Source organism: Natator depressus, chromosome 1, assembly GCF_965152275.1.
Source record: "Natator depressus isolate rNatDep1 chromosome 1, rNatDep2.hap1, whole genome shotgun sequence".
Classification (NCBI taxonomy): Eukaryota; Metazoa; Chordata; order Testudines; family Cheloniidae; genus Natator; species Natator depressus.
In genome coordinates, this window is record NC_134234.1 from 72,172,149 (window position 1) to 73,325,581 (window position 1,153,433).

General features: G+C 40.9%; 1 protein-coding gene and 2 long non-coding RNA genes across 7 annotated transcripts; 2 read left to right on the forward strand and 1 right to left on the reverse strand.

The window, feature by feature from the left end:
• Nucleotides 1-3,288: 3,288 nt before the first annotated feature.
• Nucleotides 3,289-873,575, reverse strand: PCDH9 (protocadherin 9). Of its 5 annotated transcripts, none has more exons than XM_074961751.1 (5): nt 872,776-873,572; nt 868,427-871,597; nt 518,088-518,153; nt 341,962-342,163; nt 3,289-9,522 (listed from the first exon to the last, which is right to left on the reverse strand). In XM_074961751.1, exons 2-5 carry the CDS (start codon nt 871,460-871,462, stop codon nt 9,149-9,151), a joined length of 3,678 nt encoding a protein of 1,225 aa, XP_074817852.1. In that variant the 5' UTR covers nt 871,463-871,597; nt 872,776-873,572; the 3' UTR covers nt 3,289-9,148. The 5 variants fall into 5 exon arrangements, with proteins under 5 accessions (XP_074817852.1, XP_074817869.1, XP_074817860.1 ...); XM_074961768.1 differs by having other exon boundaries at nt 341,962-342,037; nt 872,776-873,571; XM_074961786.1 differs by lacking the exon at nt 518,088-518,153 and adding an exon at nt 341,122-341,178 and having other exon boundaries at nt 9,459-9,522; nt 341,962-342,037; nt 872,776-873,575.
• Nucleotides 737,442-746,879, forward strand: LOC141982218 (uncharacterized). The gene is made up of 3 exons (XR_012637987.1): nt 737,442-737,528; nt 738,912-738,958; nt 746,863-746,879. It is a non-coding gene; the product is annotated as an uncharacterized LOC141982218 (long non-coding RNA).
• On the forward strand, nt 873,520-926,559 carry LOC141992557 (uncharacterized). Its single transcript, XR_012640611.1, has 4 exons — nt 873,520-873,541; nt 882,149-882,262; nt 916,781-916,880; nt 926,449-926,559. It is a non-coding gene; the product is annotated as an uncharacterized LOC141992557 (long non-coding RNA).
• The last annotated feature ends 226,874 nt before the right edge of the window (nt 926,560-1,153,433 follow it).

A 1,153,433-nucleotide genomic window follows, 5' to 3' on the forward strand; every position in this document is an offset into this window, starting at 1 on the left:
AAAAATAAGTTTCTTCTTTGGTGATTTTATATATATATCAGACTTCCTGATTTCATTTAATGTGGTCTGTGAAGCAGGGAAGAAACAATGTGTCACTGAACTGCAGTCAGCAACAGTATGTAGTTTTGGCTGATTGAATAGACAGTTGTACCTTTTGCTTTCAGACCAAAGTACAGGTTTCTTGTGTAGAGAAAACAATTGTCTTTATGTGGCTGCCTCCTGTTCTTTTTCATTTTGCTCTTGGGGGTTTAACACCACATGGTTGTCAGCAATTATGCATGATCTTTATCAATAATGTAGATGCAACTTCACAAAGAAGATATAGTTTAAGTGTCCTAGGAACACAAGATCATGCATTAAAAACACAGGCCTTGCACATTCACTGCAGAAAACAATACACATGGAATACTTTAAAAAAATCAAAAGCACATAAGCCAGATATCACACTCAAACCCAAAAGAAGGTAAATTACTGGAAAAACAGACTGGAAAACATGTAATTATGCCCTGGAAAGCATAAAAACTAAGACCCACAGTGTAGGGGGGAAATCCACTCTTCTTTTAAGAAGAAAATAAAAGATTATCCAGAAATAATTTTAAGTATCAATAAAGATAATGGAGTGCTAGCCACATATTAGTTAATTGGAAAATGACTTGCAATAGGAAAATAAACAGTATATAGTGATTATATTATAGAACATCATTATATTGTAGAATATCATCATCGTACATTTTAGAATATCAGATTAAAGGAACATCTTCACCACTCATAGCTTCTTTAACTTGCATAACATGAAAGTATATCCACTATCAGGGCATTCAAAACCTTATTCTCATCAACTATATCTTGGTTGTGGCTACAGCTGATCGAACTATAAGTTATGGGCAATTTGTTTTTTTGTAGATGGTCCTTTGTTTTAATCTCATTGCAAATTGGACACAGATCACAATTATAATTTCTTATTCATTATGGCCAATGGGTTGTTCACAAACAGTTTGTAGAAAGTGATTCTTTTCCTATTTGCATAGATGTTACCAATATCTCCTGAGTCTGGCATGTACAGTCTAGCTCACTAAAGAGTGGCCTCTGAAGTAATTTATAAATGCTTATGTCATATTTGATCCTCAATCACTGTTTTATGTATATACAGCTGATATTTAAGAAGTTGTTTATATATACTGAAAATAAGCTTTAAAGTCTGTCAACAACCACAGAGGGAAAACAGGTTTTCATCCAGACAGGCGATAAGATGTATATCTCTCTATCAAAATGTAAATGTAACATTATAAGCAGACTAGGGTGACCAGATAGAAAGTGTAAAAAATCAGGACAGGGATGAGAAGTAAAAGGTGCCTATATAAGAAAAAGCCCTGAATATTGGGACTGTCCCTATAAAATCAGGACATCTGGTCACTCTAAAGCCAATGCAATGGAAGACCCATTTTTAAAGTCAACAGGAAAGGAACACATAGGGGAAAAAAAGCCATAGGGTTTAGCCTGGCTATGTGCAAAGGCAATGAACTTTGGTGAGGCGAGGGTATATGTAGGAGGCAAGGAAGACACCTCTTTATCCTGAACGTAGGAAGCAATAGGGCAGTGTGATTACATGCTTGAAAACAGGATCTCAGCCAGACTTTGTTGAAATGCTGCAAAGAACATTTTGGGTGAGTTCAACTTCTTTAGACAGAAGGTTAGCCTGTTAAGTCTAGTCTCTCGGAATTGTGTTGTGATTTTGTTTTATATGCAACCCTTCCATTATCTTGATCTTTGAGAAAAAAACTGATGATTGTTTTCACAATGTATCTATCTCAGTGCTGTGGTATTATGCAAGGAGCTGATCCTGAGTTGAATCAAAGAAGCTAGCATATACACTGACCCCTTAGATACAGTAGACTTGGTATTACTGTGAACGTACAGTGGATAAGGGGCTGGACATTACTGGAGAGTACTTTGAAGGGGCTCAGGGACTGGGGTACATATACTGTTAACTTGCAAGGCAAAGTAACAGCTGGCATAGCTTAGAAGAGGTTGTTTAGATGGCTAACAGACTGAAGGTGTCAGGGAGATGATACCCAGTTAAGTACAAGCAAGTCTCCCTCTCACTGAAGACAGGGAGGTAACAAGGTGACATGCAGTCTCGGGTCTCCCCAGAACCATTACAACTGCTCGTTGCTGGTCCTCCTATTTTTTCCTGATAACAGCCATGAGAGTTAGTAGCCCTCTTTCATATCAGCACTCATTTGATACCATGTCCCCAAGCTCCTGGTTGGTTGCAGGACCACATGGGTGCCCACCTTGGCGGAGACTGGTACTGAGAAATGTGTCTGTCAGTGCCAGGAAAGAGGTGTTGTTGATAGATCCAGCCATGCAAGAGCTTTACCTGACTCTGAGTATACAAAGAGTGCAGGTGGCCTTCCAGGGATGGAGGAGGGGAGAACAAATACTCGGGAGTTCTGAAGATGGCTGATAGGGAGAGGAGCCATCTGGGATTCCTGAAGAGGAATTACGAAGGAAAGGAAAACCATCCAGCACAGAAAGGAGCTCAGAGGTCTCAAGAAACTAACTGCCTCCAGCCACCATTCTAGCATCTTCTTCCCTATATTTCCTGCATATCCAGAAAACGCCAAAGGCAAGGAAAGTCAGGAAGGGGGTCCCCTCAAGTCCAGTGGAAGGGAGAAGGGATAGGAAGGAAGAAGAGAAATGTCCTGGAAGGAAATGAACATCCCAAATAGTTAGGGCTCAAATGGTGACATCCTGGCCCCATCAGAGACAAGGGCAAAACTACCACTGACTTCAACAGAGTCAAGATTCAACCAAAATATTTCTGGCTTACCAGTGAGAAAAACCTGAGTCCCTCAAAAAGGTCACCATTCAGGTTAATAGTCAGGCTGAACATCCCTAAAAAATTTCCTGGTAGATGAAATACACAAAGCTGCCTCTGCAAGTAAGGCACCAGATTCCCTGACTTAGCTACTATTAAGTCAGCCATTCACAATATTATCTTTTGGGTACTGCAGGCTCACAAAGAGGGAAAATTGGTAAACAATGACCATGCAGCACTGGCGTTTCACGGTACTTTGGATGAGAACTAAAAAAAATGCACCGGTTTGTGACATCTGCAGTGAGTGAGCCATAAGCATTGTATTGCGTGTTTGTTTTATGGCTAGGTCAAGTGTGTGGGTCACATCGAACAAGGGCAGCTTAGACATTTTTAAGCAATTGGGGCATTCAGAGTTACACAAGGAATTAACTTGGCTCAGCTTTCCTTTGAATTTGGGCTTATATACTAGATAACAATGAACACACATTCTTAAAACTCGGATAACTACTTAAAATTGTCATAGGCATATATTTAGACAATAAAAGAAACAGTTACAATGCCTGCACAGTACTTAGCCATTTCACTTTATCGCATGTTTGTACAAACAGGGATATTAAACACACAAAAGAAAGAACTTTATTTCATGAATAAAGGTGAGGTTAGTCTTCAGAATATGCTTTTTCATACAATTTAAAGTACATTAAACAACAAGATTCATAGATTCAAAAAATTCCATTAAATTATATTGAGCAATTATGTGCTTGATAATATTTAAATATATATCATTACAAATAAATAAGGTATCTATTCACATGCCATGCATTCCTAGAATGTGTTTCAATACCTGGGCATGACAGATTGATTTCAAAGTGGCTGTGATCCATGGAGCATGATGTTTGGATTGAGGGACATTACCTTCTTTTGAATTCTTTCCAGTCCTAATAGGCAAACAGAACTTGAGATCCTGTCTGGTAGCTAAAGAGCTACTTTTACACTCCATCAATCAGGCAGCAGTACAAATATTACAGCTGCAAATAGACTGTTACATTAAGTGATACAGTCAGTGAGAACATTAATTCTTCAAAACCTAATGTACAACATGCTACCACATGGACCCAGTCCTAGCAGATGCTGAGCTTCTCCTACAAGGTGGTGATGACTGTTCTCAGCTTCCATTGTCTGCAAGGTCAGGAGAAGGTGCTCAGCTCCTTGAAGGAGCAGCTCAGCATTTGGCAGAATTAGGCCACATGTCAGCACATAAGTTCCAGGGAATCTATGTGTGTAGATCAAAAAGAGAATGAGCTGCTAGATATGTACTTGTTAAAGTTAATTATAAAGCCAATAGTTTAAGAATAAACTACAATTTATTTAATAAATCTGGTCGCTATTGTCTTCATTTTTTCAAAGAGTTGCCAATGCAAGGGGCATTGAAGCACTTGCAGTTTATCATTTTTACTAATTATGGACCACTGAAGGGCTTCCATTGAAGCCAGTGGACTCAGAATCTGGCCCTCTGCTGTGTTGTCACTGTCCTCAGTGCAGTACAAAACAAAGAATGGTCCCTGCCCCAAGGAACTTAAGAGAGCATAGTAAACAGCTATACTAGGGGATTACATTTCCACAAAGCCAGTTTTGCAGAATTAGGAAATGCAGTCAGTAAATTGGGGGAAAGTGAAGCTGAAGGTTTTGGCAGCGGGATATAAACCACTTAGGGCTTGCGGGACAAGTCAAGAAGTCAGAAGCACTATCGGATTGTGGGATAAACACATTATCTGCTAAAATGATCAGCAGCGGAATATGAATAATGCTAACAATTAAATTGTTGTCTTGAGCTTTCAGAGAAAAAAAATCCTAAATTCGTTCATCTCTCTGAGAGCTATTGTCTCAGGCAGTGTGTAGATTACAAAAGACAGTGCATTGGTTTATGCTTGGTTCACATTTTCAAGGTTTTCTTCACAACAGAAAGGGCTAGAAATTTTTCATTAATGAAAGCTGAGGTTTTGGAGCTCAAAAATCATTCTTTAGAAAGTGCCGCGTGCCACAGCAAATTATTTAGCTATGGAACCACAGATTACTGATGATAGTCTTCAAATGTGTTGCGGGCTGTTGAGGAGAAGACTGTGGTCAATTGTTCTCCATGTCCATTGAAGGTAGGACAAGAAGTAATCAGCTTAATCTGCAGCAAGGGAGATTTAGGTTAGATATTGGAAAAACTTTCTAACTATAAGGGTAGTTAAACTCTGGTCCAGGCTTCCAATGGAGATTGTACAATCTCTCTCACTGGAGGTTTTTAAGAACAGTTTGGACAGACAGCTGACAGGGATGGTCTAGATTGACTTGGGCTTGCCTCAGCACAGTGGGCTGGACTTGCCATTTCTAAGATTCTGTGAAGCCCTGTGCTGGGTAAGGCAAGTAGTCTCACACCTTAGCAATAACTAAAGGTAACAGAGTGTGGTAAGGCGGAAGGTATGAATGCTCTTTTGTTTTGGCTGTGTGTGTTGCACAGCACTGATAGTATTGATTTGGCAACATCACAAACACAGGCACACAAGGAAGACAGCCATATTTTATAATTAATTGCCTGAATTGTAACTATGTGGTCATAGAGAATCTGTCCTACCAAAGATCAGTCCTTCCTATGACCATGCTGTATATCATGAGAGTGTTCTCATGGCAATGGGAGCATTGTTTGTTATCTTCTTATGTGGCATGCATCACTCTAGTACTTTCCCCCTCCATACTGTCATCCTAAGAGTTATGCTTGGCCATGTCACCCCCTTCTTTAAATCCCTCCAGGGCCACGACCCCTCAAATGGCTTCAGAATTAAACTTTCAATCACTGCCTTTAAAGTCCTGTATGATTCTGCCCCTCCCTACTTATCTGATCTTAAAAATAAATGAATATCAAAGCAGCCTGTGGTTTATCTTTCCACACATTCCTTTAAATGTGTATATCTGGGGGAGGGAAAATCCACCCACCTTGCCCAACTGAGGGAAGCAGTCTGGAACTGACACAAGCAAGGCATCCACATACAGCCCAGCTTGCTCACCAATAATTGTCCGTAATGCTTGGTGCCAAGCCATGAGAGCTGAAGGAACATGTGAATAATCCTGGACATCTATCAACATTTTCAGCCTCTGCAAGGGGGGAGGGGGAAGAACTCCTTGTCTGGCACATCAGTGAATTCCTCAGCATTTCAAGTGTGTGGGTTTTTGGTTTTTTTTTAATATATGGGATTTACACAACAGTGCTAGTACCAGGCACTGAGCCAACTAATTAGAGGTAAATAAATGAGTACTCACTGACTAAATATTTAGGGCCAAATCCAGAGCCTATTGAAGCGAGTGGCAAAACTCCCATTTGTTTTACTGGGACTAAGACATAGTGTATTACCATATTAATGGTGAACTGATTTTTTTTTAAATTTCAAAGCTGGTGAATATATTAAAGACTTACAATTACAAATGAGTAACTAATTTAGAGTGAAATAAAAAAAAAATATTTCACCTACCAGGATCCTAGCTTGTATTTCTGTGTTTTTCCTGCAAGAGTTGATGACAACACAAACTATGGAAGGTGATTAAGGAATATGGCTCCTATCTGGCTGTGGAAATGTCATACTCAATTCTTACTGGCCAGAGAGGGAACTCTGTTCCTGACGGGTAAGCAAATAGGAACTAGTTTTCAAATAGTCTTCTTAAAAAAGGCCCTTATTTTTAATTTTGAGGCATTTTGAGAGATGTTTAGGATCTCAAACAGTTTTTTTATTTTTAATTTGCAATTCATTTCATCTCTAGGTTTTGAAACTCAGCACAATCAAAAAATAGGTTACATTTCTCATTACCCCTTTATTTCAGTGTGTTTCTTTTTCTATAAAGCATCAAAAAACTATTACGTGACCACAGTGACTGATCTTTAAAAATATCGCCATTTACTACATCACAGTATTTTGACATTACTGTGGTACCTTCTATTCTTAAAATTGAAAATACCACAGAATACTCTGAGATTAGATTAACAAACTGCAAAGAGGTAAATGCAGTATTTTTTTAGGGGCCACTAAGGTTACTAAGCATGATGGGGAGATGTTTCTTTACTTCCATTTGCCAATAGCTCCTGGTTACTCTGTGTGCATAGGTTTGCCTAACAAAGTTGGACAGATGCTGACACCCTTAATTCCTGGTAAGTGGTCCCTTGCTCCTGAAGTTCTACAGGACTCATTTTCAGTGAGGTCTGACTCACCAGAAAAGTCGCTGAATAAGGCCCTAAATGATTGCCATTTTCTCTCTGTACCTTCCTCATCCAGGACTAGGTGAACCAAATGGATATGTTTAGAAGAATAACTTATATATTCATAATGAGCCACCAACAACAATAAAGGAAATGAATGGGAATAAAGTCCCTTAGGCATTTGCCCAAGAACTAACACAAGACAATCAGGAATTCAGAACATTTATTGCAAGAGCTGAATAACTGTAAATAACGTTGAACTGGCAAAGCAGTAACAAGGATAACTGTTTAGATATTTATTCTGTCAAAGTCATCAAACACCCCTCACAAACTGACATAAGTACTGCAATAAGCAATGCACCCCTAACCCATTTTATGTCTTTATACTGTGGTGGAAAAAAACTGTGAACTGCTATATACAAAAAAAAACTTTTCTTTTTTTTTGGTAAGAACAAATTAACCTTCAGATTACCTAACTTTGTTATTTTAAGACTGATCAACTGTGGCATAAGATAATTTTCCCTTTTTTTTTTCCTGTAAGGACTTTTTTTTTCTTTTCTTTTTTTCTTTTTTTTTTTCTTATTTTTTTTCTGCATGCTATTTATTTGTTTAAATCATCTGTCATGCCTTAACAAAAACCGCCTAAGAATGTCCAGATTTGGATTTGTTTTACGTGCAACTTAGATCTTATTAATAGTAGGAGTCACTCTGCTGGTTTGACTGAAGTGACATGACGCCGGTACCTGCCAGGCATTGACCAACTATGATAACAAACAGTTAAACAGCAATAATTAGAGTTTTAACCCTTAGTTTCCCCAACTAGCCTACCAGGAGAATGCTCTGTTACATCATGAAGGCACAACACATTAAATATTCTGTGGCTATGGTCTAAAAACACTTGTGTTACTACAACATTAACGCAGATGAGGATCAACACAAACGCCGCTTTTTCAGCAATACAAACTGTCTTAGGTATAGACACACACTTGCCCAATTGGAAAGAAAATGATCCTTGTATTTTGTTTCTTCAAATTTTCCTCCTTCTACTCCAAAATAGCACTCTGTTACTTTTCATTAATTGAGAGACTACAATTAACTGATCAGGGTTCCTATACAAATGCCCTCTGACACTCCTTTGCCACCACCCACGTAGCTAACTTCTTTTGAATTTTTTTTAAATTCCCCTGCTTTGCAAAACAGAATGGAAGTGAAATTAAAGTTTTTAAAGTTTAAAGCCCTTGCGTAAGTCCTTTTGTTTCTTAATATTTGCAAACAGTTTTGCTTACTAGAATGCCAGCATCATCTGCTGTTAAACACAAGCAAGAGGTTTTTTGTTTGGTTTATTTTTTAAACACAAGTGTTTTGAGTTTCTTGGAACTTTGTGTGTCAGACAGACTACTAACACAGAAACACCATCACTGAAATTAAAAACCAAACAAAACAACAGGAAGCAAATGAAAGAAAGTAAAAAGCAACTGTGAAACAAAGAATTATGCTACAGTATCCTTTTTAGGTGAACGTTATAAGTACACAAATTTTGTTAGTAATAATTGTTCCTATTTACAAGTATTTGAACACTGATTGACTTACAAGTGTCCACTAATGTCGTTAATAGCACAATAGGTTTAATATTTATAGTTTTAGTTGTTTTGTTTGCAGTATGATAGCAAGTATAGCAGTCCCAGCACAGATCAATGACAGCAAGAGCACAGTTTTCTAACTGGATATGCTTTTCAATCATCAGAAACCACTGAACTCTCTCTCTTGCTCTATCACTCTCCAAATGCATCTTCTGTTGTTTGTAGCAGCAGTCCAGGGTCAAAAACCAACCAAACAAAAAAGGATATTTGCAAACTGGAGAGATCTCGGCAGAGTTTAATCATGTCTATTTAACAAAACCACACAACTAGTAGAAAGACTCTTTTGTGTTGCAGAACATGATACTTTCCATTGGGCTAACACAAAGATATGCATCTCTCTGCTATGTGAAGCATAGTTCTAGAGGTCTACCCAGTACATAAAGCTCTGACACACACACACACACAGTATTAGCAAGTCTAAGTAGACTAAAGTCATTGATCCAAAGTAGCCATTTCTTATAGCTGGTGCTCCTTTGGACTCTCAGCAGGTCCTGAAGCCTGTTTATAAGACTTCAAGTTAGCCAAAGGAATGTCAGTCATGTGATTGCCAGTGTTGAAATGGGCCTCACCAGAGCCATACTGCTTTCGGTCACTGAACTGGTTTCTGTTGCTATCTTCTTTCCAGGTTCTTGTCAACGTGTGTCCATTCACTAGTTTGTCCTTCTTAACCCATTCTTTCTGAGGTGCAAAGGTGGAGAGAGGCGACTTTGGCTGCTGGTATGGACCTAGGCTGGGAGGCATCCAACAGTTATCTGAGTGACCCAAAACCAGGCATTCTTGAGTACACATCTCTGTAGCTTCAGCTAATCCTCGTGGACCAAGAGGCCCATCTGCGGAAGACAACAAAGGAGACCAGAAAAAACAGAGAAAGAAATAGTGTTAGACTTTCACTTTGGAAACATTGCTATCAAAGCTGCATGTACTCCTGACATTTGCTAGAATGGGAAAAGTAATTGCAATGTTCTTAACCCTACAACCACTGACTTAAAAAAGTGACATTATGTCAATGTCACAGTGTCAAAATACACTTGCATGCTAACAGAGAGTGGTTATCTGTTATTAAGGTCATTGGTGAACTGTGACTTTTGTGATCAAAACATTTTGACTAGATCTTCTGTGTCATTGCCCGTATACTTCCCTGTTCCTCAAAAAGGGATAAATTAGTCATTAGCCAACAGACTCAGGCACTGGATATGAATCAGTTCCAATCCCGTTTTTAAGGATTCCTTACTAAGGAAGTAAACACTTGAGCAGAGGAAAAACAGTGTTGAGCAAACACATTGACCAAGATTCTCTATGAGACCTTATGCCGGGGTGAATTGGCATAGCCCAGGTATGCTCTCATCTCACCTCCCATTTCCAGGTATGTGGGGCCCTGGATGTAGGAGCAGGAATGATAGGGAATTCTCAGCTGGCTAGTTAGGTCTAGATCAGAGGTGGGCAAACTATGGCCCGCGGTCCACATCCAGCTCGCGGGACCCTCCTGCCCAGCCCCTAAGCTCCTGGCCCAGAAGGCTAGCCCCCGGCCCCTACCCTGCTGTTCCCCCTTCCCTGCAGCCTCAGCTCACTGCACCGCTGACGCAATGCTCTGGGCAGCGGCATTGCAAGCTCCTGGGACAGCGCAGCTGCAGAGGCCAGCCTGACCCGGTGCTCTGAGCTGCCTGGTGGCATGGCTGGCTCCAGCCAGGCAGCTTGGCTGTAGCACCGCCAGCCACTGGTGCTCCAGGCAGTGCAGGAAGGGGGCAGGGAGGGATTGGATAGAGGGCAGGGGAGTTCAGGGAATGGTCAGGGGTGGGGGAGTGGATAGTGGGCAGGGCAGTCAGAGGATGGGGAACAGGGGCATTGCATAGGGGCAGGAGTCCCCAGGGGGCAGTCAGGAATGAGAGGAGGGGTTGGATGGGGCAGCAGGGGACAGGGAGTGGTGGATGGGGCAGGAGTCCCAGGGGGGGCATCAGGGAACAGGGAGAGTTGTATAGGGGTCGGGGGCCAGGCCACACCTAACTGTTTGTGGAGGCACAGCCTCTCCTAACTGGCCCTCCATACAATTTTGGAAACCCTATGTGGCAATCAGGCCAAAAAGTTTGCCCGCCCCTGGTCTAGCTCCTACAACTCTGCAGCACCTGAGTGGAACAAAGTAAACAGAATGAAAGGATGAGAGAATCCGTACCATTGTCAAATTGTCTTTCCACATACAGATCCCCGTTTGGTACAGTAAATAGATGAAATACATGTATTTCATCTATTTACTGTACCAAATGAAATGAAATACATTAGTCCCACTGGACATTAATATGCATCTCAAAGATTTGCTATAAAACTACATAAATCAAAGGGTACACACAATGTGAACCTTCCGTAACTCACTTGTGTTCTCATGGTTTTCTTATGTTCATGAATATGAGACCACAGGAGATGGACCATGCAGTCTGTAATATGCTATGCATATTAAAGACCCACGTCATCTTTCACCCACTATGGAGAGCACAGCTGGCCTGCTTCAGAGGCCTGACTATCAGCTCAGTGGACAAGTCACCTATATCTCCAGAAAGTGCTGACCTTCTCCCCCATCTTAGCCTATTTCTAAGTGAGTGAACTTGCAGCTGAGACACTGATCTGATCAGACTGGATTTACACATAAGGTAAGATGTTCCAAAAGACTGATAAACTGCCACATGTGTCTTTATTATCTGTTTCTCAACATCTGAGAAAATATACACCCAATGACCAATGATTGGTCATGATCCCTTGCTAGATGTATGATGATTTTGATGAAGACCTTCAATAGGGAATCCTTTTCTTGACTTCAGGGCAAATCAATGGCCTAGACCTCCAGGCAGTCAAAGAGTTAAGAAGCATTTTTTTTCTTGATTAAACAGTGAAGTAACAGGAAGGAAATTATGGATTGATTTTGAGAATGAGGTTAGCCAGATAGGCATGAATGCTGAAGTCATGCAGGTTAGCATTAATCAGAAGAAAAATACGGACCACAGAAAGACCAGTCTGTGAGGGCTGTGCCAGCACAAAGATGCCTTTATAATTGTGAATTTGGGCCAGTAATTATCACTGAAGATATTTACATGAAGATGTTTGTGCTGCAGCGACAATGGAGATTTCAGTCTCTTCAACTGCAGCAAATGCAGCATAGCAGGTTTATTTTCAAATCCCCAGATCATCCTAATTAGTCTAATTGTAGCTGCTATTCTTTTTACTTGCTTAATGTTTTTTTAATCTTCCTAGGCTAATTGCCTCATGAGATCCTGTGGCAGTGAGTTCCACATGTTAATCATCTGTTGCATTTAGACTCCATTTTAGCAAATCTAATTTAGATGCATTTTCTTAAAAAACACATCAACTATTGTTTCCTTCATCCTTATCTCTGAACATCTTTTCTTAGATTGTGAGGTCACTTGGGCAGGAACAACCCTTTTTGAATATCAGTCTCTAACAGTAGATTCTGGGTACTATGGCCAACAAAAGTAATAATGTCTTTTTAACTAGCTGAGCTATGACTGGAAACTCCTGCAACCCTTGTACAAGCAAATTTCCCATTGCAATCAATTGGAATAATTTAAGAAATATAAAGACCCAGTGACATTGGGGCAATTCAAGATGAAATAATCAGTTCTGCAATAATTTAGGGTAAAAAAGTGACTGCAAAGCAGAAGTTTAGCACACATTTCAAGGAGAGCCAATAATCTTGGTTTTAAAATAAGAGCTGTGATAATTCATGGGAAGAGAGAGATTCTTGTTCTATAAAAGCCCCTCTTTGAAATCGCCACTATACAGCAATAATCAAATTGAGGCAAGTACTTAGTACAAAAAAGCTATAGTAAGTAAAGGAAGTAATCCCAGTATGTTGTTAACATTTCCAAAGGTTATCTATAGGGTAAAAGCTGATTTTTTTCTGCTGAGAACAGAAATTTAATTTTAATTAGGTTTTTCCCATTTTCACAGGAAGAAAGTGAGAAGTGGCAAAACTCTTTCCAACTGGCCTGATCACACAGTAAAATGCTATCTTGCTGACCCAAGGAGGAAAGGTTTGGCAGGGATTAAAACTTTCAATACACAAAGAAAAGCCTTCACCACAGAGTGACACAGTTCAAGAAATACAGTTCATGCACCCTGGGCTTCCAATTTGCAATGTAATAGCAGGTTAACAAGAGAACTCTCAGCTTCACACTCCTGAAGTGGATCTGTTATGTCGCCCTGTTTAGCTAAATAAAATAAAATAAAGTTCAAAGAGCTATGGCAATCACTTGAGTTTAGAATTTAAATGGGTAATAAGCTGTTTTTACTTAGAACAAAATATGCATGTGGACCTATAAGCCATGTCAAATTAATCTTGGAGAGATTTACTTCATGTGTTTAGCTTTCCTTAGTAAGAGTCCTAGAGTGATAATACAGTTAATCTCGGAATGGATTTCCTTTTAAGTTGGTGAAGTTTGTGGAGAGTTTTGAAATATTTGGATGAAAGGTACTATTTAAATATCTATTCCTAAGAATAAGGGGCTGTCTACAGAGGTGAAAGTAAGCCGGTACGCCCCGCTATGGCGTACCGGCAAGAGCTGGTGCGCTGTACCAGGGTGGATCAGCTTCCCCAGGCTCAAATTAAAGGGCCTGCAGCTCCCAGCAGCGTCTGGAGCCCACGGCCCTTTAAATTGCTGCCAGAGCCCCATTGCTGGAGCCCTGGGGTAGCGGCGGCAGAGCTGGGGTGGCGATTTAAAGGGCCCGGGGCGGTAGCAGCGGCCGAGCCCTGGACCCTTTAAATCGTCCCCGGAGCCCCACCACCACTTCCCCAGGGCAGGCTCCGGGGATGATTTAAAGGGCCCGGGGCGGTAGTGGTGGCCAGAGCCCCATCCCCGGAGCCCTGAGCCAGAGCCCTGGGGAAGCGGCGACGGAGTTCTGGGGACAATTTAAAGGGCCTAGGGCTCCAGCCGCCGCTACTGCCCAGGGCCCTTTAAACCGCAGCCAGAGCCCCCGGCTGCCGCTGTTACCCCGGGGAGGGGGAAGGAGGCACTTGCCGGTACACGGTGGGTAGGGGCTGGCTCTGACCTCCCCTAGCCCAGCCCCATACCGGTAAGTCCCTAGACTTACTTTCACCCCGGCTGTCTAATAAACAGAGACAGGATGGTGCTGTGGAGATAATCACCTATTTTGGAGGAACACGTTGGGTGAGGTAATATCTTTTAGTGGACCAACATCTGTTGGTGAGAGAGACAAGGTTTTGAGCTACACAGAGCTCTTCTTCAGGTCACTTTGAAAGGGGCATTTCCCATATTTCTGGTTAGCCAAATGTCACTTTCTCACTTTGACTCTCCAGAAGACTTTCTCAATCCAGTTCATTTCAAAGAGGGATGTGTTTTTGTTCTCACCTGTCCGTATCTATAGATTTTAAATGCAGACAAGCCTGAGAGGGGTGTAGTACTCTCTGTAGAGGGTAAATCTTGCTCTTTGTGGGGTTTCACCTGCAAATATATGAGTAGTGTTTTGGCTCTAGCACTCACAGTACAGGCCTGGGAGTCAGGAACACTCCTGTAATACTCATTCCCACTGTAGACTTGGAACAAGTCACTGACGCTCTCTGACTCAGTTTCCCTAGTCTGTAAAATGCAGAGAGTGTTTACCAGTCTCACTAGAAAATTGTGAGGTTTAACTATGGAATAATTGGACAAAATGCCTTGAATGACTATATATAATTGTTAATCAGCAAATAACATTTTGATACTTTGCCTTTAAAGCATCACAACATAAAAACAGCCTCTTACTTTTTGTTTGAAGTGATGCTTCATTATGTGTACACCCAGGGGTACATTTCAGGTTATAGACAATACCTTTAATGGAATAACAGTACATTCCAATCTGGGACAAGGACAGTCTCATTTATAATATGTACATATGGTGACTATCATCATAGGCACCATGATCTCTGATTAGGGCATTTAGATGCAACCACAATACATTTAATACATCTTACTAATAATCATTATGATGCTTTGGGGGCTTTGCAAATCCCCTGATGCAAGATGTATGTGATTTAGAAGAAAAAATAATTAGTTTTGGAGAAAATATGAGCTCAGCACAATAAAAATAAAACACAGTAGCATGGTTTTCTTCTGCTCCTGTCTTGTGTAATTATGTTCTCTGTGAAGACAGTTCATTCCTTCTTAAGAGTCTTCTTAGTATTCAATGGCACAAGTGAAATAATCATGAACAGTATGATGGGGGAAAGAATCTTTTGGGATACGCAGGATGGTAGCATTAGCTATTTGTATTGAGAAAGCACAATGTTGACTTACTGGTAATTATCTTTCCCCTCCACCACTACCAAACAATAGCTTTCACCCAATTTTCTAAACTTGTTTCATTACTGCAAACAATGACACCACTTAAAAACCTATTCCTGATGCTTTAATTTCATAATTGCATTAATTTGTTTCCTTTCTCTCCAAAAAATGTCACTGTATCAAGTTTTTCCACACTGAAGTACTTTATTGATATGTTTTTTCAAAGTATTTGTTCTCCAAACAATCTGTAATGCATGAGCCTGGTTATCAGTCTTGGCTGCTTGAATACATAATGACACAACTGCTGATAAAACTGTACAAGCCATCTGTCTCTGGATTTAAATGTTTTGAAAGCAAACACAAAAGTACATAACAAACACTCCCTTAAATTGTCTTGGTTACTATTAATAAAAGATCTTATGCCTCAAAAAGGCCTTTTTTTATTATTTTATTCTGTTAATAGCTGTCAGGCAACTGCATGGCTTGCTGCCTCAAAAGGAGACAGGTGCAAGCAGTTAAATGCCAGTCAAATGTTGGCCATACCCTAATTGCGGAAATTCGGAGTGGTCTTTTATCTCATTTTATTATACCCAGGAGCTGAACTGTTATTTCATTGATTAACTAACTGCTGCAATTAGCAACTAGCTTCTGGCATGTTGACCAGCTGCTTTTCAACTGGCTCCTTCAACACCCTCTTGCTCAAAGCTGGAGGCTCATTCTTTAAATGTGAAAGAGTCAAGGCCACAAGTTAAGCTATACTCAGAGATGCTTTTCAGCCTCCTCTGTGAATTAGGATCCATTAGCCAGGATGCATTGCTGTTAGGTATGGTGGCGAACATGGTGTTGACCCTTCACCGCGGCCTGATTTTAGGGAAAGTTATTATGCAAGATTAAACTATATATCATGTATTAAAACACATTAAAATGTTTTAAGATCATAAAATGGAAGCCATTAGAGTTGTAATGCAAGAAGGGAAAACAGATGTAAAAGGTGTTTGTTGTAGGTGTTTCCAAAGTATGAAGCCTAGATAAAGTACTTGACCTAGGGTTATAAGATTTAGCAATATGTATATTGTGATAAGCAAGTAAAAGGAAAAAGAGCAGTTTAAGCTTGAAATACCAGATTTCTTGGGGATTTCGGCATACAGGTAACCATGGAATAACCACATTTACGTATCAAAACTTCTGGGAAATGTATGATGCTAATAGCCTATGGTAGCAATTGGAACCTTAATTATGGTTCCCTCAGAATGACAAATATGGGCAGGGTGCTTAAGCCTAAATCGTACATGGTCCTGGTTGTGTGGGGGATGCAAGGGTTAGGTATAAAAAGATGGTCATACCAACCCTAGCTGGGACATTGGGATGACAGGAAGGTGGTAACTAGCTCATCACTGCCCACTTACGGTGCTCTCCACTTACGATTGTCTTCATCTTAATTTCTAATGGTCACTGTAGGATTGCAAGTATGCCAGCCTTGGAGGTGTTTTGTAATATGTGTCTGTTTTTGTACAGTTATGCTTATGCTTGGTTTTATTTTGATTTTAAGGTAAGTCTTCTGTTTCACCGATCTCACTCAATAATAATATTATGTAGCCACTGCGTACAAAACCTGTTATTAATGACTTGCGCAATTTTGCATTCCAATTAATGAGAGGCTGCAATGGCCACAGCTGCATTTAAAATTTGATACAATCATATTTATTCAACTTTTCACACCAGACCTTTAACAAAATTCAGCTCTATTTAACCTTGGATATAGAAAGCCTTTTGTTGAGCGTGCAACACATTCATACGCTGCATTGTTAAATGACCTTTCCTGAAGAGATCACATATTACAAGTTTTATAAAACCTTCCGCCCCCTCCACTTATAATTACAGAACTGATTTTCCTGCATTCCTGAAGGTTTTGCACCCATTGTATATGATTAAAAGAGGAAAATGGTTTATAACACAAAGATGGTTCTGACATATTTTTTCTCTTCAATTAATTAAAGAATTAATGTAAAAGTGCTTTCTTGAATCCTAGGTTATGTTCCAGAAAACAAAACAAAAACTTTCACGCACATGCTGTACAATTTACTTTTTCTGATTAGTAATTAAGGGCTAGCTTCTGTCACCCTTACATTGAAAGACACCGTACTCCACAGCTCGTCCCATTTGGCATTACTGAACACAAATAACGGTGGCAACAGACTCTGGTCTTTAATTGGGCTAGACTGAGGGACACATGCTGCCACCCTTACACATACAGAGTAGTCCCTTTGAAAGGAATCTGACTATTCACAGAGTAAAATACTAATCAAGAGGAGTAAGTGTGGCACAATATGACCATGTATATGACGACCGTAGCAGGCCACTCCAAAAGCATCACTTCCACTCTGCAGAAGTAATTGTCACATTTCCCAGGTTCCCCCACCTTATTCTAAGAGAAAGTAATTCTTTACCAGATGTAGATTACTTTCTCCCCCATGCTGCCTCAGTTGCACTGGTAAGTGTGCAGGTTACATGCTACCTGCCTTTCTCTGCCCACTCCCAGTCCACCTGCGTGCAGGGAGGCAGATGGAGAGAAGATGGGTGGCCTCCATCTTCTGCTCCTTTACTCCTCTGCATGGCAGCAAAAGGGCCAGATATAATTTAACCCATAAAGAGGTAGTTTTCACTGTGCACGTTATTCCAGACTAGAAGTGTAACGTACCCTATACCCTACCACATATAGGTTTCCTTCAAGGAATCTTAGAGTACCATGGAGGTGTTTAACAACATTGCCATCTTGTTTCCAGTTCTTTTACAACTGATATTGCTAACAGAGTTCATTGGGCACTGGTTTTGGCTATTAGATAAAATCAGATTAAGGGGTGCTTCGTAAACTTCAGTCCCTTTGGGGCAAGATCTTTTGTTCCCTGCATGGCTACATAGTTTGAACCAAAATATAGCCCCATGGTATTTATCACAGGTGTGTAGCTAACCTGCTTTCAGTTCTTTACTACCCACTTGTTACAGAGGTACCTGGGTGAAATTCCATGGTCCACGTTATAGAGGAGCTCAGCACAGGGGCTTGTCTACATGGGGACACTCAGCAAAATTAATTGGAAGTAACTAAATGTGTGAATTTAAATTGGCTTAGTTAAACCACATTAAAGCCTGTGTGGACACACTCATTCAGAATTAATGTGTCCTTAATTAGGTTTAGCTTAATTAACATCCAAGTCCCCCTGTAGAAAAGCCCCAGATGATCAAATGGTCCATTTTGACCTTAAAATCTATGGATCAGCAAATATTAGCAGAAAGTGCTTGAACTTTCATAAACTTTCATTGATAAACTTAGACAAATGGGTGTGTGGGAGGGGAACTGCTTTAGAAATGTGGAGGGTGTTTGACACAAGTCCAAATTTGGGAGTGTGATTCTGGTTTCTGATTAAAAGTAAAAACTCATTCTGTGATTTAAAAAAAAAAAAAAGTACTGTAACCTGGATTTGTGTGTCACATTGTGGCTTCAGAGAGAGAGTCACCTTGGGGCAGCAGGGAGGGGGAGCAAATAAGATTTGGCAAACTGTTTTGTTAACAAATAAATAAGGATTACACTTTTTATGTGTCTCTCATACTGATTTGATATTTTGGTGAAAAGTCAACATTTGTAAATGGAGACAGTCCAAATACAATAACACATGGGCAGCCAAAGCAGCAAATTCTCTCCCTGGGAGGATAATGTTATTTAGACAGATTGTATAGTACACAAATAACAGATAGCATATCTTTATAAATCAGCACCCTTCCTCAGCATGATATGGACCTTATCCATCTTCTTCTCTTCTGCTTAAGCTATGGCTCAGGAGGGCATTATCTCAACTAATTCTATCTTCTCAAAATTAGCATTTTTTTCTGCAATCCATTCAATTTCTGGGGGACAATCTAACAAATGAGATCTCCATAAAGGATACAAATAAACCTTCTAAATTTGACTTGATCGCCCATTGAGAACACAGACCCTTACCGTTAAAGTATTTGGACTAGAACTTGTTTTTTAGGATGAATCTTTTTCCTTATTTAGCTAAGATCCTGCTACCTACAAAACAAAACAAAAACAAAATGAAATAAAAAAACCTCGTTCCCTAAAGATGGTGATAGATGATAACAATAACATATTTATAAAACATCCTGTGGCCACAGTCATTTACAAGCTTTTCCCCCCATACCTAATATTTATGGTACTTGATCAAAATACTTTGTTGAACAGATTTACAGGCAACGTGCTGAAACAGCACCAGTTTTGACACGGTTACATTTTCTTCTCTCTTAATTTACCCCAAATTTACATTACTTCTCTATTAATTTACCCCAACCTGCTGCCAGTTGAAATAGCTCACCTGAAGTCTCATTTCCAAAGTTTCTATCAGTTATTTCTTGATTATATATACATTCTTAAATATTTCTATAATGTTTATTTAGCTAGAGGATTTTTATCAGGAACACAAATCCATTTGGTGTTTAATTGAGATTGAACATGTAGATATATTGGTTTAATTGTACTAGATTGTGACATACTTACACTGAACAGTACCTTACTCTATGAGCAGTGCCCTGGCGTTCAAGAGGACTGCTTGTGGAGAAAGGTACTACTCAGTGTGAGCAATCTTGGCCGAATGCTGACAACTACAGCAACTGAGATATGTTAGCAACACTTATAACGTTACAGTGGACCATTGTAACATTTGTATTTTTTTCATTTTATTTTATTTACAGCTACTGTATGTTTGGCCTCACAACCATGTCGGTTAACATAAATGTGAGTTTGAGCCTCAGTCTGGTTAAGGTTTTTTAAAAAAGAAGTCTGGATCAAAGACTTATTTTCCCTGAGTGTCTCTCTATATTAGGGCCAGATACTGACCCTCCATCTCATATTAAATACACATTACTCCATGAGGACAGGATTGGTACCCTGTGATCTTCCCTAACTAAGGGGCAGTGTGTAACTGCACTACCCCTGGGACAGCCAGGAGCCAAAACGTGACTGAGACTCACAATTCAGCCTCTGTGTTGGCCCTTTTTTCAGAAGAATCTTCTTCCCTCTCTGTTAGATATTGGGAGGAGAAGGAGTTGAGTAACCTTGATCGATTGGCCCATAAGCCCTCACAGAGAGAGTGGTGATCACAACACCATGTTTATATTGTTCTAACCATTCCTTCAGCCACCTACTGGCCAGGCTGTCAGGGGCACCACATACCCGATTGGCATAACGCACCAGAGCCCAGAACCCCTGAGCTCAAGCAATTTGCCATCTTTAGCCTTCCAAATAGCCAGCATTACAGGTATGTGCCACCATGCCCAGTGAGAGCTGAGTAATCCTGTTAAAATCAATGAGTCCACTCATGGAGTAATTTTCTACTTTAACACAAATACGGGCATCAGAATCTGGCCCCTAATCTCCCTAACCCAAATATGTTCTCTCTGCATAACTTCCAAAAAGGGAGAAGGAGCCAGAGACTCCATGAAGTCCGCTAGACTTTGTCATTACCAATTTAATTAACATGGAAGGTGCTCAGCGACTACTGTGATGGGTGGCAATGCAAAACCCTAAAATATATCCATAATTCCAACAGGTTCCTTTGCCTATAAAAATTATGAAGTTTAATTCTAGTACTTACTTGAATACAGCAGAAATCTGGAGGCTTACCAGACATACTGCCTGAGCTATACAGATTCATAGGTTTTTAAGGCTAAAAGGTGACACTTTGATCATCTAATCTAACCTCATGCGTAACACAAGCCTCAACATTTCACCCAGTGAATCCTGAATCAAACCTATACTGTGACTAAGCTAGAGCATATATTTTAGAAAGTCATCCAATCTTCATTTAAGAACCACAAGTGACGGATAATACATCACCTCTCCAGGTAAATTTTTCCAATGGTTAATTACCTTAATTGATAAAAATTATGAACCTTAAATCTAGCCTGAATTTCCGTAGCTTCAGCTCCCATGCATTGGATTTCAGTATGTCTTTATTTACTCAGAGCCCACTAGCATCAGAAACCTCTCCATGTACAGTCTTATAGACTGTAATCAACTCACCTCTAAATCTTCTTTTTGATAAATATAAACAGATTGAGCTTCCAAAATCTCGCACTGTAAGGCAAATTTTTCAGAGCTCAAATAATTTCTGTAAGGCTTTTCTGAAACCTTTCTGGATTTTCAACATTCTTTTTGAGTTGCAGACAGCAGTAGTGGACACTGGATTCCAGTTATGGTCTCACCGATGCCACCTTCCTATTTCTGTTCAACATTCCCATACTTATATATCCAGGAATCACATTAACTCTCTTAGCCTCAATATTGCACTGGGAGTTTACATAAACCCTGATATTTAAGTCCCTTTCAGAGTCACTGCTTCCCAGGATATAGTCCCCCAAATTTAAGGCTGCATTATTTGTTCCCAGATGCACGTATTAAAAGATATGTTGCTGAAATGAGACAAGATTTACCAAGCAATCCAGATCTCTCTGTATGACTGACCTATCCTTATAAATATTGACCAGTCTCTTATCTACCAATCTTTGTGTCATTTGCAAATTTTACCAAGAATGGTTTCATATTTCCTTCAGATCAATGCTAAAGTTATCGAATAGCATTAGGCCAAGAAGAGATCCCTGTGGGACTCCATTAGAAACACCCCTATTGAATGATGATTCTCCAAGCCTTTTAACAGGTAGAGAAGTCTGAGATGGTTGTATTCATGAGAGGGAAGGCTGTGTATTTGTAAGTAATCTAGGCGAGACTACTGGTGGCCTGGAGAATGGAGAGGTGATAGGAGTAGAGGCCTGGACAAGAACTGGTGACAAAAAGGAGCAGTGATTAAACTCTAAGGACCAGATGCTATGATTCTTACTCTTATTGAATATATCTTTCTCCATAAGGTACAACATCACATGCATAAAGATGGCAGAATCAGCCCCTAAATGACATACAATTTTAGACTGACAGAGATTGACCTGTCTATATTGCACCTATCACCAGGATATTCTGTGCACTAACATAATTAAATACACAACAGAAGATCAGAAGACTTACAGTTTCTATCCCACTCTTTAGGTAAAATGTTTGACTGTACATTGAAAAGATCATTAAGTATGTTGGTTGACACATAGAACCACTGAAATCTGGGCTCAGCCATCACACAATAATTATTAGTTTATATTCACCATCCTTGAAGATTTAATCCATATTCCAATATTATCTGTAGTCTGGGCGTACATGATGACTAAAAGCCACCTCCCTCCCACTCCCATTTTCCTGCTGCCCTAATATAGAATTGATAACTTAAGTCCAAAGGCTTGTATCTTCCATCAGAGTGTGTTTTCTGATGGAAATATTTTACTGCTGTTCTTTACAGATACAATGTAATTCTCTTATTAAGGATAACAAAGCCCTGCAAATGCCCACAAAAAACGTATTGTTTCTAACAGCGTCAAGAGTTGGAGCTGGCTGAGTTCCCATCAGAACATGTCAGAATAAAAGATCAGAGAGCACAGGAGTGTATGAAGGGGAAAGCTCCTGCTGTCCTCATTCACCAAAGATAAAGGGAACATCCAAGAAACGTAGCAAGATGTAACCTAGTGTTTTAGTTCAAGCAGTGAAATCTGTGACCAGAGCAAATGCTTCTGAAACAGATTCTTTCACCCCATTCCTACAACTTGCTTCACTAACCTACAACTATTAAACCTCCGTGGACTCCAGCTTCCTGCGGTCTGCTCCCAGCTGGATGACTCAAATTTCAGTCCTTTGCCATATTCCTTCTGTCTGTCTCTTTCTTTGAATTAACCAAATCCACAAGCCAGCTCTCTCATTTAATTCTTATTGATATTGGTTGGGGTGTCAGGTTGTTTCTCTCTAATAGCAGTGGCCTGTGATGTGAACTTTTTCTTTTTAATTTAGATAGCAGTCCAAAGTTCCTAGCTCTGAAACCTTTGGCAAGATTTATAATGTTAAGCTGTCATCTAGAACAATCAGTATGGCTTCAGTTCAAAATCTATCACTTAAGTATACTTCTAATCATGTTGAAATATACCCCAAATACTATCGCTATTGCAGTATATTAGCCAATGTAAACATCTTCCCATGACTCCTGAAAGAAATGGGAAAATCTACAGCTCACTTAAAGGAATAAATGCGGAACTGGAAAAGCAGACACTACCCAAAAATCATGGATTTTCTGTTCCAGTCAGCAATGATTTTAACAGCAGCCAATGTCAGTTATCATATGACATAAAAGTCTATTATGAAACCAATTAATTTATTAACAATCCTGCCTTATTTTCGGGTTCGTTTTCTCTTTACCTATACCAAATGACTTTCATATTCGCTCTTTAGTTTACTCATTCTACCTGCAACCTTCCCATTATGTTTCTCCTGCAAAATAATTTGGTTTGATTATCCTTCCCAACCTCCTTCTCTTTCTTCCTTCCTTCCTTCCTTCCTTTCTTCCTTCCATCCTTCCTTCCTTCCTTTCTCAGTGGAGGCCTTTCTCTGTGTGTGTTCACTTTCTATTTACTCTCAGATCTCATTCCTTGCATTATTCCCCAGCGGACATGCAGTTTCATATGACTTTATCGTTATGTCACAATTCTTCACTTGTTTATGCATGAGTGACTTTATACATATGAGTAGTTCAACTAAGTTGAATGAAATTAATGAAATATGCAAGTGTTTGCAGAATTGGAGCCTTGGGGCTGGATACACAAAAGGAGTTAGGCCCCTAAGTCCCTGTTTAGGCTCCAGTGTGTTGCATAAAATTCCCTCCAAACCCTCTAGGTGCCTAAACTCGCTCTGTGTCAAAGTTTCTACAGTAAAAGTTCCCTCAGTGTCTATGTTCCTGCCTCTGAGCCACACACTGCTGCCTCCATCCAGGTATCCAGACACCTATCTCCTGCATCCAGAGCAATCCACAAACCAGAGGATGATCCAGTCTGAAACAGGAGACATTCGAAATCTGAAACATTTTCTCAGAAATGGGAAAACTATTTTCAACCCAACTCTACTTCAGACTGTCAGACTAAAGAAAGGCAACAGGAAGCTAAAAATCAATACTAGAACTGATACAAATGGAGATCAGAATCAAATGTAAGCATAAGGGGCTCCATTAAATACTGTCCATGCTTCTTTGCATCCAGATTCCCAAGTTATCCATAATATCATTCTCAACAAATCACACCTAGCCATTGGAAGCTTACCAGGGAAAGCAAAAACAAAACACTACTTCATATCTGAAACAAAATCTCAGCTCAGATTAGGGTAGTAGTATATCAAGACAAAAACAGGTATTTTGTAGTTTTTGAAAGCATTATTATAGTTTAATGCTGAAGTCAAAAAGAGAGATGTAGGTTTGGGGCACTGCTTATTTGTACAGAGAGATCCTGATGGTCTCCTGGTTAGTATTATTTAATAATATAATGTATTGCCTGGGAAATCTTATTCCTTGCCTCAGCCCATAGAAGATTTTAAAGTTTATTCTAAGATGTAGTTTCTAATGTATTTACCTATAGCTTCAGTGTGGTTTTTTTCTTTTCTTTTCTTTTTGTCCCCATGAGATTGATACATTAATAAGTGGTAAGCAGTGCTTTGATATTTATGATTATATTGTTTTCATTTGTCATATAATAACAATTCAATTAAATAAAAATATTTAAAAACAATTAGCACATTCAAAGCCTCTGAAAACCAATATAACATGAAATTAATTTTTTTTCAGAAGAGATCTATTTAGCTGATTTATTGAAATATGAAAATGAAATGAAGAATTCCAGTTGTCAAGTTTTATTAGGATTCACTTATTCAGTGTTTCACTTCCCTGACAGGAATAGCAGCATAGATGTTACTCGTCATTTATAAAATGCCTTGTCAAAACACCTAAAAATCCTTGACCTGCTTATGCTCTGTCCCAGGTTTGGGTTAGACAGCTACCATGAACTAAAGAATGATGAAAATGATCACTGGTAGTTTAAAACTTTCAGCGTCACCCCCTCCAAATCCTTTCCCGTAATACTTGGCTTTGTGCCAACAATTTAGCTTTAGAAGAGGAACTATTATAAAATTATAGTCATGATCATTTAAACAGATTATTACCCTTGCACTGAGTGAATTAATTTATTAAGTAGCAATTTCAGAGTCAGTGAGACATTTAGAAACAATGGCAGAAAGACATTCTGATGAATGCAATGACATTATCTGAGATGTCAAAATACTTTATTGTTAGAAAAAAATCTGCTCTCTCATTCCATGGAACAAGAGACAGACCACAGCTTCTCCATGCCTTTGTTGGGCCCAACCTTCTTTCCTTTGAAATCAATGGGAGTTTTCCTACTGACTTCAGTGGGAGCAGGATTGGGCCCTTTATCTGTATGTAATACTTAATGAGTACCAATGAGGTCACTTGAACTGTAGGTGAGGTAACTTGAACTGCGCTAGGGATACAGGCAGCAGAGGAGAAGATGTCTTCTCTAACCAACCACAGGTGGTTCCTTTAGCATAGCTCCTCTCCACTTACTGTGCTCAAACTCAAGATCCACTTCTTTTCCAGGTTCCACATTCCTGCTATTCCCTGCTCTGATGCATTCCCCACTCACCTTCCCAGACCTCCCCAACACTCCTACTCATTTCCCAGTAGTCCCATTTCCCTCCCTCCCAGATGCCCTCAGCTGCCCAGACTAGCTTTGACTTTCAATGAGACTTAGGCTCCTAAGTCACTTCAGGTGCTTTTGAAAATTTTACCCATAATTCTCTCTCTTTTTAATTTTAAGAGTTATAAAATGGCCTATGCCTGAGACATCAGCATACTCTTGCTGTTGTGTAACAAATTATTCCTCGTTATGCAGTTGTTGCCTAAATTCTCATATATTTTTCCCTTTAACATTTGCTCCATTATTTATTATGGGCTACATTACATTTACATAATGGCAATTAATAGGGCTAGTCTTAAAAAAACACTACAGATCATGATTACATCAGCAGTTTTGTAATGCCCTGTGTTGTGTATTTCATAGATTCCATATTATCAGAAATGACTCATATACAGTCATTCCTTAACTGAATTAGTCAAGTAATATACAGCAGTGTCTCTCAACCTTTCCAGACTACTGTACCCCTTTTAAGAGTCTTGTGTATTTGTGTCTGGGGATTTGTCTTGTGTATCCCCAAGTTTCACATCACTTAAAACTTACAAATTCAGACATAAAAATACAAAAGTGTCACAGTACACTATTACTGAACATTTACTTACTTTCTCATTTTTACCATATAATTATAAAATAAATCACTTGGAATATAAATATTGTACTTGCATTTCAGTGTATAGTATATAGAGCAGTAACAACAAATCATTGTCTATGAAATTTTAGTTTGTACTGACTTCGCTATTGCTTTTTATGTACCCTGTCATAAAACTAGGTGAAGATCTAGATGAGTTGATGTACCCTCTGGAAGACCTTTGAGTACCCCTGGTTGAAAACCACTGATGCACAGTATTGAGTTAGTCAAGGCCCTGAAACCTATGATAGTGTCACAGACCACACTCTTAATGTTGCTATCACCCACATCACTATTGATACTTAACAAATATACAGTAACAACAATGTATTCATGTACAATGTACAAGGAACCAAATGAGGATATTCTATGCCCCACTTACAAGTTAAGTGAAGAGAATAGGACAGACTGAAAGGGCTCAGAAGAAGTATTAGTTTTACAGTGCTTTTATTGTTTGTGTGTGTTCACTTCCCATGGACATCACAGAAGCAGTGAGTCTGGAAAGTGGAAAGGGTGGTGGCTGGTTGAACCAGCATTGGGGGCATTCCCCACACAGTAGGCTGTGTGAAAAAAGGCAAGGAGAAAGGAAGAAGAGAAGTATGAAGAGTGGCAATGGATATATTTGGTGCAGAAAGCATTATGAGAACAGTAGCTCAGAGACGTAGGCCAAAGTGGAGTTAAGAAGGTCCACTGAACGCAAGAATAAGCATTTAAACTTAATATGGTGGACAAAGGGGATCCCACAGAAATTCAAGTAGTAAATGGGGGTGGTGACATAGTTTGAATAACTCAGGAGAAAATAATGTTAGTAGCTGCATTTGGAAATTGCAACAGGTTGTGATATGTGTGTCCTTATGTTCAAGAGGCTTGGAGATCGCTGACATGGATATAACTTAAGCTGTAAATTTTCAAAACTGTGCATGGGGATTTAGTTACATATCCATTGGGCTGTCACATGGTGAACACTCTAAGTGCCAGAGTTTACTCCTGTAGCACTTGAGGCTACTGAAGTAGTTTATATTTCTTCCAATTGATCACTAACTGGAAATAGCGTTCTGTCTGGATGGAATACAGCCATCCAATGTGCAAGGCCCGCAGACATCCTCCCCACAAGTTAGTGTATCAGTGTGCCTTTTATCCACCCTGAGACAGGGAGACTTTCACACAAATATCAAAAACTCACAATCTGACCCTCCAAGCAAATATCTGGGGCCTGATTTACTACCACAGCACTCCATTTCTATCTCAGTGTTACATCCTTGATTTCAATAGAATGATGGTGCCAGAAGAGTAGTATTGCAGCAGTGGATCAGACCCGTGGTTTTAAAACAGAAAATCCCAGTAATAAGAATGGCAGGATTGTGGCCCATCCTAAGAGCCCATGCAAGGGAATAAAGTTATCCATTCTGAGCGTAGCTCCAAGGCAGAAAGATTAGCCTCCACAGAACACCCAAAAAGAATCTGGTGGAGCTGCTTGAAAAAATATAGAAATTATTTGCAAAAATTGTCTTTAAAATCTGCAAAAAAAAAAAAAAGAAAAAAAAGGAAAAAAGGAATTCTCAACAGTTTCAGTCTGTGGACATTGCAAAGGCAGTTGAGTCCCACATTATTTTTGAGCCCATGCAGCATGTAAGGAGTGCAGGCATGGTGCAAAGGGGATATGTAGGTGCATGTGGTGGGCAAAGGGCAGATGTGTGGAGAAGTGTAAAACGTCAAGGTGACAGTTGAGTTTTTCTGGAAAAAAAATCCCGCTTCGAAGGGGTGAAAGGAAATTTGCTGCTGCTTTTGGACCCCTGCTCAAAACACACTTACATATAAGCATACTAAAAAGAAAACAACCCCAACCTTCAAGTGCTGATAACAGAAAACATCTGGTGCTTGCCTCGTTTTATTTTTATTAAATGTGTTTTTTTTACTGTGCTAATTAACCGATTTCCACACAACTGTAGGTATAAACACTTAGTAAGCACTCAGGAGCCTGAGTGGCAAAGAAGCATTGCACTTTGTCAGTTCATATATTGCATCCACTCACAGAGAACGGGCATGACATATGAACAGCTTGGAAAACAATTCAGGGCTGACTCCTGCTTCCCCTCCACAATGTTCCTTTTCAGAAAAGAAATAACAGTAAAAACATTCTCTACTCCAGTGGTTATGCATCCACTAGGTATTCTCTGCTTGTCAGCTAATTTACAGTGTAATTGCTTCTGGGGTCCCATTTTTGCAACTAAAAAATGGAGGTAGTGAGATCTCACTGTTTCATGCTGATCAAGTGACATAATTGTTTAAGTAAGCTGGGAAGCACCGATCTACACAAGTGCCTGCCTCAGCATGTCCTGCAGCAAATCACAGCACCCACCATAAACGCTTGCATATACTGCATATTTACCACATTACAAGCCTGAGAATCACCTTATCCTCCCTGTCAATACTGGACGTACTTTGCTTTATTATATGTATTTCCTGTTGGATAGGCATTTATTGGTGCTGTACTAGGTCCATTATTGCTTTTTTTATATTCATGGTATGGGATACTGAGAGCAAAATTAAAAACAAACAAACCCTACCCTACCCTACTCTACCCCCAAAACCCCTAAAAACCACTCAAAATACAACCCAGACACAAAAAGATTGCCATTAAACCAACCCAATAAAAAAACAAAAAATGTCACAGAAAAATCCCACCCTGATTTTTCCCATTCATTATAGTAGAAGTGTAGCCTCCCTATAGATTTGTATTATTTTCGCTGGCTAAGGACCATCTACAATTCATGTTCAGTATACGATATATCTGCAGTATGTTAAGGAATCATGCCCTAATAGATTTTAGTTATCACCTACAATTCTTAATATAAAGCAGTTAATCAAATGCACACTATGATAATCTGCACTATTAGATATGCTGGGCTGTTTTGTTCAGGCTGCATATAGCTCCACAGGAGCCTTGGATATGGAATCTAGGAAAATCTCTCATGACACTTTCAGTTTTGAAAGAAATTGAGAGCTAGTACAATTTGGAGTGGGCAAAGTAAGAAGTGGCCAAACCTCCACCTTTCCCCAAGTAAACTTTGATTTTTTTTTTCAGATTTGTATAAATTTAGGTAAGTCATCTAGAAAAATTAGGCACTGGGCTCCTACAACTATATCTGATGTGCCAATTGATGCATATCTGAGAATATCGGGTGTGTGTATTCCTATTTCCAATCTTAGAGGAAGATGGCATAGTGGCTAGGGCATTAGCTAGAGACCAGGATTCAGTTCCCTGCTGTGCCACAGACTTCCTGTATGACTATGGGCCAAAGACTCAGGTTTTCCCTACACATGAAAGTTAACCTGGAATAAGGTAGAATGTGAATTTAAAGGAAATTAACTATTCCTGATTAACTCCAGCGGTGGACATTCTTATTCCAGAACTAGAGTGTCTGCACATGGAGTTAAACAGGAACGTACAATCAGGAATAGAAATTCTGGAATAACTCCCCATGTAAATGAGCCCTTAGTCTCACTGTGTCTCAAGTCTCCTCCTGTAAAATGGGGATAACAGTACTTCACTGCCTCATAAGGGTGCTGTGAGAGTGTTCACATTGTAGGACTCAAAGATACACGGTAATGGCGGCCATTTAAGTGATTTGGGATATGTCCGCAGTAATGCAGCTGTGCCGCTGTAAGATCTCTCTTGTAGCCACCCTATGCTGATGGGAGAGAGCTCTCTGGTCAACCTAATCCACTCCTAATGAGTGGCGGTAGCTATGGTGATGGGAGAAGCCGACATATCGCTGTGCACACTAGTGCTTATGCCAGCGTCACTCACGGGGGGCGGAATATTAACTCACTGAGTGACATTTGTTTTTCCAACAGAAGTGGTAATGTTAGACACAGCCTTAAGATTATGACATTTAAAGAGAGTAGCACTAATGAAGCCTGGAAGAGAAGATACACCACACAACTAGAGCTGGGTGGCATTTTTTTGACAAATAATATATTAACCAAAAATGTACTTTTGGTCAACCCAAACTGTTCATGAACTTCACACACATTCATAGAATAGCTTTGGCCAGGAAAAAATAAAAGCAAAAATGCAAAAATTTGGGCTAGAGTCACAAAACAGTCAGAGAAGAAGGTGGTAACCTCCCCCCTAACCATTTTTAGCCATTGGTCCAGTGGTTAGGACACTCTGAAAGAAGGGGGCTCCTGCAGGAGAAAAGGCTACTAAACACTCCATGAAAAGCCATTGTTGCCACAGTGATCCTCAAAAAAAAAAAAAAATCGTAACCTTGCTCTTACTTAAAACAATTTGTGCATAATATGATTTTCTATTTTCACAAAAGGTGCTCCATTTGTCTCATAATTCAAGTGAACAATCACCGCAACAACAAAAGCTTCCTCTGTATAATCTGCCTACTGATACATGATATATCCATTTTAATTATCTTTGCCCTCTTTCAAGACAGCTACCAGGAAAATGTTTGCCAGTGTTCAAATCTCAGATGAAAATCTCATTTCAATGTGCTTCAAGTTTTACACTCTGAGTCTTTTGACAAGCTATGTGCTTGTTTCATGTCTGCAAAGACTGAGAGCTGCATTCTGATCTTACTTACACCAGACTCCATCAAACTGAGTCAAGTTACTCCCAATATCCAGCAGTGTGACTGATACCAGAATCAGCCACATACTCTTAGTTCATATTTCAACCGGAGGCTGCGTTTCTCCATCACTACACTGCCTTTTTATTCCAAGGCTAGATTGGTGTACATTCAGAATTTCCCAGGAGTAAAGATTTTTAACCGCATTGATTCAGAGAAACACAGAGGGTTTATTTATTTTAACTCAAGGATATTACTATTACAGTAACAGCAACAGAAGAGAAGGCTAGTATTCAAAGCCGTTACAAATACTGAAATTTGCCTTTTAAAACAAATGGCTGATGCTGGAATTTGGAGAGTGCAGAGAAATAGGCACAAGGAAAGTTGTTTGAAACAACAAGAAAAACACAGCACTGTGTTTGCAATTCACGATTTAAAGCCAAATTAGATATTTTTCCCCCTGGTATTTAAGAAGAGTTATCTGCATCTCACAGGCCTAAATCTGAGTCATTCTATGCCACTCAAAACAAGTACTGAGATATCTGTGCTAGAGATGATGGGCTAGTAACCCCCAGGCATACCAGCCCTGTGGGCTGCCTTGTTTTCTATGTTCCTGCCAAAAGTAACTGCTTGGGAGACGCTCTTTTGTTTTTTTGTTTTTCCCTGTCTTATTGCCTGAAGTAGACTCCCCATTGATACAATCAGCTATTTTTAAGTAATGGAAAAATATAGAGGGACTTTTGATCGAATTGGAAATGAATTTCCATAGGAACAAAGAACCCAGAAATATAGGTAGTTTTAAATCTTAGTTTTCCTTCCAAAAAGTTGCAAGTCAAAAAGCTTCGGCAATGCCAAACATTCACAGGGGTACTGACAAGTCAATGTAGCTAACTATATGGGGCATATCCTCAGCTAGTGTGAGTTGTTATAGCCCCATGAAGCCAGTAAGGATCTGTCTGAATTGTGTATAATGTGTGGTCCAAAATAACCCAGTATAAATTATTGTCAAAGGATGTAAACAGAAATTTTCAATTTGAACATTTGGTTCTACATCTGGGAACACAGATGTTTAGATCAGAAGGCCGGACAATTGTGATCATTTAGTCTGATCTTCTATACAGCACAGGCCATAGAACCTCCCTGAATTACTTCCTGTTTGAATTAGAGCATCTTTTAAAAAAAAACCTCATACAATCTTGATTTTAAAATTGCCAATGATGGAGAATACACTACAACACTTAGGAAGTCGTTCCAATGGTTAATTACCCTCACTGTTAAATTTTGGACCTTATTTTTAATAGATTGAAGAACCCTCTATTATCAGACATTTTTCCCTACATAGGTACTAATGGACTGTGATCAAGTCACCCCTTAACCTTCTCTTCCTGAATATCATATACGGCACGTTCTTTAATCCTTTAATTATTCTCATAGCTCTTCTCTGAATCCTCTCCAATTTATCAAGATCCTTCTTGAATTGTGGACACCAGAACTGGAAAAGTATTTCAGTAGCAGCCACATCAGTGCCAAAACTAGAGGTAACCTGACTTTGCTGCTACTTCTTCATATTCCCCTGTTTATACATCCAAGAATTTCATTTGCCTTTTTGGCCACAGCATCACACTGGGAGCTCAGATTCAGATGAGTATCTACATCGAGTCTTTTCAGAGTCACTGCTTCCCAGAATAGAGTCCCCCATCCTGTAAGTATGGCCTACATTCTATTGTATTTGGCCCTATTAAAACTCTTATTGGTTGCTTATGCCCAGCTTACCAGGAGATCCAGATCACTCTGTGGCAATGACCTGTCCTTTCCAGCATTTACCACTTCCTGAATCTTTGCATCATCTGCAAATGTTATGTTTTTTTTTCCAGATCACTGATAAAAATGATAAATAGTATAGGGCCAAAAACTGATCCATGCAAGACCCTACTAAAAATGCACCTGCTCGATGATGATTTACCATTTACAGTTACATTTTGGAGACCTATCAGTTAGCCAGTTTTTAATCATTTTATTGTGTGCCATGTTGAATTTGTATTGTTTCCATTTTGCAATCGAAATGTTATCTGGTACCAAGCTATTTCAAGTGAAAGGTGAATATGTGTCATGGTGAAACTCCACAAAGCTCTCTTTGTATATTTGCATCTGGATGTCTGTCATCAATCTTAAGTATTTTTAAGGTGCCTGTCACCTTGGTATTGAAGCACTAATAAGAATACACTGAAGTTCTATAGTGCCTTCCAGCCAGTGATCTTAACATTCAAATATTAGCTTAGTTTCACACCTTGAAACAGGCAAGAAATATTGTCCTCGGCGTTACTGATAAAGGACACAGAGGCAACAAAAAGGTTGAGTGACTTGCACAGGGGAAGTCTTTGCCTGTAACCACAAGGTCATCTTTTCTCCAACACACATATGCATTGTTATCTGTGTGTTTCATAAGAATACTGTCATAAAAGAAAACACTGCATCTAGAGAAAATTTAACTGATTAAATACTTGAATATATATGAAAAGTTAAACAAGAATTACACTCAGATTAGAACACTTGTCATAAATATAAAGGGAAGGGTAAACCCCTTTGAAATCCCTCCTGGCCAGGGGAAAGCTCCTCTCACCTGTAAACGGTTAAGAAGCTAAAGGTAACCTCGCTGGCACCTGACCAAAATGACCAATGAGGAGACAAGATACTTTCAAAAGCTGGGAGGAGGGAGAGAAACAAAGGGTCTGTGTGTCTGTCTATATTCTGTCTTTGCCGGGGATAGACCAGGAATGGAGTCTTAGAACTTTTAGTAAGTAATCTAGCTAGGTACGTGTTAGATTATGATTTCTTTAAATGGCTGAGAAAAGAACTGTGCTGAATAGAATAACTATTTCTGTCTGTGTATCTTTTTTGTAACTTAAGGTTTTGCCTAGAGGGGTTCTCTATGTTTTGAATCTAATTACCCTGTAAGGTATCTACCATCCTGATTTTACAGGGGGGATTTCTTTATTTCTATTTACTTCTATTTTTATTAAAAGTCTTCTTGTAAGAAAACTGAATGCTTTTTCATTGTTCTCAGATCCAAGGGTTTGGGTCTGTGGTCACCTATGCAAATTGGTGAGGCTTTTTATCCAACATTTCCCAGCAAAGGGGGGTGCAAGTGTTGGGAGGATTGTTCATTGTTCTTAAGATCCAAGGGTCTGGGTCTGTAGTCACCTAGGCAAATTGGTGAGGCTTTTTACCAAACCTTGTCCAGAAAGTGGGGTGCAAGGTTTTGGGAAGTATTTTGGGGGGAAAGACGTGTCCAAACAGCTCTTCCCCAGTAACCAGTATTAGTTTGGTGATGGTAGCGGCCAATCCAAGGACAAAGGGTGGAATATTTTGTACCTTGGGGAAGTTTTGACCTAAGCTGGTAAAGATAAGCTTAGGGGGTTTTTCATGCAGGTCCCCACATCTGTACCCTAGAGTTCAGAGTGGGGGAGGAACCTTGACAACACTGAATCAAACCTTGTCAAACTTCACTATTCAAACCTCTCTCTTTAAGGAGCCCAAACAAAACTGACTCCAAACACCACAAAACTATAAAGGAATTTTGGGTACAGATCTGTTTATACATGCCAACATGGCAATTCTAAAACCTGGACTTTATTCTAAATATTGTAATTTTCATTACGCCTAACAAAATATCTAGAGATAAAATGCTTGACTTGTGAAAATGTGTTTTAAATCAATGAACAAATGATTATATATATATATATATAAAACACATTCTTTAAAATTGTTGATTCAATAGCAAGTGAATTCTTCACATTTCAAGTTTAATTTGCAGGGAGAATTGGTATAGCTATGCTGGCAAAACTCTCCTGGTATAGACACAGCTTCTATAGGGAACAAAAATGGCTTGTGCTGGTAAACATATTGGTTTGATTACCAAAATAATCTATAGTGTCAAAAGCACTAATTCTGTCTAAGGTTCTTGCTGGCATAACTATGTTGTTTAAAAAAAAAATCACACCCATAACTGGCACAGCTACGATACCAAAACTTTTAAGTGTAGTCCTGGCCTTATAAATTGTGTCTGCCCTCTAACTACATTGGTTTTTGTAGAAATGAGATCCTGAACTTGCTGATGGGTGCACACATACAGTAACTGACTTGTTCAATTCAAAGGTAATTATGGAAATCCATCCTCTCTCAAGAATTACACTTTTGAGATGCAAAAATATTTTGTCTTTAGGCCTCCGCTGCTATTGTATACAAAGCAGCAGGTTGACTTTTCTTCTGGAGGAGGAAGCAACTGTGAAAACCCGCAAATAACTAATTGCAACCTGGAAAAAAAAATAGCATGCAAGAGAGACAAACATGATCATGACTTCAAACACTTACAGATCTTTTGCGGTTATGTTATAGGATATATGCTGTAGGATATATCACTATTTTGAAGCACTCTGAAATATAGATTTACTTGTTCCTAATTCTATATTTCCCCAGTTCTCAGACCAAACCCTCCCATTGGAGTTATGCTGATTTAAGCAGACCAGACAATGGGTTTTACTAAAGAAATAATGAGCTAAAATCATATAGATTCTAGACATATAATATAGAGAATGGTGGGTGTTAGTGGACAAATAGGTGTTTTCCATCTCTATCTTTTAGAATTCTATGATAAGAATTTAGAAAAAAATGTTGTATTATGCCAATACAAGCACATGCTTGCCTTCCTCTAGCCTCCCTGATGGTAAACTATCTCACACATCATGCTCAATCTGTTCAGCCTCATCTTTCAGGCACTTCAAGATTCTGCCCTTTCCTACTTCTGTGCTCCATCCCCTCTGATTCACCCTCACACACCTCATGATCTGCAAAATCCACTTGCCTTCATGCTTTCTTTGGGCTTGATTTTCAGACCACAGCTTCCTCCTGGGCCCATGCAATATTGTTTGTGTGCAAACATTCTCCAGGCATTAATTCTTGTATGAGCTTGTGGATTTAAACACCTATGCACATAGGTATGCCAGTGGTGTAAATTATGGCTGCCTTTGTGCAGTCATAATTTGTGTCAGGGCTGAGTGGCCCTGCATCCAGAAGCTGCAACTGGTTCCCTTTGTGGCTCTTCTGTCAAAGAACAGCGCAGAAAGAGTGGAGAATCATGCAACTGTCTTTGGTGGCTGATTCTTATCCTGTTTTGCTTACCGAGGGTTGGGCCTCGCTTAGGAAGTGGAAACAAATCACTTGTGAGAAGGACCCACATCTTTAATGTTAAGGCCAGAGAAGAGACTGCTGAGCTATTATTGCCATAGACTGTTAACACTTGTCTTGGAGAATGCCAACTACACTTAAACAGGCAGTGGCTATGTCCTTGCTCAATAGCCACCTTCAGGCATTAGTGACCTTGCTACATCCTTTCCCTTCTCAAATCTCCTATCATTTGGTCATTGAGAAAGTAGCAATGCGACAAGTGGTTTCAGCCCAATCTGTGCAACAGAGATTTTATTGATATTTCTACTCATATAGGCTTTTAATGTTGATTAGGTTACAACAGGGAGAAAGACATGGAATATAAAAGACAGTAGACATTAAGACTATCACTCACAATTCATTAGAAGTTCTTGTAAAGCTATTCCATAAACACAGTTACACAGGACTGAAGATAAAAGTAATAACACTGCCTTACTGCTCCCATAATGGGAAGGCTGTTCCTTTAGGCATAGCTGTTTTCTTAGCCTGCCAGAGCTACCTCTAAATTGACATATCTTTCCCTAGTTCCAGATGTCACCCTGTTAGCCCAATCCCCTAAAACAAACACATCCCCTTTTGATCTTTAGCTGTTACAATCAAAAGGTATAATTTTCTTTCTCTTAATTCACAGCACATTTATACACTGCAGAGATTGTTCATAGAACATGCATCTTCCTTGAGAATTCCTTCCTTAATCATATAGGAGGTGATCCTGATTTACAAAGGAAGTGTTTGACTCATGTCTATTTCAAACAAACTCTTTGAACTAGGTTTGTAGGAACTGAACTATCATGTGAGATGTATTTCCTTTTTCCTTAAACACTTTTTGGCTCCTCAAAGCTGAATCAACTCTTTGAACTCTGCACACTCAAACAAAATAAAACTTATCGGACAATATTCTCTTTCTCTTCCCAGCCTATAGGACAAGAAGGAACCTGTGTATATTTTAAAATTACCTCTTTCTGGTCTGATCTGTGCTAGGGAATTTTAAGAAATAATATTGTGCTAGCACTCAGTGATACTGAGTAATAGGATGTTAAACATGACAGAAGCCTCCGAACCCTTTTCTACATTGGGGGCCTATGGCCCTAGGTACCCCTGTATTTACACCCTACACACTACTTCCATAATATTTGTACAAAATATGCCTTCTGAGGTATCACTGGAAAACTAATAACTCACTGATCATTAATATACTTGTGTGATGTATCTATGGGGTGTGTACAAAGAGCTATGGATATATGCTGGGATTATGTTCTTTAAAAGTGTTTGGCTAACAATCATAGAATATCAGGGTTGGAAGGGACCTCAGGAGATCATCTAGTCCAACCCCTGCTCAAACCAGGACCAATCCCCAATTTTTGCCCCAGATCCCTAAATGGCCCCCTCAAGGATTGAACTCAAAATCCTGGGTTTAAGCAAGCCAATGCTCCAACAACTGAGCTATCCCTCCCACCCAAATGCATAAGCCCAGTCTGCTCTAGACAAAGGAATGTGTATTTGTTTGTCTGAGCAGCCTGGCTGTCAGGCAAAGATAATGAAAGTATATTCACATAAAAGGTAAACAAAGACATCAGAAGAGCAAGTGGAGAAAAAGTGATCATGGAGGCATGGAGACTGTACCTCAGGAAGCCTTGCTGCCTCTTGAAGCAGGATCAATTAAGTTTGAGAGATATATTTTTGAGAGATCTACTGGATTATAAAGAGAGGGGCAGAAAACCCCTGAGTTATCCTTCACCCGAGGAGACAAGGAAAACCAGCACGTTGAACTCTGTGGGGATCCTAGCTGAGCCCTGGTCTACACTAGGGCTTTAGGTCAAATTTAGCAGCGTTAAATCGATGTAAACCTGCACCCGTCCACACGATGAAGCCCTTTATTTTGACTTAAAGGGCTCTTAAAATCGATTTCCGTACTCCACCCCTGACAAGTGGATTAGCACTTAAATCGGCCTTGCCGGGTCGAATTTGGGGTACTGTGGACACAATTCGACGGTATTGGCCTCCGGGAGCTATCCCAGAGTGCTCCATTGTGACTGCTCTGGACAGCACTCTCAACTCAGATGCACTGGCTAGGTAGACAGGAAAAGAACTGCGAACTTTTGAATCTCATTTCCTGTTTGGCCAGCGTGGCAAGCTGCAGGTGACCATGCAGAGCTCATCAGCAGAGGTGACCGCGATGGAGTCCCAGAATCGCAAAAGAGCTCCAGCATGGACTGAACGGGAGGTACGGGATCTGATCGCTGTATGGGGAGAGGAATCCGTGCTATCAGAACTCCGTTCCAGTTTTCAAAATGCCAAAACCTTTGTCAAAATCTCCCAGGGCATGAGGACAGAGGCCATAACAGGGATCCAAAGCAGTGCCGCGTGAAACTTAAGGAGCTGAGGCAAGCCTACCAGAAAACCAGAGGGGCGGAAGGCCGCTCCGGGTCAGAGCCCCAAACATGCCGCTTCAATGATGAGCTGCATGCCATTTTAGGGGGTTCAGCCACCACTACCCCAGCCGTGTTGTTTGACTCCTTCAATGGAGATGGAGGCAACACGGAAGCAGGTTTTGGGGATGAAGAAGAAGATGATGATGATGATGCGGTTGTAGATAGCTCACAGCAAGCAAGCGGAGAAACCGGTTTTCCCGACAGCCAGGAACTGTTTCTCACCCTGGACCTGGAGCCAGTACCCCCCGAACCCACCCAAGGCTGCCTCCTGGACCCGTCAGGCAGAGAAGGGACCTCCGGTGAGTGTACCTTTTAAAATACTATACATGGTTTAAAAGCAAGAATGTGAAAGGATTAATTTGCCCTGGCATTCGCGGCTCTCCTGGATGTACTCCCAAAGCCTTTGCAAAAGGTTTCTGGGGAGGGCAGCCTTATTGAGTCCTTCATGATAGGACACTTTACCACTCCAGACCAGTAACACGTACTCGGGAATCATTGTACGACAAAGCATATCAGTGTATGTTTGCTGGCGTTCAAACAACATCCGTTCTTTATCTCTCTGTGTTATCCTCAGGAGAGTGAGATATCATTCATGGTCTCCTGGTTGAAATAGGGTGCTTTTCTTCAGGGGACATTCAGAGGAGCCCGTTCCTGCTGAGCTCTTTGCCTGCGGCTGAACAGAAATCTTCCCCACTGTTAGCCATGGGGAGGGGGGAGGGTTGAGGGGGTAGCCACGCGGTGGAGGGAGGCAAAATGCGACCTTGTAATGAAAGCATATGTGCTATGTATGTAATGTTAACAGCAAGGTTTACCCTGAAAGAGTGTAGCCACTGTTTTATAAAATGTGTCTTTTTAAATACCGCTGTCCCTTTTTTTTTCTCCACCAGCTGCATGTGTTTCAATGATCACAGGATCTTCTCCTTCCCAGAGGCTAGTGAAGATTAGAAAGAAAAAAAAATGCACTCGTGATGAAATGTTCTCTGAGCTCATGCTGTCCTCCCACACTGACAGAGCACAGACGAATGCGTGGAGGCAAATAATGTCAGAGTGCAGGAAAGCACAACATGACCAGGAGGAGAGGTGGCGGGCTGAAGAGAGTAAGTGGCGGGCTGAAGAGAGTAAGTGGCGGGCTGAAGAGAGGGCTGAAGCTCAAATGTGGCGGCAGCGTGATGAGAGGAGGCAGGATTCAATGCTGAGGCTGCTGGAGGACCAAACCAGTATGCTCCAGTGTATGGTTGAGCTGCAGCAAAGGCAGCCTGAGCACAGACTGCCACTACAGCCCCTGTGTAACCAACCACCCTCCTCCCCAAGTTCCATAGCCTCCACACCCAGACGCCCAAGAACGTGGTGGGGGGGCCACCGGCCAACCAGCCACTCCGCCACAGAGGATTGCCCCAAAAAAAGAAGGCTGGCATTCAATAAATTTTAAAGTTGTAAACTTTTAAAGTGCTGTGTGGCATTTTCCTTCCCTCCTCCACCACCCCTCCTGGGCTACCTTGGTAGTCGTCCCCCTATTTGTGTGATGAATGAATAAAGAATGCATGAATGTGAAGCAACAATGACTTTATTGCCTCTGCAAGCAATGATTAAAGGGAAGAGGGGAGGGTGGTTAGCTTACAGGGAAGTAGAGTGAACCAAGGGGCGGGGGGTTTCATCAAGGAGAAACAAAGAGAACTTTCACACCGTAGCCTGGCCAGTCATGAAACTGGTTTTCAAAGCTTCTCTGATGCGTACCGCGCCGTCCTGTGCTCTTCTAACCGCCCTGGTGTCTGGCTGCGCGTAACCAGCAGCCAGGTGATTTGCCTCAACCTCCCACCCCACCATAAACGTCTCCCCCTTACTCTCACAGATATTGTGGAGCACACAGCAAGCAGTAATAACAGTGGGAATATTGGTTTCGCTGAGGTCTAAGCGAGTCAGTAAACTGCGCCAGCGCGCCTTTAAACGTCCAAATGCACATTCTACCACCATTCTGCACTTGCTCAGCCTGTAGCTGAACAGCTCCTGACTACTGTCCAGGCTGCCTGTGTACGGCTTCATGAGCCATGGCATTAAGGGGTAGGCTGGGTCCCCAAGGATACATATAGGCATTTCAATGTCCCCAACAGTTTTTTTCTGGTCTGGGAATAAAGTCCCTTCCTGCAGCTTTTGACACAGACTAGAGTTCCTGAAGATGCGAGCGTCATGTACCTTTCCCGGCCATCCCACGTTGATGTTGGTGAAACATCCCTTGTGATCCACCAGAGCTTGCAGCACTATTGAAAAGTACCCCTTGCGGTTTATGTACTCGCCGGCTTGGTGCTCCGGTGCCAAGATAGGGATATGGGTTCCGTCTATGGCCCCACCACAGTTAGGGAATCCCATTGCAGCAAAGCCATCCACTATGACCTGCACATTTCCCAGGGTCACTACCCTTGATATCAGCAGATCTTTGATTGCGTGGGCTACTTGCATCACAGCAGCCCCAACAGTAGATTTGCCCACTCCAAATTGATTCCCAACTGACCGGTAGCTGTCTGGCGTTGCAAGCTTCCACAGGGCTATCGCCACTCGCTTCTCAACTGTGAGGGCTGCTCTCATCTTGGTATTCATGCGCTTCAGGGCAGGGGAAAGCAAGTCACAAAGTTCCATGAAAGTGCCCTTATGCATGCGAAAGTTTCGCAGCCCCTGGGAATCGTCCCAGACCTTCAACACTATGCGGTCCCACCAGTCTGTGCTTGTTTCCCGAGCCCAGAATCAGCGTTCCACAGCATGAACCTGCCCCATTAGCACCATGATGCATGCATTGGCAGGGCCCATGCTTTCAGAGAAATCTGTATCCATGTCCTGATCACTCATGTGACCGCGCTGACGTCGCCTCCTCGCCCAGTATCGCTCTGCCAGGTTCCGGTGCTGCATATACTGCTGGATAATGCATGTGGTGTTTAATGTGCTCCTAATTGCCAAAGTGAGCTGAGCGGCCTCCATGCTTGCCTTGGTATGGCGTCCGCACAGAAAAAAGGCTGGCAGCAGACGGTGCAGAAGGACTGCATGCCATCCACATCTCATGGCTGCCCGGCAAAAGATGATGCAATAGGACTGCTAGCAATCCGTATCGCCTGCCTGCTCACCATAAGACGGTTCAATAGGACTGACTGCAGGACTAAAGAGAATGACCTGGTCAAGTCACTCCAAATTTAGTCCCTGCGCCCATGTGTGCCCAGGCGCTCCTGGCCGACGTGGCCAGGAGCACCTCGGACATGACGATGACAGCTACCAGTTATATTGCACCATCTGCCGCCAGAAGGCAATGGGTTGCTGCTACTGTGTAGCAATGCAGTACCGCGTCTGCCAGCACCCAGGAGACATACGGTGATGGTTACCTGAGCGGGCTCCATCCTTGCCGTGGTATGGCGTCTGCACAGGTAACTCAGGAAAAAAGGCGCAAAGCGATTGTCTGCCCTTGCTTTCACGGAGGGAGGGAGGGAACGGGGGCCTGACAATATGTACCCAGAACCACCCGCGACAATGTTTTAGCCCCATCAGGCATTGGGATCTCAACCCAGAATTCCAGTGGGCAGCGGAGACTGCGGTAACTGTGGGATAGCTACCCACAGTGCAACACTCCAGAAGTCGATGCTTGCCTCGGTACTGTGGAAGCACTCTGCCGAGTTAATGCACTTAATGCACTTAGAGCATTTTCTGTGGGGACACACACACTCGAATATATAAAACCGATTTTTAAAAAATCGACTTCTATAAATTCGACCTAATTTCGTAGTGTAGACATACCCTGAGAGGTAACCAGCTATTGCTGGGAAAGGGAAGATTAGTAAGGAAACTGCCTTGAACAAAACTGTGGCTTGTTAAATTTGGTCTTAGCCATTAGAAAGCATATTTTTATTTTTGTTTGCTTGTAACTCTTTCTACCTTTATTCCTTCTACTTGGTATCACGTAAAATTATGACATTTGTTTATTAAACTTGTTTTACTTTTACTGTAAGCCATTTCAGTGCTATGTTTGAAGGGAAGGGTGTTTTTAGCCCCCAGTTAAATGAATATGCTGTAATGTACTGACTCTTTAACAGAGCAGCAACCTTAATATCTTCTGTGAATGTACAGCGAGATGTGCCAGGCACTGCAGAGAAACATCTCTGAGGAGCTTGGAGGCTGGAGTTCACTGATTGTTACCTGCTAGGCAAGGTTGGGGCTGGGGGAGCCTTGAGAAGTTTGCTGGTGAAAATGATAGACCAATGTGACAAGGAGCTGACACATAGTCTAATCTCCAACAAAGCTCACTCTTCCTAAGGTAACATGGTGACTCATAGACCTGGGTATCCCCAGCAGAGAGTTACAGACTCCCACCAGTGCTAAGACCAGATAAACCACTGTTAATACTCATCAGAATTTTTTCCAAGAATTCCCTACTGTGGACATGGTTTTTGTATGGCTGACGAGTGCCATTAGCAACTCTACATCAACCAGTTTTCACTCTGGTTAAGTAATATTTTAATTGGAAATGGTATTTGTCTCTTGTAACATCAATACTGCAATGAACATGTTTATTCTCAGTACAGTCCAAAGGAAACATAAATAATATCAAAATTAATACAGAGTATTAGTAAAAGTAGGAAGGCTTTTCTGGAATTTGGCAATAATTCATTTAATAGATTTATAGATGCTAAGGCCAGAAGGGAACATTGTAATAATCTAGTCTGATCTCCTATGCAACACAGGCCATAGAATTTTCCTAAAATAACACCTGTATGAATTAGAGCATACCTTTTAGAGGAAAAATCCAGGCCTGATTTAAAAATTGTCAGTCATAGAAAATCCCCAAATCCCTGGTAAATTATTCCAGTGGTTAAAAACCTCCGCTTTCACTTTATTTCCAGTGTGAACTTGTCTAGCTTCAACTTCCAGTCACTGGATCTTGTTACACCTTTGTCTGCCAGACTGAACAGCCCATTATCAAATATCATTCAGTATGTAGGTACTTACAGACTATGATCAAATCATCCTTGGCCTTTGTTAAGATAAATAGATTGAGTTTCTTAACTCTATCACCATAAGGCAAGTTTTCCAATCCTGAAATCATTCTCGTTACTTTTCTCTGAACCCTCTGAAATCTATCAACAGCCTTCTTGAATTGTGGACACCAATGCCAAATACAGAGGCTATATAAACTTCCTATCCCTACTCCAGATTGCCCTGTTTATATATCCAGTGATCACATTAGGTCTTCTTGCCACATTGGTCGCTCATTTTCAGATGATTATCCAGCATGACCCTAAAGTCTTTTCAGAGTCACTGCTTCCCAGGATAAAATCCCCATCCTGTAAGTACAGCCTACATTCTTTGTTACTAGATGTATAACTAGGGTTGCCAAATTTCTACTCACACAAAACCGAACACCCTTGCCCTACCCGACCCTGCCCTCCTCAGAGGCCCCACTCCTACCCCACCCCTTCTCCAAGTCCCCACCCCTTCTCACTCCATCCCCCCTTCCCTCTGTTGCTCGCTCTCCCCAACCTCACTCGCTCACTCATTTTCAGCAGGCTGGGGCAAGGGGGTGGGGTGTGGGGCTGGTGAGGGTGAGGGCTGCAGTTGGGGGTGTGGGCTCTGGTGTGGGGCCAGGGATGAGGGATTTGGGGTGAAGTAGGGGGATCTGGGCTGGGGCTGAGAGGTTCAGAGTGTGGGAGGGGGCTCTGGACTGGGGGAGGAGGTTAGGGTGCGGGGGGGGGGGTGAGGGATCTGGCTGGGGATGCATACTCTGGGGTAGAACTGGGGATGAGGGGTTTGGTGTGTAGGAGGGTGCTCCAGGCTGGGACCAAGGGGTTTGGAGGGCGGGAGGAAGATCAGGGTTGGGGCAGGGGGTTTGGAGGGTGGGAGGGTGTGTGTCAGGGGTGCAGGCTCCAGCTGGGGATGAGGGGTTTGGGGTGCAGGAGGGTGCTCCAGGCTGAGACCGAGGGATTTGGAGGGTGGGAGGGGGATTAGGGCTGGGGCAGGGGGTTGGGGTATGGGAGGGGTTCAGGGATGCAGGCTCCGGGCAGCATTTACCTCAGGCAGCTCCTGGAAGCAGCGGCATATCTGCCCTCTGGCTCCTATACGGAGGCGTGGCCAGGCAGCTGTGTGTGCTGCCCTGTCCACAGGCACCGACTCCCCAGCTGCAGAGCTGGCATTTGGGGCGAGGGCAGTGTGCCCCTATGTGTAAGAGCCGGAGAGCGGACATGCTGCTGCTTCTGGGAGCCACATGGAGCCATGGCAGGTAGGGAGCCTGCCTTAGCCCTACTTTGCCGCCAAACGGACTATTAAAGTCCTGGTGAGCAGTGCTGACTGGAGCCACTAGGCACCTTTTGAACCGGGTGTTCCTATGTATAACTTTACATTTGATCATATTAAAATGCATATCGTTTGCTTGCAATCCAGATCCTTATGTATGAGTGACTTGTCCTCTTCATTATTTATCACTCCACCAATCTTTGTGTCATCTGCAAACTTTATGAGTGATGATTTTATGCATTGTTCCAGGTCATAGAATCATAGAATATCAGGGTTGGAAGGGACCCCAGAAGGTCATCTAGTCCAACCCCCTGCTCGAAGCAGGACCAATTCCCAGTTAAATCATCCCAGCCAGGGCTTTGTCAAGCCTGACCTTAAAAACCTCTAAGGAAGGAGATTCTACCACCTCCCTAGGTAACGCATTCCAGTGTTTCACCACCCTCTTAGTGAAAAAGTTTTTCCTAATATCCAATCTAAACCTCCCCCACTGCAACTTGAGACCATTACTCCTCGTTCTGTCATCTGCTACCATTGAGAACAGTCTAGAGCCATCCTCTTTGGAACCCCCTTTCAGGTAGTTGAAAGCAGCTATCAAATCCCCCCTCATTCTTCTCTTCTGCAGACTAAACAATCCCAGCTCCCTCAGCCTCTCTTCATAAGTCATGTGCTCTAGACCCCTAATCATTTTTGTTGCCCTTCGCTGGACTCTCTCCAATTTATCCACATCCTTCTTGTAGTGTGGGGCCCAAAACTGGACACACCAGATGAGGCCTCACCAGTGTCGAATAGAGGGGAACGATCACGTCCCTCGATCTGCTCGCTATGCCCCTACTTATACATCCCAAAATGCCATTGGCCTTCTTGGCAACAAGGGCACACTGTTGACTCATATCCAGCTTCTCGTCCACTGTCACCCCTAGGTCCTTTTCCGCAGAACTGCTGCCTAGCCATTCGGTCCCTAGTCTGTAGCGGTGCATTGGATTCTTCCATCCTAAGTGCAGGACCCTGCACTTATCCTTATTGAACCTCATCAGATTTCTTTTGGCCCAATCCTCCAATTTGTCTAGGTCCTTCTGTATCCTATCCCTCCCCTCCAGCGTATCTACCACTCCTCCCAGTTTAGTATCATCTGCAAATTTGCTGAGAGTGCAATCCACACCATCCTCCAGATCATTTATGAAGATATTGAACAAAACCGGCCCCAGGACCGACCCCTGGGGCACTCCACTTGACACCGGCTGCCAACTAGACATGGAGCCATTGATCACTACCCGTTGAGCCCGACAATCTAGCCAGCTTTCTACCCACCTTATAGTGCATTCATCCAGCCCATACTTCCTTAACTTGCTGACAAGAATACTGTGGGAGACCGTCATTGATAAAACATTTTAAATACTGTAGGCCTGAGAACTGATCCATGCAGGACCAAACTAGAAACACACCCACTTGAAGATGATTTCCCATTTACAATTTCGTTTTGAGAGCTGTCATTTAGCCATTATTTCAGGTGCACCATGTTAACTTTGTATCATTTATTTTGTACTGTTTGTCAGAGTATAGTATTGGACAAACTCTCAGAAGCCATAAAAGCAGGTAATTATCAATTGAATGAACATAAAAATTTCAAGTTTCTCAAGCACACATGTTCAAAGTATCTGTTTTATGCTGCAGTGCCATTTTTCTTAATCAGATCATAACTAAATGTTTAAAAAATGTGACAAACATGTCACTCAGATCATTTATTAACAGTAAACTGATTAGCATAACATAGTTTATTTCAGTCTGAAATGCAAAGCCTGTTATGGATAAATAATCTGGGTTTACAGGATTTCATCGAACACTGCTATGCTTGACCATGCTAATATAGCCTTTGTATTTCAGAAGCACAAAGGCAGGAAGCATAAAATCATTAATAATTATATAAATATTAACACCATGCAACTGGCTGTATTAATGTTTTCAAATGGTAGCGTCTGCAAATTCAGCTTGTTATAAACACCCATGCATCAAGGGAGAGAAGAGTGTTGACACATGAATGGGATGCTTTGTCAGACTGGCAATAAAATGTAGATGAATTGCAGAGAAAGAAAACCAAAGAATTCAAAGGGTTTCTTGATTGCCTTCTTTAAAATGCCAAGAACTTAAGCTGGCCTTTCTTATCTTCCTGTACATGCATGTGACACTGTGACACTTTAGGAGGTCTTTCTTACTGTACTATAATTCAGTGATTGTTCCAGCTCTGTGCACCACACCTTTCTTCCAAAGGGCATCATGAGATATATAATTCTGGTAATGAACAGCTGCATAATTTAAGGGTCGAGCTAGGAGGGCACTATTCCTTATTTGTATTTCCTTAGCAGTTGCCAACCCTATTTAGGAACACAATCTTTTGATTGCACTATTTCTCACAGATGATATATGTTGGGACTTGGTCACGTTCCAGAAAGCAATTTTTATCAGCAGAAGTACCAGAGCAAGCTTCTCTCTCATTTTACTCCAAAGGGCAAAAGCGCTGTAACTTTTTCCCAGCCATGCATGTTCTCTGTTCTATCATGCAGAGTTGTTTAATCCTGTTACTGTCCCTTTCTCAATCACAGAGCTATCAAAGGCATTTCCACACGACATCTCTCTCACACAAGGCCAATCTTCCAAACATTAAAAAGGTCCAGGCAGTGAGGCCCTTCAAGATGAAAGCTGCATGCTGATTAATCAGCTGCTTTTTTATTCTGTCTTGGCAACTGTTCTCTGTTTGTAAATAAATGGTTTACCCTGAATTTCCTGTAAATTAAGAAGCATAAGGCTGCTTTGGACCACATTCACAAAGCAACAAAGCCTTCTCCTGTTGCATCCACAGGGATACGTTGTGTATTCTGTCATTAATACACTTTCAGGTGTCCTGAAGAGAATGAGCTTGTCTAAAACAAACCTCATTCCAACATGAGAAAATGATAAGGCGGCCTGAAAGTTTGTCTGCTTATTAACTGTGTTCTAAGGCTTCCAGCAGCACTTTCATTGTTGCTTATTTGGAGGGACCTGTCTGAAATCTATGCTATTACAGAGGCTCAGGTTGGTTTATGATGTGTGACACAATATAACACAAGCCCCTCACCGAAACTGTCATATTAGAAGATGAATACGTTTATTTACGGCTCAGGGTACTTTCTCCCTATTCAGATGGTAAATAGCTAGCGTGAAAGAAATGTGACAGAACCAAGAAAACTAGAAAATCGTCTGCAAACTGGCAGCCACTGTGGTTCAATGATGGCCAGAATTACTTTCAGTTAGTTTGGCATGTCTCCATTTGTCACATTTAAAAGCTTAGCCAAATATATACAATTAATACAGAATACAATATTTCTCCTTTTTTTAGCAGGGACAAATATATACATACAGTATTTAAAACTCACCACATGCATCATACTGCATACATGCCACAAAGGGATGTAAAATAATTATATGTAAAGGGTAAATAATTTAACTCACATCACACGCTTCTGGTCATCATTCACCTTGGATTATCTTCAATGCAGTGCAGACAGCCACTGTAATATTTATTCCAATGATTTCTCATGCAGACTGAATCTCCCCTGCTGTAAATCATGCAAACTGCCAGTGTACATATTTTGTGGGTATGGAAAGTATCAGCAAATGTGCTTTTAGAAATATCCATCCAATCCCGAAAAGTGAAACTATTTTTTACCAATTTTGAAGGCAAGTTGAAGGTTGTTTATTTTGAAAGTAGCAAAACCTTCACGAATCAATATCAGTTTTTGACATTACTATAAAAATCCATCCATCACAGCATAACAATAACCGTTATAACTTTTGCTAAGACCCAATGTTAGTTTACGCTATCTGAATTATTGATAGCATAGTTATGAGGGTCAGATTTATAGAGCTCCGATATTGACACAATTTTTGTGGACTTACAGAAGTTCTCTGAAGCGTTTCCTCTGTCACTGAACATGCTCATAGGAGTCCTGTTGTAGCGAAATAAAGTACTTGGTTTTTGAGGATGCGGTGAAGGAAAAAAATAGCATAGTCATATGTTATAAAGATAAACACTTTGCTAAACCAGAGAATCATGGCTGTGGCTCGAAGTTCATTCTTATAGTTTTTTGATGATAAATATGGTATGTAAGATCAAAATACAGAGGGCAAGACCCCTGCAATATCTAATCACAAAGGTGTGACGTATTCTGCCATTTACAAGATATCTGATGCTTATGAAGATAAATATCTTCAGTATACTAAACATCCATTAGGTGCCCACTGCACTTTTGGGAGCTAGCTAAATACATAATATTGAAAATTAATCTCAAATAATACTATATATAAAGAACAATTATCCTCAGCCCCCTCAATTTTTTACTTCCCAGCCCCTACTCATCCCCCCTTTCCTTTGTGGTTTGAACTAAAAGTAGATCCATCATCTTCCAGATAGAAAGGTTAGCACGGTGCTTATGACCTAGCCTAGGACTCAGGATTAACTCCTTGCTCCATGACAGATTTCCATTGTGACACCGGGCAAGTCACTTAGTCACTCTATGCCTCAGGTCCCATGACTCCCACGTTGGGTGCTCACAGAGTAGTATCATGGCCCCTTGCTAGTGCTAATTAGCCAGCGGACTTTAATAATAATAATAATGATAATATTTACCTCATATAGGAGGTTTTTCATCAATAGATCTCAAAGTGCTTTACAAAGGAGGACAGCATCATTCACCCCATTTTACAGGCAGGGGAAGTGAGGTATGAAAAGGGGAAGTGACTTGCCCAAGTTCACCTTTAATGGCTGACCCCAGTCCTCAGATTCCTTCTCTCTCCTTTTAGTCATTCTGGTGGCACAAAGCTTCCCTAAACCTGGTCTGGCTGTCCACTTCAGGTTTCCCCATGTGTGAAAGGATCCTTTGGTGATGTATTGCCACTTTAGTAGCTCTTACAATGTCTCCTCCACCTACTAGCAGAGGGACATATCGGGGGAAGAAGGCACACGGCCATGTTGCCCTGCAACCTGGTAATTCCGAGCTGCTGGAACATTGCTAAACACTAGGATACAAAATGATAGGTTTCAGAGTAACAGCCGTGTTAGTCTGTATTTGCAAGAAGAAAAGGAGTACTTGTGGCACCTTAGAGACTAACCAAAGCTGTAGCTCACGAAAGCTTATGCTCAAATAAATTGGTTAGTCTCTAGGATACAAAAGGATAAAGTTCATGAATGTATAGTTGAGCTACTGGCTACTCATTCACAGGGCTTAGTTTCGAACTCACACTGGTCAAACTCCAGTAATGTCAATGGAGTTACTTCCAATTTCCACTGATGTGAATTTGATCAGAACCACAAACTTACTTGAACTGCTTTAAATACACAATAAGTGTGATACCTTATATTGCTATCTCTCCTATATAGTACCTTGTTATATTTGAATTTAAGGGCCAACAATCAATAAGCCAAACAAATAATTTATTAATAAAATATCTGAGAATGAGTTTTAAAGTTGGAGTTTTGGGTGGATTGAGGGTATTGAAAATCATACCGCTTTAATTATTCATGTTGAAATGCTGAGTCAGTTTTCACTCTTTTACTTCTCTTCCCTCCAAAAAATAAAATCAGGAAAGAATTAGAATTTAGAGGGAGGAAAAAACTCAATTTCCTTAAAATAGACCTGCTGAGGGTTATTTATTCTTGCATACAATAGGCAATAGTTTCATGTATTTCTGAAGCTTCACATCCTTCTCACTTTGCATTGTTATTATTTTCATACATTTACTGGATTAGGTAATAAAATACTATAGGCTAGATTGTGATGTAGAAAACACTAAGGGCTAGATTGGGACATGTAGCCATCTCCCTTAATTAGGTGCAGTACCACACCATCAGAAGAGCAACTCCTCATCTTGAAAGGCAAGAGGGCTTTGTGTATACAGGTGGAGAAAAAAGGGCCGTGACTCCCTTAAGGGTCCTCTCACCCTGAGGCTTTGGAAGGCGGTGGCTGGGAGAGAGAGAGATAGGTATCACCTGAGCTGGTGGGCCTTAGGTAAGCCAGTGGCCTCTGCACACCTGAGGGAGGGTATATAAACCCTGTCCCTCCCTCGCCTGAGCCCCCTGGATTAGATGTTCCCACCCTCCAACTCCTGGCATTAGTGGAGGGCCAGGTTTTTGTGGGCTTGTGCTTGTCATTCTTTTGGAACTGGGAAGGATGTCCCCCACCCCCTGACAGATTGGCCAGGATGTGGTGCGTTTTCACACCTTCCCCAGAGCAGCTCAGAGACCTTATGAGTAGATCAGGAGATATGGTTCAAGGTGCCACAACTCAGCAAAAGTACCAGAGCAAGCTTTTCTCTCACTTTATCCCAAAGGGAAAAAGCGCTGTAACTTTTTCCCAGCCATGCATGTTCTCTGTTCTATCATGCAGAGTTGTTTAATCCTGTTACTGTCCCTTTCCTAATTACAGAGCTATCACAGGCATTTCCACATGACATCTCTCTCACACAAGGCCAATCTTCCAAACATTAAAAAGGTCCAGGCAGCGAGGCCCTTTAAGATGAAAGCTGCATGCTGATTAATCAGCTGCTTTTTTATTCTGTCTTGGCAACTGTTCTCTGTTTCTAAATAAATGGACATGTGTCCACTGCAGGCATTCATTTTATAGGGGTCCAGTTCCTTGATCAACCAGAATTGGAAGTGGTCTTAGGAGACGGCATTTCCTAAAAAAGCAGGAGAATGGGGCTGGGGCTCCAAATGTCTGGTAGAGAGAGAAGAAAACCCCTTTCCTTTGCCTCTTCACCCTCATATAAGGGGAGGTTGGTGAGGTCCCAGCAATGGGCTGTGGACCAGCTGTGGTGAGCTGACAGCAGCCTTCACCCGAAGAAAATGATAAAGGAAGGAATCATGACCTGTACTGCACAAGCCATTGTCAGATAGATCCCAGATGAGTTAAGTTAATAAAGTTGCAGCCTAATTAAACCACATCCCTTGTACCTTGCCTTTCATCCGGTGTGTCTGGGAAAATATGCCTCAGCAGGCAGTTTCCTCAGCGCCGGTCACAGCATAAGTACGTGTGCATGTTCCACTAACTATTACACTGGCACAGAACGTTCCTCCCAGAGTGTGCCAAGAGTATTCAGCCAATGCAGAGAGGGAGAGGTGCCAGCTTTCTCCCCAGAAGGTGGCAGGAGGAAGTAGTCATTTGTGTACCTCATAGCATAGGAAAGCCAGGGACTGCTTTTGTGTGGACTGTCTTTGAGTAGCTGAGCAGGGCGGAGGGAAACTTCCTGCCTGCTCCTCCATACTTCAGCAATGAGAGCACATTATCTGGACCTAAGATTCCGATCTTGGTCTCCCTGAACTCAATATATATATATTTTTTCCACTGGCTTGATTGGGAGCAGGAAAAGTCCTCAACAAAACTGTTGCATTTAGAAGTAAATCTGAGGGATATTTATTGTATTATAAAGAAAAATATTGATGTATTCTTTCTACACATGCTTTTAAAATATATTTTAAGCACAAAAAAGAGTCCTATACAAACATTAAAACTACTCTGTCACTTCAAAAAAAATCACAGATCATCACCACAAAATCATAGCCACTTGCTTAAAGATAGGTTTCAGAGTAGCAGCCGTGTTAGTCTGTATCCGCAAAAAGAACAGGAGTACTTGTGGCACCTTAGAGACTAACAAATTTATTAGAGCATAAGCTTTCGTTAGCTACAGCTCACTTCATCGGATGCATTTTCTTTCACATTAGACTCTATAATTGTGAATTTAGAAATCAAACGGACATAGCTCTCTGTCTTTAATGAACACACCATGGAGAGGAATGGAATTGAAGTCTGTCACGGTTCCTCCCCCACTCTGAACTCTAGGGTACAGATGTGGGGACCTGCATGAAAAACCTCCTAAGCTTATCTTTACCAGCTTAGGTCAAAACTTCCCCAAGGTACAAAATATTCCACCCTTTTGTCCTTGGATTGGCCGCTACCACCACCAAACAAATACTGGTTACCAGGGAAGAGCTGTTTGGACACGTCTTTCCCGCCCAAATACTTCCCAAAAACCTTGCACCCTACTTCCTGGACAAGGTTTGGTAAAAAGCCTCACCAATTTGCCTAGGTGACTACAGACCCAGGCCCTTGGATCTTAAGAACAATGAACAATCCTCCCAACACTTGCACCCTCCCTTTCCTGGGAAATGTTGGATAAAAAGCCTCACCAATTTGCATAGGTGACCACAGACCCAAACCCCTGGATCTGAGAACAATGAAAAAGCATTCAGTTTTCTTACAAGAAGACTTTTAATAAAAATAGAAGTAATTAGAAATAAGAAATCCCCCCTGTAAAATCAGGATGGTAAATACCTTACAGGGTAATTAGATTCAAAACATAGAGAACCCCTCTAGGCAAAAACCTTAAGTTACAAAAAAGATACACAGACAGAAATAGTTATTCTATTCAGCACAATTCTTTTCTCAGCCATTTAAAGAAATCATAATCTAACACATACCTAGCTAGATTACTTACTAAAAGTTCTAAGGCTTCATTCCCGGTCTATCTCCGGCAAAGACAAAATGTAGACAGACACACAAACCCTTTGTTTCTCTCCCTCCTACCAGCTTTTGAAAGTATCTTGTCTCCTCATTGGTCATTTTGGTCAGGTGCCAGCGAGGTTACCTTTAGCTTCTTAACCCTTTACAGGTGAGAGGAGATTTCGTCTGGCCAGGAGGGATTTTAAAGGGGTTTACCCTTCCCTTTCTATTTATGACAAAGTCAAACAGCAAATACAAGTATTATAAAGCAGTGACTATTAAACAGAATGCATTGTAAATAAAGTATACTGTGCAGAGAACACAAAATTCTAATATTACATCTGGAGAGAAAGTTTATTGCGGTGTTTTATGATGAGACCCTGCAGTAATGTAAGGTGAAGGCTATGTGATTTTGGCTGGATGCAAATTATTCCTTTCTGATAGTGTGATTTTACTTGATTTGTATCATAAGTGTTATATGCTAGGTGTAAGCAGGGTCTGAATGAATGCTTCCCTGACAGCTAGCTAGGAGCAGGGAAGAGACCCTAGGTGTGTTTATGAAAATACTTTGCTCCTGCTTTGCTGAGATTTGCTAGCTATTCAGCTGATGGAGCAGTGTTTTGCTCATTGTAATCAACTTGGCTGGTGTTGGGTCACAAATTATGTTAGTACTGAATGCAGGGGTAGTGAAATATGGTTACCAATGTTTGTAATTATTGTGAGAATACAGAAAAGGAGGACTGTGCTTAACCTGTCCCAAAGGAGAGAGTCATTTTCAATTTAAAGAACCTTGGTAAAACAAGTAAAAGTAAGTATGAAAGTAAGAGGGGTGGGGGCAGGAATACCAGCCAGGAGGCTGCACACTCTCAAGGGTCCTCCTTAGGCTGGTTTAACCTGTTACCCCGCCCACTATTCAAAGAATAGAGCTAAATAGGCTTCATTAGGAGCCTCTTTTGTTATTTTAATTGCTCAATCAGAGCTAAAACCAGTTGTGATAAGACTGTGTTTCTGCCCTGCCTGCCCAGAGCTGGAAATCACTAAGAGCTGAAATCACTTGCGGCAGGACTCTGTTTCCTGCACAGAGCTAAAATCACTAAGAGACTGGCCGACACGGGCGGCCAGCGGGAACAAGTGGCTGACAGGGGTGGCTGGTGGGCCAGCAAGGCGGCGGCAGAGAGGCGTGATGAGTGAGTAAGTTGCCTCTTACTCCCCACTTTACCCTCCACCCAGGGTGGGAGGTGAACTCTGCAGATGCACCTCTGAACTCTGGGTGGAAACTGACCAAGGGCAGCAACTGTAAGTGAGGTGCAGAGAAGGATCGGGCATGTGAAGGGGACTTTCGGGTTGCTGGACTTAAGAACCTGAGGGAAATAGGACACTGCCTAACCTACTTAGGCTGGGTCTTTTACTCATAGTTTATGCTTATGAGCCCTGTTTGTGGTGTTTTTCCAAATTAATGCCAAGTTACTTCCCTCCTTTTATTAAAAAAATATTTTCTACACTCAGACTCTGTGCTTGCAAGTGGGGAAGTATTGCCTCTCAGAGGCACCCAGGGGTGATGTGTAAATTTCCCAGGTTACTGGGTGGGGGCTTGAGCTGGTTCTGTGTTGGATTGATGGAAAGGAACCCTTAGATATTGAACCCAGTCCTGGCTGCTGCTGGCTCCACCTGGCAGAAGGGTTACATAGGTTTGAATAACCAGAAATAAAAAGGAAATCCTACTGTATTGTTCCTTTGCATTCAACATTTAAGCTGCTGTGGGATACAATTTAGCTTTATCTGCATTCATTCAATATATATTTTAAAATAAATCTGCTAAAACTTTGTCACTTCAGACTTTAAACCAGTATCAAGTAATAGCTGAGCACTAAGATGGCCATCTATGATACATACGATATGAAAGGAATAGTGGAGTCTTGAAAACAGCAGTAATTTCACTTCGATATTTTTTTTAAAAAATGACCAGTTTATCTTTGATTTTATGATAACTCAGAATCCTTGTTCTAACAAATCAATCTTTATTTTTAACCCCTAAATGACGGGCCTGATCCTGAATCCACTGAAGCCTTTTGCAAATCCCCACTGACTTTGATGGCACAGGATCAGGCACTATGTGACAACATGTAGTACACATACCAAATATTTATTACTGCTTGTCATGGAAAACTTAATGTTAATGTTAATGATGGATGGATGGCAATGGAGATGAATAGGCCACAAAAAGTGAACAACTAATGAAAATAGTCTTTACTGGATTTTAATTTCATTCCTCCAACTGTGTGTCCTACCTTAAATATTACTGATGCAAAAGTATCCTGGTTTATGAGACATTCCATCCAGTTCCTGGAATTACTGGCTAACCTTCACTGTTCTGCCAAGAAGTGTTTTCTGAAATATATTTATTCAATTATTTTTAAAGGAGGGGGGAAATTGTTTTACTCGGAAAAGTTTGAGATAACTTCCAAAAGAAAACAATGTAATGAAATACCTTGTCATGAATACCAGCTAGGAAGTGAAGGGTGAAAACAATTCATAACACTTATCGGCTTCAGGATGATAGTTTAAAAGGTGACCTGGGAAAAATGTCCCCAGAACCTAAAGGTATGATCAACAAAGAAAAAGGCATTTGTGCGACAAAAAATGGCTATGCCCACTACTTGTATTAAGAGGAAGTTTTTCACTGCCAGAATTCTACCACTTAGTCTTTCCAGTGAAAAAAAATGAGTATAAAACATTCAGTGACTTCATTCTTATGCACACAAACATAGTGATACGGTCTCTTTGAGAAGATTATTCTTGATATAAATATACTGAACTCTAGCAGCCAACTGTACTGAACCCCAATATGAACATACAATTCAATATGAATGTATTGGCCCCCAAATGCAGCCTGTTGAAACTGTATTATGTCTAGAAATTTGCCTTCTGCTACTTGTCTTGTACACCTTTGTGGTATATTCTCCAGTCTAGTCGTTCTGTACTTCCCTCAGCATACCATCATTTTTTCCACAAACCATAATCCACTAAAGAGAATTTAATTAAAAGATACACCATGACATAGGAGCTCAAAAGTCTGAGTATAAACCCAGTATTGCCACACTGGCTGAGAAATAGTAATGTGAATTGAATTTATACAGAGGATTTGGCTCAGGGGTTTGCTCCTCTATCTTAGAGAAAATAGTTTTGAACTAAGAAGAATTTTAAGCTAATGTGAACTCCATAAATAATATAAGGAATTTGCACAATTACTTTCTCTTTCATCTGAAACGGCTAAAGGGGATGCACTGGATTTTGAAGTAAAAAAAAAAATATTTCAGTGGGGAATTTATATGAACGAACAGTGGACAGTGTCTTATTAAAAAGATATTCAGCATATTATTTTCCTTTTGGATATTACTGAATACCTTTTTACTGTATTATTGATAAGCCTGGGTAAACTAATTGTGTACTGAATGTATACACTGCAAACCACATTTCTCCCTCAATTGAAGTGGACTCTTGTTAGGGTTCAGTATTGCCAGAAGGATCATCCAAGTTATCTGGACTTCATGCTGCTGGATTCCTCACTAAGGCCTCAATCAGCAGAGGAACCCCCATTAATGTCAATGAGAAGTATGATTGAAGTCTAGGGAAGTATATGACCCTCAAAGCCAAGGTCCAAACAATATGTAATGTATATCATCAAATTACTTCCTATCCACAGGCTGCAACGATAGCTTTAAACTTGATACAATGAAATAAATGAGCAAATGAACAAGTGACAGGTGTCTCAGGGCCTTTTGGAGAAAGTGCCCTTGTCAAAAATGTTACTATTTTGTTTAATATCAGCTGTCAGCAGAAGGCAATTAAGAACTAGTGCCTTTATTGTAAACTAGATACTTGGTAAGAATAAGTTTAGGAAAATGGATGGAAAATGGATGCCATCTACACAAAAGTTTGTATAAATATACAGATGCACACTTGTGCACAACCCCACACCCATGAGTGTCCATGGAAATACATACTCACATGGGCGTGCAAACACATCTGTGTAGATAAACACACAATTAAATACGTACGTATACACGGGTACACATGTATCATGTTCATGAAACTGAGGAAGATGAGCTAAGCAAAAGTATTGCGACTTCTTTTTGGACAATTTCCTGGTGCAAGTGCTGGAGGAACCAACTAGGGGCAGAGCTCTTCTTGACCTGCTGCTCACAAACCAGGAAGAATTAGTAGGGGAAGCAAAAGTGGATGGGAACCTGGGAGGCAGTGACCATGAGATGGTCAAGTTCAGGATCCTGACACAGGGAAGAAAGGAGAGCAGCAGAATGCGGACCCTGGACTTCAGAAAAGCAGACTGACTCCCTCAGGGAACTGATAGGCAGGATCCCCTGGAAGAATAACATGAGGGGGAAAGGAGTCCAGGAGAGTTGGCTGTATTTTAAAGAATCCTTATTGAGGTTACAGGGACAAACCATCCCGATGTGTAGAAAGAATAGTAAATATGGCAGGCGACCAGCTTGGCTTCACAGTGAAAACCTTGCTGATCTTAAACACAAAAAAGACACTTACAAGAAGTGGAAGATTGGACAAATGACCAGGGAAGAGTATAAAAATATTGCTCGAGCATACAAGAGTGAAATCAGGAAGGCCAAATCACCCCTGGAGTTGCAGCTAGCAAGAGATGTTAAGAGTAACAAGAAGGGTTTCTTCAGGTATGTTAGCAACAAGAAGAAAGTCAAGGAAAGTGTGGGCCCCTTACTGAATGAGGGAGGGAACCTAGTGACAGAGGATGTGGAAAAAGCTAATGTACTCAATGCTTTTTTTGCCTCTGTCTTCACGAACAAGGTCAGCTCCCAGACTACTGCACTGGGCAGCCCAGCATGGGGAGGAGGCGACCAGCCCTCTGTGGAGAAAGAAGTGGTTCGGGACTATTTAGAAAAGCTGGATGTGCACAAGTCCATGGGGCCGGATGTGTTGCATCCGAGAGTGCTAAAGGAGTTGGCCGATGTGATTGCAGAGCCATTGGCCATTATCTCTGAAAACTCATGGCAATCGGGGGAAGTCCCGGACGACTGGAAAAAGGCTAATGTAGTGTCCATCTTTAAAAAAGGGAAGAAGGAGGATCCTGGGAACTACAGGCCAGTCAGCCTCACCTCAGTCCCTGGAAAAATCATGGAGCAGGTCCTCAAGAAATCAATTCGGAACCACTTAGAGCAGAGGAAAGTGATCAGGAACAGTCAGCATGGATTCACCAAGGGGAAGTCATGCCTGACTAATCTAATTGCCTTCTATGACGAGATAACTGGCTCTGTGGATGAGGGGAAAGCAGTGGACGTGTTGTTCCTTGACTTTAGCAAAGCTTTTGACACGGTCTCCCACAGTATTCTTGCTAGCAAGTTAAAGAAGTATGGGCTGGATAAATGGACTATAAGGTGGATAGAAAGTTGGCTAGATTGTCGGGCTCAACGGGTAGTGATCAATGGCTCCATGTCTAGTTGGAGTACTGTGTCCAGTTTTGGGCCCCACACTACAAGAAGGATGTGGAAAAATTGGAAAACGTCCAGCGGAGGGCAACAAAAATGATTAGGGGACTGGAACACATGACTTATGGGGAGAGGCTGAGGGAACTGGGACTGTTTAGTCTGTGGAAGAGAAGAATGAGGGGGGATTTGATAGCTGCTTTCAACTACCTGAAAGGGGGTTCCAAAGAGGATGGATCTAGACTGTTCTCAGTGGTAGCAGATGACAGAACAAGGAGTAATGGTCTCAAGTTGCAGTGGGGGAGGTTGAGGTCGGATATTAGGAAAAACTTTTTCACTAGGAGGGTGGTGAAACACTGGAATGTGTTACCTAGGGAGGTGGTGGAATCTCCTTCCTTAGAAGTTTTTAAGGTCACGCTTGACAAAGCCCTGGCTGGGATGATTTAGTTGGGGATTGGTCCTGCTTTGAGCAGGGGGTTGGACTAGATGACCTCCTGAGGTCCCTTCCAACTCTGATATTCTATGATTCTATGATTCTGTGGTTCACTCAGCAGAACCTTGCCATCTGTGAATGCTTGCTACTTTTTTCAGATCATCTTTTATATCACCAATTTGGAAACACCATTTTATAAATTGCTATTGTGGCTCCAGCAGGCTGCAGTTTCAGAATAAAACTCTTATTTTTGCGCCAATTCCATTTGGCAATTTATTACAGGGTCACAGTGCTCTGAAACACTTAAATTAATTCTTCTAACTGAACTATCCATTAAATGGTAATCATGACCTGGTGCATGGCCCTGATCAATACAAATGCACATAGTTGCTGTAAAACAGCTTCTCTAACCAGGGAGGGTAATCCACCATTTTACAGATTTGAAGAACCAACCAATTAAACAACTGGTTAAGGTCAAATATTATTGATTGTAGAGTCAATGAAATCCCTTCTTCTGCCTCTCCCTCTTTTCATTTGCTTGTAATTCAAGTATGATTTCCTTAAAATATTTTTTTTCCAGAGGCTGCACTTACATAGCAACAGAAAACAAGTGGTCTTGGAGCAACCTAGTGATTCTTTGACATGAAGATCAATATTGCTACAAAACTTTGGAGCCAAAACCTAAAGAGAATATATATATATATAATATATATATATAATATTTTAAAAAAATTAATGGCTAAATTTCTATAACATTTTAAAAAGCAGGATTTGAAAATCTAGAGAACTTTGCTAAGCATCTAGTATCCACATATTGGGCAATGGCTGGATATGTTGAGGGGGAGGGCTTAATTAATTCTATTTTGTTATTTTCAGATTCTTCATAAGAATCCTCTCCAGGTATCAAAAAAAATGTTAAGACCAATTAAAGGTAACAGTATTCTAAAGGTTCAGTACTTAAATTTATAGGTGAAACTAGTTCTACTGGTACTAGTTCTTTTACAGTTTGTCTGAAACAAAATAGAAATATTAAGCAGAACATCAAAATTACATATTTTCCAAATATTTGTAAAATTGCTTTCTAGATGTCAAAAAGTGTTTGTGGTAAAGGCAGCATTTGCTGCTCTTGGTTTTTCTGATTCTCTCTTGTTTTTGCCACGTTTAGGTCAATAAAAGGCCATTTTTTATTAAATTGTTTTTCTTGTTATATGTTTCTTGCTACTCAAACTGTAGGAGATTACTATTTTTATTTTATTAGTTTTATTTATTTTTGCAGCTATTTCTTTTAGTCTAGATTAATTTCTCATTTTAGTTTTTGCATTTACCATTCTCTTTAATCTTTCTTAAACCTTGTCTTCCAAAGTTAGCTTTTCTCTGGGTTCCTAATACTAAACAATTTTTTTTCCTCTACCTTTCACCTTACCACTAATAAATTGTTGCTGTCCATTACATTTTTGGTCTGTAATTGAATTAGTCTGAGTCTCATAGACATGCTCCTCTATCTGCAAGTACAGTGACTTCCTGCTATATTTTTATCTATCCGTCTCCAGAAAGTAGTAAACAGAAAACTGGAAATATCATACTCTTGGAGAAATGCCACTTGGCACAAATTAGTCACTGGGTGGCTAAATATTGTGAACAGAAACAACTGGCAAAATAGAAAATCCACTTATTAGCATCTAGCAGTACAACTGACTTTCACGTTTAAGAGTGAAGCAAAATATTTGTCTTAGTTAATAGATTTGATGGTGTTTAATGTTTGCAATTTCCTTCCTTGTTTTTATTCTCTCACTAATGCAATATGTTGGAACTTGTCATATGGTGGGGGGAGGGGTTATTGATGCTATTTTTGATACCTTAGTTTTCATTTTTTCTAACTCTGTAGCAAAACAAGAATTGGAGAAAGGTATGTGGGATGCCTGTGGTTTTCGTGGGGAACATAAATACCTTTTCTAATGGTCCTTTCATAGTTCTATCTTTTTATCAGATTTTATTTTTTACATGAAAGGAGGCATAGTATAAAATAGAAGGTTTCATAACTTTTGTAATGCTGTAGAATCTTCTAATGTCAACTGTTGCAATGGTATATACACCCACTTCCTCAAAATATGGGTCCGACACTATTATAGGCTGGACAAGAACAGAAGTGAGATACAATTGTCTGAATGAGTATCAGCCATGGATAAAATGTATAATATACATGTTAGGGCTGGTTGAAATTTTCCCATAAAACTATTTTTGAGCAGAAAATTAAATTTTCAACAAAAGGAATTTTTTTGCAAAACCCTTTTTTTTCCTGTGGAAATTTTCATTTTTCATTGAAAAAACAAATGCTCAAACCCCCAAAATATTTCAGTTGAAAACTAAATATTTTGATTTTGATATGCTGCCACAGTTTCTGTGGGACCACCTTGGCTGGACTACATTTCCCATGCTGGACCATGGGTAGAGAATCCCACGATGCAACTGCCTTCCCTCTTTTAATTAAAACTACTGTAACACTGAGGCTATCTGATGGAATGAGTTGAGACCACATTATCTAAAAATCCTACACATTTTTAATATGACCATAAGTGCTAGCCCTAACACAGCAGCAACTGGCTTATAGACAACAGGTTGAATCTCCCATCAAAACCACTTTGCTTCAGTGCTATACCTCCAGCTTTTCTCTCAAACCATGCCTACCTGCAACACAGCTAATGGTGGAAGGATAGCCCATTACTATCCATAAAAGACCATCTCATGAAAATATCTAACCATAAAAGACCACCTCATGAAAATATGTTATGGAAGAGATAGCACAGACACAAATATGTGGTGACCATATCAATGCAGTAAACTTCACAGCTGTGTGACAGATTGTGTTTACTGAGTACCTTTTTGTTCTCTGCCCCACTAATTCTTTTCTGCTGGGACTAAACATTCCAAAACCTTGAGCTGTCAATCTGCCACTTAAAAAAAAAAAAAAACCTCCACAAAAATGTGTTCTCTTTCCTCCCACAATTCCCTGCTTCAGTGTGTAGAAGACAAAGATTGCACTGTAGTAACTGCAGCAGGAAGCTACACACTGTAATACAGATTCCAAATTTCAGTTATAATCTGAGTAAAATGTTTACAGAAACAATGTATTTGACAATTTTACCCTTTTTTCTCTTTGTGAATTTTCTACAGATTTTTTTGTAGGTCCTGAGCCTAGAATGACTCATGGACATTCTTAATTTGTGGTTCTGTGAGTTCCATGGGACTCCTCCACTCAGTGCATATAAAGATGAGCTCGTGTAATTCTTGGCAGGATTGTTTATAATGTAAATGTATAGTGCAAGTGGACACATTTCAGTTCATGGACTACTTTCATTAGGGTCCATGGGATTAGGTCTCTTATGTCATATTATACTTTTTCTGGCTCCTGATTGTCTGCCAGACCCACGAAGAGATTTCAATATGACCATGCAAATTCTTCCACTGTAAATACACATTTGCCATGAGTATTTGTAACACTCTTCTTCCATAAACATTTTAGCAAACAAAACCCAATCATATAATCTTCTAATTTCACTTTCTGCCTTGGACTCACATACACAGGTATATAAAGACACCATCATAGACTGGAATGAATTTGATGGTGTGAAAGATATAATAGATACAAGAAAGGCAAAGGCATGACACTGACAGTTATCAGTGGGAAGGACTGAGGAAATGTTAGAGCTTTTTTTAATTAAAAAAATATTATTTGTTATGAGGATTCAATATAATTATATGTATGTTAAGAAAAAAAGATATACACAGTTCTATAATCACAAATTTGATTACAATTTTTGCACCATCATAATCATTATTATCATTAGAACACCTGCTGTGATGTGTTATTGTTGAAGGGGATTTACAAAGAACATCATTCACAATACATAATTATGGCTGTTTTAGACATTGTTTAATAGCAATTCGTTCTTAAAAAAGACTGCCCATTTTCTTATCCCAATGTCAACCACACAGCAGTACAATCAGATAATTGTAATCTGTCCGAGGCATCTCTAAGAGACACAATTTCTGCTTTACATTGCTTAATTATTTTATGTTGGAGACTATATGGAAAAAAAACCACATTCTTTCCCTCTGTTATTTTGTAGGGCTCGATTCTGCACTCATTAATGACCACGAATTCCTTTGGCATCCATGAAAAAAGAAATGCAAGATCAATATAAAAATTGGCTAGATTCACAGGATATACCTTGAAAATAGGTGGAGCGTTAGGTGTATGTGCATGTGTGGGCGCGCATGTGAGTGTGTGCATAAGTCCCAGTAATGGTGGAACAGCAATCATTATTCAGGCCAATTAGCTATGCTGATTTATACCAGCTGAGGATCTGGTTCATTAACTCCACCCAGGATGAAAATAAACAAATATTTTTTTCTTGGCTTACATGACTGTGGCAGATTTGGCTCAGAAGGGGGACTTTTTTGTGAACTTGATCCTGCAATTGCTACACATACAGTGGTGAATGGAAGTGTGAGTGTACAGGGACTGTAGAAGCATAGATAGCAGGTAGTCATCATATTCTCTACCCCTATATACAAGAAAGGAAGAACAGAGTTTCAGATATATGATGGGTGAAATCCTAACCCCAGTGAAGTAAATTAAAAGACTCCAACTGTCTTCAATGGGGCCAGAACTCCGCCCTTTATGTCCACGTACACCACACAGAGGAAAAGTTTTCCAAAGAAGCCCGCACATATGCAGTATTGCTTCCTCCAAATGTTCAAAAATCATGAGACTATCTCCCCACTCCAAAATGAATTTTTCTAAAACAATAAATGTTGGGTTCTTTTTCATTGCCTTTTGGGTTTTTTCCCCCAGCCTTTAGGGTGCATTTACAGTACTTCATGTTTTCAACATTTTCTTTGCCACCATGAGATAGAAATTTACTTTTTCTAAATAAAATGAAAGCTGAAATTGTCATGCAATAGCATGAATTCAGCAGATGGAGCTTTGAACAAAACACTAACAATTGTAAGAACTGGCAACACTGCATATTGGACCATGTTGTCCTTCGGCACAAAGTGCCCAGAAATTGCATATTTACAAGAAAAATTCCAGTGGACCAGAAATGAACAAAACTGCACAGCAGTATATTACTGATTCACACATCAAGCCCAGTAAGCATGCTCCAATGGTCAGAAAATGACACAAAGAGGAGATGCAAGAGAAAAAGGCATATATATATATATATATATATATATATATATATATATATATATATATATATATGCTTGATGTGTGAATCAGTAATATACTGCTGTGCAGTTTTGTTCATTTCTGGTCCACTGGAATTTATATATATATATATATATATATATATATATATATATATATTCTTCAATAAAACACTTAAATTGGAAAGCTCAAGAGGCTTTAGTATATTGTCATAATTGAAGGGGGGAGGACATCTATTGGTTTCATACCTATTACAAAAATATTAATCAGCAGTACACTCAGTGTAATACATAATAAAGTGTCATTCTAATTAACATTAAATCTAATATACACAATGTATTTAAATTGCTTAAAATAAATATTTAATTTTAACATTGAGGATTGACAACACAGCATCTCAATTTTAGGTACTTTAGTATTCAATGTAGAGGGAAATATTTAAGAACTTTCATTTCAGTGAAACTGCTGATTAAAGAAAAAACTGCTATTTCAATTCACTGAAAACTTTAAAATGGTTACTTTTTTTTAAATTCAAAATATCCAGCATATAATATTTAAAATGTTATTGACTTATTTTGCACTTAATATAATTTGCACTATAATGGTACACACATTACATTAAAATATAGACCCCTATGACACCAGAAAACATGAGTCTATTTCTAAGGAAATATTTAGGGCCAAATTCTGCTCTCATTTACACCAAGGCAAATCCACAGTAAAAGCCTTGAGTTCAGTAGAATTATTCCATACTTCCCTGGTGCAAATTACGCCAAAATTCTGTCCAGTATGTCTATGGCTGCATGGATACACTCAAACACAGAAATATATTCTATGCTTTGTTAGATATCATTGGAGCCTGTATTTTTCAGTACGAAGATATGACTGAAGAAGTTCACAACAGGGCCTGACCTTGCTCTTTTTAAAAGCAATAGAAACAAGACCAAGCCAAAAAGTTGACTTTAGAATTCAGAGAATACTTTTAAATAAACTGAATTAGTTTAGGAAGGCTAAGAAAACATTAAGGGTAATTACATCATGTACTCTAGTATGTGTGTGTATTGTAGTAACACATTATTAGTGTTAAGTGCATTAGGCACCATCCTTGCAAATCCCACAAAAAGGATACCAAACTACTGTACATGGCTCAACGGCTTGTTCCATTATGGAGAACAAGAAGAACATCCATTTTTACAAACTCTCATATTCATTACCTTTTTGTATTTGCAAGGATCTATTTGGACACTATGACTTTCATAGGGATGAGGTCAACAAATTGCATTTTGTAGTTGCTTGCTGACTGTCTGCAATCTAAGGCCCAATGCTCCTAAAATACCTCCAACGATGTTATTGTATGGTAAATGATGTGAATGACTTGTTGCTAGATTCACAATACAGATGGTCTCAAAATCTATATCTATGAGTCTACATTATGTGACCTAGTTCTGAAATGTGCTACTCAGCTATTTTATTAAACATACCATGTCGAATACTTGAGTATTGCAATTCAGTAGATGGAGATCTTTAATTCATGTCATGAATAAGAACGCTCATGTGTTATGTCACAAAATATCTATTCATTCCATGCTCTGTTATGTTGCTAGTCATTATTTAATTGGAAAGGCTTTTAAAAACAATTAAGATATTGATATAATGAGCCAACTTCATCCCTGTGTAATCGCATCATCTTCCATGTGATTTAAATCAGGGATGATTTTGGGTCAGTATCTTCAACGATATATGCATCTAACTGAAGATGTTTATTCCTATGACACTAGCACACAGACCCAAAAGCGTCTCCTCTGAAAATACTGTGAACACCTCACAAGATACACTGAATGTGCAGCATAGGGATCACCCTTATTCTTTTTGAAGGATGATCGGGGCATGGTTTGGACTGATACTGTTGTAATAAATCAAAGTATTAGGGCAATCCATAAAAATATATGCCAGTTAAACTTTTCCCCTCGTATAGTTGGGTCATCATTCATAATAGTGAAAACATGCTGAATGTCTCTACAAAAATAAAATAGAATGCCTCTTAGGAGTCTTTCCTGAGCAACAATAAAAATATTGCAAGCTATAAAATTTGTAAGCAGGTTGTATCCTGTCCGCACAGAAGTAATGAAGATGAATTGTGTACAAGAGGAAACATCCAGAAGACCCATAGTAGTGGCACACTGGTGGGCCTTCAAGCAGTAATGGTGGTGCAGAACGGTTCTCTTACCCACTGAACTGATAAACTCTGAATATGAACTCAAAACCAAAACAAAAAACATACTACAATGAAAATTAGCAGCAGTATATACCTCCTGTTGGCCTTATGATGCAATATAGAAACTGTGAGGATTTGTCTTTTTCACCTCAGATCAGGGTTACTAAACCCTAGGGATCAAACCAAAAGTCAATGGGAGTTTTTCCACTGACTTCAATGGGTGCTGAATTCAGTCCTTAAAAAAAAAAAAAGGACAGTGAGAGAATCCCTGTGAGCCCTCACATAACCAACCTAGTGCACACAGCAGCAGTAGCAGCATTAAGGGTGCTGTTTTGTATATGCTCGTCTGATGTCCTGAAAGATGAAATCTACAAAAAAGAAACGAAAAAAATAGGAAAGAGCTGGGTGTGTTATTTCATTGAAACCGGTGCTAATGGCAAGTTATAAAGTGAATAACATTCTTTTTCTTTCCTCAACCAAGGTCATCTTCTGGAAAACAGAACTCTCACTCCAGATGCAGGAACCAGGAGAGTGTTTATTAATCCAGAAATGTGGAGCATAGGGGGTTATCAACTTCATGCCAGCTGCCATACAATAGATCTCTTTAACATTCCATTTAACTTTGCATTTCAGTTTTCTCTTTCTTTATTAATAATAAAAGGTCCTGGTTGAGTACTTTTGATCACGCAACTGATTGATTCTGGCTGTATTTGATAGAGCATGTATTTGATGATATATTTGAAACTTGTAGCATCAGCCAAAAAACCCCCCAAAAAACCCCTCACAAATATGTACCATCGAAGAATGAGTGCATTTCAAGTTCTTTGTACACTTACATAAGATCGTTTGAAAATACATTGAAAATCACCCTAATCCACAAACTGAGTTCCAATGATTGACTGTCATAAAGGAAGGCAGAATTCAAGGTGAAGCAGAATGAATGTTAATTGGAAAATCTGTTAACCATTTGGCTCTTTAGTTACTGTCATATAAACACATTTATATTTATATATACTACAGAATTCTACTATAGATACTAACAGAATTCCAATTATCCAACTCTTTCAGTCATTTGCTCTTATTCTTTGCAATCTGGAAAATCCTTCCCTCCCCCAACTAAAATAATTCTATGATATATTTCCATTGATAAGAGCAGATCACTGAAAGCAAGCTGGAAGACAATTCCTTCACATGGGGCTTCCACTTTGTTTCCTCAAATACTCCTGCTAAGATCTCATAGAGTCTAGCACTGGCTGGCTGATGAGATAATCTTCATAATAACATGGCCCCACTGTGTGTTTCTGCTGAATCAATGGAGCATTGAATCTGTACAAAAGCACGACTGGAATGTATTAAGGGGACAGAAACTGCAGCCCCACAATGGCTTTCTCAGCTGACGTGAAGAGTCGTACACTAATCTCATAATTATACTCCTAGCCTCCTCCATTCATTCCAAATTTTGCTTGTTAGGAGTAAAATGTGTGTAATTCTAAGGATTCTTCCTTTGTATAAAATAAAATGCATTGCATTGCATTGTGATGTAATTACTTGCATTAAATAGGTGGACAAGAATTGTATAAATGATTCCTCAGTAACAAGAACAAGTGATGTTTCTTTCTGTTATTAAAAATGGTATACACACAGTACCTGTTCTGAAGAGATTTTCATTTAGAACCTGAAAATCCTACCCATATATACTTCAAAGGTTATTGTATTAGATGTGCCTCGATGCTCAGACATGATCTCAAAACAGCAGAACTGTTAACAATGATTCTGCAGAAACAGCAAACGTATGCTTCATGACAAGGCTAGTTCTGTTTTGTATTTTCAATTTTCACAATAAAATAATCACAAGCAAAAGCTTAGATTAGTCTCAATTCTGCAAGGACTCTGTATAGGGAAATTCCACTGAAGTCAACTGGAAAAGGGAGAAGTTCCAATGAAATCAAGACCTGCAGGGTCAGGCTCATTGTGTCATAAGAAATGAGGTATTTCCATTTCAATTTCTAGGGTCCAGTCAGATATCATTGAAGAGTGGCTGCTATATTTTTCCATCAGTGGAGTAACATTAGAGATGACTTTGGTAGAAAAATATCAATATATATATATCACACTTTACATGTTCAAGGAACTGTACAGATACATTAACTAACTAGTTGTCTCAAAACCATCATGAGGCTCCATTTGGTTTATCAAAGTCACCTTCTCAGAAAAAAAATAATTGTAAATTATATTATTAGCAATTTTGAGTACTTCACTGGAAGGACACTGCCAATATAACATTTCCTGAAAATACACCTCTGATAGGGTTGCCAACTTTCTAATTGCTGAAAACTGGACACTCCTGACCCACCTCTTCCCACCGAGGCCATGCCCCCTGCCCTGGCACTTCCCACTGAGGCCCTGCAGCTCTTCCCCCCCGAGGCCGCACCCTCCCTGCTTGCTTCCCCCTCCCAGGAAGCTGCTGTGATTGAGCAAGATGGTGCTGATTCATGAGACTTAGGACTTGTCTACATTACCCGCAAGATTGACGGGCAGCAATCGATCCAGCGAGGGTCCATTTATCGCGTCTAGTCTAGGTGCGATAAATCGAACGCTGAGTGCACTCCCATCGACTCCAGTACTCCACCGGAGCAAGAGGCACAGGCAGAGTCAATGGGGGAGCATCAGCTGTTGACTCACCGCACTGAAGACACTGCGGTAAGTAGATCTAAATATGTCAACTTCAGCTACGTGAATAATGTAGCTGAAGTTGCATAACTTAGATTGATCCTCCCCCAACCCCCCAGTGTAGACCATGCCTTAGAACAGCATGAGATGTTTAAAAGAACTGTTTGTTCTTTGCCTTTTGGAAAACTTTTTTCTAATACTTTGATTCTTTTTTATACCAAAATTCTCGTCAAAAAAATCATGTCGAAAAAAACCTCTAGCCTTACAAGCGTCCATTAAATGGTCTTACCTGTTCTGTAGGTAGGTTTTACTCACATACCTTCTCAGGGACTTTTTTATTTTTAAAAGAGAAAACTAAATGCACACTCAAATGAAGCAAACCTAATTAGCAGATTCAGTGTTGCATTATACAAATACATACTGACATATACCCAAAGTGCAACTATTTGCAATTGTGTCCTAATACTTAGGGCTTGTCTATATTAGAAAAGTTGTACAGACTTAACTAAATTAATTTGAAGTCTGTGTAGTTAAATAGGTGATACTCCTTAATGTAGATACACTTCCACCCATTTAGTCCTCGTTTAGCACGTACTAGTAAATTACTAAATTAAACCAAAGAGATTTAAGTGAGGGTTAAACAGGTTTAAGTGTATCTACATTAAGGGAGAAGTATCACCACCACTAACATCCAAAAGCAAAGTTTAAAAATCTTCTTATAACTTGATTACAAACCCGTCCCACCTCTTTTCTATGTGTTATTAGATACCAAACAGTACAGAGATGTGAGTTTTTTCTTGGGGTGAGGGTGAATGAGAAGTTCCACAAACACAGAATGTTTCTGCTACACAAACAGCTGTAGCTCACGAAAGCTTACGCTCAAATAAATTTGTTAGTCTCTAAGGTGCCACAAGTACTCCTTTCCTTTTTAAGAATGCCTTGCTAAAACATAATATCCCAAGATCATGCTAAATAAACCTGGCAGCATTTGTAATTCTGCTATAAAAAGCAATAACCCATTTGCCAGGCTGCAGCTATCTACCCATCCCATTTTCCACAGTCCTAATCATCTTGTTTCTGTTTTAGAAATCTCTAATTTTGGTACAAATTTTCTGGCTTCTGGCATATTATGCACAGATTTGTTTTTCAGAAATTAAGTCTTTTTTGATGTCTAAATATTCCTTTGAAAAGCTGGCAAGTGATTTTTTGGCTGTTTAAGAAAGTATTGTATTTAAACCAAACTTATTTTAAAAATTGTCACTAGAATAAGCATCTCAGAACATTGTTTGAATAGAAATGTATTAATGCACACTCTTGATAACACAAAAAAGTAGCCTTGCTCTACTTCCCAAAGATGGATGTGGGGGGTGGGGAGGGGTAGCCAGTAACTGGCATTGAGGGTAGCTGGGATTGTAGGGGCACTAACTGGCATTGAGGGGAAATGCTGTAGGGGGGGCACTAAGATTTTGGGAGGAGCAGTAAATGCCATTGAGTGGATGTTGGGGGTGTGGAGGGAGCAGTAACTGCCATTGATTGGGTGTGAGGAGAGGACTAACAGGAATTGATGGGGCATACTATAGGTGGGGTGACTATCTGGCAGAGACGGGGTGCTGGAGTTGCGGGACCACTAACTAGCACCGATGGGGGCACAGTGTATTGGGAGGAGGCAGAAGGGGCAGTGAGGGGGGGCGTGCTATGTGTGTGGGGGAAAGGCAGTAACAGGCAGCAGGGGGGCATGCACTGTGTGCAGTGCGGAGACGGGTGTGGGGAAATCTGGAGTGGGGAAATCTGGGCACAGCAGGGTTGGGAGGGCAGACAGGATCAATTTCCCCCCGTCCTTCCCCCCAGCAGCAGTGACACTGATATCTACCTCTCCACCACAGATGCTGGAGCTGGGTCTGGGAACCAGCCAATTCTCTCCATCAGCAGCAGCAGCTCAGAAGCTGATGCTCTTCCTGCCCTCTCAGCAGGGAGGCTGATCACAGTTACTCTGGTAACCAGAATTTTAGTAACTGGAACTGCTGACCAGACTCTGCCAGGTCCCCTTTCTGAGTGGACTTTCCGGTCAAAAACTGGACACCTGGCAACGCTAGCCTCTGACCTGTCCTGGTCTCTCTGCATGCACCCTCACTAGTTCATGGGCTATTACTTCTCTCTTGGGGTGGAATCACTTTATTCTCCCATTTCCAGACTGGATGCCTGGTGGCAGTCCCTTGTGTATCAACTGTGACCACCTTAGGATGTCTGGCTTATGCTCAGACCCTGCAGTTTTGTTACTTCTCAGGTAATGACTGTGGTAACCAGTGGCCAAACAGACTTCTTTGAGTAAAGCATTGTTAATTTAGAACAAAAAGCACAGCAGAGAAAATATACCTTAAAAAGAATAAACCAGCCTAAATGCAGAGCTTGCTTTCCCCTAATGCTTACCTACATCAGGGAAGGACCAATTTCTTTAGACTGCTTCACAGAGCCAGTTTCTCTCTGTGTCAGCCTGTCTCCCATAGACAACTTCTGACAAGTGCCCTCCACCTTCACAGGGATCAAAACCACTTTTAAATTGTTTGTAGCCCTTTGATCAGGCATTGCAAAACAAGGTTTACAATGCATTGGAACTTAGATGCAGGCTCTCTCATGCTAATAGTTAGGCACTATTGTCTTTCAAGTGTGTACCTAGCTATTCATACCCAGAAAAACATTATGTTGCTTCCCGGTTTGTTCTTCCCACAGTCCTTACTGACTTCAAGCATTATGGTGTACACTAAATATTTTCCTGCCCCTAAATCAATTATACTGACTCTCTCAAATACAGGTTACTATCAATGTTGTTGCATTCTTACATAGCTGCTCCTATTGTATTTATAACATTTTTGTGCATTCATTTCTGTCACAGACCCACCTCACGATGTTCAGAAATATCATTTTAGAAAAGGACACAAAGATTGAAGTGCTAATATCCAAAGCTCAGTATGGATAAGCAAACCTTGACATACCTGAAGCTGCAGGTGACATACCCCCTCTCTCTTCCGATTAAGGATAGGCTGAAATACTGGTAAAATTTTTACTGCTTTGGGGCTGTCCATAAATTATATAACACATTTTTAGTGATTTTAAAGACCCCTCCACCCCCTGCAACATTGAACCAAACATACAACATTAAGGCCCCACCAATCCCCTAATGTGTTACATCATTTATTGACAGCCCCTTGTGCTTCAGCACTACATGGATATTGTCAGAGCTACTTCATGCAGGAGAAGAACACTGTAGCAAAAATCACCTGAGCACCATTATAAATCAGAATATATTTCCATTTAACATACCTCTGGCCAGGGCAAGCTACTTTTTATGGGTGTATGGGCATCCTTGCCTAGGGGTTAGTGTTGGGCACAGGCCAAGGGGCCAGGAGCCAGTTACCAAGAATCAGGCCAGGCAGGAACACAAGAAGATCCAAAATTGACAAACTGGAGGGCAGGAATCAAGAGTCAGTTACCAAGAGTCAGGGCAGGTCAGGATACCAGGATTACAGGATCAGGTGATGGAACCAAAGGGCAGGAACCAGTACCAAGAGTTAGGCTGAGTCAGGAAACTGAAAACTCAGGATCAGAAGGCAGGAACAGGTGACCACGAGACCAGCTGTATGGACAAATTCCTGTTTCCTCCTTTGGCTTGAGTAGTGACTGTGGCCCAATTAGGAGCCTTGGATCTCTCCCAATCAGCGCACAGGGGCAGGGATTGTGCCCCAGTTGGGCTTCATGGACCCTGGTCTAAGCTATTGTCTGTGAGCTGCCAGGTGGAGGATTGGAGTGTGATGACTCCCAGGACTCCCACAGACCCAGATTCAAGACCTGTGGGGCCTGACACACTTCCTCTTTAACATGATTTGTGAATCTACTGTTCCCTTAACTCCTATCCCAAACACACACAAAAGTCCTGGATGCATTATTTTACCTAACCCAGTGCCAGAGCCCACTAACCCCTACAACTAGTGTGAAATGGGAGTCTGTACTTGATGAAGGCGAAGAAAGCTAAACAATGGATCTTGGGCATTGAAGACAAAAGGGACAGGGGAAGGAGATTGAAAAGCTTGCCCCAGATTGACTTGAAGCTTATCTGAATCTCCGAAGTGTTGTTTCCTTGCTTTTTTGCTTCACATCCACACTTATAAAACAATATCATTGTTTTCCCCAGTACTGGATCAAAATGCAGAAACACTCTGCTAACACTATGGCTCATAAACTAGAACGTTCTGGCCCATTAATGTAGAATAATGCAGTATTATTCTAGAGCCAGAGATCCTTTCCTCTTCTCATCATAAACTTCACTATGCCACCACATACTATGAAAAGTCTTTCTCCTTCTTCACAACCTCACTAAATCAGTAGTCTTCCTCCTCCCCCGACACCCAACACTTTCTGCAACACTGTCACAATTTCACGGGCAACTGTATTCTCCCTCTGTGGTCTCTTGAGGGCATCTGCTTAAGATTTCAGGCTCTTTTGGGTGGAGACCTTCAGCTCTCTTTCTCCCGACCCAGGGGTTTAGGCTTGCAGTCCATCTGCCCCTTACTGTGATTCCCCCAGGAGGTTTGACCTGGGTTCAGCACCTATGGTTAACCTTTCTCCAGGGGCTACAACAGTGTATATCAGTTATCAACCAGCCTTCACAAAGCAAAATATATTTCATACTTAAGGAAAAGCATTACAGGGAAACCATACAAAATTCTTAACATTCCTACACAAATGCTAAAGTTTACCAGATGTCACCCATCAGCCTTATGGGGCCCTAGTAGTAAGGCAAAATCTTTCTACGCCTTCTGCAAGGTTTGCCCACCCTCTCTTGGACAAACTGTCCTGTCTGTTTGCTGAAACAAAAGAAGGCCTATGTGTTAATTTAAACCCCTTTTTTTGTCCGTTGTTCTCTGAAAAACCCAGTCTGAACCCATATAAACAAGCCATTCCAGAGGGTGGTACCTCTTTGGAGGTGTTTATAGTTACAGGGAGTAACCTTAATTATCCTCCACTGTTTTTAGTTCCCAGAGGAGCTATGATAAACATCCCCCTGCCAGAATTGCACACAAACCCTGGCTCACAATGATACAAAACCATTAATAAACTTAGTACAATATATTCCCCAAAAATACTTCATAACATTGCAACTTCTGTCACACTTACCACTTATCACAAATTCCTTAAGGTCCAAGTTGCCATTTCCTCCAACACGTTTTTTTATCCCGTTTTGGGCCCAGTAGATGTCCAGTACCTCTGCTGGGAGAAGACTGTTTTTTTCTTTTCAAAGTTTGTGTGCTCCCTTGCCAGATATGCCCTACGATGCACTGTATATCACTGGCAGGAAACCTCCAAAACGCACCAGATTAAAAAACGGGAAACCAGCCTCAGGTCCAGTACAGAATGGAAGAAAAACTCAAAAATTCTTCATAGTTTAGTTAGCTATTTTAGAACTGTATGGAAGAAGATATGGCCAATTAGCTCTCTCCTATCCCTTTCTGAGGCTCACTCAGACAAGTCCTTGGCTCTCTTTAGTGTTCTCACTTGCCTTTACATTCTTATGCAGCCATACGAGGACATGATATTCGTAAGGGATAGCCAAAACGAGTGAGTGAATACTGATTTCACATGGTAGAATAAACAACTAAGAAGCACATCCTGTTCTGCAGAATTTTGAACTAACTTCATCCAAAGAATCTAAAACATTTAAAAGGAAAAGCAAATAATACAACAATGCTGGCACAACTTGTATATCTAATACTTTCAATATCACTTCCTCAGTGACCACAGCAGTTAAGAGAAACATAAAACTGAGGTGTGAGCAACAAACACAGTAGCTAAACTGTGTCCCTTTAGATAGATCCTCTACTGTGTGTAAACAGAATGAATTTGACAAATTGGTTTCTTAATACCAGTGCAAATAGTTAACATTGCATTTTTTTTCAGTTTATCACTTTAACTTATAGTATTTATTTGATTAAAACATGCGTGCATGCTACAAGACTGTAGAGCTGCTATCATAATCCTGGACTGATGAATGAGTTTTGATATGATTACCTCCAGCTAACCAGATACTGCAAAATTGCAATCTTAGTTCATTCTATCATCACCCTGGTTTAATGCAGATGGGAAATGGGAAATGTTTAAGACCTTTACTGCAGAGAAAATGATTTTGTTCAAACAACTGACTGAAGTAGAGACATACCCACTAGCAGGTTTTTATTATTATTATTATTATTCTCTCTTTTAACCTTCCTAGTAGAAGTAATATATTTAGGATATATGGAGAAATAATTAGAAATAGCTTTTTTCTGCCCAGTGTATTAAATTGCTTAATTTTCTGAGAGACAGAAATGCATTCCCTGTGTCCATTGAGAAATGAGCAATATGGGGAGTAAAGATCTACTGAAGAGTAAAGGATTCAAAAAGAAAGAAAGAAGAAATAAAAAGGAAAAAAAAAGCTGTGTGAAGAAAGACCAAATGGCAAGATGCTGTTATAGACTTCAAATGTGTGGTTTGCAGATTGATTTCCCTACTTCCTTTGCATAGTAGATGCAAAGATTATGCTGAAAACTGGGAGAACATAATTGTACATGTGCCACAGTGAATTGAGGACTTGAGTCAAATGTCTGCCCCTTTTCTAACAAATTTAAAAGAAGGAAATAGCTCTGCAAACCATTTCTAGTAAACACCATCCAACTAATTTTGCAGCAATACATTTTAAAAGAATGCAGGCACAAAGGACGAGTCTCCCTGACTAATTCAGTTTGTTCTTTTAACTTGCCTGAATTTGTGCAGCTACCGCCTTGCTCTGTAATAAGAGAGATGTCACACATTACCTTAATTATCTCTCTATTTCTTTGCCGAACATCAGTGCATAACCTTTCCCTTTTTTACACTCACACACTCTACACAATTCATCAGTGTCAGCATTGGTGGCAGATCCTACAGCAGAAGGTGGAATTGCTGCAGGTTCCACTCCCCCCAGCAAAATTTCTCTTGCCATTCACATTCAGATTCATTGATATACTACTGCTGGAGCAAAACTCTCCACTGTTATTCCTCAGTCATCTTCATTTATATGAAATAGTTGGCTCTCTCCCTTCAGATACTTGTCAACATTTCCGGAAGATGTTTTAACTGGCACCCTGTCATCTGACATATCTAGAGTAAGAAGGCTGACTAGCTGTGAAAGATCTGACTCCCAACCACAACAGGACTCAAAGCACTGAATATTGAAACAACCCCCTTTAGAGCATATGTTACCCTACTTGTCATGAAGTTTTTCTGACATCTTTTTAATTGCAGCCATATGAGACTTACTTGTAAGCCAGAGGCACTGAGTGTGAGTGAAAAGTCTCATGTGAAGCACTATGCATCCTGTTTTCAGAGATACTTTCTACATAGACGTGTTTTTTGCAAAAACAGAACGTTTTTTTTTTTCCACGTCCAGTGCTACAGAGAGTGGCCGTATGACCACATAATTCCTAAATGTAAATAAACTTTAACATATATTGCCAAGCCAGCATGTTAGGCCAAGAGGAACCATTCGTAGAATGCTGAGTTGAAGAATGGTGTGGGTTGGTGGGAACACAAAGATGGAGTGTTGCATGCAGGTTTTTAGACAAGGACTGTGGAATGTACCTATCTCTGATGTGTAGGAGCTGGCTGTAGTGGGAGTGAAACTGTTCCCCCACCTCTCGCTGTCCTGTGAGGGTCCTGACTACATCTAAGCTCCCCGAGGACTTCGATGTGGAGGCCTCATAGTGCCTCCTCCGTAAAACCTGCTAGAGTCAACTGCCCACGATCCCTTGAAAACCCTCAAAGAGCTGGCAAGGGACCAACTGAAGATATATAATATAATGGTAAAAGGAGGAGAGTGGTTGCATGGAAAGGGATATACAGCACACTCTGGAAAATGCAGCGTAGGAAAGAGATTTAGTGCTGCGTGAGCAGCTTTCACTAATCCTGCCAAACATTTGAGCAAATAGTTACAAGTTATAAATGGGCCTAAACCCACGCTGACTGTCTGACTACAGTACTCATATGGCGCTCCATTACTGACTCCTCACAGTTGTTCATGTATTTACCCTCACAACACTCCAGTGAGGTAGGGTAGTACAATTAACCTTATTTTGCAGATGAGGAATTAAGGCACAAAAGACAGAATCCACAAAGGGACTTAAGCATTGCAATACTGAGCTTCACAGCACCTAACTTTTAAGTGCCTAGAAAATCACAGGAACAACACTGTGATCCACAAAGCTGAATTAAGCTTCCTGTACAATAACTGGGGAAAGAGAGGTGCCTTAGTCCACAAAAACCAGCACTCTAGGCACAGAGCTACCTAAGCTGGGCAATAGGGGGCTCCGATGTGCTGAACCCCACCCCTTTCTCCGAGTTAGGCTGGAGAGACAGAGAGAGAGAGAGAAAGAGAGTCAAGTCCCCCTGGTCCAATCATTCTTCATTTATCTATCCACAGTGGAAGAGCTTCAAAGGGAGAGACTGAGGGAGTCCTACATCAGCCTACCCACAGGAGACCCTGTGCAAATCCTTTCTGCCAGGGAGGGGGGAATTTTATAAGATGGATTGTGGCAACACCACCACCAATAGCTGGCTTTTGAATAGGCACAAATCTGGTAAGTATACTCAGAGAGCACCTACCAGACTGGGCCCTTTGGACAAGTTAGGCAGCTAAACGTCTATTTTCCTCTCATTTGTGAATTGCTCTGGGGCTTAGGTGATAGGTAGGCATCCAGATGCCTAGAGCAAGGCAGCAGTGCACATGGCCAGAGTTAGGAACATACGCTCCTAGGGAATTTTTACTTTGAATAATGCAGGCATTGAGTGAGTTTAAGAACCTTCAGGGTTTGGCAGGAGTTTTGTGGATCACACAGGGGAACTTTGGTTCCTATGCAGCTCTGTGGATTCCACCCAAATAAACTAATTGACTTGTCTAAGGCACATAGGACATCTGTATGGGAGCATAGCACTGAACCTAATTCTCCAGAGTCCCAGGCTAGTGCCCTAAACACTGGACTGTCCTTTCTCCTGTCCTCTGCAGACTTAAACATTCCATAGAACTTTCACAGTCCTCATTGAATCTGTATTTTAAGGACTTCTTGAAAAAGCAAGACAGACATGAAGGTGGAATTATATACCTACACCTAGGTACCTAAAGTACAGGACACAGAATTGGGGGAAGGGAGGAATGGAACCTAGAAAACCAAATAAAGAAAGCTTAGGTGTTTGTTTGTTCAAGTGAATTGAACAATCAGCTGGTAAAATGTATGCACATTTTCTGAAGTCACTTTTAGAATGTCAAAAAGATGATCATATTGAAAATCTACAAATATTATAGGGGACACCTCATCAAAAAATAAAAGATAAAAATAAATAAAGGCTGATTGGAAACCAATATTTACATGGCATAAATTTGCTATATATGATCATAATAATCATGATCTGTTGTATGTGAAAGTAATGTTGGAGTTCTCTCTAGCAGGAGAAAAGCAAGGAAATTCAGAGTTAGACATTCCATTCCTAGTAATCTTGAGCTCACTAACATTGCTGCAGATTCGTGCTGGGAGGTTGCAGAATCTTCTTATTTTCTGACAGTGCTCTGCACTATTCAATCACTTGACTATTCTGCCCCAGATCACAGCTCAGCCAGATCCAGGGCTCAACCTAAGACTTGGGACAAAGGAAGAGAATGGTGCTTCTAAGACATCCTTGCACTCCACAAATCCTGGGCCTGACTGGAAGGGTCATTTCATCCCCAGAATAACTTAGAGCAGTGGTCTAAGGGACGTACTGGCCAAGGGATGTACTAGCCACCACTTCCAGCAGCTCCCATTGGCCTGGAGCAGCGAACCGCAGCCACTGGGAGCCGTGATCAGCTGAACCTGCGGACGCGACAGGTAAACAAACCGGCCTAGCCTGCCAGGGGCTTTCCCTGCACGAGCGGTGGAACAAGTTTGGGAACCACTGACTTAGAGCATAATTATACTTGCAGCAGTTGTCTCCTTGGCACTGGCCAGGTTGTAACAGGACATATAGTCACCTAATAGTACAGAATCTCTCCTTCTCCACCCACATTCACTTTACCATTACCATAAAAACATCATAGACCTGAAACAAAACTCTTCTCTTGTAGAGATGTTAGCTGTATAGCACCACCTTTCCTGTATTAATACTTTCTAGCAAGAATACTAAACCTTGCTGTGAAATTTGCTTTCTAGAAACAATTGTGTCAATCAACTAGGTTACTGAAATGTCACATAAAATGAACAAAAAAGGTGCATGATCAGGGCAGAAGTGAATTAGTTAAAACATCTCATTTTTTTAACATTATATACCCAGCTCTTTCCTTTTTGTTCCAAATCGGCCTTCACATTCATTTGTGTAACTCACCCCAAAGTCTCTGGGTGGTGTATGTGAATATCCAAAGGCAGACTTGAGGCATTTCCTGTTTAAAAACTGTCTTACAGAAAGATGCTTTAGCCCTAGTGAATTAGTGTAAGTTGTTGTCAGTACTAACAAATTGTGTCTATTGTATTTAACTTCTGTGCATTGCATCCCTTCCGCATTCTGAAAAGAACATCTATACCTATTTATTTTCTTTCACAGAATCCAAAATTTTCAGATTGGGAAACAATGGAGTTTCACAAGGTTTCTTTATCCTTTTTGTACATAATGGAGATGTGGCCTAAAGGATCAAACAGATTAAAGTACTGTTAATTTAGTTTTGAATTGAATTGTTAGCTTTCAGGCTAATAAGCTGTTTAAATAACAGGCTCTTAGGTATCAAATGAGCTCAACACCACTCTTTAACATACTATTGGCAAAATTCTGGTAGGGGTGCACAGATGCTGACAGAAAATCACTGCTCAAGCAACTAGTAATAGCATGAAAGGTGGCCATGCCTATTCTGCCTCTACCAGCTCCCACAACCAAATTGAATCATATTAATAAACACATGCAGAAGCTTTTCCACAGCCCCACTCAGACAGGAGCTGGAAAGTGAACCCATAATAACATTTTTTCAAATGGATTATGAGATTTGCAGAGAGAGGGTGTAAATTTGTTCCCCATCACCAATCATTTTCAGTCCCTGAACTCTGCCCCATGGGTACCAAGCTACCACCAGCTATTCTTACTTTGGTCCTGCTGCTGCAGATATCTGCATCTCAGATCACATTCCTGGTCCTCTTCTCAGCAATGCTTCTACTAATCTTATCCATCTAGAGTTTTCCAATTCTCTCCTCATCCATAGTACATCCCCACCCCTGGCACTTCCTAGTCTCTCCCCCATAACAACTTTTACCACCTTCCTCCTTTCCTCCTCTTCTCTTGCAAACACTCCTTATCTCAAATTCTCCTCTCTTTTTTAATTCATCTTGCTGAATAGCATGGTTACTGTGATGCTGGCAGACCAGGTGCCAGCTCAAGCCAAGGTCCCCATGTCTTAACTTAACACTGACAAATACATAGCTGAAACCAGTCTGGATCACCTGTATGTTAGTATTGTTAAAATAGGCATTAGGATTATAAGAATGTGTTTAGATTTTATTGAATGCTTTTGAGTTGCTGCATGCATTAATCTCACTCATATCATTTGTATCACATATTGTAAGGTAATACTTAAGCATTCGTACTGTAAGCCTCTGTAACTGTGTACATCACCAGACAGGAGAGAGACATTCACAAATGTAAAGTGCTGGTCTCCAACAAAAGGCGTTACATCCTACCCAACAGGGATGGAACATCACACCAGACGGACTAGTGTGGAACATGAAAAAGGAAAAAAAGACTTTTTTGTTCAGCTATTCTCCCACCACGAAGATGCGTCATGCAAGTGAATTACTCCCTGATTTTGCATCTCTGAGCACATGGCATGAGGGAAATAAAAAACCCTAGCAAGAAGGAACTGTATCTCCACTCTGCATGGCCTTTGGGGGGCAAGATTTTCTAGGCATAAGCAAGAAAAGCTCAGTGCTTAGACTAGGTTAGCCCTAAAGAACATATAGAGCTTGCTTATTATAGAAGCTTCTCTTACCTTTTGAAACTTAAGATTGTAACTCATTTTGTGTATCTATGTTTACCTGCTTTAAACTTGTAAATAACTCTCTTGTTTCCTTTTGTTATTTAATAAATGCTTAGATATTTTATTATAGAATTGGCTACAAGGTTTGACTTTGGTATGAGATCTAAGGTACAATTGACCTGAGGTAAGTGACTGGTCCCTTGGGACTGGGAGTAACCTGAATATCGCTGTGATTTTTGGTGTAAGGGAGCATCTGTCACAAAGGTAGGCTCCCCTGAGTGGCAAGACATATTGGAAAACCCAGGGGGACTGTTTGAGAGTTCATGTTTAGACTGTAGAGTGCCTGAGGAGTTTACATTTGATAATTGGTTGCTGAAATCTAGGTATAGAACTCACAACCAATTTGGGGTTTGTGTCCTGGTTCCTAACAATCTGCCCTAAGTTTGGAACTCATGCTCTTGAGCCACACAAACAATGTTGGAACTTAATGTGAGCAGCTGTCCATCAGTTTCCACTCCGCTTTAACACTGGAATTTCACTTAAACATTAGAGTTCTTATTCATGCTTGCTAAACCACAGTTAAAGGAGGATGGAAACTGGCTTATAGTTTGGGGGTTCTGCAGTTGTGAAAAATCTATATAACAAATCATTGCCCAGATGAAACTCATCTCTTTAGCTATCACAGCACTTCCCAATACAGAACACATCCACACAATTACTTTTTGCATTATTATTCTCCTAAACAGGGACTTTCAAACTGGGTGAAACTCTGAAGTATATCAGACAAATATAAATCCAGATAGCAGCACCATTCATTAGATTTTCATAACTGTCTTAAACTCCCAACACTGTGTGTGTTTGAACATGATTTTGTTCCAGCCCTGCCCAGCTTCACTTATTTGATTTTACAAAAAAATCAATTGTTATTGCTTGTGTGACAGCTATGATAATTTCCTGCAATAGTCTTGAAAAAAACCTTATTCTATTAAATACAAAGTTTCTGTCTTATTGTGGGCCACGATTGTATGTAACCTCTCTAGGGGGAAGATGTGATGTGAGACCTGGAAGTTCAAAGGTCTATATTAAAATTGTGCTAGACAAGAATGGACATTTGGAACAATACATGTGAAGTAGATTTTCTGCTGAATTCCCTAGGGATTAATTAATTGAATTAATGTGAATTCCCAAATTCTGGTTATGCAAAAACCTAGCCTTTTGAAGCTATGCCCCAAGAAGAGGGTCTTTGTCTTCCCCTTAACTGTTACTGAAAGCCAAGATCAAAGGCCTAAACTGTATAAATAAATGGCAGCTCTGCCCACCCTGGGTTCTGGTTATGAATCTGAGACAGTTATGAACTTGCAAACACAGGGAAAAAACAGTAGTTTTGAAGGAAAAACACCTACCAAAGCCCGAGGCTGGAGTTGGGGTGACCTCTGATAAGCTTTATAGCATGCATGTTGGTTGTTTTATTGTTTTTAAAGTTTTTTCCTGTAATGCTTTCACCTTACAAATAAATGTGCTTGCTTATAAAGAGCTGTGTGGTAATGAATAATTGCAGGCAATACACTGGTCATAGCCTCTGGAGAGAAAGCAAAGAACACATGCCTTTTAGGCAGTTTGACTTGCTGGGAATATGACAGCATATACAGGGAACTGTGCAGCCTGGAAAACCTCGATCAGGAGGGAGAGAAATGTGGGTCTTGGCCCAAGAGACGTGATGGCTGGGAGCTGGAAACCTTTAAGTGGTGCTCCTTGGTGGACCATGAGGGGGGAATACAGGTGCAATTGCCCTGAACTCTGACAGCTTGTATTCTAGTAGCGTCCAAAATGTGTTAGCTGCTGTAAAAACATATAAGAAGTCACAAGAGGAAAAAATCATGCTGCTATATTTGTATCATCATAGACAGACAGACAGACTGCCTTTCCCAGACGTGAAAATCTGTGTAAGCTTGAAAGCTTGTCTCTTTCACCAACAGAAGTTGGTCCAGTAAAAGATATTACCTCACCCCTCTTGTCTCTCCATTATCAAAGTCATATCCATGGCTGCAAACTGATGACAAAATCTCAGGGTTACAAAAGTTGTGAAAAATAAGGTATTTATTAAAACACAAATATTGTTCAACTAGAACATCTGCCATGACATCTATTGGAAAGGGCTAACTGGTGATGGCTAGTTTAGAGGAATACGTGGGTTTGTTAACAGATATTATGAATGTTTCCCAACCATCAAGTTGGGCTCATAACTCCCCTATGAACCAGGTGGTCTTATTATCTGTATCCTGATCCTCTCTCCACCATGCCCTCATCTTGTTTGTCACACTCAATCAAGTTGTTGCATCTTGGCTTAGATCAGATGGCAAGCACTTCTGGGCAGAGACCATGTCTCTCTGCGTGCTTGTAGAGTATTTAGAACAATGGGGCCTCTGGGAAGGTTTTATACCGGTGGTTCCCAAACTTGTTCCGCCGCTTGTGTAGGGAAAGCCCCTGGCGGGCTGGGCCAGTTTGTTTACCTGCCGCATCCACAGGTTCGCTGCTCCAGGCCAATGGGAGCTGCTGGAAGTGGCGTAGGCTGAAGGACTTACTGGTCGCTGCTTCCAGGAGCTCCCACTGGCCTGGACCAGCGAACCGCAGCTGCTGGGAGCCGCGATCGGCTGAACCTGTGGACACAGCAGGTAAACAAACCAGCCCAGCCCGCCAGGGGCTTTCCCTGCACAAGCAGCAGAACAAGTTTGGGAACCACCGTTTTATACTAAATGGTGTCTTTTACCAGGTTGCTCCACTGTGCAAATCCTCCTTAAAAACTTTGTGCTCACTATACTTAACTGTATGTGTTTTCAAGGTCTTTTATGGATTCTCTAGTTCACCGAGTACACCGAGAGTATATCAAAGGAACGTAAAACCACAGTTATAGATATAATAATCCACTGGGGGAAAAGACCATTGGCCACTCAAACTATGGCTAGCACTGGGGCTGAGGAGATAAAATAGTAACTCTGTAATTCAGAGTTTGGGCGTCTTTAGGTTAAATGTGGAAATTACATAAAGGAGGATGCTTTTTACATCAGTCTGTTATACATACAGGTCACAGTGCAATCAATATGCAAGGGGTGATGAATAACCTTCAGTATACACTATTTAAAAAGCAGGTAAGACAAACAGAACACTTAGTAGACAATTGGAAGTCCTGTCAGCAGCCTGAGGGGCACTGATTATTTTGGGATGAGATGCAATACAATGTCAGAGAGAACCTCCAAAAAAACACAACTCAAAGCAGGAATTAGAATTCAAAGCATGCTAAATATAACCAATGTAGTCCAAAGTGTTTAGGCATTTATTAATAATTTGCTGTAACAGATTTTACATCACTACCTAATTCCCAAACCTATAAAAACATGGGCCTGATTCACACTCTGTTCCTTCAGATGCTAATTCTCAGACCATGGTGTTTCAATGGCAAAAATGGAGTAATGTAGCATCAAACTGGGCCTTGTAGGTTTTCACTGTAAGTCATACAAGAGTCTCTCTTTCTCTAGATGTCAGTATTTCTGGAAGTTATTTTGAAACAATATTAATAGTCCTAAGACTGGTTGCTGCTAGAGGAAAAGTGAAAGTGGCCTTTCCTATGAATGACATTGTAGGATGATGTTACGCTGTTCCATTGTATATAAGTAAAAATGATTAGATATTAAAAATGTATTTCCTAAGAAAGCTAAATTACACAGAAATAGAAATATTCATGCAAAGTGTATTTCTGGGCTACATTTTAAACTCCTCTTTATAGAACTGATTATGGAAATAACTTTGCTGAAAAGCTTCAAGGAAGAAGCAGAGTGCAAAACTGTGTATTTAAATGAAAATAGATTTAAACACATGAAATACTGGAATTGCTATCATTCAGCATTTTGGAGGTGTAATCATATTTTATAAAGGCTTCGCAGCACAGAGCCTCTTGTAAAGGAATAATCCATCTCTGGTTCATTGGTGTTCTTAGCTCTTAGACTGCAAATGTACAAGTACAGTATTTTCCCTTTGTCTCGTTACCATTTCAGGCACAAAGAAACAACACAAGTAACTCCAGCTTCAAGATCTGATCAATATGAAACCTTTGTTTGTTTCTTCTTTTCTTAACATCTTCACAATAGTTCAGCAAGACATGTGGTTCAGCAGTGATAGTAAACACATGCAAATAAATCAGAAGTCTGAACAGGCTAGACCCTGCACAAAGGGATGGACAATGCTTTCTAGATGTGCTGTACTAAGTATGGATCTGATTGTGAAAACAATGCATTAGCTTCACCTGCTATAAAGTGCAGAAAACTGCCTCTTCCATGGTTTAGGCCACCATGAACACATCAGGTTCCAATCCCCAGCTTCATTAAAAGACCAGTATTTGACTAAGGGACTGCCAAGACTGCTGCACTCCTCTGGGGTGATGCAGGTGACAAAGCCCAGGGTGAAGTGTGTCAGAGGTGGGAACAAAGCATTCTTGGCTGCAGAGGTCTACCTTGGAGCAGATTCCAAAGGAGATCAGACAAAGCTAGATTCAAATATTGAAAAATCAAACCCCAAAATATTGAAAAACAAATAAAACCCTCCAAAACTGGTGAGTAAATCAACAAAACAAAACCAAACCAAACAACTCTACCCCAAAGAGTTTTTAATACCCAAAAAAGGAGAAGAGACAAAGACATCCCTTGGCCCCTCACTGCTTCCCGCAGCCCCCATTGGCCTGGAACGGCGAACCGTGGCCAATGGGAGCTGCAATCGGCCAAATCTGCAGACGCCGCAGGTAAACAAACCGCCCCAGCCTCCCAGCAGATTTCCGTGATGGGCCGCATGCCAAAGGTTGCCAATCCCTGCTTTATGATGTCCATGAGGGACTTTGCTATTTGAAATTCATTTTACAGGGAAAGTGCTCAGATATTGTGGTTAGGAGGGCGGTATAAAACCCTTAAACAGAAGATAGATAGAAATATTGATGGGATTGTACTTCTTATACAGCAGTTGCTTTTCATAGAACATTAACATTAAAGGATATTTGAAAACTATAACATATATAAAAATCAAACTCAAAATAAGCTACTTTGTGCTATGACAGTGAATGCAGGTGTTATTTTCTAAAAATCTGACAGATGAACTTAGCTTAATTTAACTTAAAAAATACAATATTTGACAGCAGTGTTACCAGATCTATATAGACACAAACATGTCCAACAAGTTGGGTATGTTATTAACTGGAAGTTTTAGCCAATTATTGAACAACAGTAATAAACTTTTATTTATATGACATTCCAGGCAGCAAACAAAAATATAACTAAGATATTCTTTTTAAAAACTAGACATCATCTTCTGATAAACAAACACTCAAAACAGTATAGAGCCAAAAAACAACAGAAATACTCAACAAAAAAACCAAAGTATAGCTAAAAGGGAAACCCTTTTACCTTAATTACTAATGCCAAATTGGTCAAACTTGGGAATTACCTTGACATCCTACTTCAGAAGGAATCTGTTACTTGCCGTGACAATACCTGATGCTACAAAGAATCATAAAATCCACTAAGCATCCTTTATCAACCCCAAACCAATGGTGCATAAGAAATCTCAGAGTAAATCTGCTTCCTTATAGCTTAATTCCTTACTTTAAAATGATAAAAATAAAAGTAGATAAACGTGCCTTTCTTTTTACACAGGACAATGTGAAAGTGTACTCTAGTGTGTGTTAAGGGAGAAGGGATTCCGTAATCATTTGTGCTTGACAAAGTTGGCCATAAATCCTATCCTCTTGAGATTCTCCCATGAGATATTGCACCAATTGTAACAGCCATTAAACGACATAGGACAGCAGCTTGTCCCTCAGATACATTGGTTCTCTATTAACTGGGGCTTTCTTCATTAAAGCACAATTGAAATGCACTTGCTAGATACCAGACAACCAAAATGGTTTGGAAAGAATAAGCACAATGAATGTCAGATAAACTAAGAGACCCAGGAAAGCATAAATGCTAGGCACCACTACTCAGGGATATCTCCTGCACTTCAGCATGTCCCAACACCAGGAAATGATTGTGACACTTCCTCAAGCCACCCAAACCTGTGGATCACAATGTTTCCCCTTGCTTCAGAGAGAGAGATTTGGGTGACAGCTGTGATGATTTAATCTGATCTCCTGCATAACACAGGTCATAGAACTTCCCCAAAATAATTCTAGAGCATAAAACTTGTCAGTGATGGAAAATCTTGTACAACCCTTGCAATGGCTAATTACTCTCACAGTTAAAAATGTATACCTTGTTTCCAGTCTGAATTTGTCTAGCTTCAGCTTTCAGCCATTGGATCATATTATACCTTTCTCTGCTCCCTGTCACTTTCACATTGTTTCACACTCCTCTGTTAGCTAACCAAGACAAAATTATCAGGATTCTGCCAGCCTTTACTCTGCTTTGCTGGCAACACTTGTTGCACCCCAGTTCCTGAGCCTCCACGGAAGAGTGTTCCCCTGGAGTACCTGGTTGCTATCAATGGCTACTCACAGAAATTATCATGTTTGCTATCTCCAAAGAGACAATGTAAACACCAGCTTGTTTAATTCAACTAAAAAGTCACAGATTGCTTGATATTACATCAATGAGCTCCACTTATGATAAACAAGGATAAGTTTATTAACAAAGACAGAGGTTCAACTGATACTCAGTAAGGGTGGTGGAAAAAGATATGGTTACAATTAAAACAAAACTATAACACACTTATACGAGACTAACCATCATTTTAACAGGGTAAAATCCTTGTCTAAATTAAGTTTCGCACCTAAAACAACATCTCTGTGTCACCAGCCCCTGGGCCAGGATTCAACTTTCGTGGATACAAAAAGCACTGTCCCATTTTCTTCCTCAGTGATGGACAATAAAAATGTATTTGCATCCTTTTTATAATCTAGTGAATCTTTAGCATGTATTCTTTTGAAGTGTACCCCCAGATGAGAGTTTTCCCTGTTGGTTCCACATCTCCCCTCCAAACTATTTTTTTTCTGTTGACTTAATGATGATATGAGGGCTTCCTTTGTGCCTGACTTATCTGCTTCATTTTCATCAGAGACTTAGGAAGACAGGTAAATCAACATTCCCTTGTCTGGGAAAAGCTTATTTTTCAACTCTTCCTGGTTACTTAGTCTAACAATATTTTTCATACATACAAACAACTTCTTACAGCCCCCCAGCCTGAAGCAAATACTTACTAGCAACCACACACCACACAACAAAAACACTAACCCAGGAACCTATCCTTGCAACAAAGCCGGTTGCCAACTCTGTCCACATATGTATTCAAGGGACACCATCATAGGACCTAATCACATCAGCCACACCATCAGAGGCTCGTTCACCTGCACATCTACCAATGTGATATATGCCATCATGTGCCAGCAATGCCCCTCTGTCATATACATTGGCCAAACTTGACAGTCTCTATGCAAAAGAATAAATGGACATAAATCAGACGTCAAGAATTATAACATTCAAAAACCAGTCGGAGAACACTTCAGCCTCCCTGGTCACTCAATTAAAGACCTAAAAGTCGCAATTCTTCAACAAAAAAACTTCAAAAACAGACTCCAATGAGAAACTGGAGAACTGGAATTAATTTGCAAACTGGACACCATTAAATTAGGCTTGAATAAAGACTGGGAGTGGATGGGTCATTACAGAAAGTAAAAACTATTTCCCCATGCTAATTTTTCCCCCGACTATTACTCACACCTTCTTGTCAACTGTTTGAAATGGGCCATCCTGATTATCACTACAAAAGTTTTTTTTTCTCCTGCTGATAATAGCCCACCTTAATTGATTAGTCTAATTAGAGCTGGTATGGCAATGCAACACCCATTTTTTCATGTTCTCTGTGTGTATATATCTTCCTACTGTATTTTCCACTGCATGCATCCGATGAAGTGGGGTTTAGCTCACGAAAGCTTATGCCCAAATAAATTTGTTAGTCTCTAAGGTGCCACAAGTACTCCTCATTCATTGTGCAGACACAGACTAACACGGCTACCACTCTGAAACCTGTTACATGACAGTGACTTTTTTGTCAGATGGCAGTGAGGGTCCCTTAGGATCACAATAATACATTGCCCCGGATATGGGATACCTGACCCACTCCAGGGAATCAGTCCTGCCATGGAAGCAGCCATGGGTAGCAACCTGGAGGTGAAAATGAACCATTTCTTGAAGATGATGCAGTTGTCCCTGGAAAGTATCACTGTATTGTGTTTGTCATTACAAATTTTGTCCAACTGTCTGTAGATTTCTCTATTGGTTTAACTGAGAAGTATGCATTAATGGATACTATTTTTCACCCAGAGAAGCAGATTTTAAGATCTGAAAACATACAGATTTCAACTTCAAGAATTAAAAGAAGTCTTGTAATGAAACTCAATTGCCACCTTAACTATAGAGAGACTAATTATTTCTTAATAAGAGGCACTTCCAACTGTATAAAATTTGTAGAAAATGGAGCCAAGATCTATTAATAGCATACATTTCTGAAAAAGGGGAAAAGATGTATTCTAATGAAACATGTGTTATGAATATAAGACAATTTTTAACTCTTGATATTTACCATTTGGAAGTAATAAGCACTGCCTCTGCATTACAGGCATTCACTGTAACATCATGGTAATGGTTATAACTGTAAAATAGTAACTGCTAATATTTAAATGGCAACCACTACAGGATTATTAAAAAAAAATGTCAGGGCTGCTCTGAGCATCATTACCACCTGTGAACCCAATACAGTCCTTGCTAAATTTCATAAGTCACTAAAAACTTTGAAATAAAAGTGAAATAATTTTCTCTTGCTGAAGATCTCAATTTTCAACAAGTGTTTCTATGGACATTATAACTTTCTAACTGGAACAGCAGACAGCAATGTCTTATTCTGAGGTCACCCTAACAGTAATGGAGTGCCTCATTAAAAACAAACATTGTTTTTGTGGTCTGCAAGATACAGTCATATCTGTTTTCCACTCTAACTTCCTCACCCAGAAACATTCAGCCCTGAATGAGGTTGGAAGTGTCATATCCATGTCAGCCTTCTGCTAAGAGAAATAGGAAAGAAGCTATATATCAAAATTGTCATCTAAAGCCATCTACTTAAAAAAAGAACAGTTGTGTGAACCACCTTCCAATGTAGAAATAGATAAATAAATAAGAGCATGAAGAATCAAGCATGGTTATCACAGGACCGCAGCTGATGTAAGTCACTGAAATCAATGGTGCTGCACTGATTTACACCAGCTGAGAATCTGGCCCTCTACGTCCAGATAATGGGGACTTTATTCAATATTATGTGTTACAGCTGGAAATCACTCTAATCATGAAAATGCTGCTAAAGCAGATAGGAACGAGAATAGCCATTAAGGTCAAATTAATCCACATGCACTCACTCAAGTGCAGAATTTGGTCTTGGAAAATTTAGGTAAAAGGAAAGTATTTTGGGTTATGGCTATATTCTTTCCTATGTACCTAAAGAGAAGTGAAGAACTATATCTTATACAAGTTGCTGAACCTTCAAATTACTGGAAAACCCCTGGGCACATCAGACTGCTCCGCAGGGCCTTACAACAGTGGAAAACAAATAAATACTTTAAAAATAAATACTCTGAAATAACTCACTACAGTAAACTGTAGACAGCTTGATCACTGGCATAGACTGACAAGACTTACAATAGTAGGACATCTACTGGATATTCTCAAATGCGCATATGTAGAGAGATCAGAAAAGAAAGACCAAAATTAAGGAGATTAAAAAAATAAGATTTAGTTAGAGATATAGTATACGATTTTAAAATAAAATCTTCCATGAAAATCTGTCAGACACATATTTCAAGTTGGAACAAATGCCACAACATGTTATAATACAATAATTGATCTGATGAATAGAAAGCCAATTGATCAATCATAACAATCCTAAGAGCCTGAAATGATGAAGGCAGAGATTGTAAGGTGGTTCTATTCATGTGATTTTAATTATGCTAAGGGCTTATATTCCTTTCACTTCTCCTTGAAAATGAATTCACACTACACACACCTTTCAGTAAGTGGCTTATCCATCAGTATTTTAAAACTTTAGGACTCTTATCCAGATTCCACTTTAAAACTGCAGTAAATTAGACAAGAGTTCTTAAGTTGTCTCTAAATGGCTATAATTAAATCTTCACTTATAGCGATGCCATCCATACCAAGGACAAATTCACCATGACAAGAGGTGTACAGGAGGAGAATTATAACAAAGTCCTGTGACTTGGCATAGATCCACGTGTAAAGGGCATACATTAGCACTTCACTCCTTTTCACCCCCAAACCTAGTGTTGATCTTATAACTATCACTTAGAAATCCATTCATTGTTCAGTTCTGTGAAATTAAATATGACATTTTCAAACTGCTTTATAACCAAGTTTTAGGCACATTGGTGACTCTAATATATCTAGTTAGTAAGGGGATACAAGACGGATAAATGAGTAGGAAAAATATGTGAACCAGATCATCCCTTGTGAAGAACAGGTGAAGACATGGATTGCAGAAAGTATAAAAAAGTGAGATAGAGGAAAGGAATCTTAGCAGATGGTTCAAATGTCTGCCAAGTTTCTGAGAGAGCTCTGACTGGAAAACCTTACTGAAAAAGAGTACCGTATATACTCGATCATAAGCCGGTTTGTTTATAAGCTGACACCCCCAAGATGGATAAGTAAAAATGAAATTTTTTTATGACCCATTCATAAGCCGACCCTATAATTCAGGAGTCGGCAAACTTTGGCTCCTGGGCCATCAGGATAAGCCACTGGCGGGCAGAGATGGTTTGTTTACCTCGAGCGTCTGCAGGCACGGCGGTAAACATAAGTAAACAAACTGTCCCGGCTCGTTAGCTGCTTACCCTGACGGGCCAGAACAGCAATTGTTGGGGAAATTTTTTTTGGGGGGGGAGAAGCTGGGGATCAGGGGAGTAACCCCTGTGACCAGCACCACATGACCCTACCCCTAGCCTGGGACCCCCATCCTTTCCCACCTTAGCTGGGATGGGCCGGGGAGGATGTCTCTGGCTTGGCCGGAGCTGCTCCGGCAGGCTGGGTGGCTTGGCCGCAGCCTGCTCCAGCAAGCCAGACCGAGCGGTGCGGCCACAGCATGTTCCGGCAGGCTGGGGCGGGTGGTGCAGCCGCAGCCTGCCAGCCCCGGAGCTGCAGCTGCTTTGGAGGCTGGGGAGAGAGCAGCATGGCCAGAAGCGGAGAGACTCTGGCCCTGCCTCTTCCCTTCTGGCTCTGCTACCTCTCCTTGCCCCCTCTGTTGCGGGAGAGGCTGTGTCCCACCTCTCCCTCTCTCTACCCGTTCATAAGCCGACCCCCCTTCTCTGATGCTTCCCTTTTTTGCTAAAAAAAAATTGGCTTATGAACAAGTATATACAGTATATAGTACTCAGATCCAGTTTTCACAAAAATACTATGTCAAAATGGCTTTTGTTTATACCCATCATTAAATCCACACTTTTAGATCTATCACATTATTTATATTTAAGTGAATTTTAGTTCTCCTTCCCAGTCTGACAATACTGGAAACTAAAACCACAAAACAGCATGGAAAAGGTAGCTGCGGTGTGGACTTTTCCACACTCTCCCAGCACTGCTCCTCAACACTGTTCTGAATTGACCGACTCCATGGGTGTTGGGGGCATGCAATCTTCATTCTTGTTTTCTGCCAGGACCTTGAGCTGAGAATAATGTGTGAGGTAACACTTAGTTGCAATTTTGGTGCTACTTTCAGTGATGGTGATATCTTCCCTCTTAACACATTTCACAAAGACCATCAAAAGCCATCAGATGATAATGACTTTAAGGGCATGGCTACACTTGCAAATGTAGAGCGCTTTGAGTTAAACCAGCCTTCATAGAGCGCAGTAGGAAAAGCGCTGCTGTCTGTCCACACTGACAGCTGCAAGCGCACTGGCATGTCTCCATTTGCGGCACTTGCAGTGGCATTGGGAGCAGTGCATTGTGGGCAGCTATCCCACAGAGCACCTCTTCCTATTCTGGCTCTGTGGCTTGTGGGAAGGGTACGGGGCATTCTGGGTCCTGTCCCAACACCCTGTGATGCATCGGTTTGCATCCCAGCAATCCCTCTGCTTCCGTCCACAATTGGTGCCATCCTTCAACGTTTTTTGTAGTGGGTGCTCTGTCCTCCCTTTCGGTCTGCGGGAATGGAGTCCAAACTGCTGAGGAATATGCTGACAAGTCTCGCCAGCACATCACATTTGGCACTCGAGTTACTCCTTAAGATCCAAAGTGACAGTGAGGCGGCCAGTGGTGATATCAACGCAAGTAACACATACAACACGAGATTGCTTGTGGCATTCACACGCTCACCGCCATGGAATGGCGCTTTTGGGCTCAGGAAACAAGCACTGAGTGGTGGGATCACATCGTCATGCAAGTCTGGGATGATGAGCAGTGGCTGCAGAACTTTCAGATGAGAAAAGCCACTTTCATGGGACTGTGTGAGGAGCTCGCCCCCAACCTGAGGTGCAAGGACATGAGATTGAGAGCTGCCCTGATGGTGGAGAAATGGGTGGCTATTGGAATCTGGAGGCTGGCAACTCCAGACAGCTATCAATCGGTCGCAAACCAGTTTGGAGTGGGGAAGTTGACTGTTGGAATCGTGTTGATGCAAGTTTGCAGGGCCATTAATCGCATCCTGCTCAGAAGAACCATGACTCCAGGTAACATGCATGACATTGTGGTTGGCTTTGCACAAATGGGTTTCCCAAACTGCGGAGGGGCGATAGATGGAACGCATATTCCAATTCTGGCACCAGCCCACCTAGCCTCCGAGTACATTAATCAGAAGGGCTATTTCTCTAGCGTTCTCCAGGTGCTTGTGGATCACCGTGGGCGTTTCATTGACATTAATGCAGGCTGGCCCGGAAAGGTGCATGACACACATATCTTTCGGAACACTGGCCTGTTCAGGAAGCTGCAAGCTGGGACTTTTTTCCCAGACCAGAAGATCACCCTAGGGGAAGTTGAAATGCCCATTGTGATCCTTGGAGATCCTGCTTACCCTTTAATGCCGTGGCTCATGAAACCGTACACAAGGAGCCTTGACAGCAGCAAGGAGCGGTACAACAACAGGCTAAGCCAGTGCAGAATGACTATGGAGTGTGCTTTTGGCCGTTTAAAGGGCCGCTGGCGCTCTCTATAAGGGAAGCTGGACCTGGCTGATAACAGCATCCCCCCGGTTATATCTGCATGCTCCATAACATTTGTGAAGGGAATGGTGAAAGATTCACTCAGGCATGGAACTCAGAGGTTCAACACCTGGAAGCTGAATTTGAACAGCCAGAGAGCAGGGCTATTAGAGGGGCCCAGCGCGGGTCTGCAAGGATTACGGATGCCTTAAGGGAGCAATTTGAGTCTGAAAGCCACCAGTAATGTCTGGTGCCCTGCACGGGAGTGAAGCGTAGTGGGTTGAATGTTAGTAGGAATCTGTGTTTGCTACGTATGATACACTGACTTGCAGTGCTGTTGCTTTCCTGGGCTAAGGTATCTGCTATGCAACAATAAAGAATGTTTTAAAAGCAAAAAAAATCCATGTAATGAAAAGAAAATGCATTTATTGAAAAGAAACACAACTGCTTGGGAAACACAAAGGGCAAGGGGGTTGGGTGGGGAATGGTACAATCACAGATTTGCGTATGTCCTGTTATCATACTCAGCCTTCCTGTTTGGAGTGCTGTGCAATGAGTGCTGCACTTCAGGATGGGTATACTGCATGGTGATGGGGGTTGGGTGCAGTGGGTAAGGGTCGTAGTTTTCAGGGCTGAGTGGTGAAGCTGCAGGTGTTGGAGGCAGCTGGTGGTGATAAGAACCTGGATGTTGGGGAAAGTGGGTTGGAGGTGACATGGGGGCACAAGGGAAAGAGTTTTGGGACAAGGGCTGCGGGGGGCGGGGGGTGGGCGCGGTAGTGCTCTGCCTGCATGGCTACGAGCACCTGGATTGAGTCCACTTGGCGTTCCAAGATGCTTATCAGCTGTTCTGTGCTTTGGTGCCGGTGATCCACATTCTGCTGGCGGACCCTCCTTTCACTCTCCCGCAATTCCTGCACTTTTTGATTTTCATTAAGGGAGTGCTGCATGACTTTAAGCAGCATGTCCTCTTTGCTTCTACATGGCCTCTTCCTGATTCTTTGCAGCCTCTCAGCCGGTGATAACACGGACAGCTGAGATCATATCATAGAATCACAGAATATCAGGGTTGGAAGGGACCTCAGGAGGTCATCTAGTCCAACCCCCTGCTCAAAGCAGGACCAATCCCCAATCAAATCATCCCAGCCAAGGCTTTGTCAAGCCTGACCTTAAAAACTTCCAAGGAAGGAGATTCTACCACCTCCCTAGGTAACGCATTCCAGTGTTTCACCACCCTCCTAGTGAAAAAGTTTTTCCTAATATCCAACCTAAACCTCCCCCACTGCAACTTGAGACCATTACTCCTTGTCCTGTCCTCTTCTACCACTGAGAATAGCCTAGAACCATCCTCTCTGGAACCACCTCTCAGGTAGTTGAAAGCAGCTATCAAATCCCCCCTCATTCTCCTCTTCTGCAGACTAAACAATCCCAGTTCCCTCAGCCTCTCCTCATAAGTCATGTGTTCCAGACCCCTAATAATTTTTGTTGCCTTTCGCTGGACTCTCTCCAATTTATCCACATCCTTCTTGTAGTGTGGGGCCCAAAACTGGACACAGTACTCCAGATGAGGCCTCACCAATGTCGAATAGAGGGGAACGATCACGTCCCTCGATCTGCTCGCTATGCCCCTACTTATACATCCCAAAATGCCATTGGCCTTCTTGGCAACAAGGGCACACTGCTGACTCATATCCAGCTTCTCGTCCACTGTAACCCCTAGGTCCTTTTCCGCAGAACTGCTGCCTAGCCATTCGGTCCCTAGTCTGTAGCTGTGCATTGGGTTCTTCCGTCCTAAGTGCAGGACCCTGCACTTATCCTTATTGAACCTCATCAGGTTTCTTTTGGCCCAATCCTCCAATTTGTCTAGGTCCCTCTGTATCCTATCTCTGCCCTCCAGCGTATCTACCACTCCTCCCAGTTTAGTATCATCCGCAAATTTGCTGAGAGTGGAATCCACACCATCCTCCAGATCATTTATGAAGATATTGAACAAAACCGGCCCCAGGACCGACCCCTGGGGCACTCCACTTGACACCGGCTGCCAACTAGACATGGAGCCATTGATCACTACCCGTTGAGCCCGACAATCTAGCCAACTTTCTACCCACCTTATAGTCCATTCATCCAGCCCATACTTCTTTAACTTGCTGACAAGAATACTGTGGGAGACCGTGTCAAAAGCTTTGCTAAAGTCAAGAAACAATACATCCACTGCTTTCCCTTCATCCACAGAATCAGTAATCTCATCATAGAAGGCGATTAGATTAGTCAGGCATGACCTTCCCTTGGTGAATCCATGCTGACTGTTCCTGATCACTTTCCTCTCGTGTAAGTGCTTCACGATTGATTCCTTGAGGACCTGCTCCATGATTTTTCCGGGGACTGAGGTGAGGCTGACTGGCCTGTAGTTCCCAGGATCCTCCTTCTTCCCTTTTCTAAATATTGGCACTACATTAGCCTTTTTCCAGTCATCTGGGACTTCCCCCGTTCGCCACGAGTTTTCAAAGATAATGGCCAATGGCTCTGCAATCACATCCGCCAATTCCTTTAGCACTCTCGGATGCAACTCGTCCGGCCCCATGGACTTGTGCACGTCCAGCTTTTCTAAATAGTCCCTAACCACCTCTTTCTCCACAGAGGGCTGGCCATCTACTCCCCATGTTGCGATGCCCAGCGCAGCAGTCTGGGAGCTGTCCTTGTTAGTGAAGACAGAGGCAAAAAAAGCATTGAGCACATTAGCTTTTTCCACATCCTCTGTCACTAGGTTGCCTCCCTCATTCAGTAAGGGGCCCACACTTTCCTTGGCTTTCTTCTTGTTGCCAACATACCTGAAGAAACCCTTCTTGTTACTCTTGACATCTCTTGCTAGCTGCAGCTCCAGGTGCGATTTGGCCCTCCTGATTTCATTCCTACATGCCCGAGCAATATTTTTATACTCTTCCCTGGTCATATGTCCAACCTTCCACTTCTTGTAAGCTTCTTTTTTATGTTTAAGATCCGCTAGGATTTCACCATTAAGCCAAGCTGGTCGCCTGCCATATTTACTATTCTTTCGACTCATCGGGATGGTTTGTCCCTGTAACCTCAACAGGGATTCCTTGAAATACAGCCAGCTCTCCTGGACTCCTTTCCCCTTCATGTTAGTCCCCCATGGGATCCTACCCATCCGCTCCATGAGGGAGTCGAAGTCTGCTTTCCTGAAGTCCAGGGTCCGTATCCTGCTGCTTACCTTTCTTCCCTGTGTCAGGATCCTAAACTCGACCATCTCATGGTCACTGCCTCCCAGGTTCCCATCCACTTTTGCTTCCCCCACTAATTCTCCCTGTTTGTGAGCAGCAGGTCAAGAAAAGCTCCCCCCCTAGTTGGCTCCTCTAGCACTTGCACCAGGAAATTGTCCCCTACGCTTTCCAAAAACTTCCTGGATTGTCTATGCACTGCTGTATTGCTCTCCCAGCAAATATCAGGAAAATTAAAGTCACCCATGAGAACCAAGGTTGCATCTGTAAAGGCAAAATGCAACACCTAACAGAGGCAGCATTGTTCATACCAGACAGAGCAATGATTCCCCCATACTTAAGGAGGGCAAGCACAGTCTACACAATCGCATAATTTGCCTGTCCCGAAATGAGCGCACATAACCCCCCAAAGCCCCCAAATGGTGAGTAAGCACAGGGTCAAGGAGGACTCATTCTTTCATGGCTGTACTGTCCTCTGGGTTTCTGTGCCTTGGGGAAAGCCAGCAGCCAGGGCCCCTATACTGAACACTGACCCCACATTTTCCACAGGTGTTTGTCCTGGGAGATATCTCGCTGCTGAGGGTGACCTGGGAAGCAAGGGAGGGCCTTTTACTGCAATGCGGCTTCCGCCCTGGCCCATATGCAGCTTGCCTGTGTGCAGCAATGGTCCCCCCGCCTGTCACGGCACAGTGGCACGGACATGTTAGCCTGACTGGGACAAGGACCACAGTGGCTGTCCCAAGAAACCTGCGCAAGCACATTGCCCAGGTTCTGGATGAGACCTTTGAAGAGATCACTGAGGCCAATTACAATGATGTTAGAGAGCACATCAATGCCCTATTCCGCATCTAGGCATGTATGCAGCCCTAACCCTCCTTGCCCCAAGAGCCCGCACCGAATAACTTACTTCCCAAAATAAAAGCCACTTACCAGGAACCTCCTTTGGTGTTTGTCCTTCCCCAAGCACCGGCCGCCGCGACTGGCTACCTTCCTTCTGGTTTGAGAACAGCTCCTGGCTGCATGCATTTAGGGATGCTGGGGTGTCTTCCTCCTCCTCAGCACCCTTGCTCCCACTTTGCTCCTCCTTCTCCTCCTCCTCTGCCTTGTTGGACTGTGCTCTGAAGTGTCCGTGGTACTCAGAATGGAGGTGGAGTCGCCCCCAAGTATCACGTCCAGGCCTTTGTAAAAACGGCAGGTCGCGGGGGCAGCACCGGAGTGGCTGTTTGCCTTGTGGGCTTTGCGGTAGGCATTCCACAGCTCCTTTACTTTAATCCTGCACTGCAGAGTGTCCCAGTCATGGCTCCTTTCCATCATGTCCCTTGACATCTGCCCAAAGGTATCATAATTCCTACAGCTGGAGTGCAGCTGGGACTGGACAGCTTCCTCCCCCAAAACACTGATGAGGTCCAGCACCTCGCCATTGCTCCATACTGGGGATCGCCTGGTGCATGGAGGCATGGTCACCTGGAAAGATTCGCTGAGAGCACTCCACGCCTGCCTGAGCAAACAGGAAGGGGATTTTCAAAATTCCCAGAGAATTTAAAGGGCGGGTCTGACAGCTGGGCACCGGAGAGCAGGGCAGTAGAGTTCAAAGTGATGACCAGAGTGGCTAGAACAGGCATTGTGGGAAACTTCTGGAGGCCAATCAGAGCACATTAACAGACCAAGGCATCCACATTGGTGCTGCAGCGCTCCAGCAGGGGTGCATCACACATTAGTGCACTTACTGAGGTGGAGTATCAGGAGCGCTCTAGCCGTGGAGTCAGAGAGCTCTATGTGCCTTGCCAGTGTGGCCGTGTCATGAGTTAGAGTGCATTGGGCTGCTTTAATGTGCTCTAACTCGCAAGTGTAGCCAAGCCCTAAGTTACTACTGACCAAAATTTCTGGTTTTTTTAATTTAAGAGGCTATGTATCCTACTACTAATGTTAATTATTATGTACTATTTGTATTACAGTAGCACCTCTTGGCCCCAACCAAGACTGCAGCTCTACTATTCTATATACTGTATATAGATACTATCCCTATCTCAAAGAACTTGCAGTCCAAATGGAGCCGACAGACAAAGAGTATGAGAGAGAAAGTATTATTATAGAGACCTCTGTATTGTTACAGAGAGATTAAGCGCTTCACCAAGAGTCACACAGTAAGTCTGGGGCAGAGCTGGGAATTGAACGTAGGTCTCCTTCCTTTCAATTCAGCTAGGTAGAAAGAAAGTTTTGTTGTTCTCTAATAATGGCTGTATCAATGTTTCCCCCCATCAACGCAGGGCTGAATTTACCCCTGCTGCAATTCCATTGATGGAATATACAGGAGTTTAATTTGGCCCAGTAATGAGAAAAGAAGAGGCAGGGAAATATTCTACATACAATTAATATTTTTTTTCTCTCTAAACAAAATAGAACCTTTATTATCCAACAAGACCAATTCAGGCATTTGTCAGTGTTTAGGTGCATGTTGCAAAACCATGGGAATTATGGCAGTGTAAATTTGCACCCTCCTCTTACAAAACACTCTCGACCCTCTGACGCTCAGACCAGAGAGTGTGATCTGAATATAGATCTGTGTCTCCTGATTGGGCCACCTCATGTAGATTAACCATGAAAGGGACGATTCATCTGCACAGGGCAGAGTATCAAGCAGCTGTTGATCTTAGTATTGACTCATATTACCAATGTTTTGTAGGTTTAATATGCACATTTCCACTGCAGACGGGTGTAATATTATATATGAGAACTAATGTCTATCTTGTGACTGCAAATTATTCTTGTGCATATACAAACTGGGTAATTTGATACATATTGTAGATTTCATGTGCCAGTTTGCAGGTGCAACTGAGGCATCTGTTTCTTTTAGATGGTCATAAACGTATATAAATACATTAATACACACTTTCTAAATATAGGTTTTGAACATTTAATAAACTAAGCAGGTGGATGTGGTAGACGAGGCTTTTGGGGAGGGAGAGCAGGAAGCTGAATCACTGAAATGTAATCAGAAAAGGGGCTAAGCACTGCAAAGCTGGTGTGTTTTTCCAGTCTCTTCCTTTCTTCACCACCACTTTTCAAATCCAGTGTTTGACTTTCTAGTACTAATCTGACTATTGACTGGCCAGATAAATGCTTGCCCTCATTGTTCTACTCTAGCAAATTAACTAGTGAGTGCCTCCGGTTATCTAAATAAGGTGTTGATTGATCTTGTGGAAATAATTAATCAAGCTGAAGCTGATATGATCTCCAGCCACATCAGAACTTTCTTTTCTCATTATGCTTACCTAGGATAGAATTTAAATTTACAGCCTGTGGCAAAAGGTAATGGTTTTTGAGCGGTTTCTACAAGTCAAATTACAAGGAAGAAGTCAGATTTCATTGTAATAAGACTTTAAATGAGTCCAATTACATTTTAGTTCAAGCAGCTTGTTTCAAATATTGTTCTGCCTGTCTAGCAGGATTTAATAGAAACTAACATCAGGCTTGGAACACTGGGGAATAATATGTCAACCTTCTTGTGAGGAATCATGGGAAGCAAGAGTCTTTAGTGGACAGGCACTTAAAAGTGTGTAATGAAGAAATTGGAATGCTGTTACAACTGTATTTCTTCTTAGGGAAAAAATTCTGATAGCTAGACAAGGTAGTTAATGCAAAACCTTTTTCTGGACCAACCACTTCATTTTCCAAGTGTAGGGGAAGGCATGTAAGCTTCTGTATAATAATCTATTTAGCCTGAAAGATTAGATAGCACAAGTTATTACTTGGGCCAATTAAAAATATTGTATTCTCAATAGTGCCTTTTCTTGTGAACCAAGATAGTTATTAGTTACCAGTATTTTCCACAATATCTTACATGAGACACTGCCTCTCTTCTTATGCTATATTGCCACAGTTCTGATCAGCAGAGTGGCTCAAACTGGAGTTCTTCCTATCTATAAGAGAGAGCTCTAGTGGAAGAGCACTCTCTGTGAAAGGCCCTCTTGTATTTCAAACCTACTTACTACAGCTGGTTGGGAATTTTTTGATTCAACTTTTTTCATTGGCAAATGCCAATTCACCAAAACTGATTTTTTTTTTCAGGAATGGGTTGGTTTTGATAAATTTCTTGGCCCACATTCTTTTGGAAAAAGAAGTTTAGAAATGTTTCATTTTCACTTTTTGTTTAAAATTTATGCAAATTTTAGTACAATAAGAGAGAAAAAAGATAAAATCTTCCTGATTTGGGAAAGGTTTTTTTTCCCAAAATCTTAAAAAATTTTGCTGGAAAGGAAAACCACTTCCAGCTTTACTGCTCATTTTCCTGGTTCAAAATAATTCAGGTCTGATGACCTTCAGAATACACCATAAAGCTTCTATATTTAACTAAACTTCTGTAGAAAGAAGGGCCTTATGAGGGCTCAGTTTGCATGGGAGTGAGGAGTTTTGATGACAGTACACAGCTCCTCATGGCTGCTAATCTCTGCCATGTGTGTCCAAGAGCTGCCAGATCGTGTTTAGTGGTCAAGGTGGTACAGGCTATTTGATAATGGAGCTGGAAGAGACTGCTCGATTCTAGTAGTGGTGCAGGGAAGTTAGGCCCTACTGATGTTTCTTTTAAGTAGCATGGAATCTTCAAGATGGCCAAGCCTCAGGAGACTGTTAAGCTCCACTAGAGATTGCCTAGAGATCAATAAACTAAAAAATTTGCTAGTTTTCTTTACCCCTCTGTAATGGGTTATATAGAATATAGCAGAAAGGAGGAGACCCTTCCCAGTTTACAAGCAACCAGGCTGACTATATCCAAGCACAGATGCCAAAACTGCCAGCCATGGATCCATGTACCCACATCTTGGACCAATAAGGAGGACAAACCCAGAAGGAAGACTTTAAAACCTGGAGCTTAAGGGCTAATTGATTTGTTTTTATTAAGTAGATGGACTGGGCTCATTTGAGTTAACTAGAGGAGACCCAGTTTGAGCCACCAAACAAGGGACTACACATAGTATAGCTGACACCCCCCAAGCCCTCTTCTCCCCCCCAAAAAAAAAGCCCCAACAAAATGCTAGCAGTAGGTGCAGGGTGGAAGATTACTTTGGATATAAGCAGAAAGGCAATCTTATTTCTATTGCTTGGCCTGACCCCAGTTAAACAGGCTGTTGGTACATCCTCTCAAAGCAGGAAGAGAAAGGATTTGCCACATCAGTCCTCCCCATCACAGCCTTGTCTCAGAAGAAGAGGGAGCCTCTCAGAAGAAGAGGGAGCCTCTCAGGGTTAATCTAGCTCCTACTGAAGTCAATGGCAGAATTCTCATTGGCTTCATCAGTACCTCAACCATGTCCTCAAGGCACAAACTTACATTTGCCACTTTAAGAAAAATATGGACAGAAAATGAGTCTCCTTTTAGCTGCATTTAAATCCAGAGGAATATTTTTAAGTCTTCTCACCTTTAAGATGATTTTGGGGATGATTGAAGAGAAGTAAACAGAGGATCTCCTCTACCAACAGCACCCAAGAACAGAAAGGACACTAGGAGCTATGACAACCCTTAGCAGGGTGAGCATACACACCAGCAGCCTCAGGGAGCAGGCTCTCCTACTGATCATGTGCGGGGAACATGGACCAAGGAGTTGAGCTCTTCTACAACCGGAGTCTTTACAGAAACTTTCATGCAGGTGGTTGTCATTGAAATGTAGTATTCTCATGCCATGTGCTTAGTTTGGAATGATACCCTTGAATAGCCTTTTAAGCTCTCCAGTGAAAGGAGTAAAATACAAATCTACAGCATTACCCAAGCGGGAAAACAGTTGGTCATCTTGTTACACTTATAACGGAACACCACTGGTAGTGAACTGTGGTGGGGAACTTCACAGAAATATATTACCTCATTTCCAGGATTGACCATTATCAAATGCTAGCACATATTCATCTCAATCACTAGTGTCATGAATGAAAACTATAATGACATTAACTAGTTTTCTAGATGGACAAAACATGGGCCTCTTCACCCCAAAGTTATTAGTCATGGGTAATGAGTATTAGAGGCCAGGGAGGTTAAGCCTCCCCAAACAATTCCGGCCATGCAGGAGGGAAATGCTGTGGATGTAGCGTAAAAGTGGGGGCCACTCCCCACCCTTGCTCTGCCTCTTCCTGCCCCACTACACCTCCTTCCCGGGGGCCTACCAGCCACTGCTCACTCCTCTCCATCCACTCCCCCCCGTCGCTTGCCTAAGCCAGGAAAAAGTGATGGGACAATGGCAGATGGGGGTGGAGAAAAGTGAGCGGTAGATTGGCGGGGCCTCATGGGAGAAGGTGGAGAGAAATGAGAAGAGGGTGGGAGGGCCTTGGGAAGGGGCGGGAAGAGGCGGAGCAGGGCCTCAGGGGTAGAATCATGGTCCGGACACCGATGGCCTCTCCGACTTCCAGGTTGTTTCTGGCGCTCGCATGCGAGCCTCCCTGAATGGAGGACTGTGACGAAGTGGGACTGTTCTTAATGGTTCCTCCGAATATTGTGGGGGTGCCTCAATTTCCCTTATGCAGTTCTTAAGTATCTAGGTGGTGGGGTAAGGGTGTATGATCACTGCAGAGCCCTAGAGGGCAGGTGTGTGCAGGGGTCTGGACACAGAGAATGGCCGACACCCTGTTTCCTGGCAACTGATGGCCTGGACCCTTCCCCCCTGCAAGGTGAGAGCTAAAGGGTTGGAGAACAAAGGAATCAGGTGACCTCCTGGCCTGGGAAAGGAACAAAGCCCAGAGGAGGGGGGGCTGGAGGGAGTTTCAGTTTGGGGCTGGCTAGGACATGGAGTGAAGTGCAGACGTGGTTGTCTGGCTCACTGCCCTCCAAAATGGACCCAGCTGAGGGGTCCTGTTCTCTGCACCTGCAAGCTCTGTTTTAGACCATGTTCCTGTCGTCTAATAAACCTCTGTTTTACTGGCTGGCTGAGAGTCCCGTCTGACTGCGAAGTTGGGGTGCAGGACCCTCTGGCTTCCCCAGGAGCCCCGCCTGAGCGGTCTCGCTGTGGGAAGCACACGGAGGGGCAGAGGATGCTGAATGCTCCGAGGTCAGACCCAGGAAGGTGGAAGCCGTGTGAGCTGTTTGCCCTGCGGACAGGCTGCTCACCGGAAGGCGACTGCCCCAGAGTCCTGACTGGCTTCATGGGGAGCAGTTCCAGAGCATCGCCCGGGCACTCCGTGACAAGGACTCACATACCACCTATGTTGATAGTCCCAAGTAAGCTTTGATTTTAAATGTGATTCTATGTTCATTCTGGAATGCACAGTTTGTACAGGCAACAGCATATGTGAACATTTTACTAGATGGTTTCTGAGGTACTGCAGAAGGCTGGGTAGGTGGCTCATTGGAGTCTAATTTCCAAGGGTAATGTAAATATCTGGAGAGCAACCTCACTCTTAATGTTATCAGCAGTGAGTACATCATCAATAGATTTAATTCTTTCATATTTGATTCTGCTCCACATCTATAACCATTCAGAATAAAGATGAATTTCTCTAAAATAATTATGCTTGCCAGCTGAAAGGAAGTTTTCCATTCTAATGGCACTGAATATATGTAATTTATGTTTATGGAAGTGAGAGAATGCATGACTTATATATGCTCATAAAAATTCCATTCTTTACTCACTGGGAGAAGAATTAGTCTATATACAATAATGATTTTACCTTCACTGAATTGAATTTGGATTGCATGGCTACTGGACTAATGTAGATTTTGCACTGACAATGCTCTGTGATGCAGATATCTAAAAGCATATTTAAAATAGTTTCAACATTTTTCCTTGAACAAAAGAGGCACTGGTGATATACCCACAAAACAGTTCTGAATATAATTTACAAAACATCTTTATATTTGACATGTCACATATCCCCAGGTTTAGAAATGACCAGATTTGATTGTTTTCTAAAAAGAGAAGTTGAAGTTTTCAGATTGTATGGGCCACATCCTCAGCTGGTTTCAATCAGTGTAGTTCCATTAAAAAGTCACTGGAGCTTTGCCGATTTACAGCAGCTGAGGATCAGAGCTTTTTTTACGTTTTCTACTTTTCAACCCTAAGGCCCTGTTCCAGCATTGCTAATTCTGACTTTTTTCCTTGTGATTCATGGGATTTCAGCCAAGGCTGAAGCCTGTCTTGCAATCACACCAGAACTTCAGCACAAATGTCAGCCTGGCCTGGGGAAAATCACCCCTTTTGTTGACTGCCTTTTCCCTTACCAACCCCCTGGGTAAGAGCAACCAATCAGCTGCTGCAGAGGCAGGCAAAGCTCTCTCCCTCACCTTCCCTCAGGAACTCACACTGTTACCACAGAAGGGAAGTAGGCAGCAGAAATAACCCAGCAACTTAGGGTGGCTCCACTCCCTCCCATCCTATGAGCAATGGGACTGCTCCTCAGCTCCTTCCCCCTCCACAACATCTAGCCTAGAAATAGGCAGAGGAGGGTGAAGAACCTCGGGAACTGCCCACCCCAGCCTGGAAGTGAGAGAAAGGGACCTCACTGCAGCTCCCAGCCCCACAGGCCTTGGAGAGGGGACGAAGAACCCCAGGAACTACAGGAGGAGCACAGGTGAGGCTGGAGGAAGGACTGAGGCATAACTGATTTGGTCCCTGGGGGGCACAGGATTTATTTCAGGTTTAGGGGGTGAATAGATGTGGTAGAAAAAGCTCTTGGAGAAAGGGCCAAAATCACCATACCCAATATATTTGGTGGGTGCGAGTGACAGTACTAGTCACATACTCACACTGGCGGAAGGGGCAATGGGAGTCCAAAAATTAAAAGACAGATTAAAAAAAACACAATATAATATTTTTTGTTTTAAATCTCATGATTTTTTGTGTCACTCTCATGAAGTTTGTACATCTGGAATTTGCAATAGGATGTTACTACATTCCAAGCTATTCTGTGCTTCAAAAGGTGTTGAGGACCCTGAACTCTCAGTGAAATCAGTGGCAAGTCAGGGTGCTCAGTACCTGGCATGAATGGCTAACTAAAAGGTTTCTTATGAAACTACATATGTCTTGTGAAATCAATTTTTTCCTCCCCCCAAGAGATAGAGAAATCTTATGATGTCTATTAGAGCATTTCCACTCAAACACATATACAAACAGGAAACCTACAGGAAACCTACAGGAAGCTCTGAGTCATTTTCATTTACCTTCTTTCTCTTAATATGGAATCTTGCTCTCTTAAAGAAATCTGTTTAAGTAGCATGGGCCTCATATAGGCCTATATTTACTGAAAATTTTCTATTATATTCCAGTATTAGTTTTGACTACAGTAGTCACTGAATCATACATATTCTGGAGAAGACAGACATATCCTTCTGGTACATCTCTCCACCGCAAACTCCACCAAAATAGTTTTCTTGGTTCATGATTGCACACCTTCCCCAGGTCCACAAAGCCCAAAACTTGTTGCCATGTCTTTTCTCTGAACTTCTCCATGAGGATTCATATCAGAAATATAGCATCAATTGTGCTCCTTCCCAGCATGAATCCATACTGACCTTCAAAATTAACTTACACGCTTTTTAGTAATCTTCTCCCATACTTTCATAGCATGCGATGTCAGCATAATTGGGTGACAGCACACAGTGTAATATCTCCTTTATATTTTAAAATAAGCATCATAAAGCTTTTACGCCAATCATCTAGCATTTTCCCTTTACGACTATTATTGAACAAACTTGTAAGAAATTTGATGCCTTCCCTTCCCACTGACTTCACTGGTACTTCATCTGGCCCAGGTGCTTTCACCTTTTTCATTTTCCAAAGTGCCTCTGCATCTTTTTCCTCCTATATTCACTCTATCAAACCTCTGTTCAGGTTGTTCTTAATTCCGCCCTTGGGTTCTCCTTATTCATCATTCTTTCAGAATGACAGGTTTCAGAGTAGCAGCCGTGTTAGTCTAGTCTCTAAGGTGCCACAAGTACTCCTGTTCTTTCAGAATAATCACTCTAAACTTTGTTGACGCACCATTTGTTTGTAATATACCATATTCATTTCTAATGTAAGTAAACTCATTCCTATCCCTCCTCATTTTCATTCTTCCCTTGGCAAGTCTATAGATGGTTTTCTCCAGCACCCAGCAGTACAAATGCTTCTGAGATCACCATATTCTGAAGTATATAAGCAGAGACCTATGCTGTTTCAAAAGGCACTCACCAGCTACTACCTTACAAATCACTATTCATGGGAAGAAAGAGAACCTGGGGAACTACAGACTGGTCAGTATCACTTCAGTCCCCAGCAAAATCATGGAGCAGGTCCTCAAGGAATCCATTTTGAAGCACTTGGAGGAGAGGAAGGTGATCAGGAATAGTCAACATGGATTGACCAAGGAGAAGTCATGACTCACCAATCTGATTACCTTCTATGATGAGATAACTGGCTCTGTGGATATGGGGAAAGAGGTGGATGTGATATATCTTGACTTTAGCAAAGCTTTTGCTACGGGCTCTGACAGTATTCTTGCCAGCAAGTTAAAGAAGTATGGATTGGATGAATGGACTTTAAGGTGGATAGAAAGCTGGCTAGATTGTCAGGCTCAATGGGTAGTGATCAATGGCTCGATGTCTAGCTTGCAGCCAGTATCAGGCGGAGTGCCCCAAGGGTCGGTCCTGGGGCCGGTTTTGTTCAACATTTTCATTAATGATCTGGATGATGAGATGGATTGCACCCTCAGCAAGTTTGTGGATGACACTGGGGCGGGGGGGGGGAGAGGTAGATATGCTGGAGGGTAGGGGTAAGGTCCAGATGGACCTAGACAAATTGGAGGGCCAACTGGATTGGGCCAAAAGAAATCTGATGAGGTTCAACAAGGACAAGTGCAGAGTTCTGCACTTAGGAAGGAAGAATCCCATGCACCACTACAGGCTGGGGACTGACTGGCTAAGCAGCACTTCTGCAGAAAAGGACCTGGGGATTACAGTGGTTGAGAAGCTGGATATGGAACGGCAGTGTGCCCTTGTTGCCAAGAAGGCCAACGTCCTATTGGGCTGTAGAAGTAGGAGCATTGCCAACAGATCAAGGGAAGTGATTATTCCCCTTTATTTGGCACTAGTGAGGCCACACATGGAGTACTGTATCCAGTTTTGGTTCCCCCCCACTACAGAAGGGATGTGGACAAATTGGAGAGAGTCCAGGGGAGGGCAACAAAAATGATTAGGGGCTGGGGCACATGACTTATGAGGACAGGCTGAGGGAACTGAGGTTATTTTGTCTGCAGAAGAGAAGAGTGAGGGGGGATTTGATAGCAGCCTTCAACTACCTGAAGGGGGTTCCAAGTGTTTGTCTAACACTTGGATGGAGCTAGGCTTTTCTCAGTGGTGGCAGATGACAGAACAAGAAGCAATGGCCTCAAGTTGCAGTGGGGGAGGTCTAGGTTCAATATGAGGAAGCACTATTTCATCGGAGGGTGGTGAAGCACTGGAATGGGTTACCTAGGGAGGTGGTGGAATTTCCATCCTTAGAGGTTTTTAAGGCCCAAATTGACAAAGCCCTGGCTGGGATGATTTAGTTGGTGTTGGTCCTGCTTTGAGCAGGAGATTGGACTAGATGACCTCCTGAGGTCTCTTCCAACCCTAATATTCTATGATTCTCTCCCTCATGTCATCCTAGTTGGTTATATAGACCTCCTTTTTTGCCACCAGTTACATCATCTGATCATCATTCAAGTAACTGGCCTGTCATTTTTTGAAAGTCTGTGCATTACTCCTTGTTTGAAAGTTTTTTCATTCCCATCTTAAAGTGCCTCCACTTAGGCCTCTCCAGTGCCCAGCAGTTCAGAAGCTTCTCAGGTCACCATATTCTGAAGTATATAAGCAGAGATCTGTGCTGTTTCAAAAGGCACTTACCTTACAAATCATTATTCATGATCTCTCTCTCTCTTATTAATTATTAATTATTATTATTATTATTATCATTATTAAAAAGGCATTAATTGGGGGTTGTGCCCCCCATGGGCATACATTATTAAATGGCTTTCCCTCTTCTGAAAATGTATATTTGCAATCGCCAAATCCAGTTTCCAACAAGTCTGTAGGACTGATTGCTGCTCAGAGTTTTTGGTTCCAATGCCATCCATTGTTTCATATCCAGCCTTCATTGCTCCAAAGTATGCATTTAGATCTGCCCTGATAATTATCTTCTTGCTGGACAGTATGTTTCCAATAAGGCACAACAATTCGTAAAAATCCTCTCTTTTCTCTTGATTCTCTCCTTACCTGTGTTGCACCCCCACTCGCTATAAGGATAGTTAACTCTTCTCAACACAGTTCAATGCTCAGCAGTTGGTCCAAACTTCTAGTAACCTCCATCACATCCCTCTGCATGGTTTCATCCAGAATAACTGTAACACCATTTGGGGAGGTTGAATTCTGAGTAATAGATTTTGTAACTCTCCACCAGCATCCTTTCCATTTTCAACCTTTCCATTTAGTCTCTTGTACACATGCCACATTTACTCTTCTTCTCTTTAAGACCTCAGATAGCTCCAAACTTCTTCCAGTCAGTGTCCCTACATTCCAATTTGCACATCTCAGCTTACTCACTTAGTTCCTTAAGGTCAGTAGCCCTTGCCCAGTTACAACAGTAAGGCAAGGCTATTGTACATCACTTGCAGGGAACGCCCTAGCTCTCTGGGGTACATTTGACATGAACATTATCAATCTAGTTAAAAACAAATCATCCTTCGCACAATATTACTGATTAAAATCAATACTAAAATATAGCTGTCTTAAGCTATGGTTTAGATTTTCAAAACCACTTAGAAATTTTAGTCTGTGCCTTTAATTTGTATGGTGTTTTAAACCTGGTTTGGGTAAAATCAAAATGCTTAGCAGTTCTTGAAGTCGATGCAGGGCATTGCATTGCTTATCTAAGTAAATCAAGCCATGAGTCAAAAAGTTGAATGACCATTTGGGACTATAAATAATTAAAGAACCAACTTGAAATAATTTATTACAAATAGATTTTATAAAGGGAGTAACTAAGTGCACATGAGTTTCATGCTAGCAGTTCTCACTGCTGCAAGCACTGAATTTGCACATAATCATTGAGATCCTGCTGGGAGAGCAGCACAGGGGCTGCTAGCATGGGCCCCTTGCTTGCTTCTGGCTCCTCCCTTAATGTGCATGTGCAAGGATTCCTTGTCTCTCTATATAATATGTGGAGGGGTGGGCTGCTCTCTAAGATGGAAGGTGTTTGCAGCGAGAGCTGCAGGTTTGGATTATGTTAGAGGCAAATTACAAAAGTACAATTGCACTCAACAGGAGAAGGAGGAGGTATCAGTGGTAGCACTCATTTTGGGTGGGAATCTCACTTCCCATGTGTCATTACTGAGTTTATACACAAAACAATGTGTTCGGTTTGTTTGCTATACAATACGGTCCAAAGGGCCACTCACAATTAATTTACAATCCAAGCCCAAGCTATTAACAGCTACTCACTCCCATTTATGATGGTTTGTCATATATATTGCCAACAGAATGTTGACTGTGCTTTCCCAAGATAAAGCCTGTGCTTTTTAAAATTCATTAATTCCCTTCTCCCTTGTGTACAAGACACCCCAGTCTCTCACCAACCTAACAGAAGTGGAGTCAGATAGAAAGGGATTCCTAGTTTAACCAGAGAAAATTCATGTATTACAACCATGCTGTATACAGCACTTTAGTTAAGGGGCTGTCTACATTTCTGCTCTTTTCAGGGGTTTATTATCCATAAAAATTCACTCTGGGCTAAACATGGCATTCAGCATCTAAGCACTGAAGCAAATATATTAACAACATTTGAAAAAAGAAACTGTTGCACTTTTTAAAAAGATATAAGTGCACCAAAATAAAAAGACTCCATGCACTTGCACAGAGAGCCTGGAGGCTCCAGTCTTAAACACATACAATTTATTTCAACTCCTTATGTGGTATATGTGATATAGAATACTTAAGGAACTGGCTGAAGAGATCACTGAGCCATTCACGATTGTCTTTGAGACCTCATGGGTGATCGGAGATATCCGAGAGCACTGGAAAGGGGCAAATATAGTTCCTATCTATTTTTTAAAAAAAGGGGAATAAGGATCACGAGGGAATTACAGACCAGTCAGCTTAACTTTGGTACCCAGAAAGATAATAGAGGAAATAATCAAAAATTAAGTTGTAAGTACATAGAAGATAATAAGGTAAGTAACAGTCAGCATGGATTTGTCAAGAACAAATCATATCATACCAACCTAATATCCTTTTTTTGACAGGGTAACAAACTTTGTGGGTAAGCGGTAAGCAGTAGAAGTGATATATCTCCACATTAGTAAGGCTTCTGATACTGTCTTACATGACCATCTCATAAGAAAACTAGGGAAATATAGCCTACATGAACCTGCTATAAGGTGGGTGCACAACTGGTTGGAAAATCATTGCTAGAGAGTAGTTATCAGTGGTTCACAGTTAAGCTGAAAGAGCATATCGAGTGGGGTCTCACAGGGATCCATCTTTGGCCTGGTTCTATTTAATATCTTCAAAAATGTTTTGGATAATGGCAAAGAGAGACACTTATACAGATTATGGATGATACCAAGCTGGGAGAGGCTGGAGGACAGGATTAGAATTCAAAATGTTCTTGACAAACTGGAGAAATTGTCTAAAGTAAACAGGATGAAATTAAATAAGGACAAATGCAAAGTAATATACTTAGGAAGGAATAATCAATTGTACAAATACAAAATGGGAAATGACTGCCCAGGAAGGACTATTGCAGAAAATAATCTGGGAGTTATAGTGGATCAAAAACTAAATATGAGTCAACAATGTAATGCAGACATCCTTATCCGGTGCGTTAAAGAGGGAAGGATGTAAGCAAGGCACAAGAAGTACATATTCCACTCTACTCAGCACTAATAAGGCCTCACCTGGGGTACTGTGTCCAATTCTGGGCACCACGCTTCAGGACAGATGTATACAAATTGGAAAAAGTTCAGAGGAGTGTAAAAGAAATGATCAGAGGTCTAGAAAACATGACCTATGAAAAAAGAAAAAAAATGGGCTTGTTTAGTGTAGAGAATAGAAGACTCTGGGGGACATGATAACAGTCTTCAAGTATGTAAAAGTCTTCAAGTATGTTTATAAAGAAGAGAGTGATAAATTGTTTCCTTAAGCACTGAGGACAGGACAAGAAGTAATGGGCTTAAATTGCAGTGAGGGAGATTTAGGTTAGGTATTAGAAAAAACTTCCAATGGTATGGGTAGATAAGCACTGGAACAAATTACTTAAAGAAGTTATGGAATCTCCATCATTGGAGATTTTTAAGAACCAGTTAGACAAACACTTGTCAGGGATGGTCTAGATTATGCTTAGTCCTACTTCAAAGCACGGGACTGGACTAGATGACTTATTGAGGTCCCTTCCAATCCTATATTTTTATTATTCTACGAGTAGTTAAGTTTCCCTGGCTCTGGCTCTAAAGAAGCTACAAATGTCAGTCAACGGCACATCTTTTTTATCAAGTGAGCAGGTAAATTTTTCTAGTACATAAGTGTCAACAAGGGTTATCAAGTAGAGTTATGTGTTTCATTGCTTTTATAAAAGAGAAACTTCTTGCAGAACACCTGGCTTTTGCATTAATATTCAGGCTGGACAGCTAAAGGCAGTGTTGCATGGCAAGGTTTCTATGCTTATTTTTTGGTGCTATGATTTAGAGATATTTGAAATGTGAATGATCATACTCTCAGCTTCATAAGTGTTCTACAGCAACCTCTAACTAATAGCATTCTCTAGTGCAGTGGTTCCCAAACTTGTTCCGCCGCTTGTGCAGGGAAAGCCTGGTGGGCCAGGCCGGTTTGTTTACCTGCCGCGTCCGCAGGTTCAGCCAATCGCAGCTCTCAGTGGCCTCAGTTCGCTGCTCCAGGTCAATGGGAGCTGCTGGAAGTGGCACGGGCTGAGGGATATACTGGCTGCCACTTCCAGCAGCTCCCGTTGGCCTGGAGCAGCGAACCGCGGCCACTGGGAGCCACGATTGGCCGAACCTGCAGATGTGGCAGGTAAACAAACTGGCCCGGCCCACCAGGGGCTTTCCCTGTACAAGCGGCGGAAGAAGTTTGGGAACCACTTCTCTAGTAGAATACTTCATCATGTACTAGTGTGAAACTCAGTTTAGGGGCCCAGTTCTGCAAACTGTTACCTGCATGCACATAGCTATTCTGCCTTGGAGTCCCACTATATATGCATGATTAACCATTTGCAAGATCAGGCTCGTAACCTGGATATTTCAGAAAGCATGTTTTAAGTAGTGATGGGTAAATCTACAGAGTTTCCTTGACTCAGTTCAGGTATACATCGAACAGATCCTCTCTTCTCATCACGCACATATTCCTCCCTCCCACAACATGCCCTGTTTCCTTCTCCCTGCTATGTTCTCTTTTGCACTGTAGTATTACAAAATCATAGAGCAATTAAGAGATCAGTGGTTGTGCAAGTATAAGATCCCCCCCCCCACCCCATCCTTGTCCCAGTAAGACCAAATCGGAGGAAGAAGGCTAATCAGCTCTCCCACCCTTTTTGGAGCTACTCTCCTCTGCCTGTCTCTCACGAGAGGAAGGGGGGAATCAACCCACCCCATTTTCACTGCCCTGCATCTAAGTGGAGCCATGCTGAAACATGCTGACATCCTCTGTTCCTTGCTGCTGCCTCAGCCTGCTCCATGTGTAACCCTTCTGCCCGTCAGAGTTGGCAGCAACAAGGGCCGGGTTCAATATCTAGGGGATCCATTCCAATAACACAATGCAAACCGGCTCGAGCCCCCACCCAGTGACCTGGGACAAATATATACCACCCCCGCTGGGCGCCTCCAAGAGGCAATACTTCCCCTCTCGCAAGCACATAGTCTGAGTGTAGCAAAAAGCCTTTTAATAACAGAGAGAAACAATGTGGCATTATGTTGGGGAAACACCACCAACAGGATTCATAACACAACCCATGAGCAAAAACCCACCCCAAGCAAATTGGGGCATGCCCCTTTCCCTTTGGTTCTTGAGTCCAGCAACCCCAAATCACCCAAAGTCCCAAAAGTCCAATGACCCAAAAGTCTCTGTCCCTGGTCAGGGCAGCCCCAGAGTTCGAAAGTTTATCTGCGGAGCTTTACCTCCCAACCTGGGTGGAGATGGGACGGGAGTAAGAGGCACCTTACATGATCTGAAGCTGACCGCCCCACAGCTCCATAGGTCTTCGCTCCGCTCTGCTCTGCCAACCGCCCCACGAACTCCTTCGCTCAGCTCAGCTCAGCTCCGCGGCCCACAAGCAGCTCCCGCCATCCCACGAACTGCTCCACCAGCCGGTCCACAAGGCACTCCAGCCGTCCCGCAAACTGCTCCACAATATATGTTCAGGCTCCCCCACTACTTAACACAATGCTCAGTGATTTCAGCTCTTAGTCAGTTCAGCTCTTTGATGAATTCAGCTTGTAGTAGGGGAGCCTCAGTGCTGGTGCACGGTTAGCCCAAAGTGAGCTCAGCAGCCTGTAACTAGACTTCTAATGAAATCAAAATTAGCTCTGATATTCCACAGTGGAGAGAGGAGGAAGTGCAATTAGCATGTAAGGCCCTCACCAAGGGGCCCATGCCACCAAGTATTAATACTTGTCTCCAGCCTCTCTCAATTCACACAGTTTTGGAACCCATGACCCTTGCCTAGCGAGTGCCACTTAGTTGATGGTGAGTCCCTCCATCATAACAAAAGGCCAAGTACAGTTCCAAGCACAGTTCCCATAATCAGGGTAATAACAATTTATTCTTCCTGCCCCAATAACAGAGACACTGGGGATCCCACAGCAGCCAAAGTGACCATTTGGGCAGCTATGGCCTCATTCTAGGCGGGGTGGGTGTGCCTATGCAAATGAGATCGGCCCCTGAAGTTCTTTTCCACAACTTGCCACACCTCACCACCAGATGTCAGGGTGGAGCTCATCCTGACACTGCTTACACATGTAAAAGGGGAGCTTCACGCACAGGGCTGCCCATTTTAAACCCTTCCGCCCATCCAGTTCCCAGGGGATGATTCAGCGTCACCATGCTGGCCCCTTGTCCCCTTTTCCGGCAGTTTTCCTCTTCCTCTACCCCAACCATAAAGCACTGTTCCCTTCCTTTGGCCAGCCAGACTAATGCCTCCCTGCTTAAAGGTGCGGTGAATCTGGCTAGAAAAATATTTCATGGTGTCTGCATTTCTGTGTACTTGGGGGATTTCCAGTTCATACCAATAATGCACTGAGTTTGAGTCCATATGAATGAAAAAACGAAGTATAGCCTTTGGGAAAGTTTCTATTAAAAAAATATTGATCCACAAAGGGAGCTTATATAAAATAGTCTCTTAAAAATGCCTTGCGCCAGTGTCAGTGTGCTATATGGACACTGAGGAACTGGAGTGTAGGCAAGCACTTACTGTTGGATGATAATTATCAGTAGCCAAAAACATTACCTAGCAACTCTTTTTTAATAAGAAGAAAGATTATGGAATCTGAGAACTAAATATACAATTTTACTGGTTTGACCAGAAACATTTCAACATTCCAAGTTTTGAAAAAACAATAATTCAGCCATATAAAGATGTGCTATCTATGGATACAGCCATACTAGAATCGGATTAACAGTGGAAATGACTAAATTAACTCAAACAAGATTGTTTTGCCTTTTGCTACTGAACCTATACATGGGAACGAAATTAGCACTAAATTAGGTGAATAGATACTCTGGTGATGAGGACTATATAAGTACCTACACAGACAGACAAACAGATAGATGGACAATAGTACCTTATTTAATTTGAATGGCTAAATCTTTCCTGATGTGACTGTTCAGATATTTCACATCTGCATATACCAGAACTGTCCTTTTTCTCACTTGCCTCTTCTTTTTAATATGTGAACTGTTTGAGCTATTATACTTAATTTTATTTTTTATTTCATTCTAAAGGAAGTAGTAATTCATAATTATACTGATGAAAAAAAGGTAACTGAAATTTTAAATAAACAACCACCAACAAAAATGATGAGGCATGGCAGCATTAAAATCAAATGTAAAAGCACAATAAACATTTATTACAGCGGTAAGTGTATCTATACCTATATCTCTATATCTATTAATGCATTGTATGAGTGGTGTGGAATCAAAGAACTATTAGTAAATAAACTTCAAATTACCCTTCTGCAATATACCATGAAACCCATAACATATTGTGCTAGCACATTTGTATTATATGCCAGCAAAGAGAGTTCTATAGTATTTTGTTAGACAATTTTTATGCTAGATATGCATGGGCCACCCCAATTCTGGCATTTAATAACTTCTGAAGGATTCATTTTGCAGACTTAACATTATTTTAATGTAGTTCTTGGCTATGTAATAGGCTATGGATGGTTATAAGCACATCAATAGGTGTTACAGCTGGCCAGAAGTTACCTATGGACCTAACGAACTCTACAACAACTGACTATGCATTTATCTAAATACCTATTAATCATTCATTATCTCTTTATAAACTGTGTTTAAATGTATATTTAATATAAGGTGTGCCAAATAGCATTTGAATGGTTAGTTTCCACAAAATACCCCAGATTCCTTATCAAGTTTTCATGTAGAGAGAAATGGTGTGGCTTGTTTTCTAACTTGGTTTTTAGTCATTTGGCTTTTCAATTAGAGGGTGTCTATATTAAGATTTTTTTGCAAACAAATACACAAAAATCCCACTGCCTTCCATAGAAGGTCTCTACAACATGGTGCTTGAAAGAATGATGGCCACAAGTCTACATTTGTTCTTCTACCATTGCTACTACCAGTGGAGCTGAAATTGTTGATAACATTTTGCTAATAGGTATAGTGTACATCAGGCTTTACCTGGGTAAAGGAATTGCCTCTTTTATACTATACTAGTGACTTACCTTCCACTCCACACTAGAAATAGTTAAATGTGATTTTTTAAAAAAGAAACACCATTTATGGCCCTGTACAACAGAACAATGTGGTCCCATCAAGTATTCAGAGTCATAAAGTACTGTACATTCTATATGGAATATCGTCAATGGTAATTCAATGGTTAAGAGCCCACACACTTACAAAAAAACCAAACAAATTCATATTAGAACATGGAAATGTAATTTAATCCCCTATGTAATTTAATCCATTTGATATGCAAATTCAAACTATTATTACAGGGAAGGTGGCATAAAATGGAAGATCATTTCAAGACCCTTCTCTGTTTCAGCCCAGCAGTTTTTTGTCCTTTAACTGTTCAAGTGGTTCCACAGTCCTGTGTGACCTGAAGTAAAACTGCAGGACAATCCAGCCTATTCATCGCACTGCAGCAGGTGCCCGCTGTCACAGGCTGTCTAAACAAAGGCCTGATTTAGACAAATGATCACTCTTCTCTTGCCTGTATAGTCATTGTCTTAGAATCTGCATCTCTGCTTAAAAGCAAAGCATCTCCCTAACTCACTATGATCTCAGTGGGAAGCCTGTGCTACTGATCAGTCCCAAGATATGCATTACTGATTTACATACATTTTTTATTTCAGGACAAGAGATACGCTTCTCCAAGGTTTTAAAATATACTTTTTTCTGAGTGATCAGAGGTGATTCTATTGAAGGGCAAAAGAGTAAATTTCTGAAAAAAGAATCAAACCTTATGATCTGATGATTTAATTAAAAACCCACAAATAATTTCCCATTTACAACAGATTGGGCCTAATTCATCTGTGATGTAACTCTATTAACATAGAGAGGAAGTGGACATAGGAATTGTGTCGTTAAAGCACTTAACTGGATCTCAGAAGATCTGGGTTCAGTTCGCTGCTCTGCTAATAATTTCCTGTGTGACCTTTGAGATGTTAGTTAATCTCTCAATGTCTCAGTTCTGTCGTCTGCTTTTTCCCCATGCTTTGTATGCTTTCTCTAGTACCACTAGAAGTGTTCCAGAATGAAGATCTCTATTATTTTTGGGCCATTCCTTGGACTTTATCTATATGAATTTGGCAATAAAGGATAAAGATTTTTTTTTAAATATCTACATGTATGGTAAAATAGATTGACTAGCATTAACAGGACACAAATATACCTGTAGTTGTTTCTTGCATCTATTGGCAATTAATCTGTATATGAACTCTTCGGGAAGGTATAAGTGGATGCACTGTCTACAAGCAATCAGTAATATAAAAAGGTGATTTATTTTCTGCCACTAAGAAATATAATTATTAACCAATTAATGTTGTACAGATATATGTGGGGAAATTTATTGATTTAAAAATTGCTTTTTAGAAAATGTGCATATACTTGAAGTGAGTCATTTGAGCTATGGTTGTACTGGTATAAATTTAATAAGCAGCATTTCTGTCACTTTATGACAAGTATTTCTTCAGACAGGCACATCTTTTTTATGTAAAAGTTATTTATGAGTATATTCATGTCCATAATATCCTATTATATGAGTAAGCTAGATCCAAAACAGGTTAGGTTCCAAACTAAGATTTTGCTGAGTCAGGAATAAAAAGCACTACATAAACCAGACATTTTATCTAAATAGGAACACATAGATGGATAGATGAAAATAAGCAAGGGTCATTAATATACAGCAAAATGCTAATATACAGCATAAAAGGAACAAAACATCACATGTTTCTCATGATAGCACATTTCTGCATGCTTGGAGATCACAGTTAGAAAACAGGTAAGCAAAGAGTCATATGAAATTAGATTTTTATTTTATTATTGCCAAATCTAAATGGTGAAATCCAACAATCTACTGAACATATCTGATCTGAGAGATGACAAATGTCAGCAAATAATTCAATACAAATAATAGTCAGAACAGTTATTCAACAGCTTGGCTAGTTTATACAGCACGTTTCAAGAAACTTGCTTTTAAAAATTTGCACTGGCTTTGAGCCTTTAAATGAATGTTGACTTTATTATCATGGCTTATGCTGATGTACATGCCAAGGTAATTTAAGATAACCATTAATATTCATCCTCCCAGTTTAGGTATTTGAAAGTCATAATTATTTGCAATATTGTTGTTGATTGACCTGGATTTTTGATTTATTAAATCTTGTTAATGGATGCAGCAAAGATTTAGCTATTAATTTTGTTATAAATTAAAGTTCTTATTAATAGTGACATGCTGTGTGATGTGTAATATGTTAAATTCACCTATACTGAAATGTTTTGCTCCCCAATAGTTTAAAGCAAAATCGTGCTGACTCTGAACTTAATCACGGAAAATGCACTTAATGTAATAGAAAACCAAAACTTAATGTAACAGAGAGCCTGTGAAACTAAACATTGTCAACATTAATATTCTACTAATAACAAAATTAATAATAAAAACAAAGTTCAGACAGGCCCTGCAATGTACATTATTTTTATTAACTTTCAAAACCTCAGGGATTTTGTTTCATCAAGGATAATGCTGTATCATTGTAGCCATAATATAGTGATTGATCATTTAGTGGAAGACCAGTTAGAACAGTGCTTCTCAAGCTATCTGATGTGGAGGACCCACAATTTTTTCCCCCAATGTGCGCGCAGACCAGCAGCCGATGGCTCGCGGACCGGCACCAGTCCGCGGACCACCACTTTGAGTAGCACTGATTTAGCGGGAATCTTTTAAACTGCAACATGTGGATTTTGACTTAAAACTCTACATCTGATTCTGAAATGTATCAAAATATTTTTATTTCTTTCCTAACAGTAATACCCAAGAATATCTTTGGTCCATCGTATTTTCCCTTTTCCTAAACACAGTTTCAAAAAGTGCAGTGACTGAAGGCACACAGGATTTCTTGCAAACAAATCTTCTCTACGAAGAAAGTATTTTCAATGATTGTGACTATCCATCAACCATAATTGTTGCTCCCATTTCCACCCATAGAAGTTATACATACCATATATACACGTATTTTCTTAAAGGTTATTTCACAGATTTTAAGGCCAGAAAGGACCTTTATGATCATCTAATCTAACTTCGTGTATAATACAGACCATAGAACTTTCCTGAATTAATTCCTAATTCAAGTCCAATAGCTGTGATTGGACTAGGATATATCTTTTAGAAAAACTTCTAACCTTAATTTACAAATTTTCACTGATGAAGAGGCCACCACAACACTTGATAAACTATTCCAATGGTTAATTAACCTTACAGTTAAAAATGTGTGCTTTATTTCTAGTCCTGAAATTGTCTAGCTTCAACTGCCAGTCCTTGGATCTTGTCTGCTGATAGATTAAAGAATCCTCTACTATCAGATTTCTTATGAATTGTCAGGTTTCAGAGTAGCAACCATGTTAGTCTGTATCCACAAAAAGAAAAGGAGTACTTGTGGCACCTTAGAGACTAACAAATTTATTTGAGCATAAGCTTTCGTGAGCTACAGCTCACTTCATCGGATTCATCTGGTGTAGCTGTACTCCTTTTCTTCTTATGAATTGTGATTCAGTCATTCCTTATTTACTTAGAAAAGTTCAGTCAATGTTTTTAGATAATTCCTGTTAACACATGGCGGGGGCGGGGATGGACTGAGGTAACCAGGACTCAACTGTTTAAGACTGTATATATTAAAACTATCTTAAATTGTACCAGGAAATTAATCAGAAGCCAACGTGGATCACGTAGCTCAGGTATAACATGGTCCCTGTAAAAGAGACCCTTTAAAGACAGGTAGTTGCATTTTGAAGCAGTTGAAGTTCCTTAATGATTTTCAGGTGTAGCCCTAACTAGACACTGCAGTAATCCAATGTGAAGGTGAGAAATGTAAAGGTAACTGTTGCAATGTTGGCATCTCCAAGAAAACTTAACAACCTTTTGGATAAGTATAGACAAAAAAGAAACAGTTGTTATCAGAAATTTCAGGATAGAGCTGGGCAAAAAAATTTCCAGGACAAAGTAAATTGGTCAAAAAATAATTTTTTCAGGGCACAGAAATTTTAGCAAATAATACAAAGAGTTTTGTCCCAAAAAATATGAATTGTTTTCCTTTCAAAATGTTTCATTTCAAAATAAACCATTTTGACATTATGTTCTGAAACAACATTTTAGAAACAAAATGTTGATTCGAACAAAGAAAATGTCCTTTTTAATCAACATTCAAAAATTTTGTTCCATGTGAATGAATTTTTATTTTATTTATGCATTGGGTTTTCATTTTGCTGAGAAAATATTTTTAAAAATTCAGCTTCAGGTAGAAAATAACTGATTTATTTTTCTAGATTTTCAGTTCAGCCACCGAAACGAAAAACAACAATCACTTGCTCAGCAATGATTCAGGAGCAGTTGACAATCAAACAAGATACCCAAACTGGGAACCCAAGTAACAAAAAGTGAATTTACTCTTATAGATAAGCAATCACCCAACACCACCTTTCAGGTCATCTGAAAGAGAAAATAATACAGCCACAGAAAGGAGCAACTTTGCCTATTTCTGTTAAGGACAACAGGATTAATTATGGCTGACAGATCTAAAACAGTCAGTGTGAGTACTTGATATTCATCAATATTATAAAATGATCAGTTTTTATGTGTAGGGCATGAACTAGAACACTTTCACAAGGCGCTAGGAGAAACACTGCCTTTAAGAGAGCAGAACAGACAAGTGACTAAGGTAAATCTGGATTTTATTACTCATTATTAGATCTGTTTCCCATGTGTAATCAGAGTCATATCAGCTTATTTTAGTGACAAAGTAAGTTTACTAGTCTTTTACTCCTGAACGTATAAAAGAGTACGCTGGATTCTTTTCAGATTCATATATCAGCAACAAAACTTTTTATTAGGTGACAAATGAAGGCTCTTTATTACAGTGGCGTGCCATGACATTTTTAGTCAGGCATGCAATTGTACACTTGAATTCAAAATGGCATCCTCTATGCGGCTTGACCTTGCTTGTACAGTTTGTTCTACAAAACGACATTCTTCATGTGTGTTTGGGGGCTTCACAGAACTGCCCCACAAGCACAGACAGTCCTGGGGCACACAATGCATGCCTGGCATACACAGATGGCACACCACTGCTTTGCTATCAGCAATGTATGTAGTGCAGTCGTAGATGTGTCAGTTCTAGGGCATTAGAGAAAAAAGGTGGGTGAAGTAATATATTTTATTGGACCAGCTTTTAAAGAAGAAATGTTCGTGACTCGAAAGCTTGTCTCTCTCACTAACAGAAGCTGGTCCAATAAAAGATATTACCTCATCCACCTTGTGTCTCTAATATCAGCCATGTGTCAGCCAAGAAGCCAGCCTGACTGTCAGAGACTAGGCTGACTTTGCAGAGCTGATAGTTAGAAAATCATCATTTTGATTGTAGACTGAGCACATCTGATACAGAGATTCACACGGACTTTTTCAGTCAATGTTCAGCTCAGAAACTCACTTTAATGTATTCTTCTGTTCCAGCATCACAATAATAGGCCCTTCTAAAGTGGTCTTAGAGAAGATTGTATGGATACATCATACAAATAACTTCAGGCAAAAGATCCCAAGGAAATCTTTTGGCCATGATTCATATGACCTACATATACCAGTTAGAAAAAAGGCATCCAAGTGAAAGAAATAAAAGAAATAATGTTCCTCAGAAACAGACCTTCCATTCAACTCAGAAATGAGACACACATTTAACTTACAACAGAAAAGACCCTGCTTAAAGAATGCTAGAGGATAAAACCTTTCCAGTGAATCAGTGTCATATAACCAGATGACCTTCACCCTTTCACCTCTGATGTAAGGCATTACTGTACTGTAGTTTGAAGTGTTTGCAGAACTAACAAGGCAGGAGAAAAGAAGCAATTAGTATGCTCAGGCACAGCACAGGAAGATTAAAACAAACACACACACACATCTAGGAAGATGTATAAAAGCACTACATCACAAGTCTTCCTCTCCACTCAGCCCCCTCCCTATCCAAAACTGCCAGCACCCAGCCCCATCCTCCATACTCTCCCTGGCAGATTATACACTGGGTTCAAAATGGGACACAGTATTTGGCTTCACTAATGGAGAATCATCCTTTTTTTTTCCATTCCAAATACATTATATAACTTTGTAAGAGGTGGAAGCCAATTCTACTGCCATGCCCTTGAGCAGCATTCATCTAATGCAAACAGCCATGGAGAAATCTGCTGCTGCTTCACATGTGATCCCAATCTAGGGAAAATATAATTCAAGGCTTCGCCACACATCACAGCCTTAACCATTTCGTTATGACACTTACAGATTTCATAGAAAAATGTTTATTTTCATTGTGCCTGGTTCCAAAGTAATAAAGTAAACTCCCTACAGTCATAGCAGATCTCCAGCCTAAAAGGTTTAGCTTGAATCACTGCAAGCAATCAGCTTTGCTTGAAACTCTAATCAAATTCACACTGATATTTAAAATAAAACCAGAAGTTTAAAGCACTGGCATTTATCAGCCATCAAGATTTAATTTACTTATCTGACTCTGCTGACCACCTACTATAGTTTATATGTTTAAGTTTCTCCCAGTTAATTTTTGGTCTAGCACTGCAGGCAATGTCTCTATGCCCTGAAAAACACATGAGATGATGAAACTTTCTTATCCTTTCAAGCATAGTGTCAGATAACAAGTTACAGATACAGAGTTAAGGACAAATAAAGTTGTGTAATAGAGGAGTGGAATCTTAAGCAGCAATTTTTCCTAACATGAGGGGGTGGTCACCGAGGCAGCTCTGGGGACCTACTAATCCTGTGACCTGGGGAGGCCTCTGATTTCTAGGGGACAAACGTAAACAGTCCCCTAACTGTTCCAGGTGCTATTTGAACAAACTAACTTGCCATCTGCAGAGTTTGAAAGGAAAGAGAGACAGTAATTAGAGGAAAGGGCTTGGATGAAAAAAAGGAATAAAACCTGAGGGAATAGTGAAAGGAAAGCAGTGATTAAAAATAGGGAGAGTCCCCATAAAGTTAAAGCTAGCTCAGATTATTTATGTATAGAAAAGACATGTGTAAGTTGATCATCTGTATTGAAATAAATACTGAATAGTTTACAGCAAGCTTTCCTGGCTCCAATTATACACTATAATGGGTTTTAAAAACTCTTTGACCTTTCTTAATATGAGGTGATAATTAATTCTAGATTTCTGCAATAATAGAATGGTCTCTCTTAGGTTGCTGTAATAGTTGGCAATAACACATTAGTCACACATTGGTTGATATCTAATAAGGAAAGCCACATGCAAGAATCTTTAAAATAGGGCTAAACCTAGAGACTGTTGTTTAGCACTAAACCTTCAGTTGCTCACCACAGGTTCTTAATGCTATACTAATTGTGAATGCAATCCAATATATTCAATGGACTATACATAATTTTCATTGATAAATCAGTGGCATAGGACACCGATCAAACAATAAGTAGCAACAAAGAGCTACTGCAACATAGCCAACCTTGAACAATGAAAGCTGCTTCACATTTGCCTGTTGTTAAAAGAGTCCCTTTGAGATTCCTCTTGAGCAGTGGAAGCTACAGATCCGGGTGGTGTTCAGCTTCAAAAGCCAGGAGACATCTATATCTTATTAAAATTTGTGTCTGATATCAACAGCTTTTAGGAATCTATGTGTGATGCTACTACTCAAATTCAACTGGAGATGTTCAGTAATGAAGCAGTGTAAAGTGGACACAGTAAGGAATAGGCTTTGTGACCACATCTCCTTCCCTCCACACATGGTTGGCTAAACTCAGTACACCCAGAAAATAAGTTTTAGATTTCCAATCAGACCTCTGATAATAAAGTGTAACGGTGAAGAAAGCCTGTACCAAAAAAAACCCACCACTCCCTTTATCCCCCTGCAAATCCCCAAACAATAGCCCTTTCCCTTCCTTATTTTTTCCTTTTGATAAGTATTTAAGCTATCACATGAAAATCAAATTTTCCTTCACAGCTTCATTTTATAACTACATAAACCTTTAAGAATGTCATCTTGTTAAAATGTTTAATCACATCTGCTGGTTTCCAAAAGCAGCCTGTGCATTATAAGTTGCTTTCGTGTCATGCCACAGCTGTTGCATATACAATGTTTTGGAAGCAACCTAAAGATAGCAAAGTGAAAATATCACACTAATTAATAATTAAATACAGTCCCACAAGTGTTGGTGAACAGACCTCAGTGGTCATTGTTAACTTAGGCTTGTGCCAAATTGACTTTGTTTAGCTTAGTTATTATTGCAGTTGGCAGGGCCAGAAGCTGCCATTCAGAATGGATGAGTTCTGATGTATCAGAATAATGGAGGTCCAGAGACACTTGGAAACCAGCCAGGTGCCACAATTTTACCTAAACTGCTTACTGAGCAGGTCAGCTCCTTGAGGACTGTGATATTGCTGAGCATGAAGCTAGAAACTGGTTACTGAAAAGCTAAGAATCATAACTAGGATTTGGAACTACTACAGATATTAAGAGAAAGATGCATGTGATGCATTTGGCACCCAATGTGCAATGAAGACATCAAGAAAAAATGCTAGAATACTGTTTTCCCCCTCAAGATAAACCCCAGGGTTTATAATAATTAAAATATTTTCTTTATTGTTTACAAAATTTTGGGAATGAACCACAAGAAATAGAGCACTTACCCCATCAAACAATAACCAAGCAGCTCATTAATCCAACAGTTATAATGGCAGACATACCAAATGCTACTGGGGAAAAGACTGTTTTTTGATTTATGGAAGCTCCCGTAACAATAAAATGCTGACATAGTTCTCCAGGCCAAGTGTGAGGTTGGTTCCTGTCAACCCACAAAGTCAAGGAAAGCAGTAGAAAATACAGATACATATGTGGATTTTAGAGCATTTAGAAGAACTGGCTGTTAAACAGTGAGCTCTTGTCAACCTTAACTACATTGCTGCCACTGCCCAACTATAATGTAGATATGCATAGATAGGTAGAAATTAACACCATCACTAATAACTAAATGCACCACATGGAGTGTTTTCTTGTGATAGCATTCCTTTTCTTTATAAGCAGCTTTCTGCCTCATATAGCTCAGTTTAATAAGCAATGGTCAGCTGAAACCTTGTAAGACATAGAATGTTGAGAATATGAGAGAATTTATGTATGAAGTGGCACCAGCTGAAATGAGATGGGGTCTGGACTGGCATAGAAAATCCCGAAGAAAGAAAATTATCTAGTAGGAAAAACATCATATTCTATTTTTCAGTTCAGTCAAAATGATTGGGGATCTCTCAAAGAACACAAATAAGGATGAACTCTCAACTAGTCTGCAAGTTGCATCTACTGAATGCATCAAGAAAAGGAGTACTTGTGGCACCTTAGAGACTAACCAATTTATTTGAGCATAAGCTTTCATGAGCTACAGCTCACTTCATCGGATGCATCGGATGCTGTAGCTCACGAAAGCTTATGCTCAAATAAATTGGTTAGTCTCTAAGGTGCCACAAGTACTCCTTTTCTTTTTGCGAATACAGACTAACACGGCTGTTACTCTGAAACCTGTGAATGCATCAGTTCATATCTGGGCATTGTATGGCATACAGAATCCAATTATTTGAAAAGCTTAGGACACGTGGCATTCTTTCCAGTTCCAGTCTTTTCCTCTTTATTAAACTAATAATATAGAGATGGAAAGGGAAAGGAAATATGGGAATGAGGTGAAATATTTGGGTGACTGCAGAGGGAGACAGAGATGAACAGCAAGTGTGAGGAGGAATGTGAGGAAAGGTGTGGTAGGAGAGGATGGGAAACTAGGAAGATAAACTGGATGTGTATAATGCTGTGCAATATGGTGAGGTACTGCAAGTCTTACAGGGATAAAGAAGTTTTAGCACCCACTGCAAAGTAGAAAGAGTGGGAGGCTGTGATCTTATGTATCACTAGATCAGGCATTGGCAAACTTCGGCACTCAGCCCATCAGGATAATTCATTGGCGGGCCACGAGAGATTTTGTTCATGTTGATGGTCCACAGACACAGCCCCACACAGCTCCCAGTGGCCGCAATTCACCATTCCCGGCCAATGGGAGCTGTGGGAACTGGCAGGCTGCAGGGACGTGCTGGCCGCCACTTCCCATAGCCCCCATTGGCTGGGAATGGTGAACCGCGACCACTTGGAGCTGCAGGGGGCCATGCCTGTGGACGATCAATGTAAACAAAATGTCTTGCGGCCCACCAGCGGATACCCTGATGGGCCGGCCATGTGCCGAAGGTTGCCAACCCCTGCACTAGATGGTACCTGCCAAACAACAGATCCTATAGGGAAACCACTAAAAACATCACTGTTTTCTGTGTTCCATTCAGAGCATGCAGCATTGAGGAGACTGTAACAATGTTTCTGTCATACATAATGTTTCTAATGAATCCACTTACAGCAATTTTCCTGGAGATCTGTGAGACCCAGCACATTCCTCAAATCCAGCAGTCGTACAGAATCCTGGGCATTGACACATGTCATTTTTTTCTCCTCAGGCTATCTCTAACACACTAAATAAGTAAACAAAGATACCCACCCCCCTCCAGAAATATCAATATGAACTCTTGCATTTCTTTTCAGATAACATGTATGATATAAGCCTTTGCACTTCTGACCAATTTCACGTGTTTTTTTATTTCATATTGATCTAGATATGTTCTCCTGGCTACTACTAAGGACAGTGAAATCCTCAAATTTATCACTCTGCGCAACAATTTGGCTTGCTTCCACAGAAACAGAGATAACATTATTATTATTTTAACATTAAAATGCAGAGCATTTTGAAAGGATTACTTTTCCACTTCTTAAAAAAAAATGAAGTACATGGAGAGCCTAAGGAAATACATAAAACAACACTTCAGTGTTCACCTTCACCTCACTGTGCAAGGAGGATCAAACCATACTTTGGAAAAGAACAGAAGGAAGAACAAATGACTCCTACAATATTGATAAATTAAATTTTATGGCCCAGAACCTATGTTAAATGAATGATAAAACACTAAAGAATTAGAAAATGTGAAGTGATAAATGAGCGTGGAGCAAGTGTTTGTGGAGAGGAAGAGGAAGAAATGCAGATTTCACCCCCCCCCCCAACCTCTGGGTTTTATTTTCATTTTTCAAATGTTATCAAATTAAGCGAAATAAAAAGGCAGATAATTCTAAATAAAGTAAAAAGGCAGAGTGTGTTTCCCCTCACCTATAACTTGTAAGTGGGGCCATTTAAACAATTCCCCCACATTCTTATCTGACTTGCATGTGAATAGGGCTGGAATGAAGAACAAACACTGGAAGTGGATATTGTTGTGCTGCCTTTAGTCAGCTCTAGGGGAGATGAGCACTTGTGTAGGTAGGTTGATGCATTAAAGATTGATTATAGAAATGTGGTCTTAACTCATTTATTTGTGACTAAAGGACCAACATGGATATCTATGGTGCAGTAATTAGGGTTTACCTTTGTTTTTTAAATCCTGAGGTGTCAGGTGTAGCTTAACTGACTTCAGGACATTGAAGTTGCTTACACCAGAGCTAAATTTTACCTTCCCATATCACCTTGTTTACCTTATACTGGTATCTGATCTAACAATATCTGAGGTGTAGACTCTCTGTAAAGCACATATAAAAGCCTGCTTCTACAAGTGAATAGTAAAACTTCAATATAAATAAGAGAGACCCCTTTGCTTTATACTTCAGATTCTTTTTTTTAAATGTTTTTGATGAAAAATTATGTCTAGTTAAGAGGCTTTGAGTTCACTCAAATTTTACTTCAGTCTAAGACATAAAGAGATAGAGATTCCAAGTTGGTGATGGAGATATACTCAGAAAATACTGCTGAGCAACTGTCTCCAGGTTTAAGCACTACTGTCTCAGTATGCCTTGGAAACTTAGCCTGTACATGCTATAATTGGACACAGTAATTCAAAGGTGTCAAACACACAACCAATGGACCTGGCTTGCATCACGTTTTTATGGTTCGCATGACATGTTCAAATTTGGCAGACTTGAAACCTTCATAAAAAGTGGGGGAGAGGCAAAATCCTGGCCCCACTGACATCAAAGGGAGTTTTATCATGGACTTCAACGGGGCTAGAGTTTCATCGTAAATTTCTAGTCCTCATGGCTGTGAGGAAAGCCTTCCAAATAGGAATCAATCCTATGATGTGATGCCATTCTGTGTCTAAAGACAGCCTGAAACAATGACTCAGAGGTATGAACTCCCTGCTGCTAATTAACTGAATGGGAAGTTGACTCCGCAGCCAATTGATGACTCTTTAGTGTAATGTAAGCATTAACTATTGAACCGCCATCACTTTAGTGTAGAAGAATGGGAGAGTGGGAGCGTGGCCTACAGGAGGTGGGAACAAGGAGTTTCTGTAAGGAAAGGAATGTAAAGGGAAGAGTAGAGGAGAAATAAAGAAAAGGGAGAGAAAGAAAACATAGGATGCGGAAAGAAGAGAAACAAAGAGAAGAAATAGTGATAATTATAAAGGAGAGCATATATTTCCCACTGATTGATGCTGAATGTAACAATGAATAGTGAAGATAAAGTGGATGCTTTTTATACATAAAGGCCATAGTACATGCTTGATCACTATGCAAATCTTCCATCAACATCACTGGGAGCTCCTCTTTGGATTCAGGGTTCTATCAAGACCCTACACAGATTGTGATTAAAAATGGAAATTGGCCCTCTCTATAGAGTGAGTATCTGCCTTTTTCTGTGCAATGATGTAATAATAAATCAATCTGGCTAGATTAATAGATTTTAAGGGCAGACCAATTTTTCAACATCCTTTCTAAAATGTGGTACCAGAACTGGACAAAGTAGTCTAGTGTCAATCTCACCAGTGCTGTATGCAGAGGTAAAATCTCATCTCCTTATTCCTACTCACTACTCTTCAATTTATACACCCAAGGATAGTATTGCCCTTCATGCCACAGCATTACACCAATCAGACGTATATTCAAATGTCCAATGCCTCCACCTGCAACATCTGTAACTTCTGTACTACACTTACTCTTGAAAACAGGCCTTACACTTTCCCCAGCTAGATTAGTACAGCAGGAGAAATAAAAATGGGCTTTAGGTTTTATTAGCATCATGGGCAGGGGAGAGCAGCAAGGAGGGTACAGTGTTGGAAAACTGGCAGCCAACACTGACACTATCCTGTTCTTTATAAAGTTTTCTTCTGATAGACGGTACCCTACTGACACTGGACCGAGCAGAGGCAGCAGCTGAAGTGGTAGCCTGCCCCTTTACCTCAGGGACAGATGATAAACCAGTAGAACCTGCACAGCCTGTGCGATTGCTTCTGTAGGAGTGGCTGTGGTCATCTTTTGCTCTTGTTATTTTCCCTTTTCCATCATGTATGACTTTTTTTAGGATAAGTTCTGAAACAAACTTGCTTTGCTTAGTCGGCTGGGGAAATGAGTATTTACTGAGATATAAAATAAACACAGAGAGAAAAACGTCAAGGATATAAGATTCACTTTGCTGTTGGACCAGCTTTTGTTTTACAGTAAAGATGAAAAATACATATTTAGTATATCTTCACACTACAGATGCTTTACCAGACAAGTACCATAGATAAGCCAAAAACCTCAACAGGTGTGCCTTTTGGCAGACATTGAAGTAGTAGGTGCTCTTTCCCTCTAAAATACAAAAATATAATTACACAGAGGAAATCTGGTGACAGCATGAAACATGGTAAATTATAGTATATTTATTATTTCAGAAATACATGCCATACTTTGAAAGAACTCATTTAAAATGCTTTCTTTTGTACTCCATGCTCCAAAGTGTTCACATTAATATGAACAATACATCGATATTAATATGACTGCAAGACATCTCAAGACATGCCTTGAGTGCAGGGGACTGACTAGATGACCTCTCGAGGTCCCTTCCAGTTCTACGATTCTTCAGTAGCATGATGGCTATTTATGCTGTTCTGTCTGAATTTTCAGGAACAATATACATTTTATTTTTACAAAGTATGGAAGTGTATTTAGCCTAATGTTTTTCTTATTTGTATTTATTTTAAAGAGCAATGAACTATATTAAAACTATGTAAATTTATTGCACAACACAGTATATACAATAGATAGAACTAATTTACTTAAATACAAGTGTATATATATTGCACTGTGACATCATCCCAGATGTATGATTTCTGCCATACAGTAGGTCATCATACGTAATAAATCAGAAGCATCTATTTGCCTTTAACCTTTTTGCAAAGGCTCTTCAACCTTGTAAGTCTGGTTACTTTACAGTTAAATATCCAGCACTTCACCTTGTGTTTGCTTCATTCTACCAAGAAGTGACAGCAACTACAGTTATATATTTTTATAATGGTGGAAGATGAGAGTTACCGTTAAACTCTCAGCATAACAGACAGCCTCACATAGGGTTTGAGATAAAATCCATTTAGTCAATGGGTGTATTTTGATTGACATCAACAGGATTTTTATCAAGATTACACAATTTCTGGACAAGGAAAATTAAAACAAGCTAACATTTTAGAAACCCAAAGAAATTTAAACAGGATTTAACATATAGAACATGGAGACTGTATTTTCAGAAATAACAGTGAAGCTGTCCCGATTAGTTAATCTGTCCTCACAGTTAATGTTCTATACCTAGACTAATTGCTGTAACTTAACATGTCTTGAGAGAAAATAATACACATAACTGGGCTGCAGCCTCAGGGGTCACATCTTTTACAGCTCACACCCATACTATCTCCAAGCCTCAGGTGGATGAAGCTTGCTCAACACAAGCGGTCAACTGAGTCTTTGCTGAGGGGCACCATAATGCCATTCTGCTCCAACTGCACTTAAATTGTGTGACAGATTTAAAGCTGTTCTGTAATAATTTATGAACACTGCATGTTGACCTCGTTATAGGAATGTGTACAGTATGAGTATTGGTTTAGTTCAATATGGGGCTGTCTAGAAAAGCAAGCAGGAAGGGAAATAATGACTCAAGATAAGCCACCCCTTGGTAAAGACTTAAAGATTGTTTAGAGACAATGCCTGACATATTAGCTTTGAATATTCTACTTCCTCTTCAGCCATCCTATGAAACTGATTTGAACCAGGACAGGTAAAAGCCTACAAGCACAGAAGAACAGAACACCCACTGGGGAAGTCTGAAGAAGTTAAGGATTCCTAGGCTAATATCTAGGAATGGCAAACATTTAGGTAAGATAGACATGTATGGAGGCTGTTTTTAAACCCCCTTTTCTCCAAGAGCTTTGCTCCTACAGCTAAAATAAACAATACTTATATTTTCAAAGGGCTGTCTGATCACTGTTACATGAGGAGAGGGCAGCTATGTATCCCTCCTTCTGGATCCATAAAAGTGGAGGTTGCAGCAGGAATGCAATGAATATGGCCTTCTAACTAACACCATTCAATTTTAGGGCAGCACAGAGCCCTTGCAAGTCCCATCACTGAAGGAAGATTGCTGGATCAGCAATCCTGAAACTTATGCCTTCCCTTTTTCTTTTCCTAGGATTATAGTAACATAGGTAGAAAAAAAATCTGACATAGAGATAACTATACTAGAAGTTAGAAGAGTTAATTCCAGTGTTGTTATATGAATTTGGTAAGATGAAAAGAGAAGAAAAAGAAGAGGGAGGTGTGGAGAAAATAAGTATTTGACACCACTCTGAGTCTGGATCTGAAGAGCTAATTAATATCATGGAATGTGAGGACTCTGAGGAGTCAGAGAACAAGGCAAGGGAAAAATATTTCCCTTCCTGTCCTTCAAGTACTCTGTGCACTTTGTGGTCTGTACATAATGGGTCTTTCCACACACTGGGCAAAATTCATCCCTGTGAGGTGGGCCATCACAAAGCATATGCAAAGTGGAACTTACGTGGTGCATGGCTTTGTGCATGCTCTCTGCATAGAGATGAATTTCATGCATTATGCAGGGATGTCACACACATGAATCAGCTCTGGTGCTAGCTTCCCAGGCATTATGGGCCAGATTCAGCTCTTGTATAAATTTGTGAAACTGCACTGTAGCTAATAGAGCTGCACTTGCTTACACCAAAGCTCAGTTTTGACCACTATGTGCAATGCTCTTACACAATGAATCATACTGAACACGTTGAGAAAATACAGTGAATGGCAACAAAAATGAAATACAAGGATTGGAAAGTAAATCATATGAAGATAGGCTGAATGATCTAATAATGTCTAGAAAACTGAAGACTCACAGGACATGATCAGTGTCTATAAATACCTTTGAAGTAAAACTATAAATGAAGGAAAGGATTCATTCAGTATTGGAAGATGGTAGGACAAGGAACAGTGGCTTGAAGCAAAAAAAGGAAAAATGTGGGGCAGTTAATAAGAAAAAGGTCTTAACATTAAGATCAACTGGTTGGTGGAATAGACACCTTATGGGAAGGTGGTCCAGGTACCATCATTGCAGATAGTGAAGAAAAGAGGAGATATCATCAGTGGGGAATGACGTAGCAAAGATCCCTGAAAAAAAGGCGAGAGATCTGACTAGATACCAGTGTGATGTGTTTTAGTCTTACCATTGGTCTATGAAGACTATAGTATCATACATGCTGTTCAGTTGTCCTTAGGTGTCACAGTCTGTACATGCCTAAGAAGAGTAAAGCCAGAAGAGAGTCCTAAATTTCTAAAAAACGTTATGAATATCAACATCGAGGTGCTTACATTTTGACTAGTTCATCTGCCGATAGTCTCAAACTTGAACCTTTAAATGTTTTAGCAGCTGATTGGATTGCTGCCTAGGCTTTAATTTTACAGAAAGTTATTTTAACTTTCTTGCATAAATATATCTGTAAACACCAGCTAGACTCAGATTAACCAGAAATATAATTTTGAGAGGAACTTTTCTGAGCCTTGGTTTTTTACATTTGTAATGTCAAATGTAGCAATGGAAGGATGTACAAAAATAATACTTTTAAAGAATCACCATTAATTTTATTTTAATTTGAGTCCTAAGAATAATTCTTTTATCTGTCTTTATTCTAGCTATCATATTTCAAGTAGGAGATTGAAACAAAGGGGAAGGAAACATGACTTCATTGAAACAATTAATATCTTGGATAAATTCTTGATTCCATTTAAGTTAATGGCCTAAATACTTAGAGATCAGCTCCCTATAAATACATACATTTGGAAGAAATAGTATTAAATCAATTGACAAAATTAGATAGACACAAGACAGTGAGAGTGGAATCCTGTGATTTTCTGCCTTTCCACAGTAACAATTAAAATCAATTCATTCCTGAATACTTGTAGTAAAGTTGATTTAAAAACAACCCCACAAAACAAAACAACCTTTGAATGTTGTTTCCTTTTAAGAGGCAAGGAAGCTTTATTTCTCCCTAAAAAATGTACATGGTTGATTACAGGACAGGGGCATGATATGATAATCAGATGTATTGAAACCGTATACTAAGGCCTTTATCATGCAGTGATGAAGTAACATCTGATAATACAAACACTTGCTTTGTAATTGTGTTGTGTTAGTCTGAAAGGAAAGCTTACTTACAGGCTCCAGAGAGACAGAGTCTGACACTAGCAGATAATAACGAACAGTACAATATTGCAATATAACAGGCCTAGTTAGGGTGATATGAGAAGAGAAAGCTTCTGGGACTTTCTGCAAACGTGATAGATGAGCTTTGGTGCTTTCCTCTAAGGTGCTTTCCTCTAAGGTGCTTTCCTCTAAGCATGTGCTGCCACACTGCCTTCAAAGCAATATTTTGTTTAATACTGCTTTCACTATAAAATGTCCAAAAGGTAGCAAGAGCTACTTTGTCCTCTTCAAAAATATTACATTATATTCATATTTCAACCAGGAGATCCTCTTGCAAGACTTGGGGAACAGTAGACACCAAAACCTGTACTTTACTAGGTATTAAATCAAATAATGCTTATTATAGGAACTATAATATTTTTCCTCACCCAATACACCGTGGAATCATCTATATCTTTCTCATATCCCCCAACAAACACTTTTGTTTCTGAGGCTCTTGTTGTAGTGATCCCTACCAGATCTCCCAAAACCAAGGAAGTACCTAAAGATTAGCCAGTTTCCTAAACGGTTAAAATTCACCTCCATTTAGAGACTCCTTTAAGGACGAAGTGCATGTGGATTCCTTAAATCTCACTTATGCCCCCAAAATCAGGCATATTACATACAGTCCAGGTACTTAGTTAAAGCCGTATGGTTATTGCTCAGTATATCAGATGAGATATTCATTATGATCTATCATTGTTAAACACATTTTAGAAATGCAATAAAGTGTAGGTGGATATAAATACATCATAACTGGATGTCACTGTACGTTGGATGTATATAAAAAGCATGTCTTCTAATAAGATATTAGTGATTTATTGTTAGCCACATCTTTGCTTTTTTTAAAAAAAGCAAAGACCAACATTTTAGCAAAAAACACTATTTAAAAACATTTTTGCATCCAACTCACAGAACTAATGTATTCCAATTTTTATAAATACAAATTAGTGTTTTAGGTTGACATCTTAATTCTCAATGGGAGGTCATGGAAAACATTTAAAAGTGGAGTATATGCCCTGAAGTTGAGATATAAAATGGGACTGTTGACATTTCACTATAAAGGAGCAGCACACAATCCATCTACTTTAATGCAAAACAGAAACTAAGCTGTATAATTATGCCTCAAAAAATATCAACAGAATGTTAGGATTGCATGTTGAACACTCAGAAATGAGGAAATGACAAATTTAAGGTTGCACTCACAGTCTTAACTCCACCTGTTTGTGCATATTCTGTAATAGTCTTTAATTACATGATCAAATACTTTGATCTGAATAATACAATACAATATAAAATTTTTCTAAAGCTTTGGCATCAGAGTGTAGCATATTGTAATATTTGTTTTCTATTCCTTTCTACTTATACTAATTTTATTTTCATAGGGGTCCTAAACACCTTGATTTCTTAGGTCTAGATTTACAAGGGGGACTTAGGTGGTGCAATGCAGAGCTCAGTGGTTAGGGTACTCACCTCAGCAGTGGGAGACCTGGGTTTAAGTCTCTGCTCAAAATCAGGCAGAGTGGGGATTTGAAGAAGTAGGGTGTCCACCCATGCATCTCCAAATACCAGACATTCTAATACATCTAGGAAGGTGGGGGGCCAGCCTCGCTGGCATGATCTCACATACAATGTTCATGTGAGGTCATGCTGCATAGGGATGCCATTTTGAAGAGTACATCACCCTTCCCCCAGTGAAGGTGGGGCAGTGCGCTCTTCACAAATCCATATCTCTTTGGATAGGGTACAAAACTTAGAAAAGCAGGACTGTCCATTTTAAAATGAGACAAATGGTCTGCCTCTGAAGAGGGGACTGGTCCAACTACTGAGCTTGTCTAAGAAGGGGCAGAGGCATGTAGGCAAGATAGGCAAGGGAATGCCTAGTTTCTGAATCCAGACAAGGTTTAGGCATGAGTTGTGCAGCATCAGGGCTTAGACAGCATTGCATATGTCCATTGGCAGAAATGTAGGTGTCCCTTGTTCCATTCACTGCACACAGTACAAAATGCACAATGAATAAAGAAAGAGTTTCTTCAGAGACTGCCCTCATTCTCTGCATGTTTACTTCATTTTTAACTATGGAGATAAGTTTGCCATGCTTGCATGTGCACCACAGCCTGGTTTTTCTGTGATTAAAAAACCCACATATACCAATTCTAACAAACATGTGAAGCATAGTTTTAAATGCTCGTTATTCAATTAAATCAAAAGCAATTTAAACCACAACATGCAAAGGCATTTCTCTCTTTCCCTGCTAAAATTAAAATGTCTAGCCCCATCATCAGTGCTGTTTCAGTTTTAATTTAAAAAAACAGGCTCACAGATCTTATTTTATAGTGGGGAAAGTATACTTTTTCAAATCTCCTTATATTCGAAAACAGCTGAGCTCAAATTCTGCAGAGATTAACAAAACAAAACAAAAATACCTTCAGACACAGATCAAATGTAGAACTTTTCTGGCCCAAAAGTGACAGTTTCAGAGATTAATAAATGATAGAAATCAGGGGATTAGAATGGAAATGCTTATATAATCTTAATTCTAGTATTTACTAGCCCTCGTTTTATAACAATTTTAGACTAAATAAGCAACAGTGTATTGATTATTTACACTCAATATACACTGAAAGGTATTCTTTGGAAGATAACTGTCATACAAAAATAAAAATAAACCACCATATATTTTCATTAGTACGTTTATTAAATAAAAATTTGCAACTTTATCAACTAAATTAACACAGATTAACCTGAAATTGCAAAAGTTTTAAATGCCAATTTAAATATAAGGATAACTACAAGTTTAATTTATTAATATATGGGCAATTTTATGGTTTTTTATATTTGTAATTTAATTATACAGCAATAGGTGAATTTATCTTGTCTTTCGTAAGTTTTCATAGCAATTACATGTAATTAAGAAAGAATAAAATTGACACTCAGCTTTACAAAGTAGCTGTGTGGTTCCCAAGTGATAAACTAGTGGAGTAAAACCAAGTGTTTTATTTCAGTATGGAAATCTGGTTGGAGCTGAGGAGAAGAGGGTATCACTGCTATTACAACTATTGAGCAATGGATGAACTAATAGCATGTGATTATGCGCTCACACTGATGTAAATCAGGAATAATTCTGTTGAAATCAGTGTAAAACCAGTGCACGCAAAAGTAGAAGGATAGTCTAGTTGTTAGGGAAATAGCCTAGGATTTTCATGGCCTGGACTCAATAACTTGCTGTACTAGAGACATCCTGTGTGACCTTCCTTTTGGACAAGTCACTTAGTACATCTGTGCCTCAGTTTCCTTTCTGTAAAGGGGGATAATAGCAACTGGCTACCTTAGATGGCTGTTGTGAAGATAAATACATTTTAAAAAAATGTGATGTACTCAGATATGAGGGTGATAAGGGGCATATAAATACCTAAGATAGAGAACAAGATGATTTGTTTAATAATTAGTTAGAATATAGACTTTCTATTTGTTAATGTATACATTACACACACTCACACACACACACACACACACACACACACACACACACACACACACTATTTTATATGTATACACACACATGTAAAAATAAGCCTGGGGTTAGGAAGAAATTTCTCTTGTGGGCGGGTCACTACATAATTGTTCACTATGTTTTTATATTCTTATAAAGTTTAAGGTATTCTGCCTCTGATAGTGCTTGATAGTGAACTAGATGGATCACTGGTCTTATGTGTAATGGCAGTTCCTACCTATCCCCATTGATATTGTCATGAGTTTGTAAAGATACTAAATACAATCAGTCAATGATACTCAACATGAGCTTTTTTTCCCCTAGCGATCTGGATGATGAGTTCAGCTGGCAGCTGTCACACTGATTGGCTTAGGTCAGACACATGTCATTAAGACTGCTACTGAGCTCAGGGCTTCAGTTAATTGCTACACTCTTGTTAGAGGGAGTCTGGGCACAATGGATGAGAGATGCATAAAATTCATTGTTTTCCCTCAGAAGAAGGGAACCCAACTCCACCACACACAGTCCTGAATCCCCTAGTCACAACCACCACCTTTCAGGCCAAAACCAATTTGACTGGTCAGCAGTGATTTTTTAAATCAGCCAGAGGTTCTACTGAAAAAACAGGATGCCTGCTCAACATTTAGGGGTTTATCCAAAGCCTGCTGAAGTTGATGAAAAGAATCCCATTCTTCCATCAGATTAGTCCTTTAGACCATGTGCATTTCCCCCACAGCACTTTCTGCCCCAGTTACTCCATGAGCAACAGGCAGGGAATGTGAATCAAAAGCTAGGTTTATTACATGAAAATTTAATTGTTTTAAACCTTATATTAATTGACCATGAAAACAGAAATCAGGGTACTGAAGGACTGGAAGGAAACTATTCCTGTGAAGTAAAAGGGGTAACTGGGGATTTAAATAGAGATTGTGGTAGTGAGCTGGGAGAAGGGAGAGAGGAAAATTTATTATGAAAGAATGCAACATTTTAGTATAGGGGGAAAGAAACAGGAAAACTTTTTTTAAAATCAGTTTCAATAGCTATGTAGAAGTTAAGATGATGATGTGACATTGACCCAGGAAGGGGAAAAGGTAAACACTTTGGTAGTATTCTGTGAAAATACCAGCTTCTTTATTCAGAGGTAACAGCCATTTTGTGGAATAATAATAGTAGTTATTAAGCACTGTCTGCCAGGTGCTGTACAAGACAGATACCATGAGAGTCTCTGTCCAGGAAAGCATATAATGTAGAAGACATGCATGGAGAGACAAGATGGGATGGAAGACACAGAGGAAGGAGTCAATTTAGATTAGTTTCACCCCTTACTCATATTCAGTATGAAAGGAGCCATGCATTCTGATTATCCAAGAGCCTCCACCTGCAGTACACTATCTATCAGAATTTTAAAAAGTAATAAATAGTTTTACTGAATGCCTTTGTCATGGATAGACAGAGCAGCTCATTCTTGCCGTATCCTGTATCCCACAGTTTTTGTCAACAAGATTAAAAAGACACTAGTAACTTCAGATGAGCTTTCATAACCCTGGAGGAATAAACAGGAAAGCAAAGTGCTACATTCATAACCTTTACATCCCTGAATTTACGCATCAGTGAAATGTTCTTTGCCAGAGAAGGAATTAGAACTAGAAACAGCCTTTTTGAAATGGGTATAGAAATCCATTAAGCCTCTACTGGATTCCTTGGTGTTTCAGGGAGCCTCAACAACTTTACTTTTTTCATTTCCGCCCCAGACAATTACAAGCTCAATAAATAAATCTGTTAATCTTTAAGGTGCCACCGGCCTCTTGTTGTTTTTACAAGCTCAATGATGTTTCGGAAAAAAACCTAGTGAACTGAATATGCGGATCACAAAAGAACAATTCAAAGAAAATATTTAAGGTAATGTAATTAAAAATAGAATTAATATATGCAAAACAATGCCTTTATCTTAAGGTTCATCAAGTTTAGAATCTACTGCCAAAAGGGAAGCTTCATCTCACTCGGTGGGTTGGTTGAGGTTTTAATTCCATGCTTCAAGAAAGCAAATGAGTATTTAACAATTTGATTTTGGCAACCAGTTTCAAAAAGTGGTAATTAAAAACACATGATAGCTATTTTCCTCCTGTCATTCCTGTATGAGAAGGGAGCTCTGATGTTCCCAGTTTACCTTCTGTATTCTATTAATTTTACAGACTTTTATCAGATCCCCTTTTAGTCATCTCCTTTCTAAGGAAAACAATCTTTTCAAACTCTCTTCAAATGAGAGTTTACCCATGTTTTCTAACCATTCTTGTTGCTCTGAACTTTAAACAAATAAAAAAAAAATGAAAATGTTTTTGCCACAGAATAAAAACATGCTTTTCTTTGAAAATAGTTAAAATAAAATGAGTCAAATTCATCTCTGGAGCTAAACTGGGGATGGACTTGGCCAGTGTTCTACCTCACCTGGCTCTGCCTCCTTCCTAGTGTCATTCAGGTAAATGTTTCAAGTAAATGAGTGGTAGGACATTGCTATATGTCATTGCATTAACAGACTTCAATCTCAAGGGCTATCAATACAGCAACTTAAATAAGCACCTAATTCAGTTAAAACTGTTTTTGCTTTAATTTTTTCTGTGAATTCCTAAAATAGTCAGTGATTGATAAATACTACAGCACAAAGAAATATAAATACTAGCTAGTGATACAATAATCTGTAATGGTGGGAAGCTAGGTTCAATTAAGCATTCAGGTTCATCTGCTTATTCAAACCATATCCATATCCATCAATACTTACGGTGGATGTGGCCAATTCCCAACAGTTGACAAGAAGGGGTGAATATCAACAGAGGGAAAATTACTTTTTATAGTGAGTGCTAAGGAGGCCAATTCAATCATGGTGGATGTGGCCCATCCACCCTAATAGAATTGGCCTCGTTAGCACTGATCCCCCCCCCACACTTGGTAAGGCAACTCCCATCTTTTCATGTGCTGTATATTTATACCTGCTTACTGTATTTTTCACTCCATGCATCTGATGAAGTGGGTTATAACCCTCGAAAACTTATGCCCAAATAAATGTGTTAGTCTCTAAGGTGCCACAAGGACTCCTCATTGTTTTTGTCAGGGAGGGTTTCTTAGGTCCTTGATGTAAGGTCTTGTCAAAACAAGAGAGACAGCAAGCAGATGCATGTCAACAACCCCAGATTAGCCAACAGCCAGGTGCTTTGGAAATTCAAGGGGGATGAGGGAGGTCCAAGTTCAACTACCTGCTTTGCTTAACTTGGGCTATTGGCTATTCTAGAGTGTGTTTATCTTTTTTTTCCAAGAGAAAATTTAAAAGGTCTCAGGTTGGCCTCAATGAGAGCAGAAAAAATTTCTAAAGTCACAAAAATTTTCACGAGAGGGAAAAAAGCGTTTCCCACCCATTTCTATTCATAATAATTGTAAGGGACTGAGACATTTGGATTAGGAAGAGCAGAAGTGATGTACGTCTAATTGCTTCCATGGTGAACGTCAGTGAGCTATCATAGATACATAGAACAAGCTACTGAATGAGACTGCTAGTGGTTTTATCAAAGCTAGTAATTCAGTACAAAGGACGTATCATATTACTTGCTTTTGTATTACATTAATTGCTTTCTTATCATATTAGCCAACTCCCCTTTCCTTACTACCATAGGAGTCAATAATATGCTAAAAGTTGATAATACTTTAAGACTTATTAGCAACTTTCATGAGATTAGCTTATTTCATTTTCACTAACATGATAAAGCTCTCAGATCATATATAGCTAAGTACCTTTCATATCATATTAGTCAAAATGAAATTCATTAAGACAAAAGGGAGGCCGAAGATATGACACCAAAGTATCACTGTTTAAGCAACTCTTTAGATATACATGCTTATGTTTTGCCTACACCAAAGTGTTTTCCATTGGTAATACTTCCCTCATGTCATTCATGGAACAGATAGATGAACACGTTATATTTAACAGTACGGTCATGCCCACTCCAATTATCCTCTCTCCACAGTACAGCTACTGCATTAACTCAATATTCTAGGATACAATGACTGAAGTACAGCTACAGACGTAACCAAGGATCCTCATCTTTTTTTCCTGTCCCTTCCAGAAGGTTATTCCCCAGGCTCACATAGCACCCAGCATTACACTATCCACTTAGTCCCTTTGGCACAGCGGCATGCTGAAGCTGGGATAGGGCCTGTCCCCAGGAATTTGGAACAAAAGTGGCTTTAGAGAGGAATCATTCATACAGATATAAAGAATATCCAGAATTATAGTAGTAAATATTAAAAATATTTTTGAAAGAATGTAAATCCTCATAATTCAAGGCATAAAGTAACCTCTAACTATTGGGAAGTTAGGAGGAAATTGCCATGGGGACAGATTATCCCATAACTGCCTACACTGCAGTGTTTCTTACATTAATCCCTGAAGCAGCCAGTAGTGGCCAGAGTAAGTGAAAGGCTATTAGACTGAATGGGCCCAGCTCTGATGTAGCATGTCAATTCCTATTTTCCTAAACCACTTTCACCATCCTCCTCCCTCTGCAAAGTCCTGCACCAGATGAAGCTTGGCCAGACCTGAAGACCTATACCGCCAAAAATAAAGATATGGTGGGAAATTTTTAAATAAGTGATGGAGTGGTAAATATTTGAGTATCACCTGCTGTCCATAGCTACTTACAGCAATAAACCGAGTAAAATGCACCCTTAGGCCCCCTCATGGACTATCCCTCATGGATACCTCCCTCATGGACTATCCCTCATGCTACCTCCCGCTTCCAGACAGGTAGTGGATGAGCGCATGGATGACAAGAGCTTTTACTCCAACCATCCTTTGTGGTGGCTAGCACAGCTCTGGTAGCACACAAGGAGAAGTAATCTGCAGCAAGTTTAGGATGAACAAGGGGAAGAACCAAGGACAAGACTGTAATTTTCCATGTCACAGCCTGGTCTCTGGTCTGCTCCTGAACAGCACACTATGCACTGCCCCACTTAGCTCTGGTGTCAATGCACCACTTTAGCCCTAACAAGTTTTTCTGATGAGTTTTAAATAAATGTGGAGGTACAGCATAGTAGGTCAAACTACAGGCTTGGATATTTGGATAGTGTCCCATTATTAAAGGTTATGTGTTCTAAATTAGTATCATTTCTTTTTTCTAGTCTTTGTATAACAGAACTTCCCTAATACAATTTTCCTCTCAACGTTATTTAGCATAGGACCAATAAATCTTTATAGTTGAGAAACCATCTATGAGTCTCTCTCAGTAAAACTAATATTTGTGTACTGAATAAAACAGAAGTTTGCAGAAATACACAACACTCATGTGACTTGCACTACAAGCAGTCCTCAGCATCTGCAACATAAGTAAGTTTATAACGTCTGTGCTTCCTCAAATTAGACTGGCTCTGTTAATATTGACTTTAAATGTCTTCTTGTGTTTTTCTAACAAACAATAGGCCTTAAATGGGAAATGCACCTGGAAATGGGTTTCCTACTCAATTATATTGCTTCCTGATTGCCCGTCTGCTGTTGCATCCTATAAATACAACATCTGCAGACTTTAAAAAAAACTCTGTCTGTGTCATTTTAATTCCTCCATACTCTAACATTAAAATTTCACCAATTTTGTCAGCTACAGAAAGTAGACCAGGTGCACGCAGGTGCGTGCGCGCGCGCACACACACACACACACAAATGGTAGAGAAGAACGTTTAATCCTTCTGATATAAACATTATTTTATGGAAAATAAGTAAGGAAAACTGGGGAAGTATAAAATATTCCCTATACTCTTGGTTTGGAACAGTCATCTTGAATAATAGTATAAGCTCTATTTCTAAGAATACATACCTATCTACATACATACACACACATTATATTAACCTTGATGGTTTATTCTGGCACTGCAGAAGAGAGTCTAAATCCACTGTGGTTCAAGCAGTATCTTTATCATATGGTCACCGTTAACACTGAAACCAAAGTCCAGCATTCACTGCCAGTTCTGAAGTTTAAATGAATAGAAGGCTAAATCCTTCCCTCCTTACCCACACAGGCCCTGATTCAAGAAACCATCTCTATTCAAGAAACCATCTCTAAAGTTAAAAGAAAGGGAGTACTTGTGGCACCTTAGAGACTAACCAATTTATTTGAGCATAAGCTTTCGTGAGCTACAGCTCATGAAGTTTCAGAGTAACGGCTGTTACTCTGAAACTTAAAGTTAAGCATATATTAAATTCCTTTCCAGAATCAGGACCACAAGTAGTTCTACTGACTTTAGTTTTGGGAGAAGAATAGTTAATTCCTTTAAACTGTAAATCAGTGGAGTTATTTGATTCATATAAAGACAGCATGAGTGAAATCAGAATCAGGTCAAATGGAGCTACTCATGTGAGCCAAGTGAGTAGGATTTGGTCCTAACGGGGTTTCATCTTATGAGTATTTATAATAATGTCTGGGTAATGCTTAGGAAAAATAACTAAACTATACATTTTCATGTTTTGTAGTTTTGTAAATTTGTTTTCCTAACGAGAGAAATAAAGATTCTTTGCCATGCTAATTACGAAGATTAAATCCTAACATCCTTTTCTCAGTAAAAATACCCCCACCATAAAGGACTCTCAAAGATGCTATAGATTTTCAGACTAAAACCTGATTAATAGTGGGACACGTCAATGTAAGGTATCTTACTATCCACAATAACAAATTCTTTTTTCCCCTCTTTTCCATGTAGAACTATATTTAAATACATTTTAATCCTTATGGAAAAATAGCAGTAAAATAATATGCCCATGCAAATTCTTAACAGCCAGTACTTTGTTTTATCTCAGTAGAGTATTCCATACATAGAAAACCACATGTTCAGAAGCAGCAAAACTGAGTTTCTAGTGTAGGGGGGCTAATTTGTGTTTGCATCTAGTAATGCCTGTGGTAGACAGAAGGAATGGCATAGCTAAGCATCTAAGGGAAACCCCAATTTAAATATTTCGAAGCCGATAGTAAGAACACTGATTATCTGCACCAAAAGGAACAGAAACAAATATTTAAATATTTACTTCATTTATTTAATTACTTTGACAACAGTATATCTAGGTGAGTGGCTGTATGTTTGCAAAGAATGGTGAATCTATGCATATATGTATGTATGGTTGTGAGGACAATACAAAAGGCCGGGATCAAAATTCTGACCACACTGAAGTTAATGGCAAAGCTTCCAGTGTTTCACCACAGAACTTTTGGATTCTTATTTAGTTGTCTGCTCATACTTTCAAATCCCCATATCTACTAAATACAACAGAATCTCCTAATATTTTGAAAGATACCATCTATGAATTAAAAGCACAAAAACTGTAAAACTTTTTTTTTTACTGCTGTAGATTCCCATAATAAAGTCTGTTGTTGGCTTGCCATTGCCATTTAATAAAGAGAATTTCTCTCTCTTCAGTTAGTACAGCTACCTGAGCCAAAAAATATGGGAGTGGAGACATGCCAAGGTCCGAGCTTGTCCCTCTGAGTAAGTCAGATGCCAAGCCATTGATGCTGACTATACATATATGAAAAGATAAATGCATTTACTGACATTTGAGGTCATTGTGACTGCCAAGAAACAATATTAAAAGATTTTCACTAGCTTGACTTTTCCTTGCCTTATCCTCATACATGGACACCGTGCCAAACCAGTCACAGATGCTGAACTCTAGCCTAAATCAAACTTTCACTATGTTCTTCACCCTCTCTCTCTTCATTGGGCCCAAAGCAATAAAACATCCAATTCCTCAACTGGCACCAATGATGTTTCTTAATTGGCCACCCAGGGTATGAACTACCAACAAAGAAGAACTTTTTCTCCCAACGTGGGGACAGTGAGTGTGATCTCATAAAATTCTACAATGAGTTTCAGAGTTTCCCCATGCCTTGAGCTTCTAACTTATTAGTGCTTATTGATACCATGCAAATAATTAAACTAGAACAAGAGGTTTTTGTCTTCATTTTTGTATTTATATCAAATCTAGCAGCATAGCTTTTTTCACGTAGTCAAAAGTAAGCCAAACAAAAATAATCTTAGAAGGTATAATAACCCTCCATGAGACCAATCCTCAACCATTTTCACCTGTTCCAAAAGGCTTTGCACCAAGTCCTGAAGATCAACAGATTCAGAACCAATAATGGGATGAGTTCCAAATCAAAGGTCTATGACACAGAATGTCCCACCAGCACCCTCCTGTTAAAACCAATGAGGCTCCATGTCCATTGTACTTCTCACTATTCCCCTCCCCTTCTCATTAGATCTCTCCCCCAGTGTTTCCTTTTCCACACCTTCAAGCTTATCCAACAATCTTTTTTCTCCTCCCTTTTATCGTGGGTGCCACCTCCACCTGCACACACAAAATTAAAAAAAAACACCTAAAACTAATTTTCTGTTATACATAAATACATAAATAAAATAAAGGGAAACAAAACAGGACATGTACCAATTCTCTTCCTGATCACTTGGCATGTACATTCTTTTCCTTCCACCTTCTGTATGTTTTTATCATTTTTAGATTATAAACTCTTTGGGGGCAGGGATTATGCCTTTCTGTGTGTTTATAGTAGGACCCTGATCCAGACTGGGGCTTTTGACAGCTACTACAATATGAATAAAACAACAACAAATATAAGCATCTAATTTAGCAAGGCCAAACAGCAAAAATTAAGATGTTTGTACACCAAGGCATCTAATTTAGATTATGGAGCACACAAATTGGTGAGAAACTAGGAAGTCTCGGAAACTCTAAACATTATTGTCAGCTTGTTTTGATGGTAATAAAGAAAAGCAGGATTCCTGGAAAACTTTGGCCTGTTCTACAGAGCTCAGATCTCTTTAATAAGTAGAATAAGTTTCTGTGTGTTTGTGTTCTGTAGGATCAGCATGCTTCAGGTTTCTGCAACCTTCTTTAAGTCAAATTTCTGCAAACTGTTTATACTTCAAATTTCATTATTGACTATTGTCCCTATATATCAACAGAGCAAAAGGGTCCCACTAAGTAAATTTCTTAGACACTTGAACACAAAGTAACCACATTGTGATGTCATCATTTGTCTCCTTGAAAACAAGTCCGTTTATTACATTTTTACCCCCCTGTTCTCCTTGCAGCATTAAAGTTTCAACTGAAGTTTGACTGTCCTTGAAATAGACAGATAATTTTGTTATGTCACCTTTTCTTGTTGCATTTTTCCATGAACCAAACCACCTCTGTTTATCTCCAATCCCTGGGTAGTGCAAGCCTGATCCTGTAATCTGCTAATATCTGATTCTGTGAAAACCAGTTGTATCCCATTGAGAATAAGCCATTCTTGCTCTCCAGCACATTAAAAATTAATATTTGCCCTTCCTGCCCCTTTCAGCCTCTTCCAGAAACTTTAACAAAAGCTGGGCAAATCCCCATCCACTATAGACAGGGAAGATTAATAATAATTCCTTTTGATCTGAATTACTCTGTTGACCAGCAATGGTTTCCATGGTAATCAGGTGGTAGACAGAGTTGAAGCAGATTTCATCCGTTGTAAGACATCATTAGAATTATCCTACACTTATAATTATAACTTAGTGGGACTGACTTTTATATGTTGTAGCTCAGAGGCACACAAAAAAAGACAGCTTTAACTGTTGAAAATCTTCCTCTAGGAAAGAAATGAGAGTGCCTTCCCCTAATAAAGCTGTTTTTTTAAGCCAAAAGTATTGTCAATTAGATAGAGGATTTTTATAAAAAGGACTGAATATGAACCCGAGCTAGGCTAATGGCAGTCTTATAACAATGAGGTTTTTAGTGAGTATTTAGTGTGCTAATGGTGGCAACTTTTAACTTGCTCTAGATCTTTAGTAACTTTATGCCAAAATAACCTACAGTCCAGCAGTTTCGGCGCGGGCGGGGGGCGGGGGTGGGTGGGTAGGAGACAAGTGATTCCAGCAGCAGGGACAATCAGTTTTTCAAAATTGTGCTGTAAACAGCTGTACTAGATTTTTTTAAAGAAAGTCCTAGGGAACAGCCATTAAGAGAGTTTCATTCCAGTGCCCAGCTGGTTCCCCTAGCATAACGCTAGCCAACATATGATAAGCATGCCAAATCAGCACTTAATCCTTATTTTAATGGCAAATTCAGGAGTTGGTTGGTGCCTCTTCAGAATACAAATGAAATCTGCAAAGAAGGGAGCTGAAAAGGATGATATAATAGGCATTTACTAAGACATGGTTTAATTCAAAGGGCGGTGATGAATTTTTAATAAAGATTCCAAGAGGATCCAGGCAGACCTAGGGGAAGAGAGAAGGTGGGGGATGGAAGGGGGAAATCAAGAATTTGGAATGTGGAGTTTATTATGCATGTGAGAAGACTTGGGGTAGGGGTAAAGGGAGAGAATCAATGTGTATTTTGATAGAGAGTACAGGAATAAGTAGTTAGCCAGTCTCAATCCAGCAACTTTTGTGTATGCATCTTTCTGCAAGTCCTTTTATCACAGGTAGAGTTGTGCATGGGGAAACAGGGCTGGCCTTACCATGGGACAAACTGAGGTGGCTGCCTCAGGTGCCAGACTGAGGGGGGGGGCACTCAGACTCAGTGTAGAAAATTGTGTCTGCTGCTGGTGCATATGTATTCTCTCTGCCCTAGATGCACAGAGGTGGTGGAGTGTTGTGCTGGAGAAAGGAGGGCACAAGAGACATAACAGGCAGGCAGGAGAAAAGGTGAGAGGGAATAACATAAAGCAGCAGGAGCTGCAGGCAGAGAGAGGAGGAGGAGCCTCTGATGTACCTCTCTAGCACCCCTAGGAGCCTGGACTGATTAACACCAGCTTCTCAGGGAGCTTCCTGTTTCCTGCTGCTTCCCTGAACCCACTTGAGGAGAACAGGCAGTCAATTGAAGTAGTAGGAGCCAGTTAGGCCCTTAAGACGCTGATATCTTCCCTCACTCAGACCCTGCTACCAGCCTGCTTATTTTTCCCCTTCAACTGAGTGTTGAGAGCCACTATAGCTGTCACAGAACAGCAGTATTGAGTGAAAGAAGAAAACGCCCCTCTCGGGCAGCATTCAGAAAAAGAAAGAAAGCAAAGGAAGCTTTTTTATCTAAGCAGGAAGGAGCTCTCCTGAGATACATAGACACAAATTTCAGAGTAACAGCCGTGTTAGTCTGTATTCGTAAAAAGAAAAAAGAAAAGGAGTACTTGTGGCACCTTAGAGACTAACCAGTTTATTTGAGCATGAGCTTTCGTGAGCTACAGCTCACTTCATCGGATGCATAGCATATCGTGGAAACTGCAGAAGACATTATATACACACAGAGACCATGAAACAAAACTTCCTCCCACCCCACTCTCCTGCTGGTAACAGCTTATCTAAAGTGATCATCAAGTAGGGCCATTTCCAGCACAAATCCAGGTTTTCTCACCCTTCCCCCCCCCCCCCCACACATACAAACTCACTCTCCTGCTGGTAATAGCCCATCCCTCTTTGAAACCTCTCTTTATAATGTGCATGATAATCAAGGTGGGTCATTTCCAGCACTAATCCAGGTTTTCTCACCCCCCCCTCCCCCACACACCCCCCTCCAAAAACCACACACACAAACTCACTCTCCTGCTGGCAATAGCTCATCTTACAATGTGCACAGCAATAATCCAAGTTTAACCAGAACGTCTTGGGGGAGGGGGGTTGTAGGAAAAAAACAAGGGGAGATAGGCTACCTTGCATAATGACTTAGCCACTCCCAGTCTCTATTCAAGCCCAAATTAATAGTATCCAATTTGCAAATGAATTCCAATTCAGCAGTTTCTCGCTGGAGTCTGGATTTGAAGTTTAAGATAGCGACATGAGGGTCGCTATCTTAAAGCAAAAAAACTTCAAATCCAGACTCCAGCGAGAAACTGCTGAATTGGAATTCATTTGCAAATTGGATACTATTAATTTGGGCTTGAATAGAGACTGGGAGTGGCTAAGTCATTATGCAAGGTAGCCTATCTCCCCTTGTTTTTTTCCTACAAACCCCCCCCCCCAAGACGTTCTGGTTAAACTTGGATTATTGCTGTGCACATTGTAAGATGAGCTATTGCCAGCAGGAGAGTGAGTTTGTGTGCGTGGTTTTTGGAGGGGTGTGGGGGGGGGGTGAGAAAACCTGGATTAGTGCTGGAAATGACCCACCTTGATTATCATGCGCATTATAAAGAGAGGTTTCAAAGAGGGATGGGCTATTACCAGCAGGAGAGTGAGTTTGTATGTGTGCGTGTGTGGGGGGGGAAGGGTGAGAAAACCTGGATTTGTGCTGGAAATGGCCCTACTTGATGATCACTTTAGATAAGCTGTTACCAGCAGGAGAGTGGGGTGGGAGAAAGTTTTGTTTCATGGTCTCTGTGTGTCTATAATGTCTTCTGCAGTTTCCACGATATGCTATGCATCCGATGAAGTGAGCTGTAGCTCACGAAAGCTCATGCTCAAATAAACTGGTTAGTCTCTAAGGTGCCACAAGTACTCCTTTTCTTTTTTCTTTATAGACACAAATGTTCACGGTGATCCTTCCAGCCCCAGTGAGGATGTGAGTGGTGAGGAGATGCCTGATCTTCCAGTTAGTCAGAGTGCAGGTGACCTGGCAGCTACTGCAGCATCCGTATCTCCATCTCATATGGATGAAACCATGCACATTCCTGAAGAAAAGTGTAGATCAGAGAAGAGTGTGATGGAGGTGCAAGACTCAGCTACTGCTGAGTTTAGTTCCTTAAGTCTAGATGATCCAGGACTGTGGACCCACTTGAGCAGTAGCCTGAGGGACTTCCTTGTACTGCATGGGCCACAGCAAGTGAAAAATGTCATGTTCCCCAAAGACAATGAAAATAAAAGTTTCCATCCAACACATTACCGACATGAAATCCCCAATGGTGACAAAGTGGAGAGGCCATGGCTTATATACTCAAAAACCCAGAATGCTGCACACTGTTTTTGTTGCAAACTCTTCCAGTCTAATGTTCCAGCCACATTGGGTTCTACAGGAACAAAGGACTGGAAGAATCTGGCTAGAAATCTGGCATGCCATAAGAAGGCAGCAAATCACCAGAGAGCATTCCATAGGTGGAAAGAGCTTGAGATGAGACTAAGGTTAAAGGCCACCATAGATGATCAGCATCAAGAGAAGATTGCATCAGAGTCTCTTTACTGGCAAAATGTTCTGAAAAGGCTCATTGCCATTGTGAGAATGCTTGCTACCCAAAACCTAGCACTGCGTGGAACTTCAGTTCAGCTGTATGTGCCAGACAATGAAAACTTCCTTAAAATTGTGGAGCTGATGGCTGAGTTTGATGCTGTACTCCAGGAGCATCTAAGAAGAGTCACCACCCAAGAAATGTACACACACACCACTACCTTGGAAAAACAATTCAAAATGAGATCATACAGTTACTGGCAACAAAAGTCAAACAGAAGATCTGAAGTAAGCAATAACTCTGTTATTCTGGACTGCACACCTGACATCAGCCATATGGAACAAATGACGTTAATGGTGCATTTTGTAACAACAGAATCTAGTGAAAATGTCCCTGCAATGGTGACTGTCAAAGAGCATTTTCTAGAATTATTGAGATTGATGATACTACAGGAGCTGGTATGACAAATGTGCTTCTCAAAAAGCTGGAAGATATGGGAATTGCGATAGCTGACATGAGATGTCAGGGCTATGATAATGGTGCCAACATGAGAGGAAAGAACGGAGGAGTGCAGACACAGATACAAGAGTTAAACCCTCAAGCTTTTTTTGTCCCATGCAGTTTTCATACATTGAACTTGGTGGTCAGTGATGCAGTATCAGCTTCTAGTGAGGCTGCTGAATTTTTTAATGTAATTCAAAGCATCTATGTATTTTTCTCTGCATCAGCTCATTGATGGCAAATTTTGAAGCAACATCTGGGAACATCCTCTCTGACACTGAAACCACTGAGTGCCACATGATGAGAAAGTCAATTGGAGGTGATAAAGCCTATCAAACACCAAATTGGGAAGATAGATGATGCCATAGTTTCATGGTCTGTGTGTATAAAAACATCTTCTGTATTTTCCACAGTATGCATCCGATGAAGTGAGCTGTAGCTCACGAAAACTTATGCTCAAATAAATTGGTTAGTCTCTAAGGTGCCACAGGTACTCCTTTTATAGTTGCCATTATGGAGGATAATGCTATGACAGAAAATGTTCGTGGGAGAACAGTGGCAGAGGGAAATGGAATCACCAGAAACATACATAAATTCAAATTTCAATGTGGCTTAGTGTTGTGGCATGACATACTGTTTGAAATAAATGTTATAAGCAAGAGACTCCAAGGTGTTGATCTTGATATATCTGGAGCAATGGAACAACTGGACAAAGCAAAGTCATACCTACAGTTAGATGAAGGATTTCAAAACATTCTGAACAGTGAACAGAAGTTGGCAGAGGAACTTCACACTGAAGTTATTTTCCCACCCATTCAAGAAGACAAGAGTCACCGAAGAAGAAGACATTTTGATTATAAGGCATGGGATAATCCCATCAGTGATCCCAAACAACAATTCAAAGTTGAATTCTTTAACCAGGTGCTAGATTGTGCAATACAGTCAATTGAAGAATATTTCGTGCAGCTCAAGGAACACAGCAGTATATTTGGGATGTTGTACGATATTCCAAAACTCCTCACTATACCTGAAGAAGACCTACACCAGCAATGCAGGGCACTACAGACAGTGTTGACACATGATGACATATGCAGTATTGATGCGAGTGATTTAGGTGATGAACTGAAAGCCCTTTCAAGATACATTTCAGCAGAATCAACTCCAAAGGCTATTCTGGAATATATGTGCACAAAAAAGATGACCACTGTTAGGATATAGATATTCAGGCCTGTCTGTAAAGGCCTATATTCTAAGAATTTAGGTGTATTCTTATCACTTAGCTAGTTATAGAGGTATTAAAGAAAGAATCAAAATCACTGTCTGCTGGTGTAAGGTCCTTCTATTACTGTGACAGTCTGAGGCCCTGTTCTTAGGCTAAGGCCTTTGGCTAAGCAGCAGAGGCAGCCATAAGCTGGGAAACGACCGGTCACATCCTCACATTCCAAATTAGTCACATTGAAAGAAGGTGGTATTGGGCTGTTAGGAATACAGTCCTGTCCTGATAGTGCCTATCACCTCCAGAGAAAGGGAAGTGCCTAGAAAATGTAAAAGGAAACTTAGTTTGATAGCATCCTGTCTGGCAAGAACTCACTTAACAATAGCTGGGATGTGAAATCCTCACTTCTGTATTGTTTTGTCATTATAGTTCCCACTTTGCTATTGTTTGTCTGTATAATCTTTGTCTGGTTCTGTGATTGTTCCTGTCTGCTGTATAATTAATTTTGCTGGGTGTAAACTAATTAAGGTGGTGGGATATAATAGGTTACATAATCATGTTACAATATTGTAGAATTGGTTAGTTAAATTTCAGGAAAATGATTGGTTAAGGTATAGCTAAGCAGAACTCAAGTTTTACTATATAGTCTGCAGTCAATCAGGAGGTGGGTGGGTTTGGGGGGGGAAATGGAAACAGGGAATGGGGATGGGGAAATTGGAATCATGTTTTGCTAAGGGGGGGGAAATGGGAACAAGGACACAGGTAAGACTCTGTGGTGTCTGAGCTGGGAAGGGGGACACTAAGGAAGGAAACTGGAATCATGCTTGCTGGAAATTCACCCCAATAAACATTGAATTGTTTGCACCTTTGGACTTTGGGTATTGTTGCTCTCTGTTCATGTGAGAAGGACCAGGGAAGTAAGCGGGTGAAGGAATAAGCCCCCTAACAACCACTCTCTTTCCAAATGCTTTTGTTGCTCTGCGCGTACTTCTAACACTTCCTGTAACAGTTGCCAGTGGAGAACGCAGCTTCTCCAAGCTGAAGGGTTAATAAAAACACATCTACACTCCACAATGACACAGGAGAGGCTGGTCGGCCTTGCAACCATCTCAATAGAGCATGACCTTCAGGAAGCAGTTCAAATCTTTGCAACCAAGAAGACACGGAAAGCACCACTTTGATTATTCAAATAGATAAAAATGCCAGTGTTTACTATGCAGACAAGAAAAGTTACATTTGCTGTTCAGGAGTTTGAAAGTGAAGTGTTACTTAAAATTTTTGAACAAGGTATTTTAAGTTGTTAGTTCTTCTTTATTGGGGTAGGTAACAGAGCAGTACCATGAGAGAAGTAGAACAGGAAGAAGGCAGATTTGAGACCTTTCAAAGTTTTGGCCCAAGTGAGGGGACATGGGGGCATCATTTGAGCTCCCCGCCTCAGGTGCCAAAATGTTGTGGGCCGGCCCTTTATGGAAATTTGATAATTTTTCAGACTGTGACGCTCTCAGTTAGCCTTTTAGCGAGTTAGTGAATATTAGTAATTTGCAGGCAGGAATGATAATACAACTGTCTCTCCTAGTGGTAATTAAAGGAAGCCATCGTTAAAGACTGAAGGTGCACAGTGTGTTGCAACACTGTAGTTATTTAAACTTAAAATTTCATAATGTAGAATTTAAGATTATTAAGATTTGCAGGGATCTGAATGAAGGGATGATGCACTAAAGAATCACATCCTGAGCCATTATATTATTATACTGGTTTAGTGGATTGGGGGAAGCAGTAGACATGACATATCTTGATTTTACTAAGGCTTATGACACAGTTCCACATAAGCAAACTAGGTAAAGGCAGTCTAGATTAAATCACTGTAAAGTGGGTGCACAACTGATTGAAAGACCATACTCAGAGTATTGATCAATGCTTTGCTGTCAAACTGGGAGAGTGAATTGAGTGGAGGCCTTGAGGGGTCAATCCAGTACTATCCAATATTTTCATTAATTACTAGGATAATGGAGTGGAGAGTTGCTTATAAAATTTGCAGATGACACCAAATTGGGAAGTGTTTCATGCATTTTGAAAGACAGGACTAGAATTCAAAAACAATCATGACAAATTAGAGAATTGGTCTGAATTCAACAAGATGAGATTCAACAGAGATAAGTGCAAAGTACTTCACCTAGGAAGGACAAATCAAATGCACCTCTCCAAAATGGGGAGTAAATGGCTTAGTGGTAGTATTGCTGTAAAGGATTTGTAGCTTATAGTGGATCACAAATAGGGTGACCAGATAGCAAGTGTGAAAAATCAGGATGGTGGTGGGGGGTGGGCGGTAGGTATTAGTTGCCTATATAAGACAAAGCCCCTAATATCAGGACAGTCCCGATAACATTGGGGCATCTGATAATGCTAATCACAAAATAAATATGAGCCAATAATGTGATGCAGCTGCAAAATAGGCTAATATCATTCTCAGGTGTATTAACAGGAGTGTTGTATGCAAGACAAGGGAAATAATTGTCCGACTGTAGTCAGCATAGTGAGGCCTCAGCTGCAGTACTGTGTCCAATTTTGGCTGCCATGTTTAAGGAAAGATGTGGACAAATTGGAGAGAGTCCAGAGGAGACCCACAAAAATAAAATTAAAAAAAGGTTTAGAAAACCTGACTGATGAGGTTAAAAACACAGGGCATGTTTAGTTTTGAGAAAAGACTTTTAACAGTATTCAAATATGTTAAGGGCTGTTATAAAGAGGATGGTGATCGACTGTTCTCCATGTCCACTGAAGTTAGGACAACGTGTCATGGGAGTAAGCTACAGCAAGGGAGATTTAGGTTAGATATTGGGAAAAAACTTTCTCAGAGTATTTAAGCTCTGGAATAGGCTTCCAAGGGAGGCTGTAGAATCCCCATCACTGAAGGTTTTTAAAAACAGGTTGGAAAACGCCAGTCAGGGCTGGTCTAGGTTTACTTGGTCCTTCCTCAGCCTACGGAGCTGGACTTGATGACCTCTCCAGATCCCTTCCAGCCCCACATATTCATGATTCTATGACTAGGACCACTAGGAACTCGGGTAAAAGTTTCATAAGAGCTTAAGTAACTTAGGAGACTGCATACCATTTTCTAAAGTGACTTAGGTACTTAGCAGTAGAACCTGGCAACATTTTTCGTGCATATAGATTTTTCACTGAAATATACAGATTTGGGTCAACGAAAACTATTTGTGAATTCCGATTGACTTCAGAAAATTGTTTCAATAGGATGGGAAAAATCAGAAAAGTCAAAGCAGCATTTCCAAAATGAAACATTTTGACTTCCAGTTTTGGGAAGATATTTGATTTGGAGTTTTGCTATGTTTTATTTAAAAAATGAAAACTGCTTAATAAACCAATGACAAAAAAAATGTTTGATTTAGAATGGAATATTTAATTCAGCCCAAAACAATTCCTTTTTTTTTACTTTTTCATATCTTGAAAAAAATTAAATTCAATTTGTTCAGGATTATTTTTTTGTTTTCAGTTTTGCAATTTGGCCACCAAGCTGCCCAGCTTTACTGAGATGCTTATTTCTCTTTGAAAGTCATTTTTAAAAATGGGACTTAGGTGCTTTTGAAAATTTTATCCTTAGCCTCAAACTTTTCAATCTTAATTTTGCCTAGGGGTGATGTGATGTTTGCTAAAGGTCCCTTACTGAAATGGATGATTGAGAATTTTTTTCAGAAATGCACTAAAATCTCTGATAGTTTACTACAGATTTACCACAACTGATATAATCTGTACACAAATTATAAGTGTAATGTCATTTGAAAACTGAAGCTCTACAAGATGAGTTATAATATGGTTCGGCAAGGAGTCAATTAAAACAAAACTGCAGAGAAAACAAGAACAACAAAAGTGAAATAAAACGACTGGGAGAACTATAAAGGTCTGGTAAAGGGATATGGTGCCTGTTCACCTATAATAGGCTATTCATTTGTCTCGTACGTTAGTATGTCCAGGTCAAACGTCATTATCATCTGATGACTGCCATCATATGGTGATGATACCATTTGATAGCTATCTGTACCACAATCTACATTCTTGTTGGCAGTATCAGCAAAGAGGCTAGGAATGTGAACAACCCAAGGAGGGATTCAAAACATGTCATCTTTCGTAAAGACTTTTTTTTTAAGTGTAGAATTTTGGATAATTTTTCTAATCATATTCTCCGTACAAACAATCATGGGACTGACACTGTCAGCAACTTTAGTGCAAGATAAATGCAGCCAGGAGATGCTCAGTACCTTGTAGGACTGGTTCCTATATTTGATGATCATCTTCAATACATTGTATAGACTTTTAAAAACTTGCCCATTTTATATTAGATAAATGGATATTCCCCAATATTTGCAGTATTTCATAAATTTCCATAGGCTTCTAATAAGGTATACTGAAAATAGTCTTCCCCCGCCCCCATTTAGCAAGGTAATTAAACACATGCCAAACTTTCAGCTTGAGTATTATCACTGACTTCAATGGCTACTACTGACATATCTGAAGTTAGGTGCATGCTTAAATACCTTGCTGAATGAGGACACTACTAAGGTAAACAATTTAATTGTCTAAGGCAAACCGACAGGATTTTAAGGGTGACCGCTGTACACAAGACTGAAGAGTGCATAAAGTTTACTAAATCTTATAAAAAACTAGTCAGATGCTTATCACCGCATCTGTTTAACAGAGAGGACACAAAGCAATAAGCAAAAGAAAGAAAATGAGTTCCAGATTTGCCTTGTAATTTGCAAATGTTGGGTAATTAACAAATTAAGTTTAATGTTGCAAGGGAAAGCAGAAAAGAAGGACAAAAGTGCAACACAATTAGAATCACATTAGAGCAGGAAGCCTAAAGACCTGATTCTGTGCCCGCTGAAGTCAATGGCAAAACTCCCATTACCCTAAATTTATGCAGGATTGGACCTTTTAAAAGAAACATTGACGAATTTCCAAAATACCAAAACACTGAGGAAAAACAGCTTAAAAAGAAAACAGATGGTTTAGACACTGTTTAGAAAACAGAAAATAGAACTAAAAGGATGTCCAAACATACATGCAGTGCAAGACCCACTGCAGCTAATATTCTTTTGTGCTTCCAAGCCATACAAGAATTTAGGCCAAATAAAAATGTATTCTCACACAAAGCTTACCTTCCCTGTAAGTAAATGAAAATTATTTCGTAGGAACAAGTTGAAAAGCCATCAAGGCAGAAACTGGGATGAGATCTTCAGTACTTTATTACTTTACTAGTAGCTGAAAGCCCATGCTATCACACAGGTGTAATTCAGAAAGTCATGTATGTAAAAAAGTTAGAATTGGCTGAGAACTTAAAAATTGGATGGTAACAGACTGTGAATCCCAGTTATGATTGAACCTGGTGATATTCTGAACAAAGAGAGCTCTCAAACTTGTAGCTTTCCATCACTTCATGCGGATGTAGACATTCTAGGCTTCAGAGTGATGATTGGAATTATTGTGTGTGCTGGGATTATTTTGTTGTTCTGTGGGTGGTTGTGTTGATTTGTGTGTGGGTTGTGTTTTGCTGGGAGATTTGTATTGATTTGTGAGGGTGCTGAATGAGAGGTGTGTGCTGCAGTGAAAGGGTATATGTGTTTGTTATTACTATGTATGCTGGTTGTATTGTATGAGTTATGTTAATTTGTGTTGGGGGGGTTATGCTGGGAGATTTGTGTTGATTTGTGCAGGTGGTTAATGGCAGAAGTGTGATGCCAAGAGGGGCTATGTGTGTTTGAGGTTATGCTGTGTGCTGGTTGTGTGGGTGGTTTTGAAGAACTCTGGCAGTTGGGCCAAGTAATCAACCATCAGAGCAGTTTCCAATGAACCTGTTGCATGCAAATTAGCTGTAGAGTAAGGGTAGTGATTGAGTTGCTTCTGATACCAAAATCATCTAGGACTCTTGGCATGGCATGAATAAATATCTTTCTGTAGCTTGGCACTGCACAGATGTAATTTATAATATCTAAATGGCTGAGAATTTAAAAACTGGACAGTAACAGACTGTGAAACGCAGTGATGGTTCAACCTTGTGAGAACATAAGAATGGCAATGCTGGGTCAGATCAATTGTCCACTTAGCCCAATATCTTATCTTCCGACAGTGGACAGTGCCAGGTGCTTCAGAAGGAATGAACAGAACAGGGCAATTTTGAGCAATTCATCCCCGGTCATCCAGTCCCAGCTTCTGGAAGTTGGAGGTTTAGAGACACCGAGAGAGCATGGGGTTGCATACCTGACCCTCTTGGCTAATAGCTATTGATGGACCTATCCTCAATGAATTTATCTAATTCTTTTTTGAACCCAGTTATATTTTTGGACTTCACAACATCCCCTGGCGACGAGTTCTACAGGTTGACTGTGCATTGTGGGAAGAAGTACTTCCTTTTGTTTGTTTTAAACCTTCCACCTATGATTTTCATTGGGTCACCCCTAGTTCTTTTGTTACATGATGGGGTAAATAACACTTCCCTGCTCACTTTCTCCACACCAGTCATGACTTTATAGACCTCTATCCTATCCCCCTTTAGTTGTCTCTTTTCAAGCTGAACAGTCCGAGTCTTTTTCATTTCTCATTTCATGAAAGCTGTACAATACCCCTAATCATTTTTGTTGCCTTTCTCTGACCCTTTTCCAATTTAATATACCTTTTTTTGAGAGGGGGGCAAAGAGAACTGCATACATTATTCAATGTGTGAGTGGACCATGGACTTACATAGTGGCATTATATTTTCTGTTTTATTATCTCTCCCTTTTCTAATGCTAATTCTGTTAGCATTTTTGACTGCACCAGAACACTGAGCACATGTTTTCAGAGAACAAGTTCCACAATGAGTTCAAGATCTTTTGCTTGAGCAGTAACAGCTAATTTAGACCCCATCATTTTGTATGCGTAATTGTTATTTTAATACATTATATTTCATTTCATCTGCCATTTTGTCACCCAGTCACCCAATTCAGTGAGCTCCCTTTGTAACACTTTGCAGTCAGCTTTTTGCTTAACTATCTTGAGTAATTCTGTATCATATGTATACTTTACCATCTCACTGTTCACCCCATTTTCCAGGTCATTTATGAATGCTTTGAGCAACACTTGTCCCAGTACAGATCCCTGGAGGACCCCCCACTTACCTCTCTCCACTGTGAAAACTGACCATTTATTCCTACCCTTTGTTTCTTTTAACCAGTTACTAGGTTTCCAGACGTTGCCTCTTATCTCTTGACAGCCTACTTTCCTTGAGAGTCTTTGGTGAGAAACCATGCCGAAAGCTTTCTGAAAGTCCAAGTACATTATATCAACTGGATCACATTGTCCACATACTTGCTGATACTCTCAAAGAATTCTAATAGATTGGCGAGTCATGATTTCCCTTGCAGAAGCCATGTTGACTCTTCCCAAACAGATCATGTTTATCAGTGTCTGATAATTCTGTACTTTACTGTAGTTTCAAACAATTTGACAGATACTGAAGTTGGATTTTCAGGCCTGTGATTGACAGGTGTCTGGAATCTTTTTTAAAACATTGGTGTTAAATTAGCTACCAACTAGTCATCTGGTACAGAGGCTGATACATTCCACAGTTAGTAGTTCTGCAGTGTTCTATTTGAATTCTTTCAGAACTTTTATGTGAATATGATCTGGTCCTGGTGACTTATTACTGACTAATTTACCAATTAAATATATTCTCACCATGTTTACAGCTTTTTCCATCACTTCACACTGATTCAACAGACATTTTAGGCTTCGGAATGAAACACAAGAGTGACAATCCTGGAATCTTTTTATATAGATAATTCTGTCCACCTATACTGGGCTTCATAACCAAGAAAATTGCTACTATTCAAAAGTATGTTCTGGGGTGATAAAATGTAAGTAGTTCCCGATCAGCCTTTGGGCCAGATTTAAAAAACTAGCTCTGAGTGAGCATACATGCTTGCTTACCTTTCCCATCTCAATAAAGAGGGAGACTGACACTGTTAATCAGATCTTCCAAAAAGTTCATCTCCCTCAGCCAAGGTCAGCCATGATTCCAGTTAAACACCAAAATCAGCATCAAGATTTTTCAAAAGAGCTCAGAATATTTGGGGCTGAGCTCTTTTAAAACTGTAGCCACACATGTCAATGGGAATTACTACAAGCTGACCTCTTTTGAAAATATGTCTCCGTGTGTGGGTGGAAGCGGTAGGAAACAGATTGCGGGGAGGACCTCTCTCCATTTTCCAAGACCCCTTGTGCATATTTTTTCTGTTCATTACTCTTCCTATTTGTGTTCACGCTCCCTGATTTCAGGAGCTGGAGAGGGGAAAGCTTTTGGCTAGCTTGTTAAAGGTATTTAGCTGCCTAACCTGGCCCTTTGATCTGAGGTGTGTTGTCCCTCCATCTCCCTAACTGACATTTGGGAAGGGCTTGATTAATTCAAGATGAGTCCTCACAAATGCTTCTCCTGGCAGGGCAGAAGCAAAGGATCCACTCCTGAGGCTTAGGATAGGAGTAACTAGAGAATGCCTCTTTTTACATTACATAGGAAGTATTGCAAACTCCAAGCATTCAAAAATCGTAAGTCAAGCCGCCCCAAATCATTAGACTGGCTTAAAACTCATGCATTTTTAAAAAAATAAATGTGGCTTTTTTTCCCTTTGCATTCGAGAATCCCTAGGGATTTCACGTTTTCATGTTTCTCTCTAAAACCATGAGGACTAGAAACATCCTTGAAGAGAAGATAAGACAAGACAAGAGAAGACTGAGATTCCCATGTAATCTTTTGATTCCAGCAGCTGGGGCTCTAAGAAATAATGCTAAATATCACAAGAGTTGGCAATACTGCAAAAAGGGATCAAGAGTAGGCTGAGGGAACCAGAGCCCCCACAGAATTTTCATTGGTCAGCTGCTGTGGCGGTTCATTCCAGCTAGATTAGACCCACTTTTCTCTGTTCACTTTCTTAATAACACGATTATACAGTATGTGCGGCAAATGTGTGTACCCGCTGCCTGCAAGTATAGCATATTACAAAGAGAACATATGCTTTCTTGTGCATTATCGGATGGGCAAACCCTAGTTTAAGTCCTGTGCTTTTTTCACCACCTAGCAAAAAAGATATTGCAGTAGTGAGCAGCAAGCAGGTTAATCCCTAGATTAAGGAGAATGAGTTATGAGGACACATTAAAAACCTTAATGTAAAAAACGTCCAAAACCTATGTACAGCCAGCTCTCAGTGATGCGGACAAATTCATATTTAGTACAGATAAGGCCACTTCAAAGAAATTGGCTCAGGAGACATAAATGGGTCTGAAGAAAAATAAACTTGATCGAGACTTAAAGCTGCAATATGGTATTTTGGACAAAAGGAAATAAATATTTGGAAATTGGACTGTATGAGGCAGATACAGAGTTATTTAAGGAAGTAGTAGATACACAGCAGGATCTGTTTTTGGAGGCAGCAAAGGATGAGTTTCAATGTGATTTTGTTTTAAGGTAGTCATCCATTGTAAATATTGCACAAGCCAAGCTGAACAGGTTAACATATTTCATCTTGAAGTATAGCAAGGTAACACTGCCCGTTACCCTTAGCAAGACTATAGAAAGCATCTTATCTTTCAGACTCCCACAGAAGGCCACACATATTTTTTGTTTCAGTCTATCATCCTGGCCCAATTCTTTTTAGTTTCTATTTTTTTTTTCTTTTCAACCCCATGGCAGAGGCGAAAAGCCTGATACAAAGAAATGAAACAGTGCAGACAACCTGCTTAATGCAGTTCAGCAGGACATATCGGGGGTAGGGTGAAGGAAGCATCTGTTCTTCTTAATGATGCCTCCTAAAAATTTATCTTAGGCATAAAGGGGGACAGTAGCTATTTGTGTAGGGCTATTATCAGATGTTTTAATGTCACTGAACATGTAGACAATGATAATTGCTTTATGATGCTTCTGAATAGATAAAGGAAACTGAAAATTGTGAGGTGCTTGTAACAGCAGTTTCATTATTCTACTATTTACACAATGAAACAATGACCGCTTCCAAGTGAATTTCATTTTTATAGCACAGGACAGAATCAAAGGCTTTCCTATGTCAAGAACGTGGACTTTTTTCCTTCTTGAAGTTGTGATGTGGGGAATAACTACTAATGGTAGGGTTTAATTCTTTGGAATGTTTTAAATCCCCCAAAAATGTATACATCACAATTAATCATTAGCAACTTTTGGCACAATCAACACCAGAATTTTTTTTTCTAGAAAATTCCAGTAAATAAAGAATGACTAGATTTTGTATCCTTTTGGTCTTATGCATACAGTGGAACCATTACAATTCACATTTGCCTGATAATAATGAATGGAATTATTTTTCTTTGCAGTTTTCACAAAACTATGTCCCTTCTTATCATAGAATCATAGAATATCAGGGTTGGAAGGGACCTCAGGAGGTCATCTAGTCCAACCCCCTGCTCAAAGCAGGATCAATCTCCAACTAAATCATCCCAGCCAAGGCTTTGTCAAGCGTGACCTTAAAAACGGCAAAAGCAGGAGATTCCACCACCTCCCTAGGTAACGCATTCCAGTGCTTCACAACCCTCCTAGTGAAAAAGTTTTTCCTAATATCAAACCTAAATCTCCCCCACTGCAACTTGAGATCATTACTCCTTGTTCTGTCATCTGCTACCACTGAGAACAGTCTAGATCCATCCTCTTTGGAACCCCCTTTCAGGTAGTTGAAAGCAGTTATCAAATGCCCCCTCATTCTTCTCTTCTCTTATTATGAACATATATTAACATCTATTCTTAAGCCAAAGCATATAAACTCAGTGCACAAATACTTTGTGCTACTTTATCATTCTATCCTTTCCTAAACAACTGATCTACAACTAGAACATTGCTTTTTGCCAAATAAGAGCATAAATTACAAAGTAGCTCATGAAGAAGCAGCCTTCAGTCCTTCCAGTAATTCAATAAACATTTTTATTATTTGAAGGGTACTGAATCAATAAAAATGTAGCCTGAACAATCACTTTTAGAAAAAAAATCAGAATCATTCAGCTATATTACTCAGAAAAGCTACCCCTTTTGTGAGTCAGCCCATTGAGTTTTCTACAGCTTTCCTTCAGCTGAGTAGACAGATATGTCTCAACAAAACACAGGTCCTTTTCTGTAACCAGACATTCTAGATATGCAAGCTAACAAACACCTGTCCCCTCTCTTAAAGACAACCCCAATACTGCAGTATCTGAGCATCTCACAATCTTTAATGTGTTTATCCTCACAACATCCCTGTGAAGTATGGAAGTTCTACTTTCACTACTTTATAGATGGGGAAGATAAGCCATAGAGGAGATAAGTGACTTGCCTAAAGTCACCCCAGAAGCCTGTGAAAAAGTAGAGAACTGAACCTGGATTTCCCAAGTCCAAGACTAACCACTGGTCCGTGCTCCTTTCTAGCCTATCAGAGACATTTTCTTTTACTGAACTAGTTAATCAATTTTAGAAACTGCTAATTTCAATTATTTACAAGCTGCACGCCTATTTCAGGCGTGGCCTACACAGAAACATTCACCAAAATCACTATGTTGGTTTTTAGTTACACCTTCTGTCACCTCTGTGCAAGCTTTTATGTAGACATTGTTACTGTATTTTGGAATAAAAGTCTTCTATTTCAATATTGCAAAATAACAAAAAATATGCATTGCATTAATTTAGCTATTGCAGTATAGACCAGTCCTTAGATAGCCATTACTAGAAGCAACATTTCACTCTTCCTTACATAGAAAGTAAGGGGGCTTGATTCAACACTACTTAGCAACTATTGCAGTTATATACACCTGTGCAAATTCAGGAAAAGAGAAAGCATGTTGTGTCATACTTAGGGTGCCCTTCAGGAGCATCACTGATGAGATTTGGAAGAGAGTTCCTATATCGAGTGATTATTTTGTCATGCAAGGTTCTGTGGAACCACAAGCAGGCAGAATGAACCAGGATGGCAGAAATGGGGAGAGGATACTTTAAAACTAAAGAAATAATTAGAGGATGCTCCCTCTTATTAAAAACAACAAACACGGAAAAAGAGAGAGAGAGAGAGGACGCAAGCACAAGAAAATCATGGTTTTATATTTTAGGTAGGGCTATAAATACAGGTTGAAATCAGCAAGTTATGTTGAGTTCTTTAATAAGATACACTTAATAGTCTATCAGATTTAAGTGTGGATTCCCTACTAGATGATACACAAAAATAAGTTCAGCTTACGTTAACTTGTGTTAAAGGCATGCATCAAAAAAAGAGACTAGATAGAGCCTGGTTTCTTGAAAAGAAAAAAAAAACCTATTTTTGTTCTTTTGTTTGTTTATTTGTTTGTTTGTCAGTAGTCGTGAAGGAATGAGTCCCATTTCCATGTTCTCAGCATGAGAGCCTAATGCAATGGACAAAAACTCAGGGAAAAATGAGGATTCATCCTCAGTTCCATTGTAGCTTTGTCAACTCTGATAAGCAGATGGATTTGTTTTAGCAGCAGCTCCAGCTCCCTGGGGTCTGAGCTCATTGACAGAGAACAGATAAGTCTGAATTCTAAAACACAAGTGATACAAATAAATAAATAAACAAACAAACAAATAAAATACGCTATGACAGTATCTCAGTGATGAGCCTGCCCAGCGTGCTCTGACTCCATTTGTGGCAGAACACAGTGTAGATGTTTTAGACTGGTAACAGAGACATATACCGTATAATAACTGTATATGTATCTCTGGCTGGTGCACTGACATTCAGAAGATAACAGGTGGAATTTGCATTCTATTACACACATAACAGTGTAAAATGTAGCCAGCTGAATTCATTCCTGAAAAGTATGAAATATCCTTTGTGCTATACCTGAATGACTCAAATTGCAACATGCACATATTCACTGCAACATTTTATCTATGGATAACTCTTAAGAATTCCAGAATGTAGTGTATTTTCGATGAACGGCCATTCATTTGGCCCACACTGTACAGTATGTAATGCCATTACTTCAATTATAATAGGTTTGCCTCTTGTGCAACCTGGTCCCCTGAGGCTCAGCAGTCACAAGAGGTTAATCTAGTTTTCTGATTTTTGATTTAGTCAAAGTTCTACTATCTCCACTTGCCCGCAACTTTCCCAGGGGCTGTGCAGTGGAGTGGACACATGCACAACCTCTCATCTTTCTGAGCTCAGGCATAAATTCAGAACAAAAGGAGAAGCTCAGTTGCTGTACTGAATGGTAAGATCACAAAGACACCAAAATTAAATTGAATTTGTGCAAAAGATGCGTAGTTGGAAAGGATATGGAACATGACTAATGCATTCCTCCATAATGCTTAGATCTAGGCCATTTTCAGAATATTTGTTACATGAAAGAACCAAATTCATAAAACAAACTTTTTCATCTTCCCCCAACACGAGCATAATTGTCACTTCAGCTGAAGCAACTCCAATACCCTGGGAAAAGGCCTCCAGATATAAAGCACATATATAATGCCAATATTACCAACATCTCTCCTATAACAAATGTGCAATACTCTTTTTTTCAAAGAAAAAGGAAGGAATACAAGATACTACTAACAACCTGATATTAAACTCAGAAAACACATTATGTGTACACACACCCACGCAGACTTGGAGGTATAGTATCTGAAGTGATTAGCCATCAAGAATGTATTTCAAACCACAATAAGGCCATTTTAGGGTGACCAGACAGCAAGTGTGAAAAATCAGGACAGGGGATGGGTGGTAATAGGAGCCTATAAAAGACAAAGACCCCAAAATTGGGACTGTCCCTATAAAATCGGGACATCTGGTCACCCTTGGCCATTTAAATAATCATATGGGTATCACCAGCTAGAGACATGGTTTACTTTGTACAAACAACCTATGATCCAGATGGATTAGCTGCAGGCATGATTTAGCTGATGGTAAAATCAGTAGCAAAATAAAAGGGCCTAACTAATATCTGATTAGGTTATCCCCTTGGATCAGTAGTTAAGGAAGATTATTTTATTCCTGTCTAGCATAAGTGGAAAAGACAAATTTAAATATAACTAGCAAATCTTCCATACAGTGGCAAGCATTTTTAAGATAGCAGCTGCAATAAGGGAAGTTGCTTTTAAATGACTGTCACTTTTAGATGACATTTGTCAATTTTTTCTCTCTCTGTTGTAGTGATCATCCTCTCATCTCCCCATACCTCTATTTTTAATCTTGTTTTGTTACTCTTTCAGCTGTTCTTTTTCTATTTCTCTTCATGTTTATAGTAAATGCAATTTTATGCATCATTACTTGGATTTTTTAATAAGGTTCTGCAAACCCAAGTACATTTTTAGTAGTGTTGACAAACACACTTACACACCCTTTGTTGCATTTGTTTCTTCTGCAACTCCTCTGTTTTTTTTTAAATCCCTGGGTTTTTTTCAATAAAAGTAAAGTAAGCTAATTCAGCTAGTGTCACTACTGGGGATCACTGGAATATAAATTTTCATTTCCCTTTCTTGATGATATGGTGATGATCCAAAATAGTACAACAACAAAACTTGCAGTCTATCTGAAAGCCCTGTCAAATGTGATAGCATTGTCGATAACAAAAGGTTTAAAGAATAATACTATGGCACTTGTTTGGATCGAGGGCAAGATAATTACTATTTGAAAAACATGGTAATAAATTTATTTTCTATCTCCAATGTCCCCCACATACACTAAGTATGGTAGCTCAGTCATAGGATTCTCTTGAAAAGAACTGTACATCTATTTCAAATTAAACTCAATAATATCAGAGATGTTCAGAGAAAATTAATTCTAATACCTGTGAAAATGTAAGTTATTCTATAGCTGTCCTCAGAAAGAGTATGCTTTTCTTCCCCTAAACAGTGTTTGGCCACAGAATAGTTACAAAAGCATCTTTATCCTTGAGTGAACATTACAATTCTCTTTTTAAAAAAAGTTTTCAAAAATTAAAGTAAAACTGTTTTTGAGTGTACCTGATTTTTTTTCACAAGTCCTGTGCTAATAATTATGCAACTTACAGGTGACAAATGGCAAGAAAAAATGGTTTAGAATAAGTATGATGCATCAATGCAGAATTTTGCAAAAGCAGCAGCCATGAAAAACATCTCAATTTAAACCACAAATAACCCATGAAGCAACATTTCCCCCATTCACAGATTTCCAACTGGTCCTGCTGCAGCTGAATTTAGGCTGAAGCATTTCTACTAATAGCCTATGGATTTATGCACTTGGGGGTTAGTTGCCATTGACTGTGAAAATCATCTTCTCCCCCTAAATTAACCAAAGCCCATGTCAGTTGTCATGTAGGGCATCATGTAAATCCATCCCAGCAGAACATGGTGATTATCTTTAAAGTTCCATTGACCCCAGATTCTCTAGATAGGAATGCTTCAGGCATACAGGTAAGTTGTGTGGTGTCCCACATACTTGATCTGTTAGGCAGCAATGAGGTATATAATGATAAAGTACAAATGCTGCCTTCATATTACTTCTTTTTCCTCCCTTTACACATTTTTTAAAGACAATAATTCACCACTTAAATCCTTTTAATAAGTGGGGCCAAATTACAGAAGCCAGGTATTCATTTCCCTCAGGATATACTCTGCTGTTGTACTAGATCAAAAGACTCTCAGATTGAACCTTCATACCACTACATTACTGTTGAAGTTATTGCTTTATTCTTTTAAAACACTTGGAGATTGAAAGAATGACTACTGCACGGGTTGCTGGCATTTTCATCCCATGCCTCTGTATTTCACTATCATAAATTGATGTGACAAAATGTTTTTTTTTTCCTGTTCAGCACTCACTGGAAGATATGCCTCTACCCAACATATATGCAGATTAATACTAGATCTTTATATGGAAACCATTTTGCCACCATTGTTCAGTAATGGAAAGTAATTGCAATGTGCAGGCTTCCAGTAAAAGACAGGGACATACTTGGGGAGAGTAAATAGATTATTTCTATACTTTTTTTTAAACAAAAAACAAACCAGAAAAATTCTTTTCCATTGGAGGACTGACTCCCAACTCTGCTCTAATTTTCTGGAAGTGTCCTTGGAAGAACATGTAGGAGGATTACTTTTGTTTAATTTCACTACTTAACCTTCACAACGTTTGCTTGTGTCCTTGTCAGCAAATACAAGTCATAAAGAACATACTCTGTTGGACAGACAGTTTAGTGTGATGTTAACTAACTTCTCATCATCATTTAATCTTTGTGCAGATCAGGGAGGAAAAAGAACCATGCATAAAAGCATCTGAAATGAACAAGAACTGATATGTGTAGTTAGCCAGCAGTGAAAATGTCCTATTGATGCAAGTATCCACGAACTGATGCAAGCCTGATTTTATATGATACCATCAACCATGTAGTGATGCTCGGCTATTCATCATTTAACGGTCCTGATCTATATTTAATTATAGTATTTGTTTGTTTTATAGATTCTCTAAGAGATGGAGAACAATGACATTTTTATTTCTTTACTTATGAAAAATTGTTCAATTTTATATTTCATTGGGTAACATTATAAACACTGTTGTAGTAATTGTAGAGTTACAAGGAGCATAAGGATATTTTATAGCAATTAGCTGACCTTGATAAAATTGAATATGATGCTCGGAGTCTTCTGTGGGTTAAAGCAAAATAATAATGTGTGTTAATCTACCAGGGATCCAGGAAGCTCGTAACATACCTATCTGGGTTTTACCTGTTTTAAAATATGCATTTTAAATTATGCATATATTCAGCGGAGGGAAGGTTATTTGCACAAGTTTCTTTTAAATTTATTATTTTCTGTGTATTTAGTCTCAATACATTTCCTGGGGTGAAAAATTTCTATTAATTTATGACATTTGGCTTCCAGGGGTGTCAAACCATGTCCCTTCATACAACACAGAAGGAAGCAGAGCTGCCAAAATTCCCACTACATTCAATCACAGCATTAATTGAGAAAAGTCTAAGTAAAAACTGTGCCTTCCAGTTTTTACTGAGTAAAGACTTTCCCTTCCAGTATGATTGGTAGAGGGAAATGAAATCCAGTAGCTCTCTCCTGGGCCAGAAGAGTGGGAGCTTCAGCTCTATGGCCCTCTTCTTTTTTCCCCTCCCCCCTCCCATGGTGCCTTGTGAAAGCCTTTCTGCTGAGGATCTAAGGGGAATTGGAACCATAGTATTTTGGGAGTGTAGCCAGGGACCAGCCAGTTTCTGCAACACCATCCACTGCTCTTTCTATAGCAGGCTGGCGTTAATGCTGAGTTACTGAGAGTCACCTCCATGGCTGCTACTGGATTGCTACAAAGGAACTAAAAAAAAGCTACTCTGCTAATACAGTATCAAGGTTTGGTAACCCTATTAGTGCAAATAACTTCTTTTCACTTCATGGTGCATAGGAGCAGGAACATGACACTGTATGGACAGCCTAGCTTTTTTAAGTTTCCTTGTGGCAACCCAGTAAGCCCTTCAGAGAACTCCCAGCTGGAGGGAATCATTGCTTGAGAACTCTGTGAGTTGAACTAGGTTATTGTTTAATCCTCAAATCAAATTCCTTGTTTGTCTTCCTCAAACCCTTTGCAAAGATTCTGGTTTCTCCATTTATTCTTGACAATCTGCTGATTTCAATTGCTTAGCCTCCATTTCCCTTTCTTTCTTTCATTTTTCCCTTAAGAGGAGGCAAGGGACGATGAATAAGTGCTCTACACTTATCTTAATTTAATTGAAAATTCAGCAGAACACAAGAAAGCTACATCAGCAGAAGAATAGGACAAAGCTTTGATCTTATCTGGGAAGTAATCAAAGACAGTTTGCACTGCTATATCAAAGATGACCTGTGACATTCAAAAAGTATGATACTATCTTGTAGTGTAGGTGATCACAACACACATGACCTTCTCTAAGATGCTACACACCTTGCATATACTAGAACAACTGTACTTGTTAGATCATCATAATGAAAAGGAACTGATCAATTAAGAAATCTCTCATTTAAATTGTGCTATGGACAGTGTAGCTACATAAAAACAAAAATCCCACCAGCCACTCAATGTATTAATGCTCTGCTGATACTATGCAGTGCTTACTGTCCATAAAAATATAACTTAAGTTCTATTTAGACTAGAGTAACAACCTAGTATGAAACTAAAGCGATGCTCTCTAATTGACTGTTATGGCTAAAAATAATTAAGGACTACTAGTGAAGCCTCCTGTTCTTGAAATCATCAGTGTGCTCCCCATTTATGTAAGCAAAGTTTGAATGAACTCTCCCCTGACCATCAGTTCGGGAGGGAGAAAGACTTCAGGAGCAAGCTGTATTTACATGAACATATGTACTATGTGTAGGTATATAGCAGACAGGAGCTGTGTAGCTCCAAGTGATCGGCGGCTGGCAGGATCGGCCAGTAGAGAGGAACCAGGGGTGGCGGGGCGGCCAGGAGGTGAGGAACAGTGGCTGGCGAGTTGGCCACTGGAGAGGAACCGTGGCTGGCAGGGTGGCCAGACAGAACAAGTGGTCAGATGGTGCAGCTATCCAGGTGCCTTTTTCCATGGGTGGGAGGTGAACTCTCACAGATGCACCTCTGAACCATAGGTCTTCACTGACCAAGAGCAACCACTGTGAGTGGGGTATGGTGAGGGAGCAGAGAGGGGCACAGAAAAGGAACTGTTGGTTGTAGAACTCAAGAACATGAGGCAGAAGCTTCTGCCCCATGTACTCTGGGGTTGATGTCCTGTTCACAGTTTCATGATTATAAACCCTGCTTTTGACATTTTCCCCAATTAATGTCAGGTGACTTCCCTCCTTTAAAAGTTAACAGTTCTTTTTTACACTCAGACTCTATGCTTGTGAGTGGGGAAGTTTTGCCTCTCAGAGGCGTCCAGGGGTGGTGTGTAATTTTCCCAGGTTACTGTGTGGGGTCTCGAGCTAGTTTTGTGTTCTGTGTTGAAAAGAAACCCCTTGACATTGAACCTGGCCCTGGTAGCTGCCAGCTCCACCTGGCAGAAGGATTACATTTAGAATTGACAATGGTGGCAGTAGTATACCATGTAGAAGTGAATCATTCTCCTCTAAATGGCTGCCTGTGTGCAGCAGTTGACATGGAGCTATATTTTCCATCCAGCTGAGTACAACAAAAATGCACATGCTCAAAGGACTCTGCTCTAGGGAAGGCTGCGTGACATGCCACTAACTACAGCTTTCAGAAAACACACAAGTACAAGGAGGAACAAACAAGTGAGTGACTAAAAGTATTGATGACAATCTGTAGACTTGGAGACAAAATACCTGGATTTTCACTGTCTCCACAGATAACATATTTTAAAGCCTTTGCAGTGACAGAAGGCTCTAATTTAAACAAAATAATAATAATCTGGTGTGTCTTGATTCAAGTTTTCCCCAGATCATCACTGAGTTTTGACAGCTACTATACTTTATGAGAGAGACAAGCTAGGTGAGTCATAACTTTTATTGGACCAACTTCTGAAGAAGACAAGCTCTGTGTAGATTGTAAGAATGTCTCTTCCACCAACAGAAGTTGATCCAATAAAATATATTACCCCGCCTACTTTGTCTCTCTCATCTCTTGGGACCAACATGGCAACTACACCACTGCAAACAACTATATTCTATATGCAAGACTGGAATTAGTTTAATTAAAATGATAAAGCAGATTAAAGTTTACAGAAATATAGTTAGCATGTGGTGTTCTGTATTTTATTACTGCTTTTAAAAACAGTTTACTGAGTCATTATCCAGTCATTATCCATCACTAGTTACTTTGCCTTTTTTCACCTGCATAATATACAGTATTATCAAGCATAAAGCTTCTTGGGTAATATTTAATATTGTAGCATTTAGTAAATATGTGCATGTCATATATGACAGCAAATTCAGTATAACATACTTTGTGCGATATCACAATACCTACAGCTTTTATGCAATCGGCATGACACAGAGATGATGCAAGACCAGAAGGAAAGAAGGTGCATATCACATGACCTAACTACATTTGTTCATCTAAACGCAGGCTACTATCTGTACTAGACCTTAAACTGACCTTAAAGTTTGCTGGCTCCAATGGTATTTATGATACAGCTTTGAGAGAAGCTACTGAGTCCAAAAGAGAACTGTACTAATACATTACATATTTTAGCACTCTTAAATCTAACTCACTTCATTTTTTATATCTCTTCACTATCATTTTTATATTTTCAGACATTTAGTGAAATATGCACTGCAGACAGTGATCTAAAACTATAAACATTGCATTTTTTTAAAGTATCTTTTAGGGAGATCTACATATATTATAGAATCAATATTAGACTCTAAAAAAAACTGAATTAAACTATGAAACTAAATAAGGGAGCTAGGGGTAAGATTAAGAAAGAGAGGCAGAGAGAAGTGAACTGTCCCATAACTTATAAAAATTAATGGCAGGAGCCAATTGCAGAGGTGCAGCATTTTCTAATTTCTGGGAATAGCTGAAAGGTTTTATCAGCCTGCAGCAATTCTAGCAGAAACAAGTCACAGAAGACTAATATATAGTTTTCCAATAAAGACCGAATGGCAATGGCACCTTTTAAAACACTGACACAGTGATGGCAATAGTGATGGGGAACAGTGGTAGCAAAACAAGTTCAGTTCGGAAAGGTAATTATAATGGCCAAAGGTCAGACAAAGCTCAGAATGAGGAATTAACTTTTAAACTCCCAAACAAATAGATCAATTTTCATCAATCTGGTCTTTTAAAAATGCAAGAATCACCCAGGTTAACAGCTGTTTCTTAAACCCCTTTTGTCTCCCTAAACTACTATAATTCTCAACCCCTTCCACTACTCTCAACCTTGGCATATTCTTCAGACTGAAAATATTTTATTATAACTGTTCTTAGCCCTAACTGTCTGTCTAGGAGGTACCTCAGGGAAGGGGTGCAACAGGTAAACGCAGTGTTCTCAGGTGTTTAGGACCGGCTCTGCTGATCATGTCAAACTAGTATAGCAATAGAAGCTGGAGAGGTCCTGCCATCTTTCATTTGATTACACTTGCCATTAGATGGCAATTATTATTACATGTGTTTAATAATAAGCAATTAGTGCACTGCACATTATTTTTGGTCATTGTGAGCTACATACATACTAGAGTTGGGTGACTATTTCAAGTAGAAACATGCACTGGCCCAAAGTAGGTGCATCTATGGGTTATATCCTCAATGGGACTATAGCAGTTAATACCAGCTGAGGATATAATACTGTACCCTTTTGGAATGTATATGTAACTTTGATTACTTGTAACAATGATTACTTGTAACACCCTACTTCACATAACAAATGGGTATAAACCAGTGGTGGTCGCGGGCCACATGCGACCCATCAGGGTAATCTGATTGAGGGCCGCAAGTCATTTTGCTGACATTGACCGTCTGCAGGCATGGTCCCCTGGAACTCCCAGTGGCCGCAGTTCGCTGTTTCACTTGTTGTCAAAAGCGGGTCATGGCGCAATGAAGTTTGAGAATCCCTGGTCTAGATAATACTTAGTCCTGCCATGAGTGCAGGGGACTGGACTAGATGCCCTTTCAAGGTTCCTTCAGTTCTATAATTCTATGATTTTACACCTCAAAAGAATGGCTCAGGTGTGGGTACCTCCCTCACATCCTCTGCAGTGAAGACCAAGGCAAAGAAATCATGTACCTTCTCCACAATGGCCCTATCTTTCTTGAGTGCTTCTTTAGCACCTCAATCATCCAGTGGCACCACTGATTGTTTGGCAGGCTTCCTGCTTCCGATGTACTTGAAAAAAAAATGCTGGTACAGTTTGAGTCTTTGGGCAGTTGCTCTTCAGATTCTTTTTTGGCCTACCTAATTATACTTTTATATTTGACTTGAGAGAGTCTATGCTCCTTTCTATTTTCCTCAGTAATAATGTTGTTTTCAGTGGGACTATTTACCAAGTGAGTTATTACTCAATGTTTCTTCCTACTTTATGTGCTCTTAGGAAAAAAAGAAAAAGATGAAGAAGTAGGTGAATTTTGCTCTGCTCTCTAAATTAGCTACTGCAAAATAACCTTAAGGGGGAAAAACGGTAGACAAACAAGCTCAACATGGCAAATGTTAAAGAAAAACATCCTTGTGCTCAATTATATTGCACAAAAAAAGTTCAAAAATCATTTGTTTCTGTGATGAAAGGACACTTGCAGTATTTTCAAATGTTAGTGAGATCCGGAGCAATTTGCTGAGTAAGCTGCAGCCACACAAGTTAAGACTAAATACCTTGCCTGGGTAACTTAACACATGGTAAAATCCAGTGTGAACAAGGTGGTGTGTAGTTTTCATATGAGTAAGCTTATCACATTAAACCCTCATGTAAACCCAAATTCTAACATCTTGAGCAGTCCTGGAGGGGCTTCTTGTGGAGTAAGGTACTACTCAACGTGAGTAATGGTTGCAGAATGTGGGAGCATAAAAAAGCTTTCAGGCAATTTTTTAAACGCTTATGCAATTTTGAAATAAAATCTAAATATACATGGATACGGCCCAGGGAACATGAAAACTGTTCAGGTTGAGCCAATAACGCCCCAAAACCTCTGCTATTAATTATTGACCTATGTGAATCCTATGGGTTCAAATGCCCCAGCTGTACACCACTTGTGAGAGTTAAACCAACACCTCAATACCACTTTTTCATCAGTTAAAAAGAAAAAATTATACCCTAATATATTGATATCCCACCCTATCGTAGTTGCGGTCTGAGCTCTCTTCCTTGTACTTCAATCCAAGACTGAGGGCCTATTTTTACAAGCTTTTTATCATCATCCTGTGTCACTAGTTATTTGCCCTTAGGCAACAGTACTCCGTAATCTCAGAATTGACATTTTAGACAAATTCAGTCTAGAAATAGGATACAATTTTGTAACAGTGAGGATAATTAGACGTTGGAACAATTTACCAATTGATTGGGGTGAATTCTCTATCACTGGAAATTTTAAAATCAAGATTGGATGTTTTTCTAAAAGATATGCTGAGTCAAACTATAGCTATTGGACCTAAAGCAGGAATTAATTCAGGGAAATCCTCTGCAATGTGTTACGCTGGAAGTCAGACAAGATGATCATAATGGTCCCTTCTGGCCTTGACATCTATGTGCTACATCTCAACCCACAATTCTGGTCAACAGTTTCCATACTCCCCATCCCACTTTTATAGAATTCTGGAATATTCCTGAGCTCAAACAGTATTTGAAGTCAGATGAATTATTGTCAGATGAATGAATGTGCCTACTTCCTGGTTGGTAGGTCTCCGAATCACAAAAAGCACCAGCAACAACTAAAATACTTTTTGTCAGTCTGGGCAGAAATGTCAAGTTTTGAATGAGCACAGAGAATGAATTATTCTCTCACCCATAGCAGTAGCCCTTACATATCAGAGTTGTTGCACATTGGCTGAGCATTGGTAGAGAAGTTTACATATACTGTCTTTGCAGTAAATAGATGACTAGCATCCATAGGCTATCCATCCATGGTCACTTTGTATAAGCAATACATTCACATAAAAATAAATAAACAGGGAAGATAGATAAAGAACTTGACCAGTATTCTTTAAAACAAAATTTTAAATAAACAAATGCATTTTTAACTGAAATTGCTTTGTTTGAAAGTTCCCACTGATGCCTCTGTAAGCCAACAATGTGGGATTGTTTGGAAATTCCATTTGTATAAAACCCCAGAGACATTTCTCATTCCCTAGTCAAGGTGGCAGTGAGTCCAATAGGAGCCAGAACTCTTCGAAAAGCACTGCTGACTAGAGGTTCCTCAGCCCAGTTAAGATTTTCATGTTAGGCTGTAGTAAATCTAATGTCATCTCCTTAACTCAGATAATTAATACAGAACTCCTTTAAAAAATAAGTATCTGAAAGTATAAGAAGTATCTGAAAAATGCAACTCAGAAAGTTCCCAAAAGATTTTGTCCCACCTTCCATTTAAAAAACCCATCAATTGTAATATGAGGAGTAAGGCAGTGAATGTGTTACTCTCTGCTCTCAGGTGTTTATTCACACTCTTTGTTAACAGTCAATTCTCGGCCCTTAGATGCTCATCTCAGGGCAGATTTGGGGTCCAGAGACTTGCTAGATCATAGTCTTTGGCACATTAATTTTCTTTTAACACTGAATTTCAAATGGAATTTCAGCCCTCCCACCTATTTCCTGAGACACGGTTCTGATTTTAGATCACACAAGATTGTGTATCATATGCTATTAAGCCAAAGCCTGTGGCATTCCCACAGCCAAAGATTACCTGTTCATTCCTAACCATTATGCTGCCTTTCCCTAGGCATCACAGCACAGTATGGGAAAGGTCATGTTCCCCAGTTACATTCTGCCCATCAAACAAATTCAGAACCAAAGAAGTCAAGAAGGGCACGGTGAAGGATAACTAGACTCCATTCCCCCAAAGGAGGATACTTTTGTTGTTAATACGTGAAGGTAGGATTCAGGAGATCTGGGGTCAATTCCTTGCTTTGCCACAGACTTCCTATGTAAAGACTTCAATGGCTCTAAGCTAATTTACACAAGCTGAGGATCTGGACCTTAATCTCTCTTCCTCCTCTATGAAAGTGTAGATAATAATACTTCTCTATCTCTCAAGAGTATTATGAGCATACATTCATTAGGCACAATAGTGATGGAAGCCATATAAGTAGACATTTCAGTGAGAAAAACTCCAAATTCAGGCTCTCACTATTTTCCCAGGGGGAAAAGAAAGTGATCCCCTACTAAACTGCACAACCTCTCACCACTGCACAAAAGTTTGGTATTTGACAAATCTTTCATACGTTGAAATTATAAGATATATAAATAGATTTCCTGAATTCCTCCCAGACGTACTGAATTTCAAGTATATTTCTGATAAACAGGCTGTTAAAATATTCTGCAGAGCTTCCTCTATTTGATTCTTAGAATGCACTTATTTTTCAAGAGTTGTGCAGCTACAAGCTGAAGGGACAGGGCTCTCCATCCCTTAATTTTCTATTTTATTGCATTTTTTATTAAGATACATCATTAAGGGATGTTATAAAGAGGACAGTGATCAATTATTCTCCACATCCACTGAAGGAAGGACAAGAAGTAATCAGCTTAATCTGCAGCAAGGGAGATTTAGGTTAGATATTAGGAAAAGTTTCCTAACTATAAGTACAGTTAAGTACCGGAAAAGGTTATCAAGGATGGTTGCAGAATCCCCATCAGTGGAGATTTTTAAGAATAGGTTAGACAAACACCTGTCAGGGATCATTTAGGTCAGGGGTTTCCAAATTTGGTTTGCAGCTTTTTCAGTGTAAGCCCCTGGCGGGCAGCGAGATGCTTTGATTACTTGAGTGTCCACGGGTACGGCCGCTCGCAGCTCCCAGAGGCCGCGGTTGGCCGTTCCCAGCCAATGGGAGTGGTGGGAAGTGGTGGCCCAGCCCGCGCTGCTTCCCGCAGCTCCCATTGGCTGGGAACAGCGAACCGTGGCCACTGGGAGCTGTGAGCGGCCATACCTGCGGTCGCTCAGGTAAACAAAGCATCTCGCGGCCCGCCAGGGCTTACCCTGAACAAGCCGCGAGCCAAGTTTGGGAACCCCTGATCTAGGTATATTTGGTCCTGCCTCAGCATAAGGGGATGCCCTAGATGACCTCTGGAGGTCTTTTCCAATCCTACATTTCCATTATTCTAAGGTTGTTTGCATCATTGCAATTATGTTTGCTTTGATCTTGATGCAAGAGCTAGAATTATTTGTGATAAGCAAAAAAGACCATCTTACTTAGTGTATGTCAATGAATAATTCACCATGAAGCCACTCATGGCTTATTTATCAGCATGTATCACCATTATTGGGGTTGAGGTTAACATTAAAAACCATCAAGCAATAACTTGATTGAAAGCAACAGACAAAAATAAACATGCAGAAAATAAGTACAATCTGAAGGGTAATGGGTTCCCCTCCTCCCTAAACCATGTATAGAAAAGGAAGATTTACCCAAATTCTTCAAAACAAAATGAAGGCTGATTAGCACCAATGTATCCTCTCAGGGGCTAGGGAAAGTAAGCAATGAAGATAGGGAGCATGGCTCCAAAATGAAGTCTGGAGAGCTGCAGATATTCAGAGGCCCCTAAACCCCATAGATCATAAGGCAGAAACACCGAAGAACTCTCTCTCTCCTTTATCATTATTTATTGATTTATATTACTGTAGTACCTAGAGGCCCTAGTCATAGACCACCTTTTCTCCCTATTACTGACTGGACAACTTGGCTTGGTTGCTATGCCAGCTGGGCTGCAGCGGAACACTGACTCCTCAGAAGGGTGTCGCAGAAAGCAGAGGTGCAGTTAATCGTGCAAGCAGCATTAACCAATCTTTTTTAAATTCACTACTTATGCCATGGTGGTGGATGAAAATTCACTGTGGACTTTCCCTGATTTCTGACCTGATGGCTGGCTTCCTCTGAGCCCCTTTCTGCATAGAGTTGGTGCAGAAGGTCTGACAATGACTAGAGCAGGGGTTGGCAACCTTCGGCACGCGGCCCATCAGGGTAATCTGCTGGCGGACTGCGAGACATTTTGTTTACATTGACTGTCCGCAGGCACGGCTCCCTGCAGCTCCCAGTGGCTGCAGTTCGCTGTTCCTGGCCAATGGGAACTGCGGGAAGTGGCGGCCAACATGTCCCACAGCTCCATTGGTGCCCACTGGGAGCTGTGGGGGGGGCTGTGCCTGCGGACGGTCAACGTAAACAAAACGTCTCATGGCCACCAGCGGATTACCCTGATGGGCTATGTGCTAAGGGTTGCCAACCCCTGGACTAGGGAGAGGAGGGATACATTTAATTTAGCTGCCTTGGCCTTTTCCATATCTCTTTATAAGGTTCCCATTTGATCACTGTGGTTTTGTTCCCCGCCATCCAACCCAGCAAAGGGGAGCATATCAATACATGTACTATCCCTGCTGATCCATGAGCCCCCCTGATTATGTTATAAAAACCTACCACCACAGATTTCAGCTGGAGGCACTTGGACTTATTCTTTACTGAATGGGCTTGGAAATGCAGTTGTCTCAGAAGCTGGCTGGGCAGAAAGCACTTTTTCCCTTTGTTGTACATTCCACCTCTGTAATGTTAGATTTAATCCTCAGATTATTTGAGCAGCCTCGAGTGAGAAAGCAACGTCTTTACCTCTCCATTACTCTTGGCTCTCAAATTGTTGAGCTGGAGTTAAGCTATTGTAACAGCTTTTTCAATCTTTTCAAACGTGCACTTGAATTAAAAAGTGCAGTCAAGTTGGTAAATTTAAATTGCCTTGACTCTGAAAATGTCAGTTCAAGCTGAAACAAAATTGTTTTGAAAACTAGTAATTTAATACAAATTGAGTACTGTATAAAGTAAGCATATATTTGAGTATGCAAGCCCCATCTAATGCTATTCATTATACTCCTTGAGAACCTGTGAAATGAATTAATATTCCACACAAAACTCTTCCCTAAGAAACAATATCATAACTCCAAAGGAGAGGGAAAGTGCATTTTGCAAGCCCATAAATTCTTAGAGCCAAAATGTCCCTGATGTGGATTATTCCTTGGCACTTCAACGTTTATGATTGGTAGCTTGATTGGTGTAGAATGGAGTGTCTCCATCCCTCCTCCCGCTTCCCCCTTCTCCCCCGTTCTCTTCCCCTCAAAGAACTCAGAGGGGACTGGCCCAGAAACCTTCCTCAAATTTTGCTGGAGGCCCAGACCATGCACACAAAGACCTTGCAAATTGAAATATGGATTGTGGTGATAGGACAGGGACTTTTTTATATCATTCTGGAGAAACTAGGATAAATTAATGTTGAGAAGATGAAGCTGTAAACCCTGTGGGTCAAAGGGAACATGCCGTAGGCACAGATGGGCCTACCTATGGTGCTACCCCACCCAAGTCCAGGGAGTCCAACACTCATAGAGCACCTACAGAGGCACTCCTGAGTGGCAAGGAGGAAGAGAAAGAGCATAAAGCAGAACTGACTCTCCTCTCACCATCATTGGCCTGGATTCACAATTTTTTCTCTCCTTTGCTCTTCCAAGAGGAGTGCAACATTTGGTCTTACAAAAAATTGCAGTAGAGATTCATTCCTTACAATCCTGCAGTCTCTCCCATTTTAAATGACTCAAGCAATGGGGTTTCCATCACCTACCTTGCAAGACTATTACCATTAGGCATTCTACTTTGCATCACTTGTTTCAATATTTCATTCTGTTCATTAATATTATGCATTGCTGTAATAATATTTATTTAGTACTCTTTTCCTTCAAGCCTTGACTTCGCCTGTTTGGAGCTGTTTGGTTACTAATTCTCTCATATGCATGGTATTCAAAGTAGTTATTTCTTCACTACTGTACTACCTGTAGTTTCCTCATTTTTTATCTCTTTCTATATTCTTCCTTGAAATAATTATGGCTTTGTTTAGCTGGATTACCATTCTTAGTATCATTGTAATTGCTAATATATGCAGTAATTGTTTACCAGTAAACATGTAGATGAACGGATGAAAATAAGACATAAAAATAATGTAATGAGGAGCAATTTGCATGTAATGGAAGGTACAATGCAACCGCATGAGAGAATGAGAGAGATTTTTAATCTTATACCCAACACCAGAAAGTTCCTCGTGACAATGAGGTCAAGCCTGCTCTCAAACAGAGGCATACAACTCCCACTGAGGTGAAGGAGAATTGACCATATATCTGGGAGCAGAGTATAGGGCTTGATGCTGAAAGGTTTTTAGCACTCTGGCCTTGATTCAACAAAACATTTACAAATGTGCTTAAAGATAAGCAGATACTCAAGCTCAGTACCTTGCAGGATCCGGCCAACTGCTCTTTGACCTCAGTTCCTTTCTTCTAACAAAGCAAAATTTAAAATCTGCCCAGGGGAACTACAGAAGGACTCAAAAAATATTTGCTTCATTAACAGAGAGAACAATGCCTCTGGATCTGGACAAAGAGAGTTCAAATCAGGATCCAAAATGTGCCAGATTTTCCTGATTTGATCTATAAGTGAGAGAGTCTTGAGGTGAAAAGCCTGATCCTAACTCAGATCTATAGACTGGATGCGGAACTTTGGTCTAGGCCCATTTCTAATGCAAACCAGTAATTGGTTATACTTATTATAGCAAACTATATTTGTTTTGATTGTTAAACCAAAATCAAAAGAGTTAAAGGACAAGATTATCAGATGATTTAAACTATTATAGCTTCACTAAAATCAGTGCAGCGCACTGATTTACACGATAAAAGGATCTTGCCCCATCTGTGCTTACTGTAGCAAACACATGGAATTTTCTTAATTGTGTTTACTGCAAGAATTGATCGGAATTTTTGTTCAAAACTTTTTATGGAAAAATGGTCTTTTAAAATTTAATTTCCTGAGAATATTTTCATTTCCCCTCCCCCAAAATTTTGCAGGTTTTGGTGAAAAACAAAGTCCAAAAATTGTTGTTGCTTAGTTTTCAAAATCACATTTAATTATGTTTTTTCTTTGCTTGCTCCCCACCCTTCTCTCCCTTCATTACTTTTTTGCCCATTTTTCAGGCACAAAAGGGAAAAAACTAATTCAAAATATTTTGTAAAACATACTTATCATTTTTTAAAAAACTGTTGTATTTTCATAAGGACTCCTCAAGCCAGAGCCTTAACTTGAAGCTAACTGAGCTCTGTCATTTTATCTGAGTAAAGGATCTGGCCCCAAGCATCTTTATTTTAGAAAAAAGATGTAAGGTGTAGAAAATACCAACAACACGCACACATATCCATACATACCTGGCACAGTGCGCTAAGAAAGCAGTATTTCAGTCAGACTCGCAAATAATTTCCATTCACCACATCTCTTTAGAAAATTCTGACAAATTAAATAATTAGATATACACTTGTGGTTGACAGTTTAATTTTGTTTTAATGAGGACAGTAATACACCTGTTTTCAGCACAAAGAAACATTGTGCTTTGATAAAACCACATTATGTTGTCTCACAAAGAAAGCAAAGCAGAGACAAGCATTGAGACTGTAACAATAGAAAGTGAAAACATGACAAAGATCTTTTCCCAGTCTCGTTTTATTTATGTATATTACACATAGGAGGTTGCTGGGGCATTGTACTCTTTTTCTTACTGGATCACAAGAGAGGGGAAGGATCATAACTTAAAAGAGACATAGCTTCAAATATGTTCTGCACTTCCTCCCATTCATGCGTGAATGAGTAAGTACTAATCCGCTTCTAGCTATTATTTCAATTGCTTAAATGGCAGTATTTTTTATTCATATTTTGTCACAATTATAATAGTGGCAAATAGCTAAAGAATAGAATTTGCTGGTTGCTATTTCTTTCTACTAGAGACTGCTATGGTTACCAAGGCAACAAACACAAGGCCAACTTCTGCACAGACTGATGACTGACAACTTGTGTAGTTCCATTAAAGTCAACAGGATTGTACAGCAATGCAAGAGTCAGAGCATTTGGCCCAGAGATATTGACTGGCTATAGATACAAGGTGTCCAAAAAGCCATCTTCAACTGAGATTTCTATTAGCTGAGCCAAAGAGAGGGTCCATTTTGGCTCTCTGGGAAGGACACTACTTGGGCATGTTCCTGAAAGCTGCTGACTATGGGGTTCACCAAAGTCATATAAAAGCAAGTCCAGCCACACGAATGGAGGATACCATTAACTGGCCAAATAAAACATTCTGGCTGGCACCATCTTGGCAAACACTGAAGTAGGTTAACTGTTGTAAGCAGTGTTACCCCCCGCTTTGAGTTTGCCAGCTCCTGGAGTGCCAGACTGAGTCTCTAATGGTACATCTACACTGCAGTTCAAAACCTGCAGCTGGCCTATGCCTACTCACTCAGGCTCGCGGGACGTGGGCTAAGGGCTGTCTAATTGCAGTGTAAATGTTTGGGCTGGACTCCGCCCTCGTGGGCTCCAGCCCAAACCCAAACAAATACATCGCAATTAAACAGCCCCCTAGCCCAGGCCCCATGAGTCTGATACCACAAGCATGTGCCAGCTGCAGGTTTCCAATTGCAGTATAAACATATCCTGCAGGGCCCTACCAAAAGAACTACAACGAGAGTGGTTGTCAGAGTTCTCTGCGAGCTTAAAGTAGAAGCAGACAGGGCAGCTCTCATGGGCACATAAAAATGACAATTTCAGAGGATTATTTAAAAAAACCCACAATTTTAGAGGAGAGAAATGATTATTTATTATATGTATTACCGTACCACCTAGAAGCCCTAGTCACCAGGTCTCCATTGTGATAGGCACTGTAAAAACACAGAAATAAGATGGTCCCTGGCCCAAAGAGCTCACAGTATATGAAAAGAGACAACAGCTGGACACGGACAGATGGGGCAGTACAAGAAAACAATGAGACAATATTGGTCAGCATGACAGGCTGACCTCAACACAACAGTAGCCTAACCATTGTCAGGTTTTCTGTAAGCATCAGAGCAAAGGAGAGTTAGGAGGTGGGTTTTGAAGGTGGATAACAAAGTACCTTTGCACCTGCTCCCAAGCATAAGGGGTATGAGGAGAGGAAGCACAAAGGATGCTTGTTAAAAGTTTAAACATGTGAATTACAAAAGACGGATCAGAGACAAAAGTCGACATCTCAGTAACAAATGAGAGATATTCGGTAAAGTGGGGACAGACTGTGCCGGGCTTGGAAAGTGAAGACAAGCACCTTATGTTTGGTGTAACACAGAATGGGGAACAAGTGGAGGGATGCAAAGAGAGGGGTCACATGGTCTAAGTGATGAGCTAGGGAAATGATTTTTGCAGCAGCATTTTGAAGGGATATCAGTAGGAAAAGATTGCATTTGTCAAGGCCAAGGGAGAAGGATTTTGCAGTAATCAAGCTGTGAGCTGATGAGAGCCAGGACCAGAATTTTAGCTGTATAAGAGAGGGTGTACCTTACAGATGATATACAAAAAGAATTGGCAAAATTAGACATAGCCTGGATATGAGTACCTAAAGAGAAGTCCAAGTCAGCGATGATACTCACATTATAGGCCTGAGTGACAGGCAGGATGGTGATATTGTCCACAGTGATTGAAAAAGAAGTCAGCGGGAAAGGTTTGAAAGGCAGAGGAATTCCAGGACTGTCAGTGATAAAGTATGAAAAAAACATTCTATGAGATGCAAGGAGGAATTGTTATCTAGCAGTGTGGTCCAAGCTGTGTCTATGCATAGAGACAGTCACAAACAACAAGATCAGATACGGAGTGGTAAGACTGAAAGTGTGTTTTAGTGGAATCCACCTAACATCCCAAAACAATATTATATTTCTTTATTGAAATTCCACTAATATAAAAATAGCAAAACAAAAACAAAAGTATGTGGGAAAGAAGAGTTCAGGGATCAAGCCAGTTCCCCATTGCCCTATAGTCTGCCATCATTCACTGTCAGCCTATTTGACTTATTTGTATTCTTCCCACACATTCTCTGAGCCCCCTCTTTATGTCCCTTCAACTTCTCAAGCTCCCCTCCATCCCTTTTCCATGCCCTGCCATATCCTGTCTCCACTCTATATAGCCCTCCTATTCTTGCCTCCCACAGAGCACTCATTCCAATCCTGGGTAGCCCAATTTTGAGCCACCCAGTCCCCTATCTCAGTCTAAATCCCTCCTAGTACAGTACCCTCCTCTCTATGTCCCACATTCTTGATCCCCTAGGCTCCTTCCAAAGGAATAATTCCAAATTACATCACACATTGACATCAACTTTATGAAAATACTTTTTAATTGAAAAATAATACATTTTTAATTACTGTGGTATTTTACTGCATATCAGATGTGTTTCTGTTCGTCTCATCTCTTAAGGAGCATATGCTACCTTATAATGAACATTCCTAACAGATGCATATTGAAGTTTAACTCATGTTACTTTATTAGAATTCTACCAATAACTCCTAAATAATGCATTTATTAGACTTCATACTACAATGTAGCCTGCAATTTACTGTATAAGAGATGATAAATGACAAAAGATGAGCCCTTCAGAATCTTTCTGAGTGTCATTAGGAATTCACTCACGTGTCCCACAAAACATCTTACAACACTTAACATCCTTGTAAAAGAAGTCCTAGCTCCAGTTATTGGCATCTTTATTTAAATGCAGATCTTTAGATTCCCTAGAGATTGGTAAAATTCCTTGTTTTTCTCCTGGCAGCTCTATGCACACTTTTCTCATTATCCACAAAGAAAGAACTTTTTTAGTTTCTGTTTCTTTTGTAGACAAGATCTACATTTTTTTTGTACAAGTCTGCCTTTAATACTGTAACTATACCTGCAATGATGGGTCACATAAAACAGAAAACGTTTATACTACAAGTGAATAGGCAGATTATATACTACAATCATGTTACATACAGAACAATTAATCGCAACATGTCCTAGTTCTTATATAGTGCTTTTCATCAGTAGATCTCAAAGTGCTTTACAAGGAGGTAAGTATCATTATCCCCATTTTACTAATGGGGAAACTGAGGCACAGAGCGGTCAAGTGATAGAAGGAATATGAATTCAGCCCACACAAAATTTAGGGATTTTCTTCCTTAACCCATGTGGTTGGGCCTAGATATTTAAGGAGATTGAGATAAATTTATAACATTTTGCACCACAGCTACAATGCAGCTAATTGAGAGTTAAGATGCAGTAGTAATCTTGGAGCCAGGACTCCTGAGTTCTTTTCTTCACACTGTCACAAGCATACAACATAATTTTTTTTAAATCACAACATCCCTAATTTTAGTTTATGCATTTTTAAAAACTAGTATAAATCACCAGATATCGGGACAAATTCTGCATTCAGTGACACAGCTGTAAAAGCCAGTATAACTCTGGTCTGGAATAATTTAGTGGAGTTAACACAGGTGTTACCTAGCACTGAATTTGTCCCAGTGATATCAGTTGCAATGAGCATCAAGACTTATTGACCTGAGAGGTAAAAATAATTACCTAAACAAAGCTACAATCAATGTAAAGGAGGAAGTGCAGTCTAGAGAAATGAGCACTGGACTGCAAGATATAACACCTAAATTCTAATCTCTGCTGGACCATTAACTTATTCTGTGGCCTCAGGCTATTTAGTTAACCTCTCTATTTCATTTTCCCAATCTATTAAATGGAATACGAATATTTACCACACAGGGTTGTTCTGAGAATATTTAATATTCGTTATGAACTTCAAAAGGTGTTACAGCAAAGTATTATTATTATTATTATCATCATCACCCACTGCCTGTGCAAATGAATAAATAATAATGTGTTTATGCCTTAAGACCTCTGAACCCTAGTTATAGATAACAGCAAAAGGCCACGAACTTCAAAAACACATCATAGAAATATGAACAATGAGTCAAAATTAATCCCTGGTATAATATTCTTGAAGCCAGTGAAATTACACCATGGTCAGAATTTGCACCATATCCTTAGGTATCCATAATACACAGATTATTAAATGTTGACATATAGTTAGGCACATAAAAGTAATAAAGTCAGTGAGAATACATGGAACTGTCAAGGAAAGACAACCCTCTTCAAAAACAGCATTATTATTATTACTTCTTATTCACAATGCAGTAGACTCAAAGATCCCAATCAGCATTGAGGCCCTAGTGTGCTAAATACAAACTTCTAGAAATACATGATACCCGGGCCAATGAGGTTACAGTTCAAAATAAAAATGAAAGATAACTAGGGCTATGTTTTAGTCATGGATATTTTTAGTAAAATCATGGACATGTCACAGGCAGTAAACAAAAATTCATGGTGTTGGTCTCAACTGAAGAGAAGAAAAGATGAAATTAAAGTGTGATTTTTTAGCAGACTGACATACTGCTAAAATTAACCTTCAAAAAAATCCCCTCTTTTGAACAGGAAGCAACACAGGAAAAGTCCTTTAAACTGAACTGACAGACCACATGAAGCAGATTCAATATAAGGAATTTGAAACATCCAGAAGAAAGCCAGGTTTATTCAACATAACCTGCCCCCCCCAACCAAAAACAACAACCTAACTGGGCTATCTTGAACCTTTACTTATGTATCAATCACAGGGATAACTTGATTTTGTACCCTTTAAGTAAAGAATTCAGGATAGCATCCCTTTACTTTGAAGTGAAAGCCTCATAATATAGCAATGTTTAATTAGTCCTTTTTAATCAGGTGCCCAATCCAAATGACTTTTTCCCCAAGGGAGTAAGGAACTGTATACACAGCATGAAGAGCTTTCCAGTACTGAGATGCTGTGCAAAAAGTGCAGAGAAAATGGGTGAACTTTGAGGAATAAGAACTATTAAGTGGCAAAAGGCAAAGGGGGAAGGAATAATTCATAAAAGTTGAAAACTATCCATAGAAAATTTTTTCTACATATCTTAAATAACACAGATGATATTGATAACCAATTTGGCTTTGTAAGTGGATGAAAAACAGGAAAAATCTTCTTGAAAGTTGACAATTTTTTTAATCAGTTCTTGAAATTTGGTTGTAAAGAGAGAGGCATTTTTTTCCACAAAAATAAGTCATGAAATATTCATATAACTTTTTATCATAAAGTTAAAATTCAGAACATTTTGACTGGATTTTTTGGATTGACTGTCCATGTGGTTTAAGTGAGTTCCACTGTATACATTAATTGAGTTTTTAAAAAATCTTACTCTACAATTCTTGGTTGCTTAAAATTTATAAAAAAGAAGTGTCAACAGCTCTGGTGAGTCATTTTTGTATAGTACTACAAGAAAGGGAGAATACCCTCTTAAACTAGCTGAAAGCCTGAGAGTATTCTTAGAACACCTAAGCACAGCTCCTGTGTTCTTCCAAAAGAGCAAAGTACTGACAAAGGCTAAAAGTAATTGTCAGCGGACCTTCTGTTTGGACCTAGTTCCATTAAATGTTACCATCGTAATCAGTTGGTAGCAAACCTATAAGCAAAACAATATTAATTTCATTAAATGACAGTTTTGAACTGTTTGAGCCCAAAATCAGACTATAATTTTGTAAAAGCAAGCTGTGACAGAAAAGTAAAGCAAAATTTACAGTTACTGTCACCAATGATGGATTAAGGTAGAATCAGAATGATCATCTGATTTTGGCCATGCTCTTAGAAAGGGCCCATATTTTCACAAGGGCCTCACAGATTTGTAACTCTAAGCAAGATCCATCTTAAAAAATCTCCAAGCGCAACGTAAGCCACGTTCACACTTCACCTTGCTTTAAATGGTGACATCTGTAGCCCAGTGGGCCAGCTTACCTGTATTATATTCATTGCTTTGTTATCCTGCTTTATTATATTTAGTAGTAATGCAAGGAACCTACAGGCTTTTATCCTGTAAAATTTGGCTTTAGTAGATAGTGTGAGGCTTGAGGCCTATAACCTTTGGTATAGATAAACTCAAGTAACTCATAAGTTATAGGGAACTGAAAGTGGCATGCCAGAGGGGGAATTTTGTCCAGAATACTGACAGAACCAGAATACCCACAGAACATAGCTGACTCCAGCATAGAACATAGCTGACACAAACATCCAGAAAGTTCCGGATAGGACCTCCAACTGCAAAGCTGCTATGACAGCAAATTGACATGTAAGCTAATAGGGTAACATCATACATATACTAACCTATAGAAAACGGACACCTTAAGGGGAGGAAATACAAATAAGGACCTCTATTTCATATGCATTGGTCATGGCAGCGTCAGCGTAACCTACTATAAAAGTAACATCCCAGGGGAAGCAGGGAGGTTGGAGAAATGTAGACCTTGGGAGGGGCCAGAATGATGGCCACCAGGGAAGATGAGGACAATGATGGTGATGAGAAAGATAATGGTTAAGTATGAAAGATAAGGGTGTAAGTATGGATGTCCAAATGTACTTTCTGTATTATCTCTGTCTGCTTTGTTAAGTTTAAGTGTGTGTATCATCTTTGCTAAATTATTAATAAATCATATATTTATATATAGAGAGAGTTCCTATAGTGTGAGTGTTGTACCTGTGCACATCGGGGTTCCCAAATTATATGATAATTTTACCATAATCTTACTGGGCCTGATCTTGGGACAAGAACCTGTTAATCCTCAAGTTACAATTATATTTACCCAACTTTGGGTCAGGCTACACATTTGTCAGGTATTAAATTCCTCATTACAAGGAAACTCCCTACCTACACTCTGTGATTCATGATATTAACTACAAGTTTGGTCTGGAAAAGTTCACACTGAATCATGTTAATTTTGTTGCTAAAAACTGACATTAAACTTACTGCAATAAAGCTGCTCTGTATCATGTAGGATTAATCATGTTCATTAGACACAGTATCACATTGCCTCAAGGAAAACTCTGAGAGGCATTGTGCCTTAAGGTGATGCGGCATGCACTCTGCGGGCCTGGCCAGCAAAACTGGTTAGTGTGGATGGAGGGCAGCTCTAGGGCATGATTTTTCCACTGCTTTTGATGATGGAGCTAAGAAGGAGCAGGCCTTCTTCTTATGTGAGTGCAAATGTTCTGTCCCCTGAGGGATGTGGGACAAAAACAGGAGAAACTCCCTATACCCCACCCACCCTTCAGCAACCTCACAGAGGCCAACATCAATATGGCTCCAAAGTCTGCAGTACGGAATCAATCAACCAATAACTCTGAATCAAGCAATTTTGGATCATTGCTCAGGGTTTTTCCTGTTGAATTTTTACTTATTTATTGCTATTTTTAACTTATGCCTTTGACTGGAGGGATCCTAAAGAACGTAAAAATTAGGGCTGTCAAGCGATTAAAAAAATTAATCGTGATTAATCGTGCTGTTAAACAATAATAGAATACCATTTATTGAAATAGTTTTGGATTTCTACATTTGAAATATATTGGTTTCAATTACAACACAGAATACAAAGTGTACACTGTTCACTTTATATTTATTTTTGATTACAAATATTTGCACTGTACAAAAACAAAAGAAATAGTATTTTTTTCAATTAACCTAATACAAGTACTGTAGCGCAGTCTCTTTATTGTGAAAGTTGAACTTACACATGTAGAATTATGTCCAAAAAAATAACTGCATTCAAAAACAAAACAATGTAAAACTTTAGAGCCTACAAGTCTACTTAGTCCTACTTCAGTGGATTGCTCAGACAAACAAATTTGGTTACAATTTTGCAGGAGATAATGCTGCCTGCTTCTTGTTTACAATGTCACCTGAAAGTGAGAACAGGCATTCGCATGGCACTGCTGTAGCCAGCATTGCAAGAATCTTACGTGCCAGATGCACTAAAGATTCATATGTCCCTTGATGCTTCAACCACCATTCCAGAGGACATGCATCCATGCTGATGATGGGTTATGCTCAATAACGATCCAAAGCAGAGCAGACCAATGCATGTTCATTTTCATCATCTGTCAGATGCCACCAAGAGAAGGTTGATTTTTTGGTGGTTCGGGTTCTGTAGTTTCTGCATCTGAGTGTTGCTCTTTTAAGACGTCTGAAAGCATGCTCCACACCACATACCTCTCAGATTTCAGATGGCACTTCAGATTCTTTAACCTTGGGTCGAGTGCTGTAACTACTTTTAGAAATCTCACATTGGTACCTTCTTTGCATTTTGTTAAATCGGCTGAGAAAGTGTTCTTAAAACAAACATGTGTTGGGACATCAACCAAGACTGCTATAACACAAAGTATATGGCAGAATGCAAGTAAAACAGAGCAGGAGACATACAATTCTCCCCCAATGAGTTCAGTCACAAATTTAATTTACACAGTATTTTTTTAACGAGCATCATCAGGATGGAAGCATAGAGGCATGTCCTCTGGAATGGTGGCCGAAGCATGAAGGGGCATACGGATGTTTAGCATGTCTGGCAGGCAAATACCTTTCAACGCCGGCTACAAAAGTGCCATGTGAACGCCTGTTCTCACTTTCAGGTGACATTGTAAATAAGAAGCAGGCAACGGTATCTCCCATAAAAGTAAACAAACGTGTTTGTCTTAGCGACTGGTTGAACAAGAAATAGGACTGAGTGGACCTGTAGGTTCTAAAGTTTTACACTGTTTTGTTTTTGCGTGAAGTTATGTAACAAAAAAAAAATCTACATTTATAAGTTACGCTTTCACAATAAAGAGATTGCACTACAGTACTTATATGAGGTGAATTAAAAATACTGTTTCTTTTATCATTTTTACAGTGCAAATATTTGTAATGAAAGTAATATAAAGTGAACACGGTATACTTTTTATTCTATGTTTTAAATAGACATCAATATATTTGAAAATGTAGAAAAACATCCAAAATATTTAACACATTTCAGTTGGTATTCTATTGTTTAAAAGTGCGATTAATCGTGATTAATTTTTTGAGTTAATCACATGTGTTAACTGCGATTATTCAACAGCCCTAGTAAAAATGAATTAATTTAGCAGGAGGGCTTGCTGAGCCAACAGATGACTGGACATGCTTAGTGCATAGTTTTGCACAAAAAAGGTGCCCCACTTGGTGGAATCATCTGCTCTATGGGACATAAATAGTTATGATGTCAATGAAATATCCTTTAGCAGACTGAGGATAGTATAAGGACTTCCAACTGATTATTTTTAATTCTTCTCTATGCTTAAACTAAGAAGAAGAAAACTTTCTGAACTTTAAATTCATGTATTTTACTGACATGAAAATACACTTCATTTTGTTATTTCATTAGTTATTTTTGTTATGGCATTATCTACAGCTTTGGTATTGCATTTTTGCTGACCAGAGGTAAGCTATTTTTATTACAGGGTGTTCCATTTACAATTCATCTAGAGAAAACCATTCAGTTTTGCTTCACAATCCCATAACTTGGAATCAGAACTGATCATCTTTTAAAACAACAGGAGTTTCCCTCAGGGTACAATAATATATAAATTGATAGAACAGTATATACAAACTAATTTCAGCGTTGGGAGACTTGCTTTCTATGTTTCACACATAGAGACACATACAAACATGGGTAATTCACTCTGATTTTATGAATGTGTCACCTGATACTGTGATTGGTGGGTGACGCCAGGCAGTGCTAAGTGAAAGCATCTAACGCAGGTCGGGAATGACTGCAGCATGTCTCTAAAGATAGATGAGTTGGCAGGTAACGTTATAAATTACCATCAGGTGCCAGTCACAGAGGGTAGGAGTCTCATCCTGCATGACAGTCATCGATCCGATGCAGAACGAAGATGCAACCTTTGATGACATTCCTTGAGGATAAAAGGTTATGATTCACATTTAGTTATGAATAATAAGGTCATGTTTGAATTAAAGTAGCATCTCCATGGAATATTAGGGCAGGGAAAATGTACAAATTAGCATGACTGTTACAACAGTTGTTGCTGGGATAAGAGCCTAGTGCTGAGTATGATAATGCAGTGCAGCAGTCCAATTATATTAATGAGACAAATATCCCACCTCATTAAAATGATCAGAACAATTCACACACACAACTAAAATTGAAAAAAAAAAGTTAAGGTTGTGATCCAAACTAGTAAAGCAAGGAAATTCATTGCTATGTGCGAAATATATTATGCATCATGCATCCTCCAATACCTCTGGACATTAATTTCAGAATATTTGATTTGAGAACCAGTTCTCAAAAATATTAAGGACTCAAACCAAAATTAACCTTGAGCCTGAAAAGCCATGACCGTTTTGTGGGTCTTCTGTGTTCAGCAGTTGAAGAGGCTTTTTTCCTAAGAAAAAAAAATACATGCTTTTTCAGTGCCCACAGAATGCTTGACTGAGTATCCTGAAAAGGGATACTTTTGATCAAATAATGAATACATGTATTTTCAAATAGTTAGTTAATGAAAATTAATCAAAACTTTGTAACAAATATTTCTCACAAACACTTATGGCCTCCATCCAGCAAAGCATAAGCATGTGCGTAACTTCACGCACATGAGCAGTCTCATTCATTTCAGCGGGACTGTATGTGCTCAAAGTTAAACACATGAATAAGGGCTTTGCTAAATCAGGGCCTTCATTACCAGCTCTTTTCAAGAGAACGTGATGTGGGGCATCATTCAGAGTATGATTAGGAAACACCAAAGCACAGTGCAAGGTAGTGTTCTTCCTTCAAGAACCAGGCATCAGCCAGGCAGTGGAGAATTCTGCTGGCTAACATGTTTTCTTCTGAGTAAGCTGATTTTCTGTGGTACTCAGGGGAAAGCAACTGAGGCTACTTTTTGATATTTACCTCCCCTCGCACTGCTAAATTAGAGACCAACACCGGAATTAACCTGTCAGTCAACAACGAACATTAAAGGACCCAAGAATGGCTAAAAGATTTAATAGCAAATGACAGGAAAATACCATTGGCAAGATGCGCAGGCTGTCAGCATGGCAAACTTATATATTTATATTTCTTCAAACAGCAACAGACAGGACACCAAGCCTGTCATTCTCCTCACCCACAGCCACTCCAGTCTATAGTGGCTTCAATCCAAGCTAAATGTTCATGTTGCAATTACTCGGCTGTCAGATGTTAAGTGAAATATAGAATACATAGTAGGTACAATAAGTACTTAATAGCTTTAAAAACAATTTCCATCATAATGTCACCAGTTGCTTGTCAGAATTAAAACAAAATTAAAATGTTTAGCACTCAATCTAGCAGAAAACATCCACACTGGAAAGTTGTGGATTCTGACTTCACAGGAGGCCACCCATAGAAACTCATTTAAAAAAAAAAAATCAAAACCGAAACAGCTCTCAGGTTGAAAATTGTAGAGCCGATTGGGAGGTGGAGAGATTATGCAAATGAGATGTCCACCTCCCAGGGTGTACAACACCAAATACTCATTTTCTTTACACTTCCCATCACCTACAGCCTTGAAGCAAAGAAGAGCTACTACAGACATATTAACACTTCCAGCATGGCTGTAGGGCTGTCTGGGCAACTAAATATAAGCAGGGTCTGCATGAGTTTTCCCTTGACATCTGGTGACAAACTGGGGGAACAGACGTCAGGAGCAGACCATATTTGCATAGACACACCTACTCTGCCTTGGTGTTCAGGAGACAGGGCTGCTTTGCCAAAGTGATCCATTTTGGGTCATTTGGGGTTGCAATTCACTTTAACACTGAATGCAGGGATAATGAAATATTGTTTTTCTTATTGTATGAGCAGCAGAACTGTACTTGGTTTGCCCTGACTGATGGGGTCACCCTAAACTGAACCTCTCTTGCTAAACACAGAATAGGGATGCCAAATCCTAGTGAAAGTTAGATGGGGTGGGGAAAGATGTTCCTATCTGGTGGTGTGGATTTTGCTTAAAGAGTGCTAGAGACATCATTTGACCATCCTCTCTCCAGTGCTGCTGATAAGAATCCAGTATGAGCCCTTCTTTCTGTTCCGTGATTGCTAGAGCTGAAATCTGTGATTGGTGAGGTTTAGGGGCTAAACCTTATATCTCATGTGGGGACAGTGTGCAGTGAAAGACAATGCAGAGACTGCACTAGCCATGAGGTTCCCCACTACCCAGTGAAATCACTAAGAGCTGGGCTAAGTGGTAGAACCTCAGAACATGGCATTGCAGGATCGGCAGCGACAGCAAACAGTAGCAGAGAGAGCAGCAGAGGTAGCAGTGAGCAACAAGCGGGGGCAGAGGTAGTGGCAGCAGGAGAAGCAGTGCTCACCGCCACACCCCTTTTCACGGGTTGCAGGTGAACCCACCTGAATGCATCTCTGAACTCTGGGTCTTTGCTGATCAAGGGCAATCTCCTGTGAGTGGAGTGCAGCAAAAGGAAAGGGGAGTGGTGTGTTACAGGAACATTCATTATTCAGACTTCCAAAGCACAAGGTGGGAAACTGAGGCACAGAACACTGCCCAACATCCTGTGGGCTGGGCATTTGCTTATGGTTACATGCTTTTAAATTGTAATTGTGGTGTTTTCCCAAATTAATGCTGGGTTCCTGTTCATAGAATCATAGAATACCAGAGTTGGAAGGGACCTCAGGAGGTCATCTAGTCCAACCCCCTGCTCAAAGCAGGGCCAATCCCCAATTTTTGCCCCAGATCCCAAATGGCCCCCTCAAGGATTGAACTCACAACCCTAGGTTTAGCAGGCCAATGCTCAAACCACTGAGCTATCCCTCCCCGCCAAAACTTTTGTCTTCTATGTTCCCTTTTAATAAAAGTTCTCTTGTTATACTCAGTGCTTGTGAATGGTGAAGTATTACCTCTTAGAGGCACCTAGGGGAGGTGTTTAGTTTTACCAGATTACTGGGTGGGGACTCAAGCTAGTTCTATTTTGTAGTGTTAAGACTAACCCCTAGATATTGAACCTGGCCCTTGTTGCTGCCAACACCACCTGGCAGATGGGTTCCATACATAAATGAGAATGTGGCCTTGTGAATTGCAAAAGGCAGGCAGCAACTTTGTATGAGGGTTCTACTTCTGAACTGGATCCAGAACATCCAGCTTTAAAGCTGGGATGGAGATGCTATCAACTTATATGTATGGCCTCCTCTGTAGCCACAATCCACATCTTCCCAAAGCAGATATTTTCTGCTGAACAGAGTCTTATCATTTTACAGCTTGCTCATTATGACAAGCAACCAGTGACATTCCAATAGAAAAATAAAAATCTTTTAAGTACTTACTTCATATATTGTGTATATTGCAGCTAACAGGAGACAGCAGCTGTGATTGAAAAATTAACACACAGTCTGGACTGAGGCCACTTGAGAAGGCTATGTGACATGTTCAAAAGTGTACGCTATGAGCTAATCTTTGAGGTCACTATTTGCTTCCTATAATTTTGCACAACCCAATTTCATGACATCAGATGCATGTGCAAGTAAAAACACATTTAGCAAAATGCATTATTGATCTTTTTTCCTTCCAGATTTAGTGTGTGTGTATGGCAGGGGCGGGGAGGAATAGATCTCTTATTTAAAATAAAAATATTTCTGGTAGGCATTAAGACATATCATGGGTATAGACAAGCATATGCCATGACGTAGATTTTTGTATTTCCTGGGGGAAACGTTGTTTTCATCAAGGCTTTTTATTAACATGCTGCTTGATAGCTGTATCTATGTACACCTGCTGGGTTAAGTGATCATATTCTATGTAATGGCATGTCTACCTTGGGGAATTTGGGGACTGCAGATGGGAATACAAAACATCAACCAGTATGTACACATTGCTAGCTATGGCCCCAAGGCATATACTGACAAAAGAATGGAAATACAATTTTAAAAATATGAGACTCAGTTTGTTTGTGCATTATTTTTGAGAGTTTCATTCTGGCTTCACTATGGAATAAATATATTTCACAAACAGCTCAGCTGAGTTCAATTTTCAAGGAACGTGTGTCCTTATCCTACTCTGCATGTATTTCTTTTCATGTACCTTCTTCCAAGGTACTTTGATTCCTCAATAACACTATGTTCCCAAGTAATTTTCTTGAACTTCAGAGTAATAATGACCTACTTACCCTGTAATTGGACACTCTCCCAGTAGGTGCTGGGAGGGCATCCAAGTTCAACAGAGGGAAGAGAACAATGAAAATGTAGAGGATACAGGATGATCCTCATTGTCTGGCATAAAGACTGCAGTTCTACATAGTGCCAAGTGTGAAGTCCATCTTTTTTCCTCTCTTATAATAAGGCATTGTTGCTGTCTCTCATTGTGCTTGTGTGCCCACGTGCACTCTCCCTCTCTTTGTTTCTATTTGGCAAAACAATAAAAATCCAACTATTCCACTAAAAATACTCTAAATGTGAGAAGAATTCCATATTTCCAACTTACCAAAGCCTGAACAGATATTACTAGTTTTACAGAAGCTCTTCTGGTTTATTTTTATGCCAGTTCAGATTGATCATTTCAGCACAGAACCATCTCTACTTGTGAGAGAAAATGGATCACTAAAAAGTATCAGGGCCCAACTGCACTTGCATTGAAGTCAATGGGAATTGTGGTACTGATTCCCATGTGACTGAGAGGAATGACAGTCAGGTTCAATGTGTGGATGATTTTTCCAAGTAGGCAATTTTTAGTAACATTAGTCGCTTTATTATTAATAATTATAGCCATTAATTTCTTGGCCTAAAATGAGTGTTCTATATTTAGAAGGATATGCCAGCATTTCATGAGTGAAGGCTTGCAAACTGAGTATGTTATTATGCGTGAATATCATAAACACCAAGCTAAATCTATCATATACATTAGTTTACCTTTCATCAATAAAATGAAAGCTTCTGAAACAGTGTATATTTATCTGAAAGACACGTAACTAGGATTTGATTCTCAAATGCCATATGGCTAGGGTTGCCAGATGTCTGGTTTTCGACTGGAAAGTTCGATTGAAAAGGACACCGGACACCAAAAGTCTGGTTGCCACCTGCAGGAGCAGGGGCGATGCGGGGAGCGGGGGGAGACATGCGGGGGTAAGCACCCCCTGAGGTAGGCCCACGGGGAGAGAGGGGCTCTGTCCTTTTCCACTGCCACCTCCCACAGCCAGACTCTCTCTCTCTCGCAGGCGGCCACCACGCTGGCTGGGTGGCTGGAGGGATCTCATGCCGACCCAGACTGGAGCGGCTGGTGTGAGAAGTGGGTGGTCCCACCCCTTCCTCTCCCCACCTGGGCCTGGATGGCAGGGTCAGAGGCTGAGTGAGCCGGAAATGTGCCGGGCAGCGGAAGAGGTGGCGCCACCCACTTCTCCTGCTGGCTGCTCTGCTCTGGGTCGGCATGAGAGCCTAGCTGCCCAGCATGGTGGCTGGGCTGCCTGAGAGAGACACTTGCTGTGGGAGGCAGTGGCAGCAGGCTGCCCTGTGCCCGGGCCCGGCTGCCAGGGACAGGGGCTGAATGTGCTGGGGGCAAGTGCAGCGGGAGGAGAGAGTCTTCCCTCCCTCCCCCTGCAGGTAACTGATGGGGTGGGGAGAGTGCAGCAGTCCCCGGTCTGGGCACAGGGGCGGGAGGGGAAGGAGTGAGCAGAGGTCAGGGTCTTGGGGGAGGGGGGATAGCAAGGGGCGGGCCTCAAGGGAAAGGGGTTGGAGCAGGAGTGTCCAGGTTCCATAAACTGGAAAGTTGGAAATCCTACATGTGGCAGAAACTCAAGGAGTGACTTGCAGGGAATTCAGAAAGACAAATGATCAGGAGACGGAATGACATCAGATTTAAATGTTCTTTCCCCATACTCTAGCCAAATCACAAGAACTCACAGCTAAAATTGAAAGAGGAAAGGTAGAAAAAGGGTTAAAACAGAAGAAAAACAGCTGAATAGCAAATACTTTGCAATTTGAACTCAAAGGAAGTTTGAAAGCCATATTTCTGGAGCGCAGAGATAGCACTTGAAATATGTTTGTTGTAGACACCGATAATACTACTGGTTTAGTACTTAATCTGGCTAAAATAATAATATTGAGAATATTGGAAAATTGCAATGGCAGTAGCATAGCCCCAGTAAATGCTAACATTAATGACCACTTCCTGATGGCAAAAAAATGGTTAAAGTTACAGGATTTGGTACTCCTAGTTATCACCGATCCTTATCACCTGAGAAAATGTAAAAATATAATACAGATCAAAAGCCTACTATATAAAAGTATACTAATTGATTCCAAAATTATATTCCTTACCAGCGCTCTCACTGCAGCTTATCCCTGCAGTCCATATTTCAAGGATACATTACTAATATTTTAATATCTTCACTTCAATGCTAATAAGATGCACTCTTCAGCTGAGTCTATAATTACCATGCTGTGGGGTCCCTCCTCTCTCCTACCCCATAGACATAGATGATAATCTACTTTGTTTTCCTCACTGAGACACTCACCCTTCATAGAACACAATCTCAATACATTTATTAGCATGAAACTTGATTTTTAAAAAGTATAAAATTGACCAATGGGATTCAGTGAGAAATATCAAAAGGCATTATAGATAGTATTCATCATCATGTTTAAAGGCCCATCTAGATATAATATATTCAGCTTTATGCTATAGTTAAAACAAACTATACTGAATCCTTTTTTAAAATAAAAACTGTTATATGCTGAAGATTATCTAGTCCCAGGGTTATTAAGGGATATTAAAATTAATATATGCATTATTCACCAGCTCTGTTCTCTATTTTCCTTTTGGATTACATTTCCCCCCTAATTATGAAACACTCCAGAGAGGGTGGGCTGGCACTGTCGTATGCATACAGGATATTAATCAGGGATACACCTGATTTAGGTTCAGAGATCTCTTATCCCTGTGTGATCCATTAAACAGTGACTTTGTTATTACTAATTCCAAATCTCCTGTTCTCTAACTGACAATTTCACAGATCTTGACTTAAAACGCTGACACAAATCCTGCATTCTTTACTCAAGCCAAGCTTCCCATTGACTTCAGTTAGAGGTTTGCTTTTGTAGAGAACAAACCCCATATGTTCCCTTCCTAAGCAAATTAGGTCCTGATAAAGCAAAATATTTAAACCTGTGCATAGCTTTAAGTGTTCAGGTACCCCCACTAACATCAGGAAGTCTTCTTGTGTGCTTAAAGTTATGCATGTGCTTCAGAGCTTTGCTGAGTTTTGAAAGCAAAATCCAAGTATTTTCCACTCCCATACCTGGTTGAACAGAGAGAAATGCCTTTTCCCATATATATTGGTCTAGTTAGCCTTTCCCATATATTTTGCTCCCTTTCACCCCATGCAGTAGCCAGGCATAAGACCATGAGAAAGGAATTTAGCATTTGGTCTACTCGTTTGTTTTTTTTTAAAAGTACTTATCTTTCCTTTTTAGATGCTGTTCCTGGTTCTTACTATTCCATGTCTCCATTTCCTCTCCGAGCTAAATTCAGAAAGCCAATTTGTTTCATTTATTCGTAATCTTAAAGAAGAAACTGTGAATCTCTCTGCTTGGAAAATGTTATAGACACATGTAGATTACACACTCATACATATAGACAAGTACACTGTCTATCAAATAAAGTTAAGCTAAGCAGGGAATGAGTGGGATTCTGCATCTTATGAGATTCACAAAAAGAAAAGGAGGACTTGTGGCATCTTAGAGACTAACTAACAAATTTATTTGAGCATAAGCTTTCGTGAGCTACAGCTGTAGCTCACGAAAGCTTATGCTCAAATAAATTTGTTAGTCTCTAAGGTGCCACAAGTCCTCCTTTTCTTTTTGCAGATACAGACTAACACGGCTGCTACTCTGAAACCTGTCATTATGAGATTCAGGCAGAGACGAATTTCTAAACCTACGTAACTTACAATTGATTAAGTCTACTCACAAAGTGAATTATCTTTTCACACTTTCCGATAAAATTGCTCATTTTGAAAAACTGACAATTTATTACTATAATTTTATTAAACACTAATTTAATTTAGGTAAATAGACATTCTCTCTTTGTTAGGGCATGCTAGATCATTGGTATTTCCAGAGAGACACAACATTATTGTGACAATGTTCTGACACTGCAGTATCGATGTTGTGACACTGCTTTGTTAGGTCTCAATATCATCTTTTGGGAAGGCTACATCATAAGGAAAACATTGCAAAGCCTTGCCAGGGCAAAACATTGCAATCTCTGGTGCAACTCTACTTGAATTGCCTCATCTGCCTTCAGGGAAAGATGATGGCAGAGAGGGTTTATCTCCTTGCCATCCCACCATTTTCAGGATCCTGGGAGAGATGAGTAAGGGACCCTGGAGACCCACAGCATGTTCTTTTGACTGGCACTCTGCTCATTCTGTGTGACAGTAGGGAGAATGAGAAGCTCTGACCTGGGGACTCCGTGAGAATGGAAAATAGCATCTTCAAGATACATGGATGACTCTAGGATTATAGGTTGGATATCACTAGTCTTAATCGTTAAAAGAAGGGAGTCATATACTGAGATTTTTGGAAAACATGAGCAATGCATTCACCCGAATTATTAGGCAGTGCCTCTAGCTAAGATTTTACATATGCTCCTTGTTATGATTATATTGATTATTAAGTCAACAGAAAGCTATCACAAGGGACTGCAGATCTCTGTACCACTGTTCTGTAATATTAAAATGTCATTACTGAATCACCAACTTTTTGCCCTGCTGCAATATTATTCTCTGTTGATTGCCTGCCTGAGTTGAAATTTGAAACTGTCACCCACAGACTAGCAAAAGTGATTCAGCTTCACTTATAAGGGAAGTGAAATTAAATATTCATTCAAAGGCTGCATTTCAAGTTCAAACTGACTGAAGCTCCTTAAGGCAAAATGTATTTAAATTGCAGCAGATTTTTTTCATTTTTAAAAATTCAGGATGTCTATTTATCGGGGCTGGACAAACAGTCAAATAACCATTTATTCTGAACTTTAGCAGAATAAATGATTTCCCCCCTATTTTCCAAGTAGCTCATTATTGGCTCAGCCAACTTAACTACTGTTTCCAGACTGACCAAATTTTTACTGATGGGCACTGCAGTACTGCACCCAACAACTGCTAGGTGCTGTGATGCTGTGGCAAGGAATATGATACAAGAATTTAGAGCTAGACTGCAACCCTTAATCATGTAGTAGTTCCCATTTAACTTAACGGGACTACTTACATGAGTAACTGCTTACAGCTGTGAGTCAGAGGTTCACAATCTGGCCCTTAGGAGCAGCAGTTTCTGATACAGCAAAAATATCAATTTGCAGACTCTCTTACTTCAAGGAAAACCAGTCAGATGCCCATAAAAAAGAGTCCTAAAGTGGAGATCTAAGGCTAAATTTTCTTCTGTACCAGCCTCTGCTTGGCATGGGAGGGAGCTGGAGGCCTTTGTGTCAGGAAGCTGACACTGTTTAATATACCTAGTGGACTGCTGTAACTTGCACCATTAATACAGAAAGCTTAACCAGCACCACCCTACAATGCCCCTAACACATCCATACTGCGAGGAGTAGGGGGTGCAGGGCCCAGGCAGCTTATTATTTTCCACCAATGCAGAAATTCTTTGCTGGGTATTTGCAGCCAGTTTATAGCCGTAACCATGTAGAGAATCCAGGCCCGTAGTCTTGAGTGTGGCTTCATTTACAGTGTGCTCAAAGAGAGAGGCACACGAGCTTTGTTGAGCATTGGTTAGCATTCTTCTTAAACTATCCCCTTCTATTACCACCATTGTTGCTCCTTCAGTGGGAGCGCTAGTATAGATAGAGCTCAGTCATTTTAGGCACCATATCACTTAATCCTACCCAGAGCAGGTCATAAGAACGTGAGTGCCAGCACCTTATCTACATTACTCTTCTCATTGCTACCACTTGTGAACCCGGTGGTAGTGAAACAGTGAGAGATTTTTATAACATTGCTAGTGTAGACAAGGCCAGAGAAAACAACAATGGAAATGCAGATGATGGGAAATAACAAAACCCAGCCTCCTGTTAACAGAACGATAAAGGGAAAATATACATTTCTTCAGAGGCTGCTCAAGACAATCTGCCATCTTACACAAAACTTTACTGTGCTGCCTCACTCCTCATAGGCCTAAGGCAGCAGATTGGGCTGAGACAGAGGGGCAGCCAAAAAATCTGACCCACGCCCAGGCAGTTGCCTAGTTTGCCAATAGTTAAAGCAGCCCCTGCATTTCCTGATGATCCCATTAAATTCAATGGGAAACAAGGGGCTCTGCTCCTATATGAACTAAATAATATCCACTGGCTACAGGGATGGCTGTGGTGAATAGCTGCTACCATTACTGAGAATTGGTCCTGTTACCACTAAGTAAATCCTAGGTCTCAGTTTAAAAAAAAAAAAAATCAGCCTACAGCTGAGTGGACTCTCAGATGAGGATTCTGGCTCACAGGTCAGGGATTTCCAGGAATGAGAGGTTTATCGTATCAGGCACTTTCATTCTGTGTTGCTCAGCTAAGCAGATCTGACTAAGCACAAAGATTTGGTGTGAAAATCTTGACATTTAACCTGTCTTGCAGAAAGGGGAGTGCCCGTTTTTTATTGTAGGACGTCAGTATAATTCAAAGGACCTCTCTTTTGCAAGACATCCTGGGCTACATGGGTGAGATTTCAAGACACCAGGACTACAGAGTCAATTCCTAAAACACAAAACATCACAGTTCAGGCTTCCTCTCTGTTTAGGGAAGTTCCAACTCCCTTGAAATTCAAGATCTGATTTGTCTTCATTCCACGTTCTCTATTCAAGCTTCATTTTTCTTGGATATTAAAATGCTAGAGAGCCCTCAATGTAAAGTTAGGACATTCATGCTTATCTTCCTTTTTGTAACAATATTCCTCTCCCTACGCTTCCCTTCTACATGAAAGCATAGGTCTTGACCTAATACTTTTCTTCTGAATGTATAGAACTGTGTAGTATAGTTACGTATATATTAAATTTGGCTTGTGCCTAAGCAAATGTCATATCCTAATTACGAAAGAAAGAACTCAGGGTATTAACTGCAGAACACACATATTTTTTCTCTGTTTCTTTTTGATGAACAGCACAGCAAGATGCATTTAATTATTGTTTAATCATGTTTACCAAAAGTACAGACAAAAACTATCATCTGCCAAGAATACATCCTGGGAAAGATGTATTAATCCATGCAGTAAACATGGAGAATGTAATTGTAAAACTTGTCAATCTTTACAGAGCCCCTTTATTCATTAATTCCTCTTAATGACAAGAACAAGGCAATTGCTGTTGGTTTCTCATGGATCAAAATGCCTGTTTCAAAAACTGAAAATAAGCTCAAGAGGATAAAAGTTATGAACAATGTGATCTAATTCTTTTATTTCTTGGGGATAATTGTGGAATATGGATGGAAAGAAAAGAAAGATGGAAGAAAGCTAGTGTGGCACTCAGTGCTATATGTTCACTGATAAATGGGATAACACAAAACTCAGTTCTTCATATGAAATCTACCACTTATGACTCATTTTCATTGTGAAACACATTTTTATTATTTGTTATAATAAAAGAGACACAAATCCTACAATCCTGAAGCCTCATATCTTCTGTCTGCATAACGGCTAAACACTGCATATAGGCCCTCAAGTCATAACTTCCCTTCAGTTGCAAGTGTTTCTTTAACTCATTGGTGAAATCCTAGCAGACCATCTACCTTCAAGGCAGGTTTGCATCAGGGATAAAATTAATTCTCTCATTGTGGGTTTCAACCCAAAGTGTCAAAGTGATAGGAACTCTGCAGCTGAATTATCCATTTAGTATGCTGCCATTACAATTCTGCCCAGTTACCTTGAAAAGTTTCAGCACATGATCAAAACCTTTCCATGGCAAGAGGAAAAACCCAAGAATTACGACAGAAGGATACAATTTCCATCCCACCATCAACCTCAGCCTGGACCAGTCCACACAAGAGATCCACTTCCTGGACGCTACAGTGCTAATAAGCGATGGTCACATAAACACCACCCTATACCAGAAACCTACTGACTGCTATAGTTACCATGACAGGGTCGGGCCAGATGGCTATAGGAGAGTAATAGAAGGTAGATATATTAGCCCCAGGCTAAGTAGGTCCCTTTTCCCTGGGTAAGGTAACAGAGAAGGTTCCAGAACAATCAGGAACCTTCTGGAGACAATTAAGACAGGCTGATTAGAACATCTGCAGCCAATCAAGAAGCTGCTGTAATCAATTAAAGAAGGCTAATCAGGGCACCTGGGTTTTAGAAAGGAGCTCACTTCAGTTTGTGGTGTGTGTGTGAGGAGCTGGGAGCAAGAGGTACTAGGAGCTGAGAGTGAGAACGCGGACTGTTGGAGGACTGAGGTGTACAAGCATTATCAGACACCAGGAGGAAGGTCCTATAGTGAGGATAAAGAAGGTGTTGGGAGGAGGCCATGGGGAAGTAGCCCAGGGAGTTGTAGCTGTCGCACAGCTGTTCCAGGAGGCACTCTAGACAGCTGCATTCCACAGGGCCCTGGGCTGGAACCCGAAGTAGAGGGCAGGCCCGGGTTCCCCCCAAATCCTCCCAACTCCTGGTCAGACACAGGAGGAGTTGACCTGGACTGTGGGTTCAGAAAAACGGCCAAGCTGAGGGCTGCTGTGAAGCTCCAAGGCGAGCAAATCCACCAATAAGTGCAAGACCCACCAAGGTAGAGCAGGAACTTTGTCACATTACCTACATGCCTCCAGCTTTCATACAGACCACACCACACAATCCATTGTCTACAGCCAAGCTCTATGATACAACCGCATTTGCTCCAACCCCTCAGACAGAGACAAACACCTACAAGATCTCTATCAAGCATTCTTACAAATACAATACCCACCTGTTGAAGTGAAGAAACAGATTGACAGAGCCAGAAGAGCACCCAGAAGTCACCTACTACAGGACAGGCCCAACATAGAAAATAACAGAACGCCACTAGCCTTCACCTTCAGCCCCCAACTCCCCCCAAACTCTCCAACACATCATCAAGTATCTACAACCTATCCTGAAGGACGACCCATCACTCTCATAGATCTTGGGAGACAGGCCAGTCCTTGCTTACAGACAGCCCCCCAACCTGAAGCAAATACTCACCAGCAACCACACACCACATAACAAAAACACTAACCCAGGAACCTAGCCTTGCAACAGAGCCCGTTGCCAACTGTGCCCACATATCTATTCAAGGGACACCATCAGAGGGCCTAATCACATCAGCACACTATCAGAGGCTCGTTCACCTGCACATCTACCAATGTGATATATGCCATCATGTGCCACCAATGCCCCTCTGTCATGTACATTGGCCAAACTGGATACTCTCTATGTAAAAGAATAAATGGACACAAATCAGACGTCAAGAATTATAACATCAAAAACCAGTCGGAGAACACTTCAGTCTCTCTGGTCACTTGATTACAGACCTAAAAGTTGCAGTTCTTCAACAAAAAAACCCCTTCAAAAACAGACTCCAATGAGAGACTGCTGAATTGGAATTAATTTGCAAACTGGATACAATTAACTTAGGCTTGAATAAAGACTGGGAGTGGTTGTGTCATTACACAAAGTAAAACTATTTCCCCATGTTTATTTTCCCCACCCTATTGTTCCTCAGACATTCTTGTCAACTGCTGAAAATGGCCCACCTTGATTATCACTACAAAAGGTTTTTTTTTTCTTTCCTGCTGGTAATAGCTCCCCTTACCTGATCACTCTTGTTACAGTGTGTATGGTAACACCCATTGTTTCATGTTCTCATAGAATCACAGAATCATAGCATATCAGGGTTGGAAGGGACTTCAGGAGGTCATCTAGTCCAACCCCCTGCTCAAAGCAGGACCAATCCTCAACTAAATCATCCCAGCCAGGGCTTTGTCAAGCCTGACCTTAAAAACTTCTAAGGAAGGAGATTCCACCACCTCCCTAGGTAACGCATTCCAGTGTTTCACCACCCCCCGAGTGAAAAAGTTTTTCCTAATATCCAACCTAAACCTCCCCCACTGCAACTTGAGACCATTACTCCTTGTTCTGTCATCTGCTACCACTGAGAACAGTCTAGAGCCATCCTCTTTGGAACCTCCTTTCAAGTAGTGGAAAGCCGCTATCAAATCCCCCCTCATTCTTCTCTTCCGCAGACTAAACAATCGCAGTATCCTCAGTCGCTCCTCATAAGTCATGTGTTCCAGTCCCCTAATCATTTTTGTTGCCCTCTGCTGGACTTTTCCAATTTTTCCACATCCTTCTTGTAGTGTGGGGCCCAAAACTGGACACAGTACTCCGGATGAGGCCTCACCAATGTCGAATAGAGGGGAACAATCATGTCCCTCGATCTGCTGGCAAGCGTACATAAAATCTCCCCACTGTATTTTCCACTGCATGCATCCAATGAAGTGAGCTGTAGCTCATGAAAGCTTATGCTCAAATAAATTTGTTAGTCTCTGGGGTGCCACATGTACTCCTTTTCTTTTAACAGAAGGATAAGAATTTAATAAAACATAAGATGGCTTAGGGTTTTTGAATACAGCATTCTATTATGTTGTAAATGGTATTTCATAATTATCTCATCATCTTGGATCTACTGAATCACTTTCTATTTGAAAACTTTTACAAGCTACAGAAATGACACTTTATCCAATCCTGCTGGTGAAAAAGAAGACACCCAACTGATCAACTTTTTACCAAAATTAACCCTTTTTTCTTCCATCTGTAACAATGCTAAAATAAAATTGGCAGGTATCAGTAAGCTCCTTTACTGGGAGGAACAAGAAAAGGTAGGGATGATTTCTCTCTGACTTATATCTGGAAGTTTACATGCTCTGTTTGTACCCTTGTAAACGCAAGCAATTAAAATTATTAATATAACTTCAAGTTATTGCATTTCTGTTTGCCCAAAGCATATAAGTCAACCCCTTACAGTTCTTGGTATATTAAAAATTATATCCTCCTCTCATCTAGTCTCAATGCATAGGCAATGTTATTTGAACCACCCTATTCTACTGGTGCATTTCAGTCTCAAAGTGAGATGGCTATAGGAGATAAATGTATTCTTTTTTGAGGGACTATTAATACTGAACTATGCTACAACAATTGATAGTGAATCCAAAATGAAATTACAACTATTTAAAATCAGACAAAGAATGTATGGATTCCTGCATATTTGTTCAAATATCATAAACTAACACTATAAGGATCAAGATAGTCATTTAAGACATACTATATCAGTCACATATTGTCCTAATAGAATCTTTTTGGTCAAATAATATGAATATTATAGAAAATGGTATAGAATCAGATACTGGCTACATATTTGCTACATGAATTTTTATTAATATATTGAACCAAAAAAGTCATTTAAAATGGATTCCAAGTTCCTTTGGTTGTGCAAAAGCTCTGTCATCTCACTTTTTCAGTGAAATTGGCTGAATTAGCTCAAATTAACATCATGTTTATAAAATTAATGGCAAAGATTAAATATTTTTGTGTGAAATTAGGTCAATTTAACTTTTCTAACTGGAAACAGAGGAGAGGTACATGAAATTGATATGGAGTTCATATAGTGATTTAACAGTTCAGGATTTTGCTGTTTGTCCTCATCTCCATTATTCTTATGTGTTTTTATCTATATAAACATTTTATATATTAAAAGCTACTTGAATAAAGATGGAAGTAACAGATAGGAACTCAGCATATACATAAAATCACATTTTCACCCAGGCCTTAAGAAATATTTGCTAACAGCAAGAAGCCAGAGAAAGCAAATTCTTAATGTATGGACTCTTTCTTTTTTAAAGATAGTTTTCCTCTGAACATATTTCAAGGAAAGTGGTGGAAAGGATATTTAAAACCCCCAAACTTCACAAGTAACCAATCCATGAAAATAGATTCTTCCATTTCATTTTATCATTTTTATCAGATATCAATAATTTAAAACTAGAATCTGGCAGGCTATAATCAATAATATAGCCATTTGTTCAAGTAGCAGGGTGTTTATGATGGTACTTAAGCCATCTGTAAGTTATTGAAAGTTGAAAATTATATTGATAGTAAATGGTTTAAAATTGATTCCTGCCATCTTCCTTTAGTGTGGTGATGAAATAGTCTTCAAAAGGCCAAAAAATCTGTGATCAGACAGATAAAAAATGTGAACTTTTCTGTAAGGAAATGTTACAGCTCATCCAATGTTAGTTCTTGATCAATGAACACTACTTTCGTTTTAAATATACAGATTGGCTGCTTTCTCACATACTAATTGAACAGTACCCACTAACAAAAGAAATATAAAGCTTAAAAACAATAAATGTAACCAAAATGAAAAATGTGAAATGATGTATATAATTTACTGCATGGAAAACCTATGCCCTCCTAAATACATTATTTTCCTCTTGGTGTTTTCTGTTCCTTACCTCCTGCACCTCTCTACCTCCTTCCAGAGTCATTCACCATTTTATTGTGTTCTTGAAGCAAATTGAGCCTTGATCCTCCTAATGCACCCGCATGGGCAGACCCTTACTTACAGTGTGGAGTCCCATTGAAATCAATGGGGCTCACCATGGGCGACAGTGGTGAGATCAGATCACATGATTGCAGGCCTGGGACGTTAGCTTGTGAACTCCGATAGACAAAGGACTTTGTCTTTTTCTTCATGTGTAAAACATCACACATCCCTGTAGTGCTAAGTGCATATAAACAACATTGTTATTTATATAATTTCTCTACAGGATGGTTAAAAAAAACAAACAGAAAGGAGATAATTTCCCATTGAATTGGGAGTTATTTCTATAGAACATTATTATTTTTTATAGACCCATATGGCTTTCATCCCTATTATATTCTATAGAGGTTTGTGAGGGATGGTTATAGCAGGGTAAATCAGAGAAACTCCAAAGGCTAATGGAATCAATTTCAGATTTAGACTCTGATTCAGGAAAGAACTTCTATTCAGGACAGCTCCTAACATGTACTTAAATCCCATTGAAGTCGTGCTTAAAATTAGGCAAATGCTTAAGTGCTGATCTGAACAAGGATGGACTTAAGTCCATACTTAGGTGTTTTCCTGGATCAGGGCCTTATCGAGATGTAACAGAGACAAGAATTTGGCCTCCAGTAGTAAGATCATATCAAATATACCAATATAACCAGTTTTGCTCCAGATGTATATATGAGTATATATGTATATAGACCTTTACCAGACATGAAGTTGGCCATGTTTACAAGAACTCACTGCTGACTGTATCTTTCATTTGTGTCATACCCTATGTCAACTCTCATCATGCACCATTTCCTGAACAACATTTGCAATATTCCTCACTCTCCAGATATGCTGTGAAAAATCTGTGAGACTGGTTGTTTTTGTTTTGTTTTGTTGATTACTATAGCAGCCTTTGAATAAATACTTGTGTTATTATACTGTCACATTAAACATCTTACTGCTAGCTTTGGAGGAGCTCTTTTTTGCTACTGTTATCCCCGCTGGTATGCAACATCACAATTTGTTTTGGGTCACAAGTGAGACACAAGTGAGTATAATAACACTTTTTTTTAAAGATGTCCATTGAGATCTCTCATAGAATTAATGTCCAGAAAGGGCTAGGCACAACACTTGTAGATACTGAAAAAGATGTTCTGGATGCTGTTCTTTGGTTGGTCAAAGATAAAAGACAATGTCATATGCAAAGCTTTTATAAATGGTGGAAAATTAGTGAATCAATAAAAGACAAAAAGCAGACAGGCTTTAAAACATTGGTGATCTAATGATCTAAAAGGCTCCTGGTATTTAATCAGTGCGTAGAGAATATGTAAGTGGCAACAGCGCCTTAAAGGTCCACCAATCCCTTCCCCCCAAATATTTCCATTCTTATATAAAGACCATGGTCAGCAAGGTTCAGCATTACAATTCTCGACCACATTTAGATGCTATGGTAAAAAAGGGGTCATTGCCCAGGGATGTGTTTTCAGTAGTCCATTATTTTCAATATCATGTCAATGTATCAATTTCTCTATAACAAACACACATGCTCTGCACACATAAGTTCACATTATACCTTCAACAACTGAACGCAAGTGCAGGAAGAGAATCCTTTTACCAACAGAATCTCTTTTCCATTCTTTATCCTTCCACAACCCCTTTTTCCTTTTATTTGTAATACCTAATGTACTCCTTAACTTCCACAGATTGGTGCATTTGAAGATTACTCAGTCTTTCCTATAAATTAAATAGGGAAGCAGATTGTCTTACTATAGCACTTGGCAGAGTTCTAAAAATCCAAAGGTCTTTGTGCATCAGCTGCTGGGGTGGTTTGAAAAGTGTGCCTCATATCAGGGCAATGAAAAACCCCAGGATGTTCTTAACCAGATCACAAGGTCAGAAAGTACACCATATTGTTGGGACTTTGATATGACATAGGATCTTCTTCATTGGCCACTGAAGCCTCTTCTTTAAGGTTCTACATCACTCCATAGATCCAACTGCTAACCTATCAAAAGTTTTTGTGGACAAAACCTATTCTCCGATTAAGAGGACAAGAATGCTAATCTACATCAGACATATGTTGTTGTCTTGGCCAGACTGTTCTATATAATTATGTTTTCCCCTAACTTAATCATTTTTTTTCTCTTAGCTTTTAAAACAAATAAAAAACATTGTGTTTAGAGGAATAATAGATAAGTTGTCCCCCCATTGGAGGTCTTCTACAGGTATTGCCGAATACTACTGGAAATTTTTGAAATGAAATATTACTCTAACAATTTATACTTTTGAGAGAGAGAGAGAGAGAGAGAGAGATTACACTGTCATTTATCTGGACACTGATAATGGGATGGGTGAACTGCCTATGAAATTTAAACTACACTCTTATTGCAAGACATATTCTGCTGTCAACTCAGCTCAGACATCTTCAATATCTTATAGTGCAAAGATGTCTTTTTGTGAGCCTGATAAAAAGATATGTACAACATTGTCAATTAAATCAATACACATATGCCAAAGTGAGTAAACATGTTCATTATCCTACTTTTCATTATTATTTCCCCCCCGTAATGAAAGATATACAGATGGAGCCAAATTTTCTGGAATATCTTATGTTCATTTATTCTGTGGAAATAAGTAAATATTGTTCTTCTTTGTTTCTAACATGTTAGTCATAATGCTTTGTTTAAAGTTTCCACTTAAAACAAATTGAATACATTACCTAGTAATTAAAAAAAACAAAACATTTTACTATATTGCAGTTCTGCCTTCCATACTACCTGTTCCTAAATCTTGCCGTATTTTACATAAATTTGTTCTCCAGTAAGAATTTCAATGCCCTTGCTCTGAGGTTTTAAACAAAAGATGAAGCCTATAAACACCAGGCATATCAATCAGAAACATCACAGTCAGCACTAAGTCTAATAATGAAAACCATGATTTCATAAATCATCTTCCACAGGTTGGGGTCATCTTTTAAAAAATTCTTATCAGGTACAGCTTGAAGATTTCTCAGTCTCTCATTCGTCTTTTTTAATGAAAACAATAGAATAGATGTCAGCATACAAATGATGTGACACTTTTTTTGCTTTAAAATATGCTGGAAAGGAGACATTATACTTTGCTTTGACCTTGAAGTCAGGTGAAGTCAGGATTTTTTCCCTCAAAGTCCAAGAATAACTTCCTTTCACAGCTTAATAATGAAATACATTTTTCTAATCAGATATGGTTTTAATTTAATCAGATGCAGATTTAATTTAAAGGACTTGGTGCTCTATGAGGCTTTACCCCTTGGAGTCACTGCCCACCAATCAAATACTAGTAATTGCCAAAACGTCCCTCATTACTTCAGTTCCTTAAATGAGCCAGGAGCCCTCCACTTATAAAATCAGACACTTAAATTTCAATAGATAAGTCATTGGCACTCTAAAAACAAAATCCTTTTTTCCTCATTCTGCTCTAATACATGAAATGAAGACTAATGTCATATGTTTCTCAATTACTGATCTCAAAGGCAGCTGGTTCTGCTTGAAAAATACAGGTCCTGATTCACCATTGTTACTCCAGTTTTACCTTGTCTGGATGACTTACGTAGTGACTTTCAAAAGTCAGTTTTGTAGTTTTTTTTTAATAATTCAGTCCTCAGCACCCTTTTGATACAAAGAAAATCTTGTTTAAAAGAAGTCAAATTGTTTCACAAAATAAATTATGTGAATATAATGTAGTATAAATGATAAAATGGATAATCATGATCCTGACTGGAAATGATGAGTGGTTACCAGTGAAAAGCTAACATTTTTCAGTATGTTTAACATTGTAGTATCTGCATTTACTAATGAGAGCATCAACAATGTTTGCGAAGGTCTGCTGAAAGTTTGGTCACAAGTAAACGAGGAACCAAAAAGCATAAAGTAATCGTGTGTGTGTGTGTGTCAATTTCAGAGCTCAACTGCAAGCAAATTCAATTTATTCAGATACTGGGGCAAATCATTTGATTTCCAGAGAGCTTCTGTGATTTATTTAGTAAGCAATAAGCACCTGAGGGGGAAAAAAAATCTTTTGGAAAGAGAGAGTACTATTTATAGACACTGATATCTTTTCTACTAACTTTGCTAAATTTCAATTGTAAATCTGCTTCCTAACATAATTGCGCTGAACTCATGTAATGTGTCACCTGCGTTTCTCCACTAGTTAAGGGCCTGCGACCCACTGACATGCTGCAGTATATTTCTATAATAAATCTTGAGCTGCCAAAATCAATATTAAACACACATTAAAAGTCTACCATTGAACATACCAGTTTGAAACTGATGTAGAAAAACACTACCACAATAAAAAGTAAACCCTCCTACTCAACTGTATGTGCATCAGTGTCAGGAATTATAAACAAGATAATCTGTGTTGTTAAATTCTTTGTATGTACTCTGTATGGGGATGAACTTTATATTTCCATTTTTCTGGATGAATAATCCATTGTGCAGATCAACTACTACAAAAAACTTGATGAAATACATAGAAACAAAATCTGTCAAAGCAACAGCCAGTGACCAAAGCAAGCCCACGAAGACTGTGGAAGCCCCTTTATAGGTGTTGTTAGGATATAGATATTCAGGCCTGTCTGTAAAGGTCTGTACTTTAAGAATTTAGGGGTATTCTTATCACTTCGCTAGTTCTAGAAGTATAAAAGAAAGAATCAAAATCACTGTCTGCTGGTGTAAGGGCCTTCTCTTACTGTGACAGTCTGAGGCCCTGTTCTTAGGCTAAAGCCTTTGGCTAAGCAGCAGAGGCAGCCATAAGCTAGGAAGCGACCGGTCACATCCTCACATTCCAAACTAGTCACATTGAAAGAAGGTGCTATTGGGCTGTTAGGAATACAATCCTGTCCTGATAATGCCTATCACCTCCAGAGAAAGGGAAGTGCCTAGAAAATGTAAAGGAAACAGCATCCTGTCTGGCAAGAACTCACTTATCAATACTGGGATGTGAAATCCTCACTTCTGTATTGTTTTGTCATTATAGTTCCCACTTTGCTATTGTTTGTCTGTATAATCTCTGTCTGGTTCTGTGATTGTTCCTGTCTGCTGTATAATTAATTTTGCTGGGTGTAAACTAATTAAGGTGGTGGGATATAATTGGTTACATAATCATGTTACAATATGTTAGGATTGGTTAGTTAAATTTCAGGAAAATGATTGGTTAAGGTATAGCTAAGCAGAACTGAAGTTTTACTATATAATCTGTAGTCAATGAGGAAGTGAGGGGGCCTTGGTGGGAGGGGGTGGGTGGGTGTTTGTGGGGGAGATGGGAACAGGGAATGGGGGTAAGGAAATTGGAACCATGTTTTGCTAAAGGGGAAAATGGGAACAGGGAATGGGAGTAAGGAAATTGGAATAATGTTTGGCTAAGGGCAGGAATGGGAACAGGGACGCAGGTGTAAGGCTCTGTGGTGTCAGAGCTGGGAAGGAGGATACTAAGGAAGGAAACTGGAATCATGCTTGCTGGAAGTTCACCCCAATAAACATCGAATTGTTTGCACCTTTGGACTTCGGGTATTGTTGCTCTCTGTTCATGCGAGAAGAACCAGGGAAGTAAGTGGGTGAAGGAATAAGCCCCCTAACAGGTGTGATGCATGGAAGATACTCTGGTTCCACGGGGTAGATGGTTGTGGAAATGGGCATCAATCAGTATCTTCTGCACAGCCTTTGGTTAGCCCAGTAATTCCCATGTGGAAATGTCATTGGGAGTATCAATAATGCCTGAAAAACATGCTCTGTAGCTAATTTTCAGCAGCCACAAGTGACAGATCGTCCTGAAAGGAGTCATGCTGACAAAGGAAGGGGATACCTGTAGGTGATCAACACAGAGCACAAAACCTGTCTCCTTACATCTAGTGTTGCTGCACTCAGGAAGGAGAGTATACTGCACTAAGAGTAACGTATGACAAAGTGAAAATATATTGAGGAAACATCAGAAATAAGACTTGCAGGTTTCTTCTACAATTGAGCAAAGTTCTTTTATATTATAAAGATTCTTGAAGTGTCATCCTAACATGATTTAAAATCTACTGTTTTAAAAGGAATTAGTGTATCTTCAGAGATTACTTCTCTTTCCTACTTCTCATTTATTGCTAACCTGAGGAAGTTTGTAATAATTCAATTTAATTTATATTTCCCCAAAGTAATTCAACTCAATGGATAATGCATACAGTGCTTCTGTATTAATAACACCAAGCTGGAGACAGTAGAGTACATATCATATACAGTGGTTACAATTAAGTGGTAAGACCTGAGACAGAAGCATTTAAATCAGTAGCTTTGCACTGCTTAGGAGAGTAATGGACCCTGAGGTAAAACTGAGGGATCTCTTTATCTAATATGATTAAAACTATTGATAATTCCTAAAGTGCAGGCTTCAGCTGCTGTTATACACTGCATTGCTCTAGGTATTAATACAAAAGTAGGAACACTGGTTAAACAATTTATTTAATAACTAGGGACCATATTCCATTTTCAGTTACAAGTAAACCAGTACAGGTCCAGAGTGGGACCACTGATTTCTTATGAGACTGAAATGGTCTATGTGCCTCAGTTTTACACATCTGTTAAATGCCTGCCAGGTGTGTTATGAAGCACTATAAAATCCTCAGAGAAAAGGTGCTAGCTATCAATTATTCATTATTAAGGCTGGGCCTATAACCCTAAATCCTTATTCACTGTTTAATTATCATTACTCAGGCAAATTGCCATTAAAGTCAATGAGACTGCTTCTTGAGTAAGGAGAAAGTTGAGACTTCAGGATTTAACCTATGATTAATTTTAACATTACTAATATTATCACTGCTGTCCACAGTGGAGCAATTATTATCTCCAAAGTTGAGGGTGTGGATGGTGTTGGGCCATAGTACTGTTATGCTGGAAGAAGTTAATGGCTGCCATCAAGGGGATCTTTGATCTATGGACCATCATAGACTCAGATAAAACTAAGTGGAGGGCTAAACACCCTTCATTCAGGTTAAATGGAATCAGCAACTAAATGCCATTTATGTAGTGATAGCTGGAAACAGTAGACACCATCCCCCAATGCAATGAGTAGCATGGCAAGGCCTGACCAGGATCTAAGCCATGTGGGCTGAGGGATTGACCTAAAACTGGTGACAAATGCAGAGGCAACCACATGGATGCGGTTGACTTCCAAAAACTCTGTTTACTAACTATATGCAAACATACAAGACCAAGCTAGACAATGCTGCTCTGTTCTGGTGGCTTCTGCATTAAGACAGGGAGGCCCACTGGATTGTTCCCAATTATCTGAAGGGATACTGACCAATTCCTAATTCATTACACTCTCTTCAAGGAATAACACAGGTTCGTGGTGAGTGTTGCTCCCTTGCCTGTTCTTAATACTTTTTTTACATACTTAGGTATACTTTTGCAACTTACTTCTTGTAATTCCATTTACTGATTCATTTTTTACCTCCTCTTCTCTTGTTTGTCATTGATAGCTTCTTTCCCACCCTATCACAGCTTGAAATCCTCATTCAATTTTTCCCATATACCATTTCAAAGCTATTACAGATAATGACCAGGACACACACTCACACACAATATTCTGCATCATGCATCATCGGCACACTTGAAATTGTACAAACAGAAAAAAGACCTTGGGTTCCCGGCAGTGAGGACCTTACAAACTGTATGTGTGAACAGGGGCACCCTCAAAAATTCTTCATATGTCACATACAGCTGAATCACTCTCACTTTAACTGAGCATGATGCCACTCAGGTTTGGCCCAGCCACCCCTTCATCATGAGAAGGGCTGCCAGGCCAAATTTCAGTGAGTGGTGTTGCAACACAGCATACAGGGTTGCAGTGTCACTCAGTTTGGTGGTCCTATCAAATGGGTGTCTGGGGCAGTCTGCCTCTCCCCCCACCTCCCCAGCAGCCCTGACATATCCAATGTATACACTGTGCATAATGTGCCGATGACTGTGGATGTCACTGCGCGTGAGAGGCAGAAAGCAAGAGACGTAATCGTGAGGTGGCCCTGAGAGGGAGCAGAGGCACAGAGCCCCTTGGGGCACAAAAGTCACCAGAAAGGCAGGTTTTGAAATGGTCATCAAGGAAACTGCCTGCTGTTGTTTATTCCCTGTGTTCAGGGAAACAGGACTCTGTGTACATTCTTTGTATATAAGCAGGACTGCACCTGTCAAGAAATACCTCGGTCTATCAATTATTCCTCCTAATTGTAAAGTCCTGTATATTGGATAATTGCTCAGGTCAAAGGGCCAACAGTATCATGTCTCCCTATTCCCACCAATCTCCAATCAATATATATTTCCTCCTATCCTCCACCCCCATTGTGAGACACACACACCGGTACTTACTTCAGTATTGATTACCCTGCTTTGACCCGCATCAAGCTCCCCAGAAACCTTTGGCCAGATCTCTGTTGTGCTTCTTCGGGTTTTCCCAATGCTGGATGGTATTTTTAGTCTACAAATAGCCTTCTTCTCTGCCCCATACATCTTTCCATTCCACCCTTCACTTTTCCCTTCATGGTCTCCCACCCTCTATCTTCTCTTGGCTGCCAGCCCAATAAATCCCCAAATTCTGCAGCCCCACTGGACCTACATTCTGCACATTTTTCCTTTATGCTACGAAGAACCAGCAGGCATGTAGAGTGCACAGGGGGTCAGGCTAAAAGAGGCAGCAAACGACAGAGATCCTTTTGGATCTGGGTCACAAAGTGGTAGATCTCAGGAAGCTGTGGGAAGTCACTCCCTTATCTACCCCATCTTTTGGCCGGTGATAGATTACTCATCCAAACTAGAAGAGAGCACCAGGATCACCTTTAACCCATTGTCCTTACTGTTCTCTTGATTCTACATAGGGGAACAAGAGAATGTGCACAAGGAATTAGTGCTTTCTGAAACATCTTTTAATTCTCCACAACCTTTCCTTGAGAATCAACCCACAGTTTAGGAGCTGTAGAATGACATACTCCCTAGAGCAACTCCACCCCTCAATCCTGCCCACTCTTTGTTTTTATTATTATTTATTTTGCAGAGATAGAGACAAAGAGCTTTCTTCCAACCCATACAGCCACAGAAAGCATAGGGGACATTATTATGTTAGTGTCCGAATTGCATAGTTCTTTATTCTGCAATTGTCTCATTCAAACTCATACCAAGACAACATACACCTATCATGTCAGGGGACCCTATGAGGACCTGGAAAGCTCTCCTCTGAATTCCTAACCTTTGGAATGACCAAAATTAAGACCACCCTCAAATAATACATATCAAGTTTTAAACAAGACCCAGTAAGTGTTAGCACAAGATTTCTCATATTTTAGTTCGTATCACAAAGACATCCAATAACAATGTATTCAATAAAGCTGTCAGTTCTTTACACTCATAGCATAAAATCTTTGGGAGAAGGACTGCATCCTCCTGAATGTGCATGGACAGTGTCTAGCTTGTTGGAAGCACAACTGGAATACAAATAATTATAGCAACAACAGTGATGAATTTCATTAAAAACTCTTTGAAACCTGAACTACCATAGAGCAACTCCCACAACCAGAGATTTACATGGATTCAGGAGAACAAACCATAAAGGTCAAACACAAGTTGCTGCTTTCCACAAAATATAAATAGATATAATATGGTATATTATGTACTCTGTAAATTTTCAAGAGAACATGAATGAACAATCAGTTTTGTCTATAATATAGATCTGGTTTTAAGGGTAAGTTCTTAACTTTATAAAATGAATACAGGTACTTCAGGTCCATGCCCCTTTAATATATGGTTAATTTTATTAGAGACAGACAGAGGTCAGAAAAGGAAGCAATTTTCATAGTATTTTTTTTCTTCATTTAAATATGCCTGTTCTGATGTTTGCAGAATGTTCGCAAAACTGGACCAATTTTTCATTTAAAAAAAATGGATGAAAGCTCATGTAAAAATGTTTTGGTAGTAGGATGACTGGGAATTTTACAGCAAATCTTTGTTTCTTTTTTAAATTTCAAGCTGTTGTCAAGCAGCTACTGGCTATACAAGTTGCATGGTATTGCTCTTCACTCCCTGTTTAAATGGGCCTACCTTGATTAGTACGAAGAGTTGGCATAAGCCATTGTGATTCATCCTCTCCAGCCATGTTATACTGCACACCACTACTGGTGGCGTTTAGGCTATGTGTAGCTATAGGCTGCAGTGAAAAGCAAGCTGCATCCACACTGTGGTGTGTAGCTACACGTCAGTGAAAGGCCTCTTCAGCGGGGGAGGGTAGTGGGTGAAGGCTCCGGCAGCAGGGGGAGACTTTCCCCTTGCCAGAGCCTTTCCTGGCTGCAGTAGCATTTTCCTGCACAGCATGGGTCTTCTGAGCAAAGGATCTGGTGATCTGCACTGCACCAGTAGAAATCAAACCAACCACCCCCTCTATCATTGCCTTCATTCAACTGCCCAAACTTTTAGTCCATGGCATAGTGACTGTTTGGGAGTCTGTTGCAGCCACACAAGTAGGGGTGGATGAACTGTAGAGGAGTTAAATGTGGCAGAGGCAGGACCAAAGATGGGACCAGCACTACTGAAAATGCACTATATGAGGTGCCGAGATTTACTGCTTCCACTCCCATGGTATACCAACCACTGGCAACACATCTACCACTATCTTCACAAGGAACTGGTAGGCCTATGCCTCCTCTTGGGAGCAACACCCCCCTTTTATCTATAGACTATTACCCCTGGCTTCTCCTTTCCTTGACTCACTTAGAATGTCTATAGCATGCGTGTGTACAGTTTATCATTCTGTGTGTGTAATTACCTTCATATTATTCCCTCTTTCTTTTCCCCCTCCCCCATTTTCTCTCCCCAAGCCAAAACTGCTAGTGATGGTACAAGGTACTTCTGGGTGCCACTATAAATGAGCAAAATTGCCATAGCACAACATTTTGAACTAGAGGTGGATTTCGTAAGCCAATGTATGCGTTTGTGTGTTGGGATGGGGTGAGCAAGAGGGGCAGTGGGTTGGGCCCTCAAAAATTTTCTAATAAGTGGAATTTCAAGAACGCAGAAATAAACCAATGAAATATTTCAACAAAACTGTCATCTGTTTTCCTAAACCTCATGTTTTATGTATGACACACTATGGGGCAGATTCACAGCTGATACAAATGGGTGTATCTCCATATAAGTCATAGAAGCTATACTAAATATACACATGCTGAGTATCCAGCCCTATATATGCATACACATCTAGACGCACACACTAATAGTGCATGGTTAGGTTGTTCTACTTAGGCTTGCACTGAGCAGTATCTGTCCTTTGCAAAATTTTATGCTACAGTAGCAGAGCCCACATCCGCTAAAATGCTTATTAAATGGACTGCCTGCATCACATATTACCTGTTGGAATTTATGTGAACTTCATTAGACATTTTGGTGATGTGACTTTAAGGAACAGCAACAGACTACACTACAGTGTCTTTGCACGACAGAATGACTGGTGTTTAAAGATGCACAGCTGTTTTTATGTGACTCATCTGTGGCAGTCCCATTAAAACAAGATATATGTTTTCACATTATCCTGAAAAGGGATTACACTAAATAAAACATTTTTGACTGACATGAGTTTCCTATCACTCAGTTTGTCCTTTGCTGACAAAACAGGAACACAATAAGAAGGAAACCCTTGTCCTCAGGCTTTTTGAAATTACTTGGAGACATATTGTATTATTTAACTGTCCCTGAAATTCAACTGTTCCCTAAATTCTTGACTTAGGCTCTTAATGTTTGTATCTATCTTTTCTGTTTCTCAAAAGATATATTAGTGTTGAGATTTTCTTGACAATAGGTTTACATTGACATATTCCCACTTTTACAGAATTATTCTTTCATCCCACATTAATTTCATTTTTATTGCCATATATATATATACATATATATATAATTGCCATATATTTTATTGCCATATGTACATATAATTCTTTAGTGTTTTGTTTTGTCCAGGAAATAAAAAGATACAATTAGATGAACTTCAGTTATTCCATTATATTTTTTAATGAATAATAGTGTTGTACCTGCCAATTGTGATCACAGTGGAATCAACCAATTAATGACCCAGTCCCCAAATGGATAGTCAATGATCCAGATCTAAATAGGTCTGTCGGAGCTTATGCACCCTATACCACATGTTATCACATGGACTCCAAAAACACTAGGCTTTCTCATTTGAACTAAAGAAGAGTCTTCGTTAGTAAAGCAATAATACACAAATACCACTCATTTAATTATATCTCATGTGTCAGCCTCTCTCCATTAAGTGTTCAAAAGGAAGGCTCCCACCTGGCCAAGCCAACATGCTACATGTCACAGCTGGAAATCACACTATCCATACCTTATATTTCTGCCTTATCAGAAGCTTACCAGAGTTGATCCGATCCATGTTGCCACCTGATATATGCCCCAGCTAGATGATAGGAACTAGAATAGACTTAACCAGTTATTAGAATCCTCCAATCCATTGTTACACGATACTGCTTGTTTATCCCATACATTACTACAGTGGAGACAAATCAGAACCCTGGTGGCCAAGAGGCAGCAGGTCTACCAGGTGAGCTAAATAGGAGGGGAGAAGGAGCTGAGCAATGCTTCTCAGCTGGAAGCTGCTCTTTGCATATTTTATCATTGAGTCTGAATCAGCAGCTCAAGGAGTTCCTCAGCCTAATACTCAGCGTTTCCATGGTGTCTAATGTTTCTGCCTCAGCAAATCAAACTGTGAAATATTATATCTAACTAGCCTTGTGGCTCAAGTAGGCTAAACATTTGCAGCCAGTGAGTGTCTAACTATCTCCATCCAACTATACGAGCTCATTAAGCAATATTTTTCCGCAATAATTTTGTGTATGTAAACATTGAGGAAAAGGCTAAATAGTGTACTTAAATAAATAAAAAAAACGGAATACAGCACAGCATGGTTTGATGTTAGCAGCCAATTGCCTCCCCTGCAGTTGGAAGACAGCTTGGGTAACTATTCCAAAGATTAATGAGCAATCACTTCTAAATTAAGCCAAGACCTATGTTTAAATCTCTCCCCTCCCACACCCTTTGCAAGTCTGAATACGAGTTATATTAGTACAGATAAAATGACTTGGCTTTTTGTGTGTTGTGGAACATTATTAGCAGTGTGAAAAAATTGCTTCTGAAACATTTCCTTCACATTTTTTCATCATTTATTTTTCTGAGCAATTTGAAAGGAAATGGGCCATGATGAGGTTTGCAGTTTCTACAACAGCATATAGACAGAAGCTTTCTGTCAGTCATTCCTAGGAATGGTACACTATTCTTCTTTGAAGCTGGAACAAAAGTATTGGATATGTTAGAATCACAGCTGCTCTCTTAGGCTGCTTTGACACTGAATTTTGGTTGTTAGCTATTGAGAGAACATTTCTGATAACAGCACCCAGCTTTTTCTTAGCGAACATCATTAGAGGGAGTCATTACTCTTTGATGGCTCTTGCAGTGACCCAGTCTTATGCTTCTAAATCACAATAATAAAATAATAATAATATGCAAAATTTGTCTCACTTCTAGGAACATTGGGGGAGAAGATAGGCAGGATTGGTACTGTTACTCTCCATGCTGTACTTCTTTTGTGAAGAGAAGACTTTAGTCTCCAAGGATGTCATACTTTTTTTCCTCATTATTAATTTAACTTTACGATTGTAAAATCCTCACTGCAAGGAGCCCAAGGTACAATTGTACAATTTCTAGTGCACTGATGGTGCACAATACATTATACTAAGAATGTGTGTGTGTCCATGTGTGTTTCTGTGTATTGGTCATTAGCTGTAATAGCATCTGATGGTATATGGGGAAAACTGAAGGAGCATTTCAAGCTGTGATAGGGTGAGGGGAAAATCTATCAATTGCAAACAAGAGAGTGGGAGGAAAAATGAATCAGATAATGGAATTACAAGATACAAGAGGATTGCAGAAATATACCTAAGTTTGTAAAAAAGTAGCCAGAACAGACAAGGGAACAACACCCACCATGAACCTGTGTCATTCCTTGGAGAGAGTGTAGTGTATTAGGAATAAGTCAGTATTCCTTCAAACAGTTGGGGACCATCTAATTGGTCTCCTTGTCTTATTGCAGAAGCCACCATAACCTAACAGAGCAGCAATGCCTAGCTGGGCCTTGTATGTTTATTATATACTTAGTAAACACAGTTATTTGGAACTGAACTGTGTCCATGTGGTTTCCTCATATTCTTAATGTTGTGTGAAAGAGCAAAGACACAACAGAGTCTTTCTATTCTTAGCTCTTCGAAGCTGGAAGCTATACACCTGCTACAGAGACCAACTAAGATGCAAAGAATCATAGTATTAGTAGCGCAAAGGAAAATTTAGTGCAAAGGGGAGGTTTAGAAGATAAAGCATCCCCAGTGATGCTGACCCCTACAATAGTATGAATAGTCAAACCCTCCAACAATTGTGCCACTCTGAAATCCAGGATAATCTTTTCCTTTCTGATCTTCCAACATGTCATGCAGGCATATCATATGCTGTATGTAAGAAGCAGAAGTAGCTCAGCCAACTAAGCAAACAACAGACCAAAAATTAAATAAGAATTTCTCTCTATATATATTACAAGGATAGCAGCAATTCTGTCTTTGGTACAAAAAGTTGCCAGTAAAAAGAAATTAAATCACTAAGGAAATCTGGTCTAAGAAGCCATCAAGAAAGAAGCAGGCAATTCAATGGTAAAACGTGTGTATTATGTATAGGAATTCCCTGCTATACTACGTGGGGATATGATAGGTCAAACAGGGCAATGACAGCTAGACAAAGAAATTTAGATTGTAAGAGTAGAGTTCAAGCATTGTGTAAAACTAGACTGTCCAACCATTGGAAAAATACATTACAGGGAACACTTCTGCATCATCAGGGGAAAAATGAGATGACCTCATATTATTTAGTATTGACTATGTGCTTTGAGTTATGTGAAATACAAAGAAAAAGATGGTCTCTTCCCTGAAGAGCTTACAGTATAAATAACAGACCAATAGACAACAGGATGGGAAATCCCAGGAAGGGAGAACCATTCATTTCTGATTAACACTTTTTCATATTTTCCCCTATATTTGAACATTTAAAATTTAAGCACAGAGAATCATAGAATATCAGGGTTGGAAGGACTTCAGGAGGTCATCTAGTCCAACCCCCTGCTCAAAGCAGGACCAATCCCCAACTAAATCATCCCAGCCAGGGTTTTGTCAAGCCTGACCTTAAAAACTTCTAAGGAAGGAGATTCCAGCACCTCCCTAGGTAACCCATTCCAGTGTTTCACCACCCTCCTAGTGAAAAAGTTTTTCCTAATATCCAACCTAAACCTCCCCCACTGCAACTTGAGACAATTACTCCTCATTCTGTCATCTGCTACCACTGAGAACAGTCTAGAGCCATCCTCTTTGGAACCTCCTTTCAAGTAGTGGAAAGCCGCTATCAAATCCCCCCTCATTCTTCTCTTCCGCAGACTAAACAATCCCAGTTCCCTCAGTCTCTCCTCATAAGTCATGTGTTCCAGTCCCCTAATCATTTTTGTTGCCCTCCGCTGTACTCTTTCCAATTTTTCCACATCCTTCTTGTAGTGTGGGGCCCAAAACTGGACACAGTACTCCAGATGAGGCCTAACCAGTGTCAAATAGAGGGAAATGATCACGTCCCTCAATCTGCTGGCAATGCCCCTACTTATACATCCCAAAATGCCACTGGCCTTCTTGGCAACAAGGGCACACTGTTGACTCATATCCAGCTTCTCGTTCACTGTAACCCCTAGGTCCTTTTCTGCAGAACTGCTGCCTAGCCATTCGGTCCCTAGCCTGTAGCGGTGCATGGGATTCTTCCGTCCTAAGTGCAGGACTCTGCATTTGTCCTTGTTGAACCTCATCAGATTTCTTTTGGCCCAATCCTCCAATTTGTCTAGGTCCCTCTGTATCCTATCCCTACCCTCCAGCGTAACTACCTCTCCTCCCAGTTTAGTGTCATCTGCAAACTTGCTGAGGGTGTAATCCACACCATCCTCCAGATCATTTATGAAGATATTGAACAAAACCGGCCCCAGGACCGACCCTTGGGGCACTCCACTTGATACCAGCTGCCAACTAGACATGGAGCCATTGATCACTACCCGTTGAGCCCGACAATCTAGCCAGCTTTCTATCCACCTTATAGTCCATTCATCCAGCCCATACTTCTTTAACTTGCTGGCAAGAATACCATGGGAGACTGTGTCAAAAGCTTTGCTAAAGTCAAGGAACAACACGTCCACTGCTTTCCCCTCATCCACAGAGCCAGTTATCTCATCATAGAAGGCAATTAGATTAGTCAGGCATGCCTTGCCCTTGGTGAATCCATGCTGACTGTTCCTGATCCCTTTCCTCTCCTCTAAGTGCTTCTGAATTGATTCCTTGAGGACCTGCTCCATGATTTTTCCAGGGACTGAGGTGAGGCTGACTAGCCTGTAGTTCCCAGGATCCTCCTTCTTCCCTTTTTTAAAGATGGGCACTACATTAGCCTTTTTCCAGTCGTCCGGGATCTCCCCCGATCGCCATGAGTTTTCAAAGATAATGGCCAATGGCTTTGCAATCACAGCCGCCAACTCCTTTAGCACTCTCGGATGCAACGCATCTGGCCCCATGGACTTGTGCACGTCCAGCTTTTCTAAATAGTCCCTAACCACTTCTTTCTCCACAGAGGGCTGGCCACCTACTCCCCCTGCTGTGTTGCCCAGCGCAGCAGTCTGGGAGCTGACCTTGTTTGTGAAGACAGAGGCAAAAAAAAGCATTGAGTACATTAGCTTTTTCCACATCCTCTGTCACTAGGTTGCCTCCCTCATTCAGTAAGGGGCCCGCACTTTCCTTGTCTTTCTTCTTGTTGCTAACATACCTGAAGAAACCCTTCTTGTTACTCTTAACATCTCTTGCTAGCTGCAACTCCAAGTGTGATTTGGCCTTCCTGATTTCACTCCTGCATGCCCGAGCAATATCTTTATACTCTTCCCTGGTCATTTGTCCAATCTTCCACTTCTTGTAAGCTTCTTTTTTGTGTTTAAGATCAGCAAGGATTTCACTGTTAAGCCAAGCTGGTCGCCTGCCATATTTACTATTCTTTCTACACATCGGGATGGTTTGTCCCTGTAACCTCAATAAGGATTCTTTAAAATACAGCCAACTCTCCTGGACTCCTTTCCCCCTCATGTTATTCTCCCAGGGGATCCTGCCCATCAGTTCCCTGAGGGAGTCAAAGTCTGCTTTTCTGAAGTCCAGGGTCCGTATTCTGCTGCTCTCCTTTCTTCCCTGTGTCAGGATCCTGAACTTGACCATCTCATGGTCACTGCTTCCCAGGTTCCCATCCACTTTTGCTTCCCCTACTAATTCTTCCCGGTTTGTGAGCAGCAGGTCAAGAAGAACCCCTAGTTGGTTCCTCCAGCACTTGCACCAGGAAATTGTCCCCTACGCATATGTATTACATCTGAATATATACTTGCACAAACACCAATACACTTCAGTTAGAGCGGTACATTTTGCCATTGACTTCACTGGGGCCAGGGTTTCACCTAACATGTCTCAAGCTGAGCACCCAAACTAAGACATCCATAGTCACTAGCCACTTTGGAGAATGTGGGCCTAAGTGACTGATACATAGCCACAAAGAGAGCGACTAGCAGAGCAGGAATAAAACCTAGCAATCATGACTCTCAATTTCCTGTTCTAATCATTAGATTGAACAGATAATGTATGTACATGTATACATATTGTTTATGAGATTAAAACCATTATTCTTTCCTTGTTTGTCCTCTCATTTTAGGGTCTTGAATTTCTGTTTGCTACCAGAATGCCCTTCTGCTTCTGGGTTCATGCACATCTGCACACAAACCCAATACGAAAAAAACCCAACCCTTTGTTCTTTGTAGTTTAAACGATTTCTCAGGGAGCAAGGCATGTCAGGAGAATATTGTACTCACCTTTAGGAAGATTTAATCTGGGCTATTTCCATAAATTCAATCCATACGAGAGCTGCTTCCACACTGTGTATTTGTTATTGGCAGGTCAAGTTTTGCCATTGTAAGTGATCCTGGTAAATGATTTACTTCATCATAATTCAGTACTTGGATATGTAAACAAGAAAAATAAAAGGGAAGTGGGGAAAATATCATAAATGAGTTCTTGTTGCTTTTGCCAAGTAAAGTGCTTATGTTATTTTATCACCATCTTGTTAGAGATTATTCTGTTAAATTCAAATAAATGAAAAGTAATGGAAAATGAAAAAGAGTTGAATTGCCTGTGACAGATCTTCAGAGTTTAAAAACTACTGATGTTGCACAACGGTTATTAATTTCCTTGGATCCAAATATGCCCTTTTCTGACAGGCCTTAGATTATAGTTTTTATTTTACTGTTTATTGTTCCTCTTTCTGCATATTGATCTTGGATAATCAGACATCCCAGTTTAGCAGCAGTGTCCCAGTTTGCAAAGTCTTTTCCACTGCCTCAGACAGTTTTACAAAAAAATTTGTTTCATCAAGGTCTCACTGAAAACATTTGATCACCTGCTCATCTTACTACCCAGCTATGCTGTAGTGCCCTCTCTGACCCACAGCAAGTGTTGTGCTTCCCCTTCCATCTAGTGCTCACTGGCTACCTCTCAGTGCTTTAGTTATTGTGATACTGAAAGTGATTAGGTGTGAGGGAGGGAACAGCTGCTCTGAAGCATCATTTTTGTGCTCTCTCTCTCTCTCTCACACACACACACACACACGGTACAATACTCTGGTGTCTCCAGCAGTAGTAAATGAGCACTAGGGCAGAAGAGAAGGGCAATGACATTGTTGAAGGAAAGGGGAAAATGAGAACTGAGGCAGGAAAAGAGAAGAGGGGACAGAAAAAGAACTCAGGAAGAAGAGCAAGGAAAGGAGGATTTACAGAGATAAGGAATGGGGAAATAGGAAATTTGGGGTAACAGCTAGAGAGTAGAAAAAAGTGGAAGAGGAAAGGAGAAGAGATGGAAGAAAGGAGGAGGAGAACTTTTCAAAACTTTTTCATGGCACCACTAGTTGAAGAGATTTTAAAACAAACGAACAAGGAATATGGGGAAGATGGCAAAAGGAGGGGGAAAAACAGCTAACACCAAGGTAAAGTATATCAAGACTTACATGAGTTGTGGTGGGGGCAGATAAATCAAGACTTACATGAGTTGTGGTGGGGGCAGATAAATAACAACTAAAGAAACATGGGCAGATAAATCAAGACTTACATGAGTTGTGGTGGGGGCAGATAAATAACAACTAAAGAAACAAAGTGAATGGGACCTGCCAGGGTACAGGATGACATATGCATTAGCAAGAGGCAGGAAAAACCGGAAGCCCGGGGCACATTTTCTGTTGTTTTGAGAAATGGTCAACTTATATTTATTCCATTGCTGCCATTGGAACATTTGACCGCGAGTTGCAATTGCTTTAGATATGGGGAACGTAAACGTCTTCCCCTCCAAAAAATTTTAGGGCATATCTACACGGAGTCATTCAGGAAAATTAAAGCCAAATTAACTAAAGGTGTGAATTTAAAGTGCATAATTAAAGTGCATTTAAACTCTGTCTCATTCAGAGGTTAGGTGACCATTGTTCATTTTAGCTTAATCCTTTTCTAAGGGGATGAAAATGTACTCAAGGGTTTAATGCGCATTTATTAACATGATTTAAGTTCACACCTTTAGTGAATTAGGTTAACTTTCCAAAGAGTCCCTGTGTAGACATACCCTTAGATATGATGCACTCATCTTTCTTTCAGTTTGGGATCTGATTGTTGAAACTCAGGTTTCTCATGTGAAGCTGAAATAATCTGTGAACATTAGTTTAAATGGGGACTTGGATTCCCATGAGAGCATGTGAGAAATTTGGAAATATATACTTAACAGGAAAGGTTAATCAAAGGTTAATAGTTCTGAAGACTTAGTAAAGATGAAACTAAAGGACTGAGAATGGAAAGTAGGGACACTTTAGTAGGTTTTTTTCACATTAACTCATTTCAGCTAGAAATCTCAGAGGAACATAAAGTGCCTATCCTACCTCTGTTGCTTGGACAAAAATAGTCTAGGGACATACCAAGACATTAGAGTCTAATCAATTTGACATCAGCTATGGGGAAAGTTAAAAAACTATATTTAGGAAATCAAAGGAGGAATACTGAAAAAGTACAGCTTGGACTGAAACACCGAGATAGATTCAGAAAAATGGAAATCAGCCCTGCAGCAACTTGGCAGAATTCTTGCCTCCCAGAAGTCCAACGTAAGGTAGAGCATATTGTTGAGTTCAGTGATCATTCACACAGATGACATAAGATTTGGATTCCATGCAGTGTGATGCAACATCCAAAAAAAGTGAAACCACACAAGTAAATCTCAGGGCCAGACCTTCAGCTGCACAAAGGTGCCCAAAAGATGCTTATCTGGCTACTTCAGCATTTCCCCTGCTCAAGAGAATCCCCAGATTGCTCAGATATGCCATAACAGCTCTTATGCCACCCTCTCCCCAGCTCCCAGGGCAGGAGCATGGCTAGACAAATAGGATGATGACTGGCCATAATGGAATAATGGAATACTAATAATGGAATATTGGAAACTATAATGGAATAATAATAATAATAATAATGGAAACTAACCCAGATGAGAGTGGCCTTTTATGCGTTTCTAATCTGCACCAGGGTGATGACTCAGCACTGAGCAGGCCAAGGATCAGCGTGAGTGTAAACCACACCTCAGTCCTCTTCTGACGTTCACAGAAACCTCCTCCACTACAGCTCAGCATCTAGTCCTTCAAAGTACCTCTCTCTCTCTCCCTTTGCTACCAACTGAGAAAGTGTCATACATGAAGCCTGTAAAGACAATATGACCAGACTAGCAAAATGTGCTGAAATCACATGAAACAGAAATTTTGCCGAGCTCCTCTCAGTGGAATTTTTTTTTCCATGTAGAAAGATGAGAAACATTTCTTCTGCGCCTTTAACTAGCCTTATAGATGCTAAAAGTGTAGGTCTATGAAACTAAGTTTACCTAAGCAGGTGTCGAATTCCCAAGGAGGCCTTGGAAATACACAGTTCATATTTTATTTTTATTTGTCCCAGAAGCTGACAAATAAGTTTTGCCCAACTGCAAATTTGTATATTAGACACATATGCCAAGTACTGTCTTTGGTTTACAAATAACTAGCTATTTCAGAGTTTTTTTAAGTGAAATTGCAAGGAGGCAAAGCCAAAAAATTGCTAGAATGATACATAGACTTTTGTTACAAAAGCTTTAGCGTGTTTGTAAAGTACTTTTGCTGTTATAAAATCAAAGTGGGTAAAGCGCAGAATTACTGTTCCCTCAGAAGAGCTGCCAATGAATACCATCAATTCCAGACATCCTGCCTGAGGTTAAATGTGGGGTTGAAGACACCTAAATCCATGTTTTCAAGGCCAGATAGAAATACTGTTGAAGCTGACCTACTGTAGCGTGAATAGGCAACTCTACAATAATTGTGCTAGTCTGAATTCTGGGATAATTTTTCCCTCTTTCACCTCCCAATATCTGTCATTCATGAAGCTTACCTTTACTGTGAGATAACTGAATATGAGGGAAAGAGGAAGCTGCTAAAAAGTCAGCATCTCCCAAGAATTATCACCCTGATACCATCGTTAGTTTCTATTATAATCAGATGGGATTGGTAATCTCAGATGGGTGGCAATCTCAAACACCATAAAGTTGCAAATACTGGCTAATATTGATTCTTTAATATTGAACACTATATGGGTTAATGATTTAACGGAACACCCCCTCTTTTCCTCTAACATGCATAATTTTCAAACTTAATGACAATGACAAAACTTTAGCAAACAGTTCTTTACACATGTAAATTCAATGCTTAAAGATCTTTTCCCCTACCTTTCTCTATTTCAGGAAACCAATTTTCTTATTCCCATTCCCCTGCACAACTAAAATTGATAAGGTTTCAAAATTAAAAGAAAAGGGTACATTTGCACTTTAATCATTTGTCTGGGTTTGCTGAACATAAATCAGACTTTCACACCACACCAGCATGCCAGAAACAATATTCACGTAGCAGTACTGAGATCACTTAACCGTCTTATACATAATGTGCTTTAGGCTGCAGAAATTCACTGAATCTGTTGGTCTGATTGTTCCTGTGGCTTAGAGCACATTACATATGGGAAAAAAAAGAGCCTTAAAGAGTTTGGTTTCCTGAACAAAAATCATGCAAATCGTACCCCAACACTGACAAATATGGTCAATTACACTGCCCCTTAAATGAGAAAACAAAATTAGGCTCTAAGAGTATCCATGCAATATTAGTCAACAGCACAGCCTATTGCCTCCTTACAAAAACTTCATGGATTTTTAGTTGTCTCTCCCCATGCCAGGAGAAAGGGGAAGGGCCACAGAGGAGTCAGGATTCTTGGACTCACACGGCCCCTGCCCAAAGACCCAGTGATACATGTAGAGGAGGCCCGAGCACAGAGCGAGGGGTCAGTGAGGGGAGCGGGAGCACACCCAGAGCACGTAACAGACCTGGCTGGGCAGGGTCCCCTGGAGGGGAGAGAACAACAAGACCAGGGATGGGGAGCTGTAGGGAGTGGCCTGGGGGACCAGAGACAGATGGCAAAGGGAATTAGGGAGACCCCAGATAAGGAGAGAGAGTGGAGCAGACACGAAGAGGTGTGGCAGCCCAGTAACACCCCTCAACACTATCCACCTTACTGCCCTGAGACCAGCCGTGCACAGGGAGCCGTGACTACCACTGGCCTGGGGAGTTCTCAGCAGCCCCTGAGCCAGGGAGAAGGTGGCAAGTCATGCAGGGTAACTGCAGCCAGATCCATGGAGGCTTGTTGGGTCTGGTGCTAAGGCAAAGGCCTGCGTTAGCTTTGGTCAGCCTGGGCAGCGGTGGCCACACCTCACAGCAGGCAGGGGAGTGCAGTGCTCAGAGAAGGGTGGTTTTTCCTTTTTGTTCCTCTTAGGATGACCCTTGACCACGGGGAGTGAATGGTTGCTCCCCCTGGCGTAGCCAGTGCATTCACCCACCTCGGAGGTAGGTCTTCATTCACTAAAGCCCTGTGGAAAAGCACCTGGTGACCTCTCGAACCATGGTCCCTATTGTAGGGTATGATTTGGGGCTTGCACAAAAAGGGTGGGTCTGGATATTGCTCTGGTAGTTTGTGTGGAACACCGAGTGAAGCCGCAATCCAGTGGGCAGGGCATGAGCCTCATCACATGCCCCTATCAAACTGACGAACCAAGTTTCACCACCCCATGGAAGAGACTGTTACTGTTTAAAGTGGGTTTATTTGTATGTATACTTATAGGGTAAATAGTTTGGGATGACTTTTCATCTGTGTGTAGGAAGAAGTGTAAGTATTGCTTTAGCATATTTTAAAACCTTTTAATTGCATAGTATGTTCTGAAACCTGCTAACAAGTTTTTTCCTGTTTTTAGGCTGTTCCTGAGAAAGGTAAATCTGTTTTATTTGTTGTGTGTGTTTGCCCTTTTTACTAGTTTAGTTCAAAATAAAACTGCTACCCCAGTTAGGGGTATTTTATTTATTGTGAATCTATCTAGTAACGTTAGTGGGAGCACGCCACCTCACAGATCTGAGGTTGGTAAGAGGAGCAACTGAGGAAGAGGTACCATGGCGAGAGGGCAAGGTGATTTGGAAGCTCCCTCGCCATAGTGTCCAGTGTTCACTGAGGCCCAGGGTCTCACAAGCAGCTGTAACATCCCTGAAGAGGGAGGGTAATTAAGTTGCAGCCTTAAACTGAATCCCACAGTGTTCTGGGATCCAGCAAGCAAGGTCCTGCTGGAGAAGATTTGCTAGATAGATCTGGGGAAAGGAAGTTTCCTGGAGTTATTAGATCCACTCCAAGCCTGTCCCTCTGGGTAACACCAGGGGTAGTGAGAGATGGATTGCTTCTCGTTCCACCAAGGTAACTTAGGGTGGGAGGTAGGGTCCCATTTTACAATACTCCTACCCCAATCCCGTTTCAAGCACCTTGATAAGAAAGATGAATATATGAAATATATCTATGGTTTAAGAATGAAAGATGCAATTGAATGCGGCTATGTGTAGGATTTACTCAGTCTAAGTCAGGACTACTTCACGACAGTGTGTCAGCATTGACATCCACTAATCCTCAACAAAGCTTTTCTGACAAAATAGCTATACTACACTGGCAACCCTTAGGGAAATGTATGATTACAGAAAACTTCTGTTGTTTAATTCTGTGAATCCTGTACAAGGTGTACTTTTAGTGTTAGTGGGGGATTTAGTTGATCATCCTGTTTATTCGTGTATCTGAAAGAAAGAATGGCAATTGTAGAGCAGAAAAGTTTCTGTTATATCTCTGTTTTTGCTTGCTCCTTGTTAGTGGAGAGAAAGTGAAGTGGCCCTCTGAATTTGAAAATTAATATTAAAGCTACCTCAGTACCTCAAGGCTAATTTCCCTTGTACCTTCTCAGTTTTATCATAATTTCTTCTTACTTTATCCTTATAATTAACACAATAATACTTCTAATTTCTTACAATTTAGTTGAGCTTTTCTAGAGGATGATTTATTAATATACACATACAGAGCTCTCTCAATATAATTAGTCAGCTCCATATCACAATTGCCTTCCAATATCAAAGATCCCCTTTATATTGACTACAGATCTGGATAGAATTAGAAGCATAAAATTCCAAAAGAAGATTATATACTCTATGAACTACTGTCTTCCTAATCTTTGGAAGATGCACCAAGCTCTCCCATCATTACATAATGACAAATCTCTGTACGTTTCTTCCCCACAGAATATTGTGGCACAAAACTGGCATTCCAGGTCAGCAGTGTAAAATCACCTAAACCCATTTATTTTTAAGGCCAGATAGGACTACTGTGATCACCCAGTCTGACCTCCTAAATAGCAGAAGCCATAAAACTTCACCCAGTAGTTCCTACACCAAGCCCAATAACTTGTTTTATCTAAACCATATCTTTCAGTAGGAAATCCAATCACGATTTAAACATTTCCAGTGGTGGAAAGTCCACCACATCCTGTGGTACAGTATTCAAGTGATTTATTACAATCACTGTTTATATTTAACACATTCACTTCCAACTTGAATTTTTCTAGTTTCAGTCTCCAGCATCTCACCTCTGCCACAGCCTCGTAAAAACACAAAATACCTCCCATAGACAACAGAGGTGATATAAGGCCATAAATATTGTGCTTCTCACCACAACTAAGATTTCTGAAGAATCAGTGATAATACTTACAAGAATTTACTGTACCAGATATATAACCTTATCAGCTCACTTGTGTTAGGAAAAACCCACCAAATGTTTCTCGCTGTGAGAACAATATCACTCACTATGTTATAAGCATTCATTTAAAGTAACATAACTATTTTGAAACTGCTATTTAGGAAGATATTAACTACAATCGTTAAGTATAAGTAGTGCCTGTCCAAAAAAACATGACCGCCTACATATTTTCCTTCTATGCACTTTAACTCTTCCCCTATATGAGAGCTTCTGAAAACTCACATAACTCCTACTGAGAATTAAGAGCCTGCTTCCTCTGAAAGACATTCTTCTAATAGCTCATCATTTCCACAATCTCCTCGCTCACAGATATAGGTAGGGATTAAAATCTGCCCTGCAGTCACACATACTAATTCCACAGAGGAGTGGCACAGCCAACTGGTATACCATTGCCAAGGCTTGAATGGCACAGCTCCCACTCCAGCTCAGTCAGGTTCCCTGGGGACTGATTGATACCACAGTAGCAGAGAATATCTCCGTTAATCTCCTCTAACTGCTGTTGACCCATCTCTGCCATCCCCTCCGAAGTATGTAATAAATCAAGTGCATTTTACATGAAAAATGAAGTAATGACTCAGTGAAACCAATGGCTAATTGCACACAGAGGCCTCTGGGAGATGTGGGACAAATCCATGTCAGATTTGAAAAGGCAGAAAAGGAAGCTGAAGTTAATAACTCCTCAAATGCTGACAGGTTGAAGAGGACTTGAAATGCACCATTTCTTCAGATACAAACTGATTCTCACTTAAGGGGAATGAAAAATTCTAGCTATACATGTAGTCTTTACAGCAATAACAGCACGGACTTTTGAGGAAATAATGTATCAGCACAAGGAATAATCTGCTGAATGAACGTTTTCTTCTGGCCACAATTTCACATTCTGGAGTCAATAAGAAACTTTATAATCATATATATGCATACTAGATCTGGTCAAAAATTTTCTGTCCATTTTGTTAAACATAAAATTGGGGTTTTGACTAAACAAAATGTTACAGAAAGAATACCTGCTTTCTGATGAAAATTTTGTCTTAGAGAACAAAAAACACCTGAAAATCAAAATCTTTTCAGCCAAAAACTGAAAATTTTGATTTTGAAAAATGCAGTGCCTCATGCCCCTATTCTGCTCTATGGGCTGGGCTCCCATGAGGCACTGCAACAGCTCAGCAGGAGGGGAGACTATGGTACATCATGGGAGATGTAGTCCAGCCAGGGAACTTGGCCTATAGAAAGAACTGGGGCATGAGGCACCCAAATTACAACTCCCACGAGGCACCACAGCAGCTCAAAATTTCTGAATCAAAAGCTTTCAGCTGAAAGGTTTTAGCTTTAAGTCAAAATTGAAGTAAAAAGAAAAACAATCCATTTTCCAATGAGCTCTATTCATAGAATCATAGAAATGAAGGGCTTCAAGGGACTTCAAAAGGTCATCTAGTGCACCGCCCCATGCTGAGGTAGGACCAAATATACCTAGAAGATCCCTGAGAGGTGTCTGTCTTCTTAAAAACCTGCAGTGATGAGAATTCCACAACCTCCCTTGGTAATCTTTTTCAGTGCTTAACTATCCTTATAGTTAGGAAAAAAAACTTGAATATATAACCTAAATCTCCCTTGCTGATTATAATGTTTACTTAAAAGAGAAAAGCTTAAATACCAAAATGAAAAGAAGACAAGGCTCTTGTGTGCTGAGAATTCTGATCTGATTTAATCAGATCAGATTTAATCAGATCAAGAAAGAAGATAGTTATTTACATAATAAAAAAATTGCAGGAGGAAAATGTGTCATAGACTCACACTTTAAGACCATCATGATCATCTAGTCTGACCTCCAGCATATTGCATGCCACTGAAGCTTATACACCCTCTCCTGAATAGGCCCATAACCTCTGGCTGGCTTACTGATGTCCTCAAATCTTGATGGAAAGACTTTGAGTTACAGAGAATCCACCATTTACTCTAGTTCAAATCAGCAAATGACCTGTGCCCCTCTCACCAAATCTTGGAAAACTAGTCAGACATCAAGACAGTACTTCAAAGGAGTCATGTTTTTTGTCTACTTCGGCTTAATCAAAATTCAGGGGCCTGGCTGAGGCCCTCCGAAATCAAATCTTCACTGCTTCATTCTATGCCCTTCACTGCTTCATTCTATGCCTCCTTAAATCCTCCCAACCCAAACAGTTTGATTTAAAATCAGTCTAGATTCAGCAAAGTAAACACTTTGCTTCTTCTCTCCTATTTTATACAGTAAAACTTTAGTGGCAAATGTCTGCAATATGATAGATGATATATAGTATTACGGTTACAAGAACAAAGACATAAACCAGAAAGGCAAGCCTGCACCAATCAATACTACAAGGTGAACAGACAGATTTATTCTTTCACTATAGAGAGTTGTTATACCACAAATACATGACAGTGAGAAGGGCAGCCTCTTTTCCGAATAAATAGTTTCTATCTTTTTTTCAAAAGTGGCCACGGATTTTAGTCGTTTCAGCTTTTGGGAGCCCAATCTGAGACACCATTTCAGACCTAAGGTTGCCAAGACTCCAGGATTGTCCTGGAGTCTCCAGGAACTAAAGATTAATCTTTAATTAGAGATTATGTCATGTGATGAAACCTACAGGAATACGTCCAAGCAAATTGGCAACCCTATTCAGACTAAAAACTGAGGCACCCACACTCCCCCTTCTTTCCAGAAGCCTCAGAATTGGGCCAGAAGGGGAAAGAAATTCTTGAGGTCTTTAAGGATTGCACCCATACCCTCTCTTTGTGGACACTAAGTTTCTCCATGGGCTTGAGGAGGCGAGCTTCTTGGCTGATGGCTTGAGTGGAAGATGCATCATAAGCCTATTGGCTCTTGCACACCCAAAGGAAATCTTATAAGGCCTTCCCTCTGCCTAGAGTGACGTGAAAAAAATCTCTTCCACCACCACCCTGAGATAAGAATAGAAGCAGGTTTTGGGGCCTTGTGATAAGCATTGTGTCAATCACCTTTTGGGGCTGGAAATTAGTTTTTCCCCTTACTTGGTGTGGGCACTGTGGGGTTCATTTGCCTTCCTCTCAGCAACTTGTGGACCTGGTTGGGTAGGGTAGGTTGCAAAATTCATTCTGTCACCACTTTCAAGTGCTCACTGCAGGTATTCACTCCTTGGGGGGGCCCTAGAAGTGGATTTAGAGGAAGGCATTTCCTAAAGAAGGTGGGGGACGGTGTCCTAATGTCTGCAAGGAGACAACCTCATCTCTGCTCAGTTGGATCATACAGGATTTGAACAAAAATGGACAAGTTTATATATAATCTCTGTCTTCTCTTTGGGAATTATTTTCCCTGGTTCCTCAAAGGAGCATTTGATAAAAAAAACCCTTTAAAATATTATTTTACAATATTAGCTGTCAGCTAATTGTCACTTGCAAGGGAAGTGTCTCTTTCCCATCTTTAATTCGGATGAGGCTTAGGGACTTGATGGCCCCATTTATGTAAATAGAAAAATACCTATTACTACTGCGAGAAATAAAGATATGTTTTACAGGCACTGGTCCCCCGTTCAACAGCCTTTCAGACGCCATTATTTTTAAACTATAGGTGGCCTCTTTCTTAGAACAATATGAACAAAATGAAGGTTCAGTGCTGATGTACCAATACTTTAATTACAATTAGTTTGAAAAAAACAATTAATAGTATAGGACATCGGGGGGAGGGCGCAGGGAGAGAGAATCAAAAGATCTTGGCAAAACTTATTCAGTTTTTTGTTACAAATAATTCTTTTGTAAAGAAAATGTGTTTCATTTTGTTTTTGTTTTTCATCATCATTATGTTTGTAGTTGTTGTTGAAAACTGGAATTTTCTGAGCAAAATGAAGATTTTCCATTAGTTTTCATGTTAGTAAAAAAAAAATTAACAATTTTTTTTTAAAGAATTTTGACTGGTTCTATAGAAGAATGTATTTATCAGAATACTGATTAATGGCTGAAGTGCAATTTTAAAATATTTTTGTATTAATTCCTCCATATATTTATAATGTCCTAATGGCAAAGTATTTTGTAATAAAGGTAGTGTGAAAAAAAATTAAAATGTATCAAAGTCTTTTAACTTTACCTACTTTTAGCCTTGGAACAAGTATATCATTGGGAATAAGATCTAGAAATCAACAAACTTACTTATTTCCATAAATCAGTGTATATCCTAAAGCGTACTATAAAAATCAGATTCAAACTAAAATATTTTATGTTTATTTTGGCATTTTATTTATTCTATATACAGATCTTCTCTTTTCCCAGTCTTTGGCCTGACAATGAATAAATTGTATACTTTATCCAGTTAAATAGCATACATCTTGATCTCAACATGGATTTAGTTGCATCATAGTCCCAAGAGGGGGGAAAAGTATGAAATGCTGCCTTCTGAAGTACATCACTAATCACTTTGTATAGACCTGTGTGAAACCCCTCTGACTTTTAGAAGAGGTCTTGCCCTTTGGCCCAGCACTGTTGTACAGCCTCAAAGGGAGACAATGTTTTTTTTCTTTTCTCATTTGTCTTCTGCATACTTATTTGCATGCCAAGGGTGTCCTTTAGTTCTTACACAGGACAACCTTACATCACTGAAGAAAAAACAATGCTGCTACACTCTGAACTGAGTTTTCCACCTTTGAACCACTTGTGCCTCACATTCTTGGCATGTTGCTGGTATTAGACTCAGGTGGTGATAAGGCATTGAGTTCAGGGGATGATAAAGAACTGAGTCTGACACACAAAGGATAAACGAGAATTGCTGATAGAAAGCTGTTCTATTTTTACATTCATTGTGAGGGGAGGTGGGTGTATTTCCATCTCCCTGTCAGGTACCTGAAAACAACAGACCTTATCCCTGCTTAATCTCAATGGGTTACCTTCATAAGCTCTTGAAAAGTTATATATGGAAGCCTAGAATAAGCCGATTAGCAATTGTTGTTTGCAATCGGACATCAGCAAAGTACATAATAAGACTGAAATATCACCAAGAATATAGAATGAAGGGGGAGAACAGACATAGTGCTGTCACTTCAAGACTTGGCAAACATAAGGGTCACACAAAACTCAAATTGCTCATCCACACACACAACCCCTTCCATGCAGAGACAGCCATCTTAGCTTCTCTCTCCTTGAAGAGGGCACCTCTGCTACCACTACTTAAGCAGCAAAAGCTCCATTTTTTAAAAAGCATTGCCCACTGTAGCGGGGTGGTAACCCCGCTCCTGCCGGAAGGGGATAAAGCAGCCCGGAGAGGGCTGCAGTGAGGAAAGCTGGGCTAATTGGGAAAGCAGCCACAGCTGTAGCCAGTGCAATCAGGGCCCAGCTGACCCTTATAAGAGGGTTGTGGGCCAGAAGGACTCAGACTCTCTCTCTGGCTCTAGAGAGGGAAGGACCTGGCTGCCTGGGAAGCTGAGAGGGGTATCTAGGGTGGAGCAGTGCTGGGGGAGCTCCAGTCTAGCAAAACCCCAGGCTGCAGACTGAGCTAAGGGCCCACAAAGGGTACTGGGGCTGCAGAGGGGCAGCCCTGAGATAGCCAGAGGCAGCAGATCCAAACTCCCCCTTGCCAATGATGAATGGCCTTTACAGACTGCATTCAGCCCCAGTGAGTGGGGGCTAGATCCTCACTGGCAGTAGCTGGTGAGGTGGGGTTGGGGGTTCCCCTGAATGGGGAGACCCAGATTGTGGGCTGCTGTGGTGGGCAGAACCCCTGGGTAAAGGGCACTGGGGTCTGGGAGGGACACGGGGATGGAGGGGTGCAGTGGCAGGTGAGACATCAGAGGGTGCTCTGGGGCTGGAAAGAGCTAATTCCCTGGACAACCAGCAGGAGGTGCTGTGCTGGTGAGTTGCTGCCTGCCACACCACATACACATTTATTCCTCTAAACTCAAATCTTGACCTTCAGGAATTATGAAACAATAATTGATCAGTCAGTTATGTTTGATCATGATAAATGTTTTTATGATGACAGATTCATTTAAATGCCAGCTATATGCCAACTTGCTAGATCTGAGCATTTTTTATTTTTACTACAGTAATGCAAATTTATTAATGTATTATGAAATATCTGCCAAATTTTTTGTATCAAATTGGTAGCTTTCCCAAATCCTTCCTCAATATTGAAACCTGTGCAGCAACAGTTCGGTTTTTCAGTGTCTTTTCTTTTTTAATCTTACATGGCAGAGATACCAGTGCAGAGCAAACTACAAAGCCTAATATCTTCTGAATAGAGTTTTAGCTGGCCTTGTATCTTCTGTAATGGCCTATTGAATCCTGATAGGCCATTTGTCAGTCCTAAACAACAGTGAAGATTGAGAGAGTGCAGAAAGACAGAGGGACTTGATTAAAAGTAACACAAAATAGCATGTAAGCAAGCTAAAGTGCTGTATAGTTATCCTCTGAGATTACACAACCATTTGACTTAATTTTTCTGACAGTTCAGTATAATATCACATTAGACAGATTGTCCTTGGCTATCACTTTTTTGTTCCCACTTTTTGTCCAGAGGCATCTTCTGGACACCATCACATTTCAGACAAAGCAAATAAACCAGAAACTATTGGAAATACAGGTTATGGTGCAAGCACGGTTGTCCTTATGATTTGTGGGTCCTGTAGACATGGGAAAAAGTGGGGAGATGTGTCTGTTTAATGGTTTCTCACTTCAATCCTATTCCCAGATGTGGACTGTGTTTTTTTTCCAAATACACTGACCATAATGGTTGCATTACTTGTGGGTGGTTAAGTTCAGCGCACACAACTTGCCCCACAGATAATGCTGATATTTTCCAATGATATCTGAAACTACAGTGTTTGAATATGCTTTGTTTTCAGTAAGCTTTTTTTGTATACAGTAACTCCACATTACTGGAACATCTTTAAAACTATGATAACTTTTCAGATTGACTTGTAACTTCTTCATAATATGGGTTGGATTTATAATAATAATAACTGTAATTATTTATTATTATTCTTATACAGGCTGTTCCATCAAAAGATAACAAGCTATTTATTAAGGAAATATTACTATCTTCATTTTACAGGTGTGGAAACTGAGCCAAGGAGCAGTGAAATGTCTTGTCCAATGACACAAGTCAGTGGTAGAGATGGAAATAGAACTCAGGTGACTCAACTGTCAGCCCAGCAGTGAGGTATTCACCCTGCCTCCCTTGTACTTTCTGAATTTTAGCAGATTCCAAGCTAAAGAGTCAGATAGTGAACGTAGAAATTGTTGTACAGGAAGCAGGGCTAGATGAAGCAGTTCAGATAAACAAGAAATACAAACTAAAGCTGTGTTGAGGCTCATAAAAGCTCATATCCCCTTCTTCCCTTCCCATAGCCCACTTAAAATATTTCTGTGCCTCTTGAACACATTCTAATTTCTGACAATAGGTTGTTACTCTCCCTCCTCTGGGGAAGCTCAGCCTTTTGATCCTGATAATTTAATCACTGGATCTGTTTGCTGCTTCCTTCCTAGTCATGGTGGTTGTGAGGGGTCCGAGAATGAGGCAATATCCAATGAAGAAAAAGTAGGAACTTCTCCACTGAGGCCTGTAAAGAGTAGAACTAGAACCTTGGAGTGGATCCAATAAAAAGCCCGTTTAGGATGGAGAAGGCTCCTCCCCTTTTTGTATTTTCTGTGTGCAAGAACTGCAGCATCCTACACCTGAAGAAGGGAAACTAATGGACTGCAGTGTAAGCCACAACATCAAATTATCTCAAGAATCCACCTTTACGGGTTTTTTTTAAGTACTCTGACAGCCAGTTCCCTCTGAGACTGGTGGTTGTTAATCTGATTCCTTTACCTTCCTTATCCCCTTAGAAGGACAACATCTACCAATTAGTTAGCAGTACTCTAAATCTGAAAGCAAACATACCAGTACCTCAAAGAATCTATAACACTATCTCCATAGGATGAAAAGGAAATCCTGCTGCTTAATTTAAATCAATTTTAACTATTAAAGGAGGTGGCACAACTGAGACCTGTTTAAGCTCTGCAGGTGTATTCATGCTTTACGATTTCAAGGTAAAAAGAAGCTGTTGTAATGAGGATGCTGGCCAAACCCTTAGTATGATATTGGTTACATACAAAGTTACCTTGCACATCACAAGAACAAAACACATGTCCTTTTCTACCTAGTTCTGCACAATTATGTAACTCCCCCCCAATGTGAGTCTGAACAAAAACTGGATACAAAAGGTGCTGGATGGCAGCTCCCTGTAGAGCCAAATCCCTCAAACTTCTGATACAGAAGTGTAGCTTTGTATTCCCTGAAAGCATAGGTGCTGCCTATTTGGCCCCATCCGGTTCTTCATATGCTAACATGGTCACACAATATTTATTAATCAGGGTCAATCCTATTTAGGTTTTAATGTCAAAACTTTCCCTGCATTTTGAAAGTTCTCTATAAAAATTAATAAATCAATTGCATAAGAAATATAGACTACATGAGCCCTGTGAATACTGCTAAAGGAATCTAATCTCAAGCATCCAGCTACTGTCCCTTTAACTGAAATGTACTGTGGCACCTATAATGTATTAATTCTAGGAAGGACTTCAGCATCTGAAATATCAGTATTTGATATTTCAGCCCACTTTTAACTTTGGTTTGTTGTAGGATGAAGCAAGAATTTATTAATTAAAATACAGAAAATAGCAATCTCTCTCTGTCTGAGGTTTCCCAACTGTAAAATGGGGATAAAATACCTTCTTTTCTTACCCAATTTTCGTTATCTACTTAGACCACAAGATCTTTATGGCAGAAACTCTCTCAATCTCTGTTTATAAACACCTATCAAAATGGAGCTGCAATTTCAAATAAGGCTGTCAGTGCCACTGGAATACAAATATAAATAATAAATAGGTATTTGTTTTTGCTTTCCTCCCACATGCTATAATTATACATTAACATATTTGTAAGCAGTGAATTACAACACATGAAAAATAAACTCTGTGAAATTATATCCCAATCCTCTGATGTGGGAGATGTAGCATTCTTGTATTTCCCAGGCCCCTACATTGGCCATGCATGAAACAGAACAACAAGTAGAGAACTACAGCAACAATGCAATATAGTTCCTTGAAAAGAAGCATAAGCTGTCTGCTGTAGTTGATATGCATGGCATAGATGTCCTTGTTCCTATGCAGGATCATCAAACCCATCCAGCTACTGTAGGATACTTAAAAGGATTCCTTCTAAATTTGAAGAGAATCACTTCAGGCTCTGAAAATATTAGCACATTCAAATAATTTAGATGGCTTTGTTTGTAGAATACTTTCAAGGTAAAGTGCTAAAAGATCTTACATACTAAACAAGCACTAAAATATAATACAATCCTGCAAATATTTATATATGTCAACATTTAGATCACTACATTGTGTGGGTATTTCTGCAACTTAGGAAGATACCATATGGAACAGGCATGGTCAATATGCTATTTTAAAAGACCAACAACTTATTTCAAAATCAAATTTCTTTAAGGAAAATAAAGCATATTGGGCTACATATAGCCCAAGCCTGATATTTTTAAAACACAGGTGCTTTCTATATTTTTAGCTCAAAACAGTACCTCAATATTACATAAGGGCTGAAATACACTCTTTCATATTCACAGACACTCAGAGGTGGGTGACTTTTTTTTTATGAAAATTTCATTAAAAATACCTCATTGCGGCTAAAATGATTGTTCTTAGCATGAATGGTAATTTTTCTTAAATTGGTAGTGAATGATAATAAGTGGAGTTGCGTGGAAGTTCCATTAGACCCTTAGTGATGAGATCAACACCACATGGCAATAATAAATATCCCCCAGATTTAGCTTTTCATATGTTTTATATGATCATCTTACCAGTCGCTAGTATCTGAACATAGTGTCAGCCATGCTTGATTGGGGCATGGTGTGTAATCTATTCAAATGAATGGGACATTATGATGATAGTGAAGACAACACACAGGAAATGTTCTCACACCATTTTGTCTGTGTAATTTAATGACAGCTGCATTAAAAGATTCAAATGTGAGCCCATTCAATATCTCCTGACTCTTGGTGTGTTAGAATGGATAGCAACATTACAGTGCCTGATAAAGTGGGGTCTGAACCCCAAACGGGCTGCTAGATATTACCACATTGAAACAAGTAACAATTCAATGGCAAAAAAGCCTACATTAACGTGGTGGTATGTTGCCAATGCAACCTTAACTCTGCTTCTTTCAGCAATGTCCTGATACATCCCATTCACACATAGCTTTACTCTGCCAACCCTACTATTGCCAAAGTGTACAAGTACTTCGCCAACTTTTACAACTCATTCACTCTCACCCATAGGATTCTATCTAACACAAAGGACAGAAAAGAAAATGGGGGAGGGGGGGAAGTTTCCAGCCAACTCAGGTTTGCAGGGCTCGAGCTGTGGGGCTGTTTCATTGCTGTGTTGATGCACAGGCTCAGACTGGAGCCAGAGCGCTGGGACCCTCCCACCTCTTGTAGTCCTAGAGCCCAGGCTCCAGCCCCCATCCCACCCCTGCCTCCTAGCTCCCACCCTGCCCCACCGCTTCCTGCCCCCACTCCACCCCTTCCCCAATATCCCCATCCCCACCCCTCCCTGTCTCATTCCAACCTCACCCCTGATCATGCCCCGTCCCCACTTCACCTCCTGCACACTATGGAACAGCTGAGGGCGGTAGGTGCTGGGAGGAAGGGGGAGGCGCTGATCAGCGGGGCCGCCGGCAGCTGGGAGGTGCTGGGGGGGAGAGGAGGGAAGCAAGCTGCCAGTGGGTGCTCAGCACCCACCATTTTTTCCCTGTGGGCGCTTCAGCCCTGGAGCGCCTATGAAGTCAGTGCCTATAGCATCCCCTCACTAAGTGAACTAAAGCAAGTCAGGGTCCTGATTTTTACTGACAGGCATACAGTAACTCACTTTGGGATCTCGGTAGCTCAACTTCCTCTTTCCTTTGAAAAAACGTGGTGCTCAGTTTTTCAGCATTAATTCAGTTGGCCAGTTTGATTCTCAAATCAATTTAATTGTTGATCGAAACCAATCCTCATGTTCTCCTTATTAAACATAGAAGGAGAAAACTAGTCATTTGAATGTATCTGTCTTTTGCCTCTGCACTCCATTTAGCTGTAGGCAGTGCTGTGAAACTGAACTAGCCGGCGAAGGTTCAGTCACAGCACTGTTACACTGAGTGTAGCATACATTAGCACTGACAGAGCCTACGGTGCATCTATGAATATTGCCAGTGTCATCTGTTTTCAGAGTTATTGAAATGCATCACAAATTTAAAAATGGCTTTTTGTGAGGAGTGACAAAAAATATAGTTCTTAACACCTAGTATCATTTTTCTTTGTTTTTGATTGCAAAAACAAATGCTTGGATATTGTTTTCCATTCTTTTTTGTGGCACAATATTTTCCTCCCACCACTCCTATAGGCCAGCTGTTTTAAAACACACTTCTGGCTGAAAAGCATCTGCAAGAAAGATCATCCATTAATAGACCAAGCTGGCACGTCAATAGTCACTAACTAAGTTCAGACTGCCAGTTCAGAAAGGATTATACTTGGTTACCCACTATACCCCGAGACTGAGAAGACTAGCTCTGAACCATTGACCTTTTCATGCTTGAACTAGGTAAGTAGCTAAAAACAGGGAAATGCCCCCTCCACCGAAACACTACTCTTTAGAGCACTGGTTCTCCAAGCCAGTCCACTGCTTATTCAGAGAATGCCCCTGGCGCGCCGGACCAGTTTACCTGCCGCATCCACAGGTTCAGCCGATCGCGGCTCCTACTGGCTGCGGTTCGCCGCTTCAGGCCAATGGGGGCTGTGGGAAGGGTGGCTAGCACGTCCCTTGGCCCGTGCCACTTCCTGCAGCCCCCACTGGCCTGGAGCAGCGAACCGGGAGCCGCAATCTGCTGAACCTGCAGACACGGCAGGTAAACAAACCAGCCCAGCCCGCCAGGGGCTTTCCCTGAACAAGCAGCGGACCGGTTTTGAGAACCACTGCTTTAGAGCATAACAAATTGGAAAATGGGATCTTCTGTATTCTGTAATGACAAGAATATTTAATAGGCTGCATAGAGGGTACTTTTAAACCTGTTAGCTAGACTGCAAATACATGGTGAAATCTTAGCTTGTTGAAATCAAAGATAGAACTCCCATTGACTTCAATGAGACCACAATTTCACTTCTGATACATACACAAAAAATGTCTACTTAATTTTAAAGTAGACATGTACAAGACATGCTTCATTGAATCTACACAAATATTGAAGTTAGTATTTACCTGTTTGGATAAAATGGCATGAACCAGCATTACCAGTTCAAACCTTCTGAGGCTTACAATAACCCAACTGAGTTTTGTCTTCCTATATAATTATTCAAATTTGCGAATTATGTCCGTTGTACTGTTTTTTGCACAATTCAGTATTTTGTAGCAGGCCATAGAAAGTAGATTCTTCAGCTCTTTGAAGAAGAGCTAGTGAGGGGGCAAAGGAAAATCGAAGCAGTTTTTTCCTTCTTTTATCTCCAATTTTAGTAACTTTGCTCTTGATCTCCCACTGAGTTCTCTGGGAGTGGTGACTGCCTCGGGACTACTGTAGAAAGGAAAGATGGTCCAATGGTTAGGACGCTAGCCTGGAAATCTGCGTTCAAGTCCCTTTTCTGTCACAGACATCCTGTCTGACCTTGGGAAAGTCACCTAGGCTCAGATTTTTAAAGGTATTTAGTCACCTAAAGATTCAGGTAGGCAGACTTTCAAAAGATCCCAGGCATCTTTCTCCTCCATGCCTTAGTTTCCCATCTGTAAAGTGTGCACAATAGTACTTCCCTACCGGACCATGTTGTGAAGATAAATACATTAAAGATTGTGAGGCACTCAAACACTACAATAATGAGCACCATATAAATAATTTGGTTAGACAATAAGGGCCGCAATTGTGCCATCCTTACTCACAATGAGTAATACTATACTACTGAAGTAGTCCTACTGAAATCAGTGGAGCTACTTGTGGCATAAGGTATGACAACTTGAAAAAGGATTGCATAATCAGCCTGCAAATTTTGTTTTAGTGGCTAGCATTAGTTTCCATTAGAATGTGTAGTGTCCAGGTTGTTGTTGTTTGGAGTGGGGGGCTGGTGCAATTATTATAATTCTTTCACAATGAATTGGCATGCTCTACATGTGTATTTTATTTTATTTACTAGTGTAAAAATCCCATTTGCAAACTACTGAAGAGTTCATCTCATTAATCCTTCAGGAAGAGTTTCTGTCAGGTATTTTAACTATAGGCTCCAAGCTACTCAATGGATTCAAAAAGAAAATATTAGTTGGATCACTAATTAAATAGCCTGAGTTTTGTTTTTAAGGGCTTTTTTTTTTTTTTGGGGGGGGGGGGGGGAATGGTATTTTTCTTGTTAACCTTGCCTGGCATTGACTGGTGACTTTAGAAATCTTGTTACAGGATAAATATTTTACTTGCAATTGGCTGTTTACTTAAGCTTTAGATGTCCTGAACACCGTCCTTTGAGAACATGCCTTCAATCTGCCCTTTAATCACAGTTGTATTAGCTGCTGTCAATAGCCAGCAGCTTTCATGAATGTTTAATTCAGAGATGACTGTTCTTTACTGTATGTATATTTTAGGTCAGCGGTTCTCAAACAATGGGTCGGAACCCCAAAGTGGGTCATGACCACATTTTAATGGGGTTGCAAGGGCTGACTTAAGACTTGCTGGGGTCCAGGGCCGAAGTCCGAGGGCTTCAGCCCTGAGCAGTGGAGCTCAGGTTACAGGACCCCTGCCTGGAGCTGAAGTCCGTGGGCTTCAGCTTTGGCCCCCACCACCCGGAGCGGTGGGGCTAGGGCAAGCTCAGACTTCGGTCCCCCCTTCTGGGTTTGTGTAGTAATTTTTGTTGTCAGAAGGGGGTTGCAGTGCAACAAAGTTTAAGAAGCCCTGCTTTAGGTGAATTGTGGACAAATCAACAAGTACACACCCCAAAAGGATACCAGTGATAAGGCAGCCATTGCATCATGTTAAGTTTCTCTTTTACAGGGTAGCAGAGGCTCATATTTCACTTCTGGTCTGTGATGGAGTTAGTCAGTTAGCTGCCCTGAACACATTTAACTAATTTAGGGATGGATTTTGGGTAGCATCTTATGATGCAAGCAGTCCCATTGACATCAGTTTCAGAGTAACAGCCGTGTTAGTCTGTATTCGCAAAAAGAAAAGGAGTACTTGTGGCACCTTAGAGACTAACCAATTTATTTGAGCGTAAGCTTTCGTGAGCTACAGCTCACTTGTAGCTCACGAAAGCTTACGCTCAAATAAATTGGTTAGTCTCTAAGGTGCCACAAGTACTCCTTTTCTTTTATTGACATCAGTGGAACTATTCATGGAGTTAGGTAGTATTCAGCATGAATACGGATATTAGAATGTGACAATCTTTTAATGGATATTACTATATCATACTCTTAATAGCTACTGATACATTTTTGATATGGCAGCAAAAAACCTAATTGAAAACTATAAGATACAATGGACTAAACCACTTCAGAAAGGTTTCCATCAGTAGAGCTGAAGTGAGTAATTTGAACTATATTCTATATCTAATTCCACATACATAAACCTAAGGCGAGAGAAAGATGGGGAAAAGAGGGAGCATACACAGTGTCACATAGTAAATTCATTAGTGCAGGTGTAACCCACACACCTTCTGGGTGTGGTGTTTTGTCCCATCTAGTGGCACCAAGACCACTTAGAGAGATTAATGAGTCTGCTCTTCAGCATTAGCTCACAGCCATATGGCTTTTAGATCATCTAGTAGAGGCTCATGCACTAAGCTCCAGAGATCCCAGGTTCAATCCTGCCTGCTGATGACCAGGGTCTGTCAGTGTTACACAGGGCTAGTGCATTTTTTTTTCTGTCAAGGTCCAAATTTCTTGGTCAAGGTATAGTCAAAGTCCAGACTCCAAGTGACTTCATTGACCTTGCTTTTGCTAATATAGACATATAGCCCTGTGTACGGATAACTTACTGGGGGTAAGAGCACCAACCAAAACAAAGCACTACATTGCACACACTATTTTCCCCCTGGGGAGAAGATGAGCAAAAGACTGAACTATATGTGACAGACATTAGTCACATCACTACCGCAAGGCACTCAGATACCAGTGTGATGAGAGCAGAATAAGAATCTGAATAAAAAGGGAATAGAATTTAATCTGTCCATGGCTCATCCCGTTATTGTGAAGCAATTCTGGTGGTGTTCAAATTGCTGAGCAAGCTGGGTAATTCAGGATCAGCCCATATCTCATTGTAAGGAAGACACTTAATTATTTTGCAAATTTTAAAAGGTCAGATAATTTAAATTAAATATAAATAATTTGCAGGACATGACACACAGCAACTAAAATGTACCCAAAAAAATCAATGTGCCACAGAGTTGGTTCTGATTGGAATTAATCAATCAGACTATCACATAAAGCCTGACAGTGTGTGTCTCTCCTTAATGAAAAAGAGAGCCCAGAGCATGTAGAAACCACAGTGTTTAATGCCATTTCTCATCCTTGCATTTTCAACTGTAATAACAAACACAATGTCAAACTATCTGGCCAAAGCCCAGCAACCCACTACCTTTCCCACAAATGAGAGCGAGAAGAAATAGACTACTCTTTAAACTTCTAGTCTTTCTATCTTAAACCACAGTGCTACTGCAAATAGAATGCACTATGCCTCTTTCTTACTTTTTAAGGTTACCAGTTATTCCCTTACTAGATATACATACTGTAAAGATTAACCTATAAGAGATTGGAACAGTTATTTTAATTAAAATAAATGAGTGTTTTAGTCTGGATAGCTTTGATCATTGTCATGTTAAGTAACTGAATACCAATGAAGTCTTCGAACAGCAAGCTCTGCAGGGATTTGTGCAGCATACAATGTCCAACTAGACTAAAAATCCAGGCTAAGGCTTTTGTTTCTTTATTCAGTTTCATCTTAAAGGTAAATGTTATCCAGTGTAGTTTTACATTAAACAGCATCAGTACCTGTTAAGTCTTTTATAGTGAATTGCTACTGTCAAAGGGCTAATCTTCTTTCCTTTTCATCATTCTTCTGCCTGACAAAAGATGCAGATAGGCTTTATATGGGATACAAGCAATGAAATGAGTTGGTTACTCATACTCATTAGAGTCATTCTGCTTGTCTGGGTGAGAGACAAAGGTTCACTTAAGTAAAGCTTTCCATCCTAATGTCACATGAACAGACAATGCAAATGTTTTACCTGAGCTTTTCATTAATTTAGCTCACTTACCTCTCCCCCTTCAAAGAGAGAACGGAAGGAGACAGCAGCAAACAATAGTATAAATTTGCATACATATTAACGTCCCACAACTGTGAGTACTTGTCTCTTAAAGATGCTGATATTTTCATAGCAAACATCTTCAGATCAGAGGGCAAGCTGTTTGTAGTTTCCCTCCCCAAGAAAACTTAAACTGTGTGTGTGGTCTGTTTGATTTAAAGAAAGCAAAAATGTGACGGGAGGACTTCTTATCAAATAAGGGCACTAGCTTAAAGAAGGAGCTTTTATGGTAATCCAGAGCCTATCTTTCTTCATGATGCCTCTAGTTTTAACAAGCAAGAGTCAGAGGTAAGAGTGACTTGTGATGAGCAGGAGATACTAGGCTTACAGCAGGGTATACAAAAGACAATTAAACCTTCTCATTAGCAATTAGAAACAATACATCCCTTAGCTGTTCTACTGATTAAAACCAATTAGAGCTCAACCTTGCTCACATAAAGAGAACATAGATCATCAGATGAAGCTGACCAGACCCATCAAATCACAGAGTGAAATCTTGACATTGTGATTATCATCTCTACATCACTCCAGGTCCATTGGTATTGGCGCAATGCTGCAAAATGCCATGCAATGTCACAACATTGCACCACAGTGACTCATTGTGTGTCTCAGCAGCTACATTTGATGCAATGGGCATGGTGTAAATTCAGTTATTTCAGAGGAGCTACAGAAAGGATGGCTCTTGCCCAATAACTCCTTTCTCTCCGCTCTCTACCACCAAAATCCTACTTCTCAATACTTTGAACATATGAGGAAGGAAGGGAGATTTCTCTGCTTTTTGCTCCTTCCCTCACACCAGCTGATCTGAGGAGACTGTTGGCTGAGAACCCACTGAGCTGACTCACATACGTTTTCATTTCAAGAAATGGAACTATGTTGAAATGTGTAGATGACTTACTGATTTTAACATAGTGTCCAAAAAAAAAGTTATAGTAATGTTAAAGACTCACTCCCTCACCTTTACCCTTATCCGCTCCTCCACCCTGCTCTCTGTAATTCCATATTGCTCACTTATGTTTAATTTTATATCACAGCAGGAATTATTCTGTTCTATAATTGCCAGAAAAAATACTTTCCAAAGTCTTCAGAATAAATTAATAGAGGCAAACATTAAGGGTAGAATCTCAGCTGTTGTAAACTGGCACAGGTCTATTGACTTCAGCGGAAATGTTAAGATTTCCTGAAGATATGGCCCTATACTATTCAGTGGAAGACCCTAATAGAGGATTTAAGCACAAAGCAAAATTCAGTTTATACTGACGAATAAAAATACTAAATTAGCTCAATGTACCATTTGCAATTCTGGTTATACACACTGGGATTACTCAATTAGTGTTAACCAGTATACCTCCACTGTCTTCAGTGGATCTGTGGCAGTTTAGAGCAGCTACGTATTTGATGCATTGAATCAACCATGCATTTAAATTGAAGCACATGATTAAGTGCTTTGCTGAATTGGGGCCATACTGTCAAAATGCCCTTCCCCCTTGCAGCCTTATAGGTCAGGGCAGGGCTTTGACTAGACCAACAGGGGAAAGAAAACTCATGGTGCCTTTACACATTGTGCACAACCCCGCTTGGGCCCCTAGCTTGCCTGTGGGCTTGAGGAGGGGGGTTCTGTAGCTGATTTGCACCCTTCTGTCCACACTTAAGCCTACTGGCTCTCATGCACCCACCCCCTGCCCAAGATGTCTCTCCTCCCTTGTGATTAAAATAGGATCAATGTTTGCTTTGGGCATCATGGGGATAGGAAGAAGTTTATATTCACCGCCTAATTGACCTGGTTTCAATTTTTAATTTCTCTCATATATAATTTGCCTTCCTCTCATCACCCCACAGACCCAGTGGGTAGGTTAGATTGTAAAATCTGTCATGTCACAAACTGGCAGATGCCCAGCACAGCTGCTTATGCAGCAGCGGGACTGGTTCCCTGATAAAATAGAATTAGAAGCAGATTAGGAGATGCCATTTCCTAAAGAAGGTGGGGAATGGGGTTGGGGCTCATAATGATGGTACTGTGAGGAAAACCTCCTACCTTTCCCCTTACCCCTCTGACTAGGGGAGGGTGATAGTGTCCCAACAACAACAGTGCTAGCGTAGGCCTGAGACCCCATCAACCCCCTCCAACCCCCACCCCCATATTAAACTAGGCTTCGGTGAAACTCAGAGAGTTCACCACTAACACTGGAAAAAAAGAATGACCTGCTGCTGATAAAGCACCCCCACCTCAGGAATGTCCCTAATGAGAATTATAACCACCAAGACTGTAAAGATACTGGGAAATTAGGGACCCCTCTGCACGAACATGACATGCAGAGGCATCGCCGGGAACCCCCAAATGAATGAATCCTGACTGGCCATCAGGTGAAAATTCTCTGTATATTGGGAGTGGTGAGCATAAGAGATTTGCTTGGTATATGTATTCTGTGTGTTGCTAATAAATGGATGTTTAGAGCACAACCACGTAAGGCTCATTTGCTGGGAAAAGATTCTGCAGACCTGTAGAGCCCTGAGCCTCAAGGGAAAGGGTGGATACTTCGACTCCCTCAGGGAACTGATGGGTAGGATCCCCTGGGGGAATAACATGAGGGGGAAAGGAGTCCAGGAGAGCTGGCTGTATTTCAAAGAATCCCTATTGAGGTTACAGGGACAAACCATCCCGATGTGTCGAAAGAATAGTAAATATGGCAGGCGACCAGCTTGGCTTAACAGTGAAATCCTTGCGAATCTTCAACATAAAAAAGAAGCTTACAAGAAGTGGAAGATTGGACAAATGACCAGGGAAGAGTATAAAAATGTTGCTCGGGCATGTAGGAATGAAATCAGGAGGGCCAAATAGCACCTGGAGCTGCAGCTAGCAAGAGATGTTAAGAGTAACAAGAAGGATTTCTTCAGGTATGTTGGCAACAAGAAGAAAGCCAAGGAAAGCCCCTTACTGAATGAGGGAGGCAACCTAGTGACAGAGGATGTGGAAAAAGCTAATGTACTCAATGCTTGTTTTGCCTCTGTCTTCACGAACAAGGTCAGCTCCCAGACTGCTGCGCTGGGCAACACAGCAGGGGGAGTAGGTGGCCAGCCCTCTGTGGAGAAAGAAGTGGTTAGGGACTATTTAGAAAAGCTGGACGTGCACAAGTCCATGGGGCCGGATGCGTTGCATCCGAGAGTGCTAAAGGAGTTGGCGGCTGTGATTGCAGAGCCATTGGCCATTATCTTTGAAAACTCATGGCGATCGGGGGAAGTCCCGGACGACTGGAAAAAGGCTAATGTAGTGCCCATCTTTAAAAAAAGGGAAGGAGGAGGATCCTGGGAACTACAGGCCAGTCAGCCTCACTTCAGTCCCCGGAAAAATCATGGAGCAGGTCCTCAAGGAATCAATCGTGAAGCACTTACACGAGAGGAAAGTGATCAGGAACAGTCAGCATGGATTCACCAAGGGAAGCTCATGCCTGACTAATCTAATCGCCTTCTATGATGAGATTACTGGTTCTGTGGATGAAGGGAAAGCAGTGCATGTATTGTTTCTTGACTTTAGCAAAGCTTTTGACACGGTCTCCCACAGTATTCTTGTCAGCAAGTTAAAGAAGTATGGGCTGGATGAATGCACTATAAGGTGGGTAGAAAGTTGGCTAGATTGTCGGGCTCAACGGGTAGTGATCAATGGCTCCATGTCTAGATGGCAGCCGGTATCAAGTGGAGTGCCCCAAGCGTCAGTCCTGGGGCCAGTTTTGTTCAATATCTTCATAAATGATCTGGAGGATGGTGTGGATTGCACTCTCAGCAAATTTGCGGATGATACTAAACTAGGAGGAGTAGTAGGTACGGTGGCAGGTAGGGATAGGATACAGAGGGACCTAGACAAATTGGAGGATTGGGCCAAAAGAAATCTGATGAGGTTCAACAAGGATAAGTGCAGGGTCCTGCACTCAGGACGGAAGAATCCAATGCACCGCTACAGACTAGGGACCGAATGGCTAGGCAGCAGTTCTGCGGAAAAGGACCGAGGGGTGACAGTGGACGAGAAGCTGGATATGAGTCAACAGTGTGCCCTTGTTGCCAAGAAGGCCAATGGCATTTTGGGACGTATAAGTAGGGGCATAGCCAGCAGACCGAGGGACGTGATCGTTCCCCTCTATTCGACACTGGTGAGGCCTCAGCTGGAGTACTGTGTCCAGTTTTGGGCCCCACACTACAAGAAGGATGTGGAAAAATTGGAGAGAGTCCAGCGAAGGGCAACAAAAATGATTAGGGGTCTAGAACACATGACTTATGAGGAGAGGCTGAGGGAACTGGGATTGTTTAGTCTGCAGAAGAGAAGAATGAGGGGGGATTTGATAGCTGCTTTCAACTACCTGAGAGGTGGTTCCAAAGAGGATGGTTCTAGACTATTCTCAGTGGTAGAAGATGACAGGACAAGGAGTAATGGTCTCAAGTTGCAGTGGGGGAGATTTAGGTTGGATATTAGGAAAAACTTTTTCACTAGGAGGGTGGTGAAACACTGGAATGCGTTACCTAGGGAGGTAAATCCTTCCTTAGAATTTTTTAAGGTCAGGCTTGACAAAGCCCTGGCTGGGATGATTTAACTGGGGATCGGTCCTGCTTTGAGCAGGGGGTTGGACTAGATGACCTCCTGAGGTCCCTTCCAACCCTGATATTCTATGATTCTACTTAAATTGACCAGGTTTCTTCCTGAGCCCCTTGGGTATGGGATAAGTGCCTTACACCCTGAGACCTCAGAAGGGAAAGGTACCTAAATTCATGGAGCAGGTCCTCAAAGAATCCATTCTGAAGCACTTAGAGGAGAGGAAAGGGATCAGGAACAGTCAGCATGGATTCACCAAGGGGAAGTCATGCCTGACTAATCTAATTGCCTTCTATGACGAGATAACTGGCTCTGTGGATGAGGGGAAAACAGTGGATGTGGTGTTCCTTGACTTTAGCAAAGCTTTTGACACGGTCTCCCACGGTATTCTTGCCAGCAAGTTAAAGAAGTATGGGCTGGATGAATGGACTATAAGGTGGATAGAAAGCTGGCTAGATTGTCGGGCTCAACGGGTAGTGATCAATGGCTCCATGTCTAGTTGGCAGCCGGTATCAAGTGGAGTGCCCCAAGGGTCTGTTCTGGGGCCGGTTTTGTTCAATATCTTCATAAATGATCTGGAGGATGGTGTGGATTGCACCCTCAGCCAGTTTGCGGATGACACTAAACTGGGAGGAGAGGTAGATATGCAGGAGGGTAAGGATAGGATACAGAGGGATCTAGACAAACTGGAAGATTGGGCCAAAATAAATCTGATGAGGTTCAACAAGGACAAGTGCAGAGTCCTGCACTTAGGATGGAAGAATCCAATGCATTGCTACAGGCTAGGGACCGAATGGCTAGGCTGCAGTTCTGCAGAAAAGGACCTAGGGATGACAGTGGACGAGAAGCTGGATATGAGTCAACAGTGTGCCCTTGTTGCCAAGAAAGCCAATGGCATTTTGGGATGTATATGTAGGGGCATTGCCAGCAGATCGAGGAACGTGATTGTTCCCCTCTATTCGACACTGGTGAGGCCTCATCTGGAATACTGTGTCCAGTTTTGGGCCCCACACTACAAGAAGGATGTGGAAAAATTGGAAAACGTCCAGCGGAGGGCAACAAAAATTATTAGGGGACTGGAACACATGACTTATGAGGAGAGGCTGAGGGAACTGGGGATGTTTAGTCTATGGAAGAGAAGAATGAGGGGGGATTTGATAGCAGCTTTCAACTACCTGAAAGGGGGTTCCAAAGAGGATGGCTCTAGACTGTTCTCAGTGGTAGCAGACGACAGAACAAGGAGTAATGGTCTCAAGTTGCAGTGGGGGAGATTTAGGTTGGATATTAGGAAAAACTTTTTCCCTAGGAGGGTGGTGAAACACTGGAATGCGTTATCTAGGGAGGTGGTGGAATCTCCTTTCTTAGAAGTTTTTAAGGTCAGACTTGACAAAGCCCTGGCTGGGATGATTTAATTGGGGATCGGTCCTGCTTTGAGCATGGGGTTGGACTAGATGACCTCCTGAGGTCCCTTCGAACCCTGATATTCTATGATTCTATGAAATTGATTGGGTCACACTTTGAGCCCTTGGTAGGGTATAGGTGGGGTGTCCTAAATTGACCGATTCACACTTTGGAAAACCCCCTACCCTTCCCCTTACCTCTCAGACTATGGGAGGGTGATAGTGTCCCAGCAACAGTGCTAGGAACAGGTTAATGGTGTGGGGGTCGGGAGCAGCCCTCCACCAGCTAATAGAAATGACAAAGGAAGGGTGACCTGCATTGGACAAGTGATTGCTGGATACTTCCCAGATATGTTACTTAATACAGTTGTAGACCTAATAAACCACATTTCTGGTGGTTTGCCGTTCTTCCTGCCCGAGACACTGTTCTATGGGGTCAAAAATTCTTCATTACAGGCCTGATCCTAAAAGGTACTGACAGCTCTCAACTCCTCTTGAAGCCTCATCTCACAAAAAATTGACCACCCCAAAAAAATCACTTCTACTCCTCTCCCTCCCCAACCCTCCCCCCCCCCCATAACATTCATTTAGATAATTTAAGAGCAAATGGAACATGAAAACCATGCTGCAATCTCCAGCTCCTTGAACCAACAGACAGCAACAGGAAGAAGAATAAAAAATATGCCATAAGGCCCACCACAATACTAAAAAATATTTGGTAGATTAGGGTACAGCACATGACATGGTAGTGCTGGCTTTGCAAATTTAATAATATCAGCTGAAAATTAAATTTGACCTGAACCACACATCAAACTGTCAGTTTCATTCATCCAAATTAAATATAACTTGAGCTGCCTGAACAATATAATCAGCAAATTAGTTATTAGGCATTTCTCACATAGTAACTAAAGTTTAAAGTTCTCTGAAAACTCTTGAGGCTAATCTTTTATGAGATACCACTGAGGACACAATTAAAAATTTATGTACACTTACACTGTTGATTGTCAAACAAACAAAAAATGCCTATGTGAACTTTAAACTTTGACTACTTTTGTTTCTCTCTAAGAGCAATTAATACCTATTCCCAGAGGAGCAACTGGACTGGAAGGAGGAAAGAAACCCAGGACTCCCTTTGGGGAGATAGAAACTGTAGTATGCATTAAATATGCAAAAGGCCATTCGGTATGATTAAATAATATATACTGTCTATGACACAGAATTAATAAGTGACATATATTAAGTGTGCACATATTAAGTAACAGGCTCAGCTGCTGAACCTGGTTCAGATAAAAATCTTCCATGTATCCAAACATAAGATTCTCTTTGAGAATAGAAAAGAGTAGGTTTTATATGCCAAAATACATAGTGGTAAGTTTAAATTCTGCTCTCAGGAAAAAACAAAACAAAACAGGGGGCTTGTAGTGACGTCAATGGGATCTATGTGCTCATAACCAAAGATAGAATTTGGCATTGGATACAACAATTTTCCAGACTTAATTGCTGAAGTGCTGCCTGTTATGCCAGATATAAGGGGCAAAATACCCTAACACTACCCTACCTGGCACAAAGTCCTACCAAGTTTCTGTATTCCAATAACTATCAAGGTCTAACATGATGTATTCACTTGGAACCAGTATCAAAGGGATTAATTATAAAATAATAACAACAGCAATAATAACAACAAGGCTAAACTTAATAATGAAATTCTGCAATGAAGCATTGACAAGAGGTCTATGAACTTTTAAAACATAAGTTATTTTCCTCTGAGAGAAAAAAGTAATAATTAAAGTGTTTTCAAAACTAATTTTAAAAAGATATTTTATTGTTCTGGGAACTGGTTGTCTTTCCTGCAAAGCCTTTGAATTACTATATTCTCCTGCTGTCCCTGACCAGAGACAGTCCAAAGCAAATATGTTTGGATCCATATGCAGCTGACACCACCCCACCTCCTCAATGGCCAGGGGCTGTTGGTCTGACTGACAGTCAAGAAACACACAGTCCGGAAGGGAGGGAGAAGTTGGGCACACATGCTTGGTGAGGCAGGAGCTGTGCTGCCTCCCATTGTCCAGGCTCAGGGGGCAGTGGGCAGGCAGACTGGCCCTCATGCCACTCTCCCTGCTACAGGTTTACTCCTTCACTGAGCTTTGCAAAGGAATCACAAACTTCAGACCACCTCCCTGGCTGGGGACAGACTTTTGGTACTCACAGGCTGAAGTAAGGGGGTCAGGACTCTCTCACCCAGGTGAAGAGTGCTGGGCATGTGTGGATGTGAGCAAGCATTCTGAGGCATGGCAAAAAAAATCAAATGAGAAACAACTGCCACAGCCTGGGGAGAATTCTGATCTCCCATGTTTAAGAAAGATGAATTCAAACTGAAACAGGTGTAGAGATGGGCTACTAGGATGATCTGAGGAATGGAAAACCTACCTTATGAGAGGAGACTCAAAGAGCTTGGCTTGTTTAGCCTAACCAAAAGAAGGCTGAGGGGAGATATGATTGCTCTCTATATATACATCAGAGGCATATGTGCAAGGGAGGGAGAGGAGTTATTTAAGTTAAGCACCAATGTGGACACAAGACCAAACTGCTATCAAAAAGTTTAGGCTTGAAATCAGGCGAAGGTTTCTAGCCATCAGAAGAGTCAAATTCTGCAGCAGCCTTCCAAGGAGAGCAGTGGGAGCAAAATACCTAACTGGTTTCAAGACTGAGCTTGATAAGTTTATTGAGGTGGTGGTATGATAGGACTGCCTAAGATTGTAGGTGGATCATTGGCAACTGCCAGTAGCAAAAAATCCCCAAAGGCTGGAGACAGAACACTAGATGGGGAGGGCTCTGATTTACTAAGGGAATTCTTTCTCAGAATTCTTGCCTGGCAGATCTTGCCCACATGCTCAGGGTCTAATGGATCACCATATTTGGGATCAGCAAGGAATTTTCCCAGAGGTCAGATTGGCAGAGATCCTGGGGGGAGGGTTCGCTTTCCTCTGCAGCATGGGGCACGGGTCACTTGCAGGTTAAAACTGCGTAAGTTTTTAATTCTCTGTAACTTGAAGTCTTTAAACCATGATTTGAGGACTTCAGTAATTTATCCAGAGATTAGGGGTCTATTTCAGGAGTGGGTGAAGTTCTGTGGCCTGCTATGTTCTGAAGATCAGACTAGATGATCACAATGGTCCCTTCTGATCTTAAAGTCTATGAGTCTCCACTGATGGAGACAGGCTGACCAGAACCAGGATCCCAGGGTGAGTCAATGCTCCCCATTCAGAGGGTTTCAGAGGGGAATGGTGAATTCCTCCAGCCAAGGGGGTGTGAAAGTGAGTTCTCTTCCCTTAACTACAAAGAGCGGTGGAAGGGGCAGATTGCTTGATGTGCTGGGGTGTGACCCTGGGTGCCTGTATCAGGAAACACTGGACTCAAACACGAACGCTAAGTTGGGGGAAAGTGATGATTAAAGGATGATGGGGTTTGAGCCTCCCCGCAGGAGCATACACGTAACCCAGGTGGGTTGCAGGTTTGACACTGCAAAGGATGGATCCAGAAGCACAGCTTCCAACTCCGAGAAAGGAGCAGCTGCAGATATGCCCCACCCTTGAACAAGGGTAGCAGATAAGCAGCCCTGTGAGAGGTTGGGGGAACTTGTGGAATCTCGATCATCTTTCATTCCCATGGAGGTCTGCCCAAAGTGGGTAGTTGCTGTTCAGGAGGAAAGGCACGTTTTGTGGTACTGACAGAATCCTCCAGCAAATTACTATTTGCACAGGCAGACACCTGAAAAGGGGTGCATGGGATTGAGGCAAGATGCCCAAACAGTAGTGTCAGTGCTCCCAAAACAGCACTGGCCTTAGCCCATGTTTGTCTGCTATCAGTCACTGCATCCCTCTGTGATGTTATTGACTTGATCTGGGACTGTATAGAACATTGTTGCAACCAAGGTCCTGTAGTGGCACGAAATCTTGTATAAAGGGGGTCAAATAAGGTGTCTAAGACAAGATTATGGTTTGCTGGTTATGATTATGCTATCTGTATGCATATATCATTTTTGTATTTAAAGTTATAAGTATTGGCTCTATACTGTCTGTAGTTCAAACTTGTGCTATGCTTCTGGGTGACACCCCAGACAAGTTGGTGTCAGCTCTGCCTCGGCTGCTTGATGGCCAATTAAGGACCATCAGCTATACAATTGACCCAATGAGAGAAGGCAGATACACCTTGTGACTCAGCAAGGCATGCTGGGACATGCCTATGGACAGAACTCTGAGGTTTTTCCATGCCATGTGAAGGACAGCTTGTCCTTGGGACAAAGAAAGCAGAGACCACATGGCATGAGACTATAAAAAGCTGCTGCCGCTCCTCCATCTTGTCTTCAATCCTGCTTCATACCTCTGGAGGGACTTTGCTACAAATGGAAGCTCTACACAAAGGACTGATGACCCATCTCAGCTATGGATGTACTCCAGAGACTTGATTTGTACCTGCAGCTTATTCCATCATTGCTACAAGCCTGAACCAAGAACTTTGCCATTACTGCATGTAATTGATTCCATTTAACCAATTCTAGCTCTCATCTATATCTTTTCCCTTTTATGAATAAACCTTTAGATTTTAGATTCTAAAGGATTGGCAACAGCGTGATTTGTGGGTAAGATCTGATTTGTATATTGACCTGGGTCTGGGGCTTGGTCCTTTGGGATCAAGAGAACCTTTTTTCTTTTACTGGGGTACTGGTTTTCACAACCGTTAGTTCCCATAATAAGTGGCACTGGTGATGATACTGGGAAACTGGAGTGTCTAAGGGAATTGCTTGTGTGACTTGTGGTTAGCCAGTGGGGTAAAACCAAAGTCCTCTCTGTTTGGTTGGTTTGGTTCGCCTTAGAGGTGGTGGAACCCCAGCCTTGGGCTGTAATCGTCCTGCTTTAAGCAATTTGTCCTGAATTGGCACTCTCAGTTTGGTCCCTCCAGAACCAGCCTAGTTACACCCTCTCCTACTGAGAAACACACACATCAGACTTCAGCTATTTGTCTTTATTTTCAGGGATCTTCACAACCCATCTCCATCATACCCATAATTTCTCACTCAGAACTGAAAGGTCCATTCCCACCTCGTGATCCATCCATCACCCACTTGTTAAATTTTCAAAAAACACCTTTGTGCTTTCTCCCATTTTGCCCCTCATGTTAGAAAGAAGCTCCTCATAAACATCCACAAAACAAATTCATTCTTCAAAACCCACCTTAAAATTCTCCTTGGCTGTGAGTCGTACAAAAAAACTTGACGATAGCAAAGCAGTTAGGCTGTGGTCTCAACATACCATCATGCTGACCAATATAATTTCAATGTTTTCTTGGACTCCTCTGTCTGTCAACATCCATGTGTTGTTTCTTGTCTTTTACTTAGATTGCAAGCTCTTTGGGGCAGGGACTGATTTTTTGTTCTGTGTTTTACAGCCCCCTAAGACAACGGAGTCCTAGTCTATGACTAGGGCTCCTAGGTGCTACAATATACACATTTTAAATAATAGCACCACAGGGGATGCAGGTGCTGATTCCTGGAACTTATAGTTCACTATAGCCATCCATCCAAGGCTGTAGCCTGTTAAAGAAAAAATTTGGAAGGGAGAGTATATAGACGAGATCGGCCTTCTTTTTTAGAAAATTGGGGATGCTGATAAGGAAGGAAGGAAGACAAATCTAAAATTTTAATTTGCTGTTGTAACCCCCTGCTTGCTCAGTGTGGCATTCTGTCCTCCTCTAGTGGTGGCTAGGGCCCCTAGAGAATGATGAGCCTGGTACAGCTTTGGCTAACAGACGTGTGTCAGTTTGAAGGTTATTACTGTTAGGTAAGGCTGGGCCCAAGGTTGCTCCACATTGGATCTTTGAAAGGTTTAGCACAAGTTAGACTACATGGATGTGAAGGAAATGGGCTTGCACCAAGCACCTACTTATCTTGATGACTCTCTCTTTACAGGTAAATCTGGGATAGAATCATAGAATATCAGGGTTGGAAGGGACCTCAGGAGGTCATCTAGTCCAACCCCCTGCTCAAAGCAGGGCCAATCCCCAATTTTTGCCCCAGATCCCTAAATAGCCCCCTCAAGGATTGAACTCACAAACTTGGGTTTAGCAGGCCAATGCTCAAACCACTGAGCTATCCCTCCCCGAAATGTGCCTGCCTATTAAGTTCTATTCGGTCAATGTGGACTACAGCATGAAGGTCTTCCAGAAGCTGTCCGCAACACTAATACACTTAATCATCCAGGAAATGTTAATTAAGCTTGCCTCACATTGCACTTTTAATCATGTGCTGGAAAGTGGCTTGTTGGGGCTTAATAAACATCTGAAACTTGAAGAAAAAAAAATCAGCAAGCAGTTGCCTGGCTGATGTAGAACTTTCCTGATCTAGCCCTCTATCTCACCTACTCACTCCCAGCTGCAGTGTAAGACAAAATGGAACAGGACATGCCTCCAGCCAGTACTGAGATGTGGGATTCTGACTACAGTTCAGATGAAGAGGTTGCCCAAAGATTCAAGTATTCTGGATGGAAATGACAAAAAACTTGCAGGAAACTTGAGCAACATCATTGTGTGCCCCTGTTTTAATAACATAAAATAATAATAAAGAAAAGAACATTTCAGGAGTTGTCCCCCTAGCCTCAGAAAAGACTGAGAGACCACACAGAAGTTGATATATTTGGAAGCTGAATTGGATACAAAGAATAGTTAGCTAATGAAAGGGTGTAGATAACGGCAATTAAAGGTTCTAGGAAACACATAAACAGTTACAAGTAATCACGGGACATCTGAATTTTGCACGTAGGGTGGTCACTCTGGGTAGGACCTTTTGTGCCAACCAGACAGCTGCCACCTTTGGGGTCAGGAAGCTTGCTCATTACATTAGAGCAACCAAAGAAATGAAAGATGATTTGGTGGTATGGGAAACACTATTAATGGTTTGAGATATACATCTATTAAATGATCTGACTGGATCCGGAGAACAGAACTTATGGTACGATCTGCTGCCTCTGTGGGAATGATTTGGAGTATATTATCAAAGGAATTGCTTTGCACAGAGGTGGCCCAAAGAGTGGGCAGCACAGGGTACAACTAGTGATATTACTTTTCTTGATTTTTTTCCCCAGTATTGGTGGCAGTCACTATTTGGGATGAGCAATTTAGAAATAACCAGATTCATTTTTGTTGTGTGAACCAGGCAGTGGTTCACATTATCAATCAGTCAGCAAAGTTGGCACAGGTAAAGTGACTAGTAAGGGCATTTGTTTTGCACTGCCGCTTGTTTATCATTTTCATTCTGTGCAGTGCACAGTCCTGGCATAATAACACTGCTCCAGCTTTGTCTCCAGGATGATAGATTCCAGGAGCCCACATACTTTGCCAGCTGAGACAAGTGAGGCCTCATCAGTTGGGGAATTCTGGCTCATGATTGCTGGAAAACTTCATTGCCCCTCATAGGGTTATTGGAAGCTTTACCCAGAGTGTAAAGTTGTGGGTTGGTCTCATGGGACCAGCCATGCTGCAACCCTCCACATGCTGACAATAGCTTACCTAGGACCCATGAAGCTCAGCCCCAGTATGAGGTTCTACCTTAAAGTCTGACTGGAGGAAGCCCAGAGCAGCTAATTAGCCCACTGGCCCTACTTAAGCTAACAGAATAAAAGGTGGCATGGATACATCACAAAGATGAATAAGGTATTGGCATTGACTTTGAAGGACTTGGATTAGACTCAAAGAGTAGAGTATAAAGATTGAGATAGGGTTTAGAAATAAGAGCTCAGACATAAGAAATTGCAGCAAGCAAAGAGGAGTTTGAACTTCATGAAGAGAGGAAGTGAGCTAAATAATTCAGAAAGTAAGATGGCATGCTTCAAAAGGGCTGGAGAGGAAGACTGGAGGAGGGGAAACTAAGAGGTAAGGAATTCACACTACTAGTAATAATAGTGGTCAAAGTTGGACCTCATTCTGCAAACACTTATTGCCAGGTATAGTGTCTGGAAATGCTGTGAGTAGACCTGTTGACTTCAGCTGGAAGAATGAACAGCACAGTCCAGTGGATAGGTTACTAGACTGGGAGTCAGGAGATCTGCAAGTGACAAGCAAGTCATTTCACCACTCTTTGTCTCAGCTTCTGTATTCATAAATGGGGACAATTGGACTTACTGTCAGTTGTACAGCATTTTGAGATCTAAGAATGAAAATGTCTCTACAATAGCTAAGTATTACTATTACTCTTTCCATAGTATGCACTACAGCTGGCAGTGTTTTCAGGATTGAGACCTTGTTTGGCAAATCTTAACAGCACAAAATATTTTCAAAACTAAAGGAATATTTTAGAAAAAAAATAGAAGATTGTTGTTGGAATATTGCCATTACACAGAATCAGGTTTCTGTTGTTTCAAATCTTGCTAAGCTTCCCATATTCTCAAAGAAATCCAGCAGTCAGTCTTGCTGATAAAATTGACAGTAGTTGCTTCTAGTTTTCTATTATGATACAACAGATAGACTTGTTTTTCGTTTTCTCCACATGAGAAATATGGAGGAGCACGTAGGGGTAAATTTACAGCAAATTGCACTGGGAATTAGCTGCACAGCTCCTATTAGCAATAATGGGAATTCCATGGCTAATTCCCTATGCACAGTACTGGAAACAGAGACAATTTTCTTCTAATGTTATTTTAATTGATAACCAAGTACCAGCCAAAAGGCTTGTTGGCAGGTTGTGGAGGTTATGTCACGTTTTTCTCTGGTTTCCTGTGTGTTGCATAGGTAGTTTGTACTGAGAAGGTTCCTAAACATAAACGATAGAAAGAAAAAGCTTTCTGATTTAATGAACCATGTTTACATTCAGCAACCACTTTAATACAGTGTTAAAGAGATTTTCCACAACCAAATATAGAGTTTCTAGGGGAAAATTTTTTCTATTCACACTCATTCATTTTGCATAATGCTTTTTCCTAAGGGAGTGGCATTAGGAAATGGAGAAATCAATTGCACATTAAATTGTAAAATCACTGACACATTCCTCTAGATCACTAGAAGTTAGTAGAAAATAACTGAGACGTAAATATAATTTGCCAATCAGAATTTGTCAAAATACTATATAACAAATCATTAACCCATGACAATTTTAATCAGGACTGGCAGTGAAACCTTTTAGCTCTCTCAGTTACAATCCTGCCAAATTTCTAGGAGGATAAAAATAATGCAATGTAAGTAAAGATGTAGATTTATTTAGGCAAATTCTGTTCACCTCTACCAATGTAAATTCAGAGTAATTTCATTAAGTGTGCCAGAATTGCTCTGGATTTCCTGATGCTTTAATTAGTGAACTGGAGTCATCACTAGAAAGAAAGGGAGCCTCTCTCTCTCTCTAGATATATGCAGTTATGACATAACATGGGAAAGATAATGGAGTAACATGAGCCGAAAAACAAAGGATTTCTTGAAACACATTTTTAGATCATTAATCCAGTTGGTCACATAATAATAAAAAACAAATGTATTTGCTAATTAATTAATAAATTACTTGAATGAAATATACCACTACTCAGAGGGTCCAATTTTTTGTTGTTGATGAGTACTGATACCATGACCTGTATACATGAAAATGTTCACAAAACCCAAAAGTTCATTTAAAACAAAACAAACAAACAAACATAAAACAGGAGGCGTCTGATTTTATATTCACTATCAGCCTTTATTCACCCCTTAAAAAGTTTTAATCATCTACTCGGAAAGCAGAAAATATACTATTCACCTTAATATTTTTTATTGGCTCCCAACACTGTACTAAAAATGCCTACTATATTACAATGGCAAAGTGAAGGGGAGATCAGGAACACTTCAACTCTTCTCCCTTGGTTATGGGAAGGTTTGTTTACAGCTTTTATTTCTCTGATGGGGGAATTGCCGGTGGCACTTTTGTAAACATAATTCTGATGTTATGTTAGACAAAAAGAGGATCTTGCACTATTTTCTAATGGTGGTAAGTATCTGTATTTGTCTGATCTCTGATCTCTGTGATCTATATCACAATCAGATCCCCTCAACTGAAAATGCTTTCTTGCTGGATCTCAGATGGGAAAGTTAATAGGACTTGTGCTCCTAAGTCATTTAGGTGCTGTTGAAAATCCCATCTCTCATGCACTTCTTCCTGGTATTTGTGATCTGCACTATTCCAGAGGAGCAGAACTTTCTTAATGCTTCACAGATGGAGGTAGGGTGTATAATATTGCCTAGATCTGGTTCATTCGTGGCTATCATCTAGGCTCAGAGTGAAGTTAAACAGGGACCCATGACCCTGAGCCTTGGGCCATATGACTTCAATAGACGGGAAAGACAATATCTTGGCTAGCTCTTCAAAGCATTTGCCCCTTCTAACTAGCATCATTTTGGTCTTGCCTGTGTTAAGGGATTCCAAATAACCACCATCAAAAAACAAAGCCTAAATTGGTCTAATCTGTGGTTTGATAAATACTGATTGACTCATTAGGCAATGATTAGCAGGTGTTTTTTGACTATTTTAAAATATACTTGGCTAAAACACTGCTGTTTAACCATACACTAAGTTAATTTACATGCACAGGTTTTTTTATTTTAATTCTTGATATATTCATGTTATTAGGTATTAATTATTAGCTTACAAATAACACTGTATTTGATGTTGTACAAACCAAAAAATAAGGATGCTCCCTATCTTAATGAGTTTACAGACTGGAAGACGGATACATGGAAGAAAGGACTCATCTATAATACCAAAAAAATGGATTCTGTTTAAATAATATGTATGAGAAATCATAGATATTAACTGTGAATACCGTGATACTTAAACATTGCAGGAGAAAGTACTTATCTATCAATTAAATCTCAAACTGTTCAAGTAAGATCAAGAAGAAAAATAAAAGGAAAATAGTTTTAAAGTTCAAATATCTTCCTTAAAGGCCAGATTTTTGTACCCGCAGCCCCCTACTCCCCACATACGCATTGTGTAGTATCTAACTTTGTGAGCAGCCCTACTGGTTCCTTGCTCAGGTTGTAAAGGGAAGGGTTGAAGCGAGCCCTAACTATTTGTTTCAGAATTAAACATCTTTAAATCACTCAAATGCCACTGGATCTTGCATAGGTCAGGTCTCTAAAAGAATGGGTGATGCTACACAGCCCAGAGAATAATGCGTTGCAGTATGCCAGGGTGAGTTAAGGACAGGGCTTTATTCTTAACTCTGATTGTCTTAGCTTTTGTGCATTGAAGTCAAACCCTTAATGTAAGCAGAGTATGGCTTTTTATGGTTTAATATTAGGATAAGTGGAGATACATGGGCACACAAAAGCATGCTCAACATTTGTAAAACCCTTTTCTTCTCTTCATATCTAATACTTGCCTTCACATCCCATTATGTCAAATCAGGTACTATAGAGCTACATGATGGATATAACATAATGTGACAGGTTACAATGCAGTACATTATTTGGAAAATTGAGGGGGGGAAGACACTTGTTTTTATGAAAGTGGCTATTAAAGATGGCTCAGATTCATTTTGTACTTTTAACCCTTAAAGGAAAAATATCTTACACTGGCAGGGAGATGAACTAGAGGACCTAATAAGCATTTTTCCCACCTCTAACTTCTGTGCAACAGGATTTAGGAATTCTGTGTGGCAAGAGCCCTGGCTTTCTCAACAAAGCAGAAGTTTACAATGTGCAAATGGTTAGAGATGAGAGCCCTATGTCACCATTCTTTCTCAGGAGCCAGCAAGAGCTCTCAGATCAGCAACAAAAGTATTAGTGCAAGTTGAGGACTAGTGGGCAACCCACAAAATTATACGAATGTAGGGCTGGAAGGGATCTTGAGAGATTATCTAGTCCAGCTTCTTGCACTGAGGCAGGACCAAGTTTACCTAGACCATCCCTGACAGGTGTTTGTCCAACCTACTCTTAAAAGCGTCCACAGACGGGGAGTCCACAACCTCCATTGGAAGCCAATTCCAGTGCTTCACTACACTTATAGTTAGGATGGTTTTTCCTTGCTGCAGACTAAGCTGATTATTTTTCTCCCACCTTCAGTGGACATGAAGAGCAATTGATCACCACCCTCTTTGTAACAACCCTTAACACACTGAAGATTGTTCACAGGTCTCCCCTCAGTCTTCTTTTCTCAAGATTAATATAACCAGTTTCTCTAACCTTTCCTCATAGGTCAGGTTTTCTAAAACTTTTATTATTTTTGTTGCTCTCCCCTGGTCTCTCTCCAATTTGTCCACATCTTTCTTAAAGTATGGTGCACAAATCTAGACACATTATTCCAGCTGAGACCTCACCACTGCCAAGTAAAGTGGAACAATTACTTTTCATGTCTTACATAGGACACTCCTGTTAATACATCTCAGAATATTACCCTTTTTGCAACTTATATTTTTGGCTCATATTCAATTTGTGATCCACTCAAGATCCTCTTTAGCAGTACCACCCCCATTTTGTAGTTGTGCATTTGATTTTTTTACTTTCACACATGTTTTTATTGAATTTAATCTTGTTGATTTCAGACCAATTCTCCAATTTGTCAAGGTTCTTTTGAATTCTAATACTGTCCTCCAAAGTGTTTGCAAACCCTCCAAGCTTGGTGTCATCCACAAATTTTATAAGCATATTCTCCACTCCATTATCCAAGTCATTAATGAATATATTGACTAGTACCAGACCCAGCACTGACTCCCGCAGGATCTCACTAAATACACCCTCCCAGTTTGACAGCAAACTATTGATAACTACTCTTTGAGTAAGGTCTTTCAACCAATTTTGTACCCACCTTGTAATCATTTCATTTATGCCACATGTCCATAGTTTGCTTATGAGAATGTCATCTAGGACTGTGTCAGAAGTGTCACTAAAATCAAGATATATCTACAGCAACTCCTTTTCCACTAGGCCAGTATTCCTATCAAAAGAGGGAATTGGGAAGGTATGACATGAGTTTTCCTTAAATCCATGTTGGCTATTACTTATCCTCTTACTATCTACTAGATGAGTGGTGGGCAACCTGCGGCACAGTCACTTTGTAAACATCTAGTGCAGTGGTGGGCAACCTGCGACCCGCGGGCTGCATGCAGGCCATCAGGGTAAGCTGATTGTGGGCCACGAGATATTTTGCAGGCATTGACCACCCACAGGCATGCGCCCCCCCACTTCTAGTGGCTGCGGTTTGCCGTTCCCGGCCAATGGGAGCTGCAGGAAGCGGCGGCCAGCACATCCCTGTGGCTCGCCGCCTCCCCCACCTCCCATTGGCCAGGAATGGTGAACCACGGCCACTGGGGATTGTAGGGGGCCGTGCCTGCAGATGGTCAATGTCCGCAAAATGTCTCACAGCCCACAATCAGCTTACCCTGATGGGCTGCATGCAGCCCGTGGGTCGCAGGTTGCCCACTACTGCACTAGATGCTTACAAACGGATTGTGTAATCATTTGTTGCAGGATCTTTCTAGGTACCAAAGTTAGCCTGAGTTGTCTATCATTCCTGAGGTCTTCTTTTTTCCCCTCTTTAAAGATAGGTACTGTCTGTTCCCTTCTCCAGGCCTCTGGGACCTCACCCATCCTCCATGATTTCTCAAGGTTAATCACTAACAGTTATGAGATTGCTTTAGCTAGCTCCTTAAGTACAATAGGCTATTAGTTCTCAAGGTTTTTTCATTTGTGGACCCCTAAAAATTTCAAATGGAGCTGGGTACCCCTTCAGAAATCTTAGACATAGTCTGCAGACCTCCAAGGGTCCCTGGAACCCAGGTTGAGAACCATTGCCCTGCAGTTCTTACCATGACTGAAACAAATTACGAAAAAGAAAAGTTTTTGAAGAGTTTTCCATCTTTTGCTGTTTTATAATTGTAGACAGATGCTCCAAAGTTTAGAAGAGGTTAACTCATGGAAAAAAACAAAAAGAAAATCTAAGGAAAAGAGGAGTTCAAGAGAATAGCAGTTTCTCAAACAGACACTATTAAAGATGCAACAGAAAACTGTCCGATGCAAAGAAATGATAGGAAGAATAATAAGAGGCCAAATGGCTCTATTAGGAGCTCTTTAATGACTTGAAAGTCAAAAATTCTTCCTTCAAATAGTAGAAACATGGACAAATTGCTAACAATGAGTACAAAAGAATAGAACAAGCATGTAAGGACAAAATCAGAAAGGTTAAGGCACAAAATGAGTTATGTCTCGTGCGGGATGTAAAAGGCAATAGAAAAGAGGTTTTTTTAAATCTATCATGAGCAAGAGAAAGATGAAGGAAGTGTAGATCCTCTACTTAATAGGGAAGGAGTGCTAATAATGGACAATATCAAGAAGGCTGAGGAATGCAATCCGAAAGAGAGAAATAACTGGTTAAAGAATATTTAGATAAGTTATATGTATGTGTTGGGTCAGCTAAATGGTGGCCAAGTGTTCTGAATTGATTTGGTGTCATCCCTTGCTTTTTAGCTGGCTTGGAAGTATGTTCCACTTTCACTGTTCCAGTTATTACTTGAATTGGAACCTTCACTACCTTCTAACACCATGACGAGAAGCAAAGGAGAGCCTCCCAATGACAGAACTAGAAGGTGTTCTGCTAAGTTCTCTAGGCTGGAGTGTGTTTGTAAATTGCAGACATCATTTCCTGTACTAAGTACCCTTATTCTTGAATTGAGGAGTGATCCCGATTTATTCCCCTCCTGGAAATTATTAAAGTGACTTCAGGAAAGAAACTCTTGTGATTAGAACTGTGAGTTACATTACAGATGTTAATCATGTTGCTGAATGCTCTACGGGAAGCTATTCTGATACTATGATGAAAAGGGTGATATAAAAACATATATAGAATATAATAGATTGATAATTCATTAGGAGAATATATCATATTTTCAGATTTCAGTAATCCAAATATATACATTAATGTGAGAGCCCTGGAATGTATTTTTTTAATCTTTGAAATGGTTTCTACACTATACAATGTTTCATTTCAAAGCTACACTAGCAGTGAATTTTGACATTACCATAATACTGTGATTTCATTGAAATTCTATTCTCTGCATTTCTGCCATTAGATACACTATTGAGCATTGCAACTAAATATGCATACAGCTAAGTGGAGCTGTGGGGCACTCTCTATTGTGAAACATTTAGAAGATACTCAGAGCAGAGGGTGTATTTGACGTTCCTGTCTGTATGTGTGATGAAGCAGAAAAAGTAGAGGGAGAGTCCCCTGAAAACAGCTAAAAAAAAAAAAAGGATCAAAACTTAGATTAATAGAAATCTCTTCCCTGAAGGTTTAACATCAATATATTGGTGGCTGCATCAGCTAGGAGGCTGGCATGAATAAGAACAGTTGAATTAACAGTTCTCTGTAATCTAGTTCAAGGAGGCATGAAGAGTGGTGGTTTCCAGCAAAGGCATCATTTGCTATGGGGCAAGGAGGCAGTTGCCCCACCCAACTTTCGTTTGCCTTCCCCTCAAGGCTTTTCATAGCACTATATGATCCACATCCCATCCCCAACCCTCCCAAAGACTTTGCAGGATATAATATGATCACATATAATGTTCTATAAACTGTTAAAATTAACAACCCCTTCCCCTGAATTTTTCTGAAATGATGCTCCTGGTTTCCTGGTATATACCCCAAAAATGGAATTCTTAGCTCAACTGATCTATCTCTGGTGACAGAAAGTTAAAGAAGAGGAAAGAGATCCCAATGTAACAGCACTAAAGAGATGTTACAATAAATATTCTGAATAAAGATGAATCTGAGCAAATCTTAGTTTTTCTCCAGAAGAAATGTCATACCAGATGCTGTTTTCTGTACTTCCATCCATCTATAATTATGGCTGTGAGTCTGTCATGGAAATCATGGAAGTCATGGATTCTGTGACTCTCTCTGACCTCTGTGACTTCTGCAGCTGCTGATGCTGGCTCAGGGGCTGTCCAAGCCAGGCAGCCCCTGGGCCAGCAGCAGCAGTTTGGGTGTGTGGGAGGGAGCTAGGGGCAGGAGGGGCACTTACATCGGGGGGCGGGGGGGAGGGTGAAGAGAGGCTCCCCAGCTCCCATGGCCCTGAAGCTCCAAGGTGACAAAGGGGTCGGGGTGGGGGCTCCACACCATACGCTGCTTGTGCCTGCAGGCCCCACCCCTGCAGCTCCCATTGGCTGTAGTTCCTGGCTAATGGGACCTGTGGCAGCCGGCACTTGTGGCGGGAGCAGCGCACCAAGCCCCCTGACCCCTCCGCCGCCTAGGAGCTGCAGGGAGCCCCTGCCAGCCCCGCCAACCCTCCCACCCCCAGTACCAGCAGGGGTTCCAGACCGCAGCCTGCGCTCCCACACCAGCAGGGTCCTCCAGACCACCTCCCCCAGCATCTGTGGTGCCCCCGGAATGCCCCCCCCAGAGTACCCACGACCCACCCCCCAGTCTTAGTCATGGCAGATATTTTTAGTAAAAGTCATGGACGGGTCACAGACCATGAATTTTTGTTTACTGCCCACGACCCATTCATGACTTTTACTAAAAATATCCATGACTAAAACATAGCCTTATCTATAATATTTCTAATGTATTTATCATCTTAGGTTTCTGCAAGCCAATCATTTTTGTTTGTATATAGGTATATATAAAGTGCAAAATGAAACAGCAGATAAATAAGAGGATGTGGGGAAAACAGAGTGGGAGAAATTATCGACATTTCAGAAAACTGATGTAAAAACTACACAAGTCCCATGATAATAACAAACCTAAAAGATGTTTTTAGGACATCGAACCTGTTAACCAAAAAGTTTAGCCAAGTTTTAGCAAAAGCACATAAAAAATAGCATCTTAAAAACTGAATGAAGACTGACAGGATACTTAAAGCTCATGAAAAAGACATGCTTGTCCCCAGAGCAAGCTATTCTGTGAGCTGATAGAACAGAAATAGGATTTTGGTTTTCAAATACTGCAAAAGAGGTTTTTACTTTTACACACATTTTTCATAAATATAAACCCATCTTTGGAGAAAAAATCCCTCTTTTATTATTTTTATTATTATTGCTTAAGAAGGATAAACAGGCCATTTATTATGCAGCTTTTCATAATCTTTCCTAAATTTTTGTCATGGTTTTGTATCTATTCAAGCATCACAGCAGGGAAACAACATTATTACATCCATGAATCTTAGGTGGCATTTTGCAAAGGCTCATCCATTATTACCTTTCATTAACACCCAAATAATCCAGTACAATTAGCTCTATGTCATCCCTCGAGAATTATTTAAAATGCAGTATTCTGGCCTTATCTACAGCTCTAATAATCGGGGTAGGAAAAAAATTAATTAATTCTGAAATGATTTGAAAACACCTGGTGCCAGGGCTTATCTTGGATTTATTGATTGTTAAGCTTATTATTTCTCATAATTATCAGTGCTGATTCACAGCTAAAGCAGGCATTCCTCAAAAGATATGCCACATGTCAAATTTCAAGGGACAGAAAAAGTTTTGTATCTAACTATAGCCTGGCTTTTAACATTACCGGAAAACCCTCACACATATTTTGCTTCAGAAAGAGAGCAATAGAACTATGAAAACGTCTCATTCGACTCCTCTAAATGAAAAACCTTTCAAAGAAAAAAGAAGAATGAGTAGAAAAATATTGTAAAAAAGTTACCCGGTGGTCCTTTAACCTGCTCAGTAATAAAATACCACGAAAAGAATAACTGAGCATCTAGTCTCCTCCAGGATTTTATTAAAAAATATATATATAAATTCCAATCTTCCTTTAATAGATTTGGAGAAATCTCTCAGAAACAAAGAATAGAGAACTTATACTGCAGCACCAGGCTGACATTTCATAGTAGAATGATCTTTCGTTAGAGTTTAGATCATTCACGAGCATACCGGAAAGATGTTGAATAATGTAGCAGCATGAATGTTTACATCTCTGTGAAAGACACTCACTACTAACTAGCACCCCTGCATTTTTCTACTACCTGATGTCTAATTAAGCCCCATGACACCAATCTGAACTCTGACAAAGCAGAGAGAATTCTTGACATTTTCAAAAACTTGGCTAGACTCCCCTTTCTTTTTCAGTGAGACAAGCTGGGACTTCAAACTGAAAATGACATTACAGCAAGTTTCTGTTCCTGAAGTCAGTCTTTTTCACAGGAGTTTGCTTAGAGAATTTAAGAGAATTTAATTTAAGAGAATTTAATTTAAGAGAATTTAATTTAAGAGATTCATATCTTTAATATGAAACGGTGGTTTTTTAGGAAGAGGGGTGAGAAAGATGATGAAATGTATTCCAATCCTGTTCATGCTGCTACAATTATAAATGACTGAAGGAGGGAATGTGATTTCCTTTTAGTAAAAGTGGGGGCACTACCACCAATTTGTGTTCACCACTAAAGTATATAACTTGCTTGTACATGCCCTACAGGGTGACAGAGCTCTTAGTTGATTTGTTGTGGTCAGTATAACATCAGCCTGGACACCATACAAAATCAGTAACCTCACTGAAAGAAACAGTACAAAAATGCACCAATGACCAACACAACTTTTGACAAATGTATGAATAAGAGGTGGTCAGACCTGTGAGGGAAAATTTCAACAATGCAATATAGAGCCTCAGTGATCTCGCAATTTTTCATTAAAGACGAGAGTAAAAATTAAAGTTCAAGATAAAAGAAAATCTATTGAAATCTCTCCTTGTCAATTGTTTAAGAGAGCATAATATGCTATTTTACCCCTTACTCCAGACGGACTGATGCTTCCAGAGTGTTAGTGCAAACTTCATTAATATTTTGAGCTGTAAACTTCTGAGTCCTCTGCCCCAATAGCTTAGAGTGTTTTGCTCTTTCTCCAATTTTCTTCTAAAAATTGCTTTAGTACAGTTTTACAAGAAACATAATTTGCTCAGATTGTGCCCCAATCACCCTGCAACACAGACAACAAAACGAATTATTTTCTACCCCAACCCTTATCCAACTATATATTTTGAAGGCAGAAACCAAATTGGTGGAAAATTTCATCTTACATTGGACTTCATGCTTATCACAATTTTTCACGATCTTTCTTTCTATCTATCTGATCAAATCTTTTCACATCTTCCAGAAATCCGAAGTTAGAAAAGAATAGTTCAGTCAGAGAAAGATATAACATCTATGAAGACCAGACATATTATAAAAGTAGACTTAGCCAGTTGAGTGCTTAAGATAAAGAAGACGCAATAATCCAGTTTCATCCCTGGAGTAACACCACTGGAGTAAGTGGTACATCAGGATTATTTTGTCCATTTTAGACCTCACTGTGCCCCTTCCTAAATGGAATTAGAAAAGGAGGATAACATTTATTCTAATTGTTTTTGTTGATTATTGTTATTACAATAGCACTTAGAGGCCCCAAATGACATTGGGGTCTCATAGTGCTAGGCACTGTACAAATACATAGTAAGAGGAATCCGTGCCCCAGCAAGTTTATAATATAAGCAAGGAGACAGAGGAGAAACAGAGGCACAGAGACATGACCAAGGCCACCCAGCAAGTTAGCAGTAGATCCAGGAATAGAAGCCAATGTGTTACACTCTGAATTCAGTTTCTCTTCATGAGGTCACACCGCCTCTCTAATTGCCTGGCTTCATTTAACCATTCAAAGAGCTAATATATTTTTGGAGATTTATATTCTTCCCTAATATATAAGGGGGCACAGACCTCTTACTGAAGTCAATGAGAGTTGTGAGATGAAAAATCAGACTCTCAAATAACATTACCTGGTGGATAAAGATTCCTGAGGCTTAGAAAAACAAATAACTGAACAATCCCCCCCCCCCGACATTTTTACAGAAAAAGCCATCTCTGTTTTTCACTTAATTGTCATATTTAGCAAACTTCTCTGACCAACTCTAATGAATCTCATGAATTTACATCATCTTATGTTACAGTCACACTATATATTGACCCTTGTACAGATGAAGGTTGTGAGAGATACAAGAAGATGTGCTGAGCATAAGAGCTTTGTTACCTACAATTCAATCAAGTGCCGTAACCTGAGCAGAGAGGGTACTGCAGACTGGTGTGCTGGGAAAAAAATAAAATAAAATAAAAAAACCTATGCCCAGAGTACAGCATGGAGCAATGAGAGGCTGACAGTGAGATATATTGTCTTCTGAGAACTTATGGACACATTGCTGTGTCACTGCCTGGCCTCATGGCTGCCCCTGATATTAATTTCTTCTAAGTACAGCTCTTAAACACACTCCAGTAAGTCACAAGCTCTAGCTTTAATAAAATAAAATCCTAAAATGGTCTGTAAGCTGGTGTGCAGATTCACCAGCAAAGGAGGAAAAATAAAGTCCCAGCTATAAGGAATTTAAAGTCCCTGTCCTGAACCAATGAACCATGAAACAAAAGCAATCAACTCAATTCAAAATACTGGCTACTAACCACCCAAGGCTTTCTCCTCTTCTTTCAATCAGAAAGAGAGGAAATATCCTATCTGTTTGATAGCATTGCCTGGCTACTATGGAGAGAACCAGACTAGGACTTTTTTTTTTTTTTTTTGACCCTGGGTCTTTTCTCTCTGCTTTCCCCGTAGAAAGCTTAGTCCTGGTTTCCTATATGTGCTTGCTCCTAATCTTATACCCTCAGCTTATGTGACTACAGCTCTCATGTTTAAAGGGCCCAAGGGTGTACCATGCACACTGTCACATGGCCACACATTGTCACATGGCAGTTATGCTCCAACTTTTCCCTTTGGTATCTACACCTCATCAGCAACTCCAGTATGTCCATATTCCCTCACAATGACCAAGGCTCAGTTCAGTGCAGGCATGGTCATTTGTGTATATATCTCTGAAGATGTGCCGGGGAAACACTGAGCGCTGAATGCTAGTGCTTTAGTTCTCTGGGTGTCTTCAAGCAGCACTCAGGAACTTGCAGGATTTTAGCCCTCTATGCTGTTGCCCTCAAAATAACGGAAACAATGATATACATAGGGTAGGTCTGAATTTACAGTGATGTGTAGAGTACAGACAGCCAACTAGCACAGGCATAAATAGCAGTGTAGACAGTGTGGCACTGCTTAGGCAAGTAGAGAATAGTAGACTGCCCTACGCTCCTGAACCCTAGGGTTTATAACTTACATGGCTCTCTACACACCCAAGCAGTGACTCTCCTGTCTATACTGGCATTTATAGCAATGCCACTATCCACTACCTCCTGGCTGCCAGAACCTTTCCATGGTGCAGTAAAAAATGCTGGCAGCAAGGAAAGATTTCAATGGTCCCACAATGCACCTGCGAATAATAGTTTCCCCCCTTGAGACTTATTTATTGTGTGCATCGCTGTTTCATGAGACGAGGTGAAGCCAGGACTGACATGTGTCTGATTTAATGCCTATCTACCCATATCTGGGTGAGAACAGATGAGTGTTAAAAAAGATATGTTACACTTCGAACAGATTGTACTGAACTTCTTTCTTAAGTCTTTCCTGACACTGCTAATAATGAGTAGTTTTATTGTTAGGTAAGGCTGAATGACCATCAGCCACAAAAGTGTTTGATTAGTTTATCATTAACTATGTCTATCATTAAAATTAGTTTCAACTATCAACAACAAAATTAAACTATCATTAAAATTAGTTTATTATTAACTATGTCTTTGTAGGCAGATGTTTTCCAAGTACTCTGTCTCAGTACTCTGCTTAATTTGTCACCATATAATGTGAAGTGAGAAACTTCTGTTGTAAGCTATTGCTAAGTTCTTTCCATATTTTTCAGCATTTTCCTTAGTACTGGAGATACAGTTAGAAAAATCAATAATGTAAACTGGTTTGGGTATGTCAAATTTTCAGGCTGAGATACAGATACTCATCTGTAAAGTTTGCTGGAAAGGTAATTTGCAATAACTAAAGTGCGTAGGCAGAAGCAGGGAGAGGGCGTGCAGACAGCATAAAATAGAATGTACCTAAAGAATCCATATGTGCATTAATTATACATCAGACACAACAGGCAGTGCATTTCAGGGCAATTGCAGCACTCCTTAGATGGTGTTATAATGCACAAGAATAAGGCAAACTACTGTCACAATTGTGAAATCATAGGGTTTAGTAGTTTGCCACTATGGGAAAACGCCACACAATCAACATCAACAACAACAACTTCAAAGGCTAGGACAGATACTTTACGCCACAGAATATTGTATCAACTAAAGAACAGGAATCCATGCTGATCAATACATCTGGAGAAGCATTTCAAAAATAATTGTATCTAGTTAAAAGAGTCTTGAAAGATATTTTACAGTAAGTAAGCTTACCTGAAAAGTGCCAAAGTGCTGGAGAAAGCTGCTGAAAACTGCTGTCTTATCCTCAGAACAAGTACTGCACAAATATCAGAGATGCAGTTACCCTCTCTCCTCCCAGCTAGCAGACCAAGGGATGTAATTCCAGACCTGGAGGCCCCATGTCAGAGACAGGGCTTGTCTTCACAGCAATTAACTCAAGATATAACTCAAATGTTGCTCCAGACCCAAGTCCCATCCATACACATAAACCCTTAACATGAGTGTGGTGATGCTTTCAACTTGAGTTGACTGGCCCATCAAAGGGGATTGGCTAGCATTCAAGCTAACATAACTAGACAGCAGCTAATTCAATTACACTGTGTTGTTAACATAATCAACCTGTGCTGCTCCAGTTGTTATTTCACAGTCTGGCTGCTCTTTTTTGAGCTAGGCTAACTTGAGAGGAGTTAGCACCAGCGTTGGTAACTCAAGTTAATTCTGCATTGAAGACAGAGGACAGTGTCTTCCAAAAAGGAAGACGGAGTATGAACAATGTGAAAGTCGTTTTGGTGATAGTGCAGATTTGTTTATTAGGAGCTAGAGTGAGACCACTAATTTAAGCTACTCAAAAACCTCTAGATAATACTGAGCTATAATTGTACCCTATGGAGGGCAACCATTGTGCCATATTAAAGGGGCCCAAATTTGTTCCGGATGAGAAAGGAAAAGAGATGACTGAGGTAGTATTCCCCAAAACATAGCCACCTCTCTACAGAAACTAGAGTAGAGAAAGAGGGAATGGATGCAGGAAGCTGTTGATGAAAGGGCTATTCATGCTTCTCTTAAATTTACAACAAGTTATGGCTGAGTTAAAGATTGTAAAACATTGATCTTGGTACAAGTCCTCTACACACTGCAGAAAGGACATATCACTGCAGTTAGGAGGTGAGTGCAGCATGAGTCAGTATAGTAAAACTAGGGGTATGTCTACACTGAAGCATGGAGGTATGATTCCCAGCATGGGTAGATAGACTCCCGCTAACTCAGCTTGAGCTAGCATGCTAAAAATAGCAGCATGGACATTGTGGCACAGGTGGCAGCTCAGGCTAGTTGCCCAAGTCCAAGTTTGCCTGGCACCCTGGGTCCAAGCTCAGGCAGGTAGCTCGAGCCACCGCCAATGCCACAACAGCCACTCTGTGGTTTTTAGCATGCTTGCTTGAGCTGAGCTAGCACAAGTCTATCTGCTCACACGTGGAATCACACATCTCAGGTGTAATGTAGACATGCCCTAGCGGAGACAGAGTATGAGTCCCACTATACAAAGTGCCAGACCTCGGAAGAGATGCCGTCTCTACCACCCAGTGCCCCTAACTTCTGCAGGCTCCTTTACATTTCAGATCACTGGTCCTGCCTCCAAGGGGAGCTGCAAATCTGTCCTCCCTTGTTAACTTTTTAATACCTGTGAACAAGGAATTGTTCAATACCTAATTTCACTCTGTATGCTCTTCTTCTTTTACTACACCATACAAAGCAGTTTTGCAAACGTTACCTCTTCTATTTTGTTACTTTTAAACAGAGGTGAAAGTAAGCCGGTACGCCCCGGTACGGTGTACCGGCAAGAGCTGGTGCGCTGTACCAGGGTGGATCGGCTTCCGCAGGCACAATTTAAAGGGACTGCGGCTCCCAGCAGTGACCTCCCTTTAGATTGCTGCCAGAGCCCCGCTGCCGGAGCCCTGGGGTAGCAGCAGCGGGGCTGGGGTGGTAATTTAAAGGGCCCAGGGCGGTAGTGGTGGCCGAGCCCTGGGCCCTTTAAATCGTCCCCGGAGCCCTGCCACCGCTTCCTCAGGGCTCTGGCAGGCTCCAGGGATGATTTAAAGGGCCCAGGGCGGTAGTGGCGGCCAGAAACCCATCCCTGGAGCCCTGCTGCCGGAGCCCTGGGGAAGCGGTAGCGGTGGCGGGGCTCCAGGGTCGATTTAAAGGGCCCAGGGCCCTTTAAACTGCTGCCAGAGCCCCTGGCTGCCGCTGTTACCCTGGGTGGGGGAAGGAGGCACTTGCCGGTACAGGGTATGCCGGGGCTGGCTCTGACCTCCCCCAGCCCTGCCCCTTCCGGGGGCCAGAGCCAGCCCGAGCCCAGCCCCGTACTGGTAAGTCGCTAGACTTACTTTCACCCCTGCTTTTAAAATATTATGGACAGTGGCCTCACAAATTTTGTTTTCTGTTTTTCAGCTGTAGAAGTACCATACAGTGTCTGTTCCCACTACCTGCTATATTGTTACCTTTGAACAGACTGATTAAAAATAATGCACTTAGATTTGCTATTACAAGTTTCAGCCCATAGCAAACTTTTTGCAGCCGAATCATAATACCAGAAGAGGATGCTGCTATAATTAGTCAAGACTTCCAAAGTATATCTGAGCAACTGGAAAAAAAGGAATAATTTCTTTACACTAATGTTAGCCATTCTCTGATGTAATGTGTGTTATGCAAGGATATCTGATTGTTGGGAAAATTAAAACTACAGTGTGTAATTCCTAAACAACACATTTATAAGTTGTAATCTTATTTACAGTTCATTTACCAAAAACTATTCCTATAATATGAAAAAGACAAGGTGGGTGAGGTAATATTAACACCTTTTCTCTCTCTCATATCCTGGGATCAACAAGGCTATGACAACACTGCAGTCATATAGTATAAAGTATTTACAGATGTTTCATTTCCTCTTCCACAGAAAAAAACTGGAAAGATTTCTTACTGGTATTAACAGTGACCATACAGTTGAACAGTTTTTATACACTCTTTAGAAAAAGATATATTATTTGCAAATAGTAGCAAAGTAGAAGTGTGGACATAAATATTATATGCACTAATTTTACTGCCATATAAAAATCTACTTGTAAAAAAATCAAGATTTTGGGCCAGATACTCTTTTGATTTCCAGTCCTTTAACACATCTCAGAAGGGTGGACTCTGACCACAAATTGCCAGCAGAGAGTTCACCTGGCCAAGAGATGCTCCTTGTTGGCACATCTGGGTCACTGAACACTGTGTCTCTGTCCTCACCCCCCTCCAAGTGTGTCCTGGAGGCAGGGAGGAAGAGTCATGAAGGAATGTAGAGCTCTGCCAGGGCAATCCTCCATTGGATTACGGTCTACTGCAAAGGTGGATCTTAAAGTTGGCTAGAAAAAAATAACCTATCATTGGAACTGGGGCTGGTCCTGAGAATGGCTGTTTCTCCTGTACCAAGCAGAGCTCCTCAGTTATTAAACGATTAATTAATCCATTCAGTTTGATCACTCCATGCTTTGAGTATCTTTTTCTAGCAGATGACCTGTTATGATGCCTAGGCACAAGATGGCTCAGATAAAGAATGCCACTAAAATGTAACTCTGATTTCAGTGAGACTTAGGCTTCCAAGTCCCCAAGATGCTTTTCAACACAGGGCTTAGGCCCTTTTGAAAATTTTACCCAAATTCACTAATATTTGTTGACGTTCTCAGATATGACAGTGATGGATACCTTCCCAGTACGTACATAGACACAGTGGGATTGCATTAGTGAAGTGAGAGCAGAATTAGTCCCGTGATATGAAAATTTCACTGCCATTTCAATCCACGTTTTCATCAAATTCCTTTCTCAATAAATTGTATATGTTTATGAATCATTCCTTGATAAATCATTTCCTGTTAAGAAACTGAAGTGACAAATACGAGTGGATTAGCGGATATATCATTTTTGTCGAGTCCAGTATATTCTTAGCTCACTGCAAGGATTCTTTGACTGAGAACACAAAGAAAGAAAGGAACATGTACTCTCCAGTCCCTTGCTGTCACTTTGTTATCACAGACGATGAAGCTCTGTAAAGGATAAATATGGCTGTATGATCTGACACTTTAATCATTACTTTGTAAATGAAACACCTTTGAAGTTTTATTTGAGGACACAGCCAACAGTCTCTGCTTCTGGGCAATTCCCTTCCCTCCTCTTCCTTCTCCCCCCCTGCCCTTTAACTAGCTAAATGTTTTTTAGTCTTTCAAATCACTGAGTATAACAAAACTCCTGAGGATCATAAGCAAAGTCAGGAGGACATTTCCAACACAGGAATGGTTACTCTAGGACATTTAAGGGAGTACATGTTGTGTATCACTTTGTACTGCACTTTAGGGCTTTAATAACCCTTCCAGCAATGTTATACCAACTGCTAATCAATAGCAATTATTTCCCTCACCATAGAGAGGTTTAGACAACCCCTTGAGTGCCTTATCCTGATGCAACAACAATACACTTTTGACACAAATAGAAAAAATGGTATATTCACCACAGGTAGAATATTCAGCCAATAAGTGTCTCCCCCTTCCCCTCTCCCCCGCCTCGCTTCCCCCCTTTCCATATTTTGGATGAATCAAAGGAATCAAATAGCTGTTCACAAATTCCGTAAATTAAAAGAACATTGTCAAGTTAAAAATATGTATGTCAACAAACTTTAGCTGTTACTAACAACCTATGTCCCAAACCTGCAATTGGATCAGTGATAGCTGAGGCACTCATGGAGAGCCCTCCTGGTTTCAAGCACCCCTCTGGGTCTCTCTATGCAGATTTGACAGGAGGACTGGGGACTTTGTTTTCTAAAGCAGAAAATAATTTTTAAAATGGGGTTATTTTTTACTATTTACTTTTGTATTGCACTGAGCTAGGACAGTGAATCTAAACTGACATGTTTCTAGTTAGAGAAACAAGGTGGGTGAGGTAATATCTTTTATTGGAACAATTTCTGTTGATGAAAGAGACAAGCTTTCTAGCTTACACAGCGCTCTTTTTCACACTGCAAATAATACAATTCTAGTTAGTGTCACTGCTTCTCTCATACAATAATTTTCAGATTGCATATATGCAATTTATTTAGAAGGAGACAACATTTTACTGAACGTTTTCAAACACACACACATACACACACCCTAAATGTACCTTGCAGAATTCCCTTCCATTTTTATGGCAACCGTCTAGACATTTACCAATGCAAATACATTCTCTAACAGTTACTTGCTTCTGCTCAATGTTTCAGACCAAATGACTAGTGCACATTGGTTGAAAAGAACTATTTTTTTGCACTTTGGGGTATAACTAAACCTATAGCAATAATAATTAATAAGCATAGTTACTATGATTCAGGCACTAAAGTAAATGATAAACATTTTGGAGTAATTCATTTCAAGGCAAAATGGAAACTTATCTAATACAAACCTAGTTTTAAAGTACTAGGAGTGTCTGTTTCAAAGCTATTACATTCAATCATGTCCCATTCCTATTACATTAAATCATATATGTTAAAATTAATGGGTGAAATCCTGGCCCAGTTGAAGTCAATGGCAAAACCCACACTGACTTCACTAGAACCAGCATTTCACCCTATATTTTTAAAAATGTTTAATTAACACTTCTAAGACTAGCACAAGTTTTAAATAATAATAGATAGCAAGATGCCATCATACAGGAATAAGGTAGAATGTAAGGTTACTACTTTTATAGAAGAAATGTATAACATTTCACAAAGATGTCATGTTTCAAAGAGTTTAGAATTAGAGAACTGACATAATGAAAAAGGTGGAAATACATACTCTTTCTACAATGGGTTTGTCAATAATATATAAGAAATTGCTTTACATTGCTTTTCCTAAGTTAACTATGGTGACATATCACTTAAATAGTTGTTTTGGAAAACCTATTCTGTGTAACCATGAGTTAAGCCATGATTACCTAAACAATCACATTACATTATCAGTACTGTGGAAGTTACCGGGTCAGCGTCATATTCTTTTACGCAGTGCAGTACCATCAGGGGAGAGTCTAAAGCAGTTTACGCCGAACAGTTTAATCAAAAGCAAGGAAACAGTGGCGATAACAGACCTCTGTCCCTTGTCCATTCACGAACAGGTCTGCCAAAGTGTTCACTGCATCATTACCCTTTTCTGGCTCTCACAACAAATAAGCCCATCACTATTACTACCGTCCTTACTCATTACATCTCTGACACATTGGAACCCAGAGCTGCTATAAAGGAGTACTTTTTACAGCTGTTTGAAACTGCCCTCCATTCTTACATTGTTCTGGAAAAGTTCTACAATTAACCATGCCCATTGAAGATTTTAGACATGGCCCAGTAAGTGCAGCATGGTGGAGACTGGAACACTTGGGCGTACAGAGGCCTCTGTTATTAATGAACATTTATTTCTTTAAACATTTATTTCCCTAAAAGGGGACAATCTGACTCTATGCAGGCACACATTGGCAACGCCTCAATTCAGCAAAGCACTTTAAGTACACGCTTCAATCTAATCCCATTTAGCAAAGTATTTAAACGCATGCTTCATTACAGACATTAATGGCTTTTATATAGAACTTCTCATCCACAGATCTCAAAGCTCTTCATAAAGGAGGTATGAGACTCATTGTCCCCATTTTAGAGAGGGGAAAACTCATGTACAGAGCGGTGCAGTGTCTTGCCCACAGCAGGCAATGCCAGAGCTGGGAATAGAACCCCAGCTTCCTAAGTGCCCATGCAATGTTCCATCCAATGAGCTCCTCTACCTTACTTAATTTTAAATCTTGCATTCACATACATTGCACAGTAGAGATGTCTGGCTGAAATGGGGCTAGAGAGAAGTGAAACTAGTTGGGAAATTTCCACTGAATTGATGTTCATAGAGAATTTTAAAAAAATGCTTGCATTTGTGTTTTCCATTTCCTGACCAGTACTAAAGAGAAGACAGAACAAAACTTCTTTATAGTTTCTCTGTGCTATAGTCCAAGTGCCCCTAATTTGGATATTATGGCAAAAAAAGTTTACAAATTGCACCAACAGGTGCTTGTACGATGCTGGCATGTCCCCAGCCCACAAAGGACCCACTGCCCTACCCAGAGACTCTTTGTAGGCACAGTCTGATTTCCCAAACATAGGCAAACAAACTCTAAAACAGTTCCTCAGCCCACCCTGGTCTACAGCTCTCCGAGATTTTCCCCTTTGCCTCTTCCAGTCCCTCCTGCTGCAAGGCCTATGGCAGGAATCTTCTGTGCTCTGTTAACTGAGCACTGCTTCTCAGGGCTTTCTCCCTGAAGGCCCTTTTTCTCCAGCAGGTTGTCCCTATCTCACCTCCCAGGAGACAACAAGGACAACTTCTCCTCCTTCCTTCCTTCCTGACACTCTAGTTCTTTATAGTTCTGGGTGCTGTCTTGCCCTCTTAATTGGGCACACTGGGAGCATGTGTTCTACCACAAATGCCCTGGACCTGCTTCACTTAAAGGGGCCAGCCACCAGAGCTCTAATGTGAATCTGCGCCCTGAGTTGGAAGAAAACCAAGAGCTGTCAGCAGAACTGACAAGTTTGTCCATTACTTTTCCCACTCTCCCTTCAGCCCCTATTCCCATAAAGGTAACTATGTCAGGTTTCATTTCTCCACCAAAGTGTTCCTTTTTGTACACTAGACTGAGTGATCTTTAGCCATTGTAACTTTTACAGCAACATGGGATTCAATTATTATCTTGGAATTATCATCTAATAACCCAAAATAGCAATGCTTCTCTTTTCAGAGACTAGCACGGAAATGCTAGGAAATATTCTGTATAGGACTTTAGCGCCTCTTGCATCCCTATTCTCAATCCTTCTTTTGAATGAAAAAGTGAATAAAAAAATAGCAAGAACATCCTTCAGTGGATTTCAAGGAGAAACTTTTTAATCTAAAAATTGAGGCTGAGAGATAATGGGATACAAATTACATGCAATTCAATGAAAGCCCTTACGGGTACTTCTTACACTTGCTCTGTTCAGCATATTATTATGTTCCTATTTATATTCAGCAACTGAGATTGAACAAAAGCCATACATCTCCTTCTCCCCTTCCCCCCCGCACCCCGCCAAAAGAGTAGGATATTAGACTAGGAAAATGACAATTTGGAATCTTATACAACTTCTTAAAAACGTTCAAAAACATTTCAAAACTCAACTTTTTCTGAAAGGTGAATTGAATAACTTATAAAGACAAGCAGTTCTTTCCCTCTGGATTAGATGAGCTCTTATAGCCATCCGATGAAGTGAGCTGTAGCTCACGAAAGCTTATGCTCAAATAAATTTGTTAGTCTCTAAGGTGCCACAATTCCTCCTTTTCTTTTCATGAATACAGAATAAAACAGCTGCTAGTCTAAAACCTGTCTTATAGGCTTGTTTACTGAATTACATCCATTGTATTATTCTCAACAACTTCTTTAGTGAGTTGACATTGTTAGGATGATTTGCTGGAGTAACAGAGGATCATGGGAAAAATCCCTATAAAACAATGAGCTTCTTATTAAGCAGCTATTACGCCATAATTTAGCCTATCATTTTAAATGACATCAACCATTTAATGTATTATTACATCATGAGACCTCTCATGGATGACACAGGAATTGGGTATTACACAAACATTTGATTGGCTAATCATTGTGTGAGCTTGTATTGCATAAATTAATTATTTAAATTTAAAAAAAATCAATATAGTGAGATTAAACTAACACTTTGCTAATTAGTGGTATTTTCCCCTAGGTCTATGTTACAATTTCACTCAATATGAATTGATTACTGAACTAAATATTGATGGCTGTCTAGGTGCAAGGATCACAATCTTCTTTCATTTACTATGTGCAAACGGAATATGGTCCTGACCATTAATATATATATGTACATGGCGCTTTAAATAAATTTCCAAAAACTGAAAACAATTATGAACAAAATTGAGTGAATGTTAATATTTAAACATAAAGCCATGAATGGAATATAAGAATTGTTTAAGAATGTTTTATTAGAAGCTATGAAAAAACACAAATCCACAGTCATGAAAGAAAAATACTTTGGTTTAAAAAATGAAAAACAAAAACTGGTTAAGAGGGGAGGCGAAGGCAACTTTTGTCATACCAAAAGTACTGTTTATTTTGCAGTAAAAACAAAGTACTTAGAGAAAAGAGATTTTAAAACCACAGTTTACCCTCCGCTATTTTACCTAAAGGCTTACCATCCCCTGATGATAACCGAGGCAGGACTAAGACCCCCAGTAGGGTACTGTGTCTCAGTCTGGTTCTCCCAAACAATTCCCTACACCCCTCTCTTGAGAGAATGTTCTTTTAAAACCTGCAATAGTTCTATTGACTCCGATATTTACATGCCTTATTTCTTCCTGGCTTTGTCTCTTCACACACTCTTAAGTGTTTGCAGAAGGGTGGATTATTTTGAACCATTCTTTTCTTTTTTTCTTGTTTTTCCTTGCCCCCCATTAAACGAAACAAACACATTCATATAGTAAATATCCCAACAACCAGATCAACAGATACTATCCAGAAAATATTACAGAGCAGGTCCATATCCATCATACTTGCATTTTAACACAGCCAAATGCAAGGTCCTACATTCAGAAACAAAAGAGGTAGGCCACACGTAGAAGATGGGAGACTGTATCTTGGTAAGGAGCAACACTGAAAAGGATTTAGGGTCATATCAGGTAACCAGATGAATATGAGTTCACAGTGTGATGCTAAATGAGCAAACACAATCCTTAGATGAATAAGTAGAGGAATATCAAGTAGGAGTTGGAAGCACTAGTGAGTCCGTTACTATAATACTGTGTCCTATTTTGATGTACACCCTTTAAAAAGGATGTTGCCAAATTTGAAAGGGTTTGGCAAAGAACTACTAGAGTGATTTGAGGTCTGGAAAACCTGCCTTACAGTGACAGATTTAAGAAGCTCAATCCATTTAGTTTATCCATGAGAAGATTAAAAAAGTGACTTGATTCTGGTCTAACATGTACCTGACACAAAGAGATTTCTGACAGTACCCAGCTCTGCAATCTATCAGAAAAAGGCATAGCAAGATCCAACAGTTGGAAGCTAAAGCTAAGCAAATTAAGACTGGAAATAAGGCAAAATTTTAACAGTAAGGGTTATTAATCATTATAACTAGCTCCATGGTGATGGGTTAGATAATCCATCAGTTAAAGTGTTTAAATCAAGATCTGATAAAATTCTAAAAGACATGATTTAGCATGAATAGGAGATGTGGTCTTGATGCAGACATTATTAGGTGAAATGCTATGACCTATTTTGTGGAGGTCAGACTAAATGATCATAATTTCCCTTCTAGCCCCTCAATCTATGACTATTGTATTGCTGATATAGAAACCTGTGTCTATGCTCCACAGCTAGACATGTGTGCAAACGCACACACTCAGTGTTAAGTAACAGTAAAGCGGTTAGTTATGGAGGATCTTAGATTGCAAACGAACTATATGGGTATTTCTGATGGCTCAACATAAGAGTTTTATAATTTCAATGAAGTATATAGGAAGGACTTTTTGTATTAAAACAAAGGTGAGGGAGGGGAACGCTGTTAGTAAATGGAGAATTGAGTACTTAACACTTTTGTTTCAGTTTACAGGTCAAGTTTAATTTTGTATTACGGATTAGAGAGAAATCTGTCAATAAGACAATGGTACAGAAAACACCAGAAGGCAGTAGAAAAAAAACCATCCTATTATTTAATTTAAAGTCTCAATGCGAGTTCTAACAATGAAAAAAAAAAACTGATCTAAGCCAGGGAAAATATTGAGATTTTCTCTGCTATCATAGACATCCAGTCCCCATTTCAATCAAAAAGTCAAACAACGAATATATTCTTATGATAGGAAAACAGAAACAAAAATGATCCTAGAATTCTATGACAGTCAGGTGAGTGGGGAGAAGGCACACTATCATGGTGAAAAATATTTATTGCAGAAACTCATCCCTTAGGTGCTCTACAGTTTTCCTTTTAAAAAGTGCCAACAAAATCTTGTAGACCTCACAGAACCTGATAAACTAGTCACTTACATCTGCCAGTTATGCTTATTACTTTGCAATCACACTCATTGAAGCAGCAGTCATAAGACATTTTCATTACATCACTCTGACAGGAACAGTTACTTGACAGTTGTTTGCTGCTCTGTGCCCTTTCTGTACCCCCTGGCTTTCCAGGGCGTCACTTCAGAGCACAGGCTTCAGCCACTCACCACCAGTATGCATGCTGTCACTCACACCTCTTCTACCTGCCCCCAGCAAGAGGACATGAGTGATGTTCTCTGCTAAGTCTCAGTAACTGTTCCAAACTAAGTTAATGACAGCAAACACTTCTGGATTTCTTAAACAAATAAGGCTTTTCATATCAAAGGAGCGACAAGACAGGAAATGCACAGAAAATGAAATATCTGATTAATTCAGTGATTAATACTACTTACTTTAATGCTTATGCCTGTTTCCTCCTTTATGTTTTTCCTCCTCCTCAAAAACCAAAACTTAAACATTAACATTCATTAGGCTATTTAAAAAATGCAGATTTGACAAAACGCAAAGAAGGTACCAATGTGAGTTTTCTAAAAGTAGCTACAGCACTCGACTCAAGGTTTTAGAATCTGAAGTGCCTTCCAAAATCTGAGAGGGAAGATGTGTAGAGCATGTTTTCAGAAGTCTTAAAAGAGCAATAGTCTGATGTGGAAACTACATAACCAAAAAAGAAAATCAACCATTTGCTGGTGGCATCTGACTCAGATGATGAAAATGAACGTGCGTCAGTCCACACTGTTTTGGATCATTATCGAGCAGAACCCCTCATCAGCATGGGCAAAGCATGACGGGACATATGAATCTTTAGCGCGTCTGGCAAGTAAATATCTTGTGATGCCAGCTACAACAGTGCCAGGCAAACGGCTGTTCTCACTTTCAGGTGACACTGTAAACAAGAAGTGGGCAGCATTACCTCCTGCAAATGTAAACAAACTTGTTTGTCTGAGCAATTGGCTGAACAAGAAGTAGGACTGATTGGACTTATAGGCTCTAATGTTTTACACTGTTTCATTTTTGAGTGCAGTTATTTTTTGTACATAATTCTACATTTGTAAGTTCAACTTTCACAATAAAGAGACTGCACTACAGTACTTCTATTAGATTAATTGAAAAATACTATTTCTTTTGTTTCTTTTTTACAGTGCAAATATTTGTAATAAAAAAATATAAAGTGAGCGTTGTACACTTTGTATTCTGTGTTCTAATTGAAATCAATATATTTGAAAATGTAGATAACATCCAAAAATATTTAAATAAATGGTATGCTCTTATTGTTTAACACAGCAATTAATCACGCAATAAATTGTGATTAATTTATTTAATCGTGTGATTAATCGTGATTAATTTTTTTAATTGCTTGACAGCCCTAAATAATATATTTATTATAATCTACACAATTGAAAATACTATGTCTAGATAAATCCATTAGCAACATATACGCTATTATATTAAGACATATTACGTACCAGAGGTCTGGAAAATAATATGTGGTGCTTATTTCAAAAAGTGAAAGTGAATGGGAAGCGTGACACTAGGGCTGGCACTAGACCAAATGGCACCCCAGATGAGGAGCGTATTTGGTGACCCCCCTCCATTTGTTAAACTTTTGAATACCTTTTTATTGCATTTGTAGCTCATTTCATGACTCTGATGTACAATTTGCATGCACAATTTATCTCCGTTGTATAAGATGATAAATCTGTATTTATTCATGCCATATAAGCAAATACTAAAATACCTTTCCTCTAAGCTTATAGAAACTTTTTAAGAATAACTGAAATGTACTAATATCAAGAAATTAAATTATGCACCATCATTGGTTGGATTAGCATCAAATAGTGTTATAGTGTGTGACAGCCTTAGAATGTTAACCTTAGTCCTTTAGTTCGAAAGGTCACTTTTCTCACCTTTGCCCTTGCAAACTGAAGCACAGCACCAGTGATATCCAAAGACTGGCCAATGGCATTTTCAAGCAACAAAATAGCAACCAATGTCAGTCTCTTGTCATCCATCATAGATCAAAAATATTATCTAATGAGCCTGAGCTTCGAAAAGTTGTGCTCATCACTCACAACTGTGACCGGCAGTGTGAGCAAAATCCTCAAAGCTAGCCACACATTAGGAAAAGCATACTTCAGCTCTGAATCAAGAATGAATTGGAGAACTTGGGAGTGGAGAGTTCTTCCTGTGTTTCAAAATGTGATGGATGTTGTCTAATTCAACAGAGGTCTTTGATGTCGAACATTCCCCATGTGCCAGCATCTGGTAAAGGTCCGTACAATTGTTCACGAAACCTTTCTTCAGTGGACACTCAAGCAGTGTCAATGAGTGAGCAAAAAAACTCCCTCTTGAATTTTTCTTCCGAGCTTGCTATCCCCTCATCTCTGTGCTCGTAACCAAATTGTCTTTTCTTCCAGTGAATATGAGTTTCCTTGAAGACAGGTTCAGCTGCTAAGTTTTCTTTGGCAGCAGTTATGGCATCTTTAAATCCATTGTCTCTGTAGACCACAACAAAATGAAGGCAGCTTCTCATCAAAGTAGCAGCGGTTGCGATGTCCATTGACTGAGTTTGTAATGCCTTGCTTACAATGTTTACTTGGAACAGGATATAACTGAGACCAGAAATTTGAAGTCAGTGATCTCCTTTGCCAGGCTTTGCACCTCATGTCGGATTCCGGCTTTACTGCACCAGTTCCACAAGGGTGTCATAAACCTCAGTCTCTTGGTACCTCACTGGCCTTATGCTCTCCCAGCAAGTGTCACTTAGTGGTTTCTTGGTCAGATTTCTAACATTGTCCATGACGATTTTCCACCTGATAGTTAATGCTGAAAACAGGACATATATTCTTTGCAGTACTCCAAAGAGAGATTCTGAATCTAAGGAAGATGATGCTGCATGTGACAAAAGCAGGTTGAGGGATTTGCAGCCACAAGACATGAAGAAAGCTCTTGGATTCAGCACCAGGATCCTTGCCTGGATGCCACTGTTTCTTCCCTTCATGTTTGCACCATTGTCGTACTCTTGGCCACGGCAGTCCTGAAGTATTATTTTATTCTCATTCAAAATGTTCATAAACCGTTCTGTTGGGCCTTTTCCAGTTGAGTCATCCACAGACCAGAAACAGATAAAGTGTTCCTTTACGTAGATACAGCCATCCTCGTCAACAAATCTTACTGTAAATGACATCTTTTCACTGTGACTAAGGTTGGGAGTGCAGTCGATCATTACGGCGTAGTACTTCACTTTGCCGAGCCATATCAATTTGTTATCAAGCACCTTCCTTGCCATAAGGTCAATCAATTTGTTTTGCATCATTTTGCTGCAATAATGGTCCATAGCTCATGCATGACTTCACTGTATTTCCCAAGGAGCTCTGAGGAAATTACCATTATGTTCTGTGAACAACTTTATCTGATGAGCCCTGGAAAGCCAAATTATTATTTTCAAGGAAGAGGGCAATTAAGATCAGACACTCGAGCGCATTCCTCCAATGCTGTGTTTCTACATTAATAATGCCCTTGTTTTCTGTGTCTATGCATTTATTCTGCTTGAGCCTGGACTCTACTTCCATCCATTTGGAGTAGGCCATAAAATGGCCAGGTGACTTTTCATGTTGCATCAGCTAAGTTATGCCAGTAATTGTACCTGGAAACTGCAAGCAACAATTTGGCGTTCTTGTCAAATGTTTTGCAACCAAAACAGAACACTTTCTCAGTTTATTTTGAGGAAACTAGCCAATGCCAGCCAATTCAGTTTTTCACTGTTCTCGAGCACTCTTTCACAGTGTGACTTTGAGTAGTGTAGTTTCTACTTATTTACTGGAAACACCATATCCTCAATTTTGCTTGGCCCATTCAAAATGATATGATCAATATTGGCAGAGTTTAAGATCTACAGCCATAAAGCAGGATCTGATGTATCAATTTGCAGTGTGTAATTTTTCTCACTGTGGTTCTGTCATCAAGTGAGGCTGATTCTTCTTTATTGTTTCTCTCCTTTACATGTAAACCAGATTTTTGTCATTACTCTCCTTTTCATGTGAGTCAAATTCTTCTTTATCATCACTCTCCTTTATACCATCAGGAAAACTTTCCTCACTTTTCCATTCTTTATCTTCACGTAAATCTGCTAATTCCTTAGTCATTCGACTTCCATCATTTATGCTTTGCTCCTCAATTTCTTCTGCATTGGGACAATCACTACTGCCGAAAGCCCGGTCTAAGTTGTTCTGTTTCAGATATTTTCCCATCAAATTTGCCCCTTCCAGCAAACTAGGCTTCAACTGAGCTTTTCACTTCCTATATTGAGCTCCTGAAGGCATCTTTGGGAACATCTTTTATTTTCTAGAGGGGAAAACATTATTAGAGAGGGCAAAAGTCTGTGATCTGCAGTCTTAGCCCTGGTCTACATTACAAGGTTAGGTCGAAGTTAGCAGCGTTAGGTCAATTTTATAATGAATGTGTCTACACAAGCAACCCTGTTCCGTCGACCTAAAGGGCTCTTAATATCGACTTCTGTACTCCTCCCTGGCGAGGGGAGTAGCGCTAAAATCGACCTTGCTGGGTCGAATTTGGGGTAGTGTGGATGCAAATCGACATTATTAGTCTCCGGGAGCTATTCCAGAGTGCTCCAATGTGACTGCTCTGGACAGCACTTTCAACTCTGATGCACTAGCCAGGTACACAGGAAAAGCCACGGGAACTTTTGAATTTCATTTCCTATTTGGTGAGCATAGTAAGCTCAGCAGCACAGGTGACCATGCAGGCCCCCCAGAATTGCAAACGAACTCCAGCATGGAGTGAATGGGAGACACTGGATCTGATTGCTGTATGGGGAGAAGAATCTGTGCAGGCAGAACTCCGATCAAAAAGAAGAAATGCGAATATATATGCCAAAATCGCACAGGGCATGGTGGACAGAGGCTGCAACAGGGACACACAGCAGTGCCGCATGAAAGTCAAGGAGCTCAGGCAAGCCTACCAAAAGACAAAGGAGGCCAAATGGTTGCTCTGGGTCAGAGCCCCATACATGCCGCTTCTCTGATCAGCTGCATGCCATTCTAGGGGGGGGCCCTACCACTACCCCACCACTGTCTGTGGAGGAGGATTTTGTGGATAAGGAGGAGAAGGAGGAGAATGCACAGCAGGCAAGTGATGAATCCGTTCTCCCTGGCAGCCAGGACCTTTTCATCACCTGGAGCCAATACCTTCCCAAGGCAGGATCCCTGACCCTGAAGGCGGAGAAGACACCTCTGATGAGTGCACATTTGTAACTACAGTACAGGGTTTAAAAGCAATAGTGTTTAATGTCTGATTTGCCCTGAAGACTTGGGATGCATTCGCGGCCAGTACAGCTACTGGAAAAGTCTGTTAACATGTCTGGGGATGAAGTGGGAGTTCTCCAGGGACATGTCCATGAAGCTTTCCTGGCGGTACTCTGAAAGCCTTTGCAGAAGGTTTCTGGGGAGGGCTGCCTTATTTCATCCTCCACAGTAGGACACTTTACCACACCAAGTCAACAGCAAGTAGTCTGGACTCATTGCAGCACAAAGCATGGCAGTGAATGGTCCTGGGTTTTGGTTGCATTCCAGCAACATTCGGTCTATATCTTTCTGTGTTAGCCTCAGGAGAATGATATAATTCATGGCCACCTGGTTGAAATAGGAGAATTTTTGTAAGGGAACAGTAAAAGGACCCCGTACATGCTGGGTTGTTTGCGCTTTGCTAAAAGGGATCATCCCGGAGAATAGCCACTTGGTGGGGGGAGGGGTGAAGGGATCATCCCAAATAGCCACGTGGAGGGGTGGGCGGAGGTGTGTGCTGCACATCCACCCGAAAACCACAGCCCCTCCTTTTAAATGGCAAACCCAACTGGCATTGCTTGCTATGGGAAAGGAGGGCGCTGCAGTTTGAAAACATTCCACGTTATGAAGGAGTTAGAAGCCAAACCCTCTTACCCTTTGGCTTACGTGGAAACCGAATTCCGTTGCCCAGCCGTGTGTGATGTGTCACCATACCGGCAGGTGCTCAATACAAAAGGCAAATGTGATCTTGTACCTAAAGCACATGTCTGCTGTGAATTGCTTAATTCACTGTGAAAGAGTCTCCCTTTTGTTCTCAGAAATGTATCATTTTAAATTTTACTCTCCCTTTTTATCCCCCCCCCCCAAGGTGCAAATGTTTCTATGCTTCCCCTATCATCTCCATCTCTGAGGTTACTACAGATTAGAAGGCAAAAAACCCACACTCGCGATGACATGTTTTCTGAGCTCATGCAGTCCTCCCGCACTGATAGGGCACAGCTGAATTCATGGAGGCATTCAGTAGCAGAGTCCAGGAAAGCATTAAGTGAGTGCAATGAGAAGAGGCAGGATGCAATGCTGAGGCTAATGGGGGAGCAAACGGACATGCTCAGGCATCTGGTGGAGCTCAGGAAAGCCAACAGGAGCACAGATCGCCGCTGCATCCATTGTATAACCGCCTGCCCTCTTCCCCAAGTTCCATATCCTCCTCACTCAGATGCCCAAGAAGGAGGGGGGGGAAGGCTCCGGGCACCCAGCCACTGCACTCCAGAGGATGGCCCAAGCAACAGAAGGCTGTCATTCAAACAGTTTTGATTTGTAGTGTGGCTACAATAAGCAACGTGGCCTTGTCTTTCCCTCCTTCCCCACCCCACCCAGGCAACCTTATCAGTTTTCTCCCTTTTTTTTAATTAATAAAGAACGAATGCATGGCTTCAAAACAATAGTGGCTTTATTTCCTTTGTTATATTGAGAGTAGCTGAGAGAGAGGGAATAAAAATAAATAGGGCCTGAGAAACTAAATCGTGGAAAAGATTAATTGTAAATTCCCCCTTTCCAAGTACCCATGGGTACTTCAACTCCGATAATGTGTTCCGACTACATACATGGCAGCTCCACAGATGCAGGAGGAGCAGACTGTTGGAGTCAAGATAATCTGGGTAGATCAGAAGAGAGAGTTCTGCCATAAAATAATAAACTCCTCAAGAAGCCAAATTTTGTCACCCAGTTGCAGCAGTGCAGTCTCATTCACTTAGGAATGTTAAATGTTTGAAAAGAGTAGAATGTTGCCCAAATATGCCTAGTTTGTCTAAATGATGACTATGAAGCAGATCAAGGGGAAGGAATACAAATATTCAAAAGGTATAAGTTGCAAGGGCCATATTCCAATACCCTTATTCAGACAGTGTACACCCTTTACTCTACAAATAGTTTCACTAAAGTCAAAGGAACTATTTGAGAGATAAGATACTTACTCAACATCAGTCAGGATAGCACATTCTGAACCTCAGGAGGGAGAGGAATTTTTAGAGTGGCTTGGAGAAGTATAACTATAGCTTAGAGGATGAAACTGAGCAAAAGAAAATGTTGGCAGAATATAAGAAAACATTGCTCACAAGTGAGTTATGTTATATAGCAGAATAAGTTCCATAACAAGGTGGTGTAAGCCCTAATACTATTTTCTGTTTAACAATCTATCAGGACTTTGCTATGTTCTCTGAATAAATGATACCCTACTTTTATAAAGCAGTTTGAGGACTAAGGATTAAAAACTCTATAAGTGATATTTTAGGTCAAGATTCTGAAACCTTTACTCATGTTTAGTAGCACCTTACTCCATGACCAGCAACACTGAGAATAATGGGACTGTCTAAGGAATAAGGTGCTATTTAACATGAATAAGGGTATCAGAATCTTGTACTTATTTCTGTATTTATTATTATTAATTATTATTATTATTATTATTCATTAACATTGCATTGCTTTTAGTGGGACTAGCCACAGAGTATGGCATTACACAATTTGGGCAAGGATGGCCCCAGAACAACAAAGTGTGGTGGTGGTGATAGTTGACAGAATATACACACTCCAGCTCTCTCTCTTAATCACTTTCCCATTGCATATAACGCTTTGGGTTGTAACAAAAAAAGTATTTTCATATAAACAAACAAGCAAACAAACTTTAAAACTGCAAGAATATGCCAGCTAATTGAAAAAATGGTAACGAAAGACCATAATTTGCATAAGTATAACAATTTTTTAAAGCACCTGGGGGGAAATACATCACTACTTTGCATAGAAATGAACACGTAAATGACCACCCCAGAGGCACCACCATTCACCCCCTAGCAAGTTATGTAGAATTTGAACAACTGCATTGTATGTTCTGATATTCTATAGGAAACAAGTTATTACCAAGGCAACCACAGCAAAATGTGGTGCTTGCTGTATTTCAGCAATTAAACTTAAGTATTTGCTGAAAAAATTCTCAACACTTACCAACCTATTATTAGACTACATTTTAACGGAAAAATAAATTTTTTCCCTCTGACTCTCACCAGCACTTTGCCCTTGATTGTATAAATGCAAAATGATGGTTTGTATGAGGAAAAAGCAGGGATTTAAATACACTGTAAGAAGGGGAAAATGCTTATGGAATATCAATAAAGCGAAAACATATTTCTATCCAAGCAGAATAAAAAAAATGCGTAGCAACATTCAGCCGAATCTAATAGTTTGCGTAGCATTCTTAATTAGACTATTAGGAGCACTTTGGCTTAGATTCTTAAACCCTTATCCATATTGAGAAACACTGTACTTCATAAATAACTGCAATAATTTCAAGGGGGCTACTTACTGAATAATGTGCACAATTCACATAAATATGGCAGAATCTAGCCATTAATGCCTTTCGATTATGGAAAAATATACTGTTTGTATTATTACTATTTTAATCTGTGTTCAAGACCCAACAATATTTTAACTTTGTTTGATAGGTGAGACAAAGGGCCTATATTCCTCATTGAATGTTTTTTTACAAAACAGATGAGTCGCATGTAACATGGACTATGAAACCCTCAGAAGGGCTGGTCAAAACCATTAATATTCTGAAGGGAAAAACCTTAAGGGATATCAATTATTTTGCCATAAGCTCACTCCTTTTCAATTTTCCATTCTTGTATGGCATGAAATCCTTAGAGAGATGGAACTATATAAATACTGAATTCAGTGCTATAGCATGGGTATCAGAAAGTATTACTATGGGTAATTAAAATAAAAACAAATAAGCTTGATAGGTGAAAATGTTCAGTTAAAGGCATTATTATCACTATAAAATGTCTATTTATTTCTTCATGTTGATTTTGCATTGTTTAGTTTCTTCTGGTCTTAGAGAATACTAATCACTTATTTCATGCACTTTAAAAAAAGCATAACTTCACTAAATTATTAGCTTGCAAAATTACTTGTAAAAATTATTTCTAAATCATGCAATGATTTGATCAAACTGACTGTTTTGAAAATGTATGGTGAATTAAAGATATCACGGAAGACTTTCACTTATGAACCAATATATGATGGGATAACTGTTATCAAGTTTAAATTACAACAACATATAGCTGTATTTCCATAGCAGAAAAAAAATAAAATGATTCACTGTGGATATAGTACCAGACACATTTTTGATAGTCAATCTTATAGAATTAAAGGCAATACATGCTTCATCTGATTCCATATTTTATCTAGGCTTTACCTAGCTTTTTCTAAATCTGATTTATGAACATGTCCCCAAACAAAGGAGTAAAAATTGACTGCCTTACAACCAGCATTTGAATTTATAACAGTCAGGTTTTGTCTACACTTACCGTGCTGCAGCGGAGCAGCTGTGCCAGTGTATTGCTTAGTGAAGATGCTTCCTACGACAACAGGAGAGCTTCGTCCCTATACTCCACCTCCCTGAGAGGCAGTAGTGATGTCGAAGGGAGAAGCCCTCCTATCAACATAGTGCTGTTTATGGCATTAGGGCAATATAACTACATCACTCAGGGATGTAGTTATACTGACATACGTTTGTAGTATAGACCAGGGCTCAGAACTGGTGATGTGTTTTTTTTTATTCTTTCTGTCCCAGAATACCAAATGAAGCAAGGTCAAAGCAAAGAACAAAAAACAAAAACAAACTGAAACAACCCCCCCCCCCAAAAAAAAACCAAATAATCTCCCCAGTCTCTCCCCCGCAAAAAAAAAAAAAATCCCCCCCACAAACACCTACAGCACTGCTTACAAGGAAAAAAAAATATAAGGCTCAAAGTAACAAAACTGAACTAACTACAATGAATTTTGACAGTCTGAAGTAATGACTGGAAGATGTATTGCAATAATTTTGCAAATGTACAAACTTACAAATAATTGTACAAACAATATAAAAACAAAGGTAATAATCGCAAAATGTGCTAGGGTCATTTATTTTTCATTTTAGATACACTGCTGCAGGTCCAAAGCAGTTGCCTCCATTAACCCCAAGAGCAAAATTTGACCCTTTTCAGGTAAATCTCTCTGACAAGTAGGAAAATACTATCTGTACTGTTCATAATTTTTTTCTACTGTACTCATATTAACTTTATTTGATAAATAATTTTAAGTTGGTACTAGTATGACAATTCAATGTGACTAAATTGCCAATACCCCAATTTGATTTTTTTGTTTGAAGTTTTGGACTTCTAGAGTAAGGGAATATAGCATTCTTCCCTGCACATTTATTGATTTGGGGTCCCTAGTCTCTTTCTGGAACACATGAGGTACAATATGTAATATTTCAAGTCTGCATTTTCATTTCTTGTACAGCTCCATAGCAACCGAAATAGAACTCACCTGCTTTAGAGATAGAAGTTTGCTTTCCTATTTTACTAAGATGAGGTGTTTCACTTGAGTTGAACAGTAGTGTGGGTGAGTTACTAGTTAAAAAAAATATTTTCAGATCCATAGGTTTTTAGCTCTTTGAAAATGAAGACCTCCGATGTTGAATAACATTAGGTAAAAATCCAGTAAGGTGTCAGGTTTGAGGGGGCGAGGGAAATGAAAAGTAGATTACACCTGTATTTTAAACTAATAAATTACCATTAGGAATTCAGTTTTACTAACAACAGGACAGAGATAGTGGCCATGTAAGGTGTAGGAGAGGGAGAGAAATACGTACCCATGATGTTGATGATTCCAAGGTCCGATATAGCACTTTTCATTAGTAGAGCTCAAAGTGCTATATAATAGAGGTCAGTATCATTATACCATTTTAAAGTGCACAGTTAAAAAAACAGTATAATCCAAACATACTGGTGAAATTTTCTAGAGGCCAAACCTACCGCCCCCTGAGGGGAATTCTGGTAGGTTTGGGTGGAGTGGAGGAGTGGGTGGAGGAGAGATTTAAAGTTCCCCTCATAGAATTTTCATGAAATTGTTCCATAATAGGGGTGGAGTTTGCTGATCAACCCCCTCCTCCACACAAAAAATTGGATTTGGGGTTAATCCAAATTGATTTTGTGGAATGTGCAGTAGGTGCTGTGCCTCTATACTGACAATGGGCCCCCCCATCTCACTGAATTTCGAGCAGGAAGGTTTGGGGAGGGAATGATTAATGTCTTCCATCCCTCTCGAAGTACATCCACTACATACGTGGATTTCAGGCCTGGGGAATTTGTGGGATTTGGTATATTTGTGTATATTCAGGCATGTGGGGTGTAGGCATTGTTAGGGGGCTTATTCCTTCACCCACTTACTTCCCTGGTCCTTCTCCCATGAACAGAGAGCAACAATACCTGAAGTCCAAAGGTGCAAACAATTCGATGTTTATTGGGGTGAACTTCCAGCAAGCATGATTCCAGTTTCCTTCCTTAGTGTCCCCCTTCCTAGCTCTGACACCACAGAGGCTTCCTGTGTCCCTGTTTCCATCTCCCCCTTTAGCAAAACATGATTCCAATTTCCTCACCCCCATTCCCTGTTCCCATTTCCCCCCCACACACCCACCCACTTCCTGATTGACTGCAGACTATATAGTAAAACTTGAGTTCTGCTTAGCTATACCTTAACCAATCATTTTCCTGAAATTTAACTAACCAATTCTACAATATTGTAACATGATTATGTAACCAATTATATCCCACCACCTTAATTAGTTTACACCCAGCAAAATTAATTATATAGCAGGCAGGAACAATCACAGAACCAGACAGAGATTATACAGACAAACAATAGCAAAGTGGGAACTATAATGACAAAACAATACAGAAGTGAGGATTTCACATCCCAGCTATTGTTAAGTGAGTTCTTGCCAGACAGGATGCTATCAAACTAAGTTTCCTTTTACATTTTCTAGGCACTTCCCTTTCTCTGGAGGCGACAGGCACGATCAGGACAGGAGTGTATTCCTAACAGCCAAATAGCACCTTCTTTCAATGTGACTAGTTTGGAATGTGAGGAGGTGACCGGTCGCTTCCCAGTTGATGGCTGCCTCTGCTGCTTAGCCAAAGACCTTAGCCTCAGAACAGGGCCTCAGAGTGTCTCAGTAAGAGAAGGACCTTACACTGGCAGACAGTGATTTTGATTCTCTCTTTTATACCTCTAGAACTAGCTAAGTGATAAGAATACACCTAAATTCTTAGAGTATAGGCCTTTGCAGACAGGCCTGAATATCTATATCCTAACAGGCATGCTTGAAAGCAGCACAAACTGCCCATCATCTGGCCAAGTAGAGATCCTCACACAGTGGGTCCTCTCTGTGTGCAACCAGAAAGGCATGATATGGCCCTAGAAATGTAATCTCCAGCACAAAAGACTCAATGTGTTTCATGCAGAGACTTTTGAGTCACTAAAACCCTGTCTGTATCCCAGTTCAGATTGCACTGGGCACTTGGTTGAAATAGTTTTCCTGCTATTACCCATGGGCAGATATTCTTATTAAGCAAATGCAACCGTAAGAAAAATTTCTTCTCCACCAACTTCCAGATTTCTGTAGCTGGTAACAACAGTTCCCATAAAGAAAATTGTCCAGCAGAGGTCTTAAATACAAGAGCATGTGGAGAGGTAGAGAGGTAGGGTGGAACTTCTTCTAATGGAAAATTCTACCCTGCAGTGACCATGAGCCAGTCTATTTCAAGCAGGGGGAAGAAATCTGCTCTTGTTTGTAAAGTCTACTGAAGTCAGTGGGATTGCATCACAACTGAGAGTGGAATTAAGCTTGTGGTTACTTTAAAGTAACATTAGTGTCATCAGTATTAAGTAGCTTATTTTTCCCCTCAGCATGTTCTGTTTACAAAAAACATACGAGTTTCATGATACCTCCACCCAGGAGCTTACTGAATACTATTAATAATAATTGCATTACATTAGAGCCTACAAATACACAGTGAAAGAAAGTCATCATCATCAAACACACATAGTCTACTAAGGATTGTTGCGTCAGCCAGAGTGACCATGGTTGATGCTGTCACACCTGGTGTTGTGTAGTGACAGAAAGTTCATGCCCCAAAAGCTCCCAGTCTAAATAAACAATACATATAAATGATGAAATGGGAAACAGAACATGGAGAAATGAAACGACTTGCCCAATGTCTCATCTCAGGTCAGTAGCAGAATGGGAACCGAACCCAAGTTTCTTGTGTCTAAGTCAAATGCCCTATCTACAGGACCATGCTGCCTCAGTTGGTTCAAGAACTTCAGACAGGAATTTAAAAATTATAATCTATGGCCATTTAATTTTCTTTTTTCTAAAGAATGTTGATAAGATAAAGCCATTTCATTAAAAATCAACAACACATTTTGTCACATAAGTAGAGCTTCACATTGTTGTGTAACACAAGTGCCCAAATTTTGTGACAAGGACCCTTTTTTGACAACTTACATTCTAACCAACTCTACTCACTTTGTCCTTCCCTACATCTGCACCCCCTCTGGCCTTTTACCTTGCCACCCTGCATACCTGGAATTACTGCCGTATAAAGCCTCTTCCGTCAGTTCACTGCTCAAATCCTCCTCTTTCACTTTGCTTTATGCTGTTGATCTCCATTCCTGTGCTATTTATTCTCCCCTTCTTGTCTTACTACCTCACTCACCATTTTATAATATCAGAATTTATAAGCTTCTTATGTATTATACTATAAGTCACAATATTTGTATTTGTTTCAATCCTCTTCCTTTATCTATACCCTTTCCTTTGTCCTTTTCCAACATTTGTTTATTTTCAGTAATATCTTCAGGAAGAGACCTTGTAATTTATTTCAACAAAGTACCTTGCAGCTTTATGGTGCTAGAGTATTCAAATCATTAACAGCAGTAACCACTTTCCAGAAGTTGGAGGGCGCCAAGGACTAAGGCTTCAAACCTGTAAACACAAGAGTGCATGGACGTATCTTTATAAGAATTTTCAAGATAAGGGTCAAAATGTGCATATGTCAAGGTTCCTTCCCCACTCTGCACTCTAGGGTACAGATGTGGGGACCTGCATGAAAACCTCCTAAGCTTACTTTTACCAGCTTAGGTTAAAACTTCCCCAAGGTACAAATTAATTTTACCCTTTGCCCTTGGATTTCCACTGCCACCACCAAACTTTATCTGGGTTCCTGAAAAAACAGAGTTTGGACACATGTTTCCCCCCAAAATCCTCCCACCCCTTGCACCCCACTTCCTGGGGAAGGTTTGGTAAAAATACTCACCAATTTGCATAGGTGACCACAGACCCAAACCCTTGGATCTCAGAACAATGAAAAAGCATTCAGTTTCCTTACAAGAAGACTTTTAATAGAAGTAAAAAGAAAAGAATCACCTCTGTAAAATCAGGATGGTGAATACCTTACAGGGTAATTAGATTCAAAACATAGAGAATCCCTCTTGGCAAAACCTTAAGTTTCAAAAAAGACACACAGACAGGAATATTCATTCTATTCAGCACAGCTATTTTCTCAGCCATTTCAAGAAATCATAATCTAACACATACCTAGCTAGATTACTTACTAAGTTCTAAGACTCCATTCCTGTTCTGTCTCCAGCAAAAGCATCATACAGACAGACACAGACCCTTTGTTTTTCTCCCTCCTCCCAGGTTTTGAAAGTATCTTGTCTCCTCATTGGTCATTTTGGTCAGGTGCCAGCGAGGTTACATTTAGCTTCTTAATCCTTTATAGGTGAGAGAATTTTGCCTCTGGCCAGGAGGGATTTTAAAGGGGTTTACCCTTCCCTTTATATTTATGACAGCATATTTTTATCAAACACACTTACAAATACTATTAATAGTATAGAATTAAAGGCCACCTTTTGCCATTGGTTACATGTGCACAACTCTGAGGAATTTCAATAAGAGTAACAGAACTATAAATGAGAGGAAAATGTATCCCTTAAATAATTAATCACAACATATGTATTAACATATGTAGTAAATATTGTAATTTAAAGTCTGTTTTAAAGCAATTAGTTATTAATCGATATCACACATACTGCTGGGATGAAACAGATTGAAGTTCAATGGCTTTTTTATTATTAATATAGTATTTATATTGTTGGCCTTTATATTCAGTAATTGCAACTTAACCAAATTTAAAACTGGGCTTTTGACCTCAGATGGTTTTATCTCACAGTTTTACTCAAACTCTGAAGACACAAGGCAAGAATCTCCCTTGTTGATACAGATGGGATTCTATAATGGGTAGAGCGTTTATTCTGGTTTTAAAGTAAACTTTTCATGGCAGCACAAATCTTCTACAGGATTTCAGCCTTCAATTCTATGGTTTCATATTAGGCAGATACTATTTTGAGTGATGGTTCCTTTTAACATAAGGGGAATGCATACTTCTCTGGCTTTACTTTGTTTGTGGCAGGCCTTCAAAACTCCTACTGCTAAATCTGAATTAAGTATCTTTAGTGTGCATGATGTTTAACGTTTTCAGAAGATGCACTTAAATCTACAGCCTAAAACTTTTAGTCTAGGAATGAACCCAGCACTTCAGGGTTTTACATATATTTCTTTATCTTTAATTCCACTTGCCAGATGGCTGTTTAAGTGAAAAATGTATAAAAGTGCACTGCACATGGATCCTACAGGATTAGTCTACTACATCTTAGTCTGAGAGTGGTCTCTTTCTTCCTTAGCTCTTCAGTCTTTGAACTTTGAGGCTTGTATTAAAAATGAAGATGGAATAATGAGTTTTTAATTTTAAAGACATTAAATACCCTGAACAACCTGTTTAAGAATTGTAGAGACCACAAAGGAGCTTAACAAATCCAAGATATTACAAAATCTAATTGTGTGTGCATGAGAGAGAGAGAGAGATCAATTTCTAAGAATATGTGCTCCTTATTTCAAACTGAACTTATTCTGAAAGGTGCTAGTTGCTGACAGCAATGGAGAATGAAGTCCATGGTCTTTCCATCCTAAATCTGGAGGAGACATCTACAAAGGTGAGACAATAAAGATCTTCATTTTACTAGCATATGGTTAATCAGTATTTTTTTCATGGTTGCTACCCAAAGTGTTGATCTTCCCCTAATATTATTCAAATTAATTGAATTGACTGCATCTGTGGAATGGTCCTTCCTTTTTATTCCATTATGCTTATTTCTAAAAAACCTGGACTCTAGTTCCTTGTATAGTTATCAAAAATGCACAGACTAAGTCCACGTATAGCTACCAATAAGAACTGTATTGCTCTAATGTGCTCCTTATGAGGCTATTCAAACTTCTGCCAGTCCAGCCCTGTTGTTTGACTGTGATTAATATTTATACTGTGAACCCACTGAATTAACTGCTATACAAACCATTTGTGAGAGACAGTTCCTGCCCCCATACTTTGTGAGTAGGTGGAGTGGCAGTCACAGAATCTCTCCCTATGCCTGTACATATAGTTGATTAAGGGGTAGATTATAGGCGGCAGAGGAGAAGGAGGGAGGCCAGGAGCCTTCATCTCCCTATTTCCTATTCCACATCCTGTGTCAGGGCTTGCCACTTTTGCATTGCAGAGGTTGAATGTGGGTAGCTAGGAATGGTAATGAGCCTGTTCCAATTGTGTACCACCAGAGGCACACATTTTCCCCCAAAGGGAGGGAGACGGGTGGTGAGGAGATTGGCTCTTGGCCCGTCTCTCACTATATGCCAGCCTGCTGTTCAGATGTGGCATACTAGAGAAATAGGTTGCACCATGGCACAGCTTACATATCCCCACCACAAGGCAGATTCCTAAACAGAGATTGATTGTATGGCTTGATTTGGCTCAAAATAATTATGATGAAAAGCCAATTAAACAGCAACTTATAGCAACAGCAAACTGAATTAGAGCAGTGGCTCCTAAACTATGGTCTGTGGGCCCACTGGTGGGCCTCTGAGCTCTCAATGGTAGTTTATGGGGAACTGGCAGGTCACAGGCTGCCAGCTCTCCGCCTGGCTTTCACCTCCTTCACTTTAGCTGCAACAGGAATATTATGTGACAGTGAATGGCAGCAGAAGTGGTCCATGCCATCATAAATGAGGCTTGTGATAGTCCATGAGAAAATCGCTACATAAATATCTGGGTCTCATGATAAAAACAAACATGAGACCACATAATAACCCATTACCGCATGGCTATGAATTGTATACTAGTAGACAAGCCTAAAAATAGCATTTCTCAACAGCATGTATAGCATTTATTCTGAAATGGGATTACAACATAGATCACACTAGCTGCCTTTCTCTCCAGGCAATAACTTAAGGCACACTGGGAAAGCAACATATTCTCCGCACTCAGGACTATTTTAATACCCATTTTACATGCAATTGCTGTCATCACAGCAACATATTTCCAGCTGTGAGAGAACACACAGCTTCCTGCAGAGTTTCCAATCCCAGGGCTATTTTGCAAAGCAGCCAGAAGGATGTGCTAGTGTAATGAGAAAGTTGGTAACTATTGCCTAGAGATATAACACTTCACGTCTGCTCTGTTCTTAGGCTCCAGTGGTCTGAAACAGGGATGATCTTGGGTTGGCTTCTAAATTTCTCCCTCCCTAGACACCAACATTACATTCACACAGGATAACTTAACTTGTAGGTTGCTCACAGAACCCCTGAGATCCTTTTAATTATATATAAAACTAACACACAGGGTCTATAAAACACTGCCAAGTCAATCAAGAGTGCTAACTACTTGAATTTAAAGTGAATGTGCTCATTGCTACATTACTAGTAAACAGTGAGTGCACCACATTGGCAAAGCTGACCATCATATGGACAAATCTTCTCAAGATAAATTTACAGACTTTGTGCATTTAGAGGACCACTAGGGGTCATTTTTGTTGGGGAGGAGAGGAGAAATGCCTGAAATCGATAAAGAAAAGGACACTATTTCAGCACTTTTTCTCCACAATAAGATAAAAAAAATCTTTGTCTTCCTTGACAGAATTTCCCTGTGGCATTGGGCCACCTCTGCACAGCCATCCATAATTCTTCTCCTGCTTGAAACAATCTCCAACATGCCACTCTTGTTAATGACTGAGATACCCCCTGATGGTGCTTAACATTTAATAGTGCTGGAGCTCCACGTTTGCCCAAACAACCTTTTCCATTTACCTTACCTCACAGGCCTTCTAATTTTTCTTCAGAGACAGAAATCCTTTAAGCCCATTGTATCCTTAGGCTACAAATTTACTGAGATTTAGGTTTCCAATAAGAACGTTGAGATGAATGCCACCTTCTCATTTATGAATCAATTTTTGCCCATCGGCTTTTCAGTGTTATTACTTTTTATTTTATTTTGTACTCAAAGGGGAGAACCTCAGGAATATATTTTTTAAACTGTTGAGAACCACAAGAGGACAAACTTAAAACCTGTGCTGAAGGAAATGTGTGACACCATATCCTCCATGCAGACATCTGACATACCATGTACTCAGAGATATAATCTCTTTTTCATCTGCAGTGCCCTAGTTGTGATCGTCAACAGTTCACCACAAAAGCAAATATAGGGAGTACTTGTGGAACCTTAGAGACTAACAAATTTATTTGAGCATAAGCTTTCATGAGCTACAGCTCACTTCATTGGATGCATTAGCTCACGAAAGCTTATGCTCAAATAGATTTGTTAGTCTCTAAGGTGCCACAAGTACTCCTTTTCTTTTTGCGAATAGACTAACACGGCTGCTACTCTAAAAGCAAATATGTTATTTCTTAGCTTCATGTATTGTGTTTCTATGTTACACTTGTAAGTGCTTAAAGAAGTACTTTTCTTATCTGTAATTCATGCAACACTATTCAGCTGACACCCTCATTTATCTTCAGCTGATAGCGTGTTTTTGGTTTAATGCAGCCAATATGGCAGTTTGCAAAACCTTGTAGTGAAGGAGGAACTGAGAAAACACATTTATTTGCCTGAACCAACTACAAATCTAATGTTGTGGAAACCCCTTCCCCCCACTTTTCCACTACATTTTCATCCAGATCAAATGATAAAATAAATGTTTTTTATGACTAACTTTCAGCAATCATGGCTTGTGAAGGTCTTTTCCCACATTCAGATTCCATTTTATTTTAATTGTGTTTTGTCTGGAATGTATATTCAACTTCATCTAAACTTCAACAGGCTGAAGACTGAAGTTAAAACTACTTGCTGGAGGCCACATGTGGTGCCCAGTGTGCAGCTCAAATAAGGTGAGGAGGTCCATGAAGATGATAGAAGGGAAGCAATCATCTATTCCAGACTGCTTCTGCAGAAGTCACCATGGTTGCAAGAGCACCCACGGTGGAGGGAATGGCAAGACTACCAGTCCCTCCATTTCTACACCTAGAAGGATCACTAGCTCACTAAATCCTGTCCACTTCAGCAAACTGAACCATGTGAGTTCAGCTGCCATAAGGACTATCCATGTAAGGGAGCTGCAGTATTAACCCTGTTGATATCATGGAGACAATAACTGAAATATGCCCATTTAAACATAATATCCAGAATGTCCTTGCAGATCACTGGTATTCCATAGTAGCTGAAGTCTGAACTCTAGGAAAAAATTGAATGGTCATATCTGGATATGCAATGGTCCCTTTATTCCTACATGGAAATCAGTGGAAGCTTGGACAAAACTTTGAGGAACAGGGCTAAATTTATCACCAATAACCTAAAAAAAATAATAATACAATGTCAACAATAGCAATATAAGCATAAAAATTAAAAGGCATAAAAATTTTAAAAAGATGCAGTATTCGGTTTTTACTTGTGATACCCCTTTTGACCTCAGCAGTTAGCCAATATCCAGGGTATTGTGCGTTATTTCTGTTAGGAGGAAAAATTGATGACAGATTTTTTTTTATGCAATCCTGTTTATATAAATCTTATTTGGAAATAAAATCCTGTTCCTCCTGAACACATTAGGAATCAAACAATAGGAGGCAGTTTCTTTGCTCAGTTCCAAGTCTCTTTCCAGCCAATACTCTGCCACAAAAGCTCTCCTTCTTGTCTCTCTCTCAGGACCACATTACTGCTTCTGGTTGTATCTACCCCCACTAAATACCACCCAGCCACCTGCATATGCATTCAGCCCTCCACCCAGATATCTCTGCTTCTCACTGGCCTTGTATGTGTTTTGGGAGGTGGCTCCTATTACTTCAGCTATCTTACTCCAAAAAAGAGCTTAACTGCGTTTTACATTGAACACTAGCTTCAGGAAGGTTACACCCAACCTCCATCATACCATTTCATTGGATTTCTGCCCTTGTTCTAAAGTGGCAGGTGTTAGTCAGGATATCATCTTGAAAGGCGACATTGCTGGTGTTCATATGGAAGTATAGGGAGTCAAGAAGTCAAGCAATATTGGTGCTGTTCTTTTACTACCCTGTTTAACATGGCAAATTTCCACTTGTGTGTATTGAAAGTAAAAATGGCAATTCTAGAAAACCATATATGCAGCAAACAAAGATGTCATCAGCTGTCCAAGAAAGGTCAAGTGAAGTCAACACTTGAAGGAAACAATTATAAGAAAAATATAAGGTGCCACAGGAAGTGATACTTGTGAAACAGAAGGTCAGTATTCTTTCCTCTGGGATCACTATGGGATCAAACCTCTAGCATTGTTTTAAGAGGCATATAGTACAGGTTCTGCTCTCTCTTGGAGAGGAAGTGATACTGCTCTCAAAATGACTTGCAGTCATCTAAAATTCCATAGCACCTTCCACAAATTTCTAAGCTGTTTATGATGAGTAGTACTTGCTGTCTTGGAGAATTTAGCAATTTGTCATAGTTCGGTATATTTCTGACCAATTCTAGAGGGTCACATCAACATTACTATCTTTAGGAAAATTATATTTGGGCAGAATGGGTCTGCATTGGAATATCCATTCCACACAACCTCCATTAGGGGTTCCATAAGAAAATGTGGACCTGGGAAGGGGTTACTATAGTCAATGAGGCCTACTAATTAATGGGTTTTGAACAATTTTATAAACTCTAGCATCCTGATCTAAAATCATGGTTAATAGACAAAAATCCTAGAGTTGTAACCATAGCCGGGAAATTGGCCAACTATATTGTGCATAGTTTTCCTGGTTTTGAAAGGTAACCTAATAGAGATGGAATGGAATCAGAGGACAGGGAATGAGGACCAAACCTGGTCATAGGGGAATCACCTCTGAGATGCCCCAGGACGGGTGGGGAAAACTGGTGCTCCACCTGTGGCCAGTAGGGTCACTTTGCTCGGAATTACCCACTCAAACTCAGCTCAGTGCTGGAAAGGCCAGCTGCACCCCAGCCTCACAGAGTTAATTGAGTGATTGAATCTCTGGAGAGGAAGTCACATGGCCAGTCCACTGATGACATATAATGTTCATGCCAAGCCAAACCACCATAAGCCTGGGTGCTGATCCATCTGATTCCCAATGGGCATGGAAGGTGATAGCTAATGGGGAGACATTCATTGGGTGGAGAGATACCGGGGCTGTTAAGACTATTGATAAACCTCATGTAATGAAACCCCATCAAATGCTCCAGGGTATGAAATCTGGGTTAAAGTTCCCAGCGTAAAAGCCTTCACTCTACCTACAGCACAGATTTCTACACAGACCAAGGTAGATGTGTTGGCAGGCACTGGCCTTAGACAGACTGACTTGCTAAGCATATCACAATCTAAGCCAGGGAGTTGCACAGCCTTAAAACCCAGTCAGGCAGGAGAGAGACACAGGTCTCCGCCCCAGAGAGCTGAAGGCTGGGAGCCAGAAATCTTAAGTGGTGCCTTCAAGGGACCATGACAGGCGTGGGGTGGGGAATACAGCTGCAGTTACCCTGAAACTATGACTCCTTTCACAAAGAATTCCAGACTACAACACAGTTCCTTCTTCATTAACAAAACATACGAAGTAGACATGAGCCTGGGGAGTTTATGAAGCATTCTTACAATTCCCAGTAGTTCTGGATATTCTGGCAGTCCTAGGGCATTGGGGCCAAACTGATTTGTTAGCAAGTGTCTTAGTTGTAAGCACGGCCACTAGGCTAGGTAGCTTTAGCCTTAGAAAAGGAACAAAGCCCTCATTGTGGACTAATTGGGGAATCCATATGATGCAAAATAGTTTTTGTTCCCAATTTGCAAGTCTGGGTTCCCCATATAGGTTCATTGTGCCAACGATAATATTGGTACCTCTTAGCTAGGATTCCCCAGACTCTTCATGTATACATAACTGTAGATACTTCATTTTTCTCCATCAAACAAAAGGAGGAACCAAGGAAATAGCCAGGGGAAACTGAGTGCCACAATACACATTCAGTGTCCACCCACTGTTGTCAAACTGATTTCGCATGTTATCTGTGACATAATACAAGCATTATAGTAATTTTGTAGGTCTGGGAGCCTAAACACCTTCTCCCTTCTACGGGGAGTTGGAGTGTTTTAAATCACACTTGTGGGTGTTGACCACAGCCCATCTGGAAGGCTTTAATAATGCTATTAGATTTTACAAAATAAGACAGAGGGACATACACAGACTTCTAACAATATAGAGGAGCCTATGCAGCATATTCATTTTTATTAAGTTAACCCTTCCCTATAGGTTCAGAGAGAGAGAAAGAGGATGCCAGGATGTTTCTATCACTAACAATTTTTGAGAGCACATGATCTAAACTTACCTTCACTAGTTTCAGAGTAACAGCCGTGTTAGTCTGTATTCGCAAAAAGAAAAGGAGTACTTGTGGCACCTTAGAGACTAACCAATTTATTTGAGCATGAGCTTTCGTGAGCTTTCCACAGTATGCATCCGATGAAGTGAGCTGTAGCTCACGAAAGCTCATGCTCAAATAAATTGGTTAGTCTCTAAGGTGCCACAAGTACTCCTTTTCTCTTCACTAGTTTGTTAATATTTCTTGATACTTTTATACCTAGGTACTTAACTTGCATCAGTTTGCCTATGAAATTCCACAGAGAGAAAGGTTTCAGAGTAGCAGTGGCCCACCTTGATTATCGTACACATTGTAAGGAGAGTGATCACTTTAGATAAACTATTACCAGCAGGAGAGTGGGGTGGGGGGAGAGAAAACCTTTTGAAGTGATAAACACCCATTTTTTCATGGTCTGTGTGTATAAAAACATCCTCACTGCACTTTCCACTTTTATGCATCAGATGAAGTGAGCTGTAGCTCACGAAAGCTTATGCTCAAATAAATTGGTTAGTCTCTAAGGTGCCACAAGTACTCCTTTTCTTTTCACGGAAAGAAAGTCCTTCTGGATGATGACTGGGAGATTTCCAATAGTTCTTACTTCCCAAATTTATTTTGCACCCAGACATTGATCAGAATGTTTGAATTAGGGATTAGCTGGAATCATGGTTTCTGGCTTGGATATATACAAAAGGACATTGTCTGCATATAACATCAATTTATGCTCCTTGGTATTGAGTTGTATGTCTCAGATATCTGGAGCCGTACAACTATTGCTGGGGCCTCAAGAACCAAAATAAAACAAAAACAAACAAACAAACAAAACCCCGCAACACTGCTTGTTGTCGCTGTGCTGTGTATAACTTCTCCTTTTAGTTATCCAAATGTGGGTTGCTCTTCTGGTCCATATCAGGTTCATGTAAGCAACCCACATCCTTTTATGTATTTATACCTGTTCCTGTATCTTTTACTTCATACATCTGATGAAGTGGGTTCTAGCCCATGAAAGGTTATGCCCAAATAAATTTGTTAGTCTCTAAGGTGCCACAAGGACTCCTCATTTCTTTTTATACTGTCATTATGCCCATTTATTCTCTCCCCTTGACGGCCACAAAAATTACACATTGACATCTTTTGTTCTATTTGTGCATTGAGTGACCAGTCGTTCCAGCAGTCTGAATAAATCTGTTCAGGAATACTGCTTACAATTAACATACAGTGCACTTCAACTTATGTCAGCTATACAGGCAAATCTGTTTCTATTCCAAAGCCAAACAGACTCTAGTTGAACCAAGGTTAAGTACACTTTATTGTAAGTTTTTATTTAAAAAAAGAAAAGAAATCCTGACTAAATGCTTTGGGACTCCAGGTATTTGACTATTGTAATAGGATAAGGAGCAGGATTTGTTAAAAGAAAAGAATGAAACAAAACAAAACAAAATTAAAAAGCCACTAGATGATCAACTTCAACATAACAGAACACAAAAAGGATATTTTAAAAGAATAAAAAAATCAACACAGCTAGGCTACTTCTCTAACTAATTCTAAGTTCTAGGCACGATTTAATACTATTTAAACTTTCCTTTTTGCATTCCCTTCCCCCATTTTTCACTCCCCTAAAAAAGATCCTGAGCAAAAATGTCAAATCATGACAACCACATTTGTATTCTGCACTATTCATGCCTCCTTAGCAGACTGATATATGGGAAGGGTTTACGCTAAGCTTTGGCTAGGAAATTCCCAAAGTCAGCATAAGAGATTCTTCAAAGGCATGCAAAGCTTCAACTGGGGCAGGGGGAGGGAGGTTCTAAAGAGATTGGTATGGCTATTATAAAGATCCTTAGAGCTCAAGAGCAGCCTGGAAAGCAGAGATTCCTGAGCAGGGTCTTTTTGGAGGTGGCGCATGATGGGGGAGGTATACATTCCATAGGCTTTGAAGAGTAGGAAGGCACCTTCCAGTCTCAATAGGTGAAACAAGAATCCATTTGAAAAGATTCCTAGTATAACTCCATTAACTTTAATGTACTCACATGAAGGATTAATTTGTGGATTTTCTTGGGCCAAGATGCTAGGTACAAGTGATATAAAGAATTTGGCCCTCAGCAGAGCGTTCTCCTGAATAAGGCTTATGTCACACAAGGAAAACAAAAAAAAACAAAACAAAAAACTTGGGGGTGCTGGGGCTTATATTTGGGGAATGGTGCTTACTTAATAAATATCAGGAAAAGACATTTTCAAAGGTTATCTGAATTTATGTTAAATAGTTGACTATTCAACCAAGTGAAAAACAGATCCAAAAGGATGAAATAATGCATCAGGGACAATAGATCCACACACTATTTAGCAAAGAATGAGGCTCTCTATAAAGGACACATAAGCAGTCTCTCTTATGGTACTTTGGGAAAATGACTACAAGCCAAGCCTAGTGAAACATTAAACTATTCAGTGACAGCTGTTTGCAGCTCATCCTTTTAAACTGAGCAGAGCTGTATTTCAATGGGGTAAGTCTCCCCCCCGCAAGCCTTTTCTTCACACAGGTATGCAATGAAAACATGCTCAATTGGAAACATATTAGACTTCTTTTGTAAGCAATTGTTTTGTTTAGAAAAGTGCATTCCAATACAACTTAATTAAATCTTACCTTGGAATTTTCTGAAATGCATTTTGCAGGTTTAGAAATAAACTAACTTAATATTCAGAAAAAAAAGGAGTACTTGTGGCACCTTAGAGACTAACCAATTTATTTGAGCATAAGCTTTCGTGAGCTACAGCTCACTTCATCGGATGCATGCTCAAATAAATTTGTTAGTCTTTAAGGTGCCACAAGTACTCCTTTTCTTTTTGTGGATACAGACTAACACGGCTGCTACTCTGAAACCTGTTAATATTCAGAATGAATTTAAGTAGTTTCCAGATAAACTCTTCAGAATTATAATTTATTTTAGACAGGGGAAAAAATATCTATGATGCCTCTTTCTCCCCTCCCCCCCATACTCAACAAAACTGTATTCTTTTAACCTATTTGTTGCCCCTCCAAAGTTAATGAAAGATTTTCTCCTGCAGTTATGCACTTAAGATAAGGCCACTATAATATACACATCAACCTATCGGGACACACTTCATGTAGCTTTTGGCCTTCTAATATTTTCATTTCATGTTATGTTTGCAAAGCAGGATTTTTATTTATCTTTTATTCTTGTTGTTTTACAAGAACTGGAAAAATCCATCCTAGAAAAATAAATGTTAAAAATGTGGAGGGTACTTTTAAAGCAATGGTACAGTCTAGTGTTGTGCAAAACTGGACATTTCACTTTACAAGGGTTTCCTGCTAACTTCAGTAGTTTGTTTCAGTTTACAGGTATTTGCACTGTTTACGTTTCAGATATGAACAAACACAAAATATGTAAAAACTCAGCCAAAACCCATAGAGTTTTGTCTAACTTTCACCCAAATAGCCCTCTCAGACACCTGAGACATGATCCAAGAATATTGAAAAAAACATCCCATGACAGTCCAAAGGCTTAGAAACCCTGGTGCGCCTGGCCTGATGTTGGGGTTTATGACAAGATGTGAAGCCATACTGTATTTGCGTTGTTTCAGATAGCTACACATGATTTGCAAAACTCTTCCTTTCTTATGTGCACGTCACTCTCACCTAACCTTAAAGGGTCAGAATTGTTCTTTTGGTCTAAATTTAAGGTATTTATTAGTGTTGATCGAGAACCAGAATTTCTGTTCTGTGGGAGATTCCAACATTTTGGGGGGGAAAAGTTCTGAATCTGAATAAAAAGGGGAAATTTTGAAATTTTTACCTATAAAAGAAAGAGTCTAAAAAATCTGGTTTATTTTAAACTTTATTACTTTGAGTCATTTTGTTCTGACTTTTATAATATACTAAAACATTAAAATATATACACACACCTAATATTAGTTATAATACCAAAATATTTAACCTAAGAGTAAAAACAAAATGTTTCAACATTGTCATTACAAAATGTTTCAATGTCTTCCCGTCAAAGCTTGTCAAAATGAACACGTTCCTGCAGAAGATTTCTATTTCAACAAAACTGGATTTTTTCATACAAATTGTTCCATCAAAAGTTTTGTGACCAGCTGTAATATATGTATATATATATATAATTAAAGGAGTCATTCCAACAAGCACTTACAATCGTAATGATCCCCCTATGATTAACAAGGAGGCACGAATAAGTAGGAAAGGGAGGAGACAGTGGGTGGACAGGGAGCTCTCATGTCGAATGATTATTGTATGTTGGATTACCATATCATCTGGGAGCACCAGTCGTGTACCAGGAGCCCATTGTGCTAGGCACTGTACAAACACAGAACAAAAAGATGGTGCCTGCCTCAAAGAGCTTACAATCTAAGTATAAAGCCCCATCCTACATCTGGGAGGTCATCATTCTGGAAGAGTGGTAAAGCTAGTGATAAGGAAGAAAATCATTCACAATCTCAGGGCCTTTGCATAGGATTATACAGTAATAGATCATCAACTCGGTTTAGTGTAGTCCCCGAATTTGACATTCCTGTGTGTACTCCAGAATTTGAGAATACCGCAGTCAACCATATTTTATGTTCAACCATGGCCAGCTGAAACATCATATAGCTACAAATAGTTTTAGGACCATGAGAGGAAAAGCCGTGCAACTCTATGTTTGTAGTTTTTCTAACAGAATGGGAGGTTGGGACAGGGAGTTAAGGTTCCATGAAAATAGAAGGAATGTTTGGACAGCCTTGGTTTTAGGGGATTCTGACATGTAAGTTTTATTAACTAGAAATGCTTTGCTGATAAGGAGAATAAGGAGAATTGTTATTGGCTGTTGCTAGGGAAATTGTTAACTCATAATAGCCCCTAGAAGGCTATGTACTTTGTTCGGATAAAATTTATAAATATAGTTAGAAAATGTGCTTTGGAGCAGTCCAAGGAAATTTTCTTTGGGCATGGATCTGACATCTAACTTCTCCAGCAGGTAGGGAGGAGGACGACAGCCTGGCTGCTGATTCCTTGAAACCATCTTAACTTTGGTAAATATAAAGGCTTAAGATGCTCTGAACCTACTGCTACAACGTGTGTGTGCATGCACGCGCGCGCACGCATGTGCTTGAGATCTATAAAAAGTACTTTTAGGTAAAAGTACTTTAGTTTGTATCAATCATATATCAGATGGAGGAACTGTGTCCCCATTGATTTATTCCTGACACTGCCTGGAGAGAAACAGTTAAGTTACCACTGCTTTGGGTTCTGAAAATCCTGGGTAACAGCAAAAGGAAGAAAACTGTGTTCCGGCCTAACTTGATTGCATTCTAGTAAACGTCAGAGCTTTGCTCCAAGCTCTCTTGTTGTTTTTGATGGGAAATCAGAGTGGTTTCTCCCTCCAGGCGTTCAGCTGTACAAGGAGGAAAGACCAGCACCCAAATATTCTGTCAGAGGCTGCTCTGACCAGATCCTGCAAGCTGTACCTGAATGAGTCAGCTGAGGAGCAGGGAGCTATTGCTCAAAGGTAGTTTGAAAAGGGGGGAATTGTTAGTCTGTCTATGCAGTGTGAGAAGGAGCTGGTCTGAGGGGGTAAGTGTGGTAATGGAATTTTCTGGGAATGGGTGGAAGGATGTGGAAAGTTCTAATAGGATCCTGAGAAGTAGTAGCAGCATGACACTAAAGATAATTCAGCGGCAGGGAGCGCTTGAGAAGAGCAGAACAAAGTGTTTTGTGTTTCTTTTTTAATAAAAAAGGAAAAGGAAAACCCAACAAGATGTAAGTAGTCAATCTACACATTATGGTTATAGTGCTTGTGGGAAGGCATAATGAAGTGGCAGACTGAAAAATTATACTGTGGGAAAAAAAACAATGTACCTGTTTTTAGCAGATTTATTGTTTCACTTGGTGTGATTTGGTGAAAGAAGTGTGTTTGAATTAGACTGTAAACCTCCTGGCACAAACAGCATTTCTTCCTTTATATACCCAGTCCTGCAAATTCTTACTCATGGGAGTAGCCACACTAAAGTCAGTAGTATTTGCTTACATAAGTACTCCTGAAATGAAGAAAATATGTATAAAATATTTTGTGCGCAGATCCCCTTACACATGGGTTCAGAAGGGAAGTGACATTTTTTCCCATGATTCATCATATGCTCCTGTAGAATAATGCTGCCAAGTTAACATCCACCAGTTTTCTGCTAGGTATTTTACATATGATTGTGTTTATTAATCCACTGGGGGCATCCTCAGAGATATAAAATGGGATGAAGCAGAGATGGTTTAAACTGAAGATGTTTAAAAAAAATCCAGAAATGGTCTATATAACAGCCTTAACATTATGCTTCTTGTTTTAAGTGGGCCCTTCATTCCTCACTGTGGAATTTCAGGATAATGACTATTGGTTTCTCTTCCAAATATGAAACGATTTTCTTAAAAAAAAAAAAAAAAAATTAAAATTAAAATGTAAAAGCTGTGATGGGGCAAGGCCAGATGGCTATAGAAAAGTAGTGGGAGATAGATATATTAGCTCCAGGCTAAACAAATCTCTGGTACCAGGATAAGTGAAATGGCATCTGCTCCAGGTCAATTAAGACACCTGGGGCCAGTTAAGAACTTTCCAGAAGGCAGGGAGAATGCTAGGTTGATTGGGATACCTGAAGCCAATCAGGGGCTGGCTGAAACTAGTTAAAAGCCTCCCAGTTAGTCAGGAGGGTGTGCATGTCAGGAGTTGTGGGAGGAAATTGCTGTGTTGGAGAGGCTGAGTAGTACACACCATATCAGGCACAAGGAAGGAGGCCCTGAGGTAAGGGTGAAGTGGAGCTTGAGGAAGTGAGGGCTGCTGTGGGGGAAGTAGCCCAAGGAATTGTACATGTCATGTTTCTAAAAGGTCAGTTACCATAGCTGATACTATTAGGGTCCCTGGGCTGGAGCCCGGAGTAGAGGGTGGGCCTGGGCTCCCTGATTAATCACTGAGACTGGGAGACAACAGAGACTGTGCAAGGAAGGATAACTTCTCCTCACCTCCCTCGCTGGCTTATGATGAAAATGGCTCAGTAGACTTTGACCCTTGTCTCTAGAGAGAGAAGGGTTATGTGCAGGGTCATGGTGAGCCTCTGAGGCTAGCGAAATCCGCCAGGAAACATGGGACCCACAGAGGCAAGGACAGAGCTTTGTCACAAAGTATATAGTTCTTGGGATATACACACACCATTGGAAAAAATGATGTAGAGAGAAAAATAGAAGAAAGGAAAGCCATTAAATGAACAAGTTAAAGATATTAAATATTTAGCGGTAAAATAAAAATGCATACATATGTCAGAAATTCCGGTTAAATGACTGCATAGGGAGAGCTTTCTTTGGTGGTTAGAGAGAACTTTTCATGCATTGTTATGATTTAGAGACAGTATTAAGCCTGAGAAATGAAATAGTACTTATTTATTTATTTATTTAAAAACTAAATTGAAGTACTTGAGACAGAAAGGTTAAAAATGGCTCAGGGAACAACCACAGTAAATAATGTTTTAAGGCCTTGATTTATGCAACAAGTTCAGTTTGATAATGAGCAAATCTACTAATCAGTGCCCACAGATATTAGATAAACTCAATAGGGTGAAATGGATATTTGCAGCATAGCAAATGCTAGTTTAATGATTTAATTAATCTAAACACTCAGAAATTTGTGCTTGTTAAAATTTGTTTAGCACATGACATATTAATGGAGACAAAACTGGTAGGGCTCCTTCCTCTCCTCCTTTCCCCTATCCCCCCAATAAATTAAAAAGGTGATTTTGGGGTGAGGGAAAGACAGAGTTGCCAGAAGTTTTATAAATTCCTCATAACAACCTCAGCAGGAACTTGAGAGAACAAGATCCAGTAATTAGTCAGATAATAATTCACCTTACATGGTAGAATAGAAATTACTTTGATTACTACAGTATATCTATGAAAGTGCTATGCAAGACAGACCTACTGGTAATCAAAGTACTTTATAATTAGCAGATTATGCTGGGTTTCCCTATTGCTACATTTGTTAGAGAATGAGGTATGTTCATGCTCACTTGGTTGGGGGTTTGCATCTTTAATACTATGCTAATTAATTTTTTATCCTGTCCATCAAATTAATGTGTTAATTGTGACAACTCAGGGAGCTTTTCTTCACATGTGTTGACAAAGAAACAACATCTTGGTAATAAACCAATGCATTTTCCCCTCTAATATCTTCATTTTATATTGAAGGATACAATTGATTAAAAACGTGGAAATGCAATATTTCTAAGCCACTTCAAGCCCAGCACTTTAATATACAGATCAATGGGCCATTCTTAAAGAGAATTCAAAAACATCCTGGAGAACTGGTTATCTGAAAAGCTGATCTTTAACTACATAAAGAAGTTCAATAATCTTTTCAACTATTTTTTTTTTTACGGTAAACTCCAAGGCACTTTTTTTAACCTGGATTTTTTAATGTAGTATTATCCAGAGACATGCAATTAGCTACAGGAATTGACACTTGTCAATTGTCGATGCCTGATTCAAATTATCGTAACTATGGAATAAATGCAGAAACAAAAATTCACTTTGAATTTTTTATAAACAGTGCTAAAGCCAAATTCACAATTATCTCCTACTGCACCATCTACAGACTTGAAATGCTAGAGAAAAAGATAATTTAGATGACTCCCTAAATTAACCTGGACTGACTAATTCACTTGATAATGCTTAAATAACATTAAAAAAAATTGCAAAAAAGATCTCTGTCCACCAGATTTAGCAGGTTAATTTGCAGGTTAATGAGATGTCAGTTAACTCAGTGTGGGTATATATGGACTAAATTATTTTCAGGTGCATTGAACAGTATCTGCATAGAATTTACATATTTGGAGTAGTATCATTTGGATATTATATAAAATAAGAAAAATAATGTTCACAAACATAAGTGTTTCTACTTTTAACGTTATTAAAGATTCCAACGTGCAAATATTTGCCTCAATACATGTCTCTGGTGAGTGCCAGGCCCCTTTTAACATCAAGCCTCACATCAACAAAGTTTAGTCTCTCTAGCTATTAATACATATTTACCAAAGCTCAATTTAATCTTATAGACTTTACCGGTCAACTGAAGAGAAGACCACATTCTCACATTAAAGCAGAGTAGTACTATGAGCTGTCAGCAAACTGCCAAACCTAGGTGATGCAATTCATATTACACACAGCAGAATGCTGCATTAAACAGGCTGACAACACCTTTTGATAGGTGAACAGCTGAAAAGACCAAAAAAGAAAGGTGCTGACATGAGAAATATGGCACTCATCCTTCCTTCGACTGAGCTCTCATTTTCAATCACATTGAGTTCAACCCTTCTTTGGCCCAGGCTCCAGGATTCTAAAGCCTTCTGAGGACAACTGTTCCCTTCAAGTCTATACAGCAAGCAGAATGATTCACGGACATCTTATGAGCCATAAATAAAATAACTGTCTGCTTTCTGGCCTGCACAGAGCTGTCCTCAAGTTTTTCAATATACATACAAGAATTGCCTAGAAAGGTGCCAGGTCCCGTGCACAGAATCTCTCATACCCCACTCCTACACCATTATCCATCCAGGTACCACAAACACACACACAACCTTCCCCCTTCTTCCTCTTATCCTGTTCCAAACCCCCACAAAAAATCCACATTCAATTCCAGAATACACCAACCAATGTCCATACTCTTCTTGGGTCCACCCCAAACAAAAGTTGCCCCCCACCTCATCATCTTGGCACCTGATCCTCTAGTGATGGTCTTTACAGGTGTTCACTCCTTGCATACCTTTATGATAATTTTTGCAATTCCTGGTGAGGTATCATTTGAAAACTCATAACTCGCTGGTCAATATTGTCCTGATAAAATATCTGTGGCAACGTTGTATACGTTATAAGGCAAAGTTATAAGATTCCACTTTATGGTGTTACTAAGACATATTCCAAGACTGTGGAACTGCCAAACCAGTTCCTCAAACACAAAAGACAAGGTGACACCTCAGCCAGGTGTAAACAAACCAAATGGGCCAACACCTGTTTAAGTGGCTATTCATTGGCAGGAAAAGAAACCTGGGTTAAAAATCTACATCTTAAAAATAAATAGTGTGGGGTTCCTGTCCACAAAGACCTTTTGTCTCAGGAATCTCAGCTGTACATGCTTATCGAAGAAGGGCAAGAACTATAACAAGCGAGGGCAGATGCCTCAAATCATTTCTCCCTTTCTCTCTGCCCATGGCATTCACAATACCTGAAGAACAAAGGAAGCAGCACTGGACTGGGAGTGGAATCCTGAGTGAAAGAAGTTCAACCAGTAAGACTGCTGAAACATGGTGCGAGAGACCTTGCTGTTGTTCAAAATTCATTCTAATTTGTTAAGTTAGACATTGGTTCTGTTTTACTTTTATTTTTCTTGTAACCAATTCTGACTTTTATACCTCATTACTTATATTCACTTAAAATCTATCATTTTGTGGTTAATAAACATGTTTTATTGTTTGAATTGAAGTGTTTGGGAAACTCCATTTGGGATAATAGGATTTGTGCATACCATTATCTATTAATAAAATGACTTCATCTGAGCTTGTACCGTCCAGGAGCGAGCTGGACAGCACAAGATATACATTTCTGAGGAAAGTCTGTGACCAGGAGTTTGCTCTTTTTGCTCTGGAGAGTAATTCAGGAGTGGCTGGTGGCAGCACTCGTATAAGTGGGAGTAACTTACACGCTGGAGGCTATGTGCGAGAAGACCAGGAGTGGTAGCTCTCACAGCCATGCAGTGTAAAAGGCATCTCAGTATAGAGAGCTGAGTAAGTCCAGATTGTATGCTGAGTATGTCACACACCTATACAGCTGGTCTCTAAATGGAACAAAAGGGAAGAGATTTGGACACATATGTACTCCAAGGATTATCTTCCTCCTCCAATAAAGAACTAGAGGAGAGGCATATGTATATCATCTTCTTCTTCCCTCCATCTCCTAGCTGGATCAGTTTCTGATACCTCATTTCAAGTTCGAGTGTCTCTGCTTCCTTCCCCAGACCTGAAGAAGAGCTCTGTGTAGCTCAAAAGCTTGTACTTTCCACCAACAGAAGGTGGTCCAATAAAAGATATTACCTTACCTACCCTGTCTCTCTTATATCCTGGCACCACACAGCTACAACATTGCAATAAACTGTGTTATGTATATAAGAAAAGAAAAAAAAAAGATCATCACATGTATAAAACCTTATACATGAAGGAATAAAGATAATGCTTTGACGTGTATCTGAATAAGGCACACCAAGCGATGATTATTCCATCTGACCACTGAACATATACTGGTACTGGAAGAGATTAGTCTGGCATGTCAACTCATTATTGTATAAAACAGTTGCGCTCGTTTGCTCAGTTAACTTTTCTTGATCTAATGGTAAGAAACATTTCTCTTAGAGTTAGCTTAAGGCTTAGGCTGGATAGACTGCCACGTGGGGCTTTACATTTCAGAAGCCATCCAGCCAAAGACTGTGCTCCTGGATGGCATCTCTGTGAGCAGAAGCTGTGGGGAAAGGCCATCCTGGAGACAATATCCCTAAAGTAGGAGAAAAAGAAATGAGGAGAGATGGGGAATGAAAGAGTGTTATGGGAGGTAAGAAGAAGAGACCCTGGGGTGTGGAAGGGGTTGGTTGTTGGCTAGAGAGGCAGGAACATCAAGAAGGATCCCAACCAAATTATTTTCTTAAGATGAAAATACGTCCTGGTTGGTCCTTAATTCTTACCAGCAAAACTGACATATTTGAAACTGAAGTCTTTTTTCTTTAAAAATTAGCAAGCCAAATTCTCTGCTGGTATTAATGTAGCTGTACTGATACACTGATAATTTGGCCCAACCTTTCTAGGATTTCTGCTGGCACCCTTTTTAAAACTGAAAAGTGTCAAGATTTGTGATACCAGCAGTGGGACCCATTGCCAGATTACAGACCATGTTTCACACTCCTTTAATACAGGTTTAAAAAAAAAGTTCATGCTTCTACATCATACATTTCCACTACCAAACACATTTACTTTTCTGACATAAAAGCAGGATAAAGACCAGAAGCCAGGTTCATATATTAAGACCCCACAGTGTTAGCATCACAAAAATAGTCACATTCTGGCAAGATAACAGCTGCTCCCAGGGGGATCAGAAAAGTTTATTTAATTTATAACTATTATGAAATACAAATCTCAGTTTATAAATGATGTGAAGATCTTTGTGCAAGGCAAATGAGTTTTCATTTTGTTTTATTGTTTGTTTTTCAAGAGTCACAACAGTCCACTGTGAACTTTCAGTGTACTGTAATGAGACACAATTATGTCGAATGTTTTCAAGTCCTTCCCCCCCTCCCCCCCTGCAAAAAAAGGTACTAGGGACCTCAGTTTGAGAGTCAGTGCAGAAGGACAATGGCTATAAATGATGCTCCTCCAAAAATGAGATAGATATGTGGAGCAGAAGGTTGTATTGCATTACTAAAATATTCTTCAAGGGGGCAAAATATATTTTTACTGCCTCTTACAAATATTAACTTCTACTGTGCTTTTATAAAGATGTGTCATTTATTTATGTAAGTTACCGTGGCTCCAGCTGCTCACCCTTCAGCCAAAGTGTAAATAAAATATCCAAACGGTATGTTACTTTGGCAGTTACAGTACTCCTTGTTATTTATTAGAGAGTTTCATTACTTAACGCAATTTTCCACACAAAAAATGGTTTCTAGTCATCATACAAAGCTACTGTTCATAAACTGGCATGGATAAATTCAAAATAATCTCCAACATTTCTAATATTTTTCCTTCACCCCTGCCATTTGGTCATGACATCGTCTTCACCCACTTATCCATGTAGGTATCCTGAGGTGCTGGCTGACTTTTAGAAAGAAAGATATGAATAGAGCTTTTGAGTCCTAAGGGGATCTATGTCCCTTTCACTGAATAGCTCGTGTTAATGCCTATGGGACTTAAGTATGTGTAATAAGGCCAACAGAGACCCCCTGCTTTATGGTTCTCAAGGTGAACTGCAAGTAAACCATGGACCCAACCCATACACAAGCAAACCCTCTCAGTGAAGCAAAAAAGAATCAGGGGACCATGAGAAGTTTTCTGTAACAGGACTTGTGAGCATAACTTCCTAGACACCAGTTTGAAAATGCAACCATAACAATTTGATTGAACTGCACATAGTGTCACCCAGACCGCATTAACTGAGACTTCAGATTATTATTTTATTAAACATGTCCACCTCTAACATAGGCTACTATGGAAAAAATAGGTGGTATATTCTCGAGTAAATGTTTACAGTCTCAGTTATGCAATCTCCATTATTGCTGAAGAGAAGCTGGATAGCTAAAGGTCAATACCATCACTGGTAAAAATTTAGACACTAAAAGCCTCTATTTTATTCAGAGACAGACATTAAGTCAACAGATGTCAGTGTATACATTTGCCTTTTGCAGCTTTCACACTGATGTTTCTTCATCTGTTATGTTTCAGAGTAGCAGCCGTGTTAGTCCGTATCCGCAAAAAGAAAAGGAGTACTTGTGGCACCTTAGAGACTAAAAAATTTATTTGAGCATAAGCTTTCGTGAGCTACAGCTCACTTCATCGGATGCATGCAGTGGAAAATACAGTGGGGAGATTTATATACACAGAGAACATGAAACAATGGGTGTTACCATACACACTGTAAGAAGAGTGATCAGGTAAGGTGAGCTATTACCAGCAGGAGAACGGTGGTGGGGGGGAACCTTTTGCAGTGATAATCAAGGTGGGCCATTTCCAGCAGTTGACAAGAACATGTGAGGAACAGTGTTTGTGTGTGTGTGTGTGGGGGGGGGGAATAAACATGGGGAAATGGATGTGTCATTACACAAAGTAAAACTATTTCCCCATGTTTATTTCCCCCCCCCCCCACACTGTTCCTCACATGTTCTTGTCAACTGCTGGAAATGGCCCACCTTGATTATCACTACAAAAGTCCCCCCCGCACCCCGCTCTCCTGCTGGTAATAGCTCACCTTACCTGATCACTCTTCTTACAATGTATGGTAACACCCACTGTTTCATGTTCTCTGTGTATATAAATCTCCCCACTGTATTTTCCATTGCATGTATCCGATGAAGTGAGCTGTAGTTCACGAAAGCTTATGCTCAAATAAATTTGTTAGTCTCTAAGGTGCCACAAGTACTCCTTTCCATCTGTTATGTCTAGCTTATGTATTAGATGTGCAAAAATGTGTGCTACACATAATTTTCATGAATGTGTATGCAAACTGTGTAACTGTTCATGGAAATAGGAAATGGTTATGTTTTTAACTGCATGCACACCAAGGGAATCATATCCACAGTTTAAGTGCAAAATTATGCTTCACCAGTTTTGGGAAACAAACAAACAAAAGAGTCCCATGATTATTCCTGGTGTAATACTATCAAAATTATTGAGCTCACACAATTTCTCAGCTTAGGCTGTTTTGTACATCATAGGGAAAAAATGATCAATGAAAATGCATTGTCCAGAGTCAATCCATCATGTTATGTTGGAACACCTTTGTAGCACCATTTAGTTCCTTTTCTGAATGATCCTAATTATCTGCACTTAAGCTTCCTTTCAAAAGGCAAGAGAAAAAAAATCAGTTTCAACTTTTTATTTCTCAAGCTAACCTACAAATGACATTAAAATTGCTGGTAATGCTAAAGCACTACTAGCCACCTACACATTTTTATTGAAAGACTGCAGCTACAATTCATTACTTAATGACTAAGCTCTGCTTGCCAGATCACATTCGTGCTCAGGACTGGGAAGTGGCTGGATTTCAAGGGCCTTGCAATAACAGTAACGATCAAACCAGCCCCTTTTGTTGCATTTTTGCAAAACCAATATGCTTAAAATAACACTTGAATTGTATTGGCTTCTCTATGAAGACTTATATTCTATGCCATTACTTTGTCAGTATACATTTATTTGGTGTTATTCAAGTGTATGAGTGCACATAAAGCTCTCTTAAAAATTGTGTGTGTTAACTTAGGTGACTCAACTAACTAAGAATTTGTTTAAGATAAAATTCAATTAAGAGGATACCTACAGTGGATTTATTACCTCTGCTGTCTGATACAAACATTACTCAGCGAAAGCTAAATGTCAAAACTAGTCAGTTATTCCAAAGCAGTATAATCCCGCCCATGCATATTTTTACATGTACAAAAAATAAGGCCTGTTTAATGTGATAATCATGCCTGGCACTAACTATCTGTGTACAATCTATGCTAATGGATTATAGATATGAGAATGCTCTTATTTATATATTTGGTTTAAAAAATGAAACATTTTAAATTAAAGGAAATTTATAACTAATCTGCTATGTTTAACAGCCAACAAAGCCATCCCTCCAATAGTAAGCCCACTGACATTTTTTACATAAGCACACCTAGATCCTGTAAGTACCATACAGCACTTTTAATCCTGATTAGTTGGGAAACCAAAAGGAAAAAAATGTTCACCCTTTTTGTTCCTGTCTCGTGCTTAATCACTGACTTCAGATCCATAGGTCACCAGAGAGCTACTCTCAAAGAGGAATCAGGCATATAACCAGGATGACAGAAGAGGTCTTCTTTGTTCAGAAATTGGGTTACCCTCAGAAAAATTACATTTCAAGTCATATCTTGAAAATGAAACTTCTGATTTGTCAGGTCGAGGAATTTTGGGGGATGTTGTCAACTGTTAATACCATGAATTTTTAGGCACTAGTACAATTTGATTTTTAATGAAAAGCAATGAAAATCACTTTTAAATGGTAAGCCGTCCCTTGGAGAAATACAAATGTGCACTTGGAAGATTACATCAGTCTGGATATAAATCCAAGAATATATACGTATAAAGATAAAGATAACATTTCTCCTATTTTAATACAAGCAGCAACTTCTATACTCTATGAGGATTAATTTTCTTTAAACAAGGAGATATTTCCTCAGAGGAAAAATTAATATGGTAGCCTTGAAGGTAACAAGCAATCGAACTGCATGAACCAACTCTAGTAAAATTGCCTGTGGCACATTCTCCAGGGAGATTCTACCATTTTGTATGTGACTCCAGTAAGTACAGTCTAGAATACATCGGTTTAGGTTGTTATATCACACTTATCACCATCGTATCTGAATGCCGTTGACTGTGGCTATAGGTGCTGATTGCCTGCATGTCTGCAAACTGCATAGACACAGCAAAACAAGAAATGCTTTTCAGAGTGTGTTTTTATATTGAAACAACCCCTTCTTAAAACTTCAAAACTTTTAAAGAATAATGCACAAGCCTACTGCACAAGTCGAAACACTGGATTTTGTTATTATGATTGCAGAATAAAAAAAATTATCCATCTCAGGCTGTGGTAAATGTGAACATGTGTGTATTCTGCCCTTCCACTCTTCCTCACACACATGGTAAATAAGTGCTAACTATAATAGACTAAGATATTATCACATCTGAGTAGCAAGGCATCTCTCCTCACTATGATTGACAGAGGTAATGAGTATTTTGTTGTGGTGGTGGAATCACAGTGTAATGTACTGTACATGTCTGAACATTGCAAACTTTCTATGATTATTTTCAATCTGCTTACCTAGTTTTTTTTAACCCTGTATTTCTCTGGATCCATATGAGAGGAGATAAAGTCACAGTTCTAAGAGTTGATCAAAATATTATTCCTGCTTCTAGAGACTTAACTTATTAACATTTTAAAATATGAATGAATAGTCCTTTGTATTAAAAAAAACCCCAAACAATTAGATTTGTCTTTTTCTGTTTTGGGTAAGGAGAGCAGACCAAGTTTGTGTATTGACAGGCACAACTCTATTCTGTTTGTGGAAAACACATATTTTTAAGGAAAAATACATGTAATATTTATTTTCCATATGTTAGAGAAACAAAATAAGTATTGGGTATTATGGGTTAGATTAAGGCTTGTTGTCAACTTAATGTTATGAAATAATAACGCATTTCTCTACTCCAAGGAATTTCCATGAGGAAGCATGGTTACATCAACCCACTGGTATCCTACTTGTGCAATAAAATAAAATAAAATAAAATAAAACCCCTCTCCCAAAAAAAGAAACAAACAAACAACAAAACAGACAATAACAAATCAAGCACTGATTTTCTCTTCTCTGGACAGGGGCTGGTCAGAATCGCAGATACCTATTGTATACAAGTGAATTCAAAGGGGACCCATTATAGTAAGTGGATAGCTCCACTATAGCTAAGGCTGAGACGAGCTTACTGCTTTACAACTGAATTTTCCTGGGCCTCTATTAATATTATATCAAAACAATGGTAGGAAGAGTGTGAGGGTAAAAGAAGATATTAGAAATAGGTTTTCCATCCCTACTGTTGAGTTTAAGTCATATGGTAACAACGTCTATGTCTTGGTTCAAAGAGGAAGCCTTCGTTTGAGTAATATGTAATTACATTAGGATTAAGCCAAAGAGTAAATGGAAACAAGTTAATACAGTTTTCTCTGTTTCATTCTACAAATGAAGAACCATCTCTCTCAGGTAAGTGGATACCACTTCAACACAAGTGCAATTCACTTCAGTGGAAATTGTGTGATCATATCTGAGGACAGATCTTTACTTAAAAAAAAGCACTTGAAATTAAGAGTTCTTTTCAAATGTCTCAAAATGCCCTTTCAAACTATGGTATGGTACCTCTACATTGTCTATGGAAGGGCACAATTCACAATTTTGGGAGGCAAAAGCTAATTTTGCTATTTTCTTGATGAAGAAGTTCAGTTTCTGACTAGATGGTTTTCTATTTACGGCACAAGTGTATAGTCATCTGCATTCAATAACACTGTAGAATTTCTGAGCAGCAAGATAGATTACCTTCTACTCCTCCAATGTCATGGCACTCAATAAGATAGGCTTACAAGCTAGTACATATGAAAAAATAAACCACCAAAAAAACCCCTTGTGTGATGCATAAGTACTCAAAGAAGTAGGAATCAAACAGAAACTATTATCCAGGAAGTGCAAAAGGACAAAACAAAAACAGTTGTTGTCTTTAAACAGATATACATTTTACAGGACACTGAAAATGAATGTCATTAATTAGTGTATGTGATTAACATGATAACAGAACAAATAAGACTGGGCATTAGACAACTACCTTGTTCATTCAAAAAAATGTCATTTAAAAATAACAAATATTGTTTATTCTCTAAAGAGCTTCTGTATCATAATTCACTAATTTTAGTTGTACATGATGCCAATGAACTTTATAGAAATTCAATTTAGTGTAATAACCTGCTGTAAATAGAGAAAAGTATTTATTCTAAATCACCTGCCAATTACAGAGGAACTGTGCGGCAACAGGCCCTCTACCTTTGCCTTTATTCCACTCATGTTATATTTTTCTACTAGTTGCCAGCATGTAGCTGTACAGGGAGAACCTGTAAATGAGTGGTGCAAAGTCAAGGAAACTATTTACTTGAGTAAGGGTGTTCAGGATTGCAACTTACTACTGTTACTACATTTTGTAAAATCTGCATCATTATTTATAAATAAAGCTACGATTTAGTCATGGATGTCGCGGAAGTCACGGAATCTGTGACTTCCAGCAACCTCCATGACTTCAGCCTATGGTGGCTGGGAACTGCGGGGTACCCCCGTTGCACCTGGTGCTCCAACATTTCCCAGCCCCTGGGCAGCAGGGAACCCCTGCAGCTCCTGGCCCCTGTGGGTGGCAAGGGAACCCCAGAGCTCCTGGCCACCATGGCCAGTGGGGGTACCCCACAGCTCCCTGCTGCTGTGGGCAGTGGGGGATCCTGGAGGTACAGCTGGCAGGGGAACCCCGCAGCTCCAGCTCCCGTCTGCCATGGGCCCCCGGGGCCGCAGGCAGCAGGGGTACCCTGCAGCTGCTGGCTGCTACGGGGGCACCCCAGAGCTCCCAGACTCCGCAGGTGGTGGTGGTGGTGGTGGGGGACCCCCGTAGCTGCAGGTGGCAGGGATACCCCACAGCCCCCAGCTGCTGCAGGCGGTGGGAGGCCCCGCAACTCCTAGCCATGTGCTGCAAGTGGACCCTGGAGCTCTGACACCCAACCCGCAGTGGGGGCCCTGGAGCTCCTAGTTGCTGTGCAGCTGCCCTGCTGCAGGCGTTGTGGGGACCCAAATATTGCCATTTTGTCACAGATATTTTTAGTAAAAGTCCCAGGCTTCCATGATTTTTTCTTTATTGCTCATGACCCGTCCTGACTTTTATTAAAAATATCCATGACAAAATCTTAGCCTTATTTACAAATGATTTCCAGCACGGTGTGTAGTATAAGAAACTTAACTGACATTGAAACTGTGATTTTCTTTCGTTGCTCTAATTTTTAACAGTTACTGGGATGGCTATAAAATTGACTTGAGTTTCTCTGTTTTAATCCTAATGTAAAGGGACTTTTTGTTTAGCTGCTGAGGCATGAAGAAATACCCACTGACATCAAAACACAAAAATCTGTACAGAAGGAAATCAATGAAAGCACTGCCTGTGTTTTAGGGGTTTTATGCGGTTTTTTTTTCCCTATTGTGGGCATTTAAGTTGAAATTGTGGTTATGTCATTTTAACCTTGAGACAGTTATAAAAGGCCGGGATGATTAAGTGGTTAAGCATGAAGCATTTGTCACTTTCCTCTTACATAATGTCCAGATTTGGAGTTCACACTTAAAAAGGATGTTGAAAAACGGAAAAATGTTCAGAAAAGAGCTACCAATATGAGTCTACATTTAGAAAACTTGACTTACAGTCAGGCTAAGAAGCAGTCTGCTTAGTTTATCAAAGTGAAGGTTAAGAGGTAACTTGATCGCTGTCTATAAGTATCCGAGTCTTGGACAGATTCTTCATCACTTGAAGTCCTTAATTCAACACTGGATAGCTTTTGAAAATATTCTGTAATTATAACAGAAATTATGGGCTTGATGCAGAAATTATTGTGTGAGATTTGTTGGCCTGTGTTATGCAGTAGACCAGATTAGATGATCAAAATGGTCACTTTACATTAAGAATCTATGAATCTATATAATGAAAAGATTTCTGAGTGTAGATGGCTTTTTAGCATAGGAGACATTGGCCAGCTATACTGACAGGAGTCATTGCATATGGGTTAATCAGGCTGCAACATTATTATTAGATTTCTGGGACTACGCAGCCGATAAAAGTGTACAGTGCAGGAAACTCTATTTCATTCAATATCTATCCAGTGGCTTCTGCCAGCCACCCTTTTTTTCCATCCTGGTCCCCAGTCAGTGTATTGCTGGGACCTTACCATGCCCACTCTCAAATGAGGGTTAAGGTGGGCTATCAAGGAAACAGGGCTCGGCTCCCTGCCATGCGAGTTATAGAAGCTCCTAGGCTACCCTCCTCATTGCACTCCTTTAACAAACACCTCCTTTAAGTCCTTTACCAAGCCATTTATCTGGTCTCTGTATCCCACCGCTATGAAGTACCTGCACTGGATATCTGCCCCACAGTTATGTAATGAGTTGCACAGATCAGATTCAATTCTGACTCACATTCCACACATCCTGAATTGGTGCATGGGGAGAAGGGAAAAGAAAACAGGATAACATTTTGCTCTGTGTCTTCTTTCTAAACCAAGAATGCTGTAGAAATCTTAATGAAATGTTGATACATTTCATGCCTCGCAGGGTTGTTTTTTTTTAAATAAAAAAACAAATACACGGTGCTAAGATTGAATCCAGTCTTCAGTCTATTTTATAGCTGTTCAGTAGGCTAATTCACCCAACTTGACTCCAGTTCCTCTTGCTACTATTTGCCTGTAGCTAAATGTGACAGTGTAAGATTCTGTGTGAGGTATGAACTTGTGTTTAATGAAATGGAGGAAATGTCTCAAAGGCAAATGTTCTTCTTTTAGTTCTCAGAATATGAAACACAAAAATAGCTATGGACAGTGATTTATCTGGAGAGAAAAAGTTAACATAGAGGCATCCCTGGCTACATGTTAAACTGTAAATTCTCCACTATGAACGTCAGTCTAGCCAAGTGGAACAAGCAACTTTGGAGCAGTAAAGGAAAGCAAGGATTATACAGTGGGAACAGACTAAGGTTAAAACACTATCATCCACTGGCCCCTGTCATAGTAACACTGTAAACCAGAGTTCTTTGCATGAAAGGATTAGCTTCTCCACATGGGATCTTGTCATATGACCAACTTTAATACAAGACACTCTTGCCGTAACTCTGAACTGTGCCACAGAAATATTCCTGCTTATTACTGGAATTATATTACGATTTAATTCCCCTGATATCATTTCACTAAATAACTGTAGCATTAGGTTTATTCAAATGCGGGGGCTCGTGTTTTATCAGCCACACTGATCCAAATATTGTTTAATATACTGGAAATAAAAAGCATTGTAGATATAGCATTAATGGCAGACTTGGGCTATTTTAGACATTGCTTCCAAGAACATGGAATTGCTTCCAAATTTGTATTTTTATTTTGAATACCCTCAGGCATTATAAAACAACTTTCTTCTTTTTATGTTTAGAAGTGAAACCTTTAAAATGCAAAGGGTTTGTTACAGTTTTTCACCCAAGCCCAGTCTTCCTAACATGAAAGCATAATTCTGGGCTATGTAACATTTATTTATATTGCTTATTAATTATGGGCAAAAATTAGGCAAATATATGAAGGACATAAATATTTTTTCTTTTTGCTTCTTACTTATTTCCACACTACGGGAATTATTACACACGCACATCTGAAATGTATAATAGGCTTTCACCCCAGAGCAGTTCCCACACTTGGTTAAATATATGCTATTTCTCTTTATCTCTTTGAGGGAGAATGAATCACATCCACAGCTTGCAGCTATCAAAATGTAATTTCATCAAGCTAGTTCACGAAAGTACACATTTCACCTTCTTTACACTAGGAGGCACATTTTTCCTACATACAGTTCTATCATACTGTTAGCTATATTGAATGTAACCATTAGATGGGTTAACATTTCCAGTTTAAATGATAGTGCTCAGCAGCCTTTGCTAAAAGAGCAGTGAAAGCAGGATCCTTAACTAACAAGGGCTCATTTAATGCTGATGAAAATCAAAACTGAACTAACAAGAAAACAACACTGAGCACCTGTCTGCTGAACTACAGAAGAAACATTCCAGATTAAAATACAGCAAATTCTTCTCTTAATGTCAACAGGTCATAAAACAGGATGTTTCTGTTAACATTACACTTTGTAATAAACACATGAAAAAGCCACAAAGCAAGCAGAAGAGATGCAATAAAGTCATGTTGGTAATATGCAATTTCTACTAGATTTTAGGGCAATTTGGTGGTTTTGCAGGTTCGTATCTGACATACTAAGAGATAAAATCTGGCAACAACTGAAACCTTTGGAACTATTTGCTCTTTTAATAGCTTTCTTAGGAAGAGTGAGAAATGAAATGAATAGACTTTTAAATACAAAAATATTCTTCATTTAGAAACAGGTTGGGTCAAAAATACATACACCAGAAATCAAAATGTGGCCAACTAATTTTTAAACCTCTATTTTTGCAAATTCCTTTCAAAGCTCTGCTGCTTCTTTTATGGCAATTATAGTTTCCCTTTTATTTTCATTATTTTTCTCTTTTTAATTATATATTCTCAATGCAGTAATCACAAATCCGTGTTCTACTTCCTCTTTGGGCTTACACATAATACTTCATTTTACTGTGTTTCAAGATAGTTGCAAACAATTGGCTTATATTACATGCTGATTTCAATTTGTCCTGTCTACATTGACCACTAAGTCGTGGTCAACATGGTGTCATTTTCCATGGTTGTTCACAACTGTGTTTAAGAATGATAACATTTTACAAATTAATGTTGTGTGTGAAATTAAGTCATCTCAGTCATGACTCTTGTTGTTCTATAATTAATTTGAATTAGTTGTTGTTACTAACATGTAATAATGCCACAGAGCTTGTGCAAATGTATGGAAGGATGCAGTTTTTCAGCCCACAATATATTGCTCACTGATAAAGAGTTCTGATAAAATAGGTCAACCTTGGGATATACCGATGCATCAAGTGAAAGGTGAACTTTATAGTTGTTTAATGGTCAATTAACATTGATATTAGAAGTCTGAGATGGCAAAGACCTATAGGTGGATTGGATGAAAGCTTCAAGAATATGGGATGGCTGGGACCAGGCTGGGGATTATGTGGAAATGATTACGGAACGTATGGTGACCTGCACTGTACAATTTGTGGCTGGTTAGTCCCAGATATCTTAAGTGAATAAAACTGCAGAGTAATTAAACTAAATCCATTGCCTCCTCTTTTTTTTTCCTGGCATGGCTGGACAATGTGAGCCTACACAAAGTAGACAGGTTAAGTGCTGATTTAATTATTTATTTTCTATTTGTCCTGCCTCTCCTGTCTACCCTCCCCTAGTAAACATGTTGACAATATTTAGCTAATAGAACTAGTGTTTGTAATCTCTCTTCCTTTCAGTCTCTCCCAGCATGAGAGACTGCTGTCTTTAATATTAGCTGGGAGAATTTTCTCTGGCTGTGTATGCCCTTTTCATTAGACTAGTGTAATTGTAACTCCCTTGTCTCTTCATAGGCTGGAAACAGAACAGTGAGTTTCTCATGCAGTAGATCATTCGGCTATGAGAATATTTAACTCATTCTTTAACATTACAGGCTGTCCAAACCTGGCCCTTGCCCACTATCCAAACTTAATTAAAGCAGCAACATACCACTATCAGGAAACAATGGCTACATCTTTATTTACATAAATTTATGGTTTACAACAATAAAAACACGCCATTCACAAGAACATTAAAGTCATTCACCAAACTGGTTCTCACCATTTAACAGGTCTTTCCAGGCAGAAATAGCATCCTGCTTCAACAAACTGAACGCACCTTGCATTAGAATTAGCTTTGAAAGGGACAGTGAAGAACAAGTTTGGACCCACATGTAATTTTTGGTACAGATAAATTATTAGACAATCATTACAAATAGTCCCATGGTCACTCTTCTTTTCATTTTTGTTGAAACAGTTTAAGAGCACAACAAAACCTTGCTCTGTAATATTTACCACACTACATTTGCAGCAGTACTTGTGCACGGGAACACTAACATGAAATTAGATACTAGATACTGACTAAAAAAAATCATGAAATTGCCTAGTCTATTCTCATTGCCTTCTGAAGAGAAATAATAAAAGAATAAATAAATAAAAAAACAAACAAAGACACATTGTAAATAGAGAAAAGTTAATTGGAGTTTCAAAATCAAATGTGTTATTTGTTGTAAGACAAATAAGGAACTTTGAAAAAATATAATATTCAGGCAGTCTTTCAAAAAAACCCATAAAACTAATTTACCTACCTACAATTCTTATTACACATTAACCATTATTAATGACATTATTACACCTTTATATTATGTATAAATACACAATAGTGTCATTTACTATTATGATTACACAAGAGAAAGGGCAATGGAGAATAAGGCTTTTTATTAAAGAAATATTGAATTTTGATGCTACTTTTGAGGTGTTATATATATAAAAGACTGGCTCTCAAAAATAAAACAAACTAACTTGTAACTCTTATTACACAGTTTTGTTTTTTGAGAGTCTGTACATATACATATATAACACCTCCAGACTAACATCAAAGTTACACATTTCTTTTAAAAATCCCTCATTTATCACCACCTTGAATTTTCTGTAAAGTGGATATAAATGTGACCATTCTGATTTGGAAACATTTTATACCCTCTTTTTGAGCATTTTGTTCCAGTGTAAATCATGGGTGTGGTGAATGAGAGAGGAACATAAACCCCCCCAAAAGTCTTAATGGGTCCACTTTTTTCTTTTGAACACAGATATAATTAAGTATTAGGATTACAAAGAAATCACAAAGCATGTCTAACTGTTTCTCTGTAGTTTTAAAGATTTAATCCAATGCATATGTTTCATTAATGTAACAATATGGGTTCTCACTAAGGATTCCTCCTTTCCACTGCATAATTGCACCTGTCATCCCACAGTATTCGCAATGCTTTTTAACCATGCACACTACAGTAGGAATCACTTCAACAACCACTGAAGTCAAACTACCTCTAGGGTTGAATGCAGTAACTCTTTAACATTGCACAGCAATAATACACTACAGATGAAGACAGGAAGTGTCAAAGATTACCATATCCAATTGACACAACATCAGCAATTTAGGTAGGCAAAGTGTAATTAACTCACATTCTAATTTTGCCCTAATGCTGGGTAGAACTTCTATTCATGTGAAGATGCTGTGAGATCTTTCAGGCCCATAAACTGTCACAAACTCTATTTCACATCTCCTAATAAAAAAATAGGCATCTCCAGCCACACAGTGACCACTTCATTGGTTGCTTGGGCAATAACTCAGTAAGGACTCAAGAGTTAAGAGTGGAATCTACATAATCACCAGTGCCATTTCCTCATGCACCTACGTTTCCTGGGGTGACTTCTTTGCAAATAAATTATTACGCTCTGCTTAGCTTGTAAGGTCTGATGAGATATATGAGACACTATTTAAATGCATGCTTTAATTCAGTCTGATAAAATAATTAGTATAGGAAGCTATATTCCCATGCCTCACTAACCTTCAATACAGCTTGACCATTAGTTTCTCATAGATTTACCATGAATTTAGTGTCCCCAAAGGCTAAATTTTGCATAGTCACATCAGTTACAGACATCATGAAAATAGAGATATTCATATGAGCTTTAAATACATCTGCCGACTTCAGCGAGTTAGATCAATTTGTAATTAATATTGCATGATTGCACGGTGCAGTTGACACCTATTCGCAAATGCAGAACGCTCCCATGTAAGACCTTTGTACGAGTTTACTGATCCTGCTCTTTGCTCAGCTTTGTTTGATGGACTTTTATGCTATGTGCTATATAGAGATATACAACTCAGTATCAGCAAAGCTCATGCTACAGTGCCTACAGGTAATGAATGAAGCCTTAAGACAGCCCTCTACTCTAGTTAAATATGTCACTCTTCTCTTGCATGGACAGGGAATTAACAGGATAATTCCACTTAAACTAATCAGTTACATATACTATACACATTTTTCACTCTTAGCTGCTATACTATACTACTACAGGTCCTTGTGTTTTTGTGGACTTAAGGTCACAGTTTGAGCTGGCCAGAAAACAACATTTCCATTTTGTGAAAAATGTCAAGCTCTGGGAATTTGTTTTTGCTGAACAAGACCAAGACCTTTCAACAGTTTTAATGAAGAAAAAAAACAACAACAACAAAAACATGTATGTGACAGAGAGACAGAGGTTACATAAACCCCAGAATAGCCAATAGCCCAGTGGTTATCATGCTTACCTATGATATGGGAGGCCCAGCTTCAAATCTCACCTTTAAATTAAACTATTGTTTATTATAGGGAGTGTCTGTCTCTCTGTCTCTCTCCCCCTGAGAAATGTTCCCAGCAAAAGTTTTGTCAAAATGAATAGGTTTCTGCGAAAAGTTTAGGTTTTGACAAATCAGCATTTTCCAATGACAAAACACTTTGTCAAAAAATTCCCAATGAGCTCTAGTCAATTACCTGTAGAGTCCTCAGTTCAGATGTATGATTCTCGCATTATCACTTGCTGAGCTGCATCTATAGTGCAGGATGCAAGCATTGTAATTCCAATATACTGTAAAAATGAATTAAAATTAAAAGGAAAAATGGTTTTCCAGACATATAGATGTGGTGGTTGCCAGCCAAACTGCCCATGTGGAACATTGTAGATGAAACTCACATCCATTAGAGCCAAACATGAGCTCCCCAACCTCTCAAGCTAATGGAGAATTTCCATTTACTTTTGCAAGCGGAAGGGTTTTCAGTGCGACAGCTACTAGAAAGAGGTGGTACATATATGCAAACTAGCCAGATAACTATATGCACCCTAATTTGCTCCATTTTTTTTAACATAGTTCAATGAAAAATTTCACCTACAATTCATTGTTCCTTTGATCTCCAATAGGTATTTAGGATGATTACATACCCCATCCCACAATGAAGACTGAAGCATCATTGTAAGAAGAAAGTGTATAGGTAAATACTACACAACACTGCAAATGACAACAAAGACAAGCAAGCTACCTTTTAGAACTTTCTTCTTTCTTGTTTCTTCCACTCATCATGTAGTCTGTCTATACATGTTTCCCAAATGAGCACTATTTTTTTTTAGTTGTGTTCCTTTTTTACAATCAACATCGTGACATGATATTTCAGGCAACTAATTTAACATGCTGTAAAATCTTCTGAACTGCTGTGACTAAATATCCATGCACATGCTCCACGTCTCTGCGGCTTAAACATTTTTTAAAAAGTGAAAAGGGAAAACAAAACAAACAAAAACCTCTACCAAAGACTACCAAAGCCTTGACATCAACTCACCAGAGTTGGGGTCAGAGTTGCCATCAGCTTCAGTCCTCTTGTCCGGTGAGGCCTGGTCGTAGAATTCGTCCTGTGGCTGAACCAGAGGGAGAGGATGTGAGATCAGGGTTCCACTACCCACAGGCTCATGGTCTCCTAGACCACTGTCACTGCAGCTTTCCTGGGAGCCATCAGGGAGGTGAAACGTAACACGGCGCTGGGACTACAAAGAAGAGCACAGGACATGCTGATTAGTGCTCTTTTTTTTTTCTGTTCTCTCTTTTTAAAAAAAATAGACTCCTGCGGCGCTTTTTTCTAACCCCGTACAGCAACCCAGGGAAGAAGGCATGCAGGAGAGTGGAGGTTCAGACGTTTCCATGAGCTCATCTGTGAAGTAAGCCTCCCATCAGAAAGCACTTTTTCTGTGTTTCTTGCCATGTTAAAGGGATGACATACAGATCTTGTCTTGAACAACAGAAACCTTCGGGAACTATGCTAAGAAAAGCAGGCTACAGAACACTGATGATTGAATCATCCATTGAAGTCAGCAGACAGTGTGAACATATCACCTACACAATCAGTGTGTGTATCTTAAAACTTTTCCCCACTCTTTCCAGAGCCAGAATGATAAAAGTCCATTTAAATAATCTGTCCATTGTTGCGTGCAGGGTTGTTGTAGACATGTTGGTCCGAGGATACTAGAGAGACAAGGTGGATGAGGTAATATCTTTTACTGGACCAACTTCTGCTGGTGAGAGAGGCAAGCTTTCGAGCTACACATAGCTGAGGAAGAGCTCTGTGTGGCTCACCCACCTTGTCTCTCTATTTAATGATACTAACACTTAGCATTTATAACATAGCTTTGAAATTACAGTGATTAACTAGGATTTATAGAACACATCCGTGGAGTAGCTGATTACTACAACAATTTTACAGAGGGGAAGACTAAGGTTAGATGTCTTGCTCAATGGAACAGAGTGAGTCAGAGCCAAGATTAGAAATTATCTCAAATTACAGGACAGGACTAAGGAATCTGACCAAAATATTTGCACAGGATACACTTGAAATGGTTAACAAACAATCTTGATTTTTAAACAACTCTTGACTAAGGAAGTAAACTGACTTTGTGAAATGTGACCAGAAAATGATATAGTAATTCCTCATGAGTCACACAGTATTGGAAGATGCAAACTCCTCCTTTTACCAGCTAGTGCCTATGGAATAGAATGAGGTTTTTCATAAAAGCAGTATGATCATAATATTAAGTGTATCATGAGACATTCTCAGACACTGGAGGCAACTAGAGAATCCCAAGAGAGGACCCTAAGCACATCTTCCCTCAAAATCTGAATTATAGTAGTGGACAGTTTGAGTGAACTGGTTAGGTGAGATGGGATGGGATCCAGGGTAGATTCACAATCTTACTGCTGAGCTTTGGAAGCCTTTAGATTCTAAATGCCCCCAGCCGTGGTTTGACTAAAGTCAATAGGAGCAGCATTGGTCCCATATTCATTATGATGTGGAGAAAAATCTAGAGATAATACTATTAATTGTGTGTTTGCTCATATCAGCCATTTGAAAACAACTGTACAAGATAATCCATATCCTCCTCCAGCCACCTTTTTTATTCATCATACTTGGTCAAACCTAGATGCTTGATTGAACTCATATCGTTGGATTACTGCTTAATTTAGTATCAAATAAGCTTGATTTTTTATCTTTTAAGATGTTCCTCATGCTGTAATGGCAGCTGGTGCAAAGTGGTGTAGTTCCATTGAAGTCAATGACCTTTGTCAATTTATACCAGCTGAGAATTTAGCTCTCAGTGTTTCATGACTAAGCCAACTTTTACATCAAAATATACCAGTTAGTTTATCTTATGACTTCTTTCACTCTGTAGTTGATTCTCTGAACATACTGTGTAATCAGTATTGCTATCAGATTCTTTTCCCCTTAAAGATGAACAGAATACATTTCAATTGTAAACAAATATAACTGAAATTCTTTTCCTTGTTACCTATCAGATCTGTGTTCTTGGGGAACCAGGGCGCAGTATCCAGCCTGTCTGACTCATGAAAGACCTTTCCCCCTCCTCCCCCAAGCCTCTTCTTGAGCCAAAGCTGATCAGAAGAAAGAGTTACAAAAAGCAGTGAAAAGACATAGAGACACACCTAAACTCCTCTGGACAAGGGTGACAGGATGAAGGAAACTCCCCTAGCCGCATTTGCATCAAAGTTGGCACAGGGAGGCTCTCCATTAGCATACAGAATGGAGAACAGAGATTCCAAGGCAAGAACTGCACTGAACTCTGGGACCAGAAAAGCACTGCATGATGGGGAATCTCTGCTCCAGATGTTAATGAACCCACGCCTGCACACACCCAGCTCAGTAGTTATCAGACCAATTCTAGTTGGTATAGAAAATACTGAAGGTGCCTAATTGCATTGCGAGCTCCCTCGAAGGAACACTGCCTATAGCCAGGAATGGTCAGTTCCTATTGTCTAGCTGGAACAAGACAACTTTGGTATATTCCCTTGAGCCATCAGTTTACCCATAAACAAATCCCGTGTTCTTCCTTGAACCATTGTTCTTTCCCTACAAAAAAACAATATCTGCATCAGTTCCATGGGGACTTAGTCTTCTCCTGACTGATTGTGCTGGGGGCTCTGCCTGTCTGCAGCATTCCGGACCTTCAGCTACCACCACCACCTGGGAATCCCGATCGATTCAAGCTTCGCAGTGTGGTGAGAACCGATCTCTCTCTCTCTCTCCCTCTCTCTGACCCTGACTTGTGTGATCAGTTATATTTTTCTAAACCTGACTTTTATAATCAAATTTAAGTTAGATTTAATATTATAACTGTTTGTTTGTTTGTCTCCCCTTGTATGGTTATTACTTGGCAATGAATAACTTTTGTAGTTAAGCTGGTTGCTTCTCTCTCTCTCTCTCCCAATCCCTCGTGGGTGTTTTTGGCTTCCTCATTTGCTCTGCAGCAACACTCCTCATACCTAAGCTAAATATCCCTGCAGCACCCAAAAATCCTGTGGGTTTTTTGCTCATCAAGTGGGTTACTACCAGAACAATTGTAACATGAAAGTGGGGATAGGGACGTGCTGAACCTGGGCCATCTGAGGGTAGCAGCTTGGAAGTGCAGCTCAATCCAGCCTGCTGAGTCCAGGGGCATATAAGGGGTCAGCTTGGGAGTGCTGATTAACCTGGTCCTTTCAGGCGCTCTGTTAGTGTGTGTGTCCGTCTGAATCTGGGGCTGGAAGAACCCAGCCCTGGGCAACCTAGATCCTTCAGGCTATCTGAAATGGGAGGGAACATGCAGAAGGAAGAAGTAGAGCTCCATATGAGAGCAAAAGTGACACAAGCAGTACATAGATAGAACTGGATACATAAGAGTACCTAGATAGATATGTGTCAGGTTTTTCCTGGCTGATTAGTCAGCTGAAAATACATTTCACAGTCTCAACAATGAGAGTGGGAGCTCCTTAGCTGACAGGTCAGTTTTTGAAGTTGTCCAGTGAAAGAAGAAAAGTTTCAGCTACAGGATTTTCTATGGAATTAATCACTGTAGTATTGGAGCACCTCACAAATATCAGTGGAATTATTCTCATAACTCTGAGGTCAGCAAGCATTATCTCCATTTCACTGATGGGGAACCAAGGCATATGGACATACATGACTTGTGAAAGCTCAATCAGGAAACTTATGGTAGAGCCATAAATATAACGCAAGATCTCCTAAGTCCCATTCTGGTGCATTTACCCCAAGACCATCTTTCCTTTTCCAACAGCCCCAAATGTGATCCACCCTAACACATCAGGCACCCCAAATAAGAAAGTATTGTGAGCATGCAATATTCCAAGCACCTCCCCAAACAGCCTTCCCCTCCCTTTGTAAACCTTGTTGGCCTTCCAAAACATACTGAACTTTCCTTGCTGAATAACATCAAGGACCACTATGCTTTTGTTTTGAAAGGAAAGCTGCCTATATTTCTTTTCCTCACTAAGTTAAGTCAAACCGTTAGCAGCCAAGGAGCTCTCACGATCATTGTTCCATCTCATCTGTACAGTCACTAACTACAGCATTTCAAATGCAGTTTTCCTCCAGATGGGATCAGTCTATGCTGAATAACAAGCTTTATGATCAGTGTACAGCACACCTCAAACATCCCGGTCATGGATGGCAAGCCTTTATGATCTCAATGCAAGTTTTTAGCTGTATTTCATGCACACACTACTACTACTAGCTTCTACTAGCTTCTTAGCACTTTTTACTTTTCTAATTACAAAACCTGTCTGTGTAATTGTAAGAGTGAGCCTGAGAGCATCATCATAGTTAAGATTGAGCAACGTTTCCCAAGATAAACCATGTCTTTTTCCTCAGATACCATAAGTATGTGCTCCTAAATACATCTTAGGACATGAGGCTAAGAAAATTCAGGAGGAAAGGGCTAAGGGTTTTTCTTTGGTTTTTGTTATTTTTGTTATTTTTTAAACACCTATATCTTTAGAAGATGAGAAGAGTTAAAAATCATGGCTTGAAACACTCATTTTGCATCTAATGCAAACACCTTCACAACACACATTTGAAATAAGTTACTCTATGATGTGTTCTAAACTTAGGAATGTTAACAAACAAATAAGCAAAAAAAAAAGGAAAGTATAGATGTCAAAGTACTGAGTTCTGAAAAATCGATACTCCACACATCTAGTAGCTGTTTCAATGGCTCAAGGGATGGGATCCAGACTGGGATCCAAACTGTCACCTCTAGGGCTCTAGTTCAAATCTATCTCAGGTCAATACTGATTAAAAGTTTTTCCCATCGAAGTAACTAAACAATAGGTGTTTATGTTACAACTACCAGTATTCCAAAGGACGTTAATTGGTCCATGTGATGACAGTCTCATCATGGAGGCTAAACTATTTTTCTCCACTTAGGTGGTGTCTTCCCCTGGCATTTCTGTTAAATATTTCCCCACTGTTGCTACCACAGGTTCAGGGTAAACAGGGTTCCAGGCATCCATTGGTGTTTTAGGTACTATCATCTATTTATGCTCAGAGGAAGCCTGTAAATCACAGGTGCCTAAAATGATGATAAATCCAACTCAGTGGTAACAATAGTGGGAGACTTTAGTAAAAAATTCCTAAGGGAGACAAGCCTGAGAAGAAGTCTCTTTAAAATAGTATACTGACTGCTACTTATGCTGTTCCTGGTTTGAGACTAGAGAAGGTTACAATTTGTCAATATATGACAAATTGTCAGCACTAAATTCACTTTTTAAAATATATGTATTTTTAAATAAGAGTGACTTTTTCCATGGAGACTGTATTAATAACTAAAACTATTCTATATATACATTCTTAGCAGATACCATAGACTCTCTGAAGCAGTGAGAAATGGTCCAAAAAGAAAGCAAGTCAGGAATGTACAAGTATCAGAAATTAATCAGCAACTAAATTTTTGCAGTGGCTACAACAAAACTTAAAGAGCTGTATAATATATAACCATGTATCATTGTGTGAGCAACATCCTATTGTTTCACAAATCCGTTAGATCTTGACATCATGGATTTCAGACCCATTTGAGGTCAAGCATGCAACAATCTACATGTCATTAAGGCATCAAATGAGCCTACAAATCACTAAGGCTGGACAAACCATTTGAAAACCTTTCTGCCCTGTAAGATTCTGCTGAACTGAATCCAAATGTTGCAAGTGAAGGTTCAATATACACCATGAGAATGTGCAGGCTGTGTGTGTCACAACACTGATGCAAACTTGCTTATGTCACATCACATTTTGAGCATGGTTTACGGAAATACAACTTAGATGGAGCTACTAGAAGGTGGTTGCAAAATTGGTTGGAAAACTATTCCCAGAGAGTAGTTATCAGTGGTTCACAGTCATGCTGGAAGGACATAATGAGTGGGGTCCTCCAGGGATCGGTTCTGGGTCTGGCTCTGTTCAATATCTTCATCAATGATTTAGATAATGGCATACAGAGTACACTTCTAAAGTTTGCGGATGATACCAAGCTGGGAGGCTTGGCAAGTGCTTTGGAGAATAGGATTAAAATTCAAAATGATCTGGACAAACCAGAGAAATTATCTGAAGTAAATAGGATGAAATTCAATATGGACAAATGCTCTTAGGAAGGAAAAATCAGTTGCACACATACAAAACGGGAAATGACTGTCTAAGAAGGAATACTGCAGAAAGGGATCTGGGGGTCATAGTGGATCACAAGCTAAATACCAGTCAATAGTGTGAAACTGTTGTAAAAAAGACAAACAATCATTCTGGGATGTATTAGCAGGAGTCTTATAAGCAAGACACAGGGAAGTCATTCATCCGCTCTACTCCACCCTGATTGGGCCTCAATAGAAGTATTGTGTTCAATTCTGGGCCCCACATTTCAGTAAAGATGTGGACAAATTGGAGAAAGTCCAGAGAAGAGCAACAAAAATGACCTATGACAGAAGACTGAAAAAAATGGGATTGTCTAGTCTGGAGAAGAGAAATCGGAGAGGGAACAGGATAACAAGTACATAAAATGTTGTTACAAGGAGGAGGGTGAAAAATTGTTCTCCTTAACCTCTGAAGATAGGACAAGAAGCAATGAGCTTAAATTGCATCAAGGGCGGCTGAGGTTGGACATTAGGAAAAACTTCCTGGCAGGGTGGTTAAGTATTGGAATAAATTGACTAGGGAGGTTGTGGAATCTCCATCATTGGAGATTTTTAAGAGCAGGTTAGGCAAACACCTGTCAGGGGTGGACTAGATAATACTTAGTCCTGCCATGAGTGCAGGGGACTGGACTAGATGACCTCTCGAGGTCCCTTCCAGTCCTATGATTCTATTAGTTTCGCTGACATTTATGGTCAGAATTGAAATCTAAATTTTTCTTCATATATTCAATCCTAGATTATCATTAAAACTGTGCAAAACTCTGTAGTTTACAGAATTCCTTTCAATTTATCTCATTCCTCATCTATGTGTATTTGCACTGCATGTGTTTGAGTTTCAGATGGACACAAAAATTGAAATTCAACTGAAACCACCCATGTAAATCTATGAGGCAGGCCAGGTTCCCTCAACTGTTTTTTTTAACTTGGGCTGAGTTTTAATTTTAACAAAACTCAACATATTTTGTGATGTTTCAAATATCATTGAAACACAGCCCCCTTTAGTCACCTGGAGCAGGAGATTCCAAACAGCTCATGAGAATGATACAGAAAATTTCTCATGCCTTTGATGGTGTTATAATATTGTGACACTGGCTGACCATGTCATGCTAGAGTGTATTCAGGTCAATTCACTTGTGTAGATCTAAGTAAAGGTTAGATGTATACGTGTGTATTCATGTGTGTTCCTCAGACATTCTTGTTAACTGCTGGAAATGGCCCACCTTGATTATAACTACAAAAGGTTTTCTCCCCCCATCCCCGCCCGCTCTCCTGCTGGTTATAGCTCATCTTAAGTGATCACTCTCCTTACAGTAAAAAGAAAAGGAGTACTTGTGGCACCTTAGAGACTAACCAATTTATTTGAGCATGAGCTTTCGTGAGCTACAGCTCACTTCATCGGATGTTTCCACAGTATGCATCCGATGAAGTGAGCTGTAGCTCATGAAAGCTCATGCTCAAATAAATTGGTTAGTCTCTAAGGTGCCACAAGTACTCCTTTTCTTTTTGCGAATACAGACTAACACGGCTGTTACTCTGAAACCTCTCCTTACAGTGTGTATGATAACACCCATTTTTTCATGTTCTGTGTGTATATAAATCTCCTCACTGTATTTTCCATGTGCATCTGATGAAGTGAGCTGTAGCTCATGAAAGCTTATGCTCAAATAAATTGGTTAGTCTCTAAGGTGCCACAAGTACTCCTTTTCTTTTTATGAAAACAAGTGGAATTTTACTGGTATTGCTTCTACTTATCTGTTTTTGTCGTGATACAATAACAAACATTTGTATGGTAAATACCCTTGTTACTAAATTACCCATCAAAGAAATCTTGTGAAATGCTAATGAAGGACTTAAGGACTTCAACAGAAAATGCTAATTTCAAAGCAGTTAGCCATCATGCATATAGTCAGAGGTCAAAAGTCTAAGTGCATCCCTCACTTACCCTCATCAAAGAAAAAGCCCACATGGGTAGAGATACTTCTTTCTTTGTGAAGATACTATAAATATGGATTCAAGGAAAGATCCTATATCTCTGAACTGTTTGGATTCAAACGGGACAGAATAACTGAATGAGAAGACAGATCAGAAGACATACACTAAACTGGGAGGAGTGGTAGATACACTGGAGTGTAGGGATACGATACAGAGGGACCTAGACAAATTAGAGGATTGGGCCAAAAGAAATCTGATAAGGTTCAACAAGGACAACTGCAGAATCTTGCACTTAGGACGGAAGAATCCCATGCACCGCTACAGACTAGGGACCAGGTGGCTAGGCAGCAGTTCTGCAGAAAATAGGGGTTACAGTGGATGAGAAGCTGGATATGAGTCAACAGTGTGCCCTTGTTGCCAAGAAGGCTAATGTCATTTTGGGCTGTATAAGTAGGAGCATTGCTAGCAGATTGAGGGACATGATCATTCCCCTCTATTCGGCATTGGTGAGGCCTCATCTGGAGTAGTGTGTTCAGTTTTGGGCCCCACACTACAAGAAGGATGTGGAAAAATTGGAAAGAATCCAGAGGAGGGCAACAAAAATGATTAGGGGGCTGCAGCACATGATTTATGAGGAGAGGCTGAGAGAACTGGAATTATTTAGTCTGCAGAAGAGAAGAATGAGGAGGATTTGATAGCTGCTTTCAACTACCTGAAAGGGGGTTCCAAATAGGATGGATCTAGACTGTTCTCAGTGGTAGCAGATGAAAGAATGAAGAGTAATGGTCTCAAGTTGCAGTGGGGGAGGTTTAGGTTGGATATTAGGAAAAGCTTTTTCACTAGGAGGGTGGTGAAGCACTGGAATAGGTTACCTAGGGAGGTGGTGGAATCTCCTCCCTTAGAGTTTTTTAAGGCTCGGCTTGACAAAGCCCTGGCTGGGATGATTTAATTGGGGATCGGTCCTGCTTTGAGCAGGGGGTTGGACTACATGACCTCCTGAGGTCCCTTCCAACCCTCATTTTCTATGGTGCTAGAGTTATTATTGGGTAGCGCTGAAAGACTTTTGGGAGACTGGCAGTTTAGTACATCACCACCACCCTTTGGAGTTATTAACTGTGATTTTACTTATTTTTATATTTTACCTGCTTTAAACTCTCAGTAACTCTCATTTCTTTTCTAAGTTAATAAATCCATAGTTAGTTTATTATAGATTTGGCTGCCAGTGTTGTCTTTGGTGTAAGATCTGGAGTACCAATTGATCTGGGGTAAGTGGCTGGTCCCTTGGGACTGGAAGCAACCTGATGATGTGATTTCTGATTTTAATAACCTTTCATCACAAAGTTCAGTTTGTCTGGGTGGCAAGAGAGACTGGAAAGTCCAAGGGGACTGTCTGTGACTCCATGTTAAGACTGGTACAGAGATCCAGGAGCTCACATTTGTTACTGGCTTGGTGAAATATAATTATAGAACACCCCACCAGTTTGGGGTGTCTGCCCTGAAAGTTGTCTGACGGTCTGCCCTGAGGTAAGTATTCAGAGTTGTGAGCTACTCCAGACAGTGTGACAAGCATCATCAGTGTTTTCCAACATTTAAGGATTATTCAAGTTACACTATGAATGCAATTTTGTTCTGGGGAAAGTATTTGAGACTAGTTGGCCAGCCAGCTGATGCCTTTCATCATAACAACAAACAAAATTGCAGCACACAACAGAAAAAACTGCCCTGATTGAGTTAAACTGAGTTAGTTGCCTGTTGCTCATCGCAAAAAATGAGAGCTGATTGTGGCTTTCCAAGAATATGAATTTCAGCTTGCTTAAATACCGATATAAATAATAGCTATAGTATTTTGTGAATGTCAACAGCAACAACAACAAAATGCCTTTCTTTGAAAATATTCCTAATCTTATTGTTCAGGTACAGAACAATAAAGCTGTGTTTGCCACAGCATATTCAATTTTCATGGTAAACTTATTTTATTTCAAAGCATTAAAACCTATTTAAATATACACTTTAGTCATAGCTTATCTTTTCCCCCCATATATTCTGCTGTTACAGTTTTTCACACTTTTGTTGCCTTGATGTCATGAGTTGTAATTAAAAATAAACAACGCAAATTTTTTAAAAAGTAGAGTCAAAAATCTGGAACTCTTTGGCTGCTTTCCAAACTCTGTAGATTGGTATAAATGTTAAATGTATTGTGCCTAAGTACTGTATTTTCAGGTTGATACTAGATTTACATTTGGGATTTCCTACAGTATTCTTCAGTAAGTGGCACAGAACAATCTTAAAACCCTTACTGAGGCAAAACGATTGTCTTTAAAGTGAATTTTGACTTTAGTGGGTAATTTTGCCTGAGCAAGAACTTTTGAAACCCCTGTAACAATGTATTAAGCTTTAGGGACTGATTTTCAGAAGTGGTCAGCACCCTCTCCACCGAGCCAGACTTTTCAAGAGCTTAGCTTAATTTAAGTATCCAGTTTAAAAAAAATGTTCAGCAACCAACAGCTTCCATTGTTCTCAATAAGCACTTTTTGAAATCTGTCCCCTTTATACAGGTGCCGAAATGGTAGTTTTTGGGTGCAGAGCTCTTTTGAAAATCTGACCCACAGAGTTTTGTATCATTATTGTATTATGTTTACCAATAAGTGTCTAAGACAAAATTTGTATTACTGTTCTGGGTCTCTGCTTTCCAGAGCTACAGTACTGCACACAAATTCAACCTTTGCCTCAAAATGTGTCTGCACCATATAATCTAAAATTTTAAAAAGAAAGCCCTCCAGCCTGTACTGTTGCAAAGCTAACATGCTGAATGGAAACCATGTATGAAATGACATAGTGTTGTCCTCGTTCGTTAGTTATAAACCAAAAGCCTAAACAATGGGCCTGATTTTCTTCTTAACACAACTGTAAATTAAGGACCCTGATTACTCTTTCTCCAGACAGGCAAGAGTCACCAGACCTTCTTGTTCAAACCAAGTTGAATTAAGCAATGCAGAATGGCCAACCAATGACACCTATTATATCCAAGAAGGGAATAGATTCTCATTTGATGCAAACTGTCATAGAGGTATTGAAGTCAAATTTGGAATATATTTGCATCACCTCACAATCTACCCTCCAACCTCATCGCCTGCAATATCAGTTTTGGATTCGGCCATGCTTTGTGAAAATAAAGGAGAGAAGAAGATTTAAAAAGAGAAACAAAGGAGGAGAAAAAGAAAGCAAAGCCAATCTGACATTTTTCCTGATGACATGACAGAATTGCTTAATCTATGGAAGCTCAGAAAACAGCCTGAAAACAATATATTCTGAATGAGAACAATGAGGGAAATATCTGTAAACCACGTATTCTACTGATTCTAAAACCCACACATGAACAATAGATAAAGTTAGATCAACAGAAAGAGGAAAATATACTCCAGAAGGACAGGGGAAAATGGAGAAGACAAGAAGTTGTATGTGCACCTCGTTAGAGGAAAATGTTAGGTAATAAATATATGTGTGGAAAGGCTATGTTTCTACTAAGCCCCAGGCGGGGGCTGCTTTCTGTAGATTGGCCCTCTTTGGGTCATATCAGATATTGTCACTTAATGCATTGCAGCACCCAGTTTACTCTCATATAATTTGTTTGATAGGACTGAGCCTGTAACTGGAGCAGAAGAGATGAAGGTCAGATGTACTGAAATAAAATAAAATAAATAATAATACATAAACTCAGAAAAAATGGACTGACCATTTTAGTCAGAAATGACAGACAGGTTTCCAGAGTACCATTACATTTAAGTAAGTAGTGTAACAGAACACAGGCAATACATGGTTATCTCCTTGTCTCTGCCAGCCAAATTCTTCTCAGGGCTGGGGATATTTAGAGTATGAATTCTAATTTGATCATGGAGTTGTGTGGTGGGGGACACCCTATTTATTTATTTTAACTGAAGCCAAAGGAGGCCACAGACATATATCATATTATTTCAGTCTTAAAATAATTTATTCCCTCAGGGTGGAAATGGACCAGATATTTCTAGGAAGCAGGTTCTCTACAATAATATAAATATAATATAAAGTAACTCTGCTAAATGAGTTTACCAAAAGGATTAAAAGTCTCCAAAAGTTCATATATATGGATGGATTATCACTGGCTGTAAAAAACATATTAAATTGTTAAAAAAAAGCTTACAACTCAGAAGGCCAGAATTTTTTTGTTTAAATTTCCTATACCATGACCGTCTCTGCAAGCCTAGAATGTACTTCTATGGGCAGACTGAAAAGTCCTCAAAACAAAGATTTATATAATTTATCATCCAGAAGTACCCCTTCCCCTACTCCCTTTCAAACAGAATTGTAGGGCAGTGGCAGGCTGGGCACGATTTGCTAGGAATTTCCAAGAATGAAGGGCTCCTTGCCTCTCCCAAGCAATTGTGGATCAGATTTGTGTTGGACCAAGGCATAGGTTGGTCTATGGAGCCCTCTTATTTGTAAGAGTAGGGGAGTGGTGCCTACCTCTTCTTTAAGACTGAGCTAAGGGATAAGCAAATGGCCATTCAGTCTCTCCTCCTGCTGCAGCTGTGTTTTCTCTCCCACCCACATGCTGGGGCAGGGGCTTAAGCCAAGCATTCAGCTCTTTTCCTCACACTATGATATCGGTGTTGAATTGGAGCATGCATCACTGTTATTATGCCAACTAACCCTAGGTTTCTTTATTGTTCAGGTCAATGCAGAATCTCATTTGGATTTCCACATATTTCTGAATGTTATATTGTAACTTTGAAGATGGACATAAATTTAATCTCCTGCAAAGCGAGGGAGGGAGAGCTCTCTCCCAGAACTTGTGGGACTCAATGGCTCAGTAGTGACCTGAACCTTCTCATTGGGAATGGAGAGTGTGTTTTTATGGTCCAGGCTGGATGGGTAGTGGTTTTGACTTAGAATCAACTAGTCAGAATAAAGGGTGGCTAATAGTCACTCTGAGTGACTACAACCACTGTTTGCTGCATTATATCCAGTCCTCCCTTTTTCTCATATTAATATTGCTGTCATTTATCTAATAAATGTGCAGTCTTTGTGTCATAAATTATCTCTAGTTTGTAAGAGCTTTTTCCTGGACAATGGAAAGACTGACGTACCTTTAACTACATCAGAAAATAAACACAACACTGTCATTTATTTTATTTCAAGTACTGCCTTCCTAATATCCAATTAGAATATAGATATTAGGTGCTTATTGGGAAAAGGATTATTTATCTACAACCGCCTTGACTCAAAGTAAAATAAATTTGATATAACAAGAAAATTAAGCGGTAACATTTAATCTCAGCTAACTAAAATGGTATTACCTTGCTCAATGTGTGAGTCAGCTAACAATAATAGTAATATTTCATATTTTAGTCTTTAAAAAACAGAATGAATGTGTCTAAGGGTGAGGAAACCAGGCAAATTCTAGGCCCATGGATAGGTAAATTAGCATCCCATATGGGAGGGAGGGAAAAAAATCTATATGCTGTATAGAATAAGATAACACTCTACAATAGGAGACATCAACAAGGTTTGCTTGTGGTAGGCAACTAAGCTAATGTGTTAGTAAATCTGTAGGATACTGGTCACCAAACTGCTGTAATCTAGTAAACTGTAATTCAGCAGTACCATCAAGTGATTCTCTCTGGACACATAGCAGGGGTGGCCAAATTTACTGACCCTCTGAGCTGCATATGACAATCTTCAGAAATTCGAGAGCCTGGGTGCACCTGCCTGGCTCAGGGCTTCAGCCTTGTGGGAGGTGGCTGATAGAACTTGGAGCTTCAGCCCTACTCCTGCTGAAGCCCCGAGCACTGGCAGGTGCATCCCACGGGGCTGAAGCCTTGAGACCTTCCTTCCCACTGGGCAGAAGCCCCTACCCCACCACCCCGCTGCAAGGCGGAGGTCCTGAGCTTCCCCCCTTCACTCTGGTAGGTGGAAAATGAGAGGGGGAGTGGGGGTCTCCGCGAGCCACACTTTAACTGTAAAAGAGCTGCATGTGGCTGTGCAAGCCAGAGTTTGGCCAAACCTAACATATAGGGTAAAAGTTTCAAATTGGATGTCTAAAGTTAGTTTTAAAAATGCATAGATAAATACTGAGGACAGTGTTTTCAAACTTAAGAGCCTGATGCTACCCTCCAAAGTTGAGGTACTCAAATTTGAAAATCTTGGCCTATCAACCCTACTATGGATTTAGCAACCTAACTTTAAACACCTCAGTTTGAAAATTCTGGCCATTTGCTGGTAGGATGCCTCAGTGGGGTGGATGTCAATGACAAAGACATAATACATTTACTCTACATTACTTTATCCTGTTACTCTTCTATAGTCTATTAAATTAGTCGTTTTGGCAAGGCAGAACACAAAGAATTCAGATAAAATTCAGTTTTAATGGAATTATGTTATATATGCTCTTTAGAGGTTGAAAGACTTAAGTGTTCAGTTTGATTTTGGTACAAGCTGCCAGAACTGCAGGACTGAGATGGCACACTGCAAATGCCCTAAATTGGAGAGGAACCACAGAAGCACTGCACCACTTACTGTAAGCTCTCCACACCCTCACAAATTTTGCAGTAAGAAAAAGCATATGTGGATGAATAATGTATACTGATTGTTAAAAAGTTGGGGGCAATGCTTCTGATGCATCAGGGGCTCCAAACACGCCAGGAGAACATGCGTAAACACCTTCCCTAGCATGGAAAACAAGGTGATTGGCCTGTAGCTCTCACATTCACTGTGCGGTCCCTTGCCCTTACAAAGTGAGAGATCACAATACTCTCCTTCCAGGCAGATGGCAAGGTTCCAGTTCTCCAGTTCTCAGGGGAAAGATAGGCCAGAAGTTGTTCTGCTACAGGGTTAATAGCACATTTTAGCAGCTCTGCGGGAATGCCATCAGTGCCAGCTGCGAGTCTGTTTTTCAGTTTTCAGATACCGCACTTCACATCATCTAACATTGGTGCGTCAGTACAAGTGTCTGGGTCCGAAACCACAGTGGCGGCCAAATCATCCAGCTTTGAGCAAGTGGCAGCTGGAGGGTGGTTCAGGGCTCTGTGATAATGTTCCAGCCAGCATGAGAGGATGTTGTCATTCAATTTACATGGATGGCCTTAGCAGTCAAGAGGTAGTCGCTATGAACGGCATCCTGAACAACAGCCGAGATTGTGGATCACGTGGAATGCCAACTTTAAGTCTCCGCTGACTAAGCTGAGTTCAACTTCATCTGCCACTTGGTTATAATATGCCTTGTGATCACGAGGTGCCAGGGTGTTGAAACTTTCACTTCAGTTGATTATGAGTGCGCTTATCACTGTGCTTGTGGGCTGTTGCCTTCAATTTAATTGTCTGGAAGGCCTCCTCGGATAGCCATGGTTGATGTGCTGGGTGCCTATAGCTGATCATCTGCTTAGCGGATTGGTGGAGGATTGAGGTGAACACAGACCAGGAGACCTCAACAATTTCTGGCAGGTCGTTTAGGGCCAAGAATCATTTGCTAGTGTTGATACAAAACCTGTAGGCTAAACCTGGCACATGGAGAAGTGCATCAATGTCAAACTTCTACATCATTGCAGAGGGTGTATTTGCTTGTCAAAGCATCAGTGCCATTCGGGGCACTATGTGGTGCCCATGTTTGTGGCACATTCCACACTGCAACATTCTCTGCAGGAGGTGAAGAGACACCTGTCATGTGTAATGATGTGGTCCAACTCCTTCTGAGTGACACCCTCGTGAGAGATCCAGGACACCCAGTGTATGTGTTGCCACTTGAACCATGACCCAAAAATGGATTTTGGGAGGTGCAGAATGTGAGCAAGCATCAGGAGTCATTGTTGGGTATACCTGAACTGTAATGTTCAAGCCCAATTTGCAGGGCATGCGAGTAACTGCATTTAGGTCACCCAGGATAACAAGATTATCATGTGGAGGGCTAGTGCATACTAGAGATTCCAACTGATCATAGAAATTATCTTAGACTAAATCAGCAGATTCCTTGTCAGTGCATAGGTTACTATGACAGTGAGGTGACCATGCCAATGTTTAAGACATGCAATATGTAGTCAAGAAGACATGGGCATCCAAGTTATCAAGGAGGACTTGGCAATAGTAATGCTACCCACCCCATGTAAGTGATTAGGACCACTGGAATACAGAAGTAATGAATCTTCCATCTTGGGTCATCCATCATCTATCAGTCTTGCTTCCATTAGGACTGCCATTAATATGCCAAGATGGTCCATTTCATGTGAGACAGCAACCTGATGACCACGCCTCTAAAGATTTGCAACTTTCCAGGTTGTAATTTTGATGGATTGACAGGGATCCCAGCTTTGTTTGAATACATATACTGCAGATGCACCTGCTAACATGCATCGGAAGCATCGTCCCCAATAGTCAAGCTTTACGAAGAACAGGTCCATATTAGATGCCATTTTGGCCCTCTGCTTGTTATCGGAGATACAGCATGATTTCAAGAAGCCTCTGCACATGGCATATGTTGATCTTAAGGCTGAGTTTGATTCAGTTGACCAAATTGCACTATGGAAGGCCGTAAAGAGCGTAGATGTCCTAACCACTGAGCTGGACTTGATTATCAAGCTGTATAATGGAACCCCTGCCCATGTACAACTTGGGAATCGGATGTTGGCACCTTTTAAATCAATATCTGGTGTCAGGCAGGGATATGTCTTAGCCCCTGCACTCCTTTTGTCGAGCAATGGATTTCATAATGCAGCATTCCATCAGATCAATAGGCATTAAGATTGCCAATATCTCGCTCTCAGACCTTGACTATGCGGATGACATTATTCTTCTAGTACAGAGCCCTGACAGGTTTCACAAGGCACTCCAGTAAATGGAGGAGGAGTCAGTTAAAGTTGGCCTCCATGTTTCGTGGTCTAAGACAAAGCTGCAAAACCTAGGATTAGGTCCACCTGTGACCCCAATCTCTTTGAATAATGAAACGGTTGAAGAAGTCTCCAGCTTTTGCTATTTGGATTCTATACTCACCAGTTCCTCCAACTCTCACATGGAGGTTCTCCACTGCATTAGCATTGCAGCATCTGCCATGGGTCATTTACAACAAATATGGAATCAATATCATCTTGGCATGCCAACCAAGTTCAGAATCTATTCGCGCTGTATCCTCTCCACACTGTTGTACAGTTGTGAAACATGAATACTATGTCGCTCAGACTGGGCAAAACTAGAGTCTTTCCAAACAAAATGCCAACATTATATACTGGGCATAAAGCGGAAGGACTTCATTTGTAATGCAGATGTTTACAGTTGCTCCGGTCTACAGACTACTGGGGCCATTGTCTGCTGATGGCATCTTATGCTTTTAGGACATGTTGCACGAATGCCACAAGACATTCCGTCGAACACCATTTTCCAGGTGGCTTGTAACATCAGGGATAAAATTCCACCAAACAAGGGGGAGAGGCAGTCCAGAAGCAGACTCCCTGTTACATGGGTGGATGAAATCTGTTCTGATGTTGAATTTTCTGCTCATCAAGCCCTTGTGACTGCACAGAAATGAACCAAATGTCGAACTGTCATAAATAGAAAGGGAAGGGTAAACCCCTTTAAAATCCCTCCTGGCCAGAGGAAATCTCCTCTCACCTGTAAAGGGTTAAGAAGCTAAAGGTAACCTCACTGGCACCTGACCAAAATGACCAATGAGGAGACAAGATACTTTCAAAAGCTGGGAGGAGGGAGAGAAACAAAGGGTTTGTGTGTCTGTCTACATTTTGTCTTTGCCGGGGATAGACCAGGAATGAAGCCTTAGAACTTTTAGTAAGTAATCTAGCTAGGTATGTGTTAGATTATGATTTCTTTAAATGGCTGAGAAAAGAATTGTGCTGAATAGAATAACTATTTCTGTCTGTGTATCTTTTTTGTAACTTAAGGTTTTTGCCTAGAGGGGTTCTCTATGTTTTGAATCTAATTACCCTGTAAGGTATTTACCATCCTGATTTTACAGGGGGGATTTCTTATTTCTAATTCTATTTTTATTAAAAGTCTTCTTGTAAGAAAACTGAATGCTTTTTCATTGTTCTCAGATCCAGGGGTTTGGGTCTGTGGTCACCTATGCAAATTGGTGAGGCTTTTTATCCAACATTTCCCAGGAAAGGGAGGGTGCAAGTGTTGGGAGGATTGTTCATTGTTCTTAAGATCCAAGGGTCTGGGTCTGTAGTCACCTAGGCAAATTGGTGAGGCTTTTTACCAAACCTTGTCCAGGAAGTAGGGTGCAAGGTTTTTGGGAAGTATTTTGGGGGGAAAGATGTGTCCAAACAGCTCTTCCCCAGTAACCAGTATTTGTTTGGTGGCGGTAGCGGCCAATCCAAGGACAAAAGGGTGGAATATTTTGTACCTTGGGGAAGTTTTGACCTAAGCTGGTAAAGATAAGCTTAGGAGGTTTTTCATGCAGGTCCCCACATCTGTACCCTAGAGTTCAGAGTGGGGGAGGAACCTTGACACGAACAATCGCTACGGCCCACCGTTCAGCTAAGCATTGAAGAAGAAGAATCAGACGGTTAAAAAGCAGCAGCTATTGCTGAAATTTTACAGGTTCAGTGGGCCAGATCATGTCCCTGTTTGAATCCAGTGGAACTCCACTAGGTTCAGTGAAGTGCATGGGGTGTAAGCCAGGACATCATTTGGGCCTTTTATCTTTATGTTGCATTTTAAAATGTGAGTAAGAAAAATAAATAATGAGCAAGAATTTGTCCCATCTGAAGAATGTGCATAATCTGGAAGTTAATATACCAACAAATCTATTATAGCCTCATCTCCATGACATGAAATAGTAAAAATGTTAACTGTTATTATATTTGTAATGATATTTATAATATCAACATAAATTAAGGTTATATCTATTTAATTAATTACACTTGCAAATTATCAGTGTCATCAACTAAGGCTTACTAATTATATTGAGTACACTAATATATTACATGGTCTAATGTCAATAACTATTCTTGATGTGGCATCTTCTTGGCCTAGCTGCTAATTCATCTGCTATACAAATGCTCTCTCTGTTTACGGTTTCAACACTGTCAGTCACTGAAGTACAAATGCAGATTCATGTGGTGCCAGAAAGCAGGAAACTTCCCAGAGATCTTCAGGAAAAAGAGAGCTGATGAAAATCCCTTTAGTATTCTGTTCTGTTAGCTTTCTTTAACACAGTGTATGACCTTGGAAATCAAGCAGGCCATGGCTCTTGTGTAAAGGTAGCAAGCATGTGTCTGAAGGGATGTGGCCTTCACTATATATTATGATTAACCTCAGGTCTTGAACACTTGACTTACAAAATTGTTAACTTGAAGAGAGTAAAAAAATGTGCTTTAAACTTTTGCAATGTGCTGCTTCAACAATACAAGATTAGTTAACCAGTAAGAACCTCTGTGACCCTAGACATTAAAGTAAGTCAGGTTAATATGTTTTTAAAAGGAAACTTTTTTTTTTTTAACGGTTGGCTATTTAATTGAGTCACTATATCAAATGATCAGTAGGACCTAAATTGTCAGTATTAACATCAGCGATTTAGCATTAATCTTCACATTTTAGCATTTTGTGAATAAACAGAACTTCAGAAAATACTGCATTATTCCTGGATAAAACAAACACTAATCCGTGCTAAAACAACTTTAATCCTCACAATGGCTCTCAGGATATTTAAAAGTGCAAAACGTAGAATCTCAATTTAAGGCTGCTGAGGGGGGAATAGTACATTAGAACATTGCCTCTTGAACTAGTACTAGTGCATGTAATGGATATCTGTCACTCACAGCTCACTGGGTTACATTTAATTCTGAGTCATCAGTCATGTCTTCTCCTGTGAGCATGGGAAGTGGCAACACCAGCAGGATTGCCATTTGAGGATAAACCCTTTTACATGCCATGATTCTCATAAGCAGCCATACATCTATTGACACAATGGACATCATAACTGTCATGTTAAACAAATGGATCCACGTGGAAAAGCCAAAAGTGGACATGACTGTCAAAGATAATTTGGTTCACTAAGTACATAAGGTGAAATATGTGCATTATGCAATATTTTAATGTAGAAATGAATCTATTATCCAGATCTATTACATATATTATATGCTAGTTAAAATATCTGGTGACCCTGTTGCATCCCTATTGTCTAGAAAGTTCTGGCAAGAATGCAATGCTGCAACATGTGTTCCAGCATGCACCTGTGTTTAGCCATTGTGGACACCGAGCGGTCCTGAAAAGCTGCTCAGAAGACTGCAGACTTCTAAGTTGGTCACACCACTACACTGAACTCTAGCACGTCAGAATTTTTTGTTTTGTTTGCTTAAATAGAAGTTACAGAGTTTGGATAACATATCCAAAAGGGTCTCTTGTGATTCTTCACCATGCAACACATACGACAGGAAGCAGCAGCTACAAAACATCCCCTTCATTTGCTTGTGTATGCACGTGTGCACACAGAAAGATCCGTACATTTATATCAGGTACTAGCCTGATATCAAATCTTGAAAAACTAAATCCATAAGAAATTTCAACTTTGTGGTTTCTCAATGTGTGCTTTATTCCAGTGCCATGCTCATTACCTAGTGGAAAAGACTTGTGCTTGATGCAAGACCTGAAAGTAAGTGAGGAGTAACCTGTAAAGCCCTCTCTGTGCAAAGAGATTCCTTATAAGCTTGTAAAAGATGCACATACATCTGTATCTGCATTTTTTAAAAATACATCTGGAATCTCATTTAGTAACAAAGCATAAAGAAAAAAAAATAAAGCAAACAAGGTCCCTTGGTCCTCTTGTACAGCAACATGCATAAAACAGGGCTACTACCACAATACTAAAGCAGCATAATCTAATATAATCTCTGTTTGGTTAGGACAGAATTAAAATGAGGAGCAAAAAAACCAGTGGGGACCACCACTACCCCCAAACACTTGACCCACTTCAGTCATTTATGTAGCAGATGGTGTGCTCTTGCCCTGTTTAAAATTATAGGGAAAACAAGAGCTTTCTTACCAGCAGGCTGGCTTTAGAAACTGCCGCCAAATCTGCAGCCACAAGGGTCTCCACCAGATACAGATCGAGATGCTGGATTGATATTCACTTCATATACTTTTGTGCTGCTGGTGTGGAGCCTGAGCTGATTTTGTGCTTACTCAGCTCCGTGGTGATAATCTGAACCCATAGGGGTGAATCTTTGACTTTGCAGGTGTGGGACACTATAGAATGCATTTGGTGGAGTCTCAGAGTTGCTTCAGCTGACTCGGAACACTTCTGCTTAGTTTCCTCTAGTGCAGGGGTTCCCTGGTTCGCGGCTTGCTCAGGGTAAGCCCCTGGTGGGCCATGGGACACTTTGTTTACCTGATCATCCGCAGGTACGGCTTTTCACAGCTCCCACTGGCCTCGGTTCGCCATTCCTAGCCAATGCTGGAAGCAGTGACCTGGCCCGCGCTGCTTCCCGCAGCTCCCATTGGCCGGGAACGGTGAACCACGGCCACTGGGAGCTGCGAGCAGCCGTACCTGAGGATGCTCAGGTAAACAAAGCGTCTCGCGGCCTGCCAAAGGCTTACCCTGAAGAAGCCGTGAACCTAGTTTGGGAACCCCTGCTCTAGTAATATATGCATTCAAGAGCATACATCTTTAAATGTTCTTGGCACACTGTGAATTCTCCCTATTGCACACATACAGCCACAGAGGGTTGAGGAAGCAAGACACTGTGGGCATCACGTTTGGTCCAAAAACATTTTCCGATTGGTGCATTTCCCCCTCCCCCTGAATTTACATGCTACTGTTTAAAGTAAAGCTTACATTTTTAACGCACTCTGCACCTCTCGCCTTTGGGCCCCACATTTATGACAGACAGCCTACCTCCTGATGTGGTCATTCATCAGACCCTCGTTCTATATTTATTAATACCATGCTAAACTATGGTACTAGCCAGGTAAGCTGTTCTTAGTGTGAGTTTCATGCCTCGTTTCACACAATTCATCTGATGCTGCAACCTTTGATTCTAGAGTTTAAAGTGGATTGACTCCTCTTTGTGTTTGAACCACAACACCTATTTATATTCAGTGTGATTGCTGACTTTAAAAACTTTCCAGTTGTAGTGACCACCTACCAATGTTAATCTCTACCTTTTGTAGTTGCTACCCCTTTGTTATGTACTTTGACGAGACAGCAAAATCCCCAATGTAATATTTCACATTTCTATTTTGTGATAATAACCGTATTTTAAATTAAAGCATTACAATCAAGGTGCAAATACTGAAGGATTTCATACACAAATCCATACAAAGCTATACAACCGCACCTTATATGGTGGAGAGCTATACATGACCATGACATTTCAAGGTCTTTAAGAGGGAGTAAACACAGAGCAACCTATGCACAAAAATGCACATTCATACATAAAACCACTGGTGTAAATGCATTATAGTTGTGGAATGCTCAGTATTTGCAATACATGAGGTTACTTGGTTAAGGCAGTATGGACAAAGCTCTTTTTGACTTTAGAGTTCAACTTTAGTATGATAGTTAAAATAAACTGGATGTATTTAGAAGAAAATTGCACCAAGTTGGCCTCATCATTTTGAAGTTAAATGTTTCTTATACCAAAAACAATCCTGATCCACTACATGTCCTCCTCTGACAGATGGAAGAAAATTTGATGGTAGTTTTGGATTTAAGGCGTTATCTCTCTATGGAATACATCACAGAGCTTAATGTCTGTAGAAGCCATCTTATCTCAGGCTTCAGAGGTTGACAAAAAACACAGAATGAAGCTCAGACTCCTGGTTTGATCTTTAACTTTGACAGATCACAGATTGCGACATTTGAACGATTTTCCACAGGGCCTGTGGGTAAGGTGATAATTGATCAAACATGGCAGTTAACCATAGCCTACTTCAGAAGAATCTTGAAAGTGGAAACTTTTTTATCATATGAGCATAACCACAGGCTTTCATTTTTTCCGAAGATGCAACTTTGCATGGTCATGAACACAAGTTTTTAATGCTGCAGGAGAACTTGAGACTTCCCCAACACTTCTGAAAATCAGTGAAAGCGTACAGCTGATGGAGCCAAATTCAAAGCAGACAGAATTGATTGACTTCAGTGGAATAAAGCCTGTTTGCACCAGGAGAGCTAAACATCAAAAAAGAGACACAAACTGAACGGAAAAACTCATTAATTTCAATGGGCTTTGGATCAGGCCCTTTACCACTGTCCACTAACATAAAAGACAGTAAAGGCTCAGATTCTTATGGATAGCTAGTAACAGTCTTTCTGTCCTAAATTAACAATTATACAGTCATTTGTATCAAGATGCCAATTGCCTTATTTCTCTTGAATGAGTACTCCCTTAGATGCTGTCATAAAAATAAAGGGAAGGGTAAACCCCTTTGAAATCCCTCCTGGCCAGGGGAAAGCTCCTCTCACCTGTAAAGGGTTAAGAAGCTAAAGGTAACCTCGCTGGCACCTGACCAAAATGACCAATGAGGAGACAAGATACTTTCAAAAGCTGGGAGGAGGGAGAGAAACAAAGGGTCTGTCTGTCTGTCTATATTCTGTCTTTGCCGGGGATAGACCAGGAATGGAGTCTTAGAACTTTTAGTAAGTAATCTAGCTAGGTACGTGTTAGATTATGATTTCTTTAAATGGCTGAGAAAAGAATTGTGCTGAATAGAATAACTATTTCTGTCTGTGTATCTTTTTTGTAACTTAAGGTTTTTGCCTAGAGGGGTTCTCTATGTTTTGAATCTAATTACCCTGTAAGGTATCGACCATCCTGATTTTACAGGGGGGATTTCTTATTTCTAATTACTTCTATTTTTATTAAAAGTCTTCTTGTAAGAAAACTGAATGCTTTTTCATTGTTCTCAGATCCAAGGGTTTGGGTCTGTGGTCACCTATGCAAATTGGTGAGGCTTTTTATCCAACATTTCCCAGAAAAGGGGGGGTGCAAGTGTTGGGAGGATTGTTCATTGTTCTTAGGATCCAAGGGTCTGGGTCTGTAGTCACGTAAGCAAATTGGTGAGGCTTTTTACCAAACCTTGTCCAGAAAGTGGGGTGCAAGGTTTTGGGAAGTATTTTGGGGGGAAAGACGTGTCCAAACAGCTCTTCCCCAGTAACCAGTATTTGTTTGGTGGTGGTAGCGGCCAATCCAAGGACAAAGGGTGGAATATTTTGTACCTTGGGGAAGTTTTGACCTAAGCTGGTAAAGATAAGCTTAGGAGGTTTTTCATGCAGGTCCCCACATCTGTACCCTAGAGTTCAGAGTGCGGGAGGAACCTTGACAGATGCTTTTTTTAGCTATGAGATAAGTGGATATTTTTACATTAAAAAAATCTGATTAGGACTTATTAAATAAGCTTTAAATATATCTAAATAAACTTTTGAGAATGGCATAGGGTATTATTTGGTGAATTCTCCGTTTTGTTGTTCTTGAACCAGACAAATTCTCTTCTAATAGCTTACTTCTCCAGTTTCCAAATGGAGACCTACTCATTATGCACAAGTAAGGAAGCATATGTAAAATATGCCCTAATACTCTTGAATTATATCTTGACCAAAAAACTCATAGTCAAATAGTAATTGAAAAGTGAGGTCAACAATACAGTACAAAGTGCTACTCAGTAATGTCTTGTTTCATTAAAGACCAATTCCTGAAGCCATTACTCAGAAGTCAGTGGGAATCCTGCCCAAAAAAAAGACTGTAGATTTGGCTCAATGGCAATTCTTCTAGTGGCATTTCCGTAATTAAAAAGAGAAAGAGAGAGAAAGAATGAGAATATGGTGGCTGGCACAAAGTATTTATGTATGGGCCACACTAGGCCTTAAACTTTCATACAGTGACTGCTTTATCTGTGCACTGCCTAGGGTGCAAAGGCAAGGGACAAGGAGCCCATGGCTCCACCCTCCCAATGCGTCAGATAGTGGCACTGAGAAGGCACACAGTGGGAGAGTAAATCTTGCCTTCTGGAGGAATATGGCATTAGGCAAGCTCTTCCCTGCCTGCTGAGAATTCCTCATGGAGCACAATAGTACCCTGAGACTCTGCACCTCTTCCAACACAGGTCTGTGCCTTCAAGGCATAGTTGCGCTCCAGCTCATCATATAGATTCATAGATATTAAGGTCAGAAGGGACCATTATTATCTAGTCTGACCTCCTGCACAATGCAAACCACAGAATCTCACCCACCCACTCCTGCGATAAACCTCTCACCTATGTCTGAGCTACTGAAGTCCTCAAATCATGGTTTAAAGACTTCAAGGAACAGAGAATCCTCCAGCAAGTGACCCATGCCCCATGCTACAGAGGAAGGCGAAAAACCTCCAGGGCCTCTTCCAATCTGCCCTGGAGGAAAATTCCTTCCCGACCCCAAATATGGCGATTAGCTGAACCCTGAGCATGTGGGCAAGATTCACCAGCCAGATACCCAGGAAAGAATTCTCTGTAGTAACTCAGATCCCACCCCATCTAACATCCCATCGCAGGCCATTGGGCCTATTTACCATGAATATTTAAAGATCAATTAATTGCCAAAATCATGTTATCCCATCATACCATCTCCTCCATAAACTTATCGAGTTTAATCTTAAAGCCAGATAGGCCTTTTGCCCCCACTGTTTCCCTTGGAAGGCTATTCCAAAACTTCACTCCTCTGATGGTTAGAAACCTTCGTCTAAATTTCAAGTCTAAACTTCCCGATGACCAGTTTATATCCATTTGTTCTTGTGTTCACATTGGTTCTGAGCTTAAATAATTCCTCTCCCTCTCCGGTATTTATCCCTCTGATAACACTTGGGATAAGGAGTGACTTTAGAATTCCAATAATAGTTGGGATTTCCACTCCTGCAGAGCAATGTTAGCACGCATAGCACAGTACAGTAATTCCTCACTTAACCGTTGTAGTTATGTTCCTAAAAAATGCAACTTTAAGCGAAATTATGTTAAGCAAATCCAATTTCCCCATAAGAATTAATGTAAATGGGGGGGGTTAGATTCCAGGGAAATTTTTTTCCCCAGACAAAAAACTATATATTATACACACACAGTATATGTTTTAAACAAACAATTTAATACTGCACACAGCAACGACGATTGTGAAGCTTGGTTGAGGTGGTGAAGTTAGAGGGTGGAAGGGAATGCCTTACTGCTAAATGACGAACTAGCTTTTGGCTCAGCCCTTAAGGGTTAACACATTGTTGTTAATGTAGCCTCACACTCTACAAGGCAGCACAAATGGAGGGATGGGAGACAGCATGGCAGACAAAGACACACACCCTGTGTGTGGGAGAGGGAGAGAGAGATGTGCATTGCCACTTTAAGTACACTTACCCCACTCTTAAGTACATTGTCTTTTTAAGTTGATCAGGAAGTTGAGATAGCAGCTGCTGCCCCAAGCTCTCTCTGTCTCCCTCCGTGTCCCCACCTTGCTCTATATGGAGAAAGGGTAAGTGGGGTGCAGGAGCAGGGGGGAGGGGGACACCCTGACATTAGCCCCCTCTCCCCCCCTGCTTTCCTCCCCCCTTGCACAGCAAGCAGGAGGCTCCTGGGAGCAGCTCCAAGGCAGAGGGCAGGAGCAGCACATGGCAGTGGGGGGAGGGACAGCTGAACTGCCAGCAATTGATAGCCTGCTGGGCAGCTGCTGCACAGGGAACTTAGGGGAGTGGGGAGCTGATGAGGGGCTGCCGGTTCACCCGGGTTCCAAGCCCCCACCAGCTAGCTGCAAAGGGCTGCTCTTCCTGCAAGCAGTGGACAAAGCAGGATGATGCCAAACGACTTGGGAGGGAGCATTGCACAGCTTTAAAGGAGCATGTTCCCTAATTGATCAGCAATGTAACAATGAAACACTGTTAACCGGGATGACTTTAAGTGAGGAGTTACTGTATGATTCACAGAGAACAGTGGAAATATGGTGGGAAAAATGACAGGCCAGAATGGTGGGGTGGGTGACAACTTAACACCTAACTAGATCAATCTCTTCTGACTGATTCACTCCTTTGGAAGAGAACAGGTTCCGGATGTGGAATAGGCAAGGCAAAGGTAAGGGCATATTTGAACGTCTTAGGCTTTGTCAGAGAGACAAGGTGGGTGAGGTAGTATCTTTCATTGGACCAACTTCTGCTGGTGACAGAGACAAGCTTTTGAGCTTCTTAAGGGAAAATGGAAATCTTAAAAAGAAATGGTAATCGTCACAGGTTGTTTTTTTTAATCGGGATTATTTAAATGAAAAAAAATCTAATTTCTGAGAGAAATGTATTCAGTACATAATACAAATTGCAACCTAAAAACACACACACACAAAACACATTAGCCAACCAAGCTAGGAATACATTGCAAAAGATCAGTATGTACAGTCTTGGCCTCTTGTTTTTAGAAAAAGGTAATACTGTTTAATGGAATTTCAGAGGAAACTTTATGGTTCAATTATCTAAACTGCAAAATGTTATTAAATAAAATAATAATAATAATCCAGAGGCTATCTGCATATAGTCAACTTCATAATGAAGAAGCCAAATGCTTCCCATGCCAGAAAAAAATCTGATCTAGTGCATGCTCTGGGTTGACAGATGGAAGGGAAAGAAAGACAGATGTGCTCTAATTTCTTGATTTTTAAAAAAATGAATATTAGGCACAGATGAAACTGTTTATGCAATACACTTGACTGAAGATATATACCAGAGCAACAACTCCGGATATTCTCCAGGATTTTGCCCACCGGTGTAGTCTCAAATGGAGTTCAGCAATGAGTAAACACCCAACAGCTGTCACTTTCCTGAGGAACGGCAGAACACCAGACAGGTCCAGTTTGTGCATCGTTTTACCACAGAGGACCATATGGAATGTTAGCCTGAATTTTAACAATGAAAATCAGGGGCCAGGTCAGACAAGCGGCACTTTAAACAATTCATGATACTGAGTTTCTAAGTTAAACTCAAAATGACAGATAAGCCAACATTTGAGGAAATATAAGGAGTCTCTCCCACCCAGAGGAGGTGTAATTGAAGTACAGGACTGGGAGATAGGAGGCCTAGATTCTATTTTTGGCTCTGTAACAGATTTCCTGTGTGACCTAATAGAAGTCCCTTAGGGCCTGATCCAAAGCCAATTCATTTCAATGGGCTTTGGATCAGATCTTTAAGGCTTGATCCTTCCAGGTGCTGAGTACCTCCTGAGCGGTGCCAAATGTCCTCAGCTGTCACTGATTTATAAGCCAAGATGCATACATTCTTTGTTTGTCTGTAAACTGGTGACAGCATCACCAGAGAGGCACTGGGGAACTAAGCTCCATGATGCTTGTAAAGAAATGTTATACTCTCAGACAGAAAACACTACACAAAACTATGTTATTATCATCATCATTATTTTGATGGGGGAGATATCAATATCACGTATTTTTGTAGTGGCAAAAGGCCTCTGAATAAGCATTGTGTTAGGCGCTGTTCAAAGCATACAGGGAAACACTTGTTCTTCCAAAAAGCTGACAAGCCAGTTCAAGATTAAATGGAGCAAACCATACAAGAGCACCAAGGGGCAATGATGATGCCAACAGCAATTTTATATGTGCACAACCTGAAGGGTCCGAATTATTATGGGTATCAATTTTTTGCTTCTTTGTTTAAAAAGTCAGTTATTTGATCCTTGCCAATATCCACTTTCATAACTCTTAGCTATTTTATTAACCTCTACCTATTTTTAGTTTCAAGGTTTTTCAAAATTATATATATTTTTTTCTCCTGGCCATTCAGTTCCCAATCGCTGCCCATTCCCAACCCTGTTTCCTGATGTCAGGCATTAGGATGTCACCTGAACATACATGTGTGATACTGTATGATTGAAATATGAACACGTATATCATTGATATCGCCACTTGATAGACAGTTGAAAGATGTCAATGGAAAAGTTATGATTTGCTAAATAAGATTATCCTGTTTAAATCCAAGTATCATCATTGTATCTCTATCATAAATGTATTGTTCCTGGGGTAACATAGTTTACGTCCTGCCTAGCCAGCACATTGTGAACGGACTATTCAAGTTTGATGGCCCATTAAAGGACACTTCTCTCTAACAGCGGGCCGTAGAAGAAGCTCATCCCACTCAGTGAGCCTTCCGGTGAATGCTCCAGCCTAAATATGGGTATTGGCTGCCCCTGTGAGTCAGCAAGCCATGTAAGGGCTTGCTCATGTGATCCTGAACTCCTCCTTGTGCCAGTTATTTTCCACAAACTGTGCTGTGAGCTTTTTTGCGGGGGGACAGTAAAATTCCAAGCACATGGCAGAGGGTATAAAGAACCCTTAAAACATCTCCATGTTGCTTCTTTCCTGCTCGGATTCTCTAGTCTGTGGATTTACAACTAAAAGGAGCATATTGACTATGGACTAAGGATCTTCCAATCTTTTGGAAGTTACCAGACACATTACAGTCCAACAGTCTGTAACATGACTGCTACAAACCTGATATGAGAACTTTGCAATGACTCCGTGTATATGATTTATTAACCACTTTTAACTCTTTTCTTCTTTTCTCTTATAAATAGACCTTTAGGTTTTAGTTACTAAAGGACTGGCAGCACTGTGATTATTGGGTAAATCCTTAGTTATATATTAACTTGTCTGTCGCTGATCTCTTGGGATCAGAAGAACTCTTTGTTTGATTAAATGGTTTTCTATAACCTCTCATGAAGTCTAGCGTCTGGGTGGTGAAAGAAGTGTTCGAATGCCTAAGGAGACTGCATTTCTGAATTCTTGTTAATCAGTGTGGTGAGACGTAAGTTTACTTTTGTTACTGGTTTGATATATCTAATGGTAAAATAACAACCAGAGTGGGATGAATCTGCTCTATTTCTCAGCTGTATCTCCTGAATCCAGTATTCTCAACTGTGACCCCTACTGAGGCACAGTGACAACATATACAAGGAAAACTTTTTGAAGATAGCATAAGTTTAGCTTTTCCAATTACTGAAGAAACATCTTGAACAAAATCCCAAAAGGAACTACAGCTGTAAAAATCAGACACTATAGGTCTCTAGTTTTTATACTTCCAGATATCAGTCAAGAACTCAGGCTTTTCAGATTTTTTAAGGTTTTGTTTTTGTTCTTTAAAAAAGGAAGACAAAACCCAAGAGCTATTGGTACCCAAGCAAAATTAAACCTTCACCTCAAGCCCACAAATGATTTGCAGATTTACAGACATAGGCTCCAGTTCTGCAAAGACTTATGTGTGTGCTAAACATATGTCATGTCTCCTACTGAGGTCAGTGGAACTACTCATATTTAAAGTTTGGCACATGCATACATCATTGCAGGATGTGGTCTTGGCCATTGTGTCATTGGCCAGATCTTAGTTGCATTTATATTTTTGGCAAAAATCCCCTACATTTCAGTAGTATCGGGATTTAGCCCCTTATATTTTTAAACAGTTAGTGCAGAAAACAGAACAAACAAAATGGGCACCAATAGCCTAATCTGCAAAAATAAAACTGTCTCATCATATGATCATTTCCGACTAAAAGCGAACGTGACAAATGTGTGTGCTGTACCAGTCCTCCGACATAAATTTTTCACAGTCTACAAATGGCAATTTTTGCTGGCATCCAGCTCACTGCCTGAGTGTGTTTACTTGTGATTGCATTTAATTTCATATTGCAATGATTAATCAGAGCAAATGTCTTTATTTTCTGCTGTTTTAACTACAAGAAATGATCTCTTCTGTTTTTATCCTATTATAAGGATCGTTACAAAAATGGGAAACAATTAACACTGGGTTTAATGAGTGAATGCTATAGAGCTGAAGTAATTGCACTCAAGGTCTGCTAACTTTTTAATCAGGCATTTGGTTGCAAGCTGCTCACGATTGATTCTGAGAGAAGAATTAACACAGTCTAAGGAGGAAAGCAGGTGTGCCAAAAAAGCAGACATGTTGGCAAAACAAATGAAAGCGTTTAATAGGGTAAAAACACAGAAACCAAAGGAAAATTATTTGGGAGAGACCATTCCCTAAAATCTGACTGTTATTGAACGAAACCAATTGCAGTGCACAAATGTGTGCAGATTCTGACAAAAACAAATGCAAACTAACAACAAAAACCCATAAACTCCCACCCCCAAAAGCACAGAATGAGGAAACCTTGTCAGTCAGAATGTTAGTGAATCAAGTTAATTAAAGGAAGCAGAGTTGAAATTTCAACATGCAGTTGAAATACACCAGTTAAAATATGCAGGCAATGCATATTTTATGCCTTCAAATATGCAAGAAATGCAGTTGAAATACACCAGTTAAAATACACCATGAGATGTTTCCCTAGAATTATTCAATTAGACACTTTGGTCTTCAGTCATTAAAAAAAATATATTGTTTTTACTTTCCATACCTTTTTCACCACATTAGTAATGGAGTCTTGAATCTGAGTGCAAGGTATATGCACTCAGAACATCAGGATGTTGATAAAGTCTATGACCCCTGCAACCAGATGCACGTCTATGGTTTCAATGGTGCACCACATGGGTGCAAGGGTTTGCAAAGGACATTTACTTGCAGGATTGGGGTCTAAATAACCAACATGATACCTGCAACTGCTGGGGAAAGGATAAGAGAGAGGAATCTTTTCCAGTGAGAGATCACAGCTGTAAAATACTGTCTCCTACCTTGAAATACACAAAAGCAAAGCAGCGTCATCCTTCACGATTAAGTTTCAGAAATGGTTTCATTTTCAGGTGTGGTTTTTTTTTTAAATCTTGGTTGCATATGGAGTTTTTCCTGCTCAAGTTTCATCCAGTAACATCTCCTATTTACTAGCAATTGTTTTTATGAAGACACCCAGAGATATTTGGGCAGAACACCTAGAAATTACTGCCAATGTTTCCTAACTAGGGTACCTAAAATCAGGCCCTTAAATCTATGGTTAGTCAGCTAAATGTCCCAATTATCAGAGAAGCTAAGCATCCACAGCTCCTATTGATGTTATGGGTGTTTATTACCTTGGACAATTAGACACTTACTAAGTTGCCCAAATATGGATTTAAGTGCCAAATTTCAGATGCTCAGATTGATTATTTTGGGTCAGTATTTTCAGACGTTCACATCTGAGTTTGGGGCCCAGATTAAACTCTGTAAAGAGTGCCTGGATAAAGGAAAGTGCAAGAACATAACCAGCTCTTGATAGGAAAGGTGCAGCAGTTCCAGCATCTGAAACACCAGCAAGAGCAAAAGGGTAGGGAAAATAACAGTGAGTAATTTCTTGGTTCTCAGTGTTCTCTGTATTTTTTCATTAAAGTGGATTGCCTAAGCTACCTACAGGTTTCATTACCATCCCTCCCTAAACACACCTCTCTTCAAAAGAGGTGTCGAGATGCCAATGGTTATGGGAAATAATATCCAATTACAGAAGCAGCTTTCCCACCTAAGGAAGAGCATGGAAGAAGAGTCTCATTTGTGTGCATCTGTCGACTCTCCAATGATAGCTATCTGTCCACTTTGCCTCCTCTGACTCTAACAAGGTCTCTCACTCAGCAACTCCGTCTGTCATCTGTAGGTGAAGGGCTTTACACAAATGAAAGGAAGTGGTCTGGCACATGGCCACCCACACACAGTCTCTTAATCAGAAGGGACTTTCATATTTCTCTGATCTGGGAGCAATCCAGGAAGGATGCCAAAAGGAACAACAACAAAAACTGGCGTTTGAAAATTCTCCTGGTGGCTCAATAATACTGCTGAGATGGCTTTTGCCAGATTAAAACAGACATGCTCTGTTGTTTTCTGAGTAATATTTAGAGTCTAAGTCCCCATGCATTGTTCAGAGTTTAACAGGGTTTGGGATACCAGCAATAATTAATAAATAAATAAATAATAAAAGCCTTTAATAGGAAAAAGGAAAGCTCAGACTCCTTCATGGCTAAAATCATAATACAGAAAACAAAGACTATACATGTTATAGGTGAGGTTGATAGCACCTATTATTAAGGTTGCCTGGAATGTGCTATTATCAGACCCTGTTTTCAGTTGTTTTAACTTTGCAAAACTCTGGAATGAAATTATCCATGTTGGAAGTCTGGTGTCTCTTTCAGGCAGCACTCTGCAAAATCAGGTCCTAGGTATCTCAGTGACTATGTTTGATCTTAATCTCCGAAATGGGGATTTCTTGGTTCACAGTGAGGCCAAACTATCCACAAAAACAGTAGAACATGTAGTACAGTACCAGGATAAAGGAAAGCATAGGTCCTCAATACAAAATATATAGCACTTAATACTTTTTTAGTCTTCTTCCTCCCTGCCCCCCACTGTTCTTTTGTTTTTCTTTTTGAACTGTGGTTTAGGTTTGTATCCTTACTTTTCTAGCCCAGAGTTTAATTTGCGGTCTTCTTTTATAAAATAAAAGAAAATGAAACCAAGCAGCATATTCCAGTTTTTTTATTTACATTTTGCCCTGCATAAGCCATTATGTGACACTCCCTCACTCTTTACCACAATGTAGTTTCTATGTATACATTTCATGGATTGCAAACTGAGACACTTCCACTTGGCTCAATTTGTATGCTGCTCCAATTGGCAAGAGACAGCAACCACCTTCAGGACTCTCTCCCCTCTTGGAGTGAAAACGGTTATGGAAAGTGAACCTCTACACCCAGTCATTGAGAAATCTGAAAATACTGTGAATGGAAGTGCCAATATGGCTTGCTTAGTAAGGATTTGTTTTGAATGTGCAACTTCATGATTATTTACTAATTAAAACTGTTTTACCACACAGAAATCCCTCAAGATTTGCCTCTTGTTTCCTGAAGTGCAGGAGCGTGAAATCATGGATGAACAAACTATAGCACCATAACTTGCTTCTGTCAGTTTAAATGAAAAGGTTTGAAGTGAACTGGTGAAATTAGTTTACAACAATTTTACCCACCAGTAAATACAATTTTACTTTATTGTAAATTGCAAAAATATACCCAAGCTTTCACAGACTCCTAATCTGACACCAGAAGGAAAGGCTTAGCTACCTTTTTTCCTATCTACATATACATTGGGGAAATGAAGGTATCAACCTCTGAAGGAGATTTTTATAATAGAGCAACGAGTACACATTCCTAACACCCAGCATTCAGACAGAATAAGATGATTGGATCTGTATCAGAACGAAGGCATTTTTGCCCCTTGCTAAAGCGTAGGCTCTTCTCTTCTCATGTTCTCTGTGGCTGAAATCTATCTACACAATGGAGGAAAAGGGAGTAAGGATCTGAGCTTGCAACAACAGAAATAATTTAATTGTGATTCCATGTTCAAAATGTTGTGGAAATCCCATCACTGGAGAGTTTTAAAAGCAGGTTAAGCAAACACCTGTCCTGGATGCCTAGGTATACTTAATCCTGCCTCAGCACAAAGGGACAGACTAGATGTCCTCTTGTGCACCCTTCTAGGTTTACATTTCTATGATTTTATCAGAGGCAGATGAATTCCATCAGTCTGGGAGAAGGGGCGGCTAATATCACTTCCACTATTTCTTCATTGTATTTCACCCAATTTTTACCAGCATAACCACACACAAACCAGATTGAGTCGCAACCATTTCCCCGAACTTAAAGCCTCATCAGAGCAAGACACTAGATAGCCATAAAATACCTCCATTCAGGTCTACAGACTGATAGCTAAGTGGCATTTATACGTCACAGATAAAACACCTTATCTCAAACGTTGAGCAGGAGAGGCAACAAAACAGATTCATGTGTAAGTGGGTCTTGGGGCAGATAAACAATTGCTCCACATTATCCTCAGTCATCTTAGCAAGAAAATAATCAAATGACTATCTGTCCTTGTCAGGATCCACAGCTGTGCCATCTCCACTCTATGGGCAAGAGACACCAGACAAATCTGACAAAGTCAACAGAGATACTGGGTTCTCACGCATTGTAAGCAGAAGGTCATTGGCCTTTATGTAATATCCACATCTAAATTCAATGATGTTGTTTGAACACACTTTCAAGATACAGCCTAATTAAATCTCAGGGCACAATTCTTGCCTTCTAAGAATGTGGTGAATGGACTGTGGCAGGGAAGAGCAAAGCGGTATCTCGCTGCGCCACCCTGCCTCTGCAGGGATCTGAAAGGCAAAGTGGTCCGCAGCACTGCTAAAGACATAGCGTGCACTCCACACGTGTCCACTGCTGCTGGTGTTACACATACAGGGAGTCAAGGGCCTAGGGCAGGGGTGGGCAAACTTTTGGGGCCACATCTGGGTGGGGAAATTGCATGCAGGGTCATGAATGTAGGGCTGGGGCAAGGGGTTGGGGTGCAGGAGGGAGTGTGGGATATGGGAGGGAGTGTGGTGTGCCAGAAGAGGTTCAGGGCAGGGGTTGGGGTGCAGGAGGGGGCTCAGGGCAGAGGGCTGGGGTGCAGAGTGCAGCAGTGGGCTCAGGACAGGGGGTTGGGGTGTAGCAGGGGGCTCAGGGCATGTGGATTGGGGCACAGGATGGGTGTGGGGTGTACAAGAGGGCTCAGGGCAGGGGGTTGGGGTGCAGGAGGGGTTCGGGATGCAGGTTCTGGACTGGCACCACTTACCTTGAGCGGCTCCAGGGGTGGCAGTGGGGCTAAGACAGGCTCCCTGCCTACCCTGGCCCCGTGCCACTCCCCGAAGCTCCCATTGGCCGCGGTTCCCCATTCCTGGTCAATGGGAACTGGGGGGGGTGGTGCCTGGAGGCGAGGGCAGTGTACAGAGCCCTCTGATCCCCTACCCCCAGGGGCCGCAGGGACATGGTGCTGGCTTCTTCCAGCAGCAGCGTGGGGCCCGCGGTGCCACAGGGGTGGCAACCCCTCGGGCTGGATCCAAAGTCCTGATGGCACCACAGGGGTGGCAATCCTGCAGGCCGTAGTTTGCCCACCCATGGCCTAAGGTGACCAGGTGTCCAGTTCTCGACCATAACACCCTGCCGAAAAGGGATCCTGGTGGCTCCAGTCAGCACTGCTGACTGGGCTTTTAACTGTCCAATTGGCGGCGTCATGCAGTGGGGCTGGTAGGCTCCCTGCTAGCCTCCATGCTGTGCAGCTCCCGGGAGGCAACTGGCATGTCCCCCACAAGCTCCTATGCATAGGGGCAGCCAGGGGGCTCTGCACGCTGCCCCGCCCCAAGTGCGAACTCCGCAGCTCCCATTGGCCAGGAATCACAGCCAATGGGAGCTGCAGGGGCGGCGCCTGTGGATGCAGCAGTGCACAGAGCGGCCTAGACACGCCTCCATGTAGGAGGTGGAGGGGGGACATGCCGCTGCTTCCAGGAGCTGACTGAGGTAAGCGGCGCCCGGAGCCTGCACCCCTGACCCCCTCCTGGGCCCTGACCCCCTCCTGATCCCTCTCCCATCTTCCAAACCCCTCGATCCTAGCCAGGAGCACTCTCCTACACCCCAAACCCCTCATCCTGAGCTCCACCTCAGAGTCTGCACCCACAGCCACAGCCCTTACCCCCTCTCTTATCCCAACCCACTGCCTCAGCCTGGAGCTCCCTCCCACACTCTGAACTCCTCATTTCTGGCCCCACCGCAGAGCCCATACCCGCAGACGGAGCCCTCACCCCCTCCTGCATCCCAGCCCTCTAAGCCAGCCTGGTGAAAATGAGCGAGTGAATGAGGGTCGGGCGAGCACGCAACAGAGGGAGGGGGGATGGAGTGAGTGGGGGTGGGGCCTCTGAGAAGGGCCAGGGCATGGGTGGGGCCTTGGAGGAGGGGCAGGACAAGGGTGTTTGGTTTTGTGTGAGTACAAAGTTGGCAACTCTGGAAGGGCCTAACCATGCCCATGAAACGTTGCTAGATGTAATTAGCCTGCTGCCCTCTCCTGTCTAGCACACATGTGAGTCCCAGATACAGATCATTCCCTGTCCCTGCATAGGTGGTAAAGGATCTTTAAAAGAATGGAAAGATCCACAACCCCACATTAGGATACAGGACTATTCTTGTCACCTATCCTGTTATCAGGAGATACAGAACCCTGAGGAAAGTTGCTGAATATGTTCTGTTGACTCACTCTGGACTAATTTGTTCCCATCACCATATGCTGTTCGAGGTGGTAGTGGACCCTTTGGTCAAAGAAAAGTAGGGTCATAGCAAGAGAGTCCCTGCTGAAAATCCTAGAACATACAAGGCTTGGGGAGAATGCTTAGTCTAGGATTTATGTTCTTTATTATTTCATTTACCATCACTAAAGCCAAACAGGAAGAGGTTTAACTTGTCCTTCAATAGCATTCATTACCTTTATTTGAAGGACAGGATTGCCACATGCTAAATGGCTTTCTTCATCACTACAGTGCATCTATACGAGAAAGACCAGCATTGCCCCTCAGTTTCTTTTAATTGTGCTTAGTGAAGAACCTGGTTTTCCCCGTCCTCTTCTTTTTTGTTTTGTGAAACTTTAGTTAAGTTTTTGACAATGACAAATAAATGAACAACAATGAATTGCTGGGAAATAAGAGCTGTTTACAGCAATACAATTTTATTAACAGAGCCTTTGTAGCAGTCCATTAGGATTACATAGAGAGCAACAGATAGCTGTTTTATATTTGGTAGCATGTTTGCCACAGTTTCACATTTACTCAGTATTCTTTAGGTATTATTACACCTCTACCCCGATAGAACGCTGTCCTCGGGAGCAAAAAAATCTTACCGCATTATAGGTGAAACCGCGTTATATCAAACTTACTTTGATCCACTGGAGCGCACAGCCCGCCCCCCCGGAGTGCTGCTTTACCGTGTTATATCGGGTCACGTTATATCGGGGTAGAGGTCTATCAATATGGTACAATTACCCATCCCTAAAACAGTGTAAGCTCCCACAATCAGACTCCCTATATAGAAAATGGGGATTGTGATAGTGACAGCCTTTGCAAAGTGCTTTGGGGTCTGATTAAAAGTGCTATAGAGGAGTTAGGTATTTTATTTTAACTTATTTTTGTGGGAGATCCTTCTTGATGACACAGTGAGTGCACTGCCCTTTTTCTTAAATCAAAGCTACCTAGGAAAGTGCAATCTTTTGGCCTTATATTCCTTTTTGTGCTTCTTGATCAATTCAAATTTCACATGTTTTTACTTACCCATAAGGAGGAAATCTCAAACTCCAGGTTCTGCAATATACTCCTGTTTATCTGTTAACATCGCAGTCCACCAATAGCACCATTAAGATAGTCCCTTCATTCTACTGAAATTATAATGATTAATAAAACTACCACATTAAGAGAAAAATGCAGGTGGGAGGTTGTTGCAAAGACTGCCGAGTTCTGATATGAACATTTCTGCTTCAGCACCAGGAACTTCAGCTTCTCATAATCAAAAATGTGGACCAAAACTGGCCCGCTCTAAAAGTGTCTGTTGTTTTACTGCCCAGCTCATGTCTACTGACTGCTAAAAAACTTCATTTAAAAAACATCAGCATAGTTACTTCAGTAAGCCTGTTATTTTTAACTGTTAGTTAATAAGGAGAGCTGGTCGGAAAAAAATTACAGAATCCTTTTTCATTGAAAAACAGGGTTTGGTCAAAATCAAAACACTTCACAAAATTGTGTTGATTACTGCCAAAACTTTGTTTTCAAGAAATTAAAAAACCAAACAAAAAACCACCCACAATATGGTTAACACACATGCCCTTTTTTGACATTTTTGGAAAAAATATATTTATATTTATATTTTTTGTTTTAAGATGACTTTTCCATTTTTATTTTTTTCTATTTTGTATAATATTACTTTTTAAAAATATAAAATATAGTTAAAATTAAAACAAACTGTGAATTCAACTTCAATTTAGTTCAAATAAATTGTTACAATCAATCCAAACCAATTTCCTTTTTCTTCGAATTTTAGTTTGCAAAGAATTTTGAAATTTCCAGATTTCATTCCAATTTGAAATGAAGCCAAATTTTGAAATCTTAAACATTTCATATTTCATGCCATGGAATTTCCATCCTCTTCTCAGCTCTCTTAACAAGCACTCTTAATGAGCAATTGCTTGTATTATAAAAAAAATTCTGCTGCTCCAAAGTTCTTTCAAATAAATCTGACAATAAACCTATGATGGAATCTGCGACAAATAATGAGTACAATTCCTACTATTTAACTGCGAATGGAAACCAGCAGGGAGCATTAGGTAAATTTGCTATGAGCAGTGCAATAAAGGTACATTATTCAACTCTGCCATCTCACTTCGTGTCTAGACTAATTCCATGAAAAAAATCCCAGCATTCTGAAGTAAAAACATACTCCAATCTCTGTGCCCATACTGTGCATCTGATAGTTTCTGGAGACCAAATATTTGAGATTAGAAGTTGCTCTCATACACTAATGACAGGTTTCAGAGTAGCAGCCGTGTTAGTCTGTATTCGCAAAAAGAAAAGGAGTACTTGTGGCACCTTAGAGACTAACAAATTTATTTGAGCATAAGCTTTTGTGAGCTACAGCTCACTTCATCGGATGCATCCGAAGAAGTGAGCTGTAGCTCACGAAAGCTTATGCTCAAATAAATTTGTTAGTCTCTAAGGTGCCACAAGTACTCCTTGTCTCATACACTAAGTGTACCTTCACCATGCAAGCTAGAGGAGAAAATCTTTGAATTTAATAGGAACCAATCTTATTTTGAAGTCACATGGTACAGTACGTTTAATAGATCCCAAGGCTTCTGGTATGTAGGATTCAAAGCTTTCACATATGAAGTAGTTATGCAGTGCCCCTTTTATTTTTTTTTTATTTATTTTACACTGTTATTTTTATAAGCATGTCCTATGGCTGGGAAAAGTGATCTCTATACTAATTAGTAATGAATGGCCGGAAAAAGTGGTTTTTGAGCAGGTTTAATAACTGTTATATTTGTAACTGCAAGGAAATGTTTTTCTGTGTCCCCAGAACGTTTTTTACATTTCTTCCTTCCAACAGGATTTCATTTGTTACTCAGAAATATATATCTTAATCCAGAAAAGCACAAAATAAAATACTGTGTACAATCACATTATGAATACAGCTATAATGGCTCAAATGTCTGACATTTAAAGTTATAGTGGTTATTCTTTCCGCTATGGACGGTAGAGCCAAGTTCATGCAGGCCTCACTTGCCTACTTTAATTCACAAGCTCTTGGATAAACAGGAATATGAATGACACAGAGATATCTTCACACATTTCAGTGTTAATCTAACACACCAAAACCCATTTTGCCTCTTAAATTAGTATACAATACGTAATTTTGTCTTCAATTAGACATTCAGGTGAGAATCTCATTTTGTATCTTATTCATAAACAAAAATGCTAAAAGCTGTTAGAAAATACTTGAAAGCAGAGTTTTATTACTATACTAAATCATACCTCTGCTGTAAAAGTTGAGGGGAGCATTATGTGAGGTTGTATTACACTCCAGGATTTTATAGCCCAGAAAAATCAGCAGTACATTTGAATAAGGCTAAGAAGGGAAGCAGCTGGAGCTGCATAAGACAAGTGACACCTTTATACTTTATTTCCATTCACTGTTTATCCATCCTTTTTGTTTCCACATATTAAGATTTGAAACCTTTTTTGCATAGATAAAATGACAGTGACAACTTTCTATTTTCACATCCTAGGATGTCAATGACATTTTGCTTTAGTACCTACCAAAGAAGTCCTCCTAACTGTTGTGTTTCTTACTTTGAAAAAATAATTAATTTTTATTTCACTTTCATGGGAAAGAAATGTGTTTACCTATCCCTTCCCCTTTTTTAAAGATTTATCACTTGTCCCTCAAGAAAATTGGGTCAGAGCTATAACAGAATTCAGTTTAGACAAAAAAACAAAGTAGCTCGTTAGCTGAAAAACCCCTAACATCTAGAACTTAGATCTTTTCATTTAAAAAATATTATGTATATAAATATAGAACAGATCATACCATAAATTTTAGGTCTGAACAACGATGAAGTATGGAGGGGGAGGGGGCGAAGGGGCAGTTTGAGTCCACGTTAAAATGGGGATAATAAAAGTTCTGAGTTCACACTTCATGGTTTTTTTTTTTTTAAATGTTCAACATGCCACAAACCTTTAAAATAATTCTACTACATTATTTCAAAATCTAATCCTGAGTCAAAGTGTAATCATAATCCTTTTCTAAATAGCTCTGGAGCCTATTATGCTAGTACTGAATTTAGTACAGGGGTTAGACACCTCTATAAGGTTTCAACAGTGTTTTATAAATTCCTAATTTTACCAGTTCATAATTTACAAATCCATCTGCCTAAACCAGACATACTAACAACAGCCTCTGTTAGTACTTTTAGAATATTAGAATATTTATCACAAAAAAGGTTTCTGTACATTTTTCAGTGTTCCAATTCAAAACATTTTTAACACCAAATTTGAAAAGCTATTAAACAATACAAACAACTGTAATTACCATGTCACTTTATATATATTTGAAAGGGTTGCTCTCGACATGTTTAGGAAATTTTTGAACCCACATTTCTAATATAATTATATACTTATATTTAATTTTCCCAAGTCTTGTGCATAGAAAAGGCCCAATTCTACAAACTTTCTACCATTCTACCAGCCTACCTTCCACATGCCCTCAGTAGATGTTTTGATTACTAGATGCATGTATATTAAGCATGGATACAATCGCCCTTTCTCCAATTCTGTGGCAAGAAGAAGATGAAGGGAATGTTGTGTGCCTTTTCTGTGTACAGTATCTCCCATTTATAGTTATCTAAGTGATTTAACATAAAATAATAATGAATAATAAATAACATAAAATACAGTTCAAAACCTAAAAAGGTAATTTCAGAATAAAAATTGAAACATTCCACTCTAATAATGCCAAAACAATGCATTTTTATTTCTTTCCTTGTCAAAATCGACATGATAGCAAAGTAAGTTTCGATTCTGATGAAATATCATTTCCTGATGGAAAATTTTTGACCAGTTCTACTTCATATATACCATAATTTGTATTCTTCTTTAGCTGCCTAGTTATCATATTAAAACATAAACAGCTGCTTATGAGATACAAAAATGAGAGCAATTTCATTACCTCCCACCATTGCCTAGAATGTGTATTAATGGTAATTGATTTCGGCCTCATGAGGTCAAAGAAGAATGCTGGGTCTTACAGGCTATTGGAGTGATTGTATTTGGGAAGATTTTTTTAAATATAGTTATAGTGGTTTCCCATATCTGTTTGTTTTAAACTGTGAGAAACAGGCCTGTTTATAGTCACAAAAACTATGTCCAAAGGATCACTCTTGCAGTGAAATAAATAGTTGTTTCTCAGAATTGATACAAGGCAACAGATCTAATTGTGGAGTAAGGGACTATTCAAAGTCAGTAAGGGTGGTAAAATGTGCCCCACAGAGTGCTGCTGAAATAACAAATGGATATAAGTACAGCGTGCAGAAATTTTCCCAATGACGATGAATTTGTTGGTTTAATTTTTTTCAGGATTTGTTTCCCCATGTTGTTGACAAAATATATTTGACAAAAATGTCAAGTTTGAGTCCCAAAAAATGTATTTTGTTTCTCTCATTTTTTACCTTTCCTTCATTAAAATATAATAGAGCGAGATGGGGGGAGAGAGACTAAAACAACAGTTTGGATTTGTTTGTTTTTTAACAAAGATTTTAGTTTTCTTTCATTTCAAAATTTGTGTAGAAGAAGTGAAAAACATAGATAAAATAAAATATTTTCTGAGAAAATTTATATTTTTGTCTGAAGGACATTTTTACCAACCCCCGCCACCAACTTTAAGATTAAAACAAGTTTGCCTAGTTCTAGATATGAATATTACGGATTGCTACATATATAAAATAAGTTTTTCAGTTCCTGGAGTTTTCTTGCCCCCCCCCCTTTTTTTTTCTGCTTTCTTGCTTAATATCTTTTAAAGGTGCTGAACTAACAGTCACAGACACTGAAGTCCTCATGACAGAACAGTAAATCCATGAAAGCTTCCTCAGACTACTCCAGTAAGTACGACTGAAACCATGAGCAAGCCAAATACTTTCAGTTGAATCTTTGAAACAATTTTGTACTGGAGCTGTAAAATCAAAGCCATTCCTCTCAACCTGCTAAGACTCAAATATGGGATTTAATAAACCCAAAATGACAGACACAAAAATCTATTCATGCAGGAAACTTAAAATGACATGGAACTCATTCCTTTACTGTGAAAAATAACTCCATAACCTTAGTTCAGATATTCTGAAGGAAATGATTTTCAACTATAAAAGTGAGGCACGATCCATTGTCTACAGCCAAGCTCTACGATACAACCGAATTTGCTCCAACCCCTCAGACAGAGACAAACACCTACAAGATCCCTATCAAGTGTTCTTACAACTACAATACACACCTGCTGAAGTGAAGAAACAGATTGACAGAGCCAGAAGAGTACCCAGATGTTACCTACTACAGGACAGGCCCAATAAAGAAACTAACAGAAAGCCACTAGCCGTCACCTTCAGCCCCCAACTCAAACCTCTCCAGCGCATCATCAAGGATCTACAACCTATCCTGAAGGACGACCCATCACTCTCACAGATCTTGGGAGACAGGCCAGTGCTTGCTTACAGACAGCCCCCCAACCTGAAGCAAATACTCACCAGCAACCACACACCACACAACAAAAACACTAATCCAGGAACCTATCCTTGCAACAAAGCCCGTTACCAACTGTGTCCACATATCTATTCAGGGGACACCATCATAGAGCCTAATCACATCAGCCACACTATCAGATGCTCGTTCACCTGCACATCTACCAATGTGATATATGCCATCATGTGCCAGCAATGCCCCTCTGCCATGTAAATTGGCCAAACCGGACAGTCTCTATGTAAAAGAATAAATGGACACAAATCAGACGTCAAGAATTATAACATTCAAAAACCAGTCGGATAACACTTCAAATCTCTAAAAAGAAAAGGAGTACTTGTGGCACCTTAGAGACTAACCAATTTATTTGAGCATGAGCTTTCGTGAGCTTGGTTAGTCTCTAAGGTGCCACAAGTACTCCTTTTCTTTTTGCGAATACAGACTAACACGGCTGCTACTCTGAAATACTTCAATCTCTCTGGTCACTCGATTACAGACCTAATTGTCACAATATTACAACAAAAAAACCTTCAGAAACAGACTCCAACGAGAGACTGCTGAATTGGAATTCATTTGCAAACTAGACACTATTAAATTAGGCTTGAATAAAGACTGGGAGTGGATGTGTCATTAAACAAAGTAAAAGTTTTTTTCCCATGCTTACTTTCCCCCCCTACTGTTCCTCACACGTTCTTGTCAACTGCTGGAAATGGCCCATCTTGATTATCACTACAAAAGGTTGTTGTTATTCTTTTCCCCTCTCCTGCTGGTAATAGCTCACCTTAACTGATCACTCTCATTACAATGTATATGATAACACCCATTGTTTCGTGTTCTCTGTGTATATAACATACTGTGTATATAACATACAATAAATATACTGTATTTTCCACTGCATGCATCCGATAAAGTGGGCTGTAGCCCATGAAAGCTTGTGCTCAAATAAATTTTTTAGTCTCTAAGGTGCCATAAGTACTCCTATTCTTTTTGCGGATACAGACTAACATGGCTGCAACTCTGAAACCTAAATTAACTTAATTAGTTTTGGGACTAAAATGAATGATGTTCCCCTGAAATAAGGGAGAGCTGAGTTATATTCAGATCTGTAACATGAAAGAACAGTTTTTCCTCAGTAACTACTTACAAAAATATTTACTTATTCAATTATTTATATAGTGACTTTTTGCCCAGCAGTGGATGTTGGAGTTGACTCTAAGTGAGTCAGCATTCAGACTGAGGAAGAACTGAATAAGAATTCAGATTTTATGTAGCTCTCTGTGATCTGTTGAAAAGCACTTTAAAGGGATATAGATAGATATTAATTAATCTTTTATGGAATTTATGAAAGACAAATGCTGATTAAATGTTAACCTTAAACCGACTCTGGAGTAGAGTGGGGGAGTTTCTTACCCTTCTTATAGATTGTAGGGGGAGACCATGTTTTCATAGGTTTGTATAGCACTCAGCACAACGGAGCTCTGATCTTGAGTGGGGCATCTGGGAGCTATGGCATTGAAAATATTAAACAGCAGCAGCCCAATAGGTGGTAATCTGAGAATTAACGGTTTCAGTTCTGAGCGTTTTTTTTAAAATCCAGACACATCAAAGAGACTGAATTTTATATTTACAGGAAATATGAAGGAATCTAACAACTGCTTGTTGGATAAACCTGTGAAATATGGGGCCACCAATATTCTGACATTGAAGGAAAAGGTTTGTAGACTGTTAATCTTCTGGCTAAAATATCAAATCATGCACTTTCTGAATGCATTTAATTTATGCCTCTGGCCAGACACCTGTCTGTTGTTACTATCAAAACTAAGTAAGCATTCAATGTTCAGAAAACTTAATAGTGACACTGTGTGTTTACTATAGCAGGTATGCAACACATAATTCCTGCCCTATCTCCCATCTCCCTTTTAACTCTAAGCATACTGAACATGCTGTCAATCGCGATCTGGAGTTCGTCTCCTCCAATTCCATCTTAGATGCTCTCTCATCTGCCTTCTCCCCCTTGCAATTCACTGCATCCGCTTCTGCCAAAGTCTCTAATGACCTTTTCTCAGGTAAAGCTCAGAACCAATATTACATCCTCATCCGCCTTGACCTTTCTGCTACTTTTGACACCATTGACCACATTTTTCTTCTTGAAATCTTGCCTTCCATTACTATGTCCTCTCCTGACTCTCTTCCAACCTTGCTCATTCAGTGTCCTTTACAGGATCCTCCTCATCTGCCCTCCAAATTTCTGTGGGGGTTTCCACCATTCGGATCTGTTTTTGGTCCCCTTCTTTTCTCCCTCTATACTTATCTCTGAGTAATGTCAGCCATAAACACAAACAGCCATCTCTAGGCTGACAACTCACAGATCTCAACTCCAGACCTTTCTCATTCTTTCCAAACTAAAATCTTGGCTTGCCTCTCTGACATCTCCTTCTAGATATCTAGCCGTCAGCTCAAGCTCAACATGACTAAAACAGAGCTCTTAAGAGGTCCCCAATACCTTCCCCCCCCCGCATCACTGTTGACAACACCATATTATCTGTCACTCAGGCCTATGACATGGGCATCATCTTCGACTTAGACCTCTCTCTAGGTCCTCACATCCATGCTATGTCTAACTCTTGCTGATTCTTTCTGCATGCATCTCCAGCTTCACTTATCCCTTCTCACAGCTAAACTCTTATCGAAGCTCTTATCATCTCACATCTTGATTTCTGTAACATCCTTCTTTTTGGCCTTGGCAAATACAATCTTGCCCCACACAGATCCATTCAGAAGGCTCTTCACAGTCAATCCCCACCCTATCACTTCCCATTTGCTATCCAGCTGTTGACACTCAATGCGGATCAGCCCATACTGCCAGCCTAGAGCACCCACTTATCAAGTTTTAAAAGGAGAAACTTCATGTTTTTATTATGTTGTCCCTCACTTGGAAGGTGCTCCCAGTAAACATCCGCAAATCTAACTCATTATCCACCTTCAAATCCCTTCTCAAAGCAATTCTTTGCTACCATGCGTACAAAAAACAAAAACAAAAACAAAACAACAACTTGACAATGGTTAGGTTGGTTGTGTGTTGCAATCACTGCCTATTATGCTCACCAATACAGTAACTCGTTGCTTAATGTTGTAACGTTCCTGAAAAACGTGACTTTAAGCAAAACAATGTTAAGCAAATCCAGTTTCCCAATAAGAATTAATGTAAATGTGGAGGTTAGGTTCCAGGAAATTTTTTTTCACCAGACAAAAGACTATACACACACACACACACACACACACACTATAAGTTCTAAACAAACAATTTAATACTGTACACAGCAATGATGATTGTGAAGCTTGGTTGAGGTTGTGAAGTCAGGAGTGGAAGAGGGTGGGATATTTCTCAGGGAATCCCTTACTGCTAAATGATGAACTAGCACTTGGCTGAGCCCTCAAGGGTTAACACATTGTTAATGTAGCCTCACACTCTACAAGGCAGCACGAATGGAAGGAGAGGAAACAACATGGCAGACAGAGACAGAGACACACCCTGAGAGAGAGAGAGAGAGGTGCATTGCCCATTTAAGTACACTTGCACCACTCTAAGTACATTGCCTTTTTAGTAGATCAGCAAGTTGAGACAGCAGCTCCCCTCCATCCTGCGCCCTGTCGTGTTCCCCCCTCACTCTATGGAGATGGGGTAAGTGTGGGGCAGGAGCAGGGGGACACCCTGACATTAGCCCCCTTCTTTCCCCCTGCCCCTGCATGCAGCAAGCAGGAGGCTCCTGGGAGCAGCTCCAAGGCAGAGGGCAGGAGCAGCACATGGCAGTGGGGGGAGGGACAGCTGAACTGCTGGCAATTGATGCCCTGTTGGGCAGCTGCCACACAGGGAACTTAGGGGAGCGGGGAGCTAATAGGGGAGCTGCCGGTCCACCCTGGTTCCAAGCCCCCACCAGCTAGCTGCAACGGACTGCTCTTTCTGCAACCAGTGGACAAAGCAGGCGGCTGCCAAACAACGTTATAAGTGGGCATTGTGCAACTTTAAACGAGCATGTTCTTTAATTGATCAGCAATGTAACAACAAAACAACATTAACCGGGACAACTTTAAGTGAGGAGTTACTGTACTATCAACTGATTAGGGCAAGAACTATCTTTTTGTTCTATGTTTGCACAGCACATAGAACAATGGGATTTGGTCCAGGACTGCGAACCCTAGGTGCTATGATAATACAAATAATAAATAATAAACAACAAATGGATCTACTCACCATGCCAAGAATAGACTAGGAATTTTAAACACCTTCAGCATTAATACATTGGTAATACAGATAAGTAATAATGATATCTATGTATAAACATTTATCGACAAACTCAGGGTCCGATTTTACTCTCAACTCAATGGAGAGGCTTCCATTGATTTGAATGGGCTTGATTAGGACCCCTGAGTGAAGTAAGATGAAAACACTGGGCCAGTGAAACGAATAGAAAATCTCATTTTGGTTTTAATGGGAGTGGATCAGGCACATTGTTCCACACAATGTTTGTCTTTTCTTTTTTATTGGGACATTTTATGGCCAGAGCCATCCCTTGGTTATGGTGAATTGGGGCTACCGCTCTGGGCCCCGCACTTTTTAGGGCCCCACCCTTCAGTGTGTGTTGGGGTGCCTAGGGGGCTAGGCCGGCTCAGGGGGTTAGCAGGGGGCCTGGTGCCAGCAGCAGGGGTCGGGCCTCCACTCACCGGCAGGAAGAGATTTCTTTGCAGCACCTGCCCTTACGGGCTGCTCCGGGGGCTGTTCGGGGCTCAGTGTGGGGCCGATGGGGGTCCAGTGCTGGCCCTATGCGGGGCAGGCCAGCAGGCCCCTGGATGGCTTTACCCAGCTGCGGCAATTTTAATATAAGAAAAGGTAAAAAGAATCTCCTCTGTAAAATCAGGATGGTAAATACCTTACAGGGTAATTAGATTAAAAACATAGAGAAGCCCTCTAGGCAAAACCTTAAGTTACAAAAAGACACACAGACAGGAATATCCATTCTATTCAGCACAGCTTATTTTCTCAGCCATTTAAAGAAATCATAATCTAACGCATATCTAGCTAGATTACTTACTAAGTTCTAAGACTCCATTCCTGTTCTGTCCCCGGCAAAAGCATCACCCAGACAGACAGACCCTTTGTTCCCCCCCGCTTTGAAAGCATCTTGTCTCCTCATTGGTCATTGTGGTCAGGTGCCAGTGAGGTTATCCTAGCTTCTTAATCCTTTACAGGTGAAAGGGTTTTTCCTCTGGCCAGGAGGGATTTTAAAGGTGTTTACCCTTCCCTTTATATTTATGACAGCTGTAGTCACTGGTATGCTCCAGCTGCTTTGCATCACTGCAGTATCACAAAGCAATCATAGACCTGGCTATACTAGCCAATTCAAACAGACTTGTGATGCAAAACAGCCAGTGCTCACTGGTGAATTTGAACCCATAATTTTAGGAACAACACTAGTCTTCAATGTCATCTTGAGGTTCTATATTTTTTAACTCCAGAAGAGATTCTCTGTATTTTAAAGTTTTTTTCATATACACACATGGCTGCACTCTTATGTTGCTGCCTTTATGAGTTAATGGGTCAAATTCAGACTTCTTGAGAGAAGGCTCACACCAAAGATATATAGGTCTTATGCATCTACCTGAATGCATTGAGAAACTCAGGTCCACAATTTCAGACCAGTACACATCTAATATGTGAACCTGACTAACAAATTCCTCAATGTATAGGTCATAAACATACAAATAAGGGTAGCATAAAATCTCTCCTGGGCAGCTGTACTGAATCTTTACCTGTAAGGGGTTAAGAAGCTCAAATAACCTGGTTGGCACCTGATCAGAAGGACCAATAAGGAAAGCAGATACTTTCAAATCTGGCTGGGGAGGGGGTGTGTTTGTTTGTGCTCTTTTTGTTTGTTCCCTCTCCAGATGGAGAGAAAAGCCAAGCAGGGACAACATCTCCTGAAAATATACCAGGAATAATCCAGCTAAGAAAAACAGAAATTGTAAGTGAGGCAAGGAAATGCGTTAGGTTATCTTTGGTTTCAGCTTGTGAATTTTCCCTATGCTAAGAGGTAGTTTTATTCCTGTTTTTTCTAACTGTGAAGCTGAGTCAAGAGGGGAATCCTCTGTGTTTTAAATCTTTTTTTATTTACCCTGTAAAGTTACCTTCCATCCTGATTTTTCAGGTGTGATTCTTTTACTTTTTCTTTATCAATAAAGTTCTTCTTTTAAGAACCTCATTGATTTTAGTGTCCTAAAGATAAAGGGTCTGTCTGTACTTATAATAAAGGCAATTAGTTGGAATATTATTCTCAAGCCTCCCCAGGAAAGGGGGTGAAGAGGCTTGGAGGATATTCTGGGGCGATAGGGCTCCAAGTGACCCTTCCCTGATTTTTTGTTTAACTCATTTGGTGGTGGCAGCAATACCGTCCAAGGACAAGGAAAGGAATTTGTCCCTTGGGGAAGGTTTTAACCTAAGCTGGTAGAATATAAGCTTAGGGGGTCTTTCATGTGGGTCCCCACATCTGTATCCCAGAGTTCAGAGTGGGGAGGGAACCGTGACAGTATATTTGGAAGTCTTGTTGCCTGTGCCCATGTTTATACAGTATGTGCATAGACAAACCTGACCTAAGCTTATGCATCAGGGGACTTATGCACCTATGTCAGGAACACACAACATTGTGTGTGCATTCAGACATACATGTACCTGAAAATTTGGTTCTTAATGTTCAGTCCCTATGACTGGGGTCAAAAGATAGTATGCTATAATTTTCCACTGTTCTTATTTCTTCTGTGAAAAGAAAATATTTAGTGACACAATTCCTGTGAGTATCCTGGACGAGTTCTGCCATAAAGAGGGATTTGAATATAAACATTAAGAAACAAATATAAAGGTGAAAAGATTTAAAAGTCTTAAAATTAGGCTTATAAGCCCAATTATACATACCTTCAACAAAAATTACCCCCGTAGTCTTATGCTTATGAGGGTAAATGGAAACACAGGATATGATTAAACCTGGGTCCTTCCAATTTGGGTCATTCATGATCATTTCCCTCCCCCCCCCAAAAAAAACAGACGCATGAGGAATCCAAGGAAGGAGCACCTCAGAAACATTAATGAATTTATCATCACAACAGCCTTAGAGATAGTAATGTGTTGTTTACGCCCATGTTACAGAGACAGTTACTTGCCCAGTGTCACACAGGAGGTTTGTAGTAGACAGGAACTGAATCCAGATTCTCCTGGGTCCAATCTAGTATCTCAACCACAGTACCTCCTTCCTCTTATATACATACATACTTCCTACAAAGAACTCACTTGCCTGGCAATTTGGAAAATGCAAGCGTTCCAAGATCTAACACCATAACTGGATGTTGGTAATAGATGTTAAAAGTAGTTATGCCCAAGATAATTTTCATTTATTTGAATTTGTTTCTGGCTATGTAAGTAACTGTTCCTAGCTACATTTTATCTGTAAGACACATTCATAAAATGAGACCACACTGTTAATTATCATTTAATGTTCATTTTAAAGACATTTGAAAAGGTTTTGTAGCCTCCTAAATGAGGTTCTTGGTCACCTTTTCTGCCTGGTTAGTGCCTACCAGCAAGTACAGCTCGGATACTCTAATTACTGGCAAAAGCAAAGGTCACCTAATTCCAGGCAATGCAAATAGCCTAATTACATTGTTAAAGACTCTGCTGGACAAGTGTCAATCAGCAAAAGCAGCAAATAACTGAAGAAATAGTCATACACTAGCATACATTCTATAAGATTCCATGTAGCACAAGGCAATGAAACCACACCACATGAAAATGGTTGATATGGAACTTAATTACTGTGGTTATACTGGACAAAGTATAGGGTATTTTAAAAATGTATAAGAAAAGATTTACATAAAGCTTTTAGTAGTTATTGCTATATATATAGTTATGTAGCAAAAAAACTATGAATTACAAGTCCATTCATCATTATTCTAAAAATATGAAACATCTTTTAATTATCAACATTTCTCTTTGTTAGTCTGGAAGCTAGTAAGAAGGAGGAAAAAAAAAACCCAAACCAAACACTATAGAAATCTTAACTACAACTTATATTACTTCAAAGCTATTTCTACTGCATACTTTGTGACAAACTGAATCAAACGTGTACCATGAAGTGCTATCTGTATCTGTGTCAATAAAGCAAATTTCAGTACCTTCACTGGGACAAGTATCAGGTATATACAGAACTCAGCACCTACCTACATAAAGGTTTTTTGTTTGTTTTAAACTATGTCCATAAGCCTAATGATGTAAATCAGTTTAGAGGTTCTCTAAACAAAATAGTTTAATGGCATCTCCTACAGACAGCTAATTGAAGAGAGACCCTGGCACATGAACACTATGGTAATATTTGAACACAATTCCAACTAAACAGAGGCATGGTGGGATACGTGATCCTCAACAGGAAGTAGAAAACCCTGTTCTAATGCTGACAGGCAGCCACGCCCTGATCCCTCATTAAATATGTGACCATCCAGAACTAACATCTCATTTCAGCGTACAATAATTACAGGTACTGCACAATCTGCTTCCAACATAGCCCAATCAAAGAAATTATCTCACCCACCTTGTCTCTCTAATAGTCAAGTACAGTTTAACAGACTGATTGTTTTCTATGGAAGATACTGAAATATTGACAGAGATATTCAGCATTGGGTTGATGCAGTCATAATTCTCCAGTGTTATTCAATTATATTTGGTTAAGGGTCTGTCTGCACAGGGATATCCAGGAAAGTTAACCAAAGGTGTGAATTTGAAATGGATTAAACTCCTGTGTGAACTTCCTCATTCAAAACTGAAGTGTCCTTAATTTGGTTTATCTTAATTCACTTCCATTAAACTAAAACAAACTAAGGCCACTTTAATTAATAGCAGCCACCAAACAGGGATTTAAAGAGGATTAACTAATCCATTTGACATTCACTCTTTTAGTTAATTTAGATTAATTTTTCCTAGGTGTCCCCCTGTAAACAAGCCCTTAATGCTGGGATACTCTAGTACTACCTGTGTTTTAACTATTCCCTCTCCACCCCTCCAGGTTACATAACAATTCCCAGTGCTGCCATCCTCTGTTCACACTTTTAGGGTTAGGCAGGCTTTGCAGGTGCTGCAAACAGCTCAGTATGGGTCCAACAGTATTACTGAAGTTGGTTGTAGGCAACTTGAAAAATAACATGTCGTGTGATTAATGCTATTTTCCAGTCACTGCGGTGGAAAAAAAACCAAAACAGAATCAAGCCTACTGTTCCTTCTCTTTCCTCCTTATTAGTGCACACAGCACTTAGGAACAAATGCTATGGGTTTGGCTGGTTAGCATTTTTACAGTACCTCTGAGAACTGCAGACTTGTTAACTCAACCTATATAGGCAGTTGTCATTTAAATACAATGTTACAGCCTGTTATGACACAGAAGGTGGGCTGCCTGTAATGTCCACAATCAAGAAAGCTTCAATTATGGCAGCAAGCCTATCAGACACTTCCAATTTGTATTTTTTTTCTTTTAGCCCAACGAGCATTCAAACGATCAGACTAACACCAGTTTAGTCCAGACATACTGTCAATTTACATGGCTTAACTGACAAGTCATGCTTGTCGCCAGTCACTAGTTACTGTTCTCAATGGAACTGTTCCCACGATAGCCCCATGAGATACAAATAGGTATTAGAACAAGAGACACACAAATTTCCAGCTGTACATTCTATTCAGCCTCCCCACTATCCAGCGTAGAACAGTTTAAACCAGTGGTGGGCAACCTGTGGCCCTCGGGCTGCATGCAGCCTGTCAGGGTAATCCGCTGGTGGGCCGTGAGACAGTTTGTTTACATTTGCATGGCTGCCCGAAGCTCCCAGTGGCCACGGTTTGCCATTCCTGGCCAATGGGAGCTATGGAAAGCGGTGCGGGCAGCAGGGATGTGCGGGCCACCACTTTCCGCAGCTCCCGTTGGCTGGGAACAGCAAACTGCAGCCACTGGGAGCTGCGGGCAGCCCTTCAAATGTAAACAAACTGTCTTGAGGCCCGCCAGCGGATTACCCTGATGGGCCACGTGCAGCCCACGGCTACAGGTTGCCCACCACTGGTTTAAACACACATACAGTGTGATGCTACACTTGCTAGATTATCTTATCATGGTGACACCACAGTACTATTACCATTTGTGATTGGTGGGGCTTATTCTTTACTACTTAGCATATTTGCACATGCTAACATGGTAATCATGTTATCAATGTAATCATTCAGAGCTCATTTTACACCCACTTTCCACAGGTGTAAGTGACTGCAGAAGGTTCAAGGCAGTGAAGAATCTGATCTGGTATTTTTAATTATAGGAAAATACTTGATAAGAACTTTTCTACTCAGTTTTATTTCCCAGATAACTGAAATCTCAAAAACCAAAAGTAAGAACAGCAGCAGTGTTCATGTGGGGAAGTGTCCATTATGATGTTTAACAGAATAATTTACTACCTGAATTGACTGCATCCATCAACTAAATGTAATGGCATCAGATGCTCAGCAGATGGTAGACAACAGACAGTAACTCTTTGTTGAATATGTTTCTGGAATATACAATTTGCCCCAATAAACTGGTCCATCAAACCCAACATTCTGCCTCTGGAACAGGACAATACCTAATCCTCCAGAGAAAGACACACCTCCCCCTTAACACACTTGGTCCATTGTTCAATGCTGTAATCTGAGAAGAAAAGAAAACAGACACACAAAAAGGTCATCCTTGTGAGTGGAATTTGTTATCATATCAGAAAAGAGCTTGAATGTAGCCAAATAAATTATAATTCCTATTAACAGCTTGATCTTTAATGAGAAAGCTCAGGTGGACACTAGGTGAGAGAAGTGTGTATAGGCTATGCAATGAAATGGTATGAGCCATGATGCAAATTGCCCCCATCATGGAAAAGCAGAGATGATTGTGTCATGTGACACAATGTCTGGCGAGATACTCTCAATCTTTGTGTCACCTGCAAACTATATGAATACAAGGGGAGGGACAGCTCAGTGGTTTGAGCATGGCCTGCTAAACCCAGGGTTGTGAGTTCAATCCTTGAGGGGGCCATTTAGAGATCTGGGGCAAAAACTGGGGATTGGTCCTGTTTTTTGGGGGGAGGGATAGCTCAGTGGTTTGAGCATTGGCCTGCTAAACCCAGGGTTGTGAGTTCAATCCTTGAGGGGGCCATTTGGGATCTGGGGCAAAAATTGGGGATTGGTCCTGCTTTGAGCAGGGGGTTGGACTAGATGACCTCCCGAGGTCCCTTCCAACCCTGATATTCTATGATTTCTATGATTGAATATCTAGTAGTTATGGGGCAATGACCATAATGAAGATTCCCCCAAAAGGTGTTTTGAGATGCAGAAGGAAGACACGAAGAGGGTCAGTGTCAGTTCGGAAGGTGCGCTTGACAGGAACGCTTGGAGATGAAGAAAAAGAGCTGCCAGCCCTGACTAATGGAACAAGGTGAAAGCAAAGAAGATTAAGGTTTCTGATCCTGCATCCCCAATATTATTGATTTCACTGGAAGTTCCCCACCTGGAAGGTTTTCACAGGACACCTATTGGATTGAGTACCACAGGTGAGTTGACACAAAACAGTGGCGGAGAGGGGTAGGAGGAAGACCTCCCTCATAACTAAGCTCAGTGGTTAGGAAACTCACCTGGGATATGGGAGACCCCTGATTAAAGCTCTAACCATTGGACTAAAGGATATTCTGATGTGCGGCTCATTGGAGTATGGGGACTAGATCCTGGGTCTCCTACACACTGGAACAGTGGAACAATCATTGGCCAGAGAGAGAGAATGAGACTGACTCTGTAGTCCACTGGTTAGCACACACACCTGGGCAGTGGGAGACCATGGGTCCAGTCCCCGTTTCAATCACTCTTTCATTATTTATCCAGAATGCAACAGATTCAGTAGGAGAACTGAGGGAGCCCACATCAGAATATTCCATAGCTCAGTGGTCAGGAGGATCACCAGAGAGATAACAAATCCTCTCCCCCTCAAGTGGTTGGGGGACTTGAACTGGGGTCTTCTACATTACAGGGAAGTACCTTAACCGCTAGGCAAAAAAGTAACAAACGAGCTCCTTTTTCTGATTCCCTGTTCCCCACGCCCCCAGCTTCTTCTTAAATTGGTGGCCGTAACTCTAGGAGATGGTTCGTAACTGAAAATCACTAGGAGATATAAATACCTCCCTGCAGCCTGGATTTAGGGACCTATCTCCATGAGAGGGGTGGTATTTATCACACACCCTTCTGGTCAGCATCTCCCATTGGTTATTTTAGGGGCAGTGGCGCTGGAACACTTAATAGTGGGGGTGCTGAAAGCAGTTTTTACTTTTTACCTCATGCTCCCTCTTACCCCTGTCCACACCTCCCCTTATCCCCCAGAGCTGGGGCCAGGAGAAGGGCTGTGTCTCCGGGAGGGGGGAACCCAGGCAGGGGTAAGGGGGCCAAGGCTGGGTCCACAGCTGGGAGTGGGCACGGGGCCAGGAACGGAGCCCTGGGTGCGGGGCCAATGGCTGAGACCCCAGGAGTGGGGCCCCAGGCGCAGGGCCACAGGCACAGGGCCAGGGGCTGGGGCACTGGGCTGGTGGCTGGGATCCAAGCCCCAGGCATGGGGCCAGGGAGCAGAGCCCTGGGGTCAGGGTCGGGGAGCAAACTCTCAGGTCCAGGACCCCGGGCGCAGGGCCAGGTGCCAGATGCAGAACCCCAGACACGAGGCTGGTGGCCGGGACCCCGTATAAATCCTGGGGGTGCTGCAGCACTCCTGCACTTCTAGTTCCCGTGCCCATGCTTAGGGGGCTCCCTGCCTAGCATAACCGTTTTGTGAACCTATATCTCCCTATTCATTGTACAGGGAGCCAAGGCACTTAAATTTGTGAATTACAGTGATTTTCTAGGTCACTAACACTTAGGCACTGTGATGCTCCAGGCCTTTGAGTCTCTCACTATGAGGTATGTTTTCTAATCCTTTAATCATACTCATGGATATTTTCTGAATCCTCCCCAATTTTTCCAACCTCCTACTTGAATTGTGAAGAGAACTGACAGAGTATTCCAGCAGTGGTTGCACCAATACCTAATTCAGAGACAATATAAATTTGTATATTACTACTCAACATTCCCCTATTTATACACATTAGTACTTGTAGCCACAGCGTTGCCCTGGAAGGTCATGTTCAGCTGATTATCCTCCATGACCCCCATGTCATTTTCCAGACTCATGGCTCACACTGTTTGTTACTAGATGTATACATTTACATTTGACCATGTTGAAACACATATTTTTTGCTTATACCCTGCTTACCAAGGAATCTAGATAGCTCTGTATCAGTAACCTGTCCTCTTCATTATTTACAATACTCTCAATCTTTGTGTCATCTGCAAACTTAATCAGTAATGATTATATGTTTTCTTCCAGAACATTGATAAAAATATTAAATAATGTAGGGTCAAAGATCAACCCCTGCACAATCCCTCTCATGAAGTGCAGAAGTCCTCTTGGGTGGTTTTCTTTTCAGTTTGAAAGTTCAACTCTCACTTTATTTGTGTAATCAAATAAGAATCTATTTGATGCAGTTTTGTCATACTACTCACATTAAATTCTGGGAATCCTTTTATATAGTCAGCTAAATCAATAATAGAAATTAAATAACTGTGGTATCACATAATTTCTTTTTCCCTTTAATACTTTAAAGGACATGCCAGTAATGCACTAATGTTTCACACAGCTCCCAGACATCATCTGGAATGGTCAATTCATGGGATGTTAAGACCTGCTCTGTGGGATTCTGAGCAAAAATATTATCATTAAATAAACCTTTATAGACATTAATTAAAGAAAAAAAGTATGTTTTTAAGTTCTCTATAAATTTTCCACTAATATGACATTATATATGATGTGCAATTACAGAACAAAACACATGTGAATTGCAAACATGACCTACAGTCTCTAAAGATAAAGTTGCTATTTTTCAGATTACGTTGACATTCTAGTTTGTTTCCCTTTAGTTGTGATAATAGCATGAGCTTCTGTTACATTTTCCACTTGTCTTTTTTTGTGTTTGTTTTATTCTGTATAGTATATTAGAAAGGAAGATCCTTTTGGTATTCCATTTTACAGTGTTTACTCTAGACTCCATGTTATCATTGCTGAAGCTGAAAAAACAACAGAGTTGTTGGGAAGTTGCTGAATCTGATTGATTGTTTGTGGCTTTTTTTCCCCCTCTTCTCAGACTGACTACGTATTGTTTTTTTCCCTTGTAATGAATACATCACAACATATCCTGCCAGCACTATATTTTGTCAGTGGAAGCACAAGGAAAAGGCTTGCTTTTCTCCCTTAATTTAAAATGAAATCCATTTGATTATAGTCACAATAAAGAGTGTGGTTAAAAAAGCTGATCGGGGAACACATTTCTTAAACATTTTCAATTGAATACAGTATCCTTCACTCCCTGCTTTAAACTGTTGTGTGATGTTGATGCACATTGTTAAACAGCTGCCACATTCTACCCCAGAGGTAGCTGCATTTCAACAGCATGCGAAATATCTCTATGAATAATACATACCTCAGTTAATTAAGTTCATAAAGCATTTGAAAGGTGCTATAAAATCTAAGTCATTACTAATAAAGAGCATGCTCAGTTAACATTTTCAGTGAGATAACTTAGGCAAAGGGGCGCAGTACTCCATACAATTCTAGGGGCAAATAAAATAAAACAATATCTATTTCAGCAAAGAGTCTGTAAAAACTTTTGAGAACAGAATTTGAAAGTGAAAAATGTATTCAGAGATCAGAAATGATAAACATACTTATAACTGTCCATACAGCTACCTATGCAGCTTTTTCCTATGTAGAGGACTTAACTCCCCAAGTTTTGAACTTGCACAGTTTCTACCAGATTTCCCCCCTTAAGGGTATAAGGTTTTGTCCCCATACGAATCTAGCAGTATATTTAAACCACAAAAATAAAGATTAATAAATTAAACTCAGAGCTCAAGATTCTTAAGATCTCTGCTTAATGATAGGGAGACCCATGTGGAGGTCTTGTGCCTCTGACCGTCCTCCTGTCCTACCCAAGATCTGTAAGACAGTGTGACCCATGAATTCCCATGAGAGGGAATGAGAAAGATCATGCTGATCCTATGGGTTTCCAGGATGATGATGTCCTGTGTGGACTTCGGTGGGGTCTGGAGAAATGGAAAACTATACCACAGAGGCGGCACTCCCTTTCTTTCACCTTTCTCACTCCCATTCACGAAACTAAACAGGACGGACTGCCCCTCTGTTTTAATGCACTCTTATAAATCACCTGGCAAGGCAATGTCATCATTATTTACCACTCGCTGCCATCATCAATGCCTGTGTTAGTTCAAGGTTTGACAATTGCAGTGTCCTTTATATAGCATACACCTAAAATTGGAAACAATCTGGTTTAGAAGGTAGCAGTCCGCTTGTTAAGCTGAGAGTCGTTTTGAAAGCATGAAACACCTGCTCTCCAGATTCTGCATTGGCTGCCTCAAGTTTTCCAGGTGGAGTTTAAGTGTTGTTTTTGACCTATAAATCCCTAAATGCCTTGAGACTAGCCTACCTGAGAGACTGACTCGCTCCATGTGTTGAGATCATCGGAAGCGCTTAAACCAGAGCTCCCTTGGCATAAGAAAGAGGGAGCTGCTGGTAGGTGGTACTGTGTGAGGGCTCCTTGACTTTACAATTCACTTCACAGCCCAACCAAAGTGACTCAAATTTGTTGACTTTTAGAGGATACTGGAAAACCCATCTATGTAGGCATATATGGAGGGCTACATGTGTTCAGTACAAACAACAGATGAAGCATTACTCTAAATTACCAGAACTCAGTTCAGTAAAACAAAGTTTACAGTTAAGTTTAGACCACCATCCCCCACATCTTCCCACATTTTTTTTTAATTAAAAACAAACAAACAAAGCTATTTCCATTACAGGTTACTAGAAAAGACTGACACAGCCCTCTTGTGTTGCAAAACCTCAGACCCCAACTATAAATAGACATAAGCAATACTAATTTCTGCCCCTCACACGCCCCTTTGCTAGAGAAGCACTATTGACAATACTACTGCTGGGCATACAGATTATTCAGATAACTTTGGCAGATAGATCTGCACTGCTCATTCTCAAAACACAAGGGAGACAGTACCAAGTACACGACAGCTTAGAAACTGCCTTTGTTATTAAGAACTACAATATTTAAAAAAAAAACCACTCAGATAAATCAATTTTCTCCAAGAAAAAAACAAAACCCAGAGATGAATTTAATTTGCTGTGTACTTGTTTAAACAGCTGACTGGAGAGTTTATTATGCCCGATTGCAGGCCTTCAACAACAGTGACAGTTTCTTCCTCATTCACCCCCCCGCCCCCGTTCTTTCTCAGCAAGTTTCCGTTGACAAAGCCTACGGCTATACTCTCAAAAATCATATAAAACCTGACACTGCCAAAATTTCAACCGCAAAAAAAGGTGTTCTAAGGTGTTGCCTTTCAAATCTAATTTTAACAGACAACTGTGTTCTGAGAGCATAGAGCATGATGATGATAATGTGAGGCACACAGGGCTACCCATGGGCTGCAGATGGAGCTGTTGACAAACCAGTTCTAGTCACTGGAGAAAAGCCTGTGCTGGGGACTGAGCACTCTAGAATCTCTCCCCTCTTTTCAAGGAGCATTGTCCTAAATTCTTTTCAACTGCATTCTTGGAATGACAGCATCCAATGACACAAAAGTAAGACATGCTTATACACACTAATTAGTGAATGAAGATTAAACTCAGAGATTATCTGACAAGGACAGAGAAACACACAATAGTACTACAATACATTAACCCTCTACTGACTCATCTAGGAGGTTCTATAAGGGGGCAGCCAGCTCCTACTGCTTGTTTGTTAACTGCAGGCATGTGTACAAATGACATAATGAAGTATGTGGTTATTCATCATAAAACCTGAAATTTTACAAGGCTTTTGTTAGCAGAGGTATAATAGGATCGAACTCAACTGTGCTCTTGTGTACTTTGCCACTTTCCTCAGTTGTAGCCCTATCACTGTGCCAGCTGACTGCTAAAGCGCAACAGTTTATGTTACACTTGAAATTTCCCATAACTATTGCTTGGGGAATGAAGAGAAGCCCAGCTGTTATATTTACTAGCAGAGGATGTTCATTCAACCTTCCTTTGGACAATTCAAATTAAGGTTTCAGATCACAATTATACAAGGCAAGAGTGATGGCATAAACACCCTCATGTGATACGTGATACAGAAAGAGAAAGCTACGTGGTAATTAAAGTTGTGAGCATGACGTTGTATTGCCACAACTTCAGTATTCCTCATGCTCCATTTTGAACAAATAAGTGAAGAAAAATAAAGGTTATTGCCACATTAAGGTTTCAATTGAAATGTACAAGTCAGGAAATTAATTTAAGGTTACTTTGTAATTAACTCACCCATATTGCAACTTCTGCTCTCAGTTATTCTGAAGGTATTCCTGTATAACTCAGAGAAGAAATTTTGTTTGTTTACTACTTAGACCGTTAAAAGCATACCTAAGTCTACACAGCAAGCCAAATAGTAAGGTCATTGGCGCTGTGTGGTGTGTAAGTCAGAACAGCATCGGCTTTTATACTTATTAATTTTTATAGTTAAAGGCATGCTAGATACTTAGCAAACATGATGGAAAATCACAATCCCAGCCCAAAAGAGCTTACACCATATGTTCTAGACATAACACGAGTGGGAATGATGAAGTATGGTGGGAATGGGCTGTGGAAGATGAGCTATATGACATTATAGATGGACTACAGATTACCCAATTTTATTTCCTGATTTCTGTGCATTAACATTTGTATTCCCAATATTGCATTAATGTAACTTTTTTGCCATTTTTTTGTTGTGGGGCAAGGGGAAGAAGAGAAACTGCTCCTTGCATGCACTGTTAGCATTTAAATGGCCAATATTTAAAACTGAGGTCAGATTTAATTTCTTTGTGTCTCAGTTTCCAATTGTAAAATGTGGATTCCGACTCCTTAATGCTCCTTAAAATCTACTGGTGAGACTTAATTCTTGTATGTGTGTAAGTACTTCGAGGGCCTCTCCTGGATGGTATATGAACAAGGCAAACATATTATAAGACCCTAAGGACAATGTTGTTATTTTTATTGGGCATGATTTTCAAAAGTCTAGTTATTTTGGGTGCACAGCTTGAGACACCTTAAAGGAGCCTTCATAATATGCAGCTATCATCTGGGTCTTTTTAAGGCAATGCCAAATGAGTATCCAAAAACCAGGAACCTAAATTCACTAGCAACTCTTCAAAATCTTGCTCATTATCTATGCACAGGTTTATAATGACAGTTAAAGGAATGGGGTGGTCCACTCCTTGGAAGGCTTAACTCTGTATAATGCTGTATACACTGTATACATAACATTTTTAATTATTTATATTACTATTAAGTTAATCATTGTTCATAATAATGCTTTATTCTTCTGGAAGTTCCTTCCAACTGAGAATTGATTTGAATGCATACTGGTTCACAACAGCAGAGGATTAAGCCTCACTGCCATGTCTTTACCTGTCCTCAGGGACATTAAGTTAATTGCCCACTATTATACAGAATTGTACCTGCAGAGTTGTACACGGAGTTGTACCTGCAGAGCTGCAGCAGAACAGCATAAAAGATGGTCTGGAAACAAGGTGGGAAGAAGGATGTCATGGGAGTGGTGAGACGTCACATATCGGCAAAGCAAAGTAAGCAAGGGCAGAATAAGAAAGTAGGTCAAAGATAATTAAAGGCCACGTAAAAAGATTTTAGCTGTAGAGACAAAGGGAAAGGACTGATTTTAAAAAAGTGCTTTTTAGGAAAATCTACATGATTTGGTGACACACTGAATATTGAGTACAAAAAGGAGTGGAAGAGGATTCAATAGCTATTTTGGATAGGCTGGTATCCTAGAACAATTTGTATAGTGGGGGTGCTGAGAGCCACTGGACAAACTGCAAACCCTGTATATGATGGAAGCCACTTCAAGTCAGGGGTGCTGCAGCACCCACAGCACCCATGATCTGGAGAGTTGAGAGTAAAAAGACCAGAGCAGAGATTACTATAATCAACAAAAGAGCTGACCAAAGTATATGCAAAGTTTTGAATATAGGTGGAGAGGAATATTTATTGTACAAAGGACTGCTGTGATTGCTAGATTCTGAACTAAATTCTTGTGAGCTTACGTTGACTAGTACAGTAGAACATCAGAGTTACGAACACCTCGCAAAGGCAGATTGTTTGTAACTGAAATGTTCGTAACTCTGAACAAAAAGTGATCATAGTTCTTTCAAATGTTTACAACTGAACGTTGACTTAATATAGCTTTGAAACTTTACTATGCAGAAGAAAAATGCTTCTTTTAACCATCTTCATTTAAATGAAACAAGCACAAACAGTTTTATTACCCTGTCAATTTTTTTTTTTAACTTTCCCTTTTTTTATTTATTTTTGTCTCTCCTGCTGCCTGATTGCGCACTTCTGGTTCCACATGAGGTGTATGGTTGACCAGTCAGTTCGTAATTCTGGTGTTCATAACTCTGAGGTTCTAGTGTATCTAATTTCAATAGAACTTTAATTGTGGACTAAGAGTTCATTCCAAATGAGAAAGATTGGCTGAATCAGCTCCATACGGAAAAACTATAGTCTCCTCCTCTTATTTTAACGAGACAAATACAAAACAGAGACAAAGTTGAAATCCTGAGCCCACTGAAATCAATAGCAAAACTCCCACATATGAATATACTGGGTGAAAGTCTAGCTATACTGAAATCAATAGGTGTTTTGCTATTGGTTCCAAGGGAGCCAAGATTTCACCCAGGGAACATGCAATATGTTTGTAAAATGTTATCAGTATTGTAAAACCACAATTTGTAATCTAATCCAGGTGACGTCCTGTAGGCTTTGTGGATATTCACAGACTAGAACTGAAAGATTGAAAAAGTCAAAGAGAAACCATCAGCAAATTTTCTAAGTTAATGAGCTTTGGACCTACATTCACTAGATTCAACTGTTCAAGATTTCAGGAATGTCATTTTATGATAATTATACTACATTCATTGCAAGTCAGAGAACTGAGAAACAGATCTGTGCCTACTATCGTCACATATTCAGACATACATTGAGAATGTAATTGAAAGGGAGCATGCATCAACTTCAGTAAAGTATTTGCTGTATTCATGAAAATCACAAGAATTAGAGATGGAGACCTACTGTTTAATAATGCACAACACTAAAGAACAACCTAGGACAAGAAGTGAGTAAGTCTAAAACGAAGCTTCAGGGGGAATTTAGAAAGGCAGAACTCAAAGTAAGCTTTCGGCAGGGAAGCTGAAGTTAACTCATAGGCTAGTGAAAAGAACTATGGTATCTTTAGTGACCTCAAGTAATCAGAGCCTCAGGTTTGTATCTCCCTCAAAAAAGACAACATCCTTAGAACAGTCTGCAGCATTTGGTTAGTAGTGACTCAGTGGGAACTCCTCAGAGCTTAACAGGAAAGGATTTCTTCTTCCACAACAAAAAATAACAAAAATAAAACTTTTTTTTTTTTACAATGAAAAATAGAAAATGTAGTTTAGTTTAGGGAAGTAGTTCCCCAACTTGTTCCGCCGCTTGTGCAGGGAAAGCCCCTGGCGGGCCGGGCCAGTTTGTTTACCTGCCACGTCCACAGGTTTGGCCAATCACAGCTCCCAGTGGCCGCGGTTCGCTGCTCCAGGCCAATGAGAGCTGCTGGAAACGGCGGCCAGTACCTCCCTCGGCCCACGCTGCTTCCAGCAGCTCCCATTGGCCTGAAGCAGCGAACCGCGGCCACTGGGAGCCGCGATCGGCTGAGCCTGCGGATGCGGCAGGTAAACAAACTGGCCCAGCCTGCCAGGGGCTTTCCCTGCACAAATGGCGGAACAAGTTGGGGAACCACTGGCTTAGGTGGGTTAAGGGCAGTTTTTTGGGGGGAAGGAATCAGCACGAACTTTTATTTTCAAAGATTTCCATTTTGTTAAAAAAAATCCTGTCAAAACATTTGTAAAGGAAAATGTCCATCTTACTCTAGAATAAGGACATCCTCTCGATCACTGAAAAAACTTACAGTAGAACCTCAGAGTTATGAATATCTCAGGAAAGGAGGTAGTTCATAACTCTGAAATGTTTGTAACGCTGAACAAAACATTATGGTTGTTCTTTCAAAAGTTTACAACTGAACATTGACTTAATACAGCTTTAAAACTTTACTGTCCAGAAGAAAAATGTTTGCTTCCCCCACCCCCCGCCTTTTTTTTAGTGGTTTACATTTAACACAGTACTGTATTGTATTTGCTTTTTTACCCCATCTCTGCTGCTGCCTGATTGCACACTTCCGGTTCCAAACGCGGTATGTAGTTGACTGGTCAGTTCATAGCTCTGGTACATCCTGATGTGTCAAGAACAGTCCAAGGAGTTGTGATCATGTGACAACCAAAATACACAGTAACACATCAGCCTTTTTATATATCAAGTGAACTAATCCAAGATGGTTGCCCTCTGCATTTAATTTTATTTTTTTTAAATGCAAGGATAACAAAACCAGTTATTGTTTCTTCCTGAAAATATGTTTGATGTTAATTACAAGTTAGAAAATAAAATATCTATGCTTCTGTTTATTCACATATATTCAGAACACAAGGCCTGATTTCTTTACTGCCTTGCACCTCGTATAGTCATTTACACCTACACAAATTGAGTGCAAATTGGATGTAAAATGCTACTATTCTCATCTGGAAATATGTTACATCTATTTTCACGTATTGGCACAAGTGTAAATGACTACAAAAGGTGCAAGATAGTGCAGGATCAGGGCCACAGTATGTGGAAAGTTTGCATAAATTAATCTGAATAAAGTGTTTGCTGTGTTCATAGAATCTCAGAAGTCAGAATGGAAGAGACCTATTAAGTTTTCTGCCATTTCTGCCTTCCTGTAGATTCAGGATTTCCCTGTAGTAGATTCTCCAGTTCTTTGTCTAGTCCACTTTAAATGATTCAAGCAATGAGACTGCCACTACTTCCCTTGGCAGAGTATTCTACAGTTTAATAGATCTTGCCATGAAGAAATTTGTCTTTCTATTCTTACTGCATATTCAGGCTGTCTTTATTTTTTTCCCATCAGCCTAGGTCAGCGGTTCCCAAACTTGTTCTGCCACTTGTGCAGGGAAAGCCCCCGGCGGGCCGGGCCAGTTTGTTTACCTGCCGCGTCTGGAGGTTTGGCCGATCGTGGCTCCCAATGGCCGCGGTTCGCTGCTCCAGGACAATGGGGGCTGTTGGAAGAGGTGGCCAGCACGTCCCTCGGCCTGCGCCGCTTCCAGCAACTCCCATTGGCCTGGAGCAGCGAACTGCGGCCAGTGGGAGCCGCGATTGGCCGAACCTGCGGACGCTGCAGGTAAACAAAGCGGCCTGGCCTGGCAGTGGCTTTCCCTGCACAAGCAGCGGAACAAGTCTGGGAACCACTGGCCTAGATATTTCCTTTGGACCACCCTGAAGTCAATGAGCAGCCTCACACTGACTTCAGTGGCATTGGGATCAGGCACTTACTGTTGACTCTTTCTTCCTTATGAAGGAACACTAAACACTTCAACAGAAGTGTAGGATCAGCCTGGCCTTACTGTTTGTCTAGTCTGATGTGTGATTCTGTGTTTGTCTAGTCAACTGGAAGTTGCTAAAAATGCTGTTTATAAATAAATCTTTAACCAGCCCCCTGCAAAAAAAATCACTCTACTATTGTTTAATTCCAAAACAATTCACAAGTCAAATCACTAAACACATCTGCTGCTAAGTGTGCCCATGATATTGGAACTACATCACAATTTGCAATTAGAACCATTCAACCTTGTCTATGAAAGAGGGGAAAAAATCTGACCTGAATTTTAAACAAAATTCAATGACGACAGACTACAGGCTCACACCAATTTTATTTTCATTTTACATCTACCTGTCATTCCTGTATTTACTGGTGCAATAAGAGTGGGCATTAAAAACGGGGAATGACAACACCCATAACTGTCCTAACCTTATCAATTTTAAGCTCTTGTAAGCTGTGTAAAACAGTGCATCATCTCCTCCAAAGCAATGGCTGTTTTATACAGTTTGACTATATGATGAAAGAAGCTAGTTGACATGCACTTACCGTATCAGGCCCTGGCACCTTCACTGCAGACACTAATCAAAGTGCTCCTTCAGAGGGGTGAGAGAATCACCATTTGTAATGCAATAATTAGGCTGGGTAGAAGGGCCTGAAAAGTAAATCAATCTAGTCTGCTCTCCAAATCTGACACCATTCTCTTGGCAGATTGTTAACATAATGAGACAGAAGCCTACAAAAGGTCCCACAAAAGACCTATGTCTTTCTTCCTTCTTCCCTTACTCTTGCAATGCTACTTACAACATAATTACAGACAATCCTACACCGGGATAAAAGCAGCAACTTCTAAGAAGCTCATCAAAAATAATTTGGCAGAACAGATGGGCAATATAGCACAGCAGCAGGCTAATACTCTTTGTCCTACTCAATAGAGGTTATTTTAACCTATTCCCTCCCAGAACTACCATGATAATTTCTTACAAGGAACAATCACGAAAAATTCCAAAAATAGGACAAGGAAGATAATTCATATAGTAGCTTAAAAATCCTGGATCTTATTCTCCCCTTACTTAAACTTGGATAAATCAGGAGTAACTCCAATGAAGTCAAAAGCATTACATAGGAGTACAAAATTGTGAATGTAGAGAATCAGGCCTGATGTGATTATTTTGAATTTTAACAAGGAATAGACCAGCCATTTGTGAAGATAAGGTTTTCAAACAGACTTGTTTTCTTTGTACAACCATTATAACGGAAAGAGCATAGCCTGATTAGCAGGCCCAGCCTATCAATTTAATTTCATTAAGTATGACAGCTACACTATTTAAAACTAAGGCTATGTCTGCACAACCACTTATGCCGGCAAAACTTATGTCATGCAGGGGTGTGAATATTCCATCCCCTCGAATGATGAAAATTTCACTGACATAAGTGCTAGTGTGCACAGCGCTATGTTAGTGGGAGAACCTCTCCTGCAAACATAACTTATCCCACTCGCAGTGGTGGGTTTTCTATGCTAATGGGAGGGCTCTTTCCTGTTGGCATAGAGCAACACTGCACCGTTGCAGTGTTGTACATGTAGATATGGCCTATGCAATAATTACTTTATTTCTTGTACTACCATAGCATCTAAGATCTCCAGATATGGACCAGGACCCCACTGTGCTAGTGGCTGTATAATCACACTTTAAAAACCACGTGCAAAAAAACCAAACAAACCCATCCCTTATGCTAGGCATTCCTTTATTGCATATAACAGTAAACATATATTGTATGAGTACTGCAACATAATGAATACGCTAATCTTTCTTCTACCTCAATCCCATAAATATTAGTTATTGTATATCATTTAGCATCACTCTCATTAGCCACTTCCAGCTCCATAAACACGATGTAATCACTGTCTTATGTCACTTAGAGGGTAAACTTTGTATAGTTATGGCTTGATAGACTCTTACAGTGTATTCACCTAACTGGCTTACAAAAATAATGTTGTATATACAACAAATACACAATACCTGACTGAAGGCTGTAATTCAATTTCAGGATTCTGCCATCATTCAAGAACTGTTTGAGATGGAGTCTTGTTCTTTGACTTTAGCAGAACGCCATGATTAAAGGAATAATATTACATTTATTCAAACCATCTGCCTTATTCTGGATGTACTTCCACAGTGCATTTGCTCAGTTTTCCTTTTTTTTTTTTTTTTTTTTTTTTGCCTATGGTCACGCGAGCAGCATGACTAACTTCTTTCAGTACTCATTGTGGGCAATGTTAGTGATTAAATTAGGTAAGAAATCAAGAAACTCATTGATAATTACTGCCACTGGCTCTTTTGAGCAAGATGCTTATATTCAATATACAACTATATTCTATCAGGTGATACTAGGTGGATTAAGGGTTCCAGAGCTTTGTCAAGAGTTTCTCAAAGACAAAGATATTTTGAGGACTTCTGGGAAGTTTTGTAGCTCCTTTTTGCAGCACAGGAAGCACAGTGCCTACCATTCAAAAGGGTGATCTCTGCTTGCAAAAGATCTGCAATGTTGGACCCTAATAGTTTAAAAACAATATCTTATCCTGATTTCATTTTCTCTACAGTATAATATCTTCAAATTATATATTTCACCTACCACTGCATGATACATGACGCCTATTTAACAGCACACTGAAGCTGGACACATCGGTAGTTAAGGACAAATTAGGCTGCATATCCCCTCCAATCTGAAACTTCTAGGTAAACTTTGGTAATCAAAAGGAGTTTGGCCAAGATACCAAAGTCAGCATGATCTTTAATGAACTCAAGTGGTTAGAACAATAATTATGTCTCATGGAAAAGTTGACACTACCAGCAGCAAAATGTCTCCACTCCAACAGCGTTATGGAGCGAACACTCATTCAATACTGATTCATCTGGAAGGGCACCACCTACTGAATCACTTATATACTACCTAAATTAGATTATCAGAGCACACACCCAACTGCTTTACTTACACAAGTGAATGGATTTGAGAGGATGTGATAAGTGTCCTGCCTGACAGAATCATATGACAACACAATATACTGTAGCAAGTTGGCCATTGTAAATTGGTTGCTTTGGTATTTCTTGGCTTGTCAAGATGGATACCATGCTAAGTTGTTTTTATTGTAATTCCCTTTTGCAAAGAATATTTGACTTCACATATTTGAGAAACCAAACTATCAAGTAATGTTACATAGCTTTTTATATTATGATTTTAAATGGTTTATTATGCATTTTTTTATTTAAAATGATTTGTTCGAAGCTTCTCTCATGAAAAGAGCATATTTGTTCACTCAAGGTACCTCATCCACCTATCAGAAATGGATCCTGACTGGTTCATTCATAGAGACATATTTATGAACACAATGTGTGATTTTGCATAAAAGAAGAGATTAAATAATTCTCTCCACTTTGTTAAGTGGTCATGCCCTCTATTACAGAACATACCAGCACTGTAGTTAAGGCAGAACTTGATATCATCTTACACAGTATGTGACAAGTAGTATTATTGCCTTGGGCAAAACTGATAAGAGTCAAGAAGACTAGGCATTTCTTAATGTTGCTTCTTTGTGTAAGTTACTAGACACACACTGATGATTCACGTTTTATTGCATAGCTCAAATAAATGCAGTTTCTATAGAGTTTGTCTTTTTCTCAGATAAAATCCAGAAAGGAAGAAACAACCACCAAAAATAATATTTTGGCTTTTGGAAGAAATCTAAGGTGAATAATAATTGAAAATAGTATTTCCAGTTTATTTTTTACAGAAGGAAGTGAAAATGATTGCAATAGAAACAGCAATGACATCAAAAGGACAAAAAAAAACGGAAGGGGAGCTGCAGAAAACTTTACAACAGAAGAGCATGTGTCTCCCCTTTGGATGTCTGGCAGATAAGAATCATAGCATACAAAGGGAAATCCATATCTTTTGTTAGAAACTTCTGAAATATTAAATAAGGCAAAATTCTCTTCCTGGACCACACTGCAAAACTCCTACCTGCAGGGTAGATCTCTATTGTATTGTCTATGCACCCCAATGCACAGTCTCAGAGTAGTTTATGCAATAAAGATCTGCATCAACAATCAGTGCTCCCTGCTTTGACAACACAGCCAGGGGAAGATACTCAGAAATTGCTATTAGTAGCGAACCAACCTCTAGGTTGTTCTTCCTTATGCCCTACAGCCCCAGCACCGAGAGCAGTGGTGGGCAACCTGCGGCCTGTCAGGGTAATCCACTGGTGGGCCACGAGACAGCGTTTACATTGACCGTCGCCAGGCATGGCCGCCCGCAGCTCCCAGTGGCCGCGGTTACTTTAAGAGATTAGAATTTTTGTTTGTCCACTGTGTGCATTTGACATCACTTAGTACCAGTCAAATTTGATTGTTTCTACTATGTATCCAGTCAGTCTCCTGGTTTGTGTGGGTCTTCATACAGCAGGAACAAAGACAAAAACATTTTTAAAACCACAAAAGAAAAATGGCTGGAGGGATTTGCAGAGAAGGAGGGGGGCTATGAAGGCTTTGACGACGTCTTTGGGCTCTGTCATTCCTGGGCTGTGGGGGCCCCAAGCTGCATACTTTAGACTGCATTAAGGGCCTGTCTACATTACAGCAGCCTCTTTGGGCTGCCCTCTAAGCTGTGGCATTGCTTAGAATCTCTGCAGTGCTATGAGACTGCCCCCAGTCATGGCTCCTATCAGGGTCCTTAAGAGGCAGCCTTATAACTTCAGTAGTTCTTGTGCTTTTAGAGCCTTTTATGCCATAACATTCTTTATATGCAGGGTAATGGGGCTAAAGCAGGGGTGAGAATCTCGCTAAGTGTCCCCATAAGTGACTTGCCCTGTGCCACACAGCGAATCATTAGCACAACTACAAATACAACTCAGGAACACTGTTCTCTCTAAGATGTGGTGTGTGCGCGCGCACACATATCTTAAACCCCGCACACATGGTGAAACACCTCCCGCACAAAAATTTGCACAGAAGCACAACAATTTGCACAGAAGAATTTTTTTGTGCACACGGCCTGTCAAAATTTTGCACAGAAGAAATTTTTTGCACACTCAGTCTGTCAAAAGTTAGAGGGAACATTGCTTAGGAGCCCTGTCTCTAACCACTCACCACACTTCTGAGGAATGTGAAATCAAAGACCTAGGAAAGGAATGCAACTGTATATGTTTCTCTCTAACCAAGTAAATGCCAGTTCTGAAAATAATGCTGCAGATCCCAGTGATAATCTACTATGTACACAGACACTCACTCTTCCCTGTTGCTTGCGTGGGACTTTCACACAGCAATAGGGGAGAGAAAAAAACATTTTTAAAAATAGAAAAATGTGATTTTAAAACCACAGAATAGGGCTCAGGAACTCACAAACAGGGAGGGAGGGACAATGGAAGCTTTTTGATAAACTTTGTTCTTGGGCTTTTAAGACCAGAGTGGGCTGAGAGTCGGAGGATGTTTATGGGGAGCCTTTGCTATTGTACTGTGCATTTTAATTGATGGGAAGTCTATCATTTTAAAAAATATGAAAAAATAAATATGGCATGGAAAGAATAGAGTGTCACCAGTATCTTTACCTATTGTATTAGTGGCTTTGAGATGGCAAAGAATTCATTTAGAGAGACATCTGTCCTCCAAGGGGAAAATTCTGTCAGCCACATGAGTGTAAGCCCAGAAAACTTCCACTGATTTCAGTGCAGCTATTCCTGTATTAAACCGGAGAAACAGAGTAGAATTTGGTTCCAAATCTTCAATAGATCTACTACAATATGTGATTTGAGGATAAAAAAAAATAATCTTTTCTGTCTGATGGTTATGTGAGGTTAAGCCCATTTCAGACGTGGGTCCTGTCTTACAAAACAACTGGCTCTATCATGCATATTTTCATGTTTCAGAAAATGCAGTCCTGAAGTAGAATGTGAAATTATTATTAAATTATTAGGATAGTGCTGTACAAACACATAATGAGAGATAATCCTCCCTCCCACAAAGAGCTTGCAGTCTAAATAAACAAGACAGACAAATGGTGGAAAAGGAAAGAGATACAAAGATATGATAGGCCAATAGAAGAAATGAGAACAGAACCCAGATCGCCAGTTAAGTTTGTTATCCGCTGAACCACATTGCCTCTCACACAGCATATGTACACTCCCACAATCCTGGTGCTGTAGTATGTTGTCTAACCATCATGAACCTAGTTAGTTCTGACTTTTATTGAAGCTAGGGTGACCAGATGTCCCCATTTTATAGGAACAGTCCTGATTTTGGGGTCTTTTTTTATATAGGCTCCTATTACCTCCCACCTCCTGTCCCGATTTTTCACATTTGCTGTATGGTCACCCTAACTGAAGCTACAGATTTTTATGAATTTGTCAGGTTACAGATGAATTCCTCTCTTTTAGATGCTAATTAAGTTTTTCCTGTGCTCTCTCATGAGCCTCCACAAAACCTTTTATCAGAACCATTGTCAAAACAAAGAGGCCATCAAGGCAAAAACTGTCTTTCAACAGAATTTTTTTTTTTTAAAAAAGAACAGATAATAAATGTCTTCTAATTGTAAATTAACCCCCAATTGAACACCTGATTATCCATGTATCTTGCATATTCTTTAATTTTGTCCATACTTATAAAGAAGAAATGCCCATCACTTTTCCTAAATAACTTGCATCACTCTGGAAATATAATAAGGAGGCTGTGGGCCCAGTTACTAAACTCTGATAATACATCCACATTAATTGCTTCAATTAGGCCATCCAAAGGGAATAACTTTATACAACCTATAGGGATTAACAAGATCTTCATGAAACACTACAAACAATTACGCAGGAATGACAGACTATCAGAGCCGGCAGAGGAACAAAAGTGACTTCCTACAGTTAGTTGTCTTTGCTACTTTGTGTGCTGGTCTAGTACAGAAGGGATAGGAAGTAGCTATAGTTCAGGTCATCCAAATACGAAAGAAAGTATGGGCCAAGACTGGTCTGAAGCACATTTCTATAAAGACTTTAGACTGGCCATCTCTTAGAATCCCAGAATTTCTGAGTCAGGAGAAGAATTTCTTCTCCTCACACTGGATGTGTTGCACAGCAGAACACAAGATCACGGCGTTAATATTTTGACACTGATCTTTCAAATTTTGTTTTCCCTTCCTGTTCATTTTCTTCTTTTCCCCCAGAAGCATTTATCTCAGGGGTTGGCAGCCTTTGGCACCCGGCCTGTCAGGGTAAAACTGCTGGCGGGCCGGGCCAGTTTGTTTATCTGGAGCATCCGCAGGCACAGAACCCTGCAGCTCCCACTGGCCGTGGTTCGCTATTCCTGGCCAATGGGAGCTGCAGGAAGCAGTGGCTAGCACGTCCCTCGGTCTGCACTGCTTCCCGCAGCTCTCATTGGCAGGAATGGCAAACCACGGCCAATGGGAGCTGCGGGGCTCCGTGCCTGCAGACACTCCAGATAAACAAACCGGACTGGACCGCCAGCAGTTTTACCCTGACAGGTCGGGTGCCAAAGGTTGCCAAACTCTGATTCATCTGGTATAGCAAGAAAGTGAAATTCAAACATTTGTAACCAATAAAAATCAAAGGGATTCAATGTTCACAAAAAATGAATACAGCCAATGTATATTTTTTAAAATTGAACAAATATTCACAATTTGGGTTTTTTAGAACTCTATTTGCCCAATTCTACAGACTAACTCTGATATTTAAAATCAAATCAATGTTTTTACAACTCAACTTCAGAGGATTAGAAGGAAATTAGTATGCCCAGATCAAACAGGTTATTTCCTGTGCGGCAGACCGTAGTTTTGCAGCTATATATAGACACGTGTACAAGGAGTACAAATTAATATGTCCAAACTACTTTTTTTCCCCTTAAATCATAGAATACCAGCGTTGGAAGGAACCTCAGGAGGTTGTCTAGTCCACCCCCCCCCCCCCGCTCAAAGCAGGACCAATTCCCCAATTTTTGTCCCAGATCCATAAAAGGCCCCCTCAAGGATTGAACTCACAACCAGGTCAATGCTCAAACCACTGAGCTATCCCTCCCCCCAGTAGGCATCGTCACTCCTAAGGATACTAAGCCAAATTTAAATTCATGCTTTGGGCATAATATCCAAGAAGTGGAATGGACGCAAACTATCTCCTGAACACAGACATTCCACCTTGCAGCTAAATTCATGACATCCAACAGCTGTTGCGAGATTATACATGCTGTAGTGAGACTAGGCCTGTAGGGGGAGACTTGCACCCCAGCTAAATTTATGGTGGTTGGGATGAGGGAGATGCTTACATTACCCCAACGTGTTAGGCAAAGCACTTTGTCATACCTTATGGGTTCATGCTTAAACCTCTACATTCTGGGATATGATCAGGAATGCAACTTTATTAACTTAACACATCTGGCAATGATTCATTCAGTACAGGTCAACCTCCCATCTATAATCCATACCACCTGGGAGACTACTGCCGCCCATATACACACATCATCCTTCCTCCAAACCCTTAACTTGGTCCCAGCACCATTGCTCAGACCCTTATACAACTCTCCCTCCCCCTTATACAAGGATTGAAGATATGGGAGGCGGGAAAAGTGAGTGATCCTTTGCTGTACTAGGAGCTGCAGCGCCCTCCCCACCCCAACACTCACCTAATTGTGATTCCAATTCCACTGGACCCCTGTGAAGCGGGAACAACAAACACCTAAATAATCTGACTGACCTGCTGGGTCTGAAGAGAGGAAGAAGAAAAAAATCCACACCATTTGGGCCAGTCTGGCAGGGAGAGAAACTTTCTTCTCAGCCCAAAATATGACTGGCACATAGCCAAGAAACCCAGTCCTACTCTAATCCAAAATGGAGGTTGGGGCAGAGGTAGAGAGGGAAGAGAACAGTTGCTCCCAAGCGTGGAATGGAGTCCTCGGAAAGGAAAAGGTCTGATTGAATACATTAAAGGATGTAGTTTATCAGCCACTATTCTGTGGATATAAAACCCTTTCTAGTCCCCTCCTCTAATTCCATGAAGATGCTGAGTGCCCACGTAAGGGTGGAGAAGAGGGGAACAACCCTTAAAAAAGCCCCATAGGTTTCTTTTCCCTGCTGGCCAAGACAAATCACCCTACACCGCTGAGGCTGCTGGGGGTGACGGGGAAAGAGTTGCATGGTTAAATTGGAAAATTTGCCCCTCAAGGCCCATGCTTCTCTGGCTCACATGGGTGAAACTTCCACTGAAGAAAATGAGAACTTCGTTTCTCCTTGTGATGGAAACACTGGGACTCACTCCCCACTTGTCCAGCAGGGCCTGGATTTGTTAATCTTTCCCAAGTCTTTTGAGGAGAAGATAGTGTGGAGGGTGTGAGCAGTATGAGAAAGACTGCCTCTTTAAATATTGGCTGCTTCGTTGAGCCATCTATTTTTTTCTGAGTTCAGGGTTGGTGTGGATGGTAAGTTGCTGCATTTGGGATTTTTATCCTATACATTCGGCTTATTTTAATTGTCTGTGCAAGTGTCAAGAGCAGTGGGCAGGCACTTTTAAATACATCTGAAGAAATAAGTGAAAATAGAGGGCAGAACCCAAAAGGCATTGGCTAAAAAGGCAAATGTTTGACTTATTATTTAATATATGCTGTTACAAGAATTTAAGCTTCTTTTCCTGTATAAAAATATAAAGCTTTTATTTGTGGTGTTTTCTAATTATGCTTTATAGCTTTTTAAATTTATCATTGTTCAGCAGTAGCTTTGCTTTAATTTCATTTTTGGCTACGTAAGGAAACGGAATGCATTGTGTTATTCTGACACTCTGAAGAATGTCTGACCTTGTTTCAACTTTTTTTAAAATGGGAAAAACCCATGAGACAACATGACAAGAATGCTCCTTTTGCCATGTACAAAATTAGGCTCTCACTGTGAAACAGACATGTTTCTCCATCTGAAAAGAAGAGTTCATTTCCCATGCCCTTCGCTCTTTAAAGGCATAATAACAATAGCATACATTTTGAAGTCTGCTTCCTCCACTATCTCATCCCTAAACTATGAACAAAACCTGTGTGTTTCTTGAGGTAGCAACAGGGATTAATGAGCAAAGGGCATTATTGCAAAAATGGTATAAGCCTTACAGAAAGTACTATACTTAGAAACATTGGAAAGCCATAATATCCCATAGTGAATTAAATCTTACTGATCTGGAGGCAAGTACGCATGCAAGCACCTAGACTGGAGCTGGTCAGAAAATGAGGTGGGTTTTATTCTACCCCAACATTGAAAATTCAACATTGTATTTAAAATGCAAAAAAAAAAAAAAACAAAAAACACATACGTTTGGTTTCAGTTGGAAAGTTTTCTGGATTTGTCCAAACACCCCCATGTTTTTAGTTTTTTTCCACAAAAGGTCAACATTTTCCACAGAAAACAGACACTGTAGATACTCTACAAATGTGCAACACCTGCCTCAAATTGCTTACAATGTATGAACTTGATTGTGACCTTTGCTGATCATTCAAACAAAGGAATAAGGGAGCATAAGGATATGCAAAGGGTCACACCAGCAGGTGACCCTTATTAACTCCAGCCAGGATAGATGAGATACTGGAATGTCTCTTGGAGACAGAGGAAGCAGGACAGAAAAAGGTCTACAAGGAAATGCCTAGGAATAGCCAATATTGAGGAGAAAGCTTAGGGTGAGTTTTATGCTTTGATGTCACTTAAATTAACAATAAAGGTAAACCCCAGGAAGCAGCAACTTTGTACTATATTCCTTGTGTGTATCCTCTGTTCAGGGCAGGTGGGATTGCCACCTGCTCACAAGGATGATGCAGCATTTAATGAAATTCACAGAAGATGCTGAAATAGGAGGGGATAAAAAACCAGCAACAGACATAGGGTGATTAGAAATAAGAGAAAACTACAAAATGAGATTCAAAAACACATGTAGTCAATAGGAAAGAGAAAATTTAACAGTCGTAATGCTGAAACAGACTTTCAAATGATAGTCTACAGCAAATTAGATGTGAGTTTGCAGTACTGTATGACAGGAAGAAAGGGCAACACAAACAGGCTGCAGTAGCAAAGGCATCTTGGAACAAGGAGAAAATATTCTATTTCTCCATATCGCTCTGGTGCAACTATACATTCAAGATTAGGGTCAGGGTTGGACACCACAGAGTTATTGATAAATTGAAGGAAGCTCTGGCAAGAGCAACAGAATTGAGGAGTAACATAAATCTACAAAAGTGTCAAGGCTATTAGCACTAAAAGAGTAGAGCAATTATTATGAAAGTACACATTATAGGAACTGTGAGTTTAAGGGTAAAATTATAACAGAAATTTTAAGCTAAATTTCTGGGAAAATAATGACACTGAAATCCATTTGGCTGTGGAATAATCTGGCAAAGATAGTGGTGGAGGTTCATTATTTGAGACATATAAAACTAGACTGGACAAAATGTTGGAAAATATACAACAGAGAACAACAGACGGGTGGGGCAAAGTGGTCTATTAGATCTTTTCCATCTGTATGAATCAGAATGCTTCATATTGCCTGGGCTATTACTCACAATATTAAACAATTACAAATAAACAGGTGGTTAAATCTGGGATGCTGTTATAATTGATCATGGTTGGGGAGTCTGCTTTAATTTTAACCTAACTGGCTCACCTATATTCCTAATTAGCAACTCTCTTTGAGAAATGCCAGGAAAATGGAGTTCACTTTGATAAAAGCAAAGCAATTTGGAATTTAATTTCCTATAAAGGGAAACACAACACCTATTTTAATTAATGAGCCCCCAAAATCACAGTTACATGAAGATATTTGTCCATAAGAACAGAACATTTTTACAAACTCGTTACAGTGAAAGCTCTATTAGAAGCTATCTTTATTAGCCAACCTTCTGTCTTAAGACACCAACCCTAAGTATCACCAAACATATTGAGTACAACTCTGCACCATTTCTTTTTAATCATCACCTCAAGCAACTGATTTATTTTAAGTCAGTAGAGTGGTCACTTAAGATTAGCTCTTATTGAACATAAGAAAGTGATGCTTACAATATCTATTGCTAAAGTATAAACAGTTGCCAATAAAAGAAGAATTACGTGTTTATCCCTTAGCCAATCTCTCCGATAAATACATAAAGTTTCAGTGGTTGGGAAAGGTCAGGTGAGAAGGAGGATTATTATTCCTTTTGGCTAGACGGATTTTATATTCATAATATATTTATCACAAACAAATAAATAAAACCCCCAACCTCTTCACAAAGATTTTACAGATATTCACATATCACACACACACACACACACACACACACACACATTATATATCTGGGTGCATTATACAGATGCATTTAAAATCTTTATGCGAAAGGGTGGGGGTATTTATAAAACAAGGATTTCAAATGTTAACATGTTTGTGAAATTGAAAATAAAATCAGGAAATTTTAAATGAAAACCTACCCTCCATATTTTTCTTATGCCATGTAATCATGCCTCTTCCTTTATTTGTTCTGTTGATATGATTTAAGAACAAAGTCTTCTTCATTCTGTACTGCAGGTTGTGTCAGTTTCTTGGGGAAAATTAACCTGGCAAAGAAACTGCTGTGAAACATGTACTCATCTAGCCTTTTCCCTATCATACTCCTGAATGCACAAATTTGCTGTTTGGAAGAAGTATGAAACTGAGAAAGGTGTTCAAATGTAACCTGTGCTTCTTGTCCAAGTCTTCATAGGATGTAGGAGAAGTACTAAGGGTGTCAACTCCTGTCTTCAATTTTATACTTAATATGCCCACCATCACAACATCTCTCCGCCATACATGAGATTCTCCCACACTACTTCCTCCTTTTGTTACCAGGCTTCCCTAAGTTCTCCTTCCCCAAAGGTCACCTCCAAAACAGTTACACCCTATAAGTTTCCCCCTGTGCCTTCACTCATGAGGTCTCCACTGCCATTCCCAGAATCAGCCTGTGAAGTTCCCCAATGATACTTCTTACTCTTCCCCCTAGGTCCCCAGGCAATACAACTCCCCCTGCTTTTTTTTCTTATGAAACTGTAGGCACACTAGCTCCCCTCTTTCTTCTGTTGCTTCCTACTGACTCAAAAAAAGTTGGGGTTGCTGGAGGGATTGGAATGTAAAGGGGTTATGTCCTGCTGGTCCTAAATCTCTGATTTACTGAGTGGGGAAAGAGAAACTACAGTCAATCTGTCACCAGGTACAAACACAGAGGGTGGAATGTAATTTTGTTTTCAAGATCAGTATAAAGTCACTTAGAGCTCAATTCTGCCACACTTATTCTCACTGAGTGGTACTTAATACTCAATTGGGATTACTTGCAACATAAGGGTGTCAGAATCAGGCCCTCAGCATTATTCTTGAATTTAAAGTTATGTATTAGGAACCTAAATCCAGTGCCCACTGAAGTCAATGGGAATCTTTTTTGTTAATCTCAATGGATCAGGTCCCAAAGAAGCACAACATAGACTGTATTGATCTAGCAACCACATGTCCCAGTTTACAGGAATACCCAGAACTAGATCCAATCCACTGATCAATGTCTTGAACTTTTCAAAGCATAGTACTGACTACACAGGTGGATCCCAAAGTAATTTTTTTTTCAGCACAAAATTTGTTTTAATCATCAGAGAGGGGTCCCCATCTGTAGAAAGGACATTTGCTTATTATGTATGACATTAAAGTACTATGTGGCACATGTGGGCTGAAAAATATGAAGAGATGGGGCAGAGGGATAGCTCAGTGGTTTAAGCATTGGCCTGCTAAACCCAGGGTTGTGTGTTCAATCCTTGAGGGGGGCCATTTAGGGATGTGGGGTAAAAACTGGGGATTGGTCCTGCTTTGAGCAGCGGGGTGGACTAGATGACCTCCTGAGGTCCCTTCCAACCCTGATATTCTATGATTCTATGATATTAGGTCATATAGGAGACATAAGTCCAACATATCATATTTATGGTTATGCACAAACATAGTACCGTGTGTAAGTCAACATTGGTCTATACAAAATTGGTGAAATCTTGGCATCAGTGAAGTCAATGGGAGTTCTGTCATTGAATTCAGTGGGGCCAGGATACCTAACATACCTAACACAAAACCAAAAAAGCAAGGAATGAAAAATGCATCTATCATTACAACCCCCCACTAATTCTGACACTCAGAGGCATACACACCTCCACTTGAACACTCACCATACACACCAGACAACTCTGCTCCTTCCCCAAGCTCCCTAACACAACTAATTAACCAGACTTCCCCTATATCTCATTCCTACTATCTTTTCCACACAGTTCTGCAGAAACTCACTCACTCCTGTTTGGGACTTTGGCCAATGACTTCAAGTGAAGGAAGAACAGGCTTTAGCAGGTTTAGAAGTTTAAAAATGTGTTAAAAATGGAAAGTGCAGAAATCTCAGAGAAAATGTTTGAAATCAATAAGGAAAGATTTGTCTAACACAGGGTTCAATCCTTAACCGTTGGCATAAATGGGAGTTTCTATCAACTTGAATGGGAGCAGGATGGTGATGAGAAAAACCACAAGAATTACAGTAAGACCTTACATAGCCTTCTCTAAATTCCACTGTAGTCAATGGAAAGACTTTCATTGATCTCCCTAGGCCCTCAATTCATTATGCAGAGACGTCCAGTGGCCTCACCTGTTAGTCAGAACTAATTATACTCGAACAGTGTTCTCAAATGTAAAGCACTGTGCCAACAAAACTCTCCTGTCAACAACTATAGAAAAGTATACAAAACTCAAACCACTACTTCTGGTCATGCATCTATTAAATGTGACACCAACTACAATTGATGCATACAATTGAACAAACTTTACAGCTTACAGTTCTGTGTGAGTATGTCTCTGGTATACAGTGGCCCTGGAATTATTAACAGAGGTTGAGTGCAGTATCTGTAGTCATTGATTATTTCAGCAGCTGGAACTGGTACTTGACCTCTGCTTGTGAACAGCTATATATGGCTGAGATTTGATCCAAGCTAACAAAGCAGCATCTTTAACTTCCATTTTATGTTTGTTTCTCAGCTCTCAGTTATAGCATTTCACAGTCCCTTTCCAGCTCATGAAATACCCTTTTTTCCCCATTATAATCTCCTTCATGGTTTATAGAACAAGAGCCTCGATAAAAATCCCCACTTGTGAATTGGAATTTTGCTTAGCCAATTATAGTTCTGAAGTATCAAAACACGAATAAAGCTTGATCTGTCCTTAGTGGAAACCTAGAACTAGTTTTAACTTTAAGCAGGCCTGATCCTGCTTATTCCTGATCCCTTCTCAGTGTTTATCCACCAGAAGTGATTACTTTGCTTGGATTTAGATGATTAGTCAAGCCACAATAGCAAATGACATTTTATTTTGCTGATAACTGACAATTATAAGGGACATGGGAGCCTCGAATAAGCTAAGTTTCAGAGTAGGAGCCGTGTTAGTCTGTATTCGCAAAAAGAAAAGGAGTACTAGTGGCACCTTAGAGACTAACCAATTTATTTGAGCATGAGCTTTCGTGAGCTACAGCTCACTTCATCGGTGCCACTAGTACTCCTTTTCTAATAAGCTAGTTATAGTAACTACCATTTGTTTGTGGTATAGATGTTGCTTTAGATATGGTGTCCAATAACTGTCTAGGTAAGAGCATAGAAACATATACAAGAAGAAACATAGCTCTTTGCAAACATTTAGGTCTGGTTCATTTCATTTTGTTATTGCTGCTGCTGTTGTTTTTTTATTAATCTTTACTGGAGCAGACTTGCCAAGTGTCCCATGTTTGGCAGACCTGTCACACGTTCATGGTAAAATGTAACACATTTTTGACAAGAGAAGGAGAAAGCAAACCCCCTTCCTCTGCCTGCTGTTAATATGTCTGTGCACTTCACAACCTTTATTAACCAAAGTCACTTTTCTCTACCTTAGGGGAAGGCAATCATCTTTCATCCATTTTACAAATTAGATAACTGAAAGGTTTCACAAGGTCTCTTCAGGCAGAGAAGGGACTAAAAATCCCCTATTCCTAATACAACAGACCCAAGGGTCATCCACTTCTCCAAACTGCTTTTTCGAAGACACAAATTACATTAAGTGCTTATGTGACCCACATTAACACAATGTTAGTCTTTTGTCCCCTTGATGGTTAGATTTCAAATAGAGGTTTGTGTGTCTGCTACCACCTCCATGGTAGTTAGCCTCGTCCTCAAAGACAACCCAAACATGGGCATTGTTATGCTTGCTAAGCTGTCTCCAACACAGACCAGTTCCTAATAGGAGAATTCAAGCCCAGTTGATTTCTCCTCTGGCATTGCTCCCAGAGTCTGAGAATTACTGAGGCGGAGAATTTCCTTCTCCTGCCCCAGTATAGAGTGCAGTGGGCTGACTTGTGCCTTCTTCAAGATGCACACTCATGGTCTGTGCATAATGCTTACAGTGTAGGTAAAAGAGTTGCTGCTATAAGAAGAAATCAGAAGTGTTCCACTGAGAATCCATTTTTGAACAATGTTGTGTAAATTCAATCAGCGTCTTTCACTTCGTATCATGGCCAATATTATCTAAACAGTAATGGAAAAGAACAGTTTTTGTTTTCTGAAGATCAGGCGTGATTTTATAGAGGGTAGCTAGCGAAGGAAAATGCCTCCATGTCTTAGTCTGTCTTTCAATCCATCTGAAAGAACTTGCACAAGCTACTAAACCAGCTAAATCATCAGCATTTAAATCCAATTTATCCTTCAAGGGCTGTGTTGGAATCATGAAATCACCACAGCCTTAACTGTGTGGCCTTGCAACATGAAGATATTTTAAGATTTAGATAAAGGTCTCCTATGCTATCAAAACTTAAATCCTCTCTAAGACTTTATCCCTAATTATGCTATTACCAGGTCTAATCATGTTATTATCTGTATTATAATCTTGACAACAGCCAGTCAGGAAAAGATTTGTATCTTTAAGATGCATTGTCATGAATGTTAACTGCATACATGGGGTCAATAAGGTTTATGTCATGAAAAAATGTATAGTTTAACTTTGCATTCAGACAGCTATAGATGGGAGTGCAAAAGGGGCTTGTTTTCTTTCGTCTTTAAAATTTATAATTTAAAACAAGTGGCTTGCTTCTTTTATCAATATTAGATTAATATGCAACTGATGCAGTGCATAAAATTAAGAAAAACACCCTTCTTGTGGAAAGAGAAAAGGTTTGGGTTTTTTCCCCCCTATTCCTGGTGATAATCAAGAGGGGTAGAATTAATTGCCAGAGCACAATCAGGCTAGGGCAGGAGAATTAGTTGAGTTCTCTGTTCATAGTACCAAATGCCGCTGAATTTTTACATAACCCTTTTTATTATGTCCAGTGCTCTGGCTTGCTATTGACATTTCCTTCAGAAAATATCTGGCAGATATAGATATGATTTTATGTAATATTTATTAAAAAGCAACATATCCACACAAACACATATACACACAGAGTGGCTCCTATTGAAAACCAAACCAAACCCTTACATGTAGTTCAAAATAAAATGCTTGTTAAAGCAAACAAAAAACCTGCACAGCAATGCATGATTTTATATCTTTCAAAAATTTCAAAACTAATAAAAAGCAGTTGTTCTGATGATACAGTGGATTAATTTGTTAGCCTGAGAGCTCTGCAGAAACAACCTCTACGCTTAGATCAATAGATTTAGTCAATATATTTGCCTTTGCTACAAAGTTGCTCTACAATTTATTTGTCATCAGGAAAGGTGCCATCTACTGCTCCACAAAAGGTGTTCTTTACCTCTGCAGGAAACAGTAATCCAAGCCCTTCTAAGTTTTGAAGGCTCTCACAGATGACACATTTTTGCTTTATATAGCTTTGTATGCAGATATGAATCATATCACCACTATAGCAATTCTTATAATACGAAGACATAGCTAACTAACAATCCCCAATGGGAATCTCCAACTTTGGCACAACTCCTGTCTTGCCACTATTAAAAGTATATGAATCAAGTCCTACAAAAATACACTTCCTTACTTTGAGAGACAATTAACAAGCAAAATATATTTTAAGAGGTTTAGGAAGAACTGGTACAATACTTTCCGGAAAGCTGGTTCTTTTTGTGAAAGAAAAAGTTAAAAGTGCCTTAGAAACCCTAGTAAATTGAGTGGACATATGTAGTCTCAGATGCATCAGAGCTTTAGATAATCAATTATGTTACACCAGCCTACTCCTTCTTAGAAATCCCTCTTCCAAGCACCAGCTTTGTCACCAAAAGCTCTCTCTTTTCCAAGGATCCCAGCACAAGCTGAGACTAAAACCATTCTCCTTGGTGTGTGTATATATATACACACACACTCAAAACTCCATGTGGCAGAGGCCTGAGATCTGTTAATTTATGTTCAAGTCAAGGAAAAGTTGATACAAGAGACTTAAAAAAAGCAAATCCATGTTACCTCTGTGATCAACTATGATAGAAACTAGATACTCCCTGGGCATGTACTAACACATATAGCCCAGATGGACATGAGAATCCAAAGTCAGTCATCAGAACTGAAATTCAAAATGGCTTTGAAATTCTGGACTTAGAGGCAATAGCATGGCCGAGCTCCTCAAAGGTACCAAAGGAACAATGGGACAAAGAATTTAGCATTTCCTCCAGGTAGTACTCCTGACCAAACACTCCACTGTTCCAAACACTGCAACCTCATCCTTAAATGATAATGAACTCTATCACCTGGTACAGGGATACACAGAGGTCAGGTGCGGAATATACCTGCACTACTCTGGACACAGCAATGGGAGGCTGTATCACATCTGACTGCAAAATGATCAGGGGGAACTGATTTCTATAGATATTCCTTTCTTCAGAACTAAGCTAAGGAAAGCCTACTTCACTGGACTTTGCAAAATAGTCAGCTAACGTATGCTATACAAACTTTTTCTTTTGTTTTATTATCATTTTCTCTCTATTTCTAATAAAACTTATTTTAAAGAAGATTTTGTTCTGTCTGCGTGAGATTAACCAGACAACAAGATGAGAACACCTCTACCTCTATGTAAAGGTGCTGAAGGGTATGGAATTTCTGTAGCCTAACCCTCACACTCCTGGTCTGAGTCATATGAGGCATTGGATAGAAATGCCCTCTCCCATTAAGGTGTACTGGGAGCTGTAGCAAGCAAAGACCGGGGAGAAGCCTAAAAATAAAGGAAGAGACATGAGCTGACAGGGTGCAGGTGAATTTCATCCCATTGTGCCTACTACCTTACATAGTTTCATTGAAGTCAACTGTAGTTGGGCTCTTAGCTTGAAGGTGCCAAAGGAAAAAATGACCTATCAGATAAAGGTTTTTGCCCTCTGTAGTTGAAATCAGCAAATACCTCCTGGTATTTCTTATCAAGGAAGCTTTTAAAAGTGGGACACTGTGAAGCCCAGAGTAAAAGTGTGTGAGAGTTGGAGACAAATCTTTTTTAATAGAGGGGATATGGCTGTGGAATGAACATCCACATCAGGTTGATAAACCCACAATCTGACCATCTTTGGGGTAGAGGGAAACCTTCCCATTTGAGAAAGCTTTTCCACCACAACATCACAACCACCAATCTCCATTAGGCAGAAGGAACTCAGAAACTGCAGAGTTTTGTATTGCTGCACATCACTAAAATACATAGATAGAAAAACCTATGAGCCAGAGGTGGGGTTTGTTTGTTTGTTTTTGGTTGCGTGTTCAGATTCTGAGAATTTGGGCCTGACTCTTCTCTCACATTGGTGTAAATCAAGAGTAATGCCACTTTAAGAAGAAAAGTGGTGTAACTGAAAGGAGAATCAGATCCCTTGTTGGCTACATATATCGACACTTTCTTTGTTACCAAAAGGGAAATTAAAACTATTTTAAGCATAAACATAAAAATTGATCTTTGAAATCAGAACTCAGAAAAGATCTCCAATTTAACAGGCTACAGCATATTATCTTATTTTATAGGAGTAGAGAGTAATTTCACAGTCCACCAAAGCAATAAGGAACAGCAGTGAAAATGTGAAAATTAGCAATAAAACACCAGGGTGTGTGGCTGTAGTATAAAAACAGCATGCCTAGATTTTCACCTTGTGTCTCTGACCACCCAGGAACAGGAACATCCTTAATTAACACACAGAAGCCTCATGTAATGGGGAATGTTTGTGTGTGTGTGTATATATTAGGTTTTCCTCTTATTTAGAATAATAGGGTTTTTATGAAGTGTGACCTTCTGCCAGAAAAAATGAGTTGTATTTAAAATAATGATCTGGAAAATCTAATTTAAAAAAAAAAACAACAACTTTGTATACCAAATAGAAACATTCTACTGTTATAATTTACACTTCTGCAAAGTAAATGTTGGTCATTACCCAATCAGATTATCCACTCACATTCAACAGTGGTAGGGGCAGATCTTCAGCTGATATAAACTGTCATCATTTCAGTGAAGTCAATGGAACCCTGATAGTGCATGGAGTCTGAGGATCTGCCCCCGAAGTGCTTTGCACTCTACACAGGTGTACATGACTCTGCAAGGCAGAAGAGAATCAGGCCCCCCGATCCCACACACAACCTGCAAGTGGTAGCACCAATATCTGGTAGAAAGGCTAATAGAGTTGTTGGCACACTTGGACAGAGTTCTTAGAAGTATGAAGATTAGGTGGGATCTGCAGGGGAAGAATGCACTACAAGTGTGCCATGAGGGAGTGCAATGAATTGATGGCCATCATTGAAAACTGATGGCCCAGGCCTGAAAGGTGCTGAGTACTGCCTGAGTAATGTTGAATGACCTTAACTACACTACAATGTGAGTAGGGTCTCAGCACCTCACAGGAGATTCATGTTTTAAAGTGCAGTTCTATTCTGAACAGTGACAAGGTAAAAAGTACACCTTTTACTTAGCAGATTAGCTCCCTGTGTGTATTCAGATTTACATATGCTGACTTTAGTGACAATAATAAGAATCTGCTTCTTTTTACTAAAGAAAAGTAAAAGTTTACTGAAAACCAAACACAGCTAAGTGGAAGGGAGATTTTTTTTTTCTTGTGCCTCAATCCAGTTGTTAACCAAGTCCCATTTCTTGGAACACATTCTGCTCTCTGTTACACCAGTGCATTGAGGATAATGGGTAATTGTAACTGAGAGCTGAACTTGGTCTCAGGACATTTATTTGTGGAAGAATCATAAAGAGCACAGCTTTGTAGTGGTTCTAAGAGGACTGCAGGCAAGTAAAAGGTCTTCAGGATTTAAAACTGAGTGGCAATGTTTGTTGCTTGCTTACACTGATTTCACATTTTAAGAAGAGCATAACTTTCTCTGTTGTAAAGTCTGCATTCCAATCAAATATGAATAACTGATTTTTTCCCTCCTGAGCCTCCTAACAACATGTATCAAACATTTACAACAATTTAATGTAAGATGAATCAAACGGAAATCTGATGTCATAAACAATACAGGTCTTTTTATGACAGAAGATTATATTTGTTTCATCTGAGAATGGATAAAAAGTTTGAGGAGATGTTTGATATTTGTTTATTTGTAAACAGGAGGATAAATAATTTAGTGGTTATAAGATTTCATTTCACAATACACTTGAACTACATGTGATTCAATAATCAACTTCCAACTTCCTAAATAAACTGATTGCTAACTGGGTATTATAATGAGGCTGGTGTTATATAGGTTTGATTTCTCATATTTTGCTTCTTTCTCTTTCCCTATCCTCTTGTCCAGAATTTTAAAAAAAATATCACAAATTAAATAATTAACAAACACACAAAAACATACCACCCTGTCTGGTCTTTATCAGATTCCGTCAAGGAATGTAGGCATAAATAAATTATGACAAAGATAAACAAATAAATGTAGCTTTAAACAGATACAGACAGTGGATGGATCAATATGAGCTGAACATTAGGGCATGCATTCAGTCTTTATAATGCAAAGGAAATTCAAAGGAAACCTCCACCACTCAAACAAAAAATCATTGCACTTCCACGGCACCTACATCTTCTCATTAAGTAGTTGTCATAGAAAATGATGAGAAGAATTTGTCTCAAAAACAGCAATTTTCTCAAAGGTTCAAAGGAATATCACATGACATCATACTGTCAAGCTAGATACATTTTAAGACAAACTTAAAAAACAATTAACAAGGCTTGAAATGTCACATTGTCATGATGCATGAAGAAATGCATGGAGAAAATATATCAAAAATGGGATTAACAATGCCAAATGTTTGTGTTGCTGCTCAAGGAATAATTATTATTGTGTTAAGAAATATTTCAGAATATCTCTTTATACTATTTTTCCATATGGCTCAAGCTAGGTTCTATCTTTAAGGCATATACCCATAAGATTGCTGAGGAAGATAGATCTCAAACCAAACCAAGCATTGGAGGCTCATAATAACCCAGCAACTTGTTGCATTATCTCTAAGATAAGGTCACCTAAATATTCTACGTCAAGTGGTCCTTCCGCAATGTTTCAAACTTTATCTACCACACCCCCACACCCATCTCTGAGCCTGCAACTGGAGATCTGGCAATGTGTCACTCAGCAGCACAATTTCAACAGCGGTTTTTAAGTCAGAGTTTCTATTTAGTTACATGGGTATAAGAAGCTTCTCTACCCAGCTATAGCTAACACAACAAGATCAGAAATTATTTCAGTGTTCCCAAGATTTATTACCATCCCTTTGGTTGTTTTAACATCTGACATTAATTTTGCATGGGCAACAACTGTAAATATCATCCGGAGACTTTCAGATGCAAAATCAGAACAACCAAGGGACAGCTAAATGCTTGGTTTAAACAAACAAACAACCCCTCCCTGAAATCTTACAGATAGATAGTTCTCTTTTGCACAGGGAAACCTCACTGAAATGGCATGGCCCTCCTGAACCCCACAAATAAAGTGCATATTAACCCAACAGATTCATTTTCCTTGTTTGAGACACTGAAGTACTGAATGTATGGAAGAACTATGCCACAGATCATAACCTGAAAACTTTAACAGAGGATGTTGGTGTCATGACATCAGTTACTTTAGAGCCCTTCTTATGAAGGTCAGCCACCCAAGCCAGACCTGTCAATGGCAGATAGACTCACACAACACCCCGTTCCATTATGTTGTCAGGACTCAATTTTGTTTGTTTTGTCATGATCTCTAAAAGTCAGTCAAGCATTTGACATCCTCTTTTAGTGTAGAAAGGCCTCAAATCTTGAGAGTGTACTGAAAATTGGGAGGAAGAGAAGAGTAAATACTGTATACAGGTTGTCCCCAGAAAAATAAGGGGACTAAAATTACAACAGGTTTGAACTATAAAACATCTATAATATCATATGCTACTGAAACCTTTAAAGTAGGGGTAGGGAATTGTTTGTTTTTTAGTGCTAGTTGGGAGGTTCCTGGGGCTATAGACTAAAAGATAAGTTGAAAGCAGAGCATGGGTGAAGTTACAAATGAATAAATTCTGTTATGCGAATGCTAAAAATCCAGCTTGTTTTCTGGATGAAAGTACACCCTCCTGAGCACAGAACACCGTTGATGAAAGTACTTTGCTGATTAATAGGAATCAATTCCTCACTTACATCACCAAGGTTATAATTTGCTCATCTCAACCATTGCAAAGAATAAAATACTATAATTGCACTAGAAGTTGTGGAGTCTTAAAGAAGCATCAGCTGATTTTATTTCAATAATTCTTTGCAGTACAAATCAGTAATGACTTCAATGTGTTCATAGTTACATTCTTCAGACTGTTAGGAGCCTGGTGGCTCATGGCCAAGACTGAAATAACTCCAAATGTTATATGTATATATAAAAACACAGTTTAATGAAATGGCACTTTCATAATAGTTGGGTACATTCCTTTTAGGAAGAATAAGGCAGACAGGAATGAAGCATCTATCTTCTCTATCTTCATAGAACAAAGAACATCTGCCACTGTGAAGTGAAAATGGGCTTTGAACTACAACAAACTATACCAGAACAGGATATAAGGTATAATATGAAACAAATTTAGGGCCTCATCGAAGGCCCATTGGAGTCTCCCCCAACATACTTCAGTTGGCTTTATACCTTGGTATACTTTGCCAAAGGTTAATGAGACACATATTGTACAAAACTGTTGGTTCTTGTAGTTATATATGCAGCTAGATTCTGACATCCTTACCCATAGTGAATAGCGTCTTAACCCATTGATCGTGCTTCTCTTGGTGTAAGGTACTGTTTACCTTGAGGAAGAAGATCAGAATATGTTTCATAGGGATTTCACCTGAAGGGATAAGTAACCATGAGATCGACTGGTTCCTATGAACTCCAAAAATTCACATCCTTGTTCCCAAACTATGTATTCTCCAGAGCCACTGGACAGTTGTCTTGTTCACCTACAAGAAGTTTTATAGAGGCTTCTGAGTCTCGTAAGTGTACAAAACTAGAAATGCCCACAACTATTGCACAAATGTAAATCAATGGAGAGGTAGACATGACAATTTGGGAAACCCATTATATCATTAACAGTGGCAGTATACTGAATAGGTAGAGTGACACAACAATACCTTAGTAATAGTGGTGTCCCACAAAAGAGATTTATGTTTTGGTTTCATTTAACTTTAGATTTCTTCAGGCACAGATCAATGAGGTTTACACTGCTTAACATTAATAATCCAAATCCTGAAGTATTTACTCAATCATAACACCAATTGGTATCAATAGGAGTGTTGTCTAATTAACAACAGAGTGAGAATATCAGGATTTGTTTTTTTGTTTTTTGCTTTTTTTAAAAGCACAGTGAGGAAGTGAAGGAAAGGGCAGATTCAGGTTAGGACGGTTTTCTAGATATCATCCCAAAATAATATGTTACTAAATGGTCCTTCCAATGGCTCAGATTTAAATCTACACAATTTCCCAGTGGTTATTTTGAAAAACATAGTGCTGAATAAAATAATTTGGTTTCTGATTTATGTTGTGACAGAGTATTAGATGTGGTTGATTGCTGTCGCCCCTGCAAATCCGGACAAAAACAAACAAACAAAACTGTCAAGGTTCCTCCCGCACTCTGAACTCTAGGGTACAGATGTGGGGACCTGCATGAAAAACCTCCTAAGCTTATCTTTACCAGCTTAGGTCAAAACTTCCCCAAGGTACAAAATATTCCACCCTTTGTCCTTGGATTGGCCGCTACCACCACCAAACAAATACTGGTTACTGGGGAAGAGCTGTTTGGACACGTCTTTCCCCCCAAAATACTTCCCAAAACCTTGCACCCCACTTTCTGGACAAGGTTTGGTAAAAAAAAGCCTCACCAATTTGCCTAGGTGACTACAGACCCAGACCCTTGGATCCTAAGAACAATGAACAATCCTCCCAACACTTGCACCCCCCCTTTTCTGGGAAATGTTGGATAAAAAGCCTCACCAATTTGCATAGGTGACCACAGACCCAAACCCTTGGATCGGAGAACAATGAAAAAGCATTCAGTTTTCTTACAAGAAGACTTTTAATAAAAATAGAAGTAATTAGAAATAAGAAATCCCCCCTGTAAAATCAGGATGGTAGATACCTTACAGGGTAATTAGATTCAAAACATAGAGAACCCCTCTAGGCAAAACCTTAAGTTACAAAAAAGATACACAGACAGAAATAGTTATTCTATTCAGCACAATTCTTTTCTCAGCCATTTAAAGAAATCATAATCTAACACGTACCTAGCTAGATTACTTACTAAAAGTTCTAAGACTCCATTCCTGATCTATCCCCGGCAAAGACAGAATATAGACAGACACACAGACCCTTTGTTTCTCTCCCTCCTCCCAGCTTTTGAAAGTATCTTGTCTCCTCATTGGTCATTTTGGTCAGGTGCCAGCGAGGTTACCTTTAGCTTCTTAACCCTTTACAGGTGAGAGGAGATTTCCTCTGGCCAGGAGGGATTTTAAAGGGGTTTACCCTTCCCTTTATATTTATGACAAAAACTAACAAGATTCCCCTCCCTTTCTCTCCCCCTTTTGCCAACCTGCTACACTGAGACTAGCATTCTGGAGAATTAGAAGTGGTAATCTTAATCAAAACATTGATTATAATTTTAAAAGTCCTCCATGGTCTTGCCTGTCCAAACCAATCTTTTTCTATGCTCCAACTCATTTCCTATATTCCCACCAATAGGAAATCTCTTTCTGTCTCACCACCTTAAAAGTGGTAGAAGATCCTTCTTCCTCATTGCTTCAGCCTGCTGGAAGAGTCTCCTCTACCTCTGCTCTTACCACAGCCATTTTTAGATCCCATAAGAAGAATCAAATTCTGCACACCTAGGCCATTCAATTTCCCTGAACTCAGTCAAATGTAGTCACCGCATTCAGCTTTCCTTCTGACCTTGCATCTGGTAGCTGTATAGGAGTACCTTGCATACTGTAATGTAACCTACCATACTTCACCTTCATCTGCCTATCGAGGCCATCACTGTTTATAAGATACACTGGGATATTTTGTATGAAACTTGAAATTATATTATACACGAATTGTTTTTGATTCAAGGTTATTTAATAGTTTAGTGTTCTGACTTTGCCAATGGTAGCAAGGTGGAGATAGTGGGAAAAAATAAAGATGTTCTTGAGGAAGTAATAATTTCTTAAATTTTGTGGAAGAGCTATTAGCTGCATAGTTAAAGGGAAATTAAAGAAAAGACAGCTAAAATGTGAAGATCATAGACTTCAAAGAACATAGACTGTTTAGAGACCTATAAAACCCTTCCATAAATATCTATGAAGATGTGGGTGAGTTGTGCAGAAAAAATCACCAAATTCTTATATATACTGCATAATTTTCTATTAAAAATTAACATTAAAAAGGATGTGTGCAAAAATCCAATTCCATGTTGGAATGATGAATGGTCAGAGGCTAAGTGTAAAAACAATAAGATGTTAAATAAGGTTAATAGAACAATGAATTCTGTGGATTTGATAGAATATAAGAAAGCAAGCTAAAGTACACAGAATCATTAAGGCTACTAGCAAAAGGAGTTGGCAAGATTTCTGTAATAAAATTAATACTGATAACTCTGCATTATTGGTGCAGAAGTAGAATCGGGATTCAGGATTAAAAAAAAAAAAGAACTATTACTTGTTTAAGCACTGCTGGGACACAATAACCTGTACTAAAAAGGCCAATATTAATAGGCCAGTCTTTTCAGTGAGTTGGAGAAATACAATGTAACTGACATAAGTGTAAAGATTAATAACTTCAGAGGGGACAACTTTGCACATTATACATTTATTAGAGGAATCAGTTAGTGTTTTTTATTATTATTTGCAAAGAAGAAAGGAAATGTTGGAGGATAATTCCTTTCTTTTGAAAAATCTTCCATCACTTGGTTCCAACTCTCCTCGCAGATCTTGTCTGTCTATCCATTTCCAGTTCACCTACATAGATGTTTCTCTGTCCTTTCTCACTATTGTTCGGGGAGTGTGTCTTTTGTGAACATTCTGCTGCTTGGGCCAGCCTTTCTCTGCATCTTGACAGAGTGTCTCATCAGCTCACTCACTCCTTTTAGATATGATCTGTTTGGAAACTTATTTTCTCCTAAAGCTGTGCCTCTTGATTTCTTTCTCTCTTCCTGCATTTATTTAACCCTGTAACTGTGTCAACAAGTTATGAAATGTTTATGTTACAGAATTTATGAAAGAGAGTATTCATTCATTCATTCAACACATTCATTGCAGCAATTTCACTTCTCTGCCTAAAACTCGACCAGATTACCATTAAAAACAAATGAGAACAATTAGACAAAGCACAATAAAGTGATGCAGAATATTCCATGACTGGACAAATTGTAGCCAAAGAGTAACAGTACAACACTACACAGCAGCCTAAAAGGTAGGTTTTGTAGTGGAGACCACATAACTAGACAAATCAGCTCAAGATCCTTTCAAAATGTAAAGAAAGGGAAGGGGGGCTGTTTGATTTTGAAGGGATTTCTGTGGTGGAGAGGTTTCATTATGTTTTTAAAAGGTGTGGCTGTATAGAGGGAAAGAGAATGAAAGAACAAGAAAGAAGGAGGGGGGAGGGAGAATATAGTAAGAAAATAGAAAGGAGGTCACAGCTGAACATTTGGGACAAGATTTTCAAAAGTCACTAATCATTTTGGGTGCCCAAACTGAAATATCTTACAAAGTCCTGATTTTCAGAAAATGCTGAGGGCCCACCCTCTGGAAAGATAACCTTCTGATCTTTAGGTGTGTCAGTTTGGGTACCTCGAAACTCTATGCTTCCAGCGTTGTTGAAACTATGTTGGACCCAGGATATTAAAGAGACATGGTGGATCAGGTAGTATCTTTTATTGAACCAACTTTGGTTGGTGAAAGAGACAAGCTTTTGAGCTCACACAGCTCTTCAGGTTTCAGAGTAGCAGCCGTGTTAGTCTGTATCCGCAAAAAGAAAATGAGTACTTGTGGCACCTTAGAGACTAACAAATTTATTTGAGCATAACCTTTCGTGAGCTACAGCTTACTTCATCGGATACATGCAATGGAAAATACAGTGGGGGAGATTTATATACACAGAGAACATGAAACAGTGGGTGTTACCATACACACTGTAACGAGCAAGTAAGGTGAGCTATTACCAGCAGGAGAGAGAGAGGGAAAAAAAACCCTTTTGTAGTGATAATCACGATGGGCCATTTCTAGCAGTTGAGGAACAGTGGGGGGGGGGGACACAGGGAAATAGTTTTACTTTGTGTAATGACACATCCACTCCCAGTCTTTATTCAAGCCTAATTTAATAGTGTCTAGTTTGCAAATGAATTCCAATTCAGCAGTCTCTCGTTGGAGTCTGTTTTTGAAGTTTTTTGGTTGTAATATTGTGACAATTAGGTCTGTAATTGAGTGACCAGAGAGATTGAAGTGTTCTCCGACTGGTTTTTGAATGTTATAATTCTTGACGTCTGATTTGTGTCCATTTATTCTTTTACGTAGAGACTGTCCAGTTTGGCCAATGTACATGGCAGGGGGGCATTGCTGGCACATGATGGCATATATCACATTGGTAGATGTGCAGGTGAACGAGCCTCTGATAGTGTGGCTGACGTGATTAAGCCCTATGATGGTGTCTCCTGAATAGATATGTGGACACAGTTGGCAACGGGCTTCGTTGCAAGGATAGGTTCCTGGGTTAGTGTTTTTGTTGTGTGGTGTGTAGTTGCTGGTGAGTATTTGCTTCAGGTTGAGGGGCTGTCTGTAAGCAAGCACTGGCCTGCCTCCCAAGATCTGTGAGAGTGATGGATCGTCCTTCAGGATAGGTTGTAGATCCTTGATGATGCGTTGGAGAGGTTTTATTTGGGGGTTGAAGATGACAGCTAGTGGCATTCTGTTATTTTCTTTGTTGGGTCTGTCCTGTAGTAGGTGACTTCTGGGTTCTCTTCTGGCTCTGTCAATCTGTTTCTTCACTTCAGCAGGTAGGTATTGTAGTTGTAAGAACGCCTGATAGAGATCTTGTAGGTGTTTGTCTCTGTCTGAGGGGTTGGAGCAAATGCGGTTGTATCGTAGAGCTTGGCTGTAGACAATGGATCGTGTGGTGTGGTCTGGATGAAAGCCGGAGGCATGTAGGTAAGTATAGAGGTCAGTAGGTTTCCAGTATAGTGTGGTATTTATGTGACTATCGCTTATTAGTACTGTAGTGTTCAGGAAGTGGATCTCTTGTGTGGACTGGTCCAGGCTGAGGTTGATGGTGGGATGGACATTGTTGAAATCATGGTTGAATTCCTCAAGAGCTTCTTTTCCATGGGTCAGGAACTCTATAGTCGTTGTAGTGACAGAATCCAATTCTCCAGGGCAATTTTCAAATACCTTTACAATCCGACTATCATTTCTTTTCCTTCAATTCCCTGATTTATCCACTACACACCTTCGAACTCCTGCAACAAAGGAGGTGGGTGTCCTATAGACAATCTCTTTCACTACCCAACTCTGGTTCATCCCTGATCAGCTCCAAATAGTGCACTGAATGAGGCAAATGTTCTTTGGAAAAAAATTGTATGTGTTCATGTAATTATAGACTATCATACACATTCGCAAAATGAGAAGGAAAATAAGGTTGCACAGGCAATTTTAATTCTGACATGTCCTATAATTTGCAAATGTAATAATATTCTTTTAGCACAGGTGTTTTGTTTCAGTGTGTTGTGTAATTGCCTTGTTTATTTTTAATTAAAAAAAGCAAACTGGGAAAAAACAAAACAAAACAAAAATCCAGAAATTCCATCATGTAGCATTATATTGAGAATGACACTGGTCATCAGCAAGCTTGGAGCTTCTAGCTCTCTACAGAGACGGCTGCTCCTTGAACTAAAAATTTACTGATAGCAGTAATAGATTGTCGTCTCCATGCTGAGACCATTAGAGGGGGATGGGATATTTTGCCAGTGTTGAGGAATGGTGAGACTCATGGATCTTGGATTCCATTCAAGGGGAGTGTACCTAGGGGACACAGACTAGTCTGTCCACTTTCTACAAATGTGACCCTGTGCCCCATCACTCCCAAAATGACCTTGTCCCAGCACTATCTTTTCCAAACCCCTGGCTCCACTCCCCAAGCTTCTTATCCCAGTCCCAATCTTCTTGCCCAGAAAATGCTAGTCTCAAACCTCCAGACTTGCCATCCCAATCTTCCCCCACTCCCGACATCAATCTCCCATAGGTGCTGGAACTAGGGGTGCTGCCACACCCCCTGGTTTGAAATGGTTTCCATTATATACAGGGTTTACAGTTTGGTTAAGTGGCTCTCAGCACCCCCACTATAAAAAATGTTCCAGCGCCCCTTCAGTCTCCTTGCTCAGCCAGTCCCAGTTCCTCCCACTTCTGACTCCTCATCCAATCTGTCTCTCTCCCTCACTCCTGGCTTCCAGTGACACCCACCACATACACATGGGCTTCATGTCCCCATCTGTTCTCAGTCCAATCTCCTTTCCCGAGCTTCTCATCCAATCTCAGGGTATGTCTTCACTATCCACCGGATCGGCGGGCAGGGATCAATTTATCGTGTCTAGTCTAGATGCGATAAATCGAGCCCCGAGCGCTCTCCCATCAACTCCTGTACTCCAGCGCTGTGAGAGGCGCAGGCAGAGTCGACGGGGAGCGGCAGCAGTCGACTCACTGCGATGAAGACACCATGGTAAGTCGATCTAAGTATGTTGACTTCAGCTATGTTATTCACGTAGCTGAAGTTGCGTAACTTAGACCGATTCCCCCCACAACCCAGTCTAGACCAGGGCTAAGTGTCACCCCTCCAACACTACCACCTTCTTGTCTCAGTCTCTTTGCCCAGCAATTCTCAATTCTCCTGCTGCATCCCTACTTCACATCATATCTGTCTCTTCACCTCACATCCTTCCCTCTGCTCCACTGTTTCTCAAGACCAGAAGCCTTGATTTGTCAGAACCACACAGTCTCCTCCACCACAGCTCACTCACACCACACACACACACCCCTTGTGTGCTCAGATTCCAGTCCCACTCTTCTTGCACCTCCATTGGCTCCCAGTCCCATTCTCTGTTGCCAGCTCCCAGTCCCGACGAGATCCCAGTCCCATCTCCTGATTCTCCCCCAGCATTCAGTCCCAATTTCCCTCTCCCTGCCAGTCATCCTTAAGTCCCAATCCCTCTGTCCATTCTCTTTGTTTTAATGTACTCTCTGCAGGTCCAGCTCTTGTCCCCTCTGCATTTGAATGGGGCAGCTTCCTCCTCCGCACTGCCTAAGCCCAGTAGGGCAGTTACTGAGAACCCAGGAGAAACAAGATCTGGACCTGGCACAGCACAGAGTTGCAATTCTAGGTAAAGTCCTGCTCAGTCCCAGGCTGCCAAAAAATAGTTCCCAGAAAAAAAATTTGCCCAGCTTTACTTACAACTCCCATTTTGGGCAGATTTTAATGCAGTGGCAAAAGGCACATTCCTGACACACAACTCGGCCCTTAAAAGCTTTATGGTGTTCTGTTCCTCACAAAAAATTCCAGTAAAATTTTAGTCATATCTTCAAACTGAAGCATCCACTTTTTATATATAGCAAAATATATTCTGTCAGTTCAAGTGACCCAGTATTTTATTTTCTGAGTTTTGTATTAGGTACCCTGGGGGGAAATGCTTTATATAATGGATGTAGCAGGGGAAGGCAGGGTGAGGGAGCATGGAAGCAAGAACCCACTACCTGCTAGTAAGAATTTTTTTTAGAGTGCAAATTTCACAGCTGAAGCTGCAGTCACAAAATATTACTTTTTATGTAAAAAAAAAATCCAAATCATTTGAAAATTTTAACCAAACTGCAGTTTGCAAATAGTGTTATCTTAATCCCACAAGGCAAGAACAGCCATAACTATAATGCAATCAAGCTACTTTTTAAAAACATACATGTAAACAATGTTCCTCCTCACAACCAACATAGCTTTACTAACTTTATTTCTTCCTATTTAACAATGAAAGTGCCCATAAACAGGCTCTGAGCATCCTGTCAATTATTTAAATTATAAAGGCAAACACTGACTTCAGTCAATTTACCCCTTGTGCCCAGCAGCAGCTCTGAATACAAGTTAACAAGCACCCAGCACATGGCCAGTATTGTCCTTAAAGGCCAGGTGAAAAAAAGTGGGCCCTCCAGTACACCATGTAATTTAGAAAATCCAGGTTACTTCAAACCCGAGATGGAAGGGTGCTCCAAGTTTCTCATGGTCTTTACAATGACCTGTTGGGACCACCCTCTCCATTATATCAAATAGTGTCTAGCATCAGTGTTTACTTAACAGCGGCAAGTGTATCATGAAGAGAGAGTTGGTCTCTTAGATAGGAGAGTTCTAAGCCCTTTTGGAGCATAGGTATCACGTGCTTTCTATACTGCTTACAAAATGGAGAGCGGCCTTCTATAGTCATCCCAACTTCTGAATCAGTTTAAGGTGCAGAAATGGAAAATATGTAGAAGGTTTCAAGGCAAAACGGACATTTCTGAACAGAGGTGGGCAAACTACAGCCCGGGGGCCACACCCGGCCCTTCAGATGTTTTAATCCAGCCGTCAAGCTGCCGCTGGGGAGCGGGGTCTGGGGCTTGCCCCGCTCTGCGAGGCTCCCAGAAGCAGCAGCATGCCCTCCTCTGGCTCCTACGCATAGGGGCAGCCACGGGGCACCGCACACTGCCCCTGCCCCAAGCACTGCTCATTGGCCAAGACCTGTGGCCACTGGGAGCTGCGCGGCGGCACCTGCAGACAGGGTGGTGCACAGAGTCACCCCAGAGCCCGCACCCTCATCCAGAGCCCTCACTCCTAACCCCACCCCTGCATCCCAACCGCCTGCTTCAGTCCGGAGCCCCATCCTGCACCCTGAACTCCTCATTTCTGGCCCCACCCCAGAGCCTGCACCCCCAGTCGGAGCCCTCACCCCATCCACACCCCAACCACCAATTTCATGAGCATTCATGGCCCGCCATACAATTTCCATAACCAGATGTGGCCCTCGGGCCAAAAAGTTTGCCCACCCCTGTTTCTGAATATAAATCAGAGTTTCAAGATATAACAAACCACTTGACTGATTACCCTGAAGCCACTGTAAATACTTTGACAATAGCCTTATAGCTTACTTAACTCTATGTGGATATACATACCTACATACCTACCACAGAAACAGAGTATATACATTATATAGGGTTGTCGCTCAGAGAAAATTTGGAACCGCAGTATATTACATTGGTCTCTGCTGTTCCTTATAAGGCCTCTGCCATGCCATGAACTGTTTTATATTGTTAACAGTTAGAAATATTCAGCTAAGATTTCTGTGTTCTAAGAAATGTGGTGGAAGCTACACAGAGGGGTGAATTATACTGCAGAAGATGCATTAGCTCTTCACCTCATGGAGGCCTGATTTCAAATATCACAATGATTCACTCAAATGCATCAGCCACTCTTTCTCAGTAACTCATCTAGTTCAATAGAGACAACATGAATTTCCAACAATGCCAAAGAGAATTCCACAATAAAATGTCCAAAAATAATGTATAAATTGGGATACTGTCACATTCACGTTAATTCATTCCAAATAAATAATGAAATTCTAAAATTGTGGTCAACCTGGTTCCACTGTAGCAATATGTCTGTAACCTGTAGTCATCAATCAACCCTTGTAATCTCTCCAATCTACTGAATTATGGCAAGGTGTTCATATTCTTATATAACCATTTCCCAGGGTCTACAACTGGTACACTTGACTGTAAACATATATTTTATTAAACCTAGTTTCAGTTTGTTGCGTTCTGACATACTCATGCCTTTTAAATGTCGGGCCTGTTTCTCCACTCACACCACTTTTATACTATGAGGTATCCTTTGATTTACCTCAACATGTGAGATGAATCGGGTCTTTCATGTACTACAAGTATTTCTATTTCCTGTGGGGGCCTCAGTTACTCCACAGGTCTCCCTATCATTAGTGGTATGAAGAGGAAAAACCTCACTGTATATATGCATGTAACTTATGCTGCAAGAGAGATAAATCCTAATGAGTTTGAATAACATATGTACATCCCACAAGTGAATAAAGTCCATATATTTCATGAGTAGCACAGTCTCAAGTGACCATAAATGATACATTATAAATACCTCACATTAACATTATTATTATGAGGTTTCAGTATGTTTCCTATTTATATAGTTGGCTTTTTCTAAATTTTGATTTTTGTAATACTTAAAAATACTGCTGTGTCACTATAAGTTACGAAACAATTAAATTCATGCTATCTAAAATGAAAGAATAATCACTGAGTGTCACATTCCTTGGCACTCCTAGTGTTTTTTTAGGACATCACATTATTTTCAACAGAACAGCACAAATGTTACAATGTCTGCAGTCTTAGATCAGCTTCATGACCAGGAGCACTCCAGGAGCTAAAAGGACATTTTTGGCCGGAGGGTTTTTATTTTCTTTTCTTTCCCCCATCCCCACAGCTGGAAGAAGATTGCAGAGCCAACACATTGTTTAAAACACAGAGAACATTAGTTCCCATTTTATTTTCCTATTTCACCTTTTCAGTTTCCTTCATAGAAAGAAAGATTGCTTTCAGCATATTTCTCCCCACTTCCATTATCTCTACCAGTACACTCAAACAAAACGCACCCTCTTCACAAACCCTGTCTGGTACCTATCTGTTACACTTATGTACTTCTCTTGCCTTTCAACTTAATCCACTTTAAAGAACACTGCTAATTCTCCCTCTCCAGCTGATCTTAATTTAAATGATCTTAGACAAAGATCTGAAAAAGGTGATTTACTTCTTTTTCAGGGCCTAGAGTACAGTTTAACAGATTTAGTACCCTATGGATGTTGTAATTGTCACAAAGCATGATGTACTCCCAGAACAGTGGTACCAATATGTCATTTTGAAAATATGCCTCCAAGCATTCCACTGAAATTAATGGAGCATCATTAAACTGCTGTGGCTCTTAATCCTGTACTACACACCAGCACTCAAGGAGTTATTGATAAATTTCAGGATGTAAAGCGGTAACATTAGTCAATCAAAAACGAGCACAAACTGACGTGCAGATTTAATAGTAGCCTGTGTTCCAGATTTTTACCATTAAACTTACCAATCTAATGGCTCAGATTCATTTATTTTTGGTTTTGTTTAGTTATCAAAGTACAGGTTGAGATGCTAAGATTAATATTACTCCTTTGGTTATACTCTATAGTACCAAACAAGACACAGAAAATATCAGAGGTAATATAAGATATTATCATGATATAGATTTGGCTGTCTGGGTTTGAATATAATATTGAACACAAAAATATATATCTTTTTATAACCTCAGTTTTCCATACATCAGTGAATATTTATATTTCATTTATGTACTCAGACTAGTCAAGATGTCTTCAATTATCAAAATGTTCCTTTAAATATAACAGGAGACTGAAATTTCTACAGCTCCTTGAATTTCTATTAGCTGTACACATAGGTAGTTTACCACCACACTTTTTAATAAAAAAAAGGCCATTCAATCATCCTATAGTTAATTGGTTGGACCAGGCTGCATCCACCTGAATCATTTTTAATGGATTCTTCATTGATCAGATTGCTAAAACACACAAAGCAGAAGCCCAGAGCCAAGAATTTATGGCCTGAAATGACAGGTGCAAACCATGGAATGTACAACCATATGCTACAAATTAACAGCAAAGGTAAACAACTCAATTTGTTGCACAGACCCTGAAGATGCTCTTCCAAGCATCGAGATGGACAAAATGATCACCTGGGTGGCATAGTGACAGCTGTGGAGGCCTCCATTTAGTTGACAGAAGCATGTGTCAACCAATATGACAGCGTAAAATGGCAACATCCATTTCCTTAACAAGTAAAATAGCATAACAGCACTTTAAAGGTTTTAATTATTTTAAACCCAAAGTTTAATTCTGTAGACTTACTAACATGCAAAGTGATTGCAAAGGAGCAGTAGTATATGAATAAAGAAATAAACAATTCAGAGTACCCCACCTTTTTGTCCTAGACTTCCTGTGTAATAAAATTCTTGCACACAGAAACACTACCATATTCTGTATTTTATTTTCAAAAGGTTGCCTCATGCCAACAGAGAAAGAAGAGAGAAATGTTTTAATAGTTCTTACCCCAGAAAAGGGACACAGATATTATAGTGATGGGTGCCAGTACAATCATCTTAATGAGTAATTTGATAGGCTACAGAACAAACTTCCAGGGATCAGGCAAATCTAGAATGTGACCAATTTTAGGGAACGCTGTAAAACCTTCTTCTTCAAAAAGCCTTTCCACCATAAGAATGATGGTTGCAACACTGACAACCCTTTCAACCCCTACCAAAATATACCCTTTCCTCAAGCAGAACTTTGGGAGAAGCACTGGTAACTCCAGGAAGTGCATTATGGACTTTGCTGTTGCTATTCATTTTACTTAGAAGGTGCTCAGATATTACCGTGATGAGCAGCAGTGTAGAACACTAAGATGGGTAACATTAGATTTTGTGCCTTCCTTCCGAGTCCAGAGACAGAGATACTAGAGATCCTGGAGACAGAATGACTGAAAGTGAATGGGCTTCCGGCCATATTCTCCCACACCTGGTTGCTCAATTACTGTCTGACTGACTCCAAAGGGAAGGAACTACCCATCATCCCTAATGGGGAGCCAACCCAAAGAAAATGCCTTAATAATGTTCTGGCTTCAATTGCTAGAGGAAGGATGCTCAACTCTATTTTTTTTTTTTTTACTAAAGCAGGACCTTGGTTTTTATCAAACAGCATATTAACATGAAGAGCTATTCACACATGATGCAAAGTAGAACTACAATATTTTTTCTTCTTTTATCCTTGAGCTGTGATACTTCATTTCTTCAGTTTGTAAGGCAAAGCAACAGCACTGAACTGTGAACAGGACAATGCCATTTACTCAATAAATACTTAATTGTTTCAGCACACATAAGTCTTCCTAATTTGACTCAGAAATCAGCCAAGCAGGAATGACATGCATTCAACACCTCAGCACAATGCTAACAATTTTGCCTGTTGAATTAATAGGAATGAAACATGCCTGATTTCAGCAGTTGTTGGGAACAGCAGGGTCACTTCAGCAAGCATAAAGAGAGACTGCCACCCCTCAAATAGATGCATTCAGATCAAACAATGCATACTGACATTCCGTCTATAGTACCCTGGTCTTATGTTAACAGTGATTACTCATATTGTTGATTGGTACTCAACAGCTCACTGTTCTATATATGTGTGCAGGCAAGATTGCTAAGCTGCTCACTAAACAGAAATGTTATGTGGTCTAGGGAGAACGGAAGTGGAATGGAGATCCCTGAAGAATTAAAATAACCACTAGTAAGTTGTGTTCCCCAATATGCAACCTTTTTAGCATTTATACCATTTTAACGGAGACCAGACACCACATCAATGTCCCCTGGACTTCCAAGGTCAGTATAACTTTGCATCCATGTGCTCATTTGATGATTACCTGTTCTGTTAATTTTCTCTGAAGCATCTGGCATCAGCCACTGTCGGAACATAGGATACTGGGCTAGATAGACTGTTGGTCTGACCCATTATGGCTGTTCTTATGTACTCATGACTTTGTCTGAATAGTGCAATCCAGTATAGCAAAAAAGACAATTGACTGTAAAAGCCTTTTAAATTGTTTGTTTGTAAAATGATGCATCACACGGATCTTGAAAATAAGTAGGACTAGAATGTTATGTTTACATGCTTTAGCCAAACTGGGTGGCTAATTAATTAACAGGTAAGTCATCAGACACCCTTTAATCTCTTATTCTGGTCACTAATTGTTGGCAAACCAATTCTGATTTTATCAATTTTTTTATTCAGAATTGTTCACCAAATAATACATTTTGATAATTCTTGGTCTTTACTTTGTGATCAGTTTGTCACAAGAGTTTAAAGTTCAAACTACTTAGACTGGACACATATTTATGTTCTTCTTCTTTGGTTCCCTGATTAGATGAGTGTATTGGTAACTCTTCAAATTGGGTGTAGCAATTGTATACTTACCCACTATGCCGATACATTTGACTTTTGATAACTGAAAAACCTAGTCTGTGAATAAACATTCCAGAAATGATCTCATCAAAGCTTTGCTATAAGTAATTCAACACATTTTGAAGTAGACCGTTCTAAAAACATCTAAAAGCTACCTTCCCACACATCCTTGTGGATTTTGGTCTCTGTAAGTCTTGACAGCTGCTTAAGTCATTAATGTATCCTCATCAATATAATCATTACCCTAAGGCTGCCCTCTCTCTCAAATTCACAGTCTGCAATCCTGCTCACTTCAGTGCTTTGGGCAGATCAGCAGCTCAACCCTTTTTGCTTTGATGTGCATGTTCGGTACCACTGACCCCAAAATATGCAGGTCTAATGAATTGGCTTTAATGGGTTTTTTTTAACCCGCTTAAATGTTTTTGTTTTAATTGGCTATACTGCCCTCTGTCCTGAACTACATTGAAAAGTTCACAACAAAGATGGTAATGTTCCCTTTCTAATTACTGCATAATGAACAAAGGTCTGACAGAGCAATTTCAGAGGTTAGGCTCTACAATTAGTAACCCTCTTTATATTTAAGGGAAAAAAATCCACCTACAGTCTTGCACATTTAATGTAATATAAGGAATTAACACCCAGAAGAGCTTATTTTAAAAATATCTTAATTTGTTTTCAAATTTGTATAAATATGTCTGGTTATATGAAATTTACCGTTCTTTCTTTTCCCCTCTAATCTACCTGCAAGCAGTTTGCAATCTCCGTTTTTCACACTCTCCCATAAGTGTACTTAACTTTCATGGATCACCTCTCTGGGGTTGAATTTAACTGAATTTCTTTGTTCACCTCCTGGGAGCATGTAAAGCAGAGAGGAAGGGGTCATACTACGTACTGGCAACCGGAAACCAATACGACATTTTAGAAAATGGTAAGGCCTTGTCTACATTAGACTTATTTTTCCAAAATTTCCCACTGTGGCAACTCTGTGGGTGCTAGCAGTGTAGTGTTCTCTAACCCAAACAAGGAGCCAGCAGCTAGTCACATTTCATCCACACCTGCTAAGAACAATATTGCTAAAACACCAAACATTTTACACTAGTGCTTTCAAGATAGATTTGCAATTGTGGCAAGTAATGATGGAACACTATAGGATAAAAAGTCAGCAACCCCCAGGAACTTGACCAAAGTCCATTGAGGACAATGGTAACACTCCAATTGATTTAAATGGGCATTGGATCAGGCCCTATGTCAGGTCCATATTTGAGAGCTAAACTATAATGCTTGTCCTTCTCTAAGACCCTTCTGACTCCTCGAGTTTCATGAGCAATTAGGGGAATCTAGCAGTATGTTTATCCATCCAATGTTGATGCATATATAAAACATAACATCACAACACAATGTCTAATGTAACAATAAGGTTACAAATGTATAAGGTACAAAGACAGGATTTGCTAAAGTTAAGATTCAATGAGCAAAATTAAGTCTGCCTTTTATGTTTGTGAATTTCAGTACAATCTCCAGTTACATGATCCTATACTATTTCTCAATAATAGAGTAAGGGCATACTTTTTTTCCCCTGCAAATATAGATACACATGTGTGGAATTTGCTGCCCCACTTCCATCTGGCTAAGAGGCCAATTTTAGAATTATATAATGGTTTTATTAAATTAACCCTTTGAAACTAACATGACCAAAGCTTCTGCTGTTACTGCTGATTAACTAGAAAATCATGACTTAGGGTCACAGAGGGTAAAAAAAAATATGTTAACTGTGCTGGATATTTTCTGACCTCCTTTGAAGAAATCAAGAATCACATCTGCTGATTACTGACCTTCTGTTCAGTTAAAACTTGTAGGTGTCTGAATTTACTGAGTGAGAGAGGGAAAGGGGGACAATAAAAAGCAGCCTAACATGAGCTGATGCCTTCCAACAAAAATAAGCAGGACTTAATTTTTATTTGAAAGTCACTTTGAATGGGACAAAAGAGCACATGACAGATACCCGAATTTGCAGGAAACTACCTGCCCAGAGTATAGCCAGTGGACTTTTTTATTTATTTACTTTGTGGTGGTTGTTCAAACGAATATTAAAGTCACTTTCTATTTCCTATAGACAAAATAATTCAAATGCGAAAACCACTTTCACATACACACACATACACACTGAAGTCACAGATTACTAAAAACTATGGGTTGCGGGGGGGGGGGGCAGGGGATAATGAACTGATTTTAAACAGGAGATGTGGCACAGCCAGTCCATTTAAATATCTACTGCCTCCCGCTTTGGAGAGAAATATCAGTGGAGAACCTCTTAGAGAACCCTCTTACATTGGCCCATCAAGGGCAGGGTGGGACTTCTCTCCCACTCTTGCAGGAAAGGCAGTTGAATCCACCCGCAAATTACATGAATCCCAAAGACCTATGCTTTCTCCCCCACACTGACTCCTTGGCCGCAAAGCTCTATAGGAGCTGCACTACTAGGGACTTCCCCTGGCCATAGCACCCACCATAATCCTGGAGAGCAGAAAAGAAAATCCAGTGCTCGGCTATATTATCTATTTTGACTAATATCCTCTGGCCCTGCCCCACCTCTTCCTTCCTTCAGTCTACTTGTCTTCACCCACTCCTCTGCAAGATGCTCTGGAGTGCTTGAGCAGTGAGGTGACATGTACAGAAACAAAGAGGAGTTTCCCTCCATTCCTAATTCCTGGAGGGGATGTATCTGGCCCATCATTTACTTGCCTACGGAAGCTCAGAGTGATGCATTATCTGATTTCCTACCCAGTTTTCTAGGTGGACTGGATGAAGCAAAAGAAGATCAAGAGATTTATCCAGGGTCAGAAAATAGCCCAGTATTTTGGGATCAAAATGAAAATTTTCTTTGCACTGATGCCTTGTGCTCTAAAATAACATTGACCTGTTTATGATTTGTACCATTGCTTGTTACTGTACAGACTATATCAGACCTGTTCTTTGTAGAGTAATTCTTTCCAGTGGCTATCCTATTATCAGCTTCCTTTGTGCTTTTGGAGCTGAACACCATGAGCATACGATTTTTATTATTTTATTTAGACAATTAATCATCTTTTGTCATCAATCATCTATACTTATTATTGTTTCCAGTCAGTAAGCTTCTCTATTTAGACACAAAGAATAATATGTACATTATATATTGCTCATGATAACAGTCTGGCATTGGTGGCTAAGCACCGACTACTCCCCAAATATTAAATTACCCAACCAATATTGGCCAATAGTTTAAACTATTAAACACAAATTAAACAAAAAGTGGATACAAAAATTGATGTAGTTGTAAAAGGAACTCATGTGGCACTGGAAGAAAAGAGAAATCTATTCACTGAAGTCCCTTATGACAGATATAAGTACTGTAGATCGCAGTCATTTGCTGGCTAAGTTCAACATTTTAAAAGACCACAGTTGATCACTTCTTTCCCAAGCATTCTGAGAATCATAGTTCCAGTGGATAAACAGTGTGATTTCTGGTGAAATGCAAGGAAATATCACTGAGTACCCAAGAAAGGAGTAAGTACTGACAGAGGACATATTACACTTTTGTATCATATGTAGCACAGCGGATGTATGTGGGAACGAAGAGCTACATTTCCAAGAATGTTCTGCTAATATTCTGTCTACTGGCTACTTGTAGTTGGTCTGCTTGTCATTATGTAATTACTATTTAATGCTGCTTTTTAATGCAGTCATCAGAAAAGTAAGAGACTAAAAAAAAGTCACTTCTTAAGCATTGCAGAGGCTCTCAGCATCTTTTGTAATCTGACCATCCATTGTTTGATAATTTTGTGACTTAGTAAAGAGGAATAAAAAGAAAAGAAAATCTAGTTTAAAATAATGCTGAAAAAATTAGGCTTAGGATATTATTCTTGCTTGAGCCCATGTCATACAAATAAGACTAAATACTCTTTTCTTAGCATCATGTGTTCTAGGTACATAACAGGTGACATACGAATACACAATCCCTAAAAAAACTTACTATCTACACTTTATCCAAATAAGGGTGACAAACAATCAAACATATGGATGAGAAAGGCTAAGTGATTACAGTTATACAGATACTCAGGAAGGGCTTGATCCACGGCCCACTGAAATCAAGGAGTCTTTCCCTTGATTTCAGTAGACTTTTTTGGGGGGGGGTTAATGTATATACAAATCTGGGTGATTCTGTGAAGGATTTTGGTTTGCATATTTTGTTTAATAAAAGTAATGGAAACTAAGGATGTAATTTTTTACTAATACGTTGTGAGGATCACAGAAGAAATGAGATTTAAGGGCCAGATCCTGCAAGCCGCAGGGCGCTTACTGGAAGGGTCAAAGTGTCATCTGCTCCTCTTCACTCCCTCCCCAACGCTCCCTCCCTTCCACCCAAATTATTCATTCTTTGCCACCTCCCCCACAGCAGACCCTAAACTGACAAGTGCCTCTGCAGGATATACAAAGAAGGGGACTAGAAATGGCATGTCACAGAGATGGCTCATTTCTTCCCCACCGTTCCAAACAAAAACAGGAGAGGTCCATACATAGAAGGTCCCTGCTGCATAGGAATCTGAAGTGCACAACCTAACCCAGTGGGACTGATTTTTGAAGTAAGGTAATTCTCAACATGCAAAAGAAAGGCAGGATCCACTGGCCCTTCAGTGAATAGATCATTGCATGAATCAGTAATTTTTACATGTGGTATATACTACTATAAACATTTTGGGTCGTATTATTAATATACATATTCATAGTGCTGTTTAAGCCTTTTAGAAAGTGTTAGCTGCCTAGGATGAAATGAAGTTCTGGACTCTAGGGTGTTTCATACATAGAAGGGACATGTAACTTGTCTGTGTTACAGGCTGTTCAATTCCTGTCACCATCCACAAAGGACATGATTGGCTTAATGGCTATAGATATAGAGGAGAAGACAACAAAGCATCTGGTCAATAGTGAATAACTCTCTCTAATTAGAAGAGCAATACACTGCTAATGAGTGTGGAAGTGGCTTCTTTCAAGGAAGATGCTAGGGGTCAGAGTGTTGGATCATATTAAAGAAGTTCTGTATTAAAATTACAAATGAGTTTGATTCCCCATAGTTTAAATTCCAGGGTATTACTAATTAAGAGATCTCTTGGTTTTTGGTACTGTTTCTCTCCCTCTATGTGTGAAACTTGCAAGCTGCTAATTGTGTTAGTACATTCTAAGACAGAGTCTGTTCTCAAAGCAATTCTTTGTAACAACAACTACTCACACAGAGAGAGACTCAAAGCAATACTCTGTAACAACAGAAACAGCACCCAGAGACTCCCCGCCCTTTTGTTCTATTCATCTCGCTTTGTTAACAATTGTGATTAAAATAGAGATAGAGGATGTATGTGGATGGATGCTTGGTGTGGATAATAACTGAATGATCAGGGAGTGCCAGCCTAAGAATCCAGTGTCCATCAGCTGAAGAAGACGTCCAGTGGAAATAACCAGAGGACCCCCGGAGGGCAGACAGGAATCCACCCAACAGCCTCAAGAATGGGAGAACCAAAGAACTAGATAACATCTGGCAGCACGGAGCTGTCAGGAATGTGTCATCTGCTGAGTGACTCAACAACAGCATGATGAAGCAATTCCCATAGACTGGCATAGGAAGAAATTCCTATAAAAATGGACTCTACAAAGTGAGAACTTTGGGGTCTGATTCTGCAAACCAACTTCCAGGAGCATCAGATGAGCATCTGACAAGGCCCTGCTCCCTCCTCATGTCCAGTGGCCATGGCCAGTGGCTTGGCATGAGCAACTCTAAGGCTGGTAACTATGATAACAACCTTGCAGAACCTGTGTGTGTGTGTGTGTGTGTGTGTGTGTGTATGAATGAATGTGTGAATAAATATGAAATTGAATGGAATGTTATAGCTATAACTAACTGCTTACTATGATTCTTTCTGTATTCACAATAAACGTGGCATTTTGCCTTTTCCCCTTTAATAAGATCCTGCTGGTTTTTATTTTATTGGTATAACAAGAGGAGCATTATGGATAGAGGCTGCAGTGAAGTCATGGGATATACTGTGCTATCAGTAATAATGAATTAATCCTTCTTTAAATCTCTTTTATACTCAGTAATTTCTCTCTCACTGAACAAAGAAAAAGGAAAAGATCACTTCAGATCTAACTTTCTCCTTTATATGTATTTTATATCAACTTCCCTTAAAATAAAAATTAATGTCTTCAGGGATTTAATAAACCACAGTGGTAACTCAGAGGGTGCATAAAATGACAAATTCACCACTGATTTTCCCATTTTGCAAGATTAGACAAAAGATTAATGTGCAGTAATAAGAAAAAAGTTGAATGTTGAATAATGGCTTTAAAATATCAGAAGTATGCACAATCATACTTGATACATATTTACATTTAATTTTCATGCTTAAAGGACTTGCATTTTGCTCTCCACTCGGAACTTTAGTGCAAGCTCTGGGTAAAGAGCATCATCTTCATTAATCATCAACTAGCAATCAAACAAACAAGAAAATGTGAAGGTAGTATTCCCACCTTGCAGGGTTCCAGTAAAGGAAATAATAAAGTGAAATTTGAAAAATAAGATTGTTCTTCAGGAGGAACAGCTCTAATTAAAAAGGAGGCCCTAACAACTTCATGGATTAATTGGGAACCAACTGAGATAATTAGACCTTTGGGAGTATGATTACACCCATCATAAACTGCTTTTTTCACAACTACAGGTTAAGTGCTCAATGCTTTAATTGGGAGGAGCACTATACGGAAAGTAGAACTTGAACAGAAGAATTAATATTTGGTAAGGCAATCTCCTGAAATACTTTGGCATCATTAAAAGCCACATTATTCCATCCTGATCCCTCAACACAAGTGTGTAGGGTTCTTGGAGCCAAGCTGATAACTGTGGTTACAATTTGTACCAGTCAAAAAACTGTTTGGGCTATTATACCTTGACCTATAAACAAGAGGTAGGCTACTCTGTACATTAGTAGTTCAAATAACATCTTATACACTGTGACTACAGTTAAAATGGGCTGATATTTAACTATAAGGGGTAGCTTTTTCAGGCTCCCCCTTACATACACCTCACAATAGTCACTAAAGGTATCTACTAAAATCTAACGGTCTTTTGCTGGAAATCTATTCTGAGGATGCTCATTCATATAAAGAAGTGAAGATAATCATATCCAGAGTCCTGGTAAATTATTGTAAATAATAACCACTTCTCACAATTGATGTGTGGTCTAATTTCACTTATATCATTTAAAATATAAATGATTCAATACTATACAAGTAGTTATGAGCCCTTGGTATCCAGCTGGTAGTCCGTAATTGTATGTCCATTAGACCACCTGGTAAGCACTGTAGAGAGCTTTATTACTACAGTAGGCTCTGTATATAAACCTGGTCAGATTTGCTGTTGCAATCACCCCTGTGTGCAACAAAAGCACCTGCAGGGGAAAGAGAAATGATGCTGCTATACACTTCTAAAACTCCTGCTGTTAGAACCTTTGCTAAGTTCTAATTTCCAAGGCAAAGTCCAAGCCCAAATTCTTTTTTTCTTATTTACATGCAGGAAAAAAATAAACAGTGTCAGTATTGTTTCCCTCACCTCCTCCTTAAGACTATCTCCATCATATTTTGTGTTTGAAATGTGTAAGTGTTTAAAAATATCATGAAATACAAGGGCATGATTTATCACTATGTTACTCCAGTTTTACATGAGTGTAACTCCACTGAAGTCAATAGAGTTACACCACATTAAAAGAGGGGTAAAAAAGTGATCACGAATCATTCCAAAGTCTCCCATTTAGAATAGCACTTAATCACATGGGTAAGATCATTGTCTGGGTACACCGCAAGAAGGACAGGAGAGTTGTTATGGGTTTAATCAGGCGGCAACTTTATTATATAGATGTCTGGAACTACTCGGCAGATAAAGTGTACAGTGCAGGCAAATCCATGCTTATTCAAATCAATTCTCCGGGGCCTCCACCAGCCCCACTTTGTTTCTATCCAGGTCCCCCAGCCGACCCATAGCTTGGACCTTACCATCCACCACCCTCATAAGAGGGTTAGGGTGGGCTATGAGAACGGGGGCGGGGAGGGGGTGTGCGTTGGCTCCCTGCCCCCTCCCCTGTTCTGTTCTTTTATCCAGTACCTCCTTTTCAGTCCTTTACCAGGCCATTTATCTGGTCGAGCAGCAGTTTCACTTGCTAAATCACTCCCCTTGTGTCCTACTTGTAATTTGCCTCTGCCTGCCCTTCCCTGCCTCTGGGACCAGGGACGGGTAACAGCCCCCTGTTTTCCCGAGCGCACCCTTCTCCGTGCCCCTGGAGCCATGCTGCTTCACAATCCTGTTTGCTGGCTTCCTCACTGCGTGGAACAAAGAAACTTGCCCCACCCAGGTTTTGTACCTTTATGCACATTCCGGGGTGGGGGTTGGGGGAGTCACTGCTGCAAAGCTGACCACCAAGCACCTTTTTAACAGCAGTTTCTGACCTCCTTCCTCCCCTACCCCTCCGCCCCGCCCCAACCACAAAGCAGAGCTGCCCTTCCTGGGTAAGCCCTGACAAACTCTGCACCACCTTAGTTGTGGTGCAGTCATTTAAATCAATGAGACTTACGCTCTTGCTTAATCAGGGCCTAAGTCTTTAACTGCATACTCACTTCATTCACATAATGCACTTTAAATTGTCTCAGACCAAATTCCTTATTTTAACATATTAAGTTACTGGATCTGAGATTTCAGATTCTGTATAGGCCTCATCTGTGTAATGACTGCATGCATCAGACTTAGTCAATAAACTGCTATGGCCCATGGGGATTTGTTTTAGGCAGTCCAGTTTACTGTGTTTGAGGAGGATAAGCGTAAACATGGTTGATTATGATGGCAACTGATTTAGAATTTGATCCTTGTAAGTAAGAGCTCAGTGATTCACTAGCTCTCTTGGAAGACGTATTCCCCACTGCACAGCTTCTAAATGTCCCTCACACTACTGGAGGAATCACAAAAAAACACTGTTAAACTATGTATCAGTGCATTGCATTAGAAGCCAGGATTGTCAGTTGATTCTAACTACTTCTGTATGCCTTCTGGATGCAGTTACTAATGAACCAATAGCTATCAGCATGACTTTTGCTATAATACTGTTACATTAATTAGTTTGAATCAGCTGTTCAAATGGGTTGGCTAAAAGAGACGTCTGCCTGAAATAAAATATAGGAAAAAAAAACAAATGTTAATATTTTAGCCCTTTAAATGTAGCTGATTACAATAACGACACCTGGAGCATTTTTACATTCAGCTTGATTAGAAAAACATTAGGCTCGATATAAAACTCCTGTTTATCTTCCCTATAGAAATGTTTGGCCAAATTCTCCTCTCAGTTACACAGTGCAACCCTATTGATATAAATGGGTTACACCAGTGTAACTAATGGGTGAATTTGTCCCCATCATACTAAAGTCAATAGTTCAAAATCAAAAGTTGTTCTCTTAACTGTGGTATACACCAATATCCGCTCTTAGGCTCTGCCCTGACACAAACTCCAACAGGATCACATACCCCTAAAAGAACTAGAATTAACATTTTGGTACTAAGAGGCAACAGGGACTTACCTACAACATTGCTTACATTAATTCCTTTTATTATCTACTGTAAAGTACTTCCCTCGAGTACTTCAGTCATATACCCCGCATGGAATGAGAAAGTTCTCTCTATATTAGTCAATTACAGCAGCCAACATATGAATCACCAAGTATTCACACAACTTAGTGGAAAGACACCTTATAATGAGTAGGCTATCCCTGAGTGAGTCACTGTCTGTGCATATGACAAGATGAAGATGACATACCTTAAGCAGATGGGAGAAAGTGGGGTGGGGAAGTGATGTAGCTATTTTTTTCCTATGCATTATTACGTTTTGCCCTTAAGAAAAATCAGCAAAATTTAAAATATGTTTAATAGAATGAATCAAGCCTCTACAACTGGACAGACTGAAGTTGGAACTCCAAACACAGTTTATGAGTTCAAAAAATATTATGTATATATTTTGGTGACACTCATTTTATATAGGAAACAGCTGTATTTATCATGTTTAAGTCAGGTACCAACACTAGGGCTTTGTTCATCCCAGGGTTATATCACATATCCCTTGAGGGGACTCACAATACACCAAGTGACGTATTGTTGTTATCACCATAAGCACTAAAATGAAACATATTCAACCAAACAGTACTCAGTGGACCACAACTCTATTGTGTATAATTACAATAGTTTTTTCCCACTATTTAATCTGTGTTCATATTTACAAAGATTCATCCAGGGAGGTTTGTTATAACGTTTAAACAAATGTATCTTGTCTCTTTGAGTAAATCTAACTCAAACTATTACTTTTCTCCATGAGCAGCTAGCTTACTTCCTGTATTGCCCTTCCTGTATTAAAATGGGATATTATTTTCAGAGTATGACATTGCAATCCGGTATAAATTATCAACTACTATTTGCATTATAATTGAAGTCTTGGGGTTTTTTTGCCGATTACTGTAAATGTCTTGACAAAAGCAAGGGTCTTTTAAGCTATACCCAAACCCTTTGCTGCTCAAAATTTATGAATTATGACAGCTTACACAGCATTGTTTGCACCTACGGTTTAGCAAAAAACTCATCTAAAGATATAAGGCCAATTTCTACTCTCAGTTATGCTTGTGTAAAGCCAGAATAACTCCACGGAACCAACCCCCCGCCCCCATTCAAAGGAACTCCCTGCAGGCATAAGTGTGAATCGTTTTGCAGGATAAGAGCCCCACCTATGTATTTTGGTTGTTCAGAAAGTAGTAATCATGCCTTGAGACCAGAGGCTAAGGTTCAGAAGCAACCCTAAAATATACGCTCCTTGGCCCTGTAGGATGAAATTATCTCACAGAAGGTTGGTTCTCCAAAGGTAAATAATATTTTCTCAGTAAATTACACCTTCTGCCATCTATTTAGAAACTGTGATAACTCCTACTAGCCTGAGAATATTATCTCCATAACACTACTGTGACACACAAAGCCTGCGAGAAGGTTTCTGTGCAACAAAGTATGTCTGCATTTTTATGCACATAAAGAGCAAGATATGTGTGACCACATTTATTCAAAGAAAACTATGCAGAGTATATAAGCCAAGGGGGATCATGCACACACCATCTCCTTCCCTCTTCACTAGCCTGATCTGGTAAAGAGGTAAAGAGGAATTTCCCAGAACTTCCCTGAGTATAAATCTGCTCCCTTTCCAGGCAGCTGAGGTTACAGGCACCTGCTCAGTCAGCTGCTTCTTCACTTGGACAGCTAATCCTCTCAGGGATGTGAGAGGGGGACACTGACCTCTTTCCTACCAGTCTGCGGGAGAAGCCCCCATCTCTGCAGTTAAAGGGAGCAACCTGCCTTCTCCTTTCAGATTGACGAAGAGCCCCACTGCTTAAATGTGTGATGAGGACAATGTCTGTGGAGGAGGGTGAAAACTCAAACCTCCATTCAGACCAGACAAGTATGTTGAACCTTTTTAGCTTGTGTGGAAAAAAAGACTGGCCTCCTTGCTGCAAGTGCAGCTTGCACCCACAAAATTTGCACTTACTCCCGTGGTCAGTTCTTGATTTGTGCCAGGGACTGCCAGGGCTGAGGCCTGGCATCTCTGGGCTTGGCAGTTCATAGCCCCGGCACCTCTGAGCTTACTGTGTCAGTTATGAAAGTAAAAAAAACTGCTTGAGGAATTGTCTCGCTATAGCTGCCTGATTGTGGGTGTAAATCAAGTAACTAGAAGCACAAATTCTAGGATTTACATCTACAATTTATGTTGCACCTATGAAAAAGGAGACTCTGCCTCAACCCTTTTGAAAATATATTACCAGAGAAGGCCTATAGCAAAAGTAGATGTCAAACAAAACAAAAGAAGAAATGAGGCAAGAAGATTTACATTTCAGTCAGACATTTAGAAACACTGCTGAAAGAGAATAAGAATAAGATACTATCAGCGCTGGATTCACCTTGCTGTTTTACACACATTTGAAATGGCACTAATAACAAGCGCTGCATGCATGAAACAACTGCAAATACGAACTTGCAGCCTTTCTAATTGGTCTTGCTTGTCACACTTAATTTGTCCTGATTTTATTTTTTAGCTATTATTAAATACAAATGAATACACTAAAAGCTATTTTGTTCCATTAGCCTTGTGAATTCCACTCTACAGCCAGCCCTTACATCAACAACCACTGCAGCAATATTGCTTCTTTCATAGCAAAGACAAAACATGGACTATATCCAATTTTTAATCAGCTGTACAGATGGGTTTATTTCACAAACGCACTATGCTGCACAGATGGAAGTTCCTGAATGCCTGACAAGGTGTTATAACTGTTACCAAGATTACAAAGGAATAGAAAAAGCAGCATTGAAAATTATAATGAAGGGCTTATTAGTTCAGATCTTGAATTTTGTCCTTGATGTATAGAAAACAGTTAAGAGAGGGGAGAAGAATGGTAAACCCATATCAGATTACGTATTAAAACAGTTCTATGTCATTTAAAAACATATACAGTCTTGCAAATATCTAAATCATTATGATACTTGTTATAATACCCATTGAAACAAGCCAAAAACTTAACACAATAGACACACCAAATTGTGGTACATTCCGCAACATTTATAGAAGGAAGGATCATCTAAGGTTAACTTGCAGGTATCAGATCTAATTCTAGAGAAGGGATCGTGGTCCTAATTGTGCCATTTTGCTGTAAGATTTTCTATATTGTTATGCTATTTTGATTCATTATTTTGAGTCGTTTAACTTTAACTCACATATTTCATGCTTTAAAAAAGTTAACTGAAGTGGTATACCTGACTCAACAGGTGACAATGTTCATCCTTTTGTGTAGTACTACGCCTATGGATCATCATGGGTTGAAGGTATTGTACTATGTTTTGGAAGAGATACAGTCATACAGGAGCCTTGAACACTCCTTGTCATACATTCCATGGCACTGTTTGCAAGAACAGGGATATTAGGAATGGTGACCTGGCGAAGCAGGGAAATCCTGAGTAAGCAAGGTTTAAACCTGTGAAAGCATCACAGGGCCCCTATATGAAGGAGACAATCTATGAGGGACAACACCAAGGCTTTGATGAGTGGGGTTATGGTTGACCAGGGAAGGGAATGGGTGTAGCCAATGGGACTGCAAACAACACAGATGCACCAGCTCAAAACCAAGTCTAAGGAGCATGCAGCAGGCACTAGTCTGACTTGTGAATTTTAAGTCCTGGCTGCAAAGTAGTTGCATGAGTGCCTACAGGTTGTGGAGAAATATTACATACCTAATAACATTGGTGTAGGTTATTGTGTAAATCCCTACTACTATGGCTTTGTACAAGTGATGAGCCAACTCTAAATTTTCACTCTAGTTTTGGTTCTGTAAACTATAAATTCTTCTCCTGGTGCTGATGGTGCAACTCAGGTTTCATCCCAGCATTAACTGCATTTCAGTGAGGGGTGACAATGTACAAATCTACTGAGTAGCTACATGGCAAAAAGCAAAACCCATTTTAGGTTAGATGTATCTCAGTCAATTGGATTGTATTTACAAAACCAAAGGTGTAATGCATTCTAACAATCTATGACATACCTTACTTAGTACATCTTCTTCTGTACCAAAGGCACTATGTACAAATGCAGGGCATTCTGTTTTACAGCCATTACAGATTATCAACCTCAGAGAAAGTCACTAGTGCAGTGGTTCCCAAACTTGTTCCGCTGCTTGTGCAGGGAAAGCCCCTGGTGGGCCGCGCTGGTTTGTTTACCTGCCGCATCTGCAGGTTTGGCCGATCGCGGCTCCCAGTGGCCATGGTTCGCTGCTCTAGGCCAATGGGAAGTGCTGGAAGCAGTGTGGGCTGAGGGACATACTGGTCGCCACTTCCAGCAACCCCCATTGGCCTGGAGCAGCGAACCGTGGCCACTGGGAGCCGCGATCAGCCGAACCTGCAGACGCAGCAGGTAAACAAACCGACCCACCAGGGGCTTTCCCTGCACAAGCGAACAAGTTTGGGAACCACTGCACTAGTGACTTTCTCTGAGGTTGATAATCTGTAATGGCTGTAAAACAGAATGCCCTGCATTTGTACATAGTGCAAGTTTGGGAACCACTGCACTAGTGCAAATAAAAATACAATATGAAATTGGTTACTGGATTAATGTTTGTTGATGGTACATTTTTTCAGCAATAGTTGCATTTGAATTTGTAGGCCATGATTCTCCTCTCACTTAAATCAAGTTTACACCAGTACAACTCAATGGACTTTACCAACTATAGTGTCTTGAGACTCAAATTGAATGGATGGTCCGAGATCTTTTTCCAGCTCCAAGATATAACCGAAGAAAGGGGTATGCAAGGGAGCCTGATTTAGGCCACCTTGCATTCTTGTAATTTTGGGATTGCTCTGTACCATGGCCAATCCCAGGTGCAAATTAGAGCAGCTGGCCATAATTTGCAGTGGCTGCATATGGTCTCAATGGGTTGTAATGAGGTCCACTGAGATGCAGAGATGCCTTGGCCATGCCTGCTTACCTAGCTATCCCTCCTGCACCTGCCATGGTGGAGAGGGAGCTATTGCCACATAGCAGCTACAGTCGCTCTAAATTACTTAAGGATCCCTTGCACAACAAAATATCCAGTGTCCAGGTAAGTCATCTTTAAGGAAGTTTGTACAGGTAAATCAGAGCAAAGATGCCCTAGCATACCAGAGGATCTGGCTCAGTAACTTTATGCAGAGTTTCTGTTAAGAACTGTTAATGTATAATCTACTCCTATGTGGTACTGTGTGCTCTCCATTACCAGAGGCATCAATAGAAATAGAGAACACTCAACATCTCTCATGTAGCAGTCTACACTGAAGGCCCAGTCTGAGGACCAGAGTACCCAATGAGTTAAGCACATAAATCTAACTGGCCGATTGTGTGCAGTGTTTACTTTTTATAGAATAATCTGGTTAAAATATTGGTATGTTTATTTACAAAACGGACCAACCTTCAATTAAATGTAATTGAGAAAGGTCTACATTTTATATGTGGGACAATGATGGGATAATATTTAAGTGTGTTTGGATGAATTAAAATAACTGAATTAATCACCTTATTCAATAGACTTAATAGTTTTGGATGATAATATTGAGTACTTTAATCACATTTCATTTGTATAATTTTTAAATGGTTGAGTTTGATGTCAGATTAAATTCATTTCTGACTGATAAATGGACTTGAATATTACCAATTTTTTTAAATTAAAATAAATGTCTGTGGTTTGTGATTAAAGAACATGAAAAAAGAGTTCCTGTTTGCATCATTAAAGGTTCACTTTCAAGGGGAAATGTGTTAGGGTCTGGATCCTGTACTGTTGAAGCCAATGGGAGATTTTCTATTGACTTCAATGGCTATAGGATCATGCCCTTAAATGGGAAATGTACTAACCCAAGGCCTGTGAGCTCATCAGATCTCAACAACTATACAGAGTTTGGCTTGGGAACTATTTCGATGGAAAGCAGTCAAGCCTATGTACTGTGGATGCTCTTCTTGCTCAGCTAATTTAGAAAGCTTCAGCATAGTGACTGAGTCTGCTGTGATGCTGGAAGTGCCAGATTTCAGATAAGAAAGAAAAACCAAACTGGTGATTATTTAAAATCCAATGATATTTTTCATAATAGTAGAGAATGGCCATACTGGGTCAGACCAAAGGTCCATCTAGCCCAGTACCCTGTTTTCTGACAGTGGCCAATGTTGGGTGCTTCAGAGGGAATATGTTAGCCTTACTGTCCTCGCCAAACTTCAATCTGAGTAATTAAAAGTTGGCCTACTTCAGACATTCCCAGTGTTACACATTTTCATTTATTGTGCAGCATGATTGATTACTTTCTAGCGTGCCCATCGCTGTGGCAGCTAGGCATTCATTTACAAAATTAATAATAATTTACATACACTTCCCACCATTAATGATGCACTGCTGCTGCCTACAGAAATGTTAGCAAATATGTCATCATTTGTCTAAAATAAAAAGGGGCAAAAATCAGTCAGTGCTCAACTAGACACATTCTTGCATAAATAAGATATACTTCATTATTTGTTCCCAGCTGTGGCACAGTGTTGTTGGGCACTGTTTCTTGGTGATTTCAGCCCACAAATATCTGTACTTCGATACAGATACAGAGATTCGGATGCAGGATACATACATACCCTTTAAATCCTAGTTAAGGAAAGGGTGTAAAAAATGTGAGATCATACAAAGCTTGTGAGGTTCTATCTTCAGCATATTCAACTATCCAAGCGAAAAAGTTCCATTCAGGTTACTGGAAGCCTATGTAACCTACCGATCAGAGTGTGTTACATGTACCCAACTGTGCCTAGTCCACAAAGGACATGTGTGCAACAATCCCAAAGTACAGAGGTTGTCTTTTTAGATCAAGATGCTGGGACTCATGCTTTTAGCTCTGGAAGTCTTCAGTTCGATCCTATCAGCCAAGATAATGTCCAGCATAGATGTATAAATAGTGGATATCATAAAAACAGAAAAAGGAGACAATGAATTACAAGCACAAGTGAATAGCTTACTCTATGAAAAATTGGTCGTGGGTTTAGAGTACTGCCATCTAAGCCTAAACTGAGCTCTCAGAAAAAAGTTTTGGGTCATATATATTAGTTCACTCTGATGAAGGTAATTTCCCTATCTGAAACACTCTATATGAACTGAAGAGTTGAAATCACTTTCTTAAGGAGAAAACAATATAAATTACCTTGCATACTGTCATAAATATAAAGGGAAGGGTAAACCCCTTTAAAATCCCTCCTGGCCAGAGGAAAAATCCTCTTACCTGTACAGGGTTAAGAAGCTAAAGGTAACCTCGCTGGCACCTGACCAAAATGACCAATGAGGAGATAAGATACTTTCAAAAGCTGGGAGGAGGGAAAAAAACAAAGGGTCTATGTCTGTCTGTATGCTGCTTTTGCCAGGGACAGAACAGGAATGGAGTCTTAGAATTTTTAGTAAGTAATCTAGCTAGGTATGTGTTAGATTATGATTTCTTTAAATGGCTGAGAAAAGAGCTGTGCTGAATAGAATGACTATTCCTGTCTGTGTGTCTTTTTTGTAACTTAAGGTTTTGCCTAGAGGGATTCTCTATGTTTTGAATCTAATTACCCTGTAAGGTATCTACCATCCTGATTTTACAGAGGTGATTCCTTTGCTTCTATTAAAAGTCTTCTTGTAAGAAAACTGAATGCTTTTTCATTGTTCTAAGATCCAAGGGTTTGGGTCTGTGGTCACCTATGCAAATTGGTGAGGACTTTTACCAAACCTTCCCCAGGAAGTGGAGTGCAAGGTTGGGAGGATTTTGGCAGGAAAGACATGTCCAAACTACATTTTCCCAGTAAACCCAGATAAAGTTTGGTGGTGGCAGTGGAAATCCAAGAGTAAAATAATTTTGTACCTTGCGGAAGTTTTAACCTAAGCTGGTAAAAGTAAGCTTAGGAGGTTTTCATGCAGGTCCCCACATCTGTACCCTAGAGTTCAGAGTGGGGAAGGAACCTTGACACATACTGAAAAAAATATGTCCAACACACTGAGAACCTAGCTGCATAGTTTGTGATTAAGAGACTACAGTCAATCTTTTTGATGTATTTTTCTGTCATTTTCACGTACATTTAATAATAATATTAATAAATAATAATAAAACTAACAAACTATCCTCTTCATAGAACTAAAAAAAATTGGATCCTCTACACTTCCAGAATTCTTAATTGAATCATGATGTTTCTGGACTGCATGCTGCACACCAGAAACGGGTATCAGCCTTTTGCATTTAATCATATTCCATATAACCTTGCTTCGGCATCATAGACAATGCAGCAAATCATATGAACTCAGAGCGTACATAGTGTAGTCATAGAAGAGTATCATTTATCCGTAGTTAAAACATGTATTTCCTATTCCAAATCTGAAGGTAAACTGTGGTAACTAATATCACCATGTGGTAACTTGGTAAAATTTGACCTTTTAATGCTGACAACTGTGAATGTAGTAACTAAATAGATATTTGCAAATATTTTTAAGTGGTATCCACTATATGGTGAATGAACATCTGATATATTACATGCAGAGGAAATCAACTAGTTAAATAACGTTATCTATATACCACGTGTATTCTTCAGCACTGATACTGAAATAGTTCTACCTTCTAACTGATGGTCTACTATAGTATAGGCAAATTTATTTATAGCAGGGAACACTTCAGCAATAGAAGAGGTAAATGGTACACAGTAGCCACATTTCAAGGGTGCATTATTATTGAGAAAGGGGTTCTACCACAGTAATAAATTGCTCTCCCAAAAGATGTGCACTCCAGGAGCATATCCCTAGTGCAAGAAAAAATTAGTTGACAAGACAAGACAAGCTTCCTGACCAAGCAATGGAAGGGGAGGGAAAGATGGAGAAAGGAAGAGCAAGGAAGGGTGGGATATAAAAAATGCATTATTTACATAAGTCAACATCAATTACTAGGATAGATTACAAGATTCTGTGCTGAAGGTTTTTGAAAAAACGTACTGTAGAAGACATATTTATGTGAAGGAAATTTGCAAGATAAATATTCTATTATTGCATTAGTACATATAAGCTAATGACCTGAAAAAAAACTCAGCCACCAATAAACCAGCAAGTTCTTTCATTTCAAAAACCACTATTCCTGACAAACAAGAATTTTGTTTTAGTCAAAGTAAATGAATCTAGTGAACCATCTCATTTCAGTGCAAGAGATATGCAACGTATTTACCCTTGTATCGTCTTCCACAGAATTTAAGGGTTATTCCTTTCATCATTTGTTTAGGTGGGCTTCAGTGGATTTTGTTTGGTGGATAATATGAGGTTGTTTTTATTGTTTCATAACTTACTTCCATCCTGCATAAAAATAAATAGGTTTTTATAATTCGAAAGCAGCAAAAGAGATAGGAACTCAATTTCTCTCAGAAAGAATTGCAGTGCAAATTTAACCATCTGGAAGTGCTCGATTATTGAAGCTTTAGTTTCCTTGGCTTCTGAAAACTACTACCACACTCAAGCAAGTAGATTAAATGCTATTAGCTTTAATACTCTTTTAAACAAAGTAATCTGTTGAAGTGATAATGGATTTTAAAGTAAGTATACTCATTAAATTGGTTTTTACACTATGATGGTTTCCCTGTTGGCCACATGAATCTCTAAACCTGACATTGCTAATTACAATTATAATATGTGGTATGTGAACACTTGATTAACTTCATGCTATATTTAAGGCCGATATAAAGGTAATTGAAGAATTCCACCGTCAAATATAATGGGTGTTATCAAAGAAGCCAAAAATGCTGCTTGCCATTTCATTTGCCTTGGAAATGAACAGCATAAGGTTTCCAGAGCAAAGCTACCAATCTTCTCAAGCCCTGAAAATTATTTTTTTTTCCCTGAAAGGTGATCTGCTACTTCTACAGATATAAGAAAGGCATTAGAACTCACCAAAATTACATTGATGGGGAAAGGTCTGAAGCTGTTGTGCTTTTACTTGTATATCCCAATTTAGTTACTTTTACTTGAAAAATTGGCTCTTCCTCTCCAAATGGCTTGAGGCATAGCTTCAATACTACTTTTTTTCTGTCAGACACCTGCCTTTCTACTTTACTGCCAGAAGGGCTTAGCATCTTGTCAGTGAAGCAACACAGCCTGCACACTTATGATAATAGCTCATCTTAATTAAATAGCCTCTGACAGTTTGTGTGGCAAATTCCACCTTCTCTGTATATATCTATCTATATCTATGATAGATAGATAGATCTTCTTACTATATGTTCCATTCAATGCATCCGATGGAGTGGTCTGTAGCCTACGAAAGCTTATGCTCTAATAAATTTGTTAGTCTCTAAGGTGCCACAAGTACTCCTGCTTTTTTTATGGATTATGGTTTAGATCTACAGTAAAGAAGAGCTAGCAGCATCCAACCAATTCCAACTCATTTTGTGTGTACTCTGACCTTAACTTTTTGCACACAAAATATGACATGAGCTCTATAATTTGTGCCACCTAAAATTCTGTGTTGAGAGTATACTGCCATTTATCTGCAGTATCTGTTAAGCAGGTGAAACAATTAATATCCAGTCAATACCTTCATGTTTTATAATTTCAAAAAAATTGTGAAAAAAACCCAACCACATCCAAATATACACCACTGGTTGTTTGCTTGGTATCTTCAAGAGATAAGGGGCAATGTTGCCACTAGTCCTGAATTAGATTTCAATGCTAAGATTGTTAAACAGATAATTTTGCAAATGAGAGATTAAACCACAAGTATGGAATGAAAAACCAGGCTGAATGTATCTGCTAGTAAACAACAAGATATCATTATGCAAATATACTAGTTACATATCACCTAGAAAAATAAAGTTTGTTATTTCTTCTTAGAAATATAAATATGAGGAGGAGGAGGGAATATTTCTACTCTTCCACACCACTACCCTGGAAGTGTTGTGGAGCCAATAAAGCTGGGAATTTAGCATAGACATACAGATGTGACACAAATTGTGTGCAAATGATGTGTCAATATGCTGCTGTGAGTGAGTGTTTAAACTAGTGTCATTTAGGCCCCATTTCAAGAAAACATCCTAATGCAGGAAAGTTCTTAAGCACATGCTTCAATGGTTTCCTCAATCAGGGCCTTATATACTGAGGGGCTTAGAAACCAGGATCCAGGTTGTAGCAGGAAAAGCAACCAATGGGGAGATAACATCATGCAGGGAAGGTCTGCTTGATCTCACCTCCACATCTGCTATAATCCCAGCCTTTCACTCCTTTGGCATGCAGATATCACCATTTTACACTCACTCTGAAGCCAGTCTGCCAATGAGTAACTTATATTACAATTAATGTCACCAACAGTTTATGGGCCATAGCATGAAAAAATATTTTGAGTGGTTCAAAAATAAGATAGAACAAGGGAGTATATACAATATATTTGCTTCTAGTGGTAATGATTTGTTTTCTAAAAAAAAATCAATGACTTTATGCTAAGCAAACAGGATAAAAATAGTATTGAACCCCTCTACACATTAAAAACTACCCTTGCTTAACATAAAACATTGACCTTTCCAACCCTCTTTCTCCAGACCCAACTCATGACACTGCATCCCTCCCACCTCATTGCTATCTATATTTACTTATAACGAGACATCTGTATCTGGTGGACAGTGGTCAGGTAGGTAGCTCTGCGGCTACCATACCATTCCAAACAAGGTGTCTTCCTTTCCCCTGGAAAGCAAACAGCTGCTGTCTCCTATTTCTCCATAGCTGGCCTGCATCCCTGCCAAGCCAGCTAGTCACTAAGAATTTAAAACAATGGTGAACATGATCGTATTATTAAATTGAACTCCTATCTGTGCAGTAGACGTGGTCAGGACCATTTTGTTCTACATCTGAACATTTACTGTAGCCATTAAACAACATAGCTTAGTCATTTTGAACAGGGAGTTCAGCTGCACCCTGCATTTCCCCACATTTCTTTGCTTCAGGTCCATTCCGGTATTTCCTGGATGAAACCTGCTTGTTTACCCTACGGGAGACAGTGGCTGCAGTCCAGCATTTATCTCGGCAAGTTCCCTGTATGCCGCATCCACTGGAATGGTTTCCTTTTATTCTCATCTCCTCCCATCTCTCTTTTTAAAAGAAAAATGGGTAACACAGTCATCTTAATATATTATCACCATGACTCAGCAATTACTGTGACCTGTATGGAGACATTTTTCTAGTTATTGTTAGATGTTAGTTAAGTGGCACTCCTGGCTTTCAGCTGTAGCTGGACGGCATTTTTCCACCAGGCCCAATTCTTTCCTATTTTGACTGGGAATGGAAAAAGCATAGAATTTCTCAGCCAAGTCAGCTTGTATACTGCATTAGGACATTTGGGTTGTGTGGGTGGTAGGGGGAGAGAATAGTAAATGCACTGCCATCTCTATAAAACATGGTAGTCTGTCACAGAGCAACATGAGAGTGTCAATGCAATGCTCTCATTACTGCAGAAATATTACTTGTAACCATTAGCGTTCTCTCTTCATTTAGTGGCAGTCAGTTAAGCTGTGCCCCCAGTCTGCTGTAGCTGCTGGCAGCTTTACCACGTCAAGCGTACATCTCTCATTTGGAAAGTAAAGGCTTGAGGAAGGCTAGTGTTCACCAGCCACAACTTTTGGCTGTGTGAAGAAACAGGAGCAGAAAACAATGGAGTACTACTGTTTGAAAATCCTATGTAACTAATGGTGTGTGGATACATAGCACTAGACAAGGTCTAACACTAGCCTAGCTTGGTCCTTGAAGATACATTTCCTGGGTTCTATTTTTGTTTTGTTGATGGCTTTTTATGGGGAGGAAGAATATATAAAAAGTGCCAGGGTTTGAACTAATGAACCCTGGAAGGAGAAGCTTTCTTTTTCTCATCTGGATCACATTAGCATAGGTCTGAAAGGTCAGTTGTGTAAAGCAGACCTCTCTTTACTTGAAATCCAAATAAATCAATGGAAAAGAAAACACACACACACACACACACACACACACACTCACTCTACTCCTGATTTGGTAAAGGAAAAGCAGAAATACAAGCATGTCTGATATGGTATAAATATTGTAGGCCAAATTTGCTGCCGGTGTAAACTAGCGCAGTTCCAATGATGTCAGTGGAATTTTATCCATTTATACTAGCACAGAAATTGGCTCTGTGTCTACATATAAGTGGTTTGCAGAGGAGCTGGTTCTGGCATATCACTTAACATTTGTCTAGGGCAGGGGTTCCCAAACTTGTTTGCAGCTTGTTCAGGGTAAGCCCCTGGCGGGCTGCAAGACACTTTGTTTACCTGAGCATCTGCAGGTACGGCCACTCGCAGCTCCCAGTGGCCACAGTTTGCTGTTCCTGGCCAATGGGAGCTACGGGAACCAGTGCGGACCGGGCCACTGCTTCCCACAGCTCCCATTGGCTGGGAACAGCAAACCGCGGGCACTGGGAGCTGCGAGCGGCCGTACCTGTGGACGCTCAGGTAAACAAAGCGTCTCGTGGCCCACTGGGGGATGACCCTGAACAAGGTGCGAACCAAGTTTGGGAACCCCTGGGTCTAGGGTAAGAGTTTGAGTATGAGGCTGAATCAAGGGCAGATTTTAGATTTAAAAGCACCATCATCTTACTAGATGTTCAAGATATTGGCCTAAAACTACAGAATTCTGTCAAGTTTTGTAATGTAAAAGCTTATCACATATTAAAGGCAGGTAATGTTGAAATCATATCCTAGTCTGTATCCTCTGGCCATATGAAATAAGATTTTGGCATTGCAGCATAAAAGGCAGATAATTAGAATTTTTTGTTTGTTTTTTGCACACTAATCCAAAAGCCCAATGATGTTAAACACGAGGATACATGTATTCACTCACTCTGTTATTCACAGTATCAAAAAATTCTACCTTCCTTTGATCCTTCTCTCTCTCTCTCTCAGTGCACAACACCTGTTGATCACAAGCTCATTGCCAAGGCTTATGCAAGCTGTAACATAGCTGTGTTTTGTATAATTACAATGAATATTGAAAAGATGCTCTTTGCAGAATCTCTTTACATACTAGAAAGCTCTATAACCTTTGATTATGCTTCTTTGTGACTTCACAAACAATGTTGTTTTACCAAATCTGGTCCCATGTACCTGCTCTATATTGAAACAAGATTTGTTTTCACATAAGATACTTTCATGACACATCCTTTCATACATCCATAATACTGTAGATATTTTTCACTGCAAAAGGTCAGGTATCAATGGCACAGATTGAATTATGAGCACCGATCGACACACTGCAAAAAGCCTGCAATCACAAACATTCTGAGAAATGACAGATGGTTGGCAACATGCTAGGAGTCCACTTTTGAAGACTCTTTGAAAAACAATGCATGAGCAAGGTATAGGTATTAACATACCCACAGTGGTCAGACACCTGTGGATGTTTGACCTACTTCCCACCATGTCCACCTACGGTGAGACAAGCTTTTCCTTTCCTCAGCAGGTAGTAATTTTCCACTGTAACCTGCTGTGAACTGCAGGTATCTGTTTGCTGACTTCCCAAATTGTTTCTTGGTGGTAAAGGCATCTCTGCAGTGCATGTGTCTTTGCTCTCTCTTAATTTCCTTTTTCATTCTCTCCTGACAAAATAACTGCATGGTACAAAAACATTTTAAAGGGCTGTGAGGGAGAATAATCATGTGATAGGGACAACCTCTCTTTAAAGCATCACAGTTACAGACAACTTCCATTTGTAGCACATTGCATTTTACACTTTCAAAGTGCACAGTTCCATATCCGTCATGAACTGGGCAGAATTTGAATTTTTTGGCCATCAGGCTCGATTCTTATTATTGATTACAATAATCCCCCCCGCCGCCTGTAGCTTTGCCACTGCAGCCTTGATCAGCTACACAGAGTTGAGAAATCTATGATCCTGAAGCTAACTCTCATAGAATCATAGAATATCAGGGTTGGAAGGGACCTCAGGAGGTCATCTAGTCCAACCCCCTCAAATGTTGGGCTTCAAGGTATCACTCCATAATATGGCTCAGGCGAAATTCAGGCCTGATGGGAGCAGGTAAAGGTTTATTGAATTCAATCCTGCTTACACCAAGTTGGAAATTATATACTTAAAAAAGCAAAAAGGAATCCATTTCCTGTTCAAAGTCCCTCAGGAGGTCAAATGGACAAAGTAGGCAAATATTGCTATCAATTATTTCCAAGTAATCTGAGGGTTTAACGGGAACAACACAGAAGAATTTTGCCCTCTTTCCTGAATGCTTCCATTCTCCTTGATCTATGAACTTACTGCTTTTTCTTCTACAACTTCACTTTGTCTCCACTGTGCTGCATGGAGCACCACTGCTGACCTGATCAATCCCCTCCTCCTTGGAGTTCACCACTAAAATCGGGGGGTCGGGGCATGAGGAAGTTTAGACTTGAAATTAGACGAAGATTTCTAACCATCAGAGGAGTGAAGTTTTGGAATAGCCTTCCAAGGGAAGCAGTGGGGGCAAAAGATCTATCTGGCTTGAAGATTAGACTCAATAAGTTTATGGAGGAGATGGTATGATGGGATAACACGATTTTGGCAATTAACTGATCTTTTAATATTCATGCTAAATAGGCCCAATGGCCTGTGATGGAATGTTAGATGGGGTGGGATCTGAGTTACTACAAAAAATTCTCTCCTGGGTGTCTGGCTGGTGAATCTTGCCCACATGCTCAGGGTTTAGCTGATCGCCCTATTTGGGGTCGGGAAGGAATTTTCCTCCAGGGCAGATTGGAAGAGGCCCTGGAGGTTTTTCGTCTTCCTCTGTAGCATGGGGCACGGGTCACTTGCTGGAGGATTCTCTGCTCCTTGAAGTCTTTAAACCATGATTTGAGGACTTCAATAGCTCAGACATAGGGAGAGGTTTTTTGCAGGAGTGGTGGGTGAAATTCTGTGGCCTGCGTTGTGCAGGAGGTCGGACTAGATGATCATGATGGTCCCTTCTGACCTTAATATCTATGAATCTATGAAGAAAAGAAAAAAAAAAGAATGTTCTGCTGCTGATAAAGCAACCCCTCCTCAGGAATGTCCCTAACGAGAGTTATAACCACCAAGGTTGTAACGTAGAGACACCCATGTGCTGGGAAATTAGGAAGGAGACAGAAAGCTCTGACCAGCGTTTTTGTGCTGACTATCAGCATAAACAGAGAAAGTCACAACTAAGTTACAATTTGGGCATGAAAGATGAAATGTAAACTAGGGCAGGAAGAAGGGCACATAGGTGCTAGTGTGCAATTGGTTAACATTTTTGTTATTTAGGACTGTGGGATAATGTGATAGGTTTAGTAAATTTGAAGGAGGGAGCTAGTTTTACCTATATAATGTAAATGAAAAACGATGCTCTTTGGGAATAATTTCCGGAGCATGAAGCTGCTGGAATTCTGACCCCTCTTCATGACCGTGACGTGCAGGGGTATTGCCAGGAACCTCCTGATGAGTGGATTCTGACTGGCCACCAGGAGAAATTTGTCTGTATATTGGGAGTGGTGACCATAAGAGATTTGCTTGGCATATGTATTGTGTGTGTGTGGCTAATAAATAGTTGTTTAGAGCACAGCTGTGAAAGGCTCTTTCACTGGGAAAAGTTCATGCAGACCCAAAGAGCCCCAAGCCTCGTGGGTAGGGGCAGATACTTAAATTGACCAGGTTTCTCCCTGAGCCCTGTGGGATAGGGTAGGTGCCTTATACCCCAAGCCCTCCGTAGTGAAAGGGTAGGGGTGCCTTAAATTGACCAGGTAACAGTTTTGCAGAAAATACCATGCCAGATTTCATAACTCAAGGGCAAATTGACAAAAAAAAAATCTCATCTTAAACTGTGCAGGTCCTTCTAACAGTATAAAGAGTGAAGGATTATAATAATACAGTATTTGAAAATGTAATAAAAGGCAGCACTGAATTCTTTGGACTTAACCAACTCTTCTTGTCAAGCTCTAGGTCAGAAATAAAAGAGCACTATAGATTTGAAGCTCAAACACTGTTTGAGACTGATTAATACAATTATACACAGTTGTATTTGCTCTGTAACAAATTTCCATCTAAAAGCATAATGAAGTTTACAATTGCTCTAGGCACTGTCCAAATTAGCACATCATTGCATATTAATGAATTATGTTTTGTGACCAATTGTTATGCAAATCATACTTGTGTCAGAATTTATAATTATATTTAGTTGACTATAAAATTTATGAAGAGTTAAAAAAATAGACCCCCACCATATAGTGAGCAAATCCATTAAATAAAACTCATGACCGACTATTGTTAAATTAGTGGTTTTGTTTCTGATTCTGCACCAGTATTTATAGGCTTTGCAACAACTATGAAGCTAGTTCTAATAAGGTGAAACTTCAACAGCAGTATCTAGGCGTGGAAAGTCCTGTAGCTTTCTCTTTACAAGTTTAATCTGTGTGGGAGCTTTGACCTAAATAACTTCTTTGAATCTGTTCAAATCAAATTTATATTAAAAATCTGTGCTAATATCATGACACATTTAATATATACAGAATATTTTTTTAAATACATTAACAGACAAAGTCAGCTGCCTTTTTTTTTTTTAATTTAAATCTTTTCAGTCCTAAGCGCTCCTGCGATCTGCTCTATGCAAACAGACTGCTAAGCCTGCGCAGAGTAACTCAGTCAGGGTCCTGATTCAGCCTAGGGGAAAAAAGGAAGTGTTGCCAAATAATGACAATCCTAGTTAATCAGTATTGCTCGTATACAAATCCTGTCTCTTTTCTTTGCTTGGATCAGTAGTCTGATTCGATATGCTTCTTAAACACAGGTCAAACAACCTGCAGAGATGCAATTCCTTAAAACAAAGGTTTTCAATATACCACATGAAATGGGGAGGGGGGGGAAGTGTCCTAGATTTTTCTATTATTTTTCAAGGAAGCCCGGATTACAAACTTGTGTTGTTTGTGTTGTTTCATGACCACCTGAAATGTAAAACACAAAACAAAAACCTTACTTTTCCTTCTAATTCAGTCATAGTGTTGGAATCACCCCAGACGGGTTCCCATAGCATTGATAAGAAAAGGTTAACTGCTAAGAAAGCAGTGCGGAAACTAGCACATTAGCAGTATATAATACAAATTACATCGATAAAATTTCATTTTTAATTTTTTTTTTATTTCGCCTCTGTGTTTCGGGACTACACCAACAGAGAGCTCTTTAATTTAACAGTATAGTCATAAAGTACAGAAGCGGTTACTAATCTCATGGCACACTTCTGGTGTTCAGGTTATTAAAGTGAATTATATAGTTTTACAAATGGGATCAACTCTGAGTACACAGTAAAGCCAACACTGAATTTCACTACTATGAAACAAATGGATATAATTAATTATGGTGTCAGCCTCTCTAGAAGAGGGCATCATGCCAGCAGAGGTACAGAACTAGCATGTGTTGTTTTCTGTTTTTTGCCATAATGGCAATTGTTTCCATGTGCTCTTTTTTTCTTCTCGTTTTCATACAAATGTGTGATCCCTGGTACAATAAATAGTGAGTTTAAAAAGCCATCAACTGCAGAAAATGGAATATGTATTGGCATTGCCCAGCTGCAGCAGCAGCGAGCAACTGTTAGACACTGAGCTACACTTATGAGTTATATTAACCAAGTATCCTTGTCCAAAACAAATATACAATGACTATCAAGTCTAATTTCACATCACCGCAATTTCATAATATTCTGGAATGGGAAAGCTTCATCTAGAACTCTATGCAGTTAATGCGGAGCTATTAGCCATGCATTAGAAGAGGGACTAGAAAGTCCCACCAGCAACTTAGTGCATCCACCGTAGCCAAAGCCATGCATTCACTGAAGCAATAGTTTTCCTTTTGCTGTCAATCTTCAGTACCAGAGCAGCAGGGTTTTATTTTATCTTCCCTTTTCCCCCATTTCACAAGGGTATTTAAAATTTGATCACAACAATGGTTCAGTTCATATGCATATTACAAACTGCTTTGGGGACTGCTCAGTGCAAAATGGGCGGATAATGTTACAGATTAACTTGACTCCAGAGTGTGAACTGTCAGCTATATCCTTTGGCTGGGGAATAGATTTTAAACACTACCTGGTAAATTGTGAGGCCTAATCTTTCTGCTGTGCTGGCTTGCAGTATAATCCACATCATGTGAACGTGCTTTCTGTTTGACTGAGGCAGGCATGCTGTTAAGTGATTTGAGCGATTTGCCTGGTGTAATACCTGTTGTCTCTGACTCACTGGGTGCCAGGAACTTCTTGAAAATCTCTGTCTATGGCTTGACGTGGACTGCTGAGTAGCCACAAAACTGTTTGATAAAAGTACCAGTTTTGTCCAGTTTAAATCAATAGAATCCTGTGGCAATAGCTGTATTTGGCTCTAGCACTCTGCTCTTATCAATGAGGGGCCCTGTTCTGACTATTTTAACGTCCACGTTATGTATCTTTCTTCCCAGCTGTTCTTCTGCACAGCAGGGCGGTTCTGCTGTGTGCTTAGTATTTTTGCCAAGGAATGGTCAAAATGCACAGCAATTTACTGGCCTCTAAACAGAGTTTAACTGACAGAAAATTTTAACTGTGGGCATGGGGAGTGACCACTTTTCTTAAAGCATATATAGGAAAAGTGGCTGTTGAATGTGCACTTTGAACAGAATGATCTGGATTGGAGAGGTTTTCTAGTGAGTCATCTGGCTTCCCCTGTAACACCCTCCCAGGGAAATTCTCACCAGAAAGAGGAAGAATCTGCACACAAACAAAAATGCTTGGCTTCATGGGAAATGTTTGGCAGAAGTTACTATCAACACAGTCCGCTCATAATGACTCTCCAGATGCTACTGAATGAGAAACTATTGTCTCAACACCCTCTGTTGCTGTTACTCATATACAATCTTTGAGTGACTGGACAAGGGGCATTCTCTGGATATTCCCAACTCTAACTTAAAATAATTGATTTTATTCCTTCCATAAAATTGTAATTATTTCCCGAGGGTAAAATATGCATAATCCCAGAACTTCTGTGTTACCAGACTTATTAGAGGACCCACAGTAAAAATACTTTGTTTCTATTATTATTTTTTATGTGTCATTGTCCGCAGGTTCTGCTTCTGAGCCCGGAAGTATCACCGAGTGGCGAGAGTCTGCAGGGCTGATGAAAGGGGAATCCAGGCCCTTCCTGCTCTACCAGGTTCTAACCCATGGCCCTGTGAGTGGCAGGCTGGGTATGTGGCCTGGGGGTGGATACCATCAAGCTTGCTCTCTGGGTCACTTCCTACTGTGGCCGCTGCCCCTCCAGAGTCTCAAAAGGGGTCTGTTTATCCACTCTCCTGGATGCAGAGTTGCTTGTTATCCCTTGGTTCCCCAGTGTGAGGAGTATGTGCCCAAACAGAGTCACCCAAAAGTTTGCTAGGTACCTCTTTGCTGAAGAGTGTACAATCTTCATAGACAAAGAGTGGGAAACAGAATTAAGGGACTGGTCTGGGATTTGAAAAGTGTGAGTTGATTTCCTGCTTCTGCTTGAAACTTCCTGTACAATACACAGTTAGTCAATAGGGGCAGGATTTCATTCTATGGAAATTTTGCCACTGAATTAACTAGGGCCAGGATTTTACCTTTAAGCTCTTGGTGCCTCAGCTTTCTAGCTATATAATGGGGATAATAATGATTCCCCATTATATGCTACGATAATGCTTTTTAATATTTGTGAGTCCCCATTACAGCAATAAGGGCCATAGAAATATTTAGATAAAGGCCTATTTTCTACTAGTTACCTATGACCTTTCAATTTGATCCTTCTAATATGGTTCCAAGCAACCATTGACAGCAACATTTACAGACGCTCTAATAGTTATTCAACAAGTCTTCCATGTGGGTATCTCCAAACATTTTATTAGTATTAATTAATTAAACTTCTAAGCACTTCTTACGTGTGTACACTGAGGCACAGAGAGGTTAAATGTCTGTCAAAATCCACACAGAACATGGCAGAGCAGGACAGAGAATGCCCTTTTGGGGCTTCCTTCATTTAAGTTGGATGAAAAACCCTCTCAAGATTTTACAACCAACAATAAATGTCACTGTTTGAAAGATGCTTCTTCAGCATGACTAGTGTGGCACTGCAAACCAATGCTTTAAAATAGGAGTAACCGGTGATGAGCTGCCAAAATCTTAACCATGGATTCCCTCCTCACTCCACAAGGGGGTCTTTGCCCGCCCCCCGGGACTCCTGCCCCATCCAACCCCCCTGCGTTCCTTGACGCCCCCCCCCGGAACCCTGCCTCATCCACCCCCTCCCCTGTCCCCTGACTGCCCCCAGAACCGGGCAGGAGGGTCTCATGGGCCACCGTAGTGGGTGTCCACCCCACCCCCAAGAGTCAGAAGCACCTGCTGGGGGGCAAGGTGGGGAGTCCTCGAGGTGCTTACCTAGGGCAGCTCCCAGGAAGCATCCGGCAGGTCCCTCTGGCTCCTAGGGGCAGGGGAGCGTAGCTAGGGGGGAGCAGGGGAAGCGGCCACTCCCCCCACTGATCACATCAAAAGTGGCGCCTTAGGCGCTGACTCCCTGGGTGCTCCGGGGCTGGAGCACCCATGGGGAATATTTGGTGGGCACAGAGCACACACTGGCAGCTCCCCGCCCTGCCCCCCAGCCCCAGCCCACCTCCGCTCCGCCTCCTCCCCTGAACGTGCCGCCCCGCTCTGATTCTCCACGCCCCTCCCTCCCTGGCTTCCCGCGAATCAGCTGTTCGGCGGGAAGCCGGGGAGGACTGAGAAGCAGGCCGCGACTTCCCGCTCAAGCCAAGGGTAGCGGAGGTGAGCTGGGGCGGGTAGCGGTTCCCCTGGGCACCCCCCACCGGGTTACCTGTTGCGGCGTGGGCGGCCCTCCTCGTGTTCCCCACCCCCCCCGCCCGCATGAGCTGACCTCCACTCTGCCTCTCTGGGCCTGAGTGGGAAGCCACGGCTTGCTTCTCAGCCTGCGCCGGCTTCCCGTGTGAACAGCTGATTCGCGGGAATCCTAGGGGGGCGGAGAAGCAGAGCGGGATGGCGCGTTCAGGGGAGGAGGCGGGGGCAGAGGGGAGGTGAGCTGGGGCCAGAGGTGGGGCGGGGAGCTGCCAGTGGGTGCTCTGCACCCACCAAATTTTCCCCTTGGGTGCTCCAGGGCTGGAGCACCCGTGGAGTCGACACCTAAGGCACCACTTTTGGCTGGTTAAATTTAGAAGCCCTTTCAGAACCGGTTGTCCCTCGTGGAACAACTGGTTCTAAAAGAGCTTCTAAATTTAACAACCGGTTCTAGTGAACTGGTGCGAACCGGCTCCAGCTCACCACTGGGAGTAACACAAGTGCTTTAAAATAGGGGTAACACCAGTGGTTCACTAATTATATTTTGAGAACCACTGGGCTGGGTGAAAAGCATTCAAACACATATCTGCACATTTCTAGGACACTGTTCACCTTTGCTTCCATCTCAGCCCAAAGTTTATTTCAACAATTGGCTTCTAGAATAGATCAGGATAGTTTGAAATCAACCATTTAATTTTCTGATCTGGATCAGAAAATGCAAATCTATCTTTTTTGTGGGGGGAGGGAGGAAGGGGTAAATTGTAGAAAAAACAGCTCGAACATTTTTGTGCAAATATGACAGATGATTACACCCAAACCCAGTGACAGCCAAAGGAATCTGCTGTTTAACTGCCTCTTAAGTGATTTACTGTGAAGTTGCCTTTATATAGTTTTACGTTACGCACACACATCTTCCCAGATTATCCAGAATGTTACAAAGGTGAATATCCGTAGCGTGTTTATTAGTACTAGTTTCTTCCCGTTTGCAACTGTCCTTCCGTTTAAAATCCCCTTGAACCTGATAATATAATTTATCCAAACAAGACTGAAAAATATTATTTTTTTAGAAGACAGCTTTATCTCCTTCTGATGAATAAATAATGGTAAAGAAAGTATACTGAACAAAGGTGTCTATCTTCCATACTCACACATCCTTATTAAAAATGATCATATGACATTAAAAATCCATGTCACTCTGTACCTATATGATTAGACAGATTCTCATAGGCAGTAGAATACTTTAAAGATGTTGTCATTTTTGTGGGGGGGAAGGAAAAGTGGTGCTGTAGACTTAATTGTCACAAACTAAAATACACACATTTGGCACAGGGAAAAGAATCTTCTTTCTCTGTCCCTAGGTCATTACTGTCTGACTCCTTGTATTGTACTGTTAATGGGTGACATTCAACCTGTGAAGAGAGCTGGCACACTTATATCCTACTTAATACCTTAATGGGCTTATAATAACGAGACAATAGTAATATATAATATTAATAGAGTTATATAGCGAGACAATAGTAATATACTCTTGTATAGCACTTTGCAGCAGCAAATCTCAAAATGCTTTACAAATGAGGTATCATTATCCCCACTTTACAAATGGGGAAACCAAGGCACAGAAAGGTGAAGTGAGTTGCCCAAGGTCACCCAGGAGGCCAGTGGCAGAGCCTGGATTTAAGTGGTGCACACACTTTATGTGCTTCAAGATAATGGATTTAAGTAGAACTTAAGTGGTGCACAAACCTGTAGCCAGCCATCTGCACAGGCTGAGCTTCACCCAATATGAACAAGTTCTTATCTCCCACTAGAAAGCGCACTTGCTACATTTACAAAATCTCCCATTTTGCTCAGAGGCCAATTCAGTTGTCTGGTCTGCTGATATGGTGAGACATCCATAGAAAAGCATACCATTTACAACTTCCAGACTTGCTTGCCACTCTGCTTCAGTCACACATCTAAAGGTATACACATCCCAGTATAAAATAATTTTGAGGATTAACCTGGGAAAGCTATAAAGACCACCGTTAAAAAGTATGCATTGTTCCGGCACATATTCACACACTACATATACATACATAGTGCTTCAGGACTCATTTCTTTGTCTTGACCTGAGAGAGTTATTTGAGGAGGAATAAATCATTCATGTCATTTTGCATCCAAAGGCATATTTGGGACCGGGCATTTGCTGGGAGCTTTGTTTCTCAGTTTGTTTTTCAAATAATAATAGAAAAAGCACATGTGTGTAGAAGAATAGGTATCATACACCTGACTTACTCTGCAAAACAAATGTTATTCATTATAATTAAATAGATTTACATTATCTATTTCTGTGCTCAAATCTTGCTACTTCTCTCTCTCCCTCTCTCCAGGTCTCCGGCGGCACATGGCAGGGTTGCTATGAGACAGAACTATAATCAATTCTTCACAGAATGGAGAAAAATACTACAATGTCATAAGTAACACAGGCCAACCAGCAAAACATACACCAATGCCCATTGCCCACTTTTAGCATTTCTAATCTATAATGTGTTTGCTTTAGCAGCATCCACTTACATGCATTAAAAAAGAAAAATGTTAAAAATCATCTTCTTTCCCTCCCTCCCCCCGGTCAATAAAATACATTTTGATGGTTAATTCTACAACATTAAAAAGGTTTATGGAAATAGTGAAGCTAATGCTGAAGCTATCAGCAGGCTTGTTAATTTGTGGTGGCTATTTCTCCTGACCTAATTTCCTTTCCCGCTTGAAAATTGTTTCAAATTTTACCATACTACAATCAGGTTTATTGGAAATATTAATGTCTGTGCTTTCCCCACAAGCCACCAGCAGGCTAATTGACTTGAGAGATGAATTACAATGTCTGCATTAACAGAATGCAGATTAGCAGTACAGCGTCTGGCTTTTTGTCCCCCCTTGAATGTGCTTCAGGCAATCGAGAACTTTCAGCAGAGGAAGCCCCAGGAGGGCATCTTTAATAACAGATGTTATAAACTGTGATTTACAGTAGAAAACTGTTTATCCTACGGGTTGGAAAGGGTTATGTTATTGTGAAAAAACAGGGTTTTGGATAAGCAGGGGAGCACCACTTGCCGCCATTCATGGATGTAGGATATAAGAAAGGTTTGGTAATGGGATTTGTCTGTAAATGAAAACATATTCCCTTGCTCAGAGAAGGGTCATTTCCCAAGTTCCTCGATGGCAACTCTTCCAATAAGAGGTGTATAACAGATTGACACCATAGACACCGACTTCTTCTGGCGCTGGTGGGTGCTCGACCCCGCTCTGCCCCTGGCCCCGCCCCGACTCCACCCCTACCCTGCCCTCTCCCGCCCCCATTCCAACCCCTTCCCCAAAGTTCCTGCCCCAACTCTGCCCCCTCTCTGCCCCTATTCTGACTCCTTCCCCAAATTCCCGCCCCGGCCCCACCTCTTCCCCGCCTCCTCCCCTGCACGCGCCACGTCCCTGCTACTCCCCCCTCCCTCCCGGAGCTTGCTACAACTGAGCTGTTTGGCAGCAGCAAGCACTGGGAGGTAGGTGGAGGAGCAGGGACGTGGCCTACTCAGGGGAGGAGGCGGAGGCAGAAGAGGCCAACCATGGCCAACCATGGCTCTGTGGCTCCCTGAGTCAATTTCCCCACAGGTTGTACAGACTAATCTACAGAAACCTATGCCCAATAACAAAACTCCTGCTTGTGGACTGGTTTATTAACATAAAATCAACCTAAAGTAAAATCTCTTCGGACCCACTGAGATCGGGGGGGAGGGGGAGGAGGACAGGGGCACAAGCCCCTTTCTTGAGCCTGTGTCTGCTGAACTCCAGGCTGCTCTTTCAGCAGCTTCCCCAACTGCTACCTTCCTGAGTCTTTTCAGCAGTAGCTCTCCACTATCTCTCTACCCATAGTGCATTCATTTCCCTTTACAAGGCCAGGTGCCTTCCCTCAGGCCAAACTGGGCAGCAAGAACCAATCGTAGGTGCACTGGACAGTCACCCTGACACAGTCTGCCATAATTTTAAAGTGATAATACTCCAAATGTGTCAAGGTTTCTGTACATGTATTTTGAGGACTTACATCTGTAACTGAATCATGAATGCCAGCCTAGTAGGTTTCTCACTGTAAAAAAATATTTTGTGAGCCCTTCTACCCCTTTCAGTTTGAATTTTCCCTATTTATTATGTATTCTTTTTAAGGATAGGACAGGAATAACAATTTTTTTTGGGGGGGGGGCGATTATATTACCTTAAGTCAGAAGTAGTCCCACTAAATCACTCACTCAATATATCTATATATTAAAACAAAGTGACAAAAAGACCGCTGTTACAAAGAAATAGCACAGTTCTTAAATGGATAAAATATGAAGGCTATTTAGTTTGCCTTGCATGTGGGAACCAGACAATTGATTAGCCTGATAAAGGAACTAGATTAGTCTGAAGGTTGTTTAGTTTATCCAGGCACAAGAACCAGACAACTGCCTGGAAAATTAGGGCTCATTCATATTATCATTCATATTACCATTAAACATGTATATGTTTATTAACATACTTCGCTGATGACTCTACCACTTCAGCTACAGGACAGCATTCCTTTCTCTCTTTAGAAATCAAAATAGAACAATGAAATATACCCTGGTTACATAAGGCATACATAAGCTAGGCCCAAGGTAGATGAGGCAGCAGTGAAGTGTTAATATAAATACATTACTAGCTGTCTTCACAGCTCAGTAACCACCTTTCCTCCTATTCTCCCTGCCTCACCCTTCCCCAAGCCTACCAAAGAAAAGCACCCACACCTTTAGGGCCAATTTTTGCCCTTAGTTATACCTACCTATTCAACCTCACTGACTTCAAAGGGGAAGAGTAAAATTCCTCCTTGACCCCTATCTCTAATTACTACTGTCCCATTATTCAAAAATAAAATATCAGGGTACTCTCCCTCACATAACCAATAACTCCATCCCTAGTTTCAAGGCTGATTCCTTATTAAAAAAAAATAGAAATATTTTAAAAACTCTCTCTCACACACACACACACCCACACACACACACACACATCTTTCTTCCTCAGTGCTAGAGGACTGGTGGTTTTTTGTTTGTTTGTTTGCTCTCTGCAGCCTCAGTGCTGTGTTGGTCAGGCATTGCTAATGTCATCTGTTAGTGCACTGCTTTTATTCAGACTTGTAATGAAATTGTTATAGTTATATATAAGAAAAACAAACTGTCAAATGGCTTGCTAAAACCTGTCACATAAGAGATCAATAAGTTTCAGATGTGTACCTTCTCATATGTGACTATACTGAGATTTTGGATTACGTTAACCCACTAGATTACATACACAAGTAGTTAGGGTTTTTGATTTCAAAAGGGCTGATTTTCAAAAATTAAGAAAATTAGTTAGGGAAGTGGATTGGACTGAAGAATTTATGGATCTAAAGGTAGAGGAGGCCTGGGATTATTTTAAATCAAAGCTGCAGAAGCTATCAGAAGCCTGCATCCCAAGAAAGGGGAAAAAATTCATAGGCAGGAGTTGTAGACCAAGCTGGATGAGCAAGCATCTCAGAGAGGTGATTAAGAAAAAGCAGAAAGCATACAGGGAGTGGAAGAAGGGAGGGATCAGCAAGGAAAGCAACCTTATTGAGGTGAGAACATGTAGGGATAAAGTGAGACAGGCTAAAAGTCAAGTAGAGTTGGACCTTGCAAAGGGAATTAAAACCAATCGTAAAAGGTTCTATAGCCATATAAATAAGAAAGAAAGAAAGAAAGAAAGAAAGAAAGAAAGAAAGAAAGAAAGAAAGAAAGAAAGAAAGAAAGAAAGAAAGAAAGAAAGAAAGAAAGAAAGAAAGAAAGAAAGAAAGAAAGAAAGAAAGAAAGAAAGAAAGAAAGAAAGAAAGAAAGAAAGAAAGAAAGAAGGGGGACCACTAAACACTGAGGATGGAGTGGAGGTCAAGGATAATCTAGGCATGGCCCAATATCTAAACAAATACTTTGCCTCAGTCTTTAATAAGACTAAAGAAGATCTTAGGGATAATGGTAGCATGACAAATGAGAATGAGGATATGGAGGTAGATATTGCCATATCTGAGGTAGAAGAGAAACTCAAACAGCTTAATGGGACTAAATCGGGGGGCCCAGATAAGCTTCATCCAAGAATATTAAAGGATTTGGCACATGAAATTGCAAGCCCATTAGCAAGAATTTTTAATGAATCTGTAAACTCAGGGGCTGTACCGTATGATTGGAGAATTGCTAACATAGTTCCTACTTTTAAGAAAGGGAAAAAAAGTGATCCGGGTAGCTATAGGCCTGTTAGTTTGACATCTGTAGTATGCAAGGTCTTGGAAAAAATTTTGAAGGAGAAGGTAGTTAAGGACATTGAAGTCAATGGTAAATGGGACAAAGTACAACATGGTTTTACAAAAGGTAGATCGTGCCAAACCAACCTGATCTCCTTCTTTGAGAAAGTAACAGATTTTTTAGACAAAGGAAACGCAGTGGATCTAATTTACCTAGATTTCAGTAAGGCATCTGATACCGTGCCACATGGGGAATTATTAGTTAAATTGGATAAGATGGGGATCAATAGGAAAATTGAAAGGTGGATAAGGAATTGGTTAAAGGGGAGACTACAACGGGTCCTACTGAAAGGTGAACTGTCAGGCTGGAGGGAGGTTACCCGTGGAGTTCCTCAAGGATCGGTTTTGGGACCAATCTTATTTAATCTTTTTATTACTGACCTCAGCACAAAAAGTGGGAGTGTGCTAATAAAGTTTGCGGATGATACAAAGCTGGGAGGTATTGCCAATTTAGAGAAGGACAGGGATATCCTACAGGAGGATCTGGATGACCTTGTAAACTGGAGTAATAGTAATAGGATGAAATTTAATAGTGAGAAGTGTAAGGTCATGCATTTAGGGATTAACAACAAGAATTTTAGTTATAAGCTGGGGACGCATCAATTAGAAGTAACGGAGGAGGAGAAGGACCTTGGAGTATTGGTTGATCATAGGATGACTATGAGCTGCCAATGTGATATGGCCGTGAAAAAAGCTAATGCGGTCTTGGGATGCATCAGGAGAGGTATTTCCAGTAGGGATAAGGAGGTGTTAGTACCGTTATACAAGGCATTGGTGAGACCTCACCTGGAATACTGTGTGCAGTTCTGGTCTCCCATGTTTAAGAAGGATGAATTCAAACTGGAACAGGTACAGAGAAGGGCTACTAGGATGATCCGAGGCATGGAAAACTTGTCTTATGAAAGGAGACTCAAGAAGCTTGACTTGTTTAGCCTAACTAAAAGAAGGTTGAGGGGAGATATGATTGCTCTCTATAAATATATCAGAGGGATAAATACCGGAGAGGGAGAGGGATTATTCAAGCTCAGTACCAATGTGGACACAAGAACAAATGGATATAAACTGGCCACCAGGAAATTTAGACTAGAAATTAGACGAAGGTTTCTAACCATCAGAGGAGTGAAGTTTTGGAACAGCCTTCCAAGGGAAGCAGTGTGGGCAAAAGATCTATCTGGCGTTAAGATTAAACTCGATAAGTTTATGGAGGAGATGGTATGATGGGATAACATGGTTTTGGTAATTAAATATTCATGGTAAATAGGCCCAATGGCCTGTGATGGGATATTAGATGGGGTGGGATCTGAATTACCCAGGAAAGAATTTTCTGTAGTATCTGGCTGATGAATCTTGCCCATACGCTCAGGGTTTAGCTGATCGCAATATCTGGGGTCGGGAAGGAATTTTCCTCCAGGGCAGATTGGAAGAGGCCCTGTAGGTTTTTCGCCTTCCTCTGTAGCATGGGGCACGGGTCACTTGCTGGAGGATTCTCTGCTCCTTGAAGTCTTTAAACCACGATTTGAGGACTTCAATAGCACAGACATAGGTGAGAGGTTTTTTGCAGGAGTGGTGGGTGAAATTCTGTGGCCTGGGTTGTGCAGGAAGTCAGACTAGATGATCATAATGGTCCCTTCTGACCTAAATATCTATGAATCTACATCCTCATTGTCTTATTTTTCCAATTCAAACTCTATCTTCCAATTAGATGTTAGCTTTAAAAAGCTCTGTTAAATGTTAGAAAATCATGACCACAACAACAAGAGCGAAAGATTTCCAGCTAGCTCTGTTGAAACTATTTTTAAAAAAAACACCTATGTATATTGACTTGGGGTTTCAGTGAACATCAAAATTCATAGTCTCTCTAGTTTTATATTGACCTTAATTTCACCTCAGTCAATAGTTACCTTTTGGGTCAATAACTCCTGATGATCACCTCAACAGAAGTCAATAGTATAGCAAGTTTCTGATAGTGCCAGCTATAGTTAAGGTTGAAAAATAGTTTCCATTACAGCTGCATGTTTCCAAACACACATCTTCTAAATGTTGCCCTGGTAATATTCTGGTGAACTGAGAGCACTCTAATTCTTAGTTCTATTTCAGTTATTGGTCTCTAAAACAATTTCATTTCCTCAGCCACAGAGGAAGGGATTATGGATAAAGTAGATGGTTTCTCAAATCTACATTTTGTTATGATTCCGACAACACTGTTTACCTATGAGTTGTTTTATCCTTATTTGACAGACACTGTAAGAAAGAATACAGCAAGCAATGAAAATATGTCTCTCAGATATCAGTCTGTTTTCAACGTTTGTTGTTGTTAAAACTTTGCGCTTTTTTTTTAAGATGCATTTTTGGACATGTTGTTGTTCAATAGTTGTAATGATACTTAACTGCTGTGCCATGTTGTTTTGTATTCCTTATAACGGAAAAATCACAGTTCATTAACTTACTGAAAGGCTTACTGATTTCTAAGCCTTTAGGAACAATGTTGTGGCTTCTGTTTACTTTGGGATGTTCAGTAACAACAACATTTAACAAATTCCTCCCAAAGGAATATGGATATGCAATAAAAATGTGTTTCTTCTAAGTTGTATTTTCAGGCTTTAGATGAAAGATCCAACAGCATAAACAAAAGTACTTTTCAAAGGTTTTATGAGAGAAGTATCTGAAGTTCAGGGTCTAAATTCTCAGTTAACAAGAATTAACACCACTTCTCAATTACCAAGAGCAAAACAGGACTCTGGGCCTAAATGAAGCTTTTACACAAACACTGTTCTTCACTCATTGTCATAACATCCCTTTCCAAGGAGATATCCACAAAAGAATGCAAATTCTATTAAAATCCCTAATATTTTCTTGGAGAGGATCCACCTGATCACTCTATCGGTAGGACAGGGTTTCTTCCATCCCAGTATAGTAAGCAGATGCTTCAGTCCCTTAGAACTAGAAGATCTTAGGAGAATTACAGAGTCCAAGAGTGACCTGCACAGAAGCAGAAAGCTCTCTGCACCGGTCTCTTTCATGGAAATGTAACTCCCTGTGGAGTTGTGCTATGCAGTCCACGCAGAGCACTGCCCTCAAATTCCTGTTCTGAGGGGAAGACAGGGAAGGGGAGTTTCATGGTGCATGGAGATATCACTACATAACTTAATGCTGATGGGTAATTATGATCTTAACTAGACAAATCCTTGTGGAGAGGGAAGGGGGATGACATCACAGAAAGAACCATTCAATGGGACTCTGAGCAGCAATAGATCACCTTGCAGAACTACCCAAATAGATTCAGCTTGCAGAACTGGGGCATTTGTGTGTATCTGTGCATGTGTTATTGTCTTTCCAGTGGCTTGCCTACAGAGCTGACAAAAGATCTCCTACTATATGATCCATTACTTGTGATTTTTAGTAGAAAGATTACAGCCCCCCCCCAAGCTATGGAGAAGTATGAGAGATTCATTTCTTAATATGTCTTATCTACAAGACATGGGTTAACCACAGCCAAATTCTTACCTAGACCTGAATAAAACAGAAGCATTTTTTAAAACTGGAATACAAGTAGGCTTTGCAGAATTCGCCTTTTTTAAAAAAAATAATTTCACCGGATAATATTGATGTTTACTGTTAAACTTTTCCCCCAGTTTTTATCTATTAAAATTTTCAGCTATGGGAAACTATGGAGGATCAGATAATATTTGTTTAATGGCAGTAGATGTTGAGATTCAAAAAGTTAAAGTTTTATAACTGATAAAACACAAACACCTTATGTCAAAACATATGAAGTACATCAAACTCTGGTAAGTTTTCAAGCAGCTTTTTTCTTACTTTGTCTATCTCTAATTTTTGATTATCATCAAAACAGAAATAGATGGAAATATTTATTCACCTTTTTGCGTGTGTTTGGTGAAATCAACATTTACGAATAAAGATGTAACCCTTCAAGCCTAAATACCACTGTAAATCCTCTCCCTAGTTCCCAGAACATTTTTAGCTTATTTGGGGAGAAAGGCAAAAAGGCAAAGAGAGTGCTGTGGTGTTCTTGAAGCTTGGGGGGCACTTAAATTGCAAACAACCACTGGTCCCTTCAGTCTCCTCTAGAGGCACTCTGTTTAAATAGGTAGTTTAAAAAACAAAACAACAAGAAAACAATCCCAAAACTTGCCAACAGAGAGGCATGTCAAATTTAAACTATAACGCAAATGTGGGAGTTCATTCCCAAAGTCTGTCCATCTAGGGTATGTCTACTCTGCAGCTGGGACCGAGCCTCCCATCCTGGGTAGACAGACTCGTGCGAGTCGAGCTCAAGCTAACACACGAAAAATAGCAGTGTGGAAGTTGTAGCTCAAGCAGCAGCTTCGGCTCTGAAATGGACACAACCCTCTGGGTCTCAGCAAACCCGTTATCAAGCACTATTAGGAATACTGAATTAAATGGACAAGTAGTCTTCTTTAAGTAAGATGGGACACATAGTGCTGGTCCCATTCAGAACAGCAGAGTGGAACTTGTATTGATATTGATTTCAGCAGAACTTCACATTTAAGTCTAAAAAAAATGAATTTATAACTCTAAAATAATGTAGGGAGGGAATTTTCCATACATTTATCGAGTGGTGAAACAGTACCCTACAGACATAGCATGCGTCTGTGGCAATGCTAATTCTTATTTCAATTAGAGCTTACTAGCTCTCTTGTGCCTCATTTTTACAAGGAAAAAAATGAGAAAGGCATCCCTGTGATTAGCTCCTACAGCCACCTTTTCTGTGTATAGTCTGAAATGACAGCCAGAGGGGTAAAAATGATTGCACTAAAATGTCTACTAATGAGGCCCCTGTAGTACTGCTCCAAGAAGGACCATACTACCTTTGTCAATTTCATCTCTCTCGCTTTCTTTTTCCATCAGCTGGAAAAATACTGATTGAGAGGGTTTTTTTTTTAAAGGAATTATTCTTGTTTAACCTTCGTAATAATGATGATTGCCTTTTTGTAAGCCTAAAATATTCAACACTGAAACTAAAACATTAACTGTTAAAACTTCCAACTGACTTTTTTTCTCTGTTGCTAGATATTGTGGGTTATAGCAGAGACGTATATATTAGCCAAACACACATCTAGACTGTGAGGCATGTGAAATGAGTGCAATATCCTCACTGATTAACAGCAAGCCATAATGTGTAAGGAAAGACTAGTATAACTTCCTATACCTGTTAAAGATGTGTTCTTGATGAAAGTTTCTACCCGGTCTTAACATATGAAAGATAACAAAGGAAAGGAAACAAGACAGAATTAAAACAAAAATCATTGAACAAACAGAATAAGGACATAGTAAGTAGGTACAGATGAATCATGTGAGGACTAAGAAAATGACAAGGTGGTTGACAGGGGTTGGATAAATGAGGTGGAGGAAAAGGACAAAGAGAGAAACCCAGGAGCTAATTTTAAAATATGAAGGGTAACACTCAAATCAGTATTTATCTGCCGAATTCAGGTTTGCTCCAATGGTATAATAACAATGTAAGTGACCACAATACTGCAACAACTGAAATTGACTGAAAATAGTAACAGAAAGAAAAGGAGTAGTTGTGGCACCTTAGAGACTAACCAATTTATTTGAGCATAAGCTGTCGTGAGCTACAGCTCACTTCATCCGATGAAGTGAGCTGTAGCTCACGAAAGCTTATGCTCAAATAAATTGGTTAGTCTCTAAGGTGCCACAAGTACTCCTTTTATTTTTGCGAATACAGACTAACACGGCTGTTACTCTGAAACCTGTCAATAGTAACAGAGTCTTCCTCTACTATAACTATTGGGAGCATCCATTGGTTTGTAAAGGACCCAGAAAGGATGATCAAACATTCATATTGGATCTTTTGACTTTGAAAGTCTCTAGCTTGGATCTTGTCAGAAAATGTGGCACCTCCAGAAAGAGAAAAACAAACAAAACAATTTGCTCCTGGTCCTGTGCAGCAGTGCAAGACATGGAGAGGATGAAATGAACCTTTCCTCCCTTTAAATACTTGTACCAAAGACAGACAATCCCAGTCCTTTGCTAAAGGACAAGGAGGGGTCCAGGTTAGTGTCCACAGCAACATTAGCCTACCCCATGGAGACAGGGCTATAGGGCAAACTCTCTCTTCTTGCTACAATACACAGCAGAAGTAACCTCAGAGGGTATGTCTACATTGCGTCCAGGAGCAAGCCTTCTAGCCTGGATCAACAGACTGTACTACAGGGCTTGCAACAGTGTACTAAAAATAGCTGTGTAGATATTTTGACTCGGGCTGGATCTCAGGCTCTCAAACCTATCTCTTCCCTCAGGCCTGAGCGCCTGAATTCCAGCCTGGGTTTTCAATGTCAAAGCAACATCAACATAGCTGTTTCTAGTGTGCTAGTGCAAGCCCTGCTACCACAAATCTATGGACCCATGCTGGGAGGCTCACTCCCAAATGCAGTGTAGACATACCCAGAGAAGAAGTACATGTTGCATCCTGTAAAAGACAGACTAGGGACACCGACACATATCCCAACACTGTTCCTGGAGGTATTGTGTCTCCCTTAGGTTCCATGCCCCTAAGAGACCCCATCAGGGAGATCTGCCTCCATTTCTCTCTGACAGCAGGGCTGGGCTTTAAAGTTACCATACCTAAACCTCTAATGACAACCCATACAACCATCTAGACTCAGAGAGAAGTTAAGCACTTATGTGCACACCGCTGTTTATTGTTTTATATAAATATCTGTGCTTCACTTTATTTCTGAAGGCTACATTCCTGTCAAGTGACAAATCATGGACAGCATGTCCTCCCTTGATTACAGATTGCTCATCATATAGTATGAACCTATTATTTTTAGCAAAAGTGTTATTACCTCTTGTTAGTATGTACCACACTTTTATTCCACTGTACTTTGGCACTTATAGTAGGATGAGATAATTGCATCAGTCTTTGAAACACCTCATCAATGGGATTCGTGTGAAAAGATTCAGGAGGAAATATGTGTAGCTAAGAGGAGTAATTGTTTGGACATCCTCTTGTTGCTTCAAAACATAGTGGGCCTGATTCTATTTACACTTTATACCACTCTAGTGTTTTAAAAGTGCCTTAAAGTGGGTATAAACAGTAATTTATTTTACAAATTTACTTTACAAAGCCAGAAAGGAGTAAAAGTGGCCTTAGTATAAATAAGAATCAGGCCCAGAATATTTAAACATTTCCATAGAATATGTTTCAAACTCATGCTGCTGGTAGCAGAGAACATATTTGTCACTCTTTATAACTGCAATATTATTCCTGATTTTAACAGCCTGTTATAATGGCTCTTCTCACAAGGTTTGCAGTGAGGTAAGAAGAAATGGTAGCTATGAAGTAAAGATTAGTAGACAAATATCTTAACTAGAGGTACTAGAAGAGTAATTTCATCTATCCTGTAAATTCGACATCATCTTGTGCGTAAGAAATTACAAAATCCGAAAGAGTTGTAAAATTGTTTTGAGGCCTACTATAATTTGTATCTGTGTGTGTGTGTGCATGCACACATGTACAAGGATACTCCTAAAATAATTGAATCTTTCCATATAGTTAGTGGAGCTCCTGAAAATGAGAAGGGCCACAATTTAAAAAAAAAAAAAAACAACATTTTTGAATAGCCTAAAATTCTCCTTACTCCATATTTAGGCCCCTGCTTGATTTTGAAAAGTGCTGAGCACTCACCAGCTCCTATTAACTTTCTTATTAGCTTAGGGTTCTAGGCTCTCTTTTATCTGTGTATGTAGAAGTATTGGTATGAGACGTTAAATTTCAAATCAGTTTTCTTTAGCACTACTTAGTAAACTGAATATGGTTTTTGATATCCCCCGTGTGACTCAGACTCTTGGATCCCCTGCTCTTTGCAAATAACTCTCACCTCCAACCTGTTAAACTCACTACACCAAACATGTATCAATATTTATCCATAAAGATTAACATGTAAAGTATCTACAGAAAGCTCATAACTTGTCAAGACTCAATCACTGTGAGCTATATGTACAGGAAATATTTAAGGAATAATGCATTTATTTTGAAGTATGCTTTACGTATGCGAAGTAGAAATTAGTCACCAGGAAGTAATGTGTCTCAGTGATGACCCATTCAAGCAAGAGGGAGTTGTCAACCCTTCCTAGTCAGCCACTGAGGTAATGCAAGTTTCTTTTGTCTACACTTGCCACATCCCAGAACAGTCCATGAAAAAGAGTCAAAGATAATTGCAAACAACTAAAACCACTTAGAGGTGAAAAGGAACATTATAGCAGGCAGGAGATCTCTATGGCTATCAATAAAGACAAAAGATGGAGTGTCGGAAAGAGCGCTCTATCCATTCACTAAGGAAACCCCTTACGAAATTAGGCACTTTCATGAACAGTTGGATCCTGCTTCTTGTGAAACCACCCAGCTCTGAAACAGACTGAACTCTATGGGAAAGCCTACTTTATTAAATAGGAGAGGTAACTATTGATAAGTGTAGACCTAGGCTCGCATTTTATTATTTTGTTTTGTGTGGTAACCATTCGCGTCCATCATTTTCTGTCACTAATAGTTAAATCTTTACTCTCTTATAAATAAACCGACTGCTGTTTTATTATAAGTGCTCACAATTGCTGTGTGGTTTACAGGAGCGAGAGTTCAACGTAAAATTGGTAAACTGTGGTACACTGGGACTCAGGTATTGCGGTTCACCTATTGTTAACCTGCAAGGCAAAGTTAGGGCTGACATGGCGACTAGAGTACTTGAGTGGCTCAAAGGCTGGAAGTGTCCAGGAACTGACACCCATCTGCTACAAGAAAGGCTCCCTCTCACTGGAGGCCAGGGTATGAGGAGACACCCTGTCCAGGATTCCCCAAGAAGAGTCACACCCAACTTCTGCTGTCTAGTATTATAGCTTAAAGGCTGTGCAGGAAAGGGTTCATGGATCTTTGCTGTGCAAATGAATTCATTACCTTATTTATTTTTTATCAAATCTGGGGAAGCATAAATCATATAGATTAAATATTTATATCCCAGCCATATGATCAGATTAGTCCAGCTATTTAAATCTGCTGTCAGTTTTCTCAACAATGGAACAAATTTGGCTTTACATGATGATTTCTGCTCAGACACTGCTTAAAAACCTTTTGTTGCTATGTGAAAATGATAGGATGGGGGAGGGTAACAAAGTCTGTATATGTGCACACATGACGTGTGTGTGCACGTGCATGCATATAAATAGAAGTACCCAGGAATCCTTTTAAATTGAGTCTGAACCTTGAAATCTCACTATCAGTTAAACAATATTTAACCAAGAGGTGAGCAAACTTTTTGGCCCGAGGGCCACATCTGGGTGCAGAAATTGTATGCAGGGCCATGAATACAGGGCTGGGGCAGGAGGTTGAGGTGTGGGGTCTGGGATGGGGTGCGGTTTGCAGAAAGGGGCTCAGGGCAAGGGGATGGGGTGCAGTAGGGCTGTGGGGTGCAGGAGGGGTGCAGGGTGTGGCACTCATCTAAGGGCAGGGGGCTGGGGGCTCAGGGCAGGGGGTTGGGATGCATAGGGTGTGTGGCAAGGGGCTCAAGACAGGGCATTAGGGGGCTCAGTGCAAGGGGTTGGGGTGTAGGAAGGGTTCGGGGTGCAGGCTCCGGCCTGGCACTGCTTACATCAAGCGGCTCCAGGGTGAGCTCCCTGCCTGCCCTGGCCCCACGCCAGTCAAGTGGCCAGCATGTCCAGCAGTGGCTCCTGGGAATGGGGTGGGACAAGCGGCTCTTCTGCACACTGCCCTCGCCTGTGGGTACCATCCCCGAAGCTCCCGTTGGCCGCAGTTCCCCATAGTTTGCCCTCCCCTGATTTAATCTATTCTTCAACATTTATACAATCTAATCAGGGCCATCTATTGCATACTGTGTTGGCAAGACAGTAGACTCCTTCACAACCATCTGAAATCAGTCAGAAGGTTTAAAAGAGGGCGTTCATGAGCACTCAGCACAAAAATGGAGAAGTTGAGGACAAAATTAATCAAAGAACCAATGGACATGAAGAGAAGTTTTTTAATTGACTATACATCAGTGCTAGGAATCTGGGTAACAAACAAGAGGAACTGGAATTGCTTACTTATGAATATAAATTTGATCTAGTTGGTATTACTGAAACTAGGTGGGATGATTCACACTACTGGAATGTTAAAAATCAATGGTTATAATGTATTTAAGAAGGATTGAGTGGGCAAAAGGGTAGGGGGAATGGCACTCTAGGTAAAAAAATGGCATTGCTTATTTTTGAGTCACTAAACTCAGAAGAAAATGATCTTGAATGCTCATGGATCAATGTCTAACAGATAAAGCATGAGAAGTGGTATTAGCTGGTGTCTGCAACAGACCACCAAATTACACAAAGGATCAGGATGACCAGCTCCTTATGCACCTACCTACAATGTGTAAGAAACAAAAGCTGCGTGATCATGGGGAACTTCAATTTGAGTGACATATGCTGGAGGTCTCATACTGCCAGTATTAAAATATCCTTGAAACTTTTAAATATTATAGATGATAATTTCCTAACTCAAAAAGTGTTACAGCAAACACAGGGGAATTCTTAGCCGTTTTCCTAACAGATAACAAACCAAAAATTAATGCCAGCTTATGTACAAGTGCTTATGACATGATTTATAATGCGCAAGCAGAATAAAGTCCCAACCAGTAATAGATATACTTAGTGCTTTAATAGGGTTAATTTCACAAAACTGAAAACAATTATGAGACAAATCAGCTGGGAGAAATATTTTCATCAGAAAAATGTGAATGATAATTGGGAACCATTAAAGAACACCATACCAGATGCCAATAAAACCTACCTCGTTTAGAGGGGGAGGGAAGGCATCTGTAAAAATAAAAATAATATATAACAAATGAAAGAAGTAGTTAGGAATTGTAGAAAATTGCTAAGAGAAGCCAAGAGACACAAGGAGCAATCTATGGCCAGTAGAGTTAAAGATATAAGAAGTAGTTTAAAAAATATATATATTAGGAACAAAATGAATCGTGAAAATGGTATTGGTCTGTTACTAGATGGAAATAATAGAATTATCAAGAATAATGCAGAAAAGGTAGAAGTGTTCAATAAATATTTCTGTTCTGTATTTTGGAAAAACCAGACAATACAGTCTTATAATGTGGTGATAATACTCTTTCCATTCCCCTAGTATCTCTGGAGGATGTTAAATGGACACTACTAAAGTCAAACTCTTTTTTAAAATCAGCTGGTCCAGGTAACTTGAAATTCTAGAATAAAAGAGGTGTTCAGGAGATTAGTGGACCATTAATGTTGATGTTTAATAAGTTTTGGAGCACTGGGAAAGTTCCAAAAGACTTGAAGACAGCTAATTTTATGCCAATTTATTTTAAAAAAGGGTAAATGGGATGACCGGGATAATTATAGCCAGACATTGATCCCAGGCAAGGTAATGGAACAGCTTTTTATGTGACCTGATTAATAAAGTAGTAAAGTAATTAATGAAAATCAAACATGGTTTATAGAATATGGACCCTATCAAAATTACTCGATATCTTTCTTCTTTTTTCCCCCATGAGATGACAAGTTTGGTTGATAAAAGTAATAATGTTGAAATAATATACTTAGACTTCTGCAAGGCATTTGATTTGACAATGCATGACATTTTGAAGAAAAAACTAAAATGATATAAAATTAACATTGCATACCTTAATGTATTAAAATGTATTAAAAACTAACTGACAGGTGTCAAAATTAACTGTAAACAGGGAATCATCATCAAACAATAGCAGGCAACAATATGCTTTGTTTATTTCAGCAGTGAGGGATATAGGTATGTTTGTTTGAGAATGATTATGATTAGACCTAGTCAAATTTTTCTAAATTTGGACTAAATCTTGCATTGAAATTTTAAATTTTGATGGAAAAAAAGACAGACTTTTTGTTAAAAAATATTTTTCAGGCATTAGCCTGAAGTTGTCTATCCTTTGAAACTGAAAATATAATTTTAGTTGAAATGTTGATTTTTAAAGGGAAAACAAGAGGCATATTCACAATAATATCCTCTGTTGTTGAACCAGATTTCATTACTTTTAAGAGACAATGTTTCTGATTTAAAAGACACAACTGAATGTGTTCCACACATCTGTGCCTGCCATTTGTATGTCCACCTCTGTTAATACCTGCTTATCACCACATTCTATTATCCTTAAAAACGTTATCCACTGTGTAATTTTTGCATGAAAAGAGATCATTTTTCCTCTGCAGTAGAATGCTTCCTATTGGCTGGATTTGTAAAGAGTGAGACACAAAAAATAGTCTCTTAAATTTTCAAAGCTAGAATGAGTTGAAGATACACAATTATCAATTCAAGATTTTGCTTTAAAACTGGTCTTTAAATTTCAGTGTTTCTGAAACAGCGTCACCTATTATAGTTTAAGTTCTTACTGCCTTTTCTTTATTTTTAAAAAATGTCTGTGCCAATGACTTGTTTCTTTTTCATAAAACAATCCAGTACGGCCAATCAACTGCTGTGTTTTGTAGACTTTTCGTACTTTGATTTCCCCAATTATCTTTTGAATTTTTGTTAGACTAGGTCTTAGGGGACTTTTTATGTTCTAATTCTAGAGGTTTTAGTCATTAGTTTTGTTCATCCATACATGCCAGGTGCAATCTTTTACATCAAGCTGAGACAGAGATTAGTTCGCCCCTTAATAAAGTTTTGGCTGTGTCCCATAGTATGGATGTCTTAGCTTCAGATACATGATTTGTTTTTAAGCAATCATTTAATATTGAACATACCTCATCCACTACCACTGTATACTTCAATTGTTCTTGTTTGTAAACTAATTTGAGGGTCATTTTTGGTGGAGATTTTGAAATTAAATTCCACTATTATCAGAGCATGGTCAAACTGTATTATTGTGCCAATTTCACAATTATTCAACTTGCCATTGTTTTCCCTGTTGATACCGAGTTTATTGAAGTGTATATGTTATGCCTTATTAAAGATATTGCTTCCAATACTCAAATTCATATTCAGGTGTCTAGGGATCTCAGTATGATATGGATGATAAAATCTTGAGAGCATGCTCAGATATGCTGAGGGCTTTATGTTCTTTATCAGATTAATGCTTTATCAGTACTGGTCATCATTTATTTAAGACCCACTCCAAGTCCTAGAAAAGTTAATTGGAGAACTTCCACTGGCCTTGCTGAGAGGTGCTGAGAGGTTGATCAGGCCCATAGTGTCAACAGCATACTAGGTGTAACAGCATATTATATGTTTGAGTAATGTGTGGAGACAATGTCTCTGCTCTACAGTACTCTCCAAACCATATTTTTTAAAATGTGCATGCCAGTTGTGTAGGAGTTTCCTGTATAGGAAAGCAATAGAAATATGGCTGTATTGTGAAGTTGTTTCTTACCAGAGAAATTGCTACTTTGCATTCCATTAAAAATGACTGCATGATTGTCTGCTTCAAAATCTGTGACATGTAGCTGAAATAGGAGGGTACTTTACCCAGCACTCTGAACTCCTTTCAAAACCTACTCCTGGGTCCTTTGGCTGTCAAGATCCTACAATGGGTCCTATTTTAGAGTGCCATGGCAGGTTCTGTTCCTTCCTCTCTCATACCTATCAAAATTTGAATACCATGGCAATAAGTGAAGTTCTCAATTTCATCCAGAAAGAAGTCCATGTCTTCGTCTCCTTTTTCAAAGTTGAGACCTTTTTCCCCATATGTATACTAGCAATTTTTGTTTTGCTTAACAAATATGTTCTTTTGACCCACCCTTGCGAAAAATTCTCTAGCTCTCTTTTAATCTCTCCCATTTGGTCACAATGTTGGTTAATGTCATTGATAATGAAAAGGGGTGAAATTCTGCCCCCAAATAAGTCAATGATAGTTTTGCTATTGATGGTAAAGGAACCAGGATTTCACCCAAGGTGAAGACAATCATGGAGCAAAGGAAAGTGAATCTACTTTCTGAACCCACCCCATGTGACATCACAATGCACCCAGTGTGACAAAGTTCCTCCTCTGCTTTGGTGGGTCCTGCGCTTATTGGCGGATTTGCTTGCTCAGAGGTTCACAGCAGCCCTCAGTTTGGCCACTTTTGTGGCTCAAATCTGCCATTCACTCAGTTAGTCTCATCACTGGCCAGCATGGGGAAAAGGAAGAAGAACAATCCCTGCAGTCTCTGCTGATCCACCTAGTGGATCGGGGAATAGGCCAGAGACCTTCCCCTCTGGTGGAACCCACAGTCCAGGTCAACTCCTCCAGTGTCAAGTAGGGAGTTGGAGGGATGGAGGGAACCCGAGCCCACCCTCTCCTCCGGGTTCCCACTCAGGGCCCTGTGGATTGCAGCTGTCTACAGTGGCTCCTGTAACAGCTGCAACTCCCTGGGCTACTTCCCCATGGCCTCCTCCCAACACCTTCTTTACTCTCACCACAGGACCTTCTTCCTGATGTCTGATAATGCTTGTACTTCTCAGTTTTCCAGTAGTATGCCTTCTCACTCTCAGCTTCTTGTGACTCTTGCTCCCAGCTCCTCACACACCACACACCGAAGTGAGCTCCTTTTTAAACTGAGATGCCCTGATTAACCTGCCTGTCTTAATTGATTCTAGCAGCTTCTTGAATGGCTGCAGGTGTTCTAATCAGCCTGTCTGCCTTAATTGTTTCCAGAAAGTTCCTGATTGGTCTGGAACCTTCCCTGCTACCCTACCTAGGGAAAAGGGACCTACTTAACCTGGGACTAATATATCTGCCTTCTATCACTTTCCTGTAGCCATCTGGCCTGACCCTTAATCAAACATTAAAAGCATTTATTAGCAGCCTGATTTATGAGGAGATTCCCCCCTTTCCTCTCTTGTCTTCCTATATTGTGGCAATTAAGTCTTCTACTTACGTAAATTATATTCAATTTTATGAATCTGTATGCTTATATTGACAAATGGTTGTCACACCAAATTTTATGGTATTAGTCAATTTGATTTAGTCGGGGTATGATTCTAGAGAATCAAGTCATTATTGATTGAAAAATATATGTCATTAAAGTTTTTGCAGTTTTGGAGTAGATCCTGGTTATTGAGTATAAAATGTAGGAGAAACAATACACTAAGGCAGATTCTCGTTTTTCCCTACATAACTTCTCCTTTGAATACAGTTGTATGGGTTTTACTGTTTCTCATATCTAGGGGGAAAGAACTCATCAGCTTGGGAGAATGCCAAAGTATGAATTTTAATAAAAACATGTCAAACAACAAACTTTCCTTAAATCAGCGTATGGGTCTGGGGAAGTTTTTTCTTTTAAGTTTGGATTGCTCTACTTACTATAGTTTGCTGCTGGTATTTTAAGACAGAAGGGAGGAAATTTTAAGCCTTAAAATTCTTTTTCAGCAACACCTATAAATTATTTTTAGGATATCATATTCTAATGAACTTAATGGTTAAATGTTGGACACTGCATTGTCCCCCAGTTCTTCATCCAGCCAGTAGAGAGATCTATAATACCCAGTGTACAGGAAAAGAAAATACAGTCTGAAGCCAGGCTCAAGACAAAGTCAGAGGATATGTGTGGACCACAGGCAGTAAGCTGTGGAGGCAAGACTAGGCAGCAAACAGCCCACAGCTGGAAATGAAACATCGAAGAGCCAAACAGAGACACATCCTGTTGCTGCCAGGCCACACCAGTTATAGGAGGAAGACATAGGGCAGCAGCATCCAGCCAGGATATTATGGAGGGGTTCTGAGACTCTTATCTTTTAGGGACTTGTTCTAAGGATCTGGTTTGAAAACTGTTGATTTGATCTTTTGTGTTGCAATTTAAAGGAACTGTGCCCAGGGTATTTCAGTTTCTGGCAGACCTAGTAAAGTAATTCTCTGCCACACAGAATGTAAAAAGTTGGAACTCACTGGACGGTTGGAGTCTGTACAGCTGAGTGCTCAGAGTGCCTTCAGCACTTACCTCCAAGTTTGTTATATATACACAGTGTATGCTACCAGACTGGGGTGGGGGGGAGGGAGGAAGGGTATACAGTACTATATATGGATACACCACACCCCCTCTCCCTCTCCCTCTCCCTCTCCCACTCTTCCTCCCCCCACTCTTTGGGAGATACCCACACACACACCCCTCTAGTCACTTTTGAAAATCTTGGCCACATTATTCAAACATATTACAAGAAATTTGATGAGAACAGTGAAAGTCAGAGAAGGATCATGAGCCCTTGTTTTGATGCACCATAAGCAGAACCAAGAAAATGCCTTTTCAATTCAACAAATGGAAAGAGCTAAACTGGAAATATTAAATAAATACATGGATTAATGATGCATTCAGCATTTCTCTGTCCCCCACATATCATTTAGTTACACATGCTGAAAAAGCCTCATAAATAAGTAGAGAAAATAAGGAATTCCTGTACTCCTGACTATCTTATTTCAGAGAAAGTTCTTGGGATTTAAAACACAGCCTAAAGCAAGTGATAATGCCAAAAGATTAGAAGTAAATATCCAGCTAAGAAAGAACTGTGTATGGCAGCCAAAGTAAAATGATGTTTTATAGCTCATCAACTTCTCAAATGGAGCATAGGGGTGATGGTGAATATTTATGCAATCTTCACTTTTATAGATGCAGGAACATAAAACAAGTTTAGAAGATCTGGTATTTTAGTAAAGTGCATATGGTGTGACTGAATAGCTCTTTTCTATAATTTTTGTGAGGACAAGACTGGTCAGACAGCCTTCTTCTGAATACATTATTCACCAATGTAACAATCACCATATTTCTTCATAGGATTTATTATTTTAATTCACTGAAAAGTTCTGGATAAAGGGAGATAAGATTATGCCTCTAAATATTGGTTGTTCTTAATGTTTATTTTCATTCCCTTTTCTGTCTGCTGGACCAATAGAAAAGACAATCCTGCAGGAATAGACACGCTGGAGCAGATTTCCCTACAGCACAGCTCTGCCAATTTTCAATCATTACTTGAGCTAATGTGTGCCAGCTTCAAAATACCAGCTTTCCTCAAAAATCCTCAGTCTTGTTTTCTACCCTAAGCAGCATTCCTTTGCATCTGGCAGGGAGGAAACCACAATTGATAGGTACAGTGCGCTTTATGATAAGGCACCAAGTTAAAGGTCTGTTCTAACTCCTTATTCAAACCCAGTCACAATTCAATACTGAGAATGCCAACACCTTTAAAAGGAAACAGCATATGGCAATGGTAGATACCTAATTACCTTAATGAAACGATACATTTCTCATGCAAAGGGTAAATGAAAGTTTAGATACACTATACACTAATATAAACACACCAAAATCTACTATCCTCATAAAAATCACAACATTAATTTAATAGACACCTTACAGTTTTGTGAATACTTACCAAATATTTATTATTAAAAATCCAACCTCAAAAATTAGACAAGAAACTAAAATAAGGATAATACTTCCTGTCATCCACCTTTTGTCTGATACAGTTGCATGGTCTTTAGGGCACGGACTACCTATAACTGGGAGAATCTGATCTCAGGTGGGACCTTAGGCAATACTGAAATAACAATTTATAATAAAATATTGCTTTCTCCAACACACAGAGCTAAGCATAATTTTTCTTCCCCTGGGACTCATTTATTTCAACTTGTAGACTCTGTGCATTACTCTTAGGTTCCAGCTATATTACTCTGGTTTAGAAATGTTCCTGGTTTCTATACCCCTTGTCCTATGGAAAGTCTATTTTGAATTTGTTGTTACGGGCACAGACTCCTACAATTTAGTCAAGTGGTTTGGATGTAACTAAATCAGACATGGCAATTGCCCTTCGTGTGTGTGTGTGTGTGTGTGTGTGTGCGCGCGCGCGTTAATGAAATATAACTTCTGTAAAATTTCAAATCCTTCAAAATATGGGTTTGTACTGTTTCCAGAGCAGGAAATGGACAACTAATAATCCCCCCTTAAAGCCATCCAGTAGATCAGTAAAGTATAAATTTGGAATGTTTTATAGACAGATGCGCTCGAAAACTTCATTTTAAACACATGAACCATACTGAGTTACATTTTCAATATCTCCTTCAACACAAAACTTCCCCTCTCCAAATAAACGACACGCCGGCAGCTCTCTGCACATTGGGAGGACATAGGTGGCTGAAAAGGTGTAGAGGTTTTTATTTTGGGGGTGGGGTAGCTACACTCTACGGCAGTGGTGGGTAACCTGCAGCCCACTAGACATTTGGCTGACATTGACCGTCTGCAGGCACTGCCCCCCGCAGCTCGCAGTGGCCGCAGTTCTCTATTCCCAGCCAATGGGAGCTGTGGGAAGCGGCGCCTGCAGGAAAAGGGGCGCAGGGAGGTGCCGTCCGCCGCTTCCCACAGCTCCCATTGGTGCCTGTGAACTGTCAGAATCAATCAGTCAAATGTCTCATGACCCACAAACAGATTACTCTGATGGGTTCCATGCGGCCCGGGGGCTGCAGGTTGCCCACCACTACTCTATGACGTTCTCCTGGAAACAATCCAAAATGGAAATGTCAATGGACCTCAAACCTGTATTAACTACCCATAAAGGGGACTACAATATATATTTGCAATTAGGAAGCTAGAAACACCATATATGGTCTAGTGGTTGAAGTTGCCTGAAGATGACTGATTTATACCACTACTGGGAGGCCTCATCCCCTTCCTTTCTGTAAAGTTCCCGTCTCATGCAATCAAAACATGTTCTGTTAGGGAGCAATCTGAAAACATAACAGCTGAAAACAGTTTTTGTGGGGGGGATGTTTGTTTTTAGTTTAACGGAAGCTGTACATTTCTATATCTTCAACAGATAAAAATGATATATCAGTTCATCATATGTTGGTTTTTAACTGTTTGGATTTATTTATTTTACAAAACAAATTCCACCAACAAACACAGGAAAAAAGGGAGTATGTGTGGATGATAATGACTTCCACTTAAGAGAGTGCAACTAGGTTCAAAAGGATGCACAGCTAAACACCTGGATCACAAATAACTTATAATTTAGTCTCTTATCTGCAAAAAAAACTACACCCAAAATGATTACCACAACTGCCCTGAAAGTCACATATATTGACAGACATATGTAGATAGGAGTGAAACTAACAATTTTGATACGTTAATATTGGATTTATGTGCACAATTATAGTAATACTTCACAAAACAATATCCATGGCATCCATTTAACACACTTAAATTTAGGTATGAGCATTTAAAATGCACTTGGCAATTAAAAAAGACAAACAAAAAAACCCCACCTTAATCCCAAACCCAGCATTCATTATCCTTGTGGTGGAATTAAGAGAAATTTTAACACAGAAAGAGCTTAAAACATATAGAATGCTTCTGGGGACTGGGAAGAATACAATTACAGGATTTCCTCAATGGCTTCCAAATTTGGGTCATGATTTATGAAAACACTTAAGCATGTGATTAAGTCTCACTGACTTCACAGGAATTAAGCCCATGCTTAAGTGCTGTCATGAACTGAGGTTTTATGCAATTCATAAATACTAAAAAAAAAAAAAAAGTAACTAAACCTTCTGAGACAGACCTTCCCTATCAATAACTTCGGTGAAGTTTTCTATGTAGTCTGGAGTATGAATATGGCTATATTTGGGCTCTTTTGTCTTATACAAATCCCAATATGATGCCCATAAACATCAAGAAACTTGGTGTGTGAGTCCTTCTATACTTTTTATATATGTATTGTGTATGCATTATATACGTAAATACTTACACACTGTAGGCAGACAGACAGATTCATTCACTGGTTCCACATTTATTCTCTTTCCCTCCTATTTTCAAGTATGACAAGAGTTGTGAAAGATATGGACAATATATAAGTTACTTTTCTGTCTATAATAATTGTAATAATCTAGTGAGTTCTCTTTTTTAAATCAAATCAATTATATTGAAACCTTGATTTTTTTTTTATACATTATAACTCAATGATGATTTACAGATGTCTGTCACTTTGCAATACAAATGTTAGGATCTCAAAATGTATAAAAAGCAGGCCCTTAAATTTGAAAATCAAGCTGTTTTTTCTCACACACAAAATGTGCCGTAATTCCAAGTAAATTTGTGTCTGGTGCTGTGTCATCCCCAGACTGGATTAATGTAATACCCTTTATGTGAGACTACATTTACAGACCACTCAGAGTCTTCATGTGGTTCAAAATTTGTGGAGGAAACAATGGAGATTAGATTGCACTGGCCTTCTGTTTGCTTTCAAGTGTACTTCAAGTTGTTTATTTTAATCTTTAAAAGCATATTGATCAAGAGGCCACCTCTTCCTCTGCACCAGCTGTGGCAAAAGATATCAGCAGACACATTCACAGTAACAGTTCCTTGATCTGAACATCTAGGGGCAAAGGTGTATGGCCGGCAAAAGTGTATCACATTCAGATTACAGGGGTAAATGTTGATATATGAATCGTCTTCAGATTATACTATAATATCATCATGGCCAGTGTGCCAAGGAGCTATTGTACTAAAGTGCAAGCAAAGTGTGGTTGTTTACTTGTCAAAGACAATATTTACTTTACAGTAAGCTGATGATAACCGAACTCATGTTTTTAGCCACCAAAATATCCAGAGACTCAGAACACATCCATTGGTGTCTAGCATATTAATGAGACAATTTGAAAAGGTGGGCACAACTCTTAGGCCTAGATTCTGATCTTAGTTGCTGAAGTGTCAATCAGGAGTGATCAGGGCTTAAATTCAGCTGGAGCTGTCCAGAGCAGAACATCGGTAAATAGTCCCTCCCTCTCCCCCTCAGAGTTTTTATAGCTTGTTGGGAGTGTATGGGGGGATCCAGGAAATACTCTTAGAATTTAAACCCTGGGTGTGACTCTAATGAAGTCAATAAAGTGGCAGCATTGTGAAACTGCTGAGATAGGCTCTAGGATTTATATTTCATTCCATTTCTGCTCAGTCCATTAATCATTCTTTGTATTTAAGTCTTGTTCTTTTCTAAGTACACTAAAGGGAGTTAACACAATAAATGTAACCACTCTCCCTAGTCCCTGGATTATAAACACACTAGGACCATCTATGCCAATGGTGGCCACACGTGGCCAGTAAGGGTAATCCACTGGCGGGCCACAAGACCGTTTGTTTACATTGACCATCCACAGGCACGGCGCCCACAGCTCCCAGTGGCCGCTGTTTGCTGTTCTCGGCCAATGGGAGCCACGGGAAGCGGCGTGGGCTGCAGGGACATGCTGGCCGCTGCTTCCCACAGCTCCCATTGGCCGGGAATGGCTAATGGCGGCCACTGGGAGCTGCGGGCGGCCGTGCCTGTGAACGGTCAATGTAAACAAACGGTCTCGCGGCCCACCAGCGGATTACCCTGATGGACTGCGTGCAGCCCACGGGCCGCAGGGTGCCTACCATTGATGTACGCTGTCCCAATTGGCAGGCTATTTCTTCAGCACATTTTCCAGTATATTGTCTACTTTAGTTTTAGATGTCTGAAGTAATTGTGCTTTCAGTCCTTCCCTTTGGGATTTCTTACACAATCTAGTAAAACATCACTATGGAGACATTTTCACTGATATGCAACGTAAAGTATCATTTAAAAAAATTCTACCTATTAATCCTGTTTATATCCCTTTGTACTAGAGCTAAATCATTCTTCTAGATGGCTAGAATATATTCATTTGTATTGTTTAAAAAAAACACACAAAAACACACATTTAGTCCTAATTTTACACTCCTAGAGTAGAATCTGAAAACTTCCATTTATATATAGAATAATACAGTACAGGCAATGATCACAGACAAGCTCCTCATGTGCTCTTTCACATCCCAAGTGGCAAAGCAGTCCCCAGTGTAATGCTTTGGATAGTGTAAGTTACACCAGCAGCCAGGTTGTTCCTTGGCCAATCCGTGAATCAGGTGAATAGAACAGTGGTTTTGAGCCACATTTCTCATCACATATCCCCAAAGATGTGCTGAGCCTAGATCAGCAGGATCCAATGATCTGGACCACTATTTCTCAATTATGAGGGAACCTCCAAGGAAGAAGAGGTATTTCAGTCCCCATACACATTAATTCTTCAGACCTTGCAGACACAGCCTACAAAAGGTGCTAGTGGTTGTGTATTGTCTTCTGAAACTTAATTTGAGACCAAAAACTCATTTAATATAAAGTCTCCAACAGTCATCCAATGTTGATTTTTTTGGTCATTACTAAACTAAACTAGAGGTGAAAGAGAGTGTAACTCATATCCTGATAGGTTTCAGAGTAGCAGCCGTGTTAGTCTGTATCCGCAAAAAGAAAGGGAGTACTTATGGCACCTTAGAGACTAACAAATTTATTTGAGCATAAGCTTTCGTGAGCTACAGCTCACTTCATCGGATGCATGCAGTGGAAAATACAGTGGGGAGATTTATATACACGGAGAACATGAAACAATGGATGTTACCATACACACTGTCACAAGAGTGATCTGGTAAGGTGAGCTATTACCAGCAGGAGAGTGTGTGTGGGGGGGAGACCTTTTGTAGTTAATGTGTGAGGAACAGTGGGGGGGGGGGGCACGGGGAAATAGTTTTACTTTGTGTAATGTCACATCCACTCCCAGTCTTTATTCAAGCCTAAGTTAATTGTATCCAGTTTGCAAATTAATTCCAATTCAGCAGTCTCTCGTTGGACTCTGTTTTTGAAGTTTTTTGTTGTTGAAGAATTTCCACTTTTAGATCTGTAATCGAGTGACCAAACAGACCTAAAAGTGGCAATTTTACTCCTTTTCATATCCTGATATCACTAATTCACCTCAAGTTATTCTTCTAAGCTTTACATCATAAAGAGACATTAATTTCATACATCTGTTGAAAATTTCTTCTACATCTATGATGCCCGAGTCTTCATTTTACATCAAAAAAATCAAAATTGATCATAAATTCCTTTTTTTTTTTTAAACACAATTTTCAATTTTCCCCAAAACAGAAAATATTCTTGCCTAGCTCATGTCATCTTTTTTTTCTTCTAATGAGCTATCCCTTCTGTGTGCACTCACAATCTTGTGAACCTAATTTCATTTTTTCTTCAGGTGGAGATAAAAGAAACACAACAAAAAAATCAATCACAAATTCAGTTGCTGTATTCCAGAATGAACCTTGACCTTGCAATTCATCAGTGTCTTCAGTGCTTATGAGTTACAGCTGTCTATCTTTCTTCAGGTATAATTTGACATTTCACAAAAATTACTGTAAAACTTCCATAGATTTTATGCTACCATTCTGGGGTTCGATAATTTACTTCACTGAGACAAGGTAGCAGTCCCTCACTGCTATCAGTGTTCACAAATCTAAAGTAGCAAATGCACATATGGGTGATCACATTTAGGCTTAATACTAAACCTATTTATATCTTCCTTAAGGGAAAAAATAGAAAAAAAAAAAGAAATGCCCCCCTCCTGCTTTGCCTATTACATGCCATGACCAGCAGAAATACAGCAGGGAAGTAAAAGTGGGCATTACTATAAAGTCGAACTATAATGTAATATCACTCAACAGTATAAGAAGATCTGGAGCTGTACATCTTGATTTTCCACACCCAAGACATGAAAAACTCCCTTTGACTTTAACGGGATTTACATAGAGAAATCAGGCCATCTGGAAGCTGCAGTGTTACTAGAAAGATTCTGGCCGGGATCATGGACTTTATAGGATGGAAGAAATTTACTATGTGGATACTGGAATAAAGGTTATTTCATTTTTGTTTGCATTTATTAAAATTTTGTTTTGGAAATAAGTAACTTGAGCCATATTTACTTGAAAATCCTCTCCCTAGGGATACTAGTGACAAGTGGTCTTGACAGAATATTTGTTTTTAAAAAAATCCATTTTGTAACACTACTGAACATTTAATGAGTACTTTTGTGTTTAGGACCATTCATCCTCTAAGATGAAATCAGTGGGACTTTTTCCATTGACTTTAGTGGGTACCAAATCAGGTTTTCAATGTCATTTTCTAAAATCTAGTTGGTACTGTTACATAGTGTCTGTAATATGGCTTCCAAAGCCTTACACTCGGTTTCTGCCTCAACTGACTACTGCCCATAAACATATTTATAAAAAATTGCTTCCAACGAAAACCAATTGTCAGCACATCTGCTTATAGTTCTGTTAGCACAGAAGCATATGCCACTTGGTGATCATCCTAAAGGATAGCTGATAATCCCAGAGCTCACAACAACAGAGACCTTACATTCTTTTTTAATCAAAATATTTCAGTGACAACTCCCCATGGCTTTTCACAGTCTTCCCAGTTCCATTCTGTACCACCTTCAAGCAGCATTACAAGAGGCACACTTAAATATGACAAATTACACATGAGTATCTATGTTAACATGTCCATAAATCTCTGTAAAGATTCAGTTTTTGGATATTTTCCATTTGTACAACTGCCTCCATGTTACTTGGATATGGTTAAACTCTATCAAATACATGTCCTGCATGTGTCCTAATTCCATTCAGCCAACTCAGAAACTTGTTCTGTTGAAACTTCTTGTCTGTGGCCCATTGCAGAATATTACACACAACTGGCATGCCAATGATCAATATCAGACTGTGGTGGCTATTGTTACATTGCTCATACTGCCATACTATTTTGGGCTACACAAGAGGTTTGAGTGTGGGACTGGATTTGTGTTGTCCATTGGACTTTGGTCAAGTCAATAACCACTTCCACATGAGTTTACTAATGCTTAGCTCACTTTTGCAAAACACTGTTATATACAGATACAAAAGGTGTATTATTATTAGATCTCCTTCCACTTACTTTAGGGCAAGAGAGTATTTGTGCATTTATATCCTTCAGTTCCACTGGGATATAAATGTTTCAGCAGTCAGGATTTTCATACCAGACAGGTAAGACAGTTCAGTGGAAAGCACAATTTGCTATGCTGTGCACATTGTGATTAATTTTTGTTTGTGTGTATCACTTTGTAGCATACAAATACATCTGTGGCCTTTTACATTCCAACAATGGTGTGACTTAATCACTAGCTTGATTTAAATTGGGGGTAGTGGAGGGTGTCGGAGCAATAGGCCTCCCAGCGAGAAAGCCAAGCTTTTTCAGAAATTCATCTGTGTTAAATATCCATTGGTTTTTTTTTTCCTTGTCTGATATTTGTGGGTTTGTAACATTATAATGTATGGTAATGAATGATACTGTGATAAGCTTTCTAATGTTTTTCACCAATGTTTGACAACAGTGGCATTATGTGATATGGCTGCAGGCTGGGGAAACGAGCAGTGTAAAACAGAAAACAAAACCTAGATGTCAGTTTGGCGTCAAATCAAAACTATGGACTTTTAACCACTGCAGCTGCCTCGGCTTCAGTTAACCTCTCCCTGATCTCCCCAAATAGGATTTCATCTAAAGCACCAAATTAAAAACTGAGACTGAGGGCTGGTTCTGTAAATTGAAAAGTGTACAAATGAATTGCTGGCAAACACACTTGGCAGCTGTCAGCCCTCTCAGGCTTCTGATCTATGTCACAGTATTGGGGGGGGGGGGAGGTTTAGTTTTCATGGGGTAAAATGTAAGGATTATTTTTACCCCATTTCAGACCAGTTTACAGCAGACCACCAGGGACTATGTTAATAGATTTACAGTTTTTGGCAATGAAATGGCATAATGAACGAAGTACAGTGGAGATCATTAAAAATGGCTGGCAATAAATCCCTGTGATATGCAACACGCTGTTGCACCAGAGAACACTGGAAAGCATTACTGTTTTCACAACCATATTCACTCTAATCCACACTTCTTCGTGGTTGTTGTGTTCATGCACGTATGCTCTGTGCATGTATGCCCAAAAGGTCCTCAAAGAGTTAAAGGATGACATGAGCTAGTACATTTTTAACAAGGCTACTCTGTGACAAATACTCCAGCTCAGAACAAACACGGTGTTAAGTGCAGCTGGCTGACAAAAGATTGATTGTTTTAATTTGATGCTGATGAAACATTTTGTGGCATAAAACTCTCCCCCCCCCACCTTTTTTCTTTAAAATTTGCTGGCTACTGATCCTGTCCCCTGCACTCATAAATCAACTTTCAGCAACTACAGGTAGGTACGAAATTCAAACTCAACATTAGGGCTGGCCAAAATTGGTTAAAAAAGGCTAATGCACTGTGGAACACAATCTTCCTTTCTCTTTCTTTTTTTTTTTTAATACAGCATTTCCCCACATATGAAACGAGAAATCCTTTTAGTAAGGGGAGAAAAGACAAAGAATACCTGTGAAGTAATAATGATCTAACAGCTGACATCACAGGCTCATTTCCCCCATATTCATTAGCTTCATAAAAATACAAACAATGGTGTACACTAAATAAAAGGATGTAACCTACACAAATGCCATGGTGATTTCTCACCACTCACACATGAGTGACACAAAGATAGTTTGGTAACTGGAGAGGCACAAGTCCCACAAGATCTTGCATCACAGGATCACCAAAGTCATGCACACTGTATTTAAAAGGCATTATTTTTGCATGGAACTGTTCGTTGGCCATTAGCATTTTTCAACTGTAAACAGAGCTTTAAACCTCTCAAGTAGCTGGAGGGAGTAATGCAAAATGTCATCTCAGATATTGGGTCCCACTGTTCAGCTAGGCTTTTGTCAGTGGTGACACTATATAGGTTGAAAGTTTTCCTTGCCTTTGGAAGAAAGAAAATGTTCCTCGCAAGAAAATGTTCAGAACATGAAAATTTCTCAGCATACCAAGAAACAGATCTTCAACATAGATGTGTTGAATACATATATATATGGAGGGTTGCCAGGCATCCATTTTTTGCCAGGTACGGTTGCCAATTTTCTAACTGCACAAAACAGAACACACTTCCCCCACCCCTGCCCTGCCCCTTCCCCAAGCCCCCGCCACTGTCCTGCTCCTTCTGAGGCCCCGCCCCCACTCACTCCAGCCCACCTCCCTCCATCACTTGCTCTCCCCCACCCTCACTCACTTTCACTGGGCTGGGGCAGAGGGTTGGGGTGCGAGAGGAGGTGAGGGCACCAGCTGAGGGTGCGGGCTCTGGGATGGGGCTAGAAATGAGGGAGTGTGGGAGGGGGACTGGAGTGAGTGGGGGCGGGGCCTAAGAGAAGGGCCAGGGGTGGGGCAAGGGTGTTCCGTTTTATGCAATTAGAAAGTTGGCAACCCTGTATATAATGACACACCAGCCTATCCACAATAAACACCTCCTTCTCTACAAGAAAGAAAAGATTGCAATCAAATTGGCCAGGCATATGAATGATCTCTGCTTCTCACTTCCATGATGTCATATGATGATTTGAGATATTTGAAATATCAGACTCAGATAGCAGTATCAATAGATTATACAGAATATATAGTCACTGAAGAAAAAATCCTAGCTACATGGGAATTACTAAGTACGTTAAAAGCAACAAAGAGTCCTGTGGCACCTTATAGACTCTTTGCCGCTATTATAGATCCAGACTAACACGGCTACCCCTCTGATACTTAAGTACACTAAGAAATTTTAGGTATCCCCTCCCTCGCTCCATTATATTGTGTGTAAAAATACCCACAGATAGACACACATTGTGTCTATGTGAATATATATTTCAGCATTATGCACAGATATTATGAACATGTCCAGCAATCATTAATATTTAGACTCAATATATTCAATACATTTTACTGCCTTTTTGTTGTGCTTCATTAAAACCAGAATGGATAATAAATAGGGCAATTTTCCATGCAAACACAAACCTACAACACATCAAACTGAGACTTTTTCCTAAATGAATTATTTTAATATTAAAATACTGTTAACTTATGAGTTTATAATACAATGGCTATTTTCATATACCTATATGAAAATAAATATGTTTGATAGACCTGTATTTCTTCACCCCATAGAGGGGAAATGTCATAGAATTATTTTCACTCCAGCGACTTGCTATGCCTCTGTTTGTGTTATTTACAGTATGTAAGGTCTCATTACCTCAGACTCACCCCTCCTGCAGAGAAACAAATGAGAAGGGACTAAAAGGAAACAGCCTCTGAGAGGTTTTCCTCTAGGAGTGCTCTCCAGTTGTTCTTTTGGGAAAGTAGGGCTTGCTCCCCCAATACAGCAGGTAGAGGGACAATCCCAGAAACCTCACAGGACCACTGGAAGCCATAGCATTCTGTAGGCTCAGCGGGAAGCAGAGACTATTGATATCCACTTTGGCTCTGGCTCTCTAGCAACCCCGACTGCTCTCCAGCAGCTTGGCTCCTGTGAAGCCACACAGACAGGGCTTCTACAGTTAGTGGCTGCTTTGGGGACCCCTCTTTAATGGGAAACAGTTCCAGCTGTGGGAGAATGGGGGAGAGACAACCTGAGACTGTACTATGGGAGGTGGGGGAAAGAAATTTCCTCAGGGCCAATGGAAGGCCATTTGCATCATCCCTGCTATTTGCCCACTTCTCACCAGTATCCTCATTTAGATCCTAGAGTCATGGAGCCCTTGGAGGTTTCAGGGGAGCTCAGGGGTTAACCCAAAATCAGAAGGCACAGAGGACTTCCTCACATGAAGGGCCTCCTCTGAGCATACATTGTGAGGGTATAATACATTTGATTGCAGATATTTTTCCATCGTACTGTAGCTATCATGACATTTAAATTAATGGCTGTTATATGAATAATGCAAACTCTTCCCCCTCCCCCAGGGGAATTAAATCTTTAATTTGAATAATCTGTAAAATGACTGATGGAACCAAATTAATCTCTAATGTAAATCAATGAATTCGTTCCCCATTTGACTCAAGTCCCTGAAAACTGAGATACAACCGAGCTATAGAATGATTGGCTTTCCTCTTGTCTTCTTTTAAGTATATAATCAGGCCTTTCTTATTAATTTTAAAATATTTTTAAGGACTGTGTTACCTTTGTGGGTAACACTGGCTAACACTGAACAGAAGCACTGGTGGAAAGAAGTTTCAAGGAGCTTTTCCCTCCCCCACCTCAGCACACTCACTCTGAAGCCAAGCACAATACAGAACTAGTGTCTTTGAGCACTCCTTAATGTCCCCAATTATACTCCATGGACCCAAGGGCCCAAAGACTTACCCTGCCTGACACTGAGAGCTGCTGCTAGCATCTGGCAGCAGGAACAAAAGGGAATATATGATGCTCCTTTCTAAAGCAAGTGTAAGGAAATCGGTACAGCACTCGGGTGTCGTGCAGAATCAATGCAAAGGTAGAATGTCTCAGAACAGCCTCGGCAATGCCTGAGGGAGCAAGACCACAATTAAACTGGACTTTCAGTTTTTAAATTCACATCAGAAATCATGAAAAATGCACATATTTTATTGCTGATCACAGAAATCAGATATGCAAAAGTTCTATTAAATAATCAACTCTTACCCTCCTGCCAGTGTAGGATCTACAGTAGTCCCCTGACAGACCAGATGACAGATATTAAAACTGATATCAGTTAAAATACCAAGATGATGCAATAATTACTACTATTGCACTTATATATTTTAGATATTCAGGAAATCTAAATACACATTAATTTAGAGGTAGGTAAAGAAAAAAATCAACAAATCTATTTAAACAGATAATGAATGAGAGCAGGACTCAGCAACCACTTAACTCAGTGCCAAAACTCCTAGGGTGAGTCTTCATTAGGAAGAAAAGTGTGTTTTTACCTCATGTTGGCTAACAAGTGGTAACTAAGGCTACAGCTACACTAAGAGCTGGGGTGGGATTCCCCTGCTTGTGTACATGCATTCAGGAAAGCGCTCACCCACCTGAAACTGGTGGGTATGTGCTCAGCCGTGCTTCTGCTTCTCTACACATGCTACCACAGCTACGCTGTTATTTCTACTTGCACTAGTTCAATGAGAGCTAACGTGAGTATGTGTACACAAGCAGGGGAATCACAACCCTAGCTTGTAATATATAGAGATAGTCTAATATTAGGCAAAAGCCTACTGAAGACACAGGCAGTTTGCTGTGTTAACATGAGTTAGCCAGGTCAATGTAAACCCTACAGTCCCCCATGTTGTTTACCTAGGGTGACCAGATGTCCCTGTTTATAGGGACAGTCCTGATTTTGGGGTCTTTTTCTTATATAAGCTCCTATTACCCCACACCCCCGTCCTGATTTTTCACATTTGCTGTCTGGTCACCCTATGTTTACCTCAATTTGCTAACACATGAAAATTACAACTGCTTTTGTCATCACTAGGATTTTACCTCAAGTAAGTTACCATGTATTTGCTAACATGAAGCTGCAATGCACGTTATTTTGCTAGTAAAGATAAAGCTCTACTGACTTCAGTGGTGAAAGATATGGCTTTGAAATAAGGAATATCCTGCTTGGCCATCTAGAGACAACTTCAGGAACTACTCCCGCCCCTTTCCCGGCTCCAACCAAGATCAATATTATACTGATACTGTCCTCGCAGTTGCTCCATATATGCATTTATGTAATGACTAGAAAGGAAACAGAAGTAGAATATTAACCCAAGAGGAAAGAATGGCTCCTATGCATTTGTAAATAAGGCTAAATTGTGACTTGTACTACTCACCAACACAAGGAAATGAAGGGATATACAAAATCCCCATTTATACTCCTGCATGAGCTACCAGACCTGTCATGACAATGGAAATAGCCAACACATCCTGCCTGCTGGAGAGCCCAGCAAACCCCTCTTACCTATACCTCAGACAAAGAGGAAGCAAGGAGGGAATGTATATCAGAGGGTGTCTCTGAAGTACAATGCCTCCCGAGGCTAAAGAGTGGGAAAGAAACAAACATTTACACATTGTAGATATACATTGCAATGATTGTGTATACTGTAGATCAGGTGTCAGTAACCTTTGGCAAGCAGCCCATCAGGGTAATCCACTGGCGGGCAGCGAGACATTTTGTTTACATTAACGGTATGTGGACACGGCCCCCTGCAGATCCCAGTGGCCGCAGTTTGCTATTCCCTGCCAACGGGAGCTGCGAGAAGCAGTGGCCAGAATGTCCGTGAACCATGGCCACTGGGAGCTGCAGGGGGCCCTGCCTGCGGACGGTCAATGTAAACAAAATGAGAGTTACAACATAAACAAAATGAGAGTTAGAGGAATCCTTGCATAAAACCAAACATGCTAAATTTGGATGCAATTAGTTCATAAATAAAGGCACGATTACTTCTATTGAGTATATCACCTGTAAAATCTAGGTCAAAATTGTTCACACCCATTAACTGTTACCCAGCATGGATCTTCAGGCTTTCCAAAAAGCTGGAATATATCTCATGATAGGTTTTTGTTGCTGTTATTTCTTTGTTTGTTTTTGTTTGCTTGACTTTCTCGTGACATCAATGATTTGCTTGAAAAAGAATGATTTAGCCGAGGAAAGGTGGAGAAATTTTGTGAGTTAAATCCCACAGTCAAATTAAACAAACTTTTGAGATTGGATTTTCAAAGGGGAACTGGGCACCTAACTTCCATTGAAACTCAATAGGAGTTGCATGCCTAACTCCTTTAGCCTCTTTGAAAATCAGACCTTAAAAGTAGAGTGTACAAAACAATACTGTGCCTAGAAACTCAATGTGGCTTTAATTTTTCCATATTCTATTTAATATTAAACACAAATCATTAATGGAAGTGTATGAGAGGTCATTTGCTGCAGAGTTGTTACAGTTTATCATATAAATACATACACAAGAACATTTGAAAACTCAGACCAAGAGTGTAAATACACATTTAGGATCATTGTCTTGATAGAAAGAGACCCTGGAGCCATTAGAGTTCATCGTGTAAAAACATAAATATTAATTTAAGTGCTCAATATTCATCCGTAGACCATAAAGACTTCAAGAGCCAATATTGCTTATTATTGGATATAGAAAAACAACTACATTCAAAAATCATTAAGATAGCAAAGCCAAGCACTTAAAAGTTAGAGAATGCCAGAATTAAGGTTGCCTCCTGATTGTTGGGAAGTTGTCCTGGCCCTCATGTAACTCAAAGTTGCTGCAGGACAGTTCTTAGCTTCCAAATAGTAACTAACTCACTGTAAAAACAAATATTCACTGAAAGCTTGCAGTTTGAAGAGCTGAAGGAATTATAATCTTTGTAGATTTATAAATTGCATCAAAATTTAGATTTTATTTAGAATTTTAACCTTTGAAACCTTGTGAATTTATAAGGATCTAAATGGGCTTGGATCATTAATACAAATTCGACAGTGTCCCCTTTTCACAAACTAATTAACAGATGCTGCCACCTTTGCTTGAGTCCTTTGAAACCAAAGGGCAGACTGTAGCTTTGCACAGGGAATGAACTATACTTCTGAGTTTAGGAACATGTTTACCCCTGACTCTAGGGGAAGTAGCAAAGTACCATTCACCTGCATTGACTCAGATGTGGTGGTCAGTGCTTTATGGGGTAGAGTCTTCTCCTTCCTCTTGTGTTGCGGGGAGAAGGTAGCAGACGCAGAGCCTAATTTCTGGGTATTCCACACAGGGCCATAAGGAAAGTTTTACTCCCTTTATGCCTCAGCATGGGCAGCACTTACTTTGTGCCAGGGCTGAGCCCCGGCACCTCTAGGCTTGGCAATTTATAGCCCCATCATCTCTGGGCTTGCTGCTTCAGTTATGAATGTAAAGAAATTGCTTGAGCCCTGGTACCTCTTTCATGACAAATTAAGCACTGAGCACAGGCATGTAGGTGACAGCCATTTGAGACTAGTGAGACTTGTAGTAGCACAAGGTACTATTTAGTGAGCCAGACTGACCCCCTTAATCTTACTGGTCAGAAGATCTCACAAGAGTGACTAAAATCCATGGGATTACTCATATGAGTAACTGCTTGGCAGTGTAAGAGTGGTAGTAATAGACCCATAATAATTTTGTTAAAAATAAAAGAAATAACACGCCTTCCATCCTAAACTAAATCTTACCCACCTCACCAAAATCAAATATCTTGGCTACTTATAGGGTACAGATTACAGTGTGTCAAGTGTCAGAGTATTTGAAAGCATGATTTAGACTTGCAGCATGACCAATATCTGCTTCTCCCGAAGTGCATGGTCCTAGTTTACCACTACATTATTTCAGTTTTACCCCAGGGTGATGCTACTGAAATGAACAGAGTTACAACTGTGCAAAATCACAGTAATCCAGTTGCAATCAGCCCCATGGGAGTTATGACCATTGACTTCAGTGGGAACACAGCCCACAATATTTAACTTTTAAAAATATATATTTTTTGTTTATTTATTTCATTGATCTGATATCTTACCACCCACGGTTTGTCAGGTACCCAAATCTCCCACAAGTACTTCGGCATATCTCCAAAATTCAGTGCCTAAAAAGCAAGTAATATTTAAATAAAAAGATGTGTTACTTTTAGTACAGATTTTCAGATATCCCACCACCCATTGGCCCAGTGTTGGCTAATATATAAAGCAGAAATATGGGCAAATCTCTGGTAGGGGAAGTGAAATAATTCTCTCTTGGGTGTTCAGGCTTCTGAAAGCTTATATCTTGGTTATCCAAGTACATGCTTGGTAACATTTGAAGTGCTACATCAAGGAACAATTTACTTTCTTAAGGCTGATTTTACAACATTGTGCTATACTTTGCTGCAATCAGGCAACAGATCTTCAAAACAGCAGAGCAGGTTTAGTTTTCTGTTTAGTGAACTACCCACTGAAATTGCTGTCTCATAATAAGAAAAAACTTATTTTTTTAATTTAATGCACTATTAAGCTTTTTATTAAGATATTATTAAATCAACCCTGAGACTCTAAAAAGCAAAACCAGCAGATCTTTAAAACTGCAATTAAAGTTGTGTTTAATATGGGAGCATTAATGGATGTTCATGCTCTGTTACCAACTGCTGAATATAAATAGCATTATGTAGTTCAAATCCCGTTTTGGGTGTAGGACTTGGATACCTCAACAATAATCTTAATCCATGTGTGTGGAATGAAAACAGCATCTGTGGAGAAGAAGTTTCCTGGGTTCCAAAAGTTTGCAGAATCTTCAGTGCTGCATATTGCTCTAGGAAATGGCTCTTTGGGTTATTTATTTTGACAACAGATCAGTAGTGTGAGAGTAATTTTAAGCAGTTGTAAACAGGAAAAAATCATGTACTCTACTTGAGAAGCAAAGGGGGAGCAAGAAATGTATATTTTTATTTTCTCCTCTCTGTGTATTGTGTTGCTCAGATATTCAACTATTATTTTATTAGAAAAGAAGGGCTTCCTAGACGTCTAACATTAGGTTAAGAATAACACACGTGGAAGTTAGATCACTTCAAATCCACTCTCTACAGAGTGATGATTCTGAATTCCGTACAAACATCTTTGTACAATATATTCAAGGAGGACATCAGTATTCTGTTCAGAATTGTTTGCCCACTTCTTTATCATATGGTACGCAAGAACATCAGAAAACTTTACATCAAAAAGTGTTGTCAATCCCAATGGAAAAAACACGTCTGTTCCAAACTACTCTCAGCAGATATCTCGATATCTTACGTGAGTCTTGTGTTCTTAGAGCGTTATATCACAGTTCTTAAAAGCTTTCTGAAAAACCCTGCCTTGAAAGGAGCAAGTCTTCTTAACTATTGATATCCACTTAAAGCAGTCCCCTCTGATACCTGACGTGATGTTTCTGACTAATGTGGGGAGATCCTTTCTTTGCGAAGTAACACCTCATTTGAAAGAAAACTCACTTTAAACCAAAATAATTCTTATGCTCTTTGAATCAAAAGTATTTATGCACTCCATGGAGATTAATAAATATAATTTAACCAAAAAAAATAAGGCAACTGAAAATGTCTTAAAATACATTCCACATTCAGATGACTTCTTCTCTTGCTGGTTTTTTCTGTCTGTTAGTCTTTCTACTTGTACAGGTATAAATCAAGTGCAACTCAGCTCAAGTCAATGGAATTACACAGGTATAAAACCACAGAGAGGTGAATCAAGCCAAATGCTGCCTTCAGATAAATTTGTGCAATTCCCACTCACTTGGATAGGAGTTATATGAATATATTTGAAGGTAGAATTTGGCATACGTTATCAAATACATTATCTTAAACTATCAAAACTCCTCTAGAAAGCTTTCAGAATTATTGTTTCCTACAAGTATAATAAAAACAGTAATGTTAATAAGAAAATAATGTATTCCCCCTTCCAGGTAAAGACGCTGCAGGGACCATTAACATACAAATATTATATTATATATAATATTTATAAAATGAAACAAATGTTAAATAATATGGGATTATTAAATCTAAAGGACTGTAACCTTACAATCTGCCTTGAGTAAAGGAAGACACATAGCTGCACTGAGAATGTATTATGACCCAAATGTACACTTCCTCCCTTAATCTCCCTTTGCTCTGTGGAGCAGCTTATTTCATTCTGTGTGCTACCTATTTGGCCCCAACAAGGCTGTGGATACACAATCCCCTTTTGTCTAGACAGGGGAGTAAGAGGGACTTTACTTCTCTGCCCAGATAAATTAAAGCTAGCCCAAGAGGAGAGGAGCGTCTGAGAGAGGCTGACAGTAATGAAAAATAAAACATCTCTAAAAAAGAGTGGCTTTAAAAAAAATAGTGTTAAAAATGGTAAAGGATGGTTAAAGATGGCTGTCATAGCCGCAGATGAGACCCATAACCTAGAGTTCAAGACAGGGAAGACTCAGTCACCTCCTGACCTACAGTGTAATGAGAATCCTTGCATGGTGGTTGTTGTCAAAGAGCACACACTTTTCAGGTTCTGCTGAGGTTCAAGGAGATCTTGAATATATCTAGTTACTTCCCCAGTAGGGGTTTAAAAGCCAGCAAAATTTAAGATACCATAAAACATGTAAGATTTGTACCTGTAGACCACAGTCCACTTTTCTAATCTTTTTCTTTCTGACTGTGCCTGGCTTTTATAAAATGACATTAGTAAAATCTTTCAGCTGAAATACAGTCGGGCAATCCATTTAATCTAACATTCTCCATCTACAAACAGAAGGGTTGGGAAAATATCCTGGCTGAATATCAATTTGGGGGGGAAGTGACATAAAATCAGCATCAAGGGTGATGTACTGCAATCCAACAGCAAGGGAGATAACAAGAAGCAGGTCTGCCAACTGCTCTGTTTCCCAATAAAATGAGCAGACTGAACCACAGACCTGCAAAATGTAATGAAAACTGTCTACAGAGTCAACACTTTATGCACAAAAGTAAGAGTAAGGGCAGATTAGTCTAAAACTCCCACAATAATCATGCTTTTGTCAGCTAAAAAATCCAATACATAGTAAAATCCTGTCCATGCTTTATTTCTAATTATTCTGCATCTTTCTTGTTTATTAAAGGAGCTTGATCTTGCAGTCCATAAACAGGCAAAGTTCCCAGTAAAATTAATGGAACTGTTGCTAGAGTATGAACAGCAGGAAAAGGTCTTAAATCTTTCTTTTCCATGCATACATCCATCCATCAAAAAATGTGTAAGAGTTTGAATTTTTTTAATATATTAAAAAAAAGAAATCAGAATCCTGAATTAGGGAGATCTGAATCTAAAAGACAGACAAGTTTCGGATTTTAATCCAAACACTGTCAAATCTTCCTTCCTCTGGTGAGGAGTTCCACAACTGAGGTCTTGGTGCTGAAAACTGTTGGCTACCTAGACCTGAAAGTCTTAACCTGGGTCTCTTCAGCCAAATCATACAGAGAGATGTGCATAATGCTTGTGGAGTTTAGCAGCCTCAATTCCACAAATTAAATGTCTATGTAAGTCTTTACTTAGGCAAAACTCCCACTGAAGCTAAAGGAACAAACATAAGAAATGCTGAACTTGTGTCTCTCGCTGTCATCAATGGGAGTTGCACATGCTCTACTTTTCTGCTGATTTAGAGGGAAATAGGTGAGACGGATGACACTGTCTGGCTAATGGATAGGCTAGGGGAGGTAAGAGACTTGGAGCTTGTCTACACAGTGCCTTAATGCACAACAGATGAAGTGTAAATTCTAATGAGCACTAGAGTGTTGCGCACTAACCATCCGTGTGGACTCTGCTGGTATGTACTAAAAGTTCCCCAGCGCGCATTATGCAGTCCTGTTTCAAACTGTGCTATGTTAACATACACTAGGGAACTTTTAGTGCACAACAGCACGGAGTGACATGTTGGTGTGCATTAAAATTTACATCCCAGACTAAGGGACCATGCAGACGAGACTTTGGGTTTTATTCCCAGTTCTGCCAGAGTTTTCCATGTGATTTTAGGCAAGTCACAATTTTCCAACCTGGAAGCCTCAAATGAAAACCAAAATCTATTTTAAGACATCTAAATAAGTGACCTGATTTTTGGAGGTTCCACTGAAGTCAACGCCACTACCTGTGTGAAAATAGGCTTGCAGAATCAGGCCCTTAATTTTCAGGAATCTGATGTCTGTTTACTACTTATCTACTGGCATCATGCACAATATCATCACTCTGAAGACAGATCCAGCTTCCCTAGCAGTAAATGCTGTTAGGTATGGCCCCACATATATTAAAGAGAATAAAATTATAATATAATAATTAGTAAAACCAAGAGGCATTTTACACAATAGTCTAAGAAGAGACATTAGGTCAGATTTATGGCCAGTCCCTTTCATGGGTGGGTGTGCACAGAGACTCTCTTCCTCACTCACCCCTACACTCCAGTGCGGCTAAGCCACATTGCAGTCATTCAAGTGTCCTTCAGATGGGTGTTAAAATGGATGCACTCACAGGAGTAGTTCTGGGGTGATGAGGCTCTGCACTGCTGCCTACACAGGACTATTCCATTATATGCAGATATAAAATCATCTTCATGGAAGGAGACCTTGTCAAAAACAGAGGGAAAAGTTAAATATCCCCCTTTATTTATGGCAAGGAAATAAAAGATCCAAGAAAGAAGGAAAAATAATAAAATCAAGGAACCTGAATATAGTTGTGCCCTGACATTTTGATACACACAAAAATACCTCCATAATAAGCACTTAATTCAAGGAAAGAGCACCAGATAAGCCCTTGCCAATCTATTCTGCTCCTGTGTATGCCAATTGGCATGACCTATACTGTCTTCATCATTCTCTTGCTTGCAACTTGTCTTTATTGTTTGTTCAGGGAGGAATGGACCCCACTGTGCAAGGGAAAAACAACCACCAAGTTTGGTCTATAGAAATTGCAGTATTTTATTGTACAAAAACTTTGGAAAGCCAAAAAAATTGTTTGACATTAAAAGAACCCAACTCCACAGATAAATGTGAAATCAGTTGTGCCTTCTCGTGAACACCACTGCTATCTTGGAACAAATCAGCTGCGGCAGATAGCCATTCATTCAAAGTTGCTTGTTTTCAAAGAGACAAACACACCCACTCACTGTGTTAAAGACAATGTCAAAGGGCGTCAAACACATTTTTCACAAATAAACTTTCCTATGACCTATTGCCTGGCAAGAAATTGCCTGGGATGGTTTCACATTGGTGTTAATGGCAGTTATGGAAGGGAAACTCCCCCAAAGTGGAGATCTGTTTTGCAGATCTGAGAGAAGCATCTGAACTACAGAAGAAGTATCATGATCCAGTTCCACTTTCAGAGTGTTATGATTCCCCTACGTGTGACTGTAGTCTGCCGTGACACTGTAAATCTTACTTTAAGTTACTTCTGTTACTCAGCATTCCATTCCTGACCTACACCCAACCTTCATTCCAGACACCATAAAGTGTCATGTTAATTGCTTTAAAAACCTAAAAAGAAACTAAGACAAAACAAACAAAATAGTAAACACAGACTCAGACTTTAAGACCAGAATGGACCATCATGATTATCTAGTCTGACCTTCTGCATATTACAGGCCACAGAACCTTGCCCACCCACTCCTTTAATAGACCCATGAACTGTGGCTGAGTTACTGAAGTCCTTAAATCATGAAACCACCATTTACATTAGTTTAAACCTGCAAGTGACCCATGCCCTATGCTGCAGAGGAAAGCAAAAAAAAACAAAACCAAAAAAACCCAGCCCAGGATCTCTGCTAATCTGACTCAGGGGAAAATTACTTCAACCCCAAATATGGCAGCCACTTGGACCCTGAGCATTTTGGCAAGACCGAACATATAGTAACTCAGAGCCTCCCTATCTAGTGTCCCATCACCAGCCAATGGGGATATTTGCTAGTTGCAGTCCCTGCTCAGCCATATGCCATTGCAGGCAGCCTCGTCAAACCATCCCCTCCATAAACTTACCAAGCTCAGTCTTGAAGCCTGTTTAGGGTTGCCAACCCTGCAGGATTGGCCTGGAGTCTCCAGGAATATGTCCAACCAAAATTGGCAGCCTTAAGCTAGGTTTTTTGCTCCCATGGCTCCCCTTGAAGGCTGTTCCAGAACTTCACTATTCTGATAGTTAGAAACCTTCACCTAATTTCAAGCCTAAACTTGTCAATAGCCAGTTTCTCTCTCTCAAGGTCTTCCACTGTTGCAACCCTTCTGCTCTTATTCCTGCTTTTCACATTTGTTTATTGTTTATGTAATGTCTAATTAAGACTAATCCGGGAATGAGGATTTATCTTTTTAGGTGTGGAAAGCTTCATCACAACTGTGGCATTGAATAAATAATACATGTGAAGGTTATTTTGAGGCTTTTTCTTATTTGGGGCACAAGAAACCTAAATACATTCAATTCTGAAGGACAGCACTTGGTAATTCTGAACTAAGGATTCTTTGTTTATTTTTAAATATACACTTTAAAGAATTAGGTTCAGGTTAAATATACCTACGTCTGTAGCCTGCGTTGTGCAGGAGGTCAGACGAGACGATCATAATGGTCCCTTCTGACCTTAAAATCTATGATTCTATGACTGAGGAAGGGCTGCAAGATGTGGCCCTCTATGAACAAAAATAAACTGTATTCCAGCCAAGGAGATACTGTGAGGCACTATGTGAAATTACATCTATGTGAAATACATTAGTGTTTTCAATCTGCTTCAAAAGTGATGCATTCTAGATTCCAAAAGACACAATCACAAGTGGCATGCCTGTTGGTTGTCTCAGGCAAAAAGAGGTGAAGGATTCAAACTGCTCTCTAGCCCCTTGAGACTGACCCTCAACATCAGGGTTGGCATACACTCTTGCATCAGTGTGAAGAAGTTTGCATTGCTGGGCACTACACTGCACCTGGGATAAACAGAGGACTTTAGCCTCCAGTATTGTCAAATCTATCACCTTTCACTAGTATAAGTTTCATTTAAAATTGGAAGCAGTGGAGGCTATATACGGATCTGCTATTTGAAGGCATATCAGCAGTCAGGAAAAGCTACAGTAGTTCTGACACCATAAGACACTGACAAACCCAAATGCCCTAAAAGAAAAAAGGAGCACGCCTTTGAGACTGTACACTCCCCATAGCCCCCGCAAGTGTTTTACCCATAGCAGTAGCAGCACATTCTTCAAGAGAAGCTTATCCTTTCAGAAGCAATAGCAATCTCTCTTGCTCTCGCATTCAGAGAAGCAATTTGCTATGCTGAAAAAGAGAAAGGTCATTTCTTTACACCTCAGAAGAGGGCTGCAATGTGATAGGAAGAATATCAGGTATGAAATGCTACATTTTGCTAGAACCCCAAAGGAAGCCAGGATTCAGCTGTAAAACTGGCACTATGACTCAATGCTCTAATTTATCCCAGTTTAGTGCATTGACTCTACTTAGTACCATGAGCTAGAATCCCAGCTGAGAACAAAAATGGACAGTCAGACTTCCTGGATCTCATTTACAGAGGTGGCAGGGTCATTCCAAGTTACTAAAAGAGTGACAACCTTGGGCGGTGTGCACGGAAGGTACAGAGAGAAAAAGACAGTCATAGTATGTGAATTACCCTTCATTATCAGATAAAGTACGGATATACTTCTGATCCAGGAATGAGGATACGCAGTCTACTGTGACAGGTTTTGTTTTCCCACCATAAAACAGCGGTGCCAAAGCAATCATACTGATTACCCTTGGGATATAGGGGAGATAAATCAAGTCTCAGAAAGAAACTCAGAAATTGTTCTGATTACAGTGCCTAAGGAACAATTGATTGAACCCTCCCTCAGCAACTTTTTCCCCATCACAAAATGGAAAAATATTTTGTCAAGATTTATCTAAAGGAGCTGCATTGTTACAGATGTTCCTCTTCAATTATTCATACATTCTGTTTCTGGTAAATCTTATCTGATTCTCTCTTCTTTCTAAATGTCATGAGTTCTACCCTGGCACTTGCACTGATGTTAACATTTGAAGGGGGAAAAAAGACTGTATTTAAGTTTAATAGAATTCATATTTAATAATGTAGTCAATAAAGTCAGACCACTTAATCAGTACAGGCTGCTCTACTCTGGACACTAAAACGCCTTAAATGAAGTATGTTGATCCCATTATACATTATTCACCCATTATTTCTGACCCTAAAGACGAAAAATAAAAATTAACACCTTCCAGACTACACTTCATCAATAAATATGGCTGCTCTCTTAAATAAATGAAATGGCCTTCAGTTGACTTAACAGTGTTTTGCTCTATAAAACTGAAGTTTATCCTAAGGTGAAAATAGAGGACAAGAAATAAAAGCAAACTGTATTTCCATCATTTCAGGTTCTTCTAAAGAAAGAGATGACAAGTACCAAGCTGAATCAAAGGGTGTGAAAGCCAGCTAGTTCTACCATCCTACACTAATCCTGACATTACCAGCATTTGATTTGTATCAGTGAGTATAACAATATAATGTAATTAGTAATGGTAATATGACTGCAAATAGTATAAACAGCATTGCTCCACTGCCTTTAAATTAGTTTTGTAAGCATGTTAATATACCATCAAGCATCAATACAAATCCTTGACAGCCCCACGAAAAGAGATTGTGCATGTCTAAGCAATTTTCTCATACACAGGTTTTCTTTAGAAAACATGTTGTCAGTATTCCATTAGCTCAGGGGAGTGTATACACAAAAGAAGCTCTGCTAAAGAAGTTTGATTGCTAGCCAAGAAAGCATCTGTTCAATAGCCTGTGTTTACTGCTGACTGGGATGGGGTTATAGGTGTCACTATGTCCAGAGAATCTCTGCTTTAAAGAAATGCTGCTGTTCAGTGAACACGTTTCTCATCCCCCTGATAGGTGCAAAAATTTCCCCTGGACAATATTTACACACAACCTGCTCAATGTGACAGGCTCTTCTTTGTTGTCTGCCATGGGGGGTGTGTGTGTGTGTGTGTGTGTGTGTGTGTGTGTGTGTGTGTGTGTGTGTGTGTGTGTGTGTGTGTGTGTGTGTGTTATACATTCATACACACACAAAACCTAGTAAGGGCCTGATCCAAAGCCCACTGAAGTCAACAGGAGTCTTTCGACAGTTTTCCTTGGGACTTCAAGCAGGCCCTAAATGTGAAACACTCAAACAGAAAAACAAATGTATTTATATTGTTTTGCTATATTTCCTAATAGTGAATTCAGAGTTCCCTAATTCTATGAGTGCATCATTATGGGCAGAGCTGGAAACACCACCTTTGCTTAAGGTTTGCTAAACATTATATATTAGAAGCATTCTGGATGCTTTAGCATGCAGTCTATGAAAATCATATACCTGCAGCTTTAGCATTCACATACATGCCTGAAAAATATTGTCCATTACACTCATATTTTTATTAAAAGAATCTTAGGGCCCAACCTTTAACTCATGTGAATAATCATTACATGAATAATCACATAAATATCAAGGGACTATTCATTCACATAATTAAGGATTTCCAGGACTCGTCCTGAAGTATTGTTACAACAAAGCATTGGACATTCATTGGCCAAAGCTCTTTTCCAATTTGTCTGTCAGTGAGCCAGATTTATTCCATTTCAATTATGTAAAAACTATGTGCTAAATCTGTCATACAGCGTGGGTATGAGTAGGTTACTTGCCTTACCATTGTGCAGTAGCTATGCTATTATAATGAAGACACGTTCGTGTTTGTGGACCCAGGTTAAACTGATTTTTAAAGAAATTATTTTCATTTCCCCCCCACCAGCCTGACTAAAATGTAGGCAAAGTTAAGGGGGACTTTAGCCTTAATGTAGTGTGTGTGTGTGTGTGTGTGTGTGTGTGTGTGTGTTTATATATAAACAGCGTTCAAAAGTTAGGAAGTATGAATATTGAGGTAACCTCTGCCTCGCTCAAATGTTGGCAGATTTTTACAAGGATCAGTGGTGCCTACAGCCACACATGCACTATGCACAGTGCATACCATTGGGAGGGGCACCATGCCAAGGCGTCAGCGTTGGGACCTCCCAATGGCAGCAGTGAGGAGGATCAGTGCTGGCTGCTCCACTGCCCACTCAGATTTGGCCCCACAGGGCTGCGTACCAGGTCGGAATGCCTCTTACTTAATTTTGGCCCTGACATACACCCGACACAATGCTGTGGCTGTAAGGCCAAGCCTCAGCAGCACTGATCCCCCTCCCTGCACACCAGGTTGCCATGCCACTCAATTTTGGCTCCGCCACCCCATCATCATGACCGAGAGGCCATGTGGAACAATTTGAGTGGGGAGAGGGGCAGACAGCTTCTGCGCCAGGCCTTCCTCCAGGGACCTGCCCAGCCTTGCCCTGCTTCCAGCAGCTCGTGTCCTCTGTTCTACCTGCAAGATATTAATAAGACAGTCTCAAGACTGACAGACAATCAAATGCCCCTATAACGGAGCCAGCCAGGAGAGGGGCAGCAGGAGTCCTGGGGCAGACCATGACACCAAGGTTGCAACCATGCCACACTTATGCCAGAGCGTGGGAGCAATAGAACTTCTCAACAAGATGGATGTACAAATCTTATTTTTAATATGGGCAAAACAGTCCCCCCCCCAACCCCATTCTTGGAAACAACTGAAACAATTTAAATGAAATTTTCCCCACAACATGTCACCTTGAGGCAGGCACCCATAATAGAAAATTTCAGGGCAAATGGTGAAAGCTTGGTAACGTTATAAGTAACTGTAAATGTAGTTTTATAATGTCAGGCAACCTTCACTCTCTCTCTCACACACACACAAAGTATTTTCATTTGATTCATGATGTAGAGCTAAAGGAGTGCATATTTCCAGTACCAATATGACAGCACATACTTTCTTGAATGGCATTTTATTATGATCAGAACATGAAGATCTTATTGTCAAGCAGTCTTCAAGTTTACATTATTTGTTCACTACTGGATTGGGAAGAGAGATGTAGGTCTCCTCTAGTGTATAATCAATGTCAGGAAACATCCATTTCAGAAAACTTTAAGAGGAGATAAGAATCCAAGAGTTTTGAAAAGCGTGAAGCTTTAAGGCTCAACAATTGCAGGTGAACTCACAAGTTTAAGCCCAATTTTCAGGTGAAAAGCTCTTGAAAGCTGAGCTCTCAAGCTGTTTGAATGTCTGGACAGAGTTCTCCTTTTATTTGTTTTCTGCAGTACATGTGAAAGATGAATTTTTAGGCTAAACTGCTGTCTAAGAGATAAGCTGTGATGATACAAGCACAACAAATTCCCAGAGCGTCTCTGTTTTCGCACCAGAGAGACTGAACAGAACAATCGTAAGAAACAATTGTGGTGCCCTAACCCTCCAGACAAGAACACTCTGAAGACATATTCATTTAAAATATGAAATCCTATTCTTTGAACTTTTGTTCCTCCCTGTATTCTCCCAACTCTACTTGTGACTTATTGCCATCTTACTCAGGGAAAACCACAATGAAGTTAATGGGAGTTTTGGGAGAGTAATGAGTAAAGGACAGTCAGATAGGACATAGTGTGTGGTCAAAGAAACAATATTTATTTATGTAATAGCTTTCATTTGTACATATTACAGGAATCTAGACAAGACCATTCCTAACCTTAACAATTCAGAATCTACGAGCCAAGTTATGGCTGGCTGGTTACTCCAGAGATGTGTATGTTTAGGGTAGGTGCTCCCTTTGTCCCATCCCACTGCTCACTTTCTCAGTCAATGAGGTGGATACAGTATGGGGACAACTGGTTGTTGTTGTTGATGGAAGTTAAGGGTTTGGCAAGAGCTATTTCTCACAGCACATAGTCCAATGCCTCTGTTGTCTTTATGTCTTACAAAACCATAATGCTTTAAGTAAGCATTCTTGGGCAGTAGGCTGCAACTATCTGCTTCTGTTGCTAGTACTTTCTCTGTTGATGCATAACAGAGAGATAAGAACAGTCATCTGGGGTCAGACCAATGGTCGATCCTGTCTTCTGACCATAGCAGATGCTTCAGAGGGAATGAACAGAGCAGGGCAGTTTCACATGATCCAATCCCTGTTGTCCAGTCCCAGCTTCTGGCTTTTGGAGGCTTAGAGACACCCGGAGAATGGTGGTGTGTCCCTGACCATCTTGGCTAATAGCCATTGATGAACCTGTCCTCCATGAACTGATCTAATTCTTTATTGAATCCAGTTATAGTTTTGGCTTTCACAACATCCCCTGGCAATGAATTCCACAGGTTGACTGTGTGTTGTGTGAAGTACTTCCTTATGTTTGTTTTAAACTTGCTGCTTATTAATTTCATTGCGTGACCCCTGGTTTTAGTGTTATGTGAAGAGGAAAACTGCAATTCCCTAATCACTTTCTCTACACCATTCATGATTTTTACACACTATCATATTCCCCTTTAGTCATCTCTTTTATTAATCTCTCCTCGTATGGAAGCTGTTCCATTCATTTTCATTGCACTTCTCTGTACCTTTTCCAGTTCTAATAGACCAGAACTGCACATAATATTCAAGGTGTAGGCATACCACGGATTTATATAGTGGCATTATGATATGATTTGAAAGGTGGGAATTGAGAATAGGATGCAGATTAGAGATAACCTAGGCATGGCCCAAATTCTAAATGACTGCCTCCATTTTTAATGAGGATAAGGAAGATCTTAGGGGTAGTGGAAGGTTGGCTAATGGAAATGAGGATGTCAAAGTAGAAACTACAACATCTGAGGTGGAAGTCAAACTCAAATAGTTTAATGGGACCAAATCTGGGCACCTGGATCATCTCCATCCAAGAATATTAAAGGAAATGGCAAATGAAATTGCAAGCCTAATAGCAAGGATTTTTAATGAATCTGTAAACTCAGGGGTCAGACCCAGGAATGGAGAATTGCTAATACAGTGCCTATTTTTCAGGCAGGGAAAAAAGTGATCCAGGAAAATAGAGGCTCATTAGTTTGACTTCAGTTGTATGCAAGGTTTTAGAACAAATTTTGAAAGAGAGAGTGAAGGATACAGAGGTGAACAGAAATTGGGATAAAACAAAACACAGTTTAACAGAAGGTTCCAGACCAGCCTCATGCCTTTCTTTAAGATAATTAACTTTTTAGACAAAGGAAATACAGTGGGCACAGGCACTGACTTTCTCATTTCTTCAGGGGTGCTCGACCTCTGCTCCACCCCAGACCCCACCCCACCCCTTCACCCAAGTGTCCACCCCTGCCACGCCTCTTCCTGTTCCTCCCCTTCTCTCAAGTGTGCCCTGCCCTCACTCCGCCCCTCCCTCCAGCACCTCCTGCCCACTGCTGAACAGCTGATTCCTATTGGATGACCTTAAAAACAGGAATAATAGAAATGAAATTTAATAATGAAAAGTGCAAGGTCCTGCACTGAGGGACTAACAACAAAAAAATTTGCTAGAAGCTGGGGACAGATCAGTTTTAAGCGACAGAGGAGGAGAAAGACCTGGGTGTATTGATCAGCCACAGGATTACTATAAGCCACTCGTGTGATGCAGCCGTGAAAAAAGCTAATTAAATCCTAGGAAACATCAGGCAAGATATTTCCAGTAAAGATAGGGAAGTGTTATTATACAAAGCACTGGTGAAACCTCATCTGGAACGCTGTAGGTAATTCTTGTCACCCATGTTTAAGAAAGGTGAATTCACCCTGGAAGAGGTGCAAAAAAGGGCTAGTAGAATGATCAGAGGAATGGACTACCTACATTTAAGAGGAGACTTAAGAAGTTTGGCTTGTTTATCCTAACCAAATGAAGGCTGAGGGGAGATATGTATTTATAGAGCGCAATCACGGGCAGATGAGTAATTTAATTTAAACACCAATGTTCGCACCAGAACAGAGATAAACTGGCCATCAACAAGTTTAGGCTTGAAATTAGACAAAGGTTTCTAACCATCAGAGGAGTGAAGTTCTGAAACAGCATCCCAAGAGGCACAGTGGAAGCAAACCTCACCAGGTTTCAAGACTGAATTTGATTAGCTTATGGAGGCGATGGTAGCCTACAATGCCATGTAACCCGTCTTCAACTGCTTATAGCCAGTATATCCAATGGCTGGAGATGGGACACTAGATGGGGAGAGCTTCCAGTTACCACAGAGAATTATTTCCCAGGGGTCTGCCTGGTGGGTCTCATTGACATGCTCGGGGTGTAAATGACTGCCATGTTTCAAGTGCATAAAAGGTTATTACAAGGAGGAGGGAGAAAAATTGCTCTTCTTAACCTCTAAGGATAGGACAAGAAGCAATGGGCTTAAATTGCAGCAAGGGTGGATTAGGTTGGACATTAGGAAAAACTTCCTAACAGTCAGAGAGGTTAAGCACTGGAATAAATTGCCTAGGGAGGTTGTGGAATCTCCATCATTGGGAATTTAAGAGCAGGTTGGACAAACACCTGTGAGGGATGATTAGTTAATACTTAGTCCTGCTTTGAGTGCAGGGGACTGGATTAGAAGACCTCTCGAGGTCCCTTCCAGTTCTATGATTCGGGGTCAGGAAGCAATTTTCCCCATGTCAGACTGGCAGAGACCCTGTTTTGATTTGTTTTTTGCCTTCCTCTGTGGCCTGAGGCACTGATCACGTGCTGGTTTAAAACTAGAGTAAAGGGTAGATTCTCTGTAACTTGAAGTGTTTAAATCCTAAATTTGAGGACTTCAGTAACTGAGCCAGAGGTTATGGGTCTATTACAGGAGAGGATGGGCGATATTCTGTGGCCTGCAACATAGGTTTCTACAGGTATGTTAGCAACAAGGAGGTCAGGGAAAATGTGGGACCCTTACTGAATGGGGGAGGCAAACTAGTGACAGATGATGTCAAAAAAGCTGAAGTACTCAATGCTTTTTTTGCCTCTATCTTCACAGACAAGTTTAGTTCCCAGACTGCTTCTCTCGGCAGCACAGTATGGGGAGGAGGTGAGCAACCCTCAGTGGTGAAAGAACAGGTTAAGGACTATTTAGAAAAAGCTGGCCATGCACAAGTCCATGGGGCCGGATGCAGTGCATCCAAAAGTGCTGAGGGAGTTGGCTGATGTGATGGCAGAGCCATTGGCCACTATCTTTGAAAACTCGTGGTGATTGGGGAAGGTCTTATACTATTGGAAAAAGGCAAACATAGTACCCATTTTTAAAAAAAGAAAAGGAGAATCTGGGGAACTACAGACTGGTCAGCCTCACCTCAGTTCCTGGAAAAGTCATGGAGCAGATACTCAAGGAATCCATTTTGAAGCACTTGGAGGCAAGGAAGGTGATCAGGGATAGTCAACATGAATTCACCAAGGGCAAGTCACGCCTGACCAACTGATGCCGTCTATGGAGGAGATAACTGGCTCTGTGGATATGGGGAAAGTGGCAGACGTGATATACCTTGACTTTAGCAAAGCTTTTGATATGGTTTCCCACAGTATTCTTGCCAGCAAGTAGTGAGATCATAGGGCTCAGCAGGTAGTGATCAACGGCTCTATGTCGAGTTGGCAGACGGTATCAAGCAGAGTGCCCCGGGGTAGGTCCTGGGGCTGGTTTTGTTCAACATCTTCATTAATTAGCTGGATGATAGGATGGATTGCACCCTCAGAAAGTTCGCGGATGACACTAAGCTTGGGGGAGAGATAGATATGCTGGAGGGTAGAGATAGGGTCCAGAGTGACCTAAACAATTTGGAGTATTGGGCCAAAAGAAATCCGATGAGGTTCAACAAGGACAAGTGCAGAGTCCTGCACTTAGGATGGAAGAATCCCACTGCTACAGGCTGCGGATTGACTGGCTAAGCAGCAGTTCTGCAGAAAAGGACCTGGGGATTACAGTGGATGATATGAGTCAACAGTGTGCCCTTTTTGCCAAGAAGGCTAATGGCATATTAGACTACCTTAGTAGAAGCTTTGCCAGCAGATCAAAAGTAGTAATTATTCCCCTCTATTCGGCACTGGTGAGTCCACATCTGGAGTGGTGGAATCTCCATCCTTAGAGGTTTTTAAGGCCTGGCTTGACAAAGCCCTGGCTGGGATGATTTAGTTGGTGTTGACCCTGCTTTGAGCAGGGGGTTGGACTAGGTGACCTCCTGAGGTCTCTTCCAACCCTAATCTTCTATGATTCTATGCAGGAGGTCAGACTAGATAATCATGATTGTCCTGGCTGGCCTTAAAAAGTCTATGATTTGCCTTAATACAAAGACTAAAATAGTGAAATGGTATTTCAGTCTTTAAATAGTTTAAATACATCAACTTGAAACAAATCATTCTTTTTGTTGGTAAAGAAGTACTCAAATTAGAGGAGAAAAATAAATCAATATTGAGAGTTTTGGTTTTCAAACACATTTCTTTGAATGCCAGCATTACCAGACACCTGCACGACATCTTTCATTTCAATGACAACAAAAATATTGTACTAAAAATTACTCTCTCATTTACATATTCCCCTTTCGCATGAGACAATCATACAAAGATTCATCAGGAGTTGGGCTGGGATGCTAGTGTTAAGGCTATTGCAATAACAAACTTCCAACATATTAGTTAAACGAGTTTCATATTATATTGACTTTAGCATCACATCACAAAAGCCAATATAATTGGAGAGCTGATAAAAGGCTTTTAACATGTAGTGCTGTGTTAACTCTGAAACTCAGTATGATTTTAGCATTTTCATAGTTCATTTCAATATCATATGAAAACATTAGCACACTGATGAAATTAGAAATCATTTTATCATATCCATTACTTTTTTCAGAGATTTTACAATAGCAAAAACTACAGAACTGACATCGGTGTAAAGCCTGCAAATTTTGGTTTTATTGATTTCCCTCCTCATATTCTATCCGCAAAGGAAAAAAAACAAAAAAACCCATCATGCTTCCATCATAAACACATAAAAAGAAATCCCTGCCCTTGCATTTAAAAATCACAAGCAACTAAAACAATAGCAGGCGTTAATAGTCACGAAGTCTTTTACTGGATAACAAAAAATTAGCCAAAGCTATTTTATTTTAAAAGCAGCACTTTTGCTGCCAAAGAATCACGTGCAAAGAAACCTCTTTTAAAAATTGTATTTTAGATATGCATTTTTCTGTTTTAGCACAGTTTGGTAATTTTGCAGGCACAAACAATACTACATTTGTCGTTTTGCTTTGATTCCCCCCACCTCTACCCCCAAAACAGCATCATCAGTGTGCATCATCTAGTGGTGTCATAACATTTAGACAAGACCTAACACTCTATAATCGTTTAGAAACTGCTGCACGCCTTGAACAGAAATGCAAAGAAAACTCAATAGCTCACAAATAATATAAAAAGTTTAAGTAAAATGAATCAGAGGAAAACTGTTGATGAAATCACCTCTCCTGAGTTCCTTTTCTTAAAAAAAGCTATACTGTTTTGTTTACGTTCTTCTGTGAGGCAAATCAAAATGCATATATTTTGAATCAACACCCTGCTTCCACTGAGGTCAATGGCAAAACTCACACTGGCTTCAAAGAGAAAAAGATCGAGACATGCACAATTTTCTGTGATAAGTGATAGTTATGGATCGCAGGTTTTTACTTACTGAGATTTATCAGTCACCACTGAAATGAAAACAGGTACTAACTCCACTGAATAGAGTGTTTTTGGCAGCCTGTACCATCAAGAGGAAAGACTATTCTCAATGAATGGTAAAGTGGTGATATGAATGGGTGAAAAAAAATACACAGCCTTTTCAATATCTGTGGCAGCTAGAAAATGTGATAAATGTAAAGTTTTCAGGTCACATCTCTGGCTCCTTTGAGCTACCCTGGGGGTGCCATGCATGTAAAGCTGGTTTAAGCAGCCAACTGCTGAGAATCTCAGGTTACATAGCCCGTTTTACACTCCCTCCCCACCCCCCCACCTGCCACCCCCAATCTGTTGGCATATAGGCCATTCTGGAGGACCAAGGAGGTTAACCAGAGCATGCTATCCTCCAACAATCCCCCGAATGTGCAAAGGCTATTGTGGCTATTACCAGCTGTTATAATTCAGAACCATCCTGAAGCTGCTGTAAGTGGCATCAGGGAAGAAATCAGCACCAGTTACCCCCAAAGGATGAAGGAAGTGCAAAAGTGGGTTAAAGCCAGTTTACTCCCTCCTTTTACCAAGTGCTAGCACTTCTGAGGATCTGGCTAAGAGATTAAAGCACACATTTAGACCATGAACAGTGCTGTGAAAAGAAGAGTCAAAACAGCAACAAAGCAGCACTCTAAGAGTCTTAAGGGTGAAATGTCCACTGTTGAGAAGAAAAACACTGAACTTTTTGTTATAGTTGTTAATATTAAATTTTTACATTGACCAACTAGTGGTAGCATTATATCTGTCTGACATAATTGTAACCACTATATACAGAATGATTTCTATAATTCAGCCTGCTGCTGCATATCATTTAAAAACAAAGTTTTGTTGAATCCAAACAGTTTCATAATACATATGGTTTGATATAAGTGCTAGAACGAGAATGTGCAAAAGTGGGAATATTTTTAAGAGTCCTGTTTGTGCCTCAGTTTCCCCTATGTGTTACATCAGGGATCGGCAACCTTTGGCACGCAGCCCATCAGGGAAATCCGCTGGTGGGCCGGGATGGTTTTTTTACCTGCAGCGTCCGCAGGTTTGGCTGATTGCAGCTCCCACTGGCTGCGGTTCCAGTCCAATGGGGGCTGCGGGAAGCGGTGCAGACCGAGGGATGTGCTGGCCACCGCTTCCCACAGCCCCCATTGGCCTGGAATGGTGGACCACAGCCAGTGGGAACTGCGATCGGCCAAACCTACGGATGTTGCAGGTAAACGAACTGCCCCGGCCCGCCAGCGGATTTCCATGAAGGGCCACGTGCCAAAAGGTTGCTGATGCCTGTGCCACATGCTTACCCAGTGAATGGAAGGGGACTCTTTGCTCTCTCGGGAGTCTGAGACACATAGGTGTGGGTGTCACCTAGCTGTGTGGGCCTTAGTCTCCATATCGCTGAACCATCTGAGAAAACAATGGCAAATCCAGTCTCCAGGACATTGACATCTACCAACCAAATTCCCAGAGGGACATGGACTTCCGACCTCTCCTTAGAGAAGCTCAAGCTGAACAATATCCCAGCTCCTTATCAAAGGATAGGAGAGGTATGAGGCGGGGGATAAAAGTCGGCTGCTAGAAGAAGGGGGCTCTCACCTGGATTGAGGCCAATTAAATCAGACAGAGAGACAGACAGAGTTTGAACCAAGGGGTTCACAACAGATTGCTGGGCTCTGCATTAACCAGAATGGACTATGTCCTAACCTTCAGTTGACTAATAAATCCTATTGTTCTGACAACGCTGTGTGAGCGTCACTGCAAATGCTGGGTGAGGTGCATTAATCCCTGAAGAGAGTACAAGTGTCCATCAGCAGTCTGTCTCAGTTGGACTTACTGAATGGAGCTCACAGTGTGAAGCAGGAGTGCTGATGGCTCAGTCTAAGGAGGCGGTGAAGTCGCGTGGGGTGTACGCTTGAGAGGGTCTGGCACACTGAAGGGGTTCCTCCTACAGACTGTTCCAAAACTGTTCCCTAGCATCAATCCTGTGGCTGTGACAGAGAACACAACAACATGACTAGCTTGCATGTAACAAACCGGTGGCTGCACACAGAGACACACCATGCATTGTCTTCAGGGATAGATTTTTTAAACTTCAGCATTAAAAGCACAAGCATGTACCACATGAGACAAATGAGGAACAGATGTTTATCCTCTTTGCTATGCACCCACCTCAGAGAGGCATGACTGCATATGCTTAGTCAATATATTGCATTTCCCCACAGTGGACACGGCTTATGTGAAAAAAGAAAAGGAGTACTTGTGGCACCTTAGAAACTAACAAATTTATTTGAGCATAAGCTTTCATGAGCTACAGCTCACTTCATCGGCTTATGTGACGTATTTGAGGTCTACAAGAGTTTAAGGCCCTGATCTGGCAATTTGCCATATTCTCATTGAGCCTCAGTGAGTTCAGTGAGGCTCCAAGCAGATGCAGTGGTGACCCAATATGTACTGAATTGCAGAATCAGGGCCCCAAAACATATTTTGGTTGTCATTTTGTAACCACAACTCATCACAGAGGACGGAATCTCAAACCTCTGCACCAAAAGCACATGCCCCTCACATTAGAGTTAAAGGAGTAATGAGATGAACTGTTAGTAAGTTGCATTCTCTTATTTATCCTCTGTGGAGGCAAACAGGCTCACACACCTGCACTTGTGTTACAATTGCAAAATGCTCACAGTGCGAATTTGCTTGGTTTCAGGTTTTGTTACGTCAAACCTTAGAACAAATTTGTCACTGTTTTAACGATTCTCCTTTGCATTTTTTTTTAAACCTATTGGTTTATACTGACCTAGCCCAGCTACTTACTCTTCTGGATTATTTCTTTCACAAACTAATAAACGTTACATGATCATCTCCTTTGCAAAGGAGCATGCACAGGAACAGAGGCTGGCTACAGCTGAACTGAGGCAAAGATGGCATTTTCCTTATGTCATAGGATAAGCAAAATGCTTCAAAAGAATTTGTCTCCACTGTAATATCTCCTGTTTTCTGTCCTCAGCCTTAAACCTGCACAACATCCATCCATGATTGCACTTCATCCTATCAGACCATGATCTGGCTATGGTGAGTTGCACATTTGTGACTTATGTACCTGATTATTCTGCTCATCATTATATGCAGGAACAATCCTAAAAAACTCCCATTGGTACAAAATGAAACAACCCATCTATTTTGCAGCATAGATCACTGCAAGCACAACACCCACATGCTCTGCTCTCTGCACAAGCACTCTCTTTAATACACAGTTCAGCTGAAGGTTTCTGTCTCTATATTCATCACATTAACTACTTGAGAAATCCTCTCTCCCACTATGATGTTCTGGAACATCTAGGTTCAACTGAAGCCAACAAGAGTTAAGAATGACCCTAGACCTCATTACTTTCACAACTAAATGCAAAAACTTGACTTAGCTTTCCTTTGACAAGTTCCTTCATATATACACACAGAGACACTCACTCCCACAAACCCAAACAAACCTTAGAACTAATCCAACTGTTTGTTTGTTTTTAAACAGGCTGGAAGAAAGAAAAGGTATTTTATTGCTATTTCTATTTTTAAATGGTTGGGAAGTGCTCAGACATTACAATACCTGGAGCCATAGAGTTGCATGGCGAGATACCCAATCTACCTTTGCCCCAGTCTCATTTTCTGTCAGTCATTTTTCTCTACTCAGTTTCATCTATTATATTATCTATAAATGTAATTCCAATAACTGTGAATCTCCTTAATGTCATGTCACCAAGCAGCTGCTGAGTATACTCCTAAGAAAAAGTACACAAATAAATCCTAAAATAACAAAGTAGTAGCTGCATCTGAAAAACAAACAAAAAATGACTGCAGGTTTTTTTGTTTTTTTAAAGACCAAACACTACCTGGGTCTTTCCTCACTCAACTAAAATGAACAAAACCAGCCTCACCCATACAAGAGTGATACACAGCTCTCAAACTAAATTGCCTGGGAAGGTAGGTTGTAGGAGTAAGAAGACAACACAGCATCATCATCCTGTGAAGTGAAACTTGTTATCTAAAAGCCATACAGGTGAGTGAGTGCCTCACAGGGTTTCAGAAATGCATAAACTTGGTATTCTGAAATCACTTTTTCAGTGATAAAGTAGAATCTTTGTGACTCTAGCTCTCATTTTGTTTCTAAATCCAGTCTCATGCACAGCCGAAGAAAGAGGTCTTGTCGCAGTGTGGCTCTAAGGTCCCCAAATTCTTGTGGAGATTTCATTTGCAGGATTAAAGCTTTTAAAGCCCATCACTTGATGAGCAGTAGAAGCCTGATCTTACAGCCATTGCTGAATAAAATGGCAAATTTTTGTGTTTTGATCTCATCTTGCTGAAGCAGATCCAGTAATCTCTGCCATATATAATAACATGCCTCAAAGGAGATTTTATTCTCTGAGGCTGTTCTAGGGGGCACTTACGCCATTTTTAGATGTTACTAAGCCCTAAGATATTCAGTCTTTTGAGTCAGTGAATTTATACTAAGGGAGTGCTTTGTAGCTGAGGGTTCAGGAGGGTTTTGTGTTAATTTACATTTCGGCCCCATTGGTTGGTAATTCAAAAACATTTGTAGACACTCCGTATTGAGCTTTTATGTTGCAGTAAAAACAAACAAATTTCTCCAATCCTAACCACCTTTCTAGAACACTGACGGGGCAGACTGGCCCCGCACGGGTACCGCAGGGGTTAACCCTTCCTTCCTGGCAGAGGAAGCCCCGCTGGGCATGCTCCAACTGGAGAATAAGTATAAAAGCCTGCAAAGGTGCTCAGTCTGGGCTGACCACCAGAAGAGAAGGATGCACACGGCCAGCTCCTGAGGAGCGACAGCCAACGCTCCTGGGTCCAGGAGCCGGCCAAGCTGAGACACACCCGGCGTCCCAGATGGAGGTCTCAGCAGGAGAGGACGGACCAGAGGACACCCCCCCGCTGGAGTGGAGAAGATGGCATTGAGGGCAGGAAGTGACCCAGGGGCATTTTAGAGACAAGCAGTGTTAAAGCTGCACTGATGCTCGGCGTGTTGCGGGAGGATCCCTGCCAAGCTAAGTGTGAGGGGAAACCCTGCCAATAGGAGAGCCCTGGGTCGGGACCTGGAAGAGAGTGTGGGCCTGGGTCCCCTATCTCTCAGACCATTGGGATACAGTTCCCCGCCTGAGGGCGAGTTACATGGACTCTGGCCATTGGGCCACGCTGCTCAGAGACTTGGGGGCGCAATACATGGACTCTGGCCGTTAGGTCTCGCCACCCCGACCAAGGGGAGAGCACGGGAAAAACGGCCATTAGGCCACATCGGAATGCCCTTACAGGATGGGCGTGGGAACGTAAGAGTGGCGAGGCCCAGACACCCCATCCACCCCTGCCACAAAGGGGCGCTGCAGTACCGGATCCATCACAAACACCACCAATCGGAGTGGCAACAAAACGTAGTATTGCTTTTAAATAAAATGCGGGATTTTCAAACTGAATAAGAATGTTGATAGTGCAGGGAACAAATGTAAGGAACAAATGTAAAGCCCATGACTTGCAAACAAATGAAAAGTCACAATCCACCTAAAAAGTTACAAAGCCCATATGAACAGTATTAGCAGATAAAAATATAGTTCCCAGAACAATTTTCCATTGGTATCCTGTACCAGTTGTCTCTACTGCAGTGTGAAAATATGGAAGTGTTCTCCAGCTGTTCAGAGGATACAAATGCATTTGGGCTTTGATTAATTGCCCACAAAAACCACAAATGTAAAGCCTCCACAGAGGGAAGTGGGTGGTTTGGACATTTTTTTCTCCTATTACAATAGTGTATCAGTTTCCACTCTGGGACTATGCCAGCAATACTGAAACACATTATAAATGCCAAAGTATCTGCCAGAAGGAGAACACTCCCTTTTTGGCAAGAACTTTACATTTAATACATTGAAAAATGATGATGATTTTTCAGTGCTAACACTTTTCCCCAGTATTCTGCACCACTAGCAGCTTTTCTCTATGCATTTGCTGTACACTTTCATATTGATTTCCTATTTCCATAGTCAATTTATTCTACCTCTTTAATGTTCAGTCCCTGTCATATTGTTTGCAATCCATACTGGTCACCAGAGGTCTGGGTTTTTTGCATGAGGTGTCTGTATCATATACTGTACTTGCAACCTTGTAGTTTTATGAAAGATAAATTGCTGGATGAGAGTTTGTCAGCAATAAACAAAGAATCATTACAACAAATTCAATAATTATAACAGCAACCCACAGCAAATCAAGCCCAGTGCCATGGAGCAGGGAACCTGTTCAGCTTTTTTCACGATAGATTCGAGTTATAACATGAGCTAGTGAAAATATGAAGAGTACATACCACCTATACCCACACAATTACTGTGCATCTGTCTTCACAAATGAGAAGAGTGAGGCCTGGTCTACACTGCACAGTTAGGTCGACGTAAGGTAACTAGAGTGACACAGCGTCTTTGTAAATACTGTGCTCCGTGTAGGCACTGCATGGAGTGTCAGGACCGTGAAATTCACAATAAAGCTGGGCAATTAGAGCTCAGCTGCTCCCAACTCCACTGGAGAGCGAGGCTGCTGGGAGCCAGGGGGAGAAGCTTGGGCAGCTTGACCCTGCTGGGAGCTGTGAAACTGACAAGGCTGCCCGTCTCTTGATGGAGGGGGGTGGAGGTGAGGGAAGAAGACAGGGCAGCTGAACCCTGCCACCCAGGGGTGAGAAGCCCCGGGTAGCTTCACCTCCCCTGCTCCTGGCAGGGAACAGGAAGCAGGGAGATGGGCAGCCTGGGCAGAGCTCGGGACCCTGGGGGGCAGCCTGGCTACCAGCAGAGAGCTGCCAGAGGAGCTGAGAGACCAGGCTCTCAGCTCCCCACGCTGCTCACTCCTGGTGAGGACACGCACCACTGACCCAAGGAGGGTAGTGTGGACATGCATCTCCACAGTAATTACTGAGGTGGCTGTAAGTCGACCCTATAGATAGACTTACATTTCTAGTGTAGACATATCCTGAGAGATTGTCTTATATCAGACATTAGATTTTAGAGGCATTGAATAGGAAGAATTTCATACTTTGCACACTTCCATAAAAGTGTAAAGAATGAGTCTTAGGAAAAGGTCAGGGACTCTAAAGTGAGAGGACACCCTAGTTAGGCAATGTCCCTATTAATGAAACCTACAGTTTTCTAATGCAAGACTTTGCAATTTGTGTGTTTAGGGAAATTTTTTCAAAAGTGAAAAGGCTATTTTTGAGTGACCAACTTGGGACACTTTAAAGTGTTTCAAGTTAGTTATCCAGAAACTGAATTACCCAAAATTAGAGGCCAATTTTTGAAAGTGTGTTGCCATATGCCTAGATATCTGAGAAGTGGAAGATGTAACCCAAATTTAACGCATGTACCAGAAAATTATTAATGGGCAAAGTACATTGCAAACTGGTTCAGACTAACCAAGACTGGATACCACTTTAATGTCTAGTTCCAGTTTCATTTCCATTATCTCTATAATCCTAGCAGCTCGACGTCATGTGTTGAAGAAGGAGAGAGGGGGCATGATTATCACGCTAATACATCTGCAGGACTATTTTAAGTCAACAACACCTTCAAGTTTGATTTGGTGAAAGAGTACACAATATTTGGGAAAGGAAAGCATTATTATTGTTAATTATTTGTATTACAGTAGTACTTAAAAGCCCCATTGCACTATGCAGTGTAGCAACACATAATAAGGGATAATCCTTGCCTCAGAGAATTCAGTATAAACAGATTGATAACAAAGACTGGAGAAAGGTAGTATCCCCCATTTGTAGATGGGGAACTGAGATACAGTGAGACAAAATGATTTTCCCAAGGTCATGCAGGACTTCCATTGCACATCCAAGAATCAATTTCAGATCTCCTGATCCCAGCCATAATACCACCTAACATTTCATCTGCCTAGTGAGAAATGGAATCTGAATTAAAAAAAAAATATACCACCACATCTGTATGATGTCAAAAGTGTGGACCCTCTTCCTAGTTACAGCCTTTCAGCTGTTACAATTCCAGAAGAATGGAGAGGAGATCACTAATAAGGGGTTAAGGATGCAGCTATAGGCTCAACAAATACAAGCTGTGATTAGTACTGTGGAAAAAAAACAGTACAATAGAATGGACATCATACACGCACAGTCAATGGGTTTTTGTTTGGGGGAAGGAGGGAAGAAAGAAAACAAGGCATTGCTCGGGGGGTGTGGAGGAGGGGAATTACAGCTATTCAGCTCCATTCAAGAGGACAGTGATGTTGACATTGGATCCTGTATCTGCTGCTTCCAACAACAGCAGCAACTAGGCATGGAGATTGAGAGTCAATGTTTTGCTTTCAATATGCATATTTGCTAAAAAATGCTACAACATTGGAGTTGAGCTTATTTAAGCATATGAAGCTGAGCTTGTGGTGTTTCTGTTGTCCCAAACTGACACACCCAGCTTCCACTCCAAACGCTCACTGATTGGAGGGCCCTAATCAATGTCAAGGGCACCACTGCACTTTTGACCAATTACAGCTCAGCTTTGTATCAGGCAGTGTGATTGGTCTCCTCCTTTGGTCCTCTGATTAGCTCTACACTCCTGACAAATCAGATTTGGGCCAGAACAGGAGAGGTGTGGATCACTCTTCCTTCTTTGCTGGAACTGAAAGCATTCATCTCCCCTTACCTCACCCCACCTAGCTGAAACAGAGGTTAAGCAGCTTGCTGTTGCATTATCACCACCACAAAACAATGACTTTGAGAGTCTGTGTTCAAACTCAACCCAAGGAAGACCAGAGTGATGCTGGTTGAAAGGAAAAAAACACATTGAAGAACTATAATGGGCATGTATCCTCTCCTTGAATTGAGGTTTTCATTTGTCAAAGTTTCAATATCCCATTTCACTCACTACTAAGCTTTGATAACAAGGCACTATCAGTATCTAAAAGCACCTTCTGTTTTCTAGCAAACTTCATCCCTTCCTCCTGGCCACAGGGACACATGCATTGCTCACCTCCAGACTGAACTATTGGCAGTTCACTGAATCTGAAGCTGACTGTGAAAATAAAGTGCAAATGCTTCAGGTGGTACAGAAAGCAACTGACCACCTCCTCTGTGTTTAGGCCACTATGAAAACATCAAACCTGTGTTCCATTCCCTCCATTGACTACCCCTCTGCTTCTACTGCCAGTTTAAAATCTTGGTCCCAAACTTCAAGACAGTTAATGGATTTGACCCCAGCTACATTAGAGATCACATTTCAGTGTATGAACTACAAAGACAGTTGTACTCCTCCAGAACTATGTAGATCAAAGCCATGAAGGAAGCATGTGAGTCAGGGATGAAGCAGTCACACTCGCCCCAGAGGATCTGTCTTAGACAAATGTACTGAAAAAAAAATCTCCACTCACTGTTCAATACATTTTTGCTACTGTAACTAGAATGACATTCCTATAGACTCCAAGGTCAGAAGGGACCATTGTGATCATATATTTTGAGCTCCTGCATAACAGAGGTAATAGAATTTCTCCAAATTCATTCCTAGAGCAGAACTTTAAGAAAACATCCAATCTTTATCTAAAATTTTCCAATGATGAAGAATCTACCATGACACTCGGTAAACTGTTACAATGGATAATTACCCTCTCTGTTCTAAAGTTGCAATGGCTTGAATTTGTCTAACTTCAAAATTCCAACTGTCAAGCCATTGGATAAGGTTGCACCTTTCTCTGCTAGATTAAAGACCCTATTATCAAATAATTGTCCCCTATGTAGGTACTTATAGACTGTAATCAAGTCATCCCTTGACCTTCTCTTTGTTAAGCGAACTAGATTGAGTTCCTTGCGTATCACCCCAGAACATGTTACAGTGACAACCACTCCCTCTGCCCCTCTCCTTCCAAAAAAATCCTTGCATCATGAAAGCAGTCCGGATCATTCTTTTCTGTGAGAATTATATAGTTCAATTCCTGCTATGGATTTGTTTTTGTCACTTATTTAACACAGTGGCAGTGTTTGAGCCAAGCTCAAGTATTGTATAGACATCCTTATTTGAGGTGGGATTCTCAGAACAGATTAAAAAAGGGAACTTCAGAAATCATGACTCTCACTTAGTGGATGTTGGATGCCTTATGCTCAAGTCATGTTCTCGACCTCAGGAAAGGGATAGCGGACTGTTATTGTTTTAGATAAAGCCTGTCCTCTGTAAAACACAATTTGTTTCAGAAGTTTGAGAGTGCATAATGGCTAGACGTGCCTGGAACAAGTTCTTCAGATGAAGTTCTTCTTAAAACACATTTGGGTGTTTGATGGCCTGCAAGCAGGTGATTTGGTTTGCTGCCAAAGCCAGTATCTATTGTACTTTATCTTCAGAAGACTGTCATTTGGCTGACTTGGTGACATCACTTCAGGAAATACTACCTCCTGAGGACCACATCAAGTGCAACTGTTCAGAGAGCTATGTGCAGTATCATACAAATTAGTGAGTGGCACCTGCCAGCTGGCTCTAAATTTAAATTAAAAAAAAAAACAAGACAAAATGCATGCATGACAGTAAACTATATCCCCAAAGGAAAAAAACAAGGAAGGGAGAGCATGAAAACTGTTCTAAGACAACAAATTCTAACTATGGAGAGAGAGAGAGAGAGAGAGTGTTCAAATTATGATGCTAACATACTAGTAATATAAAATTAGAAGACAAAGTAGGTAATGACAAGGAAGTAGTCTTTAAACTAGAAATGAATTTACATGGCAAATAAATTCTGGAACCAGAGGATAAAGAAGGAGTATGTGCAAGCTGAAAAGATGCTCCAGGATAAAGGACATAGAAAAGTGGTTTGAGAGTTATTATTGCAGGAAAAATCTCTGAAGCTCTCAACCCATTGCACAGAGGCAGTGAATAAGTCAAACAAAATCTGGGTAGAATGGCACTAGTAAAGCACTAGTGCATAAATCAAAGAAAACAATGTTTATATAAAGCACTAGTTGCAATCCCAAGTGCTACGTAGCATTTTGTCTTAAAAGCTATGATAAGAGGTAGTTCATTAACTGTGGAGTGCTGTGTGACGGAAGGAAGCAAGGATTTTCTGCATCCCCTGAAAGAAAGAAACTCCTAAGGGCTCTTGAGATTTCAAAACAAAGTTTCTGCATGTGACCCCATTGATGATCAGGACATAGAATGGGGCACCAAAACACAGCTGCCTAAAAAAGCTTCTGGATATAATTGCCCTCTGAAGGTCACACCACAGATCACTTATGACAACAGGAGACTTGGAATGTATGATAGGAATGTTGAGATCACACAGCAAATTTAATTCACATTCAATTCACGTTTTCAGAAAGTTATAGAAATCAAATGAGTTCTAGACCAATACATTAATCAGCCAAAGTGCAAAAAGTGAGGACAGAGTAAAATAAGGTTGACTGGGCAGGTCATGCAAGACTAGAGTGATTTTAAGATTAACCTACATATCAGAATGTATTAACCCCAACCTTATTACATAAACTACCATATGTTTAATATTCCTCAATTAATCTTGAAACAAATATTAGTTTTACTGAGTGGTGTCCTCTCCATATGAGGATTTATTTATTTTCCCTGTTAATTCTGAGTTTTCCTGGAAATTCAGGCATAGCTTTCAGATTTTATAGTACCACGGGGGAGTGGGGGGGGAAGAAGAGTGAGGGAAGGTCCATGTTTATGAATTAATGACACTATTTATTATAGGTTATATTCTGCTACTCTTACTTATGCTAAGTAGCATCATATTCCACAAGATCCCCATTGAAATCAATGAATACATGGAGTAAGACACCACTCAGTTTGAGCAAGGACATCATAATATGGCTCTACAACAGAAGTGGCAATAAAAGGTATCGTTAAAGTTGCATAATTTTCCATTTTCCCGCAAAGCTGCCCATTTTCATTCCTCTTGTGTTTTGTTTTTGTTTTGTTTTAAGACCAAGGAAAATGGTTCATCCATTAATGAGTGTCATGAGAGTGGGGGGGAAAAAAAACAAAATCAAACCCATACTTTTCCCTGTTATTAAAAAATTACTTGTAGTGTTTGGTTGCTGCTGTGTGCTTCCTGTTCTAGTGCTGAGATTGCTTAGTGTGTGTGTCTAAAGCTAAAGCTTGGCATGGAGTTAGATGTCATTGAGCAGAAACGCTTAGTATTCTAGTGAAGACTGGTTTAGAATTACCTGAGTTAAAATCTACTAAAAATTGCACTCCCTGGACATGAAGTACATTTTTCACAAAAAACGGCTGAAGTCAATGGGACTACTCACATGCTTAAGTGCACAGGTAAAGAAGGCAACACTTTGTGTTGTGCTTGGATAACTTTCCTATGCAGGGAAAAATGTGTTGCAGGCATTTAGGCCTAGATCCAAAGCTCATTGAAGTCAATGTGGAGGCCTTCTCATATTCACTTCACATCTTTTAAGGTACGCTGTGGAATCCCTGCCACTTTCTCACCAGCAGGGAAGGAGGAGGGAAAGGGAGAGGGGGAGATAGAGAGATCCTTATTGCTATGTTTATTTGAAGGAAGCACTGTGGTGGAAGGGGCCATATAAGAACTTAGAGAATTAGATTCTTTACATGTCTTGAAGGTTAAAACCTGCAGAAGAGATGCTCTTTCCTACGGTCTTCCTAAGGTGAGCTGTAAAAATGCCACTGCAGATTTGTCCATGGTGCTTGCATGGTGTCTAGCCATATAGCTGCACTATGAATTTTTTTTCCAAACTTGTTTTTTCTATTAACCAAAAAAAAAAGCCACACACCTTGGTTAAAAGACCATGAAAACTCATAAGTAAAGATGCTCAAAAATAGGAACACTTTTCACCAGAAATGTATAGAGTTGTCTGTATTTTTCAGTCATCTCTAGTTGTGTCATTTTGTGCTCAAGTCAAGAAATGAAGTTAAGGTTGTATATGCAACACCCAAAAAAGTCTGTTCTAGCAGGATTTCCCGGCCAATTTTTTAGACCATGGTTTAGATTGTCCAGAAAGGTATAAAAAAAGCTTCAGAAATTCTGAAGATCCTTTTGATGTTTGCCAATCATCACTGCTTATAAATCACTAACCTTCTGAATCAAATCTATTATATGTTTAAAGAAAGATCCAATATAATAAACAGGCAAAGAACTCTGATAGGAGAACTAGATGAATTTCCATATGAAGGATGATTAGAAAGCAGAAACAGAAAGAAAACGAAAAAGCTGAATGTGCTTAATGGTATTTCTCGGTTGTTACAGTTACTGATGCTGTAATATTGTTTCCCCATTTTCCTTAAGCACAGCAGGTAACAACCTGATTGATAGTTAATGGACAAGCAAATTTGCCAATAAGTTCTTTTCAGAATGGTCAAATGCAAGTTATGCTTGCAGAGCAGGAGAGAAGGAGGGGGACGGAGAAGGAAAGTGGGTGGGGGGAGTGCTTCCATGTCACATAGATGATGTTGATAAAATTTATAGCTAAAAATTTAATATGTTTAGGACCATGATGAAATGCTTATCATCTGCTTGCATTGCCTGGAGTACTTGCTGATCCCAGCCTGCTCAGCATGTCCTGGTAATGAAATGAAATAGCATGGGCCCTGTGCCTGCAAAATAAAATTCATTTCATTACAGTTCAAGGTTTTTTCTCTTTCAGGCTGGGCTCAGGAACTTACAGATCAGACTATACAGAATACTTAATTTTTTTCAAACCGTAGTCTTCATCTGGCATGAAAAAGATCACCAAAATCTAAGATGCTAAATTGAGACCTTATTGTCATTGATCCCAGTAGGGTGTGTTTATTTCCCCCTCTCCCCCAACAAATGCTGACAAGTAAAGAATCTCATTCAGAAACAATGCAGAGGTTTGGTAATATCTTAGCTCCTCCCCTCCCTCTCCCCCCCCCCCCGCACGGCACCTTCCCTCTCATGTAACATCCTGCACGCCATTGTTAAATGGTGAGATCCTTAGGCTTTATAACATTTCCCAACGTTAGCAGGCCACAGCAGGATCTACTGGCTCATTTTTTCCATCCCATCTTTGTTAATGAAAAAATCCTAAATTTGAGCACTGACCCAATATAACACACATGATTTAAAATTCCTATGGACCAACATAGCTAAAGAAATAAATTGCCACAAAACAGACTGTTTTCATCCCAGGTTCTCAATGCACTTCACAAACAATTAATTATGGCTCATAACATCCGTGTGAAGTAAATTTTAATTTAGCCAATCCAAGACATAGAAAATGTTGGAGCTACTTCTGCTCTGACAGTAATAAGATCAGGATTAGTCTCTCAGTTACTTTTGCAAGATCATGCAGGAAGTCAGTAAGAGTCCTCTCAGTCCCTCATTTGACAACTTGTGAACTTTGCAGGGAGGGTTAAAGAAAAAAAAGTTTGTCATAGCACAATGTAATGATTTAAAGGCAAATTCGAGGGACTTTTACCCTGTGGAAATTCCTTTGGTTCAGTTAAAGAGCATAAGGAGTAAGTTTGTCTTGAATTTGTCCCTAAGTATTTCTGGAATTCAATATTAAACTAAACAAAACCAGTGGATGAGTTTTCTGTACTATGGATGCAAATTTAACTCAGAGGCAGTGTGTGTCCCTAGTAATGATGTAAACTAGTGAGGAATGGTTACCACTTCTTTCTCAGGACAAACCAAATCTGTTTTGATAAGGCCCTAAAGTCTAGGATTTAATTTGTATTAAGGATAACAGATGTTGTATTAAGGATAACAGATCCTTTCCATGGATGTTTGTTGCTGTTTTATGAGGAAAGTCATTAAGAGGCAGCTTTGGCATTGGGATGGATGGTATGATGGCTGAAGTGCTAGCCTGGGACTCTGGATATCTGGGTTCAGTTCCCTGGTCTACCTCCTTGACCTTTTGCAAGTTGCACAGCCTCTCTGTACCTCAGTTCCCCATCTATGAAATGGTGAGAATAATGTACATCTGCCCTGTGAGGCCAGGAAGCACTAAAGATTGTTCGGCACTCAGATAGCAAGGAGGCCATACAGATACCCAAGATACAAAGATTAAATGCAACCATTTTAAGATCTTTAGTATGGACAGAACTTTGACGTCAGACCTCATGGGCAAGATGGTGAGTATGGAACAGAAACAGTTCTGAAAATCTTTTCACAGGACATGTTCAGATGGGTTATGAACTACCCCCAGGGCAAATGTCCGGGCTGTACAGAACCTTCCAGACTGAAAGGTGCTGAATCTTGAGGCTTTTCATTTTAGGTTTTATTTATTTATTGTTAATTAAACAGAGCATGTCGTAATTACGATTCTCATTTCATGGCTCAGTCTAACCTTAAATGCTCTGACTCGATATCTTTTTTTTTTAAAACCTCAATCTAATCCTATAATCCAATTTGCCTGCCATTTTCCATCGTCAAACCCACTCTGAGAGCCCTCATTATAGCAAATGAGGGAATGAGTGGGCAGCAAAGTTACGTAGTGCCAGTTTGGCCTCACATGAATGAAAAACACAGCTAAATCTAGGGGGAGGGGAGGAATCTAACACTTTCAAAAGCAGAAGTACATTCAGCAAGGTGCTGCCGAAATTAATTGTTCAACAGGACTGGGTTACTGACCTCATTAAAAATCCCAGTTTCAAGCAGCTACCTGAATTTTTCCTGATGCATGTCTGCTGCCCTCTGATAGCACATCCCTTGTTGGTAAATTTAACACAGGCCTTTTGGAACTTCAGCAGAATGCTTTTGACAATCATTTTCCAGGGCCTTGTAGTGATTGTCATTCTCTCCTCCCCATACAGGCGTGCACTCCTCCAGATTATTTTAACCACTTCACAAGGTAATGCTTTATATATTTATTTTTTTCTGAGTTGCAATTCTGCCACTCCAGCACCACATGCAAATACTGGATTATGCCCACAATGAGTGTAAATCTGGGAATCCTACCACTGAGTTTGACCAGCTTCAGTATTGGTAGAGGGATGATGGTATTTTATTGCCTATACCACTCCTTTCATTTGCCCTTTGGTTAACTAGTGGTGATATGGATCTTAATGAACCAAATCATCTTTTCATGCATTGACAACTGTAGTCTGTCATTAGAAAAAGGCAACCGCCCATTTTGGAAAGCTTCGACATGTTGATGGAGATCAAATGTTATTACTATCTGATGTTTGTGCAGCAGCCTATATTTCACCAAGAAAGTCACCCAGATCTGTAATGATCCAGTGGGCTACAAAGAAAACATCTGCAATTGGCCAGAGGATTATGCCATATTGTAAGAAGGGCAGGCCTGTCTGGAGCAGGCTGTGGCATGAAACATGCATTTGCCTCAGTTTCTCTCCTTCAGAACCCCCCCTCCCCCCCTACCCCGATTATCCAAAACATCTTTCCTAGTACAAACATAGCCCTTGTAGGGTTTATTACAGAAGTCCCATGCACAAAAATCATAACAAGAGTCCCATAACTATAGTCCAGAATTCCTCATTATAGTCCAAACCAGACATGTAACATACCGATCCCGCATCCCCTGCCACACTCCCTCTCAGTCCTTTGCTGTCTTAGACCAGGACAGCCATCCAAGGCCTTCCAACTGGAGGCAATTCTGCTCTGCCCAGCGGGAACTATGTATATCATTTTTACTGGAAGCACCCCTCACTCCCACTGGCCCTCTCACAGTTCCTGTGGGTCCAATGGAGATGTCAGTGACAAAGCTCCTCCTCTGCTCCCCAGTCTTCATCCCGCTCTGGCCCTTGGCTCCATCTTAGAGCCCACAGGCAACTCCCTCTGCTGCTTCTCCTGCCTCTAGCTCTAGGAAGTCAGCCAGCAAACCCCTCTTGCTGCTCTTCTTGTCTTCAGTCCATCCCACTGGGAACACCTTCTGCTCCCCTCTGGGACCTTTCCCAGTCCCTTAATCTCTGGAAACTCTCACCTGGCCTTCCTGACTGAACCAGTTTGCTGTGACTCACTGGGACTCCCTCTCATCAGGTCTCTCCCTGAACCTGGAGACCCCCTGTGCTGCTCTGTTCTCTTAATTGGCCAAGTAGGAGCACCTGCTCTGGCACAGAGGATCTGGACTTGCTTCTTTTACTGGGGCCAGCCACCCGGTGACCCCAGTCTGGCCATAGTGACCCATGACTGTGTGATATCAGGACAGTTGACTAACTCACATATAGAATGAAGCCACATACCCTGAAACTCTCAGGTACAAAAAGTAGTAGACGATCACCCAATACTTTGCTCTTTTCACTGTCTCCCCACTGACTACCAAGATCTGTGCAAGCTTTCTGTTCTGATATTCTCACCTCTCAATGAAATTGGCTCTAGCTAGTGGAGAAATTGCTCCTTGCTCTGTGACCACTGTGCTCACTGAAACAATGAAATGGTTGACCAGGAGTGAGAGGGTTAAAGGCAGGAAACATTTTTACAGGAGCTTGGCCTTGAATATTCAACATAAGAATGGCCAGAAAGGGTCAGGCCAATGGTCCATCTAGCCCAGTATCCTGTCTACCGACAGTGGCCAATGCTAGGTGCCCCAGAGGGAATGAACAGAACATCAAGTGATCCATCCCCTGTCACCCATTCCCAGCTTCTGGCAAACAGAGGCTAGGACCACATCAGAGCATGTTTTTGCATCCCTGCCCATCCTGGCTAATAGCCATTGATGGGACCTATCTTCTTTTTGGAACCCTGTTATAGTCTTGACCTTCACAAATCCTCTGGCAAAGAGCTCCAAAGGTTGACTGTGCGTTGTGTGAAGAAATACTTCCTTTTAAACCTGCTGCCTATTAACTTCACTCCTACAAGACAGGTTTCACAGTAGCAGCCATGTTAGTCTGTATCAGCAAAAAGAACAGGAGTACTTGTGGCACCTTAGAGACTAACAAATTTATTAGAGCATAAGCTTTCGTGGGCTACAGCCCACTTCTTCGGATGCATAGAATGGAACATCTATATAAAAACATACAGATAAGTTGGAAGTTATCATACAAACTGTGAGAGGCTAATTAGTTAAGATGAGCTATTATCAGCAGGACACAAATCTGACATCAGGAATTATAACATTCAAAAACCGGTAGGAGAACACTTCAACCTCTCTGGCCACTCAGTAAAAGGTTTAAGGGTGGAAATTTTGCAACAGAAAAGCTTCAAAAACAGACTCGAATGAGAAACTGCTGAGCTTGAATTAATATGCAAACTAGATACCATTAACTTGGGTTTGAATAGGGACTGGGAGTGGCTGAGTCATTACACATATTGAATCTATTTCCTTAAGTATCTTCACACCTTCTTGTCAACTGTCTAAAAAGGCCATCTTGATCACTACAAACATTTTTTCCCCTCCTGCTGATAATAGCTCATCTTAACTAATTAGCCCCTCACAGTTTGTATGGTAACTTCCAACTTATTTGTATGTGTATATATGTTCCATTCTATGCATCCGATGAAGTGGGCTGTAGCCCATGAAAGCTTATGCTCTAATAAATTTCTTAGTCTCTAAGGTGCCACAAGTACTCCTGTTCTTTTTACTCCTACAAGAGGTAAGAATAACCAGAGGTCTCACTGCTTTCTGAATTAAGCTAAAGAACTCATCTGATTTGACTTGGCTTTCCCATGCTCGGTTTCTCTTTCTTTCACACACCAAAAGCAACCCTTCAATCAAAAACAGATGTCCATCAAGCTTTCTCCTATTGTCTAGAAAGGAAGAAAGCATGAGATATATTATTAGTGTTATCTATAATTACATATTTGGAAAGTGTTCAGATAACATTGTGATGCGGGCAAATATACTAAATGAGGGCTGGCAGGTGGAGGGATGGGATAGGAGTTGGTGGTCTCTGTACCGTGGCAGCAGTCTACATTGTAATAGGCAGTATCAAATGATGCACCAAGACTGAATAGCTATGGGGACTGAAGCTACTCTTCCTGCAACTTTTTCCTCCTGTTCAGACCCCACTGGAGGGTGGCAGAGCAGATACTGTTGCTACCAAGGCAACAACTGTTCTGTGAAGAGCTAGAGAACGGTCTTACACTCACTTTTCACGAGAGCTAAAATTCATTTTAAAATAAAAAACCTCTGTGCACAATATCTCTGGCAAGACTGTAGATTACTGTTATTAATGTATTTAATCTTTGATTATCAAGCTTCCTGTCATTTAGTTGCCATTCTGTAGATTATTAGAATAAGCCAAGTAAATCCAGGCTAGGAAATTCACCTTGCAGATGTCCTTCCCTCTGCTTGTATTTGATGAGATAAGTTGCCTCCAGAATCATCATCAGTAACTGCTACAACCTCCAACCATAATCAAGCACAGATAACCATAAAGTACTATAGCACTGACCAACTAAATACTGCACTAAGGTCTATTAAAGAAGTCTTGATTACTGAGAAGCTGAACTCTTCCAACCAGAGCCGAAGCAGCACAAGGTAGTTACAGAACTTATCAAGTCTTGTTTAACCCAAACATATCTACCTGCACTCTTCATTTTTATTTTTTACTCGCAACTAGCAGAACATATTCTTTTTTTGGTTTATCACAAGGTATCTGTCTGTTCCATCCTCCAAGTCATTTGTCACACTCCTCAAGGTCACAGGGGAGACTCAATAGGAAAGTATTTGTGTTGATTGATTGATGCTGTGATGCCTATGTTTACTGGCACTGCTAAATTAGCTCCCCTCAATAGAGCGACTGAACTTTAAAAAAAAAAAACCCTCTTGTGAATCCAGTTAACAAGATTCATAAAGAGGTCTCTGAACCTGAGATCCAAGTGCATTGCCTCGCTAATCCCTGGTCAGCTGCTGAGTCCCAGGATGAGAATTTTGCCCTAAAACTGTTGTTGAGATAACATCAATGATTAAAAATGAAGCTTGGGGAGACTAAACAAGGAGGCAGCAGCCATTAATTTAATTTCAGGAAAGAAAGCTCAAAAAAACAAAGCTCCTCCAAACACTTCCATTTTAATGCTTCTTTTTATTTATTTAAAATATTCATTAGAAGAGATAGAATCTGAGACACTAAAAATGCATTGCCATATGGACTCTTTAGCTACATAGGAAAATTATATATATTTGAACTGTATCACTGAGTATATCAGATACATTACATTAAAAATTGTGCTTCTTTGAATAGCCACTTACTGTTCATCTCTCACAAACTCAACAAACAGATACAATCTGTTTGGCATTTCTATCTACAGCATCCAGAGTCACTATTTTAATTTCACAGAGAGAAGAGACCTGATAGTTCATGATTGTAGCAGGCACCAGCGGGTTGTGGATTATCATAAAAATCTCCAATATAAGATCTTTGCTTAAAACAACTCACATCACTCTAGAAAAGCAAAGCAGGTGCCCCAATCGTATATGCTGAGTACTCATGAGTATGTGTAAAAGCTTCTCTCCAAGGAGTTGATCTCACAGCTGCACTCCAGTGACACTAACGAAACCTTACTGTTTTTCCCCTGGAAAAACTCCAACTCCCCCCCCCCCCAAGTGAATTTGGCACCTTCAAATGTGTGAGACTGTGCAAGCACATGAGTGAGTATGAAAAGGTGACTTTCCAACCTCTGTTTAGGTTCCAAATTCTCTCTCACACACCACCCGCCACCACCTGCACTATGAACAATTAAACAAATTAGCAGTAAAACAAAGTCTGATCTAAACCTTCTCTAGGATTTTTCACTGCTTCTGCCCAACCTCTAGGTCTCTATGTTCAGACCCACCCAGGTTGAAGCCTGCTTCTTGTAGGATATGTCTACACAGCAGCTGGGAGTGTGCTTCAACCACAGGTAGACAGACGCATGCTACCTCAAGTAAGGCTTGCATGATAAAAATAGTACCATGGCCCTGATGGCCCAAGCAATGGCTCAAGTTAGCCATCCAAGTACAATCCTGCCCCAGCTCCTATATAGCCTCAAAAATGCTGGCAGGGCTAGCAGAACAGGAAAGCATCACTACCTGTGTGACAGTCTACCCTATTATGGTCAACACTTTTACAAAATTATGATAAATTTTGTGCAAAGTATGCTTTGTAAGGTATCTTTGGAAAAGGCATAATCTGTAGACCATTACTGTCCTGTTGAAATGTATCATCATTGTATAGGACATTATGAGATTTTGCTATATGTTGGTTACTGAAACATGTTGTGAGTCTGGGAAATGCCCACAGACTAGCTCTTCAGTGGCAATAAAGAAGTGACTAATATCCAGCCAGCTGTTAAGTGACCATCACAGGACATTCAGCAGCAGGGGAGTTGTAAGCAGATTTACAATTAACATGAAAGACAATTGCTCGAGCACACACACTGTGGGGCTGCTTAATCCCCATTACATAGCAAGGATCTTTCCATCCTCAGGAGGAGAATATAAAATAAGCAACAATGACATCATAACTTCACATCCCCTGCCTTACCTACACTGAAGGAAGAAAAAGACATGTTTAAACTGGGGAGAGTGGTCATAACTGGAAAAACTTTTCAGTTAGCACAGACTGTTGTTGGTTTTTGGGTAAGATAAACCATATTACTTCAAACTTGTCTTAGCTTATAAAAGTTAGGAATTAGACTGCAATTTTACCTTTTATTTCCTTTTGTAACCAGTTTTGAATTTCTATGCCTATACTACTTATAATCACTTAAAATCTTTCTGTAATTAATAAACTTGTTTTAATGTTTTATCTAAACCAGTGTGTTTTTGATTGAAGCTTGGGGAATGTACTCAGGTTACAAAGGCTGGTGAAAATTCATACCCTTTGATGGTATGACAAACTAATTCACTAGCATAGTAGTGTAAGAGACAGCCTGGGCAGGAGAGTTAAAGGGGGCACAATGGTTCCACAGTCCAGATTGCACTCTGGGGAATGTCATAACCTGTTTTCAGGTCCAACCATTTTCTGCTTTGGCCCAGGATGCAGTCTGTGCACATACACCCCCCCCCCAAAAAAAAAAAAACATGGGGCCTCATTATCCCCTAGAGGACAATAACCCATAGGGGAGCAGGAAAGCCATGGGTTGGGACTCAGGAATGAAACAGCAAAGAGAATCTGTTGCTACTTCTCTCAGAGTGTCCCCACAGAGCAAGGAGAAGGCACACACACCGTAGAAAACTCTTGTCTCAGTCCTGTTCTTATTGAAATCATTATGAAATCTGCCACTCCAGTGGGTATGAATCAGGCCCTAAGGAGCAAATTGAGATTACTCTATGTACAAGGAGGGTAGGAGAAGGGCTTGTTGGGTGTGTATGCAAGGGGTTAAACAACTCCCTAGAGCTGATCAAAAATCTCTACATTTCAGAAGAAAATTTCCACATTTGGAAAATGTTGACTATCTGTACCTCCCTCAACTTTGCAACAGGCTTCTGCTCTCATTGAGCAAAACGGAGTGTGTGGTGGGGATAGGACAAGGAGGACCTACTGGTGTCACCCATCTTCCCACTTTACAGAAAGGCCTGAGTGCAGAATTTCTTCCCTGTCTCTCCCTACCCAATTTCTACTCTCCCCTTCCTCCCCACCCCACAAGCCATCCAAACCAAAGTCCAGTTTAACTTTCATGGCTCCTTATGAATCTGTTTTTATCCAACCACTGCGAAGAACTAAACAGCATATCCATCAAATAACTTTCTTGCATAACTGTGCAGTAAATCTTTAACACTTTGTTCTTGTTAATGCAAAGACTGCACAAAGATTTGATTTTATGCATGCATGCACAGTCCACAAAGATGTTATTTTAGCAAATTAAAGACTAGGTGAATAGCATTTAAGGATATTGTTTTCCCATGGATCGATAATATATCTGTACCCATAGTTAAAAAAAAATCTTTAGAAGCAAAACTAGTATATGAATGTATCTTAATATTGTTACATCTGCTTATAAAACTATGTTCTTTATATCAGAACATCATCTTTTAGTGGCACGACAAACCATCACACTTCGTTTACTGAACAAATGTTACTATAAATGCAGTACAAGCAAACCTTTAAAACATTTTTAGTTCTCCATCTGGAAGACATAGAAATATACTCACACTCCAAATCTAGGGAGAGACAGTGAATGCTTAAATCACTGTGACAATTAGGTGGTACTGACAAATAGTCTCATTTAAATAACTGAGTTAGGTGATTAGTTACATAGACAGGATATCAAATGCTAACTATTCAAAAGAGCACTGACCATGTTTCTGAAAACTATTCAAACAATTATAAATCAACATATTTGTAAAAAATGTGTTCAATTCTCTTACAATTCACGTTCAGAAAGAAGGGCTAATCTAAAGGACAAAGTGTTTACAACAAATGGGTTCAACGAGTTGTGGTACTGAGCAAAATTACTTTCCCCTAAAAATGAATTTCACAGACATCCATTAGACTTGTATGGAACCTGAAAGATAAACCTGAGGTTATGTGGACACATCTAATATTTATGAGGAATATCTAACAGTTTCCAGTAGGATAATAGGAATTATCCCACAAGTCATGAGTGACAATAAACAGAATGTCACCAGAAGGCATTACATGTCTCTCCACATATAGTACAGGATATATAATAGACAAACAAATAAAAAATGATAGAAACACTCCTACTATAAAGCAAAGGAAGAATACCCATTATTCTTATTGGGAAAGAGTCCCTGGAGCATAACTGCATCTTTCCTATCTGATGTCTTTTTATAAGTAAACAAAGACATCTTTAAAATGTGTTCTAGGCCTATATCTATCTATCTATATATATATATAAAAATATTTTTTGGCAAGTGAATGTTGTTTTTCCACTGCAAAATAGGATGAAGAAGCTAGCTAGGTAGTAAAATCTAACATGAGCTTAAAGTCAGGGATGTGTGTAAAGGCATGTCATAAAGCAATCCCAACTGGCACATCCTCCTGCAGCAGGCCATGGCATGAGCGGTGTGCCCAGCTGAGTACCTCAGGTAATGCAACCACTCTCCACCAGGCTCACTTGCTTACCCCTCCTGGGAGCCAGTTTATTACCAAACATAGTGCAAATAGTCTGTAAACAAAGCCCCCAAACACAGTTCATATCACCCCCAGCACATGCAGTCCTTAAACCTCTGCTCAGCAGATGCCCCTAGCAGCCTCTCTGCTGGGAGCCCTTCCATACCATACTTGAGTGTCTTCCACCACACCTAGACTCCTTGTCAGTTCTCTTCTTCTGCCCTAAGACAGCCACCCCAGCCCTTCCAAGTAGAAGTGGAACCCCACTCTTCCTAGCAGGAATCCCCACAGCCTCTTTGCTGGAAGCTCATAAATACCAAGGGAGATTCCCTCACTCCTCCTCACCCTCTCACTGTTCCCTGGATCCAACTCTCCAGTATGGAGACATTAGCACACAAGCCACTCTACTGCTCCCCTGCCTTCAGCCCTCTCTAGCCCTCAGCTAAGGCTCTCCAGAGAACAAGCAGGCAACCCCCTCTGCTGCTCCTCCTACCCTCACCCCTTTAATTCTGGCTCTCTGAATTGGGGGGGCACCCAGAAAACCCCTCTTGCCACTCTCCTTGCCTTCAGTCTTCCCCTAGGAAACACCTTCTGGTTCCAGTGACTCTCACCTGGCTTTTTTTTCCCAACTGACTCTGGCAGCCCAGACTCACCAGATCTCACACTCTTACGGGATCTCCCTGATCCTTTATAGCTCCAAGCACTGCCCTGCCTCCTTAACTGGTGAAATGGGAGCACCTGCTCTGGCACAGGGGAGCTGGATCTTCTTCATTTAACAGGGGCCAGCCACACTCTGACAGTGTGTGTGTGTGTGTGTGTGTGATTTCTTTGCAATAACAGTAGAAACATCTGCTTTGGGACACTTTTGGCAACTGACTGCACTGTACTATCAGCTATGTTAACTATGTGTCAGTGGAGAAGAGAGAAATTGGATGCAGTGAAATCCACATTCAATCAGTAATAAAGGGTCATTCTTAAAAGGTTTGGTTCACAGTAACATTCCAACTTTTGGTACTATCTAAATCAGTCCGACTTGTAAAATTATGCTGGAAACTTTTAAAGAGCAAGCTCTTTCCAGAAATTTCTAATACTCCCTGCTCCTGTCTAGGATGGAAACATTGTCAATATTTCTGCTTCTAGGAAGCACTGGGAGGAATAAACTAGTGTTATTTTGTTCCCCTCGTGCCTCAACAATTGTTTAGTTTGCATTCTGGGGGAAAAGATTGGGCTGGGTTTTTCTCCCCTCTCTCACCCCTATCTGAACTGGTTCATTCATCCCTAATGAGACCAACTGTTAGAAAAAAAAATACAGAAACAGATAAATGACCAAGTTTTAATGAACTTTCCCGCATTATTAGTGTCCTCCTCTGTCTCAGCCTATCATTGTATTGTGAGGTTTGTACATCCAAATGTATTCTAGCCCTCCATCCAGAGGTGATAATCTTCCCCACCCTAAGAAAAAGTCTAAACAAAAATCAAATGGGACTAACAAAAATGCATTACTCAAAATGTCACCATCTCAATCTCTTGATTTTTTGCTCCTAGCTTTATTTCTACATTGCCCATTTAAATTGTAACCAGGGATCTGTCTTCAAACCTCTCAGTAAAGCATTTAGCACACAATTCACACTGTACAAGTGAAAAACAATTCAATAAATAATTATAATAACAAACAGTGTCCTCTAACCACACTGGTTTACTGCATCAGAAAGGAAGCTCTCTCTGACAAGCAAACGGGTGCTCTCTCTCCATCTATTCCCCACCCAATCTCTCAACACATTTCTTAAGCAAGTACCTTCCTTTCTTTTCTTTTCTTTAACTCCTACTCCCAGCCTGTCTCCAAAGCCATCAGATCTAAGGCACCTCAATAAATTATTCATGGCCATTCTTCTCTACATCTTGCTCAAATGTGGGACTTCCTGGCATGCTTTCCCATTAATATCCATGGACATGCACACAACCTACAGAAAATCATGAAGATTTGTATGTTAAATCCATAAGCAAATCCCTAGGCCCGCATTAATCACGGGAGAATACAGCGCCAGTTGTCTTACAAAGTATTCGTGGGGCAGCATGTTTGCTTTCCCTTATTCTCACTTTCACTCTCATTCACTCTCTCGTTTTATGTCTAATCTACATTCTGATTCTATACATTTCGATTTCCACCTTTTCTTTTCTCTACTCTGCATATTTATTATAGCTCAGGATGGCTTCGGTGCAAGACACTGGAGCTGTCACTTGTTCTAAATCCTCCTCCACCTCAGCCTCACCCCCCTACATACTCCATTCTTTTCACAAACAGCTGCATCACAGCTGTCAGTGTGAATGGCAAAGATGTCCTTTACTGATTAGACTGTGTCTGTGGCACAGAGTTCCTTCGAACAGCTAATTAGCAGGAGGTAGGCCACAGCAAGGTTTGGTGCTGTCCATCAAATTCGCTGCCAATGTCAACACCATCAAGTGTCCTGTCATGTGTGGCTTCTCATTTGAGAAAATTGGCACACCCTCTTTTTGTGGCTAAGGAAAGATGGTAGAACGCAGGTTTAAAAAAAATATTGAGCAAAGTGGATGCTCATTCTCTACCACAGTGTTCAGTCAATAAGGAAATTTCACACCTCATACAGATACATTCATTATCTGAATGCTTTACAGCTTCTGGTTAGCGGTGAAATCCCTATGCTGGTATCTCAGAGCTAAGAGGAAAATTATACTTATATATATTAATATCTTAATAAAAATATCAGCAGTAAGGGTATTACAGTTGGTGAGACTTTGTTTCAGTGATTTGTAATTACTGTAGGCTGTTCACTACATTTCTTCCCCCCGCCCAACCATATCTCTAATAAAAAAATAATCCTTGCCTGAGTGTAGAATCTCTTGTGCTCTTTCCTAAAACAAAGTTTACTCTATGTACACTGAGCACTGTTAGGAACTCACAATTGTAATTAGATGAAGTTAAATTCTAACTAGAATGGTGAACATTAGACTGCGGAAGCTTTTTCATAAAGCAAGAGGGGAAATACAAAAAAGATAAATTGATAATTAGGTCTAATTTTGACAAATTTTACTCGACTGAACTCCCACTGTCACTGAGCTCAATTGCAGTATTTTTGCTACAGCCCTGGGCTTGGGGGTGGTGTGGGTATCTCACCGAGGCACAATCCCACAGGATTTAAGAATAACCACTTTGCTGACTTTAAAGACAGTCAGTGCATCCCTCTGTGACTGACCAGCTCTGTCTGCAGCAGAAGAACTAGGAGTGAAGCCCTGGCTCCTCCTTTGCCACACTTCTGGCACAAAATAGCACTGACAGCAGCTCTAGCCCTGAAGAGTTGCATTTCCTCAATGTTGGGCAAGAACCTTGCACTAGGTATGCAAAAGAGGGGAAGTTCTCTTGTGCCCAATCCCTTGCACACTCATGCAGAGGTGAAGGAAAATATGTCCCACACAATTTAGATAGTACAAGGATTTTGGGGACCTGATCCAAAGCCTATTGAAGTCAACAGAAAGATTCCCTATGGCTTCAATAGGTGTTGGATAAGCATTATATCCCCCGCATTATCCCCCGCATTATAGTACATCATTTAGTGCAGTGTTTCTCAACTTTTTGATACCAGGGACCGGCTTTCTACCTTCCTAAACTGTGTAAGGGAGATCTCAGGGACCGGCACTGATCCACAGACTGGTCATTGAGAAACACTAATCCATTGCATTCCAAGCCAAATTGTCCCTTGCAGTCATTTTCCAGCCTTTTTTTTTTCCAGGCTTTTTTGTTTGTTTGTTTTTTTAACTATGATAGATTTTTTGTATTTTCTTAAAATATATACGAGAAAGTGGAGACAGATCTCCAGTTTGACATTAGTAGCCACAGGGCCCGGCTACTGTGATGACAAGGCTTCTAATGAAATTCCATCTCTTCTATTAGTAATTTTATTACTGCCTTTTCATTTGATACTTCCACTGTTACCTCAAGAAACAGAAAACTCCTTTAAGATAACTTTCCACTATTTTCACATGAATGATTTGCCAATCATAGTTTTAAGTTAGCTCCTTAAATACCAACATGAAATGTATTATATAAAGAAACACATTTTTTAGCAAAGCCAGAATTGCTGGGTTAAGCATGATGAGACAATAAATCAATAATGATCAGAGAAAGGTATATTTTATATGCATATAGTACTGCAGTAGATATATGTAACAACTAAAATCTTTTAATTCACAGAGATTCTAGGCAATCACTGCCAAAATCAACTCTGGCAAGCAAAGAATGTGTATGTATTGCCCTGATGAATACAATTTAACAAAAAAAAAGACAGAAATTTATTCTAAATTGTGCTTTTTTATTTATTCTGTCCTGCAATGGTTTTGGTACAATATATAAAGACTTTCACCTTACTGATCCACTCTGCTGGCTATTTTAGTGTTCCTGTATCCACTTTGTGTTTGTGTGTGTGTGTGCACGTCTGTGTGTAGTTCAAAAGTAAAAAAAAAATTAAAAAATAGCTACTTAATTAGAAGCAATTAAGTTTTATGCTCTTTTTACTGAGACATATTGGAATGTTATCATTCAGTTTCACAAAGGTGCAGGCAAGAACTTAATTTTCTCAAATTCTCAATGCCAGCAAAGTCTGTGTTATAAATCCAGGTGAAACCCAGAATATTCTCTCATTCCATCAAAATGTTATTCCCGATTTTGATTTAGACCTTCTTAGTAGTATGTCTTCAGATATCTTAATCAGCCATCTGCTCCCATGAATTTCACACTTGGTCTATCTGACAAATTTCTCAGGGTAAAATCTAAAATTCACACTTATTAAAACCCTTTCCACTAATCCCCCAAACTCGGAGAGTTTAGATTTCAATCTGACATTGATTTTGGGATTTCATCCCTACAAGGAAAGAAGTCTTATCGCAGAAGTGCATACACTGCACACCAGATCACTTTGTAAAACTACTTCAGGTCATGCGTCAAATACAGTGACAGGGAACAGATATTCATACTGAGATCCAGCCTTGTGTGATGTCTAATACCAGTGAGGCATCCTAGCAGAGGTTCCAGAATTGGCAACAGTTGGTTGCTGTATTTGATTCAATTCTTCAGTGTCTGATGGGTCTGGGACATTTACATGATGTGGGGATGGGAGGGCAACATGATTATGTATTTCATCTTTTATTTCAAGCTGTATAACAGAAGTCTCTGGATTTAAAGCCGTTTTCTATAACAAAGCTATACATTTAATTAGATGCGTTGCCAGGTTCTTCTTTCACAACCTACTACATCTACACTGACAAAATTGAAAGCGTGTCAACTGTTACTTCTCTAAAATATTTTAACAATTCAAAACTACATCAACAGCATGTAAACAGCTAATTATTTTTGTTTCTGTTAGAAATTGGATTCTATCAACAATATGGCTAGATGTTGAACAGCAAACATCGTGCATTACGGAACTAAACCAAAGTGTGCATACACACACATACACACTCACTCACTCAAACCACCCACCCATTAACTTCAGTGGGCTTTGGACCAAACCTTAACTGATGAGGAGCCAAACTCTGTTCAGTTACCCACCTGACCTCAGTTACCCGCCTGACCTCAGTGAAATCAACAAAGACAGAATTTGTTCTGGTGGGTTAAAAGACACAGATAATCCATTACTTTAATACGCTAATCCATTTATTTATTGAATTCCATCTTTACATCAATGATTGGGTCGATAGGGTATGGACACACGAATAGACACACTATTTCTACAATTGTGGGGACAATCTTGAGACATACTTGCATGCAGTGTTCTAGCAATTGAAAAACCAGGTGTAGGCTGTAGCCAGAAAGGATGATAAGAGAACTGGACAGTTGCAAGAGCTAAGATCAGAAGAGGAGAAGAGCAGGTGGAAGGGCAGACGAAAGGATAAGTCCAAATAGACAACATACAAAGCAGCCTGGCACTCAAATCTTGTTTTCAAAATCAATGTGTTCTGAGGGGCTGTCTGGAAAATTTCATGGAAAAACCAAGAGCCAAAAGTCACAAAACTGAATCTCTCCTCCCACCACCCTATTTTCTAGCCAATTCTAGGACACACTCAAATTCTGTTTGTTCCCACATCTTCGGCGCATTACACTGATTTTCAACCTGCTGGCACAACCAATGGGATTTCTGAAAAAAAGCATTACTCTGAAGATGGACATTGACTTCTATTTTTTTCAATTCAGTTACTACGGTGATGTGGTCCATAGTTAAGAACGCCTAGCTAGACAAAAGACATACCTCCAGAAACCACAGAGGAATTTAAACCACTTCTGGAGTTCACACGATTACTTCTGAGTACTTTTACTCAGTAATTGTGAACATTCAGTACTTCTGAGAACTTTCAATTTCTCAGTTTCCTCCACTTGGTCAGCTTCTCGTCTCTGCTCCCCATCCTGCAAACCTTTACACATGCATGCTTAACCTCACACATAAGTAACTTTTTGCAGGACTAGGTCCTATGTTTTTAATCTTTGTTTAATAACTGAGAATTGTGTCCACTTTTCCTTTCACAAGTAAGAGCCTAATCCAGCAATCTGTGATCAGAGGAATAATCCTCCCTCACACAAGTAATCTAATTGACTTCAGTGGAATTACTCCTGAGAGTAAAGTTTACTCATTCATTTACAGGTACTTACTTCTGACAGGGCTTCCAGAGTAGCTCCTTAAATCAAATTTGGTGATATAGTAGGAGTGATGATCATGGTAATTTATGAGATAAGGAAGATAACATTTAAAGGGATAATGACAGCTCCAATTTATCTCAAAATTCAGTTTTGTTAAATATGTTTTTACAAAATGTAAGATCAATAGAAGTGTTTTCTAAAAACAAAACAAAACAAAACAAAAACAACAGACAAACACACCAGGTTGGAAACAATGCTTTTAAAACAATCGATCAATTTAACAAAAGCAAGCATTCAACCTAAATACCAAAGCACTGTGCTCAGGCATAAATACCAAACAGTAAAACTGATGAGAAAGTGATTATAAACAAAAGTGAAACTGTCTAGTCTGTAACAACTGGTACCTAGACACCACAATGGCTGGGCATACTAACAATGCACAGAGACAGCTATTCAGAAATATAATTAGTCTCTTTTCATTTTCCAAGCAAAGAGAATGGCAAAACTTAAAAAAGCAGAACAAATTTTAAAAGTATTTTTTAATCAAATGCTTTCAAGTGTTGTAAGTAAAAATTGTAAGGAAATGCATGCTTTTAAACCTGACAAAGGTTTAAATTATTGCCCAACTCTATGTTATAAATACTTAAATTATATTACAGATCTGGCAGTCTCCTTTAGAAATCAGATTTTCAGTGTTTTCTGTACAAAGAGAGAAAACTTGTAACAATCCATCAGTTAAGATAGCAGCTCTTCTGTACTTCTGTGAAAGGCAAGGCAGGATTGAAGTTTGGCTGCCCCTTGTTTTGACTTATGGGATATTACACTGTGTTCCTATGTTACATTTTTGGAAAGTTTAAACAACAAATATTAGAAATGAATGTTTCAAATAATAGATGTTTATTTGGCTATACATTGCATACTAAGACAAACACTTACTGATGTGCAATTCTAATGTCACCCATTTCTATTGTTAGTTTCATGCCATGCAGTTGTATGACATTACAAGAATTCATTTACATTCTGTGGGCAGTGGAATACCGAGACTTTGATTTTCATATTATTCTAGGTTTAGTTTTCAAGGGCAAAAAACATCCGAAATTTTTGTACCACTGATATTGTTCTTTGCTGAACATCCAAACTCACAACTGGGTTGAGTGAGCAAACAAAGCAGATAAATTAAAGACATTTCTATTTCCCCCTCTCCATTTACTTTAAAATGGTATAATAAAGTCTGCAAAGCTCATCCTTTCCTCGGGGGCATTTTGGGCCTGACCTCATCCTTGACTGACTTCAACAGGCTTTGGAGAGAAATCAGATTTATGGAATAGGGAGGTGGCTGAATTGTTGATGACTATTGTTAATAATTAGCTTTTTATGTTGTTGTCCCACACAGCCTATTAATTTCACAGAGTGCATTGAATTCACCAAGTATGTAATAAGATTTTATTTTTGGCTTGAAATGGTAAATTTGCCAGAGCTTAAAGATGGTTCTTTAATTAATCAAAATAAATAAGTAGAGAAATACAATTGCCATGTTGTTCATGATGGGCTTTTAAGGCTCCATGAAAACAGTCTCCTTTAACTGATCTGTGGTACCTGTACCTACAAAGACATAGGGGAGGTAGAAAGAGGTGCCTATCAAATCCATGCATTACTTCCTTCCCAGCTTGCTCACTTAGAAATGTATTTACCTAACCGTAATGAAGGAGGGGCAAACAAATTTATACTAGCTATGCTTTTCTGTAGGGGTTGATACTTTGTTCAGAAAAAAAATGTTAAATTACGCTAAATTTAATTGGACATTCCACCTGTGTACTTCGAAAGGTGGTAACTTGAAGGAAGATAAGTTGGGAGGCTCTATTTGGAATATTTGATATTTCTTTTAATACCAGCCATTTGGGGAAATCTGGTCCTTTTGAAATAGAAGTCTATTTATTCTTCATTATAAGAATATCATTCTTTTATTAGTCCCAGCAGTGTCTTATTTTTTTCCCTCTGTGTACAGAATGACAGTTTGACTGAACCAGCGTGACTCACACTTACCCTCTTGCATGCATGCATGAACCCACCTGGACACAGGTTTCCACATACACACTCAGGCATCTACTCACTCATATTTATATGTATACCCTCATTCAGCCATGCATATGTAGAGAGGAACTCTTGTATATTCTACAAAATGCTAATCTCAGACCCCCAAAAATCATTAACCTGGAAAAAAAGTGGTAAATATGATTCAATACAATAAATAGAATGCTGCAGAATATATATATATGTGTGTGTGTGTATTACTAAGTATGGAAATGCAGAGTTAAATTTACCCAAACAACTTTAATTGGACTCTTGTATTTCTCAGGTAGTTTCCATGCAGCAATTATTCCAGATGCATAAAATTCTTCCTTTAAAACCAAACTACCTTAGAAGTTCTGCCAGACCTCCTGGTAGCTGGAGAAATCCTAAACACCAGTGGCCAGATTTTGTCACCATCACTCAAAGTGTGCATGATCTTATTCTGTGAGTAGTCTCACTCATTTCAATAGGAAATAAGTAGCGTAATGATATCAGAATGTTGCCTCAGATGAATACAATTGAGTTGACAAAGGTCTCTAGTTTTTCTTAGATTCAAGGGCAATTCTTAAATCATATCTGCTGATAAATTATCATGATTAGCAGATTCCTAGTTTATCAGATGATAATTGAGGTTGAGGCTCTCTAGGTTAAGAGAACATCAGTACTTTGAACTCATTCTCAGAGTAGTTTTTTGTATGTTTGTTTTGGTGCACTTCTTAGAGCACATTTGTACCTTAGAGCAGTGAAAAACAGAAAAGGAATTTATTTGTTGGGTGTTGTTCAGTTTTTATATAAGCAGTATTTTTTTATAAATGAATAACATGAACAAAAGGTCATGAGAAAAGCAGAGTATGTAAAAAGGCAACATAATGAAGCAACGATAACATAACAGAAAGCATTCCAAGTGATCAAGGAGAAAATGATCAGTACAAACATGCCATCTCCTTAGAAATATACCTCAGAATGTCTTTCTCCCGTCTTTAGCATGTGTGCACAAGGATTCCAGAGTAGTGAGAAAAATACTGTTGCCCTTACTAAGTTGTGTTATACTGCATTACATTACAAAATGATCATGACAAGCTAGTCAACTACATATAGTGCAAGGTGATTATCACACTGATGAGCTGTATTTCAGGAAAAATAAGATGTAATATGCTCCAAACAAGGCAAGTCTATGCAAATGGCTGCAGATACGTAAAACTTAAGCATAAATACACAGACAAAATCATGTAATATTGTATGATGAAGTCATAATGTTGCCTTTGCTAAATCAGCTATGAGAACCAGACTGTGGATCATAAAAGTCAGGTTGTACCAGATAGTGTAGTGACAAGGACAGCGATAAGAAATGCCTACTTCCACCGTTAGTTACCCAGTAAGCTACACCCTTTTATCTTGGATGAGAATATGGTCAAACAATTCCATGCTTTTAAACCATCAAGACTAGATCACTTTATCCACTACATCTGGGGTTAAATGTAAAGGTTCTCCAGTAAATGCAAAACGTAGCTGCCCAGTTTCTTTGTGAGAAAACTCCCTAAGAATACATAACACCATTGCTTCACACTCTCCATTGGTTCCCAGTTCAGTACTGGTGTCAAATGAAGGCCTGGGTCTTAATCCGCAAGGCTATTAACATTTATGAGACATTTACATCAAATACTGCTTCAAATTCTGTAACAGTCACAGATGGCTACTAACCACTAACTTCAGTGGGAGATTATCTTGCACAATCACCACTGAGTTGAACGCCTAGTTTCAGCTTTCTCCCAAGCAAACTGAATTCCTGTAACACTGCTATAAATATCTATTTCCTAATATTGCAAAATGTCTTTCTTACCTTTTTTCAAGGTAATTGTTTCCACTTTGTGAGACAGAATTAATTGTCTTAAAATGGAATAAATTCTGAGATCTCAATAGTACAAGTGAATATAAAAAGTTATAACAAGCTTCTTATAACTGCTTATTTTCTTGAAAAATATTTACATTCTCTGAAATATTTGTTAAATTGTAATAATGTAGCTTGAATTCATAATAAAATATATTTTAACTGCCATGAAATAGTGCTTATAACTTGTCAGATCCACCACAGGTTTGTCGCCCTCCCTCTCCCCCCCGCAAAAAAAAAATCATAGAAATATAGGGCTGGAAGGAACCTCAAAAAGTCAGAGTCCAGTCCCCTGTGTTGGCAGGACCAAGTAAACCTAGACCATCCCAGACAGGTGGTTGTCCAATTTGTTTTTAGAAGCTTCTAATGATGGGGAAACCATAACCTCCCTTGTAAGCCTATTCCAGAGCTTATCTACCCTTATAGTTAGAAAGTTTAACCTTTCCTCATCAGTCAGGTTTTCCAAATGTGTTATCATTTTTGTTGCTCTCCTCTGGCTTCTCTCTAATTTTTCCACATCTTTCCTACATTGTGGTGCCCAGAATTGGACAGTACTCCAACTGGGACCTCACTAATGCTGAGTAGAGCAGAACTATTGCCTCCTGTGTCTTACATACAACAATCTTGTTAATACACCCCAGAATCATGTTAGTCTTTTGTTTTTGCTGCTGCATTACATTGATAATTCATATTCAGTCTGTAGTCCACTATAGCATGCAGAACCTTTTCACTAGTACTACCACCTAGCCAATTATTCCCCATTTTGTAGTTCTGCATTTGATTTTTCCTTCCTAAGTGGAATACTTTGCACTTGTCTTTATTGAATTTCATCTTGTTGAATTCAGACCAATTCTCCAATTTGTCAATGTCATTTTGAATTTTAAACCTGTCCTCCAAAGGTGCTTGCAACCACTCCCAGCTTGGTGTCATCTGCAAATTTTATAAGCCTACTCTCTACTCCATTATCTAAGTCATTAATGAAAATATTGACTAGCCCTGGACCAAGGACTCACCCCTGTGGGACCCCACTAGATATGCTCTCCTAATTAGACTACAAACCATTGATAACTACTCTTTGAGTACAATGATCTTTCATCCAGTTGTGCACTCACCTTATAGTAATTTCATCTAGACAAGATTTCCCTAGTTTGCTTATGCGAATGTCATGTGGAACTGTGTCAAAAGTCTTACTGAAATCAAAATATATCACATCTACTGCTTCCCCCCTATTCACTAAGTCAGTAATCTTATCAAAGAAAGAAATTAAATTTGTATGGCATGATTTATTCTTGACAAATCCATGCTGACTATTCCTAATAACCCTATTACCTTCCGGGTGCTTACAATGATGCATGATATTTAGCATATACTGTATTTTGCATTCTGATGTTTGCAAATGATGGACTTTTTTTCTTTTATGATCTTTTGCTCCTATTAATGAAATATCCTTTCACAAATCCTGCTCATCTTAGTCACAGGATTAGCACTCACATAAGTCAATGGGACTTATTTCTGTGAGTAAAGTGAGGAGGACTTGGCTCCATACTGTCCTCTTTACAGTCAGAGCTTTGAAACTGATTAAGTAGTCAGCAGCTGCTTCCAAACCATTCTTACAAGGAACATTATTGGACCTGAAGACATCACATGACCTGCAAATATACATAGATCTGTATTTTGCAAGGAGTTTTTCAAGATCTTGTGGTACACATGACAGATCAGTAACAAAAAAGTATACCTAATATGTAGGAGGATTTCTGTAAATCAAGTTCAATTATACAGACTACATCACTACTTTGCACTACAACATTAATTGCTCAGCACTAGAGTTGGGTACTGCAAAAAAAAAAAAAGAATTCCAGCGTTTGTTCAAATAAAATCCATCATCATCTAATCTCAAAGAAAAATAACACCATATCAGATAGGTAATTAGTCACACCACAAATAATGAATGATGAATAGTTAAATATATAGTCAAAATAAATATATAATGAACAATCCATGAACAGTATATATCTTCAAATTTTAAACTAACAAATTCTTAAAGGTCAAAGCATTTTTGCAGATAATTTGAGGACTAGATGGCAAAATTAGTTGACTAATTAGCTGTAAATAGTTCATGTAACTTTATCAATTAGACATCACTTTGGGATCACTTATCTATCACTTGTTTCCCCAGAAGTCTCCTTTCAATTCATGGAGTATTTGCTTTCATTTTAATATGTAGCCACTATTTTTAATGATTGCCAAAAGTTCTTCCCAACACTATATTCAGTATGCCAGGGACAATCTGCACTGGCTACATAGCATTACCTCATCTCACAAGAATTCTAAAACAGCTACATGCTCTCTATGGAGATTTTTGGACGTAATTTCCTGTAAATTACAGAAGCTTGTAATACTTCTAGTCATGAAACAGAGATATACTGAATTATTTTTGGACTGTTGAAAATATATTCTGCATCAGTAACAAATAGTAGCTTCTTTTGTTAAAGCAGCTTTTTAAATACTATTTCCCTGCTGGAATTCAATAGTAGTTTTGCTATTATTCACTTACTCCTCGTACCCTTCCTAACAAAATCAGCCTTGCTTGCAAAAAATCAATAGAGTCATTATAAAATGTGTTTGCTATAATTAAGGAGGCAGGAGGCTTATTTTCATGTGGCAGGCTGCATTAAAATCCCAACCAACATCAGGACTGCTTTAGCACTACCTCAGCGTTACCAGTTATTCAGTGCTGTATACATCCAGTGCTGAAGCTCCTTGTATTTTATTTCTTTAGCAAGTCTTTTGCTCTCCTAAACAATGTTTCTGTATCACTTCCTGACTCCATCAAGAAGCTAGAGTGAACCCTTTTGTCAATATTTGTCAAAAGTCCTCAGTCTTCTGAGATCCAAGTTCTGAAGGAGGTGGAGTGAACTGGCTATGTCATTATTCCCCCACCCTAACTTGTTAAGGAGGGAAGAAAAAGTTTTAAAATGAAGAAAAAGGGGGGGGGAGGCTATCACACAACCTTATTCTGTAGAGTTCTCAAAGCAAAAATCAAGTGTAAATTTTCTACCAAACTAAATAAGGCAGGCCAAATATAGTTTAGGCACCAATCCTGCAAATTCTTATGATGCGCATAGCTTTATACATGTGAGTACTCCACACTGCATTCAAAGATGAACTTATTCACATGAATAAAGTGACTCATATGTAAGTGTTTGTAGGAGGAAGGCCTTAGACAACAACTGCTTTCAGTCAGGGACTGTGCCTTCTTCTATGCTTGTGCAGCCTCTGAAATATTGTGGTGTTACCAGAAACAAATATCAATGATAAACAAGCTGAGAACTTATTTGTTTATTCTGAAATAACCACATCTGATGCAGGGCACAGAACATTTTTCACTAAGGTTGATATATGCTTGGTCAAGTTTGGTTCATGTTAAATTTGCTTGGAACATATCCAAACCAATTTGATTAAGCATGCAATTACTGAGACAAAGACTATACCAGATACCACAACAGACTGAACAGAACAACGGGGGAAAAACAGCATAAATTACCTTAAATAACAGCACATATTTTAGTGTAATAACTGTGTTCGAAGAGAAAGGTTTGAAACATAGTGATTTCTTTTTAGCATCATTTATTATCACAGTGTTTGGTAACTGCAGAACACTTAAGGATCTGTCACATATAGTGGGGTTTAACATGTCGGTCATTTTGAAGTGCATTGTGCCACAAGTTGGCACAGAAATGATAAGCACAAAAGAGGTCAGATATTTCTTAGTAGAATTCCCCATGATTGACAGTGGGACTGCATAGAAACTTCACAATATGGCCCCTGGAATATTATTTGTTTTCCTCAGAATATTTATCTATCATTACTGATTCAAAGGAACTGTTAAAAAAACGTAACATTTCCATGATTTTGAAATGTTTATTAGTTAATAAAAAAGACTGAAAGAAGTGAAAGAATTTATCTGGCACGCATTTAGGATACAATCCTGCTCTCAGTTAAGTCAATGAAAAATTTCCAGTTTGTTTCAACAACAACAGGTTAAGTTCCAGAGTCTTTACTATAAACAAACTGTTTATCTTTCTTATTCCCCCACCAATATATAAAATACATGATTGGGACTATATACCCATAACTGGGGAACGGTAGGTGAGCCCCAGGACATATGCACACACTGGAGGTTCTGCACACTGCATCTCTGGGGCCCATGCTGCTGTGAGATCCCCTACACATTTAGCCTGAAATTACAAGGTGTGGTCAGTTGCCAGCTGGTGCCAGGAGGAGGCACTCCAAGAGTCTTGACTGTGCAGAAGCTATGTGCCAGCAAGTAGGACTTATATATTTTGTCTTTCTTTTGCCAAGGCTAGCTGGAAACTGGGTATGAAGTGAGAAGAGGAACGCAACACACAGCACTAGATGCATTACACAGTCCTGTGCCAAAGCACCGCCATACTAGCTAGGGCCATACCAAATTCATAGTCCATTTTGGTCAATTTCACGGTCTTAAGAGTTTAAAAATAATAATGTTCATGATTTCAGCTATTTAAAACTGAAATTACATTGTGTTGTAATTGTAGGGGTCCTGACCCAAAAAGGAGTTGTGGGGGGGAGGGTCACAAGGTTATTTTAGGGGGTTGCAATACTGTTGGCAGCAGTGCAGCCTTCAGACCTGGGCAGCTGGAGAGCGATGGCTGCTGGCTGGGAGCCCAGCTCTGAAGGCAGAGCTGCTGCCAGCAGCGGTGCAGAAGTAAGGATGGCATGATATGGTATTTGCCACCCTTACTTCTGCTCTGCTGCCTGCAGAGATGGGCCCTCAGTCAGCAGCCGCCACTCTTTGGCCACCCAGCTCTGAAGGCAGCAGCATATAAGTAAGGGTGGCATGGTATGGTACTGCCACGCCTACCTCTGGGGTGCTGCTGCTGGGGCGCTGCTTTCAGAGCTGGGTGCCCAGACAACAGCCACCACTCTCCAGCCACCAAGCTCTCAAGGCAGCACAGAAGTAAGGGTGGCAATACCATGACCCCCCTAAAATAATCTTGCAACACCCCCTTCCAACTCCCGTTTTGCTCAGGATCCCCAGTTTGAGAAACACTGGTCTCCTCCCGTGAAATCTGTATAGTATAGGATAAAAGCACACAAAAGACCAGATTTCACGGGTGGAGACCAGATTTCATGGCCTGTGATGAGTTTTTCATGGCTCTGAATTTGGTAGGGCCCTAATTATAGCTATGGGTAAACAGTCCCAACCATGGACTAAATGGTGAAGGTGGCTATCCCTTAGTATGAAGAAGTACAACTTCTCAAAGCAACAAGTTAGAACCTAGCTAGGGGTTAAATAGCTGTGTCCCCACCAGTTGCCCTGCTTGTTGCAGCTTTCTGTACCAGTTGGGCATTTGTCTGGCCAGCGTGAGAGACTGGGATTGGCCAATGCACCAGCAATTCCCTCTTAAACCCATTTAGTGTCCAGGCAGACCATTTGTCTCACACCAATTCCTGCAGTGGCAACGGGGGAAAATAGAGGATGCTATTGGGAGCCTCCAGTAAAAAATCTGCATGCATGGTGGCGTGGGCATGATGGACGCTCATCATAGCCACTGCATCCTGTCCGTGCGTCAGAGCAGGGACAGAGCTGCTCTCCCCAATCTGAGGTAAGGGTATAAAAGGATTCCAAACAATGCCTGCTCCATTTTCTTACCCAGTAGCTTACTGCAGCTGGGTGATCATCCTTGCAGATTTTAACACCAGGGTCGTTTGTAATCAGACAGCCTGGAAAAATATCAGCCATCATGGCATTAGCGACAAAAACTCCAACAGTACTCTTCTTACCACCTGCACTGCCAATGGATTAATCATTACCAATCTTGTATTCCAGCAAGTGAACAAATTTAAAACAATCTGGATTTATCCTCATTCCCACCACTGGCATTTGATAGACTTTTTCACACTGTGCCAGAGTGATCTGCAAATGTCAGACTGACCAGTGTGACGAGAGGTACGGACTGTTGGTCTGATCATAGCCTGGTCCGGACCAAAATGCAGCTAGTTATCGGTTCCAAGAAGTTTTGGCAGCAAGCCAAAACTATAAAGAAATGTAAGGTCCAAAAGCTCAAGCTCTTAGATAACACAAAGAACTGCAGCAAACATTTTCAGAGGCTTTTCCATCATCAGACAGCTCTATAATGGATGTTGAGGCTGAGTGGAGACGGCTTCGCAATATAACCCTCAGTTCTGCCAGTGACGTGCTAGGTTTTAGAACAAGGAAACATCAAGATTGGTTCAACAAAAATGACTCAGATAATGCACATACTTGACTCGCTGCATGTGGAACATAAAACATGGTTATCTGACAAGACTTCGACCACTAAGAAAGCCACCTATCACAGCTTTAAGCAATCTGCCCAGTCTAAGCTGCATAAAATGAAAGATGATTGGTGGAAACACACAGCAGAAAATATCAAACAGGCTGCAGACCAGAAAGACCTTAAACATTTTTATGATCAATTGCAATGTTTTTGGTCCCATATCTCTTGGTAGCATTCCTATCCATAGTGCAGATGGCAATATACAACACCCAGCCAAGAAAGCCATCATCGATTGCTGGGCTGAACAGCTCAACAGTCAATTCAAACTGCTGCTGTCAGGATCCCAACAAGGGCAGTCAGGGCTGGGGCAAACCTCAGGCTGGGAGGAGCTGAGAAGTTCATAGTCAGATCCAGGTCAGAGTCAATACAAGGGTCAGAGTCTGAGTCAGTTTCAAGTCCGAGGCAGGGGGCTAAGCCCAAATCAAGCCCAGGTCAAGCCAGGAATTCAAGAGCAAGGGACAGGAATGGTGATGGCAGCTACAGAAGATCCATGCTGTTGCCTGGGCACTTCCTGGAATGACCCCTTGGGCTTATGTAGGACAGGGTGCCAATCAGTATCCATGGGGCTGTCTGTCTGTCAAATGCTTGAGGCAGAATTTCCTATGATCTGTGTCCACAAGCGGACCATAGGAAATGGAACACAAATTGTGTACAGCTGCTGCTGGGTGGAAACCTGGAGACACCAGCTGCCTAGTAGCTCAGTAGGCCTGGGTTTTAGACCCATGGGACCTTAAAGCTGTTATAGATAGTCTACCACAGTTCCCAACACACAAAGAAGTAACTAGATTGTTAAGTATTATTGAGACAGAAGTCACTATCAAACTTGTTTCAAGGAAAGGCACCAAGCTTAGACGGAATTCTGCCAAAAGTCTATAAGGACAGTGGTTATCATATCTCAAACGTTCATGCAGCTCTGCATGCCATCTAGGATCAGGAGACCATGCTTCAAAGATGCCTCAGTTGTCCATATATACAAACATAAAGATGATGGAGCAGTCTGAGACAACTTGCTTTTTTCCATTGATGTGAAGATTTTGGTGCATTCTTGCTCAATAGACTCTCCACCATCACTGATCAAATCATTTCAGAGTCAGCATGGTTTTTGTGCAGGACGCAGAAGAGCAGATACTATTTTTGCTGCTCTCCAAATACAGGAAAAGTGCCAGAAACAAAACCATGACCTCTGTGTGTGGTGTCTGTAGACCTGAGGAAGGCCTTCGATGCTGTTAGTTGCAAAGGTCTTTGGTGAATCTTGCACATAGTTGGGTGCCCATATAAATTCATAATGAAAGCATGCTGGCTAAAGTGCTGGAAAATGGCACTTCTTCAGAGCCTCTCTGTCAAGAATGAAATTAAGTAGGGCTGTGGGCTTGCACCTATGCTATTTACCATTCTCTTTGGTGGTATGCCACTAGGTTCTTTCAAACACTGCAAATAGGTTTTGGGTGTTTGAGGCCTATCTTCTGAAGTGCTAGTTACCCACAAGTCCAAACTGAAGATAATGGGACTTGCAGATTTTCTGTACCTATGGTCTCCCAAAAACCATCACAGATTTGTATACAGCTGTGGAACAAGGGCACATTTTTGTGGTATTGGTGTTTATGCAGACAATATTGAGATTCATATCCTAGAAGCATGCTTAATACTACATAAAAATGGGGATTTTGTTCAAAGAAAGTTAAAACAGGAGGAGAGACCTGCCTAGAGATGTTATGGATGTATCAGTGGAAGCTACCGTGACAGTTTCCTCCCAACCCTTCCTTCCATCCAGAATTCAATATGAGCCATACTGTCTGAAAACCAAAACGGTTATGTTTTGTAGTGCTCTACAGTGCACATGCTCTGGAGGGGAAATGGTAAGGAAGGATTTCTGATTTTTTTCCAGCTTCAAAGGGGTTATTAAAAAGAAAAAAAATAAGAAAACAATTGTGAAAAAATGCATTTTCAAAGGATTTCAACAGCCTAATATAATAGTTCTCAAACTTTTTTCCCCCTTCCTCCATATTCTGGATCACTTTTTACGGTGAACCATTTCCCCTCTCAATCCCAATTTCACACCTTCCTTGGGGTGAGATGAACACGATCATATTAGAACTGTATTAAGTTTAAAATACACTCACTTTAATGCTATGAGTGAGTCAGGAATCAGGGCCTGCAGCAAAGACGGTCCTCAGGCAAACTAATATGCACAGCTGGCCTGTAGTAGGCTGCCTGATTGGTTGGCTACTCCTCTTGGTTTGAAGGGTCAGCAGATTGGCTCAGCAGCAGTAGAAGTTCAGTGGCTGCTCAAAGCATTTGCACATGGCTATAAAGGCTCCTTTGCCTGATTGTTCCCAGCCCTGCTCGCACCTTGTTCCAACCTCACTCCTGCCTTGGCCCCAGCCTTGGCCCTTCCTTGCTTAACATCCAGATAACTGAGTCTGAGCCTTGGCTCCAGTTCCTGACCCCTGACTTCAGCTCTTACCCACGGCTCTGGCCTCTGACCCTGGTTCTGACCCCATGCTCCGACTCCAGGCTCCTGACTCCAGCTCTGACCACTAGGAGTGACTTCTACTGACCACTAGACGTGACTCCCGTTCCAACCACTAGGCACTACACTCATTTGCCAGTTACATGACAGGATGTGGTTTTTTTGGTTATAACTCTCAATATTGTATCTGAGCTGTTTATTTCCTCTCTCTCTCTGATTCTAGGACTATATATTTATTAATATTGACTCTTCAGTTGTTTCTTGTAGTCCCCAAACCCTAAATATAATAATAGACTCAAGGAGTAAAATCTATTTAGCTTGACAAAGAGAAGATTAAAGGGTGACTTAATTACAGTTTATAAGTACCTACATGGGGAACAAATATTTAATAATAGCCTCAATCGAGCCGAGAAAGGCATAACATAATCCAACAGCTGGAAGCTAAAGCTAGACAAATTCAGACTGGAAATAAGGTGTAATTTTTTCAGAGTGGCAGTAATTAGCCATTGGAACACTTTACCGAGGGTCAAACTGGATTCTCCATTATTAACAACTTTCAAATGAAGGTGGAACTTTTTAAAAAAAGATCTATTCTAGGAATTATTTTGAAGACGTTCTCTGTCCTGTGTTGCACCGGAGGTCAGTCTAGAGGATCACAGAGGTCCCTTCTGGCCTTGTAATCTGTGAATCTCTTCAGATTGCTTTGCAACCTGATTTCTGTCCACTTGTGTGATTGCTAACCCTCCAACTTGTTGTCAGCAGAAGAATCTCATCCCAGCTGGATTTTCAAAGAAACACCAGTAATCATTCATACAGGTGCAGACAGGGATTTGTTTAGGGAGTTTCCTAGACCAAAAAAAACTTCTGGAAATCCTGAAAGGGCTGCAAGTACAACAAATGTCATAACATGATGGCCGATGGATGCTTCGCTCCTGTGACAAAGGATGCTTTAAATGCCACCAAGAAGAGCTCTCTGCACCACAGCTTGAAAACCTCAGTCTAACATATCAGAAAGCAGGAAAATTCAGGATTATAAAGATTAATTCCCTGCATTACCAGGCCCGGATTAATGCAGGGGCTTTAGGGGCTGCAGCCCAGGGCCTCGGGCTAAGAGGGACCTGCAGGCCCATGGGCCAGATGCAGCCCACTGCTTCTTTTCATCCGGCCTGCGGCAAGTCTCTGCCCTGCAGGCCGGACACCGGTCCCCGAGTCTCGGCGCCCACCGGAATCCCGGGGCTGAAACCACAAGCGTTGGCTCACCGATGTGCCCCTGCAGCCTCTAGCTGAGAGGCGTTCAGGGAATCTATGCGTGCTGCCCTCGCCCCCAGTGCTGGCTCCGCAACTCCCATTGGCCGGGTACCGCAGCCAATGGGAGCTGCGGGGGTGGCACCTGCGTGCACGGGCAGTGTGGATCGCGCAGAGCGGCCTGGCACCTCTGCCTAGAGGCCAGACATGCTGGCCACCCTCAGGGAGCAGATCAGCACGGAGTCAGGGCAGGCGGGAATCCTGCCTTAGCCCTGCTGCGCTGCCAACCAGGAGCTGCCCGAGGTAAATGCCTCCCGGCTGGAGCCTACACCTCCTCCTGCATCCCAACCCCCTACCCTAGCCCAGAGCCCCCTCCTGCACCCAAACTCCCTCCCAGACCCTGCATCCCCACCTGCACCCCAACCTCCTGTTCTAGCCCTGAGGCCCCTTCTGCACCCAAACTCCTACCCAGAGCCTGCACCCCAAACCTCCTGCTGCACCCCAACCCCCTGTCCCATCCCTGGCCCCACCACAGAGCCCACCCCCTCAGCTGGAGCTGTACCCCTCCTGCATCCCAACCCCCTGCCACAGCCTTGAGCCCACTCCCCCACTCCAAACCCCCAGGGGCCTCACAGGAGAGTTAATTCAGCCCCGTCCATTACATCTAGTTCACTGAATATGCTCTGTAAAAAAAAATGCACCCACTCTAAGTACACAGCCAGCAAAGTGCTGAGCTCATCAATCCTCATTAACTTGAAAGAGAGTGGATGGTGTCACCACCTTGCAGCCTTTAACTAATAGGAAACAACAAGTTGGATTTAAGAGAGCAGTCTCATAACTTTCCTTATTTGGTTATGGTCTGTCACACCCTGAACACTTATGGTTAAAGTATGACAGACTGAACAAAGAGTTTTCACAGGGCACACCTCAAAACAGTCAACAAATTATTCCTTCTATTCTATTAAGTTAACTTAAAATAAAGTTATAATAATAATGGTAATATAAATGAGGCCAGTGTATATATTTGAATGGTATACAGATTGCGCCAAAGAAACACAAAGTCAAAGAACTAAAGTCAAGGTCAAAACAAAGGAGGGGGGAAGTTTAGGCCTATGGCTAGTTCTAAATCAGCCCTACTGACAGCTGTTACACAAAAATCTCCTCACAAATATACACACAATATTGGATTTCTTCTCTCAGTTCGAAGAGAACAGAGGCAGATTTTCAGCACAGGTACTGGTTATGACAAGGGCTAGTCAATTTCTCCAACTCCAAAAGGCTAATGTTCAATCAGGATTAGGAGATAAAGAGATTACACATTGTTTTTTTTATTTTGTTTTGTTTTAATTCCCTTTGTATTTTGTACTCAGGATACTCAGAACTGCAGTCCCTTTGACATCGTTTGAAGATATTGCTTAAAAATATCCAAGGAAATGTTCTAGTAAAAGTATGTTTGTTTTCAAAATTCTTCCTTTAACAGGTGAATAAAAAAAAAGAAAAATACTTGCTTAAATTATGATACAATTGGTGCTAGAATTAGCCCTGATTCAAAGAGATGTGTGTGTACTATTTATGTCATCACACTTGTTATAAGAAAAATAATGACTTCAGTTACTGCTGCAAGTAATCTAGCAAAGGTTTGCAAGAAACATATTAAAAAGTGTACCATTACAATGGAATTCTTGGTAATTTAATTAAGAATTGAACAACAGCACCCGGTGTGAAAGTTACACAGCAGGGTCTCTCTAAATGTGCTGTAATATACAAGCTAGACTAGACTTGCTAGAATTCAACAAAAGCACTAAGTATGCCATGGAAACCTTGCAAAGTAGGGGGTGTCTGCGCAAAATGGGAAACAAAGCCTTGCTCTTAGAAGAGCCAATCGTTCGTTTCTGAAGTCCAACTGCAAAGACCATTCGCATACAATTACTGTCCACCATTCCATCTTAATATGTCCATGCCAGATGCAATTTCAAGTCATTACTCACAAAGCAGAAGCAATGCAAAACCCGGCTGGCGTGGGCCACAAATGTTAGCTGTTCCGCGCATATAACAGTGACCAAGTTTAAATGGTTTGTGTGGTTCTATTTGATTTTTATTCACCTGTTCTGACCTAGTTGCTATGGGTATGTATTTAAATAAAATGTATATCAAAGTGTACTTTCTATTTCTTTGTTTGCATCTCCCTTTTACTCCCCCATTCACACACACTATTATTTCCTTGCCAAAAATCCATTTCATAGAAAGGAAAATGTACTGAAAGGTTTTAAATTTAAAAAGAAGAACATGTTGGATTGGCTTTTCGAATCTGCATTACAGGCCACTGTGATTTCCTGACTGCACCTTAACATTATGTTTTAAATAAATTGATACAGGAAATATAGGCATTTGTAACTTCACATCCAGCTGAATAAAAATGCCATTTTGGACCAAAGTCTGCCTAAGTAATATACATCAGATATGTTCATTAACAGATAAAAGAATTCATTCAGCATGTTGCTAAGTAGACTGCCTCTGCTAAAGAATTCAAGTGTTATAAGTACAGCTCATATCTGACTCGGATTTGGCAATTTTGAGCTCTTTTCTATACTCTGGAGGATTAACCCCTTTTATATCTTGAGGGGGAATTAAACGTGCTCTGTACTTGAACAGATGTACTTTCCAACCAGCTGAACTACCACAGAATAATTCTGGTAGCTAGTAAAAAGAACTGACTGAACATCTGCTGGTATGTGGAACTACAGTGCTTACTCCCTGTCTTCAGGTTTTAGCTTTAGTTTCTGTCCCCAAATGGTTGTGCAGTTTTGATGAGAGAGAGTTTTTAAAATAGCTGTTATGATCCACCCCAGAAGCATCTGCATTTCAGTGGATAGGGTGGTGGGTGAAGAGAGGATAATTAGTCAGATAAATGGATAGGGCCAAATTCTTCCACAGCTATAACTGTATAATCCCACTGAAGTTTACAGGGTAATACAGCTATAACATAAGGTATAATCTATCAGTATATTTTAAAAAGTGACTCAGGAGTCGTTTAAGATGAAAGACACTCTCTGAATATAATATAACCAAATGGTTATAAAGACCTGGTCACTTCGGATTTCATGAATTCAGAACAGTTTTTTTAATTCTGGGGATTGGATAATGAAAGGGATAAGAATAGCGCAATAGACAGAATTTTGAACTCTGGGCAATAATGTAATACCAATGTATAATTAAAAAAACCCATAAAAGGTCATTTTCAATTTCTAAGGCAATTCCTTGAGAGAACCTAGTGACAAACTAATCCACGCAACATTCTGACACCTCAGAAGCCCTAAAAGATCCCAATGCTGAGATATGGCCCCGAGAGGACACAAATATAAATCGTTCTCAAAGACAGGAAAGAGAGAATACTAACACTGACAGAGTTGACATTCTTTTTGCCTCAGCAGAAAATACATCCTTACTTCCTATGTTCAGTAACTTCTATTACAACCTGAATGTCTGCTAATGGACTTCTAAAGGAAGAATCAAATTGATCTGGTAGGGCTGAAATACATGTTTTTCTGCTGATAGGTCAAGAAAAGATAACCTCTGTAATAAGTTCAACCATGTCAATTAACAATCCCACTATCACCAAGAAGATATAATAGCATAAATGATGGATCCCAAAAATAAAGATAGGTTTCAGAGTAGGAACCGTGTTAGTCTGTATTCACAAAAAGAAAAGGAGTACTAGTGGCACCTTAGAGACTAACCAATTTATTTGAGCATAAGCTTTCGTGAGCTACAGCTCACTTGATCGGATGCATTCGATGTAGCTCACGAAAGCTTATGCTCAAATAAATTGGTTAGTCTCTAATGTGCCACTAGTACTCCTTTTCTTTTTGAAAAATAAAGATGTTAACCAAGATTTTTAGTTCCCCCTGAAGACACTTTAAAGGTGACTGATTTTGAGAAAGTGCTGAACATCCACCCTCTTAAAATCAGGCCCCTTTAAGGAGTCTCAAGTTGGGCATCCAAAAAAAAAAAACAACAACAAATCAGGCAAACCAACCAACCACAGGACACCTGAAGTAAATAGTCATTTTAATGAAAATTTTGGGTATTGAATCTTTGTTTGCGTCAGGATTTCCCTTTGGTTCAGTTTGTATATCCTAGAAATCAAACAAATTAGGAAAGTTACCTATTAGGTACTCCTTACACTGTGAGTAACTATAGTCAATAACTGAAGACAGTTACTACTAACACAGATTTCCCACCGAACTCAATGAGAATTTTGTGTGAGTAAGGAATGCAGAATCAAGTCCTTGGGCTTTATTTGCTTCTTTTTTGGAGATAAAGTATAATTGTAACTGAGATTTTTTTAAAAAGGCCAAAAACAGGCTCCTTCAGCATTTCTTTGACTGTAGAGTTTCTTATTCATGCTCTTAAAATCATATTAATGCCAGCGTATATTCAAAGGTAGACTGAAACCTTCCTTTAATTTTACCTGTCATAGTGTCCTCCCACATGACCCCTGCTCAGTTCTCTTTTTAAAAGAGCACAAATGATTGAACTGTCTCTTTGATGCTTCCACCAGTATTTTATTCTAGCAACAGAGAATGTCTATGGTTTCAGGACCTGCTTTGAGAGTCCTTTTATAGTCAGGAGCTCAATAATTCCCATGTTTAGGCTTCAAGAGAAACAAACCACAGTGATCTTTGAGGCAAGATCCTTATCTTGATTCAGACACTGTTTAACTTTAGCCAAGAACTCAGATTAAAGGATGATGCTTAGACAGTCTTTCCATCTAATTCCCCTATAAAAGCTTGGTATCTCTTAAGAAGCAGATCCTACATACATGTGGGCCACCTTTCTTTTTAAACTCACTAAAAACTGATCTTCTTATAAGCTTGGATAGGAATCTTCGAATGAAAGAGATACTTTCTGAGGAAGCAGCTATGGACTAAGTCATAGGTGAAAAATTCTTCCCTTTGAAATCCTTTTTTTGTTTGTTTTAGGCACAAAACATGTACTACCTCTGCTCAACTACTTTAGACTTTATTCTTTAAATCTCATACAGCGACGGTGCGCAAACTATGGTCTGCAGGCCACATCCGGACCATCAGAGCTTTTAATCTGGCCCTTGAGCTCCCACCAGGGAGCAGGGTCATGGGCTTGCCCCGCTTCGGCACTCCTGCTGGGAAGCGGGGTTGGGGGCTTCCTCTGCTCCATGTGTGCCGTGGCTCTGTGCGGCTCCTGGAAGCAGCAGCATGCCCCCCCCCAGCTCCTGCGCGTAGGGGCAGCTACGGGGCTCTGCACGCTGCCCCCACCCCAAGCGCTGGCTCTTCAGCTCCCATTGGCCGGGAACTGCAGCCAAAGGGAGCTGCAGGGGAAGCACCTGCGGACGGGCAGCGCGCGAAGCCGCCTGGCCGGCACCGCATGTCCACATAGGATCCAGAGGGGAGACATGCTGCTGCTTCCAGGAGCTGCAGGGATAGTGCCTGCGGACGGGAGGAGCTGGAGTAGGAACATGCCACTGCTTCTGGGAGCTGCTTGAGGTAAGTACTGCCCAGTGCCTGCACCCCTCACCTCCTCCTGCACCTCAACCCCCTGCTCCAGCCCTGATTCCCCTCCCACCCTCCAAACTCCTCGTTCCCAGCTCGGAGCACCCTTCTGCACCCCAAACCCCTCATCCCTAGCCCCACCCCAGAGCCTGCACCCTCCCACACACCCCAACCCCCTGCCCCAGCTTGGAGACCCCTCTTGCATTCCAAACCCCTAAGCCCCAGCCCGGATCTCCCTCCCCACGCCCCCTGCCCCAGCCCAGAGTCCCCCTGCCCGCACCCCTCATTTCTGGCCTCACCCTGGAATCAGCACCCCCAGCCCAGAGCCCATACCCCCTCCACACCTGAACCCACAATTTCATGAGCATTCATGGCCCGCCATACAATTTCCATACCCAGATATGGCCCTCAGGCCAAAAAGTTTGCCCACCCCTGTCATATAGCCATAGCAGTTAGTTCATTCTCAGGGGGGGAGTTAATTACCCTCTATTAGTCCTAGCAACTAGCCTTTGCTGTGGTCAAAGTAGTGAAGAAATGTAACATTGGAATCTATTACAAATTAACATAATGCCACCATCTCCCTCTGAATTATATAAACTGAACTAGGATGAAGGACAAGTGAGACATCAAGGTAAATGTGTGGCACAGTACCCCATGAGAGAGAAGGAGCTGTCTGTGGAACTGGTACCTTCCACTGCGCCTAAAGCATCCTTTAACAAACTACTTGAGAGTTTATTAAGTCTTCCTCTCCTCCCACAACTCCTGTGCATGAACACACATGCTTTTCCAGGAGGGCAACCCCAAAACAACAAAGCTTTCGTCATGCACACACTCATGATAAATGACTATTAAAGATATGTACAGCATCTCAGCACCATTATGCAGCACCGCAGCGAGGTAAATCTGTGAGATGTGACCCCTTCTGGTTTATAGTCTGATGTCGAGTCTGATTGTGACACCTGAAAATTCATTAAAAGGTTCAAAACAGAGAGGGGCAAAACAGGCAGGAACAAAAATGTGTTATGTATTGCGATATGAAGTCCACTAGAAACCCTATCATGTTGTTCTAATTCATCTGAGTTGTGCTCAGATACTACAATGATAATAGCCTATGCAAAATGTTTGAATAGCCCCACACACACACACACACACACACACACACACACACACACAGAGGACACCACTTTTCCACGAAAGATTACATTTCTTAAATTCCCTCCCATTACCTAAGCAGTTTGGAAAATGGAAGTGGCTAAAATTTCAGTCTCCCACTATTCTGGAAACATTCTTTTTTAATTTTATAAATCTTTTCTGAAATCTGATAGTTAATTAGTCATTTGATTATCATAATCAAACACTAATCATTGCAGTCTTGATGAAAATTTAGTGATTATCCCAAGAGGGCTGCAGTCCAGTAAATGTGTTGACAGGCTATTTGTTATTATGATGGTGATGCATCATGATGCAGTGCAGAAGAAAACAAAAGACAAGCACTGGTAAATACTGTGCGTGATAAACCTATATAAGAGTGAATCTAAATGATCCCTGCATAAAGTCCTGTGATCCTTCCTCAAACAAAATTCTTAATGACATCAGTGGGAGTTTTGCCTGTTTGAGGACTACAGGATTTAGTACATGCAAATGAGATAAGCATTAGCCAGTGGTAATCAGGGTTTGGTTTCAGTGTCTCTTTCACAATTACCACATAGCTAATTGAGCAAGTTAAGGAGCAATAGTTTTATTGTTTATAAGTGTGATCAAAATATAGCATGAAGCAAAATATATTGAAGAAAGATCATCTTATCTTTCTTCCTCACCATTGCTTTTATAAACCACAGATGTCTGCAAAAATAATTTATTATTTGTTATTAATTTAAACCTTTATATTGTCACATCATAGGAACCTCCTTTCTGATAAATGTTTAGTAACAACAGATCCTTCCCTGAGCATTAGAGCAGAATTTGTGCCAGCAGAGCCACTCTTCCCAAAGAGGTTATGGTTCTGTCAACCCCTGGAGATGGCTCCCTCTTACCCATTCCTTCAGATGCCTAAATTTGGAAGTGAGAAATTACATCTTCAATTTAGCAGGCTGTAATCTGAATGATATCCAAAGACTGAAATGTAATAGATTTCCTTTAAAGTACCAGATTTTTATTATCTGCTACATGTGCTAAAATCCCTCCTCCCTCCCACATTCTTTTTTAGTTAATTAATTTATTTCAGATGGCAAAATTAAATGTCACCCAAGCACTACAAAAATATCAATACTACTCCCCTCCCCCAAAACTAACATCTGCCAGAATTGCTACTGTCCAAACTAGCAGCTGGAAACTTTTCCCAGGCCTGCCAGAGATTTAATTGGAGATATGCAAATGCAGTTCCCAGAAACATTAGCCATTATAGTACCAAATGATCCAGGAGACCCAAAGAGAACAACTCAGTAGATTGCTTGCTTTGCAGCTCTATCAAATCACTTTCCAAGCCAACCTGAGCCCGCAGAATTAGGACAAAGGACTTCAAGATGTCACTTCCACAATGACTTCATAGAAGTGCATTTATGTGCCCCCCCCATAGCCGTAGTTTCTGAGCACTTCATAATGTTTAATGTATTTAACACTCAACACCCCTATGAGGTAGGAAAGAGTTATTATCCCCATTTTACAGCTGACAAACAGACACAGAGAGACTAAGGGCCAGATTTTTAAAGGTATTTAGACGCCTAAAGATACCATTAGGTGCCTAGATGTTTTGACTCAGCCAAGGTTACAACAGGAACTCTATGGGAAAGCAGAGAATTGAACCTAGGTCTTCAGAGTCCCAGGCTAGCATTGTAACTATTGGACTACACTTTTGTATGCTTTTCTCTCATGTTATATACCATTAATATTTATCTGTTAATCCACAGATCTTTCAGTTGGCTGTTTGTTTGTTTTTTTCATTGTTTGTTTTTGCTAGCAAGGTTATACAGTGGGTCAAAACTCTCTAATTTATTCAATGAATCTTACTTTCTGCAAAAGTTAACATAAGTATCTCCTCGAATAACCTTATGCTTTATATGTCACCGGCAGTGTTGTAGCCGTGTTGGTTCCAAAATATTAGAGAAGCTAGATAAGTGAGGCAACAGTTTTTATTGGAAAAACTGCTGCTGGTGAAAGAGTCAAGCTTTTGAGTGATGCAGATCTCTTCTTCAGGTCTGGCCTTTTGTGCTTTATAAGTTATCATTGGTCACTGACCATTCAAGTACATGCCTAGCATAAATATAGGTACTATATTTTCTAGAGGGCAAAATATTTGATAACTAAACTTAGTTTGCATTCTGTTCTATGATAGCTATTTTGAAGAAGCTTGGCTTGCAACTTGAGTTCAGATCGCTTGGGTACTGTGACTTTTTAACATTTGGTAGTTGGTAGGAATGAGACCTTGTGTCCTTTAAACTGCACAGATTAGAGATGTGGAAGCAAGATGAATATTAACAAAATGGGATTCCAGAGAAATGTTTCAGGTTCCATAAATTATGGAAAGGAGTGAACATGCAAGGTAGAATATGAAAGTCAATAAACCTATATACAGAAAAGCAACAAATGTATAGTTGTCATTAATCCCCAGCCTTAATGTCAAGGCAGTCTGAAAAGACGTTAGCAGGAGCATTAATTCCCTTGAAATTTAGACAACATTTACAATGTATTTTGCATGTATCTAAACAAGTCTTGAGTGATGAATTTCACTGTCTAGCAGAGGTGGTTTACCTCAGCAAATAACTTCTCACATTAATAACCATGCCTACAGGAGCTGAGTGACCATCTATAAATAAAATCTGTTCTATCAAAAATTAAAACATGTAACACAATTTGACAATCCATAATTTCCCCATGCCCACACTATAATATTTATAAAAGAAAAAAAGGTACGAGTGCCAACTCCACTCTCTATATAACATACAATTATGAGAACATATGCACTGCTACAGCAGGGGGCTATTCTGATACAACCCTCTAGTTTCCAAATTGGGCTTTTTAAAAAAAATTAACTACTTCCCAATAGAAAACAATTTTAGGAACTGAAAAACCACTCCTTCCCAAAATCCACCAAGAAAGCCATGATAATCACAGGAAAGGAGTATTTTGTTTTACAAAACAGACTAACCTTATTTTAAATCTTGACATAGAAGTCCAGGATTGTGAGTGCTAAGATAATATAATGGCCATTAGTACAGTTGGAAGTCAAGGGACTCTTGCCTGATAGCAGAGATATTGTCAGTCTTATCATAAGGCTCAAATACAACATTCATCAGTTAAAAAACAAAACAAAAACACGATGACTTCAACATGTAGGTTTTGAACATAATCCTGATGATTTGTTGGGAAGGCAGACGCTTGAATAAGGAAGCGATTTCAGGTGATAGCTCTTGTGATCTGAACATAAACTAAAGATGGATACCATAAAGCTGCTTTGTACAAGCCCTATTTGGACGTTAATGGGAAATATTAAACAGCCTTTTACATAGTGGTATGTATAAAAAAGAATCAGCCTTGCACAGGCAGATTCCATTGCCAAAACTAAATGTCTGTACATAGCTGTAAGCAAAAGATTAGTTCTATTGATTTCAGTCAATACAGACAGGTGTATATACCCCTTTATAAGTGCAAAATTAATGTACTAAAAATGGTATGAGCACGATTAAAAAGAAATTTGTTGAACCTGACACTGAGAGATTAATGGAGCTGGATAACAGATTACAAAAATTTGTCCACTAAGTATTTTGTTATGCCAATAAGATCATATAACTAGATTGGATCGTAAGTATTCTAACTCAGAGGTTTGTCTCTGTATTGAATATATTTTCAAAGGTATTTTCCTTCACTTTCAAACATGTAATTATTTTGCATACTGGTTATTTAAATATGTGTTTATATACAGAACCATATCACTTGACTCAAAGACAAAATTTGGTTCCTTGTATTATTAAGAAAGTCATGCTCCTTTGGAACAATGCTGCTACAATATTCAGAACAAAGTGTGTAAGAGATGAGATAAACCATTCTTGATCAAGGGGTGCTTATTTATGGAACAAACTACTAGAAGAGTAGCTAAAGGCAAATGAATTTTACAGCCTGCTGCAAGTCTCTCCCATTTGTTAAAGCCTTCCTACCAGATCCTAGCAGTTAGAACAAAAACCAAACAGACAAATGAAGACCTTCCTAAACTTTGGGAAGGCTGTGGAACAGAATCCTCTACAAATTCACAGTTTGCAGAACACCTTTAGTTTCCAGTCGTTATATGTTACAGTATTGGATACAATAGGAAAAGGACATTAGCAGACACATTAGATAAGGGTTACTGACGATGGTAAATTTATGGACAGAGTTCTGTGATATATTCACAGTAAAACTAAACTATTTGAAAAACATGTTAAAGTTTGGATATTGGTAGAAACCAGTTTCATCCCAGGGCTTCTGAAAAGTTCATTAAGATTAAAAAAAAAAATTCCCATTTAAGGAGTCCAAACCATTGACTGGACCAATTTAGATCATTGTGGTTAAATCATGTGAGATATACATATGGTTTCATTGTGAAGTCAGTTGAAAATCAATAGTTTCAACTATCAATAAAGATTTATTTTATGTTTTATTTATGTATTTATACTCAGTGAATTCTATGGAATGCAAATTAATGTAGATTCACCAAATAAAGCGTTTGTAGAAGAGAAAGAGAAACACAGCTTGGTCTTTTCTTTTCCGTTTTAATTTACTACCGCTGTAATACATTCCAATGTCTGTTTCTTTCCCACAGCCATATCACTTGAACCTACTACGGAACTTAGAAGCCCAGTCTCCTATTCATCACTTGCTCTCTAAAATATATGATTAACTTTTTGTATTTTGTATGCTCCATATAAACGTTATGGTCTCTAGTTCTAGTCCCTCCAGAGATCTCATGTGGACGTTACAGCAAACACTAGCCAGTCTCACTCCAGATCTTGTCACGGTCTCATATGAGCTGGATCTCACTTCATGTATGGTCTTCGTAGCTCGATGCTGTGCTCTTGAGCCAATATAATTATAGTTTCCTTCAGGTAAGGTAACCAAAACTAGAATGTATGGCCAAACTGAGTCCTGGTGTAAGTGAATGCAAACATTTTAAAGTTAAGGGACTTGACCCAATCCCATTATTTTTGAATTTGGCCCTACAATTAACATATGTTTAGTCAGTACATTATAATGTGATAGCAGAATCTACAGCCTTATCGTATCCACAGACTATTAATATGTGTCCCTTAATACAATACTTGACCCTATTAAACTTATTTACTACTATTGCACATTTGAGTGATATTTTAATTTTTGGCTCTATCATTATGCATAAATCCTTCTACTCTACCACTTGAACTCATTCCCATGAAACTATACTCGCCTTGGACCTAGCACACCCCCAATTCTTTATAACAGGAGACAGATGCTTAGGGATATAATGTGATGTAGGGTTGATGACATCCAGAGCACACAGGGATCCCACCTCACCTTGGCCAATCTGGCAGTGAAGGAGAAAATCCTTCCCATTCCTCCGAGAAAAGAGCAACTAGCATAATGCCCACAGCAGAACATGACAAAATCTGGTATTTAACTACTACAGTCAGGAGGGTGGGTGCTACTTTGCCTGGTCCTCGTAAAAGAGGTCTTTTCCTGTACCATCATGCCCCCCCCCCCACTTCCAATGATCTGGGAGAAGATAGATCGGACCTGTTTCAAACTGCGGCAGCAAGTCACTTTCTGGCTATCTAGCCCTTGAAGGGTCCACACACTTTTCACAACAAGCCAGACAACGGCTTTCAAGGCTTAGTGTGTGGTAGGTCAAGTCAAACCCTTTTCCACCTTCTAACCAATTACTCAGACACTTCATACAACAGGACTAGGCTCTGCCTGCCTTTACATGGGTGTGGATGGGATGTCATATGGAAGGGGGTCCTTATAAGGGCCCAGAAGAATCACAGTCCCTATGCTCAGAGGAATGCAGTTGTTCTCCCCCTATTCTCCTCCAGGTGTCCAGTGATGAGGCATAGCCATGGTGTGCAACAGTGAGGATAAAGTTGCAACCTCTCTGGGGAGAAGCACTGGGTGTACAGCCACTTCATGATCAGGAGCTCCATCAGGCATTCTCCCCTTGAGGATGTGTGGCTCTAAGACACCCCTCTTAGGCTGTGCCTAAATGTGGCAATCAAGTCCTCACTTGTATAGAGTTCATACAATAACCCTTCAGGAGAAACTTTGTCAAGAGCTTTCTGCCAATCCAGCGATGTTAAATCCACTGGCCTCCACCCCTGTAGGTCAGCAGCTATTTAATTAAATCTCCTTATCTATTCCTTGACCCAGTCAGTCCCCAAAATAAAGGAGTATTCTCCTGCTGTGTTCACAAAGCTCATCACCTTTATGATGCTGGCAGACCAGGTGCCAGCTCATACCAAAGCCCCAGGCCTTTGTAAATGCTTACAAATGCATAGCCAGGCCAATATTCTTGTGTATAAGTTTAAATCAAAGTAATTGTTAAATGTATAAGATTGTATTTGGTGTTTAAACCTCATGAAAACTAATCGGATGTTACTGGCATTGTTTTCACTTACCCATATCCCATTATAATGTAGTAGCAAACATTTACATTGTATATACCCCTGTAACTAAATAACCCATCAAATGAGAAATGCAAATGTGTAATGCAAATGAAAAACTCACAGAAAAGTGCTAATTTCCAAGCAAGTGGTCATTGTATGTGATTATCATAGTCAAAAACTCAAAATGCATTCCTCACTCTCCCTCATCAGAGGAAAAGCCCACGTGGGTAGTGACGCTGTCAGCTTGTTTTCTGTGAGAAGCTATAATTGTGGATTCATAGAAAGATCCTTTCTCTCTGGACTGTTTGGACTTTTACAGGGAAGTGTCCCAGATGCAAAGCAGAGATCCCCAGAGACAATCTGGGTACACTGAAAAGCCTTTTGGGAAACTGGCAATTTATTACATCACTTCCACCATTTCACTGTGACTCACCTGTCCATACATTTTACTGGCTTTAACCTTTTGATAACGCTCATTTCCTTTTCTTAGCTAATAAACCTTTAGATAATTTACTATAGAATTGGCTACCAGCATTGCCTTTGGTATAAGATCTCAAGTACCAATTGATCTGGGGTAAGTGACTGGTCTCTTGGGATCATAAGCAATCTAAATGTGATGTGATTTTGGTGTAAGTGACCTTTTATCTCAAACTCCAATTTGTCTGGATGGTAAGACAGACTGGAGAGTCTAAGGGGAGTGTCTGTGACTCCAAGGTAAGACTGGTATAGTGATCCAGGAGTTCACATTTGTTACTGGCTTGGTGAAATCTAATTATAAAACACACCACCAGTTTAGGATATCTGCCCAGGTTTCTGACAGTCTGTCCTGAGATAGACACTCATGGTCATGAGCCACTCCAGACAGCATGACACCCTTTTTAACATGGAGTGCATTTCAAGCAGATAGGAAGAGGCGCAGTAAAAAAAAAAAAAAGTCCTTTAGAACCTAAGAACAGCCATATTCGGTCAGCCCAATGGTTTACCTAGCCCAGTATCCTGTCTTCTGACAATGGCCCATGCCTCAGAAGGAATGAACAGAACAGGGCAATTATTTAGCAACTCATCCCCTGTCATCCAGTTCCAGCTTCTTACAGTCAGAGGCTTAGGGACACCCAGAGCACAGGATAAACAGATCTTCAAGAAATAACTCTTTCATGCACCCAAAATCACTGTGTTTTCTGGCTTGATCAAGTTTGTTGGTAGATAAACACTGCCACTCCCTCATGCTTGAAAAGTTTTGAATGTAATTGTCTGTCAATGATATGATTTATAACACAATCTGCTGCTACTTCTTCTGCTGCAGATAACTCTAATTTGCCTCTACTGTATTAGAAATGATGAACCTGACAATCACTTTCAGTTTCCCATTTGACTTTAATTCCGGTTCATGTGGCCAGTAACAGTAAATTTCCATTGTTCTCCCCCCAAAATAATAAAGGGACAGGAGCTTGCTATATGTAGCAGTTGGCTATTGCTAAAAGACTCATTTATTGCACAATGAAGCTTTGGTCCCGTGCAGTGGTTCCCAAACTTGTTCCGCCACTTGTGCGGGGAAAGCCCCTGGCGGGCCAGCCGGTTTGTTTACCTGCTGCGTCCACAGATTCGGCCGATTGCAGCTCCCAGTGGCCGCGGTTCGCTGCTCCAGGCAAATGGGAGCTGCTGGAAGCAGCACGGGCCGAGGGATATACTGGCCACCACTTCCAGCAGTTCCCATTGGCCTGGAGCAGCGAACCGCAGTCACTGGGAGCTGCGATCGGCCAAACCTGAGGACGCGGCAGGTAAACAAACCAGCCCGGCCCGCCAGGGGCTTTCCCTGCACAAATGGCGGAACAATTTTGGGAACCACTGGTTTAGTAAAATGTTTAGAAGAAAGTGGAATGAGGAATGAAAGTTTTATGTTAGAGTTTTGACTTCATCAAATACAGTAACACCTAGAGACCAGCTGAAATCAGGGCCCCATTGTGCTGTAAGAGACAGACAGACAGACAGACAGACAGACAGACAGACAGACAAAGGGTATGGGAGGTTACAATATAGAATCAGAGGGGGAGAGCAGAGATTGGCTTTTGGTTTTGCTTTATTTATTTTTATATTTGGAGTTTATTAGGAAGATTAGGTATACAGAAAGAGAAAGGAAGAGGAAACACTGAAAGGAGCATACTGTACATAACATGAGATTAGTAGTACTATTCCAGGAAAAGCAAGTCACCATTTGAGATGGCTTTTCAATTTACAGCTCCAATACCTTGCTATGAATGGAAAAAATATTCTGCTATTCTTGAGAGTAAATCCATAGAACTGGCTCAGCCTTAAAATGACAAATTGTAGTCTATGAAAATCATTTATGATCTTGGGTAACTTGACTTCAGCTCTCTGTGCTTTGTTCTCTCCATCTGTAAAACGGGAATACCAATACCTCCCTGTAACAAGCACTTTGGGATCCCTGGACGAAAATTATGATGTAAAAAAGAACATTTTTTTCTTTACCATATTTGCTCCTTGTTTGTTGGGTCGTATCTGTTTACTGTATTGATAAAGAAAGTTTTCACAACTGTTAGCAACAAAAGTCAATACAATTATTGGATGGGAGACTGAGCTAGCTTCCATTCTGCCCCATCCATCATCAACAGAATTGTCATCTAAGTTTCAATATCGGAGTCTTTTATTGTGTGGACAGGGTGTGTGAGTCAGTTTTCAAATCTCAGCTTCAGTTGCACAGCTGGCAGTTAGAAAAAAAATCATCTTTTGACTCATAAGCTGAGCAAATTTGATAGGGAAGCCGTAGAGAGAGAGAATAAATATGGAACCCCACACTGTCATTTTCACGCAGTCACTTTTCTGACTATAACTGCTTTTTAAGAATGATGTGATTTAAAATGTCATGCTTTGGGCGTACAAGCAATAATCCCATTATCACTCATCCACAATGAACTGTAACGCTGTAGATATTAATTTAGTCTCTGTGTAATATAGTGGAGCTATCTGAAGGCAGACTAGCTAGAAGCCCAATCCTAAATATACCAAAGGTTTTGGGAGTATTTTCTTTACATTTTCTCTGAACTTGATCAAACATCCATGCTGATTATGTTTCATATGTGGGTATATTCAACATCAAAATTAGCACAATCCACTGAGTATACACGGCAGACAAAACAGAAATGAATTTTAGCTATTTTAATTACCTCTATCTATGGAGCCTGCAACGAGTACACCTACTTGTACTAGCTCAGCGACAGCCAGCATTAGTATGTATAATAGCGTAGCCACGTAACATGGCTAGCATCAGCAGAGGCCCGTCACAGCTGTGCAAAGCACAAACCCACCTGAAACCAGGGGGGACATATGCAGCACAGCTTATCCGGGTCTTCACGGCTGCTACCTGTGCTACTGCAGCCACCCTGCTATTTACGTTCATTCTAGTGCAATGAGAACTAGAGCAAGCAGGTAAACAGGAGCAGGGGGATCACACCTGTAGGTCAGAGTGTAGACGGAGCTGACTTGAGAGGAATTAATACTGAATCCGCTTGCTTCCAATTTAATCCTCATAAAGGCCAGGCATGTTAAAATGTCTGATTGATAGTTTAACTGTTGCATGAATTTATGGGGGGAAACAACTAGATTTTCATCATCATTTAGTTTAAGCCATCTACACACTTACAAAATAGGACACATATTTCAGTGGCACACCACAAACACATATTGTAGGCCAAAAAGGCTTGCCAGTGATAGGAAAAACAAATCATCATGCATGCTTGATCAATTTAGAAAAAAAATGTAAGCGACAGTGGTAAACTTCCAATCTCTTCTGCAACGTCAACTTGGTTGTGTCATGAATATATTGTTACACTTTAGAAAATAATTTGGATAGTTTTACTTTTAATGCCAGGCACTTATAAAAGAAGAGACTTCAATGGGTGACCCACCTGCAATGCCCTATTTGAATCTTAGAACTGTAGAATAGCAAGGATTGAGGGCAGGGGACATGAAATTACATGAAGTGACACAGGAAGATAATTTAATGAGATTTAATCTCCAAGAGGTAGCCTTCCTTTCATCTTAAATAAATCAGATGGAATTTTAACTCTAATCTTTAAATAGCTTTTAATAGACTGTCACCTACTTTTACTTTTTGCTTTATATTGATTGATATTTATAGACACAGATTTAGAGGAGTGATCTGTCACTGTGTCCTATGAGAGACAGTATGGATTTCAGTTCCCTACACCTGTCAAAGCGTGTGCTCTGAGCATTCACATATGAGGTTTCCTTGGTTTGGAAACTCAGTGGTCAACTTCTATTAAGGTCAGATCCAACATCCACTGACATCAGTTGCAAGACTTCAGTTGACTTCAATGAGTGCTTAGTGACTGACCAGAAGTAAGTGAGAACTTTAAATGAAGCCCTGGAGCTCTAAACACCTGGGTCTATACTTTGCCTTTCTTTTCTCCCATTGAAGCAAAGAGCTCCCTGGGTGTAAAAGAGTGTACTTGTAGTCCACGTAGCTTGCTTTTGCACATACCATTCCCAATCTTCAACTACCATTCAAGTCCTCCTAAAGCAGCAATAAAAGCATACTGCAATTTTACTGAGGACTGCAGCATAAAAACCCACTGCAAAAACTGGGCGTGATGATGCATATTTCCTTAGTACGCATTTGATATCCTAAATATGCTTTTAGAGGACACCTAACTCACATCAAGTGGTTTGGAGGGTCATAAAGCAGATGGGGGAAAAAACCTACTGAACCATATATTGGATACTGCTGACAATTTCACTTGGTATCTCATTTCCTCCTCCTCAATATCATGTTTGTAAGGGTAGGTTGTTTGGGGGTATTTTTTCTGCCTAATTTGCCAATGCTTATTCAAAATAATCCATGTTCTACAATGGTTCCCATTGGAAGATGTAAGCTGGCAATGATACAAACATCCCAAAAATACCTACAGCGGAGACATCTCTTTTCAGACACATTGTAAGAGCAGAAAGCTGAGAGCTACAAAAACTGTATTTTTCCACATGCAGTTGCCAGTATGGCACCTGAAGTTAACAACAAAAGATGTGAAATCCCCTGTGCATTTAAGTGATAATATTTAAATGGCAGGCTGAAAATCTGTTGAAAAATGAAATGCCGCGTATGTAAGCTAAGCACAAGGTTTAATTTTAAAGTTAGGCACTGGGGTTTGCATTTTAGCTATACATGCAAACTTTCAGCCTTATATACTGTAAAAGGCAGGTAGATTTTAGGAGGTTTTTATATCCTTGTCTGGATGCTTGGAGATTGAAGTGTTTGACTTCCTCTATAATGCTAATGAGACTTGTGCACATAAATTCCCATGCAGAGGAAACTTGTTCTTTGTAAGAGAAGCCCCCTCATGGCTTTATGTCTCTGCTCATTGCTGCTCTGTCCAAAAAACAAACAAACAAACAAAAAAAATACCTTCTTGTGTGCAGCCATTGCTGACTGTGGCAAGTGCTAGAATGCACCTGAGTCCTGTATTGCGTATACTGTTAAAAAAAGTTAGCATCGGAGGCTCATATGAATGTGTAAATGATCCAATGCAAAGGCAAAACTTTTTACAGTTTTACTATGCAGCACCATTAATGCAGCAGCAATGTCTAGTCAAACCGTTCAGCTTTCCTAAAGAGCTGCCTTCACACATCACTGAGTGAAATAAAATCTTAACTGTCTAACAGTGTTCAGATAGAAACAGGGATCTCCCTACCATTCTCATTCCTGAACATTAGCTTCTCTTCTCTGCCCTGCAACGCTACAGTGTGTATAGGCCATCATTTCCAAGGTTATATAAATATAAAGATATTTTTTATTCAGGTGCCTCAGTATGAATTTAGGAGCCTAGTATTAGGCACACAGGTTTAAAAAGGTTGGCCATGTGGCGGATAGAATCATACAACGGGGTCAGAATATATAACACTAAATTTTCATGGTATCTTGATTGTAGTGCATCACAGAAACTACAATGAATGCAGGTCACTCTGCAGAAACACAGGAGATTTTTAAAAGACAAAGAAAAGGAGAGAGGAGTATTATTATTAATAATTATTATTATTACTGAACTGTAACTGAACTGATAAATAAAATGTCATGTGTGAATTTAGTTCTCACACCCGGTGCTTGACTTTCAGTCCTGGAGACTGATGTCTGATTTACAAACATAAGAACAAGTAGGAATGCCAGCTTGCCTCCACCTTCCCACTGATAAGTCTCAACTGAGAAGCCTACCGCTGAGAATGAGAGGATAGTTCAGTCTCCAAGAGCAGACTGCAATCTCTACCCTACTTTTATGTGAACAGTCAAAATGAAGTAAAAAGCATTGTAGGATGGGCCCTAAATCTTTGGTCTCTACTGAGCCTTCCAGCACAGGTGCAACTGGTCCTGTAGTGAACTTTTGTTATACACATTTATGGTTAAAAACACATTTCATGACCCAGTCTCTGAACAGCCATAAAATAACTTTATGTCAGATGTAAACTGAGTTTCAACTGTCATCCTGGAAGTGAAGGACTCTAGAGAGTAGCAGCCCTAGGGCCCATTCTGCACTCATATGACCTGGTAGTCACAAGCATCTTTAATGGTTCTCTTAACCTGTTCCCTCAGATGGTTTAGTCTCCTGATTCAAATTATTTCAATAAATGTTTTGCTGTTGCCTTTTTCAGTCCCTTCCTAGTGGCATTGACATATATGAGGGTTATCAGAGACCACAAAGTCTCACAAGAGTGGGCTGGCACAGCTTAGGTGTTGTCTCTTATGCAGGAAGGTGATGCCTTGGAGTTGTTGTGGTAGAAGAGCCCTACACAAGCAAAGCGTGGCTTTTCCCTGAGCAATCAATTTGTCCAGTGGAAGACTTTTAACTATTATCCCATAGAAGCAGGCCTTCATAAACCTATATATAAAGAGAGAAAACAAACCCTTGTAACCTCAAGGATTTTTCTGCATGATGTCTTATTGCTAAAAGAGTTCTAATTTATGATCTTTTCCTGGAAACCCATCATTTTCTTCTTTAGGGGTCAAATTTTCTTGGGAAATTTGTACCCTTTATCTCTGGCCTCAATGGTGTTTTCATCAAAAAAGATTATGCATCATTAATGGAAGGATCACGATAAGATATATTTAAAGCAACAAGATTATCAGAGTCCAACAGGGAGGAATAACCCCAATTTTTTAAAACTCTACAGGAAACATTAAAATGACATTGTCAACAGTATATATTAACACCACAGAGCTGATTTACTTTCATAATCCAAATAGTACAGGAAAACTTGTCACTCATTGTGAATAAACCCTTTCAATATTTAGCACTGCAATGACAATACAATAGATTGATTGAGCCTAATTTCCTAATGGGGTGCATGAATCCCCAAGTGGATTCACAGAGTGGATTAAAAAAAAGTTTTAATCTAAAGGTCCAGTGCAAGGGCTATACTGCTGGCTATACAAAATCTGACTTCAGAATATTTCAGCCAGATCATATAATAGTGATGAGTGCAAAATAAAGACCTAGACAGATAAGAGTATATAGAGACAGATTAGATATACAGATATATAGACAAGATAAGTTGTGCCTCTCAGTTTGGATACGTAATGAAGTGAGTTTCTTTCCCTGAGTGTTGTTGCTGTTGGTTTTTTGTTTTCTTTTTTGCTATGTGAAATGATCAGGCCTTTCAAGAATTTAGCATTTAGCAATTATGAAAAGGATACTAGGAAACGCTTGGCAGGGAAAGAAAAGAGGTGGGGAGGAGGAACTGAAATAGAGAGATTTTCAAGATAAGTGAAAATAATAGGAATTTGATTCTAAACAGCGGTATCTGTTCAGTGCATCACTTTCTACCTGGATAGTGTAAACCTCAGGTCACACAGCCAAATACCAAATGTACCAAATGAAGCTCCATTTTCTTCCTTGATAAGGTGTCCCCTCCTGCCACTTCAAGACGAGCAAATTACTCCACCTGTCTAACTGATCCCCAGCATTCAGCCTGACACTGACAATGGCAGTGCACCTGTTAGTATGATGGACAAATGATTGGCAGCATGGCATTTGACGCTTTCTATAATAAGCTGGTTATTATACAACGATGCTTGACAATCTAGAGACCTAGCAAATACGAAAGTGCAACTAGATGTCGGTTTGAAAAAGGAAAACAGTACAAGGGTGAGACATGCCCTTGAATAGTTTAGTGCAAAGGGCTTCTTTCATTTTGAATATTTTCAAAAGTTTGTGCTTCTCTTTCTCCTTAGGGCTGAATTACTCCACTTACTTGTAACTGCCAACAATCAGTGTGAAAGCCAATTCCTGAGCTTCCTTACTTACTGAGAATAAACTATGTGTAGGATAACAGGACACTGTCTTGCTGCAGGGACTCAGGTAGACTACCACTGTGAATGGCAGGGAGTGCAAGCCAGAGACACTATGGGTATGTTTACACTACGGTTAAAAGCCAGTGGCTGGCCCATGCCAGCTGGCTCAGGCTAAGGAACTGTTTAACTGTGGTAGAGACCTTCAGGCTCATGCTACAGGCTGAGCTCTGTGGCTCTGCCAGCTTGCAGGGTCCTAAAGCCTGGGCTCCAGGCAAAGCCTGAACATCTACACCGCAGTTAAACAGCACAGGCCAGTCATGTGTGTCTAATTGCAGGGTAGATATACCCTATGGCTACAGCCTTTGAAAGAATGTGCAATTTCCTCACAATAGACCATCTCCTTTGGCTGCTGCAGGAGGCAGAGCCATCACACTCCCTAGTCTCCATCCAATTCCACCTCCTGCTTCCTTTGATAGGTTAGCACTGCCATGGGCACTAGCCTCATGCAATCCTTGCACTCAAAGCATAGTGAATGGATCAGTAGCTCCTGACCTGGGGCTTCTTATGACCAGCATAGGGGTAGACACAAATCTAGCACCAAGTTCTACATGCAGAATTAAGCAACAAGCTATGTACACAGAAACAAAGGAACTCTCATAGTGGATCAGTAACGTGAACCATCTAGTCCAGTATCTTGTCTCCCTCAGTGGCAAGTACCAGATGTTTCCAAGCACAGTGCAAAGAAAAAAAAAAACATGTTAGGCAGATGTGAGGTAACCTGTTCCCTATAATCCTTAATAGTCAGAGATTGATTTAAATCCTGAAACACTACCTTTTATCTCCCTTCCCATACTGTCAAGGATGGTCTCAAACACCTGCCAGGGATGGTCTAGATCAGGGGTCGGCAACCTTTGGCACGTGGCCCGTCAGGGAAATCTGCTGGCAGGCTGGGATGGTTTGTTTACCTGCAGCATCTGCAGGTTCGGCCGATCGCAGCTCCCACTGGTCGCGGTTCACCGTTCCAGGCCAATGGGGGCTGCAGGAAGTGACGCAGGCCGAGGGATGTGCTGGCCGCTGCTTCCCGCATCCCCATTGGCCTGGAACGGAGAACTGCAGCCAGTGGGAGCTGCGATCAGCCGAACCTGAGGATGCTGCAGGTAAACAAACCATCCCGGCCTGCCAGCGGATTTCCCTGACGGGCTGCGTGCCAAAGGTTGCCGATCCCTGTTCTAGATTTACAGTAGAACCTCTGAGTTACGAGCATCAGAGTTACGAACTGAACAGTCAACCACACACATCATTTGGAACCAGAAGTACACAATCTGGCAGAAGCAGAAACAAAAAAAAACCAAAACAGTACAGTACTGTGTTAAATGTAAACTGCTAAATAAAAGGATAAAAAAGGAAGCAGTTTTTTTCCTTCTGCATAGTGAAGTTTCAAAGCTGTATTAAGTCAATGTTCAGTTGTTATGGTTGTTCTTTCAAAAGTTTACATTTTGTTCAGAGTTACGAACATTCAGAGCTATGAACAGTTCCCTAGGAATTCATAACTCTGAGCTTCTACTGTATTTGGTCCTGCTTCAGCACAGGGAACAGGACTTGATGACCTCTTGAGGTCCCTTTCAACACTGCATTTCTGTGATTATTAACTAATTATTATAACGTTGGATATTCTTGTTATCCATATAAGCATCCAAATTCTTCAAAGGTGCAGGGTTATTGTTAATTATGGAATGTTGTAAAGCATGGCAATGCCAAATTGTTATTGTGTTACATGATAGCTACTCACTCTGGAGAAAGTTACTGGGATTTTAAGATATATTTCTAAAAAAGTCACCTATATAAAAGACTAAAAATGATGACCCTGCACTAGTCATGTAAAATTTTCCTTTCTGTAGCAATGATAAAGTAAATTGATATAAAATGAACTAAAGGCTATATTCAAAAAATGATGTCAAATTTCCACAAGGCTCTCTTGAAATTGTTTGTCCTTGTTCCAGTCTTGATCCCTGGGTCAGGCTACTTCATTGCCACATTAACTTCTTTCTGTTCTGAAGAACATCCTTTTACTATAGCTCTTTGTTTTTTATCGTCTAAACAGTTTTTAATCCACAAGTCTTAGTTTATTAACCTGTGGTTATTTATTTCCCTTAATAGTCTTCTATCCAAAGCTTTGTGAAAAGCCAAGTAAATTGTATCCATTTGGTCACTTCTAGCTGCTATTTTATTAAACTTTTCAAAGAACTCTAATAGTTTAGTAAGGCATGATTTTCCCTTACAGATGCTAGGCTAGTTTGATGCGGTCAAGCTATACTCATCCAAATAACAAATATGTTGTTTATTATTATTATCATCATTATTATTTTATTCCATAATTTTTTACTGGATTGTTGGTAAATTTCTATTCTAAGGACTCTTTTTCTCCCATGAATTTATGAGATATGGCAGAATACAAAGCGGACTATGGAGCGATGGAGTTACTTGAGAAACTCATGTGGGAATGCTATCAGAACCACTATTTGACTTTGGTTTCTGTGTTATATGAAGGTGTGAACTCGTAAACCACTAGAAGTTTACTAGGGCTCATGGTGGATTCTCGCTCACTGACAGTTTTTAAATCAATACAGGATTTTTTTCTAAGCTATGTAATCTAGGAATTATTTTGGGGAAGTTCTATGGACTGTTATAAAAGGAGATCAGACAAGATTCTCACAATGGTCCCTTCTGGCCTTGAAATTTATAAATATATGAACCTATGAATTTGTAGGTGTAAATTCTTTAGATTTTCTGCTTTTGTTCACATACCAATAGGGTTCCTGAAATTAATTTTACTGTGCCAATACATTATGATGGAGATTTCAAGTTGTCTCTGCTGTCTCACTGCAATAATGCAACTCATTCAAGTACCTTTAGTGGCATTATGTAAAAATGCTTATTTTAATCACTCTTGGTGTTTTTTTTCCTTTCTGTAAAGAGATTATAGTGTCATGCTATTCTATTATACTATTATTAATATATTAACATTTATTGTATTCTCTGCTATGACTATAATGATCCAAGCTAAAGCCTGACTATAATCTACCATCCAAACAGTATTACTGAGTATGATAAACTTGGATCATTAGCTCTAAAGAGTATAATTTGCTTTTGCAAGAAGCAGTGATTGGAAATCCAGGATGTATAAACTGAGTGCTAAAAGGAATTAACACTACTTGCTGTGTGGGTTTGGGACAGGCTATGACTGGTGGCTTTGGGACACATACCTTTCATAGTTTACTTATGGTGAGAAGTGCTTCTTATCTTGTGAACTTTTACTGCTGAGCTGCAGAGACAGGGTAAAGATTTCTTCCGAAGGCACCAGTAAAGGCATGAGGCTTGATATCTCTCTTTCTCTTAAATCAGTGAAAATCAGGAATAACTCCACTGAAGTCAATTAAGTTGCACCAGTATAAGAACAGTGCAAGTGAGAGGAGAGTTATGTCCATGGTTTGTTTACCCTTTACTCACATATAAGGCTTGATCCCCATGTTCATTGAAATTAATGGTAAAGCTCCCATTCAATTTAATGATGCAGGACCAGGACCATACGTTGCATTTTGCCTCCTACTGTAACAACCAGAAGTAACATTTGTAAAACTTCAAAACTGGGAGCCGGGGAACAGCAGTGGGGTGGAGACACCAAGCCAACAATTTTCTACTACAAGTGAGCCGAAACCAAAATCCTTCATTCAAACTTCCCCCTAAATTGGTGAAGTTTGCTCTGTAGTTAGACTCTTTAGCTGGATTCTCCTCTATAGTGAACTGTATTAAAATCCCAAATCTAAATACATCTGAATCTTGCATAAATTTGGATCTGATGTCAAACTTGCAATAGTCCATGATGTTTGTGGTTTTGTTCTGGTGATGTGATCCAGCTCTGCATAAAGATAGGAGCCAGCTGTGAACTGCAGACATGGATTTGAAGATTTTTCTAGCACCAGAAAGATAGATGTGGATATAAATATGCATATGCATATGCATGCACACAATTATCATCCACTAGTATTTCATGCACTCCATCACTGTAGTACCTGAGCACCCTTTACTTGACAACATTTTGTAGCATGTTAATTACCTGTCGTGAGAACATAAATCTCCTCTTCTCCTTTCCCTCCTCAGAACAAATTCAGGTGGTGGCTGTAAAATTCAGTTAGGAGGCTCATACAAGGAGGTGAATCTTGTATAATACCCTACAAGTGAACGCAGGTTTGTCCACATAATTAATTCCACAGGTTCAAGCTCTCCATTAAGAATTCCCTGACCACCCCCCCCCCCAACTCAAAATTAGGTACTGTCATCAAAGTGTCCCAGCTGCTGCCTCAGGGTGCACAAAGACAAGCAATCTCTAAGATACCTAAAACCTAATACATTTAAGTTACTGAAGGTAAGTACCTGCTCCTTAATCTGGACCCAGTCCTGAACTAGCAGTTTATACTGAATAGAGATCACAGCCTGGTGACCTGATTAGCAGGTAGCTACAGCATGGTGCAGCAGATGTTGCTTTATGGGTGGGCCTTGAGGGTCAGCCCCAGGTAAAACACATTGTGACAGACTAGCCTGGAGGTGGCTATAGATACATAAATTCAGTTCTCTTCTCACTGAATTTATATTAATTTCTGCAGTATACTGTTTCCAGTACACTGGAAATAAGTTAGTTATACACGCTACAGAGAACCTAAGAAATTTGAATTACATAAAAAACAATAGGGCACAGTATAGCTTTAGAGAAATGGAATAAACACGGACATACTCATGACAATCATATTAAAAATCAAAAAGAAAATAACAGTGCCCTCTTACCTGCAAAATCTCATATCTGGACCATTTTCACACAGAATAAATGCAGAATATGTAACACTCAGCATAAGAGAACTGCTACTTAGATCAAGGAGGGGGTGTTTCCCCGCTAAGAGAAGTCCAATTGACAAGTCATAACAAATGCTCATACTGATTTTAGGTATCTTACTAATAGATGAAGTCTTCAAAACATCATTGCTACAAAAGAAAAAGGAAAAACCTAGAACTTAAAGTATTATATGCTATATGCATATTTAGGTCGCACTTTACTATAGCTCCATTTATAAATAGTTTATAGAGATGATAAATGACTAATAGATATTTTAATAAATGGATAATTGTTGATCGTTAAAGAGTCCAACTGGTCAATAGATTTTTTTTTAATAACCAGCATCTTTTCCTGTTACTATATTACATAGTACTCATCTTGGTAACATGTTTATTAATCATTTATTAAACATTTATTAATCAGTTATTAACCCTTTAAAACAATTTCTAAAAGGAATCTTAATATAAAGTATGAATGATTTTATACTCACACAAGTATAATATATACACATATATTTCAAAAGCATTATAGAAGTAGCAGAAAAGAAAGATAAAGACTGCAAGCTAAAAAGAATGCTGAAATAAACAAACACATACTATTGAATTATTGCTGCAATACAACGCCACCCCAGTCTGCACAAAACTTAAATCTACACTATAGAAACTTCAATTCTTTTTTTTTTAATCCCAGTGCTATTTTTCAATTCACTGGGCCCCAAGCTCTTCAGAAAACTGGATCAATTTGAAGCTACTCATTCAAAAGGATTCTTAACAGCTAGTTCCAGAATTCATCATGACAGAAGAGTGAGAGAGTCAGCATCATTCCCTTTCACAAGCAGCTGTGCACACAATTCCTTTTAATTCAAGGATAGTACATTGTGCTGTGGAGGTAAGTCTCTAAGGAAACAAATAAGTGTTCCATATTTTTAATGATGACAATTTGGACGAGATTATACACCTATGGAAGGAAGACTAATGTGGCTCTCTCTCATTCCCTACTTACTCCAGTCACTGTAGTGCATGATTAGAAGGAATGCATCATTTTAACCCTGCTTCTGCATAGTAAATTCTTCCCTAGCAGGTGAATCCTGCAAGGACATCACTTACTTCACTCAGGGCTTAGCATGTGCTTCTTTCTATTCCTCACCTCTCAACTCTCCTCCTGGCCTATTGGATATGTGTCCCTAATGCACACTTACTGGCAACTCTATTTATGCAGCACTTGGGGTCCCTACTTACACATGCATCCAATTAACTAGTCCTATACCACAGATCTAGTTATAGACGCTGAAGAACCTCGATGTGGGCTCTTCACAGTTTACTTCAAAGTGGCCAAAAATTGGTGTTGCCCCGATAAACTTATCCCATAGCTCTGCAGTAGTCACTGTAATGGCTCTGCAAGAGTAGGGTGGGGAAGAAAACTGATAGGATATCTTCAACTACAGGATTTTTATGATAATTTTATACTGCAAGTGAAGCTGTATTTGCAGCACAGGGTGGCTAGACCTGACATCTTTAATCTAGCTAGTACAGGTAACAATAGTAGTGAAGATGTGGCAGTCTGGGCTTGCCACCCCTAATAAAATCCCACCAGGGGCCCTGGGTATGTACTTGGGTTGCTTGCCAGCACGGAAGCCAAGCTCACTACATCTTCATATCTATTGTTACCTGTGCAACCATGATTAAAGCTAGCAATGGGTGTACTTCCCCAACCTTCAGACACACTTTAGCTGGCAATATAGACATATCATTAGAATCTTCAAGAGCAGCTCAGTGGTGCATCCTGCATGGATATTTCCTCCATCTCTTTGCTTTTGCCTGGCAGCCCTCTACTATGGCCCACGTACTGTCTGAATCCTCAACCAGCAATCGCATCACCACAGCTCCATCTAACAAAGCCTGTCTCTTTACACACAGACACACTATGTTATAGATAGAAAGAACTGAGTTGGTGGAGGGGGGTCCAAGGAATGCATTAGGCCTGGCAAGGACAGGACACACTCTATGCAAGGCCAAAGAGCTGGGAGGGGAGGGCCATGTTTTGATAGGAGTGTTCTAATATGGAAATGATTCTGGAGTGTACGAAAGGTCTGAGGGAGCACAAAGAAGAATGGATAGGATAAAGTGTGTGGAGGGGAGATGATGGGGGGAGACAGGAAAGGGTAACACTGTGGGGGAAGGACAGGGAGGGGAAACACTTAAATATTTTGGAACCCCCTCTTACCTAGCGTGCAAATATTAACATTAGGAGTTTTAAAAATGGATGTCTAAAATAAGACATCTCAGATTTTGATGAAATCTGCTGGATACTGTGTATGATTGGATTTTTTACCCAGTGAATTTCATACCAAATGTTTCACTGCTTTCTTTTATTCTTCATGTTTCTATAATTTTCATATTTTCCTCTTTATAAGAAATATTAGGTGCCCTACAAGTACAAAACACTTACAGTCTGTGTATATATATATATATATATATATATATATATATATATTCAGCAAGGCATAGAGTCATATGTATTATTGTAATACAACAAGCTGGCAGAAGAAATGCTATGTCAAAAAGACATGATGGCTCAGGTGCCCCTCCCTTAGCTCTTCCAGTTGTTTTGAAGTCTGATGTCATACTCCCTCTCATGAGGTGGGACCCCATCTGTCCTGTTCCTTTGAAGTGCTAAGGCGTCCCGTAAGAGTAGACAGTATTCTGACATGTCTTTCTCAGAAGGATCTCTGCTCTGCTGTGATGCCATGGCATCTCATGGGACGAAGGCTAACAGGTCTACACCTTTGTGGAATAAGGGGAAAATGCACTGAACTGTTCTGAAAATGCATTATATTGTCCCATTTAACATTATGCACATTGAGCTATTAAATTATATATAGATTAATACCTTTTCATTTGTAACAAAAGGCTCTATGTGGCACACTTGTCTTGCTCCTTATGAGTTCAGTAGCATCCAAACACAGCAAAAACCATTCTGGTGAGTGCCCTTCTCACAATGTAAAATATGTGGCTAACCAGTGCTTTTTTTGCTTTGTCTCTGACCCCTAGCTGATTGTCCCCTTAAATCTGTAGTTTAAATGGCAGCCTATTGGCATGCAGCACTTTCGTGGAAAAGTACTAGAGAATGTAACAGGGTGAAACCAGAGTTCTATAGAAGGTATGCTTAAAACCTATAGGCTTGAATATTTATCGAATATTGAGTATCTATCTACATTTACTTTAAACCATCCTCTAGATTTCAATAGTAGGGATATAAGTCTCGGTTAGAGTCTGAAAGTATTTTTAAAAAGCTAGAGAAAGATTACATTCTAATAAATACTACGGGGTGTTTCCTTAAGGGCAGCTCATAGCACTTCTAGGAAGGCTGTTCAGACTGGACATGTCTTAGAATCATAGAATATCAGGGTTGGAAGGGATCTCAGGAGGTCATCTAGTCCAACCCCCTGCTCAAAGCAGGACCAACCCCCAATTTTTGCCCCAAATCCCTAAATGGCCCCCTCAAGAATTGAACTCACAACCCTGGGTTTAGCAGGCCAATGCTCAAACCACTGAGCTATCCCGCCCCCAAATCATAGAATATCAGGGCTGGAAGGGACCTCAGAAGGTCATGTAGTTCAACCCCCTACTCAAAGCAGAACCAATCCCCAATTTTTGGCAAATAATGTGCTTAGTTTCTTGGGAAGGGCACCAACTACATCAGTCATAATGTACACTCTGCTGGATACTCAATGGTAATGTTGGCTCCCAGAATATGAGCAGACATTTGGAAATTATTTACCTTATTTCCTCATCTGCTCCCTGGACTCTTTATGTTCTCCCTTTTGCTTGCACCTCTGCACAATACGTTCATACACAAACTGTCACCTTCGCAACTTCCTTGATCCACCACTGGTCAAGAGCCTGGGAAACTCAGCTCACTGTCACAAGCTCACATGGCTCTGCCTTTCTGACATCTTCCTTTGGAAGGGATTTTCTCCCATCAAGCCTCCTTGCAGCAACACAGAACAATGAAACCAATCAAGGACGGGATCTCTGTTAGTACTTGTTTCCCTCCCCCCTGCCTTCATCGCAATAACAGAGAGAAATCAGAGAAATAAACCACATTTGATCCTAACTCATGTACATCTGCGATTGACAGAACAGCAAAATAGAATCCTCCCCACTGAAATCAGATTCCACTTCTTTTGTGACAAATAGGAAAGACTTCTACTGTTCACTGCTGAAATACTTTAGTAGTGAATCACAGGGAACACATACTGTATCACTCAAACAAGATACAATATTAGTAAACTCCTCTTTTTCCTTATCTGAAGGAAGGTTTTTTTCCCCTCTCTGTGGGTCTCAAAGGGCTGTTTTCTTTTTATCCTTTCCCCATTAAGGCTCACAAAGGCAATCTTATTTAAAAGGCATTTATTATAGCTCTTAAATCCACATTAAGAGCCCAATCCTGTATCACTGTAACTAAGCTCCATATATATTTTTAGTGTGTGTGTGTTGGGGCCGGGGGTTGGGGGGTGGGGGGGAGGAGCTTTGATTTAATGGAAGTGGGATTTAATTTACAGGGCCTAATCCAAAACCCACTGAAATCACTGGAAAATCCTTCCACTGACTTCAGGGGAGGTTGGCTCAAGCCCTTAATAGCCAGTACAAGACAACATAAACAGAAGTGTCATTGTAGAAAGCCCTAATTGTTACATTATTCAAAGGCTTTCTTCATATACAATTCCATCCTGCAAGGCGCTGAATGCTTTCAGTCCTCCCTCAAGTACATGGGAGTTAAGGGTGCTGATCACCTTGCAGGATCAAGCCCTCAAAGCTGGAGTTTTATTTTTAAGGGGAGAGTTAAGGAAATTCTCCCTCCTTGCTCCAGCTAAATGATTCTTCCCTCCTTATAAACATCTAATAACCTCCTCCCCATATTAATTTTTTCCCTCCAGTTTGCATTATCAGAATATATTATGACATCATGCGTATATGAGTCTGCAGCACTTAAACCAATGTGGTATCTTATCCTATTCACCATTCTAGGAACTCCGGAGCAGTGAGAAAACCATCTACTCAATAACACAATTTGTTAGGCTTTAAATATATGAAAATATGATGTTTTTTTAAAAATAAATAAACAAAAACAATAGCTTCTAGCACTTAGTTTTTTCAAAAAGCAAGTTTCTAAATCCTCCTTGGAGACACTGACGTCTGTTGTCACCATTTTACCTTTAAACTATATAAAATCATTCATGCCCACTCTCAGGAAGAAAAAGTGAAGTGCTAGATTTTGCATTCAGCCTCTGGATTTATATGCTATGTTCTTTTAGTTTACTCTCCAATGTTGCAGAGAATGTATGACAAGGAAAGGCTTATCATTAATTGTAGGCATTGTGCCAGTTGACTCCCTCAGTACAATACCTTCTCAGAACCTGAGGAAAATGAAATATGTAAAATAGAAGGAGAAGATCTAAAGGCCGAGAGAATTATGCAAGTATTCAAATGAGAAGCAAATCAGACACTTTAAAAAAAGAGTCTGGAAAATAATCCTACACTGTGCAGACAGACAGGGAAATTAATTGATTAATTAGTTGGGGTTTTTGCATACAGAGTGCTTTGCTTCCTATGACAAAAGATACACAGACACAAACATTTTTACATTACAAATGTATTTCCTGAGTCAAGTTAGTTTTTTTTTAATTGATCATCAACATAGCTAATTAAAAACATTTCTGAAATATTCAGCTGTTTAGGCTTGAACCACACACTAGGTTGTCTGTTTTGCATACAAAATTACTATGAGGAAGCACCTAATTTGATCCATTAAATGCTAAATTGACATTAAAAGAGAGAGATTGTTATTCTTAATTTTCTACTCTGTTCAAACTGCTAATAAAAAAAAAGAAGAATTGTCTTTTCTAAATATGGTTCATATAAAGAAGTTGGCAGTTTTGAAAAAAACTTAAAGTCTCCCTGGGTTGATTTTATGATTCATTTTAAGTGAGGAGGTTATCATAATCTAGCCAAGCAACCATTTTTTCCCCGATTTCCCTCCCCCACACACACACTTTAAGGAGTAGTTCAGCAGAGCATTGAGAACATGACATTCCCAGACAAGTCTTTCATATTGTGATGACTTAAATTTACTCCTCCAAATGTGTTGATGGAAAACACATTTCTATTCATTCAAGGTATCACACATCAATGTAGAAAATATTTTAGATTCAGCTCAATTATCAAATAAAGGGACTACAAACTGAGTTATTGGGACTCCCGCTCTTAACAGGAAATCCGTCTTTTAAGTTAAAAATCATAGAGCCAGCATTGAATCTTAAAATGTGAATGTCATTTTAAGAGGAGTGTGGCATGTAAACCACACGGTAAAGTCACATACCAGAAATGAGGCAATACTCCTATATTGCATGTAATCTCAACCTTACATATGCAGCTGTTGAGCATATGACTCTCAACACAGTCAAAAGTGGCCAAAAATTTTCTTGCAAATCCAAAATTTAGGCTAGATTCACAAACTTTTTAGTTGAATCTTAACAGTGATTATGCAGAACCTAGAATTTATAATTTTAGGTAAAATCAAGCAAAACCTGATAATTTCAGTGGAGTTTTAACCTGAACTGGAACCAAAGAAAGATGTGCACAATGCACTTAGAACTTGTGAGCCACCAGGTCAACCTGCAGGCTGCAACGGGTTGACCTGTTGGCCCAAAAGAACCTACAGGCCTGTATCCAATGTCCATAGGCACGCGCCCCTGCAGCTCCCAGTGGCTGCGGTTCGCCGTTCCAGTACATCCCTGCAGCCCACGGCTTCCCGCAGCTCCCATTGGCTGGGAACGGTGAACCGCGGCCACTGGGAGCTGTGGAGGGTCATGCCAGCAGACGGTCAATGTAAACAATCTCTTGCGGCCCGCCAGCAGATTACCTTGATGGGCCATGTGCCCAAGGTTGCTGACCCTGGCTGTAAGACATTGGATTAAGCGTTACTGCTAAACAGAATAAAAGGCTAAACTAGCTCTATGGGCTACAAACTGAAGAGGTCACATTTATAAAATAACAACTCTATGTACATATAAATATACGGAATAACATGTACATTGCGCGCACAGTTCTAATGATACAGCAGTGTGAGCAGTTTTGCTTTATCTTTGGGTTCCTTAATATTCATTTTTCCCCAGATGGAAACAGTAACAGCAAGTTCACCAGCCAATTAGCATTTGCCAACAAGATGAAAGCAGCCTAAGTCATACGTATATACAATAAATATGAGATGGGTACATATGTTTATTTGTTTTTAAATGTCTACAGACATTTTATAGAAAGCTAAATGAGTTAACATCACAACCATACATCATATTCATACTGCAACATGTTCCCCATTCATTACAAACCAACACCCATCCACAATCCACAAATCTAATTACTCAAAATCAAACACACAAGTAATTCTGACCTGAAAGTACTCATATTTCTAGGAAATATGTTTAAATAATAGATATACCTGAGAAATTTATAATATTAAGTAAATGAGAATAGGAAGTTGTGACATTATTGACATGAACTGGGACTGTATAGATCATTGTTGCAACCAAGATCCAGTAGTGGCACCAAATCTTGTATAAAGGGGGTCAAATAAGGTGTCTAAGACAAGGTTATGGTTTGCTTGTTATGATTATGCTATCTGCACGCATGTATCATTTTTGTATTTAAAGTTACAAGTATTGGCTCTATACTGTCTGTATTTCAAGCTTGTGCTGTGCTTCTGGGTGATACCCTAGAGAATTTGGCATCACCACTGCCTAGCCTGCTTGACGGCCCATTTAGGACCATCAGCTATACAAATGACCCACAAAAAGAAGGCAGATACACCTTGTGACTCAGCAAGGCATGCAGAGACATGCCTATGGACAGAACTCTTAAGGTTTTTCCATGTCAGGTGCTAGACAGCTTGTCTTCAGAACAAAGAAAACAAGAGACTATAAAAGGCTGCTACAGCTTCTCCATCTTGTCTTCAATCCTCCTTCTTGCCTCTGGAGGAACTTTACTACAAACTGAAGCTCTGAACAAAGGACTGAATGACCCATCCCAGCTGTGACTTGATTTGAATCTGCAGTTTATTCTATCACTGCTACAAGCCTGAACCAAGAACTTTACCATTACTGTATGTAATTGATTCCATTTAACCAATTTTAGCTCTCATCTATATCTTTTTCCTTTTATGAATAAACCTTTAGATTTTAGATTCTAAAGGATTGGCAACACTGTGATTTGTGGGTAAGATCTAACTTATATATTGACCTGGGTCTGGGGCTTGGTCCTTTGGTTATGAAAACCAATACCCCAATCCTTTTTTTAGTGGGGTATTGGGTTTCATAACCATTCATCCCTACAACATGTGGCACTGGTTATGATACTGGGAAACTGGAGTGTCTAAGGGAATTGCTTGTGTGACTTACGGTTAGCCAGTGGGGTAAAACTGAAGTCTTCTCTGTTTGGCTAGTTTTGTTTGCCTTGGTGTGCAAAGGAACCCAAGCCTTGGGCTGTAACTGCCCTGCTTTAAGCAATTTGTCCTAAATTGGTACTCTCAGAAGTGTCCCACCAATGCCAGCATCATTACAGAAGTAAAACAGAATTTCTGTTTTAATAGAAAGAAGTTAAGATGACATGTTCATAGTGAATCATTGAAAATAATGAGAATTTTTTGTTTTCTTTTTGTTTTTAACTTCCACATAATCGTTTTTACCATGTTTTACTATAGATGCCTATTGAATTCTCTGTAGTAATTCAGCCCTCCCCATCTTGACTTAAAGATGTCAAGTGATCCACCACATCCTCAGATAAACTGTTCCAGTGGTTAATTGCCCTCACTGTAAAACTTATTTCTATTCTGAATTTGTCTAGTACATTTTCAGCCACTTCCTCTGTCAGGCTAGATCAGCCTTGGATTTTTGAAAGTGAATTATGGTGCCTCACATGGCACCTATTCCTGATATTAGGAATGTTAAAATTCAGAACATATTAGATATTATAGTGTTGAAATTAATGGTAGTGACAGACATCCAGTGACCTGGCAGAGGATTGTGAAAAGAAGAGAGGAGAGGCCTGAGTCACAAAGTTTGGATCTTGATTTGAATGTGAACTTCCCAAACATTAGAGAGTGGGCGGATCTGTGGGTTTGGATCAAGCCGCTCACTGATGACAACTAGAATTTCAAAAACAAAATTACATTCACACTTTAACAAGGTCGAGTAAATATTAGCACAGCACATGAGGAGAACTATGATACTGAATCTGTCCTCACTGTCAATAGGAGTAATAATGTGTGGGATTCCCCAGATAAACATGATGCAGGTGACTATAATATAAGATGCAGGATCTTAATTCAGATTAAGAATTTACATTTTGTGTTTTTCTTGGTCATCATTTAGTATAGTGTAACTCATTTTGTAGTAACCAGATTGCAGAAAGCTGAAATGGGACCATAGTGAAAATTAGGAAGACTAATTTCTTCCCCCTACCCAAAAAAAGACTTCAGATCTCAAGGCTCAGTGAAGAACAGGAACATGAAAACTACTTTATAAATTTGCTGCCTACGGTAATGATGTTTGTTGAATACCTTCCTTGAGCTGTGCTATATGATTGGACAGCCAGATTGAGCATGCCCAGGAATGTGTTTGGCAGGAGATGTATTTTCAGCTGTTTTTCATTCTTGTGTATCTACCTGTTTTGACAATGTTCTAATATGAAGAGTGCTGCTGTCAGAAATAATCTGTTGTTACTATAATAAAGCCTTTTGGAAAACTTTGCTGAAGTGTTAAATAAGTTACTGGCTTTAGGAAACATTGCCTTAAACTGTTTAATCAAATCCTCCCTATGTTTACCATTTGAACTACGAAGCAATAAATCCTTCTGATCCAACACGTGAATTCATAGCATAGAGTACAAAAGTGTGTGTGGGGGGGGGGGAGGGAGACTGCGAATGTGTGCACAGTCATCTATTTTATTGGGAAATAATTACAGACTACCTATTGGGAGCACCGATACCTGGTGCTTATTTTCATTTATAAATTTTTATCCTTGTAACAGCGTTCTTATAATAACAAATTAAAAGCAATATCCTCAAACACATTGTGCTACATTTAAGGGCAGTTTTAGTAATTCAGACATATTAATATAGCATTTTCACAGAATGCGTTGCTACATGCATTCTAATCACCTTTGGCAGAAATGTGAAAATCTCTCCTTTAAGGCCATGAATTTCAAATGTGTAACAGTTTTTCCTTCACAACTAACATTCTATATAAGAGATGAAGTTGGCAATACAGAACACCTACAGTTCACCTCCCAGAAGGCAAATAGGTTTTTCTAGGCTTCATGACAACTAATAAGGATTCACTTATTTGCATATGAGATCCGACTGGTTAACACAATTCTGTGCCTCAGGACCATTCAACCCAATAAAACTCCTGGATACATTTCAGCAAAACAAGGCGATTGGTTAAGACCAGAGAGGAAAGATACTTATCCAAGGTGATCTGCAAACACAATCAGATATAGTTCATTTCCCATCAAACCAGCTTGTCCTTTCCTACCTAAGGCCCCAAATCCTGCAAATATTTACATAAGTGTTAATGTTAGCACTGCAAGGAGTCAATGGGACTATTTAGAGTGCCTAAAGTTAAGTACATGTATTAAGTCTTTGCAGGATCAGGGAAAATAACTACTGGCTACACATTGTAACAATGGCGTCCGCAAACATCACACATACTGGCCCTGATCCTGCAATCAGATCCACGTGGAATGTCACTGACCTCAGTGAAGCTGTATGTTTGTATACAGGAACCACTTGCATGAATCTGATTGCAGGATATGGGCCTAAAATTCAAGATCTTTTGTGTGTATGAGTGTGTGTGCGTGTAAAATATTAATAATTTCATCCTGAAGGATTTCAATCCACCTTGCTTATTATACATTTACAGGAAGAACTAGTTCTGACATCCAGCCACTATCAGAGTGGAAAGTGTTACATTTAATAGCACACTGAAACAAAACACCTTTTTTTCCACCCTCACTCTAGAGAACCTAGATAAGGAATATGATCACATTTTAAAAGGATTTATTTATGGCTTTTCTGCCCATTCTCTCTCTCTCCCTCTTTCCCAATTGTCTTGTAAAATTCTACTGAATGAAATCATTTTGTATGGACATTGTCCATCACTTTTTACTGTATGTCATTTGAAGCTTACTTGAAAAAAAATCTGGATACAGATGAAAACACAACTCTCTTTAAAATAGGGAGAGAAGTGCCAGTTTAGGCTTTAGGTAAGCTGAATATCATTACGTATTTGGAATTTGCTCAACATACTGGGACTACTGACTATTCTTTTGCTGAAAGTGCACTCGCATTCTTAATAACCACAAGTAATTGGTACCGTAAATTAAAGAAAGGAGCACCCCTGCTCCTAGTGCCAATACAGATTCTAAAGGAAGAGTGACCCTTTCTGAAGAACCAACCCACAAGATTTTCACTGAAGATCTCCCTTCCAAGCACTGACGAGGCCTGATCCTACTAGGCTTGTAAAATCTGACAAAAGTCACAGTTCAGAATCTGTCTTCCTTGAGAAGCCTTTTGTAGCGGTCTAAAAAATCTTCAAACATTTTCAGTGGTTGCCCAATCATTTTAAAGTATATAGTAATATCAGATTCTTCCCCCATACACTTATTTACTTTGTGGATACTCTACTAGAATATAAAGACTAGGGCTGTAAGATATTTTTTGTGAAGCCACTTGTAAATTCCCATTTTCATTTGTACATTGATCCTTCAATATATACCATGGTCACTAACTTCCAGGCACTTTGTTATGTCTTTTAAGCCAAGAGAAAAGGTGTGGGGGCACAGAACTCTAAGTGATTTCCTGGAAGCATTCTACATCAGGCATCATAATGCTGCTAGCTGCACTAAGGGAATGTGCACAACAGTGGCTGCTGTTTCATCCTTATATAGGGTTTAGTGGGAGAGCATTGTCATGCTGGCTCAGCTATCAGTCAATGCAGTATACCAGGGTGGCCAACCTGTGGCTCCGGAGACGCATGTGGCTCTTCAGAAGATAATATGCGGCTCCTGCTAGGAGTCGACTCTGGGGGGAAATGGTAGGTGCTCAGCACCCACCGGCAGCCCTATCAGCACTTCCTTCCTCCCCCAGCACCTTCTGCCTGCCGGCAGCTTCCCCAATCAGTGCCTCCTCCTCTTTGCCCCGTGCCTCCCTCCCACCACGATCAGCTGTTTCACGGCATTGAGGAGGCTCAGGGGAGGAGGAAGAGAGAGAGAGAGAGAGAGAGAGAGAGAGAGGACATGGTGCGCAGCCTCACCCCTCCCTCCCCCAGCGCCACCTCCTCCCTCCCCATGCCTCCTGCCTGCCGCGATCAGCTGTTTTGTGACTCTCAGGAGGCTCATGGGGGGGGGGGGAGGTGGAGGAGCAAGAACAAAGCTCACTCAGGGGCAGGAAGAGGCGAGGCAGAGGTGTGGGTGGGGACTTGGGGAAAGGGGTGGAGTGCGGGGTAGGCCCTGGGACAGAGACAGGGGTCCAGCATCCCCTGGCCGGCACCAATGTCTCCTTGAATAAAACACACGGTGACTATCTGGTGTGGAAATTTTTAATCAAAGTTTTTCTTACACCATCTAACAATGGAAGGCAAGTGCAAACAGAAAAGAAAATACACAGATGAAAATCAAGGCTTCCCACAGGAGTGGGAGAATAAGTACTTTTTCATTGAACATAATGGTAAGCCCATGTGTCTTCTTTGCCAGACATGTAACTCTCACTTCAAATCTTCAAACTTGCAGTATCATTTTGCTTTGAGCCATGCACATATGGATCAAGAATTCCCACAAGATTCTGAACTCCGCGCTTTAAAACTGAAAACTTTGAAAAAACAAGCAGATGTAGAAGCCAGGTTCTTCACCAGATTTGCCAACCGATCGCAGATTGTAACGTTAGCCTCCTATTATGTGGCCTGGCACATAGTCCGTCTGAAAAAGTCCTAATCTGAAGGAGAGTTTATGTGCCTCACTGATGTGGTTTCAATTCTGTCACCAGAAAATGAGACTCTACAGACAAAAATGTCTGGCCTCCAGCTTTCACACCACACAATAGAACACAGAATCTCTGACCTGAACAGTGACATTGAATCACAACTGCACTTGCAACTTCAGCAGTGTGAGTATTTGAGCATCACTTTGGATGAGTTGTGCCATGCACAGGATAAACCTTATTATCAGTATTTGTCTGCACGGTGTCTGACGACTGTGTTGTAAGGGAAGAACTCCTCGATATCATGTCACTAAAGGACAGAACTCACGGATGAGACTTAAAGGCGGCGTTTTTGTTGGTAGTTGCGAAAAGCCACTTGCCTTTACAGAAGCTCACTGCCTTTGCAACGGACAGGGTTCCGTCCATGTGGGAATCTGCGAATTGATTAGTAGAACTTTGTAAGCCTGATGAGAGCATTCCCAAATTTTGGACATTTCACTGTATTATTCATCAGGAGCAACTAGTATCTAAAAATCGCAAATTTGATCACGTCATGAAATCTGTCTTGGATATTGTGAAATTCATTCTCTCAAATGCACTCAATGACAGACAATTTCAAAACCTAATTGAAGAACTGGATGAAGGGGACTCCCCTGCCGATTTGCCATTTCACTGTACAGTTTGATGGCTCTTGAGAGGCAACGTTATTTCCCGTTTTTCGAGCTCCTGTATCCAGTAAAATTGTTTATGGAGGAGAAGCACAGAATACACCCCAAGCTTTCAGATCCTGGATGGGTTCTAGACTTGGCATTTCTTGTAGACATGCTGCTGCATTTGGATAAACTAAACATGGATTTACAAGGAAAATTCCAGTTGCTGTCTGATCTAGTGCAAAGCATATTTGCATTCATGAACAAACTACAGTTGTTTCATCGACAAATGCTTGAGGGAGAGCTGACACACTTTCCCTCAATGTCACAACTTCCAGCCAGATCAAAAGCAGGTGCAGCAGAACCCCTAAAACAGAGCACAACTAGGTATGCAAGCATGATTAAAGATCTTAAGGACAGTTTTGAGGGAAGATTCCAAGATTTGCAGCAGAAAAGACCTCGTATCAGATTTCTGAATGACCCTTTTAGTGCTGAAGCAGATTGTCTGAAGCCCCCTTTAGTCACTGATGAAGCAACATCCCAGACCGAAATAATAGAACTTTTGGAAGATGACAGATTGAAATCTGTTCAGAAGACAGAGAGGACCCTTACTTTCTGGAAATCTGTACAAAAGGATAAATATCCCAGCATCAGAGGTGCCCCGTAAAATTAATCTCAGTGTTTCTCTCGACCTATCTTTGTGAGTCTGTTTTCTCAACACTCAAACATGTGAATGCAAGCACCAATCCGTTTAGACAGACAGCCACTTAAGAGAACTGCTGCATGTGAGCACAAGTGAACACAAACCAAAACTTCAAGGGAATTGTTGAAAGCAAAGATTGCCAGAAGTCCCACTAAGTAAAAGATTAAGTTGTTATTATCGTTAACTATACATTATAAATTTATTATACATATACCTGATCAACTTATAATGATTATGTGTGTGTGTGTGTGTGTGTATGTATGTGTGTATACACACACACACATATACGTATATAATCATTACATATTACTGTGGCTCTTTGGCAATGTACATTGGTAAATTATAGCTCATTCTCAGGCTCAGGTTGGCCATCCCTGCAGTATACAGTGAGGTGACAGCTTCACCACCTTCCCACACTCTTTGGAAAAAGGAGTACTTGTGGCACCTTAGAGACTAACCAATTTATCTGAGCATAAACTTTCGTGAGCTACAGCTCAGCTGTAGCTCACGAAAGCTTATGCTCAGATAAATTGGTTAGTCTCTAAGGTGCCACAAGTTCTCCTTTTCTTTTTGCGAATACAGACTAACACGGCTGCTACTCTGAAGCACTCTTTGGAATACCTCTTGCCATCAATCAGTGGCAAATTCTCCAGCTCCTCATGCCTCATCCAGGGATTACATGGACTAGGATTGTGGCCAGCCCCGGTTCAGAGCCATAAGTGAGTGTGTGTTTGATGGTTCTTTTTGTTATCCCTCCCTATTTCTTGCAAGCCCATGTAGGGCTACTCAAAATATACCAGTATAAAATTCATCACTTTACAGGCCATGGATGTATTCCTATCAAGATTTTAGCATGCCCTATTAACTCTGCTTCTTGCTGGTTCTCCTCTTCCTTCAATGTCACTCTGAGTTTTGGTCTTCTACTCCTCGTTCAAGCTCCAGGATTGAGACCTCAAAAACCCATTGAGATGTCAAGGGTCAAGCTCAGGCAAGCATGAAATGAAAGTATTTTTTGCTGGGCTACATGCACCCCAGGCCGTATGCTGTTCACTCAAGCTTAAACAGTTGTTGAATAATTTAATGGGTACCTTCCATATCAAATGGTGAATTGTAAAAAAAAAAAAAAAAGGCTTTTCTTTGTTTTATTAGCATTCTGTACTGCAGTGAGACATCTCTACATAAAACTTAATCTAGAAAGTCTACTGACTGCTGATCTCTTCAGAGTAATCTATTCTCTTTAAAGTACCTAAATCATAATGACAAAGCAATGAACCGTATCACTTTGAACTCAAAGATAATCCAACACCATCTACATTGCTTGGTGGGGACCGGAACATGTTTACATGCTTCCTTCTCACTAAACCAAACAGCAGATTAGAACTTTTGCTGTCTACATATCTGTTTACACACAAACTTAATACATGAAATTTACCACCTATTGGTGATGCAGGTCCCAGTTCTCCAGGTCAATTAACAGTAATGTGTATGAGTTTCAGTGGCCTGAATTTTGCAAAATACTTTAAAATTCTTTTATATTTAAGGTAGAAAAATGACATTTATTCCAGTGTTCTGCATTGTTGACATACCTCACCACTCATAAAATAGTAAACTGTGGCATTTGGTCCTATTTATCCCATGTAGATTTCTACTTCTGTATGAAGAAAACAACAGCTGCTGTGACCACTGCAAGCACAGGCAGTCTTCTGACTTCCTAGTTTTGTCAAACCAAGTTAAATATGAATCTGTAAAGATCGTATCAGTGCTCCTGTTGCAAATGAATTGTTACTCTGTTTTGCATCCGTGCTACAGAAATAGGAACAGGTTGAGTTTCTATTCAAGATTTATCATATCTAGCATTAAAATTGAAAAGAAAACGTCTCCTTGTCTGCGTAGGGGAATCCCACTAATGCAACCAAAGTATACAGCAGAGGGCTCTGATAAGTTGTTCCTTAATATGACTGACTACAAGAGACACTATTTTAAATCATCCTTTGGGAAATAATTTCATTTGTATTAAAAAAGAGAGCCTTGAATAATTGCTCAATATTTTACAGTTTGGATGATCACAGCAAACCTAAAAAAAAAATGTATTAATTTCTCTTATTTTCCTATTGAAAATTACTAGCGATTTAATAGTTGCAGAGTCCAGTTTTACCATCAGTTCCAGTCATATAAATTAGTTCAGCGGGTTCAGTTCCATGGGGGAAAATGTCAATGGGGATTGCTCTATGGAAGATCAAATTGGACCCCAATGATTTACTATTGTGTGGAGTATAATATGGATAGTACGCTATAAGATGGCATTAACAAAAAGATACCACTGGGTTTTGACCCACTTTCTATTACATGAAGCTAGTCTCTCTTCTCTCCTCTGAATTTGCAAATATGAGGTTTATGGAAAAAGACAAATATCATAAGTATCCCAAGAAAGCTATTTTTTAAAATGTCACTATGTTTAATAAGGTAAGTAATACGATGCCTGAGCAAGTAGCATGTGACCCATTTTGCCTTAATGGACTAACAGCCTTTTAAAAAGGTAACAGCTATTATTAGTGGAATTACTCCAGATGTTTTAAGTTGCTGTGACAGGTTTCATTCTGTGTTCTATCATTTGTATGAATTCAGATACCCCAGTGTATAGGTGCTTAGATTCTATGGGGATAAATGAAAATATAAGAACTAAGAAGATGGGATAGATAGCTGAATCTGAACTTTGAACTTCAGTGAAACCATGTGTTTACCTTCCTTGATATCTGAATAAATCAAATACATAAATAAATGAATCAATGAAGAAATAATAAATAAATAAATAAATCATGCCAGATGTGGCTGATTTTTGACTGTGTGTCATGTGAAATAGCTTGGAGGATATAGAGCAGAACCCAGTTTACCTAATTGGGACCGGCCAGATCGGATAATCAAAAAATTGGATAATCTGGAGAATGGTAAAGTGCCATTTGACAGCCACAGGAGAGATCACCCACTTCTGGATTTGCATGCACTGGTTGTTCGAGTAATACAGAGAGCTGGATAATGGAGGGTCGAAGAAATAGGGTTCTATTGTATATATTCCTACAGCCTCACAGAGGTGACGTGAGTTCCAGTAATTAATGGATGTTTCTCTAGCGCTTTAAGATTTTTGAATGAAAGATTCAAACCGTGTGAAGTATTACTATTGCTCATTATCATTCAAGAGGATGTCTCAGATGCTCACTAAAGATAATGTAACTGTGATGTGTTTGAGAGAAAGTCTAACTACATCAATTATTTACATTTAAATGGAAAAAAACAAAACAAAAATGTGGTAGGAGTGAATATGTTAGGCTATATTTCTTATTGTTCTATAACCAGTTCTAAACAGATATCTTACTGAGGATGACTTGCAGTGTGTATTATGTCTGTTTGCTGAAGAAGTATATTTCGGTAGCAAGAAAACTACACAAACAAAAATGTTGCAAGAATGCATATATTCACCTTAATTTTCCACTGCTGTAGAATATTTATTCTATTTCTCATCCATTTGACTGGTTATTTTCTCTCTGGCCCATTCAGAACACACGTTTTGTCTTCCTCACTATCTGGAGATCATTTCGCATTGAAAATTGAAAACAAGACATGCTGTCAAACAAGGAGGGCACACCTTGTGGGATCCCTCAGGGTTCAATCCTGGCTCCGGTACTTTATTTTCATTAATGACTTGAGAAATGCCTGGGGAGAGTATGCTTACAACATTTGTTGATGACACCAAGCTGGGAGGGATTGCAAATGCTTTAGAGGACAGGATTAAAATTAAAAACGACCTTGACAAATTAGAGTTTTGGTCTGAAGTCAACAAGGTGAAATTCAGTAAAGACAAGTGCAGTACTTCAGAAAAGGACTGCACTTAGGAAGCAAAAAAAATCAAATGCACAACTACAAAATGGGGAACAAATGGCTAGGTGGTACAACTGCTGAAAAGAATCTGGGGTTAGACTCATAGACTTTAAGGTCAGAAGGGATCATCATGATCATCTAGTCTGACCTCCTGCAATTGTAGGCCACAGAATCTGGCCCACCCACTCCTGTAATAGGCCCTAAACCTCTGGCTGAGTTACTGAAGGCCTCAAATCATGGTTTAAAGACTTCAAGTAATAGAGAATCTGCCATTTCCACTAGTTTAAACCTGCAGGTGACCCATGCCCCATGCTGCAGAGGAAGGCGAAAACCCCCTAGGGTTTCTGCCAATCTGACCCAGGGGAAAATTTCTTCCGAACCCCAAATATAGTGATCAGTTAGACCCTGAACATGTGGGTACCACCAACCAGCCAGAAATCTGGGAAATAATTATTTGTAGTAATTCAGAGCCCTCCCCATCTACTATCCCACCGCTGGCTGTTGGGAGACATTTGTTGTGAGCAATCACAGATTGCAATGTGCCATCCCTCCACACATTTATCAAGCTCAGTCTTTAAGCCAATCAGTTTTTTATCCCCACTACTCCCCTTGGAAGGCTATTCCAGAACTTTACTCCTCTGATGGTTAGAAACGTTTGCTAATTTCAAGCTTTAACTTGATGACCAGTTTATATCCATTTGTTCTTGTGTTCACATTGGCACTTAAATTAAATAACTCTTCCCCCTTCCTGGTTTTTATCCCTCTTGATGTATTTATAGAGAGCAATCATAAGTCCCCTTAGCCTTCTTTTGATTAAGATAAACAAGCCAAATAAGCCAAATCTTCTCTCAGATGGCAGGTTTTCTATTCCTTGGATCATCCTAGCAGCCCTTCTCTTCACCAGTTCTAGTTTGAATTAATCCTTCTTAAACATGGGAGACCAGAACTGCACTCAGTATTCCAGATGAAGTCTCACCAGTGCCTGGTATAATGGTACTAACACTTCCCTGTCTCTAATGGAAGATTCGCGTGATGCATTGTAGGACTGCATTAGCCTTTTTCATGGCCACATCACATTGGTGACTCAGTCATCCTGTGATCAACCAATACACCCAGGTCTTTTCCCTCCTCTGTCACTTCTAACTGATACAGCCCCAACTTATAACAACAATTCTTATTGTTAGTCCCTGAATGCATAACTTTGGAATACTAAATTTCATCCCATTTCTATTACTCCAGTTTACAAGGTCATCCAGATCTTGTAAGATATTGTGATCCTCCTCTGTACTGGCAACACCTCCCAACTTTGTGTAATCTGCAGATTTTATTAGCACACTCCCACTTTTTGTGCCAAGGTCAGTAATAAAAATGTTAAATTAAAATTGGTCCCTGAGAAACTCCACTAGTAACCTCCCTCCAGCTGGACAGTTCAGCCCGATGAGTTCCTTATCCACCTTTCAATTCTCATATTAATCTGCATTTTCTCCAATTTAACTAATTTTCTATGTGGACCTGAATGAATGCCTTACTGAAATCCAAATAGATTAGATTTACTGCATTTCCTTTGTCTAAAAAATCAGTTATCTTCTCAAAGAAGGAGATCAGGTTGGTCTGGCATGATCTACCTTTTATAAAACCATGTTGTATTTTATTACAATTACAGTTAACCTCTATGTCCTTAAAGACTTTCTCTTTCCAAATCTGTTCCAAGACCTTGCATACAACTGAGGCCAAACTAATAGGCCTGTAGTTTCCCAGATCACGTTTGTTTCCTTTCTTAAATATATGAACTGTATTAGCAATTCTCCAGTCATATGGTTCAACCCCCAAGTTTACCGATTCATTAAAAATCCTTGCTATTGTGCTTTCAATTTCATGTGCCAGTTCCTTTAATATTCTTGAATGGAGATTATCCAGGGCCCCGTTTAAGTTCCATAAAGTCTGAGTTTGACTTCAGCCTAGTTTGTGGTGATTTCTACCTCCATATCCTCATTCCTATTAGCCTGCCACTACCCCAACCTCTTCATTACCTCCGTATTTAATGAGGCAAAAGTACCTATTTAAGTGTTGGGCCATGCCTAGATTATCTTTAATCCTCAGTGTTTAGTGCTTCCATTTCTTTCCTTGTTTTCTTATTTATATGGCTATCAAACCTTTTACTATTAGTTTTCATTCCCTTTGCAAAGTCCAACTCTGCTTGGCTTTTAGCTGTTCTCACTTTATCCCTACACTTTCTGATCTGCAAGAGGTAGAATTCCTTGCTGATCCATCCCATCTTCCATTCCTTGTAGGCTTTCTTTTTCTTAATCACTTGTTCCAGATGCTTGCTCAACCAGCTTGGTCTGCAACCTTTCCCTCTGATTTTTTGCTATTTTGCTATTGTGGACCACAAACTGAATATGAATCAACAGCATGATGCAGTTGTGATAAAGGCTAATATAATTCTGGGGTTGTTATTAACAGGCGTGTCATATGTAAAACGTGGGAGGTAATTGTCCTGTTCTCAGCACTGGTGAGTTCTCAGCTGCAGTAATGTGTCCAGTTCTGGGTGCCGCACTTTAGGAAAGATCTGGATAAATTGGAGAAAGTCTAGAGGAGAGCAACATAAAAGGTTTAGAAAACCTGACCTATGAACAACGTTAAAAAACAACTGGGCATGTTTAGTTTTGAGAAAAGACTTGGGGGACTGGATAGCAGTCTTCAAATATAAGGGTTGTGAAAAGAAATTGTTCTCCATGTCCACTGAAGATAGGACAAAAATTAGTGAGACTAATCTGCAGCAAGAGAGATTGAGGTTAGATATTAGGAAAGACTTTCTAACTATAAGGGTAGTTAAGTTCTGGAACAGGACCCCAAGGAAGGTTGAAAAAATCCCTGTCACTGGAGGTATTTCGGAACAAAAGTTGGACAAACACCTGTCAGGGATAGTCTAGGTTTACTTGGTCCTGCCTTAATGCAGGGGACTGAACTTGATGATTTCTCAAGGTCCTTTCCAGCCCTACCTTTTTATGATTCTAAGATACACAGTGTGCATATTCTCGCTGAGTCTCACAAAAAGACAAGGGGAGAATGATGGGAACCCAAATTCTTCATTCTCACAGTGGTAACACAGGGAAGGAGAAAAACACTTAAAATATAATATATTTTAGACATATGGTTGTGTAAGAAGATATCTATATATTTACTTATATCACATCTAAGCACAAAGCTACTGTACAATCCCTATTACCCAACCTCTGCTTAACTGAAATGTTTGGATTAGGACAATTGCAGGTCTTTTACATCCCACCAGCAGCAATGTGCACAAAATATTGCAACTCTACTTAGTCAAAGCTCCGTTTCCCAAAAAAGTGTGGGTTTTTTGTTTTTGTTTTTAAGTTTGAGACCTTGAGGCAAATCCAATTTGTATTGTAACTGTACATTGTTTTATGCAATATGCAAGTACAATTTTGCATAAAGCTATACTGATGTCCCATTTAATTTATGAAGTGATGCCAGATTACAATCTTGTCTGTCTACCTGTTTGTCAGAGAGGCATATCTAGCCACCACTACTACCTTACAATGCATTTTATACACCATGCATTTAAGAGAATCGTCCTCATTGGAAAAATAACAACCATCTCCTGTTTTACCAACAGAGGCAAATTCTGCCTTTGAAACATTTCTGCAGCTCCCATTTGTTTCACCACTGAAGGTGTACCACTACTACTCTACCTTGCCATTCAAAGGCAATTATATAATCTGTGTCTATTAATGCCCAAATAGTGCTATTTAGAATTCCAGACAAAAACTCAGCGGAAGCAAATTTCACACAGCCCTAAATCCAGTTTTCAGCAATCTACACTACCTGGCTTATTAACATAAAATCAAACTACAAGACACTCCTTTACAAATGAAACAGAGTAGTTATTTATGAATAAATCAGTCATCTTAACTCATGAAACATACACAGAAAATTCCATTTGTGGTGAGTAATGAGATCATAACCATAAAAACTTTATACTACACTACATTTTATTTACATGTCATGCAGCATGGTGCTTAGAAAAGGGCTATATGTTTTAACTAATTATGGTAACCAAAAGAAAATTAAGACTTGTTTGGAGATAAGGGGACAAGCATGAGAAAGGCAGGATTAATGAGACTTGTTCAACTTGGCTATTTTAACAGAAAGCCCTTTATAAACTGAGGTCTATTTATAGCTATCTCTTCTTTAAACAGATGCCCTCATTTCTTTTTATAACTTTTAACATGCTGTTTGTTTTAAATAGATGTCACTTTCCTCTACATTAGAACATCTGGGTCACTTAACGTACCTGGCAACAGACTCAGAAAATATCACTTGTAATGTGAAATGGAAATTTGATCATCTCATCAATATATACTAAAGTAACCATATGCTGTAACAATACATAATGTATGTTCACACACACACTTTCAAAGGTTCTAAAGTAAACTAATGCTCTTCAAACTCTGTCTTTATTTTATTCTTTTACAGATGTTGAGGAAATATAATATTAGTCAAAGCTTTAACGTGAACAACTGGAATAGGTTTTCACAGTTTCCTTTGTGTTCCACTTTGCATCTTTCCCTTTTCTTGTCTGAAATTCTCAGCCAGATGGCTCTCAGTGATGAGACAAGATACAAGGTGATTTCACTTGGGTGTGAATTAAACTAAACCAAATTAAAGGCACTTTAATTCTGAATTGGAGTGTCTACACAGTGGTTTAATGTAGTTTTCATATATTTAAAGCCAGAAGGGACCATTGTGATCATCTAGCCTGACCTCTTGTACAACACACACCATGGAATTTCCCCAAAATAATTAATGAATCCATTTTTAATTCACACCTTTAGCTAATTCGGATTAACTTTCCTGATTGTCTCCATGTAGACAAACCCTCAGACTCCCAGACACTCCAAAAATGTGACCACAAGTGCAATCTGTATTATTCTTTATTATTTGTACTATGAGTGTCTAGAGTGTCTAGGAGCCCTAGTAATAGACCAGGACCCCATTGTGCTAAGCACTGTACAAAAACAGAGCAAAAAGAAAATCTATAGCCCTCTTATTTTTAAGTAGGACATTCAGGAACACTCATAGGGAGTATGAGCAACTTACTCTGTATTTACAGTTATTGAGGCAGACATATTCACTTTAAGGAATGCCTATCAGCTGACCTATAACAAAATTTGAATGAACTATACCAAGTAAATTATTCCTAATAAATAGGGCCCTACCAAATTCATGGTCCATTTTGGTCAATTTCATGGTCATAGGATTTAAAAATAGTAAATTTCGTTATTTCATCTATTTAAATCTGAACTTTCAGGATATTGTACTTGTAGGTACAATTGTACCTTTTGTACAATTGTGACACCCTCCCCCCACAACTCCTGACCCAAATCGGAGTTGTGGGGGGAGGGTGTCACAAGGTTATTGTAGGGGAGGTTGTGGTACTGCTGACCTTACTTCTGCGCTGCTGCCGGTGGTAGCACTGCCTTCGGAACTGGGCAGCTGAAGGGCAGCACCTGATGGCCGGGAGCCCAGCTCTTAAGGCAGAGCTGCCGCCAGCAGCAGCGCAGAAGTAAGGGTGGCATGGTGTGGTATGGCCACCCTTACACTTCTGTGCTGCTGCCTGAAGAACTGGGCCTCAGTCAGCAGCCGCCACTCTCTGGCCGCCCGGCAATGAAGGCAGAAGCGCAGGAGTAAGAATGACATACCATAGGGTAAAAGCACACAAAAGACCACATTTCACGAGGGGAGACCAGATTTCATGGTATGTAATGCCTTTTTCATGGCCGTGAATTTGATAGGACCCTACTAATAAATGGTAGGATTCATTAACATCTGGAATACAAAAATAAGATTTTAAATATACAACTGAAAAATTAATAATGTTTCATGAAAAACTGTCTCGTGTTAGCCTAGGCCTAGAATCTTGGGGACAAACAAACAAACAAACAAAACTGTTACAAAAAAAGTAGAGAAGAAATCACAAAGACATAAGCACATTCCTTTTGATCAATGTTCATCCGATTTACACAGCCAGAATATGTCAACATGTTAGCTGGAGGAACACTGACCTTAGAGTCTGGTGTTCTATTTTTTTAATTTTTTTTTGAAGTGCAAAATCATTTTTTGTGTCTAATACTAACTGCATGAAACAATACTGTCTGCAGGTAAATTAAACACTGTCTTTCCAGGACAGTTCTTTACGGGTAAGAGATAGAGGAATTAATGGAATGGTAACTCACTGCGAAGGGTCTGTTTTAGAGAAGACATACATAAACATTGGTGCTTTGATCAAGAGTGTCCTTCAGTTATTTCCTTCTATTCTCTCCCAATTGTCATAACAATATACACAATTATAGAATAGACATTTGCTTTTAATATTGACTATTGAGTTGAAATACATCTGGCAAGTCTTTGAAACTTACATTTCCTAAGGAACATATTATCTACCTGAGATTCAGTCCTAGTTTGTCTAACAATTCTTTATATTATAAAAGCTTCCTAGGAATTAACTCGTCTGAAAATTTGTTAAAACACAGATGTCATTGATAACACGACAGAAAAGTTGTGAACAATATGCCAAAGAATCTTCCCTTAGTATCTGGGAAGTCTCTATAATTTATAACAAGCAGTTTGTTGTGGAGAAGCAATATGTTCCAAGTCACTTGTGCCACTATGTCATTGCTATGTCACTGCTCCATGCCTATTTCCCTTCTCACACATTTGCTTCTCTATTTAGATAGGAAGATCTCTGGTTGCGTCTACCCTGCCATTAAAATCATACTAGCTGGGTTTGCCAACCCTCCAGGATTGTCCTGGAGAGAGGTGAAAGTAAGCCAGTCCAGTCTGGTGTACCTGTAAGAAAGTGGCCACCGATACACAGCTGACCATACGGGCAGGGCTGCTGTTGGGGGTGGGGGGCACAAGGGGCAGCTGCCCTGGGTCCCAGCAATTTAAAAGGGCCTGGGGCTCCCGTCAGTGGCTGGAGCCCCTGGCCCTTTAAATCACCACTGGAGCCCAGAGCTCCCGGCCACCGCTGCCGCTACCCCGGGGCTCCAGTGGCGATTTAAAGGGCCTGTGGGTCTCAGCCGCTGTTGCCGCTACTGCTACCACACCAGTGGTCAGTGCCCTGGGCCCTTTAAATCACCGCCGGAGCCCCGGGTGGTGCAGGCCAGGCAGCGCTGAAGGGCTGGCTGAGGAGGCCTGGTCCCAGCCCCGCCTCTTCCACCCCTTCCGGGGTCCTAGAGCCCCCCCCCCCCCCCCCCCGCACCTTGCCCAGGACACCGGCCACCCTGCATACCAGTAAGTCTGTTAAGTTACTTTCACCCCTGTCCTGGAGTCTTCAAGAACAGGTCCAACCAAAACTGGCAACCCTAGTGCTAGCTGACTTAGGCTTGCAGGGCTCAGGCTAAAGGGCTGTTTAATTGCAGTGTAGATGTTCGGGCTTGGACTGGAGCCCAGGCTCTCACACCCTATGAGGTGGGAGGGTCCCAGACCCCACAAGTTGTAACTTAGGGAAGAATCAGGTTTAACTGTTTACTGTTTCACCATTCTTCCTAACCTCTCAGTGGAACATGGGTAGAAAAGGAATATGGACCAATTAATATGGGCCATTACTAATTATAATAATTTGTCTCCTGATGGCCTCAAAGCACTTTTCAAACATTAAGTAAATAAGTCTCAACACACACATAAAGTAAATACATTATTTTAGTGAATGAACAGACACATAGGTTACCCAATGTCACAGAAGTCAGTTGTACAATCCCAAATATGTCCCAGGAAATGTAATTCCGAGTCCCCTGCTGTAACCCTTAAATCACACCATTTTTCTGTAATGGCACTACCTGCAAAAGCCCTCTCATTTCATTTTCTACACATTGCCATTCCCCTCTCACCCCTCCTCCTACTCCCCAGTCACTAGAAAAGAGACATTAATCTACTTCTGATATGAACGCCTCTCTCCCTGACATACTGATGTTCATATAGATGCACCTCTTCTTAGCTTTTCCTCCCCTTGGGTAAAGCTGAAGGTGTCTTTAGGTTGAACTAAAGGGTAAACACAAAAGCAGAAAGAAATAAGAAAGATGAAAGAGAACAAGATAAGAAGCAGAGAGCGGTGCTACAATTCTCCTCAGCGGTTTATGCTGTGTTGTGACAAATCAGGCTAGCATGGATTCTGTCATAAACTAGCAAAAAGACAGTACAACTTCCAAAGGTCATTTCTGTTTTTAAAAACCTGCATTAAAACAAGATGTTGCCCTTAATTTCTTTTTTATCTGTCAACTAAAGAGAGAAAGACAGACAGAGATGCCACCTGTGGCTTCAGAGCCCAAGCTCCAACCTGAGCCACAACTTAAAAGTGATGTGTATAGAGCTATTTTTAGAGTGCGAGCACAAGGCCCACTAGCCCAAGTCTGTCAACCGGGCTGGAAGGCTCACTCCCCAGACTCCAAAATGCTGTGTAGACCATACCCTATATGTCGGCATCATGATAGGCGTCCCAAATATGACTCTATTTATTCTCACAAGATGCCTGTGAAATAAGGAAGAATTATTCCAGTTTTACAGATGGGTAAACTGAGGGGAAGGCACAGAGGAAATCACTGGAATTTAATCCAGAACATTTGAATCCCAAATCCAGTGCCTTAATCAGAAGACCATTCTTCTTCTCTCATTGCTAGTCCATTGAACTAGTAATCCTCCATCTGAACTGAGACAAGTGTATACTGAAACCCTCTTCTTTATACGTTGATTTTCTAAGTTGTTAGCCCCCCTTCCCCACCTTTTTCTATCTTCACCCACTAAACTATCAGTCTCAGAAAATTCACTGAACAACAATTATGTAATTTAGTATCCAAACCTTGTTGACGTGATCCAACTGCATTCTCTCAGATATAGTGAACTCTTAAAAATCAGACAGACTACTTAACTAGAATTCAACAGAGTATGATTTTCAAAAAAGGATGTACGGTTGTGATGTGTGAGTCATTACCATGGAGTGACCTGAAACAACAGTGGTATTATTATTAGGGCTGCCAAGCGATTAAAAAAATTAATTGTGATTAATCACGCAATAATAGAATACCACTTATTTAAATATTTTGATGTATTCTACATTTTCAAATATATTGATTTAAATTACAACACAGAATGCAAAGTGTACAGAGCTCACTTTATATTTATTTTGATTAAAAGTATTTACACTATAAAAATGTATTTTTCAATTCACCTAATATAAGCACTGTAGTGCAATCTCTTTATCATGAAAGTTGAACTTACAAATTTAGAATTATGTATAAAAAACTGCATTCAAAATAAAACAATGTAAAATTTTAGAGACTGAAAGTTCACTCAGTCCTACATCTTGTTCAGCCAATCACTCACACAAACAAGTTTGTTTACATTTGCACGAGATAATGTTCCCCGTTGTTTACAATGTCACCTGAAAGTGAGAATAGACATTCTCATGGCACTATTGTGGCCAGTGTTGCAAGATATTTAGTGCCAGATGTGCTAAAGATTCATATGTCCCTTCATGCTTCAACCACATGCATCCATGCCAATTATGGTTTCTGCTCGATAACAATCCAAAGCAGTGCGGATCGATGCATGTTCATTTTCATTATCTGAGTCAGATGCTACCAGCAGAAGGTTGGTTTTCTTTTTTGGTGGTTCGGTTCTGTAGTTTCTGCATAGGAGTGTTGCTCTTTTAAGACTTCTGAAAACATGTTCCACACCTCATCCCTCTCAGATTTTGGAAGGCACTTCAGATTCGTAAACCTTGGGTCGAGTGCTTTAGCTATCTTTAGAAATCTCACAGTGGTACCTTCTTTGCGTTTTGTCAAATCTGCAGTGAAAGTGTTCTTAAAACGATCAACATGTGCTGGGTCATCATCTGAGACTGCTATAACATGAAATATATGGTAGAATGCAGGTAAAACAGAGCAGGGGGCGTACAATTCTCCCGAAAGGAGTTCAGTCACAAATTTAATTAACACATTATTTTTAATGAGCATCATCAGCATGTCTCTGGAATGGTGGCCAAAGCATGAAGGGGCATATGAATGTTTATCATATCTGGCACGTAAATACCTTCCAATGCCGGCTACAAAATGCCATGCAAATGGCTGTTCTCATTTTCTCATGACATTTTAATTAAGAAGAGGGCAGCATTATCTCCTGTAAATGTAAACTAACTTGTTTGTCTTCGCAATTGGCTGAACAAGATGTAGGACTGAGTGGACTTGTAGGCTCTGACGTTTTAAACTGTTTTGTTTTTGAATGCAGTTATGTAACAAAAAAACCCCTACATTTGTAAGTTGCACTTTCACAACAAAGATTGCACTACAGTACTTGTATGAGGTGAATTGAAAAATACTATTTCTTTTGTTTATCATTTTTACAGTGCAAATATTTGTAATAAAAAATAATGTACACTTTGTATTCTGTGTTGTAATTGAAATCAATACATATGAAAATGTGGAAAAAATTCCAAAATATTAAATTAATTTAAATTGGTATTCTATTGTTTAACAGTGTGATTAAAACTGTGATTAAATGCGATTAATTTTTTGAGTTAATTGTGTGAGTTAACTGTGATTAATTGACAGCCCTAATTATTATGTAAACAGTCTCTGGTATGGAAATTAACACAAATAAAAACTAAACACTAAATTCCCAAATTATCATCAGCTGCTTTTGGCAGTTAAGATTAATCATTTCTTACAACCACTTAAAACATTTTTCTCCTGTTCTCAAATACACATCTAATAGTATCAAAGATGTGACATGAATGCATTGGAGATCCAAATGCCTGAACCTAATTTCCTTTTCAAAATACACATTTCGATTATTCAATCTATATCGCCACTGAACCATTGCTACACTTTGGCACAGCTAGTTGCTTATACTGGGATGCCTGTTTAATAGTCTCAACCAATCTACGAGAGGTTGGTAACCTAATACACATATGGATAAGCAGAGGCTTCGTCTATCTTTGAGATCTCCCCTTCAGAAGTTGATTTTTGTGATGAATAGTAATCTCCCACTCTCCCCAAAACAGAAGAAAAATGAACTTAAAGGTTTTGAGAGCTGCAAGATGTACAAGAGCAAAGAGAATAGTGGAGTCTCTGTCTGTTTTTGAGTTCTCACAGCAACTAAGTTGAATCTGCAGTCTCCATGCCATAGTATTTTACATTAACTATACGTGTTCAGTCATGCTATATGATCTCAGCACAGTCCAACAGTTTTGTTTTGTGTGCATGGGCCAAGCTGTTCAGAAGAAGCCTAAATCAAGGTTTAACAGCATCAGTCAAAAATTACCCTAACCATGATCTTCTTGTCACCTCTTACTCACGCTACCCAGCTGCGACAGCAGAGTACTTCACTAGCGTAATTGTTAAACATACAGATGCCCACAACAATGCAGAGAACGTACACAAGCAAATTAACTTCCACTCACATTAACTTTAGCTAGTCCTCAGCTATAGCCACATTCCTGCTAACCACAAAACATGCTTTCTGTCCTTCATGAGGCTGGAAAATATTGTTTCAGGTCTTAGGGAAAAAATGCATCAATGTCATTTTATTTTGATACTCCCATTCTGTGTAAATGAGATTTTTTGTGTAGGGAGCTGGGTGGATGGGGGAGTGGTAGGTCTCATTTCACTGGGAGACAAGGAGCAGTACAAGTCAAGGAAATAACAGTAAGATCTACTACAATATGTTAAACTGAGTTTTCAGGCCCTGTGGCATAAACAGTCTGAAGATGTTGCAAATTGACATTCTACATTCTGTAGGCTAATTATGAGTGACTGCACTAGTAATCCTCCATGAACTGTTCACCTTCTCATTGACAACAGTGCTATGACATAACCTGGCTTTAATAATGGACTGTTGTATCCCACATTGTAGTTTAATGAATTCTGATCTGACACTAAAATAGCTTGCCCCATATTAGTGTATTAGTGGTGGCCTGTGGCCTTTAAAAAAATAAGGGAATTACACAAGGCTCATAGAACAATAGAATGAGTTTAAGTCTCTTTTGTAAATCACAATCATCAAATAAAAGACATACATTAATCTACAATATGTACTAGAAATAGTCCCTGCCCCCCATCCCTACTATGTGGGATAATTGACTCAACAGGTCAAATATTCAATAAATGTAGTTGTGCCCACTAGAATGTATGTGCATTTTTAAAAGTTCACTTCATGTGTAAAGGGGTATTTGTAATTGCAAGTGCCTTCTGTGTGCAAAGTTGCCCTCCTGTAGCTATGCAAATGTGTGTTTTGTTCATCCCAATGCATGCTATCACCATGTACTGTACATTTTGTGAGTACAACATAGGCACCTTAAAAAAAAAGTTTAGCTCAAAAATCATCCCGATAAGGGAAACTATCTGAGTTGAATGCTGATCTCTATTTCCCAGGAGATTTCAGTAAAGTTACTGCATCATAAAGCCCAAGTGTCTGATCTGGAGATTTATGAAAGGCTGCACATTTTATCCTCAATCAAATAAGCTGACCAACAGATTTTTTTTTAACCTGACTACCATGGACAGCTACACTTAGCCTCAGATAGTCAAACTGTTCCTTCCCTGTAAATAGGAAAGACTGAAAAAAAAGGTGTCTGATTATTTTTTGCTTCAAGTAAAATGGCCTTTTTCTTGGGGGCAAAATTTAAACTAATCACCAGAAGCAGGTTATCCTCCATCAGATAAAACCTCAAGTCATCCCATCAGTAGAGATTCTAGGTTTGGAATACAGATAGTCCTCATGCATTGTACACTTTGTCTTGGATTACTTAGTCATTTTTATATGTCATTCTATAAAATAGCTTGAGATTCCTACATCTCCCACTGGGTTTTGCTTGAGTAATAATGTATATCTTCCCTTCACAACTACATACAGCACTTAACATTTCTAACATCTTCTAATGTCTCTCATATTTTCAAAGGAAGTGAAAAAATATGTGGGACAGGGGAATCTGAGATAAAAAGCTAACAGCCTATTTGCATTCTCTGTCCTGTGTTACAGACCATGTGTTGTTTAACTACATGAGCAAAGAGCCAAAGCAATTGGGTGAGAAGACCATGTTCAGCTCATAGTTGCATGAACACAAGATACATTTCAGAGGCCCAGTTACTTCACCTGTCTCTTCACTGAAAACAACAGGCATGTCTATTTCAATTCTGTTGTCTTCAAGTTTACATTAAATAACTGCTCAGGGTAGGGTGAATGCATTTGTTTGCCAGAATACTGCAGAGATTCTTCTCTGGTTTCCCTAGCAGGTGTCTTTCTGAAGTGTTTATTTTAAACAGAATACAATTAAAGGAGACCAGAAAGAGCAATGTTGACAACTAACATAGCAAGCTGCTACTCAAATGACAACTGAGTACAAGGCCTATCTTGAATACCTCTGTCAAGGTTCCTCCCCCACTCTGAACTCTAGGGTACAGATGTGGGGACCTGCATGAAAAACCTCCTAAGCTTATCTTTACCAGCTTAGGTCAAAACTTCCCCAAGGTACAAAATATTCCACCCTTTTGTCCTTGGATTGGCCGCTACCACCACCAAACAAATACTGGTTACTGGGGAAGAGCTGTTTGGACACGTCTTTCCCCCCAAAATACTTCCCAAAAACCTTGCACCCTACTTCCTGGACAAGGTTTGGTAAAAAGCCTCACCAATTTGCCTAGGTGACTACAGACCCAGACCCTTGGATCTTAAGAACAATGAACAATCCTCCCAACACTTGCACCCTCCCTTTCCTGGGAAATGTTGGATAAAAAGCCTCACCAATTTGCATAGGTGACCACAGACCCAAACCCCTGGATCTGAGAACAATGAAAAAGCATTCAGTTTTCTTACAAGAAGACTTTTAATAAAAATAGAATTAGAAATAAGAAATCCCCCCTGTAAAATCAGGATGGTAAATACCTTACAGGGTAATTAGATTCAAAACATAGAGAACCCCTCTAGGCAAAAACCTTAAGTTACAAAAAAGATACACAGACAGAAATAGTTATTCTATTCAGCACAATTCTTTTCTCAGCCATTTAAAGAAATCATAATCTAACACATACCTAGCTAGATTACTTACTAAAAGTTCTAAGGCTTCATTCCTGGTCTATCCCCGGCAAAGACAAAATGTAGACAGACCCACAAACCCTTTGTTCCTCTCCCTCCTACCAGCTTTTGAAAGTATCTTGTCTCCTCATTGGTCATTTTGGTCAGGTGCCAGCGAGGTTACCTTTAGCTTCTTAACCCTTTACAGGTGAGAGGAGATTTCCTCTGGCAAGGAGGGATTTTAAAGGGGTTTACCCTTCCCTTTCTATTTATGACAACCTCAGATCTTTGTTGTGGTAGCATCATTTCTGGTAGTTATCCAACCTTCATTAGTAAAGGTTTCTGAAAAACTTGAATTTCTCCTAAATTCAGTCTTGGTTGAAAATGTAATGCACTGTTCTAGGCCACCGGATCTCCTAGAGGAGATGATTTTGCAACTGTAACAGAATATCCACTATGACAGGCAAAGAGCCAAGATATAATTGGTGATACATAACACAAATTACAAGCAATGTAAATAGAAAATATGTTTCAAGGAAAGACCCTATTCCATTCTAGAAGCATTTTTATGCCATTATATAACGGGCAAAAAAATTAATGCTACTATACACAGAATAATTCCTGATCAACCATTTTAATTTGATGAGTGCTATGTATTAGATTATGTTGTATTCTAAATTACCTCACCAATTATCTCATTTCATTCATCATATTAAAAATCTCAAACATATATTGTAATTTTAAATTAAAAGTACCAAACAGCTGATATTTTATGCACAGTATGTTATATTATATTATACAATTGACATTTTTAATGGGAACTACGATTCCCGCAGCTGCAATGGGCTGGGAACGGCGAACCATGGCCATTGAGAGCTGTGCACGGCTGTGCTTGCAGACAGTCAATGTAAACACTGTCTCGTGGCCCGACAGCGGATTACCCTGATGGTCTGAATTCGGCCTGCAGGACGTAGGTTGCCAACCACAGTGTTACACATGCAGGTGGGCTATATAACCTAAGACTTCTTCAAACCCTAATTTTTACTATTTCATGAAAATCCCTACTGAGTCAGCAGGAAAGTAAAACAGTTCTGACACAAGCTGCTGAAATGTAAGGTAGTGCTCTGAGCAAGATCAGCTCATACTTATTCAGAATGGTAATTTTGTGCACATGTCTGAGGCAAGCCTGAGGCCTAACCAGTAAGACTTCCAAAGAGAAAGGAGAATGGGCTGCATGATGTGAGCCTCACTGCAACACTTTCAAGTGCTGTGTTTCAAAAATGAATACAGGAGATTGCATGGGAGGGAGGACACGGAGCCAGAAGTATTAATTAACACTCCAAAGCACAACTTTTAATTGTTCTTTCCTTCTCTTTTTTCTTTCTTCCTTCCCTTTTCCAAAAAGACATTTGAAACATTCTGAGAGCAAAGACAGTGAAAAGGAACTATGGACTAGGAACTAGAGGTGCGCACAGTACAAAATCCTACTGCTAACACAAGCAGAATATTTTCAGAGTTGCAAAACAGATTTGGCCATCCTTGCTTCCTGAATAGTCACAACTAAAGAAGGCTTAACTACTTGCAGAGTGAAGTATTACTCCATGCGAGAAAGCATGGCAAAATTAGACCCTTAATGATTTTATTTTTCACTGACTTAAGATTGAATAATTATGTGCCAAAGAATATTATGTAAAGTTGCTCTTTTTAAAATATGGGATAAGATTTTTCAAAAGTTCTCAGTTCCCTAATTCTGGTTTCACTTAAGTTACCATTTAATTGGAAATTTCAATCAACCCTCAAGTTTCCTGACTAATTTATGCTTCTATCCAACATGTGTACACACTGGTTTGTTATTGTAGAGTTGCTCATAAGTGGTATGCTGATTTTATTTTTTAAGAAAAAATCCATCACTTCTGTATTTGGTTCATCCAGTCTTATATAGGTAGAAAACATAATTTCAACAAATACGTCGAATAGTAAAGCAGTGTCATTTTTCACTTTCACCCTATAATAGTCTCCATAGACTGCTGTCCTTTAACTCTTCCGAAAGGACAATAAGACAACATTCCTATACATGGAAGTCACTACAAGTAGAGGAGTTAGAGAGACAATTTTTCTCTGGAGAAACAGCCAGCTTCTGGAACTCTGCTATCCTATCCCCATATATGTTGATCTGAGTTGATGGTCTACCTGCATCTTCCTACTAACCCACCTTACAGTGGCAAATATACATTTCTTCTCCACCTACACATGAACGAGATCCATAACTCTCACAAAGGCAGAGGTCAAGAAAAGTTTAAGATGGTTTTTCTAGGAAACGATACTAGGGAAGCCTGCATGTATGTCTGCATACGCTGCTGTGAGGCACTACAAAAAGTAGGGTGTGGAATCTAGTGACTGCCTCTATATCTGTTTTCTAAGCTTCTCTTCACCTCAGAATTCCCTGACCACAATCCTGTGTTTTGACCTGTCAACTTTATCAGCATCTCTTTTTTACCTACTATTCATTTGTGAGCCTGGCAAACGCAGAAAACAGGGTTGGGGTTTTTTGTGGTTTTTTTTGGTTTGTTTGTTTTTCTTAAAAAGAGAAGAAAACAAGAAATATTGCCAGGCAGATTCTTCCAGGCTTTTCCCAGCATAAAGAATAATGTCATAGCATCTTTTTGCTGACATTCCTTGAGGTCTCCACTCCTTTTTTTACTAAATGTCTCCTCAGACTTTTCAAAAATTATGCAAATATCTTTTGAAAAAAATTTAAGATTTCAAGCAAATCCAATTGATCCTACACTATTTATACTTAAGCTTCAGAGGAGCCTAGAAAAAAGGGCTACTAAACACACAAAGTTATCATCACTGGGAAGGTAGAGAGATTTGAGAATTAATTTTGCCAATGGAGACATATAATGGTGAGGAAGTGAAAGAAGCATTACAAACGGTGGAAAGAGATCACTGATATCTCAGAAAGAGAGCACAGGTATGCTTTTTCGTATTTGTTTCTTTAAATTCTCAGCTTTTACTATAGTTAGGTTTAATCTTTAACACACTGTAAATTCAAATATTTGGTCTAATTAAAACCAAGGGCCTGATTCTCAAATATGACAAACACCCAGAACTTCTGCTGAAGTCAACAGGAGCTTGGGGAGCTTAGCAACTTCTCAAATTAAACTGTAAAAGTGATTCTGTGATAAATGTGGGTCTAATTTTCACACTCAGGAGCCTAAACTTAAGAAGAAGAACCTTAACTGACATTTTGTTGCCACAATCAGCATTTAGATACCTAAAATATGTATTTAGGTGCCTAACATTATAACCCAGAAACTGAGGTAGCAACTCTGGAGAGGTCCTGCAACTGGATTCTATTCCTCTTCCCCAAGGACCTTGCAGTTCCCCCTGAAAAGCCAATTTTACCTGATTCATAATTATGTGTGTTTTGTGTTTGGGAATGGGAAGTGGGCTGGATTTTCAATCAGTGCTGACTAACGATGCACTTTGCACTATCTTTATACTTGGCTTTTTTTTTTCTTTTTAATTTTATTTTAAGTACTTTGTATTTTAACTGTGTATGTGCAGTCCTCTGAGCATCAGAGTGGAAGTAGAGAGATTACAGAGGTTCATACATACATTTACTTACATTAGTAGTAGCACTAAAAATAAATAATATTCTAGAAGTACTAATTAGTAGGAATACTATTGGTCATTAAATGTAACAGTGTAGATACTAAAGTGTTTATAATGTCTGAAAATTGGACCCTAATGCTATGCATGTCTGCACTAAAATCTCTAAATTAAAATAAAAAATGCCCTTGTGTCATAGCCAAATGGTGAAATGTGTCTGACAGTTTTAAACCTGGCATTCTTATTTGGCTCTTCTCAGGTTATATTTAGAGACTATTTAACAATTTAGAATACATTCCAAAAACACAACCACTGGAATCCTGGAATCCTGCTGAGAAATCCATGTTCCTTGAGCCATAGTAATCTAATACTTCTGCTCCCACTTACTACTTATTATTACTTATTACTTATTATCTCCTCCCACTTATTACTAAGACTAGATGTCTACTCATCTGTGGCAAAGATAACTGACAAGCTCTAAGTAAAAATCAGTGCCTTATATATATTGAGAGTGTTATGAATTGAAGAGCAACATGGGATTCAAGAATAGAATCAATGTTTGATGGAAAAATACAGCACTCCTTTGATTAGGCTATTAGAGGGGTATGCTTGTGTAAAAGGATCTTAATAATAGACTGAACATAGGTTGAGAGGGCACAGCAATCCCATAGTAAGGTCAGCCATACAAAAAGCCCAAGAGAACTGGGAAGCAGGGAAGTAAGATTTGGGACGTTCTTTGGACAATCCCCGTGGTATCCAAATAACAGATACACATTAGCATTAGAGACCATATTGCCCTTTCTTAGCCAAAGGGAGGGCTGATCACAGTAGCAATGTGATTGGTTGTGGTAGAGGAAAAATGGGAAAAGAGAGGGTTGGGAAAATTCATTGAACCCAGCCTCCAAGGTAAGTTTGTCCTCGTTCTGATGGCAGAGAAAGGGCTCTCCAGATAACATCAGATTTTAAAAAGACTCCTTGTATTACACTGATGATTTGGGGAATTTGACTGTACAATTTATAAATTCTGACTGATATTATGAAGTTGTTACAATGAAAACTGCTGTATCCTTGAATATCTCCATGGAAATATGGAATCCATCATGGGCAGGCAGGACCAGTATCATGTACCCATCAGACTAGTGACAATGGAGAGTAGTTAAGTTTAACGACTCTACGGTGGCTGTACAATGGATAAACTAAAGAGGCTGGCTAAAGCAAGTTGAACCACTTTTCTCCAGGCCATAGACCGGGGGCTGGCTTTTGGAGAGCGCAACATTCTCAAACAAGACAGACACGGAGGAGACAGAGCAGGGAGTTAAAAAGGACTCATGGGGGAAGGCTTTAGAGAGAAAGGCAGGCAGTTCTGGGCAGGAAATGGACATGATTTCATAACAGGGGTAGGACCGGTTTAGCTGTAGGACCAACCAACATCAGAAGAAGCAAGCTGACCAAGTGAAATAGAGTGTCCATAGATCAGAAATCAAGAGTTGCAGCAGAAGGATCCAGGAGACCCCCATATTACACTGACCCCAGCCCAAGTAATGCTCCAGAGAGGTGAGAAAACTGAGGCAGGGGAATATATGTAGGGTTTATTACTTTTTATAGACCTGTGTATTTCTCATGCTATTAAGTAATGAGCAATAGTGTTTTAGAATCATGTGCAAAGTCTGTGTGTATGTTATATGTTACACCTGTCGTGTGCCCCCAAAGAGTTAACTGGGAACCCAGAGCACCCACAAAGCTGGAATTCTGGAAGAGAGGGTGTCTAAGCTACGTAGGCATCTGAGGGGTCATCTGGACCACAACATCTCAACACTCAGGACGGAGTACTAGACAGATGATTTGCACCCCAAAAGTGTGCCTAGAGATCCCAACCCAAGGGCAGTGCTTGGACTCTGATCAGATGCTATAGGCTTAAAGCACATAAGGATTTAGCATGTGGATCCCCTCACAGCAGTCTGATGAGTTCAAAAGAAGGAGTTCAACTAGATTGGTGACAAACACATACACTATATAGTACAACATTTTCACACTTTTTCTTTCTGCTTCACTGCATAATGTAACAGGGACCAGTAACTGGTTTCACTGGCTACGATTTAATATTTACAAATATGTCTGTAATATGTAATATTTATTTACATATTTACATTTTATTTATTAGAGGAGCATCTACAGACCCCCTCAATGAGATTTTTGGCCAAATTGAGCTAGTTGCTATACAAAACACATGTTAAAGACAGGCCCTGCTCCTAAAAATTTACAGTCTAAATAGCAAGATGAATAAGGGATGAATAAAATGTATGATTATGCCAATATTATTGATGAAAAACTGACACAGAGAAATTAAGTGACTTGCCCAAGATCATTGAGGAAGTCTGGGAGTCAGAGATTGAACCCAGATCTTCTGAGTTATAGTTAACAACTTCATTCTATTTATCATGTACAACATGATTTAGCACCTAATCATTTATATTATAAAAATATACACTAGATCATCTTCTAGAAATACACAATATACAAAATATGCAGATAAAAATCAGGACAATAAGAAAATTTTACATAAAATCATGAACATGCATCAAATGATTTTACATACAATCATGAACATGCATCAAATGTTCTGCTCATCTCAGGTAAATTACATGTTTCAAATGATGAGATGCTTGATACAGATACTTTACCACAGTAAAATCTGCCATTAAACATTCGTATAGCTAAAGCACTATTCAAACACTCTCAGTTGCTCACTCAAATACAAGATGTGAACACCTGGAGGGAGCAGTAGATGTGGGTGTTACTAGAGAAGGGGGAAAGAATCAGAGGAGATTCACAAAAGTATTAAATATAAGACTATTATGATGGCTTCACAATTGGGCTGAGGAAGCACTTTCCTTTCACAGTGCTCTGGGCAGATGCGTGCTTACCTACTGTCACCCACAGTACCAGAGGGATGGGATGCTTTATTTTCCCCTTAGGTAAAGGAAGCAATTGGAAAGGTCGTCATCATTGTGACATTGTCAATGTGTGATTATCTGATAGTCCTAGATGCCTCAGTGTTTTGTCCCTCGTGCCATTAGCAGCATGTGTGTTTGATTCTGAATCTCATTTCATAACACAAGAATAACTGAACTTCAGAACAAGAGGACCAGCCATCACCTCTGCCTAAGTCATCACCCTTCATGTTTCCTAGACCCCCATTTCTTCTGTGGTGAGGCATCCCTCCAGATGGACCTGTGGATATAAATTGTGTTGAGCTCTGGGCATCCTGCCAACAAAGACCTAAATTCACAGACGAATGATATCTGCTCTTGATTTATCACTGCTTGGATGTCCTCATCAAAATAAAAATGTGTATCTTTCTCACTGTACCTTAAAAAAAGTAATTTGCCCTCAAAACATGAGGCAAATATTAATATAGCAGGAGAAAATGGTGCAAATCTAATTCAAATCTATTCTAATTCTGACCTGTTAAGAGTTTGCTATCCTGGCCATACCACTAACCATCTACTGTGACTGCAGAACTTTGCAAACAAAATTTCCAAGTGAATGTACATTAAATCAATGAATGGAAAGGCCTATTTCAGTATCTACAACAACCCCTGCTGGATGCCCTAGACCTGAGGCCTGATTTTCTTCCTGTTCCTCAAAACATACAGTATTCAAAGACCATGAGCTCTGCCACTGCCTGTGGTTGGAAACTGCTCATCAATGAGGGGAAAGCATCACAGAAATTGCAATAGTTCTCCTGAGTATTTCAAATAATTTTTCCCCCATCACTATCTTCAATAATAATAAGTATAAGAAAGGAAAGAGAAGTAGAAGTAGTCTGATGTTGTCACTGAAAGGGGTTATGATGAATTAATAAAGTTCAGTGGTATAAGCAAGAGGATAATGCTAAAGGCAGGTGCTTTTATCAGCTCACACATGAATGGGCAACTACAGATGTGGGAAGAAGCTTTTTCTCAAAGTTTATTTGAAGAAACATGCATTTTAAAGACTCTGGGCCAAACTCTTTGCTGGTTCAAATGGGTGAAACACGATTGAAGTCAATGGAGAGCATCCCATTTACACTCGTACAGAATTTGGCCCTCTACTTTCCATGAATGTTTGCACCCTACCGAACATGAAGGATGTTAAAGTTTACTAAAGAATTTCGTTCTACCATTGACTCAAATTAGATAAAGAGAGACCAAGAACCAGTGCAGCTTATTTCATATGGCTTCTTTTTCATAGAAAAAAAAAAACAGGTACCTGAATGAACGTATGCATGGTTAACTCTCTTCTCTTTCAGACCTTGTAGCTGCAAAGGCAGCACAAATCAAAAACAAGATATTTTCACTGGTTCAGTGCAAAGCAGAAGGGGGGGACCTTTTTTTGGTATATTCATCAGTTTGAATGAAATGCTGCACATTATTTATGAGATGTGTGAGAAACAATCCATTGTGCAAAACAACGATAGTCAATCCTAGCCATAAATCCTCTGCTGGTCGATAACCACTATACCCCATTCCCTTAGCCATGAAAATGACCTGACAGAGCCATACATTCACATATTGCCCATTTTTCACAGACTATCTCCCCCACAGAAATTTTGTACCAGTCATGACACTGGGGTAAACATTTACCCACTTATTAATATGTGCTGAACTACTTTTCAGTTCCTTGCTGAAGAGCAGCAAGATGACAATGGTAATACAACTGGGACATCCCAAATGCAGACTGAATAAAGAGGTCTTAGGGATCGTAATGTGGTAGTTTCATTTCACATCCCAGTGCTACACACTGGAACTGACAAATATGGATCATTTTGCACAAAAAAATCCACAAAACCAGAATACGTCCGTTCAAGGTAGTAAGGAAAATGTCTCTGGTTACTGGTTTCTTTCTGGGAGTTTCCCAAAGAACTTAGTCACTGAAAATCTTATTAACATCTGGCATCAACCCAAAATCCTTCCAAAGAGCCCACGTAATAATTAGTGCATTTTCACGATTTACCCCTTTGGGGGCCAGTGCTCTAATGGGTTTTAGTACCTGCAAATTGGCGCTAAGATTTTTTCTGTTGCATTAACGTGCACAGAGTGTTAAGGTATTTATTTGTAATGATACTGTTCCAGTCAGAAAGCCTGCCTTGATTGTTAATGATATGTGAGGCTTTCAAGATTAGGAAGAAGGGAGGGGGAGACAAGATGCAAGGTGTGGCATAGTCTGCTACACAGGTTGTCAGTTACTGGAATGAAAATCCTCACTTAATTCCATTGATAGCAGTCTGCAAGTTCTATAACAGGCATTTAAATTTTCTAAACAAAGATTTTACAAGCTAACACAATCTATCAATTTATTTTTTGTTGGTTTTTGCGTCGTCTTGTTTTTTAAAGTAGTGTCTATTCAAAAAGTGATTCTTTAATAAAATATTTCAAAGAAACTTGTCCTTTCCTTCCATTATTCTAGTGCCAAGTGCTATTATATTTTTGATCCAGTAGCACAAACAATAAAACAATAGTGCATTCTTTTCCTTTTATACCAATCCAGAGATCAGTGGCAGGATCAGTAGTGTTATTGCACTGCTGCTTAATAGCTTTTGCTGTTCATACATTAATTGGTTTATTGACTACTTTAAAGATTGAGAACCTCAGATTCATCCCAATGTGACTCTGTTGTGAACTTGCCCAAGAATCACCATGCTCAATAACCTACGGTATATTCATTAGCACTGTAATAGATTTATGTAACAAAAAAGCAACACTCATCCTTACCCAATGCTTACAGGGCCATATTCTGCCACCCTTAATCAAACTGAGAAGAACCGTACTGCATGAATAGGTATGCTACTTGATGTGAGTAAAATGGGAGAAAGTGGCCCATAAGGATTATTCACATGTAAGACTGGTCAAGAATTTTCCCACAGAACAGTTTTTCATTGGAAAATGCTGACTAGATGGAACCAAAATGTTCTTCAGAAATGTGCTGATTCCATCAAAACTTTTGATGGAAACCGGGCAGGCTGGCCAACCAGACTGCCTGCCTGGTTTCCTGACAGAACCAGTTGGCTGGTGGGTGGGCTGGCAGGAAGCCAAGATCTCTGGGGCTGCTCAGATGGCCCTGAAATGTTTCAAAAGTTCCATTTTGCAGTAAAATTCACAATTCTGACTTTTTGTTCCAATTTGGAATTAAAAAAAAAAACCCAAACACCCTGAAATTGCAGAATTTTCTGTGACACAGAAATTTTAATTCGCATACAGTTCTATTCATTTGACAGTGAAGATTGAAGGATTGGGCCCTGGATATCCTATCAGTGATCACACACACACACACATATTATATATGTTGTAAGATTACACACACACACACCTAATGCACTAAAGCGTGTGTGTGTGTTTGTGTGAGTGAGACTGTGTGAGAGAGAGATTTACACACAGATCTTAGCATTTGCTGTGGAACAGTCAAGCTATCACTGTTGGCACCTATAAATAGGGTATATTTCGCATATCAAGACTATTAACATTTACAAGGCATTAAGTTACATAATGCACAGTAGAAGTTATTTGACGTCTGTAAATATGAAAATGAGAAAGCAATATTAAGTAAACAAAAGCACCACAAAGTAAGTAGAAAAACAACTAAGCATATCAAGAGGATGTGCACTCAGTTGATGTTGCACAAGATAAAAGGGTTCAGGTTTCAGGATTGAAATAAAACATTGAAAACGAGTCAAGTGACCTAGTGACTCTGTGGCTGACCGCATACCAAACCCAATCCTAAACAGAGTGAATAAACATCACTCAGTAAATGACTGGAAAAGGCTTTAAAGCCATGGATCTCACGCTCGGTAACTTGTGAACAGCCTTGAGCAGCACATGCATTATGGGAGGTGTCATCACAAAAGGTTCCTCCCACTGCCCAAATTTCACAAATTAAAAACTAAATAAATAAAAAAATCTGTATAGCAACCTCTATTGTCACTGATTGCTGAGTTTCCACATCCAAATACAGCTATCTTTGCAAGAGGAAAATTGTTTAAAACAAACAAACAAAACAAACCGTGGATGCAATGAAGGTTCTGTTTAAAAAAAAAAAAAGGAACCCTTACTTACTGCTTTAAAACCAGGTATTCAGTGTAACCTATAAGAAAGCTTGAAACACTCAAGTAAATTCCAGGTCATGTCCTGCCAGGGCTGGCCCACAACATTTTGGCACCTGAGGCGGGGAGCTCAAATGACGTCCCCATGCCCCCTCGCTTGGGCCAAAACTTTGAAATGTCTCAATTCTGCCTTCTTCCTGTTCTACTTCTCTCATGGTACTGCTCTGCTACCTACCCCAATAAAGGAGAACTAACAACTTAAAATGCCTTGTTCAAAAATTTTAAGTAACACTTCACTTTCACACACCTGAACAGCAAATGCAACTTTTCTTGTCTGCATAGTAAACACTGACATTTTTATCTTTTGAATAATCAAAGTGGTGCCTTCCGGGCCTTCTTGGTTGCAAAGATTTGAACTGCTTCCTGCTGAAGGTCCACAGTCTGGGCCAGTTCATGCTCTATTGAGATGGTTGCAAGGCCGACTAGCCTCTCCTGTGTCATTGTGGAGCATAGATGTGTTTTTATTAACTTCAGCTTAGAGAAGCTGCGTTCTCCACTGGCAACTGTTACAGGAAGTGTTAGAAGTATGTGCAGAGCAACAAAAAGCATTTGGAAAGAGGGTGGTCATCTTATTTGTGCAGATATATTCCAGAACAGCCTTTGGAGTTGATCCTGCAGAAATGTATCTTGAAAGGGCTTTCAGTTCATCACCTAAATCACTCACATCAATGTCGTGCATGTCATCATGTGTCAACACTGTCTCTAGTGTTCTGCATTGCTGGTGTAGGCCTTCTTCAGGTATAGTGAGGAGTTTTGGAATATCATACAACATCCCAAATATACTGCTGTGTTCCTTGAGCTGCATGAAACGTTCTTCAACTGACTGTATTGCACAATCTAGCACCAGGTTAAATAATTCAACTTTGAATTGGGGTCTTTTCTGGGATTATCCCATGCCTCGTAATCAAAATGTCTTCTTCTCTGGTGACTCTTGTATTCTTGAATGGGTGGGAAAATAACATCAGTGTGAAGTTCCTCTTCTGTGCACTCTTCAGAACATTTTGAAATCCCTCATCTGACCGGTAAGACTGTAGGTATGACTTTGCTTTGTCCAGTTGTTCCATTGCTCCAGATATATCAAGGTCAACACCTTGGGGTCTCTTGCTTACAACATTTATTTCAAACAGTATATCATGCCACAACACTAAGCCACACAGAAATTTGAAGTTATGTATGTTTCTGGTGATTCCATTTCCCTCTACCACTGTTCTCCCACGAACAGTTTCTTTCATAGCATTATCCCCATAATGGCAACTATGGCATCATCTATCTTACCAATTTGGCGTTTGATAGGCTTTATGGCCTCCACTCAACTTTCCCATCATGTGGCACTCAGTAGTTTCAGTGTCAGAGAGGATGTTCCCAGATGTTGCTTCAAAATTTGCCATCGATGAGCTGATGCAGAGAAAAATACACAGATGCTTTGAATTACATTAAAAAGTTCAGCAGCCTCACTAGAAGCTGATGCTGCATCACTGACCACCAAGTTCAATGAATGAAAACTGCATGGGACAAAAAAAGCTCGAGGTTTTAACTCTCGGATCCATCTCTGCACTCCTCTGTTCTTTCCTCTCATGTTGGCACCATTATCATAGCCCTGACTTCTCATGTAAGCTATCGCAATTCCCATATCTTCCAGCTTTTTAAGAAGCATATTTGTCTTACCAGCTCCTGTAATATCATCAAATTCTAGAAAATGTTCTGACAGTCACCATTGCAGGGACATTTTCACTAGGTTCTGTTGTTGTTACAAAATGCACCATTAAAAATCATTTGTTCCGTATGCCTGATGTCAGGTGCGCAGTCCAGAATAACAGAGTAATATGTTGCTAACTTCAGATCTGCCACAACCTTTTGTTTGACTTTTGTTGCCAGTAACTGTATGATCTCATTTTGAATTGTTTTTTCAAGGTAGTGGTGTGTGTGTACATTTCTTGGGTGGTGACTCTTCTTAGATGCTCCTGGAGTACAGCATCAAACTCAGCCATCAGCTCCACAATTTTAAGGAAGTTTCCATTGTTTGGCACATACAGCAGATCAGAAGTGCCATGCAGTGCTAGGTGTTGGGTAGCAAGCATTCTCACAATGGGAATGAGCCTTTTCAGAACATTTTGCCAGTAAAGAGACTCTGATGCAATCTTCTCTTGATGCTGATCATCTATGGTGGCCTTTACCTTAGTCTCATCTCAAGCTCTTTCCACCTATGGGATGCTCTCTGGTGATTTGCTGCCTTCTCATGGCATGCCAGATTTCTAGCCAGATTTTTCCAGTCCTTTGTTCCAGTAGAACCCAATGTGGCTGGAACATTAGACTGGAAGAGTTTGCAACAAAAACAGTATGCAGCATTCTGGGTTTTTGAGTACATAAGCCATGGCCTCTCCACTTTGTCACCATTGGGGATTTCATGCCAGTAATGTGTTGGATGGAAACTTCTATTTTCATTATCTTTGGGAACATGAAGTTTTTCACTTGCGGTGGCCCATGCAGTACAAGGAAGTCCCTCAGGCTACTGCTCAAGTGGGTCCACAGTCCTGGATCATCTAGACTTAAGGGACTAAATTCAGCAGCAGCTGTTTCTTGCACCTCCATCACACTCTTCTCTGATCTACACTTTTCTTCAGGAATGTGCATGGTTACATCCATTTGAGATGGAGATACGGATGCTGCAGTATCTGCCAGGTCACCTGCATTCTGACTAACTGGAAGATAGGCATCGCCTCACCACTCACATCCTCGCTGGGGCTGGAAAGATCACCATGAACATTTGTGTCTATGTATCTCAGAAGAGCTCCTTCCTGCTTAGATAAAAAAAAAGCTTCCTTTGCTTTCTTTCTTTTTCTGAATGCTGCCCCAGATGGGCATTTTCTTCTTTCACTCATGACTGCTGTTCTGTGCCAGATATAGTGGCTCTCAACACTCAATTAAAGGGGAAAAATAAGCAGGCTGGTAGCAGGGCCTGAGTGAGGGAAGATATCAGCGTCTTAAGGGCCTAACTGGCTCCTCCTACTTCAGTTGACTGCCTGTTCTCCTCAAGTGGGTTCAGGGAAGCAGCAGGAAAGAGGAAGCTCCCTGAGAAGCTGGTGTTGGTCCAGGCTCCTGGGGGTGCTAGAGAGGTACATCAGAGGCTCCTCCTCCTCTCTCTCCCTGCAGCTCCTGCTGCTTTATGTTATTTCCTCTCACCTTTTCTCCTGCCTGCCTGTTATGTCTCTTGTGCCGCCTTCCTCCAGCACAGTACTCCACTATCTCTGTGCATCTAGAGCAGAGAGAATACATATGCACCAATTTTCTATACTCTGGGTCCTAGTGGCACCCTTCCACAGCCTGGCACCTGAGGCAGCCACCTCAGTTCGCCTCATGGTAAGGCCAGCCTGTGTCCTGCCATTGTAGTACAACTGGAGTGTCCATTGAAGTCAACTGAGATTTTTGTGTAAAAAATTGTCAAGAATAAGACTTGTCCTTCATTTATTATGGTTTGACCTTAAAAAATGAATGGTTATGTAGCAGTCCTGTGACTGTGTTTCCAATGTGAAAAGAACTTCTCGTTCTCAACTCAGGATTGGCTTACATCTCAGCAAGATCTATGCGTTCCATGACATTCAGAAAATGACCCTCTCATAATGTACGAAGGATGAGTACCATAGGAAGTATTTAAATAGACAGAACATACCTACTTACTATTCTTTCAGTTATCAAACAAGCATTTAGTTCACTTATTCGTAAGGCAGAAATGTTGGAAAGGTGATTGAAATATCTTTCATTGAAGTCAAATAGGTTGTTTCATAAACCTTTTACACTAGTCATCAACTTAAGTGTGAAGGGGTGTATTTGTCTTTTAAAGATTGCACAAGGACAAGATCATTGCTGAGGAAATATTTGAAATCAGAGAGAATAATGGTCTCATTTCAGTTTTCTTAATACAAATCCAAAAAAGATCTATTTTTTGAAGCATTATAATGAGGAAGAAGTGTTTGCCACACAGATCTCAGTATAATCCCCGGGAATTCCTGGGATAAACACCTACATAATGCTTTAGGAATGTATCTTCAATACCGCTCACCCCTCTTTGCTGTCAGGTAGTGAGTAAAGGAGTGTTTACCCGTTGGCATGAGCTGATTCTGGCATACATGGAATCTCTAACAATACTGCCATTGGCAACAATGTTGCCCAGTTCTCAATATGTTCCCTTGGCCATCATTTATCCAAGGATCCCTTGAGGGGGCTGGCCCAAATTGCTCCTTTTAAAGGTGGTGAAGTAAGAGTGACTGGCCTTGATGTCTGGCCCCAATCAAGTAAGCCTGGGTTAGAAGTCTCACATTCTGAACATCCTCACAGCCATCAGTCAGGTCCAGCCACCCATAGAGCTAGCGGTAAGGCCCAGAATTGTGTGGTCTGGCCATCTGGGATTTTGCTTATCTTTATGTACAGGGGTCTTTCACAAGTCCAATATGACTTTGAAAGTGAGCAAATCTACATATTCTCCATTTTGATTCTTCTTAAGCCAGAGGCTTACATATTATATGATGTGGTCACTCTGTGGCAATTTTGATACTTTATAAGAAGATGTTATAAGTCACTCTCTTATTCAGAACTCAGAGACTGCAGGATTAGATTCTGTCACACTGTGGGGTCAAGGAGGAATTTCCTGATTGGGTTTTGTTGTTGCTTTTTTAAAAAAACCAAAAAACATAATTTGATGTTTCATGGTTGAATTTGTCTCATCACAGATTCTGCTATTCTCACAATCCAGATACGCTGCTCACTTTTATATTTCTAGTGCAGTGCAGCTTCCGTTTTGTTTGGCCTGTTGAGTGGTCCTTGCAAATAAAGCAAAGTGCAGTTGTATCAAATGACAAGCCCTTTCTGTACGCACATTGTGTTTGGATATGTGCCGAATGAACAGCTGGCATTTGAGGAGATGGGGACACACTATGTAAAAAGATCAACATAGCAGACTGAACTATTGTTTGGTCATGTGCAAACCAGTTCGCAGATGCAAACCAGAGGATGTGAAGACTCCCCCACATCAGATTGCAGACCAAAACAGCTCCTATGTTTCCATAACTGTGCGCCTTACCAACAACAGTTTGACCCCACACCATGTGTCTGTCAAACTGGTGCTGGGCAATGTCCCAAAAATAATGTTAGAATTTTTATTAATATATACCGTTTCCCCCTGAATTAAATAGTGTAGCTAGTACAGTAAATAGATTCCAGCAGTCCGCTTTCATTGCTCAAATGGTGTTTTCACAAATGTGAGCTGTTTAAGAAATTGTCTTCAATTTATTTATTTATTATTTATCAAATAATGAATATAACTTTCTGATAATGGAAATAACACTTTATGAAATTACCCCATGTCCCTATGAAGTCCCATTCATAATGCCACTTTACCAGATGGACTCTCCTCTAAGTATCTGCTCTGAGCTATACTTCTTAGGAATAATGAGCTAACAACCCAATGTACTTGTACGTTATTTTAGTTATCTAATTTTTTGTTAGAATTTATTTTCTCACTTCATGTGACAGAGTGTCTAATCTGCTAAACTCTTGACATACCAACTGCCACATTCTTTTTCCTAAGACTCTCACAGCATATTAAAGGAGAAAAAAAGCCAGGAAATGAAATAGTGGCATGATGGAACAAGTTTATAGTAGAAACATTAATGTTAGTACTGTTTTAGCCTGCAGGTTGGATTAGTTGAAAGCTACTTCTTTGCAGGATATCCACTGCTTTCCCTAGGAGACATAGACATAGCTTCCCAGAGTAATATACCTCAAAGAAAGGTTGGAAGCAATTACATTTCAAAACAGCTTAGTTACATAAATAAAACAACTTTCATTTGTGACATGCTGCATTCAACCAAAAAACCAACAAAAAATATTTGGGGAGGAAGGCAAAAAGGTTGATATATTTCATTAGCCTGCCACAACAGTGTAACTTACGTATATATTGTGTTAAAGAGAGTTGATTGTACCTTAATTGGATTTGATAAATGTCTGGTAAAGAGACTCTGGACGTTTTGATGGCTAGCCAGGAAAAAAAAAATCTAGATATAGCATGCAACATTTCCCAACAAAACATTTGCTTCTATTCTTCTCCTGAGATAGAAAAATCTTGATACTTCAAACCAAGATCAAGCAAGCTTAGGAAACGAACATCAAATGATTATGTCCACAAAATTCTCTCTATCAGTGAGACAACAGGCACTGTATTCTGGAGTATACTACAAGAAACACACGCATGTTTAAGCGGGCGAATGGTCCCGCTATTGTGGGGAACTTTCCTGGCTTGTACACTACCCTAGTGAAATGAGCGAAAGGATCTGTCCTCATTCCCACTTCCTTTACCCAAAGGCCTGCCTGACTTTGAGGGCTCCCCTTCCACTCTCCTGTGTGGCAGAGTCCTCGTGACCCCAACAAGGCTGTGCCCAGGATTCCTGGGGGGCTTAACCCCCAACCTTGTCATGGTCACTTAGGGCAGGGGCTAGGGTCCCCATTACGGAGAGCTCTCTCTGCACTGGATGCTTCCCTGACCCACTCATCATTACATTCAGTTCAAAGCAAATACAATTTATTAAACAGCAATCAATTTTAAAAAAATAAGGAAAAATGGGAAAGGTTAAACGAAAATATATAATCCTGCTTTGTGGCACGGGGACATCACAAACAGAAGTCTCTGGAATGTAAGGGAAGTTCACAGTGTGTTCTTCACACATCCTAGGCCTCCTTCTCAGGCCCTGGCTGTGCTGCAGGGATGCTGTGGGTCAGACACTTGCTCTAGCGGTGGCCACACGCCCTCAGGCTTTAGGTGACAGGACCCTTTTTACCAGCATCGCTCCCGCCCCGTCAGGGTTACGATCCCCCTCCAAGTCTGGCCTGCAAGGCGTCTTGGCTGGGGGCATCTCCCTGTGCTGGGCCCGCTGCCCAGGGTCCCCCTCACTCTCCTCAGCTCCTCCTCAGCTGCTCACTACACCCAGCTCCCAAATGCTCCAGCCACAGCTCCAGCTCCACTCTGCCTCAGCACTGTTGCTGCTGCTCTCCCTCCAGCTCCCTGGGCTGCTTCTCTGGTCTCTCTGTCTCCAGTTGCTGCAGCTCTGCTCCCAGGACAGGTCTGCTCTGCGGGCTGCGTCTATGACTCTGCTCACAGCACTGACCTGCTTCCTGTCCTGCTTTTCTGGCCCCTCTGGATCTGGCACAGCTCTGCTCCCCAGCTCAGCTTGGGTCCCTGCTCTCTCCTTAGCTCTGCCCCACTCTGTCTGACCCAGGCAATTCCAGCTCACCCTGAGGACGGGATCCCCCTGGCCTTCTGACTCCCTGATTAGCCTGCCCGCCCTGTCAATTAGGCTGACCTGGAGCATTGGCCTCTCGCCATTGTTTCTGGGGACTGTCAGTCTCAGAATCCTGTTTTTCCCATCAACCCTTCCCCTTTCTTTTGGTACTAGGAGCTGGACAACCAAAACACCCCTACTGAGTTTTAGTAAGCGGACAACAGTCCCCTTACACATGCATGCACGCACACACGCTCACCCTACCCTTTAGTAACCATACTAAACAAGAGGAAAGCTTGCAGGAAAATAATAATAAAAATGGAGATTCAAAGTTTCAGATGATTTCATAAGTCAAAGACACTTCAATGTCAATCAGATGTAATGTTTTCAGAGATCACTCTGTATTTTGGAAAGCAGGATGCCCACCTAATTACTTTCAAGTAGGGCCCTTCTCTTTAAAGGAACTTTGTAAAAATGGCACAGCGCAATTCCACATTGGCTGCCCATCAAAATTTGCTCAGCTTATCTTCCAGTACTGTAGTCTCAGCATGCTATTTGAAAGCCAAGCTGTTGCCTTTCTAGCTCATGCACGACAACCAGCAATACAGATTCTGCAGGCCGAATGTTCTTCTCAACTGCACTTGTGAAACCCTATTGCTTTCAGTGGGGTTGCATGGGTGTAACTGAAGACTTAATTTGAAGAAAGTGGGGGTTGAACAGTCTTGAAAATGGGATATGACTAACAATTCTTTTGATGATGACACAAAAGAGTCCAGTTTACTCTCCCATAGCTGCATGGGTTCTGCAGGGCTGACAGTTGCATTAAAGAATAAAAACTAGCTGGCCCGGCCTGGTGCATACAAAACTCATTTTTTACCCAGTCGATTTCCAGAGTAGAGCTGTGATTTAAGTATGAGTCTTCTTAGCCCAGCAGCTTCGCTTTCTCAAGTAACAAATGACAGGAATATGCACATTTTCCTTCCTTCATATTCTGTTTTAAACTTGCTTTCATATACCAACTCTCATCCCTGCCCTTTCAGCATCCAGCTCTGAACACTGCTGTGAGCATCCAAACCAATGGTGCCCTGGTATACTCTTTCAGTTGTAAGTCTCCTTTAGGATTTGCTACTGGGCCAATTCCTTGGCTACTGACTTCAGGGTAGGGATGCCAATGTACATCAGCTGAGGATCTGGCCTATTGCCTATTATTTCATTAACCAGCATATTCCTGTAATCCATACCAGTCTATTTTAAAATTATTTTTACTTCAACCCACCTATTATAAATCTTATGTGGATCACAGTTCAGATAATCCTTTCTTATTTATTTTCCAAGAGACACTGCCCTGAAATCTGTCCACGGTCCATAAATGATAGATATATCTGACTGAACCAAGGCTGAGCTGGTAACTATCAGCAGGTGCACACTCAATATTGCAAGACCAATCCATTAGTATCTCAACACTATTAATAGAGTTGAGAAGATGAAGCACATCTTTTTTCCATTCCAGGGGACAAGAAGCTGGCCATCTTCTAGGGAAAAAGGTATATCACAGCCATTCGGGCCGGGAGAGACTCTGGTGAATATGTCCTCATCAGAATGAGCAACTCACTCCCCGACAGAGAGAAAGTTGGTGTCAGGAAACATATTTTATCATCTTCCTACCACGGTATTATTGAAGCTAAGAGCTCAGTAAGATTCAAAAAAGGATTAAACATCCACAGTAGCACTGGACAGGATACATTGTTTTATATAAGGGGATATAAACTCTCATTCTTCGTGCATAAGCCAACCATTAACTGATGGCTTAGAAAGAAACATAACTGTCCATTTTGGAGTTCTGTGCACCTTCCACTGAAGCTTCTAGTATTCTCTGCTGTTAGAGAAAGGATAGTGAATTATGTGGAACGCTACTCTGATGCAGTACGGCAATTCCTGTGTTCCTGCATAATAAGCCTGAAAAATCTGGGAACTCAAAAAAGAAACCTGAATGTCTAAGTTCCATGTGCATCTTTATTTTCCCTTTTTAAAAAAAACTGATATCACTGTGCTATGCTTAACACCTCAAGCCCACTTTTAAAAATTGGATGCCAATATCCCACATTAGGGTGCTCAAATGCTCACATATAAAAACGTGCATTTTGAGCGCCAAAGTGTGGCATTTGAATGCTGAATTCAAACAGTCAAATTAAAAAAAAAAAGGGGGGGGGGGAGTCCTGGCTTTCATGTGCTCAGGCAGTCAGGGAGCGTTAAAATGGAAGAAACAACTTAGTTGTATACATCTGAGAAAAGCAGTTTTGCCATCTACTTGGAATAGGAAATAACTGTGGGACCTCACATAGTAGTTTGTTAACAAGTGCTGATTTTTAAACTGCAACTGATGTATTAAATAGAGGCTACTGTTGTACTTAAGGAGAAAATAAGGTTCACACCCTAGAGAGGAGAGACACTAAATGAGGAGAGGGCACATCCTTCGGCTTGGATCCAAGAGTAGTAGGGAGAGTTTGTTTAATACTGTGACAGATCACCATAAAGGAAGATTTTATTCAGTAGCAGCAACGTTTTTCCTCATTCAAAATTGTATCTGTTTGTACAGCAGAGTGGGGAAAATGAGATGAGTTGTCACTTCAAGATTCCTTGAAAACCAGGGTGTATTGACTAAGTGGTTCTGAGAGAAAGAGAGTGAGAGAACAGTAAATGAACAGCAGTTAATTGTACATATGAGATTCATGGTAATGAAATGGGAGTGGGAATCCACTGAGGACACAGTTTAAAACCACATCTCCTTCCATGTGGCTTTCTGTGAAATGTTTTTCATTAGGATTCCAACATCTATAATAATGCAGCCTCTTACACTGTATTCAATTCTTGGCCCTTTCAAATCCCTCCTGTCCTGCAGGGTAAAACTTATTGAACAACTTGGGGTTCTTTAAAAAAGGTCCCTCCTCTCTTCCCGCAGGACAGGGGAAATTTTAAAAGGTCCATGCTTCATGCAAACTTAGGTACATTCTGCATGCCTGTAGTATTAGAATTAATCTCTTTAACAGAATAAAGGAGAAAAGAATGAATTTATATGCTCTCCCATTTATTTATATCAAACTGGATCGGTCTAGTATTTTAAATAGAATATAACTTAATAAATTTGCCTTCGGTTTCTAGCAAAGAGACGAGATACTATATGTTCAAATTCACTTCTAAATACCTATAGACTTACTGCAGTAATTCTTTCTGTGCACTTACTGTATCCCAAAGAAAAATCTTAATAGCGCATCTATGGTGAACACTCTTATAGGAAATCTGTACTCAAAAAGCTATCCACTCCACACACCATCCCATAGAATCTAGTAGTGCTCCTTGCAGATTTAGCAACTGTAATGTGTGCACACATACACACTGAACCTGATTATTCTCAAGGTATCTCAGGAACAGCTCCACTGATGCCAGTCGGTCTAAAAGTGTTTTAAGGGGAGCAGAATCAGGCCCTCTATCTGTTAGTCTAGAACCAGATTTTTTTTTCCTCATAGATCTGGGGTTTTTTAGCTTCCAAATGATAACTGGCAATTTTTTCCCATTTAAAAAAATATCTACTTTGAACTGTAAATGCACGGCAAAGCTTTTTGTAAGGCATTGCCTCTAGAAGCAGGCCTGTATCTTTCTTTCAAAATACTTGGTGTAACAATGTAATGAGTCAGGACCTAAGACTTTAGAAAGCCAGGGCTCAATTCTTCACTGTCATTCTTCTTGTGTAATACTACTACCCAGGTCTAACACTTTTCATGAATAGATCTCAAAGCACTTTACAAAGGAGATCAGTATCATGATCCACATTTTACAAATGGGGAAACTGAGGCACAGAGCAATGACAAGAGAAGTGACTTGCCCAAGATCACCCAGCAGGCTGGTGGCAGAGCAAGAAATAGATTCTAGGTCTTCAAAGTCCCAGTCCAGTGCTCTATCCACTGCAGTCATTTATGCCTGTGCAAAAGAGCCTGTTAACAGCATCACTGCCAAACTCAGATGACGGTGTTTTATGCCACCTTTGAACGGGCATAAATGACTGCACACACAAGGTGAAAAGCAGTGGAAAACAGTAAGGGATATACACTGTAGCTTTTTCCTTTATTAACTCTCTTAATTATATTATCCCTGTCTATCAAGAACTCTAATGAGACTATAACCATTTGTTTTAAATGCCAAGTTAACGCTTGTTTAGCAACAGAATCCCTCTTCATAGATGTGATTTTCTAGATTCCTAATAGTAACTGACATGCCTTCCCCATTTGGATTTTTTTGTTTGTTTGTTTCTTTGCATTTTGAATGTGTGGCAAAGCTCTATGAAACGGGCTGCCTCCACAAGCAAAGCTGTATGTTTCTTTTTTTTTTTTTTAAAAGGGTGAACGGCATTGTGATAACAAGTGTGGGAAGATCAAAATGCAATTTCTTCTTATTATTCCTATTATTACATTCCACTACACAATTGCAACCTCTTCAGAGACGTCATCTGCAATATAATACTGATTTAATATGCCACTTGATACACTTGACATGTCTGCAGATTAAAGATTTAAATTAATATGACAAGTGAAACACTAAGAAATTCAACAAATCACCAGATAGGCCTATCCACACAGGGTACACTTTAGGGTATAAAAAGCCCAAAAGCAGTAGCAGAGGCCTAGGCTAGATTTAATTTGATTGATTGATCTTGGGTTCTTTGAGCATAAATTTATTATTCTGTTCTTAACTATTATCATTACTGATATTTATAAGGAACTTGTAAAACTTCCACACTGGGTATAAATGTTGCAATCCATTTATTGAACATGCCAGCAATGAAAAATTTATTATTAAACAACTGCCTCAGGAAAACATCAGTGGCCTTGTCACCTAGGCACAAGATTGATAACATGTCACATTCCGAACAGGAGGGCCCAATGCCTCTCAAATTTAAACCTTGAAAGGGTAATACTGAGCATGTCACAGCATAAGTCACATTTTTAATTTAATGTTTTATTAAATGTTAGATAGAAAATATTCATCCAGGCCTCACAGACTCTGTCTTAATAAATGAGTTGGCACTCTTTAAGATGTAAAGAATGGTCACAGCTTCTCAAGGGCATCAGAAACCCTGAAGCATAAGACACCAGTAAACACAAAAGGCAAAGGCAGCATGGACAGTGATATATTCACAAGCACCATGGGTGAGCAGACGCTTTCAAAATGCTGAGGCTAACAAAACAAGGGCAGTGAACTCCCAGTATAGGAAAAACACCTGCCGTAAGAAGCTGTGCTTGAGTGCTGTTGCGTGACAGTGTCCACTACTGAGAAAACGGAAAAGGGGGCAACTTTATCACCCTGCTGCTACTATATTTCAGACTATTTATGAATTTTTAAGCACACAAAGCATGATTAATATATTTATTTTGCTCCCGTCTTTAATTTTTTAAACTTTGTTTTCTACTTTGAGCACAAAAGGCAGGCTGACAGACCTGTTCCATTATTCTCTCCCTTCTCTATGCTTCTTTGCAGTACCTACACCACTATGGCTTGTGTCCCCCTACAGAACTGATGTCAATATCAATATATGATTTGGCTTCGGAGAAAGGTTACCAAGTCCCTCAGTCAACCCCGCCCCCCACACCACTTCCAAACCAGCCCCAAAATTTTGAGAATACTGGGACCAATGTTGTCTTTAATTCTTTCGGCTACTGTGAGGGAGTGCAGCTTAGCACCACTGACGCAATACCAGGATGTCATGGCACAGCTGAACCCTTCAATATATGTCTGTTGGGTTTAATATAATTTATTTCAATAGGAACAGTATTGCTCCTTAAAAAAAACTGACAGTGTTACAACAGGCAGTAGACTTGATTTTTCCATTAAAAAAACAAATATACTTAGCACTATTTTTCCTAGAAGAGTAAAAATTTCAGAGTTCAATGCCCATTAATCTCCAATTTCCGCACATGTAACAATGCTCTTTAGCGATAGGACAACAGGCCATAATACCAAATATGCAAAAATACTGACTTAAGATATGCTAAAATGTTCTCTCTTGTTTCTGCTTCTTGTTCATGTACTGTTGATGTGTTTCTACTGCACTAATAAGAGCATGTTTAAAAGGGAAGATGTTTCCAAAACGTTCTTTGAACTTGGCAATATCCAGGATGTAAGAAAGTGAATGCCCAGGATGTAGGGTTGACAACTTTCTGATTGCAGAAAACCAAATACCCTTGCCCTGGCCCTGCCCTGCACCATCACTTCTCCGAGGCTCTGCCCCCACTCACTCCATCTCCCTTCCCTCCATCGCTCGTTCTACCCAACCCTCACTCACTCGGGCATTTTCACCAGGCTGGAGCAAGGGGTTGGGGTGTGGAAGGGCATGAGGGGTGCAGTCTCCGAGTGGTGCTTACCTCAGGCGGCTCCCGGGAAGCAGCTGACATGTCCATCTGGCTCCTAGGCAGGGGTGCAGCCAGGCAGCTCTGCAGGTGCTGCCCCTCCAGTTCCCATTGGCCGCAGTTCCTGGCCAATGGGAGCTGCAGAACCAATGCTCGGGGCAGGAGCAGCGCATGGAGCCCCCCTGCCCACCCCTGCACTTAGGAGCCGGACATGCTGGCTGCTTCTGGGAACCGTGCGGAGCCAGCTGCTGCAGCCAACTGGATTTTTAGCATCCCAGTCAGCTGTGCTGACCAGAGCTGCCAAGGTCCCTTTTTGACAGGACGTTCTGGTCGAAAACCAGACGCCTGGCAACCCTACCAGGATGCGTACAATAAAAGACCAGGTGAGTAACAAAACAAAGCATATGAGTGTGATGAAATTCTGAGTGTCAAGTCAACCCCAGGCGCACTTCTGTATCTGATTCAAAAGAAAGAAGAAGTACTTTCTCCTTTAAAACAGTAAAATATTAGCAGAGGGAGGTGGCAGTGAATATGGTGTAAAAACAAGAACAGAAAGATATACTCATTGCTAGTAAAAGTGATCAAAGAACCATATTGAGTAAGGCCGTACTCAATACTATCTCTATTTAGGTAATAAAGTCACAGTTTTTATGTAGTACACTATAACCTCAGAATGAGTAGTTTCTGATGAAAATTTTCTATCTATATGGTGATCTGATTCACTTCCTGGGTGCAAAAATGAAACACCCAAAATGTTCTCCCTCTATTATCTGAGTATATAATAACTTTGGCAACAATGGGGTTATCCTAGGGTCACAATGGTGCAACTGAGAACAAAATTTACTCCAAAGCTTTTGAAACTGATACAGGGGATACTTCATATGCGGGGTATGACTACAAAAGGATGAACTTATAAATGCTGTTTACTTGTTTATTATTATTTGTTAACCTTTTGTTATTATGAAATCAGAAAAAATACTTTAAAATGTTAGCATCTCTTATGTAGCCCCCTTTGTTTCACTAGATTATTTTTGTTATATTTGGTACTGAATCAGATTTTCTTTGGTACTAGGAAGAGTGAGGAGTTTACTCAGTTTAAATAGCAGTTATTTTGGTCAAACTTGTGAGAACTCAAACAGGCCAGACAATTTCATCTTCACAAAGTGCACAGCAGTAGAGAAGTCCAATATTGATTCCTCTTCGAGAAGTCCTTTACATCCATGCAAAGTGGATGTAAAATATCACCATTTGAGAATGGTGATACTTTATACCGCATGGCACAGATGTAAATAACTATGAAAGGTAAGAAGGGATAGAGAACCAAATCCAATATCAGTTTTTAGACAGGACTAAAGTACCTGACCAGGACACAAGCAAGTACCTGATCATTTTTTCAGAGACAGGAGAAAGCACAATAGATATTACCTAGCATAATGAGCCCTGCATATGAAATCAAAGGCTCCTTCATCAGGAGCAGAGAGGAAAATACCTACGGTTGCTACCTGAGCTCCAAAAAGTTCTTTGTCTAATAAATATCCCAAATTTTGAACACATGTAAAAAGGTGGTACAGACACTGATACTAAATGCAGCACAGTCCATGACCCTTCATCACCCCTCCTAAAGATGCTATGCACTCATTGAGCAGTAACACCTGACAAAGTAAACTCCCTGCAGATCAATTGCTCTGAACTACCCTCAGATATCTTACCAAAGAAAGGAACACAAAAAGATAGCACATCCAACACTGCTAGGGAACACAGACGTTTTAGGGAAACTTCATGGTCAACAGGATCAAAGGCTATAGACAGAGCTATGCTAATTCGCATGGACACTATAGCTTCATACATCACTGAGAGGGTATCATAAGCCAAGATAGTTATGGCAGTTGCTGTCCCATGCCAGGAATGAAAACCTAATTTACATGACAATGAAATTTGAGGACTCCACATATGAGAGCTGCCATGCTACAATCTATTCAGTCTCTTTCCTCCTCCTCCCCACAAAAAAGAGAGCTGAATACAGATTGATCCCCAGATGGCCACTTTCAAGACTTCCCTAACCCATCAATGGGAAACACTGAACCTCAAACAACAATGAGCCTTGTACTTCCCTAGTGGTCTTCACCAACCAGAAAAGCTGTGGAACTAACTCACAGTTAAGGCCTGATAAGCCCTCAATACCTCCAGATCTTCAGCGAGTGACTAAGGTCACATCCAGGCAGAGGAGACAAAAGGTGGCTGCATTCAAGTAAATGGAAGAACTCCTTTTGACTTCCATGGGACGAGGATTTCACCTTCAGCATTTGCCCTCTCATAATACAACTGTTCTCAAGGAGGCAGACAGCTCAGACTAGATCTGAGCAATTTTATTCAAAAATAATACGACAATTTTTTATTTTAGATATAGCGAGGCATCCACAAAGGAGCTCCGGTTAGAAATTCCCTTTCCACCCATTATATGCTATGAAGACACCTGAAAGGATTTTAACTGTAAATTAAGTCTGCAGAGTGTCCTTTAGTAACCTTCAGTTTTGAAGATGAAAAATTGAGATTTCCCATCCCCATGTACAGTGACTAATCACCCAATAAATTTGCAGACAGCTGGTTGCAGAATTCCTGAATTCTCTTAAAAAGATGTCAAATAATCAAAATGATTTAAAAATATAAGAGCCATAAATAGTGTATAAGAACTAATTCTCTAAGAATGCCACTGATTCCTCATGAATGAAAATGAGACCATTTACTACAATACCACCATTTGTAAGTAGAAATGGTAGTTTTATCGCTGAAAGTAAAGGCTTCCATAAATGAGTGGCCAAAATGTGTGTGCATTGTAAGTTCTCTCTAACTCATGCAAACCACATTACAATCCATGGAATGGAAGGAAAAAATTACAACAGCCTGTGTGACTTTGGGGACGTCACTTCATCTCTCTGGGCCTCTATTTCTCCTCCCACCATCTTGTTTATTTTGCACATAAGCTCTTTGGAGCAGGGACTCTCTCTTATGTGTTTGGATAGTGCTTAAAACTTGCCCCAGTCTCCGTTGGTAATGGTACTATTATAGCACAGTTAATAAATAATAATAAAAGTGTCCATACACATGTTCAAGTATTTGTGAAGGTATCATACCAACAGCCTGGAGACAGATGCATATTATGATGTTACCCACCTGCATACACATACTGTGTCAAGTATGCCCATGCCACTTGCATCAAACAACTTCATTAACTCACTTCATTCAGTGCCAAGACCAAAATGGACTGGGTTTTTTTTAAGTTCATTATGGAGTTATTCAGCATATTTCATAGACCTTGTCATACTATATTGCTCTCTTCACTCACTCCACTTGGTCTAGCGCTTGTTTCCTTTCTGTTCCTTCACAACAAATGCTTGTGTGAAAGACTTAACCTCTGCAGTTCCTGTCATCAGGAAGTCCTCCTGTAACAGGAACAGTCTGACTCATTGACTGACCACCTATTTTCAGATCTGACGTGATTTTTTTCCCACTTGCCTACTTCATACCTCTTAATTTTTCTCTTCCTCTATTTTAAATATCTATATGTATCCATTTAAACTGGCATAAAATATTGTTTGTAAAAAAAGCACTATACAAAATAAAGTGGCGATCTATAGAATTGGCTAAAACACTGCCAGTGGAAATAAGAGCTGCCCCTGCCCCTTATGGCCTGCCAATAAATCTGAATCCTCAGCCAGTGGTGCCACATCACTGGCAACTTTTAAATCACAGGAGGTCAGACTAGATGATTGCAAGACGAGAGGGCCTTGTGATCTATGCAGCTACCTAGGGATAAGATGGTACTTCCATCTCCCATGCCCAACTGAGTCTTGACCTTTCTGCTGAGATGAGCAAAGGGGTCAATTAGTGCAGTGATGGCATTGATTTGGTCTTCTGGGAACTCTGTTATTACCAAGAGGACAAAGTTCAGAAGCTTCTTTTAACATTGGGTTCCTAAGAGACATTACATGCCAATATCTTTCAGTAACAACCCCCTTGGTGATATTTCTCAGTCATTTCCAGGAATACTGAATTTGCTTCTATTTATCACCACTTTCCAATACTGGATGATTTAAGAATATATTCAGTCCCTTTAAACTCATGATTTAAGTTTAAAACTGATAGTTTCTACATATCAACCTCAGCTCCTTAAGCCATAAGCCAACAAGTCTCAGTTAAACTTGGTCAGACCAATGGACCAGGTATTCAAGACCAAGAAAGGATGGCTTGTGTCATCTCTATCACAATTATACAGCCTTTAAACTATCCGAATAAAATGGGATTAACCCACATATTTATCAAATATTACCTTGTTATGTCATAGGGGATGTGGCAATGGTGAGCATAGAGAGAAGCTGTCTCTCTATCTTACACAATTGTCTCATTTTGCCATAACTCAGATAGAATCTTTAGTTACACAAGTCTAAAAGAATGTATAGTTAAATTAGTACCATGTCCACAGAAATCAAAAGCAGAACAAGACCTATGGAGTGATATTCTTCCCTTATTAGGTGCATATAAAAACTTTCCACTGACCTGAGTTGGAAACCAGCTGGGGATTCCAAAGGAACAATCTGACATTAAGTTTGCAAATCTCTTATTTTTAAGTCAGGTAGGGAAATATTTAACTAACACAGACATACCTTGTTTGAACGCAACACAACAGACATTATACTCTTGGAGAAAGTATGCAGTTTCTTCCTAATAGAACTCATCAAAATTTCCCAAAATTAAAAATTTCTGACTTAATTAATTAATTGCTCAAAACTTAAATGAAAATAAATGGGATGAATTCTTAAAAAAAAAATCCCTTTTCAACCCAATCTACTTCCCATCATAGGAAAGAGAAAGACCTGCATAAACTCTCTGAACACCTAAACAAACCTTACCAAGAGATCAAAGGATGTGAGATCTGTATAGTTTGTGCATGTGTCTCTGTATAAATTGATTACAAATATTTCTGAAATTAAAAGTTACATGGGTTGGCTGGTTTGTATATACTAGTCTATGGCAGGTGCGAGAAGGTTATTTCACACATTCTGTCCCCATTTAAAATTTCGTATTATTGAGTTAATGCCTAAAAAAGTTTGGAGTTACATAGGTGGCAACTATATGTGAGTTTTAATAACATAAAAATGACCATACTGGATCAGACCAATGGTCCATCTAGCCCAGTATCCTGTCTTCCAACAGTGGCCGATGCCAGATGCTTCAGATGGAATGAACAGAACATGGCAATTTATCAAGTGATCCATCCCCTGTCATCCAGGCAATCAAAGGTTTAGGGATATCCAAAACATGCAGTTGCATCCCTGAACATCTTAGCTAATAGCCATGGTATGACCTAACCTCCATGAATTTATCTCATTCTTTTTTTAATTCAGTTACACTTTTGGCCATCACAACATGCCCTGGCAACAAGTTCCACAGGCTGACTGTGCATTGTGTACAGAAGTACTTCCTTATGTTTATTTTAAACCTGCTGCCTATTAACTTCTTTAACTAAGAAGCTCTAGTTCTTGTGTTATCTGAAGGGTTAAATAACTCTTATTCACCTTCTAGACACCATTCATGATTTCATTGACCTTTATCATATCCCCCCCTTTAGTGATCTCTCTACCAAGCTGAACAGTTCCAGTCTTTTTAATCTCTCCTTTTGTAGAAGCTGCTCCATACCCTTAATCATTTTTGTTGCCCTTCTCTGAACTTTTTCCAGTTCTGATACATCTGTTTTGAAATGAGGTGACCAGAACTGCACACAGTATTCAATGTGTGGGCTTACCACAGATTTATGTAGTGGCATGATATTTTCTGTCTTATTACCTATCCCTTTCCTAAATGGTTCCTAACATTATTAGATTTTTTGATTGCCACTATACATTGAGCAGCTGTTTTCAGAGAACTATCTACAATGACTTCAAGATCTCTTTCAGAGGGGTAAAAGCTACATTAGACCCCATTGTTTTGTAATGTAAAGTTGGGATTGTTTTCCAATGTGCATTACTTTGAATTTATCAACACTGAATTTCACTTATCAATTTGTTGCCCAGTCACCCAGCTTTGTGAAATCCCTCTGTAACTCTTCACAGTCAGTTTTGGACTTAACTATCTTGAATAATTTTGTATCATCTGCAAGCTTTGCCACCTCACTGTTCACCCCTTCTTCCAGATCATTTATGAATATGTTGAACAGCACTGCCCCCAGTATCGATTCTTGGGGATCCTGATATTTACCTTCCTCCATTGTGAAAACTGACAGTTTATTACTGCCCTTTGTTTCCTAGCTTTTACCCAGTTATTGATCCACATCTTTTCATGTATTTATACCTACTCCTGTATTTTCCACTCCATGCATCTGATGAAGTAGGTTCTAGCCCATAAAAACTTATGCCCAAATAAATGTGTTAATTTCTAAGGACTCCTCATTATTTTTTTATCCAGGAGAGGACTTTCCCCCTTATCCCATGCCTGTCTACTATGCTTAGGAGTCTTTGGTAAGAGACCTTGTCAAAGGCTTTCTGAAAGTCGAAGTACACTACATCCACTGGAACACTCTTGTTGACATATTTGTTGACCCCCCCCTCAAATTGTAATAGATTGGTAGGCCTGATTTCTCTTTAGAAAAGACATGTTGACTCTTCCCCCAACATATCGTATTCCTCTAAGTGTTTCGCAAAGTGCTTCAGAGAATTTCAAAGACAAAATAAAAACTAACTGTTGCTGCTTCATAAACAACCTCCCTTCATGATTAGGCATGGATATAGTGTATTTTCGAACCATTTATCTCTTTGTCAATTACATATTTGTCTAAGGGGCTTCGCTGAATGAAAAAAGCACGAGTGATATGCAACATAAAATCTGTTGCGACACTGACAGTGTTACTCTTATTGACAGTTGTGGTTAGAGAGAGGAAATGTATCTGGCCAATTAGCTCTGTCACTTTGAAAATCCAATATTCCCATGCATCACAATTTGAAAGGAAAACATTCCAGTATCTTTGAGCCACAACTTAGTTCTGATAAAATAATGAAAAAAAGAAAATAATTGAAATTTAAAATTTAATAGAAATATTTTAGTAATTAAAGAAAAAAAATCAATTTTAAGAATTTAAAACTTTCTTCATTTGTGTTTGTTGCCCAAACATAATAGTCCTGTAGATAAAGGAAAAATCAAATGGAAATTGACTAGATACAGACCAGTCTAACTTCAGTGTTCACTGATGTAGGCCAGCCGAAGATCTGGCCCTAAATTTGTAATAATTGTTTCATTAATACTAAAGCACACAGGTAAGGATTTTTATTTTAAGTATAATCTTTTACACAACAGTGTCCCTTTCAGCAAACTACAAAGGTAAATATAGGAACTCTAGTCTTGGGACTGGAGCAGCTTGCATTTAACAAATTATGCATTTTTAGCAGAGGTAAAATTCTTTGAGTTTTTTCATAATGACTTGACTACACAGGGCATGAACTTATTGCAAGAAATGACAGCAGTTTATTTTTTTTTGACAGTAAAGGACATAGAATAAGCCTTCCCACTGATTAAACCCTGAGTTTCATATCTATTAAACAGAAGAACACTGGCCATTATGTTTTCAAAAGGGAGTTCCCATGAGAATAAATATCATGTGAGCAAGCTGGTGTCAAAGTGTAGTTTGCTATATACTATTTTTTAAATGTCCTATATTCCGGGTTAAATATGAATATCACATCACAAAGCGGACAAGAACATCCGTCTTTATGAATCAGAGACACTTGTATGTATGAAACTGTGCAAGTATCTTGCAATCAGAGACAGGTGGCAGAGGAATTTCTTTTCATTATAGCTAACGGACAACATATTTTGTACATCATCTGTTAAACACCAAATTTGATAGACTCTCTATTTCTCCAAATTGAAACAATATGAAAGGAATTTGAAACTAACATTAATTAATGGATTTGTCCATCTAGCACTACAATTTTCAGCAGTTTCTTTCTAGGAACTGTACATAGTTCTGCCATACAATTTTTTTTGAGTGGAGGGTTTTGTTTCTTCACCCCGATCACAAGTTATTTTATGCAGACATGAATAACTAGAACTGCACAAAAATGATATCAAAATATTATATCAATGTATTTGAAGGATAATGGGCCATCAAAGACCATGGAGCAGATTCTGCTCTCACAGTTGTTGGGTCAGATGATGAACCTGGTCAAGGTTCATTAAAGAAATATTTCATGAAGAATTTTGCTGGCTCTGGATTCTAGAGAAAACTTATCAGAGAGTTCATGGACACGTTTTCAGTAAATAGCAAGTTTCATCTCTGGAGTCTCCTAATTAAACTTATTTGCTTAGCAACAAAATAGAACACACCTTTGTTCAGACTTCATCTTTAGTTTAGTGTTAGTATGAACCTGAAAGCCAGAGCATAAGAGAGGGGTGCAAAAAATGTGAGACGAAACCTGCTGCTAAGATTCACTGAATCTCATGTAAATGGAAACTGATAGGTTTTTCATGGGTCTAAAAATATGGAACAGGATCTTCAAAGTGTCCTCTCCATCCTAAATCCTTTCATAACTCACTCATACTATGTCATTTCACTTACTCTTCTATATATTAAAACTGTAAACTTTAAACACCAGTTTCTGGGAACTATTACCAGTCATTATTAGAGGCTAACAGGATAGAAGAGCAAAAGCTATTAAAAACACTTTCTTTAAAATATAATATCTGTCAGGGGTTCTGATTTGCTGCTAATCTCTTGGGAAGGCAGATGGATGTGTACCGTTCTCAGTGTAAGGGAGATCTAAGAAACCTGCCTGAGAGCCTCTGATAAATCTTCTCTATGTTCACATTAGTTTTGATGAAGGTTCTGTGTGAAATGGAGAACAAAAAAAAAAATGCCTGTGAAAAATGCTCCCATTTTGTACTGGAGTATTTTCAGGGTTTATTCCTTAAGGAGAAACAGCTCCTGACAATATTTTACCTTGTATTTCTTTGATGTATTAAATCATGGTGGGTTACATTAAAATTGTGTGGGCTAGAAGCACCATTTAATGAGTGACAGCCTCCAGAAATACCAACAAATATTCTGTGATTCTCCCTTCCCCCCCCCAAAACAATGCACTCTTGAAAGAAGCATATATTCATTCTTTATGCTATTTAACATGAAAGCAGGTCAGAAGATATATTCCACTCAAGCATACGCAGATAACATATTCTGAGTTTGAGCCAGCCTGGAGTGGCAAGGTGCTCCCAAAGCTTCCCCATGTACATTCCAAATGCAAAGTGGCTGAAAACCTGAGCCTTCATTTGCCTAACATGAAATAGGTTTCTCAGCTTTGGCTGGCAAAATAGTTATGAATCAGATTGCTAATTTGCCTCTGGATGGTTCTTTCCTGTGAGCTCAAGTATTTGACATTTGTACTTTTGTAAATTAATGATATGGTGGTCATTTACATCACATGGTGGAATTTTTGTTCTTTGATTGGATTTCCTAACCTTCATTAATAGGAGGAGTGTCTGAACAAATTATGATCTCCTATCCTACTCAACTTCTTATATTGCATCCACACTGTAGTATTTTAGTGTCTTCCAAAAACAGACAAGATTGCTAGTATCAAGCAAATTTTTCTTTTCAGTCTTCCATCAAAAGAGTAAAGTTATACATCTTTGTTAAAGTTGTTCTGTTTTAATATCAAAAACACTTGATATGTTCTGCATTGCTATGCAGGGCAAGGAAGTCACTGTAGAGAATTTTACTTATCCCTTTCTAGACCTCTTGACATCTTGTGATGGACTCTGTGAAACGCTGCAGAAAGGTTGACGAGTGATAATATGGTTGTATGAGTATGAAATATATCCATTGGTGAATCTCTCATGTCACATTCACACAAAGCTAAGTCTTAAGTGTAGAGGGTGGGGTCCTGACTAATTTCCTAATTGCCAGGGCTCTTATTAAGACAGTGTTTGGAAATGTTGTGATAAATGTCACTCCAATATGTAACAATATTTAATGTATCTGCCTAAAGCATTGATTGAATTAACTAATCTCCCACCTTCTGTCATTATTCCCCACAGTTACAGACACAGTTTAGTGGTCTCGTATATACGCTTGATCCAGTCATGACGGAAACAGCCCCTTAACCTTGTTAGACTCATTTGAATAGCTGCAGTAGTGACAAGATCCCTCACAAGAAGCTATTAAAGGAATTAAGTAGCTATAAGGTAAAAAGCAAAGTACTGCGAATGGGTCAAAAACTGACGGGGGGGGGGGAAAAACTCCCCACAAGTAGGAATAAATGGTACAGCAAAAGTTAACAGCTGGGTGCCCCAAGGTTCCATACAGGGCTCAGGTTTTTAATATATATTAATGATGTGAAAAAGTGAGCGAGCAGCAAGGTGACAAAATCTGCATATAACATTAACTTGTTTACATTAGCCAAGTCCAGTGAAAACTGGGAACTTCAGAGGGACCTAACCAATCTAGGCGAATGGACAACAGGACAGCAGATAAAATTGAAAGTGGTGCATGTTGGAGGCAGGGAATATAACTACTCATACACTTTACAGGGATCTAAATTAACAGCATAAATTCAAGAAAAGGACCTGTGCATCACTGTAGACACCTCAATGAAGAGCTCTGTTCAATGTGCAGCTGCAGTCAAAAAAACAGCACAATGTTAGAATGCATAAAAATGAGATGGAGAATAATAAAGAATAGTATTATATAAAACCAATACTTTGTCCTCATCTGGAATACAGTATGTGGTACTGGTTACCCCATCTCAAAAAGTATATTAGTGAATTAGAAGGGGTTCAGAGAAGAGTCATCAGAATAAACGGGGGGGGAATGAATATGAAGAGGGACTGAAAAAAATGGAATAATTTACCTTAGAAAGAAGATAAATCAGAGGGAATATTTAAAAGTATATACAATTATAAGTAGCAAAGCAGAGGTAGATCAGGAGGGTCTATATTCTTGTCTCAGAATTCAAGAAGAAAAGGACATGAAATGAAACTGAAAAGCAGCAAGTTCAAAACTGATAAAAGTACATAATTTTTTCCACACAGCACAGAGTGGTGTAGCTCACTGCCAACAGGATATCAATGATGCCAAGAATTTAGCAAGATTCAAAAAGGGTATGGACACTTAACTCTGGATTTTCTTGTGATCTTTATATTAGCAAAAGTTAAAACAAAGTTTTGGAAGGGATATAAAGCCTCATATTGCAGGGCTTAAAGCCAGAATATAACTAAATGGGTTAGCATAAGATTTCCGTGGAGGCTGGGGAACTACTCCACCTCTACCTACTTCAAGGGTTTTTTGCCTTTTCCCTTGCGGCCTCTCATTCTGGCCACTGTCAGAGACAAAATATTGTACTAGATGGAGCACAAGTCTGATCCAGTATGATAATTATTGTATTCTGAGCGCTGTGTTAAGTATACAATCCCACATACAACAATATTCCATTTACATACCAGTCACTAATTGAACATACTACTCTCTGTTTATATGTTACCTACCACCATTTACCATCGTCATCATTACAAAGAGTATAGTAGTTTTGTGTGCGTCTCTGGAGTAATTGAAGTATGTGATATCTGGATGCAGGACCATACTCGTTGCTGTGACACTTGACACCCAATCTAAACGCCCAGCTACACTACAAACATCTTGCTCCATGTTCTGTGCCTGGAACACATGTGTATACTGCCTTCAAAGAAGGAACCTTTTTCTTTCTTACGCCTTGTCCTGCATCTCAACATTTCCTCCTTGCTAACATTCTTCTCGTCTCCTCTTCATTGTTGCTCATAATGGTTGGTTTTTGAACCACTTGTTTTCTCATTCTCTAGCTTCTATTTCCCCCCACCTTTCTCTTTCTAAGAAGGCTAGATGAACACTTCTAATGCAAATACAAATCTACGAACAAATAATGGCATTCATACAGTCAGAAAGCTCCTCCCCAAACAAACAATCTGCTCACAGAAGTGTGAACCAAAGAGAGTGTGCAAATATGGCTGGACTGAAATATAATTATTAATTTGTGATAATGTTCTGAAACACACACACACACACACACACACAAAATGTCCAGCTCACCCCATTCAAGGAAAAAACCCTCAGAGCATTCCAATTAAATGCCTGGTATGTGTAAGTAAATAGTTGTTAACGTTCTGACTTAACTGTAGCCTTACAATCACAATGACGTTGGTTGTGTTTTGCTTGGTGTTTTTTTAATAATTTGATTTTTTGGTGGTTTTAAGGGGAGCAAAAAAAAAATCTTTGTTAATAATCTTACCAATAAAATGTTACCGTCTAATCTTTGAAGTTCACATTTCATTTAGGGGAAAGGTAGACAAAGGGACAGAATTCACACATTCCATGGAATGAATGGACTGTGGAGGGGACAGAATTTAACACTTTACTAAAATGCCTGGGATGAAAGTAGGATACAGGAAGCGTACATGGATACTTTTGTTATTGTTTTCTGGAGACTTTTCTGCAAGTAGCATTTACAGGGAAGCAACACATCTGCTTACATTATGATGGCTGTATCATGGCAACAGAAACGGATAGCAATGCATGTTAAAAATATTTTAAAAGCTTAGAATTTGTAGAATACTCTGCACCACAGCAAAAAATGGCACAGAAACACTAAATTCTGGGTGGTATTTTTGGAGGACTTTATCAGCGTGTGTTTCAATGAGACATTTACGTGTATAATGTTGTGCACGCGTTCACCAAACAACAGCCACTGTGACTGCCCCATAGGGAGACTGAGGAGGGAAGTGTACCCCAGGAAGCTATGATCTTTCCCTAAACTCCAATGGGTTGGGAGGCTGCCTACATAGCCCTGCCTCTCCAACCCCTTTGCAGGGATGTGGAGACATTCTGAGAATGCAGTGCAGGGAGCGAACATGTGATAGTCTCTTATTCTATTTGCAGTCACTCCAATGCATACACTGAGCACCTGCACACCAGTCAGTAATAATCTGGCTCTTTGTCATTATCCAATTAAATGTGGCCAAGATTTTCAAAAGTGAGTAGTTATTTGGGGACCTTCAGTTTTTGGCTGAGCAACTCTAGTCACCTTAAGGGGCTCAGCATCAAAAACCTAGCCTTTTTGAGATGTACGGTGGGCATCAAAAAATTTTGGCATCCAAACATCAGTAGACACTTTTAATTTTGTGGCCAAAATTTTCAAAAGAACTAAGGACTGATTACGTACTGAATTTGAAGTTTCAAATTCAACCATTATGTATTGTTTGCATGAGGAAAATGGTGATTAGAGAGGAATATTTTTTTCAGGCTCTCATAACTCAAACATCGGGAGGAATTTCTATTTCATAGTTTATAGATACCAAGCACTGAAAACTTCAATACCAAATGTAAAAGTCTGAGGAAATCATGACCATATGCAAACAAGAATTCATCACTGAAAGGGGAAGAGATGACGGAAAAGCACAAACTCTGGAACAGCAGAGAATTTAGCTTTTCACTCTGAAACTGCATGACCACTGTCTGAGACACAAGTTGTATTCAGACAGACTGACCACGTTTCCCCTCACCCCCAACAGCTACTCATAAATTTCTCATACCACTCATCTTGGGGTTGAAACTTACCATGTTTTTTCTCATGTCCAAAGATCTCCCTACCACCACCCCAAAGAATGAATTGAGCTATTGTTAATGAGTTTTTGAGGCTGTTTTCCTCATAGGTTTCAGTGAAATACATTGCACTTGTGTGACAAAAAATATGATAGACAAACTTCAAGCTGAGTTGTTTTTTAGATCCCATTGAGACTTAAGAAGTTGATAACTTTAGAACAATTTTCCTACAAACATGCCTTTAAAGTTATGAACTTTAAAAGTTAATAATGTTGTGCATGTATAGTTGAACTTTATGATTCACATTTGTGCATTTTAAGTCCACTACAGTGTCATTAAAAAAAAAAAAGCATGAAAAACTTGAGCATGCATCCTGTTCTTGAAACACATCCTGGGTGCTTGGCCTTAAAGTGCACATTATAAACTACCTTGGGCCTTTGAAGCTTATGCAGCCCAAAATACAATTAAGTTGCTCGCTGACATTCCTACATAATAATGTAGGCATTTTCAAATAAACTAAAATAGATTTTTAATGTGTTTTAAAACTTATTCATAACATGCCTGAAGTTCAGCTATTATTCAGGGCTTACACACAAGGGTCTTGGAAGTCCAGATCTATCTGAAAACCCTTAGTCCCATCATTAGGCCCATGGGTTTCACTACTCACATGTGAGTAGGAGCACTCATGTGAATAAGGGTTGGTAGACCAGGCCCTGAGATCATGACATAGCTCCAAACTAGCAGTCATTTCATCAGGAAGACCAATGTTCAAAGGTTAATCGTGTTTAAAAGCCTCCATAAAGTCATCTTGTGCTATACAAACAGACAAGTTATTACTTAGAGTATTTTTCCCTAATTCTCACTGAAAGGGAGAGAGATGATGGAAAGCAAAAACAAACTCTGGGACAGCACAATTTCTCCTGCTGAATGAACACTGATAAGCAAATTCTGAATCATTGTTTCACCTGGCTTATGCTATTCAGTGGCTGATGACCAGAAAACCCACAAATAAATTAAACAGTTTGTGAACCACACTACTTTCCAGATCATGAGTACCAGAGAAAGCTCTGCTCTTATTTCCCTTCTCCTAACCTCCATAATTCATGGAGTTTAACGTGCTAGGCAATATTCTCTGTCCCAATCCTCCTTTCCCTTCACAAAGTTCTGGGAGCAGAAAGCAAGCATGGTACGGGGAGTATCCAGAGAATATAGAGCTAATGTAGCAGGTTTCTATGCCAATTCACCCTGTCACTCCAGCTGCTTGGGGACACATAAGGAAAGGAGAAGGAGAAAGGAATGGAGCACTGTCTCTTCCTGTTGGTCAATGGCCACTTGGAGTTATAACCACCTGATGTAGATCAGCACCCAGGATGTTCTAACTTATGCCAAAGCTATTGCAGGACTCATCCCTAACATCAAGGAGCCATAACTGACAAACTTATGCCCCAACCTCACCTACATATCATGAATTTGTATCTGGCTGACAATGTGGCTTCCAACCTATCTATTTATATGGCCCCTACCCATGTAGTATCTGACAGTTTACCCCCACTATGTGACGTGCACAGCTGAATTAAAAAATATATTTTCTACACATTTCGGAAGTCACCTTTCTTTAGCTTTTTCCTGTGTTGCCAGTGTGGTGTGATTTAACATTCCCTCAGTCTGCATTGCAATGTAGTACGACAAAAGCTGAAATATCAGCTCAGGGTGGACACTGCAGAAGGTAAGTGACTTAAACAGAGGATTCAAGTACTTAGGGGAGAGAAACATTTGTAGAGGAGGAACACAGTAAAAAAGGTAATGTAAATCACAAATGGGCAAGTGTTGAAAAAGATGTAGAAAGATAAAGAAGGGCATGATCACTCTTGCAAACCTTAGCACTGTGTTCCATAGTGTTCTTAATTCCACCAGCCAAATAAGAATTCTGTCTATCTCTAGACCATCCAACATGGCAAAATACCAACTGAGTTAATTCTGAGTAATCCCATAATGCAACTACTAAGCAATGACTTTGGATGCTTTATGCTCCCTCCTCTGGGACAGTGGTGCTGACTAAGACTGGGATTATTTGCTCTACCAGAGATCAATAGCACACCTGGTGTGCTCATCTGGCATCTTGTAATTCTGAGATAGTGAGCTACACTTGCTGAGTTTTTTTCCTTATTTTCTATCGTAAATTTTAGGCAAGTTGGATAAAGTGAATCCTCATGGATAGTGTGATAACTTGAACTACCGCCTTGATCTTGACATACTACAGTCTTCAGCCAGGCTCAGCTTCTTCCAATAACTTTGCAATGCACTTCACACCTGTCCCACCACACAATATCCTTGCTGTTTCAGTGGACAGGCCTCTCTTGAGTGAGTTAGCCAGTGGCACAAAAATGAGTGCTGGCTTCATGATGAAGACAAGCTTCCTACTGAGGAACTTTTCATTTCTCAGTTGGACTTCTAGGTGCAAAATTACAACAGCCCTTCTTTAAGAATACACTTTCCATATTTTATTCCCTCATTTTCCACACTTTCAGTAGCTGCTATCTTGAAGAGTTTTATGTCTGTTTATTACATAAATAATTCCCCTTAGCATGCTGGGGAGGACAAAATAAGGAATGCACTCTCCAAAGGCTCTTAAACAGATGGATTTTTTTTAAGTCAAAGCATGAAAAAGTCTAATGAAACACATATACCAGCAAAAAGACCACAAGAAAAGAAAAGGCAAACCGTTGAAATTTTTTTCAGCTTGAAAAAGTGGAACATATTTTTTTTTCTTCTGTTTGTGTTGAACAATGAGCTGGCAACTATTTGTCATAGAATCGTAGCACTAGAAGGGTCCTTGAGAGGTCATCTAGTCAAGTCCCTTACACTCATGGCAGGACTAAGTATTATCTATACCAGTGTTTCCCAAACTTGGGATGCCGCTTGTTCAGGGAAAGCCCCTGGTGAGCCCAGCCGGTTTGTTTACCTGCCACGTCCACAGGTTAGGCTGATCGCAGCTCCCACTGGCTGTGGTTCGCTGTGCCTGGCCATTGGGGGCTGCGGGAAGTGGCGTGGGCCGAGGGACGTACTGGCCGCCACTTCCCGCAGCCCCCTCATTAAGCTTGTGATCTACTATGACCCCCAGATCCTTTTCTGCAGTACTCCTTCTTAGGCAGTCTTTTCCCATTTCGTATATGTGCCACTGATTGTTCCTTCCTAAGTGGAATACTTTGCATTTGTCCTTATTTCATCCTTTTTACTTCAGACCATTTCTCCTGTTTGTCAAGATCATTTTGAATTTGAATCCTATCCTCCAAAGCACTTGCAACCACTCCAGCTTGGTATCATCCGCAAACTTTATAAGTGTACCCTCTATGCCATTATCTATACCATTGATGAAGATATTGAACTGAATCAGATCCAGAATTGATCCCTGTGGGAGCTCACTCGATATGCCCTTCTAGCTTGACTGTGAATCACTGATAACTACTCCCTGAGAACAGTTTTCAGCCAGTTGTACACTTATAGTAAGTCCATCTAGGTTGTATTTCCCTAGTTTATGAGGACGTCATGCGAGCCAGTAACAAAAGCCTTACTAAAGTCAAGACATACCACATCTACTGCTTCCCCCTGTCCAGAAGACTTGTTACCCTGTCAAAGAAAGGTATTAGGTTGGCTTGACATGATCGGTTCTTGACAAATCCATGCTGACTGTTATTTATCACCTTATTTTCATTTAGGTGTCTGCACATTGATTGCTTAATTGTTTGCTCCATTACCTTTATGGGTACTGAAGTTAAGCTGACAGGACTGTAATTCCCCAGCTTGTCCTTATTTCCCTTTTTATAGATTGGCACTGTATTTGCCATTTTCCAGTCCTCTGGAATCTCTCTCATCTTCTTTGACTTTTTGAAGATAATAGCTAATGGCTAGGGCTCCGTGTTTGTCACCAAGGTTGCAGAAGTAATGGATTCCGTGACTTCCTGTGACCTCCATGACTTCTGCAGTGGCCAGTGTGGCTGATCCCAGGGCCGTCCAAGCAGTTGGCCCCGGAGCCAGCTGCTGCTGTAGTGGCCCTTGCCCCAGCCCCTGCTCTGGTGGCCCCAGGCAGCTGGCCCGGGGACCACCCGAGCAGGGGCCGATGCAGCTGGCCCTGGGGAATGCCTGAGCAGTGGTCCCCCAGGCAGCTGGAGCAGCTGGAGCTCTGTGGTTCCCGGCAGCAGTCCCAGGGCAGCCAGAGCAGCATCTGGCCCCCCGGGCTCTCTTCCTCCCCTCAGTAGCAGCTGGAGCAGCCGCTGGCCCCCCAGTGCTGCCTCCATGGTGGTGACCATAGCAGTCGCTACCCCCCCGCCAAAAAAAAGATTAAATCAGGGGTATTTATGGTATAAATCGTGAACAGGTTACAGACCGTGCTTTTTTGTTTCTTGCCCGTGACCTGCTCATGACTTACTAAAAATACCCATAATTAAATCATAGCCTTACTAATGGTTCAGATATCTCCCCAATCAGCTCCTTGAGTATTCTAGGATGTATTTCAGGGGAGCCCACCGACAATTCAATCATTTTTCCCCATAGCAAAACCTAAATATAAGTGGAAGTTCACTATGGATCAGAATTGTAATGTGTACATTATTTTGGGACTTTTATTCTAATTCTCTTCTAATTTTGGTGGAGTTTCAATGTACCCAGAGTCAGTGCATGTAGATAACCCTGACATTATATTGAGCATCCCACAACTGACACTTTATGTACACAGGCCTGTCACTCTTTGAGGTAACCTGCTGCTCTTGCAGCAGTAGTGGGTAGCATTCTAATGAACAGGCCACCTATGAAATCACATTTTCCTTCAAGAAGACTTTCAGACGGTTTTCAAACACAGAAGTGGCAAGTACTTCCACCCAAGAGCCATTTGCTCATGAACCAGGGGCTCTAGTTGAAATCTCAACAAGAAACTGCTTTTATGCTTCCTCATTAGAGAAAAAGCTTGCATGGTTTAGCTTCCATTGTGTCAGGTGGAGGATTCACTGTAGTGTCCCCTCAGCTTAAACATGTAAAACTTGATTATAACCATGACAGAAATCCCATTTTCCAAGCATACTCCATCTCCTGCTGAATATACAAGGTTTAAATGTGGATGCAGTCTAAATCTCATTAACGACTCAGATGAACAGCTGCTATTGATTGTTGAAAGGCAAATGCATTGACTTCTAAATCTTAAAACAACATAGCAGCTCTGCACGTTGGCAAATGAGAGAAACTGTGAATACAATATTAAGATTCATGAATTTTCTCTTCTTACTACATATATATTGCTGTGTTCAGCTGAGTCTGTTAAAAATAATAAGATCTATTTAGCTCCAATTTGAAATTTTTCACATGCATCTATTTAAAAAAATGAAATGAGATCTAGCCTCTCCTTGATGCACATGGTAACTGTGTGTACATTGCCTGTGGACTGATATCAGAATACAATGCAATGCTTCAGATGGTCTAGCATCCAATGTTAAAAGTAGTCCGATTTGGAAAGTTGTTTATTTTTTAAAAGCATAATTGCTTTCAAATTTACACATCACTTGAAATGGCACATATCAGTGGACTACAAACTTGAAACTGCCAAGACAGGTGAGCCAAATATCTGATTTACCACCAACTGTTTTGAATGCAAGCTGGGTCACAAAGGTTGCAGGTAACATGACTCTCCCTCTGTGCCTGTCTGCCCTATCCTTGTGAGCAAGAAGTGTACTGAAATTTAAACAAACCCTGCTCACCAAGCACTTCAGAGAACAAGCTTCTGGTACACTTCAGCATGCTGCCTGCTCACACGGATGGGGCATGCAGGGCAAAGAAAAGCTATCTGCCCCACTTGCCTGTGATCCTGGACATTATGCCATGATCTGCATTTGTTTGGGCAGGGTTGCCAAGCAGCATCAGCATTTTTTATTTCCTATATTAAAACGTTGTTCCAGTGGCTCTTAGTGGAAACTGGAAAATAGCAAAAATCTTCTTTTTAAAGGATGTCTATTTGAAGTTTATATCTTTGACATTGCTCCTGTGAGATTAGATTGACAGCTGAATGAGTGACATGCAACCTAGGAAGGATTTAAACAAGCTATGGAAAACAACCATAGTCCCACTCTGTTCTGGAACAACCAGAAGGTTCTCACCAAGCAGATCTCAGAACTGTTACCCCATTTTTTTTGAAGGGGCAGGGTTGCGGTGTGTGTGGCGGAGCAGGAGCATCTGAGTTAAGGCCAAGTGCTCTCTGCGCTCACCTAGGCTTGCCAACTTTCTAGTCACACAAAACCGAACACCCTAGCCCTGCCCCATCCCCTAGGCTCCGCCCCTGCCCCTTCCCCGAGGCCCTGTCCCCGCTCACTACATTCCCCCTCCCTCATTCATTTTCACTGAGCTGGGGCTGGGGGTTGGGTGTAGGAGGGGGTGAGGGCTCTAACTGGGGGTGTGGTCTCCGGGGTGGGGCTGGGGATGATGGGTTTGGGGTGCAGGAGGGGGCTCCAGGCTGGCGGGCTGGGGCCAAGAGATTTAGAGTGCTGGAGGGGGCTGTGGGTTGAGGCAGGGAGTTGGGGCATGGGGGGGTGAGGGCTCTGAGCTGGGGGTGCGGGCTTTCCTCCAGTGGCCCCTGGTCACCAGCGCAGCGGAGGGGCTAAGGCAGGCTGCCTGCCTGTCCTGGGACTATGCTGCGTGCCTCCTGGAAGCAGCCAGCAGGTCCGGGTCCTAGGCGGGGGGGCCAGGAGGCTCCATGCACTGCTCTCGCCCGCAGGCACTGCCCCCCTCCTCCCCCGCAGCTCCCATTGGCCAGGAACCATATAATGGGAGTGCAGAGCTAGTGCTCAGGGCAGGGGCAGCGTGCAGACCCCTGTGCCCCACCCCCACCTAGGACCTGGACCTGCTGGCTGCTTCCGGGGCACAGTATGGTGACAGCCAGGAGAGGTAGGAACTAGCCTGCCTTAGCGCCGCCAACTGGACTTTTAACAGCACCATCGGTGGTGCTGACCGGAGCCACCAGAGTCCCTTTTCAATCGGGTGTTCCAGTCGAAAACCGGATACCTGGTCACCCAAGGCTCACCATGCAATTCACCCAACTCCGTCCCCCGTCATGGGGAGTTTCAGCCAGTCAGATAGATTTCCACTTGAAAAGCAACAAAGAAGCTGTTGTTCTGCCCCACATTGCTGGGCACTGTATAGTGCAATGGAGGAAGAAGGCACATGCTAATGTTCCAGAATAATCTAGGCTTTAGTCATGGTTGCCCTATAGCTTTACCCCAGTGCAAAGTGAGTGCATTCTGATTTGGTCATGTTTTGTATCCACTTTGTGGGGTAAACAGGTACACAACAAGCTGCAGGGCAATGATGAATCAGGCCCTACATTTTCTGATGCTGAGGAACTGGATGTATCAGCACTTTGGGTGCAATTAGGGTGACCAGACAGCAAGTGTGAAAAATCGGAACGGGGGTGAGGGGGGTAATAGGAGCCTATATAAGAAAAAGACCCAAAAATCTGGACTGTCCCTATAAAATTGGGACATCGGTCACCCTAGGTGCAATGTAATTGCAACTCTTAATCGAGCTGGGCACAAACCAATGTTGGATCCTAACATTGCAAACTTTAGTCAAGTTTGAATTTAGTTACAGATCTGACCTTTGTTGCAAGATCTTACCATTTAAATGAACCCAGCTGAAAAATCAGATCAAATGGCCCTGAATTTTGGTGAACTTTATTTCTCAGTTTGCTCACCTAGGTACACAATAAAAAAAATAATCCTTGTTAAAAAAAAATGTTTAAGACTCAAGTGAAATTTGCACACTCCAAAAGGAAACTCAGAATGGGCACTTAAGCTTTTCCAATGTACAGCTATACTGCAGTAGGAGACCTGGTTCAAATAAAATAAGAACCAACCCCAATCACTGCACAGAATTTGAAATGATTTTGCTGCTGCAGACAAGTCTCTTTGAGTGAAGTCAATGGGAATGCCTAATGTGAAATGGCTGCATGACCGGGTCCTGAATGTGTGTGAGAGTATGAGCAGCTGCAGTGCTGCACAGCAGTAATCACAACTGTTTAAGAGGCTAAAAGGCAAAGAAAGGGAAAAGTTGTAAGCATGCTAACCTTCCCCCACAAGAAAAAGAAATGGAAAAAAATGCACACTGGTCTTTTGCACAGGTATAAAGCTGCCACTTTAAATTACACATCCATACATCCTTTATCATTGTCCTGAAGTCATTATGCCTTATTCAGACACACTGTTTTCCTCAGTCACCATAAGCCCCTCTCACCCTCAAGTTCCACTCACTCTCAGTGCTATAATTTGACTCCAAGCATTCAAGAAAATTAGGTCATGGCTACACTAGTAAGCTTACACGGGCTCAGCTGTACCGATGCAATAGAGCCACTGTAAGATCACCCATGTCGTCTCTCTCTGCTGATGGGAGAGAGCTCTCCTGTGAACACAATAAAACCACCTCCACAAGCAGTGGTAGCTGTGTCGGTGGGAGAAGCTCTCCATCTGAAATAGCACTGTGCACACTACCACTTGTGCCGGGGAAACTTATTTCACTCAGGGGGTGAGTTTTTTTCACACCCCTGAGTGACATAATTTTTGCCAACATAAGTGGTAGTGTAGACATGGCCTTAGTGACGAAGGATTTAATTCTTCACTTATCAGTTTAGTCATTTACACTTTCAAAATGTGGCTGTAAAAAGCATCTTGATCAGGTAACATTTTACACCCATTTTGTACTACCACTCATTTTCACCTTGCCAGGCAAGTTGTGAAGAACATATTGTAAAGAGTTAGCACAATGGAATGTGACATCATTCAAAATATCTCCCTCATTGCAGAAGATTAAAAATGTTCCCATTCCCCGCCCCCCATCTCATCCTGAACTAAGGGGCTACTATTGTTTCTACCTCAATACACATATCCAAGAGCGAGCCAGAATGGGCATGTTATATGATTCTGCAATCTACTTGTTGTTGAGCTAGCACAAACAATCAATGGAATTAGGGTGCAGACAGAAAGTCAGTGAGCAAAGTAACTGTTATTTATTAGTACAAAAAAGCAGCTCCCCTCCTGCTGCTGGGGTTGCTCTGCAGTGACTTAACATTTTCATTTCCTACAGAGGAAGAAAGAGCAGACACACCCTTGAACTCCCTTTCAGAATGATTTCTTCACCATCTATCAAGGAGCCATACCTCTGGAGACTGTGCATGTATGCGCGCACCAGTGAATACTCATACACCCAGCACAATAATTCCATTCCAGGAGTTTAATTTGTTTGGGTGTAGCTATTTTGATTTGACTGTTCTTCATCCATGATTGCAATCCAAAGCCATTAACTATTACCAATGATAAATAATCCACAGACACAAGCAAACACTCATACATGGCCCAACCATTCAAGAAATAGCCCGGTTTTACTTGTGATCATATTTACCAATATTTCATTTAAACTATCACCACAACTATTGTCTGCATCATTATCTAAGTTTGATCCCTCATATTCAGTAAGTCAGTGCCAGCTTCTAATCATCTTGTTATAAAAATGGCTAGAAATAAAAAAAAAGAAAAAGAAAAGATAAATCAATCCTCTGTCATCTTCTACTGAGCAGGTCAGGGCCAATAAAGATTTCAAAGAGGAGATGCTTCACCTTCCTTAACAAGCTGATTAAAAGGAGCCCAAGCTTTCAGAAAGTAAAAGAAGACTCAGAGCAGATTGTTTACCAAGAAAGCAGCTGGCATTGTAAAATCAGTAAAAGCTGGCAGCTCACGCTGGCACTGACTAACCAAATGCCTTCAGGGTAAAGTGTCTTATACATTTCTGTAAATGGACACTGATTTGACAAGAAGTCAGACAAATCCACCTATAAGAGTGATGAATTCCTACAATATTTGAAGCAAAATGGCGTATTGAGAAACAGAATGAGAAAATTCCATACTGTATGAACAGGACAATAAATATACCCTGTGACTTCAGTCTTTAATATACTACAATAATTAATATGTTTGCCCCTTTTGGATATGACAGCTTAGCTAATATTCAGGGCCTTGCCAAGTTATTCCTGTTGGGCGGAGAAAGGGATAATATGTTAGATATTTCTTTTCTGCAATCTTGTTAATTTATTAAGAGTACACACAAAGTCATGTTTCCCTGAACACAGGCAGTTCCCTTGCTCAGAAATTTCCAATGTATGTTCTACATGACTAATGTATTCTTGACCACAAAGTAGCAATCAGTGAAAACAGTACACCCTATACAATACTCGAGAGGACTTAATTTTTTTCTGTCAGTCATCCAAGCTGAAGTATCTCTTTCTTATCCTGAACTTCAAGTTCCCTCAGAAGTGTTGAGAAAACACCTTTAAACGAAGGCTGCATCAGCTTTATCCAGCCCAACATTGTATTAGTTTGCAACAAGAACCCTTGTCACCATGAATAAACTCAGAATTGTATTTCTTTCTTCAAATGAGCAATAACCATTGGTGTTTTTGAGTCTCTGCCTTGACTTGGCACCAGTTTTCCATTGACTTCAATGGGAACAGAATCAGGCCGTTGTAGAGAGTGCCATCTTACTGCAAATATATGTTTACCGAGACATGAGCAATACGGGAGTCCAAGTGTAAAGGACAGGAAGTCAGTGTTCAGTTTGCTTTAATGTTGGTTTTACAGTCTGGATGAAAATCGTGATGTTTAATATTTAAATATCAAACCTTTGGTTTAAACATCAGAGTGTTAAATCAATATTAAGGCAGGTTGAAAACTAGTTTCTAGTGTCTTCCATTGGTCTTTGATGACACTGTGTCAAAAAATGCTGCTCCAAATTTGTCAAGTAGCTATTTTTCAGCAACTGGCTTGACCCCAGGTTCACAAATGTCAACTGTCATTAAGAATAACATTTCAAAATTTATTCATACTGCTGGACTGAGCAAAATAGATGCAGATTTGCATTAAGGAACATATCTTGCAGGGTGCTGACTTCAACTGGAATTGAGCTTAACAAATTGCAGAGTCAGGACAAAAGTTACCCCATTGGTCCACTATATACACACACACAGGACAACATGAGGTAAAACCCAGATGATAACCAGGCCTTACCATACAACCGAAGTAGATAAATAATTTACAGTCTTTTTCCCCCCAGGACACCTGGTATCTTAAGAGCAAATATTGGGCTGAGTCTCCTCTCAATTACATCATTGTGTGGAGAAGAATTGCTCACCAGAAGGAACAAGGAATCGCCCCTTTATGCAGTGATAGCTGGAAACACTGAAGTAACTCCAGTGGGGTTACACCAGTGTATAATGATGTGAGTCAGAGCACACGGTTAATTTTAAAAAGGAAAACAGGTTTGTCCCTAAAGTCTATTTAGATGAAAAATATTTGGTTTGGTCCAGATAAGCCTTGGATAAGCTTTTACACTATGGGTATTTCTACACTGCAGTTAGACACCCAGGGCTCTCCTGGCCTGTGCCAGCTTACTTGGGCTCACAGGACTCAGACTAAGGGGCTGTTCAATTACAGTGTAGATGTCCGGGCTTGGACTTGAGCCCGGGCTTTAGGCCATCGTGCAAGTAGAATTCATTTCTTACCAGTATGCTGCACCAGCTAAAGGGAGGGGGGCACATGACCTCACCACGTGACTCTTCACATGACTCCCCCCCACCCCACCCTCAGACCGGAGCCCCGTATTCTCCTCCCTTCCATCCCCATAATCCATCCCATGTTACCTGGTGGGAAGGCTTTGTCCTCCTACCGCTGTGTTAAATCGCAGGGCTTCCCGGAACCACAGCGGCTAAAGGAGCAGAACGTGGGGCTGCAGCTCTTCCAGCGCATCTGTATGGCCCCCAGCCCTGTCCTCCCGCAGGGCTGCTATACAAACCCCAGACAGGACTCAGGAGACGCAGCTGCGTGGAAGGGCTGGAGACGGTACAGCTGTGCTGGAGGAGTTGCCGGCATGGGATCACCCAGCTGCCCCACGTTCTGCTCATCCTGTGTCTTTCTGGCATGGCATACCAGCTATAAATAGCTTACCACCCTACTTGCACCACTGGCTCTAGGACTCTGTGAGGTGGGAGCTGTCTACACCACAGTTAACCTCTATGAGGTTCCGCGAATCTCAGACAGCTGGCACGGGCCAGCCGCAGGTGTCTAATTACCGTGTAGACATACTCTAGGAGGAATTATACAAACCAAACCTGTGACTCTCCTGAGATTCAAATTGCCCCTCATTCTCCAAAAATACAATGGTATCCCCATATCATGCATTTATAAAAGCTCACTTCTGTTCCCACTGAAGTCAATGGTAAATCTGCCATTAACTTTAGTGGTACATGATTATTTTATGCTAAATAATTTCTCGGCCTCCTTGAGATATGTAGACAGGTGTTGTGTCCCCCACCACACACACTCTACTTTACATAGTCTATTGCAGTGTTACAAAACTGCTGTAGAATGCTGTAGTATTTAAATATGCACACATACTACTTTTTAAAGATAAATGTAACTATTTTTTTCTCCCCTCTCACCAGCACTGGCTAACAAAGTTAGTCTACATTTTGGAATAAATCTATATCATATCATATTTTAAAAATGATGTTATGCAAAAGTTGCAGCAGGGCAAAAAACAGATAAAACCAGAAAATGTGTACAGTGAATATCTTGGACTCATTTCAAGTCAATGGGAGTTTTTCTATCAACTTTAATAGAGCCAGAATTTCACTCTTACTTTTTTGTCCTCTTTTATCACTTAAAAATTGAACTGTGACATTTTGAACATAATAAATAATACTCTGAATACTTATTTATTATTTCTATAGCATCACAAGTGTTCATGAAATGTCATGGACACATAAGACAAGTTTCCTATCACAGAGTCTGCAATTTTTACAAAACAGCTCATAGTTTAAACTGAATCTTAGTATTTGAAGCTTTTAATGTATGCTTTGCTCCTCAAGATTTAATCTCACGAATTTCAAGGAATTAGAATGGAAACACATGCTCTTAATTGTATTTGTCCTATCAGTGTATGCAGATGTATGCAGACCATTCCATAAAATTACATATAACACACACATACATATATCTATATCAACCCAAAGCCTTATTCATTTGAACAGTTCCATTAGAGTCAGTGGAATTATATAGATGAGTAAGGCCAGCATAATTTGGCCCTCAGCAACAAAGATACTGAATCATAAAACTTAAGCTCCAACTGCCTTTAAAATACAAAGTGAGCCTCTGGAAATTATTTGCACTGAACCTTCTTAAACAGAGACTTATGTTTAAGATTGGTGTTTGCACATCTCAGCCTATGATCTCAAAAATTTATCACACATGGACTGATGCTGGTTGCACACATGCCCCCTGCAAGCCCCAGCTGGGTTTCTCCTTCCCTCCCGATCACAGCAGTTTGAACTCAGATCTCCAAACCCACAGGGATTTTCTTCCAACCTCCAAACAAACCTTCAGGGTTCAGACTGTGAACTCACGCAAAACAAACCCAGTAGGGTTTGCAAAAAAGCCCTACCTAGAAGCCAAATATTTTCAATCCTAAAAAACTATATGGATTGCAAAGGAGAATAAATGTTAATTGTCTGAGTGTGATTGTACATATTTACACGCTTAACCAGTTCTTCGTTATATCATATGTTGTAAATTAACAAAGTGTAATTTTCAGTGCATTAGGGAGATGACACATTATGCTTCCAGCTTTCAGTCACATTTAATAAAGCTAAATCCTTCTGGCGAATGAGCAGCACCTCTTGGTTACTTTGAAGATTACCAATTTAGAATAGCTACATTATTCTGTGTATTTATAGAGTGGATTGTTTCTTTCCAGGAAGCAGGCAGGAGAAACACTACTATTAAATGTTTTAAAATAAAAGGCCAATGCCATCAAAGTTATTTTGGGGGGAGGAGGGGGTTTGCTATAATTATTGACAACAGTGAAAAGATTGTTTAAGACTGGCTGCGTCAGAGTTCTGGATACCAAGTGTGAGAGGCTCTGCAGGTATACAGTGCTTTGTCTATTGATACAAATTGAATCTGAAAATAGCAATTTATTCAGCAAATCAAACCAATCACTACACTTCAGTTTTCTCCTTCAGCTCTCATTTCCCATCCAACTACTCTTAACCACTTTGCTACTTCTTCTTTACAAAGAGTTTTCAGCTGCCGTTACGGATTGACTAAAGGGAAGATGTGGAGTCTTGAAATATTTTTAAGACTTCTATATCCTGCATCATCCACACCTGTTCTGCATTAGTCTCCTGTTTCCCACCACACCCCAAACCCATTCAAAAGGTAATCACTTCACTATGATTTGTAAAGCAATTCAAAAACATCGAAGAGTAGAATTACTTGCAAGTGAAATTTTCTATTATAAATTGCACATAGTATGTTTCTAAAGAACAAGTTTCTCTTTCTTTTGTGTGTGTGGGTGTGGGTGGGTGTGAGAGAGAAGAGCTATCCTTAAAAACTGGATTTAAGTAATTGTTTCTTTCAGTTATTTTCTTGAAGGCACTTAAAGACACCGACAGTCCAGTTCCTGAAAATAACCACAGCCAAATTAAGAATCACAAGCATGAAAATTAATGGTGGGTTGCCTGACAGGAATGCACCTGGAGAAAGTGCTACCAGTTCAAGAAAGCAGCACGGCAGAAGGGAGGAAATTAGAGCAATCTTACTGTGTTGAGCCAGTATACAGCCCTGGATTAATAGCTAGCCTTGGCAAGGCTTAAATGTGAGGATGTTCACACTGGGCATCCCAGACTCATTGCTACTAGAGGTTGTTGCTATGGTAACCAGTGACAAGCAGCCAACAGGAAAATGAATTTAGAAAAGGTAGTTCAGAAATATTTAAAGAAAAATAAAAATGAAGGAAGTTTGACATTTATGAGAATATACGTAGCTTCCCTCTGGAGGTACTCACTCCTTAGCAGGAAAAAAAACCCCAACAGTAAATATAATAGAATTTCCATTTATCCCAGCCATATTTAAAGGAGATCGTGTGTCTGAGTTTCTAATTGAAATAAATTGTTTCCTTGTTAATGTGACAGCTTGTCAGTGACTCAGCAAAATAAGCAGCCTCTGAAAACTGCACGGAACTGTTAGCACATTGTTCTCATCTAAATTGTTTACAGGAAGCCCGGAGTGGCCCATTTCTGTCTTCTGCCTTTAATTCAGCCAGGGAATAGTTCTGTCCTGCCGTGTAAAAGGCTCAATGGGAAAACTATTAGTCATTTAAACAAAAAAGATGTAGAACTTTACAAATCTGGTGGAAAATTCAGTTGACTTTTTTTGAAAGAACGACAAAGCACAGACTGATCATTTAAGAGCAAATTTTGATTCAAAGTAGGTTGGCTGGAATTGTGTTCAATGGCCTGTAAATCATGGTATCCATGCCCAGCTGTGCAGCACAGCATGGAAGAAAAGGTTTCACAAGGCAGTGTCCCATAGTGATAGCCGTGGACATGTATGGCAGAGAAGTAGTTATTGTTGTTTACTTGCTGTGCTATCAATCTGTTATGCACTGTTTAGAAATCAGTGTGTGAACTATATTATCTTATCTCTCACAGAACATCATCCTATCCCTCCCATAAATTCCTGCTAGAGTACTGTCAGAAAGAGATAAAAACAAAGTACTGTGCCTGGTAAAACAGAAGTGCTGAATGATGCTTTCTTACAACATCCTAGATCTGGAGCATGCTCTTTTCTCCAGGAATGCCAGGAAGGAAAGGGGAACAGTCCCAGTTGCAAGGGAGGGAGACACTCACCAAGGGACAATCAGAAGCTCACCCCCCAGGAATCTGATACCCATTGGCCAGCAGAGGGAGAACAGTGTTGATTGGCCAGCATTCCCCAATTCCCAGCTCCCAGGATTTAGCCCAGCACAGGGGCCATATGGAGCCTCTCTTGGCTCTGTTCCAGCAGCCCACCCTAGCCACCCAAACTAGGAATGGGAACCAAGCCTGACAAATTCTGTGGCTCTAACCAATCACCCATTTGGGGGTCAGTAAGGAATTGTTTTCTCCCCTGGGGCAATTTGCAGAAGACCAGGATTTTTTTTTTTTTGCTTTCCTCGCAGCACCTTCAATCCACAGAGGGTTGAATAGGAACCTGCTTAGTACCTAACTGAGGTACTGTGGTGGAGCTATTTATTCATCGCAACTTGTGGCCGGTTTCCAATGCGGTTAAGAGAATAACATGAATGATTCCCAGAGGACCTGGGATTTTGGATGTTGGGCCTTGAGCTCATGTGATAGACTGAGACCTTGTGGCCTTTGTTGGCCAAGGTCAGACTGTGTGACCCTTGCAGGCCGAGGTCCTCACCCTGCTGCACCCTCTGTCCCTTTTGTGGGGGTGAGAGGGAGGGTTCTAGGACTCAGTGAGAGCTGAATCCTAAAGGGTAAACTGAAGACAACCTACAGTACGAGCCCTGTAACCGCCATGCAGTAACCAATTAACAGGGCCATAACTAGGGCGGGCAACTGGGGCAGCAGCCCAAAGCCGCAGCGGCGGAAAAATGGGTCGAAAAAAATTCTGGGGGAAAAATGGCAGGGGGTGCAAATATGCTTGCTTGCCCCAGGTGCTAAAATGTCTAGTTACAGCTCTCCTTTCTGCATTGAAGTTTAATAAAAGTTGTGGCCTGCTTCTTAATTACATGCATCTGTCCTCATTTTGCTGCTGCGTCCACCCACATAAAGTGACTGAATGCCAAAATGAGAAAGACAAGTGAAAAAGCCTACTACATGGTGCCTAAAAAACTTAAATAGTATTTCTCAATCAAGGACATTGCAAAGAAAAAGGATGAAGTTGTGGTGAAGCCAAAGCTTATGGTAAGATACTTTTTATATACACACACATATCAGTAATGCACATACTCATACATACAAAGTATTGACAGTGCTCCCATTTCTTCTAATCTCAGATTCTGATTCTGCTCCAAAAAAACAGATAAATAATGTTGTAGATTCTTTTTGATTCTTCACCTGTCCTTCTGAGGCCACTAGTTACCCGCCTCTTCACTTTCTAAAATTCTTATTTGACAGTCATCATTTGTTTCTTTGTTGTGTATTGTGTACTTTCTTTGTTGTGTATTGTGTACTTTCAGGAGCAGCTGTGTTTCCCTTTATAGATTCCAATCATGGGCGTTTCACCACTGACTTGCTAGTTTGACCTCAGACAAGTTACTTAGTCACATCCTGCCTCAGTTTTTCCATAAGCAATATGGAGAAAACACATGCCTTTCACCTTTTAAATGTGCTTTCATTTTAAATAAATGAAAAGTAGTGCTATGCAAGTGCTAAGTATTGCTTGGATTTATTGAGAAACATAATAAATCTCTGCTTACTCATCATATTTCCCAGAGCTAAAAAAAAGCATAAGGAGAGTCTGTCAAGACATTTTAAAATAAATATTCTAGGCAGAGCGATGTCTATGGTTAAGGTTGCATAATGCTTTAAGTACCTGTTTTCAGTTACTTATAATTGTGCCAAACACTTTTTTCTGTTTGAAGCTAAAATTATCTATGCTTATGCTCTGCATCAACTCATTTTTGTTGAACTCAAACATTGATATGGAACCAGATTTCAGCTTCACGTATCTAAAATGTTATCATATAAACAGAAGTGAGAAAATGCTTTTATTGCATATTAGAATAGTACCTTGATAGTGCCCTTTTAAATTTTGTCAAGCGTTTAGGTCTAAATGCTTCTCAGCAGCCCTGTAAGCAGAAATTAATCAAAGGAGATAAATGTCAAAAGCACAGAAACAATGTAATCTAGTTGAATTTTATGGACAGTAAGCAGATGCTTAGAAGTAGAACTGCTTACAGGTTCATCATATTCAGGGATTATGGGGGCAGGGAGAAATTTGTATTTGTCAAAACCTGTAATTATTTGCCTAGCAACTACAGTCCCCAAAGGCCACATCACCCATTCCGCTGGGAAAACCCACCAGAAGGTGCTTTGGGGAAGAAATAAATTGTATAAGGTTCCCTGTGCAGAGTTGTCTCTGAATCATTTGCCGCTCATGGGTTTGAATGCCGTGGAATGAGCCCACTGATCCCCTGAGATTTGCCAGCTGTGAAAGGCGCTCCATGAAGATGACCTGTACCTCCACACTGGCTCCAGGTTAGCACTCATACTCCTCTCACTAACCTTCCCTACCCACAGGTCCTGGGTCTACAAAGGACATGCGTTACAGAGAACAGGGGTGGGTAGAGACTCTTCTGTGGCAGCTTCCACACCAAAAGAAGTGGGTCTTCCATTTACAGAGCCTGCCTGGCAACCTCTCACTTCCAAGAGTCAAAGATATAAAATGTAAGTTTGGCACATATAGATTCACTCACGTAGTATAAGTGGGGGTGTATTAGATAAGAAAACACATTAAAAAAGATGGATCTTTGAGCATTGAACTTTCTTTGCTTGTCTGTAATTCCCCAGGGTTCCCTCAGCATGACATCATGCACTACTTCAACTGATTAAAATAGTTGTTTAAGTCATTATAGGGCATTGGACAAACTGCTATCAAAAGTAATTCTACTCAGAACTGGCGCTGCTGGCCCATCTCTGTTAAAAGGGCAAAAAGCTGCAGATTCTCCTGTTAAAGTGGAAGAAAAGACAACAGTTGAAGAAAGTTTCTAAGTCTTAAGTGGAGTAAAACTACAGAGAGGCCATGCACACCTACAAAAATAAGGATTTACTAATTAGCCCACAGATCTACACCATCTGCCACGTTAAAATGTGTGGTGAGAAAAATCTAAAAGAAACCTACGTGCAAGACTTTGAATTGTTAGTTCTAGGGCAAACTTTACTTCTGAACAGGAAAATATGAACAATATTGGTTCCTTAATTACAGGAACATGACTGTTTTTTCATGGATTTATTTTTAATTACCTTTGAAGACTTTGACACTGTTCCTGAGGTTTACCGCAAAAAGCCCAGCTTCAGCTTTATATACAGTTAGAGGCCAACCTCATTCTGCTATTGGGAAATTAGGGGTTTGCCTCTTCCTGTCTGTGAATCTGACTCATTCAGTTCAGCCTAATGTGATAAGCCATGTGATTATGTGACATGAGAAAGGGGACATATTCTATACTTTCAATGGATCTGGAGTGTCTTTATTTGTATTCTTTTAAGGAAGTTCTTTTTTTGTTGTTTCCTCATCTGAACCCTGGACTGGGTGCCAGGAACTCATGACTTCTGATCTTAACTCCCTCTATAGCACTTGGCAAATTACTAGCATTTACGGTCACACAAGTGTCCACTGATTTTAAGTACCAACAGATTTTAAGTACGGGTTTTTGGGGTACCCACCTGGAGACACCTAGGACCTGATTATCAAAACTGCTGATTGCCAACAGCTCCCACTGATTTCAACCGGAATTGCACGTACTTGCTTAAAAACAGTACCTAGTTGTCTTAAAATTAAGGCACCTAAAACTTAGTGGATGTTGTGTAAAATGTAGATCTTCAGTTCTTTTTTTCAATTTCCAAATGTGTGAAATGCATTCTTACTACTTCTTACCAACCCCGAATACCTATGAACTAGTTGAGCTATAGAAAATACTTTGAAAAAAGGAAAACAAAGTATATTATTTGTGCTTGCTGTCGTATTTCTGTTGTATGTACAATCAATAGAAAACCCCAAAATGAATCAGATTTGTTGTGGACAGCATGGAAGGATGGTTGGTTGGCAAATAAGGAAATCCAAGGATTTTGGCCTAAGCATGGGTTTAGCTTAGTTCTTTTTATTTAAATCTCTTCTTGACTGATTCATTTATATAATATTCTGCGTAGTTAGTTCTCTATTCATTTAAATCTGTATTCATACTAAGCAGAGCCAGACAACCTCTAAACCTACTGACATGACAGTCTGACCACTATAAGTCAACATTATAATGAATAGATTGCTTTAATTCTCACTGTCATCCTTCGATTAATATCTGCTTTCCAAGAGAAACATATGAAAATGATACCAGGTGCAACTGGCTTGAACTGTCATGCAGCCATGGGACAATGAGCCACTCTGGGGGAAAAGGTAAAATGAACTACAGTAGATAAAATGTCAAATTCAAAGGTTTTGACATTATATTATATTTAAATGAAAGAGAATGTTGTCCTGGTTCCCTCCTGCTCTGAATCTGCTGATTTTTCCCTCTCGGAAGATTCTGATAAAATATGTGATCATCCTCTGCCAAGGCTCTCAATTCTTCTTCGGTTCAGACGGCAGGGTTTATATGATAAAATTTTAATGACTGCAGACCCGCATAACAATGTGAGGCGCCAGCACATTTTCAGTAGTGCTACACGTCTGTGAAGACTGGCATCGGGTGATATTCCTACAGCTGAAGCCTACGTGTCCTGAGAGGCAGGCTTACTGGAGATAGAGGCAGCTCCAGAGAAAGCTCCATTATCATGCAGCAGTCATACGGATGAAATGGAGATTTATGAATCCCTGCCAAAGAAACTATATTATGGACTGTAAATTAAAATGGGGGTTTAACTCATACCAAGCTACATGTTGGAGAGGACAGTTTCCAGATTACCCCATCTATTTAGGAAGAGGCAAGCTGTACAGGTCCCCCAATTAGACATTCCTCAGCTCTCTGTGAGATTCAACCATTTTAGATTATGAAAGATACCTGACTATAGTTTCATAAACAATGTAAAAATATCTCCAGTAATTTCAGTGGGCATTTTAACCTCTGGGGTATTTTTCCACTTTTGTTCTTGTGAACTGGATTTAGCTCCCTTATTTTCACAAGTAGTCCCACTAGTTCAGTGAAGTTACTCCTATTGATTTACACCAGCATAAGCAACAACAGTTTGAGGCTCAGAGAAGAGTATTCTGGTGTTGGAGTCATTATTGCCATCTGTGATTCACAACTTTGTCAGATCAGCCACTGCATATGGCTGATATTTGCATTTGAATGGCCGAGTCTGAGTAATTCAAGTTGCTCTGCTTACCAAGGTATATATTGCTGAGCATCTTTCTGAAAGCTACTTTTGGTGAGAAAGCAGCTCTTTGTATAGTTGCTGCTCAACTTCTTGTGAGAGAGTTGTTAAAAACTCTTAAAAGGCTGCATAATGATACTAAGCCCAGTCCAAAAATCCAAGATGAAGAGGAGAATTCTCTGCTGACTTTCATGTGGTACATCCTCCATTGTGTCCACTGACATGCACATGTTGTAAATCAATAGAGAATTCATCTCAGAATCTACCTACTAGGTCATCGGCCCCTTGGCCACTGCAGCATTGTTCACAGTGAAAGCAAAAATAGACCATACTTTTCCTGCAGTTCTTCTGTCACTTCAGCACATGCAAGATAAAATCAGTTCCTTCTCTCTCTGTACCCAGCCAAGCAGAAACTTCCATATTATGCTAAATAAAATGAATTTACTCTCCACACCCACCAATCAACCTCAAGATTAGACTCCCTTTCTCTTTCCCACCATTTTTATTTTACTTTGTATTCCTTTGAAAATGGGCTTGGCCACATGAAAAGAGAAAATAGCTTCATTCCTAAAAGAAACAAAGGCCAAATCCCCCATTGCCCTGAAATGGGAAAGAGAATACTGATCAACTTACTGCTTTTTTGTGCCGTTTAAAATAAAATTCACTTCACATTTCAGACCACTACAAGTAGACTTTGCCTCAACTGCAGTTAGTTCCACATGGACCATTTTGTGCTCGTCTTATGTGTAAAGTGCCATTTTACGTGGAAGTAAGTATGGGCAGCTATACAGTACATACACAGTAACTTAGTTATCATTGCAGTCCTCCAAGTACCATGTCCTAAGGCATGCCACAAGCCATGATTTATAAAGCAAACCCCAAATCTTCAATGGACCATCTGAAGTGGTATGGCATACAGTACAGTACCTCCAAGGACCTGGTGAAATGCTATATCCCTGGAACACATCAGGGTTATATATTTTGAGATCGTTTCATGGAGTGCACTAGAGAAATGCAAGAATATTATACTAGATCTTATCACTTTCTATAACCTCACAAATGTTAGCAGGAGTTTTGCTCTGTAAAAATAATGTTGCCTATCCCACAAACAAGCTTATCTGGGTAACAGGAAGCCCCCATTCCAACTATCCAGAAATATTTGCATTGTCTGTTAAACAGATGAGGTCAGACGTGCCAGAGCAGCACTTGGCACACCTGAGCAGGGACAGCACAAGTTGCTTTATGTTACCGTTTTGCCTCTCCAATCTTCAGAACTGCTCTAAATTTGTGCAGTAGACAACAGCTCCCAAGAAGCCTCTCTTCTGGCCAGAACTGCTGGATTGCTGAGCAAAAGCAACTGAAATAAGGCTGGCATTAAGTAGCTTTCAGTCTCCTTTAAGTCCTGCCGAGATTGTAGATCTGGTCCATTTTTTTCCTCCCCCTTCAACAGGGTTCTGCTGGATTTTCTGATAAGAAAGCCACCCAACACATCCTTGTCTCTCCTCGCAATGCTGGCAAATCACTTTTTGGCATGTGTCTGTGAATGAGGGGTTTTTTTTTTTGTTAAAGATCTTCCTGTCTCCACTGTGACTAGTGCCAGACAATGCATAGCACCAGAAAGAGAGAGAAACACGTAAGGGACAGTGATAATCTCTGAACTTGCTCTGCTCCAGCAAAATAAAGACAAAAAGAGTGATTCCCCCTGTCTCTCAGGAGGTTTGCGGAAATATAATCCAGGACATTTTCCAGCACCCTTTCCTAACAAAGCGCACCACATGTCTTGAGTTATTTAATCTGTGATCCCAATACCAAGTGGCTAACACCAGCATGTATATTGTTGCACACTCAGAAAATGGTACGCAAGATACAAAACTAACAGCAGTGGACAAAGTACTGAAACTATTCAAGCTATTTCAGCACATGGAAATAATTTCTTCTAAACTATGATTCTCCACTCCATTTCACCAATAAATCCACTGGTGTAACAGAGTAGATAGTCAGACCCATGTTGTATGTCACCAGCTCATTATAAGGCTGCAAATTCCAGAGTACCAAAAATGTAGGAATAAGAGGAGACGATCATACAAAGTAAAAATATGATGACAAAGATTAGAGAAGCAAAAGCTCTGCTCAGTTTGCCTCAGATTTTCCCTACCCAGAGTTCCAGTTTCATGCGAGTCAGCTTCTCTTCACCCTACTACGACCCAGGATGATTCAGGGTAAGGGTCACTTGGTGCCAAAAAACTGGAAACCTTCCCTTAGTTTCTTTAATTGTTTTTGATGATTTATTTTATCTAGTGAGGATCTTCACTGAGACAATGGCTGCTTGTATACAGGGCACCTGCAGCACACATCTCCAATCATAACCTGTAAATGGCATCAGGAAAAGAAAAGAGTGACACTTTTTTCCCTTGATCATAACAGAATAAACAACATTTTAAAGGTTAATTTATTCAACTTTCACAGTTAATGTGGAAATGTGAAAATGACGCTTCTCGGTATCTTCAGATTTCTAACATCCAATTACTTTGATTTTTGTATCCCATCCTGCATTCCCTGACTACTGCTGCATAAGAAAAAAAAAAGAGGGTTGTAACTAGTGGCAACTCATTTACTTGCACAGATAGCTACAGCGACCAATGCAAGGCCTTCTACTGAACTCAAAGAAGTTAGATGAACTGTACAACAAATTATTCTAACAAAACCAGACAGCACCTAAAAGCATGTCACAAAGTCTTGTGCACTAAGGCATCCCTGTTTGAACAAATGTCAATGTTAACTTTCTAGGGTCAAGCAAAATGTGAGTCATGTGGGGAAGGAAAGTTTAAACAAAACCTAAAATAATCTCTCCTATTGTACTGTCTATAACTAGTTAGCTAAAGATAATAACAAACAAAAGATATGAAAAAGTTCAGATTGAAAGAGTGGGCCAGATTCTAGCTGATGTAAATCAGTAGGCGGCTAGCTACAACCTTTTTCCACATGAAGTCAATGGAGCTATGCTGATTTGCACCAGCTGAGGATCTGCCCTTGTGAATCTATGGAGTCTTGACCTCCAGAAAATATATTATAATCTCTATGGAATTATCCTTCAATTTAAAAAAGGCCACTAAAAGTATGAAAGTCTGAGATTTGAACAGTTAAGCAAAGCAGCCATTTCTGTAGTATCCCTTATTACGACCTCATGCAAGTTACACCTCCTCATCCTGCCTAAACCATGCCACACTGCTGTGTATATAACAATATTAATTCTCTATCCCAGTTACAGATGATATCTGCAAGACAATAAGAAAGAGAATCACATAACATCCTGGTAAGTAATATTAAATCTGGACTAAGGAAAAGGGATGCAGACTGAGGTTTTCCAAAACTTTTGATCTTGTTTATAAATGTGAAGGCTTGATGCCAACAGTAAAAAGAAATGTCTCCAGGAAGGGGGGGAGGGGGGAACAAAAAAAAAAGAGAGAGACGTCCTATTGAAACCTATCTAATCATAATCTACCAGGTTTCTGATTTTAAAGCACACAACATGCAAATGCCTTCCATATACTATTTATTTTATGCCAAACAGCCCTACTCTTCATTATTTCTTCAGACACAAATGTCTGCTTTATGTTACATCAAGTGAAAATAAAAATTAGCAGGCTAGATGTTCAAGGCATCTTAATAAAGTAGATGTCCAGTTAGATGTTCAAGACATCTTAATAAAGTAGATGTCCTGTTGCCTGACATATGATGCTGTGCTAAGTACATATAATAGTTTATGTAGCCATAACCAATGTATTAATATGTAAAAATTACAGTAATCCTCTTATTTAAATCTGAGTCTGCACCAGCTGGGGAACAACTGAGCCTTTCATTTCAGAATATGTCTTGATGTTTAATTTGTTTTGTATATTTATTAGCTTCAACTTTGATTGCATCTTATCAGTTAGTAAGAAATCATTTCATTTTTAAAGGCCAATATATGAAATCTTAGTATAGATTAGTGCCACCCGAACACTGGAAATGGAGTATGTAGTGGTTTTACTGGAAATCAATACTGATGGATTTATTAATAAGATGAGTAATGATTCTGTTTCTGATATTGTATTTAAATTATAAATATAAATGCATATATTTGACTCATTTTCCCATTAGAAGAACAATACCAATCTTTGCCTCCATCAAAATAGGTCTCCCATGCAACACACACACTCAAACACAAGACACAATATTGGAGGAAATACACCAAATGATGGCTTATGTTTACATTTTCACTTTCCAGGGTTACCCAAAGGATTCGTGCCTATGCATTTCTGCTTTTTTGTACACCCAGAGACATACATATAGTAGATGTAAACAGAAATTGCTGTTTAAATTATATGCATGGCTTGACAGGGAGGGGAAAGTTGTCAGATATTTTTAAAACAAAAACAAAAAAACAAACAACAACAAAAACAGCAGGGAAAAGAAGAGTCCAGAGAGTCATTCCATTCACTCCCACATGACTCACGCACCCTTCATTTATTCAGATTGGTTAAAAAAATATGTCTATCCACCTGTCAGTATCTCTTTAATGTGCCTTTAGGCAAACTCCATTGAAAGTAATGGAAAGCCTTCCTTGTGCTTGCGTGGGGCAACATGAATTGAATGTGCAACAGCCAGAAGGGATTAAAGAGCCAGGATAACATTCTAGCGTTTACAATGCTAACATTTTATTTAACTTTTGACCTGGATCTGATAAGATGAATCTGGTTGGATGTTTTAAATTATAATTGCTAGGTGACAGCATCGGATCATAACAAAACAACATAATATTTTGGGGGACACAATATATTTTTCATCTGTATGTTTTATAATTTATTATTATATCAGGCCATGTGTACATTTTCCTGTAAAGTGCCTTGTGCAAAGACAAAGTCGCTTCCATCAGCTGCATAAAATCTAAGCGAAAATGGCAACACAACGAAACGACAACAGACTTTGATGGAGAATGAGTAGAGAAGTGCCTGGAAGGAAACCAAAAATCACCCCTCTTGGAAGAGTGCAGTTTTCTAAGAGCAGCTCCTAAAAACTTTGCAGCTTTGTGTGAATATATAATTTAAAAATTAAATTTCTTCTACCCAGGTGAGTTTTTTTCTAAAATGCTTCATAGAAGAGATGACTTAAGGAAGTATTTGAATGAAAAGAGTGCAATCATTTGGGCTAGGATCCAAAGCCCACTGAAGTCAATGGAAAGATCTAGAATAAAATGCAGCACAGAAGAAGGCATAAAGACAAAATAAGAGGGTTAAAAAGAGACCAGTTAGACAAGAGGTTTACTGAAGTAAAGGCAGTGAGAGGAAAGGAAGAAACATGCAAATATACAACTAGGAAAAGAGTTGTAGAGAGTGACTAATATGGCCTGGATGCACAAAGGGATATAGATGTCTAACTCTGGGATTAGATGCCCAAATCCCAATTTTAGGCACCACTTCAACGGACAACAGCCCCACTTGACTGCTGCTTAACCCTGTAGGGTCCTCAACTCAGTGTTTATGTTTTTCACTAAAAGTTGCCCAGTCACGTAAGTTTCTGTTTCTAGGCATGCGCACCACAGCCCCATTGTAGGCATAGATGGACTATCTCCCACCTAAACCCCAACAGGATCCGCAAAGCAGGGGAAGATAGGCACTGCTCTGCCTATCTCACCTGCAGGGCCTTATCCGGTAGGTGTGCTCAAAGGCTACCTGACTACACAAAATGGCAGGGGGGAGATTTGAGGAGGAGAGGAGCTCTGTTATACACTTCAGCGCTGCTGGGATGTGGAAGACCCCCAGTTCACTTCCCCCTTTGCCAGCTGAGAAGAAGGAATCTGAACAGGCATCTGTCATCTCACAGGTGAGTGCCCTAAACACTGGATTAGGGAGTGATTTTCACTCTCTGACCTAACTAGTATTTAATTATTCAATTATTTCATCATGTGGAACAATTTCAACAGGAGAGATAGAGAGACCCATATCAGAATATCCCATAGTCCAGTGGGACTGTTCAAATCCTCTCTCCTCATCAGGCAGAGGGATGGTTTGAACCAGAGTCTCCCAAATCACAAGTGATTACCCTAACCACTGGGCTAAATTTTATGAGGGAGCTCCTTTTCTACCTCCAGCCACCGCCATTTTGTGCAGAGTTAGATGCCTGCCAAATGACTTCCAGGAGAGGGGTTCCCAGCTGTGAATGACTAGCAGGCTAGATGCTTCCCAACAGCAAGGATTTAGGCACATATCTCTGAGAGACGGAGCATAGCACACACCCCTCTCATCAGCATCTACCATTGGCTAGTTCAGGCAACTCCCGGTGTAGTATGCTGGTTTTTGTGGATCACATTCTTATTCACGTCTCTCTTCCCATTCATTGTACAGGACCCCTAGGAACTTATTTCAGGGTTTGTGGAGCTGTGAAGGGGTCAAGTCACTTGTGCCACCTCCTCATGGCCAGGCTTGGTGTGGCAGCTCTCCCTCCACTTGCGTCTCCTGCCAGTGGCTGCTCTGCCTCTGCGGTGGCCTGCCTCTTCCTAGGGCTTGGATCTCTGGCCAAGTCTCTTCAAAGTCTCTCCCCTTCCAGAGTAGTCCATGAACAAAGAGCAAGGGGAATTAACACAAATTAACTGAGTTAGTCAGAGAGAGAGAGGGGAGTGATCCCCATGAAGGTGTTTCAGAATCTGTCTCTCCCATGCCTCAGGAGCTGTAGTTTTCTGCAAAGCTCCTGCCTTCAGCCAGCCCTTTCCTCAGGAGCTGAAGATTAAAGGTTTGTTCTCTTCCTGGGGCTGCCAACAAGTGAGCTGTTCTGCTCTTCTTTCGAGCTCCAGCTTGTGAATGTCTTGCAGGTGTGGAGGGGCAGATCTAGCGGAGCCCAGAGCAGCTCTGTAACCCCTTGTGGTCCACTTTGGGGTCTGTATACCCCATCACAGGATTACATTACTGATCCAGTGATTTTCTATGAGCCTAAGTCCCTTTGTGTATCTGGACCTAATCTGAAGTCAACGGGTGTTAACAAGACTCTTTCTGTTGACTTCAGTGGACTTTGGTTCATACCCTCTGGGGTTCAAATTGATGGGGAAGATGATAGCTAGTGAAGAGATTTAGACAGGTCTTCAATGGCATTCTGAAGACAGGGAAGAATAACAGCACATCCCATTCATGTTTTCTGATATAGCACAGGTTGATTAACAAGAGTGTAGATTGTTTCAAAGGATCATCATGAATCTAAATACTATAGATTTACTATTGTCAGAACAATATTATCCAAACTTCAGGGAGCATCTTGAGCCAAGTGCTGTGTAAAGAGGCAAAAAATGTGTCCTGAAGACATGCAAACTAGTGTTGTCCTAAAACACAGTACTGCATCTGAGGAATAACTGGGTAGGTCAGCAAACAGTGATCTGCCCTGTGTTACTGTAGATTTTTTTCTTCCTCTTTGCTAGCCAGAAGAAAGGCCAAACTCTGCTCTCCATTATACAGATGTCAATGGAGTTGCACCATTCACAATGATGAAACAGAAAGTAGAGTTTGGCCCAATGAATTCCAGCTCAATATCAAGAAGAATGAGCAGCATCCTGTATGCACTTTCCTTTCAATATTTGTGACCAGGTATTGCGAACACCTACAGCATCCTATGTAGGTGATGTATTTGATCAGATGTATTGATCATTTAGCATGACAGAGTGTAATGAAAAGCCCAGGTGTTAAAAGGTAAATATATTATTTTTCCCAGCAGGAGACTGGCTGTTTGTAGATATAGTTTTCCATCCAAATTTAAGTAGATGCATTGAGGTTCTAAGAGCAGGCAATCTGAAGTGCTCATTAGACATGTGCAAATAATTCATACCTGCCTGCATCTAATTTAACCATATTTTCCCCTTGAATAAAGCCTTCCCTAGTGGAAATCAGCGATCCAACCCACACACTTCCAACGCTGTTGGTGCTTTCAGTTTACATTTGCAAATTCTCCAGAATTCTAAAAATGAGTTTCTCTCTCTCTCTCTCTGATCTCTACTGGGTATTTATAGGCATCAAGTATAATTATGCTTTTGGCAAGCCTGTGAAAATTAAACCTTTGCAAGCAAGTAAAAAGGGGGGTGAGATGGTGAGAGGAGAGAGAAAAAAGCCATTTTAGAGTGAAGTTATCACAAGCTTACCCATGTGTAAGCGGAAGGCAGCTACATATTGTAATCTTACAGCACACTTCGAGGAGATGGTGACATTTGGCTCAAACTTAATGAAAGCTTAGGATGGGTATTTTAATGATTTGAACAGGGTCTATATCTAGTAGACGAGACATAAGTAATTGAAACTGGCAAGTTGTCTTCTTTGAGATAGCAAATGATCTGCTTCCAAAAATCAGGTCTCACTGACAAGCAAGCGAGTATTTTGCACAGCAGATCTTGCAGCACTCTACATACTCTAGCTCTCTGATTTTCATATTCCTCACTTTCACCTTTTTCCCCCTAGACACAACATAGCAAGTGCTTCTATTGTACCTCCCTGCTGCCTATTTTAATTGAAATCTTCGCTGAGTCTCATTCTTTCAAGAGTTTACAGCAAAACCATAACTCAAGGTAAAGCAAACAGTATGTGAGGTATTTGTGGGAATTTGTATACCAGGGGTCGGCAACCTTGCAGAAGTGGTGTGCCGAATTTTCATTTATTCACTCTAATTTAAGGTTTCATGTGCCAGTAATACATTTTGATGTTTTTAGAAGGTCTCTTTCTATAAGTCTATAATATATAACTAAACTATTGTTGTATGTAAAGTAAATAAGGTTTTTAAAATGTTTAAGAAGCTTCATTTAAAATTAAATTAAAATGCAGAGCCCCCCGGACCCGTGGCCAGGACCCAAGCAGTGTGAGTGCCACTGAAAATCAGCTCAAGTGCCGCCTTTGGCATGCGTGCCATAGGTTGCCTACCCCTGCTGTATACTCAAACATCTCAGCAGTCCCCAAGATTCCAAGAGCTAGAGATTCTACCATCCGCTGTGCAGTTCCACTTTGGCAGAGAAGAATACAGGTACAAAGAACCTCTTTCCACTGGCAGCTGCACTGGTATCTCAAGACAGCACTACGGTTGAGGCTTGTTTATCATAATGAAAAGCATACCAGAGGTCCAGGGAGTAGGGAGCATGTGTAGGCCAGCAGAACAATATAGCTGAGGTGCACACTAGTCCTTTCTAAAGAAGAATACATTAGAACAGTGAATGCTGCCAGCCCTAAGCCATCTAGCTCTTCTACCAGATGTACATCCAGCACCTGTGTGTGTCTCCTGCCCCCTGAACCCCAAACACTCCTCTCTCATTGAAGGGCAGGCTTTTTCCCTGAGACGTACGCTACAGAACTAATGATTCCTCCTGAAAAAGGCACCAGACAGATCTAGCCATCTCAGCCTTTCTATTTAAGGTTGTGAGAAGCCATATTCAATGGCTGAAGTGTCACTGATGAATCACATACTACTTTAGCTGTGCAGAAGTATTAATACGTCAGTCAATCCTCTTGAAACTGTTGTATAGTGTATTTATTATGTTTGTTCGGTACAATATGCATTAGAACCTTTTCATGGCAGATAAGCAAAACAAGAACCTCACAGTATTACAGAAGAACGTTAATGAATTCCTTTATGCGGCGATGTTCCTTTGCAAATATTGAGCGCTTATGAATACAACACTGTTCAATGACAGTCTAAGATGAAGACGATGAAGAGAATTAGCCATCATGCTAATGTTTCCTCTCATGCTAAAGCTGCTCTCAGCCAGATCCCATGGAGAAACAAACAAAATATGAACCTCTGCAAAGAGCTAGTATTTTGCACATAGAAGACAAAGAAGGTAGCATTACTGCAGGCCTATTGGGAAAGTACATAAAAATAAATCAAAATGAGAGAAAACACTGTGGAAGATGGAAAACTAGAATGAAAGGTTAAAAAGTAGGAGCCTACAGTTTTAGGGCCCAAATTTCTGATACACCACTGTAAATGTAGGGCCAAGAAAGAGCAAGACCATATTTATTTATGAAGAAGATATAGATATTCATATAATAGAAAGATGTTAAAAAAACCCATGATTATTAACATTGTTGTGCAATGGGAAGGTTCAATTGCGTAACTTAGTTCCAAAATAGGCGATTGGGTGTGTATCACTGGTTGAGAGTCCCATTTGGTAGAACAGCACAGCCACTCTTGAAAATATGAGGAGAATGGGGCCAAGAAGAAGCTGACACAGAGATGGAAAAAAAAGGAGAGACACAAGATCAAATGAATGTTTGGAGAGATGTTTTGGGTCCTTTAACATGACCACAGGACACTTCAGCTTTACTGAGTAAACTGCGAAGCAGTCAGATAAGGCCAATTCAAAGGGGATTCTAGGTAAATCAAACTTTACAATATTCCTGTTCTAGAAGGTGAGTCCTGTCCAGGGAAGTTATGGAGGCACCAGAAGGAGTTTTTCCAGTCTTATTACAAGTTCTGTTCAGCTTCTCAAAGGGAGTGTTTCTATGCCTGTGTATTCCTCCCAGCCTTCACTTCTCTTCAGAGTGCAGAATAAACCCAGAGTATCCCCACTGAAGTCACTGTTTACTGTGATCAAAGTCAGAGTCTGGCTTTTAAAACAAAATAATATGGGTTCATTTGGAACTACCATTATTTCTGTTATTTTTATGAGTTAGTCATAATCATAGAAATAACAGATGTAAAATACCTATTAGAGTTAGGCCATCCAATCCATCCTCCTTTATACTGTATTTTCTAGAGTATTCTCTAGAGCTTTGTGCCACCTACTTTTAAATGACTCAAGTGACGAGGCTCCCAGCACATCCCTTGGGAGGTCACAATTTGATATTCAGCCAATATTATCCCGTGCATATATTAATATCACTCCAAATTATACCCCATTTGGTCACATGAAAGAATGTATCATGCTCTTTGGATGGTACCTTTGAACACTGGCATTTGTGCATAGCAAAAGATATGCAGTATCTAGATACTTTGATGATTAGTACTCCATAAACATGAAAGAAAAACAGAGCTCACAAATGACCCTGCAATGATCTCAGCTTTTGCTGCTGTTAATAGGTTCTGCCCATAAAAGTCCACTTGTGCAGATTCAGCTTTCTGCAGCTCCCCTCATCTCTGTGTCTGCAGAATTTTGCCTGTCTTTCTATACAATCTGAATGCCAACTCCTTGCAGCCAGACATGTTTCTTTTCTATCTGCTTCAGTCATGCTTTCACCTACCCTTCACAGTAAGAAACTATTACTGCCAATTCTATTAAAACACATTTCATGTATTTTTCAGGCAGCTTTATTGGCTGCAAGATTAATATGCATCTCTAGTTCCAGAGGTCACATTGGCTCTCTACAAAGGAGCATTTCCTCTTTTGGTCTTTCATATTTATCAAGAACTATACAAGGTAACCCACCTAACCTGGAATAAACCGAGGGGAGAAAACCTGCTATAAGGCTAAAGCTATCTATTAGCAGAACCTTGTCCTACTGAATGATCCTGATCCTGATTTCTGAATATAATATTATTGATAACTCCAGAACAGACACATAATGTGTATGTGCAAGACATAAAAAGGATACATGAATCACAAACAATGGTTTAGAAAAAAATAATTCATTTTTTTAAAATATGGCAACCGGAAAAACAATTGCTTTCAGTTATGTGAGCTTTGATATCCTGAGGAATCTTCCCATCTTTCACAGGATACCACACATCTTCTATTTGTCAAAAAGTAAATAAAAACACCATTTTGTGCAGTGTTGGAAGTGACGAGTCTAGTTATATAATAAATACTTATTGTTTGTAAAAATAAAATGCCTTGTCTTAAGAAGACAGACTTTTATGAAGTAGTTATTTTTCTACAGGTGGGTAAGCTATGTATATACCACGCACATACACACACAATACAGTGAAGCACTGCAGTTAAAACAGCTGAAAACTGGAGAGCTGGTCTATTTCTTACACAATAAGCATGAACGTTCCCTGTCTTACTGCAATGACCCCATGATCTCCTGTGCCAAGTGCTCAAGTCCCCGCTGTGGATTTAAACTCAATCTCATTCTGAGTTTCCATTCTGCTGGCACAGGAGTCATTCTTCACTGCACGGCTCAAGCCAGGAACAGGCTGCTGACGATGAGGCAGACGCTGATAAGCAATGGCTATAAGAGAACTTGTAATTGCACAGGCTTTTCCCTCCCCTCAACAGGTATTACGACAAATGAGCAACATTGAAAATTCTTGTGAGCTTTAAAAGGGAAGATAAATTTACAGTTTTGTAGGAGGTTAACACTATTCCCAGAGTAACAAATGGGTGTGTAAGGTATGTGCAGCTTAACTTCCTTCACTGTTGCATGCATTTTGATAGCAGCTCTTTACAGAAAGCCTGCTGAAACGAACAGAACGCTACGGAGATGTAAAAGGTGGGCCCCAATAATTATAGAAAAAAATCCCATGTTGAAAGAATATTAAGGTGCAAAATTGAGTACTCAAAAGTTCAGAAATGCCTGAATTAAAGTTGCCAGTGCACCCTTAATTCACCACCCTTGTGCATCTGTATTATCATACAGTCTTTAATTACATGATTTTTTTAATCACATGCTATTTTTTCCACAGGACCCCCATTTCATTAAGTTCAGTGCAGAGATTGGACAGTGCTAGCTGAATGGGTAGCTATTCAATGTTGTTGTTTTTCTCCTCATCATTGTCAAAATTGTCAGCCAATTTGGGATGCCAAATTTGAGAAGTCATAGGCCTGACTTTTCAGAGTAGTTAGCATTGCATAGCACTTCAGAGCACAATTCCCATTATTTTGGTTACAGATGTGAGTGCTCAGTATTTCTGTAAATCAATGCCCAAGTGTAAGTGTCCCAAGCTGCGTACTCAATACATGATGACCTGTGAAAAATGTGGTCTATATTAGGGCTGTTGATTAATCACAGTTAACTCACACGATTAACTCAAAAAAATTAACTGGATTAAAAAAATTAATCATGATTAATCGCACTGTTAAACAATAGACTACCAATTGACATTTATTAAATATTTTTGGATATTTTTCTACATTTTCAAATATATTGATTTCTATTGCAACACAGAATACAAAGTGTACAGTGCTCACTTTATATTATTTTTATTATAAATATTTGCCCTGTAAAATGATAAACAAAATAAATAGTATTTTTTCAATTCACCTCATACAAATACGGTAGTGTAATCTCTTTATTGTGAAAGTGTAACGTACAAATGTAGATTTTTTGTTTACATTTACAGGAGATACTGCTGACTGCTTCTTATTTACAATGTCACCAGAAAGTGAAAACAGGCATTCACATGGCACTTTTTGTAGCCACTGTTTATGTGCCAGATATGCTAAACATTCATATGCCCCTTCATGCTTTGGCCACCATTCCAGAGGACATGCTTCCATGCTGATGATGTTTGTTAAAAAAAAATGCATTAATTAAATTTGTGACTGAACTCCTTGGGGGAGAATTGTAGGTCTCCTGTTCTGTTTTACCTGCATTCTGCCATATATTTCATGGTATAGCAATCTCAGGTGATGACCCAGCACGTGTTGTTTGATTTAAGAACACTTTCACAGCAGCTTTGACAAAACGCAAAGAAGGTACCACAGCACTCAACTCAAGGTTTAAGAATCTGAAGTGCCTTCCAAAATCTGAGAGGGACGAGGTCTGGGGAATGCTTTCAGATGTCTTAAAAGAGCAACACTCCGATGCAGAAACGACAGAACCCGAACTACCAAAAAAGAAAAATCAACCTTCTGCTGGTGGCATCTGACTCAGATGATGAAAAAGAACATGCGTCAGTCCGCTCTGCTTTGGACTGTTATCGAGCAGAACGTGTTATCAGCATGGACTCATGTCTTCTGGAATGGTGGTTGAAGCATGAAGGGACATATGAATCTTTAGCGCATCTGGCGCATAAATATCTTGTGATGCCAGCTACAACAGAGTCATGCGAACGCCTGTTCTCACTTTCAGGTGGCATTGTAAACAAGAGGTGGGCAGCATTGTCTCCTGCAAATTATAATCAAACTTGTTTGTCTGAGCGATTGGCTCAGAGTGACTGAATGGACTTGTAGTTTCTTAAGTTTTACATTGTTTTATTTTTGAATGCAGTTATTTGCTGTACATAATTCTACATTTGTAAGTTCAACTTTCATTATAAAGAGATTGCACTACAGTACTTGTATTAGGTGAATTGAAATATACTATTTCTCTTGTTTTTTTACAGTGCAAATATTTCTAATAAAAATAAATATAAAGTGAGCACTGTACACTTTGTATTCTGTGATGTAATTGAAATCAATGTATTTGAAAATGTAGAAAACATCCAAAATATTTAAATAAATGGTATTCTATTATTGTTTACCAGTGCGATTAAACGCAATTAATTTTTTTAATCATGTGATTAATCACGATTAATTTTTTTAATCGGTTGACAGCTCTCATTTATATGACTTGCCTAGTATAATACAGCAGCTCTGTGGCAGAGGCAGGGATAGAATCTAGTTCTCCAGGGGAGCATTCAACTGCCCTAGCTATGAGACCATCTTTTCTCTTCCTGCAGTTCCCTGCCACATTTACGACATACTTTCCAACTTATGCATCAAATGTGGCAGGGGTCCTATACACAAGAAGCCCTTCATTAAACAAACCTCACTCATCCCCAGAGCAGCTCCAACCTTCAGCTCTTCTTTCCCCATTCCCAACTATTTTCCCCTGCCACCTTTTGCCTGTTCTCCCTCCCCAGTTCTTCACTCCTCCTCATTCTGTCATGCTGCTGCCTCGTACTCCAGCTACATGATGCTTGGGCTTGAACAGGGGGAGTTCTCGAATCCCAGAGCACAGGAGACTCTTCCCACTCTCAGTACTGGTGTCCCAGTGACAGACATGACAATATCCGGGACAAACCTTACTGAATTATGTTTAAGCATTTTAGGAGTTCATTGTATTAAAAAACAAAAAATCCCTATTGAGGGATTGTATTTAATTCCATTGGGGAGGAGGGCCACAGCCCTCTAGGAACTAAGAACAGTGGGGGGTGATTAGGCAAATTCACTCGGGTTGTAACACCTTCAGAGTGCTACCACCACCTTAATTGATTAGTCTCGTTAGAGTTGGTATGGCAACCCTAATTTTTTCATGTTGTCTGTATATCTTCCTACTGTATTTTCATGTATATCTTCCTACTGTATTTTCCACTGCATGCATCTGATGAAGTGGGCTTCAGCCCACGAAAGCTTATGCTCAAATAAACGTGTCTCTAAGGTGCCACAAGTTCTCCTCGTTCTTTTTGCTGATACAGACTAACACAGCTACCACTCTGAAACCTATCACCTGAAGAGAGGCTCACAAATGGCAAACTGGATTTTTCAGAGACCAGGGAAAGAAAATATTTTTCATTAAATAGCCTGAGTTAAAACTGACTTGGAGCTTTCTTTCTGATCCAGCAACCAGACTGGCCCCCTGGCCCAATGGGATGCCCAATTTAGAAGAGTTGGCAGGTCTTCAGCCGACTGAGCCCCACATGATTTAACGCAGGTTCTGAGCTGAAGCTGTGATGAACTTGTGACCAGAGGAAAAACCCCAGCGTAGGGTTTCAGGAGCTAGTCACCAACCAGAGCCCTAGGTTGGAGTTGAGGTGATCTCTGCTAAGCTTATTAGCATACATATTTTAATATGTTTTCTGTGTAATACTTTCATCTTAAAAATAAAAGTTCTTGCTTAGAAAGGGCTGTGTGGAAACTTAACTGTGACAATAACACAATGATGGTCTCCGAGGAGAGGAGATAAGCGAAGCAGTGGCTGCTTAGGCAGTCTGTCTTTTGCAAGACAGTCAAGTAGTCAAGGAACTGTGCAGCCTGGAAATACCCTAGTCAGAAGGGAGAGAGACATGCATCTCCACCCAATTGACGCAACAGCTGGGTGAGCCATAAGCCTAGAGTGGATACCCTTGCAGGACCATAAAGGGGGAATACTGGTGTTGTTGCCCTGAACTGTGACAGCGACCCCCACAATGGCTCCTGGAAATTGGAAGGAGTTATTGAAGGGGAGTCCTTCTCAGCACCTACAGCCCTGGGATGGAACATGCTCAGTTGCTCTTTTGGGATGGTGCATGAGAAGTCTGATTGCAGATAGACGCATGTACTGGAACAAATTATTTTTAACGTGGGCAAAATAACGTTTTCCCTAACTGCCCACATTCTTGTTTCATCTAAAATCATTCAGCCATTTAGTTTCCAGAAACATTCAACCTCAGGTAGATACTCTGTATGGAAAATTTCAAACCGAACAGTTTAGGTTTGGAGAAGTTATAAGCAACTGAAGACAGGGTCTCATAATGGAAAGTGTTGAGCAAAATTTATCATAGGTGTCATTATCTACACTTCCATAACAAATACATAAATTAAAATAATATAATTAGCTCATATAGGCCCATTTCCTTGATCTACTTAATGGAATAAACTCACACACCTCATATGTTGTACTCTGCGGTAGTGAATAAATTAAGACATGTTAAACAAGCTCAGCAGGCAAACTTACTGGACTCTGTGAGCCTGATCAAATATACCCTGGAGTTTGCCTGTGTGAGGGGAGCAAGATCAGGCCTAAATTCTTATTCTTCATACTCACAGAGGATTAGCTGAACCTCTAAAGCTCCACTCATCTGCTTTGTTATCTAATCCCACTCTCCTGGAGATACCACCTACTCTATTGTTCCGCTAAACACTGTGTGCCAGCTCTGTTCTCAGCAGACACTGCCAAGTATGCCAAACCCCTTCAAATTCTCTGTGGTAGAATTTGAATGTAGCCTTTCAGGTTTTAAGATTATTTAAAGGGCAAAAAGGGTCAGGAGATGTGACACTCTAAAAATGGCAACATTCTTGGTGCTCTGTTTATCCTATCAGTCATTGTCCAGAGTTAAGTGGTTCTTTGTTTTGCTCCATTCCATCACATCCACTTTCAAGAAAGACCAATTAGGATTGTAACATGAATCAAAATGCTTTAAAATGTTCAACAATTGTGAAGTACTTTTCTATGTAGAAAAAGAAAAGCTGCTTTCCTCCCCTACCTAGCATAATGTTTTCTGGTAATTGTGTGAAATAGATGTGAGGGCAAAATTCACTTCCTTGAAGTATGCCTTTGGGTCTGAATCCAAAAAGCTAAAGGACTAAAACAAGGAAATCAATTCCTGCCAACGTGTTCCTGAAAAGCTCCAGCTAAATGAACTGATGTAATCTCAGCACAGGATTTACAGTCGGCGGCGACAAACGAATTCTCATTATTTCCAGAATCTCAGGGAAAGAGAAGGAGCTGGATTGAAACGCGAGTATTTGTACATGGTAGAAATCAGGGATTATTGATAAGGCATGGACCAAACTAATACTTTGTTAATACTAATACTAATCTCACACTGCCTCACTCAGGCCTCATGTGACCTTATTTGCGCCAGACAGTGAAATGCAGATAAGTAAACAAAGTTGATAGCTAAAAAAATATATTAAAAGTGAACAATCTGAGTGGATAATGTCTCTCTACAGCAAGTGTACATCTATGGGTGAGCGGGTACAGTGTTTCCTTTCATGGGCAAAATATCAGAGTGAAATATTACAAGCTAAACCAATAGCTTTTGCACTGTGCAATTTTGCTGCCTCATCAAGCTCAAGACTGACATCAGGACTTTTATTGCTTGGCTGGTTAGGAAAGGAGCCCAGTCTCCAAATCACAAAAGGACATAGTGCCTCCCTGTCATACCAGACCACTCTCTCAGCTTGTCTTTCCACACATTTCCTGGGGCAGGAGCAGCCCTATCCACCAGAGATCCTTGTTATCTATTCCCACCAGTCTGTGGGAAGGGGACACAATGACTGCAACTCTTCCGCAGTGTGGCCTTAAATCATACTTATGAGGGGGAATCCCAAACCCTTGTCTACACAGAAAACATGCACTTGTTTCAAATCAGTTCTTAATTTGATTTAAACCAATGCAAAACCCCACACAGACACTGCCTTACATCGATCTATCAATTTTGTTAAATGTTGCCCCACTTTAACTAAATTGATTTAAAAAAACACATCTTTAAACTTGTAAGATCAGCAATGCCTGAGACAGATGATTGGATCTCTGCATGGAAAGGGAAGGCCCTAAGTGCTACTCACAGGCAATTAAGTAGCTACAGATCCCCCCCACCCCCACCCCGCTTCTATGGTAAAGCATTTCAGCAAATGGAAAAGCTTAATAATATTTTTACAAAAGGGGAAAAAGCATTTGTAATTTGTTGCAACACAAGCACAACCAGGTGACATATAATCAAGCATTCCTAGACTGATGTATTACAATGCTTTTCTGCCAACTCATGCCCTGCATCTATGATGTAAGAATTCTTCCTCTTTTTTTTATTTACTCATGCAGATCATTATGACCCTGCAAATCATTGTGATGTTAGATGATAATATAAAGTCCTTTCCAGCACAGCAAATGTTTTCCTTGAGCATATAAAAGGTTTGTTCATTAAGCACCAGAACAGAAATTATTCCTCAGTGAAAGAGAAGGAACAGGTTCTCTGATTCATCTATAATGACCTATAGGGAAGCCAATGAGCATATAAAAGGTTTGTTCATTAAGCACCAGAACAGAAATTATTCCTCAGTGAAAGAGAAGGAACAGGTACTCTGATTCATCTATAATGACCTATAGGGAAGCCAATGAATCGACAGCATTTGCTTCTTCTAACAGGAGGCCTCCATTAAGAGGCCCCCAATAATCAGACTTCAGGAATAAAAGAGAAAGAAAAATACTTATAAAATTATTCTATAAGAAAAAGAAATCTGTGTATGCACCGCCTGAACTTTTCTTTGTCTCTATTCTGTGTATGGATGGCTCTCCCCATTCCAATGTTAACATTCAAAAACAGTTCCATCTGGTCCTAACTGTTAAAGAGTAGCAGACCTCTGTTCAACAGCACCATATTCAAAACTGAAAAGCGTTCTAATTCCTCTAGATTAGAAAACAGTAGACTGGAAAATTGCAGGAGATTGGTTTTCATAGGACCCCTATTTCCAGCTGCTGTCTGTAACAAGACAGCTATGATTTGCTCTGTTAAGGAGCCTGCTTGTGACAAGTGTCCAACTATGAGAGAGAACTTTTGGCTTGCCCAGTAGTACACCTACAGCACTGTCTTTCTTCTCCCTCACCTATTCCCCCCCCCATTTTTTTTAAATTATTGTAGCTCAGGAAATCAGACTAAATACCATTAAAGAGATTAAAATGTTAGCAGTACAAGAAAAAACTTTTATGAGCAGAAAAAGTTACCCAAGTAGTAGCAAAATAAAAAGGAATTATTATAAAAAATCCTCTCATAATCAGACACTGCTTTTATCACATCATATGCATTAAACTTCTCTGAACTGATGTCCTTTTCATCCTAATGTACTAAATTAAATATCTGTTCCTTGTAGAATTTGATTCATCTAAACTAGATTAAAATCAAATCATGTACAAAATCAATTTCACTTAAAGTACAATAATCCTAGCCCACTGAGGCCCCCTTCTAGTAATCACAATAAACGCTGCCTCTCCCCCAGGGCCACCCCTTCTTTCTTTCCCCTAGCCTTTCACTGGATGCATAATTTTCATATCCCATTATAAATTGTGACCTTGTATATCTTATTCATATCTTATCAGAGCAACTTGGCCAAGGAGCTGGAGGCGAGACAACCTCATTCAAACATTCCTCCAGGATTTTCAGGTCAAGTTATTTTTTTTAAATTGGGATTGGTATAAACCTCAAGGGATTTCTTGATTTAAGAAAGAACTACAAATATTTAAGCTGTCTTGGGGGGATTATGCTGACATTGGATCGTGGGATTACCTCTCCTATAAAACTCAAGGGATTTGGACTGGTTCGGCGTCTCATCAGGAAATTGGGCAAAAAGGGTTCTTACATGATGTTAATCAGATATTCAGTCACTCTTTACTGTAAGCGCCTCAAAAGGTAGCAAACAAATGAAAAGAAAGAAAAAAAGCATTGGTTTGCAGATCTCTCTGAAACAGAAGTAATCCTCCAGCATGCAGTAATACTTTGCCTTTCATGTCATCATGGCTCCTCCCAGTAATAAAGAGCCAAATTCTGAAAAAACGTGAGCACTGGTACCTCCCAACAACTTCAGGATTGTTATATTTGCAGGTGCTCACTATCATGAAGGATGCATCCAATTAAACACCAATACTAGTAATTAAGAACAGTCGGCACTTCTACTGCACTGCACCTGTCATTTGAGCATCTCAATGCACTCTCCATTATTAATTAATCCTCACAACAATCTTGTGAGGTAGGAAACTATTATTTCAGCTCAGGTGCTTGGAGCTGGCAGAGGGCTTTAGGGATAAGCCCCCACAGTCTGATTCAGAACTGGACTCTGTAACCATACAGCTCTGAGACAAAGGTCACAGTAGAGTTGAAACCATGCTAAGAACTGTTCTTTTATTGGTTTCACAGTTCTAACAGTTTCCTTGACCGGGCATGAATAGCTGTGAAACTAGACCTTTCTCCTCAGGATATATATTGCCAAATATAAAGGGCCAGCCACAGGAGAGCATGCTGGGAAAAAAAGTTCCTATAAGCAGGCAAACTTTCACTTAGCCAAAGTTAGTAGGAACGAGGAAGTCATTCTTAGGAATGAGGTGCCTGTCATAAATGGAGCTGGGCAAATAAGTAATTTTTCAGTTCATCCAGCAAATTGAAAAATCAGAAAAAATGGTTCCAAAAATGTTTGGAATTTGTCAACAAACCACATGCATTAATTCCTCTCTTTATAACTTTTAGCCTATGGGAGAGAGCATTTGCCTGGGATGTAGGACACTTAAGTTTGAATCCCACTCTAGAACAGGGACTTGAACTCAAAACTTCCCTGTTTTTAGGTAAGCATCGTAACCACCAGGTTATAGGGATGCTCTCATTTGAGCCTCTTAAAGCAGTTCTACTTCGGCTAACTACTTATCCATTAGGCCAAAGGGCGAACAGCTCTACAACCTGCTGAGTAAGCATTCACATTGGAGGAGAGATGGATTCAAATCCCTCCTTTGAATCAGGCAGAGAGATTTGAATCCACATCTTCTACTTGCTAAGTGAGTGCCTTAATCAGCAGACATTAGAGTCAGTCTCACTTGCTGTCTCTTTGGCTCAATTAATTTTGAAGTATTTCATAAAAAGTGGAACAGCTTCAACAGGAGAGATTTCACACCACAGAACAACCTATAGCCTGGTGGTTAAATTGCTCAGGCAAAATCTGAATTGAAGTCTATGCTCCAGAGTATAGCAGTTCAAGCCTCCACGCTCTAGTTAAGTGCATTCATTAGTGGTCTACTGACCATAAGGAGGAACACACACACACTTTTCTGGCCTGGAAAAAGGTGTTGTTGTTTTTCCCCAATCAAAAGTAATCCGGGCAAATTCTCAAACAGTTTGGGTTCAGCCAAAACTGCATTTTTTGGCCAATAACCTATTGGTCCGAAAAATGTCATCCTTTTTACTTACTATAGGGATTCTTCCTCCTTCTCCCCATCCAATCACCTCCTCCCCAGAAAGACTATGCTACACTTCTGTTATAAAACCTTGTATCAACTAACAAAAGAGATAATCCATACCATAATTTGTTCAACAGGAAACAAAGAAATCTCTGATCAGGAAAATGGTACTACAGTTTTCCTGGAGCTGTGTCAACCACAGTATAGAGAGATGTTCCTGTTTCAAAGGAACAGTTTTTTTGCCTCCCTTCCACCCAATGCATCATCAGATACATCTCTCCCCTTTCTTCCATGTGTATAATCTCACATATCCCCGGTTCAACATGTTGCAAAAGATTTCAAGACTAGGTTCAAACTGGAGAAGTAGAAGTTAAAATAGTCTGGGCTATAATGGGATACTCAATCATATGGCTGAATTTTTTAAAGGACTCAGACAGGTCCCACTGATTGAAAATATCTCTCTCTCAATGAGAAATAATCTACATGACATCTCTTATCAAATCAGAATTTATCTGTATTGGTCAGTCTGAAAAAAACAGACAAGATTTTTTTCTTTATATCATTTTTAGGGAAGCCAGGATTAATGTACAATTTCAATGTGTACCGAACAAGGACAAAAGGCTACACTGGGAAAAAGAACCCTAACTAAACTTGACAGGAAACCGCTTTCCATTCACTCATGGAGAGATTCCAGCACCACTGACAACAAGCCCTGCTGATTCGGGTCAGTCACTTTTCAAGCCAAAGGGAATAATCTTTTCTAACTTCGCTCACAGTCTCATAACTCCTTTATAAATAAACATACCAGAAAAAAAAAACAGAGAAAACTAGCCATAACAATGCAAACACCAGCCGACAGCACAATAGAATCTGCTAAACTGCAGTGATAATGTTCATGTTCTCGGATGTCTGGAGAGGAAAGATTCAGTCTCTTTCACACAGATGAAACAAGTTTTATTTGCACCATGTTATAACTTTGAATGGTTTGGTAATTTTATGAGCACATCTGCCTGAGCACATGCATTATAAATGCTAAGCACCACCTAAGAAGCTTCTAACTTTTTAAGCTCACACAAGAAAGACTACAATGGAATGTGTAGGATGTTCAACGAATGCAGAGATGGAAGTTCATATTAATGCTCACTCTGGTTGTAAAGTTTTCATACAAACAAAGAGGATCATATTGTCTGACTGCATCTTCTAGAATCACGTATAAGCAAGTCCTCTTTCCACTCCAAACAAAACAACACAGAATAATTTTTAAAAGTCACTCTTCTAGGGGACAGATATAAACAAAAATACAACTGTAAATAATACTAAGCTTTTCTTCTAGGGCTATTGTTTGTACCGAACATATTGGCTAGATCCACCTCCCTTATACCTTGGTGGAGCAATACGATAGCTGTACCAGTGAGCGAACAAACCCCAGTTAACACTTTCTCAGCAGGCTCAACATCTGTAACAGGTTGTTTCAAACAAAGAGTTGCAGCCCATTACATTCCTACGAAAGACAACTTATTTACAGTAGTGAAATGTTGCAAACAATTCCCACTGTTGTTAACAATGGTGGAGATCCACCAGTGGTGACAATGTTGTGAGCCAATAGCTGCTGCCAGCATTTTAAGCACCATGTTAATGAGACCAGAGATAGACAAAGTGCTTAAAATGTTGGTGGGTCATCAACGCTAAACAACACTGCTAATGCCGGAGGAGCTAAACTGTGTAGACAAGGCTCACAATAATATCCAGCGGCTCCATTTATGTATACTGTGACTCAAACAGTTCTGATGACATTTAGAAATGTAGCAGTCATTTCCCAGAATTGGCAAGGTAATAGATAGATTAATAGCTACGCTGAAATTCTGTCTGGTGTTTGAAAGGTGATATTTTCTATCATGTCAAAGAATCTGATGTTTCAGGTTTTCTTACTGACTAAACCTAATTTATTAAAGTCACCAAAGTAAGTGTTTTCATTAAAATCTTGTCACCATATCTCTTTAAAAAGATCTCCAAATAAATCTAATCACCTAAAGAACAATCTTCAGTTAATTTTCCAAATGCTTTGTTAACATTTTACAGTTATGGGATGCTTTGATGTCTCTCTTTTTTATGAACTTTCATCATATAAAGCTGTTGGTTTCACACTTAATACCCAACTTTTAATGCATATTATCATGTTAACTGGTAGCTAATTTGTTTTTGGTTGTTGGTATTATATTTTCAAAGACCTTTTAATCATTTTGACAACGTTTTCCCCAGCCTGTTTACATAGCAAAAGTTTTGATCTCCTAAAATGATGTTACTCCTCATGAAATTGTTCTCCCATTTAAAGTCAGTGGCTTCTACTGTCACAAGTAGTACCCCATACACATAAAATTGAAAGAAGCTCAGCATTCTGTGTAAAGGTTTAGTCCAAACTGATTCGATAGCAGTAAAAACTGTGTTGGATCACAAGCACAGCAAACATGGTTTTATTCCCAAAATATTATTGTCCAAATTTTCAGTCTATGTTTCATCTGACCTCTACATTTCTTGCAATCTAGTGCTCACAGCAATTATATGCACACAAGGCATTCAGGGTAAGCTCCACAAAGGTGCTTTGATGCCTCAGGTTTAGGGCCTAAGTCTCGGGTTTAGGGCCTAAGTCCAGTTTTGGCTCCACTGTGATCCACAAAACTCCCACCGAACCCTATAGGCACTTCTACTCACTCAGCGGCTAAGTTTTCAGGATAAAAGTTCCCTCACAGCATCCACTCTGCTGCCTCACTGTAAGCATCCGGATACCTATTTGCTTTCTAAGTCCGAGAGAAATTCAGACACCTAAGTCGCATGCAGGGTCTGGTCCAGTGGGCATGCTCAGAGGCTGCCTACTGGATCAGTTCCCATTCAAAATCTGCTATTGGTGCCCACATTAGAACTTTTAGTGCAGTGGTCAGAGCACTCACCGGGGATGTGAGAGACGCTGGTTCAAACCCCCAGCTCCCACCACAGAGGGCGAAATGATTTCGACAGGGCAACCTGTCATGTGAGTGCGCCAACCCCAAGCTATGAGATATTCAGTCTCTCCTGTTGAAGATGTTCCTCTATGGAAAAATAATGGAAGAGTGATTGGAACAGGGAGACGGGACCTGGGATCTCCCATATGAGTGCTCTAACCACTGGACTACAAAGTCCCTCTGTCTCAGTGACTATTTATCCACAGTGGAATAGTCATTGGGCCAATTTTGAAGATTGGTCTTTAGAGGCAGAATGTGTGCAGATACACAGATTGCCACACAGATCTGCCAACATACCTCAGTTGTGACCAACAACACATCAGCTATTCTGGTCCTGAGCATCATTTGAGCAAATGCTGTTAATCATACTAAACTGTGCATGTTTTTGTGACAGGCACAACTGGGGACTGGGATAGGCCAGCAAGCTCATTTCCATATGTGACATAAAGCCAGAATTTTAACTTGGGTTTTTTAACCACAGCAACAGACACCAAACAAATATTTTAAATGTAATTAGAGTGAAATTTAGGCTTTACTAATTACAAATTGATTTGTGAGCTGGCTAGATGACCTGGTAGGGGCATGGTTATATGCTGACTTTGGAACAATCGAGTACGTAGCCTATTATTCTGAAGCTGAGTGATGTGAAGGCTGTGCCCTTGCTCTGGTAGAGTGAACACTGTATCAATATCATTCCATCATGATGACTCAGGTGGTAGCATTATTGCTTCTGGCCCTGGGGGCCGTTGGTCCAAATCCACACGAGGACTAAAGAACAAACAGTCTGGCTATGGGCGTTTTGGAAGTGAGACCACTAGATTCTGAAATAGCTCTATGCCAGTAGGATTGATTTCAAAAGATTTCACATATCCATGATATAAAGCACATTTTAATTAAGGAAGCATTTATGCAATGAAGCATTCAAAGGAAGTAGCAACTCGCCTTTTGCCCTTGCTTTGTGGCAGCCAAATCTGAAGATAAAAAAAAACTCCTAAAAAAACTTTTTACAAAGAGTACGGAATAACCAGACAACATCCCTTCCTCTCTGTAAAGCAGGTTCTAATATACAGGGCTGTCTATGCTAAGCATGGAGTGAGCTGTAGCTCACGAAAGCTCATGCTCAAATAAATTGGTTAGTCTCTAAGGTGCCACAAGTACTCCTTTTCTTTTTGCGAATACAGACTAACATGGCTGTTACTCTGAAACCTAAGGTAATGTTGGGTTTATTTGTTTACAATGATTTCACTGAACAATCAAAACAAAGCCAATGTGTTTGAGAGCTTCTCCACTTGTCACAAGCATTACAATGGTCACTTATTAAATTACACACAGGCCATCATTGAACAACTTGAAGTGATTGTCTCCAGGATCAAGACTGGATTTTCTGTATAAATTGAAGATTTGAATATTAGACTCTCAGGTCTCTTATTTCCTCTTAAAATGTCATAATGAATTTTCAGCTTTCTGTATTTCCACAGCATAAGTATGGGATTTTTTCTTTCTTTTTTTTTTTTTTTACAATGAATCTGGTGTCCCCATTAGTGAACCACGATCCCTTACCAAAGGGTTATCCCTCTGCTCTAATTCAAAGCTGATTGAGAGCAATTTAATAGTATAATTTTTGGCTCCTTCAGATTCTGCCTTTCATTTTCTACCAGTCAGTTCAGCCAGGACATTGCTTACATCAGTAAAATTTACCCTTTGAGGAACAAAGGCATCTGATCCTAAGATATCTGAACCTAATCTCTCTTGCCCTCACCAACAATAGGAAACTAATTTGAGCAAAGATGTCCACACTGGAGGAAGTGAGTTACAGAAACCAAACCTTCCCCTTTCTTCTGCTTGTGCTACTGACAAGCTAGGCTATTGGAATCTGCAAAAAATAAAAAATAAAAAATAAATCTCACTGGGAGTTCCCAGGACAAGGTGTCAAACACGTATTTCAAATGGATGAATCTCTGGGTGAGTGAAACAGTTCACTTCAATCCCAATAAAACTATTGCAGATTAGAAATTGCAGAGCTCATGTAAATGTTGCAGTTCAAGCGCTCACGGAAGAGTTTGCAATGCTCAAATGTTTATGTACATATTAACAAGTCAGAGTTCTTTCCCTCTTCAATGAGGGTTTTTTGTTTTTGTTTTTTGCTTCTTTATTGGCTTCCTTTGAACACCACTCTTAACTGGGGAACAAAATTTAAGATCTCTCTTAAGAAAGTGCTGACTAGGCAAACAACTACTAAAGTGGCAGTAATAAAAACGGCCCAAAGAAATTATAGTTCTTTTTTTCTGAACCCCATCAGAGGAAAGATCTTTACTGGTGCAGCTCAGGAAGGGTTTGTGCAAAATAGGACTAAACCATCTTTGTGCTCTACCAATCCCGGGCTGATCTGTACTGGGCCAGCATCAGGGCTTTACTCTGGGTTGGCTGTCTATGGCCTCACACGACAGTTCCTTCTGACAGCTGGAGATCACCAGGAGCTACACCCCAACTATACACCCTAGGGCAGTTGCAAGAAGGTGCCACTACATCAACCCTCCAGCACCAGAGTACCATGCTATACACAGAAAATCCTCTGGGGCCAGGTATGGCAGCTTTATGAAAGTTTTACACTTAGGGCTGGTCTCCACTACCTGGAAGATCAATGCTGCTGCAATCAATGCTGCAGGGATCGATTTAGCAGGTCTAGTGAAGACCCACTAAATCAATGGCAGCATGCTCTCCGGTCAAACCCAGTGCTCCAGCTCCCCAAGAAGAGTAAGGGAAGTCGACCGGAGAGCGTCTCCCATCAACTCAGCCTGAAGACATTGGGGTAAGTTGACATAAGCTACGTTGACTCCAGCTACGTTATTCATGTAGCTCGAGTAGCATAACTTAGGTCGACTGACCCCTGCAGTGAAGACAATCCCTCTCACTGGATAGATACAAAGCTACACTCATACACCTGAGTCTCTGTCCTTGTGTATCTATCCTGGACCTGCCTGAACTGTGAAGTGTTTAGAAGTGCTTCATGGGCTCTGAACTGCTATCTACTAAACCAATGCTAATTTTGTGATTTAAACCTCTGTTTGGTTTCTGGCTACTAGAAATGTCAAATAGACAAATCAGGTCAAACACATTTGGGGACAAATTAAGGGGAGAGGGCAGCAACAATGTAGGCATTTTGTGAGCACAAGAGAAATGATGGGCTTAGTGATGCTGCCAGTTAGCACTCAATGTCCTAAAGAGGTTGTGTCTCCTTGGGTGGCAGCATGGCCATGGTCTTCTTCCCACTGTGGATTAGCAGCTTCAGGGCTTTGCCGTGGGTTGTGCATGCTACAGCTTTTCACAAGGCATAAAGAAAAGGAAGCACTGCCAATGCACACAGATCTCCCCAGCGCCCCAGGAGGCATTATGCCTACTCCTAGCCTAGGCAGTCAAAATACCTTTAGCAGCCACTGCTCGATACTGCATGTCTTCCACTGCCCCTCCCAACAACTCTCTGGCTTTAAGAGCCAAAGTGTGCACACAGTATACGAGTAGGATGCAACCTTAATGGTGGGTAAACCTCAGTATATATTTTCTTTAAGTAGACTAAGTTTCAACCTTTTTTGTCCTTGGTAAAGTAGCTTTAAAGAAGCAACAATTTTTATGGATGCATAAAGAATTCTGCCATTTTAAAATAATTCAACATTTCCGATGTTCAATCCCAGTGCAAACCGCCTGAGCCCTTAAAAGCCACTATTAAATTTTCTTCTAGCCCCAAGTCCTTCAGATACCTTTTCTTACCCATCCCCATTTACTTTCTCTTTCTTCTATCTTAGTAACAGTGTCTTAGTGTCTCTGCTGATAATATTCTGCTCACTATAGTATTGTTGCTCCATAAAAATGAAAGTTACTCCATATGCAAGAGTGGGGTTAATAACAGGGGAGAAAAAGAACAAAAGAAAGAGGTATCTACCATCTGGTTTCTAATAAAGTGTAAGTCTGGGAGACAGTATCCTGGGTTTTACTCCCTACTCTAAGTCCCACAAAGCCTGTGTATGATTTTGGCAAATCACGATGGGGAAGACTGTAGCTCTTAGTTGGCATTAGACTTGGGGGAAGGGAGCAAGGCAAAGCTGTGTACAGGAGACCAACTGATGAGGCATTGTGCCTGTGAAAGTCATAATGTCTGCTAGGAGCACTGGAGAGCATGTGTAGCTCGCAGCTCTTGCTACACCCTTTTATACGGAGCAGAATTCATTCCCCTGCCACATTAGCCTAGGTACATGGCCCTTCCCTTCTCTACTCCTCTACCTTTGGAAGAGGAGTAGCATTGTCGGCACTAGACTCCTTACAGCTTTTTCCAGTCCTTGCAGTTCTGGAAGGCACTTTGTCTATCCCTATGAATATGTAGAAGAGGGTGGGTGAAGGCTTCTTATATTCTCTCTCTTGCACACTTGTGCAGGACTAGGCACAACATAGGCCTGTATTTCTCAGTTCCCAAATTTATCTATTTTGAAAAAGAGACTAATAATACCTGCCTCACAGACGGATTGTGAAGCTCAATTAAGTAATGTTTGCAGAGTGTGAACTTCTCAAATGAAGGGCACTATACAGGTACAAATTATTATTATCAATTCAGGAGTGGGGGAAACCATTATACCGTGAACTGAATGCTGCTTTCTGCACTTAGAGAGAATGCTGAAAGCAGCATCAATGGAGACTGTGGTCTTCAACATACATTAGTTTATTCACACAGCACAAGCCAGAAAGAATTCTCCTGGCACCTGCTCTGGCACTCAGTTCTATGAACCTGAGTCAGAGACAGGATTTGCTCTTTGAAAATGCAGACATTTCATAGATACCTTGTGTGGTCTCTATGGGGGAATGAATAAGTTGTCATGGGTACTTTCTGTTTACAATCCCACAGAGTGGAACCAGCATCTGCTACGAAGAGAGGCTCTCCTTGAAAGCAAAATACTTGGGAGCAGATATTGGCTAGAGGGATGAAAGAGCTGCAGGGGAAACTGGACCAAAGGAGAAGGAGTCAGAGGAAAGGAATGTAGGTATTAGCAGATAGAAAATTAAAACTTACATTGAAAGAAGTGGGGCTCTAACAGAATTCACGTTAGTTACTATAGCTCAGCCATTTTCCTGTATTGCTCATGTACTGAATATGTACAAATATTTTTCCTAGATGTTTCAAACGTGTAAAATTTTATCTTAATTGTTGTGTCAATTATTTCACGTAAACTGAGCACAGAATGAGGAGCCAGTAACTTTTAATTGGAACACTGTCTCTTTTACTGACTTGCTCTGCGACCTTGAATAAGTCACCTCAGCTTCCTGAGGACGAGTCTCCCCATCTGTAAAATGGGAGGTAATAAAACATGCCTGTGAAGATTACTTAATGTACTGTGAAATACATTAAGTACTGTGAAGATTACTTAATGTCTGTATAGTGTTTTGAAGTTGACAAGAGCTACATATGGTAAGGGTCAGATCCTGCAAGCCCTCCAGGTATGGAACTCCCATTGAGGTCAATGGAAGTTCTATCCCAGAGGGCTTGACAAACTGGGCCCTATGTGCAAGTATTAATAGTTGTCAATCTGTGGGCGTGAGAGAGAGAGAGAGCAGTAGAAAAAGAGAGTACAATCACTTCAAAACGTGCTTTGTTAACCTGATACTATCATGGCTTCCTTCATCAGACACATTTTAATCCTAAATTAAACAAACATGTTCCAAACAAATATGAAAATAAAATAAGTGATACCTGATGGGGGAGGGGAGAATACTCCACTGTTTCCTTTTACAGATGCTCCTATTCCCAAAAAACCGAACATCCTACTCACTTTAACATTACATTAAGTTTTTTCACTCCAGATTTGGTTTTTGTCTCAGGCTCAGTTGTAATGCCTTGGCAAATTGTCAAAGCACTGGTATTGAGAAACCACAAAGCAGTGGTGTCCAGGGCATTTCACTTGTATTGTGTTTTTTATTTTATCATTAGACAGACTGGACATATTATCTTCGACGGTTTGTAGGCAGAGAGAGAGAGAGAACAATGAATGGGTCCTACTCTGCCAAAAATAAATATGACCTTCCAAGCCTCATAAAGCCCAGAAGGCGCCAAAGAGGCTATTGAGAGGGAAGGTTGGCTGGCTGTGGAAAGAGGAACAAATAACCATTCCATAGATGGAAACTGTTCCATAGATTCATAGATTCCAAGGACAGATGGGACCACTGTGCTCATCTAATCTGATCTCCTGCATAACACAGCCATAGAACTTCCCCACAATAATTCCTAGAGCAGATCTTTTACAAAAACAACCCATCTTGATTTAAAAATTGTCCATAATGGAGAATCCACTACAGCCCTTGGTAAATTTTCCCAGTGGTTAATTACTCTCACTGTTAAAAATGTACACCTTATTTCCAGTCTGCATTTTTTTAACTTTATCTTTCAGCCATTAGATCATACCTTTCTCTGCTAGATTGAAAAGTCCATTATCAAATATTTGTTCTCCATTTAGCTACTTACAGACTGTAATCAAGTCACCCATTAACCTTCTTTTAGTTAAGTTAAATGGATTGAGCTCCTGGAGTCTGTCACTATAAGACATGTTTTCTAATAACTTTCATCTTTATTCTGGATCTTCTCTGAACCTTCTCCAGTTTATCAACATTCTTCTTTAATTGTAGACAGAACTGGACACAGTATTACAGCAGCAGTCACACTACTGCCAAGTAGAGAGGTAAAATAACCTTTCTACTCCTACTCAAGATTTCCCCGTTAATTCATCCAAGATTGCATTAGCTCTTTTGGCCACAGCATCACATTTGGAGCTCATGTTCAACTACTTATCTACCACAATCACCAAATCTTTTTCAGTCACTGCTTTGCAGGATAGAGTCCCCCCCCCATCCTATAAGTATGGCCTACATTCTTTGTTATTGGATGTATACATTTGCATTTACCCATATTAAAACATATATTGTTTGCTTGTGCTCAGCTTATCAAGAAATCCAGATCACTCCACAACTTCATAACCTGTATGCAACTGTCCCTACCAAATCTCAACCTTTAAGGCTCATGTAATTCCCTTGTATCGCCAAAGGATTGTCTCACTATATCTATCAGACTGGTGAGAATGTTAGAAGTCCAACTACACCTTTTTACAGCTTCCCAGCCAAAGAACCTTTGACAACTTCATTCACACTCTACCCGCTATCTATGCCTTCTTGGACTGGACTTCTGTGTTCATTTTAAGCAGCTGTCTGCTTTAAAACAAAAACAAAACTGCCACAAAATATCTTTCCCTCCAAAGTGAATTTTCCCACCAAAGTACCAGTAGTTTTAGCTCTAAGATGTGTAGTATTCAACTCAGGACTAGAGATGGGTTTGAGGTTTATAAAGGCCATTTTTGGAGACTTTATATAATTTGAGTGCTTCCTATATGCAGTAGAATTCCTCCACCAACAGTGAATAAGCATATTCCCACTGGAGCCCTACTGGCAGGACATGGAGGAGGGTTGCAGAAATCCTCTGTGAAGATGGCCTTCATTTCCAATTTATCTCCTAGGATCTTCACAGTTTCCTCACAGTCCTTAGGCCCTAAGGGATTAATACAGCATAATCACTAACATATATCGACAAGCTGTGTGGTACTGTAATTACTAACATCACCACCAAAGCTGAAAGGGAAGTGCAGGAACAGATAGTTTTAAATATGGAAAGCACCAATGTAACAATGCTGGAATTAAATGGTAACTCTTTTGTTCTTACGGAAGAATTACATGATTATTTGTGCTCTGCAGATTACAAAACAAGGAATAGTTAGGAATAACTAAGGCTTTACACCACAAGATTACATGCATTTATGAGAATATGGTTCTTCCAGAATGCCACTGTGACCCACTCTGAATAAATGTACTGTTTCTCTGTAGGGTTAAGGATTGGGCACTGCATTTTATTAGGTAAGTAAGGCAGAACCAGGTCTTCAGAGCATAATTATCTATGACTTATCCTACCAAAAAAAGGAAAAGAAAAAAAATAATGCAAAACCACTTCTACTTAAGTACCCTAAAGCAGCCAAAACATTCAGCAGCCAGCCAGATCATTTCATTTAGTCTCACAGAGAGCACTCAGGGATTTTACAACACAAAGTAAACAGTGAATATATAATTTTGCAATGTCATTTTCAAAATAAACCAATTGAATGATACAAACATTAAAAAGTTGTGACATTAGTATTTTGTTTTTTCAGCTATCTTTCCTGTTTTTTGTGATGGGGTCTTCTTGAGCAGTTCACTATTGGTTTCTCTGTCGCCAGAGGCCTGATTCTGCAACAAACTGAGCTTGTCCCAAGAGGTACAGTGTGACCGCATTTTTGAGGTGAAACAGTAGGTGGGGATGTTGACTGTTTTGGTAGGAGCTCTGGAAGATTTGGGTGGAAAGAGGAAATGGCCTCTCTTCTTTGTTCTTCTCTTAGACAAGATATTCTGCCACCTTCTTTTACATTTCCTACCACCCTCTACTTTCAGAGTAAAACCCAGGATGTTTGTTTACAGTAAAGGACATGTTGGGAGAAAATAGTAAGACGAGATTAAGCCACAGAAAGGAAAGAGAGAGAGAGAGAGAGAGAGAGAAAAGCCTTATTATCCTTACATACAGATGATTGACTGCTCGGACTCATTAATCTTAAAGATATGTCCACCCTGCTACATGCTGTGCAAATCAACAGTATGGCAACTTTTCTGGATACAAAGTCAACTGGGAAAAATCTATTTCTATGTCTCTAGCAATGGCTGGATCTATCTGTTGCAGAGATAGTGTGATCTAGATGAGGAGAAGCAGTCTGGCTTAGTGGATAGAACATCGGATTGGGAGTCAGAAGACCTGCATTCTATTCCTGGCTCTGCCAATGACCTTGGGCAACTCACTTCCCCTCTCTGTGCTTCCATTTAATACTAACCTCCTTTGTCATAGCTTTGAGATCTATTGATGAAAAATGCTACATAAGTGCTAACTATTATTATCAAAAAGAAAAGGAGTACTCGTGGCACCTTAGAATAAATTTGTTAGTCTCTAAGGTGCCACAAGTACTCCTTTTCTTTTTGCGAACACAGACTAACATGGCTGCTACTCTGAAACCTATTATTATTATTATATGTGCTGACCTCTATGACCCTTTTCAGCAAGTTAATCAGGTCATAACAAAGTATATACTAATTGTGGGTGCATCCATATTTCAGTGCCAAATCTGAGGCAACTAGACAAAAACGTCAGTACCCAAAATTAGTGAATGTGTATATAGTATTTAAAGGTAAAGTGAGAGAGGTGACATATACCTAGTTAGGTTATGGGGAGAAGGCTCACTTCAAAACCTTACATATAAAACACCTCACACACTCTGGCCTAATATTGAGAACTTATTTAAACATTCAGAGAACTAAGCAATGAGGAAAATATCACTATGACCTTTATGGTGGAACTGAAATTGGGAACATAAAAATTGCCCTTAAACTCCTCTGCTTTACAGTCCTGCTCCCAGTAAAGATCTCAGCCCAAACAGTCCATAGTTCAAATAAACTGTTTCTTTGAAGAAAACAAAGATAACTGTCTCCCACAAAATCATGGTGTAATAGTGAGCTGGACCTATTTGCTCTGCAACTGTACTACTTAGACTAAAATTTGAAGGATGTGGCCAGGTGTTTTCCTGTTGCACAAGACATTAATTACCCTCTCTTGGTTGCAACCAAAAGGGACACAACTTTGTGGCATTCCAGCTAGTCCACTCTCAACCTTACTAACAATGCTGAGAAGCAATCCAATGAAGTGCTGATTTTCCCAGAACCTTCTAGATAGCCTCAAGAGGTGGGTCTAGCTTTATAATTGGCATCCCCTGCAGTTAACATAAATGTGTCCTTTTGATGAGACAATGGGAGGTAGTTGCAGAGCAAACTGTTGATATCATCCCTCTTACTCTTCTAACAATGTCCTCTATGCAAGTGATTTGAGCTTCAGCTACTTTTTTTCTGAGCACAAAACTGTGATGCCACACCTAACAGCTACTCTAGCCCATTTGATGAGACTAGATGACAGCGGTGGATCACTCAGAATTACCCTCTTCTTCTCATTCCCTCAGAAATATTTGGCACTGGCCACTGTCAGAGACAGGATACTGGGCTAGATGGACCATTGGTCTGATCCAGTATGGCCCTTCTCAGGTTATGTTCTTATGATGCTATCAAATCAGATGCCATGCTCAATTTTAAATTTTGGCTTAATAACAAAACTACGCTTGTTCATGAGGATAACCAACAACAGAGTAATTTTGTAGCACAAGGTGACCTTGAACAAAAGTTTATCCCTCTGCAGGGGTGAGATATAAGTGGACTTAACATGCAGACTGCTGGTAGTCTTCATGAATTGAAGGCGTAGTACTTTGCATCTCATTCAAATGACAAGCATACAGATTAATAACGAATGTATTATTAATATGCATTTATTTCCTCTGCTGTATCCAGTTTTATAACAGGATGCATAATTAATGTGCTATTTTAATCATGTTATAATAACAAAAGTCTCACAAAGGAAATTCACTACTGGGTTAGGTGCAGTCAATGATGTCTAGTGGGAAACATTTTCATGTCAACTATAAATAAATAATTAGAAAGATAAACAAAAATACATGTCACTGGCATAATTAAGGTAAAAAGATTTTCTACAGTTATGTTAAATATCAATGTGAGACGCAGCAGGAGTTTTTTAATTTTATTTTCTTTTATTTTCAATACAAGCCACACAACTGAAAGACAGCAGAATGGAAAAACTCAGCTAGCTACTGAGTTACTCATTGGTCTACCAATCTTATAAGGTCTGATGTGCCTCAGTGGTTTATTTCTCATAACCTACTCACCAGCAACGAGAAAAAGAAAACTGACAAGTAAAACAGCCAGCAGAAAAAAGGGCATGAAGCATTGATGCTTCTAAATGGAGAATGCAGGTCCCTGTACTCTGATAGCAAAATGCAGTGATGAACAAGAAAAACCACTAGACCAGTTATGGCAGTCCACTGTAACTTGTGACAAATTAAATGTACTAGACTTTCCACCTCTCTGTGCAGATTCCTGTGTTTGTAGTAAAATATACTCCTATGAGAGTACATTTTCAAAGATCTGCTTTAGCTGAGTGACTCTCTAAATAGGAGTGCAATGTTGAACTAGGTTTGGTGCTTTCAAAATTTACTGTCTCGTGTAGAAACCTCTCTCTTAAATTATTATCAAAAATAATGACCGAGTTACATAAATAAATCTGCTTAGCATCAATTATATCAATACTGTGTGTCAGAAAACCTTTCTAAGTCTAATACCTGCTGAAGGTTTAAACTTCCTAATCTTCTTAAAGGAACAGATTTTTAATACAATTGACCTGCTATTACTCACATACATAGACGTGAAATTTCCCAGGACTTTTTGTTTGTTTGTGTTTGTTTTAAGAGAACTTTATCCTTTATCGACTGCAAAACCTCTTAGAAGTTAGAAAATAGTTGTCTCCCTTTCTATTTGTCAGATATTGATCTCTCTCTTCCTGTCCCTTATGTTTTTGTTTGTTTGTTTGCTTGCTTTTAATCATCGTCATGGCCTTTCTTCTATTTACTTAGGTAGACTCATAAAATTGTAGATGGCTGTGACATTCTGACACCCAGAATCGAGAGCCACTGTGTAACCACTCTGCCTTAGCAAGAGTGAGAGCTTTGCCACTGCTAAGCTGCATGTCAGTTTCCTAACACACCAGCCCATCTGCCTTGCCAGCAAACTCAACAGGACTCTGCCAGTCCAAACCTTCCCTTGCAGGTAACAACCAATGAATCCCAATTCCTGAGTTCCCTAGACATGTCTCTCAGGCAACATCCTATCCCTCTTACTGGACACTCAGAGAGGTAATACCAAGTTCACTGCCTCCAAAGAGCCAGGATACACAACAGCTTGTTAGCTCAGCTGGGGTTACACACTCCAGCTTAATACACAGCACTGAGAAGGTTTGTGTAAAATGAAGAATAAATTTATTAACAAAGACCATAGATTTAAGTGATTTCAAGTAAGAGTGAAAGAGATATGAAAGGGTTACAAACAAAACAAAAATAACACACTTTCTAGTGACTAAAATTTAATTCTAGAAAGATAGAGCTTTGCCTAACATAGTTTCTTAATCACCCCAAATTGTCAGCATTCTCCAGTCTCTTTTAGCAGAAAGATCCATCTTTCATAGATATAAATCGCTGGTTTCTTTGCCCTCTTTTTATAGTCCAGTAAACCTTTGGACTGTATTCTTTGAAAAGTAAGTCCAGACAAAGTCACTAAGTTCCTTGTTCCTGCTGCTCGTTCTTCAGGGTGCAGGCTCCAAGTACTTTTATTCACCCCCAGGTCAGTTTGCTTTTTTGATAAGCTTGCTGACTTTGTTTACCTTGTATGCAAATGTACTTCTATTGTCCTTTGCTTGCAAAACCTGACCCTCACAGAAGGGAGAATCCACATTTCTTTGTCTGGGACAAACACGTTTATCTGTTCTACTCATATTGCTTGGTCTGAAAATATTTTAGAAACATAGTTCCGGACCACATACATAACAATTTATACAATGACCACACATACATCTCACAATTATATTCATGACCAGCGTGTCATTGGCGTTCATAAAAAACCTTACTCCATGCACTTTTACAGTACAATACTACTGTATACAATCAGTTGACTCAATTGCTTATTCTTTGGGGGTCAGAAACCCTATTCTCCCCATGGGCTGTCTGGATCTTGATTGTCACAATTCTGTTATCAATGATTTAGATCAGGGGTCAGCAACCTATGGCACGCGAGCCGATTTTTAATGGCACGCTGCTGCCTGACAGGTCCCAGCCACTGGCCCTGCTCAGCCCGCTGCCGAACCCAAGCTGGGACCCCGGCAGGCAGCAGCGTGCAATTAAAAATCCTGCCCGCCCCGGTCCGCTCTTCTCCACTCCCTCCCCACCCCCGGCTGCTGCTGCAGAGCAGGCAAGCTTCCCCCTCCCCCGCCTCTTCCTCCAGCATGCTGCATTCTTGCCCCTCCTCCTCTCCCTCCCTGCCGCCAATCAGCTGATGGCCTTTGCAAGGGAGGGGGAGAAGAAGAGCCGCAGCGCGGTCGCTGCTCCAGGGAGGAGGCGGAGAAGAGGTGTGGAATCAGGGCACATCCCTCCAGCCCCCTGCTGTGAGCCTCTCTGGGCAGGGGGCTGGGAGCACGCCCACGACCCCAGCCCAAACCCCCAGCACTCTACCCTGACCCCTGCACCCCCCACACACACCCCAGCCCCCTGCCCTGAGCCCTGCCCCTCCCACACACCCCAGCCCTCTGCCCTGATCCCTGCACCCCCCTCACATACACCCAGCCCTCTGCCCTGACCCCTGCACCCTCCATGACCCCAGCCCTGACTCCAGTACCCCCACACATACCCAGCCCCCCACACCCCATGCCCTGACTCCTGCACCCCCCTCACATGCCCCCAGCCCCCTGCCCTTACTCCTGCACCCACATACATACCCAGCCCCCTCACACCCCATGTCCTGACTCTTGCACCCCCCACATTCCCACCCCCACCCTGAGCACCAAACGGGTGCTCCTGCACCCCCTCCCACCCCCACATTCCCACCTGCACCCCTTGCACCAAATGGGAGCTGCCCAGGTAAGCACTCCACACTCCACACCCAAACCCTGAGCCTCCTCCCTCATTCTAGCTCTTGGCCAGACCCTACACCCCAACCCCCAGCCTGCTCCTTCACCCCCAGCCCTGTGCTCAGTGCACTCCCACCCTCAACTCAGTGCAGAGAGAGAGGAAGATAATGGGCTAGAACCAGGGAGAAGGCAGGTACCCACTCTATGTGGGCAGGGCCAGGATCCCAGACTGGCAGTGGGCTGTGTGGGGCCGGCAGCCGGGACCCTGGCTGGCAGGAGCCGGCGGACTGAACCCCAGATTGGCAGCGGGCTGAGTGGCAGCGGGCTGAGCCGCTCAACCCACTGCCAGTCTGGGATCCCGGCCGCCAGCCCCGCTCAGCCCGCTGCCGGTCTGGGGTTCTGGCTGCCAGCCCCTTGCCAGCCAGGATCCCGGCCGCAGGCCCTGCTCAGCCTGCTGCCAGCCTAGGTGAACAGAACCCCAGGCTGGCAGTGGGCTGAGCGGGCCGGTGGCATAAGATCGGCATTTTAATTTAATTTTAAATGAAGCTTCTTAAACATTTTGAAAACCTTGTTTACTTTACATACGACAATAGTTTAGTTATATAATATATAGACTTATAGAGCGAGACCTTCTAAAAAATGTTAAAATGTATTACTGGCACGTGAAACCTTAAATTAAAGTGAATAAATGAAGACTCGGCACACCACTTCTGAAAGGCTGCCTACCCCGATTTAGATATTGGGGCCAAATACTGTGCTGCTGTAAAATGGAGTTGTACCCATTCACACCAGCTGAGAATTTAACCAGTAGCCATTCATTTTCCATTGAATTTTTGATTTGACTTATGGATTTGGGAAAAAGCAGGATTGGATTCCATATGTTAAAATATGTTAACTTTCAAACCCAATTGGTTTCAGAGGTGGATTGTCAGCCCAGGCAAGTGAGGCACAGCCTAATCAAGAAGTCTTAAAAGCTAAAAAATACATTTTGCATATTCATTTTTTCCCCTTTATCTGATAAATACATATAGATTTTAGGGCAAATGCTGATTTGATTTAAATATCACAGCTCACTCTTGCCATTGTAAAATGCAACAAGAGAAAGTTGAGGTTTGAATCTTGGTGCCTCATGGAGCTGCCTTGTTACCACAGCAACCCAGCACGCTGAGAAGCTCTTTGTAATGGTGCTGCTGTGGTATTTACTGCTTGGTGAGGCCACGGCAGAATTGTAGCAGTTAAGCCTAGTCTGCAGGTGGTTTGCAGAGGATGAGATGAGGCCTGTGCCCCCCCCCCCAACCTCCTTCCCACGGCGCAGGCCCTGTGCATCCATGAGGAGCTCCCAGCTCTGCCTGCTGTTTCTTTACTATAAAGTAAGCTTTTAATATCTATTACATTATATACTGGAAGAGGGTGGAAATAACTATTTTGTGATTTGTGCATGACTTGTCAAAAAAGTCAACAGCTGCCACAGTTAAGTTTATATATTTGTTTTATTATCGCACAGTACTGTATTACATCTTCAATCCGTCATGATTATATATCAAATCTGCCACTTTCTAAAACAATATGCCCTGCAAAATGCAGATGATTAAAAAAAAAGATAAAGCAGAATATGAATAACTTCATTTCCTGAGTTGTCCACATGAACTCTGATAGAAAGGTTTATACTGAGGATCTGATTATTAAATGCGGCCTCCCAATACATCACAATTGTGTAGTTACAACTGATGATAGTTATACATATAACTAGTCCACTTGCTTTTATGGGTATACTTTGGAAACGATATGTTTAAACGGCATCATTTGCACTCATAAATATTTGTACCCACAAAAAATGTGAATGCAAAATTAGAAGCTGGACTCAGGCTTCTGTCAAAATCAGGCTAATAACAATAATACCTAGATCTTAAATTGTTCTTTTAATCTGTAGACCTCAATGCACTTCATAAAAGCAGCAAATACACAGATGGAGAAACTAAGGAAAAGAGAGATTCCGTGACTTTCCTATTGTTACAGCAGGAATAGAACTCCTGAATTCCTATCCAGTATGCTACTTATTGGGCCATATACCCTGCTACAGAATGGAGAAGGACAAAGGGAAAATGTACTAAAAATTATGTAACCTGAAAGCTGTGCAATAAATTGACAAATGCAAGCAAATTAAAGCTCAGATAATTAATAGATAATGGATTATAGGCCTTTTCTACGGTTACTCTGTCAAATCCAGTCCAGTTTGGGAATAAATTAAGTTGGCACCATTTGATGGCTATTCATTATACGGCATAAGTTTGTGAGATCTCAGTCCAGTTCCTAATGGATCAGTGCCCACATTAGGGAAAGTAAACACCTTTGTAATTGGCACCCTTTGTGGTTGGCTCTGCAGAGATTTTAGCAGCAGCACTGTGGATTGATAGGGGGAGCTGAGAAGCAGTGTCGCCAGAATGAAGAAGATTTGGAGTAAAAAGCACATGGACAAGGGTTTTTGGCAGTAGAAACAGTAAGGAAATATGGATTTTTTGGTGAAGTCAGAATGAAGCAGTTTGTCTTAGCAAGAGCTTGGATAAGCAGAGGGAAGCAAAGAGAACAGTCAAAGATTACACTAAGATTATGGTCCCAGGAGACAGGAAGAATAGTGAAGCTGTAAATGGAGACAGAGAAGGGAGGCGGAGGGGAGGGGCTGAGAAGTAAGATAAGAAATGGTTTATGTTTACTAGGAGTCTAAGTGTCACCACACTTTTTTTTTTCCTTTTCAGTTTTAACAAGTGTTCTGAAACACGAAAACATGGATAATATCAGGAAGGTAAGACCTTCCTGTGGGACCACTGACACTTTAGGATTATTTTTTTATACCTACCAACTTTGACAGGTGTTCTTTTAGGCTGATGCTCTGCTCTTAGCCCTTCCAATTTGTGCCTTAATAATTCGAGGGTCTCAGAGCAATGGAATGCTGTGATGCAGAAACAAACCAATGAATTAAGGAGAGAGTCATTTTAACTTTAAAATTAAGGCTGTGACTCAAACTTACATAAAACAAAGGAAAACAAAGATGTGCATGTTTGAATAGGGACTGTGTTTGTGTGGAAGGTAGATTCATATGTACATATACACACACTGAATGTTCCTTTATGTACATATACATTAACGTAATTATCCGCAGATATATGCAGGAGGATAAAGCTCAGACATTTTCTTTATGAGTCCACTGATCATCTGTATTTCTGTAACTCCACAACTTAATCCTGTACTCTGTTTCCCCTGTCCAAAGAGAAGTTTTCATTGCAGAATGACTTTGTGGGAGAAATCTGCTCTTTGTTAGCTGATGCTGTCTTTACTGTCCAGATATATTAGCACTCTCTTACCAGTTAGTCATAATGTGTGGTGAAGTGCACTATACACTGCTAAACTAAATTATTTTTTCCATTACATTATTATAGTTTATTTCACATAGAGGCAGAATGCAATAGAAGCCAAAGCTCCATGCTCCAGATCACTATATTGTTCAGTTTTACAAACATCCAATATTTCTTTTTCCCCCGCCCTCTAAAAAATAAATGGCATAAGCAATGGATAGAGTATCCATTTTTCCCACAGTGAGACATCAGTCCTGTGGTGGTGTGTATTATCAGAGCCACATAGTGACTGAAAGTCTACTATCCACTGATTTATGCTACTGAGCAGTTGAAGAAAAACAAAAGTCAACTTTTAAATTATACCATGTAGAAATCAATTCCTGAGTAGATAATAACAAGAGAACGATAGGAGACATAACATTGTCTGATTGTTTGAAAGCTAAGTTGCCTTTGTAGTCATAGTTGGAAATATTGGATTTTTACACCAGGCACAATATCCACTACGACTCTTTATGTGAAGTTTCAGCATTATCAGTAGAGAAGATCATGAAGAAAATAATTGGTGAAACTTCACATAAAGAGTAGTAGTGAACATTCCCTTAAGTGAGTCCAAGAAGATCACAGAACATTGAGAATTCTTATCTATTGGAGGCCTTATCCCAAGATCATCCTCATGGTTGTTTAAATAAAGGAGGATAATCTGTCCAAAGTTCAGTTTCTTGCTACAAAGAAAGCTGGTCCTAAGTCTCTTTTGAAAGAGACTTACTCCACTATGACTGAATGAACTGTGTTGGAACCATGCAATACGCTGCATAACTGGCAAGAAAAATGTAAGACAGGAAACAGACCTATAGCCCCCAAAAGGGTCAACAAAGTCATCAGCACAAAAACTGCCTTCATCATTTGTTATGTATACGCCTCCTGCCCACAAAGGACTTTATTTCAAACTTCAAAAAGCTCATTCATGGAAATGATCCCTTCAAAATTGTTTTTGACCATGCTCCTGTGTTCATTGAAACTTCCATGTTCATTCAAGCATGACAGGTCTATGGCAGAAATAGGTTTTACTTTTTTTTTTATGACTCAATCTGGCCTTATCTCTATTTAGTTTACCAGACAGTCTTGAGTGACTGGAGTAAGGCTCTGCTGAAGAAAGTTAGAAAGAAATATATACTTGTTCAACAATATATAGTCAAAGAACCATATAAATGTCACAGGAGTGAGTCAGGGGTGTATTACTAGGGTCTATTTACTTTAAACAAAATAATCCCACTATGGGTCATCTGAAGATCACCAGTTCTAATCTGGTCAAGGTCAACAGTGAAAATTATTAGCACGCAACATCATCAAGTAATGGCTGCTTAATCGTCCTGGTGAAATGAGTTGGTGGTCTCTACCCAGTTCCCAACGGACATGTATTTGGGGTTGGGAAGGAATTTTCCTTCAGGGCAGATTGGAAGAGACCCTGGAGGTTTTTCACGTTCCTCTGTAGCATGGGGCATGGGTCACTTGCTGGAGGATTCTCTGCTCCTTGAAGTCTTTAAACCATGATTTGAGGACTTCAATAGCTCAGACATAGGTGAGAGGTTTTTTTGCAGGAGTGGGTGGGTGAGATTCTGTGGCCTGCGTTGTGCAGGAGGTTGGACTAGATGATCATAATGGTCCCTTCTGACCTTAGTATCTATGAATCTATGAACTTGCACCTTGTTGGCCATCTCATTAACAGGGCCAAGAACTGACTGATCACAGAGGCTGACCTACCTTCTCTTCTCCTAAATGTGATCTTTCCAGGTCAGGTTTAAATTATACTTGCTAGACATGTGGGGAAGTAAGCATTGCAATTTGCCTGCATGGAAACCTTCTCTATGGAGAGAAGACTGCTGTCTACAGGGCTGGCCAGCACCTTTTAGAAGCACAACATACATGGAGTTTTATTACAAGCTAGGAGCTTCAGTCTTTACATGTTTGCTGACAAGGGACCCAACTCTGCTCTTGAATGTCTGGATGCAGTGCCTGTTATCTTCAGTTCAGTGGGAGCTGCACATATATACACCTGAAGGAAGAATGTGCCGTAACATCTGGAGTAGTGTCAGGCAGATTTCCTCCTCAGTCTATTCATTTCTTTGTAGTACATCATTAGAAAACACATTTCCATTTTCTGGAATGGACTTTGTTTTGGTATGTACATTCCAGTCACACCTCTGACTGTCAAATAGAGGCACAAAGTTAAGGATTACTCTAAAATTAAGTGTCCTTTATATATATCAAAAGGATGGACTATTTAAGATAATTGGCAAAAGACATGGCCATGTCAAACATGTTAGTATGTTTAGCTACTTAGTTTAAGAGTGAACAGTTTCTCTGTGATGTAAATTGCTGTTTATGAAAACATGTCAGCTACAACTTCAGAAATCTTTGCTTGGCAAAGGTCCCAATGCAATCTATATACACTTCGATAAAATGGAAATGTATTGTAAAATAAAAAATAGGTTTTTCTCACAAAAAAGTTTATTTAACTGTAAACTGAGGGACTATTAATATCTTGATGACTCTACACAAGCATGGTACATTTTATTTTCATTGCAAAAGGTATACTACAGTTAATTTTCCTGGGAATATACAATGGTACTATATAATATGTCCCCGCTATCTGGACACAAAGCCGTGGGGTAGGCTAGGAGGTAAGCTTGTACATTAATTTTTAAGTATTTCTTTATGCTTTTTTCATTGCAAAAATCTTTGGTGAGTTCTTATTTTCTTGTGTATGGGAGTGTAACAGCAGGCAGTGTCCACTAAAGGATGCAGTGTAACCTAGTCTGTAGGGGCACTGAACTAGGCCTTGGGTTAAATTCCTGGCTCGGTGGCTGCTTTACTGTGTGACCTTGGGGAAGTCACTTCCTTCCCTGTGCTTCAGTTTCCCCATCTGTAAAATGGTGATGATAATAATACTAACTTCCTTTGTAAAGTGTTTTGAGATCTATCGATAAAACGTACTATAGAAGAGCTCATTCAAAAGCCACATACCACTCTGTAACACTGATAGATTAATACTTCTCCTGGATAGTAGGAAACAAATTATAAAAGGAAGGGTAAACACCTTTAAATCCCTCCTGGCCAGAGGAAAAACCCTTTCACCTGTAAAGGGTTAAGAAGCTAGGATAACCTCGCTGGCACCTGACCAAAATGACCAATGAGGAGACAAGATACTTTCAAAGCTGGAGGCGGGGGAGAGAAACAAAGGTTCTCTTGGTCTGTGTGTTGCCTTTGCCGGGACCAGAGCAGGAATGCAGGTCAGAACTCCTGTAAAGGGTTAATAAGCAATCTAGTTAGATATGCGTTAGATTCTGTTTTGTTTAAATGGCTGATAAAATAAGCTGTGCTGAATGGAATGTATATTCCTGTTTTTGTGTCTTTTTGTAACTTAAGGTTTTGTCTAGAGGGATTCTCTATGTTTTGAATCTGATTACCTTGTAGGGTATTTACCATCCTGATTTTAGAGAGGTGATCCTTTTACTTTTTCTTCAATTAAAATTCTTCTTTTAAGAACCTGATTGCTTTTTCATTGTTCTTAAGATGCAAGGGTTTGGGTCTGTATTCACCTATGCCAATTGGTGAGCATTTTTATCAAGCCTTCCCCAGGAAAGCAGGTGTAAGGTTTGGGAGGATTTTGGGGGGAAAGACGTTTCCAAGCAGGCTCTTTCCCTGTTATATATTTGTCAGACGCTTGGTGGTGGCAGCAATAAAGTCCAGGGGCAAAAGGTAAAATAGTTTGTACCTTGGGGAAGTTTTAACCTAAGCTGGTAAAAATAAGCTTAGGGGGTTTTTCATCTGTACCCTAGAGTTCAGAGTGGGGAAGGAACCTTGACAAAAGTGTTTTGAGATATATGCATAAAACATACTATAGAAGAGCTCATTCAAAAGCCACATACCACTCTGTAACACTGATAAATTAATACTTCTCCTGGATAGTAGGAAACAAATTAATATTCAAAAAATTAAACAACAGAGAGAAAAAACAAAACATGCTCCCCAAGTCATATGCAACATGCAGATAAACTCCTTAATATTGAAGTGTATAAAGAAAGCAAAAATTCATGTCTCACTCACTGCTTTGAAACTGATGAAAAGTTATAAACACTGTAAACAGGGTCTGAATGAGCTCTCCCCTGACATGTAGTGATGACCTGGGAGAGAAGACTCCAGGAACTGACCTTGTTTGCATAGACACACCCACTGTGCCTAGGTGAGTAGCACGATGGAAATGCTTTGCCCAAATGATGACTTTTGGCTGGTGTTGGATCACAAGTTAATTTTTTATTTGGGGGTGGAGGGGTCAGAAGTAATAAAATGTGGTTACTCTTGTTGTATGAATAAAGAGCAGAGAACTGTGCTTGGCATGCCCTGATTGAGGGACTCATCCTCAACTGAACTGCTCTTGCTAGGCAGGGGGAAGGGGTGCCAAAGACCAGTGGAGATGAGAGAAGGTAAGGATAAGTGTTTGTACCTGATGGTATGGGCTCTGCCTAAGGGTCCTAGACACGATTTGACTCGCCACTGTGTAATGACAGAGCTGATTAAGACTCAACTGAGAGTCTTTTCTTGTGGATCAAGAGAGCTGAAATCACTGAAAACCAGATCTAAGCATTAGACCTGCTGTAGGACAGTGTTTCTGGTGAAAGAGACTTCCCAGCCTCCACCAGCAGTGAGGCTTCCCCACTAACAGCTGAACTCACTGAAAGCCATGTCAAATGGTCAGACTTCAAGACATCCCAGAGATTGTGGTGGAGCAAGTTGCTAACCAGTGGGGCCACCAACCGACAGCAGAGGAGCTGAGGGTGGAGCGAGTGAGAAGGGAGCTGGTGGCATGGTAAGCAGCCCACAGAAAGCAAGTGGGTGGTGTAGCAGCCAATGGTGGAGTAAGTAGACAGTGAAGTGGCCAGCAGAGGGAGCAAGCTAGCAGCAGCTGGCGGATGGAGAGGCCGGCTGACCGAGCGGCCACTGGCAGAGCAGCCAGCGAGCGAGTGCCTGATTGCCAGACTGATCAAAGTGCCTTCCCCCTCTCCCCAGGGTGGGATGTGAACTCACACAAATGCACCTCTGAACACTGGGTCTTCACTGACCAAGGACAACTGTGAGTGGAGTGTGGTGTAGGGAGAAGGGAGGGGCACATTAAAGGAACTTTAGTTTGTTGGATTTTTTCACCGCAAAGTGAGAACCTGAGGCAAAGGACACTGCCCAATATACTGTGGGATGGGTGTTTTGCTCATGGTCTTATGCTTATGAATTATGCTTGTGGCTTATGCTTATGAATCATGCTTGCGGCATTTTTCCAAGTTAATGCTGGGTTACTTTCCTCTTTTTATTAAAAGTTTATTTTCTACACACAGACTTAGTGCTTGCAAGAGGGGAAGTATTGCCTCTTAGAGGTGCCCAGGGGGTGGTGTGTAATTTTCCCAGGTTACTAAGTGAGGGCTCAAGCCGGTTCTGTGTTTTATTGTTAAAAAGGAACCGCTAGCTATTGAACCCATCTGGCAGAAGGGTTACAACACAAAGGTCCCTACCGCTTAGGAAGTGAGGAAAATTCCAAAAACAGAATTGACAAACATCAACAAACCACAGTTGTGTAATAAATCTGTAACACTTAAGTTTACTTAACCAATCGTCCCTGTTGTTGTGCTGACTTTACTCAACATGACTTCAACCAAAATTTTGTCTCTAGTATGCAAGGCTAGGGCACCAAATGGCATCAACTGGACAGTAGCACCCACAACAAAAGATGACTGTTGGACTAGGAAAATAAAACAGACAATGAATGTGAAAGATATTTTTTACAATTGTTGGGAGTTAGATTTTTGTTAGATTCCCAACTCCCAGCCCCATTTAAAGGAAGAATTTTATCAGCTTTATATCAGGGTTAATATGACAAGTGCAATTCTTTCAATATATCTTTTGCAGCAGAAACCAAAATTATTTTACACTACATTACAGAATGCTGAAGATTTCATAGAATCATAGACTGTTGGGGTTAGAAGGGACCTCAGGAGGTCATCTAGTCCAACCCCCTGCTCAAAGCAGGACCAATCCTGAATTTAACTTCTTTGAAGTGCTCACTTGATCTGTTCTGTAGTAAAATGTTTATTATTACTTTTGTAACGTTCTGTATTTACTTCTGTGCTTTCTAAAGCCATGGGTAAGTTATGGAGGTCTGGTTCATCATTTTTACTCAAAACCAGAAGAGCTGTCATGTGGCTTGATATTATCATATGTTGGGGATGAGGGGAAGGGGATGAGACTTGCCAATGGATTTTTTTTTTTATTTCTTTCTTTCCACACCTTTCCATTAGGGATGTAAAATGTTAACCAGCATTAACCGTTAACCCTTGGCCATGCCACGCCACCTGGACCCAATCCCTGTCCGAGCCGTCCAGATCGTGGCCCCGGCTGCACCCTGGCCCCCGGCCAAGGCTAGACCTTGGACCAAGTTGCACCATCCACACCCTGGCCCCCAGCCCCACACTACCGGCCGGCCAACTGGCCGCAACCCCTGTCTTGCCAGCCAGAGCAACCCCAGTCCCTTTCCCTTTAATCAGTTAACCGTTTAAATAATAGAATTTTAATAGTTTAAATGGTTAACTTTGTAAACGATATTTACATCCCTAGTTTCCATGGCAATCCCCTGTTATAAGCAATCAATACATTTGCCAGTCATTGTAACAGAAACAAATGTCTTCGTACCAGGGAGACCACTTACTTCATGACAACAGTTATGCTAATGTCCCAAGACTAGAGCCTCATGTTGTCATAAAAGTGAGAATGTAGATATTCAGCATTATCAGAGGGAGAGTATTTTCTTGGGGGCTTTCTGGATTTCTAAGTGAATTTCTAGTCTTGGGCAGTTCATGTAAATCTCTGAAGATACATGTGAAAAAACAGAATAATGTGGCTCTGGTTCCTTTTGAAATGTATAGCAAAACTAACTGCCCTGCTCTCCTGCCCGACATTCTAAGTGGCTTAATTCAGAGAAGCTACTTAACCTGACTCACTCTCTATCTGAACTCTGTGAGAAGTTTATGTCTCAATTTAAGAAAAAGGTTAAGATGAGGAGCCAGAAGCCCTTTAACAATGCCCCCAATACCAACATGTCCCTAATGACGAACACAGTCCAGTTTTTAACTTCAAAGTATGTTTGTCAATTTCTCCGATTTTTACTCTCCAGCAAGCAAGGGTAAGCCACGTATCATTCAAAGCATAACAGACCTAATCCCTGGGCCACATATATGTTTCTAAACAATTATGTCATGCTACTGTTTCTTACTCAGCACACAAAACGAAATATTTCTCTTTTTTTCTTAAGCAGGAATTACATTGAAGATATCGGACAAAACCTATAGCATGTCACAGAAAGCAGAAGCAAAGGCATGAAGTTGCCTGTGGAGCAAACAACAGGTCTAAATGGAGCACAATAGGAGGGGTTGACGTTACAAACTGGATAACATCCATGTGCACTGGTTGCAAACGGAGAGGGAGTGAGGAGATTCTAAGGATAATAACTTAAAATCCCTTCAAACTCTTCATCTAGTGTCTTCGAAGACCAAAGGTTAAAAGTAAGTTTGACACCTTGTTCTATTGCCTGCACTTACCCTCAGGTAATAAAAGTACCAATGAAATATAATAATGGGTCCCTGTGCTCCATGCCACTCTATAATTTCTATTATATACCTCAGGAAGATCAAACATACTCTTAGGGGGAATTTTAATTCACTAAAATATTTTTTTAAAATTGCAGCAGCTGTATACCCTCGCTCTCTTTTTCTCGCTTTCTCTCACATAATTGTTCTTCAATTATCTTTAATGGTTTATCAAATGTCTGTGACATTCAAATTTTCAGTAACATCTCACTTGATAAACTCCTATACATATATGTGAATATATTTATACTACTATTTGACATACCCTTTTACCTTTACTCTAAGCTCTGTCCCATACATATATTAAAACACTATCTTGTATTATAGCAGATAAAAGACCTTATCTTGTAAACACCCTGGGCCTGAGTCTCCCCTGCCTTGCTCCTGGTGGAGTCATTTACCCCTGTGCAAACTATGCAAAACGCTATGCTAGTCTGATTTGGGAGCATTTTACACCCACTTTGGACAGGTTTAAATGAGTACACCAAGAGCAAGAATCAGTCCCACTGAGCAAACATTACCTTCCTCACCCCATTGCTGGGAGGTGATCCAAGAAGCTATTACTTGAAGGATTAGACTGTTGAATATTGACTTAGATGGAGTTATGACAATTTACAAGAGCTGAAAATTTGCCCATTAAGAGCACTCCAAGAACAACTGACAGGAAGAATGTTCATTCTCCTTTCAAGATGCCCATATAAGGACTCCTGTTCGTGTTAGTGAGAGATAATAATATATCATACTTCTATAGTTAAAAAGTTTTAAAAATGCTTTGCAAATATTAAAGAGTTAAGCCTCACAACACCTATAGGAGGTAGGTATTATTATCCCACATTTAAACATGGGAAATGGAGGCACAAGAGACTTATTAATTTGCCCAAAGTCATACCCTGAGGCCCCATTTCATGAAAGCATCCCTGAAATCAATGAGATTTAACTATGTGCTTAAGTGCTTGTTTGAGCCTTGGATGAATGAGTGAGAGTGACAGAAATAAAACCTAAATGGCTGCCAGTCTCATGTTCTAGTCACTGTAGGAATGAGGGAAAACATTCTAGAAAAAGAGAGAAAACACTTAATGTCTGCATATTCTAAGCAAGAATATTGCTCAGCAGATATCCCAGTGATTTTATCCGAGGCTGGATAAAATTTGACTTACAAAAGTAAGTAACTACTCTGGCTTCTCTTTGGTTTGGAGAAATAGTTATTAAAATTGCCTCTAGAGTCTTCTCTCACTGCTCTAGTTCCGTTGCCTATTCTTCCTTTTCTCTTTTTATCGTTGTAAAAGCCGCTAACATCCGCTGCTTCTTTGTGCATTTCTCTTTTTGCTTGGTTGCCTACAAATTGCTCTAAGCTCTTCATTCCCTCTGAACCTGTTTAGCTGGAGCAGAACAGCTGTACTTCAGGCTGTTCATACAGCACCTCTGGAAAAATTTCTTGGCGCACTATGATGCTAACAAGCGACATAGTCAAAAGTTGTTTTATCTTTTGAGGATATGTGTGTGGGGAGCTTTTTTTTTTTTACTTTAAACTGAAAGCACTTAAGCGAGAATACACTTGGGAAAGAAAAACAATCATTCAAAAAATGGGTACATTTCTCCAGAGTGTAAGAAGGCTAAAGAGCTCAGTCCCTGATTTAAGCCCTCCACTGTGTCAGAGTATGTCTAACTATGTCTCCTGGAGTGGAAAAATACTGCATGTCAGCACAAGAAGGCCCGATTGGTATAAAATAAATGTTTTTTTTTCAGTTCCTCCAGGAGCCTCCTGTCCTGACCCTCCCGAAAAATTAATCCTCAAGCAAAGTTCATCTCTGCTTAACAGACCCACATTCTTCCACTTCTCTGTAGGCTCTGGTTGAAGGTGAAGTCCATGAAAATTATCTCCCTTTTCATAAAACATGCCAGTATGTTATTTAGTTCTACTGATTTTTGGTTTAATAGCAAAGAGAACAAAGCAAGAGACATGAACAAGGTCAATGATCGGGCACACAGCAGATACCTGTAACCAGACTTGACATCAGCTCCTGGCTTTATCTGCAGTTCCCTGAAGGGATACCTTTAGCTGACAAAATTTGATCCAGTGCTTAAAGTAGTCTGAAGACCATAATCTGGGAGCAGCATCTTTGGCAACAGAGTGTTTAAAGTGCACCCCTCAGTGACCCAGCTCATTTTTAAATTTTTTTTATTTTATTTTTGCTTGGTCTGTGAGCTCCCCTCACTTTAAGCATTGCTGGTATTCTACTGAATTCAAAGTGTTTTGGATCTGGCCCTAAGACCTTGTATACACTGGGACAAGTGTCTCAATTTATTCCACTGGAGACCTGCTACTGGCATAGATGTACCAGTGCAAATCCCTAATGTAAACAAGGTAAGTAGTCATTTGTAGCAATGTTGTTTATCCCTGGGGTTTACCTTGTCTACATTAAGGGTTTGCACAGGTACAGCAACACTGCTCATTTCCCATCCAAAGCTGGAATGGGGGCAAATCCCCAGTATGGATGGAGTTAGGGGAGATGTGCTCACTTATGCCAGGGCCAACTTTGTAGACTTTAGAGACCGCAATCTGAAGGTGATCTAATCACTTTGTGGAAGAAGAATTATGCAATTCAGGTATTTTGATAATCACATAAGACTTTTTAGCTAACTCACTACATTGTGCAACATTTATTGTTGTCTTATCTGTTTTGGGAGGATTAGCAGACTGGAAAGCACAGTTACTCTAGCTCTGATGTCATTCAGCACATAAGAGAGCAAGTTACAATCTGAAAGTCAAATAAAATCCCAGAGCCTACCCATTGATAAAGACCAACTAATAACTGCGGGATAGCTCATTAACTTCCAAAGTGTGCAAACTATAGTTCTTAAGAGGTTGAAATTCTCTCAAAAGTCTGGCTTTCTATAGAAGCTGCAAACCTGACATGAGATTTAATGAGTCTCCTGTATCAACATGGAATGAAAGAAACAGTCTCTTCTCTAATTCAGCTGTCCCTTTACCTCTGTAAATGCAGTGATAAAAGAGCTAAAATTGGAACTTCTTTTTTAGTGCTGTCTTCTGCTTAAGTAATACATGTTAGCAGAAAATGCACATGGCTCTTCAATAGTTAAAAAGGAAGTTTTCATACAGCAAACAGTCAATTAAATTTGTTCTAGAATCCATTTTTATTACTATTTTTCTCCAAGAAAAAGGAAATCAATGATAGAGAGGATTTCTCCAGTACTAATCATAGTAACATATATTAGAATTTGCTCCAATATTCCAAGTGTTGAAGTCTATTTCACTGGTTTCTAACCACTGACAATAATGTGTCCTTAAGATGATAGTACTTATCGCGTGCTGTCCAATCTCTACCAAAATCAGTGCATGCAGTGAAGATTGATTTAGTTCTCACACAGGGCAGATTGTAAAGTTATAATGTAGCTCAGAGTAAGGAGCATCATTTGTTAATTATTATTAATTACTATTATGTATTTGCATTACCATAGCACCTAGGAACCCATATAGCTGCACTACCACACAAACAATCCAAAGAATAAATTGTGACTCAATCACAATTTCTCTCCAGCTACCCCTTAATCTGTGGAGATAGGACTGTGTGTGGAGGAGAGATAAACGACTTTGTTCCTCCCTGATCTTGGCCATATACTATGGTCTGTGAGTTGGGGGTGGAATTTAGGCTCCAACTTCCTGCATTCTCCCCATCCAACACTCATAGTATCTGATCAAGTACTTGTGGCACCTTAGAGACTAACAACTTTATTTGAGCATAAGCTTTCGTGAGTGATGAAGTGAGCTGTAGCTCACGGAAGCTTATGCTCAAATAAATTTGTTAGTCTCTAAGGTGCCACAAGTACTCCTTTTCTTTTTGCGAATACAGACTAACATGGCTGCTACTCTGAAAAGTATCTGATAGTAGCCCTGGCTCTCCTACCCAGAGCTGGAGTCACAATCTGAGCAAGGCCAAAAGAGGACTAGGGGAGGGGGCGGTGGCTGGACTCACTCCCTTTTACTCCTCCGTGGTCCCTGGGAGCTGAATCAAGGCTCTGACAACCTGACCATAACAACTGCTCTTTGCACTGCAAACCAAGAACATCTCAGTTTATACAGTTAAAAGACTCAGACTTTAAGGCCAGAAGGGATCAGCATGATCATCTAGTCTGACTTCATGCCACAGCAACTCACCCACCCACTCCTATGATAGGAGTTACTAAAGACCTCAACTCTTGATTTAAAGACTTCAAGTTACAGAAAATCCAAACCCATCAGTACATCCAAAATTCTTAGGCGATTTGTATGTCACATCTTCCACCACTCCCTTTAAAGGAGTAAAGTGTGAGATTATTAAGTGAAAAATTTAAGATTCTGTCCAATTTCAAGAGTGATCACTATATTTGTGAATGCAGAGTTTTATAACCTTTATTATTAAATGGTATTTACTGTTGAAATGCTAAACCAAGTTAATAAAAAGCAGGCGTAATTAACAGTATTTCAAAAAAATGGGGCTGCGACGGGTCCGGCACCGCAGCGCCCCTTTGTGGCAGGGGTGGATGGGGTGTCGGGGCCTCGCCACTCTTACATTCCCACACCCGTCCTGTAAGGGCGTTCCGATGTGGCCCAATGGCCGGTTTCCCCATGCTCGCCCCTTGGTCGGGGTAGCAGGACCTAACGGTCTGAGTTCATGTGTCGCGCCCCCAAGTATCAGGGCAGCGTGGCCCAACGGCCAACGTCCATATAGCTTGTCCCGAGTTTCCGGGCAGTGTGGTCCAACGGCCAGAGTCCATATAACTCGCCTTGAGTATCGGGCAGTGTGGCCCAACAGCCAGTTTCCATATAACCCGTCCCGCTCAGGCGGGGAAGTGTATCCCAATGGTCAGAGGGGTAGGAGGACCCGGGCCCACCCTCTCCACTGGGTCTCGACCCAGGGCTCTCCTATTGGCAGGGTTTCCCCTCGCGCTTAGCTTGGCAGGGATCTGCCCGCAACACGCTGAGCGACAGTGCCGCTTTAACACAGCTTGTCTCTAAAATGCCCCTGGGTCACTTCCTACTCTCAATGACATCTTCTCCACTCAGGGGAGAGGGTCCTCCAGTCCGTCCTCTCCTGCCGAGACCTCCGTCTGGGATGCCAGGTGTGTCCCGGCTTGGCCGGCCGCTGGACCCGGGAGCTTTGGCTGTTCCTCCTCAGGAGCTGGCGGTGTGCGTCCTTCTCCTCCGGTGGTCAGCCCAGACTGAGCACCTTTGCAGGCTTTTATACTTATTCTCCAGTTGGAGCATGCCCAGCAGGGCTTCCGGGGCGGGGCTTCCTCTGCCAGGAAGGAAGGGTTAACCAGTCTGCCCCATCACAGGGGCTATCAAAGTTAATATGTTCATATGAGTAAAAGAAAAATATTTATACATATACCAGGCTATAGACGTTCCTGAATAGTTCTCGCACAATTCCAGAGCCTTAGATTTTGTTTTGCTTTGATTTCTAATGTAGTTTAGTATCCAGTTATAGGTTACGAATAGGCTTGGAAGCATTAGATTGTCATTGGTAAATGTCAACAAACATTAATTTCCCAGTACACACGCACATTTTGATTATTATAAATGAATAATATTTCCATCAATAACAATAAAAAATTTACAGATAGGAAAAGTAAGAAAAATGCTGCTTGAGAAATTATTACACTGATTTAAGGATATTTACATTTTGACATGTGATGTTGACAATTTGTGTTTTTACAGTTATAATGCTTTAACTTCTTGAATCTCAATGTCTACTGTCATTAAATAATTATGGTGTGCCCCCCTCTCATTTCCCACAACTGTGAAAATTTAAATAGATAAACATTGGCAAAATGCTTAAAAATGAACATTGATATTCTCCATCAAAATAAAAATATATATAAAAATTGAATTCTGCCAAGCCTAGAAATGGGAAATGAAACTGATCTCAGTGCACAGAGCCTGCAAGAGGACCCTGTCCTCACCTAAGGCCCTTTTAGGGTTTGCTCCTACTCATGCTCTAGTTAATGGATACATTCCCAATGACTTCAGTGGTTGAAGGAACAAGCCCTTAACATTACACTGAGGGCATGGCTACACTGGAAACTTGAAAACGCTGCCACGGGAACGCTCCCGCGGCAGCGCTTTGAAGTGCGAGTGTAGTTGTGCAGGAGCGCTGGGAGACAGCTCTCCCAATGCTCCTGGTAATCCACCTCCATGAGACCTGCTGTGCTCAGAGGGGTGATTTTTCACACCCCTGAGCCAGCAATTTAGAGCGCTATAAAATGTAAGTGTAGACAAGCCCTTAGGTAGTGTAAAACAGGTAGGGGGCTTCAGGTGCATTTTGAAGTGACTAGGATAGGGGTTGCTGAGAAACTGAAATGAGCGTTTAAGCGTTACTTGGAATCTTTTCTCAGCGCTGGTCCCTCAGATCTCCCTGACATACTTTAGGAAGGCAGCAAGCCGGTCCCAGGTACCAAAAAGGCTGAGAAAGACTCGTGTAGAGGAACTAGGACTGGCTCTCTGCACTGAGGAAAATTTCAGCCCAAATAAATAAATGCAATCTGTTAACTTTATAAGAAAAATTAGAAGCTGTTCTGTATTAGTGATTAGACTCTTGAGAGTGATTGGACCTACCCTGTTGCTAAAAGTTCACTATGAACACTCTAACTAAGTCAACTGAACGATGGCACTTCAAAAATCATAGTTGACAGCAGCAATGGGGTGGTTAATCCAGTACATTTTCTGGAATCAAAAGCCCTAAATTAAAAAGCATTAGTTATTTTATTATTTGCTGTTTAGTCTACTTTATTCCTTTATTGTGTTTTGCCAACACTGCACGCCATTCAAAACAGTGTTTGATTAATAGGATATGATGAAATCTACAACACGTATAGGGTAGCTGCATATTGAATCAACTCTGTTGGTATTATCTTGGGGAGATTCATTTCATCCTTGTGAAATGTGGGACTGTGATAAATTAGTATCAGACAGACTCAAAATTACCCATGTTTGCTAACAAATGGCACGAATGTCAGATGCCTAAAGCTGGAACAGCACTCTTTCACCCTGTTGCCTCCAGCAAGAAGGCATCTGACATCACCTGACCAACCAGGAGCAAGCAGTTCTTGGAATTAAACAAAAAACAAACAAACAAACAAAACAAAAACAAAAACAAAAATCCCTGCTGGCAGCAACATTATGCTCTCTGGATACTGATGAGTTAAAAACATTGTTTTCTTCTCTCCTTGTACAAAATTTACTGTCATTGTAAAATTAAATCTGATGTTTTCAACCCCTTAGAAATTATTATGGCTACATTTTTGGCTGTTAGAATCTCCCAAATTTAGACATCTTTGGCATGGAATTTAGTTATCACAGTTTCAGAAAATAGCCCTTAAGTGCTTATGGTGCACTAGCAATCCTGACACATTACTGACAAACAATATTATAACAAAGGACTGTTTTTCTTTGCAGTTGTCTAGTTACAATAACACAAGCTGAAATCTCTTATGACCTAATAGCACTGAAAATTGTACACAGTCTATTTCAGCTATAGCAGTTGATTACTCAGTTACTCTTAGCATGTCATCTATACGATATATACCTACTGCAGTATACAGCTTTAATAACATAGTCTATTTAAAAGATTCCACTTAACCTTAAAAACTTATTTCAATTCCTCAGCCACCCCTCTTGTAGTCACTTCAAAATTCACCCAAAAGTCCCCTAACTGCAGGTTTCTCCTTTCACCTCCCCAAAAGAGACCCCGGTTCCATAAACTATAAGCTACCTCCTCCCAGAAAGTGACCTTTCCAATTATGTGATGCCATGTCTTAATCTAGATGTAGGCTCCCCTACTTTCCGTAACCAACACTCTCCTTCTCCCCTTCCTCATCTCCTGACAAACTACTTGTAAACCCTACTTGTAAACCTATAAGAAACTGGCCTATTTCCAAGAAGGTCAAATGGACAAGCTGTATAGAAATTTCCCAAGGGTATCACTAAACATAAGATTATATTTTATTGTTTCCAATTAGTGACATTTTTACTCCACTGGAAGGAGAGAGACTCCTTTCCAATATTGTACAGCCCACAGGATACTTAACTCCTCAGCTCCTCATCCTGGACATATGGAATTTAGGAGAGTAGTCCCCCGCTCATTGTTTACATTGTCAAAACCATTTCAAGAGCAAGCCACTTTCAAGCTTGTACAGAGCTCTTCTTCAGGTCAGAAGAAGGACCTGAAGAAGAGCTCTGTGTAAGTTCAAAAGCTTGTCTCTCTCGCCAACAGCAGTTGGTCCAATAAAAAAATATTACCTCACCCAGCTTGTCTCTCTTTTCTTATAACATGAAACTACATGCATAAGACACGGCAGAAGTGTTAGTGATTTGACTTTTGACAAGACCATAATCCCATGCAAATCAACTGGAGAACTCCCTTCAAGTGCTCTGATCCAATCAGGTTAAAAAACCAAAACAACTCCTCCCCCCCATACCCATAATCTGGGCTATCCAACCTTATTCTGTAGCTGTGCATGTTGGAGATTTTAGAGCTGAACCTTCAACCTATATGCATGGAAAGCCGAAAAAGTTATGATCCCATAAGTAACCATGTCAGTGTTTACACAGAAATCTGGAATTCTGGGTTATTATTTTATCATATTCAAATCATAGTGTTTATTCCATTTGTTTTCAAAATGGAGACTAAATCAGATTCGAATTTCAAAGCAAAACTGATTGAAATATGGTATTTTTAAGGCTGACATTGCTGCTTTGAATGCTGCTCTCAGAAATAAATCTAGGAAATGGAGCTATGGAACTAAAAAAGGGTACAAAAGCTGGTGCTTTGAAAAAAAATACTTGCATGCAAATGAAAATAATGTGATAATGAGCCACACGTCAGAAAAATATATGTAAGAGATAATATGAATGGAAACCATTCTTAAGCTCAAAAGGGCACCTCAAAAGTGCCAACGCTAAAAATTATTTATTTTTAGGATTGCAAGTTACAGGAAAGAATACAGGCCTACTGATAAGGTGAATTTTTACATGGAAACACTCTAGTACATATACCTTCCAAAACAGTATATTACCTGGAATGAAGTATTCTCTAGTACAGTAAAAATCACTCCGATTAACATATTATAAACAAAACAATACCATGAAGTGATGTTAAGGCTCTGTCTAAACCAGGGGCAGGCAAACAACGGCCTGCGAGCCATTTTAAGCCGGTCCGTGAGCTCCAGCTGGGGCACCGGGTCGGGGGCCGCACCACACAGCTCCTGGAAGCCGCGGCATGGCCCCGCTTCAAAGATCAGAGGCCACTCCATGAATAGAAGCCGGAGAAGGGACATGCCACTGCTTCCAGGAGCCACTTGAGGTAAGCGCCGCTCGGAGCCTGCATCCTTGAGCTTCTCCCCATGCCCCAACCCCCTACCCCAGCCCTGATCCCCCTCCCGCTCTTCAAACCCCTCGATCCCAGCATGGAGCACCCTCCTGCACCACAAACCTCTCCTCCCGAACCCCACCCCAGAGCCCATAGCCCCAGCTGGAACCTGCACCCCTTCCTGCACCCCTGCCCCAGCCCTGATCCCCCTCTGAACCCCTCCGTCCCATCCCAGAGCACCCTCCTACACCCCAAAATCCTCATCCACAGCCCCACCCCAGAGCCCGCACATCCAACCAGAGCTCTCACCCCCTTCTGCACCCCAACCCCAATTTTGTGAGCATTCATTGCCCGCCATACAATTTCTATTCCCTGATGTGGCCCTCAAGCCAAAAAGTTTGCCCACCACTGGTCTAAACCAACACAAATTCAGATCAAAGCTTAATATATGTCCTTGTCTGTCTTCTTTTTTTAATAATTATCGTTATTATAGATATAAATATATGGATATATGGGGGTATGTGACATTACTGACATGAACTGTAACCATATAGATCATTGTTGTAACCAAGGTCCTATAGTTGCACCTAATCTTGTACAAAGAAGGTCAAGTAAGGTGTCTATAGAAAGATTGTAATTTGCTGGTTATGGTTATGCTGTCTGTATGTGTGTATCATTTTTGTATTTGAAGTTATTAATATTGGCTATGTACTTGTAGCTCAATGTGTTTGATCTTAAGTAGCCTCAGTGAAGCATTTGGTCAGCTTCTTGAGAATGGGCACTCACTGAGAATAGTCCTATCAAGAAACACTTAACTTTGGGAGACGCTAATCCACATTTGAGCTTTCCTGGAAATGTTCAAACTAACATGTAAACAATGGCATCGGCCTGCAAAAAGCTGAATCTTTCATGGAAATGTGACTTGCCCAGGTGGCTACAAACTCCATCTTGTTGCTGTGACTTTGCACATAAGAACAAAGGGGTTTCCACCCACAAGAGAGAGAATATAAAAGGCCCTGGAAGCCTCTCCATTTTGTCCTCAGCTGGCTTAAGAGATGGCATCTCCACCCCAAAGAGATGCCTGAAAGAAACTGGAACAAAGAACAGTAACTTCGGGTGTCTGAGTGATTGCTGCACCCACACTAGGAAAGAGTCCAGTCTGTGAAAGAAGATTATTGGAACATCTCTGGGGGTGAGATTTCATTTGTAATCAGTTTCTTAATGTATTAGGCTTAGACTTCGTGTTTTGTTTTATTTTGCTTGGTAACTTACTTTGTTCTGTCTGTTATTACTTGGAACCACTTAAATCCTACTTTTGATACTTAATAAAATCACTTTTGTTTATTAATTAACCCAAAGTAATTAATACCTGGGTGAGCAAACAGCTGTGCGTATCTCTCTATCAGTGTTATAGAGGGTAGACAATTTATGAGTTTACCCTGTATAAGCTTTATATAGAGTAAAACAGATTTATTTGGGGTTTGGATTCCATTGGGAGCTGGGTGTCTGGGTGCTAGAGACAGGAGCACTTGCTAAGCCATTTTCAGTTAAGTCTGCAGCTTTGGGGGCATGGGTCAGACCCTGGATCTGTGTTGCAGCAGATTAGTGTATCTGGCTCAACCAGGCAGGGTTCTGGGGTCCCAAGCTGCCAAGGAAAACAGGCTCAGAGGTAGTCTCAGCACATCACGTGACAGTCCCAAGGGGGTCCCTGTGACGAAACCCATCACAGGGGGTTAATTACTTTTTCCCTGAGGTTTTTGAGAGCTATTTTTCCCATGAATGATTATAAAATATATTCCTGAATTATTGACACCAGAAAAGTAGAGTTCATGTTTAAGGAAATTTTTAACCAGTTCAGTCATAACATATGTGTTTTACCAAGGCATTTTGTACAGTTTTTGAGTGCTCTCTATTTTGCTTTTTGTACATTATGAGGATTCAAAAAATCATCTTGTACAATTCACTTCGAGCTTGAAATTTCCATGCTTCCAAAACTTGGCACATTTGAAATTTCTGATGTAAGTATCATGGCAAGCTTCTTAGATATTTTTTTTAATTTTTGGTAAGAAAAAAAGGGGGTTGACAGAGTAAAAGACAGTCCCAGACACACCTTTACATATTAGACATGCAGCTAAGCTGAGGAACAAGTAACGAGAAATGTTCTTACTTTGGTCCACCTCCAGAAGTAGTATAAGGATCTGTACTAGGTTCTAACCCCCACCCCAGGTTTCCTCACTTGGTGGTCCAGCAGCCTCTTGACAGGAGAACTAGTGGAAGAACTATATGACTTAACTAGAAGTAGCATTCAGTAAATCAGAGTTGCTGTAGTAAAGCTACAGTACATGTGAAAACATGCTGTAAAGCACACTCATCATAACTTAATGTCCTTCCATGTGACAGAGGTATAAGCTTCTATAAGTTTGACACAAGTCATATGGCAGGAGCCAGGAAATTAAGATCAGGCTCTTTCCTGTGTATCACAGCTTCGTTACATTTATTATCAAAAATTGGCACTCGAAAATAATACAGAAATACATTTCCAAGAAAAATAAATTCACACATGTGCCAATACTTATGAAATAAATAACTAGTATATGAAATATAGAAATGATCAGCTGCTTTGCTGCATGTGCAATCCTAAAAGATGAATGTATTTTGTTCTGCACCAATTTACATCAATATAACGTGAGGCTGTGTTCCTCCTAGTCAAATATCTGATAAATGAATATGTTAAAAGAAGCAATAGAGTATAAAGCAAGCCTATGAATAGGTTTCCATTGCATTTGTCACTACAATACATTTTAAATAATCAGACTTTGAAATCACCATTTCTGATGAATACCCACAACCCTGTCATGAAACTTGAACTGCAACATTTTAAGATATTGAAGGTTACTCGTTGACAAACAACAAGCATGATAATTGCCTTGCTTTGCCTTTCATCCTCAGCAATTACTTTTGTTCCATATGGTACCAAGCTGAGCACCTTCTATTTGCTTTTCTGTAACCAAACTGTTTGATCTCCTGATATCACAACTGTGCATACTTAGTCTCATGGAAGTACAATCACGTAGGCCTTGTCAATACCAGGAAATTGTTGAAATCTCCTAATTTCACTATCAATGGTTCAGGTCCAGTGGCGGTAGCAATAGTGGAAGAGATAACATTGGCCAAAATCCCTTCTGCATACGTGGTTAGATGACATGGAGCTTGATTTTCAACAGAGCTGAGCACCCACAACTCCCACTGACATCACTTAGAGTTACGAGTGCTGGGCATTTCAGAAAAAAAACAAGCCCATGGTCACTAAAATGCCAGAGCTTCCCAGAGTCTTGCCTACATTATTGCATCCCATCAACAATGCAGCTGAAACAGTAGTAAAAATGGTGGGAAATTTTAGCAAGAAACTCAGCTTTAGGGAAAAAAAAGTGGCAAGTCCTATTTGCTTACTGGAGTGAATTGAACAAAGAGAGAACAAACTTGGATTTCAGCAGCACTGCTCTTAAACCGTATCTACACTAGAAATCAAACAAATTATTGACTACTGATTGTTGAAATGATTTTGCTGAACTGGTGATGATCACGGTTCATCCCTGTCCTGACTAAGAACTAAGCTGTGGACAACACCAGTTCAGTTAAACCATTTCCAAGTGTAAACAAATCTAGCCTAAGTTATTTAGTGCAAGCCAGAGACACAGGTAGAATGTCCCAAAGGTTTACTTCATCAGTCCTAATTTTGGTTCTGATCCAAAGCCCATTGAAGTCAATGGAAAGACACCCACTGCCTTCATTGCACTTGCAAAGCTGTAAATTACAAACATAGCATTATTAAACTTCCACAATCATGTTTCGTGCTTAGATGAGAAGACTCAGAGTTTTCCACTGACTTGCTATTAGATTAATTCTCTCCCCCCGCACACCTTAAACCCAGATCTGCTTAAAATAAATGACAAGATTAATTATTAAACATATTTTGTCAGTTTTCTTTTTAAATTCAATTAAAAGCTCATGTGGTTTCAAAGATTCCCTTGTAGTATTTCAACCTAAATATTGCAGCCTGGTGCTAGTGTAGGGGTGGGCAAACTTTTTGGACCGAGGGCAACACTGGGGTTGCAAAACTGTATGGAGGGCTGGGTAGGGAAGGCTGCGCCTCCCCAAACAGCCTGGCCCTCCACCCCCATCCGCCCCTCCCACTTCCCAGCCGCTGACTGCACCCCTCAGAATCCCCGACCCATTCAGCCACTCTGCTCCTTGTACCCTGACCGACCCCTCCCCGAACCCCCAGCCCCTATCCAACCCCCCCTGCTCCCTGGCCCCGGCCCCCTTGCCATGCCACTCAGAGCAGCATGTCTGGCAGACACGCTGCCCGGCTGAAGCCAGACACGCTGCTGTGCTGCCCAGAGTGCTCCCTGCACGGTGGCGTGGCTGTGGGGGAGGGGGGACAACAGGGGAGGGGCTGGGGGCTAGTTTCCCTGGCGGGGAGCTCAAGGGACAGGCAGGACGGTCCTACGGGCCGGATGTGGCCCGCAGGCCGTAGTTTGCCCACCTCTGTGCTAGTGTATGTCTGCCAGTGAATTAAACTACCTAATGTTAAACTCTTCATTTTCATTTTTGTTATTCAAATAGAGTAAAATGGACAGAATAAACACACAGCTGAGCCTAAATGATGAAAAATAAATTTAATTTTTAAAATTCTTTCCCTTATAATAAACCAAGTGGTACCAACAGTCGGTAAAGAAATCTGTGTGTTTTCAAAAATGTATAATTTTTAAACCGATAGTGTCTCTTTAACCTCTGTGCCCGAGTTTACCATCTATAATATGAGTGTAACTATACCTAATGAACAAGGCTTTTGTAAGGCGGGATCGGCAACCTGTGGCCCGCAGCCCACCAGGGTAAGCCCCCTGGCAGGCCGGGGTGGTTTGTTTACCTGCTGCGTCCGCAGGTTTGGCCGATCACAGCTCCCACTGGCTAAGCTTCGCTGCTCCAGGCCAATGGGGGCTGCGGGATGTGCTGGCTGCGTGCCAAAGGTTGCAGATCCCTGTTGTAAGGCATAGTTAATGTTAGAAAAATGCTCTGAGAATCTCAGATGGAAGTCACTTTACAAATGTCAATTATTATTATGTTACATACAAATCCTGTTATTTTGAAACAAAGTTTGCTAATTCCCTGTCCTGTCCCAACGTGACTCCTTCATTGCCCTAGTACATGTTCACCATCTATAATACTACTTATGCTCTCTCCTGCCAGGCATATCCTGTCTTTGCTGCACTCTGACACCAATGCAGTGATGAAGAAACTTCCTTTTCAATTACCTTTTCCTCTATTTTCCCACTCAATCACCACCACTCCTTTTCCCTCTCTCCTCACCTCTTTCCCCCATCCCCCTAACTGCCACCCTCACACACACACACACACACACAGACACAAATAATAAGCATTTTAAGTTTTGGAAACAGTGCAAAGTTCAGATTGATCCTCTGATGCATGACCCCCGAAGCAAAATTTCTAGTTGACTAAATAGTTCCTTACAACCAGAATATCCCTTGAACATAGCAACCAGGAATCAAGGAAAGCCTCTCTCTCTCTCTCTTTTTAATCTCCATCTTGTACATTACATTATTTAATTAGAACTTCCAGGAAAATGATGCATTTACCTAAAATAGGGCTCCTGATAGTGTTTAATAAGACTCTTGAAAATCATCCAGGGGAGCCTCTCAAATTCATCATAAGCGTTCACCAAACACAGGGATGTATAACTGAAACTGCCACATCTGAATGCAATACTAATGGTTTTCATCCTTCACTCCTGGGGACTGCAGTGAATATTTTATGGTAGAAACAATGTGGGGAATTCTTATGGGAAAAGAAACCAAAGAAATTATTTTGAAACAAAGTTTCCTTATGAATATTTCTCTTACTCCATACCTATCTCAGAATCTTAAATACTTGAACATCTCTTGTTCTCCCCCCTCTTAAAAAAGAACCAACAAAGAACAGGCTGTAAAAACCAGTATAGTCATGATTAGGAAAAAAAAGAGGTTCATTCAAAATTATATGCTCCATTGAACCCAGCATCCAAACTTTCCCCAAAGCAACAATGAATGCACCAAGGAAATGCAATCAAGGCATCAAACCCACCATAGCAAACATGTTGTGCCAACCCATTATTAATGTTCCTCTCAGGGAAATTCTATATCAACATGAACTCGCCCAAAACATTATGCACAACTTCATATTATCCTATTTCTCTTACATTAGATGCCAAAGAAGGCAAATTAGAAGGGGAATGAAAGAGTGGGAGAGATTTAACGATGTCCTCTGATAATGAAAGTGATCTAAAGAACAAAGTGTCTGGACACATTTGTAGAAGGTTTATTATGCTGACAGTAATTAGTGGCAAATTTGACAGGTTATAGATAAGTGAGCTGTCTTTGTGAAGAGGGCTTCTGTGGACTAGTTTTCCTGTATTCCTCTCCATGCCATGGCATAGGAGTAAAATACCGGTGAACGAGCAAAGCTGAATTAAGCCATTCAATGCAGGAGTAGGGAGCTTAATTGTGTTCTCTTGTATCTTTTCCTACTGCCAAAGAAAAGCACCATTGTCCTTACTGAAGGATTCCCTTTCACGCCTCAAGGCTCTTTGCCAGTTTAATTGTGAAAGTCGCACTTCATACCCAAGTGAAAATGAGGGGGTCTCACATCTCTGACACCCCCCCCACTTTCTGGCAATAGAATTTGAACGTAATAAGCATCACTGATCACTCATTTAAAGTTCGTTCGACAAACGGCTGCATAAGAAAGTATAATTTTATGGTTTGAATGCAAGCTACATTGAAAGCTCTCAGTGAATGTTGTCTAAGTATGCATGCTATGAAATTACACTTGTTAACTGCCTCAGAGACTCTAAACTTCAGAGAGCATATCTTATCTGAGGCAATAATATCAACTTCCACTTTCATAGATGAATGGCTACACAGGGCAGTGGGCGGGGGGAGAAGAGAGGAAGCACTTTCCTTAATGTGACCTAATTAAGATCATAGATTAAAAAGGGGATAGGTGTCATAAAACTGTCAGCTATAAAATATTTTTTTTTAAAAAAAGATTAGAAATCATTCTCAGAACTAAAAAGAATACAAGTATCCCCTGGGCGACTCCCTCAGACCAGAAGATGCTGGAGAAAATTTCTGAAGAAAATTCTGTAACACGAATGGTTAAAATACTCCAGAGTCTACAATATATTGTTAGAAAAAGAACATTATTCCACAAATGCACAACAGCCCAGATCTGCAGCTGGTGTAAAATGATCCAGTTATGCTGATTTTTACCATTTGAGAATCTGGCTCAACATTTTTCACTGGAGCTGTTTAGTAATCCAACTAAAATTGTTATAAGAAAACCTTTCAAGAAAGACACTTGAATCGCCTTTAACTATGGTGAGAATGAACTGGGATTTTGCAGAAAGATTAAGTATCAGAGAAAATTATAAAAGACCATAACAGAGGAAAACCTTCTCATAACAGAGCAAATAGAATTTTATGTTCATTGCCTTACATTTCTTTATGGAAAATCAGCTTTTGGCACATGCCATGCAGCTGGGACAGAACTAATCTGTAATTTCATTCGCTGCTTCAGTTGGATTTGATTTCCTAACACCTCCTGTGACAAGGACAAACTGTTGTTTTTGCAGAAGTCTGGCAACTAACCCTACAGAAAACCTCTAAAAACACACTGGTTGTGAAAAGAGGAAACTGTGAAATTTACAAGCCAACAGTTTTATTTGATAATAAATTCAATCTTTTGGCATAATTGCCATATGGTACACTGGATCTTTGTTATGTTTAACAGTTTTTCATTAAAAATGGGTCCTCAGCATTTCTTCTTTTGTTTCAGAAAGACCTTTCTAGTGAGGAAAATGTGCTTTTTTTACTTAATCTTTAAAGCCAAGGGGAGCAGACTTCTTCAAAGTCCCTTGCTATGTGGAGAAACATGCTGTTCAGCAACCCAGTTAAGAAGAAATGTTCCGGGCAAGATGGACCAGAACTGACAACAGAAATTACATCAAACTTATAAAAATTGAGATTCATAGCACATTTGCTCCTTCAAACTACAGCTCATTTTTTCTAAATACCTTTTCCTAATGAGTAATTTTCTGGATGTCACCACAATTTACTAGGGGCAGAATCCAAATGTAGTACAAGCAACGTATTTAAATTAGTTTATTTAGTCAGGAAAGAGCAACATGACCTGGCATGCATCATATAATTATTAATTTGGCTGTTCTTAGGGATTTAAAACAGTTCCTCTGCAGTAGCAGGTGGTTTATAACACTGAATTTAAGCACAAAGCTTTGTAGGATAACGTTTACATCAGAGGTTCTCAAACTGTGGTCCGTGGACCACTCCATTCAGGTGGTCCACGGATAGTTTGCACGCAAGAGAATGAAGGGCCACTCTCCTAATTAGTGAAGCCGTGCAGGCATGGCTCCACTAATTAGGTGCCTGGACTCTGAAGAAGACACACATGTAAGCTGAGGTGGTGGTCTTGGGGGGAATAGGAGGTAGGTGGGAGGGGGAAGTGGGGTGAGAATTGGGGGTGGGGGGAATTTGGGACATGCAGGGCTGCGGCGCCCAGGGAAAGAGGGGACTCTCCCCAGCACCAGGGCTGTGGCTGCTGGGGAGAGACAGCCTTCCTTCCCAGCCTCAGCTCTGTGGCTGCTGTGGCGGGGGAGATACCCCACCCTTCTTCCCAACCCCAGCTTGGGGGCTATCGTGGTGGGGGAGAGAGGGAGAGACCCCCTTCCTTCCCAGTCTAGCTTGGTGGCTGCCGTGGTGGGGGAGAGAGGGCACATCCATCACATTAGAAAGGTAAGACTACTGATACTAAAATATGAGTTGTGTGCTTTTCTCCGTAGAACAAAAAATGTTAATTATTATTAAGGTTTTTTTTAATATAGCATTTTTATCCAAAGCGCTTTACAATAGTTAGCTAATGGGACAAACAACATTTGGAAAGATCATTAAGTGGTCTGCCGAGACCCTCAGCAATTTTCAAATGATCCGCAAAAAAAAAAAGTTTGAGAACCACTGGTTTAGACTATATCAGGAAAAAACAGAATTCCTTTTCAGCAGTGCTTTTTTGGCTGCAAAATACAAGATTTACGTGGTCATTATGTCTGTCATGAGATGGAAATTCGAATATATTTCTACTTAGAGATGGGCCAAAGCCAGGAAGTTCAGATCTGGACCCAAAATTACCCAAAGTTTGAGAAGGTTTGTAATGTTCCCTTCTAGACTTCAGTCCTGCAATCTGTAAGTACAGTCAACTGTGTGTATGCAAAACACCACTGAAGTCAAAGATGCTCCGCACGGTACAATGATTTGTGTTAACAGATCTGCAGCTCCATTTATAACAGCTGGATTGAGGTTTAAGTTTTTATTTCATCTGGCTGTGAATGACTCAAAAGGAGCTGTGCAGATGGGAGCCAGCCTCATGAACCAAACTACTTTTAATAACCCCTGATTGTTTGTCTTGTCTATAAAACTATATATAAATACTAATGACTTTCTTAAAACACTACAATCTCATTATTATTTACTGTTTGTTTAGCATGAGCAATATGCTTTCAAATCCCAAATCCCTCCTCCAAACACAATGATTCTGCTAACTGAACAATCCCAATGACACAACAGTAAAAAATGTTGCTTCTACTAATAAGCAACAACAATAAAACCTCAAGCCCCTTTGTGGCAGAATGTCTATCTGAGTGCCCCAGGATGTTTTGTGTCTTGCTTTGTGTTATCTCTGTGCAAGCACCTCCAGTGGACAGGTACCTTATCCTTCTGTGAATTGAAAACAGTAGATTCTTAACAAGGTGCTCGGTACATAAGGGTCTAACCTAAACCCACGAAAAAAAGAAAATTTAGTTTCAGCTGCTACTACTACTGTAGACTTTCATATTCAGATTTGGATTTCTATTAAATCAGGATCGTGCTCCCCTGCACATAGAAGGGAGCTTTGCCCCCCAAGAAGAGGAGTATTCCTCTAGTCTTGGAAGAATTCCCCTTGCCTTTTGAATCTACCCTGCTGAAGCCCTTCCATAGAGAAGTTTCCACGAGTGCCACATAGCTGTAAAAGGTTGGCCAGAAATGGGATTATGAAGCAGGACATCAAGCAGTCCCCTCCGGCTACTAACCCTTCCAGACCCACAGGGAGGAAAATTAACACAAGCTTAATACAGTTTTAACTTGTCTTGATTTCTTCTTCGATAGTATGGAGCTTCCATTTAGGTTAGCCTTTTCTGTGTAAGGGAGAATGGGAGGTTCAAAAATAGCTAACTTTCCTTTTAATTAAAAGTCTGTCAGACAGTCTGGGAGCAGAACAGTAAGTAGGACAAACTCTCATAGTCTGCTAAATACATAGTGTAAGAACACTGTATGCTAACAGAAGTTTGTATTTCCTAGTTTCTATCCACGTGAACTATACTAACAATACAACAATGGAAACATCATAGGTCAAATTCCAACTCTCCTAAGAACCTAATTCCCTAACACAATCAATGGGAATTTGTGTATGTACAAAATATGCAGTAAAAATGAATTATGAAAATAGCTATTGCACAAGCTATTTTTCAAATACGAGTAACTCAAACGTGCCGATTTTTTCATAAAAAAATTAAAAGCACTTACCCTGTATAATTAAAAGAGCTGAAAAGTGAGACTTCAAAAGGTGCTACTTATTACATAAAAATCCTAATAAATAGTTATTTTATTATTATGGACCCAAATATATGATATGTAATACAGAAGCAAAATACACACTCCATTCTACTAACTGTGCACAGATGGAAAACCCATATTCTGTATGTTGTGAATGAAAATTGAAACTAACATAGAACACTTGTAAACTGAATGGGTTACTGAGATGTGAACCTCACGGTGTGTCAGTGACCCCTTCTCATTTATTTTCTATTTTATTTCTAACTTCTTTGTGGGTGGCTATAGGAAAATAAAGCACAAAAAAATACATTCAAGTAACAATGAGTCTGATTACATTCACAAAACAATCACTCTTGATACTGAAAGCCAAATTCTACTCAAGGTTAAACATGCATAACTCTATCCATTTCACTGGAGTTGTGCCATCGTTGAATTTGGTTCTAATACTCCACCCAGAATTCAAATCAATTGTTACAATGTTTTCCAAACACTGGGTGGTTGATAGACCTACTTTGCCAAGGGGCATGCGTGTGTGAAGAAGCAGAAGTAATAGCTGATAATATGGTTATGGAAATTGAAGTTATTTTCTACAATTTATATATTTTGAGCGGCACATGCCTTTATTTCCACTTCAAACCCATATCAAATCACTCAAAGAAAGTATACTTTCCCTCATTGTACTTCTTACAGCCACCATCTAAGCAGAGTCAGGCTAGGTAAGGAACTGCATGGGAAATGTCCAAAGCACTTTTGAAAATCCCACTAGATGCCCATCTGCAACTTTAGGCATCTAAATATATTTAAATACGTTTTCCCTTAGGGCTTGTCTACACTTACCAGAGGATTGACGCTGCAGCTATCGATGCATTGGCCATCGATTTAGCGGATCTAGTGAAGACCCGCTAAATCGACCGCTGATTGCTCTCCCGTCAGCTCCTGTACTCCACCTGATCGAGAAGAGTAAGGGGAGTTGATGGGAGAGTTCTCCCATCGACATCACGAAGTGTGGACCCCACGGTAAGTAGATCTAAGCTACGTCGATTTGAGTTACATTATTCACGTAACTCAAATTGCGTAGCTTAGATCAACTTTTCCCTGTAGTGTAGACAAGGCCTGAGTCTCTCTGTGCCTCAATTTTGCAGTTTTAAAGTGGGAATTGATAGCATTTCCTTACCTCACAGGCGGGGACATGGAGGAACGTTCTGGGGGACATGGCATGCCAGGGTCAGCCCCCATGGAGAGCAGGGATGGAGTGCCTCGCAGCCCCTCTCTGCTCCCAGCTCTGTTTCCTGGCCCCACTCCTGGCCCTGGCCCCCAACTGCAGCCTCACTCCCAGTCCCTGGCTTCCACCATTCGGCCCCATTTCCAACCACAGTCCCCAGCCATGGCCATGATCCCGTAGCCCTACAGCATCCCTACTCCTGGCCCCAGCTCCTAACCACAGCTCTGGCCCTGCTCCCAGCCCCAGCTCCCCACCCCGGCTCCCAGGTAAGGAGGGGGGGCATGAGCAAAGAAGTTTGGGTACCACTGTACTATGGTAATAGGGGCTACATAAGATAAGTAGCTGGATCCCCATTGCATCTTGCCGATGGGGATTTTTGTATCAACTTCCAATAAGACTTAAAACTAAGTCCTGAGAAACTTTGGTACTTTTCGTAACTCCATACCATAAATTATAGTATCCTTCTTTACATTCTGTCCCATATGCACAGCTGAATAATGGTGGTGTTGCTCTCCACCATTCTGTATCTCATGGGTGTTGGGAGATATTCAGTTAAATTTGTGAAACGTTTTAAGTTTCTTGAATGTAAGGCGCTACATAAGTATTAATGTTAGGTGAATGCACTTCTGACACAGCGCCCTACCATTCCAATTCATTTAAGACAACCCAGCAAAGCCCTCTTTTATAACATAAAATTGTGGCCTAATGTTTTAGGGAGATAAATTGTTTAGGGTGTTACATACTTATGTGGCTTATATAGCTAAGCAAAGTGGAATAAAATTAAGGAAAGATAACAGTAGATTCTGGCTTCCGCAACATGATTTCAACTAAGAGGAGAGGGGCAGGGAGCCCATATCCAGACTTTACTTGCTCAGGGGGCAGCTAGAATGGTAGTGCTGCATTAAAATGGGCTAGAATGGCCAGAGGCTTCTCCCACAGGGGCGTGGCTGGAGGGAATGGAGGTATGGCCAAGGTCTCCAACTCCTACACAAGGGTTACAGTTCAGAGAGCAATAATTGGAGCAGTTCATATTGCATATCTGAACGGGAAGTTTAAGAGCTACTCCTAAGCATGCTCCCCACCGTGCCCAGACGGCATTCTGCCTGCTTCAGCTCCCTGTAGGCAATACGGTTCTTCCCACTGCCACTGTGCAGTACAGCTCCACTGCCCCATTATTGAAGTCCTACTGTAAAAAACACAGTAGAGTCCTTAGGCAGGATATCATGAAACATTTCCTAACGATGCCAGGTCTGTTAGATTGTGAAGCAATCTCCCCACAGAAGTGGTGGGAGCCACATGACTGGGGACATTTAAAACAGGATTGAACAAGGTACTAGAAAATATAGCACTGTAAGGAATGAACAGCATTGGGAGTGGGGACGACTAAATGCCTAGTTCCATCTTTCTCCTACCTGTTCCTATCTTCTCTGATTCTTCAGACAAGATTCTATGATTTCAAGTGTAAGGCTCTAGGGGAAATAATAGCTCTATCTGGAGAGAATGCTGAACAATTAAGAGAATGCTAATAACAGTTCCTACCCAGAGCTCAATATGTAAATCTAGATTTTTTTCCCCTCTCATGAGGCTTTCATTACACATTAGATTATGCTGGTTAAATATGACCTATGATTTTACATAAAAGGGCTCCCACAATCAGTTCTAGTGACATTTATATGCTTCTCAGCAACTAGACAATGACCCTCACAATGCACTGTCTGAAGTCATGTCACAGCTCTGTCTTTTACTCTTGATTTTCCACTGGGAAATACACATTTTCTTTTTACAGCTCCGTTAGTTTTCAAGACAGGTGAATGGAGAATGAGGTCAGTATATCAATGGTTTTCAGTACATTTTAAAAAAATGATACTTCTTGAGCTTCCTAATGACTCTCATACTAATGAGGCTCATAATGTTATTATCTAGCCAGAAAACTTTCATTATAATTTAAAATTTATTTCTCACATACACAGATGGTAGCAGAAGCCACATACAAGCTGACTTAAAGAAACACTCAGGTAAAGGTGATAGTACTATATTGGGACTTTTCATTAATTAAAAAAGAGGTCTCAGATTCACATGAAATTACTATGATTGTATGAGATGATAACATATGATAATTGCTAGCTAGGCATCCAGCCATTTATGAATGCAACCGTTCCGTCTTCATATATAATCATGATAACCGGCAAGCCAATGCACATACACAATTGCACACAGATCTCAGGACTGGTTTGGATTTTGTTTTGTTTTTTTCAGTGTAGGCCCTTTATTTTTCCAAAAAACACAAAGAAAATATATTGAGGTTAATTCTAATACCATTAGTTGCTGCAAATAAAATATAGCATTCCCCAGGAAAATAAGAAACGTGTCAGAGGAAGAAGCTACTGTTTACAATCAGAGAAATCTTTGTCTTGGCTAATACTGGAAAAATTTGCAGTTATGTGCATTTTTAGCTGAGGATCTCAAAGCCTTCACAAACAATAGTTAAACAAGACTCACAAAACTCCTGCGTGGTAGATCTAATTAGTGGGGAAACTGAGGCACACAAAAGTTAACTGATTAGTTCAAAGTTAACGGCACTGTAAGTTAACGGCAACTCCATCAACAGTATTTATGTATAGTTCTTAGGAGGCTGTACTGGCACGCCCCAGCACAGTATCTGAAGACTCCCACCTTAGTTAGATTAGAAAAGTAAGCTCCCTAATGGACTTCATAATGTCTTCTCCTTTCTCTGGTTTTAAAGGACTAAGCTTATAATAGGGATTTTACTTTGGTTTTTCACTCCTAGTCTTCAGCTACTTACAATAATATACTCCTTTCTTTCCTTCACATTGAGCAGAGAAGTTACAACAGTAGCTAAAAGAACAGAAACTCCTCTTATTTATTTTTCTGCCTCTGAGTGATATGAAGTATTTTACATTCTACAGTTCCCTACTCCTTCACCACAAACTCTTGCATTTTCTGCTAACACTGGAAGAGGGAAAATGTCTGTTTATGTGAGCTAGGGCACTCCTCAAAATGAGATGATAAACCTCAAGTAGCTGTGTCAGAGAAATATTTATTTTGTTTAAAATTAATGGAACAACTCTTGGATTACAACTGGAACACTATATTGTAAATCCGATTACTGAATAATACTGCCTTAGAACAACTACTGTCCTGGGACACACATTCGCTGCACAATGAAACTTCGACAAAAACAACTATGGAGTCTGTTGCTAATCATAACAACTGCAAAACTAGAAATGGGTTTACCTCATTCAACCTGCTTTAGGCTTAACCCTATGAAACCATGCAAGGCAGCCAAAAATCTACCATGAAGGCTAAAATTAGTGGGAGTCACGTTTAGGCCCTTTCTTGGACTTGTTTTTCTCTATTATCATTAATGCATCATATTTTTAGACCAAACTAGATACTATATGATCCTGTTAACGATTCTTCTTTTGCCAAGGAGAAGATCACACAGGAATTCTCATCACAGTAATTAGGTTGTTGTTGTACTGACTTGGCATGTGACAGCTAATGCATTCCATTAGTGGAATTGTAGCCCTGCAGGCTTGTGGGGAACTAAATTTCAGACAAGCAGAAGACCTGAGAAGCTACACCTTCAAGATAACTCTCTTCTGTGCTTTTTTAACATTGAAATGAAGCACTATCAAAACTCATTATCTTCATAAGAGTGGAAGCCATTAAAAAAAATAAAAAGTGGAGGGACCACACTGCCAAAACAGGGGCAGTTGGATATTCTGAATTTTTTCCAGAACTCCAGACACGCCAATCAAAGATAATGCAATGCAAGAATATGTGAGTGACACTTCAAGCTGCATTCATAAGCAACCTGCCTCATTCAAAGTCAATGAAGAGACCTTACAAGCCCATACTGAAAGTTATTGAAATGTGACTGACATCTCAAAGGAAGGGTATCAACAGGATAGCATGACCCTGTGCTGAAACACAGCAAGGTTAATCAAAATTATGGCAGTTGAGAGCCACAATGATCTCCCTTAGATGGAATTTTCTTATTCATAGCACTCAGTGGGCTTCTCTCTCCTTTCCACTACCTCTCCCACTAACATTTACATCCCAAGCGTCCATCATTTATTGTCAATTCCTCTTTTGGTTACAATTTAGAAAGAGGAGATAGTTGATAGATACTTGTTGTCAGTCAGGGGTTCTATATAACTGAACAGTGGGAGGTCTCTCTCTTCCTCTCTTGAATTTCCTTAGGATTCCACAGGTGCCATGGCATAGGCTGAAACATAATGTACCACTGTGAGAAGGATGAGAAGTGCTGGAGATTCTAGATATTGTTCAAAAGGGACTGACTAATGCTGAGCTTAGTGATTTATAGAACTCCTCTGCATTTTCACAAAGGGCCATAAGTAAGTAATTTTTTAGCCTGTCTGCTATAGTTATGTATGTTCTCAAAATTAAAAGAGACACTGACCAATCTACTGCTTTCTAGCTGACTGAGGGCAACTAATTTTCCTTTTGGACGTGCCCATATCACAAACTGCAATGAACCTTTTTTTAATTTTACAGTTCTGTGAGGATAATTTGTGGAAACATGGCATTAATCATGATTTATCATCTCTGCTGCTATGTTTATATTGTCAACTGGAATACCTGTGCAGCTTTTTTTTTTTTGATAGACCTGAGGAGCACACATGATATGTCATCACATAGCAAATAACAGAGCAAGAGATTGAAGAACAAAAGGATACAGTAAGTTCATGATAAGTGTGTTTGCAGTTTTAAACATTTATGCTCCATCATTATACTATTCAAGAGACTGTAGGATAGCAGCGATTATATGTATATGTTGTATATTTTTTTCGTTTTTAGTCAACAGTTTTGCTCCATCCAAGTTTAACATTTTCCCTTCAAATGTTTCTTTTTCCCTTATCCTACCAGCCCATAGCAATACCCCAATGAAGGAAGTAGCACCATCTTGACATTGCATATGATTAGCTAAAAGTGGGAGTGGCTCTTCCTTTGGCTTCCTTCCCTTCTCTAGAAGGCAAACACTCTAGAGCAGTGGTTTTCAAACTTTCTTTCTGGTGACCCAGTTGAAGAAAATTGTTGATTCCCGTGACCCAATGAAGCTGGGGATGAGGGGTTTGGAGTGTGGGAGGGGCTCAGGGCTGGGGCAGAGGGTTGGGGTGGGGGGATGAGGGCTGCAGGGTGAGGGCTGGGAATGAGGGGTTCAGGGTGTGGGAAGGAGCTCTGGGTTTGGTCAGGGGGCTGGGATGCGGGAGGGGGTCAGGGATCTCGGCTGGGGGGGTGCAGGCTGTGGGATGGGGCCAGGGATGAGGGGTTTGGGAGGGCTGGGGATTGGGGCGTGGAGTTGGGGTGCGGGCTTACCTTGGGAGACTCCTGGTCAGAGGCCAGCAGCAGGTCAAGCTCCTAGGCAGAAGTGCGCCAGCAGCTCCGCGCAGCTCTCGCCCGCAGGCATCTCCCCCACAGCTCCCATTTGTCGGGAAACCGGTGCTCAGGGCAGGGGCAGCGTGTGGAGCCCCGTGGCCTAGGAGGTGGACCTGCTGCTGGCTGCTTCCAGGGTGCAATGTGGTGTCAGAACAGGTAAGGACGAGCCTGCCTTAGCGGGGCAGCACCACCAACAGGACTTTTAATGGCCCAGTTGGCGGTGCTGACCATAGCCGCTGCAACCCAGTGCCTTACATTCCGCAACCCAGTACTGGGTCATGACACACAGTTTGAAAACCACTGGTCTAGAGAGTAATCTGCTCCTTCCCTAGGGCTTAGGAACCCAGTAACCTACCTACTAACCTAACCGTGTTAGTCTGTATCCGTAAAAAGAAAAAGAGTACTTGTGGCACCTTAGAGACTAACAAATTTATTAGAGCATAAGCTTTTGTGAGCTACAGCTCACTTCATCGGATGCATACAGTGGACAGAATGCCACTAGCCATCACCTTCAGCCCCCAACTCAAACCTCTCCAACGCATCATCAAGGATCTACAACCTATCCTGAAAGATGACCCATCACTCTCATAGATCTTGGGAGACAGGCCAGCCCTTGCTTACAGACAGCCCCCCAACCTGAAGCAAACACTCACCAGCAACCACACACCACACAACAAAAACACTAACCCAGGAACCTAGCCTTGCAACAAAGCCCGTCGCCAACTGTGTCCACATATCTATTCAGGGGACACCATCAGAGGGCCTAATCACATCAGCCACACTATCAGAGGCTCGTTCACCTGCGCATCTACCAATGTGATATATGCCATCATGTGCCAGCAATACCCCTCTGCCATGTACATTGGCCAAACTGGCCAGTCTCTACGTAAAAGAATAAATGGACACAAATCAGACGTCAAGAATTATAACATTCAAAAACCAGTTGGAGAACACTTCAATCTCTTTGGTCACTCCATTACAGACCTAAAAGTGGCAATTCTTCAACAAATAAACTTCAAAAAAGGACTGCTGAATTGGAATTAATTTGCAAACTGGATACAATTAACTTAGGCTTGAATAAAGACTGGGAGTGGATGGTGTTATTACACAAAGTAAAACTAGTTCCTCTTGTTTATTTCCCCTCTTACTGTTCTTGTAAAGTGATGGGAATTGATTATCTCTACAAAAGGTTCCCCCTTCCCCCCTACCGCCCCCCCCCCGCTCTCCTGCTGGTAATAGCTCACCTTTCCTAATCACTCTTGTTACAGTCTGTATGGTAACACCCATTGTTTCATGTTCTCTGTGTATATAAAATCTCCCCACTATATTTTCCACTGTGTGCATCCGATGAAGTGAGCTGTAGCTCACGAAAGCTTATGCTCAAATAAATGTGTTAGTCTCTAAGGTGCCACAAGTACTCCTGTTCTTTTTACGGATACAGAGTAACATGGCTGCTACTCTGAAACCTACTTCCACAGAATGACTGTCTGTACCCATTTCCAAATCAATGGCTGAATTGAATCTAATAAAACATTTCCACTATGGAATCAGTCTGCAAATCATGTATTTAATTAAAGAAAAATTTACTAAATAACACCCCTTTTCCCCCAGGAAAAAGATAAAGGAATAATAGGATAGCACAATGCTTATTTCCTTATTATAAATTATTTTTAAACCAAAGATGGGGAAAAAAATGAAATGTGGAAAAGATCACCTTGGGAATAAATTATATCAAATGTGACCAGCAAGAACTTTTCTTTTAGGAAGAATTATGATTTAATGTTTAATTAATCCTATCCATTTCTGCCTTTATGGGGAGGCAGAGAAGAAGAGTCTGCTTTATAATGCAGAAAATTAAATATTAAAAACTTGGGGCCTATTTGACTTTACATTTTCTTGTTATGAATGGGTATTTTCACTGTATTTCATTTCCCATAAGCTACAAGAGACAGAACTGCTTATGATACCTCTGCTGAACTTTTGTATTTTGAATGAACCTTTGATACTACTTTGCCATTCTCAAAACAAAACAAAAAATTATAAACCATTTAATTTATTAATAGGACCTTTAAAACTCAAATTCAAACTGATGCAGGTTAATCAAGATTTTAGAAGACTCGGAGTAACTTCAGAAAGACTGAGCAAGGCTAGGTGATTAAGAAACACAATAGAAGATAAAATTCAGTGTAGACAAGAGTGAGGTAATACACATGGGAAGAAATCATGTGAACTACTTTTATACTTATGTGGGTTATAAATTAACTGAAACTACTCAGTGGTATTAAGAACATAAGAATGGAGTTAACTATCTTGAGTGATTTTGTACCATCTGCAGACTTTGCCACCTCACAGTTTACCTCCTTTTCCAGATCACTTATTAATATGTTGAACAGCACTGGTCCCAGTACAGATCTTGAGGGATCCTGCTCTTTTCCATTCTCCACTGTGAAATCTGACCATTTATTCCTCCCCTTTGTTTCCTATCTTTTAAACAGTTGTTGATCCATGAGAGGACCTTCCATCTTATTCCATGACTACTTTTGCTTACAAGCCTTTGATATAGGACCTTGTCAAAGGGTTTCTGAAAGTCCAAGTACACTATTATACTCCTGGTGGAATTCTGCACTGCTGCACTTGCAGAATTTATGTCCCCCCCCACTGATTTCTTTGCTTTCCTTGCAGAAAATTGACTTTCGGACAGGGAAGCAAAGGGAAGCCACAAGAGTGGTCACGTGACCCTCCTCAACAGTATGTTTCAGGTGGCCAGGGCAGTCAGCAGAGAAGGAAATCACTGTGGGGCAGAGGGCAGGACTGGGGAATACGCGGCTGGTGGCTCCTACCCTGGGCCAGGCTCAGCTGCTAGTCCCAGCTGGGCTGGAGAAGACAGAACTTCCTCTTCCCCTGCACAGCATCCAGGGCTGTGTTAGACCCACCCCCAGATTTCTCTCCCGGCTGTAGGAAGCTCTTCAAACTCCCTCCGTCACCCCTTGTGCTTCCTGCGCTCATCACTCCCCAGCTGCAGAGGGAGGGATCACTGTACAGGGAGCTGCTTCCCCATCTGCCCAACCCCCGTGCATCCAGACCCCCTTATACCCAGAGCCTCCCACTGAGCCTCACCCCAACCCCGCACCCAGAACCCCGCCCCTCCTCCCCCGGACGAGCTGCACTCCCCCTGCACCTGGACTACCCCGATGAGCCAACTGCACCCAGATCCCCACTGTCCCAAGCCCCGGTCCCCCAGCATCTGGACCCCAACACTCATAGGTGCCGACTTCTATTGGAGACAGTGGGTGCTTGACCCGCCTCTGCCCCCGGCCCTGCCCCGACTCCACCCTGCCCTTTGTCCTCCTGCCCCCATTCCAACCCCTCCCCCAAAGTCCCTGCCCCAACTCCACCCCCTCCCTGCCCCTATTCCGACTCCTTCCCCAAATTCCCACCCCAACCCCACCTGTTCCCCGCCTCCTCCCCTGAGTGTGCCACATTCCCACTTCTCCCCCATCCCTCCTGGAGCTTGCTACAGCTGTTTGGCGGCAGCAAGCACTGGGAGGTAGGCAGAGGAGCGGGGACACGGCGCGCTCAGGGGAGGAGGCAGAGGAGGAGGTGAGGCAGGGTGGGGAGCTTGGCTGCTGGTGGGTGCAGAGCACCCACTAATTTTTCCCTGTGGGTGCTCCATCCCCGGATCACGCACGATGTCAGCGCCTATGCCAACACTGAGTCCCCCAGACCACCCTACCAAGCAATATCCTCCCCCACACCCAGAGACCACCCCTCTATACTTGGATCCTGCCTTGCTGAGCCTGCCTGCCCACACCTGGTGCACTTGGCATGGTGGGGCAGGCCTCTGGGTATTTCTGGGGCAGGCCTGGTCCTTACGTTGTGTCTGGGTGGGTGCAGCCTCACCCCTGAGTCCATGACCCGGGGGAAGCTGCACAGTGATCTCCCACCTCTGTGCAGTCAGTGGCCTGTGCTCCCCAATGCCATGCTGGAGCTTCCACATTTATTTGACAAATAAAATGTGCAGAATTTTGCAGAATTTTAAAAAATTGTGTGGAGAATTTTGGGGTTTTTTGCGCAGAATTCCCCCAGGAGTAAGACTATATACCAACTGGATTACTCTTGTCCATATGCTTGTTGACACCCTCAAAGAATTCTAATAGATTGTTGAGGTATTATTTCCCTTTGCAAAAAATGTGTTGACCCTTGCCCAACATAGCATGTTTACCTATGTGTCTGATAATTCTGTTCTTTACTACAACTGCCAGCATCACCTCTGGTGTCTCTTAAAATTAGTGTCACATTAGCTATTCACCAGTCATCTGGTACAGAGGCTGATTTAAGCAATAGGTTACATACCACAGTTAGTAGTTCTGCAATCCCATATTTGAGTTCCTTCAGTGATACAGTATGGCCAGAGGGCAGCAGGAGAGTACTAGAAGGGAGCCTTATTCGCTGTAGAGGGAAGGAAGTTTGCTATAGACTAATTAAAGCACCTGAAGCCAATTAAAGCACCGGAAGCCAATTAAAGCACCGGAAGCCAGACACATGATACCCCCCTGCGCCTGCTTCAATCAGACCAGGAGGAGTGGGAGCAGAGAGCAGTTTGGAAGAGTTGAAATAGAGGAGAGTTTGGAGAAGTGTCGTGGCTGGCTAGAAGACCAAGACCCTAGGTAAAGAGACACCCAGCTTGTGCAGAGAGAAAGGGCAGGAAGCCCCACAAGCTGAAGAGCAGGAGAGGGAAGTAGCCCATGGGAAGGAAGAATAGTTCAAGTGGTTTATCGCTATCCCTAGGGCCCCTGGGCTGGGACCCGGAGTAGAGGCCGGGCCCGGATCCCTCCCTCTCCACTACCCTTCTCTGGGTTACTAGTGGGACATTGGATACCCTAGTTCAGGGGCAGGAAACTGCGTCCTGAACCCCCCACCCAAAGAAGAGGAAGCACAGAACGCATCATAATTGTACCGGCAATTTTCCACACTTCAGAACTCCTGGATGAATACCATCTGGTCCTGGTGACTTATTACTGTTTAATTTATCAATTTGTTCCAAGACCTCCTCTACTTCACCTCAATCTGGGACAGTTCCTCAGATTTGTCACCTAAAAAAAAAATCTGTTCGGCGTATAAAAGTAGTCAAAAAAGAAACAGAACAGAATGAATAAAGGGATGGAAAATTAAGAGTACTGAAATGGTTCAAGAACAATAATGAAAAGAATGCCTGTATATACATACATACATATATAGATAGATAGACTTGTGGGACCTTAAATACTCTGTTCAGTTCTGGTTACTTTGTCTCAAAAAAAGAAGAATTTTTTAAAAAATCCAGAGAGGCAATGAAAATAACTGGAAGCACAAGAATATTTCCATATGAAGAGAGATTTAAAAGAATAACAGCTATTTATTTTGGAGAGAAGACCAAGCAGTAATATGGTAAAGGTATATAAAGTAAGGAATGGCCACTCTCCCCTTTTTCTCTCTCTCTCTCTTTACCAGCACTTCCTTTTTTGATCTCCTCTCATTTACCATCACAGTGCCAATACAAGCAGCACCACTATTACTCTATTGAGGGATGATTCTGCTTCAGTGCTGCTTGGACAATTACCAAAGATGCAGGAAAATGTGGGATTCTCAGGATTCAACACTGCCCTTTTTAAAGCCCTGTAAAAAGTAGGAGAACAGTTCTCAGCTCAGAAACATTCTGCACTTTTCTTACTGCTCTCCACCCTCTCTGGACAGGCTAACACAAGCAGCTATGCTTGAGTGGTCCTTGAACTCAGGTGAGTACCATTGTGCCTGACCCCTGTGTGAAACCTGATCCTCCACTGAAAGCTTTTTTCATTGACTTCAGTTGGCACAGGATCAAGCCCTGAGAGAGAAAGGAGTATAGGTCAGAAACAGAGGCTCCTTTTACACTCATCCATGCATTCCTCATCCTTGCAAAGGTAGGCACAGCCCTTAGTTTCAGAAATCATTTATAATGGGCTTGGGAGCTTGGGCCTCCTTTCTTCCTCCCCTCAATGCCTATGCCTTCCTAGCTCCATGTAGTCCTTTCAGGTGTTCTTTTTGCTTCCTCTTCCTTTACCATCAGTTTTTCTCAGTTACCCATCTCATCCAAAAAGCCGTTGTCATCCCTACCTTGAAAAAACTTTCAAAGTCAATGGCCTTCCCATTCTCATTGCCCTTGATCTTCCGGCTGTGTCCGATAATAGGTTACTGGCTCATCCTCCTCTCCTTTTGCTCACTGTGGCTCTGTTCTCTACGGATTTCCCTTTCATTGGATGGATCAAGTTTAAATGGAGCCCACATCAATCACAATTTCAGCTCTCCCAGACAGACACGTCCTCCAACCCCACTAGTATTTACTCTCCCTCCCACTCTTGAGCCCTTGACTTTACTCTCAAGGGAGGCAGAAACAGTCAGCAACCAGCTGAATGCTGTGTTGCACCAACTACTCTAAATCTAACTTACTCAAGTTACAGCCAGGCCCCATCTGACTAGAAGATTCCATTCCAAGTATCCAGGAACTTTGTATTAATCTACCCCTGCTCTCTAACCTCAGTGATCAGTCCCCTGTTGTATGCTTTAGGGGAGAGAAGAGTATTCCTCATCCATTTGTGCCCTTCTCTCTTGTCATAGTTGAACAGAGTTCCATCCTTGACCCATTCCATCTCTCCCTATATATGCTCTTTCTCACTGAGTACCCAGATACCTCTTTGTCTTTGAGGCTCAGGGTTTGTCTACACAGGAAAATTGCAGCCATTTATCTTAAGATTTTATTTTGAACCAATTTAATTAAAGAGTGGAAAGGCTGTGTGGAAACTTATTTTGGTTTAAATCATGTTTAGCTTGGTTTGACTTAAGCTTAAAGCAGTATAAATTTTTTGCACTAGTTTAACTAAATCAGATTAAATCATTTAAATTAAACTGGGGTAACTTCTGCATGTAGACAAAGCCTAATTCTCCATCCCTGACTTTTAGCCACCTGCCCAGTCTAGTTTCTCTAGCTACCCGCCTCTCCATTATCTGTCCATTTGCATCCTGTTTCTTTGGACAGCTCATCATCACCACAATGTGAGTTTAGCATCTTCCACCAAAATCCTGTCCACTGAACTCACTTCTTCATTGCTGTTGACAACATTAATATTCTCCCTACCCCACAGGCTCACAATCTGGGAGTCATCTCTGGCCCCTCTTTCCTATTCTCCATTTCATCCAGGCTGTTTTCAAATCCTGTTGCCTGTTTATTTACACTGTCCAAAATGTGCCTTTCCTTCCTTCAGCCAGCACACCATTGTATGCTCTAGCTATTTCCTAGCTCAAATAAGGCAACTGCTTACTCTTCTCCAAAAGGCAAATGCAAAGGTCATCTTCTTTTTCCCACTGGCCATATCTCTCTTCTGCTTCTGAATTTTCTTTCACCAATGTCCAAACTTCTGCTAACCTGTAAGTGCTTTCCATAACTCTGCTACCACCTACATCTCTGCCCTCCTCTCCTCCTGCACTCCATGATGCTCCCTGCACTCTGCTCAAGCTTCTCTCCTGCATGCTCTGTCTCTCTCTCTCTCTCTCTATTAGCCACTCTCCATTTTGTAACTTTTTCCATATTGCCCCTCACTCTTGTAATAACGTAACAACTAATGTACCCGAGGAACCCCTTTCTTCCACTTTCTGAAAACTCTCTCTCTTCCACAAAGTATCACAGTTATGACAATCAATAATTTTCAGCCACTGGGCATATGTCCTGTACTTCACTGGTCTGTATTGCATCTGCTGCTGTCTTTTTAAATGGCAAGATCAGGAATTCGGTTCTTTGGAATATTTTATTTACCGTAAACATCTGAGAACATCCCCATCAATATACAGTGCAAATAAATAACACTAATAATTAGCCCCCTAAATGTTGGGATTTCAGGGTGGGAAAATGTGAGAGGCACATTTCAGACCACTCTTCTCAAAGTACTGTGCTATTTTCATGTCTGTGTGATTTTATTTCATCAAGTTTCATTGAACAAGATAGTCAGATAACTGGATAGATATTTGAACAAAATACATTGCTTAAAGGGAGTTAGTGAGGCCTGATGGATAGCACATTGGACTGGCGCTCAGTAAATTGAGGTTCTACTCTGCATTGGCCTGCGGGGTGACCTTAGGCAAGTCACATCTCTCTGTGTACCCCTCAGTTTCCCCATCTGTAAATTAGAGATGATGATGCTGAGCTCCGTTGTAAGGTATTTTGAGATCTACTGATGAAAAGTGCTATATAAGAGCAAGGTATTCTTTTAAACCACAAAGCCTGCATCTTTAAAACAACAAGCCACTTTACAGACTATTGCACATTTATTCCTGACCCCAGTGCTATATGTGAGTTCTATATATAAAGTGTGTGTGTGAGAGAGAGAGAGAGAGAGAGAGAGACAGACAGACAGGATTTACTTAGGAAGCTAGACAATCTTCAAATGTTTGGATTGAGTCCAAAATATATTACTGCTCTGGATGGAAAAAAAAAAGGGAGTGAACATTTCTGGAGCAAGGCTCACTCGGACAGGAGACAAAGTATGTGATTTAGAAAATGGGGTTGTCTGGCCAGGAAATGATTATTTCAGAATTCTTCAAAGAAAATAAAGGTTTCAGAACCAGGCTTGATATTATGGCCAATAAATTGAGGATTAGAAACATTCAAGTAGTTGGGCTTTCTTCTGATGAAAGTTGGTGGGGGGAGGGGAGCAGGGTGTCAGACAATGATTGCCTCCCTCACTTGAGATGCAAAGCCTTGCATCTTAACTGATTTTTTTTTCCAGTCAAAGCCTAACTAATTACAAACAAAAATGGACAAACCTGGACCAGTACTACAGCAGTGCTATTCTTGAGTTATATTTTTCCTGAAAAGTCATTGATTAGAGAATCTGTTTTACACACAGTAATTTAAGAAAGATTTCAACACAAAATATCCCCTGCTTCTACCAGGCATCACACCAAATGACTACCCCAATTACAGTAATGTAACACCACAGAGGGCATGAGTGTCACTGATGGAAAAATTCTGGCCACAGACTATGTCACTGATTGCACCTCCAATGCTCCTCCATGTGCTAGTGGCCTCTCACATCTGAAGGACAGACATTCCAATGGACAAATGACATTTCAAAAGAACACTGCCCATCTCCCATTGTCACAAACTATTTTTGCTAGGAATGGGTTTAAACTGTGTTCCCAATTTCTCCAAACACATATTGTTGTCTCTCAAAACTGGAATTAAGGATGCACGAACATAGTTTAAATTTTGAGAATGCCTGTAGCTTTCAACATAATTAGCAAACGGTGTTTATGCCCACTGAAATAAGGCACATTTTGTCAGACAATCCATAACCTGCTATGTAAGGAAAATTTTATATCCTTATTTTCCCTAATCTTTACTTTTAAAAATTAATCCAAAATGAATATAAAAAGGAACAAAAGTAACCAAGAGAGAGGGACAGAGGCATAAGGAGCATGTGGATTATGCTAGATAGAACAGTTCTCTTCTATGCCAGTTTGCTGATTTCTTTTGATGTTGTGATAATGCAGCAAAATGGCTGCTAGTTATATTTTCCTGATCAAGGGAGCATGAGGTTTGCCTTTAAAATATAATGAAAGTATGGTTTCTTCCATGCTCAGCTTTACCTTTTTTGACCATGTGACCATTGTCAAGAGTCATGGTACCAATTTACATATATTAAAATCACTTGTTTTTCAAGCACCCTAAAACGATTGCATAAAAGTGTGAGGGATAGTAAAATGAAGGAACACAGTGGTTACTGAAGACCTATCACTGACTTAGAATATTTTGTATTACTGTAACCCTCTGTATTGTTACAGTAATGTCAAATATTTCTTGATAATTTGTGTGTTAATTTGTTACCACAATAGCTTGACACATCATTAAACTGTGGAAAAGAAAAAGAAGAAAGATGTGCCAGTATCCATTGAAGTTTAACTGAAACAGAGCAACATAGAAATGACCTTCCGGCAAATTAAACTAAAACACAGCAGCATAGAAGGCTAGATTCTATTAAATGCATTCAATAGATCAGATTCTCCTCTGAGTTATGTATGTGCAACCCCACTGAACTCAATGGGCTTGCACCAGCATAAACACGCAAGTACAAGTAACAGTGAGAGGATGTTGAGGAGACAGAAAACATCCTCTTAGTAACATCTCCTATGCCAGGGGATGGTAATGCTCAAGAAGTAGGTTATTTGATAGGGTAGGGGGTGTTGCCAGAGCAAATGTACTGGTTGAGAATATCCCTCTAAAAGCCTGATCCATAAAGGTTAAGACACAGCACAGTCATTTTCAAAGCTGTTCTTTTTCCTCTAATTTGGCAGAAACTCAAAGAGTACATGGTGGTGATAATACTCCTTGCCCTTCTTCTGGTTGAAGCCTACTGGGACCAGGGTGGCAGGCTGATTTAGGGAGATAAATAACACTTCCATGTGAAAGCTTCAGTGGTCTTCTCATAGTTTGATATGCAAAGAGAGCCAACAAACCTTGTCCCACAAAATTTGATTTTGGAGGCTTCTGTAGTGGGGAAATGGGGAGGAGCTGTTATTGAATCAGGCCACAGCTAGATACTTTGTAGATGGTGGGGCTTCTCAGGAGTGAGGCTGGCATTGTTAGGTTTCTTTGGGTTTTTTTAGGAGGGGGGGCCATTGAAGGGGGAATTTTATTACACACAAGGCAGCAGATGTATTAATATAGTACTTTCCCAGTGAAATGACATATCAACATACACTAGTACAAACTTTGTCACCTTTCCCAGAACAATCCCCTCTGTCACTCTGGGTGATTGTCAAGGTTCCTTCCCCACTCTGGACTCTAGGGTACAGATGAGGGGACCTGCGTGAAAAACCCTCTAAGCTTATCTTTACCAGCTTAGGTTAAAACTTCCCCAAGGTACAAACTATTTTACCTTTTGTCCCTGGACTTTATTGCTGCCACCACCAAGCGTCTAACAAATATAACTGGGAAAGAACCCGCTTGGAAACGTCTTTTCCCCAAAAATCCCCCCAATCCCTACACCCCCTTTCCTGGGGAAGGCTTGATAAAAATCCTCACCAATTGTCATAGGTGAACACAGACCCAAACCCTTGGATCTTAAGAACAATGAAAAAGCAATCAGGTTCTTAAAAGAAGAATTTTAATTGAAGAAAAAGTAAAAGAATCACCTCTGTAAAATCAGGATGGTAAATATCTTACAGGGTAATCAGATTCAAAACACAGAGAATCCCTCTAGGCAAAACCTTAAGTTACAAAAAGACACAAAAACAGGAATATATATTCCATTCAGCGCAACTTATTTTATCAGCCATTTAAACAAAACAGACTCTAACGCATATCTAACTAGATTGCTTACTAACCCTTTACAGGAGTTCTGACCTGCATTCCTGCTCTGGTCCCGGCAAAGGCAACACACAGACCGAGAGAACCTTTGTTTCTCCCCCCCGCCCCCCCCCCCCCCAGCTTTGAAAGTATCTTGTCTCCTCATTTGTTATTTTGGTCAGATGCCAGCAAGGTTGTCTTTAGCTTCTTAACCCTTTACAGGTGAAAGGGTTTTTTCTCTGGCCAGGAGGGATTTAAAGGTGTTTACCCTTCCCTTTATATTCATGACAGTGACTGTGTAAGCTCTGCCAGCAGTGTTTTTTAGCGTTATTTTATGATGTTTGCCAATAGGTTAGCAACACCATAGATTAAAAACAAACAAAAAGCCCAGAGAGAACTCAAAAAGGGTTTCTGGTTTCAAAGCTTACCTTGGACAGAAATCTGAGCTCTAGCTTTGTCTTACTTGCATTTTCTGCAGCCCTTCTTTGTCACAAGAACATGACTTTTAAAATACTTTGCCAAGCACAGGTTAGTAAACAGACCATGCAAGGAGCTTCTCATGCATATGGGAATGACCATGCATGTATTAGACTGCTGATCCCTCGGTCCAGCCTCCATCACCGTACTGTCTGAGAGAGCAACAGTCTGTGAATACAGATCCAGCATGTTGCTATTATAGGTATAAAACCTTCCAAGTAGGTGGGGGAATTCTAACTTGTTCAATAAAATGCACACTTATGGTAGGATTTTCTAAATAAAGAGGAACAGTACACACACACACACTTATTTGCATCTCCTGTAAATCTGCTGCCACCTAAACAGCCCTATTATTCAAAATGTACAATGAACATTTGTTTACTTTATTTAGGGTACATGGTGCCCTAAGTGTGCATGATGCTCTACAGTCTACACCAAGTGTAGAGAGAGACAGTCTCTACCCTGAGAACCCTAAAATCAACATCCTTCATCCTCTGTCAGGTCTGCCAATTCCCTTCACCTCTTCACTACTTCAGTCCTATGCAGTTTTTATGATGCAGCAATATAGTGGCACGCTTTTTTTTTTAAAAAGTACTATGGCTCCACCGGGACATAATAGATACAGTACAGGGGACAGATCTGCAGAAGCATTTTGCCACACATACCTGGTACATGGTTAATGTGGTAGAATGGCACACATTTGATGTAATGGGCTAAAGTCAGCCCTGGAGTAATGGATGCTATTCCACTGATTTCAATGGAACTGAGCCAGAGTTACAGCACAATTCCATTTATTCTAGTATATGTGTGGCAGACATTTCTAGTTTATGGGAGTTCTTATGAGATATGCTACTTCTAGCAACTATGGAACTGACAGAAAAGAGTTAAATTACAAAAATTATCTGCAGAAAGTATGCCTACTTTCAGTGAGCTGCTGCACTGTATCAGATTAGCTGATGGAATCTGTCACTTACTCCATATAAGTAGTATGCGTGTACGCTACTGGTGTGTGTATCATTTACTTGAATCCGGTTTGCTGCCTCTCTACTATTCAGCTAATAATGACAGTAGGGAAGTTGGTTAGCAGAGAAGGCAAGCTTCCTTAGCCACAGTTTTTTCTGTAGGATGTCTCACCATTCATGACACGTTTCAGAGTAGCAGCCGTGTTAGTCTGTATTCGCAAAAAGAAAAGGAGTACTAATGGCATCTTAGAGACTAACCAATTTATTTGAGCATAAGCTTTCGTGAGCTACAGCTCACTTCATCGGATGCAGTGAGCTGTAGCTCACGAAAGCTTATGCTCAAATAAATTGCTTAGTCTCTAATGTGCCACTAGTACTCCTTTTCTTTTTGAAAAATAAAGATGTTAACCAAGATTTTTAGTTCCCCCTGAAGACACTTTAAAGGTGACTGATTTTGAGAAAGTGCTGAACATCCACTCTCTTAAAATCAGGCCCCTTTAAGGAGTCTCAAGTTGGCCATCCAAAAAAAAAAAAAAACAACAACAAATCAGGCAAACCAACCAACCACAGGACACCTGAAGTAAATAGTCATTTTTATGAAAATTTTGGGTATTGAATCTTTGTTTGCGTCAGGATTTCCCTTTGGTTCAGTTTGTATATCCTAGAAATCAAACGAATTAGGAAAGTTACCTATTAGGTACTCCTTACACTGTGAGTAACTATAGTCAATAACTGAAGACAGTTACTACTAACACAGATTTCCCACCGAACTCAATGAGAATTTTGTGTGAGTAAGGAATGCAGAATCAAGTCCTTGGGCTTTATTTGCTTCTTTTTTGGGGATAAAAGTATAATTGTAACTGAGATTACAACAGAAGTCAGTTGTACAATCCCAAATATGTCCCAGGAAATAGAAAAGGAGTACTTGTGGCACCTTAGAGACTAACCACTTTATTTGAGCATAAGCTTTCGTGAGCTACAGCTCACTTCATCACCATTCATGGGTATTTAATCTCTAAAACACTAGAGGGCTGCACAAATACAGACATCTGCATATTCCTGTCCTGTTATGTAACGTGTCTTTCATACTCCTCACCATCTATGTAGATTTCAGAGCCTTTTACCTTTAAACATTTTTTGATTTTACTGTACAATGGCAGAGGCAGAGTTACTGTGATCCTCTCCGCTTTGGTTATAGATACACAATGTAACAATAAGGAATCCTTTCTCCAGGAAAGTGCTTGCAGTCCCTCAGAGAAATTAGCCCATCTACCCAAAACCAAACAATTTGAATTAAACAAACATAGTGTGTCCTTTTTCTCTAACATTATCTTTATTGGCTAATACTTTATTTATTTTTGACATTATTGGGCTCAATTCTAAACAAAGTGAACAGACCTCTAATTTGAGTAGACCTCAATTTCTCCTTCATTCAGGAGACTGATCAGACTGAACAATACTTCCTCCACCAATGTCAGCTCCCTGCTCAATAACAGATATTTGGTTATGACAAACTGCCTATTGCTTCTCTTTTGCTGGATAGAGGTTTTTCATTCATGATTCATAGATTCTAAGGCCAGAAGGGATGATTGTGATCATCTAGTCTGACCTCCTGTATAGCACAGGTGACAGAACTTCTCCAAAATAATCCCTAAAGCATATAATTATACAAAAAAATATCCAATCTTGATTTAAAAACCTGCCAGTGATGGATAATCCATCATGACTCTCGATAAATTGTTCCAATGGTTAATTACTCTCACAGTCAAAAATGTACGCCTTAACTCCAGTCTGGAAATTCCTTTAGATGAAGGAAAGGGATGGAGTAGTTCTTCCCTTCCCAATTATATCTCCTTACTCAAGGAAAAGCAATGATCAGGCCACCAGAGGCTGTCCACTTGTACCTATTTTGTGGTGTGAGGGGGGAGGATCAAACTGGGATCCTCACCTATCTTCTTGGGCACTGGTGAAGGAAGGAAGGATTGTAAAAAAGCCTCCACTTCTTGTGTTCCCTATGCTCAACATTTTATCATGAGGCTTGCAATATTCCTTGTAGCCCCAACCCCTGGAGTTATAGAAATACACGTGAATCTCAGCTTTCCTTAAAATAAGTAAATAAAGTTTCTAGCCCTCATAACTGCAGAGAAAAGCTTGAAACATTACCCAAGTGGACCCCAAATTCTCAAAAACCCAGAAGGCCAACACAAAATCTCATGTTTTTCAGTTAATCTCATGATTTTGGGAGCTCAACTTGTGATTTTAGATTGCTTGGGGCTGGCAATATTATGCTTTTCCTTCTTCCTTTGTTGTTCTTTTGGGGGCTTGACAAAATTTGGCAAAAAGGGCCATATTCTGTTGCCTGGGGAAGATGAACGTGCATGAAAGCAAAATCCCTCCCTTAGAGGGCCAACTTGAATAGTCAGACCCATACAAAAATGGGTATCTATGTGAACTGTCAAAGGATATTCTATATCGGGTGGATGTTTCATAGAATGAAAGCACATGGGGCATATGGCTCAGAAGGGAAGCATGCATGGTGAAGGGGAGTATCTTATGGTAGATGAGCATATACAGGAAATGGATGTTTCCTGGAAAAAGCAGTTTCTCTTATGAGATATGTATGGGGGAAGGCATGCAAGATAGAGTTGTCACTATGGGAGAGAGAAGGCCACCAGCAGCCTATCTCACCATGATCCTGCTGTTACCAGAGAAAGAGAAAGGAAGTTACTAGCATGCTCCCCAGAATAACCCCTTGAGCACAGTCTAGCAGCTCATGACACTTTATGTACATTTAGTTTTTTACCCATCTTTGATTCTATGTAAATCAAAAGTGGCTTCTGTCAAGCCAGCTAAAACGTAGCACAATAGTCTCAAATATGATGTGCAGATTTTTCTTCTGACATTGTTTGTCATATCGTATGTGCATTAAATTTGCTCCATTAAAGTAATTTATTTCTTGTTCTGACTACTTTTCAGTCCTTGTCTGTGAGCATCTTTATAGACTCTCATGACTATTAACAAGGCTGAGTAGTTTAGAAACGGAGAGATGTAGGATGAGGCAATCAGAGCAAATCCCCCACATTGGAGTGTAACAAGAGGTTACAAAACACTTAACAATGTATCTCTGAAATCTCAGCCTCACTCCTCTTGCTTCAAATGAAAAGAAATAGAGTTATTTTAGAGATGTAATCCTTTGAAATGGGAATGACATGAAAATATGTAAAGATCAGTAAGAACTACCCACATTTTGCAAGCATATGCAATTTAAAAAAAACATTTTAGACAATTGGCAATTTTGTTCTTTAAAGAGCATGAGATGTTCATCTGGTTACACAATCCAATTGAGAGGTAATGAGTTTAATAGGTTCAGGTTGCGCTATAGCACTGGTATCTATTTTACAGCACCAACTTTAACTGTGGATATGAGGTCTTAGAAAAAAAGCTATTATGTTTTTCATTAACTGCAAAACCGTCCTCATCAGTCACAAATTATGACTATCTGGCACTAAAGCCATCTAGCAGGTTTCAGGTAAGAAGACTCTTCACATTTTATTTTCTGTTTCAGAAAATGACCCTGAAACATCCAGGCTTCTTTTAGGAACTAGTATATTTCTTTCCCAAACTGCATAGCTGTGGACTTCATTTGTTCCAAAACCAAACCTTTCCAACAAAGATGTTTACTATTAGGCACCTATCTCCACATGTAGGCACCTAACTCAAAGGCAGCTATTTTCAAAGGGGCTGAGCTTCTCAGTGAAGTCGATAGGGGTTGCTAGTGCTCAGCACTTCTGAAATTCAGGCCACAGTGACTAGGACTTCAAGAATAAAATAGTCACAATAATTCCGTTTCAGTGGTTGGCCACCAATCATGTTCTAGCCAGACCACATTTCTACCTTTCACCACCTCCGCCCTCAGGAAGAAAATATGTCACTAAGTAACATGGTTAAAGGTGTGGAAACTCATTACACCCAAAGCCAGGTCTCCCGCCACATTTATAAATGATGTATTTGTCATCTTGGGGTTAGGTGGCAGGAAACTGGTAACTCTTTATAATCAAGCAATGGAAGCCTGGAAATTCACCTGGCTGGGTGCCTGCTTAGCTGGTGAAGTGGGCTCACTTGGAGGAATACCTCTAGCGTACATAGATTGAACAAACCACTTTGCACTTTTATCAGCATGCCAAGAGGCTCTGACACCATCAGTTTCACAAAGTATCATTAAATAAAGCATTGTATTTTTAGGTTTCCACATGCACAGCTCATTCCTCTCTCTGCCCTGATAGAGCACGACAGCACAGTCCAGTAAACGCGAACTTGTGGTGGAGGGCAGGATATACAGGGTATAATCCCTATAGCTCTCCCGTCACAGAATTCCTACAGAATTTGATGCCTAGGGCGATGGTATGTTCCTGAAAAACCTGAATGTCCCTGTTTACAGGGCCTGCCCCAGCATTTTGTCTTGCTTGTTATAAACACTTGCAGGCCCTAGGAGACCTCCAGGAGAGCCCACTCTCTCTCCTCTGAATGCATCCTCTGACTAGCTCTACCCTGCACACAGAGACAAACCTGCAAGGTGGCAAGAGGAATATGTTCTTACTCAGCTCAGGAGGAAGTAGGCAGGGCCTAGGGCGATGGTATGTTCCTGAAAAACCTGAATGTCCCTGTTTACAGGGCCTGCCCCAGCATTTTGTCTTGCTTGTTATAAACACTTGCAGGCCCTAGGAGACCTCCAGGAGAGCCCACTCTCTCTCCTCTGAATGCATCCTCTGACTAGCTCTACCCTGCACACAGAGACAAACCTGCAAGGTGGCAAGAGGAATATGTTCTTACTCAGCTCAGGAGGAAGTAGGCAGCCTTTTTCTCTTCCCCTCCCCAGTCACCGAACATCTCCTGTGCCTACCTCCATGACGACCACCAAAACCACTCTACATTCCGACCCCAACAGGTCTCCCACCTTTCACTTTGAAAATCTAGCCCCTCTATCAATGTAATGTTATGTACAGGAGTCTGAGCCCTCAAAGCTGGGCTGCATAATCCATTACACACCTGGCCCCTATATTGGTTGAGAGAGTGGAATGACTAACAGCATTACTCATAGTATATCCAGCACAGGCAGTCGTGATAAATGCATTAATTCTGTTTGTTTATTTACAGTTTTACAGAATTACATACTTAAAAAAAACCAGACAAAAAACAAATGTGCCAAATTTGGATAATGCCGCTTTGGTGTAAAGTAACTTCATTGTAAATCACAGAGAGGTTCATTTTCTGGTTTGAAATAGAAGGGGATGCAGAGGTAAACAACAGATAATACCATTCTCCGTGTTTTGCTGCAGTGTAATCATTCACATGGAACTTTCAGGCATTTTCCCCTCAATTTTGTGGAAGTTTAGCTTTTCAAAAGACAGGAAATGAATAAAATATCCTTACGGTGTTATTGATATTTAAATAAATGGCAATTGTAAAGGGAAAGTATTTTTACCTTTACTTTAAAACCTTTGTTCTCCTTTCTGAACAGCAGTTGTCTGTGACAAGAAATGACAGCCCACTTCCATTTCCATTAGTGATTCCAGATGCTAGGTCACACAGCAGTAGTAGCCGCAAGCTGAGAGAGTGAGAGGATTGCTCATTCTGTCTGTGGATGCTACACAACAGGAGAAGGGCTATTATTGGCCTCTACCCCCTCCTGCTCTCCAATTTGGGAGCTAACTGGTGTAAATCAACATAGCTCCACTGATCTCAATGGAGCTATGCTGGTTCACTTCAGCTGAGGATCTAACCCATAGTGTACAAAAAATATACTTTCTCTATATAAAATACCTATATTTTTTTTCAAGCAGCTCTCATACTTGATCACAGTCAATGGGAGGTGGGGGTACACAACACCTATGAAAATCAGATGCTCATATATTTAAACAATTTCTGGAGGGGAATACATTATTTTATTTTCCATGGGGTCTCCTTGTCCATCTCTCTAAACTCCCCCTGATTTGTAGACATTTTGGACTTTGGAATAGCCTCCCTCTTAAAATGTACTTTCAATCCGCTCTGCTTAAAAATGCCCCCATCATATTATTGTGTGAAATATTATGCCACTCTGCTTTCCATTACAATGGACCATCAACACAAACCTAGCTGGAAGTTTAATAAACTACTCCAATCTTCGGACCAGTTTGGGGCTGTTAGACAGATACATAACAAAGTGTCCTCGCAATGAATCAAGTGATTCCCTGGCATTCAGCTACTGTACATCTAGGAAAAGCTATTGTGAGTGACAAAGGCTGTCTAAGAATACTCTGCATGCTTACTATTTCCCTCCTGAGGCAACATGCATTGTCTGAAAGGAAAGCTCCGTGTCTTGATTATCCCTTGAGAACAATAATTACTATAATAGAGAAATATGCCATACATTTTATTCTAAAGTAATTGAAAAAGTCTGACAGGCTAAAGCTTTCTGTATGTCCACTGCTCTGGGATCAGATCCTCTGAAAGTTAATGTATACGGGCAATGGGCCAAATTCAGCTTCAGATTTACAGGATTTAATTCCATTGACTTCAGTGCAGCTATACCTGCTTATACTGTGTCTGAATTTGGCCCAATGCCTTCAGCTAGAACCAAAATGAATACTGAAAAACAAGCATCGAACATGTTAGTTCTGAATAATGACCATAGTCCTTGGCATACAAGCAACAGCTTTCCCTAAAAATAAGAGAAACCTATCTACTGCCCATATCTTTAATAGAGACACCCAAGTCTATAAATACCATGCTGAATCCAGTCTAGGATATGATTAAATAAAATACACAGTCAGGGTTAATCAGCCAAATCAAAGAAACTAAACGATACCTGAAATTTTACAGCATGTTCATAATGAAGAGTGTTTGGAGAGTAGGAGAACAACACGGGTCACACAGATTGGGGAAAACGTAGCATCACTTTGCAAATATAATGATGACACCGCTAAGAACAAAACAGTCATGGATACAAAGCTCATTTTAACTCGGAGGGTAAATGGGTAAATGATTCATGCCCCTCTACTCTGATAGCGCAACAAAATTTTCCTTATGGATACCAGGGGATGAAATCCTCACCCCAGTGCACGTTTTGTTGTTGATATCAAGGGGGCTAAGATTTCACCTTGATTCGGCAATACATGTGTGCCGTGACTGCATTCTACAAGACACAAAATACAGGGATCATTTAACTCTATTCTCTGATACAAGCCACTTGCAGAAGTTGCATATACAGTTATTTATTGTCCTCTTTCATTCCCCATTTTAAATTATTTGAAAAAAGAAATCGCAAACTATGGTTCATCCTTTCATGGGTTCATATGCATTATGGGGATGATAAACGATTTGACTAGTCATCAATTAGGATGGTAAAAGCTTAAGAATTTTAATAAAGACAAAACACTTAAAGTACTTTAATAGCTAGAAATAAACTGTCATCCCTAATAAGAGCAGACTCTAATACTGTCCAATGCAAATTAATCACATATATGTATAGTACCAAGTATCTCATCAGTAACCTTCTGAATGACTTTGACATAGACCTGATGGACTTTTCTGTCATGTTAGTGATAAAATAAAAATTTCTAGTATACTATGCAGACATTAATCCAGCCTGACCGTTAATTTTGGAGCTGCAATTACTAAGCAATACAAAAGAAGGCAACATCATACTTTAATATTACATCAAATACAATTTGCCAAAAGGTTGCACATTCTGCAGCACAACAGAAAATATGCATACGTATGATAAACTGTTAGTACTGGCCAATTTAGAGGTCAATAACAGAATACCAAAATCTTGGGCGCAAGTCAATAGCAAAGCTTCTATGTATTTCATTTGAGCCAGAATTTTATCCCTCATATTTATATTAAGTGTTCTTGAAGGATCAGAGTAGAATAATGCAGGGACAATAACTCCATTCCCTTGCTGCTGCCTTGAGATTTTCCTTGGAGAGGGAGGATGGCCTTGTGGTTAAGATCTTAGACTGGGACTTGGAAGAAGTAGGTTCTATTTCCAAATCTACTACAGGGTTCCTCTGTGACCTTGGGCAATTCACTTAATCTCTCTTTGCCTCGGTTTCCCCATCTGTAAAATGCAGTTGATGATAATGCATTCTTTTTCCTCCCCTTTGCATCTATCTATATATAAATAGTAAGAATTTCTTACCTATCTAAGTGTTTGCACATTGCCTCACTCAGTGGGGTTCTGATCATAGCTGTAGTCTTCAGGGGCTATTGTAATGCAAATAAATATTTGAATACCTTTAATATAAATTATTTCATATTTACTATACAAGATTATATATTCTAAAGGTTAATTTGACCAGCGATAATGTTGACTTGTCTTTGTTCTCAGATCTGGTCTCATTTTGCCCAATATTTTGGAAAAGGAAACAAAGAAGTGGTTCAAATTCAATCTCAATCAAGCTGACATTGAGACAGTGTCAGCCTTTTCCTGAGACTTTAAAATAAACTATTCATTGCACCATTTGATAATTAAAATAAAAACATCAGCAGTGTTGTACTCCCCACCCTACCTTTATCATAGCAACTCAGTAAACTACACAAACATTAGACAGTTTGCACAGCACTTGGAAAATGTAAAGCACTACATAGGTGTGAAGTGTTATTACCACAAATAATTTAAACAACCACATTAAGCATAATAATTAAATTGTGATACAAATTAAAAAAGAGAGGTAGCTACTTAAGATTTTTCTGGATGAAATGAAGGAAGAAGATCAATTTGGGGATCTTTGAAGACTTCATTCCGAACTGGGGTTAAGCATTAGTCACAGAGGCTGGCAAAGAAAAGTAAGAGCAGACGACAAACTACAGGGTGCAGGGAGTAAGAGTTCAGGCGCAGCAAGACAGATGTACAGTCAGGATAATTTCCCTTTAATAACAGAGTCTAAAATATTGTTCTCTTTGTGAGATTCTAAAAATGCTACTTGTCACCTCTCTCTGTGTCTTGCTGTGTCCAGACTCAGTTACTGTCCACACCCTGTAGAGTATTTCCTCTGCTCCCTGACCTAACCCAATGTATAGGTTACTCACACTGCCTTGCTGGTCAATGTTCATACTTTACGGGGGTACATAGGCGAATCATCTTTTAAAAGAAAGCCTAAAATCTCTTTCTTCGTTAGAAGTCTACATATTCTACTTCACAGGTTTCCTTGTAAGGACCAAGCAATGTTCAGAAGAGACAGGTTAGTAACTTATTTGTCATCCTGTTTGTCTCTAGAAGGAAACACAGGACTCTATTTAGTAAACAGTCAACGATTCTTACTTTTACATTTTATAAAACATTTTGAACTTTTTATTGGGCTTCAAATATTTGAACATTTATTAGGCTATTTGTGACCATACTGTTTTGTGGCAGTAATACAATACTGGCTATATTCCTTCCAATACATTTGCACATGTATGTGCATCAGACTGTAGAATAGTAAAACAGAATACTGTGGGCTGATGGCAAGACAGAATACTTGTCAACCCTTGCTCATGTTAGTGATCATTGACTATTTTATGTTGTCTAGACTTGCCCAAAGTTTTAATGGTAGTGCTCTGAATTGACCTATGAATTCAATACCTCTCCCACACTCTCACTTCTAGACCTGAAATGTCAAGGATGGAAGAAGCGTCATGAAAGCAACACCACCAAACATTTTGGGAAAGAATGCTCCACATTTCTAGACGGTTAAAGAGCTTCATTCTATATGAAACAATGGATAGCTGATACTGTATTCACCAACAACCTTATGTTTATCAGCATGAAGTGTAGATCTGGTTTTCTGACACACACCCTATCACCCCAACAGATAACAGACAAAATGTATGGACCCTTAACTATCTCACACAAGATTTCCTCCTTCCAATGGTTACCTCAGCCTTGTCTCCCATTATAATGTACCACAGGGATCACGCGAACAAAGACCTCAACGCAAGTCCCTCACACATGTGCCTACATTTGTTAGAGCAGAACATTGTTCTACCCTCTTAGCCACCTTAAAATGCACCATCTCTCAAATGGATACCTTAATTAAAGAGGAAGTATGGCCTCATTGTGTAGGCCCTGGGCTCACACTTGGTAGATGTGGCCTCAATTCCCCACTCTACCACCAATTTCCTTGGAAATACTGTGTGAAACTCATGCTCAATCTGGCCTTGAATCTTGTGAAGGTTTTTTCTGGTTTTGTCTCCCACTTTTTGCTTATACTTTGTTTATTTCGGTAATAGCTATATAACCTCTTTCTCTCCTGCCTATTTAATGTGTTCTTTATAAACAACCAAATATTCCTTGATATGCTGAGAAGAAAATATGTATCTCATAGGCAAGATAAGAATGACTATTTAATAAAGTTATTGCTGGATGATCTCCTCATGAATTATTATTCTTGCTTGATGTCCAAACAATAAAATTGTACCACAGGAAGGAAATACAACTTTCCAAGGACTATGGAGCGAGTATTGAGTTTTTATTTTTGATCTATATAAAGTCATTTAACAAAGATAAAACTTTTCCAATTCTGTTTGCATACGGCTCATTTGAAATTATAAGAAGAATTCACATTTATGCATATAACAAATTGTTTGGAGGTTGGGGGGTTGGTTCATTTCTTTTGGTGTTTTTTTTTCTCAAGGAATGACACTTCTTTGTGCAGATGAATCCCTGTATCTGCATGAACCCGTACTTATGTCAGTGGGGTTCCACATAGTGGAAGAGTCCATCACCATGAAGGAGCTGGCAGGATCGGGAAAACAAATTGTCCAGTGTGCACCATGAAAAAACATCATTTACCAGTTGCTACCACTCAGTGGCATCTGCTATACCACTGTAGTCCTCTTTATTATGAATAGGAAATAGTTCTGGTATCCCAGAGTCCACTATTTGATTACTGCTGGTAAATGCCCTGTTTTATTTCAACCACAATAGCATGTTATTCTCAACCCTCTGATGCTGAACCATGCCATTTCAATGTGAACATGATCGTCAGCTACTGAGTTAACCATCTGATTGTGGCATGTTTAGCCAGCAAGCTTCTTTCTCATTTATAAATCTACTTACTTGATTAACTGCAACATCTCATTCTACTTGGGACTAGGGTTTCCTGTGCAAGGTCATTTTAAATGCAAATATATATTATCACACACACACACAAACACCCCCTTTGGGCCAGATCCTCAACTTGTGTAAATTGTTGTAGCTCAATGAAGACAATGGAGCTATGACAATTTATACTATCTGAGGATCTGGCCCCCTTTTTCCCAGCAGATTCAACACAACTTCCATACTTATTCTTTCATTGCTTGTGAAAGGTGCAAGGTTGAAGTCCCCCAAAACTGCTATCCTTGAAACAGGCACAACATAGGCAGATGCAGCAATAATTCCACTATCTTTGACCTGAAGCAACTACTTTGTGGCATGAGAAGATAATTTAGTCTTAATATTCATTCAGTCATTCTTTTGAGACTACCTATAAGCCTACTCATTAGTGCCAAGTGAGTTTTGCACTCTGGACACCTGTCCACCAGGATCTGGGCTGATTCAGTGTTAAACTGATGGTTTTTATAACAGAAGCAGGTATACACAAATGTATTTCAACCCTCTTCTAAACTGTTTCATATTTACAAAAATAATGATTCTGGTCCTTTAAATTACAGATTACCATAGAAGCACTAGTCTGAGCCATGTGCAGTTTCCTTTTGCCAATTTTCTGTGAGGCATTTGCTTAGACATTTTACTCACATTCAGTCACATTGAATTTCTAATTCCACTTCAAGACTCTTTGTACTATGCATTGTCTTTTACCCCCTCATTGGGAAACATGAGAATCTGCTCAGACAGACTTTGTCACATCACGTGTTATGGCTGTTTTGTTTTACATCATCTACTGAGGCCCAGAACACACTGACTATGACAAGAGGCTTTTTTCTGCTTAAAACAGGAGCGGGGGATGGGGGGGAAAGCACATACACAAGTGAAAGTCGCACAGTCCAAAAGGAAAAAAAAGGCAAATTATCACTTATCATACTACTTAAATAGGTGTTTGCTAACATGCTAGTGATCTGCTGTGAAGTCAAGTTGCAAATAGATTCTATTGTGTTAGATTTGTATGTACCACATGTTACTCAGCTTTTGAGGCTGAGCCATTTATGTTTTTCATAATTATAACAAAAATGCTCTGTGACACTTTTATAAAGGGAAAGTTCTGCCAGGATTATGGTGAACGGTCTGTTTTATTTTTATATGTAGATCACTGTCAACTAAAATTAAAGAGAAAGAACAAACGGGCAAGTTAAGCCCCTTTGTTACTGATGTTCCAGTGGACCTAGGTGTGCCCATTGTTTCATTTGTTTCACATTCCACCTAATGTTCATAAGCAGCAACACCTGGATATACCCATAATATTCAACAGCTCAGCAGGTATGTTTTACCTACATAGGGTTGGTTCACCAAGTAGCAAAGCATTTTCTGCCTGGACATACCTGGATTGTTCAGAGGTCAGCAGGTGCATGGACATACCTTCTGTAACTGATATATTTAGCAGCAGTCAAGGTTTCAATAGTTATTGTGAAGGGAGGATTTCAAAGCTGGTTGGATGACGATCTCCCATTATTTTAAGGGAAGCAACACATTTACTTTATTGCACTCAGCACTGAGTTACACACAAATCTCCTAATGGGAATGGTTCCTATACCACTGGTGCCAGATTCTAGTCTCAGATACATGGCATGCACCACTGAGAAGCTTGAAAAATCAGCTGTTGGGCTGATATTTTTAGTGCATGCACATATGAACTGAGCTACTGAACTTAAGCTCTGACCTTTTCAACCTGTTGTCTTCCTACTTCTGTTTTGTATGTGATCTTTTCCATGACCCTTTTAGGTTCCTATGACATATCGCACACTTAAGGTATATCTACACAGCAAACCAGTTAGTGCAGGCATCAATATAATAACAGTAGTGACACAGGATGTAAATACAACTCTGGGGTAAACAGCACCATTTTTGCCCCCTGTCTTACTTCCTTACAGAACCTCTATTTTGTGCTGATAGTGACTGCTCTCTGTGGAAATAAACAGAAAAACTACTGAAATTATCTAAACTAAAACTGAGGTACTTTATTTTTGCCAGTAAAGAGATTTAGGGGAGAATATTGCCTCATCTATATTGTGCTACCATGTGCGGATATGTACATAGGTCTTAGCCTTGCTCAGTCCCTCGGAGGAGGGATGTGCTGAATATCACTTTCATGCGACCAAATTCTGGGTGACATTCAGAAAGGCATTGGCAGGCTTGAGAGAGAGACACAACACTCTGTAATTAGACAAAGCACTGTCCTGACACTTGGGTTGAGATTGTGAAAAGAAGTAAAGGAGCAAAAAATTGGGATATCCTAGAAACCTTCTCCAACAAAAGCTACATTCACACACCCTTACCCTTGCTCAGTGAGACCTAGCACAAGTATATATGGTAGTGTAGCCACAGTAGCATGGGCAGTGTTTGCACAAGCATGGCTTAGCCCTGCTAACTACAAACCTGCCTGAACCCCATGTATACATACTTGGCACAGCTAAGCCATGCCACCACTCCCACTGCCCTTCTACCATGGCTACACGGCTATTTATATTCATGCAAGCAGTCATCAAGCTAGTGTATGTGCACACGAGCTAGGAATCACACTCCTTGCTCATAGTATAGATGTAGCCAAAGATAGATAAAGTCTGATTTTCGATCACACTGAACACAGGTTTAAACCAGTGCAATGCCATTGACTTCAGTGGAATCACTCCTGATTTGCACCATTTTCAGTGATAGGCGAATCAGGCTCATAATGTCTACATTCCAATCATACATTTAGACATAACTGTTACTCTATGTACTTTATGCCAGCTTGTCAGGATCTCCTTTAATCCTAACAGTTAGCAGGTGAACTGTTGAATGTCGGCTGGAGGAGGATGGAAAACTGTACTATGTGGTCCTTGTTTAGTGACCTTACAGTGAGAACACTGTTTTTTTTTTCTTCACAGCAGATGATTAAGCATTATAGATAGGATTAAAACCTTCACATCCTTAAACAAATGTCTTTTTCAAGTATCTAATACAAAGCAGGTCTAGAAAGTCTGCAGCTATAATGATTTCATGTTTTGCTGATCCGGGCCTTTTCTACTGAAAGACCTTTTAGTGGTCCCTAGTGGAAAGTTGAGATCAGCATTTAAATGCAGGTCTACCTTTTCAACATAAGTCCTCAGAAGCCAGTATTTCACAGTATGCTGAGAATACATAGATATAGATATTTTGAATATACATATATATTGTTGTCCTTTATTTGTGATGTCTGCAAGATTAATTAATTTTAATCAAGGGTCTGGAATTTGTGCTTGTTTTTCTCCTCTTCTCAGTTTATGTAGAAGCAAAAACACCTCCTAATAAGACAGCACATATTTAAGACACTTTCTTTGTGTGAAACACCTCTTTCCCCAGCCAGTTAGGGACCAATTATAGAAATTTCCTCTCTCCTTTGAATTTCTACAGCTGAGGAGCAGTCCTTCCTCTCCTAGGTAACAAGCATGCTGCACATGTGCAGTGGGACACAGAAAGCAAATGTGTTTGTTTTCTTTTCAGCTCTGTACAAGTAACCCTCACACTCTGTTATAAAGCCACGGCTAATTTTTAGTTTTAATTAAACAAGAATTCTCATTAAAGAAAATAAGCACACTGCAAAATCAATAAGGATATCAATTTACCTTGCACACCTGCCATCTCCTATATCTGTCATTTTCCTCCTCCTCCTGCAAAAACTCCCAGTAATGACATTCTCCAGGCAAAGGGCTCACAGGCTCCTCCTCCCAGCACTGTGGGTCCTACTGATTACATCATTTTAAACTAAAGTAATGTTCTTGTCCATTGGGAGGCCTTTAGGAAAAACTGATCAGTGCAAAAAGTTTCATGTTGTAAAGTTAAAAGAACAACTGGCCTGCTCATTCAGCTCCTTCTTGTGCTTTGTGGTCTAAAGGAACCTAGTTAAATCAATCTCAGCCTACCTAAACTAAGGCCTTGTGTCATAAATATAAAGGGAAGGGTAACCACCTTTAAATCCCTCCTGGCCAGAGGAAAAACCCTTTCACCTGTAAAGTGTTAAGAAGCTAAGATAACCTCGCTGGCACCTGACCAAAATGACCAATGAGGAGACATTTCAAAGCTGGAAGGGACCCTTCAAAGGGTTCCATTTCAAAGCTGGAAGGGACCCTTCAAAGGGTTTGCTCTGTTTGTGTGATGCTTTTTCTGGGACCAGAGCAGGAATGCAGGTCAGAACTCCTGTAAAGAGTTAGTAAGCAATCTAGTTAGACATGCATTATATTCTGTTTTGTTTAAATGACTGATAAAATAAGTTGTGCTGAATATTCCCGTTTTTGTGTCTTTTTGTAACTTAAGGTTTAGCCTAGAGGGATTCTCTATGTTTTGAATCTGATTACCCTGTAAGGTATTTACCATCCTGATTTTACAGAGGTGATTCTTTTACTTTTTCTTCAGTTAAAATTCTTCTTTTAAGAACCTGATTGCTTTTTCATTGTTCTTAAGATCCAAGGGTTTAGGACTGTGTTCACCGATGCAAATTGGTGAGGATTTTTATCAAGCCTTCTCTAGGAAAGGGGGTGTAGTGCTTGGGGGGATATTTTGGGGGGGAGACGTTTCCAAGTGGGCACTTCCCCTGTTCGTTGTGTAACACTTTGGTGGTGGCAGCGTTTAACCTAAGCTGTTAAGAATAAGCTTAGGGGGTCTTTCATGCAGGTCCCCACATCTGTACCCTAGAGTTCAGAGTGGGGAAGGAACCTTGACACCTTGTCTACACTACAGGGGGAGATCGATCTAAGTTACGTAACTTCAGCTACATGAATAACGTAGCTGAAGTTGGCGTACTTAGATCTACTTATCGCGCGGTTCACACTATGCGATGTTGACTGGAGATGCTCTCCCATCGACTCCCCTTGCACTTCTCGTTCAGATGGAGTACAGATGAGCGATTGGCGGTTGATTTAGCGGGACCCATTAAATCGACCGCCGATGCATCAATCACTGCGCATCGAACCCCCAGTAAGTGTAGAGAAGCCCTCAGTATACCAGACAAGCAGGCTCATTTGGTGCTCTATATCCACATATTGCAATTGTACTTCCCATTGTGAATGTGAAACAATGCATACCATACGGTATGACCTTGTCAAACCTCACTGAGTAGCAAATGTAAGGATCAGCATTCTCAACCACTGCTGTATACCTTTAAAGTTCTACTTCTGAGAAGCTCCATTTCTTAGCTAAAAAAGGCACATGCCACTCTTTCAGTGCATGAAAGCTTTATGTGGCAGATCCCGGTGAGAAGAGGAATGATCAAACTTTGGATTTTGACTTATATATCTAAGCCAGGATCATGAAGGTGATCCTTCAGATCAGGGAGTTGGGTTTTGAGTTGTTTTTTTTTTCTCCTTCTCCAAGATATTCCCTTTTGGCAATTGTCTCTAGGTAGTGACAGCTTTAAAACAGTGCAAACTGTGTATTATGGGTCCTACTGTGGAAAGAAAAGCCTCATTCCGCAGGTCATGGGGGAGGCAAAAAAAATATTTTGACTAACTTCTGCCTTGGGATATGCCAACGGCACCCCCTAAAATTTGACAAAGCATGAAGAGAATTCCCTTCACTACACAGAACCTCCAAACTAATGCCCTAATCCTGCAACAGACCCTGTACAGCAGACTCCTGTGTCCACACGGAGCTCCACTGACTTCAATAGGTTCTGCACACGTGCAGGACTCTGCCCAAGCACAGCAGCGTGAAGGCCTAGGATATTAAAAGAGTCAGCGTGTCAGCTAAAGGATCTATAGGGAAGGAAAACAGGAACACAAACCAGTCCTAGGTTCTGAACCAGTTTTATGGGAAACACAGCAAAAAATATTTCAGTTTCACTATTCTGTGGCCTGCTTTGCCGGCTGCTGCAGTGACTTGGTTGGCTTCCCCAGTGCTGAATGCAACAAGTGTAATCTTTATCAGTGCACACATACAACACTACATAGAGTGTGTTACACAGACCCCTAAATACATAGACACATACATCAAATAATAAATTAACAGTAAATACTTGTAACAACTAAAACCTCATTCTTCAAGGCTAAAGCTCTCTGCAAGCTGAGCAAAGAAACAGCTACACTAGCTCACCCTAACAGAAACTATCAATATCTATCTAGAGGGCATGACTAATATTTAATACTGCTTAAATTATTATGTAAAAATTAGCATTCACTAATATAAATATGCGCTGCTCCTTCTACCATCCTCCATCTCACTGGTTAAGATTATTGTATGTCATGTCCAAAATATGTGCTTTGAATATGAGTTTAATATCCTAATTGTAATAATCGACTCCAGTCACACGGATATAAATTTTCAGCGAAGTGCGCAGTTAATTAAGAGTTTGCTATGTTGAACATGTGTTCCCCTTTGAGGCAACATCAAAAGCAAACTTGGACCAATGTTAAGAAATACATAAGAGTAGCTCAGATGTGATTCACCTGCAAGGTAATGTGCTCTAGAGGACTGCAGGCAGGGTTAATGGCTCTCAGATCAGAGCTCCTGAGCTCTAATCTTAGCTCTCACACAGATTCCATCTGGGGTCTAGGACAAGTCATTAACCCTCTCTGCTTTGATTTTTTTTTCACTTGTAAAATAGGGATAATAATAGCTAATGGTTGCCATGAAAAAGTCAATATCTACCAATGGCAACCACACCATCTAAACTGAGATTCCACATTTAGGGTACGCTCCTGCCGTCTTTTAAGTCAATGGCAAAATTCCATATTTCCTAATCTAACCATCTAGAAATTCTGTGGTAACTCAAATATTACAGGATTGTACCTATTGGCAAATGTCCTCTGTTTAATGGTGATTACTGTACTTAGCTGCCTCAGAGGGGAGTTGGGAGAATTAATTAGTTCATGTTTGTACTGAATTTTGAAGAGCTAAAAAAATGAAAACCACAATGTGAGTGGTTTGTTACCTCAGGAATTTTGCATTTATGGCCTGGTCCTGTTCCCATTGCAGTCAACGGAAGTGTTGTCATTGGCCTCAGTGCAAACAGCTTCAGGCTTTCATTAAGTCTGTGATATATCACAAATGAAATGATTGTGGTGGCCTCAACCTCATGTAGTGTCTGTCTGCCTAAACCAGAAAAGTGTAGCATGATTTCAAATCGTTATTATTATTACTTATGATTTGTAAAGCCCACATAGTTTCCTATGATCTTTATAGACAACTAAAAAAGAGACAATTCATGTTCCAGAAGCTTGTAGTCCAGACAGACAGTACATACTATTGTAGGGAAGGGGAAGGGAAGCAACAAGCAGCAGTGCTGTGTGATATACATTGGCCTGCTTTGCAGTGACACCTACAAAAAACTAGACAAGTTAGACTGATGCTAAGCAGAGACCACGGCCTATGACGCTGACCAAAATTGTCTGTTTCCTTGTACTCCCCCATCTGTCCATATCCATCTGTTGTCTTTTTCCTTATACTTAGATTGTAAGCTCTTTGGGGCAGAAACTGACTTGCTGATCTGTGTTTGAACAGTGCACAACAGGATCCTGGTCCATGATTAGGGCTCCTGGGTGTTATGATAATATACAATAATAAATAATGGCCCTGCAACTTTCTTTTTATTAAGGGGGGATTTAATATGAAGAGGGGGAAGACACAGAGGATTCAGTGAAGGGAGAAGTTCCATGTTGCTATAAGGTACAGATGCTGAGGATGAACCAGAGGAAATATATAAACTTGTCAGTGTGCATTATGAATCCCCATCTGTGCCCGATCCACACAGACTGTGAGTCTGTTACAGCTCTCAGCTTCAGAACCTCGTTCTATAGCTCAGTGGTTTTCAAACTGTGGGTCACGACTCAAAGCACTGGGTTGTGGCGGCTCCGGTCAGCACCGCTGACTGGGCAGTGAAATGTCCCGTTGGTGATGCTCCCAGGGTAAGGCTGGCTAGTTCCTATCTGTTCTGACACCGTGCTGCACCCCAGAAGTGGACAGCAGCAGATCTGGCTCCTAGGCATGGGGGCCACAGGGCTCCGCACGCTGCCACCACCCCGAGCACCAGCTCTGCACTCCCATCGGCTGGCAAGATGGTGGCTGTCACACCTGTTGTCACCATTCCAAACATTCACTTCCTGAAGTACGACACCTTTTGCCAATCCCTAGAACATAGGGTGATTCATCCAGAAGTTGCAATTCAGCACAGTGGAAATCAGGGAGTATACAGACTACCAGGAGGGGCTAAATTCAAAGAATAAAGGAAGAATTGACATACCATTTTTTTTCAGAAAACAAGCAGAGCAAAACTACTACTTCCCCTTTAAGAGATGGGAGAGGGTAAAATGGTGACAAAACACCGCTGGACAGTGTTAAGCCACTGGCAAAGGACTATCATTGGCTGAAATAGTGGCGGAGAATTTAAACACCGTTAGGAGAGCGAAGACAGAGTGTGCAAAAGACAGGCACCCGTGTGGAAGGCAGTACATTTCTGAGCATGTTTTATCTCCAGAAAAGGCAAACTCTATCAAGAGGGGACAATACAAAACTCCTGGTTGAAAGGCAAAGGATATTTTTAAGCCTACTCCTTTTCTTCTCTCCATAGCAGTGTTCCAAGGGATTCCCACGTTGCTACAAACACTTAAGAAAACCTGCTAACTAACCATTTAAACCAGAAGAGCAACAAGGGACAAACTCTATTTCGGCTGTACTGGTTCCACACTTGGCCTCCTCAGTAGTCATATATCATTATTTATCTCAGCTTCGTGTCACAGTCCTTTTCAGATCTCTATTCTCAAAAGCCTGATAGTTCACAAGCAGCGTTTCTAAACATAAAATCTCCTGCCTTTGAAATCCACTATCTATAATGCAGCCACATATTCAAGTGAGTGCTGAGTCCACACTGGGGAACTGAGTATCTCCACTTCTCAATGCTATAAACACCCATTTCTAGCCTTGCTGTGAGGTTTTGGAATTTAAAGCTCTTACATTTTTTATTTATAGTAAAGGTTGTTTCAAGATCCACGACTGAACATTGCCCTTGCTGGGCCTTGGGCAGAGGTAAATTTGGGTAGGAGGGAAGGGTATCTGCATATATGGAGGGAGGAGGAGGAATATTTCTCCAATAGTTGATTTCTCTCTTTAAAAAAAATAAAAATAAGTGGCAGCTTTTGATGCTGATCTGGGGTTTAGGATGTTAAAGTCCCAGAGAGATGAATAAGTGGGCAAAGTGACAGTCAAAGGAGTACATGATACTTCTTATGTGGCTCTGCATTTTCTTATATGGGAATCACCTGTATATATGCATGGATACGTATGTGTATATGCATGTGATAAGCTGTAGAGCTATGTGAGAAATTAATTTATTATTGTTAACCACCTACTGTGTCCTGTGTCCACTTTTCATCACCTCTGGATTTACGCTAACATTCCAAAATCCTGAGGAGCAGCCATTTACACACACACACACACACACACTTATCAATTTTATGAATAACAAATTGTAATGCAAATTCTTGACATAAAATTTTGCATTAAAAATTCTCATCTGTGTTACAGGCAATGGTTTAAAAAGTGTTAAATCACTTAGGTGCGTAATTTCCATGAGACTTAGGCACTTCTGAAAATGTTTTATACTATTTCTTTACTTTTTGCTCAATTTAGACAGTGACACTCTATTAGGCAGCTTAACTTTTGGTTTACAGCCAGTTTCATTTTCTGGTTCTTGTTCGCAATGGGCTTACCACAGAGAAAGGATGACCCAACAGTTGCGGTGCTAGCTTTGGGATTCAGGAGTTTGTGTCTGAGTCCCTGTTCTAGCACACAATTCCTGTATGAGCTTTGCTGAGTCACATAGTCTCGCTGTGCTTCAGTTTCTCATCTGTAAAATGGGGCTAATCCCTTCCTCACAGGGATATTGTGAGGATAGATACAATAAATAAATAAAGATATGAGTCACTCAGATCCTGTGGCTACAAAAATGTTCACATCTTCCAGCCAGCTCTAATAAAAGCCCATTTTAAGTCAAAAGGAGTCTCCTATAGACATCAGTGGTTTTTATATCTGGCCTTTGCACAGCAAAGTGATGTTTGGGTTTCCACCACTGGAAACCCACTGCAGGATAATATTTCAATAGATAACAAGGTTGGGTTTTTTTTTCCCCCACTAGGTGATTTTGTTTGTTTGTTTGTTTGTCTTAACACTGAACAGTTCTATTTGATTTTGTTTCTGTAAAATCCTTTGTTTACAGCACTTTAGTCTTGGACAAAAATACTCGACAGTGTCCCTTCACACCAGTGAAAGAACCACAGGGGAAGAGAATCAGAGGGAGGAGAAGAAAGGAAAATGGTGATAGGAGTGAGAGTTGCAAAAATACAGCAGTGATGAGAACTGCCAGGATAAAGAGCCACTGTGAGAGACATGAAAAGGAAGAGGAGCACTGCTACAAGAAGCGGAACTTGGATAGTACGCTGCTAATCAAATATTCACTGTAAAGCAAGTGAAGGAAAGAGGTACAAGTGAGGAAAGGGAAGGAGGGGGCGGGGGAAAGTGAGAGGGTTTGAAGTAAAAGGAAGAGCAGAAGGAAAGCATACTGTATTTGCTAAGTGTCAGGACTCTGCCACATGGATTCATGGTGAGCGAAACATTACTTTATTCTCAGCCTTACAACTTTTCATTCACTTCAACAAACACCCCACATCATACCATTTCTCCTTCTGTTACAAGGTTTTTAGTTAAGTTTCACATTATTTTCCAGCTTCTCTCAGACCCCATACAAAGACACTTTGCCCACACTAGCCTTTTCAAGTATGTCAGTTATCATTCATTATGAAGCTGAAAGTCTGACACTGTTTAACTGAGCACAGCTACAGACCCTACACTGTTTCAGAATCTTCTGTAAACTAATCCAGTTTGTTATAAGTATGATAATCATAGAATCACAGAAGATTAGGGTTGGAAGAGACCTCAGGAGGTCATCTAGTCCAACCCCCTGCTCAAAGCAGGACCAATCCCCAACTAAATCATCCCAGCCAGGGCTTTGTCAAGCCGCACCTTAAAAACCTCTAAGGATGGAGATTCCACCACCTCCCTAGGTAACCCATTCCAGTGCTTCATCTCCCTTCTAGTGAAATAGTGTTTCCTAATATCCAACATAGACCTCCTGCACTGCAACTTGAGACCATTACTACTTGTTCTGTCATCTGCCACCACTGAGAACAGCCGAGTTCCATCTTCTTTGGAACCCCCTTTCAGGTAGTTGAAGGCTGCTATCAAATCCCCCCTCACTCTTCTCTTCTGCAGACTAAACAAGCCCAGTTCCTTCAGCCTCTCCTCGTAAGTCATGTGCCCCAGCCCCCGGATCATTTTTATTGCCCTCCGCTGTACTCTCTCCAATTTCTCCACATCCTTTCTGTAGTGGGGGGCCCAAAACTGGACGCAATACTCCAGATGTGGCCTCACCAGTGCCAAACAGAGGGAAATAATCACTTCCCTTGATCTGCTGGCAATGCTCCTACTAATGCAGCCCAATATGCCATTAGCCTTCTTGGCAATAAGGGCACACTGCTGACTCATATCCAGCTTCTCATTCACTGTAATCCCCAGGTCCTTTTCTTCAGAACTGCTCCTTAGCCAGTCGGTCCCCTCAAAATGCCTCGGGCTCCTCAAAATAAGTATGTGTAAATTGTGTAGTGCAGTTGAAAGGCAGCAGTTTGGTATGTACTAGATATTATCAGGTCAAGAGGCAACTATCTCACTGAAAAACATCAACATTCAAAAACATGTCCCCAAATCATATGATAGACAGTTAGGGAGTCTGTGTACTCACCATTAGTGGGTCATTTGACTGTGGGTCTGTGTTTTCTCCATTCATGGGTCACATGTTAGACACACGGATTAACGGTGAGCAAGACGTTACTTTATTGTCAGCCATAACACTTTTCATTCGCTTCAACAAACACCCCACATCATACCATTTCTCATTCTATTGCAAGGTTTTTTAGTTCAGTTTCACATTATTTCCCATCTTCCCTCAGCCTGGTAACCGCATACAAAGTTTGCTAGCTGTCTCACCGCCTTGCCCACATCTCAATGAAAAACACTAGCATTCAAAAACATGTCCCCAAATCATTCGAGCGCTTCTCTTTTTGAGGAGTCTGATGCATTTGGACAAGAAAACAGGAAGTGTTCCTTCTACTCTTTCCCACAATGTTCACGCTACCCATTTATCACCAGCCAATCTTGAGAGATGACTGTGGCCTGTTCCTGCCCATTGGTAGTAGCATATGTAGATTCTCCTCCACATGATATAAAAGTAGCTGAAACTGTAAAAGACAGATTCTGGAAATAGGTGGAGGTAAGCAGCCAGTTAGGAGAAAGCTATGAAGGCACTACCATTATTCTAGCTTTGAACTAACTGCCTGCAGTCTGGCTCTGATTGAGCAGAGCACTTAAGCACACGCTTAGCCTTAACCAAATGAGCAGTCCCATGGGCTTTAATGGGACCACATACTTAAAGTTAAACACATGCTGAAGTGCTTTTCCAGATTGGGCCATAGTGATCTGAACCTTACAGGATCAAGCGTTTTATAGTGAAAGAAAAAAACATTGCACAATCTTTACATTTTTAGTTGACTTTAAACTTAAATAACTACAGCCAAGTTTACAGGTATGGTACACCTATCACAGTAAATAAAATAATCACGAAATAGGTATAGTCATCACACTAGAAGAGATACAATTGCCTATACTCATGGGAAAAATTATTGCTGGCAATGTTAGCTCTTTGCTAGACATTTTGATGGTCTCCTTTACATCTCTGGAGCCAAATTCTGCAATCATTTGTCTAAATTCCCTGAAAATCTCAACTTCAGCATTTAGGAGGTTGAGAGGTATGTCTGTCTGCAGAAAGTAAGTGAAGGAAAGCAAAAATTAAGATATGAAGTTCAGATTGATTATGTGTGCTTACTAGACTAATGGAGTGCACATTTTGTCCTACTTCTGAGAAGCATATCAGGAACATCTTGCTCCTATAGTACATCAGAAGTAAATTAACTGATACTATATGAGTTATTGTAAACATGATCTTATACTAATTGTCTCAGTGCTAGTGCAAATTTTCAAAAGTATTTTGCAACCAGTATACTGGATTAAAATCTTTTTCCACCCCAATCCTGAAAAATGAATCAGAATTACAAAAAAGTTCTAGAAGTAAATAATGTATCTGCTGTACACTTTCAAGTTGTTTGTTCAGATGTACAGGATTCCTTCCAGTCGTTTTCACTCCAAGTTACCAAAACTGAAAACACTGACTAAACAGATATATGTATTTTTTTCAAATGATCTTCAATAACTAGATTGTAGAACTGTGTGAACTCTTTGATGTAAAATAACAAACACTTGAATTCGCCTACGTATGAATTCACAAAGTTCTGTGAACATACGAAGAAAGAAAGGGAGTACTTGTGGCACCTTAGAGACTAACCAATTTATTTGAGCATGAGCTTTCGTGAGCTACAGCTCACTTCATCGGATGCATACAGTATGCATCCGATGAAGTGAGCTGTAGCTCACGAAAGCTCATGCTCAAATAAATTGGTTAGTCTCTAAGGTGCCACAAGTACTCCTTTTCTTTTTGCGAATACGGACTAACACGGCTGTTACTCTGAAACCTGTGAACATACAGTGATTCGTACACAATTTTCCTTGGCAGAACGTAAGGACAAGATTTTTATGAATGGGTGTCTAAACGTAGGCTCCCAAGTCGATATTATTGTGCTGAACCCATGTCCTCCTGTTAGTGGAAAGACACATTTTAAAAGCATGCTATTGATAATTCCTATATCTCCCTCCAGCTCATCGGTAGTCAGTGATCTGTTCAATCTGCCTGAAACTGGGTGGAACAAGGAGCTCTCTCTGGGAGCTCATGGGCTCCAGTACAGCAACATGCAGAACCCTAAGTAGAGATTTGTGGCTGTACAGGCACAGACTGAGTTACCACTGGTATAAATTGAGTGGAATATTTAATTTAGGGTGGTTACACACAAAATATTCCTGCCCTTCTGAATGTCTTTACCATTTTTGAAAGTTATTCCTCACAGAGCTTTTTCGGGCCTAGCTCAGAACCAAACCCGACCAAAGTACAGTTGAACTGAATCCAATCGATGCACGCTGTCCGTTTTCAGACCCAACCTGACCCCAACACTTCCCCCAACCCTGTGTCAGGGCCAGCTCCACTGCCTCGTCCTTGGCATTCAGCATGGTGGGGGCTTCCCACTCTCTACAACCTGTGCTCGCAATCTATCTCTGGCTGCTCCTTGCCCCTGGGGTTGGCGCAGTGGTGGCTGCATGCCCCTCAGACTGAGAGGTGCTGCGACTTAACAGCAAACTCACTCTGCAGCACACACAGTGCAGAGAGGCAATGGCAGCCATGAGTGGGACAAGCAGTTTTTTCTGCGGCAACTCTATAGGCAGGAGGATGTGATCAGAGATGACCTGAACCAACCCAAGCCCGAGAGGGTTGGGTTATTTGCAGACATGACCTGACCGAAACCCGACACATGGAGTTGAGTCCCATCATGTTCAGGGTGGGTTGCCAGGCTCTAAGTTCTCTTACATATAATGTGGAAGAATGGTAGAACTAATACAAGCTTTCAAACTTCATACATCTGCCCAGGGTACAGGAAAACTATTTCCTCTTGGATTAAAAAGGTGGCTGCAGCATTCATTGCACCCATCAGATGCAGCGTTAGACATATTCCACTCCACCAGTTTTCCAGCACACACACACCCAGACACACACCCCTGGATTGTCCGATTTGTTAAGGCCACGTTTCTCCAAGTAAGTGAAGGTTCATAGCATTTAAGGCCAGAAGGGACCATTATACTTATCTAGTGTGACCTGCTGCTTAACACAGACCACAAGAACCTCACCCAGTGATTCTAACCTCAAACTCTATAAATTATGGCTGAGCTAGATCATCAAGTGATGGAAGAGATGGCCAGCCCTCTGTGGAGATAGAGGTGGTTAGGGACTATTTAGAAAAGCTGGACGTGCACAAGTCCATGGGGCCGGACGAGTTGCATCCGAGAGTGCTGAAGGAATTGGCGGCTGTGATTGCAGAGCCCTTGGCCATTATCTTTGAAAACTCGTGGCGAACGGGGGAAGTCCCGGATGACTGGAAAAAGGCTAATGTAGTGCCAATCTTTAAAAAAGGGAAGAAGGAGGATCCTGGGAACTACAGGCCAGTCAGCCTCACCTCAGTCCCTGGAAAAATCATGGAGCAGGTCCTCAAAGAATCAATCCTGAAGCACTTACATGAGAGGAAAGTGATCAGGAACAGTCAGCATGGATTCACCAAGGGAAGGTCATGCCTGACTAATCTAATCGCCTTTTATGATGAGATTACTGGTTCTGTGGATGAAGGGAAAGCAGTGGATGTATTGTTTCTTGACTTTAGCAAAGCTTTTGACACTGTCTCCCACAGTATTCTTGTCAGCAAGTTAAGGAAGTATGGGCTGGATGAATGGACTATAAGGTGGGTAGAAAGCTGGCTAGATTGTCGGGCTCAACGGGTAGTGATCAATGGCTCCATGTCTAGTTGGCAGCCGGTGTCAAGTGGAGTGCCCCAGGGGTCGGTCCTGGGGCCGGTTTTGTTCAATATCTTCATAAATGATCTGGAGGATGGTGTGGATTGCACTCTCAGCAAATTTGCGGATGATACTAAACTGGGAGGAGTGGTAGATACGCTGGAGGGGAGGGATAGGATACAGAGGGACCTAGACAAATTGGAGGATTGGGCCAAAAGAAATCTGATGAGGTTCAATAAGGATAAGTGCAGGGTCCTGCACTTAGGATGGAAGAATCCAATGCACCGCTACAGACTAGGGACAGAATGGCTAGGCAGCAGTTCTGCGGAAAAGGACCTAGGGGTGACAGTGGACGAGAAGCTGGATATGAGTCAACAGTGTGCCCTTGTTGCCAAGAAGGCCAATGGCATTTTGGGATGTATAAGTAGGGGCATAGCGAGCAGATCGAGGGACGTGATCGTTCCCCTCTATTCGACACTGGTGAGGCCTCATCTGGAGTACTGTGTCCAGTTTTGGGCCCCACACTACAAGAAGGATGTGGATAAATTGGAGAGAGTCCAGCGAAGGGCAACAAAAATGATTAGGGGTCTAGAGCACATGACTTATGAGGAGAGGCTGAGGGAGCTGGGATTGTTTAGTCTGCAGAAGAGAAGAATGAGGGGGGATTTGATAGCTGCTTTCAACTACCTGAAAGGGGGTTCCAAAGAGGATGGCTCTAGACTGTTCTCAATGGTAGCAGATGACAGAACGAGGAGTAATGGTCTCAAGTTGCAATGGGGGAGGTTTAGATTGGATATTAGGAAAAACTTTTTCACTAAGAGGGTGGTGAAACACTGGAATGCGTTACCTAGGGAGGTGGTAGAATCTCCTTCCTTAGAGGTTTTTAAGGTCAGGCTTGACAAAGCCCTGGCTGGGATGATTTAACTGGGAATTGGTCCTGCTTCGAGCAGGGGGTTGGACTAGATGACCTTCTGGGGTCCCTTCCAACCCTGATATTCTATGATTCTATGATTCTATGAATCCACCATGTCTCCAAGTAAGTTGTTCCAATGATTAATTACCCTCAGTGTAAAAAAGTATCTTACTTTCACTTTGAATTCATCTAGTTTCATCTGCCAGCTACTGGATCTTGTTATTCCTTTGTCTGCTAGCTCAGAGAGCCCTCTACTCTCTGCAGTCTTCTTCCTATGTACGTATTTATAGATCATGGTCAAGTCATCTCTTAACTTTTTCTTGGATTGAACTTGGATTTTCAACAGATTGATCTTGTTTAGTTTCTCACTGTAAGGCAGATTTTCATTTTTGTGGTTCTTTTCTGAACTCTCTCTATTTTTTTCCAACATCATTTTTAGAGCGTGGATACCGGGACAGAACACAGTAACCAAGTAATGGGCTTGCTGACTCTCAACTGGTAAAGGTTCCTTACGGACCCTACACCAGTGAGGTGAGTCAGACCTGCTTCTGTGAAGCTCTACCTTGTGTCACAGTTGGGTGGTTGAGGTTCAGGGAGCCATCAATGGCTCTCTGCAGTGTCCCCTCTCCACTGCACTTGAGCAGAGCTCAAGCAAGGTGGAGAATCTGCCTCTAAGATCCAAGAGCCACACTGTGACAGCCCTTCGTGTAAGTGCCTTATTTGTGTAAATGTCTATCACAAACGCAACCTCTGCTCTTGAGGAAACACAAGAACTCTTCCCTCAGCACAACCTTGGGAGAGTGCAGGCAAAGGTGGGGACATGGCGCTGCCCATGTCAGCACCACACATAGAGTGGGGATGGACACACCAGGGATTCAGACTCTACCACTCCAAAGAATGTTGCAGCCTGCGCTTGCATCCTTTGCTGGTCGGAGCCCTTCAGGGATGGACTGTGCATCTCTAAGACCCAGTCTCACCTGAAGTTCCCCATGGGCTATTGCAACTGCTGAGCACCCCCATCTCAAATCAGTGGGTAAAATCCTCATTGCAGTTTGACCCTATCATTTTAGGAAGCACATCATATGTAAGGAGAGTATAATTTTACTGTACCCTTGTATAGGAGTTGCAAAGATGGGGTGATATAATTTTAGCAGGAGCACTGAATATTCCAATGGCCATGTTAAGCTTCTGTCCCTACCCATAGAGGCCTGACCAGAGCCATAATGAGCAGAGAAATCATGTTTTCTTTCCCAACAAACCTGGAGTGTACACTGGACATTGTGGGTGAAATCTGGACCCCATTGAATTCACTAGGAGTTCCCACTGAAATTGATGGCAGAACTCCTAGTGAATTCAATGGGGTCTGGATTTCACACTCTCTCTTTTGTTTGACTGATTTTGATCAGGAACCAAATTGACTGGATTTCGTACAATAATTTCTCTAATTGTCCAAGAAAGGGAGAGCAGCCTGAAGACATAAGGTCACTTCTTTTCTAGTAAATCCATTGCACAGTATCCAGTGTCTCTAACAGGTTGCAGAGACATTTTTTTTTTTTTTAGAGATTATCTGGCTTGTGACGGTGAGGGGTGAGAAAGGTGAGATCCTGCAGGATGTAACCCAATTTCTTTCCTCTTTATCTTCCAGGGCTTTTTAAGAGATGTCTGTCTGTTCCAACAGCCCATCTCTTTGAGAAAAGCTAGATGCCGTGAAAAAAGCAAGATAGCACTCACTCAAGATCCCCACAACTCCACTCCTGAATATTCTGCCCTCTTTCAGGATATTCCTAGATAATTTTCTTGCTCACAAGTGATAAAGCAAGGCATTTTTTCTTCTCATCCACAACTGAGGAAAATGTTTCTTTCCTCTGGGCTTCAGAAAACATCTGAAAAATGGGTGCAAGGCACCTGAGTTCTAGGGTGCAGTTAAAAAAAAAATCTAAAACCCACAAACAGAAAGTGCTATTTTTATTTTAAAATGAGTTTTGTTTGTTGCATTCAATTGTTAAAATGCCACATATTGACTGCAATGCCCATGGAATGCTTTGGGCATTTATCCCACTACAGGCCGAAGTTCTGTATCAGCGACTGCAGGGGCATAAGCAAAGAGCTTGGCTCTTAAATGGGGACTGGCTCTGATCACAGCTACATCAGAGGCTTAGCCTCACAACAGAATCTGTTTGTGGGTTTCTCCTCAGAACATTCATGCAGCACTGCAGGATGACATGCAGTCCCTACCACTGTACAATGGAAGCCTCGCTTTCCCTCTGTTATTCTGGTGAACAGGGCAGCTTGTGGTATTCTCGTAAATAATTTTTGTTATCATTTAGGAAAAAAAATGTGTATGGGAATTCTTACTATTCTCTTCCTCTGGAACTTCATGGAAGTTTTCACTCCCCATCTGGAGGGTCAGCTGGGACACTTACATGGTCTCTTAAGTTTGAATAGATCTCACATATAAGTTTCTTTGCTGATGGTAGAAGTGTCAGAGGTAAAAAAAACCACACACACACACACACCCCCCACACACACACCTCACAGCAAATGAAATATATCAGCAAGTGGTATAATCAATAACAATATAATATTCTTACCTAAATAATGGTACAGCAGCAGACATGTGTAAGGCAGAGATGAATTATTCAGTAGGCCTGCTTTGCTGGTACATTGCTCCTTCCATGCTTTAAGCTCTTCTATGACTGACACAGCACTCTCTAACTTTACCTCCCTCTAAATATCTAAATCCTTTTTTTCCCCTTTTCTTTGAAAGCTAAATTAGCTGAGGAGCATCAGGCTCCATACAGCTCATGAGATGGCAAAGTTCTTTCAAGCATCTGGAAGCTTTTTGAGTGTTTCATTTCTTAACAGCCATAGTTTCACATGCATGTTTGTTATGTTTGTCAGCAGGCACATGCATGCTAATTATGTCAACAGGTGCCTGCAGAGACTATATGGGATTTTAATGTACTACAGATTATGGGGACCTGTAGGAAACAGTTTCTCTTGTTAAAATTAAGTGCCAGATTCTGATGCTCTTACTGAACTGAGTAGTATGCAACTACTCTAATTAAAAAAAAAAAAGCTAGTAATTTACATTTACTTTTCCTAGCTCTAGCAATTACAGTTATAAAAGACTTATTTAAGCGTCTAGTCCATCAGTCTGCTGGTGCTGGATCGTTCCAGTCAGTATATTTTCTTGCACTACATCTAGTTCAGTTTCAAATGTCCAAGAAATGCAGCTTCCGCATTTTCCCCACGGAAGCTATTTCACCGTCTAACAGAGTTCATCATTAGGCATTTTCTCTGATGCTCCAGCTAAGTTCCTTTCCTTCATTCATTCTCTAGTCCCATTAAGTTTAGTTAACTCCCCCAAGGAGGTGTATGTGTAGCTATTATCTATAGCTAAATAGTAGCTTTGATTATTCAGGCTGATTTTGTGTCTAAGAATGCACACAAACACATAAAAATTGTCATCTTGGTTTGGAAAAGTCAATGGATTCACACTGTGTGGTTCTCAGCCAGGGTTACATGTACTCCTGTGGGTATGCAGAGGTCATCTGGGGGTACACCAACTCATCTAGATATTTGCCTAATTTTACAATATGCTACATAAAAAGCACCAGCAAAATCAGTACAAACTAAAATTTCAGACAATTATTTGTATATACTGCTCTAGATACTATACACTGAAATGTAAGTACAATATTATATTCCAATTGATTTATTTTATAATTATGGTATGGTATGGTATGGTATGTTAACCATGATAAAAGAAGCAATGTTTCAGTAATGGTGTGCTGCGAAGGATAGCTCAGTGGTTTGAGCATTAGCCTGCTAAACTCAGTGTTGTGAGTTCAATCCTTGAGGGGACCATTTAGGGATCTGGGGCAAATATTGGGGATTGGTCCTGCTTTGAGCAGGGGGTTGCACTAGATGATCTCCTGAGGTCCCTTCCAACCCTGATATTCTATGACACTTTTCATTTTTTTTGTCTGATTTTATAAGCAAGTAGTTTTTAAGTGAGGTGAAACTTGGGGTACGCACGACAAATCAGACTCCTGAAAGGGGTACAATAGTCTGGAAAGGTTGAGAGTCAATGTGCTATAATAATATGGCAAAAGTGTTGCAAATGTCTGTGAAATTCTTAAACCTCAAAATATAATTGCTTTATTAGAGAAGTATGCCTGCTTGTTTGTTTGTTTAGTGATGTCTACCAACTACTGCTTTAAAAAAGTTTACTTTAATGCAACAGCACTCACACAACATGGCCAAACAGCATAAGCGCTATGAGTTTTCAATTGTTAGATTCCCAATCCACATTGCAGCCATCAAATATCATTTCTACTGAGCACTAGTAGGGACTGTGCATGGAATAAGGTCAGAAGGTCTTGACCTAGATTCTACTCTGCAGGAGTCTGCATCAGAAAATAAAAATTAGCCTCACTTCAGTACTCTTGGCTAAGAGGCTACAGGCCTGAGTGGGTGAAGAAGATAAAGGCTCTGTAGTGCCTTTAACACCATTTGCTGCATCACAGAAAAATGAAAACTGATTGTGCATTCCTTGGTCTTCTCTGTTTTGGTGCTAATGTATTTAGGGAAAAAAAGATCCTTTCTGTGAAACAAATTGCTCCTGCAAGCAGAGAAAATAGCTGTTTGGCTCATGACCAGCGAAACAGAAAATCTTTGTTAAATGCACCATTAAATTTTAATATCAACGTCTGAAAAAGTTAACAGGAAAAATCTATGTAAAATTGTTTATATACAAAATGTACTTTCCTGATCACCCATCCTTCTCTACTTTCTCCTGAATTTGGCTAATCTTTCTCAGCAGTTAGACCAACAAATGTGCTTGCACAATTGCCATAATTAGGTAGACATCTTGTAGAACAAGTAGCTCTTTTAAACTGGGCCCATTATTCAGAAGAATGGAAATCAAACAAAAGCTTTGGCAAATTTAGTTACTGTAGTGACTTCATGAGCATGAATGAGAATTGGAATATATCAAGTATAAATAAATACACAAAAATTATTACCAGTCCTGACTACATCAAAATGAGGATGTAAAGAACACAATTTTTTTCTACTGAGATTACTTCTACTGTTTCTTACATTTTAAGTTTTATTCAGAGCAGAGAAATAAAGCTGCTTCCGTTACATAGAAGGATTATATTTATTAAGGGAAGTATCTCAAAGACCATATATGAAAAATATATTGTAAATTGTTATCTGTGGTTGTTCAGTAAAAAGATAAACCAGGTGCTTGTATAATCTCAGGTGACAATTGAAATCTATTAAAATTATCATCTGTGTTTACCCAAACACCGATAATCTTAAATCATCACAAAAGCAATTTCTTTATTCCTTCAAGTTCCAGTGAAGTTTTTCATTAGCAAGCTCTCATAAAACAAATATGTAATTCCCCAACTGAAAATGATACAACTATGAAATGATTTAATCTTATACTAAAGGGCTTTTGACAATGACTGCAATATCTCAGTGTAAGTAGCCTTCATTTATACTAAGAGCATCTTAAAAGAAGAGATTGTTGCTTTTAATTTCTTACATTATTGGAAGTCATCACAAGCACTGAAATTAAAGCTTGCCTGTCTTGGGTTTGCCAAGAACAGTTCTTCAAGTAACACATTACATGAAAGTTCCTAAATACGCACTTAATTAAGCAACGACTATGGTCCAGATAATTTCTTAAGAATTAATGAGCGACATCAAGAGCCAAATCCAACTTCTTATTCTCATTCCTTAAACAGACAAAAGGCCATTGATTTCAGTGAGAGTTTTGCCAAATTTGAGAATGTGTAAGAATTGCAGGAAATATCCCTAATTCTTTTAATGCTCTGACCTAAACTTGTCAGTGCTTGTTATAAAAAAAGGAATCAGCAATAGATTTGTTCTTGTTATTTGTTAGAAAAAAAACTTACTATTGAAAAATACGACTTGAACATGCCCACAACCTATGTAGAAATAAAACAGATAGATAGATAGATCGATAGATAGATAGATAGCAATCGTCCTGTCTATCCACAACATCCATGACCAAGGATTTCAAAAATTAGGATCTTAAAATTAGACTTCTAAATCCATAGTTAGGCACTTAAGTGCCCATATTTTCAAAAGTGCTGAGTATCCAACAGTACGTTACAGTTTCTATCTACTTCCACAAATCTTCTGATTTCTAAAGAGCCCAGATGACCACTCCCTAGAAATGCTAGCGTTTTTTCCTAAGGATCTTATGTATGCATTTTAAATTGGAAAAAGAGTCTCTCCTTTGGTAAATTTGTCTCACTTTCTTTGCCACAAATTACCACTGGAGAGGTCTAGACACTGTTTTTGATAGGTGCATAAATTTACTAATTTACAGTTTGAAAAAAGAAAGGTGCCCAACATTGTCAGACATAATTAAAAGAAAGCATCCTAACTTTGTTCCTTGTACTTGTGTCCCAGCAGACTGCTCTTCTGGTTCTCTATTGGAACAATACATTTTGAACAAGGAGTTTAATAGTATCCTTTTTAGACCAAACTGAAGGAGTGAAGTAATTGTTTTTGGTGCTCACAAGATCTCTGGCTAGATGGCTTTACAAGGAAATCACTTTAACGTTAGAACAAAATTATGAATATGCATCAGTCCTCTGTATTTCAGTTAATGTCTCTAGTACATAAAAATCAACTTTGGTGTAACATTAATAGAGAATAACTAACAAACTATTGCTTGAAGTAGAGAACTATCTTTTTAAGTGACAGACTCACCCCTCTTTGCCCTTAGATGAAGGTCAAGAGCCTAAAACAGTCATCTATCCTTTTCCACTCTCCTCTCTATAGTCTGTTCACAAGGAGTGCCATTAGGCTCAGCGCTTGCTGACGCCAACATTTTTGTATGATACTCCTGATGACAGCTATTAATGCACCATCAGTAGACTTACAATAGTAAACATACATTAAGGAGCTACTACTTTCTAAGCTGTCTGGAATTTCTCTAAAATAATCAAGAGAACTGGCATTCATCCTAGTTTATCTTCATGTACAAACCAATGCAATGTGCCTTCATCTAAAGGAGCAAAGAATAAAACTTTTGCAATGGTACTAATTTTTTTTTAAAATCAGGCAAGCAGGAGACTTTTCAATGGTTTAATATTATATATTCAGGGAGAAGATCACTGCTTCAGACATAAATAAATGTCTGGATATACAGCAATAGATAATCAAAATTCATATGGAAAAAAATCATAAATATAACTTTAACTGAGCAGAATGCAAACTGATAAGCCAAACAATGTTGTGGACTACCAGTGGGGGATCTCACTTATCATCCTCCAGTATGTGACAATCCATTTCCACATCTGTGACAAGTCATGACAAAACCTTTGTTCTCATAGATTTCTCTTAACGTAAAATATCTGATTTAGTAATCATTTCAATACATAATCCCCCTACTAAGCTTCTGGATGATTTCACTATCTGACATTGCTGTAGTGCAGCAACATAGATTTGGAAGGCTGATACAGAATAATCATCATAACCACAGCAGTAAGAAATAAAGAACTGACAGAAACACAGAGAAATAGATCAATTTGCAATGTAAATATTAGAAAAGATGTAACAGCAACTGCAGCACTAAAGAGTGTATGGAGAGAAGCATAACAGGCATCCCAAATCATACTATTTAGACATTGTGATGACAATACACACAGGAAGAGGAATATATTCAAAATGCAGACCAAAATCAAAGACACAATGAGGTAACTATTGTCAAAGACTATTTTATAAAAGTACAAAATACAAGGAAGGCAATGCTGTGACATACTAAAAAAGTTAGTCTTTAGTTTCATTGAGTATTATTTTGCCATGGCAGGTTATTTGTTCATAATCATGTTTGGAAGAGGAGCTTAATTAGGAAAACTTAAAAAACTGATATTTTCATGTGCATCCACATCTTTACTATAAAAAGAAAGCCCTGTCTGCACTTGATTTTCATTTGGAAATTAAAGAGCTTATGCACTTCATTGTTGCTGAGAAATTAATCCTTTTTTTCACGGCTTGTTTTGGCCCCTCAGACTGAAAGTTAACACAGCTTCTGAAAGGTTAAAAAGTCTCAGCCAAACAATGGTTTATTCTAGAGCTTACGGTCCAGCCACTGAAATGTGCATGTCAAGGCCAAGGTAAAATGCCATCATACCAATGCCAAGCTAATGTGGAAGAGTGTTCAGACACTTCCTGAGGCGAAGTGCCTAACCATTCTCTCCTTCATAGCCTATTTGCAAACCAGCAGTATTTCCATCTGTCCAATAAAGGCTAACAGAGTGGGAAACAAAATGTGAACAGCTCTGTTTTTGTGTAGAAAAGCACTACAACAAAAGAAAAGTTTTGGGGAAAAGACCATTTTTAACCTGGAAATTTCATTCTATGACTCAGAAGATCTGCCACATCGGAAGGAACATTCTCCCCTGCCTTTTACCCATCACTCAGGCAAATCAAAACTTGAGTCAATCCGTATTCAAGTCTTTGGCATGTCACTATCATATCTGTACTCTGTAAACCCAGATAACACTATAACTTTTGTTGATAAGGAAGTTATTTTTCTTTCTTAATAAATGAAGACCTATGGGTGGTTCTCCAGAGTGGTGGATCTGATTGCTATTCATATAGATGCAGTAGCAATATTCCAAAAAAAGGTCACATATGCTGTCCCAGAGGCAAGTTATTGTTCTTGAAGAATCAGTTCCTTTAGGGAACTGTGACTGGAATCCCATTGGTACTTGTTTGTTCTTTGGGGAGCTCTAGAATGGTAAAATTCCCAGTACACCAGCCATGAGGTCAGTGCTCAAGGTCATTATTCCCAGGTTAGTATTTGCAGCACTGCAGTAATTTTAGGTCTGTTTGGGTCTGTTTTGGGTAATTTTGGGTCTGTTCCATCTTGGGAAAGCAGTCCAAAGAGTGATAAATTAACTTATTCAGTATTGAACTCGGTCCAGGATGGCGCAGGCTTTATAAGAAACACAATCACTTCCTTTAAGACTGTCTACAGTACTTACTTTAGATGCTCTCAGTAACTGATGCTTAGATATTACATTGCCCTAGGATTACCAGCAGACAGAGAGACAGACCTGCCAGCTCTACTATCACTGAGGAAAGAGTTCTAACTCCCCACTTAGTCTGACGAAGGATTACGGCTGGTCTCTTGGCCGTTGATAGTAACTGGAATAGTTGTTTATTCTAAGTATTATACAAGGCAAAGCAAAGAAAATGTTAGTGTAGATAACAGTTTTTAAGTCACTTGGCAATAGACAGTCTCAGAGCTTCAGGAAGGCTGTTCTGAAGCTCTTAATTGGGTAAAATGCTTCCTAGGACCACAAACCCACAATTGTAAATCTTATCTTTTTAAACAACTTTTTGACAAAGAAATGGATGGAAATTCCCTTTTTGAAGGGAGCATGGAAGCTGTTGCAATAGAAGTTCAGGTGGCAGCCTAGACCTAATGGAAGATGAACACATTCTATTACTAAGCATCTCAGAAATTTACTACAGGGAGGAGGTCAGAGGAAGAAAGGCCAAGGTCTTTGACAGTCTTGTCCATTAAAAGCTGACCAGCATCTGTTTACAAGGGCTAGGATGCCCAGAGTAGAGTAGTCAAAGAAGACAGGCCAGCAATGTGGGTATCAGGACACTTGGACTTGTCATCCTTATATCATGATCATTGGAGTTAGAGGGACATCAGCAGAACAGGCAATGAGGAGAGTTAGCCTGGAAGCAACTCAGCCACGTGGATGGAGCAGTGCTCAGGACTGAATAAAATTCCACTTTTTCAACTTAAGCAGCACTCAGCTTCACTCTTTGTGAAGGAAACATGGCGGCAGCATCAGAGCTGTGAGTTCTCTGAAGTGCAGCAACTGGCAGCCTGAACCATGGAACTTGGTCTGAAGACCCTGGGAGCCCTGGATTTTGCAGACACAAAGGAGCTGGTAGAAGGAGGAGTTCCAGCTGTACACAGACCTGGCCTTGCAGGAGGATGACAATAGGAAAGTAAAACTAGCGTTGTACTTTATTGGGGAACAAGGCAGACAGGTCTGCACCACTCTGAAGCTCAGCACTGCCTCTAGCCTCACAACAATCCTAGGAGTCCTCGGGAACTGTTGCTCACCAAAGCAGAACAAAACTGTTGAGTGACACAGGCCAATCTGAAAGAGAGGGAGATAAACCCCTATGTTACTGCCTTATGCACACTGGCTGCTACACGCAATTTTGAGTATTTGACACACTCTTGTAACTTGGGACAGGATAGTCTGTAGCACTTGGGATCACCACCTGTGGGAGTGGCTGTACCAACAAGGCACAGTGGTTTCCATCATATGCAGGGTTTACAGTTTCGTTCAATGACTCTCAGCACCCCCCACTATACAAATTGTTCAAACACCCCTGCAGCAAGGCAATCTGACATTAGACAAGGGGTGTGCAGCACCCCAAGAGAAAGGATGAAAGCTCTAGGAGGAACAGCACCCCCAGAAGTATATGCAGTAAGACAACAGTGAAGAAGAGCAGGTAGCCAGGGTACCCATACTGAAATGCATTACTGTGGGAGACAGCCTGAGGGGGTCAAGGAAAAAGTGCCCTGCATTAGTACAGCATTGCCAGGAACATGGCAAATTGAACCATTTTAGCAGTGTGTGCAAGAGCAGAGGAAGGTTTCAGAAAGATTCATTCAGACCTGTACAAGAGAGGGGATGGCACATTGGACAGCAGTGATCATATTCTCTCCTTGAGTCAAAGAGCATATCAGGTTCAGGCTTTCAAGACAGGAAAGCAACAAGGGATAATGCCAATTTCCGTGAAGTTAACAATTTTAACAGTGAAACACCCTGTGTGATTTCTTCTGGATAGTGGGGCCTCCTGCAGTGTGATTCCTCTGGGTGAACTGGATTCCGACACACCCATTACAAAGAGCAGGCACAATCTAATAATGTAAGAAAATGGCATAATGCAGCACACAGGAAAATGTGACCTCATAGTAACGAACCCGAAAAAGAACGGATGTTACCAGCTGACATTTGTGTTGGTGGATGGTAAGCACCACAGATCCCTCTATACATACAAGCCATGAATCTAATCAACGTGCAGCATCAGCATTTTATAACTGCAGTGAAAGAAGCAAAAGGAGGAGTCCTGTGGACAATGGAGACAATTTTAAAGGCACATGAGGATGTTTTCAAAAACAACAGATGCCTCAGAGGAAAGCTGTGACAGGAAGAAGACCCCACAATGGAACCTGTGTGCTTACCACGAAGTAAAATTCCAGTAGTACCATGTAATCCAATACAGAAGGAGCTTATAAGTGTGCATCTGTAAAAGCCAGTACAGCCTGGGTAAGCAGCATGGTGGTAGTAAAGAAGCCATCTGGCAAATTATGCTGCTGCATAGACCCCAAACCACTGAACTGGGCATTGAAAAGATGCCACAATTCACTGCCCACAGTTGAGGACAACTTGGCAGAATTTTCCAAAGCAGAATCTTTATGGTCTGATGTTAAGAACGGTTTTGGCACATAAGCCTGGAGAAAGAGTCCAACATGCTGATAACTTTGACCACACCATTTCGTTACTACAAATGCCTGCACATGCCAATGGACATAAGCCTGGTATGAGAGGTGTTCCAGAGAAGACTCACCCAACGCTTGCTTGAAAGACTACCTTGGGTGAAAATAATTGCAGAGGATATCCTCACTGCAGGTGAAGGGAATAATCATACAGAAGCTCTAACAGAATCATGGCCAAAATCTACAAGCTTTTCTACAGCAATGTAGGTGCAAGGACATAAAATGGAACACAGAAAAAGTGTGACTCAACCAGCATGAGGTGACATATACTGGACATCTGCTCATAGCAGAGGGAGTGAAAGCCGTTCCCAACGAGATTGAAGTGGACAGAGACAAGCCAGCTCAAGTGAATGTGAAAGGGGTACATAGAAATCATAAATTTTCTGTCCAATTTCTGTTCACACTGGGCTGCAGCAGCAGAACCCATGTGTCAGCTCACAAGGCAGGATGTTGAGTGGGACTGGGAAGGTCCCCAACACCAAGCATTTTACATGCAGAAACAAATGATTAATCAATGCCCTGTCCTGAAGTGCTACCAGCCACAGGATCCACTGGCAGTCCAGCGTGATGCATCGAGAAAGGATTGGGTAGAGCTGTTTTGCAGGAGCAGCTGGTTGTTAATGCCAGCAGAGCTTTACCTGAGACTGAACAGGGGTAAGCCAAAATAGAAAAGGGCTTTTGGTTGTAGTATTTGAAGTGGAGTGATTCCATCAATACACCCATGGCCACCCAGTAATAGCACAATCAGAGCACAGACCCTAGAGACAATCTGGGCAAAGCCTCTTCTTAGTGCTCCACAGAGATTACAGCCCATGTTGATGAATCTCCAGCAGTAGAGATCAGATATTGTCCAGGATAATTATGAGGGTTAGCTGACACTCTGAGTAGGGCACATATACCCAGCACCAGTGAGCTGGAGAAAAGGCTTACATTTTCCACTGTGAATTTCAAGTCCAGTACAAGAGAGAAACTCTTCCGCGGTGGTGGATTTAATTAAATGACCTGCCAGTTATTTGGTGGTATTATTATTTTACTTTAAAAAAACAGAACAAAACAAAAAGTCAGTTCCGGCAGAGCTAAAAGAAATCTTTGTGGAAAAAACAAGAACACAGCAAACATATTGCATTTAATTTGCACAACAAGACTTGTGCTACTAAACTGAACTAGCAAAGTGTTCGACTTTAAAGGGAAAATCTTCATACAGATTCATGAAATTACTGCAATTACAGTATCTTAACAGCTTCCTTGAAATACATCCTGGGTGAAAATAAAGAAAAGAGAAGGCAGTGAATTAGCAACATACCTACTTAAGTACTCCAAAACTGCATAGTGTGCCTGGTTTTCATTAACACTGATTACATTTGTAATAAAGCAAAGAGCTCAGTCAGATCGTCCCCGTTTAAAATGCACATACATCCATAACTATGTGAAACTATGAAAGATGTATTTTAGATTACAGTTTTTTGCACTGTTGATGCTTTTTCATTCTACCATGGCTAATGTCTGTCACAATTAAGCCAGGACTTCTATCCATAACCTTTGATTTTTATCATGATTATATATATGAAATGTATTTGCGAATATTTGCTCTCTAATATTTGCTACCCCAATAAAAAATACTGTCTTTGTGTATTAGTATGGCCAGCACTTAGAATAGCTGGAAAAGTGACAGGAACTTCTAATGTCAGGTGATGGGACTGGAGCCAGGTCGAGTGAGGTGGAGTAATGTGGCTATACTACTTAACACCCAGTGCAGATTTGTAACACACCCCTCTGTATCAAGCTTCTATGTAAGAATGACAGCCTAGAGCTAGTAGTTTTTAGGTAAAAAAAATAAGCACTAATCCTAATATGTACCAGTAGTAAGGAGGAAAGCAGAAATACCCTATGGCTTAGACATTCCATGTACTACATAGTACCTAAGTGTCCTTTAGTGTAAAGTTCAGATTTCACGTGAACCGTAAATGTCACATTACTGTGTGAATTTGTGATATTCAGTTCTTTGCTCCAGGAATCTTACTTTCCCCCCTGGGGCTTGGTAAAAATGTTTGCCCTGTCTCAACCTCTCAGTGTGTTAAGAGGAGCTCCATTGAGGTAGTATCAGTATCACAGCTGCAGTCAAATGTCACCCACCCCCAAAAAAAAGTTTTGCTGAGCTGCAGCCCTAACATGGAAAAAAGCTGCCCTCCTGAGGAATGGCAAATACCCAGCTTCTGATGCAACCTTGCTTTCTGGCCCAGCTATTTAGGATTCAGCATCATTACTTCAGGACAGCAGCTGACCTTCCTGAGAAAATTTGGGTTCTTTTTTTCAAATGTTATCATCTGCCATTGATCGATGTACTTTCATCACCGTCTAACTTCAAGATAGCGTGCCATCCCACGAAGATGATCCTTTGTGGAGACAGTGCTCTTTAGAATCTGCATGTTCTCTGGTGTTCTCTCTTCAAACCATCGGAGGTTCACAAATTCATATACAGCATTGGACATACACAAGTTAAAGAATGACTATTATCTGCTCTCTGCAACATCTGGGCTGTCCCACTGGTTCTGAAGGCTGGAGCTGGATCTCTAACCATTATTTGAACTTATAGGCAATAGGGCAAAGCTGCTTTGGACGGAGCCTCAGCATTTCCTAGGGAAGGCAGTTTCTCAGACACCACCTTTTAAGGTGCATTGTATTTTGACCGCTCTGATTAGGGGTTAACGGACTATTATTTGACTATAGATGACAATACAAATACTTTAGCGGGGCTGCTTTTTCATCTCCTTCAGAAATGTTACATGATTGAGTCCACTTCTGCTAATATTGCTATTGTAAGCTTTTGCTATCTCAGCAATGAACTATTACAGTTCACTGTTGGTTTCCTTGATGCTTCACTGTGCACAATGGTATTGCTATTATTACAGACAGTAGATGCCTGAGGAGACACTTGCACTAAATCAACCCATCACATTACTCCAGAATTTAAGTACCTTTCACTGGCTTTTACTTATAGATTTTAAGATTTCCCTTGTTATCCTTAGGGCTCTGGTCTTTGTTCATATTTACATTATTGCTCTATATTTCCTAGTCTGTTTTTAAGAGCAAGTTTTGCTAGATGTCCCCTAGTTCTGTCCTACTAATTCACAGTAGCTAGTGTTTTGTTGTTGATTTTAATCTACAATATCCTCCTTCCACCTTTGTAAAGAACAGATTGGAAAGACTAAGTCAATTAGTATTTTCAAGGCAAAGATGCATTAATATTTTCAGCGTGTCTTGTTCTGTTTGCATGCCCAGTATATTTATCATGGTGAGGAGAACTTTGTGCTGTTGGTTCTTGGCTATCATAAGAACAAACTGGCATGTATTCACTAAGTTGTATTGTTCTTTTACGGCACCTTAAATAACAGTAAGCAAAATAATTTATAAAGTGAGAGTTCTTCAATATAAACATGTGCGAAGAGGGTAAATTATATTAATTGCAAAAATTTTATTTGTAGCATATGACCAAATCAGTTTGATATTAAGTTACAGTAGGTAGATGGGGAAACAAATACTATTGTTTAATTCTAGATATTTCTTCTCACTGAAAAAGTTGAATTAGCCCTGCTAAACATGATTTTCCATGTTATAATAATATAATTTAATTTTAGATCTACATAGGTCTAATATGCAATTGGAATGTTGCCTGAGTAAAGAAACATACATATAGGCCTATTTGAGACAAAGAGATTTCAAGAATGTTAGATACTTAAATTGGATCATAAGAAGCTGAGTGCCATCAAACTGTACTACAATTGGAACAATGCTCAGGTTTTCATTGACTCTTTGGAGTGTATAACAACCAACATACAGGGTAGAAAGCAAGCAAGAGAGCAAGAGAATAAATCTCGTTTTGCTGGAACTATTAGAATGTCATGCAAAGAAAAGATGGCTGTTAAATTAAGCAAAGCTATTTTGACTTCAACTCATAACTAGTTCTAAATGTATGGCACAAAAGGTAGAAGGGTTATTTTTCAAACTTAGACTTAGATTTAAAACAGCTTAAATTTAGCATCTGTCTTCCTCCCCTCCCCCCAAAAATTATAAACGTATGTTATAAGGTTAGAGTAATTTACTTTCTTAAGTGCACAATATCTCTGAAAAAGCTGTTGCCCTAGAAGCACTTGCACCACTTTTAAAAACACCAGGAAGATATTTTGGTGTGTAACTAATCCACTCATATTGGCTCCCTTTTTGTACCATAGTGACTATTCTATGAAGCACTATCTCATTTTCATGTTACTTTATAACTGGTGGATCACCAAAAAGAAGCTCTGGGGAACGGACTCACAGGCAGACTCACTAGTAAGATCAAGGGTGAGACAGACTTGGCGTTGCATTGTCACTAACTCATACGTCCCCAGTAAGACAAAGTTGCATCCAAGGTAACTTTAATAAAGGAAGCACTGGTGAAAGAGTCTTTGCTCTCCTAGGAGCTGAGAATGCTTGCTAATGGTCCTCAGTTATAACATTACTTTGAATAAGTTGTAAGTTGTTACTGGGATTGATGACGTATTAGACTCTTGCTCACCAGGACACACTCATGAAATGCAACGTCATGTTTTCATAATGGTCCTAGGAGACAGCAGACAAACATATAAACCTATGGCATATGCACAAAGGCCTCACGTACCTCACATGTACTACACCGTTACTAACAATAGTAGACATTCCATGTACTACATCTTTATCTGCTTGAACATTACATGGCTTATTTAAGTTCAGGGATAATAGGCTGCAAAGGAAAGGATGTTAAACTAATCTGTGCAAGTTATTTCTGGGTCTAAGCAGATACACAAGTAAACAAATAATAAACAAATGTTAAATAGTATCAAAATATGAATGGGGAAGAAACGTTAGGGTCAAATTCAGCCCGCAGGTAAATATGTTCTGTGGTCACTGACACCAATGAAAATCTGTGAATGCACCCAAAGACTAAGCTTACTTTTAAAGTGACTACATCATGTGTATGTTTCTCTGCTAAATGTCTTAGGCCAGGTCCTTTCTGGTTAAAATTGGCATAGCTCCATGGACTCACTCCAATTTATGGCAGAAGAGGATATGAACCTTATTTTCTGGTTTCCACAAAAATGCTTAGTACAATTATGCAACGTCTGATACATATGCAATAAGGATTTGCAAAAGCACTTAAAGCTATTTCCCCCCCCCCCCGCAGAATTATTGAGTTAGCTAAAATTTATTGCACTTAGGAAGACTGGAAAGGGATTCTAGAAGGAAAAGGCCTAATTATGAGCTAACATTATACTGCGTAGCTGATTCCAATTAACAACAGTTTTAAAATGTTGCTCAAATTCATTTCAATAAAAAAAAGCAGAAATGGATCTAGGCATATGGTGCTTATGCACCACAGTGATAGGCATGATCGAAAAGCTGAAAATAGATTAGCTAGATTAGACTGGACAGATAAGATAGGTAGGTAGGTAGACAGTATAGGCAGATAAAATATGTAGATAAGAGCGACAGATCAAATAGCTAGACCAACAGACAAGTAAGATCTATAGACAGGCAGATAATATAGACAGACATAAATGTGATTCAGTTTCAGTGAGGTTTCATGTTGGATTGTAAAAACAAAGTTTTATGTGGTATGGTTTTCAAATATTTTGCAAATAGTATAGCAAAAAAATTGCATGTAGCATAGTCACTCTAGGTTATAAATATGTTAATGTATTTTTTTACTTATTAATTTTTTGTATCCAGAAAATCAACACATCTGGTGAAATACAATATGACATCTCTATAAAAGTTGTTTCAGAATCTAAGCATTCTAAGCATCCGGCTGGGGGTGCGGGCTCTGGTGCGGGGCCGGGATGAGGGGTTTGGGGTGCAAAGGGGGCTTTGGGATGGGGCCGAGGGGTTCGGCGTATAGGAGGGAGTGCAACACGCGGGCTGTGGGAGGGAGTTTGGGTACAGGCAGGGGCTCAGGGCTGGGGCAGGGAGTTGGGGTGCGAGCTCTGGGCAGCGCTTACCTCAGGCAGCCCATAGAAGCGGCCAGTATGCCCCCGCAGACCCTAGGCGCAGAAGCAGCCAGGGGGCTCCACGCGCTGCCCTCGTCTGCAGGCGCCACCCTGCAGCTCCCATTGGCCAAGGTTCCTTGGGGGCCACACAGATATGCTGGCCGCTTTTGGGAGCCGTGCAGAGCCAGGGCAGACAGGGAGCCTGACTTAGCCCTGCTGCACCACCAACCAGACTTTTCAGGTCAGCAGTGCTGACTGGAGCCACCAGGGTCCCTTTTCGACCAGGCTAAAAACCGGACATCTGGCAACCCTCGATGGGGCTAAAGGCCACAATCTAGCCAAAAATGTATTGTTTAATTTAGGGTTCTGCAGTCTGGTAGAATAACAACCCAGGCCCCATAGTGAAAGCAAATAGCTAACAGTCTTTTTCACACAGTGGAAAGGGGTCAGCATGAAGGAAGATAAAAAATAAAGCCATTTTTCAAGTTGTCTGAACACTGATAGAGAATCAATTCTTAGGTGACACTAATGAATAGGGAAGTGTTTACACCGGCTGGAGATGAGCCACAACTGTCCACAAGGAACAAAAATTTATCAACTGCCCATTGGGTCACAGACCTGCCGTAATTCAATGCTTTACCAGTTTCAGCTGGGGTAGGCTGTCTGATCAGCTTGACCTGAAGCTAATGAAAACTTTATATGAGCTTGAGTGAGCTTGGGAGTTCTTTGCTCTATGAGGTAAATAAAAGTTAGTAGGAGGTTTAGCAAGTTTCCATGCAACCCTCGCTTTTAGCATTACCAAGTGCCTCGCAAGGCACAGCCTCACTCTCTTCTGCATAAACTTCAACACCAGAACAGATCTGTGTAAACATATTTCCTCCCTTCTGCTGCACTGTGTTTCTCACCTATCCCCAATTGGCATCTTGGACTCAGGAGGCACATAGCGGCCAGGCTGTTCTGTGCGCAATGACAGACAAACAAAAGAACAAACAAGCCTGGGAGAGTTAGTATGTGAACCTTAGGGACCTCTCTGAGTTTCACTGTGCCTCTGTGATCCTCCCACTAAACACAAGCACCCTTCTTCAATAAATGAAACCAATAATAAGCATCTTTTCTCATGTTTCCCTGAGACCTCAGGGAACTGTGCAGGGTCAGGGTGTTGAAATCTACATAAACATGTCCTCTGACAGAGCTGACTTACACTGTAGTCTCAGTGTTTTTAGCCTGCCAAAACTGGGAAATGGGATGTCTTAAGACACCTGTCGTCTGTAGCCATTAAAAATCCTTGGATCAGGTGCATATTGCTGCTGTATTATAAAGAATCATTTGATTCCATCAAACTAATTTTGAATCATTCTTGACTGTTATATCTTCTCTTGATTAGAAGAGGGCAGTGAGAAAAAAAGTACTCAACTTTCTTAAAGTTCTTCTGTTTGAAGCATGACGAAAAGATGACACATTAATTATCAAACTTAGGTTTCCAAAAACACTAAAATGGTACTCTTTCAGGAACAAGGGTTAGAACACCAGATAAGACCAACAAGATTGACAATGAAGTCCAAATGTCTAGTCTAGATGAAGTATACTATGCAAAGACAAGCCTCCAAAGTGTCATTTACATTTACTTGACAGAACGAATAAGATAAGTGATATGTTCTATGATTTAGGCCCCAATCCAAAGCCAAATGGAGTCTTTTCATTGACTTAATGGGTGTTGGATCTGGCCCTTAGTGATTAACATTTAAGTGTGGTCATAGTTGGAAAAGTAACTGTTATAATAATAAAAGAAGCACTAGTGGCACCTTAGAGACTAACCAATTTATTTGAGCATAAGCTGTCATGAGCTACAGCTCACTTCATCGGATGCATTCAGTGGAAAATACAGTGGAAAATACTGTATTTTCCACTGAATGATCCGATGAAGTGAGCTGTAGCTCATGAAAGCTTATGCTCAAATAAATTTGTTAGTCTCTAAGGTGCCACAAGTACTCCTTTCTTTTTGCGAATACAGACTAACATGGCTGCTACTCTGAAACCTGTTATAATAATACCTTCTCTTCCTACTTACCTATCTGCTCAGACTGTTTGCAACTCATATTCACTTATTTTATCAACAAATAACAAGTTTTTACCACTGTTTGCACTATCTAGACAACTCCACTGTAGAGGAATGACCTAAATTCTGTTCTAACTCACCCATCGTCAACAAAATGATTTATCTAAATTCAAACTGCAAAGTTTTTTTATTAGGGATGATGTGAGAGGCACAAGGAATACACATTGATTTTCACATCCAAGACTGTGTTTGCAGAGCTGCCAATTAGAAAAGTCATCTTTTGGCTTCTGAACTAAACTGACATGGAAGTCATTGAGAGAAAATGGAAATAGAACTCCACAATGTCATTTTTAGAATCGCTTTTCAGCTCAAATTTCTGGGAAGCTTTTCTTATCTCTCTATATGTGTGCAACTCCCTTTAAGGGAACAGGAATTATATATACATGTGGGAAGACAAGACACTCCTAAAATTGTAATTTGCATGCTAAAGGTAAATATCTGTATTTATATATATCCCTGACAGGTTTGCTGTATGGATGCAAGTCCATTGACTTCTAATGAATTGCTACCGATTACACTGGTGTCACTCAGTTCAGAACTGGATCCAAAAAGTTGTGGGAAGGTTCTACATTTTACTATGAATGATTTAAATGGGTGACTCGGCCCATTTCTGCTCCCACTGAAGTCAGTGGCAAAATCCCTATTGATATGCAGGAGGACAGGACTGACATTGTTTCAGTCTGGAAAAGTTATGTTATCAACATATTCTGCTTTCATATGATACAGACAATGGATGCTGAACAAAATAGAAGGACTGTCAAGTGATTAAAAAAAGTTAATCATGCTTAATCACATGATTTAAAAAATGAATCGTGATTAATCGTGCTGTTAAACAATAGAATAACATGTATGTAAATATTTTTGGATGTTTTCCACATTTTCAAATAGATTGATTTCAATTACAACACAGAATACAAATTTCAGAGTGGTAGCCATGTTAGTCTGTATCAGCAAAAAGAACAAGGAGTACTTGTGGCACCTTAGAGACTAACGAAAGTTTATACTCAAATAAATTTGACTCTTTGCTGCAAGTACTCCTTGTTCTTTATACAGAATACAAAGTGTGCAGTGCTCACGTTATATTTATTTTTTATTATAAATATTTGCACTGTAAAAATAAAAGAAATAGTATTTTAATTCACTTAATACAAGTACTGTAGTGCAATCTCTTTATCAGGAAAGTTGAAATTACAAATGTTAAATTAGGTAAAAAAAAAAAACTGCATTCAAAAATAAAACAATGTAAAACGTTACAGCCTACTAGTCCACTCAGTCCTACTTCTTGTTTAGCCAATTGCTCAGACAAACAAGTTTGTTTACATTTGCAGGAGATAATGCTGGCTGCTTCTTATTTACAAAGCACCTGAAAGTGAGAACAGGCATTCGCATGGCACTGTTGTGGCCGGCATTGCAAGATATTAACGTGCCAGATGTGCTATAGATTCATATGTCCCTTCATGCTTCAACCACAATTCCAGAGGACATGCGTCCATGCTGATGATGGATTCTGCTTGATAACTACCCAAAGCATTGCGGACCGATGCATATTCATTTTCATCATCTGAGTCAGATATCACCAGCAGAAGGTTGATTTTCTTTTTTGGTGGTTCAGGTTCCGTAGTTTCCACATCGGAGCGTTGCTCTTTTAAGACTTCTGAAAGAATGCTCCACACCCCGTGACTCCCAGATTTTGGAAGGCATATCAGATTCTTAAACCTTGGGTCGAGTGCTGTAGCTATCTTTAGAAATCTCACATTGATACCTTCTTTGTGTTTTGTCAAATCTGCAGTGAAACTGTTTTTAAAATGAACATATGCTGAGTCATCATCCGAGACTGCTATAACATGAAATATATGACAGAATGCGGGTACAACACAGAGCAGGAGACATACAATTCTTCCACAAGAAGTTCAGTCACAAATTTAATTAACACTTTTTTAACGAGCATCATCAGCATGGAAGAATGTCCTTGGGAATGGTGGCCAAAGCATGAAGGGACATATGAATATTTAGCATATCTGGCATGTAAATATCGTGCAATTCTGGCTACAAAAATGTCCTGCGAACATCTGTTCTCACTTTCAGGTGAAATTGTAAATAAGAAGCAGGCAGCATTATCACCCGTAAATATAAACAAACTTGTTTCTCTTAGCGATTGGCTGAACAAGAAGTAGGACTGAGTGGACTTGTAGGCGCTAAGTTTTACATTGTTTTGATTTTGAGTGCATTTATGTAACAAAAAAATCTACATTTGTAAGTTGCGCTTTCATGATAAAGAGTTTGCACTATGGTACTTGTATGAGGAGAACTGAAAAATATTATGTATTTTGTTTATCATTTTTACAGTGCAAATATTTGCATTGAAAATAATATAAGGTGAGCACTGTAAACTTTGTATTCTATGTTGTAATTGAAATCAATATATTTGAAAATGTAGAAAAACATCCAAAATATTTAATTTCAATTGGTGTTCTATTGTTTAACAGTGTGATTAAAACTGTGATTAATCACAATTTTTTAATCTTAATTAATTTTTTGAGTTAATTGCATGAATAACTGCAATTAATCAACAGCCTTACAAAATAGCTGCAGGGGGTATGGGTATGTTTTCTTTTTGCACAAGCTCTTGTAACGATTTGCTGAAACAAACAAAAATAATAATGAAAATCACTTACCTGGTCAACAGTGCATCTTTAGGAAGACATGAAATACATCAAACATTTTAACCTTCCTTAAAATGTTATATTTATGTACACTTGTTAGGAACCAGTGCTTTTATTACTCATATAGTATCTGTATTTCACTCTGCCACTTGCAACTAACACACTCAGTGCAAACCCATGTAAATAAATGTAGTATTTTAGGGAAAGAAGGGGGGGGGGGGGAGACAGGCTGACAGACAAAGACAGACAGAGATACAGAGAATACTGCACAAAAGCAACTCCAGTGTATTCAGTACAAACAACTACATTCATGGAATATTAAGGAGAGATTTAAAATGCTTAAGGAGTCAGAAAATGCATAGCTAAGGGCCACATTCAGTCCTTGAGTTCACACACAGAGTTCCGATTGACTCTAATGGATTGGTCCTGCACCTGTATATTTGAAGGCAGAATTTTACCCTCAAGCAACCATGACAATCTTATTGTGCACCCAGTGTACACATATTATGCAAGGACCTAGACAGCCAAATTTATCCCTGGTGCAACTTCCATTATCCACAACTGACTTACATCACAGAAAAAAACTGGATCTGGGACCTTCATTATTACTAGTTATTATTCTGATTACACTTTAATATTTATTTTATCAGCACTGACAATAAGCTCACCATTATTTTAAACTCAAAATAAAGACCATACCTCCACCAAAGAGCTACGTGACTGTACACAAGCTGATAACCCTGAGCAAAATGTTTGTTTACACACACATTAATATGTGAGAGTGTCAGAATTTTGAGCAATAGGATGAACCCATGGATGATGTGGCAAAGATAAATGGTTTTCTCTTTTTAAGTTATAGAGAGCTATTGAACTTATTAACAAGAAATCATGATGGGCTTGATCCTTTCCTGAGCCTGAGTTCAGGAGAGGTGAAAAGAAGCCAGTTCTAGCTCCCTGACTCTCAAGGTCTGCCCCAGCCATTATGACACTTAGAAATGTTTCTAAGCAGCTTTAACTTGTGAAACTGGCCCAGAGTCCTTAATAGTCCTGATGCCAATGAAACAAAGGTGTACTGGAATGGATCTCCTTCACACTGGCCCCTCCAACTCCTGCCCCCAACACACCCCTGGCAGGGAAGAGGGAGGGAGAGGCCTGAAGCCAGTAGACTGACAAAAGCAGGACATTCATCTCCGACAGAGCCAGTGTCTAGCCGCTTTTAACTTCATAGATGGCACACAGGGGTCACATTGGATAACACAATATGGCCATATTTGGTAAAATCTTAACATTAATTATAAATGTTTGGCTATCATTGCTATTGAATAAAATGTATAACGTTTCTGTTCAATCATATATATGTATTATTAATAGAAAAATATTCTTAATGATTGATAGGTCAGATTAAATTAGGTTGGACGAGTCTAGATCAGACTGCAGTTGGAATGATTACCACATATTTTTGTTAGTTTTCATTGTGGTTTTGGATAGAAGAATATTGATAATCTTTAGCATTCCAGGACCAATCTTCTCTGCTCTTCTCTTCAATTAGAGCAGTAAAGATTAAACCACTTTTGACACTCACATGATGTAATACAAATGGACTGAGGACAGGCTTTTAGTTTAAAATTTCATGCTGGTTGCCTATCTGTTTATATTTTTGACCATTGACTGACACAGTTGAGAATTGCTCATCCTCCGTTTTCTAAGTTACTTCTGAAATTGGGACCTGTTCTTAAAAACACCTATGGGCGTGAATAACTTTAGTTCCCTAAACTTGAGTGTTATTAGGACTAAGCCCTTACACCCCAGCAATGCAAGCTGCTCCACACAAACAGACTGCTGGGCACATACAGAGTCCTGCTGGCATCAATTGGTATCCACATGAGACCTGGGGTCTGCCTGTGAAGAGCTGCTTCTATGATGAAAGCCCTTACCTGGTAAACTCTTCCAGGCACTGACTGATTCTCCTTGTGTGCACTGGCAGCTCCTACCGCATGGCAAGCACTAACAAAATGTACATAACTAATAAGTTACTAATAATGATGATGAATGGTTTCATTTCTGTTAATGAAAACTTAAGTTCTTGACTAATATGATTATCTTCCCTTGGACTTTTTAATATGCATTTTTCTGCAAGTGCAAAATGAATGATAATGTCTCTGTTGATGGTTTTTTACCTAGTTTCCTCATACCTTAAATACTTTCCACAGTCCTTCATTTCATCCTTCCTTCCCTTCCTATAATGCTCAAAAATATCAAATTAAGATAACCTTTCATTTGACCTTTCAACAGATAAATATACTATAAAAAAATCAAACTGATTTTTTTCCACCTTCCTATTTTCAGAATCATTGACAGCAGGAAAAATACTACTGAATTGTTGCCTGGTTCTTTTTTGTGTGTGGTCAAATCACCAACCCTCATTTTAAGTGAAGACTTTGACCTACTTTAAGCATTTAAAGCCATATTTTCTTTTATTTTAATCCTGAAAATTCACATTTGAGCACTGGCAGTTTTAATGATGTCCCACTTCCTTTGATGATAATAATAGTGTAAGAGAAAAAGCACTGTGCAAATAGAGGCCATCTTTTAAAAAAAACCAACAACAATATACCTTACAAATGAATAGACAAAAGGCTACATTCTGGTCCCACTGATGCCCATGGCAAAACTCCCAATGACATCAAGATTTGGCCTAGTGACTGGACCTGATTTCCCTCTCATTTAAATGGAGAACAATCAGGAGTGAGTCCACTGAAGTCAATACCTTTACATGGATGTAAAAGTAGTGTAAGGCAGGGGAGAATCAGACCAATTGATCCTGGTTAAGGGTTACTCACTTGCCAGACATGGTTTTCTAAAACAAATCCAGAAGATGTTAAAAAAAAAAGGTCTAGAGTGATCCAACGTGATTTATACAGTACAGGAGTGCTGGAGCTGAGTAATGAGGGTGCTGAGAGCCATTGAACCAAACTGTAAACCTGTATACAATGAAAACTACTTCAAGCCAGGGGGTGCTGCCACACCCCCAGCACACCTAGTTCCAGCACCTACAACATAGTAAGTAATTCATTTAAAAATGACTCATCTACATTTTTTCAGGTTGACTCCCAGGCAAACGCCAAAGACATACCCATCCAGAGATGTAGCCACTCCATCTCCACAACTCCCACTGACTTCAAAGCAAGTTTCCTACATACAGCAGCTACAGAATCAGACCTTATATCCACCACATACTGGAGTAAAAGACTTGTAATCAGAAATCCCTACCAGTAATACTTCACAGCAGAAAAATAATGAAGTGCCCCAGGGGTTTCTGTTTAAAAGATCTCATTTTTGGTCTCTTACTCCCTGCAAGACGAGACTTGAAGTCATTGCTATTCTTTCCGTTGACTTTGATGGCTTTGGATCAGGCCCAAGATGAAGGGAGAGAGAGCTGTGGATGCTGCTCAGAGTGCAGCTCAGCAGCAATGTCTCTGACAAAGTACATAGCCTCTGAAAGGAATCTAGTTCAGTATTTCTTCACCAGAGAAATGAGAGCTCTGACACAAAAGCTTCTGCGTTGGGGAGGTAGAAGCAGTGGGACAGAGGACCCCAGTAGGGATTCAGCAGATTCCTTAGGGAAACAATAGTTCACATAAAAGATGTTGTCTGGCTGTCTATGGTCAATATTTGGTTTGATTTCCAGAATAATCATGAAATAGGACATTGTCAGACAGGGGGGTCTGACTTCAATGGCAGCTCAGGTAATCTGAAGACAAGAAGAGCTCTCCATATAATAATTCAATGTATTTGAATTAATTTATATTCTGTAGATTTACTAATTAAGGCTGAGATTTTCAAAGAGTGGCAGGAGTTAGACACAGTGCAGTAGAGCTGGGTATCTATCTGCTCTAGGGCCCTTAGAAAATCTCAGCCTAAAATTGCCTGGATCATGGGCATCTTGGTAGTCCAATATCCGTGCAACCTGTTCCCATCCCACCTGGGTCTTGAGCTGGCCAAAGCTAAGAAACAAAGAAAGGAGCAGAAGGGAACTGTGTCATTTCTAGCAACCTTGTCCAATCAAACCAGGAGCAAAAGCTGACAGATTCCAGCTCCCTTCCTCTGGAATCTGGGGAGACTGAAATTAGCTAGGAAAATGAGGTATCATGGCGAATGCCACCAAAGTAACAGCACAGCAGTGAAATACATACTTGGGGTGACTACAACAATATCCACGACCAGGCAGTGCAGAGTTAGTCATAATGCCAAACACTCAGAAAAAATTGTAAACAGCCTTTTACATAAATGTACTGAGGGCATCAAACAACAACATAAATCACCAGTTGCTTGTTGCCAGGAGCTCAACTTGTAATTCCCCCACAGCGCACCATTGCATGTTTATACTTTTTTATAATGTTTGAATGTTTCATGTCTATTCAAAACGTCTTCCGTTTAAAATGGAGCATCTGCATGTCAGCATTACAGTATGGGCCACCTGTGCTGACCCCCACCCTGGACAGTGCCCTTGACATCAATGATATTGCAAAAGGCTCATATGCAATGATCTGTTTTTGATTACCAGCACTCTAAATGGCAGGAAGATCTGTTTTTGATGACCAGCACTCTAAATGGCAGGAAGAAAGCCATATAAAGCCTATTCAGGTTGAACTGCAGTCCAGTTGATAACTAACCTCTGCTTTCCCACTTGTTACTTCCTAAACAGATTTTCTGCTCCTACAGTGATTTATCAGATGCCTTTCTACAGGAAAGCAATTGACTTCAGGACAAGCTGCAGGTCCTCGGCACCTCTGAAAATCAAGCACTAGTTGTCTTGGGATGGGGCGTCCAAAACCGGAGGCACATCAAAGTAAGGAACACTTCTGAAACTTTAGCCTTAATCTGTCTGAATCTCAGCTGACTCATTTCCAAACTCAGAATAACAATATCTACCTACCTCACAGATTGAAAGGCTTAATATAGGTAAAGCATTTTGAGAGCCTTGGATGAAAGACACTATGTGAGTACTAAATGGCAATGAAGAAGATGAGGATGAAGAAAGAAGAAGGAAGTGATCTCTGAGCCTATTTTCATTATGACTTGTTCTACTCTACTACTACTTTTAACTTTATCTCGGTTAAGGATTCCTACATTATGTGTTACTTCTCTACCCTTACAGGAAAAAATAATCCTATAGAATTAAATGGAGAATGATATATTTTCTATAGAATTTTGTAACAGGTTAGAGGTTTTTTTGTTTAATTATAGGATGTTTTAAAAATTCTCTAGGAAGGAGAGCTAAGAAAAAAATCTAGGATAGATTAACTTCTATAGACTTTTATAGACTTTTACAGTAATTTATATAAAACCCTATTGCTTTCACCTCTATTATACAGAACTTGCCCATAAAGGTAGCTCTTTTGCTGCATAGTTATTTTCACCTTGTTTCATCACTGTGTGTGAATGAGTTTATATATAAAGTATTAGAGACAGCAGTCTGTTGAGGCTGGATTTATGGCCTAAGGTGTAGACAGTAGATGAAACCACAGCAAATGGAAACCTCAGCCACAAATCCTAAAAGGTTAGCATGCTCAGTATAAAAGCTCAGCTATTCACAACAGGAGGCAAAAGCAGGGAAAGATACCAAAGAGCTCTATTGCAGGCCAAACTTAACAATACAGCTGGCTTTGACATATACATTCATCTCCTTCCTAGCAAAGGCTTGAATTAAATTAGAAATAACATTTTAAGTGTCTATCACTTAAAAGATAGAGATTGGATTCTAATTTAAAACAAATCTCATTGTTCAAGCATTCTGCAGCTTCAAAGCAGACTCTTTCAAAATCATAGTTTGAGAGTTTCCTGTGGTTTCCATGGAAATGACCTTTTACTATTTCCATGGATCTAGTTTTATATATTTCTCTTCTACGAGACTTTATTATCTCAAGAAAGCCAACGTTCAATATGCAGTCCTTAAGTTACAGCTGCCCACTCACAAAAGGGAGAAATGATCTGACTCCCGGACCTCATGGGCACAGTCAGTTTTTGTACATCTTTTTAATACCATGAAAATGAAAGAGCGTTTTGAAAAAGATCACCTACTGCATGCTCTAAGTAGAGAGCCGTTACATATTGTGCTAGAGGTCCTAAAGGGCCCCCGGACTCTTTATGCTCCCATCTTTTCAAAACCACTCCACAGCTTCCACAGAGGCAGAACAGCTGGAAAAAAGATGGGTCTGAGCGTCCAGTGCCTCTGTAGGACTCGGGAATTATATGGCCGTAAGCTTGCAGCTCCTCCTTTCAGAGTTTACATTTGGAAATATTTTTCTTATCTTTTTTTTACATTCCTTCTTATTTGTTTCTTTTTGGTATATACCCAAATCCTCTCCTCCACCATCGGGGTCAGAAGGGATGAAAACTTGATGTTTTCCAAGAGACAAGGTACAAAGGGAGGGAATACCACATGAATAGCATTGCCTCTCCCTCGCTTGGATCTTCCTCTGTAGCAATCCAGATTCATGCATGGGGAGGTAGTGGCCTGGGAATGGGTGTGATGAAGGAATGACAGTTTTCATGCATTGTCACCCCATATTAACCCAGCTAAGATTCAGCATAAAGGTCATAAAGTACCTTTGGAGAGCACTACCTCCATGCTGGAGCCCCCTCTGTGGTGTCATCAGCTGCAATGGAATGGAGGGGCTCTGGAAATAGTGCAGTTCCATACAGATTACACAGGACCACCCACATTTTTGGGTTCGATCCACCTTTTCCATACGGAAGCAAACCCCACCTTACCCCCATAACAAGGGCATAATTTGAAGACCCAGGATTCATTCCCATGATACTGAGAGCAGAATTTGGCCTGACGGCCAGAAGCCAGATGAGTTTTCTGGGTTAGCCATTAGAAAAATATCTTTTCTGAATAGCAAAATTGGGCACATTTCATATGCTAATGACCAAGAGACAAAGAACTTGGAACATCAGGATAACACTCCGACACAGTCACTTTCCAGAACTGAATCCCACTGTAAGGATAAATTGGCTTTATTGTATCAGGTTTAAACTTAATTGTCTGTCAGAATTTAAAATGTGTTTAATAGATTTTTTTCAACTAAAAAAAAATAAGTGTAATTAGTTATGCAGGTTTTTAACGGCCTCGAAGTGCCTGATTCTAGAAATGTCCTAGTAACAGCCTTTTTCCATCTATTTCAAACAAGCTACAGAAACAAAAAGCACCTAATATTTGACTATAAAACTTTAGTTTTTACGGGGACTTTGTATTTATGAGTCTAATTTTAAAAAATGTCCTCATCTGTATTACACATAGCACTTTAAATTATTAATGTGAAAGAATCAGATAAATACAGCTTCATCACTTAAGCTGTTTACTGGTGTATTTCACTCATAATGGACTATCAGGGTCTCATTCCGTGGTCACTAGACGAAGCTCATCAATATGCAAAGGGCCAGAGCAAAGTTTATGCACCATTTCAGTCCCACTGAAACCTATGCCTTAAGTGGTATTTAACTGATACAGCGATACGGAACCTCTGCAGAGCAGTGAATTTCACTCTCTGTACAGAACTCTCAGTACTTGAACACAGTGATAGACGCTAGAGAAATACTATAGACTGAGTAGGTAGACAGACAGACTTGGGAATATCAAGCACGGAGTAGCTACAGAGGCAGACACTGACTAAGAGCTGCTTAGTCAGGTTCAGCATTAAGTGCTCTGGCACTAATACAATGAAGCAATGTTTGTGTTTCCAACAGTGCCAGAGAATATCTATGAAGGTTTTATTGAATTATTTTATTTAAAGCATGAAAGTATTTTTGTTAGCACTGGTAAAACTTTTCCATTTTCAAACTTATGTGTTTGGCCTAAACTTACTGACAGTGTCCCTTTAATTTAGGCTTGAGAGTTTCAGTCATTCAAGTGAAACGACAGATATCTACATTTGGCAAACAACTATTTTTTTGCATATAATCAAGCTATTATTTCTTCTAAATGATGCTAATTTCCCATTCTCTTGTACTCTAACTTGACATTCTTGTCACATTTAAAAAAGAACACTACAGCATTTCACAGTATTGGCCCCACACGCTGACCATTGCTGTAAAATACTGACATATTCCTTTTTTAAGAGCATACGTTTTAAAGATGTCAAAATTCGTCTCTAACAGGATGACACTGTGTCGCCGTAAAAAGAAGCAATGTCAGCACAGGTCTAGAGAGACCACATAAGAAATAATATTAATTAAAAAAAAATATGAAACATAGTCAGTGCAAGCCTATGGGGACCATTCAGATCAGTAGAAAAGAAAAAAGAAAGAAGTAAAGCACAAAAAAGCTATGTCAAAACAATTTTATGAATAAAATATGAATAAAATACACACAGAAGCATGCAGAGGTAACACTGCTGAAGCACTCTTAATTCAAGCCTATTGTGAGTAGGTATTATGGCACAGGGCCTTAAGGCTTCTATGAGCAGCTCCCAAAATATGGAGCAACCCACTGCAAAAATAATTATTTTACAAACAGGGGTTAAGACCATGTATGGAGATAAATTCTCAGTGCACAAGATACATTGCAATATCTCCCAATCCTGCCATAATCCCCACAGAAAACTCCCACTGTTTTCTGTAAACATCCCACATGCAAAACCATAGGAGGTCCGAAGTGTGACAGTTTGTTTTCAAAGAACTATAGAGTGGGCAGATCCTGCATTCCTCATTCAAGATTAAATTCCCACTAGCCACAGTGGTCATTCAACCTTAATAAGGAATGCAAGATCCTGCTCAGGGGATCTTTGTTGTTAGGACACTACCAGGAAAGATAAACTTCCAAGTACAATCCTTGTGTAGGATATGTAAAACAGAATAGGGGGGAAAAAAGGGATTCAGCATTGTCAGAGCATTTTGCTGTGTATTCTCAGATTGAAAATATGGTGCTACTGACTCTCGGAGGAACTAAGGCTCTTAAGTTATTTTGTAATTACAGGTTCAGAATGTTGGATTGTATTTCAAGTACTTAACATTAAAATAAGAATGGAAAAGGTAAAAGGAAGGATGATATGGCATGGGAATTGGATTCTACGTTTGTCATAATCTTTCTCCAATATATTTTCTGATCCATCTAAACAGCTTTATAACTGGTTAAAACATGCTCCATACTTACTAACTCTACAAACTGTCATAGTCATTTGGATTCAGCAAAGGATTATGTTCTTCTTAGTTTTTAATTGACGCCACAGCTTGACTGGCCATAGTCAAAGCAGTATTGAACAGTTTCCATTTAGCATTTCTCATACATCCAAATTCTAATCCACCCACTCCTTTTGATAAGACAGTGAGTTGTGACCTGAAAAAAAAATCTAATAATGTAGTTTGAGAAAAAGACTTGAACTTTTTTTTAAACACTGTTTAAAAAACCCCCGTTAACCAACGATAACATGTTAAATTGCTTATGAACAAGACTTTATTTACTTGCAGAGCTTTACAAAGCAATCTCCCAAATATAGCTCAGTGTAAGTATTTGCACTTGCAGGGGAAACAAGCTACAAACACAAGCAAGAACAGCTTTGCTAGTAACCAGTGGCAATGAACGCAATGGCTGTGAAGCTCTATGATGGGACATGACATACATTTCCCCCATATATTTAGATTTAAAAGTTTTAATGTATGTATCTTGTCAGGGACCGCCAAAGCACATTATGTTTCTTCCCTCTGCAGTACAGTGACAAAATTCTGCTTCATGTTGCATGCAAGAAAACATTTTGTATGAAATGCAAAGTGAACAAGCAAGAATGGAACTGAACAATTTCCTACAGTAAATCTGCTTCCCATCAAATCTAAGGGAAGCCATTTTCAAAGAGAAAAACATTTGACTTCATTTCCTATTAAGCATGCTTTGTCACACATTGGCTGTTGGAAAGTTCACTCCAGTCTTGGCCTCTTCTTTCAAGTAAACTGCAAGACAAAGATGCTCAAGCACTTTCTGCAGTACTTCGTGGACAAAACAAATGTTTTGTTTTGTTTAAAAAAAAATCCCATTAAATACATACATACACAGGAAAGTGCCTGAGTCTAACTTTCAGTTGCTTTTGTTAACATCTAACTTGATGGATAAATAAATGTCACATAACGTAGAAAAAGTATGCAACATCAAACAACTGAGAGCTGACAATGCTGTTATGTTTGTTCAGTCACAGTAATGCCAGAATTAAAGTTCAACACTTCTGTAGAATATTGCTACTGAGCCTGAATATTTATTACATTCCGATTGGATACATAACAAATTTGCCATTTTTTCTTGTTTCTTGGGCCCACATGGTAATCATCATATAAGTCTTTAATGTGATGCAGCTGCAAAAAAAGCTAATGTAATTCTGTACGTAAGGCACAGGAGGCAATTGTTCTGCTCTCCTCTGCATTGGTGAGACCTTAACTGGAGAATTGTGTCCAGTTTGGGACACCACGCTTTAAGAAAGATGGGGACAAATTGTAGAGAGTCCGGAGGACATCAGCAAAAATGATAAAAGGTTTAGAAACCTAACCGATGAGGAATGGTTAAAAGAACTGGGCATGCTGAATTTTGAGAAAAGAAGACTGAGGGTGGACCTGATAGTCTTCACTTACACTAAGTGTGTTATAAAGAGGATGGTGATCAACTGTTCCCCACATTCACTGAAGGTAGGACAAAAAGTAATCAGCTTACTCTGCAGCAAGGGAGACTTAGGTTAGTTATTCGGAAAAAACTTTCTAACTGTAAGGGTAGTTAAGTACTGGAATAGGCTTCCAAGGGAGGTTGTGAAATCCCCATCACTGGTGGTTTTTAAGAACAGGTTAGACAAACATCTGTCAGGGATAGTCTAGGTTTATTTGGTCCTGACTCCGTGCAGGGCTCGGGACTAGATGACATCGTAAGATCCCTTCTAGTCCTACATTTCTAAGACTCTATGATTCTGTGACTTGAAAAACTGGATCTTGAGCCTGCACTCTGGTTTGTATGAAGATAGTACCGAGCTCTGATTCTGATCTCACACATGTGGATAGCGGGAGAAATTATACCGTGAAGTTACAGTATTGTAAAACTGATATTTTATTATCAAAATCGGGCCCATTGCTCAGGGACAGCAGGTTTAACTCTTTAATAATGAACAAAGGGCAATGTAACCTTTACCAACTGCAAATTCTGCACAGATGAACCAATATATTAAGAGCCAGATCACACAACCTTTCACACGTTATTGAGCACTTACTCACAACAACACTGTGTTATACTGAAATTAACAGGACCATTCGTAAGATCTAGAAGTGCCCACCAACTTGAGTCGAGAGTATGCGATCTGGATCTAAATTACAGAAATCATTTACCATTGTCAGTTGTATTAAAATAAAAGATATTAGAGTATATGGTGAAAAGGAGGAGAGGGAATGTGAACACCAGTAACAGCCTGCAACAGAAGGACATTCATCAAAAGACAATTACAGTATGAATGACATGGAAATAAGACAGACAGAACTGATGATAGGTAGCATGAAAAGAGGCAATAGACATTGGTATGACATTAATTTTTGAAAATTATGAATAATCATCTTTAGTTATGCTATAGAATAGCACCAGTGTTATTCCTTGACCCTGGCTATATTTGCAAGACACAGACAATCCAGCCTACCTCCTGTTAGTCCTGAGTGTTTCCTCGCATGAGACTACTTCAATATCCTTTTCCATTTTAGGGATGAAAAATGTTTGCTTCTCTCTTGCTTGGAGTATCAAGGCTTTAATTCAACTGAGCATGTGGAGAGAGGCTGTCTATACCATAACTTTAATGATGTAAATGGTACTAAATGTTGCAGAAACAGCAAAGCATGGAGATACTAGGTATCTCTGCAATGACCTGAAGGTGTTTTAAGAGCATGAATTTCAAATTCAGCTTTTCAAATGACAATTCGACTTTCTTTTTCAGATTTTTTTAAAAGAATCACGCTATAAAAAAGAGGGGGGGCCCAAATTCTCCACTGGTGTAACTTTATTAAAGTTGTTTGTCAGTAGTGATTTGGCCAAAGTGTTTTCTACACTGGAATCCAGTGTTGACCTGGATCTTACTGGGAACCATACATATAGAAAACAAAGGATGGCAGAATTTGACCCTTCAATTACATAGCTTTGCCAGGTTCTGATTACAAAATCTCCATTTGAATTAGCCAACAGTTGTCTGAACCAGAGTTTAGAAAATATATTTGGATTTCTGAAAGAAATCCTGAAATGGGCATGTTCCTAGATTTCAAAAAGTTAAATGTGAATGACTGCACTGTATCTCTATACAGGTTGGAACTGCTCAGCATTCACCTAACTCTGCTCCCATGGAAATCAGTTGGAGTTTTCAAACTGACATCCCTGGGAGCAGTGTTAGGCTGACACTGAGTGTTTTTGAAAATCCCATCTATAAAATCTAAGGACCTGATCCCACTCCCACTATAATGAATGGCAAAACTACTGTGGACTTTAATGTCTCAGTCCCTAAGAATATGTTGTCAAAATTTTTTTTTGATGTCCCTAATTTTTTGTGTTTCCCAGGGAAAAATTAAAATATGTTGTGTTCTTAGCTAGCTCTGCCACAGCAGTTACCTGAAATAGACCTCTATTCCTGAGCAATGCTGTTCCAATCAGCTGATGATGCTTATAAAGGGTGATGATATTTTGTCAAGAAAAAGAATACTGAGAGGTTTTATAAGCAAAACAATGTCACGTTTTAAATTTACAAACGGGGATAGAGAAAGGAAGTGAAAAAATTAGGAGCTTTTAAGAGCCTGATCCAATACCAGTTTTACTCAGGAGAAATCGCCACTGATTGTCAACGAAAGCTTTGCCTAAGTAACTACTGCAGGATGCGGTAATAAAAGAGCATTAAAAACAATAGGTACGTAAAGAGCAAAATGAAAGGCTATAAAAGCGAGTTAACAGTGTATTTTAACATTGTAAATCTGTGAATGATTTTTTCCTTTCATAGTAAGTTATAAAATGGTGATTTAGAATTTTTAAATGAATATACTCATTAATATATACCCAATGTACCTAAATGTTTTCCTCCATGTTTATTCCTTTAGCCCACCTACCTTCTTCTGTACCCTTTGCTGGCTAGAACTGACCCACCAGTTACTGTATAAATTTCCTCATCACTGAGCCCAGTACACTGAGATACTAGGAATTCTTGGCTTTTGCCTTCTCAAGCATAGATTGCATAGGTGTCAGTAGTTCCCTTCTTCAGCAGAGCACCCTTCTCTATTTAAAACAAGACAGCTCTTCACTGAATGGAGATATGGCCATTTCTCATATGACAGACCCGATTTAAATCATTATGATGTGAAACAGATTTACACACGCAGCTCAAGGAATGGACCTTACCAAGGTATCAATACAAAGAGATTTCCATAATAAAATTCAACACAAAACCTCAGCATTGTATAAAACAAATTCTGAAACTTTATTGTGAATTTTAAAGTACATATAGTAAAGGACCTTAACCTTAATATCATTAATTAAAAATAAATTTGAAAGAAATCCACATACTAATAGTTTAAGCAAAAGTTCAGTACATACTTTTGAAGTCACAATATATACATTTATGAGAGTGCAATAAGCTTCCAATTACATTAGGTAAATATATTTTTGAATAAATAGTAGGACTTTTGATTTGACATGTGTGAGACGCATACTGTTTACATTGAAAATGTTTTACAAAATATAGCAAAAGAAAAATGGAACTTAACACATTTTAATTGTACAACTATTTGAACACCTTCTTTTATGAAATCAATTCTTAAATCAAATCAGAGTGCACAAAGGTCCATTTTATAAAGTACAGTTGTTGGTGTTCACTGCCCAACATTGATTAGAAATGATGAATTGCAAGATGCATTACTATACACATCAATGAATTCCCATTCAACTCAGTGGCCACTACAATGAAGAAAATATTCCAGAATCATTGACATCATCTTCTTCTCTTCTAAACTATGCCTGTAATAAATACATAGCAATGGTATCTACTACTACTTTAAAACATTGAAACACTTTACCTGATTTTTTCAGCTATTTCTTGCATATATAAAGAGAGAGAGAGACAGAGAGAGATTCAACAATTGGTAATGTAAAGAAGAAGTAAATACACTGCTATCCTTAAATATTTTCTACCTTGTAGTGGCTCATAAGAAAAGAAAAGAAAAGAAAAGAAAAGAAAAGAAAAGAACACTGTCAGTTTTCAATTGTCAACTTGGGGGAAGAATATCCCTCAGCTGGGTAGATACTACGTACACAACATGTTAAACCATATTATGAATACATAGCATCCACCGTATAAATACATAACAGGAGTAATATAGTATACTGTGCCTACTAACTACTGAATAATAATTATAGGAAATTGTCACATCAAGTGTTTTACATTTATGATTACTCATACATTATATCACACAATAGGGGGAACCTTTTCCCAGACAGACTCCTCTACCACATTTTGTCATCTTTCATAGAATAATCATTTGTTACACAGTGACAAAGTATTTCTCCAGAAATAGGTGAAATGCATTTTCTTTTGCAACATCCGAAAATGAGCAGTAACCTGACCATTTTACAAACAGAGCTTAAGGAATAACAGCTTTAACAGAGTGTCAAGTATTTGGCACTGACCTTAAACAAATTAGGAATTGTGGGCATAGGGGTGTCATTCAGAAAGTTTAGGAAACACATAACTAGAAAACTAGTTAAGCAATGATGAATGAAAAGAAGTACTTTCCATTCAAATAGCGCACAGTGGGCCTATTTGAGTCATGCCTAACTACCCTGCCGTGCGTTATCTGAACAGCTCAAAGCATGGCGAAGGACAGCACAGCTTTATATTCATTATTGTTAAAATAAAAGCAACATACTGAAATGTATATTAACTGAAAGTTAAAGATTTTTAAATGCCACTAAGGCTTTATGGTGTATTAAGATCTCAAGAGAGAGCAGGCTATTTTTATGTAGGCTATAGAGCGGAAGAGCAAGTTAAATTCTTGTGTACCTCTCCAGGACTCACGCATCACAGCTAAATATGAGGCATTTCACTCCAAGCAGTCTTGCAATCTTTTCAAGGTAACGGTCTCTTCTACGTGAGAAAATAAACTTTTCTCTGCAGGGCACTGTTTCGTAACAGTGCCTGGCTTGGAGGGCAGACACACGCATGCAGATATGATCTACTTTTGACTGGGCTCATAAGTCAGGAATATCTCCTTGCCTCTCATTTACTAAACATAGTACATTCTGGTTCTGACCATCACTCAGACACAAAAGCCATCAAAGCAACTAACAACCAGTTAATATTAAGAATATATACTAGTGACAGACAAAACATGTTCGTCGTTTGTCACTTTTCCTTCTCACTTACCCACCAGAAATTTTAGGGTGAAATGTTGGTATAAAAAAATATAGGCCCCAATCGGGCAACTGGATCCATGTGGGAGGAAACCTGTGTGCCTGCACAGAGCACCACCGGCTTCAGCTGTACTCTGCACAAGAATCTACCCACATGGAGCAGTGTGCAGGATCTGGGCCACTGTATGTATCACTGTGCCATTGGGAAGGAGAAGAGAACTCCTCCATCTGGCCATTAGAAAGAATACAGGTTTGGGTTTAGAGAGAACACTGTAATGGCTTCAAGACTCATTTAAAAAAAGAAAATCAGAAACTTTGCCAGTTAGAAATCTACTCAGCGTTTCTGTGCTGGAATGTCACTTTAAGTTAACAGTGAAGTTGAAATCTTTTAGGATAGGTTCTGTAGCACAAAGTTCTCTTTATTTCTACTTTTTAAAGACATGAAATAACCCTCCGTGCCTACTGATATCGCCAAACAGGATAACAGAACCCTTACAGAAGCCTTGACAGCTTAAATATACTGTAGGAATTGTTGACAATTACATCTGCACGCCTCAGCCTGCGGAGTGGATGGCTAACGGAATTAATGAATTGCCTGCTGGCCTACGAGCAAAAAGCCTAAATAACAACATGACCTTCAGTCAACACTGCTGCAAAAGCACTTCCTAAACGATTCAAAACACATGAGCTATGACCTCAGCCACTGATAAATGTTTGTGATTTTTCTTCTTTCGCTAATTTTGTCCCTCTTGTGTAGTTCTTGCTAGATTGACATGACTTGTTTTGTCGGGTTTTTTTAATTAATAATTAAGCGCTCACATTAATTTCCATGGAAGAAGGATGTTCTACGGACCAGGTTCTGCCGGCATTTACACCCGCATAAATCTAAAACCAAATGTACTCCAAATTTGCGCCAGTGTAAAAGAGAAAAGCATCTAGCTCTAATTATCTAAATATGCTTGAAATGAAGAGTCAGGATTTCCTGTCACAAACCAAAACAAGCGTCATTCTCCTAGTCTCTTTGTTTTCACCTAGATGTAACTGCATTGCAGTCAATGGACTGACTCTTATTTTACACCCATGTGAGAGGAGAACCAGACCCAATACTGGCAATCCCTGCTTATGCCAATATTGTTACTAATATACTCATATTCCATGAGAAACAGAGCTAAAATATATTCTGCTGTGAGATGGACATTTTTAAAGGGATGGGGAACTGGGGTCTTATTTAAAAGCATGTCAGCAAATAAATGCAGACAATAAACCTATTTTAATATCAGTGTTTCTAAAATTCTGAGGCTGGAACATTCCTACTGAACAGGAATTATATTCCTTAATTAATCTTAAAGAGACTTGGCCTAACCCTACATTTTAATCTTTTTTAGGATTTAGTTTGTCAGGATAAGAGGTTATAACAGAACATAAAATGATTTAGTGCAATGCCTACAATCTATTGATGCTTAATGTAGTTGATCACTGAAATACTTAAAAAGATAGTATTAAGTGATTTGTGCATTTGAGACATAAATGATCATGACAGCCTTAGCCACATAGTTGCATTCCGCTTGACTTTCACACACTTTATTTGAAGACATGCATGTGTAAAGATCAGTAGCAATTGCCAATTTGCCTGGTCTACCACATCACCATAGAGAAACTGCGACAGACTTTTCCCCCTTAGGTGCAATTTTGTCATACTCCATTAATCCCCTCAATCCTCTCCCAATCCTGTGGACTTGTTATATTGTAATCCATGATTGTTGTGGTAAAGGAACATTGGAAAGTCTCTGTTGTCCTCAAGGCAGAAAATTACAATGATAAGTCTATTAAATTTGGCTCTTACAGTGTCCACTTGGATCAAGCCTGCTTGTCACAATAATAACCAATAGCCACAATGTCAGTACAAATTATCACCAACATCCAGAATGTCAATGCAAAATTAATTTTGTGTTGCACATAGCCTTGTCTGTTCAGTTCCCAGACAAAGGCAGAACTCCAGCTGTATTTTTAAGGAGGAAAAATACTAAATCAACACATCACATAGGGCAGCTTTATTCACTTATGCATGTCAGGTTTTCGGTTTTCAACTCCCAACTGGAAACTCTATCACATGATTGCACCTATTGTGTAACAAAAAAACTTGGCATTCTTCCACCTGAATCTGTTAAAGAGCGATTACTGAGAGCATTCCCTTTCAGGGTTGTTTTAGTTAAATATGAGATTCTTGATAAATGGTACTATTCCTCTCTCTTTCTCTCTCTCTCTCTCACTCACACACACACACGAATTAAAACTTGTAAAACTTGGTTTTATTCCAGTGACAGGAAGAGTTAACAGCTGAATCCAAACATCTAAAAATCTATGACTGATCATCTAGTAAACTCTGCAATAAAAGCTTGTTAAAAATTAACTGCACTAAGGTCCACTTTCAGTGACAAGTTTAACAGCATTTTTTAATTCGGTAAAAACTTTCCCTTCCACATATTAGAGCTCATTAGAATTTTAATTCTGAAATAAAAATAAATAAGTAAATCAACCTCAAAATAACTAAATAGTAATGATCAAAATACAGGGAAATTAAAAAGCATTGTTCCTCTGATATCTTAGGTGTCTGAAGTTGATTTATTTTACCTCCTAGGTATGGCTCCTCTTTTTTATTTTTTAAATTAAGATTGTATTTTATTATTCTCTAGAAATCTGCAACACCTTGTGCCCTAAATAAGAACAGCAGCCATGAATCTGATTACACGATCTACATGCACTTCACACACTAAACAATTTTGTTAGCAGACTGTTGCAAGAATCAATCTCATTCACCCATGGGCACAGTGTACACCATCTCTAGATCACTGAGCTAGTTTATTTTATTCTGTAATGTGCACAGAGGTTAACCTGCATAAAATTCTGCAATGTAGAATTATATTTAAATCTGATGTTACTCCATTCAAACCTAAACCACACTTAACACATTCATTACCGATAGGAACACTGTAAACATTATTTATGACCAGTTTCAAGGATTATATTGGAAACTTAACATGAGGTGGCCATATTTTAGCACATATAAAAAAGTGCCATTATGGAAACCAGCAACATAAGGCTGGAATATTCAAAACACTGTATAAAACAGCAGGATGCCTCTTGTGGTAATGGGGGTATCAAAATAATACATTTCTAAATATATTTAGAGAGTTTATATCCAACTGAGAAATTCTGCTCACCAGAACAGAGATGGCAGGCAAAAGACAAACTTCTATCCAGTGCTGCCTCTAGCAGAAATATTTAGGTGCACGTAAGAAATGTGGGTCCTTCTGAACAGGTCACCACAGTCTACACTGCAGCTTATGTTAGCCAATGCCATATTCAAATATGAGGTGCTAGGATAGTTTCTCTCGTCAGTGTAGACAAGGCTTAGCCAAGCTATAACCATTGTAAATCATTCTACAAATCTGTGCTCTTGATAATGATTTCTCTAGTCTAGCACAATTTAAAAAAAAACCACATGCATGCCAAAGCCCTAGCTACATCGGGGAAATGTTAGCTCCATGCACCATCCCAAAACACATTTCTGACAAGTGCATTTCCAGGATTAATGTAGACAGAGCTTTTAATAGTGAAGGTTTGAAAAGATCTGCCATTGTAGTATGATAGGAAAGTTCCATTTGGCTCCTTTCCTGAACTCCTCCACACACTGCGCCAAACTTTACCACATTATATATAAAAAAAATACTATAAATAAAATTAATTATTAATAATAAAACCTAACAGTAGCACATGAGATTCATACATGGTTGTGAACATATTGCATGCTCTCTCACCGTTATAATTCTCTTCCTTCCATACCCCATCCACTGACTATCTAGCTGTTTTATTTCTAATTTATATTGCAAGCTGTTTCAGTCAGGGACTGGAAGTTCACAACTTGATATGCCCTTTGTCTTTTATCTCCCTTTGATCTAAGCAACTGCAAACTGTTATCTCTTAGGGCCTGATCCAAAGACTCCAGTGTAAATTTTTCCAGTAACTTCAGTGGAAGTGGGACACTGCCCATATCATAGTTCATTGCTATAAAATGTTCTGCACCCTTCTTTTAATCCCACAAAATTACATTTTTCCAAAGTTCGTAAGAAGAGATCCTCATCTGATGTAAATCAGCATAGCACCAAACATTTTAGTGAGCTATGCCAGTTTTCACTAGCTGAGCTTATGACACAGACGGACATCAGAAATCAGCTCCAGACAAAGTAAGCCCTTTTTGTTGCCATCTGTGATGTGCGCCATATACAAAGAGTCCCATGAGGGATCTTATGAAGCTGTACTATTAAAAGTTTTCAACATACTGTTTTAAACAAGCAGACTCAAGAGTCAGTGTCATCCTGTGTATCATATAAGCACTGCCAGCTTTCTTATTAACATACCTATTTTGTTTCCTGCAAGTTCAGACATCCACACTGAGTTTTTAGCCAAACGACAGCCATATGGTTTCATAAGTGTTTTCAGATTTCATCCCAATCTTCCTTGCAAACTGTTGAATTCAAGTACTGTCCACTTACTGAACCTCAGTTTCTATGGTCCTGCTTTGTGGTTGTTTATATTTTTGTTTGCTTGTTTGTTTTCTGAATCAATCCTCTTTCATAAATCTCAGCAAGACACCAGACCTACCATGGATGGTGCCCTCTGCCAGTGTGGTATCAACAGAGTCTGTCCAAAAAACATCAATGTGATATTTTGTGTGCCTGCCTTAACTATCACAAATATAGTATGGCTACAGAACTAGCCAATGGATTACAGCAGACTACTTCAAAATAAATATTTCATAGCTCTCCAAAAATGGCAACATTTTAAACTCCAAAATCCAAACATTTCTGGCATACGTGTTAGGTGCTAAATATTCTGAAAGAAAGTGATTCAAGGGAGTTACCGTACCAGATCATACTAGTAGCCTGCCCTTATTAGTGGCCTATTATACGTAGAAGAGGTCATGGGGTTCATATGAGATTTAGGTTAAAAGTGAATCAGGTTTAGTCAATATTAAAGGAAGCATATACAACAGTCCACAACTAACAGTCTCTGTTCATCTAATTAGCACTACATTTTCAACAGTGTCTGTCCACTACTTTAGGAATACCTCAAATTTGGGTGCACAACTTGAGTAACATAGAAGTCTGACTAATGCAACTAAGGGGGGCAGCAACCAGTTAGCACCTCTGGAAATCAATATCATTATTGATTTCAAGCTGGGCACCTGATAATGGAGATGCTTACAAATAATGAGTATTTTTAGGCCTTAGTTTCTCTCTCTCTCTCTCATTCTGTCCCTCATTCTCTCAGACCAGTTCTTCAAACCAACCCAGTTCCGCAAACTTCAATGGGAATTTTTCCAGAATAAGTATTGCAGGGCTGGGTTCTCTTTTTTTTCCCTCTGACTTTCATTATCATCCCTAAATCACTCTATTTAATTTGATGTTTTTTAAAAAAAATAGAGTAATGTAGGAACAAGTACAAGCAAATATCTAGATAGATTAGAAAACATTTTACTTCACGTTACCAACATTCTATAAAAATACTCCTCCAAAAGCACTCTATTATTCAAATTTTAAAGAAGCCACTTAGTTCCTTTAAAGTACTTATTACAGTCTATGCTTTTGAGTTCACTGTGCAATAACAGATCATACAGAAAATCATTTGTGTACCATTTCTCTGATCATATTCATTTGGGGGGAAATCTCAGATTTCTAATATGTGCATGCACACTTCCTACAAAAATAAATATCTCCAGATTTCATTTTCTGAGTATTAAAAAGAGAAACAAGAAAGGATAGTGACAATAATTTAGTAAAAGGGAAAGATGTATTTAAGCATCAGCCAAGAGACTCAATTTTTCATACCATTTACAATGGAAGCTTAAAGACTAAAATACTACACAAGCCATTAGTTTCTCAGTACCCTGCAAGGGATTAAAGTATTTCTTAATCAACTGCTAAAGCACAAAAGAAGGCCAAAGCCTAGACTTTAGCAAAGCTGGGTAATAGTAAAATTTGGAAATGTTCAGATAGCTTTGATACCATCACAACAAGAAGCAAAGGATACAATCACAGCAAGAAGTGCAGCAGTTATTCAAATCTACTGAAAACCAATTAGTAACTTGGCAGTTTCTTAGTCTGCAAAAAACAGCTTTGAGGAACCACATGACAGTAACCAGTGCACTGATTTTTAACAAGGTCACAAAAAGCTGACCACACCAACACATTGTTGTTATTATTTGATGCTTCTAATGACAGAGGGCAACCAAAATAGCCAACTCAGGAGAAGTGGATAAAGGAAACTACTTTTTATGGCATTTAAGTAGCTTTCCAAAAGACCTTGACTGCACCTATGCCATACTATGGGTCATGACTGCTAGGCAATCCATGTAGAAATGGTCTCACTCCATCACTCTAAATGTGATGGATTGCATGAGGTAAACTTGAATGCATCAATACAACCCCCTCCCCCCACAAAAAAAAAGAAAAAGAAAACAAAGTATGTTCACCTCTCATTCACATAATGGCTAAGGATGAAAAAACAGATCCATGATAGATTAACAGCTTAAATGAATGGCCAGTTCTGAATGCTCTACAGTGCTGCTCAGCTACAGCTGCACAAACCCCATAGACTGAACCACCTCTTTCAAAAGGATGCCTCCAGGAGACAAGAACCACAGTACCAGGGCATATTAGAAGTGACTTCCCTTGGCCATATCCACACCTGTCATCTACTTTCACAGGAAGGCCATGTCATAATCAGGCATTGCCATTTTTAACTAATCTTGGTTTCAGGAAGAAAAAGGGAGTGTAAAATAAAATGCCAATCATGGCAACATGTCTATCCTGTCTCACTCTGTATTTCAGGTGATTGACAGCCCTGCGCTCCTGTAGCATACAAAGGCAAAGGAAAAAAAAAAAGGCAGGCGTTCTTTTCCGTCTGAAATGTTTGACAGATTTAACAGCTTTCTGAAATAAAAACTGATGAAATCTAAAATAGAAAAGTCCACCTCCTGTACACATGAGAGATTACATTTCAACAGGTGAGGTTTACTACTATCTCTTAGACAGATGCAGATTTCATTTATTAATTTATTTATTTGGCAGTTGTTAAAACTGTAGGGATGACTACAGCTTTACTATTGGTGCACAGTCTACCTCTTGCTGCTCTGGATGCTGAAGACTTCAGCGTGAGGCATGTTTCAGGATACTGTTGTCACAACCTGAATGCAATTTCAAGTCCTGTTACCGACTAGACCAACACTTTACTGATATTTTGACCTGTATTTCTGACACAGTTAAAGTGAACCAAACTGACAAGCTACTGAAAATTCAGGCAGCTGCACACACACGAACAAAATGAAATATGGGAAGTAGTTTAACACAATGGCCTGAATAGTCAAATAGAATAGTATTTTTTTCTAAAAGCTACTAGTTATAGACCAGAAATCTATAGCAAACTTTTTATAGTGATAGTAAATTCATAAAATGTATCAAGGAATCATCTACAATGAGACAAAACATAGGAAGCTCACTCCCTGGTACAAAGGCAGCAAACCAAAATAGTGCACTGGAATGCAAGCGGTCTTAACTACAGGAAGAGAACTAACTGCACATAGGGCTGAATCCAATGTCCATTCAAGTCAATGAAAGTCTTTCCATTGACTTGAGGGGACATTGGATTGGGCCCATATTACAAAGAAGAACTTTTCAAATGTTACTGTGTACTGGGTTCATGTTTCTCTACATACACACCATGGACATATACTTTTTAAAAGAGAGAGCCAGATCCTGCACGCGTTACTATTGACTTCACTGAGAGTTTTTGGCTTGAACCTGCAGTGTTGAAATTAACATATATAGAGAGCTTGAAGGATCAGGCCCAAAACACTCATACACAATATTGAAGTCAGTACAAAATGTGATGGTATCCTACTTTCTGTGCTTTAAAGTTAGAATGAAGCCAGTGAATGTATAGCTATTGTAACCAACATGAGCATCTACAGTTAAGATACACAAAGTTATTTTGTTTCCAGAAGTTTGAACAATGTCAATAAATAAACAAACAAATCTCCAACGGGATGAATCAACAACAGGGTCAGGCTGAAGGTAAATCTCTTTCACAACTGAAACAAGAATTTTTGTTTGGGTTTTATTTGTATTTCAAGGACAATATTACTATATAAGGCTAAAAAGTAAGCATTATTACTGATAGAAAAATATTTATATACACTTTTCAGGAACTGATTCACAATCATACAATTAAGAATATTAATAAAAATACCTGACCCTGGCCGGTGGTGAACACTTTCTACAAAATAATATCTTTCAACTCTCATTGACTTCAACAAAAGTAGACTGCACTTAGCACTTTAAAACAACAACAATATTAAACCCTAGATAGATGTATAGACAGATAGATAGATGGACACAGTCAGATCTTCTATTTTAGTGGTATCTGGGAATCTTGCAACATTCCTATAATTTCTGGCATTTGAGCAACTTACAAATTGATTTCAATGAATACATAAAACTCTGTATTTCTCACCTTCCATCCATTAATCAGCATAAATGTTTGTTTTCTTTGTTGTTGGTTTTTTTATGTTTGTCTTTGTTGCTGTTTGTAGGTTCTATCCAAAACCTGCTCCCACTGAAGTCAATAAAGGTGATAGACAAATACAGTAGACTGATTTCAGGAGGTGCTCTGCACTGTGTTTGATTGAATTCAAAATGGATTAATCTGGAGTTCAATCAAGCCCACATTTATTTGACTCAGAGTTATTTTATATTTTGGATATTTTATATCAGCATCACCTGCTCCCCCCACACTAGTTTTTTGTAAAAACAAAAATATCAGACAAGATCCTCAGCTGGGTTAAATCAGCATAACTCTACTGAAGTAAATGAAACTGTGCTGATTTACCCCAGCTGAAGATTTGGCCTCAAATTTTTAATTCTTACTATTAAGAGTAAGAGAGCTTATTGTGTTCTTCCTGTAGGTAGAGCATGCATATTCGAAAACAGTACTACAATAGTGACATAGAGATTTTACTAATGCAAAGTACAGTGTGGTATTTTGCAAAATATAACATGAGTACAAAGAGACTTCACAGTAAACTACAGCAACTGCATGACAACTTGAAAGAATGCTAATCTCCTGACAAAGGGTGAACAATTCAAGTTTCACTTTTCATGTGGTATGATAGCAGAAACACTACAAAGATACACAGAGGTTTATAACAACTTTTCATTCTTGCTAACCTTGCTAACTGTTGAAGTAGCAAATGATCTACTTTATAGGCATGATTTTTGTAGGTGAACCTGCTAGCGTTTAGACACCTAATTACCCGAATATGTCTACAAATCAGATAATCAAACAACCAAATGTATTTTCACTCACAATTCACTGTGCTCCCAAAACCAGAGGTTAGACTGAGTCCACTTTAAAAATATGGAGATAATTGACACAATGGGCCAAATTCTTCCATGATTTACACTGTGCAACTTTCTTAATGAGGACAATATGAAGCTGACATAAAGAGATAATGGGCCTTAACTTTATCTGACTTACATCCATGCGGTGTGAGCCTCGTCTGCACGGTTTTTTTACCAGTATATCTATTTTGATTAGCGCTACGGGTTTTTTTAGCAAAATAGTTATACTGGTACAAGACACAGTTATATCACTATAAAGGTGCCTTATCCCAATTTATCTTATTCCCCTTCCCATACAGAAATTATACTGGTTTAATGCATCCTTATAATGATATAACTGCATCCACACTAAAAGGATTATATCACTCATACTATAATGGTATAGTTAACACGGTACAACTTTTGTGTGTGGAGAAGCCCTTAAGGTCACAATTCTGCAAGATGCTAAATCTTAAGCAAGTGCGTAAGCCCTGTTAGGACTAGTCATATGCTTTAACTTAGACAAGTGGTTAAGTTCCTTGCTGATTGGAATCCTGGCAAGAGAAAAAAAATTGCACGTTATGTGTTCATGTTGATTTCTAACAGAAATACACCAATGTCTGTAGATATGGGGTAAATTCCTCCATGATTTACATCCTGGGTAATATCTTTCTTGTAAATGGGATTGAGTAAATCAGGGAAAACTAGAACAAAATGTCTACAGTGATATACCTAGCATATATGATTTTATAGATCATCCTCAAGACATTCCACCACAGGCTGTGAATTAAAAGGAAAAACCAAGGCTGCCGCAGGAAATGCTGTTGATGATTTAGTTTCACTTTTTCCCTCTGTGTTTGTATTGAATCAACACCTGCACTAAAGGAAGTACCAGAGAGAGCTGTACTTCAGAGGTGAATGAATGAATACAGGTTTTAAAGGATTTTAGGATGTTTTTAGATGGAAGATGCTAAGTAAATTCAAATATTATCTATGGCTATTACTAGATTTTTCAGAATACACTGCTTTCTGACTGCTACATTATATTCAGTTATGTTGAATACCAGATGGGTCAGATGAGACCCACAGTAAGCAGGCACAATGAGACTGCACAGAGCAGGCACTTTTGTAAACGAGAGCTGTATATATATATGTGTGTGTGTGTGTGCATATGTGTGGATAGATATACAGATATATGGGCATATGTGTACGTATATATGTATATATAAAATATGTGTCAGTGTATTACATGCTTGATATATGGCTAAACAACTCTAACGTGAAAATGAATAGTATAGCATTCATGGAGCAATTTTACCTATTATTCACCATTCCTCACATTAAATTTTGTATGTGTTTGTTTTCTGCCCCAATATGAACTTCTGTGTAATCCATACAGGTAAACTGTGTACTTAAAGAGTTGTCAAATGTAAATGGGTCACAGTTTTCATATCTTTAACATCTGTTGTTTATATCCAAGAAAGCACACCAGGGGCAAGAAAATTAATTCCCCAATTGCTGTCAACTGAGTTAGGGAACAGCAATAAACAGCTTACTGTAAAGCCTCTAGCTACAATAAAATTGCTGTCAATAAAGTGTGGCTGATATGGTTTTGCTAGAAGAACAGATTCTTTGAAAATGAAAATCTGAAATGGTAACTAGAAAGATCCCTTCTTGTCCCTAAACACAAAAGAACAGTACCACAAAACTCCAATAGCATTAAACTCTTAGGATCCTGTTCTCTCTACCATGTGTGATGTGATTCTTATTAGCATTTATGAAAGTTAGGAACTGCATATCCAGGTGAGAACAGACTGCAGTGATTCAGACAAAAATTCTCTGCATGGAAAACTGATTTCAAGAGAAAGGAAGCTTGCTAGGCTTTTACCATATGTAGCTGTATACACAAAATGTTCCTTATTATAGCTTAGCATTTACAGTACCACAATTGAAAACAGTATTATAGCTTAGGGTTATGTTTAGATTTCCATTATAACTGTGAGTTTGCACATGATCTTAACTTGCTGAAAAACTCTCCTTTTCAGCTGAAATTTTCCATGCTTAGTCTCAGTTCAAAGATGAATTTCTTTAGCCAGTTGAGCAAAATATGTTATCCTATTTTTGAGCTATGCAAAGATGGAAAAACATACTGTACTTTTTCAGCATATCCAGTTTTTTAAAGACATACATAACTCAAAAACAGCTGAATTTTATATGTTGAAGTTCTCTCAGTGGCTAGTCCTCACCAAGGACTAATGTCCAGGCTAATATAAAAATAAAATAAAAATAAGCATAAATAATTGAAACAATGAAATTATAGTTGATAGAAAATGCAACTTTGTGCATCTGCAGTAAAAAATTGCCACTAAGAACAATACTATTTACGGGACTATGGAATACTATGAATATGTAATGGTAATCTTTACAAGGTATGAAAAATTCTGTACTGCTATTCCACTGTGGATTACCACAGTTGCACACACTTTCAATTTTGCAACTGTGGAAGAACACATTAAATGCATTAGTGTTTTAATCTTTTTTTCCTTAATTAACAGAGAAACTGAATACAAAAGCTTCAGGTTACAATTTTAAACACTCCAAAGTCAAAAATGCCAAACATTACATTTGACAGAGCAAGCTTAAGTGATCTTCACTCCTAATAGTGACTCTTCATTCTTCATATTCATGCCTTACTCAGCAAAACTCCCACTGACTGAATAAGGAGCACAGAATTGGCCCCACAAAATACACTGCATTACTGTTATGCAGTTAAATACATACTTTAATATGCAATATGAGAAATGTGTGTAAGTTAAGGTTACTATGAGATCCTTAATTTTTTGTATTTTTTGTCTTTTGAATGCTTGAAAATGTAGGGCCAAAGTCAGTGCTTGTTTACCTTGATTGAATTCAGTGGAATTGTGCACATTTCCGAAAGGGTTTAATTTTGGTCCAGATACAGAAAAGTATTTAAGCATGTACTGTAGTCCATCCCAACTTAGGATAACATTTTAGCAGATGATTACCTCTGATCCTGTGCTTACATCCATTGACTTCAACGGAATATATGTATGCACTTTAAATTAAGCACACGCTTAAGTGCTATTCTGAATAGGAATGCTTTCATGAATTGAAGTCTTTGCTCATAACTTTCACTGTGACATCAATGTAAGTTTTTAGCCCTAAGTTACTGCAGTTTTACAGTGGTGTAACTCCTTCCAAATTTGTTGGGACAGAGTTACATTAGTGTAAAATTGGAATACAGCGTGGTGATTTGACTTTCATTGTCTATCATTTCACTATTTATCCTATTGCTAATATTATGACCCTGAGTAGGGTTTTTATAAAAGAAAACCCTTTCACACACAAAAATGCAACATGCTGTCTTCTGCTTTTGTACTTGTTGTTTTTGTACTTTTGTACTTAGTTGTTTGGTGCATTGGCTTACTATTTTGGATAATATTTTTGTTCCGCTGAATACTGAAATGAACACTGACGGAACACCCTGCATAGATTTCAGTATTATTCATGGGTCATATTAGTGATTACAAAATCTGAGCAACAAGATCTGACAGTGGGTAACATTCTTTTCACGCTCCTAATTATGTTAATTAGCTCTGAAAAGACACTCCCAAGTTCAAGTATTCAAAAGTGCTCTGCTCAGAGCAGCTACCAGGTGTTCTGCATCATAGGCACTTGGGGAGGGCTTTGGTTTTTATATTGGGCACTTTTTGAAACACCAACCAGCATAATTCGAAGTGGTGAACAGAAGTTTAGCCAAGCAATTCCCATTGGATTTGATGGCAGTCACATAGCTAAAGCCCAACAAAGTATTCTGAAAATTTAGGAGTCCTGAAAGATTTTATCATGGGACCCGGTCCTAGCAGATGACTTAAAGTCAATGGGAGTTTTGCCTGAATAAGTGTGTTTTAGTTTATCTGCAGTACCTAATGCAATGTATAGGTGTTTTCATCTTGGATAATAATCTCAAATGACATTTTTAATGGAAAATATATCATGATAACATTTCTCAGGTAAATATTCCCCTAACCTTCTCCCTTTTTTATTCCAACATTCTCTGCAACGTTTCATGGACCCTTTCCAAATTACAGAAAGAAAAACTTTCTGCAAAAGATGCAGGTGACTGCTTTTCTATAGCTTTTTAGCATAAAATACAGAAATCCTCAATTCTAAATGCAAGAAAACAGTACTATGCACGGAATTAAACACTTTTTCACAGAGGACTTTAAAAAAATGCATTTCAGATCTTACATTATTTTCACCTAACATTCTATAAGAAAGATTTTATTTAAAATTTTATATTCTACTTTAAGGACATACTCTATATCAACAAGGCTTTAAAAAACCCCAACAACCCATACCTATGAAACTATATTTAATTTCTGTATCGTCACAGGGAACAGTAGCAAAGATACATCCTAACTCTAGAGATCATAGATAAATACCAGACTGCTAACTCATGCTGCCACTGTTGGCTGAACTCAACCATCAGAAAATGTTATAAGGTCAAAAACCTTAGTTCCTGTACCACTGATCAACTGGAAAAACTCTTTTAAAAAATCAGGCTTACGAATGGAAAAGCTCAATTATAATAATTGTTTATATTGTTTATGTTTTATATAAAAAGAGTAATAAAATACAGTTGCATTTTCAGTCCCATGTAACATTATACCTCTTCTATAGACTGATTCAAAGTCCACGGAAGTCAATGAGAATCTTTCCATTGCCTACAACAGGATTTGAATCAGGTCCATAATAAAAGAGTGTGAGTATACTGACTTGTGTTATTACTAAAACTCAAGCAACATTTGTTTAATGTAAAGAACAAAAAAAAGTGAAAATGTTGCCTGTAGGTTTTCTGCCCACATTCAGCATCACTGTTCAGTGCTGACATATTCTGTCAGCTAAATCATTTTGGTGAGCTTAATTTCCTTTAACTTCTTTGGGAGGCTGAAGGGGATTAAAAGTGATTCTTTTAACAGAACATGGGAAGTTAATTTAAGTAAAATTATCAGCACCTCTGAAGACCAAAGAAGGAGGTTTTCAAATTTTGTAACTAAAATGAGGGAAGAGAGTATTCCCTCATATGAACAACCACAGATTACCCAGAGCTGCTCTGCACTGGAGGTTTTGTAAATCAGCATTTTTTAAAAAATGTATGCTGACAAGAGTGCTACTGTAGTGCATAAAACATTCTGAGAGTTTACAGTGCTTTAAAGTCCTTGTGAAAGATAGATTTTTTGGGTGGAGAGTTTTCTAAGTGTTTCTTCAGTGTCTCATTTCAAGTCTATTGACGATTTTTGGAGTAGTTACCTAGAGAGCAGATGCCTTGTAAGTGCCTGTTTAAAACAAGGTGTCTTGTTAGTATGACACCTTACAGACACCCAAAAGTCAAGACATGGTTTGGGGAACACCACATTCATCTTAGATAAGGCTAATGCAACAGCAAGGAAATTACTTGTTCCTAAACTTGCTACTGACAAAATCTTTTTTGCAAAGACAAATTTAAATGTTCCTTGCCTGCTGCTCTAAGATTCATACTTTGTGAACCCCTAATAAATTCAGACAAATCACCATATATTGAAGAATGCAATGCCTACGGTAACATGAAGGTGATTGCTAAACCCTAGAAAGTTGGTGCAGTGAAAACTAAGCACTAAGAAGCTGCTCTGCAAACCTGTACATTTAACTACTGGTTGCTCCAGTGCAACTATGATTAAACAAAAGGTTTCTCTGGCTGAAGTACTACTTTGATCCTCCCTCCCCCATTTCCTATCTACTGCAGGATTGGCACCTGGCCAGCACAAGCGACACAGTACCTTAGTGCCATCTACAGGCTATATTGACATTCTAATTTAGTGGCAAAAGACAAGCATCAATGAAATAAATTAGACAGCGCTGCATTTAAATCTTTATTAGCAAGGAATTATTAGACCTAAGAAAAACTACTGCTGGATTTGGTTGAAATGTGAGTTTATCACCTTCCTAATCCCTCTTCATATGGCATATTTCACATTTTAAAAGGAGTTATGACAGATCACTTATGCATAACTAAGATGAGAAAATATGTACAATGGGCTGATTTTTTTCTGCATAATTAAGTTGTATTTAGAGCAAATGCATTCGTTTTGAAAGTATACTTTGGCCATTTTTGAAAATATGCTAAAAACTTTCTATTAGATCCCCTACTTTACTCTATAACAATAAAATAATTACAAATCACAACAGAGGAAGACTTCCTTATGGCTTAGTTATATCCTACCAACAAACCATATGCTTCACAGATGAAGTTCCTTGGAAATTCTGCTATCTTTGTAAGTGAAAAAATAAGAACCCCTTTAACAACAGTAACTTAACAATATTCCAAATTAGTTTGAAATATAAAAGACCTACTCAAACCAGCCTCACTTGAAATTTAGAAGTGAATTTACATATCCCCAAAGTAACACATTAATCCTGAAACAGTCAAATTTTCTCTTTGAGTGGAATCTGGCATATTAGAAAACACAGTTTTTCTTCTTCAGTAACCTTTACACTGAGACACCCTTGGGAAAACAATTTGGCTTTTAACAATTTATTTCCATCTTTGATCTGTTGTTTATGCACCCACACGTGAGAGTGTGTGTGTGTGTGTGTGTGTGTTTGCATGTGTGTGTATATGTGCACGTTCTTTTTAATAATCAGTGACTCTTAAAACTGTGAAATATCAGAGGCATTTTACAAGTCCCCAGACAGATGGTAAAGTGGTCTTTTTTCTCTCTCTCCATATTATAACCAAGCTAAAAGTAGACCTAAACAAAAGACAAACTGGCACTTTAATACTGGTTGATTGGGCACTTGTATGCAGTACTTATAGACCAGTAAAAGTGCTCATTTACCTGTCTGGTGTGTAAGGGGCCCTTTGTCTTGAAGCCTCCTTGGGAACTGCACTCTGAGGCACTGAAGTGATCTGAACTAGTGGAAGAGCGTTTGGAAAGGGTGTCACAACCACCAACAAAGGTGTTGTCCAATGGAAGTTCCTGAATCACATGATGCTTTTTCACTGATACTGGAGTGTCAGGTTTAAGATGAAAAGCAGACTGTGGAGAGGCAGATTTGTAATGCTTAGCAAGATCAGGACTGTTAGGCTTAAAGGTTGTTGGTGGTGCTGTGCCCCAGTCAAATCTTCCTATACTTTGCTCCTCCAGCTCAGCTGGAAGGCTTATTGTCCCGTTGATAGGTTCATGAACAGCATCATCAGGTTTCGACTCCTCAATGGTAACAAAGTTCAAAAGAGAACTTTTAGGAGACTTCCTTTTCTTCCTTTTCTTTTTCTTGTTCTGTTTGTTCTCCTGATTGGGAGACATCCATTCAGCACCTTGCTTGCTCCTTTGTGCCGCTTTGAACCTAGAGGCATGTCGACAGCGAACCAGAACCGTGACAAATATCACCACTATCACAACCATAGCACCTGCTACTATAGCAATCATGATAGTAAGATAGTCCTCATTTTGATAGGGTTGGCTACTGTCCCCTATATTCCTGTCCAAGGGTGTTTCCATAGTCCTACGTATCAAGTCATAAATATAAGAGGCATTTCCAGCAGTGTCATTTACATACAAAAATACAAGCACAAGAGTATGCAAGGATTTAGGATAACCCAAGTCACTTATGTTGACCACTAAACGATGCAGCCCCACATCAGTAGGAGCTGGTTTTTCTTCCAGAGTAATATTACCTGTCACTGGATCAATACGAAATAAACCTTTGTTATTTCCACTTACAATTGTATATTTAAGTTCAGCATTCATTCCAGTGTCTATATCCACAGCAAATACTTCTGCTACGACAGAGCCTGGGATTGCTGAGAGTGGCACCAACTTAAAAGAAGTATTAGAAGGTGGGTATATGACAACTGGGCTGTTATCATTAACATCCATGACATTTATTGTTACTTTTGCTGTAGAAGAGCGAGGAGGTTGTCCTCCATCAATGGCCTTGACATCAAAGGTGTACGAACTCTGCTGTTCTCGATCAAAAGAAACATTGGACTTTATAACTCCAGAGTAAGGATCCAGCACAAAGTTCTCATTATCATTCAGGATGGAAAGGGTCACTGCTTTATTTTCCCCGGCATCTGCATCGGTCACTGTGATCACTCCCACGGTGCTATACTTTGGTAAGTTCTCAGATACAAAAAACTGGAAGTGATTATGAGTAAATTTAGGACTGTTGTCATTTTCATCCAGCACAGTAACAATTACAGCCGCTTGACTCTGCAGAGGAGGGGTGCCGTTGTCCCTTGCTGTTACAGTGAAAATGAAACGTTCTTGCTCTTCTCTATCAAAAACTCTGGAGGCTGTCAAAACTCCCGTCTTTCGATCCAGATCGAAAAAGGAGGCATTAGGACCAAGCTGATAAACAATGTCTGCATTTTTCCCACTGTCTTCGTCTGTGGCACTAATAGTTGTTAAGTATAGACCACGACGGTTGTTTTCAGAAACTGACAGCTCAATTACAGGCTGGCTGAAAATTGGAGGGTTGTCATTTTCATCCTCCAGTTTAACTCTTACCAGGGCAGTCTGGTTCAAACTGGGCTTGCCAGAATCAGAGGCAACAATTTTAAAGCTGAATTCTTTGGTGCCCTCATAGTCCAACAAGGAAGAGGTCTCTAACAAATACTGGTTGTCATAAACTGCCTTCAAGTGAAATGGGACCTCTCTCTCAATGAAACAGATCACTTTGCCATTCACATCAGTGTCCTTATCTGAAACTGTAATTAGGGCAATCTTTGTATTGACAGGATCTTTCTCAGATAAGTATACTGTGCCATTGATGGGACTTATAATGTACCTGAGGTCTATGTTAGGAGGGTTATCATTTACATCAGTGACATTGATGGTAACAGTTGCCCGAGCAGGAGTAGAGCTACCGTCACTGGCCAGCACTGTCACTTTGTGAATAGCAGTCTCTTCTCGATCTAAGGACCTCTGAACTGTAATCAGCCCTGTTGTGTTATTTAAAGCAAAGAGCCTTTTGGTTGCAGGGGCAACTTGGGCACCAAAAATATATCTGATTTCTGCATTGCTTCCTACATCTGCATCTGTAGCATGAAGCTGAATTACAGAGGTGCCTACTGGGGCATTCTCTGGTATGTGAACCTCCACCTGACTCTCTTTAAAAACTGGCCTGTTATCATTGACATCACTTACTGTGACTTGCAGTATGGCTGTGCTGGATTTCTGAGGGGTTCCTCCATCCTCTACTTTGATTTTCATCACATAGGTGTCCTTCTGCTCTCTATCCAAGTTTTGCTGTACAATCAGTTGAGGCCATTTCTCTCCTTCTGGAGTTTCAACAATATCCAGTCCGAAGACACTCTGCCCATTTAACAATTCATAGTGCTGTACACCGTTGAAACCAGTGTCAGGATCAGTTGCTGATGGAATTGGAAAGCGGCTGTTGATCAATGTGTTTTCAGGTATGGAAATATTGATGACAGGGGATGGAAACATAGGTGCATTGTCATTGGTATCTTTTACAATTATTTTTATTTTGATCAGCCTAAAAAAGTCATTGGGGAGAATCACCACTTCAAGTTCAAAAAAACACTCATTTTCTTCAGCATAGGAGGCTCCAGCACAGAGTTTTTCTCTGTCTATTCTATTAGAGGTGGTGAAGATTTCCCCGGTGGTGCTGGACACTTTGACCAAAGGGGCATCCCCTGCTTTAGAAACCAGTCTGTAGACAAGGCTGGCGCTGGTCCCTGTGGCAGCATTGATGTGAGAAATGTTCAGATCCTTTGGTATGTTTCCTATGGGTACATTTTCAGGCAGCTCCTCTCTAATAGTGTAAATAAGTTCTTGAGCTATAGCTGAATCCAGCCTTAAACAGGCAATCAGAGCGGCCAACAGGTAAAAATCCCTCAGGTCCATGATAATGTGTTTATTCTCTTTTTCTGGATTTTAGGATTTAAAGGTTTCCAAGGAGGAATGGTGCACGATTTGCAAGAGGAGGCGTGCATGGACTGCAGGATGCATTACATCTCATTTCTTATTTGGAGACAGCAACTGTCAACACAATCACACAGAGGAGCATTATTGTTTCACAAAAAAACCCAAAACAAATCCACAACCACCAAGAACTACTACTCATTTTCGCAATGGACACTTGCACACTGTACATATCCCTGCTTCTCCCTCTTACAAGCAATCCCGGACGAATGCACCAATATCCCGTTAGTTACACATACCGAGAATGGAATTAACTATCTGCCGTACTAAAAGGCAGCTACAGTTTCAACACGTACTTTCCAAATCGTTTCTTGGCACTTGGTGTAATAATCAGTAATGTGCAATCCCCCCTCCACCCAGCCATTTGGTGACAGTGAAAAACCTTGCTGTACTTCTCTAGGATTCTGTGTTAACTGCAATGTCAGCTGCCAATCGTAATTTGTTGTTTCCTTCCGTGCGGGTTTTTTTTTTTTTTTTTTTTGCTAACCAGATTTTTCTTTCCTCCTGGTGCCTTGCATACCCCACTATTGCTACCGTACTGGGAGATAAGCACCCGGACATGCTGCAGCAGCAGTCGTCACTGGCTACTTCACATCCCTATTAACTAAGGAGACAATAACAGGACTCACAGTTTCTTACACAGTAAGCTCGGTGTCTCGTCTCCAGATGTTGGATACTTCACCTTATGTTTAAACTTTATTTGATTTTTAAAACAATCTAAATCAGAGGGATTGGGGATTCAAAATGCAACTTAGAAGCAACCTAAATGTTTGCAAAGAACATGCAGAAAAAAATATGTTCTGATCACAGGAGGAGGGGAAAAGGTGCAGTCTTTTACCACTGACACTGATTTCCCCTCAGGATGTTATTAGCAGCTGTCACACATAAATACTGCAGACTGATAATGCAGGTAAAAAAAAAAAGACTTCTGCCTAAATGCTCTATTAACCGCAAATTAAATGGTGCACGGCTCCAGGCATCTACATACTTTAGTGGAATTGGTCAGCGCCTAAGCACTACATCTTATCTGCATTAAAGCTGCACGGTAGCTGATGCCTGTGATCACTTCCAGCAGAGTGATGCAGGTAGGGATGCAGAGACAGCCGAGTAGGTGAGCCTTTGCCACGAACAGCAACTGAATCAGAAACACAGATTCTCTACCTAGATAAATATATTTAGTATTTTTTTTAGAAAAAACAATCAGAGACACGGTGCATGTGTAACTTTGCACTTACACTGGTTGTCTACCTTTGCCGATCTGCTGCGGCTCAGCAAGGATCTGATCCAACACATACAGCACAAAGCATCTGCTAAACCACCGGTTTTGGAGAAATCAGCAGCAGCCAAACGCTTGCTCTTTGCGAAATGTGTTGCTTCGGGGTGGGAAATTAGCAACTCCAGAGAACAAATTCACAGTTCTGTCGTTAGTCATCCTCTCCACGTTTCATTTCTATCCGGCGACGATCCTTCTGGTGCTTAACGTGCATACACCACCACAACCAACCAGCAAGCACAAAAGCCAGTGCACTTCTTTAGATCAGGGGTATTTTCCACTCTACACTGCACACATTTTCCATTCCTGTCTCCTCAGTGTAGAGAGGCGGGCATGTTAAGTCTGTAAGTTCTTATTAGAAATGTCAGAGTTGGGCTGGTTGATGCTGCTCTCTCCTTCTTTGCATCTCTGGGGTGATAGGAGCCAAAGGAAATCCTAATAGGTTATTGCTTTAGTGATGGAAGGAAGCTACAGCGAGTCCCCTGCCTTTCTCCCTCCTAGTGTCTCTTTCTTTCTCTCCTTCTCTCTCTCTCTGAACTGAAATTTCTTGATATAACTCTCAATAAGCCCAGAGGGAGGGTGTGAGCATTGCTAAGCCACCCCTCCTGTGGCACCCGATTGGCCTGCAGCAGCAGGGGTGGAGGCTGGAGCGGCGCTGCCCTGGCATTGGTCGCCAGGCGCGTCGGTCGGGCAGCCGGGGCTGCGGGGAGGCGGAGCGGAGGAGGAGGGTGAGCGGAGCTTGCCGCCGCCGCGCGGGATGGTTAATGGGTTTGCGGGCAGCGGCGGAGGACAGGAGCGCGAGGGACGCGGGGGGGGATGGCGCGGGAGCCGGGACCTCTTGGATTCAGCCCTGGGAGCCGCTGCCGGGAGGAGGCTCCTGCCTGCCGCCGCCGCCTTCCAGACGTGGGCAGGAGGGGGGTCCGTGCATGCGCCCGGCTCCCAGCGGGACGTGGCTGTGTGCTCCCGAATCGCAATGCGGGGGAGGGGAGCGCGGCCCCAGCTTGCAGGGGCGGCCGGCGGCCCTGCATGGTGCCGAACTGCGCCGGGGCGGGGGGGGGGCTCGGCTCGGCCTATTCTCAGCTGGCTTTAGTGGCGTGTGCACGCCCCAAGTCAGCCTGCGGGGAGCCGCGCGAGGGGCCACATGCCTTTTAACCGCGGCGTTGGAGCGGGGAGCCCCTGGTCCCCAGTCACACCAGCGCGCGGGAGGCGGCGAATGGGGGGTGCTGGATGGCGTGAGCGGGTGCAGCCTTTACAGCCACCGCAGCGGTAGGGGGAGCGGGGGGGGGGGGGGGATTGGCTGAGAGCAGAAGCCGAGTCTGCCCCGGATAGAGCTATTGCCTTTGGGTCTCATGGACCAGTCTCCTTCGGTGCTCTTAACAGGGGAGGCGTCCCCGCCGCCCAGCCGTGCACCGCTTCTGCGGGTTCTCCTAGCTCCGACACCGCGGGAGGCCGGTGCTGTGCAGGGTACGGCTACTTGTGCGTCAAACTCCCCTCTCAGAGTTGCTGGAGGGCTCTCTCCGGCCGGCATCGCTCCTCTCGCTGTAGAAAATATCGCTCCCTTGTCCTCCTCAACTTGTTTCAACTTTATATTTAATACATGCCTCTTCATCTATAATTCAGATTTCTCTGACTCCAGCTCAGTCTCGCTTCCCATTGACTCCTGCCCGCCTTCCTCATTTTCCTTTCTGAAGGCTTAGAGGAGAATTTGCCAAGAACATGTGGGGTTTTTTTTTGTTTTTGTTTTTTTAAACCCCCTGCAGTAGTGAATGGAAAGACATTCGTTATTGTCTAATCAATAATAAAAACAATAATCTCTTCTAGCCTGTAAGTGACACATTTACTTTGTTCTAGCCTGGAAGACCGTGCTATAATAAAATGATAACCTACTCTGCTATTAATTACCTTTAAAAGTGTCACAAGAATAGGATCATAATGCATTTCTTCAACATCCGCAGCATGAATGAACCTTTTATCTGAATATTTTTTGAAATCCCTAGGCTTTCTCAGCCTGAATTTACCTACCTTATCACCTAACACCTATGAAACTTAACAACTCAGGTTAAAATGGCCACAATAAGTAATTATGGTATTGTTTATGACCACCAAATCTATGTATATGAAAACAAGAATAGCATCAATATAAGATTTTCAGGTCTTAAACCATAACATGAATACATACTGTGCCCATTTTAAGTTGCATATCTTTGACCGATTACAGTATATGTAGACTTCTATCTTTATCATGGTGTATTAGGTTTCCATATATATGTATGTATGTATGTACAAATACAGAAACCCAATGCATTCAATTAAATTTAGGAGGTTGCTATATATGTAGGGGGTACATCCTGATCTTCACAGTCACATACATAAACACCCTTGGTAGTCACAACACTGGTGCAGAGCTCCTGATATAAGTGTGCATGAATGCTGCAGTCTCAGTAATCACATGCTGTGTACAGATAAAACCTTCCTGTCACTGTTTTATATTTGTGTCCAAAAAGTTTGTATTACACACATAGAAATAATTGATCCTCGTTTTGATGACATTAAGTAATGGGAGCAAACAGACCTTAATCTACCTGAAAGGTGGATGCAAAGAGGATGGATCTAGACTATTCTCAGTGATAGCAGTTGACAGGACAAGGAGTAATGGTCTCAAGTTGCAGTGGGGGAGATTTAGGTTTGATATTAGGAAAAACTTTTTCACTAGGAGGGTGGTGAAACACTGGAATGCGTTACCTAGGGAGGTGGTGGAATCCCCTTCCTTGGAAGTTTTTAAGGTCAGGCTTGACAAAGCCCTGGCTGGGATGATTTAGTTGGGATTGGTCCTGCTCTGGGCAGGGGGTTGGACTAGATGACCTCCAGGGGTCCCTTCCAACTCTGTTATTCTATGATTCTATGATTCTAATAATAAAGAAAAATGTTCATTATGTAATACAGGAAGGATGGCTATAGCCTTAGCTTCAAAAGTCAAGGAATTGACAAGAAAGAGTAACCTTTCTGCCAAAACATTTAGAAAGAATTTTCTGTATATAAGAATATATAAAGAATTAAGTATATAATTCCTTCATCATATTGCAGTACAGAGAACTACAACTACTAATAAAGAAGATAATTAGAACTACCAGAATTTTGTATAACATATTCTGCTTCTGAAATACTGTGCCTATGTATTCATTAATAATGCACACATTTTTTCTGACACGAGTCATGTCACAGTGGTATGGCATCACAGACGTTTTAGTCTCCTAGAAACATCATAGACACATAACATTTTTATTCTAAGCACACTACAGTCATTTCAAAGTCACATTGTAGTCACATCACATAGTCTAATAATAATTATTTAACTTTATTGCTAAACTGAAGTTTTCTGTTTGCTTAGGGATGACTTTAACTTGTAGTCGGAACTGATTATCTTGTGCTCATAAATGAGCTCTTCACATGTACACAAGGTTAGCCCTGTGAAGGGCTAGGAAGAGAAATAATCAGATTTGATTAAACTAATGGCTACTGGACTTAAATGTAACGCATTCACAAGTCAAAAAAAGTTAAAGCATGTCTGCTCTTTTTAGAAGCTGAATATGTTAAAAAGCCAAAGATGTTTGCTTGAAATACAATCTGTCATGTTAATGTTTGTGTGCTTGCTGTAAAGTGCTGTTGTTCTTTAACTAATCTGACACTGTTAACCTCTTGGAAAAGGTAGGTCTTCAGACTTCACTGTTTGCATGAGTATAGTACAATAAATTGTGAAATTGTGATTCCTGGTATCAAATGGGTTAGAACTGTGCTAACTACTTTCTTAATCTTCTAGAAAGAAAATGAATAAAGCCAGTATTCTGGCACAGGAATCAGGGTTGCTCAATACATTGTTATGCAGCCTTTTAAATGTGAAGAATAGCTCTAAAACGTCCTTATTTTAATGTTTGCTTGAAGAGCCATGTTTTATCTTCTAGTAACTGTTCCTCCCAGTACACTTATTTTTTGAAAAACTATCGTATTTGGAGTTATGATTTGTTCAGCTATGTACTGTTATTTATACTGTTCTTTAATAGTCTCCTTTTTCATAATGTATTAGGCTTTTGTCTATGTATTAGGTTATAATGTGATTAGGGGCCTAAATACTCTATTAGACTGCCTTCTGTATTCTAGCATATTAACTATTCATCCACAGCATTATGTGGTCTCCTTTTCATATTATTATGTATCACGTTCTTTTCCATATCATATTTGACTCAAACTGGAGCATGCTAGAAACTGACTCCAATTATTCTGTATTAGCTATAGTCAAATTGCACTAAATGGAATTGGTTACATTGTATCACAAAGGCTCACACAATACATTATACATGAAACTGACTCACATTATGCTTAGCTAACTAAAGATTTTAATCTTGGACTGTTGAGCATAAAATGCTATCATGCCTCACTGAACTGGCTGTGGTCACTTGATTATTTTATACCTCATATTGCCTCTCCTGGTCTGTTACGATAGAGGCATAATGCCTTTTCGTCTATTATGGTTGCCAATTTTGGTTAGACGGATTCCTGGAGGTTTCATCACATGGTGTAATCTTTAATTCCTGGAGACTCCAGGAAGATCCTAGAGGGTTGGCAACCCTGTAAGAACATTAACACTTTCTATGGATTGCTGATTCATATTTTGGTGAATGAGCACCTCTACTGCATGCCATCACAATGTGCATCAGAGCCTAACCTAGTATACTTATGGTGTGCCTGCTTTCTAACACATAGCAGAAAATGAAATAAATGCAATACAGATTTCCCCATGTGCTTACATGAACTATTGTATGCTAGCAAATATTTGGAGGCTTTGTTTTTGAAATGCTGCTTAAAAATTACCAAATTCAATTGAATTTCAATCATAACTAGGGAATAACTCAGAGTGAGATTGCCAGTCCTGCAGAGACCTCCTGGAGGTTGCCAGGAAACCCTTATGAGGTGACTCCTCATAAATGAGGGATTTGGAGTCCAATGGAGTTGGCAAAGGGCAAGACCTCCCCACCCTGTGAATGCTACTGATCCATGGAGGTAGGAGACCCTACCTGGAGGGCTCTTGCCTCCACTTTGTTCAAACTTGGCTCTACTTCTCGTCCCGTGACTGGCTGGTTCCCTCCACTGTTGCTGGGTAATATGGCAACGTCCTGGAATCCCACAGGCAAATCTAGAGGCTAAGACGAGGATAGTGACACAGAATAAGGTAGTCCTCTGCTTCACCCCCCTTCCCAAAACCTCACCAAATAATACCACAAAGGATGCTGTCCCCACTTTCTGTGCAGACCAAGGGACATCCGTATACAGAAGGGATCATATAGCTCTAAGAGATCTTAACAGTTGTATTGTTGTTTTCTCCTCGTCACTGTAAATATGATATTGCTTCTACTTTTGTTCATATTTTATCCACGATAGTTTAGATTTTACGATTCCTTTTTTATTCATGTCTCGTATGAGAAGTTCCTTAAAAAATTGCTTGTCTTCCTCTCCACGGTGCTTGGGCCTGATTTTTTGAGCCCTTACTTGCATGAATAGTTCCACTGAAGTCAATGAAAAATTTATTTCTGTATTATTTAACCACATGTAATTACACTATTTTTAAGAGGCCAAATAATTGCATTAGAAACAGTGCTCGTGTATTGTTCTCTTTTTGCCATTTCAAAATTGATTTTCATTGTTTTTCTAAATGATTGTCCAAGTCCTGGGAGGGGGAAAACACTTAAGCAAACAATTCAAGTCTGTACATTAATCTGAACTTTTAAATAAACAGCAATAAAAAGTCAATTAATGTTGAATAATTGAAGCCCAGTGGGACTGGTCAAATGATTAATGTCTGCAGGATCAGGCCCTTTTAATGGGTCTCCCTTCAGGAAAATAAATTCATTCCCGGGTAATCAAATCACAAGAGGGGAAGGTGACAACCTTTATTCCATTTGAATGACAGAACTAAATTTAACTGAATTTGCCATATTTTTTGACTGACAAATATTACAAATGTCAGGTTCATGGCTCTAACTTGTCTCCAAATGCAAAAGCTGAAAACTGGCATTTTGCAGTGCCAGTGTTTAATCACTGTCATTGTACAATGCAACAAGGTGCTGAACTCTCATTCATTATTGCTGTTTATTTAAAGGTACAGATTAATGGACAGACTTAAATTGTTTGCTTAGGAGTATTTTTCCCTCCCAGGGCTCTTGTCAACTATTTAATAAAACAATGGAAATCAATTTTGAAATGGCAAAAAGAATAATAAACAAGTACTGTTTAAAATGCAATTATTTGGCCACTTAAAAGGGGTGTAATTACATGTGGCACATAAAACATATGTTTTATTCTTTGTCACCCTCATGTAATTTATTTTGATATAAGTAGCTTTTGAATCAGAATCTAGAAGCAGAATACAACCAATTTGTTGTTATAGAAGGAGAAAATGTTCCAAGGCTTGCAAATAACTTAGCTTACTGAGGGACTTTCTTCCTCTCCCTTCCTCCCAAAAACTAGCCCAACTGCAGTCCCTCTGTGCATCTTCAAGATACAAGATACCTCAAAGACAAGGAGAGGATCCATCTGCCCCTGCCTTCTTCCTTCCCATGCACACACTACAGTTAGAGCAGCAGGGAAAAGCCTTCTGCATTGACTAAAGGATGCATAGTGAGCACACTCCCTCTGCTTGCTAGCATACCTTGCTTGGAATTCTGCCTTGTTGAGGCCTAATTCCTCTCAGAGCTCCCTTTAGTGTTGTGTGATTCCAGAGTGTTCCTAATGCAGGGCTGTGCCTGAATGTCAGGATTGAACCAATTGAAGCTAATAGCTCATTTAGTCAGTGGGTAGAACTGGCACCTCTGTAGGTGCTATATTTTCAGTGTGTTTCTGTAGGTGTAACGAGAGCTATGCATTCATTTACATAGTGATAACTATCTTTGCAACTAGAAGGGTTTAGACTCTGGCAAAGAGTTCAAAATCTACTGAAAAGGACTTAACTCCAGAGTGTGGCTTCCCCAAGCTCCATGATTTGCACCATCCCATCCAGTGACTGACTAAGAAAATTCTTTAGATAGGCATAAACTACACAAAGATTACAAGCAAGGTAAATAGTGTGTTGTAATATATTTAGCAAACGATAATGCAAACCACAGAAAAAAATAGAGAGAGGATGGGATGGTACTCTCTATTGCTGGGAAGTTATTAAATAGTTGCAGCCAGGAAACAGTTTAGGGGACGGAATTGGTGGTGGATTTCCGTGGCTTTCCTTAATCTCTACTAATAAATCACGGGTCCTCCCTCCCATATAAACAAACAATAGATTTTTTCAGCACAAACACAATCAAATTTCAACATTTTGCCCTCTTCCTTATCAATGTATCTGTTGCTCCAAGGGCAACATGCTTTAGGAGGTAAACAAGCACCTATCTGTAGGAGCATCACTCAGTTGTGCTTACACAATTATCACAGCAACAGCATACCACAGATTGATCAGTAATGGATTTCTTGACAAATTTCTAGATGTTGCAAGAAACATCAAAGAGAGGAACCAGATTAGAGCAAATTATGGTGCTGCTAAACCTTGTCTACACAGATAGATTAGATACGAATGGGACTGGGCTCCCAGCCTCGTAGCAAAGCTTCACAGGCACTGAGTTTAAAGCCACTGAACAGCTAGTCCAACGACTGACAGCCTGGGGTATGAGACGATTCCTCTGGTCTGTGCTGGGGATGAGAGAGTAGAATTACAGGAAAGCAAAATTCAAAATTTCCCAGAATTACCACTATGTTTTCTGGCAATGTTTGTTCTGCTTTCATATGCCAAGAGGTTTTATTTTCAGATGTACTTACAGGGCCCAGTACTTGGATTCTCCTTCACATTCTGCATTTCCCCCTTATCTTTCTAAATCCCAAACAGCTTTTAGACAAGATTGAGGGCCTTCTCTCTGAAATGTTAACCCTGATCGCCTCATACCCAAGTCTGGTGCTGCAGAGACAAAGCCTACTTCCCACTGGGTCATTTTGGTCATTAGTTTTATGTGGAAATCCTTTAACTTTTTTGTTGTACATCTTCTAATGACAATTTTCCATTGAAATGAACAAATCACGTTTATATAAGGTATATAGTTCATTTAGCATTTTATGTATATCTCTAAATTGTTCACTCATTTAGTGTATCTCCTTGTGTTCAGCTTCCCTAGACTGTTTATCACTGAAGATGGGATATTCATATCATAGAAAAGCAAACCTACTGGGAACAAAGTTCCTAATGAGATATATTTGAAGCTAGGGGAGGAAATAGAGAAGCATAATATGCAAAATATAGCTAAGCTTCTCTTCTAGCTCATATTGGGGAGGATTTTTTCATTTTGAAGTATATTACTCTTTATAAATTCAGATTTATCTCTCCGTTCCACTCCAGATGTTATCATACTGATGGGAAGCAATAATCACAAAGCTAATTGTTTTCCACTGTTACCCTGGAATGAATCTAAAGTAACTCCTATGAAGTCTTTGGAGTTACTCTGGACTGACATCAGTTTAACCAAGAGCAGTATTTGGCCTACAATTACTGTTTGACTCACTTGTGTTACTCTTTAGTTATTTATTCCTGTTTGTAACAACACAGGGAGACTTAAGAGGTAAGATTGTTCCTCTTGTGGTATAAGTTCTGGGAGAAGTTGTAGTGGATGTGAAAAGAGTATGGCTAGGCATGTTTGGGGCATTAAAACACTGCTGAATGTTGTCAGAAATAGGAAACTTTGAAATTGATATTATAGAAAAGTTGTTAAAATACATATTTAAAATGAGTGTAGTGTTCATGAAAGTAGTCGGCTTCATAGGCCAGGGGACTGAAGACTTTTGTTCAATTACAAAAGGTATACACAGGGCTCAGCAGTGCAAATGTTCCCATACTTTTCCACTATATGTTTTTTCAGCTCTGAGTAGAGGGACCACCTTTAGGGATGTGAAGCTAGTTCAGTTGTTATGCCTATTCAACGCATGACCTCTAAGCTAAGCCTGCCAAAAAGGTGCAAATTTATGCTGATTGTAATGGCACTATGCTGTAGTGTAGACATATATGAGAACTATATGCATGTTTAAGAGAAGATGCTCACATTGCTGCTTGTTATTTTTGTTGTGTGCCTTGTGTAGGGTCTTTTTTAGTGCAGTGGAGAGTGTTCTACTCAGATCACAAAAGTGTTGGATATCAAGTTGGTTTGACACTCAGTTGTGAACCTCAGCCTGTGCTCAAGTAACTTTAGTAGACATGGACCAGGGTTGTTTGTAAAGAGTCACTTCTAGCTAGTCTCCCTTGCTTTCTCTACAAACAGATACCCCACTCTCCAGCAGTGAGCACTGACATGAAGATATCAAAGGGAAGAAAAGGGAGATCCCAGAACTTATTGTGAGGGAGGAGATGGCTTGCTGGATAGAAGTCGCCAGCTGTAAGGATTTCTCTTTGGATGTTTGGGTAAATATACTCGAGCCTCTAACACACCTACAGTGACTGAACTTCCTTAAACCCCTCTGTGAATCGAAGGCCTAGCGTTTGCACTCCTAAGCCTACAGCCTGGAATGATGACTAGTACATTAACACAGGATTCCACCCACACAAAACTCAGTACAGGATCAGGGCCTGTGTCTCCATTTAACGTCTGGGTCCTGGAGTGAAAATTGATTGATATTGATAATCCATACATCGCAGAAATTCAAGCAAAAGGTCCATGTTATTTTTATTGATACAGCATGGAGATAGAGTTACAAATGGTAATGGTCAGGTGGCATTAATCAAGGAATAGCTGGGATTAAGAGTACAAGGGAGCAAATTTGGCTCCGAGTTAGCCTGACACAACTGGGGTTTTTCTGGTAACACAGCAGAATGTAGCCCTCATAACTCCAAAGCATACTGTATGGGATCTTTGAAAATAATGGGGAACATTTTCCAAAGCTCTTAAGTGACTTAAACACTTTGCAAAATTTTACCCAATAAGTATTTGGTGGTTGAGAAATACAAGACGGAGTTTCTATTACTTCTTTTCTTTCAGAGAAATGTCAGAGATTGTCTTTATTATCCTGACTATAAAGGTCAAACAAACAAACAAAAAAAGCATAATTAATCCTACATCAAGACATATACATCTAATTAGGGCTAATTAATTAACGTAAATTTGCTGTGCTACAATGAATGTAGACCACAGAACAAAGAATAGTTAGAAAAAAATAGTAATATTTATAGTGTAAGTATTTAACAAAGCCAGTCAGGATAATTAACTGGGAGTGGCATGGGGGCATGTTAAAAATTTTAAGAGACATCACATTTCATTGTTTAGGATTTGATAAGAACTATTTTTCTCAATTTTAAAGGTCAGGCTTTTCTGTTAAAAGAAAAAAAAAGTTCACTAAACTAATAGTGGGCCTGTTGCTGCTCCCATTGAAGCCACTGAGATTTTGGCTATTGATGTTAGACATCAACAGGGGCAGGATTAGATTCAGACAGTTTATCAACTGTATTTTGTTTAATTCAGGGCTCTTGTTTCTATAGCCTTGCAAGTCTTTTAACTGCAGTAAACAGTGTCATCTAGAGGATATTTTGTGGTACTGCATGTCATTGACAAACCAATATCTTCCATACATACTTTGACAAGCAAAGTAAAAGCATGATGATAGCCAGTTGCCATAGCATTATTTTTTTTTAAGTACTATCAAATATGCTCTGCTTTCTGAACACCAGAAAGCCTAGTACCCTGTCACAACAAAATGCTTGGATGCCTCAAGGCTGTTCATTTAATCACCAGGCTTTAAAGAAATTAAAACTAACACCCATTATTGCTGTGAATCTTTGGTTTAGCTCAATTAAGGTGACATAATATTATGTAAAACTGCTGTAATCGAAAATAAGGCAATGGGCTGTAATATCATGTAGTTTTGACCAGTGCATGTTAAAATAATTATCTCTAGTTATTTGTCCCTAATCTAATGCAATTCAAATTGTATTAAGATGCTTTACAAAATAATGAAAAGATCTAAGTAACAGTAAATAAAAGTTGATAAAATTTATGTTTATCCATACCATATCTTTATTGCCAAATAAAACAAAGCTGCACTGACGATGAATAGCAGCAGCATATCCCGTTTTCAAATATATTTACACATGGAACAAACAAGTAAATTACTTGTTACAGATCCCTTGTCATTCATTCCTTTTTTTAACTTGACAATTTTTATGACCCAGTGTTCCATTAACTTACACCATGTGCTGATTTCAAAGATATGCTTTATTCAGAGTAACTCATTGATGAATAGCAGCTGAGGCACTGTAGGACATTGACTCTTTAAAACGATTAAAAGGGAGATACCCTATGGCTCTCCTCATATGCAGACAACTTGACATTAGCAAGAGGTTTCCATTTCGAACATGAGACGTATGCTGTGAATAACTAAAGTAATAATAATAATAATAAACATAAAATTAAAAAAATCCTGAATATCAACTATACAATTTGGTCCTGATCCTGTTTTTTCACTCATGTCCTTTTTAGGATAAAAACTCTATTAACTATTTCCTAACAGAAAAGTTGTTTTTGCATTTTAATTGAAATAGTGCTCCTTTGTTTCTGGAAAACAAAACTTCCCTCATGCTCCCACTCCACAATCCACTGCCTTTACAAGGGGAGTGAGCTGATGCTCAGTTCTCTTTTTCTATTTCTGGCTACCATAAGAGTGGCCATACTGGGTCAGACCAATGGTCTATCTAGCCCAGTATCCTGTCTTCCAACAATGGTCAATGCCAGGTGCTTCAGAGGGAATGAACAGAACAGGTAATTATCAAGTGCAAAGTGCAAGCTGGTCTCCATATTGGAAGAGAAGATTGAAGGTCTGGAGCAACAGATAACGACCCTGCGTTGCATACGAGAATCTGAGGATTTTCTGGACAAAAGTCAGGATATGCTTCTACGGGTGCAAAGCTCTAAAGATTTAGAGCAGGTTGCACAGCGGAGCCAAGAGGCCAGTGAAGAAGCTTGGCAACATGTGACCTCCAGAAGAAGAAGGGTGAATGTCCTGGTTCCAGCAACGCAGACACAGGTAACTAACCGCTTTCATGTTCTCTCCACAGGTACCATTGCGGAGAGTGGACCAGACGATACGTCTGGGGGGAGAAAGCAGAAGGAGACTCCGCTGGTTGGAAGGCATGAGATGCGATGTCCTGAGGTTGGGGGTTCCACGACCACCACTCCCAAGAGAAGGAGGCGGGTGGTGGTGGTCAGGGACTCTCTCCTCCGGGGGACTGAGTCATCTATCTGCCGCCCTGACCGGGAAAACCGAGAAGTCTGCTGCTTGCCAGGGGCTAAGATTCGCGATGTGACGGAGAGACTGCCGAGACTCATCAAGCCCTCGGATCGCTACCCCTTCCTGCTTCTCCACGTGGGCACCAATGATACTGCCAAGAATGACCTTGAGCGGATCACTGCGGACTACGTGGCTCTGGGAAGAAGGATAAAGGAGTTTGAGGCGCAAGTGGTGTTCTCGTCCATCCTCCCCGTGGAAGGAAAAGGCCAGGGCAGGGACCGTCAAATCGTGGAAGTCAACGAATGGCTACGCAGGTGGTGTCGGAGAGAAGGCTTTGGATTCTTTGACCACGGGATGGTGTTCCATGAAGGAGGAGTGCTGGGCAGAGAGGGAAGACCATCTTTGCGAGCAGGCTGGCTAACCTAGTAAGGAGGGCTTTAAACTAGGTTCACCGGGGGAAGGAGACCAAAGCCCTGAGGTAAGTGGGAAAACAGGATACCGGGAGGAAGCACAGGCAGGAACGTCTGTGATGGGAGGGCTCCTGCCTCATACTGAGAATGAGGGGCGATCAGCAGGTTCTCTCAAGTGCTTATATACGAATGCACAAAGCCTTGGAAACAAGCAGGGAGAACTGGAGGTCCTGGTGATGTCAGGGAATTATGACGTGATTGGAATAACAGAGACTTGGTGGGATAACTCACATGACTGGAGTACCGTCATGGATGGTTATAAACTGTTCAGGAAGGACAGGCAGGGCAGAAAAGGTGGGGGAGTAGCACTGTATATAAGGGAGCAGTATGACTGCTCAGAGCTCCGGTACGAAACTGCAGAAAAACCTGAGTGTCTCTGGATTAAGTTTAGAAGTGTGAGTAATAAGAGTGATGTAGTGGTGGGAGTCTGCTATAGACCACCGGACCAGGGGGATGAGGTGGATGAGGCTTTCTTCCGGCAACTCGCAGAAGCTACTAGATCGCATGCCCTGGTTCTCATGGGTGACTTTAATTTTCCTGATATTTGCTGGGAGAGCAATACAGCGGTGCATAGACAATCCAGGAAGTTTTTGGAAAGCGTAGGGGACAATTTCCTGGTGCAAGTGCTAGACGAGCCAACTAGGGGGGGAGCTTTTCTTGACCTGCTGCTCACAAACAGGGAAGAATTAGTGGGGGAAGCAAAAGTGGATGGGAATCTGGGAGGCAGTGACCATGAGATAGTCGAGTTCAGGATCCTGACACAGGGAAGAAAGGTAAGCATCAGGATACGGACCCTGGACTTCAGGAAAGCAGACTTCGACTCCCTCAGGGAGTGGATGGGTAGGATCCCCTGGGGGACTAACATGAAGGGGAAAGGAGTCCAGGAGAGCTGGCTGTATTTCAAGGAATCCCTGTTGAGGTTACAGGGACAAACCATCCCGATGAGTCGAAAGAATAGTAAATATGGCAGGCGACCAGCTTGGCTTAATGGTGAAATCCTAGCGGATCTTAAACATAAAAAAGAAGCTTACAAGAAGTGGAAGGTTGGACATATGACCAGGGAAGAGTATAAAAATATTGCTCGGGCATGTAGGAATGAAATCAGGAGGGCCAAATCGGACCTGGAGCTGCAGCTAGCAAGAGATGTCAAGAGTAACAAGAAGGGTTTCTTCAGGTATGTTGGCAACAAGAAGAAAGCAAAGGAAAGTGTGGGCCCCTTACTGAATGAGGGAGGCAACCTAGTGACAGAGGATGTGGAAAAAGCTAATGTGCTCAATGCTTTTTTTGCCTCTGTCTTCACTAACAAGGACAGCTCCCAGACTGCTGCGCTGGGCATCGCAACATGGGGAGTAGATGGCCAGCCCTCTGTGGAGAAAGAGGTGGTTAGGGACTATTTAGAAAAGCTGGACGTGCACAAGTCCATGGGGCCGGACGAGTTGCATCCGAGAGTGCTAAAGGAATTGGCGGATGTGATTGCAGAGCCATTGGCCATTATCTTTGAAAACTCGTGGCGAACGGGGGAAGTCCCAGATGACTGGAAAAAGGCTAATGTAGTGCCAATCTTTAAAAAAGGGAAGAAGGAGGATACTGGGAACTACAGGCCAGTCAGCCTCACCTCAGTCCCCGGAAAAATCATGGAGCAGGTCCTCAAGGAATCAATCCTGAAGCACTTACACGAGAGGAAAGGGATCAGGAACAGTCAGCATGGATTCACCAAGGGAAGATCATGCCTGACTAATCTAATCGCCTTCTATGATGAGATTACTGATTCTGTGGATGAAGGGAAAGCAGTGGATGTATTGTTTCTTGACTTTAGCAAAGCTTTTGACACGGTCTCCCACAGTATTCTTGTCAGCAAGTTAAAGAAGTATGGGCTGGATGAATGTACTATAAAGTGTGTAGAAAGTTGGCTAGATTGTCGGGCTCAACGGGTAGTGATCAATGGTTCCATGTCTAGTTGGCAGCAGGTGTCAAGTGGAGTGCCCCAGGGGTCGGTCCTGGGGCCGGTTTTGTTCAATATCTTCATAAATGATCTGGAGGATGGTGTGGATTGCACTCTCAGCAAATTTGCGGATGATACTAAACTGGGAGGAGTGGTAGATACGTTGGAGGGCAGAGATAGGATACAGAGGGACCTAGACAAATTGGTGGATTGGGCCAAAAGAAACCTGATGAGGTTCAATAAGGATAAGTGCAGGGTCCTGCACTTAGGACGGAAGAACCCAATGCACAGCTACAGACTAGGGACTGAATGGCTAGGCAGCAGTTCTGCGGAAAAGGACCTAGGGGTTACAGTGGACGGGAAGCTGGATATGAGTCAGCAGTGTGCCCTTGTTGCCAAGAAGGCCAATGGCATTTTGGGATGTATAAGTAGGGGCATAGTGAGCAGATCGAGGGACGTGATCGTTCCCCTCTATTCGACATTGGTGAGGCCTCATCTGGAGTACTGTGTCCAGTTTTGGGCCCCACACTACAAGAAGGATGTGGATAAATTGGAGAGAGTCCAGCGAAGGGCAACAAAAATGATTAGGGGTCTGGAACACATGACTTATGAGGAGAGGCTGAGGGAACTGGGATTGTTTAGTCTGCAGAAGAGAAGAATGAGGGGGGATTTGATAGCTGCTTTCAACTACCTGAGAGGTGGTTCCAAAGAGGATGGTTCTAGACTATTCTCAGTGGTAGAAGATGACAGGACAAGGAGTAATGGTCTCAAGTTGCAGTGGGGGAGGTTTAGGTTGGATATTAGGAAAAACTTTTTCACTAGGAGGGTGGTGAAACACTGGAATGCGTTACCTAGGGAGGTGGTAGAATCTCCTTCCTTAGAAGTTTTTAAGGTCAGGCTTGACAAAGCCCTGGCTGGGATGATTTAATTGGGGATTGGTCCTGCTTTGAGCAGGGGGTTGGACTAGATGACCTCCTGAGGTCCCTTCCAACCCTGATATTCTATGATTCTAAGTGATCTATCTCCTGTCGCCCATTCCCAGCTTCTGGCAAACAGAGGATAGGGACGGGACACAATCCCTGCTCATCCTGGCTCATAGCCATTAATGGGGCTGTTCTCTGTGAACTTATCTAGTTCTTCTTTGAACCCTGTTAAAGTCTTGGCCTTCACAACATCCTCTGGCAAGGAGTACCACAGGTTGACTGTGTGTTGTGTGAAGAAATACTTCCTTTTGTTTGTTTTAAACCTGCTGCCTACTAATTTCATTTGGTGATCCCTATTTCTTGTGTTGTGAGAAGGAGTAAATAACATTTCCTTATTTACTTTCTCCACACCAGTCCTGATTTTATAGACCTCTATCATCTCCCCCCCTCCCCTTGCTCGTCTCTGAAAAGTCCCAGTCTTACTAAACTCACCTCATATGGAAGCTATTCCATACCTCTAATAATTTTTGTTGCCCTTTTCTGTGCCTTTTCCAATTTCAATATATCTCAAAAAAGATTGGAATTAGAAAAGGTACAATGATCCTATATTATTTTGCAAGAATCTAAATATCTGCGGCTCAGTTTAATTTAAGTCATGGGTCAGGATGGCAACCTGTAAAGAACATATAGTGAGATAGGCTGATTAGAACACCAGTTAATATCTGTTTTATAAATGACCTGCATTAGAAGCATACCAATTGTTAATCAGGCTATAAAGTTAATTAAATTAATTAAAAATGCAGTATGAAATAAAATCAAACAAGACAGCTACATGATACAAGAATGTAATTATACAAAGTTTCAGTAAAGCTGTCAAGTTAACTAGTTGGAGATGAAATCTTTGACAAGATAATACGGGCTAAAAAGCTATTTTCTTTTTATAATTCTGTTATAATTACAGTGACCATCCATTATGAGGGTTGACATCACTTGCATTCAACAATAAGCTTACATTTATGTAAGTACAAATTACAGGAATAATGATAGTAATAGGATTGTGACTGCTGTAATTATGAGCAATATTGCGTTTAGCACATGATTGTCTAACAAGAAAAGTTGCAAACAACCAACTGCTGCAATGAGAAGGCACCCAGGTGAGGAAGGAAGAGGATAACATTCAGATGAAACTCCTCTGTTCTATTGGTTTGTCTAATTTAGTGTGGGTAAATTTCTATTCTAATTTGATTTTCCTCCCTAAAATTTTGGTTATTGGAATTAAGTGATACTGGCATTTCAGAGCATTAAATATATGTTGAGCCAGATTCTGTTCTGATTTATATTCCCTGGAACCCCATCAAATTGCATGGGGTATAAATTGGTACATAATTGTTCATGACCACAAATAGTGCTAAATCCTGCTCCTGTTGTCTTCAGTAGGTGTTTTGTAATGGAATTTAATGGGATCAGGAACGGGCAGATAGTGTAAACTAATTTCCTGTTTTTCTGTGAATACTTCTTAGAATGGGATACACTTGCACACACAACTGTACATCGAAGCATAAAATATGTCTTATTGGTTGCTATTGAAAATATAATTTAACTACATTTAATACATTTTTATTTTGTGAAGGAAAATCTAATTCTGAACTTCAGTTGCAAAGTACAGTATCTGCACTTAAAAAGTTTTACTGAACTGAAAGATTCTCCCATCTCTTTCTTTCATATGGGGAATGCTCTTGGAACTATTATAAGCTTTCAAAGTGATGGGAATTTTTAAGATTGCTTAAGTTTCATTGTTTCTCATATACTTTTCCAAATTTCTTTATAGACATGATTTCCACTATTAATTTAAATCACTCGTGTGCTACACTTTACTTACCTTCCCTTATCTTTTCTTTTTGATGACTGTGTGTACAATTTCTGTTCAGCTAAATTTATCTGATTTTATTTTACTTTTAATGTTTTGATTTCTCTCTTTCATGTATCTAATATTTTATTTGTGTTCTATTATTTACATTTTTCATAGAAATTTTAAATGTATACACTTTCTTCTCCATAAAATAGATTAATTTTATAGCAGATAGTTTAGTAGTTTCATTTGATTCTCCCATCATCTAGGTGATTACAGCACAGGCCTGCAATGCAGAAGATTAGGATTCAGTCCCTGACTCTTACAGAGGCTTCCTATGTAACTCTGGACAAGTCACTTAATCTCCTGTTGCTTATCCAGAACATGGGATGGTAATATTTTCTTTCTCCTGCTCTTAGTCTGTCTTGTATATTTAAAGGGTAAGCTCTCAGGGCAAGGACTGTGTCTTAGTACATGCCTGTACAGTGATAAACACAACAGGTTTGTAACCTCATTTGAGTCCCCTAGACACTAATCTAATAATAAAAATAAATAAATAAAATCTTTGTTCAGCAACTTGCTTATCATTTTTTTAAAAAATCAAAGTGAATTTCACAATTATTTAAATCCTAATCTAATTTAAATAATGGGATAATGGATGGAGCCCGTTATTGCACCAAGATCCCACCCATTCAGATGAGGGAGAGGCCACAGAGCATGGAATTTAACTGAGTGCATGACAGGCAAAGAATGAAAAACAAGGACTGGGGTGCAGGTCACATGGTCAAAAGGGATCCAGAGGGGGACTCTGAGCAATGAATGCCCACTACCTCAAGAAGTCCAAAAGTCAGTGGACATGATTCAGAAGAACTATGCATGGACAGAAGACTAGTAAAAGGTCCTGCAGTCACAGTGACCCACCCCTTCTCTCCATCCACCTTTCTCCTCATACATTGACCAGACTGGATAATGAAAACCTCTTAGGGCTGATCTACGCTGGGAATTAACATCGGTATATCTATGTCTCTCACTAAAAATCCACACCTTTGAGAGACATACCTATGCCAACCTAACCACCAGTGTAGACAGCGCTAGGTCGATGGAAGACAGAATTCTTGCATTGGCCTAGATACTGCCTCTCAGGAAGGTGGATTACCTATGCTGACAGGACAACCACTCCCGTCAATATAGGTGGTATCAACCGAAGCACTACAGCGATGCAGTTTCAGCTGTGTGCTGTAGTGTTTTAAGTGTAGACATACCCTTATATCCAGAAGTTGGGGTGAGTATATCTTGTTGCAGTGCAAGCTTCTTCACATTAGCCCATGTGATATACCCATTAATGTTTGCCTTCATCCATAATCAGGGGATACCACTTCGGGGTTTGGTGTAGGGTGCCAGGCATCTCAGCCAAAGGACTGGGAGGGAAAGTGAAGACCCTGCAGAACAAAATGAAGAGCAACAGGCAGCTGGGCCTTCCAACAGGGTAGAGCAGAAGGGGAGGGGAGAATGTCAGAGGAAAGCAAATAGAAAGTGTGGTCCTTAAGAAAAACCTTTATTATTTAATCTCAAATAATGTGTTCACATTTGACACTGGTGATGACGTTTGGTAGGAAAAAAAGGAGCATTTGGTAGAAAAGAAGTTGGAAACTATTCTAAGCAGAGAGGGCAGCAGTAAAGAAGACCAAGAATGAGACAAGATGAAACAGCAGGGAAAAAGAAAATATGGAGCAAAAGTAAAGTTAATGACAGGCGAGATGTATATAGGGGCAAAATTAAGAGATGTGATGTGATTAAAGAAGCAAATTATGAGTTTCAAGGTTGTAATGTCAAGGGAGGAAAACAGTTTTTTATCAGAGGCATTTTGTAAGAACTGGGAGTGGAGGATAGGTATACACAGAAAAGAAAAATTTAAACAAATTAAATGGGAGTTAACCAAGGTGACCAATATGATAGAAAGGGAAGGATGGTATGCAGTTATAAAGGAAAAACTGACAGGACTTAGTTAGAGACTGGATAGGGAGGAGGACACTCAGGGAAAAGAGTTGATGCAGATTGCAGTACACACCACACAACGTTGAAGTAGGGCATTGGTGGTGATCAGAAGGAGCTTTCAGTTTAAAGATTATGGGTAGACACATGGGGGTGGGAACATTCAGGAAAAAGGAGTTATCTGAAGCTATGGGACAGGATGACGTTACATAAAAAGAATATATAGAGAATATAGAATACAAGAATAGATAAATGTATATATATATAAATGTACTCTCATTAATTTACCTTACATTAGTAGTGATTAGCTATTTCTGTTAATTTTCTGCCCCTAAAAAAATAAATCTTTTAGTTACTTTTCCCTCCCTGTTACCTTATTCTTACCTGTTTTCCACCTTCCCCGATTGGGAGCTTTCCCCCTTGGGAGTATGCTGGGGTCTCCTAGGTGCCTTTCTTGTCAGGAGGCTTTTCCCATGAGCAACAGTCACGCATGGTGCATCCACTGCCTCAGTGAGGGCCATGTCACACCTAAGTGCACCCATTGCACCAACTTGACCTCCCATGTCCAAAAGAACAATGAACTCTGACTGAAAATTCTCCTCATGGACAGTTCTCTATGCCCAGATGGACCCTGGCCCTCTGGGACAGCTCTCTCCCTTGGCTCAATCAGCCAAACCCCCGCTCGCCACGGCCATCCAAGAGAAAATCATCTTTCCTGCTCAGACAGGAAAAAATGGACCACTACATTGCCTGCCAAGGAACCACCTCAGAGAAAGCCATCCCTTGTGAGGCCAGTAGCCTCAACATTCTCAGGGCTGAGACTTAGGTTCTACAGCTGTCCAGGTACCTCAGGTATTGGAGCTAAACAGAAGTCCAGGGACCCTCAATGGGCAGGACCACAGGCGGACACACTGTCTCTCAAGACCGAGAAGCACTGTGCAAGAGCTTCCAAAAGGTACCAAGTGCATCATCCAAGACAATCTCAGGTGCTTCGGCACCAACAACAGTGTTGGTATCGATAACTCTTTCGGCACCGATCACTTGACACTGACCAAATCCTCGGCACTGACAGCACCCTCAGCACTGTGCAAGCTCTTGGCACCAAGTAAGCCATCTACATCCTTTGGCCTGCGCCACTTCCCGCAGCCCCCATTGGCCTGGAGCGGCGAACCGCGGCCACTGGGAGCCGCGATCGGCTGAACCTGTGGACACAGCAGGTAAACAAACCGGTCCGGCCCGCCAGGGGTTTTCCCTGAACAAGCGGCGGACCAGCTTTGAGAACCACTGATCTACATCATCCACTGACCGCTCATGGGAATGCACTCCACCCTTAGCACTGATAGTTCATTCACTTTCCAAACAAGCACTGGTGCCAATGACGCTCTGCCTGCTCCACAGCAGTTCAGATATCCAAGGGACCTGGTCGTCTCTCATACGCCTGAGTCTCTGCTCCACTGTAGCAAGCTCCCTATACTTCATGCTTCATCTCTGGAGTCACAGCGTTGCTCCCATTCACCACTGAGAACTGCACCATCTTTTCCCAGCAAGGAAGAGGATGAAGAGTACTCCATTCCACCGGCATATCCGGAACACCCACAAAGACAATCCTGTGCTCATCTGCATTATTCGGAACCTGGAACCAAACCGTGGCCCTGGTACAGACTCCCATGGGTGCAAACCCACATACCAGTTCCTATACATTGGTCCTACTGGGAGCCATGGTCTATGTACAGGGCAATTTCCCAAACCGTCCATGGAGCAGAGCCAGAAACATGCATGATTGTCATCTTCATCTGTCTCTTGACCACCTGATGTCAACTCAGTAACAATGGAGGAACAGCCGGAAGAAATGGAGAAAGAGATTACACCACCACTTAAATTCTCCTCTTCCCCCGACGACGCCATAGTGCCACCACCTCCTACATTAGTGGATGGTTTCAGACACTTTCAAGAACTGTTCCACAGAACTGAGGAGTCTCTCCAGATCCCACTGGAGAATGTCAAAGAGCAACCGCTCAATCTGCTTGATATCTTACAAACCTCCATATCAGCAAAGATAGCCCTCCCTATTAATGAGGCCCTGTTGAAGCCTGCCAAGGTGTTCTGGCAGACCCCAGCATCAATCCTGCCAACTTGCAAGTGAGCCGACAAAAAATACTGTGTCCCCACTAAAGACTTGGAATTTCTTTTTTGCCATCCTACTCCAAAATCTCTGGTTGTCAATGTGGTACATAAGAAGGGACGCCAACACCATCCTAGGACAACCCCCTATGAAAGGGATTGGAAGTGACTAAACTTGTTCAGTCACAAAGCAAAAAGACACCTTCTGAAGCCCAGACAAACACCGCCTCAGGAATCTACCTGTCACACACCTTCGTCTCAACAATTTTGAAAATTTGGTCGAGGCTCCAAGAAGCTTCCCCCACTTCCCTCCTCCCCTTTCAGTTGGTGCAACCGTGTTTCACAACCCACCAGTTTGGTGACCATTTTAGCCCCAGCAAATCATGTCAGACAAGTGGGTCCTGGAAGTAATCAACAAAGATTCCATACTCCATTCCATTACTGTCCCTCCCCCACCACGCCCTCCCCTTCCCTCTTCAGGGATCCTTGTCATGAACACCTTCTACGAGAAGAAGTGAATCACCCGCTGCGATTGGGAGTCATAGAACCGGTCCCATCCCAACACAGAGGGAAAAGTTTTTATTCCCACTATTTTACGATCCAAAAGAATTCCAGGGAGTGGAGACCGAGCCTAGATTTAGGAAACCTCAACAAGTTTGCCAAGCTGCAATGCTTCAAAATGGTCACACTATCAAGCATTATCCCAGCACTGGAACAGGAGGACTGGTTCTCAGCCCTCAACATCCAAGATACGTATTTTCACCTCGCTATACACCCTGCCCACAGATAATTTCTCAGATTCATCCTGCAGACTGATCATTACCAATACAAGGTACTACCTTTTGGACTCTCTACAGTGCCCTGAGTATTCTTCAAAGTCCTTGCGGTTGTGGCAGCCTACCTATGCAAACACGGCTTTATCATATTCCCATACTTAGACAACTGTCTCCTCAAGGCTCCATCCAAACCCAACACAGTTCATGCCATACGAAAGATGATGGATCATTTCTCGCACCTCGGCCTTCAAATAAACATACAAAAATCGACACTGTACAACATCTGGAGTTTATTGGGACACACCTGGATGCGATACAGGCGAGAGCCTTCCTTCCAGCTCATAGACTTTCTACCATAGTCAACCTTGTATCCACCCGGAGAACCAGCCTGAAGTTCTCTGCCAGGATGTGTCTCCAGCTGCTCGGCCATATGACAGCAGCTACTTTCATGGTAAAACTTATCAGGTTACACATGCACTGTCTCCAGGTATGGCTACGCACCATGTATGTACCTCACAGACACAGTCTTCAAAAACTTGTATCTGTGCCTATCAAGATCAAGGACTCATTACAATGGTGGAGACAACCCCAAAATGTCTGCATGGAGGTCTCTTTTCTCCAGCCAGCATGGAACTTTGTGACTTGCTTTCCCCTGCCCTGAAGCACAAGAATACCAAGATGAGAGCAGCCCTCACAGTTCACAAATGAGTGGCGATAGCCCTGTGAAAGCTTGCAATGCCAGACAGCTACTGGTCAGTCAGGAATCAATTTGGAGTGGGCAAATCTACTGTGGGGGCTGCTGTGATCCAAGTACCCAAGGCAATTACTGAGCTGTTGCTATCAAGGGTAGTGACTCTGGGAAATGTGCAGGTCATAGTGGATGGCTTTGTTGCAATGGGATTCCCTAACCGTGGTGGGGCAATAGACAGAACGCATATCCCTATCTTGGGACCAGACCACCAAGGCAGCCAGTACATAAACCGAAAGGGGTACTTTTCAATACTGGTGGATCATCAGGGACGTTTCACCAGCACCAGCGTGTGATGGCCGGGAAAGTTACATGATGCTCACATCTTCAGGAACTCTGGTCTGTATGAACAGCTGCAGCAAGGGACTTACTTTCCAGACCAGAAAATAACCTACCCCTTAATGCCATGGCTCATGAAGCTTTACACAGGCACCCTGGACAGTAGTCAGGAGCTGTTCAACTATAGGCTGAGCAAGTGCAGAATGGTGGTAGAATGTGCATTTGGACGTTTAAAAGCGCACTGGCGCAGTTTACTGACTCGGTTAGACCTCAGCGAAACGAATATTCCCATTGTTATTGCTGCTTGCTGTGTGCTCCAGAATATCTGTGAGAGTAAGGGGGAGACGTTTATGGTGGGGTGGGAAGTTGAGGCAAATCGCCTGGCCGCTGATTACACGCAGCCAGACACGAGGGCGGTTAGAAGAGCACAGCAGGGCACGCTGCGCATCAGAGAAGCTTTGAAAAACAGTTTCATGGCTGACCAGGCTATGGTGTAACAGTTCTGTTTGTTTCTCCTTGATGAAAACCTGCCCACTTGATTCACTCTACTTCCCTGTAAGCCAGCCGCACTCCCCTCCCCACTTTGATCACCGCTTGCAGAGGCAATAAAGTCATTGTTGTTTCAAATTCATGCATTCTTTATTAATTCGTCACACAAATAGGGGGATAACTGCCAAGGTAGCCCGGGAGGGGTGGGGGAGGAGGGAAGCACCGGGTGGGGTGGGGGAGGAGGGAAGGAAAAGGCCACACTGCACTTCAAAACTTATTGAATGCCAGCCTTCTGTTGCTTGGGAAGTCCTCTGGGGTGGAGTGGTTGGGTGCCCGGAGGCCCCCCGCCCCTGCGTTCTTGGGCATCTGGGTGAGGAGGCTATGGAACTTGGAGAGGAGGGCAGTTGGTTACACAGGGGCTGCAGTGGTGGTCTGTGCCTTTCCTGCACCTCAACCATACGCCGGAGCATATCAGTTTGGTCCTCCAGTAGCCTCAGCATTGCCTCCTCAGCATCCTGCCTCCTCTCATTGTGCTGCTGCCACCTTTCATCTTGATCCTGCCACCTGTCCTCTCGCGCGTCCGTCCTGTCCCTGTGTTCATTTTGTGCTTTCCTGGACTCTGCCACTGTCTGTCTCCACACATCTGCTGGGCTCTTTCAGTTTGGGTGGACCTCATGAGCTCAGAGAACATTTCATCGCAAGTGCGTTTTTTTCACCTTCTTATCTGCGCTAGCCTCTGGGACGGAGATGCTAGTGGCAGCATTGAAACGTTTTCAGCTGCGGGAGGAAAAAAGAAACAGTAAAATTGAAAAAGACACATTGGCCATTTAAAAGGAGGGGCTGATGTTTTCGGGTTAACATGCAGCACAAACCCAACTAAACCCCCCACACACACCCAATTCTCTGGGATGATCGCTTCAGCCCTCCCCCCACCGCGTGGCTAACAGCGGGGATGATTTGTTTTCAGCCACAGGCAAACAGCCCATCAGGAACAGCCACCTCTGAATGTCCCCTTAATAAAATTCCCCTGTTTCAACCAGGTAACCATGAATGATACAACTTTCCTGAGGATAACACAGAGAGATAAAGAACGGATGTTGCTTGAATGCCAGCGAACACCGGGACCCCACGCTGACATGCTTTCTTATGTAATGATTCCAGACTACGTGCTATTGGCCTGCCGTGGTAAAGTGTCCTACCATGGAGGACACAATAAGGCTGCCCTCCCCAGAAACCTTTTGCAAAGGCTTTGGGAGTACTTCCAGGACAGCTTCATTGAGCTGTCCTTGGAGGATTTCCGCTCCATCCGCAGACACGTTAACAGACTTTTCCAGTAGCTGTATTGGCCGCGAATGCATCCCAAGTCTTGAGGGCAAATTAATCATTAAACATGCTTGCTTTTAAACCATATATTATATTTACAAAGGTTCACTCACCAGAGGTGCCTTCTCCGCCTTCAAGGTCTGGGAGCCCGGGTTGGGAGGGTACTGTCTCCAGGGTGATCAACAGTTCCTGGCTGTCAGGGAGAACGGTTTCTCTGCTTGCCTGGTGTGTGCTATCTCCAATCTCCCCCTCATCATCATCTTCCTTGTCCCCAAAATCCTCATCCCTGTTGCGTGAGACTCAGGAGTTCACGTACAGGTGTGGGGTAGTTGTAGGGGCACCCCCTAGAATTGCATGTAGCTCATCATAGAAGCGGCATGTCTGGGGCTCTGACCCCGAGCGGGCATTTGCCTCTTGAGTTTTTTGGTAGACTTGCCTGAGCTCCTTAAGTTTCATACGGCACTGCTGTGAGTCCCTGTGATAGCCTCTGTCCTTCGTGCCCTTGGAGATTTTTTCAAATATTTTGGCATTTCGTCTTTTAGAACAGAGTTCTGATAGCACGTATTCGTCTCCCGGTACAGCGATCAGATCCAGTACCTCCCATTCGGTCCATGCTGGAGCTCTTTTGCGATTCTGGGACTCCATGGTCACCTCTGCTGATGAGATCTGCACGGTCACCTGTGCTGATCAGCTTGCCAAGCTGGCCAAACAGGAAATAAAATTCAAAAGTTCGCAGGGCTTTTCCTGTCTACCTGGCCAGTGCATCTGAGTTGAGAGTGCTGTCCAGAGCGGTCACAATGGAGTACTGTGGGATAGCTCCCAGAGGCCAATACCATCAAATTGCATCCACACTAACCCAAATTGGACCTTAAACCAATGTTGATTGGCATTAATTACATTACCTTCCTTTAATTTTGATTAATTGAGTCCAGTATAAGATGCTGCTTTGTCTTGCCCAGGATTGATTTGAGACTGGCCAGCATATAATTAATCATTTACCCTTTCAAAACTAGCACAACATTAGCTTCCTCAAAGCCTTCTGGAACTTCCCCAGTGCTCCAAGACTTTTTGAAAATCAACATTAACGGTCCAGCGAGCTCCTCAGCCAGCTCTTTTAAAACTCTTGGATGAAGTTATCTGGACCTGCTATTTAGAAATGTCTGACTTTGGTAGCTTATGTTTAATATACTCCAGAGATACTAGTAGAAAGAAAAGAGCATTATCATCACCAAATGATGAGACTATATCACCTTTATTTTTCTCAGTACAGAACAGAAATTTTATTGAACACTTCTGCCTTTTCTGAATTATTATTGGTAATTTTCCCATTTCGATCTAGTAATGGACCAATACCTTGTCTGGATTCCTTCTGTTCCTAATATATTTGAAAAAACTCCTTATTGTCCTTAACTCAGCTGACCAGAAATTTCTCCTTGCATTTCTTTGCTTCCCTTATCAATTTTCTACAATTCCTAGTTTCTGATTTAAATTCATTACTATTAATTTAATCTTTCTTCCATTGTGTGTGTGTGTGTGTGTGTGTAAAATAGCTACATTCACTTTCACACTAAACTAAGTCATTTTTTTTAACCAGCTTGGCCTTCTTTCTCAGTTGTCAAATTGTGGCTTTTTCGGTATCTAATAAGATCTTAAATGATTCACAATGATCATTTACATTTTTTGATTAAATTCTTCCTCCCAGATGATTTAACTCATAATTATTTTCAGCTTTGTGAAATTGGCCCCATTAAAGTACCAAGTGTGTGTGTGTGTGTGTATTGTGACGGGTTGGATCACAGAAACCCCCTTGGGGCTGCCAACTGATGTGCCAAGACTACTTCTGCCTCTGCTTTCCTGCCCTGGCAGCTTGGGACTCCAGTGCCCTGCCTGGTTTGAGCCAGACATGCTAGCCTGCTGCAAATCCAGACCCAGGTCTGAACCACGTCCCCTAACAGCTGTAGGCTTAATTGAAAACAGCTTAGGAAGTGTTCCTGTCTTTAACAAAGGATGCCCAACTTCCAATGGGGTCCAAACCCCAAATAAATCCATTTTACCCTGTATAAAGCTTATACGGGTAAACTCATAAATTATTCACCCTCTATGACACTGACAGAGAGAGATGCACAGCTGTTTGCCCCCTTCCCCCCCCACAGGTATTAATACATACTCTGGGTTAAATAATAAGTAAAAAATGATTTTATTAAATACAGAAAGTAGGATTTAAGTAGTTCCAAGTAGTAGCAGACAGAACAAAGTGAATTATTAAGCAAAACAAAATAAAACCTGCAAGTCTATGCCTAATACAGTAAGAAAACTGAATATAGATAAAACCTCGCCCTCAGAGGAGTTCCAGCAAGCTTCCTTTTACAGACTAGTCTCCTTCTAGTCTGGGTCCAGCAATCACTCACACCCCCTGTAGTTACTGTTCTTTGTTGCAGTTTCTTTCAGGTATCCTTGGGGATGGAGAGGCTATCTCTTGAGCCAGCTGAAGACAAAATGGAGGGGTTTCCCAGGGGTTTAAATAGACTTTCTCTTGTGGGTGGATACCCCTCCGTCCCCCTGTGTAGAATTCCGTCTACAAGATGGAGTTTTGGAGTCACATGGGCAAGTCACTTGTCCATTCATGACGCAGAACTTACAGGTAGCAGCCATGGTTCACATGCTACCTTGAACGTCCTCATGTAGACTTCTTATGTGAATTGAAGCCTTCCAAGATACATTGTCCATTAAGTGCTTCTTGATTGGGCACTGAACTTGCACATTCCTTTCTCAAGAAGCTGACCAAATGCTTTACTAAGGCTACTTAAAAATCAAGCAAGTACACTGCCAATATTCATCACTTCAAAATCAGAAATGATACATGCATACAAATAGAATGAATAGATTCCATAGATCGTAACCTTTACAGAGATATGTTACATGGCATATGTAGCATAAAACATATTCCAGTTATGTCATATATACATTCATAAGTATATCCCATAAAGCATTATGGGGTGCAACATCACATATAGATTGCTGGTCTTTGCACATTATAAATGTGATCAAATAATGGTCACTTGTACCTAAACTACCATTAATTTTTAGTTCTGTGATCAGTTCCTCTTTAGCTGTTAGGACAAGGTCTAATAAAGAATTCTCTGGTGTTGTTTGTAACACTTCTTGATTTAGGATATTGTCAACAATAATATCAGAAATTGCAAGGATGTTTTAGTACTGGCAGCATGAAACCTCAGTTTGAAGTCCCCCATGATAGTGCACGTTTTTTTTTTCCCACCCTACACATTATAGATAGGTGTGTAAGGAGGAAGTCATTCTGTTGATTATGGTGATTTGGTGGTATATAGCACCCCAACTAATACCTCATATTGTGCTTTATCTGTTAGGACATTGATCCATAAGCATTCAAAATCACTTTCATTCAAGTTATCAGTGGCTCAGAAATAGACAATGTCATTTTTGATACAGAGTGAGGTTCCCCCTCCCCTTTTGCCCCACTAGATCCTTTCTAAATATGTTATAAACATTTATTTTCACATGCCAATCATAGAATATCAGGGTTGGAAGGGACCTCAGGAGGTCATCTAGTCCAACCCCCTGCTCAAAGCAGGACCAATCCCCAATCAAATCATCCCAGCCAGGGCTTTGTCAAACCTGACCTTAAAAACTTCTAGGGAAGGAGATTCTACCACCTCCCTAGGTAACGCATTCCAGTGTTTCACCACCCTCCTAGTGAAAAAGTTTTTCCTAATATCCAACCTAAACTTCCCCCACTGCAACTTGAGACCATTACTCCTTGTCCTGTCCTCTTCTACCACTGAGAATAGTCTAGAACCATCCTCTCTGGAACCACCTCTCAGGTAGTTGAAAGCAGCTATCAAATCCCCCCTCATTCTCCTCTTCTGCAGACTAAACAATCCCAGTTCCCTCAGCCTCTCCTCATAAGTCATGTGTTCCAGACCCCTAATCATTTTTGTTGCCCTTCGCTGGACTCTCTCCAATTTATCCACATCCTTCTTGTAGTGTGGGGCCCAAAACTGGACACAGTACTCCAGATGAGGCCTCACCAATGTCGAATAGAGGGGAACGATCACGTCCCTCGATCTGCTCACTATGCCCCTACTTATACATCCCAAAATGCCATTGGCCTTCTTGGCAACAAGGGCACACTGCTGACTCATATCCAGCTTCTCGTCCACTGTAACCCCTAGGTCCTTTTCCGCAGAACTGCTGCCTAGCCATTCGGTCCCTAGTCTGTAGCTGTGCATTGGGTTCTTCCGTCCTAAGTGCAGGACCCTGCACTTATCCTTATTGAACCTCATCAGATTTCTTTTGGCCCAATCCTCCAATTTGTCTAGGTCCCTCTGTATCCTATCCCTGCCCTCCAGCATATCTACCACTCCTCCCAGTTTAGTATCATCCACAAATCTGCTGAGAGTGCAATCCACAGCATCCTCCAGATCATTTATGAAGATATTGAACAAAACCGGCCCCAGGACCGACCCCTGGGGATTCATGTGAATCATCCCACCATGTTTCTGTAATACCAACTAGATCGATTTTATACTCATAACTGAGCAATTCCAATGTCTTTTATTTGTTACCCAGGCTTCTAGAATTGGTACTCGATAATTTCTTCTCTTCGTCACTGACTTTCTCTTCTAAAATTTGTGACAGAAGTGATGCATCTGTTTTTCATTTTCAAAGCTCTCTCTTTACTAAGAAACTTAGGCAGAGATGCCCTCCTTACTGTAGAGAAGATCCAGAAGATTGAGAATCACAGGCCTTTGAGATGGATAAACTCCATATTTATGTTTCAGTGGGATTACCATCCACTTGCAAGCATTAGAACAAAAACTCTTTCATGAATGCCCAGCCTTCCACATAGACAACCTGAAACTTGAAGTCTTAAAACAACTGTAAATAAATATATAAAATAAAATTTGCAAAAATAGACCATAGCAAAACTTTCAATTGTATTCATGCAGTATGCATGGTAGCTTCTGAAATAAAATAAAAAAAAAAGTTCAAAAAATTTAAAAAGCATAAGATTTTCATAGAAATGCATGATGTATTAGGTTAAAGTCTTTGGTTTCTGTTTTACTTCAAGATTATTTACCAGTTAGCAGTAGAGCTGGTTGAAAATAGAAAAACAATTTCACTCTCACACTCACAAATTAAATTTCAAAGGTTTTCTATTTTGCAGCGCTCAAAATGGAACAGTTTTTTTTTATAAAAGTAATTTTTTTAAATAGAATTTTTGAAATTTCAAAAGTTCATTTCCTGCATTTTGTTCCCCCTCCCCCTTTTTCTGCTTTTTGCCACAATGTGCACTAAAATGAATGATGTCCATGTTTCGTTTTTCACTTTTGCCTTTTTCATTTTGCTACTCTGTAAGAAAGAAAGAAGTGTGGAGAGGGGGAGAAAAGGGGAAAACAACAAATCTAAAACCTCCACATTTACATTCATTTTTGAAATTTATTGGAAAATTTTGGAAAACCAAAAACTTTTTGTCAATTTTTGTTAAGCTATTCTTTCTGTCTTAAAAAAGCTTGAATGCAAAATTCCTGCCAAATCTAGTTATGACACTTGTCATCCAGTTCCTATGGTTTGTGGAAGTGAAAATGCTTGTCTACTTAGACTATATCTTGATTTCAACAAGGTTAGAATGGCCTCTGAGGCTGTGAGTTTCTTCCTCATTATATCTATCTATATAAGTCTCTTGAAGGGGTGGGGGGTTGCTAACAGTAAAAAAAAAACTCATTCTGTCTCCTTCTAGTTTACACTCTCTGGCATTCAATGTAGATACCATGGATCTGACTCTAAACATTCTCTTGTCCAAGGGGAATTTCATAGCAAATACTTATCGAGCAGTGATGTCTGCTCTCTTTGTCACACAAAGGATTTTTGGCAAGGGTTATAGTAGGCTACTGGAGTCTCTAGTTGGTCTATTTCCTGTCTTTCCAAATATCAGTTTTATTACAGAAGCAACCAGAGGGATTAAAAAAATTTTTTTAACCAATTGGGAAGCATTCTGTAAGGGAAAAGGAGTAGTCAACCAACAGGTTTTCCTTCTCACAGTTTTATTCTTCAGATTTTAGAGTGCTCTAGTGATAAGAAAAACAAACCTGGTTTAATGTGACAAAACAGCAGACAGACAGATAGCCTTATAACAAGTGAGGCCATACTGTCGGAAGCTCTTGCACATAGGCTGGGAGAGAGTATGCCGGGTATGCCCCTGCCCCTTCCCTTGCTTGTCCTGGACAAGCGCCACTAACTGTTGTAGGCCCAGCAGTTGTAGGGATTGTTCTACCAAGAAGCCCACTGCCACTAAGGCTGTAGGGAGGCCAAGGCCCCCACATGCTCTACACTAGCCCACAGAGTTTCTTGTAGAATACTAAAGGATGGTAAAGCCTGCAGAGTCCCACTGCATATTAGCTTGCTTGCACCCTGTCCCAACAAGGGCATAGATACCACAGTTTGGCTTCTATGTCTGATTCTGCCTTCTCAAAGGCTTTTGGTCTTTGTAACTATTAAACAGATATTTATATTGTTTATTAGCCACCATGATTGGGATTTCATTCTCCTGCCTTGCATTTTTAATTTAACCTGAGACATGAGAGGTCTTTAGCAGGGGGTTGACCCTTACTTAATGGGAAAGAAACAGGGATTTTGTTCACAAAAACGTTTACCAATAACAGTCTCATGTGGAGGAGAAGGAAATTAATGGTATTGTAACCAACATCTTCTTACACTTACCTATCCCAGAGATCCTGCAAAAAAGTGCCTCAAAGACAGAGTGGGGCCTTCCTCAGTTTCCACAAAATATATGAGTCGGAGAACTTGTCAGAGGCCCTATTAAACACAAACAAATTAGTTTCGTTCGAATGGGTACTAATAATCCAGAGTACCCAGATTCAGCTGCTGTCAGTAGATATTACTGACTGAGCAAGGGATCTAGGTCTGAATAGATGACCAACCTGACCATAAAGTATTGAGGTAATACTACAGCAGAAAGTACTTTTCCATGTTCAACACTCTAGAGGCTGTGGCACACATTTCAGGGGCAAATGCGTACAAGGAGAACCCTCCCTCATTCTGGATATTTTTCTATGGTTAACTCCAGAGCTAGAACTATTTGCCACCCTTCACAATGGCAAAATTGAATTTCTTCAAGAGTTTTCCTTTGAAATTGGCAGTAAGAAGACACAAATTCTCCATTTACTGGGTGCTCTTACAGAGTTCTTGCCAGTTCTTTACCTATTACCAGTTCTAGCTGTATTCCCCATTTTAAGTATAAGGAACATCTCTGAAAACTTTTCTCTCTCTAAAACTATAAAGAACATTTTAAGGGAATCCCCTCTATGTCCTCAATTTATGATTTTTCCTCTTTTCTTTATTCATAAAAGAGCTGGCAAATGTAGTGAAGCGGTGCCTTCCGGTCAACTGTCAAATCTCAAATGCTCTAACATTTTGCCCTAATTATTTATCTTTATACTTAATAAATAGTTGAGGGAATTTTTTAATGGTGCTGTTGTAACTGTAATTAGCAGCCTAAGGGCTCTGGGCATATGACATCTTGAACCACAATTAAACGCTTAATGTTGTGGCAGTAATCAAGGGTTTTATTAACTTCTTTAACCCATGTGGGCATGGGACCTCCCCCAACTCCATTAATGGTATAACTCCTAACTCTATATTTAGGTACCTAGAGAGGTGGTGTGATATTCCGAAGTGCTGGGCAACTGTTAGCTCATCTAGACTGATAGCTGCATGATGCTAAGCACTTTTGAAAATCAGATCACTTATTATGGTGTCTAAATATGGATTTCAGGGATATAGTGTTAATGGAGGTGTGGGGGATCTCATGTCAAAAGGCTTTAAGATCTTAATAAAACCCTTGTTTACTGCCACAACATTAAGCAGTTCATTTATTTGCATAAATATTGATTTGGTAACCTAAATTTAAGCACCCATTTTTGAAAACTTTTGTTATTTGAAAACTTAGGTGCTCCCTAAAACTTGGCACAGAATCTTCTTGTTACTCAGTGGAGTGCAGTGTAAATGAAGTCAGAATCTGATGTGAAGTATATAACATAAGAACGAACAACCATACTGGGTCAACCAAACGTTCATCTAGCCCAGTATCCTGTCTTCCTTCAGTAGCCAATGCCAGGAGCTTCAGAGGGAATGAACAGAACAGGTAATCTTCAAGTGATCCATCCCCTCTCACCCATTCCCAGCTTTTGGCAAACAGAGGCTTGAGACACCATCCCTGCCCATCCTGACTAACAGCCATTGATGGACCTGTACTCCATGAATTTGTCTAGTTCTTCTTTTGAACCTTGTTATAATCTTGGCCTTCACAACATCCTCTGGCAAAGAGTTCCACAGTTTGACTGGGTGTTATGTGAAAAACATACTTCCTTTTGTTTGTTTTAAACTTGCTGCCTATTAATTTAAGTATTTGCCCCATTCCTGATTTTTTTTTCATGTCCAGTGCTAAACTGTTATATGGAGTAGTGTGCTGTTAAAAAGCTGTTGCATTTACCTTAGGGGGACTGTATCTCATTAGTGACTAAACTGATTCCTATGTTTGTAAAAGGATTTGGATCCTCTGAAATGAGCAGAATCATACAAATAAAATGTATTTATTATTATTATTTATTACCAAGTCAGATTCAGTCCTGATGAGACTCTGTTGATTTTATTAAAGGGTTAAAATGCACACAAATACATTATACTGGCTATCGATACCAACACTCTCAGCATAGGAAGGAAAGCACGTTCTGCACATCTGCAATGTTCCATCCTTATGCAGGTGGGTGAGAAATAGGAAGGAATGGACAGAGCCTTGACTCTATTTATCATAATGTGCCAGGCAGGGTATCCATGGATATGTTGGGAAGCATACAGGCCTTGGTACAAAAATACTTGGAGTCATTTGGACCAGGGAGAGCTAGAGTGTGAGAAACTCAATAGCATGGTGGTTAGTGCACTGACCTAGGATGTGGGAGAACCAGGATCCAGTCCTTCTGCTGTAAGGACTCTAATTATTGAGCCACAGTGCAACAGCTTCAGCATGAGAGATTGACAGAGGATTACTTCACCCATCAGAGTATCCCACAGCCCAATGTTTAGGGCACTCACCAAAGAGGTTGCAGATCCCTATTCTAATCCCTTCTGCCCCTCAGGCAGAGGAGGGCCTTGGGCTCGGGGGGGGGGGGGGGGGTGTCGCCCAGATCCTTGGTGAGTACCTTAACTGCTGTGCTAAAAGTTGCGAGGGAGGTGCTCCTTCTCCCCAGCTTCTGGCTAAAACGGCATAGGTGCCTAACTCCAGGAGAAGGTTCACAGCTGAGAATTGCAAGCAGAGGTAGGAGCCTCCCTATAAGCTGGAATTAGGTGCCTAGCTCAATGAGAGGGTTGGGGCTTAGCACTCCCCCTTCTGTTCAGCATCTCCCATTCATTAGCTCAGGCAGCTCCCTGCCCAGTGTGCTAGCTTTTGTGAATCCCGTTCTGAGGCACATATCGCTCCCCATGCAACTTTTGTGAATAGCTGTGATTTTCTAGGCACGTAAAAGTTAGGGACTGTGACACTGACACTGTGACACAAACTCCTTTTGTGCCTCCAGGCCACGGTGACTTAATGAGTCACAATCTCTGGCCCTGTCTGCTCCAGTAGCAGTGCAACAACACACTACTGTTGCTCAGATCAGATCATTAACTCACTATCTATATCATTTTTGGTGGATACTTTAGTATTGTACATTAATATTATTCTGAAAACTAACAAACAGGTCCCTTTGGTGCAAGTTTGTTGTACTGTCATTAGTGTTACTTGTTAGAGGACCAACAACCTGATTTCAGGACTTGCCTTCCTGCTCGCTGCAGTGATGATCCAAGAATCATTCAGTAATAATTCCAGATGGCTGACCATAAAGCAGTATTGACGGAAGAAAAATGTGGTTCTTACACTCCTCGTGTTTTATCTGTATTTCAGCAGAGTGAAGAAGCAGTTTAAAGGGGTAAAATGGTGAATGCCTTTCAGAACCCCATCTTGCATGGTCCTGAGCTAGTTAATGCTAACGTATCATGATTCCTAAAAAAGATCAACATTTTCTGTAACAAAATTTTTCCTTTCAATAAGACTCATTGCTATTTCCTGTTGGTTCACAGGAGATGTCAGTAACATTCATTAAAAACACAGAAACATTTTAGAATGGAAAAAGTATTTTCAGTACATGCTCGTGTATCAAAAAGAAGTGCATTCCTCTGTGTTCTGAAAGAGATCCAGTTTTCTCAAGACTTCCTCAACTTAAAAAGGCAAAGAAGAACAATAACAACAAAGGAAGTGTGATTCAACAGATCACAAGAAAGTTTTGCAATACCTCTGCAGAGCAAGAATTTCAATTAATTTATGGAGACTTTTGGACTGCCTGTCAAACTCTGCATTTTATGAAATCAAGGATTATTGCTGCTGAAAGTTGTACCATAACTTCTGAATGACTGAAGAAAACATAATATGGAAATTTGGATAAGAAGCAAGACTATATTTAAATGTTCAATCTGGGAAAATTGGCCCAGATGTAACTAACTGTATTGTTTAAATCTGGTTTGGAAAAAATGAATCAGTGTTGTAAAAGGAGTCAAATAATGTGCATTTATGCATAAGCAACATTTATTCCTGTAAAATATCTCTTGGGATAATTACTGGGCTTTTAAAAAAATAAAATAAAATAAGGCAGTTCAGAAACAATGCTTCGAATTCTGTGGTCATATATATTTAGCAGCCCTGCTGGGTTCAGTGGGGCTAGTGGGTTTAAATGACAGCAGATATTACCTCCACAGCTTATCATTTAGATTCCATCAGTAGCTAAATTGGGTTTGGGTTTTTTTTTTTAAATCTTTGAAGATCTTTCCACCTGGGAAATAGAACTAAAGGGCCAGATCAACAATAACCTGCAAACTGGGTTTATACATAAGTCCCATGTAATTGAAAGTGTGACATAGCTCTCCAAACTACTGCTTATGCTGTAGATGCCATGCACTGACAGTGAAAACAAAATAATGATCATATTAAATCCTTCTTATTTAACATTCAGTGTGGCGCTGTCTGATAGATACATCCTATGGGCCAAATTCTGGTGTAAAGTGAGGCAGTTCCACTGATTTCAGTGGGGCTATACCAGTTTATGCCAATACAAAAAATTGGCCCTTTATGAATTTATCAGTGTGGTTGTTGGTGTACCTTAATTTCAAATTAATTATGTTGCTGTTCTTGGTCCATGCCCTTGCAGTACTTTATTACTTAGAAGGCTAGTTCAGCAGAAATAAATACTAGATTTGCAGGCTCAACAAACTTCTTAGTTCCAGACCAATCTGTCCCAAGTTTCTACTCTAATTTTCACCCCCCGTTCACGTCCTCTTCCACTCCTGTCTTTTCATTTATCTTTTCATTTTGCATTTCATCCAAATTTTGCCATTTGCAAAATGTTCTCCCAATTCCAGTTTCCATTAGGACAATATTCTCTACTCATTCAAAGTTCTTCTAAAAAACACTTCTTCTGTATTGGCTCTAAGAAATTAGTTTATTATATTTAAGGGGGTAAATTAAAAAAAGAAATGAAAACAAATTTATTTCTGTCTTGATCTCTTAAGGTCTTTAAGGGAAAGGTTGTCTTGATTTTTGTGTATTGCATAGTGCTAACATAATGATGATAAGCAAATATGAAATAATATTATTATTAACAATAACAATCTTCTAAATGTGCACAAACATCCAAATTTGGAATCATATACTTTTTATACTCTTATATCTGGAAAATGACCTCAGATAATGGTATCAGATTGGCTGATATCCATATAAGCAGAAAGAACTATTCAAAGCTGATTGGCATCTATTTTCATCTCTAAAATCCTGAATGCAGTAACAGGAAGATTAATGCTACACATTAATAAAATGTCGATTGAGGTCATGGAGTCCTTGCTGAGAAAGTGAAGGACAATGAAGTGAGCTGTAGCTCACGAAAGCTTATGCTCAAATAAATTTGTTAGTCTCTAAGGTGCCACAAGTACTCCTTTTCTTTTTGCGAATACAGACTAACATGGCTGCTACTCTGAAACCTGTCAAAAGGACCCCCTTGTGATTATAGAGGATGTGATTTAAAACAAACCTGAAAACAGTTCTGGGCACCCAGCTAGCAATCTGTGATTTTTGGAGGGTGTTAATCCATTTTCTTGTTAAAATTTTACCACTATGGAATGCTGTTTCTTGACCAACCCAAATTAGTGCTGTACAGGGGGAATAGAATTAAAGAAACTGGTCTAAATGAAATCATAGTCCCTAGCAGCTTTGTGCTAGGGGCACCTGCTGAAGTAAGCAAAATTGGTTTCCATGGCCCAGCTGCATTTCTGCTGAGTAGTTCAGCCAGGTGTGGAGTCCAAATCCATGACCTTCATGTGCTCATGTACCATGAGAGACCATGAATCGTTCTGTTGAACAGAGCTCATAGATAGAAAAGGAACGAAAGAGATTCCTAAGAGTCATTATGACTACAATGATAAAATGTGATTTCATTAAACCCTTTTATTATATTCAATATTTTAAAGGTCTATTTAGATACATAAATATATGTGGGCGTACATATGCTTAATATTCCCTTATAGGGATACTTGCATTTGTGCTAAGGTCTCTGCATTCAAAATCAAATTCAGAATAAACTAACACTGACATTTTCTAGAGGCCTTTAATATTTTTCTTCTGTTCCTTCAAATTTCTCTTATTCATCCTCTTAAACCCTGTCTTCACTGAGGTTTTGTGATTCTGGTTTTGGATTGGTTTTCTTCCTAGCTCTTAGACCACTTCTTCAATGGCTTCCTTACTGGAGCATAAGAATCGCCATACCAGATCCAACCAGTAGTCCATCCAGTCTAGTGTTGCCTTGTCAGTGGTTAGAACCAGATACTTGGGACGCTGAAATGAAATGACAATTATGAAACAGTATGCCTATAGGGGCAAGTTCTTCCTATCCCCTGTTAGTTAGGGGTGATTTATGTCCTTAAGCATAAGGGTTTATAGCCTTTCTGATAAACTCAGCATTGCAAAATCAGAATCTTTCATTGTCCCCTCCAAAATCTCCCTATTCCCTCTTTCTCCATCATTGTAGATAATTCCAACATGTTTATGGGACTCCCAGGCCCAGAATCTCAGCGTAATGCTGACTTCTCTCTCCTTTAATCCACATGCACAGATTGTTGATAAATTCCTCTGAACTTCTTCCAGTTTTGTTCTGTTCTCTCCACCCTTTGTTAGTGTCTCAGAGATCTCCCCCTCCTCCCTTCCGGTCTATCTGGGTCCCAGCCTCTGTCTATGAAATGCTGCTCTTTCCTATTGCTCTGAATTGGTCTATTTCTTCTTAGAGTCACTGTTTCCATATTTTCACATTCAAGATGGTGTTCTCATCTTCACATCTCTACATACCTTTGCACCTCTTACACCTGTCCCCTGTCTCCCTCAACTCTCCAGCTCAGGCTCAGTGTTCTGCTAATTTCAATTGCCTCTTAGCCCTTCCTGCTTTCTGGCAACCCCATCATTATATGATTTTTCTGACAAATACATCTGTGCTTTCTCTTATGCTTCCCACTGAACATGGCATGTACTTCATCATCTTGTATCCCAGACAACCCTCTCCTTGTAATCCTTCTTCAAAACACTCAGTCTCTCTAAAAATTCCATTCCCAATTCAACCTAATGAAAGCAGAATAAAAACAAAATAACAAAAACTTAACCAGAAAAGGGAATTATAATATGCTCCTGATACGATCAGGCAACATTTTAACACCTGTACAAACCTCCCTCTGCTTTCCTGACGTCATTTCTTCCTATGTCATGTCATGTCATGTCCTATCTAAGATAGACTGCCAACCCCGAGTACATTTACACATGTGAGTAACTTTACAAATGTGAGTAATATCACTGAGTGCTTTGTGCATAAGTGTTTGCATGATCAGGGCTGCAAACTGTAATCTCTAGAGTAGGGACCCTGGCTAAAAATCCTGGTCCCATTGAAATCAATTGGAGGTTTGCCATTTATTTCAATAGGGCCAGGATTAAATCTCACACCTTTATTTGCTCTGCAAAACACCGGGCATAATTATGACATTATATACAAATAATGATTAAATAATAGTCTAACATATAGCTATGGAATTTAAAGAATCGTCCATGCTACATTGTCCTTTGTTAGGTATTTCATATGTCAGTGGATATGGATCTTGTCCTTTTGTTTGTATGGTAAAAAACATTTTTCAGTACATTTCTTTGACTTGTGGTTGTTACAAAAGCATGATGCTTTTATTTTATGCTAGTTTTACAAAAAGTGGCAAAACTGAAGCCACACAGTTCAATAATTTTGTGCCCCATTTAGTAAGTTACAGCTGTGGATATTCAAGGTAGGACAAAATAAATTTCCCTACTTTAAGTGCAATTTCCATTTTTTAGTTGCAAATGCTCGCCTGCACATGCATTGCCTTCAGGGTTGGCTAGCCATGGTATACAAATCAAACAAGCACAGGCTAAACAGGTTATTAACTATGCCCCAGAATGTCAAGGACTCACTTCTCTGGTGGACTTCTCCCATCAACCTCGGCACCGGGATTCCCTTCCGACAAGATCCCCCTTCAATTGCCATCACCACAGATGCATCCCTCACAGGATGGCCACCTCACCACTCACCACTCAGGGTCTCTGGACCACTTCAGAAACCAAGCTTCACATAAATTTACTAGAACTCCGAGCTGTACGCAATACCTGCCTTCATTTCCTTCCCATCATCCAAAACCGCCGAATTTGAATCATGACTGACAACATCGCGTGCATGTTTTATGTCAACAGACAGGGGGACCCCGGTCCCACTCCCTCTGCACAGAGGCGGTAAAACTTTGGAACTGGTGCCTTCAACACAATATCCATATCTCCGCATCAGACCTGCCAGGTTCTCAGAATACCACCGCAGACAAGCTCAGCCGATCGTTCCCCATACAGCACGAGTGGGAACTCAATGACACCATTCTTTCCAACATTTTCTGCACCTGGGGTTATCCCCAACTGGATCTATTTGCCACAGCAACAAACAAAAAATGCCCGACATTTTGCTCCAGAGCAGGCCTGGGGAAACATTCACGGGGAGACGCCTTTAGGCTCCTTTGGACCGAAACCCTCATATATGCATTCCCACCAATACCTGTATTGCATCGAGTAATTCAGAAGATACGCACAGACAGAGCCAACATCATTCTCATAGCGCCAGCGTGGCCCAGACAACCCTGGTACCCCTTCCTCCTCCGCATGTCGATCAAGCTACCTATTCCCCTTCCCCCACTCAGCAACCTCCTATCACAACGCAGGGGACAACTATTTCACCCTGACGTACAACATCTCCAGCTGAGGGCCTGGCTGATCAATGGTTCTCTAATGCGGAATTAACATGTTAGGACCCAGTACGCAATGTCTTGTTACACAGCAGAACACACAACACGCACACTACCTACCTGCATAAATGGAAACGCTTCACATCTTGGTGCGCTGACAAGCAGACCTTTCCAGTTTTTGCTTCACTTCCACTGATACTTGATTACCTTTTACACCTTAAAACATCTGGCCTCTCTACAAGCTCACTCAAGGTCCACCTCGTGGCAATCACAGCCTTCCACCATAAGATTGACAACGTAACAGTCTTTGCCCATCCAATGACCAAAAGGTTCCTGAAGGACATCCAGACACTATACCCAGACGTGAACCCTCCTGCTGCACCTTGGGATTTACACCTAGTCCTCAAAGCCCTGATGGATACACCCTTTGAACCGATGGCTACCTGCTCCCTTCTCCATCTGTCCTGAAGACCGCCTTCCTCACAGCAATCATGTCTGCCAGACGAGTAGGTGAAATGGGGGCGCTTGTGGCGGACCCTCTGTGTACCACATTCTTCCGCGATAAGGTCACACTATGCACGCATCCAAGGTTTTTACATAAGATACACTCTTCCTTTCACCTCAATGAACCTATACACCTCCCAACATTTTTCCCAAACCCTCACGCTAATGCCTTTGAAACAACAATGCACACTCTTGATGTTCGCAGAGCATAATCCTTTTACTTGGATAGAACAAAACTCTTCAGAAAACCCCCCAGACTTTTTGTCTCTACTACTCAGCATTCACAAGGAAATGCTATCTTTACACAGAGACTTTTCCAATGGATTGCTGACTGCATACGCCTTTGTTACCAACTCAGGCAAATACACCCTCCTACATCAATTAGAACACACTCTACCAGAGCTGTCTCCACCTCCACGGCCTTTTGCCATAATGTCCCACTGTCTGACATATGCAAGGCAGCTACCTGGGCATCGAACTTTACCTTAGCCAGTCACTACGCTCTCATCCACACTGCAGATTGGGTAGAGCTTTCTTGTCAACAGCCTTCTTGCCTCATCTGAAGTCCCAACCATCCTAAGGGATACTGCTTTTCAGTCACCTGAAGTGGAGCACCCACAGGGACATCTCTCGAAGAAGAAGAAGAAGAAGAGGTTACTCACCCTGTGCAGTAACTGACATTCTTTGAGATGAGTGTCCCCGTGGGTGCTCCACTACCCGCCCTCCTCCCCTCTATTTCTTAATTCGTAACACACTCCATTGTAGAGAAGGAACTGAGGAGCCCGAGCTGTGCACGCGCTGTTCAAACACTGACAGCTCGAGAGGCAGGCACAGCGCGTGCGCAGCCCGTAGATGCTGCTGTAGAAATCTCTGCTCAAAGGCCTGAAGTGGAGCACCCACAGGGACACTCATCTCGAAGAATGTCAGTTACTGCACAAGGTGAACAACCTCTCTTCCCCCCACCCAACCCTGATGTTTTCACTGTGGGCCAAGTTCTACCCTTGCCTATGTGCCTGATGTCAGCAGAAGACTCCCACTTCTGCTCTATGTGTGGTAACACCAGGGTTCAGTTCTTACTCCAGAATGGTGGAGTGGATCAGTCATGTGGCCTATTTAGCAAATTTATTTATCTATCCCAGATACCTCTGAGATGTCCATCACTGCTTAATACATAGTAAACTGATACTCTGTCACACATATTTTCTTTCCACACTTGATATTAAAGTCTTTTTCTTATTAGGAAGGTAAAACTGATCTTGCACAACCCTTGTCATTAGTCTTATGTAAACTTTTCCTGAATGTCTGTGCTGATAGTGCCTCAGTCCATTCTCCTGGGCTTTTCTTTTGCTGACCAATTACACTGAGAACCCAGTTCAGCCTGCTGTAAGTTGGGATAACTCCAGAGAATACAATGCAGTTGTCCCTGTGTACATTAGGGTTGTGTTTAGCCCTTATTATGCATTTAGGAACCTTCCTTAATAACTAGCCTAACTTTTCTCTTCCTTAGTTTCTGGCCACTGCTTCTTATCCTAATATTTTCTGAGAATGTGACTAATTAATTTCCTTCCTGTATATTACCTTAAAGACAGTAATACTTAGTCTGAGGCTCAAGAAGTTAAAGACAAAGCTTTTCAACTTGAATCTCTTGGGGCAGTGTATGCAGCTGTTCAAGAATCTTCAGTGTTTGACTGGAATGAACAGAGTGAGCAATACTGAGCATAGGAGCACTTCCCACACTTCTTGGTACATGGTGGGGCTTAAGAAACTGACTGAAATAATCAGGAGCCTTCCCCATTACTTGAGTGATGGAACTGGAGGAGAAGAAGAGGCAACCACACATAGAAAAAGACATCAAACAAAGGCAAAAAAATCTTGGTGTAATGTCCTGATATTGTTTTGTGACCCTGGCACTGTGGTGCTGCTCAATACATGATGCTGACATGTTGCAATGAAATGGCTTTACAACACTGCAATTATTTTATGATTTTTCTGTAACTCAAGCCTATTCCAGTTCTGAATAGGTACTCATTAACAATGAACATAGAATCTCTTTATATATAGATGTGAGAAATAAACAGCATTTCACAATGGACTTGCATTGGGAGCTCTTAATTAGTTATTCCCTGCAGGTCTTTTTGGGACTTGCTGCTTTCCAGATGTCTCTTCTCTAATTTTTACCTCTCTTTATTTCTGTCTTTATTTGTATCACTTTACTTTTCTCATTGCCTATAGCCCACTATTCAAATCTTTCCACATCACATTGCAGTTTGCTTCTCTTCACTTCTGTTGTTTTATTACTCCAATTCTTCCATTATCAGCAAATTTGATCATGGCTGAATTTACACCCGTGATGATAAGGAAACTCTCTACCCTGCACCAACACAAGGAAACACAATGGGGAAAAAAAGCATGAACACTCATTTGACTTATACTTCGGGACTTATGTATCACTGAATTTATTTGTGTATTAATTTATGTGGACTGTACTTCTGTGTTTAACTCAGATGATATTGGTAAGTCTTTGTGGCATGCATTGTCTTCCCTATTCTGTGCACTGCTGAGGACAATCACTATACTCAACACAGAACAATAAATGGGCTCCAGGAGAGAACATGCTCCAGGATTTGTATGTGTCGACATGATAAAGAGAGCATGTAATGACATACAGCCCTATAGCTCTGCCCGTTAGGATGAAAGAAAGCAAAAATCTGTCTCTCTCTGTGTGTGTATATATATGGGATGTGTGTGTGTGTGTGTGTGTGCATCTATCTATCTATCTATCTCCACACACACATATATATGATGACCCAGTCCTCTCACTTCCTTTCTAGAGCAGGAAGTCCACAAACAGAGAAATGAAAGAAAGAATTGCAACAATATACGGTGATGAGGAGAAGATAACAACTAAAGGAATTACCAAAGGAATTACCAGTAAGTAATTTTCCCTTTCTTTTAATATTATTATTTTCAGTGCTTAAAGTGATCTGAAAAAGGTCTAACATGTTCTACAAAAAGGAAAGCGATATCCCATTTTACCAATCCCCTTACTCCCATATCAGTTCTGCCCACCTCTGCACCTCCAGCCCTCCACCAATTTTGCCCCCAGTTTTTTTCCCGTCTCTCCCTACCCTCCAGCCTCAACACCGCTCTCCCTGCGGCTCCTGGGGCTCTTCAACCCCCTCTCCCAAGCCTCGAGTGGGCTGCTGTGGGGACTCTTTTTCCTCATCCAAAGCTGGGTGTTTCAGGGAGGAAGAAAGGGTGGAAGAAGATCAGAAGAACCATCCCCTTTGCTCACAGACTGAGAAGAAGGAGCAGAGTCACCCTGAATTGCAGTGCTGGCCTGGGCTTTTTCTGCTCCTGAGAAGAGCTATACCTACTTTCTGCTGTGGATCTGATTGGCTGCTTACATCCCGGCAGGTGGGGAATGCAACCAATGAGAGGGTCCCCACCCCCAGGGATGGTTGAAATGTGTGCCTCTTAGGAATCCAGCTCCAGCTGTAGAAATGTTTCAGAGTGGTAGCCATGTTAGTCTGTATCAGCAAAAAGAACAAGGAGTACTTGTGGCACCTTAGAGACTAACAAATTTATTTGGGCATAAGCTTTCATGGGCTAAAGCCCACTTCATCAGATGCATGCAGTGGAAAATACAGTAGGAAGATATATATATATATACACAGAGAACATGAAAAAATGGATGTTGCCATACCAACTCTAACAAGACTAATCAGAATAAATTTGTTAGTCTCTAAAGTGCCACAAGTACTCCTCATTCTTTTAGCTGTAGAAATGTTATTTGTGGGGTCAGCAAACTCTTTTGACCAGACACACATGAGCACTGGTTATTTACAGGAACCCATTGGTGCTTTTCAGACAAGTTTAAAAAATGGCAAGGTCACTGTCCTGAGGACTTTACAATCTAAACTCCCCCTTTTTTGTGTAGGGCTTGTACTAGGCCCTTGAGTATGGAATTCCTAAAAGATGGGAGAAGATTGAAAGCTTCTATTTTGTATTTTCTTGGCTTATTTGTTTTATATGTCCAGGGAGCAAGGTCTTTGGAAGAAAGCATTGGTGTATGGGGCGCCACTACATTTTATTCTTTTTCTCTCTGGATAATAAGGATCTAATGCAAGTGATTGTAATTGGGGGTAACAAAGCACAGTAGAACTGATTCCCCTTAAATGCACTGGTGTGCATTGAGCCCCTATCAGTAATCATTTGAATCCAAATTGTGGGAAAACATGATTATTGCATGTTTTCATGGGTTTAAAAATATTTTAGCTAAAGAGATTGAGATTGGGCTAGGGAGCCTTTCACCTCTGGTGTCAGTCCAGTTCCTAATGCTCTCTATATAATCTGACTGCAAGATCCATGAAAGAGTTATGGAAAAATAAAAAGTATTTTTACTTCATCAGCTCTGTAATAATATGGGATTTAATTTCCTCACTGCATCAAAATTTCTAATTCTGAAATAAAGAAAAAAGTGGAAAGTCAGGGATCTTAAATTTTGTATTAATAGCTCTTAATGCAATAAATGAATCACCCTGAAATAGCTTGGTCAAAGATATCAGAACACTTTCAGCCATTTTAGTTTGCCAGTAATCCATTTCTTTGCTGAAAGATGGATAAGTTTCCCCTACTTTGGGAATACAGAGAAATGATATTGTACACTCCCATTTTATATTTTATTTTCTTACATAAGTGATATGAGATCAAAGATTTCAGCATGCATTCTTTCTTCTTGCACCTAAAAAGGCTTCTGAGGATAAATTTCTTGTCAATCCATTTTCTAACCGATAAGTGTATAATTCAAATCCCTATTACTAAGATATATTTTAATTTTGGCATTTATGATATCTGCTCAGTAAGGGCTTGATCCATTGAAGTCAATGGAAGGACACACATTTTCAGTGGGCTTTGAATTAGGCCCTAATTTCCTCCTCATCCCATTTTCCCCTCTAATATAAGCCAGGCCCTTGGAATGTCAGAAAAGTGCTTAAAGAGACAAAGTGGTTGATGTAATATCTTTTATTGGACCAACTTCTACTGCTGAGAGACAAGCTTGGTCCAATAAGACCAAGAAGAGAAGTTGGTCCAATAAAAGATACTACCTCACCCTTTCTCTAATATCTTGGCACTGACATGGCTACAAGAACACATCATACAGTAAAGAGCTTGTCCAGCCAGTTCAATATGTGTCTGTCTTCCAGCTAAGTGAACACAGATCATATGACCAGAGCTCTGTAAATGATACTTGCTTTCAATTCCAATACCAGATTAAACTTAAGATCTTGGTCTTGATGTGCAAATGGGCTTCACCCAAGCATCACAGGGACCTTTCTTTCCAGCATTAGGTCCTACCACTTCAATTACTTATGCTGAAGAATGGAGCTGTCAGTGTCTATGGTGAGAATTGTAGCAACAGGGAACAGAGCTTTTATAGCATTGGAGAACTGTAGGAACAGGGAACAGAGATTTTATAGCATTTGCCCCGTAGCATAGACCTCCTTCTACAAGAGACCAGAAGGATCACAAATATGACTTCATGCAGGATGATACTCTTCTAAATATATTTTCATAAAGCAGTGGCCACCATGTGCTAGATTTATTAGAAGATGTTAAGGAACAACAACAAAAGAAAACCCCAAACATATTAGCTTTATATAATTTTGTCAGGGTTTCAGATACAATGGTGATGACTGTGGGATAGATTAGTCAGAGTATACTTGATGAAATGACAGCAAACCAGGCATTCAAACTCCAAGCTCAGACCTGGAGCAAATACTGGAGAAATAACTGGCATCAGGACTAGTGGCTTTTTATCAAAATTCAGGGACAGGAGATGATGAAAGGAACTCAAAAGGCATTAGGGTATCCTCTTATCTCTTCAACCAAGTGTTGTTTGCTGGGGGATCAGGGGCAGATATTTGGGGACAGTCTATAATAAAATGGTCCCAAATTTCCCACTGTTATGAGCTTGTGTACCTCTCTTGACTTCAGTGGAGATTCACCCACTTAGAGTCAAATATCCTGTGAGTTTAAGTGAGTACAGAAACAGGTGATTTTTTTTTAAATGACCCTGTAGGTACAATGTTCTCATCTGGAGGGACTAGTAAATTTTCTTCCTACTTTTTCAGTTATGCACAGCCACCTCAAGTACTTGGGCTTTCCTGAATATGCACCAGATTCTAATGCCGCCTGCACATAATTAGAACAAGGAAGACCTTAGAGCCAATTTTAATTCACAATACACAAAAATCCAGAATCCATTTGGTGTAAGTCAAGGCAGAATACAGCCTTTTAAAGTTTAATTGTGGCTTTCCTATGATATTCATAGCATTTTATTATTTTTAATAGAATTCCTTCTGCCAAAATTTGGCTCAAAACTGTAAGTTGTTTAACAGATATAATTAGGTTGCTAAGCATTAACAGTTAATTATCATATTAATAAACAGTTATTACTCTCCTCTACATTCAACCAGGCCAAAGCAGCATTATTATGCATGCAGTGCCTTTGGGCATGTAATTGTCCTTAAAGGAAATCATTACAATTTAAATGAAATTGGGAGTTACTGGTTAGGGAAGGCTGTAGGGTATGCACAATACATACTAAGCAAGGAACTGTAATTTCCCCAATTCACATCTTTTCAGTAATTTCAGCTATATCTGTTTGGTTAAGGGGGAAACAGTTTATTTTTGCCTTGCAATTGTACAAGGACATCACATACCCAAGGACAAGAAAGCCTCAAGAAATGCAAGCAAATGCACTTTCACTACATCATACCATTTCATATGGGTTGGTAAACTGTTGCCAGAGTTTATAATTCTTCCAATTTAGGACTATAAACCACAGCAGGATGTGTATTTGCAGGTATGTCTATACTTTGAGCTGGAAGGTATAAATTCCAGCTTGAGGAGACAAACCTGTGCTAGCTCTGATCAAGCTAGTGTGCTAAAAATAGGGAGTAGAGATGGGTGTGGCTAGCTGCCCTTAGGATGTGTAACACCGACAGACCCCTGTCATTGTTGGTGCAATCAAACCTGGGACCTTTGGAGCTTAACACATGAGCCTCTACTGCATGAGCTAAAAGACAAATCTGTCTTAGCCAAGGCTGTAGGAGACTCATCAGTCTCTACCTTAGAGGTTCTCAAACTGTGGTCCATGGACCACCAGTGTTCTGTAAGCTCCATTCTGGTGGTCCACGGATAGTTCCCTCTAAGGTGCGCGCCTGGTGGCTGCACACGAGAAAATGAAGGGCCACCCACCTAATTAATGGAGCTGCACAGGCATGGCTCTACTAATTAGGTGCCTGGACCCTGGAGAAGATGCACATGTAAGTGAGGTGGTGGTCTTGGGGGGGGGAATAAGGGATAGGTGAGAGGGGACAGTGGGGTGAGAAGAGGGGATGGGGGGAATTTGGGACATGCAGAGCTGCAGCGGTCAGAGAAAGAGGTGACTTTCCATAGCTCCAGAACTGTGGCTGCCGGGGAGAGACGACCCTCCTTCCTAGCCCCAGCTTGAGGGCTGCCACGGCGGGGGAGAAAGGGAGAGACCCCCTCCTTCCCAGCCCCAGCTCGGGGGCTGCCATGTGGCGGGGGAAAGAGGGCACATCCATCGCATTAGAAAGGTAAGACTACAAATTAAAATATTAAAATATGAGTTGTGTGCTTTCATTTGTAGAACAAAAAAGTTAATTATTATTAAGTTTTTTTATATAGTGCTTTTATCCAAAGCACTTTACAATAGCTAATGGTACAAACAACATTTAGAAAGATCATTAAGTGGTCTGCCAAGACCCTCAGCCATTTTCAAGTGGTCCGTGGAAAAAAAAGTTTGAGAACCACTCCTCTAGCTGACCTAGCTGCCACTAGAGGGGGACAGAGTGCCATATCAAGCAGGCATGGGTTACATATGCACCTCGTGTCTCAGCCGGGATTGTCCTCAGGGCAGCTAGCCTGTGCTGCTGCTCATGCCACCATGGCTACACTCTAGTGCACTGGCTCAATCAGAGCTAGTGCGGGTATGCCTCCTCGAGCTGGAAGTTATACTGCCATCCTGAAGTGTAGACACAGCTACTGGAACATGCCTCAAGTGCCATGTGAGTTATGAGGCCAAGGCTACAAGTACTCTGAGTAACACCTTGCATGAATTCTTCTTTCTACATATTTCCCTATACCCTGATGTGGTTTATTGTTGGTTTTTTTGTCCACTCCCATTGTATGTTGTTGTGCAGAAAAGCAAAAGGGTCATTCTCTGATATGATATTTTTCAGTCACACAAAGGTTAGTGATTAGATTTAATCTCTGACTTCTGTTGAAATGCAAAGAGTTTGAACATTGCTTGACTATTCTTTGATTGATAATGAATGAATGTTTTACACAACCTTAAACAGGTCTTTAGTTTAAGTCACTAATATGTTAAAAACAAGGTTTTAATATGTGTGGGCCTTCAGCATTTTCAGATGAATTAGTCCATTTTTGTGGCCAATCTGTGAGTCCTAATACTTTAACAAAAACCAAAACATAATTTGACTTCCTGATTTCAACAGCAAAATAGATATTTAAAAAAAAATTAAAAGAAAAATAGGAAAAAAAAATCTCAAACCCAAAATAGCATCAGAAATATACAATATGTCCTTTTCTTTATAGTATTTGGGCCCGATTCTCCTCTCATACAAATGTACATGAAGAGTGACTCAGCAGAATTCAGTGGAGTAGCCAGTAAAAAAACAAGTGTGAGTGAGAAAAGGCTCGCTGAATTAATTTAAAATATAGATTCAGCATAACATAGATCAGATTGGGTCTTCTTGCTCCTCTTTTTCCACACTGAAAGCAATTAGAGTTATTCATTGTTTGTAACATAGTTAAGGGAGTTTCTTGCACTTTTGTCTTCCACAAATTTCCAGATGCTACCATCTCCTTTATGCTTTCTTTTTTTTTTTTTTTTTCCCTTTCTCGGTAGTGCTAGTCAAAATATTTTCATTCAAAACTTTTTTTCAATGAAAAATAGCATTTTTTTAAACAAAAAATGTCATGGAATTTTTTTTAAATATTTCTGATTTTTTTCCAAATAAAATTAAAATAAAATATTGTTGTCTTCCTTCGAAATTCACAACAAATTCAGAAAATGATATTGTGATTTTCTTTGCAAAACATACCACTTCCCAGACTAGCTTTTTTTGTTCTTGGGGTTCAGTCACTGGTGCAGCACTCTCCAAGGATCAGAAACTTATTAGAGCTATGCCATGCCACAAGAACAGTATGCTTGGGCCCACCAAGTGTCATGAAAGCAATGCATACTGACTGTGTTCTCTAAAGACTGTTTCTGGCAAGGAACAGAGTCACTGCTCTGAAATGCAAGTCTTTCAGGGTCAGATTCTGCTCTCAGTTACATCAGTATGAATCTGGAGTAACTCCTGGGCCACTCTTACAAACAGAATCTGACCCTTATTTGGTAAGGGCTGTTACTCCCATCTGTGTCACCAAAACAGGACTTGCTATGCTTTCCAAAGCTCTATTTATGTTGTTTTAAAAAGCATTACGAAACTTTTTTCGTATCTAGAGGTTCTATCAGTGGCATCCATTATCCCTATATTTATTGGCATTTGCAAGCCTATGATTTAGTGCTAACATCTGAATTTCTGATCTTACACCATGCTCTTATCATTGCCTTTTTGTAGCTTGTGTGGTTTGACTATCTAAAAAGGGTGATAATCAAGGCTGTTGGTTATGTCACTCCAGGCTGGCACAAGCTTGGGAGAAAGAACTTCTGGTTTGACGTGTGCCACTATCAAGGATGTCAGAGTTCAGATTATGACTTTGAAACAGAAAACGGCCCCTGCCTGTCCTGTTGCATTGCTCATGTAGCACCACTTAAATGACATAGTGTTAAGACCTATGGAGACTAAGGGTATGTCTATACTACCCTCCGGATCGGCGGGCAGCGATCAATCCAGCGGGAATCAATTTATCACATCTAGTCTAGATGCGATAGATTGACCCCCAAGCACTCTCCCATCGACTCCTGTACTCCACCGCCGTGAGAGGCGCAGGCGGAGTCGACAGGGGAGCAGCAGGAGTTGACTCACCGTGGTGAAGACACCACGGTAAGTCGATCTAAGTACGTCAACTTCAGCTACGTTATTCAGAGACATTTTGTTACAAAGAATCAGTACATCATTTCCTTGTTTGATTTCTAAAGAAAAGAAAAGGAAACACATTCCAAAAACATTATTTGGAATGTGGACTGAAAGGCAAATTTATGAGTACTTTCTGTTTCTAGCAACAGGGGCCAGTGGTATAACTCCAGTGAAATCAATAGAGTTACTCTCAGGATAAATTTGGCCCGATATTGGTATGACTCTACTGAAATCAATGGAGTTGTACCAGGAATAAATTTGGTCCAGTGTTTTCGTCCTGTACAGAACAAGGACATGTACAGCCTAATATCCCCAGCTTACCCCCACCATTCATTATTTATATTACAGTAGGCCCAGATCCTCAAAAGTATTTAGGTGCCTAACCAATAGGAAGGAGAGCAATCTTCCACTCAGGAGAAAACTTTTTCCCTGCTGCCACTAGCCCTGCTGCTGCTTATCTCTCCCCTCCCCTCTCTCACCAGAAGACAGGTTTATAAAGGTCACTGGCCTCAGGTGTCTCTAGTTAACCTGAGGTAACCCTCTGATATATCTGTCATCCACCACTCTCTTATATGTGTCAGAACTGACTTTATCACAATAGTTACAAGAAAGGAGAGAGAGATAACTTAGGTTACCAGACTATCTAGTTGAGAACTAGTTCACAGGATTGGTTGATTGCACTGTAATTTCAAACACTATTAAGTTATGAATATCAGAATGGCACATCAGGTCTGATAAGCTTAAAATATTGGATTAAATGATCACTTGATATCCCAAAATTTTACTTAAAATGGGATGGGGAGGAAATTTTGATCCTGTTTCCTGGTGAAAATAGACTTCAAACTGAAAGATAAGGGGGCTTGTCAGTGGAGATAGGTTAATATTTCCATCACAACAGACATTTGTCAAACAATGTATTGTAAATTAAGGCTCATTTTCAAAGTCGTTGTCACCACAACTACAATCTTCTAATACTTTGTCAGACCCTACCTTGAGAATATTTTAAATTAAGTGCATTGGATTCATTTTATCTACAGAAGGAAATGTCTTCATGCTTTTCTGTCTCCAAAGCCCTCTTCTAGCCCCTGGAACCACCACTTACTGCAACCACCTCTCTGAATGAGGTGCAGGGACTGGTGTGGAGGGATATGATGGGGTGAGCAAGGAGTCTGAGAATGCTGGAGAAGGGAAGAAAGAGAAAAACAGCATAGTGAGGAGAAGGAGGAGAGAGGGAGCATGGGGGACAGCAGAGTAGTGGGCCAGGGAGAAGGAAACCATGGGGACAGCAGCGTGAAGGGGCTTTCCAACGTATCTGCATAACTTAAGAGATTTAAGGCAGAAAACTTAACCGTATTTCTGTACTGGCAAATGCTTTTGATTTCCTCACTCCTTAATGCTTACTTTTTTTGCTACTGCAACTACTATAATCTTAGGTTTCAGAGTAGCAGCCGTGTTAGTCTGTATTCGCAAAAAGAACAGGAGTACTTGTGACACCTTAGAGACTAACACATTTATTTGAGCATAAGCTTTCGTGAGTAGCTCAAATAAATATGTTAGTCTCTAAGGTGCCACAAGTACTCTTTTTTTTTTTTTTTTTTTACTATAATCTTGTGAGGACTGTCACCTTGAGGTGACTGCTGTATATTCTCAAGCATAAATTTCACCTAAACAAAGGGTTTTTTATTTGGGAATATAATGTATTTCACTTGCCTGCTTAGACTGTAAACTCTTCAGAGCAGCTGGAAGAATTCAACCCTGTATATGCTTGAATGGCTCTATGAGCAAAACAAATGAGTTATCAACGAGTTTACTGTGCAGCAGGAGAGTGAGAGAGCAGGGAACCAATACATACTGGTATATATTTGTATAGAGCCTAGTGCACAATGGGGCTTAAATCATGACTCTGGGCATTACACTGATGTAAATATTTAATAATAACAATAAAAAGAGACATTTCATTTGCATCCCTTTTCCCATGTGGGTGGATTGAGTCAGCATCAAGTATATGTGAGGCTACATTTACTCTTCTCTAAGCAGTATGCCTTCATTTGCTGTAAAGGACCTGTAATTTTTAAAATTTTCCAGTACATTTTCATCTTTGAATGCAATATTTTTCAAAACTGCTCTGCTCTAATGATCACCAACTGTAGACTGGAATTAAAGGTGATACACGTGTAAAGTTGCTGTTTTGTTTGGTATTCAAAATACATAAATGATCATTTTGATGCTATTCGATCTGTTTTTGAAAGGGAGGTGTCATAATTATGGTAAGGCAGGAGCATGGAGATGGCTGCATGACTGTGCAGATGGTGTAGATGGGAGGGCTTTGGCTTCCTCAATTATGGAATGCTTTTTCCATGAAGGAGGACTGCTCGGAAGAGATGAGTTCCACCTGACCAAGAAGGGGAAGAGCATCTTCATTCACTGACTCATTAACCTGGTGAGGAGGACTTTAAACTAGGTTCAAAAGAAGCAGGTGAAAGCTCACAGGTAAGCATAAAAAAAGCAACCTTTACAAAGGGCTAGATGTTGGGGGGACATGGAAAATTACAGCAGGGTCATATGAGTAACGAGGGAAATCAGTGGGACAATCTGCCCAATATCGTATGTCACACACAAATGCAAGGTGTATGGGGAATAAACAGGAAGAATTAGAAGTATTAGTTCATAAGCTAAACCATTATTTAATTGGTGTCACAGAGATATGGTGGCATAAGTCTCATGACTGTAATATTGGTATAGAGGAGTATAGATTGTTGAGGAAGGACAAGCAGGATAGAAAGGGAGGAAGTGTTGTGTTGTACTGCAAGAATATATACACTTGTTTTGAGGTCCCGAAGGAGGTGAGAGGCAGACCAGTTCAGTCTCTGGGTAAAAATAAAAGTGGAAAAATAGAGGTGACATCAGGGTAGGTGTCAGGAAGAGGCAGTGGATGAGAACAAATAACAGAAATATTCAAAACATAAGTCTCATAATAAAGGGCGACTTTAACTACCCAAACGTCTTTTGGAAAAGTAATACAGCAAAAAACAAAATTTCCAATAAGTTCTTGAAATCTACTGGGGGCAAATTTTTGTCTCAGAAAGCAGATGATGTAACCATGGGGACAGCCATTTTAAACTTGATTCTGACCGACAGGAAGAGATTGGTTGCAAATTTGAAGGTGGAAGGCAATTTGTGTGAAAATGATCATGACATGATAGATTTAATTATTCTAAGAAAAAGGAGTGAAAGTAGTAGAATAAAGACAATGGACTTCAAAAAAGCAGACTTTAACAAACTTGGAGTTCTGATAGGTAAGATGCTAAGGGAAGAAAAATATAGGGAAAAAGGAGTTCAGGAGCTGGAAGTTACTCAGGGAGACAGTATTAAAGACAAAACTGTAAACTATCCCAATGTGAAGGAAAGATAAGAAGAATAGCAAGAGGCCAATAAGGCTTCATCAGGAGCTCTTTAGTGACCTGACAATGAAAAAGCAAATGTGGATGAATTTCTAAGGAAGAGTAGAAAAGAATAGCACAAGTATGTAGGGACAAAAATCAGAAAGGCTAAGGTACAAAATACCTTACACCGAGTAAGGGACATAAAAGAACAGGTTGGATAAACACCTGTCAGGGATGGTCTAGGTTTATTTGGTCCTAATGAGAAGAGGTTCTTTAAATACCTTAGGATCAAGAAAAAGATGAGGGAAAGTGTAGGTCCACTACTTAGTGAGGAAGGAGACTAATAACGGACAACAGCAAGAAGGCTGAGGTGTTTAATGCCTATTTAGCAGTCACTAAAATAGTTTAATGGTGACAAGATACTCAACACAATTAATATTAATAACAAAGGGAAAGGAACACAAGCCAAAATAGGGAAAGAACAAGTTCTAGAATATTTAGCTATATTAGATGTATTCAAATCAGCAGGGCCTGATAAAATTCATCCTAGAGTATTTAAGGAACTAGCTGGAGCAAATCTTTTAGCAGTTATCCTGAACAATTCATGGAAAATGGGTGAGGTCCCAGACGACTGGAGAAGGTCAAACCTAGTACCTATCTTTAAAAAGGAGAACAAAGAGGAACTCAGGAATTATAGACCAGTCATCCTACCTTTGATACCTGGAAAGATATAGGAACAAATTATTAAACAATCAATTTATAAAAAACCTAAAGACTAATAGAGTCATAAGGAATAACCAGCATGGACTTGTCAAGAACAAATCATGCCAAACCACCCCAATTTCTTTCTCGGACAGGATAACTGGCTTAGTGGATGGGGGAAAGAAATAGACATGATCTATCTTGATTTTAATAAGGCTTTTGACAGTCCCGCTTGACATTCTCATAAGCAAACTAGGGAAATGTGATCTAGATAAAATTAATATAAGATGGATGCACAACTGTTTAAAAAACTGAAGTGAAAGAAGAGCTATCAACAGCTTGCTGTCAAACTGGAAGGATGTATCCCGCACAGGTCTACCCTGGGTCTAGTACTATACAATATTTTTATTAGTGCCTTGGATAATGGAGTGGAGAATATGATTATAAAATGTACAATGATACTAAAATGGGAGGGGTGGCAAGCACTTTGGAGGACAGGATTAGAATTCAAAATAACTTTGACAAATTACAAAAATTGTCTGAAATCAATACGATGAAATTCAGTAATGACAAGTACAAAGTAGTACACTTCGGAAGGGAAAATCAACTGCACAGCTACAAAATAGGGAATAACTAGCTAGGTGGTAGTACTGCTGAAAAAGATCTGGGGGTTATAGTGGATCACAAATTGCTTATGAGTCAACAATGTGAGGCAGTTGTGGAAAAGGCTAATATAATTCTGGGGTGTATTAACAGGAGTGTTATATGTAAGACATGAGGGATAACTGTTGCCCTCTACTCAGCATAGGTGAGGCTTCAGCTGGAGTACTGTTTCCAATTCTGGGTGCCACACTTCAGGAAAGATGTGGTTACATTGGTGAGAGTCTGGAGGAGACCAACAATTATAAAAGGTTTATGTGACCTGACCTCTGATAACAGTCTTCAGATATCATAAAGGCTGTTATAAAGAGGACTGTGATCGGTTGTTCTTCAGGTCCATTCTGCAGCAAGAAAGATTTAGGTTAGGAAAAACCTTTTCACTATAAGGATAGTTACATTCTGGAATAGGCTCCCAAGGGTGGTTGTGGAATCCCCGTCACTGGAGGTCTTTAAGCACAGGTTGGGCAAACACCTGTCAGGGATGGTCTAGGTTTATTTGGTCTTGCCACAACACAGGGGGCTGGGTGCCATGATCTCTCAAGGTCCCTTCCAAATCTAAATTTCTATGATTCAATGTTGATTACATAGCAAAGAGAAGTATTTTTCACAGATGACCTAGCATATGTATGGTAGTATTTTATTTTTTACTAAAAATAATCAATGGTGAATAATGCACATTAATTTGCAGGATATATTTACACTCCCTCTTCCATCCCTCTACACACACACACAAGTTAATAAGAGTTCTGCCTGACTGAGAACTGAATTTTTCCCAAAGTGAATAAATAGTTTTTAAAAAAGCAAGGATAAGTCATCACACCTATACATTGTTCACGTATTTGAAAGAAGTTTTACTTATTTATTATAGTACTTCATAAAATACTAGTACATTTCTCTAGTTTATTTTGTAAAAGTAAAGAAGTCTTAGTAATATTTCATATGGGAAACCACTACAGCACTCTGCTGTTAAACAGTAACAGACAAGTGGGGAGAAACTGCTGGGTTTTGTGTGTGAACTATGATGCAAGTAGATTAGTGAAGTGCAAATTAGCAAGGTATTTTCCGCATATGCATTTTACTCCTGCATGTCTAAGTGCTTGAGAGTCATATGACCTAAAATAATGTTACACTGTTGCCCTCCTAGCTAGTCAAGAATTTCCACGAAACTATGGGCCAACTAATTGATCGCTGAGACAAGGTCACCTTACCTTCTTATCTAAAATAGGAAAGTGTGAGCATGAGGTAAATGGATTGCACAGTGCACTAGAAAATAGACTGCAGGTGATGGAAAAGACATTTTCTGTCTTTAATGTCTATGAGTCAAATCCAGAACTGCTGTGTGAGGTGGTGTCTGTTAGATCTCTTCCCTCTTACACTCAGTTGGACTCCAATACAGCTACTTCAAGTCTGATCATGTATAAGTGAGTTTAAATTGATGCTGTTTATAAGTCAAGATTGGGGAGTTTATATGTCAAGATTCTTCCAGCTCCTTGCAATGTAAACTACATCTCCTTGGGCCCAGACTCTTAAAGGTAAATCAAGGGGTGCAAGGCACCATAATAGCTTTAAAGATCTGGACCTTGGTTCCTGTCTCAGTTAATAAAATACAGAGGATATTCAGAGTTTATCTATGTCAATGCAGTTTAATCAGTGGAAAGCTCTAATGTAGTGGTTCCCAAACTTGTTACTAACATGATTACCAGCTGCATTTTGTCTTGTTTTGTAACCCACCATTACGTATATTCACCCTTCATCCTGGCACTGCACCCTAATCCTGGCCTGTTACAGAGGGGAGGCTCAAGGATCAGGGGAGAGAATAAGCCCACCCTGCCCTTACCCTGCAGCAACTCCTGTCCAACGGGTCTAGGCCTGGCTTCCTGCTCCAGGTGTTTCAATCTGCTGCATGGGGTTACAGAACCACTCAGGTTTGGCTTGGCCACCCCTCCATCATGATAGAAGATCAGCTGGGCCAAATTTGAGTGATGGTTGTGTGACCTGGCACAGAGGATCACAGTGACACTCAGGTTTGGCCCATCTGACCCTCCATCATGGAGGGACAGTTGGGCCAAATCTGAATGGCTCTGTGATTCTGTCTGTTAGGGTTTCAATGTCCAGAGTGGGAGCTGGGCCCGGCCCCCTGGGACAGAGCTGCTGCTGAGGGGTGTGTGCCTCCCCTCTGCAACAGGCTGGGAGAATTGTATGTTTGCCTAGGCTAAGGCTCAGTAATGGGTTAATTTGGACCTAAGTGTGGTGATCAATTTAGAATCTTCCCGCAACCCACCATTTGGGACCCACTGCTCTAGCTTATATACACTGTCCTGGCACAAGGCAGGACTTATACTGCCATACAGTGACAGCTTTTAAAGCTAAAAGGGGCCATTGCGATCACCTAATTCGATCTCCTGCATAACACAGGGCATAGGACTTTCCTGAATTAATTCCTGTTTCAAGTCCAGTATTATGATTGAAACAGAGCTTTTAGACAAAACATCTAATCTTGATTTAAAATATTGCAGTGATAAAATTTGTAATTACACCAGTACAAATTTCCATAATGTCAGCAGGGCCTAAAACTCATATATGTCCATAGAGTGGGTGTAAGTAGAGCTAAGATGTGTAGGAAGTATAAGTGGATAAGGGAATCTGACCTGCAGCACTTTACACATCACTTTTAAATATATACCAACGTATGCTGGGGGATGTGTATGTCTACCCAATTACTGAGACCCCTACTCCTCTCAAGTCTGTGGAGAAGTTTTCCTATGTAAGGAGTATGATATCACAGAATGCCACAATTGATTATGATATTGCTCTTTGCACAGCTTTAAGGCCAATTCTGCATTTGGAAGGTTGACACACCACCTATGGAATGAGGGCGTATCAAAATAAGTACTAAGCTAAATGTCTATTAGGCAGTTGCACTTACAATGCTTCTATATGGTTGTGAGACATGGACAACATATTGCCATCCTATTAGGAAACTTTGAAGTGAGCTGTAGCTCACGAAAGCTCATGCTCAAATAAATTGGTTAGTCTCTAAGGTGCCACAAGTAATCCTTTTCTTTTTATTTAGATTACAGTAGTCTACACAAAAGCGGATTTCCCCATCAGGTTTGAGAACCAAAACCACTGGAGAGGCCCATGCACTCTTAGAGGGGTGGATTACACCCATCTGTAACAGGCCCTTGATCTCCCTTTCTATTGAGGTTTTGGCTTTAGGAGCCATCTGGTAGGGTTGGACTCTAATTGGGCAAGCACCACCTGTGTCAAAGGAGTGGTACACCCATTCTGTCCATCCTGGGGTGGCTGAAAACATTGGCGTGAAGCTGGTGCACTGCTCCTGGATTGGCTGTCGCTGCTTATGCCCAAGGGTTATGGAAAGGCTCACTTTTTCTATGCCACCGTTGCTTTTTCCTTCATAGTAGACTCCTTCAGGCCACTCAGTGTCATCTCTCTCCTAGGCTGTAAACTGGAGAACCTTGATTTCTCGGAAATAAAAGGGATTTAGAGAATTAACATGGTATATTTTAGGTTTTAGGGTAGGGTCTGGGAACACTATGAGGTAATTAACAGCTCCCAGGTGCTCTTGGATCATACATGGTCCCTCCCATGATGCTTCCATGTTATTGGCCTGGAACACTTTCAGGACCATGACTTGGTCATCTCCTCCGAAAAGGAACGTCTCTTGCATGTTTATCATACCAGACCTTTTTCTCTTGTTGAGCACCCTGTAGGTTTTCTCGAGCAAGGGCTAGAGAGTCTTTGAGGGTGTTTTGCAGGTTGGTTACAAAGTCCAAAATGTTAGTTTCTGGAGAAGATGTAACCATCTCCCATTGCTGCTTCACGAACTGTAATGGCCCCTTAACTTCGTGGCCATAAACGAGTTCAGAGGGTGAAAAATCCCAAACTGGGATGTGATATAGCCCTGTAGACAAAGAGCAACTGCTGCAACAGTAGGTTCCAATCTGGCATACTACACAAGACTGGACATAGGTAGAAACGTCCTTGCCCATTCCCATTCCCTGGGCAGTGGAATGACTTCCCCAGTCGGTCTTTGGTCTTATTCACCCCAGCATGGCCACTAGGGTGATCAAGGGGTAATTTCAAGAGCTTTTCCTTATACTTAGTTGGAACTACGAACTGTCTCTGAGGATGTCGGTCCTTCTTGTGCCCACCAGAAAGGGTTTCCTTGTATAAGAGTCCTCCTTCTACAACAAACCTAGACTTATTGGAAGAGCTGAGAGGCGGTGGGTTGCTCTGTGCCACCATCCAAGCTCCCTTGAGGCTTTTATCTGCTTCCTGCTCTGCCTGGAACTGCTCCCTTGATGCTGGAGACATTAGTTTTTCTATTTGTATTATTTGTATGTGTAGAAGCATGTAGGGGCTTTGTGGTGGGAGAGAAGCTGAGCCCTGATTAGGGGGCAGGGCTTCACTGACTAGGGGTCCTATAAACATAACCAGCCAGTCAGGCAGCGGCACAAACAGCTGCAGCAACAGAGGAGCCAGCAAACAGAACTGTAAACAGGGGAGTTTGAGTGGGAGTTTGTAAGGGGAGTTTGTATTGTGGTGCTTGTTTAGGGTTTGTTTTTGCTGTGGGTGGTGGTGTTTTGGTGTGGTTTGTGTTTCCCAGATTAACAGGATTTTAGGTGGGAAGGCTATGACAGATACAGAGGCAGCAGTGGGAGTGATCCATATAGTGGAAGACACAATGAAGATGACTGGATGTGGAAGCTGCGGTATGTACATGATCCTGGAGGGGGTACCTGGAAAGAGTTTTGTCTGCATGAAGTGCCGTCTGATAGAGCTGATGGAAGAAAAGATCAGAGGATTGGAGATGCAGGTGGAAAGTCTGGTTGAGTTTAGAAGGGGGTTCAAGCGGATTATGGAGCAAAGACATCAGGTGGCTGAAGGGAAAAGCTCAGACTTGCAGATGGAAGCAGGACTGAAGAATTCTGAGGGGAGACTGCTGGGTGAAGAAAATGGACAGTGGAAGCATGTGACTAAGAAAACCAGGCAGAGGAAACGACGGGCTAGTGAAGAAGAAATAGAGCTCAAGAACAGGTTTGCAGAGTTGGAAGATGAAGAAGGGGCTCAGGAGGTGGTCACTGAAGGTGGAAGGGCAAGGAAGAAGAGAAGCGCGGCTAGCCCTATAGGAAAAGGGGAAGAATCAATGGAGACTACACCAAATATAAGCCCCAGGAGGATACAGGATGGGTTGAAGAGGATTACAAGGAAGAATAGGAGTGGAAAGAACTTGCAGCCAGAGGGAACAGGGGACAGACTGGAGAATCGCACTGTCACCAGGAAAAGGCAGGGACTCCTTACTGAGAAGAATAGACAGGCCTGTAACCAGAGCTGATCCAGAGAATAGAAGGGTGTGCTGTCTTCCAGGTGCTAAGATATGGGATGTGGACCTGAGGTTGAAAAGGATCCTAAAGGGAGTGGGAAAGAATCCACTGATTGTCCGTCATATGGGAACAAATGATACCGGCAGATTCTCACTGGAACATATCAAGGGAGACTATGCCAGGCTGTGGAAGACGCTTAAGGAAATCGAGGCTCAGGTGATCTTCAGTGGGATTGTGCCTGTTCCTAGAGAAGGGCAACAAAGGTGTGACAAGGTTATGACTGTCAACAAATGGCTCAGGCAGTGGTGCTATAAGGAGGGCTTTGGGATGTATGGCCACTGGGAGGCATTCATGGACAGAGGACAGTTCTCTCGGGATGGACTTCATCTGAGTAGAGAAGGAAATAGACTTCTAGGATGGAGGCTGGCACAACTGATCAAGAGAGCTTTAAACTAGGAATTTGGGGAAGATGGTTGGGAGATGTCCAGGTAATCTTCACACCGGATTTTAGCATTGAAAGGGAAGAAAACAAAGTCAGAAAGGATACAGCCGTGGGTAGGAGAATGGACATAAGGAGGAAGGGCAGTGTGGATACCAGTCTAATAGGTCATTCTGGCTGTAGAATGTCCGTGCCTAATTGGGTAAAGAATGTGAATGAGGCCAAACAGCAAAAATTAAGATGTTTGTACACCAGTGCGAGGAGCCTAGGTAACAAAATGGAGGAACTAGAGCTACTGGTGCAGGAAGTGAAACCAGATATTATAGGGATAACAGAAACATGGTGGAATAGTAGTCATGACTGGACTACAGGTATTGAAGGGTATGTGCTGTTTAGGAAAGACAGAAATAAAGGTAAAGGTGGTGGAGTAGCATTGTATATCAATGATGAGGTAGAATGTAAAGAAATAAGAAGTGATGGAATGGATAAGACAGAGTCCGTCTGGGCAAAAATCACATTCGGGAAGAGAACTACTAGAGCCTCCCCTGTGATAGTGCTTGGGGTGTGCTATAGACCGCCGGGATCTAATTTGGATATGGATAGAGCCCTCTTTAATGTTTTTTAAAGAAGTAAATACTAATGGAAACTGCGTGATCATGGGAGACTAACTTCCCAGATAGAGACTGGAGGACAAGTGCTAGTAATAATAATAGGGCTCAGATTTTCCTAGATGTGATAGCTGATGGATTCCTTCATCAAGTAGTTGCTGAACCGACTAGAGGGGATGCCATTATAGATTTGGTTTTGGTGAGTAGTGAGGACCTCATAGAAGACATGGTTGTAGGGGACAACCTTAGTTCAAGTGATCATGAGCTAATTCAGTTCAAACTGAATGGAAGGATAAACAAAAATAAAACTGCGACTAGGGTTTTTGATTTCAAAAGGGCTGACTTTCAAAAATTAAGAAAATTAGTTAGGGAAGTGGATTGGACTGAAGAATTTATGGATCTAAAGGCAGAGGAGGACTGGGATTACTTTAAGTCAAAGCTGCAGAAGCAATCAGAAGCCTGCATCCCAAGAAAGGGGAAAAAAATCATAGGCAGGAGTTGTAGACCAAGCTGGATGAGCAAGCATCTCAGAGAGGTGATTAAGAAAAAGCAGAAAGCATACAGGGAGTGGAAGATGGGAGGGATCAGCAAGGAAAGCTACCTTACTGAGGTGAGAACATGTAGGGATAAAGTGAGAAAGGCTAAAAGTCAAGTAGAGTTGGACCTTGCAAGGGGGAATTGCAAAGGGAATTAAAACCAATCGTAAAAGGTTCTATAGCCATATAAATAAGAAGAAAACAAAGAAAGAAGAAGCGGGACTGCTAAACACTGAGGATGGAGTGGAGGTTAAGGATAATCAGGCATGGCCCCCAATATCTAAACAAACACTTTGCCTCAATCTTTAATGAGGCTAGTGAGGATCTTAGGGATAATGGTAGCATGACAAATGGGAATGAGGATATGGAGGTAGATATTACCATATCTGAGGTAGAAGCGAAACTCAAACAGCTTCATGGGACTAAATCGGGGGGCCCAGATAATCTTCATCCAAGAATATTAAAGGAATTGGCACATGAAATTGCAAGCCCATTAGCAAGAATCTTTAATGAATCTGTAAACTCAGGGGTTGTACCATATGACTGGAGAATTGCTAACATAGTTCCTATTTTTAAGAGAGGGAAAAAAAGTGATCCGGGTAACTACAGGCCTGTTAGTGTGACATTTGTAGTATGCAAGGTCTTGGAAAAAAAATTTTGAAGGCGAAAGTAGGACATTGAGGTCAATGGTAAATGGGACAAAATACAACATGGTTTTACAAAAGATAGATTGTGTCATGCCAACCTGATCTCCTTCTCTGAGAAAGTAAGGAGATTTTTTAGACAAAGGAAATGCAGTGGATCTAATTTACCTAGATTTCAGTAAGTGTTTGATACAGTGCCACATGGGGAATTATTAGTTAAATTGATAAGATGGGGATCAATATGAAAATTGAAAGGTGGATAAGGAATTGGTTAAAGGGGAGACTACAGCGAGTCATACTGAAGGGTGAACTGTCAGGCTGGAGGGAGGTTACCAGTGGAGTTCCTCAGGGATCAGTTTTGGGACCAATCTTATTTAATCTTTTTAGTACTGACCTCGGCACAAAAAGTGGGAGTGTGCTAATAAAGTTTGCGGATGATACAAAGCTGGGGAGGTATTGCCAATTTAGAGAAGGACTGGGATATCATACAGGAGATCTGTATGACCTTGAAAACTGGAGTAATAGGATGAAATTTAATAGTGAGAAATGTAAGGTCATACATTTAGGATTAATTACCAGAATTTTAGTTATAAGCTGGGGACGCATCAATTAGAAGTAACGGAGGAGGAGAAGGACCTTGAAGTATTGGTTGACCACAGGATGACTATGAGCCGCCAGTGTGATATGGCCATGAAAAAAGCTAATGCGGTCTTGGGATGCATCGGGCGAGGTATTTCCAGTAGAGACAAGGAGGTGTTAGTACCATTATACATGGCACTTGGTGAGACCTCATCTGGAATCCTGTTTGCAGTTCTGGTCTCCCATGTTTAAGAAGGATGAATTCAAACTGGAACAGGTACAGAGAAGGGCTACTAGGATGATCCGAGGAATGGAAAATCTGTTTTATGACTGGAGACTCAAGGAGCTTGGCTTGTTTAGCCTAACCAAAAGAAGGTTGAGGAGAGATGTGATTGCTCTGTATAAATATATCAGAGGGATAAATACCAGAGAGGGGGAGGAATTATTTAAGCTCAGTACCAATGTGGACACAAGAACAAATGGATATAAACTGGTCATTGGGAAGTTTAGACTTAAAATTAGACGAAGGTTTCTAACCATCAGAGGAGTGAAGTTCTGGAATAGCCTTCCAAGGGAAGCAGTGGGGGCAAAAGACCTATCTGGCTTCAAGATTAAACTCGATGAGTTTATGGAGGAGATAGTATGATGGGATAACATGATTTTGGCAATTAATTGATCTTTAACTATTCATGGTAAATAGGCCCAATGGCCTGTGATGGGATGTTAGATGGGGTGGGATCTGAGTTACTTCAGAGAATTCTTTCCTGGGTGTCTGGCTGGTGAATCTTGCCCACATGATCAGGGTTCAGCTGATCGCCATATTTGGAGTTGGGAAGGAATTTTCCTCCAGGTCAGATTGGAAGAGGCCCTGGGGCTTTTTTGCCTTCCTCTGTAGCCTGGGGCACGGGTCACTTGCTGGAGGATTCTCTGCACCTTGAAGTCTTTAAACCATGATTTGAGGACTTCAGTAGCTCAGACATAGGTGAGAGGTTTATTGCAGGAGTGGGTGGGTGAGATTCTGCGGCCTGCATTGTGCAGGAGGTCAGACTAGATGATCATAATGGTCCCTTCTGACCTTAATATCTATGAGTCCCTCGCTGGGTTGTGGACTTGGGCTTGGTCCCACTGGAAGCGATGCAGGTGATGGGGTTGTTTCTGTCAATTGTGAACTGCTTTCCACTGATGCACTAGGTTGTATTTCAGGCTCTGGTTGAGCTTCTTATGCCGTTTAGCTGCTGCTGCAGATGCAGGCTCTGTGGCGCCCTTTGGTGCTGGCTCCCCAGACTCTGGTGGGGTTGCAAGCACTGGCTCTGGTGCTGACTGCTCCGCCAGTTCTGGTCCATGGACTGGTTCTGGAACTGGATCTGCAATCGCTGTCATAGACTTTGGTCTGGGGTCTGGTTTCACCACCTCTGACTGGGTTCCTGTAGGAGGCTCAGGAATGGAGTTAGGTGTGGAGGCCTTTTTGGTCTGGCTGTGGGTGACCATCCCCACCCATTTTGTTAGCCTCACATGGTTGGCTAAGTCTTCTACCAGGAGCATGGAAATGGGATAATCGTCATAGATGTCAAAAGTCCATATTCCTGACCAGTCGTTGTACTGAACAGGCAACTTGGCTGTAGGCAAGTTACACTGTCACTTGGGCCTCTGGGTCGATGAATTTGGGGTCCACCAGGGAATGGTGGATAGCTGACACCTGTGCTCCAGTGTCTCTCCATGCAGTAATCTTCCTCCTGCCCACACTCACAGTTTCCCTTCACTATGGGGGTATTTGCGAACTTTCTGGGTCTGAAGGCTTTTGGTGGGCTCTGGGTAATGAGTTGCAGTTGGCTGGTGCTCTTTGGGCAGTTGGCCTTCACATGCCCCAGCTCATTACATTTAAAGCATCGCCCAACTGACTGTGGGCTGGGGCATGTCAAGACTGATTCCCCACTCTGGGACTTCAAGTGCAGAAGGAGGGGGCCCACAAGGATTTTAAAAATTAATACTGGCCACTCCAGGCTTGTATTAAACTCCTTAGTTTACAGCTTCTTTCTGACCTTGGATGCATAGATGCTGCCACCACCCAAAGCCACTTTAAAACCAGAAAGACGCACTTGGGAATTCCTTCCTGTAGGGTACCCTCAAGCCCTTTCATCCCGCCGCTGCCCCGGGGAAGAGCTGAGAAAGAAAACAAAGGAAATCAGCTGTTGCCACCAGCTAATTAAACAACATATGCACAAACCTCTTAGGACACAAAAAACCCAGTCCTGTTCTTAAAAAAGGTAAATTTTATTAAAAACTAAAAGAAAGAAAATACATCTGAAATTTAGGCTTTTTGCTAGCTCTTAAAAAAAACAATTACAAAAATTAAGCATCAAGACAGCTCTCTTGAGGGTCAGCTTAAAGGTTACAAGCAAAACAAACGCATCTAGGGTTAGCACAGAGGAATCCCCAAGCCAATACAAAATAAAAGAAATAATCCTAATCGCATCTTCCTAGACATTCCCTAATTTACTTACATTTCTGGGGTTCAGCTAAGCAATCTTTAGGTATGATTTGATGGTTTTTCATACCTGGCTTAGAGCTTCTCATAGCATAACTGCTCCTTGTTCCCCTCTTTCCTGGAAAACAACACACAGACAAAGGGAAGTTTTTTCCCCATTTTAAAAAGTTCTAGCCGTCCCATTGGCTCTTTTGATCAGGTGCCCACTCCTTTCCTTTTACCTGTGGGCTTGTTAACCCTTTACAGGTAAAGCAAGTAGAGAACAGCTACTAAGAGGAATTTTGTAGCTCACTGGCTGGCTGGGCATCCATAAAAAGGAGCTACACCCCCCACTTCATTTATCACAGAAGCAATGTGCATTAACGCCTTGTTTGTGGTTCTCGCATTGGTCTGGCCTCATATATACATAATCACCTATGAATAGTGTGCTGAATCCCCATATGCTGACATCAGAGTGAGACTCCATCATCAGCAAACATGACCCTATGATTACAAAATCTCACATTTTTTTACAGTATTTGCAAAAAAGCCAAAAATAAAACTAAAATTCATTGTTCTCTTGGAGTGAAAAGTTTTGTCAGTTCATGGCAAACACAAAACATGAATATTATAGTTAAAGCAATGAGAGGGGAAACATTAGATTAACAGACAAAGGGTATGTTTTGCATTCTGTACTCCTTGGCATTGATATGAACATGACTCTAAACCACTAAGCATACATGATTGTTTGTCTTTAATCTGCCCATAATTCATATTTGGGATAGGGTAAAGTGAATGAAGAGAGAACTATAAGAATTCTATGAGTCCTGTCTTTTTAAATTCAGAAGCCAGACAGACAGGGAGCTGGAGCCAGGTTAACCCCTGCAAGCAGACCAATTAACACACAAAGGCAGGGTTGTTAAGCCAGAACACAAAACAGGCAGCCCTCAGGGGAGAGCATGCTTAATTGTGTAATAAGATGCAAAGATGGCCTGAGAATCAACTATTGTGTTAACACCTCTTCAAAAAAGTTAAGATAGGAATAGTGTAGAGAAAAAGAGGAGCCTAAATTGTTTATTCAACACAGTGATTATAATGGTGAATAACTTGGGAACAACATGAGAGGCAAAACAATATCCCTCATTGTGGAGACAGGAGGGAACATGGCCATCACTTTTTGCGGGGTGTCTGGTATGGTAATGAGACAGACATATCAAACAAGCAGAATATAACAGGATGTGTGTCAGGCAGGACAGGGGATGACTCAAGACACCTGACACCAAACGTTGTGCCTCTGATATCTTGCCTACAATAAAAGGAAAAGAGAAGGACGAGGACCAGTTGGGTTAAAGAGAATCAGAGCACTTGAGAAATGTTAGACTTTGTTTCTTTATCACAACATGGGCCTTTTGCAGAGTTTCAGACTAGATGTAGTGTCCAAACTTCTTGTTTTGGCAGGATTTCCTCTCTATTTGTAACCACATTTCTCTAACTGCAATCCTTGTGATTTTAAACGGTTAGAGAATTTTATGCAAAACTTCCCAGACAGATGAAACAACCTCCCAGACCTTGTCTGCATTGGGGTTTTCCCTTAATTTCAGCCACATATGGCTAGCCATTGATATAGCATGAACTCCTACTATAGGCACACAAAGGCTATGTCTTCACCGATGAAACAAGGAATGTGTCTATCACAGAATAACCAACATGCAGTAGCTATCCCAGCGTAAAACCATAGTGGACACAAGGAGCTTTAGTTGTACTGCGAGGTAAACTAGTTGAGGTCAACCATAGGTGCGGGGTGTAGTGCTGATCTCACCTAGCTTTCTCACGGTAAAAGCAAGTAGTGCTTTGGCTCTGCTTAGGATTTTACATCAAGATCTGCACATTAGTTAGCTCACTCTAAAAAAGCACTTTTGTGTCAGTGCAGCCAAAGCTTTATTTAGCACTAGCGGTGTTTACCCCTTCTTGAAACTGGAGTAAGCTCCACTAGTACAAATAGCAAATTCGTCTGTCTACACTAGGGATTTTCACCTGTACAGCTGGCTTCTGTTGACTGTAGTTGGGGTAAGTAAAGTCCTCAATGTAGACAAAGGATAGTGAAAGAAGGGAGTCTGGAGCCTAAACTGTCTTGGATTCTCATTCAAAAAGGGCACAGGCTATCAGGTTCCATGAAGCTGTAAGAGCTATACAGGAAATGTGTAATGACCATGGATGGGAAATGAGTTTAAATGGCCCAACCTAACAATGCTCACGCTCAGAAGTGTTAGTGCAGGGGTGGGCAAACTTTTCGGCCTGAGGGCCACATCGGGTTTCCGAAATTGTATGGAGGGCCGGTTAGGGGAGGCTGTGCTTCCCCAAACAGCCAGGCGGGGCCCAGCCCTTACCCCCTATGCAACCCCCCCTGCTTCTCGCCCCCTGATGGCCCCCCCGGGACTCCTGCCCCACCCAACCCCTCCGTTACCTGTCCCCTGACTGCCCCTGGAACCCCTGCCGCTGACTGCCCCCCGCTGCCCCATCCACCCCCCTCTCCTTCCTGACTGCCCCTCCGGGACCTCTGCCCCCATTAAACCCCCCTGTTCCCCGCCCCCTGACCACCCCTCCCCCTAACCACACCCCAGCCCCCTGACCAGCCCCCCAAACTTCCCTGCCCTCTATCCAAGGCCCCCGCCCCCTTACCACGCTGCCTGGAGCACCAGTGGCTGGCGGTGCTACAGCCGTGCTGCCCAGAGCACCAGGACAGGCAGCCATGCCGCCCGGCTGCAGCCAGCCACGCCACTGCACAGTACAGAGCACCGGGTCAGGCTGCGGCTCCAGAGCTGCGCTGCCTGGTAGGAGCTCGCCGTTCCGCCGCCCAGAGCATTGCACCAGCGGTGCCGTGAGCTGAGGCTGCAGGGGAGGGGGAACAGCAGGAGAGGGGCCGGGAGCTAGCCTCCCAGGCCAGGAGCGCAGGGGCCGGGCAGGAGGGTCCCGCAGGCCAGATGTGGCCTGCGGGCCGTAGTTTGCCCACCTCTGTGCGAGTGGAATTTTCACCGGCATCCTGAACTAAAGAAAACAAACTCAGAAATTTGTTTAAAAATATGCAAAACCAGCTTCTGCTGCATATCTAGATTTTAGACTGTCCAGAATGTTGTTAGAATGTTGCATGCGAATAAAAAAGGAAATGTAAAAATGTTAAGGGTTGTGTTTGTGGGGAAAGGATAGCTGAAGATGCTGATGCAGTGAAAACATACAGGCAAGGTACTATGGTAGAGGATCAAACATGATAAAATGATACGGGGAAATGGAGAAACAGAGAAAAAATAATGAAGGAAGAGGGAGTAAATTCCCAACACCTAGAAGATGTCCAATATAAATATGAAAAGCAACTAAACAATAGGGCCTGTGTAAAGGGATAATGTGGCAGTGGCAGCAGCAGCATCCCTTCCCCTTGCTAGTTCTGCTCACCTTCTGTGATCCCTGACCTATCTCCATTACTAACAACCCCTCAGTCAGTCTTAGGAATCTATACACAACAGCATAGTGAATTTGGCATCTCTAGCAAAATAAACAGTGAGTTCTCATTACAGCTGATGTTGAAGAAAAATGAGATGTTGCAAGGATCACAATTACAGAAAGAGTGGCCATGCGTGAGCAGTTCCCTCTTTATGGTCAAACTTAGTAGCAACAGCTGGAGGAATTCAACCCTGAAAATGCTTGAATGGTTCTATGAGCAGTACAAATGAGTCATCAATGAGTTTAGCATGCTACAGAAGAGTAATGGCTTTGAGAAACAATACATGCAGATATGCACTAAGACATCTCAGTAGGCTCTTATGGAAAGTCCAGTTATCATCATGAGACATTTTGGGGAAGACCACACAGCTAATAAACTGCATTAATGTTGATTTTGATCATTCCTGATGAATTAGCTGCTGGAGAAAGAAAATGTGACATATGCCAAAGTACTTTGAAGTAGTGTTGCTATTCCTGCTGTTTATTTGGAGGACAGCTTAATAGAGACACTAAAAAAGGACTCCCACATTTTCTACTAAAAAGGCCAGATTACACTTTTAAAATCAGCGTTTCAAGGACTTTTTACTTGCCTCTCCACAACAGCGTGAAGTTGACCTCTACACGGCCACAGGTTTTCACAGATAAGGTTACTGACTACATCTGAGCTCTTCAGAGAGAAAGAAAACAAAAATCAAAACTTCTCTTCCACATGCATTACAGGCCAAATAGGAGAAACTGGATTAAGAGGGAACTTAATAACAGCTCAACACTTAGTAAAGGACAGTCCGCTATAGCATTATCTCTGCTTCCTAGAATGATTTTCCATTAGAACTCAGTGTATACATAACAAAATAAAATAATAGTAATTAATAATAAATCTGAATAAACAAACGGAAGTGGCTTTGGTTGTATTCATTTGAATTCCAATTCTGCAAATATTCTAGTTAATAGGTTACTAGTAGGAATATGTTTCTGGCTAAAATAGCAAATTTTCACCAAATATTTGAGAAAGTAAATTTTGAATTTGTAACTGAAAGTATTTGCACCAGAAATCTCACTCATTATGCTCAGCCAATCAGGGAACAAAACTTTGTGTCCAGTAAAAAATATCCAGTGCATCTCAAATACCAAACACTCAACAGTGATCTAAAAATCAAATTATTGACACAAATTACTTGGTGAATAGTTTCAGATAATTCATACATTTGAGAAAATAGCAAGCTACTTGTGGGCACTTTGCAAACTGAAAAAGAACTTAAATATTATGAAATTATTCACTATGAAGTATTTGCTTGGCTCTTTTTCCCATTTTCTTCCACACACCCACAAGTCACTCTATGATTTTGATTATGTGGTGCCAACAGAGGGTACAGTGCCAGAGGAATGTGTCACCCGTGAATAAGAAGTTTTGTCCTTATTATCTCACAACAACGGATGAGCAGTGAAGGAGCTGTGCTGTCTACCTTGAACTATGATTTCTGTGTTGCTAAGGCCATTGTCAATGACAGAAGATTGTCTCTAACACTAATCTCTAGAGACTGTGCTTCATAAAAATGAATAAAGACCTTTTAATTATAAGATCCATATTCTGCCTGAACATTTTGTGCGTGTGCGCAGTGGGGGAGAGAAGGTAGACAGGATGTAAAGAATCCTCTCCCGTTACGTGCCCTGTGTAAAGGACAAGTAGAATTTCAGCCCCCTGTGCTCTGGGGAGTTCAAGCACTGTTCCATCTCTACCAGCGCTTAAAGTAGATTGAAACAGGAAGGAGAGCTCTTACTGCACCAGCCAAAGAGAAGAGGGGAATGCTGCTCCCCAAGCCAGAAGCCAAGAAGAGAAGGGGTAGTCCTTCTCCCCAACACTCCCTTTTACTTTAACCCTGATTTCTACTTTCCTGGGAGCAAACAGTGCCTCAGGGAGGGAAGGAGGAGGAGGAAGTACTCAGCACCAAGGGCTATCAGTGTTGATGCGTACCAATTGTTTTGTCACGTGCATAATGCTTTATGTCTGGTCCTATATGTTTGCATTTTGAAAATCTGTAATATACGAAAAAATAAATTCAAATGTGGGTGATTCTGTTTGGTGTACCTGGAATTTCTCCCTGCACTTTCATTTGGAGAAGTTATTCTTGTTGCCTCCTAAAAAACAAGCAAACGTTGTTTAAAGTTGCTGGTGAGGGTTCATCGCCACATGCTAATATTTGCTTATCCATCAGATGCTCTGGCTTGAATCTGCCTCCTATTTTACTTAGCCAGGTATGTCTAGGGTAACAACAGCCTTCTCATTAAGGAGATTTAATGGAAAATTAAAAATAACCTTTAAAAGCAAGAAAGACAAGTTTAGTGTCTTTCTCTCCCTCTGCTCCCCATGAATATAATTTATAATAATTCCCCTGAGGCATCAGTTGGTGTTTCAGAAAAAGGGCCTTGACATAAGAGACAGGAACAGTATATCAGATATCCTTTATTCTCTAGCTAGCATATTTCCTCTTCCCCGACTCCATGCAAGATATATAGGGCTCACTTTTTCTTCCTATAAGGCTGAGCCAGTTTAGGAGTGGGAAGGGTGACTACCCTAAATTTTTCAGGCTTAGAAAGGCATAAAGCCTCCTGGGTACTATGGTTGAGGGGAGCATGGTGCACATTGGACCTTGTTATGTGTTTAAAAAACTATACCAAGTGCTCTCTCTAGCACAGCCAATCAGGGACTCAGTCCTGCACCTACTGGAGTCAATGATCAGACCTCAGGAGTGTAAGTGGGTGGGGCATGGCTCTGTCCATCTCTTGGTCAGAAACACCTACCTCTAGAGCCAGTCAGCATTAGCCAGACCCTTCCTTATATGCCCGAGTGCCTGGATTATGAGTGCCCTCTATATGGCTGCACTGGCAGGGAATATGAGAGGGACAAGGCTATCCACACTACCTCCTCCCTCTGTTGCAACTGTCTGAGGGTGTATGTGTTGGGGAGGAGGTATAACTTAACCAATAGATTTTTAGTAGGTGTTGAGTGGTGGTTTTATCTTATACATCAAAGTAATGAGCTTGGGTCTCTAACTACACAACATCTTCATGGTGCACTTCTGTTACACAACACCCCCTACTTGTGGTTACTTTAAAGAGGTTCATTATTCATTATTTAGTTGCTGTGTAAGGAAAGTATTTCCGCCTCTGGATGGGGAAAGGTGTCTCCTCCAGAGGAAAAATTGTTTAATGCCTCCCAGGTGTGCAAGAAATGTGAAAAACTATAGCTCATACAATGTAATGCTTATGACTTACTGTGCTTATTAGTTCCCTGAATGAAGAGTCATTTGCCCTGTATTTCTTCAGTTTAATTTAATGGAGAGACAAAAAGTAGACTGAAATAAAAATGTATTGGGTTGCTCATGCCAAAGAGCAAAAGGAAAGGGATTTAATAATTTTTTATATCTTTCAAATGATACGTTATTTTAAACAATCCCAGTTTTTCCTGCTAACTTTATTATTCTCTTATCTGATTTTCAATGCCATCTGGTCCGGGTGCAGAGGAGGACTGTAAGGGAAAAGCAGAGCTAATTTTCTGTGTCAGCTTAACAAATAAAAGCTGTGCACCATGGATAGCAATCATTAAAGGGATCTATCATAAAAAATTGATACGAAATGCGTTTTCTTTGTCAGCGTTTGATATGAGATGGTAATTAGGATTGTTTGAAGAAAGATGAGTGTTAATGTGGAAGAGGTATGCTGTATTGATTTAGGAAGGTATTTAAAAAAACACAACTGCTGTTTTCTAGGCATTTCTCTCACTTTCATTCAGTAGATCCTCTTAACTGCAAATGTTGTTGTCACCAGCCCATGACTGAGTAGGCTTACATTTTGCTGATGTGGTGCTAAATGATTAAACTGTAGCAACTAAATGGTTTATTAAAACTACAAAAACAGTTGTAAATAGGAGTTGATTTGTTTGTATAAGTTTCTTCCAGGCTACAAGAAACTTGGTTACCAATTCTGCTCTCACACTAATTTTACCCTGGGATAATTCCACTGACTTCAGCCAAGTTACTCCTGGTTTACCCCATTGTAAGTTGGACATCAACTTCAGCTAAGGTGCATGTCTACAAGCATATTCTGAGACCATCCTGTCCTCCCTGGAGCAACTTGTTGCTACTATCTCTTTCAGGTCAGTGAAATCACTTTGCTTCTATCATTCTTTTGCTGTCATAAACACAGAAGATAGAGGCTTGATTTTGCAGTATTTACACATTCCAAACCACTGTTGTTCAGTGGGATTTGGGTGCACAAGGAATAGTCTGTATTAGTATAGATAATGAGCCATGTTGCTCCTGGTTTATGCCTATTGATTTTGGTGGGCTGTCATGAAGTATGAATTTGCCTCAATGTGTTTATGTCCTTTAGCCTTGCATCCTGTCCTCATACAATTCTTGAACTGGAATCACTTTTATCCCTTACCCAGCAAGTTTCAGTTTGTTCAAGTGGAGACTTCTCAAAGTTTTCCCAACTCATAAATTTTGTTACCACCCATGAACAAAAGCATTAGATTTCTGAGTGTAGAAATAAATTGTGCCAGATTAAGAAAAGAATACAGAGTTTGGGGTGGGAACCCCTGAATACTTCCTATCACTACATCTGTGGAGCCCCTTTTAATCAATAGCAGCTACTTCAGGATGTGAATATTGGTGTACTCTCTAGAGCTGTCAATACAAAGATTGTCCTGAGCACTAAATTAGTTTAACTCCAGGAATAATATTAACCAGTCAGTCAATCAGTACTGGGTAATGCAATGATCCATGCAGGGCAATCAAAGAGCTATAACTGCATTTGGATTCTGAAATTGTAGGAGTGACTTCAAAAAAATGGTGGTATCATTCATCAGTGAGAAAGAAGATAGGGTATGCAAAATCTCTCCACATTTGAATGAACCTATTTAAATGTCAGGGCACGTATCTTACCCCTAAAACATGAGCTTAAAAAAAGTATCTTTGAAAGAAGTCTTCTATGACACACACAAAAATAAATAAATAAAAATCTCAGAATGCTCTAGTTACAATGAACTTTAAATAGGAGAGTGAACTATTAAATTATCTGTGACAAATCTATATTCATACATTAGCAATATGTTTTTTTTGCAGCTAGCTCTGTCAACTATTAGAAGACAGTTGCTCACTCGTTGAAGTATCCTTCAGTTAATGTTGTAAAGATGAGTTGCAACTGATGCTCTAATGCTGACTTACTTAATCTTCATGTATAATTTATTCATCATACTCTGTTGTTGCTAAATCATTTAAGCATAAATTTTCATTGTAAGGGGAGCATCAATTTAGTTAGATCATTACCGTATTTCCAGGAAAATGTGTTGCTTCAGAGTGAGGAAAATATTTTTGGCTTCTCAATCTTCCTTTTCTTACCCTTGGTCTCCTCTCATCTTTCTCTTCTTGCTTTCTCCTCCTCTCTTAGGTCTGGTCTATGCTACACAGTTAGGTTGACGTAAGGCATCTTACGTCGACCTAATTATGTCAGCGTCTACACTACAGCCTTGCTCCCGCCGACGTAAGTGCTCCAACTACACCAACATAACACCACCTTCATGAGAGGTGTAGGGCTCATGTCAGTGTAGTTAGGGTGATGCAATGTCTGTGTAGACACTGCCTTACTTACATCTGCTGTTGGCTGTCTTGTCAATTTCAGGGCAGGAGCTATGAGCCCAGGGTGCACAGCTAGAGCCCAACTACCTCCAACTCCCCTGGAGAGCTGGGTGGCTGGACCGCGCTGCTTGCTGGGAGCTGGGGAAAGAAGCCTGGATAGCTGGCCTCCCGTTCCTGGATAGGAGCGGGGGCAAGAAGCCTGGGTGGCTTCCCCGCCCATTCCTTGCTGGGAACGTTGACCGTCTTGTCAATTGACGGCGGCTGTTGATGGGGAGTGAGTGGTGTGGGGCCTGAGAAGCTGTGGCAGCTGGACCTTGCTCCCCGGGAGTGAGAAGCCCTAGGCAACTTCCCCCCCCCCCCGACTCCTGGCAGGGAATAGGGAGGCGAGAAGCTCCAGGTGGCTTCCTCCCTGCTCCCGGAAGGGAATGGGGAAGCAAGCAGCCCCAGGTGGCTTCCCTGACTCGCAGCGAGGAATGGGGAGCAAAGGGGAGGGCAGCCACTAGGAGCCCAGGAGCTTGTGGTGCAGCCAGGGTCCTGACAGGGAGCTGCCAGAGGAGCTGAGAGACGGGGTTCTCAGCTCCCCACACTGACCTTCGTAGGTTGATAGAAGAGCTCCTGGTGAGGAGCAGCTTCAACCCGGGGCACCAGCTGGAGAGGAGGGAAAGCTGCCGCCATCTGCTCCATGGCCCCAGCCAGAGCAGCAGCTGCCCTGCACTGCCTAGCTCCGGCTTCCTGCCTCTGACCTGGCCAGGGGGCTGGGAGGAAGAGATGAGGGGTGTGGGGTGTGGAGTTGCCCCCAGGACTGCCGTGCTCTTGCGCTGCAGTTTGAGGGTCAGTGACTGCCAGGCCCCCGAACTCTGCCCATGGGCTCAGGGCTTCTGCCCCACAGGGAGCACCAAGGCTCGAGGCTCTGGGATTCAGCCCCACGGGGAGCGCTGGGGCCGGGGGGTGGGTAGGGGCCTGGGATCACTCTGGGTTTCAGCTGCAGGGCCCCGCAGACCCCTGGAAAGGGCTCATGGACCCCCAGGATCAGCAGACCCCTGGTTGAGAACCACTGCTTTAGGCTGTAACAGACTTTTCAGTGCCTTGTGACCCATCCGACTGACTTTCATGACCAGGATTGCGACCCACCAGTTGAGAGACACTGGTCTAGGTCAATAAGTGTCTTTGGAGTATCGTTTACACTGTTTTGGTTTTTTTTTTCAAATTTGCTTGTACTCTATTGTAATTTCCTGGTTGTCAAATATTTTGTCCCTTGTAAAATATTCCAATAGAATTGTCTTAAATTAATAGAAAGCAATTTAAATCGTTTTCATCTTAATTATTTTTGTATGGGCATTTCCCTTATTTTGTAATACAAGAAAACTAAGTCTACTAAAGTAACATTTTCATTTATTCCTAGTTCCATTTTTAAGATATCTCAGTCGGGAAGCTTTTTTTGAAGTCCCACTCTTGCAGAGAACCTGCTAAGCAGCAGCTCTGACTCAAACCTGCTCCTGGGGACCTTTTAAGAGTGGTATATAGACTAGCCCTGGTAGTTCTGTCTGCTTTTGTAAAGCTCATAAACTCCACACTCCTCACAAGGACACTAGAAAAAAAAACACATTTGGAATTTCTACACCACGCTGTTTTGGGGATATGCTGTTATAAAACACATTAAGATAATGTTAAAAAAGCAAATTACCACTGATTTTACACACTCTCAAATCTCACAAATGCCATGTCCAATTACCCTTCAACTTTCAAAGGAAAAAAAATTCTTCTTGCAGAACACCATGCATGAGAAATTTCATATAGAATGGTTCAATGTTCCTAGAATTAGAATCGGGCTTATAATGGAAGATACTTACTACCTTAACAATGGAATAACTACTATTGCTCTATAATACTGTCAATTTCAGAACGTGTAGAACACAGATAAATACTCAGCATAAGAGATGTATAGGCTATCTATCTAACAGGGTGTACGGAAGCGGGGGAGGGGGGGGAAATCACACCTGTTAGCCCATGACAAGGTAGTGTCACTATGCTGACAGAACACTGCATCTTGTATTGTATCTGAAGAAACAGTGAGCCGCTTTGTGCTGATAATCTTAATTTAACAGGGTTAAAAATCCATTTTAAAATGTTCTTTTAAAAAATGTAAAATGTAAATATTCTTTCCACCCAGCCATCCTGGGAAATTCAGGGCCAAATTTTGTCTCTTGTCAGACTAAATCCAGAAGAGCTCAATTGAAATCAATGGATTTTTTTATACGTTAAAATGCCACTCTATAGCCCTGCCCCCACCATATAATCTGCAATATATGGACATTACAGTATTAAATCTTGGCCAGACTGCCTTGGACTACATGCCTGGCCAGGGGAGCAAGACCCTCCTTTACACAAGCCAGCCTGACCTTGGGTCTGGGTGAGCAGGAGTGTGTGGGCACTGTGTGATCATGACTCCTACCAGGAGGGCAGGGAGTGGATGGGAAATGAGCAGATCCTTGGCTGCACCTTTCTATTGCACTGTCCACCATAGCTGTGCCTTAAGAGGGTGTTGTCATGTCCTTCTGCTATAGGCCATCTGGCCATCTCCACTGGAACAAATAGGGGCACAAGGATACATGCCTCAGAGGGGCATCTCTAAGTCACAATGTGTCTCAGGTTTACTGAACTATTTATGCAGCACCTCTTGCTCAGGGCTTGGCTTGGAGGCACCGCAAGTGTTTTCTTTACATAAGTCTTTTTTTAAATCTTGTTTTAATGTAGCTGAAGGGGTAAAACATCTCATGGACCTATATGAGGTTCAGGAATGTACATAGTGGAGGGGCTACATTTTGCCATGTGAGTAGATACAATGGTGAGCTGTACTGTCTCTTGCATTACGATGCTGGAATGTACAAATGTTGGAGTTTGAATATGTTAACTTGGAGCATGTGGCATTTTTAATCTCATGATCAGAGTACTGTAATGTTAAGCTTCTATTTCAGCTACCAATAGGTGCCAGAGTTTACCCCGTTCCCTCTAGGTAGTACAGTTGCTCATGCACAAAAGCACACATACTGACATGGCTGACAAATTTTGTACTTTTTTCCATCTGGAATTTTATTCACATAGTCACATTCACTGTAGCAATTTGTTTTATATGCAAAGTTTTCTGCTCTGTAATTTAAACCTGATCCTGGACTGCATCTGAATTGCACTTAGAACAGCTTTGGGGAAATAGAGGCGAGGGGGAAGGAGGGGGGGGAGCACACCAGCTAACTGATCCCATGCTGACAGGCTCTTGATTCATGTAGCCTTTTATAGTCTGCTTTCATATGGAAGTCCCAGGTCTCTGATTTGCCTGTGCAGTAGGACATACTGGTTCCCTTTACTGAGCCTATGAAATTCATGGGCATATTTGGTGTGCTTATGGTGCAGTTAAGTACTCATACAGTCATTATTTGTTTTCAGGCCGTATTAAGTACAAAGTGTTCTTCTTAAGCAAATTCTTTACTTGTAAAGGCCACTCCTTATACTGGCTGCAATTTTCTCAGAAGCAAAGATGGCTCTTTTTGGGTTCTCTACAAGTGAATACAGTAAACATTGATTTCAAGCTATGGGCCAGATCCTCAGCTGATGTACATCAGTTTAGCTCCTTGTATCATGGAAAACACTGTGAGCCAAATTCTGTATTCAACGACAGCTGTGCAGCTCCATTGAATCCAGTGGGGTAGCATGGGTAGCTCTGAAAGAAGGATTTGGTTTTTAATGTAGCATATCCATTTGTTTATGAATATTGTACTGAATAGCTCTCCTCACAATGACAGAAAGAACACAACTTCCATGTAGTTCATGGAGGTGAAAGGAATGAACTGTGCAAGAAACTTCTCTCAAGTAACTGACGTGTCCCTTAAGTTGAACTTGTCAGAAATAGAGACACACACACAAAAAAGGTAGATTTTCACCAAAAATATTTTCTTTTCAGTTTTTCATTGTTCTGATGGAAATTTTGCAACCAGCTTGACTTAACATATAGCATTTCCTTTTGGACAAGCTAACTGTATTGTAAGCACTGTACATCTAGCTAGACTACAGCACTTTCAGCATGATTCCATTCTCATGTTCAAGGCTCTGTTCTCATAATCAGGCCTTCAGCTTTTAATTTTGCTGACTCCCATTTAAGAACCTACCAGAACTATTTGGCTCTCCTTGAAGCACTGTATTTCTTATGAAACAGGGCATGGTATTCACTTGGTGAATTTCTATTGGTGGAAGACTGAAGAGGCTACTTCAAGTGGTGAACAATCCATTGGAATGTGAGTGATGACTGTATTAAATAAGAAATAGTGCACAATATGGCTAAGATGATCACGTTATGTTTCCATTTATAATTCCTTCATCTCTCAGGATTAAAATAGAGCCCACCCAACACAGTCGTGCAATACTCTTTTGCAATATTGTTTACATAGCCCTCAAATAATCTATGTTAAGATACATTTAGGTCTGCATGGCTACCTTCTCCCACACAGCTCCTCATTCTTTTGCATTCATTTCACTGGTGGCATATATTCTATATTGTGTAGTACCTTATCCACAACATGGCACCTTTGAGATTGCTCACATAGCTAAGGCCCTGACCTCCTCAGTGACAATATTTAGCTCTGGAGGCTTAGAACCTGGGACTATTCAGTATGAGTAAGGATGGCAGAATGTAGCCTGTTGTTATTATGGTCCTGAATATAGTTATTGACTTAGACTTCTTACATGTAAGCAGTGACCTGGAGAAGATCTCTGTGTAAACTTGGAAGCTTGTCTCTCTCGCCAACAGAAGCTGGTCCAAAAAAAAAAAAAGATATCTCACCGTCTTGTCACTTCCTACATGATCATTTATCTTATTTTAATGGCATTTATTATAATAATTCAGGCTCTGACTTAGGACAGCTTCACCATTCAGGACAGCACTGAAGCATGTGCTTTAAATTTAAAATTTAAGCATGCCTCAGTGCTGTCTTGAATAGGGAGGGGTTTAAGAATGTGCTTAAATGTTTTCCTGAATCAGTGACTCTGTCAGCCCATATATTATGCACTGTACATTTTCTTTGTCCCTATCAGCACAGCTTTCCTCAGGGCAATTCAGGGGATCAGACAGTAAACTATAAAGGTAATTTAACTGTGAGTTTACATGTGCTACATATGCCAGTAAATTTTAATGAATAATTTCTGCTGTTGTACTTAATCTGAAATATTGTGTGTAAGCAGTGTCAGAATGAGCTCCACCCTGGCATCTGGTGGTGAGGTGTGGCAAGTTGTGGAAAAGAACTTCAGGGGCCGATCCCATTTGCAGAGGCACACCCACCCTGCCTAGAATGAGGCCATAGCTGCCCAAATGGTCACTTTGGCTGCTGTGGGATCCCCAGTGTCTCTGTTATTGGGGCAGGAAAAATAAATTGTTATTACCCTGATTTGGGAACTGTGCTTGGAACTGTACTGGGCCTTTTGTTATGATGGAGGGACTCACCATCAACTAAGGAGCACTTGCTAGGCAAGGGTCATGGGTTCCAAAACTGTGTGAATTGAGAGAGGCTGGGGACAAGTATTAATACTTGGTGGCATGGGCCCCTTGGTGAGGGCCTTACATGCTAATTGCACTTCCTCCTCTCTCCACTGTGGAATATCAGAGCTAATTTTGATTCCATTAGGAGTCTAGTTACAGGCTACTGAGCTCACTTTGGGCTAATGGTGCACCAACACTGAGGCTCCCCTACTACAAGCTGAATTCACCTAAGAGCTGAAGTCACTGAGTGTTGTGTTAAGTAGTGGGGGAGCCTGAAGATATTATTGTGGAACAGTTTCTGGAATGGCTGGAGTGCCTTGTGGACAGGCTGGTGGAGCAGTTCTAGGATGGCAGGAGCTGCTTGTGGGATGAGGAGCTAAGCAGTTTGTGGGACGGCGGGAGCTGCTTGTGGGATGCGGAGCAGAGCAGTTCGTGGGACGGCGGGAGCTGCTTGTGGGCCGCAGAGCAGAGTGGAGCCAAGCAAAGCAGTTTGTGGGGCGGCTGGTGGAGCGGAGCGGAGCAAAGGCCTATGGAGCTGTGGGGCGGTCAGCTTCAGATCATGTAAGGTGCCCCTTACCTCTCTTCCCCCCCCCCCGTCCCATCTCCACCCAGGTTGGGAGGTAAAACTCCGCAGATAAACTTTCGAATTCTGGGGCTGCCCTGACCAGGGACAGAGACTTTTGGGTCATTGGACTTTTAGGACTTTGGGTGATTTGGGGTTGCTGGACTCAAGAACCAAAGGGAAAGGGCATGCCCCAAATTTGCTTGGGGTGGGTTTTGCTCATGGGTTGTGTTATGAATCCTGTTGGTGGTGTTTCCTCAACATAATGCCACATTGTTTCTCTCTGTTATTAAAAGACTTTTTGCTACACTCAGACTATGTGCTTGCGAGAGGGGAAGTATTGCCTCTTGGAGGCGCCCAGTGGGGGTGGTATATATTTGTCCCAGGTCACTGGGTGGGGGCTTGAGCCGGTTTGCATTGTGTTATTGGAATGGATCCCCTAGATATTGAACCGGGCCCTTGTTGCTGCCAACTCTGACGGACAGAAGGGTTACATGTGTGTAAATATTATTTGCTGTCTATTTCTTCGATAGATGAGAAAGGAAAGAATCATATAGGATCCCTTCTGTAGCTGAACCTTTCTGTATGTGTTGCTCAGTGCTGAGGCTCACAGTGTTGCAAATCTCATATGTTCAAAATTCATATTCAAGAAAAAAAGATTGTGTTAAAAATCAGGAGATTTTTTAAAAAAAATAATACCTGTTAGATTCTTTTTATTTGCCTTTGCTTGTTTATCAGCATTCACACTTTTTATTTTTTTTTCTGCAACCACAAGTACTAGGAAATGACTTTTAAAAAAATGCATGTTGAGATTGTCATGCAAGATTCCAGTAGCTGAGGCTTCAAGAAAAACACTAACAATTACAGACTTCTCAATCACATTGTGAGAGATGGCAACACTGGGCTGAGATCTCTTTGTTATATAGGTAATTTTGGTTAGTTTCCATTACAGAGAGAGTCCATTGGCTGCAATAGGATCATGGGGGAGTTGGCCACTCCCACCTTCAACATATTTCAACATGTGATCCCTTGAGCCCCTCTCTGTGCAACTGCAGACCTGGTAAGTATTGTGCTTCCATACACAGAGAGAGAGGCTTACTTCTACTCTCAGACATAGCTGGATCATTAAGCAGCAGCTTTGTCCACTGTGAGCAAAATTATCCACTAACTGAGACCACTGACCTTTCTCTATACTGGTATGCAAAGCAGAACTGTGTGTATATGACAGGATTGGAGGAGCCTGTGCAGAGGGTCTGGATCCTCTGCACACTTCAGAGCTATGCTCCCAACAGCCTACTATACAGGACAGATTTAGGGGTAGGACAGGATGGGGACAGTAGATTCTCATAGGCACAGTATTCTGGCAAGTTCCACCCTTGAGACTAATCCAGTAGTAGCCACAGAGTGATGGGATGATGAACAAGTCCTTCTTCTCCTCTCCTGTGCCAGTGAAGAAGATTTGAACACAGCCCAAGTACTTGAGCTGTACAGATGCCAGCATTTGGTCTTATGTTAGCGTTGTGATTGCTTTAATGGCTTGCACTCTAGCACTAAAGAGCTAGTCAGAGAGATAGGTGAGAGAGCAGAGCTTTGTAAAAGCCTATTCTTGGATGCATTACGTCATTGATTGTATCATCAGGGATACAGGAGCAAAACTAGGGGTAATACATGAAAAGGAGGCATGTTCACTTTGTCATAAGAAACACAAAGGAAAAAAAAATTTGCTATGTGAACATATAATAAGTACGAGGCAAAGGGAATAGTTTATCAAGCGTCTCTAAACTATGGGGTGAAAAGAAACAAAAGAAAAGAAATTGGTTTTAAAAAGTACTGTGGGCATCTCTGTAAACTTTCCAACAGATGCAGGTAAGATGTAGCTAAGAAACAGAGGGCCACATGATAGAATTCAGCAAAAGAGTATCCATAAAAGGAGGAAAGCATGAAAATATCATCTTGAGTCATTTGAAAAGAATGGGAAAGAGGAGCTGGACTCTCAGTACAGTTGCTGGTGGGTAGAAAAGGGAGCTTCTGAAATAGGGGACTCCCATTGACTTCAATGAGCTTGGGAGGAGCCCTTAATTGGACAACTGAATGTTGGAAGTTACCTTGACAACAACTGTAAAATTGAATATAATTTTCAATGTCTTTTTAAAGCTTCGTTCTTGGCATCATTGGTAGAGCAAACTGGGTTGTTGTATATCACAGCTGTGCTGAGATTGACAGTAATATTGCAGCAAAATTAATATGTTTGTATTTGGGAAGGCAGGTACTTAAATCTCTATAATTAGGCTTTGATAAGGAAAGCAGTTAGTGGGAAGCTATTTGCAGTCCTATTGTGGAAGGGGTTATGCCTTTCTGAACTGAAAGGGTCAGATGCAATCACTTTTATTACTTTCCAAATGCTAATAAAATGAGTCTATCTGCATCTTAAAGCATTGTCACAGTAATTGTGCCATATTAGTAAGAACATATTCACAAGAAGAATATGAAAGATCTGTTTGATTATAAATAGTGGGAAATCCTGTTATATAAAAATTGCTTATATAATAATACCTTTGTTCTCTATTAGTAAAGAGTCTTTCTAGCAGTATTTTCTAGGGGCAGCATAAGACAACTTTCACTCTGCAATCACCATTTCGGAAAGTTTGTTTGTTTGTCTCTTTGCAATGCTAAAGTGGTAGTATGACATTTTTGAAAGCTAAGAGTGTGGCACTTGACAAAACAGAGTGGGGCGGAGGGGAAGTATCTGTTCTTATCAAGAGCAACAGTTTCCTTAACTCCCAAATCTTTCCCCAGGGAGTTTTACTCAAATGGAATTTTGATAGAGTAAGGGTTACAGGATTTGCTCATGTCAGTATTCTGAAGGTACATTGAAATATGGATGGTAAGTTCTGCCATTCAATAGTTTAAATGTTGCAGCAATATTTAAATAAAAAGAAAAGGAGTACTTGTGGCACCTTAGAGACTAACCAATTTATTTGAGCATAAGCTTTTGTGAGCTACAGCTCACTTCATCGGATGCATACTATGGAAAGTACAGAAGATCTTTTTATACACAGAAACCATGAAAAAATGGGTGTTTACCACTACAAAAGGTTTTCTCTCCCCCCACCCTACTCTCTTGCTGGTAATAGCTTATCTAAAGTGATCACTCTCCTTACAATGTGTATGATAATCAAGGTGGGCCATTTCCAGCACAAATCCAGGTTTTCTCCCCACCCCCCCACAAACCCACTCTCCTGTTGGTAATAGCTTATCTAAAGTGATCACTCTCCTTACAGTGTGTATGATAATCAAGGTGGGCCATTTTCAGCACAAATCCAGGGTTTAACAAGAACATCGGGGGGGGGGGGTAGGAAAAAACAAGGGGAAATACGTTACCTTGCATAATGACTTAGCCACTCCCAGTCTCTATTCAAGCCTAAGTTAATTGTATCCAATTTGCAAATGAATTCCAATTCAACAGTCTCTCGCTGGAGTCTGGTTTTGAAGTTTTTCTGTTGTAATATCGCAACTTTCATGTCTGTAATCGCGTGACCAGAGAGATTGAAGTGTTCTCTGACTGGTTTATGAATGTTATAATTCTTGACATCTGATTTGTGTCCATTTATTCTTTTATGTAGAGACTGTCCAGTTTGACCAATGTACATGGCAGAGGGGCATTGCTGGCACATGATGGCATATATCACATTGGTGGATGTGCAGGTGAACGAGCCTCTGATAGTGTGGCTGATGTTATTAGGGCCTGTGATGGTGTCCCCTGAATAGATATGTGGGCACAGTTGGCAACGGGCTTTGTTGCAAGGATAGGTTCCTGGGTTAGTGGTTCTGTTGTGTGGTATGTGGTTGCTGGTGAGTATTTGCTTCAGATTGGGGGGCTGTCTGTAGGCAAGGACTGGCCTGTCTCCCAAGATTTGTGAGAGTGTTGGGTCATCCTTCAGTATAGGTTGTAGATCCTTAATATTTAAATGTTGATGATAAAGCAGAAAGAACAAACGGAACTAAGATCTTAAAGGGTAAGTGCTAACAGTCTGGATGCTATATGTGATATACAACATCTATTGCTTTCAGGATACCCACAGTTAGGAATAGCATTGTGTGTGTGTGTGTGTGTGTGTCTGTGTGCTTGCAAATATAGTTGACCATCACTGGAAGAAACACTAACAGATGTAATTTTAATACCACAAAATTCAACAATGCTTCATGAAATATTAATGGAGTTTTGTAACATATTCTAATTTTAAAGTCCATTACTAAATTATTCAGTAGTGTATAAAAAAACATATGGTATAACAGCAACAAGGTGCTGTATCCAATTATACAATTAAATTTTTGTAATGTGTTTGTAATTTCTTCTTTAAGCCTTATAAGCCATTGGTGGTTTCCAGGTGTTATGACTCACCTTTAGTCTCCTTGTTCCCCTGAAATATTTTACTTGGGTACATTTATTATCTGCTTCAGCATTAAATGTCAGGCTTTTACGGTTAGTTTAATTGGTTCTATTGCTGATTACTGGTGGGCATGCTTCTCAGGATGATAGCATTCAGAGGCAATCTTGTATTTTTCCTGCAATCTTTGTTTGCTTTTGTTGGAAGTAGGGGGTGGAGCAGTAGCATCTCTGTCCCAGCCACTGTGGGTCTCTGATTTAAAAAATGCCCAGATAACGAACAAAAAACAGTTTTGAAAGCGTTACTGCAATTGGTTTCTTAGGGCCCAAGCCAACCTGAAAGGAGCTGATTTGCCTTTATCTCCCATTAATGTGACAGTGAAAGTCAGGAGAAGTCAAATATGATCTAGGTTGTGCATAAGAGTGATGGGATGATAATGGTGGAGCAGTGATAGGAGGAGACGAGAAAGATTGGGGGGTTGTTTTTCATCAACTTGAATCTGAATTGGTGACAGGATATTCCAAATGACTCGTGAGTATCACATGAGGTGAGTGATTTAATGGAGGGATAGTGGTTGGAAGCGGAGAGGGAGATTTGGCTAATGATCATAATTGAAACCATGAAAGGTGATGAGGTTATACAGGTATAAAACATAAAGAGAGAAAAGGTGTGAAAGGCAGCAACCTGCTGGACACCAACATTCATTAATGACTTGGGTAATGGAGTGGAGAGTATGCTTATGTAAACAGACTTCTCAGAGTAAGGTTATTTTGGTACAATTGGAAACACCAGCCCCAAACCACTGACGAAGATTTAGTAATGGTCCATCATAGTGGTGGTGGTGCCAGGAGGTAAGAGCTGTGGCAGGTTTTATGCCGTGATAAAAGGTTATTTAATGGAAGCTAAGTTAATACAATTAGTTGTCAAAAATAATATAACAGGCATTTTATTTAAACCAGAACAAGGAAAACTGGATTCCACTACCTACAATAACATTAAATAGATGAAGAATATATATAATAAAATGTAATAACTGTTCAAATTATATACTATATATATTATAACTTACTACTGAGTGTACTTACCTAACTATAACCCTCTAAATAAAGAAATATATCTATCTCTGTATACACGGGGTATTATCTTACAGGTTATTATTATTATTTATTATTTATTATTTCAAGGTCCCCGTTCCCCCAAACCTCTCACTGGGTGCTGTCTAACACCCAAGTCAGTCTTTGAGCCTCAAGTGCTTCCAATGACTTCCTGGAGAGATGGACTTGATACCAGGGATACTTAATTGCGGGGGTGCCCATTAGACCAAACCCACTAGGTCTGAAGGACCTTTGATACTCCTGTTCCAGATCCCCAGGACAACACAAATCAATGATAGAAGATGAGCAGAACTGATAATCTGGAACAAACAGGAACTGATGTTCAGGAACATGCCATCAAACATAGATTAACTTGACCAGCCAGCTTTAAACTAAAGGGACCCACTTCTGCATGTCTGTCTGTCCTGCTCAATCTCACTCTCTCCACTTACTTTTGGTTTCTCTCAGTCCCAATTTCTCTCCATCCCTCTCTCTGTCTTCCCCCCTTTCATCTCTCTGCCCTCTCTCCCCACCTCTCTATTTCTCTCAATTTACTCATAGACTCTCTGTTTCTCTCCATCCTAGGCTCTGTCCCTCAAGTGTCTCCTTTCTTCTCCTCCAGCTCCTTATCCAACCCCCACTGCTCACTGTCCCCTGACCACCCCCTCCCGGGACCCCTGCCCCTAACTGCCTCCCAGGACCCCACCCCTTATCCAATCCCCCATGCTCACTTTTCCGTGACTGCCCCAACCCCTATCCACACCCCTGCCCCCTGACAGGCCCCTCCAGGACTTCCACCCCCTATCCAAACCCCCTGCTCCCTGTCCCCTGACTCCCCCCCACACTCTCTGCCCCCTTACCACACCGCTCAGAGTGGCAGGAGCTTGCAGCCATGCTGCCGCCCTGCCTAGCAGGAGCGGCGGGCCAGAGTGCTCGCAGTGCGTTGCGCTGAGGCTGCACAGGAGAGGGGACAGCGGGGGAGGGGCCGGGGGCTAGCCTCCCCGGCTGGAAGCTCAGGAGCCGGGCAGGACGGTCCCATGGGCTGGATGTGGCCTGCGGGCTGTAGTTTGCCCACCTCTGATCTAGAGGGATGGGCCAGATGCCACGAGAACATCCGACCCAGTCAATTATTTGCAGGCTGTGAGGAACATTACATAAAATCTGCCAGACTTCACATCCCTTATTTTTTAAATGGGCAAACAATGGGAAAACACACAGCTAAAACTTTAACAAGGTGTAGTCCCAAGTGGCAGGAAAAAGGGCACTTCATGTTTTTGTAATCAACTGAAACAGCATTCTGAAAGACCAGACAGTTGGCCCAGTCCAGATGTCAGTGACCAAGTGGGAGAGTCTGTCACTCCATAAATGGCAAAATGGCAAAGACCTGATCTCAAGTTAATAGGTTAATTGCTTTAATACTGCATTTTGCATTGACGTTTGTTTTAATGTTGTGATGGATGAAAAGAGGTCATTTTTTTAAAATACAGGCCTTGGAGAATTGCAAATGCCTATCTGGCAGCTTGATGAAAAAACATCTTGTAGGTGATAAAATGTGCTGCATGCAAATGACAAGTGGGCTTGATGTGCCCTGAAAACATTCAACTCAGAGTGACCTGTGATTGTAAATTACTGGCACAATGCATCAGATCCTAGACTTGTAATTTCATCAAGATCAACAAGATGCAATCTTAGAAACTGTTTGCATGGTGTGAGGACGAATTGATGCCCTTGTCCTTCCAGACTGCTGGATCTGATGCTCAGGAGCCTGACTGCTTTGTGTCTCCAAGTAGCAGTACAGGGCCATTGTAAATAATTAAGTAGAAATTTGTTACCTTTTTGTCAAATGTATTTCTGATGTTGCTCTTCCTTAGCCTCCATTAAGAAATCCCTTGATTAAATTTTAAAGTCTTAAACAATTTGAAGGGCTGAGAGCACAGGACACAAACGGCAATTTGAATGTTTTGCACAGGAAAGTCATATTCTCTTTGGGAGCAAAGAAAATAATGTCAAGTATTTAGTATGCAATCCCATGATTCCTTTTCAAGACATGACGTTAGAGATTTGATTACCGACTTGTAGGTCATTTATTTTCTCAATTACTTTGCTTTTACAGGCTTGGAATTTCTACCTTTTCCTGTATTTACAAATATTTCTATTTAAATAGAATCTGTAGCTGGAAATCTAAACCAATCAAATCACATAAAGAGGTTACATATAGAGTACATTGCATATTAATATAGAAAATACAGGACAAATGCTCTCATTCATAACTTAAAATGCACAGTTCAACCAGCAAGTCTGTTCTAAGCATATGTAGAAAAGGAGATTAAAAATAAAACTATAGAAACAAAATCTCTAAAAAATAAATCAAGTGATTATGGATCTGATAAACAAGTTGCCCTTGTCTTGACTTCTGCATCTAAAGCCATGAGTAGTAGTTTTGGGTTTTTTATATCTTTCCTAAAAAGTAGATACATTCATAACACTCATAATTATGCAGGACTTGACAGCTATATAGCACTGATACTGGGAAAAGCCATATACGTGAACTGAACATAGGACACAATCTGTACTCAAAGAAGGGGAAAATAATATCAGGGAGAAAGAAATAATCCTGGAGGGCTAAAATCTGGAGCAGAGAACATATAATTAAAACTGACCTTTTAAAGTTAGCGTGAGCGTGACTGTGCAGGTCTGATTCACCTACACAAATAAATCATTATATATTCTTTTCTTTCCATGATCCTTGTATGCTCAGATACAAATACGTAGTCTTCATCCCTTATAGCTAAATTTCATTTCCCCTCTTGCTTCAGGGAAGCAATAGAATATAGAAAAAGACCAGTACGGTATAAAAACAGTGAAAAAGCTCTCTCTTGAGTTACAACTCCCCAGTCATGGTACTACATGTAAGCAGTGTCTGAATGAGCTCTCCCCTGACAGCTAGTGATGCCCCAGGGGAAGAGACTTCAGGAGCAGACTGTATTTGCAAAGACACTCCTTCTCTGCCTTGGTGTTCAGCAGACAAACCTGCTTTGCCAAAGTGATCAATTCTGGCTCGTTTTGAGTTAAAATTCACTTTTGTGTTGAATGCAGGGGTAATGAAATGTTGTTATCCTCATTGTATGGGTAAAGACCAGCAGAACTGTACTTATCATGCCCTGATTGAGGGTGTCACACTACACTGAACCTCACTTGCTGAAGATGACAGGGGACAGGTGTTCCTACCAGGTCATGTTCCTACCAGGTCATGTACCAGGTCAGGCCAATGCCTGGTCATGTGGACACTGTCTAGATACCAGTTGACCCTTCCCTCTCCAGTGTTTAAAGACTGAGCTGACTGGACTCAATTAAGAGTCCTTATTCAGTGATTACTAGAGCTGAAATCACTGAAGAGCAGGTCCAGGGACTAAGCCTTAGGCGTGGAATGGGGACAGTGTTGCAGTGAAAGACAACAAACAGGCAGCAGGACAGAAGTTCCCCGCTATCCAGTGAAATAGCTAAGAGTTGAGTTAACTGGGGGAACCTCAGACTGTATCGTAGCGGAAGTGGAATGAGGTGGCAAGCAGCAGCAGTGGCAGAAATAAGAGGTGGTGGTGCGTGAGTGACCAGTGGCAGCAGAGTGAACAGCTCAAATGGTGAGCAGCTGCGGAGATAACAGTGGCAGCCTCTGAGCTAGTTGCAGAGGTGGCAGCAGCAGAGGCAATGTTTGATGTTCCTGCCCCCCTGGGTCTTTGCTGACTAAGGACAATCAACTGGGAGTGGGCTGCAGTAGAGGAAAGGGGGAGTGGCATGTTAAAGGGACACTCATTCATCAGACTTGTGCTGGCAAAGTGGATGCCAGCTCCTGCCAAGGCTTTAGGCCTCAGTCGAGCACTGACACATTCATTGCTAGAAACCAGTCTGTTTCACCTGTGTGCTAGTATGGTTAAGATCGGTATGGAATTTATAACAATGTGTTTAGTCTATGAAATGCTTGTAAGTTGCTGCAAACATTCATCTCATAATATCGTAATCATGTGCTATAAGGAGGTAATTAAGTTTTTGCTTCATACGTGTAAAAAGTGTTTCCTCTGGAACTGTGAACCTGTCAGGGGGGATCATCTGGTACACATCAAGAAAGCTATCAAAACTAAGTGGGCCACTGTGGGACATTGCAACACAAAGACCTAGCTAATTGCCCCTACACACTCCTGAAGAGACACAGCAGACAAGAACATTTTTCATCTCTTTTTCTGTTTGGACTCTGACAGGGCTGAAGCTACAAAAGAGAAGCAGAGATCCTCAGGGTCAGCCTGGGTCAGCCCTAAAAGACATTCAGAGATGACAGATTACTATAGTTTTGTCACCTTTTGGAAACCATAGGCTATAACTCAGCTGTGTATATAAATGTGCTTGCTTTAACCTTGTAATAACTCTCTCATTTCTTTTCTAAGTTAATAAATCCTTAGTTAGTTTACTATAGGACTGGCTACAAGTGTTGTCTTTGGTGTGAGATCAAATTGACCTGGGGTAAGTGACTGGTCTCTTGGGAGTGGTAGCAACCTGAATATTTTGTGGTCTTTGGTGTATAGCAACCAACTATCACAAAGTCCAGCTTGTCGGGGTGCAAGATAGACTAGAATGCCCAAGGGGACTGTCTATGACTCCATGGTAAGACGTTTATAGTGCTTTAGGAGTTCACACTTGTTACTGGGTTGGTGAAATCTAATTATAGAACACACAACCAATTTGGAGTCTCTGGCCTGCTTCTTGACAAGTCTGCCCTGAAGTTGGCACTCATGGTCATGAACCACTCCAGACAGCATGACAGGACTTTCAGTCTGCAAGATGGGAAATTGAAGCAAAGGGCACTGTCCAATGTATTGTGGGGTATGTGTTTGCCTATGGCTATATGTTTTTAAACAAGGTTGTGGTGCTTTCCCAAATTAATGCTGAATTCCCTTTTCCTTTTCTTAAAAGTTTAATTTTCTTATATACAGACTCAATGCTTATGAGTGGGGAAGTACTCTCTTAGAGGTGCTCAAGGGTAATGCTTAGTTTTCCCAGATTACTGGGTAGGGGCTTGAGATGGTTCTGTATTGTATTGTTAAGAGGAACCCTTAGATCCTCCCCAGCAGGAATTCCATGAAAAATGACAATTCCTCAGTTACATTTTGATTGTAGAAATAAACTCCTCCAGTACTATCTGGACATGCACTCAGATCACCATAGGTATTACTGTATATTGTGTAATATATACACTCCCGAACTTTTATGCTTTGAAATACATACTCTTTCATCAGTTGTTTTCATGAAGCGATAATTCCTCCAGTTTTCACATTAGACAGGCTCTATTAAATTTTCATAATTATAAATGTCTATTTCAGAATTTTACAACAGTTGAATACTGTTTCCTCAGGAGAACTTTTGTGCCTCTTCAATAACTCCAAACAACTCTACCACCAACCTTGAGATGGGTCCATTGCTCTTCCAGTTGGGCTGTACATAGTTTCCTCAGGAACACATCTGCATAGCCTCAAGAGTTGTTATAGATGTCCCTTGTCCTCATTGGCTGACTGAGCTGACTCCACCACAGTTTCAGACCCTGCCAGTTAGAGAGCAAGAAACCAGAGTTAAATATTGAACTTGAAAAACATGTCCAGGAACTGCTAGTAATCTGTAGGCCAGGGATTGGCAACCTTTGGCACGTAGCCCATCAGGGAAATCCGCTGGCAGGCCGGGACGGTTTGTTTACTTGCAGCATCCACGGGTTCGGCCGATCGCAGCTCCCTGAGCTGGCCACGGTTCACGGTTCCAGGCCAATGGGGGCTGCAGGAAGTGGTGTGGGCCGAGAGATGTGCTGGCTGCTGCTTCCCGCAGCCCCCATTAGCCTGGAATGGCGAACCGTGGCCAGTAGGAGCTGCGATCAGCCAAACCTGCGGATGCTGCAGGTAAACAAACCGTCCCGGCCTGCCAGCGGATTTCCCTTACGGGCCGCATGCCAAAGGTTGCCGATCCCTGCAGTAGGCTGTATATTGAGGACCACGGAGAACATTATAAACTGCATGCTAAGGAAAACTACAGCGCTATAAATTAAATTATAATGGTCAATGTGTGGTAGACATTATAGCACAGCAAAGGAAAAAAATCTGCTAGAATGCTTGTGCAAAATTGTGGCCAAATAGCAGATTATTTTAGTTTCCCATTGGAGAGCCTGAGAACTCTTCAGCCATGATTGTCCAAAATATAGTTCTTAACATATAGCATAAAATGTCCTGAAATGTAGGGTCAAATTCTACTCTCAGTTATGCTGGTGTAAATCTGGCAGTTACTCTGGATTTAGAGCAGTGGGACAGCAGAATTTGTCGGGTATTATTTCATATTATGGAATACTTCACCAGTTCACAAGTAAACTTTAAAACTAAAAAGAACTGTGGCTATTGAACAACTGATAAAATAAAGAATGTTTCAGTTTTTTTTAAAAAATGATTCAGTATGTTCTTAATTCTGAATCTTTAACTCACTTACTGTAATTTATATTGTAATGTTGAATGTACAAATAAACATTTCCCAGAAGAACTTTTAAAATAATCTTTTTGATCTACTTTCATCAATTTTTAATGCACAGAGTTTAAAGTTGCTTTGCAGTTTCAGCAATGGAATAAAGCACCCACAAAAATAACAGACAGATACTGTAATCCTGGTACTGGTACAACTCTGTGAGTCATAAAACTGAAGTCTTGACTGCTTGTGGTCATAAAAGATACAGAGTAACAGCAAATGATTGATCCTAATTTCAAATCAAGTCATTATATTCTGCCCAACTAAATTCTCCTTGTAGTTTCAATAAAGTAGTCTTCAGGTTCTTTCCAGACTGTTGAATTATGTTAAATACCTGCCAGGTTTCACCTTAAAGAAGGCTGTATTTCATTTGTGGGCCAAATAATCAGAAATGTGCCTCGGGTTTAATTAATTGTTTTGCTGTGGTATGAGATCCTTGGATGGAAAGGGCTCCATAACTGTTGTGATAGCATTATTAATTATTATTTTGAATTTAGTATTACCCATTATTTTGTTTAATCCACTGCAGCTATTCCCATTTAAAAACAAATCAATGCTTACCAATAATTAGCTCATTGTGGTATCTGAGATCTCGTAGGACAGGAAAAAAATATGTTGTCTCAGATATCAATTGCTGGCAAATGTTTCAGAGTAACAGCCATGTTAGTCTGTATTCGCAAAAAGAAAAGGAGTACTTGTGGCACCTTAGAGACTAACCAACTTATTTGAGCATAAGCTTTTGTGAGCTACAGCTCACTTCATCGGATGCATACTGTGGAAAGTGTAGAAGATCTTTTTATACACATAAAGCATGCAAAAATACCTCCTCCCACCCCACTCTCCTGCTGGTAATAGCTTATCTAAAGTGATCACTCTCCTTACAATGTGTATGATAATCAAGTTGGGCCATTTCCAGCACAAATCCAGGTTTTCTCACCCACCCACCCCCCCCGCAAACCCATAGAGACTGGGAGTGGCTAAGTCATTATGCAAGGTAACCTATTTCCCCTTGTTTTTTCCTACCCGCTCCCCTCCTCAGACATTCTTGTTAAACCCTGGATTTGTGCTGGAAATGGCCCACCTTGATTATCATACACATTGTAAGGAGAGTGATCACTTTAGATAAGCTATTACCAGCAGGAGAGTGGGGTGGGAGGAGGTATTTTTGCATGCTTTATGTGTATAAAAAGATCTTCTACACTTTCCACAGTATGCATCCGATGAAGTGAGTGTAGCTCACGAAAGCTTATGCTCAAATAAATTGGTTAGTCTCTAAGGTGCCACAAGTACTCCTTTTCTTTTTGGCAAAAGGTGACCTTTCATAATGACCACTCTATATTTTGGTAGCTACCCAGATGCTTTTGAGCATGGAATATATTATGCATGTTTATTGTTCGTGTTAGTACAATACACTGAATAACTAAAGGAGGTGTTCACAGGTGTTCTTTCCTTCAGCGTTCTGTGCTGTGGAGTTTCAGATAAGTGACTTGTTTGGGGAACATGGTGGAGTAAGCAGGGGGGCATGGCATTCCAACCTGCAGTTATACCAATAACTATGGGAAAATCATGGAGATCTCTGGGAATCTACTGTAGGCCGAGGCATTCATTTAGAGGGACGGCCCTTGTTCACTAGGCCCCGCCTGGTAGCATGACTTGATCTGGCGCTGTGCTATTAAAGTATCTCTGTCTGCACCTTGTCCCTTCCTCAGAGACAATTTATCCCTGTGGAGTGGGAGCCACACAGAAATCAGTCCTAACACAGACAGCATTAATTCCTGTGGGTATTGACCCATGGGTGTGTCAAGGAATAGGCCAAATGAAGTGACTCTTCCTTGGCTACTTACCCTCACTACCTACCCACATCTGTCATATCCGCAGAATCCTAAATCCATTGCATTTACAAGTAAGGGGCTTGAACAGAGGTGGAGGGAAGGGAGATGCTGTGATTAGACTTATTGCTTCTCAGTTTGGTAGTTTTGTAGGTGGGACGTCTGGCCTTAGCTCAATCCTCCAGTGTTTGGGTAACAAATACTACGGGGTGCAGTTTATTACATTATATGGTTATTTACAAAGATGCCTTTGTGAAAACCTTCCTAGTGACCTTCATTTTGTAAAAAACCTGTTTACATTTTGGGCTCAGTTGGACTTGGCAATTATCCCTTTCCCTTATAAAATCTAATGAAGAAAGCCCCAACTTCTACCACATTGAAAATAAAATCCTTGTCTACTATAATAAAGACCAAATCAGTTGACTACATTTTGAAAGGTAAAGTGAGATAAGATTGTCATGTTGTTTAGCAGGTGATTTAAAATTTGTGCCTGTGTTATTTTGCATATCAAAATGGAACATCTAAAAGTGGCACAGAAAAGAACAACTGCAAAGCAGCCACAGGAAACCCTTCATCCCCATACTTAACAGGCTCGGGTGTAAATTTGAGAGGTATTGACCTCCTACTGTTTATGTTCATGTTGGCCTTAAAAACAGTAGGGGGGAAATTCACATTTTGGAACTCTTCGGCTGTGCTGGCCAAAAACAAAAATTCATATCGAGGAGCTGTTCATTGTATTGATAAATGCACATATCCTTTGCTGCTGGTTACTTAAGTTCCTTTTGTATGAATTTCCCCATTTCTGGGCTTTAATCCTACAGTCTAACTGCCTTATTTATGCTGCATCTCCTAGATGGCATTTTCACTCAGTAGGAAACTGTCCCTCCCTCTCATCAGAGAAAAACTGTCCCATTCAGAGTAACATTTAGAAATGTGGTTCTTTTCAATGAATATAAAGGCAGCATTAGACTTTTTATTTTTTATTTTTAAACCAAGACAAACTAGGCAGCTGACTCTCATTTTCTACCATATTTTTAAAAGAGCCAAGTAAGTGGAACAAAGAACTCTCTATACAAATAACAGAATTTCACTTTCACCTAAACACAGTCACAATGGCCAGATCCTCAGCTGACGTAAATCAACATAGACTTCAATAGAGGTACACTAACTGAGAATCTAGTCTACATTTAGGCCTGGTCTACAATGAAAAAGTTATATCAGCACAGCTACGTCAATCAGGGATGTGCAAAAACCACACTCCTGACTGTTTTAGCAATGGCGACATAATCCCCAGTGTAGATGCAGCTGTGTAGATAGAAGAGGGCTTCCATCGACATAGCTACCCTCATTTTGGGAGGTGGTGTTCCTACACTAACAGAAAAACTCCTTCTGTCAGTGCAGGCGGTGTCTTCTGAGCTATGCTGGCATAGCTACGAAGACAGAGCTATGCTGGTATAGTCTCCAGAGTGTAGACATTCCCTTAATTTAGCCTGAGTCTCTGCATTGTAATGAAATATGAGCAAACAGAAATGCTTCCTTTCCTTGTGCATAGATTATATAATAATTTATTTTCAGTGACAGGAAGATTGAAATTGTAATTCATTACTTAACATTCTTCTATGATGCAGATTGGATTACTAATCTGAAAGGTGATGGAGTTTACAAGGGGGGTTGGATTTAACCAGGTCCATCCTTATGCAGAACTACAGGCTGTCACACACCTTGTTAAAGAAAGGAGGGAAATGTGCAAATCAATAATTTATTATGAGAATTCACCAAGAGGCTGAATTTCAAAATCATCAGCACCCTAGGCATATGGACCTTGCCAAAGGGTGAGCTGAGCTGAGCTCATCAAACACTCTTATGTATAACTCGTAGTTCTTCACAGTGGCTTGGCCACCTGGCTGACAATGCCTAGGATTCTTATAGCACCTTTATTCAGAATAGCTTTAGTAACAAACCACCCCTTTTGCCATGGAGTCAGAGCAGCAATAAAACTTGGGGTAGTTAATGGAGTTACCAATGACCACCTGCTCACACACACACAAGCTTTTCTGTCTCTTCTCAGAGCTGGCTTCTTCTTTCAAACTCTGTCCTTCACTTTTTTCCTTGTTATACTGAACACACTTTTAATTGACAGGTTTCAGAGTAGCAGCTGTGTTAGTCTGTATCCGCAAAAAGAAAAGGAGGTCTTGTGGCACCTTAGAGACTAACAAATTTATTAGAGCATAAGCTTTCGTGAGCTACAGCTCACTTCATCGGATGCATTCAGTGGAGAATACAGTGGGGAGATTTATACACATAGAGAACATGAAACAATGGTTGTTACCATACACACTGTAAGGAGAGTGATAAGGTAAGGTGAGCTATTACCAGCAGGAGAGCGGGGGGTTGGGGGGGAACCTTTTGTAGAGATAATCAAGGTGGGCCATTTCCTGCAGTCCGTTCCCCCATCCCCCCCCCCACCCTGCTGTTCCTCAGACATTCTTGTCAACTGCTGGAAATGGCCCACCTTGATTATCACTACAAAAGTTTTTTCCCCCCCGCTCTCCTGCTGGTAATAGATCACCTTACCTGATCACTCCCATTACAGTGTGTATGGTAACACCCATTGTTTCATATTCTCTGTGTATATAAATCTGCCCACTGTATTTTCCACTGAATGCATCCAATGAAGTGAGCTGTAGCTCACGAAAGCATATACTTTTAATTGACAGGCACATTCAGAAAACGTACGACAGGTTTGGGAGTTATGCCTATACTGGCTTATAAATTCCAGTTTGGTTTTGTGAATGCCTTGTTGTAGTTCAGACTCCATTTTGAACGTAACCTTTATTGTGGCTTTGAGCAGTCATTTTGAAGCAGGAACTTGACACTTAGTGAAGAGACTATGTCTCAGAAGCTGTGACAGAGCAATCAAAGGCCATCAACATTGAATGACTGCAGTGGAATGATGGGTTTTCTATCAGCGGGGCCCTGGACTTTGAAAGACTCTCTACTAAGAAGCTGAGGGGAGAGAGGGGACTGGAGCTTGGAAAGGTCCAGTGGAAGTGCAGGGACAGAAAAGGTGTCTGAGGCTTTTTAAAAGAGGAATGTTGTCTAAGCAAAACATTTCACTGCCAGAAACATGATACATAGGCCAAGAAGTTAGGCAGGTCACTCATCCAATATTAAACAGGAGTGTACTCCTAGGGAAAAAAAACAGGAGTACTTGTTGCACCTTAGAGACTAACAAATTTATTAGAGCATAAGCTTTCATGGGCTACAGCCTACTTCATCGGATGCATTGAACGGAACATATCGTAAGAAGATATGTATATACGTACAGAGAAGGTGGAATTTGCCATACAAACTGTAAGAGTCTAACTAATTAAGACAGGTTTCAGAGTAACAGCCGTGTTAGTCTGTATTCGTAAAAATAAAAAAGAAAAGGAGTACTTGTGGCACCTTAGAGACTAACCAGTTTATTTGAGCATGAGCTTTCGTGAGCTACAGCTCACTTCATCGGATGCCCGATGAAGTGAGCTGTAGCTCACGAAAGCTCATGCTCAAATAAACTGGTTAGTCTCTAAGGTGCCACAAGTACTCCTTTTCTTTTTTCTTTTTAACTAATTAAGAGGAGCTATTATCAGCAAGAGAAAAAAAACTTTTGTAGTGATAATCAAGATGGCCCATTTAGACAGTTGACAAGAAGGTGTGAGGATACTTAACATAGGGAAATAGATTCAATATGTGTAAAGACCCAGCCACTCCCAGTCTCTATTCAAACCCAAGTTAATGGTATCTAGTTTGCATATTAATTCAAGCTCAGCAGTTTCTTGTGGGAATCTGTTTTTGAAGCTTTTCTGTTGCAAAATTGCCACCCTTAAATCTTTTACTGAGTGGCCAGAGAGGTTGAAGTGTTCTCCTACCAGTTTTTGAATGTTATGATTCCTGATGTCAGATTTGTAAAAGACTTAAGGGTGGCAATTCTGCAACAGAAAAGCTTCAAAAACAGACTCCAAGGAGAAACTGCTGAGCTTGAATTAATATGCAAACTAGATACCATTAACTTGGGTTTGAATAGAGACTGGGAGTGGTGGGGTCATTACACATATTGAATCTATTTCCCTATGTTAAGTATCCTCACGCCTTCTTGTCAACTGTCTAAATGGGCCATCTTGATTATCACTACAAAAGTTTTTTTCTCTTGCTGATAATAGCTCATCTTAATTAGTTAGCCACTTACAGTTTGTATGGCAACTTCCACCTTCTCTGTATATAAAAAATATCTTCTTACTACATGTTCCATTCAATGCATCCAATGAAGTGGGCTGTAGCCCACAAAGCTTATGCTCCAATAAATTTGTTAGTCTCTAAGGTGCCACAAGTACTCCTGGGTTTTTTTTTGCAGATACAGACTAACACGGCTACTACTCTGAAACCTGTCCTTTTCTAGGGTTTGTTCCCCATCCAGTACTCAGACAAAACTGGACATGGCTTTGTCCCGTACTGTACGGGGATGCCCATTTGAAGAGTGCACTGCTCCGCCTCCACCAGTGTGACTTGGCGTGGAATTTCATGCCAGTGGGTGCTGGGTGAAACACTTTTAAAAGGCACCCCCCGTGCAGTGAACCCTTCAATGCACCATATGTTTGAGGTTATGCCAGGGTTATGCCGCTAGGGGCAGGCCCACACCATTCCTGGAAGTACACAAATGTCTGCTATTCCAGGAATGTGTGAGTGGCCCCCCTACCAAAAAGGCCAGAAGGGTTAGCAATGTAAAGGACTCGGACCAAATTCAGGACTCACAGGGGTGGTGAGGACACTGAGGGCAATTGTGTTCAGGAATTTGTTGTATTCTATAGATCTGTAATTCTCTTCTTCAAGAGTAAAATGTATGTGTGCATGCCCAGGTGCATGTGTTCAAAGGCTTGTCTATATGGGGGCACTCAGGAAGGTTAATCCAAATTAACTAAAGTGGATTAGTTAACCTGCATTAAACCCCTGTGTGGACACTCTCACTAAGAATTAAAGTGACCTTCATTCAGTGTATTCCAGTGAATTTAACTAAACTGAATTAAAGGCACTTTAATTCTGACTGAGAGTGTCCACACAGGGTTTTAAAGCAGTTTAACTAATTCACTTTAAATTTATGCCTTTCGTTAATTCAGATTAATTTTCCTGAGTGTTGTCTTGTAGACAAGCCCTAAGAAATTCCTTTGCTAAACTTGTGTTGCTTGCCTTACTGCTATGTTTTCCCTGAAGGGAGTAACTAGGAAACCAGAGCTCCCATAGCTAGGAGGAACGTTTCTAAGCAACTGGCGGCTTGGGAGGGCTGAGGTGCTGGTGTAGTCAGACAGACAGTGGGCTTCCACTGCCAGAGAAAAGTGTCAGACCAGGGCCTTCACGTTGGGAGTGTGCCTAGGAGACCCAGAGATATGATCAATGATCAGTCACTATCCAGGCCCAAGGAAGCTTACAAGCACACAGGATTCAGTGACTAGAGCCAATCACAACAGACTGGGGTCTGTTCAGAGAGGAGGACTGGGACCAGGTTGTGACAACAGTTTATAAGGTAATTTAATAGAGTACAATCTACTAAATATTAGCTCAGACATATCTGTATATTAATAGACAGATTTCTCCTAGAAAGCAAGGTACAAAGGGGTTGTCACATATTTATATGCATTTCTTTTAGCTAGCATAACCTGATGATATGACAGTTGCTTAGGTAACTGAATGTGTTTTGCTTAAGAGCAGTAGAAAAATGCCTGTGAGAATGTGCATTTAGGGTGAAATTCACCACTTCACCCAAAATGCCTGAGAAGTTGGGCTATGTGCAGAATGCGAAGCAGGGGCTCCTCACCCCTGTACAAAAGTTCCCAGCCAATGAAACCCTGTACATTAAATCTGAATACTCCTCACCACAATGCTCCCCTCCTCCTGTCATATTCTAAGCTAGCGTGGAGCCCAGCTATATGTCATGGAGGGAGTGCCCTGCCAAGTGGGTGCTGCACCCACAGTCTAAGACTAGAAGCCTTGTGCGTCCCTTGACACAGGTGAATTGCAGATCCTTTATGGTGCAGAAGGCCTTTTGGGGCACTTCTCAAAGTTATTTCAACCATGGCTGGAATTCATGATTGTTATACTATCTGTCTACTAAACACTTCATGAAATAAAGGTGGGGTTTATTTATAGAATCATAGAATATCAGGGTTGGAAGGGACTCAGGAGGTCATCTAGTCCAACCTGCTGCTCAAAGCAGGACCAATCCCCAACTAAATCAACCCAGCCAGGGCTTTGTCAAGCCTGACCTTAAAAACTTTGAAGGAAGGAGATTCCACCACCTCCCTAGGTAACACATTCCAGTTCTTCACCACCGTCCTAGTGAAAAAGTTTTTCCTAATATCCAAACTAAACCTCCCCCACTGCAACTTGAGACCATTACTCCTCGTTCTGTCATCTGCTACCACTGAGAACAGTCCAGATCCATCCTCTTTGGAACCACCTTTCAGGTAGTTGAAGGCAGCTATCAAATCCCCCCTCATTCTTTTCTTCCGCAGACTAAACAATCCCAGTTCCCTCAGCCTCTCCTCATAAGTCATGTGTTCCAGTCCCCTAATCATTTTTGTTGCCCTCCGCTGGACGTTTTCCAATTTTTCCACATCCTTCTTGTAGTGTGGGGCCCAAAACTGGACACAGTACTCCAAATGAGGCCTCACCACTGTCGAATAGAGGGGAACGATCACGTCCCTCAATCTGCTGGCAGTGCCCCTACTTATACACCCCAAAATGCCATTGGCCTTCTTGGCAACAAGGGCACACTCTTGACTCCTGTCCAGCTTCTTGTCCACTGTAATCCCTAGGTCCTTTTCTGCAGAACTGCTGCCGAGCTATTCGGTCCCTAGCCTGTAGCGGCGCATGGGATTCTTCCGTCCTAAGTGCAGGACTCTGCACTTGTCCTTGTTGAACCTCATCAGATTTCTTTTGGCCCAATCTTCTAATTTGTCTAGGTCCCTCTGTATCCTATCCCTACCCTCCAGCGTATCTACCTCTCCTCCCAGTTTAGTGTCATCTGCAAACTTGCTGAGGGTGCAATCCACGCCATCCTCCAGATCATTAATGAAGATATTGAACAAAACTGGCCCCAGGACCGACCCTTGGGGCACTCCACTTGTTACTGGCTGCCAACTAGACATGGAGCCATTGATCACTATCCGTTGAACCCGACAATCTAGCCAGCATTCTATCCACCTTATAGTCCATTCATCCAGCCCATACTTCTTTAACTTGCTGGCAAGCATACTGTGGGAGACCGTGTCAAAAGCTTTGCTAAAGTCAAGGAATAACACGTCCACTGCTTTCCCCTCATCTGTCTCATCATGGAAGGCAATTAGAATAGTCAGGCATGACTTGCCCTTGGTGAATCCATGCTGACTGTTCCTGATCACTTTCCTCTCCTCTAAGTGCTTCAGAATTGATTCCTTGAGGACCTGCTCCATGATTTTTCCAGGGACTGAGGTGAGGCTGACTGGCCTGTAGTTCCCCGGATCCTCCTTCTTCCCTTTTTTAAAGATGGGCACTACATTAGCCTTTTTCCAGTCGTCCGGGACCTCCCCCGATCGCCATGAGTTTTCAAAGATAATGGCCAATGGCTCTGCAATCACATCTGCCAACTCCTTTAGCACTCTTGGATGCAGCGCATCCGGTCCCATGGACTTGTGCTCATCCAGCTATTCTAAATAGTCCCAAACCACTTCTTTCTCCACAGGGGGCTGGTCACCTCCTCCCCATGCTGTGCTGCTCAGTGCAGTAGTCTGGGAGCTGACCTTGTTCGTGAAGACAGAGGCAAAAAAAGCATTGAGTACATTAGCTTTTTCCACATCCTCTGTCACTAGGTTGCCTCCCTCATTCAGTAAGGGGCCCACACTTTCCTTGACTCTCTTCTTGTTGCTAACATACCTGAAGAAACCCTTCTTGTTACTCTTAACATTTCTTGCTAGCTACAAATCCAAGTGTGATTTGGCCTTCCTGATTTCACTCCTGCATGCCTGAGCAATATTTTTATTCTCCTCCCTGGTCATTTGTCCAGTCTTCCACTTCTTGTAAGCTTCTTTTTTGTGTTTAAGATCAGCAAGGATTTCACTGTTAAGCCAAGCTGGTCGTCTGCCATATTTACTATTCTTTCTACGCATCGGGATGGTTTGTTCCTGCAACCTCAATAAGGATTCTTTAAAATACAGCCAGCTCTCCTGGACTCCTTTCCCCCTCATGTTATTCTCCCAGGGGATGCTGCCCATCAGTTCCCTGAGGGAGTCAAAGTCTGCTTTTCTGAAGTCCAGGGTCCGTATTCCGCTACTCTCCTTTCTTCCTTATTCTTTGCCTTAATCTCTCACTCTCCTTTGGAGCACCCCCCTCACAATACAAATCTGCTTCAGTCCCTCCCATCTCAAAAGAAACCCCCAGGCTAGACCCCACTGGCCTCTCCAACTGCCACCCATCTCCGTTCTCCCTTTCATCTCTAAGCTCACTGAATGTACTTTCTAGAGTCACGGTCTGTAATTCCTCTTCTACTGATGGGGTATACCAACCCCACAGTGAGCCAGCAAGGGTTAATAAGCTGTTGTGGGCCCACTCAGCCCTGCCCCTTTACACCTGCACTCACTACCTCTGGAGCATCTGGTCTGTGAGCTAGAGGCAGTTAACAAGGAAAGAGGACAGTTCAGTAGTGATCTGAGCAGGAAGGACAACATATGTCCTGTCCTTTGCTCCCTGAGGAAAGGCCCATCCCATCCCAACCCAGCATAGCATAGCATAGCATGTCTGCAGAGACTGTTGACTGCCAGATGCCTCTGGAGGAAGGTAGGTCTGGAACAGGACTACTGAGTTTGTTTTTTGGACTATTACATTGTTTTACTACTAAAAGATGTATTGGGCTGTCTGTACTATCTGGAATAAACCTGTGTGGCCTAAAGGCTGCTGGGCTGTCTGTGCTGCCTGGAGCAGGCCCAAGGGGCCTAATGTGTCTGTGGCAGGGAACCTCTGCCTAGGAGGGTTGTAGGGGCCTGCTTCAATAAATTCTGTGGACTTTTGCACCCTATTTGAGTCTCCCCTTCAGTTTGCTGTGGACCCTGAAGAGCATGTGATCACATGTGGTAGAAAATGTGAGCAGGATCTACTTCCTGCAGAAGGTGGAGGCCTGAGTGATCTGTATCTTCAAGGACCCCACAGTGGGGAGTGGCAGTTAGCCTTGCTGGGGACATCGGTCTGTGAGCTAGGGCGCAACAGCAAACATTGGTTCAACAAGTCATAATCCATTTGCAGCCACTAGGAGAGAACAACTGTTCTGATGAGGCTTGTCTCAGACAAAGATGGGCTTGTCTCATGACCTTTGGAAGGTTGGTGACAGTAGCTCAGTGGTCATTTTGCTGCCTCCGTAACAGATTGGGGCACCCCAGCCATATATTGAGGCCTGGATGCGAGGGCTGCATAAGACTATGCGCTGGTGGAGGTGGACATACTGGATTACCTAGACATAATGGAGGAGGAAACCTGCCAGCAGCAGTTCCAGGAGGAAAAAATATCTCTAGGTAAACTGGTCTCACGTGGTTGTCCAAAAATGGAAGGCTCTGTGCTGGAGATAGCTGCAGCCTGAAAAATGGATTGCTGTATAGGTCACTGAATGTATACTCGTAGAACAGTTTGCACAGATACTCCTGGCTGGGGAAGAGACTGGGCACTCAGGAACTGAGCCAGAACACTCGCTGAGGCAATTCAACTGATGGAAGATTTTATGGCTGCTCAGGGGCACCCAGGGAGAGGCAGCCTGAGGCTAGAGGGTCAGCTCAGAGACCTAGCTGGGAGTCCCAATGTCAGAATAGCCAAACTGCAGGTGCAAACCAGTGACCCTTGAAAGCGCTTAGCAAGTTTCAGGGGCCATGTCTGGGATGGGTAGGGAAACCTGGATGACATAGGTTTGAGCCAGCCCAAAATCGTGGCGCCACCCACAGTCCCGCATCTGTAAAGACTAGGGACCTGGTACCAGTTTGTCACACAAGGTAGAACCTGCCCAAGCGCTAGAGTCATGGGCTGACTCCATCTCTGTCTTTCAAGTGGACATTCTGGCCCCATGTATCACAACTGAACTTTCATGGAGTATAGTTTTGGATTGAGGAAAACTGGGCCTGAAAACCATCAATGGCCAAGTTGACCCTTCCCATCCAAGTAAATGGGACCAAAATCACAGGTCTTGCTGACTCATGATGTGGCAAGACCCTGGTGTAGGACCACTTGATAAAGGGCAGGAACCCCCTGCGGGGATGATTTATTTACAGTTTATCAACGACAAAGTTAAGTCATATCCTAGTGCCTGAGTGCAGCTGACCATAAGCTAATATATGGAGTTCCTCATTGTGCGAGTAGCCTCAACACTGGCCTACCCAGTGACTTTGAATATTTTGAGGAAGTGCTGGAAAAATTCAGGGAACTGTAGGAAGCCCCAGGACACTGACCGCAGACAACACAGAGAAGAGAACCAAAGGGCCCATGAATTGGGCCCATGAATTGGGTAAAGAAAGGTGAGGAGGCAGACACTGGGGAAGGTAGGTCCGGTCATCTGGAGGCTTCCTCAGTCTCCCTTCTGGGTAAACAGTCACGGCATCCCCCCTTACAGGACACAGAACTTCTGTCCATGTTCTCCAATTGAAAAAGAGAACAATGGGCAGACGAGACCCTGAATGGGTCCACAGCAAGCCAACCAATACCCAAATTTGAACTCCAAGTGGAAAGGCTACTAACTCAAGAAGGACAGCTAGACCTGAGAAGTGTGAACATAGCTCCTGGTCTCACCAACATACTTGCAGAAAGTCCTGTGGTTGGCACGTCACCCCATTTGTTAGGCATCTCAGTAAAGAGAAAACACTTGAAAGAATCTTAGGCTATTTTTTTCTGGCCTGGAATGTACAAAATGGTAGCAGACTTCTGTGCTCCTTGTTCTGAGTGCCAACTTGTTGTGCCCAAAGGAGCAACAGAGGCTCCTTTATTCCCTTTCCCACTGGTGGATACCCTTTTTGAGAGGATAGGAGTGGACCTGGTAGGACCCCTCAAGAAAAGTGCAGGGGGATATCTTTCTATATTGGTAACTGTGGATTATGGTACCTGGTACCCAGAGGTGATCTACTTACACTAGACTAGTGCAAAGACCATTGTGACTGAGCTGGTAAAATTTTTCACCCAGGTGGGTTGTCCTGGGAGGTCTTAACAGATCAGGGAACCAACTTCATGTTACGGCTCATGAAGCAGGCATGAGGTATGTTAAAAAATGTAAACTCTTTGAACCTCCTTGTACCACTCCCAAACAGATGATCTAATCGATCATTTAAATCAGGCTCTGAAAATTATGTTAAAGAAGTTTATTGCAATGGACTTCCACTATTGGGACCAACTGCTCTCCCCACCCTCTCGTTTGCTATGTGGGAAGCTCCCCAGTCATCAGCTGGATTTTCCCCTTTTGAACTTCTATCTAGGAGGCAGCCTCGGGGGATCCTAGACCTTGTGTGAGAGCTGTGGGAGGATCAGGGTCTCAAGACTGAGAATGTAGCCCATTATGTCCTGCCAGCCAAGTGGCAGAGGCCCTATGAGGTAATCTGGCAGGTGGGGCAAGCAAATTATGTGCTGAGGCAACTGGACAAATGGATAACAACACAGATATATCATGTGAATCTCCTAAACCCATGGAAGGCCCAGGAGGGATGTTTATGGCCCTTACTCACCAGAAATGGAATTAGGAGCTTTTGGGAATTCGAGCCTGTACAGGTCAGGGACAAAGTCTACCCTAACCAAAGGGCACAAGTCCAGCAACTGGTAGTCTCCTTCTCAACTCTGCCAGGTGGGACTCACTTAATACAGCACCACATTCAAACAGAGCCAGGGCAACGAGTTTGGGAAAACCCTTTCCCTCTTCTCCTGAAAAAGCATGAGCTCCATGCCATGCTAGCGCAGGGCTTTATCAAAGAATCCTGCAGTGAGTGGCACAGCACTATTGTGTTAGTTTCCATATCAGATGTGACCACTAGATTTTGTATCAATTTTTGGAAAGTAAATTTTGCCATTTACAAATTTGTACATGAACTACTAGACCAGTTGGGGAAGCCAGATATATCACTACACTGGACCTGACCAAAGGGTACTGGCGGATTCTCCTCATACTGGAATCCTGCAAGAAGGCAGCTATCACCAGGCCATATGGTTTATACCGTTTTCAAATTATGCCTTTTAGCCTGCCTGGGGCACCCACTACATTCCAACCGTGAGTGGACTAAGATCTCCAGACCTAGGGCACATATGATGCTGCTTACTTAGATGATGTCATTGTGGTGCTGGCAGGTCAGATGCCAGCTCTTGACAAGGCTGCAGGCATTAACTAAGAACTGACAAACTCATAGCTGGAGACCCAACCACTTCACTTATGTGTTAGTGTTGCTCAAAATAGTCTTATAAGAATGTATTTAGTGTTCAGACTTTATAGAATGTTTGTAGGTTGCTGTATGCATTCATCTTATTTGTAATGTCTGCATTCCATGCTAAAAGGAAATATGTAAGTTTTGCTTCATAACTTTGTTTGCTCTAAACTTGTGACCTCAGATGGGAAGAGTGTTTTCCCCTGTGCATCCAGAAGAACTATCCAAATCAGATGGGCCATCAAGGAACATAACAATAAAAGGGATTGGTGAATGGCCATATCACATCTTGGAAATCCTTTGTGAAAGGAAGCTCCTCCTATGGACTTGGAGACTGAATGAAGGAAATAAAACAAAGACACAGGAAAATGTTCCATCTGTTTGTTGTTTGAACTGTCACAGGCCTTGAGACACCAAACTGAAGCCAGAGACCCCCAAAGGTTACCTCTGGGTCTGCCATGGAAGACACTTTGAATTGACAGATCACTACAGCTCTGTCACTCTTAGGATTTAGATTGCAACTCATTTGTGTCTATGTTTGCTTGCTTTAGCCTGTAAATAACTCTCCTTTCTTTTTCATAGTTAATAAACCTTTAGATACTTTATTACAGGACTGGTTACAGGCATTGTCTTTGGTGTAAGATCTAAGGTACCAATAGATCTAGGGTAAGTGACTGGTCTTGTGGGACTGGAAGCAATCTGAACATTTTGGGGTTTTTGGTTTTGGGGTTTTTTTTGGTGTAAGTGACCATTTATCACTATGTCCAGCTTGCCTGAGTGGCAAGATAGACTGGACAGTCTAAGTGGACTGTCTATAACCCCATGGTGAGACTGTTGTAGTGATCCAAGGCTTCACACATTAGTCACTGGGTTGTGATGAAATCTAATTATAGAATTTACCCGCAGTTTGGGTTGTCTGCCCTGTTTTTGACAGTCTGCCCTGAGGTAGTCACACCCTGTCATGAGCCACTCCAGACAGCGTGACAGTCATAATTTATAGCTGAGATTGGGAGACCCACCTTGTTCATGTATCAGCTCTGGTCCCTGGAGGAGGCAGGGCTGATGGTGAACCCAGCCAAATGCAAAACTGGAAAGGAGGAAACTATTTACTTTGTACACACTGCAGAGAAGGGCTAAGACCCGCCCTGATAGACAAGATGCAGGCCTAGACAGTCTGTCCTGCCCCAACGATGAAAAAATAGGAGCAAAGGTTCCTAGGGCTTGCAGGGTATTATCAACAGTTTGTGTCAAGATTTTTAACAATAGCAGCCCCCTCATGGACCAGATCAAAGAAAGCTCCCCGAGCAAGGTCTGCTGGTCCGATGCCTGTGAAAGAGCTTTCCAGTCATTAAAGAAGTGCTTATGTGAGGAATCGGTCCTGTATAGTCCAGATTTCTTGAAGACATTTAACTTGCAAACCGATACTTCAGATGTCAGATTGGGGGCAGTGTTGTTCCAAGAAGTCCAGTCAGAAGAACGTCCAGAGCTATATATTAGCTGCAAGTTCTTTCACAGGGATTTGGCCCCTTCTGCTATTGAGAAAGAAGGCTTGGCTGTAAAATGTACAATGGATGCACATCGTTATTACCTCCTTGGGAACTCATTCAGCCTGGTTATGCATCAGACCCCCTTAAGATGGATAAAGGTTATGAAAGAAATACACCCCCGATTAATGATGTGGTACCTAGCCCTTCAACCATGTGCTTTTCAGGTTCAGCATAAAGCAGGGAAAGCACCCCTGAATGTTGACTTCTTCTCCCATGGGACTAGGGGTTGGAGGGTGAACAGTCGACATCTATGTCCAGTCCCTTGGGAACTGGCTTGAGAGAGGGGGGGTGTGATGGGGTATATGTGTGCGGAACTCTCTCAATAAACTCTGTGGACTTTTGCACCCTATTCAAATCTTCCCTGTAGTTTGTCTTGGGTCCTGAAAAACATGTGGTCATACCCCTCACAATTCCATCCTAAACTCTCTCCAATCCTTGTGTTTCACTGAAATTGCTCTCACCTAAGTCTCTAACAATGACGTCTTCCTAGCTAAAGTTCAGAACCTGTACCCCTTTCTCATATTCCTTGATCTGTCGTCTGTCTTGGACACAGTCAATTATGTTCTTCTTTTTTTTAAATCTTGTCCTACGTTGGCTTCCTGCGTTTCTCCCCATTCCTGGTTCTCCTCCAACCTCTCTAATCACTTCTTTAGAGTGTCCTTTGGAGGATCCTCCTCATCTGCCTTCCAGCTTTCTGTGGGGTGCCCCAATGCTCAACCCTTGTTCCCCTTCTCTTCACCCTTTACACCTTATCTCTGGGTAATCTCATCTGCAAACACAAATTCAACGACCATCTCCATGGTGATGACTTACAGATCTACCTCACTACTCCACATCTGTCTCCTTCTGTCTAAGCAAAAATATTGGCTTGTCTCTGACATTTACTTGTAGATGTCTAGCTGACAGCTCAAGCTAAACATGGCTAAAACAGAGCTCTTAATTCCCCCCCCGCAACACGCCCCACTGCCTGCTTTTGTGATCACTGTAGACAATATCACCATTCAGCCTGTCACTCAAGCCTGTAACCTGGGCAGCATATTCAGCTGGGAACTCTTGCTAGGCCCTCACATCCAGGATATGTTTAAATTTTGCTGATTCTTTCTGCATAAGATGTCCACATTGTAAAGTGAAGGTGTGATTTTTAGTATGGGTAAGCAGACCAGTACCAGCTTTTATCTAGCAAGACTGGGTAATGATAGCAGTGCAGCTATATTGGCATGGATTTCAGTACAGGCAAGAAGCCAGAGTATAAGCCCTCCAGGGACCTTGGGTAAGTACTCTGATTGGTAGCCTGTGCTGAAACCTGTGCCACCATGTCTACACTGGCATTATTATCCATTCTAGCTAGATTAAAGCAAACATGTTACCCATGCTACAATCACACCTGCACATGTCAGTATCATACCCTAAGATACGGCCTTTCCTATTCATCCACATAGCTAAAACTCTTGTTCCGAAACTCTTCATCATGCATATTAATTTCGGTCACACCCTTCTCTCTGGCAGTGACAAATGCAGTCTTGTTCCATTCATATCCGCTCAGAAAGCTGCTGCAAAGATTATTTTCCTAACCTGTTGCTTCACCCATGTCAGCTCTCCCTCTGAATCCCTCCATTGTCACCTCCTTTTCTATCACATCAAACATAAGCTGCTTGTATTCATTCTTCTCACTCAGTCCCTACTCTACCTAACATCTTTCATTCTCTATCAAGCTCTCGCTGCTCTCTTCCAATTGGCCAATGATGTCAACCTCCACTGCCCTAAATTTTCAAACAAACACCTTAGTGCTTTCTGCTATGCTGCCCCACATGCTTGCGAGGCAGGCACTCTCTGTAAACATCCGCAAAGCTACTTCACTAGCCACCTTCAAATCCCTCCTCAAAAGTCTCCTTTGCTGAAACCTACATAAAGCTTGACAATTATGAGGCTGCTAGCGTGCAGAGACCACCGTCTGTCATGCTGACTGATATTGACTGCCCTCTCTGTCTGTATCTATATGTTGTCCCTTGTCTTATACCTACAGTTTGGGGCAGGGAAGATCTTTTTGTTCTGTGTTTGTACTATGTGTAGGAAATGGCTCTTGGTCCATGACAATGGCTCCAAGATGCTACAGTACCACTACTGGGTGTTTTCTGATATAGTAAAGGATAGCATTTTGATAAAGAATAACCTGGAGGCAGGTTCTTCCCTACAGTAGAGAGAGACATTGCCTACAAGATCGGGAGGTGGCAGATGTATTAAAAACTATGCAAAAAAAAAAATCTTGTAAAGCTGCAGCTCCTTTCCTGTGCCTCTTCCTGCATTCTAGTGCCCTTCAGCTCCCTTCACGCTCCTGTCCTCCTTGCCCCTCACTCCTCTGAAGAGCTGCTGTCCTATCCCTCACAGTACTATCCTTACAGATGCTACAGAAAGGACCAGTATGATGACCCAATCAGACCTCTTGAAGAACACAGGCCATAGAATTTCAGCAGTAATTCTTGCATCAGGGTGTTATGTAAGACCACGCATTATGTGGTAGCCATGCAACACCTAAAAATATTACAAGATGAGTTAAGAACAGGTTTTAATTTCTTACCCTGTTTTTTGGGGGGGTTAAATCAGACCATTAATGTTATCAGTGTATTCTTCTTTTTCTTGTATTTTTCATTTTTTTTTATTTTGTTAGAGATAGGATCAAGCCAAACAGTGTTTATCCAGATTGAGATTTCAAACACCCAAAGGGTTGGGGGTGCTTGTAGCTCGGGTTTTGGTTTGAGACACTTGCTATTTATTATTATTTATTTAGATAGCAGCCGTACTGTGAAATAGACAAGCTGGGCTGAGAAGCCTACAGAACTGATCCTGGTAACCCTTACTCAGGTGAGTAGTCCTTACTTACTTGAGTATCTCTAAGGAAGTAAATGAAATTACTCACAAGTAAAAGTTTCCAAGGTCCGGCCCTAAAGGCACAATGGGTACAGAGACAGAACAACACAATATGGAACAAATGGATAATGGAGTGTGGTCATTAGAGTTGGTATGTTTCATGGCATAGATGGATTTTTCACAGTAGTATTAAAAAAGAAAACTCTCATGGAAATCTAAAAGAGTTGGCTACTTTTTTTCAAAACAGACCCTAGCGCTTGTGGGCACTGCTTTGCGTCAACAGATCACAAGCTTTTTATTTAATTGTATGTCATGCAGGGAGAAGCATTAAGGACAAACAATATTCCATCACATCAAATCAATTTTAAATTAACAAACCACGATTCTGGCTGAAAACTGATGCTAATGGAGGGCCTGATGCTGCAAATACTGAGAACCTATTGCCAGGTCAGGATCACTTTTGACTCTTATGGACTACAGTGGGAATAGAGGGTCATGCTCCACCGTTTTCAGAAAAAGCTCAGGACCTCACAGGATCAGCCCCTGCCCTCTTTTCCCCCTGCGACCAAACTTTTACTTTAGTCAAGGATAAAACCTTCAGTTTTAGGCCCTGATTGAGCAAGTACTTAACATTAAGCACAGGCTTAGCTTACTCCTGTGCTTAGGTGTAAGAGCAGTCCTGGATAGGGAAGGAATTAAGGATATTTAGATGATGCACTGAGCTGGGGCTCTGGTTGTTTTAATCTGATCTTGCACCCAAGTATCATTTAGGAAGGAAAATTGTGTCTATTTTTGTTTCACTGTTGGAATGAACATAAATAAATCTGACAGAAGAAATCATTAATAAAAATAGTTCTTCATATAAATTATCGTTTAAACAGATTTTTTAAAACGAGAGTTAATCTCATTTTCAGTTTTTTCTCTTTCTAAAATCCAGAAGGACAAACTAACAAATGCATGTGCAGTCCCAGTTACCAGGGCTACAAATGATGGCCATTTTCTCCCACAGTCATAGAAACAAGACTACAACACACACAAATTACCTGTAATTTTCTTATTCCCATAATTCACTTCACACTTCCATGGCTAAAGATGAATAAAGGAAAATAGGATTCATATTTCCGTGAAAAGGTGTTAAAACCTGTGCTCACTCAGACCTTAAATGAAAGCTGTCTCTTACCATAAATGTGAAAAATTAAAATAAAATCTTTGCTAAAATCGGGAGAAATGCTTTTCAGTCTATTTGAGTGGAAATGTAACTTGCCATTCCACAAATTGATGTTACACTCTTTTAAAACATACAATTCCTTTTAAAGGGCATTCTGTTTTTTGTGTGTTGATACCAGTCTCACTTCGGAGCACGGTAGAGTACTCTGGATCTTAAAAAAATCTTATCTTAGAAAAAGGTAAATTATAGTCCTAGCTTCTTCATGAACATCCTGTTTCAGAGCCAGGGATGGCCTTACGCACAAACCAAGCAAGTGCACAATGAAGGACCTGCTCATTTGGGGATCCAAATCCCATGCAAGCTCTACAGCTATTTGGCCAGCACTATTTCCCTTCAGGTATGTCTACACTGCAGCTGGGAGTGTGCTTCCCAGTGCAGACAGACATATGTGCTAGCTCTGCTTGAGCTAGAACACTAAAAATAATGTAGCTGGGAGGTGGTGGCTCAGACAAGCTGCCCAAGTACATATACAGCAGATCCAGACAGGTTTTTACCCAAGCAGCTAGCCTGAGCCACTGCCCATGCTACCCCTACCTACTCTTCTATTTTTAGCATACCGTAGAACCTCAGGGTTATGAACACCAGAGTTACGAACTGACCAGTCAACCACACACCTCATTTGGAACCAGAGGTACGCAATCAGGCAGCAGCAGAGACAAAAAGAAAGAAATACAGTACAGCAGTGGTTCTCAAAGCCGGTTCACCGCTTATGCAGGGAAAGCCCCTGGCGCGCCGGACCGGTTTGTTTAGCTGCCGCGTCCGCAGGTTCAACCGATCACAGCTCTCACTGGCCGTGGTTTGCCGCTCCAGGCCAATGGGGGCTGCGGGAAGTGGTGCAGGCTGAGGGATGTGCTGGCCGCCCTTTCTGCAGCCCCCATTGGCCTGGAGCGGTGAACCGCGGCCAGTGGGAGCTGTGATCGGCCGAACCTGCGGACGCGGCAGGTGAACAAACCGGTCCGGCGCGTCAGGGGCTTTCCCTGCATAAGCGGCGGACCGGCTTTGAGAACCACTGCAGTACAGCACTGTGTTAAATGTAAACTACTAAAAGAATAAAGGGAAAGCAGCATTTTTCTTCTGCATAGTAAAGTTTCAAAGCTGTATTAAGTCAATGTTCAGTTGTAAACTTTTGAAAGAACAACCGTAACATTTAGTCCAGAGTTACGACAACCTCCATTCCCGAAGTGTTCATAGCTCTAAGGTTCTACAGTACTCATGCCTGACTGCTCGCGCTGGTAAGCATGCTCCAAGCTGCAGTGTAGACTTAACCTTACTGGTACTGAAGAGGAAAGAAACAATACATTGACAGACACCTGTAAGCAGTGCAGAACTACAGCTTGAAGCAACTCATGGCCTGATGCGTCTGCCTCTGACACGTCCAAAAGTTTGTAAGTAAGCTCTTAATGGTGTTCCAGAAAATATAAGGCTAGCCCTCTATGGAGCACAGTGCTGCAAGATATTCATCACACTGCATTCCTAATGCTACACTGAACTCTCTTCCTTCTCCCTCCAAGCAGTGAGCCCAAGCTGTAGATGTGAAGGCTGTTCCGCTTTCTAATTAGGCTAAGCATGCCTACAGCATTTTGCTTCTATAAAATACCTTTGATAAAAGAAGTATTCACTGAATGTCTGCTGGAGGAACCACAGGATTCAGTGGAAAGATTCCCATTGAGTTCAGTGGGCTTTAGATCAGGCCCAGAACGAAGAGAATTCCTTTATGATTCCTGTGTAATTATTATATAGCTAGTTGAAAACATTTTCAGTGGAACGTTTTTTCATTGAAAAATGTAATTTAGTTGAAGTTGCAACATTTCATGGGAACATGTTGATTTCCACAAAATTTTCTACGGGAAAAAGTAAAAAAAAAAAAAAAAAGGTTTGACATTGTCAAATCATTTCATTTACACTTTGATATTAAAATCTTGATTTAAATATTAAATTATATTTGTATATAATATTTACTTGTAGGCGTCTAAATATATATATTTAATATGCTATATAATATACATGTAAAACAAAAATTATTCAAAACAATAACATGAAACATTTCAACACGTCCCAACTAATGTTTTAAAATTTTCATTTCATTGCAATTTTGGCTTTTCATTATGATTTGGAATGATTTTTTTTTAAATGTCAGAATTTCTCATGGAAGAGAAATTCCAGTTCCTGATAACTCTAAAAACCCTACCATTATGTAGACAGTGGGATGACATTGCTTAGTTACCAATCAAATGAGTACACCACTCTATAAATGATGGCACCCGAAACATATTTTTGTTAAAATATCAACAATGTTGGTTAAAAAAATATCATTTTAACTAGAGTGGCCACATTGAAAAGTCTTTATGACACAAAAAAATCAATAAAAGACACCATTATGTCTGTAAAACTAAAACAATAAGGAAGAAATAAGGGTAAAAAATCATGGCCATTGGTTTCCCAAGTACTAATGCTGGATATTGGGCAGATATCCGAAGGACGAGAAGAAGAAGCATCTGCAATGTCTGTTGTAGGTTGGCATGCTTGTAACACCTTCTCCCCAAATTCCCATCCCTGCAGTGGGGAAGGACAGGAGGATCTTTGTAGCAGCCCCACTTGAAATGTATTCAAAATCTAACAATAAATTTAAACTTTAAATGGAATCCTAACTGCTTCTCTTGTTAACCAGAGAGTTTAAGAACAATAAATAGGGAGATATTATTTTTAAAAAATGTCAGTTCTCTCAAGTCTTCCTTTGCTGGATAAAGTCTTTTAATTAAATTACTTTTAATGTAAGTTTCTCCAAAGATAAAAGGTATTAAGGGCTTGATCCTTCAAGCTTCTTAAGGCTGCTGACAAGAAATGTAATGAGCCAAAGCACTAGAACTTCGCACACTGGGTGAAATCCTGCCTCAGTGAAGTCAATGGGAGTTTTGCCATTCACTTCAGTGGGGCCAGGATTTAACCCTCAGTCTTTGCTAAGTACCCATGCCAGTAGGCTTTCGTACACTGTGGAGAATTTATGCTGTACTTAACAATGTGAGCAAATCTCTACATCCATCACTGAGGAGAGCACTGCTGAAGGGAGCGGAGTTGGCAAGGCTGGGTACAGCCCGTGCCTGGCCAGGACATAATCTGCTTTAATGCAATCCAGTGAATGCACAAAAATATGTGAAGAGCCAATTTTAAAGGATTTTCAGTTTCTCCCACTGACAGCCACTGCTTGACAACTATTTGACTGTGCTTAAGAGCTGCACTTAGACAAAACTTAGAGCAGGGGTAGTCATCATAAGCCATTGCTAGGCATGCTTCCAATGGAACATTGTTTCTCCTGTATAGCTGCTCTGTGCTTCATGTCTTGTACAGCACACAGAGTTCTTGAAACAGTCTGTCTCCTTCGTTTACCACACTTTTTTTAATCATGTACAAAAAAAGCACAACCCTCAGCAATCTTACTGATGGCTCAGTATTTTTCTCTCACAAACCTTCTACTAAGACTGAGACCTTAAAATCTGTAGGGTTCTGAACTTGCATCACACGCTCTTAAAGAATAAGCGTAAGCAAAACTAGTTCCAATTTCAATTATTCAAATCCTTAGTTACTACAGTTGCTGTCTTTGTTTTGTCAAAGTCAGCTTATGTTTTCCTCTCCAGATAGAAAAGGCTTCCTATAATGGGCTAAGAAAGGAGAAATTGTTAATTACTTATTCTCCTTTTCAGTTAACGATCCACCGAGGCCAAGGCCAAATTTTCGTCTTGCCAACTAAAAGCATTCTTTGCTTGGCCCACTCTTATTTCGGTGCTCAAAGTCTTCTGTGTTTGGTGGTTAAGTCCCAGGTTCTTCCTTAAAGAAGACGCTGTAACATATGGGTGAAACCGTGCTAGACTGTATGTGAGCTGCAGCCATAAAGGCTATTCAGCACACAGAGGCACATGTCATTGTGTTTGCAGATTTCACCTCTGTTTTGTTTTGCTGATTTATGAATCATGGAGTTATGACTCCTTCTTGGAATTACTTTTCACAGCTAGTCACATTCTGATAGGCTCAATGCTATTAGGGATCTTTCACATGCAGATGAAAGTGGTGACTGACAGTTTTGTGCTACATATTAAAAAATGTGCACATAAACGTACATGCATTTCTGCATATACTTCTTTGAAGTGGACCCACTTTTGGAGCAAAGGCAATAGAGAAATGAAGCTAATACCAAGAGTTACGTGGAAAGTATGTGTGGGGAAATCAACAATTTTCACAAAACATTTCCCCAGCTTTTGTTGAAGTTTCATTTACTCATTTTCTGACCAGCACCTTGAATATAGGGTTGCCAACTGCCTAATCGCACAAACCCAAACACCCTTGCCCGGCCCCCTGCCCCGGCCTTCTCCGAGGCCATGCCTCTTACTTGCCCCTTCTCCTAGGCCCCTCCCCCTTCTCACTCCATCCCCCCTCCCTTGCTCTGATTCATTGAATAGATCATTCATTGCCTCACTCACTTTCACCAGACTGGGGGCAGGGCGTTGGGGTGCAGGAGGGGGTGCGGGCTCTGGGAAGGAGTTTGGGTGTGGAAGGGGGTGCTGGGTGCAGTCTCTGGGAGGGAGTTTGGGTGCGGGATGCGGGCTCTGGGAGGGAGTTTGGGTTCAGGAGGGGTTGCAGGGAGCAGGCTCTGGGAGGGAGTCTAGTGCAGGAGGTGGTGTGGCGTGCGGGCTCTGGGAGGGAGTTTGGGTGCGGGGTGTGGGGTCTGGGCTGGGGCAGGGAGTTGGGGTGCAGAGAGGGTGAGGGGTCAGCGCTTATCTTGGGCAGATTCCAAAAGTGACCAGCACATCCCTCTGGCAGTGGCTTCTAGGTGGGGGGGAGGAGAGGGGGTCTCTGCATGCTGCTGCCCCTGCCCTCAGGCACCTCTCCCACAGCTCCCATTGGCCTCAGTTCCCAGCCAATGGGAGCTGCAGAGTCAGCACTCGGGGTAGGGACAGTGTGTGGAGACCCCCTGCTCCCCTCTCCCAGGAGCCAGAGGGGGTTGCTTCCTGCCGCTTCCTGCTTGCTTTCAGTGCTGGCTGCTTCCGGGAGTGGCGTGTAGCCAAGGCAGGTAGGGAGCTTGCCTTAGCCCTTCTGCGTGCCAGACTCTCAGTGCCTAAACTCTCCCGGTTTGGCTGCAGTAGCCTCTGGGAGATAGAGCATGATTCTGATAGACTCATGGCGAAACTATGAGAGTTGGCAACCCCATTTGAATAACGGAGTCTGAAATAATTGAATAACTAAAATAAAATAATGGATCTATCTCAGAATGGGTTTAGCTTCAGGAGCTACACTTGACCATAGATCTTTTGCAGATACTTGGATTGGGCACTGTCTTACACATTCATTGCCACACTGGAATGTATTTTTCTGATAGAAGACATTTTCATAATGCAGTGGGTGGGAGTAACAACTTTGCTTGTCTAAGCAACATGACCCACAATCTGTTCATTGGTGTTTATTGGCTACTACGTCACTGGTTATAAGCAAAAGGTTTGGAATAAAACATACCCCTGAATAACAGGCTAAGCACAAAATAACTTTTTAATGTATTTGGAACAGAATAAAGACACATGGGGAAGAGTTGAGGCACGTTCACTCTAAAAGGGGAATAGAATATGTTGGGAGCACAGAAGAATTCCTCTGTAATAAGAGTAAGTGTTGTACAAGCTAGACCCAAAAGAGCATGGATTGCATTTATAACTAGCCCTTCAGTGCAAATGTAGTTGGCCCTTGTGCAGTCTGAGCAAGTGGAGATTTCTTGAACACTCCGACCCTGATCATCCATGTAAAGCCAGCCATAATGTGACTCTTTGTGTTAAATCAAAAAGAAAAGGAGTATTTGTGGCACCTTAGAGACTAAACAGTTTATTTGAGCATAAGCTTTCGTGAGCTCCAGCTCACTTCATTGGATGCATCCGATGTGCCACAAGTACTCCTTTTCTTTTTGCGAATACAGACTAACACGGCTGCTACTCTGAAACCTGTGTTAAATCAGTGGTTCTCAAACTTTTGTATTGGTGACCCCTTTCAAATAGCAAGCCTCTTAGTGCAACCCCTTCCTTATAAATTAAAAGCATTTTTAAAGATATTTAACACCATTATAAATGCTGGAGGCAAAGCAGGGTTTGGGGTGGAGGCTGACAGCTTGGGATCCCTCATGTAATAGCCTCATGACCCCCTGAGGGGTTCCCATCCCGAGTTTAAGAACCCCTGTGTTAAATATTAAACTCACATCTAACATTTGTATATTTCATTATTCATACAAAAGCTGGGAGTAAAAGAAAATCATTGTGTATTAATATAACACAATGTATACACGTATAAATAAAATATCACCCTTTCAGTGTATAATGTGCAACAGAAGCATTTAAAATGAAGTAACAATTATATTCAAATCACAGTGATATTTTCCTAGTGATTCAAAACAAAAGTTCATCCTTACGAATATTAATCACTGAAAAGGCTCAACAAGGGTCTGAAAAACAATACAAACTTTTAGGGCTAGATCCACAAAGGGATTTAGGGACTTGTCAGACACCTAACTCTACAACTCTACAACTCTACTCTTCAGACACCTAACTCTACAATTTAGATTCTTAAAACTCCTGCTCAGCTGCTGCCTAACTCTATGAATTGGGCCAGCAAATGTGCAAGAGCAACTCTGTAACCAAATGGCTAAGGCACTCACCTAGCAGATGGGTGACTCAGGTGCCAGTCTGCCTGGCTCCCTTTCCTAGTTAATTATTGATATGCAGTGGAACAGCTTCAACAGGACAGCTTCCTTCCCTAGAGCAGTCTGTAGGCCAGTGATTAGAGCACTCTCCTGAGGGGTGGGAGAGCCAAGTTCAACTCCCTACATTACATCAGGCAGAAGAGAGAAGCTGAATCTAGGTCTCCCAGGGTGAGTGCTCTAATGACTACGCTAAAGGCTACTAGGTCATCTCTCCTCAGTATTTTGTGAGAAAGTGCTTAGGCACCTATCTCCTGCAGAGGGTTCACAGCTGTGAATCTTGAACAGAGATAGATGCCTCCCTCTAGTCTGGACATAGGTGCCTAACTTCCTTTGGAGGGTGGGGCTTTGGCCACACCCAGGGTGACCAGATGTCCCGATTTTATAGGGACAGTCCCGATTTTGGGGGCTTTTTCTTATATAGGCATCTATTACCCCCCACCCTCTGTCCTGGTTTTTCACACTTGCTATCTGGTCACCCTAGCCACACCCTCTCTTTGGCATTTCCTTCTGTCTATCTTAGGTGGGTCTCCACGCAGCTTGCTGGCTTCTGTAAACCCCTTTTATGGACCTAACTCTCCCTATGCATCGTACAGGAAGCCTGGGTGCATAATTGGAGCTGAGGTGTCTACTCGGCTGCAGGGCACCTAAACTTCAGGTGTTACAACACTGAGTCTAAGTTCCCTTTGGGGATTTAGCTCTTACTGTTGAAAAAATTTAAAAGGTTAAGGGCCTTATCCATAGCTCATTGGAAAGACCTCAACTGACTGCAATGAGCTTTGGATCAGGCCCCAGGTAGGCCCTCTCTGCCATGTGGCCTTGAGGGAAAACTGCGGAGAGTAGCTAGCCAGAGACTCCCAATAGTAGGAGCAGAAGCAGCCAAAGCAGGGACTGCTGTACTAGGGGTGAAGGGGTAAAATGCGGCCCAGCTAGGGGCCCCCCATCTCCCAAGCACTGCCAAGGCCCAGAACTGTGACGGGGACACCCTTCCCCCACATACGGCAGGCACTAGGACCAGTGGCATGCTGTGGCATTTTTAGTGAGGAATGCAACAGGGCTGGGACAGAGGTAGGGTTACCAGGTGTCCGGTTTTCGACCGGAACACCTAGTCGAAAAGGGACCTTGGTGGCTCCAGTTTGCACTGTTGACTGGGCTGTTAAAAGTCGCTCCCTACCTGTCCTGCCAGTCCCTCCCTACCTATCCTGGCATCGCACTGTGCCCCGGAAGCGACCAGCAGGTCCGGCTCCTAGGCGAGGAGGCCACGGGGCTCCATGCACTGCCCTTGCCCTGAGCACCGGCTCTGCACTCCCATTGGCTGGCAACCGCGACCAATGGGAGCTGGGGTGGTGGTGCCCGTGGGCGAGAGCAGTGCGCGGAGCCTCCTGCTGGCTGCTTCCGGGGCAGAGCCAGCGCCAGGACAGGTAGGGAGCCTGCCTTAGCCCCGCTGCGCCATTGACCAGGAGCTGCCTGAGGTAAGCCCATGCCCCTACCCTGAGCCCCAACCTCCTGCTCCAGCACTGAGTCCCCCCCAAATCCGGAATCCCCTCCTTAACCCTGAATCCCTCATCCCTGGCCCCACCTCAGAGCCCGCACCCCCAGCCCAGAGCCCTCATCCCCTCCCACACCCTAACCCCTGCCTCAACCCACAGCCCCCTCCTGCCTTCTGAATCCCTTGGCCACACCCCCCAGACTGCAACTCCCTCCAGGACCCCAAACCCCTCATCCCCAGCCCCACCCCAGAGCCTGCACCCAGCCCAGAGCCGTCATCCCCTCCCACACCCCAACCCCCTGCCTCAACCAATAGCCCCCTCCCACATTCTGAATGCCTTGGCCCCACTCCCAGCCTGGTGCCCCTTTCTGCATGCCATACTCCTCATCCCCAGCCCAGAGCCTGCACCCCCAGCTGGAGCCCTCACCCCGTCCCACACCCTAACCCCCTGCCCCAGCCCAGTGAAAGTGAGTGAGGGTGCGGGAGAGCAAGCCACTGAGGGAGGGGGAATGTAGTGAGCAGATGCGGGGCATTGGAGAAGGGGTGGGGCAGGGCTAGTGTGTTTGGTTTTGTGCGATTAGAAAGTTGGCAAGCCTAGACGGGCATTTACCTGGGAGCCAGTTCATTCACTCCTCCCCTCTCTGTAGCAGAGTCTTGATGGGCTTCTCTTCCAGACACACTGGGCAGTTCAGCGCCAGCAGCAGTATGAAGTCTCCTGCTGTCAGCTCAGAGGAAGACTCAGGCAGCAGTTAAAAGTCTACTTTGATGCTTCCCCTTGAGGAAAAAAGGGGGCTGGGGCCAGGGCACAGCAGGTGGCATCCCAGCGCTGCCCCAGGCCTGTTGATCGCCACACAATACATGTGCCTTCATGGGGGTGGTGGCGGCTGCTGCCTGGCCCCTCCTCAGGGATGCCATGCCAGCCCCACTGGAGACTTGAGGGTGGCTCCTTGCTCCCCTCCAGACTCCCTGGGGCCCCAGTGGGAAATGGCTCCTGCTTCCTGCTGCCAGGCTCTGGGTCCTGTGACCTGGCAGCCTCCTGATTGGGTTCCCAGGTCCCGCCAGCCAGGATCAGTGCTTCAGTTATGGCTCTTTCTCATCCAGCCACCTCCAGCCTCGCTTGTGCTTTTGGGTCCAAAGTCCCACTCTGCAACTCAACGGATGATTCAGGTCTAAACTTGCATGCCTCAACTACTTTTTCCAATACAGCCCGTCAGGAAGTCAGCTGCCTACAGAGTCATGTTGCCTAGGCAACATGGTGCAACTTGGAGCATTGTATGCCCTGCCAGCAAAACAAGAAGACACCTGACATGAACAGATTGCTGACATGCAGGGCTTTCATATTCTTGTAGAATACAACTTTTGTTGTGGATTCTGGGGCATGCAATGCATGCATTGAATACCTAGACAGCATTCCACACTAGGACCCAGGTGTTGCCTCCCCACCCTACCATGTGGGCTTGAGTAGGGGCAAAGTGCAGGGAGGAGTCAGCCAGGGACTCCAGTGATCATAGGAGCAGCTGCAGAAGCAGCAAAAACAGGGACCTTGTGACATTCAGAGAAGTTTCTACAGTTTCAGCTGGACTTCTCTGCCCTGTGCTAATTGGCGGCTTGCTCCAACCCTCTCCCTCCCTCTCAGTCTCTTCACTTCAGTTTAGGGTGACCGTGCATTCTGGTTTTTTAAGCCCTGTCCTGGCTGTCCCGACTTTTTTGGAAAAAAAGTGAGCATTTATCCTGTTTGCCGTTGCTGACTTGATCAGTTGGTAAGAGCAAATGGGACAAATGCTCATTTTTGTCAAAAAGGTGGAGTGCAGAGGCAGGGCTGTCCTTACCCATACGCAAAGTACGCAGCTGCGTAGGGCACCAGGAAATTTGGGGCACCAAATTTCCTGGTGCCCTGCGCATCTGCATGTTGCTCCACCCCTGCTCCAGCTCTTCCCCAAGCCCCCGCCCCAGCCTTGCCCCCACTCCCTATAGCTCTGCAGCAGGGTCAGGCCTGCACTCACCGGCGGCGGGAAGTGCAGCGACCCAGCTCCAGCTGCGCCACCGGTGAGTGCTGGGGGGTGGATCCCCCCTGCCCCTCTATCCTGCGGAGGCCTGGGGCCCGCCCCCCGCAGACGCCTGGGGCGTCCCACACCCTCCCCTTGCCGGGAGGGGGAGCATGGTTGCGTAGGGCCCCAGAACAGCTGGGGATGGCCCTGTGCAGAGGAACGTGTAGGGAGCGAGCAGCAATGCCAGCACCTTGTCAGGGGGGAATCAGGGCTTGTGCAGGGGGGCAGGTAGGGTTCCAGCGACAGCCTCTTGCAGGGGACAGGCATGGTTTGAGCAGCCAGTGACCCAAGCCTTGCATGGAGAGGGGAGGGCTTGGGTGAGTGGCTCAGACCAGCCCCATGGGGGTGGGGGGGATGTGGAGGAGAGGAGGTGAGGGCTCAGGCCAGCCCTGCACAGTGCCCTGTTTGCCCTTTGGGAAATATGGTCATCCTAATTTAGCTTCACTCCACACCTTCCCCTCTTACTGTCTTCTGCCCTGCCCTGTCCCCATCACATCCTTCCCTTCCCATTTAGTTGATCGCCTCCTAAGTAACCCCCGCCCCCCGAAAATATTGAAAACATGACATTTGGAGTCATTACACTGTTCGCTCTGCTGGTGTGTTGTACCCATTCACCTATCCCGGATTTCTTGTCTATTTCATTTGTAAGCTGTTTGTGGCAGGACAGTTGATTACTCACTTTTGCAGAGCCTTTCAGAGTGGGTCCCCATTCTTGGTTGGCCTTTAGGCACAACCTTAATAAACATGAATACTACTAGCCCTAATACTTTTCAGATACACATGGATCTTTGACTGTGAGTTTGGGGTGTCTATTTTTCTTTAACATTTGATCTCCCTTTATTTTATTTAATAAAAGTCTTTAAAAAACTTATTTTACATATTTCAGATACTCCAAATTTCTGTGACGTTTCAAAGGAATGCAGAAAGAGGAGAAAGAAGTGCTATTACCGTCAATGTATTTAATTGAATGTATAGAATAATAATTGCAATGCTCAAAATTTCCAGCGCTCTTGTGGCATTCAAATAATTTAAGAATGTGCACAGTATCAAACTTATTTCAAAATGTCACATACCAGACTGACATTCATATTTCACTAAATGCCTGTTAACAAACTCCTTCATAAGCCATATGTCTCTCAGCCTACCGCTTACTAAAATGCCCAGGGAAAAAATACTGGCTTTGCGGCTTAATCCTAGAAAATATGAAAGAAGGGCAAAAGGCTTGATGTCTGAAACTGCTATGGGCAGAATTCCAGGGTGCTCATGATGCAGTGTCTTAACAGCAATTGAAATATCAGGCAATTAACACTGAAAGCCTTTTTAATTAAGGTGAGTCATGTAAAAGGAAATATCAGGTAGATATATCTACACAATCACGATATTTACCCTTTGGTTGGAGCTGTGATTTAAGGCTCTCTACATATAAATATTCTCTCAATACTGTCTCATTTTCAGTCAGGATTGTAAATTGTCCTCGTAGTTAATTCTCAGAGACAAACATGAAAAACTAATTAGTTCATATTGAATATAGGATAATTATTAAGAAATCTCTACCTAAAACAAAGTAAGCAACTCACACAAAATATATAAAAATACAATAAAACGGGATACCTACATCTGGAAAGATCATTTTTAAAAGATGCTGAATACTTAATCATACCACAAAAATCAGTTAAACCAGATATCAGATGCCTAAGGTCACTTGCCCACAAGGCAGCACTATGTAGTAACAATTAGCAATGATGACATATTTAAAGCATTAAAATATAGTGGTATTTTGAAACATAAAGATAAAACATTTTATCAACATTAATATAGCGTGCACACCCTTTTAGAAACACACACACAAAGGTTACACACTTTCTGTGGCCCATAACACACTCCACGGTGTACCTTTGTCAGTCTATAAATGTGTTTCTTGAGTGTTCATCAACAACTTTCATATGAAGTCTGCGACAGTCATCTTATGCTCAACATCCCTGCTGTGCCTCATGCCTCCACAGATCCAAGGTGTGCAAATATTGACTGACCTGTTTAATATCTGTGATGAATTGTTGCTTACATGTTAGCTGAGGAGGGTGGCTGAGTATTTTCTAGAATTGGGGATGAAAAGAGCAGCTGCTGGTTGTCTTGTTTGTATACTTGTGTTTTTTATCTCTGTAAAAAGTGCTTGGAGACTTGAATTTGTACGAATCATTATAAATCTAAATAAACACATAAGTGATTCATCAGCCAATGTGATCCTGCTGAATGCAGTTGTCATTCCAGGGCACAGATAGGAGAGGCTTTGAGGCAGGTGTCCATCCATTTAAGGCTTTGTAGATGAAGGCTGGGACTTTGCATGTGGCCCAGGACTGAATTGCTGACCAATGTAAATTGCAGAGCTCTTGTGTGATATATTCTCATTAGTCTGCTCTGCTTAGCAGGTGTGCTGCTACAGGCTGTACCAGCTGCAGCTTCCTGGTGGCCTTCAGAGTCAGCCCAAGGTACAGCATGTTAAAATGATCTAGCCTGCAGGTGATTTAAAGCATGAGCATGGTTCACTGTGGCTTTCACGTGACAGGAATATACAGTAGTTTCTTGGTTAACCACAGATGAAAATATGCTGTAATACGTATGCACTTTTTAATGTCTTTAAATGCCTGTACTCTACCAATAACAAAAGGACAGACTGAAAAAAGTCAGACCCAATAGGAAATCGTAAACTGCCCTAAGAAATACCAGGGAAATAATATTGTTCAATTAGCAGGAAAGGCAGGGCACTGCATCATTAGCTGTCAGTGATGCAGAAATCTTAATTTAGAAGTGTGTGTGATTGCCAAAGAAAAGTAATTGAAGAAATGCCGCACTAGATAGTCTAAAATAATTTTGCAAGCACTGGAAAGTTACAATATCCTTGCGTGTGTTGTTCCATCAGTTACTTTGCATTGTGCTCCGTCGGTAGGAGTTAGTGTCAGAAATTCCCTTTTACTTGAGCACCATTTCAGCAATCCTAGGTAACAAAACAGATTAGCTTGGCAAAAACTTATTTAAGCTATAACTACTTGGGCAAGAATTAAGATCTAGAACAACCCTGACCCTACTGTGTGTGCTCAGGAGGGGAGAGATCAAGGAATCATCTGCCCCACCCCATCTCTTTAGATGATATGCACAAGGGCTCAGGTCAGCACAGGAATCATACACGCCTGTGGGCAACATTGCCCCAGATAAAAATCCGTTTTACCAATTTAAGTTAAATTGATATAGGGTACTTTTATTCCAAAATATTCAACACACTTTGACTTGTACTGAAATAAAGAAAGGTGGTAATTAAAACCAATTTAGTTATTATGGTTCCAATTTGTGTGTACACAAGTCCTTAGACATTAATATCTTTAGAAGGCCCATTTTTCTGATTCTAATTATAAAATAAAAGCCTGTACAACATGGAAACTCTCACTCTTCTTTTAGCCCCAACCGACCAAATTAATTGTGATTACTTCTGGAGCTGGATGATAATTAGAGCTGTGCAAAACTTTTATAGTGAAGGTAGCACACTGAGAGGCAGCATAGTCTAGTGATTATCACACAGGGCTGTGAATCTGAAGACCTAGCTTCTAGTCTTAGCTCTGCCAATGACTAGCTTCATGCCTTGGGCAAGTTATTTAACTTCAGTTTATCTCTCTGTAAAATAGGAATAGCAATACCTAACTACTTACTTTGCAGGGATGCTGTGAGGAGTAATTATCTAACGTTTGCAAAGTGGCCAGTGCATGTTCAGTGGCATATCAGTGCACTCAATGTATGCTTGGTGTTGGGTTTAATTTTAAACCTGAAATTTGGACCGGGTTCACCTTATGTCATAAAAATATTGCTTAGCTTCAGCTGCGTTTTGAGAGAGTCTGTGCCATGGTATGGTTTCATTTGAAGCCATCTGGAAAGTCAGTGATTTCATGTGATTTTGTTCAGAAGCTAAGGAAACATTTGAAGTTTTGCCAAGTTCTGCACTGAGGTTTTGCGTTTGTTCAAACCTCAAACTCAAAGTTAAACTTAGGCGGTCGAGACACACATGAAGCAAAATAACAACAAAAAATTATCATGAGCCAATACAATCACTTAGGGCTAGAAACATAAAGAACTCATGAAACTATTAGTAATTAAGAGGTTAGCCCTGTATTATCTGAGAGAGCAGAAGCCCCGAATGCAGTGGAAACAGTGTGGCAAGGATGTGGGAAAGAAGAAGGATGTGGGAAGCTTGAAAAGTGGGTATCCAGGTGGTGGAGCATACCAGAGCATCCAAGTCAATGGAGTATACACTAACAACATAAGATACACAGATTAACTCATTTGGATTGCTTCAATTAGGGAAGAACTTCAGAACATGCTTAGTGCTGTGAATAATGCCAGCAAGAAATATGGAATGATGATTAATATTAGGAAGACAAAATGTATGAAATTAAGTAAGCACAGTAGTGCACAAAGTAGGAAATATCTATACCTGGACAGTCAAGTGGTGAAACAAGTGAATAGCTCTCCCTATTTAGGGAGTCCAATAACATCAGATGCATGATGGGACCAAGAAATAAAGAGAAAGATACAGCTTGCAAAATAAGCATTGAACAACTTCAAAAGACTTCTATGTTGTCAAAAGTTAATATTACATATACACATTATATTGCTGAAATGGGACATATGGTCAGCACTCTTATACGGATATGAGAGGTGGAAACTTAGAAAGGACACCGAAAGATGACTCAGGGCACTTGAGTTTCGGTGTTACAGTAGAATGTTAAATATTTGCAGGCTAACCAAAACTATGAACAATGAGGTGATGAGAAGGATGAATTTTAAAAGAGCACAATTATTTCAGACCCTAGGTAAGAGAACAACATCTTTCTGCAGCCACGTTGCTCACTGATCACAGAGCAATTTGATTCTAGCACTTGTACTGTCAGATAAGATTGCAGGGAAACCAGGAGGAGTAAGAAAGAGAGCCAGCTGCATCAGAAACATCACTAGATGGACTGGTATCCAAAGAAGATGGAAGTTTTACAACTCTGTTGCAATTGTGAAAGATGGAAGGTAGTTGACAATCTCTGTATTAGAGATCTCACTTGAAAAAGAAGATTGTGGAGCTCTGCTATTTTGGGTTCTGTATGCCTCACTGTGGAGTTGGGTTTTGAGTGCTGGTGGGCCCAAGACTACACAGAACCACTGGTCAGACTCATATGCACTAGAGATAGAGTGGGGAACAGCAGATGTGGAAGATATGATTGCCATCTTGGAGTCTGTGGCAGGATTCTAGGCTCTATGGAACATTCCAGAATGCAGCCTTTTCACTTGGTCTATATGTTGAGTCCAGGATTTTATAGTCAATGGATAGATTCTCGTTGACTTCAGTGGAACAGACTGAAGAGAAGAATGTTTTTTATTGAAATTACAAGATGACTCCATTCAAGATTCGTTAGTTATTCCAAGTGCTACACCCGCTCCTTTCATAATGATTGTCCTTGGCACATGATAAAAAAACCAGTCTTAATTCTTGACATTGTAACGTTATTGTGTGAAGATCAGAATAACACACAAGTGCATGCTTACATTTACCCTTTCAGAGCTACATGAAAAATATGTAGTCTACTGGATTTTTTTAATGTAACCTCGTCCAAAAATGTATAATGAAGATTACAGTGCTGACTGGCAGAGCAGACAAGTGTGCTCTCTCCTGGGTCTTTCTTTTAGTGCTGTGGGGTGCAGCTTTATACTGTCAGTGATGCTCACTGAGAATTCTACTGGAAGAACCTAATGAAGGATTAGTGCAATCCCTGATTAGTGTAGCCATGGTCCCTTCTCAACCACTGCCACACACTTTTTGGACTGTGCTGGTCCCCTGTGGTTCCTCACAGTGGAAAGGAAATTGAAGCTGTTGTCTGCTCTTGCAACCCCTCCCTCTCAGTGGTCTTTCCACTGTCGTGGCTCTTCGCTTGGCCGTATGTCAGTTGGAATAAACCTTGTTTGCAAATGAGCTCTCTAAATCAAGCATATATAAAATCATTATAATCCTATATCAGGAGAAGAAGGATGGTCCAGTGGTTAGAGCACTAACCTTGGACTTTGAAGACCTTTGTTCAATTCTCTGCCCTACCCTACCACAGAATTTCAATGTGATATTGGGCATGCCTCAGTTGCCCGTTTGGAAAATGGCATGTCCCTCCTCACAAGAGGCGTTGTGAGGATAAATACATTAATAATAAGAAGGCACTTTCCTACTCTGCTGATGGGGGCCATTAAAATGGAATAGATAGATATACGGGCAGTATCTGCAAAGTACCTCTGTGCCTTCAACAGCACAGCTCAGCCCCTCTCAGGAGCAAGTCCACAGTCTAAGTTGGTAATCTAGGTTTATATATGTTGGCAATCACAGGAAATAAATCTTTTGATTCAGGTGCACCCATGCAAAAACAAGTTTTTATTTTCCATCTCATTACAGCTTCAGCATATGGATATGCACTTACAGAGCTAAATGCATGTAAATTTCACCAAAAGTCTCACATTCCTTCCTAATTATATGCAAATTAACAGCAGTAAAACACCTCAAATATGATATTATCTATATGGTTAATAGCGCAAGCAGGAAAGATGAGATTTCAGGTGAAACTGGATCAAAGCCTTATGAGTTATTGAACTCACAAACACATATGCATAGATAGGTGCACATAACTGTGTCTGCAGTCATAGCTCACAGATCCTAAGGGCCTATAATAATAAATGTAAAAGTCAATAAGTCAGCTATTCTTAGATTACTCTATATTTACATGCTAGCAATAGAATAGTTCTCTCTCCCACACCTCCGTCCCCTTCCTGCTTCTTGTGCCCATGTCATTTTAATAGCAAAACATTTTCAGGCCAAGCTGTAAAGCAGCTCTTGCCTCTAGCTGCCATTTGTAAGGTAGAGTCCACCCTTTGATGGATCCTGATTACTTATTAAATGTTTAATAAGCTCTGAGACCCACTTGGGGCTGTGTTTCACTCTCCTTGAGTGATTTTGATGCTGCTTGTGAAGGAAAGAATACAAGCAGCACTGTGGGCAGATAATGCTAGTTAGCAGTTTGCATGCGTGTCAGTAGTAATGACTTAAAGATGCATAATCAGTTTTTTTCCCCTCTAGCTTACATAAAGATGCATTTAAAAGCATCATCTGGGGTAAAAATAAAACTGCTGAAGCTAGATAGAGAAAAACACACACCTCAACATGTAGGTGGAAAGACCCCAAATTAAAAAGGACTTTTTCCTGTGATCGGCACAATCTTTAATATATTAAGAAGCAGCAAAAGAGGTCACTAGGCTCAACAAGAAACCTCCTGTTGTTTTCCTCATCTCTGGTTCCTTGCTTTCTCCTTATATTCTTTCTTTCTTTTGTCTAATATATATTGACTTTCTTATTTCACAGTCTCTGTGATATTTTGCAGCAAGGGTAGTAACCCTGAACATTTTCTTCGGTTGCTGGGGAAAGAGGTTATTCTTGGAAAGTGTTTCATATGTCCAACTATGAAAATATTGTTTGGAGTGGTGGATGGGAAGGCTGCTGGCTGTTTGGAAAATACAAGAGGTCTGTTTGTTTCTTTTATTCTGCCACATCCTAGGTCAACTTCTATTTGACAGCACCCTAACCACTTCAGGTTGTAGTCCCTGGGCTAAATGTTGCTTGTCTTACTCATGCAAGTAGTCCCATTAACTTAATCTATTTCAGTGGGAATGTGACAATTTGGGGCTCTGTCTATGTACAATGGATGAGTTCTCATTGATATTATGAAATTGTTATAACAAGGAATGCCTCTATGTTCATGCCTAATCCACCATTTTCTGATAGGACTATCACACATCTCTGCAGACTAGATAAAATGGAATCTTGCTAACCTTAATAACTGTGCTCTGACTGTACAATGGGTATGCTAAGAAGTATGCTCCAACTTCTCGGCAGGGACTGGGAATGGAAAATCCTTAACAGAAGAACAAAGAAACCAGGTGTTGGTAGGAGACATATGAACTTGAGAGGCTTTTAGAGACACTCAGGAATCTTTGGGTAGAAGAGGGGATGAGATGGACAGGCTTTCATAGCAGGAGATCTCAGATTCAACTGAAGGACCAGCCAAGGGCAGAGAAAGTTAGCTGACTAAAGAAATCTCCATGGTTCTTAAAAGCAGTGATGGCTGGTAACGTTGGGGCAAGTGGGGCATAGAAGAAAAAAATTATGCCCACTTGCCCCCATGGCACCACCTCTGCTCCTGAACATGGAGAAAGGGAGGACGGGCCCTTGGAAAGTTGCCCTTTATTGACCAAAAGGTGTAGCCAATTGTTTGACTACACTCGTGGTTCATTCTTAAAAATGTTCAAGAGACCAAATAACCAAACATGGCCAAATGTATTCTCTAAAGACAAAGCAGTACGAAAAGGTGACATACATACTTTCCTTCGGGGAAACAAATTCTTGCAGCATGTTCACCTTCCACAACAGTATTCTTCAAAGATACACATTTCAGCTACATATATATATGTATAGGATGATTTTATGGGTTACAAAACTCTTTACATGTCACTAAAATCCAACCCTCCAGTTTGTTTTGGTTCCTTAACTTGTTGATCTGTATCTTCCTTATCTTTGTTATGGAGTCTAGCATTCCAGGTACTGGTCTATGAAAGTACCTTCCTATATGTTCCCATATCTTGTTTTGATACTACATTCCAAGTGTTGATTAGCCATGAAAGTACTACTTAACTGTACTTGGTACAAATTATTGGTACATCTTTGCTTTGGCAGTATTATGACACATACAATGATGCATTCTAAATTAGCTAACCAAGAAAGAGATCGTGGACTCCACACCTGGAATACTGTGTCCTGTCCTGGTTGCCCCATTTCAGTGAAACTGGAAAAGGTTACGAGAAGGGCAACAAAGATGATCTGAGGTATGGAATAGCTTCCATACGTGGAGAGACTAAAAGGATTAGGGCTGTTCATCTTAGAAAAGAGATGACTAAGGTGGGGGATTTGTTAAAGGTCTATCAAATCATGAATAGTATGGAAAAAGTGAATGGAGAAATTTAATTTCCTTTTTTCCACAATACAAAAACCAGGGGTCACCCAATGAATTTAATGGGCAGCATATTTAATAAAAACAGGAGGAAGTACTTTTTCACACAATGCACAACTAACCTATGGAACTCATTGCCATGGAATGTTGTGATGGCCAAAAATATAACTGGGTTAAAAAATGGATGAAGGTCATGGAGGATAGGTCCATCAATGGGTATTAACCAAGATAACCAGAGACACAACCTGATGCTCGGGACGACCCTAAACATCTGACTACCAGAAGTCTGGAGTGGAAGAGGGTGGATCACACTCCATAATTGCCTAGTTCTCTACACTGCCCCTGAAGCTGTGGTATGGGCCACTGGTGAAGACAGGATACTGGACAAGATGGAACTTAGTCTGAACCAGTATGACAGCTCTTATGTTCTTATATTTGTAAGTTTCCTATTTTCTCAGCTTTGTGAAGTGTAGTGGGATACTGGACATGCATGAACTGAATCACTGGAAGAGTATAATACATTCAGTTTACATAACTTTCCAACACTTATTAATGCAGCGTATACTATGTTTAGTATGTATTGGCTAACACCTCCTTTGCCATGTAGGTCCCTTAATTACCTGGGCTAGTCCCAGGCCTGGATGTTCTTTCTGGGATCCTTCTCCTCATCTCCCCCTGTTGCATTCCCTCTCCCAGCTGTTGCTGCCACCTCCTCCTGTCCTGCCTGGTGAGGCCTTCTCCAGCAGCTTCACGGCTTTCACTGAAGCACTGAGTTGCACATCCCCACCTAATGGAGCCCAAGGGAGGGAGCAAGGGCCTGCCACCTGAGCCAGCCCTAGTGCCCAGTGGTTCCCTGACACACCACTACGCGACTGCTCAAAGTCACTGCATCCTGTTGCTTGGGCAGTGAATCCAGTGTGCCAACCCCATGGAAGATTGCCTCTTGTCAGACCTTGACTGTGCAGTCTATGCATGTGTCACAGGGGTCGTGTGGAAGGATGCCTTGCTACTAAATATGAATAACGGAACCGCAGATCTTAGAACATTTCTGTAGATTTGTTGTGTTCACGATTTGTATTTAGTGACATACCCTACAACTGGTGGGGCAGTGCCCCAGTGCTCTCTGGATGTGAGCCACCACTGCTAAAGAGAAACCAGGAGCTGGAGGGAAAGGATCCCAGACACACTAGAGGACTCTGTCCAACATTAAAGTACTCGCTAGAGTTGTGAGGAATCTGAGGCAGGGAAATACATATAAGTGTGTTTATTATTTTATATAGATTGATGTATTTTTCATACTAAATAAAGAGTAATGGTGTTTTAGAATGCTGTACAAACTGTGTGTGTCTGTTTTACTTTCGCTGTTGTGTACCCCAGCCGAGTTAAAATGTAAACCAGAAGGCTCACACTTTGATGTGATTCTGGGGAATGTGGAAGAGCTGCTGGTGAGGCAACTGAGCAGCGGAGACCAGAGGGATGTCAGACATGAGGTTTTCACCTGGAATGCATGCCTAGAAGCCAAAATCCAGGGACAGTGTCTAAACTCTGTTCAGCCCCAGCAAGCTAAAGACATATGGGATTCTGCATTTAGATCCTTCACAGCAGTCTGGCAAGTGTCCAGCAGGGAGAGCTCAACTAGATCTGTGACAGGAAGTGTCATTTGAGTTAACCAAGAATGATGTTTACAGCTATATGGTTAAGGAGGATCAATGCAGGAACATTAGAGTAAAGATGGTATCAAGCGCAAATTGATTGAACAATTGGATTTAATCAGTTTACCCATACTATGTCTTTTGTTAATTTGTTGCATTGCAGATTACTTATCTAAAATTAGGGTGACCAGATGTCCCAATTTTATAGGGCCAGTCCTGATTTTTGGGTCTTTTTCTTGTATAGGCTCCTATTAACCCCCATCCCCTGTCCCGATTTTTCACACTTGCTGTCTGGTCACCCTAGCTAAAATATAGGTTTGAAAATTCTAATAAACTTAAGATTTAGTCATAAAAATAGTATTTAAAGATAAATAAGAAACCGGAAGGAAAAATGGCATAAATGAGTGTTTAAAAGTTTAAATGAATGAATTTAACGTAAAATGTTTTAACACTTATCAAGAAGTAAAAAGTTAAATGGCAATAAATCAATGATCTTATCAGAAAGTGTTAACTGACTCTAATTCTCTGCTATTCTGGGGAGGTTATTTTGCTCACAGTATGGAACTGTGACTCCTTAATATAGGTCCTTACCAATTTTCAATAATGGCTTAAAAAAACCCCAGTCATATGTTGTTAGTCTGCTGGTGACAGTGGAATCAAAAGTAATTCTAAAGTTGGAAATGTAATAAACAGTTACTTTAATTACTGAAATGTCAATTCAATTCAAAATTCCTCTACTACAGTGACAGTGGCACTATGCATGTGGTAAATCTGATACTACTCAACAGGAGAGAGAGTTATAAATTCTGCGTCTGGGATTCTAAATACCATGGAATTGATTCTTCCGATGTTTTTGTACATTATCAGGCATGCACTTAACAAATATTGCAGACCTGTGTATCTTCCCTGTATAATGGCGGTTATTATTAATTGGTAATGGTTGTTACTATTGTTTATTAGTGAGGAAAGAAATATAGGTTTTATTAATTCCTGGTCTCGGATTGTTCTTATAAAAGTGTTACTACTGATAGCTTTCCACATTACTTCATAAATTTCACTTCACTGTAAAACGAAGAGACATTTTCTAATGGGATACCCTTGTTGGAAGGTGCACTTTGTACTCTCAGTATTTGTGCCCACATTGTATGTCTGCAATTCCAACTGCGGGTAAACATCAGAATAATTGTATCATACAGAACTTGTTTCCACCGTCAGTCACCCCTGCAGGCTGGAGCACAGGATGTACTTGCAGGTATTCCAGAGAATGCACATGATCCTGGCGACAAATAAAGTCTCTAGACAGGTCCCCAGAATCCTGCCTTTCCCTGCATAGTGGAACTGCACTGGCTTCAAGGAAGGCAGGATTTGTCCCCAGTTTACTAAGTTCAGTTGAAGTGCTGGGCCACCAATTTATAAATATGAAACAGGCTTCTCATGTCAGTTTTTTCAGCGCATGGTGTAGTCATTGCATCTCCTGAAGTTAATGCAAAAGATTTTTTTCTGTGCAACTCTCCTCATATATTTACACATTAAAACATGAGTTCTAGAAATGGGACAAAGAGAGAATTCATGCTGGGGAAGAGTGAAACACCATTCAATTTTACACAGATTAATACCCTATCAATAAATACAAAGCCTCAGATTGCCATCTAATTATTTCCAGAACAACCCTCCTGTTTTAACTCCAACCATCTTGTCTGGTAGGCTATTTCACAAATCCTATTACTGTTTACATGTCAGAGATGAAAATATTTTCTGAAGCTGACATGAGCTATACTGTTTATATTTGTATACACGTCAGTGAATTCTTTTTTCACCATCTTTTTTTTTTATAAGATTTTGTTTTTTCAATGTATCTTTATAGTGCAAACATTTCGCTCTCTGGATCAGCTTTGTTGTTATTCTTTATATTTTCCCCCTTCTCAGTATAGTACTTTAAAAAATACTGTGGCTGGAAATAAACAGTAATAGTGGAGGCTACAAGATTATTTTATCAGGTAAATACTTTCCTGAGACCAATATACTACAAAACAACTTATATGCATCCTATGAACCTTTGGGCTTCTTAATTATATTCTCATTGCATAGAAGGGTCTACTATAATTAAAACTTACCTGTCAAAATACAGTACTCTTCTACAGTTTATGCCTCCATTCATTTTGCATCTGTATCTCTGATGCACAGTGGACCAAATTCAGCCCTGGTGTAAATGATCAAAATCCCCCAAGGTTCTGTGAAAGTTGTGTTCCATAATGTTAGGGCTGAATTTGGGCTACTGTGTACTGCTTCTCATTTTGTCATATTGAAGATATTCTGGAAACGTTCTGGTCCCCTTTTCAGTTCTGGAGCCTTAAAATTCCATGTGTTCTGTTGGGAACTTCCTGCCTTTCATACCTGCATTGAAAAACACTGACTTTCTGTTTAAAATAAATAAATACATTAACTCTCCTTTCCTACAGGTGAGCTGGAATTCTGAAATTGCTGCAGAACTATAAATGTCTAATTGTTCAGCAGACCAAATATTTTGCTACTATTTCCTGGAGTTGAGCAGCTTCTCTGGGGCCAGGCAGCCCCCTTCTCCTACAACACCAGCAACGCATATATGGCTTTGAGGAGGAACTCAAAAGGAGAGCAGACCAGCTCAGGAGTGCCGCAGACAGTGGTGGAGAACTGATCTGCACTCTGTGCTTCTTAGGCGTGAGGCCTGTTTGTGGCGATGTTGCCAAACTCAAAGGAAAGAGATGTGAGTCTCAGAAGGTCTGAGACTTTATATTTAATTCCAGGTACTTTACCCATTGGGAAAGAGGGGTCTGGTAGGAAATGAGGCAAGGAGGCTGCAGTGTAGCACTTTGATGGTACTTATACTGGGCCCTGGATCAAAACCTGGTCAAGAGCGTGGGCCCAGGTTCCCCTACCAATCCCTAATGAGTGCTGAAGCCAGAAGCTAGCCTCTGATATGGGAAGTCCAGAGAAGAGAAAGCCATGAGGAGAGAAGGTCAAGAATCTCAACCCAGAAGGGAAGACCTGGAGTTCCCTCACATAACCCAGAGGGCTATCTGTTGCAGGACTCTTAATATATGGTGGACATAAAACACTTGACCTGGCTGGAGGGCTGTGGAATGGAAAGGGCAGACCACCATATGATCAGACTGGCTGCCATCAGAGGGGTACCAGGAAAGAAGAGATCCTGCCACACCCTGACTGACCACTGGGTGGTGCCTGTGGTGAGTGACCCCCCTTTACAAGGACATATTGACTGCATAGGAGCTCAGGAACTTACGCATCTGCCAGGGAGACAGTGATGAAAAGGAGACAGATGAGCAAAAGTATGTATACCAGAGCAACTGCCGAGAAAGTGAACAGTCAGCCATGCTGGAGGTATTACTGCTGGAGAGATGGTGATGTATCCTGGCAGGCAGAAATATTCCTTCTGGACAAAGAAATTGATTAAAGGCATGGAAAGGCTTCTGTGTTTAAGACTGATTAGTATCAAGTGGAGGTGAATGATAGAGGCATATATAATAATGAATGGTATACAGAAGGAAACAAGTGCTCCTGTTTACGCTTTCTTATAATAGAACAAGGGACAACCAGTGGAACTAAAAGGCAAAACATTGAAAACTGATTAAAAGAAATATCATTTTACACAGTGAACAAAGAAATACTTTCTTCCACAAGGCATAAGTGACCTGTGAAACTCACTGTCACAAGACATAAGTAGGGATTAAAGAAAGGATAATGAAAATGTCCGGCTGGCCTCCATTACCACTGCAGGAATACAAGACTTGCCTCCCTGAAAGGAGGTGACAGAAGAGAGGGTGCAAGAACTGAGTATTTGAGCAGCAGGACTGGCTCTTATGCAAACCTTCAAATATTTGGATCAGTGAGTCTTTTTCCTGGCATTTGTTGTTTGGCTGACCCAGAAGAAGCCATTTATTATACTCATTTGTAATGTTTAGACGAGGCTCCAGGGAGAGACTAAATCAATTTGGTCCATCCTAACAGAGTAGTTGAGGCAGAACTAGAGATCTTGGGGGAAATAAAGTGATTTAAGAAAAGAGCTAGTTGAAAATCAGAATTTCTGTCCAATGGAAAATTCTGAGTTTTAGTCTCGAGTCGGGACAAAAAGCCAAAATCTCAATTTTTTTTTCTCAGAATGAAAAGTTCAAAAAATTTCAATTCAGAAATGTCAAAACATTTTTTCCTGAACTGAAACATTTCATTTCAGTTTAGTTCAGTATTAATTTGTATCCTCCTATCTGCTGCAGAGCCTCATAGGAACTGTAGTTTGCATGCTTTTTGTGTCCATTCTCCTCTACAGGCAATGTTCCGCAGCGAGACTACATCTCCCATGATGCACCATGGCAATTAAGCCAGAAGAGAGACTGTAGGGCATGATGGGAGATGTAGTGCAACCAGAGAGACCAGCTTATAGAGGAAAATTAGGGCATGAGGCACCTGAACTATAGCTCGAATGGCAGCCCAGGCAGACACAGATTAATGTTTAACTGATTCAAAAATTAAACATTCTGATTTGATTTGAGAAACCAAAATATTTCAATTAAGGTCAGCCTGACCCAAAATGCAGTATTTTGTTTTGCTTTTCCTGATGGAAAATTGAAAAATTGCAGTAAAATTGAAATTTTCCCAATGAAAAAATATTCCAATTTGTGGATACTGCATTTTTAGTTGAAACAATATTTTTACTGAAAATTTCTAACCAGCTGTATTTAAGAGTCTGGTATAGGGCCAGAGTGGCTGGAAAAGATCAGTGTGGACTCTTAGTGGGGCTACTCTGATGAGATGAGGGGTAATCATTGGATGGAGTCACTGACATATACCAGAAATGGGAATTGTTTTAATCTAATGTGCTTTACTTTGGTCCCGGTGAGTATCAAGAGGGACAAAAGGTTGTCATAAAAGAGATCCTGTGTCACTTGGCCCTGCAGCTAGCCTCTATCCAAGAGCACCTTAGTGTAAGGAGGGAATAGCAAAATAAATCTCAAGAAGCAAGCTGAGTGGCACCAACAGAAAGAGCATCAGGCAGCATGACAGTGAAAGGTCAAGGCATGGCTACCTGCACAGCAACAAACTTCAACAACATAAAAATAACGGCTTGATAATTATTCAAGATTAGTCAGGATGCATTGGTGCTGGTTTGGGAGGAGAGAGAGATCTCTTGGGAACAAGCTCTACAACCCTACCTTATTGGCTTAGAGACTTGCTGCTGGAGGTAGCTAAGGCCCCTGTCTCAGTGCATAACCCGGTGAGAACTGGTCATTTTTGGAATAATTCCTACACATCCATCCCAGTGGTAGGAGAGAAGGGTGTATTAACACTAGGTGAAGTTTCTGGCCAAAGCAGTCTACCAAGCCAAACAGTATATGGATGCAGAGGTAGCTCCCAACTCTTCAGGATAGCCCAGGGCTGGTAACTCCTAGCTGGACTCAGCAGAAACCTTCCGGGACAAGCTTTTCTCTTCCTTGAAGAGGATGCTGAATATTGACAGATAATTGCTTCTTTCCACAAGACTTATTTTTTATATGAAAAAAAAAAGCCATTCTAGCCTTCAGACCCCAGTATTTGGGCTAACCTCATATGTCAAAAGATCTTTTGATCCCCCAATATCTATTTACCTCGCTGGGCATAAATTACCTGGCATGGCAGGAAGGCTAGTGTGCTTTGGCATCATACTCTCATACAAAAGTTTCACAGATTGAGAGGCCAAATCCTGAGGACTTTACTAAATCAAAACTCTCAACATACTGGTATACATTTCACATTTTCATCAAGCAACTAGTGGGTCTCAAGTAGGGTTTGTCATTCTAGACCAACCCAAAAGGGTTTCAGGCACAAAAGCTGCTGTTTTCTTAGATGAGGTGAATGAACTTCAAAAATTATACCTGGAAACTCTTAGACTTCTTTAGCTATCCCATGTTGTGAATAAATAATCTGGAGCCTCATGTAGACATTAGGAGATGCTGCTAAGCAACCACCATGTCCTGCAGAACCAACTGTGCTTCAGGTTCTGCAATTAACTACTGAAGTGCCTAACCAATCCACAATGGACACATTAAATAAACCATAAAGCAATTTAATGAGGCAAGTATTTTGAGTATTTTGTGATAAGAGAAGCAAAGATGACTCCTTCAGCAACACATATTCTTGCAATACACATATTAGCCCTGGGGCTAGAGTAGGCAAGTATGAACATGTAACATGCTATTAGACCAGCACTTTCACATCTGGGTGCCTCATGTTAGAGTTCTAAGTTCATATTTACGTACCTAAACAATTGTGGCCTGATGATCAGGAGTACTGAGCACCCACAAATCCTAATGAAGTCAATGGAACATGCAGGTGCTTAGCACCTTTGAACAGCATGCCACTTTTATTTACGTGCATATGGATATGCAAATATGGATTTAAAAACCTAACCTGCATTGCAACTACGTATACATACATGTACATGAATCAAGTATCAACCTGTCATAGAGCCCTTATAAGAACTCTGACACACATATAGGTACTTTTTAAGGCTTGCAGTCCTTGGGTCAGTTTTATTTGTGAATCTATATTGGCATCAACTGGCAGACTCTTGTTCAGTCTTCTGGCAATGGAAAGCTCGCTCAGGGGAGAGAATGCAGTGGCATAAACTAGCCACAAACATCAGCTATGTAGGGAGAGGCATAGGGTCAACACCACCCACAAAGTGGCAACTGTTGTTGTGTGGTGAGAGGGTGTGGCCAGAAGATGTGTTGATTAAGTACAACTCCATAGCAGCCTCCTTTCACAATGCTCATATGGAGTCCAGCCATAAATTAAAGCATCCACCCTATCCAAACAGAAATCTTGAGGCCAGCATGGGGCCAAAGTCACTTGGCCTGTCTCAGGGAGAGTTTCTCCTGATAAGCAGGCGCCTCATTGCGGCAGGAGGTGTATGTCAATCTTCCTTGCACCAATACTGGCATGCGTTTCCTGCAAATACCCAGGTTTGAGAGACACCTTGCTGCCATCTACCCTTTGTGTGAGGAAGCCTTGTCTGTGCCTGCCATGGGCAATGCAAGCACTCCCTCTAGGCCCTGCTATCACTCTACAGATTAGCGAGCCCTCTGAGCCTCTCTAGGGAGTGGCCAGCCCTTGTTCCATTGGTCCCTCGCAGATTTGCTGCTCTTAAAGGAACAATACACCCCAACTTACCAGTTCACTTCAAACCACCAAACCACTTGACACACAGCACTTAGATATATTTATAGTGAAATCAAATACAAGTTTATTTAACAAAGCACAAAGATTCAAATAACAGCAAGTAGAAGTATTGGAGATAAATGGTTACATATAAAATAAAATCATTATGTATTAATTAACTGGATATCTCATGTCTTGCAGAGTAATACTCACCCAAAATCCTTGCAGTATTTTACAGTCAGGCTTAGCTATGATCCTCTTTTTGTGAGACAGACTCACTGTCAGCTTGTCTCCTCAGTGAAGAACCCTGTGTGTTTCCTCACCCCCTCAGGTATACCTAACAATCCTTTGTCTTTAATCATAAAGAGGAGACACTCCGCTGTTTGTTTTCTCCTGTGAATTTTCTGTCTTGTAGATTTTGCAATCTCTTTTTGCCTGTGGTTCAGTATGCAAATAGACCTACATTGTGAGACATACAATGTGCATCACACAATGGCCAGAAAGGGAGATAAGCATATGTTACCTTCTGCCTGAAAGGAACATGTCCTAGGCAGGTGACCTGCCTTAACTCCAAGACCTTAAGAACACAATTTTCAGTATAGCTGCATAATGTCTGAAATATTATCTGTACTTGCATTTCACAATGATTATAATGGACCAGTGGGCTATTGGCTTATGGTGGAGACCTCACATGCCACACTTTGGTGAACTGTTATGAATATATCTGATCCAGAGTATCCCTGTGTCAAGGTTCCTTCCCCACTCTGAACACTAGGGTACAGATGTGGGGACCTGCATGAAAACCTCCTAAGCTTATCTTTACCAGCTTAGGTCAAAACTTCCCCAAGGTACAAAATATTCCACCCTTTGTCCTTGGATTGGCCGCTACCACCACCAAACAAATACTGGTTACTGGGGAAGAGCTGTTTGGAAACATCTTTCCCCCCAAATACTTCCCAAAACCTTGCACCCCACTTCCTGGACAAGGTTTGGTAAAAAGCCTCACCAATTTGCATAGGTGACCACAGACCCAAACCCTTGGATTCAGTTTTCTTACAAGAAGACTTTTAATAGAAATAGGAGTAAATAGAAGTAAAGAAATCCCCTCTGTAAAATCAGGATGGTAGATACCTTACAGGGTAATTAGATTCAAAACATAGAGAATCCCTCTAGGCAAAACCTTAAGTTACAAAAAAGATAAACAGACAGAAATAGTTATTCTATTCAGCACAATTCTTTTCTCAGCCATTTAAAGAAATCATAATCTAACACATACCTAGCTAGATTACTTACTAAAAGTTCTAAGACTCCATTCCTGGTCTATCCCCAACAAAAGCAGCATATAGACAGACAGAGACCCTTTATTTCTCTCCCTCCCTCCTCCCAGCTTTTGAAAGTATCTTGTCTCCTCATTGGTCATTTTGGTCAGGTGCCAGCGAGGTTACCTTTAGCTTCTTAACCCTTTACAGGTGAGAGGAGTTTTCCTCTGCCCAGGAGGGATTTTAAAGGGGTTTACCCTTCCCTTTATATTTATGACACCCTGTAAACAGATGTGCCCTCTGCCAGTTGGAATCAAGAGGTTCCTGGCTCTCAGTATTTATTTTGTGCTCTCTTTGGATTTAACTGATAGATAGGTGCCTTTGCCTTGGTCATATGATCTGTAGATTTTACCACTTTCAAGCATGAACACTGCCCTGTGTAAAATCTCAATAAGTTACTTTTTCAGCAAATAAACTCTGGTCTAATTTTTTAACCAGGTCTTTATCCATTCCTGCGTCTTAATCTGGATCTCTGCAGCTTGTAGTTTTAAGAAGAGGCCTGCTGTGTAAAACGTGATCAAAGACTTGCTGGAAATCCACATAAAATATATTATATGCACAGCCATTATCAACCTTGCCTGTAAAATGAAGATATAGGTACAACAATCTCAGGCTGTAGCAGCGTATTTGCAAGCATTACAATATAATCTGCTACAAAGGACTACTCTTTTGATGTTTCATTTGTTGGATGTATTGTTCTATGAATAAAATAATCCCTAATATCTCTTTTTACTGTACAGGGTGTAAAAAGAATGTCAATGAGCAAAGAGATTCATGTAAAATGATTCAATTTCTCTATAAAAACAGTATATTGAATTTTTTGGTTTGAAGTGTGTATTTGAGTTATAGAAGGATCCTCAGACCTGGCCTTTTTAAAAAAAAAAGTGTAATGATTGCTGAACATTGCACTTAATTTGCAATGATTTCACACAGAAAATTCTACACAAACTTGCACATTTCACCAAGTGTTTCTTTAAACTATCCCATCAACATGGATGAGGTCTGAAAGACTGAGAATCATGGCTGGTGTTAAAAAATCTATTGCACTGTGAATCAGGAGGCTCTGTTCTTCAGAGTAAATGTCTTTCATTTTTGAGATGTTCCATGATTACTGGTGAGCAGAGGGCAGTGAAGAATAGTCCTTAGTACCTAAGTAGTCTCAACACATATTTTAAGTTAGATGTGCATTTTTAAAACATCTGTTCATTCTGTAAAAGGTACATGAAAAGGATCACAGGACAGCAGAAGTGTAAGTTCAGTTCTTTACTGTTGTCTGTAAAGCCTTTTGCTGCTGTTGACCTCCTTGCTCTGCAGTTGGCTCAAGGCAGGACGTTCTCTCAGTAACTGAAAAAAAGGGATTGATTCTGGCAGTAACCATTCAGTGCAGCAAGGATAAGCATATTATCAAAGATGGTAATGGCAGGAATGCAAGAGTATGGATCAAAATTTCCATCAGTGTGTCACAGTTACAGAGTGAGCTGTGCTTTGGAACCCTTTTAGTTCCTCTCTGTGGATAGGTTTTGCTACCTTCAGCCTTGTATCAGTGCAACCGCATGGTTCTCATGATCTACTCTTAGACTGAATTTCTGGGCTACTGACTCTTGGTTAACAACCACATCAACAAGACAGAATCAACTGGGTTTGGCACCTGCAAGCCCTTTTACTTTGGGAGTTGGTGACAGTGTTGTACCAATAAATTAAAAACCAGCAGGATCTTATTAAAGGGAAAAAGGCAAAATACCACATTTATTGTGAATACAGAAAGAATCATAGTAAGCAGTTAGTTACAGCTGTAACATTCCATTCAATCTCATCTTTATTCACTCATTCATTCATACAAACACACACACACACACACACAGGTTCTGCAAGGTTGTTATCATAGTAAGCAGTTAGTTATAGCTATAACATTCCATTCAATCTCATATTTATTCACACATTCACACACACACACACACACACACACACACAGAAGTTCTGCAAGGTTGTCATCATAGTTACCAGCCTTAGAGTTGCTCATGCCAAGCCACTGGCCAGGTGGCCTGGACATGAGGAGGGAGCAGGGCCTTGTCAGATGCTCATCTGATGCTCCTGGAAGTTGGTTTGCAGAATCAGACCCCAAAGTTCTCACTTTTTAAGAGTCTATTTTTATAGGAATTTCTTCCTATGCCAGTCTATGGGAATTGCTTCATCATGCTGTTGCTGAATCAATCAGCAGATAGCACATTCCTGACGGATCCAAGAAGTTATCTTGTTCTTTGGTTCTCCCATTCTTGAGGCTGTTGGGTGGATTCCAGTCTGCCCTCCGGGGGTCCTCTGGTTATTTCCACTTGACGCCTTCTTCAGCCGATGGACACTGGATTCTTAGGCTGGCACCTCCCTGATCATTCAGTTGTTATCCACACCAAGCATCCGTCCACATACATCCTCTATCTCTATTTTAATCACAATTGTTAATACAACAAAAGGGCGGGGAGTCTCTGGGTGCTGTTTCTGTTGTTAGAGTATTGCTTTGAGTCTCTGTGAATTGCTTTGAGAACAGATTCTGTCTTAGAATGTACTAACACAATTAGCAGCTTGCAAGTTTCACACATAGAGGGAGAGAAACAGTACCAAAACCCAAGAGACCTCTTAATTAGTAATACCCTGGAATTTAAACTATGGGGAATCAAACTCATTTGTGATTTTAATACAGAACTTCTTTAATATGATCCAACATAATCCCCCTTTTGACACTAAGATTTATAATCGTCAGTGTCACTTTCTATGTAGCCTATTCAAGAGAAGGTACTGTGAGGCAATTTGAGTTTGTGATTCCAATTCATGCCACATACACGATCCTAGTGATGTATCTTTACTACAAGGTTCTGGGGCAACAGGCAAGGTGAGGCACACCCACTTTTGAGGAGTCCATTCGGTACAACCTCTAGTGTCCAATAGCTTCCCTCCCTCCCCAGCCCACTGGCTCAAGGTCCAGGGTAGCCAGAAGGATCCCATGTGTAATATGGGGAGTGGGCTAACCTTCAATACCTTTGCCTCCAGGGACTGTTGGTGTGCAATTTTGACAACAATTTCTCCCATTAACAAGTCTGGTTTTACAATACTGGAAACATATTGAATCCATTCATATTGATAAGTGTCAAACAATGATCTCTTTCTTTTTTAACAAATGCATCAAACCTTAATATTTCCCAATATGACCCAGAACATTTTGTGTTCTAAAGTAGCTAGTGCAAGTTTCTGCATTTCAGTGCATCCCATAGCTATGGCTGTGTAGTTTCCTATTTCTAATTTTTTTTTTTCTTATGCATAAGCCATGTGGTAGTATTAAGCCATTGCCAAAGATTCCATCGGGCTTTTAGGTTACCCAGACCAATTTGGACCAAGTCTACGTTGGCATGTACTTGTTTTTGTATCAGGCTGTCCTGTAGCTGGGACAGAAAGCTTAATTTATTTTTAAGTTCCTGCAGGTCTTCAGTATTTTTTTTTTTTTTTAAACACACAACAGTGCTAGCAACAAGACAAAACACAAGACAAAACATAGAACACAAAACACAATTTCTATTGTGACAGTAGATTCATGGTTTTGGGTTGCTTTTCAGCTGGCATTAGCTTTTCCTGATTTTCTGAAAGACAAAAAGAACATGTTTCTACCCCTTTTGGGGTGGCAGATTATTGCTTAAAATATTTCTTTTACAAATACCCTTGCTGATTGCAGGCAAAACAGAGGAATTGCCCCCACATTTTCCTGTTTTTGTTCTATAGGCAGGCCAGGTTTCAATGGCTTTTATCTTTTAAGGGTTATGGGGAAATTATCCCACTGTTTAGTCATTAAATCCCTGAGTTTTCCTTCTTATACTGCAGACCAAGTTAATAATGTTTTTCCTGCTGTGTTAAGCTTTAAGTTTTATTTACAGGTAATAACTGAGAAGCATCATTACCATACGACGTTAAAGGGTTTTTCCAAAAATCATACACACTATACATTGTTACAGGGATACTTATTATCATTAAATTTATTAAAATTATCTTGTTATCCCATGCCTTTTATTTAGACAATTTGTTTGCTGACCAGGTATGTCCTTTATCTGCAGCTCCTTTGTGCTGCTAATTCTTTCCTTCCTTTATCATTTAGGTAATTTGCATTTTCACAGAAGCTTCCTGCTTTTGGATTTAAAGCCATCAGCAGCTCACTAAAAGGGACACCATCAACTTTCACCAGAGTTTTGATTACTTTTAACTTCTGCTTCCAAAACACACAGCAATCTGAAAAAGAAAACCCAACCTATTGTGGCTCCCTTTGGAGCCCTAATAGCATTTTAATTAAGTAGCATGGTATGTTTGCATTTCTTTTGCCCCTTCTACAATATACACTGCACATGTTCTGGGGCAAATGCACATTCCTTCCATAGTTTAACTTCTATAACATTATCCAGATCCATTTTTACATAAGGTGTCACTATTTCTTTTTTTGCTTACAGAGGTTTCATGTACCTTTATCAAAGTGACAGTCTGATTACTCAGAGCCATTTTAAGACTCAGTGTTTCTAACATTGCTTCTTTTTGTTTTGTGCACCTCACCCCTGCTGTTGCTTCAGAGGGGCACTGTCTTTAATTTTTTTTTTTGTACTACAACTCTCATCTGCTATTTTGTTACAAAAACAAACAAACAAAAAGAATCCAGAATTTTTTTTTTTATATTCTCCTGATTTTGACTGCACTGCTGCAGCCACAACTTAAAAACATTTTAAATTTTGTAAAGCATTGAGTTACCTTTTAAGGGTTAAATGCCAAATCCCAAAGCCAAACAACACTAATTACCTGTGTCTAGCAAAAAGGTCTGTCAGTTTTGCAACTTTGAATTAAAGAGTCAAATGGATTTTTAGTGGCATTATTTAAAACAAAACCAACTGGTCCTTAGAACTTTACATATTCTCCACCAAAATGTTGTACCAATAAATTAAAAACCAGCAGGATCTTATTAAAGGGAAAAAGGCAAAATACCACATTTATTGTGAATACAGAAAGAATCATAGTCTACAGCTGTAACATTCCATTCAATCTCATATTTATTCACACATTCACACACACACACACACACACAGATAGATACATACACATTTTCTTTTCTTTAACATCCCTTCCACGTTGCTCTGTTTTTTTACATCTTACATTCCCTTTATACATTTGAGGCAGTTAAGTTCCAATAGAACCCCCTTATGTTCTTTTAGCAAATTTGACTAAATTGTCCAGTCAAATGATTTTAATCAGTTTCTTTTGCCTGGCTAATTTACAGACATTCCTTTGGAAAAGGGCCCATTTTTCCCTCAGAATGGCTGCAAAGAAACCAAGAATGCTCTTTCTCTAACACTTTTTTTTCCTTTTTAACATTTTCACAAAGTTTAGCTGCTTAATTCCCTCCAGCCTCTGCAGAGTTAACTTTTTTTTTTTTTACTCTTTATCTTTGTAATTATGCCTGGGGGTGCCATACATAGGACCTTCTCCCCCTTTAGCTGCCTCCCTCCAGCCTCTGCAGAGTTAACTTTTTCACTCTTTTTGTATTCCTGGAGTGCCTCTTTCACTATTTTCAGCTGGCTTTGGGTATTTGTAGCCAGCACCTTCCAATTGTCTGCTCCCTTTTCCGTTTGTGCCTTTTCCTCTTTACATGAAGACAAGCGGAGGGAAGAATCCTTACATGCCTCACACAACAACCAAATTGCTGCTGCATCTCTTTTGGCAGCACTAGAAGGTTTGTATATGAGGATATACTGAGCCAATCTATCCTCCAGGTCCGAAATAGTGCAGACATCAGCTAGGGCTTGTTTAGTCCAAGGACTGTGCCCAAATTTTTGAAGGTTTTGTTTAAAAGGTGTAATTTCTTTAACAAAAGGTGAGGTTGGAGTTCCTTCTGACTCCATTCCTCCCTCTGGTACTGGCTTACCCTGTTTTCTTTTAAACATCTTAACATGGATATTTCAATCTCTTTGTCACTGCTGGTATTACTTAGCAAGTGACACAGCCTAGATTCTGAAATCATAGCTTAATCTATGCGTTTTTCCCCTGCTACCTTCCCGGAGGCCAGCAGGTCCCCTGCTACCTTCCCGGAGGCCAGCAGGTCTGGTTAACCTATTTCTCCCTGCTACCTTCTCGGAGGCCAGCCGGTCCGGTTAACCTGTTCTTCCCTGCTACCTTCTCGGAGGCCAGCAGGTCCCCTGCTACCTTCTCGGAGGCCAGCAGGTCTGGTTTAATCTGTTTTCCCTGCTACCTTCTCGGAGGCCAGCAGGTCTAGTTTAATCTGTTCTTCCCTGCTACCTTCTCGGAGGCCAGCAGGTCCCCTGCTACCTTCTCGGAGGCCAGCAGGTCTGGTTTAATCTGTTTTTCCTGCTACCTTCTCGGAGGCCAGCAGGTCCCCTGCTACCTTCTCGGAGGCCAGCAGGTCTGGTTTAATCTGTTTTCCCTGCTACCTTCTCGGAGGCCAGCAGGTCCCCTGCTACCTTCTCGGAGGCCAGCAGGTCTGGTTAACCTAATAGAAATGCCTAGCTCACTATAGCTGGCGGTGTGCACACCAATATTTACAATAACTGAGGTTTTTTACCAATATTCCCCCTTTCGCAATTCTCCACCAAAATGTTGTACCAATAAATTAAAAACCAGCAGGATCTTATTAAAGGGAAAAAGGCAAAATACCACATTTATTGTGAATACAGAAAGAATCATAGTAAGCAGTTAGTTACAGCTGTAACATTCCATTCAATCTCATCTTTATTCACTCATTCATTCATACAAACACACACACACACACACACAGGTTCTGCAAGGTTGTTATCATAGTAAGCAGTTAGTTATAGCTATAACATTCCATTCAATCTCATATTTATTCACACATTCACACACACACACACACACACACACACAGAGGTTCTGCAAGGTTGTCATCATAGTTACCAGCCTTAGAGTTGCTCATGCCAAGCCACTGGCCAGGTGGCCTGGACATGAGGAGGGAGCAGGGCCTTGTCAGATGCTCATCTGATGCTCCTGGAAGTTGGTTTGCAGAATCAGACCCCAAAGTTCTCACTTTTTAAGAGTCTATTTTTATAGGAATTTCTTCCTATGCCAGTCTATGGGAATTGCTTCATCATGCTGTTGCTGAATCAATCAGCAGATAGCACATTCCTGACGGATCCAAGAAGTTATCTTGTTCTTTGGTTCTCCCATTCTTGAGGCTGTTGGGTGGATTCCAGTCTGCCCTCCGGGGGTCCTCTGGTTATTTCCACTTGACGCCTTCTTCAGCCGATGGACACTGGATTCTTAGGCTGGCACCTCCCTGATCATTCAGTTGTTATCCACACCAAGCATCCGTCCACATACATCCTCTATCTCTATTTTAATCACAATTGTTAATACAACAAAAGGGCGGGGAGTCTCTGGGTGCTGTTTCTGTTGTTAGAGTATTGCTTTGAGTCTCTGTGAATTGCTTTGAGAACAGATTCTGTCTTAGAATGTACTAACACAATTAGCAGCTTGCAAGTTTCACACATAGAGGGAGAGAAACAGTACCAAAACCCAAGAGACCTCTTAATTAGTAATACCCTGGAATTTAAACTATGGGGAATCAAACTCATTTGTGATTTTAATACAGAACTTCTTTAATATGATCCAACAACAGCAGCTGATTAAAGTGACTCAAAAAACCCCCAGCTTCTTCAAAACAAAGCATTATTCATTCCTTCATCCAAAGGTACATATCAGAGAAAAGGGTTAAAGTATAAATGGCCTACACCTTAATTTTTCCTTGCCAGCTATTGTAAACTCCTCTCAGTCCAGTTAACCCCATCCCTGGCAGGTGTAGACAAACGGCCCTCTATAGCATGCTTTCTGTGACTTTTACTACTAGTGTGCCTCTCTGTTACCATGCTGACAACCCACTCAATATCCCTTTCTTCTTTTGGACAGCATCTTTAATATTTTAGCATTCTTTTTGGTCCTAGGTTTAGGTATGGAAAGAGTACAACTTGCCAGGCTAGTCGGCAATAGGCTGGGGGTTATTTCCTACTTAATTTCTTCCCCATCGTATCTGCAACTTACCTTATGTGATAGCACCTTGTCTTCATCATTGTTTTGTTTCCTCTTGGTTTCCCTCTTACAGCCTCATTTGATTTAACTTTATGGAGCCGGGCAGGATAATATCACACTGGTAAACAGAGATGCAGATGATATTTATAAAAAACTTTTACATATAAATTCCTCATTCACCACATATCATGCGTGGAAGCTTCCACAGAGAACTTGATTGGCTACAAATTGTAAGATAGGCATATGTCGAGAGACCAAAACTCTTACATATAAATTCCTCATTCTCCACATATCATGAGTGGAAGCTTCCATAGAGAACTTTGTTGGCTACAAATTGTAAGACAGGCATATGTCGAGAGACCAAAATCATATGGAAGGCTAAGATAACTGATAAAAAGGGCAAAGGAAGGGAAGAAAAATAACAGGAAGCTCTTTTAAATAAATAAAAAACTTTGAAAAGTAAGACAGTTGTGGGACCAGGATGGCTGGCTAATGAAGGATGAGGTTAATATTGCTAAAGGCCTTCTTTTCTGAATGTTGAGGTGAAGCAGAAGGTAGCATTGCAGAGACTAGAAGCTCTTCCCTTTTAGGAAAAAAAGTGAAATAGTAAAAGATTTTATTATTGCACTGGAGCAGATAATTAGGAAATTACAGTTATTACAAGTTGATAAATTTTCAGAACTCTGAAGCGTACCTGCCTGCAAATTCTCAACTTTTAAAGCTAAGGCTAGACTTTTGAAGCATTACCCCAGCTTCTTTTATCCCCCTGTACTGATTATCTTGTTGCTGATGAGGGATGGTTTCTGTTACTAAGGAGTCCAGGCAATTTTTAGAGGGCGGAGAAAGGAGGTTTGTGGTGCAATTTAGTAACAGAGATAGGGTCAGAAGGCAGAGCAGAAATAATGCTGGCAAACTTGCCAAGATTTATGAGTTAAAATATGCTGTCATGTTTTTGTTTTCCCCAAGGGCATGACAATCTTGAAGGAATCATTAGATTAGTAAAGGAAATTATAGAGAGATAAGGGGGTGGGGTGGGTGAAGTAATATGTTTTATTGGACCAAATTTGGTTGGTGAAAGAGACAAGCTTTTGAGCTACACAAAGCTCTTCTTCAGGTCCAAAGAAAACCTGAAGAAGAGCTCTGTATAGCTCGAAAGCCTGTCTCTTTCACCAACAGAAGTTGGTCCAATGAAGCGTATTACCTCACCCACCTTATGTCTAATATCCTGAGACCATCATGGCTACCACACTACCAAGGAAACATAACAGAATTTGGATCAAGAATACATCAAGCTCACTGCTGCAGTGTAAAATCAACTTAGTCGATGTGGAAACAACAGTAAGCATCCAGTACTATCCCCATTGACATCAATGGAGTTTTACCATAGACTTCATAGTTTACTTTGGTCTGTGTGCTGGTAAACTTCCCTCCAAGAATACCATATTCATATTAAAACCAGATTGCTATTCCTATGACTCTATTTCTATCCCATCAAGGTGTGTGTTGGCAACCTCTTACACTGAATATCCACATAGTGAAACCGAAGTTAGCTATATATTTTTGATTTCATAATGTCCAGCTTCTGGAATGGTGCGCGTGTATTAAACACTCAATACAGTATGACCAATGGAACATCTTTAACTGAGAGGTGAACCTACAGGCCTCCTGCCTATGTACCATGATAGCCACAGGACGTCACACCACATTTTTACAGGGATCAGTGTCTTTTTTGGATCAGTATGCAAGGTTGAATAGGATCAGAGAGGCAGGCAATGGATAATTGGGTATAAGTACAGATGGTTTGTGGTTCAAACATTATATTTTTCCCTTCAAATAATCTTGTTTAAATTGCCCTGGCCTTAAGACTTCTTCAACACACTCAGCCTGATAAAGACTTAAAATTATTTATATTGTAAAAAGACTTTATTTCAACATGGGTATTATTGTGCCTATGTTAATGTTTTGTGTTTATTCAAAAATAGTTTTGAGCCTTACTCTGATTTATTTGCTTCTCCTGCCATTTGCTGTGAGGAGCCTGTGTCCAGCAATCTATGCCACTAATAATAATACTTAGCTCTTATATAGGAATTTCATCCATACATCTCAGAATGTTTTACAAACAAAGATAAGTGTCATCCTCCCAGTTTTACAAATGAGGAAACTGAGCTGTAACGAGGGGAAGTGACTCATCTAATGTCATACAGCAGGTTGGTGGCAAAGTTGGCACTAAAATCCTGATCTGCTGACTCCCAGTTCAGTTCTCTATATACTGGAAAATGCCGCCTCCTACATTAAAATATATTGTTCATCAGTGGAAATACTTTTTTTTTTTTAGCACACACTAAATATGGAGCTTGAGAAACTGATCATAACAGAATGAATGTGTAAAGGTCAAAGTTGTCACAGAGCTCTGAGCTCAGGTCTTGGTAGGTAAATAAAGGAAGAACTGTTTTAATGATACTGTTTTAAAGATATTTACTTACACATTTTAAGGGCCTGATACTTAGTCAGGCAAAAGTCTTGGACTTCAGTGGGAATTCTGTCTACATATGGAGTGAGGGCTCAGGCTCATAATCTAAAGTAGTTAAACTCTTAATACCAAAACTCATCTTTTCAAAGAGAACGTTGTTTATTTTGGGAATTCCAACCTTTTGCTTCACTAGTTTCTTGCAAATAGAGATCTCCTCAGTGCCCATCTAAAGGCCAGCCTCCTCTTGTAACATCAGGTAGCACATACTGAACACTCTAGTTCATGGGTGTCAAACTCATATATTGGGCCTGATTTGATACCCTGCCACTTGTTGCAGACCAATTTTGCAGGATCCCTGCACAGTGGTCTTGGTTGGTCTTTAATTACAAACTAATATTACTTATCGGGATTTGAACCCACATTCCTGTAGATATCAGTAGGGGGCTGCTCTGAGTTGACCACAATAAAAAAATAAGAAAGTCTTGTCTACTTAGCCCTGGAGTCTGAACTTGAGGGGTATCATTTGTAGAGTGCACCAGTGTGATCTAACTCCCCCATGTGGGTTCTCGTCCATTGCAGCCCCTCTCACCAATCTGCTCAAGAACAGCAGACCAAGAAAGGTCCATTGGACTGAAGCCTGTGAAAAGGACTTTCGGATCCTAAAGGCTCACTTCTGAAGGAAACCCATTTATACAGCCCAGTCTTCACCAAGGAATTCCTATTACAAACTGATTCTTCTGAAGTTGGGTTGGGGGCTGTCTTGTCCCAGGTGATTGATCGTGGGGAACATCCCATCTTCTATCTGAGCCAAAAACAGTTCCCAAGAGAGAAGGCCTACTCTGTTATAGAAAAAAGGGGGCTTTGTCATGAAGGGAGACATGGAGGGACTCTGATAGTACCTTCTTGGCAAGAATTCACTCTGATCAATAATCATGCCCCTCTGTGATGGCTGCTACTCGATTCATAAGCAGGTATGTATTCCTCCAGCTCTTCTCATACCATGTCCAGAGTAGGGCTCACAGTGCTCACCAAAATGCAGACTTTTTCTCTCCAGGTAGAGGGGAGCTGGCAGAGGAGACCAGTGCCTCAGGGTCCTGATGGGGAGAGAGTGTGTGGTAGGGCAGATTAACCCTCTTGCTGCTAGTGTGGGGCCAATGCACCCAAGTAGCCACACTATACTACACCTGCAGCAAATGTTAGGTATGGAGAGTGGAGTTTAAAGGAGGAGACCCAGCCTAATTTGGGGCTGCCCAGGAAGGACAGCAGACTTCCATTTCTCCTGATTTGAGAGAAGCCTGGTTGTAGCCTAGAGACTGAGCTAATTTGTCAGTTGGTTGAGCCCCCTGCTAGAAGGGATGACGAGGCCCTGGGGGACAGGCTGAAGTATGAACTGTTTGAAGACAAGCTCTGAACAGAAAAGCGGGGTCTCACTGAAAATTCATTGGATGACCATGTTTTGAGCTGTGATTTCCTTTGAAACTTAGCACCCTCGGAGAAGTAGGACTAAAATCTCTTTCAGCTAGAGGGCTAAAGCACAGCTACCTCAGACTTGCAAAGACAGTGACCTACCAGCAGAGACCTGCAGATGGACCAGTCAGGTCTTGACAGGCCACAAGGAGGTGCCACAGAAACAAACCTGGCCACACGCTCAAATACTTTAGGTAGGCTCTAGTATGAAGTATTCTTATCCTTCGTATGTTAGATCATGAACATACCCATTAAAGATGGGTAGGAAACAGTTTTCCTGTCCAGTGAATCATTTTGAGATTTAAAAGATGTGCTCGTTTCACATGGATACCTTTCAGGTTTTTTTTGTTTCTACAAAGAAACAGGGTGAGGAAGAGAGATCCCAGAATAGCCAGTAGCTTGGTGGTCAGGGCACTCACCTGGGATGTGGAACACACAGGAGCAAGTCCCTGATCTGAATAAAGCAGAGCAGGCACCTGAATTTGTGTCTCCCACAATCCAGGTGAGTGCCTGGACTACCAGGCTATGAGATATTCTGGGAGCTCTCTCTCATTTTGATCAGAAGTTCAATTCCTAAAGAAAGTTTAGTCAAAACTGATACATGCCCACAAAAAGTTTTGGTTTCACTGAATTGGCATTTTCTGACTAAAAATCATTTTGTCAAAAAATTAATGACCAGCTCTAATTCCCATTCATAACACCAGACCTTCGGATATAGTTCTCTTTCTTTGATTATTTATTTTAAGCAAGTTTATAAAGTGTAAGGCAATAAAAATGTTCACATGTAGTTCTGGTATTAACTCCTTCTAAGTGGGTTTAGAATTCTTCAATGAATACAAAACAGTTCAGCAGGTCTATGGAGAGGTTTTTTTCAGGAAGATTCTTGATAATTTACTTACAATCTTAATCAATTCATTTGTTCCATAATTATTAGGAACAACTTTGGTCTTTTGTAGGGCAAGGTAAATATGCAAATAATTAATGCTAGATAATTGGAAATGGAGTGATTGTAATTCATTGAAATAAATTATTAGGAAAATTATGGAGGGATTTAACAATAGTGTGGATGGTGTCCTCAACTGCTGGAAATTAACTGTATTTTATATAAGACAGTGAATATGGTGATACTATTGCATATTAGATTCACGGATTTGGGAACGAAAACAGAAGGAATGTTTTATAGTTAGATTTTGTGCTGGTGCTCAACATTGCTTACTATTGAGTTTATCACAATTACAATATTGAAATTAACTATAATTTAAATTTTTTGCATAAGATCTTATGTTATTCAAATGGAAAATTAGTGCTTGCAAAGGCTTTTGGATTTCTGTGATGCAATAATTTTTCCTGGTTACTAACATTCTGATAAAGTTTGTATTTAGAATCAATTTAAGTTATAATTTCAAAAATAGGTCAAGTGCATTGACCTAATTAATTCTAATAAACCAAGTAGGTCACAATTAAAACTCTTCTTTTCACAGATAAATGATCTGTCTTCTCAATTTTCCTTAATAATTTAAGTCTGGAGGGCTGGTATAGTTATTTTTGCTGTGTATATTGTACTCTCTTTCTGAGCTAGTCCTGATCGGTAGATCTATTCTAAGATACTCTGTGCAAAAACAAACAAACAAACAAACCAACCAACCAACCACCCCCAGCCACTTCACTCACCAAATAAGTTAGTGCTAGCCAAAGAGTTTGAGGGGAAGTAAGAAGGGCCATCAGTAAATGAGGGGCGGGATGAAATTAATGAGGACTCTGAGATGGCTGAACTCCTTTTTAAAAATCTATCTGCAACATGAAAAATACAGAAAAGCGGTTTGGTAAAATAAAAATGACTGTGACAAAGTTGGCATCAGAGAGAAATTGAATCAATTTTTACTCTGAACATAGATTAAAGTAGGCATTTCTGGACACTGCAGCTATGTGGACTCTAGGAGCAGATGGAGATCCAGAACTACATTAACATAGCAAATGTCCATGCTAAAGAGCAAGGATAGTGCCTCAATCATGGGGGCAGAAACCATTCCTGACAAACCCTCTGAAGGCTTCCTCCAGCTAGCTAACATGACATTTGCCTTACATGGACGAAGCTTCAACCATCTCACTCTAATACAGATTATAAACTCATCCAGGCACTAGGAAAGCAAATATACTACACTTTCTAGGTTTAATTAAAAAGAAACACAGAGCAAGGTGTCAGCCCCATACTGACTGACCATAGCCCAAACCATCTACTAACTCTTTTTCCAGAATTAACTCTACAATGAACAAGAGAAGTGACAGAATAGAAACCCTGTAGAATCCTGCTGAAGAGAGAACCTTTGCGGCAGATGAGCAATTCCCTAGCACTATTATTCTGGAATGTTTCTGAGTGGTGGGGGTGTTTCTGTGGAGTCCACCATACAAAACTTCCCTCTCCCATTGGAATCCAAACTGAGAGTTGTGGTGCAAACACTATGTGCTGTCCTCCAGAGATTAATCAATTTAATCCTCTGCCTATAATAAATTAAGTCTGATTTCAGCAGATTTTTTCAAATTGTTCCAGTTTATTTCAAATATTCTTTTTTTTCATAGATTTTAAGAATGGAAGGTACCATTATGATAATCTAGTCTGACATTCTGAATCTCACAGTCCATAGAAATTCCCCCAGTGGTTAATACTTGTATAAATGCAAAAAGAAAAAAAACAACCCTTATCTTTCCTTTTTGAAACCTGGTAAGACATCAACAGTTACCAGTTTTGCTTCAAATTCTAATTGCTTTACAGAGCTCTACAGAATGCACTAGGCAAACCCCCCACCCCTTACCTTTTTGTCACCCAATAAAGTATAGGGAATTGTTACTATCTTTCAGACACAAACCTCTCCACCAAGGAAACAGCATCCCAGGACTATTTCTCTTATCCCAACTGGTCCCTTCGTCATAACATCCACCTGTAATATGCGAATTCAGACTGAAGCAATTCTGCAAGGATTGTTCATAAATCAGATTGTGTGCATAATTAAATGTGTGACAGAGCACTTAAGCTAGACTTTATGAAAAGTGTGAGCTATCTGCCCAGCATATCTTCATATATAAATTACATACAGCATTTCATTGTCTATGAAATGGCCTAATTCTCAAGTTAGCAGCTGGGATATGTTTGTAGACCTGAAAAATATCTGTGAGACAATTTGTATCTTGGAAAACTTTGTGTTTCCTGGTGAAAAACTGAGCCAGAGTATTTTCAAAGCATAAAATGTTCTAAAGGGCAGAAAAATCAAGCTAAAACATCTTAATGATTTTATGTTAAACTCCAAGGGCACACGTTATGTCAATACTTAAAAAAAAGTGTTATTTTTGTTGCCATGGAAATTAAATGACGCCTTATTTTAACACATCAGGCTGCAACCGTAACCCTGTAAGTATGAGCACTTGATATTTTTCTCCGTAGCTTTTTTTTTTTGAGAGAGAGAGAGGTACGGCTACATGGCATAGCAAAGCACCAACAAGTGCTACTGGATTTTCACAAGCTGTGGTCAACTGATAAACAGAACTTCTATTTTTCCCTTTCCCTGCCATGTAGGGAATTTTCATGAAAGAAAATGCTTTTCTCAATCTGATATAGTAGAAAGTGAATTTGTGTTTTGACTGCTGTAAAGTCAGTAATGCTTGTAAAACTGCCCTTTTCAGTCACAGTACACCTATATAAAGGCTTTGGAAAATCTAGTAGCACTTATCCTTGTTTTTTAAACCATCCAACCTCTACAACAGAAATACCCAAATGTATCTGTTGGATGGAAGAGACACTGGAACTATATGGAAAGCAATTGTGTACCTATCACAAACTGTTTGACTAGAGACAATACTGTTAGACTATCATCCTATCAGATGTAAAGGATGATCTAGTGGCTAAAACACTAGCCTAGAAAACTCAGATTCCTTTCCCTGCTCTGACACAGACTCTCTGCATGACCTTGGACAACACACTGAGTCTCTCTGTGCCTCAGTTTCCCATCTTGCAGATAGCCATATTAATACTTCACTACCTCACAGGGGTGTTGTGAAGAGAAATATATTAAATATTGTGAGACTCTTGAATACTTATAAATATCTATACCATATATGTTAGATATCTCTGCTTTGATTTTCTGGAGACAGATTTCAAAGATTAGCTGGGGAATTTCCATCTACTAAAGAGTAAATAGTTTGTGGCACCTGTTAAACCTCTAATTATAAACAGGTTGGAACTGTTATGAGTCTGACATGATCTCAGGTTATTACAGATAACGCAGAGAACTCAAGTACAATCTCTCACAATGAAATTAATCTCTGGGCAGAGGAGCCACCCACGAATCCGCCCTACTTAAGTGAAACATAAGCCTGTTAACGTAAGGGAGACTTGAGTGATTGATAGACTTTATGTGGGTCCTTTCCACCAAGGTGAACTTCACCCTCAGGAAATGGTACTGTCTTATTTTATCCAAACTAGGGGGAACCAGATCAGCACACATGGCCAACATGACCATAAAAATCTGGAAGCAAAGCAGAAAATGTAATTTAATTTAACTGCTCAGAGCACATTCTGGGGACAGAGAATACAGTGGCTAATGCCTTGACAGGGAGCAAAGGCATGTGGTAGGAAACCTTGCAGAACCTGTAGATATACCTCAAACTGTGCCTCCTCTGAGAAACCTAGAGTTGGATCTGTCTGCCAGACTTCATAATTGTAAAACCCTAAGATCCTGCTGTGGAGTTCTAACTCACGATGCATTCAGGACAATTAGACTGCTCATGTGATTAAATGGACAGCAATGTGAGTATGGACCAGTACAGCGAGGCCCTACATTTTTAATGAGGTTTTTCCACAACAGTCTCATTGAATAACCTTTACCAAGTTGGCAGGACTGCTATGGGTATCTGCATGGCCCCACAGTATGCCAACATTTTTATGGCTGACTTACAATAATGCTTCCTCAGCTCTCATCCCCTAACACCCCTACTCTACTTGCACTACATTGATGACATTTTCATCATCTGGACCCCTGGGAAGGAGCCCTTGAGGAATTCCACCAGGATTTTAACAATTTCCACCCCACCATCAACCTCATCCTGGACCAGTCCACACAAGAAATCCACTTCCTGGACAGTACAGTGCTAATAAGTGATGGTCACATAAACACCACCCTATACTGGAAACCTACTGACCCCTATACTTACCTACATGCCTCCAGCTTTCATCCAGACCACATCACACAATCCATTGTCTACAGCCAAGCTCTAAGATAAAATTGCATTTGCTCCAATCCCTCAGACAGAGACAAACACCTACAGGATCTCTATCAAGCATTCTTAAAACTACAATACCTACCTGGTGAAGTTAAGAAACAGATTGACAGAGCCAGAAGAGGACCCAGAAGTCACCTACTACACAACGGATAACAGAACACCACTAGCCATCACCTTCAACCCCCAACTAAAACCAATCCAGCCCATCATCAAGGATCTACAACCTACCCTGAAGGACGACCCATCACTCTCACAGATCTTGGGAGACAGGCCAGTCCTTGCTTACAGACAGCCCCCCCAACCTGAACCAAATACTCACCGGCAAACACACACCACACAACAAAAACACTAACCCAGGAACCTAGCCTTGCAACAAAGCCCGTTGCCAACTGTGTCCACATATCTATTCAAGGGACACCATCAGAGGACCTAATCACATCAGCCACACTATCAGAGGCTCGTTCACCTGCACATCCACCAATGTGATATATGCCATCATGTGCCAGCAACGCCCCTCTGCCATGTACATTGGCCAGACTGGACAGTCTCTACGTGAAAGAATAAATGGACACAAATCAGATGTCAGGAATTATGACATTCAAAAACCAGTTGGAGAACACTTCAATCTCTCTGGTCACTCGATTACAGACCTAAAAGTTGCAATTCTTCAACAAAAAAACTTCAAAAACAGACTCCAATGAGAGACTGCTGAATTGGAATTAATTTGCAAACTGGATACAATTAACTTAGGCTTGAATAAAGACTGGGAGTGGATGGGTCATTACACAAAGTAAAACTATTTCCCCATGTTTATTTCCCCCCCCCCCCCATTCCTCACACATTCTTGTCAACTGCTGGAAATGGCCCACCTTGATTATCACTACAAAACATTTTTTTCTCTCCTGCTGGTAATAGCTCACCTTACCTGATCACTCTCCTTACAGTGTGTGTGGTAACACCCATTGTTTCATGTTCTCTGTGTATATAAAATCTCCCCACTGTATTTTCCACTGCATGCATCCGATGAAGTGAGCTGTAGCTCACGAAAGCTTATGCTCAAATAAATTTGTTAGTCTCTAAGGTGCCACAAGTACGCCTTTTCTTTTTGTGAATACAGACTAACACGGCTGCTACTCTGAAACCAGGAAGACTGGCATCCTCAGAGACAGTTGGTAGTTCCAACTAAGTACTGGGTAAAGCTCTTAAGCTTAGCCCACGATCATCCTAGTGGTCATGCTGGGGTGAACAGAACCAAAAACCATTTGGGAAAGTTGATCCACTGGGAGGGAATGGGCAAGAATGTTTCTACCTTTGTCCGGTCTTGTGAGATATGCCAAAGAGTGAAAAAATCCCAAGACCAGGTCAAAGCCCCTCTACAGCCACTTCCCATCATTGAGGTTCCATTTCAGCAAGTAGCTGTGGATATTCTGGGTCCTTTTCCGAAAAAGACACCCAGAGGAAAGCAGTATATACTGACTTTCACGGATTTTGCCAAACCAATGGCAGGAAGCAGTAGCTCTAAACAACATCAGGGCTAAAAGTGTGTGCCAGGCACTAAGAATCATTTTTGCCAGGGTAGGTTGGCCCTCCGACATCCTCACAGATGCAGGAACTAATTTCCTGGCAGGAACTATGGAAAGCCTTTGGGAAGCTTTGGGATAAATCACTTGGTTGCCACCCCTTACCACCATCAAACAAATGGCTTGGTGGAGAAGTGTAATGGAACTTTGAGGGCCATGATACATAAATTCATAAATGAGCATTCCAATGACTGGGACCTAGTGTTGCAGGAGTTGCTTTTTGCCTACAGAGCTGTACCACATCCCAGTTTAGGGTTTTCACCATTTAAACTTGTATATGGCTGCGAGGTTAAGTGTCCATAACAGTTGGTGAAGCAGCAATGGGAGGGGTTTACACCTTCTCCAGGAACTAACATTCTGAACTTTGTAACCAACCTACAAAACACCCTCGAAACCTCTTTAGCCCTTACTAAAGAAAACCTAAAAGATGGTCAAAAAGAGCAAAAAGCCTGGTATAATAAACATGCCAGAGAGTGTTCCTTCAAAGTAGGGGACCAGGTCATGGTCTTAAAGGCGCTCCAAGCCCATAAAATGGAAGCGTCATGGGAAGGGCCATTCACAGTCCAAGAGCGCCTGGGAGCTGTTAATTATCTCATAGCATTCCCCACCTCCAACTGGAAGCCTAAGGTGTACCATATTAATTCTCTAAAGCCCTTTTATTCCAGAGAATTAAAGGTTTGTCAGTTTACAGTCCAGGGAAAATATGAAGCTACGTGGCCTGAAGGTGTCTACTACGAAGGGAAAAGTGCTGGTGGTGTGGAAGAGGTGAATCTCTCCATGACACTTGGGCGTATGCAGCGACAGCAGATCAAGGAGCTGTGCACTAGCTACGCGCCGATGTTATCAGCCACCCCAGGACTGACTGAATGGGCATACCACTCCATTGACACATGTAATGCTCACCCAATTAGAGCCCAACCTTTCTGGGTGTCTCCTCAAGCTAAAACTGCTATAGAACGGGAGATCCAGGATATGCTACAGATGGGTATAATCTGCCCCTCTGGCAGTGCATGGGCATCTCCAGTGGTTCTAGTTCCCAAACCAGATGGGGAGATACGTTTTTGCGTGGACTACCATAAGCTAAATACTGTAACTCGTCCAGACAACTATCCAATGCCACGCACAGATGAACTATTAGAGAAACTGGGACGGGCCCAGTTCATCTCTACCTTGGACTTAACCAAGGGGTACTGGCAGGTACCGCTAGATGAATCTGCCAAGGAAAGGTCAGCCTTCACCACACATCTTGGGCTGTATGAATTTAATGTACTCCCTTTTGGGTTGCGAAATGCACCCGCCACCTTTCAAAGACTTGTAGATGGTCTCCTAGTGGGATTAGGAGAATATGCAGTCGCCTACCTTGATGATGTGGCCATATTTTTGGATTCCTGGGCAGAACACCTGGAACATCTACAAAAAGTCTTCGAGCACATAAGGGAGGCAGGACTAACTGTTAAGGCTAAGAAGTGTCAAATAGGCCTAAACAGAGTGACTTACCTTGGACACCAGATGGATCAAGAAACTATCAACCCCCTACAGGCCAAAGCGGATGCTATCCAAAAGTGGCCTGCCCCAAAGTCAAAGAAACAGGTCCAATCCTTCTTAGGCTTGGCCGGATATTACAGGCGATTTGTACCGCAATATAGCAAAATCGCCGCCACAATGAGAGACCTAACGAAAAAACCCCAGCCAAATGCAGTTCAGTGGACTGAAAAGTGTCAGAAGGCCTTTAACCAGCTTAAAGTGACACTCATGTCTGACCCTGTGCTAAGGGCCCCAGACTTTAACAAATGGTTCCTAGTAACCACAGATGCGTCCGAGCGTGGTGTGGAAGCAGTCTTAATGCAGAAAGAACCGAATCAAGAGTTCCATCCTGTCGTGTTTCTCAGCAAGAAGCTGTCTAAAAGGGAAAGCCACTGGTCAATCAGTAAAAAGGAATGTTACGCCATTGTCTACACTCTAAAAAAGCTACGCCCATACGTTTGGGGATGGGGTTTCCACCTGCAAACTGACCATGCTGCGCTACAGTGGCTTCATACCGGCAAGGGAAATAACAAAAAAACTTGTTCGGTGGAGTTTAGCTCTCCAAAATTTTAATTTCAACATACAATACTTTTCAGGAGCTTCTATCAAAGTGGCTAATGCACTCTCCCTTGAAAGTTTCCCGGAATCAACTGGTTAAAATCGTCCTTGAGATGTAAAAAATATTGTTAAGTTTTTATACAGTTAGTAGTATATTTAGAGATGCATGTGTCTTATTAACTCTGTTTTCCCCTAGAGCTCCAGGAAGAAATGACAGCCAGTGTTTCACCCTATCTGTGATTTGGGGGGCGTGTCATAAATATAAAGAGAAGGGTAACCACCTTTCTGTATACTGTGCTATAAAATCCCTCCTGGCCAGAGGGAAAATCCTTTCACCTGTAAAGGGTTAAGAAGCTAAGGTAACCCCACTGGCACCTCACCCAAAATGGCCAATGAGGGGACAAGATTCTTTCAAATCTGGAGTGGGCAGGGGGAACAAAGGGTTTGGGCGGTCTGTGTGATGCTTTTGCAGGGAACAGATCAGGAATGCAGCCTTATAACTCCTGTAAAGTTCGTAGGTAATCTAGCTAGAAAATGTGTTAGATTTTCTTTTGTTTAATAGCTTGTAAAATAAGCTGTGCTGGAGGGAATGTATATTCCTGTTTTTGTGTCTTTTTGTAACTTAAGATTTTGCCTAGAGGGATTCTCTGTGTTTTGAATCTGATTACCCTGTAAGGTATTTACCACCCTGATTTTACAGAGGTGATTCTTTTACCTTTTCTTTAATTAAAATTCTTCATTTAAGAATGTGATAGCTTTTTCATTTTCTTAAGATCCAAGTGTTTGGGTCTGTGTTCACCTGTACCAATTGGTGAGGATTATTATCAAGCCTTCCCCAGGAAAGGAGATGTAGAGCTTGGGGGGAAATTTTGGGGGAAGACGTCTCCAAGTGGTCTCTTTCCCTGTTCTTTGTTTAAAATGGTTGGTGGTGGCAGCATACTGTTCAAGGACAAGGCAAAGTTTGTACCTTGCGGAAGTTTTGAACCTAAGCTAGTAAGAATATGCTTAGGGGGTCTTTCATGCAGGTCCCCACATCTGTACCCTAGAGTTCAGAGTGGGGAAGGAACCTTGACAACTTGTCTGAGTAGTTATTGTTTCCGGGCATTCTGAAGTATTTTCCTCCCCATGTCCATGGCTTCTACTGTGGGTTCCTCCCACAAGTTATTCTTGAGAAGAGTCTGTTTCTTCTTTATGTAATGACTTTGGAGGACTGTGTTCCTAACTGTCTCTAGTGGTTAGGATAATTTTGGAGTCTTTCTGATAGTTGACTGTCCTCACTCTTACAACAAGCCATGCTCTGATAAATTCTTTGCTCGTCTGCCCAATAGCCACAGCATTGGATTAGGTTATATATATTTAAATCATTTGCTGACTCAGCTGTTTCTTGATTGTGTACGTGAAAAGGTGCCTGCCCAAAAACCACATTCTGGCATGGCATGAAATGATTATCCAATTCTTCTTTAATTATATCGAACTATTTCATCCGAACAGCTGTGAGACTTCTGGAAAGGGAATGTCCTCTGTTGCTGGTTCCATTGTATATAGCAGGGTATTAACTTATTTCTCCTCTGACTCCTAATCGCAACCAGAAGCTTGACAGCACCTCCAGAATCTACTTCTCCAGGGTGGCCATCTCTCAGGTTTCTGGAAATCAAATTCTGCTGGGGTTGATATATGGAAAAAAGCTGGGTCAGATGTAGCCATCTCTCTTACTTTATAAAATTATAGATTTTCCCTTTTTTCTCTGTTGTCTCTGGAGTAAGGTGGTGGGGCTCCCTAACCAAGTGGGAGTTGCTGTTGACCTAGCCTTAGATCAATTTCCCTTACTTTCCTAGCCTCCCTGGTGCAGTCTGGACTCACCCTAGCAGTTCTCTCTGGGCTTTCTGTGTTTTCAGGCCTCTTCTCTGCCTGTTGTGCTGCTAGCTCTGTGCAGCTTTTCAGCTGTTCTGGCTGGACAGGAGGGCTCACTTGTCTGTTTTCCCTTTCCTCTTTTCCATTTCTGCTGGGGTGTTCTGTGATCTGTTGTCTCTTTATTCAATCCCACTTTGACACCATATAGAGGTTATAGAGACCCAGGATACCGTGGCTGGGGTGAATGCAAGCTTGACTTTATTTCCTGTTTATACGGACTCTTATCACCTTGCTATATGCTCCCTTGTGGAACTCTACACATTCGCAGCTAACACCACAACTACTATTGTAAGCAGCTGATCTGAACCGAAGGGTAATGTGTGGGAGTGAGGATCACTTGGGGAAAATAATATATCTTACTGGTTTTGTAGTGTCTGGACATGATGCTATCACATAACTTAAGTTGACATTTGGGAACTAGTTCATGAAGGTCACACATTTTCAGCACTCTGCACAGCAAAAGTAACTTTTAAAATTCTTTATATCTGTGGTGGGGTGGCTGCTCCTCACTGGTATGTACGGGGTTAAAGCAACCCTGGGGAGGCTGTGCAGAAGGCAGTCAGCAGAGGTGCTGGGGCTGCGGGAAAGTGGCCCAGAGAAGGAGACAGCGGAGTTGGAGGAGGGGCAGCAAGTGGCTTCTGGCGATAGGGTCCCTAGGTTGGGACCTGGAGTAGCGGGCGGGCCCAGGTTCCTCCCCTCTTTTCCCCCACTTGCCAGAGAGGGCAGTGGCCAGCGTATGGACTGTAGTTTGTCACTGAGATGAGCGGATAAAATCTGGACTGCAGTTTGCCACTGAGGAAAGTGGTTGGACTGAGGACTGTTGGTCCCCAGGAATGGGAGAAAGAACTGAGCGGGGCATAGTCAGAGGGCTGTGACCAGAAGAGGACAACACAGTCCAGGGAGCGACATGGGTCCTGGAGGTGAAGACAGAAGTGACGATGGCCTGCGTTTCACCCCACTCCAAGGGCAGCACAGTAGTGATCATGAGGATCACAGAGGGGGGACTTAATACTCGTCCCCCTCTGTGATCCGTCCCCCTGAGGAGGGCGCACTGGCAACCCTGAGATTATTCCCAGGATGGCCAGCAGGAGGCACCATGGTGGTGAGTCGAACAAGCCCTGTTATACGTGGTGGAGAATGTGGGCACATGGTCACTTCTAATACAGGGGGAGGATAAAAGATTGTGAGGACTTTTGCCTATTTGAGAGACTAAGGGATACATAAGGTGGAGAATGGAATTGGGGTATATTTAGGCCTTCTTTGCGGAGGGTTCTGGGGCCTTCCCAAACTGAACTCTGAAGTCGGTGTCCATGTGGAAAGAGTTCGATAGGCCACAAGGACAGCTTCAGGCTCTGCTACAGCTGGTGCTCACTACCCAGCAGAGACAGTGGGAGGTACAGAAACACCTTCAGGCCTACATGGCTGGGTTAGCAAAATAGCAGCTGTGCCTGTTTACGTCGCTGAGAAAGGGAATCCGTGAAAGTCACAGGGAGTGAGAGGGGAAGCCAGGCACCAGGACCAGGAGGCCAAGAAAATGTTTCACCTGTGGGCAGCTGGGACACGTTAAGAGGGAGTGCCCCTACCAGGATGGGAAACAGAGGCCCCACCTAGAGAATAAGAAAGCAAAAAAGCCCAAGAAAGACCCCCCTGCTGTGAGAAGAACAGGGAGGCACTGGGCATGTTGGACCTGTGGGCAACAGGAACGCGTGCAGACACAGTGCCCTCTGGGTTGTAGGAGCAAGGCTAGTCCAGGGGAAGGGGCTGAGCAAAAGGAGAAAGACCATAAGAGGGCCATGGCCAAGGGGAGACAAGGGACATGCTTCCATTGCCATGAGACAGGCCATATAAAAAGGCATTGCCCCCGGAGGAGAAGGAGAGGAATGCCTTAGATCTGGGCTTGGTCAGGGACTGCTCAGAACGAGGGAGCAGTGAGGACCGAGGCCCTGATAGACAGCCCTCTCCCACACCCAACAGGGGGAGGTAGGGAGGTGATGGGTAAAATAATTGGGGCAGAGAGGACCCAGAGAAAGAGGGGAACTCATGTGGGAGTAGGACAGGCTACAGTGGGGACCCAGACAGACCAGGGAACGCACACAGGAGGAGGACAGGCAACGGTGGGGTCCTAGACTCTGAAAGAGGGAGGCAGGCTGCTCCTCTCGGTGAAGAGCCTGAGGCAGGAGAAAAACATCCTGCTGGCCCAGCTGCAAGGGAAGCTGGGAAAATAGAAACACCCCCCCCCCCGGGGTGTGTGGTCTTAAGGGGGAGGGTATGTATTGGGGCGGCTGCCTCTCACTGGTATGTAAGAGGTTAAACAACCCTGGGGAGGCTGCGCGGAAGGCAGCCAGGAGACGTGCTGGGGCAGTGGGAAAGTGGCCCAGGGAAGAAGACAGCAGAGTTGGAGCAGGGGCAGCACGTGGGTCCTTAGGTCGGGACCTAGAGTAGCGGGCGGGCCCAGGCTCCTCCCCTCTTTTCCCCCACTTGCCACAGAGGGAAGTGGCCAGTGTATGGACTGCAGTTTGTCACTGAGATGAGTGGCTAGAATCTGGACTGCAGTTTGCCACTGAGGAAAGTGGTTGGACTGAGGACTGTTGGTCCCCTGGAATGGGGGAAAGAATCAAGTGGGGCACAGCCAGAGGGCTGTGACCAAAAGAGGACAACGCAGTCCGGGGAGTGACGCGGGTCCTGGAGGTGAAGACAGAAGTGACGACGGGTGAAACACCACCTGAGGAAGGCGCACTGGCAACCCTGAGCTAATTCCAAGGATGGCCAGTAGGAGGCGCCATGGTGGTGAGTTGAACAAGTTCCGTTACAATATCATATTAAAGGGTTTGACAGGACCGGTATTCCACATAAGCAACCTGTACATGATGGGTCAACCTGCAATAGATTCACAGATTCCAAGGCCAGAAGGGACCTTTTTGATCATCTAGTCTGATCTCCTGTATAGCACAGGCCATAGAGCCTCCCCAAAATAATTCCTATAGCATATTTTTTACCAAAACATCCAATCCTGATTTAAAAATTTCCTGTGATGGAGGCTCCACCACAACCCTTCATAAATTGTTCCATGGTTAATTGCTCTTGTTAAAATTTTACACCTGATTTTCAATCTGAATTTGTATAGGGCAGTAGTTGAGAAGTATTGCTAATGAACTACTCACAATAAGTAAATGTCCACTTATTGACAGGTCACAAGGTTATTTCTTATGTCCCATGTAATCAAAAGCATCTTCTGTATTTAGATGCCACTGTATGCCTCCTAGTTAAATCAATTCAGCGTAGGATACTTTGCATTTTAAGGTTTTCTCAGAGAAAGTTACCTGGTCTCCGAAGACCTATAAGCCTGAATTACAGGCTAGGAAAGGAAAGGTGACAGTACACTCCTAATAGTGCAAACTTTATTTGCAGTTAATGAAAGAAGAAATCACTGGCATCTCAGAAACTGTGATATTCTTGTTATAATTGCAGTTTCATGTTTTCTTTCAGGTGTTGTTGCACTAATGTACTACAGACAGCATCAGAATACAGGCTCATTGATATAAAAATGACACTAGCCTAGCTGCAAGAATAGCCTCAACCATTTCTTTGCCACACGACTTATGGGCAAAAAGCTCTTGAAGCATTCTGCATTTCTTGGGTAGAAAAATTAAAATGTTATGCATGATTCATCAAAGAAAATGCAGTTAATGCCATTACTTTTCTATAAAGAGTGAGCTGAGAAATCATATCCATAATAATCTGTGTAGAGGTGACCTAAATATAAATAATTATTCTCAGGCTCACATGAGGAACTTTATAAGGTCTGAAGGACACCAGCTGCAATATTGCTGGCACTTTTTTGGACAAAAAAGGAGAAATGGGTTTAAAGAACATTGTCAGAAAAGGCATATAATTTAATTGCTTTTGATCTGCAATGACATGGAGGAGCCAGCATATTGGGCTTGTGTATTGTAACTTCAGCTGAAGTATTGGCAAAAAGATTAGCTATAATAATAGCTTTTAATAAGTTACTGGCATCATTAAAGTGAATACAGTCCATTCATGCTTTTGTCTCTGTTTATCCATCTTTATACTACAGAATCTGTAATTTTTTCCTCTTCTGTTTGGGGTAGTTTTTCCCTATAGAGGAACTCTAAATCTTCACTATCCCATAAATATGTGAACATAAAACTGTGATTTATTGGAATTTAGCTCTTGTTTCAGTGGAGGAGGTTTACAGTGCTGAGAAAACTCATTAATCTCATTCACAGCTCATCGTATAAACATAACCTTTACAATACAGAACAGAAGAAATTATGTGTGGGTATGATTTACTGTTTGTATTTTGGAAGGCGAACCAACTGCAAACTTGTTTTTCCACTTCCAGTTTTAATGCTCATTGATAAAGTTGCTGAATTAAAATAAACCCACATTAAATAACAATCTATGCATATTTTACTTTTTGATACAACTTTTGATTTTTGTAACAATAAAGAATATTAAAATGCAGATGCTGTGTGAGCAGTGTACCATAATTCAGACACAAAATAGCTATAATATCATAATCTTTTGTAGAGATGGTATTATCCTGATTACCTGTTACAACAGTGAATCTATTCCACTGGCAGATTTTTGAGGATGTCTCTTTTTGAACTTTTGCACAATGAAGAAAAGAGTAATATTAAGTAACTGCATTTTTAGGAGACCAGAAGAGACATGAAGAACTCTTCTTTTAAGTTTCATTATAAATGGTTTATTACAGGTTCTATTCTGATATCCTTACTTATATTGAGTAGCACTTTACCCCACAAATTAGTCCCACAGAAGTCAATGGGAGCACTTGTGGATTAAGGTACAAGTCAGTGTGAATAAGGGTGCCAGAATCTGGCCCTAAGTGCCTATAGATTTTCCAGAGACCTATCAGTTGTTTGCAAAAGAGTCACAAACAGCAAGGTAACCTAAACTGGTATTTTCAAAGGGAGCGAGGCACCCAATCCCATTAAATTATATAGGAGTCAGATGCCTAACTCCTTTAAGCATCTTTGAAAATCCCAGCCTCAAAGCAGCACCATTAAATCATTATAAAGCATGCTACAAAACATTTTTCTTGTTTTATGCCGTTGCAATTTTCTGAAAGTATTTTATCTAATTCTCTTAAATTTCCTGATAATTAAATTTACTGCAACAGAAAATCCTCTGTAATGTTAGCTGTACTCAGTTGTAAAAATATTCCTGCATCAATGTAATGGACTGACAAATTTTACTTCCATCAAGTGAGAGGAGGAGAAGAGTACATTTTAAATTCTAGCCAGAAAAATATATTGAAATCTGAGGGAGTAAAGTAGCAGAGAGCAGTAGAACATGTTGATCATGTTGATGAAGTGTGAATCAGAACAGTTAAAATGGCTGGTAAATGATTCTGAAGATTTAAATACATAAGGATCATATACTGCCCTTGAAATGTGTGAACAATGCATGATGACACAATGAGAGTTCTGCCCGTGAATCAGGGTACCTTTACTGGAGTAGCCTAAGTAGAAAGAAAGTGTATTCTAGAATGCTAAGTCTATCTTGTGAGTAATGTATAGATCACGCATAAACACCACCCCCAGCTCAGCTTTCATTTTCTGGATTGGTTAAATTGCACATGTTTCAGAAAGGGGCTTAATACAAAAAAAAGCCTGTTTAAATCTAAAAGCCTTAAGTATGTATTTAAGTATTAAAATCCATAAATAAAGCTCCTGGGGTGTTACACAAATTTGCAAGTACATTTCCTCAACATCTGAAAAGCACAAGAAGACAGTTGGCTTACAGCTTGTGGGACTGGGGCTTTACTCATTCAAAAAACTGAAGCTAAATGATTCAAGATAATTCAGATTGCTCAGAGAGGATATTTGATATGACATGGCTTTTTCCTATCTAGATTTATGTCAGGTAAGATATCAAGGCAATTCTATGGAAGTCTCCTATTCCCATCATTCTCATGAATTCATTCTGAAAATGACCAAAGAGAGAAAATAAGGAAAAAAAGCAAATTGTCTGCCTTAGCTTTCAATGACACATTAACCCTGAGTGTGACATCTGCATCTTCCTTCTGACTAACAAAATCATTTGTCTGGTAAAAAATATCACTTCGGGGTTTATTAATGTAGAAATTTTAAATTATGATACTTTGTTTTTATATTGTCTAACTTCTGCTGCTCTGGGCTCAGTGCTGATATCCTTATTCAACTTCAGTAGCAATTTACTCCACAGGTTGCTCCATTAAAGTCAATGGGGCAGCTCATAGTGAAAGGTACTATCAAAGTTATTAAAGGTATCAGAATTTAGCCCACTGGTTATATTTTTGCTGTGCAGTGGTCTGAGAGTCTTCACAGGGGCAAGAACATTTAATAACATTATTATTAATTGTTTGCAGTGGTGCTGTAGCTGTGTAGGTCCCAGGATATTAGAGAGACAAGATGGATGAGGTAATATATTTTACTGGACCAACTTCTGTTGATGAAAGAGACAGGCTTTGGAGCTACACAGAGCTGAAGAGGAGCTTAAGGTGATGTTTCTGAGGCACCACCAACTGTCTCCTGGTACCCCAAGTTTCAATCTCCCTTGGTGGAACCCATTTCCTGTAAAGGAGCCCTGTACCCCACAGGAATCTTTCTCCATTTTCCTTGGCATGAGGATTTTTAGTTTTTAGAACTGGGGCTGGCTGCTTCAGCCCTCACCTTCTCTAGAGAAGGTGAAATCAGCCAGTTTGGAACTGTACAGCTGGGCAGAGAGTGTAGCATGCTCCCCCCCGATAGACTCATTTCCCTCTCTCTCCCCCTCCCAGTCCCCAAGCTGGGATCTGATCCATTGCAACACTGATTTTCCCCTAGGGCACGCACTCTCACAGGCTCGGGCCAGCGGCTCACTGCCACCCATTCTATGTGCCTACATCCATGCAACATGGGGAGTAGATGGCCAGCCCTCTGTGGAGAAAGAGGTGGTTAGGGACTATTTAGAAAAGCTGGACGTGCACAAGTCCATGGGGCTGGATGCACTGCATCCGAGAGTGCTAAAGGAGTTGGCGGATGTGATTGCAGAGCCATTGGCCATTATCTTTGAAAACTCGTGGCGAACGGGGGAAGTCCCAGATGACTGGAAAAAGGCTAATGTAGTGCCAATCTTTAAAAAAGGGAAGAAGGAGGATCCTGGGAACTACAGGCCAGTCAGCCTCACCTCAGTCCCCGGAAAAATCATGGAGCAGGTCCTCAAGGAATCAATCCTGAAGCACTTACACGAGAGTAAAGTGATCAGGAACAGTCAGCATGGATTCACCAAGGGAAGGTCATGCCTGACTAATCTAATCGCCTTCTATGATGAGATTACTGGTTCTGTGGATGAAGGGAAAGCAGTGCATGTATTGTTTCTTGACTTTAGCAAAGCTTTTGACACGGTCTCCCACAGTATTCTTGTCAGCAAGTTAAAGAAGTATGGGCTGGATGAATGTACTATAAGGTGGGTAGAAAGTTGGCTAGATTGTCGGGCTCAACGGGTAGTGATAAATGGCTCCATGTCTAGTTGGCAGCCGGTGTCAAGTGGAGTGCCCCAGGGGTCGGTCCTGGGGCCGGTTTTGTTCAATATCTTCATAAATGATCTGGAGGATGGTGTGGGTTGCACCCTCAGCAAGTTTGCAGATGACACTAAACTGGGAGGAGAGGTAGATACGCAGGAGGGTAGGGATAGGATACAGAGGGCCCTAGATAAATTAGAGGATTGGGCCAAAAGAAATCTGATGAGGTTCAACAAGGACAAGTGCAGAGTCCTGCACTTAGGATGGAAGAATCCCATGCACCGCTACAGACTAGGGACCAAATGGCTCGGCAGCACTTTGGCAGAAAAGGACCTAGGGGTTACAGTGGACGAAAACCTGGATATGAGTCAACAGTGTGCCCTTGTTGCCAAGAAGGCCAATGGCATTTTGGGATGTATAAGTAGGGGCATAGCGAGCAGATCGAGGGACGTGATCATTCCCCTCTATTCGACATTGGTGAGGCCTCATCTGGAGTACTGTGTCCAGTTTTGGGCCCCACACTACAAGAAGGATGTGGATAAATTGGAGAGAGTCCAGCGAAGGGCAACAAAAATGATTAGGGGTCTGGAACACATGACTTATGAGGAGAGGCTGAGGGAACTGGGATTGTTTAGTCTGCAGAAGAGAAGAATGAGGGGGGATTTGATAGCTGCTTTCAACTACCTGAGAGGTGGTTCCAAAGAGGATGGTTCTAGACTATTCTCAGTGGTAGAAGATGTCAGGACAAGGAGTAATGGTCTCAAGTTGCAGTGGGGGAGGTTTAGGTTGGATATTAGGAAAAACTTTTTCACTAGGAGGGTAGTGAAACACTGGAATGCATTACCTAGGGAGGTGGTAGAATCTCCTTCCTTAGAAGTTTTTAAGGTCAGGCTTGACAAAGCCCTGGCTGGGATGATTTAATTGGGGATTGGTCCTGCTTTGAGCAGGGGGTTGGACTAGATGACCTCCTGAGGTCCCTTCTAACCCTGATATTCTATGATTCTATGATTCTATGTATAATGGCTGGCTAAACTCTCTGACTCTAGCTCCTTGTAAATACCAGGGTTCAGTGTATGCTGCCAGGCTAAGTGTGCAACTCATACTCAGACAGGACTCCATGGATAGGTGTTCATTGACCTTAATATCCTGGGGTCCTTTCCTTTCACCCCACTTCAGATATAATTGAGTTACATGTATCTTAAGTGGAAGGCTCTCTAACACCTGCAGTGTTGTGTGCTTACTGAGCAAAATCTTAGCTTGGTCCAATACATTGACTTGAGATAGAGTCACAGCACTAATGTCTCTCTAGCCTGGGGCCCTTTTCCCATCCAACTTGCCTTGTGGTCAACCCCTCTGCAGCTGAAATCACCATGTTAACGTGCTGCACCCTTGTGCCAGCTTCCTAGCCATCCTCCAGTTTGCCTGCCAGCATGTTAACCTGGTATAGTGCATTGCCAGTCTCCTAGCACATAGTCACTGGGCAGTTTGCCCACTTGTGCACTGTCCCTGACAGGTAAAACACCTCAACTCCTTGGGAATCAGATTGTGGCCACTGTTCCCCACAGCCTGGGCTTACTTCCAATTTCCATGCATGGGCCATTCCTCTTTGGGCTTCCACTCTGAATCAGACTTGTTATCTGTTTACTCTTGAGTAACTTCATATCGAAGGAGAAAAGCTGCTTTAAACTGAATCGATGGCTTTTCCATAGAGAGTTAGAAATTGCAGACAATTTGCCAGGACTACATAGTATAATTTACAAGCCCTCTGAAAGGCTGGGAGATAGGAATCAACAAACTGGAGCAAGTATTTAGCATCTGCTTCCCACAGGATTGGTGATCCAAATTCCACCCCACTTACTGGATTACAGGACTTTGGCTCCTCAATTGCTTGAAGTCCACTTCATGCTTTCTTGTTGAAGCTCATGCAGATGCTTGTGCTCTGTTTCAGCAAAACACTTGGCTTCCAGTCCAGCTGCTTCTCCTCCATGAGCAGCTTCCTTTCCACCAGCTTCTTCCACTTCAGGTCCTGCCATTTTGAGGCCCCCGTCCTGGATGGAGATTGACCATTCCTCCTGTCTGGACACCTCGTGTCCTCCAATGAGTCTCTGGGACTGTTTGTGGAATGGTCTCTGTAATGGGACTACAAGTCTCCATGCAAGGCAGAAGGGGACTACTGAAGGCACAATTAGCCCAAATTCAGACACCTGGAGTAGGAGGTAGGCTTCTGGGGAGGGGCTTAAAAAGAAGAGCCCTGCTCAGTTGGGAGGAGCAGGCAGAGAGAGCAGATGTAGAACACTCCTTGTGGGAGAGAAGGATGGCTACAGACAAGGACTGGCAAAGCCTGGTGTCTAGAAGCTCTCCTGGGGGAAAGGGAAAAATTTGTGTTGCTTCATGCTCATTTTGGACTTTGAGAGCAATGGAAGGGCAGATCTATAAGACTTTGCAACCCAGGAGATGCTGCAGGATGGTGAAGCAGTAGAAGAGCAGTTGGAAAATGGAGGCTGAATAGCTGCTGCACTACACAAGGGGTGTGTGCTGGGAAGGATGCACTATAACAGTCTCCTTGGTCATCTGCCCATAGGAGGACTGGGGGGATCTCCTCTAGGTTCTGGTTTGTGGTTGGTATCCCACTTTAATTCTAGTCATCTTTATACAGCAGAGACCAGCTCTGTGGCATACATTTACAAGCTGCTCTTATCTAAGGACTTCATAATTCATGTTTGCTTGCTTTTGATTTAAGAGCTGCAGTTTGTTTCCTTGCAAAAGCCTGCTTTAAAAACGTTACCCTCTGCCTTGGTGAACCCACTCTGTTGCCAATACGTTACAAACTGGCCCAGTACCCCACTGTGTGGTTACCAGTCTGTTGCATGTTTTTGGGACCGAGCGAACTGGGTCTGGGTAGGCTCTTGTCACAGTTTCTAGGTCTGAGACTCTTGAGCATAGTCCTGGGTTCAGACCTCTTGTATGACACCCTTTCTTAAGACATGGGCAACTGTCTGGAATGAAGTAAAATGGGCTGCCCTGGGCAAGTCCAGACTTGTGCACTCACAGTGACAATAGTTCCACACATAGTTCAACACAGAGTTCATAATCTGATACAGTCATATCCTGCTCTAACACAAACTTGTCTCTGGCAGCTGAAAAAAGGAAAAGCCTGCTAAAAAGAATAATAGAATAATAGAAATCTTGAACTGAGTTTACACCAATTCTAAGAGCCTGGATAACAAACAAGAAGAACTGGAAGTGCACATTTATGAGCATAAATTCAATCTAGTTGGTATTACTGAAATATGGTGGGATGATTTGCAATCCTGGAATGTTAAAATCAATGGTTATAACTTATTTAGGAAGGATCAAGTGGGTAAAAGGAGAGGAAAAATGGCAGTTAATGTCAAAGATAGCATTATCTGTTTCCCAGTCATAGAATCATAGAATCATAGAATATCAGGGTTGGAAGGGACCCCAGAAGGTCATCTAGTCCAACCCCCTGCTCGAAGCAGGACCAATTCCCAGTTAAATCATCCCAGCCAGGGCTTTGTCAAGCCTGACCTTAAAAACCTCTAAGGAAGGAGATTCTACCACCTCCCTAGGTAACGCATTCCAGTGTTTCACCACCCTCTTAGTGAAAAAGTTTTTCCTAATATCCAATCTAAACCTCCCCCATTGCAACTTGAGACCATTACTCCTCGTTCTGTCATCTGCTACCATTGAGAACAGTCTAGAGCCATCCTCTTTGGAACCCCCTTTCAGGTAGTTGAAAGCAGCTATCAAATCCCCCCTCATTCTTCTCTTCTGCAGACTAAACAATCCCAGCTCCCTCAGCCTCTCTTCATAAGTCATGTGCTCTAGACCCCTAATCATTTTTGTTGCCCTTCGCTGGACTCTCTCCAATTTATCCACATCCTTCTTGTAGTGTGGGGCCCAAAACTGGACACAGTACTCCAGATGAGGCCTCACCAGTGTCGAATAGAGGGGAACGATCACATCCCTCGATCTGCTCGCTATGCCCCTACTTATACATCCCAAAATGCCATTGGCCTTCTTGGCAACAAGGGCACACTGTTGACTCATATCCAGCTTCTCGTCCACTGTCACCCCTAGGTCCTTTTCCGCAGAACTGCTGCCTAGCCATTCGGTCCCTAGTCTGTAGCGGTGCATTGGATTCTTCCATCCTAAGTGCAGGACCCTGCACTTATCCTTATTGAACCTCATCAGATTTCTTTTGGCCCAATCCTCCAATTTGTCTAGGTCCTTCTGTATCCTATCCCTCCCCTCCAGCGTATCTACCACTCCTCCCAGTTTAGTATCATCTGCAAATTTGCTGAGAGTGCAATCCACACCATCCTCCAGATCATTTATGAAGATATTGAACAAAACCGGCCCCAGGACCGACCCCTGGGGCACTCCACTTGACACCGGCTGCCAACTAGACATGGAGCCATTTATCACTACCCATTGAGCCCGACAATCTAGCCAGCTTTCTACCCACCTTATAGTGCATTCATCTAGCCCATACTTCCTTAACTTGCTGACAAGAATACTGTGGGAGACCGTGTCAAAAGCTTTGCTAAAGTCAAGAAACAATACATCCACTGCTTTCCCTTCATCCACAGAACCAGTAATCTCATCATAAAAGGCGATTAGATTAGTCAGGCATGACCTTCCCTTGGTGAATCCATGCTGACTGTTCCTGATCACTTTCCTCTCATGTAAGTGCTTCAGGATTGATTCTTTGAGGACTGCTCCATGATTTTTCCAGGGACTGAGGTGAGGCTGACTGGCCTGTAGTTCCCAGGATCCTCCTTCTTCCCTTTTTTAAAGATTGGCACTACATTAGCCTTTTTCCAGTCATCCGGGACTTCCCCCGTTCGCCACGAGTTTTCAAAGATAATGGCCAAGGGCTCTGCAATCACAGCCGCCAATTCCTTCAGCACTCTCGGATGTAACTCGTCCGGCCCCATGGACTTGTGCACGTCCAGCTTTTCTAAATAGTCCCTAACCACCTCTATCTCCACAGAGGGCTGGCCATCTCTTCCCCATTCTGTGATGCCCAGCGCAGCAGTCTGGGAGCTGACCTTGTTAGTGAAAACAGAGGCAAAAAAAGCATTGAGTACATTAGCTTTTTCCACATCCTCTGTCACTAGGTTGCCTCCCTCATTCAGTAAGGGGCCCACACTTTCCTTGGCTTTCTTCTTGTTGCCAACATACCTGAAGAAACCCTTCTTGTTACTCTTGACATCTCTTGCTAGCTGCAGCTCCAGGTGCGATTTGGCCCTCCTTATATCTTTCCTACATGCCCGAGCAATATTTTTATACTCTTCCCTGGTCATATGTCCAACCTTCCACTTCTTGTAAGCTTCTTTTTTATGTTTAAGATCCGCTAGGATTTCACCATTAAGCCAAGTCACTGATAACTTGGAAGAAAATGATCTTGAATGCTTATTGATCAGCTGATTACCCTAACAGATAAAGTGCATGATGGTGTTTTAGTTGGTGTCTGCTACAGATCACCAAATCACACTAGTGGACAGGATGATCACCACCTTACACATCTATTTATAATGTGTAGACAAAAAAACTGCATGATCGTGGGGGACTTCAGTTTGAATGACATATTCTGGAGGTCTCATGCTGGCAGTACTAAAACATTCTTGGAATTTTTAAATAATTTTCTAACTCAAAAAATGTTGAAACCAATACAGCTGAATTCTATATTAGATGTTGTTTAACAGATAAAGAGGAATTGATCACAGAACTACAAATTAACAGTCACTTAGGTGCAAGAGAGCCTGACTTGATCACATTTATAATGTACAAACAGAATGAATTCTAGACCGGTAATATATACACCTGATGCTTTAAAAGGGCCAATTACATAAAGCTGAAAATACTTATGATCCAAATCAGCTGGGAGGAAGAATTTAATAAAAAAAATGTGAATGATGATTGGGAATCGTGAGAATATCTTACTAGGTACCCAAAAAGCCAAAATCTGAGATAAGGACAATAATAATAAGTTTTTAAGATATTTTAATAAGAAAAAGAATCCTGACAATACTATTGGTCCACTACTAGATGGAAATGGTAGAATTATCAGTAATAGCACAGAAAAGGCAGAAGTGTTGACTAAATATTTCTGTTCGGAATTTTGGGAAAAAGCAGATGATATAGTCTCATCATATGGTGATGGTCACACTCTTTCCCTTCCACTAGTATCTCAGGAGGCTGTTAAACAGAATCTATTAAAGTTAGACTTTCTAAATCAGCAGGTCCAGATAACTTTCATACAAGAGTTTTAAAAGAGCAGGAAGTCAAACTAGATGATCACAATGGTCCCTTCTGACCTTAAAGTCTGTAAGCCTATGAATCTGTGAGCTGGCTGAGGAGCTTGCTGAACTATTAATGTTGATTTTCAGTAAGTCTTGGAGCACTGGAGAAATTTTAGAAGACTGGAAGAAAGCTAATGTTGTGCCAATTTTTAAGTGTATGCAGGATGATCAGGGTAATTATAGGCCTCTCTGTCTGACATCAATCCCCATTAACATAATGGACCAGCTGAAATGGGACTCTATTAATAAAGAATTAAAGAATGAATGTAATTAATGCAAATCGGCGTGGGTTTAGGGAAAATAGGTCTTTCAAACTATCCTGATATCTTTTTCTGATGATATTAGAAATTGTCTTGATAATGGTACTGTAATAGTGTTGATGTAAATATATAGCCTTCTGTAAGGTGTTTGACTTGGTACCATACAACATTTTGATTACAAAACTAGCATGATATAACATTAACATGTCACACATTAAATGGGTTAAAATTTGGCTAAGGGATTGGTCTCAAAATTCAGTTGTAAACAGGGAATTGTCATAGAGTGTAGCTGGACGCCCCCCCCCCAACCCACATTTACTCTTTTGAGTGCAGTCTGCACAGTTTCCTGTTATGCCCTTACAAAGCCACAAGCAGCGGAAAGTCCCCAATGATGTTAGATACTTGCTTAAAGCTGCATTGCTCTATGTAATCAATTGTATTCATTCTTATGATTATGTAATCAATTAATGTAAGGAATGAGTGAGATAGTGTGAGTGACAGCCAATGGCAAAAGAAAGAGGCAAATATCGCCTTTTATGGAACCATGGTATTATCTTGATGAAGGTATAAATCTCGAGATGGGCGGCCAGGTCAGGGGTACCAACAAGGAAATGTAACAGCATGCTAAACTCAGGACCAGACCAGAAGCAGTAGAGCCCTCCCGTGATTCTGAAGGTACTTTGGGGACTCTTGTTGCCTCGCGGCCGATCTCTGGGCAGCTGTCCCCTGGCCAGTCTCAGCCACCTGTGAAATCGAAACCAACATCCATGCTTGCCAGCCTGCCAGCATGAAAGTTGTGTGTGTGAGTACAGCCGTATTAGACAATCTTAACTCATGCCAATAAATCAACTCTCAGTGCTGCTCACATTCGACCTTTGTTTGTGATTATTTCTTGGCTGGTTCCAAGAACGGGTAACATTAAATGGTGGAGAATGCAGGCAAGAAAGGGTTACATTGAACTTGAGCAGCATCTGACAGGCTTGGTGTTCCCAGGACCCGACTATCGCATGGATAGGCTAGCAGTCCTAGATAGTGTCGGGCACCCGCCCCCCTTGTTCCCTTGAGTACCACAGTGCCACAGTGGGAATGTCGACATACCCCAGGTAGGCTAGGTGGGAGGGGAAAAGGGGGCACCATGCCAATGTTCGGAAAAGGCAAGAGTGAGAAGAAAAAGACAGAAAAATGCACATGGGGTGTGCTCAGCTGCCCTTGCCCTTTTTGGCATGGCTGCAGAATTTAGGCACAGATCCCTGGAGTCCTGGGCTGATCTTGGGAGAGGGCACGATCCCAGAACTGGAGAATAATTATAAGTAGTATTTAGCATTATATAAATCCGATAAAGGGGGCAGACTGCTGTGGGAGCATGGCTTCTGTGGCAAATATGTTGGGCTTGGCAAGCCACTAAAGTGGAGCGCACCAGGGAACTGGACTTAACTGAGGTCCGGTGGGAGGGCCCCTACTTCATTACCAACATGGGAATCCCGAAGGTGATTCAAATAAACAAAGGCCTCCATGGCAAGTGGGTCCACAGGAGCCAGCTTAAAGCTATAGGAACACCAGCCCCATAAATGGACTCCGGTAAGGAAGGGGAGGACATGTGGGGGAGAACTAAAATATTGCTTTTCTGTCTCCCCTCTGTAGGTCAATCATAGGGGGCCTTCTGGGACTGACCATGGCAGAGTGGGACTTCTGGCTGTACGAAACAACTGGAGGCCCCCCTCCTCCATTTCCAATTGCTTACAGCCAGGGGAGACCTCTTGCCAATACATTGGCCCCGGGGGTGACCCATGGATCCTCAATGCAATGTTGTATCCACGGAATCACTCCCGGATAGTAGCAAAAGTGCCCCTCTCCGTTTCCATCGCCAAATGGATGGGACGTCCTAGAAATGCCTCCTGCCCATTGCTGAGGACACTGGAGACCCTTAGCACCCCGCCCCCCAGACACCTGGATGGGGAATGATTTTGGGATCACTTTCTCATGTGGATCAGAGGGGTTCCCCAGGAGGTCTCAGTAGCACCCTTGGTATTGTCCCCACCACCGCTAATGTGCCAGGTCTAATAAATTGGCAGCCATGGGGTCACGCCTAGGGGAATGGGCAAAGCTGACACCTGACAGCTCCTCCGACATAGCTGCAGTGGCAAGTCACATCACAACTATCACTCTGGATCAGTCAGTGCTCACCCCAGAAATCCTCCAAGCAGTGGTGTCCACATGGACTCACTCCTTCTGGGATCAGTTCTGCTTGGCAATCCATTTGCAAATGCAGATTTGGTGGGAGGGTCAAGTGTCCCAAATGAGTATTGGTACCATTCCCCTTTGGGTTCAGCAGGACCCCAAACTGGACTGGGATTTTAGACACAGCCCCTCATGGACCTCAAAGAGGCCAAGGTGGGGTTTGCTCCATTTACAAATTCAAGATGGCACCAAGCCAGCTGCTGTCCCTTGCCAGCTAGTCAAAAAGCTTGGCTGGTGGCGGACCCGTTATGGCTTCCTCTTAGAACACAATTCCACTGGACTCCAGCTTTGGGACACTTCACCCCTGCTGTTCACTGATCACAGGTTAAACTAGGTTTTTAGGTCTGTCCACCTGGCTCGGTGCTCCAGGATGCCTGCTTCTCTGAGCCGGGCCCCAAGAAGGAGGGTCTCTGTGTTTTCCTACCATTGCAAAATAGGGTATCATCACTGGTGGGACATTTTCAAGGGCTGGTCCTCACAGAGCTTCGGGAATTCTAATGGTCTTAATGCACCCCATTGTTGTCTTATTAATTATTCTTGGTATATATTTCATTGTATTTTTATACTTATGTTGTTATACCTGGTCGTTGGTTCAGCGAGTCACCAAGCTCGACCAGCTGTTTTGGAAGCCCGCTGTCCAATGGTCCTTATTGTGATCCATTGATCAAGTGGGGGTGATGTAGCTGGATGCACCCCTCCCATTTGCTTTTTCGAGTGCAGTCTGCACAGTTTCCTGTTATGCCCTTACAAAGCCACAAGCAGCAGAAAGTCCCCAATGACGTTAGATACTTGCTTAAAGCTGCGTTGCTCTATGTAATCAATTGTATTCATGTTTATGAGTATGTAATCAATTAATGTAAGGAATGAGTGAGATAGTGTCAGTGACAGCCAATGGCAATACAAAGAGGCAAATATCACCTTTTATGGAACCATGGTATTTATTATCTTAGTGAAGGTATAAATCTCAAGACGGGCAGCCAGGTCAGGATACCATCAAGGAAATGTAACAGCACGCTAAACTCAGGACTGGACCAGAAGCAGTAGAGCACTCCCACAATTCTGAAGGGACTTTGGGGACTCTCGTTGCCTCGTGGCCTATCTCTGGGCAGCTGTTGCCTGGCCAGCCTCAGCCACCTGTGAAATTGAAACCAACGTCCACACTTGCCAGCCTGCCAGCGTGAAAGCTGTGTGTGTGTGAGTATAGCCATATTAGACAACCTCAGCTCACGCCAATAAATCAACTCTCAGTGCTACTCACGTTCAACATTTGTGATTATTTCTTGGCTGGTTCCAAGAACGGGTAACATAGAGAAGTATGTTTCTAGTGCGGACCCTGCAGCGATGGGTTCTTGGCCATATGCTATTTAACATTGTTATCAAGGACCAGGAAGAAAACATAAAATCATCACTGATAAAATATTTAGATGACACAAAAATTGGGATAGCGGTAAATAATTAACAGGACAGGACACTCATACAGAGTGATCCTGACTGCTTGGGAAGCTGGCCAGAAGTAAACAATATGCCCTTTAATATGGCTAAATGAAAATGTATACATCTAGGAACAAAGAATAAAGGCCATACTTACAGTATGGAGGACTTTGTCCTGGGAAGCAATGACTCTGAGAAAGCTTTGGGAGTTGTGGTGGATAATCAGCTGAACATGAGCTCCCAGTGCAACTCTGTGGACAAAAGAGTGAATGTGATTTTTAGATGTAAAAACACGGAAATCTCAAGCAGGAGTAGAGAGGTTATTGTACCTCTATATTTGGAACTGGTGTGATCATTGCTGGAATACTGTGTCCAGTTCTCATTTCCACAATTCAAAAAGGATGTTCATAAATTGGAGAGGGTTCAGAAAAGAGCCACGAGAATGAGTAAAGAATTAGAAAACATGCCTTATAGTAATAGACTGAAAGAGATCAATCTATTAGCTTAGCAACAAAAATATTAAAGAGTGACTTGATTACAGTCTATAAATATCTACCTAGGGAAAAATATTCTTCTTCTTGCTGAAGATTAAGCTGATTAATTCCTGTCCTATCTTCAGTCAGTGTGTAAAACAATTGATCAGTATTCTCTTTGTAACAGCCTTTAACATATTTAAAGACTGTTATCAAGTTCCCCCTTGGTCTTCTTTTCTCAAGACTAGACATGCCCAGTTTTTTAAACCTTTCCTTAGAAGTCTAAGATTTTTATAATTTGTGTTGCTCTTCTCTGGGCCCTCTCCAGTTTGTCCACATCTTTTTGAACTATGGTACCTAGCCTTGGACACAGTACTCCAGCTGATGCCCCACCAGTGCTGAGTAGAGTGGGGAAATTACCTCCTGTGTCTTACATAAAATACTCCTATTAGTACACCCCAGAAAGATATTAGCCTTTTTTGCAACTGCATTATGTTGTTGGCTCATATTAAATGTTTGATCCACTTTTACCCCCAGATCCTTTTCAGGAGTACTACTCTACAGTCAGTCAGCCCCCAGTTTGTAGTTGTGCCTTTGATTTTTTTTCTTTTTAAGCGTAATACTTTGCACTTCTTTTTATTGAATTTCATCATATTGATTTTAGACCAAACCACTAATTTGTCAAGGTTATCTTGAATTCTAATCCTGTCCTCCAAAGTTCTTGCAACTCTGCCCAGCTTGGTGTCACTGGCAAATTTTATAAGAATTGTTTCCACTCACTCATCCAAGTAATTTGTGACTGGAACTGGAAAGACCACTGCAGGACCCACTAGATACATCTTCCCCATTTGACAGTGAACCATTGATAACTACTGTTTGAATATGTTTTTTCAACCAGTTATGCATTTGCTTTATAGTAATTTTTTCGAGACCACATTTCCTTAGTTTGCTTATGAGAATGTCATGTGGGACTGGGTCAAAAGTCTTACTAAAATCAAGATATATCACATCTATAGCTTCCCACAATCTACTAGGCAAGTAACCTATTAAATAAGTAAATTAGGTTGGTTTGGCATGATTTGTTCTTTACAAATCCATGTTTACATTACTTATAATTATATTAATCTCCAGGTGCTTATAAATTGATTATTTAAGAATTTGTTTCAGTATCTTCCAGATATCAAAGTTAGGCTAACCAGTCTGTAATTCCCAGGGTCCTCTTTTCCCCACCTTTTCCAGTCCTTTGTGTTACCCCAAATGTTATAGAATAATAAGGAGGTGAAATATAAATAACAGGTTTGATTCATACCAGCATCTATCAACTGGGAGAGTTAGAAATCTGTATGTCTCCTGCCCGTGTTGCATTGGAATAGTGGCTAGAGAGAATATAACCTTAAACAGAAAGAAGATTTATTAAGGGATAGTTACAACTGGGGCGGCGGGGGGCGGGGGGCGGGGGGGAGATTTACTAAAGGGATCACTACAACTACCCAAGAATAGATTCCAGCAGGGGGCATAAAACCCAGACCTTTAAACTGTCCCTTGGTTAAACTATTAAATGCCTGAAAACCAATAACTCTCTCTTTTCCACTGCAGATGGAGGTTACCGGTAACCGATGGACCGTCTCAGAGTCTCAGGAACATTGGAGGATCTGATTTTCTACTGCTGAAGCAGGAGATCAACAGATCTGGGCTGATGGTAAAGTCTTCACTGGATCCGTTGATGGAATATAGGAATCAGATATCAGGTAAGTATTAAAGTCCTTGGCAGGTGTTAATGGCTGAAGTCTTGATCCGATGTCCGTACAAAGAAACTGGACGTGGCTGCCTTGATGGTGGACAGCCCCTGCGTTATCACGGACAGTTCCTTATATGCTCTCTCTGGCGCGAATTCTTGAGGCACACTCTGGCAGACACTGCCCCCAACCAGTTCCAGCCAGCTCTGAGTCCCTCAAGTTCTGGCAGGAAACTGCCATGAAGAAAGGATACCCAGATGGAGTTCAAACCTTTCCTACCACATGCACCATCTTGAATTTTAGACTCCATTTTGAATTTCAGCTACATGTATTATAATATATAACAAAAGTATAACCATACACCAATATTACCTTACGTTTGCTCCCTTGCCCATCCTCTCAAGTTCTCAAAGATAACCACTAACAATTCAGACATTGCTTTAGCTAGTTCATTATGTACCCTATGGTAAACTTCATCTGCCCTGTCGATTTGAATATATCTAACTTTTCTAAAAGAATAATGACTAATTTTCTGACACTGGATAGAAGAGCACCAGTTCCTCTTCCTGTGATTCAGGATCTCCTGTTCCTTTTGGAGAAGAAGTAGGCCAAAAGTCACAGGGATCCCTGGTTCTGCTATTGGAGAAAGTGGGTTGCCTGCCTTGATATAGGTCCTTTTCTAGAATGCAAGCAGGTCATTAGCAGCCTGAGTCCTGCTGCTTCCTCTGGATGAAAAAAAAGGGAACCAGTGTCTTCTGCTTGCAGAACATGGGGCTGAAATATGCACTGGCCTCTCTCTAAGATCCCTGCTACTACCTCTGGATAGGAAATGGGGTCTGAAATAGACTTCCCAGTTGTTTCGTCCTGTACTAATTTTTCTGTGCTGGAGGAGAACAATGTGTCGTTTGTTTACTCTTGACATTGTAGTGCTACACATTGTTAATGGCAGCAAGCTGTGCAGTGCACATCAGGAGATTTCTTCACCTGCCCACCTTTTTCTTTCTACAATACATTATCTTCAGTGTCTCCTTTCTTTGCCCTTGGACAGCTGATCTCCATGAAGAGAGATGCCCACACATCTCTTTATTTTACGTTTTCCCTTCACACAGATGGCAACTCCACCTGCAGATCTGCCTTTCTCATGCTATTACCAGCTTCATACCCTCTTTAAACTGTGTGATGTTTGCAAGCAGGTCACCTGCTGAGGGGATGGCTACTTGTGAAAGACCCAATCGTCTATCAAGAAAATGAGAAACAGACACAAAGGCCCAATTATTATTAAGTGTTAGCATAATTGCAATTATAAGTAGAGTGTTTCATTATATTACAGCTGTTGAGACTTTAATGAATTCCTGTAATGTGCCTTATTAATAAGCTGTATAGAACTGCTGACTTCACAATTTTCTGGATCACATTTATGTTAACAAAAGAGGGCATGAAAATGAAATCACTATGAGAGACCCACTGTGTTAGTTACTATGATTTACAAGTTTATTATGGTAATAAAGCAACATGAAGCGATAATGTTGAGAACTGAAATACACTAATGATGTTTCATATTGTTCCAAAAACGTTATGCAGAAGTGGTGAAAAGTGTTATGACTATCAGAGTATCAAATGTAGCAGATGTCATGCTATTGAGTAAAAGCAAGAGATACACCACCCCTTGCCACTACTGTGCTTCTTGCTTCCACCTACAGTTTTTTCAAGTGAGGAGAATATTTACAATGGTTCTATCCCTTACAAGGAAGTGGGTGGGATTATGTAGAAGATTATGCTTGGCTTGTTGATCTACAGATGACAGGGACATGATAGAGACCATGTGTGGCTCATGGTGGGAGCTGTAGTTTTTATCTGTCCCCATTGATTTCTCTGGTTGGATTTTTAAGTGGGACTATGAGATCTTGTCTTCACTAGACTTCTTTATCCTGAGTTACTTGGCAATCATAGGCTGATCGCTAGACTAAAGAACAATGTGTTGGGAGTGTCCACACTAGTCTTTACGTACCACGAGTTCATTGACAGTCAGTTAAAAAACTGTGATGAAAACATACTTCAATTCTATAAGGAGAAGAGTGATCAGAGCTATAAGATAGACCACAAAAAAGCCCTAAATTTCCAAACATTCAACAAGTCCACAAACTCAGACAAGCATTTTCACCTATATTGTATGTAGATTGCAAGTGGGGCAACACCAAGACTCACTATAGCTGGCTTATAGTTTGTCTGACTTTAATAGAATTGTCCACAAATGGGACTTCACCCCTAACACCAGTGACTAAACATGACAAAGTTAAATCCAACAGCATCCAGACAAGGTGTGTACAGCTACCACTCAATAATGCGCCATAAGAAAGTAATGCACAGTAAGAGATGTGGGGCTGGAGGAGACCTCGAGAGGTGATCTAGTCCAGCCCCCCTGTGTAAAACTATAGCATTTCTGATAGGTATTTGTCAAAACTGTTCTAAACCTCCAACGAGATTCCATGACCTGCCTTGGAAGCCTATTCCAATGCTTAGCTTTTCTGATAGTTTAGAAAGTTATCCCTTTAAATTTGCCCAGTTTTTTAACCTTTCCTCATTTCCTCACTTTCAAGTAAGATGTAGAGAAATTGGAGAGAGTCCAGAGGACAGCAACAAAAATTAGAAAAGGTTTAGACCAGCTGAGGCCTCACCAGTGCCAAGTAGAATGGGACAATTACTTCCTGTGCCTTAATATGACACTTTTATTAATACACTCTAGAATTATGTTAGTCTTTTTGCAATTGCATTACATTGTTGGTTCATATTCAGTTGGTAATCCACTATAACCCCCAGATCCTTTTCAAGAGTACTACTCCATAGCCAGTTATTTCCCAGTTAGTTGTTGTGCCTTTATTGTTTAATTACTAAGTGTAGTAGTTTGCATTTCTATTTATTAAATTTCATCGTATGGATTTCAAACCAATTCTTCAATTTGTCCAGTTTGTTTTGAATTCTAATTCTGTCCTCCAAAGTGCTTGCAACCCCTCCCAGCTTGGTATTATCTGCAGATTTGATAAGCATATGCTCCATTCCATCATCCAAATAACTAGTGAAAATACTGAATAGTACTGGAACTGGAAAGAGCCCTGTGGGTCCCATTAGATACATCCTCCCAGTTTGACACCAAACCATTGATTACTCTTTGAGTAAGATTGTTCAACCAGTTTTGCACGCACCTAATAGTAATTTCATCTAGGGGAGCATGCCCCCTCCAAGAAGGTGTGGCATATATTTGTGGGAGGGGGGTATGAGAAGCTTTAGGGGAAAAAAACCTTATTGTGCACATTCAGAGCGGGGTGGCTAGTGAGTAGCAGCTGCTGGGTGCCCGGGGAGCTGGTGGGCCTAAATTATTACAGACACAAAGAAGAGGGGGCACGATCAAATAAGTTTGAGAACCACTGATCTAGATCACATTTCCCTAATTTGCTTATGAGAATGTCATGCTGGAGTGTGTCAAAAGCCTTACCACAATCTAGATATATCACATCTATAGTTTCCGCCCATCCACTAGGACAGTAACCCTGTTAAAGAAGGAAATTAGGTTGATTTGGCATGATCTGTTCTTGAGAAGTCCATGTTGGCTACTACTTACAATGCTATTAACCTCTCGGCCCTTACAAATTGATTGTTTAATAATTTGTTTCAGTATCTCCCCCAGATTTTTTTGTATTGACATTTTTATTTGATATACTGAATCCACCACACAAAAATGTTGGGATTATACTACCTTCCAACTCTTGCAGCAAAGCCACTATTGTGCTAAGGAGGTTTTATTCACCTTTGATACATGGGGACTCATGATGACTCATGGTGGAGACTGGAGGTGGCCGTATGAAATATTGCCAAGTGTACCACGGTATGATTATGAGAATGCTCGGGGGCATGGAAAAACTCTTATGAAAAGAGATCAAAAATAATGAATGGTATAAGGAAGGTAAATTGAGAGTTTCTGTCCTCCCTGTTTCAGAACACAAGAATAAGAGAACATTCCATGAAATTAAAAGGTGGCAAATTCATAACTGATTAAAGGAAATACTGTTTCATACAATGTGTGATTAGACCATGGAACTCATTGCTATAGGAAATTTGTTAATGCCAAGAATTTAGCAAGGTACAAAAAGGGATTGTAGATTTATATGAGTAACAAGAATGTTATAATTAATGATAAAATTTTTGGATGTGATGTTAAATCTCATAGTTCAGAGCTTATGCCAATTATTATTAGAGAGCTGGATGAACCCTAATTGGGGGGCGGAGGGGTAGATTATCCAGTATTTGTGGGGTTTTTACACCTTCCTCTGAAGCATCTGCTGGAGGCCACTGCTTGAGACAGGAAACTGGTGTAGGTGGACCTTGGGTCTGGCAATTCCTATGTTCCTATGATGGACACGTAATCCTTTCTTTGACTGCTGATGTATTGTTCTGTGTTGATGTGAGCAACTATAGTCCTCAGATTAGGTACCAATTGTGAACAGCAGTGGCTCACTGGGAAGCCTTGTGGGAGGCAGAAGACAGGGCACTTACTTGAGGCTTGCTGTAAATTTCCTCAGCTGAGCTGAATGACAGCTCCTTTAAGAGGACAGCATCTGCAGGGACAAACTGGTACAAACAACATATTGTGGAAAAGATGACCTCTGTGTCTGGGGCAGGCCCTGAAAACAAGAACATTCCCAATTTTCAAGGACACATGGTCAATCTATGTGTAAGCAGAGGAGGGATGAAGCTGTACATTAGAAATGATTCTGGATTCAAACACCCCTAAAATTTGGGGTGTTTAATATCTCAATATGTTTCTGCATTTTGTGGAATGAGCCCCATCTCTAGTTCATATATTGGGGTGAGGCCAAAGAGATGGAGGCTGTCAAGGTCCCTTCCCCACTCTGAGCTCTAGGGTACAGATGAGGGGACCTGCATGAAAAACCCCCTAAGCTTATTTTTACCAGCTTAGGTTAAAACTTTCCCAAGGTACAAACTATTTTTCCTTTTGCCCCTGGACTAAAGCGTCTAACAAAATATAACTGGGAAAGAGCCCACTTGGAAACGTCTTTCCCCCCAAAAGCCCTACACCCCCTTTCCTGGGGAAGGCTTGATAAAAATCCTCACCAATTTGCATAGGTGAACACAGACCCAAACCCTTGGATCTTAAGAACAATGAAAAAGCAATCAGGTTCTTAAAAGAAGAATTTTAATTGAAGAAAAAGTAAAAGAATCACCTCTGTAAAATCAGGATGGTAAATACCTTACAGGGTAATCAGATTTAAAACATAGAGAATCCCTCTAGGCTAAACCTTAAGTTACAAAAAGACACAAAAACAGGAATATTCAGCACAACTTATTTTATCAGCCATTTAAACAAAACAGAATCTAACGCATATCTAACTAGATTGCTTACTAACCCTTTACAGGAGTTCTGACCTGCATTCCTGCTCTGGTCCCAGCAAAAGCAACACACAGACAGAGAAAACCCTTTGTTTCCCACCCCCCTCCAGCTTTGAAAGTATCTTGTCTCCTCATTGGTCATTTTGGTCAGGTGCCAGCGAGGTTATCTTTAGCTTCTTAACCCTTTACAGGTGAAAGGGTTTTTCCTCTGGCCAGGAGGGATTTAAAGGTGACATAGGCCCCTGAAGCCAAAACCTTGAGAAGTCTCTGTAGGTAGATACTTGAACAGCTGTGTGAAAACAATTTATCCCAGTGGTAAAAAATAGTGAAAAAATGTTGTATTCCTCTGATTAGCAAAAAGGAAGAAAAACTGAGGTTTAGTTTGAATTGTTCATTGTCGCCAAAGGCACTTTAGGAGACAAAAACTGCCCGTTATCTTAGCAGTGCCTGGGAACACTTGGCGGGGCTAGGATTTAAAAGAAAATGGAAAGAAAAGAAACTTCTTTTGTGGGGAGTACTCCTTGTGGAGTGATGATCCACCAATCCCTAATCCTCTGATTCCTACCTTACACAATTATTAAGCCCCCTGACTTCTCAGTCATTAGTGTGTTGGGGTCTTGTGTCATCCTACCATATGTTGATCTGTCTTTGTTGGGGATATAATGACATGACTGATCAGTCTGAGCAGTTGCTTGAGAAGAAGAGAGAGAAAGTGTTATAGTGACAACATTTTGTCAATTTAGTTTTCATGACAAAACAAAAGACCCACTAAAAAACTCTAAAACCCAGTATTTTTCATAGGAAATTAGTGTTAAGCAAAATGATAAGTTTGACTCAGGCTAAACTGCTGGGTTTTTTTAGACTTAAATGAGGGAAAATCCAAAAGAAGCAGAGATATCATGGGAAAAAGCTAAAATTGTTAGAGGTTTCCAATGCCATTGCTAGACTCACTGTAGATCTATCTATCTATCTATCTATCTATCTATCTATCTATCTATCTATCTATGTAATCCAAACAAAAATCCATACAGAACATTCCATTCTGTTCTCCACACACAAAGAGCAGAACATGTACTTTCAATCTAGACAACTTGTTTTTGATTAAGGAAAACAACAAAGAAAAGAAGATAAAAGATAAAATCTCCATGAGAGAGAGCAAACAAGCATAGTTTCTTTCTTTCTTTCTTTCTTTCTTTCTTTCTTTCTTTCTTTCTTTCTTTCTTTCTTTCTTTCTTCTTGAAACCCCTCACAGCTATGATCCCTGGCACATAGGCAGCAAAGGCATTTAAAGGTGAAGTAAAGAAAAAACCAGAACTGCCACTGTGAACACCATGAACTTGGATGAAATTTCCCCTAACTGCAGAAGAACTGGATATATCTATATTTGAAAGTACCTGAATCGAATCAAGCCTCTTGCTAGTACAATATAAAGCTACTAAAATTTTTTTTCTATTTTTTTGCTAAGTTGCCTTTTTAAAAAATCATCCAGAAAATTGTTTACATTTTACAGGCAAATTTATTCTTGGTAGGAGCTGATTCTGGAGTTAGTGAACATAATTGTATTTCTGATGTTCCAAAGTCAGCAGCTACTGTCTGATACATAAGAGTGACTTGTTTACATATGGTTAATCATTCAGAAAAGGCTTCTAGAGTGAATTATTGTTGACACTAATGTTCAGTTGAAAATCATGCTCTAGTACAGTGGATAAAATACAGTTGCTGCCCAACAACACAGGGTGTCCTAGATGTCTTACAGATTTAAGCATCAGGGTAATATGACTGCATAAAGCAGCATCTGAAAGGATTTGTTGTGGCAATTGCCAGTACAAGGACAACCTTTTTTGCTCCTTGCTGTTTAACACTTAACTTCTAATAGAGCACAACACTTTAGGTACTTTGATTTAGTCTCCAAAATCAGCTGCAAAGGTTTGCAGCTCTACTAATTTGCTGATTATTTGTGCATCACAGTTAGTCTTGAAAAGACACAGTAATTGATCAAGATGCACAATCACGTTTTGCCCCTGCCCACTCCAAATAAAACGCGAAGCCGTGTAGTTTACGCAGACAGAATGCTAAATTGGTGTCATGGAAAGACCTGATGATACAACTGATTTTAAGCATCTAGAAGACTTGGATCTATTCTGTGTCTGAGACCCACATTTAGTGGCTTTGTTCTATTGAAGAGCCTGCAGTTAGAGCACCAGACAGCTCTCAGAAGTACCTTTTAAAAAGCCTTTTACACGTGCAAGTTCATTTGTTATCTTAGTCAATTATATTGAAATTTCATAACAAGAAGAGCCAGTTCAATAATTACTGCAAACTGTTCATGAGTCTGTTAACTGTGCCAATCAAAAATGTAAACAGACAGGTTAACTGCCTTTGTAGTGGCTCACATAAACAGGTGGTTTAAAAAGGGCACAAATACAGCAGTTGGAAACTTTGATCCGCCAGCAACAGCCACTTCACGACTATATTTCAATGAATTGTTAAGTATATTATATGTGCACGGAAGCTGTGTTTAATTTAGGGTTCTCTTCTATTTGGCCTCTGTGCAGCTGTGCACTGGGGTGATGGATGGTGTAAGAAGGAACCAGCTCACTCTTTGCTCCCCCTGTGCACGGAATGGCCACAATCACTGTGATCACAAGCACTTCAGCAAAAAAACTTCTTCATAGCTGGCACCCACTAGCCACCTCAAAGAGTTTCGGGAGGGACAGAGACTGTGGCTGCACACATTTAAGGGACAGAGAGCTGTAGAGAAGCTAACAAGATGAACGTGTAACAGTGAGTCTATTGTACAACTGATTGCTGTTGTAACCCTCATGCTGGTATACCTTTAAAACCAACCATTTGTTATGTTATGTCTAAATCACAATGTAAGGGATCTACGGCTTTTTAATCATCTGTAAACTGCTGTAAACACAACTTGTTGTTTTGTCCAAGTATTCAGGAGACTTAGATCATTAATCAAAACCAAAATAAATAAATAAATGATTTGACATTGGCCACTGAATATTCAGAAGACAATGATAGTTTATTCCTATTACCAAGTTGGACTGAATTCAGCTGGGTGGCCTAGGGCTGCAAGTCTTTATAACCCACTAACAATCCCTTGTGGCATCCAGCCTCATAAGAATACTTGAAATAAGGCTTCCTTTTATTATTGTTGCAAATGAAGTTGAAAATTCTAGGAAGCAACAGGTCTGAAGACATGCCCCATAATCTGACATTTTTATGAAAGCACAGAAGACTGGAGTGGAAATATTATTGTATAATAATGCATGATTGTTATATGTACATTATACTGCTGAGGGAACTTTTTCCTATTTTATGTTATTTCAATGGTAGATCAGTAGAGTGAGGCAATTTTGTTTTTTGGCCAATATTACCTGAAAAATGCAGTTTGGGGTTGACGGAATTCAAGTCAAGTCAAGTTTGCTGAGTAAGTTTTGACCAAAAACAAAAACAAAACAAACAAAAAAAACACATTTGGTAATGTCAAAATGAAATGTTTTGTTTCAGCTTGATTGGAGATATCTTTTCAATTTTTTGATTTGCCACAAATTTAAAAAAAATCATTTTCATTTTGACCAAAACAAAATTGTTTTTTGATTGTTCAGAATTATCAGCAAACTGAAAAGTCATTAGTCAACCATCTCTATAAATCAGTAAACCTTTGTTAAATTCCTGACTTTGCCACAGATTCCTCTGTGACCTTCTACTAGTTACTTAATCATTTTGTGCCTCATTCCCATCTTGAAAACAGGGCTAAGAATACTTACTTTCTCTTGCCCTTTGTCTGTTTTATCTATTTTGGTTGCAATGTCTTTGGGACATACACTATTTTATGAGGTGTTTGTACAGTGCCTAGCATAGTGTGTGTGTGTGTGTGTGGGGGGGGGGTTTAGCTGTGTTGGGAGTTCAAGGCACGGTTTTATCACTTAAAAAGAAGGTTAGAAAATTATGCACTCCGCCTCTCCACCAATGCTACTGGTTTAGATGTGGCCTGAAAGGTGCCTGTCATAAGAATCTTTTTTTAAATTTTTTTATGCTTATGAAGCTGAGATAACACAGCTCCAAGAGCTATCCTAGTCCTACAGGGAGAATCGGAGTATTGTGAATTACTGAGTGCCCACTTTGTGGCCCTAGAAAGCACTCAATAACGTTTATCAGGTCAAGTGTCATATAAAGAAAGCTCAAGCTCTGCTGACTTCTAGCTGTCTTGCTCACTCTTTATCCACCTCTGAGACTTGGAGTTCACTTTGGAGGAGAGTGCTTGCCTGTCGGAAGCATCCTCCTGATTAATCAGAAGCTATTCAAGACCTGGATGTTGAATGCTCTGAGATCATCTCAAGATGCTTCGATTGGTCTCCAGAGGGCTGTTAGTGTGAAAGTTATCATTGCCATTAGTATCATAATGCCAAACTTGATCCAGGGACGGACAGCAAGGTCAGAACACCAGAGTGGCGTTATGAGTCATTACTGAAATGCTGCCTCTGTGGTTAGTGGAGCCTTAAAGTCCTGCTTTGTACCTAAGTACAGAATTCACCAGGAGTGCAAAAATCTGCCAATATATAAAAAGTACATCTAAACTCTTTACCTGAAAATTAAAGTATGTGCTTTTTATTAAAGTCACATTTAACATAACTGAGTTATATTATACAACAATCTTGTAACATATTTTATAGAATAACAAAAGGCTTCAATTATAATGAAAGGAAGTTGTGGGCTATTCAGGGCAGTAAGTTCCAGATATTACAGCAGAGGAGTAGGAGTCAGGAGAATTGGGTTTCTATTCTGTTCTATATAGGTTCTTATACTGAGCTCATTGCTGTAGTATCTGAGCACCTTTCAGTACAGCACTGAACAATGTCACTAACATCTGGCATGTGTTCTCTCATCCTCTCCCCAGGGGGAGATGGGTGTGCACTGGAGTCTTTTGATGTGGAATTTTTTAAATACATACATAGACATATACACTTGTTATATGTTTATGTTACAGAAGGGCAAGGTCAAAGGAATATGCCTTGCACACAGAGCAGAAGGTAGTGAAGACTGTGACAGTCCTGAGTTCTTGTGGGAGTTCATTTCACAGTCTTGGGCCAGCCCTGTGAGAAGCTGAGTGCCCTCATCATTGGCTCCACTAGTAACTGAGGCTGCCTGGCACCTTGCCATGTCAAACCCTGGGTTTCTATTCCTGACTTTGCTCACTGTGCGACATTTAGCAAGGGCTTAACTCATCAGATACCATGATGGTGGGAGTGGCATGAAGGTACTAGCAAACAGATCTTCTTCCTGAATCAGAATTCATGCAACAACGGCAAGCTAGGGTTACTGTAATAACACTTATCCACCTTTGTAAAGTGCTTGGAGAGCCACTGATAAAAGTGCTATATAAAAGTACAAAGTGCTATAACTATTGTTGTCGTTGTGGAGATATGTTTTAGCAGCCCACCTTTTGGATGGAGTGGAGAGAGGGGATATGCATATCAGGGAGGCCAGAGAGAAGGAAGTTGCAGTAATCAAGATGAGAGATTTCAGAGTAGCAGCCATGTTAGTCTGTATTTGCAAAAAGAAAAGGAGGACTTGTGGCACCTTAGAGACTAACCAGTTTATTTGAGCATAAGCTTTTGTGAGCTACAGCTCACTTCATCGGATGCATACTGTAGAAAATACGGAAGACGTTTTTATACACACAAACCATGAGATGAGATGAGAGATAATCAGAGTGTGAACAAGCATTTTGGCAGTTTGGACAACTGTCCAAATACAATCTGCTCTTGAGAATGCTGCTAATGGTGCAATGGAACACTCGTATTATTCTTTCATAACACTGAAATGATGAAGTCAAATCCAGAAAAAATAAAAAACAAGAAGCTTGGATCTCTTGCTGGGAATCCAAGACACTTGGGGGAAACACAAACATTACTGAGTGTGTGTCTTTCACTGAAATTTCCCCAATAAACATGTTTGCGGAGGAAAAATCTGTAGAGAGATATTTAATACCAAGGAACATTTAATAAAATAAAATAAAATGAAAATGTGATCCCATGCTGTTGTCATAGTCAGTGAGACCTCTGATGCTGTGCTGAGTGAATACTGATTGTTCAAGGGGAAAGCATTAATTGTAGCAGGCATTTTAATAGTAGGAAGGATAATGATCACTGGAATGAAAACCAGACTATTACTTTTCCCATTCCCATTAGAAATATAGGCCCTGTCTTTTAGGCCAGGCCAACAGTTCTTACTCTAATACATGGTGCTTGTAAAGAAGGTGAACCTTCCCTTATTCCCAGCCAACAGGCAATCCACCAAGTCAACTATACAATACTATACGTGGGAGAAAAATTCTGCCCTGACTCCTGTAAGCACTTGTCTTATGTTCTAGCCTGAAGCATAATATTTGAATATCCATATCTTAGCTTGCGAAGAATATGCTATTAATATTCATTTTATCAAGCAGTTTTAAAAATCCAGCCATAGCATTAGACTTGAAATCACATGGAAATCAAATATAAGCTGGTTATAGAAATACAGAAGTAAAGAATTACTGGGAAATAAAAAAATATGTAATTTAGAAGACATTTTTCCCAAGTCACGAAAATCAAACAATGAGCTGGCTAGTGGTATATAGTTGACATGATGACATAAGTGGCTCTTTATTTATGGGCAAAGCTGCTTCTAAACTATAGACTACAGTGTCATTTATTTGGTACCTTTTACCAACAGGCATTACCACAGTGTTGTATGTGAGAAGGCAATGGAGGAGTATTGACAAATTCTGTTATTTATTTTAAGGTATGGGGGGGGATTTAATGAATGAATTTAGTATGAAGAGCAAGGGACTCAAAGCATGGGCCAAATTTAAGCATCTTGTGGGTATTGAAATGTAAACTTCCCTATATACTACTAACTCAACTACGTGATCTCACTTATGATCTTTAAATTCTTTCCCATTGCAAGGATTGTCTTGAATGGAAACTCCAGTCATGTCAGATGTAGTTTTGAGTAGTGTGGAAAAATGGGAACCTGTTTTTAAAGAGACCGCCAAATACATGTTCCCGCCTAGCCTGAATAAAGATTTCAGGTCTTCAGGAGCCTCACATATACTATTTCATTTACTCTTCATAATTTGGAGGTCTGGGCTAAATGTTGTATGTGTATGTATTTGTAAAATCTGGGAAATGTGAGAGAATATTCAAGAACAGAAAAACACATGAATAGATGCAGAATTATTTAGGCACTGGTCTGATTTTGATCGTACATCAGTTTTTACCCTGCTGTATTTTGATTGACTTCAGTGAAGTTACTCCTGATTTACACAGGTCTGAATCAGACTGAGATGGATGTGTGACTGCAGCCACACTTGGCAGTCAGCTTTTGTTATTTTCAGGCAAAGGTAGATAAATTATCATCTGATTTCTTATACTGAAAACCAGACCCTTGGCCCCAATAAGGACCTTTCCTGCATCTGGAATGGTACAAAGGAACCTTAAACATGCCCTAACTAGGCAGATGAGGAGACAGGTAATCCCTAAGAGGCATAAAGTAATAGTAAACAGCTCACCATAGGTGGAAATTACTGGTTCAGCCATCAGTCAATGGCGGGATCAGGGGAGGGAAAGAATGTTGCTGAGCGCTCCCTCCTTACCATCAACTATGAGGAATGGAGGCAAATATTATAACAATTGTATTTACTGCTCCTCAGTATGTTTGTTAACTGCTTAGACCTTATAATTTCAAAGATAATTAATTTAATTTGTAAGGTTCTCATACCAAAAGTATAACTAAAATCAAGATTTTCAAAACTGTGTGGGAAAATGGTTTTACAAAATCACTTAACTTGTCATCCCAGAACTATCATTAACCCCACCTAACCCCAAACAAAGCAAAAGTAAACAGAACCTCTATCAGCGTTGAATGCAAGCATGCTGCAGACAAACTCTTGCCTAAACTCTTGAGGAGCAAAAGTATTGCCCAAATTGCTGCCTTTTCAGGAAAAGGGACCAGTCTCTTGAGATGCTATACAATGGGAGTTCTAGATCAACATTTAGGGTTGGGCATTATGACTACGAGGAGAGTGTAAGATAAACTCTTCTGTTATTTTTTAGCATTGATGTGTTTAGAGATGATACTGACTTCCATTAAAAAAAAAAACACATGTAACAGTTGAGTGAATGTACAATTAAAAATATACCCTCAGATTAGTTGGAAGTATATGCAATATAAAGTAAGTGGACTATATATCAAGGAACAGTATAACTTCCAAGAACATGAGCATAAATATGTACAGATTTCACTATTGTAATAATTTAATAGATGTTACAATCTGTGAAAATAAATAAACTTTACCAGATGTGAAATAGGCATATGTTGCTCATAACAAATGGAGAACTTCACTTACTCACAAGCATTTGAAAATGTATCACTTTGTGTGTACATCTCCTGTGAAAAATTGTGGCACATTTGCTTACCAGAGCAAGATTTAACAATATTCTGATGGGTCGCCAAGAACAACTAAAGTGGACAGTCCTTAAACAACTTTAGAAAGCCCTCTGTTCACTTATTCTTTTCCATACCCACCCAAAATATCCATCTTAATCATGACATCTTCTGCCATCCATCTGGCCTTCTCCTTGTCTCTCTCCAAATCCTTGTTGGCTCCGCCCCTCTGTTTCCACTCCTCACCAAATATCTGCCTATTTCTCTCTACCCACTAGCTGGTGTCTCTATACCTTTCCTCATCTCATATGCCCTGACTGTCGTGTCTTTGCCCACTTGCCTCCATAGGCTGGTAAAAGAAGCCACAGCTGCCATCTTCTACTCCCCTGGCCATGCAGGTAGCTGTCTCCCCACATTTATTTTCATGTGGTTGTTCCACAGGGAGAAGAAATAAGGTAGATAGACAGCTGGTGGCTTCAAAGGAACTAACATCTCTTTCACCCATTTCCCCAGGAAGATGCCCCTACAATGAGAATGAATATCTGACAGCTTTCTGATACTGTGAGCTCCATGTCCATCTCTGACAGAGGTACATGGCAATTCTGACCATCAAAGATGTAAGCAGGTGTGAAAATGAATACATTCTTCTAAGTTGCCAATTGGAGAATGCTGACCCTAAGTCATAAATATAAATCCCTCCTGGCCAAAGGAAAAACCCTTTCACCTGTAAAGGGTTAAGAAGCTAGGATAACCTCGCTGGCACCTGACCAAAATGACCAATGAGGAGACAAGATACTTTAAAAGGTGGAGGGGACGGGGCGGGGGGGGGGGAAGGAGGAGAAACAAAGATTCTCTTGGTCTGTGTGTTGTTTTTGCCCGGACCAGAGCAGGAATGCAGGTTAGAACTCCTGTAAAGGGCTAATAAGCAATCTAGTTAGATATGCGTTAGATCCTGTTTTGTTTAAATGGCTGATAAAATATGTTTTGCTGAATGGAATGTATATTCCTATTTTTGTGTCTTTTTGTAACTTAAGGTTTTGCCTAGAGGGATTCTCTATGTTTTGAATCTGATTACCCTGTAAGGTATTTACCATCCTGATTTTACAGAGGTGATTCTTTTACTTTTTCTTCAATTAAAATTCCTCTTTTAAGAACCTGATTGCTTTTTCATTGTTCTTAAGATCCAAGGGTTTGGGTCTGTGTTCACCTATGCTAATTGGTGAGGATTTTTATCAAGCCTTCCCCAGGAAAGGGGGTGTAGGGTTTGGGAGGATTTTGGGGGGGTGGGAAACACGTTTCCAAGCAGGCTCTTTCCCTGTTATATATTTGTTGGACACTTGGTGGTGGCAGCAATAAAGTCCAAGGGAAAAAGGTAAAATAGTTTGAACCTTGGGGAAGTTTTAACCTAAGCTGGTAAAAATAAGCTTAGAGGGTTTTTCATGCAGCTCCCCACATCTGTACCCTAGAGTTCAGAGTGGGGAAGGAACCTTGACATGGTGGCAGAGCGGTGGGATTAACTTGAAATCATTTTGAGATCAATATGAGATTTTTTGAACCAGAAGCACAGATTTTTTAAAAGGAAATATTTTTTTTTCCTTTGGGCTGCTGGAAAGCAGGTTTCAAGCTGAAAGCAGTTAGAGTTATTTTTGTCTCTGCTTGGGGGCCAGAGCAGAGACAAAAGGGAATGGTGTTTTGTGAACTGGAGTTTTCTCTACCTAAAGGCAGGGTAGTTAACCTCCTGCAGGGAAATTCACAAGTCTTCACAGACCTGAAATTGTTTTTTACCTAAGAGCAACTAGAGGGGTTTTCTGTCTATTTGCCTGGAGACAAAGGTGTTAGTTGTTTTTTTTAAGGATTTTTCTGTAGGCTGACAATCACTATCAGAGAACATAGTGTGACAAAGCTCTGTTGTTGCCTCCGTGGGTCCCGCGTTTCCTGGCGGATTTCGCTAGCCTCAGAGGCTCACTGTGACCCTGCATGTAACCCTTCTCTCTCTAGAGACAAGGGTCACAGTCTACTGAGCCATTTTCATCATAAGCCAGCGAGGGAGGTGAGGAGAAGTTATCCTTCCTTGCACAGTCTCTGTTGTCTCCCAGTCTCAGTGATTAATCAGGGGGCAAAGGCAGGGGGGAGCCCGGGCCCACCCTCTACTCCGGGCTCCAGCCCAGGGACCCTAATAGTATCAGCTATGGTAGCTGACCTTTTAGAAATATAACTTGTACAATTCTCTGGGCTACTTCCCCCACAGCAGACCTCAGTTCCTCAAGCTCCACTTCACCCTTACCTCAGGGCCTCCTTCCTTGTGCATGATATGGTGTGTACTACTCAGCCTCTCCAACAGCACAACTTCCTCCCACAGCTCCTGACATGCACACCCTCCTGACTAACTGGGAGGCTTTTAACTAGTTTCAGCCATCCCCTGATTGGCTTCAGGTGTCCCAATCAACCTAGCCTTCTCCCTGCCTTCTGGAAAGTTCTTAATTGGCCTCAGGTGTCTTAATTGACCTGGAGCAGCTGCCATTTCACTTATCCTGGTGCCAGGGATTTGTTTAGCCTGGAGCTAATATATCTCTCTCCCACTACTTTTCTATAGCCAGCTGGCCTTGCCCCGTCACAATAGGTATCCGGTTACAGCACAACATATATATATATATATATATATATATATATGTTTTTTTTGACAAGCCAAGTTTTTTGTTTGTTTGTTTGTTTGTTTTATTTCTTACTCTTGGGTGTAAAGTTAGTTAAAAACAGAGATGCAAACATGACAGAGCCCAAGGCAGAAACAGCCAAAGAGGCTGCCCACAGGAGAGAACTGGAGGCAGCGAGAGATACAGAAAAAAACCAAGAGGCTGCCCATAGGAGAGCTATGGAGGCAGCAAAAGAGGCAGAAAAACACCAAAAGGCTGCTCACAGGGGAGCTATGGAGGCAAAGGAAAAAGAAATGGAGGCAAGGGAACAAGAGAGGAAGCATGAACTGGAGTTGGAGAAGGTAAGGACTGAGAGTAATCTACTGGATAACCCTAACAATCCTTCCGCAACAATCCACAAATGGGAGCGACTATGTCCACATTATGATGAATCCAGTGATATTGCTGAATATTTTCTCACCTTTGAGAGACTGTGCACTCTCCATAAAATTCCTGAAGCTCACAAGATGACCACATTGGTCTCAAAATTAACTGGAAGAGCTCTGGACATATTCAATAAGATGCATCTTGAGGAGGCTTCTGACTACAATAAGTTCAAGGATTTAGTTTTAAAGCAATTTCAAATTACATCTGAAACGTACAGAGTAAAATTTCAAACCCTTAAGAGAGGGTCTGGACTAAGTAAAGTGGCTTATCCAAACCAGGTGAAGGATCTGTTAGATAAATGGGTCCAAAGAAGGGGTGTCACTAGCTTTGACGGAATGTGTGATTTGATAGCTCAGGAGCAATTCCTGAATATGTCCAAGGAGGAAATAAAAGAGTGTTTATGGGATAAGCAAATGGACTCAGCAGAAAGTCTTGCTTCTTATGCTGATCGATATGAACAGTCCCAGACCACCAGAGAGCTGCGGCAAGCTGGAACAAAAAGGGTGGAGGGAGGAGAGAGGAACAACCCTGGTCGCAGCTGGAGCGGATACTAGAAGGGACACCTTCAGACCACACCCTACTACCGGGGGAAGCCCAAGGCCCCAACTACACACCAAGGAATACATGAGACACCTTATCGTCCTACCACACCATTCTCCAGCAACCCACCTCGCCCCAGTGACCCGTCAGCTGGACGATGTTTTAAATGAAACGAGCCGGGGCATGTGAAGGCCAACTGCCCCAAGAACCCCAACAGATTACAGTTCATTGCACCGGAATCACACCAGAGGTCCGCAGGCCCAGATACCTCCCAGATACCCTCAGAGCAGAGGGAAACTGTGAGTGTGGGCAGGAAGAAGGTCACAGCATGGAGGGACACTGGAGCACAAGTGTTGGCTATCCATGCTTCCTTAGCGGACCCCAGTTTAAACGACCCAGAGATCCAAGTGACAATTCAACCCTTCAAGTCCAACTCTTTCAGTTTGCCTACAGCCAAGTTGCCCGTCCAGTACAAGGGCTGGTCAGGAACATGGACTTTTGCAGTCTATGATGATTATCCCATCCCCATGCTGTTGGGGAAAGACTTGGCCAATCATGTGAAGCTAGCCAAGAGGGTGGGAATGGTCACCCACAGCCAGGCTAAGCAAGCCGTCCCGCCTAGCTCTGTTCCGGAAACTTCTATCAGGACCCACTCAGAGCTGATAGACCCGGACCCCATGCCAACGTCTGCAACAGCAGTAGTGGATCCAGTCCCAGAGACCCAGACAGAGCCAGGCCCAGAACCGGAACCGGCAGCAGCCGATAACCCTACACAAGAGTCTCAGCCGGAGCCTGAACCCCAGCATAGTGCACCAGCGGAGAGCGGTTCACAGTCAACGGAAATAGCCCCATCCCCTACATCGCTTCCAGAGGGACCAAGCCTCGGTCCACAATCCAATGAGGAACTGATGTCTCCAGCATCAAGGGAACAGTTCCAGAACGAACAGGAAGCAGTGATGATCCCTATGTATGTTTTAGAGGAAGTTGCGGAATTATCTTTGTGTGAAGGTGGCGCTAGCACCAGTTTCTTCCATCTCCATCTTTCCTAGCACTTACCCGTCCTCAGCTCCTGTCACTCACTTCTTCGATACACTTCCTATGGGAAAATAATTCATTTCAGTGTTGCCCTGCATCACCCTATTGCTGAGTTGCCATCATGGAGAAGGGAACATTGGTTTGACCATAATCCTTGTACAATGCTAGCACTGCCTCTCACAAAATGTCTTCTTCCACAGGTGTGCAGCATACTGCCTTCCAAGCTGCACCTTCCACCTTCAAAATGGCTGCATTTCAATTATGCAGTTTGTATATAATTTGTGAAATGCTTTGTGATAGTTTGGGATGAAAATCTCCTGTTCCTGTAATCTCCTCTTTTCCAGGCACAGCATAAAGAAAGACCCTGTGGTAGTAGCCGCAGAACTGGAGTAGTATTTAACACAGCAAAAAAGTTGGATGGTGTGCCCTTATTAAGCATGAATAAATCTGTACTGAATCTGAGTTCTTATACAGGTACCATACATTTATTGAGGGAGCTCTTCAGAAGTCCTCTAAAATTTTGCTTATATCTATTAAATTGTGCTGCCTTATCTACAATTGCATCATTTCAGTCTCTTCTCCATTCACTCTGCGGTTCAGTGGCAAATAATCTCTTGCTCACCTTTCTTAAACTCAGACTGGTTGGTAGAAGTCAGCCAGCCATGCCCTAAAGAGGAAGCCACCTGATTAATCCCACATGACAGCAGTAGGTAAATGGTCTGTGCTCTTTTTAAGGGACGGAAGGTTCAGGGCAGCTCAACTCCACTTTGAGTTTTCCATGAACCTTACAAGGGGAATTGGGGATCTCAATAAAAGAATGGTTTCAGAGTAACAGCCGTGTTAGTCTGTATTTGCAAAAAGAAAAGGAGTACTTGTGGCACCTTAGAGACTAACCAATTTATTTGAGCATGAGCTTTCGTGAGCTACAGCTCACTTCATCGGATGCATACTGTGGAAACTGCAGAAGACATTATATACACAGACACCATGAAACAATACCTCCTCCCACCCCACTCTCCTGCTGGTAATAGCTTATCTAAAGTGATCATCAAGTTGGGCCACTTCCAGCACAAATCCAGGTTTTCTCACCCTCCGCCCCCCCCCACACAAACTCACTCTCTTGCTGGTAATGGTTGGCTATTACCAACAAGAGAGTGAGTTTGTGGGGGGGGGGGGCGGAGGGTGAGAAAACCTGGATTTGTGCTGGAAATGGCCCAACTTGATGATCACTTTAGATAAGCTATTACCAGCAGGAGAGTGGGGTGGGAGGAGGTATTGTTTCATGGTGTCTGTGTATATAATGTCTTCTGCAGTTTCCACAGTATGCTTCCGATGAAGTGAGCTGTAGCTCACGAAAGCTCATGCTCAAATAAATTGGTTAGTCTCTAAGGTGCCACAAGTACTCCTTTTCTTTTTTCAATAAAAGAATGACTTTTGCATCAAAATAGACCTGGTGAATTTAATCTGTTTCCATTTTATTAAAATAAAGTTCTGCACAGCTATAATCACAAATAACAGGTATAATACATAGTTATGGGATGCAAACTTTATCTCAGGCCATCTACTTTAGTACCATATGCACAATTACCCCTTCATAATGCTGTGCACACATCATTGACATTACTGGAACCGAAAACCATAAGGGCTTTTTTTTTTTTTTGGCAGCATGACAATTTACATTTGAAGAAGAACAGTGTTTGATACAAAGAGTTCTCTTGTGATGTCTAAACCCATCAAAATAGATTAATGAAGAGGCTTCTTTGCCTGCAAAGACTCTATTCTTCCATAAAGTATACAGGATTTAGACAAGATTTATTGAAATGTTGCTTGGAATGACAGCAAAACAATTCTCTTCCAAATATGTTCAATTTAATTAGTATTCCATCACTGGGTATTAGTTCCATGATGCACAGTGTCATACAAGGCTGATATCTGGTAGGTATTCTGAAGTCTACAACTGAAAATAGGCAGATCCAAAAGGGAGTAAACAGCAGTAATGAGTAAAGTACTTTAATAATGGAGTTGATGAGAAAAAAGATCCATGGACATTTTTGATGAAAATAAAACGAAAACCCCCAAAATGTCAGAATTTTCAGTCAGCATTTTCAATTTGTACTTGAAAAATCCAAACAGATGAAAATAAATTAAAACATTAGGATTTTAGCTAAAAGTTTTTTGGGGGCTGATTTTCTGATTCCAAGGTATTTGTAAGGTAAATGCTGAAAGATAAGTTTGATACCACCCTCATTAACTTACTTGCCATCTGATTGCATCAGTTTGCTCTTCTTTACAGGTGCACATTTAGCCAACCCAACCCATAGCTTTATATTTTGAACAAATTTTTCTATGTCAGTCTCTGTATCTCCTTTAGTGACTGTTTATATTGTTTCATATAATCCATATATAACAAATGGTTAACTCACTGTTGCTCTTTGCTGATACGATAAACAATTTATCTCATGTTTCAGAGTAGCAGCCGTGTTAGTCTGTATCCGTAAAAAGAAAAGGAGGACTTGTGGCACCTTAGAGACTAACAAATTTATTAGAGCATAAGCTTTCGTGAGCTACAGCTCACTTCACTGGATGCATACAGTGGAAAATATAGTGGGGAGATTTTATATACACAGAGAACATGAAACAATGGGTGTTACCATACAGACTATAACAAGAGTGATCAGGAAAGGTGAGCTGTTACCAGCAGGAGAGTGGAGGGTGGGGGGAAACCTTTTGTAGTGGTAATAAAGGTGGGCCATTTCCAGCACTTTACAAGAACAGTAGGAGGGGAAATATACAAGGGGAAATAGTTTTACTTTGTGTAATGACACATCCACTCCCAGTCTTTATTCAAGCCTGTTAATTGTATCTAGTTTGCAAATTAATTCCAATTCAGCAGTCTCTTGTTTGAGTCTGTTTTTGAAGTTTTTTTGTTGAAGAATTGCCACTTTTAGGTCTGTAATGGAGTGACCAAAGAGATTGAAGTGTTCTCCGACTGGTTTTTGAATGTTATAATTCTTGACGTCTGATTTGTCATCCATTTATTCTTTTGCGTAGAGACTGTCCAGTTTGGCCAATGTACATGGCAGAGGGGCATTGCTGGCACATGATGGCATATATCACATTGATAGATGTGCAGGTGAATGAGCCTCTGATAGTGTGGCTGATGTGATTAGGCGCTATGATGGTGTCCCCTGAATAGATATATGGACACAGTTGGCAATGGGCTTTGTTGCGAGGATAGGTTCCTGTGTTATTGTTTTTGTTGTGTGGTGTGTGGTTGCTGGTAAGTATTTGCTTCAGGTTGGGGGGCTGTCTTTAAGCAAGGACTGGCCTGTCTCCCAAGATCTGTGAGAGTGATGGGTCATCCTTCAGGATAGGTTGTAGATCCTTGATGATGTGTTGGAGAGGTTTGAGTTGGGGGCTGAAGGTGATGGCTAGTGATGTTCTGTTACTTTCCTTGATGGGCCTTTCCTGTAGTAGGTAACTTCTGGGTACTCTTCTGGCTCTGTCAATCTGTTTCTTCACTTCAGCAGGTGAGTATTTTAGTTGTAAGAACACTTGATAGAGATCTTGTAGGTGTTTGTCTCTGTCTGAGGGATTTGAGCAAATGCGGTTGTATCTCATGTAATTCATGTCAGTGGCAGCATCGTTCCCATGAACAGCACTGGTGATAAGGAATCGACTTGAAAGATTCCTCTCATAATTTGGACCCCAGCAATGAAAGTCCCTTCTAGGTAAAGGTGAGTGTTCCAATTAACCTTAGATTGCTGCAGAAAGGAAATGATCTTTGAATGAACCTTCTGGATTTTCAGTGTCTCAATGATCTGTGAATGTGGGACCATATGCTTTTTTTGGTATACCATCTCTATTTTTTCTTTTTTTTTGGTTTGCATCTTCTGTGAGCCTCCTGGTCAGCCTGAGGTGGTCTTTTGTGCCTTTTATGTTTACTGTGCAGCCTTTTTGCTCAGGAGGCAACATGCCATTGTGAATTAGTAGTATTGGTCTTCTTTTCCAGATTTCCCATTAAACATTTCCACACAGTTGGTAAACACACAATCAGTCTATAATTGACAAGATCACTTTGGCTTTCTTTTTTGATGATGATGATGATGATGATGAAGAAATGTTGGGTGTACTGCACAAATTAGGGAGATCCAACTCATGTATTATAATATCAATTACTATGGCAATATGACATTATTATCCATCTTTCAGTACTACATATGAAGAAACAAACTTTAAAAATAAGATCAACATCAAAATATAAATTTTAAACTCAGGATTAAAGAAAAGCTGTGATACACACGTTTAAAATGGTATTGAACCTTAATATTGGCTTAAATATTTTCTCAGCCATTTAAATTGTGCTTGGCAATTCAAAGGTATAATACATATATAGGCAGGTATGAATTTAAGACAATACAATAGCTAATAAAAATACTTAGCTGAACATATCTTCAAATTATTGTATTTACAATTCATAATTCTGTCCTCAGATACAATCGTGTAACTTTCAAGTTAATGGAAACTATGTCCATGCATTTGAAGAACAACTCCTTTTTCTCAAATGCACACAGTGATGCATAGCAACTTTTAAAAATAATTCCTATCTCCAGATATTTGTGGCAGCACAATATGCAATGAAGTCAATGGAAGCTGTAGGTGCTCAGCACCTCTGAAAACCATGCCATTTGTTTATGTATTCAAATATGGATTTGAGTAGCTAACTTTCAGCACCCAGGTTTGGAAATATTGGCTATTGCCTCAGTCATTTCCATGACGTACATTCCCATTTGAAGAAGTGTTGATAGAGGTTAACGATATAAAGTATGTAAAAAAAACCCCAACAAAACAAAACTTTAAAACAAAATAATCAACCTGAACAGTTCTACTCCCAGACCCTACTATTATCTCAGACCAAATAAAAGGGAACTTTTGAGGTAGATATCAAAAGAAATGTCAACTTTGACTTTGAATTTCCAGCTTTTGACTTATATCTTTCTATTTATTGCTCAAAGTTTCCTCTGATTTAAACGGAAAATATGCTGTATTTATCAGATAACAGCAAACTGAGCTCGTCATAAACCCAGATAAGAGTAGAGTTTTAATTCTAATTTTTTAATTTCCTCTCCAAAAGTTATCCGCTCTCCTCTTTTCTCTCCCTCTCTTCTTGGCTGTAGCAATATTATCAAGATCACCCCATATCATACAGCTTTAGTAATAGTCTATGGACTATTTTTTTGGATAAGAAGAATGTCATTTAACTAGAAGACTCTTGTGGAGAACACTTAAAGTAATCAAACACCTGAGAGTCATTCAATAAGAGTTATTAATTTTCACATCCTTTGGAAATGCAGCTGTTGGGAGTGGTTAACACTGCACTTCCACAGGGGCCTGGGCAGAAACAGTGACATTACCGTTCTTACAGTCAAGAAGCATATACTCAGGCTGAAAAATAGTAGTGGGCTAGCATACATTATCAAAAGAATGGAAATAAAATATGAAGCTCTTTTTCCAAAGGATGGGCTGTGGAGTTTAACTTTTTTAGAAACCGATCCTCTGTAGGATTTGGTTCATCTCTATTTGTATTTCTTCTCTAATATCAGAAAATGTCCTTTAATTTCTTTAAATAGCCATTCATTTCTATAGGCACAAAGGGCCCTATTTTGCTCTGATTTATGCCCCTGACAACCCTGAGGAAGGCATTGCCCAGGGGTACTGCCCTGGTTCCTAGTTCTCCATTCTCTCATGTGTAGAAATTTTATTGTGAATGATATCATAACAATTTCTTCCTCAAGCCATTGAAATTCTGGCCAGCTCTTTACTTGCATCAATTAGTACGTGTTCCAAAATAGAAGCTCATCTGAGTGCCCTGGAATGAATTAATAGGCAGTATCTATGTTGGGATACATACCCTGAGAAAAAGAGGGAAGGAATTAACAACCCTAGTTACCCTACTTACTATTATAGCAACACTGTTAAGGTTGAAGATCTTTAAGTAGTTCTATTATAAATCCCTATTTGCTGATTTTATGAACTCCACTATAAAGACTGGCTGTTGACTGAAGTGGGTCACACCATGTCTCAGCCTGAGGGCAAGTATAGGGTATATTGCACAATTTGGGTTAGACTGTGACCTTAGTACAGCCTTGAGCAAGGGTAGTATGTAAGGTGTTTCACTCCAAGAATAGCTGCCGGAGATGCTGTGAATCATATGCACCGACAAATCATGATGTCTCCTTTGCTTTCTCTTTGCTTCAAGGGTGTAGTAATTTACTGCTGGTCTATTCCAGCAGCTTACTATGTCCCCTCTTATCCCCCCCTCCACACTGGCTCAGCTGCACCAGCCAATACATGGAGGAAGGTGGAACCAAGGCTTCATTATTTTCATCCCTCGCTACACACTTGCTCCTGGGAGGTAGTGAGCAGGCACATAGCCCCGACACAAGGTCCACATAGCCCGCTTAGGGATGTAAGATGAGTACTTACTCCCCCTTGCTTCCTCGTTCGAATGGATAATCACAAGTTAGCACAATGAAAAACTGTACAAGTGTGAATCAATACAGGTTTAAATGATTCACCTCTCATCTAATGTATCTCTACATAGCTTCCTTTAAAAACAAAAATTAAGTTTGAAAACTGACTAGTCTGTGTTATGAATTAATCACATTTCATATTTGTACAAGAAAACCAAAAATGAACAGATATGGAGGCTTAGCCTTTGGCTATGTACATGGGCAAACAAAACTACCCATGAAATATTCTGTATTTTAACAGCTCTTCATTCATATGCAATGGTCTGCCATAGATTGGAAAGGTAGTCAGTGCATCTGTTCTAATTCTTGTATACCAGTTTGTTTTTAATTCATAAAAAATCAAGGGCCAGATTCTTCTAACCTTATTCAGGTGAATAAATGTCTTATTCTGTAATTAGTCTAATGAACTCCAATAGGACTGCACAATCTGAGTAGGGGCAGAAGAATCTGGCTCCAAATTATGAAAATCTACAAGGAAACAGATATCAAGCCACAAAACAGTGCGCTGAAGTACAATGCAGAGAGTTTGACTTACCCATTGAAGCAAGGCAATTTAAGTTAAATGAAAAATGTTCAGAAATCCAGGCTGACACTCCATCCTTTTCTCGGATTGCTGTGCTTTTTTTCTTCATTATTGTTTTAGGACATTTGTGTAAAATACGGAGGGAGTATCAGGTTGGTTTTTATCACTCGCTTTTTTGGGTTTAATTCAGACCCTTAATTATGCTTTAACATAGTTCGTGTGCTTTTATGTAAATCACCTTCAGAAAGGTATAATTTTAAAAGCACCTAAATCTGCTGATAACATTAAATTGGGAGAAGTAGCAAATAAAGAGGAACAGTGTGAGCACATTCAAAATTATTTGGGTAGATGAGTCTTCTGGACTGATTAGTAGCTCATGCCATTGGCTCAAAGTACTGAATTGTCAATGTCAGCAATAAATATAAGCAATATAAATCAGTTCAAGAGAGAGCTAGACATTATTTTAGAGAAAAAGAGAAAATACCTTGATACAATCACTAAGTAGATATTTTCCTCCAAGGAGCCACTAGAGCCACTGTAAGAGATTTTGATATTCTCCCTACTTTCTTCAGATACCATTCATTTTTGAAGTGATCTTTCTGGTAAAGATTGCACCCAATTCTCTCCAGAATCTTTAGTGCCACTCCTTGAGTCAGCCAGAGGGGATCAAAATAGAGTAACTTGAGGTGCTAAGTCTCGCAAAGTCTGTGTCATCTCCAAAACAATTCCAGATGAGGACAACATGGGAGCTCACTTAACATGGCAGCATGTTGCAATACCAGTATTCAGCTAGGCCCCTTATTTGGCATCTGCAAGGCCTTGCTCATATTGTGTCTGGCTGCACTGGGGAGAGCAGGGGCTTCCTGCCTGATATACTATGCTGTCAACAACTGGGTGAGGAGGGGCAGAGATATCCACTAGTATCTCAGGAGAAGGTTAAACCACAGCTACTAAAGATAGATATTTTTAAATCAGCAGGTCCAGATAACTTATATACAAGAGTTTTAAAGGAGCTGGCTGAGGAGTTCACTGGACCATTAATGTTGATTTTCAATAAGTCTGGGAACATCGGGGAGGTTCCAGAAGACTGGAAGAAAGCTAATGTGGTGCCAATATTTTAAAAGGGTAAATAGGGTGACCAGGGAAAGTATAGGCTTCTCTGTCTGACATTGATCCCGGGCAAGATAATGGAGCAGCTGATATGGCACTGGATTAATAAAAAAATAAAGGGGGGGTATATAATTATAATTAATGCCAATAAATATGTAAATTAATAGAAAATAGATCTGTTAAACTAACTTGACACCTTTTTTATGAGATTACAAGTTTGGTTCATAAAAGTAATGGTGATAAACTGGAGTTTAGAGAAGAGCCATGAGAATGATTAAATGATTAGAAAACATACCTAATAGTGATAGACTCAAAGAGCTCAATCTATGGTCTCAAAGATTCTAGATAATACTTAATCCTGCCTCAGTGCCGGAATCTGGATTAGATGACCTATTGAAGTCCCCTCCAGTCCTACGTGTATTTTTATGGTTTAGCTCACAAAGAGAAGGTTAAGAGGTAACTTGAATACAGTCTATAAATACTTACATGGGGAACAAATATTTGACAGTGGACTCTTCAATCTAGCAGAACAGAGAAAAGGATATCTTGATCCAGTGGCTGGAAGTTGAAACTAGACAAATTCAGACTGGAAATAAAGCATACATTTTTCACAGTGAGAGTAATTAATCATTGGAACCATTTACCAAGTGTTGTGGTAGATTCTCCATCACTGGCAATTTTTAAATCAAAATGGGATGTTTTTCTGAAAGCTCTGCTCTAGGAATTATTCTGGGGAAGTCCTCTGGCCTGTGCTATACAGGAGGGCCGATTCGATGATCACTATGGTACCTTTTTGTCTTGGAATCTATGAATCTATGAAAGACCCCTGGATCTGTTCTCTCTTACTTGCTGGCCAGAGCAACAGGCTGAGTGCACAGTGGGGAGAAACCCACTCCATGAAAAGGGGTGAAGTAATTTACTCCTCCTCAGAGCAAAGAGGGAGCAAAGGAAATACTGTTTTTCTGCCTGTGGGTGGGCAGATGTGTGCCCCTTATTCTGGGCAGATTGTAAAGATCTGTTTTTTTTAATTGTAAAATATCTCTTTTAAAAATTTCAAATTTTGTCTTTTTTGGGTTTCTGCCCAAGGTAAAATACAATGAATGAAACCCTTGCCCTCAGTTGAGTATTGTTTTTATTTTTGCTACTGTGACTTTTCAAACTGCTCTGACTTCAGAAAAGTTACACCACGGCAAAAGGAAAAATGAAAACAGAACAAATTAAAAAGGAAAACAGCACCACATCTTGGTATCATGGAATCTATTGCATTAAGTGTCACAACATTTAAAAAAGAGAGAAAGGAGACAAACAAACCTAGAAAAGTTCAAAAACTGAAGCTTTTCATAACAATTTTCAGTTCAGCAGTAGTCTATTTTTCATTAAAAAAATGTGATCAATTTTTTTGATCAGCTCTAGTAGGAAAATTTATGGTGTGGCTAAAGAAATTGAAATTGGGAAGTGATAATAGCTATTTATCAATAACAGAAAGAAATGAATAACCTGAAAATGGCTTTGCTCAGAAAGAACTTGCAAATAACATTAGGTAACATTTTCCAAAGTAGGAAAAAAAAATCACTGTCTCCACTGAAGCAAAAGATCCAAAAATCCAATAGTGCCTTAGATTAGCAATGTATTAGAGACTGGACAAGTCTTGGACAGATACAGAGTCAGATAAGTTATTTTTGGGCCATATCTAAAGTCAGCTGAAGGCAATGTGCTTTGGATCAGTGCTTTTGTGCTCTGGTTACTACTACTTATTCATTTAAAGCTAGGTTAAATTTTATTTATTTTAACTCTTGGCTAAATCTTAGCACTAGTGACTTTTGTCATTGACTCCAGAGTCCTTCTGGAGTGAAGCTGATTGAACTCTCTGCTTAGAAACAGTTTGAATAATATACATACAATATAGCTACAACTAATCAGGAGAAAGATCTTGGAGTCATCGAGGATAGTTCTCTAAAGATGTCCACACAGTGTGCAGCGGGAGTCAAAAAAGCAAACAGGATGTTAGGAATCATTAAAAAAGGGATAGAGAATAAGACGGAGAATATTTTATTGCCCTTATATAAATCCATGGTACGCCCACATCTTGAATACTGTGTACAGATGTGGTCCCCTCATCTCAAAAAAGATATACTGGCATTAGAAAAGGTTTAGAAAAGGGCAACTAAAATGATTAGGGGTTTGGAATGGGTCCCATATGAGGACAGATTAAAGAGGCTAGGATTTTTCAGCTTGGAAAAGAGGAGACTAAGGGGTGTGTGATAGACCCAGGCCAGTTGGGTACAGCAGAGTAGCAGAAGCTAATGTGACCTCCTGACTCTAATATAAGGCCCCTCTGATACTATAAAAGGGCTCACTCCAGTCAGGCAGAGGAAAGCCAGGGAGCCAGAGGAGAGGAAGTGCGGCTGAAGGGCTGGTTAATGAAGACACCCTCAAGTCATTGGTAAGGGAGTCCTAAGGTAAGGGTGAAGAAGGGAGAAGCAGGAGAGCTGTGGGGAAGTGGCCCAGGAAATGTAGCAACTCCAGCAGTGAAAGGTTGGCTGCCAACAGCTGCTACCATTCTGGTTCCTGAGCCAGAACCTGGAGTAGAGGGCAGGCCCGGGATCCCCCCAACCCACACCTACAGAAACACCTTCTAGGAGGGGAAAACAGGCCCCTGTCAGGACTAAACTGTTTTGGTATGAGGCTGTAGGAGCAACAGAGACTGTGGGAGTTCTCTCACCAAGCTCCTTGCTGGCTTATGAGAAAAAGGGCTCAGTAGACTGGATCCCTAGCCCTAGAGAGAGAATGGCTACGTGGAGGGTTGCAGTGAGCCTCTGAACCTAGCATAAACTGCCTGGAAGTGCAGGACCCACAGGAACAAGGTCGGAGCTCTGCCACGGGGGATATAATAGAGATATATAAAATCATGAGTGGTGTGGAGAAAGTGAATAAGGAAAAGTTAGTTACTTGTTCCCCATAATATAAGAACTAGGGGCCACCAAGTGAAATTAATGGGCAGCAGGTTTAAAACAAATAAAAGGAAGTTCTTCTTCACACAGCGCACAGTCAAGCTGTGGAACTCCTTGCCTGAGGAGATTGTGAAGGCTAGGACTAAACAGGGTTTAAAAGAGAACTGGATAAATTCATGGAGGTTAAGTCCATTAATGGCTATTAGCCAGGATGGCTAAGGAATGGTGTCCCTAGGTTCTGTTTGTCAGAGGGTGGAGATGGATGGCAGGAGAGAGATCACTTGATCATTACCTGTTAGGTTCACTCCTTCTGGGGCACCTGGCATTGGCCACTGTCGGTAGACAGGATACTGGGCTGGATGGACCTTTGGTCTGACCCACTATGGCCATTCTTATGTTCTTATGTTCCCTTTTACTCTTTTTGTTTTGCTTTAAGGCATTGAACTATTTTGCATATTTCTCAGGTACCACTAAAGGCAAGTAAACAACAGTAAAAGTTTGGAAAAAAACCCAAAAACATTAAGAACATTCAGAACATACTGTACTAGAAAGGTTTCAGAGTAGCAACCGTGTTAGTCTGTATTCGCAAAAAGAAAAGGAGTACTAGTGGCACCTTAGAGACTAACCAATTTATTTGAGCATAAGCTTTCGTGAGCTACATCGAATGCATCCGATGAAGTGAGCTGTAGCTCATGAAAGCTTATGCTCAAATAAATTGGTTAGTCTCTAAGGTGCCACTAGTACTCCTTTTCTTTTTGTACTAGAAAATAAGCCTCAGAACTATCCTGCACTGGCATGAGGATGAAGCAGGAGATCCAGTGCTTTTATGTTGGATTCAGCAGGGAACTTAAAACAAGTATATTCACATGGTTCAAGTGCTTTTTGGGCCCCAGCCCTCCAGTAACATAGTGATGCCTATTTTTGGTAAGTGTCTGCCTATAAAAAACACAGAAATCAGATAATGATGACTGTTGGGTGGTTTATTATGTTTGGTTTTATTACTGGCATGCATGTCATGAAATTGCTGGGGAAGATCTCTAAGAAGGAAGGACATATAATATTATCTCTGTGTAAAGCAACTAAAATCTAATAAAATATGAGAAAAGTATAATTACAATTTTTATTAAAGCTAATGTTAAAAAAATTCTATAATACATAGATTGAGAAAAGAGTGTCTGTACATCTGGGTATGGTGCTTAGATTATCCGCAAATACAATGTTTGTTTTTAAAGTCATATGATATATAGAATAAATAATCAGCAATAACCCAAATTTAGGTGAATAGATTTAACAATACAGTTTAGATCTTAGAATCCGAATACTCAGGTACATCACTCATGAAATATTGTAGAGATTTGGTTGTGGAAAGAAAAATGTAACGAGTGATGATTGTGCCTCAGTAATTGAGATTAGGTAGGTTGTCCGTACAATACATGGACAACAAAATACCATCCATGAGGAAAGTATTTCAGTTACTTTCCTGACTGCGCGTCTCATCAGCACTCCAGTTCATCCCTCCTGGTACTGCTGATGTCCGGTGATGTGTTCTATGTAGATGTCCCTCAACCACCTGATGGCATCTGACACCATGAGTTGCTGCATTAGCTGAGCGTAGTGCTGACCAATTCTGCATTCTCTTAGCACTCGCTCGCTACTGTGGTCCCATGCAGCCAAAGCTCTGACGATCAGTGCGTGTGTCTGAACATGGTAACCCTTAGCTCTCAGGTTTTGGCCAGAGGGGCAGATTTCTTTAGCTTTTGAGCTCTGGCATCTTGGAAGGCTGGGGTTCTGTTCTCGAACGGCACTGTGACGTCCACCATGATGATCTTCTTCCGGTCCTCGTTGGCGATGATGATGTCCGGTCACAGTTGGCTGTCGGTTCCGAGGATGGTGGAGTTTACCACAACTTTCCCCATGGGTGGCGGGATGGCTCTGGCCAGGCAATCTTGGATGGTGTTGTGTCGCAGCTGCCAAGCTCTCGAATGGGGCTTGCAGCTACACAGGACATGGAGTAGCATCTCATTGGCATAGCTGCACTTCCTGCAGATACTACACTTGATCTTAGCTCTGAGAAGACGAGAAGCCAGCTAAAATCTAATAAAATATGAGAAAAGTATAATTAATACTACAGATTCATCACGAGGTCCAATGTGTGATTAGAGTGAGGAGAAGAACCTGAACAGGGAAAACAAAAAGAAGCAGAATATTCTGAGTTGATCCCAAGTCATTCTTCTCCTGAGCTCATGACTTGAGATCAAGAATTGTAAGCTAGTCATCAACTGTGGTCCATTCAATATAGACAGATTAGTGGGAGAAAGGCAGCTGGCACAGGCATTATGGCATCAGAAGTGGTAGCAATGAGGTAGGGAAATGGCTTCAAATGATCACCAGTAATTTCAATTGATGAGGCAAACTCATCCAGTTGAAACATCTAATTGGCAAACTATTGAGTAAAAGTGATTTAATGAGTTCTGTGGCTTAGGAAAGAAAAAAAACTGGCATGGAGTACTGGCTATTAGTGCAGCTGTTGTGAAGATGATCTACACAGGAAAATTGAGATGAATAAAAGCCACCAGTGAGCAGAGAGTTTGGAAAAAATACCAGCATTAGCCAAGAACTGTATACCTTTTCCTCATAGAGTTTAAATAATTTTTTTTCTTTTCTAAAACCAGCAATAATCTCTATACCATATCATAGTAAGGGCAAATATTCTGTAAGATTTAGTGATCAGCACACAGTGCTTTGTGAGTATAAGAAATGTTTTGTGAACACTGAAGCATGGAAGATGACTTGGTGAAACATGGAGGGTGACTTGCTGAAAACCAGAGAAAACAGCAGTGTTCTCCCATTGATTTAAGGCACTAACTAGATGGTGGTGAAATTACTGATAAAGAATAATAGTAAGGGTGAAAAAAGGCAAGACTGGATATTAAACTTAATAATTTATATCAAATGACTCAGTGGCTCATTGCACAAATAACAGACAAATTACACTATGTACACTGCATGTACTGTGTGAAGTGTGGGATTCGCTGATGAAAATCTAAACTCAAAGCTTGATATAACAAAGAAATGGCAATCCTATGAGATGTTGATCATCACATGCTAGGTGCTGAGCACCTTCAAATTCCATTGAAGTCAACGGGAGATGAGAAGGCTTAAAGTTTCAAAGTAAGTGCTCAGCACCTTGCATGATTAGATGGTACACTTGTATACCTACAGATATCCAGTTTCTGATAAGCTTGCCCTCATGATATGTCTATACTGCAATAAAACACCCATGGCTGGCCTGTCTCAGCTGACTTGGGTTCTCAGGGTTCAGGCTGTGGGGCTATAAAATTGCAGTGTAGATGATCAGTACAGTAACTCCTCCCTTAAAGTCGACCCAGTTAACGTTGTTTCGTTGTTACGTTGCTGATCAATTAGGGAACATGCTCATTTAAAGTTGCGCAATGCTCCCTTATAACTCTGTTTGGCAGCTGCCTGCTTTGTCCACTGCTTGCAGGAAGAGCAGCCCATTGCAGCTAGCTGGTGGGGGCTTGGAACCAGGGTGGACCGGCAGCTCCCCTATCAGCTCCCCGCTCCCCTAAGTTCCCTGTGCAGCAGCTGCCCAGCAGGCTGTCAATTGCCAGCAGTTCATCTGTCCCTCCCCCGACTGCCATGTGCTGCTCCTGCCCTCTGCCTTCCACTGCGATCCACAAACCCCACAGCCAACTGTCATCTAACCTTATAGTTGCCTAAACTCACTTGTTAATACCTTAATTTTTGCTGTAAATGTCCACTAGGAGTCTAGGAGCCTACATTTCTGCCTTCTGCTTATTCCAGTATGATCCTCAAACCAGACGAAGACAGGTGAGGCAAAGCCTAACACTGAAGTGCCTTGAAACTCACTGGAATCCACAATGCCTGTGTTTGGTGTCTAGGCTCCCCATACAATGCATGGGGAGAGATAGGCTCCTGAGAATAGAATCCATAAAGGCCAGCACCCTATGCGATCCTCTCCTAAACTAGCAATGTGAGAGGGTGAGTGTCCCAAGCCCCACCGCGTCACAGAATTCTTTTCCAAAGTATGGGCTACAGGGAGGGGCCCTAGGTATTAGTCATTTTGAGGAAGGGTATCAGAACCTGGGCCCAAAGAAAACAAAAGCTTGACCGTGATGCTTTGAATAACTGGGTTAAAAAAAAGAAGGTAAATTATGGGTCAGCAGCTAACAGGTAAAACTGGTTATGGTATATCTGTGAGAGATATTCAGTGTATGCTCTTCCGCAAGCCAGGAGCCTAACACTTTTGCAAGCTGCATAAAGAGAAGCTTAATGTCTTTCAGCTATGATGGTTACTTTATATTCTATCAGTGTACTGAACAAAATAGCACGGATGTGCTACGTTGCACAAAGCAGATCAGGTGCAGTCTGCAGTTTAAATAATAAACTAAGATTGTATATGTGTGCAGAATGTCACCGTGATGTCGAATACGTCAAGCTCTAAACCGGGAAGAGCACCTGTGTGAAAGGGAAATGGATGGGTAATGACTAACTTGGCAATTTAGCAGAGTCTTGGAGAGCTTGGAGCAAAAATCAACTTATTAATGCCAGAACCACTTGTAAGAGAAAAACGAGAGTACAATCTCCAGTCAAGTCTTTTCCTGCCTGCTGCTGAAAAGCTAGTACACACCTTAACTTCTACTAGGGCTGATGAGTATAAAAGCTTGCTTAATAGGACATCTAATATTTCACAGGATTTTCTGACATTTCTGGTATGCAAAATGGGGTGGCCAAGGTTCTTGCTTACACACAGTTATCTAAAACATGTTGTTGTTGTTCTAATTGGAATCTAAGAGTTTCACATTAACATAAATGTTGCCTTATCTGGATTAAAATATATTTTTGGATCAAATTTAAATTAATGATGAGTACTTGAATGAGGTATCCAATTGATACCTTAAGGCCAGATTCTGCCATCCCCACACTGAGTAGTATCTTACTACCGGTGTAGTGAATTGGACTCAAAGGGATAATTTGTAGAGTAAGGTTCTAATCTACAAGCAAAGCTACATAAATAAAGGTGGCAGAAGCTAGCTCTATGTCTCTTCATTTATTTATAACATTCTGCTGGAGAGCGGACGGCCTTCTATTACGAGGCTCTATACTTTAGGCTAACCTGCTGTACCTATGGTAGGGCTATCAGGTAAGCCAAGCCATTGGTTGGCTTTAAAATCCATTCTTAAAGCTGCTTTGATTTGATTTAATCTTGATTTATTTGAAAGATCATTGATTTTTTCTTGACTGTGGGACTTTTGTTTTGTCTCCAATTTCTGCAGGGCTGGGAGATGGCTTTGCTGCAAAAAGATCCATTATAAAATAAAGTTGTGGTAAAAAAAATAAAAAGCATTGCGTTGAGGTTACCTGGAGATATCACAACATGACATTTTCTCTTTAAAAGTACTGTGCAAGAAGTAAACAGCCATACCTAGAAGAAAAAAGGCCTTTTAAAAAGCACAAGTCTGGTACACAAGATAAGCAAAGGGGATAATGAATGTTATAAACCCTGAAAATTACTGGGAAGAAAAAACAAACTTAAAGAAGAGAGGCCTGGATGCACAAAAGAAGTTAGGTGCCTACGTGCCAGCATTAGGCTCCACTGCAGTGCACAAAACTCTCACTGAACCCTATAGGTGCCTAAATTCACGTGACACCTATTTTTTGAGGTAAAAGTTCCATAGGTGCCTATGTTCTGCTTTTGAGTATGTACACTGCTGCCTCCCTCTTGGTTCTCAGATGTTTATCTCCTGCCTAAGTCCCAGAGTGATTCACAACCCAGGGGAAAATAGGCATTGGGCCACCCAGGTCATGTGCTGGTGGTCTCAGAGAACTGGATCAATAGCCTAAGGGGAGTTCACTCAAAGTAGCTAAAAGAGGATTTATCTCATGAATTTTAGCCCAGAGGTTAGGATACTCACCTGGGATATGGGAGACCTCCCTATTCAAATAGCTTCTACCTCTCAGGCAGAGGTCTCCCACATCCCAGGTGAGTATCCTAACCTCTGGGCTAAAAGTCATGAGAGAAATCCTCTTCTGGCTCAGATGAGTGATCTAACCAGTGAGCTATGGGTTATGCTGATGTGAGGCTCCCTTGGTCTCTCCTGTTAGAGCTGTCCCACTGTGAATAAACAATTAAAGAAAAAATGGAGCAGGAGGACAGGATCTTGGGTGAATACTCCAACCACTCATTTGTAGAGACCTTCTCATGCTTGGTTTTTCTCTCTCTGGCACAAATGACTCTTAAAGAGAAAGTGAGCACAAGCATTAGAATGAATCTGGAGCCTGGTGTCTAGTGCATTCACCTGGGAAGTGGGAGACCCAGAATCCTCTCCACCAGCGCTACTGACTCCTTAGGCTATGTCTATACGAACAGCGCTGCAGTGGCGCAGCTGTACGGATGGAGCTGCATCACTGCTGTGCGTCTGGTGAAGATGGTCTATGTGGATGGGAGAGAGCTCTCCCATCAGCATAAAAAGTCCACCTACATAAACGGTAGAAGCTATATCAGGAGGAGGAGCTCTCCCACCAACATAGTGCTGTGCACATGTTTATTCACATCCCTGAGTGACATAACTAATGCTGACATAGGCTGTAGTGTAGACATAGCCATAGTTATTTATCCATAGTGATACAGCTTGAAGAGGAGAGATTGAGGGTAAATATCATAGCCACGTGGCTAAAAGTTATACGGTGGGTACCCGTCTTTCCCCTCCTTCTTGAAAAACAGAATAGGTGACTAACTCTAAGGAGGGTTCCTGGCTGTGAATTGCGAGCAGAGATAGGTGCTTCCCTGTAGCCTGGATTTAGGCACCTCTCTCTGAGAAAGGGGAGGTCTTAGTACACATCCACTCATCGATATCTCCCATTAGCTGAGGCAGCTCCCTGCCTACATGCTGGCTTCTGTGAATGGCGGTCTAAGGTGCCTATCTCCCTCCATATATTGTACAGGAGCTTAGGCACCTAACAAGGGCTTTGTGCATATCAGTGATTTTTCAGGCATCTGGAAGTTAGGCACTGTGATGCTGAGCATCACAACATCTAACTCCTTTTGTGCATGCATGCCAGAGGCATTTGTGCACACAAAAACTATAGCTCCTCCCAAATTAGAAAAAAACAAAATAAGAAAGAGCAGATTGCAGCGCTTAACTTCTCCCTGTCACTATACAGAACATCCTACTATATTCCTGGTACTGAGTATCATGTATTGTAAGCTAATGCTGGGATGTAACATTGTTCACTGGTCACACTGAAATGTCCAGATGACCAGCACATAGCACCTAGAACTACTGTTTTATTTAAATCAAGAGAACTGATTCCATAAAAATAGTAATATTCAATGGACATGTGCAAATTCAACTGAACAAAGGATGCTGCATGCTTGTCCATGCTGACTGGGAGGGGTCATTTCCTGGGGAGAGAGGATAGTCAAATCACCATACCCTTCAATCCTTATAATGTCTGCTGACACTGCTAAAGGTTTTAGTGATGTGGACACCTGGATACTAAGTATTGGACTGAAATCACTAATTCATTTCACTCAGACCACCAAACAGCTGTCAGACAGCAATGGTCCAAGTTCTGCTGTCCTTAATCAAACAATCCTCCCTTGGCTTCAATTAATGTTTACTTAATTAAGGGCTGCAGAATGTGACCTAATGCCTTAAAGTAACTATCAGATTCCACTGGATTCAAATTTGCTAGTTAAAGAGTCTGCAACCCATTACCATTTCCATGTAAACAGACCTCAGACTCATCTAATTACCTTTACATACTTATCAAATATGTTGCGATGTAAGATGAGGTAATATCTAAATGTACTAGCAGATACCAAAAAAGCATCAATTAAGGTGTTTAATACGGAGTAAATCTACTATCTGTACTTCAAAGACAAATTTTATTGCCAAATCCTGACCCTAACAGAACTGTGGAGCCCACCTGTTCTCCAGACATACACACAAAGAATTTTGGAGGTCCAGACCCTTGGCAGCAGCTGTATAGCTGCTTTTCCTTATTGTATCATAATGAGTGGAACTGGAGTCAGAGTGCCCATGTTCTCTGGAGGGACCGTTATTGAGGGAACACCAGGAAACTAGGACATAAGAGGAGTTGGCCTAGACCACATCAGCCAGAGCAGTGCAGAGGGTTTAATAAAGTTACACTCAATTTAACCTGCATTCAGCTTCGTCCATTGCAAATGGCATATGGTGGCAACATCTGAGCTGTGAGTTCTTTCAAGTGCAGCAATAGGCAGTGTAGGACATGACTCAGTCTGAAGCCCTCCCGCAGCCACGGACTTTGCCCAGCAATGGATCCGGTGGAAGGAGAAGTTTGAGTTCTACACAGATGTGGGCATGCAGGGGAGCAACAACAGCAGAGAAGCAAAACTGTTATGTTACCTTTTTGGGGAACAGGGCAGTGAGATCTGTGCCACTCTGAAGCTCTCCATTACCTCAAGACTCACAACAGTCCTAGGAGCCCTGGGTAGCTATTGCTTCCCAGAGCAGAATGAAACTGTGGAATAACACAAGTTTTTCATTAGAGACCAATCCAAAGGGTAGGGGATCGACCCTTATGTTACTGCTATTCAAACACTGGCTGATACTAGCAATTTCGGGGACTTGACAGACTCCCTAATTCTGGACAGGCTAGTTTGCAGCACTTGGGATCACTACCTGTGGGAGCAGCTGTTCCAGGAAGGTTATCTCTCATTAGACAGATGCTTAGACATGGGGCATGCAGCAGATGTCTTACAACGTCTTACAAGCCTCAGGAGAAAGGATGAAATCCCTAGGAGACACAACTCCCCCCCAAAGTACATGCAGTAAGACAACAGCAAAGGAGAGCAGGTGGCCAGTGCTCCATATCAATAGCCAGGTGCATTTACAGTGGGATGCATCAAAAGAGAAATGCCCCGCTCTGTGACTGCATTGCAAGCAATGTGGCAAATTGAACCATTTTAGTAGTGTATGCAAGAGCAGAAGAAGCTCTCAGAAATATTTGGTCAAACTTGTACAAGGGTATAAGAGGGTGATTACGCACCAGACTTTGTTGATGATATCATGGCTCCCTCCTTGAGTCTAAGAACATATCAGGTTCAGACTGATGGGACAGGAAAGCAACAAGGGACAATACAAATAGCTGTGTTTGTGTAACCTTTGGGTGGGCTAGAGTTCACTTCATTGCCCTTCTCCAGTGCCTGAAAAAACCCCAACTGCCACAGAAAAGTAGCTGGAGACCCAGAGTTCAGTCTCTAAGGATTTTCAGCAAGGATTGCACATTCAAGTCCCAAAAGGAACTTAAGAAACAAATTTAATTAAATAACTTTATAAAATCTTATGATAAAGAAACAAATAATCTAATTTTACAGCATAACATAGTTATTTTATAATCCACAGACATTATCTTCACAGTTATACATAAACATAACTAAAGAAAACAAATTAAAATCTGAACAGTTCAGTTCCCACAGAAACACACTGAGAAGAAACTGAGAGTTCCCAAAAGCTTAGGTTTAGTTCACCTAAGTCTCAGTTAGAGTCTTTGATCACCAAATCTGTACAGTTTCCTAAGTCTAAAACAACATCTTCCCTCCACTTGCTCGTAGGAATCTTCAGTTGGAATCCATGCAGACTCTTCCTCTGCTGAAATCACTGCTAGCCAGTCAACTAACTGATGAACTACTCACTCAGTTAAATCACAAGTGTATAGATTTAAAGAAAACCCTGTTTCAAGAAAATACAAAGCTGAGAATAACAAAATATAAATGATTCTTTCCCCATTACTACATTTAAAGAAAAGTTGGTGAATCAGACTAGCGGAGACAATTTAACTAGAACAGTTTGGCTAAAATCAAAATAACATTCAAATCACACAATTAAAATAGAAGAAGTTTCCCCTTGCTATAATTAGGATTGTCCATGCTTCCCTGTTAGATGATTAACAATATCAGTAACCTGCTGCAAAATGCTTCTGAGTTAGGGACAACAGCTTGCTTTCTGGCCCTGGGCTCAGCTTCTCCCAACTCACACAGGATACATGGCCCTTAGTAAAGCAGCTGCCCTGATTCCTTGCACTCATGGAGTCTGACCCCAGCAACAAAACTGCTATACTCAATTCCAGAAGCTTCTGGATGTGGAGTGCTAAATTTGCCTAGCAACAATGACCCAGACAGAACTCACTCCTACATCCCCACAATGGGTCTCTTAAAGAGATATCTCCCTATTAGGCACATGGGTTACGCTTGCAACAATGGTAATAGGTAATGCAACCATGTGTGATTCCAGTTGGATAGTGGGGCCTCCTACTATGTCATTCTTTGGGGTGAATTGAACTTGAAGACACCCATTACAAAGAGTAGGCACAATCTAATAATGTTCAATGAGAGCATAATGCAGCCCATAGGAAAATGTGACCTCACAGTAACTAACCTGAAAAACAACAGATGGTACCAGGTGAAGTTTGTTATAGTGGATGGTAAAACACTACAGACCATTTGAGGAATACATCCAGGGATCTAATCAGAATGTTAAAGCTGCAATGCGAGAAGCAAAAACGGAAGTCCTGTGGACAACGGAGAAAATTTTAAAAGCATATGGGGACGTTTTCAAAGGCAATGCGTGCCTCAAAACATAACTGTGTCTGGAAGTACATCCCACAGTGAAACCTGTATGCTTACCACTAAGGAAAATTCCAGTAGCACTACAAAATCCAGTACAAAAGGAGGTTACCAGTCTGCAGAGGAAGGATATCATAGCACCTGTAGAGGCCAGTACAGCTGGGTAAGGAGCTTGGTGGTGGTAAAAAAGCCATCAGGCATATTTTGCATCTGTATAGACCCAAAGCTACTGAACCAGACTTTAAAAAGATGTCACTATCCACTGCCCACAATCAAGGACATATTGACAGAACATTCCAAAGCCAGAATCTTTATGGTCTCTGATGTGAGGAACAAGTTTTGGCACATAAACCTGGATAAGTGTCCAACATGCTGACAATATTTGCAACACCATTTGGTTACTACAGATGGCTGCACATGCCAATGGGCATAAACCCATCACCAAAGGTGTTCCAAAGAAGACTCACCCGAGCGCTAGAAGGCCTGCCTGGGGTGAAAATAATTGCGGTTGACATCGTTATTGTAGGTAGAGGGAATAATGATACAGAAGCTGAACAAGACCATAACAGCAAAACTGCAAGCTTTTCTACAGCAATTCAGGGGCAAGAACATAAAACTCAACACAAAAAAAATGCTACTCAAGCAGTGTGAGATGATGAACATTGGACATCTGCTCAAAGCAGAGAGACTGAAAGCTGATCCCAACAAAATCAAGGCAGTCAGAGACATGCCAGGTCCAATGGATGGAAAGGGTTATAGTGTTCAATAGGAATGATAAATTTTCCCTCCAAGTTCTGTCTATACCTGGCCGCAGTAGCAGAACCCATATGTCAGCTCACAAGGCAGGATGTTGAGTGGGACTGGGCAGGTCCCCAACACCAAGCATTTTACCTGATGAAACAAATGATTAATCAATGCTCCATCCTAAAGTGCTACCAGCCACGAGAGCCACTGATAGTCCAGTATGATTCATCAGAGAAAGGACTAGGTGTAGCTCTTTTGCAGGCACTTTTTGGTTGCTTATGCTGGCAGAGTTCTATCTGAAACTAAACAGGGATAAACACAAAGAATAAAAGATCTTCTGGCTGAAGTATTTGGAGTGGAGCAATTCCATCATTACACCTATGGTAATCCAGTAATGTTGCAATCAGACCACAAATCCCTAGAGACAATCATGGCAAAGGCCCTTTTTAGGGCTCCAAAGAGATTGCAGTGCAGTGCAGTAACACCCCAAACTGCCAGGCAGAGATCAGATATTATCCAGGACAACTACTGGTGTTAACTGACACAATAATCAGGACATATATACCCAGCATCACCAGGTTGCGGAAGGGAATCAGGAAATTGAATCATTAACATACTGCACTCTCAGTTTCAACAGTGAAGATGATGGAAATCAGAGAGACTATGGAAAAGGGCAGCCAACTACATGCAGTCCAGACAGCGATACTAGCAAAATGGCCAGCAGAGAAATTTCAACTACTGGAGCAGAATCATATTTTCAAATGAAAGATGAGCTGAGTGTGCAGGATGGAATGATATTTCAAGGACAGAGCTGTTGTCCCCGTCTCATTAAGTAAGGATGCCATGCAAAAAATACATGCCTCATACAGCTGTTTTAGATGGGCTCAAAGGTGCATTTACTTGCCAAGAACTAATATAGAACTCCACTCCTTGATAGAAGGGTGTGATACTTTCTGTGATAACCATCATTAGAAAGAAACTCTACCATCACATGAGCTGCCTGTCTGACTATGGGAAAAATGGGAGTGGAATTCAATGAAAAGCAATATTTTATTATGGTAGATTACTACTACTCACATTTTGGGAGGTTGATGCCCTTCCTGATACAAGAAGCAAGTCAGTAACTGGCAAACTGAAGGTCTGGTTTGCATGATATGGCATTCTGGACACTGTGTTCACTGACAATAGAACCCAGTTTGCCTTGGAAAAATTCAAGGAATTTGCTCGCTGATGGGAGTTTGACAACCACACCTCTTCCCCAGCATAGCCATAGAGTAATGGTAAGGTGGAATCAGCTGTGAAAACAACTAAGAAACTGTTACACAAGACTCTTGCTTTTGGTTCAGATTCCTTGTTAGCATTTTTGTCCCATGGGAATACACCAGTGCCAAAACAGTCTAGTGCAGGCACTGATAGGGTGAAGGACCGAAACACTGCTGTCATGGAGAGGTGACAGGCACTCCTGTGAGGATCTAGCCATTAGAGAAATACCAGAATGAGTGAACTAAAGTTGTGAGGGGTGCATTGGCACCCAGGTCATATGAGGTAACTATGCAAGAAGGATAAGTGATCTGGAGAACTGGAAACACAAGCCAAAAGACACAACACAGACAACCAGGTGGAGGCCAACCCCACAGGGAGGAAGGACATTTCACAGAGAGAGAATGAGATTTTATTCTCTAGAATCTGAGACAGATGATAGGGAGAAAGAGGTAGCTCACTCCTGATATGGTTGTTGGGTCACATCAAGAAACATTCTCAAAGACTATGTAACTAGCTGAATCTGTGGTAAAGAGGAGACTTGAATTCAGCTATGTGCTAGCAACGTCTGGCCAAAGAGACATGAAATGGGGATCTGGGCATCAATTTTTTGGTTTTAATGTTTATATGTAAATGTTTGTAAAACAGGGAAAAAGTATCATGATCAGTGGAACTGAAGTCAGAAGATCCAAGTTCCCTGGAGGGACTGCTATTGACAGAACACCAAAGGAACAGTGAAGCTACTCAGCCACATGGACAGAGCTGTTCTCATGGTTTAATAAAGTTCTACTGGTTCAGTTTAACCTGCATTCAGCATCACTCTTTGTGAATGAAACAACAGTGAGAACCGCATGGATGCAAGTGCAGGGTCAAGACTCTTATTTGGATTACTTTAGGATGACCAGACAAGACGTGTGGAAAATCGGGATGGGGGTGGGAGGTATTAGGATCCTATAGAAGAGAAAGACCCAAAAATTGGGACTGTCCCTATAAAATCGGGACATCTGGTCACCCTAATTTACTTTTCTGCTTTCCAGACTTGCTGTTATTTATTAAATTAAAAATCAAACCAAATCTAAATATGATTCCCTTCTGGGTAGATTGTGAACTCTCTGATTAACAACTAGACCTATATTTGAGTCTTGGGTAGCACCTAACACATGGTTGCTTAACAACGTTGGCCAAGATTTTCAAAATAGAAGCCTAGATTTGGGTTATCATTGGCCTCAGAGTCACCCTTCAATTTAGGCCCAAACAGCATCAGTAGTAATCTTGGGGTGTTCACTACTGGACAAGTGTTGTCTTTCCACTGAATGTTTTATGGTCAGGGTAATACCTTAACCCCTCATTTGCCAGAAGAATTGTTTATCTACATTGCCACAGAGAGAGCTTACAGAGATACAGAGATAATCACAAAGTGGAGAGGTAATCTAGAAGCCAATCCCACAGGGAAGGAGAAAACTCCACAGAGAGATAGTTTGCTACATTTGGAGATAGGTGAAAGGGAGACAAAGGTGGGTCACTCTTGGTATGGTCACCTGTTGAGGAGCAGAAACTATCTCAAACTATGTAACCAGCTGGGTCTGTGGTAAATATGAGACTCCAACTCAGCTATGTGCTATCAACCTCTGGCTGAAGGGACATGGGTGGGGGTCTGGGCATCAATTATTTGTTTTTAATGTTCATAGAAACATGTTTGTAAAACAGGGAAAATGAATTATGGTCAGTGGAACTGGAATCAGAGGGCCTATGTTCTGTGGTGGGACTGTTTAGGGGACATAAGGAAAACAGGGAATGTGAAGAGTTAGGCTGGAAGCAACTCAGCCACAGTGCACAGGGTTTAATAAAGGTCCACTTGTTCAGTTTAGCCTTCATTTAGCTTCACTCATTGGAAATGAAATGCCCAGCTAGCCAGTTTTACTCTGGCCAGAGATGGGATTCATGACTCTGTCTTCCAATATAGTAAATGGCAGGGTAAGGATGACAGGAAGGTCTGTACCTAGTATAAGGCAGGGTACTCCAATTAAGTGACAGCTGAAAAGACAGACCCTCTTTCAGCTCCCAGCAGCAAAGCTGCTTGACAACTCCCAAACTGAGCAGGCCAGTGGCCCAGTGGTTCCCAGACACTGAGCCCTGTAAGCATGAAACAGGCCCCATCAGAGGATGTGTGGGGTGGGTTACAGTTAGGGTTGCCAAGCCTCCAGGATTGGCCTGGAGTCTCAAGGAATTAAAGATTAATCTTTAATTAAAGATTATGTCATGCAAAGAAACCTCAAGGCATATGTCCAACCAAAACTGGCAACTCTATTCACAGTACAGACTCTTGGAAATCTTCTAATCCCCACCCAAAAGTGAAAATCCTGGGGAATTCATACTGAAGTTCCAGTTCTTGGTCACCCCACAGGCATCTCCGCAGGGAATAATATGACAGTAATAGCTTCCATGGCACTAGCACAGGGGAGAGAGCAGGTTAGGCTGCACACAGGCCCATGCTCATTTGCACAAGCTAGTTTCTGCAAGTCCCTTTTCCCCTCCATGCCCATTAATATGCTAGCTTGATCATTCTCAGGCTCATTGGGAGCTGATGGCATCCATGGTCCTGAGGTTTTGACTCATAGCTGTTAGTAAAGTAATTAATGATTAAAAATGAGGTAATAAGAACATAAGAATGGCCATACTGGGTCAGACCAAAGGTCCATCAAGCCCAGTATCCTGTCCTCTGACAGTGGCCAATGGCAGGTGCCCCAAAGGGAATGAACAGACAGGTTATCATCAAGTGATCCATGCCCTGTCACCCAATCCCAGCTTCTGGCAAACAGAGGCTAGGCACACCATTCCTGCCCATCCTGGCTAATAGTCATTGATGAACCTATCTTCCATGAATCTATCTAGCTCCCTTTTGAACCTCGTTATAATATTGGTCTTCACAACACCCTCTGGCAAGGAGTTCCAGAGGTTGACAGTGCGTTGCATGAAAAAAAATACTTTCTTGTATTTGTTTTAAACCTGCTACCTATTAATTTCATTTGGTGGCCCCTTGTTCTTGTATTATGAGAAGGAGTAAATAACACTTCCTTATTTATTTTCTCTATACCATTCATGATTTTATAGACCTCTATCATATCCCCGCTTAGTTGCCCTTTTCCAAGCTGAAAAGTCCCAGTCTTATTAATCTCTCCTCATACGGAAGCCGTTCTATACCCCTAATAATTTGTGTTGCCCTTTTCTGAACCTTTTCCATTTCCAATATATATTTTTTGACATGAGGCAATCACATCTGCACACAGTAATCAAGATGTGGGCATGCCATGGATTTATATAGAGACAATATGATATTTTCTGTCTTATTATCTATCCCTTTCTTGATGATTCCCAACATTCTGTTTGCTTTTTTGACTGCTGCTGCACAGTGAGTGGATGATTTCAGAGAACTATCCACAATGACTCCAAGATCTCTTTCTTGAGTGGCAACAGCTAATTTAGACACCATCATTGTATATGTATAGTTAGGATTATGTTTTCCAATGTGCATTACTTTGCATTTATCAACATTAAATTTCATCTGCCATTTTGTTGCCCAGTCACCCAGTTTTGTGAGATAGGTAACCTCTTCCAGTTTTGTGTAATGGGTAACCTCTTCCATATCCATGTAGACCATGATGGTTTACTATACAACCATCCCTGTGAAGCTTACAGTCACCTCATAAAATGCTATATCCCTGCTTTTCCCTACTCCGGAGGTGTGGAGAGACACCAGCCTTCATTTGCTGTTATGTGTTTTGGTGCCTCTCCTGTATATGTGGACAAGCTAGGGCCAGATTGTGGGGCACATCCTCAGCAGGTGTAAATCAGCATAGCGCCACAAATTGGTGAAGCTCCATTGACTTCAATGGAGTTATTTATGTCTATTGACACAAACTGAGGATCTGACACCCTATAAACACTATTAGTAAAAGGCACCTTCTCATATCAGAAAGGGCATTATTTTTACATACTTGATAGTCTACCAGACCAACTGAAATTCCTTACTTCCCCTCATGCCTGTATTTATATACTTCAGTATTACTGAGTGTGTCAGATCAGAAGTCTCTGAGAGACTAGTAATTTTCCACTTTCAGAGTGAAGCACATGAAATATTCGGGTTAAAAAAATGAACATTATGTAACTGACCCTTTGATTTTACATTTCTTCTAACAGACACGAAAACATGCATTGACTGTTATTTTTGTTAGCACCTGCACACATTTCTTGGCCAGATGACCACAGTCATTTTAATGGGAAAACCAGATTAATATCAGAAAACATATAGAACTTCTCTATGCCTTTAATAGCAGTGGCAAACTTCATTGTGAAACCTAAGCTCTTGAAACATAAAAAAGAAGGAAGTTTTTTTCCAAAACATAAATCCAACAACAATGCTGATAGACAAGATATTTGATAAGCAGCTGTGGGACCTAAAGGTCATCCCTAAACATGAAGCACATTTACCCTTTTAGCTGTTGTACTGGGACTTTGTTCAGGCACCAGACCCTCGAGATTTCACTGTATTCCTTGTGTGTTGAGTTACATTGCTAATTTAAATCCCTGATTATGCTATGTTATGATATCAATTGAAAGGTCAATGGATTCATTAAATTATCTTTTTTCCCTGTAGCTCATATGACAGGAATTTTTGCCATTTTCAGCTAAAAAAGAATAGTTGAATACTTTGCATATTACATAAGACAAACAACCAGAGCATATAATGATGCCATTCATAGAGAGATATAATGATAATTTGCAGCTTGCTTTATACTAGGATGGTTAATAAACTGAAAAGTAAATAGTGCCAGACAGTTCTCCTCTTTGTAATGAAATATTAAATCTATTTGATATACAAACTAAAACAAATACAAAAAACTATTTGACCATGTGGTGGTTTAAATCTCTAATGCCCATATGCTTCCTTCCTGTATTAAAAAGCACAGGAGGGTAAAATGCACTTCCAAATAGAACTGGAGAAAATACTTCAAACACAGTGTTTACAAACATTTCTTTGAATTCCAAATGGCTGTTTGCTTTAACCATATTCCTTTTATTTGCTAATTGGAGATATTTGCAGAAACAAGTTTTTGTTTATAAAAATGTTTGGGGAATTATTGTTTTTCCTATGGATACTCATTCTTATGTCAAAAAGCGCATTTGTGCATGCATATGAGTATTTATTATGTGATATTTACTAGTCTCCATTGTCCTCTTTTCAGTTACCCATTTGGGAAGTAGAAACAATATCAGGAGACATAAATGACTAATCACACACAACAAATATTGACTAGATAAGGGAAACAATCCATAGGCTGAATTACATTAAACAATTACACTTAACAAATATATTGAAATCCAAGAAAATCATAGACAGAAAAACAGGCTACATTTGTCCAATAAACTGTTCATTGTGAGTAGTTTGACTTGCAAGTTCCTGTTGCTTTTCTACTCATAATGCTATCCCACTTGCACCTCGCAGAGAGTTGGGTCTGGCAACATTATGAAAGGTTCACAGATTATGAGTTCCAAAACTTGTGTTGGACCAAGTTATGTGAGAAAACACAGGCTCTGTTTTAGGTCTGCACTTTGTAGTTCCATCTGCTCAGCATTGGCAGTGAGGATGACTTAGTTGCTCATCTGAGAGGGGGATTTGCTGCACAAAGTACTTGTTTCATGACTTCACTCCCACTGCTATGCCACACCCACCATTTATCTCACTGCGAGCTCACACAAGGTACATCTACGGTTGCAAGTGTACCCAGTTACGTGTGTGTGTACTGCTAGACAGTGTATCCCATACCCGCACTGAGTGTTCACAGATGCCATGCGGGCATGGGTATATATTATGCACTGGTATATACCTGCATCTACACTGTCTTTTTGGTTTGTGACCTTGGTAAAATTTCAGGATCGGTATTCCGGAGTACTGACCTTCACAGGAGACACTCTAAGAACCACCCTGCTGCATCGTGCTGGAACTGCATGTCTTTTGTATGCCTCACACCTTTTGATGGCAGCAGCTCCCCCTCCTCTTTCCCTTCTGCCAAACTGCATTGGAGGAATGGAGCAAGTCCACAAAGATGTGGGTCTGCTGCTGCGTCTGCTCACAGGAGTAATGTTCATATGGTGCAGTACTGGATACTGGACAGAATCAGGCCAGAAAGCTCTCAGTTGGTGAAGATGCCTCTCCCACAGGAGGAATGAAAAGCCACTTGGGTCCCATGGAACAGATGTTTTCAATGCCGGCATAGCAATGGTATGCTTGTGGGTGGACCTCTGCTTCTGATCCCAGGGAACCAGCATTGTGTAGTGGAACTACATCATCTTGGACCTGGAATGAGAACCAGTGACTGCAGAACTTCAGAATGAGGAAGGAAACCTTCATCGAGTTGTTTGAGGAGCTTGTACTAACCCTCCAGCACCAGATCACTTGTTTTTGGAAACACATAGCCAGAGGCGGATTACAGTTTTGTGGGGCTCTGGGCCAGAGCAAGTGCCCCCCTTTCCACCTGCAGTTCCCCTCCCCTGCGATCCTGCCAGGGAGTGGGGTCAGAGTGTGGGGGCTTCCCCCCGCTCCCTGGAAGGTGCACCAGGCGGGTGGAGTGAGGCAAGCCCCAGCACCCCAATCCTGCTCCCCGGCAGGAGTGCTGAGTGGAGTGCGGCAAGCCCCCATGCCATGACCCAGCTCCCCAGCAGGAGCGCTGGGCGGGCGGAGCGGGAAAGCCCCAGTGCCCTGACCCCACTGCCTGGCAGGAGTGCTGAGTGGAGTGGGGCAAGCTTACCGGCAGGAGCACCAGGTGGGCAGTGGAGCAGGTCGGGGCACAGGGACATCCATTTTTCCAGGTGCCCCCATTGACTGGGCATGGGCACATTGGTCCAGTGGCTAACCTGCCACAGCACATACCAGTGGATGCCAATATGGCCAGTGTTGTTTTGATTATTGTGGTATATGTGAGGCTGAAAGGGCATACTTCCATAGTGAGTGGGCACAGAATAGGACTGCTTTCTAAAGATGGTACAGGCTACCTGGCTCTCCATCCCTGCCATGTGCACACTCCTCACACGTCATGGAACAGAGGGGAGCCAGAAGGCAAACTGGGACTGTGCTCTGGTATACTACTGTGTGCTGTGGTGCTGCTTGACAAACTCAGCAGAGCATTGCCACACGCTTGGCAAGATATTTAGGTGGGTTTTAATTCCCTGCAGTTAATGTACTAATTGAAAGCAGACAACTGAGAGAGGATCCTTAAGGTTAAACATTTGACCTTGTTTTTGTGCTGTGAAGACTTTTAATGCACTTTAATTACATCATTGAGCAATATTTCTGTTTCATGTTAACCGATTTCTGTTTCCAATTGGTTAATGGGGCGCACTTAAGCACTGTTACAGTAATTAAAAGCCAGTTCTATAAGGTTTTGGGAAGTATTTCACAGGTTTATTCCTTACAGTTCTGTCTGACACCATATCTCAGAAGCAGACATGCCAAACCCATGAAAAAAAGGCAGAAATTGGGCTTGTTTTTGGCTTAATTGGCTTGTGAGTTGCTTGTTGGCTTCTTTTTGGCTTGTAGCTTGTTGCTTGTTGTAGCTTGTTGTGTCTTTTTTTTTTTCATCAGCTTCCGGCAAGCAGGGACAAAATGGGAAGAGAAGCCGGGGTGTACAGTGGGCCCACCACAGTCCCAGACTGCACACCGCAGGGATCTAGTCACATAGAGTGTTGGGATTCTTAGGGATGGGCTTGTTTTGGCCTTGTTTTGAAATAGGATTAGCTTGATTTTTGGTTTATTGTGAAAGTCAGGGTGCTTATTTTACCTCATGAAAGTTGGCAACTGTGCTCAGAACTCTTATCGGGTTCTATGCATGGTTACTCCCACGGTATGACTATGCCCATGAATGCCAGTGGAAACTGTATTGTGGGGTGGGGGATTCGTTAAAGTGCTCAGCATTAGGCATCTTCACTGTTATTTTTGGTGGGGGTTTTTTTGGTATCCTCACTTAATTATCAACAAAGACAAAGACATTTCATTTAACCTGTCTTCCGGTTTTCATTTTGGTGCTTTGGGCAGCAACGGTTATTTCACAGCCTACTTCATTGAAATGAACCCTTTCAAAAACATCCCCCTCCCCATTATCAAATTCATGGCTGGGGATTGAGGGGAAGGGGTTGTGGGAAGGGTAGAATACTTAAAATTTCGATGGCACAAGATTTTTACAGAAATTACACAGTCTTGTGCTGTGAATCCTGGTATCTCATCTCAAAGTCAGGGAAGCATCACATTGATCATACCCAGAAAAGAAGGTGCACACACAAGTGAAGTGAAGATGAATTTTTAAATACATACATGATCCATAGAATGGTTTGTAACAGGAACAAAAGTACAAAAAAATTAAAATTAAATAAAATAGTCCACATTTTGTCAGAAGTGGGCAAACATTACTTTCTGTGGAGACATCTCCTTGTTCTTCTCCTTCCGTGCCCCCCGCCCCACTCCCCCTCCGAAGTGGGGAATGTCTGAGGAATATTCTGTGGGATGAAACATGGGGACATCTCCTGCATGGGGTTTGGGGCTCAGTACAGACTGGGCTACAGGGACAGGACGGGGCTCATTGTTCCCCTCCTCCATGTTCTGGAGGGTTCCTCTGTGAAAGGTTTCAGTGTCAGAGGAGTATGCTGTGCCAAGCATTCAGCACCCAGGCCAGCTCACTGAAGCATGGGCATGTGCTAGATCCTTTCCCAGAATGACTGTTCGAGTCCTTCACTCTCTGGTACAGGAGCCTGAGGGGCTTCATAAGCTCTTGGCATTGGGACAGAGGTCAGTGAACACTCGCCTCCTCCAGCATCTGTGAAATTTCTGGTGCAAGTGAATATTTTGGCAACCTCAGGTGAACTTGTGGAGGATGGAGTAATCTGACCAAACATTGAGCAGCACCCGTGTGTGCTCCAGAGTCCAGGTGACTGCTCTTGGACCATGATCCCAGATCACCTGCATTGATCAATAGATTTCAGCAGAAAACTGTTCTGAAGTGCTCAGTGCACTGCTGGCAAGGGATGGGGTGGGGCAGTCAGGGACCTTTATACCTCTGGATAAAGCTCAGGCAGCAAAGGGATCAATGTATTGTGGAAATGGCCTTGGAGGACTATTTATACCTGTAGCCTGGAATATGCCCCTTGCCTCCATCCACACTGCACTGTAGAGTGGGTACGGGGCCATGCAACAATGGGGGTGTTTACATATCCACACCCTTCATGTGTGCTAGCTTTTGTACTCTAGACTGTCCTTCAGGAACTTGCTACAGGGTTTCATATGTGGACAATAGGGGGGTTATGGCTCACCAATGCACATGTAACCATGTACACTTGCAACTGTAGACGCACTTGCAGTGGGTATGTCTATACTGCTATGCAAGGTGTGATTGTAGCATGGGTAGGCATATCCAAACTTTAATCTAGCTAGCATGGTTAAAAGTAGCAGAGAAGACACGGTTGTACGGGATTAGATATGGACTGTACAAACATGCTAGGAACCCAAGGTGTCTGCTCACATTGCTAGTCCGTGCTGATTGTGCCTATCTGTACTGCAATCATACCACCGATTACAATGTAGAAATACCCATGGTTACCACAGAGGGGCTGTTGGTAGCTATGCAGTAGGAGATGCTACAATGTAGCCTATTTCCACAGGTTTTCTGTGTTTTTTCTTTCCTCACACTATAGTGGTAGGGAGAAAATTGGGCTCAAATTGCCCTATTCTGATTCCATTTATACAACAGTATATCACTGCCTAGTTTGCAAAGACAGCTACTATACTCTATGTGTGTGTGTACAGTAGGTGATTTTTCAAGACATCCAATATCTGGTTTGGTTTACATGAGATCAGAACTGGGCAATTAAGTTCAGGTACAAAACTGAACAAGCACCATTTTTCTCCTCCAACTCATTTTTTGAGGGTACATAATTGATTGAACAATATATTTGTGCAAGGTGGTAGAAAATGTGCAACGGTAAACATTAACCATGAAACAATAGCACAATGTGAATAATATGCAATATTTAATTACAATTTGTTGATCATTTATTGCATATATGTAAGAATTTGTGGCAATTAAGAGCTGACCATTCTAGATCATATTTTGCAAAGCATTTAAGTATATGCTTAAATTAAACACATAAGAAGTCATTGAATGCTCAGCACATTGCAAGATGAAGCCTCAAAACCTTTATTCATATTACCTTTTTTCTAGGAAAATAATTCTGAAAAAATCACAGACTGTGCATAGTATTAAAACAGATTTTTTTTAAAAGAAAAATAAATCCAAGTTTGTGTTTCTGCTATTTGGCCAATGCTGTCAGTATAGCTCTGTGTAATGTGTCATACTGCTGTCTTTCCCTGTAATCTATTTATTGTAAGGAACCGACAATAAATAGATATTCTTGCTTCTGTCTGTTATTTTACTGGTGTTTTCCTTTCAATGTGATAGCTGTTCATCAGGAAATGTAGAGAAGCATGAAAATGTCTCTTCCCGCAGTCCCTCCTACCATATATGCACAAACACTCTACAATAGTTGACTGACTTTTTTAGAATGTCTGAAAAATCTTGGGTGAAATTCCAGCACTGTAGAACTGAATGACAAAACTTCCATTGCTTTCCATAGGGCCACAATTTCACCCCTCATTTTCAATTTGTTTCAAAGGATAGGTGAAGGCTTCCCATGACTCTTAGCTTATTTGAGCCAATGAATCCATCTTGCGCCTTCCCATCTAGAAATACATTTTAAATAATATAATGGCAAGATATGATTTGCATCCTTATCTATAGTTCTGATCACTAGGGCCCGATCCTGCAATGCTATGTGCCTCCTGCTGAACCAGAAGTGCATGGCTGCATACGTCCTCTTAAGCAACACACACTACAAAGTCAGGGCCTTAAAATCCAACAGCAAAAACCAAAACAAAAACCTAATAGTTCATGGGAGAGAGGGGGAAACACTCTTTTCCAATGTGCTAATTTTCAAATCCATTGTGATCAATTTGATTTTATGAAAACAGAAATTCAAAATGTATTCACAGACAGCAAGAATGAGACATTAATAAATTCCTGTAGTGGGATGAATTAATATTCCACCATGAAAAGCTGTTTTTAAGCTTCTTTCTCTAATCATCGTCATATTAACTGCAAAGAAAGGGATTTCAGATACATGCGTTATAATTTCTCTTCATGATGATAAAATCTTTTGTGGGAAAAAGTAATTTTCAAGGGTTTCTCACACCTTCATGTCAGCAATACATATATACTAATGAGTTAATATTTGTATAGCACTGTCAAGATGAAAGGAACAATATAAAGGCTAAGTATTCTGATTGCTTTATGATATCCAACTGGATAGCAAGTGTTTGGAGAATACTTACTTTGTTTTATCTGGCATATTTCATGTAAGCAACAATCAATATCAGTTACAGTAATCCACTGAAAATGCACACACTTCCAAGCATAAAGTGTGAAATACCTGTGGCTTAGATTTATATCATGAACATCATTTTGCTATGCAAGGGTAATTTGTTGGAGTTCAAATGTGCAATGACTTGTACAATTTGAAATGCAAAGAAGTGCTGCACCAGCCCAGCTTTTATAACAAGGGACCTTGCTAGTAACCGGAATATTCCATTTTTTTCATGTAAGGTTACCAGATCTTAGTATTTGTCAACACTAAGTGTAAAAAGAAATACATTGGAAAATATGGCACATATGGCAAAGCATATCTTATTTTTGAATGGCCAGTTTGGAAGCGTATTTTGACTTTGCAGGGGATTTTCAATGAGGAGAAGTTGAATGCATAACAGGAAATTCAAGCAGTCAATTTTGATGCTTTTCCAAGGTGAAGATTAGCAGCAGTGCTGTAGTTGAAATTTATTGTCCATGTATATGTTAGGTAGTACTAAAAGGGATTAAACGTGATGGATGGAGACATTGTCCCAGAGCAGGGAGTAGCTTGGCTATGTAACCAATGGGTGATGGAAAGGGTGAAGTTGAGAACTTTTAGGGCACTTTCATTGGCTACATGCAAATCAGCCAAAATGTAGACTCAGTGAGTATCAAGTCCACTGAGCCCTGTGGCTATACAAGACCACCAGTATATCATCTGGTATCATCACACATTGAGAATGGAGACCCAGGTTTACCCTTCAGCTGTCACTCCAAATGTCTGGATGTTGCATCCCCTATCTGAGTGATCCTGCACCCTGCATCATCCCACCTAACCCCAGCGTACAGCTGTCATGTGATCTGAAATGCACAACTCCTTCCCTGCTGGACTGTAGAACTGTCCAGATGTTTTCCACAGGAAGATAGTGTATAGGTCAAGATGCATCTCTGCTTCAGGGGCATTATCAACCCATATATACATTACTGATATATCTGATCAGCACCATTCCACACCAAACAATTTAAGAACTACATCTGTCAACATTCCCCAACCTTTGTTCTCAACGTCATAATCATGGAATACATGTGTTTCCAGAGGGCAGCATTGTCCACTCTGTAAGCCATCAGCCATATAGCCATGCCTGGGGTCTGCTCTCTTGGAGCACTCAACACCTGCAATATTCAAGGGACTTGAGCACAGCTAAATACCAGTACTGAGAATCTCCTAAAGGCCCAAAACAATGAAACAAGCCATTTGCACAAGCACAGGCTTCTGAAAATTGTGCCTTGAGCTCAAGGAATAGCCATTTTGTGATGAGTTGTTATATCTTGTGAATGAGTCACAACGTGACTTTATTCTATAAAAAGCTCTTGAACTGACATTTCTTTGTCGACAAACCATGCTCTTAAGTACGTGGAGCTATAACAGAACCTGAGCCTTCATTATCATTAGAAGAGTCCCTAGTAGGTCTCTAAAGAAAAGATTAAGCATCTCAGTGCAAGATACACCCTCAGTTTCAGCTTCTAGCTTCTAACCATTTCATGGAAATTAAGCCATTTATTTAATGTATTTATTTATTTATTCTCTTTTCTTTTTACATGGTACTCGGCTTAGTACATTTTTATTTGGTAATTAAATTTTGAAATGGGCAAATGGTTTCCAGCTCTTATAAATTATCTCATTATGAGTATTGTGACAGGGTCGGGCCAGACGGATATAGGAGAGTAATTTTTTTTTTAAGCAAAAAGGTATTTTTTATGTGCATAACACACTTACAAGACAAAAAAACAACAACAGCATATGCAATGTGTAACACAGCAGCCAATCACAATTGTTTTCTCATTAGTTTCAGGGGAGGGAAGTGTTCAAGCTTGCCCGGGCCCAGAAGCGGGGGCTTCCTCGACTCTCATGGTATTCCACCCTTCCAAGTTACCTGGTGGCCCAGAGCGAGGGGGCTTCATCGACTCTCAAGGTCTGCCACCCCCTCGAGCTACCTGGTGCCACGCCCAGTATCACCAACAATTCCCTCCTTTGAAAGCACCCAACAAGAGGGGCAGGCTGTGGGGTGGACAACCCGGGGGGGACGGGGACCGTGCACCTACGTGTGAAAGGACCCCTCTAAGATGGTGGCGTCCGTAGCAGCAAAGGCTGGGGCTGGGGTCCCTTACTCTCTCCCCCAATCAAAGGGTCAGACAAAGGGACCCGGACGGGGACACCGAGCAGAGAACCTCGGACAGCGCCCACCGCTCCTCAAAAGCATCAAGGGAGTCGGTGGACGCCGCCCAGAGGAACTCCGCCCGGATACGTGAGCAGACCGAGGATCCGAAAATGGCCCCACAGTCACAGGAAACTCCATCGGCTAACCTCTTTTCTCTGGATTTATAGATGGCCATTTTAGCCAGGGCCAGGAGGAGGTTAACTAGGAGATCCTGCGACTTTGTGAGGCCACGGATGGGGAGTGCATAAATAAAAAGGTGAGGGGAAAAATGCAACCAAAAACATAATAAAATATTTGTGAGGAGCCGGAACAGGGGCTGCAAATATACATGCGCCAGGGTTTCCCTCACACCGCAAAAGGGACAAGTATCTGGGATGGGGGTGAACCACACCAAGTACGTGCCCATGCTCACAGCTCCATGAAGGAGCCGCCAACTGATGTCCCCGACAGGCCTTGGAACCAAGGTGGAATATAGGCTGGCTCACCGGGGCTGCTCACCCTACAAAGATGGCAAAAGGTCTTGCCACTCTGTGTCGGGGCGGGACACTAGGGTGAGGGCATGGAGGGAGTGGAGCACGAGCGTGTATAGATGTTTCCTTGGTGCGGTTTGGAAGCATACCGGCTGCAGTTCATTCAGCCAGCTCGCAGTAAAGAGGTGAGGGGGTCGATTGGGTATGCGGGGCAGGGGTTCCATTAAAAGGTCCGGCGGGCCTGGGGTAAAGAGCAGTCTCGCTCCTCAAGGGTGGTATTAAAATCCCCTCCCAGGACCAGGCACTCGTGAGAATCTAAGGTGCCGAGGAAGGCGGATGCCTGCTGATAGAGTTGCTGCCGCTCTGAGCCCGATGTCAGGGCATAGACGTTAACGAGGTTAACCATGAGCCCCTCCATACGGACCCGGAGATGCAGCAGGCGACCCGGCATGGCCTCGGCGACCCCTAGCACCTCGGGCCGTAGGTCGGGGGAGAACAGGGTCGCCACTCCAGCCTGTCGAACTGTGGAATGGCTAAAGTAGACCCTGTCCCCCCACTCCAGCCGCCAACTGTCTTCAGCGGTCGGATCCGTATGGGACTCCTTCAGGAAAACCACAGAGTACTCCCCCTCCTGAAGGAAGGAGAGCACCTGGGACCTGTGGAGAGCCATCCTACAACCCCGGGTGTTCAACGTTGCGATGGTGAGAGGTGTCATGGGGAGGGCCGGGGGGGATCCTCACTGGCAGGAACGCTCGCATCCCCCAGCGGGCCGCTCAACAGTCCTTGACCCGTCCTGTAGGTGAGTAATTGGTCACGGAAGACACAGACCCGCCAGTAGGCCGCGGCATCCTACTTCCCCGTCCCTTTACCTTCCCCCATCAGGGCCCTTGAGGCCCGGAGGATTTGAAAAAAGTCCCCCCCATCGCTGGAGAGCAAGCTGTACCTTGTTGCGGGAGCCACGGACATCCTCTAAAAACTTCCGCAGTTCTCCTCACAGCTCACCGGGGGGGTGGGGTTACAGTTTCCGGGTTGTTCCCCGGTGGGGCCCTTGGTGTAACATGGCATCATCTGGGAACTGGTTAGCAGGGGTCGTAAAGGGGGTAAAGGCGATGGCTCAGGGACTTGGAGGGGGGGAATGGTGGGGCAGCATAAGGGAGGGAGGATTCTCCCTGGGGCAGGCTCTCTCCCATGCTTGGTGGTATCTCTGCCACACCCTCCTCTATAGGCCCCTCTAGATTGTCAGCAGCGAGGGCGGGGCTCTCCCGCTCGTCTGGGCGTGGTAGGGGAGGTGCCCCTTGGGCCTGGGCGGGAGTAGCGGTGGTCCGAAGAGGAGGGGGGGGCGGGTTCGGGTACCAGGCGGCCAGGGGCATCGGCAATGACGGCGCCGATGTCCTGCCGGGTCTCGGAGATTGCAGATGCCCCGCCTTGCTGGGCTAAGGGACAGTCCCTCTGGACATGCCCCGACGCCCGGCAGAGGTAGCACCGGGCTTCTCCCGTGGAAAAGTACACCCAGTAACGGGCCCCCTGGTGGGGGACTAGGAAGGACCCTTCGAGCGCCACTCCGTCATGCGCCGCCGACGGCAGTAAAAGTTCCACTTGTCGGCAGAAGGAAAAAATGTGACGGAGGGTGGGGTCCATGCAGCCCAACGGGAGAGGGCTGATAACGGAAACAGGTTTCCCCAGGGTGGAAAGGGCGGATAGCAGGGCAGCATTGGGGAGAAAAGGAGGGACAGAGGTCAGGACCAGGTGGACGCCCAGGTCCTCTCGCGGCTCTAGGGGGACAAACACCCCCCCACACCACCAGGCCCCTCTCCACTGCTTTCTGGGCGGCAGCCTCCAATGGTAAGAAGAAGACGACCTTTCCGTACATTTTGGAGGCCGCCACAATGGCCGAGGGCCCCACCTCCCTCGCCAAGCCCACACATAGGTCTCCACGTGGGGTGAGGCGGGCACCAGGAGGCATCGGACACCGTGCTTCCTTGACATGGTGGGAAAGGGGCCCCGGCTGCTATTGATGGTGGTGGAGGCGGTGGGCGGGAGAGATGACGAGGCTGCAGGCAGGGGGGCTGCCATTGCCCAGGCATACTTCCCAGGGGCTAAGGGAGGGACATCCGCAGAGCTGGTGGAGGGGGCAGCGAGGGAGGACGCTGTAGTCGGTGGTGGGGCCACAGCAGTGGGGGTGGTTCCTGCCATGGAGGGCCCGGTAGTTTTAGCGGAGCCCTTCCCCTTCTTCTTGCCCTGGCCTTTCCTGCCAGCTGGGGGGGCTTCCCTAGAGTCTGGGGAGGCGATGGGCATGGCAGCGGTGGAGGTCACCCCGGTGCCCTCCATTGCCGATGCCCCAGCCGGGGCGGTGACAGGTGGTTAAGAAGAGTTGGGGTCAGGTAGAAAGGGACAAGCTGTGGGGTGGACAATTCGGGGGGGGGGGGACATGAACCACCGTACGCTTGTCCAGAGAGTCCTGTTTGGTTGGCTGGTGCTTCTGGCCCACGTGGTGGAATCAGGGCGAGCAGCTGAGTCCAGAGGCAGATGTTAGACAGCCAGCAAAGATGATGGAGTGGGGGCGTGAGGGGGTGAAGATCGTAGTGTGGGGGTTGGGAGGACACAGATGGATCGGGGGGCAGCTCCGTGCCACATCCCCTGTGTCCCTACAAGCACAGTTAAGACACAGTCAAGGCCTCCCCCCACACGAGAGCACAGTTCGAAAGTTACTCAGTCTTAGGTCCCCTCCATGGCGATTTGTAGATTCCCCGGGCTGTGTTCCTCCATTGGACAGCTTTTTCTCTGTCTGTTCTGGGATTTCTTTTTTGCAGCAGTAGCATTCCAGAAATGCCAGAGCAAGTGATAAGGCTCCTCTCAACCGGAGACGGGTCCGCAAACAAACAGCAAGCGGGTGGGTCTGGGATCTGGGGGCTGGGTTTCAGCTGGAGCGGCAGCAGCGTCCAAGGGCGGATGGGCGGGGGGCTAACAGCCAGCCGGCAGCCGGCCAGCACTCTATCAACAGCAGAGAAAAGAAAAAAAAACAACAAAAAGAAGAGAAAGGGGGAGAGCGTCTGGCCCGGTCGGGGGAGAAGCCGAGAGCAGGGGCAAAAAGCAAGGAAAGCCCAGGCCAGAGGGCGGCAGCAGGAGAGCAGGCTAAGTAGGTCCCTTTTCCCTGGGTAAGGTAACAGGGAAGGTTTTTTTGAAACAGAAAAGAATTTTATTGTGTAACACTTGCAAAGAGTTACCAAAGAAAACAAAACAAACTATGCAATAAAACAACGCAAACAGAAGGTATAACACAGCAGCTTTCAGGAGGGAGAAGTGTTCAGGCTAGCCTGGGCCCAGAGCGGGGGGGCTTCCTCGACACTCGTGGTCTTCCACCTTTCTGAGTTACCTGGTGGCCTAGAGCAGGGGGGCTTCCTCGACACTCGTGGTCTTCCACCCCCTCGAGTTACCTAGTGCCGCACCCAGTGTCACTGATTATCCCTTTCCCGAGAGTGCCCGGCAAGATGGGCACGGCTGCGGGGTGGGCGGTTTGGGGGTGGGGGGGTAGACACCCATGTATTATAGGACCCCTCCTAGATGACAGTAATGATGGTATCCACAGCGGCAACGGCTGGGGCTCGCGTCTCTCGCTCTTCCCCTCAATCAAAGGGTCAGACGGAGGGAACCGGACGGGGTCACCGAGCAGAGAACCCCGGACAGCGCCCACCGCTCCTCGAAGGCGTCAAGGGAGTCACTGGACGCCGCCCAGAGGAACTCCGCCCGGATACGTGAATGTACTGAGGATCGGAAAAAGGCCCTACAATGGCAGGACGCTTCATCGGCCAACCTCCCCTCTCTGGTTTTATAAATGGCTGTTTTAGCCAAGGCTAGGAGGAGGTTAACCAGGAGATCTCGCGATTCTGTGGGGCCATGGATGGGGAGTGTATAGATAAAAAGGTGAGGGGAGAAATGAAGCCAAAAGCACAATAGAATATTTGTGAGGAGCCGGAAAAGGGGCTGCAATCTGGCACACTCTAGATATACGTGCGCCAGGGTTTCCCTCACATTACAAAAAGGGCAAGTATCCGGGATGGGGGTAAACCGTGTCAGAAACACGCCCGTGTTCACAGCTCCGTGAAGGAGCCGCCAACTGATGTCCCCGACGGGCCTCGGGACCAAGGTGGAATACAGGCTGGCCCACCGAGGTTGCTCACCCTCCAAAGGTGGCAGGAGGTCCCGCCACTTTGTATCGGGGCGGGACACCAGGGTGTGGGCGTGAAGGGTGTGAAGCGTGAGTGTATATAAATATTTCCGTGGTGCGATTTGAAAACTGATCGGCTGCAGTTCATGCAGCCGGCTTGCAGTGAAAGGGTGAGGGGTTTGTTGGGATGGGCAGGGTAGGGGCCCAATGGAAAGGTCCGGCGGGCCTGGGGTAGAGGATGGGCGGGGTGCGCCCTCGCGCAAGGCTCGGTTGACATAAGCCCGAGCAGCGGGGGTCATGGCGGCCTTCACCTCCTGAAGTATGCGCCGGGGGGGTACGAGGGCTGGAGAGCCCCATGCGCCGAGCGAGCGTCCGGGGATCCAGCCAGTCTCTCCGGTCGTAGTCCAGGAGGTCTCCGACCCTCGTGACTTCCTCCAGGACCAACTGGCGCACTGAGCGGTACTCCGCCACCTGCAAACGGAGTTGGGGATCGTGTAGCAGGGAGGAGATTTTCTCCCACGGTGGCCGCCATGGACCTGGTCATTAGAAACAGTTTCCAGGTCCGGAGGAGGTCCTGGTAGAAGACCGGCAGCCCGGAGAGGTCTCGCGGAAAACCTCTCGGACAAAGATAAAAGAGCTGCCGGTCGTATTGGAGCCCTTGGAAGCGGCGCAGGACGGCGTGTGCCAATATGCTCCACGTCAAACTACCTGCACTATAAAGGAGCCTCTGCAGGGGCTGGAGGCGGAAAACGTGGACCTGAGTGTACAGACACTTCAGGCCCTGCCCTCCTTCCTTCAGGGGTAAATGAAGAACTCCAACAGGGGCCCAGTGCATTCCTGACCAAAAGAACTCTAGAATCAATCTCCGGAGGTGGGTCAGGAAACCCGGGGCCGGGGCCAGGGTGTTGAGCCGGTACCAGAGTGTGGACAGGACTAGTTGGTTAAGCACCAGTGCTCTCCCTTGGAGGGAGAGACATCGGAGTAGCCTCGTCCATTTCCGGATCCGCTCTATCACCCCGCCCTCTAAATTTTGCCAGTTCTCCGGCGGGGAAGGGTGCGTGGCGGAAAGGTAAACGCCGAGATAGAGCAGTGGACCCGCACTCCACGGGATGGTCTGAAGCGCAGGTGGGAGGGAGCTTACCTGCCGCCAGTCCCCCACCGCCAAGCCAGAGCTCTTGACCCAGTTGACTCGGGCGGAGGAGGCTGCCGAATAGATGGCCTGGCATGCCTCCACTAGCGCCAAGTCGCCCGGGTCCTGGACCACGAGGAGTACGTCATCGGCGTACGCCGACAGGACCAGCCGCAGCTCCGGCTCCCGCAGCACCAACCCTGTCAACCTCCTGCGGAGGAGACAGAGGAAGGGCTCGATCGCCAGAGCGTACAGCTGGCCCGAGAGGGGGCACCCCTGCCGCACTCCTCGCCCAAAGCTGACTGGTTTGGTCAGGGTCCAGTTGAGTCTAACCAAACACTCCGCGGAGGCACACAGCACCCGGAGAAAACTCACAAACTGAGGTCCGAATCCAAACGCCTGCAGAGTGCTCAGGAGGTACCCATGGTCTACTCTATCGAACGCCTTCTCCTGATCAAGAGACAGGAGGGCGAACGACAGACCATCTCTCCGCCCAAGTTCCAAAAGGTCTCGGACTAGAAATAGGTTGTCAAAAATGCTGCGACCCGGGACAGTATAGGTCTGGTCTGGGTGGATCATGTCCACCATCACGGACCCTAGCCGCAGCGAGATTGCTTTCGCTACGATTTTGTAATCCGTGCTAAGGAGTGAGACGGGACGCCAGTTTCGTAAATCGCGGAGGTCCCCCTTCTTCGGCAACAAGGCGAGCACCGCTCGCCTGCACGACAGAGGGAGGACCCCGCTCTGCAAGGACTCAGCCCAGACAGTGACTATGTCTGGGCCGAGGATGTCCCAGAACGCGTGGTAAAACTCCATGGTCAGCCCGTCCATGCCCGGAGATTTATTGGTGGGCATGCGATGGAGGGCTTCCGAGAACTCGGCCAGGGTGAGAGGCAGCTCTAGCCGGTCTCGGTCGCCCACGTTGACTGTGGGGAGTTCCTCCCAGAGCACCCCACAAGCGCTAGGATCGGTCGGATCTGGGGAGAAAAGGCTTGTGTAGAAGTCACGGGCCCTCCCACACATCTCCTCTGGATCCGTGAGGGGGGTGCCATCTTCCGCTAGAAGGCAGGTGACGTGTTTCTTGGCCCCCCTCATTTTCTCCAGGGCGTAGAAGAAGCGGGAGCCGCGGTCCATCTCCCGACGGAGGCGGATGCGGGACCGAACGAAGGCATCTCGGGCCCGGTGGTCCTCAAGGGCCCGAAGCTCCTCCCGCTTCTCCCGGCACGCTCCGCAGAGGGACGGGTCCTCAGGGTTGGCGGCCAGGCGCCTCTCCATCTCTAAGACCTCCCGTTCCAACTGCTCTATCGCCGCATTTCTCCGTCGGCTGGTGCCCCGAGTGTAGTCACGGCAGAAGAGCTTGGCGCGCACCTTCCCTAGATCCCACCATTGCCGCACCGAGGGAAAGGCACGCCACTGCTCTCGCCAGGCCAGCCAAAACTCCCGGAAGGACGTCACGAAGCTCTCGTCCTCCAACAGGCTGTTGTTAAAGTGCCAATAGGCCGGCCCCGGTCTCTCTGCAGGGAGGGAGACCGTTATGGTGACTAAATGATGGTCGGAGAATGGAGCCGGCTGAATGGTGGAGGAGTGGGCCTGTGAAAGATGAAAACGGGATAAGTAAATACGGTCCAACCGAGAGTGGTGTGACCGATGGGCCTCCACCCGGACAAAAGTGAACGTGGAAGTATCATCTGGGTGATGGTCACACCAGATGTCCACTAGGGAGTGATGTTCGACTATTCCTCGGAGAATGTTCGCGGCGGCTGGGCTCGGCTCGGCCCCTGAGGGTCCTGTTCCTCTAGGGTGGTGTTAAAGTCCCCTCCCAGGACCAGGCACTTGTGCGAATCTAGGGTGCCGAGAAAGTCGGACACCCGCTGATAGAATTGTGGCCGCTTTGGGCTCGTTTGCAGGGCATAGATGTTAACAAGGTTGACCACGAGCCCCTCCATATGGACTCGAAGGTGCAGCAGGTGGCCCGGCACAGCCTCAGTGACCCCTAGCACCTCGGGCCGTAGGGTGGGGGAGAACAGGGTCACCACTCCAGCTTGCCAAGTCGTGAAGTGGCTAAATTAGACCCCGTCCCCCCACTCCAGCCGCCACCTGTCCTCGACGGTCGGGTCCGTATGGGTCTCCTGCAGGAAAGGTACAGAGTACCCCCCTTCCCGAAGGTAAGAGAGCACCTGGGACCTGCAGAGAGCCATCCTACAGCCCCTGGTGTTCAAGGTTGCAATAATGAGAGGCGTCATGCGGAGGGCTGCGGGGGTGGGGGTTTCTTATTGGTGGGGGTGTTCGTGGCCCCCAGCGGGTTGCGCAGCAACCCGTGACCCATCCTGTGGATGAGTAGATCTTTTCGGAAGCCGCGGGCCCGCTCGTAGGCCGCAGCACTGCGCTTTCTTTGCCCCCTGCCCTCCTTTATAAGGGCCCTTGTGGCCTGAAGAATTTGATCAAAGTCCCCCCATAGCTGAAGAGCCAGCTGTACCCTATTGCGGGTGCCACGGTGTGTTCCAGGAACTTCCGTAGTGCATGCTGCAGCTCATGGTGGGGTGGGGTTACGATTTGTGGGGTATTCCCTGGGGGGGCTGTTAATGCAGCCTCGTGGTCCGCTAAGGCGGGTAGGCAGGGTGCGGACCACCGACGGGGCGTCTGACAGGCTGGGGTTATTAAATCCATTTCACGCCTTGGGGTGGAATGGGATGGCGGGGAAAAAATTGCAACTCCTTATGGGTCGTGACTAGAAAGTGCAAAGACTGCTCCCTGGGGGGAATCTGCGAAAGGCAGGAAAAAAATAACCCCAGGGGCGGCAATAGCATTGCAGGAGGAGGTGAATTGGGCAGGGACAGGGGTGGGGGCAGGGGCAGCGGTCAGGCTCTGGGCTTCAGGAGGCGAGCAGCTAAAAGAAGGTGCCTCCTGAGCAGAGTCGAGGGTTAAGGGGTAAGGGAGGGGGCTCCCAGTGACGCTAGGCGCTGGCTCCGTGGTGGTCTTGGCGGCCGTGGCATCAGGTGGTGGACCACCTTCTTCAGGGTGCTCGCCCGGGAAGGCAATTAGGGGGAGGGAGCATGGGGAAAGGGGGGCTGGGGTGAGGTTGCCCAGCTCGAGGCCAGCCGGCAGTAGATCATCCTCTCCCTGGGTGACTTGGGTCAAATCTAGGGCCTCAATCTCTGCATACACGGAGGAGAGGCCAACTCCTGCTACCCCGAGGGCCTCTCCTCTAGGGCCCGCCTCAACGGTCGCTTTGGGGTTCGCAGGGGGTTCGGGTGGTATCCGGGCAGAAGCAGCTTCCTCAGGGGTCTCGGAGGGGAGGGTCTCCCGTGGAGGGGGGATTCTGCCCTCCAATGCCAGTCTGTCTTCCCCTCCCGATACCAGCGGATGGATCTCACTCATGGCCGTAGCGGAAGGCTCAATATCAGTGCCTCCCTTCCTGGTCTTCCGGGGGGCTTCCGCATCGGATGGGTGCAGTGGAGCTCGAGCCTTCCGCTTGCCTCGCTTCCCCTGGACTAGGGTCCAGCCCTCCATAGCGTCGTCTGGGGGTTGGTTAGCAGGGGTCGTGTCGGGGGGCGGAGGCAATGGTTCAGGGGTTTGTGGGGGGGTAACGGTGAGGCAGCATGAGGGGCGGGGGGTTCTCCTTGGGGCAGGCCCTCTCCTATACCCAGTAATATCTTTGCCACACCCTCCTCCACAGGCTCTGCCGGATTGGTAATAGCAAGGGTGGGACTCCCTTGCTCGCCTGGGCATTGTAGGGAAGGTGTTTCTTGGGCCCGGACGGGAGCAGCGGCGGGTCGAGTAGGAGGAGGGTTGGTTTCAGGTGCCGGGCGGCCAGGGGCATCGGCAACGACGGGGCCGATGTCCTGCCGGGTCTCGGGGGTCTCGGGTGCCCCTCTCCCCTGGGCCAAAGGGCAGTCTCTTCGGACATCCCCTGCTGAGCGGCAGAGGTAGCACCGGGCCTCTCCTGTGGAGTAAAAGACCCGATAGCGGGCTCCTTGGTAAGGGACTAGGAAGGACCCCTTGAGCGCCTCTCCATCACGCGCCGCCGCCGACGGTAGAAGCTGCACTTGTTGGCGGAACGAAAGGACGTGATGGAGGGTGGGGTCCTTGCAGCCCAACGGGAGAGGGCTGATGACAGAGACAAGTTTCCCCAGGGTGGAGAGAGCGGGTAACAGGGCAGCATTGGGTAAAAAAGGGAGGAACAGAGGTGAAGATGAGGCAAACGCTCAGGTCTTCTAGCGGCTCTAGGGGGACAAACACCCCCCCCCCACCGCCAGGCCCTTCTCCACCGCCTCCTGGGCGGCAGCCTCCGAAGCTAAGAAAAAAACGACCTTCCCATACATTTTGGAGGCCGCCACAATAACCGTGGGTCCTACCACCTTCGCCAACTCCTGCACGTATGTCTCCACGTGGGGCGAGGCGGGCACCAGGAGGCAACGGACACCGTGCCTCCTGGTCAAGGTGGGGAAGGAGCCCCGGCCGCTGGTGATGGTAGCGGAAGCAGTGCGTGGGCGAGATGACGAGGTGGCAGGCAGGGGGGGCCTGCCACTGCCCGGGCATATGTCCTGGGGGCCGGGGGAGGGACGTTCGCAGAGCTGGTGGAGGGAACAGCAGGGCGGGATGCCATGGTCGATGACGAGGCCACAGTGGTGGGGGCAGCCCCTGCCATGGAGGGCCTAGATGTTTTAGCGGGGCCCTTTCCTTTCTTCCCGCCCTGGCCTTTCCGGCCAACTGGGGGGGGGTCCTAGAATCTGGGGGGGCGGTGGACATAGCAGCGGCAGTAATCGCCCCGGTGCCTCCTGCTGCCGGTGCCCCAGCGGGGGCAGTGGCAGGTGTTTTGACAGTGGTGGTGGTGGGGGGCTTGGGGGTTGGGCAGGGGGGTAGGTGGCGGAGGGACAACTGATATTGTTAGAGGGGCCTCGCCCCTCTCATTCCCCGCCATTGTGAGCAGGGAGAGACGGGGAGACACCAGAAGGAGGAGGTGGAGGGGGAAGCAGATTAACCGCTCCTCCCTGCTGGGCTGCAGGCGGGGCGGGGGGTGCCAAATGGGTTGGACTGGAAGGGGGGAAAAACAGAAATCGGGGTCCGGTGATAGGGGCAAGCTCTGGGGTAAACAGTCCGGGGGGGGGGGGGTGGACCCACGCACGTTTGTCCAAAGAGTCTCGTTTGGTCGGCTGTTATGTCCGGTCCGAAAGGCAAAGTTCAAAGCAAACAGCTGGAGCCGAAGGCAGATGGCGGGGGGGCCATGACAGTTGTAATAATGTTGGGGGGGCACCGATGGATCGGGGGGCAGCTCCGTGCCACACCCCCTGTGCCGCCACAGACGCAATTAAACCACAGTCAAACTCCCCCCCACGAGAGTATAATTCAAAAAATTACTCAGTCTTACAGCCCCCTCCACGATGATTTGTAGCTTCCCTGGGTGATTTCCTCTGTCTTCTATCTTCTTCTCCAGCTTTGTTGGCTGTGTACCAAGGCTTCCGGCAGGCCGAGAATGTTGCAGAGATAAGAAGAAATTCCGAATTGACAGCAAAACGGCTGGGTCTGGGGGCTTCCACTCCCCCCTCCGGGTAGCGGGTCGGCAAATCTTCCCCCCCTCCTCCGGGGGTTTCAGCTAAGGTAAATAGCTGCGCCCGAGAGCAGGCGTGGGGGGGTGCTGGCGGCAAGCTGGCAGCCGACCAGCACTCAAGTGGCAGCAAAGAAAAATGGCAAAAAAAACCAAACCAAAACAAAAAAGCGTCTGGCCCGGTCGGGGGCGGGGGAACTAAGGCAGGGTCAAAAAGTAAGAAAAATCCAGGCCAGGGGGCTTTAGGAAAGAATAGAAAGCAGATAGCTGAGGAGCAAGCGAGGGAGGTCCCGTTTCCCAACAGGGAAGGTTTCAGAACAATCAGGAACCTTCTGGAGACAGGCTAATTAGAATACCTGCAGCCTATCAAGAAGCTGCTGGAATCAATTAAGGCAGGCTAATCAGGGCACCTGGGTTTTAAAAAGGAGCTCACTTCAGTTTGTGGTGTCTGTGTGAGGAGCTGGGAGCAAGAGGCACTAGGAGTTGAGAGTGAGAACGCAGACTGTTGGAGGACTGAGATGTACAAGCATTATCAGACACCAGGAGGAAGGTCCTGTGGTGAGGATAAAGAAGGTGTTGGGAGGAGGCCATGGGGAAGTAGCCCAGGGAGTTGTAGCTGTTGCACAGCTGTTCCAGGAGGCACTCTAGACAGCTGCATTGCACAGGGCCCTGGGCTGCAACCCGGAGTAGAGGGCGGGCCCGGGTTCCCCCCAAATCCTCCCAACTCCTGGTCAGACACAGGAGGAGTTGACTGTGAATTCAGAAAAACGGCCAAGCTGAGGGCTGCCGTGAAGTTCCAAGGCGAGCAAATCTGCCAATAAGCGCAAGACTAATTTATGACAGAGAATGTCTTTTTTTGTTGTTTTTTGGGGTTATTTTTTGGTAGCACGCAGTTATCGAATGCTATACTTCTGAATAATCCTTAAAGCCATCAGAATGAAAAGAGAGAGGTAGATAGCAAACAATGGAGGAAATATATTTATTTTTGTATGTTTAGATAAAAAGGGCTGCTTCTTCTTCTTCCTTAGCATTTATACTGTGCTACATACTATACAAACATAGAATAAATAAAGGTCGCTGGTCCCAGAGAACTTGCAGCCTCAAAAACAAACAAGGGGTCAAGGTTGGAAAGATGCGGTAGCAAAGATAATAAGATGTGCTCAGTTCTTAGCTAAATCAGGAACTGTACTTATTCTATATAACACACACACAAATCTATTGTAAAAACATTATTACGGTTGTAAAGTCAAGCACTCAGAAGTTTGGATATGTCAGATTTAAAGTTTCCTATACATAATCACAGTATCTTGGGGTCTATCCCAGGCTCTGGAGGTGAGTGTGCTGTAGTTGCCACGGATTTTTCTGCCCATTGCCTCCAAATGTATTAATTTATATCCTGTGCTCTCCAATCTGTCCTGTTTCTTCTTTTAAGTCCGCATCTCTGGTCCATTTTTTCACCTATCCAGTCAGCACTCTTCAGGCTTCTAATCCCAGTCCTAGACACTTTACCCAGCAAGTCCTATTTTCACCATTCTGGACTCACCATCCCAGTCCCAGACTCTGCTTCCACTCCCAGGCCCTGTCTCTTTGAGCAAGCATTCCCAATTCCCCACTCCTGATACCTCATCTGATCTCTCTCTCTCGCTCCCCCATTCTGGCATCCCATCATTAACCCTTCCTCTCTCCATTGCTACTGGCTCCTGGACCAGTCTCAATCTTCTTCCCCAGGATCCTCACCCAATCTCAGTGTACCAAGTCTGACTCCTTGTCCCAATATCTTTGCCCAGCCAGTCCTATTTTTGTCAAATTTGTCTCCCAGCCCCCTTACTTCCTTCCTTCTGCCTTATTGGTTCTCAGCCCCCATCTACTTGCCCGTCTCCTCCCTCCTATTGGCTCCCATTGCCCCCCACACCATATTTCTCCCCAAAGTTCCTACTCCCAGCCAGTTCCTACTCCCAGCCTTCTTATCCAGCCAATCACAGTCTCCCTCCACCCTCTCACCCCCCCAGCTCCCTGTCTCCATCCACGGCTACCAGTCTCTTTGCACAACCAGTCCCAGTCTCCCCCAATCATAATCCAAGTCCCAGTTTCTCTCTCCAACGTGCCAGCCTCCAATCCCAGTATCCTTCTTCCTATCCCTGCATGTCTGTCTCATGTCCTCTCTGTATTCTAATTGTCAGGCAAAGCACAGAGATTCAAGCAGTAACAAGTATTGGAAACAAATGGTTACATATAAAATAAATCATAACGTGCATTCTAGAGCCTATGTTTAATTAACAAGACACTGTCATGTCTGGTAGAGTATTGCTCACCCAAAATCCTTGCAGAGCTTTACAGCCAGGCTGGCTGTGACCCTCCTTTCATGAGACAAGCACAATGTCAGTTTGCTCCATAGATGAAGGATTCAGTGTGTCTTTTTGCTCTCCAAGGATATACCAGATCAATTATTTATCTTTATTCATAAACAAGACACCCTTTGCTGTTTGTTTCTTCCTGTAGATTTTCTCTCTTGTAGCTTTTGTAATCACTCAATTCGCACCTGGCTCAGTAGGCAAGCAAGCATGCAATACACAATACTACACAAATGGCCAAACAGAGAGATAAGTGTCAGGTACCTCCTGCCTGACAGGAACATGTCCGAGGTATATCACCCTTTAACTCCAAGACCTTAAGAACATAATTTTCAGTGTAGAAACATAACTCCTTAAATGTTATCCGTAGCAATGATTATAATGTCCAGTGGACTACTGGCTTGGTAGAGACCATACATACCACCCTTCAGTGCACTATTATGCATATGTCTGACTGAGGAGTTCCCTATAAAACCGTATGCACCCCCTGTGCTCTCTGCCAGTTGGCACCAAGGGCTCCCTGTGTCACAGAAGTGTCAGGCAACCTTAACAGTAGGCAGTGCCGCAAGACTTGCCTATGATATTTCACCTATATTTTAATTACTAGGGACTTTATACACACAAAGCTGCAGCAGTTCAACCAAAGGTGTTTTTTTAAAACCAATTCAGTTAATGCCACATGTGGACACCCTCACTCAAAGCAACCCACTCCTGTCTTATATTGGTTCAGTCCAAGTTAATTCCTCAGTGAATCCAGCTAAACCAATGCAAGCCACGTCCAAATCTATTTAGGTGGGCACGCAAGGGCCCACACCAGCTCAACCAAATCAATTGTAAATCCATTCTAGTTAAACTGGGGCAACCCTGGGTAAAGACAAGGCCCTAGTCTATGAAGCAAACAGAAAAGTGTCCCCTAAAATTCCTTTATTTAAACGATAATATTGTTAAGGTTACTTTTTTATTGTCACCAAATTACTTTAAAAAATAAGTCAAAACAAAAATTGTTGACTTCACACCCATGCAGTGGCGTAAGGAGGAGTAAAAACCTCTCTTATGCTCCTACATGTGCTATCTGGACCTGAGGACAGAACACACTGGGATATGTGGGTGCTGTGTAGCCATGCAGCCGCCTTTTCCCCATTCTTAGAGCAAAATGACAGGGAGGGATGGGAGAAGCCAAAGCCTTGGCTCCACCCCTCCACCATGCCACCCAACATGGCTGAGGCAGCACAGTGAGATGTTATAAATTGGTGCTGGTATTGTTCCAGGGTGCATGGAACTGTAAGATTCCTCAGGTGAAATCCTGGCCCCAATGAAAACAATGGGAGTTTTGCCATTGCCCTCAATAGGGATAGGATTTCACCTCAGGACCGTTCTTGGTACATATTAATACCAATTTTGTCATTCTTCGTTGTATGGATCTGTGTCCATTGGGAACTAGATTGTGATCATTAAAAAAAAAAAAGAAAAATTTGTTATGGACTATACCACACCCCTGTGTTAGCATCTGCATTACAGGGATTCTGGTCCATCTATTATTTACCAACTAGAGTGTTTAGGAATACTTTGGGCTGTTAGAGTTGCACTGAGTAAAAAATGTTTGTATTTGTCAAGGTTCCTCCCCCACTCTGAACTCTAGGGTACAGATGTGGGGACCTGCATGAAAACCTCCTAAGCTTACTTTTACCAGCTTAGGTTAAAACTTCCCCAAGGTACAAATTCATTTTACCCTTTGCCCTTGGAATTTCCACTGCCACCACCAAACTTTAACTGGGTTTACTGGGAAAACGTAGTTTGGGCACGTCTTTCCCCCCAAAATCCTCCCAACCCCACTTCCTGGGGAAGGTTTGGTAAAAATCCTCACCAATTTGCAATTCCAGACCCAAACTCTTGGATCTTAGAACAATGAAAAAGCATTCAGTTTTCTTACAAGAAGACTTTTAATATAAGTAAAGGAATCACCTCTGTAAAATCAGGATGGTAGATACCTTACAGGGTAATTAGATTCAAAACATAGAGAATCCCTCTAGGCAAAACCTTAAGTTACAAAAAAGATACACAGACAAGGATAGTCATTCTATTCAGCACAGTTCTTTTCTCAGCCATTTAAAGAAATCATAATCTAACACATACCTAGCTAGATTACTTACTAAAAGTCCTAAGACTCCATTCGTGTTCTGTCCCCGGCAAAAGCAGCATACAGACAGCCCCAGACCCTTTTTTTTTCTCCCTCCTCCCAGCTTTTGAAAGTATCTTGTCTCCTCATTGGTCATTTTCGTCAGGTGCCAACGAGGTTACCTTTAGCTTCTTAACCCTTTACAGGTGAGAGGATTTTTCCTCTGGCCAGGAGGGATTTTAAAGGGGTTTACCCTTCCCTTTATATTTATGACAGTTTTGGAAACAAATATTATATTCCCTGATATACCAATGAACTGTTACAAGAATTATACTAAGGCATTTTAAAAATATGAATTTTTGACCAGATAATCTGTAAGCACGTGTAATATCAGATGTGCAGTGATGAGTAGTAGTGAAGTTTTTGAGAGATGTGATCATGTGGCATATCCATCTGAGATTAAATTCTAGCTTTCATGTCTGCATACTAAAAGTCTTAATGACATTTTTATTTACAAAATTACTAAACATGCACACTAGCTGATTCTGAAACCTCAATAATTCACTTTAAAAAAACCCAAAATGCTAAATTCCATTTACCGCATTACACATTAATAATAAGGCACTACATTGTACCTTTAAAATCAAAGTAATTTGAGAGCTAATGTCCTGATTCTGCCATCTTTACTCACATGGGATAATATTTTACTCTGTAAGGAATTCCACTGAGCTGATGTGACTGTCTGTGGAGTAGGGAACATGTAATGTTAAGAGTGGTAGAATTGTGCCCCTTGGGCCTGATCCTGTGCCTACTGAAATTCATGGCAAATCTCTTATGTATTTTGCTTGGTGCTGGATCAGACCCACAAAGAGCACCAACTTTAACTCAAGGTTCTGGTTGGAATATAAAATGCTGATGTTTTGGAAGACCTGAATTTGGATCCCAAACTCGATTCAGAGCTTTCAGAGAACCAGAGACTGGTTCATGAGCCTCAGAGCCGGGGAAGTTATCCTACCTTGCTTTATTCTCAGCAGCTTTTAGAAGTTAATCAGCATTAAACTGGCTCTGTACTAAGATGGAAAGCTTCAAGGAAAACTCAGTATTCTGAAGAGGGGTTGCATTGTTGAGTCAGTAAGTGGCAATCTGCCACCTGAGCCAGCACTATACCAGTCATTAAGCATGGTATAAGACAGTGGGTCACAACGTTTTTGGACTCAGGAGCCATTTGTAAATGTTTATGGCCTGTCACGACACAGTAAAGAGTCTGGGGGTGGAGGCCCTGGGGTGATTTCAGTTTGGTCCTCCTGCCTCCTGGCGCGGTTGGGTCCTGCCTAGCACTCGTCCCACAGTGGCGGCTCCTGCAGATCCCTGTGCTGTGGGGCTGGCAGGGCTTGGCTCTCTGCTCCAGGCGTTTCAGTCTCGGGGCTGCAGCACTGCTCAGGTTTGGCTCTGCCCCCCTGGCTGGACCACACTTGTGTGAGTGTAGTTGTGACCTGGCTCATGGCGTTGCAGTGCCACTCACTGAAATGTGGCCTACCTGGACTCTCGTCATCATGATGGCTGGGCCAAACCTGAGTGGTGCTGGGATCCCAGAATTTGCAATGCCTGGAGCAGGAAGGCAAGCCCAGCCAGCCCTGTGGAACGAGAGCTACCACATGACCCTTTGAAACAGTCTGGTGACCCAATTTTGGGTCTGGATCCACAGGTTGAGAACTCCTGGTTTAAGAGATCTATGCAGCATGACTGAAGTTATTTTTAGGAGTTTTCTCAATGACTGCAATGGAACAAGGTCATATCCTTATACAGTGTGTTAAATGCATATAATGTTAGGAGATTGATAATAGATAATAGGTCTCTGCCTCAGAAGGCCTATAGTCTAAATGCACAAGCAAAGACAGACTAAACAAGGCTGAATTAGATATGATATTCTTTTGCACTTCTTGCCTTAAATTGCTATCTAGGGTTGATATGCACTGTAAAACAGATGCCACATTCCACCCCAGAGGTGGCTGCATTTCAGTGGTGGAAGAAGCTTGTAAAACACTTTAGAATCATTGCACCAAATGAGCAGGGTACAATATTAATATAGTATTGTTATTGCTTGTCATTTTTATTTTGACGTAGTGTATATAATCCACATTTTTGGAAGCTTAAAATATATTTCCTTTTCATAACATGTCTAATGTTATGGTATAAAAATTCTTTCTCTCACAGATGAAAATTTCCTGTGTGGGTCCAACTGCTTACTCTGTTCGTTGCTTGATAGATCCAGGGTGCCATGCTGTCTGGAGTGGCTCACAAGTGAGAATACCAACCTCAGCGCAGATTGTTAAAATGCAGGGTTTTGAGTTCTATACTTAGATTTCACCAACCAAGCGTTAAGTGAAAACTCCTCAGACATTATACAGCCTTAACAAACAAGAATAATAGACAGTCCCCTTGGGCATTCCGATCTATCTTGCCATCCAAGCAAGCTTGACTCCATGATAGATGGTCACTTTACACCAAAGATCACATAATATTCAGGTTACTCTTAGTCCCAAAGGATCAGTCACTTACCACAGTTTAATTTGCACCTTAGATTTCACACCAAAGACAAGGCTTGTAGCCATTCCTACAGGAAACTAACTAAGGATTTACTAACTAAGAAAAAGAAATGAGAGTTATTTACAAGGTTAAAACAGATAAACATACACACAAAAATGAGTTGTAATCTTAGGTTTCACGTGGTGATAGAGCTGCTGAAATATGCCAGCTATATATATTCATTAGGACTAACCAAGTTAATCTTGGGGATCTCGTGCTTATGTTTAGGAATATTTGCCCCTTAGAGTCCAAACAGCATAAAAAGATTCTCATTCCTTTTTTTCAGAGATTTTTATTCCTTCCCCCCACCGCTGCCACCGCTGCCTCCTTAGAGCTCAAATTGATGGGACTAATGCTTCTGCCGGTAACCTCTTCATGGGTCGGTAGGGGGAACAATCAACATTTGTTCCACAATGGCCTATTTGGATTCAATAGTCCTTCCTGATGAGCAGGAAATAACATATTTTGTAGGAATTCAGCATTTTGCATTAGGTGATGGGTTTTTTCCTGTTTGGTGAGTTACATACATTCAGAACAAATTTTTACAGCTATAGAGCAAACACTTAAGCATGGAATACAGATATTGTAAGTAGGATTAATACGTGAAGCCTTATACAAGCATTCCATAAAGTCTAAGCTCTAAACACATTCCTATAACACTGATATTTATTTTAACTATACAACCCACAGACAAGCCAGACTGGTTTCCAGCTACGTATTTGTCAGTGTTCAGTGTGACCCAGGGCCTTGACATGACCACCTGAATTTCCAGCATCACACAGGGCTCTGTTGGAAGCATCACAAATCTCATACAGGGATCCCAGAGATTGCATTTGGATCTTTGATTTAGCTGAGGCTATAAAATTGCATGTAGACAGACAATTACATAGCTGCGGATACTATGGATTAGCGTTGGTTTAGTGATAGTTCCATACATTTTGTGTGTGTGGGTGTGTGGTGTCAATCCCATGTCCCTGTGTCTGTGGTTCTATTAAGACAAACAAGGAAGAAATGTGGATCTGGATGATCCATCCTCCTTTTGGAACTGAGGCATACCTCAGAATTCTTACATATGGAATGTGTTGTCATCCTTTTAATTGAACTGGCTGAAATATGCTGATCTGTTTTGCCAGCCATACAGTACTATATGGCCCTGTTCAGAAGGATAACAAGATATAGTCTAATGTATGACATACAAAACAGTGGCTTTTAATAGACTCAGTGATGTCTGATATACATTTTAAAACACTAGATATATGAAAGATGAGGAATAGTTCCTATAAGTTTACAATGCTTTTAAAGTAGATCACACTTTGAATCTCAAGTCCCTGGGGCATATTATGGCTTCATCATGATTTTTAAAATGAACTCCCTACTAAAAGTTGATTGCATCCTTTAACTGTTTGTAATTGGTAAATACCCCTACCCCATACCCCTAGACTGGCAGCTCATCAGGCATATTAACAGAATTTAAGATGAGACTCTAAAATGAGCCTCTAAAAAGCCAGTACAGTCAGTATAAACAAGTAGTGTAGCAATGTCAGCAGTGATCTGTGACTAGTTAGATGAAACTACAGGTAGACAAGCTTGTGCATAGGCTAATAAGAAATTGCATGGGTGCACGAAAGCAACCTTGTCCTTGGCTAATGCTTTCTGACAAGGAAGCTACAATTTGTGATGTGCCTTAGTCACCTTAAGGAGAACATTCCCATTATTCTTCCTTTTTTTTTTACTTTTTAAAGTTTTCCTTTTTGTTAACATACCCCATCCCCACAAAAAAAGCCTCTAAAATAGGAGCAATCAACATTTTCTCTTTTGCACCATTACTGGAGATGGCTGTGAATCAAAATCCTGGATCTGAACTCCCATAAGCTTTGGTTAAGTTTCATATGTGCTTCTTAATGTCGGGGCCCTGATTGGCCATTGTGTTACTCCAGTTTTACTCTGGTATACCTTCATTCTTCATCTTTTTAAGTTTATAAAGGCAGATCCTTAACTGGTGTAAATTGTCCTAGCTCCTAGGAAGATCCAATTAAAGTCATCTTGTCAAAAAAATGAGGCCAGAGGGTTGTCCGGAGAAGGTCTCCCTAGCCCTTAAATACTACTTTCTGCAAAGCTTTTTCCTGTGAAGACTAAAGTGATCATAGTCTAAATCCTTCCTGAGCAGCAAAACATTTTTCTTAGAGAAACTGGTCATTGTTTGATGCCCTCTCAACAGGGAATAGAATTCATAAGGAATTAGTTAGCCAGCCATGGCCCTTGACACTTTGACCAGTTAGCCAGCATTTTGAGCAAAGAAGACATAGAAACCTTCAGAATGGGCCAAGAGCCAGCCCACCATGTGATTGTCACAGGGACTTAATTTATTTTCTTTCATATGGGTGTCTCTGCACCCAAATCAAGGAGAATGTCTGGCTTTGGATGGAGTGAAATAGCTCTCTGTCTTTCTCCATCATTTAGTGGTGTGTTGAATGTTAGCAGTACAGTTGGATTTATTTAGGGTCTGTGAGTTGAATCCTAGCCAACAGACATGTAGCCCTCCAAAAAATAAATAAAGGAACTGGTAAAATACACAACATTTTAAAAATGGATAAAACATTGTTTTCCTTTTTTAAAAAAAGACAAAGATTAGCAATTAACTCAAAATGAGGATCACATGTAAAATTGATCGAAGTGATGGCAGTGTGTATAATAATTGCACTTTAAAAGATTGAACTCTTTCGTGCAAAGACATTTTAATAATATACTTTCTGGTTTTGCTTTGTAAAATATTCACTACATAACTTGAAAATTTACAAAATAAATTAGGTGTGTGATTAGGAAGCAAAGTAGTGCGGAATTCCACAAAATTGATCTTCTAAGCAAATCAGTTGTTTTTGTTTTTTATCAAAGAAAGTGAATGGGAGGAATGTTGGAATTTACCAAACATGCAGTATAGTTCACTAGTAGGGCATCAGTGAAGAAAGTGGAAAAAAAACCTAGCTTCTAGAGTATCCAGTTTGACGTCTCAGTCCTATCTCAAGACATTTAATGGCTTGGGCCCATGGTACCTGCAAGACCACCTAAAGATCTGCAATGAGGACCTTGGTAGACAAATCCAGTCCTCATGGACAATGGAACTTTCTACATCAAAGGTAAAGACTGGCTGCAGAGGAGATAGAATTCTCTCAGGGGCTGGTCCGACACTGTGGAATGAACTCCCACAGGAAAAAGGACCATCACAAACTTCACCAATTTCCACTTCAAGCGCCAGACTCACTTCTTCAATCTTTCCTTCTCTAATATAAACACATCCCAGCATGTACATAAACAAAACACAACAACCCCCCGCCCCCAACAAACCAAAAGACTAACCTGCATACACAGTTTTCCCTTCAGGGATAGAATAAGAGAAAGAATTAACCACGTGACAGACCTTAGACACATCATTTAATAAACTACTGGAGGCACTCAGACACTATGACTAAAAACTTGAGGAAATGGTCCTTAATGAATAGAATTGGGACTGAACCAAACCTCTGACCAGCCCTGAAATTTGGGGGTGTTTGAAAGCTGTACCTGGATCTGGATATAAAGTTTTCCAGTGCTCCCTGTCTTTCTAATGGTTCAACCCGAATCCCCAGATCCAAGCATTTCTTAACTTAGTTGTATATGAAAGATAGATTTGGATCTGAATTTTGCACTGGAGCTCATCACTACATGTGAGAGTGAGCACACAACATGACTAAGTCCAAGAGGGAGAAAGGTCAGGCGCAAAGTGGAGATGGACTGCAATATCATATAGAGGAAGAGGGAATAGAAATGAACAAAATAAAGAGAAGGTCAGTAGCAGTAACTACACCTGAGATAACAATATTTATGATGGTGAACAAGGTGAACCAACAATCAACCGTGGAAGGATGGTCCAGAGGTTTGCATGGTAGGCTGGGCTGAAGGAGACAGTGGTTCAATCATGCTCGGCTACAGCTCTTCTATGTGACGTTGGACAGATGACGTTTAAATTAAGGAGAGTTAGGTGCCTGAAATACCTCTAAAAATATTCTCTGTGCCTTCATTCCTCAACTGTAAAATTGGTATAATATCCCTTGCCTACCTCAGAGTGATTTGTGAGGATAAATACATTAAAGATTGTGAGGTGCTGACATACTACAGTGATGGGGGCCATATCAGTACCATGGATAGATTATTATTATTGTTGTTGTTGTTGTATTAAATATGCTAATGAAAGGTTCGTTGCACCAGCAAAGGGGAGATAGACTATTGCTGCAGACTTTACTTTTCCAGATGAATTCCTGTAGAGGACTAGCAACACTTTTGCATCCAACATAAACAGTTTTTCTTAAACCAAGGAACACATATGACCAGATCCTGTTTCCATTGGAGCCTATTAGAGTCTCGCCATTGACTTCAGTGGCAGCAGGAATTAGCTCCAATAAATTAAAATATTGATATATACTCTCCTTCCCTCCCAGCCACAAACTATAACGTAGCTCTAATCAAAGAAATAGATAACGAAATTGACAGATGATACCGCATATGTTCTGAGGTCAAAATCTGGGCTCCACAAAACAATGTTTTTGCATTTTCTAGTTGTATCATTCAAATGAACTGAGTTGAACAACAAACCAAAACATGCCTAGAGTGACAAACAGCATTTTAATGTGCTGTTTTAGCATTTCTCTCTTTAGTGTCTGTCAAAAGAATCCCCAAGAGATGCAATTTCTGAATACTAAATAAGCAACTAATATCAAAAGTGCCTCTACGCTGATCTTCTCCACTATTACTGCTGATGCTCTTTGGCTTGCCTGTTAACATGAGGTCTTCCCCTCATCTGAACAGTCCTCAGATTTTACAATACAAGAGGTCATTACTATTATTTGTTGATTTATTTACAGTGTCATTAGTATGTGAGGCACTTTACAGACAAAGAACATAGCACATGACTGCCCCAAATATTTTAGAATCTAGTTTAGACACAACACAGTGAAGGATGACAGTAAACAAAGAGAGGGCCCAGAAAATTTGGGAGAATAAAGTTTACAACAGTAAAAGATCATGGGATATGTTTTATCATATGTGCAGAGTTTGTTAGCTCCTCTTTAGACTTTTCTGTGAAAAATAATGTAATGTATTAGGGCATGTGGTGCTTTGACTGAACACTAAGATGCAGGACAGTTGTGGAAGGCTTAGTGAAATTAAAAGGAGTACTTGGTTGCTGGGTGGAGAGTTGAAGGAGAATGAGGTTTTGTGGTGCACAGTATCTAGGAGGCTATTCCAGAACTAGTATGGTTGCATGGAAAAAGGCACAGACCCTGAGTGGGAGAAGGAGACAAAGAGAGCATCAAGGTGCACCACATTGGCAGAGCATAATTTACAAGTGACAACATGACAGTGAAGGCAGAACTATGAAGGTGAGTATGAGAAGTCTGAGTGTGATGTAGAAAGAGAAAGTGAAAGAGCTATCAGACATTGTCGGAGTAGGGAGTGAGGAACACAATATAAAAGACCGTTTGTTGACTTGACAGTGCAATGTGAGAATCTGGGAGGCCAGAAAGAAGGAAATTAAAAAAAAAAGTTAGAGAAGATCAATTTTGCAATAGTGTTGGAGAGAAAGATACAGATTTTGAAACTGTAAGATTTAGGAAGTCCATACATGGGGGGGAAAGAGAGAAATGGTTATGATACTTATATTTCTACCATGGAGCACTGGAGGGATGGTAGAGTTGTTAACTATGACAAGGAAAGATGTAAAGGAGAAGGCTTTGGTGGGAATATAAGGGATTTCATAGATTCATAGATTTCAAGTCCTCAAAGGACCTTTGTGATCAATCAGTGTGACCACCTGTATCACACAAGACATAGAACTTCCCCAAAATAATTCCTAGAGCAGATATTTTAGAAAAAACATCCAACATTGATTTTAAAATGGTCACTGACGGAGAATTCCCTTGACCCATAGTAAGTTGTTCCAGTGGTTAATTACTCACACTGTTAAAAATGTATGCTTTATTTCCAATCTGAATTTGTCTAGTTTCAACTTCCAGCCATTGGATTGAGTAATACCTTTCTTTGCTAGATTGAAAAGCCCATTATTAAATATTTATTCCCCGTGTAGGTACTTGTAGACTGTAATTACCCCGTAACCTTGTCTTTGTTAAACTAAATAGATTGAGCTCTTTGAGTCTATCACTGTAAGACATGTTTTCTAATCCTTTAAACATTCTCATTGCTCTTCTCTGAACCCTCACCAATTTATTAACATCCTTCTTGAACTGGACACCAGAAGTGGACACAATATTCCAGCAGCAGTTACATCAATGCCAAATACAGAGGTTAAATAAACTCTCTATTTCTACTTGACATCCCCCTGTTAATGCATCTGAGGAGTGTATTGGCCCTTTTGGCCACCGCATTGCACTGGGAGTTCATGTTCAGCTGATTATCCACCACGATCCCCAGATCTTCAGAGTCACTGCTTCCTAGGATAGATTCCCCTATGCCTAATTACTACATTCTTTGTCCTTAGATGTATACACTTTAATTTAGCCATATTAAAACATATTGTTTGCTTGTGCCCATCTTACCAAACAATCCAGATCACTCTAAATCAGTAACCTGTCCTCTTCATTATTTACCACTCCCCCAATTTTTGTTACCTGCAAACTTTATCAGTGATTTTTTATTTTCTTCTAGGTCATTAAGAAAAATGTTAGATAGTGTAAGGTCAAGAACCATTCTCTGCAGGACCCCACTAGAAAAACAGCTGTTCAATGACGTTTCTGGGTGTACAGTTACATTTTGAGATCTGTCAGTTAGCCAGTTTTAATCCATTTAATTTGTGCCATGTTAATTTTATATATTTCTAGTAGTTTTTAATCAAACTGTCATGTGGTATCAAGTCTCAAATGCCTTACAAAAGTCTAAATTTATTACATCAATTACATCAATATTACCTTTACCAACCAAACTTGTAATGTCATCAAAAAAAGATACCAAGTTAGTTTGACAGGATCTGTTTTCTATAAATCCATGTTGATGGGCATTAAGTATATTACCCTCCTTCAATTCTTCATTGATTGAGTCCTGTGTCAGTTGCTACATTATCAATATCAGACTGACAGGCCTATAATTACCTGTGTCACCCCATTTACCCTTTTAAAATATTGGCACAACACTAACATTCTTCCAGTCTTCTGGAGCTTCCCCAGTATTCCAAGATTTATTGAGAATCAACATTAACAGTTCAGAGTGCTCCTCAGCAACTCTTTTAAAACTCTTGGATGCAAGTTATTCAGACCTGATGATTTTTAAAATGTCTAACTTTAGTACTGCAGTTTAGTGCAGCACACCAACACAGAAAGGGTTAAAGAGAGCCTATGGGCCCACCTAGTCTTGCACTGCTATGCCTACAGCCAATGCCAGGTCTGGTGGGAGAAGAAAAGGAGAGAAACTGGTGGAGAGGCAGTATCAGGGCTAGGCCATGTGTGGCCTGCGTGCACCAGTCAGATGATAAATTGTGGCCAGGAGATGAGTAGCCACGTCAGGATTGAGATGGATCAGAAAGTCAGGTTGAGGATGAACCAGGGTCAGAAGCGGGATTCTAGGGTCTACAGCAAGCAGGGTCTGGAGCAGAAGCAGGCAGGCAGTTTGCTTTGTTGCTCTGACACCTCACCATGATGACTTCCTGGTTTAAATACTAGCATCGACCGATCAGTGGGCTGTAAGGGGCTACCACTCAAACCCTGATGGGTGGAACTTTCTGTGGAGCCTAGATCCACAGGGTCCTCCAGGAGCAATGCAGCCTAACCTTCCAGTGCTGCTGTTTAAGCATCAGCAACCCAGAACCCCCATAATCCCACATTCTGGTCCTAAAGGTTCTCAGAGGCAGAAGCTAGCAGCCTCCCTACATGAGGGGAGCATGATTAGGTGCCAGACAGCCACTGGGGAAGAAACACTGCATCCCTGAATGAGGGAGACAACTGAGGAGCACCCAAGCAGTGAGTGAACTGTGATTAAACTATAGAAATTTTGTGGGCCCCTCCAATCTTATGGTCACCCTGCCAAAAGGGACCTGAGGCTGCAGCAAGCAGGGTCTGGAGCAGAAGCAGGCAGGCAATTTGCTTTGTTGCTCTGACACCTCACCATGATGACTTCCTGGTTTAAATACTAGCATCGACCGATCAGTGGGCTGTAAGGGGCTACCACTCAAACCCTGATGGGTGGAACTTTCTGTGGAGCCTAGATCCACAGGGTCCTCCAGGAGCAATGCAGCCTAACCTTCCAGTGCTGCTGTTTAAGCATCAGCAACCCAGAACCCCCATAATCCCACATTCTGGTCCTAAAGGTTCTCAGAGGCAGAAGCTAGCAGCCTCCCTACATGAGGGGAGCATGATTAGGTGCCAGACAGCCACTGGGGAAGAAACACTGCATCCCTGAATGAGGGAGACAACTGAGGAGCACCCAAGCAGTGAGTGAACTGTGTGATTAAACTATAGAAATTTTGTGGGCCCCTCCAATCTTATGGTCACCCTGCCAAAAGGGACCTGAGGCTGCAGCAAGAAACTACAAGAGGATGCTACAGATTGTTTGATTATAGTGGCTGTGCCACAAGCTGAAGAGACAGAGGTCTGTCGAACTCTGTCACTGAACTGCTTTATCATGTCCCTGTTTAAAGTTGCCTCAAGCTCGTGAAATGCCTGGGCCTGGGTATTGCAACAGACATCGTCTGCGTAAATGAACTTTTGTGACTCCGTTGTTGGCAGGTCATTGATGTAAAGGTTGAACAGGGTTAGCGAAAACACAGAGCCCTGGGGTAACCCATTGCTCTGTCTTCTCCACATTTCACGAACTTGATGCCACCTTAAACCGGGACATGAAAAAATTAGCTGACTACTGTAAGACTTGGCACCTCCAGCCAAGCATCATAAAAACAGTCTCCAGTTTGTTCGGTCTTCATCACGTCAGTGCAACCCAAGAACTGAATGTTTATCTCAATGGTCAGAAGGTGAAGCGTGAAGTAGAACCGGTCTATCTAGATGTGACCTTAGACTGCACACTGAGTTACCATGCCCACCTGAAGAAGTTAGCAGCTAAAGTTAAGACACACAAAAATAATCATAGCAAACTGGCAGGTTTGTCATGGGGTGCCCATGCTCCAACTTTGCGGACATCAGCTCCTGCCACCTCATATTCGGTGGCAGAGTACTGCGCACCAGTTTGGAGTCAATCGTCACACACCAAACTGGTGGATACCCAGTTACATGCTGCCATGGGTATCATCTCTGGCACCCTGCATCTGACTTCACTCCCATGGCTTCCAGTTCTGAGCAATATTGCTCCTCCTCATATCAGATAAGAGGTTGCCACTGTCAAGTTACTGGAGAAAGTACACGCCAACTCAAGCCTGCCACTGCACAATGACCTATTTAAAAGAACAGCTGCACGTTTGCCATCATGTTGCCCATTATGGTCTCATCCATCATGCCAGGATGTTAGGGCAGAAACAGTCTGGTGAGAGGAATGGATATTTGTTATAATCTCCAACAAGTCCTCCCTTTGCTGATCCTACAATTTGCCTGCCTGGTTTTCACCTGCCCCATCGCCAGTGGTCCCTGCTGAACAGGTTCTGGACTGGGCAAGGTCTCTGTGCAGCCAACCAGTATCGCTGGGGCCTTCATGACAGCCCTTTGTGCAGCTGTGGTGCAACACAGACAATGACACACATTGTTGATGAATGCCTGCTGACTAGGTTCAGCGGTGGCCTAGAAGAACTGCTTGATGCCACTGAAGATGCCATTGCTTGGCTAGATGACTATGCACACGCTAAATAAATAAACTGACCCGCTAGGTGACCTTGGGCCACTCACTACACTGCTCTGTGCCTCAATTTCTATGTATAAAATGGGTGTGTGTGATACCTCTTTTGTAATGTACTTCAAGATCTACTGATGAAAAGCATTATATAAAAGCTAGGTGTTGTTATTATTATAGTTTCCTCTTTTGACAGTATATTTACCAACTGAATTAAGGAGTACTCTGTCTAAATCAGTGGTCCCCAAACATTTTACCTCTTGCCCCTCTCTGCATCCCCACTCCTGGAGCCAGGGCCAGGAGCTGGGTTGTGGCTCGTGGGGGGGGAGGGGGGGAACACAGACAAGGGTAAGGGGGCCAATATGGGGCCACAGCTGAGAGTGGGTGTGGGGCTGGGAGCAGAGCCTCGGCTGGGGGCTGGGGTACTATGTGCGGAGCCCCAGGCATGGGACTGGCAGCCAGGACCCTGGGTGCAGGGCTGGCAGCCAGGGCCTCAGACACGGGGCCGGCACCTGGGGCCCCAAGCATTCCCTCCCCACCCCCAGACCTGAGCCGTGCCCCCCAAATTTTCCTCTGTGCTTCACTAGGGAGTGCGCCCCACAGTTTGGGGACCTGTGGTCTAAATTAAATATATAAAATAGCTTAGCCAGAGATGTGGTCATTTAAGTTACTATAAGGAGTTTAACTAACTAAATACATCAAAACTGAGAAAACTTACTAAGCCTTTTTTAAAATGGTTTAAAATCCAGGTTGAGAAAGTAATCACACACACACAGCCTGCTGTTGTGGCTTTATAATCCAGTAGGTGTAAAATTGAAATCCATACATGAGTATGGGAGAACTATTTTAAGTAATTAGGGCAAAGCCTTTGTTAGATTGTGTTAGACATAAAACATCCAGGATAAAGAATTAAAATATGATCCAAATAGGCCATGTTATAAACTTTGCAAAATACAGAATGATTTTAAGTAGCAAACTTTATTAGTGTTGAGCAGTTTTACATTATGTTTTACATTATTTTTTGTAGCACTAATGCATTTCAGTTTGTGGCACGATTTTCTCTCTTCTCTCCCTCCTTTCTTTGTCATCCTAAACTCTACCAAGCTCTCCCCCTAGTAACTTGGGAGTCATCTTTGACTCTGCCCTCTCTCCAGACCCCCATATCAAGGCTGTATCCAAATCTTTCTGCAGACTATCTATAAAAGCTCACCTTTTTTTCTCCATCCAGATTGGCAAAGCTCTCATGCAGGCCCTGATCATCTCGTGCCTCGAGTGCGGAACTGCAACCTCCTCTTTTTCTGGCCTTGACTGCTGAAACCTGGTCCTATACAGGAGCTTTCCTGTTTCAGCTCTTCAACCATGTCATGTGACTCTCCCCTCTGCTCACCCTGAGTCCTTCCTGTAGTCCTTGGTGTAGACATAGATCTGTGGAAGAAACAGGCCATATTTTTGCTATTGGTAAGCAGATAGGGTGAACAGAGGTCCTGATTTTACAGGGACGGTCACGATATTTGGGGCTGTGTCTTATATGGGTGCCTATTACCCCTCACCCCTGTCCCAATTCTCCACACTTGCTCTCTGTCACTCTATAAGCAGGAGAAGGACAGTTACATCCTGACAGTGTGTTTAAAACAGTGCTGAGTGTTTGGTTCTAAAGTTAAAAGGGGTGGGATACTTCCAGACATAACCACTGGGGAAGCTGTTCTTTGGGGCTCCTGCCAGACAGAACAGCATCACCACTTTGGGAAGCATGAGGATGGGAACAGGAAGATTGACTAGACTAGAAAAAGGAGGGAGTAAGATGCAGAGGCTGGTGAGGGTGTGGGGAGATGGCTGAGCTCTTCAACGTAGCCACTTTATTGTTTAAACTGTGAGGCAGTCAGAGAAGCACAATCCAAAGGGAGTTCAAAGCAAATGAAAGTTTGGAATAGCCCTGTATAGAAAGGAGAGTCCTGTCCAGGTTGGTTAAAGACATACTTAGAGAAGTGACTGTAAGTAATTATTTCAGTCTGATTGTGAGTGAGTTCTGTTGTTCTGTGTATTTCTTCTTTTCAGAGTGCAACAGGGAAGGCTTCTACTGTGGCACTATGAGATAGCTGGCCAGAATGCACTCACATCAAGACATTTAGGAAGAGTGTGAGGTGGTGGTTGAAACCTGGCTCAGATGGTGTGCTGTCTGGGCAGAAACTGAACCATGTTACATGGAACAACTTTAAGCAGGTACAGAATCACAGTTGTAGTGAGGACAGATTGCTAGAGTAAAAAAAAAACATTCTCCAGGATGTGGAGAATAGAAAGGATTGTGGAAAACACTGGACTAATATTGGTGACACATTGAGAATGTGGGACTACATTAGGATTTCTTGAGGCCAGGTATTGAGAAAAGAAGAGCTGATGATCTTCTGTCAAAGGTCCCTTGCCTGAAAGGCAAAGTTCAGGAGGAAAAGCATAATTGTAGTGCATGTTGCTGAATTAAACTGCTGGAACTGATCCCTTTTTCAGTAACACCTATCAAAGTGACCCCATCCTGATGAAGTATTATTAGAATATATCACAAGAGCTAGGCAGTCATAGGGATATACGATACAAAGGATGGTGCAATTTAGGGAGAATCAGAGCAGAAACAGATTTACAGTATTTTAATGACAGTATAAAGGTCAGTAGACAGAGCACAATACTTTACTGGCACTAGGTAGGAATATTCAAGCCTCTCTAATATTGCTGGTGCCATAATGTCAAATTTGCAATCCCCATTTTAATATTAGGAAGTATTCAAAAGTTGATGCTTGTACCAATCTTTGAATGGCAGGTCTTCCCACTGAGAAAAAAATCATTGTATTTTTCTTTGCTTTGCTAACAAAATCAACTAAATAATAACAACATAACAATTTGGGCAATTTGAGATTTTAATTTTATTTATTTCTCATTTTATATACTTGCCAACTGTTACTAATGTATTAACTTGTAAAAACTTGAATTAAAAAATATAAGAAATTGGATGGGAGAGGCCTGAGAGTCAGCTAATGTAAAAAAAAAATCACGTTAGTAATATTGAGTAGACTTTTGTCAGTTTCACTAAAATTATTTGTAGTTCAATGTCAGAAATATATATATATATATACATAAAATAGGGGTAAAACTAGCTAATGGGGGGAAATGCCCTGTCTTCTAAGGAATCTGTTTTGCTTGCCCCCCACACACACTTTTAAACTTATAATAGTGTGTGTACATGGCATACTTCAACTTTCTGATTTGCATATTTGTGTTGTCACACAGCTAATTTAAACGCTAATGACTATATCAAGTGCTCAAAATAAAACTTGTCCAATCAGATTTAATGATGAGGATGCTTATATTCTGCATGGCCCTAGGCTCTGAGGATCAAAGTCACGGACAATTAATGTGTGGAACACTTTGTAATCAATGAGAAAAACACATTTTAATACACAAAACATTTTCAGCACTTATGTCTTCAAAATCCCAAAAGATTTACAATCATTTTAGCCTTTTGTACATATAGGATACCAAATATTCTTTCGTCATGATCTTCAGGATGTACATAGAGCACGAGTAGTACCTCACTCCACACAGGCCTTGTCTACACCTGGGGTTCTCAACCTTTTTCTTTCTGAGACCGCCCCACTCGCCCCATGCTTTAAAAACTCCGTGGCACAGCTGGGCCACAATAACTGGTTTTCTGCACATAAAAGCCAGGGCCGGCCTTAGAGGATAGCAGACAGGGCAATTCTCTGGGGCCCCATGCCACAGGGCCCCTCTGCGAAGCTACATTGCTCAGGCTTCGGCTTCAACCCCGAGTGGTGGGGCTCAGGGCCCCGGGCTTCAGCCCCATTTGGTGGGGCCTTCGATTTTCTTCCCTGGGCCCCAGCGAGTCTAATGCTGCCCCCACTTGGCGGACCCCCTGAAACCTGCTCATGGCCCGCCCCAGGAGGCCCCAGACACCTGGTTGAGAACCACTGGTCTACACTACGCAATTTTGTCGACAAAAGTCAGGTTTCTTCGACAAAACAATGGAGGTGTACACACTGCAGTGCTCCTTCTGCTGACAAAATAAAACCACCTTGTTGAGAGGTATAGAGCTTTTTGTGGCAAAGTTACATTGACAAAGTGTCAGTGTAGACAAAGCGCTTGGTTATGTTGCTGTAAATGGCAGCTCAAATTCAGCAGCCATGCGATCCTCCTCCATGCTCTATCCCAGGGGAAAACGTTCACCCTTAGCCTCACAAATATTATGGAGCATGCAGTAGGCGGCTATGACCACAGGAATATTTTCCTCATTTAGGTCTAACCTGCCATAAAGGCAGTGCCAGTATGCTTTTAATCTGCCAAAGGCATGTTCTAGGGTCCTTCTGTGCCTGCTCAGCCTATTGTTGAAGCACTCCTTGCTGCTGTCAAGGTTTCCCATGTAAGGCTTCATAAGCCATGGGAGTAATGGGTACACTGGTTTTCCCAGGATCACTATGGACATTTCAACACCCCCCACTGGAATCTTCTGGTCTGGAAAGAAAGTCCCTGCTTGAAGCTTTCTGTACAGGCAGTATTCCTAAAGATGCATGAGTCATGTACCTTCCCGGACCACCCTGCGTTGATGTCAGTGAAACACCCATGGTGATCCACAAGCGCCTGCAATACCATAGAGAAGTACCCTTTTCTATTGATGTACTCCTTTGCAAGATGGTTCAGGGTCAAAATTGGAATATGTGTGCCATCTATCGTGCCAATCTCATTGATGCAAAGCCCTCCAATATTTCACATGCATTGCCAAGCATCACAGTCCTTTGTAGCAGGATGTGATTAATGGCCCTGCACATTTGCGTTACCACAGTCCCAACAGTCAACTTTCCAACTCCAAACTGATGTGCGACTGACCAGTAGCAGTCTGGAGTTGTCAGCTTCCACACAGCGATAACCACAAGCTTCTCTGCTAAGAGGGCAGCCCTTGTTTTGGTGTCCTTGCGTCGCAATGCTGGGGTGAGCTCACAGTTCCTGGAAGGTGGCTTTCTGCATCCAAAAGTTCTGCCACCACTGCTCATCATCCCAGATCTGCGTAATGCTGTGATCCCATCAGTCAGTGCTTGTTTCCTGAGCCCAAAGTGACAGTCCACCGTGTTCAGGACCGACCCTTGGGGCACTCCACTTGATACCGGCTGCCAACTAGACATGGAGCCATTGATCGCAACCCACTGAGCCCGACAATCTAGCCAACTTTCTATCCACCTTATAGTCCATTCATCCAGACCGTACTTCTTTAACTTGCTGGCAAGCATACTGTGGGAGACCGTGTCAAAAGCTTTGCTAAAGTCAAGGAACAACACGTCCACCACTTTCCCCTCATCCACAGAGCCAGTTATCTCATCATAGAAGGCAATTAGATTAGTTAGGCATGACTTGCCCTTGGTGAATCCATGCTGACTGTTTCTGATCACTTTCCTCTCCTCTAAGTGCTTCCGAATTGATTCCTTGAGGACCTGCTCCATGATTTTTCCAGGGACTGAGGTGAGGCTGACTGGCCTGTAGTTCCCAGGATCCTCCTTCTTCCCTTTTTTAAAGATGGGCACTACATTAGCCTTTTTCCAGTCGTCCGGGACTTCCCCTGATCGCCATGAGTTTTCAAAGATAATGGCCAATGGCTCTGCAGTCACATCCGCCAACTCCTTTAGCACTCATTGGGAGTGGATGAGTCACTACACTAACTAAAAACTATTTCCCCATGCTAATTTCCCCCCACTGTTACTCACACCTTCTTGTCAACTGTTTGAAACGGGCCATCCTGATTATCACAACAAAAGTTTTTTTTTCTCCTGCTGATAATAGCCCACCTTAATCGCACCCCCCATTTTTTCATGTTTTCTCTCTCTATATTTATATCTTCCTACTGTATTTTCCACTGCATGCATCTGATGAAGTGGGCTTTAGCCCAAGAAACCTTATGCTCAGATAAATTTGTTAGTCTCTAAGGTGCCACAAGTACTCCTCACTCTTTCTGCTGGTACAGACTAACATGCCTACCACTCTGAAACTTGGATTTGTTTGTATTTCAGTGGATGGGTGTTGAAGATTTTGAAATGCAGCTCTTTCAGTTAAAAAGCTCAAAATTGTGGGCTTCAAAGTTTGGAGATCTGCAGAGTGCACTTGAAGCTTCGGAGAGAGATCATAGGGCCTCTATTCTGACCTGCTGGATGTCCCTGCCAGTGAAATTTAACTGTTTGAAGAAAATTGCGTTTGCAATGCTTTCAGCATTTGGATCCACATACCTGTGTGAACAGGTATTTTCACACATGAAATCTGCCCTCTGTCCCTCTCGGAGCCGGTTAACAACTGATCACTCAGAAGCCTGTGTGCAGCTTAAAATATCCAAATACGTGCAAGACATTGGAAAACACAGCAAGGAAAGCAAGGCAAAGAGGTGGTTAAACAGCATATAGACAAAGCCCTCTTTCAGGAATTTCAACGAAAGCACCAATACCCAGGTTTTGGATGCAACTCTTTTCCAAGAATTGACTCTCGTTAATGAGATTAAGGTGGAGAGCAAACTCTCCTTCTGCTTTAAACAGCTCTGCCAAAAAAGAAAGTAAATCACAAAACTAACAACAACGTAGCACTTCTTCAGACTAAACAGTACTTGAATGCATAAAGGGGTAACTGTGTAGTGATGATGACAATATCACTGTGGTCAAGAGCTTTGTGGGATTCAGAAAAGGATCAAACACTTATATGAATAATGAGAATAACCAGTTGTATTAGATAGGATAAAAAGCCACACCAGCAGTTTGGCAGAGATGTAAACCAACATCATTCAGGGCATAAGCCAAAATCAAGGATGGAAGTTGGAAAGAAATTTCCTCTATGGGTAAGCTATTCCACTATTACCCACTTCAGACTTTCTAATACTTTCCACTAGAGTTGATAGTAGTGGTCATAGTTGGAGACAGCCTACTGAAGTAGATGGACCAGTGGCATCTTCAGGCATGGCAATGCCCAGGTGGTGACTTGTCATTACACCAAAACCTAGCCCAGGAGTAAATTGTCATAGAAGACATCTAGATCTGGGAATGACCCTGGGTTTCTGGTTCTTAATCTGTTGCAGCTCAAGTCCATTAGAGATGTGGCCAGCACGTGATTGGCCCCTTCTATTCAAGTGCCTCCCTTAAGTCAATACTGAAAATCACTAGTAATCCTTGTGAGAGGAGACTGAATAGTACCATCATGATAAACAAGGCTGCAATGGGAGTCACTAGAAAAGACTCTGAAGGGCAAGGGCCATGTTAGGAATCATTACCATTCCACCTGCGGTTTTGTTCAATATCTTCATTAATGATCTGGAGGATGGCGTGGATTGTACCCTCAGCAAATTTGTAGATGACACTAAACTGGGAGGAGTGGTAGATAAGCTGGAGGATAGGGATAGGATACAGAGGGACCTAGACAAATTAGAGGATTGGGCCAAAAGAAATCTGATGAGGTTCAACAATGACAAGTGCAGAGTCCTGCACTTAGGACGGAAGAATCCCATGCACCGCTACGGTCTAGGGACCGAATGGCTCGGCAGCAGTTCTGCAGAAAAGGACCTAGGGGTTACAGTGGACGAGAAGCTGGATATGAGTCAACAGTGTGCCCTTGTTGCCAAGAAGGCCAATGGCATTTTGGGATGTATATGTAGGGGCATTGCCAGCAGATCGAGGGACATGATCATTCCCCTCTATTCGACATTGGTGAGGCCTCATCTGGAGTACTGTGTCCAGTTTTGGGCCTCATACTACAAGAAGGATGTGGAAAAATTGGAAAGAGTCCAGCGGAGGGCAACATAAATGATTAGGGGACTGGAACCCATGACTTATGAGGAGAGGCTGAGGGAACTGGGATTGTTTAGTCTGCAGAAGAGAAGAATGAGGGGGGATTTGATAGCTGCTTTCAACTACCTGAAAGGGGGTTCCAAAGAGGATGGATCTAAACAGTTCTCAGTGGTACCAGATGACAGAACAAGGAATAATGGTCTCAAGTTGCAGTGGGGGAAGTTTAGTTGGATATTAGAAAAACTTTTTGGTGGTGAAGCATTGGAATGGGTTACCTAGGGAGGTGGTGGAATCTCCATCCTTAGAGGTTTTTAAGGCCCAGCTTGACAAAGCCCTGGTTGGGATGATTTAGTTGGTGTTGGTCCTGCTTTGAGCAGGGGGTTGGACTATATGGCCTCCGGAGGTCCCTTCAAACCTTGATGTTCTATGATTCTATCTTTGATTAATGCAGATACAAAGAAAGCCACACAAGCCAAAAAGAAACAAAAAAACGGGGAACTAAAACAACAAAAATATGTATCAAAAACCCTTCTCAAACTAAAATGAGAACTGGAATGGTAACGTAATATAACAAGAAGGTGACTTTTAGACTTTGATGCAGATGCTTCCTATCCTCCAGCATGAGTCACACATATTGTTGGTTTATTTATAACAGTACTGCCATGTTCAGCAGTAATGTAAATCCTTATAATAAAATAGAGAGAGAGTGCACACAGCAGGGTTAGTGCTGCTATTCCACATATTTTCTTTAATAACACCTGGGGGCCTGCAGGAGCTGACAGCTCCGAAAGCAGTGGCTGTTGACAAGGCATAGCACAGCATTACTCCTTAAACTACTTTTCAAATGCAGTGATCACTGAAATCAGCAGAAACTCATTCTAAATGCGTAAATGGAAGGAAGTAACATTAGTGAATAAGCATTTCAAAGGCTGCCGGAGGAAAAAAAAATGTCTGTGCTCTCCTTTAAAAGATTCATATATGAAAGAAATGAAAATCCTAGACTTTGTCTCTTTTTAAGAGCAATGCAATGATATTGGAAAGGTAGTGGGTTGATAAAAGCAACAGGGCTTTGGGATTGAAACCTACTGTAGAAATGTTTGCTGGATCTACCTTTTCAGCTCTGTTAAACTGTATTTTTAAATTCTTGGCCTTACCTGTCATAGAGGGATGTACACATCCCAAATTTGCAGGTCGGCTCAATGTTTGCCTTTCATCAGAAAAATAACCTTTGAAACTGAAACTCTTAAAATGAAAAAAAATCTGGGGATCATATGGCTCAGGAGACTGGGAATTTGGATTCAGAGCTGTTCAGCTGTCAATTGGTTCAGGTTGCTAATGACAGAAGGTCATTGTCATAGGATGGCTATTTCATGCCCTAGGTGAAATATGTTGGTGGCCCCATTGCAGTAATGCTTTTTGTTCAACAGTTGTTCACATCACAAAAACCAGTGTCGCAGAATTGGTTTAAGAGTAACAGCCGTGTTAGTCTGTATTCGTAAAAAGAAAAAGGAGTACTTGTGGCACCTTAGAGACTAACCAATTTATTTGAGCATAAGCTTTCGTGAGCTACAGCTCACTTCATCGGATGCATACTGTGGAAACTGCAGAAGACATTATATACACAGAGACCATGAAACAATATCTCCTCCCACCCCACTCTCCTGCCGGTAATAGCTTATCTAAAGTGATCACTCTCCTTACAATGTGTATGATAATCACGTTGGGCCATTTCCAGCACAAATCCAGGTTTTCTCACCCTCCGCTCCCCCACACACAAACTCACTCTCCTGCTGGTAATAGCCCATCCAAAGTGACCACTCTCTTTACAATGTGTATGATAATCAAGTTGGGCCATTTCCAGCAGAAATCCAGGTTTTCTCACCCCCCCCCCTTTTTTTTTTCCCAAAAACCACACACACAAACTCACTCTCCTGCTGGTAATAGCTTATCCAAAGTGACCACTCTCCTTACAATGTGTATGAAAATCAAGGTGGGCCATTTCCAGCACAAATCCAGGTTTTCTCACCCCCCCCCCCCAAAACACACACACACAAACTCACTCTCCTGCTGGTAATAGCTTGTCCAAAGTGACCACTCTCCCTACAATGTGAATGATAATCAAGGTTATGCATCCGACGAAGTGAGCTGTAGCTCACAAAAGCTTATGCTCAAATAAATTGGTTAGTCTCTAAGGTGCCACAAGTACTCCTTTTCTTTTTGAGAATTGGTTTAGGCAATCTTACCAGAGGGGACAAAGATTAATTAAGAATGGAGCGTGAACTACTCTTTCACTTTTAGATGTGGTCCCGCCAGGCAGTGATAAGGATAGCATCTGTAATACCATTCCCAATGCTGTGCCTTTGGGACCCAGTGCCACTCTCAGATACATAACCTACCACCCATTGAGTATTGATGGGCAGAGCTCTTCTTTTTGTCCGGGCAGAAATGGGCACTTTATGTTGGTTTAATTCACATGGCTGCCAATCCAGCAATTGTCACAAGTCACTTAAAAAATATAAAACAGTTTTAGCTTTCTAATGATTTGAAGAACCGGCCTGTACAGATGTTGGTTGATA

Bases quoted from the DNA above. Each gene is read 5' to 3' on its own strand.
- PCDH9 (XM_074961751.1), bottom strand. From the start codon at position 871,462: ATGGACCTGAGGGATTTTTACCTGTTGGCCGCTCTGATTGCCTGTTTA. The intron at 518,154-868,426 runs GTAAATGAGCAC...CTTGCTTTTTAG, and splicing joins GCCCCTTACACACCAGACAG to GCACTGAATTTTGGAGATAT. The intron at 9,523-341,961 runs GTGAGTTGATGT...TGTCTTCCGCAG, and splicing joins CAACTCTGACCCCAACTCTG to ATGGGCCTCTTGGTCCACGA.